Source organism: Leopardus geoffroyi, chromosome A2 (assembly GCF_018350155.1).
Source record: "Leopardus geoffroyi isolate Oge1 chromosome A2, O.geoffroyi_Oge1_pat1.0, whole genome shotgun sequence".
NCBI lineage: Eukaryota > Metazoa > Chordata > Mammalia > Carnivora > Felidae > Leopardus > Leopardus geoffroyi.
Genome location: NC_059331.1, coordinates 35,104,731 through 36,181,327, shown reverse-complemented (window position 1 = coordinate 36,181,327; position 1,076,597 = coordinate 35,104,731). Strand labels below are relative to the sequence as shown.

Here is a 1,076,597-nt window from a genome sequence, read left to right as displayed (position 1 = left end):
TGGCAAGTTTGCCGGGCACATTCGGGCCGCCCTAGAGACGCCGTGGGGGATGAGGAGCAGAGTGAACTTGGGAATATGGATCTGACCCTTGCTAAAGACCATGCCTCTGTGGGGCGCCTGGGTGGCTTAGTCGGTTAAGCGTCCGACTTCGGCCCGGGTCACGATCTTGCACTCCGTGAGTTCGAGCCCCACGTCGGGCTCTGGGCTGATGGCTCAGAGCCTGGAGCCTGCTTCCGATTCTGTGTCTCTCTCTCTGCCCTTCCCCCGTTCATGCTGTGTCTCTCTCTGTCTCAAAAATAAATAAAAAAACGTTAAAAAAAATTAAAAAAAAAAAAAAAAAAAAGACCATGCCTCTGTGCCTTTTATCTGGGAGCCTTCTTTAAAAAAAAAAAAAAGAATGGTTTTTTGGAGCATAGTTGGCACGCAAGGTTGCATTAGTTGCAGGTGTGCAACATAGCGATTCCTCGTCTCTATACGTTGTACTCCGCTCACCACAGGTGTAGCGACCATCTGTCATCATATCCTATTACAGCATCACCGACTCTATTCCCTATGCTGTGCCCTTTATCCTTGTGACTTTGTCATCCCATAACTGGAAGCCTCTGCCTCCTTCTCCCTTCACCCATGCTGCCCGTCCCCCCCCCCCCCCCCCACCTCCTTCCTCGCTGGCAGACAGGAGTTTCTTCCCTGTATTTATGGACCTGTTTCTGCTTTTTGTTTGTTTTTCATTTGTTTTGGGTTTTTTTTTTTCTTTTAGTGAAATATGAGTGACATCATAGCCTTTTTGCCTTTCTTGTCTCTGAGTCAGAGCAGTTGAGTTTCTGAGTCGCATGCAGTGGCCACAAATAGCTTCCCAGTCGCAGGAAAAAAAAAAAAAAAAAAACCAAACCCAAAACGCTTCCCAAGTGAGAAAGCGGAATACTTGGACGGTGGTGTTTGGGTGGCGATCATGTCAAAATGTGAGCTCGTGTGTATTTTTAGTTCTGAAGTGTATGACAGGTACCACCGTTGTGGCTGACCTTTATGGTACCCTTGACCCTCACCCCCTTCTTTTATTTATTTATTTTAATGTTTATTTATTTTTGAGAGAGAGAGAGAGAGACAGAGCATGAGCAGGGGAGGGGCAGAGAGAGAGGGGGACACAGACTCCGAAGCAGGCTCCAGGCTCTGAGCTGTCAGCAGAGAGCCCCATGCGGGGCTGGAACTCACGGACTGTGAGATCATAACCTGAGCTGAAGTCCGACGCTTCACCGACTGAGCCACCCAGGCGCCCCAACCCCCACCCCATTCTTAAACCCCACCCCCTTTTTCAGCAAGTCCCTATACCTGACCTCACCCTCCTAGTTTTATACACGAGGGAAAGAGAGCCGCGTTATTCATCACCCTCAAAAATGCTGCAGGGCCCAAGGGTTGTGTGAGATGGTGATGTCAGTGGGAACAATTCATTATTCCATCAAGCACTTGGCATGCCAGTCAATGAAAAAATATGTGCTTTAGAACTGACAGCTCAAAATAGTCTTTTCAGCAATTGGCATGCCAAGATCTTGATAGTATAATGAATTATTCTTTAAACCTATCATTTCAGACCATCAGTTTGGCCATGTAGACTTCTTCGGGGGTGGGGGGAGAACTAAATTATAGAAGTTATCTAAAATAGCGAGCAAAATAACTTTGCGACCTGGGAAGGGAAGACCAAAGCTTTAAGAGGTAGAATTAAAAAGAATGTTCCTCAGGGAAAATACTGAGGTAAACATACAATTACCAGTCGCGAAAGTGTAAGAAAAGCTCGCTGACTTTTCGTGACTCTTTAGGCAGGAAAAATACTTTATTCTCATTGGCCACCTGTGGAATTTCACTGAAATTTCATCCTCATTTTCTATAACACTGCCCTGGGAAAATACATAATTTATTATTCTGTTTGTATTGTATGCAAGCTTACTGAGCAATATCGTTGCTGATTATTTAGGACACACAGGTGTTGAGAGTAGGCTTGGTTTGGACTTCGAGTCTGGCTGGAAGACCAGTTTTTCCCAGTGAATCTCCATATGTAGATGACTTTTCCCACACTTGATGTATGGCTTTTCTTATACTCATGTGGCTAATTAATTCTGTTCGTTCTGAAGTCCTTCCTCTTCAAAGATCCCTACCCATCTCTTCTCCGAGTGTTCTGAAACCAGGGTGAGAAATTGCACAGCTCGCTGGCTTTATGGAGGGTGTTAGCGTGTTGGCAGCATTTTGGGTGACTTCTGAACACGGCACAAAGCATGTTTAGGTTTTAGCTGGTCAAATTGCTTTCATCTGAAAATGTCAGCTTTATTTCTAGGAACAGCAGCTGCCACATACATTTTTTTTTTTTCTCTTGAATATCTCTGCCGAATTGCTGGATGTAAATGGTTATTTTCCATTCTGTTAAATAATGCCCTGTTGCTGCAGCAATGGTCATTTTAAATACCATCAGAAAATAACAGCGACACCAATTTGTTCCCAGGATTGGGTCTTAATTGTCTCCCCGTTGTTTGAAAATAGAGAACAGCCTCATTAATCCACTGCAGAATATTACGCATTCCATTAAAATATTGCCTGGAAAGGAGAGTTACTTCACATCCCCTTCATGCGTCCTTCACGGCCGGCAATATGATCTATTCTGCATTTTAACTATCAACCTGAAGAAAAATCTGGGCATCCATGACCTTTTAATTTGTGCTTCAAAGAAAACATTTCGTAATGTTATGTAATAAATCAATCATTACTTGCTTAATAATCTTAATGCATGTCTTTGAAGTTAGCAATTCACAAGAGAGGCCGGGATTTTTAAAAATTGACAACTCTCTGGTCATTTGATGTAAACCGTGTTTTATTGATCAGCTGTAAAAAGTACTTGATATTAGCTGAATGTAAAGGCATGAGATCATGGGGAACAATGAAAGATGAAGACTATTATACATATGGATATGGTTATGTGTATATTTTTGTATAGTCTCTGAACTACCCAGGAAATATGACTTTTTAGTACATTGCTATTTGAAATTTGTGAGATAATAATAAATCCCCTTTAACTCTGTCTCATCTTTGTACGTGAACATCCTGACATACATAGTACTTACATATTTTCTAGTTTTTTTAACCTTGAAATGGAAGTATTTGCAACTGTAGTTTCTATGTACTCTATGGATCCATTATTAAAAATGCAAATTTACCCTTGTTTGTTCAATCCTCTGTTGTCTATTTGCCCTGATTTCTTTTGTTGTCTGAAGAATTTTTCACTTTCCAACTTAGAAACAATATCCCAGTTACTTATTATTAATGCTCTGTTTATCATACCAAAAAAACCCAAGCAAAGCCAATCCTGGATTTGTGCATTATTTTATAGATGAGCATCAGATAACATTTGCAGATTCACTGCTACTTTAATGACTAACTGCTGAATTAGACATTTCCTGATTTGTAGCGTATTTAGAAAAAGCAACAATGCAATTAATCTGATAGTAATAGGAACGGAAGTTAATATTGGCCTGAAGGTAAGCTGCTCACTGTAAACATCTAGCCTGAATAATTTACAGTCACAAAGGCTCAGTTCTGGTTCCTAAGAGTCCTCTCATCGCTGCCTGGCCAACTCAGCTTGACCCCATTTCTCTTCGGAGAATTCTATCCAGGTATTACCAAGGTCCTATCCTAGTCACTAACACAACAGTGACAATGCCTCTCTCTTAGTTTTCGTGGGGCCCTCTTTTTGTAATAGAGAGTCCCTGAAGCTTCGTAGTAAAGGGCACATCTGGACTCATAACCTCAGCTCCAGGATGTAGCTCTGACTTTGGGCAAGGCATAAAACCTCTGGGCCAACCCTTAGGAAGACCTACCTTCAGGGGTTGCTGTAAGGGTCAGGGAATAACGCCTGGCACTATATAGGAATTCCAAAAAGCTGTGGCATTCCAAGACAGGGAGGGAACTTGTGCTACAGAATGTCACTGGTCTGGGGTCCCACACCTCAGAGCTCTCAGCCTCAGGTTGGAATATTGTTACCAGTTGCAGACTGACTCTGACCTCTTCTCTACTCCTTTACCTGTTACCTTTTCCATCATTTCTATTCAATAATTAATGCTGAAAGGCTTTTCTCTATTGAAACAATGTTCCCAAAAGGTTTTTTACATCTTCTCTAGGTTTTTTTTCATTTTCCTTTTATCTCAACACTTGAAACACATTTAGACAGAATAGGTTTTGTCTGTTATTTTTGTTTCCTCTAAAATGTCTTCGGTAGGTACTACGTTCACTGTAGAAATACCTGAAGATATAGAGAAGTGAAAAGAAATCATGTGAAGGAAGCCATATTTATCAAGTCAGGTGTGGTTGTGACTATCCCCCACACTCCCTCAAACACATACATACAGATTTGACACACATGTGTATATGTATATAGGTAAAACTTTTTTCACGCCAGGCTTTATATGTATTCCTACTGTGCATATTTCTGGATAACCTGCTATTTGCCAACAGGATTTAATGGCACCTCCTCATTACCATAAAAATATTTACATCCACATTTGTGATGTTTGCAGATAATTTCATCAAGCCAATCTCATATTGCTGGACTGTGGAGCTTTTTCCAACTACTTATTATTGTTAAGGAAGAAATGCCATGCCTCGAACATCCTTACACATACATCTTTGTGCATCTGTACAATTGCTTCCTTAGGATAAATTCCTAGATGTGACACTGCTGGGTCCCAGGGCATGCGCACTTGTAGAGAACTGATTTCAACCTGATACATTTCTACCCAGAAATATGGTACTTTTCATCCAACCCTCGGGCAGATAAGCAAGAATCCAGCCACCTCACGTACTCACAACACTGGACATTGTAAGTTGGTGGAAGGGTTTAATTTTTTTTTTTATTAATTTTTTTTTTCAACGTTTATTCATTTTTGGGACAGAGAGAGACAGAGCATGAACGGGGGAGGGGCAGAGAGAGAGGGAGACACAGAATCGGAAACAGGCTCCAGGCTCTGAGCCATCAGCCCAGAGCCTGACGCGGGGCTCGAACTCACGGACCGCGAGATCGCGAGGTCGTGACCTGGCTGAAGTCGGACGCCTAACCGACTGCGCCACCCAGGCGCCCCGGAAGGGTTTAATTTTTTAAAAAAATTTTTAAAGTTTATTTTTATTTATTTTGAGAGAGAGCTAGAGAACAAGCAGGGGAGGAGCAGTGAGAGCGAGGGAGGCAGAATCCCAAGCAGGCTCTGTGCTGTCAGCGCAGAGACTGACGTAGCGCACGAACTCCTGATCCGTGAGATCACGACCTGAGCCAAAACCAAGAGCTGGATACTTAACCAACTGAGCTACCCAGGCTCCCCCAAAGTAGAGTTTGGAATACCTTGAGAGAAGATGACACATTGATCAATCTGTGCTTCATGTATTGAAACAATTCTAAGCAGTGTGGTTAGCAAGACAGGTTGCTGTACTGATGTCTGTGACAAGGATCATAACAGAATAGAAAGTATCACGAAGTCTGCAGAGCCGGACCCTACACAGGGAACTGTTGTTTTGATTGAAAAGACCCAATAAAGGAACAGCAGTGACCATTATTTGGCTGTCAGTTTTCAAACTAGGTTAAGTAAAAAAAAGGCTACCCAGGTTAATTAAAAGATAACACTTTGCAGTCGGAAACAGTGCCCTGGTAATTGTTTCTTCCATTAAGGCAAGTATGCAATGCATATTACAGAGATCTAGGAAAAAAAATAAACTTGGGTGACAAAGATGAGACATTTGTATCTAAAGCTGGAGTGTTTGCCCCATATCCCGACATTAGGTGTTTATAAGCCTGGATGCATAATGGAACATTTTGAAATTATCTGTAAACACGGAAAGGCTATAATGATCCGTAGGCTTGGGCTATTTGTAATTGTCTGCAAAAAAATGACAGTAAAAAAAAAACCCACTTTTTTATTTGGTAAGTTTCAAACATACACAAAAGTAGAATGAGTAGTACCATGAATGTCTGTGTACCCATCATCTACTTATAAAAATCGTCAATTCATGGAGACTCTTTTTTGATCCACACATCACTCCCTCCTGCCTCAGATTATCTTGAAGCAAATCTTTGACATCATATCATTTTACTCATGAAAATTTTAGTGTACAAAAAGATGATTTAAATTTTTGCTTCAGCATTGTTAGAATCTCTTTGTAAAATATCAATAAATTGTACGACCTTAGCAAAATTACTTAACTTCTCTGAGCCTCAGTTTCCTGTTCTGTAAAAGAGATACTAACAATACTTAGGTATATAGTGTTATTGTGAGGGTTAGAGGAGATGGTTCAAGATAACATCAAAGTGATGCCAAAAGAATGTTGACTAATCATCATTTCCATTATCATCACTGAAATTCAGATTTTAGAGGAGAATGATACATGGGGGCTTTGGAAAGTTAAGTAATAAGACGTAAGGGTTTAATAGGCTGCTGGGGAAGAAGAAGATGGGAAAGGTGACAGGTGCATCAGAAATAAATGAGTAGAGCTAGAGATATTTGAGGAAGGTACATCAGCAGAAATAGCCAGGAGCCCGGGCATGTGGGAGGGTGGGGCTATGAGTGTTTTGATGCTGGCCACTGTCTATGTTCCATTTCTTGCCAATAGGATAGGAACTTGGAGAAGCAGAATATCAATGGAAGGTGGACAAGGAGGAGACAGAGAACTTGAGTTTCAAAAATGTTAAAGTTCATTAAAGGTCAAATCCTATCATAGTAATAAATACTATTATAATACAGAAGTTGAGCTAAATATGGAAACAACTTTTGAGTCTCGCTTAATGGGTCCCTAATATCCAGAAATGAACGATTCTGCAAATTTATCTGTGACCAATGCATGTAAATCATCTCTTGGAATTTATTTTTTGGGGAATTCGATTCATTTCCAGCTATGGTAACCTTATCAAATGAGGACAGTTAGCTGATTTACCAAATGATTTTGAAATTTTGCATCTAAAGTGGCTTTTTCCACCATTCCATTCATTGGTTTCTTTCTTTCTTACTTTCTTTCTTTCTTTCTTTCTCTCTTTTTCTTTCTATCAATATCAATCACTATCTAATTTTTTAATCTAATAAAAGTGGCATATAGGATAATTTCACAGTACAGAATGTTTTATGAAATCAGGCCAGAGAAATACTTTGATGAATGCACCTCAGTAAAGGACTTCATCGCTGATGAGGTGTTAATTGTGGCTACTTCTCTCAGTATCTATTTGCAGTTAACAGGGACTTCAGATGCCATGACTGAAAGGAATGGATAATATAGATGTTTTAGTGGCAATGCCAGAGAGAGAGAAATCTGAGGCAGGAGAGCATTTGTGTCTTCAAATCAAATCATATAAGAACAAAATTTGTAAATCACATTAAAGAATTCGGATTTTATTCTCAACAGTGTGCCTCCCAGCTACAATGGGAAGTGACATAATCATATCTGGACCTTTAGAAAGGTCACTCTGGATTGCATGGAAGCAGGACAGGAAGCAGAGGAAGTAGAAGATTGTAGAAGACGCATGACTGAGGACAGCGGGCAGTGAGGTTGGAGAGATTTGGGTGGATATTAGGAGTTAGCATCTCTAGGCCATGATTATCAATTGAATGCAGAGTATGAGTGTGAAGGAGACGTCAAGACTCGGTGCGGATATGGAAGAAAAGGTACATGGCTGTATCACAGCAAAGGGAAGGAGGGAGAGAGGCAGGCTTTAGAGGAAAGGCAGCGAGTTCCATTTTGTGTTAGAACTGAGGCGACTGAGAGGTATCCACTGGAGGTACCTGTTGGATACAGGAGTCTGGGAGCCTAGGAAAGTAGATGCCACTGGCATGGAAACGATGGTTGACACCATTGGAATGGATAAGATCAGACAGTGGTCAGTCAGTGGACACTACAGGTGAACACACGGGTGCTGAGCCCCGCTTACTTCAGCCCTCTAGGATTTGCAGTTTCACCGGATAGAATTAGTTTCTTTGAGGAGAATAGCTCCTACTACCAGGGAAGGTGTCAGAGTCATTGGGCCATCTTTAAACATTTAAGTTGGAAGAGAGTCTCAAGATCTTATGGCACTCTGAAGGTGGCCACAGACTTTTTGACAGTCTTTCCTTCTAGAGATGGGATCTCTTCCTCCCATTGATTCCCCTCATGTTTTAAGTCTGGGTGGTCTCTGTGACCACTTTGAACAATTAATTATGGTGGATGTAACCCTGTGCCAGTGTCTTGGCCCACACACTGAAAGATCAGCAGCTTCCAATCCCTGTCTTTCAGAATATGTGCTCTTGGATACCATGTAGGAAGTCTTACTACCCTTCTGGAGAGACCTTGAGACAGCATGGAAAAGGAGGGACTGGGCTGAGCCCAACCTTCCAGCTGGCCTCCACCAAGGCATGTGAGTGAAGCTATTCTGGACCCTCCACACCAGACACCAGCTGAATACCGCAGAGTGACCCATGTGATCCCAGCCAGATTAATGTGGAGCAGAATTACTCAGCTAAGCTCTGCCTGAATTCCTGTCCCACTAAATTGTGAGATACAATGAAAGGTTTGTTGTTTTAAGTTACTGAGTTTTGGGGTTGTTTATTTAGCACTAAGGAATCTAAACCATTGTCTCTGCCGTATTCCCTCCTGATAAGATTTTGGAAAAACACGGTGTCATCAGTTGAATGTTCTCTTAAGTCAAAGAGACCCATATGATGGATCAAAACCTATATTTGCATCTGTAAATCGAGGATGGAAATATCTGCTATTCCTTCTTAGAGTTGTTTTAGGACTTAAGAGAGATAATGTATATGAGTGCATTCCACAAATTGTGAACCACTCTCCAAATACAGATGAATTTAAATAGAATTTAAAGCACTCTACAAATACAGCTTAAATATAATTTTATTGTAAAAATAAGTTTTAGGGGTGCCTGGATAACTTAGTCAGACAAGCGTGTAATTCTTAATCTTGAGGTCATGAGTTTGAGCCCCAGGTTGGGTGTAGAGATTACTTTAATAAATAAATATATTAAAGAAAGTTAAAAAAAATTTTTTTAATGTTTTATTTATTCTTGAGAGAGAGAGAGAGATGGAGCATGAGCGAGGGAGGGGCAGAGAGAGGGAGGGACACAGAATCTGAAGCAGACTCCAGGCTCTGAGCTGTCAATACAGAACCCGACGTGGGGCTCGAACTCACGAGCCAAAGCCGTGAGATCGTGACCTGAGCCGAAGTCAGGCGCTCAACTGACTGAGCTACCCAGGCACCCCTAAAAAAATAAAAAGTTTTAAACTGATATTACAAGTGTTTTTTAAAACAGCGTTAAATATACAAAGTTAATTGATGTACTTACAATTTCAAGTTACATTGGATCAATCAGAATTACTTTGAGTCTTCGTAAACTGATTTGGAAGCTTTTTATCAGTTCTCCGTGCTGATTTAGTATTTTAGTATCTTGATTCTTTGTAAAAGGATGGAAGTTCATTTTTACCTCTTCTTTCACCATGTGTTGCTCTAAAAAGGGCCTTATTTACTTAAAGAAATCGAGCAGATTCATTTTGGTTGAGAACAAGGAGTAGAAATGGATCCAAATTGATACACAGCAGGTACTGACTGCCTTGGATGGTTTGGTGCTAGCTACAGATGACTAGCTTTTACACATTTGTCACATTACCTCTTTAGTAAATTGAATTACCAAATTAGCATCAGTTGCTCAGCAATCTGGTGATCTGGTACCAGTTTTCTTCAGGGTAATTGAATTAATTTGTGTAATTTAAATGAACACCAATCTTGCAATTTTTCCATCACGATGCTTTTGAAAAAGTGGAGGGAGGTAGAGTTCAAATGGAAATGGGGTCCTGAATAGAAACATTGGGAAGGATGCTGTTCAGGGTTTATGTTTAGTTGTTTGACACCCGCCTATCCAACTCAAAGAAAAAGCAAGACAAGGTCAGGTGTGGGGTTGGGGTCAGTTAGGGTGGCTCTTGCAGACAAGGCCATTTGGAGCCAAAGAATTCTTTATTGTGTAGGACTGTGCTGTAGATTGTAGGATATTTAGCTGCCTCTTGGCTTCTACCCATTAGATGCCAGTAGCAACTCTCATCCCTCAACTCAGCTGGGGCAACCAAAAATGTCTATGGCTATTGCCAAACGTATCCTTGGGGCCCAAACTGACTCTTGCTGGGAACCATTGTTGTAGACAATTGAGTTTGTTTCTCATACTGGGGAGCAAACTAATTTTGCCTCACACTCTTCCCCACTTTTCATCCCCACCTCCAGAGCCCACAACCTTTACGCGTCACATACATTTCTGTTTAATCAGCTCATCCCTGGTGGTGTTTTCCAGGACAATGAGCTCTTGTTTATTCCCTTTGATATGTGATAGTGGGCCACTCTTTATTAGACTCATTCAGAAGCTGACATCCACATTTGAAGGTGATTTTTTTTTAAAGAAGTCATCCTTTAAGAGGTCATAAAACACTTGGCATTAGGTTCTTAGAGTGTGTGATGAATATTTTAATAGTTAAAAATGTAGCCAGGCAGCAAGGAAATGATTTAATGTTGTAAATAAATCTCTTTGTGGGATTTAATGTGCAAAAATGGACAGCAATGGCTTTAAAAAATCATTCCCCAAGTGATGGGATCTATACAATGGCGCACTCTGTATGTTGGATCCATATCTGGAGGCAGTGTTCACTATATTTTTTTAGATATTGGAGGAAGACACTAAGATCATTTTCTCTCTGAGGACCTCTATCTCTTTTTCTCAAAACTAGAAACCCATAAAGTCAACTTTCTGGGAAATCGTACTAATACCAGACCCCTGGAGAGAGTAGCAGTCATCACCTTCCACTAGATAATAGTAACATGGATGTGGTGCTTATGATGTGTCAAGCACTGTTTTAAGAGCTCTGCATGTGTTAATACTTGACCTTGTGAGCTAATTCAGGAACTATGTACAGTGGGCCAACTTTGGCTGCTGCCTGTTTTTTACAGCCTGTGAGCTAAGAATGTTGTTTATAGTTTCTAAGAGTTGAAAAATAAAATCAAAAGAAGAAGAATATTTCTTGGCAATTACGTGAGATTCAGCAAAAGGCCCATCTGATAAAGGACTGTTACCCACATATACAAAGAACTCTTACAATTAACAAGAAGGAAATAAACAACATGATCGAAAAATGGGCCAAGGACCTTAACGGAAACATCACCCAAGATAGATGGCAAATAAAGCTCTGAGAAGATGCTCCACATCAGAGGCTGTCAGAGAAATGCAAATTAAAACAACAACAACATACCACTACATACACGTTAGAATGGCCAAAATCCAGAACACTGACAAACGCCAAATGCCGACAAAGATGTGGATCAAGAGAACTCTCCTACTTTGCTGGTGGGAATGCACAATGGTGTAGTCACTTTGGAAGACAGTTTGGGTATTTCTTACAAAACTAACCATACTCTTACCATAAGATCCAGCAACTGTACTCCTTGGTATTTACCCAAAGGAGCTGAAAACCTATGACCACACAAAAATCTACACAAAGATGTTTAGAGTAGCTTTATGATTAATTTGCCAAAACTTGGAAGCAACAGAGATGTTCTTCAGCAGGTGGATGTATACGTAAACCATGGAAGAACCAGACAATGGAATATTATTTGGCACTTATGAAAATGAGCTATCAAGCCATGAAAAGACACGGAGGAACTCTAAATGCATAGTACTAAGAAGCCAGTCTGAAAAGCTACAGACTGTATGATTCCAACTACATGACTTTATGGAAAAGGCAAAACTATGGACATAGTAAGATCAGCCATCGCAGATTGTGGGGGATGAATAGGTAGAACACAGAGGATTTTTAGGGCAGTAAAGATACTCTGTATGATATTATAACGATAGGTATATGTCATACGTTTGTCCAAACCCATAGAATGTACAACACCAAGAGTGAATAGTAAGGTAAATTATGGACTGTGAATGATTATGATATGTTAATGTAGGTTCATCCTTGGTAAGAAACAAACAAACAAACAAACAAACAAACAAGACCAAAACGAAAGCACATCGTTCTGGTGAGTGGTGAAGCTGATGGAGAAGGCTATCTATGTGTGAAGGGTGGAGGTATTTGGGAAATCTCTGTACCTTCCTCTCAATTTTGTTGTAAACATGACACTGCCCACATAAATAAATAAATAAATAGCCTTGGGGCACCTGGCTGGCTCAGTCAGGGGAGCATATGACTCTTGATCATGGGGTGGTGAGTTCAAGCCCCACCTTTGTGTAGAGATTACTTAAAAATAAAATCTTTAAAAAAAGAAAGTCATATGTATATATACATATGGAAAGTATATATATATATGGAAAGTATATATATTTGGACAGTATGTATATACATATATATATGGAAAGTGTATATATATCTATATATATGGAAAGTGTATATATATATATATATATATGTATAAAGTCTTATAAAAAATTATATAAGATTCAAATTACAGGGTTCTTAAAGTTTTACCGGGAGAGGGCCACACCCATTAATTTACATACTGCCTGTTGTTGTTTTTATGCTACAATGATGGAACTGAGCAGTTGGGACTGAGACTGAGTGGCCCACAAAGCTTAAAGGATTTAGTATGTGGCTCTTAGAAAAAGTTAGCTGGCCCTGAGCTAGGTATTATTACTGTCCCCATTTTACAGAGGTGAGATGGAAGTACCAGGAAGTAAGTGGTTTGTTTAGTAACATCAAATATGTGTCCAAGTCAGGATTTGAACTCAGAGTCTGGCTTCAGAGTCTTGGCTCTTCTGTGGTACCGCAGTATGGTGACAATAGGACTTGGCAGTACAGAACTCCTCACTTGAGGTTTATTTCTTTTTGACAGATAGAGTGTGAGCATGAGCTGGGGAGGGTCAGAGAGACGGGGAGATGCAGAATGTGAAGCAAGCTCCAGGCTCCGAGCTGTCAACACAGAGCCCGATGCAGGGCTCGAACTCACGAACCGTGAGATCGTGACCTGGGCTGAAGTTGGACGCTTAACCGACTGAGCCACCCTGGCGCCCCAGAACTCCTCATTTAAGTTTGTTGTTTTTTTTTTTCAACGTTTATTTATTTTTGGGACAGAGAGAGACAGAGCATGAACGGGGGAGGGGCAGAGAGAGAGGGAGACACAGAATCGGAAACAGTCTCCAGGCTCTGAGCCATCAGCCCAGAGCCTGACGCGGGGCTCGAACTCACGGACCGCGAGATCGTGACCTGGCTGAAGTTGGACACTTAACCGACTGCGCCACCCAGGCGCCCCGAGAACTCCTCATTTAAAAAAGAAACCAATAGAAGCAACTCCCCACAATGCAGCTTTTTTTAAATTATACTTTGCAGTCTGTTCATCCTTTATTTTTTGTACTTAGATCCCCTGGAAGCAATTACTGAATGAAATGGAGAGCGGTTTGCACTCCTTAGGGTAGGTATATATTCCCTTCAAGATTTCCAAGGATGAACGTTTGTAATTCTCCTTTTATTCTGCAGGATTCTTGACATACAAGGAAGCAGGCCTGAGGTGCAGGATCCTGAAGGCCGGGAATATAGGTGGGTAACTGTTTTCGTGCCACACAAGAACACGTGAGGAAGGAGGACATGTCAAGGACAGAAGGGCCATCTCTGGGTTTGCTGTAATTGAAGTTTAAATGTCTATGTAGAACAGTTAGGAACTTTACAAAATAAAAAAATTAAAAAACAAAACAAAACAGAATTTGATCCAACAGTCTGGCCCAGAATTGGCCAAGCTTCATTCAATTTATCCATTTCAGAAGATGAAAGGCTGCGTTGTCTGCCAGGATTTAGCGTCCAGTCCCAGGGAATCATTGTGTTTCTAATCTGATGTTTGGGTCATGACGCCATCCCCTCTGCCTGCCGGTCAAGATCAGTTCGTTTTTCTGTTATGTTGTTAAAAGGCCCTGGCCATGGAATGGTTTCAAAGAAGCATTTGGCTCCATAGGGAACCCAGCTAACAGGTCTTTCGTTTTATTTTATTCCTTTTGGAATTTAGAGGGGCGTTCATTCCTAGTAGACGAGGGCTATAATAATTTCCATTTTATTAAAAACAGCCACACCAAAAAAAATTAAGAGTATAGAATGTTCTAGATCTTGATTGGAGTGATGGTTCTATGAATAGATGCATTTATCAAAGCTTATCCAATGGTATACTTAAGGTCTGAGCATTTTTACTTCCATTTAAAGGACCTTAGAGGGGGAAAAGTATGGAAGCCAGATATTTTTTTAAGAGTAAGAACAGTTAATTATAGCACCTTTCTGAGGCTGGGTAAACCCAGAATTACTCTCTAGTAATCACTTCTAATTCTTTAGATTTCTTGAATCCCAGATCAAGGTATCTCCTTGCGGGAGGCTTAAATTCATTCCCTCTAATTTGTGTTCTGCTTTCCTTTCAAAGCAGTCATTCTAAGGCTACATAAGGATAACTGATATTTATCCCTATAAATAGTCAATGTCAGAAAGGTAATCTTTATCTTTGAGTCTCTTTATTATGCCACACTGGATTTACAATTAAATAAAGGTGGAAAATTTACCTGGGAGAGGGGGCAGTGAATGCACTTAGTGCCTTTTTCCTGTAGCTTGTAAGGAAAGTGAAGTGTGGAGATAAGAAATGTGACTTTAAAATAAAAAATCTTTGGTTGCAATCGTTCATCATGCCTCCGATACAGATTTCCAGTCTTAGATATAAATATTTCAGGATCAAGATGCTTTCATCTTTCTCTGCCTTGCAAGAAGGGAAGATTGGAAACAATCTTCCTTAAAGTAAGCAGCTTTAATCATTGTTTCTAAATCAACTGAACTGTGTTGGAAAAAAAGAAGATGTAAGAATCCTATAATCCCTGGTTTAGTGGTAATGAAATTGTCCAGGCCGAGAAGGGAACAGATGGATTTTGATTAATTTCTACTAAGACCAGCAAGTATCAACCTCAATATTCTTTATAAACTTGTCAGGGTAAATGTTTTATAGTCATAAGAGGATGAAGAAAAAAAGACGTAAAATAAACATGATTTATAACTGGGTTATGAATAGGTAAGGGAGATACATTTAAAAACACTATCCTCATGAACCTGTCAAAATTCAGATTCACTGAATCAGGACGTTTATTCTTTCAGAGACCTTTCAGATTTAATTTCTTAAAAGATGAAAGAATTTGTTTTTGTTGTTGTTGTCAAGAGAGGACCCATTGCCCTAAGTAGCCGGTGAAGTGGGCCTTCACCTATCATGGCCTTAACAGTAAGAATACAAACAAGATTCACAGAGCTGAGAAGCTGTACCTCAGATTCGACATTTATGATTCCAGGATGATAATTGGAAACAAAGATGAACTTTACTGAGACATAATTTGGAATGAACTTAGACAATTCAGTTGCCACAGTTCATTAGTTTTATGGTTGATATTCAGGATGCTGAGGGGCAGATTTTCAGCTTCCTCTGTCCTTTTAGGGACCTCCCCCCTCCTCCAGTCAGTCAAAGAATAGACTGGGAAGGGGAATCAGAGGGATCCAGGGGCTTAGAGATTTAAATCTGCCATTACCTTGAAATGCGAACTGAAGATTCAAAAAAGGCAAAGAGAGAATCTGAAGTGCGTTGTGAATCTGGTCTGCCTTGTGTAGGGTGTGAGGCGTGAAACTCCAAAAGAAAATCAATAACTGTTTGTTTTCCATTTAAAAATACTTCTGCTGCCTAGCTTGTCTTTTTCCCAGGATGGCTTCACATTGTCCACTTCCTTCCGCCTGGTCTCCGAGATGCTCACAGACCGAGAGCTGGCTGAGCAAGTAAAATCCTGAATATAACCTTCAAGATCATCAATACTTAACAGATTGCCAATTAAAGGCGGTATTCATCCTCAAAACACGCTCGGTTCTCATTTAAAAACAAACCCAAAAATGCTAGGTTGCTTTCCAACCTGGAAGCAAAACTGTGATCTGAGAATATATAGAAAAGGTTCCCTCTTTCCCAGCTATGAAGTGATCTATTTACGTAGGGGAAAGTGAGTGTTATTAACGAAGTATGTGATTGTTGTGCCATCAGCCCCTGGAGTGTGGCGAGTAGTAAATGAAATGGGCATGAATTTAACACTAGATACTCCATTTTTCTTCCTTTATTATCTTGTCATCATAGCTGTGACTTGGAAACAGGATCTGCTTTAAGGGCAAGGATGCCGACGCGGGGTCCACTGTAATGGAAACAGGCTGTTTGGGAAATCTGACCTGAGGATCATGATCTTAACTTGATAGTACCCCGCCTTTCTAGAAGTTTCTATGTTTTGTCTGTTAGGTATGCAGATAGAAGGGACAGCATCTGTCATAGTGCTGGCAGAAAACAAGCAGGGCTGACTTCTCCATTTTGAGTAGCAGGTACAATGCCTAGGGCCCATGACACTTTTAGGAGCCCATGAAAATGTTCTACTTTCTTTTAAAATCAGAAGAAAGGGGCACCTGGGTGGCTCAGTCAGTTGAGCGTCTGACTCTTGATTTCTGCTCAGGTCATGATCCCAGGGCCTTGGGGTCAAGCCCTGAATTGGGCTCCACGCTGAGCGTGGAGCCTGCTTAGGATTCTCTCTCTCCCTCTCCCTCTCCCTCTGCTTCTCCCCTGCTGGTGCATGTGTGTGCATGTGCTCTCTCTCTCCACAAATAAATAAATAAATAAATAAGTAAATAAGTAAATAAATAAAATCAGAAGAGAAAAAGTGGATATAATGCAACCTGGATTACATTCATCTTTTTACCAACGCAGTCATAAAATATCATTTTAAATAGTTTTTCATAGAGGAAAGTGTTCATGAAAATAGCCATGCCAAGGGCCCGCCAAAGTCCTCATGTGGACCTACAGACCAATGACAAATTCAAAGATTTCAACTGAAGATAATGAAACAAAGGGGGCTCTGTGCAAAGGTGCTGTTTGGGGTCAGAAAACCTACCAGACGAAGCACCCAAGGACTAACAACTGTGGGAATTACCACTCCCTTTGGGCCTGAATTCACAAAGGCAGGTGACCAGTGGCCAAACCCACCCAGAAGCCGGGGCAGGGGGGAGAAGTTCAGAGGGTCATTCCATGTAGGTGAGCTTGTAGGGCGCAGAGCAGCAGACAAGAGCAGAAAATGGTTTGGGGACGGGAGATGGGGTTGTCAACAAAGAGTAACCGCTACTAGGACTCCTATTCCAACCCCTCCTGCCTCTAGACTTTTTAAGTGAGTGTAACTACCGTCTTTGTGTAGGATTAATAGGATCTCTGCATGAGTTAAAAAAGGAGGAACTTATTTTCTGCTTCAAAAGAAAACACACAGATTTGAAAGGATAGTACCCTATCGAGTGGCAAGTGACCCAACCTTTCCTGCTCATTTGCTTTATTTTGGAAGCATCTGTCTTTTAGGTCTTATGTTTTCCACCCCTTCACAATCAGGGCTCAACCTCCTGTTCTGTCCCACTGAGGAGACAGTTGAGAGAAGTGATCAAGAAAAGTCTTTTGAAACTGCCTGGCCTGCGGGGATATCAAACACCTATACCACCTCCCTGTGCCTCAGTTTCTTGATCTGTAAAAGTAGGATAGTAGTAATATGTACCTAGTGCTTATTGTGAGACAAGCACTATTCTAAGTACTTTGTGTATATTGGTTAATTTTACCACACACAGAGAACCAAAGATTAAAACATGAAGGGAGACCAATTTGCGATGGTATTATTTGGCTATCTGCATGCAGCTGTGCTTGAAGGTCAATTGCCACTCAAGATTTCATATATGTGAATCAATAAATGTTTCCTAAATTTTTGGAGGGGTTCTAAGCCACTCAAATTGAAATTCTATCCCTTGCAACCAGGATAGCTCCACTAAAGTTAAGGCTCTATAGATACACATATATGTATACACACCTATATATATATTGTATATATTTATATATACATAAACATATCTTCATTAGCTAAATCAATGGGGAATGCTGCTCTAGAAAGTCTCCCGTTAAGAGAAGTAATGAAAATGACCTCAAATTTGTTCAGTACTAATTAGTGCCGGGAGATTGTGTGTATTTGATTTGAAATAGTCCTCACCACCACCCTATGAGAGCACTACTCATTATGCCCATTTTATAGAGGAGGATATGAAGCACCAGAGAGCTGGAATAACTTTCCCAAAGTCAATTAGCTGATGAGTTGATGGAGCTAGAATTCAAACCCAAAGCCCATCCTCTTTTTTAATAATAGGCTCCCTTCCCCTGTTGCACTCAGAATGCAGGGATGGGTGGACCATGGGTTTGAGCTGGTGTGGTTTTTGCCATCTTCTTTGGTTCCATCAGAGAAGGCTGGGGTAACCACACGAACAAGATAAAGGATGATGGGGTCAGAATTGTGGCGATGCAAACAGTTCATAATAATAAATGAACTGGATGCATCAGCTTTGAAAAGGCAACCGTCTCTCCTGCAGAGTAACTGAATGGACAGAGGCTTTCCTCTACCTGTTGCCACACACTGTGTGTGCATTAATAGCAAAGCTTTCCGCGTTTACTTCTGCAGCAAACCAATAGAGCAACTGTCTTATTGTGTTATGTGCTTTGGCAACAACAGAAGAGTCTGAAGTGGCACCCGCTGGCCCAGATCCAGAAGTGAATGCCTTCCTAATGATTCCTATCTGTTAACAAGATTCCTGCCCTATTGAAACAAAGGCAGGTCTAACCCATGAGTGGAGGTGGGCGGATGGTAGGAGAATATTTCCTGGGCTGAGAGCTACAGCCCCTCACTTCTCCCAGAGGGGGCATGGGGAAGGGGTGGGGAGCTGGTGAGCCTTGAGGCTCACTCTGGTAGGCTGAAGGACCTGACCTTTATCATGTCCTTCAGATCAGGAATGAAGAATGGAGGAACATCCTTAGACTTTTTCAAGCCCAAGATTCCTAACTCTTGGGGCTAGTATCAAATAATTGTCAAGCTTTCTCTGACCCTCCTGATACTCAACTCCTTTCTCCTTCCCGTTTGCTTCCAGAACTTTAATATAGCACTTACTGTATTTTTTCTCCAATACCTTTTCCTTTTTTTGTATAAAAAATTCATTTCCCTCTCCGTACTATAAAGTCATTATATTCTAGAGCACTGGAAAAAAGAAAATACTCATAATTCCACACCCAAAGAGAATCATTCTAAACCTTTGTACTCTCTTCCTTTATTTTATTTTATTTTTATTTTTAATATAATTTGTTGTCAAGTTAGCCAACATACAGTGTATACAGTGTTATTATTTTATTTTATTTATTTATTTTTTCAACGTTTATTCATTTTTGGGACAGAGAGAGACAGAGCATGAACAGGGGAGGGGCAGAGAGAGAGGGAGACACAGAATCGGAAACAGGCTCCAGGCTCTGAGCCATCAGCCCAGAGCCCGACGCGGGGCTCGAACTCACGGACGGCGAGATCGTGACCTGGCTGAAGTCGGACGCTTAACCGACTGCGCCACCCAGGCGCCCCTATTATTTTATTTTTAAAGAAGATTTTAAGTAACCTCTACACCCAACATGGGCCTTGAACTTAAAACCCTAAGATCAAGAGATGTGTGCTCTACTGACTGAGCCAGCCAGGTACCCCTCTTCTTTTATTTTAAAAGATATTTTATTTTCTGGTTAAAAGATTGTGACTCCAAAAGGGCAGCAATCTCTTTATATTTTAAGTGGCTAGCACATAGTTTGGGAAATGTTTGCTCAATCTACGTGGTTGAGGTGAGCACAGATTCAGGGTTGATTTTATCTTGCTTAAAAATATATATATTTTTAATTAGTTATATCAGAGTTGCCTGGAAACTTCATCAGTCAAGTTAGACCAAGGAGAAAAGATGCTTCTCTTAGTAACTAAAGCCCCCGCACCTCAGGCTCTTCATTCTTTTCTTCTGACTCCTTTCTGTCTCTGTCTGTTTTGTTTTGTTGTTTTTTTTTTTTAAGCCTTATTGAGATATAATTCACTTGCCATAAAATTAACCTCTTTAGAGCGCACAGTTCAGTGGTTTTAGTATGTTGACAGTGTTGTGTGGTCAGCACCACTACCTAATATTAGAATTTTATTCCCCCCCCAGAAGAAACCCTACACCCGTTCAGCAGTCAAGCCTTGGTCCCCCTTTTCCAGCTCCTGGCTATTAGTCTACTTTCTCTCTTTATGGATTTGCCTGTTCTGGACATTTTAGGTAAATGTAATCATACAATATGAAGTCTTTTGTGACTGGATTCTTTCATTTAAAAAAAATTTTTTTTAACATTTATTTATTTTTGAGAGACAGAGACAGAGCATGAGCAGGGGAGTGGGGGGGGGGGAGAGAGAGAGAGAGAGAGAGAGACACACACACACACACACACAGAATCTGAAGCAGGCTCCAGGCTCTGAGCTGTTTGTTAGCACAGAGCCTGATGTGGGGCTCGAACTCACGAACTGCCACACCATGACCTGAGCCGAAGTTGGATGCTCAACCGACTGAGCCATCCAGGTGCCCCATGGATTCTTTCATTTAATAATGAAATGAACCTTAATGTTCACAAGGTTCATCCATAATGTAGCTTGTACTTCTTTTTATTGTTTCTTTGCCTGTGTTTTCCTGTCTATGGCTTCTTCACATTCTGTGAGAGGTTTTAATGGTATATTTGTTCAAGTGGCTCCTGCCACTTGATATTTGCCTCCTTTACCCAAGCAGTGTTACATCTAACATATCCCTTTGCTTGGGGCCCCAAGGATCAAGTAACAAGTACCTCAGAATTTGCCAGATTCTAAGAAACTGTGTATTTCAGTTTTATGTGATGTACATTTACACAGTTGGATGTTCAACTATTAGAAAGCAAGTATGTTTGAAGGTAATAATCTTATACACAGAGAAAGACATGCACATACATAACAGTTCCAAAGACTAGGTAGACAATCAGGAAAAGTAAAGTAACATTTCTAGATGAATCTGTCAAATACTTTATTAAAAACCTGCCAACTTGCAAAGGAATTTTAATTAACTGGAGGAGGGATTGGAATCAACTGGATTCTAGGAAATGGAAAGGTTATATGATCTTCTAAACTGTGCTCAGTTTTTGAGTAACATTAGGACCGGGAGAAATTGGCTCAAGGTTTATCTGGAGCTTTGAAGTCTGCCCTCAAATCAGTGAGTGTCAGTTATCTCAACGTATGCTGCCAGGAAGATCACCTATTATTAATGGATCGTGAAATGGATCGCTGGGATGTTCGGGTAATTCTTTGTTATGAGCTCTGTCTCTAAGTACAATGGAGTTGTTTTCCTAATCAGAGGTCTAGGATATTTCTGTATCTAATCAACTCATCGCTTTTTTCCTCTGCATATTATTAAGGCATTCATTAGCTTTCAGTAGCACTGCAGAAGTTGGCTTGGGTTTAAAATTGTGCCCATGGTAGAGGGAATGTTTCCACAAACCACTTAAAACATTATTAAGCGGTACTCCTTTCCCCCTCAGAATTTATTTAATCTCATTAAACCTAAAAAATGGCTAAGCAGCAGGTAGCATTTTCATTTTTTCTTGGTGAATCAAAACATGAAAAAGAATGCAAACATTAAGAGGTAATGAACATTGGATGCAATCTCTATTCTAACTTTTCAGACTTAAAGCAATATAAAATACTTAGATGTCGTTATCTAAAATACTTATGACGGGGTTGTTTTTCCTCGATAAGAAATTAATTGGTAATAAATCTGTGTTAGAGTGTAACCGGAAGTAAAAGCAGACTGTACCGACTTAATTTGGCTTTAGGGATAAGATGGCAGCAGATGTTGGAATTAGCATTTTAAAATATTATCCCTCTAAGTCAGCATTTGGAGAGGAGATTGGTTGTGGAATTTTGCATGGAAAGTGGTGGATTCACTCATCCGAGGTCTCATGGCCTTGGACTATGTTTGGGGATCTCTGGAATGTACACAAATAGCACTTGGAGACAGGACTCATAACCAAGAGTTATCCTAACATCTTAGTGCCCACAAATTTGCACATCACCCATGAGCATGGGACATACTCATCTTCTCTGAATTATTTCAATTTTGGCAGCAAATATGGTACCAGTGTGAGCACGATTAGCCAAAAGCCCAGGTGACTCAGGGGAGATGGGTTTTAGTCTTCTGGTGTGACATAATTGTGTTGCCATGGGCAAGTCATTTAACTTCTGGGATCACTTGTTTTCTTCTCAGTAAAAAGGGACAATTTGTAGCTGCCCTGCATACTTGACAAAGTGGAAAGCTCTGTGGGGGAGTAAGAAACACTAGAGAAATAGAAGGTATATTTTAAAATCCGCAAACTGTGGCTTAAACCAATGAAAGTGTAAATGTTATAGAAACAACCCCCAAATATCAGTTTTCTCTAAGAACATTCCTTAGGAATTCATCCTAAGAAAACAGTCAAAGGAATATATAATGTTCATCAGAGCATTACCAGTAATGGCGAAATATTGGGAGTAACCTGAATGTCCAGCAATAGGGGATTGGCTAATTAAATTATGTTATGGCTATATTAAGGAATACTGTACCTTCATGAAAATCCACAACATGTTGTGAAGTAAAAAAATGGCAGGTTACAAAACTGTGTAACCTATGGTTATATGGCCCCAATCTTTGGCTTTGTGAAAATAAAATACATATATAGGAAAAAATATGTGCAAATAAAACATTAACAATGATTATTTCTGAGTGGGTAGAGTATAGATGATTTTTTGGGGGGTGATTTTTGTGTTCTTAAAGTTTGCTATATAAAGAACATATAACTTTTCATTAGAAAGAGATATTTGTGTAATCTCTCTTTCTCTTTCCCTCTTCCCATCTTGATTCTCAACCTGGGCATTTTCTCTCCACCTTCCCTTCTTCACCCTCCATCCCAGTGAATATTTGGCAATATCTGAAGTTATTTTTGGCTGTCATGACTTAGGGGTACTCTTGACATCTAGTAGGTACAGGCCAGCGATCCTGTTAAACATCCTGCGATGCCCAGGGCGGTCCCTGGCCAAAATGATTATCTGGCCAAAATGTCAATAGCACCAAGGTTGAGAAGCCCTGTGCACATCCATCCTAGGTCAGACTTCTGTTGTTGATCTCACATGACCCAGGAGAGCTGTCCTTGGTGGTCTCTGTAGGTAATGCTCACTGGCCTCATACTTTCTTCTTTTCATCAGATCTTCTCTTCCATCCAGCCTATGGAATCTTGCCTTGTCTGAAAGCTAGAGGGGAGGCTGTTTTTCCCAATCTATTGTTCGAGATATGCTGTGGCTTTTTGATATTCAAAACCTTGGCTTCTGGGGCTCAGAAACCCTTTCAAAACTATTATCTCCAGCATGGGTTTCAGCGGCCTATTTTGAAACTCATAAGCCATGGCTGTGTGTCTTTGTTCTCCGAGTTTTGCTTTGGTACATTTTTCCCTAGGGTTGTAAGCATACTGTCTAGCTGCTTGAATTTGTTGCGGGTGAGGATGGAAAGTAGGGTCATGGACTAAAAGGAAGTACAAGGGAATATTTAAAAAATCATCTCAGCACATGTATTTACTCCTTAAAATTTATGTCAGTGTGTGCTAATGTTACAGAATAAAGTGCTGACATGATGAATCATACGTTACTTTTTATTTGTTGCTCTTAAAAATCTTATTAAAATGTTAGAATGTTCTGAATTCGCCAGGGGCAGAATCAACTCAGTGTGGAACCTTGTTTATCATGACTGGGTGGAGGTGTCGCCTTGGGGGTTGCCATATTCAACCTGACACCCACTTTTTGATATGCTCTGTCTCATTTTCTTCAGCCTGGCTCTATATGCCTGTGCTAATTTGCAAGATTTATTTATAAATTCATGTGTAAAAGGGAGATTCTCTTGAAGTTTTCAGGCTGGATAAAATGGGAGTATATGCAGCATAAGCATGGGAGGAAAATCACCAAGTCCTACAAAACAATTTGAAGTTTGTTTCATGTTGTGGCACCTAGAAGCATGATCACTGTCATCTCCACAAATTCTGCCCCAACCTCCCTTTTGCTGAGAGAGTACATAATGTGTGGAGTCTTGCTGAGAGTGAGCACGGATAAATGAGGAATATCACCACTCTTCCCTACCTGTGATCCTTCACTTGGCAGCCTCACGCCCTTCCACGGCTTTAGAGAATGCCTCTAGGAGTCTAAGTAGATAGATGATTTCCAAATCTATGCAGCCAGTACAGCTCTTTCTATGCTACTCAAGGTTCTGAGGCCTCTTGCAGTAGGGGGAAAGTGTATTCTTGACTTAGAGACTTTCTAGCTTGAAACATCACATTAAGAAAGATCAGGTAAGTTCTCTGAACCTCAATATTTCATCTGTAAAGTGGAGAGAGTGAAGACCATCTAATGAAGACTCCCAGTAAACTGAGCCAGCAAGTCCCTGAACCTCTCTTTCAGAGGTGATATGGTCTCAGCGTCAATGTTTGTCTCTTCTTTGATCTCCAGTTATGTCGGTTGGCTTCTTTACAACTTCAGTTGCACATTACCCATAAGTATTTGTCATGTAATTTAGTTCAGCTGCCCCAAATCAATGGCTCAGTTTCTTGAGCTTCCATTTTCAAATTCCAGGGAGGAAAGTGTGATTGGTTCATGCCATTTTTCTAGCCAGACCACGCAAGTCAGAAATAGTGGATGGATGGACAGTTTTAGGTTCCGGAGCCTAAACTAATCTAATTAGCTATTGTCGTACGGGTTGGTCAATTAGGGCATTGTATGTGGCACACTCCTGGAATGGACATTAGTTATTGTCCAACACTCCTTCTTTTGGAGGAATGTAACTGTGTGATTATAGTGTGACTGCTATTCACCTCTTATACCCAGTGTGGGCATGAGGATGTGCTTGTAAAACAAGCTGGCCTACATTTCTTTAATTTGAAGCGAGAGGAGAATTCTTTTTGCATCTAAGGTCATATGGCTGGAAGGAGATGGCTTGGAGTTTTTGAAGATCATCTTTCCTGCCTCTTGGAAGAAACCTCCTCTTAGTAAGAGAGAATGAGTCCAATGCAAGCAAAAGAACACAGCCAAGAGATGGAGAAGAAATACACATTCATGCCCTCCCTTAAATACCAGTATCTAGTTACATTTCTAGAGCATCCCAGTTACGCAAGCAGTAGCCTCTTTTTGCCTATTTGTTTGTGTTGAGTTTCTGTCACTGGCAGTCAAGGATTCTGCCTAGGATGCTTTCTCAGACGGGGGTGTTTGGCAGTGAGGCAAATGTTTAGTACTGCAACTTGTTTGAAATCCATGGGATTTGAGGTCCACTGATAGATTTGGCCTCCCTGGTGGGTAAGTCCCTGATCAAGAGTATTCCAAATGTCAGATGTCCAAGTGAAGCCTCTTAAATCCTACTTTAACATTTATGACCTTTGACTAAATAATGTCATTTCAAGGTAGAGGTGAAATGTTCAAGTCCAAAAATAAAAGTCAAGTGGCAGGTGGTTTTTGTTGCCGGTATTAAAATAGAGCAGATGGAAAGAAAGTTGGAATAAAACCCCATACTTATTTTTCTGCTTTCTCCAAAACTTTCCACTATAAGTCTAGGAGAGTAAATAGCACAGTTATGGACCGGAAACGTGGTTACTATTTCCACCCTAAGTTTGCCATAATATCCACTTGCATGATACAAGCTCAGCTTCCTCAGAACCCAAGTTCCAAAGATACTTGATGACCTTTGTCTCTTGACCATCATCCTCATCTAGATTGAGTCTTTTCAGAGCAAGCTGAGTTGGTGAATAGGGAAGGAAGGGATTCTTAGTACATGTAATCACTCTCTGTGATGTGGGATGGATGGCTGTCCCAAAAATATAGAGTTAGAAAGGCCCAGCTAGGCCCATGGTGGGATACAAATGTGACTACAAACCCTGTTTTCCCTCAGAATAGTATTCTTATTAGCCTATCACTGGTCCAGCATTTCTGCATTTCTGTCAACAGAGTCTCTCCTACTTTTTTTTTTTTTTTTAATTTTTTTTTTCAACCTTTATTTATTTTTGGGACAGAGAGAGACAGAGCATGAACGGGGGAGGGGCAGAGAGAGAGGGAGACACAGAATCGGAAACAGGCTCCAGGCTCTGAGCCATCAGCCCAGAGCCCCACGCGGGGCTCGAACTCCCGGACCGCGAGATCGTGACCTGGCCGAAGTCGGACACTTAACTGACTGCGCCACCCAGGCGCCCCTAGTCTCTCCTACTTTTAAAAATTTCAATGGGACTCCATGTTTGTTGGAGGAAGAAAGTGTAAACTGAATGAGGATTCTATCTAGGTCGTCATGCTATGTTTTTGTTAAGTTCTGAAGGATTATGAATGTCTTTTACAACTGAATCTCAAGTGCCTAGTACTATGTCTAGCATATACAAACAAAATTAAACAATTTTTTTTTGTTTACATGAAAATGTGTTTAGTCTAAGTCTAGTAAGCTCTGATACAAATTGAATTATATCTGGGGTGCCTGGGTGGCTCAGTTAAGCGTCCATCTTCAGCTCAGGTCGTGATCTTGCAGTCTGTGAGTTCGAGCCCCACGTCGGGCTCTGTGCTGACAGCTCGGAGCCTGGAGCCTGCTTTGGATTCTCTGTCTCCCTCTCTCTCTGCCCCTCCCCACCCCTCACTCTCTCTCTCTCTCTTTCAAAAATAAACATTCGAAAAAATAAAAAAAAATTGAATTACGTCTCACATTTCAAGCTTTAAAATTTTGTCACTCTTGATTGATTTAGAAGAATGTTAGTTTAAAAAACTAACTAATGTGGTAAAATACATATAAAGTTTACCACCTAACCATTTGTAGGGGTACGGTTCCATGGTGTTAAGTACATTTGTGTTGTTCCATAACCATCACCATTATCCATCTCTGGAAACCATTCTCATCTGGCAAAACTGAAACTCTATACCCATTAAACACTAAACTGCCCATTCTCCCCTGTCTCCATCCTTTGCAACTATCATTCTACCCTCTCTGTACAAATTTGATTAATGTAGATGCCCCATATAAGAGGAATTATACAGTAGATGTCTTTTTTTTCACTGGCTTGGTCCAGTTAGCGTGTCTTCGATGTTCATCCTTCTTCTAGCGTGTATCAGAATATCCTTCTTTTTAAAGGCCAGGTAATATGATACTGTATGTGCAGAGCACATTGTGTTTAGCCATTCAAGGACACTTGAGTTGTTCCTATCTTTTGGCTGTGTGTCTCATACTGCTGTGAACATGGATGTGCAAATTTGACAAACAAAAATGTTAAATGACTTCATAAAGGAATCAATGAAAACATAAATTAATGAATGACAGTAGCGGTCTTCTGTGTAGCCGCGGGCAATATAGCCACACTGGGAGATGGTGGGTGGAAGGGATGGGAAAAAGAGAGTACCAGAGGAATATTATTTCTTTGATGATTCTTTCTGAGGCTGGTCCTGCTTGGAACTGGCTCATACTGCTCCATGCAACAGCTCTTGTGTGATCTCTAAAAATGCCCTCCCACTGTGGTTCCATAAATCCTTCTTATGCTAATTTTCCCTGAAGTGCTCTTCTTTTCCAGGGCATAAATTATTGAAGCATTTGTGGTCAGTGAATGGAAGGAGAGTGAAACCCACCTGAGCCTTCCAAAGCGAATGGCCAGACACCTTGTCTGGGTTCCAGAAGTTTAAAGTAAGCCTGACCAAGCCATCCCAGGCAGGAAGTCATTTAACAGCTAAAACGGCTGCCCACTTCCTAAGCGAGGTGGGGGAATCCAGGATCCAACGAGAGATACCTCACATCTTGTCACCATTGCAAATTTCCCGGGCTTTTTCCCTGGCCAAGACTGTAGGGAAGCTACTAGAATAGAAAGTGATTCACAAAGATCAGCTGAAGCCATTTTTAGATCTTCACTCTCAGGCAGGAGGACCTATTAGTATCTGTGTAAAGAGGGCCAGAGCTGGCGTAGTGCGTCGTGTAGGGCATTTGGTTTGGCCCGGGTGTCTGGTCTTTAGTATCCGAGTGAGGGGAGGGGCCCCCCCTTTGTGGTGGAGAGTGTCCGCGTATGAGGCATGGATGTCTGACAAGACAGGCTGAGCTCAAGGAGCTTGACTCCAGTTTCCTCAGAGGATGCTGAAAAACAGGCTGAAAACAAAATATATATCAGTCATTTCATTTATCAAAGTTCTTGCAGTTCCCAGTTTGAAGTGAAGGAAAGCAAAGCAAATATCTGCCTAGAAGAGTGAACTTGAAAGCTATAGGGCTGGGGTTAAAAAAAAAAAGTTAGAAAACAGTGCCTTGAAAATTTCAAAGGCAAATGCAAAGGAAAACACACATGCTTTTTGCTTTGGGCTGGCCCATCCTGGCATAAGCCTCAGAGTGAAAGAGACCGGCTCAAGGTCTAAGTCGGCTGTCCAATAGTGGTCTTAACTCTGGGCACATTATTTAGTCATTTTTGAGCCTCAGTTTTCCCATCTGTGAAATGGATGTTATAAATAAGAGAACCTATCTCATAGGGTTGTGAGGATAACAATCCATGTGAAGTCTGCCGGATTAACGTTAGTGTTCTTACTATTCTCCCAAGTAAAGATGACGTTCAAAATACATGAGCATTGCAAAATTTTTAAAACTGAAGCTTCACTTGATAATATGAGGATTTTGTAAGTGGGCCTAAGAGAGTTGGAATGTTCCTTCTCAGGCACAGTTATCAGCCTATTGCTTAAGCACCAGGGCATGTCCAACAGATGCTACAGGTAAGGGAAATAAACAGTGTCTCGGTCATGTGCTATCACCATCCACAAATACAGAACCACGTCAGAGGGTGTTTGGTGAGGCTGCTCATGCGTGTAAAACTGCATGGGTACAGCCTTCACAGGTTCTTACTTAAGAAGATAAAGAGTTTGACCCTATTTTTATGAGACAGGCATTAATTGATTTTGTACTACCTCAAAGGAGGCACAATGGGTGGTAACGAGCGAAAGGAAGAGTGTTATGGAATGCATGGCAGAGATATTTCTTTTCCAAGAGGGATTGTTCTCTTTGCCTAGAGCAGTTTCTGCCAGCTCTTTGCTTGGATGGCTTTCTGTCACTGAGGTCTTAGCTTATGTGTCACCACCTCGTGGGGACCTTCCCTGGGCAGCCAATCTAAATTAAACCCATCCTCCATTCTTTTAATCCTCTAGTCTTCTTTTAAGCCCTTACTCGGTTCTGAAATTACCTTGTTCATATATTTGTTGATTTGCTCACTGTCCAACTCTTCCTGTAACAAGACACACAGGTCACATGAAAGCAGGGCCTACATTTGCCTTGTCATCATATCGCAGAACCTGGTGCACAGCAGGCATTCAATAAATAGATGATGTAAAAATAATCGAATAATTGGGGCTCATTTGGCATTTTGTTTTTATTTTATATATATATATATACATATATATATATTAATTTTAGAAAGAGAGCATGCGAGAGGAGGACATGGGGGGGGAGAGAGAGAGAGAGAGAGAGAGAGAGAGAGAGAAAGAGAGAAAGAGAATATTAAGCAGGCTCCACGCTTAGCGCAGAGCCCAACACTGGGCTCAATCCCATGACCCTGGGATCATGACCTGATCTGAAATCAAGAGTTGGACCCTCAACCAACTGAGCCACCCAGGTGCCCCTGGCTTTTTGTTTTTAAACATAATTTGCCTTTTCTTCTGATTTGGTTAGTAAATCTCAATTGATCAGACCATTTTGGGTTCTTGCCAAAAGACATTGGAAAATTGAAGATGGTACCTAACTGTACCATCTTGCCTAAGAATCATACTTTTATTCATTTGGTAGGGCTGCTCTAGCAAAGCACTACAAATTAGGGGGCCAAAAGAACAGAAATTTTTTATCGCTCAGTCCTGGAGGCTAGATGTCTGAAATTAAGAAGCTGGTAGGGTTGGTTCCTTCTGAGGGCTGAGAGAGAGAGAGAGAGAGAGAGAGAGAGAGAGAGAGAGAGTCTGTTCTATGCCTCTTTCCTCTTCGCATGGTTTGTCTGCAATCTTTGGCATTCCTAGCCTTGTAGATGCATCACCCCGATCTCCGCCTTCATCTTCACGTGACATTCTCCTTGTGTCTCTGTCTTCAGATTTTTTGTTTTTATAAGGATGCTAGTCACATTGGTTTGGGGTCTAAACTAATGACCTCTGTAAAGACTCTGTCTTCAAAAAGGTCACACTCCAACATCCTAGGGGTTAGGATATCAACATATGAATTTGAGGGACACAATTAAACCCCTAACAATGTTGAACACCCAAGATGGGAGAATATGGTATTAGGTAGAGCCACACAATTGCTTACATTCCCCCCTCCCTGCCTGCCCCCCCCGAAGGACAGGTAAACTTCAGTCTAGGGAAACTTGGAGATCTGAAAAACAGCAGAGCTTAAGTGAACACTCAGATGCATGGCATAACCATGCTTGACATAACGTGCTAAATCAATAAGTATTTGGTGAATGAATGCATGTGGAGTTCTTCTAAATGACCTGCTCCCTCAGCCCTTCCAAGTCTTTGTTCCAAAGTTCAGGTGACAACTAGCCTGACCACTCCATTCAATACCCCCACCTCTAGCACTCTTCTCCCTTTCTACACTTAATTTCTCTCTGTAACATACCTTCTACTCATCTGTACTTTACTTATTTATCATTTGTTGCCTGCTTCCCTTCACTAGAAGGTAAACTCCATAGGAGGAGTTTTTACTGTTTTATTTCTGCAGATACCAGCACCTGTTTACAGTGCCTGATACACAGTTGACCCTCAATTGCTTTGAGTGAATGAATGAATGAATGAATGGTCTCAGGAGAGAGGTATGGCATCTCCTGGCATGTACTTACGGGTTTTCCTTGCATCTGCCCTCATTCTCCCTAGCATCTTAGCACAAAGGCACACTTCAGAGATGAAGCCCCTATCTCTGATGCTTGAATTCCCTCTAAGACTGGTGACTACTTTGTAACATGATGGCCCAGAGCCCCGATTTTGATAAGAACAAAGTGTTGAAAGTGTTAAATGATACGCAAAATAATATGGTGTGGGGTACATGTGTGCAAAGAACAGAGGTAGGGGGAAGGGAGGCAGGAAGGCTTCCATACATTGGCTCAAGCAGTAGGCTCAGAGAAGGGCAAATACACTTTGAAGTGCAGGATGGGGGTAGAGGCAGGAGAGCGCATTATTTCATATCAGTGCAGAGTAAGGCAAACCAATGACAGTGAACAGGATAGTGGTAGAGAGCAATGCCTCTCAAACTTTTGCATAAACTAACCGCCTGGGGATCTTGTTAAAATGAAGTTTCTGATTCCAGTGTGGGGTCTCAGAGTCTGCATTTCTAACAGAGTCTCTGGGGATGCCTCTTCTGGATTACACTTCGAATATTAAAGAACGTGGACTCTGCAACCAGACTCCTTGGGTTCAAATTACACAGTTACCACTGATTAGCCGTAATCTTGAGCAAGTTATTTAACCTGTTGGCGCCTCAGTTTTCTTGCCTACAAAATGGAGATCCAATGAGGTATTCTCTGTAAAACGAATACTATTGACATGTGACAGATGGTTAGCGTTACTTCAGTCGGGGAAGGTTCAGCACGGAGTGCGAGTCAAAGAAGTCTTAGTCGTACTTTTGTAATTTTTAAAATAACAAAGTATTCCGTTATTGACATGTGCGCGGATTTTCCTCCTCTCCCACGCAAGCAAGTTACATAAGAAGCCGGATTAGTGATGCCTGCGCTACGCTCTGGGCCGCCAAGGAAGCCTGTCTGCGAAGTGTTTCGGGTCTTCGGACGCAGATACCGTGCGTGGGGATTGTTTTGCATTGGGAGCCCAACCCTAAAGTCCTCTCCCTCATGCATGGCTCACGCGGCTCCAGGTATTCGGAAAGAATACCTTTCCCCGGCACCCGCGGAGCGGTGGCCACAGCGAGGCGCTCAGGAGAGGCGCTGGGAGCCGAGCGGAGGCGAGTCGGGGGAGGTACGGGGCCGGGGCGGGACGAGGGCCGACCCACGTGGACCACCGGGCCGGGCGGGGGAAGGGGCGGCCGCCGGCCCGGCCAATCAGCGCGGCCCGCGGTGGGCCGGCCCCTCCCGGCCCGCGCGCCTGCCGGCTCCGCCCTGCACTGCTCTCTGCGCGCGGCCCGGACGGGGCGCACGGAGCCGGCGTGCGGCTGCTGCCGGACCCCAGGAGGGGAGTCGCGCCCGCGCTTCTACGGTCGCTGCTTTTCTGCGGCAGTTTCGGACTTGCCTTCGGAGAGACGTGGGAACTTTCACGGACAGCCTGCGGAGGTGCTGGGCCACTCCCTGGGCGCCCGCGGGGAAGTGGCGCGGTGAGCGTCCTCCGGCTTCTGTGCGGAGATCCGTGCCTCGTCCTGGGCCCGGCCGCCGGACTTGGCTGCGGCTCTAGTCAAGTAAGAAGGTTTGGGAGCTGAAAGGACAGGGCGGAAGGTGGGGTTGGGGTGGCTCTGGATCCAGTGCTCAGTCTCTGCCTCGTGGGTAGCAGCTGCCTCTCGGGCTGATACCGGCTTGACTCGGCTCCGGGCAGCACCCCGTCGCCCCCCGCCCCCAACCCCGATGCTCTTGAGTGCGGGAGTGACCTCCTGTGCGGTGCTTGCCGTGCACCTCGAAGTTGGAAGCCGCGCTCCTGAGTGAGGGGATGCATGGCTGGGGCTGGGCAGCTGCATCTTGCAACTTCAGGGTTCGTGTCTGCCACTCAAGAGATCCCCGGGGAGCTCCTTGGGTGCGGGAAAGGCCACTTACGGATCGGTGTGACGAGGGCGAGGGTGAACTCGTGGTGAGCAATTGTTTTGCAGAAGCCGGCCTTGGGGTCTGAGCCGGGATCCTTATAGGAGCCAACGGGAGAGAGCAGGTTAGCCTACATCTGAAATCTTGGCTGTGAGGCTTTTGCTGGAAGGACTCAGCGTGCACCTGGCACGCGTCTTCCGGCTGAAGCGCTAAGCTTCCCGCCCATGTGGAAGCACTAAGAGCGGGTCTGGAAGTTCCGTCCCTTCCCGCCTTAGGCACCTCGGATTAGCCACCAGGGCAGAGTGTCTGCATTGCCTCCCCGCTTTTTTAAACGTTGTCTTGCATCATTTGCCCTGTCAATCCGCTCCTGGAAGGGAGAGCATCTTTAACCCTAAACTCATGGCTTGGGAAAGATGAGAAGTGAAAAGCCGGATATCCCACATCTATGGAGGCAGCTGAAGCTAGACACGGTGCCACTGGTTTTTCTTCTGAATCAGTATTTTCTCCTGAATCAGTATTGTTTAACGTCTGGGGTTCCACGGATGCCAGTGACAGCCTTAGGCAAGTCATGAGGCAACTCGCAGCAAGATGTACACGTACAGATTCATGGACTCACTGAGACCTACTCAAGTGCCCAAACTCCCCTCCTCCCCTGCCCCCAACCAGGATTTAAGGACCCCCCTTGGTGAAGCATCTGCATCCCTGTACTCATTTCCCCTTTAACTTTTCTATGGCCGTCCCTCCAAGACTAGCAAGGTTGATGTGATGTGACAGGCAATCCCGGTGTGTGGGGATCGGTGTGTTCAAAGCCTTGGTCGGCTTCTTTCTCTAATACCCTTGGTATAGGGATTATCCACACCAACCTGAAAATTAACCCTGCACACCCAGACACCCACACTTGCCCAATCACAATATAATCAGTGTTTTACACTTGGTCATTCTTGAACAGATGTATGACTTAAAAAATTCAACAGCTCCCTGTGGGCTTTACAGTGAGAGGCATTTCTGCTAAGTTTGTAGTCATAAATCAGTGTGCAAGCCTAACACTTCCTTTGGATTGGAAATACAGATCTTAATAAGGCAGCAAGAGACAGTTTTCAGAATCATCATGACTAATAATGACTTATGTCCTCCCAAACTGACCGCGTGAGGAGGCATTGCTCATTTGTGCAAAAAGCTTTCTTCATATATGTGGACATTACTTGATCAATATTCTCATAAAGCTGTATTTCAAGGTTTCCTCCCTCAGTTCTGTCTCATTGTTCTGCTTTGCGTGACTTTTCTCTCTTCCCTCCGTGGCATCTTAACTTACCCTTTGACGCTTTAAAATTTACTATAAGGTTTTAAGTCACGATTTGACTTGGCCAGTTTTCCCTGTTAAAGAAAGTTGCTGTTCCCAGAAAAGCAATACTTGCTTGTTCACTTATTTTTGAATGACTTTAATTTTTTAAAACTTCTCTCTCTCTCTCTCTGTCTCTCTCTCACACACACACACACACACACACACACACAACTTATAAATGTTTTTACTTAATTACTGAATATTTTTCATTGGAAGCAACATTTTCATATTTCTAGTGCTAGAATGTTCTAGGTCACTTGAATTTCAATATTTATTTTTTTGCTTTTTTTAGAGATGTGTATTGTTTGATGACCTAGTTCCATTTAATCTAAAAAAAAAGTCTTTGTCCCCCCACCTCCTTTTCAGTGTCACGTAACCTTTCTCTAATAGCTGCTTTTATCTGCACCTCCGTTTATTGTTACACTTAATATAATACTTTGTTATGTAAATGTTGTGTTGATGCATATGATATTAAAACTGCATTCACTGGGGATTAACCCATGGGGATGACATCATCACTAGCCAATCCTCTATCTGATTTGAACGTGCATTGACAAGAGTCACATTATCATATTGAGCAAGCGTTTGTACATCGCCTGTGATGAATAAGAGAAAGAGGGACGTCATTTTGGCTCTTCCTAACTCTCAATTAGCTGCCCAGTTGGAGAGTTTTGGGGATTTCTATACTAAGAAGCTTAGCTTAATAAAATTAAGACTGCAGTTTATAGATCTCTTTACAATTTGCAGAGAAGTATGTTTTTCCCCCCTTCTGCCTTTTTCCTCTTTGGGAGTTTTTACCCTATATTTTGGTTCTAATTTCTGTACAGTAATGGAGAGACATCATGGTAACTGGCCTAGCCTGCTGAGATTTTTTTTTCTCCCCAAGATAGATGGAACATCTATCCAACATCTAGGTGATGGACTTATTTGTATACGTGTGTGCATTTCATCCGGTGTTGGATAAATACATCTGCTAAGATTAGCAAAATGACTTCAAGTCCTGAAGCCAATCCTGGATGACTGGGAGATCATACAGCGTACTTTATCCTAATTTGTTAGGGAGATACAGGATTGAGGGTGAGGGACAGGCAGTAGGGAAAGGATGTCCACAAAGGGATTGGCGAAGTGATCTTGGCCACATTAATCACTTCATAAATACTTGTTTTGAAAACATTACTAGAAAAAGCCCACTTCCTTCCTTGAAGTCCTTGCTTACAGACAAAGGCTTGAATTACGCTTTGTAATTAACTTTGGCTTTCCATCTTTCTGATATCTATTAGAAAAAGAAGTAACTCTTCCTGCTTTAGAGTTACTATTCAAACTAAATCCCATTTCTTCCATAAAGTCAGTTAAAAGGGCTCTTGTGCTTTTTTTTTTTTTTTTTTTTTTTTTTTTACTTTTAAACATAAATTTAATTGCACCATCTGGTTTAAAGAAAGACCCAAAAGCTCACAGAATTTTAAATCTGGAGAATACTTCAAGAGTTTAGTGTTCTAAAAGATCAAGGCTAGAAGGTGTTATGACTTCAGTCCACTATGGTGTAAAAAGAACTAGGATCCTAACTTCTGGCCCAGTGTCCTTTCCTGACTTTTCCAATAAAGGCCTGCAGGGTGCTGTGGGGATGGTGGAAGGACCCCTCATTTCCGCTGTGTCTGCAGAGCCCAATCATGTCCCCTTCTTTCGCTTTCAAGGATCAGTTTGTTAGAATGTTATGCTGGTTGAGCCCAGCTCAAGATTTGACAGCTGCAAGCTTGGGCCACTTTCAAGTAGCTGTCATGGTATCTGCGGTTACAAAAGAGACATTTAAGGGGAGGTGGCAGTGGAAGAAGATGGGGTAGCGTGACTCAATTTGGACCTATTTGAGCACATAATAAGACACAGATGTTAAAATGACGACGAGGCATGATACAAGGCTTGAAAACTCAGAATATTAATTTATTGAGTGATAGTCTCCTCTTTCATAGTTTGTGCTTTTTAGTTGCTGTAAAACCAAACTGGTTATTTGGAATAAAACTCTGTTTTCTGGCATGGTTGTGAGTAATGATAATGGTGTTCTGCATTTGTGGAACACTTAATGTGTGTCAGGTGTAGAATGTTGATGGTAATGAAACATCCTGGTTAATAAATGGCTTTCTCTATATGGATGAACTACTGATTTTCAAAGAGTCATGAATCTAAAACCGTGTTGAATATTTTTTTGTCACTCTTTTTAATTCAAAGTTGTCAGGATCTTACAAGTAGCAAGCAAGTCATTAGCATGAGCATAAATAATTTTAATTCAAAAGTATGTTGGTGTCAGATATTAGGGAGTTGTTGTTAATAAAATGTTAATGAAATGGCAAATAAAAATATGCTGTGTTTAGGAAGATAGATAGTAAAGATGTGGCTAATTTGTTTCCTTTCATAAGATTGTAGTATTGCTCATGCAGAAGAATAAAATATCTCCTTTAGAAAGACACTCTAGTATTTTTCTTTTTTTTTTTTTTAACACTTATTTATTTTTGAGAGACAGAGAGAGGCAGAGCATGAGCAGGGGAGGGAGAGAGAGAGAGAGGGAGACACAGAATCTGAAGCAGGCTCCAGGCTCTGAGCTGTTTGTTAGCACAGAGCCTGATGTGGGGCTTGAACCCACGAACCGCAAGACCATGACCTGAGCTGAAGTTGGATGCTCAACTGACTGAGCCACCCAGGTGCTCCATAGTATTTCTTATAAAATAGAAAAAAAACAGTAGGCCTTTACAAATATTTATTTTTATTTTTTATTTTTTGAAGTCTATTTATTTATTTACAGAGAGAGCAAGCAGGGGAGGGGCAGAGGGAGGGAGAGACAGAACCCCAAGCAGGCTCTGCACTGACAGTACAGAGCTGGACACAAGGCTTCAGCCCACCAACCGTGAGATCATGACCAGAGCTGAGACCAGAAGTCAGATACTTAATCAAGTGAGCCACCCAGGCACCCCCTAGGCTTTTTCTTCTTTTTTAATAAAAATAGGGCATTGCAGAAAACAGTAGTCTATTTTGATTTTTTTTGGTGCTGTAAGTTCATTTCAAATTAGAAAGCAATTGAACATTTCTATAGCATTTTACTTGCCTTAACTAAAGGTGGAACTGTCCAAAGCCAGTTATTATTAGCTTTTTAAATGACAATTGCACCTGCTTGAATTCTGTTTCATGTTTTTGCCACATGTCCCAAAGTATTCTCTGAAAATTCACAGTTTTATTTCTCTTGCTTAATGAATCATGAAAACATCGATGAGACTTTGTTATATCGTGGGCACTTCCCTGTGCATCACTGGTCCTAAAACTGAGACTTTAGGCACAGAGTCTAAAATAATCCAAGAAAGTTTCCAGGAAGAAAGAAACTTAAAGACCATCTAGGGCAGTGGTTCTCAACTGGGGGCAATTCTGCTCCATCAGGGACATTTGCCAAGGTCTGGAGACATTTTTGGTTGCTACAACCAAATTAGATAGGTCTCTAGCAGGTAGAAGCCTGGGGTGCTGCTAAACTTCTGCTAATGAATGGGGCACTCCCACAACAAAGAACTCTCTGGCTCAAAATGTTGGTAGTGCGGAGGTGGAGAAACTCTGATCCAGGTCAAGTTTTGGGGCCCAGACCAGTGAAAGGGCTTATCCAATGTCCCTAGCTCCCTATTTCGGGCAGGGAACTGAGGTCTGAGGTGTCTAATGCAGAAGCTAGGATTCTTGCTGTTGCTCTAGCCTTCTGGTTTGAAGATGTCTTTTCGATTTCTTTAATTTGTAAAGATAATGCGTGTTTGGGGTAGAAAATTCAAACACTGTAAGAGAGTATAAAAAGGAAAGTGAAAAATGAACCCAGTTTTGCCATCGAGAAAATACCTTTTCATATTTCAATAAACCTATTTCCATTTCCCTCCTTGTGCCTTTATCCACATATAGACGTTTAGACCAAATCATTTTAGATAAATGAGGCCATATATCATATAATCTGTACTTGGCAAAGGGCCACTGGCAGGCCTTTGGTGAAACCATGGCGGGGGAAAGAGACTGTTGACATCCATGCAGTCAGGTGAAATGCCCTTGATTAGGAAGACTTTCTGTGCAGTGATGGCTGTTTATCTGCATTCGTGTAAGACTCAGATATACTCTGGAGCCATTCTGGGAAGGATGACAATTCAGTGAAGAGAGCTAGAGGACATTCTTTTTCATGGCTGTGTGTTTTTCTATGTAAAATTTCATCTTCCTCCTGGTCATAAAACACTCAGAGTCAAAAAGCAATTTTGAGTTTCTTTATAATGCATTCCTCTTTGTCAGAGACAGCAAGTTTCATAATGTGAGTGTTGGAAAAAGTCCTTCTGTTCAAAATTTTTTTTTAATTGGTGTCTAGTTTAAGATTAAAAAAAAAATTTTTTTAACATTTATTCACCTTTGAAAGAGAGAGAGGGAGAGGGTGTGCGAGCGTAAATGAGGGAGGCCAGAAAGAGAGGGAGACACAGAGTCGGAAGCAGGCTTCAGGCTCCGAGCTGTCAGCACAGAGCTTGACACAGGGCTCGAACCCACGAACCACAAGATCATGCATGACCTGAGCTGAAGGCGGTCGCTTAACTGACTGAGCCACCCAGGCACCCCTCAGTTTAATATTTTAAGTAGTTTCCAAGCCAGAAATTTTTTATACAGTGGGGCATTTAATTAAGGCAATCCCAAAATATATTATTGAGGTGAATTCTCTGCATGTATCAGTGGGGGCAACAATTCACTGGGGCCTGCAATCTCCGTGACTATTTAAATCATTTGGCAGCTCTTGCAGAAGCAGCCAGATTGTAATGTAAACATCTGTTACCTTTTCTCTGCTTTCAGAACTGATTATGCAACCCGGCTTCACATCGGAGACACACAGCTTTCTTCATCTATATTTTTGGATTAATTCCTTCTCGACACACACACACACACACACACACACATCCACGGACACAAATCAAAAGAGCCATAAAATTGGTTACCATGGACCCAGTCCTCCCAGGATAAAACTCACATCTTCACCCTCTGTCCTGCTCTTTGCAGACCCTTGGATCTGCTCGGGAGCTGGGAGCTCCATTAAGCAAGCTGGGGGTTGGCTATGAGTCTGTCCCCTGGTACCAGTCTCAGTCTCCTTGTGTGCTGAATTTCCACTCACCTCAGCTGAGGGGATTTGGGAAATGAACTGGTTAACATTTAAACCTCCCCAGCAAAGCCACGTGGTACCAGCTAGTGTAGGGGTGGGTGAGAGCGGGCAAGGAGGCATTTGAATGGAATTGGACGTTAGATAACAAATGTCTCTTTCGCTAAAGTTTTCTGCTGGTATTTGCCACTGCTACGTTAGGGAATGTTTGTCAAATATTTGCTTTGTTGACCTTTCAAAAAATGATAGTAGCTACAATAGCTATCATTTGTTGAATAAGGATGTTGCTGGGTACTGCGCTGTTTTAAGAAATTGTGCTAAAATTGGGACGCCTAGGTGGCGCAGTCAGTTAAGCATCTGACTTCGGCTCAGGTTATGATCTCGTGGTTCGTGAGTTCGAGCCTTGTGTTGGGCTCTGTGCTGACAGAGCCTGGAACCTGCTTCGCATTCTGTGTCTCCCTCTCTCTCTCTGCCCCTCCCCTGCTCACAGCCTGTCGCTCTCTCTCTAAAATAAGTAAACATTTAACAAATTGTGCTTGAATACAAATTACATCAGTTCACCTACTTTACCATTTTAATTTTTTTCTTTTTATTAAGATTTTATGTTTAAGTAATCTCTACCCCTAGCGCAGAGCTTGAACTCATGACCCCGAGATCAAGAGTCGTATGTTCTACTGCCTGAGTCAGCAGGCGCCCTGCTGCTTAACCATTTTTAAGTGTGTAGTCCGGTGGTATTAAACATACGCATTGTTTTACAGCTGTCCCCACCGTCCATCCCCGGAACTCTTTTCGTCCCGTAAAACTGAAACTCTGTGCCCCTTAAATAGTGGCTCCCCAGCTCTCTCCTCTCAGCCCCTAGCAGGTACATTCTACTTCCTATCTCTAGGAGTTTTACTGCCCCAGGTACCTCACTGAGGGAGAATCATGTATTTGTCTTTTTGGGCCTGACTTACTTCACTTTGCATAGTGTCTTCAAGGTTCATCCATGTTGTAATGTGTGTTGGAATTTCATTCCTTTTTAAGGCTGGGAAACATCACCTTTTGTTTATTCACCCATCGATGGATGTGTGGGTCACTGCTACCTTTCGGCCTCTGTGAATAACGCTCCCATGGACATGGCTCTACAGATATTTTTCTGAGTCTCTGTGTTCATTTCTTTTGGGTGTATATTCAGAAATGGAGTTGGCGGATCATATGGTAATTCTATTCTTTAGTTTTTGAGGATCCGTCAGTATTGGTTTTCATAGAGGCAGTATCATTTTACTGCACTGAACATTTTTACGCACTATCTCATTTAATTCTCTCCCAAGCCCTCCATGGTAGAGAGCGTCATCATCTCCCTTCTGTGCGCTAGGAAAGTGAAGTACGTTGGACGAAACCACACAGGAAGCTTGTGGCAGAGCCACGGCGTGAACCCAGGCAGTGTGGGAGAGCCAAAGCTCTTTCTAGGTGATTCATTTTTTCAGTTCAAGAAAGATGACCTGAACACCTCCTGTGCATGGCCTGGGTGTGGTGGGGGTCTAGGAGATAAATAGCAAATGTGTTGATTGCAAGAAGAAGCTCTGAAAGTCCTGATCTTACCACACTAAGGAATTTGATTGAACTGCGGTGTTCTGTGAGTCACGCTCATTGTGAAATTGGTGTTTGATCAACATAATAAGAGGCCGATAAATATCTACTGTGGTTATTTTGGCTGTTCATATTAGTGCTGCCTCAACTCCTCTGGCGATTAATAACCATGCAGCTCAGGGTTTTTAACATGCCATGCCAGTTTTTGTTTTTCGTTGGAGGTGGGGGTAGCCATGGATATAGACAGTACAAGGAAATAATGGAGATCAAGATAAGCCTTAGGTAGGATCTGAGTGATGATTGCATTTTTATTTTACGGAGACAGTAGGCAGAAGACATTGGCGTCTTCCCCACCAAAAATACAGCTAAATGGAGTTCTTGCCAAAGAAGGCACGTTTTGTCACTTTATAGAATTAACAATTGATCAGTTTTGTGGTTCCCGAGTCCTTTATAAGCACCCCATGTTTATTCATTATCGTGATTACACAGTCCAAGCAGCTCTGCTTGATGTGATGAGCAAAAAGCAAGACGCTAAGGCATTTAAATACACTTGAAATTAACGTTTGCACAAATAGGTGTCTGATGGGGTATTCTAATTTGATTCTAAAGCCTAGAAATAAGTCTGTGTCTAGGGGTGTCCTCCTGGGAATCCTAAGTCAGATGTGTGCAGTTCATTTGCAAGGTTTCTGTATTGTTTAAAAGGAAAATGGCAGTGTTTGGAACCTATCAGCCCTACGTCCTTTGTGGGTGAGTAGAGGGAGCAGAGAACCAGTAAACGTGGCTGTTGATACTGGCCTTGCATACTGGGTTACCCTTTAGGATGGAGAGGCAAGCTGTAGGTTCCTGGTAACAGGGGAAAAGTCAGGTTGTCTGGATATATACTCGAACAAAGTACACTAATCATCCTACAGAAGTATTAATCAGAGAAGGAAAATACTCCTCAAGTCTGAAAGTTAAGGTCACCCTGAGAAAAAGGACTGGCAGAATTCCTAGAAAGCTCTGTTTCTTCAAGACATTTTGGTTCCAAATTTACTCTCTTCACATTTACAAAAGACTCATGATCCCAAGTGTAAACTCCGTTTCTAGTTTGATGTGCAAATATTTCTGAACCATAGCATAAATAGACATGAACTTACAAGCAGTTGACTACATCCATATACAAGTTTCAAAGTCCTCATTTACTTAGAAGTAAGTAACGAGGAGAGAATATAGGGTTTATGCTGATGGCAATTTTTTTTTTTGTCCTCTGAACATACTGGATTTAAGAAATCTATTTCATGTTATGAATCTTGTTTGGTATGCCAGTATCCTAATTCTAATCTTACTGCAATTCTTTTTATTAAAGTATAATAGACACACAATGTTACATTGGTTTTAGGTGTATGACGTAGTGATTCAATAAGTCTATGCCTTACGCTATGCTCATCACAAGTGTAGCTACCCTCTGTTACTATAAAACAGTTACAGTAACATTGACTATATTCCCTATGCTGTATCTTTTACCCCGTGACTTACTCCTTAAAAAACTGGAAGCCTGGATTTCCCACTCCCCTTCATCCATTTTGCCCATCCCCCAAGCCCCCTACCCTCTGGCAGTCATCACTTTGTTCTCGGTATTTAGGGATCTCTTTCTGCTTTTTGTTTGTTTGTTTTTTAGATTCCACGTATAAGTGAAATCATATGGCATTTGTCTTTCTCTGTCTGACTTACTTCACTTAGCATAATACCCTTTTAGGTCCATCTGTGTTGTCACAAATGGCAAGATCTCATTCTTTTTTTTTTTTTTTTTTATGGCTGAGTAATATTTCATTGTGTGTGTGTGTGAGAGAGAGAGAGAGACAGACATCTTTATTCCTTCTTTAGTCATCCTTCTATTGATGGACGCTTGGGTTGCTTCCATATCTTGGCTGTTGTAAATAATGCTTCAATAAACATTAAACATAGAGGTGCATATATATTTTTGAATTAGTATTTTTGTTTTTTTGGGGTAAATACCCAGTCGTGGAATTACCGGATTGTATGGTATTTCTATGTTTAATTTTTTGAGGAACCTTTATACTGTTTTCCACAGAAGCTGTACCAATTTATACTCTCACCAACATTGTGCAGGGGCTCCTTTTTCTCCTGCAGTTTCGTGTTTTCACTTAGACTAGTGTATAAGGAGAATTTTGTTCAAACACAGATTCCCAGGGCTCACCCTCAGAGCTACTGGTTCAGTAAGTCTAGGGCGGAGCCTGAGAATTTGCATTCCAACGAGTCCCACAGAGCGTTGATGCTGACAGGCTTGTGCTTTACCCTTCTCCAGTTCATCTTTCAGAGGTAAAAAATTTAATATGGAGATTTTCATAGAACAGGGTTGTTTTGATTAGGTTGTGAGCTTCTCATTTTGTGATACACTGGTTAAGTTTGTGTAACTAGTATAATTCTGAAGATCAATATAGATTACTGAGCCCAAAATACAAATTAGATATTGGTTGGATCAGTGTTACACATATGAGACACTGATTTTGATAATGTCCATAAGTTACTTTTAGAGTATAAGATGTATTTTCTGTAGTTGAGGATTTCTAATATTTATTTTTGAGAGACAGAACGGGAGAGGCACAGAGAGAGAGAGAGAGAGAGGAAGACACAGCATTGGAAGCAGGCTCCAGGCTCTGAGCTGTCAGCACAGAGCCTGATGGAGAGCTTGAACTCACCAATTGTGAGATCATGACCTGAGCCAAAGTCGCATACTTAATGGACTGAGCCACCCAGGCACCCCTGTAGTTGAGGCCTTTTAGAATAAGAATCGTACAGTTGTGTGAATGGGTATTGAGGCTGTTTTGCTGTATGTAGCATGTAACCAGCATATCACCTAGTTCTGTCATCTGGCTGATGTCTATATTGATCAGGAAAAAAAAAATGTGCCTTCTATTTTCTTCTATTTGCCTTTGAGTCTGATTTAAATTGTAATCCTATCGGCAAGTGACATACAGGAATTTCGTTTTGGTTCCTGTATAGTTAAGACTCAGCAGATGTTAAAAGCTGATGTGGATTTAAGATTTCATCCATTCTGGGAATAATTGAAGATTTAGTTAGGACCAGAAGATGGAATTGTAGATAGAGTTATAGGACTGAAGGGGGTATGGAAAGTTTTTGCACAGATGCCTGGCTTGGTGCATTCTCTCACCACTTGGAGGAATAAATTACTGTCCATGTTTGGTTAAATGAAAAGCTTTCAGTAGATTTTACTATGTCTTGCACTATTAACAAGAACTTGAAGTTTGCAAACCACAGTCTCTCCTGAATGAGAAACAAATGTTGAAGAATTTGATTGCTTAAATCCTTATTCATTTTTTTTTTTTAAGTTGGGGTTTTGGGAGATTATTTTAGAGATAGTCTGACGTATAGAAATGTGTGGGTGTTGGCAGGAAGGTTGGAACTGGCAGCCACCAAGAAGAGTGGATGGGCTGGGTCAGAGTCGTTTAACCTCCTCTGTCTCCAGAGCTGTGTTTTAATTACATGGCTGGTTTGCGGAACTTTGGTGTTCTCTCGAAGGCTGTGGTGTGTTGTGGATGTTGTACTAACATTTCCTTGGGACCCATCAGTCACTGTTGTCCCTTTGGCACGTTTTCACTTTGGTCATCTTTGCCCAACTGTCAAGATGCTATAGCTCTCCTCCCTGGCTGCCTGCCATTTTGCCCTCTGTCCCCCTCTAGTTCTCAACTCCAGACAGTTTGAAGATGAGGCTTCCAGGTTGAGTGGCAGACTAGGGCACGGCAGAAGTTAGTTTGCATGGAAGACAAAACGGCAGAAGCATCCAAACAACAAACTTGCCCTCATCTGCCCTAATCCTTTTTTTTTTTTTTTTTTAAAGAACAAATATCCAGTTAAAAAAAAGCATCGCATTTTATGTACTATAGAACCTAGAGAGTGTGGATGGAATTCTCTGTTGGCTGGGAATTGGCAGTGTAATTACAGCTGCTAGTTTGGGATCATATGGACAGTGATTCCACCAGTGATAATAAGCAAGCAGTGACCTTGTGGAAGCCCTGCTGGTGACATGCAAGTTGTAAAAAAAAATAAAAGTAAAATTGCAGTAAGATAAAAAGTAAAGATCACCTTTAACGACCCCTCCAACCCATTTCTAAAGCTCTTTCCCCACCAACTGTCAAGAATTTGGCTAATCTCTTTCTGCATATATTTACAATACGTTATGTCTCAGTGAAATCCCAACGTGAGGAGGGAGAATGGCCTGATGGTATGCTGGTAGATGCTCCCTAACCATTTGCAGTTCATCTGTCAGTGCTCACTGGTCAGTAGAAGTAGGGAGCATTTACGTTTATTTCAAAAGTATAATGTGGAAACATCAAAATATATTTAAACTTTTCTATTTATATTATTTAATTTACATATGTTTACTAAATAGGTAGTATTATGTAGTATTGAGTAGAATTTTTTCACTTAAAATAGTAATTTATATACATCTGTTTAAATAATTTGCATTGTTCCCTTACCATTGTCTTGGAGAGTTACCCATAACTCTTGTCCATTTCTTTAACTGTCTAACTTTCATTTGTTTGATCTGTTTCAGTAATTTGGGTTGTTCCCTTACCATTGTCTTGGAGAGTGACCCATAGCTCTTGTCCCTTTCTTTAACTAACTTTCATTAGGAATGTACTGCATTTTATTTAGTTGTTCCCCCTACAGGTCAAGCCTTTTACATTACAGACCGACAAAAGTTTCAGTAGAACTTCCTGTCATGAAAGAGAATATTCTAAAATCCGTGTCCTCCACTAATAGCAGCCACTGAGCCCATGTGACTGACTGTTGAGCACTTGAAATGCGGCTGTTGCCAAGGAGGAACTGAATTTTAAATTTTATTTATTTTCAATTAATTTAGCATTATTCAAATAGCTGTTCATGTCTAGTGGCTGCCTTTTTGGACTGTGCATGTATAGGTATACCTCCCTCAGAAGGGGTACAGCTACTATTTTACTGTCAAAATGTTTTAGTAAGTGACTCATCAAGTGATGGAAGTGTAGTCTGTTTTGTTCAACAAGAGGATCAAGACTTTTTAACTGAAAAGAGGGAGATAAATAATCTAATGAAAACAGGACGGAGTCGTTAAGATTTATCAGGCGTTTTCCTTCCCTCCTTCAGACTCCTGTCTGCTCTGCCGGGGCTGGGCTTCCTGATGGGAGCTGTATCATTCTACCAGGGCAGTTCTTTGTAAAGTGAATTGATGGCTATGTAAATACAGCCATTAACCTTAAGCACCTCAGACAGCTCCTTGGGCGCTGCAGTTCTCATGCCCTTGAAAATGCTGGTTGATGGATGCCAAGATATTAAAAAATATTTTCTCCCTCTAACTGTTTGAAACACGGGACCTTCTAAGTGATAGGCCAAAAGAGCCAGTGAAATTGAGGGCCTACTAGGTGTAAATACTATAGCAGGGGTTTGGAATTCTCTCCTTGCAGAGGGATATTTTGTAGGTTTACTCTGGATAGATAAGCAATAGGATCCTGTGTGTTTGTATGTATATCTTCTTTTAAAAAATACACATATTGAGATAAAATTTGAAAGCACAGAGAAAGCTTGTGGAAAATTTGCTTTTAAAGCAAGTGGAGTTTTATAATTCTGAAACTTTGTAGATATTTGAAAATGAATAGCATATGTTGCTATTAAAAGATACCTTCTCTTTCTTGAAAGTTAGAGAAGGAGTTTGAGTGGAGGTGGAGACAGACAGAAGATAGATAACATTTCCATGTTGAAAATGGATTTTGTTGGGGCTTCTGGCTGGCTCAGTCGATAGAGTATGCAATTCTTGATGTTGGGGTTGTGAGTTTGAGCCCCATGTTGGGCATGGAGCCTGCTTTAGAAAAAAGAAGTGGGGCACCTGGGTGGCTCATTTAAGAGTCCGACTCTTAATTTCAGCTCAGGTCTTGGTCTCACGTTTCGTGAGTTTGAGCCCCACATCAGGCTCTGTGCTGACAGTGCAGAGCCTGCTTGGTATTCTTGATCTCCCTCTCTCTCTGCCCCTCCCCTGCTCATGCACTCTCTCTCTCTCTTAAAAATAAATACATGTTAAAAAATTAAAAAACGAAAGAAAATGCATGTGGTTGTAGGAAAAGTAGCAGTTGTGTAGAAGTAGGGCCAAAAGATGTCAGTTGCCAGTGTCTCAATTTTCTGATGTCATCTGAGACACCTTCCCCTTATCCCCCTAAAACCACTTTGGCCATCTCTCATTTCCTAGAATGCCTAAACTCATTTCTTCCTCAATGGCTTTGTACTTGACGTTCCTTTCCTTGGAACTTGCATCCTGTTTGTTTCCTTTTCTTTTTTGGCTGGCTCCTTATTCTTTAAATCGCGAATGTTACCTCAAGGCCATAAATCCCTTACCTACTCAGAGCAACAGCAATCCGGCCTCCTATAAAGCATTGGTGGGTGTTTCCAATTGCTGACTATGTGGAAATGCTTTGAAAACTGCAGCTTAGTGTATAAATGCACACTGTCATTATTCCTGAAGTCCTGCCAAAAGCCACATTGCCTCTGCCAAGCTGTAGTGATCTTCCATACGGCCGGGCACCGGTGTGAAAACGCAGAGCTGTGGAATTCAGAGTTTGGGCTTCTCCCTTTCCATCTGATCCTTGGTCAATGCCACCACTTCTCTCAGCTTTCAGTCCTGCCATGTTGACACACAGGGGAGTAAGACTGTGATTTTGCTCTTGGGTTTGGATGAGATAGAAACACACACGGTTTTATAATTAAATTTCACAGGAGACAAAACCTGAAAACTCAAACCATAGAACACATTGGTGTCATAATAAGTAGAGTTGAGGTGCTGTTTACCTGTGAAATTTGCTACTTTGTTAACATTACGAGGGAATGTGCACTACTGACCAATCCGAGAAGAAATGTCCAGTCTGAGAATATTCACATCTATGGGTGAGTGTTGGCCTCCAGGATGATAGAATGGAATCTCCTGGGAGGTTCCCTGAGGTGACAAGAGGCCCCATATTGGAGAATCTACATTTCTTTCTTTTATTTGGTCTTCGATGGTCCATCTGTATACATACAATACAGGGTTGTGGAAGAGATGCTTGTTGCCTACATAATATCCATTTCCACCCATTCCTTCCTAATGGCGCTCTGATTTCTAGCTAGGCACATGCTGTGCAGAATCATGACTGTTTCACAATCTTTCTGGCAGTAGGGTGGCCATGTGAGACACATGTAGAAATGACAGGTGGTATTTCTGTGGGAGTCTTCCTAACATTGAGAGTGGAGCCCTTTGGGGATATGTTAAGTACTGGAATGTCATGTGATAGTTGGTGCCTGAGCAGCCGTCTTGGTCCGTGAGGTGACCTTGAGGAAGAAAGGTGGGAAGAAGGCAAAACAGATAAAAGCAGCAGGAGGCCTTGGCGATTGTATGGTGCTAAAGTACCTGCCTTGGCCTGCGAACCAGGGGACTTAATTTTTGTAAAAGAGCAAGTCATTTTGTGTTGAAGCCTTTATTTTCTACATCATCGTTACATGTAGTGAAGTGAAATGGTACAGGCAGAAGGTTAACACCTCACCCTTAATGAGTTCATAACATGGTAGAAGGATTTATAGCTCATAAATCCAGAATGCTCTTTCAAGTTATGTGTAGACATAGCTTTAGTTCTGGAAGATCTGAGTGATGGGAACAGACATGCTCCACGGCAGATTTGGATCTGGAGGGGTGCATTTTACATCCCTCCCATACTACGTAGATACTGAGAATCATTTCTGGGGAGGGTCAGACAGAGATCCTCTGTGGTTTGGGGGCAAGAAGTGAAGAGAAAACTGCCACAGCTATTAAAAGCCATCAGCGCATTCTCCAAATTGCCAACATTGAAGTTAGTTACAACTCATTCTCCAATAGATTGAAGTCTTACCCATTTGATGTGTTTTGACAGGAAATGTATATTTACTGCCTGAAATGATTCCAATTGCTGAGCTTTCAACCACAGTATATCATAAATGATTAACATTAGAGCCAGTAGGAACCTCACACCTTTTCTTAAACAGCATTCTATACGAAACAATTTCTCACAACTGTAAGATATTTACCCTATTTCCAAAAGTACACATTCACGGCGGTAGGTTTTGATTTTGAACTTGTCTGTCAAAAACAGTTATTTCTTTTGCAGAGATAAAGAGTCACTTAAAATCTGAGGAAATGAGCACATGAACTCAGTGTGTCTTAATCAGTACCATATGTATTGAATGAGGACTAGAACTTCCTGTTTCTTCCTTCTTCCCTGTATTTCTCAAATGCCCATTTTGCATAAGATGGTGAGCAGGGTACCATTCTTGATTCCAATATGGTTTTCATATTCAGGGAACTTTCAGTCTGGTAGCTACACTGAAGATAGGAGGAAGGATATTTCATGTGGAAGAGATAGTCTATTGAACGTTCAGAGGTAGGAAAATTCATCTTCCATCACTGTTTGACAGTTAAATTCTCTTATCAGCCAATTGGCATTCCAATTATTTTCTCTTGGCACATTTCCATCAATAGCCCTAAGTGCTGATGCTCTGAAGATATGCTAATGCTGGGGCACCTGGGTGGCTCAGCTGGTTAAGCATCCGACTCTTGATTTTGGCTCAGGTCATGATTTTGTGGTTGGTGGGATTGAGCCCCATGTCGGGCTCTACGCTGATAGGTCGGACTCTGCTTGGGATTCTCTCTCCCTGTCTCTCTCTCTGCTCCCCCCCCCAGCTCCCCTCAAAATAAATACATAAATATTAAAAAAAAATGAAGATGCACCAATGCCTTGAAAATAGAAGAGGACTCTAAAGTGGGTTGGTTTTTTTTTTTTTTAATATATGAAATTTATTGTCAAATTGGTTTCCATACAACACCCAGTGCTCATCCCAAAAGGTGCCCTCCTCAATACCCATCACCCACCCTCCCCTCCCTCCCACCCCCCATCAACCCTCAGTTTGTTCTCAGTTTTTAACCGTCTCTTATGCTTTGGCTGTCTCTAAAGTGGGTTGGTTTTTAAGCAAGAACTAACCTGAGGGCTCAGTAACATTCCAGAAAAAAAAAAAAGAAAGGGAAAATTTTATAATGTATTACGAGAAACCCATCAGTTCCCTCGCGACGGTTTGTTTTCTGCATTGTCTTGTGGAAGCAACTTCCGATGGTGCTCTGATTGCCACTGGGTCAGAACTCAGGGCTTGCACACGTCCTGTGAGCTTTATAAAGTCAGACTCTGGAGCAAAGGAGCTAATTATGGTGGTTACTTGCGAACACCTCAGTGAGCAGGGATCTCAGGAACCCTGGGATCAGGACCTGAGCCGAAATCAAGAGTCAAATGCTCAACTGACTGAGCCACCCAGGAGTCCCGAAATTGGAATGTCAAGAAATATCATTTTGATTCCTCCTCCCCCACCCATGCTATTTAAAAATGCAAAAACCATTCTTAGTTTATAGGTTGTATAGGAACAGGCTGATTCAGTCCTTCCATCCTTGGACTAGAATAAAGGCCCATTTGACTCCCATCCATAGCTGCCTCATAATCTGGTGATTTCTGAATTTCTAAGTTTCAGTCATTTGCACATTGCCTTCATGTTTTTTTCCCCAAATTTTCCCATATTTTTATTGAAATAGACTTATATTCAGTCTCATTTAATGAGAGTGTGAAATAACGAGTTTGATCTTTCAATTAATGAAACACAGGCTAAATGCCTCAGTGCTTAAATAATGTTTGAAACTATTAATTATTAAAACAAAAAATTTAACTTTGTACTTGTAATCACATGTACCATACTGACCCAGTGGCTTTTGTTCATTTTTGAAACTTGAGGTGTAACTTACAATAAAGTACCCAAATCTTAGCCGTGTGAATATGCACATATATGCAGCACGCCCACAAAACCGCTATTCAGAATGCAGAATGGGTCCCTTATACCCACCCCACTTAGGTGACCAGGAATCTCTCTCTTAGCTTTCCTTCTTCTGTGGCTTCATGTACGTGGGAACATGTGTGTGTACTCTTTCCTGAGTTTTCTGGGCAATATGATGTCTGATCTTGCACATAACAGTTCTTTACTGCTGTGTAGTATTTCATCGTACAGATAGACCACTCTATACTTATCCATCCCGGTATTAAACATTTGAATTTTTTCTAGGTTTTGGCTGCTATGAACACTCTCATACGTGGTTTCAGTGGACATACAATGGTTGTTTCTTTTGCATAGCTTTTTTTTTTTTCAGACTAATGTTTGAGCCCGCGCTGTTCTTGCCAGAATTGTTAGTTAAAATAAAACACTTATGTAGCGCTTCTCGTGTGCCAAGCACTATTCCAAATCGTTTGAACATATTAGCCCATTTAATTGGGGTGAGTAGGACTATTGTCTTCATTCTACAGAGGAGGAAACTGGAAAAGAGAGTGTGGAGCCTCTTGTCAGCATCACTCAACTAGTAGCTCAGAGCTTGAATTTCTCCCCGTCTCTCTCTTTCTGTCTTTCTCCGTCTCTAATTGAGAATGTCTTTCCAACATTGATCAGATTAGTAACATTGATTTCTCCAAATGGTTACCCTTCTGCAGGACCTTGTGCCCGACAGAGAGGCAGCAAGGAACAGCACTATAAATTGAACGCTAGCAGCTAGTGATTTGAGCTGGAATTTGAACCCAGGTGGCCTGCCTTCAAAGGCTCTGCTCATAACCGTTCTGCTAAATTAAACAAGCTTTGTCTTTGGCAGCCTTTCCCTGTCCCTTCCAGCACGTCTTTCCCCCCTCTTCCTGGACTCTTTGGTGTTCCAGCTGGCCATGCTGCCTCCCCTGTGCCCTCTTTTCTGCTCCCTGGTGGTTAGCTTTATTTTGCAACCCCAACCAGCCACTAGGTGTGAATGGGGCAGAACTGGGTGGCCTTCAGAAAACCGTGCTCTACCGTCCCTCTACCTGGATTTCAATCTTGGCTTCAGTCCTGACTCTGTGCAACCCTGGGCAAATAATGTTAATCAGGTGTCCTCATCTTTAAAAAGAAAATATCAGGTGTGAATTGGATAGGAAATACCCGCACAGCACACAGCACAGTGTTTGACACGCAGGAAGTTTTCATTAAATATAAGCCCCCCACTGTATTTATTATTATTTAGTTTCGTTGGTGTTATTCAAAAGGATTGTCATTAGGGCATTTTAGTGAAAGACTGAGTAGCCTAAAGTCTTCCCATGTTAATTCCTCCAGGACAGACAATTCCTTAATAACCCCAAGCATTGATCTCTAGCAAGATAACCTGGCTGGGGAAATATTTTGGGGCAGGATTCCTTCCCCCAGTGCCTTCAGTCGTGCTTTCTCAACAGACACCTGCATTAGGAACCTGTGTAAATGCCGTGAACCCCTAAAGTGAGATCCCCAAGTGGTTTAACAAACACCCAGAGGAAAATATCAGAGAACTCAGCATCTTTTCTTTTCATTTTGTTAATCTCTAGTGGTTTTCTGAAGCCCAGGGAGAGTAGTCTTAGGACTTTGCAATTTTCTGGCTGAAGCAGAAGAACCGAGTTTGATCTCTTGGGGCTTAAGAGAACAGCCAGAAATCCAGGAGCACTTGAGTGGGAGCCAACAGCACTTTGGTCCGCCTGGTTTTCAGCTACACCCGTCATTAATTCTCTCCGAATGCAGCGTCACATGCAGAGGAGGAAGAGTTGATTAACGGTATGCTGCTCGGTTTCTCATCTGGTCCCCAGCACTTTGAAAATGCAGCGGGATGGAGTGGGGGTGGGGGGGAAAACCAGGGGTGTTCCCTGTTCAGAAAAAAAGAAAAGCCCAATATAGTGTTGCTCATCCCCTTTTGCATTAATGCTACTGTTTTGCATTTAATTAGCGGCCAGTAGTTAAGTCAGGCATCTAACATTTTGGTTGTGTCCTTGAGCTATGGCAGTCTTTTAATCAACCAGTACCCCCCCCCCCCTTCTTTTGATGTAGTGTCTGCAGGCAAATAAAAAGACCCAGCTTCGATGGGACTGGTAAAAATGGAAGGGAGATTTTGGTTTGCAGGTTTTTCCTGATGTTTCATGATTAAAGGGGCCCTGCCAGGTGTTAGGAAAGGAAATTGCTCATACACCCTTTAGGGGCAGGCTTCCCTTTAATGTCTTGGGAAGTGGGAAACAGACAAGGGGGAAAATAATAGAATGGAAATAATGGAATAAAGGTGCGGGAAATATTCTGTGAGCCTAGACTCAAAGAATGAAGGGGTAGGATCAGTGATTCGCTCGAACGTAGCGGATGAAACATTGATCCAAGGGGGTTTAGGGGAGGGGTGATGCCTCAGAGGTGAGGTGCGGAGAATTGAAATGATTTCACACCACTTGGGCTGATGATCTGGGCGCCAGAGCCCTCTGTGTGGGCAAGAAACATATTACTACTAATAAGGGTTTTGAGCCAAGACAGCCCCACCTGCTGACACGTACATCACAACATACACGTAAGCTTTCCTGGAGGCTTTACAGCTTTTTATTTTTCTGTCTAACCTTTTCTGACATACTGATATAAATTAAACAATCATCTTTCCCTGTCCCCTACCTGCTACCCCAAAATTACAAGTGAATTTGTATTTTTGTGTCTTTCCTGCTTATTGGTGCTCTGGCTTATTTATAAGCCGTCCAGTGCCCAGGACATATACTTTCAAATATTTGTTGATTGGCTTTGGTGATTCTGCTATGCTGGAGAAATGCTGTATATTAGGGGATCCTCTTCTGAGGGTCTAGCTTCCAATTCCATGTTGGGTGTGTGTGTGTGTGTGTGGGTGTGTGTGTGTGTGTATGTATGTGCGCATGTGTGCGTGTGTGTGTGTGTGTGTGTGTGTGTGTGTGTGTGTGGCTTTGGGCAAACCGTGTAACCTTTCCCGGAGCTTCTGTTTCTCCATATGTAAAACAGAGTCGATCGTACCCATCAGTTAGGAGGGATGTGTGATACAAATGAGCTAGCATGGGGACCTTGTCCAGCACAGTGCCCAAGACATAATGTCTCTGTTACCGTCCCCTTTCTCTTTACCCTCGCAGTCCACATCTGCAGGGAGTGTAAATCTTGTAGAGAAGAACATTTGGGTCTCATTGGAAAGCACCTTTTAATTGTCTGTGTTTTGTCCTTGTCTTCTGAGAAGATGATAGAGACCTAGGGTAGAGGAGTGAGAAATCACCGTGCTCAGTCCTCTATAGGAAAAAAATGGATTATGGAGGATTAATCTTTACAGTTCGTTTTATCGATCAGCTTGGCATAATTGCTCTCTTCTCGAATGTCGGCAGCGTCTTCGGTTTTAGCAGCAAGCTGCCTAGAATGTGACCAGGCCCTTAACATGTTTTGTGGCTACAGTTATTGAAATGTAAATTCCACAGAAGAGAAAGATACAGAGCCTAACCCTGTTTTGGGGAAAGTGACATCGAAATGAGCAAATATTCCAGGCACAATCTATCATCAAATCTTTTTTGTGTGTGTTTAGTAATTTAATAGGAGATAGGAGCTGATATTTATCGAACACTTAATTAAGTACCAAACATTGTGTCACCCTTTTAATGATGTTTTATCAGGACAAGCCTATGAGGTTGGGACAGTGGAGTCAGACTGCCCATGGGATTTCGTGCTGAATTAAGTGTCTAAAAGAAAAATCGTGTATAGTCAGAATTCTTTCCTGAAACATCCCATAAAATATTTTTGGGTACAACCCTGTACAAGAGTTCTTACACCTTACGTTTGAGAACTGCTGAGCTAGTCCACAGGAAGGAACAAAGGGAACGCAGAAGTCTGGGTGTTCGAATGCATTGAATAAATGAATGCTGAATGAATTCTGCTTGTAACTACCAAACTTCCATAGATGGGTGATGGGTTGAGAATTCTTAAGTATTTCTCTGGCTTAAAGGGTTGGCTTACTTCTCTTTTAATCTTAAATCTCTTTAACCTAAATCTATTCTATGAAATCTGTTGTTGTGACGTTTAAACACTGCTTTGGAGACAAACTTGACCCTGGTTACATTCTAAAGTGAGTTTGTATATTAAATGTGCCAATAATGACTCCATTGTGCTATTAGTGCTTTCTTTCTTTCTTTCTTTCTTTCTTTCTTTCTTTCTTTCTTTCTTTCTTTCTTTCTTTCTTTCTTTCTCTTTCTTTCTTTCTTTTTAAAGTTTATGTATTTATTTTGAGAGAGAGAGTGAGAGTGAGAGCAAGCAGGGGAGGAGCAGAGAGAGAGAGGGAGAGAGAGAGAATCCCAAGCAGGCTCTGTGCTGTTAGCACAGAGCCCAACATGGGGCTCCAGTTCACAAACCGTGAGATCATGACCTGAGCCAAAATTAAGAGTCCGATGCTTAACCAACTGAGTCACCCAGGTGCCCCTATTGGTGCCTCATTTCTATGGAGGAGAAGCTGGAGTGTGCGGACTTGCCAAGGTCACTGTCAGACACTGCGGTAGGTAGCCTTGTGTGATCCCTGCCTCCTAGAGTTCACACCTTTGTAGGCCAGGATCTGACTTGCTTCTGACCAATGGAATACAGCAGAGATGATGGGACGTCATAGCTATGATTGTTACATTATGTAAACTCTGGTTGCTAGTAGCCTTGCCCTAGAGATTCTCTTTGGTAGCTTGGAGATGTAAGCAGGCATCTTGGGAAAGCCCATGTGGCAAAGAAATGCAGATGACCTCTAGGAACTGAGAGCCAGCAAAAAGCCTTGAAGCTTTCAGTCTTGCAACCTCAAGGATGAAGGACAGTGTTGCCAACATCCTTGTGAGTGGGAAAGTGGGGTCTTCTCCAGTTGAACCTTCAGGTGAGAACCCGGCCCTGGCTGACACCTTGCATGCAGCTTTATGAGACCCTGAGCAAGCACACAGCTAAGTTGTGCCCAGATTCCCGGTCTACAGAAAGTGTGAGATAATAAATGCGTGCTGTGCTGTGCGAAGTCAAGTGTGTAGTTAATCTGTTATGCAGCAGTAGATGTATCGTCACAGAAATAGTGAGTGTCAGGGTTTGAATCCCATCCCATTGATAGCAGATGTGAGGCTCTGAGCAGATTTGGAAGGACGTTGAAGGCAATCTAGTCCAGCAGCCTTTTGGTGGGTGCCTGTCCCGGCCAGGGGTCAGCCAGCTACTTGGGGACTCCCACACACTGGGGGAATTTGTTGTGTCTTGACACATTTGTATTCCATTTGAACAGGTTCCTATTTCATTGATTGGTTCACTCAATTTATATATATATATATATATATATACATATATATATATATGTATATATATATATATACATATATATATATATGTATATATATATATATACATATATATATATATGTATATATATATATGCATTTTTAATTTTTATTTTACTTTTTGACGTTTATTTTTGAGACAGAGAGAGACAGAGCATGAACGGGGAGAGTCAGAGAGAGAGAGGGAGACACAGAATCTGAAACAGGCTTCAGGCTCTGAGCTGTCAGCACAGAGCCTGATGCGGGGCTTGAACTCACGGACTGCGAGATCATGACCTGAGCTGAAGTCGGACGCTTAATCGACTGAGCCACCCAGGCGCCCCCTTATACACACACACACACATATATATAAACATATATATATATGTTTATATATATATTTAATTATTTTGAGCGAGAGAGAGAGAGAAGAGGAGAGGAGAGACAGAGGATCCCAAGCAGGCTCTGTGCTGTCAGTGCAGAGCCCAGTATGGGGCTCGAATTCACAAATTGGGAGATCATGACCTGAGCTGAAGTCAAGAGTTGGATGCTTAACCAACAGAACCACCTAGGTGCCCCAATTCATTTACTTATTAAATGGAAGTATTTCTTGAGGGTCTCCTCAGTGCCAGGCACTCTGCTAGGGGGTAGGCTATGGTCTTGCTTTACGGAACTGACACTGTCATTATTAAACACTTATTTCTACACAGCCATGATTGTTTTTTAATTTTACTCTAATTTCTCTAAGTCCTAGTTCTGTTCAAGGGGCTCCAAAGAATATTTCTAACCCTTTTTCCACAAGACAGCACTTCAGATAGTAAATACTGTTGCCATTTTGTCTCCCCGAGTCTTTTTTTTTTCAGGCTTGCTCTCCTCCCGGCTTTCTTCACCATTTGGCGTATGGCTTGGTCTGGAGCAGTGCAGCCCAATACAGTAGCTATGAGCCACAAGCAGCTACATAAATTTAAATTGATTAGAGTGACATGAAACTAAAAATTCAGTTCCTCAGCCATACTAGCCACATATCAAGAGCTCAGTAGCCACATATGGGGATGACTGTTGCATTGGAGATATGAACATTTCATCACAGCAGAAGTGCTATGGGACAGGACTGAATCTTAAATTGGACTGAATAATATGAGATCTTTCATTCGGGTCTAATTCAGAGTATAACCGAATTACCCTTCTCTAGTTGTAAGTAATATACTTTCATTAATGAAACGTAATATCAAAATAACATTTTTAGCAGCCATATTGTATTCCCTGGTTTAAATTCAGCATTTTAAATTCAAAGTCATTTGAGACATCTTTGAGCAATTTTTCCTCCATGTGCTACATGAGAGCGGTGTTTCTTCCATCCTCTGCATTCTACTTAGGTTTTTAGCCCCAACCTTCATAACCTGCATTTGCCTCCAGAGAATTTAACTCTGTTAGCTTTCAATGGATTGGGCACCTTACTGGAGTTTTTTCAGTTTTGCTTTTGACATATCAAAACTGTTGTTTTTCTTCCTGGGTTCAGATCATCCCCAAATTTGAGTGGGATGCTGGCAATGTCAGCATCTAAATTAATGATAAGAAGATGACCAGGATGGGGGCCCTGGACGGAGCCCAGCGTCATTCCTCTAGAGAATACACTCTGAATTGACATAGATGTAATTAATCAGCAGCAAGGAAAACTTTTGATGGGTTATTCAGCCTATTTCTTTTCATTATGTCTGGACTATATTTCTTTATAGTTTTGCTTGGAGTTTTATGAAAAACTTAGAACATGTTGCTGAATTCTGGAATTGGTGATCATAACAGCCTTTGATCGTCAACTGCTATGAGTATGAAAAAGGGAATGAGCATTGCCTGGCATGGGTTATTCCTTGTTGAATCCACACAGATACCAAGGAATCCTTGCTGCTCCTGGCCACGCATGTTAATAATGGCATTCTAAGTGTTTTTTGTGAGGTTGGCCCATGCTTACTGATAACGTGATTGGCAGAACCTCTGTTTTCACTTCTTTTCATTTGCTGGTACGTCTCCTGTTTCCCAGATTTTTCAGTTTGCCAGTAATATTTTTGCCACCTCACATCCCATGCCATCAGACGTATGGGATTTAATTCATCAGGGCGAGGAGCCTTGGACTCATTTAGAGAGGGCAGGCACTCTGACAATTGCAACACCTATTTTGGACCGCACTTCCCTCTAACCTGTGTTCCCTCTACCCCTTATGGAAAGCATCTCATCCTTCTTAACAGAACACAGGCACAGACTGGAGGTTGAGTGATTCCACTCGGCTGTCACCCATTAGCCACACAGTCACACAGTCATGCCACTGTCTCCAAGCAAGAGACCCATGTCTTGTTGTTCTCCTTGCCCTGAGCATGACAAAAATAGCCCTTTTGTAGTTCTGTGCGTTTTCTGCTGGGCTCAGCTCATTCCAGCCTTTTGCCTTCTTGACACTCGTATCAGAAGCTGGAAGATTTTTCATTTGAGGATCGAGGCATTCTCCAAAGCAGGTGACTTTCCAGGAGCCAGCTAGATAGAAAGCTATTATCTTGAGAATGACAGTTGGTGCATATCTTTGCCTCCACCTTCTATTTGGACAATGGGCGTTAATTTCTTCGACTACTTTGGGTATTACTGGAGGATCAATTTCTCTAAACCTTCTTTTTCTTTCCTTTTTTTCTCTCTCTTGGCTAAAATCATTTTTACTGAGACCCTTTCATGATGGATGTAACATACTGTGGAAACTGGTTTTCAGATGGCAGGAGTTGTGTGCGAGATGTGGGCTCTCTTTTCCAGGCAGGCTTCCAACCTTCACGACACCGTCACCACGGCAAGTCAGCTGTGCGGTTAACACGGATTTAACAAAGCCCTTAGAGCTTGTATTAAGAGAAGGACTCTGGAGTCAGACCCTTGCTGGTTCAAATCCTGGCTTCCCCACTTACCAGCTTTATGACCTTGGCCAAAGTATTAACCTTGCTGTGTTTGAATTTCCTCTAATAAGGTCCGTGCCTCGGAAAGCTGTTGCAAGACTTGAATGAGTTAATATATACAACAAGTTTTCAGCATAACATTTGGCAACTAGTTAGTGCTAAATAAAAGGTTTCTGATAGCAGTGATTATTATTTGTGGACTGAGACTCTCAAGGCTGAGAGGCTTCAAATAATTGAAATTAGAGGGCAGTCAGCTGGCAAGATTCTCAATTTTGATGTCCAGGGAGGGATATGTGAAATCGATACCTGATTTTCTGTTGTGCCAATCAATGTATCATCACCCAGGACATGAGAAGGGAGTGGGGATGCAGAACAAGCTTTGCCATTTTGAGGAAGGACCCTTCACCTTTTGAGGAGCCCCGAGGCTGCACCCCGCTTCCTTAGCTGGCCTGTGTGCACAGGACACTGTTCACCTGTGCCTCCTGCCGCTTGCTCCTTGCCTTGTCTCCCTCAGATGTGAAATTACTTTATGGTTTACTTTTGTTTTCTCCTTTCCAAATGCCCTGGGACTACAGGCAGTTGGGGAGTTTTCCTTTGGGTTCAAGCCTCGTTAACCCTGGGAACCTCCCCAGTTCAGTGATCTGTGGGTGAAAACGTGGAAAGCAAAAAAAACCCCAAAAAACAAAAAAAAACAAAAAACCCAAAACCAAAACCAACCAAACAAACAAATAAAAGTGAAAACAAAACAAAACAAAAAGCAGGAAAAGAAATCCTTTGGTTTGGTTGGAAATCCACTTGAAGACAAGACTGTGTATACTTTTCAGAATTTGTCATTATCTGAAAATGAATTTCCACAGTGCACTTTCTCTCTCTGACCAATGAGAACTGCTGCTTATAATAAAAGCCCTCTTGCACCCACCCTAGGGGAGACTGTTCTCACTAGTGCTCTAGCTGGTCTCTTTGCACCTCAGGGCCTTGGAACATGCTGTTCCCTTTGTTTAAAAGTCCTTCTTCCATCTATCCCACAGCTGGCTCCTCTCATCTTTTAGTCTCTAACTCCAACAAGTTTCGACTGCCCTTGCTAAATTATCCTCTCTGCCCTCTCCCCCTTCCTTGCCACTTTCTGCTGTCATCTTTTTTTTTTTTTAATCAATGTCTGGAATACTTCTTTTTCAGATGGCTGATAACAGAATACAAGGCAGAGACCTCATGTGTCCCCTTTGCTGCTTGTCCGCATACCTTGAGGCAGTGCCTGTCACATAGTGGGGGCTCAGATATATTTGGTGAGTGAATGAGTTTTGAAATTCAGTGCAGGAAAAGCTGCTCTGGAAGAAAAAAGCTCACATTCCCCATTTGCCGTGGGTAGCGGATACCTCTGGTATCTTATGACATATTCCTCATCCCCCGGCAGCTGCAGAAGACCATTCTGAGCAAGTCCAGAGGTGAACTTCTGGGGAGCTGAGGGAAATAACACAAGGTAGCAACTTGAATGAGCAGCCCAAGCTGCTCACGTTCTGTCCCTTGTGTTTGTCAGGTATCCTTCTACCTTCCTCACAGGGCCTTCTCCGATGCAGTGTGTACAAGCCAAGGCGGCCCGCACGAAAATGGGAGGTAATACCCCTGATGAAAACCCAGTGGAGACATGCTTTCACCAGCGGACGATTCTGGGAGCCGTTCTCTCCAATTCTGGGGAGGCCCTATGGAATCTGCCTGCCACCATACATGGCAGCAACCTCAGTCATGCACCTCATGTCCTTGTCTTGGGCTCTGCTTGGGCGGGGGGCTCTCACCCCGAGACCCCATTCATATTGATAACTTCACTTCCTTGTCCTCTGCCTTCTGTCACAGCCTGCACAGGCACTTGCGATATAAATCGGGAAAGCTTTTATGAACCTCTTTGTTAGTGTTTGCTTGCATGTGTGTTTTATCTCTTTCAGGGTGACAGGGGTCTCTTTGCCCTTGGACTTCTGACACTTGTTACCCTAAAGATCTTTGACAGTTCATCTCCCTTTCCTCTCAGCTGCTCACTGAGCAATCTGCTGGCCTCCAGCTCTGCCAGTTTCTTCCTTGAAGATGCAATCATGGAATCCAGCTTGCTCTTGCTTTCTTTCCCAGGCCATGCGTATTTATAGCTCTGGCTTTTAGATTGCGGGCTAACTTTCAAATGTGCTTGCTTTGAAATAGACTTTCTGAAGGACCTCTGTGGGGATAATGAGGCCATTTCTACACTTGCAAGTTGGAATACATTACAAATAGTGGTTGCAAGAAGTACTTGAAACGATGGTACTTTCTATACAGGGCAAATTGTTTTTTTTTTTTTTTTTTAACCTTGCAAAACTCATTCTGCAACTCTCGCCTGGTGCTTTTGTGACTGGTTTATGCCTTACACAGAAGTCAGCTGCATCATCTGTGAGTTTTCTTTCCAACTTGTGGTGTCAGTACCGGCAGAATTGATGGGTGCTGGCTTCAGCTTCCACAGGGTGGGAAGGGGAAGGAGGGAGAAGGTAGCTGTGATATTGTATCCCATGTTTTGCCGTGTCTTGGGAGGTAGATTCTTTAACTTTTTCTGTGCCGTAGTTGCTTTTGGAGGTTTGGTGAGGCCAGTGGATCCTGTCTCAGAATAATACCGTAAAACACATGAAATAAAGTTTATACAATTACAAAGGAAGCCAGCTATACTGAAATGTAGTGGTCAGGGGCGCCTGGGTGGCTCAGTCGGTTAAGCATCCCACTCTTGATTTCAGCTCCGGTCATGATCTCATGGTTCATGAGGTCGAGCCCCACATCAGGTTCTGTGCTGACAAGTGGAGCCTGCTTGGGATTCTCTGTCTCTCCATCTTTCTCTCTCTGCCCCTCCCTGCTTGCACTCGGTCTCTCTCTCAAAAAAAAATATGTAGTGACCAAAACATTACGGCAATTTGTGATCAAGAGCATGCACTTTTGTATTAATGCGTTAAACAGCATGCTCTACAGGCGGATCCATTAACTACATAATTGTGGAGTGGTGATGGATACATATTCTGAGGTGTGCACCGCAAACTGTAATGTAACTTGAAAATACCTGTGGTTTCTCTTTGTGACCAAGTCATAGGAACTGTTATAAACTTGTGTCGTTTGTTGCTGACTTTGATAATTGAAGGAAATGCTGAGTTTCAAATAGAGGTTAGTGCAAATAAAGATGTCATTGTTTTTCTTCATCCCAGTTCATGGACCCTTGGATTCTACCCAAGGACCCCAGATTCAGAACCCCCATTTCCAGGATTGACAGTTTGCTTTACGGCCTGTGCTAAAGCTTCTGTTTGGCTAGGCCACTGGTGACCGTCTGCTCTACTGTCCCCTCACGGGAGATGCTCGGCAAGTGTTGGTTGAAGGAAAGTGTTGCCAGCACTGTACCTGCCGTCATTATAGGTCAGACCCATGTTAATGACGAGAGCCACGACCCTGGGATGCTACTTCGCGGGATTCCTGTGTCTGCTTTTTTTTTTTTTTTTTTTTTTTTTTTTTTTGGTTTCATCTGTTATAGAAATAGCCATTGATCGGGAGAACCAACGATGTCTGAAATTACTTATTAGATTGAAAATACTTTGGAATGTGGTTTTACTAACTTGGTTTGTCAGGTTTTCTCAGGCAGGATCCATTTGCTGATTACTACTTTGCATAACGCTGTGGAGTGAACAAGGCTGATTTCGGTTTTGACATCAAGTGGTTTCATGTCCAGTCAGGTTTCATACCCATACACAAAAATATATGCACACAAGGGGAAAATGTTCAGAGCGAAAGCCCGAGAGCGTGTATCCACAAAGTGAACGATCCAGGTATTGGTTGAAAAAAAGGGGTGGTAGGGGTAGGAGAAAAGGGAGGCCTGAACACTCATTTGTAGACATTGGAAAGACAGTGTTGCACAGTGGTTAGGAGGGCAGAGGCTGGGACCTGGGTCCATATCCCAGCTCTGCCACTTGGTAGCTGAACTTGAGCAAGTTACATTTGGATGCCCTGCTTCCAAATTCCTCCTCTTTGAATGGGGATAAAGATAGCACTTGCCTCAAATTGTGGGGAGGATTAAATGAATTCATGCAGAGGAAAGGCTTAGGGCAGCGTGGGGGCATTTATAGGGGTTCTGGAAGTCACAGTGAGCTGTTATTACTCATTACAACAACTCACATTAGCATGGTTGCAGTTTACTCAGCCTTTCCCTATACCATGCCTCATTTCAACTTTACAGTAGCCCAAGTAGCTGTTTTAAAATCCATTTTTGGGGTGCCTGGGTGGCTCAGTCGGTTAAGCGTCTGGCTTCAGTTCAGGTCATGATCTCGCGGTTCGTGAGTTTGAGCCCCGCGTCGGGCTCTGTGCTGACAGCTCAGAGCATGGAGCCTTCTTCAGATTCTGTCTCCTCCTCTCTCTCTGTCCCTCCCCTGCTCATGCTCTGTCTCTGTCTCTTAAGAATAAATAAACTTAAAAAAAAAAGTAAACTCTGAAATCCATTTTTAAGATGAAGAACTTGAGGTTCAGGGAGGTCCGATGATGTGCCTGTTGGGTAGATGTGACGCATTGGGAATGAGAGCCCATGTCTTGGGTTGGCAAGACCTGTTCATGTTCCAGTGTCTTCCACTGCATTTAGTGTATCGGCTGAAGAGAGCTTCTGCAGTTTATTTTACTTTACTTTTCTTGGTGAGAAATGAACTTTTATTATGTTTGAGCCATTGAATTTTTGGGTCTTTTTGTTAAAACGGCTTGCATTCTTTTGCACCGGTGCTGGATATCGTGTTTCCTGCATCCTGCATAGGAAGACTTTCTTAGCTTATTCCTTTATTTGGTGAGCACCCCCTCCAATTGCTTTCTTAGAAGGTATGCTTGAGCAGTAAATACCTTGGGAGCTGGGTTCTTTTGCATTTGACCTGTTTTTTATCCTTGATAAAATCCTGGATCCTGGAACCTTTAAGGATCTTCTTTTTGTCTCCAGCGTTCTGGTGTATGTTGTTTTCCACTATTGTGCCGGGTACTAAACCCTTTCAATCTGGACACTTGTATCCTTCATTTCTGTGAATAAATTTTTTTCTTTGATTATCCCCCCCTTCCCACCCTTGCATTTTCTCTTTGTTCTTAGCGGAACTCTTAATACTCAGGTACTGGACTTCCTTGTCTGGCACTCTAATTTTCTTATGTTTCTCTCCTAGCTCCCCTCCATTTCTTTTTGCTTTACTTTTTGGGAAATGTCGTCATCTTCCTTCTACTGATTTTCTGGTTTGTTCCCTGAATATTTCTTTTTTTTCTTAAATATTTATTTACTTAAGTAATCTCTACAGCCAGCGTAGGGCTCAAACTCATGATCCCGAGATCGGGAATTGTTTGCTCTTCTGACTTAACTAGCCAGGTGCTCCCTCTTTTGTTTTTAAAATAACCCCTTGATCTTGTTTCTTGGTTACACACCCTCTTATCCCTCTGAGGATATCACTGACAGATTTGTGTAAGTTTTTTTTCTTCCTGTGTGGGTTGTTGCTTCTGAGTTGCCATTTCCTGTTTCTCGAGTTCATTTTAGGTTTTTCAAATGAAGGGGACTGACCCTTCATGGATCCAGTGCTGTCCCATAGAACTCTCTGCAGTGATGGACATGTTCTATAGCTGTGCTCTTTAATATACCATTTGCCAGGTGGAGCTGTTGAGCAGTTGAAATGTGGTTAGTGCCACTGATGAACTGAGTGTAAAATTTTATTTCATGTAAGTTCATTTCAATTTAATGGCTCACGTGGCTAGAAGCTATCACTTGGACAGGGCAGATGGAGTTACTCTTGTGTTAGAAGGTGTGAGTAAGAGGCCTGCCTGTACCACCAATTAGCTTTGTAACCTAGGGAAGCTAACATCTTGGGTCTCAGTTTCGCCATCAATGAAACGGGGGCAATTCTATTTGGATTCAACAACAAAAAAAATCACTCCAGCTAGACCAAAGGTGAAAATTACTATTTTAAAAAAATTCTTTGGAGTTCTTATGTAATGAAGAGAGGCCAAGGAAAGGCAAAAAATAGAACAACCTTCTGGAACCTGGATCAGACTCTTGTATCTCATTTCTGCTCTTTGAGTATCTGTGTCAATCTTGTGTCTGTGCAGATTGACTTGCCTTTTTTTTTTTTTTTTTTTTTTTTTTGGTGCCTCTACATGTACTGAGAGAAAGATGGCCACTCCACAACTCCCAAATTTATGTTTCTCCCCTTTAGTAGCTTAGTCTCAAATGACTAGCGATCTCTCAGTTTCTTTCTTTTTTTTAAAGTTTATTTATTTTGAGAGCGAGAGAGCAAGCCAGGGAGGGGCAGAGAGAGAGGGAGAGAGAATCCCCAGCAGGCTCTGCACTATCAGCCTCTGACGCGGGGCTTGAACTCACAAAGTGTGAGATCATGACCTAAGCTGAAGCCAAGAGTTGGACACTTAACCGACTGAGCCCTCCAGGCACCCCATCTTGGTTTCAGTTCTAAGTCCCAGGAAGCAGAAACTTTACCTGGTGTGGCTTGAGTGAGCCATGGGCGGCCGAACAACACAACAAACGATATTGCCATGCATCTCATAAGAGGTTTGGTGGGGGCTGGGATGTTCTCAGGGAAAGCCGTAGTTCTAGTTGCTTCCACATCTAAAAAAGTGTCTGTAGTTAAAAATTTTGCCACAAGGTGAGTACTGTGATTGAAAACCCAGATTTGTTGGGGAAAGGAGACTGGATATCCTGCTTCAGTTTAGGTTTTCAGATTCATTTATTGATTCAACAGATATTTGTTGAATGCTTGGTACATGTCAGGTCCAGTAGCAAGGGCTAGAGATGAGATTCAGTGCTGAGAGAAGAAACCTGTCTCTTGCCTACATGGAACTTCCAGTCTTATGGGGGAGACTCCCGTGAGTATAACAATGCAATTCTGAATAATCAAGAAGAAAAGGCTAAAATTTAGAGATTTTATTTAGTAATTAGGAAAGTGCCTCCATCAGGGTGGTTGTCCTGAGAAATGAAGATGAAGCAGGAAGTAACTAAGTGGAGAAGGACAGAACAATATGTTTGTCTATGAACAAAAGGAATGATATGTGCAGAGGTCCTGAGGCAGGAAGCCTATGAAGGACTGGAAAAAAGAGCTGGATCATACTGGAATTTCATTGTTTCTGCTCCCTCTGGCCCCTGTTTACAAAAGTACTTTGGAATTGGTTACAACGGACGGGGTTTCAGGGGACTCTGTTATTTTAATGAAAGGTTAAAGGTCCCGTAGGTGACAAAGGTAAATCTACATCTTACGTATTTTTATGGTATGCAGCAGATTATGACAATCTTAGTTTTTATATTCATTTCTTCCTTTTGGGGATGAATGCTGCATTTATTACCTTGAGGGCATAAACTCCTAAGAATAAGAGGTTATTGTTGCCAGCCTCTTGTGTTTTTCTGCTTTAGAAGTCTTGTCAAGTTTGTAGCACATCTCTTCTGTGCTGGAATTACGAGATCATGACCCCATGATTTCCTTATATTTCCTTATATGGGCCTCCTTGCTGCCAGAATAGTTCCCTGATTCCCCAAAGAAGCATGACTAGTGAATTCTTGTGTGAAAATGTGGACTCGGCACAGAAATTTCTTAAAACTCAGTTTCTGGTTGTAATGCGTTATAAATATTAGCTGGTTTTGTTTTTGTTTTTGTTTTTCTTTTTTGGGGGGGGTCTTGAATACAGAAGAATGGCCTCACAGGCCTTTGTCTGAGTCGATGCTATCAAATCAGGAGGAGATTAAGACAATTGCTGTGAGTGCCACAGGTTCTTTCCAAATGAAGAGAAAAAAAATAATCCGGAGTGTATTGTTGTCTATGAATCACAACTTACGGTGTTACTGATAGGCCTGCATTTTGTTTCTCACTTTCATAATATATTTTGTTTAGCCCTCATGTCTACACCATTGCCATTTCCGCGTGTAATTAGTCTTAAAGATGATTGGTGGAGCGGGTCTTTCTTTTGTACTCAGGCCCAGTGTGCCTTGTACTCGCAGAGGCCGTCTCATCTCAGTGCGTGTTCACTGAAATACTGGATAGGTGTTTCCTAGTGTTCACACATGAGGAAGTAGACATGTGGCAGCAATTTATGCGATGGGTTCCTTCCTCAGCTGCGGCCGGGTGTTAGGAGGGCTCCGTCCTTGTCATCACCTCCATCCTCGGACTGGGAGGCCTTCTGAGTGGGACTTTGTGCACACCGCACTCTGCAGTCTTGACTGAGCATGTACTACGTCCAGCCCCCCTCTCTGGTTTCTCCAGACTTTTCTGTTTTAAACGCCCCTTTCCTCCCAGAGGGTGGACTCTCTCAGCCTAGTTTGGAATCCCGAGTCCCCCATTTCCTTGTCTTGTGCTATTGGGTAAGTAAGTGGAATGATTTCTCTTCTGTACGGATTGAAAACAAAATAAAACAGAACCGCGTTCTCATTATTTCGAGGAGTAAATGAGATGAGAAGTGAACCAACGGGTCCAGTGTTGGGCTCTGGGTATCCATCTGTTAGGTTATTACCACGATGCCAGATTCTTCGGTTGTCTTCTCCTGAGTTTAGATACAAAGCAATCGGATGTGGCTTTCCATTGCTTTCCAGGGCCCATGAACATTCTTCTAGATTCTCAGATCACACAATGCCTGATCTTAATTTCATATGGCATGATTGGTTATGAATCACTGTGAGCCAAGGCTGGTCTTTTCTTAAAGCTGTAAAACATAGGCCCTTGGGGTCCCTTGCCATCCCATCCCTTGCCCCTTGTCTTCTTCCAGGTCCCCTGACTGCTTACTTCCCTATATTACATGCAATATGGGCCTCACATAAACCAGACCCTAAAAGTCCTTTGACACCTTCCCTAACGACTTACAATCTACCAGGAAACCCATCCTTGAATTGCATTGTGATTCATTGCCTGTTAATTCCTGTATCATGTAGTCTGGGTTACATTTTTCATTTTATTCTTGGGAAATAATGTTTTACCCTTAGGTGACTGTCACAAGGTGGGAATTTTGAGTTCTGGTCTGATGAGCGGCATGGGTAGGCAAAAGGGGAGTGGACATAGAGACAGGGCGAGTTGAACTTTGGATCCGTTAAGGCATATTAGATAAGGTGGTCTTGTATATATACTCACGTATTTGTATCTGTCCCCATCAAAACAGATTTGAGAATATCTTTAAAAATATTCAGTGAAGATAAAGGGAAGATAAAGAAAACTAAGTATAAATTAGGCATATAAAACGCATGGTGAAGAGTTCTATTTGCTTATTGAAGGTAGGCTATAAATTTGGCTTGGAGCTTCCTAGTTAGCTAAAGGGAAGAGTGAAATAGAATACACTCTCGGGTGTGCAATGTCCGTAAGATAAGAACCAGTGTTCTTGGTACCAATACCCGAGACTTCGACCTTGCAAGTTAGTTCATTAGTTTGCCTCCACACGGAGTGCCTGAGGTAACCCGGTGTTGTGTGTGAGAGGACTTCTTCGGAAAGAGGCCTGACTTCATTGGTACTCTATTCTCGAGATAGCTGGACAAATTTCATTCTTTGTCTCTTTCTCTCTCTCTTTTTAAGTTGAAGTGTGCTCGCCACACCGCGTTACATTAATTTCAAGCCTAGATTCGTTCTCTTGCACTTCTAGGTTGAGACCTTCATGTGTGCCAAACAAGCAGTTGATAAAATGTTTTGCTAGTTTTTCTTCACTTGAGGGTATAGATAAGGCAATAATTTTCTTGGACCCACAGGTAAGATAGACGCCAGCCCTAGAGCGAATTAATGAAGGGGAAAGGGGAGTTTACCCCCCTTGCTCCCTTAGGCACCAGCTCATTGGTTCGCAAACATCTATTGGTAGCCTGCTGTATGCAGTTGCTGCCTTAGGCTTCAGAACATGAGTTTTTCTTTGGCTCTTTTTCCACCATCCTACTTCAAGCCGTCACCCTCTCTTGCTTGGACTCCTACAGTAGTCTCTCAGCATCCTCCCCTCCCCCCACCACAGGGTGCAGTCTCTACCCAGCAGCTGGAGGGCTCTTTTCCCTAACCCATCTCCTTTTCCTGTCCTGTTTAAAACTCTCACATCGCGTGTGTGGAATCAAATCCCAGCTCCACACTATGATTTGCAAGCTCCCTCATCATTTGACCCCGGGACTTCTGTGATATCATCTCCAACCCCTCCCTCCCTTAGCTTATTACCCGCCACCCCCCCCCCCCCCATTCCCGCCACTCCGACTGCTGCTCTGCTGCTGACTACACCAGGTTTATTTTGGCTGGCGGTTCCTGCAAGTGCATGCTGGTTCTCTATGTAGGATGCGCTTGAAGCCCACATTTTGTCGCTCACCATTGTATCAGAGTCCCCTTCTCAGCAGGCCTTCTCCGGGCACCCAGTCCAGGTAGCTGTGCATCCTCCCAAGCCCAGCCAGTCTCTGTCACACTGTTTGCTTTTGTGTTCTTGGTTATACTTACTCCAATCCACAGTTATCTTATTCACGCTCGTTTGCCTGTTTGTCTGTCTCCCGTGCTGGAACACTAGCTCCAGGACCTTAGCCATCCTCTGTGCACAGTGCCCAACACTTGGCCTGCTGCAGGAGAGTTGATCAGAAGTGCTGGTTGGGGTGCCTGGGTGGCTCAGTCGGTTAAGCTCCGACTTCCGGCTCAGGTCATGATCTCATGGTTCGTGGGTTCCAGCCCTGCTTTGGGCTCTGTGCTGACAGCTCAGAGCCTGGCACCCGCTTCGGATTCTGTGTCTCCCTCTCTGCACCTTCCCCGCTCGTGCTCTGTCTCTTTCTGTCTCCCAAAAATCAATAAAAATGTTAAAAAAATAAAAATAAAATATGTATAATCTTATGTTTATTTAAGGATATCTTATATTCTGTTTATAAATATGGCTTTATTAAAAAATTAAAACATCTTATTTAACAAAAATGTGGGTCAGTTAACATTAGCACTGTCAAAAGACGTTTTCTTTTTTGCCACAGGAGGGCACTATTGGCAAACATAAGATGATTTTTAGGTTGAAATTTAATAAAGGTTTAGATTAAGCTCTTAAGAAGCATTTGTCCCACTAATAGATTAAAATGGCCAATGTTGTCGGCAGTGGGCATTGCCTTGCCATTAATCCTGTCACGGCTGAGTTTACTGTGTATGTATGTCCATGAACTGCATGTTATCTATATCAGAATCATACTGTGTTTCACCTAGAATGCTCTGTGAGTCATTTTCACATATGGAAGTCACCTTGGCGGGTCTTCTAGTTGAACTGTATTAGTTCACAGGTTCATTTAGGGTCATAGAAGTTAGATGACCGTTCATTTGGGAGTGAAACTAAAGACTTACATTTATTCATTTATTTAACAGCATATTTAACACCCATGATGCACAGGACATTATGGTAGAGATTAGGGTACAGGAGAAATACAGTATCATCCTTCCCCTCAAGAGGTTTATTCTGTTTGTAAGTGAACAGACCCTGACCCCCACCCCCATCCCCAACCCGTAACCCCACGCCCCAGCCAGGAGTGCAATCGTTAACATAGTAGAGGCACTGTTACCCATCTTTATGTACAACTTACCTTATGAATATTCTTTATGTACACATTAGATCACATCACATAAAAACTTTTATGGTAAAAATTCAAGTGCTTGGCAACTTGTGGGTAGCCTTCACATATTATGTTGGTTATTTATTATGTTAAAATCCTTGGACACTCTGTTTTGATGATTTGAAAAATGAGAAATGAGAGGAAAATTTCCAATTAAAAAACTGGTCTAATTAAAAGAAATAAACCCTCTGCAGTAAGGATAATTAGGCCTTGAGAGATTTATGGCTAAATTGCCATTACTGTTCCCATTGGTTCAGCCCCAGACCTGGGCGATTTCCCTCGGACAACAAGCTGTAGAGTCATGCTGGGTGTGCCTGAATTCGGTGAGTGCATTTCATTTCATGTAACTTGCCAGTTTGTTTTCTCCGTTTCCTGTATACCGGCTCTGGATGAAACCATTGTCACTTACTGATGATTGCTTTTGTGCTTCTCGTGGTCACTGGAAGGCTGGATTTTTCTTCATTAACAAAATGCACTGTTTGCTCATAATTCTACTAGAAAGGATTGTGTCACTGCCCTTAAGTAAGGATGCTGTGTGGTTTTAAGGAATTTCTCGGTTCTTAAAATGACAGTGTGTGAACCTTATAAAAACACAGCATGTCTGTTTAATTTATTTAAATCACTGCCAACTGGAAGAGCCTTTTTAAAGAACTCTCCACCACCTAATTTAGATGAGATAGTACTGCTAACACTTGAAATTAAAATGCCATTTATAAAATGTTTAATATTTAATAGACACAGTTATTGTCTTTAATGGCTCATTTACAACATGCTTTAATATGTTCTAAAATGGCTCAGTAGTAAATTCTTCATAGATGTTTTTAAGCAGGCAATAAAAAAGCAATTTATGACATGTATATACCACATTCTGGCAGAAAAAACGTGCCCACTCTAACATATGACGGTGAACATGCTCTAAATTACTAAGTAATTCCATGCATCGTGTGATAATTATAAATGATAGCCCAGTGGAGGCATCGGCCATGTATCCATGTTTGAAATATATTCATGTAAGCATCAATAACCTATTAGATACATTTACCTTCATCAGCACACTCTTAAAAATAGGAAACTCATTAATACTTGTTTCAGAATAAATTTGTCAAGAGAAGGTTTACATCGGCTTTTATGTATTTTTGTGGAAAAGCTGCTTGAAAATTTCCAGAAGACAGTTCAATGCGGTTTTGTTATTTAAGCAACTGGAAATGGAAACATCTTTCCTCATTTCTGTCTGAAGAAATGATGAATGAATTTATGTAGGCAACTTCCATTTCAAAATTTCCATTGTTTATCAGACAAGACATCCCTTAGTGGGATCATCTTTTCTCATGTTTTCCACTCACGAACCTGCTCCCCCCCCCTTTTTTTAACTCCCCAAACCCAGGTTGCTAATTTATGATGCATTTGTCATTTACATCATCTGCTGTCTTGATTGAGTAGAAATTAGTGTGGCAAAATGATTTATTACAACGTCCAAACTTTTAAGGGTGTCACCTCTTTTATCAGTTGTTGGGAGAATTATGCTAACCTGTTCCCTGATACCGGGGCGGGGGTGTGCTGAGAACCAGAGTTGCCAGGCCCTCCTAGTAGATCCCACCCTGGGAGGGCAGATGAACTGACGGTGAGTCTGGAAATAGCCAGTTATTGGAAAGTGGCCACTGTGCAGGTGATGCAAGGCAGAACTTGTAACACTCACCATTGGCCAGGCGGGAAAGGGCAGTGCCGTTTGGGACCATTTGCTTTATTATTTTTTTTAATTTAATTATTATTATTATTTTTTTATTTTAGAGACAGAGAGTGAGAGTCAGCAGGGGAGAGGGGCAAGGGGGGAGAGAGAATCCAAAACATGCTCCGCGCTTAGCGTGAAGCCGACATGGGGCTTGATCCCATGACCCTGTGATCGTGACTTGAGCTGAAATCAAGAGTGAGTTGCTTAACCGACTGAGCCATCCAGGCGCCCCCTGTTTGCTTTGTTATTAAGCGAGAATCCGCTCTGCTGTGTTGTTGCAGAAATGCTTTCAAATTGGAGTTTGTCAGGAAATGAGTCTGGAAGGGTGCATAGACAAAAATCCTCTTTTTTTTTCCTTTGGTTTTGTTTCAATGCCGAATTCCTTCATTGAAATCCACAAAAGTTATTTAGCCTTCATGCGGTATGTTCTGGCTCTGGTGTATTTTCTCTGCAATGTTTTAGACAAGTTGTGATCTGCAGTGTGGTTGTCTCCCATCTGTTTGAAAAATGGCAGCTTAAGCATTCAAGGACTTTAGAATTCTTGCATGTTTGGTCTTAATTTGGAAAATGACATAAGACTTTAATAAATCTGCAGCAAATCAGAAGCCTGCAGCAATTCTGAATCCCTGTTTTTTCCACAGCTTTTCCGAGATGAAGCAACATTTATTTAGGGGTTAATAGTAAACACCTTTGGCTCCAAGCCTGGATCTGCTTGCCCATTTAGTCCAGTTGCCTACACACATTTTTCCAGGCAGAATTCTCATCTTTAGGATGCCGATCAAGGTCTTGAGTCCCTAAAGAAGATATTTTCAGTCTACTTACTAAAGCATGAAAAGAGACTAATACGTTTTGGAAATACTTTCACGGGAACTGGAACAGTAGGTGCCTTGGTACCAGATGGCTTGAATTTGAATCCTAACGTAGCTGCTTGTTGGCTGGGTGACCTTGGGCAAGTCACTTACTGTCTTTATGCCTTATTTTCCTCATCTGTGTATCAAGGTATAAATAAATCCTACTAATATTTTATTTGTTTAAAAATTTTTTTTAATGTTTATTTTCAAGAGAGAGAGAGAGAGTGACAGAGTGACCAGAGGAGGGGCAGAGAGAGAGGGAGACACAGAATCCAAAGTAGGCTCCAGGCTCTGAGCTGTCAGCACAGGGCCTGACGTGGGGCTTGAACTCACCAACCGTGAGATCATGACCTGAGCCAAAGTTGGACGCTTAACCAACTGAGCCACCCTGATGCTCCAATCCTACAAATATTTTAAAGTGCTTTTTTTTTTTTTTAATTTTTTTTTTAACGTTTATTTATTTTTGAGACAGAGACAGACAGAGCATGAACAGGGGAGGGGCAGAGAGAGAGGGAGACACAGAGTCGGATGCAGGCTCCAGGCTCTGAGCCATCAGCCCAGAGCCCGACGCGGGGCTCGAACTCACGGACCGTGAGATCGTGACCTGAGCTGAAGTCGGACGCTTAACTGACTGAGCCACCCAGGCGCCCCTTAAAGTGCTTTAACATAGGGCCTGGCACTATGTGAGTACTTCTGTGGGGGCTTGAGTGGATGCTCAGAGAATTGAATTAACCAGAACATTCCAACTACCAACTGTCCGTGTTGTTTAGGATTGGTAATAAATTCTAAACCACTTTTGTATATCTTATGAATGGAAGGCTTTTAATTAGATATGTCACTTCTTGTGGGCTATGGGCATTGAGGAAGGCACCTGTTGGGATGAGCGCTGGGTGTTGTATGGAAACCAATTTGACAATAAATTATATAGACGTATAAAGACATGTAACTTCTTATTTTGACATCATTTCTGACTTAATGAAAAGTTGAAAGAATAGTGCAAAGAATGCCTATATGCCCTTTACCTGGATTCACCAATTGCTTACATTATGCTCATTATTTTTTATATTCATACATTCAGTCTTCTGTGTCTCCCTTCCTTTGCCCTTCCCTCCTTCCCCCTCCCCCCCAGCATCATTTGAAAATGAGGTAGAGGCATTTGCTTTTTATTCTTAAATATTTTAAGGTGTATTTTTTAATTTAATTTAATTTTTTTATTACTTTTTTAACGTTTATTTATTTTTGAGACAGAGAGAGACAGAGCATGTATGGGGGAGGGGCAGAGAGAGAGGGAGACACAGAATCGGAAGCAGGCTCCAGGCTCTGAGCCATCAGCCCAGAGCCCGACGCGGGGCTCGAACTCGCGGACCGCGAGATCGTGACCTGAAGTCGAACACTTAACCGACTGAGCCACCCAGGCGCCCCAAGGTGTATTTTTTAGTAATGACAGTCTCTTTCTTATTTACAGTATGATCAAAATCAGAAAACTTAAGGTTGCTACAACCGTCTAATCTGCAGGCTACGTTTAGAAATTGTTAATTGTCGCAATAATGTCATTTATAGCAGTATGTGTGTATGTTGTGTGTGTGTGTGTGTAGGCACTTCATCCTGAGGATAGCTTTGTGTGTGTGTGTGTGTGTGTTTCTGGTCCCAAGATTCAGTCAGTGCACCATCAAAATTGCATTTTGTTGCCATGTGTCTCTCCTTTATTTGAAACAATTCCTTAGAATTTTTTTTTTTTTTTTTTTGGTCTTTCATGACCTTGATACTTTCAAAAGCAATTACATTTTAGAGTGTCCCTCAAATTTGAGTTAGTCTGATTTTGCGTCGTGATTAGATCTTGCTGTAAGGTCATTGTGTCTTCCAGTTCTAAAAGGAACCGTGATATATCATCCCTGTAAATTTGTAGACTGGAAAGCTGAGAAGGAACTTGATGCTATCCAGATTGACATGTGTGGAGTGAGGCGGGTGTAGCAAAACCAACACAGATATTCTGAGGCTGCTTATCTACAAGTAAATGACTATTTCAAAAGAATAATCCCCTTAGGGAATTCGCCCTACTCATGGTGGGGGCAAATAGATCCAGAGAAAAGAGAAAGGGAAAACCTCACTATTTCCTTGATAAGAAATCAAGTGTAGGCAGAATTTTTTCCTGTGTACAACAGAAATAAATTAAACATCTGAAGAATGGTCTCCTGTGGCTGGAAACCTCCAAGTTTCTTGGTACCAGGAAGCATAAATAGGCACTCTCTGCTCCTTTGTTGGAAGAGAGTGACTATCCCTACGCCGTACTAACACATGAGGGAAAAGATGAAAAATGTACCCGACATCTAAATGCCAAGTGTTTTAAGTTCATTCTGAGAATGATGGGGCGCACGAAAACATTTTTTTTTTTTTTTTTTAAAGTCAAGACATGGGCAGTGTCTTTCATCATGGAAAACATGGAATCTCTTTAAAAAACAAACACGTTTGGGGCGCCTGGGTGGCGCAGTCGGTTAAGCGTCCGACTTCAGCCAGGTCACGATCTCACGGTCCGTGAGTTCGAGCCCCGCGTCGGGCTCTGTGCTGACAGCTCAGAGCCTGGAGCCTGTTTCCAATTCTGTGTCTCCCTCTCTCTCTGCCCCTCCCCCGTTCATGCTCTGTCTCTCTCTGTCCCCAAAAAAATAAATAAACGTTGAAAAAAAAAATTAAAAAAAAAAAAAAAATAAAAAACAAACACGTTTGGAAGCAGATGGGTAGAAAGGACTGTACTGTGGCTGGAAAACAACAGAGAAAAGAAATGACTAGAAGTAAATGCTTTTGGTGCCATGTGCGAAATTATTCATGCTCTTGATTGCACTCAAGTTTGGAAGTGACAAGAAAGAGTTAATCCTTTGAAGCCAGCGCCTAGGGTACACCCTGGGAAAATCTGACCGAATGAGTTACTGTCCAGCCTAAAATTAAACTCCTGGCTCCTTGTCTGGCATACAAACGATGAGATCACATTTCTTTTCACTGATGGGTCCATTTTTTAATGAATTGAAAAGAAGAATCCCCAGTGGTTCCTTTTGTGTGAAGAAAACAAGATAAATATTAGCTAGGAAAGGTCATTTTGGTTTCCAATATGTGGGAAGTTCATTATGATGGATTCTGATAAATTATACTGTGTATTTCTTTCCGATAACAGAAGGTCACACTGTGCCCTGGGGTGGACATCAGGACAAACATACTTAATAAAGTTGGAGGATGTGGGACATGAACAGTTTCCAGTATTTTTTCCCCCAAATACCTTATATTTGTGCAGTTATTCAAAGTCTCTTTCCTCTTGTTGAGCTGTTCACTCAAGGCCGACTCTGTTTCCTTAAGCCCCAAAGGGGTGGGTCTGTGTTCTTCAGTCAAACATGTAATTACCTTTAGGGGCGTCTAAAGAAGAGAAAAGGCTCAGTTGTGCTTTGTGGTGGGTTTGTAATAGGTTCAGTGTGATTCTAAAGTAACTAGACTGTGTTGCAGTGAACATTTTTATCTCATGTTTGCAACTGTAATATTTACTGATGCACATCGTCATTTTTCTCTGATCTCCACCACTGGAAGGGATGCCTTTAACTTAGCAATGTTAAATATGGTGTAGTTTTGGGGCACCTGGGTGGCTTACTTGGTTGAGCATCCGACTGTTGATTTCATCTCAGGTCATGATCTCATGGTTTGTGGGACTGATCTGCTTTGGGATCTGTGCTGACAGTGTGGATCCTGCTTGAGATTCTCCCTCTCACTCTGCCCCTCTCCTGTACTCGCTCTCTCTCTCAAAATGAATAAATAAACTTAAAAAAAAAATGGCGTAGTTTCAAGGTCCACTTCCCCCCCGCCCCTTTGACATGTCTTTGGTTTGGGATCATCTGAATCCTTGCAAAAATGTTTCGCTGAGTGGAAAAGTCCTTTGAGGTCTGTGCATTAAAGGACCGTGTTGGATGTCAATTAGGGAATTAACAAGTGTTCTTTGTATTTTGGTGTAATCGTTTATTTTGGAAAGACGTTTACTCTCTTCCTCCCGTTAACATTTTTCGAAAAGGATCCTCACAGATTGTCTAGCAACATTTTTAGGTTTATGCCACACAAAGCTTGGAATTCAGATCTTCATGCTGGCTTTTCTTTCTTTCTTTCTTTCTTTCTTTCTTTCTTTCTTTCTTTCTTTCTTTTTTTTTTTTGGTATTCTTTTTTTTTTTAATAAGAAATTTATTGTCAAATTGGTTTCCATACAACACCTAGTGCTCATCCCAACAGGTGCCCTCCTCAGTACTCATCACCCACCCTCCCCACCCTCCCACCCCCCATCAACCCTCAGTTTGTTCTCAGTTTTTAAGAGTCTCTTATGTTTTGGCTCCCTCTCTCTCTGACATTTTTTTTTTCCTTCCCCTCCCCCCATGGTCTTCTGTTAAGTTTCTCAGGATCCACAGAAGAGTGAAAACATATGGTATCTGTCTTTCTCTGTATGACTTATTTCAGTTAGCATAACACTCTCCAGTTCCATCCACATTGCTACAAAAGGCTATATTTCATTCTTTCTCATTGCCACATAGTATTCCGTTGTGTATATAAACCACAATTTCTTTATCCATTCATCAGTTGATGGACGTGCTGGCTTTTCCACTGCGCTGTGAGCTTGGGCAAGTTGCGGAACTCTTGGAGTGGGCCATCTCCCACTTCATTTTCATCCCAATGTTAAAGAAATGGGGAGAATGGAATTTTGCATCATGAATGGTTTGGGATCCGCCATCATATTTTGAATGCCTTTGCTGCTGAGAGAACTTTTCCTTTAAAATTGTGTTCTGGTAACCACATCTGTGGCTAGTGAGTGTAGGATTCTGTATCCTTTCCCCCTTGTGTGTTAGGACACTTTACAAATATAGATGCATTCTGTTGCCTACCACAGTCCTGCAACTGCAGATTTCACTGTAAAAAACAGTATTTTGCTACCGGAAATCTGTATCCTTTCAACATTAGAATGCTAATGCCTTGCCATCTTTTTTGTTTCTTAAATAGGTCTTCCCAAGCTAAGATAATTTTTTGGAACTGCAGAAATTGTTGGCGATAGCTACAAATGGGAATTTGGAGTTGGTCTGAAATTCATCTTGAAATAATTGTGTTTGACTGGAACCATATCTTATGAAGTCACCAAGGTAAAATGATTTTAACAGACACCTAGAGATGGTTTCTTTATGAAGCATTGAGGATTTAGCAAAACGGAGTATCTTAGAGTTGATGATCCTTTATAGAAGGTTTCTTTTACATTGAATTTTTGGGTATTTTGGGAATCCAAGTTTTTCAAATTTTAGCTCTCATTTTTGAAACCATTTCTGTCTGTAAAGCAGTATCTTGGCTACTTGGTAGGGTGATAGGTGAAATTTTAAAGATAAGCCAATTTTGTTATACTTTTGAACAAAATGTTCAATGTGGAAGAAATTGAAGTTGAAATATTATGGTAGATGTAGTAGGTCAGAAATCTTTTTACTGGGGGTCTGGTTTATTGACTAAAATAAAGAAAGACTGTTGAATGTTCACTCATCCCCAGGCCTTTTTCCACACAGCGACAGCTGTTGTTAAGTAAATACCTGTTCTAGGCACCGGAAACGTCTCCCAGGAACCTGCTACATAGAATTGTCCTTATAAGAAAGTGGATCAGGGATCATCCCCTAGGATTGGAATGGGTGCCCTTGAGGCTTTGGCATTGGGGTCTGTTGTTGGGATCCAACCAGGTAAACAGAAAAGGCATTCTGATAGTGTTGGACAGAGCAAATTGAATTCAGGGAATGTATGTAAAGGGGGAGTCAGAGAAGTCAAGCAGAAGGTGTGGAGGCAGCCCAGGGATAGGGAAGCTACTACCATCCAAGGCTCGTAGAACGTGTTTGCCAGCACCCGGGAAGGAAGTTGTGTTTGCCAGCACCTGGGAAGGAAGTCGTGTTTGCCAGCACCCGGGAAGGAAGTCGTGTTTGCCAGCACCCGGGAAGGAAGTTGTGTTTGCCAGCACCTGGGAAGGAAGTCGTGTTTGCCAGCACCTGGGGGAAGGGACCCTCGGTGGGAGCTAGAACCATGATGGGCCTTCTGGCAGGAACTGGCACCATGGAGGAGAAATGACCCCTCCATAGATCCTGCCCAAATTGGAGAAGGTGGGGAGAAATACCCCTATCCTTTTTCTTTCACTCTCCAGGCTCTAGGTACCATCCCCTATTGGTTAAAGCCAGCTGATTCAGGGGCCTGGAAATCGCATCCGGTAGGAGTGACCCAGGGGAAGGGAAGAGAATGGATCTTAGGTCAAAACAGGCTCTGGCAGGGAGAGCCTTCATGTATGAAACCACTTCCTGTGACATTTTAACAAGCATGGTGTGGTCTCTTTATAGCTCTGAGGATGAGTCTTGTCTTGAGGATGACTCCCCAGCCCCACAAAGTAAATGAGGTGTATTCCACGTGCTGTCTTCTGTTTGAAGACGGACAGTAGTGGACACTACAATGCCCCGCCCAGATCCCCCTTTAGGAATGAAGGAGTTATTCCCTCACTGTTGGGAGTGCTGCGGAAGGTGGCCTACAGCTTCTTTGAATTATCCTCAATTCAAAGAGCCCCCTTGCCTAAAATTACCCCCCTTTCTAGGGGCGGCTCATATCCAGTGATGGATCAACATGGAAAAGGTGTGGCCCTTCATGCCAGCTTGGGACCACTGAGAACGGGCATCTCAGCTGTGGAATTCTCTACTGGGTTATCTGAGGCCTCTTCCTCCTTCTGCCCTGCCTTCTCCCCTCCCTTTGCCTTCCTCCTCTGTAGGTGATAACCCTAGAGCACCCCTCAATTACTTCTCTGCTCAAGTAATTCCCAACCTTGATACTCAGAGAATCTCAAATATACTCTCCAAATTTGGTAAGACCCATTCAGACAAGTTTAGGTGATAAAGAGACTGATAAACAGATGGAAACCAGATTTCACTTGTACATTAGGTAGGAGAGGTTATAGTTCACCTGAAAGACCCAATCTGAATTTGGAGACTAAATTGGGTGGGACTTAGTGGTTAGAGACAGGGGAGCCAAGCCACAAAGCCGAAGAAAAGTCTTTAATGATACTGAGTGGAAGGTAAAGAATTAAGAAGCCAACGGGCATCTGGAAATTGGATTAAGAATAAGAAGGTAGGGAGGTGGGGCGCCTGGGTGGCTCAGTCGGTTCAGTGTCCCACTTCAGCTCAGTTCCTGATCTCACAGTTTATGAGTTTGAGCCCCGCGTCGGGCTCTGTGCTGACCTCTCAGAGCCTGGAGCCTGCTTTGGATTCTGTGTCTCCCTCTCTCTCTTTCTGCCCCTCCCCTGCTCACACTCTGTCTCTTTCTCTCTCTCAAAAATAAATAAACATTAAAATTAAAGAAGAAAAAAGAATAAGAAGGTGAGTTTCAGAACCAGGTTGATTCTGATGGGTTTATTTACAAGGAGAGAGAGCAGTTCATACTTGAAATTCTCAGCAGTGTGACTCACATCTCAGAGAATGGATCGTGGATACACGGACTGGGCAGGGGGGGATTCTGGTCTTCAGGTCAGTCTGGTGCCTCTGAGGAATGCCAGCTGAAGGAAAGGATAGTGAGGGAGAGCACGTTCCCTTTGGGTAACATTTTCCTCGGAGTTGAGAGCAGGTCCTGGCTGTTAGCAAGAACACAAGGACCTCAATTATATGGGCCCAAGGAAATGGATTTTGCTGATAACACGCAGTTGCTTGGACATCATGCTTTCCCCAGTTGAGCCTCTAGGTGAGGACATGCCCAGAGGACATTTTGATTTCTGTCCTGTGAGTCCCTGGGCTGAGGACCTGGCTAGAATGTGCCAGACTTCTGACTTAAGTGCCCTGTGAGATAATAGGTCCAGTGTCATTTTAAACTGCAGAGTGTAGCAGTTTGTTATGCAGAAGCAGAACACTAATACCCCATTTATCTGATTCCTTAAAATTCTCCCTTTTGGGGTCACTAATTGCTGCCAACTGGAAGCCAAAGTGCCTGATCCAGCCTGCAAATGTGTTTTACTTGGTCTGTTCTGCACTCTGTGTTTAAAATAAGACAAATGGAGTTAGTTGCCAACATATAAAACGTGCTGATCGCATACCAGAGTCCATTTTCTCTTGAAAAGTTAGTCCTGGCCTCCCTGGGCTCACATTTCTGGGCTACAGTAACAGTCCGGGGTGGCAGCCGCTGTCCCCAGCTAGGCCTCCCCACTCCCTGCCACTGCCAGTGCCTCGGGTCTTGCCAGCCTACGCCCTCACTTGCAGGCATTTGAATTTTTGACACTTGGGTTAGAGCTTTTGTAACAATTAGGTCAATAACTAATATTGGAGTTAACAACTGGAATTAAAAAAAAAAATTTAATGTTTATTGTATTTTATTTTTTTATTAAAAAAATATTTTTAAACATGTATTTATTTTTTGAGAGACAGAGACAGAGAATGAGCAGCGGAGGGGCAGAGAGAGAGGGAGACACAGATTCTGAAGCAGGCTCCAGGCTCTGAGCTGTAAGCACAGAGCCTGATGCGGGCCTCAAACTCACAAACTGTGAGATCAGGAACTGAGCTGAAGTGGGACACTTAACCGACTGAGCCACCCAGGCGCCCCTGTTTATTTTATTTTTGAGACAGAGCATGAGCAGGGGAGGGGCAGAGAGAGAGACACAGAATCTGAAGCAGGCTCCAGGCACTGAGCTGTCAGCATGGAGCTCGACACGGGGCTGAAACTTGTCAACCACAAGATCATGACCTGAGCCAAAGTCAGACACTCAACTGACTAAGCCCTCCAGGCACCCCACAACTGGAATTTTATTTATTTATTTATTTATTTTTTTAATTTTTTTTTTCAACGTTTATTTATTTTTGGGACAGAGAGAGACAGAGCATGAACCGGGGAGGGGCAGAGAGAGAGGGAGACAGAGAATCGGAAACAGGCTCCAGGCTCCGAGCCATCAGCCCAGAGCCCGACGCGGGGCTCGAACTCACAGACCGCGAGATCGTGACCTGGCTGAAGTCGGACGCTTAACCGACTGCGCCACCCACGCGCCCCCACAACTGGAATTTTAAAACACGATGGGTTGGGACAGAGCACTTTGCCCACAAATTCCACAAATACGGAATTTTGAAACTACATGCTTTCCCCAGTTAGTAATAAATTAATAATCAATTCCCTAAAATGATAATATAATTAATTACAGTTGATTCTTGAACAACACGAGGGTTGGGGCACTTGAGTCCTCCAAAAGTTAACTACTTAGAGCTTGCTGTTGACTGGGGCACCTGGCTGGCTCAGTTGGTTAACAATCCGACCTCAGCTCAGGTCATGATCCCACAGCTTGTGAGTTCAAGCTCCGTGTTAGGCCCTGTGCCGACAGCTCAGAGCCTGGAGCCTGCTTTGGAATCTGTGTCTCCCTCTCTCTCTCTGCCCCTCCCCTGTTCGCCCGCTCTCTCTCCCTCTTCCTCTCTCTCTCCCTCTCAAACATAAGTAATAAAACATTAAAAAAAAAAAAGAGCCTATTGTTGACTGGAACACTTACAATAAACAGATGGGAGAGATAGGAGATGGGGCTTTGAGAAATGAAGGCATGTGTAGGGCCTTTACAGCAGAGAGACTTGATGTCCCCATGTTAGTTTAGAATGTTCAGGATTTCCAAAGCGACGGGCAAAACAAAGTCAACACTTGGTGCCTTTTTAATGCCGAGTTGTTCAAAGATGATACTGGAACCTTGCCTTCCCCTGGCTGCTTCAAAGGCAGACGGTGTCTCCTGTCAATGAGGAGGATGATACCTTTTCAACAAGATCTGTGTGGCTGAACTGGGAGACGCCAGGAGAGAAGGGTGGGGGTAGAACCTGTTTTCTGCAGTATGATTTGGATGCTAGGTGCCCAAGGCAGTGCTTTCCCTCAAGCACAGACTCGGGGCTCTGGCTGAGGTGATGCTGGTGGTCATGGGATCTCGACCCTTCCTTCCAGAGCTTCAGGAATTTCATCTCTAGTGAGGCAAACCGGAAGCCAAGCCCATGGGCCTGTCTTTACTGTCTGTCCATGAGTGTTGATACATGAACTACATATATGAAGGGGATTCCTTTGATCCACTCCAGTGAATGATATCAGGGACAACACGACTCATGTGCCTAATACCACTGGAGTTTCACATGCCACCCTCTCTGACTTTTGCTTGAAAAAGTTAATTAAAAAAATTTGAAACAAGTCGATCATGTTCTATCTAATGTCCTCGTCATGTCAAAAAGGGCAGGAAATTAGGGAGATGTCAGCCGTCCTTCAATTAAAAAGAAAATTGGGGGATGGGGCACCTGGGTGGCTCATTTGGTTGAGCATTACACTCTTGATTTAGGCTCTGGTCATGATCCCGGGTCCCAGGGTCGTGGGATTGAGCCTTGTGTTGGGCTCTGTGCTGAGTGTGGAGCCTCTTAAGATATTCTCTCTCTCTCTCTCTCTCTCTCTCTCTCTCTCTCCTTGCCCCTTTCCCCCAGCTTATGTGTATGCTCTCTCTTTCTCGAAAGAAAGAAAGAAAAGAAAAGAAAATTGTGGGGGGAGAATGCATTTTTGATACCTTCTTTTAATTTCTTCTGGGTTTTTTTTGAGAATAGTAGACTAAACATCCACATGAACTTGTCTTTGAGCAACTGTTTTGATATTGTCCATTCATATGAACCTAGGTTTATTTATCTTCCCAGCTTTATTGAAATATAATTGATACATAACCTTGTATGTGTTTAAGGTATACAGTGTGTTGATTTGATAAATATATATAAATTGCAAAATGGTGACCACCATAGTATTGGCTATCATCTCCATCCTGTCACATAATTACCATTTCTTTTTTGTAATGAGAACATTTAAGATCTACTCTTAGCAACGTTTAAGTGTATGGTAAAGTATTGTTAGCTGTAATCACCATGGTATACCTTAGGCCCCTGAACTTACTAATCTTGTAACTGAAAAATTGTACCATTTGAACAATATCACCCCCATTTTTCTGCCCTCCCAACCTTTGCTAACTACAATGTTTCTCTGAGTGGCTTTTTTAGATTCCATATATAAGTGTTATCAAATAGGATTGGCCTTATTTCTGTGTGACTTATTTCCCTTAGCATAATGCCCTCAAAATCGATCTGAATTGTTGCAAATGACAGGATTCCATTTTTTTCATGGCTGAATAATATGCCATCATACATATATACCACATCTTCTTTATCTTCTCATCTGTTTTTATTTTATATTTACCTATTCTTGCCCATATTCCCACCAAACTTTGAGGCTGATAATCATATATTAATATGTATATATAGTATGTAGCCAGGAGAGAACTCTCAGGCTGAGTGTGACAATTTCCGTGGTTTCTTTGAAATGCAGAAACCGTGGCTATTTTATTTGAATCCACCTTTAAGTATGTAACTTTCTCATTTCATGGTATAAAATAGTATATATACCCCCATGTTCTATCAGGACAAGTCAAGCTATACACTGGGGCTTCATAAATAGACTTAGCAGTTGTAAAAGTTTTTTTTTAAAATGGTTATTTTTGCAAGACATAGCACGAGTGGGGTGGGCGGGGGGAGAGAGAGCAGGAGACCCAGAATCTGGAGCAGGCTCCAGGCTCTGAGCTGCCAGCACAGAGACTGATGCAGGGCTCGAACCCATACGCCGTGAGATTGTGGCCTGAGCTGAAGTCAGCCACTTAACCGACTGAGCCACCCAGGTGGCCCTAAATAGACTTCTCACTGAAGCACATTGCTAACATGAAAACTCATAATTACAAAAAGTGTTCATTGCACATTGAGTTAATATGTGATGCAAATCAGATGTAATTGGCCTTCACTTTCCTTGGGGGGAGAAGAAGTCCGGCACTGAATATGTCCTGCAGCTTTCTCCCAGTTTCCCCCAGAGCCTGTTGGCATGTTTGCCCCAGGGCCTCACCTCACTGAGCTCTCGCTGACTTTGTGTCCTGCTTTCTCTCCAGGATGAGAGTCTATGCTAAGTCAGTGTTACTGTCACACTGGCTCTTTCTGGCCTATGTGTTAATGGTGTGCTGTAAGCTGATGTCCGCCTCGAGCCAGCACCTCCGGGGACACGCAGGTAAGCCCTTTAAGCTCATGATATGCCACTGAGATCAATTAATAAAACCCTTGCAAACGTCAGAGCCCATGTTTGAGACTCAGGTAATTGACAGGAGCTTTTGATGGTGTATAAATAACGGGAGAAAGCATGAAATAATGAGAGCAAAGCAGTTCAGTGGTGTGGTGTTTAAAGAATGTTGCTGCAGACATTTTTTAAAGATGTTTTCCAGGTTTGTTCCTTTTCCTTTCTTGAGTACATTTCCATTCTTACAGTGGTTTTTCTCAAAGAATCCCAGAGAGCCAGCAGCACTTTCTTTGTGCATGTATTACTGCTGTAGCTTCCTTTGAAGGCAGAACATCTTTATTGGTAAACTTAAACACTTCCAGGGCTAGAGCGAAGCTTTCAGATAATCTAAGACCTTTTCAACATGTGTGGAGAAACGATGGTGAAGGGTTTAAAAAAAATGAAGAAGAAAGGAAAGAAAAAAGCAGTGGTAGCTTTTGTATGGGACCTAAAATAAAACGTGTCTAAAGTTTTAGAGTATCATCCTCATAATTTCTAGTGAGACCCTGGTCTATACTTTGCTTATTTCTAAAAAGAGATGAAAATAATCAGTTAAGTATCTGTGTGTGGTTGTGCAGGTGCGTGTGTGTGTGTGTGTGTGTTTGCCCCCATTCCCCTTTCCTTGTTGCATCTACATTGAAAGTGGTACATACTTGGAAAGCCCACAGTGAATTGTGTTTTCCTGAGTAATTCACGTTTGTGGACTTATTGCCAGGTAATTAATTTACTGTCTTTGCTTCCATAGTTTGAGGCGTGGCAATGCCAGGCTTGCTTTGACGGCTTGGTGAAAAAGTGAATATTGAACCCTTAAACCAGGTATAGGTCAGAATCATGAATTCTCTCCCACAGGTCTTGTGTGTAGAGTTTATCAGATATCCCTACCTTCAGATGTGTGACAGGTTGTGCTTTCCACTCTGTTATTCTGGTATTTAAAGGTTAAGACATAATTTTAGGCTTCAGATGAGTTTAAAAATCCCTCACGACTCAATTTTCCCTTCTCAAGCGAGAGTTCAGAGAAGAAGGGAAAAATAATTGAAATTTTAATGAATCAGCATAAAATCAATACCATTTGGCTGCTGTGAAGTGCCTACAGCTAGCTGGTCATTGCACTGTGTGTCTTTTGATGAGCTTGTTCTCAGGGATAGAGTGTGTGAAGTCATTAGTCTTATCTGTTTAATTCGTATCTCTTTTCTTGGGTGGAGGTTGAGAGGGTAGCAGTCAGGCAAACCTTTCAGTGGGGCAGGTTATCAAGAACAGATTTCCAGACATCCAGGGACTTAGTTTGCAGCACTGTGTTGGGAAGTGATTAAAAGTTGAAGGAAACAGAGGATGTGACGGAACCTTCAGTTTTTATCCATGTGGCAATCCTCATGTCTTTGAATTTAGAAAAGGTGCAACCATAGGGATAGATATAAATTAAGATTAGAATTATATACACAACAAGTAGGGACAGGATCTTCCATATGAGCAAAGACTCAACAGCAATCAGGACAGCAAGAAGTCAGAGCAAAGCCTTGGCAGATTCTGCTAAGGAAATGAAATTTTCATTCCTAGGTGATTTTATTTGGATTCTCAGCACGTGCTTCTTGGCTTTTGGGGGCTTCTTCCATCTTTGTGATTTAAATCCCTCTCACCACTTGTCTAAACAACCATCAAAGGAGCTAGGACTGGTTCCCTCCTGCAGGGGGCTCTGTTCTCTTATTCTTTTACCGTGTGTGTGTGTGTGTGTGTGTGTGTGTGTGTGTGTGTGTGTGTTAGCGCACGTGCGCGCATGTGTGTTAGATATAGAAAGAGATTTCTTATGATGTATTGGCTCACATAACTGTGTAGGCTGAGATGTTCCATGATCTGTAATCTGCAAGGTGGAGGGATTGGATGAGGCTCTGACACATTGGGCAGTGGCATCTACTCAGTCCGCCAATTTAAATGCTAATCGCTTCCAGAAACACCTTTACAGACACACCCAGAAATAATATTTTTTAAAAAAAAAATTTTTTTTTTCAACGTTTATTTATTTTTGGGACAGAGAGAGACAGAGCATGAACGGGGGAGGGGCAGAGAGAGAGGGAGACACAGAATCGGAAACAGGCTCCAGGCTCTGAGCCATCAGCCCAGAGCCCGACGCGGGGCTCGAACTCACGGACCGCGAGATCGTGACCTGGCTGAAGTCGGACGCTTAACCGACTGCGCCACCCAGGCGCCCCCAGAAATAATATTTTTTAAAAACTATTTATTTTGAGAGAGAGCGAGTGAGTGTAAGCAAGTGGGGGAGGGGCAGAGAGAGAGAGAGAGAGAAAGAGAGAAAATTCCAAGTAGGCTCTGTGCTGTCATCATGGAGCCCAACCATGAGACCAGCCATGAGACCATGACCTGGCCCAAAATCGAGAGTTGGGGGCTTACCCATCTGAGCCACCCATGTGCTTCAAGACACGCCCAGAAATAATGTTTAATCAGGTATCTGGGCATCCCATGGCCCAATCCAGCTGATACATAAAATTAATCATTAACAACTATCCTTCCAGAAAAAAAAGAATGTGTATACCAGTATGTGTGTATACCAGAGGCCCATAACCACACCTTACTGCAGAGCAACTGGGAAACACTTTAGCTGCGGGTGCAGGGAGACTAGCAGAACCTGAATTTCGGTGAGTATTCAGATTCTGACCCAGCACGTTAATGTTTTAGTAGTGCCAAAGTGCCCTTAGAAACTTTTGGACTTATTTATACTTCCACTAACAGTAATTGTGTGGTCATGCCCGTTTCCCCAAACCCTTGTCAATGCTTGGTGCTTCAAGTTTTTTTTTCTTTAACGTTTATTTATTATTGAGAGAGAGTCACAGAGCGTGAGCATGGGAGTGGTAGAGAGAGGGGGAGACACAGAATCTGAAGCAGGCTCCAGGCTGTGAGCTGTCAGCACAGAGCTCCGGGCTCGAACTCACAAACTGCGAGATCATGACCTGAGTCGAAGTCAGTCGCTTAACCAACTGAGCCATCCAGGCGCCCCATTGGTGCTATCAGGTTTTAATTTTTCGCCAACTTGTGGGTTGTATGGGCTTGCATCTGTTTTTGACTGACAACTCAGCGTGCTGGTGAACTGTTTGTTTTTATTTGAGCTACTGTATTCTTTATCCACTTTTCTTTTGGCTCTCGTGATTGTTTACTCATTGGTTTGCAAAAGCTTTTTGTAGACTGGGCACTTTGATAATCCCCTACCTCATCCCTTCACTGTTCTCCCTTTTCCCTCCCATTCCAGTGAGGCTGTGTGTGTGTGTGTGTGTGTGTGTGTGTGTGTGTGTGTGTGTGATGGAGAGGGGTTGGGGACTGGTAGAAATTTTCACTAATGACCTTCAGGAGAAGCAAGTCTGTGGTTTTCTTCCTAGCATAAGAGCTCCGCTGATAGAAAACTCAGAGTCAGAATCAACAGGAGTGGGGTGGGGTGGGGGAGGCTGTCTGTACTGAGAGGCTGAGAAGCTCTAGTCAGATTTTTACTCCGCTCTGGATGTAGGCAGCTCCAGAGCAGGAACAAGCTGCAGAGGGTTAACTGCAGAAGCCTGTGCGTGAGTGTCCAGAAGGACTCCTGACACTGTCCCAAGGGCTTTGTGTTTGGTGCTGGCCAATTAAAGGAGCTGTGGCCCTGGGAAACCCTAGTTAGAAGTTTATTGGATGCTTTTAATGGCTTGGTTTAGGAGAGTGGCTCATTGATGGTTGCGTATAAACAAGGAGAGTTCTTTTTTTTTTTTTTTTTAACATTTTTTTAATGTTTATTTTTGAGAGAGCATGAGTGCGGGAGGGGTAGAGAGAGGGAGACACAGAGTCCGAAGCAGGCCCTAGGCTCTGAACTGTCAGCACAGAGCCTGACGTGGGGCTCGAGTTCACGAACCACGAGATTGTGGCCTGAGTCGAAGTCAGATGCTTAACCGACTGAACCGCCCAGGCGCCCCTAAACAAGGAGAGTTCTTACAACGACTCTCTAAGATGGTGGGGAAGAAGGTGCGACTCACCCCACTTTTGCAAGATGAGGTGTTAGGTGTGGCTTGCGGTTTTCATTTCAGTTCAAGCCTTAAGAAGCCAAACCTAATAAAACCCCACCTACTTTTCCTAGGATAGGTGGTGGGAGTCTTTCTTTAAGGCACATGGCATTCATGGACAGAAGTCCACAAGTGGTGTTTCTAAGGAATTAGAAAACACAAAAGACCATCCTTCTTTGTTTTCTAAGGTCTTACTTGGTGTAATGATGGAGTGTGAGACCACGTGGACTTGTGTAGCCTCAAGCAATAGAAAAGGTGAAAGGGTCAACTGCTAGGTCAGTTTCTTTTAAAAGAAGTCAGAGTTAACTCTGTTATTTCTTCAACTAGCGATTTGTCTTTTTCTTTTTCCTCTTTTTTTTCCCCTGTCAGTAGCACCGTTTCCCCGCAAGAGGGCAGCAGACAACATGGTGGAAAGGTGCTGCCAGCTTCAGAAACTTGAGAAGCTTGTGGAATTAGTTCTGGGGGGATCTTTGCAAAAGTTTCGTCCAGTGTAGACATGATGAGTTTGGGATGATAAACACCCTACGACCTTGAGATTGATTCCTAGGAGAAATTGGATACTTCAAAGAAATTTACAATTCCCCTTAGAAGTTGGATGCTTCTTCTCTGATGTAACATCATAGCTTCTTTTCTGATGTAACAGACAGTTAGGAACGTAGGTGCTGCTGGTTTGCAGATTCATTTCAGTGGCTCTATTTCCAGGGAGCTTTAAGTATGACCTGTTTTGGGGTTTTAAATGACAGCAGATGCTGTGGTGCTTAGCTGCTATTTAATATAATCTGCTTTGGTGTAAAGCCTCCTATGTGCTATACTCTGTCCAGGTGTAAATAGGCCCTGACTAATTGGAACACACGTGAGAATGAAGCCATAAAGGGAACCAAGTATTTGGACTCTCAAGTCAGATATAATCCTGATTCTGCACGTATGGCTGTGTGGCTTTGTCAAGACCACTTAACCATTCTGAACCTACTTCATCGTCTGTGAAAATGCAATGTTCTATGTATTTACCTTACGAGGTTATGGGGGTGACAGAATGAGAAAAAGTAGGCAGATGGATTAGCACATAGTAAACACTCAATAAATGGTAGCTATGTATGTATTTAGAGGCATCCAGAATGAGAGCCAGTCTGGAAACTTTCATCTTTGAGGAACGGCTGGGAATTGTGTCGGTACAAGGAGATAGTTGCCTTGAGATGTCAAAGCTTTATCATGTACAAGAGAAAAAGGCTTGTTTTTCATGGTTCTAAAAGGCTGACCGTGATGAAGAGCATTGCTTTATGAAGACTGACATTTCGGCTCAACTTGAAGAAAGCAGGAAAAAAGGTATTTCTAACAAGGCTGCAGGAAGCTGGGGACAGAGTGAACTGGAGGTGCTGGAAGCTGGTCGGGTGATGAGAATTGTGACAGGTCTGAGATCTCCCCCTGCTTGCTGGCTAATGAGTCCGCCAGTCACAGTTTCCTGGGTGCTGGCAGAAGACATGAAATGCCTGGGTCAGATACAAGGGATTGTACTGTTCGTGGTGCAGTGAGCTGTGGGAGTTTCATGTGTGCTTGGTTCCCCCTTCTGTACTTGGGCGGATTATCAATTTGGTTTGGGACTTAGTCTCCTCTGTAAAGTGGAGATAATAAAATATAAAAAAAGAGTCCCGTTAGGTTTGTAACTAGAGGTCCACCACAGGCATACACCCTGTTTGATTGTACTTGGTTTTCTTGTGCTTTACTGAATTGTTTCTTCGTTCCTTTTCTTTCTTTTTATCTTTTTTTTCCAATTGAATGTCGTAATCTTGTGCAAGGAAGTGTACTGGCACCATTTTTGCAATAGCATTGGCTCATGTCACATCTTTGTGTCACATTTGGGTAATTCTTGCAATATTTAAAACCATGTCATTATCGTATTATGGTGATCTGCAGTCAATCAATGATTATGACTCACTGAAAGCCTGGATGATGGTTAGCAATTTTTGTAATAAAGTATTTTAAAGGTATGTACATTGTTTTTTAGACCTAATGATAATGTGCCCTTCATAGACTATAGTGTATTGTACGCATAATTTTTATATGCACTGGGAAACAAAATCCTTTTGTCTTTATTGTGTCGTTGACTTTATTGCAGTGGTCTAGAACTGCCCCTGCAGTATCTCCGAGGTATGCCTGTATTCACGTCTTGAAAGTGCTAAGAATTGTGTTCCACAGTTAGTGCTCAATGAATGTTAGTTGTCTTTATTGCAACCTGCCTTCTCCTTTTAAATGTATTCTATTTTATAGCTATCTATACTGTCGAAATTTATGGTAATTTAGGTGTCCTGTTTTCCGTATTATAAATGATGATGAAAATTTGAATGTTGTGGTTCTGTGATTTGGTGTGTCAGGGAGCAAGAATATCTGGTCCCCTCAAGGTCCTTCTAGCTGGATTAAGAATCAGACTGACACGAGACAGATAAACAGGAGAAAATAAAATTTAATAGGCTATGTACGGGGAATCCATACAGACATGGAAGTTACAAAGCCAGGCAAAATGAGGTATGTCCATCATTCTGAACTAAGAAGTGGGTAGGGGTCTGGGCCTTCAAAGAGAAGGAATGCAATCCTTAGGAAGAATGAAGCAGTAAATGTGCGGTAAACAGATGTTTGCTGGGATACTCAGGAACAGTGGGTTATAGACAATGTTCATGGACCAGGCCTATTCTGCCTCTCTACCATACCTGGTTCATATCATAACGTAGTTACTTCCGGTGATAGCTCTCTTCCTGGAGCAGGTCTTCTATCAAAAATCGTTTTACAGAGTTTTCACGGGGAGTTAAAGAGCTTTACCTAATCCACTGGGTCTTGATTGCTTTCAGCTCAAAATAACTTTTATGCCAACGTGGCCCATCTTGGGGGTGGCCAGCCCTTAGCCCCTACAGGTGCCTTGTGTTATTTTTAACTTAGGATAAATCGAAGAGTAGTTATTGAATCTAAGTTTGAGCTCATGTTTCTGGCTCCTATAATGGCTGAAGTTTTACAGGAACTCTGCAGGTACTTTTGATTGGAATGACTATTTTCACCCTAATTTTCTGTAAGAAATGTCTTTCTTTCCAAGATAACAACTAAGTGGGGAATGCAACTTCTACTACAGGAGTTATTTTGATGAGGCTCAAATGCAACTTACTTGTGAAAACTGCAAATAATAAAGCTGCATATGTAAGCTACTATTGTTTACTTTGCAGACTAAAATGAATGGTACTTATACAGATGTTTGGAAAATGATTTGCCTGTGTTGCCGGAGTTCTGACACTAGGGGGCAGGCAAGGCTCAGAAGAGCTCAATAGCAGAAAGCAAGCCTGGTCTACTGCATGGTGGTCCAGTAGAAATATGAGAGCTGCATATGTAATTTTAAATGTTCTATAACCGTGTTAAAAAGTTGAGGGAAATAGGTGAAATTAATTTTATGAATACGTTTTATGTAACCTAATATATCCAAAATATTATTTCTACCTGTGGCCCTGGCCACATTTCAAGTGCTCCATAGCCACATGTATTGTGATAAACAGCACAAGCTAACACATTGGGTCTGAACAGTACTTCCTGAAAGATGAGAATTATGAGTTATTTGCATTTTCATGGGTCAGTTGTAGGGCACAATGTTTTATCTGTGTTTTTACTTAATTTGTTTTTATGTTGTATTTAGTCCCCCCTCTCCCCCCCCAATGACTACTTCTAGGTTTAGGGAAGATGCTAGGTAAGTGGGGTTTGTGACCTCTGTTCATAAAGAGTGGGGAAGATCGTTCCATTTCCTCATCACTGCCTATGTGACCATTCTTTGCAAGAGAGTACTTTTAGGAAGAGTGAAGTCTCAAAATAATTTGAGATAGAGTGAGTGAGTGAGTGAGTGAGTGTGTGTGTGTGTGATGGCTCCAGCCAGTAAGTCTTGAAGTTACTCCACGGACAGCTTCTTTTGACCAATACTGGGCATTTACCCCCTCAGGTGCAATCTGATGATGCAGTTTCAGTACGGTTTCTTCCATAATTTCCCTGTCCTCCTCCTGCCCCACCTCCAGCGAATGGTTTCTCTATGTATGCAGCTCCACAGGCAAATCCTTTGTTTTATCAACAAGAAGAAGGATTGTGGAATGGTCAAAAAGCCTCTGTTTGGGCGGTGATTGATAAGGGTGTCTGTATGATGATGCCTACTTAATTCTCTCTCTGAGGAGCTATTACACGATCAAAGGCAGAGGCTTTTTACCACAGCTGCGTTGCGTCTGAATCTTGCCAGGTGGAGCCCAGGCAACTGTATTAGCTAATAGCTACCTGGTGAGTGTTCAGGCCTGGGGCCAGAGATGAGAATCACTGATCTGGAAGGAAAAACAAAGTGAGACTCTCGCTCTTACCAAGCTCTGGTTTCATCCAGGCCTGCTGAGTCTCCATTTTAGCCTTAATGTGCCACAGCCGGGCTGATAGAGCGATATTTTGCCTCTAAAAAGGTGACTTCCATCTCCACTTTTCCGAAGGACTGTGAATAAATACTCATTTTGCACCGGCACGGTCATTCCTGGATGCCGAAAGCCTCTAGCGTCCATTTACCTACCTTGTACCCTACATTGTTTTCCTCCAGCGCCATCTTGATGGGCTTTTCAGAACCTTGGCATTTAATAAGAAGGGAAAGGAACAGATTACACGAGGTGTTAATCCCCGGCTTCTTCCGACGTCCTCAGCTCTAAGTTCGAGTCCCAGTGCTGTCGGCAAGGTCAGCCTTGCAAAATGCCTGACAAATGAGCAGGCTTCACATCGTTTTTCGAGGGAAGGAAGGGTTGTTTCACTGACTGGAGAGAAAAGGATTTCAGTTCCTTAAATGAGCTGGGGAGTCACCCTACTTGGCAAAGCAGGCTTTTCCTTCTGCCCCCTTTTGAGTCTTTGAGGCAGAGCAGGCAAAGATCCTGCCTTTGAAGAGTTCTCTGGGTAGTTAGGAAAAAGATTCTCCTCACCCTTGAGAAGAAAGTTCCTCTTTCCTCTTTCAAGCCATGCAGTTAAACTCATCTAAACAAAGCCTACAATTTGGGGTTTAAAAGCTACAGGTCAGTATCTCCTCTGGATGTCAGTGCTATATAAGGAAACCAGAATCTTTTGTCCCATATAAAGAAAATGAAATCATTGGTAAAAAGAGTCAGGAAGGGTAGAGATGGGACAGGAAGAAAAAGGTTTTGTTTTCTTAGGTGTAGTTTGGATGCTTGAAATATTTTGCCCCATTTGGTGGTCTCAGAATAGCACACTGGAAATAATATTATTGAAGAGATGTTCAAAAAGCCACTAGAAATGATTGATTGTTTATGAGAAGGCTATGTGTGTATACAGAGTTAAAAAAAATTTCACTCCGGGGCGCCTGGGTGGCTCAGTCGGCTGGGCGTCTGACTTCTGCTCAGGTCATGATCTCACAGTTTGTGATTTTGAGCCCCGCGTTGGGCTCTGTGCCGACAGCTCAGAGCCTGAAGCCTGCTTGGGATTCATTCTCTCTCTCTCTCTCTCTCTCTCTCTCTCTCTCTCTCTCTCTCTCCCTCCCCCCCTCTCTCTCTCTCTCCCCCTCTCTCTCCCCCTCTCTCTCCCTCTCCCTCCCTCTCTCCGCCCCTCCCCTGTTCACACTCTGTTTCTCCATCTCTCTCAAAGATAAATAAACATTAAAAAAATTTAAAAAACCAATTTCACTCCTAATGTCATGTGCCATCAGTGTTTCTGTTTTAGGGAATGTTGGAAATCAGGTGAGAACTGTAACTCATTTAAACAAGACCAAGAGAGCTTGAAGGTGGTGACGTCTCCAATTGGGTTTCCTGTTTCTTACCTGTTTGATGTGAGTTACAGGGTCTCAAGGTCAGAAGGGAAAATAATAGAGAACTTTGTTTCAGGGAAAAGATATTATGAGCACGAAATGAATAAAATGGGAGTATCCATAGTGTTACTAGAAGCAGGTAATTTTTTTCTGGTTCGTCACTGACCTTTGCTACCTGCTAAAGGACTAGAAATAAATACCTGAAGTCTGGGGGTGGAGGACTTGAGCAACCTGAACTTGGTGATGGATGAAGGAGAACATAGTTGTGTGTCTTCTTCCTCCAAATGAAGCACCATCACGGAAGTTGTTGTTTGGAAAGCATTTGCAAGGGATGGTGGAAGGCACTTCTTCCAACAGGAGCTTTGAGAGCCTGGGTAGATTTGAGTCAGGGAAGTGAATATGTTTCTGTTTTCTCTACCCCTTCGCCAGATGTCTTGCAGTGTCATCCTAAAGACTTCCAAGTAGTGTTGACCAGCGGACGATGGGGAATTCCAATTGGCAGTATTACATGGGTTTAAGCTGTTGCTGGCCAGTCGTATCCTGTAGGAAATAACGCCCGTATGTAAAGAGAGAGGGCAGCTTATTATTTTCCTAGTTAGCGTACTTTTAGGGCACCACGTAGACATTTGAAACACTCACAGAATGGCTAGATCAGCGTTTGGTTGCCAGGATTGTGTGTGTGTGTGTGTGTGTGCATGTGTGTCTGCTCCTGGAGAAAAATTCAGGGGTTTGATCTCTTCAGGTGGGAGCAAGAAGGTTATTAGCCTGTCCTTTCCACCCTGTGTTGTGCTGATGTTGAATTTATTTTACAGTGAGCCTCACTTGCAACTCTCAGGGGGTGTGTCACACGTCAGAACGTGGATTGTTCCTGAGTCACTGAAACCTTAATTTGAACCCTATTAATTTTAGAGTTTGTGATGATCCTGGAATGATAGGGATGACATTTACCCATGTGCTGTCTATGAAAAGAGATTTGCTAAGCAAATAAATAGTGTAAATATATTTGCCTGGGAGCTGTTGAAGTTATCTTAAAAAATTGTCAAGTTCTTTGGAAGCATTTATTTAATGTGAAATCAAAATGCTTGTGCCTTTGCTCTGTAAAGTCCTAGCTATGTGAGTTCCTGAATAGCAAAGTTATTCATTCTCTTGGAGCCTCAGTTTCTTTTTCCTGGAAATGGGCCTAGCAACGTGCCACATTTCAAAGTGTTTTTGTGAGGTTTTAAATTAAATAGTTCATATAAAGAGTTTTGGTCTTATGTTTGGAATGTAAAGCCCTTCTTTTAATTGCATTTCTTCTTAACAGCTTTATTGAAGTGTAACTGACGTACCGCGAATGGCACATTTAAAAGTGTATAATTTGATAAGTTTTCTCTTTTTTGAGAGAGAGAGAGAGAGCACGCGCTGCATGTGTGTGAGCTGGGGAGGGGTGGTGGGGGGAGATAACCTTAAGCAGACTCCATACCCAGTGCACAGCCCCACATAGGGCTCCATCTCCGGACCATGAGCTCATGACTAGAGCCAAAATCAAGAGGCAAATGCTCAACCGACCGAGCCACCCAGACATCCAAGTTTGTTAAGTTTTAGCACATATATGTACATCATGAAACCATCTGCACGATCAAAATGATGAATATATGTGTCACCCCTGAGAGAGGTTTGCCCCTCATGATAACCGGTACCTCTTGCCCCCGCCCCCACCATCCCTAGGTAAACTACTGATCTTTCTGTCATTAGAGATGAGTTTGCATTTTGTAGAATTGTGTTTAAGTGGAATCATGCAGTATGTATTTTTTTCTTCTTTGATTTCTTTGGGCATAATTGTTTTAAGTTTACTTATTTTTTGAGAGAGTGCATGCATGCACGGGGGAGGGACAGAGAGAGAGAGGGACAGAGGATCTGAGGTGGGCTTTGTGCTGACAGCAGAGAAGCCCCATGGGGGGCTCCCAACTCACGAACCGCGAGATCATGACCTGAACTGAAGTCACGCTTAACTGACTGAGCCATCCAGGTGCCCCTCCGTGTGCATAATTGTTCTATGATTTTTCCGTGATGTCATGTGTATCAGCTCATTTAAAAAAAAATGCTGAGTAATTCCATTGTTGGCCACACGCTGTTTATCCATTCACCTGTTGATGGACATTTGGGGTGTTTTGCAGTTTGGGCCATTTCAGAGAGAGGCCTTAGGAACATTTTGTACAAGAGCTTATGTGGACCTAAACTTTCATTACTCTTAAGCAAATACCAGGGAGCACAATGATTGGTTGGTGTGGTGGATGTATGTTTGACATTTTAAGAAATTGTCAAACTGTTTTCCAAAGTGGTTGGACCAGCCCCCCACTCCCACCAGCAGTGAATGAGAGGCTCAGTGCCTCCTGTCGCTGTGCACGCCTGGTAGGCTCTGTGTTTTTATTGGTGGGCTTTTCACTAAGTGTGCAGTGATACCCTACGGTGGTTCTCATTTGCTTTTCCCTAATGACTGATGATGTCGCACCTGATTTCCATTGCTGTGTGTACCTATGGCGAAGCGTGGATTCCAGTAATTTGTCCCTTTTTCAAAAGTAGGGTTTGTTTTTGCATACTGAGTTTTGAGAGTTTTTTATGTATCCTTGATATAATTCCTTCACCAGGTAAGTAAATTGCAAATAATTTCTGTCAGTTGGTTCATCCTCTTAGTAGTGTCTTTTGAAGAGCATATTTTTTTTTTTTTTTTTTAATTTTTTTTCAACGTTTATTTATTTTTGGGACAGAGAGAGACAGAGCATGAACGGGGGAGGGGCAGAGAGAGAGGGAGACACAGAATTGGAAACAGGCTCCAGGCTCTGAGCCATCAGCCCAGAGCCTGATGCGGGGCTCGAACTCACGGATCATGAGATCGTGACCTGGCTGAAGTCGGACGCTTAACCGACTGCGCCACCCAGGCGCCCCTGAAGAACATATTTTTGTTGTTGTTTTGATGAAGTCCAGTTTCCCAGTGTGCGCTTTTCTGTATTGCGCTTTTGATGTCTTAGGAATGGTTGTCTCTAACCCAAGGTCACAGAGGTGGTTTTCTAGAAAATGTTTTAGCTTTAGGCTTTACATTTAGGTCTGTGATTCATGTGGAGTTAATTTTTGTAAATAATGCACCTAATGCATTTTTAGCAGGTAAAATAAAAATATTGCCAATTATAAATTCTCCTCTTGTTACCTAGGTGAAGTTGCTGAGAGTACTTGAAAATAATAAAATCATAGATTTATTTTTAAATTACTTAGGCATGTTAATAAGCCAGACTGATATGACCACTCTAATTAGTCTGAATTAGTAAGTTAAAATAACGGTGTGTCATAATTTAAACCATACAACTTTTTGGATAAAAATATTTTAAATCACATCTGAGTAGTTCTAATGCCTGAGAACGCCTGCCAGGAGACCCGCCTTTCTTCCAGGTTTAGGCAGTAACTAGTTTTGTAGACCATGAAATATTACTATGATAAATTTCTGAATTTCTTGGCCTCAGTTTCTACAGCTGTAAAACACAGAAGTTAGATGAGTTTTTAAATTGACAATGTGTAGATCTGACTAGGAGAGGGGCAGATTCTTATGGGTCCTTCTATCCATCTTGGTAGCAATTACAACATTAGATAGATGTCCCCTATCTGTACGTATCTCATTTTTCAAGCGTGTGCTGATGGCATTTTAATGGAGAAAAAAGAAATTGACTTAAAAGGGCTTTGATTTTCTATTAATGCTGTGTCATGGGTGCCTTTTTGTAGTCAGAGTGCAACAATGCACCTACTGTCTCATTGGAAGTAGATTGTGACCTTTATTTTTAGGAGTAAAATGTATTCGCACTCAATGTAGCTTGAACCCTCCAGCTAAATGATCTATTGCTAAGGTGCTCGTGAGCATTGAGCTGTAGTGAGGGAGTGGCCACAGATAGGTCAGCAATTGTGGCCAGTGGGTTTCATCATCGCTGAGATGCCAGTTCAGATGGTTCCAATCCAGGATGACTAAATACCTGCATTCTGCTCCCTGGCCCCTGACAGTGTCCCTTATCCTGCTTGATCCACGTTGCTGATGGCTCATAAGGAGGCACGTGTGGCAGATAGAGTGATGCATTTCACAATTAGAAGATATTTGTAGCTTGAGCGTTCCTGAAGGATAGAATTAGAATCTCTATGAATATTGTGTAATAATATGTACTAGTTTGGAAACCCTCAGGAACACGTTAATCAACAGGTTAATTAGGGTAAAAATAAACATCCTTGTAATGACTGTCGTGTGGTCCTTGTGCCACTCTATGCCTATTTTTACTAACAGCGACATGTGGATGTGCATGTATCCTAAACACTGTTTAAAAATGTAGCTATCTTACTTTGCAATCCCATAAGTTTTATTTTATCCATTTCCAATATTTGTTTTGAGAGGAAGTTTGCAGGTTTCACCGTGGCCTGAAAAAGAGGAAGATTTGCTGTGTTTACAGCTACATCCTTGTCTCCCTGCCCTTGTTAACAAGTCCAGGGTCTTGGTAAGGGGTGCTGGAAACACAGGCAACTAGTGGCATCCACGGAGAGCTGTTTTCCTCCAGGGCAATTACTTGATGGTTGTGTGGCAGGCTGGCCTGTCACCACCTCAGGTGTCAGCAAAGATAAGCTTACCCTTGGACCAGCTGGGAAAGGCCGTAGGGGATACGTCAGTCAGCACCGTGCTAGGGGAAAGCTCCGGTGCCATACTGCAATATTGGCACATGGAGCTTGTGTGTGACCCATTTGGGGGGACATCGGTGGAGTTTATTGGCCCTTCTCAGGTATCCAGTAAGTTGAATCTCCTCGGCTTCCATTTGTGTTCTCAATTTGCAGTTCCAGCAGGTGGGAGTCAAGATGACAGGTCACAGGTGGCTTGAGTTTCTGGTGATTCCTAGTGTCCCTTCCTGCCCATTTGTGGAGAGAGAAATAAGGGAATGCTTGAAAACTTGCAGGGCCATGGCCTTGCCGCAGAGGGTGTAGAGCTGAGCCCAGGGGAGGTGGGCTCACGCCCCTGCATGGCTGCCTAGGGCAGCGTGTCCTTCCGTCTCCCGGCATCCTGTGGTGGTGCCAGTGCCTTCAGTGTTTTTCATTGCATGGGTGTGCACGTCTTTTGCGGCCTTTATCACTGGGGATGAAAAGGATTTGTGTCTTTCTCCTTTCCAAGGCAAAGAATTCCAAAAGGATGGGCATGGGTATCTTATTTTTGTTTCACAGGGTACCTGGCACAATATGATTTGTTTTAAAAAATAGAGCGAATATTGAATACAATAGGCTATTTTCTCATGTCAAGTAAAATTTCTCAGGGCTTGTCATCTCGGCTTTTCAGGATGTAAGTGGGAAAGATTTTCCCGAGTTAGTTCCTGAGAGTGAGTAAAGAACAGTCCCAAGATTCGAATTGTGGCCGATCATCCGATAGCGAGCAGACACCCTCCACAGGTGACTTCATTCTCTTCGCAGTGGACATTGGGTTGCTCCAGTTCTCCACTATCCCAGAGCCAAACGAGAACAACACCAACGAAAGTGCATTGGTGATCCATGTATGTGTCCCTGTCTGGACCTGTTCAGAAATTTCCCTGGGATATATGGACAGCTGGGAGGAATTGCTGGGTTGTGTATGTGTGGGGTGCAGATGCCACATTACAAAATATTAATTGGTGGCAGGCCACGGTGGCCATTCTCCTTTCTAGTCCCAGAGGCTGTGGTTGAGATGTCTTCTTTGAAAGGGAGGAATTTGAAGGCAAAGATTGCGGAAAAATAATTTCTGGGCTTCCCTTGATCTGTTTCAGGGTCATAGCCCAGTGATGAGTGTACGTGATTAGCATATTGGGTTAGAGACCTGAATGGACTAGAACTACCTTTTAGAAAACCCTTTGCAACCACAGAATTTAAACATTCTGCACACCCAGTAGACATTCAGTTTTAATTGTGTAGTATTCTAAGAAAATCTGGTGCTAGGAGTGTCTACAAAGTGGGCAGTGGCTGCTTGGGACTGAAATATTAGATGGTCCTTTTGTCAGAGTGACAGGTGTCCACACGGATTGGTGAACTCTCATCGCCAAACCTGTGTGATAGGCTGCCACCTCGGCGCTGCTTTCGCTGCTTGGATGCAGTGCAGTTCAAGGTTGGCGCATGGTTGGGAAGTTCTCTGCCTAAATCATTTCCATTATTTCCCGGGTCTCAGCCCATTAACCAATTTGGTCCAAAGGCCAGGAAGAGAAATGGCATTCTCGAAATATTATTAGCATTTTGCGGTGAATGCTAACTACTGTACATTTACAGCCGATTAAGTTTTGCTCTCTCTATTTTATTATGGATTATGACAGGGATTTTGAGACTGAGTTCTGTTAAATAATAAATAGAAGCAGCAAGGTCATTTTCTACCTGAGCAAAGGAAAACTTTGCAGCAGGAAGACATGAATTAAGAAACAAGTTTAGTTAACTGTCTCAGGAGGAAGGAGGGATTCACGTTTTCCAGAGTTAAACAGATATCAGATATTTGCTAGGAAATGTGAACATCACCAATTATTTATTGCCAGTGATTGGATATATTTTTTCCCCACCAAAATTTGGTTAAGTTATCGTTGGAAGCAGAGGTTTCAAAGTGGTGGACCACGTAATGTTTTGTTTGGCCCAGATGATATTTAAAAGTGTTTTTTTAAATTGGTTGAATTTTTTGAAAATCACAGGATTTGGCATAAAAATTCAGATTTCGGGAAACACTAGATTTTTGTTTCTTCTTTATAACAGTTTGCTGTAGCTGACTGCTAGCTGCCCCAGCCTTTGGGGCATTTTTCATTTTCTATGCCACCTGCTTCCCTCATTTATGTTGACTTTCTTGACCCTGAAGTATCAGCAACTGAGTCTGAGAGCCTTGATTCACATGTTCAAGAATAAAGATAAAAATAACTAGATGATTTTTATTTCAGGTTGCATGCGTTGTCGTCATTCATAGCCCATCGGTTAAGAGTTTCGGCTCCAGGATCAAAACCGCGTGGAAATAAATGCCGGTTTCGTCAAGATGAGCCGTGTGACCTTAAGCAGATTACTTAACCTCTCTGAACACTAGTGTGCTCAGTCAAATGAAATAGCAATTGTATGTACCTTGTAAAGTTGCTGTGAGGATTCCACTTGGATCTGTGTGGATGTGTGTCCATTAAACACTGACACTCAGACACACCCACACCACTTAGAATAGTTCCCGCTCACCCATCAAATATTTTTATGTACAATTTCGTTGAAAAAGAAGACTTAATGGATAAATAAAAAACATAATTTCTCTTTTCCCATCAACTAAGAAAGTCAAGAAGTAATACTTGTGCTTCCCACAGGCGTTCCTTAAAATGATGGGTTACTAGGTTGATAGTATTATAATTTCACTGTAGCATAACTACAAAAAGGATATTGTGAAAGCGGATGGACGTTTTGCTGTTCCTGATAGCCTTCCAAGCACTGAGACTTAAGGGGATGGTGCATGTGTAAGGGATGGCAAGCATTTCCATGAAGTATTATCTGTGGGCGAGCCTTGTTCCTCATACGGGAACAGGTGGCTTTATGTGATGGCTTCCTTGCTCCACGTGAGGACTTAGAGATAATGCCATACTGATTGATAAAGTGAGCAGGATCCGGCAGTCCACAGAGGGGAGGAAAAACAGGATCACTCTTAGTGAAGACAGCATCTTGTCGTGATATTTGGTGTTTGATAAGCAGATGGAGAATCAGAAATCAGATTTACATGACTGGATGATGGAATGAGATGGAGATAAATGGGTCCGCTCTAGTCCTTACCTCCTCTCTTGACTACAGTCAGAGCTTAATATATTGTATTGCTTCAGATAATAGGGCTTTTTCCTGCCCCACTCCCCCTTTAAAAAAATGTTGGTTTCAGGGGCTTTTTGGTGCTAAAAGTAAGTGCTATTTCTGAGTGGTTTTTGTCTTTGGAGCTCTAACACTCAAGGAGAATTAACATTTTACTATATATATACGTATACATACATATATATGTATATGTAAATATATTTAACTATGGTTATATATATAAATAAGTGTATATGCATTTATGTTTCACAGTGTACTTCTACATAACTTATTTTTAGGTAACGATACGTTAGGAAAGCATTCATAGGATGTAAAAACCATTTTCCATTTCAATGATTTGAAATCATTTTGATGGCAATTAAGAGCATTACCTGAGTGGTTAAAGGTTGACATCCATGGGTTCTTGTTAGCTAACATCTAACATTATTTCCTCTTTAACCCTCTTTCCAAATTAGTCCCATAGTTTAGGGTACAGGCATTGTTTTTCCATCTGTGCAATGCTCTCTGTATGCTTAATGTGCTTAGCCAATTGACAGGCCATGATGTTCCTTTATGGAGAGGGACTTTGTCTTTTAGATGTACTGTATCACTTAACAATTGTGCCACCAGTATATCTTTGAGCTTTCAGAAGTACCTATGTGGCAACATGTGGACACTTTGCGTGAAGTGGGAGGAATCATTGAATCCCATTGTGACAGGGAATCTGATTGCCACATTTGGAACCTGGAACAGGTGCATGGAAGCTGATTATAAGAATGCTCTGGGAATTTAAGTTTAATTCAAGAAGAATGTTACGTACATGGTGATGAGTTTAGTTGACAGTAGTAATTATTACGATGTTATTAACCGGAGCTGAGCCAAATCATCTACCGCACGCACATCCCATTTGACTTCCACCCTGGTCCTGGAAGTCTGTGCTGTTATCCCCTCATGTCTGTGCTGAGGCTCAGATCCTTTCAGTGACCTGAGGTGTAATTATTATTTATTCCGTCCATAGGAGTGCTGAAAACCGTATCTTGGGGTGAGTGCCTTTCCTAGTATCGATTAGTCCTAGTAGAAGGGGAATCATAATACCTAGTTTGCAGCTCAGGATTCCTACCTGAGACTACTCTTAAGAGTTAATTTAAAAATCATGTGAAGGTTACTGCTACATATGGAGCTTATAAAGTGTGTTACCCCAAGAGGCTGCTTAGTGGGTTGAAATCTAGGTCAAGAGAAGCTTCCATAAGACTCTGGGAGAATGGAATAGTCAGACAAGTTAGGTGTGTTTGGGAACGTGTTAATCTTCAGAGAGGGACATTGTGTAAGCCAACATGCTCGCCCATTCCTTTGTGCAATATTATCTATGGACTCTTAGAATGATCCTCTTTTCTCTTTTTTTTTTTTTGACTAAGTGGACACAAATAATAAAACAATGTTCTTTTAAAACATTTAGAAAGACAAAATTAGAGCTTCCAGGCCTCTTTGCCCATGTGCCCCTACCCAGTTTTGACCTCAGAGTTAACCAGAGCTGTTAGTTTGGTGTATTAATCAGTTTGGATTGTGTTCACCTGCACATAATCAACTAAATGTAACCAAATCAACTTACTTTTTTTCCCCCTTAACAAGGAGCCTAGAGGTGGATAGTCCAGAGTGGTACACTGTTTAAAAATGCAGGTATTTTTTTTCCTTTCTGCCTCACTGTCCTTATTGTGTGACTTTTGTGGTTATGGTGGCAAGGTGGCTGCTCTAATCCTAGATAGCGCGTGTTCATTTCGGGCAGGAAAAACAGGAAAGGGCAAAGGGAAACATGTACATGGCACCTGACTCCCATCCTCTTTGTCAGGAGTGCAATAGGTTTTCTGGAAAACGTGTCCAGTACAATGTGCTTGCATTCATCGGTCACAACGTTGTCACGTGACCACTTTGGAACCCAATCATTTTGCTGATGGTAAGGAAGATGGGCCAAAGGGATGTTGGGTTGGTACTTACCACTGTCTGCTTATCCACTCATTCTTTTTCAGGATGTTTAGGTACATGTGTAAGTACATACAAAACCCTTGCTCTCTTTTTTTCCCTAACCTAAATGACACCTACTCTAAATAATCTTTTGCAACTTCATTTCCCCTACTTGGCAGTTTCTAATGTGAGCAATTTATTGGGCTTCATTACAGAAATCAAATTTTCTTCTCATTATATATAAAGTACAAGAGCAAATCAATCTTCACCTACTGTATACCGAAACTTGGCTTGAATTCGACGAATCTAGATTTCTATTTTACTGTTTACTTTTTGTAAATTAAAAGATACAGAATGTAAGTGAACTCTTTGGTGTCAACTACTTTAGAAGTGTTTAGTTTTGAGTTTTGTAGTAGCACTCTGCATAGTTTGTGATTTAGATTTTTTTTTTTTTTAACTTTCATATAATGATCTGTTATTACGGTCAATATTCTGGTCCCTAAGAACTCCACCATCCTGTATTAGAATTTTTATTTGCTGTGCATTTGAGACCAAGGGTTAGGATTATAGGTTAAGTAAGAGTGTGTTGGGAAGTTATGACTGATTCTTTTTTCTTTTTTTAATGGTTATTTTTGAGAGAGGGACAGAGTGTGAGTGGGGGAGGGGCAGAGAGAGAGAGAGAGAGAGAGGCAGAATTGGAAGTAGGCTCCAGGCTCTGAGCTGCTACCACAGAGCCTGATTTGGGGCTCAAACCCATGAGCAGTGAGAAGCAGTGAGCCAAAGTCAGACACTTAACTGACTGAGCCACCCCGGTGCCACGAGTTATGACCAATTCTTGCAGAGCTCCATAGAATGTTTTGTGTTCTTTCAGGGCTGTGCTCCAGCTGCTTGAGGTTGTTGGAATGTGGACTTCTGTGGAGGAGAAATTGTTGTTCACTTTTCTTTGAAAGGTGGATAGGAAAGGAAACAAACCAGCTTCTCCCCCCCCCCCCCAAAAAAAAAACACAAAACCCAAGAAAAGAGCTTATTAGAAGATACTTGGTGATTTTTTTTTTTTTTTTAATGAAGTCAAATGAGAAGCAAAGATCATTCAGTCAGTCAGAAAGCTTTGATCATATATCTGTTCCTTGCTCCAGGGAAGCTGGGTGAGATTCCAAGAATTGCAGGACTTGGTGCCTGCCCACAAGGAGCTCAGAGAACTCACAAGAGCACCTAGTGAATGGATAGCATGTTGACCATTAGTGAAAATGTATGTGATTCTAGTATATTCTCCACACTGCAAATCATGTCACTTCCCTACTTGTAACCGTGTAGTGGTTTCCAGTGACCTTAGAATAAAGCCTGTAGCCCTTCCCGTGACCTCCAAGGCCCTCATTAGATGGATCCCTGACAATCATCTCTTGCCATTGTCTTCCTTACTGACTTTGCTGCAGCCACACTGGCCTCCTTGCTGTTCTTAAAAGAATGCTCTCATCTCAGACTTGTGTTCTCTCTGCCTTGAACTCTCTTTCATGTTCACTCCCGTATTTCACTGAGGACTTTGCTTCAGTGCTGTCTCTTCAGGTGCCCCCTGTCCCACCATATTACTCTCTCACCCTTTATCCTGCTTTATAATTCTTTATGGAACTCACAATTATCTGACATCCTAGTAGATTTTCGTTTGTTTTTCTCTCTCATTGAAAGAGGTTCACAATGATATCCCCTGAATAGTGTCTGGTACATAGCAGGTGTTCAGTTAGTATTTGTTAAATCGGGGAGTGAGTTCTAAAATATGAAACTGTCACTGTACCCTGTTTATTTCCATCTTCCCTGAGCCCAGGAATATGTTTAGAAATAGTGTTAGCAGTCACAGCTAATACTTACTGAGGCCTGCTACACTTGAGGCAGTGTGGTATATTATACTGTTAGCTCTGTTTATATAGATAGGGAAACTGAGGCACAGCAGTTAAGCAGCTAGCCCAAAGTCACACACATAGTAAGTAGAGGATCCAGAATGCCTCAGACTTGGGCATTTTTCCATCCATTACCTGCTTGGCTGTGCTGTCTTTGTCTAGAGTAGGCCTTCAATAAATATTTATTGCATTGAAGTGAATAATTAATAAAGGGCCATATCACGGAAAACAGATGAGTTAGAGAGTATAGGAAAATATAGAGGGGTGCTTATTGCATTGTACAAATTAAAAGAAGTAAGATAGGAATTAGTAAAGGGAGTGACCCAGAAAAAGTTAGAGGTCCCAGTCCCAGCCCACGTCACAGGACAGTTGGGACTTACTTGGATTTTAAGAACAAGTTCCTTCTAGTAGGCAGAGAGGAGGTAAGGTGGAATTAATAAATGGTAAATCATGCATTTAAAACATTAAAATAAGCTTGAAGTTAATAGAAGGAAGATGAATGTTAAAGAGTCACACTTTCTCATATTAAAAACACAACTGACTCATATCTGTTAACACTTGAGTTATTTTTAGAACAGTAGCAGGGGAAAAATGTGTTTTTTTCCCCCTTAGTTCTGTAGTAGATAATAATAATAATTAAGGCTAATAGTTATGTAAACATTGTGACACTCCAACTTTATATCTATTTGACATTATAAATTAAAGTATAATTTACTTATTCAGAAATGACATTGCTTTGTACATTATTACCATGTTCTTGCAAAAGATTCAAGTGAATCACAACTGAACTTTTGCAATTCTGGTTTAAGAACCCTCAGTTTTCCTTTGAAGGGAGCTGAATTTATTAAGGAGGAATTATTTCAGAACACTGTAGGGGAAACACAGAGGGTTTTTAGATCCAAAAGGATTATCTAGGTTGATCATGAATATGAGATGAGGGATTTTCCCCCCCGACCCCAGAGCTCATGAGAGCTGAGGGCTCAGTCTTGGTAGTTTACTTTCCTTTTGGTGGGTGACAGTGCTAAATTGAGGGTGGTCTGGTAATGTTTGGGAACTTGGTTAGTGAATTTCAATGAGTAAGGATTCAGGCCTAGTGAATCTGAAAAGAAATTGGTCGTGGGTGTGCATTGACTTTTATGCCGAGCTGAAGCTTGGCCATTTCAATTCACTTCAGTTCAATTCTGTAGCCAGTGGGGCTTGGTAATGCTTCTCCTTGGAATTAGATGGACTTCTGTATTCTACTGCTGGCAGACGTAGACAACCATAGGTCGGTTGCACAGAAGTGGCCCTCACGTGGCTCAGAGCTGGCCAAATACAAGTGTCCTGAGGGCATGGAAGTCCCAAAGGAGAAGGAAGGGGCTGGGTCCAGTTTATCCTCCCAAACTCCCGAATGCAGTTAGTAAGATGCCTGGTTCTTCCTAACACTAGTGGGCTTGAAACAGTCATCTCCCTGCAAATGAGCCTCTCCTGATCTCCCTTTTTCTGTCTTGGCCTTATATGTCTTGAGACTGAAGAGTTCGTGCTGATTCATCATGTCTTCTCATGTTTCTCGCTCATCATGTGCTAAGACCCCAAGTAGGGCCTCTCAAAGAGTGGTCTGTGGCCGCTTGCATGAGAATCAGAAGCTATTAGAACACATGTTCCTGGGCTCCCACTCAGATGTACTCAGTTAGTGTCTCTTGGTCTGAGCCTAGGAAGCTGAATTTTTAAGAAGGTCGTTCTGAGGTGTGCTCAACTTTGCTCAACCCAGTCCTAGAGTTTTGACCTTAATCCTGCCCTTGAAACTGTCTCCATTTCTGCTGCCACCATCCAGGTTCCAGCCCCATTTATCTCTCCCCCAGGTTGTTTTCCCCCTCTAGTCTTGCCTACCTTTGATCTTCCATACCTACTGGACCATATCAGTAAATTTTGAAATTAGATAATCCAATTTGTAGCTTACGCCTAAGTGTTTAGTATAGCGTATTGCATTTATTTGAAGGTATAAGAGCCTTTGGTGACCAGATGGAATTTGAAAAGGAGGGCAAAGATGCTGGTTGCTCTACGGGGAAAGTGGCAGTTTTGTGGCATCTTGGTAAATGGCAACCAGCGAGCCAAAGGCCCTTTAGAGAGACTGAAGTATGGGGAGGGCAGTGCAAATAGATGAACCTGTTGAGGAATGGCAAATAAGCCGTTCAATAGTGGATCCTTGGGGAGAGAAGATGGTGAGTGAGACAATGTGATTAAAAGTTGGGGTTTTGAGGCAGGACTGGTTATTATTTGAAGCTTGTAGGAGATGACTCCCAAAACGCAATGATTTCAAATAGCATTTTATTAGGTCGTGATTACAGATCAGGAATATGGCACACTTGGCGAGGGGGTGGTTCTCCATGTGGATTGGGTTGCTTAGTGGCATTGAGATGACATCTGGGCTAGTGTGAGGGATTTAAGGTAGCTTCACTCAGGTTTATGCCACTTTGGCTGGCGTGGGAAGCCTGAACTCAGCTGTGTTTTTTTGCATGTAGTTTCAGGGTCTCTCCAAACGGTCTCTCTAGCAGCGTTATTGAACCTCTTACTACTGGCTCAGGGCTCAAGAGCACGCTTTCCAAAAGCTATGGAGTAGAAGTTGTCAGTCTTTGGAGGCCTGGGCCCAGAAATCGGCTCAGCGTGATTTCTGAATATTCTAATATTTGCAGTGGTCTCACAGCACATTCATATTCGAAGGGAGGGGACACCTACCCCATCTCTCCCTCGGCTGAGTGTCAAAGCATTTGTGGCTATCTTTAATAACGTCACACCGAGTTACCATCACATTTTAGATCAATCGATTGAGCAAAAAGAACCTAAGAAATCTGAGAAGAGGGAAATATGGATTTTTAAGTGAGACTCCTACTCGAATAGCTAAATAAAGATAAATAATGGAAAAACTATGTTGCATTATGTTCATCAGCTGGAGTTTTTATTGCTCCTTTTCCGTGGAAGGATAGCTTGTGCTAGAGGTAGGAAATTTATTTAAGGGAGAACTTTTAGAGGACTGTTTTTATTTTATTTTTCCCTAGGCGTTTTTTGGTTTTGTTTTTTTGTTTGTTTGTTTGTTTGTTTGTTTGTTTTTAGTTGGCATTCTCCCTGACAAACTGTTCCAGTGAATCCAGTTGGTTTTTGTTAGGTGAGCTTACGCAGTAGAAAAGAGACACTGTGCCACATTCCACGTACTACGAACTGTGCATGTTCCCACCCTAAGGCAGTCATGCCTAAGAATGTGGTACGGGGGCTAGGACCTCTGTCTCGGGGTAGGGAGGGGTGTCATGCAGGCTTCACTGCCTCTGGAGGTAGTAATAGATAGTATTCCCTGAGCCGCTGGCCCTGGATGTGGGAGCTGTTAAAAGGGCGTAGGGATCATCGAGGGGATGAGGAAGTAGGACAGAATAGGCTAGCCCCTATTTACCTTTAATCCACATTCACGGATCCATTGCCACCAAGGTGAGTTGACCAACCATGGTCCATGGAGAGGCCGAATAGTAGGACAAAAAGACCGTTACATTTTCTACCTTACTGACTGAAGACCTTACACGGGTCACAGGAAACTCCAGTTAAATTTCATGCCCACAGGACTAGAGACTACAAGTGGAGACCATGATTTTTATTTGCGGATAGAGGGCTAACAGCAGAGAGAGGATGCTGTCCGATTCATTGTCTTCCATGCCTTATCTGCCTCAGGAGTTCCCTGCAGGGTAGAGCCTTGGAAAATGCTGGACAAGTTCATTTTGTGTGTGTTTCAGATACAGATGGAGAAGGCCGATACCCACAGGGGTTGCAAGGTGGTGGTTAATGGTGCAGGCACTGGAGCCAGACTGGCTGTGTTCATATTTTGGTTCTGCCACTGAATGGCCGTGGAAACTAAGACTCGTTTATCTCCCTTTCCTCAACGATACAATGGGGCTAATAATAACATCTACCTTTTAGGGTAGATGTGAAGATAGAATACATTATTGCATAGGAAGTTGGCATAGTGCTATAAAATGAATAGGTATTAGTAGCGGTAGTCTTTAGCTTTCCTAGAGAAATTCCTAGCATTAATTCTTGACACAAGGGGGGGGACTTAAAAATACCTGGTGAGTGCCATTTGTGAGATCGAGCTGCACGTCAGGCTTTGCGTGGACAGTGCAGACTCTGCTTGGGGTTCGCTCTCTTCCTCTCTGCTCCTTCCCCCCAATAAATAAAATAAGCATTTCTTTTTTTTAAATATTTATTTTTGAGAGAGAGCTTAAGTGGGGGAGAGAGAAAGGGAGACAGAGGATCCGAAGTGGGCTCGGCGCTGACAGCAGAGAGCCCTGTGTGGGGTTCAAACCTGTGTTCCATGAGTTCATGACCTGACCTGAAGTCAGACACTTACTGAGCCACCCAGGTGCCCCGAAAATAAACGTTAAAAAAAATACTTGGTGAGTGAATTATGAATATATTTCGCTTAACCTGTGGAGGACAAATTCAAGACAGGAACTGCGTACAAAGGTGGCAAATGTTTCCAAAATATGTTATGTATCTGGGATATTAATGTGGATTTTATGACCAAATGATTTCATACCTGATTGTGCACAAATCTACCAAGGTGGAACTGGTAGCCTTTGAGAAGCTCTCACGCCCCTCTAGTAGATCAATTGAAGGTGACAGTGCATGAATCGTGGAGGGTGATAGTCATGCCTTGTGATTTAGCTCAGGGGCTGATAGCCTTGTGCTGTCAGGGAAGAGAGGCAAGAACAAAGCCTGACCATTGTGGAACCACAGAGACTTAATGCAGATTAAAAGTTGCGTGTGTGTGTGTGTGTTATTCTTTAAGGTAACCTTCTGTTTAGACTTGTAAAAAGGAAGCCTTTGAATGGTGTTAGATTTTTGCACGTAACACAGCATTACTGTCTTGACAGCAGAGGTGCGGAATGTGAGACAGGGCAAGCCCAGGATTAGAAAGAAACTCCACTTAGTTCAGTATTTTAGGAGATAATAGTAACTGAAGCAAGAATGGCAATGTTGGGGCGCCTGGGTGGCTCATTTGGTTAAGCGTCTGACTTCGGCTCAGGTCACGATCTCGTGGTTCGTGGGTGTGAGCCCCGTGTTGGGGTCTGTGCTGACAGCTCAGAGACCGGAGTCTGCTTCGGATTCTGGGTCTCCCATCTCCCTCTCTCTGCCCTCCCCCCTCTCCCCTGACTCCTACTGTGTCTCTCTCTCAAAAAATAAACAAACATAAAGAATGGCAATTGTTGGTCAGTCTAGCCATGGTTGGTGAAGGGTTTGGCAGGTATGGTGTCTCCCAGAGGGAAACCATGAAAGCCTCCTCATGCAGGAAGGGTGTTTGCTAATAACCTGTGGAACCATGGTGAAGGGCCAGGACTCGGTTTTCCCTTCTCCCTGACTACACTGGGTATGTGACAAGGTCATCAGCTGACTTCTTTAGCTCCTGTCTTTGGGTATTAAAGGAAACAGAATTAAAGAATTTTATTTTTAAAAGCCATGTGTTTTGGGGCGCCTGGGTGGCTCAGTCGGTTAAGCGGCCGACTTCGGCTCAGGTCATGATCTCGCGGTCCGTGAGTTTGAGCCCCGCATCGGGCTCTGTGCTGACAGCTCAGAGCCTGGAGCCTGTTTCAGATTCTGTGTCTCCCTCTCTCTGACCCTCCCCCCTTCATGCTCTGTCTCTCTCTGTCTCAAAAATAAATAAACGTTAAAAATTAAAAAAAAAATAATAAAAGCCATGTGTTTTATATCTCTGGAGCATTTCTTGGAGAGATTACTTACCTAGGCTTACAAATGGTCTTTCTGCAACCTGTAAGTGGTGAGAATAAGTTCTGTCCCAGGGAGTTTCCTGATACAGCCCACATTTGCCACAGGGTCCTTTTGTCTCACAATCTCTATCTTTTCTTGAGAGTTTAGCCTATGGGAGCAAAGCGTCTCTTTGGAGAAAAGATCTTGTCCTTTCACAGCTTCTATCAGAAATGAAAGGAGGTAAACTACAGAGTCTAATAAAGTTATTTCTTCCTCTAGCTTTCTGCCTATAGAATATTAAATTTGTGGGCACAGCTTGGTTTTCATGGTGGACCCATCACGGTTCTCTTCCATTTTCCTCACATCCCAGCACCTCTGTGGCTGTCGCTGATGGTCTCTATGATCATCAGTTTACAGAGTTGGTGTCCTTAGATTTCCCCCCCTTAACTGTAAATCCGAAGACCAGATACTCTTTTGCAACAGACTTCGGTAGTGAGGATTGGCTGATCTCAAACTTAATGCTTCTAATGGATTAATGTGAGGTTGGAAGGCAGAGTGGCAGGCCATATGTCAGGGAAAGAAGGCATTAAAATGATTTTTTAAGAGGCAGGGGAACATTTTTCAATATGAAAAGGTTGTGAATTGCATCGGAGTGTTAATGAAGCTTGAGTTGGTGCGGAGTTTTCTGGGACCTGTTTAAAATATTTGCATTTACATCATGTAGTGAAATTTTCACTTCTGTCTTGACCATTAATATTTGTGGCCTGAAGCCATTTTTATTAATGACTTGTGTTTGTTTTGGACATTGTTTCCTATGTTTCCTTATGGTGTTCGCATTATTCACCACGGTGATCATGGTTGTTTTTTTTTTTTTCTTTCTCAAAGCCTGTGTTTTATTTATTTGTATTTTTAAATTCCAGGGAGATTAATATACAATGTTATATTGGTTTCAGGTGTACAATAGTAATTCAACAATTCTGTACCTTTCTCAGTGCTCATCAAGAGAAGTGAAACCATTGTTGCCCTATATGCTAACTAACTTGGATGTAAATTTAAAAAATTAAAAAGAAAGAAGTGAAGTTTTGATCCCCATTATCTATTTCCTCAGGCCCCATCCATCTCCCCTTTGACAACCACCAGTTTGTTCTCTGTGTTTAAGAGTCTGGTTTTTGTCTCTTTTTTTCCTTTGTTCTTTTTTTTTTTTTTTTTTTAAGTTTGTTTATTTTGAGGGACAGCTAGAGCACAAGCAGGGGAGGGGCAGAGAGACAGGGAGAGAGAGACTCCCAGACAGGCTCCGCCGTGTCAGCACAGAGCCTGACACAGGGCTCAAACCCACGAATCATGAGATCATGACTGGAGCAGAAAGCGAGAGTCGGAAGCTTAACTGACTGAGTTATCCAGGCACTCCCATTTATTTTCCTTCTTAAATTCCACATATGAGTAAAATCATGTGGTGTTTGCCTTTCTCTGACTCATTTCACTTAGCATTATACCCTCTATGTGCCCTTGTTTACCGCAGCAAGATTTACAAAAGCCAAGATATGGGAGCAGCCCAGGTGCCCACTGATAGATGAGTGGATAAAGAAGATGTGGTATTTATATACAGTGGAGTATTAGCCATAACAAAGAATGCGATCTTGCCATTTGCAACAGCATGGAGGGACCCATGATGATAATTTAACTTTGGCGGGCTATGCTGTATCTGCGAGAGGAATCTTCATTTCTCTGTTTCATTCAGAATTCTGCTTACATGTAAGCTTCCTTGGCCACCCTCTATGAAAAGTCCTCTTCTGCTGTCACTCTTTATCTCATTGTTTGTCTTCATAGAACTTAATTGCTCTCTACATTTTACTGTATTTGTTTACTACATGTGTCCTGCTAGAGTATGGTCTCTCAGTGGGCAGGGGCTCTTGTCTGTTTTTATTCACTGCCGTAGTCCTATCACCTAGAGAAGGGATCCGTAAACTGTAACCCAGTGGCCCAATCTGGCCCATAGCTAGTTCTGGTATTGCATGAGAACCAAGAATGATTTTTACATTTTAAAGGGCTAAAAGGGGGGGGTGTTAAAACTTGAAGAAATAATAGGGGGCCCACAAAGCGTTAAAAAACAGTGCCTGGCTGTGGAACAGGCTCTCGACAAATATTTGGACAATGAATGAATGTTACATGGATCACTCAGTGTTGGACTCTCCATCTACCTACAGTGATGCCTTATAAACCTCTGGTGTTCAGTAAAGTTCCTTGATTAAGGTCATGAAGAGATAAAAATGAATTCTTGTCACTGAAAGCAGTAATTCTGGTAAAGTATTTTTTGTAACTCAGAGTTACAGCACTTAACCCATGTACAGCCGTGGAGTCATCACTTTGTGATAAACTACTAACAAATCTCCCGGTGACATTTTCAGTATTATAAGAAAAATGTTAATAGCACTCGACACAAATGATGCTTTTGATTTGTGCCCCAATTCTATAGGATATAAAAGCATACTTTTCAATGTTTCCAAAGTGATGTTCCAGGATCCCTTGTGTCTGAATATCTTCAGGGGGTGATGGTTTAAAAATTGTGAATTGTTTGACCCCATCTCAGGCTCATTGAATCAGAATCACTAGAGTGGGGCCTCAGGAGTTTATATTTTCACCAAGCTGTATGTGTGATTCTGATGTTCACTAAGGTATAAAATCATTGGTCTTAATTCATCTTTTGGCTGGAGAAGTAGGAAGGAGAAAGTTGGAATGTACCCATTCATTGTAGAGCAAGAATGCATGTATCATCATGGGCTCACTCCCCAGCTGGGTTTCCCAACCTTCCATGTCAAATGAATCACACTTGGAGATCTTGCTAAAATGTGGATGGACTCAGGCCTCAGATTCTACTCTTCAAACCCGTTACTGGGAGATGTTCTTGGTACCTGTTCTTGGATCATTTAGTGTAACTCTGGTATTGCACCAGGAGTTGGCTTTTTTTTTTCTCCAAAGAGTCAGAGAGTGAATGTATTAGGCCTTGTGAGTCATACAGCCTCTGTCACAACTACTCAGATCTGGTGTTGTCATGTGAAAGCAGCCACAAATTATGCATAAATGAATGGGTCTGTCTGTGTTCTAATAAAACTTTGTTTACAAAAACACGTGGCCAGTTGGATTTGGCCTCAGGGTCATAAAATTTTCCAGCCCTGGGTTGGAGAATCATACCCACTGAATTATGACCACTGTTCTTTAGAAATTTTGAACACCTTCCATATGCCAGGTAATTTGCTAGGTGCTTTCTTTCATCCTTTGCATCCTGATATAATACACAAAACTAAAGAGCTGGAAAGTTAATTAAGGAGCTTTCTCAAGGAAACACAGCAAGCAGTCGACATGGTGAAATCTTGAACCCTGACCTCTAGATTCCAATTTGAGTGTTTTTTTTCTTCCATACAAAGTGAGTTCCATACTAGCAATGACTTTTGCTTTGGAAATAACTTTTCTTTTTGAAGGACTAGTAGAAAGTAAACTCCATCAGGGCAGGAATTTTTTTGTTTTGTTCTCTCTTCCCTGCCTAGAAGGGTACCTGGAACATAGTAGGTGCTCAATAGACATTTATTGAATGACTAGTTTCTGATTTGCCACTTCTAACGTTGGTGTTTTTATTTTTTTAAGTTTATTTTGAGTGAGAGAGAGAGAGAAAGAGAGAGCAAGTGGGAGGGGCAGAGAGAGAGGGAGAGAGAGAATCTTCAACAGGCTCCCCACTCTCAGTGCAGAGCCCTATGTGGGGCTTGAACTCAGGAACCATGAGATCATGACCTCAGCCAAAATCAAGAGTCAGACGCTTAACCTCCTGAGCCACCCAGGTGCCCCTATAGAAACTGATTTTAAAGGTAAAGTAATTCAATCGATGAATTGCTGTGTAAGTGTCAGTCCTAGAATCCAGATTTTTGTACATAGAGGCTCCTTGGTTCTCAAGCTTCTTGATACTCAGGCTGTTTCATATGTAGCAGTTGATTTAAATTTGATAAGTACCATTTGCAGGGACATAAATTGTTCCCTGCGGCTTAAATAGATATGAGCCCCTTTTAATTTTGAGCCTTCAATTTCTTCTCAGTATTGGGAATAAAGTTGTGTTTTGACAAAACATCCTGGTGGATGGAGGAATCAGGATTATTTCTGGGGCAAGAGATTTGAGACAAAACCCCCATCCTCTTGTGATGGGGGTGTTCCTACAAAACATTGCGGTCCATTCTCATGCCAACAATCAGAAGAGGTAAGAGGCTTTGATGGAGGGTCGTACACCCATTTCTTCTTTCTTCTCTGTAGTTTCTCATTTTAGAGCACTTAATAAGGTTTTAAGAATAAAACGTCCAGATCTTGCTGGAATGGGTTTTTTTTTGGTAACTATATTGCATATTAATGGAAAATACACCGTGATTTGCACAGGGTTCTTCTGACTCAAAGGGAAGGGCAATTTTGTAGGCGTGCTTGAAGAATCCCAAGTGATTTTAAAGAGGGGTATGCAAAGACGAATAAAATGGCCGCCCTGAAGTGGAATGTACTAAAGTAAAGATGGTGTGGAATGGCTGAGAGTCTGGCTTTTGTTCCTGAGGAGGGAAGAGGAAAGGCGCAGCTGTGGAAGCGACCGGGAGACTGACTTGAGGAGACATACAGATTTCTTTATCGTTTCTAAGCAATTCCTGCCCCCAGTGACCTAATTATGTCACCTGCAAGCCAACTTTGTACCTTTGCAAGACAGCCACGCGATATCGGAGCTTTGTAGTGAGATTTCCCAAAAAATACTCTCTCTGTGCTGCGCTTGAGCGGCTAACTTCACGAGTTTACCTTAGTTGGAGAAATTGCAACTTTGCAGTTTGGGGGCTTATTTTTTCAAGATAGTTATTATTATCAAGTCTTCTAGAAGCTGCAGGCAAGGAAGAAAGACCTTTGTTTGTACCCTGTGCCTTCACCTCACTCATTTATTCCTTTAACAAATATCTGGGTATTATTAACTGTGTATCAGCCCGAGTTCTCATTTCAGGGAAACAAAGTCTTTGTCTTCAACGAACTTTTAATGCTAATGAGTGGAGATACACGATAAACAGAAAAAGCAAATATCAGATGGTGATGCGTTCTAAGGAGAAGAATAATGGAGTCAAGGGACTGGAGGAGCAGGGTGGGTGTGGGCGATGTAGCTGTTCAGAAAGGGTCTTCGGGAAAGGCTTTCCTGGGAGGTGCCATTTAGACAAAGACCTGAGGATAACGGGGAGCATGTGTTCTAGGTGGAGGGCAGAGTGAGTGCCAAGGCTGTGAGGGAAGTAGGTGGTCAGATCAGGGAGTTAAGTGGAGTGAGTACTGCAGGGAGTGGGGCTGTAGACCATATTGGGCTTTGTGGGCCCCTGGGAAGACTTTGGTTTCTACCCTGAATGAGCTGCAAGAGCTTGGTGAGTTTTGAGCAGGGGGAGACATTGCCTGACTTGCAGTTTAGAAGAATCACTCTGTTGGGGTGTTGAAACTTAGGAAGGAATGAACAGAAGCATGGAGGCCACTTAGGAGGCTGTTGAAATAATTTCTGGCAAGAAACAGTAGTGCCTTGGATGAGGGTGGTAGCAGGAGAGGTGGCAAGAATTGAGTAGACTCTGAAAATATTGTGAAATGGAGCCAACACGACTTGGCTGACAGATGGAATGTGGATTGAGAGAGAATGAGAGGGATCAAGGATGATGCCAATATTTTTGGCTTGATCAGCCAGAAGGAAGGGGGCACTATTTCTGAGATGAGGAAGTGTATGGGAGGAACAGGTGTGTGTGTGGAGTGGAAGTGAATGTGGGATATGTTGAGTTGAAATGCTTATTAGCTACTCACATGAAGTTGTCAAGAAGGCACTTGGATATAAGGTAGTGAACCTCAGGTAGGAAGATTTAGGTGATGATGCTAGTAATAGGTATTAGTGTTATGTGCCTATTAGTTGAGGTAGAGAACGTTCTTTACCACGTGTCTGAATTCAGAACCAAGTGATAAAAATCAAACAGGTGGAGAATTAAAATTTCAACCTTACTGCCAATAATGGCAAGATTAGAGAACGTAGCCTTGGGTTTATGGCAAAGGGGACTTGCCCATACTTTAGTCTTAAATCAGATGACTTCTTTACCATGCATGGTCGGCGTAGGTTCCTTACTGCACAGAGCCAAGCAGATCAGAATGTTAGTGTCCGTTCAGGTAAGCAGATTATAAAAGGGCTCCTACCACAGATGGACCTTGGAATGGCCACTTCCTTCTGCCTACACTTGCCAATCCACCAATTATGTGAGTCTTTGTTTCTCTTCTCTATAGAGGGGTTCTTCCAACTTGGGGAGAGAAGCCAGGGTGAGTGTTACCCTGGCTAATGAGGTGTATGAAATGGGGAATGAATGTCTCCGCTAGCCATGTAACGGAGTGTTCAAAACTTTACAATAATTGTTTCAGGTAGTCGTCACATTTTTATCATTGTCATATACATGAGGCAGCTTAGACTTGAGGCTGCCACTTTACCGTAGATCTCCTGGCTCACCATGGGAATACCTTGGTATGCATTTGACACTAGACTTTTATTCCTCTGTTTTGTAAAGACAGGAACTTTGAAAGCGGTTAGATTTTACATTTTTTTAAACTGTAGACCTGAAAATGTTTGATTTTTGTCATTGTTGATGACGTTTTAGGAGTGGATCTCAGTTAAGGGAAACTTTCATTCAAAGTTTATAAAAGAATCAAGAAAAATAGTTCCTCCAAATTAAATATTTACACACAATTTAAATAAAAAAAGTTTGTGGAGTGTTCATTCTTAACAGACTTATTTTTAGGAAAAGTTCTTGATTTCACTTCTATTTCTACTAGTTCTTTTTCTTCTAGTTCTGTTTCACAACTAACCTGAATGCTTTTGATACGATAATCTTTACAGTGATGTTTTTGTTTGTTTGTTTGTTTGGTTGGTTTTTTTACTGGGGCTTCCTAGACAGACATGCTAATATAACCTTGGGTGCTATATTTCATATGAACTTATGTTACAGTCATGGAAAATCCTAGGCTCTGTGTCTGTGTATTACATATGCTGAATCTGTTATTATTCCAAAGTCTTTGGAGCAACAGGTAACTTCCTTTAAAATGGAAATCTGAAATAGTACACGACCTCTTATTTTATCTTACATCTGGTTGTCCTCATAACGTTACCGGGTAAGAAAGGTTGGAGTAGACAAGTATCGAATGTTCAGAAGGAATGTGTTTTCATTATTCTTGAGCGTCCTCAGACCATTGATGATACTGTACAGATCTTCCTTGATTTATGATCAGGTTACATCCTGATAAACCCATGATAAGTTGAAAATAATAGCATAAACCAAACAGGTACTTAATAGACATAGCCTTCTGAATATCATAGCTTAGCCTTGCGTCCCTTGAATGTGCTCAGAGAACTTAAATTAACCTACGGTTGAGCCAAATCAAGTAACACAAAGCCTATTTTGGAATCAAGTGTTGAGTATCCCATGTGATTTATTGAGTACTGTTCTGGAAGTGAAAAACCAAATGACTCTGTGGGTACAGAATGGTTGGAAATGTGTTGGTGGTGACCCTCGGGAATGCGTGGCCGACTGGAGCGGTGGCTGCCACTTCCCAGCAGCACCAGAGAGCATTCTCTCATATATTGCTAGCCTGGGAAAAGATCCAGATTCGATAATTCCGTATGGTTTCTCCTGAATGTGTACGGCTGCTGCATCATCTCCAAGTCACAAACTCGTTAAGTCCAACCATCGTGAGTCGGGGACCATCTGCACTATGTCTGTCTCCTCTTCCCCTTCCTTTCCAGGTAGTGCTTCTTTACTGCGACTGTACCCTCAAATGCAGATAAACACTGTGGCGGGTGGTTTTACATCATTTTATTTATCTGCATAACACGCCTCTGAATTAACCTTCTTCTTAGCCTTCTTTTTATGGACAAGAAAACTTGGCATGGTCAAGTAATTGCGGTTACGCAGATAGTGGCAGAACTGGCTCCTCAAAAAGTAGGCTCTCTGATTCCAGGTCCAGTGTCCTGTTGCTATCTTACCTCTTCTCTTTAGCTCAAATAAACTTCCCTCAACTCTGCCATGATTCCTGGCCTCTGTGCCCTGTTTCTGTCCAGCAGCACTCTCTCACCCTTCAGAACCCTCTTTTCTTGCAGAGCTCCCTGCCTGTCCTGAAGGTCCTTCTGGTTTGATTTCTTACTAAAAGCCTCTTTGTGATGTTGACCACCAGCCTGGGTTACTGACCGTGTCCCTCCCCGTCCAACAGGTTTGCACTGTTGATTTCTGCTTACTCCCTCTCACATCCCTTAGGTTGTCAACTGTTTGAGAGCAGGGCTGGACACTTCACTGTGTTGCCCATAGAATGCAAAAGAAAGCCTTGCACAGAAGGGCAGAAATGGTCATTGAATGGACCTGAGATATCCTGAACAGGACTCACAGGTAGCGAAAGGCTTTCCCTTCAAAGGTTGTGTTTTCATTCTTACGAGTTACGGCGGGGATAAAGAAGCTGCTAAGTGAGCCTCTCCTTTTTGCTTTCCCCTCCTCTGAAGTATGTCATTTAAGGTAAGGTTAATACTGGATAAATAAAAATAAAATTCTAAACTGACCGGGGTCATGGCAGTGACAGCACTGGGCTCTCAAAAGCCCTGAAGAAAAGCATTAAAACTCTTGGTTCAAGAGTAAGTGAGAGCGGGTCTAGAAAAGATAGGGCAGCAAGTCTGGAGGAAAAAGGACAGGGAAATACCGAACAGGTAAAGCAGCTCATTCATGGTAGGTGTCCCAAGGGAGCTCTCGTTAAGAGTCTGGTGGCTAAGAGGAGCAAATCCTGGTTGTGTCCCTTGCTGGCCATGTGACCTTGAACTCCGAACTTAAAACCTCAAAATTCTCCTCTATTACACTGAAGATGATATTTTCAAACTCATTGGATTGTTTTGTCATGCTAAACATAATTAAGAAATATGGTTAGAATGGTAGGCAGAGTAAGGTTTCCCAAAGAGATCCATATCTGAATCCCTGGAACCTGTGAATGGGTTATTTTACATGACACAAGGGACACGGCAGGCGTGATTAAAAGTTAAGTGTTTTGAGGTAGGGAGATGGTCCTGGATGAGTCAGGTAGGCCCCATGTAATCACAAGGGTCCTTTTGAGTAAAAGGGAGTGGGGGTGTAGGGGTGCCAGAGTCAGAAAGAGATGCGATGTTAGAGGTAGAGTGATGTGGTGGCTAGTTGTGGGGATGAATGAGCCAGGAACCAAGCAATGTGGGCATCTCGTAGAATCTGGAAAAGGCGAAGAAATAGCTTCTCCCTGGAGCCTCCAGAAGGAATGTGGCCCTGTCAATGCGGATTATAATGCAATTACACCCGTTTTGGACTTCCAACATGCAGAACGATAAAAATAATGTTGGTATTGTTTTAAGCCACTGAATTTGAAGTAATTTGTTACAACAGTAATAGGAAAGAGATACAGTTAAGTATTAAAGAATGATCTTTGTTGTCGTCACTTTTTTTGGGAATAACTTAGAGTAGCCACTTAGTCTCTCCAGGCCTTAGCTTCCTCACTGGTCCTGGGCACTGTCCCTGAACCACACCACCAGCGTTCATCCTCTGAGTCATGAACTCTTTTTGTCAGAAAAGAGTTACGTATGGATTATGTTTGTTTTTTTAAACAATTTTTTAGATGTTTACTTTTGGGAGAGAGAGAAAGAAGATAGAGACAGCGTGAGCGGTGGGGGTGGGGGCAGAGAGAGAGAGAGGGAGACACAGAATCTGAAGCAGGCTCTAAGCACAGAGCCTGACGCCTGGCTCGAACTCAGGGGCTTGAACTCACAGCTCATGACCTGAGCCGAAGCCAGATGCTCAACCCACCGAGCCACCCAGGGACCCCTGGATTGTGGTTTTAGTTGACAAAATTAAAATCATTACTACAACAAAGGAAACCCATTATGTTTTGTTTTTTTTTTTTTAACACATACCACTTACCATCTTCACCATTTTTTTAAAATCCTGATTTTATTTTTTTTAAAGGAAGCTCTAGGCCCAGTGTGGGGCTTGAACTCATGACTCCTAGATCGAGAGTCGCATGCTGTACCGACTGAGCCAGCCAGGTGCCCCCCGGAAATTTATTATGTTTTTAATTCATAAAATAAAGTTCAATACTACAACTAAGAAAACCCATTATACTGAAATACAGTTATCAAATATCAAAACAACTGAGAGTTGAGCTGATATTTGAACTTTAGTAACTTAAAAAGATCATGTAGCAGGCCTAATAACTACTGTAATTTTGAAGCAGAAGTGAACAGAAAGGACTTTTTAGCACGTCTGACACAACTGAAATGTGAGACGAAAATATCCACGATTGCTTTGGGTGACAAAATCTCAGGTACAGCTGATAGTATTGGGTTTCATTGACTATATTCATCATTGAAGGAACTGCTGGATTCAGTGGGAGGTCAGGGGAATAAAGACATAACTTGTTTTCCCCATTTAACTTCACTTTCCCTGTATCGCCTCCCCCACAAGTTTTGACTGTGGGCCCCTTGATGCCTGAGGACCTCAGGTATGCATCCCTGGCAGGGGCATTATGAAAAGACAACAGGAAGTATGATGAAACCCCAGGATCTCTCTCTCTCTCTCTCTCTTTTTTTTTTTAAGTTTATTAGAGTGAGCGGGAGAGGGGGAGAGAGAATATCCCAAGCAGGTTCTACACTGACAGCACAGAGCCCAATGTGGGCTTGAACTCATGAACTGTGAGATCGCGACCTGAGCCGAAATCAAGAGTTGGATGCTTAACCACCTGAGCCACCCAGGAGCCCTGAAACCCCAGGGTTCTCATACTTAAAAGCCAGTGAATATCTTCTATATATTCTCTGGGGTTGAAGAGGTGGTAAGTCCGTGAGGACTAGGAAATGAGTGCATTCCTTCATTTAGAAAAGGTGAATGCAATTCTGGTAAATCCGTGTGAGTTGATGTAGGCCTCATGGTTTTGAAACATTACTGGAACAAAACTAATGTACCAGGAGAGAAGAGCTAGCAAATAAACAGTTTTACAGTAGGGTTAAAGAGGTGAGTGTGATATTAATTCCATATTAGCAAAGCTTTAAACACTGCAAAAGGAATGAAACGTGTAGCAAGAATTTCAGTGAAGTCTCTTAGAGGTATTTTGGATAACTAGCAGTGGCTAGCAATATTTGCTCGACTGAGAATGAATAAGAAGGTCCAGTAAATGGTGCTGATGGTTGTCCCTGAGAGGTATACGCAGATGAGCTTCAGTTGGAATTCATAAGAGAATCACTTATTTGATAGCATATTAAATAGCTCCTTGGGTGAGAATTTTAGGCTTACATCTGGCACATTGCTTTGCACGTAGTAGGCATGCAGATGTTAGTGACATTGACTTGATTCAGTATTTTACATCCTACTCATCCTCGGGATTACATTTTTTTTTTTTTTTCAAAAGTCAGTATTTGTTTTCACTGGATAATTTGGAAAGACAGCTATGCCAGCCACAAGTAAACAAGTAGCTTTTCAAAGCTTTCCACACCTGCCACAGAAATAGAGTGAGCATAATACATTTTTATTTTGTTAACATGAGGCTCAGTAGGATTGCAAAAATTAATACCAGTAGAGGTTTTCTACAGGCGGTTTTCATTGCAGATTTACTGGAGGAGCACTTGCAAATATCTCTGTAAGTGATGGATTTGACAGCCATGTGTGTCTTTAAATAGAAGACAGAGCGCTGTTAGGTGCTTATCGTGGTTTAAGCATGTCAATATTTTCTCATTTTTCTTTTGGATAAGAAGTTGGATATGGGCAAAACACCTGAAAGAAGCGTAGTTATTGCGAATGGGCCCTCATGGCCTTACTCTTTGTGGCAAGACTTAAAATTGAGGGGGGCAGTGGGGTTTATCGTTGGAGTGATATGTAAGAACTCGTGTAATTCATAATGCGTGTCTCTTTGAGGACTTGTTTTCTCCTGGAGAAAAAAGAACCAGAAAAACAAAGTTAACTTCATGGCTCATAAATCTACAGCCATCATATCTTATTGTTGCCTTGATGCTGTGTTTATTTCCTCCATATTACCTCTAATAGCTCTGAGTTTGTTCCTAAATTAAGAGCTTGGTATATATTTTGGAGGTGGTTCAAAAGCTATGGATGTTTGGCCATGTTTTTCAGCATCATTGAATGTATGGATGACATTATCATAGAACTAAAAATAATTTGTAAGTGGTGACTGTTAAAACAACAGCACAATAGTAAGATAATTGGCAGAATCGGTTTCCACGGTACTAACGAAGTCACTGGGCATCCGTGTACCAGCTATATGGGCACCTTCCTGTGGCATAGCTTGACCAGTTTGTAGTTTCCATGACTCACCCACTTTGAAATGAAGTTTTTCACATTTTGTTTAATTGTGGAGGATTTCATTTTTCCTAACTTTCTGCATGTAGTAAGATTGTAGTATTTTCTATCTCCCTATTATAAATTTGTATATTTTAAAAATGCAAAAAAAACCCCACCCAGCCATATGATATTGGTAACAAATCATGTTTCTAGACAAATAACTATAATCTCCATACTGTTAAAGTGCACTATAAATTCATGTCTACCGTATTTTATTGTAGTAGAACTTAATTGCATTGGTTAACTAAATTCACAAAATGGCAATCCAAGAGATATTATCGGTTTTGATTTATATTGATCACTGTTCTTTCAGGGCTTCGACTTACACTTTAAATGTTCAAATCTGGGGCCCCTGGGTGGCTCCATTGGTTAAGCATCCGACTCTTGATTTCAGCTCAGGTCATGGTCTCACAGTTCATGAGTTCGACCCCCCATAGCAGGCTCTATGCTTATGGTGTGGAGCCTGCTTGGGATTCTCTATTCCTCTCTCTCTGCCCCTACCCACGCTCTCTCTCTCAAATAAATAAACTTAAAAAAATTAATTAAAAATGTTCAAACCCACTGCTATCATCATATTAGAATAGAATACCAATGAATGACTTGTTGCTGAGCATGAACCCTGTAAACTAGAGGTATGAAAGTATTGCTAGGAAGTGTTCACTAACTGTGTAAGCTGATTCACTTATTAAAGATTTGAATATTCTTTGAAACTATTTGTTGCCCTTTCCTTCCCTGCGTCTGTGACATCATGTTTGGTCATATGGTTTGCTTTAGCCAGTGAAATCTGAGTGGAAGTGACATGCACCTTCTGAGTAAAAATCTTAAGAATTATTAAGAATTCCCATGTTCTAGGGGCGCCTGCGTGGCTCAGTCGGTTAAGCGTCCAACTTTGGCTCAGGTCATGATCTCGCGGTCCGTGAGTTCGAGCCCCGCATCGGGCTCTGTGCTGACAGCTCAGAGTCTGGAGCCTGTTTCAGATTCTGTGTTTCCCTCTTTCTCTCTCCTCCCCCACTCATGCTCTGTCTCTCTCTTCTCAAAAATAAATAAACGTTAAAAAAAATTAAAAAAAAAAAAGAATTCCCATGTTCTTTGTTCTCTCTGTCATGAAGAGCAGCCATGTTTAAGATAAAGGCTGCTCCCTTAATTTGTGTTCTAGAATGAAAATGACACGGAGCAGAAGCATTGTTGATCTACATCGGATGTTTAACATAAGTGAGAAGCAAACTATTGTGGTAAGCCCATGAGATTTGGGGGCAGGTTGTTATTGTACTGTCACATACCCTATTTGGCCTGCTGTGTCATACCTCGTGGCTCCCTCTAGATATTTAGAAGACAAAATGATCACTTACGACTTCTGTATATGGGATTTGTATTGAAACATAAGGGAAAGATAAAGGGTTTAGAATTAGCTGAGAATAGGCTTTGCCATAGGGAAACCAGAAGGTATGAAGATGGGTTTTGAGACAGCTTGTGATCTATTTAGGGAAAAGTGTAGATTAGGGCGGCTCATTGAGAGGGCTTGAGTAGGCAGTAAGTTATTTTAGGAAGATTTGTTGGGTCTAGATTGTGAACACTTTAAGATAACTTGGAACTTTGGAAAGAAAGACATTAGTAATGATCATTTTAGGATGATTGTTATGGTGGCTGGATAAATATTAGGGTCATGGGACAGGGGGCAAGAGGTATTTGCAATGGCCTGACCTGGGTGGGGGAGTTGAAGGTCCAGGGCCAGCTGGAAGCCTTGAAAGGGCCATTTTTAGAGGCTTGCTCATGGATGTGAGTGCCTGTGTCTTAGAACACTCCCTTTCTCCTGTATGTTCCTCCTCCTCTGTTCTGACTGGTTTCAACCCCATCTCAATTCTTTTTTTTTCCCAAGAAATATTTTTCAGTACCTCCTTTACTGACTTAAGCCAAAGTTCACCAAGAGTACAATCTACTTATACACACAACTAAAGAAAAACTCTCTAGTACTATGCCTTACCCTATTATAAAGGAGAAACCAAAAGGAATAGAATGATCTGTATCCAATATGTAAATGCTCAGGCCTGACAGCATCAGAGGGCATGATGTTATCAGATACTTTAACACTCTGTAGAATCTCTGAATGTAACAGCTTCAGATGCAAACCAGCAGAGGCGTATTAGGTTGGAGAACGCGACACAAAGCAGTCCTGTGTGGGTGGTAGGTCTACCTGAAATGGTGAGCGTCTCTTTGCAAAGCTCTGGACAAAAGAAAACGGTCCTCCCTATGTTTACTTGTTAGCGCACTCCACCTTTATATGCAATGTAGATGAAGGTACTGCAGGATATTAAAACTCAAGTAGATCTCTCGAGAGTTCTTCACTGTGCAAGACTTCAGGAGTACTGAAAGATGCCCTTGTCCACCGAATTCCTGAGACGACCTGAGCTGCCCTATATATTTCCAAAATGTCTATGTGTGGGCAGTCTGGCTCTGAGTTGGGGATTACTGCTCTTCATCATTGCTTCTGCTTGCCCCCTGTTTCTGCTGTGCTGTAACGTTAGCTAGCATTTGCCTTTAACAAGGCCTTGCTGTCCTCCTTACAGAAAGACAGACTTCATGAACTGGCTTCAAGTGCCCTTGCTAACTACCTTATCTCTTGGCAGTCCTTTGTTCAAGTTCGGGAGTGGAAGGAGATCAACCCCGTCTGGCGTTTTTTTAATGCCAGACCCAAGGTCTTAGTCACTAGACAGCCTATGGATTGGCTACGCTAGACCATTCGGTTGTAGGAAATGAGGCACAAGATGATCGAGAATTGAATGTGAGCAGAGAGAGCAAGTCAGTAGATGTTGTGATTGACATGTCTGATGTACTCAGCATTTCTTGTCCCTCGCTAAAGTAGTTGTAGAGTGATTTTATTCACTCTTCTATTCACAGCTTCTAGAATAGTTTCTGGCACTTGCTAGCATTCATTAAACAACTCTTTATGACACTTGTAGATCATCAGTCTGTGCATTCTTGGCCAAATCCTACATGTAAAGCTTATATCTTCTTGGCCAAGTCCTGGGTGGTAAGCTTTTTATAATAAAAGCTTAACCACCGTATATAATACATGCTTTAGATAAATAAGACTGGCAAAGTAAATGATTAGGGCTTATTTGTCCTTCCTTAGAAATGTCACTTAAAGTAAAATATTTTCTTATTTGATGCCTTTGACAGTTTTTAAATCAGACAATTATAATGCGTGAGAACCAGTAGAATAGTGTCTTCTACTGACTAGTGAATTTGAGGAAAACCATTTTTCTCTTAGAAAGAAAATACCATGTCACAGACTTCAGTGGAAGTGTTTTTCTCTGCCCCCTGATTGGCCAGGGCATAAACTGTAAAATAAAATACTGTCCAGGTCACTGGCATATTGCTTTTCTGCAATGTTCAAAATGTTATCATGTACTTACAGTCATCCAAATTCAAGATACCGTGTACCCGATTGGTTGTTTGTGAGTTGTTTTCAAATAATTATATTATCTTATACATACCTAATGCCCTTTATGTATTGACTTATCCAGAGACTACATTTTCAGGTGCCTTGAAATATGGGTCAGTAGTTTCTTCAAAGGGATACATTCAATTCATGTTTCTTGAAGAAGTGGGCTAGACATTGTTTTCTACTCATGGTCTAAATATATAAATAATGTTTGCAAAACACCAAAAAGTAAAGGCTCTCAGCTTCTTCAGGGCAGGCATCTTATCTGTTGATACAATGAGTCCTATCCCTCTTTTTTCCACTTACTGAACCTAATGAAAAACAAGAGAAAACAAGAGAAAAATCAAAACATCAGTAAAATAGGGTTAGAGACTGAGGTTCAGACCTCCAGCCCAGCCAGACTTGTTGATGCTTCCCTCCCCACCCTAGTCTTCTTCTTGGGACTCACCCTTGGCAGAATAGTTGCCAGTCACTCTTTTATCCACATAAATCATCATGGCAGGTCTCGGCCTTCGTCATACCCCTTGAATGGGTGATGGTCACATCAACGTGGCACTTGTGAACAAATCAACCTTGCCCAGGACGGAGTTATGGATCAGGGATGTTGCGCTCCTCATTTTACCATTCAGATCAAGAGAAGATAGCAGTTTCAAACCAATTCTGTAGAAACACAGGGAAAGGAGTATTGTTCTAAGTTATGCATTTCTGTATCTCTAGTTATTTAGTACAGTAAATAGTAGGCATTAACAAGTAGATGGATGTGGATCTCACATGTATTTATTTGCTGAAGCCTGGTAACTACAGAATATTGTGACAGCTGCAGTACATAGAAAATGAGCTCCCTTTGTAATTTCAGCAACAAAGAACTTTTTGGATGGCATTTCAGGTATCCAGTTAGGTAGATATAAGCAAGGAAAAAAGTCACAGTATCTAGAGAATGGTGGAAAGTTACACCTAAGCTAAAGCAAACCAACCCATTAGAATTGTCCATTGCGTTGTACAGCTTTTCATCTTAAGAGTAAGAGGGGATTTTGACAGCACGTTGCCAAAGAATGCCCTTGAAATTCTCTTTCCGGTTTTGTAGTGCGAAAATGTGGTAATTTAATTGAAAGAAAGAAAGGCTAACTTCCTTGTCATGTAACCTTTAAGAATGAGGCTTCCACATGCGTCACTGCTGCATGGAAAAGCTGGGTGATGTCTCGGGTGTTCTACTGTACTTAGAAATCTTATGCCGTGGAGAAGGGATTCTCACTCTTCTGCATGTGTCAGACGGTTCTCTGTGTGCTCTGTGTTGTTCAACATTGTTGTGTTTTGGCTGCTCTTCAAAGCAGAGTACTTCTAGAACTTCCATATTTATGGTAACTTCAGGCCATCTGCTGCTCCGCTACTATTGGAATGAAGGACAATTTTCAACTGAAACACAGTCATACTCATTGTACCAAAGCACTTTCCACAGGATTTATTTTCTAATGACTAGATTTTGTTGTCCTAAACCTCCATTGTTATCAATTGCTCCTTTTTTTAAGAAAAGATTTTCCTTCCTGCCAGCAAAAGAAAAAAAAAAAAAGAATCACCAGACTGCCTTTTATTTCTGGGCCAATGTTCAGGGCTGTAAACATGAGAAAGATTCATTTTGACCTTCTGATTAGCATGTAAATTAAGATACTTGAAGCAGAAGGCTCCATATTTTCTTCCAGTTCATGTGCAATGTCAACAGATTGGTACAAATCAAAATGGAACACTTACGAAGCAGCTTCCATTTATAAAATGTCAATTAGAGGAGGAAAAAGTGCCTATAAAAGTTAGCTAACTGGTGATATCCATTAGAATAGTTTTCTCTGTTGCTTAATACCACTATTATCATTTTGTAACAGGGTAAGAATACAGTGTAATCTCCCTCCTGTCATTTTGAAATATCTCTTGTAGTAAATATCTAAAGCAGGCTCCAGGCTCTGAGCTGTCAGCATAGAGTCTGACGCGGGGCTCAAACTCATCTGGTGAGATCATGAATGGAGCCAAAGGCAGACGCTTAACCGACTGAGCCGCCCAGGCACCCTCATGCTTTAAATTTTTAAAAGGTCAATTTAAATGGTTATTTAGGCATGGGAATATCCTTTATCCTGCTTCTTGGCCCTCAAAGTCTAAGTATTTACTGTTTGGTCTTTTGAGAAAAAGGTTGCCAGCTTCTGGTCTGGATCATGGAATTAAGACTTGACCTAATTGAATTGGTGTGATAGATGGGTGGGAAGTAAAAAATGGTTTTAGGGGCCACATTCTTGTTGCTATCAACAGATACTTATAGCAAGCAAAGCACCACCATGGCTTGTGCTGTGAATGGAGAAGCATAAAGAACTAAGAAGCTTGTTAATCTAAGATTCTAAGAAGCTTCTTAATATACTTTTCACATAAGCCACAAACAGCTATTAGTGGAAAAGAGAGTTAATTGGTTTCCAACCTGTACATGTATATTGCCCAAAACACTGCAGCAAAATTCATAGGGATTCCAGAGCTCGTTCATAACTACAAGGTGATGGTCAATTAGATAAATTGACACAATAAAACAGGGATGCCTCAGCAAAACAGTAAGTCTTCTTAATATTTTTGTTGAGAGGGATATGGGTGTGCGTTTCACCTGGAAATCGACATGTCCCATGATTAAAAAAAATAAATGATTAATAAATACCACTTTCATGTACTGTCTCCATAAAAGTAAAATTAATGACCCTGGGATGATGGGTGACCTTTTCGGGAACTTAAATGCACAACAGTTCTGGCTTTGCAACTCTGGCATCCTAAGAGAGTGGCCACCCAAATTAATGGTGGGCTCTTTTGTGCCAAGCTGCGGTGGCCATTCAACACGTGAAAGCCCAATTAGTTTTGCAACTGTCAAAAGGTAGGCATCTGTGCTCTTCCCCTCGGATGCCTGCCACATACCTACGGCTTTGGTGACAAAGCTGATGTCCCGTGTTTTTGATCTTATAGCTTTGCCCTCTCCTTAGCCTCTTTTCAATTCCACGTCTCATTAATGATGATTCCAACACATTTTTTTCATGCGCTCTGGTTCTCATTAAATTTGTGGAATATGTACCTGGCAGAAGAACTTGCTTTTCTTCTGCTCTTTAAGTTTTGACAAGCTTTCAAACGCACCTTAATGAAATTCTTCAAAAGGCAGCCTCCCCATTCTGGTGCCAGGCCTTGGAGAGCTGAGAAACAAGCATGGGGCACACCTGTTAGAGGGGAGTGTGAACAGCGAGGCAGGGAAGTCACTCTTTCTGAGGTTGGGCAGGTTGCCTAGCCGCTCTGTGGCTCCATTTTTTCCTATTGGCAGAACTGCTGGGCTGTGCAAGAATCACTCCGTGCTTCCTTCTGTTTTGAAAAGCCTGGCTCTGTGATGCCAGGATAGAGTGTCTGTAAGACCACTGGCTTTATACCACAAACATAATTGCTCCAAACAACACTCATGTATCATTTCACAGTTCTGGAGATAAGAGGTCCTAAAATCAAGGTGTTGTCAGGGCTGGTTGTTTCTGGAGGCTTGGGAGGTAAATCTGTTTCTTTGTCCTTTCTCTGTCTCATTCCTTGGCCATGGCCTCTCATGACTTGGCCTCTTCTGCCTCTTCTTCCCTTGTCACATCGCCTTCTCTCTGACTCTGAGCCTCCTGCCTCGCTCTTAGGATGACCCTGTGACCCTATTGAGCCCACCAGAATAATCCAGACCTTTCTCCCCATTTCAAGATACTTATTCACACATGCAAAGTCCCTTGGCCAGGTAAGGTTACCTATTCACAGGTTCTGAGAATCAGGATGTGGACATTTGTTGGGTGGAGTGGGGCAAGGGGAAGGTTTGGTTTTATTCTGCCTACCAAGTATTCCTAACATGTCTCTGTTCAAAAATCCTTTGATGGATGATTCCCTGTTGTCTAGAACATAAACGTTTACCCTGATTACCAGGAATCTCAGCTCCTATTTATTTATTTATTTATTTAAGTTTATTTATTTATTTTGAGAGAAAGAGAGAGAGAGAGTGGGAGTTGGGGAGGGACAGAGAGAGAGCATCCCAAGCAGGCTCTTGACGGGCAGCCCGATGTGGGGCTCAAACCCACGAACCACGAGATCATGACCTGAGCCAAAACCAAGAGTTGGACGCTCAACTGACTGAGTCACCCAGGCGCCCCAGCTCAGCTCCTATTTAAACTTAATTACAGTAACTTTACTGATACTTATATATTTTATGATTTTTCTTGGTCCTATTTTACTTTGTGACTTCATTTTATTAGTTTTGCTTTTCTGAAAAAGGCAATATACAATTTTATTCTGTATATAGATATTTTTAAAATACTGTGTAGCACCCTTCTTTTTGGAACTAGTAAGGTGTCTGATTCCTATAATCAGGTCTTTGTCTATAGTTTGGCCATTTTTTTTTTTTTTCTTTTTCAGCCTTATCCCCTAATCATTGACTATAAACCCCCTGCAATGAGCATGTGGTTTATTCAGGGTCTTGAGCTTTTATAACATTGGTCATAAGGATCCTTTTTTTACTTAGCTTTCTTTCCAAGTGGCAGTAAGTTATCCAATGTGTCTGAAGCCAACAACAAATCATGGATGGAAGGTACCCTTGTGAAGGCAGAGCTTGCTGTCATTATAGCCTGATTGACCTTCCAACAAGAGCTCCAGAATTCACTTTTTGTCTGTCTTTTGCCTCTGCTCTCCTGTGGATTTTACCTTTATTTTCTGGTTCCATGTGGTGGCAAGATGACAGCAGTAGCTCAAACCTTCTGTCCTTAGGAATTTCAGTGTTCTGGGACAGAGCAATAAACTCATCAGTTGGGTGTAAGACCAGGTTAGCTCTAACTGGGCCTGCTTTAGGTAGGACTGAGTCATGAACTTGACTAAATGCAAGGCACTGACCTCTTAGATCTGGGTCATAAGGTCTGTACATGGAGCTGGAAGGTAGGATCCTACCTGAGTCACCAGGTTGAGCCTGGGAAAGGAAGGGCCTTTCACTAAAGGAAGATCAGGCTGTTACTGGCATTGAGATGCTGGGCGGTCCAAAGCTCACAACTGTAGAAGCTGTTCCCATCTAGAACGCTGTCTGCCCTCTCTGCTGTTTGTATCTACAGCTATTCTTGAATGTCTAGCTAATTTTTTTTTTTACCTCTTTTCTAAGCACTTCCTGTGGGATTCTCTGCACAAAATCATGTTTAATTTATCTGATTATCTGTGGAATCTATTCTTTTACTTAATGAACATTTAAAGTATATTTGTCTCTCAGACCATGTGTGCTCAGTACTGAAGTGTTGATCATTGCTCTGAGGGACTTAAAATGTAGAGGGAGACACTGGCATTTCACAGGTCGCTGTAAGCACGATGAATGTTAACAATAAAAAAGGAATGGGAGAGTGTAACAGGAACGTTTAGTCAGGGGGTTCTGCGAGGTCTTCATGAGGAGCTGTTATTTAACATCAGTCCTGCAATTACCTACACATAGGTGTGGAGAATTTAGAATAAGCTGAATGGAATATTGCCTATTGAAAGATGTAGAAAGGCCCAGGAAGTTTTATACACCATATTCAAACTCCTGTGTCTAGGAGGATGCATAATCAAAAGAAGTGAGCCAGAATTGGTACAAGCTGTGGGGGCAGGGATTATGAATCAAAACACTCAAACCGGTTTCAAGTGTCTTTGTCCTCTGAGCTCCAATCTACGATGCTAGATTGTCTGGTTTTTCAAGAGTTTCTCATTTCATACTTGGGGAATTAAAAATGTTGGCAATAGATTAAAATTTAATTGTATGGGCAAAATAAAATTCTGACTGAAGTGTTTCTCTATTTTGTGATTTCTAGGACACATGAATTTGTTCGGGTAGCTAAGAATTGTAATCTGTAGATTTTGGATTTTATCCATTAAAAGTTTTAAAGAGTGTGCACCTGGATGGCTCAGTCAGTTAAACGCTTGACTTTTTTTTTTTTTTTAAAGGAATGGAGTAAACCATTGAATTTTGACATATTGTGTGGTGTTTTTTTTTTGTTCTTTTTTTTTTTTCTTTATTTTGAGAGAGTGAGAGTGCAAGCAGAGGAGGGGCAGAAAGAGAGGGAGAATCTCAAGCAGGCTCTGTGCTGTCAGTGCAGAGCCTGATGCGGGGCTCAAATTCATGAAACTGTGAGATCATGACCTGAGCTGAAATCGGGAGTGGAACGCTTAAGCGACTGAGTCACCCAGGCACCCCAGGCGTCTGACTCTCACTCTTGATCTCAGCTCAGGTCTTGAACTCAGAGTCATGAGTTCAAGCCTACATTGGGCTTTGCGCTGGGCATGAAGCCTACTTAAAAAAATTTTTTTTTTTTTTTAAGGAGGGAAGAATGAGTGTTGTACAAGACCGGGTGTATACTGGCTTTGAAAACTGGTGATTTACTTTGTAAGATTTTGGCAAACAAGTTATTAAACCCTGGTAGCTTGAAATCCACCATGGAGGACTGGTTACACCATGGAAATTAGCAAATGCCACAAATCATCCACCTTTCCTGCCTCTGAGATGGTTGTTAAACATTTGCAACACACCATTCTGTTCATCAAATACATACATATATTGTATATGTGTATGTGTGTATATGTATCTATTTTTTAAGGTTTTATTTGTAAGCAATCTCTACATCCAGTGTAGAGCTTGAACTCACAACCTCGAGATCAAGAGTTGCACGTTCCACTGACTGACCCAGACAGTTGCCTCATATACATGTAGTTTATATAATACACATTCATTTGTATAGTTTGAAAGATTGTTCTGGCCATATCACGGAGAATGGTTGGAGAGGGCAAAATGGAAGATAATACTGTAGGCGAGAAATTATGATGGCCGTAAGGAGATGAGTAAGTCAGTGTAGAAGCTTTTGCCTCAAAACATACAGCTTAAAACAACAGCCATTATTTAGCCTGAAATTCTTGGCAGTTGTCTTGGTTTGTGCCAGGCTCAACAGAGTATGATTGGGGTGCCTGTGTGTTCACCTGCTTGTGTGTCTGTGGTCATTTAGCAGGTCTCCTAGGGGCTGAATGATCAGGATGGCTCCATGTAGATGTCTGAGGTTGGTTGGCTTTGAGTGATAATAGGGCGGCTGGACTTGTTCACATGTTGACTGTGTTAAACGAACAGCAAGAAGGCAAGTCTTAATGTGCAAGTCCCACTCAAATGCTTGCTAATGTCCCACTGGCCAAAGTAAGTCTTAGATATGTATCCTGGATTCAGAGATAGAAACAGATACCTCTTGCTGGGAGAAGCTACAAAGTCCATTGCAAGGGCATAAATAAAAGGAGGGGAGAAATCTGTGGCCAATTTTGCAGTCTGTCATGATGGATTTAGGAGGTAGCTGGGAAATAGTATTGTCAGGTCTGGTGACTGAGTGTGAAAGAGTGAGCATGATTGGCTTGTGTGTGCATGTAATCTCCCTCCCAGAATATACACGTAGGACAGAGAGTGTCATGAAATAGAGGAAACAATTGCCCAGTACCATGGTCAACTTATTTGTTGTCCCAGTTAAGTAAAATTATTCTCCTGTCAATTTTGCCACCTGAGTTTGACTAAATCACAGCACCAGTTTGCCACACACAGAATAGTATTCCATGTTCATTTCCTTCCCAATAAACCTTGCTCAAAACTTCCCTATTACATAAAGCCCCCCCCCCCAAAAAAAAAAATAGAATCTGCATACCCTGGTTCTTTCTGCCATGATGCATTTGATAGTCTCATGTGTTGAGGCCTTACTATTTGGCCTCAGCCCTTGAAGTGTGTATGCACATTGGTAAAAATGGTTTGTAATTCTACTGACAATACACAGTGGTGTGATGTCTCTTGTTACTGTCAGATTCATCCAGTGAATGGAGTAGAAAAGATTGTGTGCTCCGTGGGGATGGGGACCAGGTCTTTGTTGCTCAGAGCTATATCCCGAGTGTTAAAACAGCATCTGATGCACAGTAGGCTTCAAATACCTATTGTTGAAAAAGGGAGCCTTTGGAATTTATTTTGTAGTTCGTGGACTGACACACCTGTCTTTATTCTCTAAAATAGAGATGCAAAAGCACATCAGAAAACCAGCTTCTGCTCTAAGTTCACTACCTTCAGCTCCTTGTTGTAATTCCTCAGTAACCTACACATCCAAAGAAACACTTGTGCCAGAAAAGTGTTTATGCTTATTCTTTTCTTACCTGTGGTTCTTGAGTGAATCACTGTGAAAACCCAAGTATGTCTTTCAATGCTAGTAAAGCAATTATAGCAATTTAAGGTTTCAAAATTAATGGTGATTTTGCTAGTGAAGCATAAACATGATTCAAAAGCAAAGGCTTAGTTTAGGCTTTATAACTCTTAGTAGAGTATGTTTTTTCAACTGTATCTGCCCTTAATTCTGCAGTAACTGTATTGTTTTTCATCTTTGTGTTATGATGGAGCTAATTTCAGCTACTCTTTGCCTTGGTGGTGTTAAGTGGGTGATTATTAATAATAATGAAGGGAATCAGAATTGCTGGGTCACATTCATTAATGGGGTTGCATCATGCTTTCTGCAGTGTGGAGTGTATATACCAACCCCTCGCCCTCCACCTGCCATGATTGACAGATATTCTTGGCACTGATATTTGCAGAGAGGCCTAAGCTATTTACTATTGAGATCAATACTTAGTGTGGCATTTTGAAAGAAGTGTGAGGGAAAGAGGGAGCCAAGGAAAATGGAAAGAAGTGATTTGGAAGGGTTAACAAAGCTGGAGAGCAGGCCTGTGGTCATCTGGGCAGGGGGGGAAAGGAGAAAATCATCTGAAGACCAGAGCTGTCCCTGTTACTTGTATTAACTGACAGTGAGGGTCTTTAAAGTCATTTTTGGTTACTCGTATTAACAGCATATATTTAACATGAGTAACATACGGCCATGTTTATATTAACCTATGGCTTTTAAAATGACCAAGGAAGTGAAAACAGCCAGGGTGGAAAACAAAGGGTAAATAGAGGGTAAAGAAAATGAAGCAAATTAATCCCCTTAGCTTATATTCATGGTCATTGACTCCTTATAACATGAGTTCCGTATTCTCATCGATGACAAAATAAATAATCATAGGCCTACCAAAGCTTGGTAAAAGATACTAGAATTTTTAAGAAAACCTTGTATTCCAAAGAGAGGAGTTTAAAAAAATAGGGGGTGGCATGGGTCAGGATCCTAGCAGCTCCTCAGGGAATGAAAGGTGTTTATGTCCCATCGATTCTGACAACCTGCCCACTTTTAAATGAGTCATCGGGGACAGGGTGTAAAGTGAAGCAGCTTTGCAATTCCAGTGTCCTGACACATTTTTTGATTATGCCATTAAACACAGTAAGGCTACATCTTGAGTTATTTTATAGATGGGCAGGTAAAGAGATGGCGGTTTCTGAATTTCACTTTATCTGATTTGGAATCCCTCTGTCTATGCCTACATTTGATTCATTGTTACAAGAGTGAATTAAACTTGCATGCGTGATGCAGTGTTTAAAATCCACAACTCAAGCATGGCAATAAAAATGGCAGCTCCCTTTTTTAAAGAACTGGCTCAAAGTCTCATTCCTTTTGCAAAAGATTGTAACTGTTACTCTCCATGAAGTTCAGCTAACTCTTACAGTAGAGAGCATTTTGGCTTATGCTAAATGTTTTTAATGTTCTCTTGCTCAAATATCAGCTCAAAATTAACATGCCATTTTTGCCATTTAGCTTTATGACTAATCATTGTATAAGTGGCAGTTGGATTTCCGAATTGGGCTGCCTAGCTACGAACCACCAAATAGGATTGCTTATCTGAAACAGTTTGCTGCAAAACCAAACCCTGAAACGAATGACAAGAAAGCAATTAAAACAGAGGGCGTTTTTCAGTAGACTGATGATCATCTTGGTGCAGTTACTGGCCCAGTATTCCTTAATTACACAATCCACTTAGTGGAATTTAAAAATAATACTTTTTTTTTTTTTTTTTTTTAAGTGTTGGGGGAATGTGTCTTTTTCTGAATTGAATCACATAATCTCATCCGCAGATCTATCTCCCAGTGTAGGATTTGGATAAGTTGGTTTCCACTTCCCTCAAATGAGAGAGAGATAAACTGCCTGTATTTGCCTGCCAAAGTTTGAGATGCTTTGCGAAGTCAAGAATAACAACAGCAGAAATATAGGAAAGATGTAATCCCGCTCTTAAGAGACACTATAACCCGTTGATCTCCCAGAAGCAGTAGTGCAGCTGTGCAGGGATAATGAAGAGAATGAGGAGGCTTTTTACCTGTGTGTAGATGGCCATCAATTTAAGAGAAATAGGAAAATATCAAACTCATTTCATTTTAGTGTTTGAGATTCTGCTTGAATTTGAGATGAAAGGTCTCAGTTTCATTAGGAGTAGAAGCAAAGTTGTATCCATCCTCTGAACACGTATTGTGCACAGTTAATTGGTATTCTTTTAATCTGGTTAATTTGAAAACACCTAAGAGAGAAATTATTGCCTGTGCGAAGAAAAATAATTACACAACGACATGGGAAACTTTAGACCAATTTAGTAACCCAGAAGATTTTTTTTTTTATCAGCTAAAACAGAGCAAGAGACAGCATAAATCAATCTGATTGTTTTCCTGAGAAGTTGAAAGCTTTGAGGAGATATTATCTTTGGGGTATAAGTACATTATAATTTGAATTTGAAACAAATATTACCCAAGTGTTAGAAAAAGTCTTTCATTCTATTTTCTATTGTACAAGTTTGCAAACTTTGCTCCATACTAGGACCACCTGGTGAGCTTTTAAAAATCTTGATATCCAGGCCATGTACCAGACCACGACATCACGATATGTGCCATCAACTTTGAAATTTCAGTTCTCTCTTAGAAAAATTCCCTCAACTCATTGATTGAAAAAATGATTGTCAGTGGGTGAGTCCGTATATGTAATCATAGTTAATGTTCTCAATCAAAAAACAGAAATAAGATTAATAATTTATAATTTCCCTCTACTAATGATGATGAGTTAAGGGTTTTTGTCCATTAACCTCGTAACCTTCGTAAGTACTATTTAATAATGTGGTATCAGTCCAGCATTTCATTTTATGAGTGAAATGAGCTTGCAAGGATGGATATTGATGGGATGTTTCTAAGAAAAATTAAGAGTGTTTAATAACTTCAAAAAATCCAGACAACTAGTGAAATCCACGGGTAGGCTCTTAAGTATTGAAAGTACTATGACTTTTCTGCCAGTTCCAGGGTTTTGTTAGAACCTTAGTCTGTGCCTTGGGGTACAGAGTGTGATTGACAGAAGGGACTGTAGGCTCACAGCTTGTGGGCCGTGTTTGGCCCAAATAGGTGCTGTATTCAGCCTGCACAGTGTTTCACTGTCTGAAAATATACACATCAGCATCTTAATTTCTTGTTTCTAACAGAAGTTTAGTATATGCCGAGCTGAGAATCTGCCACTACCCCAGATGCAGGACTTTGATTTGTTTTTGTACCTATTTAGGTTATATGGCTGCTCTTCTCATTTACTTCGTAGGCTTTTTAACAAGCCTGAGATGCCTGCATCAGACAAAGGTGTGAGGCAGGGAATGATTTATTTCTTGGGTGTTCTTCTAATGAAACAAAACCTTATCTTTTCTTCTGAAGTGATTATATATTCCAAAGAGAAATGTTGCCCTTTGCTGTCTTAGTTTCCTAGGACTGCCCTAACAAAGTACCATAAACTAGATGGCTGCCAATAACAGAAAGTTTTTCTCTCACAGTTCTGGAGGCTAGAAGTCCAAAATCAGCTTGTTCATAGGGCCATACTCCCTCTGAAGCCTCTCGGGGAGGATCATTCCTTGCCTCTTCCAGCTTCTGATAGCCCCAAGTGTTCCTTGGATAACTGCCTTCACTTGGCATTTTCCTCCTCTTGTAAGGACACGGGTCTTATAGATTAGACTTGATCTTAACTTGATTATATCTGCAAAGGTCTTATTTCCAAACAAGCACACATTCCTAGGTACTGACTTCAATATGTCTTTTTGGAGGACACAACTCAACCTGTAACACTTTGATTGAACAGAGAGCAAGACCGTTGTGACCAGTGGCCCTTGGGCCATGTATAGTCAGGTCTTTAGGGTGGAGCCCTTTATTGGACCCTGTGGCCTAAGATCAGTCCATAGTACCGAGATGCCTCCAGCCACAATGACCTTGTTTTACCATGTTCCTTCCTCTTTGAGTCACACGTCTCTGATAACAGTCTCCATCTGTTACACACCTGACTTACTCTCCTACTAAGCTAATACCCACATTGGCATTGCCCATAAATACTTAAAAGTAAATCAGTGTGTTTGTTGGTAGTGGGCATGGATATTAGAGCCAAAACTTGCCAGAGTAGGGTTCCTGAGTCTTGCTTTCTTAGTTTCTTAATGCTAAGCTTGTACCAAAGGTGGGAGAGATCCTTTAAATTTATTGCTATTTCTGGCTTATACTCTCCCCACTTTGCCCCAAGTTTGCAGATCCAATGGTTGCAGCCATTTTACTTTACTTCTTTGGCATTGTAACAGTTTGTTCCCTGGTTGCAGTGCTTCTGGACTCATGTCTAATTTAAGGTCATTTGTACTAGGGGGTTCAGGGGATTTCCATCTCCCTATGAATGGGACGCTGAACTTCCATCTCAGAATTGACTGTGTAACGCACGTCACCTGAGTATACTTAGCATGGCCTTTTCCCTTAGCGTATGAAGGGTTCTTACTGCATTAAACTACAAGTATTGTTATTTTATTCAATCTGATAATCTCTGTCTTTGAATTAGTTGTTTAGATCATTTACATTTAATGTGATGGTATATTTGGACTTAAGTCTATCATTTAATTATTTGGGGGTTTTTTTGTTTATTTTTTGTTTTTGGTAGGTTACTACTTTTTCCTCCTTTGTTCTCCTTTATTCTTTTGGGTTGAGTGAATTTTGATACTTTATGTTACCATCTTTTTGGTTATATCTCTTTGTATTATTATTTTTTTTAATGGTTGATCTAGGGCTTAAAATACACATATCTAATCTTTCACAATCTACTTTAAAGTTGCTATTTGGACTCACTGAGCAAAATATAGAAGCCTTCAAGCATGTAAATCTGTTTATCCTCCTTCCTTTATATTATAGCTGCCAAATGTTTTATAGATGTGTACATTAAAAACCCCACCAAGTAATGTGATAATTTTTGCCTTCAATAGCCATACACATTTTTTTTAATGTAAGAGGAGAAAAATAGACAATATGTATGTAGTTATTTACCACTTAAATTGCTCTTCCTTTATTGATAAAGTTGCAAATTTCTTTCTGTTAGGATTTCCCTTCAGCATGAAAAATATCCTTTAGCATTTCTTTTAGGGCTATGATACATTGTACTCTCATTTTAGAGGTGTGGAGTAATCATGGTTTCATTATTACATATGTGTATGTGTTAAGTGTGTGCTTTTTGTTTTCTGAGGAGAAACATTTAATTCATTGAATGACTGTTTTCTTTCAGTGCTTTCTATGTGCCAGGCACTGTTATTCACCAGACAATTGACGATAGAGCAGTAGACAAAAGAAAAAAAAAATTGCCCTCTTGAGGCTAACATCATAGGTGGGAGAAAACAGACAATAAATAAGCAAATAAACTATGGCATGGGTCATGAGTTCTCCAGGAAGAAATAAAGCTGGGATCAGAGTTGGACTTTTAAATTGGGTTGTCAAGGATGACCTCTCTTGGAAGGCAACATGGGAGTAAAGACTTGAATCAGGTGAAGGAGCCAGCACTGATGAATTCTGGGGCGAAGAATGTTCCAGGTGAGGGAACAGCAAGTGCAGATGTCCTGACTCAGAAGGTGACTGGCATGTTTGAGGAGGAGCAAGGTGGCCAGGTGGTGAGAGAGAAGAAACGTAGGCATTCAGCCAGATAGGTGAGGCTAGGATCATAGAGAGGCTATATAGTGAAAAAGAGCTGGGAAGAAGGATCCATCTGTTACACCATAGCATGACATTTATACACAGAAGGTTTATTTTTAAGTCTTTCTGCTTCTGGGACTATAACAAGGGTCAAAAAACCTCAAACACCTAAGACTTGTTTCTAACTGAAATAGGCAAATGTAGGTCTAGCATTGCAGTCTTCCAGTTTTGTCAGGCAAGCTGGAGACAGACCACTGAATTAAATCTCTTGACTTTTAAATACTGACAACTAAGAAATTAAATTCCTTTAGGATCCTTGAGCCAAACGCAATACCTGTGGGCTGGAATCATTTTACAAGTTGCCACATTTTGAGCCCTGGCCTAGAAGCCTTATCAACAAGAAGCAGCTCCATTCCATCCCTCTTTAAGGACAGATGGCTTTAAATTTGATTTGTGTTCCTGTGCCCTCTTTTAATTTAATGTTGTAGTCAAAGACTGTGTCCCATAGTGAATAGCTTGGTGAAAAATACTTCATTTGCAGGTATTGCTGCTTGTAGTACAGATTAGATGTGACCTGTTGGGGTAAGTCATGGGGATCTGGTTTCTGAAAGGCTCAAGGACGAGACCCGTGATGCCAGTGGGCATCATCCAACTTCTGCCCTTCTTCTTTACATGACAGACTTTGGACATTATCTGACGTTATTGCCTGAGAGGTTTATTGTACTTAGCACAGCTTTCTCCACAGCCTGGTGAGATAATTATGATTGTTATCTTCTCCTTATCTTCCCTCTCTCTCCTTTTTATGAGATGAAAACCTCTGGTATAAATATGTGACAGCTAGGGCATGCGCTTTTTCTTCTTCTCAGCCTAATGGATGAACAGCTGGGAGTTAATGAGCTTTTAATAGTGAGTGTAGGGGGTTAGTTTGTTGCAATTTCAGTCTCTGCTGAATACTCTGAGGTCTCGTTGTTTTTCTATTTCCTCTTAACATTAGCTTTATTGATACCTGCAAACACCTGTTTAAAATTCACTCAGCATGGAGGGAACATATTTCTCTTTGGATCACCTTGGCCTCGACTGACTCTCCTTTAATTACGAAGCTCCTGTGGAACTTCATGTGATGTTTTTCTCTTCATTTTTAAGGACCTCAAAAATGTTAGAGATGAGATTTTTATTTAGCACAGAGATTTTTCAAAAAGACTTTTGCATGAGTATTTGTATGTTTTCCTTGACCCTTTTAATTTTTCTACTCTGTCCTTAAAAGCAAAACAATACAAAATCCTTCCGCTAGTACATTTTATAGCTACTTTCTTAGCATTTATTTCTCATTTATCTTTTCACCTTAAATTAAATTTTCTCAAATCTATATCATGTAAATCCTGGGCCATAAAATGATTACCTCTAGCTTAGAAAAAAATCATGATTAGCAATAATATATGACTTTAATGCAGTTTATGCAACATTCTCTAAAGGTTACAAATCACCTCCATGCATCTGTATTTCCTCATTAAGTTTTCACAATTACCTTCTGAGATGAGCTGGACACGTATTACCATTTTACAAAGTAGAAAACCAAGGTACGGTATGTTATTATTCAAGGTTAAGTGGTTATAAAAGTTAATACGTGTACATGGTAAAATTTGAAACAGTGCAAAGGATGTACAAAAGTTTTTCTACCTAGAGGTAGCCAGAGTTAACCATTTTCTTGTGTTTCTTCCAGTAACTGTCCATGCATGTTTACACTTGTGTCTCCTTTTTTCTTTTTTTAAACACAGGAGGAGAATGGTCTCCATACTGTCCTGAAACTTGACTTATTTATTTAATTGTGGAAATTGAACATGTGTGATAGTAATCCCTGCAGATCTCTCTCCTGTATTGTGTGGACTTAACATAATTTGCTTAACTAGTCCCCTATTGATGGACATTGTTTGTTTATGCTTTTTGGTACTGAAGAGCCTGATACATGATGCTGTGTAGATATTACAAATATTTCTGTACCTAGACAAACACAAATCCCTACAATTAGAATTGCTGAATTATTGGGTATGTGCATTCAAAATTTTGATGTGTATTTCTAAAAGTGTCCTAAATACATCGTCACAATATTTACACAATGTAACAATTTATGCAAAAGATTGTGTCATCCCTCACAATGACTCTAATTATGTAGATTCTAAAACTTTTTTTTTAGTGTTTATTTTTGAGAGAGAGACAGAGCACGAGATGGGGAGGAGCAGAGAGAGAGGGAGACACAGAATCCGAAGCAGGCTCCAGGCTCCGAGCTGTCAGCACAGAGCCTGATGCGGGGCTTGAACCTACAAACTGTGAGATCATGACCTGAGCCGAAGTCGGATGCTAAACCCACTGAGCCACTCAGGCGCCCCTAAATCCTGAAACTTTAAATTGCCAGTCTAGGTTGGTTTAATTTGCACATTTTAAATTAGTAGTGAGGTTGAACATCTTTTCATATGGTTAGAAGCAGTTTGTATTTTATTTCTATGTCTGGTCTATTTGTGATTCTTTGGATACTCCGTAATCTTTTGTTACTGATTGTAAGCATTTTTGACATATTGAAGAACATAGTTCCATCTGTCCTGTTACAAATATTTTTCTAATTTATCATTTGTGTTTTGACCTTTTTTTCATTATTGCAAGAGCAAACAGGATCATTATAAGAATAACTCGGGAAAATCTGACAAGTGAAACAAAATTAACGTCTCCGTAATCTTGTTATTTAGTGACAACCACTTTTGCTGTATTTGGTATATGTTCTTTCCAACTTTTTTTTCTGTGTGTGAGTGTGAGTGTGAGTGAGTCAGGGAGAGAGGGAGAAAGAGGAAGAGAGAGAATTGTTTTTTCAAAGTTTATTTCATCTTGCAAATTCTGCAATCATCTGGGGTGTCAGAGAACTAGGTGGGGAGCTCTGAAACAGATCCAGCACGTTTTTTGCATCACCAGCCTCTTTGTATTTTATTTTAGAAGGAAAATCCTCAGTGCTTGCAAGGATCCTTTGTTGTTTATCTAAGAACACTCCTAGGAAGTGGTAGATGGGCCTCTCCTGTTTGGACTTGGGGCACAGCACTGAAGCTCCTAAGCTGGTTAGAACTTTTTGTCTATGTTTGTCTGATTCTGACACTGTCCACCTTTGTTTTGGTTTATTGCTAGGGATGTAGTTATAGTATTTGAAGACCAATTACAGTGTTACACATCCTGCATTTAAAAAAAGGCAGGTCGTTGGGGCGCCTGGGTGGCGCAGTCGGTTAAGCGTCTGACTTCAGCCAGGTCACAATCTCGCGGTCCGTGAGTTCGAGCCCCGCGTCAGGCTCTGGGCTGATGGCTCATGATGGCTCAGAGCCTGGAGCCTGTTTCCGATTCTGTGTCTCCCTCTCTCTCTCTGACCCTCCCCCGTTCATGCTCTGTCTCTCTCTGTCCCAAAAATGAATAAACGTTGAAAAAAAAATTAAAAAAAAAAAAAAAAAAAAGCAGGTCGGAGGTTTTGGGGGGGGAGGGGCCAATATGGGGGAGCAGCATGGAAGCACCAAACCATTTTGCACACCTAGAAAATTGATCTGAGGACTAACACAACAGTTAGTTGTGAGCCACATGACTCAGCAGGTATGCAGCACGGAGAGGTGAACTAGGGGAGAGAGAAGCCATGGGGAGTAGGGAGCTGTTTTTGTTTGTGGAGAGAGGACAGAGATGGGAGAGGGTATAGGAAAAGCACTCCCCCTGAAAGCAGCTGGAGAGAAAGAGTGGAAATGCCCACAAGGAACTGAACGAGAAAGGGAAAAAGGAGAAAGAAGAGGGTTTCATTACCATTAGGACTCTATTAATAGGGGAGCACAGAATCGGAAACTCTGCAGCTCAATACCTGGCAGTGCTCTGGTGGGAAGGGCGTATCCCCAGGAGCAGACAGGGAGGTCTGAGGAGTCCTTGGGTCACGTGGGGAGAGGTGATTCCCCTGCCGGGGGGACATTTGGTAGAGGCCATGCAGCCTCCCCAGAGGCAAAGGTCCCAGCGGACCCCAGATTACAGCCGTGTTTGCTGGTGTGGGAACAAGGACTCTAGGGTGCAGCAAAGCCTGGCACCACATGTGTGTTGTGATTTACCATAGTCCCTGAACTGCTGCTGCTACACAATGATGGAAAATTTTTCTGGGGCAGGCTGGCACCTGGGCACAGTCTCCAGGCCTCTGCGGCAGCGCGGTTGTGCGTTCCCAGGGTTGGGTGTTCCCGGGGTTGGGCTGACCCTCGGCCATTGCTTGGGGAGACCCTCCCCCAGAGGGTTGGAGTAGGTTCAAGCTGCAGGGTCCTCAGAAGTGAGGGGTTGGGAAACACAGCCCCATGTGACATACAATTTGGGAGAGAGGTGCCACTTGGCAGGCTGATGGCTTGGTCTCAGACACTGCAGAAGCAGGGAGTGGATGGAAGCTGCAGACGAAGGATGCATGATTGCCTGTTGGCGAGAGCACAGAGTTCTGATGCTAGAGACTGGGAAGCTGAGTGATGCCATTTTCACCTCTCCCATGCATACGCGTAGACCTGTGTGTGGGCCACATGGATCCACCCCAGTGAGATAAGCAGTGCCACCTAGTGGAGAACAGAGCCGTTACATCAAGCCCCATCCCAACTGTGCCAACCAAGCCTTAGAGGACCGCCACAAGTCTCTCCTTCTGCTTAGTGTACAGGCTATAAAGTGCTTCATTGTTTGACTTCTAGGGGAAACTGGATGTAATTTCATTTGAATTACAGAGCATAACCTATAAGGGAAGACAGATAAGGTTCACAGCAGTCCTACCCACAGAAACTTGGCAGGTCAGAAAGGAGTGGCAGGATATATTCAACATGCCAAAGTGGAAAAATATGCAGCCAGGAATTCTTTATCCAGCAAGGCTATCATTCATAATAGAAGGAGATATAAAGAGTTTCCTAGACAAAACCTAAACGAGTTTGTAACCACTAAACTAGCCCTGCAGGAAATTTTAAGGGTGACTCTCTGAGGGGAGAAAGGATGAAACAAAACAAAAAAGACCCAAAGCAACAAAGCCTAGAAAGGACCCGAGAACACCATTAGAAACTCCAACTCTACAGGCAGCACAATGGCAATAAGTTCATTTCTTTCAGTATTCTCTAAATGCTCCAATCAAAAGACATAGGGTAACAATGGATATCAGACCCAAAGACACCTTCAGATTGAAAGTAAGGGGTTTTAGAATCATCTGTCATGTGAATGGTTGCCAAAAGAAAGCTGGAGTAGCCATACTTATATCAGACAATCTAGATTTTAAAATAAAGACTGTAACAATAGATGAAGAAGGGCATTATATCATAATTAAGGGGTCTGTCCATTAAGAAGATGTAACAATTGTAAACATTTATATCCCCAACGTGAGAGCATCCAAATATATAAATCAATTAATCATGACCATAAAGAAACTCATTGGCAATAATACCATAAGAGTAGGGGACTCCAACACCCCACTTATAGCATTGGACAGATCATCTAAACAGAAAATCAACAAGGAAACAATGGCTTTGAATGACCACTGGACCAGATGGACTTAACAGATATATTCAGAACATTTCATCCTAAAGCAGCAGAATATACATTCTTCTCCAGTGTGCATGGAACGTTCTCCAGAATAGATCACATACTGGGGCACACATCATCCCTCAATAAGTACAAAAAGATTGAGATCATACCATGCATATTTTCAGACCACGATGCTATGAAATTTGAAATCAACCACAAGAAAAAATGTGGAAAGACAACAAATACTTGGAGAGTAAAGATTATCCTACTAAAGAATGAATGGGTTAACCAAGAAGTTAAAGACAAAATTAAAAAGTACATGGAAACCAATGAAAATAATAACACCACAGCCCCACACCTCTGGGATGTAGCAGAAGGCAGTCATAAGAGGGAAGTGTATAGCAATCCACATCTTCCTAAAAAAGGAACAAAGGCATCCAAATCAGCAAGGAGGAAGTCAAAATTTCACTGTTTGCAGACGACATGATAGTCTATATGGAAAACCCAAAAGATTCCACCAAAAAACTGCTGGAACTGATCCACAAATTCAGCAAAGTGGCAAGATATAAAATCAATGCACAGAAATCGGTTGCATTTCTATACACCAATGATGAAGCAACAGAAAGAAATCGAGGAATCGATCCCATTTATAATTGCACCAAAACCCATAAAATACCTAGGAATAAACCTAACCAAAGAGGTGGAAAATCTATACACTGAAAACTATAGAAAGCTTATGAAAGAAATTGAAGAAGACACACCAAAAAAATGGAGAAATAGGTCCATACTCATGGATTGGAAGAACAAATATTATTAAAATGTTGATACTACCTGAAACAATCAACATATTTAATAAAATCCCTATCACAATAACACCGACATTGTTCACAGAGCTAGAACGAACAATAAAATTTGTATGGAACCAGAGAAGACCCAGAGTAGCCAAAGCAATCCTGAAAAAGAAAACCAAAGCTGGAGGCATCATAATCCCAGACTTCAAGCTGTATTACAAAGCTGTAATCATCAAGCCAGTATGGTACTGGCACAAAAACGGACACTCAGATCAATGGAACAGAATAGAGAACCCAGAAATGGACCCACAAATGTATGGCCAAATAATCTTTTGACAACGCAGGAAAGAATATCCATTGGAATAAAGACAGTCTCTTCAGCAAATGGTGTTGGGAAAACTGGACAGCCACATGCAAAAGAATGAACTTGGACCACTTTCTAACATCATACAGAAAAATAAACTCAATACGGATGAAAGACCTAAATGTAAGACAGGAAGCCATCAAAATCCTAGAGTAGAAAATAGGCAAAAACCTCTTTGACCTCGGCTACTGCAACTTCTTACTCAACACTTCTTGGGAGTCAAGAGAAACAAAAGCAACTGTGAACTATTGGGATCTCATCAAGATACAAAGCTTCCGCACCACAAAGGAAACAGTCAGCAAATCTAAAAGACAACCCATGGAATGGGAAAAGGTATTTACAAGTGACATATCCGATAAAGGGTTAGTATTTAAAATCTATAAAGAAATTATCAAACTCAGCACCCCAAAAACAAATAACCCAGTAGAGAAATGGGCAAAAGACATGAATACTTTTTCAAAGAAGACGTCCAGGTGGCTAGCAGACCCATGAAAAAATCCTCAACAGCATTCATCATCAGAGAAAGACAAATCAAAACCACAAAGAGATACCACCTCACACCAGTCAGAATGGCTAAAATTAACAACTCAGGGAACAACAGATATTGGTGAGGATGCAGAGAAGGGGGATTTCTTTTGCATTGCTGGTGGGAATGCAAACTGGTGCAGCCACTCTGGAAAACAGTGTGGAGTTTCCTCAAAAAAATAAAAACAGAACTACCCTACCACCGAGCAATTGCACTACTAGGTATTTATCCAAAGGATACAGGTGTGCTGTTTCAATGGGGCATATGCATTCCAGTGTTTATAGCACGCTATTGACAACAGCTAAAGAATGGAAGGAGCCCAAATGCCCATCGATGGATGAATGGATAAAGAAGATGTGGTATATATATACAATGGAGTATTACTCAGCAACCGGAAAGAATGAAATCTTGCTGTTGGCAACAACATGGATGGAACTAGAAGGTATTATGTTAAGCGAAATTAGCCAGAGAAAGACAAATATCATATGCATTCACTCATGTGGAATTTAAGATACAAAACAGATGAACATAAGGGAAGGGAAGCAAAAATAATATAAAAACAGGGAGGGGGACAAAACATAGGAGACTCTTAAATTTAGAGAACTGAGGGCTGCTGGAGGGGTTGTGGGTAGAGGGATGACTAAATAGGCAAAGGGCATTAAGGAAGACACTTGTTGGGATGAGCACTGGGTATTGTATGTAGGGGATGAAACACTGTATTCTACTCCTGAAATCGTTATTATACTATATGCTAACGTGGATGTAAATTAAGAAATAAAAATAAATAAATAAAAATGAAAAAATGGCAGTTTTTTAAAGACATAATTTACATATGCAAAAATCATCTCTTTTGGAATCCTCATGCATTGTTGGCAGGAATACATGTTGGTACAGTCATTATAGAACACAGTATGGCGACTCCTCAAAAATTGAAAATTGAAATATCATTAATTCTACTTCTCCATCTTTCCTCAAAGAAAACAAGAACACTAAATCAAAAATATATATGCACTCTTATGTTTACTGCAGCATTGTTAATAATAGCCAAGGTATGGAAGCAACTTAAGTGTCCATCAAAAGATAAATGGATAAAGAAGGTGTGGTGTATATTCACAATGGAAAAGTACGCAGCCATAAAGAAAAAAAATGAAATCTTGCTACTAACAAATGCAGGTACGGACCTAGAGGGTATTGTGCCAAGTGAAATAAGTCAGATAAAAACAAATGTGGAATATAAGAAACAAAACATACAAACAAAAAACCAGAAACAGATTCATAAATACAAAGAAGAAAATGGTGACTGCCAGAGGGGAGGGGGTTGTGGGGATGGTGAAAATAGATGTAGAGGATTAAGTGGCATAAACTTCTAGTTACAAAATATGTAAATCGGGGATTTAATGAATAGCATAGGGAATATAGTCAACATTGTGATGAACTTTGGTGAGAGGTTGTAACTATAGTTATTGTGGTGATCATTTTGTAATGTATATAATTGTCAAATCAGTATGTTGGATATCTGAAACTGAGATAATATTACATATCAACTATACTTCAGTAAGAAAAAGGACCACTTTTAAGTGCATACATTTGATTAATTTTGATAAATACATACAAGTAGGTGTAATAATCACAATCAAACTACAGAAAGTTTCCATCATTCCTGAAAGTTGCCTTGGGTATGTTTGCCTTCCTGTTCCTTAATACCCAGCTCCTGGCAACCACTGATCTGATTTCTTTCCTTACGATTTCTCTGTTTTCTTGATTGAGATATAAATACAATGATACAATATATTGGCTTCTTTCAGTTACCATAATTCATTTGAGAATCCTCCACATTGTCGTGTATGCCAGTAATTTGTTCATTTCTACCGTGGAGTAGTATTCACTTGTATGGATTTCCCATAAGTTGCTTATCTATTCACCAAGTGATGGACACTGGGATGTTTCTGGCTTTTAATTTTTGTTATTTTTTTAATGTGTATTTATTTTGAGAGAGAACATGTGCACATACACATGATCAGGGAATAGGCAGAAAGAGAGGGAGAAAGAGAGAATACCAAGCAGGCTCCACACTCACTGCAGAGTTGGGTGTGGACTTGAGCTCACAACTGTAAGATCGTGACCTGAGCTGAAATCAAGAGTTGGATGCTCAACCAGCTGAGCCACCCATGTGCCCTGGGATGTTTCCAGTCTTTGCCCATTAAGAAAAAAGCTGCTATAACCAGTGTTTACATACAAGTCTGTCTGGAGAAATAAGTTGTCATTTCCCTTGGGAAATGGGTTACTGGGTTGTATGGTAGTTGCCTGGTTAACTTTGTAATAAACTGCAAATTTGCTTTCATAAGTGTCTATACAATTTTGCATTCCCACCAGCAGTGTATGAGAATTCCAATTTGTCTACATTCTCATCAGATTTGGTTTTGTCAGTTTTATGATTATAATTATTTTAATAGACACCTACTGCACCTTATTAAAGTTTCAAATTGCATTTCTCCAGTATATGTTGACGTTGTTGAATGTTATTGGAGAAGGAGCTATATATCCATTAGTTTGTTCTCTTACTGAGTTACAAGAGTTCTTTATATTCTGGATACAAGTCCTTTATCAGGTGAGTTTTACAAATTATTTTTCCTACACTGTGTATTAAAATTTCTTCTTTTCTTAAACAGTGTCTTTTTAAAAAAGTTTATTCACTTATTTCGAGAGAGAGAGAGAGAGAGAGAGAGAGAGCGAGCATGCAAGTGGGGTAAGGGGCAAAGAGAGAGGGAGAGAGAGAATCCTAAGCAGACTCTGCACTCACGGTGGGGAGCTTAGACTTAGGAACTGTGAGATCATGATCTGAGCCAAAATGAAGAATTGGAAGCTCAACTTATCCACCCAGGCACTCCTTAAACAGTGTCTTTTGGGCAAAAGTTTTTAATTCTAATGAAGTTGAGTTTATCTAATTTTGTTGTCTTGCTTGTACTTTTAATGTCTTATACATATCTAAGTATCCACTGCTAAATCCAAGTTGTGATATTTTCTTCTTTGAAACATACTGGTATTGCTTTCAAGTGTACAACAGAATGATTCAATATTTGTGTATACTGCAGTGATCACAGTAAGTTTAGTTTCCAACACCTTATAAAGCTACATAATACAACAAGCTGTACAATACAACATTGCTAACAGTCGCCATGCTGTGCATTACATCCTCATTACCCATTCATTTTATGACTGGACGTTTGTACCTCTTGACCCCTTTCCTCCCTTGTTATCCACCATCAACCCCCTTTCCCTCTGGCAACCACCACTCTGTTCTCTGCATTGATGAATTTTGTTCCTTTATTTGTTTTGCCTTTTAGATTCCACATACAAGTGAAATCATACGGTATTTTTCTTTTTCTGTCTGACTCATTTTGCTTATCACAATACCCTTAAAAGTCCATCCTTGTTACAAATGACAAGATTTTGTTCTGTTCTTCTGGCTAAGTAATACTCCGTTGTATACAAATACTACAATTTTTTTATTCATTTATTCACTCCTCTTTTGTGGACACTTGGGTGTCCTAATCTTGGCTATTGTAAATAATGATCTTTCAGTGAATATAGGTGTATATATCTGCTCAAGTAGACATTTTTCTTTGCTTTAGATAAATATTCAGAAGTGGAATTACTGGATCATATGTTCTATTTTTCAATTTTTGAGGAGTCTCCAGACTCCATATTTTCCCATAATGACCGCACCAGTTTGCATTCCTACCAACAGTGCAAAAGTGTTCCCTTTTCTTCACATTCTTGCCAACCTTGTTATTTCTTATCTTTTTGATCATAATCATCCTGAGAGGTATAAGATGGTGTCTCCTTATGGTTTTGATTGACATTTCCCTGATGATTAATGATGTTGAGTGTCTTTTCATGTGCTGTTGGCCATCTGTATGTCTTCTTTGGAAAAATGTCTATTTAGATCATCTGCCCATTTTTTTTTTATTAGGTTTTTTGTGAGTTGTGTGCATTCTTGATATATTTTAGATATTTAGTGGATATATTGTTTGGAGCTATCTTCTCCTACTTTTCTAAAATAGCTTTCTGTTTTGTTGATGGTTTCCTTCACTGTACAAAAACTTGGTAGTTTGTTGCAGTCCTATTTCTTTCTGCTGGTGCCTTTGCCAGAGAAGGAATATTCCAAAAAATACCCCTTAGACTGATGTCACAGGGCTTAGTGCCTGTGTATTCTTGAAAGAGTTGTGTGGTTTTAGGTTTTACATTTAAGTCTTTTATCCATTTTGAGTTTATTTTTGTGTACAGTGTAAGAAAGTGGTCCACTTTCATTCTTTTGCCTGTGGCTGTCCAGTTTTCCCAACACCATTTGTTGAAGCAATTGTCTTTTTCTACATTGATTCTTCTTGCCTCCTGTTTTATAGATTAACTGACCACATAAATATGGACTTATATTTGGGCTCTCTATTCAGTTCCATTGATCTTTGTGTCTATTTTTTGTGCCAGTACCATACTGTTTGTTTTTTTTTTTTAACTGTAGCTTCGTAGTGTAGTTTAAAATCAGGGAGCACTATACTGCCAGCTTTGTTCTTTCTCAGGATTTCTTTGGCTCTTCGGGGTCTTTTGTGGTTCCATACAAATTTTAGGACAATTTGTTCCAGTTCTGTGAAAATGCTTTTGGGATTTCATAGGCATTACATTGCTTTGGGTAACATGTAACAGTATTAATTTTTCCAATCCATGAACACAGGGTATTTTTCTATTTATTTGTGTTATCTTTAATTTCTGCCATTAGTGTGAAATAGTTTTTAAAGTACAGGTCTTTTACCTCCTCTGTTAAATATATTTCTAGGTATTTTATTCTTTTTGTTGCACTTGTAAATGGGAGTGTTTTCTTAATTTCTCTGTCTGCTACTTCATTATCAGTATATGAAAACATCACAGATTTCTGTGTGTGAATTTTGTATCTTGCAGCTTGACTGAATCCATTTATTCTAATATTTTCTCTCTCTCTCTCTCTCTCTCTCTCTCTCTCTCTCTCTCTTTCTCTTTCTTTCTGGAGTCTTTATGGTTTTCTATATGTAGTATGCCACCTGCACATAGTGACAATTTTGCTTCTTCTTTACCAATTTGGATGCCTCTGTTTTCCTCTTATTTATGTGGCTAGCACTTCCGATACTATGTTGACTGTAAATGGTAAGAGTGGGTATCCTTGCTTTGTTCCTGATCTTAGAGGAAAAGCTTTTAGCTCTTCAGCTTTGAATGTGATGTTAGCTGTGGGTTTTTCATGTATGTCCTTTATTATGTTGAGGTGTGTTCCCTCTGAACCAACTTTGATTTTGTTATCAGGGTAATGCCAACCTTGTAAAATGAGGTTGGAATCATTCCTTCCTCTTCAATTTTTGGGAATAACTTGAGGATAGGTATTAAGTTTTTAAATATTTTGTAGAATTTGCTTGTGAAGTCATCTGACACTGGACTTTGGTTTGTTGGGAATTTTTTTTAAATTACTGATTTAATTCCTTACTAGTAATTAATCTGTTATTTCTGTCTCAGTCTTGTAAGGGTGTGTGTTTCAAGGAATATATCCATTTCTTCTAGGCTGTCTAATTTGTTGCACAGTATTTATTTCTGTATATGCTAATTGTTCACAGTATTCTCTTCTGGCCCTCTGTATTTCTGTTGCATTGGTTAAAATTTCTCCTCTTTCGTTTCTGATTTTATTTGGGCTCCCTCTTTCTTTTTCTTGATGAGTTGGGCCAAAGGTTTGTCAATTTTGTTTATCTTTTCAGGGTACCTGCTCTTAATACTCTTAGATCCTTTGTCTTTTTTCAGTCTCTATTTCATTTATTTCTACTCTGATCTTTTTTATCCTTTCTTCTAACTTGGGACATTTTTGTGTTTTTCTGTTTTCTTTAAATGTAAAGTTAGATTGTTTATCTGAGGTGTTTCTTGTTTCTTGAAGTAAGCCTGTAGTGCTGTAAACTTCTCTCTTAGAATTGCTTTTGCTCTCTCAACAATTTTGGAACTTTGCCTTTCAATTTTCACTTGTCTCAAGATATTTTTTTGCTGTCCTCTTTGATGTCTTCATTGACTCACTGGTTGTTTAAGAGCATGTTGTTCAATCTCCACATTTTTATGTTTTTTAATTTTTTGTTTGTTTTTTCCAGCTTTCTTCCCACAGTTGATTTGTAGTTCAGTCCCCTTGTGGGAAGAAAAAATGCTTTGAAATATTTCAGTCTTCTTGAATTCATTGAGACTTGTTTTATGGCCAAATATGTAATCTATCCTGGAGAATGTAAATAATGTGTATTCTGCCTTTTTTGGATGGAATATTCTGTATATATCTGCATATATCTATTAAGTTCAGCTGGGCTAATGTGATATTTAAAGCTAATGTTTCCATATTGATTTTCTGTTTGAATGATCTGTTCATTGATGGAAGTGGTATATTAAAGTCCTGTGCTATTATTGTATTACTGTCTGTTTCTCCCTTTACTTTCATTAGAATTTGGTTTGTATATATAGGTGCTCTCATGTTGGATGTATAAATATTGACAAATGTTAAATACTCTTGTTAAATTGAGCCCCTATCATTTTGTAATGCCCTTCTTTGTTTTTTTTTTTTTTGTTTTTTTTTTTTTTTTGGTAACAGTTTCTTTTAAAGTTTATTTTTTCTGATACAAGTATTATTCCCCAGTTTTGTTTTCATTTCTATTTGCCTGATACATTTTTTTTCTAACCCTTTAAATTCCATCTGTGTCTTTAGGTTTGAAGTGAGTCTTTTGTAGGCAGCACATAGAAAAAACTGTTGTTTGTTTGTTTGTTTGTTTGTTTGTTTGAATTCATTCAGCCACGCTGTGTCTTTTAATTGGAGCATTTAGTCCATTTACATTTAAAGTAATAATTGATATGTATGTACTTACTGCCATTTTGTTCATTTATTTCTGGCTGTTGTTTTAGTTCTTTGTACCTTTCTTTGTTTCTTTTGTTCTTTGAATGTTTTCTTTAGTGTTTTGTTTAGATTCTTGGCTCCTTTTGTGCATTTACTGTAAGATTTTTTTTCTTTGTGGTTACTCTTTTTTTTTAACGTTTATTTATTTTTGAGACAGAGAGAGACAGAGCATGAACGGGGGAGGGGCAGAGAGAGAGGGAGACACAGAATTGGAAGCAGGCTCCAGGCTCTGAGTCATCAGCCCAGAGCCCGACGCGGGGCTCAAACTCACGGAGTGTGAGATCGTGACCTGAGCTGAAGTCAGACGCTTAACCGACTGAGCCACCCAGGCGCCCCTCGGTTACTCTTTTTTTTAAATGTGCATTTATTTTTGAGGGATAGAACGTGCTTGAGTGGGGGAGGTGCAGAAGGAGAGGGGGACAGAGGATCCAAAGTGGATTCTGTGCTGACAGCAGAGAGCCTAATGTGGGGCTTGAACTCATGAGCCATGACTCATGACCTGAGCCTAAGTCAGATATTCAGCTGACTGAACCACCCAGGTGCTCTGGTTACTCTTCAGTTTACATAAAATAGGTTATATGGATGTAACAGTCTCTTTTGAATTAATAATAACTTAAATTTGAACACAGTCCAAAACTTTACATTTTAATAATTTTGGTGATACATTTTACTATTTTTTTATGTATTCTCTACATAATGAACTTTACTCATAAACGAACTTTACTAATTTTTTTTCAGTGGCTACACCTTCTTCTTTGGTTTGGAGCATATTCCTCTCTCTCCTCATTTTGCCTGTCTCTCTTTGTTAATCTGTATATATTAAGCTAAACAGCTACCTCCCTCGGTCTTGCATAACTCATCTTCTGTAGGAGCTATTCCTTGTGGCGCAGAGTGCAGTCTCTCTTCTCCATCAGAGTCTGGCACTCTGTGGTGTCTTTCCTGTGAATTGTGTTGTGTTTGGGCCTTGGCTTCTGTAAGGGAAGGGCCGGGCTCTGGGTATTAACTTGTAACAGGTTGCTGCTTGGTTACTGAGTGGTTTGAGCTGTGTTAGAGTTGATTGCCCGTCCTGGTTGTGGCTCAGTCTCTGTGTGGGGGTCACTCCTTTGCTGCTTGGGAAGGTCATTAGTTGGGGCACTTAGCCTGCTGGTTGCTCTTTAGTTTCTGGTGGGGTTGGTGGAGCTCCAGGAACTTACTCGGACTTGTTGAGGATTGGCTACTACGTAGGGAGGATGGGGTTCAAGGTGCTTACTCTTCCTGCTTTGGAGTTGATCTTTCTGTGGGATGGGCTCTGCTCAGGGCAGTTGCTGGGCCCAGTTGTTGGTTAGCTGCAGTACTGGGATGTCACGGCTCTGGGCCCTTTTGTGGCTCAGTTTCATAGCTGGATGAGTGAGGCTTGGGGCACTCCTTGGTCCATGTGTGTCCCCATCCATTGCCTGGGGAGGGTGGGACTGGGATACTTGCATGGCCTGGTTTGGCTTGGCTGCTGCTGACTGGGGTGAGTAGGGCTCAGGGTGCCTGCCGTTCCTAGTTCTGGACTAGGAGGGTGGGATCAGGTTGTTTGCTTATAGAGCTGTGGCCCAGTATTTGCAGGGGTTGGGCAGTGCTGGGGTGTTTTTGTTTAAAAAAAAATTTTTTTTTAACATTTATTTATTTTTGAGAGGCGAACCGACCATGAGTGGGAGGTTGGCAGAGGGAGGGGAAGACACAGAATCCAAGTAGGCTCCAGGCTCTGAGCTGTCAGCACAGAGCTTGACATAGGCTCGAACCCACTAACTGTGAGATCATGACCTGCGCCAAAGTCGGATGCCCAACTGACTGAGCCACTCAGGTGCCCCAGTGCTGGTGTGTTTTTGCCCAGCCTTTTTGCAACTCTGAACTGTAGGTGGTGGGTAGGGTGTGGGTATGGAAAGGACACCATATGGTACTAGCAATTTAGAAGGAGGACACCAAAAATGGCAGCTATCAGCTCTGTCACCAGAAAGTTAGGATGATTTTGCAAAAATAGCGTCTACCCACACTTCCTTCCTAGGTGGAGTCTCTGCAGGTTCTTGCTTCTCTAATAGCTGCTTTAGAATTAATAAGTTGTGTTCTCTATTGGTCTAGGTACTTTCAAACTTTTATTTTTGCCCTGGATATCAGGGTGAGTGGGTTTGTGCATGAGCTTGTTAAGACTAAGATCTCCATTACCTGTAATTCTGTTATCCTCCTCGTCTTACTCCCCATTAATTTTCAAAGCCATATATTTTGGGTACTTATCTTTCTGTTGCTGGCCCCCGGAGATTAGGGTGCCTGGTGTAAGTAAGCTGTAAATTTATTGTGTTCACGAGAGGAGAGGAGTTCAGGGTCTTCTGGCTGACACCTTGAGCCCTCCTTCCATTTTCCCTTTAAATCAATCATTTCGCTTTATGTATTTTTAAGCTCTATTGTATATAGTGTAATGATGTCTATATCTTTCTGTTAAACTGACCTTTTTATTCTAATGAAATGTTCATCTTTGTCCATCGTAGTGCATTGTATCTATTCTGTATCTAATATATTCTGTCTACCCCTAATACAGCTATTTTAGTCTTTTTGTGCTTGCTCTTGCATAGTATATCTTTCTTCCATTCATTTACTTTTCACCTTTCTGTTTCAAAAGTGTATATCCTGAAAAAAATTAAAATTAAAAAATAATTAAAAAAGTGTATACCTTGTAGCTAGCATATATTTGGGTTGGGTTTTTGTTTTGTCTATTCTGACAGTCTCTGCCTTTCAACTGAATTCTATAGTCCATTATTATTTACTATAATAATTTATATGTTTGGATTTGAGATTACTGGTTTATTTATTTATTTAGTTTGTTGCTTTTTTTTGTCCCTTCATTCTCCCATTCCTGCCATTTTGAATAGTTTTTGGAATTATACTTTAATTTTCCTGTTGTATTTTGCCTTCATTTTTGAACATAAATTTCTGGGTTGGCAGGTTTTTTCCTTCAATACTTTAAAACCGGTGTTCCATTGTTTCCTGGGTCATTTTTTTCTTGGTTTCTTGTGTATGTCTCATAACTGTCATTTAATGCAAGACAGTGTGTATGGAAGAGGAAACTGAGATAAATATTATTTATGATCAGGAATAGGCCCATCTCTTTTTTTCCATGAGGCCATCAGTTAAGTCAGTCTAGTCTGTAGTTAAGCTGAATTTGTTTTGATGTTGTTCTTGCCCTCATTACCCTCAGTGCCCCCACAGCTTTCCCATCCCTTCAGTAGTGGACTGGTGCTACCTTGTGCTTAGTGTTGGACCTGTGTAGAGGTGGTCTTTCTCGTTGCTTTTGTCCTTTCCCCAGTGGTAGACTGATAGTGCTCTTTTTTCAGTGCAAGTCTCGTGAAGGGAGCAGGGATGTTGATGGCTCTTCTCTTCCAGTATCAGTCTTAGGCAACCCTGTATGTCTGAGCTTCAAGGACAGGGCCTTTTCAATGCTTTTTCTTCTGCCTCTCCCTCCTTGGTGGCTGAACTTGCCCTCGCATCTATAGAGGGAAGGCAGTGTGGGAGGGAGTTGGTTTCCTACCCATCTCCTCTCTCCCCACCCACAATGGCAGCACAGTTCTGCTTTTTATCATTGTAAGATCCCAGGATTGTTCTTGTTCTTACCTCTCTTAAAGCTGCCCTGCTCTTGGTTCTCTCAACCCAAAAGTTCATTAAAAATTTAACAAAATATTTTCACAATTTTTTAATGTTTATTTATTTTTGAGTGAGAGAGAGAGTGTAAGTGGGATAGAGGCAGAGAGAGATGGAGACAAAGAATCTGAAGCAGGCTTCAGGCTCTGAGCTGTCAGCACAGAGCCCATCGTGGGGCTCGAGCTCACCATGAGATCATGACCCGAGCTGAAGTTGGCACTTAACCAACTGAGCCACCCAGGTGCCCCAAAATCTTTCCACAATTTTGATTTATCTCTTGTGATATATATAATAAAGAACATTTCTGGTGTTTGCCCCTTCCTGGCACAGCACTTTAAAAAACTTTGAAATTTCCTGAGTGGATAGTACTGTTTTTGTCATGCTAATGCAGCCACTTTGTCATGCTAATGAAGTCATGCTAATGCAGTCATGCTAATGCAGCTAATGCAGGGACTCAGGCTGGGTCCCCAGATAGCTTTGGATGGGGAGGTAGGGGATGGCCACAAGAAAGACCCAGCTGTGATTAAACGTTAGGAACTTGCAGCCTTCCAACCTCTGGGTGGAGGAGGAGGGCTGGAGACCGAGTTCAGTCACGTGGCCAGTGACTTAATCAGTCACGACTATGTAATGGTAGTTCTGTAAAATCTTTGGACACAAGTTCCATTGACCTTAAGGTTGGTAAACAAAATCTCAATACGCGAGGAGAATGACATGCATTTAATCCAAGGGAAGGGGGCATGGGAGCTCTGTGTCCAGGACCCTTCCAGACCTTACCCTGTGTATATCCTTAACAAAAATATAAGTGTAGTGTTTCCTTGAGTTGTGTGAGCTGTTCTAGTGACTTATCAAAGCTGATGGGCTTGTGGGAACCCCTGAATGTGTCGCCAAGGTGGTCAGAACTGCAGGTGACTTGGCATCTGAAGTGGGAGCAGTCTTGTCGAGGATGTAACCCTTAATCTCTGAAACTGCGGTAATTCTAGGTAGCTTGAGGATTACACTGTAGTATTGCAGTACACCCTAGTTAGGGTAGAAACAGAACACCTAATGTTATAGGGGATAATATGTCCTCTTTTAGGAATGACTCTTTTGCAATTAACTGTGACCTTTTCTTTTAGTAGATGCTCTCATCTAGGTGATAGAGAGCAGTAGTTGCCTGGTTAACTGAAAAAGTCCTTTAGAGAAGGCGTTATTTTTTTAAAAAAAGATAAAACTTGCCTTAAATATTTTATTTGAACTTAGTGCCTGTAAATGTGCACTCATTTCCCAATCAACTGATTTGTCATATGAAGGTTATTTCTTTCAGCATGGATCTAATGTTCTGAATTCCATATGGTCTTGTTTGTGTAAAGCTTGCCTATTTGTCACTTTGGAATTGGAGATTCTTTGGAAAAGTAGAGGGTGGTTCTGAGACCCTTGTGAAGCCTTTAGGTTGACATCTAAAATTCTTCCTCATTAGTAAAATTATTTGGGGATTTCATCTCTTAATGAGATGAAAGTTGGGGAGGATGCCTTCCATGACACCAAATTTCAAACTCTCCTTTTTTGGGGTATTAACCCAGAAATATTTATTCCTAGCACCACAGCGAAATACGGGTTGCACAAAAGTTTCTCTTCATAAAATGAGAGAAAGTGAGCCGGGACTGGAGAGCAGGCATATTTGTGCTTCCATCCGAGCACATCCTATATGTTTAGGTAAAATAACAATGTATGGAGAATTAGCTGGAAACCAGTTTTCTTAATTGTGAGTGTACCTCTTCAAAAATCTTTCTGTATTTCTAGAAGTTGGCATAACCTCCTTTGAAAACTGCTGTTGCAGAACATTGGTTAAGAGAACATCTGCTTTATTTACTCCTATTTTTATAGTGCTTTCTTTTCTTTAATTATAAAATCAATTCTTGTTTATTCCAAAAATTGTCTTCCTTGGTGTCATTTTTCAGAGATGATCACTATTATCAGCAGTGGTATATTGTACTAGATTTGTTTCTGGCAGTTCAAAACATGTTATCACCCACTTGTCCTGGATACTCAAAAACTTTACTGTCCTTACAGCATTTAAATTGTATAACCCACACAAGAAACTCTATTTTTACCCCTCTTTGGGCATCATTCTTTTTTTTTTTTTAATTTTTTTTTTTTTCAACGTTTATTTATTTTTGGGACAGAGAGAGACAGAGCATGAACGGGGAGGGGCAGAGAGAGAGGGAGACACAGAATCGGAAACAGGCTCCAGGCTCTGAGCCATCAGCCCAGAGCCCGACGCGGGGCTCGAACTCACGGACCGCGAGATCGTGACCTGGCTGAAGTCGGACGCTTAACCGACTGCGCCACCCAGGCGCCCCTGGGCATCATTCTTAAGGCCATCATGTTTTTAGGAGGGAGGCATTTTTTAATGTGTTTATCTGAAGAGTTTTATTAAAAGCAAACAAAACAAAACTGAAAAGTAAAAATGAACTAACTGATAAAAATCTAGGAAAAACAAGGTTTGGCATGTGAATAGGATTATATTTGAATTCCTCCTCCTCCTTCCCCCCCCTTCCTCTTTCTCTTCCTCTTTCTCTTCCTCTTTCTCTTCCTCTTTCTCTTCCTCTTCCTTTTCCTCTTCCTCTTCCTCGTCTTCTTTTAATGAGTCTGAGTTCCCAGCTAGCCCAGAGGGTGAGCATACAGTCTCCTGCAGGGAAATCTTCCTTGGTTTTCTGTGGTATTAAGGTTTTACTGGCTCAAGTTCACAGGCTATTGATGGACCTTTGATGTAGCTGTTGTCTTCTAGTATTAATGTGGGCTGTATATGAAAAAAGAGGACTAACAGGCCTAATTCCTTAATTCCAAAATAATTTATTGAATGTTTATTGTGGGGATCTAATCATGAATACAAGTCGTATTCTCTGCCTTCATGAAGCTTATAGTCTAAGAGAAGGTGCTCAGGAAAAAAATGAACTATCATAAGCCCATCCTTCATTGAGATTACCCCTTTTGTCTTGGAAGTTTTAAAAAGAGTTTTTAGCCAATATTCTTGTAAGGAATTACGGTGCTATTGTGTGACTACTTAAGTATATCTGAAAAATGCAGCACATAAAGATAGATTTTTTTTTTACTTGAACCTTAGTGTCATAGAAAAAAAAACTTATTTAAAATAGCAAACTATACTTAGGCATAGTTACCACTGCAAAGGAGCCACTTCTTATGTGTGCATACATCTGTGTTATGTGCATATGAATATATACACACACACACACAACATATGTGTGTGTGTGTGTGCGCGTGCACGCGTGTGTATCAACATATATATATATATATGTATATATATATATGCATACCTGTAAAGATTTCAGCTATGAATATAAGATAGGATGGCTTTGAAAATCATCTGGCTGGTTACGATTAAATTTACCAAATTAAGATTGGTATATTATTGAAAGTAAACTCCCTCCTCTCACTGTATTTCCAATTCTCTCCAGCTGAAACTATTTTTTTATATCTTAGATTTTTATTTGTACCATGTTTCTAAACATAGGCATATACTGTGATTTCTTGATTCATCAATTTTAGACATTATTAATCTTCTGTTACGACAGGTAAACATTACATTGCTTTTCTTGGACAGTTTTACTGTTCCTAACTGTTTTATTTGCATGTATATATGTTTTTTGGGTTAGGCATCATATCAGAGTCTCTTGTTCCAGAATTATCCATTCTGGCTAGCTGAAACACTGACCCTGTGGTTTTGTTTCACTGATCTTTTAGATTGAATTTCTTGTTTTCCCATATCTCTCTCTTTCTCACTTTGCTCCTTTATTTTGCTGTAGCATATCCTCCTCTAAGTTCTTAAATAGTTCAGTTCATGAAAATAAAAGTTTTGAAGCAATGCCTGAAAAATGTTTTGTTTCACACTTTATTGATAGTTTGGTTAGATATAGAAATTTTCCTTTAGAATTTGGAAAGCATGACTCCATTGATATTTAGCATACTGTGGTGGTTTTGAGAAGCCTAATAAAATGGTTTTGTTTCCTTTTCTATTAATATTTCCTACCCTGGCATCTCCAAGTTTTTACCTTTTTTGGGGGTATGTTTTTGTTGTTGTTATCCTAAAAAGTTTGTTTCTTGATTAGGTGTATTGTGGTGTTGGTCTGCTCTTCATGCTGTGTTTCTGCAAACTGGGTTGAAGTTACTCATTGTTCTGATCTTGGACATGTATTTTTTCTTTGATGATATTCTCACCATGCTTTGTGCTTTTGTTGTTCTGTATCTCTAGAATAGGATTTTGGGCCATCTGGATTGTTTCTCGAAGTATTTCCTGTTTGGTTTCATTCTTTACATCTCTTTATGTTTTTTGAAATCTGAGAGATTTTCTTGGGGGCGAACTCTTGATTTTGCTATTAAAAAAATTCTTAACGGTGTTTTCTTTTTGCTGACAATATTATCGTACGGTTTTCAGTAACCTATTATGGGGATTTGAAATGTGGATTCATTTTGTATTTTGAATATTTGATGGATGATTTTGTGAAACTGTGTTATTCCCCTGTTTTACCTATTGTCAAAGATTTAATGCGTGTGTGTGTGTGTGTGTGTGTGTGTGTATTCCATAACTATGGGAATTGATAAAGTTATATATGAAACTAATAAGGGGATATGTATAAAGGCAAATATATAGGCGTATGTGTATATACACATACATGTATAATGACACACAGTAAAAGTTCATCATCTCCTTTTCTTCCTTCTCCTCTTCCTCATTTTTTTTTTTTTTTGAGTCCTACAACTACGTTAGCACTCTTAGGTCTTTGTCTGTTCCTTGCATTAATTCTCTATCCTCTAGTTTTATTTTTTCACTTTGTTTATTTTAATCTTTTTCATATTAGAAAATTTCTCCAAATGTTGTGCTCTTTCTTGAACAGTGCAAAAGTTAGCACCAACCCCTGTGCCATGTATAACTTTTAACTCCCACAAAACCTTAACTACTAATAGCCTACTGTTGACTGGAAGCCTTACTGATAACATAGTCAATTAACACATTTTGGGGGCACCTGTGTGGCTCAGTCCGTTAAGTGTCTGACTCTTGATTTTGCCTCAGGTCATGATCTCATGGTTCCTGGGATTGAGACCTGCATCTGGCTCTTTGCTGACAGCGCTGAGCCTGCTTGGGATTCTCTCTCTCCCTCTCTCTCTGCCCCTCCCCTGCTCATGCTCTCTCAAAACAAATAAATATTTTTAAAAAAACCCACTTATATTTTATGTTCTCCATATTATATATTGCATCGTTACAATAAACGAAGCAAGAGAAAAGAAAATCTTACTAACAAAATCATAAGAGAAATACATTTACAGTACCATACTATATTTATCGAAAAAAATCCAGGCATGCGTGGACCCGTACTGTCAAACCTGTGTTGTTCAAAGGTCAACTTTGCTTTCTTAGGGAATGGTGACATCTCTGAATATAGATAGGATTTAGTGACTAGTAGATTTTTATTGAGTATACTGATGCTTTCAGCCCCATGCCTTGAAGGACCCATTGAGGGCCTGGGAATTGAATCAGTCTCATTGCCTCAGTATCCACTTCTCTGTGTCTCTGTCACTTACTCCTAATCCACCTACTTTCCATCTTCCCAGAGACTATTAAAGGTGTCTTGGCTGTTGGTACCTCCACTTTGCTCTCTCTGCTTTAGTGAGTTTGGATCTTCTGTCTTCCTTTACTGGAGTTTTAGTGAAGTCTTAGGAAAGAGAGGCGAACAAAGCTGGTTCTTTGACCATCTTTAACTGGAATTTAGAAATTACATCTCTTGAAAATTGGTTCTGCTATGTGCTGTTAAAGACACATTGATAATGCCATGTCAGGGTAATTTTCTGTTTGAATTCTAGACTTAGGTACTTCGTGCCATGTATCATATGTCAAGAAAAATCATAGTTATAAGAGAGTGTTTAAGTAACACCTAAAATATTGTTTAGGGTATGATGAAAAACATTATGCAGTTTCTTGCTAGAGTCTATTTCCATTAGAAAGTAAAATAGAACAAAATTTCCTAAGGGAGAATGTTAAAAATACATATATACTTTTTGTATTTTAAATGTACAAATAGAAGCGTATCACCAATTTCTGTATTATATGTGCATACATTTATTTTTGTCTACTGATATGGTTGTGCATACAAATTTAGTAGAACAAATAAATCTATCCAGCTATGTATGAAATGTTACTGAAATCACAAATGCAGATATTGAAAGGGATTTGCAGGGACTAAAACAAGCCTTGTTTATTTTATCTTTAATTCTCATTTGCTTTTATTTTGTACGTATCGCTTTTTAAACATGTTCTTTGAACACAGCAATTTCACTTGTCCTTCTTTTTGTTTTTTAAATAAACCTTACATTTAATCGTCCCCCTCCTTTTTTTGTGTGCTAGGAAAGAGGGGGAGGCAGACTGGGACTCAGAGGGGAGGCATGGGTGAAGTGTAATGTGGGCTCTCTGCTTCATCAGTTGCCTCTAAAGGGAGAGGCTTTTTGCAGTCTCTTCTATGTCTCTGCAGTTATGTTCCCCTTTCAGAGGGAGGGTGCCCAGTCTCATCTGCTGGCATGGGGAGGCACTTCATTTGATTTCCTGTCCCCTGGTGATCCTGCTGATTTTGAAACCAGTAAAAGTATTAGGCAGTAGTAAAACCAGGAGCCAGAGAAATAGGAACTGGAGTGTCCAGGATGGATAGGAGTCAAGACTCACGTCATTGGAAATGCCTAAGTTTGTTATCACCTGGTTTTTGATCAGAGAGCTCAGGGTTTGAGGAGGTACTGGATGAAAACTTGGGGGGAAGTAAATGGATTCATGTGCCATGTTGGAAAAAATTAAAACAAAGATGGCTGACTATCTCCGATCTCAGAAACAATGAATATCAGTTGGCTAAGGGGCCTTTGCAATGCTGATTTCTTGCTCCTAGAAGGCATTTACTTTTTCCTTATTGTGAGAAGTATAATTTTTTGGAAAATGAATTGAATCTAGTTTTTTGTATTTCTTCCTAGATCTTCCCAGTTTACTAGTTGTTTAAATAGTTTATAATAGGGGCGCCTGGGTGGTGCAATTGGTTGAATGTTCAACTCTTGACCCTAGGTCATGATCCCAGGGTCGTGGGATCAAGCCCCACATCGGGCTCTGCACTGCTTGGGATTCACTCTCTTCCTCTCTTAGCTCTTCCACTACTTGCTCATTCTCTCTCAAAATAAATAAATAAACATTAAAAAAATTAATAGTTTCTAATAATAGAGTAATAATAGTTATGATCATAGGTAGTGTATTATTACTAGTATTACTAACATTTATTGAGCAGCTACTATATGCCATGTGGTACTCTCTATATTAGCTTTATGCTCACATCAAACCTCTGAAGATTTATTATTTTGCAGATACGGAAACCAAGGCAAAGAGAAGTGAAGCCCCTTGTTGGAAACCTCACAGAAGTAGAGAGATGGCAGATTGGTTTTTTAAACAGAGGCATCTGGGGTCTATAGCTGTATAATGCCTTCTAGTTATTTCTTGTAATGTTAGCTTGCCTCCATCTACACCCCCCAATTTCATATTTGCACACTTAGAAAACCTAAAGAAGGGTTGGAAGGAAAGTAGAATGAACATCTTTATATCTCTTACAAGAGTTATCACATTATACCCTATCATATTGGAACTACCGGTTAAAAATCTGTCTGCCTATCTTGCCATTTTTTTCTGAATTGTTTGTAAGTAAGTGGCAAGCTACATATATTTCCAAAGGACCAGACCATTCTCCAGTACAATTTGGCATTGTAGTAGTCTTTGTTGCTGTAAACTAAGGCAGGCAGAATCCAGACCACCAGCAGGTAAAGACAAAAATCATGCCTTTTACTTGATATTTCCCAATACTCTGTAATGAGTTGTAAAAGCAGTTTCACGGACATACACCTGTACCCATGCACACATGGAGAGAGACTTTTTCAGAAACATGAGTGATCCCCAAAGATTTGTTTTGCCCAGTCATGTTATTAGTGCGATACCCCTTGATCTGAAGTATGTCACCTTTACTCATTCTCTAAAGTTAGAATTAATAAGTAACAGTGTATATTAGTCACCTCAGCCTGCCATTACAAAAAAGGAGAGATCAGGTGGCTTAAACATCAGAAAGTTATTTTCTCATAGCTCTAGAAGCTAGAAGTCCAACATCCATGTGTTAGCAAATTCATATTTTGGTGGAGACTTGATTCCTGGTGTGCAGATGGCTACCTTCTCACTGTGACATCATGTAGCCTTCCCACTGTGCCTGTATGGAGAGAAGGGACACCAGTCTTGCTGGATTAGGGCCCTGCCCTAAGATCCCACTTAACCTTAATTACCTTGAAAAGGCCTTATCTACAACTGTGGTCACTTGGAGTTTAGGGCTTCAACAAGTGAATTTGGGGATGGGGGGTGTACAGAGTCCATAACAGACAGTTTGATGGACTGCTTGTGAAATAATGGAGGATTTGTTCCACTAAAATGTTAAGTGGTATTTCAACGTAACATTGAAAAGTTATGTGTTGTTAATTAAAGCCAGCTTTTGTATTATAATTAAAGTGGGAGCTATTGTGTGTGTGTGTGTGTGTGTGTGTGTGTGTTGATATGTGTGTATTTGCACTTGTGTGTATTTGACATACAGTATTGTTAGAGTTTTAGTTTCACACCATAGTGATTTGATATTTTTATACATGATAAAATGATCCCCAAGACAAGTTGTTACCATCTGTCATCATACAAAAATTATTCTAGGATTACTGCCTATATTCCCCATGATGTGTATTACATCCCTGTGACTCATATATTAGTTCTTAATCCCCTTCACCTATTTACATCACCTGCCCTCTAATACCTTCCACCTTGAGTAACCTGTAGTTTATTTGATGTTTCCATGAGTCTGTTTCCGGTTTGTTTATCTATTTTGTTTTTTACATTCCACAGGTGAGTGGAATCATACAGTATTTGTCTTTCTGTGTCTGACTTAGTGCATTTAGCATAATACCCCCAGAAGCCCATCTATATTGTCCAAATGACAAGATTTCATTTTTTCTGGCTCAGTAGTATTCCCTGCATGTTGCTGTGTCTGTGTGTTCACATCTTTATTCATTTATTGATGGATACTTAGTTTGTTTCCATATCTTGACTATTTTAAATAAATGCTGCAGCGAACAAAAGGGTACATGTATCTTTTTGACTTAAGTGTGTTTGTATTATTTGGATAAATATCCAGAAATGGAATAGCTGGGTCATATGTTAGTTGTATTCTTAATTTTTTGAGAAATTTGCACACTGTTTTAGATAGTGACTACGCCAGTTCACAATGTGACCAACAGTGTGTGAAGGTTTTCTTTTTTCCACATCCTTGCCTTGTTAAACTCGTTATTCCTTGTCTTTTTGGTAAGAGCTACCCGGACAGGTATAAGGTGTTACCTTATTCTGTTTTCGTTTGCATTTACCTAATAATTAGTGATGTTGAGCATCTTTTCATGTGTCTGTTGGCAATCTGTATATCTTCTTTCAAGAAGTGTATACTCCGATCCTCTGCCCGTTTTTTAAGTGTTTTTATTTTTGTTGTTGTTGAGCCCTAGGAGCTCTTTATGTATTTTGCATATTTGCACCTGATCACATAGATAGTTTGCAAATATCTTTGCACATTCCTTTAGATTGCCTTAACATTTAATGATGATCTACTCTGCTATGCAGAAGCTGTTTATTTGATGTGGTCTCATTTGTTTATTTTCTCCTTGCCTTTGGAGTCACAAAGATGTTGCTGAGACTGATGAATTTACTGCCCATTTTTTCTTACAAGAATTTAATGGTTTCGAGTCTTCCATTCAAGTCCATCTATTTTATTTTATTTTTTTTTTTTCAAGTCCATCTATTTTAAATTAATTTTGTGTATGATGTAAATACGGTCTACTTTCATTCTTGCATTTGTGTCAGTTTTTCCAACACCATTTATTGAACCGACCTTTCTTCCTTGTATGTTCTTGGCTCATTCTTATAGATTGTCCCTATATATGTTTGTGTTTTTATAGGCTTTCAGTTCTGTTCTGTTGAACATTTGTTTCTGTTGCCAATACCATACTGCTTTGGTTAGTATAGCTTTGTAGTGTAGTTTAAAATCAGGGAGCCTGATACCCCCAGTTTTGGTCTTCTTTCTCCAGGTTGCTTTGGCTGCTTGAGGTCTTTGGTAGTTCCATACAAATTTTAGAATAATTTGTTCTGCTTCTGTGAAAAGTGCCATTGTCTCCTTGGTTAAATTTATTCCTAGGAATTATACTCTTTTTGATACAATTGTAAAGGGTATTGTTTTCTTAATTTCTTTCTGCTAGTTGTTTGTTTTTTAGTGGATAGGAATGCCCAAATTTCTGTATATTGATTTTGTATCTTGTGAATTCAATGAATTCATTTAACCCAGTAGTTTTTTGGTGTTTTCTAAATATAGTATGTCATTTGCAAATGGTAAGTTTTCTTTTTTCCTTTCTTTTTTTTTTTTTTATTTTTTATTTATTCATTTATTTGTTTGTTTTCAAGCCAGGTAACTATAAAAAATTTAAATGTTCTGGCAACCACATTAGATGAAACAAATGAAGTGGGTGAAATTAATGTTATTTTTTATTTATTTATTTTTTTTATGTTTATTATTTATTTATTTATTTTTTTTTACGTTTTTTTTTTTTATAATATATGAAATTTATTGTCAAATTGGTTTCCATAAAACACCCAGTGCTCATCCCAAAAGGTGCCCTCCTCAATACCCATCACCCACCCTCTCCTCCCTCCCACCCCCCATCAACCCTCAGTTTGTTCTCAGTTTTTAACAGTCTCTTATGCTTTGGCTCTCTCCCACTCTAACCTCTTTTTTTTTTTTTTTTTTTTTTTTTTCTTTTTTCCTCCCCCTCCCCCATGGGTTCCTGTTAGGTTTCTCAGGATCCACATAAGAGTGAAACCATATGGTATCTGTCTTTCTCTGTATGGCTTATTTCACTTAGCATCACACTCTCCAGTTCCATCCACGTTGCTACAAGAGGCCATATTTCATTTTTTCTCATTGCCACGTAGTATTCCATTGTGTATATAAACCACAATTTCTTTATCCATTCATCAGTTGATGGACATTTAGGCTCTTTCCATAATTTGGCTATTGTTGAGAGTGCTGCTATGAACATTGGGGTACAAGTGCCCCTATGCATCAGTACTCCTGTATCCCTTGGATAAATTCCTAGCAGTGCTATTGCTGGGTCATAGGGTAGGTCTATTTTTAATTTTCTGAGGAACCTCCACACTGCTTTCCAGAGCGGCTGCATCAATTTGCATTCCCACCAACAGTGCAAGAGGGTTCCCGTTTCTCCACATCCTCGCCAGCATCTATAGTCTCCTGATTTGTTCATTTTGGCCACTCTGACTGGCGTGAGGTGATATCTGAGTGTGGTTTTGATTTGTATTTCCCTGATAAGGAGCGACGCTGAACATCTTTTCATGTGCCTGTTGGCCATCCGGATGTCTTCTTTAGAGAAGTGTCTATTCATGTTTTCTGCCCATTTCTTCACTGGGTTATTTGTTTTTCGGGTGTGGAGTTTGGTGAGCTCTTTATAGATTCTGGATACTAGCCCTTTGTCCGATATGTCATTTGCAAATATCTTTTCCCATTCCGTTGGTTGCCTTTTAGTTTTGTTGGTTGTTTCCTTTGCTGTGCAGAAGCTTTTTATCTTCATGAGGTCCCAGTAATTCACTTTTGCTTTTAATTCCCTTGCCTTTGGGGATGTGTCGAGTAAGAGATTGCTACGGCTGAGGTCAGAGAGGTCTTTTCCTGCTTTCTCCTCTAAGGTTTTGATGGTTTCCTGTCTCACATTCAGGTCCTTTATCCATTTTGAGTTTATTTTTGTGAATGGTGTGAGAAAGTGGTCTAGTTTCAACCTTCTGCATGTTGCTGTCCAGTTCTCCCAGCACCATTTGTTAAAGAGGCTGTCTTTTTTCCATTGGATGTTCTTTCCTGCTTTGTCAAAGATGAGTTGACCATACGTTTGTGGGTCTAGTTCTGGGGTTTCTATTCTATTCCATTGGTCTATGTGTCTGTTTTTGTGCCAATACCATGCTGTCTTGATAATGACAGCTTTGTAGTAGAGGCTAAAGTCTGGGATTGTGATGCCTCCTGCTTTGGTCTTCTTCTTCAAAATTCCTTTGGCTATTCGGGGCCTTTTGTGGTTCCATATGAATTTTAGGATTGCTTGTTCTAGTTTCGAGAAGAATGCTGGTACAATTTTGATTGGGATTGCATTGAATGTGTAGATAGCTTTGGGTAGTATTGACATTTTGACAATATTTATTTTTCCAATCCATGAGCAGGGAATGTCTTTCCATTTCTTTAAATCTTCTTCCATTTCCTTCGTAAGCTTTCTATAGTTTTCAGCATACAGATCCTTTACATCTTTGGTTAGATTTATTCCTAGGTATTTTATGCTTCTTGGTGCAATTGTGAATGGGATCAGTTTCTTTATTTGTCTTTCTGTTGCTTCATTGTTAGTGTATAAGAATGCAACTGATTTCTGTACATTGATTTTGTATCCTGCGACTTTGCTGAATTCATGTATCAATTCTAGCAGACTTTTGGTGGAGTCTATCAGATTTTCCATGTATAATATCATGTCATCTGCAAAAAGCGAAAGCTTGACTTCATCTTTGCCAATTTTGATGCCTTTGATTTCCTTTTGTTGTCTGATTGCTGATGCTAGAACTTCCAGCACTATATTAAACAACAGCGGTGAGAGTGGGCATCCCTGTCGTGTTCCTGATCTCAGGGAAAAAGCTCTCAGTTTTTCCCCGTTGAGGATGATGTTAGCTGTGGGCTTTTCATAAATGGCTTTTATGATCTTTAAGTATGTTCCTTCTATCCCGACTTTCTCAAGGGTTTTTATTAAGAAAGGGTGCTGGATTTTGTCAAAGGCCTTTTCTGCATCGATTGACAGGATCATATGGTTCTTCTCTTTTTTTGTTGTTAATGTGATGTATCACGTTGATTGATTTGCGAATGTTGAACCAGCCCTGCATCCCAGGAATGAATCCCACTTGATCATGGTGAATAATTCTTTTTATATGCCGTTGAATTCGATTTGCTAGTATCTTATTGAGAATTTTTGCATCCATATTCATCAGGGATATTGGCCGGTAGTTCTCTTTTTTTACTGGGTCTCTGTCTGGTTTAGGAATCAAAGTAATACTGGCTTCATAGAATGAGTCTGGAAGTTTTCCTTCCCTTTCTATTTCTTGGAATAGCTTGAGAAGGATAGGTATTATCTCTGCTTTAAACGTCTGGTAGAACTCCCCTGGGAAGCCATCTGGTCCTGGACTCTTATTTGTTGGGAGATTTTTGATAACCGATTCAATTTCTTCACTGGTTATGGGTCTGTTCAAGCTTTCTATTTCCTCCTGATTGAGTTTTGGAAGAGTGTGGGTGTTTAGGAATTTGTCCATTTCTTCCAGGTTGTCCAATTTGTTGGCATATAATTTTTCATAGTATTCCCTGATAATTGTTTGTATCTCTGAGGGATTGGTTGTAATAATTCCATTTTCATTCATGATTTTATCTATTTGGGTCATCTCCCTTTTCTTTTTGAGAAGCCTGGCTAGAGGTTTGTCAATTTTGTTTATTTTTTAAAAAAACCAACTCTTGGTTTCGTTGATCTGCTCTACAGTTTTTTTAGACTCTATATTGTTTATTTCTGCTCTGATCTTTATTATTTCTCTTCTTCTGCTGGGTTTAGGCTGCCTTTGCTGTTCTGCTTCTATTTCCTTTAGGTGTGCTGTTAGATTTTGTATTTGGGATTTTTCTTGTTTCTTGAGATAGGCCTGGATTGCGATGTATTTTCCTCTCAGGACTGCCTTCGCTGCGTCCCAAAGCGTTTGGATTGTTGTATTTTCATATTCGTTTGTTTCCATATATTTTTTAATTTCTTCTCTAATTGCCTGGTTGACCCACTCATTCGTTAGTAGGGTGTTCTTTAACCTCCATGCTTTTGGAGGTTTTCCAGATTTTTTCCTGTGGTTGATTTCAAGCTTCATAGCATTGTGGTCTGAAAGTATGCATGGTATAATTTCAATTCTGGTAAACTTATGGAGGGCTGTTTTGTGACCCAGTATATGATCTATCTTGGAGAATGTTCCATGTGCACTCAAGAAGAAAGTATATTCTGTTGCTTTGGGATGCAGAGTTCTAAATATATCTGTCAAGTCCATCTGATCCAATGTCTCATTCAGGGCCCTTGTTTCTTTATTGATCGTGTGTCTAGATGATCTATCCATTTCTGTAAGTGGGGTGTTAAAGTCCCCTGCAATTACCACATTCTTATCAATAAGGTTGCTTATGTTTATGAGTAGATGTTTTATATATTTGGGGGCTCGGGTATTTGGCGCATAGACATTTATAATTGTTAGCTCTTCCTGATGGATAGACCCTGTAACTATTATATAATGTCCTTCTTCATCTCTTGTTACAGCCTTTAATTTAAAGTCTAGTTTGTCTGATATAAGTATGGCTACTCCAGCTTTCTTTAGGCTTCCAGTAGCATGATAAATAGTTCTCCATCCCCTCACTCTCAATCTAAAGGTGTCCTCAGGTCTAAAATGAGTCTCTTGTAGACAGCAAATAGATGGGTCTTGTTTTTTTATCCATTCTGATACCCTATGTCTTTTGGTTGGCGCATTTAATCCATTTACATTCAGTGTTATTATAGAAAGTTACGGGTTTAGAGTCATTGTGATGTCTGTATGTTTTATGCTTGTAGTGATGTCTCTGGTATTTTGTCTCACAGGGTCCCCCTTAGGATCTCTTGTAGGGCTGGTTTAGTGGTGACAAATTCCTTCAGTTTTTGTTTGTTTGGGAAGACCTTTATCTCTCCTTCTATTCTACATGACAGACTTGCTGGATAAAGGATTCTCGGCTGCATATTTTTTCTGTTCATCACATTGAAGATCTCCTGCCATTCCTTTCTGGCCTGCCAAGTTTCAGTAGAGAGATCGGTCACGAGTCTTATAGGTCTCCCTTTATATGTGAGGGCACGTTTACCCCTTGCTGCTTTCAGAATTTTCTCTTTATCCTTGTATTTTGCCAGTTTCACTATGATATGTCGTACAGAAGATCGATTCAAGTTACGTCTGAAGGGAGTTCTCTGTGCCTCTTGGATTTCAATGCCTTTTTCCTTCCCCAGTTCAGGGAAGTTCTCAGCTATTATTTCTTCAAGTACCCCTTCAGCACCTTTCCCTCTCTCTTCCTCCTCTGGGATACCAATTATGCGTATATTATTTCTTTTTAGTGTATCACTTAGTTCTCTAATTTTCCCCTCATACTCCTGGATTTTTTTATCTCTCTTTCTCTCAGCTTCCTCTTTTTCCATAACTTTATCTTCTAGTTCACCTATTCTCTCCTCTGCCTCTTCAATCCGAGCTGTGGTGGTTTCCATTTTGTTTTGCATTTCATTTAAAGCATTTTTCAGCTCATCGTGACTGTTCCTTAGTCCCTTGATCTCTGTAGCAAGGGATTCTCTGCTGTCCTGTATACTGTTTTCAAGCCCGGCGATTAATTTTATGACTATTATTCTAAATTCACTTTCTGTTATATTATTTAAATCCTTTTTGATCAGCTCATTAGCTGTTGTTATTTCCTGGAGATTCTTCTGAGGGGAATTCTTCCGCTTGGTCATTTTGGATAGTCCCTGGCGTGGTCAGGACCTGCAGGGCCCTTCCCCTGTGCTGTGGTGTATAACTGGAGTTGGTGGGCGGGGCCGCAGTCCGACCTGATGTCTGCCCCCAGCCCACCGCTGGGGCCACAGTCAAACTGGTGTGTGCCTTCTCTTCCCCTCTCCTAGGGGCGGGATTCACTGTGGGGTGGCGTGGCCCGTCTGGGCTACTTGCACACTGCCAGGCTTGTGATGCTGGGGATCTGGCGTATTAGCTGGGGTGGGTAGGCAAGGTGCACAGGGGCAGGAGGGGCAGGCTTAGCTCGCTTCTCCTTAGGTGATCCACTTCAGGAGGGGCCCTGTGGCAGCGGGAGGGAGTCAGATCCGCTGCCGGAGGTTTGGCTCCGCAGAAGCACAGAGTTGGGTGTTTGCGCGGAGCAAGCAAGTTCCCTGGCAGGAACTGGTTCTCTTTGGGATTTTGGCTGAGGGATGGGCGGGGGAGATGGCGCTGGCGAGCGCCTTTGTTCCCCACCAAACTGAGCTCTGTCGTCCGGGGGCTCAGCAGCTCTCCCTCCCTTTGTCCTCCAGCCTTCCTACTTTCCGAGCAGAGCTGTTAACTTATGACCTCCCAGAGGCTAAGTCGCGCTTGCTGTCGGAACACAGTCCGTCAGACCCCTCCGCTTTTGCAAGCCAGACTCCGGGGCTCTGCTTGGCCGGCGAGCCGCCCCTCCGCCCCGGCTCCCTCCCGCCAGTTCGTGGAGCATGCACCGCCTCGCCGCCCTTCCTACCCTCTTCCGTAGGCCTCTCGTCTGCGCTTGGCTCCGGCGACTCAGTTCTGCTAATCCTCTGGCGGTTTTCTGGGTTATTTAGGCAGGTGTAGGTGGAATCTAATTGATCAGCAGGACGCGCGGTGAGCCCAGCGTCCTCCTACGCCGCCATCTTCCCTCCCTTTCTTTTTTCCTTTCTGATTTGGACGCTTCTTATTTATTTTTCTTGCCTAATCACTGTAGCTAGAATTTACAGTGCTGGGTTGAATAAAAGTGGAAAAGTAGGCATCCTTGTCTTCTGGATTTTTGAGGAAAGGCTTTCATCTTTTCATCATTGAGTTGAGGTTAGCTGTAGGATTGTTATATATGGCTTTTATTATGTTGATGTATATCCCCTCTAAGCCCACTTGTTTGAGACTTTATATCATAAATGGATGTTGAATTTTGTTAAGTGCTTTTCTGTATCTTGGGAGATGATTGTATAGTTTTATCTTTCATTTTATTAATGTGATATATTATGTAGATTGATTTGCAGATGTTGAACTTTCCCTGCTCTCTGGAATAAATCCCACTTGATTGTGATGTATGATGCTTTTAATGTATTGTTGAATTAAGCATTCTAGTAATTTGGTGAGGATTTTTGCATCCATATACATCAAGAATATTGGCCTGTAATTTTTGTGAGTGTGGTATCCTTGTTTGGTTTTGGTATCATGGTATTGCTGGCCTCATTAAATGTGTTTGGACGTTTTACCCACTGTTAGTTTTTGGAAGAGTTTGAGATGGATAGGTATTAATTCTTTTTTGGATGGATGGTAGAACTTACCAGTGAAGACATCTAGTCCTGGTCTGTTGTTGGTTGGGAGGTATTTGATTAGTATTTTAATATCCTTACTAGTAAATGGTCCTTTCAGATTTTCTGTTTCTTCCTGAATCAGTCTTGGAAGATCGTATGTTTCTTGGAATTTATCCATTCCTTCTTGGTTATCCAGTTTGAAGGCATATAATTGTTTGCAGTAGTCTCTTGATACTTGTATTTCTATGCTATCAGTTATAACTTTGCCTCTTTCATTTCAAATTTTATTTATTTGAGTCCTCTTTTATTTATTTATTTATTTATTTATTTATTTAGGCTAGTTTGTCTATGTGTTTGTCAATGAACCAGCTTAGTTTCACTGATCTTTTAGATTATCTTTTTAATAGTTTCAAACAGAGAGGGAGGCAAATCATGAGACTCTTAAATACAGAGAACAAACTGAGGGTTGATGGGAGGTGTGGCGGGGGGGGAATGGGTGATGGGGATTGAGGAGGGCAAATGGTGGGACAGCACTGGGTGTATGTATGTAAGTGATGAATCATGGGAATTTACTCCCAAAGCCAAGAGCACACTATACCCTGTATGTTAGCTAACTTGACAATAATGTATTTTTTTTAATATAATTTATCTTTTTAGTCTCAATTTCATTTCTCTTCACTTTGATCTTTTTTATTTCCATCCCTCTACTAATTTGGGGCTTTACCTATTCTTTTTTGTCTAGGTCCTTTACATGTAAAGGGAGATTTTTTATTTGATATTTTTCTTATTTCTTAAGGTAGGCCTGCATTGCTATGAACTTCCCTCTTAGAAACCACTTTTGCTGCATCCTGTAGATTTTGTTTGATCATATTTTTGTTTTCAGTTGTCTCTAGGTATTTTTTTAATTTATTTTTTGTCCAAAGACCCACTGATTTTTCAGCAGCATGTTGTTTAATCTCCATGTTTTGGTGTTTTTTCCAGTTTTCTTTTTGTATTTAATTTCTAGTTTCTTACCATTGTGGTTAAATAAGATGCTTGATATTATTTCGGTTTTCTTGAATTATTGAGACTTATTCTGTGGCCTAAAATGGAATATATCTTGGAGAATGTTCCATGGGCACTTGAGTAGAATGTGTATTCTGCTGCTTTTCTATGGATGATTCTGTATATATCTGCTAAGTCCATCTGTTCTGATGTGTCATTTAAGGCTAATGTTTCCCTCCTGATTTTTTGTCTGGATGATCTGTGCATTGATGTAAGTGAGGTGTTCACATTCTCAACTATTACTGTATTACTGCCTATTTTTTTCCCTTTATGTCTATTAATATTTGCATAATATTAATGGCCCCTGGTCCAGGGTTGGGGTTCATCAGCAACTGCTTCTGTGCATTTGTGGGCAGAGCTTTCAGTGGTACTATCCACTGGTGCTAGCAAGTTAGGGGGAGAATTCTAAAATGACACCCATTCGGTACCAGTATTAATAAGGTAGACTGAGATCACAAAAATGGCTCCCACCAGTGTCTTATTTTCTGTGGAGAGTCTCTGCTGTCTGCTGCCTTTGTAACAGACACTGTACAATTGGTAAGTGGATCTCTGTGGTCTAGGGTGTATGTGCTTTTCAGATTGGTATTATTGAGCTGGTTTCTAGGTCAAGTGATTGTGCACATGAGCCCCTTTACACGGTGTCTCCAGTCCCCACAGTTTGATAGTTCTCCTGAACATAATCCTCATCAGTTTTCAAAGCCTGGTATTTGGGGGCTTGTCTATCTTGTGCAGGGTTGGTGTCTGATGTGGAGATCGAATCCCTTGCTTCTCAAGGAAAAGTTCTGTACCGTTGTAATGTCTTCTGGTTGTGAGGCACTGAGGCTGGGATGATTTTTTTCCTGGTGAGTTCATGTCTCTGCCTCTTCCTGTCTCAATGCTGTCCTTTTATCCTTTGTTGTGGACGTTCTCTAAAGTGATTTTTCAGGTCCCTTTTAGAGGGAATTATTCCATACGTAGTTGTAGATTTGTTGTGTCTGTGAGAGGAGGTGAGTTCAAGATCTTGCTCTGTTACCATCTTGAACCCACCTCTTTGACCTTTTGCATTCACTTTTGGTTCTTTTAAGGCCACTGGCTATTTTTTCTCTTCTTCCAAACTCAACGCATAAATAATTTTTTTTTCCTCTGGCTACAATTACTCTTTTGGAGATTTTATCCAGTGTGCCATGCCTTTAAATACCATCCTATATTCCAGTGGTAAGTAACTGTGCATCTGAAAACCAGACTTCTCTCTTGAATTCCAGACTCAAATGTCTGACTGCCTATTTGACCTTCCTCAGTAAAATATCTAATTGACATTTAAAACTTAATAACCAAGCTCCTAGTTTTTCACTCATTTATTTAAGGGACAACCCACTATTCTTATTGTTCAGGTCTATAATTTTGGAGTCAGCATTGACTCCTCTCTTCCTCTCACATCTTAAATTTTTTTTTTTCAACGTTTATTTATTTTTGGGACAGAGAGAGACAGAGCATGAACGGGGGAGGGGCAGAGAGAGAGGGAGACACAGAATCGGAAACAGGCTCCAGGCTCCGAGCCATCAGCCCAGAGCCTGACGAGGGGCTCGAACTCACGGACCGTGAGATCGTGACCTGGCTGAAGTCGGACGCTTAACCGACTGCGCCACCCAGGCGCCCCTCCTCTCACATCTTAAATTTAAGCCATCAACAAATCCTGTCCCTTCTACTTTCGAAATAAATCCAGAACCTGACATTTTCTTATCATTTCCACTGCTATGATGGTCCAAGCTATTATCACCTCTCCTTGGATTACTATGGGCAGGTGCTATGTCCCTGCTTTCATCCTTACTCTTCTGCTCATAGTAGATCTTTAAAAAATATATGTCCGATCAGGTCATTCTAAGTTCATAATTTCCAGCGACTTCCCACCCCATTGTAAGTAAAAGCCCAAGCCCCCAGTGACCCATGAGGCCCTCTATAATCTGCCCATTCACCCTCCATTATTTCTCTGGCATCTACTATTAATTTTTCCTTCTTTCACATACCTCTAGCTTTAAGGGCCTCTTTCCCTCTGATATCTTCAGGACTTACTCTCTTACTGCTTTAATTTCTCGCTCAAATGTTAGTTTCTGAGGCCCTCCCCATTTTAAATTGTATCTTTCCTGCTTTGTGTTTCTTTCATTTCTAAAATATGAAAAGTCCTTGAGGAAGAGGATATTTGGGGGCCTGTTTTGTTCAGCATTGTTTGCATGTGCCAGCACGGAGTAAATGCTCAACAAATATTTATTGAATAAATGTGTCAACAAAAACAAGTCATTTATTCAACATCCATGGTTTTTCAAGTAGTTCACTATGTTCATTAAGCAGTTTAAGATTTATAACCATCATGTGATGTAGATAATAAATTCCTTGTGTCTGAGAAAATGAGAGTGAGAGCCTCCTTGGAATTACCCAAGTCTGCAAGGTAGCATCCTAGCTCAGCAATTCTGACTGCGAGGCCATGGCTCCCTCTGTCGTTACCAGAAGCTAAGGAGAAGGCCATTTCCTCCTTGGGAGTCTTGTGAGATATTTTCTTCTAGTCTCTCTACTTGTTAAGACCACAGGCCATGTGGCTTCTTTATTGTTCTATCGTCATTGCCAGCAGGGGGCCTGATGCCTAGTGCGAGCTCAGAAGATACTTGTCTCCACAAGTAAGTTACCAAACTTGCCCAGCTAGTCCCATGGCTACCATTGTTTTACATCGGTACTATGACATATCCCTTTGTGACTGAAAGCCAAGCTGGGGCAGGCATAGGGGGAGAAAGTTGAGAAATGTAGGAGAACCACAATCAGAAATACTAAGCATGTTTTCCAAAGGCGGTGACTAGCCACTGCCTCGTTGTCTGCTTTCTTTTCATGAATTCTTCTTTTCAGCATCCTCTTTCCCCTGTCGTGCTTTCGTGGAGAGAAAGGATGAGAATGCCACAGAGAAAACCGCACTCAAATAAATGCCTTCTAAGAAGATCACTGGAGTGTGAGGCTTCCTTTTAAGGGTGTATGTTCTTGTGCTAGGCAGAAGAAGGAGGGGGGAAAAGGGATTTGAACAAAAGGAAAAGGATCCAAGGGAAATAATAGCAGGAAGCACATCACTCTCATCTGATGCCTCCTGTGTCTCTATTGGCTTTCAAATAGTTTCAGTGAAAGAACTTCTGTTGCAAATGAAGTTTTGTAGTTTCTCTCCTGAACAGCGGAAGGGCCTTCACTGCATTGAGACAAATGAACATTTCCTTTGTTGTTCGCAACGTCTCTAAAAAGCATAGTTAATAAGGAAAAAAAGATAAGCATTTAAACAGTTTACTCTCCAGATAAGTTTAATCCATCTTCTATAGCAATTGCGTAGTAGTAAATTAATGTTTTAGGAATGATCATAATACTTTGGATGATGTCCACATTAACTTCAGGTGAATGAAGAATTGCATATCTTAGATTTTATGGTGTTGCTAATATCTTAAGTCACCTTTTATTTTCCCCCCAAAAAGAAAGTATGCCACCCCACCTGGTTGCAAGGTCAGAAGTGTGGAAAGGCATCAAGGAACAATGTCAAGTTTCCACATTTAGAAGATATGTCTTCAAGAGCACTGAGAACAGTGTCGAGTCTGTAGCATATTGTATCCAAGTGTTGGTTAAATAAATAGAAATAAATATCTTCCCTTCTACCTACCCAGACAAAACTGGCAGGGAAATGGCCTAGCACCTCACAGGGATTAAGAGACAGCATCAAGAGGATAGAGTTTTGTTTTTTCTTCAGAGAACAGCTCTACTCCTGGATAACTTAGTCTTACCTGTCCCAGTTCATGCCTTGAAACAGTAAGGTAAATCCCATATGGAAAGTTTCAGCTGCAACCTCTCTTATGTATACATATTTACTTTAGTTTTCAAGATGGATCCCTAACCAAAATGTTTCCTGTTGCTGAAAAGGAGATGTATCTTTAAGTGAATTTATTGGTAGTGGCCACTCGTTGGTACCAATCTTATTGTGCAAGGCATCCCACCTGTACTTTTCTAGAAAAGTGAGTTTACCATGAAAATTTCTTGTCTGTTTTAAAAGCTTTCATTTCCCCCCACCAAGTAACAGGACTACATTACATAGTGTGTGATGTTGATGGTGGCTAATTTTAAATAACTACTTGACTGGGCCATGGGGTGCCCAGGTACTTGGTCACACTTTATTTTGTGTGTTTTTTGAGGGTGTTTTGGAGGAGTTTTGCATTCAAATTGATAGATTGAGTAAAGATTTCCCTCCTTAATGTGGGTGGGCCTTATCCAATCAGTTGAAGGCCTAAGTAGAACAAAAAGGCTGATTTTCCCCTGAGTAAGAGGGAATTATTCCCGACTGTGGATTGGGACATTAATCTTTTCCTGCCATTGCAAGCTGAAACATCAGCTCTTGCTGAGTTTTGAGCCTTCCATTCGTTGAGCTGGAATGTCAACATGGGTTCCCCTGGGTCTCATCAAGCCCTTGGACTCAGACTTGAACTGAACTTTTGGCTCCCGGGAATCTCCATCTTAGTGCCTTTCCCCTAAAGATCTTAGGAATTTTCAGCTTCCATAAGCATGTGAGCCAGTTTCTTAGAGCCCTGGCTAATACAAGATGAACTGCTCAAGCAAGTACAGTCTGTGGTTTTTGTGCATCGCAGCTCACAATGGATTCCTGTCTTCTGCTCTCGTTCCTTAAGCACTTTTAAGAACTCGTTTCTGAAGACTTACCGCCTCCGCCAGAAACTGTAGATTATAAAGAAATGAGGGCTATTCTTATTCCAAGACCACAGTCCAGTGTGGTCAGTACACAGACGGCTAGACCTAGTGACTGTATAGAGTCCCACAGACACTGTCCTCATGGAGGAAAGATGTTTTCAGTGGGAGACTGAGCCATTTCTTGTGATTGGCTGAGGTGGAGATGCCATTTTGGCTCCACTTAGTGAAATAGTAGTTAACTACAGCTCCTACCTTTCCCCTGCACGCTTTGACAGTCCAGACACTGCCTGGGTTTACGTCTATTTTTCAATTTCTAGTTGTGTGACCTTGGGCAAATTAATGTTTGTACATTTTGTTAAACGTGCAAAAGGAATGAAAATAGTACCCACATCATAGCATTTTTGTAAGATTACATAGGAAAGTATTTCTAAAGAATTTAAAACAGTGCCTGCAAACTACCCTATTTTATCAAATCTAAGACCATCAATTGTGAGACAGACTGCTGTTTTGTGTATTTCTAAGAAAGAAAAGCATTGCCAATTACAGTGATAAGATGCTATCAGTTGTGATAGCTCCTGAAATGTTAAAGATGAGAAAAATATGTATCTTAAAAATCAATGAAGTACAATAGTCAGTGGTCTGTATAAGTGAATAAAATCCTAGACCAGCAAGCTGATTATTCAGAGACAAGTTTGTGAAAAGGAAAAAAAAAATCTGTTTGTATTTGTGGATGGTTATCTAACTAGCAGCAAAATTCTAAGCAATTATAATATTAGTAAATGTCCAAATCACTTCTCAACTATTTTAAGTTGCTAAAAAACATTTCCTTTATTTTCTCAAGGAGGTTAAGTGCTATCTTCATGGCTCTCTAGGGTCATTTAAAATCTAAATACTGTGGGGCGCCTGGGTGGCTCAGTCAGTTAAGCCTCTGACTCTTGATATTGGCTCAGATAATGCTCTCACGGTTTGTGAGATCGAGCCCTGCATGGGACTCTGCACTGACAGAGCGGAGCCTGCTCGGGATTCTCTCTTCCCTTCCCCTGCTCATGCTGACTCTCACTCTCTCTCTCTCTTAAAATAAATAAATAAATAAACTTAAAAAAAAAAACCTAATTAATGCATGATGGCTGTTATATAGATGGAATATTTGTGTCCCCCCCACCCATTTCATATGTCGAAGCGCTAATGCCCAAATGTGACTATATTTGGAGACAGAGTCTATCAGGAGGTAATAAAGGTTAAGTGAGATCATAAGGGAGAGTCGGTGTTTTTATGGGAAGGAAAAAAAAAAAGGAAGAGACAGCTGAGCATTGTCTTTGCCACATGAGTGCGTAGTGAGAAGGCAGCTGGTTGCCGGAAGCCAGGAAGAAACCTCTCACCAGGAACTGAATTGGCCAGCATCTTGATCTGTTACTTAAGCCACCCAGCCTGTGGTACTTTGTTGTGGCAGCTGAGCAAATGGCAACAGTGGCCAACAGGCAGGGGAAGACACTGTTGGAGGACTGAGGATAAATTCACCTTGGCCCCCCCAACTACATGGCTAGCCATTCAGGGAATGTTTGACCTGACTGTGTTTGCTTGCAACTGGAAACCAGAGACAGGCTCTCCTCATGAACTCTTCGAAGTCCTTACTTTTCTGCTTACTCAGCACTAAATTCCCATGCTACTTTCCTCACATTGTAATTACGATTTATTTTTACTTAATTTTTACAGTTTGTGTATAACTACCTATGGGAAATCTGCATTCTTGTTGTTTACGTTTAATTAGGTTTATAGTTGTAATCACTTGATGTTTTCTTCTGTAGTAGATTGAAAACTCTCTCTCATGATGGTGGTTTGATTCTCTGGGAACTGGTTCTGCTTTTATGTGTTTTACAAATGAAACTTTGCCTTAGTATTTGTTCTTGCCAGTAATTTTGAAGTTTGCTTCCACCGACAGTTAGCACAGTATGCAGAGGAAGGGTGAGAAACTTGTCAGAATAATATAGAGGTTGTTTTGTGGAAGGGCTAACTTTATCGATTAAAAACATTGCCTAATTCAGATTTTTAAACTAGTTTTGTGATTTGAAGGCCATGTACTAAACAACAGAAACCAAGCAAAGCATTAGCCCCTGACAATCTTTGGGGAAACCTGTTATAATGAGTAGATGAGATTGCTTGTAATTCACGGAACAATTTATATGTAAATAGTACGTGTGAAAATTGAGAGTGCTCAAGGGGGCTTGAAAAGGTTGTCTTTTATTAATAATTTCTACACATTGCCTCCACAATCTTGTTTACATTGTTTTTATCAGAGCAGAGGTAAGTCTCTCCAATCCTGGTATAGCCAGAATTAGTGTATTAGTTATCTATTGCTCTGTAACAAATTAGCCTAAACCCTAGAAGCATAAAACAACCCACAAATATTATTTCATACAGTCTCTTCTCTCATCATCAGAAATGTGGGTGTGACTTTGCTGGGTGGTCCTGCTTCAGGGTTGTTTGATTGCAGTTAGCTGTCGGCTGGGGTTGGAATCTTTGAAGACTTGACCAGGGCCATAGGAACCATTGCGGGACAGTCTACAAAATAACTGGCATGTATTCTTTAAAAATGTCAAGGTTAGGGAAGATAAAGGCTGAAACGTATTAGCTGATTAAAGAAGGCTAAAGAAATGTGAGAACTAAATACATTATAGGTCCCTGGGTTGGATCCTGAACAGGGGGAATAATAGCTATAAAGGACATTATTAGGACACCTGGAAAACCTGTAGATTATATAATAGCATTATGTAATAGCATTGTATCAGCGTCAAATGTCCTGATTTTGATAATTATGTAAGAGAATGTCTTTGTTCTTAGAAAACACACTCTCAGGTGTTATTTAAGGGTAAAGGGGTTATCGTGTCTGCAACTGACTCTCAAATGGTTCAGAAAGATACATGAAAGAGAGGCAATGACAAGGCAAATAGGGTTGCATGTTAACAATGGTGAACCTACATATAAGGTCTTATATTATTCTGCTATTGCTGCTGTGACCAGTGACCACAAGTTTAGGGGCTTATTTCTGTAGGACAGAAGTTTGGCGCACTAGCTGGTTCCTCTGCTCAGAGTCTGACCTCTGGGTTAAAATCAAAGTATCAGCAGGACCGCTTTACTTACGGAGGCTCTGGGGAAGAATCTGCTTCCACATGTATTCAGTTTGTTGTCCGAACTCAGTTTCTTGTGGTTGTAGGACTGAAGTCACCATTTCCTTGCCTTTTGACCCCTCCATCTTTAAGGCAGCAATGGTGCTTTGAGTGTTTCTGTTTTCAATCTGACTTCCCCTTCTGCTTCATTTGTCTGCTTTCGTGGGCTTACGTGATCACATCAGCCCTATCTGGACAATCCAGGATAATTTCCTTCTCTTAAGATCAACGAGTTAGTGATTAAAAAAAAAAATTTTAGACTGGGTGGCTCAGTCTGTTAAGTGTCTGACTTTGGCTCAGGTCGTGATCTCACCACTGGTGAGTTCGAGCCCCACATTGGGCTCTGTGCTGAGAGCCTGGAGCTCAGAGCCTGAGCTCAGAGCCTGGAGCCTGCTTTGGATTTTGTGTCTCCCTCTCTATCTGCCCCTCTTCTGCTCATGCTCATGCTCTGTCTCTCAGAAATAAATAAATGTTAAAAAAATTTTTTTTTAATTTTTAAATGTTTATTTTTGAGGGGGAGAAGGGAGAGAGCACGCATGTGCAAGTGGGAGAAGAGCAGAGAGAGGGAGAGACAGAATCCCATGCAGGTTCTGAGCCATTGGTGCAGAGCCCAGTGGGAGGCTTGAACTCACTGACCGGGATCATGATCTGAGCCAAGTTCAAGAGTTGGACACTTAACAGACTGCACCACCCAGGTGCCACTAACCAGTTAGTGATTTAAATTATATCTGCAAAATCTCTTTTGCCATGTAAATAGCATAATTTAGCTGTGGCTGTGATACTAGGGGTTGAAGGTCCTGGGGGCTGAATTTCTGACTACCACAGGTTCATAGGAGTTTTTTTTTTTTTTTTTGCATTATTCATACCACCTTTATATATATTTGAAATTATATGAAAGGGAAAAGTTATAAAGATTCCTAAGCATAGAACAGGAAGTTAGAAAATGTAGTCATGGCATCATTCGTCTATGTGGTAGCTTCATTTTTCCTCACAGCGCCGGGTTTGTTTGTCTCCCCCTTTACCCATCAGGTCACCACCAAATCAAGCAAGGGACCTGTGAGGTGGTCGCTGTGCACAGGTGCTGTAATAAGAACCGCATAGAAGAGCGATCGCAAACAGTCAAGTGTTCCTGCTTCCCAGGACAGGTTGCTGGCACAACTCGGGCTCAGCCTTCTTGCGTTGAAGGTAAGACCTTTCTGGTCCATTTTCTCCAATCCTGCAAAAAGTGCCTAAAACTACCAAGAACCTCGTTGCTTTACAGTCCTTGCAACTCAAGGAATATGAGGCTGATTCTAGGTTAGTGCTGCTCTGAAAATGAACATAATTGTAACTCCACAAATTGCTTGGTGGATAAGGGAAGTTAATTAATGATATTTCCCAAGAGGTACTAGTGGGGAATTCTGTTACTGGACAATCAGGGAGATAGGCTTTGATTTTTTTTTTTCCAACTGTCTATCCAAATTGTGTGCATCAAAGCAGTTGCTTCCTGGGGCACCTGGGTGGTTCAGTCAGTTGACCGTCTGACTTCAGCTCAGGTCATGATCTCAGTTGTGAGTTTGAGCCCTGCGTCAAGCTCTGTGCTGACAGCTCAGAGCCTGGAGCCTGCTTCGGATTCTGTGTCTCCATCTCTGTCCCTCCCCTGCTTATGTCTGTCTCTCTCTCAAAAGTAAATAAACATTAAAAAAAATTAAAAAAAAAAAAAAAAAAGCAGTTGCTTCCCTAGACACAATTTTCTCCCTGATCTCAAACTCTCAATTCCAAAGCGATTAGCACCCTGATTTTCTCAACTCATATTTAATGTTACAGACTTATATTCTCTTTATATCTAGTTTACTATTTTAACAAACATTTATGAAACATCTTCTTTGGAACAACTTCCTTGAGAAAAGTTTGGAGTCACATGTCATTTATTTGTTGTCTCCAAATCCCCTAGCAGAGTGCTGTGCCAATGAATATTTTTAAAAAATGAATGAATGTTGATAGAGCCCTGGGATTGATTCCTTTTGATGCCTCTGGCCACTTCTAGCAGACAGCTTGTTAGAAACAAGTATCATTCCCCAGGGGAATGGATACATGAGGTTAAGCCTTGTAGCACTTGATCTCTAGTGGCAAGAAAACTCCCTGAAAGTGAATGCTTCTACTCTTACTTGATGCGTGTCTAAAGGTCAGCCATTAAAATGCACATATGCATTCTTTTCTCCAGAATCACACAATCAAGAATAATAATTGACTTTCCCATATCCCACCTCCCCTACCAAACACAGGTACAAATTTATGGTCTGTATGGTCACTAGAGTTGGGTATCAGCATGATCTCAGCGACCGTTAAATCTGGAAAGTGAATATGGCCAACTTACCATCTGCAATTCTTCATAGAAACCCTGGGGCCAAACGTGTTGCTGAATTCAGATTTTTTAAAGGCAGCATAGTACATACAGCACCTGTTACCTAACGAACCTACTGTCTTTTCCAGTTGTACCCCATATTCACAGATGCTAGTATTTCTACAGTGCAGTATATAGAATATTGTTTCGGAACAAGATAGGGCAAGATGACCAACCTCCTGTTAATTCAAATCAGGTACAGAACTCCTGTCCATTTTCAGAGCTTTTTGGATTTGGGGATAACAGATAAAGGATTGTAATCTATAAAAGAAGATGGTTAGCATTAAAACAAGAGACACTTAAAAGAAATTTGCAAAGTTCCTCTCTCTCCAGCCGGGACAGCTGAACATATTTATTTTCTCCATCAGTTGAATCCAAACCATACCTGTTTTGTCTCCAATTCTCTGTGCCGCTGTCACCTCCACAGTGTAGGAGCCCAGATTACATTTTGACAAGCTTACTACTCCTATCTCCCATTTTCCACCCTGCAGTCAGAAGATCCTTCTGCAAAAACAGAACTTATCATGTCAGTCCTGTGTTTAAAACCACATTTGCGTGACCTCCCAGTATCTTTAAAATAAAATCCAAATTCTTTACCCTGGCTTTTGAAGCCTGGCGTACTCTGGCTCTGTCTCCCTCCTCTCTTTCAACTATACTACCCACATCCAAGTGGGGTCCTTTATGTTCCCTTTTTATTTTTGAGGGGGTGGGTGGGGAAGGGACAGGGAGAGAGGAAGACAGAGGATCCGACGTGGGCTCTGTGCTGACAGCAGAGAGCCTGATGTAGGGCTCAAACTCACAAACTATGAGATCATGAACTGAACCAAAGTTGGATGCTTAACCAACTGTGCCCCTAGGTGCCTTACTTTATGTTCCCTTTTATCCTGCACTTGTATCTGTATCCTTGGCCTGGATCATTGCCTTCTTCCCCACAACACACATTCTGTCTACTTAATTCCTCCTTTCCTTCCATATCTCCTGTATGCTCTTGTGTCTCCCTGTATATCCAGTTCATGACATGTATCCCATTACGTTTTCAGATCTGAATGTGTGCGTTCCATTAATCTCTAAGTTGCTTGAAGATGGGAGCTGTCTCTCTTTCTTCTTTCTACCCACCCTCGCATTGGCTGGTGCATGAATGATTTGGGCACAATGGAGAACATAATCATTTTCAGTACTCATAGATTGTTTTCAAATGAATGTGTTTGTTTACTGTGTGGATTTTAAACTTCAAGAATTTTGAATTATAGCGTAAACTCTATTCTATCCAGCATAGAATCTTTAGATATAAGAAGTCTTCTACATTTCTCTCAAAGCATCAGGATCTGGAAAATACAGTTAGGGTGGCAATCATATTTAATATCTTTCCCTTACTAAAGAAAATATTAATACCTTATTCTGCAGTAGCTTATTTTACTTTTTATATACATTTATTATTTGGGCCAAATCCCTGTTGGCCACCACTGTAAGAATAACTGCATTTATCTGTTTGGTCAATACATTTCTTTTTTTTTTTGGCCTATTTGTGTATTTGAGATAGTTCTCCAGAAAAAGTGGTATATTGCAGTATGAATGCATGTTTTACCCAAATGGTATCATATTGTGTGTGTGTGTGTGTGTGTGTGTGTGTGTGTTTTAATTTACATCCAAGTTAGCATATAGTGCAACAGTGATTTCAGGAGTAGATTCCTTAATGCCCCTTACCCATTTAGCCCATCTCCCCTCCCGCAACCCCTCCAGCAACCCTCTGTTTGTTCTCCATATTTAAGAGTCTCATATGTTTTGTCCCCCTCCCTGTTTTTGTATTATTTTTGCTTCCCTTCCATTAGGTTCATCTCTTTTTTATCTTAAAGTCCTTGTATGAGTGAAGTCCTATGATACTTGTGTTTCTATGACTAATTTTGCTTAGCATAATACCCTCTAGTTGCATCCACATAGCTGTAAACAGCAAGATTTCATTCTTTTTGATTGCCGAGTAATACTCCAGTGTGTGTGTATGTGTGTGTGTGTGTGTGTGTGTGTTTGTGTGTGTGTCACACACAAACACACACACACACACACACACCACATCTTCTTTATCCATTCATCCATCGATGGACATTGGGCTCTTTCCATACTTTGGCTATTGTTGATAGTGCTGCTATAAATATTGGGGTGCATGTGCCCCTTTGAAATATCATACCCGTATCCCTTGGATAAATACCTAGTATAGTCCAATTGCTGGGTTGGAGGGTAGTTCTATTTTTAATTTTTTGAGTAAGTTCCATAGTTTTTTCCAGAGGGGCTGCACCAGCTTGCATTGCCACCAACAATGCAAAAGAGATCCTCTTTCTCTGCATCCTCGCCAACATCTGTCGTTGCCTGAGTTGTTAAAGTTAGCCACTCTGACGGTGTGAGGTGGTATCTCACTGTGGTTTTGATTTGTATTTCCTTAGTGAGTGATGTTGAGCATTTTTTCATGTGTCGGTTGGCCATCTGGATGTCTTCTTTGGAGAAGTGTCTATTCATGTCTTTTGCCCATTTCTTCACTGGATGATTTGGTTTTTGGGGTGTTGAGTTTGACAAGTTCTTTATACATTTTGGATACTAACCCTTTATCTGATAATGTTGTTTGAAAATATCTTGTCCCATTCCATCGGTTGCCTTTTAGTTTTGCTGATTGTTTCCTTCGCTGTGCAGAAGCTTTATTTTGATGAGGTCCCAATAGTTCATTTTTGCTTTTGTTTCCCTTGCCTCCAGAGACGTGTTGAGTAAGAAGTTGCTGCAGTCAAGGTCAAAAAGGTTTTTCCCTGCTTTCTCCTGGAGGATTGTGATGGCTTCCTATCTTATATTTAGGTCTTCCATTGATTTTGAGTTTATTCTTGTCTATGGTGTAAGAAAGTGGTCCAGGTTCATTCTTCTGCATGTCGCTGTCCAGTTTTCCCAGCACCACTTGCTGAAGCGACTGTCTTTATTCCATTGGATATTCTTTCCTATTTTGTCAGATTAGTTGGCTATGCATTTGTGGGTCCCTTTCTGGGTTCTCTATTCTGTTCAACTGATCTGAGTGTCTCTTATTGTGCCAGTACCATACTGTCTTGATGGTCTTGATGATTACAGCTTTGTAATACAGTTTGAAGTCTGGGATTGTCATGCCTCCAGCTTTGGTTTTCTTTTTCAGGATTGCTTTGGCTATTTAGGGTCTTTTCTGGTTCCATACAAATTTTAGGATTGTGTTTCTAGCTCTGTGATGAATGCTGGTGGTATTTTGATAGTATTGCATTGAATATGTAGATTGCTTTGGGTAGTATTGACATTTTAACAACATTTGTTCTTCCTATTCAGGAGCATTGAATATTTTTCTGCTTTCTTCTGTCTTCTTCAATTTCTTTCATAAGCTTTCTATAGTTTTCAGTGTATAGATTTTTCATCTCTTTGGTTAGGTTTATTCCTAGGCATTTTATGGGTTTTGGTGCAATTGTAAACAGGATTGATTCCTTGATTTCTCTTTTTGTTGCTTCATTATTGGTATATAGAAATGCATCTGATTTCTGTGCATTGATTTTATATCCTGTGACTTTGCTGAATTCATGAATCAATTCTAGCAGTTTTTTTTGTGGAATATTTTGGGTTTTCCATACAGAATATCATGTCATCTGAGAAGAGTGAAAGTTTGACCTCCTCTTGGACAATTTGGATGCCTTTTATTTCTTTGTGTTGTCTGATTGCTGACGCTAAGATTTCCAGTACTATGTTGAATAACAGTGGTGAGAGTGGACATCCTTGTCTTGTTCCTGACCTTGGAGGGGAAAGCTCTCAGCTTTTCCCCATTGAGGATAATATTAGCATTGGATCTTTCGTAGATGGTTTTTATGATCTGGAGGTATGTTTCTTCTATCCCTACTTTCTTGAGAGTTTTTATCAAGAAAGGATGCTGTATTTTGTCAAATACTTTCTTTGCATCGATTGAGAGGATAATGTGGTTCTTGTTCTTTCTTTTATTGATGTGATGAATCACATTGATTGTTTTGCAGGTATTGAACCAGCCTTGCATCCCAGGTAAAAATCCCACTTGGTCATGGTGAATAATTTTTTAATGTATTGTTGGATCCGATTGGCTAATATCTTGTTGAGCATTTTTGCATCCATGTTCATCAGGGAAATTGGTATATAGTTCTCCTTTTTTAGTGGGGTCTTTGTATGGTCTTGGAATCAAGGTAATGCTGGCTTCATAGAAAGAGTTTGGATGTTTTCCTTTCATTTCTATTTTTTCAGAACAGCTTCAAAAGAGCTTCTTAACACTTCTTTAAATGTTGGGTAGAATTCCCCTGGAAAGGCATCTTGGCCCTGGACTCTTGTTTTTTGGGAGATTTTTGATTGCTGATTCAATTTCTTTACTGGTTATGGGTTTGTTCAAATTTTCTATTTCTTCCTGTTTCATTTTTGGTAGTTTATATGTTTCTAGACATTTGTCCATTTCTTCCAGATTGCCTATTTTACTGGCATAGAATTGCTGATAATATTCTCTTATTATTTGTATTTCTGCTGTGTTGGTTGTGATCTCTTTCATTCTTGATTTTATTTATTTGGTTCCTTTCTTCTTTCTTTTTGATCAAACTGGGTAGTGGTTTATCAATTTTGTTAATTCTTTCAAAGAATTGGCTTCTGGTTTCATTGATCTGTTCTACTGTTTTTTTTTTGGGGGGGGGGGTTGTTAGCTTTGATTTCTGCTCTAATCTTTATTATTTCCTATCTTCTGCTGGTTTGGGGTTTTATTTGCTGTTTATTTCCCAACTCTTTAAGGTGTAAGATTAGGTTGTGTATCTGAGACATTTCTTTGTTCTTCAGGGAGGCCTGGATGGCTATATATTTTCCTTTTATCACCACCTTTGCTGCATCCCAGAGGTTTGGGGCTGTGGTGTTATCATTTTCATTGCCTTCCATGTACTTTTTAATTTCCTCTTTAACTCCGTGGTTAGCCCATTCATTCTTCAGTAGGATGGTCTTTAGTCTCCAAGTATTTGTTATATTTCCATATTTTTTCTTGTGGTTGATTTTGAGTTTCATAGCGTTGTGGTCTGAAAATATGCATGGGATAATCTTGATCTTTTTGTACTTGTTGAGGGCTGATGTGTGTCCCAGTGTGATCTATTCTGGAGAACGTTCCATGTGCACTGATGAAGAATGTATATTCTGCTGCTTTAGGATGAAGTGTTCTGAATATATCTGTTGAGGTCCAACTGGTCCAGTGTGTCATTCAAATCCATTGTTTCCTTGTTGATTTTCTGTTTAGATGATCTGTCCAGTGTTATAAGTGGGGTGTTGAAGTCCCCTACTATTATGGTATTATGCCAATGAGTTTCTTTATGTTCATGATTAATTGATTTATATATTTGGATGCTCTCACGTTGGAGGCATAAATTTTTACAATTGTTAGATCTTCTTGATGGACAGACCACTTAATTATGATATAATGCCCTTCTTCATCTATTGTTACAGTCTTTATTTTAAAATCTAGATTGTCTGATATAAGTATGGCTACTCCAGCTTTCTTTTGTCAACTATTAGCATGGTAGATGGTTCTCCATCCCCTTACTTGCAATCTGAAGGTGTCTTTAGGTCCCAAGTGGGTCTCTTGTAAACAGCATATAGATAGATCTTGTGTTCTCATCCATTCTGTCACCATATGTCTTTTGATTGGAGTGTTTAGTCTATTGACATTTATAGTGAGTACTGAAAGATATGAATTTATTGCCATTATGTTGCCTGCAGAGCTGGAATTTCTGGTGGTCCTTTCTAGTTTTTGTTGCTTTTGGTCTTTTTTTTTTTTCCTCCCATCTTTTCATTCCTCAGAGAGTCCCCCCCTAAATTTCTTTCAGGGCTGGTTTAGTAGTCATGAACTCTAATTTTTGTCTGGGGAACTTTTTTTTTTTTTTCAACGTTTATTTATTTTTGGGACAGAGAGAGACAGAGCATGAACGGGGGAGGGGCAGAGAGAGAGGGAGAGACAGAATCAGAAACAGGCTCCAGGCTCTGAGCCATCAGCCCAGAGCCCGACGCGGGGCTCGAACTCACGGACCACGAGATCGTGACCTGGCTGAAGTCGGACGCTTAACCGACTGCGCCACCCAGGCGCCCCTGTCTGGGGAGCTTTTAATCTCACCTTCTACTTTGAATGACAGTCTTGCGGGATAAAACATTCTTGGCTGCATATTTTCCCGATACAGCACATTAAATATATCCTGCCACTCCTTTCTGGCCTACCAAGTTTTTGTGGATAGGTCTGCTTCAAACCTGATCTGTCTTCCCTGGTGAGTTAAGGACTTTTTTCCCTTGCTGCTTTCATGATTCTTTCCTTGCCTGAGTATTTTGTGAATTTGACTATGATATGTCTTGTTGATGGTCAGTTTTTGTTGAATCTAATGGGAGCCCTCTGTGCTTCCTGGATTTTGATGTCTGTGTCTTTCCCCAGGTTAGGAAAGTTTTCTGCTGTGATTTGGTCACAACACCCTTCTACCCCTTTTTCTCTGTCTTCATCTTCTGGGACCCCTATGATTCTGATGTTGTTCCTTTTTAATGAGTCATTGGTTTCCCTAATTCTTAAATCGTCTCTTTTGCTACTTTCCCTCTTTTTTTTCCTGCTTCATTATTCTCCATATGTTTGTCCTCTGTATTGCTGATTTGCTGCTCTGCCTCATTCATTCTTGCCACCATGGCATCCCTTTGAGATTGCAGCTCAGTTATAGCTTTTATTAATTCATCTGGACTAGCTTTTACTTCTTTTATCTGCACAGAAAGGGATTCTAATATATTTTCAAACCTAGTTAGTAGTCTTTTTTTTTTTTTCCAACGTTTATTTATTTTTGGGACAGAGAGAGACAGAGCATGAACGGGGAAGGGGCAGAGAGAAAGGGAGACACAGAATCGGAAACAGGCTCCAGGCTCTGAGCCATCAGCCCAGAGCCTGACGCAGGGCTCGAACTCACGGACCGCGAGATCGGGACCTGGCTGAAGTCGGACGCTTAACCGACTGCGCCACCCAGGCGCCCCTAGTTAGTAGTCTTAATATCGTGATTCAGAATTCTGGTTCAAACGTATTGCTTGTATCTGTGTTAAGTCCCAGTCTGTCGTTTCTTCCTGCTGTTTCTTTTGTGGTGAATTCCTTCGTTTTGTCATTTTGAAAGAAGAAACGGAATTAATAAGGTAAAAAAATTGAAATTTAAACATTAAAAACAACACACACAGATCAAATAAATGATGCTAGATCCTAGGTGTGTTTTGGTGTGGGTGTTGAAAGGAGCTTAACAGGTTAGAGAAAAAAGAGAAAGATAAGAAAGGAAAAAAAAAAGGAAAACGTTTAAAAACTTGAAAAAAAAATGAATACAGTGAAATAGAATAAAATGAAATGATGGAAGTAAAATATAATTTGAAAAATTTACAAAAAAGTAAAATATATAGTGGAAAAATTAAAAATATTTTTAATAAAAATACAAAATAAAAATATTTTATTTCTCTGTGTTCAAGAAAAAGAAAAAAAATTGAATAGATGGATCAGTGTACAGACTGAAATACGATTGTAATTACACAGGTTTCCCCTAGAAGTCAAACTATGAAGCACTTTATAGTCCATAAATTAAGCAGGCAGAGAGATTTGTGGTGTTCCTGAAGAGTGAGGATGGCCCAGTTGGCCAGGGCTTAGTGTAATGGCTCCATTCTCCACTAGATGGCGCTGCTTAGCTCATGGGGTGTATTGTGGTGGTGCTTGTAGGGGTGTATGCGCATGTGCAGGAGGGGTGAAAAGGGTGTCACCCAGCTACCCAGTCTCTAGTATCAGAACTCTGTTCTGCCTGATCAGCAATTGCACACCCATCCTTTGTCTCTGGCTTCCATCCACTCCCCACTTTTACGTTGTCCGTGACCAAGCTGTTAGGCTGCCAGGCGGTACCTACCTCCTGAGTTTTATCTCAGATGCAGCTTTGTTTCCCAACCCTTCACTTCTGAGAAACTGCAGTTTGACCCACTCAGACCTTCTGGGGGAGGGTCTCACTGAGCAATGGCCAGGTGCCAGCCACACTACACGATGTGCTGCTGCCGATGCCCAGAGACTGTGGCTGGGTGCCAGCCCACCCCAGAAAAAATTCACGCAACTGTGTAGCAGTGTTTCAGGGATTATGGAAAATCACAACACACATCTGGCGCCAGGCTTCACCCTTAATGTCCTTGTTCCAGCACCAGCGAATGTGGTTGTTCTTCAGGGTCTGCTGGGACCTTTGCCTGTGGAGTAGCTGCACAGCCTCTACCAAATGTCCTCCCAGCAGGGGAACCACCTTTCTGTCTGTGGCCCAAGGACCCCTCGGACCTCACTCTCTGCCCCTGGGGATTTGCCCTTCCCACCAGAGTCCTGCTACAGAGTTTCAGAGTTTCAGACTCTGCGCTCCCCTTGTTTATAGAGTCGTAATAGAATTTAAACCCTCTCTTTTCTCCCTTTTGTGTTCAGTCCCTGTGGCTGTTTCCACTTTTCCACTTTCCACTTTCTCTCCAGATGCTTTTCCTGTACTCTCCCCACCCCCCTCTGTCCTCTCTCTGCAAGCAAAAGCAGCTCCCTGCCCTCTGTGGCTTCTCTCTCCCCTAGTTCACCTCTCTGTGCCGTATACCTGCTGAGTTCTGTGGTTCAGGTTGTGCATATTGTGTTAATCTTCAGATCAGTTTTCTAGGTGTGCAAGGTGGTTTAGTGTTGATCTGGCTGTATTTCATGGATGAGAGATGCAAAAAAAACAAACCCAAAAACAAAAAAAAAACCTTCCATGCTGTTCTGCCATCTTGGTCCCTCCACCAATATTGTGTACTTCTTAATCCAACCTGTTATCATTATTATGTTGATGAGATCTTTGTGTGCTGGTACCTATTGACCTGTTTTTTGTTTTGTTTTGTTTTGCCTTTTTTCTTTTTTTTTTTTTTTTTTTACTCGCTTGATTAGCAGTTCATTGAATGGCTGGGTAATAATTTGTTTAGCTGTTCATCTACTGCAGGACATTTTAGTTGTGTCTGTGTCAAGACAAAGAGACTCATATGCTAACTAAATGATTTCCTTAGTGTCATACGATGAGTAAGTAATAGAGATCAATTATTTGGTATCTGAGCACAGTTGGTTCAGTAGAACATTCTGTGATGATGTGTATATTCTTTCTATATATCTCAGCTAGATGTGTTGATGCACGTATGTCCACTAACATTGGTAACCACTAACCACATGTGGCTATTGAGCATTTGAGATGATACTGGTATGGATTTAAATTTAAATTGGAACTTGTAACTAGAAGCTTCTCTATTGAACATTGCAGGATTAGCTGTATGTACATATGTAGCTCATGAATACAACATTTGTATCCAGAGAATAACCAAATTCTGAAGGATAGGATTATGATTGTGTGTTAATATTTGTGTCCCCTGCACCTAGCCTAGCCTGGCAAACAGTCAGTGTTCAATAAATGTTTATTGGATCAAAGTCACAGAGGAGATGTTGGAAGTCGTAGTTTAGGCTCTAGTTAGAATATGTGTCTGTTTTCATATCCCCCTGATCTTCTATTCATTATTTGAATGCTTCCATTAGGGCTTTTTAGCTTTATCCCATAATAATCTTTATCCCACAATAATTATGCAGGATCATGCTGCTAGTTGGTTTGTGGAAGACCTAGTCTCTGCTGATCCGTTCCTCTTTTCATATTTGTCAATAAGAATGTGGAGAGGATCTAAAATATAAAATTCGCTTGAATTTACATTTAAATTAAAACAAAAGCGAGAAGACATTGGAGCAGGGCATTAATTAATGTTGACATAGAAAGTGGAGTCTCCTTACACATTTCTGTTAATCTAGAGCACAGATACTTACCTTGTGTTTCCATTGCTTTTCCATAAGATCATAGCTTTTATTAGTTAAAAAGGGAGAAAAGTTAGCTGTTGTTTTTCCTCCAATAAGTTCTTTTTTTCTTAGTTATAATTAACATATAAAATCCTGTATTGTTGAAATGTGTCTGTCCCACACATTGGGGATTTGGGCAGAGGGGTGGGAAATTACTTGATTATAGCCAAGGTTACTTGGTTCCTACAGCAAACAACTATGTGGTTGGTGAGCATGTTTCCATTTGAATCTTCAACTGCCAAATATACGAAGCTGTTTAATGACGGGAACTGTATTCTTCACATTTATCAAAATACCACTCTACAGAGATAATGCTGAATGCTTTATGGTAAAACGGGATAAATGTGTACTATGGTGAAGCATCATTTATTTTGTCAGAGTGAATGCTTTCTAAACATTGGGTTTAAAAAAGACTAATAAAAGCTGAGAAATGGGAGGCAGCTATTTTTTTTTCTTCTTCTGATGCCCCAGTTTGTTTTCTGAGATGTCACAGATTACTTAGTTAAGGCCTAGAATTCCTGTTCATATTGTAGACAGCTTGCGTGGCTTTATGGACTGTGTGATAAGTTACAGAGTCTGTCTTCAAGATGTGATTTCACAAGGTTTTGTGACTGGCTGTGTTCCATGATGCCACCTAAAAGACAAAGTGGGTTTCTGAGTTTTTCCCAGTGGCGGTAGGGTGAATGACAACAAGGTGTACTTTACAGAAGCACTGGGGGAGGTTGGAAGGATGTGCACGCTGCATACATTGGTTCATTATATTTTAACTTAGCACATTGTACCTGGCATGTCCTAGGTGCTGGGGGATAGCATGTTAATGGGACCCTGGCCCTGCTTTCAAGGAGCTCAGTTTATGGGGAAAGAGAGACAAACTCTAGGAAATAAGGTACTTGAAGAGTAAGCAGATGTGGGGTCAGGGATGACATCCAGTGAGAAGCACTGGGTCTGATTTCACCAGGCAGGAGGGGAACTAAGTGGTGTAGCAGGGTAAAGCATGTCAGGATGAGCAGGGTGACCATGGGAACTAGAAGCAGCTCATTTGGGCTCTGAGGTGGTCATAGTTGAGGCTGGAGATGCAGGCAGAGCCTTTGCTATTAGAGACCTGCCGTCAACTCACATTTTAGGATTTAATTCCTGCCTTTGGGGAATTTAGATTCAAGGAGCAAGGTTGATCTCAAATACCCTAAAATTCCGGAAAAGGAACAATGTGATCTCTGGATTTGACGGGTCAGCTAGGTTGTCAGTGTAGGTTTCAGGGTGAGCCCTGGAGTAGCCAGGATTTGTGTGTGGGAGAGAGAGCAGTGAGAGTGAGCCAGAGAAACAGATTCGGAGAGAGATGATGCAGATTTTCGTCTTGGGGGATTGGCCACAGTGGAGGCAGGAGGGAAGATAAGGAGTAGAGGTGGCATTGTATTTACCATGTATTGGGATTATTTTCACCAGCCAAAGCTTTAATGAAGTCTCATGAACTAGCTCAGCTTCTCATCATGGGCTGAGTACATCTCCGTAACCAGAGTTAAAATTTTTTTTTTTCATGGGGCGCCTGGGTGGCGCAGTCGGTTAAGCGTCCGACTTCAGCCAGGTCACGATCTCGCGGTCCGGGAGTTCGAGCCCCGCGTCAGGCTCTGGGCTGATGGCTCAGAGCCTGGAGCCTGCTTCCGATTCTGTGTCTCCCTCTCTCTCTGCCCCTCCCCCATTCATGCTCTGTCTCTCTCTGTCCCCAAAATAAATAAACATTAAAAAAAAAAAATTTTTTTTTCATGTTTATTATTTTGCAAGAGAGAGAAACCGTGCAAGTTGGGTGGGCGGGCAAAGAGAGGGAGACACAATCCGAAGCAGGCTCCAGACTCCGAGCTGTCTGCACAGAACTGGACTGGGGCTTGAACCCATGGACGGTGGACCGCAGCATGATGACCTGAGCTGAAATTGGATGCTTAGCTGACGGAACCACCCAGGCACCCCTTTATTTTTGAGAAAGAGTGTGTGCAAGTGGGGGAGGGGCAGAGAAGGGGAGAGACAGAATCCCAAGCAGGCTCTGCACTGTCAGTGCAGAGACCCTTGCAGGGCTCACACTCAACCAATGGTGAGAAAGAGTCAGACCTTTAACCGACCCACCCAGGCACCCCACCTCGATCAATGTTTCTTAACCAGGGGTGATTTTGGCCATCCTAGGGATATTTGATGATGTCTGGAAATACTTTGGGTTGTATACGGGGGGAGAGGGTGCTACTGGCATCTCGTGGGTTGAAGTCAGGGATGCTGGTGACAGTGTTAACATTTGTATGTATACCCCATACAATCGAGAATTATGGGGCCTCTAACGGGCTACAGTCAAGTAACTCGGCCTTAGAGGCAGGTCCCCGCTGTACATGGTTGTACTGTGTGAGCTTGCACGTAGTTTAGAAGACAAACCTAGATCCCAAAAGATCGTTCTGTACATATTTATCCACAGCTTCAGTCAGTACTCTGTGTACTTTGCGGAAAAAACAGTACCTTGTTATATGTGAAGTGTGTGAACAAGTGAAAGGTTCTTGAACAAAAAATCGTGTTCTTAGGACCGCCTTTTTGCATGTTACCTGGGTCAGGTTGGAATGGCTTCTTTTCTTGAAATAACAAATCTAAATTGGCAGGTCTTCCCACCTGCCTACCTTTAAAGTTAACCAACGGCTTAAAGTTAATAAACCTTTCTTTAAGGTTAATTCGCCAAGAGCATCTTGAAATGACAATGTTAAGAACAAAGTAGCTAAGTATATTAGACACTCAGAGCATATTTTTGTGATCATTTCTATTTTTAAGACATCCATATTCTAGGAAGATGTGTTCTTCACCTTTCTGTCTGTAGTTTCAGCGTCAAAGTGCCCTTTTCTTTAGAAAAGCTTAACTGGGCGTAAATACAACTGAACTAAGACAAAAAATGGAAGACCACCTCCTGAGAAGTGAGCCTGTTGGTTGGTAGTCTTATTCAAAGGTGGGTTTATGTAAATAGCTATATGAATACATATTGTATTTTATGTCATGGAGTAATATTTAATTGGGACAAGGAATAGAAAAAAATCTCAATCTACTTTATGCAACAGAGAGGACAGAAAATGTACCAGGAACGAAATAGCTAATTGGTCCCATTATATTTTCACCTAGAAAACAGCATTACAGAAAACACTAGTCACTACCATAAAAGCAGAGCTTCAGGGTTTTTTGTTTTGTTTTGTTTTGTTTTGTTTTTTTTTTGTCTTCTTTCTGCATAAAACTAGAAATTCATTACAGGTTGGCAGCTTGAAGATAGGGATGTTTTGTATTTTCGTAAGTCAGGAAGGCATGGGGCTTTCTAAAGAATTTTATTTTAAAAATAGAAGTGACAAGACACTTTCTCATTATGAAATTTTATAACAGGATAAAATAGATACCTCCTACAAACTTATTTTCCTATGGAGACAAGGCTCAGTTAAGTGGGCAGATGTTCTCAAGAGTTATTTTAACAAAATCCTGCTCCTGGGTCCTTTGTTTCCACCCAAAGCTGAGCTCAGTACGCACTCAGAGCTTGACCTTCTGGGCTTTTTTCTAAAGATTTTTTTTAATGTTTGTTTATTTTTGAGAGAGAGACAGAGCACGAGCAGGGGGAGGGGCAGAGGGAGCCACAGAATCCGAGGTAGGCTCCAGGCTCTGAGCTGTCAGCACATAGCCAGACAGGGGGCTTGAAGCCATGAGCTGTGAGATCATGACCTGAGCTGAAGTTGGATGCTCAACCCACTGAGACACCCAGATGCCCGGACTTCTGGACTTTTTAATCACCTTATTCACTGGTGGGTGAAACCCTTAAATGGTCCTCACTTTAGCTGTGAGTTCTTTAGTCAGTCTTTAGCCCATAAAGGAGCTGGAAACTTTTCTTGTGGCTACTGTGGTGCTTCTCGTGAAGGTTTCCTTTCTGAAAGAGCATTTGTTGTTAAGTAAGTCTTTAACACACTTGTAGGGTCCCACGTATTCACTAAGATATGAAAATGATTTTTTTTTAAGCAAATAGCAACCTATCCTGAAATTTAAAGTCTATTTTTTTTTAATTTTTTTTTCAACGTTTTTATTTATTTTTGGGACAGAGAGAGACAGAGCATGAACGGGGGAGGGGCAGAGAGAGAGGGAGACACAGAATCGGAAACAGGCTCCAGGCTCTGAGCCATCAGCCCAGAGCCCGACGCAGGGCTCGAACTCACGGACCGCGAGATCGTGACCTGGCTGAAGTCGGACGCTTAACCGACTGCGCCACCCACGCGCCCCTTAAAGTCTATTTTAAGGAACCTACTGTGAATCTGTCTTCAGAAAAATCACATTTTCCAGTTAAATGAAAGAAAACTGGTTAATAATTTCACAAGAGCTCGATCTTCCATGCTTTGTTATTTTATTTAAATAAATTTACGTTTTTAAAGTATTCTGAAACTATTTTACTCTTTTCTATAGTTAAGAATTGGCATTTTTTTTAAATCCCCTCAAGCTCCTTTTCTAGATTTGGCATCAGAATTATCTTGGGACCCCATGGGGCCAATAAGGGCTTGTATTTCTCTGCTGTGAAGTGGAGATAGAAAGAATCAAATTCTTTCCTCTGTAGGGAATTTACGCCCAGATTTCTCAACTTATGCCTCACTTGGTCTCTTTCAGACTCCTTTTTGTCCCCAGTGGTTTATCACCTGCCAGACTAGCTCTCCTGGGCACACAGTTTTCCCTTGGTTGTGGAACCACCTTACTAGAAACTTTCCATAGCTCCCTTCTGCTTGAGAAATCAAGTCTAATCTGGAATTGACATTAAGAGCCCCTGAAGGTTGCTTCTCAAACCACCTTGCTCAGCTGACTGTCCTTTGCTTTTCTGCTGACCCCTCACTGCAGCCACATGGACCTCCTCCTGGCTTTCTGGTGGGCCACTCCCTGTCTCAAAGCGCCAAGTGTCTTCACTTCCACAGATCACTTGTCATCTGTCTGGGCCTCTTTGGAATCCTTCATGAAGCCCTGACACCTGTCAGGTTGCCACTGCTGAGTGGCAGAGAATCTGCCTAAGAAAACTGTTTTAAAGATAAAAAAAAGTATTTTAAATTCAGCTGTAACTCTGTGTAAATATAACTAAGCTCTGTCAACATTTATATAACTTTTGCAGTCCTGCAGATGGAATTTTCAAATTGAGGGTTGGGAACCATCTCTTATTTATCTTTATATCCACTTGGGACCAACCTGAGGTATTCAGAAAATAATGAAGGACTGGTCAGCACACTGAATCTGGTCAAACTCTGTGTAGCCTATGGTAACCTAAACTATTGTTGTAAATTGTGGTACAGTCGAAAGACTTGCAGATCAAGAGGAAGAAGCCTAGGTTCTCATACCTCCTCCCTCATTTTACTCGCTTTGTGGAAGGCTCTTGTTTTTGTTTCCGGAACCATCTGCCTCTTCTTCCTGCTGCTGAAGGTTGTTGGGACAATCAAAAGAGCAACGGTATAGAAAGGGGCTTTGAAAATAACAAACCTCCACCCAGTTTTAAGGTGAGATTTCTATAATATTTGTGACTGAAGAGCATACAGCTTTCTCCAACTTCACCCTACTGTCTTTGTCTACTCAAGTTCATTGGCAATTTCTGCCAAAATAAGTAACCCATAGAGCTATATTCCTTTCTCAGTGTTGGCACCTTCTAATGTATGGTTTTTCTAGATCACAATTGTGCCTCATTTAGGGATTATTGGTTTTAATGAGACTCTAATCTGATAGTAGCACAGTATTGGGCCAGAGTAAGGAATGGTGGTTTCATGTAGAGTAAACACAATGTCTGGCCATTTCAGCTGATAATGAAATGGTCCTATGCCCTAATCCTGCCATAGCGCTGTTGCCTGACAGGAGAAGAGTTTTTAATGCATGAGCTTGCTATATTATCTACTTTTGTTACTGCCTCTATACCTCTAGTTTCTACTATAGCTCGCTGGTGTGAGGGAGGGGTATGAATACAACAAGGGTTGATGAGGGGGCTCCAGTGGTCGAATGCCTCTGTTCCAGTGCTGTTTGCCCAGTGTGACTTTGAGCCCCAGCCTTTTCTTCTCCATAAAATGAAGGAAATACATTTGGCAGGATGCCTGACCCTCCGTAAAAACTAGCTATTAGGAATTCTCAAGATTTGCTTGAAATTGAGTTCAGACTTCCCAAGACGTGGTAGTTAAAGTCACATCCATTGAGGTATGTTTTTTTACCTAAGTGCTGCTATTTCAACAGAAAAACAGAGCTCTGCGTGCCTGGGTGGCTCTGTCAGTTAAGCGTCTGACTCTTGGTTTCAGCTCAGGTTACTATCTCACGGTTTCATGAGTTCCAGCCTTGCGTCAGGCTCTGCAGTGGCAGCATGGAGCCTGCTTGGGATTCTCTCTCTCCACCCCTCTTCCAATCACACTGTCTCTGTCTCTCTCAAAAATAAACAAACTTAAAAAAAAATTAAAAACAAGAGAGAAACAGGGCTCAGCCACCCCATCGCCCTTAATCCACACACCCTACCTGCAGCCCTAGATCGCTGATCCATACCAGCCTCCTGGCTGGGCCCACCTTTAAATATGAATCACATTCCCTTTTGTCCTTTGACTCTGTGAGAATACCTGGCCAAGTTGATGGAGTTTCCTTAACTTCTCGTAGTCTGCGTCCACACCTGGAGTATTCTTACTGGTAGATGTCAGCAGGGATGATGGGGTAAGGAGGAAAGAGAATTCCCAGGTGAGAGAACAAGCCTAGAATGTGGGCATGTGAGGGAGTACCAGGCTCGCCAACTTTTACTTGGCTTCCAGCTGTTGAGTTTAAGGAGTTATTCCACCACTTGCTGGACTGGCATGGAGAGATGAACCCCTCTGTGATGGAAACATTTACTGTTTTTAATCTGTGCCACTGGCAACAAAGCCCATCAAATGTACTGACTTTGCCAGCTCAATATGCACTGTTGTAACCTACAAAATGATGACCACACCAGTAGCTAACATTTTCTGACAACCCAGTGACTGGTCCATGGTTAGCCAAGACTTTGCTGTGGATTACCTTTATCTTCTTGACATCTGTGGTGAGGTTCTATTTTTATCCCCATGTTACAGATGAAGAAACTGAGTCCAAGAGGAGTTAAATAGCCTAAGGTCATGGGCGGGGAAAAAAAAAAAGCCCAGGCAAATTCATACCCAGGCATGTTGTAAAGCTTGGGATCTCACTGTTTTCTAGAGCATGTGGCTGAACGCAGTCTTTAAATTGACTTACGTTGAAATAGTTCTTATTTACAGTCTGAAATCTGTATACTGATCCATCTGAGCTTCATGTTGTCCCTATCTGGAGGAAGAAACACCTTCACAAACACTGGCCTTTGTTTTCCAGCTTCCATCGTGATTCAGAAGTGGTGGTGCCACATGAATCCTTGCTTGGAAGGAGAGGATTGTAAAGTGCTGCCAGATTACTCAGGTTGGTCCTGTAGCAGTGGCAATAAAGTCAAAACTACAAAGGCAAGTATAGACAAACACATCTCTCATTTACAACTTCCCCAGGTTATTAACTATGTGGTGTCCCCCCTTCAGTTTATCCTAGCACCACCAGCGACGTTTATGTTGATAAACCTCCTTGGCTGGTACCATCCCATTACTTTGGCCTTTTGAAAAGCCCATTGCCTAATATCACCCTTTATGTCAGATCGTATGGAGCAGGGACTTGCTGGATGAGTCACTCAATTCATTGCAGCTCCTTCGGGAGCCCACTGTAAAATAAAGGAATCAGCAATATCCAAACAGCATGGTGAGATTCCACATCCAGGTGATTTGCTCAAGGAGGGATACTTCCTGTGAGGAGTAAGACTTATATAACACTTGGATTTAAGTCAAGAGTTGTCTCTTGCAAGGATGTGCTTTCTAGTCCCCACACTTTCAGAAGTCTACCAGTGTCTACCCAGTTCTTGAGCCCAAAATCTTACTTCTTCCTTACCTCTCTATGTCCAGTCTATTACTGGTCCCTGCGCTTGTTATTTCCACCTCCCTCCTTGAGCGTTGGTCACCATCCTTACAACAGTGGTCCTGTCCCCACTGTGTCTCATGTTGATACCTCACATCCACTCATGCTCCCTTTTTAGGTCATTCTCCACATGAGGACCACAATCACATTTGTGAAATGCAGATATTCCTACCTAGTCTGCCTGCCTATCTGGGTCTTAATAAATAACCTGGCAAGCCACATCCCATCATTCTTTTGTTTGTTTGTTTGTTTCAGTCTTCTGTTAGTACCTCTTACCATGGTGCCTTTGCAATTGCAGAGAAAGGTGTTCTTCATGGAATGTGCTTCCCTCCCTTCTTTACTCCTTAACCATTATTTCTTTAGAATCCTTCACTGACAGGATTCATGTCTCCTCTATCTTTCAACATTTACTATGGTTATACTTTCCATGGAAAGGTATAGTTAGGTTTTTAGTACCTAGAGTGTTCTAAGAACAGACCTGTGAAGTCAGGGCTCATGTCGGTTTTCAGTTACCTTCATAGTCCCAGTAACTTTTTTGAATAGAAAGTAATAAAATTGAAAAAAAGTAATAAAATTGGTCATTCTAATGAAAGAATAAATTTAGAACAATGATAACATTTTATAAACAACTATAAAGATAAATTTTAGCTGGCATCAAATACAAGATCAGCAGTAGTATAATTGTCAACTTTTGTTAGTAATATAAAGGTGACTAAATGACCTGATAAAGGCATATCTCGTTTTATTGTGCTTTGCACATACTGTTTTTATGGTTGTTGTTTGTACAAATTGAAGATTAGTGACAACCTCGTGTCAAGCAAGTCTTTGGGCATCATTTTTTCCAATAGCACTGGCTCACTTGGTGTCTCTGTGTCACATTTTGGTAATTCTCACAGTATTTCAAATCCTTTCATTATTTGCTATGGTTATCAGTGATCACTGATGGTACTCTTCTAAGTTTAGGGTGGCACCCCTTTGTGTGTTCAGTTCCCCTCTCTTCCTCTCCTTGGCCCTCCTTATTTCCCGACACACAACGATATTGAAAGTGGGCCAATTAATAACCCTACATGGGCCTCGAAGTGTTCCAGTGAGGGGAAGAATCACATGTTTCTGACTGTAAGTCAGAAGCTAGAAGTGATTAAGCTTAGTCGGGAGGCCTGACACAGGTAGCCAAACTGTGAATACAAAGGCAAAACTCATGAAGGACATTTAAAAAAACTACTCCAGTGAACCCCTTCCATGGAGACAGTTTTAGTGGTCTGAATAAAACCTCCATCTAGCCACAATATTCCCTTAAACCAAAGTCTGATCCTGACCAAGGTCCTAACTCTTTAATTCTATGAAGGGACAGAAGAAAAGTCTGCAGCTAGCAGATGTTGGTCAATGAGGTTTAGCAAAGAAGCCACCTCCATGACAGACAAGTGCAAGGTGAAGCAGCAAGTTATCTAGAAGTTCTAGCTAAGACAATGAAGGTGGCTACTCAAAACAGCCGATTTTCATTGTAGACCAAACAGCCTTCTGTTGAAAGAAGATGCCATCTAAAACTTTCATAGCTAGAGAGAAGACAATGCCTAGACAGGCTGACTGTCTTGTTAGGGGGCTAATGCAGCTGGTAACTTTAGGCTACAGACAGGGCTCATTTATCATTCCAAAAACTCCTAGGGTCCTTAAGAATTAGGCTCAATCTACTCTGTCTGCTCTACAAGTGGTACAAAGCCTAGATGACAGCCCGTCAGTTTACAACCTGGTTTACTGAATATTTAAAACCCACTATTGAGATCTCTTGTTTATAAAAAAGATTCCTTTCCGAACAATCTACCTCGTCACCCAAGAGCTCTGATGGAGATAGACAATGAGATTAATGTTGTTTTCATGCCTGCTAAAATGACTTCTTGATCCATGGGCTGCAGAATGGATGTTATTTTGACTTTCATCAGGCTATAGCTGTGACAGGTAGTGATTCCTGTGATTGATCTGGGCATTCTAGGTGCCATGAAGAACATTTCTCATTCCTGGAAAGAGGTCAGAATTAACAGGAATTTGGAAGAAGTTGCTTTTAACACACATGGACAGCTTTGGGGGGTTCAAGTCTTCAGTGGAGGAAGTAACTGTGGATGTGGCAGAAACAGCAAAAGAACTAGAAATGGAGCCTGAAGATGGGACTGAATTGCTGCCATGTCATGAGAAATCTTAAGAGATGAAGACGTGCTTCTTAGGGTGGAGCAAAGAAGGTAGTTTCTTGAGATGGAACCTACTCCTAACGAAGATGCTCTGAAGATTGTTGACCTAACAACAAAAGACTTAGAATACGACATCAACTTAGTTGAGAAAGGCAATGGCAGGGTTTTAGAGGCTTGACTCCCATGTTGAAAGAAGTTTTGTGGGTAAAATGCTATCAAACAGCATGGCGTGCTCTAGAAAAAGCATTCATGAAAGGAAGAGTCTATCAACGTCACCCCAACCCTTAGCAACCGCCACCCTGATTAGTCAGTGCCATCAACACAGAGGGCAAGGCCCTCCACGGTTAAAAAGATTATGACTGGCTGAAAGCTCAGATGATAGCATTTTTTAGCAATGAAGTATTTTTAAACTAAGGCTGGTACATTGCTTTTTTAGACCAAATGTTGCACACTTAACAGACTACAGTGTAGTGTAAACATAACTCTTACATGCACTGGGAAACCAAAAAATTAATTTGGCATGCTTTCTGGTGATACTCATTTTGTTGTGCTATTTGCTTTATGGCAATACTTGCTTTACTGGAATGGTCTGGAGCCGAACCTGCTGTATCTCTGAGGTATGCCTGTGTATGCTTTTATATCCACAGCAGTGGACCTTCATGGAGTCCCTTGTTGGTGGACGAAAGAGGTTAGCATTCCCCATCATTTCTAATTAACTTCCAGTCTATATACACCCAAGTGTGCTTGCTAAGCAAACCCTGCCTTAAAATAATTCCACTATCCTTCCCCCCACCCTGGCCCTTTTCAGCCCCTTTTCCCCCTTCCCTTCCTGAATAAAAATGTTGGAGCTGCCAGGGAGCTAGCATATTAGATCCATCAATGATAAAAATGTCTTCTTATCCTATTTCTTGTGGACAAAGAAATAACATTTAGAAGATTATTCTTGTATTGATTCTTATATGTAAATATAAAACAAGACCATGAACACAAGCCAACTATGTTCCGGAAAAGAATGTGTCTAAGTAGTCTCTTGCTGGGGAGGCTCCCTCTCTATTTGTGTGCAGTTAGAGCATTTGCAGGAAGCAGACCTTTAGGGGCATTTTGGCTCCGTCTGCTGGGAATATAAGTTTGCTCTAGCTAAAACCTCAACGGTAGTGACATTTCATTTGGAAATTCTAAAAGTTGTAGAAACACAATACAGTTCCCTAAGCCATAATGATACTTAGCTGCTTTTTTTTTTTTTTTTTTAGTGATATGCCACTTGAGAATAATCTCAAAGTAGTAAAACTTTGTTTCCTTTATTAATCCAACTCATTGTGGCTTGAACTGCATGAAACATTTTATGTCTTTTATGGTTCTTATGAACACAGAGCAGATTCATCTGACTGGCTTCTGGGAAGAACTTGGTGCCCTGAGATTCTCTTTTTCATAAAATAGATACTAACCTTACCCCTAAGTGAGACAGCGGTCCTACAACGGTTGAGGGATTACAGTTCTAGGGGAGATATTAACTGTGTGACAAAATAGTTTTCATTTTCCTTAAACAGTTCCTGCACACCAACATCAACACGTGGAAAGGCTAAAAAGTAAGATGATCTGCAGTAAGAGACCTATGTCAGAATTTTATTTTTCATTTAAATGCAAATATGAAGAGAGCAGTCAAGTTGAGAGATTAACAGATTTAGATGAAGATCAGAAAACGAGGGGGACAGTTTCCTAGGAAGCCATGCTGTCTGTTCCAGGTGTAAAAGGTTGGCAGTGAGTTTATTGTGCTTGGATAGCTTTTGGTGTTCGCAGAGAGCATTCACCTACCAGTTCTTGTGGAAAAATACAACTTTCACTGTCATTCTGCCTCAGTTTTCCTCATCTTCATTTGGAGTCGTTCGTGTTAAAGCTCTGAACAATTGCACACAATGTTGTTTTAGCACCAAAGCCAGCCACTGTCCAGGGCTATTTGGTGTTTGAAAATGGAAATAAATCGTAGTGAATTTCAAGAAATTTTAGATGTTTAGGGTTTTTATTTTTCCAACATCTAAGGGTAAAGAGCTATGCCTTTGGAGCAGTTCTCAACCAGGGGCAGTTTTTCCATCAAGGGTCATTTTTAGTTGCCACACGTTGTGGGAATGGGGGTTGTTCAGACATCTTGTGGGTAGAGGCCAGACAGGTTGTAAAAATCTTAAAATGCATAGGAGGGGTCCCCCATAGCAAAGAATTAACTGGATCCAAATGTATTTTTTTCCGGTAGCTCTTGGTAAGCATCCTACCTGATTCTCTTACTGCATTTACTTCTTCTAAGTTTGCATTCTCTGCATGCTTCTAGTATTTCATATTAGAGAATGAGAGAGAAGAGTTAAATGAGGCTTTCTCTGGTATACCATCTCTTACCCTTAAGATCTAAGATGACCCGTTCTTATGGTATCTGCCTGAAAACACCCTGTGAATGGTATCTTTCTCTGTTTCTTAGGCTACCGCTATGAATCATCTTCATTCTCTTTTGCTGCATTATTATAATAATTATTTAATGGTAACAGTAGCTTCAGAAAACTCATCCTAGGGGGTCCTTGTACCCACTGTTTTGAGCCACACTCCTTGGACAGTCTGGTATAGTAAGACTGGGATGGGGCAAACCATTCTTAAAAAGTGCTTCATCTGTTGATTGTCATTTAACCAGGCCCCACACCTGCTCTGTTTTTGCTGTAGTGCTGTTTTCTGTGTTTCCAGGGTAAATTCCTTGCCCGGGTTTCTCCTTGGTGAGAGACCATCAATGGATCCCCATGGGTAACAGAAAATAGAGTGTAAGCATCTTGAGGTCAACCCCTAAATGTGACTCCCCCAATAGACCATGTATTTCCATACCCCCACTGCTACCTCATTCATCACTTCTCTTTTCTAAAATTCTAGTTGTCTTTTAAGTTCCAGCTGAGATGGCTCCTTTCCCCTGAGGTCTTGTCTTTCCTGATCCCTGTGGAGTAGAGCTAGTATTGGCTGTTAGCAGTGTGGTATCCACCGAATTTCAAAGTGACAATGAACCTCACATATACAATTAGCAAAATGAAAACTTTACAGGAAAATAAATGCTAAAGAATCCTGTCATTCAACTTGAGATTGGCTCCAAAATGAGCTGGGCATGGAAAGTAAGCTTCCTTAAATAAGATGCATTGAGAATTACATCCTCCATCTATACTTAGATCCAGAAAGAGCTAATGTGGCAGTAGCCACCATTTCATGAGGTTAATCACAGGACAAGCACCGGGTCATGGCATTCACGGTTCACTCACTCTTCACTATAAATGGAGGGAGAAGATGCTACTTAAACATTTAGCAGCCGAAGAAGCTCAGGCAGTGATACTCCTCCCCATCAGAAAAAGACCGGTATTCAAGATTAAGACTCTGGAGTAGTTCCTGAATCCTCATTCTCTCCATCCTTTGTCCTGTTGGCTTTGCCTTTCAGCACTTCCACCAAACTGATCCTCTTGACAGTCGAGCCATGCACCCCTTGTCTCACTTTTGTACCTGAGGTGGAGAAAGGCCTAAGTTTTTCCCCCTAGGTAGTCAGGACTCCCTTTCCTCACTCCAGATTCTCCTCATCTGACAATCCTCTAGAAATCACAAGACTTCTACCCACCTGGCCTTAGTATCTTTTTTTTCTCCCTAGTGGATATCACGTTCTGACATATCCTTTCTTTGTCTCTTCATCCATCCCTTTCCTCTAGAATAAGAATCACCAAGCTGTGACTTGAAAGCCACATCCAGCCCTTGGTCTGTTTTCCTAAGGTCTGTGAGCTAAGAATGCTCTGTACACTTTTAAGTGGTTGGAAACAAAAGGAAAAAAAAATTCATAACATGAAAATTACATGAAATCCTAACTTCAGTGTCTACAGCTCAAATTTTATTGGGATAAAACAGTGCCCATTAGTTTACATTGCTGTCTTGTCTATGCTCCTCTTGTGCTATAAAGGCTGAGTGAGTTAAGTAGTTGTGACAATGACTATATGGCCTACCAAGGTGAATGTATTTACTATCTGGCCCTTTATCTAGAATAGGGCTAGCATACTTTTTGTATAAACTCCATGAGGACAGGTTTTTGTTGTGTTTGCTCTAGTATTCCCGGCACAAACAAAAGAGCAACTCTTTTGTAAAATGTATAAAATAAAGGCTTTATGTCAATTGACAGCAAATCTGAGGTTTGAATAAATAATTGATTGGGTCTAAAGACCAGGCAGGATGACTCTGTCATCAAGTAGTATCTTTTTATGTTATAGGCAGGTTCACATCTTAAGCTTTTGGTTTTTTTTCCCTCTAGCTTGTGTATGGATTATCTAACCTGTAAAATACATTACCAAATAAAACTATAGAAACTGCTGATTTATTCTAAGTATTTCAAAGTAGAGAAAATAGTAAACTTGTTAATGAAGATCTGTTTGCAGTCATTATGGCAGTTTTCTAAAATAACCTACTTTTTATTTTTTATTTTTATTTTTTTTTTTAATTTTTTTTTTTCAACGTTTATTTATTTTTGGGACAGAGAGAGACAGAGCATGAACGGGGGAGGGGCAGAGAGAGAGGGAGACACAGAATCGGAAACAGGCTCCAGGCTCTGAGCCATCAGCCCAGAGCCTGACGCGGGGCTCGAACTCACGGACCGCGAGATCGTGACCTGGCTGAAGTCGGACGCTTAACCGACTGCGCCACCCACGCGCCCCAATAACCTACTTTTTAAAATAAAAGTTAACTACATTAAAAAGTAACAAAGGTAGCATTTTGATCTTGACATACACGGATCTTAACTGGCATTCATTTGAAAAAATTTAGTGCCTTCAAGAAAGCATGCTCAACGTGCATGAGTTAACTTGATGGGCAATGAATGTACCTAATCTGATGGGGTTTTGATAACTCTAAAAAATACCAAGCTAACGTACATAATATCGTGTTGTGCAAGTCTTTGTGCATGTTTTCTTTGCAACCTGAAAGTAAGAAATGTAAAGGATTTGAACAGGTGATTTGGTGAGGTGGGTTACAAATAAAGGAACAATGTGCCCAACGGTGCACAAATGACATAGACAGGGACTTACGGGTCTGGTAGTAGAAGGGACCTTTTTTGGTGGGGCTGAAATACTGAATGCTCACTTACTTGTTTTAGGTAACACGGTAGCAAAGACAGATGTGCTTAATGTGGGAGGAGCGACAGGATGCAGAAGTCTCCTATTTGGATTACCATCCTGGCGGATTTGTGGAAAATCGTCTTGGATTTCAGCAACATCACATTTGTATAAGTATGCTGTACGGAGTGTCATTCACTTAACTGTCCCAGCCCTCTCGGCTTCATGATTTTATTACATTGAATTATAGCCACGGGCTGCCACACAATTCACATCCTATCTGGATCCCAAGGACCAAACCTCCAAGAAACCCTGGAGGAACAAAGCAGAGACTTCAAAGTGGATCTTCACTGGGTCTTCTGTTTCTTTCTGCCTTCACAAAGGAGCGTGGACGGGTTCACAGGGTTCTTATTCCGGTCTTCTTTTGAACTTTTCCTTTATTCCTTGCATTAAAGTGGTTTCAAAGGGGTCTAAGTATCAAAATGCTTTGGCAAAACATATTTGCAGGTGTAGATCAATGAAAACTCTGATTAGGGAAGAAAATTTATTTTCTAAATCTTAATGAGTAGACTTGGTGGGGTTCTTGTGTGTGCATTTCTATTTTTGCTTTAGAGCGTTTCAATGTTTGCACTTTAAGTTCTGTTGTCAGGTTAGCAGAAATAAAATAACATTTTAACATCAGTACACCATTTTACTGAGTGCTAAGGAAGTGTATCAGCTCCAATATTTTATAACCAAAGCTTGATCATGACATATGCACAAAAGAAATAACACCTGTGGGGATTTTTATGGCTTAAGGTATAGTCATAGAAGTAAATTATTTAAAATCTGAAACAGTCTCTGTTTAGATCAAGGGTGATTTCTGAGATCCAGTTTATGTCACTTAAAATATTTTGTTAACCCTTAGAAGTCTTGAAATGTTTGATTTTTACACTGTAAGTGATTTATTCACTTAGCACTTTTCTCATTTGTTATTTTATTTTTTTAAATGTAAGTAAAATCTGAGTCATTTCCTCTTGGTTTAACGATTTTGCAGCAGACGTGTGTCTGCATAGTCTCAGATGCTGTCATGGAGAAATATATTGCAGATGAAAAGTGACTGACCCAGGTTTTAAATGCATAATGTCATTGAAACACCTACTACTGTAATAACTGATAGATTTTATAAAGAAATGCCAAAAACATCCTTTCTGCACTATTAATTATCCTTGTCCTTTCACAGTCATCGGGGAAAACATTACTATAACATTTATAGGAGCATCAAGTATGTCTATTTCAGTCTTGCAAAAAGAATGGAAATGGCTGACATGCACTTGTTGGCTAACTTTGAATTTGGACGCTTACCAGAATTATTACTGTCCTATAAGTAAAAAAGTCACTCTGCGGATGGCACATAAATTTTTGTGATTTTATTGCCTTAAATGCAAATGTGAAAAATCACTTAAAATTACATTTAATTGTGGGCATGTCAACTGTATGGCAAACTCGAGACCTATACACGTTGCATTCAAGATCATTTAAAACCTAGGGAAATTTGATTAAGTGTAGGGCCCCACATGATGTTTTAGGCATTCTCTGCTGCCTTTAGTACAGGACCCTCCATGGTAAGAACGGAGAGTTTAAAAAGTCAATTTTATGGCACATGAAAGAATTTGTCTTTTGCACACACATCTGATCTTGTACACCAAATAAGATCAAGTACAAATGACACTGCTTCACCTTGAGATACATTTCTACTACTTTGGGGGGGAATAAATGGTCCATTAGGGAAAATGGTGGGTATTAGAGCTGCCATTCTCATCCATTATTGCTTCAAAGTGTACTTTTTATTGAGTTCAAAAGTTAGTCCTGAAATGAAGCCTACTTGGAGAAGCATTTTAATGTTATCAGCCCTATACCATTCCTGTAAGGAGGTGCATAAGATAGGTTTGCTTTGAATCCTAGAATACATAGAAAACTATTGATGGAGTTGTGAGAACATGATTAATGGCAGCATTAAGCCCTCTGATTGTGGCACTTGTGATCTCAACACCTGCAGACTTTCAATTCTTAGCTCTAAAAACCTGAAGCTGCCCTGCAAGGTTGTAGACTTAGTCTGTGACTCTGCAAAGGCAGCAGCAACCTAGATTTTGTAGCTCTTCTTCAGATCCAGATGTGTGGCTCTGAAGTGTATGGACCTCAACTCTACACAAGTAGAACTCCATTCATAAGCTAAATTCAACAAACATTTCAAGAACCTTCCCAAGACCCCCAAATCATCTACCCTTATACACACAAATCCATTTTTTCTTTTCAACTTGGCAGGTCTTTATGAATATTCCCATTGTATAGAATTTAAGACCCAATAAAATTAAACTTACCCACACTCACATAGTTACTACTAGAAATTTTATGAGAGCTTTTCAGATAACATACTAACCCTGTGTCCTAGGGTGTCAGGGACATGGGTGAGTCTTAGAATCTGGCTAGTAGCTGACCTAGTTTATCAGGGTCCAGCACCACACTGTTTGCCACAGTCTTATAACGTGCCAGTACACTGATGAAAAATCGTACTGCTGGCCTTTTTGAATTGGGTGAAAGGAGATGGTCCTCTAAGCCTACGAAGTCTCAGAACTCACTTCCTCCTATGGACACACCACATCTACAATTAAATGTAGAGCAATTTCTACTGAAGAAGAACCGAAGGTTCATTGAACAGCTTTGGCATAAGCAATGACAGGGGGACCACATAAAGTAGGCTAGGACAGATGGACACATGGTAATGATGGGAACACCACCCCTGATGTGATGATCTGCTGTAGGGAGGGCTATCACTGAGAGACGTATACACACACTCATCTGCCCCAGGCACTGCCATTTAAAATGCAACTACACTGGAAGTGAAGGAAAGCCATTTACCACTCTACAGCATAAGCCAGAGTGTGGGAACTCTGAGGTTTTAGGTGCCACCAGGCACTACTGTTTGTGTAACCCCCTACCTTCATAGTACCCTGAGCCTGCACCACCCATTCCACCAAGGTGGCCTCAGTGTATGCTCTGGGCCTCCCCTGGCCTGTGCTCAAACCAGCCATCCTGCCAGGGCAGCCCTAGCACAGAACACCCAAGAACCCCCTCAGGCCTGCACCACTTGAGCCATCCTTCAAGGGTGGCCCCATCAAAGAGTCATCAGGCAGAGTGCCCACTTCTGCTTCAGTTCCAGCTATCCCTCCAGGGCAGCCTTGAGGACATGCCCTGAGAAGCCCAGCCCATGGTTATAGTTCCAGCTGTCCTGCCAAGGTTGATCCAGTTCACAGCACCCTGGGACCTTGCGGTCCATGTCCACTCCAGCTGCAGTTATCCTGCCAGGGTGGCCCTGGTGCAGCACCACCTGGAGCCCTCCAGCCTGCACCTGATTCAGCTTAGACTGCTCAGTCAAAGCCACCAGGCACAGATAGCATCTACACTGGGGATGCTCCAATGCATGGTGACTCTTTCAAGATTGGGAGAGATAGGTGTTCTCCATAATAAGTGTTCACAGATACAAACACAGAAAGTTCAAAAAAAATAATGAGACTGAGGAATACATTATAAGCCAAAGAACAATATAACCCCCACTCCCCAAAACTCTAATGAAACAGAGGTAATTTACCTGATAAAGAATTCAAAGTAATGGTCATAAAGATGCCCATTCAACACACAACTCCAGAGAAGAATGGAAGAACAGAGTGAAAGACTGTTAGTATAAGAACGTAACAAGTCACAAAGTTGAAGAACATAATAACTGATAGGAAAAATATACTAGAGGGAATCAACTACAGATTAGATGATAAAGGTCAGTAATCTGGAAGAGAGAACATTGGAAATCACCCAGTCAGAAGACCTAAAAGAATTAAAAAATGAGACTAGTTGGACCTGTGGGACAACATCCAGCATATTAACATTTACATTACATTGATCCTGGCAGAAGAATAGAGATAAAGGGACTAAAAACCTTTTTTTGAAGAAATAATGGGTGAAAAGTTCGCTAACCTGGGGAAGGAAACCAACATCTGGGTCCAGAAAGCAGTCTCAAAGAAGAACCCAAAGAGATCCAAACCAAAACATAACATAAGAGCAAAAGTTAAAGAGAAAACCTTAACACAGCAAGAGAAAAACAAATAGTTGCATATAAGGGAAACTTTGTAAGACAGCTGATTTTTCAGTGGAGACTTTGAGGCCAGAAAGAAGTGACATACTACATTCAAAGTGCTGAAAGGGAAAACTCAAAACCAAGAATGCTCCGCCTGGTAAAATTATCATTCAGAATTTAAGGTGAGATAAAGAGTCTCCCAGAGAACAAAACCAGCTTTACGACAAATGTTAAAGGGTCTTCTTTAAGCAGGAAAAGACTTAACTAGAAATTAGAAAATACATAAAAGAAAAAAATCTCAATGGTAAAATGAAATATATAGTAAACAGTATATCAGTCCCTTGAAAAGTTAGTATAAAGGTTAAAAGACAAAAAGTAAAACCAACTCTAACAATAAATAGTTAAGGGATGTACAAAATAAAATGAAGTAAAATAAGACATCAAAGTATAGAGATTAAAAATGTGGAGTATTGGGACACCTAGGTAGCTCAGTTGGTTAAGTGTCTGACTTTGGCTCAGGTCATCATCTTGCAGTTCATGAGTTCAAGCCTCACATCTGGCTCACTGCTGGCATTGCAGAGTCCACTTCAGATCCTCTGTCCCTCTCTGTCTCTGCCCCTCCCATGCTTGCACTCTCTCAAAAAAAATGTGGGGTATTAAAATGAATTTGAACTTAAGCAACTACCAGCTTAAAATAGACTGCTACATATGTAAATCACCATGTTCCTCATGATAGCCACAGGCCAAACACCTACAGTAGATATACAAAATATAAAAGGAACCCAAACATAACACTAAAAAATACCATCAGGGGTGCCTGGGTGGCTCAGTTGGTTGAGCGTCTGACTTCTGCTCAGGTCATGATCTCACAGTTTGTGGGTTCGAGCCCCACATTGGGCTCTGTGCTGACAGAGCCTGGAACCTGCTTTGGATTCTCTGTCCCTCTTTCTCTCTGCTCCTCCCGTGCTCATGCTCTGTCTCTCTCTCTCTCTCTCTCTCTCACACACACACAAGAATAAATAAAACATTAAAATTTTCTTTAAATACCATCAAATCCCAAGGGAAGAGATTGAAAGAAGAAAGGAAGAACTGCAAAAACAACCAGAAAACAACTAACAAAATATCAATAAGGATATACCTTTTAATAATTACTTTAAAATAAATGGACTAAATGCTCCAATCAAAAGGCAGGAAGTGGCAAAATGGATAAAATCAAAACAAAACCTATCAATATGCTGCCTACAAGAGACTCACTTCAGATTTACAGACATACACAGACTCAAAGTAAAAAGACGGATAAGGGATTCCAAGGAAAGGGAAATAGAAAGAAAGCTAGAGTAGCAATACTTCTATCAGACAAAGCAGACTTTAAAACAAAAACCGTAACAAAAGACAAGGGCAATACATAATGATAAAGGAGTCAATCCAAGAAAACGATATAACAATTATAGATTTATGTACCCAACATAATACATATTTTAAATATAAAAAGCAAATGTTAACAGACATAAAGGGAGAAATTGAGAGTAATAAAGGAATAGTAAGGGACTTTAACACTCCACTTACTTCGATGTAGAGATCATCTAGACAGAATCAATAAGGAAACATTGGCCTTCAATGATACTTTAGATCAGATGGACTTAATAGATATATATAGAACATTCCATCCCCGAACAGTAGAAGACACATTCTATTCGAGTGCATATGGACATTCTCCAGGACAGAGTGCATATTACACCACAAAACAACTCTCAATGGATTTAAGATTTAAAAAAAGGTCACTTACTCTAATCACTTTTTTAGTTTCTATGAAACTAGAAATCAATTACAACAAGAAAAAGTGGGGAAAACGCACAAACACATGGACACTAATATGTTATTAAACAACCAAAAGGGCAATGAAGAAATCAAAGAGGAAATTAAAAAATAACTTGACACAACTAAAAATGGAAACACGGCTTTCTTAAGTGCATGGGATACAGCGTAAGCAATTCTAAGAGGGAAGTTCATAGTGATGCAGGTGTACCTCAACAAACAAGAAAAATCCCAAATGAACAATCTAACTTTATACCTATAAAGAACTAGAAAAAGAGGAAACAAAAGCCTAAGTTAGTAGAAGGAAGGAAATAATAAAGATCAAAATGAGAATAAGTGAAAGAGACCAAAAACATACTAAGAAAAGATCAACAGACCAAATAGGTTCTTTGAAAAGAGATACAAAATGAATAAACCTCTAGCCAGACTAATCAAGAGAAAAAAAACAAGGTTGAGGGCCAAGATATTTCAGAAATGAAAGAGAAGTTACAACTACCACCACAGATAAAAAGAGTGAAAGAGATCACTACAATTATTTGCCATAAACTGAAAAACCTAGAAGAAAAATTCCTTGAAACATACAACTTTCCAAGACTGAATCATGAATACTCTCTGAACAGATTGATTACAAGTAATGAAATTGAATTAGTAATTTAAGAACTCCTCAAAACCAAATGTCCACTACCAGTTGAGTTCTACCAAATATTTAAAGCCATTCAATTAGTAATTTAAGAACTTGCTAAAACCCAAAGTCTACTACAGTTGAGTTCTACCAAATATTTAAAGAAGACTTAATATCTATCGTCAATTTTTTTCAAAAATTTGAGAGAAAAGAATGTTTCCAAATTCATTTCATGAGGCCAGCATTACCTGATACCAAATCCAGACAATGACACTCCAAGAAAAGAAAATCACAGACCAACATCCCTGATGAACAAAGATGGAAAAATCCTCAACATAATATTAAACAAACTGAATTTAAAATGCACTGAAAGGATAATACACCATAATCAAGTGGGATTTATTCCAGTGATGCAAGAATGATTCAATGTGTGAAAATCAATTAGCATGATACACCACATTAATGAAGCAAAGGATACAAATCAATTGATCATCTAAAAAGCACTTAACAGAATTCAACAAAGCAGGTAAGGAAGAAACTTGGCTCAATAATAAAGGTCATATGTGGAAACTGACAGCTAACATCATACTTAATGGTAAAAAGCTGAAACTTTTCTCTAGGATCAGGAACAAGAAAAGCATATCCACTCTTGCCATTTTTATTCAACATATAATTAGAAGTTTTTGCCATGGAAATAAGAAAAAGGAAGCATCCAAATCAGAAAGTAGTAAAGGTGTCTGCAGATGCCATGATACTATTTATTAAAAAACCTGAAAGGCTTCACCAAAAAACAATCAGAATAAATGAATTGTGTGAAGTGATCAGATACAAAGTAACATACAGAAATAGGTTTTGTTTAAATACACTAATAATGAAACAGGAAGCTTAAAAAAATACCACTTACAATTGGATCACAACAAACAAAATACCTAGGAATAAATTTAACCAAGGAGGTTCAGAAACTGTACTCTGAAAACTCTATGACATTAATGAAAGAAATTGAAAGTGACACAAATAAATGGAACAATAATCTGTGCTCATGGATTGGAAGAATTAATATTATTAAATGTCCATATGACCCAATACAATCCCTATCAAAGTCCCAATGATTTTTTTTTTCACAAAACTGGAACAAAGAATGCTAAAATTTGTACAGAATCACTAAGGACCCTGATAGCAAAACAATTTTGAGAAAGAACTAAGCTTTACGTACCATGCTCCCTGATTTCAAACTATATTACAAAGCTATAGCAATCAAAACAGTGTGGTGTGGACATTAAAATAGACGTGTAGGTCAATGGAATAGAATGGAGTCCCCCTCTCTGTACCAAAAGACCTCAATATATGTATGATCAAGAATGACAGGGGCGCCTGGGTGGCGCAGTCAGTTAAGTGTCCGACTTCAGCCAGGTCACGATCTCGCGGTCCGTGAGTTCGAGCCCCGCGTCGGGCTCTGGGCTGATGGCTCAGAGCCTGGAGCCTGTTTCCGATTCTGTGTCTCCCTCTCTCTCTGCCCCTCCCCCGTTCATGCTCTGTCTCTCTCTGTCCCAAAAATAAATAAACGTTGAAAAAAATAAAGTTTATTTATTAAAAAAGAATGACAAAGGAGGCAAGAATAAACGATGGAGAAAAGACAGTCTCTTCAATAAGTGGTGCTGGGAAAATTGGACAGCTACATGCAAAAGAATAAAACTAGACTACTATTTTATACCATTATACAAAAATACAATCAAAATGGATTAAAGACAAATATAAGAAACCAAGAATTTCATGAAACCATGAAAATTCTAGAAGAAAACACAAGCAGTAAGTTGACATTAGTCTGACTAATATGTTTTTGGACCAGTTGCTTCAAGCAAGGACAACAAAAGCTAAAATATATATAAAAATATATGAAGCTTTTGCACAGCAAAGGAAACCATCAAGAAAATGGAAGGACAACCTACAGAGTAGGAGACAATGTTTGCAAACCACAAGTCTGATAAAGGGTTACTATCCTTAAGAAATAAGGAACTCAGACAACTTAATAGCAGAAATACAAATAATCCAATTTAAAAAAGAGCAGAGGACCTGAATAGATGACATACAGATGGCGAACAAGCACATGAACCTCAACATGAATCATTATCAGGGGTATGCAATGGAAAGCACAAGGAGATATCATCTCATACCTGTCTAATGGCTATTATCCAGAAGACAAGAGGGGCACCTGGGTGACTCAGTCGGTTAAGTGTCTGACTGTTGCTTTCAGCTCAGGTCATGATCTCATGGTTTGTGAGTTCCAGCCCCACATCGGGTTCTGCACCGACAGTACAGAGCCTGCTTAGGATTCTCTCTGCCCCTCCTAAGCTAGCGCTCTGTCTTTCTCAAAATAATGATAAAAAAAATAAAATAACAACTGTTGGTGAGGACGTGGAAAAAAGAGAACCCTTGTGCACTGTTGGTGGGAATGTGAATTGGTACACCCACTATGGAAAATAGTATGGTGGTTTACCAAAAAATCAAAAACAGAACTACCATATAATCCAGCAATCCACTTCTAAGTATTTTTTCAAAGAAAATGAAAACAGAAGAAGAGATATGTGCACCACTTTGTTCATTGCAGCATGACAATAGCCAAAATATGGAAGCAACCGAACTGTCCACTGATATATGAGTGGATAAGGAAGATGTGGTATGCTTGTACACAATATTACTCAGCCATGAAAAAAAAATGAAATCTTGCCATTTGTGACACCACGGATTAACCTAGAAGGTATTAGGCTAAGTGAAATAAGTCAGAAAAAAATAAGTATCACGATTTCACATCCATGTTCATTCTAAAAAACAAATGAACAAATAAAACAAAACAGAAACAGACTCATAGGAAATAAGCTGTTGGCTACCAGAGGGGTGGAGGGATTGAGAGGTTGGCAAAATAGGTGAAGGGGATTAAGGAGTAGAAGCTTCCACTTATAATTTAAAGGAAGTCATGTATATAGTCAATAAAATCATACTCACTTTGTATGGTGACACGTGGTAACTAGAATTATCGTGGGGATCATTTTGCAACTTCTAACAATATTGAATTACAATGATACACACCTGAAACACAGGCTATTGTATGTCAACTGTACTTTGATTAAAATTATTAAAATAAAATAGGGTGAAATATTCATTAGCAAATGTCTACTTGAGTTTAAAACAGTGACTGTGGTCTCTTTTACTTATTGAAGGGACACTATGGGACTTAGGTAATATAGAACAAAAACTGGAAACTTCCAACTACTATCCAGTAGTTGGACTTAGACTATAACCAGCTAGAATTTTATAGATACCACTGTGTAAACTGGCAGAAAACCACCCTTCTCCATGTAATCTTTAGTCAGAGGCTGCAGGCAGGCAGGTATCTGCAGCCCCAGCATGTTTCATGGCTTCCCAAGGTTTTTTCTCAAGATGATGCAGTAACACTGAGTTCCTACTCCTCCACGGCTGTTGGATGGATGAAGACAGTGGCCCCTTTGACAAGTGCTCCCTACTTAATCCAACCCCATGACTTGGTCTGCTTCCCTCAGCTGAATTCTTGCCCATACTAAGGAATTTCTGGAAAAAAAAATTGTTGATGCACACACTGGGTATTGACTCCTGAAAGTGTCAATGGAAACAACCTTACCAAAATGACTAGTTCACAGACAAGTTTCCCAAGATTGGAAGAAATTTCTGCACAAAAATCTTTGTCATGCGCTATTAAGGACTCACTGACTGGTGATGAATCCAACGCTAACTAACTTTACCATTTAGGGTGTTTGTGAAATAGGCCAGGCATTATTAAGGGTTGTACCTAAAAGCATGTGGATTCTTCTGTAGGGGTTGGGCAACTGCAGCCTGTAGGGTCAAAATCAGCGTGGCTATTGTTGTAAATAAAGATTTATTGGAACACAGCCATGGCATTTGTTCATGTATCATCTCTGGCTGTTTTTGCACTAAAACAGCAGAGTCACATGGTTGTTACAGACAACCATGGTCCACAAAGCCTAAAATACTTGGTCTTTGGACCTTTACAGAAACATTTCTTAGTTCCTGTTCAATACAAAGGAAGAACATGATTTTTTTGGTTTTTTGTTTGTTTTGTTTGTTTTTTAAGGAGTTCATTCCAACATGTTGTACAAGATAATGGCAAAGAGTTCAGGTGCTGAAGACAAACAAAGTTTGATTATCAACTCTGCTATTTACCTTTTTCAGCTATTTTAAGTTTCAATTTCTTTACCTATAAAATGGTTATATTAATAAACACACCTCACAGGAAATGGTAAAAAGCATTTCGTATCACAACATGCTTAGCATGTTGATTAACAAATAGTTCTTGATGAAGGTGTTTCTCTTTTATGAGTAATTTGTAGCCCACGTAGTGGCCTCATACAAAAAAAGACTGAAACAGCCAGCCCTCACTTCAAGACTGAACCTAAGGTTTAAGCAGACATAACCGACAGAAAATTAGGACCAAGTAAGAATAGATGTTCAAGTGTGTTCCCTTTGTTTCCGAGTCCATTGGAACTTTGAGAAAGCAGATCAAGGACAAATGTGGAAAACAATTCAAAGAGCATTGCTTTCCCTTGACCTTGGCTGTCAATTAGGTAGGATACGGAAAATACTTGTGCTTTCTTCATGGACAGGTCAATGTCTTGGACCTGTAATACTACTCTGGTAGAAGCTGAAGCACTGCTAGGCAGAAGGATGTGGCACACAGCTACCTTGATTTGAATCTGCCACCTGAGATGGCAAATACAGCCCATACATACAAACAGCGTTCTTTCAAGTTCATCTTCCAGTAATCTTGTAAACACAAAGTTTGAACAAAAGAGCTCTGTAAATAATTGATGAACAGTTACTGAAGCATGTTGGGCAGTCTTTGTGGTATTGATTTTGGACTGTGAACAAAGCAGACCTCTGCAGGCCCAGACTTTAGTCCCTTTCTCTCCTTTTTGGTGCTATCAATATTCATAGCCTGCTCACATGTTGGGAATGTGAAATGATGCTTCTTTCATGTTGCTCATTTGGGCCTTTGCTCTCTGTGGATAGGGTCTCTGACCCATCCTTTAATTATCAGCTTTGATCCCCTTAATGAGGCGTTATCAAAATAGTTCAGGACACTGAATTATTAATTGAATAACTGTAATTAACGATCAAGGAATGGAAGCAAGCAAATGAACTTTGGTCTTCTACTTCCAAATTCGAAATCTTACTCTCGGTAGTTCAGCTCGGGTCTCGGAACTTCTCTGCCCTCTTTTTGAATTGCATCTTCACCCTTACTTTGTTACATATATTAAGTTCAACATTCGGTGTTTTATAGACCATTCACAGACATCATAGAAAATAAAATCATGTCCTTGCAATTTTAGCATTGCAGTAACTGAAAAGAAAACATAAAAAATAATCCATCGTTTTTCTCTCAGACTCTCTCACACACAAATCAATAGAGCAGAATGCTTAGGTCAGCTCAGTGGGGGCATGGGTTGAAATAGGAATCAGGACAAAACTTTGGAATATTTCAATATTTATGAGTGCTGTATATCTCACAGAGGACTGAAACAGATTCTTAATGCCACAGTAAAGAAACTGGAGTAAAACCATCAAGACTCAGCTTGAGAAAAAGTTGGTGACAACTCTTGAAACTGTCACAATCAGAAAAACTGGTATTGGATGCCGCCATATGCTATCGCAATCACTGTCTTTCCTGATTCGCCAGTAGAGCACAAAGAATGGGAATAGGGAAGGGGATCTCTAAAACATGCTGTGTCTGACATTCTCAAGGGAAAGGGACTTCGTCGAAAATCAGTACAGATGACTCTGTTCTGGTGATGTAGGCACTTGGGCTGTGGTGAGAGGAAAATAGAAAGAAATTTGAGTGTGTTTTTGGAAGGCTCTCATTTCACTTCTGGTTAGACAAAAAAGTAGCGTAGAAGGTCTTCCTCACTTGTTACTCCATTCTTCTGGTGGTTTAAAGAGCTAAGTTCATTTCTCTTTTCCCTCCTGACATCTCAAATGCAAGAAGGGGTGAGAGGTGGGAAAAAGGTTTTTTTCAGGCTCAGGGTAGGGCCTGGAAGCTATCCATTTTCAATAGGAAAATATTTGTAAAAACTGATAGATTTGACTACATAAAAAGCAAAATCTTTCACATGGCAGAATTCTGTAAACCAATCTAAACTCAGACTAGAAATCCTATTTATAGCTTATATGTCAGGCAAAATGTTAGTAGCCATACATACAAAATTTTTACAAATCAGGAAGCAAAATATGAACACCTGAAGAGTGAAGTTAATAGACAGTATAATAATTCATAAAAGAAATACTAAAATGACAATGGTTTGCAATTTTTGATAAATAGTTGAGACTCAACAGTCTTTCATGTATCAGTTTGGACAATATTAAAAAGAAAGAACATTTAACAAGGGTTGCAGGGGTGCAGTGATATACTGTACATATTGCATATCAAGAGGCCTAGCGGTATAATACCTCTTGACTCAAAATTGCTACTTAGAGGAACTTAAGGCATCAAAAGGCCAAGTGGCATGAGCAAGAATATGTCACAGAATTGTTCCTAACAGCAAAAATCAGAAATCCTAAATAATTACCAAACGGAGCTATACTTTTGGTTCTGGGCAAGATGCATTCCATTTTACTTCTGCAAATTGCAACAAAAATCCCTGGACAAAACACCTAAGTCACTTAGCAGAGCACTCAAAGATAGAGGAAGGTCAGACCTGCTAGGCACATTGGGACTCAAAGAACAACCTAACAGTGAGGTCCTGGGTTCCTTTACTTCCTTTGTTTCCCTTTTTCCTCTCGTTCCCTTCTCCCTCATTTGCTTCCTTCCTGTCTCCCTTCCTTCCTTGTGTCCTGTGTGTTCTGACTGAGGCACTGGAGAGGACTTCAACCCAGAAATGCCAAAGAGGTCAGAAAAAAATAGGCCCCCTAAAAAACTTATCTTCTTTTGTGCAAACAGCTGGGAAGGGAGCAGTTCCACAATGCATAGATCTTTAATCCTATCTACCTTTTTTAATAAGTTGATTGATTTATTTTGAGAGAGAGAGTGTGTGTGTGTGAGCGAGAGTGGGGGAGGGGCAGAGAGACAGGGGGAGAGAGAAGGGTCTCAAGCAGGCTCCACACTGTCAGTGCAGAGCCTGATGCAGGGCTCAAACTTACCAACCACTAGATCATGACCTGAGCTGAAATCAAGAGTCAGATGCTTAATTGAGCCAGTTAGGTGCCCTATTCCTATCTACCTATCTTGAGTGAGCACCGTACGAACCATGTGCAGCCATACACATCCCCACCCAGGGCTGAGAATACTACACTTGATGACATTTTGTCATCAACATGCAAGTAAAATAGAAGGAAATAGCCCTGCAAAGGCTTTATAGCTAAATTGACATGTGAACCACCACCCACAAGAGTGAGCCACGACATACATTTTGAATGTAATAGGTTGACCAGCCATCAAAACAGAAGATTTAAATGGGACCTAGAGTTTGATAACATAATATTCAAAATGTCCAGGATGCAGACCAAAGTTACTCATCAGTAACAGGAAAATCTTAAATAAGAAACTATCATTAGCAGATGCCAACAATGACAAAGTTGCTGCAATTTTCAGACAAGGATTTTCTAGCAAGTGCCATAAAAATGGTCCAAGAGGCAATTATGACACTCTTGAAACAAAAAATAGACTATCTCAACAACAAAATGGAAGATGTAAAGAAGAACTAAATGGAAATTTTATAATTTTTTAATGCTTATTTTTGAGAGAGAGAGAGAGAGGAGAGAAGGAGGGAGGGCAGGGAGAGAGAGGGACAAAGAGTCCAAAGGAGGCTCCAGGCTCTGAGCTGTCAGCACAGAGCCCAACATGGGGCTTGAACCCATGAATGTTGAGATCATGACCTGAGCCTAAGTTGGATGTTTAACGGACTGAACCACCCAGGCGCCCCAGAACTAAACTGAAATTTTAGAACTGTAAAGTACAGTAAGTGAAATTTTTAAAAAGCTTCCATGGATGGGTTTCATAGCAGAAATGAAATGAGATAGGGAAAAAAAAAATCAGTAAACATGCAGATAGACCAATCAAAATCACCTGGTCTGAGCCACAGAGAGGAAACAGACTGAAATAAACTGAGCCTCAGGGTCCTGTGATAAAATAATGAGATTTAATAATCATCTCCTCAAAGTCCCACAAGGAGAGGAGAAAGACTATGGTGCTCAAAAAAGTGGCTAAAGACCTCCCAAATTTGGCAAAAGATATAAACCTACAAATTCGAGGATGCACATACAAACTTAAGTTTTCACTTCTCCGGGATAAAGACCCAGGAATACAGTTAGTGGGTTGTATGGTAAGTGTATGTTTATAAGAAAGATTGCCAAATGTTTTCAGAATTGTGGTACCATTTTACATTCCAACAGCAATGTGTGAGAGATCCAGTTACTCAACATCCTCACCAGCATTGTACAGGTGATTATTGTTATTCATGGTAGTTATTATCTATAAAGTCACCATGAGCACTAAATTAATGAATACTGAATCATTGTTCCTATAGCTTATACAAGCTTCTGTTCCTGCAGGCCTCTGGTCACATTTTCATCAACCAATCAACAGAGTACCTTATTTTATATGTGTTTCTGTTTAAAGACACCTTATCTAATACAGTAATGTTGACTAATATTGAACTCCTGGACAAAAGCCCTAAAACTCATGATGGAACAAAGCTTATTTAACACGTGTATTTTCTCCAGGGTAAACTGCAGCCTTCTTATGCTTAGAAACACTGGCGAGCTCTCAGCACTACCCTTGGAGTCCATCTCAAATGGTGCAGTGACCACAAAAAGCTCAGAAATGCAAGAGAATGTGGTGCTAAGGAGACTGCCTAAAGAATCTCATTTACACTATGGGAGCTGAAACAAAAAGGCAGTGTCCCTGTATTTAACATCAACTGCAGACATTTGTATTGGATGACCCAAGTTTTTATTGCTCTATGTAGGCACATGTCCAAATGACTGTGAAAGCTCTCTGAGTATTGATTTTGGGGTTACAAATAAATTTTAGCAAGTAGACAAATTCACAAATAACCCATGAATAAATAAGGACAAATTGTACCACCATCAATATTCTGGTTTCAACACTGTGCATAAGGTACACGTAAACTACTAATTTTCTAACTTCTTGTGAGTCTTAAAATATTTCAAAATAAAACCTTATTGTAAGGAGGTGTGGCTAAATATGTTATCATATCTCGAAGCAATAAAGTATTATAGAACCATTAAAAGAGTACTGATTTATTGTATAATCCCATTCAATTAAAATATACACATAGATCTCATATATAAAATGTTAAGAGGGAGGACATTGTGTAGTTTTACCTTCCTCTTTCTCAATGTTCTGTTTTGAGACAGGTTCGCTAACATGTTTAATCTCCAACTGGGCTCCCTTCAGATATTCCCTTGGCTCCGTTGGTCATTCTAACTTAAACTGAATTATTATTCCACAGCAAGGAAGAGAATCCAGATAGCTAGAAGTGACATCTTGTTTAAGTGTCAAAACTCTCTAAGATGATCACTCTTTCGACTTGATCTCTCATACAAGTCCCACCAACCCAGAGATGTCATCTATCAGAATGTTTGGAGTGTTGTGTAGCCGTCATATTCATCTATTGCGTTTCTGTCTGATCCTCCAGATTCTAGGTTTTGATACAAGTCTAAGAAATCTTTGGATCCATTGTACAGAAATTGCTAGAAAAAGAAAGGAAACTGATGTTAACAAGCACCCACAATGACTGAGGCAGATGAACAGAATAAGTCTTAGAAAAAAAATGAAAAGCCACTGTGAATACTCAGAGATGTTAAGTATCAGAGCCTGTCATGTTCCTACCTAACCTTTTTCAGAGGACTGTAATTTGAGTCAATGTTAGTGAATAATAATGTCAGAAACCCCAACTCATTCTCATGGCTTCAAAGGCTTCAAGTACCCCCAGAGAAGGCAATGTAAAAATGCAGCTCTATCAGGGTGGTGATACTAAAAATCAAAAGGAAAGAGATTTGGAGCCTAATGCTGTAATTAATTGTGTAATTACATAAGACTGTCCACAACTGGGAATTTGAGTTCTTAAAAAGTAAATAAATTTAAATGAGAATTACTTAACTAAAAATTTGATAAGACACTAATTGATTTTAGTAAAAAGACATTATGCGAAGTATAGTCAGCAAGACTGGTAAAATAAGGAAGTACGTGCCTTGGAGTTTAATGGAACTTCATCCCAATTGCCAAGACGCTGTCTCAGCAGAAAACAGGAGCCCACAGGATGCTATTAGATAGGAAGAGGTTGTTTTCATGGCTAAAAGGAAGAGTAGGCAGGGCCTGGGGAGAAATCTCTTCTGGTTATGCAGCTCTGCATGTGATAACCAAATGCCTGTGGCAAAAAACACAAGAATTCCTTGGCCAGTCCAAGGTTTCTTCAGGTTAGAGAAAGGTATCTCTTCCATCTGGGCCACTTAGTCCAGAAGAACAATGATGAAATTAAGGCCTGAGAGAAGAGGCATATCTTCATTTGGTCTCCAGTGAAGCCACATATATTTTTCAGTAAGTATCTTCATTCTACTTTGTCACAATCTAACAAAAGAGAATTCCCTTTAAGTTTCTGTCTAAAAAGTTCTCTTTGTCAGAAAGACAGCAAGTATTGTGTTATCACGAGCAATATCAAATCCGTGCTAATGACTGCATTTGGAATAAAATGCAGATAGCAGGAAAGACAAATTATAAAACCAATCTCTATGGTCCCCATGGAGGGACCATAGTGGATGTTGATTTATTGCATCAAAGGAAAGCCTTTGTTGGTAAAAGTGCCTAATGACATAATTAAACCTTTGATCATATGTGATGTTTGAGCCCTGCTTTAGTTTTTCACTCAACATGTAAAAGCTATAATAACCCTTTGGTTCACAGTTAAAAAGGGGGAAGAATCAAGAAACAAACAAAAAGTTTTCTTCTGTTTTGTTTTTTTTTTTTTTCCCTGATCATTGAAAGAGCTGTGGTGTGGTACAGATCAATTGCTAGAGATGCCTCTATACCTCAGATGTATTCAAGAGACACATTGATTCAATCGCTCAGAATAATTCAGAGTTCATCTAATGGGAGGTTAAGATACTAAAGCACCTCAGGTTCAATTTTCCTGCAGTTTCATCCTCCAATTGTATCTGAAATTTAGTCATCCAGACAGTCCCAAGACACTGACAGAGACATGTAGTTAATTTGTCCATTAGAATCTAAGATGCTTTGAAAGGTAGGCAGATCATTCTCAGGAAACTTGACTCTTTAAATAACAGACTTGTTAGCAAAATGGCACGTTGAAAATCTAGGCCCACCAGGGTGAATGGTTCCCCTCAGATTTACTTTTTAAGTTTGTATTTAGAAATAGGACTTGCAGGGATTATTATACAGAGATGGTCCCTTGTCTCTTTCACCAAGATCACCCACTGGTTCCATCGGACCTAATTACAGCATAGTGTCAACACCAGGAATCCAACGCTGGTACAATGCGTATGTGCAGTTTTAGACATAAAATTATTGCATTACCACCCAGATCTCCTTCATGTTACCCTTTTAAGTCACACCCGACCACCCCCACCCACCATTCCTAACCCTTGACCACCACTATTTTCCATCTCTATAAAAAGGCAGCTCAATGCCCTTGAGATCCATCCAGGTTATACATGTCAATGGCTTGTTCTTTTTAATTGGTGAGTAGTATTCCATGGTATGAATGGACCACAATTAGATTAGCCATTTACCAACTAAGGCATATTTTGATTGTTTCCAGCTTTTAGATATTATAAATAAAGTTGCTATGAACAATTATATACAAATTTTTGGTGTGAACATTAGGTTTTCATTTCTCTGTGACAAATGCCCAGGAGTGCAATTGCTGGGTCTTATGATAAATGTATGTGGTGGTTTTTTTTTATTGTTGTTGTTGTTTTTTTAAGAAACTGCCAAATTATTTTTCAAGAGTGGCTCTACCGTTTTACATTCCACTAGTGATGTATGCGTGGACTGGTCTTTCAACATCCTCACCAATACTTTACCAGTGTTGGTTTTTAATCAGGAGTTTTGAGAGTTTCTTCCATATTGTAGATACAAATCCTTTGTCAGATATGTAGTTTGTACCTATTTTCTCTCAGTCTGTAGCTAGCCTTTTCTGAACTGGTTATTTTGAAGAGTAACAGTTTTCAATTTTAACAAGGTCCAATTTATCAGCTATTTTGTGGATGGTCATGTTTTTAGTATCCTAACAGCCTTTCATTAAGCTGTTGGTCCTAAAGATTTACTCTGTTGTTGTCTTCTGTAAGTTTATCTTTGTTTTTCTTTTTAGGTCTAATTTTTTTGGTAAATTTTATAGTTTTTCATTTTACACTTAAATCTATGATCCATTTTCAGTTATCTTTCCTACAAGTGGAGTTTAGGTCAAAGTTCATTCCCACCCCCACCCCACACCCACCCCCCATGGATGTCCACTTGCTCCAGCACTATTTGTTGTAAAGACTACATTTTTCTCTACTAAATTGCTTTGGTGCTAAGCAGGAAAGAGTATCCAATGGAAAAAAGTCTCTTTAGCAAATAGTGCTGTGAGAACTGGACAGCAACATGCAGAAGAACGAAACTGGACCACTTTCTTATACCATACACAAAAATAAACTCAAAATGGATGAAAGACCTAAGGGTAACACAGGAAACCATCAAAACCATAGAGGAGAAAATTGGCAGCGACCTCTTTGACCTCAGCTGCACTGATTTCTTGCTCAACACATCTCCAAAAGGAAAAATTAACTATTGGGACCTCATCAAAATAAAAAGCTTCTGCACTGCAAAGGAAACAATCAACAAAACTAAAAGGCAGCCAATGGAATGGGAAAAGATATTTGCAAATGACCTATCAGATAAAGGGTTAGTATCCTAAGTCTATAAAGAACTTACCAAACTCCACACCCAAAAATCAAATAATCCAGTGAAGAGATCCAGGAAGAAGACATGAATAGATAGTTTTCCAAAGAAGACATCCAGATGGCCAACAGACACATGAAAAGATGCTCAATGTCACCCATCATCAGGGAAATACAAATCAAAACCACACTGAGATACCACCTCACAGTGGTCAGAGTGGCTAACATTAACAACTCAGGCAACAACAGATGCTGGCGAGGATGTGGAGAAACGGGAACCCTCTTGCACTGTTGGTAGGAATGCAAACTGGTGCAGCCACTCTGGAAAACACTGTGGAGGTTCCTCAAAAAATTAAAAATAGAACTACCCTATGACCCAGCAATACTACTGCTAGGAATTTAGCCAAAGGATACAGGAGCGTTGATGCATAGGGGCACATGCACCTCAATGTTTATAGCAGCGCTTTCAACAATAGCCAAATTAAGGAAAGAGCCTAATGTCCATCAGCTGATGAATGGATAAAGAAGATGTGGTTCTTATGTACAATGGAATACTATTTGGCAATGAGAAAGAATGAAATGCTGCCATTGCAACCTTGTGGATCGAACTGGAGAGTATCATGCTAAGTGAAATAAGTCAGAGAAAGACAAATACCATGTTTTCACTCATATGTGCATCTTGAGAAACTTAACAGAAGACTATGGGGGAAGGGAGGGGGAAAAATGGTGTCAAACAAAGAGGAAGGCAAAACATAAGACACTCTTAAATATGGGGAAAAACTGAGAATTGATGGGGGTGGTGCGGGGGAGAGGGAAAAATGGGTGATGGGCACTGAGGAGGGCACTTGTTGGGATGAACACTGGGTATTGTATGTGATGGATCATGGGAAACCACCCCCAAAACCAAGAACATACTGTATACACTGGATGTTACCTAACTTGACAATAAATTCTATTAAAAAAGAAGAAGAAGAATACCCTATAAGCCAGCAATTACACTAATAGGTATTTACCGCAAAGATATAACAATACTCATTTGAAGGGGTGCATGCACCCTGATGTTTATAACAGTGTTATCAACAGTAGCCAAACTATGGAAAGAGCCCAAATGTCAAATGTCCACCAATTGGTGAATGGATAAACAAGATGTGTCCCATATATGTAAATATAATATGGTATATATACATAATGGAATATTACTCAGCCATCAAAAAGAATGACATCTTGCCATTTGCAACGATGTGGATGGAGCTAGAGTATACTATGCTAAGTGAAGTAAGTCAGAGAAAGACAAATACCATATGATTTCACTCATGTAGAATGTAAGAAACAAAACAGATGAACATAGGGGAACCAGGAAAAAAACAGAGAGGGAAGCAAACCATAAGAGATTCTATATCTATATCTATAGCAAACAACCTAAGGTTTGATGGATGGAGGTGGGCGGGCGATGGACTAAATGGGTGATGGGCTAAATGGGTAATGTGTATCAACAAGGGCACTTGCTGGGATGAGCACGGGGTGTTACATGTAAGTGATGAATCACTAAATTGTACTCCTGCAACCAATATGACACTACCTGTTAGCTAACTAGAATTTAAATACAAATCTGAAACAAAATAATACTAAAAAAAATTGCCTTTGAACTATTGTCAAGAATCACTTGGCCATACTTCTATGAATCTATTTCTGGATTCTCTATCTTGTTTCATTTATCTATGTGTCTATCCCTCCACCAAATATACAGTCATGATTAGTATATAATAAATCTTAAAATTGATAAAGTGACTCCTCTGGCTTTATTCTTATTTTTCAGAATTATTTTTAGGTATTTTAGTTCCACTGTCTTTCCATATAAATTTTAGAGTAGTCTTGCTTATATAGAAAAATATAATTGTGGTGCCCGGGTGGCTCAGTTGGTTAAGCATCCAGCTTTGGCTCCGGTCATGATCTTGCAACTTGTGGGTTCTAGTCCCATGTCAGGCTGTGTTGACAGCTCAGAGTCTGGAGCCTGCTTTGGATTCTGTGTCTCCCTCTTCCTCTCCCCTGCTTGCACACTGTCTCTCCTTCAAAAATAAACATTACAAAAACTGTTTTTTAATGAAAAATATGATTCCATTAAATCTCTTTATTAATTTATGGAGGATTTTACTAATTGGAGACTTCCAATTCATGAACATGAACATGGAATATCTCTTCACTTCTTTACATCTTTGAATTTTATTCCATCAGTACTGTGCAATTTTCAGCATGTAAGTCCTACACAGGTTTTGGCAGATCTGCAACTAAGTATTTCATATTTTTGGAATAAATATAAATAGCATTTATTTTTTAAATTTCATTTTCCATGTGTTCATTGCTAGTATATACAAATACTTTTCCCTTTTAACTTCAAAGTTCTAGGAGGTTTTTTTTCTTCTTTTATATATTCTTTGGGATTTTTTTTGTATAAAACTTCAGGCCATCTGAAAAAAGTGTGTTTTATTTCTTCCTTTCTGATCATGTGCCTTTTCTTCTCTTTCCTCATTGTGCTAGTTAAAACTTCCAGTACCATGTAGAATAAGAGTGGTGAGAGCAGGCATCCTTGATTTGTTCTTGATCTTAGGGGAGAAGCATTTAGTCTTTCACCATGAAGTAAAATGTTAGCTTCAGGGCTGTTGTAGGTATTGTTTATCCATTTGAAGAAATTCATCTCTATTTCTTTTTTTCTCAGAGTTTTTATCACAAATAGGTACGGAATGTTGTCAAATGCTTTTTCCTACATCGAATGATATGATCTTTGTCTTTTGTCTTCTTTAGCCTGTTATATAGTGAGTGATATCAATTGATATCTGAATATCATAACTTTGCATCCCTGGAATAAACCTTCCTTGGTCATGGTGTATATTTCTTTTCATATATTACTTGGTTGTATTTATAAGAATTTTGTTAGTTATTTCTATATTTATATTCATGAGGGATGTTGGTGCATAGTTTTCCTTTTTTATATGGCCTTTGCCTGGTTTAGTATTAGAATAATAGCAGCTATACAGAATGAATTGGGAAATGCTCCCTCCTCTTCTGTTTTCTGGGAGACGCTGTTTACAGTTGGTATCAATTATGCTTTAAATGTTAGACAGACTTCTCTAGTAAAACCATGTGGGCCTTGAGATTTTCTGGCCTATGCACATTGGTGTTGCCAGGTTACTGGTTTCTCCAGCACCCAGTCTGAGACAGAAGTGAGGCAGAAAGAAAGCCCGGGTAATTCAGTGTCATATTGTTCCCTGGATCCTAGGTTTCCTAGTTAGTCTACCTTCTTGTTTCCACCTTTTAGACTTCTGTTATATTTGTCCAGAGATTTTACTTGCTCTCAGTGGGAGAAATAATGAAAGGTACATATACTCCATGTTCCCGGAAGTGCAAGTTTCCCAAAGGACTTTAACCTGGGGGGTAGCCAAGAGGAAAAATATTTAGGACCAAGGAGAAAAGAGGGGAAATTTTGGTGAACTGTTCTGTCTTGGACATATATGGATAATGATGATTTGTGTCTACTGATGAACAACCTACTTCACCTCCTTGTTTTGTTTTCTATAGAGCTATAATTCACATACCGTAAAATCTATGCTTTTCAAGTGTACCATTCAGTGAATTATTAGTATATTCAAAAAGTTTTAGAGACACCAACACTGTACAATTTCAAAACAATTTTATCACTCCAGAATGAAATCTCATACCCATTCCTCCCACTCCACATTCCTTTCTCTCCAAAGCCCTTCATTGATCTACTGTCTCTCTCTATTTGCCTATTTGAATATCTCATATATGTGGAATCATGCAATACGTTTTCCTTTGGGTCTGGGTTATCTAACTTAGCATCATTTTTAGGTTCACCCGTGTTGTAGCATATATCAACACTTTATAGCTGATTGATATTCTATTATATGCACAGACCAGATTTTGTTTATTCATTCAGTGGTTGATGGGCATTTTGTTTGTTCCTACTTTTTAACTATTAGGAGTAACGCTGCTATAAACATTTGTTTATGTGTGTTTTTGTGGAAATATGTTTACAATTCTCTTGGGTATAGATCTAGTAGTAGAACTGCTGGGTCATATAGTAACTCTATTTTCAACTTTTTGAGAGATTGTCGAAGTGTTTTCCAAAGTGGCTGCATTTTACATTCCGATTGGTGATGTGTGTGGGTTCCAATTTCTCTACATTCTCATTTTCCATTAAAAAAAAATTACAGTAATCCTAAGGAGTGTTAAGTGTTATCACATCACCTACTGGTATTATTTTCATTTCCCTATTTATTTTTATTTCTCTGTTGACTAATGATGTGATTACCTTTTCACGTGTTTTCTGGCTTTTTGTATAATTTCTTTGGATAGGCACCTTTCCAAATCATGGCCTATTTTAAAATTCGATTGTATTTTATTAATGGAATATAGGAGTTCTGTATATCTTTGGATACCGGATCCTAATCAGATAAATAATTTGCAAATAATTCTCCCATTTTGTAGGTTGTCTTTACGTACTCCTGACAGTGTCCTATGATATATATATATTTTTAAAAAATTATTCTTAAGTTAGTGAACATATAGTGTAGTCTTGCCTTCAGGAGTAGAATTCAGTGATTCATCACTTACATCTAACAGCCAGGGCTCATCCCAACAAGTGCCTTCCTTAATGCCCATCACTCATTTTCCCCACCCCCATCCATTGTTTGTTCTCTGTATTTAAGAGCCTTTTATGGTTTGCCTCCCTGTTTTTATCTTATTTTTCCTTTCCTTCCACTATGATAGTCTGTTAAGTTTCTCAAATTCTACATATGAGTGAAATTATGTGATCTGTCTTTCTGTGACTGACTTGTTTTGCTTAGCACAATACCCTCCAGTCCCTTCTACGTTGTTACAAACGGCAAGATTTCATTCTTTTTCATTGTTAATATTCCATTGTACATACATACATACACACATACACCGCATCTTCCTAATCCATTCATCAGGTGATGGACATTTGGGCTTTTTCCATACTTTGGCTATTGTTGATAGTGCTGCTATAAACATTGGGGTGCATGTGCCCCTTTGAATCGGCACTCCTGTATCCTTTGGATAAATTCCTAGTAGTGCAGGTAGTGGGTTGTAGGGCAATTCTATTTTTAATTTTTTGAGGAACCTCCATACTATTTTCCAGGGTGGCTGCTGCACCGGTGTGCATTCCCACCAACAGTGCAAGAGATTCCCCTTTCTCCACATCCTTGCCAATATCCGTTTTTGTCTGAGGTTCATTTTAGCCACTCTGACCCGTGTGAGGTGATATCTCAGTGTGGTTTTGATTTGTATTTCCCTGATGATGAGTGATGCTGAGCATTTTTTCATGTGGAAATGCCATCTGGATGTCTTCTTTGGAAAAATGTCTATTTACATCTTTTGCCCATTTCTTCACTGGATTATTTGTTTCCTGGGTGTTGAGTTTGGTAAGTTCTTAATGGATTTTTGATACTAACCCTTTATCTGATATATCATTTGCAAATATTTTCTACCATTCCATTGGTTGCCTTTTAGTTTTGTTGACTTTTTCCTTTGCTGGATGCACAGAATTTTTAATTTTGATCAATTTTATTTTTTCTTTTATTCATTGTGCTTTAGATATCTTGCCTAAGAAACCACTATCTAATCAAAGGTCACTAAAATTTATACTTAAGTGTTAAAAAATAAATAATTTGGACACTTGAATTTTAGTCTTTGGTACATTTTAAGCTAATTTTTATATATGATGTGAGGTAGACGTATTAAGTTCATATGGCTTTTTAATAATTGGCTTAAAACAACAGAAATTCATTATCTCACAGTTTTTGAGTCCAGATGTCTGAAATTCGTTTCACTGGGCCACAAGCAAGGTGTCAGCAGCATTGTGTTCCCTCCAGAAGGACAAGGGGAAATTTTATTATTACCTCTTCTAGCTTCTGGAATGCTGCTGGCATTCCTTGGTTTAGGACTACATCAGTCCATTCTCTATCTTTGTGATCACATGCCTTCAATTCCTCTGTGTGGAGTCTCCGTTTCCTCCTTATAAAGGATACTTCTGATTGCATTGTGGGCCCATCCTGATAATCTGGAATCATCTCCACATCTCAAAATTCTTAATATGATCACATTTGCAAAGACCCTTTTTCCAAATCAAGCAACATTTACAGATCCCAGATGACAGAAACCGATACCTTTGGGAATCCTAATTCAACCTGTTACACAAGGTGTACAACCTTTCTTGTTTTTGCTTATGGATATCCAATTGTCTCACCACTTATTTTTGAAAAGTTTGTTCTTTCCCCACTGAATTGCCTTGTCGTAGTTGCTGAAAATAAGTTGACCATAAATTTATGTTTTTTCTTCTGGTTCCACAATTCTATTCCATTGATCTCTATGTCTGTCTGTTTTTTTTTTTTTTTAAGGTTTATTTATTTTTGACGGAGAGAGAGAACATGAGTGGGGGAGGGGCAGAGAGAGGGAGACACAGAATCTGAAGCAGGCTCCAGGCTCTGAGCTGTCAGCACAGAGCCCGATGCGGGGCTCGAACTCACGTACTGCGAGATGGTGACCTGAGCCGAAGTCAGACGCTCAACTGACTGAGCCACCTGGGCGCCCCTCTCTATGTCTGTCTTTATAGCAACACCACAATGCCTTGATTACTGTAGCTTGGTATGAAGTTTTGAAATTTGCAAATATGAGTCTTATAATTCTTTTCTTTTTCAAGATAGATTATGGGAGGTCTTTTGTATTTTCTTATGAGTTTTTGGGTCAGCCTACACATTTTTGTACAATAGTCAGCTTCAATTTTGATAGAGAATGCATAGGATCAGTATATCAATTTGGAGAGCATTGGTATGTGTTAACAATATTAAGTCTCTCAATGATATTGTGTAGTTTTCAGTGTAAAAAACTTATACTACTTTTGTTACATTTACTCCTAAGTATTCATTTTGATATGGTTGAAAATGGAATTGTTTTAATTTTTTATTTCTCATGACTGAAGTATAGAAGTACAATTGACTTTTTAATCATGATCATGTAACCTGAAACCTTCATTAATTTATTAGCTTTAATACTTTATTTTGGTGGATGTCTTAAAATTTTCATTATACTAGAGCATGCTACCTGACAATAGAGGTAATTTTACTTCCTTCTTTTCAATCTGATTACATTTTATTTTTATTTTCTTGCCTAATTACTCTGGCTAAAATCTCTAAGACATTGTTGAATAGAAGTGGCAAGAGTAGGCATGTACATCTTGTTCCTGATCTTAGTGAAAAATCTTTCATAGCTTTAACATTGAGTATGTGTTAGTTATGGATTTTTCAAGTGTGTCCTTAAACAGGTTGAGGAAGTTTCCTTCTATTTTTAGTATGTTATTAGTTTTTGATCATGAATTGATGTTGGACTTTATCAAGTGCTTTCTCTTTTTATATTCAGATAATCATGTGTTTTTGTCATTTCTTCTATTAATGTGGTGAATTACAATGATTCTCATATGCTATACCAATCTTGCATTCCTGGAATAAATCTTTCTGGGTCATCATATGTAACTGTTTTTACATATTGGTGGATTTGGGTGGTTAAAGTTTTTAAGAGATTTTTCCATCAATACTCTTAAGAGACTTTGATCTGTAGTTTTAATTTCCTGGGATATTTTTGCTTAATTTGGATATCAGGATAATTCTGACCTGATAGAAGGAGTTGGGAAGTGTTTCCTTCTTTCCTATTTATGGGAAGAATTTAAGAAGTTTTAGTGTTAATTATTCTTAATCCTTTGATAGTATTCACCAGTGAAGTCATTTGCATCTTGGCGGTTTATTGTCGAAAGTGTTCCTGAACACTACATCTCTTTGCTTGTTATAGACCTAATGAGGTCTATATTCTATTTTTTCTTCAGTTAATTCCACTATAATGTTTCTTTCCAGGAATTTTTCTATATAATGTAAGTTATCTAATACATTGGCATATAAAAGTTCATAATATTCTGTTATAATTCTTTTTATTTCCATAAAGTTCATAGTAAGCTTATAGTATTTCCATAAAGTTCCATCTAAAGTTCATAGATAATTTTTAATAGTCTTTTTTTTTCTTGGTCAGTTTAAAGATTTATCAACTTTGCTGACTTTCCAAAAAAATTAACTTTTAGTTTTACGGATTTCCTCTTTTTTTTTTTCCTACTGTCTATTTCATTTGTTTTGGCTCTCATATTTATTGTTTCCTTTCCTCTGGTTGTATAAGGCTCAGTTTGTTCTTTTTTTCATATCTTAAGGTATAAGTTTAGCTTACTAATTTGAGATTTTTTTTAACATAGGTGTTTACAGCTAATAATTTTCCTCTAGTCACTCTGTTAGTTGTACCACATTTTGGTATGCTTTGCTTTCATTTTCATTCACCTCAAAGTAGTTTCCAATTTCCCTTGTGGTTTCATCTCTGATCTCTGAGTTATTTAGAAGCATGCTTCTTAATATCCACATTTCCCCCCCAAAATTTCCTTCTGCTAATGATTTGTAATTTCTTTCAGTTGCAGTTAGGGAACGTGGCTTATATGATTTCAATTCTTTTAACATTTTCAAGACTTATTTTATTGCCTAGCATATAATCTACACTGGAGGTGTCTTCATGTACACTTTAAGTGTATTCTGTTGTTGGGTAGAGTGTTCTATAGATGTCTATTAGTTTGGTTGATTCATAGTGTTGTTCCATTCTTCTATTTCCTTGTTCAGCTTCTAGTTGTTTTCTCCATTATTGAAAGTAGGGTATTTAAGTCTCCAACTATTGTTGTTGAATTATATTTGTTCTTTCAATTCGCCAATTTTGGCTTAATATATTTTGGGACTCTCTTGTTAGGTGCACCTGCCTCCTGTTGACACACTTCCTACGTGAATTGACTCTTTTGGGGCTCAAATATAGATAAAGCAATATTCTAAATATATTTCGTATGTAACAAAAGTAATTGAATAACGAATGTTCTCGATCGGTGGCCGGAAAACATTTTCAGCAAAGGGCCAAATACTGTTTTAGGTTTCTGCAGGACATACAATCTCTGTCACAACTACTCAATGCTGCTTTCGAAGTGAGAAAACAGCCACAGAAAACATGAAAGCAAATGAGTGTGACTATGTTCCAGTGAAACTTTATTTACAAAAACAGTCAGTGGACTGGACCACGTTTACCAACCCCGGCCCAGATGATTGCTTTTTGGAAGTGTGATTTATTAACAGGGTATGTTTATCAATACTATTCTCTGTACTCTTTTGGACTATTTCCTCTGCATAATTCCAGCACATAATTTGATTTTATGCACTTTACTCAGAGAACATAATTGACCAGCTTGTAATGAGTTTATTTGCAAGAAACAATTCTTCCTTCTTTAATGTCTTCAGTTCTGAAACGTGGATATGAAAATGCATTCCTGTGTTTGTTTGTTTGTTTGTTTTACCAGCCATGTCTACATTAGTAGCATCTTGAATATTGACATTTGATATATAATCAATCTGAGACAACATAATATTCTCATCCTATATTCTCCATCCTTATGCATGGATTTGAATGAGTTGCATCTCTGTTCAGAGTAAACCCCTGCAAATCAATTACAAAAGAGCAAACTGAGGGATATCGTATTTAGCTGAGAAGGCATGAAACTTTGTGTTTGAAAATATTTGGCAAGTATTGAGATTTCAAGATTCCAAGAATACTCCAGGGGTTTCAGAGATGCAGGGCAGGGAAACTGTGCCCATTCCAACATACAGGTGTGACAAGAGGAAAATGGAGTGCTAATTGATTACTTGCTGCTCAGCGGCATGAAGCAGAGTCCAAATGAATAAATAATCAAATCCCAGCTATAAAGTAATGGAATGATAGATTGCTCAGGAAGGCTCTGTTACCAAGACATGTTAGAGCTGCAAGAATACCTTTATACTGTGGGAGGAAACAAGAGACATGATGCACGGTATTTATCACTCTATGATTATCCCATAGGGGTTTTTTTTTCCCCAGGAGCCTTTGAGTTGCTGCCACAAACTTCATCAGTGAAAGGGGACAGAGGGGGAAGTTATCTTGGTTTAACAGACTTGGAAATGATGGCCCACAATGGCTTAGTGACATGCCAGTGAGCTTGTTCGCTTAGGCTCTGGAACCCCTCCTGGGATGAAACCTGGACAGCATCCCAAGCTGCCAGCCTTCAACTGCGTTACAGCAACAAGTACTTATCTGGCTTTGGCTGTGTCTGGTGAGGAGGATAAGAGGATAATGGTTGTTGCAAGCTTCTCTGGCGCCTGGTCCAGTGGTAAGGGTTTGACACATGTTATCTCATTTATTCCTCACGGATGATGCCACGTGGTGATTTAAATGACCCTATTCTAGGGGCGCCTGGGTGGCGCAGTCGGTTAAGCGTCCGACTTCAGCCAGGTGACGATCTCGCGGTCCGTGAGTTTGAGCCCCGCGCCAGGCTCTGGGCTGATGGCTCGGAGCCTGGAGCCTGTTTCCGATTCTGTGTCTCCCTCTCTCTCTGACCCTCCCCCGTTCATGTTCTCTCTCTGTCCCAAAAATAAAAATAAACGTTGAAAAAAAAAATTTAAATGACCCTATTCTAAAGATGAAGAAACTAAATCTGAGCGCAAAGAACTTGACATATGTCAACGTTGTCTCTCTGATTCCCAAACTCTCTTTAAGCACTTTCTGTAGTTTCTTCGGGCAACACACCTGTTCTTGTTTGCTTGGCAGCTACACCGTGTGCTAAATGATAGTGATGTCATTCTGGCGTTCTGAGCAGTCTCTTGTGAATCTGGGCAGGCTAAATTAGTCCGTCAGAAGTGAACAGGTGATCAAATGAAGTTGCCCCAAAATGATAGACCCACATGAATGAACTGGTTCTTGGGAGGCAATAGCTGCCTACTTCTTGCCCCCTTTTCCCTTACCTACAGGCAACTGTAGTGGGAGGTTCTGGGGGGCTAAACGCTGTGTAGGTGCCCCCCCTCCACCCCAAGATTTCTGCTCCCTGGTGAACACACCCTGTGTAATTCTCTTCCCTGGTGTATCAACAGGCCCTGTGACTATGACAGGACATCGCTCCTATGATTAAATCGTATACCAGAAAAAAAGAAAAGGAAACAAACCACCAGAGACTCTTAAGGATAGAGAACAAATTGAGGGTTGATGGAGGAGAGGTGGGTGGGCGACGGGCTAGATGGGGGATGGATATCAAGGCAGGCGCTTGTTGGGATGAGCACTAGGTGTTGTATGTAAATGATGAATCACTGAATTCTACTTCTGAAACCAGTATTACACTGTGTATTAACTAAAATTTAATTTAAACAATTTAAAAATAGATCACATGTCAGGTAAAGACATTTTGCAGATGTAATTAAGACTCCAATTCTATTGGTTATGAATTAATCCAAAGGGAGATTATCCTGGGTGGGCCTGACTTAATTCGGTACAAGAGTGGACTGTTTTGAAGAGATTTATTCTCAAGCTCACCTTGAAGAAACAAGACGGCACTTTGTGAGAGGGCCACATAGCAAGGACTGCAGGCATTCAGAATCACCCCCAGCTAACATCTAGTAAGAAAATGGGGATCTCAGTTCTACAATTACAAAGAACTGAATTTTGCTAACAACCACATGAGGTTGCAAGAGGCCTCCGATTTCTAGAAGATACAGACTGGCCAACACGTGAATTGCAGTTTTGTTAGACCGTGAGCAGGGGCCTCAGTTAAGCCATGAAGGGACTCTTGACTCACTGGGACTGAGATCATAAATGAGCGTTGTTTAAAACCCTATGTTTCCATCTTTTTTGCTACAGACCAACAGATAGCTAATCCAGAATCTTTTCTCGAGGAGAGATGTCTTAGGATTCCCTAGGGCAAGTCCCACTGTCTGTTCTCTGCAAGCTGGAGAACCAGAAAGCCAATGGTGTTATTTAGTCTGTGACTTTCAGAGCCCAAAGCGATGGTGCAAGGCAGGAGAAGATCAAGGTGTTAGCTCAAACAGAAAGCTGTCTGCTCTTCCTCCACTTCTTTGTTCCATTCAGTTCCTTTAACAGATTGGATGATGCCCACCCATCGTGGTGAGGGCAATCTTTATTCATTCTACTGATTCAAGTGCTAACGTGTCCTGGAAACGTCAAAGACACACCCAGAAATGTATTACCTGCTATCTGGACGTCCTTGAGCCCAGTAAGATTGACAAATAAAATTAACCAACACAATGGGCTTTCCCACTTCTTTTCTCTTGTCCCTCCCTAAACCCACTGTCCAAAGAGCAGCTCAAGTGACCTTTCAAAACTGTACAGCAGATCATGTCTTTCCTTGCAGGAAACTCCTTAATGTCTTTCCTCCTGACAAAAGTCTACTCTAAACTACCTCAGCCTACAACACCGTGAATGACATGCCCTTGCTCTTTCCACGTTCACGGTGCCATTTCCTCCCTAGGCTTACACTCCAGCCTCACAAGCCTTCCTTCACTTCTGAGAGGGTACCACCAACCACTTTTTAAATCTAGAGCCTTCACACATGCTGTGTCTGACATTCTTCACCACACTCTGAAGAACTTTATACTCATTGCTCAGGTTACTTTTTCAAAGAAGACCTTCCTCGTACCCTATATAAATTACAAGTATTTATTTACAATTAGTTATTTTGTCCCAAGGACATGTAACTGTGTATTTGTGTTTTTTTAATCATCTCCATCCTCCCTGCCTCATTAAATTGTAAACTCCATGAGGGCAAGGCACATATGGATTTCATTTTGCACTGAATATCCAGATTGCTAAACACCGGTGCTATGCAATTCATTAGAGCTACTCACTGATAGTTTTTTTTCTCTCTTCCAAAGAGCACGAGGTGGAATAGCTCTTTGGGGTCCCTGGAAGCTAGAGGCGAACATGGGACTTACTTTGGCTGATTGAATGCAAAAGGGCATGATGATTATTACTTCTGAGTAGAAGAACCGAAGGACTACTATGTAAGTGTCCATGTTTCTCCCACTCCTAGCCACACGTGATATTCTGGACCTGTATTCTATACTACAGGGACCAGTGGCCAAAGGTGGCTATTAAAATTTAAATTCATTGAAAGTAAATAAAAGCACAAATTTAGTTCCTTGGTCACATTCACCACATTTCAAGTATTCATGTGCAACCTGTGAGTAGTGGGTACCATTTTGGCAGTGCTGACATGGACCATTTCCTTCACCATATAAAGATCTACTGGACAGAGCTGCCGTAGATGCTGGAGACTCTGTGCCTCTAACTGAAGAAAATATGAAGCACAGCCATCAGCCACCTAAGATACACGTATTATACGAGTGTAAAATAACCTGTGTTATCAGCAACTTGTATTGCAGGTTTGTTTCTGCAGCTTGTTTCCCAGCCTATCCTAACTGCTAAAAGTCATCACTAAGTACTTGCTAAGTAGTTTAATGATCGAATGTCATCTGAGGTAAGTGGCTAAAGAAGGGAGACGGAAGAGCTTTGAAGGGTAGTGAACAGCATTGGCAAACGTTTAAACCTGAGAAGTAACCAGATCTCTGGGGTAGTATGGTTTATGCGATGAAGCTTCAGACAAGGGAGAGACCAGGAGAGAAGTAGTAAAAACTAAGAATTGGTACAGAAAACATGAGAAGGTCAACGGTAGATGCCAAACTTGCATCTGACCCTTAGATCCACTCAACAGTTAAAATCTACAGAACCTATAACTTGAGCCCATGACTGATATTGCCTTGCCAATTTAACCACCATAGTATGCCACCTTCACAAACCACCACATCCTTCAAATGGAGATGACAAACCTACTTCAGAACATCATCAGTGATTTGCTGAGGAGAACATGTGTAAAGAACCTGGATGATGATTGGTACCCAGGAGGATGTCCTTTTGGTTACAGAATTGTGGCTTCAGCCCACAGCTGAAGAAGAGTGGAGAAATACAGGATGTTCCAAAGTCAGAATGAAGAGGGCAGCTACTTTCCTGGACCACTTGCTCAAGGGCGCCATTAACTGGCCCCGTCTCCCCCACTCAGCCTTGTCACTGCATTAAGAGAAGTACAGTAGGAAGAGCTACTGCCTCTATTTCTCCCAGTGGGTGACTGGTGAGAGGTACCTCCTCTCCTTGGAGTCGGCAGTCCTCCAGGAAAGTCACTTCTAAAGCTTGTGAGTGACTGAACTACTTTGCTCATGGGGTGGGGACAGGTTGGAGACAGGAGATTCTTTCTCAAGGTTGGTGAGACTCAGGATTGGACACAATGGGGCCAAAGGGAGAAAAGATAAGAATAACATTAAAAAAAAAAAAAACCGGGACTGAATCTCAGTACGATCCTAAAGACACCACTGGAGCAGGTAAAAAATAAGACAAAACAAAATGAACAAACAAAAACACCTAAAAGTTGTGGAATTGAGCTGAGATGCTAAGAATGATGTTACTCAGCTGGGAAAGGGGGGGGGGCAATTTTACACATGCTTCTTTAAAGAATTTTTTTTAATGTTTATTCATTTGAGAGAGAGAGAGAGAGAGAGAGAGCGCGCATGAACAGGGGAGGGGCAGAGAGAGAGGGAGACACAGAATCTGAAGCAGGCCCCGGGCTCTGAGCTGTCAGCACAGAGCCCAATGCAGGGCTCGAACCCATGAAATGAGCGATTATGACCAGAGCCGAAGCCAGACGCTCAAGTGACTGAGCCTCCCAGGTGCCCCCATATGCTTCTTGAAGTCTATTATTAGAAAAGTTTTTCCCTAAAAGTTATTCTAACAATTTGAGATGCTTCAATGAGCCAATTATACGAGGATGATGCTGGGGACATAGCAAGCCCTTGATGATCTTTCCAGGTGTGACAGCTGGTGAGATGTTTTTAAAAATTGGCTCTTGAAGGCTCTTCGCTTCTATCCCTTAAGCTCTGAGTTGATGAAACATAAAGTTATCATTAAAAGAAAGTGTGGGGATACAATCTGATATTCTTAGAGTATTGCTAGTTTTATAATTAATTCATGGATGAGAGAGCCATTACCCGATAGCATCCAGAAATGGGGAAATTATTCGTTTCAGACAAGCACCCCTGGTCCTGTTATAATTTTTGATTAAAATGAAAACTTACCAAGTTTTATTCTTCAAAATGTGATAGCTTCATGGGCAATTGCAATCAGCTAGTTCCATTGTTGGGTTTCTAATTCCAGGGCTTATAATAATATTTTTTTTTTTTGGAGTCAAACATGACATAATGCTCGAACTCCTGGAGCTAGCAAAGATGATAAAATGTTTTTGCCGCAGCAGGTGCTCTGCAAAATCCTTTATTAAAAAGGGCTGCCACACACAGGCTCAGAGTGTGATGGATTGTACAGAAATTAAGAGTGACATACTATGAATTTACAACATCAAAAATTTCCCCTAATTAAAGCAATGGGAATGGCCCCCAAACAGAATCTGGCTGGAGCTGGACGAGAATGATTATATTCCCCCAGGAGTCCAGAAGAAGGATTCTTGACCCACTGTCCTCACAACAACTTAGTACTTGAATTAAGCTATAGGCTGATGGTAAAAGGCAACTGACGTTATTTCACCAAAAGCCTTTCTTTCCTGCTATACTTTGACTTCTATGTCCAGCATGTGATGCGGACATTTCCTTTTTAAAAAAAAAATGTGTGCAATTAGACTTGGTAATGTAGCTGTCCTGTTGACAGAGTAAACCCTCCTGACAGTACGAGCGTTCCACTTCCAGACATCAGAAGGGCTCACAGAGTCGTTCAAACTGTGACAGAGTGTCTTGGCAGTGACTGAGGAAAGCTTGACAAGCGGTATCTACTAACAAGTCCATGATTGTCGGGGAAGGTGTTGAGTGACTTTTCCTTACCTGCATGTTCATTCTCATACAGAGGGAAAGGAAGGTATGTGTACGTCTCCTGCAGGAGATATTTAATGAGCCACAACTATGACACAAAAACAGACGGATACCGTGTCTTTCCCAGCCTTTGGAAGAGAAAGGATAGGTGGCCAGGATCATGTCTGGAACAGAGCTTTTCAGAAATAATAATGTACCCACACAGATAATGGACTCTGGCGCTAAACGAGCTCACTTCTCCCCGGATGTATATTCATCTCCTAATTGTCAGGTAGGTGTTTCCCACACTGATCCAGACAGGGACACCCTAGTGTTTCCTTCATCCAGCAGATTTTATGGCTTTTTTCCCCCACTTTAGAACTCTGAGGAGGACATGAATAGCGACACACATATTCTCTCTCTCCCTCCCTCTCCATCTCCCTCACTCTCTCTCTCCCCTGTCATACATTATTTCCATACGTTACCATAAACATACACAAAGGACTTCAATTTCTTTTTTTTTTTTAATTTTTTTTTTACGTTTATTGATTTTTGAGACAGAGAGAGACAGAGCATGAATGGGGGAGGGTCAGAGAGAGGGAGACACAGAATCCGAAACAGGCTCCAGGCTCCAAGCCGTCAGCAGAGGGCCCGACACGGGGCTTGAACTCACTGACCGTGAGATCATGACCTGAGCCGAAGTCGGCTGCTCAACCGACTGAGCCACCCAGGTGCCCCACAAAGGACTTCAATTTCTCACTGTTTCTTAAATACATCCGTATTTCTCATCCCGATAAATCATTTATTTTAATAACTTTTCTTCACTGGTGTGAAAAAGCATTATTATTATTATTATTATTATTTAATGTTTATTTATCTTTGAGGGAGAGAAAGAGTGTGAGCGGGAGAGGGGCAGAGACAGAAGGAGACACAGAATCTGAAGCAGGCTCTATGCTCTGAGTTGTCAGCACAGAGCCCGATGTGGGGCTTGAACTCACCAGCTGTGAGATCATGAGCTGAGCCGAAGTCAGCCGTTCATCTGACTGGGCCACCCAGGTGCCCCAAAGCATTATTTTTAATAGTTTGGATTTCAGCGCCAAGCATCTCCATCGTTTCTCCTAGCTGGGTAGTGTTGGGCAAGTTACCTAACTAAATCTCTTTTGCAAACGGAGGATGTTAATAGTATCTATTCTCAAAGAGTTGTTCTGAAGAAGAAATGAAATTATGCATGTATATCCAGCATATGGGGTGCACCCACTAAATGTTAGCTATGAATATTTACCACCATTATAATTATTATCAACGAACTGAGACCTAAAAATCACTCGAGCTGGTAAAAAATTGCATTTGCAGAAGCTGAAACTGGTAATAAATTACAAAACCATTTCAGGAAGGCAAGGAGAGGCCTCTGCCTTTATTCATATACTCCTATTTTCATTATTCTCAGTGTCAGACATGGGTGATGTCAGAAAGAGGGTAAGAAAAATGTGAGGACAGGCAAGGGGGAAGAAGTGAAAAAGTGAGAAATTGAAATGGAGGGAAATTCCAGAATGTGGAGAATATGAAAGATGTAATGGTACATAATTCTAAGATGGCATTTTTCTCTTTTCCACAAACCAGCAGCTTCTCTGACTGTTCCATTTATTTTAATGAAGCCCCATATTCCAGCTCACATGCGTTTGAAATCTTCTCTAAATACTTTCCTAACACGATGATTTTAATGGTGTCAGGGCCAAATCAAAAATACCCTCACTATCAAAATCTCATCTACCCATTAGTCTATTCTATCCAAACCATGGTGACTTAGAATCCACGGTCCCAGGATGGCAAATAGACTTCAACTCAGATACCATCTCCCACTGAGTGGTTATGGCCACTTGCATTGCTGTGTTGAAACGATTTCTGAGTCTATGTCTGGCTACAGCAGCAAAGAAGGGCACAACTCATGTCTGCCTCAAGCATGGGAGTGGGGAGTGGAGGCAAGATGCTCATGTATTAGCCCCTCTTGTGATCCTTAGCATCGTATCATTACCTTAATTGGTTATGAATCTTATCCTTCCTTGAATTCACTCATATGTGCCATCATTTCACCTATCTCCTATTTTTTTTTTTTTTAGGAATTCAGAAAACAGGAGGTCTTTTTCCCCCCTCTTAACAGTTCCACATGAATGCTTTGCATGCTGCAAATACTTGGTAATTATATGTTGACTGATTGACACCCAGGAGCAGAAATTAAGGTGTTTGAGTGAGTACAGGCAACCACACAACAGCTCTTCCTTTCTGCTGGCATTTTTTTTTTCCCTAAGCACCCAGACTGTAACACCTTACAAGCTCCCTTGGTGCTTTTGAAAGCAAGATACAAATACACTGTACGTGGAAAGGAAGACGTGCCTGCCACGGTCTGCAGGATTAGTCTCTGCAACACAGAATTACTGAATCTGTAAAGTTCAGTATCATTTTCTCCGTCCTGCATGCCGTTGGGAATGGCAGGCTACAGAAAGCAGATCTCTTGAAAGGGAACGCACATCCACTCATCTCCACAGGAACCACAGTGAAAAGGGTGTTCAAAGCTAGGGTACACAGCTTAGGTTTGGCAAGAATCACGGCTAGCTTGGAGACCAAGCGCCTACTCACAGTGATGCCGTTTAGCTTCTCCCGTTCCCCATTGCGCCTCTCAATGGGTTCAAGAAAAAGCCACAATGAACCGACCACGGCAGGGACGTGCTGTCAGCAAGTCAGAATAATTATGGCACCTTTCAGGCTGTCAAGATGTAGGCGCAAGAGACAGTCTTTATATTTGAGTTCACAAAGTGAGGGTGTGTAGGTATGCACGCACACACATAATAACAGGTACAACATGGGTCAACTCAACCACTGCGATTTCTCGGGAAATTGATCTAGCTAGATCAAGCCAGAGAGATTCGTGCTGTCTTGTGCATCACAGAATGCTGAGTGCATCCCTGGCCTCTCTACCCGCTGGATACCCTTAGTTAGTGTCTACTCGTGAGCTGTGATACAAGGGTCTCTAGATATTGCTAAATCCTCTGGGGAAATATCACCCACGGCTGAGAACTGCTGGACAAGACCTTTCTTTTTCAGTTTCCTGAGGGTGAAAGAGACATCACATACACACAGGATTTACTGGTGATATAGTTTGACAAATTATATACATGTACCATTTATTTTATCACTCAGAATTGCCTTGAAGGAAAGTCGTATTTGTCCCAAGCAGCAGTTGTGTTAAAAATGTCTTTAGTGTATTCAATACTTGCAAAGAACACGGGATTTTGATTTTGAAACACATCACCCTACATTAATTAGAGTATTTTCGTGGAGACAGAAATATACCATCCAAACACAAAGAAGTTAAAACTACAAATCATGGCAAAGCTGGCAGTATAACTAAATTGGAAATGAGGTGACAAAATAAATGAAAACACAAAACATTATAGAATAAGCATGTCCCTCACTGCATCTTTTTTTTTGGTTATAAATTGAAGAGAAACATACACAATAGGAGTTAAATACACAATACTTTCCACCTATCAGAATACACTAATGCAAATAGATTTCTGAGCAGGTGTATCTAAATGCTGTAGTCATTAATCTGGATTTGCAAACATCTTGACTTTCCAATGACAAGGTGGGGAAAAGTAAGTGAAATCCTCATCAGCATTAATTGAATGATGAAACAGCGCTAAAGATACACCATATCACAAGTTTTCAATGAGATTTTATGCCTTTTGTTAGTAGGCATTCCCTCTATTTGTTTCTATTCCTTCTATCTGTAGAGTTGGCTGCTGCTAATTAACTTATTAGACAGTGATGATATGAAAAGAGGACAAAGACCGGGGCAAGTGACTTTTAGGAAGCTTTCTAGTTCACGGTCATATTTTCTCCAGGACAAAGGAAAGCATTTAGTCAAATTGCTTTCACCAAGTAAAATGTAATTGTTAATTCAGCAGATCTAGGGATCGAGTAAAGATTGTTTTAAGTATAGTTTTTTATCACCAGAAAAAAAAAGGATTAGAAACACACAGTCACCTCAACATTATGTTCACATTGGATAATATAACTGAGTAATAATTCTGTCAAACTGATTCATCACACCATTCCTTCCCGTTCTAAAAACAAGGATATTTTCCATCCAACTTCAATTTATTCTCTGTCAACAGCTGGCTTGTGCGCACAGCTGAAGTCACTACTTCTTTGTCACTGTAAGGAAAAGCCTTTCTATTTCATCGGGTCAAACTGTGAACTCTTTCATTCTTACTGTATTTGGTTTCTGGCTTGACAATTAGGCACCCGCCATTGAAAAACTTAATTCCTGCACTGAATTGGCACTTCTATTGTGAAAGATAGTCCCTTGTTTGCTGAAGTATCTCCCCCATGCCTCCATTCTAACTATCAGGAACTGAAAACTCTTGGAGCTTGCTTTCCTTCCAGAACACAACTAGGGAGTCCAAATCAACCGCTAGTGAACTTGTGAAAACGCAAGGCGTTTTCTTTTGACAACGGAGGTTAAATGCCTTCTGTGAATTTATACAACTGATCAAATGATGGAAGTGAAAAACAAGAAGTCACCCCTCCAGACTCAGCTCAGAGAATCCTGCCTCTATAAACCACCATGATCAGTCTATTTTTACTCTGTGCTGCATCATTTTGAACCTAATTCCTGTTGGCATTTAGCTCGTGGTACCAGGATTATTTATTTTAAGGTCTTTCTCCCCTAATAGACTGTGAGCTACTTGAGGGCAACAAGCACATCTTATTTACTGGTTTGTCTCTCAGAATGTGTCCTTTTGTAATACTTAGCATAATTATACAAACTTGTCATGCCTGTCTTCTCTGCTGGACTGTTACGAGGTGGCACACATTGATGATAGTAACTTGCGCTTACATACGTGGTTCTTAAAATGTGTGAGCCACTGTTCAAAATGGTTAATAGTGTGAGTTACCTCCTATTTCATTCTCAGAACTATATAGGAGGTCAATATAGCATCAAACATCATGTTATAATTGTTTCAAGCTTATTTATTTTGAGAGAGTGAGAGAAAGTACGCGTGTGCACGTGAGCAGGGGAGAGGCAGAGAGAGAATCCCAAGCGAGCTCTGAGCTGTCAGCATGGAGCCCGACGTGGGGCTCAAACTCATGAACTGTGAGATTATAACCTGAGCCAAAACCTAGAGGGGGTTGCTTAACCGAGCCACCCAGGCGCCCCCAGCATGTTATAACTGAGAAACCTCCTGTCAGAGAAGTGAAGTGACTTACCTAAAGCAAGCAGCTACTAAGTGACTGGGCTTGGATTTGAACCCACGCAGTCTGGCCGAAAGGCAATCACTCTTCAGTTCCATTATGCTGCCTATCAGGGACCCTGACAATGTTTCGTAAATGAATACAAGAAAGAAAAAGGATGAAAAAGATTGAATAAAATGAAAAAAGGAGCAAATGAACAAGGAACTGTTGGTCATTATTAAATGTTTGCTAAGTAACAGAAGAGTAGAATCTAATTGCCACAGCAAGAAAACTGAGATCCGTAGGAGGGGAAAAAAGGTTTTTATACTATATTCAAATAATAAAAAATGGAATTGACATTAAAAATGATAATCTTGAGATTAAGTTAAGATGGCAGAGCAACTGGAGACCATGAGCTTGTCTCATCCCTGAAACGCAGATAGATCAGCACCAAACCATTTTGAACACCCAGGAAATTGATCTGAGGATTAACACAACAATCTGCATTACCTGAGCCACAGAAATCTGCAGGCATACCATGAGGAGAGGTGAACTGAGGGAGAGAAAAGCTGCAGAGGGTACTGAGTTGTTTTTGTGCAGAGGACAGAAAAAGAGAAAGAAGGAGAGTGGTGCACTGGGAGTGCAAGAAAAGCACTCTCCTGAAAGTACCTGGAGATAAAGACAAAGAGTGAAAACACTCGCAGGATACGGAACGAGAAATCTGTTCCCCAAAACCACTGATGGAAAGAAAGGGGAGGGTTTCAATACCACCAGGATTCTATAAACAATGGAGGGCAGAGTCTTAAGTTCTGGGGATCAGGGCCTGGCGGTGCTCTGGTGAGGGAGCAGGGCCAGTCCCCAGAAGCAGGCAGCGGGGTCTGACGGGTCCATGTGCCACATGGAGAGAAGTGGTTCCCCTTCCTGGAGTGCATTTGGTAGAGTCCATATGGCCTCCCCAGAGGCAGAGGTCCCCACAGACCCTGGGGAGTGGCCCCATTTGTTGGTATTGGGACAAAGACACCAGAATGCAGTGAAACCTGGTGCTGGCTGTGTGTTGTTGTTTGTCGTAATCTCTGAACCTCTGCCAGTATGCAATCCCACCAATGTTTTCTAGGGCAAATGGTTTTGGGCCAGCACCTGGCCATTGCTCAGCAAGACCCTCCCCCAGAGGGTTGACACAGGTCCAAACCACAGGGGTCTCTGAAGCATGGGGTTCTGACACAATCCCATCTGAGATCAAACTCTGGAGGGAGGTCCTGCCCAGGAGGCAGGCAGCTTGGATGTACAGGGTAGAGGTGGTAGTGGACAGAGGCACTCTCCTGAAAGTATCTGGAAGGGTGCTGAGAAAATGGAGGGGTGAGAGCCCGAATTTCCTGTGCTAGAGCCTAGGGAGCTGGGTGAAGCCAGTTCTACCTCTGCCACACACGCACATGCGTGCCACACTGATCCACTCCAGTAAGTTAAGCAGTGCCACCTAGTGGAGAAAAGAGCCATTACACCATGCCCTGCCCAACTGTGCCCTCCAAGCACATCACCTAGAAGACTAGCACAAGTCACTCCATCTGCTTAGTGTATGGATTATGGAAGGCTTCACAGTTTCAGTCATAGGGAAAACTGGATATAACTTCATTCAGGTTTCATTCTGTTTGCTGGTTCATTTATCTGTTCGTTTTCTTTGCTTCTGTTTTTGTGTAAATCGCTTTCTTTTTTTCCTTCCTTTTCTCCCTTGTCTTTTTTTTTTTGTTGTTGCTCCTCATTCTTGGATACAGAAAGAGAAAAATTAATTTTTTTCACTTTATTTTTCATTTAAAAATTTTAAATTCTATGCCATTTTCTTTATTTCGTTTTATTCTGTATGTATTTTTAATTTTTAAATTTTTTCTTACCTTCTACTTTTCTTTCCCTTTTTTCCTCTATCAAGCTTCTTTCAATAAGCAGACCAAAACACACCTAGAATCTAGCTTTCTTTATTCAATTTTTTGTTGTTTTTAATTAATTAATTTTATTTTTATTTTATTATTTTTTCCCCTCCAAAATGACAAAAAAGAAGGAATTCACGCCAGAAGAAAGAATAGGAAGAAACAACAGCCAGGGATTTAATCAACACAGATATAAGCAAGATGTCTAAACTAGAATTTAGAACCATGATACTAAGAATACTAGCTGGGGCTGAAAAAAGCTTAGAATCCCTCTCTGCAGAGACGAAAGAATTAAAATCTAATCAGGGCAAAATTAAAAATGGTATAACTGAGATGCACTCTCGAATGGATACCACAGTGGCAAGGAGATGAAGCAGAACAGCGAATCAGTGATTTAGAACATAAAATTATGGAGAATAATGAAGCAGAAAAAAGAGGGAAGTTAAGGCAAAAGATCATGATACAAGACTTACAGAACTCAGTGACTTATTAAAAAGGGGCAACATCCAAATTATAGGAGTCCCAGAAGATGAAGAGAGAGAAAAAGGGGCAGAGGGTTTATGTGAGCAAATTATAGAAAACTTTCCTAATCTGAGGAAGGACACAGACATCAAAATCCAAGAGGCACAGTGAACTCCCATTAGATTCAACAAAAACCGACCATCAACAAGGCATATCATAGTCAAATTCACAAAATAAACAGACAAGGAAAGAATTATGAAAGCGGCAAGGGGGCAAAAGTCCTTAACCTAAAAGGGAAGACAAATCAGGTTTGCAGCAGACCACAGAAACTTGGCAGGCCAGAACGGAGTGGTGGGATATATTCAAAGTGCTGAACTCGAAAAATATACAGCTAAGAATTCTTTCCCAGCAAGGCTGTCATTCAAAATAGAAGGAGAGATAAAAAGATACCCAGACAAACAAACAAACAAACAAAAAAAGAGTTCATGACCACTAAACCAGACCTGCAAGAAATTTTAAGGGGGACGCTTTGAGTGGAGCAAAGACAAAACAAGCAACAAACTTTAGAAACGAACAGAGAACATCACTAGAAACACCAACTCAACAGGCAACCCAATGGTGCTAAATTATTATCTACCATTATTCTCTCTAAATGGACGAAATGATCCAATCAAAAGACAAAGGTTATCAACTGTTATTCAACATAGTATTGGAAATCCTAGCCTCAGCAATCAGACAACACAAAGAAATAAAAGGCATCCAAATCAGCAAGGAGGAAGTCAAACTTCCACTCTTTGCAGACAACATGATACTGTATGTGGAAAACCCAAAGTATTCCACAAAAAAACTGCCAGAACTGATCCTTGTATTCAGCAAAGTTGCAGGACATAAAAATCAATGCACAGAAATCGTTTGCATGTCTACACAACAATATGAAGCAGAAGAAAGATAAATCAAGGAATTGATTCCATTTAAAATCACACCAAAACCCATAAAATACCCAGGAATAAACCTAACCAAAGAGGTGAAAAATCTATACACTAAAAACTATAGAAAGTTTATGAAAGAAAATGAACAAGACACACACACACACAAAGGAAAACATTCATGCTCATGGATTAGAAGAACAAATTTTGTTAAAATGTCACTACTACCCAAAGCAATCTACATATTCAATGCAATAGCTATCAAAATAACACCAGCATTCCTCACAGAGCTAGAAACAAACAATCCTAAAATCTGTATGGAATCAGAAAAGACCCCGAATTGCCAAAGCAATCCCGAAAAAGAAAACCTAGCCTGGAGGTACCACAATTTTTGGACTTCAAGCTGTATTCCAAAGCTGTAATCATCAAGACACTATGGTACTGGCACAAAAACAGACACTCAAATCAATGGAACAGAATAGACAACCCAGAAATGGACCCACAAACGTATGGCCAACTAATCTTTGACAAAGCACGAAAGAATATTCAAGGAAAAATGATAGTTTCTTCAAAAAATGGTGCTGGGAAAACTGGACAGTGACATGTTGAAGAGTGAAACTGGACCATTTTCTTATACCATTCACAAAAATAACTCAAAATGGATGAAAAAACCTAAATGTAAGAGAGGGAGCCATCAAAATCCTAGAGGAGAAAACAAGAACAATCTCATTGACTTTGGCCACAGCAACTTTTTACTCAACACATCTCTGGAGACAAGGGAAACGAAAGCAAAAATGAATTATTGGGACTTCATCAAGATAAAAAGCTTCTGCATGGAGAAGGAAACAATCAATGAAACTGAAAGGTAACTGACAGAATGGGAGATGCTATTTGCCAATGACATATCACATAAAGGGTTAGTATCCAAAATCTATGTAGTTTGGTGGGTCTGAGAAAAATTAAACATTCTATTCTATTGCCATAGAATTACCATATGATATGGCAATTCTATTCCTATATACTGGAAAGAATTGGAAACAGGGAACTGAACAGTTATTTATACATTTATGGTTATAGCAGGTTTTTTTTTTCTTGGCAAAAGCCAAAAGCTGGAAACAACCCAACTGTGCATCAATGGAAGAATGGACAAACAATATGTAGAATATGCATACAATAGAATATTTCAGCTAAAGAACAAATGAAATTCTGATATATACTACAGTGCCGATGACCCTTGAAAACATTATGCTAAATGACATAATCTAGACCTATAAGAACAAATATTGTAAGTTTCTACTTATGTAAGCTACCTAGGATGAGCACATTCAAAGTAACAGAAGGTAGAAAAAAGGATATAAAGGTCTAGAGGGGATGGAAAATGAGGAATAATTGTTTGGTGGGTACAGGGTTTGCGATGAAGTTCTGAATATAAATAGAAGTGATGATTATTCAACATAATCATCACTTCAACATATTTATAATCAATTCAACATATATTTATAAATATATTTCATGTCATTGAAGTATACACATAACTGGTTAAAATGATAAATTTTATATATTTTACCCCAATATATATAAGTAAATTAAAAAACATAGCTAATAATCTCATCTAAAGGTAAAAAACTTAATGCTCCTTTAAATTTGCAAAAAGAGGGGCACCTGGGTGGCTCCGTCACTTGAGCGTCTGACTTCAGCTCGGGTCATGATCTCATGGTTCATGGGTGTGAGCCCCGTGTCGGGCTCTGTGCTGGCAGCTCGGAGCCTGGAGCCTACTTCGAATTCCTTGTTTCCCTCTCTCTCTACTCCTCTCTCGTTCATACGCTGTCTCTCTCTTTCTCAAGAATAAAATAAACATTAAGAAGATTAAAAAAAATAAATTTGCAAAAAGAAAAAGATGACTCTTCAACATTTAATTAAATATTGTAGTGGAGGTCATAGCCAAAGCTATATAAAGCTAGAAAATGAATAAAAGCCATAGATATCAAAAAAGAACAAGTAAAAATGTCTATTGGCAGATCACATGATCGAGTGTGTAGAAAATTCTAAAGAATCTAAATAAAGTTACTAAAACTAGCAAGTAAATTTAACAAGTTCACAAGATCCAGAAACAAGGTCAATGTACAAAAATGAAATGTATTTCAATTTAATAGCTAGAAATAATTAAATATAAAATTTAAAAATACCATTTACTGTAGCATCAAAAAACCGTGAAACACATGGAGATATGTTTATTAAAATTCGACAAGACTCAGAACCTTAAGATATCAATTCTTAGCAAACAAATCAATAGATGCAGTCAACCTCAATCAAAATGCAGTCCTTTGAGTCTAGGTTGTATTAGTCAGTACAATATTTGTAAGATGTCTCCATGTTGCAGCCATGCATGATTATTTGGTACCATTTTATTGCTGAGCAGTATTCCACTGTGTGTGTATCTGTTTTCTACCCATCCATTCATTCCACAATCTTTGATCCATTTTTTCTGTTGTTAGACAATGTATTATTTCAAAGTTTGGGGATAATAGTGAATAAAACTATGAATATTGATGTATAAGTGTATGACTATATATTTTCATTTTTTCTTGGGTAAACAACTAGGAACGGAATTGCTGCCTCATATGGTGTGTATATATTCGTCTTTGTAAGACAATGCTCAACTGTTTTCCCAAGTGATTTTACCACTTTGCTTTTCCCTAAGAAATATTTCAGAATTCTAGCTGCTCTGTATTTCTGCCAACACTTGATATGTATGAAAATTTTTTGCATGAACATTTTTGAAAAGATAGTTTTAACGGTGACAGAAAACACAAATGACTGTTTAAAGAGGTGGGGGTTGACTGCAAAGGGACAGAAACATTTTGAGGTAAAGGAAATAGCTTTTAGCTTGATGGTCTTGGTCATTACATGGGTCGTGGAGTTGTCAAATCTCACCAGAGTGTACGCTTTAAATAGGTGCGTTGTATTGTATATAAATTTACTTCAACAATGATAGTTTAAAACTAACTCAATGTTTTTTAATCTAAGTACTGTATTCCAGAGTAGGGTATTATTTTGACAGATATTTGTGAGTAATGTGGCTACAAATAAGTAAATCCCTTTTCTAAGTTTCGGAAATTCCTCCACTTGGTAAAACAGAGCTCCTTTTCTACTACAAAACATTCTCGCTGGTAGCCAGGGAATGCGCCTATGACCTCGGTTTAGCCCAGCATATAAATCCCCTAACCACACGCTTTTCCGCTTTGAATGACAAGCTGGTCCCATGATGAAGTCAAAAATGCAGAAATCCTTGTGCGACAGGTGGTGGCAGCAAGAACTATGGATCCAGGAGCTCTCAGTGTCTGGCACTAATTTGGTGACTGGTGTCAATTGTGGTGCCTGTGCCTGGTATTGGAAGCACTAGAATGTTTGTGTTACAACCAATCTGGCAACAGAAGGGAGCCAGGTAGGTTCACTGTCTCCTGGATTCAAAGGGAATCTCTCTGACCACATCAGGAGATTCCAGTACCATTAGTAAGGTAGAGCCAACTGGGATCCCTATCAACAAGTGTCCAGCGGAATTGCTTTTCTTTCCCACTGAGCTGGAGATCTCTTTTCTCTGCCAAAACTCCAGCCAGACTGGGAAGAGGAATTCAGCCGCCATAAGCATTCAGCTTGGGAAGGACTATCCCCCACAGGCAAAGAAGATTCCACTATAGTAAGTATCTTTAAAGACTGGCTAAAGGAAGTTCTTTAAATAAAACATTTGAAAATAAAAAATCTTACAAAGTGATGGAAGACTATTAATAATGTTAAAAGCAGAAGTAAAGGTACATATAATACATGCTCTTTTTCTAATTAGTTGTATAAATCAAATTTGAATATTGCAACAAAAATTATGACGTCATCTGATCTAACAATGATAGTGAAAAACAGGAAGGGACAAGGACCTAAATGGAAGTGAGTTTTCCACAATTCACATGCAGTGGTAAAATGTTCATAGTCGTAGACTTTGATAACTCACAGAATGAAATTGGAATACTTGGCCGCTACAAAAATTACATAAAGAGATATACTCAAAAGCACTATAAGTGAATCAAGATGAAATTTAAATAGAAAATGTTCAGTAACCCAGAGAAGGCAAGAAAAGAGAAACCAAGAAATGAAAGAGGAGAAAAATATAAAACAAATAATAGAATGGCAGGCTCAAGTGTTAGCAAATCAATTATTACTTTAAAAGCAAATAGTCTGAATATAACAATGAAAAGACAGAACGGCAGAGTACATTTTAAAGCTACATGGTTCAATTATACGTTGTAAGAAACCCAAATTCAATGACATAGTTAGGTTGAAAAGAAAAGGATAGAAAAAGATATAACCCGCAAGATTTTACAAGAAGTATTGTAGCTATATTAATAACTGATACTGTAGAATTTAGCACAAAGAAAATTACTAGAGGCAAAGAGGGATATTGCAAAATGAGAAAAGGATTAATCCACCAGGACGATATAACAATCCTAACTGTTTATGCACCAGACAAACAGTGCCTCTGTGGGGAGTTAGTTTAGGAATTCCCTGAGCTTGCACCAATGGGTTAACAAGGCTTAAAGCAGAAAGCAGCCACAGGGTGAAAATGACCCCAGCACAGAACAAAGCGTAGAGTGGGAAGCCACTTCCACAGGATCAAAGCATCTGAGAACAGGTAAACAGGATGAAAACACTGAGCGTAGAACAAAGTGTAGGGTGGGAAGCCACTTACACAGGACGAAAGTGTCTGAAAATAGGTAAACAGCGCAAGACAGCCACAGCAGGGTGAAATTGCCCAGAGCTAATTAGCAGAAAAAAAAATGCCTTATTGACCCTGAGGTAACTTTCTCTGTCTTATCCCCTAGACAAGTTAAGATAAACAGACAAGGCTCCTGGTACCTGCCGTAAACAGCTATCTGCTTGGCGCTGGGATTTTGTTTTGTATTGACCCAAACCCCTAACATGGCGTATCTTCAAAACCCCCTTTCTTTCACACACATAAGTTAACGATCCCTGTTTCATTGTCTCTTTCTGCACGTCCATCACATTTGTAAGCCTTCTGATCCTAATAAATGCAGAGTAAAGACCCTTACTCGGGGCTCTTGTCTCCTCCCGGACATTAGCCTCTCTTGTATTCAATTTCTGCATCCACTCTCTTCCTGGACAAGAGAGAACTCCAGACTCACAGTCTGCGACATGCCTCAAAATACTTGAAACAGTAACTGATAGGACTGAAGGGGAACAAGACATATTAACATTATATTTGGACACTTCAACAATCCTCTCTCAGGAACTGAAAGGATTACTAGACAGAAAATCAACAAAAATATAGAGGATTTGAAAAACATAATCAACCAATATGATCTAATGACACAAATAGAACATTTCACCCAACATCAGCAGACCATCTATGTTTTCAAGTTCCATGGAGAATTCATGGAGATACACCATAACCTGAACCATAAACAAACTTCTACAATTTTGAAAAAGTTTAAATCATATAGAGTGTGCTTTCTGTCCATAATGGGCTCATACCAGAAAATCATTAACAGAAAGACAATAGTAAGACTTCTAAATATGTAAAAATCAATCAACACATTTCTAAATAATGTGTGGATCAGAAAGTCTCAAAGGAAATTAAAAATTACAGCCAAATGAGTTAATATCATAATTTAATATATCAAAATATGTGATATACAACTAAACCAGTGCTTAGGGGGAAATTTTTAGCACCAAGTGGGTACACAAGAAATGAGGAAAGGTCTCAAATCAATAATCTAATTACATACCTCAAAAGCTAGAAAAAGAAGAACTAAACAAACTCAAAGCCAGCAGAAGGAAGGAAACAGTAAGAATGGAAGTCAAATGGAAGTGAGAATACAAAAATAATACAAAATAAATCAATCTGAATCAATCAAGCTGGTTCTTTGGGAAAAAAAAATCATTAAAATTGATAAACCCCTCATAAGACTGACAAAAATAAAAGGGAAGAGGGCACAATAATATCAGAAAAGAAATAGGCAATTTCACTGCAGATCCTGCAGTCATTAAAAATTTAACAAAGAGATATTATCAACAATTTTATGCTCATAAATTTGACAATTTAAAAGAAAGGGCTCACTTTCTCACAAACCACAAACTACCCAAACTTAATCTAGAAGAAACAGAAATTCTGGAGAGCTATATAATTCTTAAACAAGTTCGATGTGTACTGTAAAAACTCCCCAAAATGAAATTTCTGGACCTACATTGTTTCCCTAGGGAATTTATCCAGAGATTTAAAAACAAAATCAACAATTTTATACAACACTTTCAGAAAATAGAAGTCTCATTCTATGAGGCCAGTGTTATCTTGGATATTAAAGCCAGACAACAGTAGTACAAATACAGAAAAATGCAGACCAGTATCTCTCAAGAACTTAGGTTAAAAAAAATCTCTAATATTAACAAATTGATCCAAAATGTCTTAAAAAATTATACACCATGAGTAATTTAGAATTATTTCAGGTATGCAAGGATTGTTGAAGACTTGAAAAAATCAATACAATCTACCATATCAATAAGCTAAAGAAGAAAATTCATACTATTTGACAGAAGCAACATTCGGCAAAACCCAATAGTTATTGTGATAACAACATTCAGCAAGTTAGGCATAGAAAGGAATTGCTTTAAGTGATAAAGCACATCCACAAAAAAATTACAACTAGTGTCATACTTAATTCTGTCCACCTTGTCTTTCTAATATCAGAAAACAAGCAAGATTTTCTGCTATCACCACTCATTCAACCTAGTACTGAAAACTGAAACCACTGCAATAGGCAAGAAAAAGAAATAAAAGGCATATATGTGGTAAATGAAGATACAAGATTATCCTTATTGCAGATGACATGATAGTCTATATAGAAAACCAAGTAACGTACAACACCCAAAAATCAGGGCTATAATTAATAATTGCCTTCATCAAGGCTAAGGTATAGAAGATCAACACACAAAAATCAGTTTCATTTTCTTTTTCTTTTAAGTAGGCTCCATGCCAAGTGTGGAGCCTAATGTGGGGTCTGAACTCACAACCTAACGATCAAAACCTGAGCTGAGCTCAAGAATTGAATATTTAACTGACACTCAGGTGTCTCAAAAATCAGCTGCATTTTTCAATACTAAAAATAAATGTGTAGAAAGTGGAATTAAAAATACAATACCATTAACAGTAGCAAAAAAGAAACAAAGAAATAAAAGTAAGAAAAAAATACTTAGGTATAAATCTAACCAAACATGTATAGGATTTGTAGGCTGAAAATAACAAAATATTGATGAAATAAAGACGATCTAAATAAATGCAGAGACATACCATGTTAATGGATTGGGAAGTTCAATAGAATAGCAATACCATCTATCATTCTCAAATTGATCTATACATTTAATGTAATTTCTGTCAAAATCCCAGAACTGATTTTGTAGACCAGACAACACCCTTGTGAAATTTGTACAGAAAGTTAAAGAAACTAGAATTTTAAAACAATTTTGAAAAAGAAGTATAAAGTAGGAGGAATCACTCTGATATTAAAGCTCATTACATGGTGAGAGTAATAAAAAGTATATGGTTTCACAAAGGGCTAGACACATATATCAATGGAATAAAAAAGAGAAACTCCAAATACCCCTTTGCAAGTACAGACAAGTGGTTTTGAACATAGGTTTCAAAGTGATTCGATGGAAGAATGTTGGCCTTTCAACAAATAGTGCTAGAGCAACTGGGCATCCATAAACAAAAAAATAAACCTCAATTTAAACCTCATGTTTTATTTAAAATTAACTCATGATGGATCACAGACTTAAATTTAATGTGTAAAACTATAAAACTTAAAAAAGACATAGGTGAAAAATCTTTGCAATATAGAGCTATGCAAAGAACTTTTTAACTTGACATCCAAAACACTTTCTAAGAGGATACATAAATTGGACTTACTTCATCAAAAGTCAAAAAATCCCCTGTGAAAAGGATAAAAAGACAACCTATACACTGGGAGAAAATATGTGCTAATGATCCATATGACAAAGGCCTAGAGTTTAGGATATATTAAAAAATTTTTGAAAACTCAACAATGAAAAGCAAACACACCAAGTAGAAAATGGGCAAAAGACATAAAGAGACATTTCACTAAAGAAGATATAGAGATAGCAAATAAGCACATGAAAAGATGTTCAACATCATTAGCCACCAGGGAAATGTAAATTAAAATGACCATGAGCTGTCACTATCAGCCTATCAGAATGGATAAAATAAAAAATAGTGATTATACCAAATGTTGGTGAGGATGGAGAGAGAGTGGATCATTCATACAAGCTGGTGAGAATGTAAAATGGTACAGCTATTTCAGGAAGCATTTATGTAGTTTTTACTTACTTACTTATTTATTTATTTATTTATTTATTTATTTATTTATTTATTTATTTTAAATAAAACCCAACATATAGGGATACCTAGCTGGCTCAGAGAGCTGAGCGTCAGACTCTTGATTCTGGATCAGGTCATGATCCCAGGGTTGTGGGATCGAGCCCCATGTTGGGCTCTGTGCTAAGCAGGGAGCCTGCTTGAATCTCTCTTTCTCTCTCTCTCTCTCTCTCTCCCTCTGCCCCTCTGCCTCTCTTCCCTACTCATGCACTCTCTCTCTAAAACATATAAAACAAACTGGCAAAACAAAACAAAACAAAACAAAACCCTCCAATATGCAATTACCGTTTGACTCAATAAGTATACTTGGAAATTTATCCCAGAAAAATTAAATGCAGGTTCACACAAAAGCCTGTACATGAGTGCTTACAGCCATTTTCACAGGAGCCCCAACTAGAAACACTGCAGATGATGTTCAACAAAAGAATGGTTAAACAAAGTGTGGTACAGAAATGCCATGGAATACTACTCAGTAACAAAAAAGAACAAATTACTGATATTCACAATACCTGGATAGCATTATGCTGAGTAAAAAAAAAAAAAAAAAGCCAATTCTAAAAGTCCAATACTATATGATTCTATTTATGTAGTATATGTTAATGTCAAAATTTTTAGAATTGGAGAGCAAATTCAAGGTTTTGTGCTGTTAGGGATGTTGAAGGTGGGGAGGGAGATGGGTATCGTCATAAAAGGTCAACCCGGGTGAACCTCATAATGTTCAAACTGTTGATTTTTTTTTTTTATTAATTTTTAAAGTTTATTTATTTATTTTGAGAAAGAGAGAATTCCAACCAAGCTCCATGCGGTAAGTGCAGAGCCTGATGTGGGGCTCAAATTTACAAACCCTGAGATCAAGACCTGAGCTGAGATCAAGAGTTGGATGCTTAACTGACTGGGCCACCTCCGCACCCTTTAAGTGTTCCTTATTTTGACTGTGGTGGCAGATACACATACATATCCATTTGGTAAAACTATATAGAAATACACACACACACACACACACACACACACACACACACAAATACATGTAAAAGTAAGGGAATCTGAATAAATGTAGTGGGTTGTTTCAATGTCAATATTCTGGTTGTGAAATTATACTACAGTTTTGCAAAAAAAAAAAAGGCTACCAATGGGAGAAAAGGTACATGAGAATCTCTGCATTAATTCTTATACAGAGAACTGTAGATTCAGTTATCAACAATTATCTCAATGAAAATTTTATTTAAAATTTGTCTTTACTATTTTTGAGAGAAAAATAGCTAACAATATAAAAATACAGAGACTTTTCGAAAAAGAGATATAAAATTTGAGAAATGAATAAAAGATAAAGGGTATTATGTATGAAATGTTGATTAAAAGTGTAAATTTATTGGGCACCTGGGTGGCTCAGTCACTTAAGCATCCAACTTTGGCTGAGGTCATGATCTCATGGTTCGTGGGTTCAAGCCCCATGTTGGGCTCTGTGCTGACAGCTCAGACCTCAGAGCCTGGAGCCTGCTTTGGATTCTGTGTCTCCCTCCCTCTCTGCCCCTCTCCCACTCATGCTCTGTCGCTCTCTCAAAAATAAATAAACAGGGGCGCTGCTGGGTGGTGCAGTCGGTTAAGCGTCCGACTTCAGCCAGGTGACGATCTCGCGGTCCGTGAGTTCGAGCCCCGCGTCAGGCTCTGGGCTGATGGCTCAGAGCCTGGAGCCTGTTTCCGATTCTGTGTCTCCCTCTCTCTCTGCCCCTCCCCCGTTCATGCTCTGTCTCTCTCTGTCCCAAAATTAAATAAACGTTCAAAAAAAAATTAAAAAAAAATAAATAAACATTTTAAAAAGTGTATATTTATTGTCCTTTTGGGAGAAGGCGAATTTTGTAGGAAAAAAAGATGAATTGCAAGATGTTACTATTGACGGAAACAGGGTAATTATACAAAGAGACTCTGCATGATTACTTACAACTGCATGTGAATCCATAATTATTTCCAAATTAACTGTTTAATTTCAAATTAGTGACAAATTCCAAAAAGATGAGAGGTTATGGAGACGGAGAGAAAAAAGGGAGATAATGACAAGAGAATTTCCACATATTTTAAATGATGGGAAAAAAGAGAGAAGTCAGGTCTGCAACTTGACCAAATAGAGAGTTTCAATAAAACTAGAGTGCATATTTCATTGTCAGTTACCTTTGATAGGGCCCATACTTAATGATAGTGATAAAGGAAATGATAATGATTAAAAGGGAAAGTCATGGGCAAGGAGAAAAAAATCAAAATTAGCACAAATCAGATTCTTATTACCAGGAATTATTATTGCCAGTAATTGAAGGTGGAGGAACCCCTATGATGCCACACCTTGGACTAAAATGAGGACTTGCAGAGGCCTAAGGGTGGCATACAAAGGAATAATTTGGGTTGGTAAACATATTCTATTGATACGATATGTCTAAATATTTCTGCATATTTCGTATACCTGTTTCCCTCACTGGTTCAGCCACAACCAGAGACAAAAAGTAAACAGCTGTAAAGCTATCCTGTCACAATTCTACTAGTAGCCATCATAGCAAGAAGATATTTGGACTGAGGGATGGAAAAACTCACTGTCCAGGTGGACGTACAAACTGCCTAGAAAAAAAGGGAGGATACGAGAATAAAAAAGTCAATAGAAAATCTCAAAAATGTTTCTAAAGCAGAAACACTACAAGGAATATCGGAGTATAACACAATAAAAGTTTAACCAACTGGATATTCAACATTCTAATGATTCATAGGTGAAAGAGGAAACAAAGAGTGAAATTACACACTTTTGGAAAGTATTGTCAATGACACTTGCATTTATTAAAGTGTATAGGATGTAGCAAAAAAAAAAAAAAACTTGAAAAAAATTCCCACTCTTTAATCGTTTCACTGAGAAAAAACACAGCATCAAAAAAATATTCAGTACAATAATATAAAAGGAATAAAGTAACTAACAAGAAATCTGAAAGAATTAAGATTAAGGCAAAAATTAATAGATTTGAAAGCAAAAAGGGAAATGAAAGATATCTGCAAGAACAAGATATGTAAAAGTACCAATAAAATAGATCAGATTTTCACTGATTTGAATTAAAAGGAAAAAAAAAAGAAAAAGAACAACTTTGGAAAGAATAACAGTTAATAGTCATTCCTGGAAGATTTTTTTTTAATAACAAAACAATTCCAGGTAAAGTTTGTCCATTTAAAAATCTAAGTTGAATAGTTGAATAGTTGATTATTTAAAGAAATACTTAACAAAATGGATTCCAAATCAACATATCCACAAGTTTAATTGAAAAGAGTACCAAAGGGGCGCCTGGGTGGCGCAGTCAGTTAAGCGTCCGACTTCAGCCAGGTCACGATCTCGCGGTCCATGAGTTCGAGCCCCGCGTCAGGCTCTGGGCTGATGGCTCAGAGCCTGGAGCCTGTTTCCGATTCTGTGTCTCCCTCTCTCTCTGCCCCTCCCCCGTTCATGCTCTGTCTCTCTTTGTCCCAAAAAAAAGGAATAAAAACGTTGAAAAAAAAAAAAAAAAAAAAAGAAAAGAGTACCAAAGATCTATGTCTTCCAAAAAAAAAAAAAAAAAAAAAAAAGCAGGAGAAAAAACTTTGTTGTTGAGTCTATAAAGTTATTTAATATTTTTGTATTTTTCATAGCACAGAAAAAGATGGTGTTACAGGTTGACTTGTAAACCCCCTCAAATTCTTAACCTCCAAAGTGAATGTATTTGGAGATAGAACATTTAGGAGGTAAACAGGGTTACATAAGTTCATAAAGTAGGGCCCCAATCTGATAGAGGCCATGACTTTACAACAAGAGACACCAGAAAGCTTTTTTGCACTCTCTCCCAGCCAGGTGAACACAGCAAGAAGGTGGACATCTGTAAGGGAATCTGTTATCAGAAACCTGTTTGGCCTCACCTTGGTCTTGGCTTTGAGAACCTTAAGAAAGAAAAGAAGAGAAAAGAAAAGCAAAGAAAAAAGAAAAGAGAAGAAAATTTCTGCAGTTTTAGCCAACCACTCTGTGGTAATCTGTTATGTCAGTCCCAGGAGGAAAACCTTCCCAACTTATTTTTACCAAAGTAACAATACTGATTCAAGACCTGATGGACAGGAGTACCAAAAACTAACAGCCCAATCTCCTTCAAGGTCTAAAAAGCAAATCTTTTAGGCTTTGTGAGAAAATCCATGTGTGTTACTACAAGTACTCAACTCTGCCAATGTAGCACAAAATCATCCATAGATAATGTGTATATTATGTAAAAATTATGTTAAAAAAGGTCAGAGAGCCAGAGGAAGGGAGAATCCCAAGCAGGCTCTGCACTGTCAGTGTGGAGCCCAATGTGGGGCTCAAACTCAAAGTGTGAGATCATGACCTGAGCTGAAATCAAGAGTTGGGTGCTTAACCAACTAAGCCATCCAGGTGCTCCAGAAAGCAGTCATTTTTTTTTTCTTTCTTTCTTTTATTTCCATAGGGAAATACAAAAAGTACAGCCATTCAAGTTAGGAAAAAGTTTACTAATGCCTGGTATTATTGCTTTCACTCAGTTATATTGGATATCTTTGCCAATGCATAGGCAAAAAAAACCCAAACCCCAAACAAAACAAAACATAAATATTCTAGTAAAGAAGGTAATGTTTAGGCAGTATTTTTTTCTATTCTAAAATAGATGATAAACTGAAAAATTATTATAATAGACACAGATTTGAATTGTGTGGTTGGAGACAAGATAAATATACCAAAAAATCAAGTGTTCTTCTTTACAAAAGTAAAGACATACGACATACGACAAAGGCATATGACAACTCCCCAACATCATTATTCTTCTAAACAATTCACCATGCACAATTATGACAGGCCCCACTGAAGGGAAACACAACTGCCTTGAGTCACTGTTAGGAATAAGAGTCACCTGCATCCTTTAGGTAAGCTAAATAAAGAACCAATTATTGAAAATCACTGAAGAATGTGAAGAAGCCAATCATCAAGTTTCCCTAGATGAAACATTTGCCACTGTAAGAATACTTAGTCTCCAATAAAATCAGAAAAGCATGCTTTTGAACTAGAAAAACTATTTTGTCATGCACGTATTCATTCATCAAATGATTATGCCAGTCATTCTTCTTGCCTGAATTCATTAAAGAATAAAACAGGCAAAGGTTCCTGCCTTTGTGGAGATTATATTCCAGCCAGGCAAGAGAGGGCTTCGACAAAATTCTAGTAAATAATGTAGATTAGGAGGCAATGAATATAGTAAAAGAGAGATCAACAACGTAGGGACAGGCACGTGAGCGGTGAGTTGCAATTTTAAATGGGGGTGCGGGGGGTGGTTGGCTCTACCCTTATTGAAGAGGCACATTTCAGCAGAAATCTGCAGCAAGTGAAGGAGGGAGCCATGATGATGTCTGATGGGAGGAACATCCCAGATGGAAGGATCAATTAATGCCAAGGCTCTAAGGCAGGAATGAGAGTACGAACCACTAGAGAGAGCAGGGGGAAGCCTGACTGCAGTGGAATGAGCACTAAGGGGAAGAAAAGTAACAGATGATGTCTGAGAGGCAATAGGAAGGGATCATGTACATCTTACATCATTTTATGAAAGTAAACAAACGCTAAATATTAAATAGCACAATGTTAGTCGTGCCAGAAATAATTTATTAAAACACCATAAATGAACATGTTATGTAACAAGTAGATAAAAAAAACCTTAATAAAACAGAAGAAATGATTTAGGAGAGCCACATATATTTGACAATTTGGTGTAGGACAGATTTAGTGTTTCAAATTTAGAATAGCTATCTATTTGGGGGAAAAGTCTAAGTTAACCATACACCATGGAAGAATAGAGAGGACGTTGAAATGTAAAAATCACTGCTGGCTTTGAAGACAGGAGAAGCAGGTCCTAGCCAAGGCATGTGGGTGGACTCTAGAAGCTAAGAATGATCCTGAGCTGACAGTCAGCAAAGAAATTAGGATTTCAATCTTAGAATTTCAAGGAACTGAACTCTGCCAACAGCCCAAATGCACAAGGAAAGAGATTATCCCTTTGAGTCCTGACAAAATTTGATTTTAGCCTCATGCAGCCCATGTCAATTTTCCACCCATATAACTGTATGCTTCATAAATCTATGTTGTTTTAAATAACAAAGAATAAAGAAAAGCATTAATTACATCTGAGTTAAAGAATTAAAGATTATATAATTTCTAGGAGAAAATGTATGAAAATATATTCCTAGTGTTGGTAATGGAAGATCTTTCTTGGAATAAAAATAAGCCTAGAAATTTTGAGGAAAAGGATTTTTGGTTATAGTGTATTTTAATTAAAAATTTTTGATATAGCAAATGGTATGACACACATAAAGTTAAAAGGGAAAGAAGAACCTAGAGAAATTATTGTAACATATTACCACTATGTATTAATATTCTTAAACATGAAGAACAGTAAATAATCAAAATAAAGAGCAGCCTAATAACAAAATGCACAAAGGTATGAGACCAAAAGTTACAAAAAATACAAATAGTCACCCGCAACCAATAATGAAAGAAAGTTTACCAATAATGAAAGAAATGCAAATTAAGTAGTAAGTTTGTTTTTCCTATCGATGGGAAAGGATTTGGGCTGCCAAAAATGCTCAGGAATGGAGAAGGGAAGAAGAGATGGGCTCTCTCACAAACTGGTAAGTTGGTGGGTACTTAAATTGTTACTTTCTCGAGATCATGATGGCAAGGATATCAAGATTCTTTTTTCATTATTAATTTATTTTCAGATTACTTAACATACAGTGTAGTCTTGGCTTCACGAGTAGAACTCAGTGATTCATCCCTTACATATGATACCCAGTGCCCATCCTGAAAAGTGCCCTCCTTAATGTCCATCCCGCTTCTAACACCCACCCCCAACCTCCTCCCTCCAGCAACCTTCAGTTTCTTCTCTGTATTTAAGTCTCTCATGCTTTGTCTCCCTCTCTGTTTTTACTTTATTTTTGCTTCCCTTCCCCTAGGTTCATCTGTTGTGTTTCTTAAATTCCATACATGAGTGAAAACATATGATAGCTGTCTTTCTCTGACTGCCTTATTTTGCTTGGCATAATACCCTCCAGTTCCATCCATGTTGTTGCAAATGCAACGTTTCATTCCTTTTCACTGGTGAGTAGTACTTCGTTGTGTTGATGGATATTTGGGCTCTTTGCCTACTTTGGCTATTGTTGATAGTTCTGCTATAAATACCTATAAATACTGGGATGCATATGTCCCTCTGAATCAGCATTTTTGTATCCTTTGAATAAATTGCTATTAGTGCAACTGCTGGGTCATAGGGTAGTTCTATTTTTAATTTTTTGAGGAACCTCCATACCGTTTTTGCAGAGTGGCTGCACCAGTTTGCATTCCCACAAACAGTATAAAAGTATTTCTCTTTCTCCACAAGAGAGAACAAGATGTTAAATGTGGAGTGGATTTAGCAATTTCACCTCTGTAAGGTGATCTTAAGGATCAAATGTGTAACTCTGTGAAGATATGTAAAGTTACATATACTATACCACTGTGAATAATAGTAAAATCCTGGCAAAATGCTAAATATTAATTGCATAATAGATAATGAAATTATGGAACATTCATAGAATTAGATTAATATGAAGCTATTAACAATGATGAATTAATTTATACACATCATCATGGTAAGTTTTCCTCTCTATGTTAAGCTAAAAAATCAGGTAGCAAGTAATATGGGCACACTTGTGAAACAAGATAAATGTTATGCAAGTGATCACCTATGTATACAAAATCTGAAAAGGAACATTTCTCAAATAGAAGAAATATTTAGAGTTTGGAACAATGCATACCGACAATAATAATGATCTCTATGTGCCTTCACACGAGTACTTTCTTTTTTCTTTTCTTGTATTTTTGGATTGTTCCTTAATGTAGTGTTTATAAAAGTTATTTTATGCAAAAGTGTATTAAACAGTAAGGAAGACAGTAGATAGATGATCAAGTATCTAGGGAATCAATTCAATAAATACATTCAGAATTCAGGCAAAACAAACAGATAAAAATAAAGGGACAGAAGGTTGGAAACGTGAAGAAATACATACAAGGAATCCCTGAAAGACAAGAGAATTGTCAGAACAGAATGAGTAACAAAGAAAAGTACAGAATGGTCAATTCTTCTGTCTTTAAGAAAAGTTGTAAGAAAATATTAATGAAAAGGGCTAAATGTCTAGGCTTACCCAGGGACATCTTTTGAATTTTAGGAAATTAAAATCCATCTTAGGGGCACCTGGGTGGCTCAGTTGGTTGAGCATCAGACTCTTGATTTCAGCTCAGGTCATGATCCCAGGGTTGTGGGATGAAGCCCTGTGTTGGGCTCTGTGCTGAACGGTATCCTGCTTAAGTCCCTCTCTCTCTCTCTCTCTCTCTCTCTCTCTCTAAAAAAAAAGCATCTTATGAATAATCAGGAAAAATGTCACAAAGGAACAAAACCCTAGCTGTAGGTAGATACTGTAATACTAAGCCAAGAAAATAAGCAAATCACAAACATTTGAGAAAAAATGCCTATCTGTGCAATAGACTAACACAAAGAAATATACATTTAGAACAGCAATAAATGAAGAGGATGTCTGGATGAAATTTGCTTTCTTAGACTCTTGAGACCAAAGAGCAGGTATTTCCGAAATGGCTAGGTAGAAGACCCAGGGATGGCTTTTGAGACAATCCCTCTCAATTTCTAGTGCTTTTCAAGGAGACAGCTCTTTCAAGGGAAGCAATTTAAATTTCCATTGATGCAAACTTCTGACAGGTATTTTTTAAAAATACAGAGAGCCATTATGTTGAGTTCATATAAGAAAGAACATCACTTAGAAAAGCGTGGCTTACCCTCTAAAGAGTAGAAACTACTCCCAATTATAGGAACGGCAATTAAATGCTTGAATAGGCTTATATAAATGACAAGGGGCATTGAAAAAATCCTGCACTGTGGGCATTCCAAACTCCAAGACCTGGCTGAGAAGACCTGGGAACCCCACTGGCAGGAATCAGAAGGCTGGCCTCGGTTTCAGTGCTGTCACTGGGAGGTCCTGTGAAAGGTACGGAGCCTCTCACAGCCCTGGTTTCTTCAATCCCGGTCAATGCCTCATTTCCAAACACTCCAGAACAAGCCACTGGGCACACATTAGTGCATGGTACTGGATAAGAGCCCAGAGGTTCAATGTCCAACAACTGGAGTTCAAATCCTGATTTGACCACATAGTCGTGGTGAGGCTGTGGGCAGTCTTGCTTTTACTTGTTCTCATCGGCAAAGAGGAACATAATCCCTCATCTTCTAGGTACATACGGAATAAATAGATATATATTATACCTTACATAGTCTGAAAGTGCTCCGTAATTCCTTCTATCAGAGGGAAAATATTCGTGAAATAAGAGAACGATAGCAATAAAAGCTTGCTTCTTCTATGCCAGGAACTTAATTATTACCTACAACAATTCCATGAGAAAGCCTTTATTATTCCCATTTTACTGATCAAAGAACAGGCTGGTGGGGATAAGAAACCTGCTCAAATAATAAACAGAAGCGCAGAACTTGTACTATACTTCAGGTGTAACTAATTCCAGAGCTCAACTTTCAGCCACGACCATTTAATGCCTGAATAACTGTCTATACACTGAGGACATTTTGCATCCATTACACATTTTACCTAAAAAGGACTCCATTAAGATAAAGTATCCATTTCCCTCTCCTGATCTTAAATTGAGGTGACTAGCTTCGTAGCTTGCAAGCTGGTTCATTAGACAGAACAATTATAAGCACCCGAGGAATCAGTAAATGGTGAAGTTTGTCACAAAGTAAAATATTAACAAAGGCAGTTGCGATTAATTTTGAAATAATTGCTGGATCCTACTCCCACCAACACGAAGCTACATATATATTCAAACTAATTTGATGGGGCTGAACTTCAAAAACAGATTAAGTCTTTTTAGATTTTTACCTCAAAGATAATTAGCTTGAAATACAGGAGATGAGAATAAATCACAAATACTGTTATTTCAAAGACATTTCCTTTCGCTCGATCCTGATTTGCCTGACATCTTGATGCATAAAAAGTAATATTCCATCTGTGCAAAAGCTTTGCACATTTTGCTCAGAAATACCATTTTTATACTTTAGCCCCTGGATGGCGATTTGCACGGTTTCATCTCCTCTTGCTTGACAGTTATTCCGTGATTGCTTAGAACCTCCTGAGTATAAACAGCAAATAAGGAAAGGTGGTAAAAGTGAGAAGTCTCAGGAAGGTAAAGATGAAGTGAGAGAAGTGTACTGGAGAAGCTTGAGAAAAATAGCTCAATTCTTGCTGCTTTGGAAGACCAGAAGCCACTCCTAAGCCCTTCTCCTCTGTCTGGGTTAGGTCAGCTGGAGCTCTCACTGGTCTAGAAGGAACCTCAAAACCTCAAGATATTTCTGTCTGCTTGACAGTTTCAAACAAGGTTTTACCTGATATAGCAACATGGACATCTGGGCAGTGTTTGGGAAGCTGAAATAAACATTTGCCAACACAAAGCCCCAAGTTTGTTTCATTGCCTTAAAGGACTTTTTTTTTTTTTAAAGTGTTGTCTCATTTTTAGCAAAACCTCTACACTGTCAAGGGGACCCTAGACAAAGTCCAATTTGATTTCTCTCCTGTGGCTTTGCCTGATGTATCGTGCATCTTGCTCTCTAACTTGTTTACCGGGAGTTAACATTTATGTTTGCCTTCTAAAGAATATCCTGTAACACCACTCATGTATCTGATTCTATGGATCACTGTCAATAACAAAATACTGAATGGAGTCCTTTTCTGTTTTTCATTCCTGTTGGATTCACCGGCCACCTCCAGAGGAAAGTGTTGCTATTCGGTTGCTATGGTGGCCAAGGAAGGGAAATAGTGGCGTATATTTACCTTGGAAAATTATCTGCCCTTTTCCAAACCATGCACTCTGACTGCCTATCTTTAAAAATAACATTTCAAAGCCTGACCAAGGTGTTGGAAATAAATTTGTACTAAAAGCTTGCCTTTTCTATCACTTCCCATTTTTTACTTCATTACTATGAGAAAAAGTGTATTAGTGTCTGAACGTCTCATCAGTTCTGAGAACGGGAGCTGTAGGCAGTTCATAAAATGGAAATTGTTAACTGGTTGGATCCCTATTTGCAAGGGTACCACACGCACAACTGTTTGATTTGCAACAAATTTGCATACTTTGGGCTCCAATCTTATACATGTGTATTGCGTTGGGAATAGGGGCTTGGTTGATGGTGGCGGACGAAGTTGTAACACAGTTTAAGAGCTGAATTAGGGTTGTTTGTGCAGTAGGCAAAAACCTGAAACATTGTAAAATATTCTGTTATTCTAAAATAGTACCTTACACATCCTCTCTTTAAAATTGAGGTGTAATTGATATATAACATTGTATTAGTTGCAGGTGTACAACAATGGGATCAATATTTGTATACATTGCAAATGATCACCAGAGTAAGTCTACTCAACATCTGTCACCATACCTGGTCACAGCACTTTTTTTTTTTTCTTGTGATCTACGTATCTTCTGCTATCACTCGTATTTATAGGCTACCTCCCAAAATTCGTTCTAGGGCTACAATGAGTCAATTATTGCCCCTGACCCTGTATGGATCAGATAACAGAATCACTGCCTAACTGGCTTTTGAAGTGTTTGTGGGAGAAACAAAATTGACCAGGGTAAAATTGATCCGTGCAAATCACCGTGGCAACTCCAAAACAACTCAGTTTTTTTTTGTTTTTTTTGTTTTTTTGTTTTTTTGTTTTTTCTGTCGAGGCTTTAAGCAGACAGGGGCCACAAGGACCTGTGTGAGTCTCTCGTAAGCCAAGGCATTTTCTTGGCAAACATTTTTCTGTAGGATGGGCGAAGATCATTTTGATATCCACTGTGTCCTACGTGGGAGAGGCTTTGCAGACTGCTAACATTACAAACACACACATATCCAAACACAAGCTTCGGCATGACTGTTCTGAGGGCCCAGGATGGAGTGTTCACCCCAACTTGTATACTAATAAGTGGACCTGTAACCAAAATGATACCTGATAAAGGGCAAGTGATTATGGAGCAGGGTTTCAGAACACGGATGTGTTTCCCAAGATCTCTATTCTTTGACTTCAAACTCAGGGCGCCTCCTTGGGCTCTCTAAGGTCACATGGGCAAAGTTTACAAGGGCGGTAGTCAATCTCAGCTGTTGCCAATCTCTCATGCTCTCCTTGCAGTTAAAGGTGATTGATTAAAAGGATGCACGGCCAGCTCCCAGACCAACCCAATGATAGGTTTGGGGAAGGTACCCCTGGGGGCTCAGGAGCCATTTTGAACACCAAAGCTAATTCTCCAAATTTAAGAAGAAACTGACTGGAATTACCTGGAGAAACCATAGGCAGGGATGGGTCCCCTAGAAGCCAGGTGTCCTCTGCTCCTCAGGGACAGCTCAGGAAGGTTCACCATCGGACCACAGATGACAGTGACAGAGAGGGGAGCTCTGAGTAGCTGATATCTTTGCCATGATGGGTAAAGACAAGATTGACAGAAGGTAATCAATCTTCCACGGAAGAGCGTGTTGATTGGTTCTATTTTTTTTTTTAACTTTTAAAAAATGTTTATTTTTGAGAGCGATTGTGCATGCAGGGGAGGGGCAGAGGAAAAGAGGGACAAAAGATCTGAAGTCGGCTTTGCACTGACAGCACAGAGCCCATTGCCAGGCTGGAACTCATGCAACACAAGATCGTGACTGGATTGGAAGTTGGATGCTCACCTGACTGAGCTACTCAGGTGCCTTGGTTCTGCTATTTTTGGTTTACAGATCCTGAAAAGAAGAAAAATCTACCCAAATAAAAGGACTTCTTGGGGTGCTGGGCTGACTCAGTTGGTGAAGCATGTGAGTCTTGATTTTGAGGTTGTGAAGTTGAGCCCCACCCTGGGTGCAGAGATGACTTAAAACTAAAATCTTGAAAAATAAAAAAGGACTTCTTAAATATTACAATTGAGCTAATTGCCTTGAGGGGATAGGGCCAGGTGGACTCAGGTTTTAGATAGACACCAACCTACAATTTACTTTGGTGTTTAGAAAATAATTTGTTAAGTTCTATCTTGATTTCTTTCCCCCCTGTACCTTGACAAAATCAGTAAACTTCTTTCAGTAGTCAGATGACCCACAATTACTGGTTGAGTGAGCCTCAGAAAATCAGTGTAGTCACTCTGGGAAATACAAAACCATGATTCTCTAAAGGATGTTACCTGACAAAAAAGGAAAAACCTTACTTACACTAAAAAACAATTCGAGAATAGTTTCATTTTACGAATATCTTAGAAAGTCATTGCATTCTGAAGCAGCCAAAAATGCTTCACAGAGTACAAAGAATTGAGCTTTGAAAGCTAAATAGAATGTAAATAGGCATTTTATTTATCTATCGATTTTCACATTTGGCTGGTTACACCGTAATTTTCCTGGTTGCATGTTCCTCTCTCGTCCAGGAAAAGTGAGCCTCAAACTTTTTGAGCATGAGAATCATGTACTGTTTGGGGCACTTTCTCGGCTGTCTGTGCCTTCTCATGTTCTGAACTGGCTCTGAGCCTTTCTTTCGGTTATATCCTCTTAAGAAGATAGTCCAGAATCGTCAAGAGCCATAATTTCTCCTTATAAGTATTAATTTATCGCCACTTACAACAAATGGATTAGAAATCTATTATTCAGATAAAGATCCTGACTCTGGGTTGCTGACTGTAAGTAGCTGGCATAGGGCAGGGGAGGGGTCTGCGGATGGGATGCTGCTGGACAGCTGGTCAAAGGGAGAAGGGAGGGGACCAGGGGAACTTGATGGGACAAACATATGCAGCCCAGTGTGACTATTGTAGTCCCTGGGCGGTTTGAGTCCTGGCTTTGCCACATCCTAGCTGCGTGACTGTGCTCAGATTTCTCAGCTTTTCTGGGTGTCAGTTCCTTAGGTAAGTGGATCTCGATGCTGCTGATCTGAAAATGGTATGAATATGAGCAACATTTGCTCAAACGGGTTACTGTGGGTGTTAAATAATTTAACATTTAGGAAGCTTGGTGGAATGAAAGTAAAGTAGATTTATTTTGTGTATTTAGTTTATTTTTTTTTAACTTTTTAATGTTTGTTTATTTTTGAGAGAGAGAGAGAGAGAGAGAGAGAGAGAGAGAGAGAGAGAGAAACAGAGAGAAAGAAAGAATATCCCAAGCAGGCTCCAGGCTCTGAGCTATCAGCACAGAGCCAGGCGAGGGACTCGAACTCATGATATCATGACCTAAGCCAAAGCCGGACACCCAACCGACTGAGTCACCCAGGCGCCCCGTATTTATTTTTAACTTTTCAAATATTCCATATCATTGTTTACATTTCATTGTATCAATGTTTATATGGCATGAATACATGTGTTACATTTTCAATAGCTGAAGTTCATAAACTTTAAAATGGGGTGAGAAAAGAGTACCATTTCTTGCATTTTTTAAAAAATTTAAATGTTTATGTATTTTGAGGGAGAGAGGGGGACGGGGAGCAAGCAGGGAGGGGCAGAGAGAGAGAGAATCCCACGCAGCCTCTGTGCTGTCAGAGCAGAGCCCAATGTGGCTCTCGATCTCAAGAACTGTGAGATCATGACCTGAGCCAAAATCAAGAGTCAGATGCTTAACTGAGTGAGCCCCCCAGGTGCCTCTCGCTTCTGCAATTTCATGCATCCTAACCTAAGAGATGAGAATCTGCGGGGTAGTACCCAGAACTCTGCATTTTGAAAGTCAGTCCAGCTATTTATAACACAGATGACACCTGAGCTACCTTTGAAAAACCGTACATATACTCCAAATGTCTTCTTGCGGAGACAGCACCTCTGGATATCTTCAGCAGCTAGTACAGAGCATGACACATAGTAGCTACTCAATAAACATCTGATGGATGAGTAAAGGAATCAACTGTTGGATGAAAAGAAGTACTAATCCAGAGTTTCTCAACCTCAGTGTAACTGATTCCGGGCCAAATAACTCTTTGTTGCAGGCACTGTCCTGAGCATGATCGGATGTTTAGAAACAACCCTTACTCATTCCCACTGGATGCCAGTAGCACTCCCTCCAGTCGTGACAACCCCAAATGTCACCAGACATTACCATTTATCTCATGGGGGCCAAACCAGGCCCAGCTTCAAACTACTGTCCTAGACGGAGGCACCGGTAGAAGGGGAAAGCCCTCACACACTGTGTGGCACACAATAAACATGGGCCCAACATTGGTGGTATTGCTTTAAACCATTTAGGATGCTGAATCACTGCAGATGAAGTGGAGGAAGCACCCGATCAAAGGGTTGTACTAGAGTTCTGTGAGCCTTCTTGTAGGATTAGATAATTACTTTCTCCTTCCGAATACTTATCTGAGTATGCTCGTAAGAAAAAAAATTAATTTGATTTTGAGCACCCCTAGCAGATGTCTGGCCCTTAATTTAAAAAAAAAAATGTTATGCGTTGTAATTGATCAGTGTGATTCCTATTAAGTCAGTGGGGAGTCAAGGAATAAATCCACATACAAGGCTTCAAAGTGTAACCTTGAGTGTGATCCACTTGTTGTATTCATGAGAATTATAATCGATTGCCTATATAGGGACACATTTATTTTATTCCCCCACCCTTTAAAAATTTAAAGCCACACACACACTTTGTAAAAGGAATTCACTTTGTCAAGAAAGCAAGCAGAAAAATGAAACGTAAAAGATCAGTGTCCTAAACACCATTTTCACCTTATTCTTTAAACACGTGGCCACTCGTACAGCTTCAGACCAAACTTTTGAATCTCCCTCAGGCAACTGACAATTACAGTTTGAAGTACAAGGAGGTGTGATTTTGTGCTCTCCTCCAACAAAGGTAAAAGTGAGGATTAATGGCCTCATGGAAGCACACGTGGGTACGTAGCTCAGATGGAATTCTGTGTTTCGCTTGGGGTTCATAATAATGACTTGGGAACTTCAGTAAGACAGGTAAAATGAAAGAAATGATAGAGAAATCCAGCCTGAGTTCTGCTCAGATTTCTACCATAACAGCAGTTACTGCTATAACAATGTCAACAACAGACACAGACCACAAGACAATACGCATCTGAACTGCAAACTTTTGTTCTACACCTGCTGTTACTAGCCAATCATGGCAAGTGCTATTCCTACGCATGCCGCGTCTGGAACAAGGTATGACAACAACCCTAACTAATATTTTTCCTACCGCTCCTCCACTGCTGCTGGAAAATAACTCTACTGAGACCTCTCTACAGTCCATAAGCTTCAAACCATCCGATGAGCTAGGAATTTAGTTCCATGTTCCCAAACTGAGGCTTAGGGTTTGTCTGATATGCTCACCAAAGGCAGGAAGACCACCCAAGGCGTGAGTCCTCGTCTCCAGTTCAGTGATGTGCTACTCGACACTGTGGCCAGATGGCCCCACCTTCCTGGAACTGGGCCATCTAGTTTGTTGAATGCCAGGAATGGATTAGGTAACATGTTATAGCAGTAACATGTAAGCAATTTCCTCTATTCCTCCTCAGATGAACTCTATCACTGTATTACATTAGCCCAGAGCAGCATGGCCCCACACAGTGACCCGGAACTGAATGTTCAGATGTGTCCTCCGGGTTCCCATGGGGACAGCTAGCTAGAGCTGTGGCTCAGGCCAACAGGTGTTAATTGAATTTGTTGTCTGCTGGCCAATAGGGCAATGTTGAGATCAGGAACCTCCCCTCCCCCCATGTCCACACCAACACTGACCATGAAATAAGCCATTTGTCTTTGAACTTTGAGGTCCAAACAGTGAGGACTATGGAAACCCCGTAAGTTAACCATCCTTTAAGAACATGTTCCTTCAAGAAGAGAGACTAAGGGAGGATTTGAGAGTAGGAATGACAGGTTCTGGTCTGTTTGTAAGTAACAGCATTGTCAATGACAGCAATGTTCCTAGTACTGTTTATAATAGCAAAAAGTTGGATACCACTTACAAGCCCATCAGGAGGGGGCTGGCTACATTAATTATGAGACTTCTCTACAGCACAGTACTGCAAAGCCATTAAAAATGATGTGTAATTCTATATGTGACACAAAATGACACTCATTTTATGTAAATGACAGGATAAATTATCATCATACTCCCACTTACAAAAGACAACTCATTTCTTTTTTTTTTTTTAATGTTTATTTACTTTTGAGAGGGAAGGAGAGAGAGAGATAAACAGAGTGCGAGTGGGGGAAGGACAAAGAGAGGAAGACAAAGAATCCGAAGCAGGCTCCAAGCTCTGAGCTGTCAGCATAGAGCTCGACGTTGGGGCTCAAACTCACGGATAGTAAGATCACAACCTGAGCCAAAGTCAGACGCTTAACCGACTGAGCCACCCAGGGGCCCTCATTTCAAACTCTCTGTTAACAACGAAAATTGTATATATATATATATATACATATATATATATACGTATATATATACATATATATATACATATATATATATACGTATATATATACATATATATACATATATATATACGTATATATATACATATATATATACATATACATATATATATAAATGTATATATATATACATATACATATATATATAAATGTATATATATATGTGTATGTATATATATATATATAAATAAAACCACTACCTCTTGGCAGTGGATTAAACTCGATCTTTATTTTTGCCTGTATAAATTTTAAATAATATGCAGAAAAAAGATACAAAGCTATTTCTAAAGACAGGGAAATCTAGACGTAGGAGGCTACACTTATATTCTGGTGACAATTTTCTATCACATCCCAACTTGGTAAACAGCCTATCGGTTTCGTTTACATACTGTATGAGAAAATCAGACCTCTCCTCTTTAAAAACCCACATCTCCTATCTGATCAGCCATGTTATTTGTTAGCTTTGATTCTGAACAACTGGTAGCCTCTCGTGAAAGTCAAATCCCCCCAGCAGGAGATGGACTAATACTGGCAGGTGCAGGTTATGACAGTAGCTCATGTGAACACCATTAGAATAAATACGAAGCTTCAAAGTCAACTGCAGAGAAGGAAACAATGCTAATCTGAACACATCCATTATAAAGCGTGAGGAAAGAAGAGCACTTTTTTACGGCACGTAAGCCAACACATAGAGAGATACAATCAGCTCCCTTTAGCATAAGTTTTATATGATTTTCAAATGAAGCCTTTCCCCATCTCCCATCGTGCTTCCCAGACCCAATTTGGTTTGCTGATCTATTTCCATCCGTCAATTTTCTCCTTGAGTACAGTGCATTTTGGGCTCCTCTTTTCCTCGAGGCCTGGAGGCATGTTAATAGGATGAGTCAACAAATGAGCTTAATTGATCCTGTTGGGCCTTTGTTTATGCAAGGACAGAGAGGAGCTGTTGGCTCGGTTCTCTTCTGAAAATTTTAACTTGGGAAAAATGCATTTCCATCTAATTTTACTTGCCGAAAGGATAGTCACCTATCTATTATTCAACACATATTGACCACTAGATTACAAGCGTCCTCACTTTAAAAGACACCTTTCTCCAACACCGCTGGTACGATTTACAGCATCTGTTCTCCAAAGAATTCAGGGGCTTTCAAATACCTTCTCACGGCTACCCCCTGCCCCCACCCTCCCTTGGCAGTGTGTAGGTGAGAAGGAAACCTTTTTTACCAGAGGATGAGGAACCAGCCCAAGGCCGCTATCAAATTTACACCAAAGAGCACAGCAGGACATTTTTCTCAGGTGCTTCCCACCTCCCATGACCACCGCCAGAGTTTGCCTCCCTGCCATTTTCTTAGGCTGCCAAGACACAGTGAATTCCTTGATGTGCCCTGAGCACATTCCTCAAAAATAGAAAAAAAAAAAAAAGCCCAGTACTGGAGATGTTGTCCTGTCCCCTCTGCCCGCCCCAAAACACAGAAGCAAATGACTTGATCTTTTGCTTATACTTTGACCCATTGTCTGGTGGTAAGCCATGCTTCCTGGCGTGAGTACCTTGGTTCCCTCCCCTGGTTGTCTCCTGACACCTCCTCCCTTCTCAAAATGCTAACATCTCCTTCGGCTCAACATTCTTAGCTGACCAGCTTGCCGTTTCCTTCTTTGAGAAAATTCAAGCAATAACACGAGAACTTCCACAATCTCCCATGTCCGCATCAACTCACCTTTCCACAGGCTCTGTCTCCCTTCTTGTCCCTGCCGGTAAATCACCTCTGCTCCTCTCCGAGGACATTACCTTACCTTGTGCCCACCCTCCTTCTCTCTCCTGCTCAAACCACCCCTCTCCCTCCCACGTCATCAATTCTCCCCTGTCTGCAAGATTGTTCCCAGCTGTGTGAAAGCACAGACGTCTCTCCAGCCTTACAACAGTCCCCATTCATTCCATCGCTTCTTTCTCCCAGAGCCTCATTTTCCTCCTCTCCTTTAGCGAACCTCCCCTAAGAACTGTTCAGGCTAATGGTCTTCACTTTGACCTCGAGCTTCTTCAACCATTCTTTTCCACGCTTCTCTCCATAGCACTGTGTTGAAGCCACTCTGTAATCTCACCGGTGAATTCCTTGCAACTACTTCCGGTGACCTCCTAACTTAGTCTCCCTTTTCCCATCTTTGCCTCCCATGCAATATGATAACCCAGCAGTTAAAGTCAAACCGTGTCATGCTTGTGCTCAAGACAGGTTCATGGCTTCCCGTTATATGAAGTCCCTATAATTTTATGCGATGTCTTATGTCATATCACTGTCTCTCACCATTTACTCCCAACCCTCATCCCCTCTACTCTGCCTCAGCCATGTCATCTTTTTAGTCCACCTTGAATAAATCAGGCACACACCCACCTCAGGGCCTTTGCACTGACGACTCTCCCTCTGATATGCTCTTCCTTCCGTTGCGTGCTGGCATACTTCCTTACATTCTCCCTGTACCTGCTTAAATATCACTCCCTCATTTCGGTCACCCTGTCTATTCTATTTACAAATATACTTTTCATCTCCGCACCTGGGACTGCCCCGCTCCCACCCCCAACAATTAGGTTTGGTTTTTCTCGACATCACTTACATTTTATTATTAATTATTTATTTGTTATGGTGTTTATTGCTTATCTCCTTCGGTGGAATGAAAGCCAGTTGAAGGAAGTGATATTGTATTCTACCTTTTAAAACAATTATTATTTTTAAAGTTTTTATTTATTTATTTTTGAGAGAAAGAGAGAGTGAGAGAGACAGACAGACAGAGAGACAGAGAGAACGCAAGCTTGTACCAGCAGAGGAGGGGCAGAGAGAGGGAGAGAGAATCCCAAGCAGGCTCTACACTGTCAGCACAGAGCCCAATGTGGGGGGTGCAGACTCATGAATCGTGACATCATGACCTGAGCTGAAGTCAAGAGTCTGGTGCTTACCAGACTAAGCCACCCAGGTGCCCCTAGAACAATTCCTGGCACAGCACATGCTCGGTAGATCTTGAATAAAGGAGTTAGTGGCAAGATGACCGCTGGTACTCTAAGGAACTGGTCTCAAGGTACTTATAAAACATGCAATACATTTGACTCCATACCGAACTATTTAATTACAGTCTCTGTGGGTAGGGCCCAAGAATGGAACTGATTTTTTTTTAAATGTTTATTTTTGAGACAGAGAGAGACAGAGCATGAACGGGGGAGGGTCAGAGAGGGAGACACAGAATCTGAAGCAGGCTCCAGGCTGTGAGCTGTCAGCACAGAGCCCGATGCAGGGCTCGTACTCACGGACCGTGAGATCATGACCTGAGCCAAAGTCGGATGCTCAACCGACTGAGCCACCCAGGTGCCTTGAATCGAACTGATTCTTGTTCACAGTGATTTCTGACAGCAATGATTTGAAGAAGGTTAAAGAGCTAGAGCTACAGAATTCTGAATGGCTCTTTGGTAGTAAGCCAGGGAGAGGTAGTCACTCAAAAGGCTTGAATAGGCCGATGATTCTGATCCAGGGTTGTGTGCTCTCCATCGGACAATGTCTAGAGCCATTTTACTGTCCATACGGAGTACTACAGGCATCTAATGAATAGAGGCGAGGGACCCTTGTAGACATCCTACAATGCACAGGAAGGCTCCCAATCATCAATAATTATCTGAGCCAAAAAAGTTAATAGTGGTGAGGTTAACCTTGGACTAACCTAGTTTCATATCCTGGGCTGTTCGCTTGCACAATTTCTGATCCCTAGCTCCCAACAAGAAGTGTGGCAGAGATTTACAGAGAGAGAGACCAAAGGGCAATCAGGCAAAGGGAACATTGCTTTAGGAGGAGTTATCTGACTTCCAGCCTCAGCCCTGTTTTTAACTGTACGATCTTGATTATCACAACTATTCATTCTGTTTGGATCATGTTATGGACTGAATCGTCCCTCTCAAATATCATACGCCAAATGCCCTAACACATGATGTGGCTGCATTTGCAGATAGGGCTGTAAGGAGGTAGTTTAGGTGAAATGAAGTCATAAGGGTGGGGCTCTAATCCAGCAGAACAGATGGGATTCCCTTATAAGAAGAAGAAGAGACACCAACAGTCTGTCAGTACAGAGGAAAGGCCACGTGAAGACACAGGGAAAAAGTGGTCCTCCGTAAGCCAGGAGGAGAGGCCTCATCAGAAACTAACCCTTTCAGCACTTTCTTTAAAAAAATTTTTTTTTAACGTTTATTAATTTCTGAGAGTCGGAGACAGAGCGCCAATGGGGCAGGGGCAGAGAGAGAGAGAGGGAGACCCAGAATCCGAAGCAGGCTCTAGGCTCCAGTCCGTCGGCACAGAGCCTGATGTGGGGCTCAAACCCACAAACTGTGAGATTACCACCTGAGCTGAAGTTGGATGTCCAATCGTCTGAGCCACCCGGGGAACCCCTAACACTTCCAGCAGTTTGATCCTGACTTCCAGCCTGCAGAACTGTGAGGAAATAAAATTAAGTGTTTGGTGTTTAAGCTCCCCAGTCAGCGGTATTCTGTATGGCAGCCCGAGATGACAGATGCAGAATGCAAATAAACTTTGCGTTTATGCTGCCCAGCATACACTCCCCTTTCTTCTTATGGCAGCATCTTGATTTTGCCTTTGGAGCACCGGCTCACCTTTTACATCACTCCCTATAGTGCAAGTAGGGTTGACCTCACTCTCTGGCTCCAAGGGCTGACCTGGGAACTCGGCTTGGCTAATCGGAGTGTTTGTTCTCTTGACCACAGTGATTGAAATCGGGGCAAAAGCAAGTATGGAGTTTTTGTTGGATTTCTTGGAAAATTCTGCCGGCTTGCAGCTGGGAACATGGGCTACTGTAACCGTCAGGTGTCTTTGCAGCGTACGAAGACAGAGCCAAGAAACGGAGAGACAGAAAGTTCTAGCAACTTGCAACCAAGGAAGTCCTGACTCAAATTTCCTTCAATGTTAAATAAAAACGTAGATTTACATTACAGCCAAAAAGTGATAAGATGCAGTAAATGAGACCGAGGAGCCAATGTTTTTATATCTTTGACAATTATCAATAATAATCACATGCAAGGTGAGCCTCTGACCCTGCCCCCACCCCCAACCAAAAGCGGACTGTGAATCAAGTTTGAGGCATATGGTAGGGATGAGAAGAGACCCCAGGTCTCTCCCCTGGGGTGAAGATTAAATTGGAAACAGGAGAAAGCCTTGTAACATTTGTGAGACATTAAAGTTCAAGTGGTAAGGCGAGCCAACTCTGGCCTAGTGGAAGGGGAGAGAGAGGAGAAGAAATACAACAGTAAATTAGTATTAAATGTGTGCACGCCAACTGGCTTTGCTGATAAGTCTTCATGTATTACATACATCCCATGATGTACCTAGTGTGGAAACCGGGTTTATCGTCCCTTGGAAAAGACAGTCATAATTCAGAGCTATTAACAAAAATAATAGGGCTGGGGCCCCGAGGAGCTTTTCTTAGAATGCCTACACACATTCTACCTAACCTAATTTAAGCGATGTCATGAGTCAGAACAGATCCCCATCAAGCCTGTCATGCTTGTCATAACATAGCATTTGAACAGAAGACATCCCTTCCCAGGAGATATTCCTGCTAAGGAACTGTGTTATTTAATGGGGTTTAAAGATTCCTTTTAAGTTGCAGGGCCTGTTTGTAGGAAATTTGCATTGGAGAAAGCAACTGCTGGCTGAGCTCCACTTAAAGGGAACCAGGCTTTCTCTAGGCTCGGATTTGGAGGGCAGGCTCCACAGCTGTAATTAGCTAATGATGGCAGGAGAGCATAGCAGACAGAGGGATTGGGAGGGAGGGGGGCTTTGGTTTGAATTTGAAATGACGGGCACGGTTTTTTAGAAGCTACCATCTGTGATTCTGACTCACTTCCAAAATAGCCCTGTGGTTATTCATGATGATGTTTGCATTTCATGGTGTCGCCTCTCTGCATGAGGTGATTGGACCAGAGTTGGACACCTGGCCCAGTTTTGGCCATCATATCCTCTTGGGGTTTGGAAATGAGACACAAAAGTAATCTACTCTGTTTGTCCCAAACTTTTTTTCTTGAACTTGGGACATACGCATTTCAAGAGACATAGGCTGATGGAGGCCACAATTTCCACTTAGCTTGGAGGAAGGAAGAGCATTAGCTTTGAAGCCTTTGGACGAAGCCTTGGTAAAAGCAGAAAGGGACCCAGAGAGAGAGAGAGAGAGAGAGAGAGAGAGAGAGAGAGATCTAGAGCACTTAGAACCTTCAGTCTAGTTCTGAGACACGGCAGATTCCTTACCAGGTGAGTGATTTCAAGACTAGTAGGGGTTAAGAGAAAAGAGTGTGTTTAATTACCAAAACCTCTTTATAATTTTATTTCAAAAGTAGCACTTCAAACTCCGAGGTTCTACTGGTATAAAAGTGACAGAGTAATAATGTTGCTGGAGTTATTTAAACAGAGAGTTACTAAAGCGTCTTACTCTTACCCATCGTTAAATTCTTTCCTTCTGGCACTCTCCACCTTTTCGAAGGATATTTTTGACTTGAAATTAACAAAAGTGGTACCTGAGTAAGGAACGTGGTCAAAACGGCACAGTAGGATTCACCCTGTATAATTCAGAGAAGGATATCTGCTCATGGAAAGGTAGACACAGACTGCAGATACAAAAAGGCCAGCTTGGTATGTCAATCGAGTGCCCAGATATTGCCAGTTCCTAAATATCTGCACTCATCTTTAATGTCATGGACTGGGTCAGTATCCAAGTGATTCATTATTCCTCTGGATATGTTTTTCAGAGTTTGTTTGGCAGTTAAGTAGCAGGAAGAAGTTCCATTTTTCACATCAGGAAAAATTCGCGAATAAAATGAAACCTCTCATTAGTGCCTCTCCTTTCTAAATGCTGTGTTGCCGTATTTATCACAAATCATGACAGCACCTTATTCGAACCTCACACTTCTATTTCAGCTTTCCTTGCTTTCTTTACTTATCTATTGTTTTCTGTCTCTTTTACCTCCCCGGTTAGAAAAACCTCTCAAACTCTAGTTCAGTAAAAGTGTCAGCTAGGCTTTCTGGAAGAGAACATGGTTGGAGCAGAGGGGAGAACACTAGCCCTGAAAGGTTCATGTTTTGGGGACTTTGGGCAGAAAATAACAGCTAGAACGTTTGTTGCTAAATAAAATTGTTATTTTTATGTCCCTTACTCAGCGAGCATCACGAAGAGAATGTTCCTTGTCTGTCAGAAAGGAATGGTTTAGCTTTCGTAGTCTCTGGATGATTGGGGCAGAGGAGGCTGGCAGTGAAAACCTCCTTACAACCAGCACTGAGACAGTAGCTGTGGTCAGGCTACTAAGTTGGTGGTGGCAGCTTGGCTATCACTACACATTCCCAACCAATTAGTCCTGGGGTGGATCCAGGAGCCTTGGAACTGCAGCTACAATATCAGTTTGGCTAAGAAAGCTAACTCATGAACCACAGGTAATTTCACCCCAAGGCGAAAGCCTGGAACATTTGTGGGAGAGCAAATTCGTCAGGCGTCTCTCTGTAGGAATACTGAATTCATTCTGGCATAAACATAAATTGACTTCTGGGAAGTCAAAGGAGCGGAGAGCTTCAGGAATGGCTGTATCCAGGGGACCTGTTGTTATCCGTCTCTCTCCATCTTTCAGCTCTGCTTTATTCTGGATTGACTTTTTAGTCTTATACAGGCCTTCTCATCGTGGTGGCCCTAACAGGTCCAGCTTACACTACAATTAAAGCCAGAAGGAATCCAAAAATTCCAGTAGAAAGAGATCTTTCTCCTTTATTGTCCCCCTTTTCCTCCCTAATATGCTCACAGTATTCCTGAAATTGATTCACTCTGGTCTGGGTGGGTAATGAAACTCCCTGACCAGACCAAGGAAGTGCTCTTTTCTGGAGACAGGTGCGTGTGTGTGCGTGTGTGTGTGTGTGTGTGAATGGGACAGGGTGTTGTCACCTTGCACTAAAACCCATAAATGAAGAGGTGACTTTCCACAGAGAACCTAGGTACAATTTCCAGAAGAATGGGGGCTAGAAGATGGGTTTACAAAAACCAGTTTGCAGATATCTACCCTAAGGAAACCCTTACAAGGACTGCCCTTCATCCCTGAGCGCACAAGAATTGGTAATTGTCCACACCGCGCATAAATGTTCACATACCTTTATTCACACTCACAGGTTGGCAAAACCCAGCTCATTTAGGTTTGACCTGTTTTAAATTGACCAGGATGTGTCCGCATGGGAGGGGAGCCCCCTAACCTTTACCGAGTACCTGCCACATACTGAGCACTTGCATATATATGATTTCACTGTCTTCTCATGATGTTCTTTCAAGGCAGGTGTTGTTAGCCACATTTTAATACGGAAGCCAAACGTAAAGCAACAAAGAGGCCCGTCCACAATCATACAGCTAGTGGGAGAATCTAGCACTTGCCTTCAACCTAGCACATTACTTTTATGTTTATACAATTCACAACATTAATTAATAAGCCAGAGGTCTCATGGTTGGTGGTGATGGTGGAGGTCACTCCCAGAGCCGCAAATGTGTTATCTTTCTAGCCCTTGATACAATTTCTGTGGTTCTACTGCTTGTCTGTCTTAGTGCTTACACTGCTGTGACAAAACACCATGGATTTGGTGGCTTACGCAATAGATATTTATTTCTTACAGTTCAGGAGTCTGGAAGTTTAAGATCAGAGTGACAACATGGTTGGTTTCTTGGGGAGGACTCTCTTCTTGGCTTGTAGACAGTCACCTCATTGCTGTGTCCTTGCATGTTGGAGAGAGAGCAAGAGCTCTGCTCTCTTCTTCTTATAAGGACACTAGTCTCAGCAGGGGCCCCTGCTCTCATGACCTCATCTAAACTTAATTACCTCCCAGAGGCTCCATCTCTAAAAACCATCACAATGGGGGTTAGAGCTTCAACAAATGAATTCTGCGGGGGCAGAAGCACTCAGTGTATAACATCATCCTAGCTTCCATTCTAGCTGAACTTAACTCATAGAGTTATTTATTCTCATATTCCTTTCCTCAGTTCTGACTTCCTGCCATATCTCTCTGCTAAACCTATCTACGCCACAATAGGAACTGTTTTTGGAAAATGAGATAGAGTCTCTCTCCCTCTCTCTCTCTCTCTCTCTATCTCTCTCTCATACTCTTCTGACATCGGGCATCCTTTAGCAGGCATGTTAATGCAGAGAAGGGAGAACTGGCTTTGTAGAGGCCACTTTTGCTTCTGTGTTCAATAATGCACACGTCTTAGAGCCAGAGGAATCACTTTGATTCTTTTACTCAGGCTTTACCATATTTCATTCCAATACAATTTGGGATTTTTGAATCAGTAACAGTTATGAGTTGGATTCTCAATTAACTTTCCCAAATAAAAAGGAGGGGGGGGTACAGTGCCACCCCACTCATTTTGATAAAACACTTTATTTGGCATCTACTGAGAGTAACAGCCTTAAGGTGTTAGCTGGCTGAGCTGAGTAGATTAATAACTTGCCTTGGGTTATCAGCTGAGTTTTATCCGCAAATAAATCCTGTCTGATCGCTTGGTACAAGCCATGAGATTATTCCATCTAGTCCAGAGGCAAGGATTTTTTGCCTTGTAATTGAGCGGCAAAATGATTCTGAATAAAGCATTATTTTGTGTGTCTCAGGGTTTGGCTACTTTATGAACTATGATCATGGAAGAAAGATGGTTTGCTCCCTGTCATCAGAAATTATATAGTCAAAGAGCGTATACTTAAGCTAGAACAGTGGTTCTCAGCCTGGGGGAAATTTTGTCGCCTTCCTTCCCCCAGCAGACATTTGGTAATGTCTGGAGATATTTTTGATTTGTCACAATTGAAGAGAAGGGTACCACTGGCCACCAGTAGGTAGAAGGCAAGGATGCTGCTAAGCATCCCACAATGGTCAGGGCATCCTCCTCAACAAGGGATCATCCAGCCAAAATGTTAATAGTGCTGAGGCTGAGAAACCTTACGGTAAATCATAAGTAGCCAAAATGACCCTAGATTTCTTGTTGGATAGGCTATTTTCTTAAGGTCAAACAGGAAACACCTTTCTCTTTTGCAGATGCTGCTGGTAAGGAATGTAGTCCTTGTATAAGTTTCCAATGGCTTCTGTAGTGAATGACCACATGCAAGGTGGCTTAAAAAATACAAATGCATTATGTTCCACTTTGGGAGGTCAGCAGTCTCACTATGTCCCTTCTGGAGACTCTAGGAGGAGAATTAATTCCTTGCCTGTTTCAGCTTCTAGAGGATACCTGCTTTCCTTGGTTTGTGGCTCTCTTCTACCTTAAAAGTGAGCAATCCCAGGGCACCTGGGTGGCGCAGTCGGTTAAGCGTCCGACTTCAGCCAGGTCACGATCTCGCGGTCCGTGAGTTCGAGCCCTGTGTCGGGCTCTGGGCTGATGGCTCAGAGCCTGGAGCCTGTTTCCGATCCTGTGTCTCCCTCTCTCTCTGCCCCTCCCCCGTTCATGCTCTGTCTCTCTCTGTCCCAAAAATAAATAAATGTTGAAAAAAAAATTAAAAAAAAAAAAAGTGAGCAATCCCTTCTCTGTGACCTCTGCTCAGGAATTCTCTCTCCTTCTCTGACTCCTTAGAACACCCTACCTCCATATTGGAAAGATCCTTGCGATTACGCTGAGCTCACTGGATAATCCACGAACATGTTCCCACTTCAAGACCCTTAACAATATCTGCAAAATCTCCTTTGCCATATAAAGGCAACACATTCACAGGTTTTGGGGATTAGGAGACGGATGTCTTTGGGTAACCATTATTTCGCCTATTGTGGTTCCATTCCTTTGATACAAGTACCTGTAGGCTACCCCTAAATTCTGAGATACCTCTGCCCCAAATGCACATACATTACTAGAATCCTGAGACTACAGAAAAATAAAAAGCAGTTCTAGAAAAACAAATCAAAACAACAACATCCTTAACAACACATGAAAGACAATTCTTTTAGAGAAGCTTCTGGCCACTTGTTCAAGCTCCTAAACTAATGGCACATAAGACTGAATACAATAATGATTATAACTTCAAGATTTCAAGAAGATAGGAGAGTTGAACCATTCTTGGGACTTGCATCATTTCTTCTATCCGCATAGAGATTTATAGTAAATAGAGTCTTCCTTTTAAAATTTGAATCTCTAGTATTCTTTATTCTATCACTGAATCAAAATTCAAGAATCAAAATTTCAAGAACACAGCTACTATTTCAATCCAGGTGGGTGTCAGTATTCAACTCAGTCCTTCATGGCCTCCCAAAATGCAGATACTGAACTTGAAGCTTACCATAACAGAACTGCCTGTAGGGTCTGTATTAACTGGGTGGACTGGAGCATCTACATGCTTATCACTGTGCTTTGGAGGGCAAAAACGGGTACTGGAGAAAAGCCAGGCATCCTGCAAGGGTTCAAGGAACTCAAATCATGTTTGCCTTCACTTGAGTAGTTTGGGAACTAGAAGGATAAAATTCCAGACAACTGAGTAAACGTTTATAGAGCATGTACTCTACACTACCTTGGCATAAAATGTTAGGATATAAAGATAAATACACAAATGCTCCTCTTGAACTCAGGACCCAGAAGGAATGCCTTAATCTTTCTCATCAGGCTGTGTTATCATAGGCATTTCTATAATAGCGAGTCTTCAATTTGTCCCCATCTATAAAATTGTGTATAAATAAACATGACACTGTGCAAAGAAAAATAAAGTCATTGCCTCCAAAAAGTAAGCTTTCAAATCCTAGAATTTCTCTTGGGGTCTCTTCTTAAAGAGGCAATATGACATGGTAGAAAGCACAGTAGCTCTCAAGTACACAAACGTCAGTATGAACCCCGGTGTGGCCCCTGACCAGGAAGTAGGACCTTGGAAAAGTCACTTACTAGTCTTTGTTTCAGTTTCCTTATTTGTAAAATGGGGCTAATAAGGGTTCCAACTAAAACACCATAGGAAGGGCCACCAAAAATGGTGGAAGGACTTCACACAGGAGCATAGTAGGTGGTAGATGAGTGATGCCTACAATCCTCACTCTCTCTGTCTCTGGTCATGGACCCACTGCTTCCATTCAGCCTTACCAAGTTTGCCTCAGTTGCACACTCATCCTTTATGGCTCCCCCACATCCCCCATGGCCTTGGAAAGAGCTTAATATGCAGACCAGTTACAACTGTTCATACTCCTCTGTTCACATTTTTTAAACACCTTTAAATGTAACTCACTTGTCCCATAATTGGATGCTATAAAAGCCTACACCTTTTTTTTTTTTTATTATTACACAACTGAGTATCTTCTAGAAGGTGCTGACTTTACACTTTTTAAAACTGGTTACTTAATGGAGTCATTTTTCATGTTGGAAATAATCTCTCATTTTCATGGAGCACACAGGGCTGGCCACACAGCCAACTGGGAGCTTTTACAATTCTCCATTCCATTCATCTGTCTCCCATTTGGTATAATTTTGCCTGGAGAAAAAAAAATGGTATTGACATTTTTGATCCATTCCCTGCTTCTAGGAAATTTGAACATTGACATCTTCATTTTATGATGCAATATTTATGTGGTTTTGAAGTGGTGAGCAGTTGAGATCTTGGGATCTGTAGTCAGGGAGGATGTAATTTCAATTCCAACTCTGCTACTTACTAGTTACATGGCTTTGGGCAAGATACTTCCCTTTCTGTCTCTCAGTTTACCCATCTCCAGAATGGAAGCTGTAATAGAACCCCATAATGAGGTTCGCTGAGATTAGGCATAGTACTGTAGTGCCTAGTGCATACATTATTATTATTACTGCTGCCATTATTATTAACGATACCATCACTTTGATTTATTATTACCATTGTACTATTATACTTCACTGATTGACGGTTGGGATAAATGTAGATGTTACGTGTAAACTACTTAGCATAAAGTCTGGCACGTAGTAAGTTCTTAGTGAATGGCAAATATTATTTATTATTCTTTATTTTTACTTATGGAAGGGTTTTATAGACCATAACTTAATCATTATCCTATGTGTAATTTCAATTATTCCCATTCCAAAGGTAGATAAACTGAGGTACCAAATGGCTAAAAATTCTGCTCAAAAAATACAGATATTAAATGGTAAAGCTGGGGTTTGAACCCAGGCACTTATTAAACACAGCTCCATTTTATTCATTTGGCTGTAAGATGCTGCTCCATCTAAAATGTGTCATCAAAATGCCCCTCGCATGTCATTAAGGTCATGGCCATGCCGAAAGGTCAGTTAAATTATCCCGAACTAGACAAGATAAATGAGATTATAAAAATATTACTGGGCTTAGTGTTGTCCCTCCCTTTCCAGGGCAGCACACCATCTGGATGGCCCAGAGAAGGCAGGGAGTCAAAATCATTAATAAACTGGCTCCCTCAGTGTGGAGCGGCCATGAATCCAGCAGCCATGAAAAGAAGCGAGGCGCCCGCTGATTCAAGCAGACTGGTTCTTTAGTAAGAATAACCGAACCTTTTCGTTGTCTTGATGGCCATTGACACAGCTTCTCATCAGCAGCTGCCTCACTCCCTTAAGAAGAAAGGTCTTAAATGGGGATGTGGTTTAGGAACACTGCTTCTGGTAGGAAGCTGAAGGGAGAGATTACATTATAATGCTGATTAGAGCCCATTGAGTAGGGTGATTGGCTGGGAGAATTCAGAGGGTCCCAGGAAATCAGTGGATTGGATTACTCAGTGCCCAACAGAGATGCTGCTAGTCCTAGAGAACACTCCTTGGCTCAGTGCCATCTGGTGTGCAGGGAGCCACTGCATTTTACAGCACAGGGGCAGTGATGGATTTGACAATACTATTCTTAGTGGAGACCATTTACTGAGCATTCATCAAGGGTGTGGCCCTTTCCATACTAATTCTCACTGAATCCTCACACGAGCCAGCTAAAGAAGGTAGAACCGTTTTTCCCATTTCACAGATGAGGAAACTGAGACTCAAAAGCTTGAATGCGCCCATGTGGGCACAGTCAGAATTCAAACCCAGGTTGGGCTGACGCCATCACCTACTGGTTTAATTACTCAGCCACACACAGAGCTGAAGGTGGTGGAAAGGGCCAGATCGGAAGAATTTTAGCTAGCCGGGAAGTATAAGGGACAGCACATTGTTTTCTCATCTGTACAATAAGGAGTTTGTACACAAAACACTCTTGGCGAGTCTCTGTCCTTCACAAAGACAACCTGAGGAACAAATATCATATAACTTCAGTATGTTTTGAAAAGTTTAGGAGGCAGCTCATTTGATTTTCCACTATTAGAACAAAAAGATATAGCTGAATATAGCTGAATATAGAAGCCAAATTTCTGGAGACTTTCCTAAGAAAGGTACAGATTCATTTGTGGCATTGAAAACTCGAGCATAATTGTACTTGAGTTATCCCAGCTGATTTTCTATCCGTTCTCTGGATCACTCAAGAGCAGCACTTCTTAAACTTTAGTGTGTATCAAATCACCCAGAGGGCTATGACAATGGAAACTGCAGGGCCCCACCCACGCTCAGGAAGTCTGGACTGGGGACACAGCAGTTTGCATTTCTAAGTTGCAAGCTAATGCTGGCTCTCCTCGTCCAGAGACCACACACTGGAAACCACTGATCTAGACACTAGTTTATTTCATGGAGGTTTCATTCAAAGGCATACACAATATCACCAACACCCAATGGCTCTCCTCTCTCTGCCATCTGCAGAATTTCCTTCATCTTAGCCTCTGCACTTGCCTTTAGCAATTCCTCATTGTAATGGCATCAGTATTTCTGTAGAAGAGCTAGATTCTATTTCCTCAGACCTCGCTTTATAAGGGTGAGAAAGCCAGGAGACCCGGGTGGCTAGGTCGGTTAGGCATCTGACTTCGGTTCAGGTCATGATCTCGCAGTTCATGAGTCTGGGGGCGGGGGGGGAGGGGGGGGGCGGGGCCCGTTGGGCTCTGTGCTGACAGCTCAGAGTCTGGAGCCTGCTTCGGATTCTGTGTCTCCCTCTCTGCCTCTCCCCCACTCGCTCTCTCTCTCTCTCTCTCTCTCAAAAATAAAGATTAAAAAAAAAATTATAAGGCTGAGAAAGCCAGAGTTCCTCATCCCTGGGAACACCATCTCTTTCTCCACAATGTTCCGTGGATCTTCTTGGTTCTGATCTGTTCAGGTGCTTGTTTTTGAGCCAATCCCTTGGGGATGGAGGTTGACTAGGCTAATCAGAAACTCTGCAAATATAAGTGGGAAGTGAACCCCACCTGAAACACATGGCTGAGAAGGACCGAGGAGGAATCCCCCAAAGAAAAATCAGGGACCTGACCTTTCATGGGGTGGAGTGGAGATAGATACTGGAGAGATAAACAACATAGTCTCACAATTTTATAATACGTGAGATCCCTCGATAAAGCCAGGGCTGAGGTCAGAGCTAGTCCTGGCCATGCAGGCAATTTCAGAACAGGAACTCCTTCAGGAGGTAGCCTGACTCCTCAGAATACCCCCTGCTTGTGCGGGGTTCGGCCCCATTTTCTCTTATTAGGTAGGTATCAGGTGTTCAAGATAAACGTTATCTCTTCCTGCTTACATGGCTTGATAGCACTAAGGAAGAAAGAGATCTTATAGTCAGAAGATACCAGTTTCCAGTTACGAGATAAGAAAGTGCAGGGAATGCAATGCACAACATACTGACTACAGTTAATATTGTACTGTACACTTGAAAGTTACTAAGAGATAGATCTTGAAGGCTCTTGTCACAAGAAATAAGAAAAAAAAATATCAAGGACGTTTGGGTGACTCAGTTAAGCATCTGACTCTTGATCTCAGCTCAGGTCTTGGCCTCAGGGTTTTGAGTTCGAGCCCCATGTTGGGCTCCACGCTAGATGTGGATAAATAAATAAATAAATAAATAAAAACAAAAACTGAGTGCTGGTGGATGTTAACTGTACTTTCTGTGGTGATCATTTTACAACATACACATGTATCAACCCATTGTGTTGTACAACTAAAACTAATACAATATTATACTGCAAAGAAAAAGAGAGACCCTAAAAACTGGCAGTGTGACCAATTTTTAAGCCTGCCAAAAAATCTCAAAGTCTTAAAGCTGTAACCATTAGCCCTAATGATGACTGGGGTCTCTAGAGAACCCATTTCTCAGTCCCAGGCGATTATTTAGGCAATAAGTATCCTTATCATGTAGCTCAGGGTGGGGTCCACAGACCTTTGATCCATTGTCTAGACAACAGGGAAAATGCTCCACTCAAGACAATGCTTTGGTAAAGGAAAGGACTGCTGTTCATTTCACCTAAGGTCAGCTTTGTTCATTGCACCTAAGTAGGGTCGGCTTCTTGGGAGGGGGCCTGGGGAGAAATAGCTCAGGCACAGAAGTCCTCATACATACGGCTTCTTACAGAGAGTCAGGCTTTTGTCCCTTATGTCACCCAGTTTCTGGGTCTCTTAGGCTGACCCAGACCAGTATTGGGAATTCTCGACATCATTCCTGATTCCCCAGCACATAACATATTGCTTGATAAAAATGAGAACCCCAAATGAAAAACGTTTAAGAATATTTGGCCATTTTGGCTAGACTTGGGTTTCTGGTTGACACTCTTTTCTGTACAGAAAGGGTTCGGCCCATCTTTTGGCAGCTGCCGGGGTCGGTGTCCACCAGATCTTAGAAAGCATTCCTGGGACCTTGGAATGATTATGGAGGGGAACAGCCCAGGAAGGGAAAAAAGACATTTTCTCAGTAGGAAGTCTTGTGACTGAGTCATTTCATTTGCATTTTCGACCACAAACTGGAAAAATTACAGGTCAGTAAAACAAAGATGACAAGAACAACAATTACATTTAGTATATTTTTGAATGCTCACTAAATGCAAGGCATTTTTTAAAAGCACTTTATGCATGTTAGCTCTTTCCATGCTCATTTTAACAGTGATAAACACTATTACCGTCACCATTTCCCAGATGGAGAAATTAAGGCGAAGGGTTTAGGTTACTTGCCTAAAGTCATGTAGCTACTAAGTGGCACGTGCTGCTTTTGGTCTTAGATTGGTGGCTGTCAAATATTAACAAGTAACAAATCCTTTTCTGGCATTTGTTAAAACACCAGTTGGCTAGGCCACACCCCCAGAGTCTCTGATCCTGTATGTCTGGGATGGGCCTAAGAATGTATATTTCTAAGTGTACAGGAGGTGCCGATGGTGTTTTTTCCAAGGGCCACACGTTGAGAACCATGATTATAGAGAGACAGATTCTGGAGTTTACACACCTAACAAATTTGGGGTGAAAGGGACATTCATTGAGAAATTGTGGCACTGGTTGCTTTGACTGTTTCACTTTTTATTCCTGGTAAAAGTTTGCATTTCTGTGCCCAAGTACGAGTCATCACTTTCTTATGTCCAGGACCCTGAGCATTCACACTGAGCGCTTCCGAAGCACGTTGTGTAGAGTTCCCACAGCTGTAGTGTGAGGTTGACTTTTCTTCTGCGGACTGCTCACTCTCAGACCAGCCTGCTACACTGGCCTAAGTAGCCCTATGTCTGGTGACCGTCATTTAGTGATAAACTAAATAAAAGTCTGTACATCTAAACAAAGGAATACTACAAACCTGGAGAAGAATGGTGGTCCCCCTAACATCTGTTTTCTGCTTTTGTTGGCTACATGGCCGGTCCGCTAGAGAAATCATTTCCCAGATTTCCTTGAAATGAGGGGTAGCCATGTGATTAAGTGCTCCCCAAATGACGTGGATTCAGCTCTCACTTTATGGGAAACTTGCTTTTTCTTGTTTTTTTTTTTTTTTTTTTTCCTTTCTGCAAGTTGGAGTATAGATAGGATAGCAACCCAGCTTTGATCTTACAGATGATGACAGGACCCTAGGGGTAAGAGAACAACAAGATAGGAGGAACCTGGCTCCCCGAAAGACCGTGTGGAGCACAGCTTCCCTACCAGCCTGGGCCTCACATCTCCAAACTATTTTATGGGAAGCATAATAAACTTACACTTATTTAAGTCATTGTATTTTAGGATTGTTGTTTCTTTATTAGCCTTTGCAATAACTAACAAAAATGACATATGATGGTATGTATTAGTTATCTAAAATTATCCCCAAACTTAGTGGCTTTGAAGAAACAAATGTTAATGATCTCCCAGTATCTGTTGATCATGAATTTGGGAGCAGGCTAGCTGGATGATTCGGACTCAAAGTCTCTCATGAGGTTGTAGGTAAGATGTTGAATGAAAGCCTTACTTGGACTGGAAGATCCATTTCCAAAGTGACTTGCTCACATTGTATTGGCAAGATGTCTCAGTTCTTTGCCCCTCCATAGGGCTACTTGAGGACTCTCCCAATATGGCAGTTGGCTTCCTCTAGGGTGAATGACCCAAGAAGGAACAAGGAGGAAACCACAATGCTTTTCATGACCTAGTTTTGGAAATCATACTTCATTCCTTCTGCAGTGTCCTATTTGAACACATGTCAGCCCTATTCAATGTGGGATGGGACTATACAATTAGGAGGGGGTCACTGTGGTCATCTTAGAAGAGTTCCACTGTATCATATGAAACTATATCCAAGATAAACTCTCAGCCACTAGGGGATGAAAGGTAGGCACAGTATGCTCTCATGTGTATTGATTTTATGGACTTACATGATACCTGTGCTTATATACACATATGTGCCTGGAGATTGTTTGAGGGGACACCTAACAAACTCCTAACAGAGAATGCCTCTGGAGTAAGAGTTAGGGGACTAGGGGTATAGAGTAGAATAGTAATATCGTTCATGGCACATCATTTTGTCCTGTTTGATCTATATATTTATTTGTAGCCAATATTTAGTGAAAACACTTTTTGTTAAAAGCCAAACCAAAAAAAAATGACAATAATGCAAACAAAAATTGTAATCCAAACTTGACTCCAATATACAACCATCCCTAAAGAAGCAAGTTAGTATTAGAATTTGATGTGGCTCCTTTTCTTCCCCTCAGATTAACTCACTACCATTTAATAGCGATTTTTTTTGCAGAGTTAATATCTTTGCTGTAATGCATAAATATTTGGAAGGCGAAGTTGAAAGTGCTGGAAAACACAAAGTATCATCAATAGCAAATGTGTTCAGTAGGCAGAAATAACAAAGAAACGTAATGAACTCCATATTTCACTTTTAGAAGAACAACTTCTTTTATGTCACCAAAGGCATTTAAAATGCTCCTAATTGATATGGTTTATGTCTTGAAACAAAGAAGCCCATGTCTACAGAATTGCAAAGTTATTTGCAAACAACGAACAAACTCTGTCCCCTGGAAGGCTTTACAGAAAGTTTATTTTAGATTGTGATCTTCAAAAGAAAAAGGGAGATTTTTGAATTAGCTAGAACAATAAGTTGGCAGAAATAACAATCTTTTGTTTAGGACCCCAGGGTTGGAATGGTGAATGGGGTTTACATAACTAACTATGGAAAAGTAAAAAACTTTTTTTCCATTCCCAGCCTGTGAGCTACATCAGTGGATCTCAGTGGATTTGTAGTGAGCAAAACTTTTAAAACTTTGCAATCCATGGTATGACCAATATAGGGCTCATGCCCTGTGTGACTCAACAGATGAGCTAGACAACATGCCAACCAGCCTATTCCCTTTAAAAGAGGCTAAGTTCAGTGAGCACAGGCTTGAGTGGCATGGCAATGTAAATTACTATGTACGTATCTAAAACTTACTCTCTATTTCTATATGTACTTCCTCTCAGACCTAGTCAGGCAGTTCACAAAAGGTGCCAATCACTGATCCAGACATTAAACAATACTGAGTTAGATCAGTGTTTACGGGTGGGAAGTGATTTGGCCAATAAAGTATGATTGGACATGTTTGTCTCATACATACTGTTGTGGGTTGAACTGTGCTTCTTGAAAAGATATGTTCCAGTCTTAACCCCTGGTGCTTGTGAATATGACCTTATTTGGAAGTAGCCTTTGCAGAGGATGCAGTCAAGTTAAGATGAGGTCACACTGGATTCGGGTGAGCTTGAAATCAAATGACTTGGTGTCCTTAGAAAGAGAAAGCGAGCTGAAGACCAAAAGAGCCACAGGGAAGAAGACCGTGTGAAGAATGAGGCAGAGTTGAATTACATAGTCACAAGTCAAGGTACACAAAGGATTGCTGGCAGTTATGGAGGACAGGAAAAGGCAAGGTCACTCTAATTCTCCAATGGCGTCAGAGAGTATAGCCCTGCTGTCACATAGATTTTGGTCTTCTAGCTTCTAGACTATAGGAGAATAAATTTTTGAGTTTTTTGATATCCAGCTTGTGTTACTTTGTTACCAAAGCTTTAGCAAACAAGTACATATACTAGTAGTGAATTCTGTGGAAAAAAGTTTAAAACAGGTTTTTACGGCCAAATAAGTGTAACAAGAAGAAAGTTAAACAAAGCTAAAGATTTAATCTCAATAACATTTCTCAGGCGTTTGACATAAAATCAGCAGCGACTATTGACTAAAAACTGTCCCGAAGATGTGTCAAAAATGTTAGGCATGCTAATGTACTTGGTTGACACGACAACTCTATGAAGTTGAATGTGTTCCTCTCCTCATTTTGGAGATGATAGAACGGAGGCACGGAATGGTAGGACGACCCACATAACTGGTAAGAGGGGTGGAGCCAAGATTCAAAGCCTGGAAGTCTGAGTCTGGAGCTTGGACTCTTCCTGGCATGTGAGGAGCACTGAGGATCTCTGAAGTCTCCCCTGGTGACAGTGGGATCCTTTTTTTTGTACAGAGATTCATAGGATGAATGTTCAGTGGGTAATGACTGTGGACCTGTTCTAGTACTGAGATTATCTCAGGATTCAGGCAGTTCAGAATCTCTGAGAAACTAACTGAAGCGAATACCCATGGCTTCCAGTGGCTCAGACATTTTCAAAGAGCTGAACGAATTGTTTTTATATCTAAACATTCCCATTTGGAAGCAACTTCTTTTTTATCTTCCACAGGTTCTGGGATTTGCACAGGGAGGCACATCTTGGCTAGTAACGAGTACAGCCTGACAAAAGCACAAGAAAAAACCCACCCTGGCAAATGGAAGAAGGAGCTAAATTGATGGGCCATAGAGTTGAAGGGAGACAGACCCAGGTGTAAAGAAATGGGCATGGATGTGAGTCACGCCATGTTGCTAAGAGAATGAGGTCGTGAAAAAAAAAAATGAACAACAAAAAAGGGATCAGGGAGACTCGGACAGAGAACCAGGGGGATATGGCTATTGGCAAACAGAAGGAAAGGGAGACACGGTCGGTCAGAAGCATTTCAAAATGCACACACATTGAGAGGAGAGGTCAGGCAGGAGGATGACTACAAAGGAGTAGAAGATGATGCTACTGGCAGAAAGTCAAGCTCTGTTTTCCCACGCAGATAATGACTTTCCTTCTTATTTCGTTGAGAACACAGGAGCAATCAGAAAACAATTTTCTCATGTTTCCATCACCAAATCTACCACCCACCCGCATCTGTACCCATTTCTTTTCTTTTGCTCCTGATACATGGCATCATCTATCCCTTCCGGTCCTGCCACCATGCACTGGATGACTTTCCTTCTCACCCACTCTGGGACTTTATCCTGCAGTCTTCCTCTTTCCCTCTGGTGTCATTATTTGTTCTTTCTCTACAGGATCATATCAATCAGTTTATAACCATACCGAAATGATTCCCTCCTTAAAGGGGTTTCCTCCACCCCTATTTCTCCCTCCAGCTACAACCCCATTTCTTCCCTTCCCCTCTCATAGAGAAACTGAAGAATTCTTCATACTCCTCTTTTCCACTCTTTAGCTCAATCTGTCTTGCAAACACTCCAATCAGGCTTTTTATCTGGACCCCTCCACTGAATCATTCTTGTTAAATCTGCAATGACTCTGTGTTGCCAAAACAATTCTCTCTGTCCTCATCTTACTCAACCTCGCAGCACACTGACGTGGCTAATCGCTTCTTTGAAACTCTTTCTTTGCTGGGTTTCCAGAGTACCAAACGCACCTGGTGTTTCTTCTATTTCACTAGCTGCTTCTTTTCAGTCTTGGTTGGATGCTCTTCTTTCTGACCTCTAAATGTTGGGACTCAGTCCTTAGATCTCTTCCCCATCTATACTTGCTCAGCAAGAGCTCTCATTCAGTCCCATGGCTTTAGTTTCAACCTTCTGCATGTCGCTGTCCAGTTCTCCCAGCACCATTTGTTAAAGAGGCTGTCTTTTTTCCATTGGATGTTCTTTCCTGCTTTGTCAAAGATGAGTTGGCCATATGTTTGTGGGTCTAGTTCTGGGGTTTCTATTCTATTCCATTGGTCTATGTGTCTGTTTTTGTGCCAAGTCCCATGGCTTTAAATATCATCTATGAGTGGTCTTCTCCCAAGTTTGCATCCCCATGCCTGACTTTTCCCCTGAGCTCTAGGCTCATACATACAATGGCTTCCTTGACATCTCTCTTTAGCTGTCTAACGGATAACTGACACACATTCTGTTTAAAACAGAACTCTTAATTTTCTCCCCTCTCTGCCTTCAAACATGCACATGCAGGTTGGGTTCTCTGGAAATAAATGTTGAGATGGAGTTTGGTGAGCAGGTATTTAGCAGGGATAAGCATCTGTGGATAGGAAGGTAGAGAGGGGGAGAGAAGCAAGATCGAGTACAGAGAGGAGTTTTGTTGTGAGGCAGACCCAACAAAATGTTGGCTTACTCCCTGGAGAGTTCTGGATTGCAAACGACCCATTAGAGTTGTGCCTTCTTGGGCCAGACCTTTCTGCTCCCTCTTCACCAATCACGGAATGTGGGCTTCCCTCAGAAGGGAGTACTCTCGGATGGGGTAGCTCTGTGCAGCTGAGCAAACCATGAAGGCACTGACAGTTGGAGGTGAGTATCTCTGACTGGAAGGAAGTCTTTGTCATCACTAGAACCACGTTGGGTTCTACCTAACCGTTTTGTAGAGCAGACCACCTCTGACTTTTAAACAAGCAGCGCGTTGTGAATACAGGCATTTTGCTAATTGTTGGCATTTTATCCCCGGCTATGAGTATTTTTTGCATAACATCAGGACCCCGATGCATTCACTCTACGATGATTACAATGGTGATCTCCCCAAAGCCGCTACCCACTTTATTTTATTTTAAAGAGATTTTTCAAAGGCACAATTATGACAATGAAACGCTGAAATTGTGAGGCTCGTATCTCCAGAAATAATGAATCTCTACATAAAGACAAGCAGAAACTAAGTGTAAGAAATTAATTCTGTACAGGGGTCTCTGTAAGTATCTCAAACTAGAATGGATTGAGAGTCTTTCAGGCTAGGTTTTTTCCAAATTTCTACGTAGTTGTTGAAAATAAAGTAATTGAGTAAGTCTGTAAAGACTTGTGTGTGAGGTGAGTCCCCATTTTCTGAACGATGAATTTTGAGGCAAATATCTTGCCTTATATCCAGGCATTACGCTATTCAAGATCACGTAAAAACCAGATAGATAGATCTGTCACAGTGGTTGAAGTAACCCTGACTCTATATACCGAAGTAAGTTCCTCATGGGCCCAAGCAACAAAACTACTTTTCTTCAAAGCGACACATCTGGAAAAAATCCTGCATTCATGTTTCACCTCCATTTAATTTTCTACCTACAACTCCTCTTGAAAACACAAGCGCCTCATGGAACAGGTAAGAGACCCTCAATTCAAGGCACAGACTTTAGTATTCCACAACACGTGGGCCCAAGACGCCAATTTCAAATTTTATAATCTGCTTTTAGAAAACTTGGCCTGTCCTCTTCTCCCCTGGGGTTCGCTTCCTCATCCGGGACATTCAGGTTGTCTGCGAAAGTCAAGAAATAGGAACGAGTGCCTGTGGGGACAGGTCTCAGAAGCCCACACATAGCGCCTTTGTGTTTCAGTGTAATTTGTGGATATTTCTGTCACCTCACAATGTGTCAAGGCCTCAGACACATGACTGCAGAAGTCAGAAATGAAATGGAGAGTAGACATGTTCCTGATCAATACGTTTTATTTTTTAAAAGTTTAACAAATAACAAGCTTTTATGCCACTCTCTCTGTCTATCAAAAGAGATGCTATTTGCTGTTTATTCCTGCTCTTTCCCCACCTTCACTCTGCTGTTACTAAAAACCTGAAGAGTAGCATCACGAAAGGGACTTGGTACTATGGTTTAACTGTATTCTGTGATCTCCCAACATGGCCTGAGGTTATGTGGACCACGACATGGGCTACCACATGGCATGACTGGGAGTCACCACTGCACAGCCTCCTTTTCTTTCGGCTTATCTTCTCCTTCATTTCTCTCCCACAACATCCTTTGGCTTAAAAAAATTTAAACCAGTCATTGTTACAAAACAATCCAAGGAAACCAGCTAGTATTTATGGACTGTATGTTTCAGGGTTATTCGTCTCAACTCTCTCCTTGAGAGCGAGACATTATCTCTCAAAGTGGCCATTATCAAGCCCATTTTGCAGATGAGAAAACTGAGACCAAAGAAGTGAAGAAACTTCATAGACAAACATATTTAAGTGGGAGGTTTGGCCTACCTGCCAAAACTTATCCTCTTAACCCCTGCTTATCTCCTTGTGCTCAGAGTTTAAACGCATCCAGCAAATTCTCTGTTCCAATCACCTCATTTTCAGGACAGGAGAGTGACTCATTTGAAATTACACAATAGCTAAGCCAGATTACAGCTTGGATCTTTTTCATGTAAATCTGATGGTCCAGGTACACTATGGTGCTGCCTCCAACATGATGAGGATTCTAGGAAATAAGAGACTCAATGCTCATACTGGTTTTGGCACAAAGAAAATGCACTTGAAATTGTAAGAGTTATATAAGGGCAAACACTTAGGATAGAAAGTAATGTCTCTTTACTTCCACTTACTTTTCAGCTTCTTGTAATTCATGCCCATCATGCTAAATTGGCACCCTTCAGTGATGCCAATATAAAGTGCTCTCATTGATTTGGTGTCTGCCTGTGTGGATGTTTGGGTATGACTGGGAGGAGATCATTTTGCTCATCTGATTTTCTAGGACTTTGCTCTAACTTTACTCATCTTGCTTGTTTAAAAGTGAGACCAACAGAATCACTAACATGAATCTTTGAGATAGTCTGCATGCTGTATCTTAGTGCTAGTTTTTTTTAAAATTTTTTTTAACGTTTATTTATTTTTGAGACAGAGAGACACAGAGCATGAACAGGGGAGGGGCAGAGAGAGAGGGAGACACAGAATCGGAAGCAGGCTCCAGGCTCCGAGCCATCAGCCCAGAGCCCGACGCGGGGCTCGAACTCACAGACCGCGAGATCGTGACCTGAGCTGAAGTCGGATGCCCAACCGATTGAGCCACCCAGGCGCCCCATCTTAGTGCTAGTTTTTAAAGGATTTACAGAATATTTTCTCCCTCCAAGCTTTATCACTTCTCTATCCATTATCTATCTATCTATCTACCTACCTACCTAGCTACCTACCTACCTACCTACCTACGTATCGACCTACGTGTGATTATATTTTTATTTCTTTAGTGGCCAGATGAAAAAACAGATTCACACACCAAACCAAGTATGATAATAGAACTCCTCATAGAGTTAAGAGTTGGCTTTCTATACATTCTGGTTTAACTATGTTTTTGCTAGTTTTTTTTTGTTTGTTTTTTTTTTTTGTGAAAACATTTCATGGAGACTGATACAGAATTTCAGAACCACTTCTGAGTTGACTGCCAAACCTATTTATTAATTAACAAGGACAGTGACTCCATGCAGCAGTAGGGCTAAGAGAGGCAGTTTCATAAAGTATGGCACAGATTTTGATCTACAAAACTCTTCTAACAGATTTCCTGGCTAGACTTTCAATTCTTATTTGCCATGGTACTGATGCACACTACTTTTCATGGATTAAAACAAATGATCGTGTTGAAGAATAATTTACCACCCCTTATGCTGGAGTTTGGTAGAACTATTCAAAGCCATGTGATCAATGAATTATTTATAAACTACAGTACTGACGTTGGGCAGCAAGGCTATTGTTAAGGCTCTGTCGGCCTTTCCAATAGATCTCGGCCTTTGTTTCTCCCTCACTGTGGATCACTTGCCCATTTTAAATTGTAGCAAGTAGACACGTGGTGGAGAGAATGACATTTTATAACGAAAATCACCAATGGCTCAGTAGATAGCAAAGAAAATTGCCTTCTTCTCAGTCACATTTAAATCCCCAGGCACACAAAGTTTGCAGGTAAGAGAGTTGGAATAAGCATACATTTTTTTCTCAAAACAAAACCAAGGTGGGTTATTATCGAAGAGCACAATACACTATGTTTTTATATAAGATTTGAGATAGGGTGAACATACAAATAAATTACCGGGCAAACTCACACTACCATTTCCCCATTTATGGGGATCATTGTCCCCTGTCACAATTAGACCTACCCCCTAAATTCTGTCAAGGCAGCATTTCCCAACATCTTCAACTCCCCATCATTAGCATAGGGGAAATGCGGTGCTCATGGACATGACAGACATCACTAATCAACTGCAACACTATTACAGCCCTCTTTGCTGCTGAACTTGGCTTGGCCAAAATGTAATTAACCTTTGCTAGTTGTCTATGCACTCATATCCACTGAGAATGCACTCCACCACTCCCATTCAATGGGAAGAGCAAACACAGTTTTGAAAGGTCTAAATTCTACTTCAAATCAATTTCACAACAGTTGGAAGCACTGTGGAGATAGTGGGAGAGGAATCAGATGTGACTTCAGGGCACAATTAGCTCACTAGACCACCCTGTGTATGAGTGTTGGTATAAAATCTCCCCTACCTCACTGAGTAAAAGTGCCTCCTTCATGACCTTAAAGCCACACATGCTCAATAAATAATAGGAATGCAAAGGAATTGCACAGACAGGCCATGCCCTGGTTGTTTGATCTAAAAAAGTAGCCACTATGCATTAGAATGAATGCGGTTTCCCTCACTGACCCACCCCCTCAAATTCCATCAAGTTTACCATAATCTAAATTATCACCATCTCCTACCTGGAATAATGCAATAGCATTTTAAGTCATCAATTCTTAACTTGGGTCCCTGCACAGAGTTTGGGGAGGGGGGTGTCCTTGAAATCCAATGGGAAAAAATATATCATTTCCACTAACCTCTAATTTCCTCCTGGTTTCCCTGTTTTCATTTGCAGTTCATTCTCCACGCTGCAGTCTCAGGGATTCCTGTCAGAGCTTAGCACTATCATGTCTCTGACCTTCTTCTGCCCTCCAGTGGCTTCCCAATAGAGAATGAAATCTAGACTCCATGCTGTGGTCTATATAGAACCCTCTGTGACCTACCCACCACCTACCCCATTTTCTCAGGTCCCATCTGCTATGTCTCTTGCCCACCCTGACTTCTTTGTTCTTCTTTTGGGCTTACTCATCCATCTGGCTGGAAACCTTGTCCCCTGGTTATCCTCATGGTTCCCTTCTTACTTCTTCAGGTTTCTGCTCAAATGTATCTATCAGAAAAGCCTTCCCTAACTACTCTATTTAAAGCAGCTCCGGGGTGCCTGGGTGGTCAGTTGGTTGAGCGTCCGACTTCAGCTCAGGTCACGATCTCACGGTTCGTGAGTTCGAGCCCCGCGTCGGGCTCTGGGTTGATGGCTCAGAGCCTGGAGCCTGCTTCCGATTCTGTGTCTCCCTCTCTCTCTGCCCCTCCCCCATTCATGCTCTGTCTCTCTCTGTCTCAAAAATAAATAAACATTAAAAAAAATTTTTTTTTTAAATAAAAAAAAAAGCAGCTCCAACCTCACCGCTCTTTCCTCATTTTGCCTAATTTTCCTCATTGCTTTATCACCCCAAACATAGTATATACTGTTTTTTCCTCCACCGGATGCTTAGATTTGTGTCAAAACAAAAAAAATGGGTAAATAATGTGAGGAAAATGCACAGGTAAGTAATGCACAGGTGAGACAAAGCAAGAGGATGCCCAAGGGCCAAACTGAAGAGTCCCACTATTTCTCCAGAGTCCCCTCCTGCCAAGGGGATGATTCAGGTGATTTTCATGGGTTTACAAGAGGTCAGGTGATTTTACCCTAATCCTCAGCAAGGGGAATTCTGGGAAGGCCAAGCAAAATCAGCGTGTGGCCTGGGACCGAGGCCTAAAGTTCTTGAACTGGGGCGAGCTATACAACGTCTCCAAAATCTATCTTTCTCAGCTGCGGAAGGAGAAAATATTTGTGTTCATTGGGTCAAATATACGGTAGTACAGAAGACTAAATATTCATGAGCTTTAGAGAGAAAATACTACAGGTCAAAGACATTTCCTACCATGGAGGCTTAAGACATTGCCCCCATATCTCCAGAGGGTAGAGCACCACTTATGGCTGCTGATGGGTGCTGGTGATGGGTGCAATTTAGTACAAGCATGGGAGAAGCAACAGAGGTGCTTACATTTTACTGCGAAATCAAAATTCTCTGCAATGTGCATTAAAATGCCCTAGGTTTTAATTCACTGGCTGAGAGGTGAGACCCAAGGATGTGCATATGTAAAAAGCATACTAAGGAGTTTTGATACAAGTGGTCCAAGGCCCACTCTAAAAAAGATGTACTGAAAGGAAAGAAGTAAAAAAGAAGGCCTTTCAACATATATTAGCTTAGGGTCAGAGTGCACAATGGTTTAGGGAAAACCCTATAGGTAACAACAAAAAGATGCATTTGCATGGAGGGCCCTTTGTATCTGTAGTATTGGAACCCATGCGGTGATGGGGGGGCTGGTTGAGGCTTAGAGATCTTTACCATATTCTCCTTGGGGACCTAGCTCACATCCACTGCATTTTCTATGATTCATTTACAGTCCTTTTTATCCTGGAACAGCTTTTACTCTGTCCAGTAGTCCAAGGGTAAGTTCTCGATTATCTCCTGGAGTCCTAGATTTAGAAGGAAGATCTGGTGTGCAAAGAAAGAAGACAGAGTACGGTAAATTAGGTTGTTATTAGGCAAAAGAAATCATTTGCTTTCACTTTTCCCCGACCTCCACGGGAGGAGTATACTTCCCAGCCCTGTTAATTTTGGGTTTGATATGATAACTTCCTTTGGCTAATGGAAATTGAGAAGGGACAGTGTGTGAATTCCAAGCCCAGACCATAAGATTCTGTATGTTTCTACTCATTGCTTTGTGTATTAGTTTTCTGCAGTTGCTGTAACAAATTGCCACAAACCAAGTGGCTTAAAATAAAATTTTTCTTTCACTGTTCTGGAGGCCAGAAGTCTGCAATAATGGTGTCAGCAGGGCTAGCTACACCCCCCGGTCAAGACTCTAAAGGAAAATGCTTCCTTGCCTCTTTCAGCTTCTTGTGGCCCCAGGCGTTCCTTGTTTGTGTCTGATTCACTCCGTGTTCTCTTCACGTGACCTTCTCTTCTATGTCTGTGTCTTCTGCTTCTTATAAGGACATTGGGTCACTGGATTTAGGGCTCATTGGGATTACAAATCATCTTATCTCGAGCACCTTAATTACATCAGCAAAGATACTTTTTCCAAGTAAGGTCACCTTTATAAGTTCAAGGGTCAGGACATGAACATTCCATTTTGGAGGCCAACATTTAACTGAATACACTCTGGGAGCTTGTGGCTTCTACAGTGAGAACATGCCTTAGTTCTCCAGTCTGGGCCTTGACAGAATTTAGCCCAACCCCATTGCCTGAAGCAGAGCACATCAGGTGACCTGCCAAAATTTGAACAAGAGATAATTGCTGATTTCAGTGTGCCACTGAGACGTTGTGGTAGCTTGTCATGCAGCAAAAGCTGACTGATACACCAGGTGTGAAGAACATACTCCTTTATTTCTCTCCTGGTGAACAAGAATTTGTAAACTATGTCACAGACACATCAGTGGTAAGCCATAGCAAGAAGTGACTTTCTTAACATGGAAGTTACTAGAAAATCTGGTTTTGGGGTCTTATTCCAGATAATTTACCCCTATATTGGACTGGCAATATTCATTCTGCCTCAGGACTCACATAAAGTGATATAGCCGCCAATAGGGTGGGTGGGGAGAGGAAATTATTTTAGCACTTCTTACTTGCTTACTTCTCAATAATGCAACCCACAGTTGCAAACAGTGATAAGGCTCCTTTGGATAATTTGCATTTTCCTTACAGAGAGAAACTAGCTTTTTGAAATCTGATTAAATGTATCTTGCTACACCACACTGTTAGCTGAATATATACCAGTCTTTGTTCAGCTTTAAGAAAGGAGTTATTAGTCAGATTAGAGAAAGTAATGGATGAGACTGTGAAAAATGTGTTTGCCACTAAGCAAACAGAAGGCAATATATAGGAATGGGGAGGCACTCAGCAGTGGAAAAAAATTACAGCCTCACTTACAACCCGTGGTCTTTGCCCATGGACTGAATTTAATAGGACATTTACTCATTTTCATAGCAACCTGTACAAATAGCGGCTGCGGTCTGTGAATTGAAAGAAGGGACTAGATTTTGCTCAATTTTGTGTCCCCAGTACCTGGCCTCAAGACTGACACTAAGTATATGCTCACTAAATGTTTGTTAAATGAACACGCAGGAGCCAGAGTGAGACTCTTAAAAGTGTAAGACCCGTCATGTCACTCTTCTGCTCAAAACCTTTCAGTGGCTCCCATGTCATCCAGAGAAAACTGCAAAGTCCCCTTGATGACTCTCAAAGCCCTGCATTGTCTGACCCTAACGCCCCGTGTAACCTCATCTATCTTCTCGTTCTCTATAACTCACTCATTCTTTCCCAGCAAGACAGCCCTCCCTCTGTTTCTCGAACTCAACAAGCATGCTCCTACTTCAGGAACTTTGCATTTCTTAACTCCTCTGCCTGTGTTGTTCTTCCTGGGTGTCTGCATGGCTCACCTCCCCACATCCTTGAAGTCATTATTCAAATGTTTCGATCTCCGACCACCACACATGCAACTACAACTCCCAACCTTATTCCTCAACACTTCCTGCTTCCACTTACTGTTTTATTAATTTAATTTTTCTTTGTTTTTAACCCAATATAACAATGGATCCCAATATATTTTTTTTCTCTTTCTAACTAGGCTGTGAGCTTGCCCGAATGAAGAGATTTATATATGTATATATATATTTTTATCTATTGCAATATCCTAACATAGTGCTTGGCACAGAGTAGTAACATGATATAATTTGTTGAACAAGTGATAGAGTGCCAGTATGTGCTTCACAGAGGGTGATTCCAAGAACAAAGAAATACACTTTGGCAATGAATGCTGTTGCCCCAGCTTAGGACCATGACTGTCTCTGTAGAACCCACTTGAAAGGAATGCCGCTCTTAACACAGATAGAAAGTGTATAGGAGATAATTCTTCAAGTTGTTTGTGCTTATCTAACCTTGACAGCTGGAATAATAAGCCAGCTTGGTGCTAACGTGCCATGTAGGGGCAGCAAGTGTATTTTAGTTCAAGATTACGAATCAGTCTACAGCTTTGTAGTGGTCAACAGGAAACAGCCAGACGAATACTGTGATTTATTAAATATGTCTCCCTAATTAAGCTAAAATAGTTGATGCATTAGTATTTCCCTTGCCTGCTGCCTGAGTCTAAGGAAGAATAAATCTCCTAAGAGATAAGTCCCTCAGATTATGATGTATCGCCTTGGGGGAGGGACTTTTGAAAAGCTGGCTTTTTCTGATGAAAAGTAAAAGGGAGAGGCACCCTAAAAGTTGTGAGTTCTGGAACAGACTGTGGCTGCCTCTCTGCCATTATAGCCAGTCATTAGGGTGGGGCTCTAAGAACCAATGCTACCTCTCTGGCTCTCCCTGGACTGGAAAAGATGGGGGCCCCAGTCAATGGCTCAGAAAGTGTCATTAATACAGCATTTTCTACAAGTGAAACCAATTTCTAGGGGGAGGAACCTCAGACCTTGTTTACCTTGAGTGTGTTCTATCTTGGGGTCAGGGTAGGAGAAGAGAGGAGGGAACGGAGATGCCCATTTCAACTTTATCTTATCCTGCTATACACACATGCACACATCTCTTCAGAAGGCTTTCTTGAATACTAGGATTAAAGAATGTTTAAACCTGGTAAACCACATTGACAGTCTCAAGAGAACTCAAATACACTCTAAATTACTTTTTAAGTAATCCAAATGACGGTGTATAAAACAAATAGGGCTGTACTGTGCAAAGGGAAAATTCCAATCTATCAAATCCCAGGGCATAGATAGAAGGCTGCTGTGGAATCCAGGGCAGTGACTATCTTGAATGTTGGCAATATATGTGGCAAGGTGTAGCTACATTATCTAGCAGAATTCTCATCACAACCTTATTAAGGTGATAATACCATCCTAGTTTTTTGTAGGTATTAGAAGGTTAATATAATTTGACTAAATAATACATTATTATTTAAAAAAATTTTCTAAACATTTATTCATTTTTGAGAGACAGAGAGAGACAGAATATGAGTGGGGGAGGGGCAGAGGGCGAGAGAGACACAGAATCTGAAGCAGGCTCCAGGCTCTGAGCTGTCAGCACAGATCTTGACGTGGGGCTCAAACCCATGAACCATGAGATCATAACCTGAGCTGAAGTCGGATGCTCAACCGACTGAACCACCCAGGCACCCCAATAATACATTATTATTATTATTATTGCCCAAACAGGAAACAGTTGTAGTGAAGTTAGGTGACTTATCCAAAGTCAAACAGAAGCAAAAGAGTCATAATATAAAGCTGGGTCTCTCTCTTCCCAAGTCCTCGTCACTATACCCCACTATTTCACCAGAAGCAGGAGAGGATCGGACTGTCAGCACCTCAAAGAAATACAATATTATGCAGAAAATAGTTTAATATAAAACTTGTTTACCAAAAATGGCATTCTTGGAAAGCTTAAAGTTTGAAAAAAATTTTTAAATGTTTTTATTTATTTATTTTGAGAGAGAGAGCGTGCGAGCTTGTGAGATCAAGAGTAGGAGAGGGGCAGAGAGGGAAGGGGAGAGAGAGAATCCCAAGCAGGCTCTGCACTGTCAGCGGCACAGCCTGCTGCGGGGCTCCAACACTTGAAGAACCAAGAGATCGTGACCTGAAACCAAGAGTTGGATGCTTAACCGACTGAGCCACCCAGGCACCCGAGAAAGCTCAAAGCTTCAAAAGGGCTCTGCACAAGTTCAACTCTTACCCGCACCTTTGACTATCATATTTTATTTAACTCTCCAGCTGAACATGATTGCTCACAAGATTTCTCGCCTCCATGTCTTTGCAGGAACATTGTTCTTTCACACAGAAGGCTTCAACCTTCAAAACAAACGCTACATACCTATTCCCCCAAACCTGTATGAAACGCCTTCCATCTTGGGAGCCTCCATCTTTGGAAGCTAGGTACTTGCCTCTTTACACACCTCCTTGGGAGCCAGGTTTGTCTCCGATTTATTGCTACGATGTATAGTAGTCACTTAGAACATGCTTATAAAATGACGAGATGAAATGAAAATAGACTAAAACTCCATACTCTGCACGAAACGTGGCCCAGAGCTCCTTTGGCAGACATCACCAAGCATCACAGATTAGCACCTTGAAGAGAAGCCAGGCCATTAAAAATCTGGCCACATGTGGTCCACCAACTTTGTCCCTTTTGACGTCTGTGCATTCCCTTCTAAAAACCCTCCCACTTGTTATTAAGGAAGAACAGGTAAAATAGAGAAGATAATTCACAGAGCTGTAATTTTTTACCTATTGCAAAACTTCACGTGCATTGAGCAGTGTTTTGTCTGTCATGGCTCACAACAGCACATGATAGGGAATTCAGAGAAACGCTCCTGTCCTCAAAGCAGATGACGTGATTTGGTAGAAGGAAAATAACACAGGCATACATAAGAGTCAGGAGATCTGGGTTATAATCTCAGATATGCTACTTTGGGTAATCACTTAATCCCACTAAGCTCAAATTCCTCATTTGCAAACAAAATTAATCACATTTTTTTCTGCCTGCTTTGGAGGGAGATTCTGGCAATAATTTAAGAAAATATTATTTCTGATCACTGTAAAAGCATAATTACAAGTTTTCTAAGTAACAAAAACCCATAGCTTTTGTTAAGACAATCTTTATTCCGTATACCCCCCTGTGGACTGGCCAACCTAGCAAAGTGTGGGCAGAGGATATTGAAATCTACCATCAATCACATTTCTTTTAAATAAGTTATTGTCTTATTTCTGGTGCTGCCTATGTACTAGCAATACTATGAGATTAAAATTCACAGTTTCTTTTTTCTTTTTTTAGGATTTAACTATCTCACAGGTTAACTGACAAGAAAAACAACTCCATGTTTAATGTGGTTACTGCTCCTTGAGGTTCCAAATCAGCACTTAAGATCCCATCTTGAAAACCTCAATAGAAGGTGAAACCATGCTAATTAGGATAATGGGAATTTATGTATCGAAGAATAAGCATCCATCGGGGCAGCTCCTCACTCAGGTGGGAGTGAAGAAAATATACTGGGAAGGTGATAAATATTTACTACCCAATGGAAATATATCTAGAAGACGCTATCTTCTTCTCTGCTTGGGGCAGATTTAATGCTGTGACACGGACTCAGAAGGAATTCTCTGGTGTCTGAGATCTATAGATACTTCCCTATCCCTCAGTCTCTTGTGTAAATCTACACACACACACACACACACACACACACACATGCATACACTGCAGTGCCTTTTCAAATTCATTTTCCCCTTTAAGCCTGCCTTAAGGCTTCCAGAGCTTATTAGTTCTCTTCAGTATCATTTTTGTTGCCTCTCCCAAGAAAAGGGGATACTAATTCTATTGGTCAGATTCTAGGATGCCTTAGGGAAAATTTACTAGTGGATGGAGTCATTGCAAATTAAGAGATTAAAAATATGGTATTTAGGGACAGAGTCAAAACTCTTTAAGAAAGTTCAGTGTTAAAATAGACTTTGAATGAACTAATGCACATTTGATACCTAGAATTCTTCCCCTAATATCTGTCTCACATCTACAAAACTGGATCCCTGTGGATAGTCAGATAAGAGCGTGAATTTTCTTGTCTTTCTTTTCCTCCCAGATAACTGAGTGTGATTTTCCCCTTCATTCAGACTTCCAGTTAGGAGAATCAGTTATATCCCAGTGTCAACAAGGGTATAGATGTGAAAGGTGACTAAAAGTAAATTTTCTTGCCTAGGGATTTATATTTTTGAAATTCTGTTATTGGGTTCCAAGGAGTTTATTCTTGTATCTTTGAAATATGAAGTGACAAGCTTCCTCACACCTCCACCTCCTCCCATTCTGTCTCAGAGACATGGGCATTTATGGTCTTTGGCTGAAGGAATTAGTGGGAGCGAGTTTGTCACCAGGTATCATTTGGGAGTTTATAAAATCCTCGTGAAAGCCTGTCTCTCTGAGTCAGCCTGGGATGGGGACTTTGCTTGACTCTCATGACATTGAGTACACCACACCGGAAGAACAAATTCCAAGTTTTGCCAACCTAATTGTCTCTTTCTCCGTGACACTGACGAGACAGGAGCCAGTGGCACATGCACACACATTAGACACAGCAGTTGGATATAGCGCGTGCTCTCTCTCTCTCTCTCTCTCTCTCTGCTTTTCTCTCTTCTTTATCTTATTTCTAAGACAAAGGTACACAGTCACTGGAGGAATCTTGTTAACATGTAGATTCTGATTCAGTAGTTTTGGAGGAGGGCAGACATTCTGCATTTCTTTTTTTTAATTTTTTTTTTTCAACGTTTATTTATTTTTGGGACAGAGAGAGACAGAGCATGAACGGGGGAGGGGCAGAGAGAGAGGGAGACACAGAATCGGAAACAGGCTCCAGGCTCTGAGCCATCAGCCCAGAGCCCGACGCGGGGCTCGAACTCATGGACCGCGAGATCGTGACCTGGCTGAAGTCGGCCGCTTAACTGACTGAGCCACCCAGGCGCCCCATACATTCTGCATTTCTAACAGGCTCTCTAGTGATGCAGATGCCGCTGGTCTGCAGACCACAAACAAGGACATCCCCAAGCTTTAGCTCGGCTTGCCAGAGGGCAGCAAGGGTAGGGTGGTAGCCACGGATCCACTTAACAGTCCATTGGTATTTTGCTTTCCCTCACTTCTATCCCTTGTAGGTGCAATTCCCTTAAACTCTTTTATTTTATTTTATTCTTTTTTTGTGGAGAGACGATTGGGAAGGTAGGTAGGATCGTCTGGTGCAAATACTGCACTGATATCTCCAGGATGTTACCACTATTCCTGTATCCCACTATTCCATCGAAAAGTCTAGATTTAAAACTGTCATCAGTTCGATTGCTGATATTTTTGCAGACACCTGCGCAGGGGCTAGTAAGAGCTTTTCTAAACCAATGACACCTGAATTAAAATAACGTTCGCAAACACAGCTTTCAACATAAATGAAGATTCAGCACAGCTACAGAGGCACATTAGCTTGCTTAACGAGGCAGGCAGGGAGATGGAGAATTATTCTTGTTGGATTGAGGACCTTAGCAGCCTCTGCAGAATAGCTGTTCCTTGGTATCAGTAATAATCCTGAATTCTATTCCTTTATGGGAGTGTTCTTCTATAAACATTATTGAACATTTGCTTCGTGTCGGGGACCCCTGTGAAGTACTGTGGGAGAAACAAAGATGAATAAGACAAGCGCCTGGTTTTCAGAGATCTAAATGCAGGCTAGACCTAACACGTTTAGTCGCACGAGATTTGCAAGGATTTAGTAGGCCATTAATGTGTTCATCTAACGGATCTTTGTCACATCACTACCACGTGCCAGGACATAGTGGTGAAAAGAATACATACGGTCCCTCATACAGCGGAACTTATTAAATAGCCAACCACACAAATAAATATGTGATGGCAAGTTGATATAGGTGTGATACAGGGGAGACGGGCGGTAAAGGAAGAAGGACCTGGTTGAGAAGGGAATCAGAAAGCTGTTGAAAAGATGAGCTGCTCTGCTCATTTCTCTTGAGCTCTTGAAGGATGAGGAAGCGTTGGCTAGGTAAAAGGATGTCCAGACCAGTCCAGGAAGAAAGAAAGGTGTATCCTGAGGCCCCAAGGCAGGAAAGAGCTGGTGCATCCCAGAACTGACAGGGGGCCAGTGTGGCCAGATGGCTGTGAGGGAGGCGATGCGGGCAGTACGACGATGCGGGACCAATGAGCAGAGCAAGCTCACCTTACGGCAACTGCAGGACCTCTTATGGAGTCTGCATTTTCTTCTGTGTGCACTGGGACACCTAATAATCCAATCTGCATTTTGAGAAGCTGCCTCTGACTGCAGGCAAACAGAAGAGAGGCAGAAGGCGATGCCAAGGGACCAACGGGGGTCACTAGCTGGGTCATGCTCATCACCTTCTTCAAGAAGCTTCCACACTTGGGGTGCCTGGGTGGCGCAGTCGGTTGAGCGTCCGACTTCAGCCAGGTCACGATCTCGCGGTCCGTGAGTTCGAGCCCCGCGTCGGGCTCTGGGCTGATGGCTCAGAGCCTGGAGCCTGTTTCCGATTCTGTGTCTCCCTCTCTCTCTGCCCCTCCCCCGTTCATGCTCTGTCTCTCTCTGTCCCAAAAATAAATAAACGTTGAAAAAAAAAAAAGAAGCTTCCACACTGACTCAAGTGCCTGAAGTCAACTTGGACACAAGTCTGGCCACAGTGTTTCATTCGTTCATTTGATAATTATTTGCTAATTATCTCTTATATGCTGGGCACTGGGGGAAAAGAAGTTAATAAGATAGAAAAAAAAAATCCTAGCCTCTCCCCTTCCTCCCCTTTCTTCCTCCCTCCCTCCTCTCTCCCTCCCTCTGTCCTGTTTTGTCTCCTTTGTTCTTTCCCTCCCTCCCTAAAATGTGGATTACGTGGCTTCTGTGTGCCAGGCCTTCTATAACAAGCTTGTGAATACTTCTTTGCACGGAGGTCCTTTAACCACTCATACCTTTGGGTGGATCAGATCTATTAGTTATTAAGATGTGCGTTGGGATAAAATAAGAAGGTACTTCCTATTAATGTTTATCATCATTATCCATTATCATCTATTCCCTTGCTTTCCTCTATATTGTAAGATCAGGCCCTCTGAGGGGTGTGAATTAGAGAAAGAATTTTAGAACATGTCCTCCGGTGAAGAACGTGGGTTTGAGAAATGACCTAAAAACACACAGTAAATCTTAAATTATTCTTGTGGGTAAGAGCAGTATACTAGGTGCTGAAGGACATGGGTTCCCATTCCCATTCAACTCTTTGTAAATTGTAACCTTGGGCAGAATGCTTATTTTTCTCATGTACAAAGTAAAAACCCTGAATTGTGTAATCTCCAAGGCCCCCCTCAGCTAGAAGTTTCTTCTGTGGAAATCAACATGGGATTTGCAATCGGAGGACCTAATAGTTGTGCTCATTCACTTGTGACCTTGGCAAAGTCACTTGATATCCCTGAAGCCAGATTCCTCGTCGGGAATGAAGAGAGAAATGACACCATCTCAACCCAGTATGCTAATGCAATGCCTAGTACTTAGTAGAAACTAAAAAGCTATTTTTCAGTGGATGATGGATACTTTCTACCTTATAAAAATTAAATGAGATCAGGCATATAAGAAAGGTCTGGACTATGTGGCACTGTTTCAATAATAGTTTACATACTTCTTATGAACTGAGTTTATATTACACATGTTAAAAACCCTTTGCTGTGGTTTGGGCAGGGCATGACTCGTTATCCAGCATTATTTGTTAAATTGAGGATACATCTCCAAATTCTTCGGGGCACATTAAAACAGCAGAAAGTAAGGTTGGGAAAAATGAGTAGGTATGCCACTTAATGAGCTATTAAACTTCCCATCAGAAAGCCAGAAACTCAGAGGCAGTCCAAAATAGCAACTTTGCATAACCACCCAAATAATAAGCTACACTCGAGAGCGAGCGATCCATTCTTAACACGCCTACAAGATAAACTAAACAGGAAGAAAAAGATGCCAGCCTTGGCTCAGAGACTTCATTGTAAGGTAACTTTATTCATCATCTTGAACCCTTCCGATTTCCAGGCAACCATCTCTTAACATGGGCTTGCAGGTTTCACATGAGGGTGACAAGGAGTCTGAAGTATGAAAAGTTACCTCCGCTGCAGTGTGTTTGTCTTAGGTTGGAATTTCTTGATTTCAACCTGTCAATGCTATTTGAATGCCAGGGTGGTTAGCCACCCTGGTCCCCACCCTATGTTCCAATACTCCAGCTTGTCCACCACCGCTTTCCCATTCTGGAAAGAGTTGTAGGGGGACCGGCTGTAGTTTGGAGCCTTCCCATCCTTCCCATGAATGATTTCTGTTGCTGAGACTCACTTTGAGCTTGAGGTAGAGTTCAACGTTCATTAAAGACTAAAAAAAAAAAAAAAAATTCCCTTTGGTACGTATTGTAAAGAAAAAACACTGCCTCCTTTTTTCTGCTCCAGTTCATCTCTCTGGAAGGCAGGCTGCTGGGAAGGCTGGAACAAAGGCTAGGCTAAATTAACATTCTGGTTCCAGCACTCACTACTGATCTATTGCACCAGGAAACCTGCTGGTGGCCTTGAGTGAGCTGGGAAGAAGATAAGGCAGGGATGGCTGTGACTGTAAGGGGCAGAAGAGACAGGAGCCAGTATTTCCCCAGGGGTAGTATGGTTGCCTATCTTAGTAAGAACCGCAGCAAAAAGAGAAGCAACGCCAGTAACAAAACAACTACCATTTAACTGAGTGTCTATTACGTGTTGGGTACCATGCCTTGTTTACTCCTTTCAAAAACCATGTAAGATTTCTACAAATGAGAAAATGGAGGGAAGAGGAGGTTAAGTGATTTACCCGAAGTTATGCGGCTTGGGCGATAAGAGCTGGGAGTCAACGCCAAGTCCATCAGGGTCTACAGCCCAGGGTTTCACATTTCATCACACGATGGAGTGCCAAGGAGGGTCTCAAGGACTTGCGAAGGATGGCCTTCTCTTTCTAGCTCTCCTGATTTCCAAGGCTTATGTGAGGGAGATGGAGTTGGCTCCGGGCTAACAGAGTGATTCTTTTTTGATGAGAGAATGAGAGCTTTGATTTTATTTTTTTCTGTTAAAAGCTAAAAATAATCTGAATTTTGAGGTGTTGGCAAAAGGAAAGAGGGGTGGTACAAAAGGTAAAGAGCATCCTGGTGATGTCTGCAAACTAGTAGCAGGTGGATATATACCCAAAGGGGAAACACAAAGCCCAGGAGGGCCTTACGGCAGAGATAAAGTATATCTAATTAGGCGGCAGTGACAGACTCCCAAAAGGCTTCCTCGAGGAGGTGGCTTTTGAAAGACAGGAAGAGTGCTTTGAAAGAGAGGAAGAGTGATGGGAGGCAGAAATGGGTATATTCCAAAGTTAAAAATAGAATCCTTATTAATTGCATCCCAGACAAAAGCGTGATCTTAGGTAGGAGAAACTCACACCGTGAAGGCAAGCATCTTCTGGCCAATAAAAATGTTGACCCCAGAAGTTTGCTAGAGTGGATATGGGTGCACTCAAGTGGAAAGATCATTTACTTGGCTAGAAGGTCTGCTTTCAAATTCTAACTCTGGCACTGAGGTAGGAGGTAACCACTCTGAGACTTAATTCCTTCAACTATAAAGCTGTTATGGTCTCTGCCTACCTGCCTCCCAGGTTTTGGAAAGGTTCAGGTAAGATAAAGTAGATGAGAGGTTGCAAGTTAAAAGAATTATCATTTCCTTTGAAGGACTTTTTTCCCCCTAGTACCTTCTGGATATTTCTGGGGATAGTGGCTTCCACTGGAAAGTTCCTTCGAGTTCCCCCAGCTAACTGATTGGCCTACACCTTTTAACAGTCTAAGTCAAAGCTTGCAAGGTGTTTGAATTTCTCAAACAAGTAAATGATCAAGATACATTTTTGACACAGCTTTCCACGCATCAAAGTTGGTCATAAAGAAATCCATCACATTTGCACACACAGCACATATACATGTGCAAATACAAACACACACTACCATCTGTTCTCACCAGCCTTCTCTTGAAGAAAGACACTTGGGTGACAAAAAGTAGGAAGGATAGAACTTCAGTAAAATGTCCTTTAAATGGAATAAGTGTGGCTTTAGGAGAAATTCACTGTAGCGTCCCTCTGCTGTGAAGATTAAAGCATCATACTGTCATGACATCAAGCCACAGGGGGCCCCATTTCAAATTTGCCAGATGTTTGCTGGGGACAGTTTATTTATTTATTAAAAAAAATTTTTTTTAACCTTTATTTATTTGTGAGATAGAGAGAGACAGAGCATGAACGGGGGAGGGTCAGAGAGAGGGAGACACAGAATCTGAAACAGGCTCCAGGCTCTGAGCTGTCGGCACAGAGCCTGACGCGGGGCTTGAACCCACAGACCGTGAGATCACCACCTGAGCCGAAGTCGGGCGCTTAACCGACGGAGCCACCCAGGCGCCCCAGGGACAGTTTATCTTATTTATTGACTGGTTTATGTGGATGGTCATTCCATACGCTTGAGGAGAGAATTTCTAGGTACTGCACTTCTGTAGGTTGAGACGAAGTTTAAGACTCCACGTATCCCTTTAAGGCGTCTACACTCCTAGCCCCGACACAGTACCTGAGATAGAGGACTGAAGACGGTGCTGGGGCGTAGGAAATATGAAAGGAAATTAGTTTATTTACTCTTTGAAGTTTCTAGGGGTTTATCAGGTAAAAGAGAAATTATGTTGGAGATGGAGCATGAGTGCATTTAATCTACAAGATGAATATAGACCTAAAAGTTTCCCAACCCCACCAGCCCCTGACATCCAGATTCTACTGTATCATCTCCTCTACTAGGTGAATGTTAGAGAGTTTTAATGGGAAAGTGGCATAAACTCTGAACAATCAGGGGCATTTTATAGTTTTTCCACATATCTCACTTTCTGCTAAAGATTTTCTAGTTATGTTACACGCTGAAACGTTCAAATGTCCAGGTATCTACATAGGGACTTCCCTCTTGTTTCTTCTTTCAGGGCTTCTCAGACTCTGATGGGCATAGAATGATAGAAGGATGTACACAAAATCACGGACCTGAACTTTGGGATAATCTATAACCTTTTCAAGGTTATTTTTGATCAGTCATAATTTCTGCCTTAACACAATGACATTCCCTTTGAACTGAACGATGGACCAATACCATGAATCACTGGGCCAAACCTCCCAGAACTTGGAATTTTACTGGCAAGTAGAGAAATTGTTAGCACTGTGGTTAAGTGACCCAGCAAGTTCAGGAGAATGCTGAAACACTGCCAAAGAATTTGCATGAAAACTAAGAAAAAGCTTCTAGTTTGTGTCTGTGATGTTGTATTAGTCGGCTATGGCCACAATAATACCATATAACAAATGAACTCCGAGCTCAGTAATTGAAAATAACAATTATGTATTATCAGGCACTTGGGTCAGTGACTCAGGTTCTAGGCTGTAATCCTCTGGGAAGCTCTGCGTTCAGCTGTGGGTCAGCTATACATGACTCTAGGCTTGGGGTTCGGCTCAGTTTGTTCTGTGGTCCTGGAGGAAAGGGCAGGAGCTACCTAAAGCATGCTCTTTTCAACCTTGAAAGTACAGTTCAAGTTTATGCTTGTATTGTCACTAACTGCCTATTATCAAAACAGGCCACATGATTTGCAATCAATCATGAATGTGACCCCAAGTGAGGAAGTCCAGCTACACCGTGGGAGGAAGGGTTCTGGAGGCTAAAAGGACCAAATCTTGCTTGGTGAGTTAAATTCTCCTTCAGGCTGCTAATTAAGCACCCCTTCCCAAGGAAGTGACTTGATTTTCCTATCAGGCTTTATTTCTGTTGCCAGATCCAGGCTCTGGTGGCTATGATGGATTTCCCCAGAGCTAGTATATGGCCCATAGGTGAACATGGAATAAAGGTTCACCAGTCAAACTGTGGAAAGCTCAATCCTCGATTTCTGTGACCTAATCCTTAGCCCCAAAATAGAGCAGTGGTAACCTGAGACAAGTTACTTAACCTTTCTTTGCCTCAGTTTCTTTACTTATAATTATAGTGGATCCAAAAATGGTATCTACTTCATAGGATTATTGAGAAGAAATATAAGATAATGTGGATGAAGTATTTGTTATAATAATGTTTCAGTAAATGCTTTCCTTGCTACTTAAATGAAAACAACTCTCAGAAAGTACATCCTATAGAAGGACAAAGAAGGATTTCTCAGAACATGTTATATTAAGTTCTTCTCAAGATGACTGGAGAAGGAAGGATACTGCAATGGTACTTTTAAGTGACTTTGACAAGAGAACAAAAATGGATATCTAAATACAAGAACTCCGATCAATGTGACTGCTAAAAATCAGCAGCTCCTCATTTCTGCATTGCCTTGTTATCTCATATTCTGGCTTCATGGTCACTTCAGGAAACATTTGCTGAACATACTGTCAGGATTTTTCACTGGAAGAACAAAGTCGTGTCTGGAAACACTGTTCATAGGACCTCTCAACTCATACTTTATTTTGCCGTGCTCTGAGCATTAGGGCTCTGGAATGTGTTTATTATTCTGAATTTGTAAGAAGTATCATTCTGAGAAATCTTTTCATAACGTACACACTTGTCTAGACGCAATGACTTAGGACACAGACAACTTTCAGGAAATAACAGAGCTTTATTTGACTTTGCAAAATTTTGATCAAATGCCAGCCTGGGAGTTTTGTGGGCTGACAATATCAGAGTCTATGTGGTATTATCCCAGGAGCGGTTATTGCTGTTTGAGATGAAAATCAGGAGTCCGGTGACAATTCTTATTTTAGTGATTCTCAAAAGGAACGTCACAATATTACTGGAGTGCCATGAATCCTTTGCATGTTTGCTTTCTAGTTTTGATGAATGTGTCCAATTAATTTCTTTTTCAACTGAGGGTATATATTATTATAATTTCTGTCTGATATAGGGTTGTGCAGAGTGAGACTTAGGAAGCCCTGTAGAGCAGAGAAATGTTGACATTAAGAAGAGGCTGATCATGATATCAAGTCAGCATGAAGAAAGAGTCGGGTTTCTTGGAATACTCAAGAGATCTGCCTTGTGGGTATGTTAGGGGAACTGAGGAAAGTAAACCGTTTGTCGTCTAAAACAGTCTACATAGTCTGCATTGTGTTGAAAGACAATCAACGAAGATGATAAGACGATGGTTTTTTTTTTTTATGTGTCCTATGTGGTATCATCCCATTGTAATAGAATTGTACCATAATTATTACAGACTGATTTATTGCTGCTTTCAATCTCTCAAGGGCTTTAATATGTGGCCAAAATTTCTGTTATAAAGGTAGAGAATCACTAACTTACCACCACAAAACCCTATCCTTTAAACGCTGTAGGGAGAGGGGCGCCTGGGTGGCTCAGTCGGTAAGCATCCGACTTCAGCTCAGGTCATGATCTCACGGTTCTTGAGTTCAAGTCCCTGTGCTGATAGCTCAGAGCCTGGAGCCTGCTTTGGATTCTGTGTCTCCATCTCTCTCTGCTCCTACCCCACTCACACTCTGTCTGTCTTTCAAAAATAAATATACATTAAAAATTTTTTTAAAAAATGCTGTAGGGAGAGAAGCTCAGTATTAACCCAGTGAACGGAAATCTGGGATCTAATGTTCCAGGTTCTCAGGAGGGCTGTGGGATTTGAGGAAGCACAAAAATATCTGAGTGGCAAGATTGGAACCTCCCATATTAAAAAGATGGAGAGAGTGACGATGGGGAATCAAAGGCCCTAAAAATAATGAATAATAAAATGAAGCTAATAAAAAATTGCTACATGCAGGACTTTGAAGGAACAGAATACTAGTGACTGAATACCTACTGGCTGACTAGACAAACAAATAAATTAGTCAATGAATAAATAACCTTTACCATATATTATAGATTTACTATATATTATACATGTATATGATCTTATACAAGAAGGCAGATATTCTTATGCCCATTTTGCCCTTAATGGTTTAAAGTGAGAAATTCACTTGTCCAGGATGAGGTAGTACATGATAAAGCTGGGATTTGAACTCAGAACTATCTAATTACCAAAACCTATTCTATCAAGCTGTTATCATTAAACAAAAAGCTGTAGATCTATTCACTACAGATGAGCCCAATTAATCATATAAAGCTTAAATGTGATCATATCCTTCTCCTATTAAAACCCCAGGATGGTTTTCTGTCACTCAGAAAACAAAGCCCAAACTCCTGACCCTTGGGCAACAAGGTGTCACATCATCTGGCCCCCGCCCACCTATGGCCCCTCATCTTTTTGCACTGGGCTCTTCTTGCTGTTCTAATCAACCAAACTTTATCCTCCCTCCAAAGGCTTGCCTTTACTGTTTCATCTTCCCTGGAGTATTCTTCCCCCCAATCTTTTTGGATCTGTGCATAAATGCCGCCTCTTAGAAAGTCATTCAATGGTCACCCTGTCCACTCGTATGCTCTATTTCTTTAACTTACTGTTTAAACCATTACCTGAAATTAGATGTTTTGTTTATGTATCTACTGTTTCTCATTTCCAGTAGTATGTGAGCTCCAAAGATCCCTTCAATATTATCACTGTAGCCCTAGGCCCTCAATCAATGCCTGGAAACAGCAGATCCTCAACTAATGTTTATTAAATGAGTGAACAAATTCATTCTCTGAAGCAAAGACTGAGCACTGCTTGCAATGATGAAAACATTTCTTTTGTCCAGAAGATAGATAATACCTTGTAGGATTAGGTAGGTGAAAAATAATGTCTAGGTAAAATATTGTCACTTTAAGAAAGCACAAGATTGATTAAGGGACACAATCCCCCAGCCTGTAAGAACAAGGCAGCATAAAGGTGAAGGTGAAACATAGAATTGAAAGGGTTGAAAATTTGTGGTTATATTCTCACTGGTCAGGTTAAACTTTATGACCTCAAAATGGTGCAGGTAAAAATGAATTTTGGCCAAAGTTAGCTGAGGACGAATTTGGCCTCAGGGTCACAAGGCAGACATAATTTTAATGTTAACCACCTTCTGTAGCAAGGGCAGTGTCCTATTTGTGAGTGTGATTCTAATGTAATATTTTAAGGGGATGCAGCAGTTTTGACCAGACACAGGACTGTACAAGTCTCCAGTTAAGTTTCAACGACTGCAGAATTCAGAATATGCCATCTGAGTGTCAAACTGTGAACTCTTAGCTCTAGCAAGTTTTAGAAGGTGACAAATCAATTCCCATTCAGCTACCCTTCCCAAGGTTAAGGTATCTCTGAGGCACGATCTCCAAGACTCAGATGTAGTTTGGAATTTAACAGTTATTGTTTCAGGTTAGAAGTATAATCTAATGAAGTGTGCAGTAATATCCTGTGGTGAGCACTTGAACGTTAATCTGCTTGGAATAAGGCAGTGGATCTCATCCGACCTTGTCATCTATATTGAATTTAACACTCCCAGTGAACGCATTTCGAGCAGCCCATGTCAAATGGATGCGATCTATTTCGATTTTCATTCTCCCCCCTAATAGTTTAATACAGCTGAGTAACTCCTGGGGCCTCGGTACAAATCAGCAGTAGCTCCTGCTGCCAGTTACGGGCTGGTGCATGACGTAGCTAGAAACTGACCTTCATCCAACACCTCTCTATTTTCCTTCACCGGTCCTGATTCTAGGAGGTGATTGCAAAACCCAATAGCTAATTCTCCCCGAAGCACTAATTCTCCCCTGAAGCTCTCCCCTCAACTAGCTCTTGGAGAGCCCTGGGAGATGCAGGAAGTGTGAGAGATGGGAATGTCTTTTTGTTTTTTTTTTTTCATATTTAGAGCTAAACTTCTTTGAGCAGTAGTTTAATGCTGGGGGGTAACATTATGCAGCAGCTGCTAGTTTCCATATTTGGTAGAGAACGGTGAGTATGGCATTATTCAACACTGATCGATTCCATTTTCCCACAGAAAAGAATAGCCTTTTTCTACACCCCATCCAAGCAAACAATGGATAATTATTTAACTAACATTATTGTATAGGCAATTGGAGAATCCAGGTCTCAGGAAAGGGGCTGCTTATGTAATAAGCTATGTTGAGAATGAATGTGTTAATCTGGAAATCGGTAACTGTGGGCAAAACACACCCTTTGGATTATAAGGGAATATGATATTTATTCCCTTTGTGTAAATCAGATTAAACTAGGTAGACTTTAAAAACCTCTGTTACTCCTTGATGTAGGTTACACAGCTTTACTCTCCTCAGGAAAACAACTACAGTTTACGTACTCAGAAAGACAACAAAAATGGGTCAAAATGTCACCTTAATCATTTATGAAGAGCCTACTAGGTATTACAGCTGAGTTTCATAAAATCAAGTCATTTTAAAGATGAAAAAACTAAGGCTCGGAGAGGTTAAGTGATTTTGCCAAGGTCTCACAGCTGGTTGCGGGCAGCCCTGGGATTTGTAATCAAGTTCTTTCTGATTCTAAAGTCCAGTGTCTCCACAACATCCATCTGCAGTCCAGTTTTGAGGTTCTATCTACCAGCAACGGGCTGACTCCCTAAAGAGATAAGCTCTGAAGGAGCTGAGACAGAAGCTCTGAAGGGTCCTTCTGAGACAGTACTACCAGCTGGTGCATTAGTTGAAATACTTGGAGGATTATATCTGCACAGTTTCCACGAGGAAATATTCATGTCTGTTGTCTTCGTTAGTTATTCCTAGTATCTGGCAAGTAGTAGGAGCTTCATAAGTAATTAGGTGCGAAAGGGAATGCATGAACAAGTAAATGAATGGCATACTCAAGAAAAGTCTAAAATACTTTCCTAAGTAGAAAGAAGTTAGATTATCAGCTCTGGGTAAGAAACACGAAAGTCAAAAGCAAGAAGCAATCAAGGATACCCTTAGTTCAGGCTACCAACTCTGCCTGAATAATCCTACAAATCTTTGTGCGTTTGGCTCTTTCTTTCCCCTGAGGGCTCGTTTCCAAAGTCATCTCCCCAGAGATGCTTTCCTCAACCCTGGCTGGGGTTTGCCTCAAATCTAGTCACTTCGTGTTCCCTGACCCTGTTTGATTGATTGGTGTTCACGTAGGCTTCGCTCTCAGTGTGGAGCCCAATGCAGGGCTTGAACTCATGACTCTGAGATTAAGACCTTAGCTGAGACCAAGACCTTAGCTGAGATCAAGAGTCCGACGCTTAACTGACTGAGCCACTCAAGTGGTCCTGATTTATTTTCTTTATAGAACTCGTCATCCAAGATGTCTTCATTATTCATTTGTTTGTTTCTTATCTTGCATATTGTGGGCTTCCCACCTTTAGAATGCCAGCTGGCAACTTGCTTGTTTTCACTAAAGTATCCTCAGTGCCTAGGCACACAGCAAGCACTTTATAATTATTTCCTGAATGAATGAAGCCAAATTCTAGAAAATGGGTTCAAATCAGGATTTCAGAGGTCAAGGTCTAAGAGAAGGGTCAAGATCCAAGAAGCTGGACCTTAGTTAATGCAACAGCACATAGCTGATCCCCCTGAAACCCTACATGTCATCTCTTTTGGAGCTGGCCTGCTTTCCAGGACATTCTCCCTGCGAAGACTGCATGGACTGAAATTTTTGAATCCCTTGGCCTTTCCAATTATTCCTCAGTAACCAACACAGGAAATAGGTGATTGAACAGATTTCAGTCTATGACATCAACATTCCCGACCTTATTTCAAAGGCCATAAGGGGTCCAAATGGTCCTTTGCTGGAGAGAACTCAGAATCTCTTAGGTGATACAGTACGTTGTCCCTGTGTCCCTGAACTCCAGGAAGGTACCATTCTCCAGGACCAGCCCATCCAGGATTATCATCTTCTCTATGACCGCTGTTAGCATTTGGACCTCTTGGTTTTCTTTTATAAAAATCCTCTCATTTATGCTTAGGGTGCCTGCGTGGCTCAGTCGGTTAAGTGCTGATTCTTGATTTCAGCTCAGGTCATGATCTTAGTTCGTGAGCTCAAGCCCTACATCAGTCTCTGTGCTGACAGTGCAGAGCCAGCTTGGGATTCTCTCTCGCCCTCTCTCTGTTCCCTGTCTCCACTCATGCTCTCTTTCTCTCAAAATAAATAAATAAACATTAAAAAAAAAAAGCTTCAAAAATCTTTTCATCTAGGCTCCACAGTTATCCCCGTCTTGTAGATGAAGAAATGGAGGCTCAGAGAGGTAGGGTAGCCTGGCCCACAGATAACCCAGCTGGAAAGTCATGCTGGAGCAGTTAAAATACAAGTTAATCTCACTTCAAAGATTATACTTTTCTATAGCAACATGGAAGTGAAAAGCTGCATGGCTCTGCCTGATGCTGAACTCTTCATTTTGGCCACAGTTATGACAAGGGGCTGGAGGGATAGCCTTCAGCCTCTTTCCGTCTCTGTCCTATTGAAATTGTATGTGTTTCTCCTTTTTCTTTTAATGTTTTAAAAAAAAATTTTTTTTTAACGTTTATTTATTTTAGAGACAGAGAGAGACAGAGCATGAACGGGGGAGGGGCAGAGAGAGGGAGACACAGAATCTGAAACAGGCTCCAGGCTCTGAGCTGTCAGCACAAAGCCTGATGCGGGGCTCGAACTCACAGACCGCGAGATCATGACCTGAGCCGAAGTCGGACGCCCAACCGACTGAGCCACCCAGGCGCCCCTCTTTTAATGTTTTTTAATGTTTATTTTTGAGAAAGAGAGAGCGAGTGGGGGTGGGGGAGCGAGAGAGAACGGGGGAAGGGCAGGGAGGGAGACAGAATCCAAAGCAGACTCCAGGCTCTAAACTGTCAGTACAGAGCCGAATGCAGGGCTTGAACTCATGAACCGTGAGATCATGACCTGAGCCGAAGTCAGACACTCAACCGGCTGAGTCACCCAGGCACCTGTCCTTTTTCTTTTAGCCTTAAGCTCTCCAACAGCATAGGTGATTACATCTAACTAGTTTTGAAGCCAGGGCATGTACAGTAAGGGTTAAATGACTTAAAAGGCACCAGTATTGAGCAGTCAAAAGGTAGTTTGGAAATGTTCCCCAGGGATGGTTCACCTGAACAGATCTAGCATCAGGGGCTGGCTCCTTACACGGTGATGTCTTGATGTCCTCCCTTCTCGCTCCCCCTACCCTTGGTCTCCAGCCAGACAGGCAGCTTCATCTTCCTGCCATCGTGCTGCATTTCTCACCCTGAGATTCAATATACGAGTCTTACCAAAGTAAATCTCATGCAGGCTGCCTGGGCGGCCTCAATATTAGGGGAGGAAATGCTGCTGTCCATCACTGTTTGGGCTTTTCCTGAGAAAGCCTGCAGGTTCAGGGAGGTCTGTCATTGTCCAAAAGGCACATTCTTTTCCTCAAGGCAAGAGAGGAGATTTGTCTAATCCCAGATTGCACTCAAAATCATTTTATTTTCCTGGAGGCTGATGGGCTAGAGACAAATAGGAACATGTTAGTGGTGCACCACTCACACAAGGTGAATTGCTAATAATGATCGTCCATAGTGTTATTATGGCTGAAATTTATCAAGTATTTGTTAAGTGCCAGCCTGCATGTTGCATTACTTGATCCTCATACCAATCTTCTGAGGTAGTATTGTGATTATTCCCATTTTCTGGAGGCTCAGAGATGCTAAGAAATTTTCCCAAGGCCGCACAGCTAGAAAGTGCTCGAGGTAGGACTTGAACCCAGACACTCTACAGCAATGATTCTTAGTTGGTGTTGATTTTTCTTCCAAGGGGACATTTGCCAAAATCCAGAAACACTGTTTTAAAATTAGCTTTTTTATTTTACAAGAGTTTCACAGTTACAGAAAAGATCTGAAGGTAGTGAGTTTCCATATACCTCATATTGAGTTTCTCCTCTTAAAAACATCTCTTGTGCTAATCATTTACATAGTACATTTTAACAATTGAGAGCCAATATCAATACACCATTAAATAAAGTCTGAACCTTCTTCAAATTTCATTTGCTGTTATGTGACGTCTCTTTTCTGTTCGAGGATCCCATCCAGGGTACCATGCAAGGTTTAATCATCTGACTTGTTAGTTTCCTCTTGGCTGTGACAGTTTCTTGGACTTTCTTTGTTTTTAATAACCTTGACAATTTTGAAGAGTGCTGGTCAGATATTTTGTAGAACATCCCTCATTTTGGACTAGTCTGTGTTTGTCTGATGAGTAGAACAGGGTTATAGGTTTTGGAAGGAAGATCACAGAAGTAAAGGGTGATTTTCATCACATTATATCAAGGGTACATCGTGTCAACATGACTTATCACTGTTGATGTTCACCTTGATCACCTGGCTGAGTAGTGTTTGTCAGGTTTCTTCACTATAAAGTCACTTTTTAAATCACCCATACTGTAATTTTCAGAAGGAAGTCACTACATGAAGCCCATACTTGATGAGTGTGGAGCTAAATACCACCTCCTTGGAGGCAAGTATCTACATAAATCACTTCGAATTCTTCTGTAGAGAAGATGTTATTATCCCATTTAATTGTTCGATAGTTTATTTAGATCAGTATAAACTCCTGAATATATATTTTATACTTGGGGTTAAAATCCAATGCTACTTTATTTTGTCGCTCAAATTGTCCCCAGGTTTGGCCGTTGAGGGCTCTTCGTTTGGTTACTGGGGTCCCTTTGACATCCCCCCATCCTTGATTTTGTGTGTGTGTGTGTGTGCTTGTAACTTCCTTTTTTTTTTTTTTTTTTTTTTTTGATGCTGTGAGATGCCCTAGGCTCATCTTATGTATTCTTACCCCCGCCACAGAATCAGCCATTTCTCCAGAAACATTTTTAATTCTCATGACGGGGGTGGGGCAGGGTGGGGGCGGGTGCTACTGGCATCTAGTATATAGAGGCCGGGGATGCTGCTAAACATGGTGCGATGCACAGGACGGCCCCGCAACAAAGAACGATCTTGTTGAAAATGTCAAGAGTGTCAAGGATGAGACACCCAGAAGTGTTATCTTGACAATTACTGCCTTCTCTTTATCTAAACCTTCCGAGTGAAAATATTGGAAAGGTGGGGACACAATCTTTGGGTGCCACACGCTGTTCCAACCAACATGAAGACATCAGGCTGGTGAAAAGATTCTTTTTGTATTTGCACACATTTTCCTTGCCTGGATGCTTGTCTTGAAGAATGAGATATATTTGACAAAAGGAGGAAGAGTTTTTAAAGTAGAGCACATAAAACAGAAGGAGCAATAAATGAAGACATGAGGTTAGCATCTGCTAAATTAAAAATAAAAGTTTGCATCCCTGGAGAAAGCTCTGGTACCTTTCCCTCTTTTCTCCCAGCAAATTCTCCTTAGTAAGAAGAACTAAGACTCCTCTCCTACCCTCTTCTATATGAGGATATTTTAGAATCCACCCTGGGAGACATTATGTGGCCAGAAAATACAACACAGTACATGGTAAGAGGAACGGACTTGTGGCTTGTTTGTGTCTTCTCTTGATTTCAGTACAGTTAGTTTAGAATCAGCAAAGATTACTGCCTTCTGTTTGGTTATCACAACTTCCTCACACCTGTTCGTGTCAAAGTCACATTTGTCATAGGTTTTCACGTTGTAACGCCGTGGGCTAATAGAGCGTGCATGTTCTCTCTTATGTGCATACTTTCTCTCTGTCTTTAGAACAGATCCCATTCCCACTTATACGACCTGCCAACACTTGCAAACAAACCGATAAAAGAACAACACTATTCATGAAGACAAAGCCAGGTCATTCAGAGAAAGTCAAAGCTTATGAAGTATGCCAGGTCAATCTCTGGGACACCCAGATATGTCCTTAGCAGATTGAAACAGATTGAGAGAGACCAAATTACCATCTAATGTGGATCATCCTTAGCCTTCACCCTCAGCCCAACACATACAATGATCCATGATTGAAGGGTACTTCTGTGCAGGGAAAGACACTGGACTAAGACAAGTTTCTAGTCCTGGCTCCATCACTGCCCTGCCAGGTGAAAGGCCAGACATTGAACCTCTTTGAGCCTTCTGGGTAATCATTTGTAAAAGTGGGATAATTTAACTACCTCAAAGAGTTATGAGGATTCAGTGAAATGGTGAATAGAAAGCACTTTTCATAACGCTGTTTTCAAAAAGCTACATGTCTTAGACGTTCCATAAATTACGTGAATTAGACTCACCTCTTTATAAGAATTATACTGATATGGTAATTCATAGAAGAATAGCCTTCTGAGAAAAAGTGAAGCTCAGCCAAGTTAGTTCACTGCTATTGATCTTGGTTTCTTCATTTAGAAAAGACAGGGTGGGACAAAATGATCTTTGAACTTCCAGAGTTGATAAAATTCTAGAATTCTATGATTCTATTAAATTAGCACTGAAATAATGAACATTAGCCAGTTATGACTGATATGCATACACACATATTTTTGTTGCTATTATTTATCATAGGAGGTCCCTACATCCTGTTTTCATAGACCCCTGAAAAGAAAGGGCAATCTTCAGCCCAAATTCTCTCTTCATCCCCCTACTTTGTAATCCATTCCTTGCCTTTCCCCAGCCAGGAGATGTAAGGAGACAGATCCAATAAATGGCAGAGAAAGGCAGACCCAGAAGGGCATTGGTAGAGTAAGACTTCAACTGGTACAGTAGAGAGGTTCATTACATCTTCACAATGAAGCCATGGAGAAGAGGGGATGATGGGCATGTAGAGGATGGGGCAGGGGTGGACAGTGGGCAAACAAGGTCTCCAAAGAGTCTCCAGCATGTGGAGAGAAGAGGAAAGGGGATATAGTAAATGTTGAAACTTTTCAATTGGATCTCTCGAATTATCTCATGAATTCAGGTAAGGAGGGACCTTTCCCTTTGAACTTCAAACAAGTACACACCCCTGCCTGCTCGACTCTCTTCATCCATTCAGACTGCTATAACAAGATACTACAGACCAGGTTGCTTATAAAGCAACAGTTCCTACAGTTCGGGAGGCTGGAAGTCTAAGATCAAGGGGCCAGCACGGTCGCTTTCTGCCGAGAGCCCTCTTCCTGGTTCACAGCTAGTGCATTCTTGCTGAACTCCCACACGGCAGAACGAGTGAGGGGTCTCTATGGGTCTATCTTGTAAGAGAACTAAATCCCATTCATGAGGGCTCCGCCCTCACGACCTAAGCACCTGCCAGAAACCCTAACTCCTAATACCATCAAATTAGGGGTGAGAATTTCAGAATGAGAATTTGGCAGGGGTGGTGATGGTGGGAGGGGACACACAAACATTCAGATCATTACATCTACTTTGCCACTTGGATACCTAACCAGCATTTTAACATCGCCTGTTCAAAACTGAATTCCTAATCTTTTCCCCAAACCAGTTTTCTTATCATCTTTCCTATCGCAGCTGAGGACACTATGATCCTTTAAATTGCTCAGGACAAAGTCTGAGAGCCCACCCTACTGGAGTCTTCTCACACACTCATATCACATAATCAGTCAATTCAGTAAGGGCTACTGTCAAAAACCAATCTGATTATTTCTCACCACCTACATTGCTACCACCCTGTTCAAACTACTATTGTCTCTTGCCTAAAATATCGACATAGCCTCCTGGTTGGTTGCCCTATGTCTGCCCAACACACCAGCTAGAGTGATACGGCTACCATGTAATCAAATCATGCCATTACACTGCCCAAATCCTTTAGTAGCCCTCTCTCCCATATACAATGTGATGGTGATGATTAATTCTATGTGTCCACTTGACTGGGCTACAGTGTACCCACATATATTGGTCAAATATAATTCTGGGTGTTTCTGTGAGGGTATTTTTGAGGGTTTAACATATAAATTGGTAGACTGGGGAAACCAGATCTCCTTTCCTAATGCGGGTGGGCCTCATATAATCAGTTGAAGGCATGAATAGCTCAAAATACTGGATTTTGAGCCTACTGGTCTTCAGAGTGGAACTATACCATCAGCTCTTCTGGGTCTCTAGCTTGGCAACTGCACATCTCGGTACTGGTCAGCCTCTATAATCTTGTGAGCCAATTCCTTATAATCTCTCTCTCCATCTCTCCCCCCCCCCACACACACATGCACACACACGCACACACACACATACACACATCCTGTTGGTTCTGTTTTGCTGGGGAACGCCGAATGATATACAAAGTAACATCCAAAGTTGTTGCAATGATATATAAGACCGTACACATTCATATATCACTACACCTGCTCATTCTTTTAGACCAGAGGTCAGTAACTGATGGCCTGTTGTCTGTAGCAGCCTTCGCACCACAGTGGCAGAGCTGAGTGGTTGTTATGGAGACTGTATGGACCCCAAAGCTGAAATCTTTTGCTATCTTGTCTTCACACACAAAGTTTGCTGATCCTGGCTCTAGTCTCTTATGGGCCTCCTTGTAATTGTAAGAAAGGCCTAGCATTCTCCCACCTCAGGCCTTTATACTTGCTGTTCTCCCTACCCGGAATGTTCTTTCCTCAGACAACTGCCTCTCTCCTGGCCTCCTTCATACTTTGGGACAAAAGTCATCATCTCAAGGAAGCTCTCTGCTCCCAGTGCTCCCAATCGTCTTTTGCTGCGCTTTTTTCCATATCACTTTTCATCATCTAACTTGTCACACATTTTATTTTGATTGACATATGTTTTCCTCCCCTCAGTGTAAAATCAATGAGAAAATACTTTTTGTTTAGTTTGTTCACTGTTGAATCACTAGTGGCATGAACACGGCTGGCACAGAAGATATTCAACAGAAATGTTAAATAGGCAAATGGAGTCCATCTTAATTTATATCGGGGTGTTGAACTATGCCTCCCGAATGAGATACCATAGACTGACCACATGGGTCACAGATGCCATAGGGTTTCACATGCTTATTTAGCTTGTGTACGTGTGGATCAGCCCAGAATCGCATAGAACGAAACAGCAGCCTGCGCAAAAATATAACAGAAATAGATTCCCTTCATCCGAGAACACAGTGTATGCTTTAGGCATTGCAAAAAATTTCTTTTAATCTTTTTTCCGACCCTTCTCTTGCACTTATAAGCGTGCGTTGTCCTCTGCTTACTTCCTTGACTCCCTGACTTTCCCTGAAATGACTACATTTGGTTTTCCTGTTCTTATTATCTTCTGATCCTCTTCTATTTGTCCAGATCATCTCAGCTCTAATCCTTTAATTCCATTTAGCAAATAAGAGTGGAAAGAATGAAAAAGAGAGATAAACCACAAGCCCAGAGATTGTGGACCAAAAGAAGTTGTTATGAGGAATAGATATCTGCCTCTTATTAAATAGCTCCGGAAGTCTCCCGGGCAACTTTGCACACTTACTTCTTTTCATAGAAGCAGATATTCCTGGGCTTATATTTTGTGGGTGGATGGACGGGTGGTGGGGATCTGGTGACTTTGTGTACTATGCAAACACCAACATATTTATGAACCTTTCCCCTGAATGCAGTTTCAGACTCCTACATAGAAGTATAGACAGACATATAGATGATGTCATATGATACATGTGATCTGTATCTATAATAATAGATAATATCTATATCCATACCTATTATCCTTTTGGAATTCTCTATGCCTCAAAATATTTATCAGATTTTAAGATGAATCACTATGAGTGGAAAAAGAATTCTAACTTCCCATTTTTAGTCCTTGTTGATTCATATGGTAAGAAACTTAACTCAATCTGGTTTAAGTGAAAAGGAAATTTTTGGGCTCCCATAACGAAAATGCCTGTGGGGTGATTTCAGGCGTAGTATAATGCAAGGGCTCAAACTGAGTCAAATAAGCCCCACTTTCTTCAGATCCCTAATGGGAGACTAACAACATTCCGTGGTAGCAAAAGCTGAAGGTGCCTTACCCATATCCTCCTTAGGTCTTATTTCAGGGCAGCAGGATCTAACTTCCAAATTCTAGCATCTGTATCTCTTTGCTTGATGTTACCCTTTGGTGACTAAAACTTCTACTCTGCTTGTGCTCAGGGTGGGCCAGAGGTAGCAGGGATGAACACGCCCAGGAGCAGCCCTTTACCAGTGACTGACCGGGATAAATGTGCACCCCTCTGGTGGCTCCTGTTCTACACTGACTCCTCGTCCCTCAAGATGAAGCCCCAATTCCCCTCCCTTGTAATTTACCTGATAATGTCAACCAATATTTCCTGAGATCATTTGTCAGGTAAACGATTTATACTCAAGTCCTAATCTCTAGATGTGCTTCTGGGGGATTCTTTCTGATTGAACATATCACAAACCTTACCCCGGTTGGACAGTTTGGGACCACACCTGTACCAGTCACTGTGGCTTGGGGAATTGGTGTGTTCATTGGTTAGATTTTGGTCACATTCTCTACTCATGGAGCCAGAAGCCCAGACAAAGCAAAAGCACGTGAACAGAGGGTCGGGTGACAGTGGTTCCCAAATGACACGAAGGGAAATAGATCCTAGGTAACCCAGAAAATAAAACCAAGAATGACCACTATTACTTATGTTGGCTATATCCAATAGGAAAGTCCATTTGTATCTCCACATTTTATGCCCCAGGTGTCATATCTAGTCAGAAGGTGGACTTGCTTTGGCACAGATAAACTCGATTAGAGGTTGGGCTGAGTCTAGCTGCTGACTGTTGTATGTAAGTAAAGTTTTATTGGAACCTAGCCACACCCCTTTGTTTATGTATTGCCTATGGCCATTTTCAAGCTATAACAGTGGCGTTGAGTAGTTGCAGCTGAGATTTTATTGCTCACAAAACCTAAAACACTTACTATCTGGCCTGCTATAGTCTGAATACTGGGGCTTCCCCAATATTCACCTGTTGAAATCCCAATTCCCTTATAAAAGAAGTCCCAGGGAGCTTCCTAGCCCCTTCAGCTAGATAAGATAAAAGAAGATGTCTGCCATCTTGAAGAGAGCCCTCATTCTACCATGCTGGCACCCTGAGCTTAGATTTCTTGCCTCCCAAACTGTGACAAACAAATACCTGTTGTTTATAAGCCACCAGTCTATGGTATTTTGTTATCGCAGCCTGAGCTAGGACATGACATTTGCAGAAAAAAATTTGCTGACGCTTGAGCTACACAGTAACCACTCTGACTTCAAGATGTTGTCTCTTAGGTTCCAAGACAGCACATGAAGAAACGTTATTCTCAACTCTTTTGTCTCCTTTTCTGTTCTTTTGCAGAGACCTCCATGTGAGGAGGAGCACATGAACAAATGGCGATTACATTAGCAGATTCAACTTGTCATACTTCCTTAACCAAGAACTTTGTATTAAATCACACAGCTCTGCAGCGAATCTTGTCAGCAGCTCCGGGCCCATGGTCCTGGTAATGGAATACACTTAATATAAAACGCAACCTGAGCACTTCTTTTTTTTTTTTTTTTTTTTTTTTTTAACGTTTTTTTTTTTTTATTTATTTTTGAGACAGAGAGAGACAGAGCATGAACGGGGGAGGGTCAGAGAGAGAGAGGGAGACACAGAATCGGAAGCAGGCTCCAGGCTCTGGGCCATCAGCCCAGAGCCCGACGCGGGGCTCGAACTCACGGACCGCGAGATCGTGACCTGGCTGAAGTCGGACGCTTAACCGACTGTGCCACCCAGGCGCCCCAACCTGAGCACTTCTAAACACAGTTGTCACAAGTATGATTAATTCAGTCACGTTCCCCATATTCAGCCTGAGAGGATGAGTTACTGAAAGGTAAAAGTTGGTGGGTTATGAACCCAAGGTGACAATCTTGGGTGTGTAAAAATTAACTCTATTTCGATCAAACCTGTTGATTTTAAGAGTCAAGAATCCCCCAGAGAGAAAAATTAACCTAGCCCTTTCTAGGACTAGTCCAGAAATTCAGTCCCCTCCAGAGATTGTGACTTGCTACTTCTAGGTTAAAACTCAGGCTCATTCAGAAGATCTCACACAATCATCTTGAGGTTCTCTGCTTCCCCCCTAAACCAATCCTGATTTTACATGCTCCAGGGCTAAGACAATTGCTACAAGATGCCACTGGGGAGACAAGTACAGATTTTGGTCTTACTCTGTCTTCATACTTGGAATTTTGGGGGGGGGAGGGACACAGATTTTTTAATATCTGCAAAAATTGTCTTGCCTGAGTCTTGAGGGTACTATCCCGTCTACTATGGCATTTTACCCTTTACAGCTTAGAGTCATTGGCTCCTAGCTACTCTTTGGGCACAACCTTTTAGCCATATTAATGTATTTGTTGAAAATGACCAATGATGCCATCATCTCTGAATAGGGATAGCAATGATTTTGAAACATTTCACCCTTCTAACCACCCACCCAACTTTTTCAGTGAATGCCTGCTATATACATGATTCTGGGCTGGACTCTGGGGACATAAAACTTGCCCTTGAGAAGCTCTCATTCAACTAGGGGGGCCAGAAAGTAAAGAGGTAATTTCAATGCAATATGATAAGCAGAAATGGAGAAGTATGAATACAAGGCTGTGGGAACCCAAGAAGGTAGTTTCTCACCCATGGAAATATTCAAGGAATAGTTAAAGAGGGTAACTTTCCAGAGGGACATGACAAAAATAATATAGAAGTTAAGAACACTATTGTAGTAGGTTTCGCATGATATCCATTTCTAATCGTCAGAACCTGTGGATAGGTTTCCTTACATGGCAGAGGGGACTTTGAAGATGTGATAAATTAAGAACTGAGATGGAGAGATTATCCTGGATTATCCAGGTGAACCCAATGTAATAACAAGAGTTCTTTTAAGAGAAAGGCAAGAAGGTAAAAGTTAGAAGAGATGCAAATGGGGAAGCAGAGTCCCCCCAAAGAGAGGGGGAGACAGAGACAGAGACTGAGAGAGAAAGAAGGAGGGAGGGATAGAGAGAGGAGAGGGAGAGAGATAGGGAGACAGAGAGTGATTTCAAGATGCGACACTCCTGGCTCAGAAGACAGAGGAAGGGGCCATGAACCAAGGGTTGCAGACAGCCTCTAGAAGCTGGAAATATCAAGGAAACAGAATCTCCCCTAGAGCTTCCAGAAGCAATGCAGCCTTCTGACACCTTAATTTTATCCCAGTAGAATTCATTTTAAACTTCTGTCCTCCAGAACTATACAACAGTACATTTGTGTTGGTCTGTTATCGCAGCAATAGAAGACTGATACAGCTACTTTGGAGTCAGGATGTCCTGATTTGAATTCTCACTCTGCCAATTCTGAGACATGTATCCTTGGATAGGTGTCACTTTGCTGATGGACATGTATCTGTGGAATGGTGTCACTTTGCTGAGCTCCACTTTGCTCTTCAGATTCCTTCTTACGCCTAATAATGGTAACACATCACAGGGTGTTGATCATCACAGCGCTGGATATGCAACATGCACTGAAGACATATGACTTACTAAGGTGATCCTTGGTTAAAGACTTGAGGCCTCCAGAGGAACATTCCAGGCAAAAGGCAGAGAATATACAAGGACCACATCGTGATCAGTTGGGAGAGAGTGAAAACTCTGCTATGGCTGCAGTAAAACATACAGCGTGGAAGAAGCCAGATACGAGGCTGAAGGGGTAAGAGAAAGACAAATTGTGAATGTCTTGCATGGTATGTTAAAAAGTTTCAATTTTACCTAGTCGACTAGGAGTGATCTTTTTTTTTAATGTTTATTTTTTATTTTTGAGAGAGAGAGAGAGAGAGAGTGAGAGAGAGCAAGTGCAGAAGTTGGGGAAGGGCAGAGAGAAACAGACAGAGGATCAGAAGCGGGCTCGGAGCTGGCAGCAGAGAGCCTGATGTGGGGCTCAAACTCACGAACCGCGAGATCACGACTTGAGTCAAAGTATCATGACCTGAGCTGAAGTCTGATGCTTAACAGACTGAGCCAAACAGGTCCCCATTCAGAGTGATCTTTAAGGGAGGGAGGGCCTTGATGAACTTGGGTATTTAGAGAGAGAACTCTTTTGTTGGTGATAATATATATGTATTGCTACAATATATCTATATATCTATATTCATAAAAGAGGAAGAAAGAGAGGGAGAGAAGATCTGTTTGAGGGAAATAAGAATGCAAAATGCCCTGCAGTTTGACAAATAATGATGATAATTACTGTCATCATAACCCTCAAAATCCAAGTATTTCTTGAATACTTACTTTATGCCAGGCACTATGCTAATTACTTACCAAAGTTATTTAATTTAAGGATCCCAATAACCCTATAACTTGGCAAATCATTAACATCAATAGACAAGCGAAACACGTACGCTCAGAAAGTTAAGTGACTTGCCTAGTGTTACCCAGGAAGCAAGGAGCAGAGAGAGAATTCAAGTCCAAGCCATTCAGATGCCAAAGGCTGTCGTTTTACCTGCTGGGTAGTTTTTCACTTCTATCTTTCCGGCGCAATCTCATAAGTAAAGCCCTCTTTTGAGGAAATCCTTGGGTCTTTGAAAACTAAAATAGGCCTCCATGAAGGACCCTCACTTGTAGCTATCCAATCTCATTCTTTGGAGATCCATACCAGAGCCAGTTTCCAGTATAGTAGTTTCTCTATGAGCTCACTCTTCAATCTAGCACTCACGTATGCTAGAGACTGTTGAACCACTGAACATCTTTATGGCTATGGATTTATGCCCTTTTCTGTGTTCGGCAGATGAAATAACAGCTATTGATGAACCAGTGACGCACTGCTGATGCTGGCATTCTAGAAATATAGCCAATTAAATTCATCGGGTAGAAGTGAACCCTATCATAAGTGTTGCCGGTGAAAGAGACGGCTGTTTGTCTTGGTATAGGAAATAAATATAATCAGTTTTTGCTTTCTGAAAGTGCATCAGAGACCATAGCTGCCTTTCTGGGTACAGAAGATGCTGTGATAGCAATTGAATACCTTTCCTTATGTGGAATGGGTGAGAAGGAGATGGATGGAAGGTAGCTCAGGTAGAGGAGTCATATGAGATGTCCTTTATTAGGGATTGTTAGGGAGAGCCCGACCAGCCTCAGTGACATACCTTTAAACACCAAACGCACCCCAAACCCAGAGAGTGGGATCGAGAAAGGGCAGTGTGGAATCTGACGTTGCAAACTTAAGGCCGAATGAAAGTGAAGAGCAGCTTGAAAGGCAAAGGAAGACACTTGTGGTTCCTAATACCAAAATAAGTAAGGTAAGTCAAAAAGGAGGAATAGAAAGAAAAGAGAAATATGGAATTATGGATTTTAAGAGATAGGAAATTGTAGCTTCTCTAGTTCAGGGTTATCAAACAGGTGACGTTTGATCCGTTATATACCATGCACTCCTGCAGGGATTATTCCCTGACCTCAGTGTTCTCCTGCCTAACAATCCTCTGTTGGTTGAACAAAATGACAGCCGGGAAATACGGAAACCTGTGATGTCATACCTAAAGGTCAGCCTGGAGGCTGAGATGTGGTGAAAAGTAGGTAAAGAAGGGCAAAAGTGAGGTATCTACAACACTGTGGGTAAAACTTAGTCTTAGTTTAACAATTAGAAATGACTCTCAAGTCCCTAGAGTAGTGAAAGTGCTGGAAGAAGCCACGTGATAGCCTGCGTATCACACCAGGATGGATACTTAGCTCCTTGGTGGCATCTCCTTCTGCTTGTAGAGAATCAGGCAGTGGTCTCTCATTAAAAGACATAACAGGGGCGCCTGGGTGGCTCAGTCGGTTGAGCGTCCGACTTCAGCTCAGGTCACGATCTCGCGGTCCGTGAGTTCGAGCCCCGTGTTAGGCTCTGGGCTGATGGCTCAGAACCTGGAGCTTGTTTCAGATTCTGTGTCTCCCTCTCTCTCTGCCCCTCCCCTGTTCATGCTCTGTCTCTCTCTGTCTCAAAAATAAATAAATGTTAAAAAAAAAAAAAATAAAAGACATAATAAGTCTCTCTCCTCTCTTATTTTTTTAAATGTTTATTTATTTTGGGTGGGGGCACGCACACATGTGGGAGGGGCAGAGAGAGAGAGGGAGAGAGAGAATCCCAAGCAGGCTCCACACTGTCAACGCAGAGCCCGATGTGGAGCTTGATCTTATGAACTGTGAGATCATGACCTGAACCAAAATCAAGAGTCACCAGTTAAGTGACTGAGCCACCGAGGCGCCCTTCTCTTCTCTCTTATTGAGCCAATAGTTCATCCTAAGAAATACTTGGTGACAAAGAGTTTACTGTTGTACATGAGCTAGACCCAAGGTCAGACCCAGCTGGTGGAAAACCACGCTGAGTAACTTACAGGGCCTACTTGCCTTCAACAGGTGGCTGTCCTTGCTTCCACCTCCTGTCTGCCCTACCTTCTGGAATATTTCCCCAGCACATTTCTACTATACTCTTCACTCCTTAGGCTAAGCTGTATAGCTGTTTTTGAACATGGGAAACACTCTTCAACCTTATGAGGAGAAAACGAAATACCACCACACGATTCATGAAGCTGAACACTCACAAAAGGCGTACTTTTCGATATATACACATACATATTCCACGTCAGCGAAAAGTTAACATTTGTTTAAAAAAGTGACGTTTCCTCCTAAAATGTATGCACACATTGTTTTCAAACATTCAAATATGGTTATTTTAATATAAGTCATTGAAAATTATGTTTCTGTTAGAATAAAAAAGTGTGGCTTTTCAGAATGTTTAGTATGTTTCTGTTAGAATGAAAAAGTATGTCTAGTGGACACAGAGATCTTTTTTCCTCCTCAGCTCTACTTTCTTTGTGGGATCATTTCTCCCACTGTCCATATGATTTTGTGTATGGTGGCCCCCGCTCCCTGAACCTACAGATGATCATGTAATTCACTTGTGGCCAAAGTACTCCCTTCCTCTGGCTGCAGAGACTGATGTGAGAATGGATACTCAACTCAAGGAGGCCAATCACAGTCCTCCTTGATATATCTGCTGGAAATGTGAAGAAGATGCATCCTCTTATGCTTAGATACTAAGTTGCAAGAAGGACTGAATACACATGGGACTGCTGGCTGTCGTCTATCCAATTACATGACAGGAGAACGAAAATGAGGTCAACGCATATTGGAAGCGAAAGAGAAGGACACATAGAGATGAACAGAGAAAAGCAGCCAGACATCATCTGAGGCCCTGGAATCTGCTATGCCCCGCATGTCAACATCTGTGCTTGACTCCACTCCTGGACTTCACCGCTAGATGAGCCAAAATATTCTGTTTTTACTAGTTTGAGTAATGATTCTGTCTTTTTTTAAAGATATTTTTTTATTTATTTTTGAGAGAGAGAGAGAGACAGTGTGCGAACGGGGCAGAGGCAGAGAGAGAGAGGGAGACACAGAATCAGAAGCAGGCTCTAGGCTCCAAGCTGTCAGCACAGAGCCGGAGGTGGGGCTTAAACTCACGAAACTCGAGATCATGACTCAAGCTGAAGTCAGACCCTTGACCGACTGAACCACCCAGGTGCCCCTATTTCTGCCATTTGTAACTCAAAGAATTCCATCAATACAAGGGTGTTAGTAGTGTTTCTATATTTAAAATTATTATTAGGTTTCTTTTCTTCCAAAGGTTGAAACACATTATGGGCCTCTCCTTTGGAAGGAGAAATTAAATAATGATTGTTTTGTTATTTTCCAATCTCATTGTGCCTCACATTGAAGGGAAAACGATCTTATATGCATCAGCATGCATAAGCCCTGTTTCCATATTCAAGGATCATTACTGTTTAAAAGGTAGATAAAACCCTGATGAAATCACAACATCTTCCGGATTGTATATTCCACCCACGCAGTGGTCTTGAGATTCTTGACTTCGAACTTGCCTCTGAGACTACATTTATGCGAAAGCATTCCAATTCAGTAGAACTCACCTCAGCTTTCTGGGATTTGTAGGAAGAAAGAGAAAGGCAACGACCCCTTCATTTGGAGAAGCAGAGAAAGGCTAGTGTATGGCCTCTACTGAGAGCTTGAGAAAGTCAAGCCCCCAAGAAGAGAAGGCTCAGCGACAAGCAGAACTGTCCCAGACTGTTCAAAAATACCCCCAGGGTCATTTAGAGCCTGCCAGGACCATAGCTGTTAGGTTTGTCCTCATTCACCTACTTTCTGGGAACTTTCATGTGCTTTGGCCTACAGTCAGACTCTTTCCATATTTCAGTTTTAAAGCAATTGCACATATTATTACATTCTCTCTTGGAACAGTTGCAAAGGGAAACCTCGTTGCCTTCTCTCAGGTTGACTGGTTTCACAACAGACCCTACAACTAATCTTCTACGATGACACTTAATGAGAACATGGCCTTGATCTTAAAATAACTAATAAACCCTAACTTTAAGGATGTGTAGCCCATATAAGATGTGATCTCAGACATTAAGATTTATTTTCTAGGCTGACCCCGGCCTTTCCTTGAAATCTGAAGTTTTGTCCTATAACACAAGGTCATCATTTTTGGAATGAGAGGGATTTACCTACTGATCAAGGTACCAGAGTCTCAAAGCTGGTTTTCCCTTCTTCTGGCTGTTTAAAGCATCCATTTCTTACCACCTTGTCTCAATCAGTTTAGGCTGCTGTAATGAAATGTCATAGACTGAGGGGCTTAAACAATAAACATTTATTTCTCACAGCTCTGGAGGCTGGGAAGTCCAAGATCAAGGTGCCAGCAGATCTGGTGCTTGGTGAAGGTCCTCTCCCTAAGTTGCACATGGCTGTCTTCTCATCGAATCTCAGATGGTGGAGAGCAGAGAGAGGGAGATCCTGAATCTCCTCCTCTTTATATAAGGACATTAATCTCATCATGAGCCCCTCACCCTCATGACCTCATCTAACCCTAATTACCTCCCAAAGGCCAAATACCATCACATTGGGGGTTAAGATTTCAAAATATGGGGGTGCCAGGGTGGCTCAGTCGGTTAAGCATCTGACTCTTGGTCTTGGCTCAAGTCATGATCTCAAGCTCTGTGAGTTCGAGCCCTGCAACGGGCTCTGCCAATGCAGAGCGTGCTTGGGATTCTTGCTCTTTCTCTCTCTGTCCCTCCCCCACTCATTCTCTCTCTCCCCCCCGCCTCTCTCTCTCTCAAAAAAAAAAAAAAAAAAAAAAAAAGATTTCAACCTATGAATTTAGGAGGATATAAATGTTCACTCCACAATACACCCTCACTTCCACCCCCATTCTGGGCTGCCATTATATCTCGCCTAGATTGTGATCACAGTCTCCTAACTGGTCCAGCGGCTTCTATATTTGTATTTCCACCTCTACAATTTGTTTTCAAGAAGCAACCAGAATTATTTTATTAAAAGAAAATTAGACCATGTCACTCTTGTGCCCAATACCCTACCATGGTTCCCATCTTACTTAGATTAAAAGCCCAAGTCCTTACTATAGTCCAGAAGTCCCACACAATGCAGGTCCTTATGACCTTTCTGATGTCATTGCTACCTCTCTCTTCCTCGTTCACTTTGCTTCTGCCCTTCTGATCTTCCTGCTATCTTTGATCTTCCTCAGATTCACCACACATGAGCCCACCTCAGGGCCTTTCTACTCATTGCTCCTTCTGTCCAAAATGCCTCCCTTCAGATATTCTCCTGGATAGCACCCTCATTTTCTAAGGGTCTGTTCTCAAGAGTCACTTTCTCACGGAGGCCATCTAGGACCACTTGATCTCAATTTCAAGCCCCATCCTCTAACATTTCATCTTGTCCTTCCTTGCTTCGTATTTTATTTCACCAACTGGTTTCGTTCCTTCTAGTAGAACGTATGCTTTCTGAGGCAGGAAGTTTGGTCTGTTTATTTCACTATTGAGTCCTTAGGGGCTTGACGAGTACCCAACATAGAGTAGGTGTCAAAAAAAGTTTTGTAGAATGAATAAATGAAAGGATGCATATTTAAAATGGACGACAGGGACACGTGGTTGAGGGCTAAAATGAAAATGCATCGGGGAGCCTTTTCAGAGAAGGGTTGCTCCCAATGGAAGAGAGGGCAATGGCTTTCTAGAAGCAGGGAATACACAACGTGTATGAAATGCTATTAGAAGTTAAAAAAGATGAAGTTGAGGCAAACATATTGACACAGAACAATCTTCAAGATACACTATAAAGCAGAAAACAACAACAAAAAAAGGAAGCTGCACAGCCATGAACAAATAAAAATACGCAACACTGTAGATTTCTGTCTATTTGTGTGTTTATATATGTACAGACATAGGTACATACCTAGCAAAAGGTCTGGAAGTCTATCCCAGTAGTCAAACATTTTTTGTCTCTAAAGGACCAGACTGGAAATATTTTAGGCTTTGCAGGCCCTAAAACAGTTGCTGCTACATATTATTCATGTTTTTATTTTTAAATAACCCTTTCAAAATGTAAAAAGATTCTTAGCTCATGGAATGTACAAAAATAAAATCTAGCCTGTGGGCTCACTGCCTGTTGACTCCTAATCTGGGGCTTGGTTAGTTATGGTGAAGGCATTGGGGAGAGTGAAGTGAGAGTTTAGATTTTTTTTTTCCTTTGTATGTTTGCTATTGTTTGAATTGCTTTTTTTTTTCCCCTCAGGGAACGTATTCCTGAAATGTATGGGCAAAAAATAATATGTGATAAAATAAATGAATGGGAAAAAGCCTGGCGCATAGTAGGTATTCAAGATCATTTGCTGAATAACCAAATGGATTTTATATATATATATATTTTTTTAATGTTTATTTATTTTTGAGACAGAGTGAGACAGAGCATGAAGGGGAAGGGGCAGAGAGAGAGGGAGACACAGAATCTGAAGCAGGCTCCAGGCTCCGAGCTGCCAGCACAGAGCCTGATGTGGGGCTTGAACTCACGGACCATGAGATCATGACCTGAGCCAGTCAGACGCCCAACCAACTGAGCCACCCAGGTGCCCCTAACCAAATGGATTTTAAATGAATGAATAATTAAATCTTCAAAGGAACAGATGAATGCATGGATTCGTGTGCTCCCAGTCTTTTGGCTACGTTTTGTGTGGAAGCAAGGAAGTTGTTTCTGAAGTCCTAGAGCTAACAGAGCACGCCCTGAAAAAGATCACATAAGCTACTAATTTTACATTTTCATCATTATCAGTTTCTTAATATTAGTAGAGGAAAACCTGTTAAAAAGTCAATTCTTTGCAATAAAAACCCTTTTACCTAATGCATTCATCTTTGATTTGTATCAGGTTCTGCTATAATACACCAGAGGAAAGCTTAAAATAATATTTTGTTACTTTATATTTTATTCCAGGCTTAAGTGGGCACTGGGCCACGAATATTTATTCATATTAAACCCACTTTTCTAAGTATGAGCTGCTTTGCAGGCTCAACATATCAGACAGTTTTTAGAACAAGCACTTTAAACCTTCTTGGATTTTTGCTAAAAACCTGTTGTTCAATGGCCTCTTTGCAAAGAAGGAAAAAAAACATGCACGTCTGTGTCCTTGCGGAGAAAGGAGACTATCTGTGCTTTTGCTTTAAAATGCTATTTTCATATTAATAATGTAAATTTCAAATTGTCCTTGAGATTAGTATCTAAATTGCTAACAATTGTTTAAAACATCCCTTCACCATGCTTTAGTACCTATCCCATGTGGTTTCACAAAATAGCATATTTATCATCATCAACATAAATCTCATTAAAAACACACATTAGGTACCCATCTGTACTGCTCTGGTGCCATATCGAAGGATTTTGGGAAAAAGAAAACCAACAGTACAAGTCTGGGGAGTCCTTTAAAAGTCGCTATCAGGAATGATTTTAATCCTATAAGATTTTTGTCTCTTAAATATCTAGATTTTCTCCCAGCATTATTGAGATACAAATGACAAATAACAGTGTGTCAGTTTAAGGTGTATAAATGTAAGGATCTGATCATTAAATATCTAGATTTCCACCCCCACCCCCACTTTGTTTGCAGGAAGTTTTCACTACTCAGTTGATTTCCTAATTTTATTTTCAAAAAAGTATTTGATTGAGGTCCACATTTCACTGTTTTAGGCTAGAATTACCATCATCACACAAGAATTTCTTTCGGCTTTAACTGATGCTGTCAAATTTACTGCACTGAATGCCATTTAAAATAAATGCTAAAATACAGTATTAACTATCCGTGAGCAAATATCTGACTACAATATGTGAACTACCTAATATTTTCTTATCGTCCCCAAAAGTGTGAATTAAATTATAATATAATGAGAAACTAGCAGTTGTAGTAATTCCAAATGCGGCAAATCTTCACCAGTGCGTAAAAAATTTTCAGTGACTGTGAAAAACAGCTGACTGATTCGAGCCTTGAAGCTTTCTCACAACGACCAAAAAGGACCCAAAACAAACAAGCATAGCTAAGCATTTCACCCTGGAAGCGGCTTATTGAATTAATAAGACAAGTCAATTAATGTAATGCTCTGTTGCTTTGGGATAAAACATGAAAATGGAAAAATGTGGAGCTGTTTACCATATTAGGATCAAGCAACCAGTAAGTCTCTGAAAAAAACATCCTCCTTTCTCCAAGTCTTAGAGAGGAACTTGACACATGGCTTCTGCTGTGGACTGATACGTGTCCCCCCCAAATTCATTTGTTAAAGGACTAACCCCCAGTGTGGCTGCATTTGGAGACACGGTGTAATGGCGTATAAGGAGTAATTAAGTTTATAGAAGGTCATAAGAGGCGGGCCCTGATCCCATAGGATTATCATCCTTACAAGAAGCGACACCAGAGAGCTCACTCTCTCTCTCCACAGTGTGAGAAGGCAGTGAGAAGGCAGTCACCTATGAGCTACAAGGTGGGCCCTCCCCAGGAGGCGAATTGGTAGCAGCTTGATCCCGGCATTCCGGCCTCCAGAACTGTAAGAAAACAAATTTTCTTATTTAAGCTACTTAGTCTGTGGTGTTCTGTTATGGCAGTCAAAGCAGACCAATGCCGCTTCCACAGGCATTCTGTGTAGTGCTCTGGAGAGAAGTCTGTGGTGAGACCAGCCAGAGGTTCACCATGTGGGTCTCTCAGCCTTCCCAGGCACACAGTGGACTGCATTTCCCAGGCTCCCTTGCAGTTATGTGGGGCCATAACCTGGATTTCTACTTAATGGAATGTGGATTGGATTTCTACTGTATTACCACTTCCAGGGCTGTCCCTTAATTCCAGAATGATCCTCTCTCTTCTCTGTCTACTGATGGGAAGGAGAGGCTCAAAGAGAAGTGTCCATGGGCCCAGAAGTGACAGAGACTCTCACGAATTTTTAGCCTTGAGTCCATGAATGCTGGCCTATGAATAAAGTTTGAGGAGTCCACTAACTTGGTTAGAAGAACATCGTATCTTTGTTTTCATGAAACTCTGCGTGGTTAGAAAAACATTGATCTCTATTTGCATCAAACTCGAACTTAAATTTAGCGTTTTCTTCTATTATGAATGTGGGCAAATAACCACAGTGGTTTAAGCCCTACCTCCGACTTTGTTACCTAGAGAAATCACAGGTATTTCATGTCACATTACAGTTACAGATATTTCAAAATATTTTACGCTTACCACTGCTTTACAGTTATGATAGTTAATAAACCTGCCACGAGATTTTATTATTTAATGCTTTAATAACGAGGCACAGATATTACTATATCACATTAAAGAATATTTTGATAACTGAATTTTAATATAATTTTCTTTAAATCCTGTGTATTTTATTTTATGCATTTGAAAACTATGATGCTGGAAAAGAGTTGACAGACATCTCCAGACTGCCCAAAGGGTCCAAGGCGCAAAACGATTCAGAATCTCAGCGCCCCATGGAAGGAGCCTGTGACACGAGGGGGACATAATCATTTGTTGGGTTAGAACACAGGCTTTGTAATTGTTCATTATATTTGTCAGTCTCTGCAAATAAAAGGGTCTACACCCTCCCAGACATGGGTCAGCAACGTTTTTCTGTAAAGGGTCAGGCAGTAAACATTTTGGGCTTTGTAGGCCACACATTCCCTTTGCAATTATTCAACTCCGCCATCGTAGTATAAAAGCAACCACAGACTACGTATGAATGAACAGGCATGGCTAGCTTCCGATAAAACTTTATTTATAGGCACTGGGATTTGAGTTTCTTATCATTTTGATTTGCCACCAATATTATTCTTGAACATTCTTTTTCGTCATTTAAGTACATAAAAACCATTCTTAGTTCACAGGCTATACAAAAGCAGGCAGCGAACTAAGTTTGCCAACCCCTGGTCTAAGACATGGGTCAGGTGGTAGTTTGGGGCAAGATTAGGGAGGGTTATTGTGTGAACTGTTCAACTAGTGGGATGAGTCAATGCAACATTGCATGAGTTATTGGAGACATCACTCAATGGCCATCTGAAACAATTCTTTATTGTCTATTCTTCGTAAATCTAAATATCATCCTAGTATCATCACCACCTATGTCCTTCATGTTGAGGTTAGTGGTTCCGAGTCTGGCTGTGTTTTACCATAGCACGGAGAGAACTAAGAAGCAAAAAACATCAAGGCCTTGGGCTTCACGCTGGACCCATTAAATCAGAATCTGAGAAGCTCTGAGAGCGTGCACTGGCATCCTTACAAAGCTCCCAGATGTTACCACATACAGTGAGGGAGGGATCGCTACTGCTCATGCAGTGAGGCTGGACATGAGCACTACCTGCCTTCCACGATGGGGGTCTTGAATGAAAATCAAGATTTCTTTCTCCAGGGCCTTGGTCCTCACTTTGTTTCATTTCTGGTAGGTTGCAAATGGCACGTATCATTTTGGCTGAATAAATACAGAACATCTCCTCTCTTCTAATACATACCACATCATGAGAGCAGTGCTGAATGAGCAGATGTAGTCTTTTGCTTGGAGTTTGAAAACTGGTGGTTTATGGAACAACTTTGACCATTTGCTTCTTTTTCCTTTTTTTTTTTTTTTTTTTGACTTTGACCTTTTCTTTTTGGTTTCCTCTCAGCCTCTCTGCCTCCATCCCTCTCTCTTTCCCTTATTCCCTTTCCTCTTCCTTTCTAACATATGTTTATTGAGAACCTACTGTGTACTTGATGGATACGTTTCTGGACACCTTGAGATTTGTTTTGGTTTTCCTGTGCATTGTCTTAAACACTCTTCAATTATTTCCCAATCTTTAAAAATAGGGAGATTTCATCGCATCATTAGAGGAGATGGAGACACTGGACATTTCCACATGGTGACAGTCAGGTATGGCTGAGTACCAGGATCCCTTTACGTTGGGAGGGCAGGTTCTTTCTGCTGAACTCTAACCTCACCACTTCCAAAATCTTATACACACGTCCATCTCCCATGTAACTGAAAGTTTTCACCCTGCAGAAATTTGATCTGTGACCTTCTACCAGAGCCACACTGTCTTTAAAACAGTTTTACAATAAAAATAAATAAATATAACAACAACAACAACAACAACAACAAAAATATTCTATAATCCACACCTTTCCTCTCACATCTGCCACTAAGTGTCAAATTCTCACATGAAAGCAAAATATTCTGTCCCCATCTATGTCGGAGGTGTGCAAACTATGGCTCAAACACCAAATCTAGCCTGTTACTTGCTCGCAAATAACTTTGTAAATAAATTTCATCAGAATACAGCCCTATCCATTTGCATATGTATTGTCTATGCTTTCTTGCAAGTGGTGATGGCAGGTTCAGTAGTCCCCTGCAAAGTCTAAAACAATTACTTCCTGACCGTCTACACAAAAAAAGATTGCTAACCCATGATTTAACTATTTGGTTTAAGAAACTTGTATACCTAGACATCTGTTAGAAGCAGACTGATTTCATTTTTAGCTTTTCATTCAGACATTTCATATTGTTGTGGCATCCACCTACTTCTGGATAATCCATTGAGCAACCCGGAGGGCCCTGCTCATCTCTGAGAACATAGAAATTTCAGTAACAGAGAACACAGATGGAAAGATGTTAGGATGTTAGTAACATCTATGGCTGTTCTTTAGCTGAAAGCCTTTGCCTTCATATTAATTTGAGTCACAGTTATTGTTTTTTTCAGTCAACTGCTTAAAGAGTCATTAAGAAAATTTTATTTTATCTTATTACCTAGGAGAACAAAACCCGCGCCCGAATTTTCAGCAAATTCCCATTTACTCCCAACCTGTAATGGACAAAAACACTAGTGGTTGGAGATCATTAGACCATTTAAAACACTACGGCTGAAGCTAATCGACTTGAAACATGCTTAGGAAAATATGCTTATGTCAGATCTCTAGGCAGCAGGAAAATGATCCAGTTTCCCAGGTTACAGCAAAATGCTTGACAGTAGTAAGATACCTATCACAAGGCTTCATCCCTTCCCAGGAAAAGCTAGTCCAACCTGAAATTCTCTCTCTCTTTTTTTTTTTTTTTGAGTTTCCTCTTGTAACTCCAACTTCTCCCTACCCCTGCTCAACTAAGAAGGACTTGTTAAAAAAAGGTTCATTCTTTACAAAGTGCTTACTCAGCAACACTTTCTCAATCTTCCTTCATCCTGGGATATGGACTTTTTGATGAACTTCATGGACTGTGAATCTCATCAAGAGAAAATAGAACATGGTATAATTCACTGTGTTGGCCCATAACATTCCAATGTTCTGTGGGAACGGATAACTGTGGATTTAATCACACACTTGTGTCTTCAAGTATCTTAGAAGGTGCCTAAGGTTGTTCTCAAGACTGGGATGGGAATAACCATAAGAAGGATAAATAGGGTTTAGCTTTATTAAGACACAGTGTTAAGAGCCCTGATATCAGAAGATCTGATACTCATCACTGCTCCACAATCAAGGACGCTGGTTTACCCTGGCAGAGTTGTTTCATTCATCTGGGCTATGTGTCCTCTACTATTCAACATGGGTGCCATCAGGTACTGTCTGAGAGCCCAAACCCAACACTGCTAAAATGATGGGTGAGTCCAAATGAGACAAAAGAGTGTTAAGCACTTTGTAAAGCACTCTACAAAGGGAACTCTCTCTCTCTCTCTTTAAAGTTTATTCATTAATTATTTCTGAGACAGAGAGAGAGAGAGAAAGAGCGAGAGCAAGTTGGGGACTAAGAGAGAGAAAGAGAGACACATAGAATGTGAAGCAGGCTCCAGGCTCTGAGCTGTCAGCACAGAGCCCAATGAAGGGCTCAAACTCACGAACCATGAGATCATGTCCTGAGCTGAAGTCAGACACTTAACCGACTGAGACCCCAGGCACCCCAACAAGAGGGAAGGGGCTCTTAATCGCTGCTCAGGAAGCCCTTGCAATTCCTACTGAAATTCCTTTCTGGTTTGCCTTTAAAAGTCCCTGGAAAGCCCTCAATAAGTTTCAAACGGCAGAAGAGGGGGCAATTTGAGCTTCAGTAAGGATGAGACATGCAAAGAAACAAAAGACATCAAATATATTGACCTCCACAAAGTCACAACAATACTAAAAAAGTCACTGATTACTTTGGGGGATGCTGATGAAACATCTCAATATTTTGAAAGCTGACAAATGAAGAGAAGCAAACATTTATTATGCCTTCTTATAAAATCTGTACCTCTAGATAATGATGAGGAGAAAATTTCCTTTTTAGACAAGTATTCCAGTTAATAAACAAACAAGGAATGAAAGAATTAAAAATATCACTATTTCTTTTTTTAAAAATTTGTTCAATGTTTATTTATTTTTGAAGGAGAGAGGTGGGGGATATGAGTGGGGGAGGGGCAGAGAGAAAGGGAGACACAGAATCCAAAGCAGGCTCCAGGCTCTGAGCTATCAGCACAGAGCCCGATGCGGGGCTCGAAACCACGAACCGTGAGATCATGATTTGAGCTGAAGTCAGACAACCAACTGACTGAGCCACTCAGGCGTCCCCAAAATATCACTATTTCTAACTTCTAAGAAATCAGTGAATCTGAGTAGTGATCATCAATGACTGGTAATCAATCACTGATGATCAATAACATCACAAAAAGAGGCAACCAGACATTATGTGCCTCCTGATGAAAGTATAAATCTTTGTTGGAGAAGTCTTACCTGAAGAAAGAGAGAACAAAAAAATACAACATGAATCTCATCCAGCCTCTTGATCTCATTACTGATATATAGGAAATTCAAGGGACGGGATTGTTTTAAACAATAGTACAGAGATCTAATCCACAAAGTGAAGACTTGGGAAAATTCTACAGGACAGAGGCAATCGACTGTTTCAATTTTTTTTTTTTCAGATGGAAAAAAACAAGCAAGATAGAAGGGAAACCTGCAAGATTTAGGAAACATATCAATCCATTGTTGCATATGGAACTTGCATCCATATTCGGATCTTGCAACTTACTGAAAAATCATAAGATAATCAGAAGAGCACAAATAGCACTGATCTGGCATTTGGTGATATTAGTGATTCATTAATTGTTTATTAGTTTTGGTAATCATATCGTGATTATGTTTTCTTAAAAGGTGCCTTACCTTTTACAGCCTGAAAGATGTACAGTTGAGATGATAAGAGTTGCTTCAAAATAATCTGGGGTGGGGGATCTTGGTGGGCGTGTGGAGAATAAAAAAAAGTTGGGCTACGTACTACCATTTGTTTCAGCTGGGTTTTGGGTAAACAAGTGTTCATTATATTATATCATCCGCTTTTGTTTTATGCTTGAAATTTGCTATAATAAAAAGTTAAAAAAGAAAAAAAACAATTGCTCCAACATGGAACAAGTAATGGACCTATACGTCCTCATGTGTGTTCAGGAACTTTGGCCTTAGAGCTGGAAGTTCTCCGAGCAGAGAGGGTAGAATGAGGGCCCCAAAGACTCACTTTTCTATCAAACGCTTAAACTAGGCTTTGAGTTGCCAACCCTGAAATTTCATAGAAATTCAAAGCCCCCTCTGTCAAATCCATATCTTACATATGCACACATGTCACATGTCACTGACATCTGTTAAATACCTCAGAAGGTAGAAAACCAACATAATGACCCCTGTTTCCCGGCTAATTGAAAGGCTGTCCCTGAGAGACTTTTAGCCGGTCTTGAGTTGTTCTAATAATGTGTTTGATCTGACCCAAATCCATTATGCTTTTTACATGCAATCTGGAATAAAGGTGAAATGTGAGCAATTTGAAATGTAGGGTTTACCTTATTCAAACAGATCATTAATTTTATGTTTAGACTACAATATTTGACACAAAGAGTTTTTATATCCAGTTATAGAATTTGCAGTGTTTATGTTGGAGGCCAAATGGAATGATCATGAAAAATATAAGATCTATCTCTAATTCTTCTCTGGGATTTAAAAATCCTCAGTTGGTGCCCCTGGTTCGTCGGTTAAGCAATCATCTCTTGGTTTAGGCTCAGGCCATGATCTTACGGTCATGAGGTCAAGCCCCACATGGGGCTCCGTGCTGAGCATAGACCCCCTTGGGATTCTCACTCTCCCTCTCTCTCTGTCCACCACCCTTCAAAATAAATAAACATAAAAAAATACTCTGTGGTGTTTAGGAAGAGAATGACATTTTGAAATCAATGCCTTCTTTTCTCCTCTCTTTGGAACTATAGTCAATGTTTAAGCTGAATAATTATTTCATCAAAATCCCATCCCACAAATGGCAATCGTCCACAGGAGGCTGCAGAAAGCATGCTCCCAGTGATGTTGGCCAGTGACCAGCAGGCCGAGATAGTATTTTTGAGAAAGTCTGAGTTGCATTATCCATCTTTTCTAAGTTACTCTCAGGGCATATTCTATTTTGAAAAAGACTATAAATAAAAATAAAGTATTTTGAGACTTTTAGACTCTCTTTGAAGCCATTAGAGACATCTTTGTGTGCACCAAAACTTGGTTTAGGAATCAATGACTTAGATCTTGGTTTGAAGCCTTCAGCATTTGGAAGGGAACGATTCATTAAAAGAAAAACTGAAAAGATTCTTAGTTGCTTTTTGTGATGCCAAGCAGCCCACAGTGCAGCTTCAACCCTGCAAGCCATCAGTCAGTTACTCAGTTTCACATTTGAAGCCCTTCCCATGCCTTGAGGCTCTCTTAACTGCTGTTTTAAATGAAAAAAGAAAAAGAAACCCAAGCAAGAATGAAAAAGCTTTGAGAAACATTAAAAAAAATCCTAAATAGTTTGGAAGCTTTGTGTGTGTTTTTTTAATGCACCCTCTACCTCAAAGCACTACTGAACTATAAAGTTGTTAAGCTCCTTCTAAGAAACGTATCATTATTGAATCTTAAGAGAGGCTGTAAATTCTGAGGAATACCGCACATCTTAATAATTTTTATTTTGGAAACAATCCAAACAGAAACCTGCAATCATCTCATGGATCACGGGATAAGAATATATTCTGCATTGCTGTCTTAAAAATTGGATGGGGAAGGAAAGGCAGATGAAGGAACCAACAGACACAGCTTGAACAGTCCTTGAAATCCCTAAGGGGTGGTAAGTGCTGATGGAAATCCAGCAAAGTACAGTGCCAAGTATTGATACGTCTTAATTATTTTTGCATGCTGTTATGACTATAGTTCTTAACAAGAGCAAAACCTTACCCTTATGGGCCATGTGGAGATTTGTCCAACGATTTATTGTTGCTACAGGGGTTATGGGCTGCTACTGCTATGTGGTGAGAAGAAAAAGATGCTGTATGCCTGAAGTACGCGACATAATGCTGCTCAAGGCAGAGTCATTGTCCCAAAGAATAATTAATGTCACAGTGAACGTTGGTGTAAGTGAAAACCTGTTTTAAGTGATCTGAGCCCAGAAGTGAACTCAGACACAAAAGAGAAATTTTGCATGTTTTTTAAAAAACTGAGGCATAATTAACGTTCCATAAAATTCACCCTTCCTCCTTTGATTTATTTATTTTTGAGAGAGAGAGAGAGAGAGAGAGAGCGAGAGAGCGAGCACAAGCAGGAGAGGAACAGAGAGAGAATCTGAAGCAGGCTCCAGGCTCTGAGCTGTCAGCACAGAGCCCGACACGGGGCTAGAACCCATGAATCACAAGATCATGACCTGAGCCAAGGTCAGATGCTTAACCAACTGAGCTATCCGGGCACGCCTAAGTTCACCCTTTAAAGTAGCATACAAATCAATGGTTTTTAGTATATTCAAAAGGTTGTATATGTAGATGGCAACTACACTTGTGGAGAATGGAGCATAATATATCAAGATGTTGAATCACTATGTTGTACACCTGAAACTAATGGAACATTGTGGGCCAACTATACTTAACAAAACCAAAACCAAAACCAAAACCAAAACCAAAACCAAAACAAAACAAAACAGAAAAGAGGAAAAAAAAAAGGAAAAAGAAAGGTTGTGTATCACCATTATCTAATTCTAGACCATTTCCGTTAGTCCCAAACAACAACTAGCTGTCACTCTCCCATTCCCCCTTCCCTCCAGCTCCCGGAAACCAACCAATCTACTTGCCTATTCTGGACATTTCATTTAAATGGAATCATATAATATGTGACCTTTTGTGTCTGGTTTCTTTCACATTTTGTTTAATCTGTTGGTCAATCGATGGACATTCGTGCTGGCATGACTTTGATATAGTAAATTTACTCAGGAGCGTGGCTAACATGTACATGGGGAAAGACTGTCCTTCTTTGTCCTGAACTTTACCGAGAATTAGTCACCATTTTAGAAACAGCACATTAGCAATAGGAACGTGGATTGTGGATTTGAGTCAGCAATAAACCTAACTCTTTCAGTTTTTATTTACAGATGCTGCATTGTTGGCTTTAGGTAAACACACATTCTCTGTTACTTTGTATTTTCTTTTTCTTTTCTTTTTTTTACATGAAATTTATTGTCAAATTGGCTTCCAAACAACACCCAGTGCTCATCCCGACAGGCGCCCTCCTCAATGCCCATCACCCACTTTCTCCTCCCTCCCACCCCCCATCAACCCTCCGTTTATTCTCAGTTTTTAAGAGTCTCTTATGGTTTGACTCTCTCCCTCTCTAATTTTTTTTTCTTCCCCTCCCCCATGGTCTTCTGTTAAGTTTCTCAGGATCCACATAAGAGTGAACACATATGGTATCTGTCTTTCTCTGTAATACTTTGTCTATACTTTAAAGCATTTGTACACACACTCACAAAATTTTTCTTCATCTGTAATTTAAAATATAATACGTCAGCAGTATCTGAATAAATTTTACTTCTCTTAAATCTAAACTTAGTCATTATACACGTGCTCAAGTCTCTAAGTTTTTCATTACGTTTTCTGACATTATGTGCCAGAGCACTTACAGGTCAGAATAAATATTATTTTTATTATACATCAATTTTCTTGCATTTCTCTTTTATATTATACTTGCAAACTACATTAAGTTTTTGGAAACACATGTATAGAGAAGTTGTAGTATCCATGAATTTCATTACAGGAGGCTTAGGTGATGTCGAAAGGAGGCAGTGCATCTTTCAGGGTTGACAATCACCGCATTAGGGCAGGATTATAAAGAGATTATTTTGTAGGGCGATGTTCCTCTGACATAGGCCACACATTTCTTTGATGGCATTTGCATGCAGGCAGGCATTGTTCAGCACTAGTATTTGGCACTTTGTTGTTGAAGTCGGGGTAAATGTACCACAATGAAAAATTAATTAACAATGAACGTGGCACCCCCGAGTGTTTCCATTCAACAATTTTCTCCCCAAACAAAACTTTCTCCCAGGGCAAAGGAATATCTGGTGGTCTTTTATTTAGATATGCCTGGAAACAATGCTGAGATCATAATGGGCATGTTAAGACAGGAAAGTGAAATAGAGTTGAGGTTTTGGTCCAGGTGAATTTTCATTTATGGAGTATCCCACTAATTATATGTTACTGTCTTTAATGATAACTATAACTTTAATGATAACTATAATCTGATAAACCATTGGAAAGGTAGTGGAGACATCCCTGGGTAAAATATTTAGTGAGGTGTTCAGTTTTACATTTATTTTTTTAATTTTTTTTAACGTTTTTATTTTATTTTTGATACAGAGAGAGACAGAGCATGAACGGGGGAGGAGCAGAGAGAGAGGGAGACACAGAATCGGAAACAGGCTCCAGGCTCTGGGCCATCAGCCCAGAGCCCGACGCGGGGCTCAAACTCACGGACCGTGAGATCGTGACCTGAGCTGAAGTCGGACGCTTAACCGACTGACCCACCCAGGCGCCCCCAGTTTTACATTTTTGAACCAAGTCCTGCCTTCAGCCATTTGGGTTTTGACCTATGTGTTTCTGGGCTGCTTCCCTGTTATCAAACTTCTGATTGGTTCATCCTTGCAGTTGAAGTTATACCTGATCAAACATCCCGGAAATCTTTTGTCCCATCTCCATAACAAAGGGCTGCCGGTTTCCTGTAAAATTCCTGTGACCCCAAGTCACTCCCGTCATCATCTCATTATTGCTGTAACTGGCTGATGAGCAATGGAGCTGGCTTGCTCCAGGCGTGGCCAACTTGCTTTGAAGAAACTGATGGCCGGTGAACAATACTTCTGGGTCAGTTAAGGGATATCTGGACATCTGAACGAGGCAATTTGGATGCAGGCGGATTCAGTTGCTCTTCAGGGTTTAAGAATGTCTTGCGCCATAAGAATCTGACAGTACAAATTATCTCTAATTTTATTTCTACTCTACTGGTAAGAAATCAGGCTCAGCACATCACAAATTCTGAGAAGTACAAAGTTGTGTAGGCATGAATCCTCCTAAAGAACTCCTAAGAGTTCTCTTCTGTGTGAACACCATTCACAGCAAGAAAATCACTAACTCCTATGAAAAGCCTATTGGGTACATTGTTCTTACCTTAACTGAAATATATTTAGTTATAAATTCCATACACTCTTTAGAAAACTAATTTAGTCCCTCTTCTAAACGACAAAACCTCCAATATTTAAATATCCTTAACTATCCTTCTCCTTCTTGATCTGTTTATTCTTTTTCACAAATCTAAACATCATGGCCTTCAACTATTCATAACCATCAAAACTACTTTCTTCTGCCTGCCTGTTTGGTTGAACTTGATTTCACCATCTTATATTCTCAATGACCACTTTGACTGTAGACCATCTCCAAGATTTGTCTGCATACGATGTGAACACCCTCTTTCACATGGTTAGTAATAATACAATGCACTGGACACAGCCAGGACAGAACTCAGGTTTCTGCTACGAGGAACCTTCCTCCAGAATACAATCATTCCATGATTTAGAAACATTTGAATATGGCTATTCATTATGGTTATGAGCCCACACAAATTTTTTTAAATTTTTAAAAATTTATTTATTTTTGAGAGACAGAGAGAGACAGAGCATGAGCAGGGGAGGGGCAGAGAGAGAGGGAGACACAGAATCCAAAACAGGCTCCAGGCTCCGAGCTGTCAGCACAGAGCCCGATGCGGAGCTCAAACCCACGAACTGTGAGATCATGACCCCAGCTGAAGCTGGATGCTCACCGACTGAGCCACCCAGGCGCCCCGCCCACACGAATTTTTACTATCATCCAGCCTTTTCCATAATAGACCAGGGGTCAGCAAGCTTTATAAAGGGCCCAATGCTAAATATTTTAGGCTTTCTGAGCCATCAGATCTCTGCTGTAGCCATTATCCAACGGCTGTTATAGTGCAAGTGCAGCTATAGCCAATATGTAAACAACTGGCTGTGTCACAATAGAACTTTATTTATAAAAACAGACAGCAGGACAGGTTTACTGTAAGGGCCATAGTTTGCCAGTCCTTGGCCAAGGACACCTACCTTGCTAAAGTCTAGACATATCATATTCATCAATTTCTTTTATTTTCTTATTTTTTAATGCTTATTTATTTCTCAGAGAGACAGAGACAGAAAGACAGAGAGACAGAGCATGAGGAGGGAAGGGGCAGAGACAGACAGAGACACAGAATTCGAAGCAGGCTCCGGGCTCTGAGCTGTCAGCACAAAGCCTGATGTGGGGCTTGAACTCACAAGCCATGAGATCATGACCTGAGCTGAAGTCAAATGCTTAACCGACTGAGCCACCCACGCGCCCCCATATTCATCAATTTCTTAAAGTCTTCCGGACTAGTTAAAGAAAATAGACCAATGAAAAAAGGTGTCTGGCATGACTTTTTTCTTCTCAGTGAACACAAGTTGGTTCCTGGTGATCACTATTTTCCCAATTATTCACAAAAATTCCTTAAATGATCTACTGCAGCATCTTGCCCTGGGCTGGCTTCAGGGTCACTGGTCTATAATTTTAAAAATTCACTTCCTCTTTTTTAACAATTGTAGCTATACTTAACCAATATTAGACTTCAGGTGTCTTTTCCAGATATCTCAAAATTCCCCGTCAGGAGTGTAGTCATTTTTTGATCGTTTTGTGATTTTTTTTCACACAGGTGGTTATACACTGGAGCTGGCTCTTACTGGCTTGTGGGGGTCAATCACACACATCTCTTCCCTACTTCACATTCGTAGCTTGAAATCGGCCATGATGCGAGTATTTACAGTGCAGAAATCAATGGATAGTACAAAGCAGGGCTTCCCCCCTCCCCCCATCACTGCACAGGGTGCTTGAATCAGTGAGGAGAGCTAGATGCTGTCTTACAAACCTCTTCTTCTATGTGATATATACATTACATCACTCAGCCATCAAAAGGAGTGAGATCGTGCTATTTGCAGTGATGTGGTTGGAACTAGAGTGTATTATGCTAAAGCAAAATAAGTCAGTCAGAGAAAGACAAATATATGATTTCACTCATGTGTGGAATTTAAGAAATAAAACAGATGAACGTACGAGAGGGGGGAAAAATAAAGAGGGAAACAAACCACAAGAGACTCTTAGAGAACAAACTGATGGTGGATGGAGGGAGATGGGTGGGGGATGGGCTAGATGGTGATGGGTATTAAAGAGGGGATTTGGTATGATGAGCACCAGGTGTTGTATGTAAGCGATGAATTACTGAATTCTACTCCTGAAACCAATATTGCACTGTATGTCAACTAACTAGAATTTAAACGAAAATTGGAAAAGAAAAAAAAAAGGGAAACCACCCCCACAAATTTCTTCTTCTATCTTGAGTTTCTCTCTTAACAATATATTCCTTTCAGATGTTTTAGGCAGAAGATAATTTTACTGACAAAAAAGAAAATAGAAACAAAATAGTTGGCTTGAGAAAAATCTGAATTTCTATCACCTTCCTGGCTTTAGGCAGTAGATTTGTCCCATTTGCTCTGAACATAGCTACAAGAAGTTTTTTTTTAGCATGGTCTTACTATTCCTGGAAGTCAATTTTAGTCGTAAATTCATTTACCTTTGTAACGATATTCTTAGCGGTCTCTGTCACTCTTACATACATATAATCTTTACTGACTAGGTGACTGTACCAATTTTTCACTTACGTGCTTTAAAATTCCACACTGGAACTTTAGAGCAACATTTTTTCCTGTTGGGATGAGTTGGTATCGCCTGCACAGGATGTCATTTCTGAGAACCCCTTCAAGAAGTGTAAATGATTCCTTAAGTTAGGCCTAGAGATTTGGGTTCTTCACTGCATTTTCTAGAATGCCATACTTGTTTTGCCATTTGGTGAAAGAAAATACCAGGATTGGAGACAGATTTGAAATTTTCTCGTTAATAATTCACTTGAAACTTTGCTCATTGATGATGAGACTAGGTCGAATCACAAGGGACTGAAAGCTTTCTCACTGTGATTCACTTTTATGAGATGTGGCACAGCCTTATTGGCTAATCAAGATGGCCTTGGATAACTAAGCCTATTAAATGGAATCTACAGATGTAGTTGAGATGTGAATGCAAGTTCTTAGCTTCTCCATAAAAGGAAAAGCATGACTTGTTGATGTGCCCCTGGTTTTGACAGGAAAATTCTTCATATATGTTTACTAAATAGTATAAAAACCTCCTTACCGGTATCTTCAGTTCCACTTGTGTGCCCTTCCCATCTTTTTTCCTTTTTGGACTACAGTGGTCACTTTAAGATTGCCTTAGGTGGGTCTCTCCATAGGAATGCTGGGAGACAGAGATTTCAGTGCAAATAGTATAGATGAGAGATGAAAGTATGCAGCACTGGCAAGGAAATGAGGCAGCGAGACAGGAAATGAGAGGAACCCAATTAAATGCATCTTTATGAGCAGGTTTGGGGCAGCTGGGGGTCAATCCCACTTGGTTGTCCAATACAATAGCCATTAGCCACAGCTGGCTATTTAATTACTAAAATTAAATAAAAATTTTCTTATGTCACAGTTGACACATTTCAAATGCTCAATGGTCACAGGTCATGATAGAGAATATGACTCTGAGTTGTGCCACCTGCGCGAGAGAAAACTGGGAAATTTGTACATCGAGTCCCATCTGCCAATGGTTGATGGTTGCTCTCCTTCTTGCCTGATACATCTGGTCTACCGTGCATGTGTATGGGACCAAGGAGACGATATGGATGGACACTAATAATGTCTAGTGTAAGTATAAATGAGATTGTGTCACTCCTTGGTTAAAAACCTTTTTACTAACATCTCTTCCTGGCACAATATAGATTAAACTCAAACTCTGTATAGCCTCATTATCTGACTCCAAGTTTACCTCCCCAAACTCAGGTCACTTTGCTTTAACTACTTCTGTGACAGCAAACTGAAAGAGACTTTATCTTAGTTTTGCAAATACAATGAAGTCCTCCGTGGCTAAGGCCTTGGTACATACTAATCTGCTCACCTCCTGTCCTCTTCATGTCCTCAACAGCATGGCTGTTGCCTGCTACCCTCTAGTTCTTAGCCTAAATTTCACCTCCATGAAGAGAGGCTCCCTCACTACCCTTCTTCCTAAAGTTCATGTTTCCTTCCCATTATTTACTTTCTCGGCTCCTTTAGCATTTATTTTATCATGATTTATGATTATTTGTTCATTTTTGGTTTGTTTCCCCTAGAATAATGTAAATTCTGAAGTTATCTCCAGTATCTAGTATTGTGTCTGACATGCAGTAACTACTCAACAGACACTTGGTAACTGAATGACGACTGACTGAAAGCAATCTTTACCAGTTTAGCAGCTGTAAGAGTGGACAATGAAAGGTCATACCTCTGCAGTAACAAGGGTTTTATGGGAACCTGCTTGGACAGTTAGCCAGAGGGACAAGAGGCTGGATGTGGGGAAAAAAGTAGCCAGGTAATAACATCGTGTGTAGTTGCTGAAAACTGTCTTATGTACCAGATGGCTCAGATCGTTATCAACTGGATAAACATTCTGGACACCAGCAAGGTGCCTTCTCCAACCTGCAATTGCTTGCTTGTATCAATGGCATCGCTCGAATGTAAGTTACATTGACATTTTCCAGTGGTTTAAGAACAGTAGCCAGTGGTAATGGCAAATGGCAAATCCTACAAAGTGGAGCAAGATCGGTCTAGACATTTAACTTTCTAGAAAGAGAATATGAAATAACATTTTGGCTGTTTTACCTAAGTTTGTTCTTTGGTTTACCTTGAGTGGGGCTAGCATTGACATAGGTAGCATCTAGGTGACACATAATCATAGGAATCTGAAAGAACAACAAAACAATCATGCTTACGTACTGATTTCCACTTATAAAACATTTCCATCTTCTCTATTTCCCTGGTCCTCCCATAACCTTTAAACTTTGTGCACAGTCTCTGCTTTATAGACATGAAAACTCAGAGAGAGAGGGTATAGGATTTTCTAGGTTGTAAGTGGGGAACAAGGACTTAAATCTTTGCGGGGGGGACTTTTCTGGCTTACATTTTAGGGCTTTTTTTCCCAAAAAAACAGTGCCCTATCAGCCTGAAATGTGAAAGAGAGGAGAAAAGTAGCCATGCTGAGGTGAGCGGCAGGTGGGAGGGGCAAGAAACCTTGAGAGTTTCTAAATCTGGGGGAGGATCCAGATCAGGGGCAAAGAACTCAAGAACCCACATGTGTGGCAGCGGTATGTGGAACACGGAAGCAGAGAGAAGAGGCCATTGTGACTGGGCACCCAATTTGTAACGTTCTTCAAATTAAACGCACAAGCTTCTCACATCTCTTACCACCAGCAGCTGGGATCTGCTGAGCTTGTACTGCCCTCTTCCAGTCCCTAAAGTTTACTCCCACACCAGCTCGTGGCCCCCAAGCTGAAATCTACAGATTTATCAATTTACTCCATTCTAGACAGCAGATGACCTCTTTGTGTGACCATGGCATGATCCCGATCAAGGATAGTTGGTGTCTATTGCTGCACCCACAGTATTTTCCGTAGAAAAGTAAAGCAGTCGGCAAGTTAAGCGCAATGATCTTCAAACAAGCTCTATCTCCGTTGCTTTCTCTACCGCCGGAGGAGGCACATGATAATGCCAATCCATGGGAATCATGTAATTTTAGGCCAGATTTGCAGACTGTTATTTCATGGACAGAACAGAGTCTTCAGCCACTTTCTTTTAATGCAAATCCCATGTGTTATAAATATCTGAAATTTAGAGAATTCATACAAGCCTCTGAGTTTCTGGATTTTCGCAAAACAACAACAAACAGAAGAACTGGGCCACCCCAGCTCCCTACTGCTGCGTGGCAACAGTAGTCTGGGACCAAATGCTGGCTGCTGGAACCGTGGTGTCCCATCGCCAGTCTCGTCACTGTGGCCCTACGCATTAACAGGTGACCCTTGTTAATTAACTTGTGTTTCCTGACTAGCTCCCGTAGGCACATATGCCTCTTAGGCCTTGTTTGAGAACTACCCTTGAGCCAATTATAATTCCTTCTAAGACATATTTGCAGACTTTATTAATACTAAGAAGCCACTTCCAGCCCACTTCATGAGGTATGACCACGCATCCATGCAACTTGGCGAAACGGTTGACAACCACTGACTGATGGCAAGTCTGGCCTCAGGTTTTCCTCAGCACATTCATGCGAGCCTATTCTTAGGTTAGCGCCTCTCAACAGGTGGGAATTAGGGCTACAGATACAGTGCCTAGTCTATAAATATAGTCAGTTATGTCTGGGGTCCTGGCTTTCCTGTGTAAGGACTGGCTATTATTATTTTTAAAAATAATGCAACTAGCTGCCAAAACAAATAAAGGAGGGCTTAACACTTTTCAAAAAAGTGAAACAAACTAAATAACAAACAGACAGATGAGAGCCATTCACTGACCAATGATGTGAGCATGCCATGCTTCCATTGATATGCCTCTGAGAAGTTTTACAAGGAAAAAAAAAAAACACCTGACTTATTCAACCTAAAAGTTTTAAATCTTTTTTTAATTTTTTTTTTCAACGTTTATTTATTTTTGGGACAGAGAGAGACAGAGCACGAACGGGGGAGGGGCAGAGAGAGAGGGAGACACAGAATCGGAAACAGGCTCCAGGCTCTGAGCCATCAGCCCAGAGCCTGACGAGGGGCTCGAACTCACAGACCGCGAGATCGTGACCTGGTTGAAGTCGGACGCTTAACCGACTGCGCCACCCAGGCGCCCCTAAAAGTTTTAAATCTTAAAAAAAAATTATTAATTGCTTTTAGTTTTGAAGGAGAGACAGAGTGTGAGCTGGGGAGGGACAGAGAGAGAGGGAGACACAGAATCCAAAGCAGGGTCCAGGCTCTGAGCTGTCAGCACAGAGCCCCACGCGGGGCTCGAACTCACAAAGTGTGAGATCATGACCTGTGCTGAAGTCAGACGCTTAACTGACTGAGCCACCTAGATGCCCCTAAAAGTTTTAAATCTTTAACATGAGATGGGTGTGTGTGTGTGTGTGTGTGTGTGTGCGTGCGCACACGTGTGTGTGTGTCTTTCTTTTTAATTTACTTTTAAGTGTGAACATGAGTCTATTTTAAACAGTTTGTCTGAGGTCCACGGGCACTAGGATATCTGATTCGATCACTGCTGCCATTAGTCCTGAGTCCTCCCTTTCCTTAGTACATCTTTTATCTTATTTTCTCACATTTATAAACTAGATGGAGGTGGGTTAGCCCTAGAATTTGCTAGACACTAAACCTTTTATTTAGAAGACAGACAGCTCATTGAAAGGAATATGGTACATTTCTTTGTCAAGGAAACCTTAAGAGATCTTGAAATGAAAGTGTCAAGCTTAATTAAAAGAAAAACTCGGGGCGCCTGGGTGGCGCAGTCGGTTAAGCGTCCGACTTCAGCCAGGTCACGATCTCCCGGTCCGGGAGTTCGAGCCCCGCGTCAGGCTCTGGGCTGATGGCTCAGAGCCTGGAGCCTGTTTCCGATTCTGTGTCTCCCTCTCTCTCTGCCCCTCCTCCGTTCATGCTCTGTCTCTCTCTGTCCCAAAAATAAATAAACGTTGAAAAAAAAAAGAAAAACTCATATTATGGCATGCTATTTAACCTTCCGGGACGCAGTGCATATCCCACGTGAGGAATGTGTGGATCTCCTCATATAAACAATTTTTATACCTTTCATAACTTATATCAGTGACAATGACAAGGTAGCATAAGATGCTGCACTATAAACTCACCATACTGTTCTGTGAAAGTTACACTGGACTTCACCAGAAAAAGGATGTTGGATTGTGTGTTGGTGAAAACATTCTTCATCATTCGATAATGGAATAGAGCCAAGTAGCAAAACTTCTCGGTGTGCTTGCCAAATCCATTAATAGATAAATCTAATCAGGCAAAAAAAGTCAACAAATAAGCTCTACCTAACTGGCAAATCTGTCTTATGAAATGAGCCATATTTTCTTTTTTACCAAGAAACGGGGTCTGGATGAAACCCTTTCCATTTGCTCTAATCATGTTATGACATTATTCATCATCCTTGGTGCACAAGCTCAAAATCATTATTAGTCATACCACACTGAGCTCTTTATTACCAACAATACATGATAAAAGTTTTTAAACCACACATGTAGGCATGGGGTAGCTACTGAATCCCCCCCTAACTGGGATGGGTCCAATTTAAACACAGCGTGACGGTTCACACATTTGTATAAGGGACTTGATAAATCCAACTTGAATTTGATGACATTTACAAATATTTGCACGGTTTTACGGGACGGTTGCCTGATTCTGATGTGGTCTTTTTTTCTCCTTCTCTCTTCTTCCAGGCCTTTCCAAGGGAGGCTAATGCATCAAGTAACCACTACGAAATGAACTGACAGATGTGGGCCTCTAGACTAATTCTTTCATTGACTTACAGGCTCTGGTTACAGAAGAGGAGAAGCTGTGAGTTCCTCATATCGTAAATTATGAGAAGGGTCTGTATGCGCGAGGCCAAACTTCACATTGAGTTTCCATTCAGGACCAACGCTGTTAACAGGGTATTCCAGGAAACAGTAATCTCATAGAAAAGACTACATGATCACGGAATTTGGGGCAATAACAATGCTTGCAGAGTTTTTAATAGCAAACATCTCAGATTAGTTCCTCTTATTTAAGAATGTTAGGAGATGTTACATAAAAATCCAGATTGCTGGTGCTCTTGGAAAAAATTGAAGATGTAACAAGGCAGTGAATATATCCTCACAGAGAAATAATTTCTTGTACTTTCTTACTAGGCAGGGATGTGCTGTCCATTAGTCAAGTATCCACCTAACATGCCTGGATTTGGGAAGATTTTTACTTTGCTCCCCGTGTTTTAGTCTTTCCTGAAGACATACAACACTTTTTGTGCATTAAAGGTTCTGAAAATTTCCTCAGTAAATATGTCTGTTTATTTTATTAAAAATGTTCCCCCAATATATTTGATTAGGGAGGTTTTTTCCTCCCCATCGTGGGATGTACCGTTCTAGGTCACTCTTTGCGTTTAGGATCTCAGTTGTTACTCTGAAAATTACAGGTGAAAGTCGATTGCCAATATATTACTCGGTACACGGAAAGGGACCATAAATTCAAGAGACTGTGATTTGGTTGTATGAATCTTATGCTATCTTCTGGCAAATATTTGTGAAAGTATTTGGAAAGCCTAGATTTTGTAGTTAGGATTCCATTTCCATTTCTGGATTGCTTTTATAGGCATTCAAGATGGAGAACCCATCTATCTGATTAGAGTATCTACATATTCAATCAGACTTCAAGTTATACTGGTAGACATTAAGGAGCCTCTGGATATTACCTGAGGTTTAACTTTAAAACTCCAAACTAGGCGGCCCAATGTGCTGGTGATCTAATACGAAGCCCTAAAACATGTATTCTAGAGGGAAGGCCTTGGAGAAAACGTAGATATCCTTGCAATATGATATGTTAAGCAACAGGAATGTATAAGACTATTACACTATCCCAGGTAGATAACAAGCAGTTATTTCCTTTTTATAATCATTATCTGAGTAACTTTTAGAAAGAGAAGATGGACAAGAATTTCTTTTTTCGGGATGGGAGCCCCATATGTATTGTCCAAGTGACCAGTACAGAAACCCAATAATGGGATTTGACATTTAATCTTGCTGGCTGAGAACACAGCAGTCATAGTAATGAATTTCTGATTTTCAGAATACTGGGGTTGGAAATATTGGCTGTGATTGTAGCAAAGACGTCATGGAAAAATTCTGGGTGACTACGAGTCTCTAAGCAGGGTGTCCTGTGGATTTGGCTAAAACTGACTCAGGAAAAATAAATGGCAAATAAAGAGGACAAGTAGGTTTAGAAAGAAGTTATTTACCACTTTAATAGGGCTGTCCAGCATTTGGTCACATAGATCACTTTGAAACCTAATTGCTTTAATGGTCTTCCTATCTCACCAGAAGAGATTTGAATACTCATGAAAAAAGCAAATCAAACATAGAAAGAGGTACCATGATAAGACTTGTTGCTACAGCACTATGTACTTAATGATGCCAGACTTTGGATTTCATTGGAGGACATTTCTGCAGTCTAGGACAGCTATACAAAGCCTTAAGACATTGTATTTACAGAACTTATTAATACAGGGATCCGTATTCTACCATAATTTTGCCAGAGTCTTAATAGCACGGTGGAGCAGCTCCCTCAAGAATTCTTATTTTTCTTATCTGTGGAAAAGCTAGTAGTTCTAAAAATACTTTCCTGGAAGAGGTTAGGATGGTTATTATATATCAATTGAATATAAAGTATGGTTATGTAAGCCAAGCTTGCATGCTAATATTGCACAGGGTAGAAAGCAATAAAACAGGACGATGTGCTTCCTTGGGCCATCTGGTAGAAACAGAAGGAAGCTCTCGATTCAGTATTGTTATGATGCCTCAGATTCCAGGAGTCCACCTGTAGCTGGCCTTCCAGCGTGAGTGCCATGTTGAAATTTCAGAAGGGCACATGTCTTCCTCGCCAAGAGAAAAAGAAATGCAACAAAACAAAACAAGACATCCAAACTCAAAGAGGTACACCAGCCGCCTCAAACTGTGGTATTGTTCATTTCTTGAAGAGAATATATAATATTTCAAAATATTATATATATACATATATTTAAAATGGTACAAAGTAACTATAGATCCAAATTAGAAGATAGTTGATCGTTCTTCATAATCCCAAAAATTTTCACGGAGAAAACCCTTTTTTTAAACCCACTTTCCATGGTGTTGCCAAAAATGCAGGGTCTTCTCACTATAGGATACTTCATGACACACAGTAAAAGCACTGTGATTTTCTGGTAACCAGTCAAAGTGCAAATAAGAAATCCATTTGGCTTGTAATGTGTAAGATGTTTTAAATTCTTAAAATGTATTTTCTGCAGAGGTGGTTTTCCTTTGCTACTATAACAAATGCTTCCATTAGGTTCTTGGGTGAATCTGAAACCAAAGAAAGAAAGAAATTTCAGGGAGAAAAGAACAAAATGAAGGCATAAAGAAAGGTGACTAGGCAGAAAATGAGGACACCTTGAATTTTTAGTATGTGGCTTCTTTCAAGTGATCTGAAGCCAAAAATGTTAGTCTACAACCGTAGTTCTCAAATGGTGATAAAAAAGCACACTGACAGGCCATCATATTTTTATCAGTTCATTAGAGGTATTTTGCCACAACCGAGGAAATGGACTCTTGGAGCAATGAATAACGATGATTGGCTTCATGAGCATGTCACATATGCAGTTGCACAGAGCCCTGGGCTGGAAAGGGCCCCACACTTCATTTAATGACCTTCTATTGAAGTCTTGAAATTATTACTAATTTTTAAATGAGAGACGCCATGTTTTCATTTTTGTACTGGGCCCTTCAAATTATGTAGTTAGTCCTACGTCTGATGAGAATTTGAACTGAGTAGGTCATTCCATGACCTTGTTAAGCTGGCTTGCTGTGACAGTTAGAGGCGTGGCCATAAGGTAAAGTCACTGCCAAGGTTCGAACACATTTTCTTAGGAACACAGGAGGGCTTTGCAGGTTGAGGAACTCTCCCTCTCAGTGACATAGTATTCAAGAGTAACCAAGAGCATACTCCTACAACTAATGATGCCATTTAATCTATTTGAATATGGCCCAAAGACTCTAACATTCAACAGGATACACGCACAGAGTGTCACTGGTTTAGGGCAGAAGTGATGATTCTAAAAGAGTTGAAGGTTCTACTTTAGAGTTCTAGGAATAGGCATTTTTCTTCATAATCTCTTGGTTCTTTATAGTCTTAGAAATTGAGTGTTCTGGGTCCAGGGGTGGAGTCCATTAAAAGATTTTAAGGTTGGATAGGAATAGTAATAAAGTTGCCTTTCAAAAGTTGGTTGTGCCATGGGCAGCATGTGTAAGAAATCTTCGCACACTTATTATTTTTTTTTATCCTCTCCTTAGAAATGACAGATTCTTCCAAACCTTGGTTTCCTACATTCCGGTAATGTGTATCACCTCCTGTTTCCACTGTCTTATTTTTCACCAAAAGGAGGGAGAAAGTGACATTTACAAAACTGAAATGGGTTGCCTTTCTTTTATCTCTATCAACTTACCATCTCTACCCCGCACTACCCAACCTTAGGCCCTATCCTCCATGTAAGAACAGGAGGTTGATCATCACATCCCAAGACCTTCACACATTAACTTTACAGAGCAGAGGCTTAAATATATTTATTGGCCAAAGAAATGGATGAGTTCACTTGGACCCAGGGGCAATTGTGACGGCATAAATTGATTTGTTTTTCCTTCTGGAAATTTCCAAATTCACACTCTCCCTCCTACCCTTCTCTCTTAAAGCTAGTTCATACAAAATGGCCTGAACATCAGGATTGTAAAGGCTTTTATAACCCTTGACACCTGATGGAATTTTGAGTGATGAAGCTGGGATGTGTCACAGCTGGAAGTTTGCCCTTCTGTAATATAAAAAACACTGGCTGATGAGAATGGATGGAGATATGTGAGGTCAGAGTCACCATTAGGAGAATGGGCCCAGGTGAGTGTGGGCAAATGACAGTAGTGCATCTGGGTGAAACATCAATTTGGCTGGACAGCCATTGTGGTGAGATGGGCAGTCTAACACGGCCTTTTAGGGAATGGAACTTGACTCTACGTTGTGTATATCTAACTGTTCATTTTCCCAGGAGTCTGAAAGACACTAACATATTGGGTTGAAGGAAATCCAAAGTTGCTTGATAAGTTCCCAGGTATTATACCAGATTATGTTCTACTATTTTAACCTGTTAATTTTGCCTTCCTAGTGACTTTGGTTTTCTCCTCATTTCCTTCCCTGCCTTGTTATGTCCCCCAAAGCCAATGTTCCCTTTTTATATGTGAATTATTACAGCATTGTCAAACAACTTATTTCCTCTGGGGCGAAGTCTGTCTTTATAAATTAAAGCATTATTCTTGAATACACAGAGTATACATTTCTTCCTGAATGCATTAGATACAGCATCCCCAGCTTATTTTTTTAAATATGTAGTATATTATAGCATATTATGTATTATTATTTCATATACATTAAATATAATATTGATTATAGGGAATTAGCTCATCTGATTATGGAGAGTGGCAAATTCAAAATCTGCAGAGCCAATTTCCCAACAGCGCCCCCAACTTTCAAACTTATGCATTTTTTTTGTTTGTTTGTTTTTAGAAATGTTTTTATTTTTATTTCTATTTAAAAAAAAATTTTTTTTTCAACGTTTATTTATTTTCGGGACAGAGAGAGACAGAGCATGAACGGGGGAGGGTCAGAGAGAGAGGGAAGCACAGAATCGGAAACAGGCTCCAGGCTCTGAGCCATCGGCCCAGAGCCTGACGCGGGGCTCGAACTCACGGACCGCGAGATCGTGACCTGGCTGAAGTCGGACGCTTAACCGACTGCGCCACCCAGGCCCCCCTTATTTCTATTTTTGAGGGAGAGAACATGTGAGCAGGGGACAGGGGCAGAAGGAGAGAGAGAGAGAGTCTTAAGCAGGCTCCACGCCCTGCATGGAGGCTGACATGGGACTGGATCCCATGACCTGAGCCACCAGGGGCCCCTCAAACTTATGTTACGTTTAAAGAAAAAAAATAAACCAATATTTATGTAAAACCATAGGAAACTACCTCTTGTGAATATCTGGATTGTTTTGTCTTGCCACAAACTACCAACAAAGTAATTCAACGAAACAACTGAAGCAATGGTCGAGCAGGTGTAGTTTAAAATGTAGCCATGAAACTTCACCCAGATGTACCAGGCTTCTTCCCAGGAGGGTTTCTGGCATCAGCTTTATTGTACCCCATGCTGGGTTTTGGAAAACTTCTCAAGGGTGACCACCTTCTCTCCGTAAAATGACACTCAGGAAGCTTCCTCTTTCCTAAGACTTATTCTCTCCAGTATCCTGAAAGGGAAGCCTGTGCCTCATTCTACTTATCTTTTTTCCGTCCTTCTGTAGGTTATATTGTCACCCAGATCTAGTTTCCCCAAGGTTCTCCTTCAGACTGTGGCCTGTTGTCCTGGCTAGTTCATATTCTGGGCTGCCTGGTCCTTTAAATCAAACAATGAATTTCTACTCTCCACCATCCTTAAGAAATGAGCACCATGGAACTTTGAATTAGATCACACTTTGAAACATCTTTTGTTTATCTACATTGCACAGACTGCTGAGAATTTTGACTCAGGGTGATTATTTGGGAAGTAATTCATAATAGGAAGGTTTTGAAAAAACCTATATAGGGAAAATGACATCTTAGGACTCTATCTTGCAAATATCTTCATATTGGCGTTACTTTTAAAAAATAACAGTATGATGGAAACTCGCAGTTGCCATTAACAATCTGGGGATGTTTCTTCTGTGTCTTTTTTTTGTTTGTTTGTTTGTTTGTTTTACTGAGACCACTCTCTTTGAATCAGTCTTATATGTAAGAACCAAAGAGGTGATTTTAAAAAACTTTTCCTCTTTGAGAAGAACTTGAATTTTTTATCCTAAAGATTACCTCTTAAATAAGAGTAGAACATTGAAAACCTATGACTCACAATTAAAGTACATCCGTTTATTAAACTGGTTTGAAAGTTAAACTGCCAGAGTCAATACTTGAAGTGTATAGGCATATTTATACTGTGACAGGGAAAACCACATAGGGCATACTAGAAAAATTAATATAAAACCTATTTTGGAGCCTATGATCTAAGGACTGGTGTTGGCCTGCCATTTATACAGAATGGAAAGCTCCTGTACGTATCAGCTGAAGTTAATTGGTGCCTTTGTGTTTAAAAGTGCTTATTTCACTGTGAATTTCTTTGTAAGGAAGTGGGGAGAAAATTTAAGTCAGTAGTAATGTCTGAGTCCTCTCAAGGTGTAAAAAGTACAGCTTAGTGTTTTCTTTTCCTTCTCTAAAGACAGAGTTGAGATTTATTAGTTGAGTGATGTGTTGCTCACACGACTGTAGAGCAACCTCTTATTTCCTCGCTTGAAATGGATGCACATATCAGAACAGGTACATCCTCTGCTTTCAAACCAACTGCATGGGCGATTTATTTCTCTTGTACACTCAACTGTCGGGTTACATTCAGCCCACCCATGACAGTAGCAAACACAGAGGCTGTGCTCCAGCCTCTATTATTGTGATCAGACCTGCACTGTACTTCTGTGAGGAAAGAAAATGTCTAGGATGTATTTACAGTGTTTTAAAATATACTCTACAGAGGCCAAAAAAAAAAAAAAAGAGTGTTACACAGTCATAAAAAGTAGCATTAACAATTTCTGTGTTTTGTTTATTTATATTCTATTTTCCGAAGAGTCTCCTAGTTGGTACCCTTGGAATCTCACATACTCAAATCCTGAAGTAATTTGACTTGTATTCTTATTCTTGACTGAGTTTCAGGTCTGGAGGAACCATAAGAGCAGGGTTTATATTCAATAAAGGGAGATCAGTTATCATTTGGAAGAGGGAATAGAGTTTTGGCAGAAAATACATCAGCAACCTGTTTTAAACAATGGTGATCGAATTCCAATCATACTGATGATAATTCAGAGTATCTGAAAACTGACTTGGAAGGGCGTCTTCAGATTGTTTCGTAAAATTAGTTTCAGGCAAAATATAACCAAAGGGAAATATGAAATCCACTCTCCATCAGTTAATGAAGATGGTTTCTGGAGGTAAGTGTCATGAACTGCGTTCATTTTTGAATAATCTCTCCTGAGGCTGTTTCTTTGAAGTGAAATATGATAATCCAAGCTGAGCATCTCAGGTGCATGAATGCATGTTAACAAGCTAGGATGGTTCAGGAACCTCTCTTGGCCACAAGCCAATGAGGTATAACAATTTACTGCTTAATGCAGTCAATATAGGCAATGAAATTGGATATGCAGAAGAGTCTCCACTTATCTTATGTATGAAAGATATGTTTTATAAGATATTATGTTTTCTGTATCATGAGGCTGTCAGTACCAATGTTATTTCTTGAGAACATAACGCTGAGAACAAAGATCAATTTAAGACTCATTATATAGGGGTGGGAATTAGAGATGACCTTTTAAATTTGAGTCACCCTTTTGGAAGGCTACAAGTTCAGCATGTTGGGATTTGTAACTGGTGGATCTGGCTTTCAACAATACCCAGTACATTAAAACACATATACGCACAACAGGGCTGAGAGCCACATGATATACATACATAAAACCACACTAGTTATTAAAATATTGACATGATTGTAATTATGTAATTAAAATATTATACTACATTTGAATAAACACTGTCTTAAGCGCTCTGAGCTACCCTTTCTACCCTGCCCTCTTTAGGACTCCCATACTTTCCCATGATCTATTATCTACAGGGCCAATGGCTATCCTACCTGGGCTTTTCCAAACTGCTCTGGCAACATGATACCAATTCTCATGGGTTGGATGGCCTCACCATATAGGTTGTTATGTATTTTGAAGATAGCTCCTTATTTTACCACAGAAACCAAGGAATGATAATTCACGTCACAAAAACTTTTCACTCATTTAAAAGATCATCAAATAATTCTTTTAAAGAACATGTAGAAAATGGCTGTACTTAAACGCAGCCCTCTTCCGCAAACCATCTGGACAAATTAGGCAGGACTCTTATTTTATTATCTATTTTGAGCACCGTAGTAGTTGGCTGAATTATGCGACTAATTGCTTTACTGTTCTTCTTCCTTTTGGCTATGCTAATCCAGCTTTATTTGTGACCCAGTCACACAAACGTTAAACTGCTCAGCAGGGAAAAGTCAAGTTCCATGTTTAACTTCTTGTTGCTGGATGGACACTGATATGAACAGTTAGGAATGTTTTCTGTCAGGGAAAAGGTCTTCTTATTTCCTGTTCAAAGCTTCCCTGGATGCTGTTGTACAACTCAAAGGCAACACGGTATGGTTGGTAACATGCATGAGATATTTGAAAGAAATACACTTACTCTTGTGGTCTTAATTTTATTGCCTGTAGCGCACATCCAACCGGAATTATCAGGTAGTGTTTTACATTCTTCTCCTTCTAGACAAGGCTCCATCTCACACCACCATTTCCCAATCACTATGGAGGCTGTGCAAAAACAGGAAACAAGTGTGTTTGCAATTCGTCCAAACAACGTGGGCACCAGTGACGTGACCCTCTGTAGGTGTTCATTCTCTTTGAAGCACGCTACTTTCTCTTGAACCTTCTAGGGCCGGCTAAGAATTCGCTATGAAGAAAAGTAATATTTTCATTTACCAGTCTTACAGAGCAAATCTAATTTTCTACTTTTATGGTTTTATCAAGCAACAGTTTGTCAAAAATCACCCTCGTACCCTGAAAGATGAAAATCTATGCATTGGGAGATACACTTTCTGGAGAAAACTTTATGTTTTTACAAACCGAGGACCTTTTACTCTTTCTTTTCAGGGAAGGGGACAAAAGTAGTAACTGCCCTTCAGAATGATAGAGCTATTCCTTCAGAAAGGCCAGTTTATCCACCTGGCATTAGGGCTCATCCCCCAGCCTCGGGCCTTCTTTGAGAATTTCAAAGGCCTACCAACAGGAAAAAAAAATGACATGACTGGAACCATAAAAGAAAGCCTGCAAAATAAAAACCAAGGGTATTAATAAATAGAAGTATTTGTTTACAATCACAGGTATATTCATGTCAGCTGCATTTCCTGTTGATGTTTGATATGAGGTGGGTCGAACTTTCCAAAGTTGAGCCTCTGATAAAAAAAAGCCCTATTTTGCAGGGTGATATCAAAGATGACCACAACGGGAAGCTGGCGATGAACTGAGTGGATGTATTTATAGCACAGTCTGGTTTTTGTTTTAAGATTTTATAAAATAGCAATTGGATGCACTCCAGACAAGTCAAGGAGCTCCACATCTTCCTTTCTGCCTTCATGAGCGAAGAATTATTTCTGCCATTCGAAATTCTCAAAACGTCTGCCAGTGGTTCTTGTGTCGTGCTTTCTGATTGCCTGTTTTCACACTGGACTAGAACCCTAGTTCTAGAGATACTCGCCTTCAGCCTCTTACACCTGCCGGAGGGGAGTCCCCACCTTGATGTTTCCTTCTCACAATGACAAAGAGGCCAGATGACATCTGTTAACATCACAGAGGATTCTTATTAAAATGGAACGAAGTAAATCCCGAAGCAAAGCAGGAGTACATTATAAGTCCCCAGTCGGAGAGAGGGATTAGATTGCTAATTTAAACACAGAATGGTTTTTAAACAGACATCCGGATGTCTGCCTATATTCAAGCTTTCTTCTTTCTACACTACCCTTACTTTGGACTTTCCTTCCTCTGGAATCCAGCGTATGGATTGCAAAATTTGATCTTATATGCAAAATCATGTCTACTCCATTATCGGGTCAATTTAAGGAATCTTTCAAGGGTAATTTTGCCTCTGCTTGATTTATACCTTATGTGCGGACCAGAATGAACCACATAAAATGCATCTCCATTGGAATATAGCACGCAAGTATAGGAAGTAAAATCTCCTAAATAGTCCATCCGTATGCAAGACAACGTGATATTTTGGTAAAACATGGAGTAGTAACAGAAGACACAAATTCTCCACAGGGTACAAAATGATGATGAGAGTTAAGAGTGTCTTTCTTTTCAATAGCAGGGTTCTCTATGAGCATGTGGAATGAGGGAAGATTCCAGTCACAGGCAAAAGAGACCTTACTGAGGTGAATTAATAGGTGACGATGTTAAACGAGAGAAGCATGTACTTTGGCAGCAAGAAAAACACATGCAGCGTTGAAAAGGGAACAAAAATAAATTGCAAAGCTTCCAGTAACCTAAGATAAAAGCCAGGGTTTGGCAGTGTTTATTGAGAGCCTAGAATCGGAAGCGTCCTTTCGGTTAGCACTCAGGCAGCAACAGGCTGGTGACATTTGCCACACTTGTCCCCTGAAATCCCACCTAATATTTCACTATTGCTGCCCTGAATCGACACCAACAAGAATGGAAAGCCTCTGATCTTAGCTCCGAGGGGAAATTGCCTTTCCAGACAGTCTTCCATTTAGGGTTTGTGACTTTTTTTTTTTTTTTTCCCACAGAGGCACACAAATAATGAACAACTGCCAGTGGGGTCAGCTTTAGCATCTCTACTTTCTTCTAAAGGACGCTGTTCCTTCTTCTTGAGGTTGCTCTCTGCCCTCTCAGAGCTGACCTACTCTGTTGTTAGCTAACAAAGCAGTTTCTGTCTCTTAAGCATTAATGTCTTCTAAATGAAAATGTAGACAATAGGAAAAAGAATGCATCTCAAAAGCCACAGATCACCTTTAATTCAAGGGAGTAAAGGTCCACTGACTCAAAGGGAAAAAGGAAAGCCTTTCTAAGAATAAAAACATCCCCAGACTGGCCTGTAATCTCTAAAAATTCCTATTACACTTGCTTCTCCTTAACAGAGTTGGATGCTTTGACGTTACCCTCTGGTTTATTGGCATCTAGTTCATTCTTGCAGGGTTGCTTTTCTAAAGATGCTATTAGACTGATTTTGCTTTTGATTTATGCATTACATGGTCATTTTAATATCTTTCACATCATCTTCTAGGTCAAACTATAGTCTTTTCCCCTAATTTTTTCATATACTCGTATTTCCTGCAATATTTTCAAAAAAAAATTCACAGAGAGGATTTACAAATTGTGCTCTCTCCTCCCATACTGGAAGTCACCTAAAACCTTCAGATTATTGAAAGAGGAATGATCGATTAGATTTAATCAATAAATGCAACATTAATGCAACTTAACTGGCTTTATAATTTTTCTTATGGAGATACCTATAATAAGAAAAATGCAGGCACAAATAATTCTAAATATCTTGAATTACAATGGCCAGTGCAATAATAAAAATGATAATGGACATTTTTGATGGCCTCTTCTGGGTTTCTGTGTTAGGTACTTCAAAATGTATGATCTTAGGGGCGCCTGGGTGGCTCATTAGGTTGAGCTGAGCGACCGACTTGGCTCAGGTCATGATCTCACGATTTGTGACTTCAGGCCTGTGTTGGTCTCTGTGCTGACAGCTTGGAGCCTGCGGCGTGCTTCCAATTCTGTGTCTCCCTCTCTCTCTGCCCCTCCCCTGCTCACACTCTGCCTCTCTCTGTTTCTCAAAAATAAATAAACGTTAAAAAAATTTTTAAATGTATTATCTTAATCTTCAGAGCAATCCTAACGGTGGGTATTATTATGAACCCATTGTATGGATGAAAAAAAAAAATGAAGCTCAGAGAAGTTAAAAAACTTGGCCAAGCTTACACAGGTAGGAAGTGTAGGAATTAACACGACGTGCAGGCCTGCTTAATGACAAAATCCTTGTTTTTCATCATTATAGTGCTAACTTATGATAGTTTTGTGTTCAGGATTCAGAGAACTCTTAAGAAACATATGATTGCTGAGTGAAGGAATGAATTCTCTCTGATGTCTTATTATTGAAAAAAATTTCATATAAATACAAACGCTTGAGGAAAATACAAAACATGTATTTTCTCATAAAATTAAGTTAACATAAAAATAAGTTGCGTAATAGCTAGTTTATATCATATTTGTTTCTTCCTAGACAGAGCTCCATATTGCTTGATTTTATTACTTACAGCATTTTAACAGAAAGTCTCAGTAGTGAATAATTTTTGAAGCCACAAGAAACTTGTGAGGTAGACATATAACTTCTGTGAGGACTTTTTATCCCCTAGAAGAACAGAGTTAATTAAATATCAGCTGCAAAAACCAACTCTCTCTTATCTATGATGATTAGGAGAGAGGCTCTTAAAGGTCCCTTTTAACCCTGGGGTTTGGAATTCGCTCTCTTACTGGATCATGTTCAGGAAAATATCTGATCTTCAACTTGGTCAAGAGTGTTCATTTTCCTTGAAAGATTCTTAAAATTACTAAAGCTACTTTAATCATGAGTTTTGATTTCATCCTTATATCATCGTGTTGCTGCAGAGCAAAAAAGAGAGACTGAAAAGGAGACTCAATCCAATTTTCAGTGAGAAGTCTTAAATAGAGAAGTCCTTCTGTTGCTGTTATTGTTGTTTACTTTGTGGTATCTTACCACGTAAAGAGAACAAGGTACTGATAAGCAATGGAGTTAATAAATACAGCAAATATACATTATCTTATTAAAGAGCCAAAGTCCCTTTTTATCGTTTCAATAAACAATGTTTGGGTCTCAATTTAGTAAGTGTTCTTTGGGCACTTTCTGCAGCCAAAGGACTATGTGGCTTAGTGACATGGATAAAATGATGAACATGACATAGTTCCTGCCCTGAGAGCTTATGACTTAGCTCAAGGTTTCTCTCGCTATGGGCACTATTGGCATTTTGGCATGTATTATGGTAAGGAGGTATAAATGAGCAAAGTGCTCCTCTGGCAGGAAACACGTTATTGTGCAGGAAGAATAGTCTCACGCTGGGAGTGGGAAGGGAAAATCTTAATAAGATTGTGTAAGTTCTTGAAAGCATGAAGCTCAGGCTTCCCTCCCCCCTCAAAGGAACGGTAAGTCACTGAATATTCTAGATTCTGTGAGCAAAGGGAAGACATGATTAACCGGTGACTGGGGGAAGATGGATTTGGCAGTGATGTACAAGATGGAAGGAGGAAGAAGAAAGTAGCTGAAATGCCACATGAGCACAGGTGCATTCAAACAGAAGGGATAGGTCTTGCTTTTGGATGCCTCCTCCAGAACTGTGAAGAAGGGCAGAGCTGAAAGCAATGTTAGGAACAACTGAGGAAACCATATGGCAATAACTCAACTATGTTAGCCATAACCTTAACCACACCGCACTTGAATTATTAGCTCGTGTGCCTGTCTATTCACCAGGCAGTGTGCTTCTTGAGGGCAGGGATCATATTGCATTCGTCTTTGAATGGCACACGGTAACTCAAGGCAGGTTTGCAATTTATGATTGAATGAATAAAAAAAATGAAACAGAAAAAGAAAAAAAATCATGCTCCTATCAAAGGATGGTGAGGATGCCATGAGAAAATGCATTCAAAGCACTTAGCAGCGTATCTGGCATTCAATAAATGTTTGATAAATATTAGCTATTATTATCATCGGCATCATCATTTTTATGACTCTAAAGAATAAACTCACTCCAAAACAGAAACACAGTTCTTCACAAAGTGAGAGAGTAAACCATTGTTCTTCGATATTATGCCAAACACCCAGCTTGCTTCTATGACTTATGAGAGTTTGAGCATAAATTAAATGGTTGAACATATGATTGCATTCATGTTCCCAGAAGTACGTTATAAGTACATCAATCAAGACAAATTTCCAGGCTCATTTTTGTGCAACCTGTCATGCAATTTAGGCAATGGCTGGAACTCCATTAGAAGGCTGGGACAGCCCTCCCGCCTTCCTTTTTGCACAGGTTGTTGGAACAGCTGCTACAATGCTCTTCTTCAAAAGACCTGCAGTGGCTCCCTCTGTGTTACTGTCTTTATCAAAGTAAACAGAAACTTAAAGGCATTGAATACTGTCGCCTGCAGCCATGCCCAACTCCCTCTTTCCTGTGAGCCCACATTTAAGGATAAGCTCCAGGGCAGACACATCATGTAATGGTTAAGACTCTAAGCTCTTGGGTATGTGACAGAGGGACCTGGGTGTGAATCCTAACTAACGCCACCACTTCTGGACAGCATGGCTTTGGAAAGTCTCTTAGGTCAAGTGTCAGGTTATTGAGTTATAAAAGCACTTAAACAAAATCACAACTGGCTACAGTAAATTTTGGAGGAGATCAGGATCTGGGTGTAACACATAATAAACTTTATATGCAACAGATGGCAGTTATTACTGTTATTTATCCACGTGTCCTTATCGAGCTATGTATGCATCCATCCAATTACCTTCACAGAGAGTTAATGCCTGATCTTTAACGGAAGCTTGTATGAATTGTGGGATGCTTATATCCAGTTTTTTACTAATTAGACTGTATTTATTAGTAGCATCTACAATATATTTCAGAGGCACACATGAAATTAATGATGAGTGATGAGCATTGCTTTCCTTCTACGAATTCTATTCCAGGGTTTTTCAAACTGGGGCAATTTTATCTTCCTTGAAGGTGTTTGAAGACAAAAATGATCTTTTATTCATTGACTGCCGTGAATGACATAAGTAGACATAAGACAGACACATTTCCTAGCCTACCCTAAAGTGGCTTACAGTCTGTTGTGGGAGATACTAAATATAATGGTGGGATAATACAGAGTGACAAATTATGAAAAAAAGTACTAGGGAAACTAACGAGTGGATCTGATTTGGATTGTCAGGGTGATGGTAGTAAGAAAAATCCTCATTAAACATAGGGGTGCATATATCTTTTCAAATTAGTGTTATCATTTTCTTTGGGTAAATATCCAGCAGTGGAATTATTCGATCATTGTGTGGGAACCTCCATACTCTTTTCCCCAGTAGCTGTATCAATTTACATTCCCATCAACCGTGCATGATGGTTCCTTCTTCTCCACATCTTGGACAATACTTGTTCTTTCTTTTTTTAAAAAAAAAACCTTTCTGACAGGTGTGAGGTGATATCTCATTGTGATTTTCATCTGCATTTCCCTGATGATGAGTGATGTTGAGTATCTTTTCATGTGTCTGTTTGCATCCATATGTCTTTTTTGGAAACATGTCTTTTCGAGTCCTCTGCCACTTTTCAATGAGATTGTTTGGTTTTTGAGTGTTGAGCTGAGTCAGCTTTTTATATATTTGGGATATTAACCCCTTATTAGCTATATCAGTTCCAATATCTTCTCTCATTCAGTTTTATACAGCAATAAAAGGAGTAAGATCTTGACATTCCCAACGACATGGATGGACCTAGAGAGTATTATGCTCAGGGAATTAAGTCAGACTAAGAAAGACAAATACCATATGATTTCACTCATATGTGGCATCTAAACAACCAAACAAATGAATACACAAACAACAACAACAAAAAGTCAGGAAAAGACCTACAAAGTGATGGCAGCCACATGAAAGGGAGGTAGGGAATGGGCACTACGCTCACCGAAAAAAAACAAATAAAGGTCTTCCTTGATGAAGTAATTTCATAACTAAGTCATCAGCAAAATTGTTTCCATAGTAAAGCAAACAATTATACATGTTGTGAGGCAGACGCCTAGCTTCAGGGGAATTTCAAGATAAAACACAAAATGTAAAGAAATCTTTTACTTGTCCTGGGTTGTTCCAAGATTTAAGAGCAACTCTGAGGTTTATGGTCAAGTGTGATGTGTAATTCTGTGGAGACACACGCATTCTGATGTTCTTGTTTTTGCCAACCATAGAAACCTTTGCTTTTCCTAGTTTTTTAATTATTTTTGAGAGGGAGCACGAGTGGGAGGGGCAGAGAAAGGGGGACAGAGGATCCAAAGCGGGTTCCATGCTGAGTGACAGTAGCGAGTGGGTGTGGGGTTTGAACTCACGAACAAAGACGTCATGACCTGAGCCAAAGTCAGATGCTCAATCAACTGAGCCACCCAGGCACCCCTTTCCTCCCTAATTTTAAAAGTAATAGATATTCTTTTCTAAAATTCAAAGCATACAGATAATTAGCAAAAGGAAAATAAACATTATCACATTAGGCAGAAGTAGACTGCTACATATGGGTATGTTTTTTCCAGAATTTCTCTCCGATTATTCTTGACACGGCACCCAGCGTGATCTTTTAAAATGCAAATCATTTCCTATCATTCCTCTGCTTAACACTCTCCAAAGGTTTCCAGCACATGGAATAAATTCCACATTGCTTACTCTGCCCTTCAAAGTCCCATGTTACTTGGCTCTTCCTCTCTCTCCGACCATGTATTTTTCTACCAGCCCCACCCCCACCCTCCATCTGTATCAATCTCTCTGCCCCTCTACCTCTTTTGCAAATCTGTAAATCTCTTTTCTGATTTGGCGCACCCTCTGTCCAGGGAATGTTCTCCCCAAACTGCCATTAACCCCAATTCATAAGCCACAATTCAACTGTGTTGTGTTTTGTTTTGTTTGTTTTGTTTTAGAGTGGCCTCTCTTGATAATTTACCTAAAATAATCCACACTCGCTTGACCCTGACTCTTTCCCCTTATCGCCTGCTTTGATTTTCCTCATTACTCCCTGCATTCACATGACATGGTTACTTTACCTGGATATTTGTCACAGAACAGGTCATCAATATGTATTTTTTAAATGGTTGAATAAATGCATATACTAACTAGGATAATTTTATTAATAAAAGTAAGATCATTCCACACATACTGCCTGCCACCCTTCTTCAACACCTAACCATGGAATCATAAACAGTTTCCTATGTCTATAAAAATGAAATGCATTATTTTAAGGCCCACATAATACTCCTTGGTAGGGGTGCATCTTATTTAACCAATCCCTCAGTGTTAGAAATTTTTCTTTTTTGTTGTTGGTTGGCTGACGGTTTGCTATTAGTAAAGATGCTTATATCAACACCCTTGCGCATATATCTTTGCAAATATATTTAATTATTTGCCTAGGGAAAATTCCAAGAAGTGGAGTTTCTGAGTCCCGAGGTAAAAAAAAAAAACAAAACGTTCAGCACTTGTGATACATAAATTGTCAAGTTGTCCTTCGGAGAAACTGTACTAACACTGTTTCTCACCATAAGTACCCATTTCTCTGCAGGGCTGTATCAACCAGATTAGAATTCTTGACGATTTTAGTGAAGTATTTAGTGAAGATAAGCATTTACTTATCTTTTGGGGGTACAGAAACACATTCTTAGCTAGCTAGTGAACGCAGCCTACCGTCAGTCTTCATATTCCAGGTTGACTATCTATAGAATAGACCTAAAATAGTAGAATAGCAACAATGACAACAAAGTCTCAATTTGTCCTTAAAGAAATCTAACCGGGGCGCCTGGGTGGTGCAGTCGGTTAAGCGTCCGACTTCAGCCAGGTCACGATCTCGCGGTCCGTGAGTTTGAGCCCCGCGTCAGGCTCTGGGCTGATGGCTCAGAGCCTGGAGCCTGTTTCTGATTCTGTGTCTCCCTCTCTCTCTGCCCCTCCCCCGTTCATGCTCTGTCTCTCTCTGTCCCCAAAATAAATAAACGTTGAAAAAAAAAAAAAAAAAGAAATCTAACCAAGAGGGCTATAACAAGTGAGGAGAGAATAATGAGGTCAAACAGTGAAGGTTCTACACCAATACGAAAAAAGAACAACAAAAAAATCTGCATTCCTTAGTGTAATTTGATATTTCTTAAAAAAAATTTTTTTAACGTTTATTTATTTTTGAGACGGATAGACACAGAGCATGAACGGGGGAGGGGCAGAGAGAGAGGGAGACTCAGAATCCGAAGCAGGCTCCAGGCTCGGAGCTGTCAGCACAGAGCCCGATGCGGGGCTCGAACTCACGAACCATGAGATCATGACCTGAGCCGAAGCCAGACACTTAACCGACTGAGCCACCTAGGCGCACCTATAATTTGATATTTCTTGGAAGTCCCTGAAAAATGGGATGTCCTTACTACACACGTACACCTTAGGCTTAGCAAACTCAGATGGAGAACCTTGCTATTTCAGAATAAAATAGGCATTTATGTTGGTCCCTTTGAAATTTGGCTTCCCTGTGGTCACCGTTGCTGATCCTTTTACTTTCATGGTAACAGACCGGGGGCGCTGGATGTGGTTGTGGAGAAGAACTCCAAAATGTCTCTGTATTTTAAATCAAAGTGAAAATCAGAATAAAAAAGATACATATGCAACTTTTAAGCCACATGCACATGTAGAGATCTTTTGAGTGCTAGCTCTCTGCGTTCTTCCAATAGAAATGGCTCACTGGAGGAATATATTTGTATACAAGTATTTTCCCAATTTGGAGAAGTACTTTGCGAGGTTATTATTAAATTCTATAATACAGTTTTTGCTAAAATTGCTACAGATTTACCATAATAAAATAATGTCAGTTAAGTGCATTTTCCTCTTTTTGTATGCAAAGTAACCACTTTTACTGTTATTGATACATTAACATATCAGTTTTGGTTGATTCCACTTTGCAACTGATCCCAAATATTAAATTATTCCCAGAAAATTCTTGGCATCAAGTCCCTTTGCAAAACTAGGGCTTGCGATCTTGGCAGTAATGGGAAAGTTGTACGCCGATTGTAAGGTCTTTCATTTTAATCTTGCTCCCACTAGAGAAGATTGATATAAATAAAATTTAAATAGAAAACACATTTCAGATGCCAACAGTGAAAAAGACTTTGTCAGCCTAATGAAAAGGTATCAATTTTCTCTACTTTATTCAATAAATTGTGAGTCATTTTCTAAATGGATTAGATTAAAGGAAAGTTCAAACTCCCAGGGAGATGCTCTTGGCAATGATGGAGACTTCAGACAAGGGAAAAAGGACAGGGCACATAAAACCTCTTAGGTCTCTTCAGATCTATAAAAATTGATAGCAAGTAGGAGAGAGGTGTCTCTAACCCTGAACTCACCTATTGCCTTAGAAGCCAAATCATGGGGAATTGAACAAGACACATTGTTTCTCTTTATTTTATTAGGATGTCATGGGTGGTTGAGTAAATTACAACTGAGAACACGGAAACCTTGGGAGGGGTGAGTCCTGGATGAAAAGCCTGTGGCTCTCCATGCTTTCTCTGCCTGTCTCATAGATGTATGCTAAAGTAAGAGAACAATATGCTCTAATGCGATTATGCTCATGCAGTCCCTGTGGGAGACTCTGATACCTTCAGGTGTATTATAATTAATTTAACTTCAGAAAACATAACCTACCTTTCATGTGAGGATGAAATGTGTAAACTTTGATCATAGAACACTCTCGGATCTAATGTGATTCTTGTGTACGTGTTTGAAATGGCAAAATAATTTGATAACTGAATATTTTTGTAATTTAGAAGAACTGCCCCAAACCTCTTTAGCATGTGCATTCATTTGCCAACCCGTTGAGAACTGGAAAATAAGAATCAATGTTTTATTTTCCTCTACAGATACCACACAACTAGCATGGTTATTTGTGTGGAATTGTCTGAATGGTTTGGAAGAATTCAACTTTCCTTATCAGAAAATATTTATAGGCTGTCTACTCTATGCTTAGCACCACTTGATATAGGCAGTCTGAGTGATACAAAAGCAAACCAGAGCTGTCACATATGAGTTTTATTTTTATTTTTTTATTTATTTTTTATTTTTTTTTTAGAAGTGGCCGAGATGGGATTGGGACCCAGGTCTGTCTGAGGCCGGGGGTCCCAGTAACAGGAGATGGGTGTCCCAAGGCAGGCCAGATTCTTTTCAACGTTTATTTATTTTTGGGACAGAGAGAGACAGAGCATGAACGGGGGAGGGGAAGAGAGAGAGGGAGACACAGAATCGGAAACAGGCTCCAGGCTCCGAGCCATCAGCCCAGAGCCCGACGCGGGGCTCGAACTCACGGACCGCGAGATCGTGACCTGGCTGAAGTCGGACGCTTAACCGACTGCGCCACCCAGGCGCCCCCACATATGAGTTTTAAAGTAGAAGAGGAAATAAGAAATCTTAAGGTCCCGATTCCTAAACGTTTAGTTGCAGTAATACCAAACACTTTGAAGCTGTGACCAAGATGGCAGAATACGAAGACCTGGAACTCACCTCCTTCCACGGGCACACCAGATCTAAACCTGCATATGCCGCAATTCCTCCTGAAGAAGAATCGAGGGCTGACGGAACAGCTTTAGCACACAAACATTAGAGGCACCACATAGAGGAGGGCAGGATAGATCGAGATATGGTAATGATGGGAATCCCACTCCCACTATGATGATCTAAGCTAGGAAAGGATATCACTGAGAGGCCAGTGCACTGACTGGCCTGCCCTGGGACACAATGGAAAAAGGCAGCTGGATTATAGGTGAAGGCAATCCATTTATTAGCCTTAGCCTTAGACAAAGGTGGGGAACTGCTAAAACTCTCTCTGGAGGGGGAGGCAGTGGCAAACTCCACTTTCTACGTTTCCCCTCTGCCTTGATAGCATGGGTCTTGGGACCCTAGCCAGCCTCCCAAGGCAAACCAGAGAGCCCCAAGTCCCCAGCTCACCCCAGCTCTAGCCATTCTACCAAGGAGCCACTGGCGTGGAAAGCCCTGGGAATCTCCTGGCCCATACCTGTTCTGCCCCCAAATGTCCCACCAAAGTTGCTCTGTTGTATCCTGTCCCAGGACCCATTTCGACACCCCCAGGAGCTTCAGCCACCCACCAGGGTGGCCCTGGTGTGGTGCACCTTGGGACTTCCCTGGCGCACACCTGCTCCAGCTCCAGGAGGTCTGTCAAAGCTGTCAGCACGTGAAATCTACATAGTGGAGGTTCCTACATGAGGCCACTCCTTCAAGACAGGGAGAGGTAGTTGTTCCACGTAACTAAGAGGAACAAACAGAAGTCAAACAAAATGAGGAGACAGAGAAGTATGTTTCAAGTGAAAGAACAAGATAAAACTCCAGAAGAAAACCATAATGAATCAGAAGTAATTTACCTGATAGAGAATTCAAAGTCAAGGTCATAAGGATGCTCACTGAACTCACCGAAGAGTGGGGAACACAATGAGAACTTCAATAAAGAGTTAAATAATATGAGAGCACCAGTGAGAGTTGAAGAATATTGTCAGTGAAATAAAAAGAAATATATATATGCATATATACATATATATATATACATATATACATGCTAGAGAGAATCAACAACAGATTAGATGATACAGAAGAATGGATCAACAATCTGGAAAACAAGGGAAGAAAAAAATCATCCAATCAGAATAGCAAAAAGATAAAAAGAGTTTTGAAAAGTGAAGTTAGTTTAAGGGACCCCTGAGACAACATCAAGGGTATTATCATCCACTTTTTAGGGCTCTCAGATGGAAAGAAAAAGAGAAAGGGGCAGAAACCTTATTTTAAGAAATAATGGCTGAAATTTGTCTGACTTGGGGAAGGAAACAGACATCCAGGTCCAGAAAATACAGAGTCTCAAACAAGAAAATCTAAATAAATCCATATCAAGACACGTTATAATAAAAATGGCAAAATTTAAACATAAAGAAAGAATCTTAAAGGCAGCAAGAGTAAAACAAATAGTCGCATATAAGGGAAATCCCATAAGACTACCAGCAGAATTTTCAGCAGAAATTTTGCGGTCCAGAAGGGACCGGCATGGTATATTTAAAGCACTGAAAGGGAAAAACTTACAACCAAGAATACACTACCCGGCAAAGTTATCATTCAAAATTAAAGGAGAGACCAAGAGTTTCCCAGACAAGTAAAAACTAAAGTTCATCACTAAACCAGACTTACATGTTAAAGGGTCTTCTTTAAGCAGAAACGACAATTCACTAAAAATAAGAAAACATCAAAGAAAAAAAATCTTACTAATACAGGCAGATATATAGTAAAGGTACTGAGTCAGCTACTTAAAAAGTTGGGATAAAGGTTAAAATACAAAATTTGCTACACCCGTATGTAGTTATGTTGTGGTTTTACAACGTATTTAAACGTAAGCAATTATCAGTTTAAAATAGACTGCAATATATATATATATATATATATATATATATATATATATATATGTCAATATATATGAACCTCAGGGACACGAACCACAATCAAAACCCTACACTAGCTACACAGGTAATAAAAATAAATGAATACAAACACAAAACTAAAGAAAAATATCAAATCACAAGGGAAGAGACCAAGAAAAGAAGAAAGGAACAGAGAAAAACTACAAAGACAGCCAGAAAACAATATTAATAAAATAACCATAAGTATATACCTATCAATAATTACTTTAAAAATAAATGGACTAAATGCTCCAATCAAAAAACATATGGTGACTGAATGAATAAAAAAAAAGGCTCATTTATATGCTGTCGACAAGAGACTTACTTTAGATCTAAAGACACACACAGATTGATAGTGAAAGGATGGAAAATTATATCCTATACAAACGAAAACAAAAAGACAGCCTGAGTAGCACTATTGACATCAGAAAAATAGACTTTAAAACAAAGACTGTAACAAAAGACAAAGAAAGGCATTGCAAAATGGTAAAGAGGTCACTTCATGAAAAAGATGTAACATTTGTAAATATTTATATAACCAACACAGGAGCACCTAAATATATAAAGCAAGTATGAGCAGACATAAGGGGGCAAATTGATAGTAATACAATAATAGTGGAGACTTTAACAACCCACTCACATGAATGGATACATCATCCAGACAGAAAATAAATAAGGAAACATTGGCCTTAAAAAACACATGAGACCAGATGGACTTGATAGATATATATAGAATGTTCTATCCCCAAACTGCAGAATACACATTCTTCTCAAATGCACATGGAAGATTCTACAAGACAGATCATGTTAGGCCACAAAACAAGTCTCAACTTCAAAAAATTAAAATAATATCCAGTGTCATTTCTGATCGTGACAGTATGAAACTGGAAATCAACTATAAGAAGAATGATGGAAAAAACACAATCACATGGAGACTAAACATCATGTTACTGAACAACCAATGGGTTATTGAAGAAATCAAAGAGGGGGCGCCTGGGTGGCGCAGTCGGTTAAGCGTCCGACTTCAGCCAGGTCACGATCTCGCGGTCTGTGAGTTCGAGCCCCGCGTCGGGCTCTGGGCTGATGGCTCAGAGCCTGGAGCCTGTTTCCGATTCTGTGTCTCCCTCTCTCTCTGCCCCTCCCCCGTTCATGCTCTGTCTCTCTGTGTCCCAAAAATAAATAAAACGTTGAAAAAAAAAAATTAAAAAAAAAAAAAAAAAAAAAAAGAAATCAAAGAGGAGATAAAAAATTACCTTGAAATAAATGACAATGGAACCACAGCTTTCCAAAATGTGTGGGATGCAGCAAAAAAGGGAAAATTCTAAAAGGGAAATTCAAAGCAATAAAGGGCCACATCAAGAATAAGAGAAATCCCAAGTAAACAATCTAAATTTACACAAATAGGAACTAGAAAAAGAACAAACAAAAGTCAAAGTAGGAGGAAGGAAATAATAAAGATCAGAACAGAAATTAAAATACATACAGAAAAAAAGCAATAGAGAAGATTAATGGAACTAAAAGCTGGTTCGGAAAAGTTAACAAAATAAGTAAACCTCTACTCTGACTCATCAGGAAAAAAAGAGAAGGCCTAAATTAATAAAATCAGAAATGATGAGGAGTAGTTACAACTGATACCACAGAAATACAAAGGATTATAGGAGATTGTTATGAAAAATTATAAGCCAACACTGGAAAACCTCAAAAAAGGAATGTTTCTAGAAACACACAAGCCAAAACTGAATGATGAAGAAAAAGATATTTGAATAGACAGATTACAAATAATGAAACCGAATCAGTAATTTTAAAACTCCCCCAAAACAAATGTCCATGACCAGATGGTTCACAGGTAAATTCTACTAAACAGTTGCATAAAAGTCACTACTGATTCTTCTCAAATTATCCTCCCCAAAAAATTAAAGAGGAAGGAATACTTCCAAACTCTTTTTATGAAGCCAGTGTTAGCCTGATATCACAACCAGACAAAGAAACACACACAAAAGAAAATCATAGGCCACTATGCAGCAGATGCAAAATTCCTCAACAAAAGTGTAGCAAGCCAAATTTAATAATAAATGAAAAGGCTCATACAACATGACCAAGTGGGATTTATTCCAGGGATGCAAATATGGCTCCATCAACATGATACACTCTATTAACAAAATAAAGGATAACAATCATTTAATCATCTCAACAGATGCAGGAAAAACTATTCAACAAAATTCAACGTCCATTTATGGTAAAAACTCTCAAGGAAGTGGGTATAGAAGGAATGTACCTCAACATAACAAAGACCATATGTGAGAAACTCACAGCTAACTTCATAGTCAATTGTGAAAAGCCAAAATCTTTTTCTTTAAGACTGGGAATAAGACAAGGAGGCCCAACCTAGCCACTTGTATTCAACATAGTATTGGAAGTCCTGGACAGAGAAACGAGGCAAGAAAAAGACATAAAAGTCGCCAAATTGGGGGGGCGCCTGGGTGGCTCAGTTGGTTACGCATCTGACATTTGATTTCGGCTCAGGTCATAATCTCAGGGTTCCTGAGAATAAACCCCATATCAGACTCCATGCTAACAACTAACAGCACAGAGCCTGCTTGGGATTCTCTCTTTTCCTCTCTCTTTGCCCCTCTCCCATTTGTGCACGTGTGCTCTCTCTCTCTCTCTCAAAAATAAATAAACTTTAAAAGATGTTACCAAATTACAAAGGAAGAAGTAAAACTGTTACTATTTGCAGATGACATAACCCTTTATATAGAAAGCCCAAGATTCTACCAACAATCTACTAGTACTAATAAATGAATTCAGTAAAGTAACAAGATACAAAATTGACATACATATACCAGTTGTGTCTCCATTCACTAATAAATAGCTATCAGAAAGAAAAATTAAGAAAAAAAAATCTTATTTACAATTGCATCAAAAAGAATAAAATACCTTGGAAAACACGTGACCAAGGAGGTATGAGACCTGTTCTCTGAAAACGCTAAGATACTGATGAAAGAAATTGAAAGCAACACAAATAGATGGAAAGATAGACTGTGGTCATGGATGGGAAGAATTAATATTGTCAAAAGGTCCATACTAACCAAAGCGTTCTATAGATTTAACGCTATCCCCCCCCCCAAAAAAAAACCAATAGCATTTTTCTCAGATCTATAACAAAGAATCCTAAAATTTGTATGGAACCACAGAAGATCAAGAATAGCCAAAGTCATCTTGAGGAAGAAGAACAAACCTTGAGGTATCATGCTCCCTTCAAATTAGACTACAAAGCTGCAGTAATCAAAACAGTATGGTACAGCATGCAAACAGATACATAGGTCTGAGAACCCATATATAAACTCACGAATATATGGTCACTTAATCTATGATAAAGGATGCTAGATTATACAATGCAGAAAAGGCAGTCTCTTAAAAAAAATGGTGGTGAGAAAACTGGACAGCTACATGAAAAAGAATGAAACTGGACCACTCTCTTATACCATACATAAAAAAATTCAAAAAGGGGGGCACCTGGGTGACTCAGTCGGGCTCGAGCCCTGCACTGGGTTTTGTGCTGACAGCTCAGAGCCTGGAATATGTTTCAGTTTCTGTGTCTCCCTCTCTCTCTGTCCCTCCTGTGCTTGCACTGTCTCTCTTTCTTTCAAAAATAAATAAACATTAAAAATAATTCGAAAGGGTTTAAAGCCTTTTGAACATATGACCTAAAACCATAAAAATCCTGGAAGATAACAGGCAGTAAGTGCTTTGATAGGATTCTGAGCAATAATTTTTTTGGATCAGTCATCTCAGGCAAGGGCAATTGAAAGCTAAAATGAACAAATGGGACTACATTGAACTAAAAAACTTCCATATAGCAAAGAAAACCATCAGCAAAAAGGTAATGTACTGAATGGGAGTTAATATTCGCAAATTATACACCTAATAAGGAGTTAGTATCCAAAATACATAAAAAAACTTATATAACTTAATATCAACCCCCCCCCCCCAACAAACAACCCAATTAAAAAATGGGCAGAAGGCTTGAATAGACATTTTTCCAAAGAAGACTACAGATGGCCAATAAGCACAGGAAAAGATGCTCAACGTTATTAATCTTCAGGGAAATGCAAATGAAAACCTCAATGAGAAATCACCTCACACAAGTAAGAATGGCCAGTCTCCAAAGATAAGAAACAACAAGCTCTGGCAAGGATGTAGAGAAAAAGTACCCTAGTGCACTGCTGGTGGGAAGATAAATTGGTGCAGTGACTGTGAAAACAGTATGGAGATTCGTCAAAAAATTAAAAATGAGAACTACCATATAATTCAGCAATTCTACTTCTGGGTGTTTACACACACACACACACACACACACACACACACACACCAGAAAAGAAAGAAAAGAAAACACTGATCTGAGGAAATGTATGCACCTCTATGTTTATTGCAGCATTCTTTATAATAACAAAGATATAAAAGCAACTTAAATGTTCACTGATGGATAAATGAATAAAGATGTGGTATATATACTATGGAATATTAGCCATAACAGAGAATGAAATCTTGCCATTGACAATTCCATGGATGGACAGAGAGGGTACTATGCTAAGGGAAATACGTCAGGTAGAGAAAGACAAATACTACATGATTTCACTTAAATCTAAAATCTAAACCAAACAAAAACACAAGACAGAAACAGACACCTAGATACAGGAAACACACAGCTGGTTACCAGCGGGAAAGAGATGAGGGGGTGGCAAAATGGGTAAAGGGAATTGAGTGGTACAAGCTTTCAGTTGTACAATAAATAAGTCAGGTAATGTACAGCATAGGAAATATAGTCAATAATATTGTCACAACTTTGTATGGTGACAGATGATAACTAGACTTAATTATGGGGATCATTTTACAATGTATGAAAATATTGAATCACCATAATGTACACTTGAATCTAATAGGATACTGTATGTCAATTATACTTTGGTAAAAATTCAGACACATTTTTTAAACAATCAGAAGAAGCTTTTAGGAAATGCTAACATACATGGGAAAAGAAAGCTCACTATACTGGCATTTCACAATTAAAAAAAATTTTTTTAATGTTTATTTATTTTGAGGGAGAGAGAGAGAGACAGAGCATGAGTGGGGGAGGGACAGAGAGAGAGGGAGACACAGAATATGAAGCAGGCTCCAGGCTCTGAGCTGTCAGCACAGAGCCCGATGCGGGGCTTGAACTCACGAGCTGCAAGATCATGACCAGAAGTCAGACACTTAACCAACTGAGCCATCCAGGTGCCCTGGCACTTCGCAATGTTTTTTTTAAAAAAAATTATCTATTTCTTTAAAGAAAGAAAGAGGGAGAGAGACAGAGCATGAGCGGGGGGAGGGGCAGAGAGAGAGAATCCCAAACAGGCTCCTCACTGCCAGGGCAGAGGCTGGCATAGGGCTCAAACTCACAAACGTGAGATCATGACCTGAGCCAAAACTGTTTGACACTTAACAGACTGAACTCAGGAGCCCCAACAATTTGCAACTGATTTACTTCATGTTAATGACAGCGTGAGGAAAGCTAGAAAATCAAAGGAAACCAGTAACGTAAATATAACAATGTTTCAGATGCAGCCATTAGCAAAAAGTTCAGAATTCTAGTTTGTGCCTTGAGGCACATATCTTCTCCTTTTGTGATTTAAAAATCTGTAAGTTTAGCTAAATTGGAAGTGGGATGCATTGTAAACCCAAAATTCAATCTGAGGGCTGAGCATCTGTGAAGAAGGTGGAGATAGTTGCACTGGCTGTGCTAGGGACTTAGTCATGCGGATTCATTTTTAATTTTTCTATTTAGCATCTCTTTATGTCAGGTGATACTAATATCCTCTCTCCTGATCACAGCAATGGCCACAGAATCTTTCTCTCTGTCCAGAGCTTTGCAATGTGACGTTGCCTCTCTTCCCATCGAGAAGTGGAGTCTGGCGGGGGTGGGGGGGGGGGGTGGATGGGTGAAATAGGTGATGGGGATTAAGGAGCGCACTTGAGATGAGCACTGGGTATTGTAGGGAAGTGTGGAATCACTATATTCTACACTGGAAGCTAATATAACATGGTATACTAATTAACTGGAATTGGAATTAAAACTTAAAAAAAAATGGAGTCTATTTCTTCAGTCCTTCTATCTGGGTTTGGTCATTTGATTTGTTTGGCCAATTAGAAATTAGCCAACATGGCCCAGGAAGAGGCTGAAAGCGCTTATGTCTGGGTTTGCTGCTCTTTGGAACCCCCTGCTGACCATGATGAAAGGTAGACTATTCCACCTGAGGCCTTCCTGGATTAACTAGCCTACTAACCAGCAGATGTAGGACTGAGGTCATCCTTGACTCTAGCTCCACAAAGTCACTGCTGTCCTGTCCTCAATCTTCCCGCTTGCTGTCTTGAACACTTATCGTGACAGCTGTAACTTCAGTAGCTATCACAGCAGGAAACTGCTCCTGGTACTGACGTCACCAGTGAACGAACACCACCAGCCAATACCTCTGGATTTCTTGTCATACAAGAAAAAGCAATTCATATTATTCAAGCTACTCCAACTGGGCATCTGGTACTTGCTTCCTAACAGAATCCTAAGTAACAGTGAAGGTATTCAATAAATACTTGTGGACTAACTGAATGAATGGATAGATGAATGAATGAACGAATGCAGTAGTTTCTTTGCACCAGACCAGAACATTGCCATTTCTAGCCACAGGTACTAGATATTCACAACAGCTGAAGAACAATTTCCTTTTTGGCATTAAAATTCAGAAATTCAATTGACCTATAGACAATCCTGAGAGTGGCTTTCGGTCCTCATTATGTGTCTCCCTATTTTGCATGTACAATCACATCATCCTTCACCACGCACCAGATGCAGAAGATAGAGAGCTGGCATAGCTCTATGTAAATGAGGCATTTTCCCAGAGCACTTCAGTGTCAGTGGCAATGTTGAGCTTTCTTAATTACAATCCAGATACGCTCACGATGGAGTCACACTAACTATTATGGTCCAGAGAAGCCGCATTCAATTTTACTAAACTATTAAGATTCATTTACATGTCTCTGGTACTATCTGGGCGAGAAGAAGAGAGCATTTAGAAATTGCTCTCTTGGTGAAATTTTCTTCTGAAGCTTGCTGTAGCACAAGAAAGAAATTGGAAAAGGTCTGAAAATCAGCCCTCAAAAAAAAAGGGGGGGGGGAATAGCAACTAAAGAAACTCCTAGTATTTATTTGTTGGTTTAAAATCATTTTCTGTCTTAGCTGTAGCAGACTGAAATCTATCTCTACCTGAATCTGAGCCCTGGGAACAGGGTCTGAAAATATTTTTGAATTGATACGATTTTGGGAGAAGACAGGTCTGAAGAAATTTTTTTTCTTATTTTATGCTCTGAGTTTTTTAAGTTGGCTCTAACCCAAGTGCCAAGCTCAAAAAACCATTTTTATTTCACTTTCTGAGATGACAACTTTTCTGAAAAAAACAATCACCAGTGTAACAGGGATTAACATGAAATTCTGAGTAAAGGCATACTGCTTTGTATTATAGAATTTTTTCCATAATACACACACAGCCTAATATGAATTTATTTCTGAGATGTTTCATGCTACAGAATGTAGCTGATACAAAACTATAAGGCAATCACCAGTAATTTTCTAATTAGCCCCTTTCTAGATTGTAATTTAGACCAAGAAGCTCAACAGCTTGAAAAATATAGACACACGTGTCACCTTCTACTATTTGGGAGTTCAAGACAAATTACTGATATTCAAAATCAAATATAGCCTTATTTATATTCATTGCAAAAGTTGTCATCACGTAAAGAACCAAGGAGCAGGCCTCATGGAAAAAGAAAAATTAATCTGAATCCAGTATTGTTCTTGTCTGTTATTTTGGCCTCTCCAATAATAATTCCATTTCCCCCACTGAGTTTACCCATTGAGTTTACCTTGGGAGAAACAAGCCTCTCTCATTCTCTTAATTCATATGGTCATGGGTCCTAGTCCCAACCTCTGGCTATTCCTTCCCCTGTGCCTCAGTGATTGGTTCAGATGTAAATGAAACTACCCCATGACTTGGTTCTGAACCTTTGATGGGCTCTTAAAGAATGTCTCTTTCCCATGAGTTTGCTAACCCCGTAAATAAAAAATCTGGTGTCCAGGACCCCACATAAAATAGTCCTGTTTGAGAACAAAGACAAAACACAGGAAATCACAGCCAAGAGTTAGTGACCAAGAGACCGAGTCTTGAGCTCTACTGGATGGTCTGAGTCCAGATGTGCCTCATTTGGCATTTGGACTTTTCAGCAGCAAGCCACGGAATTTCTTGTTTTGCTCAGTCAGTTTGGTGCCTTTGTAACTAACAAATGGAACAGACCAGATTAATATAAATACTACCTGGTTTGATGCAAATGGTGGTAATATTGTGAATTATACTTAAAAGCTTATCATCTGAAATAAACTAAAAACAATCTAGTACACATATCCACACAGACTTATACCTGTTACATAAATTTCTTGAGCAGCAAAGTCATTGAAGTGGGACTGTTAAAAGTGAAATCTTTGAAGTCTGATTCCCTCGCTTTAAATCCTGGCTCTATTGTATGATGTTGGGAAAGGCATTAACTTCTTTCTGCCTCGGTTTTTTTTTTTTTTTAATATCTGAGATGGAGATAATAATAGGACTTAAATTAAAAGATTGTAGAATTGAAGGGATCAATACACAGAAAACCCCAGATCAATGCCCAATACAAACCTTAGCTTTTAATTACTATTATACAAGAAAGCATCAGCTGAGCTCATCCGGATGCAAGTCTATTAAACATAAATGTACTGAATTTCTGTACTATGTTGGGGCTAAGGACAAACTGAATAAATTTCAGTCCACATATACCCTAAGCCTAAGGAGCTTTCGGTTTAATAAAATATCATTTAATCAATCAATGTGGTCAGTGGGTTGATAAAATAAATAACACTTTGAAATCATAACACCTATTGAGCACCAGGCACTGAGCTCATTGAATTGTAGTGATTCTATAATTTAATCCTTATACAAATTCTGGAAAGTGAGCACCATTATTAGCCCATTTTAGGGAGGAGGAAATTGAAGCAAAGGGAGGTTACATAACTTGTCCATGCTCGCACTGCTAGGAAGAGGCAGAAGTGTGAATCAGCCCAAGCCACCTTTTCCAGAGCCGATTAAAGGTCAGAGAAATGATGTCAGAGATAAGTGCTCAAGGATGAATAGTGATTTGCAAAATAGCAAAGTGGAGAAGCATTATCTGAGTGGAGGTAATGCTGTGCACAACCCAGACGTGTGAGTTAGAAAATTGTATTCCCAGAACTATTAGTGAGTGGTTCAGCATTTGTGGACCACTAGTGCGTGTTTACGAGTGAGTGAGGGCAAGTGAGGCTGGATGTACTTTAGGTATTGTGAAATATGATCACAGTCTTCTTAATTAACTAGACAAATGCAATTGATGTGACAAATCAAAGATACCATGATTATAATGGAAACCATCACTTTTGGTCCAGCGCCAGCTCTGTCCTCTCAGGTGATACCGTTTCTCTGTCAGACGGATTTCTCCTCTTGTGCCACAGTTCTGCATTTGGAAGGTGCAATTTAGTAGATGGTCCTAGGCATGAATTTGACAGAAGCAAGCAGTGTGGCCTCCCTGAATGTTTCCTTCTGTTCAGATCTCCATCAGAGATAACCTAGAAGATCCTTGTATCTCTCCTCGGATCGCAGGCTTCCACAGCGTTCCCTGCACCCAGGCTGCAAGACCAACTTGGGATGCTTGGCCTATAAACAAGGAGCCAGGGCAACAGAAGCTGTACAAAGAGCTTCACCTGAGTTTTAGGCCACAGAGTGTCACTTCTAGAAATAGCTTCTTTTACTTAAACAAATTTATACAAAAAGGGAACTTTATTTCCTTGTTATAAATGGAAAATGGGTGTTTGCTGTAAGGTCTAAATAAAAAACAATACAAAATAAGGTTACTAAATCTAGTTAGATACTGTTGTCCTAAGGTGAAGTTCTCAATTTGTTTTTAAAAATTGGCAATGAGGGGCGCCTGGGTGGTGCAGTCGGTTAAGCGTCCGACTTCAGCCAGGTCACGATCTCGCGGTCCGTGAGTTCGAGCCCTGCGTCGGGCTCTGGGCTGATGGCTCAGAGCCTGGAGCCTGTTTCTGATTCTGTGTCTCCCTCTCTCTCTGCCCCTCCCCCGTTCATGCTCTGTCTCTCTCTGTCCCAAAAATAAATAAACGTTGAAAAAAAAAATTTTTTTTTAAATTGGCAATGAGTAAATTTTAGAGAGACGTTAAAGACAGGATAGTACCAAACCGAGATCTTCTCTTTAAAGGTGTAAAACACAATAAAACGACCTCTCTCTCTTGTTACGGCTCTCTTGATCTTTTTGCTCACCTCATGGAGAATGGGAGGAGGTAGCATGAACTAGTTCTGTCCTTAATTGTCACACAATATCCCGATTGCTTTCAACCCAAGAGCACTTTTAATTGAGATCAAATCCAAGAACTAGACACATTAATTGAAGAGATAAATAAATGGGGCTGTAAAATACGAAAACAGCTGCAACCTAAGTAGCTTAAGATTTTCGGTTGGCGTTCACACTAAAAAAAAAAAAAAAATGTATAATCCAAGGCTGACATTTCTTGAAGGACAGTTCAGTTTTAGCTGTGTCTTCATGATGAAAAGCACCAGACTGAGAAGTCATCGGTCTGGTATTTTAAGACACATTTAATCACTGAATTTGGAAGACAGTTTCCAGGACCTGAATGTCCAGGAAAAAATATTAAGCGATCAAGTTTTATCAGTGACGACCAATAAAAGAGAAAAGGTAAATTCAGCCCTAAATTTCGTTATTAAGATGGGCTGAGCAGCCTCCAACATTCCTTAAAACACCAATGGCCTTGAATGCTCAGGATTGTGAGAGAGATGAATTCTGAAGATAAAATGGGAGAAAGATGAACAGAGACCAGACTGAATCTGCTTGTATTGATCAAGGTGAACACTGTGAAATGGATTTGGGGAACTGATGGCCAGCACAGCCTGTAAACAATGCCTAGTTTCTGCACATTTCAAACTCCCTAGGCTAGTACATTCCATGCCACTGTCAAAGGGGATGTTCGTTTCAAGAGAAGCTCATGGCTACAGTTTAGGATGTTTATCTAGGAAAGAAAAAGAAGGGGATAACATTTTTGAACAAACCTCAAGTACTTTAGGTATAGTACTTCATTAATGCTCACAGCAAACCCTAGGATGGCTATTATTATCCACGTTTTATAGATAAGGAAGGTAAGGTTCAGATTTTAAATAATTAGCCCAAACTAATTAGTGGCTGAGTGAGGATAAAACTGAAGCTTTTATGAGTCTGATGTATTTTTTTTGGCATATTTTTTTCCCCCACAAAGCTGTTGGAATCACAGATTTGGTGATGCCAAGATCAATTTGTAACGTAGCTTGTTGTTTCTATGTACCTAGCATCTGCTTCCTTGTCTTCTGGCAAAAATACCCTAATTTTCCTTTGGGGAACTACTCTTGTCACAATGTCAGTCGGATGCTTTGGATGCAGGTGGAGGGGTCCACCCTTTGTCAACAGAGAGGGCATATGACTAGGCTCGTCCAATCAGATCATTCCATATGCATGTAGCTTAATGACTGCAGGAAAAAAATAGCCACTCCTCTTATTGAAAAGTAAAGTATCGTTTCCCTCCTGCTGAAACTGAGTTGGCCTGAGTAACTTGCTTGACCAACAGAAAGCAGCAGAAGTGTATTCTAGGATTTCTTAAGTGAGGTCATAAAAAGCCTTGTAGCTTCCACCCATGGTTCTTGGAATCCTCTCTCTGTAAATGCTTGTTAGAAGTTCAGCTACCCTGAGATTACCATGCTGAAAAGAATGTAGATAAGCTGAATCCATCCTTCCAGCCACCCACTTTAAGCCTGTAAATGAGCCATTTCTGACTTTTTTTTTTTAAATTTTTTTTTCAACGTTTATTTATTTTTGGGACAGAGAGAGACAGAGCATGAACGGGGGAGGGGCAGAGAGAGAGGGAGACACAGAATCGGAAACAGGCTCCAGGCTCTGAGCCATCAGCCCAGAGCCGGACGCGGGGCTCGAACTCACGGACCGCGAGATCGTGACCTGGCTGAAGTCGGACGCTTAACCGACTGCGCCACCCAGGCGCCCCCATTTCTGACTTTCTGATCAGCCCAGCTCAGTCACCAACTAAACACCATGGGGTGACTTCTGGTTATGTCATGTGGGACAGAAGAATCAACCTACAGACACGTATCCAAATTACTGACGAATAAAATAGTAACATGTAATTAAATGATTACTATTTAAAGCCACTTCGTTTGGGGGTAATTATGCAGCAGCTAAAAATGAAAACAATCTCTTTGGCCACAGTGATTAGTTCAAAGATGAGCTGGTGACCTGAGTCAATCAGTGATATTCATTACAGGAGTTTTGCTAATGCAATTGGGAAAAAGATGCTTTCTTTTCATTATCAGGTGATGGTCTTGTAAGATATGAAACCGGGGCTGCTGGTAGCATTTTTTTTTCTTTTATTACTAGAACAGAGCTTGTTTGAGATTGAGGTCAGTATAGAAGAAAACAGAAGGAAGATGGAGAGAGGGGTAGTGATATCTGAAAACAGTCATAGCACTGGCCTTTCATTTCATGGGAAAATAAAATTTTGTCCAAATTAGTTGAATTTTTTTCTCACCACTAAAGGAGAATTCAACCAAGAAAAGCTATACTAGGGGGAGAAAGGTGAACGAGAAGGAAAGATTTACAAACAATACAATCAAGGATCCCTATACATATATGTGTATACATGTGCATATTTTAAGAGAATATCAAAGGCGCTGTTTTAACAGTGAAGTCACACTAAAAGAAGTAGGAGGGGCAAACTGAAGATACGTCTTCACCAGCAGTACCCACGCTACTCCTAAAGGAGTTAGCAGCTTTGTTCTCCACATCCCTTTCATGTTGCATGCTCACCACTCTGGAGACACCTCCTGAGTGATGTACAGTGGAATGGAATTTAAGACTTGAGTTCTGATCTCATAGAGAGCACTAGTGTAGATGAGAACTTTAGCCAATCATGTCATGTCATTAAATCTCAGATTCTCATCTGTAACGTGGGTATACCACTCACTTTACACAGTTGTTACTGAAATTACAGGAGAGAACACAGGTGCTTTGAAAAATGTACAAAGTTTAATACTGACAAAGCTCTCAGAAAGTTAAACTTTTTTTCTTAGGCACCTGTCAAGATTTTATAGTCAATAGTCAAGATCACAAGCTCTCACACCAAATAAAACACTCTTTTTAATGTATTTGCTTTAAATCTCAGTTAAGTCAATTACTAGCTAATATGACCTTGGTCAAGTTTTTGACCCTTGGCCAACCATAGCTTTTTTTTTTTTTTAAATGAAAGAACTCACTTAATAGCAATGTGCTAATTTAATGAGATATCATAATTTTAGTATTGTATCTGGTACACGGATGGAATAAAAACTATTAGCTGACTCTTCTAGCCCTGGACACCCTACAGGCCATTACATAGCCTTCAATAAATACACATGCATGATGGGTGGTTATAGGATTATATCTGTACTTTTGTGGGTGGGTAAAGAAAATCGTAGAGAGCTAATGACACTCGTATCTAATTTTTTAAAAGTATATTTTCTTAAGCTGGCTCCTCATGATTACTCATGTTGATAAAATGGTCTCAACTTTGAAAAGTGAATGATATTTTCTAAAGAGTAAGTTTTTTTGGAAGTGCCTAAGTTCTATATTATGGGCAATAAATCTAAGTCTGCTAAGTGATGAGAGAAACAGAATGAAGTTTATAAAGACTGGTAGTCCTTCAGCGCATGAATTGGTTGAGAACTTTAACTGGGGAGTCAGTGAGGCTAAGGTTCTTGTAACTTTGATTACATTGGGTGACTTCTATAAACCTTGGCGCCTGCTGTCATCAGACAGGGACAATCATAATTTTCCTATCTGGTAGCATTGATGGGATGAGTATGTATTAAACAGTTAATACGGAGATAAGTTAGAAGAGGGCCTGCCATCTATAAATTCAGCATGTGTTATTGATGATGGTGATAGCTGCCATCATCACTTGTATCACTCAGAGCCATTCCTGATATATAAGTGCTCAACTTAATATTGGATATCACTTATATATATATTATTGTCTACTGTTACTCTACAATGGTATATTGGTTTTAATTTGAATAAGTAAGCTATATTAAGAACTATAGCAAAGACAAAGGATTTCAACAAATTAAGTTTTTCTATGGTGACTAAGACCACCAGGAAAATGTTAAAGGATTGTAAAGCTCGTGAATATTAATCTGAATGTAACTAATAGTATTCTTTTGCAATTTAAAAGTACGTATTTCTTTTTACTGAGTAATTATGGATATTCCCCTTCTTAGCTTAAGTAAAGAATTCCTCAGAATCATTTTATAGCATGAAAAACTCATGATATTCATCCAGCTCACACCCCATTCTCTCCATTCAATTAACTCAGGGTTTACTGTTTTGATATAAGAACAATTACTACCTTTTCTAGTGTATTTCTGAGCTCTAGAAGGAATAAGTTATTTCATCTGGTCTTCCCCTAGAAATATGTGATTAGCAACCTACCGAAGCTACAGAGATAATTACGTTAATAACATTTATGACAAATGCATTTGCTAACAGTATTATTTTCACATTTGTTTTCATACCCATTACTTCATGTTTAAGTTCATCATAGCAAGAGGCTGAGCCTTATTTCCATATTTATTGCTACCCAGATATTTATACTATATGTTTATTTAAAAAAACAGCAATGGGTGTAATCTTCAATATGCAAAGCAAATGGAATAAGATTACAAAAGATCTAATGAGGTTTCTCCCCACCCCACCCCCACCCCTGCTTTCAGAAAATAGCTAACACAGTGTGGAGAGATAGGTATTTGCATTTGAGTCCTCTTAATATATGCCTGGAAAATCAATACAATAGATACTTGACCTTCCTCTTGTTCTTCTGAATAAACAAGTCCATACTGAAATCAAAAGGTATAAAATCGTATGTATCATAATAAGCTGATTTACATCTGGGAGCAAATTTGTAACTTCTATTTACCTGATAGGCAAAGAAGAGTAATAACTTGCCTATTACTTCCCTTTACTCTTTTGCAGAACCCAATATATCTGTCACTTTCCTGCATTTTTATTTTTGTTTTATTCATTTTTCTCTCTATGCAAAATGTTACAGCGGAAAGAACAGTGAATTGAAAGTCAGAATTCCCTAGCGTACATCTGCACTGTGTCGTTAATGAACCATGTCACCTTGTTTGACTTCCTCAACTTTTGTGAGTCTCCATTTCTTTACCTTAAGAAGTATGTGAACTCTAGGGGCTCCTGGGTGGCTTAGTCCTATTTTAGCTCAAGCCTTGCTCCTGCTTCCCTCCCTCCCTCCCTTCCTCCCTCCCTCCCTCCCTCTCTCTCTCAAAAATAAACATTAAAAAATGATGTAAATTATATATTTTAAATGTAATATACATTTTGATAATATCTTAGGGACAGTTGGGAGCATAGTTGGCTGAGGGCTTTTGCCCTGAGACACAAAACTGGGGAATGTGATATTGGACCTCTTTGACCAGAGGTGGCTCTCTGGGTTAACAGGTACGCTATTCTTCATGAGAGAGGAGGGTTAAACTGAGCTTCCTCCTACAGCTCAAGGTGTAAGACTGGGGGTGACTTTTCACTTTAGGACCCGTGAGTGGAAGGGAAAATATCAAAGAGGGCTATGTACGTATGTATCTGTTTATGACAGCGTGTAGGGGTGGCGAGGGGAGGAGGTGATCACTTGATCGCCTGGCAGTCTACCAGTACTAGGCAAAGTGCTAACTAAGCACTGGGGATGCAAGGCTGGCCAAAGCACTGTTCGATCTTTTCCCTTGTTGCTCAGAAGGCAGTAGATGTGACAGTCAAGTCAATGGGCAATTGTGATTTTGGGTAACAAGTCTATTGTAGGGTAAGCAGTGGATATTAAGGTAGCAAAGGTGAGAGACGCCAGACTCAGCCTCGGAGAGTAAATAAGGAAGATTTTTGTGAGCGATGCAAAACAGAAAAAGAAAGAGCACCAGAGGCAGAGGGATCAAATTTTGCAAATGCCTGAACACTACAGGAAGCATGAAATAAAAAGATGGGGACAGATCATTAAAAGTCTTGTAAGGCATGATAATGGCATTGGACTTTATCCTGACATAATGGGGACTCAAAGTTACATATAATGTGGGTCTTTCCCCCTTAAGTCCGTCAAGGGACTAGTTGTAGAGCCAGGTGCCTTGACAAAATGGTCTTGTTCCTTTCAGCCTCATTTTATCCTTCCTTTACAGATCCTATTTCCCTTTGGTTTATCCTCTGTCCTCTGCCTCCTCAGCAGTGTTCACATTCTGAGAACGTTCCTTTGCTTTTCCTCGTGTAGCTGTGTCATTCTCTGAAGAGGAATGAACCAGTAAATTACATGCACGTGGACATGGCTGAAAAGGATGAGATGTGTCACCCTTTCATGGGGCTTTGGGTTTTAAAAGCAATTAGAATGACAACAGTGATTTTTTAAAAAGTCTCCCATTTTTCATGATCTCTATTAGTCCTTGCCCATAAGCATATCTAAATTTTACATGATTTAAATTGAAATTTGGTTAATTCTTTGAATCCCTTTTTGTTCATTTAAAACTAAGAACATACTCACTTTGTCTTGATAATGGCTTCACCCAGCAAAGAGTGGAATGTGGGGTTTCAAGAGACGGGGTTGCCAGGTACACCTGCCTAGGATCATGAAAAAAATCTGGCCAGTGTCCTTCAGTTAAATGTATAACTGTCTTTCTCTCTACCTTCCTGAAGGGTAGAGTGAATATGACATGAACTCTAGCAAGGCCACGTATATTGACAATGCTTGATTAACTTGTGTTCTTTCTTTTCACGTCGGACCACACGATACAGGCTTTCCCCAGACTCCTTGTGTAATTTGTTTGTGACAGTTAAACATAAGAGTATATATAAGTCACCTAGGACCGTGCCTAACACATACCAGATGTTCAATAAATAGTTCTTTTTGTATGAAGAGATTAACAGGAACACATCAATACCTAGAGGCCTATCTGCCAGTCATTAGCCAATTGGACAGACTAGTATTTGATTCTTGACCTCACTGCTGACACCCCCATCATGCTCCTGCCTTCCGGCCTCTGCTCTTGCTTTTTCTGCTGCTTCTCCTGTCCCATCCCATGGCTTTGCTTGGACAACTCCGACATCTTCTTCTGGTACTTATTCGACTCTAACTTGCTCTGTGAGCTCTATGTGTATCATTTTATTTAATATTATTACTTATCTCCCTTTCTCCAAGCATTCGGGACCCAACATCACCCAACCTGTTTTTTCATGAACTTATAATTTCCTAATTTAAAATATTACTGTTCTCTTCTCTTCTCTTCTCTTCTCTTCTCTTCTCTTCTCTTCTCTCCCTGTCTGTCTGTCTGTCTGTCTATCTAATTCCCACCGTTGGAATGCAAAGTTTTCAAAGGCAGAGATCTCTTTCTGTTTTATTCATGAATGCATCTTAGGTGCTTAAGACTGTTCCTGGCACAAAGGAACAAAAATTGTCTTGAATGAATGGTTCTGTCACAAGTCACGTGGTCACTGGGCCAAATGCTTGACTTTTTCAAGCATCTAGAAAGTAAGCATAATGACAATATCTACCAAATAGGGTTGCTATGGAGATTAACTGAAACAACAAAGAGGCTGACACCCAGTGAAAGCTCAAGATATGCTACAAAAGATATAAAGGCAAACCCAAGATGTCTTTCTGGACAGTGGGCATTTTTCTATGTTGTTGTGTACTCAATTTTGGTGTCCTCTCAAATTTATAGGTGGAGCCTTGACCCCCAGCATGGCTGTACTTGAAGTAAGTAATTAAGGCTAAATGAAGTCATAAGGATGGGGCCCTGATATGATAGGATGAATATTCTTATAAGTGACATCAGAGAGCTCACTTTCTGCCCCACCCTCCACTTCCATGTACACACACCAAAAAAAAAAAAAAAAAAAAAAAAAAAAGACCATGTGAGGCATAATGAGAAGGCAACCATTCACAAGTCAAGAAGAGAGACCCTACCAGAAATAAGAACATTCACCTTGGACTTCCAACCTCCAGAACTGTAAGAAAAAATTTCTTTGTTTAAGTGGCCAGTCCAAGTATTTGGCTATTTTGCATATGAAGACATGGGTTAAGGGAGATAAGAGGTTCATATAAGGTTGCAGAGTGAGATATGCTAAGATATCTGGGTATTTGGTCTACAGTTATCTTTACCACATCAAAATTCTACTCAAGAGTTAATCTAGTCTTATGGAAAATGTAACAATTGTAGAGTTCAAAAACCTTGTAAGGCCCACTTAGAAGGACCCCTGTGTTTCTTATTAGATCTTGTATTTCTCAGCACAGCCCAGCTGAATGTTAACTATAGTCAGAGGGTACGTTGAAGGGGAGAAGAGCAGAAGAATTCTAGCTCCTAGTTTTAATTGAACTTGTTTGCTCTGATCTGACTACCAAATAATCAGAGATCACAATTTTCAAAGCATACTCATATATCTCATTTTTCCATATAAATAATATTTCAATAAAACCATCTTTCTACTTTATCTCAGTAGCACCAATAGCAGGCTTTCTTCCCTCAACCCATTACACCACTGTTCTTCATCAGTCTATGGTTACTATTTGTTTTTTAGCAGATTATCTCATCTTTAGTTCATTTTGGGGACCCAAAGGTGGTTCTATGGTAAGGTAAGTTAGGTGGCTGTCCAGACCAAGGAGGACCAACAGGCTTTAACTCAAGTGCCAATCCAGTCATTGATAGTGGCTGCATAGGGTACAATTTTGAAGATTGTAAAGCAGGGTCTAAACTTGAGAAGAAAGAGTGCTCTGATTATCAGTGTCTCCCTTGGGTGGCAGGAAGGCATCATGAAAGCTATGGATTTGCTATGCATGGGCTACAACTTCAAATATCCAAGACCCTTCCTGAAACACAGGCCTCGCTTGTGGCCATAATAAACACCTTCCATCCCGGAAAAAAATAATGTGGGATACTATAATGCCATAGGAATATAGGTTTATGATTCATTTGCAGGATGGCTGCTTTTGGGAATGATTTAAGTGAAATGAATGGCTATATTTAAATCTTTCCAAAATGAAAGACATTTCCAGGAATATTTCCTCTGTCAAATTCATTGCAATGATCACTGTTAGGTATTAAATTAGGGCAACCTGAAAAATTAACTTCCATGACAAATATTTTACATATGAAACATTTTGTCAATACAAGGACAGTTATTTCACCCTGAATTAATGGGCCTCAGTGAACCAGTCAGATCACAACCAAATACAGACCAATGGAGCTCCGTATAGAGATCAATATGTATTATGCCTAAATAAGGCTTACACCAACTCTCAGATATTGGAAACTACCTTGGAGTATAAACTGATAAGGCATATTTGCTATATGTATGGTGCACAGGGGACACATGCTAAGGTGACTGCTAATTATTTGTGTCCTCTTTCAATCCCCTCTGCATTTTATGAGCAGCACCTGTAAATGCATTTTAGAAAACAGAATATGGAAGGGGAGCCTGGGTGGCTCAGTCAGTTAAGCATCCAACTTGATTTCAGCTCAGGTCATGATCTCACAATTCATGAGATCGAGACCCACATCACGCTTTGCACTGACAGTATGGATCTGGCTTGGGATTCTCTCTCTCTCTCTCTCTCTGCCCCTCCCCTGCTCATGTGCTCTCTCTCTCCCTCAAAATAAATAAACTTAAAAAAAAGAATATGGCAGAAGAGATGAGGATGTCACTTCCATAATTATGTTTCATTATATAAGATTCTCTCTTCATAGACCAGAGAGAGATTCTCTCGCTGGACTTGAGGAAGGAAGCCATCATGTGTGAACTGTCGACGGAGAGGGCCATGGGATAGGGAATTATAAGGAGCTTCTAGGATCTGAGGGGAGGTTCCATCCGGCATCCAGTAAGAAGGCAGGGCCCTCAATCAGACAGCTGCAAGGAAATACATTCTAGAAACTGCCTGAATAAGCGTGAAACTGGATGCTTCCCAGTTGAGCCTCCAGTTGAGAATGTAGCCTACACTGACTTTGAAAGCAGACTGGTAGACACTGAACAGAAGACCCAGCTAAGCCATGGCTGAACTCCTGACATCCAGAAACTGAGTTGATGTACGTGTGTTGAGTCGCTAGATTTGTAATTTGTTATGCAGACACAGAAAAATAATACAAGGTGGTGGCGAATTGGTAATGAGAATCTTACACTTGAAGGGTGTGATTATAAGGTTATTAACCTGATTGTAAAGTTATAGGAAAATGTCATGTGTGAGAAAACCTGTTAAAAGGCAAAAGGAGAAGGTGTTGGAAGAATATAGGTTGCATCACGTATGACTATATCCTGGACCGTGGTTCTTAATGTGTTGTGTTTGCAAAACACTGTTAAACACAGTGGTTTAACACTTGAAAGGATTAAACTGTCACTGCCTCTGCAATTTCCACATTACCTCCTGGGGCACCCTCCAAAACCTTGTCACTGTTTGAGTAGAAGCATTTGCTGCCCTGACTCTGCTCTTTTCCGTACATAGGAGGTAGCTCTTCCACGTTCCAGTAAACACATTTGGCCTTTGGTTCCTTGTTTAGCCAAATGCCACGTTTCTTTTACTTGCAGCAAGATATACTCTCTCCTTACCATTCCATGAAACCCACAAATTTTACAACCTGACAGCCTTTTGTCATAACCTTTGTTTTTGAGTTGATCACTTTAGTTTTAGCAGGAATAATATTCATTTCTTGACCATATCTTGATTCTTTGAAGGGATGGTGGTACAGCTGTGTACCACAGCACAAGGTTGAAACTACTGTCCTTTGGCTTTGCTACCATTGGAGAGATTTTGTGGTCAGTGATGTTTTTATTAATGCAGATGGGGAACATTTTAAAGCTCATTACCTCAAATGTTTTGAGGCTGGAAGGGAAATTTGTAGTAAAGGGCGAAGAAAAGGACTGATAACCACAATATAGATTTGATAGATTTCCTTTTTCTTTGAAAGAGATGGAGTCATATCTGAGGCCACTTGATATATGGTCGCATGGCAGGGATAGGTGAAGGGCTTTTGTGATTGTGCTCTCGTATGGCTCAAGCGAAACTAATCAAGTCAGCTCAAAGACCTAGTGGTGGAAACTGCAGGAAAAATCGGCTGTCATGACTGGATCCTAGTGACAAGCTTGGTTAAGATGCTCCAGGAACACAACTCAAGTCAAAGGAGGGCCCTCACAAGGCTATGGCAGGCAAATCGACACGGCCACTCTGTGAAGAGTTTGTGCTTTGAGCAACTCAGGTTGGGAGGGCAGCAAAAAAAGCCCTAGTGGTTACCAAAGCAAAGGCCTAGTGAGCAGTTTCCCTCTGGCTCAACCTGGTGAGCTGGGCAAGACAAACTTGGTTGTACAGGAAACATCCTTACAGAAAAATGCCTACAGTAGACGAAAGGCATGTACAAATTCCATGGCTGGCAAGATCTACCCTTTTCTTTTTATTTAGTTGTACACAAATGAGACTCACATGTGGTTATTTATCTTTTCCTTGTCCCTTCATCTCAAGTTTATACTTCAAATATGTAATCTTTTATAAAACACCAGTCAACTATGCACTAAAAATGAGTTTTCTATCTACCGGATTAATTTTCTTCTCTGATTACCAAGTTTATCCCGATTATATGGTGATGATGGTATAATGATGATGATGATTACCATGGCCATGGATCATCACCATCACCAACTAGTTAATCCTTCTGTCAGCAGTGAGCACTTAGTTCAAATACAAAAACGAATCCATCAGGGCTGTTTCACTGGCTTCCTTTCCAAGATATGTGTTATCAGAAAATGAGGCCTCATTCTGGGGAAATGGATACACACTCGCTTTTTACCAGAAAGGACTTCCTATCAGGAACGATTCTTGGAAAAATTGATAAAAAGCTGTGAAGGCAAAATTCACATAACTAAACCATTTTAACTATTTTAAAGAGTAAAATTGCAGTGGGTTTTAGGGCACTCACAAGGTGTATGTATCACCACTATCAAATTCCAGAACATTCTCATGGTCCCAAAAGGAAACCTTGTGCCCACTAAGCATCACTCCCCATTCCCCTCTTTCCACAGCCCCTGGTAACCACTAGTATGCTTCCTGTTTCTAAGGACTTGCCTATTCCAGCCATTTTATACAAATGTATATACAATATGTGCCCTTTTATTTCTGGCTCTTTCATATAGTATAATCTCTTCCTTCCCCTCCCCTCTCCTCCCCTCCCCTTCCCTTCTCTATGTTCATTTATTTATTTTGAGATACAGAGATAGTGTGAGTGGGGTAAGGGGAGAGAGACAATACCAAGCAGGTTCTGCATGTCAGCGCAAAGCCTGGCATAGTGCTTGAACCCACAAATCATGAGATCATGACCTGAGCCAAAATCAAGTCTGACACTTAACTGACTGAGCCACCCTGGTACCCCTACTATAATGTTCTTTCTTTTCTTTTCTTTTTTCTTTTCTTTTCTTTTCTTTTCTTTTCTTTTCTTCTTTTCTTTTTCTTCCTTCCTTCCTGCCTGCCTTCCTTCCTTCCTTCCTTCCTTCCTTCCTTCCTTTGATTCACTTTAAATCCAAGCTAGTTAACATATAGTGTAATGATTTCAGGAATCGAATTTAGTGATTCATCACTTATGTATAACACCCAGTGTTCATCCCAACAAGTGTCCTCCTTAATGCCCCTCACACTTTTAGCCCATCCTCCCACCCAACACTACACCAGCAACCCTCAGTTTGTTCTCTGTATTTAAGAGTATCTTATGGTTTGTTTCCCTCCCTGTTTTTATCTTTTTTTTTTTTTGCTTCTCTTCCCCTAGGTTCAACTGTTTTATATCTTAAATTCCACATGAGTAAAGTCATATGATATTTGTCTTTCTCTAACTTATTTCACTTACTATAACACATCTAGTACCATCCACCTTGTTGCAAATGGCAAGATTTCATTCTTTTTCATCGCCAAGTAATACTCTATTGTGTGTGTGGTGTGTGTGTATACTGATTGTTTATATATGATATATGTATATTGCTGATTGTTTCCTTCACTGTGTAGAAGCTTTTTATCTTGATGAGGTCCCAATAGTTCATTTTTGCTTTTGTTTTCCTTGCCTCGTGTGTGTGTGTGTGTACACATACATACACATACCACATCTTCTTTATCCATTCATCAGTCAATGGACATTTAGGCTCTTTCCGTAATTTGGCTATTGTTAATAGTGCTGCTATAAACATGGGGATGCCTGTATCCCATCAAATCAGCATTCCTGAATCCAATGGATAAATACCTAGTAGCGCAATTACTGGATCATAGGGTAGTTCTATTTTTAACTTTTTGAGGAACCTCCATAATATTTTCCAGAGTGGCTATACCAGTTTGCATCCCCACCACCAGTGCAAAGCAGTTCCTCTTTCTCTGTGTCCTTCCCAACATCTGTTGTTTGCCTGAGTTGTTAATCTTAGCCATGCTGACTGGTGTGAATTGGTATCTCATTGTGATTTTGATTTGTAGTTCCCTGATGATGAGTGATGTTAAGAATTTTTTCATGTGTCTGCTGGCCATCTGGATGTCTTATTTGGAAGTTTCTATTCATGTCTTTTGCCCATTTCTTCAGTAGATTATTTGTTTTTTGGGTGTTGAGTTTGATAAGTTTTTTATAGATTTTGAATACTAACTCTTTATCTGATATGTCATTTGCAAATATCTTCTCCCATTCCATGGGTTGCCTTTTAGTTTTGCTGACTGTTTCCTTTTTTTCTTGATGAGATCCCAATAGTTCATTTTTGCTTTTGTTTTCCTTCCCTCTGGAGACATGTCAAGCAAGAAGTTGCTGTGGCTGAGGTCAAAGATGTTGTTGCCTGTTTTCTCCTCTAGGATTTTGACGGCTTCCTGTATTAAGTTTAGGTTTTTCATTCATTTTGAGTTTATTTTTGTGTATGGTGTAGGTCAAGGTTCATTGCGTATGGTTCAGGTTCATTCTTCTGCATGTCGCTGTTTAGTTTTCCTAACACCATTTGCTGAAGAGACTCTTTATTCCATTGGATATCCTTTCTTACTTTGTCAAAGATTAGTTGGCCATACATTTGTAGGTCCATTTTTGGGTTCTCTATTCTGTTCTATTGATCTATGTGTCAATTCTCAAGACAGTACCATACTGTCTTGATGATTACTGCTTTGCAATACAGCTCGAAGTCTGGAATTGTACTGCCTCCAGCTTTGGTTTTTTCAGGATTGTTTTGGCTGTTAGGGATATTTTCTGGTTCCCTACAAGTTTTAGGATTGTTTGCTCTATCTCTGTGAAGAATGCTGCTGTTATTTTGGTAGCAATTGCACTGAATATGTAGATTGCTTTGGGTAGTATTGATATTTTAACAATATTTGTTCTTCCAGTCCAGGAGCATGGAATGTTTTTCCATTTTTTTTGTATCTTCTTCAATTTCTTTTATAAGTTTTCTATAGTTTTCAGTGTATGGATTTTTTACGCCTTTGGTTAGGTGTATTACCAAGTATTTTATGGTTTTTGGTGCAATTGTACATGGGATTGATTCCTTGGTTTCTCTTTCTTCTATTTCATTACTAGTGTATAGAAATGTAACCAATTTCTATACAATGATTTTATATCCTATGTATCAGTTCTAGCAATTTGGATGCCTTTTATTTCTTTGTGTTTGATTGCTGAGGCTAGGACTTCCAACCCTATATTGAACAACAGTGGTGAGAGTGGATATCCTTGTCATGTTCTTGACCTTAGGGGGAAAGATCTCAGTTTTTCCCCATTGAGGATGATATTAGTGGTGGGTCTTTCATATATAGCTTTTATGATCTTGAAGTATGATCCTTCTATCTCCACTTTCTTGAGGGTTTTTATCAAGGAAGGATGCTGCATTTTGTCAAATGCTTTCTCTGCATCTATTGAGAGGATCATGTGGTTCTTATCCTTTCTTTTATTAATGCCATGAATCACATTGATTGATTCGTAGAATTTGAATGAACCCTGCATTCCAGGAATAAATCCCACTTGATCATGGTGAATAATTCTTTTAGTGTATTGTGGGATACAGTTTGCTAGTATCTTGTTGAGAAATTTTGCATCCATGTTCATCAGGGAAATTGGTATGTAGTTCTTTTTACTGGGGTCTTTGTCTGGTTTTGGAATCAAGGTAACGTTGGCTTTGCAGAATGAGTTTGGAAGTTTTCCTTCCATTTCTATTTTTGAAACAGCTTCAAAAGAATAGGTGTTAACTCTTCTTTAAATGTTTGGTAGAATTCTCCTGGGAAGCCATCTGACCCGGGACTCTTGTTTGTTGGAGATTTTTTATTACTAATCCAATTTCTTTACTGGTTATGGGTCTGTTCAAATTTTCTATTTCTCCCTGTTTCAGTTTTGGTAGTTTATATGTTTCTAGGAATTTGTTCATTTCTTCCAGATTGCCCAATCTGTTGGCATATAATTGTTCACATTACCCACTTCCAGCAGTGGACAGATCATCTAAACAGAAAATCAATAAGCAACAATGGCTCTGAATGCCATACTAGACCAGATGGACTTAACAGATATATTGAGAACATTTCATCCTTAAGAAGAATACACATTCTTCTCGAATGCACATGGAACATTCTCCAGAATAGATCATATACTAGGTCACAAATTAGCCTTCAACAAGTACAAAAAGATCAAGACCATACCTTGCATATTTTCAGGCCACAATGCTATGAAACTCAAAATCAACCACAAGAAAAAAACCTGGAAAGACCATGAATACTTTGAGATTAAAGAACATCCTACTAAAGAATGAATGGGTTAACTAAGAAATTAAAGAAGAACTTAAAAAGTACATGGAAGCCAATAAAAATGAAAACACAACAGCCAAAACCTCTGGGATGCAGCAAAGACAGTCATAAGAGGGAAGTATATAGCAACCCAGAGCTTCCTAAAGAGGGAAGAAAGGTCTCAAATACACAACATAACCTTACACCTTAAAGAGCTGGAGAAAGAACAGCAAATAAAGCCCTAAGACAGTAGAAGAAGGAAAATAATAGAGATTAGAGCCAAAATCAATGATACCAAAATAAAAAATACAGTAGAACAGATCAATGAAAACAGGAGCTGGTTCTTAGAAAGAATTAACAAAAGTGATAAACTCCTAGCCAGATTGATCAAAAAGAAAAAGGAAAGGACCCAAACAAATAAAATCACAAATGGAAGAGGAGAGATCACAACCAACACTGCAGAAATGCAAACAATAATAAGAGGATATTATGAGCAATTTTATGCCAACAAACTGGGCAATCTAGTATAACGTTTTCAAAGTTCATGTATCTTGTAGCACGGAGTAGTACTTCATTCCTTATTTTTGGCTGAATAATATTCTATTGTATGACTATATCACATTTTGCTTACCTATTTATCTAATTATGGACATTTGTTTTTCCAACCTTTTGGCTACTATGAATATTGTTATTAGACACATTCATGTAAGAGCTTCGAGTTGAATAGAAATCTTCAATTCTTTTAGATCTTGGAATGATTTTGAGGCTTGAATTTGAGTCTTATGCTTTGGTCAAGACTTGTTCTGACAACATCATAGCTTTCTGCATGTGATATTTCTGACAGCACGAGTAAGCAGGTGTTTGATTTGCAAGGATGAAGGTGAATAAGGCAAATGCAAGTACAAGTGGCAAAGTCAGGGAGGGAGAAGCATGCAGGCAATGGGAACGGGGTCCTCTCTGAAGGAAATGTAATTCTCCATAGTCTGGGGCGCCTGGGTGGCTCCGTTGGTTAAGCATCCAACTTTTGATTTCAGCTCAGGTCATAATCTCACATTTCGTGAGAATGAGCCTCTTGTTGGGCTCTGTGCTGACAGCATGGAGCCTGCTTGGGATTCTCTCTCCCCCTCTCTCTCGGCCCCTCTCTCCCCCAAATAAATAAACATTTAAAAAATAATTCTCCATAATCTTTTATATTGGTACTGTAGAGATTATATCTACTTGCCTATGATTGTCTGACTATTTTCATCTGTGTTTCAGTAATATGTTCAGTTCCTATCCAGTTACTCAATGTTTAGTAATCCATCAATTGTCTGAAACGATTAGTACTAATTATCATAAATCAGGATATTTGGACATTGTAGCCACGTTCCATTAACAAGTATTTTGTGTTTGATGACAGTCCTTGTTTCTATGTATTCTAAAGCACAAGAAGACCCAAATTTATTTTTCCTAGCAGACAATAAGAACAGTAATTATAATCATTATCTATAAAATGGAATTCATAACAGGCTTGCTGTGAGGATTAAGGAATTTAACACATTTAAATTGCTTAGAACATTGCCCTTAATAGGAGTCGACTATTATCATCATTATTATTACTCATTCAATACATAGCAGCAAAACTGATATTAAAAAAAATAAATCAAAGCCATACCATCCACCTGCTTACTATCCTTCAGTATCTTTCCACTTTACTATTGAGTAGAGAATGTGCAAGCACTAAGACACTGTCGGAATGATTTAGCCTCTAAAATATGCCAAAGGTTTTTGGACTATTTTTATTCTTGCTTAGTCGATGTCAACCACACTTTTTTTTTTCCTAGAACAGATCAAGATTTCCCTGCTGCAAAGACTTGGCAACTGCTTTTCCCTTTTTTGAAAATGTTTGTACACTATATTTCTTTTGGCTATTTGCTCCCCTTTGGGGGAGCCTGGATTCCGTGCCACTTTCTCACAGATGTCTTCCTTGCTAAAGGAGATTCCCCATTATTGATCTCTATTCCTACTCCTTTTGGTTAGGTCAAATGATAGCCAAATTATAATCTGCAGTTATTTTATTTAATTACCCACTGATTACAGTTTTGCTCCTCCCTCCAAGTCTCTTGAAAAGACCAATGTCTAGCACAGTGTTTAGATATTCATGGTATGTATTTATTAAATATTTTCCAAACAAATATAATCTCCAAATAGTTTTCATTTTCATTTCTGATAATTAGAGTTAAATAATTGTAAGTATGATCACTTTATATACTATCATGGTAGATATAATCAATTCTCTTGTTATTATACCATTTTAAAATTATTTATTTATTATTTTGCATATTTTCTTCCTCTTCATTTCTCATGGGATTTGAGATAACAGATTCTATCCAGTCTTGGTTATGGCCCGACTTCACCTAAGGCATGTTTTGACCATGCATTCATTTTGTATAATAATTCAATTTGAAGTAGAATCAAGGAAAGAGGAAAAGAAAAGTAGAAAGATCTAAATTTTGTACATGAAGGTTATTAGCTTGCAAGAATATTGTTCCCTTTCTTCTTGTAACTGAATTTCAATTTCCATTGGAAAATCACCCCATTTACCGTGCACGCATATGCTTCATGAGTTGTGCGTATTACTTTTGCTCGTCCAATCATAAACCATGGTCTTCTGGTCACAGTGATTGTTTAATGTAGGAACTGACAAACTTTATTCTGTAAAGGTCCAGACAGTAAATATTTCCACCTTGAAGGCAACAGTCTGCCTCCAACTACTCAACTCTGTTATTACATGATGAAAGCAACCTATTCAATATGTAAACAAATGGGCATGACTATGTTCCAATAAAACTTTATTAACAGCTGGTAGAGGTGAAGACTTGGTATGTAGGTTATAGTTTCCTGACCCCTGGCTTAGAGTACTGCTCCTTCAAAGTGTGATTGCTATGGGCCTGCAACAAGGTAAGTACAGAAATTAAGAGTAAGTGGTTAGAAAATTTGATATTAATTTGACAGAGTAATCTGATGTCTATGAAATTTAATAATAATTTGGACTTGTATTTTGTAAGTCCATTTTTTCCTTTCATTTTTATGTTAATTCATTTTTAATTGTATTTCACAAAATTATTGCTCCATGACAGATTGGTTATAAAAAGGAAACAATTAAAAAGTCCTTGGTGATGGAAACACCAAGGCTTAGAACACAACATGACTTAAGCCAAACTCATCAATCCAAACTAAGCTTATCCCAAGACTTTTATGAAGAGACTCGCTTCCCCCAGAAACCCAGAAAAATGTGAGGCTGGAGATGTCTGGAGCCGCTTCAAAGGGCCTAGGAAGGAAGGTAATATATTGGAAGATTCGACCAAGAAGTGGACAGAAACTGAGCATGATGACATCATCTGTGACCATACCTTGATGAAACCTGCAGTTTCCTTGTTACTGTGTACTTGTGTTTTACCTGCTCCCCCAGCTAGTAAGTTTTCACCACTGGACATCACTTGTATGTAAGCCAAAAAAAAATTCCTTCTGCTCCTTCAAAGAAAAGAAAGCCAGTTTAGGCTTTCTGTCACTTATCACCAAGAGAATCCTGACAAATATAAATTTTCTAACCTTTCACTTTGATTAACTAACTGTGACATAACCACCTCCCTTAATCATATATTCATTTCCCCAGCTAGGAAAATAATGGGGTTTTCCCAAATACTACCTTACTTCTATTAGAACTTTAAAATCTATTACTACACTTACATTTTTTATGGCAGGTTAAAGGTTTTTATGTTGTAAATTTAAAATGTGAATTCAAGAATTTAATTTGTATTGCATATTCTTAGAAAAAAAGGACTCCTAAACAATATAAGTCCAATGCACTATCCACTGTGTGACAGAGCCACCTAAGACTCCTAAACAATAAACAAGAACAAAAAGCAAAAATAGCGTCCCTCCCGAGAATTCAAATTTCAGCTAAGTCATGCCATTGCTAAAACATATTTAGAACGATCTGAATGCTTCAATAAACAGTAGGTGTTTTTTTTTTTTTTTTTTTGAATTAACATATAAAGAGTTTTCATGGAAAATACTGCCCCAGATAATTGTCATTCCTGTCAGTTTGGCCCTGACAAATAAAATGAGTTGCTTAATATAAATAAAAATTCTGCCTGGATCTCCAACAATATTTTAATACCCAGGCTGCTTTATGAGGGTTGAGGGATAATGTATCTCTTCGATAATTTCTACAGCTCCACTTTAGTGACAAGAAGCTGACCATTTTGACTTCTATCAAGATAAAGGCAAAAGACGGTTGCAAAAGTAGGAGAGGGAAAATTTACTTCTAGGCTCTAGCCAATATATGTCAAAAATCCCGTTTGCTGGAGACAGGCTTTCAAGGCTCTATTTCCCAGTAAGTGTTAAAAAATATCTCCTGTACTCATGAAAGTCCCTGAAGACAGTTTCAAAGTCAATCACCCTGGCAGCTGATCCTCCAGACATAGGGACTACTTCAAATGTTTCCTTCTACGTGGTGGCCACTAAAATAGTTTTCTCTCAAAAAAAAAAAAGCCACCAAAAAACTTCTGGAGGCATTTTTATGATCCAAAATAGGTTTTTAAAAATCCTCTGCTTGAATCAGCTTTCAAAAGAAAATGATCTTTGCATCCTCAAGCTGTCTTGCATTCCCAGTGACATCTTGGGCTCTGTAACTACCACATTTTCAATCAGGGGTCACCTTGGCCTTGTTTTCTTAAAATAACAAACTCCACTTTCGAGACATGCAGCTTCTTGGGCCCATCTAGCCTCAGTAAGCTTTTGTGGTTTGGTATTTACATTTGTACAGACGTAGCACTGTTCATGGCTCACAGCACCCATTTATCCATGTGATTTATAACCCAACACCTGCAGATTATAAGTATCTGTGAGAGTGGGGACATTCACTAATTTATCTTTGAATCCCAGTGCCTGGTTCAATATATATGTGTGGAATGGATGATTATAAAATAATAATAATTATTATCATTAAGGCCTCTCTCCATTCCAGGTTCCATCATGAATATTTTCCCTACTTCTAATCCTCACTGCATGAAGGTGACCGTATTCTTAGGCCCATTTTACAGATGACGAAACAGGGGGTACAGAGAAGTGATTCTTCCAAGGTCATACAATAATCAGTAAGTGCGGAGTCAGAATTCAAACTCTAACACAGAATCTCTTAACCATTTCACAACACCTAGGACTGAGCTTTAAGCCACTCTTGATGAAGAACATACTTGACCACCAAGCAAGAGATAAGTCATCAGAACCCCTGATAGGTGATGCTCTCTAGAATATCATCAAGTAGATCCTTTGGAAAAATTCAATTCGTTCATACCAACTGGGGATAATTATCCAATGGCAGGGGACTGCTGAGTATTTCTCTTCATCAGGCCACCACTGTGTAGTCCAAACCATCCCTTTCCTCCTGGGCTACAGTTATTTCCTCTAACACATATACTCATCCCATCCTTTCCACACACAGCAGTTATAGCCATCTCCACAAACAAACCCACCATACTGTCATTTTATTTTTTAAAACCTTCGCTGTAATTCCATATATCCTTAGGAAAAAGTAAAAATCCTCCTCTGAGTGTGGAAAGTACTTACCTAGGGGTCTGCTTATTTTTCCAGGCTTCTCTCAAGCTTTTTTCACTATAGCCAGCCCCACTCTGTCTACTTTCATTTCCTGGGGGAACCATGCTCTTTCCTAGCTCAGGACATTTGCTCAGGCTGAAACTTGTGTTGGACACACTACCACCCCCCACTGCCACCCACCCAACTGTGTCACTTTTACTTGCTCTTACACATGCACTCATCCTCCTTTTTGGTATCAGCTTGTCCAGAAAGGACTTTCTTGAGACCTCTCAATCCCAGATCGCCTTGGATTCCTCTAATTTATATGAGCATAGCTTTGCCTTGCTTTTCTTTCTTTAAAACTCTCACTATACCCTTACAATTTCTTGTTTAATATATGCCTGCCTTCCTTGCCAAATCCCCTGTGCCCATAATAAGGTCTGTCATATTGCTGACACTCCATAAATCGTTATTGAATGTGCTAGTGGACCTAGGTTAAATCATTGAATATTGTTACTTCTAGCAACCACTTCGAGATGAGAAAGGGTCCAAAACATATCTTGAAATTTTGAATAGTTGATAGAGCACTATAAAAGTTTACCCAAGAACATTGACAATCAGAAAAAAGTGGTATTATTAACAGCTAATATGTGCCAAATATTTACTATGTACAAGGCACTGCACAGTGGTGGTTTTTGGTTTTGTTTTTTCATTTGGATTTTCCTGAAGACCAAGTCAGAAATCTCTCTCTCTAAGCTGGTGAGAAACAATAACAATGTAGTAGTGGTAGCATTGGTGGTAACAGTAAAGATAATTGTGAAGCTGATGACGATGATGTTTGTGCATTACTATATGCCATGTTTACTATATGCAGCATAATCATATGTGGTCTTCAGGACCATCCCATGAGTTAGTTAATACTATTACCCATACCATAGAAATGAAGAAATGAAGAAAATGAGTCACAGAAGTAGTAAGTAATTTTCTACCTTTGTGTAGATAATAAAGACCAAGTCAGGATACATACCAACCCAGTCCTGATGTTCAGATTGCATGCTCTCAACCACTATGCTTGACAACATCTCTTCTAGTTATCTACCGCTTAGACTTTAGTAGCTGAAAACAACAATACGATATCTCAATTTTGTGGGTTGAATGGCTCAGATTTGAGGTTCTTGCTTGGGATCTTTCATGAAACTGCAATCAGTTGTCAATTGGGGTCTTTGGTCATCTACAGGTATGAGAGGTTTGGATATCCAAGATGGCGTACCTGCGGGAACAAAAACTGTTGCTGCTGTTGGCTGGGTGCTCTTTGAGACTGTTGACTGGAGGACCGCTCCATGAGGCATGGGCTTTTTGCAGCACTAGAGCTGAGTTTTGATAGGGATCATCCCATTAGGAGTGCTCCATGATACCAGAGGAAGATGCAAAGCTTCATGTGACCTGGGAGTTCAGAATGTGACTCCTCTCACATTCCATTGGTCAAGCAAACATGAAGAATATCCAGGGTTCAAGGGGTAAGGAATTAGACTCAGTCACTCAACACAGAGAGCAGCAAATATGCACACAGAGAGAAAAAACAGATGAAGGCCACCTTGGAAACTATCTACCTTAACATGCTATCTTTCCCCATAATTTATTCATTCCTGGTACTCTTTAAGGTTGAACATGCAGACTAAGAAGGCAGGCCTTGCCATATATACTCCTTCAAATTCTCATGGGAAAACAACTTTAGGCATATGTTAGACAAAACATAGACACAGTGATATCTGATTTGAAAAGATCTGCTCTTTGCCTTTTTCTTTTTTCTTTCTTTCTTTTCTTATTCTTTTTTTGTTGCTGTTGTTTTGCTTGAGAAAAAGAATGTTCACTATCATTGTGTTTCAAGAGGCAAGTGGGAAAATCCTATAAGACAAACAAGAGCACTTCAAAGGACGCCTCTTAAATCAATGTCCACATAGATTATTTTTCCCTTTAAGTCTGTGAGGGAAGTCTGGAGTTGCCTAACTGACTTTGATGTAAATTCCTTCCTCAGTTTCCTTTCTTTCTGGATCCACATGGGAGCCAGAGGGGCGTGCGTCTTTTTGTACCCTAACAATCAACCCTGCGTTGCTTTAGATATTTGTCCTTGGGCTATGCCTGCAGCAGGGTAGACTGTGGACAGGGTGGAAAATGTGCCCCCTAATCCAAAAGGACTGAGAATGGTAGTAAGTAAATTAGTCGAAAAATTCAGTTAAAACAATAAGTGACAAGTTGATACATATACCTTATATACATTTCAGTGTAACTTAACATAGCTAAATGTACACTTATTTGCCAATTTAAAAATTTAAGGCCAAGAACTTTTCTTAGAGTAAGAATCCAGATTTTGAGGTTCCAAGTTGTCATCCTTGCATAAACTACATTTATTATGCATTATCTTTAACACCAGGTTTTGTTTTATTTAAAGTGGGAACTTAAAGCAGAGCAGAGAATACTTCCCATGAATACTTTTTGAAGCAATTTTTCCCACCTGCAAAAGGGCAGTGTTCCTTTTTTATTTAAACTTTCTAAAGCATTTAACTCTTTTTTTCCATCCCATATTTCATTAACTTATATGATATTTAATTATATTATGTATTTCAATAGCAAATAAAATATGCATGAACAAGTTTGGAAACAATGAATCTTGCTAAGTATGCAACTCAATCAGCGAAAACACAAGTATTCAAATAAACGAGGAAGTGGCCTATTAGCCAGCCAAAAGTCTTTGGTGGCATTTTTATAGAAAGAATGGAGAGTATGAGTTCACCTGGTGTGTTGGTTAGAGGTCAGTTAAGGGAGTTTCTGCTGTGTTCCCTTGGTTTTCACCCCGGCTATCACTTAACCTCATTGAAAACCACATTGTCCACAGTCCAGAGAATCAACATGATCTTTTTGGAAAGTACTAAGGAATCCAAGCCCAGTTTAAATTTTTTTTTTCAACGTTTATTTATTTTTGGGACAGAGAGAGACAGAGCATGAACAGGGGAGGGGCAGAGAGAGAGGGAGACACAGAATCGGAAACAGGCTCCAGGCTCTGAGCCATCAGCCCAGAGCCCGACGCGGGGCTCGAACTCACGGACCGCAAGATCGTGACCTGGCCGAAGTCGGACGCTTAACCGACTGCGCCACCCAGGCGCCCCCAAGCCCAGTTTAAATAAAAATTATCACTTTTTTTTTTAAAGCATGTTCTATGTGCCAGGCATTGTTAAACACGTTTCACATGCTTTATCTAATTTTATCCTTACAGTGACTGAATGAGGTAAAATATCAGTAGGAATTGCATTCAAATGCTAGAGTAGTTGCAACAGAGGCTTAAAAAGTTTAGGCCTTAAAAGTTGAGGCTTAAAAAGTTGTAGGAAAAATGATTTAGAAGGCATTACCACAAGATTTGTGTACTATCATTAGGAATTTAATCATCGTGAGTAATTCCTATTTTCAAGATCATTGCATGATCCAAGATGACCACTGGTGCCTTCACATCTGTTTTCCAGCAGCAAATGTGGCAAGGGAGAAAAGTTCTCTGGGAGAATTTTCTAAGATCTAAAACTTACATTGCAAGGGCCACACTTGGCTATATATTTTTTAGCAGTGCTATTTGATATTCAGCATAAAATGTGAGTTATTCTACGAAGAAAGAAGAGACTCACACACTAGGATGCAGATAATTTTTATCATTGACTCTATTTCATAGAGGAGAGAACTGAGAATAATCAAGGTCAAAGTCTTGATCACTAAGGTAGTAAGTGACAGGTCTGCAATTTATACCAGATGTGGTGTTAGAGTTAACACTTACCACCAACCCTGAAAGCTTTATAATATCAGTCCTAATTTTCAGGAAACTCAAGCTTAGAAAGGCTAAACCCACAAATAATTACATGGCAAGTAAAATCAGAAGCTAATATGGAATCCTGTTCATCAGATTCTTAAGTATGAGCTCTCAACCATCATTACACCATATTTGACTTCACTGGGTGCTTTTGGGAAGAGTCAACATCAATTTCAGATATTGTCTCATTCCTCTGTGCTTGATGCCTCCAAAGAATGTTGCTCAGTTTAGGAAAATATCACATATTTACAATATGCAATTAGCAATATGGTTCATTATCCTTAAATCTGTTTTAAACTTTCCAATCACTCAGTATCCAAATATGCCTGATCATAAAAATTACCTGATATATTTGTCAAAACAAAAAAAATTCCCAGCTATTTTCCCTAGAAATTACATTCAGTAGATCTGGGATAAAACCAAGAAACCTATGTCCAAAAACTTCCCCAGCTCAACCTTATGAACAAGCTAACATGGAAAGTACCCCTCTTACATGCTAAATTGGGGCTTTTAAAAAAATGTATATTTATTTTGGGAGAGAGAGAGAGTGAACCACAAGCAGGGGAGGGGCAGAGAGAGAGAGAGGGAAAGAGAGAACCCCAAGCAGGCTCTGTGTTGTCAGCGCAGAGCCAGATGCAAGGCTCTGTGTCACGAGCCATGAGATCATGACCTGAGAGGAAATCAAGAGTCAGATGCTCAACTAACTGAGCCACCTAGGTGCCCCTCAAGGGCTTTCTTTTTAAGGCTCAGTTCACCCAGAGCTTGAAGATGAAAATGCATTCTCACAAGACTGTTTTTTAAGGCTTTCCTTCTAAAACAACAAAAATCCCAAAATGTTGTCTTTCCTTTCTGATTTTCTGTGTTTTCTACAAAATAAATATGGAAACAATTCCAAGCAAACGATGGTTCAAACTCCAAAGTCACTTATCTTGAAATTTAATGATTGAAAAGTCATCCCTGAATAAAATCGAGAATGAGAGTCCACAGTGAAACAACAGAGAACTTGAACAAACACTCTTTTCTGATTCATTCATTGGTTTCTTCTTCCATTCATGGAGAGATCAGATGAACTCAAGAAGAAAGGAGGCTATGCAGACTATCAGAGAAGCAATTCACTCAGAAATTCTCTCTGTAGTCTGACTTCCCTGGGTTTTGCTGCCTTAACTTTCACAAAAGGAAGCTTCAGGGACATAGAAACCTGCACTGAGTGTTCTGGAAAAGGCTTGATGCAGAAAAGGCCACTGATGGAAATAGAATAGGGCCAGAAAAAGATGATGGTTCTTAGTTTACCAAGGCTCAATCACAGGAGGGAAGGGAGTTTTTACAAAGCCTTTAGCCTTTTCTGGAGCAACGCGGGACTGGGGACTCACATGGACCAGTCTCTACAGATGCAATATATAGAACAGAAAACATCTCATCCTCTAATATCATATGTGTGTGTGTGTGTGTGTGTGTGTGTGTGTGTGTGTGTGTGTGTATGCTCAAGTTTTTGTCTATGTGTTCATAATACATTAGCACAGAAGTGCTTATATGCAGACTAAATAAATAAGAACACATAACCTGAGGGTATGCTCTTTTTTTTTTTTTTTTTTTACTAATGAGGTAGATGGTCAACACAGTTTGAGGCAGAATAATGCTTTAACTCTAGTGAACTTTATACTAACCTGGAAGTCTTGTTAAAATTCAGATTTCTGGGACTCACATCCAGACATTCTGATTTGGGAGGTCTAGGATGGGGCCCAAGAAATAGACTTTTTAACAATTTCACAGGCGAGGCTGACATAACTCATTCATAAACAACACTGTGAGTGGCACTATTCCAGAGCTGTGCTTACTCATATTATCATAAGAGTATAAAAGGATCCTTTTATACTCTTAAAAATGGTGGATAGGGGCGCCTGGGTGGCGCAGTCGGTTAAGCGTCCGACTTCAGCCAGGTCACGATCTTGCGGTCCTTGAGTTCGAGCCCCGCGTCGGGCTCCGGGCTGATGGCTCGGAGCCTGGAGCCTGTTTCCGATTCTGTGTCTCCCTCTCTCTCTGCCCCTCCCCCGTTCATGCTCTGTCTCTCTCTGTCCCAAAAATAAATAAACGTTGAAAAAAAAAATTAAAAAAAAAATGGTGGATAAAACCAAATGGTTTTATCAAATGATATCTATTGATACTTACAGAATTAGAAATTAAGCAGAATAATCAAAAAATTAACTAATTTAAACATAACAATAGAAACTTCACATGTTAATATAAATAGCATTATTTAATGAAAAATATATTTTGCAAAACAAAATAATTTGTAAAAAGTGAAGCTGATTTCACAGTTTATAAGTTTCTTTAGTATCCGGCTTAATAGAAGAAACCTGAGGTTTCATATCTGCTTCTGTTTTCACTCTGGTGCTATATGTGTTTTGCTTGAAGCATATGAAGAAAATGTGGCTTCCTGTTGGTATGTAGTAGAAGAGGGAGGATATTATATGATGTGATGATATTACATAATCATCATAGAGCCTTTTAAGATAATTGTGGACATTTTTATTTGATAGTCACAACTCAAAAGTATCATTTCTTAAAGGTTAATGGCAACGTCGCTCTGAAACCATATCAATGAATGTTTCATTATCGGTCAAAGAATTTTTTGATCTATCCTTCACTTAGAATGATCTTATCTCCATGCAAGATTTTGTAATATCATGAACTGTTCCCTGGAAAATATTGGTTCACTGAGTTAAACAGACTTTCCAAATGTTCACAGATGTCATTATACTATATAAAAAACCATACTTGTTAATATAACTACCAATCACATCAGAAAGTATTTATGTATTAGGGATCTATCAAGTGAAAGTTTTCCAAAATTTTATGTTTTTTACTTGAAAGCTAAAGTTTTATCATTGGTAACAAATATTATCAACTTCTTGGAAGTAACAGGGTTCTCCCCCCCCCCACTTTTTTTGAAACAATGTTTGTCAAATGCCAATTCTGAATAACCATAGTTTGTCAACTTTTTGTTTAAATAAAAATGATGTTCCATAAAAATGGTGACTCATCCAGCCTGCCATTTGATCAATTATATAAGCCCTTCTCCTACAGGAAAGGATTTTATATGAGTGTACCATTTTGTCACATGGATTATTAAAAATATGTGTGCTCACAGATTTAGATTAAGTAAATGAATACTTTTTATTGCTGTATTAGTGACATTCTTAGGTAAAACTGACTGGTACATTTTAGTAAAACTGTCTTAATTCACGCTAAGGAAATAACAGTTTTACTCATCATTGCCTTTGCACCATTAATGCAAATGTCAACATAATGGGGAAAAAAGTATAATTATTACTGTGAAAAATAGTTTTGAATATGCAGCCCCCCTGAAAGGTGTAGGATACCATCAGAGGTCTATGGATTATACTGTGAAAACCAATGTTCTAGAGAATAATAGAGTCAACACTGCAAGGTGATCTTGGGTTCCAGACTTTTCCTGATAGATCACAGATCTGATAGGCAGTGGATCCTCATTCCTTCATGGTGATAATGAGTGTGAGTTACCCATTTTCATGAGACAGGATCCTCCCTCGTGCCATAGTCTCCACCCAGCTTATTTCATTCATTCTGTTTACCTCCCTAGGAACAAAGCAATCTGAGTCTGTAAATCTTGGTATTATGAACAAATTGTGGAATGAAAAGATTTTGAGCTGGACATGGGAGAGTCAAAATCTCAACTTTTCTGCCTACTAGTTATGTGACTTCGAAAGTTAGCTCAGTCTTTGTCAATCAGTTTTCATATCTTCCAAGTGCAGATAATAATATGAAAGCTGTAGGACTCCCATGGCATTATGAAAATAAAAGATTGTGTTCTGAGTCTATCACATAAAGGATTGTATTCTAAGTCTGTCACTCCCCTAAGTACATAATACATGTTAGTTCTGTTGGTGATGTCAATTGGAAGAGGGCCATGTACTCACTTAATCTTCCCGGTGACCCTAAAAAGCATGCGATCCCATTTTAGAGATGAGGAAAATGAGACAAAAAAAGGCAATCAATAAATAGCAACAGCTCTGATGTCGCCACTAACAACAATGAGACAACAAATGGCATGTACCGAGCACTTACCATATTGCAAGTATTGTACTAATTATCTTAAATGTGTCACTTCATTTAATCTTTTCTACTGAACTATAATTGACATGAACATTATGTAAGCTTAACGTATACAACATGCTGATTCGATATATTTATGTACTGTAATCTGATTACAACCATAGGGTTTGCTAACACCTCCATCACATTGGTTATTTCATTATTTTTATTCATTTATAATTTGTGATAAATCTCTTAGCAGCTTTCCATAATCACAACACTGTGCATTAGACCCTTGGAATGTATACATCTTCTAACCGCCAAGACCGTACCCAATAATCAGCATCTCCCCCATTCTCTCACATTTCTACTCTGTTTCTATGAGTTTAGCTTTTTAAGATGCCACATATAAGTGAAATCATATGGTATTCATCTTACTCTAACTTCTCTCACTTAGTGTAATGTCTTCTAGGTCCACCCATAGGATTTCCTTCTTTTTTTTTTTTTTACAGCTGAATAATATTCTAATTTAAAAAATGGGCAGAGGAGCTGAATAAACAGTTTTCCAAAGAAGACCTACAGTTGCCCAACAGACACAGGGAAAGTTGCTCGATAACACTAATCATCACGGAAATGCAAATCAAAACCATAAGACATCATTTTATACCAGTTAGAATGGCTATTATCAAAAAGACAAAAAGTAACAACAGTCGGTGAGGATGTAGAGAAAAGGGAATCCCCATGAAACGTTGGTGGTGCAGTGCCCAAATTGGTGCAGTGACTATGGAAAACAGTATGAAGCTTCCTCAGAGAAATAAAACTACAATATAATGCAGCAATTCCACTTCTGAGTATATATCCAAAGGAAATGAGACAGGATATTAAAAAGATATCTGCCTTTTTACCTTCATTGCAGCATCATTCACAATAGCCAAGATATGAAAACAACCAAAGTTGTCCATCAGTGAATGAATAAATAAAGAATATCTCATTTAATCTTCACAAGGCCCTGTGATGGAGGTATTTTATTGCCATTATACAGATAGAAAAAAAATGAAGCCCAGGAAATTCAAGAAATTTGCTCAAGATCAAGCACAGTATCTGGATGTGGGACTGGATGGGGCTCTAAAGTGTTTATTCTTAAAAGCCACAAATACTGCCATCCATCTATAGTTCTGGAATGTGTTGAAATATGCTTATATCCCTCTCTACTGATCACCGATTGTCTATGGGTGGAGGGACTCTTCGAAGGGGAAATCTGTGCTACCTTTCTTTTATGTGGAAGTTCTCCAATACGCACCAATGAAAAGCCAAAGTAAAAACATCCACGAGACCCTAAGCATTTCAATAAGATTCATTTCTATCACACAATCTTTTTTGGTAGAGCAAACAGTTTGAGGCTGACAGGAGTTTCAACATTTATAGCAACACACATCCACCTTTCCCAACATGCCACAATTTATAACAAAGCCTAATTAACTGGCTGTGAAAAACGAAAATCACAAACATGGTTATTTTTTCTTTTGTCAAACCCAGAGGTTTTAAACAATGAAAGAAATTCATATCATGGTTAAAGCCCATGTTGCTCGTTTCTCACTGTAATTAGAACCATGTGTACTTTGCTGGTGAGAACTACCAAGTTTCCCCAAACCTTTTCTGACCTTATAATATTTTGGATTTAGGTCACATATCTGAGCAATTGACATTCTCTCTTATTTGCAATTAAATTCTGAAGTTTTCAAACACTCTGACCCATCCTAATATTTTCATCTTTTCAGAAGTTTAAGAATGCCCTTGCTTGGGTTAATTGATCCCAAAGGGCTGTACTTTCTTATATTTTATTTCATTTTGTCCTTGGCTTATTGTCCAAACTTACTGGAAGAAAAAATCATCACAATAAACTCATATTTAGTATTAAATGCTTTCAAAAAGAAGCCTACCAACAGCACATGCCAATTTGTCCCCCAAAGAGTGCATGAGTATTGGTCATGATGATTAAATGCCACGCAGAGAGATGAGAAATAGGTAACTCAGCTGTTCAAATGCCCACGATATCAAGACATCTGGATAATTGACTCAATGATTGCCTTTTTATAAGGATTATTGCTATGCTGACAACATCAAACAAGGGTTCATTTCACAGAGCTGAGAGTTCGCCATTGTTAAATGCTTTGCTATGCGCCCCATCGTGGGTAAGTCCAATGCATTGTCTCTTACAAGTAGTTATTTCAAAACCAACTGGCTGGAATCAAACATCTGGTAAAGCCAGTTGGCAAGTTGGCAGCATTTACCCGTCTTCCCCATCTGGCTTGTGTGTGATAAAGTACTGGCATTGACTACCAGAGAGAGTTTTTAGCCTGTAGCTGTGGAAATTAAGAAGAAAAAAGGACAGTCATTTGTTCTGGGTGGATTAGAAGCGCTAAAGGCTTGAGTGCTGGGGACTGCAACCAATGAGCCCTTTTGTGGCTTCTTCATCTGTGTAGATACAGCCACATCCACCTCTTTGAAATTCGAGTAATCCCCCTACCTTTTCAAGAGCGTGTGCCGCCATGGAAGGTAATCAAGAGATGAGTTAAAATAGCCTTGGTTATGATTCTTGCCTTGAAATTAAACCCCAGCAAGCAAATTGTTTCCTTTTTCCCCGAGAAGTTTTTAAATCCAATTTATTTGAGGTTTCTATTTAAATGGAAAATACTGTACCATCTCATGCAAAGTGAAATCAATCTCTTCAGAAACAGGAGGAGGAGAAGGGAGAAGGGGAGAATGTGGGCCAAGCATATGTAGATTAAAACTTGCTTTTTCAAAGATTTTGAAATATGAAAAACTATCTCTGCCTATAAGATTAATGATGGATCCTTGGGACCGCACCACTCTGTTTAACTGCTTTCTTGGATGCTTAATAGGCATCTTGAACTTAATGTATCTAAACCCAATTCCTCATTTTGCTTCTGCCTAGCTTAGTTCTCTCCTAGGCTTTGTTCATGCAGCAAATGGAACCAACAACCCAGCTGTTTATGCCAACCTGTAGAAATCCTCTTTGATTCGTCTCTGCATTTCTCAAATCCAATTCATTAGATCTTATCTCCCCAACACATTCCAAATTAAACTCTTTCTGCTTCTATTACCCAGGACCATCTCCTTTCCTCTAGACCACTGCTAGGGCCTCTTAGCTCATTCCCTTGTTTACATTCTTACTATGGGAAATCCATTCTCTCCACAGCAGAGGGTGCTTTAGAACTACAATGTCCAACATGGTAGCCATGACACAAGCGGCTATCAAACCCTGGAAATGTGGCTGCTTCCAACTGAGATATGCTGTAAGTGCAAAATGCACTCTATATTTCAGAAACTTCGTACAAACATGTAAAACTCATTGTAAAATATCTCATGGATATTCTTTATATTGATTACACTTTGAAGTTAAAATATCCTGGATGCCTTTGGATTAAAGAAAGATATTACTGAAGTTAATTTCACCTGTGTCTTTTTACATTTTTTTTTTGCTTGTAACTGCTAGAAAATTTAAAATCACATGTGTGACGCACGTATTTCTACTGGACAGAACCATTATGATACATATATTATAAAATAGATCAGTCTCCCCATGCGTCCCATTTGGTATAGCCCACAAACCCAGCCACGTTCATTTGTTTCCTTATGGTGTACTGGGTTGCCTCCGTGTTGTAAGTGTGGAGTCGGATATTTTTGAAAGAGAGCATATGTGACCTCTTGGCCCACAAAGCTGAAAATATTTACTACCCGATCCTTTATAGAAAAGTGTGCCAACCTCTTATACATATATAAAGTTATATGAGATCCTTTATGAATCGAGCTTCATCTGTCTCACCAATATCTTCTCAAGTCATTTCCTCTGTCCCATTCGATGCTGCAGCCAAGCCGTACTACATGATGACGTCTTCTGGCACCATCTTCTCTCAGGGGTTTACTTTGGTGCTTGTTTTCTAGTCTGGAAACATCTCTCTTCCCTATATCTGGCAAAACCCTATGTTGGTTGCAAGAGACAACAGAAATGACCCCACCTAGTTTAAGAAAGAAGTTAAATTCAGTGATTCTATGAACTAAGCAATACACAAATAGGACTAACTTTATTCCGGGGTTTAAATGATGTCCACAGGTTTCTTTCTCTCCATTGCTCTCTTCTTCCTCCTCTGTTTTCGCTCCAGATGCAGAAGGCTTTCAAAAGCTCCGTCAACCCTAAGGTTCTAGAGGTTCCCAGGGAGACTGTTACTGAATGGTTCCAATTGGACCATCTGTTCCTGCGTGAATCCATCACCCTGGCCAAAGAATGTGTTGCTTTAATTAGCTCAGAACTAGGCTAGTTGTCAGCGTGGTGAATGAGGTACGCCATCAGTTCTAGTACAGGGCAGAAGTGGGGCGCCTGTGTGGCTCATTCCATTAAACGTCCGACTTTGGCTCAGGTCGTGATCTCGTGGTTTGTGGGTTTGAGCCCCTCATCAGGCTCTGTGCTGACAGTGCAGAGCCTGGAGCCCACTTGGTATTCTGTGGCTCCCTCTCTCTCTCTCCGCCCCTCCCCCACTCTCTCTCAAAAGTAAATAAAAATAAAAAAAAAATTAAAGAAAAAAGAAGGCAGAACTGAAGGTAGGGAAGGTGATCTTCTCAAGAAAATTAGGACCTTGTAACCAGGAGAATCAGGAAATGAAAACCGTGTAGCAAAAATCATGGATGTTTCGGGGCCCCTGGGTGGCTTAGTCGGTTAAGCGTCCGACTTCGGCTCAGGTCGTGATCTCGCAGTCCGTGAGTTCGAGCCCCGCGTCAGGCTCTGGGCTGACCGCTCAGAGCCTGGAGCCTGTTTCAGATTCTGTGTCTCCCTCTCTCTCTGCCCCTCCCCTGTTAATGCTCTGTCTCTCTCTGTCTCAAAAATAAATAAACGTTAAAAAAAAATCATGGATGTTTCACTGCCATGTCCATGAAATCTTGATGGAAAGGCCAACATCTTCTTTTGGGAGTCTTCACTGATCCCTTCACCACTGTTCCAGCTGAGTCCTGTACCCATTCTGGTCTCCCATGATCCTGGGATTTTCCCTACATGAGCACTGCTTAGATCACATGGTAATAAGTGGCTAACTTGCCTCTTTCCTGCAGAGGCTTCAGCTTCTTGAGACAGGACTTTGCTTTTTGTATCCATAGTATCCAAACACAGTGCCTGGTATAAAGGAGGAACCCAATACATGCTGAGCAAATGTTTATTAATATGTACTTTATCCACTGTTTTCTTGAGTAAGGAATAAGTATACAAAGGACGATTACTCTGGTAATGACTTATAGGGTAAATGTGGAAACACTGAAGCTACAAGGTCCTTCCTATGTTTTGGAGTGAACTGAAGAGGGATGGCAGGAGGCGCTGGGCCATGGCAGTAGGGAAAAAGGTGAAGGAACTTGATGTCTACAAATTCTCTCTCTGTATCACTCATCTAGAAGCAAATTCCTAAATTATTGATCCAAAGCTTAGACCAATTTAAGAAGCTGCTTTTTACGGATACTTGCTTCTGTGCTAAACCCTATGCTATCTACTTTATAGAAATTAACAAATTAAAGCCTCTCAGTACCCCGTAAGGTAAGTAATATTCTACTTTTAGAGCTAAGGAAAGATTTTCAATAATGTTAAGCAAGCTGTTCAAGATATGCAGTGAATTAAGGCAGAATCTAGGTATGAATAAATACCTACCACTAAAGGTCGCATTACCAATAAAGTGAAAAGACGTATGTAAAGTGAACAATTTTTCTAAAACTCCTTCATGTTCCCAAATAAGTGACTTTGCGATTCAGGGTTTATAATTACTTTTAATAATTACAGGAAGTCATCGCTTGTTTATAGTAATACTCTTCAGAAAACTAACAGATTAAAACATCCACTGTTTATAGACTCCCAAAGGTCTACTGTCATCATAAGATTTCAGGAGATTTCCCTGATGGCACCGGGTAAAGTCAGAATTCAGGTAATGCTCATGAGTTGAATAAAGAGCTCATGCTTTGTTGTCACAGAGTCTGAGTAAATATCAGATCTAGTAATCAGAGAGATATTAGAATTCAGCCATTTAAGTTCAAAAGATAATTGTTGATAAGGTAGCCAAGATGATGAGGTATTCTTATAATAATATGCTCTCATTATTTGCTACAAGAAGCAACACTTACCATTAATTGTATTTCTGGCCTCCTTCTTTCTCTCAAAAACCTCACAATCTAAAAGGAAGCAATGAGATAGATACCTAGGGTCTTGAGGATTTGAGAGTTTCATAGAACATATGAGTTGGTAGGGATATTCCAGATCATTTAGGCGAATGGTTCTGAAACTTCAGCATTCTTCGGAATAACCCGGAAGATTTTGTGAAAACAGGTTATTGGGCCCCACCTCTAGAGTTTTTGACTCAGCTGCTTCTGAGCAAACCTTGAGAATTTACCTTTCTAACAACTTTCCAGGTGATGCTGATGTTGTTGGTGTCCAAATCACATTTTGAAAGCCATGTATCTTAATTTGCAAATGAGATAATCCAAGGCCAGAGAAGTGAAAGACTTGTTTCAAATCATGTTAGCTAATGGCCTAGCTGAAAATGAGGCAAATAATAATTTATGGACTTCTCTCTAAAGTGGAGATGTGTGTCTATGAGTTTGTGTATGTGTCTATGTGTGAATATCAATGTATGCAGGTATACGCATGCTGTTTTGTTGTTGTTGTTATTGTTGGCCTATAAAGCATCCGTTACTCCTTCTTGTGGTCATGACAATACCTTCCCTGCTCTTGATTCCTATGATTTGAGTGGAGTTGGTATCATGCCTAACTGCAGAGACAAGCAAAAAGCCTGGAAATATTTTCAAAATTTATGTAACCCCTCTGATAGAGCATGTCGATTTTCCAGAATGTATCCTACAAATACAGTCTCGTGTTATATAAAGATATTAAATATGGATGTCCATTCCAGCACTGTTTTTTTAGATTTACATTTTAGTTGGGTAATATACATTGCAATCTTGGTTTCAGAAGTAGAATTCGGGGGTGCCTGGGTGACTCAGTTGGTTAAGTGGCTGACTCTTGATTTTAGCACAGGTCATGATCCCACAGTTTGTGACATAGAGCCTTGTGTCTGGCTCTGCCTGACAGCCAGAAGCCTACTTGGGATTCTCTCTCTCTCTCTCTCTCTCTCTCTGCCCCTCCCCTGCTCAGATGCACACACTCTGTCTCAAAATAAATAAACATTAAAAAACATTATTAAAAATAAAATAAAAAAAGAATTCAGTGATTCATCACTTACATACAACACCCAGGGCTCATCACAAGTGCCCTCCTTAATACCCATCACCCCTCTAGCCCATCCCCCATCACCTCCTTCCATCAACCCTCATTTGTTCTCTATCATTAAGAGTCGCTTGTGGTTTGTTTCCCTTTCTTCCATTCTCCCCCCTTCCCATATATTCATCTGTTTTGTTTCTTAAATTCCTCATATGAGTGAAATCATATGATATTTGTGTTTCCCTGATTGACTTATTTTGCTTAGCATAATACATTCTAGCTTCATCCATGTCATTGCAAATGGCAAAACTTCATTCTTCTTGATGGGTGAGTAATATCCCACTGTGTGTGTGTGTGTGTGTGTGTGTGTGTGTGTGTGTGTGTGTGTTTGTGTCACTATTAGGTATTTACCCAAAGGATACAAAAACACAGATTTGAAGGGATACATGCACCTCAATGTTGACAGCAGCATTATCAACAATAGCAAAACTATGGAGAGAGTCCAGCACTGTTTTAACAGAAAAAAACAAAACAAAACACAATAGCAAAGAACCAAAATGTCCATCAAGAAGAGAGAGTTTGGGGGCGCCTGGGTGGCTCATTTGGTTAGGCAACTGACTTCGGCTCAGGTCATGATCTCACAGTTGGTGAGTTCAAGCCCCGCATCAGGTTCTGTGTTGACAGCTCAGAGCCTGGAGCCTACTTCAGATTCTGTGTCTTCCCTCTCTCCACCCCTCCCCTGATCATGATCTGTGTCTCTCTGTCTCTCAATAATATATAAACATTAAAACAAAAAAAAAGGAGAGTTCAGCTGAACTATGGGAGATGGCTGTACTGGCAACTTATGTAGCCATTTCAAAAAATAAGAGAAATGTACTGATATTGATTACTGAAACTCTTGGAGAATTCTCGTTGAGGACATTGAAAAACTAAGATCTAGGGGCACCTGGGTGGTTCAGTAGGTTAAGTGTCTGATTTCAGTTCAGATCTTGATCTCGCAGTTCTTGGGTTTGAGCCCTGCATCGGGCTCTGTGCTGACAGCTCGGAGCCTGAAGCCTGCTTTGGATTCTGTCTCCCTCTCTCTCTCTGCCTCTCCCCAACTTGTGCTCTCTATTATAGGGAATAGAAATATATGCATTCATGTAAATATACATCAGCACATAAGTATATCTGTGTGTATGGAGCTACCATTTTTAGCATAGAGCAGTATATATTCATACATATATTTATATACATATATATACATATACCACATATTAATGCATATATGATCACTATGAAGGAACATGTATTTAAATACATCATAAAATTAATTTTCTCTTTGGAATTTTCTTTTTCTCTTATAATGTAGAACTAGAGTTTGGTATTTGCATACATAACACATTTATGCATTTTTCAGGAAAACAGTCACTCATTTAAATAATACATTTTAATCACTGTGCAGTTACATGTTAGCACTCAGGTTGTCCTTATGTAAATGAAAAAAAGGGCTGGTTGCTTCAAAGTGGAACAGAAACTGAGGACCACTTAAAATAAAATAATCCTAGCATTGATAGGTTCAATCTACATAAACTTATATTTATTCATCACTTCCCATAGCTTATAAACTACCATAGCACAGATATGATTCCAGAATTTGAGGGAAGAATGATTATTTCAGCTTTTAGCTTCTTATGGAAGGTGGATAAATATTCATTGAAAAAGAGTTTCAAGTTTCTCAGACTCTAAATCTCACTGAAAATAATTTTTTTCTTTTCTTTTTTTCTTTCTTTCTTTTTTTTACTTCCCCTTCATGTCATAGAAGTAACTAGAATTTTTTTTTCTCAGATTGCTAAGAGGCTTGCAGGATCTCTCATTTAGGGAGAACCCATTGACTTTCTTGCTGAGGAACATGAACAGAACAACTAAATATGCACAGGTGTCCTGAGCACATGATGTAAACGTTGCTGAGAATTCTCAGTTCTTCTGTCAACTTGCCACCCCATGTTCCAATTTGTTAAACAAAGATAGTGGCAAAGTTGGAAATACCTAATGGGACAGGAAATGCGAAGGCTGACATCTGTGAGAATTTAGGAATCACAGGGAATGTGTCTGCTCATTTTTCTCCAAGGACCAACCTCAGTCTTAATCCCCAGAAGTCTTCCTAATTCTGAAATTTTGTGCTTTAAAAATTGCCTCCTTTCTCTATGAATAACACACCAGATCTAAGTCTCTTGGGAACAGATGAAGGATCCCCAAGCCATTAGCACAACTGTTTCCATGTTTACTGATGATCCATACCCTTCATTCTAAACTCAAATTCTAAAACTCAAATTAAAATGGCAAGGATACATCAACAATATGATTTAACATCTCATCCCCGCAAAACCTGATAATACGAAGTGTTAGCAAATATGTGGAACAATTTGAACTCTCACACACTGTGGGTAAAGGTATATGTTGATAAAACATCTTTGGAAAACTATCTGATGGTATCTTCTGAAGCTGAAAATACGCATATTCTTTCACCCAGAAATACTACTCTTAGGTTTATATCCAACAGAGATAGTCACATATGTGTGCCAAAAGAGGTATGTAACAATGTCTATAAATGTACTATTTGAAATAGTCCCAAACCAGAAGCTACTTCAATACACATCAAAAGTAGAATAAATCAATAAAATGTGGTATGTTCGTTCTGTGAAATACCATACAGCAATTAAAAAGAAGAAACAATTATTGTAAATAATGATATGGATGGATCCTGCCCATAAACTAGGTTTAAAAAACAGACCGGGGCTTCTGGGTGGCTCAGTAGGTTAAGCTACTGACTCTTTTTTTTCTTTTTTCTTGAATGTTTATTTATTTTGGAGAAAAAAAGAGAGACAGAGTGCAAGGAGGGGAGGAGCAGAGAGAGAGGGAGACAGAATCTGAAGCAAGCTCCGGGCTCTGAGCTGTCAGCGCAGAGCCCAATGCGGGGCTCAAACTCACCAACCGGGAGATCATGACCTGAGCTGAAGTCGAGCACTTAACCAACTGAGCCACTCAGACGCCCCCTACCGACTCTTGATATTGACTCAAGTCATGATCTCATGGTTGTGACATGGAGCCCCACATTGGACTCCTCACTGAGCATGGAACCTGCTTGGGATTCTTTCTCCCTCTCTCTCCCTGTCCCCCCCCCCCCCTCACACTTTCTCTCTGTCTCTCTTTCTCAAAATAAATAAAGAGACATTAAAAAATAAATAAAAATAAAAGAAATCAGACACAAAGGAATAAATAGTATATAATTTCATTGACAAAAAGAAGTTCAAATGTGTTCATTCATTCAAAAAAAGTTAGAAAACTAATATATGGTGTTGGAAGTCAGGATACTTAATGTCTGTCAGGGAAAGTAGGAGGTAGAAGGAAATACAAAGGGGCTTCTTGGATGCTGATAATATCTGTTTCTTCATCATGTGCTGGATACATGGGTAAGTTTACTTGCTATCAATTTCCAAGAGTTTTCAGTATGTAAGTTATATACTGACAAAGACAACAACAAAATCAATAGCTATCATGATAGACTTTACCTGTTTCATTGTATCACCAATATTGAAAATTCTAATAACTATAACACTGGTATAACTTTTTTCAGGTTACTGTGTTTTACATCTCCTTTTTAAAATACGTGATCCTGGGAAAAAATTCCTCTGAGCTTGAGAAGACAGATGTTAGGACATGATCCACTTGGGGTTAATTTAGGTGAGGTCCTAGTTCACATCATATACTGTAACCTCAACAGGTGCATAATCAACAGGTATCTAACTATGAAGCCATCCTAACAGAAAAATGCTATTTATTGGGTTTCCTTAATCATATGAAAATATTCTTTCTTACTCCATACTTTCAAATAGGCAGTGAATGGAGAATAGTTATAAATTTTAAATGGTTAAACCCGAATTCTTCACAGATTGTATGTCACCTCAAATTCTTCAGTGCCCGGTGTCTGTATTTTTAAAGACTAGTTGAGTTCCATGCTTCTCTTTCATAGCCTCTGTGCCAGGCAGGACAGATACCAAGCACTTTCTCACTATGTTAAATGGCGGCTGGTTTCTGGAGACCATGGTGACTATCTCAGACTTAACAGCTGAAGGTCAAGCCCTTCAAAATGAGAAGCCAAACATTTAAAAAGTTGCTCCAAAGGGTGGCGACAGAACCTTTTCACATCTGACCTTGAGCAAGATGGATTTTTGATTTCAACATCAATGGTAAATTCAAAGGAACAGAGCTTCTTTGATAAGGAAGTAGGACCTTAGCTAATCAGTTCAGCAGATCTCATCTCAGCTCTGAGAAACACTTCACATTTCTGATATTCAAGAGGAAAAACAGTCATATAGTGAAGAAACAAAGCTACACTAACGTGATAATCAAGACCTTTGTCTCAGGAATCAAAGTTATCTCTGCCACTTTCATTATTTCTCCTTCTTACACTATTTTTTCACTTCTGCTAGAGACCTTATCCTACTGATGATTTATTTGGGTCCTTTTGTGTTAATCTCTTCTATGCCTTTCTATGTTTGAGCCTTGTCAAATTTTATTTCTGTGGAAAAGTAACCGAAATGATTAGGAATATAGTTAGGGAAACAATTTTCAAGGATTTACGAAGCTAAGACTGTCAAACCCATGATACATCCATGGAAAGTTGGCTCTCTTGACCACCATGCTCTCTGAAAGCTGCATTTAACTCTTTGATCACTAGAGACCAAAGGCTACACAGTGAGTCCATACCTGACTGAGCTTTACTCTGGTGGCTTCTACCAAACAAGTTCTAACGCTTCTGGATATAGATAAATTCTGACAGCTGGATAGCTCTGGCTTGCCCCCATGGATGGTATAGTCAACTCACCATGGTTTTGAGTAATGGGGCATAGATGTAGAAATCAAGCCTGAGGCAAAACCTCAGAGTCTCAAACGGATCAGCGGACAGTGCTTCATTCCTATTGTAATCCCTGTTCCTATCCCCTTTAGAGAAGTGACATAGCCTGCAACAGTGGTAAAGACACATGTCCAGAAACAGGTGCACTTGTGTCTTGAACAATTTGAGAAACCTGGCTTAGTCACTTAATCTCTCTATTGTTTTACTATCCATCTACCATCTATAATGCCTTCATAATAGTGTTATGATATTGTAAAATACCTATCTATGTCAAGTGCCTAGGAAATGTTTTGGCATTTAAATTATAGTCAAGACTTATAATGAAACCTTGCCTTTTATTCATTTAGGTGGCAAGGCACCATGTCATACTAAGTCAAAACTTAATCCACTTTGCTCATGGTGACTTTCTCCCTGAAGCCTTTCTTCATTTCAATATTGATCTCACTCTTCCCATGTTTCAGAACTCTTATGCGCCGGCTAATTAAAGCATAACAAATTAAAAAAGGCTATAGCCCTTTTGGAGATTACATACTAAGGGAGAGGAGATACGGAATAAATAAGCACACAAGTAAATAAATAAAATGATTAGAGATTGTAATAAGTTCAAGGAAGATAGACAACAACAATAACAAATTATGTGAGAGAGTGAGCGGGGTTGGGAAGGAGTATGCTAACCTCAGTCGAGAGGGTCACTCTAGAGTTTTTCTGTACTTGTAGGAATCTGGAAGTCAGGGACCAAGACCAAGGCCAAGACTATTATTTCCTTTGTCTGGAGCTACTTGGCCCGGCCCACCATGGCAGGCAGATTGCAGAGATGATGCTCCTTATCTCAAGTGACTATTATTTCCTTTGTCTGGAGCTACTTGGCCCGGCCTACCATGGCAGGCAGATTGCAGAGATGATGCTCCTTATCTCAAGTAATCATTCCACCTTTGGTCAATTCTAGTTGAGAAGGAGGCAAATCCAACAGGTGAGGCTGTCGCTACCTGGTGGCAAGTTTCATTATGGAAACAATGTCATCCACAAATAAGACCACTAGGTCTTTAGTGTCTGGTAATAAATGCTAAACACAAAAAGAGACGGGCAGGTTAAGAAACAATCCACTTAGCAATTTATACATCCAGAGATTACAGAAAATTCTTCATTTTCTGTCTGTCCTGGACTGTCTGTCACAGACTCATGTTACAATCATCATCATCATCCTCATTGTCATTATCATTGTCTTGGGATGATCATTATCATTTTCATCATTTCCTTCTATATCCCCTCTTGGTCACTGGGAAGAAGCTGAGAATTAGAATCCCATTTCTATGTTTTCCGGTTAGATACAGTCAATGAGAGGCATTTGAGTGAGTTTTGGAAGGTGGATGAGAAATCAAAGCCATTGTTCTCTAGTGGAAGTTTCAGCCAGTTCAGGTCAACAGCTTTCCTGGGCTACTGAGGATTCCCAGGTAGCTGAAATAATGGATGGTGGTTTGCTTTATCATCTGTGGGATCTTCTGAAAATAAAAACCTCATCAAAATATCTAGAGTGGCTTCTATTTTCTGTTGAAAGCTTGACTGATATGCCATTCCTCATTTTTTACGTTGTGTTCCACATAAGAAGCAAATTTTATTGGTCAAAGTAATTCATTAGGTAAGTGGGCACTTGGTTTAAAAATAGCTATCATTCACTGGGGACTTATGATGTCCCAGGCTCTAAGTTAATTGCTTTATATGCATTTTATTATTTCTAAGTTAAGATAATTATAAAAAATAACATAGAGACAGCTCATTACTTGGTTTACTCTAATAGTAACATTTTGCCAAAATATGGTAAAATATCATGACAAGGATATGGATATTAATACAATCTACTGATTTTATTCAGAGTTTTACAGTTTTATTTGTATTTGTGTGTGTGTGTGTGTGTGTGTGTGTGTGTGTGTGTGTGTGCATTTAGTCCTAAACAATTTCAGCACATGTTACAGGCTCATGTATCCACTACCACAGTCAAGATACTGAACATTTAGTTCCATTACCATAAGGACTTTATGTGTAGTTTTAAAGTTCAAACCCATAGATGCTATTATTATATATAGGTGCTGTTATTATCTATTTCTATTTTCCAGGCAAGAAAACTGAAGCTTTGATAGTATAAGTCAATGGCCCAAGGTTATATAACTAAAAAGTATCAGAACCAGAATTTGAACCCAAGTTATTTAACATCTGGCCCAGTAGGAAAGAGGAAATGCCCCTGGAAGATAGCCAGTGAAGTTCCCAATGTCCGCCCGAACATCTCTCTGACTTTTCAAAAGAAAAAACAAGACAACCAGACTTAAAAGCTACCAAGAGATGATGAACGAATTATGGTTTTTCCATTGTTAACATGCCTCCTTTCCATCTGAAGAACAACTGACCGTTTCTTTCAAATTCCGTCTTTTAACATTCAACAATACTGTAACAAAACAAAATAAATGCATTCTTTTCTCCAACTTTTTAAGCCTTTTCTAGCTCTGACCTAAACAAGTGATTGGAAAAGAACTTCAATTTGAGCTGCTGGGACATACTGTTCATTTCTTCTTTTTTTTTCTTCTGTGACTTTCCAATGGATCAACCACTTTGACAAGAAATAATTTGACACTTTGTGGAATTCATTCCTTACTAAAAATGATATAGCTATTGATGAGTTAGCAGTTTTTAAAGTCATGCAGGCAGCAAACATATGTCTTTCTTAGAAACCAGATTTGAAGATAATAGAAAAGTGTTGATAATGTGAGCTTCAAGCTGGATGTAGCTAACCACTGAAGAAGCATCATAAATCTCAACAATATTGCCAACTCTCAACCATTGGTGGTAATAGAGGTCTAGGAGAGCACAAATACTATAATTGAAATCTACTGATAATTTAAAAACTTCATTTTACCCAATAGCTTCAGTGCCCTCTTAGGCCAAACCCTTGACAGGAATGGATATCAAGTGGTCAATGTGACTAATTTGAGTTTCATCTCCTTCTTCCTGTTTTGGCTCAACCTAGCAGCAGAGGTGCTCAGCCTTGAAAATGCAACAAGCAAAGCCCGTCGTTGAGGGGCTGCTGGTGGAATTTGGCTCATGTCTCATAAATACAAAGAACTGCAATTTAGACTTACGAAAACATCTTCAAAGAGTTTTATACACAAAGTAACAGAGGCACAATGTAGGAATACAGGAAAGTATATGTCATACATAGTTAAACTTCTATGCCATCTCTAGATCACTACCTTCCTGGTTTAGGTACTATGAATTAATATTTTTTATATTTCCTATTATTAAGGTGGGAATAACAATACTATGTTTCTTTCATTTTGTATCAAAAGCTAAAACTTGTTAAATACAAGTCTTCAAACATTTTATAAGTTTTGAAACTCTGTTTTAACATTGCTTGACTTTTTTTATGTATCAGGGCCATCAACAAGTGGAAATGGCCTGTGACACTGAAAGATCTTTAAAAGAATTTAATAGGTATTGGGTAAGTCTTCCTGACATCATACTAAGGGGTACAGTTATCTTTGATTTTCAAAAGGTCGAGACTACTTATTAAATCTTTACTATAATGTATATAAGGTTTATGAACATCTCTAGGTTTTGAATTTTTTAATGTTTATGTATTTTTGAGAGGGAGGGAGAGGTGGGGGAGGGAGGAAGGGGCAGAGAGAGAGGGAGACTAGGTTTTGAGATATTTACCCACTCATAAGCATGGTCTTAGTGTGAGTGTTCAATGGTCAGAGACCTAGTGTTTAAAGAAAACTGGTGAAATCATGGCTATGAGGGTCCCGAAAGCCTTGAAAAGTATAAATATAGTTTCTTCAAAAGTATTTATCATTAGGATAAACAGTTAAATATATATTTTTTTAAATTTTTTTTTCAACGTTTATTTATTTTCGGGACAGAGAGAGACAGAGCATGAACGGGGGAGGGGCAGAGAGAGAGGGAAACACAGAATCGGAAACAGGCTCCAGGCTCTGAGCCATCAGCCCAGAGCCTGACGCGGGGCTCGAACTCACGGACCGCGAGATCGTGACCTGGCTGAAGTCGGACGCTTAACCGACTGCGCCACCCAGGCGCCCCAACAGTTAAATATTTTTAATGGAGTACAGAGAATGAGAAAGACTCAGATTCTCATACCTAAAAAAGATCGAATGTTTCAAGGTGTGGGCCGTTCGCATGTTATCTACCTTCCTACCTTCTCTAACCATATGGAAAGTAGAAATGGTAAAAGTTACATTTCAGCGCTATTAGAACGGAAGAGAATATACATACATCAGTTAAGCTTCCTGGGTTACACCATGAAAACAATATCCAAATTTCAGGAGCTTAAAACAAAGTTTTCTTTTCCCACTTGTGTGTCCCCTGCAGGTTGGCTGGGCTGTCCACTCCATCTCATTGTCGTGCGTAGTTTGGGAATGAGACCAAGAGAGAAGACATGCTCTGGAACACCTGCTACTGTGGCAGTGGAGAAACTCTGCACAGTTTTGCATCAGTAAGTAATGCTTTGCTGAGACGTGAAGCACGTCACCTCACTTATGCCTTTCCCAAGCTCTAGGGTGGCAGGAAGTGCATAAATCTACCATATGACCCGACACAGAGCAAGAAGTGGAATATTTGGCAGCCAGTTCAAATGCAGAGCCTGACACACTCAGTAGATGGTAGCTATTACCACGGCAATACACAATGCGATCAGTTCTCAGTACGCCAATAATTGCCAATCTGCCAATACAGCAGTCTGTGCCAGAGAGACTGCCCCCATCTCTGCTCCCCCCCATATGTTACCTTCTTCCTTTGGTAACTGGTTCTCCAAGTTTTCACTGGATTCACAGTTCTTAAGCCAAAAGGCATTTTCCAGCCTCTTTTGTAGCTAAGAGAACTCATGTGACCAAGGGCAAAAGTGATGTTGGTGGAAACGGCTGTCCTTGAAAGGAAAGGCCTTATCCTTCTCTTTCCTCTTTCCTGCTGGTTGGAAAATGGACTTGGTAGCTGGAGCTAGAGCAGGTACTTGTCCTAAAATGTTACTTTGGAAATGGGTTCTCCAGTAGTAGAAGAATAAAATTAAAGACCCATTCTAGTCCTGGAATATCTGCATCTAGACTTTGAGAAACTGACTGCTATGTTGTTTAAATCATTGCTCTTTGGGACTTTACTCCTCATTTTACTGTCCATGATAGGGCTCAGCAAATTTATACACACATATACCAATTAGAATGTTTTTGGCTGTAAATAACAGAACACCCAAATCAAAACTGGCTTAAGCATAAAAGACAACTAGAAGTGTCTAGACATGGATGGTTCCACAAGTTTGATGCTCCATAGTCTCAGGCTCTTTCTTTCTGATCTATGATCCCCTGCACATTGGATTTGGTCCCTGTATACTTATAAGATGGCTGCTGTAATGGCAGTAATCCTTAATACTTAATATTTATGGCATAAAGAGGCAGGGGCCTCCCGTTATCTCTCTTTTTATTGGGAAGCAAAATTCCTTATGGCAGCTTATGAAGCTCTCTGCTCTCCTTCCCTCCCACCCCACTCCACCGAAAACTTTCTCCTTCATTATCTATAAGAAAACCACATACCCTCTTCTAAACCAATCATTACCAAAGGACGCTGGGATTATTATGTATGGCTTAGGACATCATGACTCATCTCGCAGGACTGAGGAACGGACTACCCGTCCCTGAGCAAACCGCTGCCCCAAATCAGGATTCTGTAGGTTAAGGAAGAAGGTGGAAACAGTGTCTTCCTCAGCAGTTAAACAATCTACTTTTTCCTTTACTTTTTTTTTTTAATGTTCATATATTTACTGGAGAGAGAGAGGGAGAGAGAAAGACAGGCAGAGAGAGGAGGAGAGGGACAGAATCCCAAGGTGGCTTTGCACCACTACCAGCACAGAGCCCCACGCGGAGCTCAAACTCACGAAGTATGAGCTGAGATCAAAAGTCAGAGGCTCGGGGCGCCTGGGTGGCGCAGTCGGTTAAGCGCCCGACTTCAGCCAGGTCACGATCTCGCGGTCCGTGAGTTCGAGCCCCGCGTCGGGCTCTGGGCTGATGGCTCAGAGCCTGGAGCCTGCTTCCGATTCTGTGTCTCCCTCTCTCTCTGCCCCTCCCCCGTTCATGCTCTGTCTCTCTCTCTGTCCCAAAAATAAATAAATGTTGAAAAAAAAAAATTTAAAAAGTCAGAGGCTCAACCAAGTAAACCACTCAGCCACCCCTAGCTTCTCCTCTACGTTTGTACTTAGCAAGTCATATAGCTCCGTGTTTGTTCTAAATATACAGAACTACAACCTGAGAGGCAACGCAAAAAGGATATCTCATCACTGCTCTGCCTTTCATCCATCCCCCTACCTTCAACTGACTCTCAAACAGCAGACATTAGCTACATTGTTTGTTTGTTTTTTTTAACAAATCGTATAACATTACTGCCTTTGCTTAAAACCCACTGAAAACTTCCCACTGCGTGGATGAAAATATCCACACCTCTGACCGTGCTCTACAAGGTCCTATGCCGTGTGACCCCGGCTTCCTTCAGTCCGACATCTCATGCCACTCTCTCCTTCCCTCACTGTGTTCAGTCAGAAGGGACTTCTGAGTATTCTACAAATGGTATGAACTCATTCCTACCTTGGAGATTATGACTGGGAGTCATGACTCCCCATAAGATTTTACCTGACTGGCTCCTTCTGGTCCCTTCAGGTCTCACTTCAAATGTATCTCCCCTGAGAGACTTTCTCTGACCATTCAGGGGAAAGGAGCTCCCTCCACTTCACCTCCCTGTACCTTTACCTTTTGTTTTCATCTCGTTATTTTTACTATCAGAAATCATCTCATTTAAATACTGATGTATTTTTCCTTCTTGTTTACTGTTTTACTCCCACTGTCTTCAAACTGGAAGGCAGCCGGGCGTCATCCATGTTCTTTATCTATGTAGCTCTAGCAAAGACGTCAGTACCTGGTACATGGAAGGTGTTCAACAAACAGACAAAAAGTTGGGCGATGGTGGTGGTATTCGAGATCATCCCTAGCTGGCTGACAGAAATGGCATGAAATCAAATTTCATTTGCCTACAAAAGTGAAATGTCATCCTACCTCATCAAGAGTGTACTGACTCAAATCTGTGAAGGGTCAGAAAAAGCAAAGTTGTTATTTATGAAATGATGTGGAAAGCATAAGCCTATCCATTCACTTAATAAATAGATCAATGAATTTGTGTCAAACCATATGTTTGACCATATCTATCTATCTATCTATCTATCTATCTATCTACCTATAACCATATATATGTATATATAACCATATATATGTATATATAACCATATATATATATATATATATATATATATATATATATAATCATATATATATATACACACACACACATAGTAACAACATGTATCTTATTCATGAGGGCTATTTCGGAGGCTATGAAATTGCCTCCTAAGCTATGGTCATAATTCAGCAGAAATGGCTCAAGGAAAAGAAAACTAAATGTCAATCCTACCAAAAAAAGTTATCAGATTTTAACTTTAGCCAATAATAATGCCCAACATCAACTGGCAAATCTTATTCTTGGGTATGAGGACTTGCTCAGCATTTTATATTGAAGTGTTCCTTTCTGTGTAAATCTGGAACACAGGACACAGATTCAATGCTCGGGTGGAAAGAGAGTTTACAAGTGACAAATATAAAGAAAATAAGCAAAACAATTCAATAGGCAGGGGTACCTTTTCTGCATGTTGGGGGGGAGATCCGGGGAGAAAGCCTAACTGATTATGTTACTAAAATCCTCATTTTCTCGTCAAGAAAAAGGGCTAAACAAAAACCCAACTAAAATGAAACCTTTTGATAAAAAGGGTTTGTAAGTGACTGCATTTGAAATGCCAGTTGTTTGTAATAACTCCGGGATGAAACAGTGGTTTTTCCATTATGCTCCAGGAAATAGATACTTGCTAAAAAACTCCTTTAACTTTTTCTGGCATCTATTGATTATATGCATAGAAATTAACTGAAGAAACCAATTAAGTTTAAAATTTAATGGTGTTCTGATGCTGTTAATTTACTGGCTGACTCAATCAATGTGTCACCCTGGATGGAAATCTATGCCCTCCTCCCATGTGCTAGAGAACTCACTGATGCCCTTTCAGCTAAAATTATAGTGATCACAAGAAACCAAAGAACTTAGAAGCAGGTACCATACAAAGAAGTGAGAGAGTGACAACAGAAACCTACAAGAATTTAATCTATGTTTTTATAGAGATCACTGAAATTGAATTTAACAAACGTCTTGAGTAGTTTTGACTATCTTAGGGCTTGCCAATTTTGGAAATCACTAACTGCTATATAAGCCACACCCATAACAAAAGGTAAAATTTTCTCTACCAATAAGAGCTTATGCATACGTGTGTGTGTGTGTGTGTGTGTGCGCGTGCACGTGTGCATGTGCGTGTGCATGTGTGTGTGTTGTAATTTTAATTTGCTTGCGAGGAAATGAAAAGAAGTTCTGGGCATATGCCATGATTTAATATGAAAAAAAAATGCATGGTTACTCTCGAAGGAGATTATTCCATTTATCATAAGATATTAGCATACAGAATAAGCCTAAAGCTTAAACAGTCACTTTATGACAGTGGACTTTCCTCATGATACCATTTAAGACAAACTAGTAGTAATAAGACACAAGTCACTAGAATATCTTACTTTTCACAGAATGTACCAATGATCGTTTCTCTATTCGTTTAACGTATTATTTCCTTTTAAATGATATTTTGTTAAAAATTGTTTTTGTATATACGTACATGTATTCAAGAATACTTCAAAATACACCAAAATGTTAGATCCTGTTTATCTACCATTAAAATGAGAATTTTCCCAAGCTTTTCAAAAGTGTACGTTTAACAGCCAAAATATATTCTACCTTATCAATGCCTCATAATCATTAAGTTTCTCTCTTCTACATAGCAAGATTTTACCACTTTCTCTACCTTGAACGTCCTGGTTGCAACCCAGAAAACAAGTCTGGGAGAGATGATTTCTTTCCTCCAAAGGTGTTAACCCATTGCACACTACAACCAAAAGTGCCTGCGGTACTCTCTGTCATGGAGGAGTAACCAGAAAACCAGCAGAGAAGGACGCATCTACTGTCCTGCCCTGCGTCCCAGGAGAGCACTGCTAAAATTACATACCATGATTGCAGTGGAAGAAAGGCAAATGGGACCACAAGGGCAACGGTCTTCTGCTTGAGAATAGATGAACATAATAAATGAGATAGGTTTTCATTCTCAACGACACTATGATGATATGTTGTGGGTAGCTTGTGCTCTAACATGAGAGTTTCCACAAAAACCATAGAGACCACTGTTATGGAAAGGGGATGGAAATAAAGTGAGGGAGATGTATGGAGCAAGGCTTCAATCCCTCTTCAGGTTGGCACTTCCACCAAGATCCAGGATTCAGTGAGGACTGCCAGGGAAGCTGAGAGCAGATCAGATGCTGCTAGGAAAAAAAAAATTGGGCCACATGGCCAGTTCAGGCTATGCACACACACGTGCAGCACAACTGGTGTGGACCTCTTCAGGATATCCTGGCCAGGTATTTGCACACTTTCGGTTGCCTGTCTTGGGCTCTAAGAGCAGATCTTTATCTGTTCTACATTGGGGTTTTGGAGAAAGATTTCACTTAAAGGTATCTTCTTCTTTTTAAATCTATCTATCTATATGCAGACACAGATACAATTTTTAATGTTTATTTATTGTTGAGAGACGGGGGTGGGGGGAGGGGCAGAGAGAAAGGGAGACAGAGGATCCAAAGCAGGTTCTGAGCTGAAAGCAGAAAGCCCGATGTCAGGACTCAAGATCATGACCTAAGCAGAAGTCAGAGGCTTAACTGAACCACACAGGCGCCCTTCAATATATTAAAAAAAAATTTTTGTAAGTTTTTAGCATAGTGGTTCTCAGTGTGTGATTCCCAGACCAACAGCATGAGCACCACCTGGGCACTTGTTAGACATAGAGATTCTCAGGCCCCAGGCCAGCTCTATAGAATCAGAAACTCTGGCAGAGGGACTCAGCAACCCGTGTGCTAGCAAGTCACACAAAGTCCTGCCTCCCCTTTCACTGGCATCTCTGTGTGTATATTCATCCTCTGTGTTTGGGGCTCCACTCCTGGGAAGGGGCAAGGGATGCTTTGAATCTGGAATGTGGAGAAGAGAAAGACATCCCCACAGAGATCTTGCCTCTGAATGCAATCGCTAAAAATATAGCTCAACATCTTTTATTAAATGGTTATGTTCCTGCTGGCATCTACCCTGCACCTTATTATGCTAAAAGTCTGTCTCTTCTCTGGATCTGAGTAACAGCACTGAAAAATAAAAGTCCTTTATTCGTGGAGAAACTAGACCCCAGAGAGTGAGTGGTGAGGGGGAAAAAGAAAATCATCCTTCCATTGATTTCTTCCATGATGTAAGAAGGGAAACATGTGATGCATCCGATGGGCTGGGATGGGGCAGGATGAGCTAAAATTTCCTTCCAAATCTGGAATTCTGAGATTTGAAAATGTCCACTTTTTTTCCTCCCCTCTTTTATTTTAATCAATACCACCCTAAGCAGTTTCCAGCTAAGTTTTTTTTTTTCTGTAGAAAGAGGAAGCATTAAAAAAAAAAGCCTCATTCCTCCTTTCCTTCTGATATCTAAAAAAGTAATTTTTGAGCCCACTTGGAAATTGGGGGAAAACCATAAGGTCCCCATTTTAGATGATGGAAGAAGTGTTCTCTCCAGCCCCAATGAAGGGCCTTCAGTGCATTCATTTCCCACAAAATGGTGATTAGCAGGTGAATCTAAAGAAACTAATACTGATAACACAGCTTGATTTTAGAGTTAATGATTTTAACACAGCCTCACTGTGTTTTCCAGAGCCTCAGGAATCTTGGATTACAAATGAGAAGTTTACTTTTATTTATCATTTTCTTTTCTTTCACTGGGGATGATGTTACTTCATGGGCACTTGACTGGGGCATCTCAAAATGAAAGTCTTATACGGGCAAATAGGGAATTAGGGAAAAAGCAGCAATGAGATTTCTTTGTATTGATCTTATCACTCATTTCAAAGATGAGATAATACCTTCTATCAACTGCAAACACTTTCATTCAGCTCCCATAAAACTAGTATTAGTTCCATTTATTTTGTCCTCCGAACCAGGATTTAGTCGTATTTATTCAATTCTCTGAACTTGTATTTTTCAAAAATGAACATTCGAGGCTAAATCTTTGCTTACTTCTCCTAGTGCATTAAAAGAAGTAGGGAACAAAAAATCATGTTTGAAATTAGACCCTACTTTAAAAATCTTATTTCTTTCTAGAAGGTGGATTCTGAACTCCTGATCAAAGTGTAAAAATATACGAATTTTTAAACATTATCAAGGGTTCTTAATGTTCTAAAGTCTGTCTATTATCTTTGTTCTTAAATGTTGCTGAAGCTTATTATCCTAAAGACTAGGAATATTTGTGGTGGATCTCCACTTTCGCGACCAAGAGGCTCATTCTCCCAGATCCTGCGGGGGGGGGGGGGGGGCACGGTTCACTGGGAATTGCCTTCAGCTGAAGAGAGCCTCCTTGCCCAAAGTCAAATCCCTCCCAGGGGTCACCCTGCATTCAATGAGCAGCAAATGTGGGGACAGAATGGCCTGCCTCCCTGCCTAAGGGAGAAAATCCTGAAGAGCTATCCTGGGGTGATGGCTGTAGAGTTTGCTGTGACTGCATCACAACTCTGCTCCTGCCTGGGTCATCCTGGCTACCTTGTACCTTCCCTCCCACAGGTGCAGATCCTGGGGCCATTACTCAGTATAACTTCTTTTAAAAAAATTTTTTTTAAATGTTTATTTTTGAGAGAGAGAGAGAGAGAGAGAGAGAGAGAGAGAGAGAGAGAGACGGAGTATGAGCAGGGGAGGGGCAGAGCCAGAGGGAGACACAAAATCCGAAGCAAGCTCCAAGCTCTGAGATGTCAACAGAGAGCCCGACGCCGGGCTCGAGCTCACTGACTGGGAGACTGTGACCTGAGCCGAAGTCGGTTGCTTAACCCATTGAGCCACCCAGGTGCCTCCTCAATATATCTTCTGCAAGCATATCTCTCCTAGAGTCTGTATCCCAGAGAACTTATCTGAGAAGATATTACTAAATATAACGTGATTTACCCTTTCCTATAGCAGTAGTGAGAAAGTTTTTAAAAAGTAGAAACTCTCCAAATATATCTACTCCAACCACACAAGATTCTCAGCCAAGCAACTCTAAGTGACCTACATATGGAGTATTTGTCCATAAGACATCTGGGAATGTCACAGTAGTAGTTGCCATCTTAGGATTTATTCCCAGTTGAGAATCTTTAGAGACCCTTAAGAAGACTGGGGTGAACAACAAACAGAATTAAAATCCTATGCCCTGGTATTGAATTGGGCAGACTATTTAACTTTGCTGAACCCTCTTAGAAATGATAAAATAGTGAACAAGTGATCTTGGTGAAAAGCAAAGCTGTAACCATGGATGATCAAATATCTGCCTACTAATTCACACAATAAAACCAAAGATTAAAATGTTTCGTGGATTCATTGCCTTACATAAGAGTGATATGGTCAATTATTTCAAAGCATGATTCACAGGAAAACTTCATCAGAATGACCCAGGATTTTTGCTAAAAAGGCAGATTTTTGGATCCCCACCCCCATCTACTGAATCACAATCTCTGGGGGTGGTGTTAGGAAGATAGCATTTTAACTAGACATTCTTGGTAACTGTTATGCAACCTGAAGAGTTACAGGACAGGGGTGGGTGTGGGGGCTTTGAAGAAGAAGGAGAAGAAGAAGAAGGAGAAAGAGGAGGAGGAGGAGGAGGAGAAGAAGGAGGAGGAGGAGGAGGAAGGGGAGGAGGAGAAGGAGAAGGAGAAAGAGAAGAAGAAGGAGGAGGAGGAGGAGGAAGGGGAGGAGGAGAAGGAGAAAGAGAAGAAGAAGAAGAAGGAGGAGGAGGAAGGGGAGGAGGAGAAGGAGAAGGAGAAAGAGAAGAAGAAGGAGGAGGAGGAGGAGGAAGGGGAGGAGGAGAAGGAGAAGGAGAAAGAGAAGGAGGTGATGGCAGGGGAGGAGGGGGAGGAGAAGAAGGAGAAGGAGAAGAAGGAGGAGGAGGAGGAAGAGGAGAAGGAGAAGGAAAAGAAGAGGAAGAAGAAGGAGGAGGAGGAGGAGGAGGAGGGGGGCTGAACAAGCAGCTGTTATGGATTAGCAACAATAGTCGCAAAGAACTGTCACTGAGAGCTGAGGTGTGGATGGATGAAATGGCTTTGCCTGAGGTCCAAACAGCCCAAGACTTCCAATACTTCTTAAAAGCTTAGGAATGGGCTTGAAGGCAATGGGCTTCTCTAACAATCTATAGCTGGGGTTTGTATCAGATAGCATACAGTGAGGGAATGTAGATAGAGGCTGCCAAATTCAGTTACGGGGCAACACTGCTTGAAAGACCCGACACCGAGATCAACACTGGGGAGGAAGAACACCAGGACCAAGTAGGAGATGACAGACTCAGGAAATAAGGAGGGACCAAGGGGTTCTCCACCAGGGGTAAACAGAATCAAGTTCAGGAGAAGCAACAGAATAGATGCAACACAATAGACGAAACACACAAAGGTTTCAAGCCAGGGAACATTTAAGAGACGAAATATATATGGTGACCCTATTTCTTATGAAGAAAACGCTGGAAACCTGGAAAAGCTGGCACAATTCTTTTACAATTGGGTCGAATATAGGAGATCTCTTATTTGAAGCTGGAGAAGACTCATGCCCATTTAACAACACAATTGCAGCCACTGCTATAAATATACAAGTTGCCCTAGGTGCCCCACTGATAACAAACATCTGTTAACCTGCTTCTACTTCCATTGAAGGTGCAAAGAATTAATTTTTCGTTTCAGTATTTCTCTTTACGCTTTATTTACTCAGATGTGCCCCAGAGTTCAGTTCAGATTTCCAGCAGAGTGCCAAGGCAAGAAGGCATTGAAATTGTTGCATCTTTATCAATGAAGAAGAAGCACGGAGAAGATTATGGGGAATGTGAAAGCCTTGCCTGCAATGAAAGACTTGTATCTAATTGTCATTTAAATCATGGGGTTGATGAATAACATCCCAGGAATAATGAGTATTCAGCTTGACAAATAGTTCCTTAAAAATTATCTAACACAATTTTGGCATATTGCTGTTTGTCAAATTACTTCTATGCCAGATGCTTACACAAAATCTGTTGCCCATTGCCAAATGGCCTCGCTGCACATTTTCTCATTAGATGGCATTGATATTCTAGGCAGAGAATGTATCAAAATATAATTGAGGACAAAGAGATTTGCACTTGTGTTCTGCACGGACAATGCCTGTTGCCACTCCCTACCTCCACTCACCTGCTGTTTCAAGTCCATTCCTCATCCACTCATTTTGGGCATCCGGAATAACCTCAGTCACTGAGGACAGGACTCCAGCTTGCATTTTTATCAGAACAGGAGTGAGAAGTGGCTTGAAGAAGAGTTGCATTTATAACATGCACTATTTCTGTCATTTTTGAAACACGCTGCATTTTCTGATTGGAGACATTTTCACATCCTAATATAGGAGCTGTCACTCCCCAGCACAAATTACATGAGGTTGAGAGGAGTCTGCAATGGCTCTCTTGTCAAGACAGAGGGTTTTGGGCACCACCTCTGACCCACTCAAACCCCATCATTCTTAAAAAGAATTCAAAAATCTTGAGCGGGTAACTCTCAAGGTTAGCGAACACTTATGTCTCTAGAGATTAATCCAGTTTTTCAGTCTTAGTGAAATGAAGCAATGCCATAGCGGTGAGGGGGAAAAATGAGTGTCTGGCTACATGTAGTGTTTCAAATGACTTTATATTATCATTCAAAGAGGAGAGGAGATGAGCCCATGATTGACAACTACAGTATTCAACATTTACAATTCCCTCTTCAGGGATATTCAGAATTGATTGAAAAAGAATGCAGTGTTTAGGAACTACTCAGGGGTACTTTTAGTAAAATGCTTTAAATAATGATTGCCCAAAGCCTGCTAGACACTTTGTAAATGTCAGAAACACATTAAATATGTTAAATGGGCATGTTCAATATGTAGAAAACAACACAAGTGATTTACAATCAATTTCACACATGTCCAGGAATGCCTCCCTGATGGAAGACAAGAGCGTCCTCTCTGACCGAGGCACACCGATCCCAAGTCTTCATTTTGGTACAGGATTTTCCTCATCCAATGCCTGGTCTCCAGCCTCAATCAGGCCATCGGAATTGCCCTTTAATCCTTGTATTTATCATCAGCCGACTGTCTACCTCACCGTCATTGACTGTTCTGAAACTCCACCTCTCTCCTTCAGCTTGCAGGACTCATTCTTAGCAAATGGCTCTGGCCCCTGCCTCAGTGAGTGAGTATAATTCATCATTGTGGTCCTTCTCAATTTTCCATCCTGTGTCTTTATAAATTTTTCATGCCTGTGTACATCTGCACCTGTATTTTCCCCATCTGAGATGTTGAATTTTCCTTTTCTTTTTTTTTAAGTCAACCCCTATGTTTTCTTTGGAAAAAGTCTAGTCAGGACCTCTGTCCATTTTTTAATCAGACTGCTTTTTTGGTGTTGAATTGTATAAGTTCTTTACATACTTTGGATACTAACTCCTTATCAGATATGCCATTTGCAAATATCTTCTCCCATTCAGTAGGTTGCCTTTGTAGGTTGATGGTTTCCTTCTCCATGCGAAAGCTTTTTATTTTGACTTAGCCCCAGTAGTTTATTTTTGTTTTGTTTTCCTTGCCTTAGGAGACATATCTAGAACCATGTTGCTACATAGAGCCACTGTTGAAAACAGTATGGAGCTTCCTCAAAAAATTAAAAATAGAAATACTGTATGATCCATTAATTTTGTTCCTGGGTATTTACCCAAAGAAAATGAAAACACTAATTCAAAAAAATATATCCACTCCTATCATTTTTGCAACATTATTTGTAACAGTCAAGCTATGGAAGTAACTTAAGTGGCCATCAATAGATGAATGGATAAGGAAGATGTGTGTGTGTACATGTATATAAATATATGTGTGTATACTTATACATATGTGTATATAAATATACATACGTGTATACACACATATAAGTATATATATATATATGCACATATGTGTATATAAATATACACATATACACACAATGGAATATTATGCAGCAATTAAAAAGGATGAGATGCTGCCAGTTGAGACAACATGGATGGACCTAGAGGGTATTATGTGAAGTAAAATAAGTCAGACTAAGAAAGACAAATACCATATGATTTCACTTATGTGTGGAATCTGAAAAAATCCCAACGAATAAACAAAAAGCAGAATCAGACATAAATACAGAGAACAAATTGATGGTTGCCAGGGTGAAGGGGAGAAGGAGGTATGGGTTTCCAATAATGGAATGAATAGGTCATGGGATAAAAGCCACAGCATAAAGAATGTAGTCATTGGTATTGTAACAGCATTGTATGGTGACAGATGGCAGCTACACTTGTGGAGAACGTAGCATAACGTATAAACTTGGTGAATCACTATGTTGTACACCTGAAACTGATGTAATATTGTTGGTCAATTATACTCGAAAAACAAATAAAACCATTTCAACCTCTCTGTGCTTAGAACATAATTAGGAGTCAATAAATATGTGTTGAATGTATAGAAGAATGTCCAGATGGAGAGAGATGATGATAGGGATATGAATTTACGGATAAGGTCTTTTTTTGTAAGTTTATTTATTATTCATCTTGAGAAAGAGAGAGAGAGCACAGTGGGGAAGGGCAGAGAGAGAGGGAGAGAGAATCCCACGCAAGCACCCCACTGTCAGCACGGGAGCCCCATGCGGGTCTTGAACCCACGAACTGCAAGATCATGACCCGAGCCCAAGTCTGATGCTTAAATGACTGAGCCACCCGGGTGCCCCAATGGATAAGATCTTAGTAGCTTTTATCTTTTGTGATGGAGGAGTAACTTCAATACCATCTCTTTTTTTCCCTTTAGAGACATCACCACGTGTCTTTTTCCGTATTCCCTCAAGTTTCTCCTCTACTGACAAATTCTTTAAAATTTATTAATATGTTTGAGTTTTTACCATACTAGGTACCAATTTCACTCCTCCACTCAGATTCAACATTTCTCATGCATTTATTTAACAACTGCTTCTCAAGAGCTTCTATGATCTGTGACACATGGTGACTCAAAGACGTGTCTAGGCTCACAATATTTTTTGACTGCTCACTGCATGAGTGGGGTGATCAGATATCATCTCAATCTAGACACTGCTTCTTTTTAGGTAGGATGTTGGCACAAAAGGCATAAACTGGATCACTCTATTTTTTTTATCCATTTCAGTGTGAAAACAGAACCTAACAGTACTAAAATCCAGAGCCTAGACTCTGGAGCTAGACAGCCTGAGTTTGAGACTTTACCCCTATCTCTTACTTGCTGTCCTTCCTCGTGAAAATTTTGTAACCTCTGCCCCTCAGTGGGCTCACTGTAATATGGGGATAGCCACAGTACCTTATAAGGTTTTGTTTTAAAAGAGTTAAAATGAAAGCACTTAGGGCTGCAATGTAGTAAGTACTATGTAATTATTATTGTTAACTGGTATCGTCCTTATCACTTCACTGAACTTGCTTTCACTAAAATGAACAATGAACTCCAAATTTCCCAGACGAATGGGCCATTCTCTCTTCTTAATGCATTGGACACTTCTTAAAAATCTATTCCTCCGGCCTCCATAATACCCTATGTCTGGAATCCTTTTATTCCTGTTTGTTTTTCCAGGGCGATTTTGTGGGATCTTTTCCTCAAATGTGCTGTTCCCTGGGCATCTGTCAATGAGCCATTCTTGAACGTCAGGCTCTCCCTGAGTGATGGAATTTACTCTCATGGCTTCACCTACCAACCATCTGCTGCTGACTAGTGAAATCCAAATTTTTCACCCAGATCTCTCTGCTCACATAGCCAACTTTCTGCTCAACATTGCTGTTGTGTGTTCCAAGTTTACCTCCAACTCAACATGTCCCTAACTGATCTCATCTTCACCCTACGTCTGCCTTTTCTTTCTTATTCCCTTAGTCGACAGAACCACCATCAGTTTCCATATACAAAGCAGAAACCAGAGAAAGTAATTTTTTTGCTCTCATAGCCTCCAAGCCAATAATCACGAAGCCTTCGATCACATTCCCTAAGGATCCTGTGAATCACCCCGCCTTTCCAACCTCAGCTCCATAGTTTGAACCCTCACTCTTATCCAGCCTTGCCTGGAACATAGAAACCTCCCACTATTCTCCCTGCCTCCGGTTTGCTCCTAGAACCCATCTCCCAGGAGCCCATCAGTCCACGCTGTCTATGGCAAGACGGGCTGCAAATTCAAATGTCAAGCTTTGGGCAGGTATCGTGAGTGAGTGAAGCATGCTAGAGTAAGAAAGAAAATATTGTCTCTCTCATTTTTCTTGAAACATGTGGTCCACTTGGTGTATCTTTCACTTTTTCACTTTCAACAGATACATGAGTACAGACAAATACTTCTTAACTATAGGAAAAGTGCCATAAACCTGGTGATAAATGGTCTTACTTATTTGGGCTCGGAATTGGCAAGGAAACAAAGAGTGGTGGGACCAAGACCACCTGGACAGCTCCTGTCCAGTCTAAATGAGACAGTCACTAGTCAGCCATGGCCAAATGATGCCAAGCACAATACGAATTCAGAGATATTGTATCTTTTCATTTTTTGAAGGAGGGTAGTCTCATGATTTTTAAAAAACGTTTCTTTATTATTTTTGAGAGAGAGGGGGAGGGCGGAAGAGAGAGAATGAGCAGGGGAAGGGTAGAGAAAGATGGGGACAGAGGATCCAAAGTGGGCTCCACACTGACAGTAGAGAGCCTGTTGTGGGGCTCGAACTCATGAACCATGAGATCATGACCCGAGCCAAAGTCAGATGCCCAACCAAGTGAGCCACCCAGGTGCCCCTCTCCTGATTTCTAAACATAGGAAGAATTTTAAAAAGTCAATACACTCGGCAAACAAATACCAATTTTTTCAGAAGATCACCAATTTATACTCTTTTTCTGATCTCTACATCAGATCGTATCAATCACTTACTCAGAAGACATTAGGGTCTCCCATCCCCTACAGAATACTGTTCAAGAAACCTAGCACAGCAGGTAAGAACTTCTGTGTTCTGGTGCCTCCTTCTCCCCTCTTATCTCTCCAAAAGCCCTCTCCTCTCTAGTAATTCATGCTCTGGAGATGGCAAAAAGAGTCTCATTTCCTGCATTCATAAGGTCTTTTCTTATTGTGTATTTCTTGTTATGCTGCCCCTCTAGCTGTAACATCAATAACTCTTTCTTTGCCTGACAAACTTCTATTCAACCTTTAAGGCTTAGTTATCACTTCCGGCAAAGGCGAGAAGGGTGGGGAGGGTCTTCCCTGGCTCCTGTCTCCTCGTCACATTATCACTGCATTTCCCCTACTATTTTGTGGAGATATGTCTGTCTTTCCCAGAGTAGATTCCAACTGTCTTGAAGGAAGGTGGTCATCTCACTCATATTTATACCTCAGCAGCATGAACCCTATCCCCGTGTGGACACACAGGAGGCATTCAGTAAAAAAAAGTTTGTTTGTTCTTTTCCCCAGTATGAATGGGGAAGTGGCTTCTTGAATACTACCCAAGATCTCTTAGAATTTATTAAGAAAAGGCTTTAAACAGTCATTTCCAGCTACATTATTATTTTTTATCGACATCATCCACAGAACAGAGGTTTGTTCCCATTTTACAGTGGAAAAAAAAGTGAAACTCAGAGAGGTTAGGAGACTTATTCAGGTTACATAATTACAAAAAAGTTATTAAATTCTACTTCTTTTGCCTCCCATATCCAGTTTTCCTTTTACAACATCAGAACTACTTTTAATGTAGTTCAAAGTTTCAGTGTTCGGAAATAAGAGGGTCTGTGACCTTCACAGGAACAAAAATTACATCTGTACCTTCATTAACCTTTAAGTGAAATTTATCAACTCCTTCCATTATGTAAGAAGGTAACAAACACTAGAACAAGAAGTTCGCGCAACTACATCCAGATGGAAATCGCCAAGATTTTCCTGCCACAGCAGAGTTGTTGCAGATTATTTGAAATTCTGTTTATGTTCTTCATTATTTCAAACTATAGCTGCTATTAGACTCACTGATGGGTCTTGTTATTTACTGCATTAATAAAGGAGTATGTATACTACTCTCTTACAAAGTGACTTCTACAAATACGTTTAACATGTGGATTTCAGTATATTTGACTTTTTTAGTTACCTCACGTGATTTGTAGTATGCATTTAAAACATTATTTTGGGAAGGGGTCTGTGGATGTGACAAGACCGTTAAAGCCTCCATTGCACAAAACAGATTAAAAAGCTCTGAGACTATCTTCTTATGTTGTCCCTCACTAGGAGAGTACCTCAGGCATGCAAAGGTCTGTCACACACACTCCTGCCCTCTAGCAGGAAGTGACCACACTTTTGACAGATTCTTGGGCTTGTATCCTGGCCCTGCTACTTAATTACGCTGAATGTGAATGGGGTAAATTATTAAACTCGGTGCTTTGGTTCCTTCACATGTACCTATTTTATAGGACTGGTGTGAAATTAACCAAGGTGCTATTTTAACGTGTTCAGTGCTGGACCTGGCAATTCCTGCAGTATGTGTTGATTTTTTTCTGATTACTATTTATAATGTTCTTTCCTTCTACAGCAGCACAGAGCTTCAGAATCCTTCTCAGTATAGCACTGCAGCAGCCACTGACAATTGATTAGAGGCGACTTGAGAGGTGGAAATTATTTGACAGCCTCGGGATTATTCAGTTTGTGGGCCTGGGCGTGCTTCCCCCTGATTGTGAGGTACACTACTCGGTGGAAACATACACTTAAAAAAATTTCAACTACCGTCTACACTTATCTACGTATTGTCCCTATCTTTGGGATGGACTCTTTTGGCTTAGTCCATGATCAGACCAGAAGCTAAAGAGTTTAGGAGCTGTGGTCACCGATACCTGATGCAAGGCTGTTTTCTGTAGAGTAGACAAGTGACTCACTGGGGGAACAGGTAAGACCGAAGTAAATGATGCTTATGGATGAATGTAATGATCACATTCAGAAAATTTGTGGAGGGAGTTTACCACGGGCAGACTAGAGTAGTTGACAGTTTCGTTGTTAGTTCACAGTTCGGTCCTGGCTATGGCTTTTACTAGTAGGGTAAACTTGAGAAAGTCCTTTCAGCTCTCTAAATAAAGCTCAGTTTTTTGTTCTATAGAATAAAGTAATGCTACCTTGAATATCATGAGGCTGCCAAGATGTGTCTTGAGCTGATAAGCATCAATGTAAGAACAGCACATGGCACATTTACTTTCCCCTTTTTTTTAACCTCACTTTTTAAGTATAGGATATCAACCCAATACCATATAATCCTCTTAAAGTTTCTTACCTAACTGACCAAATACAACCCAAGAGAATCTTTTAGCTCACCCTTTACTGTTGAACAAACTAAAAAATGCAACAGACAGATAATTGATGGCCCTAAGTAAAGCACAGTGATCAGATCCAAGGAGTCAGCACGAGGCTATAGATCTTCTTTTCTGACGACTCCAACGAAGACCTCATCAAGTAGCAACAGCATGGAGATTATGCGCTCTGTCCAGTGGACACCGTGTATCACGACTCATGACTTGGGTCCACATGAGCAGTTCTCTCTAATTAAATGGACATGGCAGTGAACCATTCATCACACTCACTGAGCCCCTTTGTCATCGCAAAAGATTAAGCTTCCACTGTGTCTTTTCCAAGAGTGAAGGGTTTAAGAGGAAAGCTGACTTGGTGATTCCTTTTAGATGTAAGTCTTCCACCCATCTGGCAGAAATTGGGTACTGAAGTGTGTAATTCAGTTTCTTTTAATTTGCACTCTTTAATGACAGGCATATATGAATGATTTGTCTTTATAATTTACTGCCCTGTTGGTGAGCTCATAGCTAATTCAAATTCTGAGGCCATACCGGGAATTTATATAAGGTACAGATGGAAGAAAAGGGGCCAGGTCTCTTGCCATCTCTTCCACATTTACTTCTCTATTCTTTAGCCAGGGGTCAGCAAATTCTTGAGCTAAAGTAACAGATACTAAATATTTTTGGGTTGGCATGCCATATGGTCCCTGTTAGGACTATTCATCTCTTCCATTGTAGTGTGAAAGTAGCCACAGACAGCGAGTAAACAAGTGATCATGGTTGTATTCCAGTAAAACTTTATTTACTGAAACAGATGGTATGTCAGGCTGAAGGTGCAAGACATAGTTCGCTGAACTTTGCTTTAGGCTAGTGGTTCTCAGAGTGAGATCTCAATAAAAGCAACATTACTTGAAGGTTTTTTTTTTTTTAATGTACGTTTCTGAGCCTAGATGTACAGAATCAGAAATCTTGAAGATGAAGTCCAAAAATCTGTGTTTCAAGAAGCCCTCTAGGTAATTCTGCTGCATGAGAACCCCTGCGTTAGCCTAAGGGACCATATGTCTGAGGCAGATAGAATTCCCTCCTACCAAGTTAACAGCTAGAACTCATTTCAAAAAATTTTCATGTTGAATGCTAATTTCAATGTCTGGAACTGCATCAGTATTTATATATTTGTTCAATATAAATTATCCATGGAGAATTCCTCTGAGAAAATTAGTTTGCCCATACTCCATGGCATAGATCATTTGTTCATTTGCTGACTGATTAAAACAATAATCTCGCAAAGCAGATGATCCTTCAGTGCTCAATTCTATAAAGGTGCACATCCAACCACCACACAAATTGGGATCAAATTATAGGCTGTTTGGTGCAATCAGAAGACTTTCTTATAACTGGTCTGAAGTGATTGATACCACTTCCCCAAGATGCAAAATTAAAAATGGCAGAAATAGACAATGGACTATTCATAATCTGCTAAGCAGGTATCTGAGTAAACCAGCTAGTTTTGCAGTAAAGAAAATGCTCAAAATGCAGTGCGTGTCTATATATAGACGCGCCCGCGCGCACACACACACACACACACACACACACACACACACACGGCATGCCTTAAAGCTTAAATACCAGCAAGTCCAAGTCTTGTCTAATTACCATTGGATTAGGACAAAAACTAAACGAAGAGGGTGACTATAATTATCAAGAGAACTCTTCACACACGTTTTAAGTTACCGAAAAGTTATTGGTAAAACTAGATAAATTTATCTTCCCATAACAACCCTGTGAATATTTTAAAGATTACAAAATGTGATATTAAAAGTAGTAGAGTAGTGCTTGAGATTACAGGAGTTGCAAAGGGTAAATCTGGCATCTGAACACAGATTCATCTTAATTTCAAGAAGAGCTCGCAGCAGCAGCGGCAATGGACATTCCACAGACACGGTAGAATGTTCATATTCCTGCAAATATTCTTAGGGACAAACAGTTCAATGGCCAGCTCTTCGCTGGAGAGTTGTATGTTTCCATGGTGTAATATCATTACTGGAAAGCACAGACAAGGACTGTACTTCCAGACTCAGTCCATTTAGCCATGGTCACGTGACCACTTCTGGTGGAAATAATGCATGTCACACAAGGCTGAGAGAGCAAAGAAATAAAGCAGACTTGAGAACCCCTTCTAAGAAGTAACACTGGAGATGATTACTGGTAGGCAGAGGTTATGAGGGAAAAATAGGTCAGGAGCCTCTGTTTGAAGGAACTATGTTGCCATAAGAGAAAGCTCAGATTCAAATTAAAAAAAAAAATGTATTTAGCCATCCAAGCTTAAAGCAACTCTCAGGTTCCCAAATTACTAAGAATGAGAAATATGCCGTGAAAACTGTAGAGCCCGAGGGGGCCACTCTGCCTGGCACTCTACTCAGATGAGGCCACAGGGGATGATGGACAAGGAGGACCTGCCATGTGACTGAGGAGGGCCATGGAGGAACATGGACCACTAGGGCAGGGATCCCTACAATGCCTGTTGGGCAGGATTTCAGATTGGGAAGAAATGGTGACTCCGTTTCTTTCCCTTTCATTCCTGCCCTGAAGGGTACTTTTTATTGCTTCTGTTCCTGCTTCCACACATATATTTGGTATGTGGGGTGGGGTGAGGGTCAAATCATGCATGTTATAGTTTCTAGGAGGCCAGACGATGAGGAGTCTCATCTAGTCTGGAAGAAACTACTCAGATATAGGAGACTCTGGACTTTGGCTATTTCTTCCAGTGAGGGGGATGGGTGTTGTTCTCTGTGTGGGGACATATTTGGTGGCTGGAGATAAGTACTGTGGAAGAGACACCCGGCTGCGGCTGCCTCCCAGAGCTCTTCTGGAAGTGTTCTTCTTTCATAGAGCAAAGAAGCGACCAAGAAAAGGCTGCCTTGCTAGAAACTCTATTTTCCAGTTTCCTTACAATGAAGTGGGACCACTCACCAAGACCATGTGAGTTGAACGGATGTGACCATTTCTGGGCCTTAGAAGTAGGTGGGTCTTTGCCACTGTCTGCCGTTTGATGGAGATGCTCCCAGTAGCCATAAATGACAGAGCTACAATAAGGAGGATTGGAGGTTTCCTGAATCACCACACAGAGGAGAGCCACCTGCCATGCAGGTACCCATGAATCAGTTTTCATGCGAGTGAGCAGTGAATTTCAGCCACTGAATCAAGAAGCCAGAGTTATATAGGATGCTAACATCAAATTTCTGCCCCTCAATTCTTATCAGATGCCTGGGGCAGAGCAGCAGTCTTTAGGAAAGTTTGCCTGTGGGATAACCCATGCTTTTCCCTAGGTTACCAAAATCTGTTTCTGGTTTCAGTCAGGCTAGCTGAGCACTGCTGCATGAACCGGGTCGTTGCGCAACACACAACCACTGGAACTACTTTTATTGAATCGTGGGAGGCCATCAGCCCACACTAAGGAATGCTGGCAAAGCACCCCATGAATTTTGTGATATATAGTACAGGCTCCTCCAACCTTTCTTTCTTCCTCCATTCACTCACTAAATATGTATTAGCAGACACTCTGTGTTAAGCACTCTATTAGGGTGTTGGGGTTTGCTGTAGATACCATTATTTTATATGGTATCCTCTTTATTTGAACCTGGAGAGGTTGCTCTCTGGTATTGTGCCAGGAATAGCTGTTCCCCTCCTAAGAAATTGCCTGGATTAAGCTGGGAACCTCCTAAATCTTGTAACCAATCTCGTTTCCCCCTTTGCATTGCCTGTAAGGCTTACAAGGCTTAAGGCCAATTTGTAGCCCACTGCTGGCATATTTATAGGCCCCCGTGACCTTCTCTCGATGTGTTCACTTCCCTCTTGGCCTCCTCACAAGTCTCCTGTGCTTGCTTTCCCTGGATCCTGACTTCTTTCATGCGTACATTACATTTTATCTTTCCCTGATGTGTGGGCTGCATCCCGGCAAGTTACCTTTAATCTTTTTCTGAATATTTATAAATGAAAAATGAAGAGAAGAGAAACCATTTTCAGCACCATTAAGAGGTTCCTAATAAAGTGGGCTGAATCTGGACAACAGAAGTGGAGTCAGCTCTATCTGTGAATGAGAGCCAAGGTGTCACAAAGACGAGCATCTGTCTCCCTGAGCACCGGGGATTATTAATACCCAGTGACTCCTTGTTCATTTTTGAAGCTCTATGCTGATTTAATCTCAGCTTTTCACAGAGACATCTGTTGGTTCCACATTTGTGTTAAACTGATAACAGAGTCCAAGTTTTGGAATGGACTCTGGGCGACCCTTTAATTTATTCTACTTTGTACAATATACACCTGCTTCCCTCACATTTGGGGACCACGTTATTAGATGATCAATTAATGAACACTTGCTAAAATGTGAACATTAGCCTGGAACTCAAGAAAGCAATTTGGCCCCAACTTGCCTTTCTAAATGTTTTTTTCCTATTACTCCCTGAGGCACCAGCCAAACTAATTGGTGCCCTTGGAACATGCCTTGTGATTTCTGCCTCTGTCCTCATTTCTCTTATTAAATGCATCTGGGTTAAGAAAAATAGTTTATATTCATCAAGCACTTATCTGCCAGGTATTTGTAAATCACTTTATTTGTTAACTCATTTAGTCCTTGCAATGATCCTACCAGGGAGATAGTATTAGTTTTCCATTTTACAGAAAGGAAACTGAAGGCAGAGGAGTAAGAATTATATTCCTTTCATGCTGACATTACATTTTATCTCTGTCTTCCTATGTCAGATATAGCGATATAAGCCACCTTTAATGCATAAACAAATGAAAAATTAAAATAGCAAAAATACTTCCATTTCCAGAAAGGGCTGTAATTCCAACTCCCACCACCTTAGTCTCCAGCCCATTCTCTTGGCCACTACACATTTGGTTCTTGAATCTAGTTACAATTTAGTATCCCTTGTGGAGCTTTTAAGAAATACAAATGGCCAGGCGCCACCTTAGCCCAATTAAGTACAAATGCCTAGGGGCGTGGTCAAGACATTGGTAGTTTAAGAACCTCTCCAGGTGATTCTAATGTGTAGCTAAGTGGCAATGCATAGTGTTCTTTAATCTTCCTAGCATGGGAGGTCTCTTCCTTCCATGGAGAAGACATCAGTGGAATCAACTCTCCTCTTGCCATAGTGCTATTGATACACTGCCATGAGTTTTCCCGAAGAACCTTGGAATCCCATCCTAGACCTTCTGAATATGCACAGTGCAGGGCTTTTGAGTCATAGGTCTAATTAAATGCCATACCTTCCTCTAAAACTTGCTTCCTCTTCCATAATATTCACCCTGAGTTTTTGCCCACAAAACTGTGATGCACCTTTGCTGAGCGAGCTTTGACCCAAATATCACAATTGACCGGCATCCTTTCCGGCATTCCTTTCTTGGGTTTATTCTATCGGTTAGAAATATGGGCCCAAGTACAATGAAGAGCAGTTCATTATATAAGCTCCTATAAGCAGTTCTTATAGGAGAAACAACTTGTTAATTCCTTTGCTAGCTAATGATACTCTCCAAGATAAATCCAACCATGTCATTTATGGGCACACAATCCTTTAGTGCCTGAGTCCATCCATTTTGGACAGAGTTCCATTTTTGCAACATGGCTGCCAGGATGCTGCATGAGCTCTCACCCTGGTGACCACTCTGGTCTCACATCTTCTCACACCTATCCTATGCTCATCTCTCCCCAGATGCACTGAACTGCTTTCAGATCCTTGGATTCATCAGATACCTTCTTGACTCCAGACTTCTGCAGGTATGGTTCTTTCTACCTCAAACATTCTTTCTCATCATCTTACCTAGATACTTAGGGCCTCAGTGTGAATGTCAGTTCTGATGGGGAACTATCCAGAGCCTTCCCCAGCTTGGGTTAGCACCTTCACCTCTGCTCTCAGAGCACCCTGGGCTAATCCCCATCATAGCACAAATCACCCAATTTTGAAAGCACCCATTTACTGTTGTCTCCCCTGGATCTCATAATTATTAAAGCAGGGTCAATGTCCTATTAGTTACTCTATCCCTGATGCTTAAGATCAGAGAGGATGAGTCAGTATTTGCGGAGTGAATCCTTTGAGGTGGGCATTTTCTTGGGCCATTTTATGTATCATTTTTGGTTTATACAGGAGGTGGTATTAAACACTTTTCTCTTGAATTCTTTAGATCCTCAAAGATGAAATCATCAAAAATGACAGGTTTCAGACAAATGATGTTAACTCTAAAAGATATACCAATATTCTGTCAGTCAGCCAGCCAGTCAGTAGGCTACAAAGCCATTTGTAGAGCTTGCCTGCCTGAATAATTGTTGAGTATACTGAATAATTCTATCTTTGATCAAGAGTTCTGTGTAAACTTCATCCTCATATATGTTTTATCTCCATTGGAACACAGGAAGAGTCAGGGATGGGATATGTTTCTGTCTGAGGTCTTTTTTGTTTGCGTTAAAATGGAATAAAAATTTCTCATTATATAAACACAAAGAAAGGGCTAAGTAATGTCAAGCTCTTTAATGTACTTTAAAACAATCATTTTAAGTGGAGAATCTGATGAGTTTCTATAGATGAATCTGTTTATATAACATTTTTTATAAGTAGTAGAGAATATTTACACTGTCTTCCAGTGAGTGTTACTTATAACAAGTGCCTAGCTAGAAGAGGCTGCATTCAGAGACAAGTATAAAGGCAAGAGATAGACTAACCTTCCAGAGATTATAGCCCTTTAATTACTGAAAAAGCTAAATTTTAGTGCAAAGCATCCCAAGTTACCACAACACACACCACCAGCCAGGTATTAGTAACACAATGTAAAAACCCAATTTTATTTATTTTAGGTCGAGTAAATATTTAAAAGAGTTCATTGCCAATTTGGTTTTGATAGTGATTATCCCCTCCATGAAGTTAAAAACCACCTGACTTTTGATTGCTCCCACCAATTACAAGGATTCATCTTTTCTCTGCTTTCATCATGGAGAAAAATGAAAGGAGTGCAATATTTCAGGTGAATTTGTAGAATAACGAGGCCAAAAGAATCTTCTGTTCTGTACAAACTATGCCTACTCAAGTGTAAGGCTGAAAGTTGCTGTGTTGACTTTAATTTCTCCATATTAAGAGTAGAGAGCCCCACAGGTGGTCCACCAGAAATGGAGGGTCTTTACTCTTAGAACCAATATTTATTGAGAACTAATTCTATGTTACGTGCTCTACGTGCATTTCCTCAATTCATCCTGATGATCTCACCATGAAGCTGTCTTCTTGTAATTCCCATTTTCAGGAATGTGGAAATTGAGGCTTAGAATCATAGTAGAGTGGGGAATGGAACACAAATCTGTCTGATCCCACTAGCCTAGGTGTAAAAGGCGTGAATTATTTGAGCGTCTACACCAGGCATTTTGCTGGGCACTGACGTATAGCCTGAACAAGACATTCACATAGCATCTGTTGTACAGCAGTGAAGATAACATTGAAATGTAGTTTAAAGTGGGAATTATGCTACAAAAGAGGAAGAACAAAACACCCTGGTGGCATCTATCAGGAAGAATTATATTACTTACTGAAGGCCATGTATGAGAGAGGCTTCAGGCAACAAGAAGACATTTCAGCAATGAACGCTAAGGATGGCAATGGCCTGAGCCTGGTTGTTAGAAGTAGGGATGGAAAAAAGAGAAAAGACTGGAGAGATGTTTAAGCAGTAGCATCAAGGATGCCTGGTAGAATGGATGTGGGCGTGAGGAAGTGAGACAAAGCAAACATGTTTCCCGAGAGGCTGGCTTGAATGAGGAATAGATGAATGTCTTAGTTCTTACAGGCTGCTAAAATAAATTTTCATAGTTTGAGTAACTTTTTTTTAAAAAAGTCTTTATTTTTAAGAGAGAGAGAGACAGAATGCATGCAGGGGAGGAACAGAGAGAGAGGAAGACACAGAATCCAAAGCAGGCTCCAGGATCAGAGTTCTCAGCACAGAGCCCGACGCGAGGCTCGAACTCATGAACCATGATATCATGACCTGAGCCGAAGTTGAACGCTCAACCGACTGAGCCACCCAGCAGTCCCTGTAGTCTGGGGAACTTTTAAGCAGAGATTTATTTCTCACGATTGTGGTGGATGTAAGTGAAAGATGAGGGTGCTAGCATGGTCAGGTTCTGGCGAGAGCCCTCTTCTGGATTGCAGATGGTTAACTTGTTGTATGCTTGCTGACAGGAGTGAGAGACCTCTCTGGGGCCTCTTGTATAAGGGCACTAATCCCACTGTGAAGGTTCCACCCTCATGACCTTAAGGGGCCCTACCTCCTAAGATCATCATCTCAGGACTTAAAATGTCAACATATGAATTTGGGGGGGACATAAACATTTAGTCCGCTGCAATACAGGTGCTGTTCACTGATGTGAAAATAACGTGTGCATTACCATGCTGGTAGAAATGTGTACTCCATTTTGAGCATATTGAATTTGGGTACGTTTGAGAAATCCAAATGGTGATGTCTAATAATTGCCTGAATAAAAGGGCTGGGAGTTTGGAAAAAATGGATTAGGTTAGGTAGCAACCGTCTAAGTCTTTGAAGCCATGAGAGTGAATGAATGAACTCACCCAGGGAGAGTGTCTCTAGTGACAAGAGAAAAAGGCAGCTCTTCTGTGAATGTTGAGAAAAGACCAAAGCCAAGGTTAGGTCCATTCCAAATGGAAAAACAAGCATCACATTCAACTTGCTTTCTTTCTTCATGCTTCTCTGGGGACAGGATCCTAACTAGTTATCTCACCTGCTTTTGTTTCTGTACACACATTTGCAGGAGCTTAAAAGTCTTGTTTTATGGTTGGAGGTAATCCACTGAGGTGGGGGTATATAACTATTGGTATTTCAATAAAAACCGCAGTTATGACTCATGGTTTCTTATCTCAAAATCTAGATGCACACTCATTAACAAAAATATAAATTTAATATTGTTTTCTGAAAATAATCATGAGTTTATTAAAGTTAATATAATGGGGGACTCACGATATGCCTGGGGATTTTGTGGTTTGTGTGCATTATCTTTTTTTTAAATTTTGTTAACGTTTATTTATTTTTGAGACAGAGAGAGACAGAGCATGAACAGGGGGAGGGTCAGAGAGAGAGGGGGGACACAGAATCAGAAGCAGGCTCCAGGTTCCGAGCTGTCAGCACAGAGCCCAACGCGGGGCTCGAACTCATGGACCACGAGATCACGACCTGAACCGAAGTCGGACGCTTAACCGACTGAGCCACTCAGGCGCCCCTGTGTGCATTATCTCATTGGATACTCTCATCAACTCTTTGACACTGTACTTTTTTCATTCTCTGCTTAACAGATGAGGAAACTACGGCTCCAGGAGAATAATATGCTGAAGGAAATTGGACTAATCAGTGGCAAAACTAGGGTGGAAATCCAGGCCTGTGCATGTTCCAAGTGCAGTGATTCTATATTGCCACACAAATTTTCTTTTTCTCTGTCTGGGAAGCAACACAGTCTCAACATCTTATAGGAACGTTGCTATCCGACTATCCAGGATTAAATCCTGGCTCTACAGTTGGGTAGCCATGTGACCTTTGGCAAGCCCCTTTTTGTTCTGAGCCTCACTTTCCTTATCAATAAAATGGGGACAATAATAACAGTATCCATTTCATGTTGTAAAATGACATGTAAAAATACGGCTCACATTCTCAGGGAGGTGCCTGACACATAGTGCTTAACAATTTACAATTTGTGTAATTATTATTATAGTTTTTCTACAAGGGCTGTTAAGTACAGTGAATAATTTTTATAGCATACGTATGGCTTTATTACATTGTTTATCAAATGCATGTGCTTGAATATTTTGAAGGGAGCAGGACTTGTTAATGTGAGAAACAACCATTTCTCCATTATCTCCTTCACAAAATAGACTCATTAATGCCTGTGTACCCATTTGAATTTTATACACTACCGCAGATTTTTTTAAATTATTATTTTTTTAAATGAAATTTATTGTCAAATTGGTTTCCATACAACACCCAGTGCCCATCCCAATAGGTGCCCTTCTCAATACCCATCACCCAACAACCCCCTCCTTCCCACCCCCCATCAACCCTCAGTTTGTTCTCAATTTTTAAGAGTCTCTTATGCTTTGGCTCCCTCCCTCTCTAACCTCTTTATTTTTCCCTTCCCCGCCCCAATGGTCTTTTGTTAAGTTTCTCAGGATCCACATAAAAGTGAAAAACATATGGTATCTGTCTGCCTCTGTATGACTTATTTCACTTAGCATAATACTCTCCAGTTCCATCCACGTTGTTACAAAAGGCCATATTTCATTCTTTCTCATGGCCACGTAGTACTCCATTGTGTATATAAACCACAATTTCTTTATCCATTCATCAGTTGAGGGACATTTAGGCTCTTTCCATAATTTGGCTCTTGTTGAAAGTGCTGCTCTAAACACTGGGGTACAAGTGCCCCTATGCATCAGCACTCCTGTATCCCTTGGGTCAATTCCTAGCAGTGCTATTGCTGGGTCATAGGGTAGATCTATTTTTAATTTTTTGAAGAACCTCCACACTGTCTTCCAGAGCAGCTGCACCAATTTGCATTCCCACCAACGGTGCAAGAGGGTTCCCGTTTCTCCACATCCTCTCCAGCATCGATAGTCTCCTGATTTGTTCATTTTGGTCACTCTGACTGGCGTGAGGTGATATCTGAGAGTGGTTTTGATTTGTATTTCCCTGATGAGGAGCAACATTGAGAATCTTTTCATGTGCCTGTTGGCCATCCGGATGTCTTCCTTAGAGAAGTATCTGTTCGTGTTTCCTGCCCATTTCTTCACTGGATTATTTGTTTTTCGAGTGTGGAGCTTGGTGAGTTCTTTATAGATTTTGGATACTAGGCCTTTGTCTGATATGTCATTTGCAAATATCTTTTCCCATTCCGTTGGTTGCCTTTTAGTTTGTTGATTATTTCCTTTGCAGTGCAGAAGCTTTTCATCTTCACAAGGTCCCAATAGTTCATTTTTGCTTTTAATTTCCTTACTTTTGGAGATGTGTCAAGTAAGAAATTGCTGTGGCTGAGGTCAGAGATATTTTTTTCCTGCTTTCTCCTCTAGGGTTTTGATGGTTTCCTGTCTCACAGGTCCTTTATCCATTTTGAGTTTATTTTTGTGAATGGTGTAAGAAAGTGGTCTAGTTTCATTCTTCTGCATGTTGCTGTCCAGTTCTCCCATCACCATTTGTTAAAGAGACTGTCTTTTTTCCATTGGATATTCTTCCCTGCTTTGTCAAAGATTAGTTGGCCATACATTTGTGGGTCCAATTCTGGAGTCTCTATTCTATTCCATTGGTCTATGTGTCTGTTTTTGTGCCAATACCATGCTGTCTTGATGATTACAGCTCTGTAACACTACCCCAGATTTCAAGAACACAGGGGTCAGACATTCTTTGGTATAGGTATTAGGGAGACTTTTTTTTTTTCGGCTCCAAAGAACATGGCATTATCAATTCATGAAGAAATGAACTGGAGTCAGAGACGATCAAGTGTTCAGAAAGAAAATAAACTAACCTGAGCCTGTAGTTAGCCCCCACGTTTATGTATATCCCAAATTATAAACCTTTTGCCTTAATGCCCCTCTAGGCATAAAGAACCTACTAGTTAAAATGTTATCTAATGACAGACAATAGAATTGAAAGTCAGTGACTTAAAATTCCTATCAGAAGGTTTTGTTTGCTTGATTTGGTGGTAGTTATGAGGATTCTTTCAGCAGGATGAGTGGTTGGGAACGGACAGAGTGTGAGACATTCAGGTGACAGCCACCATGTGGATAACAGCATGTGAGGAAGGCGGTGATATCAACAAGGCAATTTGATTTGCCATGCTTTGCCATTGTTTGAAGTGTGAGTGTTGAAGTTTTGCAATCTGTTGGCAGACACTACAGAAGGAGGTTTTGGTCGCAGTAGAGGCCTCTTGAGTCACCTCCTCATGTACCAAATTCCAGGCTGACTTACCACCCAATTTCCCACAAGAGATTCCACGTCGCTGCCTTCTCTAAGAATTTGATTAGCACGTCTCAGTTTTAACAATTAGGATAACGTATAAACTTGTTGAATCACTATGTTGTACAGCTGAAGCTAATGTAAAATTGTGTGTCAACTATACTCAAATTAAACAAAAAAGAACTATATTAAGAACTGGAGAGGCACAGATCGATTACAACAGTATTATTTAGCCCCGCCTATCTTTTCTGCCTCCTTTCACACATGATCTTATTGTTCTTTGGGTTTCAGCCACGATGGCTTTCTCTGAAGTTCTTGATCAAAACCCAAGGCTATTGCCCATGCTGGCTCTTTGCCTGGAAAGCTTGTCACCCAGCTAGCTTGAGTCATATCTCCCATCTCCAAATTCCTCTCACTTCTTCACGGAAGCCTCAGCTTTCCAGCCTTCTTTAGATTCTTTGTTATAACACCCTCTCTGAGGACTGAATTCTTTCTGTCTGAACATGTAATTTCTACCTGAACACTGGAACATGTAATTACATTAACATGTGTTCCCCTGCTGGACTGTAGGCTGCATGAAAGCAAGGGCTTTGTTCATCATTATGTGACTAAGTGTTTAGCATAATTCCTAGGATACCGTCAACACTTTGCAAATAATTGTTGAATGAATGGGTGAGTCTATCAGGGAAAATCACAGTCAACAAAAGGATCTAGTACAATATGTTAAGTTATGGTAAATGTTGTACAGGATGCTTCAAGGATGTGGAGGAGGGTATTTATTAGTTTTGAGTGTGGTGGTTTGAGGGAGGGCCTCTGGAGCTGGTAGTCCAGTTGGGTAACAAATTCAGAGTTGGACAATACAGAGCATGGTATTGAAGGAACATTAATTAGGGTCAACATAAAGAGTCTATGGCAGTAATGAAATTAGAGAATGGTGAGAAATTGAAGTATCTGAGAACCATGGGATGTGAATGATAATGGTGTATATATTTGAGGGGATGCTTAGGTAAGGACCTAGCACACCTGAATGGCGGTGTCATTCTCTGAGGAAGGGAATACAAGAAGTGAGCAGGTACTCTGAAATTTTGCTATCCATGCTTCTCGTACAATCTTCTACAACCATGTCTAGCAGTTCCTCATTTGGGGCCCCAGATCTCCTGCTGGTGTTCTTAGAAGAAATGATTTAACTTCCCTATGGCATCAGGTTCTTCCTCAATAATTTGGGGATAATAATAGCAACTTTCTTTTTTTTTTTTTTTTAAATTTTTTTTCAATGTTTATTTATTTTTGGGACAGAGAGAGACAGAGCATGAACGGGGGAGGGGCAGAGAAAGAGGGAGACACAAAATCGGAAACAGGCTCCAGGCTCTGAGCCATCAGCCCAGAGCCCGACGTGGGGCTCGAACTCACGGACTGCGAGATCGTGACCTGGCTGAAGCCGGACGCTTAACCGACTGCGCCACCCAGGCGCCCCAATAGCAACTTTCTTATAAGGCTGCTGCTTTAAGAATTACATAAATTAATACAGGCCTATTTCAGAAATATTGCAGGTACAGTTCCAGACCACCACAATAAAGCAAATTGTGGCAATAAGGCAAGTCAACTAATTTTTTTTTGGTTCCCAGTGCATGTAAAAGTTATGTTTATATTATACAGTAGTCTATTAAGTGTGAAATAGCATTATGTCTAAAGAACAATGTACATGCCTTAATTAAAAAATACTTTATTGCTAAAAAATGCTAACCATCATTGGAATTTTAAGTGAGTTGTAATCTTTTTGCTGGTAGAGGGTCTTGACTCGATGTTGATGCCTACTGACTGATCAGGGTGGTGGTTGCTGAAAGGTGGGTTGGTTGTAGCAATTTCTCAAAATAAGATGACAAGAAATTTGCTGCAGTGATTTTCACCGTAGCATGGGATGCTGTTTGATGGAATTTCACGCCCAGTAGAACTTCCTTCAAAATCAGAGTCAATTCTCTCAAATCCTGCCTCTAAATTTATGTAATATTCTAAAAACTTTGTCTCATTTCAACCACCTTCACAGCCTCTTCACCAGGAGTAGATGCCATCTTAACATGCACACTTTTTTGCTCATTCATAAGTAGCAACTCCTCATCTGCTCAAGTGTTCTCATGACATTGTAACAATTCATCCCATGTTCAGGCTCCATTTTTAATTCCAAATTTCTTGCTATTTCTACCACGTCTGTAGTTACTTCCTTCATTGAAGACTTGAACCTCTCAAAGTTGTCCATAACAGTTGGAATCAACTTCCAAACTCCTATTCATAATGGTATTTTGACCCTCTTCCCATGAATTATAAACGTTCTTTTAAAAAAATTTTTTTTAACGTTTATTTATTTTTGAGACAGAGAGAGACAGAGCATGAACGGGGGAGGGGCAGAAAGAGAGGGAGACACAGAATCGGAAGCAGGCTCCAGGCTCTGAGCCATCAGCCCAGAGCCTGATGCGGGGCTCGAACCCACGGACCGCGAGATCGTGACCTGAGCTGAAGTCGGACGCTCAACCGACTGAGCCACCCAGGCGCCCCAAATGTTCTTTTTAAAAAAAATTATTTATTTATTTTAAGAGAAAGAAGTGGTGAGCAGAGAATGGGAGAGAGAGAAAGAATCCTAAGTAGGCTACCCAGTGTCAGTGCAGAGACCAGTACTGGGCTTGAGCTCACAAACTATGAGATCATGACCTGAGCCAAAATCAAGAGTTGCATGCTTAGGGGTACCTGAGTGACTCAGTCAGTTAAGCAGCTGACTCTTGATTTTGGCTCAAGTCATGGTCTCACAGTTGTGGGATCGAGCCCCACATTGGGCTCTGTACTGAGTGTTGAGCCTGCTTGGGATCTTCTCTCTTTCTCTGTCCCTTCCTCACTCACACTTTCTCTCTCTCTCTCTCAAAATGAGTAACTAAACATTAAAGAAAATTAAAAAAAGGGCCTGACTCTTAATCAACTAAGCCACACAGGTGCCCTGAATCACAAATGTTCTGAATAGCATTTAAAATGGTAAATCATTTCCAGAAGGTTTTCAATTTACTTTGCCCAGATCCATCAGAGGAATCGCTATCCATGACAGTTATGACCTTACAAAATATATTTCTTAAATGATAAGATTGGAAAGTCAAAATTACTCCTTGACCCATGGTCTGAAGAATGAATACTGTGTTAGCAGGCACAAAAACAACATTAATCTCATTTTACATTACCATCACAGCTTGGATGATCAGGTGAGCAGTATTTTGAAAAAAAAAATCTTTCATTATGAGCAGGTCTCAACAGTGAGCCTCAAATAGTCAAACTATGTGATGAACAGATGTACTAACATCCAAGCTTTGCTGTTCCATTTCTAGAGCAAAGGGAGAGTAGATTTAGCATAATTCTTTTTTTCCTAAGTTTTTAATTTTAATTCCAGTACAGTTAGCATACAGTGTTATATTAGTTTCAGGTGTACAATATAGTGATTCAACAATTCTATACATTATTCACTATTCATCATGATAAGTGTGTTCTTAATCTCCTTCACCTATTTCACCCGTCTCTCACCCACCTCCCCTTTGGTGGCCATCATTTTGTTCTCTATAGTTAAGAGTCTGTGAGTCTATTTCTTGATTTATCTCATTTGTTCCCCCATTTGTTTTGTTTCTTAAATTCCACATATGAGTGAAATCAAATGGTATTTGTCTTTCTCTGACTTATTTCACTTAGCACTAAACTCTCTAGTTCCATTCATGTCATTGCAAATGGCAAGATTTTATTCTTTTTTATGGCTGAATAATATTCCGTTCATCTATATCTATATCTGTATCATCTACATCTATATCACCTATATCTATATCTATGTATCTATATATTATTTATCCATTCAACTATCTATGGACACTTAGTCTGCTCCCATAATTCGGTGATTGTAATAATGCTGCAATAAACATAGGGGAGCATATCCATCCTTTCAAATCAGTGCTTTTGTTTTCTTGGCATAAATACCCAGTTGTGTAATTACTGGATCGTAGAGAGACTTAGCATAATTCTTAAGGGCCCTATAGGATTTTTGAAATGGTAAACAAACACTGGCTTCAACTTAAAGTCGCCAGCTGCATTAGCCCCTAACAGGACTGTGTCAGCCTGCAGGTATTGACTTCTACTCTCAAGCTATGGGAATCCCAGACAGCATCTTCTTTTAATAGAAGGCTGTTTCATCTACATTTAAAATATGTTGTGTAGTGTAGCCACGTTCACTGGTTACCTAGCTAGAACTTCTGGAGAACTTGCTGTAGCTTCTACATCAGCATTTCTTGCTTCACCTTGGCATTTTTATGTTATGGAGGTGGCTTCTTTCATTAAACTTCATGAACCAACCTCTGCTTCATATTTTTCGTCTGAAGTTTCCCCACCTCTCTCAGCCTTTACAGAATTGAGGAGAGTTAGGTAGGGCCTTGCTATGGATTATGCTTTGGCTTAAGGGAATGTTGTGGCTGGTTTGATCTTCTATCCACACCACTCAAACTTTCTCCATATCATCAATAAGGCTGTCTCCCTTTTTTATCACCCATATGTTCACTGGAGTAGCACTTTTAATTTCCTTCAGGAACTTTTCCTTTGCATTCACATTTTGACTAACTGTTTCATGCAAGAGGCCTGGCTTTCTGCCTATCTTGGCTTTTGACACATCTTTTGACATGTCTCACTAAGCCTAATTATTTCTATCTTTTGATTTAAAGTGAGAGATGTGAATTTTTTTTTCCACATGAAAACTTAGGGATCATTGTAGGATTATTAATTGGTCCCATTTCAATATTGTTGCATTTTAGGTAACAGGGAGGTCCAAGGAGAGGAAGAGAGATGGGAGAGCAGAGTTGGTCTGTGGAGCAGTCAGAACACACACTTTTATTAAGTTCACCATCTAACAGGTGTGGTTCATGCTGCCCCCCAAAACAACAGCATTGGTAACATCGAAGATCACGGAGCATCACATCAAATGTAATAATAATGAAAATGTTTGAAATACTGCAAGAATTACCAAAAAACGTGATGCAAAGACACGAAGTGAGCAAATGCTGTTGGAGAAATGTTGCTGTTGCCACAAACCTTCAATTCGTAAAAAATGGAGTATCCGTGGCATTCAATAAAGTAAGGTATGGCTGCACATGTAGTACACAGGCGCTGGCACAGAGGAGGACTCGATACTTTTCAGCCAGTATAACTAGCAGTTTTAAACTAGTACTATAACTAGTGACCATACAGTTGACAGGACTGTTTCCAGCTAACATGGACAGACTTAACCTCCCTCATCCACAGAGAAAAGAGAAGAAGGCCAATATCCAGAAAGGTCCCCAGACGAAAGGTGACGTCATGTGTGAGACAGAACTATGAGAAGCACACGTGTCCTGGTTCTGTTTTAGCTTCCTTGAGTCTCGCTATGGAATAATCTCTGCGCTTGGACTCCTGTAGAGTCTCACGATAACTTGGCTTCTCACTTGAGCCACTACTGAGAGTGTTTAGGTTTCCTGCACTCTGAAGAGTGTTGATGAGAACAGGTGTCCAGCAGAAAGCAAATCTGGTGTGTAGGCACCAAAGGAGATGATGAATGAGACCTTCTGAGGAGGCACATGCAGGCCCTTCTAAATCTGAAAAAATGGGACCTTCCTTTGAAGGAGTGGCTGGTTAACCATGCAATCACTTTACCAGCCTAAGTAATATTAGCTAGAACTGAATTTGAGTCCATTGAATTTTCCAGTGAATTGTTTAAATAATGCAATCTTGGGAGGTGCCTGACTAGCTCACTTAGTGGAGTGTGTGACTCTTGATCTCAGGGTTGTGAGTTTAAGCCCCACACTGGGAGTAGAGATGACTTAAAAAATAAAATGAAGAAAAATGATACAGTGATGAAAGTAACAAATAATATCAGGGATTATACGTGAAGTACGTAGGTTGGGGGAAGGTAAGAGTGTTCCACCAATGTCTTAGCTCGGCGAGAAATCTAGTCTTAGGTAGTTGGTGCATGAAATTTCTTTTCTATGCCCACTCTACCTATTAAGGAACCTAGGTTCCTCCTTTCACTTCAAGGAATTCATAAGCATCCTGGAGGTCACCTATGCAGTATGGAAGGCTAAGACTCCGGTGGTTATGACTGCTGTTGGAGAGTCAGGATGCAACAGGCTAGCTGCCGTTTGTGGATGGTCTTCCCAGGAAGGCAACCAAAAGGATATGAAGACAGTGTGTTGAGTTATCATGTACAGTGCTCTCTTGGCTGGTGGTTGGATAGGTGAGTCTATAGGTGGTGACACACGTCTCTGGTGGTAGTGGTAGGCAGCCTTTACTCCAGTGGACCACATTTTTCCTCCTCAAGTGTTCCTTTCTTTCTCCCTCCCTGAGCTGACCCATCATATTAGCTTGGGGGGAGGAATAAATGAACTCTTCCATCGTATATCGGAGTCTCGGAATGGCTTTTGAACTTAAACACCAAATATTTGGGCCTCTATTCTCTGGTTAGTGGGTGATTCATGTTTTGTCGCTTGGGTTTGAAGTAGGCCCTCAAAAATTCCACTAGCTTGGGTGTATCGAGGAATACATCATTAATTTTTCAAAATATTATTCATCTGCATAAGTTTCTGCACAGGGTTCAGAAGGGGACATAAGTTTTACCACATTCTTAGATGAAGATATTGGAACACTCCACAAAGAAATGTACCAACATCCTGAGCGGCTTCCAGCATTGTTGCGGAAGGACAGGGCTATAGATTTTCCTAGAAGTGTGAAATAATTCAGAAGGCTTGCTCGTTATTCATATGGACAGCACATTAATAACACAGGACCCTGAAATCTTGCCTTATCTGGGCTGAGGCCCAGCTGGAGAGGGATGAGGAGCTGACTCCTTAGATTTAGAACAACATTTTTCCCCTTTTTTGAAAGAAATAAGAATTGATTAAAAGTGCTCTCATATCAGACAAGAACAGGTATTTGAAAACATCTAAGCTTTTTGGAGATAAATGGAAACGAATGACTTTGGAGCTACTTTCAGGAAATTTTCTTAATGAGTTTGGAATTCTGTATAAGGAAGTACATTCCAACTAGGTAAGGGACAAGAATTTGGTGTTGTACCATGATTACACACACACACACACACACACACACACACACACGACATACACACCACTACAAATACTTGTGCAGAGAATTTTGTATCTCCCAAGTGGCTACATTAATGGACTTTACAATGGACTTCCTACATTTATGTCCAGGTGTATGCACTAAATATACTTTCATATATGGTTTTCCCATGGAAATGAAATCAAAATCCTTAGAAGATGTCTTAGATGATATCCAAATGGATGAACCTGACTTTATTGAAGAAATGCAGGGCATGATGTACACATGAACTCTTGCTAAATAAAGTCACTGTGAGCAGTTAAAACGCATGTAGTTCATATTATGTTCCCCAAACATCCAGTCTCATTACCAAATTTCCTATTTATCTTCTTCTCTTCTGGTGAAAGAAATAAGAAAAGTGGCTAACTAATTGAGTCTGTAAGCTGTTTATCACTGAGTATGATTTATAAGTAATTTTTCTCTCCTTCCTTAATACTGGGTATTACCAAACTTTTTATCTCTGCCTATTTGATTGATGAAACGTTACATTTCAGAGTTTAATTTACATTTCTTCAACTGAGTGATGCTGAACATCTTTTCCATGTGTACCGCCCATTCTTTCACTGAAAGACAACTATTGGAAGATATTTTCTTATGCTAAAAAAATACAGATTCAGACCAATGTTTCAGTTATATAGCACCATTCTGATTTATCAGGTTGTATGTATGTGTTATCCACAGGCCTGCGGGGGCATGGATATATTCTCTAAGGATGCACAGAAAGCTGCTAACAGTGGATGCTTCTGGCAATTAAGATGTGAGAGGTTCAGTGGGAAAGGGGAGAAGGGGATTTACTCTTCCTTTCTCTGCTGTTTTTGTGTATGTACACTTCTATTTATGCCAAGTTATGTATATTACTTTGATATCAAAGAGCAGGTTTTTTTCCCCCCGAAAATTAATTTTTTTATTAATGAGAATAGCAGGGAAATGACTCTCAGCAGGAAGCATGGATTCCCCTATCGTCAGGGATCAGGCAGGTCACATCAGAGGGCCACAGCCAGGTGTGTAATAGAAAGTGGAGAGGCACAGGAAAAACTGGAGTGTCCCTTTGAAAGGCACGCAGTCAGGTTTCCCCATCACTCTGCCAACCTATGGAATAGGTCTGAGGGTAGTTTCTGCCAGTGGGCTACCATTTGGCAACTGCTGCTTTAAAAAAAATGACATCCACTCTTAGTTTTAGAAGCATGGGAAAATCTGGGGCGCCTGGGCGGCTCCGTCTAAACATCTGACTTGGGCTCAAGTCATGACCTTCCCGTTTGTGGATTCGAACCCCACATCATCGGGCGCTGTGCTGACAGCTCAGAGCCTGGAGCCTGCTTTCCATTCTGTGTCTTCCTCTCTCTCTCTGTCCCTCCTCTGCTCACACTCTGTCGCGCTCTCTTTCTCTCTCTCACAAATAAATAAACATCAAAAAAAAAAAAAAAAAAAAAAGGAAGCATGGGAAAACCTGAAAGCTGAATTTCTGTTGTCTTTATTATGCAAAGGAACAAATGCAGGGACAGACCTTTTATCAGATGGTACAAAAAGCTTTGTCAGTTCCTCTATATCCTTTCTCTCCTTCCTCTTGCTAATGGAGGCTTGGATCCCTCACTTACCTGGGCAGGACTAGGTGCCAAGTAGGGGAGCAAAAGCAAATTTGTATGTAATTCAGAAATTATACCTAGATGTGCCACAATTTTACTAATGATCCTTTAGTAGACCCTCTTCAATAACAGTGGGATCTCCCTTCAGAAATGCCTCTTGATGAAGCCAACTGAGCTCACCGTCCCATCTATTAAACAAGCTGGAGTCTGCCTTGAAAGAACAAAGCAGGCTTCGAACAGAGACAGTAATGAAGGGACCACAGACTGTTGCTGTGCCATCCCGATCCACCACAGCAATTCATTATCTTCGTATTTCATTGTGTGGACAAGTAACAAATGGCGGAACCAAAATAGGTCATCTTCCCTTGTTCTCGAAAACGGTTAATATTTGTGAATAAAAATAAGGGCTTAAGCTTTTTCATACGATGTTTGCTCTGGAAGGTCCCTAGATGATTTCCAAACTGCAGCTGAGCCTGACATGTCACAGAGATATTATAAATCACATACCACCAAGACCCGTTGTGCGATGCTTGGTTAGCCAGTCTTAGGAAAAACACTGAGCTACTGGCATAGGAATTATTAGTCAGTCTCAAAAGACCTAAGAGGAATTCCTAGAAACAAAAACAAAAACATAGTCCATAACGTCCATACCAGCATGGCCCAAAGTCTGTTTCATGGAACATTGGGTCTACAGGATATGAATAAGTGTTGAATAGAAAAAGGTTCTCTAGTCAAGGAAGTTTGGGACATAATGGGTCAAAGTTGAACAAGTTTCTTGTCTACAGAACTTCTCAGAGCCTTTAATATGCTATCGTATTTTGAATGGCTAGGAAGGGGTTATTATATGCAGTATTTCTCATATATATTTCATAACATTCTACAGAAAACTGTTGCTGAATTTCAAATTTCCTTCAGTTATCAGACCTTTTTCTCGACCGTGGCTGCCTCTAGGGAATGTGTTGGTATGTGGTCAAGAAACTTTTATCATGTTTTTTCTAAAGAAGCAATCTCCAGAAGCTATTTTTACAGATATTCTGGTTCTAGAATCTCTTATCATGCAACTTGAAAAAAAACATTCAAAGTCTCAATCTACCAAGTAGATTTCATTTTGTTAAAATTAGTCATAACTGTGAGAGTGAATACAAACAATTGTTTGGACAAATGAATAAAGCTATTTCATAGGTAGATGTTTAATATACCTTCTAAGCACTCATTGTCTCATATCTCTTTTACACCTCTTTTTCTCTGACTCCCCCTTTCCTCCTCCCTCTTTGTATGTCCTCTCTCACTGTCTGTCTCCTTCCCTGTACGTCTATCTGTTTTTCTGGGTCTGAATATCTGTGTATCTTTCTTTCTTGCTTGCTCTTATCTTAAAGGTTATGTATGATGAGCCAGCAGTAAAATGTCATCTCATATTGTGGGTTTTTGTCTTCACAGAAATAGGCAGGAATATGATTACTTTTCCATTACATTAACTGTACACAAAGCTTAGTTACAAACAAAAAATCTGGGATTTCCATAGCTGTCAAAGTTAGGAAGTTCTGTGATGTAAGCTAGTCGCTTCTGGCCAGTATCCAGTATTTATATACTGGATATATATTTATATACTGTCGTCTTTATAGACGACAATAGCAGACAATGTTTGTAGCAATCAGTCATAGAAATGGTCAGAATTCACACTGAATGAAAAGGAAAGGCCTATGAACTTATCATGTAGACTCTTCTTAATAAGATTGATGCCAAAATCTACAGAGAGTTAAAAACCCTTCTCTACAAACTAGTACTTGAATGATTTTTTTCACATTTACAGTGCATGAGAATAAAATCCTAAAGAGAGAAACCCACATGAAAAATTCCCCATAAAATAGTCATTTTATGCCACTTCCCCATCTCCATGACACTTCAATCATTCCATAGAACAGAAATCATTATTTATAAAAATGCTTCGAATTGCTCAATGACTACAACCTTAGAAAGGGCAATTAATCAATCCTCTCTGACACAGAAAGGGAAGGGGCAGGTATGGTCCAAAGGACTGGATGTTTCTGAAAGTCTGCACATAGTTGGGCTTCCCCCCTCTTCTCACCTAGAGATTTTGGTATCTCGCAAGAAAGGCTTTGGAAGGGAACGTGTGTTTATGTTACATCCTTGTTTGCCCACACTTGGTAAATAGGGCCCTGGAGTCAGACAGCCCGGGATGGATTTCAGGCTCTGCCACTATTGGCTGCGTGATGGTTAGCAAGTCACAAAATCTCTGTGCCTCAATTTTCTGACAGGCAAAAGGGAAGGAGACACCTTCAGGGGTTGGGGTTAGAGTTAAATGAATACGGAGATTTGAAAGACTTGAATCATACATACATGGTGAGCCTTCAGGAACATATTAGCCATTAATTTTTTAAATGTTTATTTATTTTGAGAGAGAGAGAGAGAGAGAGAGAGAGAGAGAGAGAGAGAGAGAATCCCAAACAACCTCCATGCCCAGCAAGGAACTCAAGAGGGGCTCGAACACACCACCTTGAGATCATGACCTGAGCTGAAATCAAGAGTCAAATGCTTAACCAATTGAGCCACCCAGGCACCCCGCCATTATTTTTATTATTGTTAACAATGATAGTGAGGAAGGTGCCTTCCTTTCGGGTTAGAGAATACTTAACAAGACACAAGAGGGTGTGAATCAGGGTGTAATGATTTAATATTTGGTCAGAAAAGTGCTAGGCACAAATCCAAGAGCATGACACTTTAAAAAGTCTTTATACATATCACAAAATTGAATGTTAGTGTTGAGAGTTTCTTTTGGTATTTTCACTTATTAGGTGATAGAATATACTTTTTAAACTCAAAGGCCACTATTTAAAAAATTTTCCCAATATCCTATATTCTACTTTTGAATAAATTGCTAAGATTACGCTGCAAATGTATGTCCCATTTTAAATCATCTGGTCTCCGATTTTGAATAATACAATATATGCTTATTTTAAAATCATAGCTGTTTGTCGGGTTTTGAAAATGCTATGGAAGGCAAGTGACCTGTAATTTCAGAGGAAAGTAAATAACAGCAATTGGAATGCTTACATGGGAAATGCGCTATGTACAACAGAATATATTCAGGACAAATATGGTGTATGGGTTGTCAACTACTGTTATGGGGAGAAGCTGGTTTCCATCCATTTTTAGACTTAGAGAAGTGTGCCAAACATTATAAATATGCCAAAGTGGAGGAAATAGAACAATCATTTATATCCACCTCTGAAGCCCCATGTAGTTATTAACAATAATGTTTTTGAAGAATATGTTTTAAATTGGGAAACGTTCACCTCATGTTAAAGGAAACAAGCTGTTGATAAAAAGCACTGTAACATTTTAGTTCAATAAAATACGTACCACTTGAGTTTCTTTTTAGTAATGGGTTAAGCCAAAGGGGACATATACATGTTTTCTTACAAAGTAACGATAATCTCTGAGCAATAATATCCTGTGTGATTTTAAGGTATGGATTATTTCTGTAGTTTTCAGAATTCCTATAATAAACTTGAATTCCTGAAGATGACTTACCAGCATTAGTGATCTCCAGGATAATCAGTGAGAAGCAGTTTTAGGAAAAGGTTGGCACTAAAATGCTACCGTGTTTGATTATAATGAAGCACAACTTTGTGAAGCAATGTGTTCTTCCAAGTATTACCCACACTTATTAGTAAGATAGGAAACAGATGCCATCATTCTGCAAGCACTTCATGGGAATCAGACATTATGCAAAACACACTTGACTTCCTTAATCCTCATCCCAAACTAGAGAAGTAGAAACAATTACCATCTCCATTTCAGAGCTAAGGAACAAGTAACAAGCGTATGTGACTTGCCCAAGGTAATTCGATTAGTAATTGGTGTAGCTGAGTTCCACTCATGTCTGTCTAATGGCACAGCTCGTGATCGTAATAACTACACTGGAATGATTATTAGTTTATATATATGCTTCATTTTTAATTTGCATGAGGAGATTTGGCCCATAAAAATAATTTTTTAATAGCTACTTATGTATCTTGAGAGAGAGAGTAAGTAGGAGCAGGGGAGGGGCAGAGGGAGAGAGAATCCCAAGCAGGCTCCAGGCTCAGTGCAGAGCCTGACATGGGGCTCAATCTCATAACCATGAGATCACAACCTGGGTCAAAACCAAGCTCAACCAACTGAGCCACCCAGGCACCCCCATAAAAACAATGTTGGCCAGAGTAACATGTAGACTTTACTCTGATGTGCCAACGGAGTCAAGGATTTTGGAAGAGCGGAATGCTTTAGAAAATATAAATCATCAGCTTGATCCTATAGAATACTCTATATTTTATAGACTTTTGCTTGGAAGATAGGGACTAATAGCCCTCTTGCCTGAACCTACCTCCTTAAAGGATTCAGAGTTTCCAAAGTCAAGCACACTTGTTCCGACAGACAAAATATTACCATCATGTGCTTTAACTTCTCATAGAAACTTAGGGCCAGATGCCATTTCCCCCTCTGCCAGCATAAACAATGTATTGTTCTTTGTGTCTTACATCCAAATCCTGAAGGCAATTCTATTTCTAGATCATTAGAGATAAAAATGAACTGGAAACAAAATGGAGATTTATAGCGAACAGACTCGATGTTTTTTTCTTTGGCAGACAATGTGAGAAACTATCACGGTTTTACAATATTTATTGGCTTCAAGGGCCAAGAGTTTCCTCCTGCAAGTAAGAAAAGCAGCATTTCTAGTCTAGCTGCTTGCCTTTCCTGCACTGGAGGTACCTTGCCGTGTTGACTGCGATCTACAAGAAATAAATAATCATAGCGCAGGTTTTCAACCTCAGCTCCATTGACGTCCGGGGCTTGATAATACTTTGCTGTGGGCGCTGGCCTGTGCACTGTAAGATGTTTCACAGCATCCCTGGCTTCTACCCATCAGATGTGAATAGTACCCCCATAATTGCAACAGATGTCTAGGCCAAAAAATGTCTCCAAATAGTGCCAAATGACCACTGAAAACGCCTTAATTGAGAACTTACTGATCATAGTATATTCCCAAACTTGGCTTATCCACATCCTTTGGAAAAAAGAAAAAAGAAAAGCTTCGTACATGATGGGCAGCTGTACGTGCCACATGTATGGCTCTCTGGCTATGGCTGATTGGGCAAAGGGTGACACATGACCCAGGCTGAGCCAGGTATGTTTTGTCTTTTTGGAGAACACATTTAAAACACAGGAACTGAGTCAAATATTTTTGGGCTGTATTGTGATCCCCATGAGATCAGAGTTGGCACCATGGAAATAAGAACTTGATGCCAGCTCCTAAGCTATGGGGGTTCAAAAGCTAAAATCTTGGAAGAGGGAACCAGTTCACACGGAGAAAAATAAGGAGAACAGAGATCAGAAAAATGTGTGTCCCATGAACAAAGAAAACAAGATGGCTTCCACTTGAAGGATTTATGAATTGAATCCCATGAGGTTTCCTATAACTGGGCTCCCCAGGATTCTTCCATTTTCTTAAAAAACAACTTTACTTGGTGTAGCTTGAGTTTGTTTCTCTTTCTAACCACATAATAATGAAAATAAATAACACAAGTCAGTCTAGAAGGTGTCCTGCTCTGTCTACATTCTAGAGGTACAACCAGGGATCCTAAGCCAAGAGATTCAGGGTCTAATTGCTGTTGTGTGACCCTGAGCAGGTGACTCACTTCTCTGAGTCCTGATTTTCTTACTGAAGAATTTCAACATCACCTCACACTTGGCTCTAAAATTATGAAAGATAAAGATGGGGAGAGATATTTGTGGTCCTTGTGAGCCTTGGCTCAACTATTAGGACATACAAAGTTGTTTTAAAGATGGTGGCCAAGACTTGGTATTACAGTTAGTTACTCTAGGCTTAAGAGTCAGTCAAGCTACAACCTGTCAGCCATGGGACCAATGGAACATTACATAACCCTTCTAAGCCTCTGTTTCTTAAGGTCTGAAATGGGAGGAAAAATGTATCTGTCTCAATGATCCCGGTCTTCTGGCCTTCAAGTCCTGATAGTTCACTCCCACACTGAATGGAGATGACTTCACTAACCAATATGATGTTGTAGAAACAATGAAGGGTAACTTCTGAGGTTAGATTATGAAAGAGAACGTTATTGTGGCTTCTATATTGTTCTCTTGGATTACTCACTCTGGAGGAAGCCAGTTGCCATGTTGTGAGACACTGAGCTCCTCTGCAGAAGACCACACAGCAAGGAAGTGAGTCCACATGCCAACAGTCTTGTGAGTGAGCCATCTTAAAACCTTCCTCCAGCAGCAGTCAAGCCTTTAGATCTTGACTGCAACTACATGAAATGCCCTGAGCCAGTCACACACAGCTCAGTTGAATTCCTGACCCACAGAACTTGTGAGGTAATGTTTGCTGTTTAAAGCTGCTAAGTTTGAGGGGATAATTTGTTACACAGCAGTAGGGAACTATTATAGGATCGTTGGGAGGTGTAAATAAGATAATGCATGGTAAGCGTTTAAGACACTGCTTGGCATATCGTAAGCATTCAAAGCATCTCTATTTGTTTACGAATGTGTGTGATAAACCCAGAGCAGTGCCTGGCATATAGTAAATGCTTGTTATATTTGCATTGAGTAAATGTTAGGTTGTTATCTTTAGTACTATCGTCACCGTCATCATTATGTATAACCTCATCTAAAATTACTTCCCAAATGAATGGGGCCCTCCAATTTCTTGACTTGAAAAAGTACTGTACCTTAATCTCTAAGAAAACATTAAAATAGAGCTATGTGACAATTCCAAAGCCAGAGAAACAAGAATTCAAAGTCTGCTGAGGACAGGCATTTGTACAGCCGTCTAACTCTTTGGATGCACCTTGTTCGTTATCCTGAACCGTAGATGAAACAAAAAATATTTATTATGCGCAGGGAACACCTCCATAAACACCTAAGGATAGATGTAAAACTGGCTACTTACCATCGACGCAGGAAGGTCTGTTTCTTGTCGTTCCAGCCACTTTTCCAGGCAGACAGGAACACTTTACTGTTTGTGACCTCTCCTCGATTCGATTCTTATTACAACATCTGTGTGCAGCTATCACTTCACATGTCCCTCCTTCTGGCAAGACAGAAAGAAGAGGGACACTGATTAGAAATAAATCAGGGGCCATTAAAGCCTGTGGGGGTACACGTGGAGGGGTTGGGGAGAGTAAGAGAAATTACAGGAAAAGTTTCCAGGAAGTATAATTACTGTGGGATTCTCTCTCACCCTCTCTCTGTAACATCGATACACACATGTATACAAGATTCTATAGTAGGTACGTGCAGTCCTGCAGAAGACGGGTAGTACAGCCCTATACTTCAAATGCACCAAAGACCACCAATGAATAGTGCTCAAGAGGCAACGATTCCGGGCTGTATATACTGAGAAGCGGTGAACCAGGGAATGCCTGGCGCTAACACAAAATAAAGAGTCTATCTGATTTAAATGCATTATATTTTGGGAGCTCAATCCTATGTTATCTTTCCATTTAGAATTCTCTGAGCTCCCGCTTAATGACAAGCAACTGACACTCCAGTGATACAGAACCAGCGAATTAGCTCTCCCGCCCAATGCCCGCCTACTCTCAAGGGGGCTGAATAGAAAATCTAGTTGGGGAGTCATTTCCCAAATCCAGATCTCATCCAAAAAATGATAGAAAGAATTGCTGGAGAAAATAGGTATGTGCTTTAAATGGCATCTCAAATTACAGAGCTAGGCATATGGCTTCACTTAATTGTTACAGGTCAGCCATGCATTCAACATTTATTGGCAACCTAATGTATGTCACTCTCCACTAGGTTCTTAACAGGTGCACTGCTGGGTCTGTCTAAATGTTGGTGAGCATTCAGGTGGGTCTTGCCAGCCTGTAGGATAGCTCTACAGGGACACTAAAGATACTCCAAGTACCCAGAAACCAGAAATTAACTTCCCCAGTATCAAGTTTTATGTTACGAAGAATGTTTTTTATTTCACAAGAATGGACCCGTAACATTTAGGATCCAGTTGGCATAAATTCAGCAAGTATGTGTTAAGCAACCACTATATACAAGTCACTGTGTGATAAATTGTTAGGGACATGGGTTCAGCCCACACACAGGGGGCACTTAGGAAACACTGGAGAGAAGGAGAGGAGGGAAGGAAGACAGAAGTCAGGAAAGACTTAAGACATGGCCCCATCCTACCCTGAGAACCCACAAAATAATGTAATGATTCTCAAGGCAGGGCTGGGGATGGGGTGATTTTGCTATTTGCCCTCTCCACCAGTGATATTTAGTAAAGTCTGAAGGTATTTTATTTGTCATTGCTGGTGGAGGGTAGGTGCTACAGACATCCAGCAGGTGAAGGCCATGGATGCTGCTAAACAACTCACAATGCACAGGATAGATCCCACACCAAAGAACTATCTTTCTCAAAATGTCAAGAGTGCCCAGGTTGATAAACCCTGGTTTAATAGGAAAGAAGCAAAAGAACCTCTGGTTCAAGTGAAACTAATTCTACCTCCTCTCACTGGCAGGAAGAGCTCGGGCTTTTGAGCCAGCCAGTTTTCGTCTGCATCTCAGCTCTGCCTCTTACTGTGTGCTTCAGTTTCTTCATCTGTAAAATGGTAAAAATAGTAACACCTGCCTCAAACGGTTGCATGAGTGCACACCAAGATAACACGATGTAGAGGGGTGAGCACTGAGCCTGACACACGGCTGAATGTCTGTATATGCTACCTATGACTATATCTGGTCACATTTATACTTCCTTGGCAATTTCCTCCTCCTTTCTGCCTCAGTGACTGTGCAAAGATGGCGTGTCCTAGAATACTTCCTCCTACTTCCTATCCTTCCACCCTCCACCCACAACTCAAATGTGTTCACTCATGAACTCTTCTCTGAACTAAATGCAAAGGTCAGTTCCTTTAAGAAAGCGTCCTCACTGCTGCCACTGCTCATTCTCTTAGCACCCTACGCATTGCGTCACACAACTGTAACCACACGTCTGTGACCGCAGGCAATTTGAAAGCTTGGCCAGGGCCCAGGTTAGCCTTACTGTCAACAAGCGCTGTAGGTACACTATAATTGTTGGTTGAATGAATGAAGAAGGAAGTTCATTACCTAAAATTAACACCATAAGGCAAGTAGCAATTTCTGTGGATATAGGCCAAAGGGGAGACCCATTTGTTTTTGAAGACTTCGAAAGGCTTCTTCTTCTTTTTTTTTTTTTTGAGTATCAAAATATTTACTTATTTATTTATTTTATTTTTTAAAGATAATTTGTTGTCCAATTGGCTAACAGACAATGTGTAAAGTGTGCTCTTGGTTTTTGGGGTAGATTCCCATGGTTCATCGATTCCATACAACATCCAGTACTTATCCCAACAAGTGCCCTCCTTAATGCCCATCACCCATTTTCCCCCTCTCCCCCAACCCCCTATCAACCCTCAGTTTGTTCTCTGTATTCAAGAGTTTCTTATGGTTTGCCTCCCTCCCTCTCTGTTTGTAACTATTTTTTTTCCCCTTCCCTTACCCCATGGTCTTCTGTTAAGTTTCTCAAGATCCACATATGAGTGAAAGCATATGGTACCTGTCCTTCTCTGACTGACTTATTTCGCTCAGCCAAATTATTGAAAGGCTTCTTAAGTTGTGAGTTGAAAGGGAGAACTTCAGCAGGCTATGATGAAGGGAAAGCATTTCACTAATGTGAAAGGTCACAGCCTTTTTTTAGAACCACGTTTGAATTAATATAGAATTGTCTTAGGTTTATAGAAAATTTGTTAGGATAATACTGCCAGTTCCCATATGCCACACCCTATTATTTCCTATTTCTATTCTGCTAATGCTAACATCGTATATTAGTATGCTGTATTTGTTACAATTAATGAACCAACACTGATACATTATTATTAATTAAAGTCTATGCTATATTCATATTTTCTTAGTTTTTACCTAATGTCCTTTTCTGTTCCAGGGTGCATTCCAAGATGCCACATTACATTCAGTTGTCATAGCTCCTTAGGCTTCTCTTCGTTATGATAGTTCTCTATCATAGTTTCAGACAGTCCTTCCTTTTTGAGGACTTTAATAGCTTTGAGAAGTGTTGCTCAGGTATTTTGGAAAATGTCTCTCAGACGGGATTTATCCGATTCTTTTTTTTTTATGATTACACTGAGGTTATGTGTTTCTGGAGGAAGACCACAGAGGTAAAGGGCACATACTATCAGCATGACTTACCACTCTTGATGTTGACCTTGATCACCTGGCTAAGGCAGGGCTGGTCAGATTCCCTCCAGATAACATCAGTCTCCTCCTTGCCTTTCCATACTGTCCTCTTTGGAAGGAAGTCACTATGTACAGCCCACACTTAGGGAGTAGAGAGTCAGGCTCCACCTCTGTGAGGTTGAGGCATCTACTAAAATTACTGGGAATTGTGCATGACAGATTTGTCTCTTCTTTTTCATCTATTTACTTAATCATTCATATCAGTATGGATTCAAAGATGTTTATTTTACACACTGGGTTATAACCCAACACTACGTTATTTATTTTCTTGCTCAGAATGCTCCAGTTTTGGCCACTGTGAGTCCCTTCAGTTGGTTGTTGTGTTCTGTCTCCCCATGTTGCTTGCCCCTCACCTTTTTTTTTTTTTTTTTTTTGAGCACTTTCTTACTTTCTGACTCTACAAGATGCCTTAGGCTCATCTTGTATATTTCCTGTCCCAGTCCTATAACCAGTCATTTCTCTAAGGAGCTGGTCGGGGCATTAAAAAATATTTTAGAGGGGCGCCTGGGTGGCGCAGTCGGTTAAGCGTCCGACTTCAGCCAGGTCACGATCTCGCGGTCCGTGAGTTCGAGCCCCGCGTCAGGCTCTGGGCTGATGGCTCGGAGCCTGGAGCCTGTTTCCGATTCTGTGTCTCCCTCTCTCTCTGCCCCTCCCCCCTTCATGCTCTGTCTCTCTCTGTCCCCAAAATAAATAAACGTTGAAAAAAAAAATTAAAAAAAAATATTTTAGAGTAGATGAACTAAGGACCTGACATAGGATTAAACTGGAGAGATCTTCCTTCTCCAGAAAGAGTATTCAGTGTGATTCTGTTCGAACAAGGCACAAACGGGGATTTTGAAGCCAAGAACTGAAAGGATCTAGATATTGTTCAAGAGTGACTGACCATCCTGGCTGCTGTGTTAGGGAGGAATTGGAGAAGTGCAAGGTAGCAAAGCAGAAGAAACATAAGGCCAATACAAAATTTTGAGCAGGAAATAAGGGGGTTTGAACTTGGATCATGGGAAGAGGATCTCACTGTCACCACAAGCCCTTCATTGGGATGAGAGTTAATGAAACAATAGGGCTAATCACACATTACATTCTTTCACCCAGATAAGGGCAATTAGGTTGCTTTAACTTGTAATTGTCAGTTGTAAGTACCCTCAGTCAATTCAGTAATAGCTGGTTCTACACTTTATGAAAATACCACCAATGTTTAAGTCACCACTTGGCTTTAATGGAAGACTAGAGCAACATTTATGAATAAAAATAGCACAAGCCATAGAAAAGCTTCTAGGATAGATCTTGACTCTCATGTGATTTACAGTCAAGGCAGTGACAGACATGCCAAATCATCCAGATTGTTGTCCTGAATTAAATAATGTGGACAGGGAGGTGGCCACTGGAGGCCCAAAGCCAGTCTCTCCCAACACTCTTGTAGATGAGCCAAAGGAACAGTTCTGCACCAGCTAAGTGCTCATTGACACTGACTGGATTCTGATTGGATGGATGCTGGGCACTGTCCTTAGCACTTTACCCACACTACTGACAAACCTTGCAGCAACTATAAAAGGTTTTGCCCCTATTTTAGAGATGAAAAACTGAGACTCGGAGAGGTTGAATAACATGTCCCAAATTACACAAGCATGATTTGGGCCTGCTGGACCCCAAAAGTGCTTTTTTGCATCCTGTCACAAGCTGTCATTCTTTGGAAGTTCTTGCAAAAGGAAGTCTGAAGCTACGTTTAGGAAGCTTATCAAGGTTAAGTATCCAACTCACGCTTCCTCCTCGAATTATATTCTGACCTCATCTGCTCCTATCCTTCCTTCCATCTCTCTGTTCTAGGGACACTGGTCTTTCAAGCTATTGCCTCCAAATGGTAGGTGTGGTCCCTCTTGAGGGTTACTCTAAATTCAGGGAGGCACTGCTCTAAGAGGCTCCTCTGATCTTCTTGACAAGTTGAACTGTGCCCCACCTGGGACACTCTTTTAGCAAATCTGTTGGGCCTTCCCTTACTCTCTCCACATCTTTTCTCAAATGTCATTTGTTTCAGAGTTTCACTGGACTACCCTATTTAAATCATAATTCTCTTAGAAAGCGTTCATTATCTCCTTTATTTTGTTCCATGTCCTTATCTTCATCACCTCCTGACTATTTGTATCTTTCAATTACTGTAAGTAGTTTATTTATTTACCTTATTGCCTATATGCCCCCCAATCCCCTCAGAATATAATATCCTCAAGGACAAGGACCCTTATTGTCTACTTCTTAAACATTTAAGTGCATATTTCAATTTACTTGCAAAGTACTTCACAGATAGAAATAGGACTATTGTTATGCTGATTTTCTAGTGAGGAGGCAGACTTAGACCAGGCAAATGGCACAGCCACATAAATAGAGGTGATAACTATAGGAATATAGGAGTTAACCATTTCTTGAGTACTTACTATTTTCCTGACACCATGATAGACACATTATAAATCTTCCATTTCCTTTATGCTTATTAGAGCCCAATGAGGTTATGATTACCCCCATTTTACAGGGGACACAACTGAGATCAAGAACAGCTAAAAAAGTGGCCCACGTTTTAACTACCCAGATAACTATTATCTGGCCGCGTGTAGACCAGAGCCCAGATCTTCTGACCCCATATGCAGTGCTCTTTCGCTAGCCCCACTCGGGCATACATGCTGACATTTCTGTGAAAAGGGGAGGGGAACTCAGAGACTGGGAATTGACAAGTGCTCCATTTGCATTAAAACCTTGTGTATAAAGTCAGTGACCCCAGACCACGTCTTCCGCAGGCTCATGGATGATGGATTTGCACACAGGAAGCCAGAGAGGTGTTGCTCTAAATAACAGGCTCACCTGATCTTGACAGCTTGAACTATAGCTTCATTTTACACTGACTGCTTAGGTAAGCCAATGTGGAATATGCAACCAGGTTCTGGAGCCCACAGGATGCTAAAATTCAGAAGATCTTATTGGACCTGTCATATCCAAATCTCCTGACTCCAAAGTTTTATATTTGTGACTGATCTGGCCACAGCCAACCAGAGCAAGTTAATCTATCCAGACCATGAAACCCTGGTCCAATGACTTGGGTTGACAAAATAAAAATATTAGATCTTTGACAGGAAAAGGCTCACTTGTATCTCTAGTCTTTTGCTTGTAAGTTTTTAAGTTATGCTTTTAGGGGCTCTATGAATTACTTAAGAGGGTTCACTTCTACTGGAGACAACGAGAAGCACCTCTAGTTGTTTTTGACATTGAGTACAAGAATCTATTTTTTAAATTTGAGATGGGGTAGGGGGAGAGGGGCAGAGGAGGGCGAAAGAGAAAGAGAGAGAGAATCTTAAGCAGGCTCCACGCTCACCATGGAGCCTGACACGGGAGTAGATCCCATGAGCCTGGGATCATGACCTGAGCTGAAATCGGACAATCGACTGAGCCACCCAGGCACCCCAAGAATCCATTCCTTAAAGGAATGCTTCTGCAAAGGAAAAAGTGGAAACAACTTTGTTTAGCTGATGATCAGCCCTCTAAAGCTAATATCAAATGATAAATATTATTGGATGGATGGACAGATGGGTGATTGAACAAAATGAATGATTAGTATGAGCTGGTCATGAATTTTTACACAGCCAAATAATATGTAACTTACTGTTTCTTGAGAAGCTTGGATGCCTTTGGTGTAGTAGTGTATAGTAAGATTGTAAGATCAACTTCCCCCTCCCAATTTCTATGTGTTTTTTACTTCTTGGCTATATAAGGAACCCACATTTACTTTGGTCTACCCAAGACACAATGAGAAACTGATCAAATCCTGTGAAATGAAATAAAATTCTGAACTTCTCTTATAACCATAGGGATAGAATTTTTCTATCAAGCTGGCTGCTTGAACAAGGGGACTGCAAACCAAAATATTCTTCAGGTTTGTCCCTGATGATGAAAAGGAAGAGTAAGATTTGTCATAACCCTTTCCGGAAACTAGAAAATGGTCCCTTTAAATCTATTTTATCTGCGATTTAAAGATTATCTAGTTAACTGTCCCTTCAAACCTAACTGCTAAGGTTATTGCAAACTCATAATGATAATATTTATCATGTAAATGTCTTCCAGACTTTTCTTTGGTGCCAATGCCAATCCATTCATAAATTCTATCTCAGTCCAAGTCAAAATGATTTCAAAATGATCTATCGCTGCTCACAGCAGTCATTTAAGTGCTCCGTAAATTGAACTTCCCTTTTTTTTTTTTTTGCTTATGGATTATCTGGAAAATGGCTTCTTACCTGGATTTCACCCAGCATCTGTAGATCTAGCACATAAGATAATGAGGTAACCTATTAGCTAACAGCAAAGAATGGGGCACAAAGAACAGTAGGAAGGTTTTCTGTACTCTTCAGAAATTTCCAGATTATTACTTGTATCATCACTTGACTTTGTCCATGGGAAAACATCTAAGATACAATATAAGAAATTAGCCATGGTTTGCCTGGGTGGCTCAGTCAGTTAACTGTCTGACTCTTGGTTTTGGCTCAGGTCACGAACTCATAGTTCATGAGTTTGAGCTCCACATCAGGCTGGCTATGTGCTGGCAGTGCAGAGCCTGCTTGGTATTCTCTCTCTCTCCCTCTCCCTTTCCCAACTCTCTCTCTCTCAAATAAACAAATAAACTTTAAAAAAATTAAAAAAAAGAAATTAGCCTCATATCCTAAATTGCACTTCATAAGGGGCCTCCTAGTTCTTTTAGATTAGAAGGTAAATGCAGTAATTACCCAGCTCACATGGGTCAATCCAAAATGTTAGATGTGTTAGATGAACATCTATTGCTCAGTTCTTCCTCTCCCACAAATTTTCTAAATGGGAGCCTTGCTTCTCACTCCATTTGTCCATTTCACCCCAGTGGCAATGGCAGCCCCCTGTAGGGAAGCTCTACGGGTCAGCTCTCCACTTTCCCTTCTGCTTTTTCTCTTGTGTTTGTCAGACCTCTGAGTACATTATCAAAACCTATTTTTAACAGGAAGAGAAAGTTTCTAATATCCAAAAACGGGGAGGGGGGGGGGAGACAGCATTTCAAGATTATTTCTGGCAGCAGCAACTCTCTCTGAGCTGGAGAAGTTGAAAAAAATGCCAAGCCCAATATGCTCCTAGCAATGATCCCTCCTTCCCAGCTCAATACATCACTGTCTTCCCCTGCACATGTGAGGAAACACAAAGAAGATGAATTGCTAAGGGTAACATTTCTCTTAAAAAGAGTCCCCACTGATGACAATTATATGTCAAGAATGAAAGGGATGATGAGGTTAGAAATGACTGGCAAGCAGATGGCTAAAAACTTGAAGGCTGCCATCATAAAACAGGGTTTGCTCCCGGAATGGTCATCTAACAGTGCTCATACCAAGCAACTGGATTGCTCTGGGCTACAAACTGGGTCAGCCACTTAAGAATGGGCACTTATGGGAAAATGCTATGTCTAATCCTTTTCATCTGCCAGGCAATTTGACATTCACTAGTATATTTTGGTGTTGATGGCTTAATGTCAATGACTAAGCATAGCCAAGTAATTCAAAATTATCACGACACTGGGTTTTCTGGGAAAGGAAATGCTAGAGGACAGTACAAAGTTACAAGAGAAGAAAATAATCTTAAAAATAAAAAGAGAGAGATTGTAAGTCTAAACCCTGTACTATATTTTTATTTTATTCTTTTTTTTTTTTTGCCCCCCATACTCATCATTAGGATCATCTTTAAGTATCCTTGAACCATACAGTGAGTTAGATTCCCCTGCTATATGATTCTACAACCTTACATAATTCTCCCACAATAATATCACAAAGTATTATTTTGGCATTTTCAAACGATGTCTTCCTTTTCCTATAAAGGGTGAGGGTAGCAATTTTTCTTTTTTATCACTCTATCCCTAGTACTTGCCTTAGAATCTGGTCCAGGTTTGGTCTGTAAACATTTGTTGAATAAATCTCTTCCCCAAAGCCTAGCTTTGGATCCCCATGGTATGATCTCTTAGCAAGCCTAAATTCTCCTTTGCAGTGTATCTCCCAATAAAAATGTTTGGTTCACTATGTGTCTATCCTGTTGGGCTAGATACTCCACGTGGCTGGGACCACATCTTGTTTACTTCTTTATCCTTAGTGCCTAGAATAATAGTATCACTTTTGCTAAATGATTGAATGATGAAGGAAGGAAGGAAGGAAGGAAGGAAGGAAGGAAGGAAAGAAAGAAGGAAAAAAAGAATGGAGGGAGGAAGAAAAGGGAGTAAAGAGAGAGGGAGGGAACAAAGGAAGGAAGGAAAAAAGTGAGGGGGAGAGAGAAAGTAAAAAAAGAGGAAATAAAAGAAGGGAAAAGAAGAAAGACTAATATAAATTAGTCATCTCTGGGGGACCTATTCCTATTTGGATATTCACTATGAGATCTTTTAAGAAAACAAACTTGAGTGATAGATGTAATTTTTGCAAAGAAATGACCTAATATACCTTCTAGAAAAATCTACTTGGAACTTTGGTTTGGGGTAGTGCCAAAAACGTACAAAAGACAAGCTTTTTATTATTCTAAGCAAAATGACTGGAAAATGAAATCGCAATTAAGAGTGATCATAAGAGAGGCACCCGGGTGGCTCAGTTGGTTAAGCATCTGACTCTTGATTTCGGCTCAGGTCATGATCTCATGGTTTGTGGGATGAAGCCTTGCATCAGGCTCTGTGCTGACAGTGTGGAGCCTGCTTGGGATTCTCCCCCTCTCCCTCTCTGCTCCCGCCCCTGCTTGCATGCATGCACACACTCTCTTTCCTCTCTCTCCCTGTCTCTCAAAATAAACACACAGACTTTAAAAAATAATAATAACTGTAAGAAAACTTGAGTCCTCATTAAGAGTTAAGCCAGGATATATCTGCTTATAGTTGAGGGCAACTTCTGGAGGAAATGAATAAAACATAGCAAGGAATGTTAACACAGACATAATTACTCAGATCCTTCCATTTTCATTTCATTGCAAATGGTTCCTTTCTTTAAAAGATGTTACGTAGGAGACAAAGCACAGATTTTTCTGAGATTACTTTTATAGGGCTTCTTGATCAAGACCTTATAAATAGCTCTCTTGGAATGTATGGTAGTGGCTGTCAGAAATGCATATTTAAGACTCTGTTAAAAATGCTTTATTGACCCAGTAGACTGGAAGGAAGCTCCAAGTGTCTTCGTCTGTAAATCACTGACAAGAGAGACACTAATGGATCCTTAAGCATGTTTTGGTCGAGGAGGGCAAAATGGCTGCTTGATTTGTTTATGCTTCAGATTAAACAAATTACCATCTCCTCCCTCCTAAGGCTCTGGGGTACAAAGAAGACAGATGAATGGAAGAAAAAAGAACAAATTCTGGGCTGGGAAGCCCTGTTTGAGGCAAAATAGCATAATGAATAAGATCGCAGATTCTAGAGCTAGGCTGCCAAAATTCAAGTCCTGGATCTGCTGCTTCAGATCATTTTGCATGCTATGCCTCAAGGTTCTTGTCTATAAAATGTGGATAATAATAGCATTAATTTCATAGAGTTGTTCCAAGGACTATGAGAGAGTATAAGAATTAAATAAGTATAGGCAGCTATAATAATACCTCATTAGGAGTAAGCTCTGAAAAGCATTCTGCTCTTAATAATACTATTGGAATCAGGATTATTACTGGGAAAAAATGTGACCCTTCTCATTGTTTCCCTCATTTCACTAGCATGGACCATTCCTCACACCTGTATCCCTACTCCCAGTCAGGACCACTGGGAAACATTTAGACCCCGCTATTCCCCTAAAACAAGATTGCTAAAAGTAATGAAATACTACAATGCACTTATCACCCACCCCCAAGATTTCTCCTTTATTTATTTTTTTTTAAGGAAGAAAATGGCTTACACATAGGATATGATGAAACTCTACTGCAAAAATTATTTTTAAGAACTTCTCTAACAACATGGAAACAAATTTTACCCAAAGATGTACCAATGAGCTTATAAGAAGAACACCTTTCAGTCTTTAGCATTCTTTAAATACTACACAACTTTTACTCTTTTTCCAGCAGGGATGCCTTGGATAGCATTAGAGAGGGCAAACCCCAGTAGTGGTTTGGATATCAGAGGATGTAAAATAAATAAGTTGTGTTCTACTATTTTTTAAGTTTATTTACTCATTTCAAGAGAGCGAGTGAGCAGGGGAGGGGTAGAGAGAGGGAGAAAGAATCCTAAGCAGGTTCTGAACTGTCAGTGCAGAGCACAAGATGGGGTTGAACTCACGAACCGTGAGATCATGACCTGAGCCAAAGTCAAGAGTCAGATGCTTAATTGAATGAGCCACCCTGGTGCCTCTCCACTATTTTGATGAAGGCAAGGGTTAAAAGGGAATGAGGATTAGAGGAGTAGCTATGTCCACTGGTCCCCTATAAGGTACAACTTTCTTCATCTAAATCCCACTTGGATCCCCCCAAGTCCTTTGCCTAAACCAAAATCACCGGTCCAGCTAGGTGGTAGGTTACCAGGTTTTCTTCTCTATTGCTAGCCTTCCAGGCTGGGAATGATAGGGCAACAATTTTTAGCAAACAGACAGGCAAACTTATTTCACACGAGCAACTCCTCTGATTATAATATTATAATAATTCCCCTAAAATTACGTGAAACACTGACCTTAAAGGTTGAATACATTAATATTTAAATATTTCAAATAACACAATATGGGTTACTAGCTGGATAACTAGGAACAAATCGTAATCTCTAACTTCTGGTCCTTCATAAAGAAAATGCCCAACTCTACAGGATATTAGGAGAATTAGAAATTGTGTATTAATATACCAAACAGCACTCAGTAAGCATACTATAAATAAAAGCTAACATTATTCTTATGACAAACATAAAAATATGAAACCCAGTTTTAAGAAATTTTTTTTTTCAACGTTTATTTATTTTTGGGACAGAGAGAGACAGAGCATGAACGGGGGAGGGGCAGAGAGAGAGGGAGACACAGAATCGGAAACAGGCTCCAGGCTCTGAGCCATCAGCCCAGAGCCCGACGCGGGGCTCGAACTCACGGACCGCGAGATCGTGACCTGGCTGAAGTCAGACGCTTAACCGACTGCGCCACCCAGGCGCCCCGAAACCCAGTTTTAAAGGCAACACTGGAGGCAGTTACTTCTCACAAGAATTTTGATAAAGGAAGAGAATTCTGAAAGGGTAAAAAATGGAAGAATTTGCCTTGCAGGCTCCAGAATGTCCTGTCAATGGTGGGTGGTCTGATATGTTGTCTATATTGAATCTTATCTGCTCCTATGTCTTTATTCATCTTTCTATTTGGGTTTCTTCCTGGCATTTATTTAATGGTATACAGATAGGAATACTCTCTGAGATGGAAGTCCAACAACAGTTATACACTTGTTTTATTCTCTTAAAATGAGATTCTTCCATTTTCCTTCACAGGTAAGTATGATGGATGTTAATAGGAACACGGGTGGTAATTATACATAAACTCCATTAGGAAAACATGAAAGTATACTCAACAAAATAAAGCAGGCAAGAGAATGACTCCAAATCTATCACCTCAAAGCCATGACTGTATTCTTGGACATGTCTTCCACAAGCTACACAACGCTAACAACAAAAATGCTGGTGCAACAACATTCCTGAGATGGCCGAGAAGCAAAGACAGGAAGACAGATACACCTTGAGTTAATCTAGGAAGAAAGTGGTTGTAAAATACTCTCCTCTGAAAGAAGTGATCTTACTAGAGGGTCTGATGCCCACCAGGGGGTCCCCCTGCTGAGTCAGAAAGCGATTTTAAACTACAAGTTCCTCCTTCAGTATCTGGAGGAAAACCACATGAATCTCCAACACACAATCCTACCTGAATTATCAGGCGTTGTGGAAATCTGTCCCACAAAAATAAAAAGTAGCATTTTGCATCTACTGAACTTTACAATTAAGGGTTTTGTCAGGGAGGGGTCTCTACCGTACCAAGGGCTGGCACTTTTTTTTTTTTTTAATTTTTTTTTTCAACGTTCATTTATTTTTGGAACAGAGAGAGACAGAGCATGAACGGGGGAGGGGCAGAGAGAGAGGGAGACACAGAATCGGAAACAGGCTCCAGGCTCTGAGCCATCAGCCCAGAGCCTGACGCGGGGCTCGAACTCACGGACCGCGAGATCGTGACCTGGCTGAAGTCAGACGCTTAACCTACTGCGCCACCCAGGCGCCCCAAGGGCTGGCACTTCTGTGAGTCCCAGGGGTTTGCACGTGGTACGATGGTAAGAGTCCAGTGTTTGGATGGGATTCTGGAGCTCTGTTGACTGGGTTGAAATACTGCCTTCCCTCTTGATTAACTGTATTTACCTAAGGAATATCACTTAAGCTTTTCGTTCTCAGTTTTATCATCTGTAAAATGGGGAAGATAACAGTACTTTCAGGATGAAGTTGTGGAGCGCTATGAAGCGAGTAAACACTGGCAAAACACTTGGATCAGTGCCTGAAGTATAAGAAAAATGCGATTTCCTCCTATTAATATTCTTGCTGTTGTTAGTTTTAGCTTTGGCAGCCAGCAGGAGCGCTAAATGACTCTCTCTGGCTCTCTTCCTCCTGGACTTATGCGTAGTTCTTAGTCGCCTTGTGGGAAGTGGGGCCATGTGACTATTTCTGTATTAATGAAAGTGACGTATCACTACCGTGATGACTTTTTAATTCCCTATGCAAGACTCGCCAAGGCTCTCTTCTTACTGGTGTGATAACCAGAAATATTAAAAAAATTTTTTTTAATGTTTCATTTTATTTTTGAGAGAGAGAGATGGAGAGAGACAGAATGCAAGCAGGGGAGGGGCAGAGAGAGAGGGAGACACAGAATCCAAAGCAGGCTCCAGGCTCCGAGCTGTCGGCATGGAGCCCGATGTGGGGCTTGAACTCACGAACCGTGAGATCATGACCTGAGCCAATGTCGTACGCTTAACAGACTGAGCTACCGAGGCGTCCCCAGAAATATATTTTTTTTAGTTTAAGTTTATTTATTTATTTTGAGAGAGACAGAAACAGCACGAGAGGGGGCGGGGCAGAGAGAGAGGGAGAAAGATGCCCAAGGGGGCTCTGCACCATCAGCGCAGAGCCCAACGTGGGGCTTTAACTCACAAACTGTGACAGCATGACCTGAGGTGAAACCAAGAGTCCGAGGCTTAACCGGCTGAGCCACCCAGGTGTCCCCAACCCAAAATATTTTAGGTCAGGGGTCAGCACGCTTTTTCTATAAAGGTCGAGATAGTAAATATTTTTGGTTTTGTAGGCTACCTGATCTCTGTGGCACCTACCAAACTCTGTTATTTTATCAGGCAAGTAGCCACGAACAATACTTACACCAGTGAGTGTGGCTGTATGCCAAAAAAATTTTATGTATAGAAACTGAAACTTGGGTTTCGTGCAATATTTATGGGTCACAAAATATTCTCCTTTTGAGTTTTTCTAGCCATTTAGAAACGTAAAGGCCATGCTTAGCTCATTGGCAGTATAAAGCAGATAGGATGTCTGGGTCAGAGTTTGCCCACCCCTTGGTTTTAGATGGTGGCTCCCCCAGCAATGCTAGTCCCTGAGTGACGTCTATCAACACAGCCCCACTGGTGAACCACAACAAGCATGCTGCCAGATGAAGAAATAAACCTTTGTTGTATGAGCCAATCAGATTTGGGGATGGTGAGTTGGTGTGGTTTAATGCGGCCTAATCCGACTAATAAATTACTCTTTAAGATGATTAAAGTAAAAGTAGTATATTACTCCCTTAAGAGTGTTTAAATAACTTCTATAAATATGTTTAATGGTAACTAGGGAGGCAGAATCTCCGAGGCTTTCACCCGTGAAATATGGTCTTTCAAATCTACGCTTTCCAGGGAGAACCAGAACAAGACAGAGCTTCCTAGTTTCCTCCGTGCACATACCTCACCTGAGCCAAGAATCTGGCCCTTGTCATCTTGATATTTTATTGGCTTCGCTGAGAGGTGATAATAAAAGTATATACTTATTTATATCATGAGACTGTGCCTCACGTTCACAGCCAGAAATCTCAGAAAACACACATTTCGGGGGAAAGCAGACAAACAGAAGCTCTGATTTGTGTTACACATTGTAGAAGTCATTAACTATGACTCAGGTAGAAAAACTTATTACTTCTCTTTTTGACAGTGATGACAATTTAATAGTATTTGACTCTACCGAGTTACATACAGCGTCCAGAGGCACTGAAAGGGACTGTTTATCAAGATGATAAACAAGGTTTCATTTCCTCCCTGGCTGCATGGATGTGATCAGAAGTCTAAGGCCATCCGAAATCACTTAGTCTGGCCACCAGGCAGACGTTAAGCTACTTGGGATCATCTGCGCTTGAAATGAGCTTCACTTAATGGACCTTCTCTAAGCCCATCAGCACCGAGGGAAGTATGTGTGCATGAGTGTGTGAGCACTGGGGCATACGGTGTGGACGTGAGGGCTGAGGGAAGGGTTTTAGTCCCACCAAAAACCCCATCCTCTGGGAATCTCATACTTACCAATTTCAAACCTCAGAGCTAGTTTTTCCTTCTGGGTTGGGTAAAGCAGGCTGGATACATTTTCAAAACGCTGGGAGCGTAGAACGGATTTGTATGGGTAGGTATAATAAGGAACGCTTAGAAAATAAGCATTTTTCTTAATGTTATTACTATTATTTTTGTTAGCTGTGGCAATGAATAAAGCCATTAGTCATTTCTACCCTGTGGAGTCCCCTGTTCCTCCTGTCTGCCCAGCAAACATTCCCACTCCCACTGGTGAATGCTTCTTGCTTTTCCATGAGAAGCCAACGGTCTTCATCCTCATTCCCACATCGTGGAGTTTTGAAGATGCTCCTTCTATCCCCGTCCGGGAGAAGGCACAAGACTTAGGACTTGCAAGGTGGATCATGCATTTTCTGGTGACCAAGGGATTGCCCCAAGCGTGGGTGCCTGGCCTAACCCACACACAATGGGAGCCAATCAGAAAATATTTATTCTTGGGAAAATAACATTTTTTTACCTCCATGGGTTTCTGATAAGAATTTGTAAATCTGGAGCTTGCCACGACCTTACTATCATGAGAGCAAAAGCACCAAATGAATGGAGTCAACACAGAGGGAAGCCAAGTGGAAAAGCATAGTGCTACTTGACAACATGGGTGATGTTACCTGATGTTACCTGGTGCCAGAAGGTAGAAGGTGAACCGTAATGAATACATGCCTGTTTTTTTAAAAAAAAAAAAAAAAAAAACAACTCAGGGGCGCCTGGGTGGCGCAGTCGGTTAAGCGTCCGACTTCAGCCAGGTCATGATCTCGTGGTCCGGGAGTTCGAGCCCCGCATCAGGCTCTGGGCTGATGGCTCAGAGCCTGGAGCCTGTTTCTGATTCTGTGTCTCCCTCTCTGTCTGACCCTCCCCCGTTCATGCTCTGTCTCTCTCTGTCCCCAAAATAAATAAACGTTGAAAAAAATTTTTTTTAAATAAAAAAAAAAAAAAAAAAACTCAGTGTGAACTTAGATTTTTTTGCTACTTGCAAAAAAAAGAGTCATGAAGTATAGTCCTACTAGGCATCGCAAGACTCCGTGTCGTGATTTTTTCTTCTTTGCTATAAACTTTGTTATATGAAGGACCCTATGTTAGGTGCTAAAACTGAAGTAGATCCCACCCTAAGGGCTCCTCGTTCAGGAAAGCCTTCCTAACTTCCCTGATTAGGTCCTTCGTATCTCCTCCTCCCCTTCCCAATGCTCGGAGCCCTGTGACCTTTTTCGCATCAGCACAATTACAACTGAATTTTACATGTGTTCAACAAATACGTTTCATTATTGCCTGTGTCCTCTAATTAGGAAAAAAGCTATATGAAGCGGGGGCCATAACTGTTTTCATTGATCATGTTGCCTTGAACGCCCAGCAAGTGCCTGAGGGTGGAAATCACTGCTGCCGACTCAACGCTTATTCTCTTCTCTTTCACAGAGCTAGACCAAGAATGTTGATCCGAGTGCCTAAATGCCCGCCCGTTCAAAAATATTTTTCCATTCTCCTTTCAGCTACGGATGGAAACACGACACAGTTCTTGCCAGTGGGATACAAATCAAAGTCTGGTGAGGCTACCTAGGAAAACTTTGTTTTCCAGACATATTAACTTCCTATTTACCATTTTCTGCTTCTTCCTCCCCAAAATGCAGGCTTGATGCTGGAACTATGGAAGCCATGGTGTGCCAATGAGAAAAAGCAATGCTTAAAAAAAAAAAAGAAGCCAAGAGAATCACAGAGATTTTAATCTTGAGAGTTTGGGACCGCTGAACCAATGTCATCAAAACTCTACTTTCAAACTTTTTTTTTTTTCCTACGTTCAAGCTTTTTATTGCATGAGAAAAAATAAACGGCCTGCTAATCTGTTTAACCCACCATTCGGTTGGGGTTTTCTGTCCCTTGAAACCTAATGTAGTTTTTAGTACAGTGTCACACATTAGGGTTTGGATAAACATTTGTCAAATGTATGAATAATGAAAGGAAGGGCGGGCCTTCGGCTTCAGAGATCTAGTCAGAGTGCTTAGACATGGAAAAAAAAATGAGTATTTCAAAACAAAAAGTAATAAATGTCCAGAGAGTTTAGGGATTGGTACTGGAGGTTTCGAAGTAACCAGGAGATACTTCCTTCAACCTAATGGACTAAGTAAGTCTTGGGGAAGTAGAAGTATTTGATTCAGGCCCTTGGTCCTTCAAAGACGACTTGTTTTCGGAGTGATGGGAAACACACATTTTAGGTAGTGAGGGCAAGTTGAATGAAGGCCGAAGGGTGGGCCAGTGACAGATTCTAGAGTGTCCCCTAGACTATAGAATGGAATACAGGAAAGGTAATAGGATGATACTCCTGTAACTAGGCTACATTATGTGGCAAGGATGATGTGATGCCACACCATGGTTATCTCTATCTTTATCTCTAGGTAAGATCTTGTTAGTAGACATTAGGGAGACCCTCTCTCCATTGCTAGCTTTGAAAAAGTTTACCTGGCAAAGAATTGCAGGTGGCCCCAATGAGCTGAGAGTAACCCCTGGCTGGGTGTCATACAACCACAAGGAGATGAATTCTGCCAACAACCTGAGGGAACTTGGGAGTGAGTATTTACTTACGTTACCCTCTGAGGAGGGTCTATGTGACTGTCATCTCATACCTACCCAGTGCATATTCTCACCAAGGATGAGGGATTAGTTAGGCAATTTCAGGCAAAAATGTCTACTACATTTGGCATTTGATTCCAGTTACTAGGGACATCTTCCAAGAATCAACAGCATCTATAAGATCTGTACAAATAAGAAAACATGTATTTTGCTCTTTAAGAGTCTGGTTCAGAGTTAGTAATTTTACTTAACTGAATCCAAACATAACTCTCTGTTCTATTTTAAGTTTACAAGCACGAGCAACAAGCTCCTTTTGAAAATCTTTACTTGCAGACTTAGTTCCTAGAAATTCACTGTGGTTTTATAACTACCCTGAGATTTCCTGGCTGGAATGCTGGCTTTATATCTTAGTAACTGGCAGATATTGACATGTCACTCTAAAGTTCTTGAACCTTAACGTAGCTGTCTATAAAATGGGGATAATGGAGACTATCACTTTCTGTACCTGAAATCCACTGTTCTTGCTAATCTATGACTCATTTCCTCTTCTTTGATTAAAAAGTTAATCATCGGGGCGCCTGGGTGGCTCAGTCGGTTGAGCGTCCGTCTTCAGCTCAGGTCACGATCTCACGGTCCGTGAGTTCGAGCCCCGCGTCGGGCTCTGGGCTGATGGCTCAGAGCCTGGAGCCTGCTTCCGATTCTGTGTCTCCCTCTCTCTCTGCCCCTCCCCCATTCATGCTCTTCCTCTCTCTGTCTCAAAAATAAATAAACATTAAAAAAAAAAAAAGTTAATCATCTGGGGAGTGACCACCCCACCCTAGTTTCCGTCCATGTAGTGCAGGTGAGCAAAGTCTCCAAGGGTGAAATTGTGACCCGGCATAGGCAAAACTGCATGGTCCATCCCAGTCACAGAGACTGGTTTGAGAATAAGTTGTGATCTAAGGCGGTTCAATGAATTTAAACATGAGGGCTGTATGGAAGTACTATGTGAAAAGAAGCTTTCTTTTCTGCTGGGCTTAAAGCTGTGGGCTAACTTTTGGGGAGATTCTGTGTGAGACCAAGCTGACATGGAGAAAAGTGGAGAGGAGTCATAGCAAAGGACCAAGCCCTCATGACACATTTGAGCTTCAATACTGCTGGCTCTACCTTTGAACTTATTAAGTGTGCTAATATACCTTCTTCCTTTTACCGTACACGAGTAGGCCACTGGGAATTCTGTGGTTTCTTTCTCCTACCACACCTCCAACGCTCCAACAGAAACTAATATCCAACAATTCCATTCAAATTATGACATTAACTGCTTGGAGTTAGCACAGACCCCACAGATTGAAGGGATCAGTCCCACAAGAATGACCTCACTTCAGACACCTGTCGCAAGTGGGGTGCCCGAACCACACGCACTTCGGTCTGACTTGGTGATAAATTTGGGGATTCCCAAGACCCCTTGTCAGGTTCAATAACTAGCTCGAATGGTTCGCAGAACTAAGGAAGGCAGTTTACTTACATTTGCTGATTTATTATAAAGGGTACAAGTCAGGAATAGCTACCGGGAAGACATGCATAGGACATGGTATGGGGGATGGGTGGAGTGTTTTGAATGGAGCTTCCACCTGCCCAGCATCTCAATGTGCTTACCAACTCAGCTCTCCAAACCTTACATTTAGGGGGTTTTATGGAATTTTCATTACATACACAAGACTGAAAAAGTCAATGGCCATGGATAATTAACTCAGCCTCCAGGCCCTCTTCCCTCCAAGAAGTAGGGGAGCAAGGTTGAAATTTCCAGCCCTCTAATCATGTGTCAGTCTTTCTGGTGACTAGCCCCCATTTTGAAGCTATCTAAGCACCCCCAGCCACCAGTCATCTCTTTAATCGACAAAAGATACTCTATTGCTTTGGCAATTTCCAAGGGTTTCAGAAGCTATGTGCCAGAAACAGGAGGCAAAAGCCAAATACCTTTCTAGAATACCACAGGAATTAGGTTTTAGGGTTCTAACATTATACTTTATAGGGTCTCTGTGAGGACTAAATTTAAAAATGCACAGGAAGCATTAAGCACAGTGCCTGGAACCTAGTAAGTATTCAAAGTAAGTAGTCATTTTTGTTACCACTATTATTATTATTATTATTATTGCTATTGTTCTACCCTTTTTTATGAAGTGACTGGAATTTTATTACACTCATATACTTATGGGTCTACAAGTATTGTTGAATATTTCTAAATTTACTGAGAGAAACTGATCAAGAATCAATGTGATACTGATTTTCTGTGACTTTTACTGCAGGTGAAGTCCAAATAACTCACCACATCGATCCCTAGCAATCGATAGTTCAAGAATCAGTTGAAGTGACTCATAGTCAACTGGATGGTTGAGGCTATGTTGTTAAGCAATCCCAAACAACAGAGCCATGAAATGATTGGCAAAATCATTCATGTGATTTTGAAGCCTCCTGGGCTCAATATCTGCCAAATGTGGATTTGAATCCCAAACTTGCTGCTTATACATCACGTAAAACATCCATTTCTTAATATCTCTGAGCTGTGTAACATGGGGTTATGGGAACACCTTCTTCATAAGGTAACTGTAAGGAATAAATGCAGTAATAAATCTGAACTGCTCAGTACAGCCTAACTCAAATTGTACAACACCCTAATCCCCAGCCCTTCTGATGTTTTAATTATGTTGACTGATATGAATAAACCAGTTCCATCTAAAGTAACACAAAGTTACCTTAACATTTTTACGGCCAAATGCATTGATTCACTGTGTTTGAGCAACGTAGAAGCAATACCTCAAAATAGATCAATTTTGACTTTTAAGCTATGTATACTAATGAGAGACATATTTTTATGCCTAATGTAAAAGAACGCATTCTTTAAGATATTAAAAGCACTAGTTTAGATAAATCATACATAAAGAATGTATGACCCTGCAGTGAGAAGCCTGTAAAAAGAAACGACCATTCTTCCTTGGTTAGATGTCAGTTTGACAGCAAACATTTGTGAGTGATCACTTGAAAAAGCAGAGCATGATTATTGAAGTTTTCAGTTCTTTTAAGAAACAGTCAAGTAAGTTAATAACTGTAATGAAATAACGTTAGCTGTCCAAAAAGTACATAAATTTCAACCTAAGTCTGAAGTTTTCTTCTTCACAGCAAATTATATTCAGGTTAATGGAGTCTACATTGGGGATTTTAGCTACTGAGAAGGTCTAGTTGGCTCATACCAAATTTCCGCTAACATCAATAACGCATAGAGGGGTGTGTGGGTGGCTCAGCCGGTTGAGCGTTCGATTTCGGCTCAGGTCATGATTTTGCAGTCCATGAGTTCGAGCCCCACGTTGGGCTCTGTGCTGACAGCTCAGAGCCTGGAGCCTGCTTCAGATTCTGTGTCTCCCTCGCTCTCTGTCCCTCCCACACTCATGCTCTGTCTCTCTCTCTCTCTGTCAAAAATAAATAAACATTAAAAATTAAAAAAAAATAATGCATAGAGACATTTGGAAGAATGCTATTACCTGAGGATACTTGTGAACATGTAAGGTCTTCATGGGAAGAGCCTTACAGAGAGAATGTCTTTTTCCTTTTTACTCCATAGTTTTGCTTAGACCTTTGTGTCCACCTAGAATGGCTTCCTTCCTGTCCAACAGCTTTTCACCTTCCAATCTCTCATCCCTGAATCCACCACTTTTTTTTTTCTTCCAGCACATCTACTTTGAAAGCTTAGGGAAGCAATATAAAACAGGAGCCAAGGAAACAGACTCGGACCACTCAGGGTGCAGTTTAACTCCCAGTTCTGGTATTAATTTAACCTTGGAATCCTTGATCAATTTCTTTCACTGTCAGTTTCCTCATCTGTTCAATGGGGTTAATTTTAAAGTTCATTTACTTTTTATTTTTGAGAGAGAGAGAGAGAGCACAAGCAGAGGGGGGGGGGAGAGAGAAAGAGAGAGAGAGAGAGAGAGAGAGAGAGAGAATCCCAAGCAGTCTCCATACTGTCAGTGCAGAGCCTGATGTGGGGCTAGATCCCATGAACCATGAGATCATGACCTGAACTGAAATGAAGGGTTCGATGCTTAACGGACTGAGCCACCCAGGCACTCCTCAATGGGGTTAATTTTAAAGACCATGGAGAGGAATAGGCAGAAAAAATACTGGGTTAAAATTACCTAAGAAAATCATTACCTCCTCGATCATCCTGGAGAGATGCCTACAGCGATGGGGGCTACATGATTTAGGAGGAAGTGGAGAAGAGGAGACGCAGGACCCCTAGCTCTTGCCTGCTCACTCCTGGCAATCCTAAGAGGGGTGAGGGTCAGCACCACGTACCTTGTGACTCACTGTTGGCTCTAGCTCTCCCCTTCCCAAGCGTAAGCCGCTGAACTGAGTGAGCTTAGCGCATGCAGAAGGGCGTTCCTGCTCTTTCTCTTGGAAGATTAGAGAGAAAATCAATTCTACCTGATTGTCATTCTATCTTAAATTCCAGCAAGAAAGAATTTTGTGGAGGGGCGCCTGGGTGGCTCAGTCGGTTAAGCGTCCGACTTCAGCTCAGGTCATGATCTCACAGTTTGTGAGTTCAAGCCCCGCATCAGGCTCTGTGCTGACAGCTCAGAACCTGGAGCCTGCTTCGGATTCTGTGTCTCTCTTTCTCTCTGCCCCTCCCCTGCTCATGCTCTGTCTTTCTCTGTCTCTCAAAAATAAATGTTTTAAAAAAACTAAAAAAAAAAAAAAAAAAAAGAATTTTGTGGAGCTTTGTTTTCTCTCAACCATGTTATTTAAGTACCTGCATAATACCCTCAATTTTGTCTTTTGGCCCACAAAGCATAAACTAGTTCTATTCTGCCCTTAACAGGAAAACTTTGCCAGACCCTGATGCCGCTGAATTCAAACTCCAACTCTTCCCTTAGGCATTTGATAAGTGGAGTGAGGGGCAGACAGGAATTAACATTAACAAAAACAAAACACAAAAAAATTTTTTTGGGAGAGAGAGAGAGGGCAGGGGAGGGGCAGAGCGAGAGGGGGAGAGAGAGAATCCCAAGCAGGCTGTGCACTGTCAGAGCGGAACCCATCGCGGGGCCTCAACTCACAAACTGTGAGATCATGACCTAAGCCGAAATCAAGAGTCAGACACTAAAGCAACTAAGCCACCCAGGCGCCCTAGAAATTAACATTTTTGCGGCTAAGTGAAAAAAGGTTGATGTGGCCCACTCTTCCTTTATCTCAGAGGGTGTGCCTCAAGCTGTGAGAGCGATCGTGACCGCTAACATTGGTAGATCACAGGGCCTTACCTTTCAGACTTTAGTTTTTTTAATCCTACAACAAGCTTAAGGCTTAGTTTCTGTTATTACCCATTGTGTAAATAGGAAGGCTTATCCCCGGGCACAGTTAGAGAGGTTTGGAACCGGGACTCGAACCCAGGTTTTCCATATACAGACAGATATTCATGGTAGTGAAGCGACACAAAGTTACTGTTCACATTGGTCTAAAACCGTCAGCACTTGTGTTGTGCAGTGTTGTGCATTGCAGTACGCAATGATGGAGTGGAGGGTAAGGGACAGGTGAATGTACACAAAGAGACACATTGTACGGAAGAGTTTCTAGAAACTCAAGTAGAAGAATTACGATTTCATGGGTCCTTATTTTAGCCAGTGGTTTGGGGTCCTGAGGATCATGAGTGGCTTTTACCTGTTCCTTTGCACAATCATTAATTCAATCAACAAATACTTTGAAGACTACCTACTGTTTGTCATCACTACCTTAGGCAAAAGGATACAACAGTGTAAATATCCCCAAGGTATTTACAGTTCAGTGGGAAAGACAGAAAAATTAAAAAAAAAATCCAATTCAGTGATGTAAATGCTATGATTTTGATAAGCACCTTAAAGGGGACCTAACTCCAGTTTGGTGGGAAGGGGAAGTTTTCTAAACGACTTAAAACCTGAACGATGAGCAAGATTTTCTCAGCCAACAGGGCAAAAGAGAGCTGAAAAATTTCCAGGCACAGCAGTGTTCAAAGAGGCTTTGTTGTAAGCATAATTGCAAGGAATTGGGATGGCTGAAGATTACTCAGGTCAACACGGAGGAAGGTGCTTTATAGATGAGAATAAGGAAAGTGGTCAAAAGATAAGCTGATGTGAAATTCTTAAAACCCATGTTAAAAAGTTCTCAGTTTATTTTAAGGACCCTGAGCAAAATGACATGATTGAAGCAGTGTTTTAAAAGAATGTTTAGGGGCACCTGGGTGGCTCAGTCAGTTAAGCATCTAACTTCGGCTCAGGTCATGAACTCACGGCTCATGAGTTTGAGCCCCCCATGGGGCTCTCTGCTGTCAGCACAGAGCCTGCTTTGGATCCTCTGTGCTGCTCTCTCTTTGCCCCTCCCCTGTTCGTGCTCCCTCTCTATCTCAAAAATAAACATTAGAAAAAAACCATGAAAGCATGTTTAAGTTTGTATGGAAAACTGTCATCCTTCTTCTAGGTGTATACCCAAGGATAATGAATTTATCTTGCATTTATGCAAGAACCGTCCCGGAATTCTCATAGGAGGTTTATTCATAATAGCCCCAAACTGGAAGTAATGAACAGTCAATGAAAGCAGCCAGACATCAAAGAGGATATAGTATACTGATGAATTTCAATAAAAAGGTTTTTTGTTGTTGTTTGTTTGTTTTAGGCAAGACCAACCTGTGGGGTTAGAAATTAGGAAAGAGTCACCTTGGGGTCAGTAGTATACTTCTGGATTGCTGCCAATGTTCTATTTCTTGATGTGAATTGTAATATGAATGAGTTCAGGTAATGAAAATTCATTGAGTTGCTCACTCATGACTTGTATGCTTTTCTTAATGTATGTTGTGTTTCCGTTTTACAAATTATTTAAAAAGAAGTAAACAATGGACACCGTGACTTTCCTGTTTTAAAAGATCTCCATCTCAATAGGGTTTTTGCTCTAAAATAAACAAAGAAATAAACGAACAAAAACAAAGACCCTCACTTTAAAACAAGAAAACTGAAGTTAATCTAGCAATAATTTTCCCCAATCAGTTTGGTAAAAATGACAGGGATGGTTGGTATCCAGAGGTGATGAGGGCACGAGAAACAGACACTCTCAAACACGATTAGGAAATATCAAGAAGACGTTTTTAAAGAATAGAATTTGGCAGTATTTACCACTATTTAAATGGACATAGCTTTTGGGGCGCCTGGGTGGCTCAGTCGGTTGAGCGCCCAACTTCGGCCCAGGTCATCATCTCACGGCTTGTGGGTCGGAGCCCCGCATCGGGCTCTGTGCTGACAGCTTGGAGTCTGGAGCCTACTTTGGATTCTGTGTCTCCCTTTCTCTCTGTCCCTCCCCACTCACACTCTCTCAAAAATAAATAAACGTTAAAAAAAATTTAAATGGACATAGCTTTTGACCCAGTGATATGAATTCTAGAAGTTTCTTCTACCACTATCTTTGCAAAAGTTTACAAAGCTGTATCCACAGATATTCAAGGCAGACTTATTCATAATAGATAGGAAATATTATAGTTATTGAAGATGATATAAAAAATGAATAAAATATTTTTAATTACCACGAGGCCAAACTGATGAAAGCTTTTATGTGTTCTTCTGGTTAAAACAAACAAATCTACACCAAAAACCCAAAACCAAAACCAAAAACAAAACAAAACAAAAAAACCCCCCAAACAAACATGAGCTTAAAACGCACTGTCAAATACCTATTATATTTAGGCTTAGAAAGAATAATTGAAAAATCAAAGCAAAGCATGTGACAGTTTTACAACTACATACAGATCTCCTTAATCCAAGGTAGAGATTGTCCAGACATATTCTCCATATTCGGTAGGATAGCTACCGAAGGGGTTCATAATGAGCCTCATCAAAGTGTGCCACTTTAGAAGGTGGATTATTCTGAGCTGAAGATAATCATGGCCCAAAAGACTCAAAGTGTGTTTTACTTCTTCCTTTTCTGTCTCTTAAGAATGTAGAGGTCCAGGAAGACAGCTATCACCAAGAATAATTACCAAGACTATGGGTCAGCTGTGGTAAACTGGGGGAAGCTCATCAAGGCCTGGAGATCAAATCCCTCTCTGTGTCCCCCTGTCTCTGCATGGCATGACAATCATTTGTTTACCAAATGTTTGCTCTTCGGTCTTCCTGTACACTATCCTCCTCCCCTGCAGCCCTAGATCCCGACCTCCTTCTCCTTAGCTCAGTGTACATATAAGCCTCCAGTGCCTGACTGTGTCTGAGCCTCCCCCATCTTTGTGGGGCTCCTGCATACCCAAAATACAACTCGATTTTCTCCATTAATTTGTACTACGTCAATTTAATTAATAGGCAAGCCAAAAACATCTAGAAAGGGAAGAAGGGAAATTGTTTCCCTCGTACTATCTACAATCCCGAACTTTGGAAATATAGAATTGTCCTTATCAGCACAGACTATACGCTAGTTGGCAGAATCCACAATTTCATTTTTAATTAAAAAGTTATTTGCACCTCTCGGTCCATCATCAGGAATAGTTTTCTTATTTTCCTTGTAGAAAAAATCATGCAAAAAATACAAATAAAGGGATCTGTATTATGGCTTATTAACTTGCACAATAAAAACCCCTTTTCCAAATCACCGATGTACAATAATTCTCTTGGGCTAGTTTCCCAGATAAATATCACTTAACAATGCAAACAATTACAACCTAATTTTCTCCAAAACGGATTTTTGAAGTAAAGCTAACGCATCAATGGCTAATCACATGGAGATCTATATTCCATTGTGATGGCGCGGTTGGCTAATTGTTAAGCTTTAGAATGACCATTCAAAAGGCTTCTCTTGCTGTCTACGTTTATATTTTAAAAAACCAAATGGCCACAAACTTTTAAAAAGGAGCAGGTCTTTCTTAAGATTGATTTGGCTTCGTGTCGTTGTTTGTCAGTTGTACAGTTTTAGAATATGGGACCAAAGGGGTCCAGAGGAATGTGGTACCATGAACAGTGGCATGCTATCTAAATCTGAAGGTGATGGGGATTTATTCTGGGGAGCAAATTAAGATACTGGTGGGAAGTTCCAAAAAGAAACCTGCAGGTGGGATAATGAGCTGAACGCAGCTAGAAGGAAGCAAGAGAGATAAATGTTAGACACGACATATTAGAAACAAGTCCCTAAGTATAGATGGAAAAGAGGCTTGGCAACTGCAGTGGTTTGAAAAAGAGAGAGAGGTTTAAATTGATGGTGAATTTTGAATGAGCCCTCTGTGTGATGTGGTTACTAAAATCGCTAATGTGCTTGTGGGTTTCATTAATAAAAGCTTAGTACCTAGTTTAGTGATGTCAGCCATTTTTTTTCCTTAAATCCATACTACCTTTTGATAAAGGTAAGATTTAAATCTAGTGATGCTAATATGCATTTATTCAATGACATATCCTTCCCTAAATCTCTTCTAACAATCTTTTTTTTGTTTTTTGTTTTCTGTTTGTTTGTTTTTTGGGTCTTTTTGCATATCTCTTCCAGCCAAGATTCCTTTGGCCCTGATTTTGGTAATGTGAGTTAAGACATAGGAATTTTATTTGATTTCTAAAAATAGCAATGTACTCATACACTGAATATGCCTCTTCAAACTATATAGCATATGCTTGTAATGTGATAAATGATTAACACTCTTTTATAAAATAACGTGAGTTCCTTTGGTGGAATGTGGAAATGTTACCTGGAATCTCATGAATGAGTTTTAATGATATAGCCAGAAAGGACTTAGATACCAAAAAGAATATAATATCATCGTTTTGCATGAAAACATAGCGCTGAATGGAGAGTATATTAGAAATAACCTCCCCATCACAATCCCATACTTTAGCCTCTACTACAAAGCTGTAATCATTAAGACAGTATGGTATTGGCACAAAAACGGACACAAAGATCAATGGACTAGAATAGAGAACCCAGATTTGGACCCACATATGTATGGCCAACTAATCTTTGATAAAGCAGGAAAGAGTATTCTGGAAAAAAGACAGGCTCTTTAACAAATGGTACTGGGAGAACTGGACAGCAGCATGCAGAAGAATGAAACTAGACCACCTTCTACACTGTACACAAAAATAAACTCAAAATGGATTAAAAACCTGAATGTGAGACAGGAAACCATCAAAATCCTTGAGGGGAAAGCAGGCAACAACCTCTTTGACCTCAGCTGCAGCAATTTCTTATTCGACACATCTCCAAAGGCAAGGGAATTAAAAGCAAAAATGAACTATTGGGACCTCATCAAGATAAAAAGCTTCTGCACTGCAAAGGAAACAATAAAACTGAAAGGCAACTGATGGAATGGGAAAAGATACTTGCAAATGACATATCGGATAATGGGCTAGTATTCCAAATCTATAAAGAACTCACCAAACTCCACACCCATAAAACAAATAATCCAGTGAACAAATGGGAAGAAGGCATGAATAGACACTTTTCCAAAGAAGATATCCAGATGGCCAACAGACACATGAAATGATGTTCAATGTCCCTCATCATCAGGGAAATACATATCAAAGCCACACTGAGATACCACCTCACACAAATCAGACTGGCTAAAATGAATCACTCAGGAAGCTATAGATGCTGGAGAGGATGTGGAGAAATGGGAACCCTCTTGCACATTTGGTGGGAATGCAAACTAGTGCGGCCACTCTGGAAAACACCGTGGAGGTTTCTAAAAAAAATTAAAAATAGAATTATCCTATGCCTCAACAATAGCATTGCTAGGAATTTACCCAAGGGATGCAGGAATGCTGATGCTTTCAACAATGCTGGCTTTCAACAATAGCCAAATTATGGGAAGAGCCTAAATGTCCATCAGCTGATGAATGGATAAAGATATGGTTTATGCATACAATGGAATGCTACTTGGCAATGAGAAAGAATGAAATCCTGCCTTAATAGTAGACCATGGGGGAAGGGAAGGGAAAAAAAAAAAAACAGTTACAAACAGAGAGGGAGGGAGGCAAACCATAAGAGACTCTTAAATACAGAGAACAAACTGAGGGTTGACAAGGGGGGTGGGGGAAAGGGGAAAGTGGGTGATGGGCACTGAGGAGGGCACTTGTTGGGATGAACACTGGGTGCTGTATGGAAGCCAATTTGACAATAAATTATATTAAAAAAAATAAGAAATAACCTTCCAAGGCAAGGTAGGTCTCAGGAAGCTACCACGTGCCTCTCTGCTAACAAAAAAAGAGAGAGAGAGAGAAAGTTTTCATGTCACTGTTGGAAGAAGCATTTACTACTGATGACCCTGTATAGGGATTCTTAACCATGGCAAAGAAATGATGTCCTGCATGAAAGGAGAAAGAAGACTTACAAAAGAAAAATCTGAGAAAAGAGATCGACCTAATACACCCCGATTCTTTTGTTTCCCCAGCACCAGCATAATGCCAGGCAGAGAGCTATTTCTAAGTAAATGTTTGTTGAAGGTTGAGCACAAGGTAAAATCGTACCAAGACTCTTCATTGAGACATAAAATTTCCATGGTACACTGGGACAAATTACCATGTAAAAAAGTCTAGGTGGTGCTTTTTAATGTAAGAAAGCATAAATAAGTCCACATCAGGCTTCTTAAACCTAATTTTTCTTTAATAAATGATCCTAAGGAGAGGTTTTTAATGTAACTGGAAAATTCCAAACGCCACTTGACAATCTAACAATGTCTTTCTTAATGTTGTGAAATAGATCCCCATTGCAAAGTGGACTACAGACTGCCATTTGGAGTCGAGCATAGAGGACATGAAATCTGTAAGAAACCTAATTATCACTGGAAATACAATGCCTGGATTTATAGCCACCAGAATTTTTAATCCCACCTTCAGCCAACAACAAAGACAGCTTTTTTGAAGGTTCAGATATCAGATTCATTCCATCACATTCTTCTCATGCTTAAGGGCTTCATCCTTAAGAAAGCGTCTATATGCAGACACCAAAAAAGGATCATTAAGGCACAGGGTGTATGGATTTAATTTCTGACTTTACAAAGAAAATTCGGAGCACACTAGCAATCTACACGTAGAGCAAGTGTATGTATTTCCATATCAAACCAACATACACACTAGAGAATGATCTTTCCTTCTAAACTAAAGGTTCTTGCAAATTGATCTCACGGGAAACCTTTCACTGGACCTAATTCTTACGCACATGACGTATTTCAAAAATGAATCAAAGGAAAATGGTACCTTCTCAAACAAAATAAGCTTCTGGGGGGGCAAAGCTTCAGACATTGGGTATTTCAACTAGCTCCACACCTACTATAGTAGTTACAGAGCAGATATCCAAGAGGCCAATAAGAAAGGAAGCCACAGTCTGTAACATGAATTCATCAGCTACACAGCTGGCCTTGTGGAGGCAACACTGTTGGTGAAGGCCAAGTGTTCCATCCTGGAAGGAGGAGGATGGTTTTCAACAAAGATGGAGGCAGGAAAACACACCTGTCACCAGGCTAGCTTTATTCAGGCTTGTCAAGTTAGATCGAGCACGTATCATCCTGCCTGAGTTCTTGGTGCAGGTAAAATGCAGGTGGGTGGCCCAAAAGTGGACTTTTCAAACATGCGCTCTTTGTACCATCTACATCTGAGATTAGAAACAAAGTAAAAGAGGAGTCCCTACCAAAGCCCTATTTGTCATCAAAGAATGACCTAAGTGAATCTGAGAAATATGGTTAGAAATGTGGATTTTGAGTCATAAAGGAAAAAACAGTGGTTCAAGTTCCACACTCTTTGCCATTTGCTAGTTGTGTGACTTTGGGCATTTTACATAATTCTAAATTTTTGCTTCTCCTTATGCAAAATAGGGATAGCGATAGTACCCACCTAGTGTTATTGGCAGAAAATATTTTTCATGCTATGGGGATTAAATTTAGTCCTGTAAAGGTCCAGATAGTAACTAGTTCAGTCTTCAGGGGCCAAGTGGCTTTCCTCACCCCTGCTCAACACCGCCATTGTAGCACAAAAGCAGCCTGACAATGTGTCAAATAACGAGCACGACTGTGTTCCAAGAGAACCTTATTGACAAAAACAGGAGATGAGCTAAATTTGGCTTGGAGGCTATAATTTGCAATGGTTTATAGATATGCTTAATTGCAATATTATAAATAAACTTAATGATATCAAATATTGGAAGTTGTTTAAAATACGCTACATATTGTACTGTTTCATATGGATTGGCTCATTCAGTTTTCATAAAATAGAAACTATTACTATGTCCATTCTTACAAAATTAAACAGGCCCAGAGATGTTAAATAACCTGATGAAAGTTACAGACCTAATGAACTGAAAAGGTAGGATCTGAACCTACATCCTCAGGCTTTTGAGTCTGTCCTCTTAGCCACTCACTATGGCAGTGTCTACGACCTACTAACCCCTGTTAGAATGCAACTGTATGCCAGGTGAAAGCCAGTCTATAACTAAAGTTCAAACAAAACTCTAGTGTATTTGAATTTTGAGAAAATACATCCTCCATAATTGTGAGGTAGATGAGGCAAGTGGTGAATCTAGAGGAATTTCTATTAGCTTTATCTTTGATTTTGACCATCGCTATTTGTTTTCTCAGAAACATGTCCTACCTATGAGTCACTGTAAGTTTTCTCAATGTTGTAAAATTCTGTGAATGAAAATGAGCTAATGATGATACTGATGAAGATGGATAGGGCATATCTAAGTTTTTCAGGTCAAAGAGAACTTTAAGAATGATTTATTATGTGGGGTGCCTGGGTGGCTCAGTCGCTTAAGCGCTGACCCTTGATTTTGGCTCAGGTCATGATCTCATGGTTGGTGGGTTTGCGTCCCACGTTGGGCTCTGTGCTGACAGTACAGAGCCTGCTTGGGATTCTCTGTCTCCTGCTCTCCTTGCCCCTCCCTCACTGACACTCACTCTTCCTTAAAAATGAATTAAAGGGGTGCCTGGGTGGCGCAGTCGGTTAAGCGTCCGACTTCAGCCAGGTCACGATCTCGCGGTCCGTGAGTTCGAGCCCCGCGTCAGGCTCTGGGCTGATGGCTCAGAGCCTGGAGCCTGTTTCCAATTCTGTGTCTCCCTCTCTCTCTGCCCCTCCCCTGTTCATGCTCTGTCTCTCTCTGTCCCAAAAATAAATAAATGTTGAAAAAAAAATTACAAAAAAAAAATGAATTAAAAAAATTTTTTTAATTTACTATGGAGTATACTCACTTATAAAAACAATATACTATCATCAACAATTCATTTAAAAACACAAAATAACTTGGTTAACCAACAACGTTACTTGTTGACCAGGATTTATGTGGTTTTGTAGTCATTGGAAATGTTTCTAAAATGACAAGCAAAAGGCTATAGAGGACAATGCGAAAGGCAGTTCTTTCCTGGTTCTTTGTAACACACCAGATGCATGCATTATCTCATTTAGTCCAGTAAGGTAGGCTCTATTATTATCACAGATGAGAAAGTTGAGGTTGAGAGAGGTTATCTTGCCCAAGCAAACCTGGTTAGTAAATTCCGGTACTGGGAAACAATCCCAAGATATTAAATTCCAAGGTAAAATATATATATTTTTTTCAACGTTTATTTTATTTATTTTTGAGACAGAGAGAGACAGAGCATGAACGGGGGAGGGGCAGAGAGAGAGGGAGACACAGAATCGGAAACAGGCTCCAGGCTCCGAGCCATCAGCCCAGAGCCCGACGCGGGGCTCGAACTCACGGACCGCGAGATCGTGACCTGGCTGAAGTCGGACGCTTCACCGACTGCGCCACCCAGGCGCCCCATCCAAGGTAAAATATTAAGGCAATTAAACTCTGCCCTGAAGTGTCCCTTTTCAGGAATGGCATATAACTGATGCCTATGGAGCACGTGGGCCTCAAAGGTCCATATCCTGCTTAAGACCAGAGGACAAACAAAAGATACAAATTGAAATGGAATGAAGGATCAATGGAAAACATCATCTAATTAAGATACTGGTACTCAAATACTCACTGGTGAGTATCTGTAGGAGGCTTTAAAAATATAGAGATGCCTGGGCTGCTTGCTCAGAGATTCTCATTCATTTTGGACGGGGGTGGCGCTATAAACACAGGGGCTCATCCTCGACTGGGCGCTGTGATAAGGCAAATCTTTCCATATGTATATATAAACATTATTTATTTTTTATTATGTTTATTTATGTGTGTGAGAGAGAAAGAGGATAAGCAGGGGAGGGGCAGAGAGAGAGAATCCCAAGCGGGCTCCGTGCCATCAGTGAGGAATGATGTGGGGCTCAATCCCATGAACTGTGAGACTGTGGCCTGAGCCGAAATCAAGAGGCAGATGATTAACTGACTGAGCCACCCAGATGCTCCTACCTATGTGTAAATAAAGAGTGGGCTACAGTAAAGGTCTCCAACATGGCCACATATGTGAATGACTTGTGTATACAAAGTTAGAACAGCGCATGATATATAGAGAACACCAAAAAAAATTCATTATTACTATTAGCTAAGAATGTTAAATATGAAGGAGCGGATACTATGCTGGTTTTTAATGAATGTAAGTTACACAAGGAAAAAAGATTCATAGTGGTCCTTGGAAATCATCTACACATTAATCTGAGATTGACTTTCCCCCAATGTGAGTTGATGGGGGCATATTTATATACAAAATGTGTAGATCACGATCGACGTAAGGTCAGGGACAGCATGTGATTCATCTCCATTCCTTTTACTCAGTGACTTGTATGGAACAAATGCAATATATACTCCCTGAGTTGATTTCCAATGTGGTTTATGTAGGTAAGCCACCACCTATGATTTTTAATGAACCATATTTTAATTGATATAGATTTAGAAATTATTTGCTTGGTAATAGAAAGTCCTGACAGACACTGCCAAGTGATAACATCGCTGTCTGGAGTAGGATGCACAATGGAAACGAAGCCTGTTTGGAAAAAAGCTCTCGCTTTCAGTGACAACGGCTGAGCAGCAGACAGAGTGAAAAACAGGAGGCCAGAGAGCTATTTATGTGGGAGAGGATTAGCGTTCAGGTGGGAACCCTGAAAAAAACGTCTGGCACAGTCATGTCAAAAGCGGACCGACCTCCTTCTACAAAGATTTGGGTTTGATAAGATCAGCACCAGATAAATTTATCCCCAAACACAATTATTTTGAAATGTGATTAGCCTATGGAGAGCCCAAGATGCCATCACCAAGAGAGAAAGGTGGTTGGAGAGAATGCTTTTCTTTTACATTTCCACTGGAGGCTGATTTTGCAGGCAGGGAGATAAGAGGCAGTGAAAGTAATGCGATCCATAAAGAATGTATAGAGACAGAGCTCGTGAGATCGCTGAGATAATATGAAAAGGCTGAGCTGGAGTTCTTGGCAGGGCTGGGGACATTTATCTCACAAGAAAGCATAATAAGTAACTGAACAACTAGGAGACCTGGAAGTAAATGAGTTTCATCAATACATATCATAAGGTGAATGCTTAACATGATGCTCGCATGTCGTGGTGATCTTTAGAAACAGTCAGGGTGTGGTGACATAATACAGAATGGTTGTGGGGTTCTTAATAGTCATTTTATGCATCAAGCCATACTGAATTCTGGAGTGCTCAAAGAGCCAGTTTATCATAAGAAACATTAATCTTTTAAAACCCTTACAATCAGTAACATCTCCGTTCAAATTCTACTCTGTATGAAACTATACACAGTAGAGACATTTTTCTTTTGTATGTGTGTATAGATAACAGTATGGAGGACCACCGAAGGCAGCTGACTTGCTAAGAATCCACTCCCCATCACCCCTTTCTTCTTTACAGGAACCAGCCCCTTACCGCTCTGCTCCACCCAAATGTTTACAGTGCAAGCAACCGTATTTGCAAAATGTGACCTCTGGCTTCCTGGTTTAAGTGGATTGGCCAGGGGTCGACCGCTGACCCGAGCTGGACCAAAGGGGATTTGGGATTCCTGCACGCACGTGGCTGGCCTCCTGAATACTAAATTTAATCACGAAATGCATGGATAGCTGTGTTTTACCATGTGAGCTAAGAAGCAGAAAAGGCTAGTTTGCAGGGAAGAGAGATTCAGAAAGGAGAGTGACCTTGTCTTGGGTCTAGTTCTGAGTCTTAGGTGCATTCCTGCCCTCAGGTTTGAAGAGACACTGCGCATCCTTATAATAAATTTCCTTCCCTCTGTTTTATTCTTGCTCAAGTGGGTTTCTATTCCTGTCAGACAAGAGTCTGAACTAATGCAGAAATGGGCTCTAGCTGTTTGCAGAATCCATTTGCTTTTACTTACGAAAAAGGGTCCTAAGAAAATGAATGTTTGCCAGGCAGAATGACCCAAGTTTCCAGTTTGAATGCTGATAAGCATTTCCCTCACACTGGAGTTAGATTTAAAAATCTGGCCTCAAATTAAGATGGGCATATCTGGTCTTCCAGATGGTGACTCGTGTCTTGATGTAAAATGAAAAGACTTCTGTCTCTTACGGTAGCTCTGACATCAACATTTATTACACAGCCAGAGCATGCTGATGGTTGCTGAGCAAAACAAGCCAAGACGTATTGTTTGCCAGGGTTTCCTGGAGGAAAACAAAGCAGGTATGGGGACTGTGATCTAATAGAAAGAGCAGTCGGGTTAAAGAAATAACCTGGATTTAAGCCTTCTGTTTCTTTGTATACTTTGAGCCACCTCCTCTAAGCCCACCTGTATACAACTAATACAGAAAGGAGTCTGCTTTGAGAATTAACCAGCTTCGGGTTCAAATCTCACTTCCGCCACTCGGGAGTTTTGTGATTTTCATTCAGTTCCTCTCTCTTTCCAAACCTCGGCGTCCTCATCTGTAAAATGAAAAGCATACTCTTTTCTGCCCTTAGAGCATCAGAATAAGTAATATTATAAAAAAGCTAGGAACACAGTAGTTATTCATCATATGGTAGTTACCGGATCGAGCAAGTGAATTCAGTTTTTACTTCATTTACCTCTTCATTTATTCCACAAGTATTTTTGCTGTGACTGCTGTGTCCCAGCCACTGTGTTAAAGGGCTACAATTGCACCAATCAGTGAATAAAAGTGGCGGCCACGTCTTTCTGGGGTTTGCAATTCAGGGGGCATTAGAGTCATTAAAGAGACCCCATAAAGGTACATATCCCTAACCAGGTCTGGTCTGAGCATAAGCGGTCCCTGTTTGCCATTGTTTTATTTTTTATTTATTTATTTTTTTTCAACGTTTATTTATTTTTGGGACAGAGAGAGACAGAGCATGAACGGGGGACGGGCAGAGAGAGAGGGAGACACAGAATCGGAAACAGGCTCCAGGTTCTGAGCCATCAGCCCAGAGCCTGATGCGGGGCTCGAACTCACGGACCGCGAGATCGTGACCTGGCTGAAGTCGGACGCTTAACCGACTGCGCCACCCAGGCGCCCCGTGTTTGCCATTGTTTTAAATGCAACGTTCACGAACATGCTTCTTCACCCTCAATGCTCATTTTTCAACCACGTGTAAGAGGGGCTAGCCATTTGGACAATTTTCTCTTGGGCACAGTTTCAAGGCTAGGATCTGTACGTTCCTCATGAGCAGCACCCCGGCACTCCATAAATGGTAGTGGGAATTGCAATTTAAAACTATACGGATATGTTAACTGTGAACTTTACATACCGAGGGACCAAATTTTTCCCCACTGAGGTTGAGGCCAAATAAATCCAATGCCATCTCCAGTGTGAGATCTGCCTGAAGACAGACTGGGGGTCTTGCACATCGGTTTCCTCTATAAACCTGGACAGCTTTGCAAATAACTTTTGTATTTTCCGACAGATTCCTGGGTTTAGTGTCTCATAGAGGCTATTCCTATGATGTCTTTTAGTTCTTCCTTCTAATCACTGATTTCCTCGGTGCTGGCTTCCCGCTGCCCCCCCCCCCAACCTGATTGGTTGTGCTATTTCATTTTACTAATTCAACCTTTGTTGGATCAGATCTTGGCAGTTTATTCCCCAAATTGTATTTTTCCAGTTCACCTTTCATTTGCTTCTATCTGAAAACAAGGCTCTACTGTACTATGCCCTGAAATTTCTCTACGCTGCATTTTCTTATCGTCTGCCAGTTCCGTACTAGGCTATTTGTCATGTGCTAAGCAATTAGTATAAATGGCATTTTGAGCACATGCCCAAAGCAGCACCAAAGATTGGTAGCCCACGTCCAATCCCACCTGGCTCTCTTCATCAAAGTGCTCATTAACTCAGAGTTTGGGCTTCCATGCTGTTGCTTGCTGGGACTGATTATTCTCCATTAGGGTCTGGATCAGTCTCGATGACAGTCTTGCTCTTTCCTTGCATGTCAATCCTCACCTGAGGATGAACCATTGTGTTGCTGCCAGGCTCTAGATGAGCTCCAAATAGTGCAGAGTTATGTTCTTCTGGCATTGGCCAGACCACAAAACTATCAACATGATTCCTGGTGGATTTTAAAAACAAACAAATGACACCAAATTTCTGGGTTTCTTGGATTGTTTATTTTCAACCTTTGGGGACATCTTTAAAAATTTTTTTAAATGTTTATTCATTTTTAAGAGAGACATAGTGTGAGTGGGGAAGGGACAGAGTGTGAGTGGGGGAGGGACAGAGTGTGAGTGGGGGAGGGCAAGAGAGGGAGATACAGAATCCACAGCAGGCACCAGGCTCTGAGCTGTCAGCACAGAGCCTGATGCAGGGCTTGAACCCATGAACTGTGAGACCATGACCTGAGCCGTAGTTGGATGCTTAACCGACTGAGCCACCTAGGCACCCCTAGGGACGTCTTAAATAACTTAAGAATTTAGATAATTCTTAATTATCTAAAGTTGGTTAAGCTTCCAACTCTTGGTTTCGGCTCAGATCATGATCTCAGGTTGTGTGAGTTTAAGTCCTGTGTTGGGCTCTGTGCTGATAGCATGAAACCTGTTTGGGATTTCCTCTCTCCCCTTCTCTCTGCCTCTCCCCTGCTCACACTCTCTTTGTCTCTCAAAATAAATAAATAAACTTAAAAAAAAAAAGGGTCTAGGTTTCTAGTTTCTCTGCAAAGTATCAGAATGTTTGACAACAGTGGGCCTCTGTGCCCTCATGGGAATAATGATCTGGGGCCCAGGCTGACTGGGTACCCCACTTTCAATTAAAAGTAGCCCCTGCTCCCCTTGTACCCCAATGTTTATAGCAGAACTCTCAACAAGAGTCAAATTATGGAAAGAGCCTAAGTGTCCATCAACTGATGAATGGATAAAGAAATTGTGGTTTATATACACAATGGAGTACTACGTGGCCATGAGAAAGAATGAAATATGGCCCTTTGTAGCAACGTGGATGGAACTGGAGAGTGTCATGCTAAGTGAAATAAGCCATAAAGAGAAAGACAGATACCATATGTGTTCACTCTTAGGTGGATCCTGAGAAACTTAACAGAAACCCATGGGGGAGGGGAAGGAAAAAAAAAAGAGGTTAGAGTGGGAGAGAGCCAAAGCATAAGAGACTGTTAAAAACTGAGAACAAACTGAGGGTTGATGAGGGGTGGGAGGGAGGGGAGGGTGGGTGATGGGTATTGAGGAGGGCACCTTTTGGAATGAGCACTGGGTGTTGCATGGAAACCAATTTGACAATAAACTTCATATATTGAAAAAAAAAAAAAAGTAGCCCCTGCTCATCTGTTTACCATGCTCACTTCTGCCTCCAAATTGGCCGCTTTGGTTACTTTTAAATCTCCTATATCCTGGATGCAATCGAGGTTACACATCTGGAATAGGGGATTACAAGCATTGTAGCTTCACAAAAACCTCAAGAAAGAAGTATTATCTGCAGTTGACCGATGAAGAAACAAACGCTCAGACAGGTACCTGCTGGGGAGATGAAAAAAATGACAGTCTTCCCTTAACAGAAGAGTCAGTAAGAAAAACAAAGTGTTTCTGGCTTGCTTGACCTGTTCATACCTTTTCTTCATTGATTGCTAGATGATTATACTAGTTTACTCTTATAGTTAAAGGAAAAGGTAACTAACCAAAGGTAGCTAAAGAATGAGGTGGGAGGGGAGGAAAATCAGTATTCTGTAAGATTATACCCCCAAATACCTTCTTCATACCAGAAGATTTAACCACATGGTGACAGTCAATTAAGTGCAGAGTTTCTTTTTTTCTCCCTCCGCCGGACCAGACTGCCTTATTTGTGCACTCATTGGCTAGAAACTGGAACTGAATGGCAGGTGTCCTAACACATTTAATAAGGGGAACTGTGTAAGCATCGCTTCTAACTGCTCCCAACCATCTGGCCTGACACCCCCACAACTTATCCAGTGATTATGGAGCACAGGCAATCAAAAATAAACAAAAATAAAAACAAACACACACAAAGAGGAAGGAGGTTCAGCAAGGATATCAGCCATTCTCAAATTTTCTAAGAGTTTTGTTGTGGTTCTTCCATGTGCTTTCATGAAGACAACTTCTAATACCTATAAGGGTTTTGACATCGCTTTTGTTCTTCCACACACTTAAAAAAAATTAACTCTACATCTCATTTGTAACACCTATTTCCTTAAGTAGTAAACAATTCAATTTGATTTTTTTTTTTTTTTTTTTTTTTGGCAACTAAAGTTCAGCTCTTTCTTCCACTTTGGTTAAATTCAGGCTACAAAACTTTTTTTGTGAACGCTGTGCAATTTAAAACAAATGTTTGTTCAGCCATCAAGTCTCTTGGGTGTTTTAGAAGCATATGGGTGGTCTTATTTTCTTCTCTATTGTCTTAAGGGAGGCTTTCTCCTGGTTTTAAAGGTGTAGCACTCGCATATACTTTGAGAAGGACATGGGTTCATCCTTAATAAGAATCCTAGAAAGAGAAGCTCTTGTTTAACAGGAAGAGTATTTGTAGAAACAATGCAAGAGGCAGAGCCAATTTATATTGAGATTGAAAACAACGTGAGAGTGAGTGACGGCAAATCCCTAAGAAATTGAGGATTTAAATGGAACGAGAGCTATAAAAACAGAATTGGCAAAGGGTGAAAGATCACTCAGAAACCAGACTGGACAGTATCGTCTTTGTACTGTGACTGCAGATGCCTAATAACCAATTGCGTAAAGCAGTTGACAGAACTGAGTTTTAAAACTAGGTCTCATCCATATTCTAATTTATGTTATTTGTTGAAATGCATATACCTTCACTGCACACATGATTTCTTTGCAAAAAAAATTAAAAACACACTTTATTTTTTTGCAATTTTGTTGAACTTCACCATTAATGTATTGACATGCAACGCAAGCCAACATGTCACCTCTATCTTTGCATGCATGATAAAAGATATTCTGATCCAAGTATATGTCCATGCATGATAAAAGATATTCTGATCCAGTATATTCTCAACTGGAATAATGGTTGCTGGTTTCATGGCCTTCCATTACAAAATTATTTACGTACTAGACTCTTTAGTTCTATTTTCATTTGGTGTGGCGGTGGGAGGGGGGGTGTGCACACATACACACTAGACTGATGGTCCAGAATGTTATTCTCCTGACTAAGCAGTATTGGAGCCACAGAACCTGCTTTGGAGAAGTGAAGTCTCTGCTATATAATCTGATAAAACAAGTTTATATCAACTAATAAAACAGCCATAGAGAGATGATATCTCCTACACAATAAATTTTATTTTCATCCAATGCTTTCCTTAAATGATTTAACTCTCCACCACACATTGGTTCTCGTTCTAATATGAAGTTACTCACAGAGGAAATAAAAAGAAGAAAAAATAGAGGATAGGCATAAACCATGAATTCAGAATACATTGATGTGTGATGAGGTCCTGCTCCTAAATTGTAGCCAATCCCAAGGTTTGGTGTCCCCAATTTCCCTTGGGTCTAGGTGAAAGGTTTGTTGGTGGAGACACCATGGCATAGATGGGACATACTGGGGTTCTGTTTCCCTCTTTCACCTGTGCAAATAAGTAAATCTAAAAATGATGCTGAGGAACCAAAGGAGGGAATAGAGAAGACAATTTAGAATCTCCATTTTCCATTACAAAGAACACTAAAAATCTCAAGATAGTTTGGGGTTACTTGTCAGACTGACATGCCAGCTGTCTTTATGAGGCACTTCTGTCAGTGTTCTGTATAATGGGGTTTTCTTTCCTTTGACTGTGTTACCTTTACATTTAATGGAGAGATGTCAGGGCTTTATGGCCCATGAGAAATAATCTCATGGTGTAGTAATAAGGTCGTCGGTAGACCCCCTTGAACTATCTCCCAGTGGGAAGTAGAAAATATCTATTCTTATAGACCAAATTCTATGATGCCCAGTGCTAGTCTTGTTTACAAACTCTCAGAAGATTGGGTTGCCAGAAAAAAACTAATAGTTTAATAGCTAATGTCTATCTATTAGGTTTGTTACATCCAGTAAATTTAGTTAGATTAAGAGACTAGAGGAGAAAATGGTGAGGTTGAGCACATTTTCAAAGGCTCCCCAGTTTGTCTGGTACTTAACAAGGGCGGGGTGGAGGGATAGAATTCCCAGCTTTTCACTTGGGAGAGTGAACAAAATGAAAATTCCAGGCAACTAACTGGCAGAATTGCATGTATATTTATACATAGGATGGCATATTTCTCATTGTAATTAGCTTTTAGAGCACCGCTTGGGATTCAAATAAATGTATGGGACTATGTTCATATAAATAAACTGTTTGCATTTGAGTTAATTTGCTTCACCACCAGATACAGGCAGCAGTTAAGTCAGCCATTAATGTTGAACATTAGTTTTGCAAACAACAGAACCACTCCCTCCACCCAGGCAGTTGCCCTTTGTTTTCTGTTGCTATCCTACAATCTGCCTTATTAGAACTTAAAACAAATTTTTTTACATTTATTTATTTTTGATAGACAGAGAGAGACAGAGCACAAGGGGGGAGGGGCAGAGAGAGAAAGAGACACAGAATCCCAAGCAGGCTCCAGGCTCTGAGCTGTCAGCACAGACCCTGATGCGAGGTCCGAATCCACAAACTGCAAGACCATGACCTGAGCAGAGGCCAGATGCCCAAACGACCGAGCCACTCAGGCACCCCTGCCTTATTATAACTTTTATGCACCATTTCCTAAGCTTGGCTTAACAATGGAACCCCTTGGAGAGCTTTAAAACAAACAAATTTACGGTTCCCACCAGAGAGAGCCTTATATTTTGTCTAGGGTATGGCTGGGCTACAGTAATTTTTAAAAAGCTTCTCAGGTGATTCTTATATGTGCCTGAGCTGGTGGACCAAGGAATCCCAGCTTGACCTTCTTCAGATTTTAGGAGCATCACCTGGATGAACACAGTTCTTCCAGCTTTGTCTCCTCACTTACAGGTGACTTGTGGTGTTCTTGTTTATCCTTTGCCATTTGATGGAGAAAAATCATGGCATATGACCTTTGATGGACACTGTAAGCTGTTATTAGACCAGAGGGTTACACAGTCATTTGATCCAATTTTTGTTTCCTTTTGCTCTATTTCACTCCATCACTGCAATACTGTTAAAGATCTTGCATGCTTCCTAAAACAACTGTATCAAGTGAAGTAAGGGGCTGCTAAATGGACTGCAATTGCTCAAGAGTGGCTCTGATTATTTACAAGAATTGTCATTTCCGAAGGGGGAACCAGAAAACACTAGACTCTGGGAGATTTCTGTGCCAGAAATTGTTCCCTTAAAGGTTCAGCTGGGACTTAAAAAATAGACAACCTGACCATCTCTGTAGTGGCAAAGCCTGAAGCACTTTGACATAGAACCTCACTTGGTACTTGACGGCAGCATTATCAACCATAGCCAAACTGTGGAGAGAGCCCCAATGTCCATTGCCTGATGAATGGTGAATGGATAAAGAAGATGCAATGTGTGTGTGTGTGTGTGTGTGTGTGTGTGTGTGTGTGTGTGTATACATACATGCTGGAACATACATACATACCAAAATATTAGTCAGCTAACAAAGAGAATAAAATATTGCCATTTGCAATGATGTGGATGGACCTAGAGTGTATTATGTGAAGTGAAATAGTCAGAAAAGATAAACATGATTCCACTCATGTGTGGAATTTAAGAAACAAAACAGATGAACATATGGGAGACAAAAAGAGAGGGAGGGAAACAAACCCTAAAAGACTCTTAAAGGTAGAGAACCAACTGAGGGTTGATGGAGGGAGGTGGGTGGGAGATGGGTTAGATGGGTGATGGGCATTAAGGAGGGCACTTGTTGGGATGAGCACTGGGTGTCGTATGTATCACTGACTTCCACTCCTGAAATCAATATTGCACTGTATGTTAACTAACCAGAATTTAAATAAAAATTTGAAAGAAAAAAAGAGAAATTAAAGGTATAAACAGTGAGTTCTTGAAGCTTTGAATGAGTCATGGTCAATGTCCAGGGTATAAGAATTGACGAGAGGTAAGAACATAAACATCTTTGAATATGATCTGGCTTTAGAGGCATGGATACATTTCCAGGTTTTTCATTCTGAATCTTGCATCTAATAATAACAGTGGGTCCTATTTATTGAGCACATACTATTCGTCCAACCCTACACTAAGCAACTCATCTTAATTATTTCATCTGATCCCCCCAATCTGGGATAAGTACTATTCTTGTTCTCACTTTATAAAAGAGAAAATGTAGGCTTAGAGAAGTTAAGGAACTTGTCCAAAACTCAAAGTTGGGTTTGCACTGTCTTGCCTTGAAACTTCTATTTTGAAATTCTGCCACCACTGCCTTGTTCTAAGGAAGGGATTAACCACATTTGTATCCATTACATTATACGGCTTCCGGTGTCATTACATTTCCACCCAGTGAAGTCCCCGTCTCCATTTTAGATCTTTCTGCTAAAGACCAATCAGCACCATAACGTGTAATGGTCTGAAAACAGGGACTCAGCGTAAGGATGGTAAAGGAGGTCTGTGAGCTTCTCTGTTCATATGAGGGGTGGTGCTTCTTGCCTTTTCTGGAGGTCAGGATTCAAACCATTACACTCACTCACCCTGTAGCAGGGCTCTGGCTCAGCTAATACCTCAAGAGGGAGACCAGAAAGGACACCCATGCATCTTTACTGGAAATGTCCTACATGGTAATTCACATCCTTGATATTTATTCCACATCGGTGTTCCCTCTTCCCCCTCTGCGCCTTTATCATGGTCAAAATGTTTCCTGCGTTCCATTTTTTGAGCATCCAAACTTGCCTTCCTCTGTAAGTGGTGAGTTCCACAAATAATTTCAGGTACAGACATGACTTCAGTAGACATCGTCCTTGTGTTGGAAGTCATTTGTCCTGGGTCTGAACTCTTCTGAGTGCTGACACTAATTCCCTAAGAAGTGGCAATACAGTGTCCAGAAAACGAGCTTTCCGGCCAGAGAGACCTACATTCAAAATCTGGATTCATCATTCAGTATCTATGCCATTTTAGCAGTGAATGAGGATCTTCGGAAAGAAATTCAGTTTCCCTATCTGCAAAAAGGACCAAGGCATACTTACTTCACTGGGCAATTCATGAGGTGAAGCATATGAATGGCAAAGCACAGTGCCTGCTTGGTGCATGTTACTGCTACAGCAAACACAACTACAATGATCATGACTCTCCCACCCCACTGCTTAATAAAAGAGTCTTTCAGCTTTATGATCAACATTAAGGGCAAAAGCTCCTTTGTAGACAAGCTGGTTGTCACCCGAAAAACAACAAACCAACCGACCAACCAACCAACCAACCAACCAATGGTGTTATGTAGCAGAGAATCTCCACAGCTAGACATTGGGTTCAAATCCCTGCCTGGATCTTTCTGTGTGAACTTTGGTAAGTTCCTTAAATTCCCTGTGCCTCAGTTTCTTCATCTATGAAAGGACGATACAAAAGGTTGTTATGAAGATTGAAAAGGTAATATGAAAATTATCATGTGGGAGTTCCTTGGACTAGTATCATGCGCATAGCTAGCTACTTTTTGTTATTATTTCACTTAAGTTCACCCAAATCCACAAGGGCAAAAGAGAATCGACGAATGGATAGTCTACGATATTCTTAGGTACGTATCTCGGTTTCTAAACTTGTTTGTTTAGAGGTTATAAAGTTACATGCGTATCAGCTTATAAGATAATTCTATCTTCCTGGAAATAGGTTTCTTTTGAAATGCATCCCTAGCTTTAACACCCTTACCCTCTTTAAGTCTTTGCTACAAATTCCCCTTTCAGGTGCTCTTGTCATTTGGTAGCTTAATTTCTTAAAGTTTAGAGATGGGCCTTTCGAATCACACACATTACCTAGGCTCTGCTATGGGTCTTAATTGCCACGAATCACCGTTTCTGAAGTTGGTGTGTCAGCATTCACTGTTAGTGCCTGTGAAGTAGACAGATTACCTGGCACTTCCCAGAATTCCAGACTCAGCAAGTCTGGGCTGGAGCCCAGGAATCTGTATTTAAGGAAAAACACCTCAGGATATGCTTATTGCTAGCTCTCTCTGTCCTAAGGGCTGATTTACTTAAAGTGGAGGCGGCAAGTAGTAACCATGCCTCCAGTTACACTTGTCATTCTATTTCCTGTTGTCACTCCTCCCAGCCCCGTTGGGTACATTTCTCAGCTTATTCCTGGGAACAATTTTTTTTTTTAAACACACTGTGCAATCTTCATTTCCATGATTCCTAACTTCTGGTAGCTCATGCTTTTGAGTCCCCCAAGTTCATGGACTGTAAACAGTTCTCAGGTCCTGGTGAACAAGATGGAAACCATCCAATGCCCAATAGTCTGCGGCGTGGAGGGAAATAGGTAAAAACCTTGCGCTGGCATCACTGTGACCTTGAAAAATACAGTGAGGTACCTGTACCTTAGTGTGGGTACCCAGATGGAAAGAAGCTAGAAGTTGCCTTTCTTTGGGGATGCATTGGAGAATTGCATTAGTTATTCTAGGCAAGAAAATGAGCCAATGCTTTCAAAAGAACCAGAATACGAATGAGGGTAGGTCTTCCAAAGAAAATCAGGCAGAAGGCATTTTAAAAATTACAAATGTATTTTCTGGTTTATGTTTCCTTCAAGTTACTGTTTCTCAGGAAATGTCTGGAAGACATAAGATTTCTTTGCCCTCTCTCGGTAGGACAATATAGCTTAGAGGTCAAGAGTATGCCATGTTTCCATGTACTAGCTATGAGACCTTAGAAAAGTCACTCAGCTTCTCTGAGGTTTGGTCTTCTCAGCTATCAATTAGGGACAGTACTATCTGCCTCATACTATTTAATCCAAATTGATTTTGGATTTAGCCAACTCTGCTACTCACCAACTTTGTAACTCAAAGAAATTTGTTACTTTCTTGGAAACCAAGTTTCCCATGTAAAACAATAATAAGACACATTTTTTTTTGCATCACAAATAAATTAAATAATATGCAAAATTACCCAACACTGAAGGTTGCAAATAGTGTATATTCAGACACATTGATTCTTTCTTTTCATTTCTTAGGTCTTACCCAAGACTGTTGTGCAACAATTCAATCTGTTTATGTTTGCTCAACACTTACTGGAGGCACTTAGTGGAGACTGACTACCCGTCTACAATTATTCAAATACCCGAATAAATCCGTGATATCATTCTTCAGATATCAGTAATTAAGTTTGAGTTTCCACCAACATTGTATTTTGCCTTAATATTTCCTTTCTTTAACGTTTATTTATTTATTTTGAGAGAGTGACAGCGCACATATGTGGGTGCCAGCCGGGCAGGGGCAGACAGAAAGGGAGAGACAGAATCTCCACACTCAGCACGGAGCCCAACCAGGGGCTCGATCTCGCGATGGTGAGATCAACACCTGAGCCCAAATCTGGAGTCAGACGCTTAACTGACCGAGCCACCCAGGTGTTCCATCTTATTACTTCTTTAGCCTAAAATCATACCAAACTTTTACCATCATGGCAGAAAATACTAGAAACATTATGCCTTGTGAACATTAAACTTCTTGACTTAAAAGACGCTCACCAGCTCTAATGTTCAATGAATAATAACTGATATTCATAAATTTTAGTTTTCATTGGGATACTGTAAAGCCTATTTCATGGCAGCAATATGTTGTCAACATGCTAACGTATAGTACAGTGATTTCTGTTTTAGAACAAAATGTAAGCATTTCCATATGAGTCAGTGATTTTAGCATTGTTGTGTCTTCGTATGAGGCCAAGCTGTGAATTTAAATAGTAGCATATGTCATACTTATGTATACAGACAGTATTTTAAATGACTAACTATGACAATATTAGTGATACTGATTTGAAATTTTCAGCCTACTGAGCGAACAGTTGTGATTTTAAAAATTTACACTCAGTGACATAGCCATTGAGTAACTAATAATGTGAATTTTGCCCCTTCCTTCCAGCCACGGCCCTTTTGTTTGTAAATGTGTGTTGGGTGACAAGTGAAGTTGGCATCCTGCTCTGGGAGGAAAATTTGAATTAGTTATGCCAACAACAGTGCTGGGACTCCATGACGTATATCATGTCACATATTATGGCCGTAACTAGGCAAATAGCCTTGCACAGAGGATAAGCACCTATGCTCTACGAAGCATTTACATTGTTAACCATAAATGCTTTGCATTTGTTAAACTGGTTGCTCAAAACGGCTGCTATTAGTGATATAGTCAGAATTCTCTGGATGTTGTAGGCCTCCAAGAGGATGTGTTGAATAAATATTCTTCCACGAAATCACCATGTCATTTAGCATTAGGAAGCATGGAATTGAAGAACCACTCAAGTTGGTTATTTACTTGTATTGTTCAAGGGGGTTGGGGGAGGATCTATACCAGTATTGCATGGCTGTGAATACAACAGAGGCATGGATTCAATTTTGAAAAATATAAACTGGGGTCTGAAAAACACACACAACTATCAACATGAACGGTAAACCCATGCGCCCTCTTGATGTAAAATTTTATAAGGGAGCAAAGATTTAAATTTTCTCATTCGATTTGTCCATGTTTTGTTGAAGTGTCTTCTATCAAGGTCCCCACTAATGGAACCTACAGAATGGCTCATTATGAAAATAGGTAGTTCCTTTGATGAAATAAACCCTCTGGTTTGACAGTGAAATAAAGTTGAGCTCCTGCCATGATTTGGTAATCTATGAAGGGGTATTTACTGGCTATATTACTTTCCTATTACTATTCTAACAAATTACCACAAACTTGGAGGTTTAAAACAACACGAATTTATTATCTGACATTGCATAGTTCAGAAGTCCAACATGGGTCTCACTGGGCTAAAATCAAGGTGCTGGCCAGGCTGCATTACCTCCCGGAGCCTCTGGGGGGGAATGCATGCTTTCGTCTTTTGCACCTTCTCAAGGTTGATGACTTCCTTCCTCTACTGTCAAAACCATCAGTGACAGATTGAGTCCTTCTCACAATCTATCACTTATATCTTCTTTTCTCCCTCCCTTTTCCATTTCGAAGGACCTCTGTGATTATACTCGGCTACCCAGATAATCCAGGATAATCTCTCTAAAATCAGCAGATTAACAACCTTATTTCTATCTGCAACCTTAGTTTCCCTTTCTCAGTTAACAACATATTCACAGATTCCAGGGATTAGGACATAGCAGTTTGTGGGGGGAGACTTTATTCTGCCTACCACAGATGTTAAAACCCAAGAGTTACTGGAATCTTTTTGGCAATTTCTGAAAAACGTGCTTTTTTTTTTTAATTTTTTTTTTAATGTTTATTTTTGAGACAGAGAGACAAAGCATGAACGGCGGAAGGTCAGAGAGAGGGAGACACAGAATCCAAAACAGGCTCCAGGCTCTGAGCTGTCAGCACACAGCCCGACGCGGGGCTTGAACTCACGGACCGCGAGATCATGACCCGGGCCGAAGTCGGCCGCTTAACCGACTGAGCCACCCAGGCGCCCCTGAAAAACATGCTTTTAAGAATATTTGCCTTTTACCAGAGAACATATAGGAAAAACTTCTCATACATGCACAACAGGTGAACAATAAAAAAGGAGCTATCAGGGCGCCTGGGTGGCTCAGTTGGTTAAGTGTCCAAACTCTTGATTTCAGCTAAGGTCTTGATCTCAGGATCATGAGTTCAGACACCATGATGGGCTCTGCACTGGGCGTGAAGTCTACTTAAATCAAAAAAGGAAGTATCTTCAGGAGAAGAGTCTTATTTTTTATTTTTATTTTTTTTATTAAAAAATTTTTTTTAATGTTTATTTATTTTTGAGAGAGATAGAGACAGAACGTAAGTCGGTTAGGGGCAGAGAGAGAGAGGGAGACACAGAATCCAAAGCAGGCTCCAGGCTCCGAGCTGTCAGCACAGAGCCCGACGCGGGGCTCGAACTCATGAGCTGTGAGATCATGACCTGAGCCGAACGCTCAACTGACTGAGCCACCCAGGCACCCCAGGAGAAGCGTCTTATAAGTGATATGTGTCTGGTTCAAGAGTAGGAAATTGTGCACTGGACACCAAGTTTATGCTGTCAACCCAATTCACGCAAGAAAAAGACTTTCTGTTAAAGTGGCAAGACCCAGTTATATTTTAGTGGTGGAGTGGCCATACCCACAAGAGAAGAGAATACCCAATTAATTCCATATGTTAAAGCAACTTCTGCCTTAGGCTGAATTAAAGGTAGATTTAGGTCTGGAAACAGAAAATCAATCAGATCACTCGATGGGTGCCAAGAGCTTTAACAGTCGTGCAAGGATTATTGTCTATTCCATGATGCTGTGGTGAGTTTTCTACAACTGTATCCAAGAACCATAACAATATCACTAACTTGGGCCACAGGGGCTATAATTCCAAAGGCTATAAAAAGAGGGGTGGGCAGCATTCATTCATCAGCAGCACGTGTAGCTGAGGACTATGGGTAGCGCAGTGATGGAGACAGAGAGTTGTCTAGGGACAGGGGGTGGGGATGGGGCAGTCTCAACGGGGACTGGGTCATAGAAGTTGTAGGTGAATAACAAGACACCCAGGTGATTAATATTCAACCATTTAGGAAGTGAAGCCATATTTTATAGTGTTTGAGAGGGTCCATCAGCTATCAGCTATGTATCCTTGAGCAAATTACTGGACCTGTCTAAGCTCCAAGGGCCCTTCCTATAAAATGGAGATAATGATAAAACTGGGATAATGCCTCAGGTGGATTGGAATGTTAATGAGATGATTAATGTAAATATAAGAGTATAGAACCTGATATATGGCATGTCCTTAATAATTATCGGCTGTGTCTGGAATTTTAATTATGAATATTATTATTAGCTCAATAAGAAAACATGTAACAATATCCAGGATACAAAAGTAAGGATAATTAAGATATAGAACAAGGGGCACCTGGGTGGCTCATTTGGTCGAGCACCCAACTCTTAATTTCAGCTCAGGTCATGGTCCCAGGGTCTTGGGATAGAGCCCTGTACGGGGCTCAGTGTTGAGTGTGGAGCCTGCTTAAGATTCTCTCCTTCCCTCTCTCTCTCTGCCCCTCCCTCACTAGCTCTCTCTCCCTCTCTCTCTGCCCTCCCCCTACCGCACTCTCGACCTCTCCCTAGGCCCCTCTCCTGCTTGTGTGCACTCTCTCACTCTAAAATAAAAAAATAAAAAGATATAGAACTAGAATGATTCTATTTTATTTATTTATTTTTTTTAATTTTTTTTTCAACGTTAATTTATTTTTTGGGACAGAGAGAGACAGAGCATGAACGGGGGAGGGGCAGAGAGAGAGGGAGACACAGAATCGGAAACAGGCTCCAGGCTCTGAGCCATCAGCCCAGAGCCCGACGCGGGGCTCGAACTCACGGACCGCGAGATCGTGACCTGGCTGAAGTCGGACGCTTAACCGACTGCGCCACCCAGGCGCCCCGATTCTATTTTAAAAAAACAAGCCAAAATTATGTACACAGAGAGCTCACATAAGTATAGAAAAATGTCTGAAAATACATCTGTTAATAATTCTGGGCATAGGATTGGATACAGGTATCTTCGACTTCCAGATTTATTGCCATGGTAAGAATAAACAGCTTTGTTGAATGCTGGCTCCCTGCAAATATCACCCAAACAAACTGCTGATAAGACAGTCTATTTAATAAATCTATAATACTTTTGTAAAAACAGCAACAAAGCACATAAAGCAACATGTAAAGTAAATCTAAGCACTTGCCTGTAATATTTGAAGACTTTTCATAATCTGATATCATTCTGTCATCTCTCAAAGAAAAATCCTCTCTCCAATTTCCAAGATTCAAAAATCTAAAGTAAAATGGAACATCTTCCTCAGAATTCCTTGGGAACCAGAACAAATAGAAACGGAAATCCACAAAACCCAAGGAACATTAAAATCTCGAGCAGGGACACAAAAATGCCTGGTCATTCCACCTTTAATTTTTTTTTTTTTTTTTTTTTTTTTTTTTTTGCACAACAATGAATCAGAAAGCTTGGAAAGCGTGTAATTGCTAACAGCCACTCTCTTCCTCTGCCTCAGCCTCTTCAGAAACATTTGCTTAACCAATTGTTGAGCTCATTGGAGTTTTCTAACCGACTGGCTCAGCAGAGAAAATTGCTGAGAAACTGACCAGGGTCGGGGAGATCTTTTACAATAGAAGGAGTGAAAATTGTCTTAAACAAACAAACAAACAAATGTCATAGCTTTTTAAGGAATTAAGCAACAATAAAATAAAACAAAAAAAAATTACCGATGGGTCCTATATCAACCTAATGCTTTTTGTGTCCTCTATGGTCCCAGTTATCTCTCTGAGAAAAGAAGATCTTTCCATCTTGACAAGACCCATCTATCAATCACTCAAGTGATAATGAATATATACATAATGAGAGTATGTTGTGTTTCATGAAAATGGGTACGTTTTCACTGAAGTAAGTTGCTAAATAAGAAACATTTCTTGGTCAGTATGTCCTTTTAGGAGATTTAGCTCCATATAATTAGGCAAATGCTTGTTTAATCCTTGTGTGTTGTGTACAGTTCTGAGAGAAAAAGAAGAAACAAATGTTACAGATATAATTCTTGTTTACTAAAGGCTTATAGTATCATTGGGAAGGGGAGAGAAATATTGGTATTTTTTAAAAATGTTTATTTATTTTTGAGAGAGACAGAGAGCACTAACTGGGGAGGGGTGCAGAGAGAGGGAGACAGAGAATCTGAAACAGGGTCTGCACTGACATCAGAGAGCCTGATGTGGGGCTGGAACTCACCAGTTGTGAGTTTGCAGGACTTGAACGCACAAGCTGCAAGATCACGAACTGAGCCGAAATCAGACACGTAACTGACTAAGCCACGCAGCCACCCTGTTATCTTCATCTTTGTATGACAAAGGCCACAGGGACATCACCCTTAAAGATTCTGCTCATCTATCTTATAAACAAGGAGGCTAGGCTGGGCAAGTAGCAAATACCTAGTATTAGAGAGACCTGGGTCCAAAAAGTTGTGTCTGTTTTGTGTAAGAATGGTTAAAAACAAGGCATTTGAATATTCAAAAATTTTTCACCTACAAAACAGCTATAGGAATTAAATGGCATGATGTATTAATGTTCTTGGCACAGTCTCTGTCATAGGTAGTAATCTATATATATTAACTGTTAGAAGTTAGAATTATTCTGAGTCAAAAGAATCTGCGTTTGAATTCTGTATCCATACCCTTTATAACTGTGGGTAGATCACGCTCTGTAAACTTCAGTTTCCTCAATATGAGGACAGTGTGAGTACTTAACTCCCAGGACGGTGGCAGGAATTAAATGAGATATTGTATGCAAGGAGTTTACCTTAAAGCCGGGTACACGGTTATATGTTCTCCGATGGTAGCTACTGGTTTTTTGGGGGGAAGCTGACACAAGAGGGAGGCTTTACTCTATTGGAGATGGCTGGCTCTACATAATTCCTTCCCTTCAGCTTAAGAAAGAACCGAGCAAGTGGGTGATGTCCCACTTTCTCCCAGGTGCTGAGCCTGAATTTTATCCATTTATACTCATAATTACACTCTGAGGCAAGTTTTAGTTATTGAGCTGGGGAAACTGAGGCTCAGCACCAGCGCTTTGTGTGGACAATGCGTGAGTCTGAAATCCAGGAGTCCATGGGTGAGTAAGCTCCGTATCACTCAGTATACTCAGTATCTCTGTCCCTTCTTTACATTTGTTCCATCTTCCTGGATTGACCTTTCCAGGTAATCAGATTCAGAACTCCAGAGCAGGACACCCCTCTACAATGTGCTGTTCACCAGAACTTTCTGTGATAACGGAAATGTTCTCTGTCTGTGCTATCCAGTGAAAGGGCCACTAGCCACTAGTGGTTATTGCTATTAGCACTTGAAATGTGGATCGTGTGACTCAGGAGCTGTTTTATACATTTCATTTAAATTTAAGGGGCGCCTGGGTGGCGCAGTCAGTTGAGCGTCCAACTTCAGCCAGGTCACGATCTCGCAGTCCGTGAGTTCGAGCCCTGCGTCAGGCTCTGGGCTGATGGCTCAGAGCCTGGAGCCTGTTTCCAATTCTGTGTCTCCCTCTCTCTCTGCTCCTCCCCCGTTCATGCTCTGTCTCTCTCTGTCCCAAAAATAAATAAACGTTGAAAAATAAATAAATAAATAAATAAATTTAAGTAAAAATTTAAATACACTACCTCATGGCTACATATCTGGACAAGAGACCTACAGCATCCCTGACAGACAATCATCTAGTCTTTGCTTGAACAACCTAAGGGACAGGGTGCTGATCACCTGACAAGCAGCCTATTCAGTTACTTTGTATCTCTGAAAATAAGAAAGGCCTTCATTGTATTGGAATAACATCTGTCTAACTTTTGCTTATGTAGTCCTAATTTTTCCCTCGAGTTATATAAAGTATGCTTAATCAATTCCACAAGCTACTTCCCCCTAATAGTCTTCACCATGCACAAATCTTTGCATAACTGCAAAGCATTCTGGGATCAGGGTTTTTTTTTATGAGGCTACTGTTGGGAGTCAGCAAAGTGGGATGATAATAACATAATGATGGTAATAATAATCATTACTGTGTACTAAGCACAACACCACTTCGTCAAAAGGCCAAAATGGAAGGAAATGGAAAAGCTGCTCTTGCCCAGGGTTTCAACCCAAAATACCTACGGAGGCCAGGAAGCTCATGGAAATGAATGAAGTGGGTTGTTTATTTCAACGTATCTTGGTTTTCTCAAATTTGTTATTGCCCATTGTTTTTTCTTTGGAACATGATGTCTTCTTGGGTTTCCTTGTAGTTTCTCACTGTTCACAGAGGTATTTGTACAATGAATGATCCATAGTCACTTGACCAACCACACTACCACGGGAAGTGCCAGGCGAGCTAATGGCTTGTCACCTAGTCCTATTGTCTGGGTGGAAGTAGAGAGAGGAGAGGACCATGTGGCAAAGTGAGGTGCACACATCTATCCAAAAGGGCAGTCATTGGTGACTCGGTTGCTTTTCACTGCTATAAGCAAGCTTATGAAGTGATGCACACAGGACTCTAGTCATTAGAACCCCTGAGCTTTCAAAGGATGTGTGAAATCCAGATTTCTTAAGTAAAATATTTTACTTTTCAAGAACTGACAATTCAATTTAAAAAACACCTTGTACTACATGCACAGTGGTACCCTAGATTGGATCATGAGATAAAGAAAGGACGTTAGAAGAAAAACAAATGACATCTGAAAAAATCTGGAGTTTAGTCTTTTTTTTAAAAAGTGGGGGGAAAGGCCCTAACTGGAATATCAGTAAATACATACGTAGCCTATGGGCTGTTAATACGCCATCACTAATCCAGTCCAAGGACCATAGTTAACGATGAGAAAGCAGAGGCCCGAAGTTCAGAAACACTTTGCTCCAAGTCACATGCATTAGGTGCTGGGTTTTGTCTAGAAACCCCATTTCCTACTGCTCAGGCCACTGATAAATTCTGGAACTGTAATAGAACTTTCCCTTTCTCAGTCCACACTTGGAATAAAGCAAATCTTACGGATACTACTGGCGAAATTCATCACATATGGTAAGACATTATGTGATGGAAATGTTGTGCTGCCTTGCTAATGATAAAGATGCTTTCTCTCCTTCCTTCCCCACTGGCTTTCTTCCCCCACTCTCTGCCTTAGCCTGGATTTTTCTTGCCATCACCTTTTCCTGAACATTTAGAGTTTTCCTTCTATTGTTCCCTACCTCCCTGAAGCCACTGTTGCATGAAAAGGCAGATTATGCAGCAAACTGTGGGCTATGAATACAAACAATGTGCTTATCCATAAACCTAGTTCAGAAACACCCCTCCATTAAAGCATCAAGAAAATTTCAAACCGCCAAGTACGAATTATTCCTACAAGGCTCATGCCACACCAGTCGCATTCTGGGCTTGCGTGGAGCAGAGAACCATAAGGTGGGGATCACCTATACATGGCCAAAGAGGATGGACGTGTCTTCAGTAAAGAAACAAGGAGACGCCTGTAAGCATGTCCATCTTGACAGCGTGACCCTTACAGAACAGAGAGGACTTATGAAAGCAGACTACAGACTTCTTGCCTGTCCAAATACGGACCAAAAGATTTCGGTGAGCTTCATAAGGCAGGCAGGAGACGAGTGAAAAGTGAAAAACCAGAGCCTGGAATAAAGGACCATTCCCACACAGGAGAACAACACATTGGTGGAGTGGACTCTACTATAGTGGGTACCATTTAAGGACTGAGAAGAGAGGAGTAACCCCAGTTGTGAAAACGCACAGTTTTAAGAGGACAACGAGGCCATTTTCTAAGTGTCCTGGTTTATTACTGGGTCAATTTGGCTAACGAGGAGCTGGGTTTTCTAGATCCTTCGGTTTGTGACTGAGTCAGACTTGAGCGCAACACAAGCCTGCGATTCTGAAGTGTGTCACAGCTACAGCTGGCCGAGGAAAGACGTGGACTCGTGGTTTTCCTTACTCTCCCCCCGCTGCTGACCCTGCAGATCCCCAGCGACCTCAGGGCCAACATTAGACTCTGGGACAACAGCCTTCCATGGGCTTCTCCGCCAGGGGCTAGGACACCTGCCTTCCCACATTTCCACGCAAGCTCCTACTTCACCAGAGCTTCGGGAGGGCTGGTTAGAGGCTTCTTTTTGCACCTTCTTATTCCTTCAGACCCTCACTTCTCCAGCTTCTCCCTCAAGCGCGTCTCCTTATTCCTATTCTACAGCCCTTATTCCTTAAGACTCTTGGTAATCCCGCCCCCACACTGAACTCTGATTGATGTACTAAAGCAAATCTCTGGGGGGTGTTTTGCCAAATTTGCCAGATCACAACATTCACCTAGCTTGCTTATTGAAAACACACATTCCCAGGACCTATGGCAGGCTCGTCAATGCATGAGAATGTTAGAATGTTGAAGACAAGGGCCCGAGAGCCCATACTTCTAACAAGCTACGCAGGTCACTCTCAAGATCAAGTAACTTTTGGGCTACACGTTCAGTAACTTAGGTTGCACGTGAGAACTACCTGGGGAGCTTTAATAAGAAATACTGATTGGGGCGCCTGGGTGCTCCAGGGGGTTAAGCAGCCAACTCTTGATATGGGCTCAGGTTGTAATCTCATGGTTTATGAGTTTGAGCCCTGCATCAGGCTCTGGGCTCGTTCTGATAGCGTGGAGCCTGCTTGGGAAACTCACTCTCTCTCTTTCTCTCTGAGCCTCCCCACTTGCATTCTCTCTCTCGTTCTCTCTCTCTCTCTCTCAGAATAAATAAATAAACTTAGAAAAAATACTGATGCCAGGGTCCCATATCCAGAGATTTGGATTTAGACGATCTGAACACAGCCTGGACATCAGGATTTAAAAGCTCCCATGCAATGTCCATTTGCCTCCAAGGGTGAGAAGCCCCGTTCTTCTGCAATAAAGGTGAGCCATCTAATAAGAGGGAATGATTTTCTTCTAACTCACTAGCAAGATATGACAGGCCCCACATGCTCCAGAAAAAGAAATCTATAGAATTTTAAAGTCAATGTGCCAGCTAGAAGGGGTCTCAGTGGTCATTTGGCAATGCTCTCCTTTCTGCCCTTCGGGCAGAACACTGAGGCCAGAGAGGTTAAGTGGCTGGTTCAAGGCCACACAGATAGTTATTAGAAGACCCGGCACAAAACTCCTTTTGCCACAGATTAGCAACCTTTCATCAGTGCTTAATTGTGCCTGGAATAAATGTTCTTACATGTAATTGACTCTGTTCTGAAGAGGCACCCCGCTGCTTTTCTGCTAAAAGGGGATTTAAATCACATCCAATAAACAAACAGGAAGTACTATGTCTGTACTGATCTTATTGCAGTTTTGCAAATTCCTCCCCACATAAGAAACACACTGGGGCCTTTTAAATATGCAGATCCTGAGAGGCTGATGGGGGAAATCTGTGGCAGGCCTAAGAATCAGCAGTTCCTACCAAGTTATAAGTATACTTCCCTCCTACTTTCCCTCTGATGCAACTAGTTCAGGAGCCAGACTTTGAGGAACCCTGTCCTGTCATTCGATTCCACACAGTGGTGTAAAATATTCAGATGAGAACAGCACCTAGCTCTTATCGTATATAACGCAATACTTGACATTTTGTTTTTCCAAATTTGTGTAGAACATTGGAGTCTCAGCTCTTCTAAAGCAGAGATTATATCCACAGCTTCTCAAGTAATGCTCTATCAAACAAAGCCAATTGAATCGCTAACTGAATATGTATAAATTGCTTTTTCACTGCAGTCTTGCCATCCATAGTCTGGCTCTCCAGAGTTTGAAAATAATGCATGCTATATATATATACCAATATGTTTGCCTGTGAGTGATTGAGTTTATATCCCTTAAACCTGTCACAGACTCCAAATCCTAGAGGCCAGAGAAGTATCGCTGATGAATCAGGCCGACTGGGCTGGGAGTTTCACAGGAGGTAGTGGGGCTGTAGCTAATTTATAGCTCGTTTTGTGTCTCAAAAGAACAGTTGTTGTTTGACTCTGGATTCTTATGATGCTGATCTTCTGGTCTCGCTTGCCCATCCTGCACTCAAGAGAAGATGAGAATTGAAATCAAGATTCCACAAACTGGGGAGTTTGGATGGCTGAGTCGAATAAGCGTCCAACTTCACCTCCGGTTGTGATCTCAGGTTTGTGAGTTTAAGCCCTGCATCCCTATTTCTGCTGCCAGTGCAGAGCCCTCTTCAGATCCACAATCTCCCCCTCTCTCTTCCCTTCCCCCGCTCTCTCTCAAAAAATAAATAATAAACATTAACTAGGACCAGAGAGCCAAATCCAACCCCTCACCTGCCTTTGCAAGTAAAGTTTTACTGGAACACAGCTACACTCTTCTTTACATATTGCCAGTGGCTGCTTTCTCCCTACAATGACAATTAAGTATTTGTGACTGAGATACATGGCCCTCAAAGCCTTACAACATTTACTCTCTGGCCCTTTACAGTTTAAGTTTCCTGATCCCTGATCAAGATTTGTTAATGTGTGAAAATCTAAAATGCCAGGTCAGATTCTAAAAACACAGCATATCCAAGTAAAACAGATACGTTGACAAACTAAAGAATCATTACTGTTTACCCCTCCTCTTGTCTGTATGGGCGGGAAATATGAATATACAGAAGCAGAACAGAGACGGGGTATTTATTTCTGCAACACCATTTCTAAAAGAATATCATGTCCAGAAAAATGAGCACTTAAGTACCGTGATATTTGATGGAAAATTATGGCAATTAGAACAGATTTTGCTGGTGGAAACAAAGAAAAAAAAAACAAGCACAAAGGATTTTGAAGACAATAAAGCCTGATTTCATTTTTCAAATGCCTCAAAGAGAAGGTATAGTCTAGATAACAGACTGTGGGAGATACTACCTCAAATTTTATGACATTAAACACATTTCTTGAGTACATTGAGAATGATTCAGGAGAAGTTTCCCAAAAGAAAAAAAATGTATCAGTCCCTTATAAAGAACAAGCAGGTTGGCATGCCTTTTAAGAAGGTTTTAACATCAGAAATCCAGGTTGTTTCAGAAGCAAAGCCTTCTAGAACTTTTATGAATTGTGTTTTAAAATTATCAAAACCTGTTCCTATTGCTTTCCCCTTACCCTCTATTTTATATGAGTCCTTGATCTTTTCTACTACAGTTTTTCCAACCATTATACTTTTCATGCAGGAACATGATCCCTGTGGCTGTTGGGGGATTGCAGTAATTCATTCTTAGATTTCACGTTGAGTTTTAAAAATTGCTTTCAGAGGTTTTGGGGGGTAGAAGAGAGAAGGAAGAAAACAAGGGTCATAAAGAAGCTTGGGTTGAAATATTTCGGAACAGTAGCAAGATGGAAATCCTCTAAAATTCACTGGTGCTTTAGGAGCCAAAGTTAAATAACAGCTCAGAAAAAAAGACAGCCTAAATTTCCCTTCCTCTAGCCTCTCAAATGCATCCAAGGAATAAAATTAGGAAGAGAAGTTGTAAGTAGCTGGCAAATGGTTTCCATTCCCCCAATTGCTAGTTCAAAGGCACATGTGTTGTGATAGAATACGCTGTTATTCAAGAAGTCAAATACATGTGATGGTAAAAGACAATCACAGTATACCAATAAGAAAAAAATTAGACTTATACTGTGTCTAAATCTGCACTATGGTTTGGAATTCGTGAAGCAGTCTATCACCACAAGTATATGGAAAAATAGAAATACTAGTTGGTATGGACTTTCTACGTACAAAGCTCTATAGTGAATACTGTACATAGATTATCTCTTTGATTCTTCCAGGGTATGTGATCCCACCTTCTACGCAATGACTGTGAGATCTAGAGAAGTTAATAACTTGTTCTAGACGATACAAGAAGTATAGGCTGGCATAAAAATTATTCTGTTTTTCATACTTTTAGCTTCCCAATAGCACTGTGAGTATGTCTGTTTTATAGACAGGGGATGTACAAGCTGTGAGGAGTGAACACCACGGAGTTAGCAAATGAGAGCATCACGACAGAGCCCAGGTTTCCTGACTTCGGTGCCCTTTCCATAATGCCACACCACCGCCCATGTGAAAATCTTCTAGCCTGCCATTCCAAGTAAAGGGAGCTACAGAGAAGGAATCTCAATGTTGCGGAGAAGGACGGCAGTGGCTACCTCAAAAGGGACCCTTTCAAAAGGCACATCTTGACGGACTACTGCTAATATACTGTGAACAAAATGTAAGGCCCTTCACACTCACACACACACACACACACACACACACACACATCAAAGCTAGTGATTTTAGGGTAAGAATCAGCAAACTGTGGTCCTACTGGCCAAACGTTTCCCCAAGTTTGTTCATTTGTTCCGTTTTGAGATTCTACATGTAAGTGAAACTGTGCAGTATTTGTCTTTTTCTGTCCGCCTTATTTCATTTAGCATAATACTCTCAAGGTCCATCCAAGTGGTTGCCCTTGGCAAGATTTCATTCTTTTTTATGTATGAGTAGTAGTATTATTTCATACATATCACGTCTTCCTTATCCATTCCTCTCTTGGTGGGCACTTTGGTCACTTCCATATCTTGACTATTGTAAATAACGCCACAATGAACAAGGGAGTGCATATATCTTTTCAAATTGGTATTTTTGTTTTCATAGGATAAGTTCTTGGAGTGGAATTGCTTGTCCATATGGTAGATTTTTGATTTTTTTGAGGAAATTCCATACTGTCTTCCATAGTAGCTGTTTATACCATCCCCAACAGTGCAAGAGGGTGTGCTCTTCTCCATTTTTGCTTGTTATCGAGTTGGATTAGTTCTTTTCATATTTTGGATATTAGCTCCTTATTGGATATATGATTTGCAAATATCTTCTCTCACTAAGTATGCTGCCTTTTTGTATATTTGCTTTTTTTTTTTTTTTTTTTTTGCTTCTCTAGTCACACCCGAAAACATAAAACTAAGATCCCTATAAAGGAGCTTACCACCTGTGTTTTCTTCTAGGAGTTTTAAGTTACTGGTCTTATATTTAAGTCTTTAATCCATTTTGAGTTAATTTGTGTGTATGGTATATAATAGTGGTCCAGTTTTATTTTTTTGCATGTGGCTATGCAATTTTCCCTACACCATATATTGAAGAAACTGTCTTCTCCCCATTGTATATTCTTGCTTTCTTTGTCATAATATATAAATTTCGATATATGCATCGCTTTACCTCTGGGATTTCTATTCTTTTCCATTGACTTATCTGTCTGTTTTTATGCCAATACTATACTGTTTTGATTACTGTAAATTTGTAGTATGGTTTTAATCAGGGAGTGTGATGCCTCCAACTTTGTTCTTCCTCAGTGAGAGAAATAGTTTTGAGACCTTTGGTTATTCTGTACAAATTTTATTATTGTTTTTTCCATTTCTGTGAAAGTCCCACTAGAGTTTTGATAGGGACTGTAGTGAATCCATAGATTTCTTTGGGTAATACAGACATTTTAACAACATTAATTCTTCCAATCAATTAACTAGTTCAATTTCTTTCATCAGTGTCTTAGAGTTTTCCACATATAGGTCTCTTCCCTTTTTGGTTAAATTTATTTTTAGATATTTTATTCTTTTTGATAGAATCGTAAATGGGATTTTTTGTTAGTTTCTCTGATACTTGATTGTTAATGAATAAAACTGCATTTGTTTCTTTATGTTGTGTTCCTTGCAAATTCACGAAATTCATTTATTAGTTCTAGTTGTTTTTTTTTCTGGTGGAGTCTTTATAATGTTTTGTATATAAAATTATGTCATCTGAATATAGTGATGGTTTTATTTATTCCTTTCAAATTTTGGTGCTTTTAATTTCTTTTTCCTGCCTTATTGCTGTGTGCTATTGCTGTGGCTAAGACTTCTGATACTATGTCAGATACAGGTGGGCATCCGTGTCTGGTTCTTGATCTTATACACAAAGCTTTCAGCTTTTAACTGTTGAGAACGATGTTGGCTGTTAGCATGTCATATATGGCCTTTATTATGTTGAGGTACACTCCTTTTATACCCACTTTGTTGAGAGTTTTTTATCATAAATGGATGTTGACTTTTGTCAAATGCTTTTTCTGCCTCTACTGAGATGATAATATGATTTTCTTCTTTCATTTCATTCATGTGATGTATTTCATTGATTTCCAGATGTTGAATCATTCTTGCTTCCCTGGAATAATTCCCATTTGATCACAGTGTATGACTCTTTTAATATATTGATGAATTTGGTTTGCTGTTATTTTGTTGAGGATTTTTCCATCAGTGCTCATTAGGAATATTGTAATTGTTTTGTAATTATTTTGTGTGTCTGATGTTTTTGTATGTGTTTTGTGTGCTTATTTACTTAAATATATGTATATATTTTAATATTTACATATTATCTGAATATTTTAACATGTGTTGTTTATACATATTTATATATAAAATGTATGTACAGTAATTTATATAATTAAATAAAATATAATTATAATATATAATGCAATAAACCATGAATATATAATAAATACATACATATATTATGTGTTTTAATAAAGTTTATATAAAACCTATATATATGTCTCTATATCATGTAAGGGAAACAACTGGGAAACCAGTATAGCTCATTATTTAGGACTATGGAACAATTCTAGTTAGAAATTCTAAACTTGGGTAGTTACTTTGTGGCTTGAAACCTCTAACCACAGCTTTAGCAGTTAAATAAAATGTATACCAAGTACTGTGTATAATGATGGTCAGACAATAGAGGTTCAACAAATGTTAGTGATAATTTGCAACCAACTCTTCTGCTGACTTCATAAAAATAATAAAGAATCCTTTCGAGTACTATCACTTGGAGATATTTATGCTGGGAGGTTCCCCTGTGAGTAGAGTAGTGGGGATTCTGGATTCAGAGAAGGAAAATGACAGGTAAGCAGTATCCCCTGCTTAATATCTACATGCGAAACTTACTGGTTTTTTTTTTTCAACGTTTATTTATTTTTGGGACAGAGAGAGACAGAGCATGAACGGGGGAGGGGCAGAGAGAGAGGGAGACACAGAATCGGAAACACGCTCCAGGCTCTGAGCCATCAGCCCAGAGCCCGACGCGGGGCTCGAACTCACGGGCCGCGAGATCGTGACCTGGCTGAAGTCGGACGCTCAACCGACTGCGCCACCCAGGCGCCCCGAAACTTACTTTTTTTAAGTTTATTTATTTATTTTGAGAGAGAGAGAGAGCACATGAGCTTGATCCAGAGAAGGGTAGAGAGACAGGGAGAGAGAGAGAATCCCAAGCAGGCTCCGCACTGCATGGAGCCCCATGCAGAGCTCAAGCTCCTGAACCTTGAGATCATGACCTGAGCTGAAACCAAGAGTCAGTTGCTTAACCGACTGAGGCCCCCAAGAGCCCCAAACCAAGCTTAATTTTATTTTGGTAGGCTACCCATTCTTCTAGCACTTTAAATATTTTTGCTTCTTAATTAGACAAACTTGATCTATATGCAGGTGGTAAGGTCCCAGAGAAACTGTTGGTAAGGAACAGCAACTAAGCAGCCAGCCATTCCTTCTAGAAAAATTCTAAGCAGATTTTTAGTTGGTTGGTAGAGCCCAGTATGTAACTTAGCAAGCTGCTCTTTCTTGACAGTGTTTCCCATCTTTGTCTCTAAGAATGTACATTTCATGATCAATTATCCTCAGTGCATCTTCTGACTCACCCTTTTTACCTCCAGCCCCCCACCCCCACCCCATGCACACAAAATATTGCACAAATTTCTAATGGGATACCTTTGGCTTTCCAGAATCTTCATTAAAAATATTCAAAAGCTATCATCGGGTAAACACAACACTTTTTACTGAGGCCTGTTTCCTTGTTTTGTTTTTTAAATTTCTAGCTATAAGAGTATTTTCCAGGCAAGAGCAAACATTTGAATAAGATGGTATCTCACTGCCTTAAGGAAATGCTTGAACATGATCTCCTGGGTCTCCTCGTCAAGCTGAAATGTCATTCTATGATTCATGTCAACATATTGCCGATTTCTCACGTTCTTCTCTGACTTCTTACACTCTGCGTGCTGCTAATCCCTTTTCTATTTTCCTTGAGTCAGAGGATTTTCCTGTGTAAAAGAGCAGCTCTCTTTCTATATCCATCCTGGTACATAAAGAAAGGCTGTGATGGCAAGACTAAGGGCAGATGGGAAGTACGAAGCAGCAACTGCCTGGTCCCAGGTTCAGATTTCTTCTAGGCCTACTTGCCTAGACTTCCATGAGGTTACATCCAGCCCTGGTTGTGCGCTTTATTTCAATCCATTGCCTCCCCCTGCCTCAATGACAGGTCTCTGGAGATTCAGTGGGACATAGCTTGTCTTGAGGGGTCAACAGTTGGTCTGGATGGTCTCTTCCAGATCCTGGATGTAGGTTAATATTTGATAATACTCCATTTGATGTAAGTCTCCCAAGATCTAAATATGAATGAGGCACTTGATTTTACTTTCTTATTTTAAAGCCTGGAATAGAATTTAACTCAATTTATTTATCACTCTTGTAGACAGTGATTAAGAATGCAAGTTCTGGGGTTGAAAAGCCTCTCCCTTCACCTCCCAGTATCTCAGTTTGCATATCTGTTCAATAGGGATAATAACCTAACTCGGGGATATTTAAAGATTAAATAGAAGACAGCTGGCTGGCTCAGTCAGTTGAGAGTCTGACTTCGGCTCAGGTCATGATCTCATGATTCATGAGTTCAAGGCACACACTGGGCTTGCTGCTGTCAGTGTAGAACTTGCTTTGGATCCTCTGTACCCCTTTCTCTCTGCCCCTCCCTGGCTCCTGCTCTCAATCTCTCTCTCTCTCTCTCAAACAAACAAACAAACAAACAAACAATTTAAATAGAATAAGGACACAAAGCACTTGGAAGACTACCTGCCAGGCGAAGGCTCTGTAGTATTTATTCCTCCTTTCCTTCTTATCTCTGTTATTAGCTGTGGTAGACTGAACTAAAACCTAGAAATTCAGAGAAGTTGAGTGACCCAGCCTAAGTCACACAGCTAGCTAGTAGCAAAGTCAGAGTGGAATCAAGGTTACATGCTGTCCAGTTCCCTTTGACCGTTTGTCTAGGAGAGGGACTCTTACGCTAATGACTCAGACCTGAGAATCCTGTCCCATAAGAGCTGGCTCACATGCACACATGTACTCGGAAAATCTCTTATGAGGTTATGATGTGAGAAGCACATAGAAGACACAGGGCACGTAGAGACAGGCAGACTTGGGTTTGTATTTTATTTCCACAAACGCATGCTTTAAATCAGAGGTTCCCCTTGGGGCGCCTGGGTGGTGCAGTCGGTTAAGCGTCCGACTTCACCCAGGTCACGATCTCGCGGTCCGTGAGTTCGAGCCCCACGTCAGGCTCTGGGCTGATGGCTCAGAGCCTGGAGCCTGTTTCCGATTCTGTGTCTCCCTCTCTCTCTGCCCCTCCCCCGTTCATGCTCTGTCTCTCTCTGTCCCAAAAATAAATAAAACGTTGAAAAAATAAATAAATAAATAAAAAATAAATCAGAGGTTCCGGAACCTCATCAGGTCACATGGTATCCACAGCGTCTCTGTGGTTTCTTCACGGGGCATGCCAGGCCCAACTTTCCAGCTATTAAGTGGTTAGTACAACCACTTCATAGATATTTATGTCCTAACAGCTTAGCAGCCATTTGAAAATATAATACGCATAACCTGAAAGATTAAATATTATAAAAGATATATTTCCCACATAATAGTATATACATATTTCACATATTTACATATTTAAACATATATATACAATACTTATATATTTTTTATCTAAATAAGAAATAGACTTAAAATATAAAAATATACAGGGCGCCCGGGTGGCTCAGTCGGTTGGGCGTCTGACTTCGGCTCAGGTCATGATCTCCCAGTTTGTGAGTTCAAGCCCCGCATCAGGCTCTGTGCTGACAGCTCAGAGCCTGGGAGCCTGCTTCGGATTCTGTGTCTCCTCCTCTCTTTGCCCCTCCCATGCTCATGCTCTGTATCTCTCTGTCTCTCAGTAATAAGTGAATGTTAAAAAAAATAAAATTAAAATATAAAAATATAAGATGTATTTAAATTTATAATATTTATAGATAATATATAATATTAAATGGAATATGTAAATATTATATTAAAATATATCCAATATTATAAATATAGAACATACATATAAAAATGTATATATGACAAAATATTATTACTGTATTAAAAATGTATATATGACAAAATATTATACTGAAGCACAACTTCTCAGACATCAGAATCAGACTAGACACCACCACTCTTTTTTCTTTTAATTTTTTTTTTTAATGTTTATTTTTGAGAGAGAGAGAGAGAGAGACAGAATGTGAGCAGGGGAAGAGCAGAGAGAGAAAGGGAGACACAGAATCTGAAGCAGGCTCTAGGCTTTGAGCTGTCAGCACAGAGCTGGCTGCAGGGCTTGAACTCATGAACCGTGACATCATGACCCGAGCCGAAGTCAGGTGCTCTTACCAACTGAGCCACCCAGGCGCCCCGAGACACCACCACTCTTATTTCTTGGGACATGCTTTGGATCATAGCAACTCCTGGAAACTCAGCTATACAAAGACAAAATATCCTCAAAAATATGTCGCAGGGGCGCCTGGGTGGCTCAGTCGGTTAAGCGTCCGACTTCGGTTCAGGTCATGATCTCACGGTTCGTGGGTTCGAGCCCCGCGTCGGGCTCTGTGCCGACAGCTCAGAGCCTGGAGGTTGCTTCGGATTCTGTGTCTCCCTCTCTCTCTCTGCCCCTCCCCTGCTCATGCTCATGCTCTGTCTCAAAAATAAATAAAATATTAAAAAATATAAAAAATAAAAAAAATTTTTAAAAATGTTGCAGAAAGTACAAATGATACAGAATTTGAGAGCGAACTACCTTAAGCTAGGCACCGGCTCACTATTCAAGAGATGTTGAGCATCGCTGTATCTTTCCCCCAATTTTAAAACATCCTGCAAAGCTCTGTGGAATCAATATAGTTAGTGTTCAAGGATGCAGCAGGACACAGTGTGAGAACCATACACATAAGCCACGCCCATCCTTATTACCCTTACCTACAAACCTGGGGAGGCTAATACACAACTATTTGTGGGGATAAAATTCAGTAGTAAAACTACCAAACCCAGCAGTGAGTCCCCATCTTTCGTGTGCTGAAGAATCACACGAGTTCTTTTCTTCTGAGTGTGAATTATTGGTTCGCTATCCCCAGAAATTCTGACTCATCAGGGATGAGGAGTACCCCAGGAATCTGCATTCTTATTCCCACCAGGAGACTTCTACGTAGGTGGTCGGAAGCCTACAGTTGGAAAAAAAAAAAAAAAATTGCCTGAGAGGTAACATTTATTTATTTGGGATGCGTGAAAATGCCAGCCATTTAGAGAACAGAGTTAACCCATGACCTTTTCTTCATTATGGTAATGAGAAAGCTCAAAACGCCTCCGGTGGGTTGCTAAGTAAGTTTCTTTCATTCAATTCCCGAGGTAATCAATCTATAGATTCTCACCCACTCCTACATTAGCCACCTGATAGCACTTTGTTAAAACAACTAGCCTATAGGAAATTTGATCCATGAATAAAAAAAGGACTTGAAAGGATAAAAGATACTTGGAATGTGTGAAGAATCTACTATTAAATCTTAAAGGCAGCACTGCATAAAGTGAAATTATTGTTATTAAATTCTCCACAGATTACAAGGTAGCAGCAGCTCATATTGTAAAGGCCAGATTGGGCCTTTGTGATGTGTAACGTGCTAAGCACAAGGGAAGTAGACTTTGCTTCTTGAAGGATATTTGCCTACAGCATAATACCAATAATGGAAATAATATCAGATCACATAAAGTTGAGGCTTTTATTCTCCACAGAACTGAGAAATGATGAGAGAAGCACTCTGGGAATTTTCTCTTTAGATTAAATATTTGAATCATGACTGTCTGAGACAATCACATTCAGTTTGAAAATTACTTTGCTATCTCAAGCATGCCGAGAAGAAAAGACACTTTCGGTATCACAATTAAGACATGAGAATCTTATTTTCTACGGGATTTGTATAGTTAAGAAAGAGAGAAAAAAATATTTGAATGGTACCTAATGTTTTAGCTAACTTTTATTAGCTCTTAACTGCCTTCGTATGGGAATAAACAAGTTGGCAACCTGTTGGAGCTGATTAAAGATCCTCCTCAGTTCTAAGCAGGATCAGAGACGAGAAACAAAAGTCAACAGGGCAACCGCTTTGTTGTTCTGCAGTGAGGTGGCAAAGTTTTCCAGCACCTTTTTAAGTTAATTTCCAAACTGGCTTGGATCTCAAATTCCCCTGACATATCACTGAGGCCTTGGTGGGAAGGGGCAGCCTTCATTTTGTGGGTTTATTCCCTTTACCTTGTTTTTGTCAGGATCAGTTGTCATTTCTTTTGGAGGTCACCCAGCTTCCAGAAGGACTGGTCAGAAGGGTGCAAACATTCCATCCATCCATCTACACATGTGACTGGCCGTAGGAGAAGGGGGTAACCCCTGGGTGATATTTCTTTAGCAAGATCCCTTTCCCATAATATGCCCCTACTCAACGATCCGCTCTCAGTGAAGTTCATTCCCAAACCACCTTGGTACCAGAAGCCTTTTTATCAAGGCTACGTTTTTGTTCTATGTCTCTTCTTTTCCCGTTTTAAGCTCCTGGGAAACTGAGTAAGCAGGATATCTTTGTGTATCATCTCTATTCCCCCAACTCTCCAACTCTTTCTACTATGGAAGACTATCTCACCCTTTCTCAACCTCCATATGGTAACATCTTACCCACTATTAATGCTACTCTTTCTAGAAAGGCTTCCATGGCTCCCAGCACCCCCCAGTGAGGAAGTCTCTGTTTTACTTGATCTGGACCTAAAATACTGATCATGTGCTCATCACTTTCCTCCTGATAGTACAGACATGCAGGTATTGGTCACATTTGTGTTTTCCTGATTAGATTCTGGGTTTTGAAAAGATTTAATTCACTTTTGCATCTTTCCTAGCATAGAAGAGGGCATATAGCCTGCCGCTGGTGAGTAATAAATGAATTAGTGAATTAGAGAAAACAAGCGTTATGTGGTTACTGCTAGACATTCTTCAAGGACTCTAATATATCTAAGATAGAAGCAACAGAGCTTTCTTGTTTCTGTGCAAGGAAATAGTCATGTAAAGAGGAGAGAGGGACAGTACACAGAGTATGAGGTCATCACTCAACTGTGGAAAGATGCCGGCACAGGGAGACACTTTCAGGGTACCCTTCACCTAGTTTAACTAATTTGCTCAACACCTAGCAAGGGGGGCTATTTTTTCCCCATTCGAATCCATGTCCATTCAAATAAGAGAGGCAAGGCAGCACAGATGGCTATCATATTGACTACATTCCCCAGTGTAATCCACAGTTACTGATCCGGATTTCACATAGCCCGTTTCAGACGGAACTGGCAGACAGAAAAGGTGGTACGTTCTTTGGTTCACTGATACCTTGACTATTCAAGTTCAAAGAAAACATGAGCTGCTTTCTTAAACCAGGAACATGTAACAGACAGCACGCTACCAAATCATGTAATTCTATGTGTCTTTCTAACGTAGAATACGTAATTGGTAAGTACATCAAAAACACAGGGACCTGAGGCGCTGGGGTGGCTCCAGTGATTAAGAGTCTGACTCTTGGTTTCAGCTCAAGTCATGATCTCACGGTTCATGGGATCAAGCCCGCAATGGACCCTGCACTGTCAGCTTGGGATTCTCTCTCTCTCTCTGCTCCTCCCCCACTCACACTCTCTCTCACAATAAATAAATCAACATTAAAAACAAAAAAAGAGAAACACAGAGGCCTGTTTTGAGGCTTCAAGCACAGTATTTTCATAATGATCTTCACACTTACACAGGACACAATGTTTTTTCAAAATGTTTATTTATTTTCAGAGAGATAGAGAGCACGTGTGGGGGAGAGGCAGATACAGAGGGAGACACAGAATCCGAGGCAGGCTCCAGGCTGTGAGCTGGCAGCACAGAGCCCGACGTGGGGCTCAAACCCAGGAACCACGAGATCATGACCTGAGCTGAAGTCCGACACTTAACCAACTGAGCCATCCAGGCGCCTCCATCATGCAATGTTTTGATGGTATATGAGAACAAATTCAGTCAATATGAAAGAAAAATTACAAGAAAATAAAAGAGATAAGGAACTTCAATGGGACAAGTAGTATTATTTATATATTATTTATATTGGAAGAGGTTCAGGTGAGCTGGCTAATAGCAGCATTATGTGAGTTGGTTCTCAAGCCACTGGCAAATTGAAAGGGACCATGGTGGCAATATTTATGTTACAAATTAGCAAACACGACAAATCAAAACCTTTTTTGTTTGTTTGTTTGTTTGTTTGTTTGTTTTTTGGAGAACTGGTTTAGCAACACCACTGAGTAGGCATGAGGGGAAGTCATAGTTTGCAAAGAAGAATAAAAAAGTAGATGAAGATATTCTTATTGACATTTTGTTTCCTCAAAAATCTGCATTAAGGGGACTATCAGTGACTCTATGTTCAAAATCACTGGTGTACTTGGGTGGCCCAGTCAGTTAAGTGTCTGACTCACGATTCTGGCTCAGGTCATGATCTCAAAGTTCATGGGATCGAGCCCTGATTGGACTCTGTGCTGCAGAACCTACTTGGGATGATCTCTCTCCCTCTCTCTCTGGCCCTTGCCAACTCACACACACACACACACACACACACACTCTCTCTCTCTCTCTCTCTCTCTCTCTCTCTCTCTCTCTCTCAAAATAAACAAACATTAAAAAAACACTGACAATGTCTGAGTAGAGCTGTACGCATTGCAAAAATATGATTCTACTGAGAACAAGAGGATTATAAATCCTAGCTTCACCAAACTAAAACATCAAAAGAGCTTTTAATAAAATGCCTTTTTAATACACAAATCTCCTATTTCTCATGTATATATAATATCTTCCATAATGATTGAACCTTCAATTACTTTCTCTGTCAAGTTTAGTTGGCCATTATCATTCACATTGTCATAATCATCTTTAAACAGTAATCATGGCATAGACTGAGACTGTGTCTCTAATAATACAACTCTCCACATTTTTATAAATAAGTTTTCTGTGGTAAAAACACCATAAAATGATAGAATAACTTTTTTTTCATTTTTTTTAACGTTTATTTATTTTTGAGACACAGAGAGACAGAGCATGAACGGGGGAGGGGCAGAGAGAGAGGGAGACACAGAATCGGAAGCAGGCTCCAGGCTCTGAGCCATCAGCCCAGAGCCCGACGCGGGGCTCGAACTCACGAACCGCGAGATCGTGAACTGAGCTGAAGTCGGACGCTTAACCGACTGAGCCACCCAGGCGCCCCTAGAATAACTTTAATAAGAGTCACAGAATAAAATCCTGTTATACTTTGTAGATAAGTACAGTGATTTTAATGCTGTGCTCATTAGAATCCAATCCCATGTCTTTGACAGTGAGAAAGAAAACAGTTGTTCTGATATATCTAATCATTGCTGTAATTCCTTATATACCTTCCCCTCTTGCAGTATTCACACTCTTGAACTTCACATCCGTGTACGTTCCATGACACTGCTGATGATATTGGTCATATAGAATGTGGGTAGAGCCCACAATGTGTCTTGCCCTATCCCAAGTGCTCAAGAGCCATTGTTCATTTCTCTTCCGTTCCTGCCACCAACCGTGAGGAAACTATGCCCTAGAAAGCTGCCATTCCTTAGCATGACCCCCAGCATAAGAAACATGGAATAGACATTAACCCATCCTGTAGTCAGATCCAACCTCAGACAAGCCACTGACCCATGAGTGAACAATAATGTTCATTTTAAGTTGATGAGTTTTGAAATAATTTGGTAAGCGGCACTATGGTAGAAACAGGTGACTAAAATAGTTATCAGACATTAGGCAGAAGCAGAAATTATTTGAAACTTTCCTTAAGACAGTTTATATAAATCAGCCTTTTGTACAGGTTTGGGGATGAGGAAACAAAATTTTGAATCATGGCTTGATTATTTATCATCCTTCTAGCCTCTGTTTTATCATATATAAAAAGACAATAATATTTATTTCACAAGTTTTTGGTGAGGATGAACTAGGAATTCTCATTATAAAATAATCTATTATAAAGGGTTTGACATCCTGGATGCCTGGGTGGCTCAGTCAGTTAAGTGTCCAACTTCAGCTAAGGTCATGATCTCACTGTTCATGGGTTCGAGCCCCTCATCAGGCTCTGTGCTGACACCTCAGAGCCTAGAGCCTACTGCAGATTCTGTGTCTCCCTCTCTCTCTGCCCCTCTGCTGCTCGTGCTCTGTCTCTGTCTCTCAAAAATGAATAAATGTTAAAAAAAATGTAAAGAGCTTGACAAAGAACCTGGTACATAATAAAAGCTGAAAATTTGATAGGTGAAAGTATTGTTTTTTATTTAATAGCATTTATCGAACATTTACTATTGACAAAAGCACTAACACTAACTGAAACCTGGAAGAGAAATGAAAAAGCATTTTTTTGGTTTAGAGTCAGAAATCACTAATAAAACACAATCACCTGCAAGACAACATGTTCAGTATTGACTGTAGAACACAGCCAAATGTAATTGCTTTCAAATTAAACACAGATTTGGAACAGGAATTTATTTTTTGAACATTGCTTAGCACTGACCATATCAAAAAGTCTCTGTAAAATGTGATGGATGAGTTCCATTATATAAGTAAAATTAGGGAATGGCCTTATCCAAGAGTTGTTAACAACAGGCACTAAAGATCCATAACAGGTAGCCCAGAGCTCACCAGGGAGGAGAGTTTTCAACATAAGCTTGTAGAGCAAAAACAAATACTCACATCATTAAATGAACTCCAAGCCAAAGAACCTTCAGCTTTGTACTTGAACATAGGCTAATCCAATTTGACAGAAACCCACTAAGTGGTTAGAAAATTCAACCATGTGGTCTTCAGTGAATTAATGAAATTGGTTAGGGACTCAATGTCTCAGACATGCCCTAGCGTTCTTTTTCAGTTACAAGAGACAAAATAGATATGTGGTCAAAAATGTAAAGCTTAGGTGGATGCACGTATCACTTCACATAGTAATGATCCCTCTGGGAGCCACACTATCCTGTCCCTGTGTCTCCCAGAATCTGCCTTATGGTTTCTTTCAAAGGGTAGTACCTTCAACCAGTCTATGGTGTTAAACGTTAGAGGGCACAGAATCATGTGAAAAGCTTTCAATTTTTTATTGGGCCAAATATTCAAACCCTGACTCAGTGGTCTGTGGGGTTAAACCATCTGGACTGATGGCTGGAACTCTCCTTTTTTTCCCTATTCATACCAGGTAATTGTCAAACAGATATGGTGAGGAATCTCCTTGGAAGAATATTGAATTAAGGTTAATAGGAGGTCACAAACTAGTAGCCCATGGGCCAAACACGTGTTTGTACTGGTTCACAGATTTGTTTTACTCGATAGGGCCAAAAAGGAGGAAACGTCACATAAACAGATTTCTGGATTTTCTTAAAACGTAAGTAGATATGGCAATGTCTAGGTTTCTACGGCAAAGCCAGGTTTCTGCACGACAAAAGTGCACTGGAGAAGTGTAGTAACAGGGAGGTCTGTTTGGAAGATCATGAAAGCATGACACCAAGAGATCAAAGGTTTTGTCGTGGCAGGGCGGGATGTCACAGCTAAGGTTCTCAGGCTGAGAGCCCAGTTCACATGGCATTACAATAATACCCAACATTTAAACAACCCAAGTAACGAGCTAGACCTTCTTCTAGATGCTTTGCATATCTTGTTTATAATCGTCATAACTACCCTGCAGAGTAGATATTATGCTCTTTATTGTAAGATTAGAAAGCCAGCGATCAGAGAGATTCAGTGTTTTACCTGAGGCCACACAGCTGACAAAGGGAGGTGCTGGGCTTCAAGCCCAAGTCTGCCTGGCCGCAAGCTCCCTTTCCTTAATGATTGCTTGCTTTTCCAACTCAGCATATTAAGGAGAAAGAGAAGCACAACAAACGCTGAAAGCAGTGGGCTGGGATTCAGGAATTGGAAGGAAGGGTTACAAATCAAAACTTGACAAAGCAACTATGAAATGTTTTCTAGAACTAACACTTCCGTGTTCCCAGCAAAATGTATCATGTGACTTTCTTCCTTTCTAAGGGCATTTCTGTTTGAGGAAATAATTCAAAGACAGCTTGGTGTTTGTTCTGGCTACTGACATCATCTATTATTTATCCTGTCATTTTTAGAATTAATGGAAATTCTTACAGTAAGTGGACTCAATGACCTGCCAAATTTGGAACGTGATCATGTGTCTTCTGATGCCATTATCTGTATTTGTGTGGGTTTAAAACCATATATCCTTAAATTTTCTAGGATATCCTCCAATAAAAAAAAATTGTGCCTCAGAACCACTAGAAGAGCCTGGAAATTTTAGTTATTCAGCATCTAAGTTCCATTTTAATTCAACTGTTCTAAAACTAAAAGGGGGCCAAAATTCTTTGTAAGATCATGTGTGTTCCCCGTGGATATGGAAAAACTGCTCTCTGGATGATCCATCCATCATTTGCCATTTATTTAGACTAAGAAATGGGCAGTGGTGCCATAAAAAATTCATGAAGTATAAGCCAAAACAACTGAATTCTAGACTTAATATTCCTTTTCTGGAAAGAAAGGTGATTACTCTTCTTTTTATGCCTCTACAAGTAAGAGGGTTGGAAATAACTTCTACAATTCTTTTTGGCTCCAAAACTCTATCGGTCCATAAGAATTATTAGCTTATCCTACGAGGAGAAAGAAAAATCACTCCAAACTCTCTTGTAAATAGCATGTATCTAAAGCCTGAAGGCAAATGTATTTCCTCTGAAACTTGTGAATAACTAGTATATTCACATGATACAATCCCATGCACAGGCTCTCAACATGACAAGTTACTATGATTCACTAATATGTTATTCTGCTCTACTTCTGGGTATAGAAAGATTATAATTCTCTGCTTCCTTGAGCTTAGGCATGCTCACAGGATGAGTTCTAACTAACCAAATATGATTAAAAGTGACACGGGACATCTTGAGGTCAAAGTACTTAATTGCCAGGGCTCAAATTACCAACCCTCACATTTCCCATCCTTTAGATAGTTCAACTACAAGATGCTAGATTTTTCACTGATGTAGATGCCTGAGTGACTCTGTACAGCTAGGTTTCTCACTGAAACTTCATCAGATACATAACATGAGTAAGACATTTAAATAAGACTCACAGCCTAAGTGTCAAAACACTGGCGTTTCAGAATTAATTTCTTCCCACAAAAATCAAACTGGGTGTATGATCTAGCAGCAGTGGTGTCATCTGGGAGATTAAAAATGCAGACTCTCAGGCCTGACCCCAGAGAGAGCAACAGAGCACACAAGCTGGCGAGGAACAAGGAGAGAGGGAGAGAGAGAATCCCATCACTCTGACAGTGCAGAGCCGGCTAGGGTTTGAACTCACCAACTGTGAGATCATGACCAGAGTCAAAATCAAGAGTTGATCACTCAACCGACTGAGCCACCCAGGTGCCCCAAATTAGAAGCTACGTTTTTACAAATTCACCAGGGGATTTGTATGCACATGCCCTGAGCGTCTATCCTGATTTATACGATGCTTAAGTAATTCTGTCCAATGTAGATACATTTGAAAGATCTTGCATTCTCGAATAATCATGACCTTCTTCTGCTTAAGAATCTTCTTCAGTATGTTCCAAAGCTGTCTCACAAATCTCACAGCAAAGAAGTAATTGAAATATAGCATGACTACACTGCATCGAATTATACTTAATAGTATGAATGTTCTCTCCTTCTAACTTGAAGAATCAAGAGGGGGAAACACATGCAAATGGTCTTACAAACATTTCTTAATCACATGCTAGAAGATGGGTGCCTTTGGCTTCTGTTTATCACAAAGAACATGTTTCTGTGCAACGGAGTAGAGTAGAGTCCTCATGACCAAGTTACTCCAAAACTTTTTTAAAGTTCTGGAATCTCACCAGTTTCCGTTCATTTGTTTATTCAGCAGGGATTTTTTTGAATACCTACTCTGTGCTTGGAATTTTTTTGTGGCAAATTTCACACAGCATCAAATGCACCAGTTCAATCACTTTGAAGTGTACAATTCTTCAGCGGCGTTTTGCACATTCACAGTGTTGTGCATCTATCACCACAGTCTAGTTCAAGAACATATTCATCATCCCCAAAGGAAATCCATGCCCTTCAAGCAGACATTCTCTATTCCTCTCTCCCTGTAGCCCCTGGCAACCACTAAGCTATGTTCTGTCTGTATGAACTGCCTGGTCTGGTTATTTTTTAGATATGTAATCATATACTACATGGCCTTTGTGTTTAGCTTCTTTCACTTAGCATAATGTTTTTAAGGTGCACCCCTTGTAGCATGTAAAAGTGCTTCATTTCTTTCTATAGTTGAATATTTCGTTGAATGGATATACCACATTGTGTTTATATACTCATCAGTTGATGGGCATTTGGATTTTTCTTTCTACCTTTTAGCTATCGTGAATAGTGCTGCTATGAACATTCTATACAAGTTTTTGTTTAAATACCTGTTTTCAATTCTTTAGGATATGGAGCCACTTTTTTTTTTTTTGGAACCACTTTTAAACTGGAAAAAACAACAAAACACACAACCATGAATGAAATTCCCTGTATTCAAGAGATTTAAATCTAGTAAGGGAAAAAGACATGTAACTACTGAAAGTAGAAAATGTCAGAACCTCTTAGACTAAGACCACTAAGATAGGCTTTCAATTTTATATCTCAGAGTGACAAATCTCCAAAGTGAAATGGAACAAACAAACAAGATTAGAAGGTGTGGTAGTTAGTTACACTTGATTCCAATCCCAATTCTATCACTTACTGGTTGTGTGACCCTGGAAAATTTACTTAATTTCTCCAAGCCTTAATTTCCTCTTCTATAAATGGGGAAAATGATAACATATCTTACTTCATAGGATTGTTCTGGAGACTAAATGTGGTAACACATGCGAAGCATTGTAAGGGCTCAATAAATGGTCATTATAAGCATATGAAATCAAAATAGGGCTTAATCAAGGGAAAGTGAAAACAGAGAGAGGGGGCCTGGCATATATCCTCTCCAAAGTCCCTTCTTACATGATTACTGAAATTCTTTACACAGTAAGTAACGCATTTTATGCAGTTTAGTCAGGCTGGCATGATTCTTGAATCATAGGAATGAGCACCGGACCCAGCTTGGCCAATCTGAGGACTCGATCACTTCAGAGAATGTCAGGTGATCCAAGATGGACAGACTTTGGAAGCTAGACACCAAACATGGTAGTTTAGTCATTAAGATCGGCCACAGGTAAGATGATGTTCTATTTCTCCAAGTCAGCTTGAAAGACACGATGAAAGGCAAAGATAGCATCAGAATACTTGGCTACATCATTATGTTATTCTTTTCCCTATTTTTCACACACCTTGCGACTAACCTGCCATTCCGTATTTGCCTTCCTACTTAGTTTTTACTTCATTATGTGTAATCTCCCCTCTTTGCTTACCACCAACTCTCTCTTCTTTGCTTCCATGCCACTGTTCCCTCCCATTAAGCTCTGGTTTCTAGCTCAATTTCATTTGTCTCTCCTCTTTGGAGCTGTAATGCTAAGTACACATTCATTATATATAAAGAGCTTATTCTCCGAAATGAATGAAGAAATAAAGAGCGTACAGGAATAAGTGTTATCTGTGAGCTGATGTTCAGACAGAGTAAACTCCAAAGTAAACCGCACAATGAAAACTGGGTAATGCATCCATGCCTCATATTAGCCTTCTGGTTTATGTAAGTCCCTGGAAAATGCACTGAACAATTTAGGATAATCCACAGAACCTGAAATGTGCACAGGGCAACCACACGGGTTTGTTAATACCTCTCAGGAAATAGCTGAAATGCTTAGACTAGCTTCCCGGCCCAGCAGACACTTTGCCCAGCAATTTCAGCTCAAGGGGCTTCAAAGCTGGGTAATAACTACTTTCCCCAAACACAAATCTGAAACTAAATAGGATCATCAAGAAGAAGAGACTGTCCTTCTGAAACTGGGGCGGCAATTGCCGTGTTCAATAAAAATAGCATCTTACCCAACATCAAAAGCAATTTTATGAAATTGGTAATTTCAACACTCCACACAGCCTGGGCCAGACACTGGGGAATGCATTTGTGAGAGCAGCACAAAATCCCAGTTGATCACCAACAAGCTGATTCATGAAAACTAGACATGTAGAAAATATAGAAGTTGAGGACAGCTTTCCAGTTGAGCCAGATGAGGAAAATGAGATCCTAGGCAGCGGCAAAGAGTAGTATCTTTTTATAACGACAGATTCATAGATCAATAATGTACAGTAACTCAGATGCCCTGAAAGTTACCATATTAACAAAGTAGTACCCTGTAATCAAGTCATTGTTTCAATATCCAGATACCTCCATTTAAAACGTTACTCATATTACAAAAAATTGTAGTAATAATTCTCAAGGATTTGGAGGATGTTTAGTTTCTAGATTACCCTGGTCCACTTATTCTTCCTGATGGAGTTCCATGGTGAAGGAAGGCAGCCCTACATGTTGCTTTAAATGATATCCATTTGAAAACACTTCTTCAATGAATAGTCCTATCATTAAGGAGAGGCTGAAGATTTTCATGAATTTTAGTTAATTACAAACAAATGATACTGAACCTTAGGCAAAGCAATGAATACCCCAACTCATACCCTTCTGTGAGTACTTGTTTTGTGCCCAGAACTGTGCCAAGGATATATATGAATTAACCTATCTCATATTTTCAACAAGGCTGTAAAATTACTGTAGGTATCTCTATTTTACTGAAAAGAGAATTAAAGCTTAGTGATGTTAAATATTTTGGCCAGAGTTTCACACAGCTAATTAGTGGTAAAGCCAGCACTTGAACCCAAGCTGGTTTAATATCATAGCTAATACTTAACCTCATATTGCCTCTCCTCAGTTGTACATCCATTTTAATTTCAAGTTTTTCTAAATGTATTTCTTGCTGAAGCTCTAAGTTTAAGGCCTAACATTCATAAAATACCTTCCCTGTTCATATCTAAATACGCTTGGGAAAGGTAGCAGTTTAGACAACAGAGCATCCAGAAGTTGGACGCTTGTATTTGAAGTAAGATGTCCAAACTCTGTTTTATAGTTGTGGGTTTATCACATAACATCTCTCTGTCCCATCTCTTCATCTTTTCAAAGGGGATGTTAATATCTCCTTCCCAAAGGCTTGGGGATTAAATGAGACAATTTATAAATATCTCTGAATTGTGTGTATCTAGTAATAAGATTAAATGAGACAATTTATAACTATCTCTACATTGTGTGTATCTAGTAATAAGAGCTGTTTACATTCCAATTTGCTTTCATTTTGCCATGATTACTCTTTTCTACTTCAGGGTGAAAGTTTACGTGTCTTTTCAAACATCAGATTTTTTTACCTTTATTTATTTTGAGAAAGAGAGAGCATACATGGGGGAGTGGCAGAGAGAGAGAGAGAGAGAGAGAGAGAGATACAGAGACAGAGAGAGAGAGAGACAGAGAGAGAGAGAGACAGAGGATTCCAACAGGCTCCACAATGTCAGCACAGATATGGGCTCCAACTCAAGAACCATGAGATCATGACCTGAGCCAAAATCAAGTCAGATGATTGACTGAGCCACTCAGGTGCCCAATCAAACATCCGATTCTGGGGGCACCTGGGTGGCTCAGTCAGTTAAACGTCCGGCCTGCTCAGGTCATGGTCTTGAGGGTTGTCAATTCGAGTCCCACATCAGGCTCTGTGCTGACAACTCAGAGCCTAGAGTCTGCTACGGATTCTGTGACTCCTTCTCTCTCTGCCCCTCCCCCGCTTATGCTCTGTCTCTCAAAAAATAAATACATGTTAAAAAATTAAAAACAAAACATCCAATTCTGATGATGCACTGGCCATGTGGAGGGGGCAGTTAGCTAGTGGTGGCACAGCATTATGGGGATCAGCAGAAACGATGTGGTGAATGCAAATAATGTGGTAATCAAACCAAGGCTGATGTGAATATACAGATAATTTGAAGGGGAAACACATAACGTGTTACAGGTATGATTAGTGAACCCAGCAAATTCCCAATGGTTCTCATTCTATTCAGTTGTATCCCTCCCCTTTACCAGGCTTAATTTCCCTGGGTCATTGTCAGTGACACAACCCAAAGGATGAAGCCGTCAAAACTCACTGAAAACAACTGCAGATACTTTTACACACATGTGACACAAGGGACCCTCCACAAGTTGGTTCTACTCAATACTAATATCGGCAAACAGGGAACTTAGTATTCTTTATCAGCCTGAAAATTTCAACTCCTTTTACTGTCATGTGAAAATTAAAAAAAAAAAAAAAAAAGAGGATCTTCAGGAAAAGAGCATTTAGGACTTCAAAGTCTAGTAAATTCTGCTAAGCCCTTCACTTCTATTTTCGTAGGAATAGCCATCTTCTTGGATTCTCAACATTTTAACTTGTCCTAACTCTATTTCAAATGACCCCCTTCACCAGCTAAGACCAAAAAATATCATTCTATCTACTGCCCCATAATGAACCCTTCGTGTCACAGCACTGTGATCCCAGAGGAGCGGTTGAGAGTTTGGGATGTGGGTTCAAGTGTGCTTTATCACCAGCAAGGCATGTGTCATTGGATACCTAATGTAACCTCTTTCAAGTCTCAGCGGCCTCATTCAGCTTAGGGGAGTCTTTGGGATCCTCAGAGAATTATGAGAACCACAAAAAGTGATGGACAAGTCAATAAATGTCAAATACTACATGCTATTCATACAACAACAGATCTTAAAACCTCAACTGGTTCCTCTCAAAGCTCACTGCCATTGCAGCTCCCAGAGAGAAATTCACTAGGATGCCCAGCCCAGCATTTGGCACATAACAGGTACACAATAATGACAGTGATCTTTCTCATCACTATCATACCGGTAGCTACAAATACCGAGCACTTAGTGCAAGGCACTGCTCTAAAATCTTTACATATATTGCCTAAATTATCAGAACAATCCTCAGAAATGCATACTAATATCTTCATCAGTTTCCAGACGAGGAAGAGGCTGAAAAACCAGCCCAAAAGGTCACAGAGTAGGCAGGGGACAAGATTCAAACTAATTCATGTGGCTTTTATCCACACTGTTAACCACAGGACTTGACAAGGAATAATGCATGTTTAACTCACCCTTCCTTCTATAACTCCTAACAGTGATGTCCAGCGCCATTATTTTCCTAGGGTCACACATCTGGAAACTCAAACCCATGTTCATCAAGACTCTATTGCAGTGGCTCCCAAACTTGGATTTCATGAATAGTTGTGATATTGAGAACGAGACAGAGAGGAGGGGGAGAGGCAGAGGCAGACAGAGACCCCTAACTGGCATACTCCTGTCAGCGTGGAGTACTGGCTCTAACAGACCATGGTATTTTCCTGCTAAATACAAAGAATTTCTCAAACACCAACCAACATCAGTTAAGGCTATTCTGTGGCCCTGATGAAGACCAAGAAAGAGAGACCACCCTCTTATCCTATCTGAGCACAGAAAAAACAAGAACATGGTCAAGCCACAAAAATATGACCAACCCCCCCCCCCCAAACTTCGCCTAATATGAGGGACTGCTGTTTCTTTACTAATTACTGATTTACTAATTTGTTCTTCTCGCCTACTTAAAAGACTTGTCATGGTACCCAGTCACAGAAATGCTCCTGTTTTCTGAAAGCACACAATCCACAGCAAAACCAGAAACGTCCCTCAGATACCTAACGAAATACATCTCATGACAAGCCCTGCCTCACAGTTTTGCTATAGGTCCCTACACTTTCCCAACATGTGCGGTTCCCAGTAAGGAGCCCTGCTTTCATGGCCTTGTAGATGTTCCCGGTATTCTTGCTGTGTTTCTGATATTCTTTGATGTCCATAGGCTATATAGATATAGAATTTCCAAATATGTTTTTTTTTTTTATTACCTGAAGGTAATTTTTAAGAAATTACTCTCTATGGGGCACCTGGGTGGTGCAGTGAGTTAAGCGTCCGACTTCAGCCAGGTCATGATCTCGCGGTCCGTGAGTTCGAGCCCTGCGTCGGGCTCTGGGCTGATGGCTCAGAGCCTGGAGCCTGTTTCCGATTCTGTGTCTCCCTCTCTCTCTGCCCCTCCCCCGTTCATGCTCTATCTCTCTCTGTCCCAAAAATAAACGTTGAGGAAAAAAAATTAGAAATTACTCTCTATGGCCAAGTTCCTAAAAGAAAGGGCATTTATCAGCAAAACACAGTAAGGAAATATTTCCTCCTTCTCCCTGCATTAAAAAAAAAAATCTCACCAAAGTAGGATTCATATGATTAGCTTTATGGAAAAGTCTCTACATTATTCTCATTTTTCTCATTTCATTTTGGACTAGTAATACTTTGTCATGGACCAGCACTACCAGGAAGAGATCTAGGTTTCAGGAAGCCTAAAGCTTATACAGTTCGGGGGTAGGGCAAGCTATTTAAGAAAAATACAGAATTAAGCAGACAAGTTGTTTACTGAGAGTGAGAAAAGAAGTACAGACTCCCTGGAGACTTAAGAGATGTAGGGGCCCTTCTTCTGATAGCCCTGCAGGCAATTTGTCAGAAATGCTTAAACAGAAATTACTCCTGATGACAATCTGGCTTCCCCTCCCCATGGCACACACAGTAAGGTTCCTCCAAGGTGGAGGGTTCCAGATCTAAAGTTTCATTCGCCTCACAGTAAATCCACCAAAGGCTGGCATTTGGTAAACAATGCTCTACAACATTCTGCTTCTGAGAATTATTTCTCAAGAAATGAATTCCAACTGATCTCACAGGCTAAAGGAATAAACAAATGTTAATATCACCAGGCTTACCTTCATTCTTAGATGGTTGGCGTTTCTTCCCTCTTCCAGGTTCAACTAAGTATGGGCGGTTCAGCCTCGAAAACTGTTAATTTTGAGGGCCAAAGTTATCTAGTTACAGACACAAAGATGGGCAATTCAATACATTTTGGCCAGAAAATTGTCAACCACCGACCCGTGGTTAATTCGGATGCTCTTCCTTCCTCTCTTTGTAGAAGTCGACATTTGATTTTGTTTGGTTTGGCTTCCAACTCCCGCCGCTTTTTCTTTGCAGTTGTGTTGGCTCCTATTTGCCGAGTCTCCAGCCTGTTTCCAAGTTCTGGCCACTTGCATCTATTTACTTCAGAGAATTTTACACAGCTGGGTAGGTCTGCAGGTGGCAGCCATTACTTTACACAGGTGGATGCATAAATCCTAATTCCCTTCATCTGGAGGAGACAGCGTCCCTCCCCGGTATATGGTTAGCTCACCTGGATCTGGGACATGCAGCCCTGGTCACACTGAAGCCAGGGTTTAATGTGAGACCAATGCTTGGCAAAATTACGTGAGGATTTTATGTACAATTGGTTTTGCAAAACATCTTTTAATATAAGCAATGACACCCCTTTGCAAGAATTATGTTTATGATCCCAGAACCCCAACTGGCTTTGATTTTCCTGGAGGCAGTGAGGCTGTGCGATGTAGCGGGAGAAATTAGACTTCACCTAACTCATTTAGCTCTTGCCCAAACTTTGTCTCTTACTATATGAATCTGACTGGGCAAGCGGCAACACCTCTCCAAATCTGTGGATCTGAATAAACGGGAGACAGTTACACTGAAATCTCAGGACTGTGAAAATTAACGAACAAAGGCTCTCTGGATTTCTCGAATACAGTGTGTGTCATTGTAGGGATAGATGATGGTTCTGAGAGGAAGAGGAAGGACATAAACCCAACACATCTTACTCAAGTATTAATTTTACTTAAAGATTGACTAAGTAATTTAAATGGTAAGTATGTCAAACTAGTATTTTTGTGTTACAATGATTATGGAGTCAGAAGCAAAATGTGAATGCGTCCCATAAACTTAGCTATGATACCAGATCATAGAAAATGTTCCCTTACGTAGGTATTTTTGGCATATTGGCCCCAGAACCATGAAATTAGAAAAGAAGCCTCCTCTGCCCTTAAGAATAATTTGTCCTTTGTATTTATAAAGTATGCTGTGAGGTTCGAGAACCATTGTGTCCACGGCTATGGGAAAAGATCTCTCTGTTTTAGGGAAAGACTATAGCCTAAATGCATGGGAATTTATTTTAGGACGGAAATATGTCTGTTATGAATGACATTAAACAAAGAGAGAAGAAAGTGACTATTCATATTTAGGGTCTGTCAGAAAACCTTGGAGTTGCAGTTGGCTATTTCCTTTAAAATGGTAAACAAGGTCCCCCTGCGGTTTTCATGGCCTCTAAGTCCAGATGGAGCCTAGGATAGGCTGAAAGATGTATAATTGTAGAAGGCCAGGTGGGAGGGGGTAATGCGGATGGATAAATAGTGGGGGAGAGGACGGCCAAGGGGAGGGTCAGGGAAGGAATGACCTGGTAGGCAGAGAGGACAGAATAGACAATTAAGAGGAATGATGGCTTCCTATCTTTCAAATATTTAGACAACATGCAGTTTCCTGAAAGTCCCTACCATGTTAAAAATTTCAGTCTTTATTATTACATGCCAGCCTTACCTAATGATTCTTATACAAACCGGAGCTATCTTCTTACCCCTTAAGTGAAACAAGTGAAAAGAAACATCTTGAACATTTGGTTCTCAAATATTTAAAAATTTCAATTTGTTTACCAATATACTTTTATTTCCCTCTTTTTTTTTCTCTCTCCACCATTAGGGGGAATATTGGTTAAAGATGCCCCCAAATGAAATGACAATAATTGTAAAGTAACTAAACACTCATTATGTGCCAGGCACGTGCATTATCCCATTCAATCTTGAACTAATCTATGATGTAGGGGTTATTTTTACCTCCATTTTATGGGCAGACCCAGAAGGACAATAATAGTAGCCATGTATAAGAGGGTTTCCATGTGCCAACCAATGTTCTAATAATTTTTTTGTATAAGACAACATAGAGCTAATGATAATTTTATGAAGTGACCTTATTATCCCCTATCTTCTACACTGAGACCAAGTAAAGACAGATTAGTTGGCTTCCCTGTATAAAACAGCCAGCAAGAGGCAGGTGGTGAGTGTGAACCTAGACGGTCTAGCTTTAGGGATCATTCTTATGGCTTTGGTCTGTATGGTCTCCAGTGTAGAACAAACACAGAAACTTCTACCCCATTCTCCAGGGGGAGCTAAATGGGATGGACATTCTTCAGCTCCTCCCCAGCGTCTACTCTCTCCCCAGGTGGGAAGAGAAATTCTTACTGGATCAAAGAGCCGGGGAGGGGGGGGTGCAGAAAATGACCACGAATGCTTGTAGCTCCTCCAAGGAAGAACCTCCTCTCGGGGCGTGAACTTTCTCTTCTCAAGTTCCTGCCGTTGGGGCAGAACCTTGAGCTCTGGGTGCAAGAGACGTGTGGAATTCTAGGGGAGTCCAAGTGTGAGCGAGTCTTTAGAACATGGCTTTCATCAGAAAACTACTTATAAGAGCTGAGGGAAAAGGCGTGAAGCCAAAGAGGAAATGAGGCTTGGCAGTATTAGAGAACCAAGTGTGGTCCTGGGCCGGAAGGAGACCAGAAGGAGGTGCTTTTCTGGGGGCTTCACTTTCAGAGTCTATCAGTGACAGGTGGAACCATGGCAGGCCTCTCTTTCAGGATGTGGAACCACAGGGTGTCTTTGGGACAGAGCTGTTGGGGACATCGCAGAGGCAAGGAAGGAGGAACACTCATTTGTCCTTTCCTAATACCTCCCAACCTCCCATCAGCACCCACTATGGTCTGAACCCAGCTGCCAAAGGAACCAAGGAAACGCAGCCTGCAGCAGCCAGCCACACGGCACGTGGCAGAGTAAGGGAAGGGTCAAGTGTGGGTCTGAGGGCAGAAAGCCAGGCCCACACAGTGGGGTGAGTCCAACGGGGAGGGAAACACACAAAAAAGCCATCCTGTGGCCACTTACCTAAGCCTTGTTCCCAACCTGGCTTTACCATGAATAAAGCTAAAACACTATTATATTCCTCATTTATAGGACCTCTATTATCTTTCAAGTGACAGGGACTTTGGGGAGGAAGAGGAAGGGCTTGGTTAATTATTTCCCCCAGTCCCCCAGCCCAAACTGCAAAACTGATGGTTAAATTGCAAACAATGAAGGCTTTATTGTTTGTTTGTTTTTTACATATGTGTATACGTAAGATATATATTTTCTATTTATAATGTATATAAAGTATACAAATTTCCTCAAATTAGACATGAAGTATTCAGGTGAAATTCGGGTGAAATCATTATTTTAGAAACAACTCTGCTCTAGTAGTATCTCATTACTTGCTTTATCAAAGCTAACAACCATTCTAACGTTACTACGAAAATACCAATTATTTTTATGATAATGAAGACTTTAAATAGCTCAGTAGGATAAATTAGATCCAAACCATGGCTTAGCTAGTTCCTTCCATCTTAGGAATACTAAACTAGAATGAAGGATTTAAGCCTTCTCATATGGAAACATCTCTTCTGAACTATAAAGAAAAAAAAGATCCTTCTCACTCTGTTTCAAGGATGATGAATTAATTTTGAGATGGGAAAGTGAAAAAAAAAAGATTATTACCTGAGGGACAAAGCCCAGAATGAGTTCAACTGTGTCAAAATCCTTACTGGTAACAATGACAGACATCACCAGTACGCATCCATCCATGTGATGACAATGGACAGAACGACCACATTTTTATAAGCCACCTACCCTCCTGGATACCTTGGAGCAGCTAGGTCAGGGCTGCCCAACCTCAGAGAGTCCACATTTGAGGCCAGGTAATTATTTGTTGAAGGGACGGCTGTCCTTTGTAACAGGATGTTTCACAGTGTCCCTGGCCTCTACCCATTAGATGCGGTGGCCTCTCCACTCAGTCATGACTATTACATCTCCAGACATTTCCAAATGTCCCCGGGGGAGTGGGGCAAACTAACCACTGGGAGAGAATTTCTGCTCTCGACATTTACAGTTATCTCACTTATGCTACTGCTGGCTCTGTCTGCCACTTGTGTTGAATTAGCTCAACTTTCAGCTTTGAAAACCATGCACGTTGAAATGGATTCTACTGGTGAAGAAGTAATACCCAGGGATCAAATCTCTTTGCGGGATTAAGTCTTTTTATCACCTATCTCCTACATGTCCTTAAAGTGAACCCAGATTTCAGTTTCAGTATGCCTAATGGGACCCAAGACACCTCAAGCGAAAAGGATGTGTTTGTTGAAGATGCGTAGGTAGGAAGGAAAGAGGGGGAGGAGAGTGATCTTCAAATAAAATGCTGTCTTCTGAGATATCTGCATTAGAGGAATTCCTTAAAAAAGTGGGTATTTATTCATGTCATGAATTCTTTCTTCTAGCTATGAATTTAAATATTGGGATCCATTCCTTGTGTTAGTAGATGTATCACATGGTGTATCCTTAGGGAAGAGGGCTTAAATTCAACTAATTCTCTATCTAGACCTATCTGGACCATACGCCCTTAGAATCTTTTCAGCAATCATAAAATACATTCTTTAGATGCAAAAAGAACTAGGTTTCATGTGAAAAAAAATGTATCGAACGGTTTAAGAACAATATTCAGCCTGTCGTATCGCTTCAAATGGAAACTGGAAACAAAAAGCGATTGAAATACTCAAGGAGGAAGAAAAATATAACTCTAGAATTCAAGACAACGTAACATTAGATAGATGGTTTTGACGGCTGATTTCTTGTCAAGTTTGTACCAACACACTATAGATGACCACAGATATGACACTCTATTTCTGTGGGTTTCGGCTCCTCAGCAGGAAGGTAAGAGAGTCAGATTAACACAATGCCGGGAGGGGGAGCAGGCAGCTGGTGCGCCTCGTGGGGTAGGTAGGGCTCACCAGCAAGTCCATGTGCCTGGGCAAGCTTGAAATTAGATACCAAATAAAGAGAGAGAAAGGGAGAGAGGAAAAATAGAAAATATACTTTCACAAGTCTAAAGGGTATGCTCCCCCGTATTTTTCAAATAAATGACCTCGCTTTTCACTTTGCACAGGGTCACACAAATAATGTAGTTGCCCCGGTAATCAGCCAACACTCACTGAGCATCTGGCGTATTCCAGGTACCGTGCTAGGTACAAGGGACCAGAGGAGAAAAAAACAAGTCGCACTCTAGCCCACGGGGAGTTTTCAACGACTTCATCATTATTACACTCCCTTTCCACCCCTGACATTCCTTGTAAAGACTCCTTATGAAGACATTCTCTATATGCTGGTGAGAAATTGGCAAAATCACCTATGATAGATTGGATTATTAGCTTATCAGGTGTTCCAATTTCCATTCCTAGGAATCTGCAATCTCCATTCCTAGGAGGTCAGGAATATACCTCCTCTCCCTGGTGAGCTCAGGAGTGGCCATACAACTTGCATCCATCAATGAACAGTGGACCCAAGTGTTCTGTCGCTCGCGGACAGCAACTTCAAGAACTGGTACACAGTTCACCGGGTCTCTTTTCCTTCCGGGGCAGTGACTGGAAATATTCTTAAAAGATATTGGTTCTTTACCCTGGGTCCTGGGAGGGAAGCAACATAGCATAAAGCTGCAGCTGGCATGCAAGCTAATTAAGAAAGAAACTTTGGTTGTGGCAGGTAACAGGGGAGTCCTTTGTTAACGTACCGTCATCTAAGCTGGTCTCACAATTCCACCAATTTATTCCATTTCGCTTGAGAAGAGCTACAAAATCCCCAGAGATTTAGCATGAGTGATTAGACCTCTGACATCTCTCTCTCTCTCTATCCAGAAAAGAACAGTTTTTCAACAGAGTATTGGAATTCTTTTTCCTATTAATCACCTCCTTATCTAGCAAAATTTCAGCTCTCCCCTTCTACAACTCATCAGCACTTTATTGACTCTGCAGTTATTATGTATGGAGCTTAAGTTTTTGCTCTATCACCAGCTCTTTCAAGGACCTCACATGCTACTATCACAATGCAATAGAAAATATGTACAAGGAAATAACGGACATATAAGACTATTCTTCCATTTACCACAACAGTTGAGAAACATTCATTCATTAGCTATATTCTCGCTACTTTCTCTCCTTATCTTAGAAAAGCAGGCCAAGAATTGACTAAAGTCAGCGGATTCAGATACTAGCATGTAGTTCTACTTCATGGATTCATTCCACACATGTCTACTGAGGCCCTACTATGTGCCAGATATTTGTAGGCATTGACTCCTCTCAGTGCCTAGGGTAGCATCAGGCACCTATAGCGGTCCGTAAATATTTTTTGAAAAATGTGAATTTAATGAATTTAAATCCATTAAATGTGATGAATTAAATTCTCTATCCACCTCACAAAACCGTAGCGTTCTCCAATGTTTTCGAGACCCCTTACTTTGCCTGTCTGCAAGGAAATGCCGAGAAAAAGTCGAGAGAGAGAGAGAGAGAGAGAGAGAGAGAGAGAGAGAGAAAGCAAGCCCCGGGCCACTGCAAGTAAGGCACCTAAAAGGAGAGCATTCTGAAAAATCCAAACATTGCAAACACATTAATCAGCCAAAGGTTTAAATCTAAAGCAACACGAAACAGTACTGGTGAATAATTAGTTTTGTTTCCTTTTCACACGCGGGTAAATTCTGAGGTAGTGCAGGGCAGGCGAAGTTTCTAAGCCACTGTGATTTATTTAACCATTTAGCAAGGTGAACCTCTTCCTCACCTCCCAGGTATTGTTCGGCTTTGTCAACTTTACAAGCAGGCAGTACAACGCGTATTTAAAATAACCATTTCAATAGGTGCATTAGCATGGCAAAGGAACAAAATAGTCTTTACTCCGCTTAGATGAGTGAATCCCTCATTTAATTACAACTGCAAAGGTTAGAAACTTTTTATCGTACACACATATTCTCTGGGAATTATCTGGCTCTGAAATATAATTAATCATCCTCTGTCATGCTTTCATTATATGCACCGCTCTCCAGAGTCACTGCTTTCTGCCTTCTTCATTCATATTCCTCTGACCTTCCTCCTCACTCTTACCACAGACCTCAGGTGATTTCCGTGGCCCGCTCAGAAATGACTGGATATTGTTAAACCCATTTGTCAACCACATTTTCAGCTCACAAACACGAGATCTCTGCATATGTTTAGCCTTTTCCATATATAGCCGTCCAAGTATTAACATGGATGGCATCTGTCAATGTTGACAAAAATTAAATTTCGAAACTACTGTAAATAATAAAGCAGTCATATAAAGATTATTTCTCTGGAGCATAAGCTACCAGTAAACACGATTTGCATATTGTGCTTACAGCTGTTCCGACATGAGCTGTTTGCTGTGGTTCATTAAAATGATTTGATTTGTCAGATTCTAGGAGAGCTGAAAGTTTGTATGTAAAACTACTTAAGGAAGTTTTGGGAAATTTTTGATTTTTAGAGCTGTGCACATATGGCATAAGAAGAGTAAAATGAATGGAGTCCTATATCTTCAGAGAGAAATGACCAGGGTTTTAAGGCATAAGAATTCATCATTAACTCAATTCCAAAGGGCTTCAGGGAAAACCAACTTGCCTGTCCTGGCAAAGCTCATGTACTTTCCGCACACGGCTCAGCGGAGGAGGAAGGCTCACCCTTCTTATTTCTTATGAAATGAGGAATACCTTTCTCAGCTCCATGGGAGGGGACTCGATCGTCTTCCATAACAACAACAGAACATGACAGAATTAAGCATGGGTTCACCAGCCTGGGAAGCATTTAAGCTTGTTTCTGACAGTTTTGTGTGGAATTGACTTAATTCTGGAATCCTGCGGCTCTCCTATTCCATCACTTTCCAATCAGAAATCATAAAATCTTACTGCTCAGTGGAACAGAGAAAGGACATGTGGGTTGGCATTTCCTCCCCCAGGAAGAGCAGAACTAACTGGCTTGAGAAAAACGGCTGCAAAGTCTGGCTTTCATGATTTCCAGAGAAGAATATTCCATGATGTCTTACTGCAGTCCTTTCTTATAATGAAGAAAGCTGCTTTTTTCCACGTTTGATGATCTTCTTCATATATTTTATTCTTTTATCCAACACTGATGTATGTGTAGTGATATATGTAATGTACATCACTATTACCATCATTATGCATGCAAAGAACTATCCTGAGAATGAAAATTAACCAGAGGAAGTCACCTTTTAGTCAACTCGCCAATCGTTTTTATTTTGTCCAGTGATATGTGGTTTTAGTGGAGGAAGAATTATTTGTAGACACCAATTTGTGGACCACTAAGAGCCGGAGAATCGGAGTGCAGGGAACCGAAGAAGTGGCAGGAATGATCATGTGTCAACAGCGTGACTTTGCTGTAAGTCTGCTGCAAAAGGCAGACGTTAATTTCCTTTATGGGTAAGTATCCACATAAAGCTCAGCTCTCAACATACGATCAGCTCCTCTCTGAGCAGGAACAGGTGTTCCTGTTTGAATTTTAAAAAGAAGCGGAGAGTTGCCTACTCGCCCACATGTCAACCATCACTATCTAATTGGACCAGGTGTTCAATACCCAGGGTAGTGTCTTCCCAAAAGATAGTTCACGGGCTGTCGTAAGAAAACCAACAATCCAACGCCAAACTGAACAAGACCCTAAAGCCTAGGCAAATAAACAACAAAGACTGGAGTCATTTTAATCCTATGCAGGGACACTCCGTTATAATGCGGTGGAAATTGTAGCGTTGCTTCATGTTGGAAAAAAACGGATTCCTTTCCACATTTCTACTTATCTTTGTAATCAAACACGCCAAGCACATTTGTTATTTCTGCAGGCTGATATTCACACCGTTTCTTAAAACGAAACCATCCCTCCATTCCTAGCCTTTGGGCTTCTACTAAGAATGGCTTTAAACTTTGTCCCTAAGAGTAAAAGGAAGGCACAGGAGAATAGTCCACGCACCACACACATGCATGGAGTGATTGATTTAGACAAATAACCCAAGGCTGGCTATTAGGGTCAAATAGAATATATTACGTTTTTGTTATTGTTTCCCACTCTTTCCCAGGCAGTTGTATACAGTTGTCCAGGTTGTACACTGAGGAAGGACATTAGATCTGAGGGGCTACCCTTCATAGTGATATATCTTCTTTATTATGACATTTTGTTTCTTACTTATAACTTTGTTAGCTTCAGCACAGATGATTTACATATTTATTTTAACAATTTGGGGGGCAGATGGTACTAAGATGTCTTGTTCTAAGAAAATCAGCCGATTAGGACAATTTTCCAGCAAACCAAAGTAAAGACTGTTGCTCTGACATGGTATACATAGATCATTATGCTTTGACTGATGAAAGATAAGCAAGCTGGAGAATTCAGACCCTCTGCCAATGCAGCAGCATTAAAAATAATTTCTGATTCTAAGCAAGGAGCTTACAGAGTAGACAGATTCTGGGATGCAAAACAATACTATAATCCCCAAACTATTTGCTTTCAAATGTATTTGATTAGTGTTAATTTGGCATGAAGTTGTAAACAAAATTAATGTTATCAACAACACAATGAGCAACCAAATTTCAGCATAAAGCATTTGAAAGCACTAAAAGAAATAATGAATTCTTTGAAGAAAAATGAAATGAAGTTTTAAAAATACATATAATTTAAGGTCCATAAATGTAACATATTTTAGCATTAATATTGAGTTCTCCAGCACAGAAAATATGAGACTCATTTCAAATATGAATACCATTATTATTCACTTTCTATGGCCCAGAACTATATTTTAGAATACATTTCTTCCTACACTGTATTTTACATTAACCAATTCACCTTTCAAATACAAGTTTATAATAGTTTATGAGACTGTTAGTTGAGATGTAATTTGAAAAATTATAATGAACAAGAACTACTCCAATAGTGTAAAATATAAACTTGAAATTGACTGAGGAACAAAGTAAGGAATGGGATACTGAGGGGACATCGGGAGATGATGATGTAAACTTGCTATCGGTTTTCTAACATTTATAATACAAAATTACATTTGTAATACATTTTAATACAAAATTACAAATATTACAATGCAACTCTTGTTGCAGCAATGAAATATTCATTCCCCAGGAAAATTTCCACGTGGTTTCATTTTAGAACATTTAAGATACATTCAACTTAGGCAGTACTGGTCATCAGTCAAGAACGCGGCTTTTCAAAATTAAGAGGAAAACTACTTGCGGCCTCCACCTTCACTACAAAGACGGCCAAACCTATAGTTTCACTCTTGGTGCAGGTAGGCTTTGAAAATATTTCATTTTGTTTTTCTAAAAGGACGCCATGTAATTGTTTTCTGCCAATTAATACATGGAAATGCCTTTGGATTCTTAATTTTTGTGATTCAAAATGTACCTATTCTATTCTATTATTTTCAGTAGTATGATTACCATTGTTTTTAAGAGTGCCTCATCTGTGTTTCCGTAATTACTGATAGAGTCATACACCAAGTTTGGAAATTTCCTCAAGATAGGGGTACCTTTTTCTAATTTTTACAAACACACCATATGGGCTGGCAGCGCTTTGACTACTGGGGAAACAAACCTCCTTGTTCCCACTGACATGAAAGAGAATACATGATGTCTGTAGCTGCTAGAACTACCCACCTGCCATGTGCACACCAAGGAAGGAGAGTATGGAAACTGGGAAGAAAAAAAATGGGCTCCTACTGTCATAATACGAGCACTAGGTCAAGCCTCCTTTAAAGGTATCCCTCCAACCTGCTCAATTTTGTGCACTGAGACATTTATTTATCTTATTTTATATTTTCACTCAAGCAGATTTAAGTGGAGATTCCTACCACTGCTAACAACAACAACAACAAAAATCTAAATGATATAAATCTCACGGAGTGTGCCTTTACAAGTAATCACTTCTGGATGGCCAGAGGGAGAAGTGTTAGGTAGGTAAATAGGTGTCTGAGCCCTTCGTTGTACATATTCTGGGTTTCTTTTTTTTTTTTTTTTAATTTTTTTTTCAACGTTTATTTATTTTTGGGACAGAGAGAGACAGAGCATGAACGGGGGAGGGGCAGAGAGAGAGAGACACAGAATCGGAAACAGGCTCCAGGCTCTGAGCCATCAGCCCAGAGCCCGACGCGGGGCTGGAACTCACGGACCGCGAGATCGTGACCTGGCTGAAGTCGGACGCCCAACCGACTGCGCCACCCAGGCGCCCCATATATTCTGGGTTTCTTTCCACATTTGTGCCTAATGGTAAATGACAATGCTTTGTTATAGGATAGACATAGATTCAAATGCATCTTGGTTATTTAGTGACGCTGTGAATTCTCACGATATGAGAATTAAGTAAGACAATTTAAGCACCTTAGTGCTTATAATAGTGGTTATAATACCTTAGTTTTAGTAGATGCTCAGTAAATGATAGATAGCCTTTCCTCCTTTCCTCTTCGAGATACTAGGTATCTTTGTACACACTATGATTATTTATTTTACTACTGAAGTCTACGTGATTATATTTAACAAATAATTTTTGAGCACCACCTATATATTCCTGGTATGTGGGGGACTGAGGATATCATAGACATGGTATGTTTTTCACTTTCACAGAGCTTATGGTAGAGTGGAAAAAATGAATAACAAACCAAGCTGTTAGGTGTGATAAGCCCTAAGAAGACAATAAAATAAAATTGTGGCATGTTAAATGTCTGGAGTAAGGGGGTACCTTCAACTGGTTAAGACGTGAGCTTAGGTCTAACTGATGAGGAAGAATTGGCCATGTGAAGATTCATGACAAGGTAATTCTAGGTCAAAGACAACGGCTCTAGAGCAGGGGGCACATTCCAGGGATAGGAAAAAACTGGTATGGGACTTAACATACTGAAGAAGCAAGGTGATAAAAATTAGAGTTGTAGGCAGGAAGTAGATCATTACAGCCATGAAGGCTAGAGTATTTGTACTAATTTCTATTTGATTTTAGTACAACCAGTGCTTTTGAACTACCTGCTACTTCCAGGTGTGTGTGTGTGTGTGTGTGTGTGTGTGTGTGTGTGTGTGAGAGAGAGAGAGAGAGAGAGAGAGAGAGAGGAGAGAGAGAAAGAGAGATGATTCAGGCTACTTACTACTTTCTAACAGCACTTCTTTTTGTTTTGTTTTGTTTTGTTTTGTTTTTATTTTTTTTAACCTTTATTTATTTTTGAGACAGAGAGAGACAGAGCATGAACGGTGGAGGGTCAGAGAGAGGGAGACACAGAATCCGAAACAGGCTCCAGGCTCTGAGCTGTCAGCACAGAGTCCGATGCGGAGCTCGAACTCACGGACTGCGAGATCACGACCTGAGCTGAAGTCGGACGCTCAACTGACTGAGCCACCCAGGCGCCCCTCTAACAGCACTTCTTATATATATGTGTGTGTCATCGATGAGCATATGCTCAAAATAAATGAGCATCATCCTCTTGATGGAATCACTTGTTTCCCAGGCCATGGTGGACAATGATAGAAACAACCCCACCATTTTTAAATTTTAGGGGGCTGATGAGGTTCTATAAACAAACTGGCCAAGGAGAAACTTTTCTGCGTTGTTATGATGGCCTCTACTTATTATACTATCCATTTCATGTGGTCTGTGCAGGAAACAGCAAAGTTACTGGGAAACGTAGGAGGGAGAATAAAGAAAAAAATTAAAGTAAAAAAGTATTTTTATTATTAAATGAATACAAGCATCTCTTTAAAAAACAAACCAACAGGGGCGCCTGGGTGGCTCAGTCAGTTGAGTGTCCGACTTTGGCCGGGGTCATGATCTCACAGTTTTTGAGTTTGAGCCCTGCATCGGGCTCTGTGCTGATGGCTCAGAGCCTGGAGCCTGCTTCAGATTCTGCGTCTCCCTCTCTCTCTGCCCCTCCCCCGCTCACACTCTGTCTCTGTCTCTCTCTCAAAAATAAACATACATTAACAAAAATTTTAAAAAATTAAAAAAAAAAAACCAACAAACAAAAATGACCAGTAACTTTAGAGTATGACCATGTACGGGGCGGCAGCATTTTCATGAAGACAGGATGTAATAAAGTAGGTGCAATTTTGGATATTAAGTAGTGTATGTGGTAGAATGACCTAAGGTAGGAAGCCTTGCCAGAGCATCTGAATTTACACACTAGGATTGGTGTGTAAAACCTAGGTTTTCAGTGGGTGAATGCTCCAACATTTTGGGCCTTATTTTCAATTTAGGAAGTGAAATTTCCATTCAGATCACCTAACTTCTTACTATACTTGCTACTTGGTCAAGTAATTTCAACTGAGGGCAGTATTAAAAACAAGCACTTTCCCTTTAAGGGAGATAATTATTTTGGAACAGTTAAGAAGGCTAACATAGTCACATTAGAAACCAATGAAGTGACAAGGGCAATTATGAGTCTCTGGTGCAATGATCATCCATTTCTTATGCATCTTTGCAAATTTCTAACCCTGACCTCACGCTCACCTTCTCACATGGAATTCACCCTCACTATGTCTTTCCAGCCCTGGGGAAGCCACTGTCTCATGAATTCCTCAATCCCCAGATGAAATGAAAATGCCAAAACAAGGAAGGAGTCTGGGATATGCTTCCAATCTCCAATCCTTTCAAGTGTTTTGCCCTGTTCAGTGAAACAAAGTAACCATCAAATAATAAGGGTAAACTATGAAAATTGTTTTAAGGAAAAGGGGAGGTGCATTCCCAACAAAAGCCACAAAGGAGCACTGGACAAAGTCTTACATCCATTATATGTGAGTAAATTAGAAAGTCATATTATTTATACAGGTAGTTGAATATTACTGCTGAATATAATAGATGTTACTGTTCTAAATATATTTCTGGAACTGTAGAATTTGTGGCCATTGTGTATTTACATACCTGGCAATTATCTTACCTACTAGACCACTCTAGACTGGCAATGGAGCACTAGAAAAATTAGTCAAAGTGTCCAACTTCTTTCTTATCTTGAATTCCAAGCTTAGACAAATAGTTCTAAATCAAGCTAGCCAAAATAATTCCCAACTTTTGAATAAAGGTAGGTAGAAACAAATATTCTAAATAACTTTCTTTCATTATTATAAGATGGACTTTGGCCTTGGAAAATGTGGGATGAAAAATAATAGCTGAAGTTGGGACGATTGATTAGGCACACTGCTATGTGCTGTGGAGCGTGTTAAACATGTAACATACAGTATCCCAATCACACTATTATTATTAGCATTTTAGAAATGAAGAAACAGAAGCCTCACGACAGTTAAATGGCTTTCCAAAGTCATATGGGGGAACTGGCATTTGACCAGTCGTTGCTGGCTCTGAAGATGGCGTTCTTAACCATTACATGATGCTGCTTTGAAATGTCACCAAACATTTACAGAAAAAGGCATGCAAATATTTGGCAGAAACTGGTTGAGCATATGCAAATGAAGCCATAATTGGTCTCTTGGGGAAGCATGGGGGTGAGGCCGGTGCTGGAATGTGGATACTCTAGAGGAAGATCCCATCTCTTACACCCTGAAGATTCAGCACGAATGACAGCAACCTAGGTGGTATGGCCTTCCTCTTGGGCAGCCAGGTCCAGAGGCACCTGCCAGTCCTTCAGACATTTCAGACAGGTAACTGATGGGGGGACAGGATTTCACAGAGTATGGTTCCAGAGACCAGCTGTAGCTCCTCTGAGATCAGGGTCTGTCCAGTGGGGAAATTTTGTTAATTTGTATGAGACCAAATTTAAACTGTTCCATCAAAACATGTTTTTGACAGCATATACGTTTGAACACACACACACACACACACACACACACACACACACACACACACTGGATGTTTGAGTTAAAGAGTGTTTCTACAAGTTCAAAAACTAAACTCAGGCAAACTTGGGGGGTATTTAATTCTTGCATGTTTCAAAGGTAATAGCAATCTGATAATTGTTGTTATTTAATTACATTTTTGGCAAAGTCAAACCCAAATAGTTACTTGTGATTTCCAGGCACTGAATCCACTGGGAAGAAAAAACACCCAGTAAAAATGAGGCACAATGTAATACAACTTCAAAGAAAAGCAACCACTAAGTATGAGTCATGATCCAAAGGTTGGATTTTTTTATTAGAATCTAAAGATCACTGGTTTGTATTTTCTCTGCAAGAACAACTTCAGGCATCTAGTCCCTATATGAAATCACACTGTTCCCTCTTTTTTTTTTTAATTTTTATTTATCTTAGAGAGAGAGAGAGAGAGAGAGAGAGAGAGAGAGAGAGAGAGAAAGGAGGGAGGAAGTCGCAGAGATAGGCAGAGACACAGAATCTGAAGCAGGCTCCAGGCTCTGAGCTGTCAGCACAGAGCCTGACCCGGGGCTCGAACCTACAAGCTGTGAGATCCTGACCTAAGCGAAAGTCAGAAGCTTAACCATCTGTTCCACCCAGGTGCCCCATCACACACTGCTCCCTCTTTTCTCACCTCCCTTACTCAATAAGGGTAATTATTGAGTAAAACCCTTACTCAATAAGGGTTTTAATTAGTAGCTTACCCTAACTCACGGTTTCCAAATGTATTAAAACCATGCCTCACACAAGACGTTATTCTAGGTGTTCTCTTTACAATTTAATACACACAACTGTCTTGTGCTATTATTATCTCCATTTATATGAGGAAACTGAGGCATGGAGACATTATCTAACATGTTCCAGTCCCAACGGGTAGTAAGTGGTGATGCAACACGTGAATCAGCCTTTCTGGCTCTTTACTTGCGTTCTTAGTCACTCGACTCACACCTGTCAATTTTCATAATTTTACCTCTGTTCTTTTGCTGGTGATACTTGTAAACCCTTCAGAAGCATAAGGCACCTTCTTCTACTCCCTCACCACACTCCCTCTCAAGAATCCTTGTAATTATGTGCTCTAGCTAGAGGATTTATTAGTTATTTCTATATTTCCCAGGGATCTAAAGTGCCTACTATTCCCTAAGTCTTTGTCAGGGGTTGGATGCTATCTACCCCTCCCCCTCCCAAAAATATGCTGAGGTCCTAACTCTTGGCAGGTGGTGAGTTTGTGAATGTGACTTTACTTAGGAATACCATCTTGGCAGATATAATCAAGTAAAGATGAGGCCACTGGAGTAGGCTCTAATCCAATATGACTGGTGTCCTTATAAAAAGAGGAAAGTCAAGGGCACCTGGGCAGCTCAGTTGGTTAAGCATACGACTCTTGGTTTCGGCTCAAGTCATGATCTCACAGTTCATGGGATCAAGCCCTGCAGGGAGCTCTGTGCTGACAGTGTAGACCCTGTTTGGGATTCTCTCTCTCCCACTCTTTCTGCCCCACACCCCTGTATGCACACGCACGTTCTCTCTCTCAGAATAAATAAATAAACGTTAAAAAAGATAAGTGCCAGAAGAAACAGACACACAGGAAAACCACCATGTGATGACAGAGACAGAGAATGGACTCACGCTACTCTATGCCAAGCAATGTCACCAATTGATGGCTACAGCTGAAAGTCAGAGACAAGAAAAAATGCTACCCAGAGTCTCAGAGGGAGCGTGGCTCTGCTGACATTTCTGGCCTTCAGAAAGTTAGGAGAATGAATCTCTGTTGTGCTAAACCACCTAGCTTGTGATACTTTGTTTTGGCAGTCCTAGGGAACTCATGGAGTCTTTTGAATTCTAGTTTTATTCCTTTGTGTTCTACGGGGGGAGGCAAAATGGACACATCCTCAAACGGATTAGCAACTATGTAGTTATGTGATCTACTCCAATGACTCTTTGCCTGGCCTGCCAAACACACAAAACAAATGAAACTACCCAACCAAGCAACCAAATAAACCTTCCTTAGCAAACTTTTCCCACAATATCTTCACTTTTACTTCCTTTTATGGACTAACCAAATAACTCATTAGCATCAAACGGAATTGTACCTTCTTGGTTCTCTATTTTAACATTGTGGGCTTGCCAAGGTTCTCTTTGACCTCTGTACGTAATAAAGTATCTGTCTATTACATTTCAGTGGCTGTTTGAAAAGAATAAAGTGGAACAGGGCTTTACAAGCTTTATCTTACTTCCTGAGTACCACAGTAATGGTTGTCACTCCTTTATTAGTACAAATCCTGGGAACAAGGCATTATGCTCAGCCTACATGCACATCCCAGTATCTGGAGGGGGCATAGGAAATGTTGCAGATCTGAATCCCACCCCTCATTCATACCATTTAGGAAAGAGTTACATATGGAAAAAATTAGCTGTAACAGAAAAATAAAACGATTAACAGGAAGACCTTTTACCTCGGTCTACATGTAAAGAAAACTTCAAAAGATTTCTTCTCTATGGTTAGGTATTCGCTTCTATTGACTTGGGATTTTACAAGTAAAACTTGGCTGTATTTGAATTTTGCAGTTTATTCTTTTTTTTTTTTTAATGTTCATTTATTTTTGAGAAAGAGACTGAGCACGAGTGGGGGAGGGCAGAGAGAGAGAGAGAGGGAGACACAGCCTCCGAAGCAGGCTCTGAGCCGTCAGCACAGAGCCAGACGCAATGCTCGAACCCACGAACCGTGAGATCATGACCTGAGCCCAAGTTGGACGCTTAACCGACTGAGCCACCCAGGCGCCCCTGCAGAGTTTATTCTAAAGGCAAACTTCTCCTTTATGTACACTCACATCAGGTATCTATCACTTAAATCACACAGCTATTGACTATCTTCTACTAACATTTTTTTTAATTTTATTTTTTATTTTTTAAAATTCACATCCAAATAGGTTAAAATATAATGAAACAATGATTTCAGGCGTAGATTCCTTAATGCCCCTTACCCATTTACCCCACCCCCCTCTGACAACCCCTCCAGTAACCCTGTTTGTTCTCCATATTTATGAGTCTCTTCTGTTTTGTCCCCCTCCCTGTTTTTATTTTTTTGTTTCCCTTCCCTTATGTTCATCTGTTTTGTCTCTTAAATTCCTCATATGAGTAAAGTCATACGATTTTTGTCTTTCTCTGACTGACCAATTTCACTTAGCATAATACCCTCCAGTTCCATCCACGTAGTTGCAAATGACAAGACTTCATTCTTTTTGACTGCTGAGTAATACTCCATTGTATATATATATACCACATTTTCTTTACCCGCTCATCCTTTGATGGACATTTGGGCTCCTTCCATACTTTGGCTTCCTTAAAATTTTTTTAATGTTTATTTATTTTTTGAGAGAGACAGACAGAGCATGAGCAGGGAAAGGGCAGAGAGGGAGACAAAGAATCCGAAGCAGGCTCCAGGCTCTGAGCTGTCAGCACAGAGCCTGATGTAGGGCTCGAACCCATGAACCGCAAGATCATGACCTGAGCCGAAGTCTGACTCTTAACCGACTGAAGCCACCCAGGCTCCCCGAATATCTTCTACTTTAATATGCGATAGGATGAAAACATAGTTAGAATGCTTTTACAAACCTTCATTTTGCCATATTTGAGTATCCAATTTCTGATTTCTATAATTTCAAAGTGGCTCTGCCTTATTTTTTGTGGATAAAACTGTACACTTTAATTTTCCACGAATATTATGTCTACCTTTCTTAAGAAAGTACTGTATTACAGGTGCAGACCTAATATTTGAAATTGTAGTGAGTATATATCCAGGGAAACACAGGGCAATAAAATGTTTTAGTTTTGCTTTTTTTAAAATAAAGTTTCAGTAAGGGGAAGGATTGGGTTTTTTTTTTTAACTGCTTTTCAAATTTATGTCAGCAGCCCTGTAGCTTCCTTTAAGAATTTTGCCTGTTTGTGACATATTTTTAATTCTTCTACAGAATTCCCATAACCAGAAGAATTGGACCAAAAGGGATTTTTCTTGTCCCCTCTTTAGACAGAGTAATGGCAAACTTTTCAGCATGCAGTTCAGGTCAGTCAAAAGCTCCTCTTCTCAAAAATCTCATCTGTCAGTATGCCAGCATTTGGAAGGATTTCCATTTTGTCCATAAATTTGGTTAAAAGCACTGAGCTTCCTGCTGGAACACAAATGCATGTCTCTGAAGCAGGTAACTTGGCAATCTGGAAGCCTATACCTGTATAGCCTTTTTTCTTTCTTTTTTTTTTTTAATGTTTATGAGAGAGAGAGAGAGAGAGAGAGAGAGAGAGAGAGAGCGCATGTTAATCCAGAGAGAGAGGAAGACACAGAATCGGAAACAGGCTCCAGGCTCTGAGCTGTCAGCACCGAGCCCGAGGTGGAGCTCAACCCCACGAAACGTGAGATCATGACCTGGGCCAAAGTCAGCCGCTTAACCGACTGAGCCACCCAGGCACCCCCTGTACAGCTTTTTACAAAGAGAAATTCCTTTCCTTCACTGTCTCACTTGTTTCCCACAGTAGTACTGGGAATAGAAGTGGCTAATATTTACTGATCATTTATTATGTACCTACTACATATTGTGAAGCGGAAATATAGTTCTCCCAACAACCTGATGAAGTAGATTATTTGTGTTTTTCCTATTTTGCAAATGAGAAAACTGAGGTTCAAAGGTCTACGTAGCTTGCCCAAAGTCATACACAGCACGTAAGTCATAGAGCTGGGCTAAAACTTAGGTGTTCTGACTCTAGAATCTGAATTTGGGGACTGAATCGCGAGTCTCACTTTATAACTGGAGAAACTGACGCTTAACACCCTTGCTGATTTATATAGTTAGGAAATATCAAGGCAGGGATGGGAATCAGGTCTCCCTGATTTCTGGTCAGCTGGTCTTTCCTGTAGGCTAGACTGTCACCTCTGTCCCATTCATCAAAAAGGGTTCATAGCATCCCTCCTGTGTGCCTGACTTGGATACAGCAGTGAACAAAACAGATGAACTCTGTGGTCTTAGAACTTTCATTTGCATGTGTGGGTGTAAATGAACGTAAACAAAGGAATAAAAGGATAGAAATTTTTCAAAACGCTAAGAAAAAAATGGAAATTGTGATATATAAGTGCCCGAGAAATCTCATTGCCATTGTCACCCATCATCACATAAACTCCACTCATTTTTCAAAGCAGTTAGCTATTATTTGGAAATGTTCTGCAAGAAGAAGTCATGTGTGTGTGTGTGTGTGTGTGTGTGTGTGTGTGTGTGTGTGTGTGTGTTTAAAACACACTTGTTTTAAATTAAGTTCTACATCCAGTGTTGGGCTTGAACTCACAACCTGAGATCAAGAGTTATACGCTCTATCGACTGAGCTGGCCAGGCACCCCAGTCGTGGTAGATTTTTATATGAGAGACCAGGGGACTCTTTGAGTAGGAAATTCTCCCTTGGACATATGTCTAATGCCTGATGCATAAAAGACGCTAAAAAATTCTTTACTGAATTTAATGGCTTTTCTGAGGAATTCTTGGAATCTCTAAGGCAGTGAAAGAGTACTGGGCTCAGTGCTCTAGTATTTTTTTTTCTAGTATTTCTAGTATTTTTACTGATGAGTGGAAGTCTAAGATAATCATTACCTTGGCCATTCAAACTCCAAGTCAGAATATTTACCCCTCCTTTTCAATTATGTAAAAGAAAACATCTGATGTCTGGTAGTGATGACTGAATATGTCTTAACTGGACTTACATTTGTGTTTATGCACACACACACACACACACACACACACTTGAAAGAAAGTATAGAACAAACTCTGAAGCCTTTCTGATTATCAGAAAACATAAAGCAAATAAGTTGTTAACAAAAGGAAGTAGAATAAACTGAACTAAGAATATGAAGTTGAATAAGCTTAGCAGAAAAGTTGATCTCTAAAATATGTACATTTAATTAATGCTATCATTCTGGAGCAATCTTTCTTTCAACTTGGTTTAGACAGTTAGGTGATGTTCTTTCTTGCTTTTCCACATAAGCACTGTCCGTCATCTGACAGACTTCTGACAATTTGCAGAGTGCTGCTGAGTCTCCAATGTCAGTTTTTAATTCAGTGATGACCCCGTTATCTCAAGTAGTTCAGGTGGTGTTCTCTTTGATTAAAAAAAAAATCTATCCTTTCAGTCTTGTAGAGGTGTACTCCTGCTTTTAATTCTTCTTTACTTTTTCTGCTCCCAGCCACGTGGCTACTTTGCCCCTCAGCCTTTGATAGAGCGGCCCCGTTTATTGTGCACATTTGGCAAGCTTCTCTTGAACTTACCCTAAGGCTCTTGTTTTGTGGTATATATTGTGGCGTGTTTTTTGGCAAAGAAAGCCACTCAGAGATTGTGTAAGTGAATTAAAGGTACCGAGTTAATACAATGGGACACTGTGCACTTGAAAAGAAGCAAGGAACTCTCAGTGTGAGGATATGAATTGATCTCCAACATATATTAAGTGAACACAGCAAGGGGCAGAATAGTTTACATAAATAATTTACCTTTTATATAAAGAGGATATACATTAAAATACATACATTTTGGGGCACCTGGGTGGCTCAGTCGGTGGAGCCTCCGACTTCGGCTCAGTTCATGATCTCATGGTCTATGAGTTGGAACCCCACATCAGGCTCTGTGCTGACATCTCAGAGCCTGGAGCCTGCTTCAGATTCTGTGTCCCCCTCTCTCTCTGCCTCTACCCTGCTCACTCTCTCTTTCTCTCGCTCTCTCTGCAATAAATGTTTTGCTTTATATTTTAAAGAAGGATGAATGGAAGGAAAACACAGACTAGTGAAGGTGACCATTTATAAGGCAGGAAACAAGATGAATGGGGAAGTAGAGTTGGGATTTAAATGTTTCACTGAATACCTTTTAATACCATTTTGATTTTTTAGCCATATGAATGTACTACCTTTAAAAAAGATTTGACAGATCTTGGTAGTGGTTATGGAAATCTATACATGTGATAAAATTCCACTTAAAAAAAAAAGCAGGGCATGAGATCTAAATAAGATCTATGGTTAATAGTATTACACCAATGTCAGGCTCCTGGTTTTACCAATTGTGCTATGGCCCCGTAAGAGGCTATCACTGGGGAAAGTTGGGCAAGGGGTAATGAGAATTCTCTGTCCTGTTTTTGGAACTATGTGAGTCTAAAAGTCCTTCAAAACACAGTTAAAAAGCAAGTTACCGAGCTAGCTGGGCATTTCAAAGAATCAGCATTATGGAAAAGAGAAATAAAATAAAACTTCTGAATAAACTTCCAAATGAAACTTCTAATGAAAGAGAGAAGGAAAAAAGATAAGTAACACTTAGAAGAAAAATGAGGGGGGCGGATCTAACCACTAATCCGATAGTGAATTCGGGGACAGGAAAGAGAATTGGAAGGACTCGTGGCAGGATACAACTCTTCCCAGTAAAAGCAATTTCTGTGTCCTCAACCTCCTGCACATCTCCTTCTCTGGCCCACTTCTCTCTGTATCACCATTTCCATCCCCTGTGTCTCTCTGCCCCATTATCTCTTCTACAGTCTTCTTTCTGCCAATCTCCCTTTCGTGTGTGTGTTTTCCTCCCCTCCTCTGTCTTTTTGTCGCTCTTTCTATCCATTCCACTCTTCAGCTCCCAGATTTTCCATCACTGCTACAATCCCGTTCAATTTCTCCTTTTCTGTCCCTTCCTGCCCTTTCCATTGTATTCCATTCCCTTGACTTGCGCTCCTCCAACATCTGCTCAGCAGATGACATACGTACTATTTGGCCATTGGTATTTATAGCCCCATCCAGTCCCATTTCTGCATGGCCTCTCACTTCAAGTAGCCCAAACTGACTAATTAGATATGTTGGACCCGTGTTTCAAATTCCTGCGAGAAGTATCTAAGTGCCTCTGCCAGAACTGGTGTCCACCTCCGGCCGCGGCCAAGACAGTTGTACTATTGGCTTGTGCTTTGTTTATCGTGGACTGTGGGCACCGGCTCTCCAGGGCAGTCTACAGCAAGAGCAGATACCTCAGTCTACATAACGGATGGAAACAGACTAACAGATAAGGACAGGGAAAGCAATCTCCAGGTCCGATGAACTAATTTAGTCTGAGAGGAAACATCTTTGTCTTGCTTCTGAAGTGCTCAGAAAGTATAAATAATACCGACTGCAAGAAAGTAGTTGAACGATAGTAAGTTCTTACAGAATGGGAAACAAGATAAAAACGGCACGATCTGAAAATGCTAGACTTACTGAGCTTGTTGTAAGAACTGCTTGAGTTCGGTTTCAAAGTAAAAGCAAACACCAACTTAAAGAGAATCAGCATTTTTTGAGGAAAGCAAAAGAACGGAAATGAATGCAGAGAAATATTCTTGATATGGATGACCACAGAAACTTCAAATACTGAAATATCACAAAGCCCACTGACATCAGGGGAGGAAAATTATGGGGCACATGGGTAGCTAGGTTGGTTAAGAATCTGACTCTTGACTTTGGCTCAGGTCATGATCTTATGGTTCAAGAATCTGAGCCCCTCATTAGGCTCCATTCTGACAGTGCAGAGCCTGCTTGGGAATTCTCCCTCTCTTCCCCCCACTCTCTCTGGCCCTCTTCCACTCACACTCGTGTGCGCCCCCCCCAAAATAAATAAACTTTAAAAAAAAAAAGAGGAAAATTTTGCTTTAAACCTTCCCCATTAGCTGATTTCCAAAAATTACTGGTAATATCATCTATTCTGCCAAGATTGACATCAATAAATAAAGGGGTGATGCACAAAACTGAATTTCTGAATTTCCAGCCTTTGTTGACCATCAGATTGACTAGGAGAAGGTTTAAAAGATAAAGGTGGCTGTGCCCACCCTAGGTCTATGCAATCAGAATCACCAGGAATTGGGGAAGGAAGTCTTATCACCTAATTTGCTGTAAATTTCACCAGCGGCTCAAGATGCAGATCCCGAATTGAGAGTAGCCGTTCTCAGGACCCAAGGAGAAGGTTCCACGGTAATTCTTGGCTTGCTTCAAAAACTGAAGATGGGCTAGTGACAGTCTAAGTTGTCCCAACAATCGAAGTGATTACCTTATTACAATGGGTATTAGAAACAAGATCCGAGGAGCACCTGGGTGGCTCAGTCGCTTAAGCGTCTGCCTTTGGCTCGGGTCACGATCTCAGGGTTCACGGGTTTGAGCCGCACGTCAGGCTCTGTGCTGACAGCTCAGAACCTGGATCCTGTTTCCGATTCTGTGTCTCCCTCTCTCTCTTGCCCCTCCCCTGCTCACACTCCCTTTCTCTCTCTAAAATAAATAAACATTAAAAATTGTTTTTAATAAAACAAAAAGACAAAGATGAGATTAGGTGTAAAGGCTTAGACTCAAGATCAACATTTGTGATAGAGCCAACCGAGCCCAGCAAGGTCTGCCCCCCTTTGTGTCATCCCGTGTTACACTCCTGCTTCTTCTCTAAGCTCCAGCTACATGGGCTTCCGTGGTCTTCTTTGAATGTGCCATGCTATCTTCTACCTCAGGACTTTGGCACATGCTGTTCCATCTACCTGGGGGGTCCGCCCTCCTTTTACCTACTACGGTCAAGTGAGCACTCTGTCATACTTTGGGTCTCAGTTCAACCATAGAGGCCTTCCTGACTTCTCCAATTAGGTTACTTCCTTCCTAAAGCCTCCAGTTTCACTGTTGCCGCCACCTTTCTCTGCTTCTCGCTATGGTTAAATTTTTCCATGTGGTTATTGGATGAACAGGCCTCCCCTGTGATAACAAGCTTCCTGAGGGCAGCACCTGTGTCTGTTCACCATTATCCTGAGCACCTAACACACTGTGTACACACAGTAAGTGCTATAAACTGGATGTTTATATCCCCTTGAGGTTTACATGTTGAGGCCTAAATCCCCATTGTGATGGAATCGGAGGTGGGGCCCTTGGGAGGCGATCAGGTCATGAGGGTAGACCCCTTGCAAATAGGATTTGTGCCCTTATCTGAATAGACATGAGAGAGAAGACTGCTGTCTCACTACAGGAGAACACAATGAGAATACCGCCGTCTGCAAACCGGGAAGAGCACCTCCCCCAGGAGCTCCCCAGGCTTGCACCCTGACCTCAGACTTCCAGCCGCCACAACTGTGAGAAGTAAAGTTTTGTTATTTAAGGTACCCCGCCTGTGGTATTCGGTTACAGCAGCCTGAATGAAGACAGGAAGCATTCAGTAATTATTAATATAATCAGTGTTAGTATATTAATATACAGGCACACAGGTGGGTCACTCGTATGTTAAATTAGGAAGTGCTTCCATCTGGACAAGTGTGTTTAACAGAGACCTAAGAGCAAATTGACTAAAATCTAATGCAGGACGTATTGTTCAGTAGATGTCTTTCTGAGCCCTTACGCATCACTCGTTACCTTGTGTTCTCTTCAAGGGTAATCTGAATACATAAAACGGGTTCTAACTTTCTGTGGCTGAATAGCACGAAAACATCTAGACGAATTTCCATCAGATCCAAGGTAATGTTGGGGATTATGTGGTCTGTATAGAGGTTTCAAGGTACATGTGACAGAAATTCATTTAGGGGGCTTTGGGGAACAATTCAACCAAGCAGGCAATAATCCCCTAGAGAGGCTAACACTGAAATTCAAGAGGATATACCCATAAAGAGACATACACACGTTTTAAAATGCTTGAGACAGGAACAACACACATGGATGCCAAATACATAATCAAGGAAAAGGTTAGGAGGGCCAGTGATCCCGACTGCCAGGGCTGATTTTGTGGTGGGGCTGCAGCTCACACGGGCCCCTTTATGGAGTTGGGTTTCATGATATAAAATAACTCTGATTTATTGATTTCTCCATATTGATTCCCATGCACATTAATAAGGTTCATTCGCCAAAGATAATTAATTTGATATCTTCCAAATGTAGACGCAGAGGCTTCTGCTTTATATCAGATGATATTTTTCATGTCCTGATTTTTATTACAGAAATAATGTATGTTCTTTGTTTAAAACTGAAATAATACAGAGGACTTTGAAATAAAACAGAAAAGCCCCTCTTTGAATCTCTACCTATGGGGTAAATAGGTTTAACAATGTGATGTGTATTTTTCCAAACACACACACACACACCCCACTGTGACCATGCTACCACTTAAACTCTTCCTCAGAAACTTCTGAAGTATTCCTTTATATTTAAAAACTATATCTTGAGAACTAAAAATCAAGATGAAAGCATTGATTTTGCTAACAGGAAGCAGAAAAAAGAACTGCTTTAAAAAGGTAACAATCCACAGAATCCTACCTTTAGGATTTATAATCAACATTAGCAATAGTGACGATGATTTGTTTCAGTCTCCACAAATGTAGAATCTGATTTGAAATCCCTATAAAATTAACTCCCTCCCTGTCATTAAATTTAAAATACCTTATGTTTACATTTCATTTTACAGTCCATTATCTTACTCAACTCTCACAACAAATAAATTTAACAACTTCGGGGGGGGGGGCTCTGTAAAAGAAAAAAAAAGTGAGGCTCAGAGAAGTTAAGCAAGTTGTACAAAGACACACAGTGAGTAAGTGGGAGACAGGATTCAAATCTAGAGCTTCTGACTCTAGTTATTTTTTTTCTTAATTCATTTATTTATTTTGAGAGAGAGAGAGAGAGAAAGAGAGAGAGAGAGAATGTGGAGGTGTGAGCAGGGGAGGGGCATTGAGAGAGGGAGAGAGAAAATCCCAAACAGGCCCCATGCTATCAGCACAGAGTCCGGCGTGAGGCTTGATCTCATGGGAGATCATGACCTGAGCCGAAATCAAGAGTCAGACACTTTTTTTTAAATTTTTTTTTTTTTAATGTTTAAATATATTTGAGACAGAGGGAGACAGAGCGCGAGTCAGGGAGGGGCAGAGAGAGAGGGAGACACAGAATCTGAAGCAGGCTCCAGGCTTTGAGCTGTCAGCACAGAGCCCGATGTGGGGCTCAAACCCACGAACCGTGAGATCATGACCTGAGCCGAAGTCAGACGCTAAACCGACTGAGCCACCCAGGTGCCCCAAGAGTCAGACACTTAACCGAATGAGCCACCCAGGTGCCCCTGGAGCTTCTCACTGTAAATTCACATTCTTCCCTGTAAACCCATGCTCTAATATGGCAGTCACGAGCCACCCGTGGCTATTATGTACTGCAAAAGTGGCTATGTCACTCAGGGAAAGGAGTTTTCATTTTATTTATTTTTATTTTTTACAGTTCATTTATTTATTTGGATAGATAGAGAGAGATCAGGGGAGGCGCAGACAGAGAGACAGAAAGAGAAAATTCCACACTGCCAGTGCAGAGCCCAATGTGGGGCTCGAACTCACAAACTATGAGATAATGACCTGAGCTGAAATCAAGAATTTGGACGCTTAACCCACTGAGACACCCAGGAGCCCCAAATTATTTCTATAAAATTTTTTGAGTTTATTTATTGAGAGAGAGAGAGAGGTGCGGGGGCAGAGAGAGAACAAGAGAGAATCCCAAGCAGGCTCCCCACTGTCAGCAAGGAGCCCGATGAGGGGCTCAGACTCACAAACCCTTGAGATTATGACCTGAGCCAAAATCAAGACTTGGAGCCTTAACCAACTGAGCCACCCAGGTGCTGCTAATTTTATTTAATTTAAAAATAAAAATAATATAAAATATTTTTTCTCTAAACACAACCTAATTATTTTGGCATTTTACTTTTATCACTGAAAATTTAGCATCAGAAGACAGATGCATTGTAAGTGTAACAGACACACTGGATTTCAAGACTTGGTATAAAAATAAGAATGCAAGACATCTCATTAACAAATTTGTATATTAAGTATGTGCTGAAATGATACTTTGGATATATTGGATGAAATGAGATATAATTTCACTTTAACTTTTTAAAATGCATCCACATGAAAATTTAAAGTCAAGCATGTGGCTTGCATTTGACTGATGTTGTTCTGCATTACACTGTCCTATCTATCAATTCCACAAGCATTGGGAGAACATTGTGTATAGTATTAAAACGTGAATTTTTGTTGTTGTTTATTGCATACTTTGACCATCACAGATAGTGTCAAGTATTCCCTAAAATAAGGGAAGAACTAAGCAAGAATAAAATAAGTTTCTCTGAATGGATTGGTAATGTTTCTCTGAATGCATTTCACTACAAATGAACAACAACAAACAAAATCCTAAATCTTATTCGATAGTGTTGCAGAGAGATTCCCTGCTTTGATCAAGTTCTGCTTCTTTGTGTTTTTTTGACAAGGTTTGCTTTCTCCCTGCCCTCCTTTATAAAAGGGCTGGAGGGAGCATTCCCCAGCAGGCCTCAAAATGAAATGAAAAGGGCCTTTCTCACCCCAGTTCTCAACCTGGAAATTGATCTTCAGTTTCCCTCATTGGTCTCTCGTGACTAGCTTCTTTGCCCTGCCTTCCATTTCCACTGAAAAGCTTTAGATACTAAGTAATTACAAACGTTTTATGAAGAGAACAATAGTTAACATTGATTAAACCCATGTGCCAGGCAACAAGCTGTGCCCCGTTATATCCAACATCTCATTTAATCCTTTACGGACGTCCAAAGACATAGATGCTTACCTGAACCATGGGACTAGGAGTGGCCAGCTTGCCCATGATTAAATATCAAAGACAAGGTCAAGGTTTGAGCTCTTACCCATCGATCCTGAGTATATACTGTGAACCATGACATTCTAGTCAAGATCAAGGAAACTAAAGAGGTTGCTAAGAGGGATTCTTAATCTAGGGATACGTATATGAAGAGTATATGACATTTGACATAATGTATATAGAAAGAAACTACAAATGTGCCCAGGTTTATTGTGGCTGGGAGAGAAAATGGTAACAGAAAAGTATAAGCCATGAATGGAGGTTAAAACCATGTTTATAAAAATACAGCAATAATGTTCTAAAGATTTTGAAAGGTAAATTTCTCTGAAATTTTTCTAAAATCATTGTTAGAAGCCTTATAGAGTTCCAAGCCAAGGGAATTGTTCAGCTTAAAAAAAATGTTTATTATTTATTTTTGAGAGAGAGAGAGACAAAGAGAGAGAGAGACACAGAACCTGAAACAGGCTCCAGGCTCCGAGCTGCCAGCACAGAGCCCGATGCGGGATGCAAACTCACAGACCGTGAGATCATGACCTGAGCCAAAGTCAGATGCTCAACCTAGATGCCTGCCACCCAGGCACCCTGCGATTGTGCAACTTTTTAAAGGATCCCGAAAAGATTGCTTTCCCTCAAATGTAAAGTCCTATCTTGGGAACTTGCTTTTTCTCTCACATCTTAATGGATCTCCCTCCAAGCAGGCTGACTACCTTGAGTTGGCTCAGAGCAAATGATGAGTCTGTGCCATACTCGTCTCCTTGTGTGCCAAAGGAGCCAAACTGTCCAGTTAGTCTACGTATTCTAATCCCACCCAGAGGAAGAGCCACCTTTCCCAAAACACTTCCCACAAATGTCCACATTCTCCTTGTTCACTCCCCTTAAGAATGGTTCTGCTGCCCCCTATTTTACCTGGGGTTATATTCTCTTCTGGTTTGAAGTGCCCTGGTTCATGCAGCCAGCTCCTATATATTTAAGGAAAAATATTATCACTTGCCACTCTCTTATCTCCCACTAGACAATTACCAGCTTTTTAAGGGCAGGGAGTGCATTTTAACTGTTATTCCTTGTAGAGCAGCGGACCCAGGATTCTCTAAACAAACATGGTTATTTGGAAGGAAGCATTCAATCCAGTGGGATTTGTGGGTTTAGGGACATCAACATCACTTTGGGTTATAACACTACGAAAATTCTTTAAACGTGATCCAGATTCTTTCTGTAGGGAATGGACGTATTGTGTTATTAACATGTCCTACCTTACGTGTGGATCCTCCTCTAGCTTCCATTCCTTCTTTTAGGAAAGGACTTATTTCATAAGAGTCTTTCAAAAGTAGTGCTTACAGTGGTTAAGAGTATGGGTTCTGCAGGCAAAGAGATTTAGGTCAAAATCTATCTCTATCGCTTACTCGCTCTTTGGTCTTACAGTCTCTAGGCTTAATTTTGTTTTTCTTGTACCACGGGATCCACAATACTGCCCACCTCATAGGGCTGTTATGGAGATTAACTGAGAGCATGCTTGTAGAAGGCTTAGCATAGCACTGGACAGGTAAAGTATACTCTGTGTATGGATGCTAGAACAGTGTTCTCAAAGGTATCTTCCAGCTCTAGTAACTATTCATAATTACGTGGCCAATTGTATTGACGATGGGATAGTATCTTATGGTCTATAACTCTGGTTCTAAATATCTGTTAGTCTACTAATGTCATAAGGGAAATTTCAATGTGATTTAATGTTATTTCAATTGAACAAATACATGTTGAGCTCATACTCCTGTCGAACCGAAAAGTCTTTACAACTGAGACGGATAGAGCTAACGTTCCTTGAACATTTTATATGGGCCAGATTCTGCTCTAATCCTTTTATATGCATCCTTTCTGTTTGATGTTCACGATGATCCTAAAATCATTATTCTTCCCATTCTACAGGTCAGAAAAGCAAAGCTTAGCTGGGTGAAAAATAACACATAATCGAAATTGAAATTCAATTGAAAGTGAGTTATATCTTCAGGAAAAAATGTTTTTTTTTTTTAAATGGCTCATTCCATTTTGGGTTACAGTTTTAGATTTATCTATGCTTGACATCCGTGTGCTTGATCACGAGTAATTTCTTTTTATAATTATTTCTCATATGCAGATCAAAGGTTACAAATTAATAGTTAAACATACTGGGGAGCGTACATTCTTTTAAGAGCAGCAATATAGATATCAATTAAATAGCAAATTAGATATACCTTTTGACTTATGTGCAAAGAAGAAAATTGCTACAGTATTAAAGTGTTTTTAACTACTGGATAGTCAGGTAATTAGGAAGCTGTCAAAGCTTGTTATGTTATCTTGTAGCAGTTGGTGTTAAGAATATTTCTTGCTACTTGTGTCTGAATGGGATGTGGTTAATATGCAGCTTTAGTCAACAAAGGTTCAAAGGGGACGATTTAATTATGACTCCGTAACTTCTTAATTTTCAATTATTATGACACAAGGGAACTGCCCTTCACAAAGGGCAGTTAAAAGACATTTTGCCACTTGCATAAGATTGCAGAAATAGACAAATTTGATCAAGCATAATGTTTACTGTTCGCTTATTTTTGAGTGTTGCAATAAGTCTCCAGGGTGTGTGCGTTTGTGTTAACACGATAGCACAGGCTGATGAATAACTTTTCCTGAAGATTATTTCACAGAATACTAATGCTAGTTTCAAGGCAAGTTAACAGGTCTTCCTAAAAAGCACTTTTGTAGAAAAAAATTTGAGAAATATCGGGTTAAATAAAGCAAAAGTAGCATTGTTTTCTTACAGAATTTCCCTGAGACTTCAGTGATGTATATAATAAACCATCAAGGGAGTTAGTATAAAAAGTATCCAAAGTTACTGGACCAGAAGATCTTACTTTGTTTTTCTATAATGCTTTGTAATAGGTTCAATGGAATGTTCTGTGCATTATATTGCTGTAATGGAGAAAAGTCCTAAACATAGGGTCAAAACACCTAGGTGCTCTATGTCATGTGCAAGTCTAGTGGATCACTCATTCATTCTTCATTCATTTCCACTTAGATGAATCACCTCAAACTGAACCTGAATAAAACATGATTTTTTTAGTTTGCCCTACAAATCTTTTTTTTTTTATTTTTGCCTGCATAATCATAATCGGTAATACCGTCATTCACCCAGCAGCTCAAGAACCAAGGAGGCATCCTTAATTTCTTTTCTCTCCTCCCCATCTATAAAATTTGAAGGCTTACCTCCTGAAACATTTCTCAAATCCAACCATTCCTTTCTATGATCACTGTTACTCCCCCAAATCTAAGCCATAACCATTTCTTGTCCAAACTGCTGAAGCAGAATATTCTGAATGTTCTCCTACTTCGTCTCTTGTCCATCTTCCATATGGCAGCCAAAAAAGGTCTTTATCAAATAAAAACTAGCCATGCCAAGCCTCTTCTAGGAATATTCTAGTGGTTTCCCATCGTTCTCACATCAACACCCAAAATAAGTTTTGGGGTCAATGTAGATCTGACTCCAAAGGGCAAGCAGTAAATCTTCTAGGAAGTAAAAGTGAAGACTATCTTCATGTAAAGAGATTTTTACAATCGGATACAAAAAACACAGGCCATAGCAGAAAATTCTGTAAATTAGACCACAATAAAATTAAGAACTTCTATTCATGAAAAGATATGAATAAAAGAGTGAAAATTCAGCCTACACAGTGGGCTTTTATTAGCACATTGAGTACACAGAGAATCCATGTCTAATCCTTACAAAGAAAACAACAGCTATAAGTCATACAAGAAGTGGAAACAACCCAACAGAATATGGGCTAGACACACGAATAAGGCACCTTTAAAATATACTATTTCTTGGCCACAGCTGTGGTCATATAGTTTGTGTTAATTCACTGAGCTATATAGGTTTACAGTATGTGGTTTCCACTTCAATAAATGTTACAAAAATTTGCATACCCAAATACTTTAAGACATGAGCTAACTTCCTTGGGGACTCAAGAAACTTGGCCTAGTTGGAATACTTCCTTACCTCTACAATGGTCTTTACAAGACAAGTCATTTTTTTCTTTGAAAAGATAGACATATTTCATTTTTTTTTTCCCTACAGGGTAGTACCAGCAGAGCATTTTTGAATAAGAATTGCATGCTTATATAAAGCCCTAGCTCTCCATATCATACAACAGTCATTAATAAGTCATTGTGTCTGCCCATACACTAGCATTTAATATAGACGGGGGGGCTCGCTGTTGCGTTTTGCATAAGATGAATAAACAAAGAATCAAAGAACAAGCGGGTATTAATATTTTAAGTACGATATTTAATTTGAAAACCAGGATGGGGAGACATTAGCATTGATAGCAGATAGGGAAAAGTGCTTGGATGAGAAATGATTAAGAGACATCATGAAAAATAGTGGTTAGGGAAGACTACAAACACAAAGAATTCTCGTCTCGTAATCTTGCATGGGCCAATCCTCCAGTAGGCTGAGCCAAGGAAATGGAAGCTTCCCATAGCTGATCTGCATTTTATTTGCCTCATTTCTGCCTTCACCACCTCCTTTAGATTCAACACAAACATGAGCCCAAGGATAGCTCCATGTTAGCAGAGCTGCTTAAAAAAATAAATGTTCTTTTTGTGCCTGTGGCAATGTCAGGCATCACACGGGGGCCTAGAGCCACGTTCTGTTTTACACTGTGACAGGTGAGCAGCCACAAATGTGGGAGAATTATTACCTCGAGGAGCATATTTTTCTCTATCTGCTAATTCTGAATTAGAAACAGCCATGAACTCTCAACCCTGCAAGGAGAGGGTAGATCATCCATGACCAGAGAGAAAAGTAATGGAAAATGAGAGCAAAAGCTTTCAGAAACCAAGGACAGGGCATCACTAAAAGGAGTCTACATGGTCTCTTGCAATGTCCTCAGAAAGTTGACATTTAAAAAAATCAATCAAAGGACACTAATCATTTGGGGGCTTTCAGAAAAACAGCCCCCTGCCCCAAAAAACCTACTACCAAACAAACACCTTACAGACGTAAGAAGTGTGTACATGTTGAGAGGTCTAAAAATGTCCTTTATCTATGGAAAGATGCATGTATAATTAGATTTCACAAATGGGCCTTACTTCAGGGCATCGTGGAGGGAGGGATAATAAAGAATCCTAATTGGAAGTGTATATAATGTGTAACACAGGCTAGGAAACATCCACTGTTAAAATCATTTCCTCAGATATATTTTTCATACACTTAAAATGCACACAGGAACCTCAGGAGTGATCTTTAAAGCCTTTAGCAGGGGGCACAATGGAAAGGTGAGGTCCTCCAGTCTGCAAAGGATCTCACAGGGTGCCCAGCAGCCGGGTGTCCTGGGATAGACTTCGAGGGAAAGAGAACAGTGCTTAATGCTCCCTGTCCCGTGAAGGCAAAGAAAAAATCTTGTTGCCCCTCACTGTGATTTTCACGCACCATAACTTTAACTCCAAATGGAACTCATCTGTTCGCTCATGGAGCAGAGAGGGGAGACCAGTGCGGGGGGAGGGCAGAACAGCTGCCATTAAAACAAAGCGGCTCGATCAGGTTTCCATAGTTTGCAGGTGATGAATGAAGGGCAAAGGGAAGCCTGTTCCCCATGTAATAGGGCAATAATAGGAGCCTCATTTGGGCTGCGATACTCCACTTTGGCTGGTGTCAGCTTTTCTATGACACACGCAGTTTTTCACGAAGGTGATAATTCAAGGATTAAGGAAAAATAAAAGGGAACTAAATTAACCGTGGGCTGAGACTTGGCAAATAGGGTCTCCACCTGGGCGTGCAGAGCCCAAGGAAATATGAAAGCGGGTCACTTTTAATTCTGGGCCAGAGAAATGGCTATTTTCTGGCATTTTTCTTTGCAGTGTGGTTGATTGCAGGGCCCTGTGACCGTGGAGTTTCCCTGCTTGAAATGCAGGGAGCCTCTATTCCGATTGCAGAGCGTAAAGGATGGCACTGTTAAAAGTGTGATGCCAACACACGTGCCTGGCTCTCCCGGAGAGATGGTGTCCTCTTGTTCCGTCAGCATAAGGAGTAGAGAGTGCTTCAGCTGTCTCTCACGGGCTCACTCTTCTTTCTCTTGTACCCACCCTTCTGTTAAGAGTTTAATACTCCATGTTCTGATTGCTCTGCATTACTGCAACCTTGTGCTTGTCCCCTAGTCCCCAAAGAGTCCAGTGGGACAGCCGCAGGAAGATGTCAGCAACAACCTCTCCACTGCTCAATGCTCGGCGGGGGGGTGGGGGGGTGGGGGGGTGGGGGTAGATGGGACGTGCTCAGAAACTATTTGCTGATTGCAATTCACAAAATGCTTTCTGCAATTCCTAAATTTCCTGGGCTTTCTGGCCTTTTTTTTTTCCTCCCCTCCTGGGTCACCTCATTCATCCCAGTTAGCCTGCTCTAGGCTCTCCATTCCCTTTGTCTATTCTTTGCATATTAAGCATCTTCGGCTGTGCCAGCTCTTTGGTTCGCTCCAAATATTCTCTGTATCCGGTTTCTTTCAAACCCAGAGCTGCAACTTGAAGAACTGGGGGTCCTTTTATCTTTCTCTCTGGGCCCAACCTCAGTGATGAGCTCTTGGCCCACAGAGTCAGCAAGCTCCTCTTGAACAGCTCATGGGTACGTCAAGCTCTGTTTCAAAAAAGGGACTCATTGGGGTGCCTTGGTGGCACAGTCGGTTAAGCATGACTTCGGCTCAGGTCATGATTTCACGGTACGTGAGTTCGAGTCCTGAGTCATTGACGACTCTGTGGTGACAGCACAGAGCCTGGGGACCGCTTCAGACTCTGTGTCTCCCTCTCGCTCTGCTCCTCCCCACCCCTGCTTGCGCACGTGTGCGCTCTCTCTCTGTCTCTCTCTCTCAAAAACAAACATTAAAAAAACATTTTTTCAAATGGACTCAATAACTCACCCCTCATCCCACCCTAACACTTTATTATTATTTTTGCCCTACTTATTTCAGTCACCTAAGTCATAAAAGTGGATTTCATTTCTAAAATTCAACATCTGGGCATTATTCTTGTTTCATTTGTTTGCTGACCCTTTACTGGGTGAAATATTTAATGCCAGTCCTAGACACCTTACCATTTTACCTTGAGTCATGATACTATCATCCCCCCTAATGATATAAGCCCCTAATATCATTTAGCAACTAGCTCATGTTCAGTTTTCCCCCAATGACTCAAAAATATCTTCAGTTTTTTTTTAATATTAGGATCCAAACAAAATCCACATAAATTGCATTTGACTGATATGCCTATTAAAAAATTTTAAATCTGTGAGGGGCGCCTGGGTGGCACAGTCGGTTGAGGGTCCGACTTCAGCCAGGTCACGATCTCGCGGTCCGTGGGTTCGAGCCCCGCGTCGGGCTCTGGGCTGATGGCTCAGAGCCTGGAGCCTGTTTCCGATTCTGTGTCTCCCTCTCTCTCTGCCCCTCCCCTGTTCATGCTCTGTCTCTCTCTGTCCCAAAAATAAATAAACGTTGAAAAAAAAATCTTTAAAAAAAAAATTTTAAATCTATGATAGTTACCTCTTACCCCGTTTTTTCATGTCCCATATTTGTTGAAGAAAGTGGGAATTCAGAAAGTTTTTCATAAAAATCAGTAATTTCCTGTGTCTATCTTATATTAATAAATCTCTTCTAGTACAATAGACAGGTGATTTGGAGTTTTTTGAGGCATAATGTGGATATGACAAAATCTACAAATCTTTAAAGCACATAGGCATACATTTCACACACACACACACACACACACACACACACACACACACACGCGTTGAATACTGGCACCACCCAGATCAATATTTAGATCATTTTTATCCCAACACTTCTTGTGCCACTTTCCAGTCATCAGCTGTCCCCCCAGAAGCAAACACCATTCTGACTGCCATCAGCATAGACTGGTCCTTGTACTTCACATTAATGAATTTATACATTATGAACTATTTTGTACCTCACTTCTTTTATCAATCTTAACAGTTTTTGAGTTTCATCCGTGCTTCTCAATGTATTTGTAGTTTATTCATTTTTATTGCTGTGCAGTTTTCTTTTCTTTTTTTTTTTAATTTTTTTTTTCAACGTTTATTTATTTTTGGGACAGAGAGAGACAGAGCATGAACGGGGGAGGGGCAGAGAGAGAGGGAGACACAGAATCGGAAGCAGGCTCCAGGCTCTGAGCCATCAGCCCAGAGCCCAATGCGGGGCTCGAACTCACGGACCGCGAGATCGTGACCTGGCTGAAGTCGGACGCTTAGCAGACTGCGCCACCCAGCCGCCCCGACCTATGTTTTCTTAATGACTCCCAGTTTTCTAAAGTGGTTTACCGTTTGACATTCTCACCAACAAAACACGAACGTTCCAGTTACTCCACAGCTGCACCAACACTTATTATCAATTTTTAAAATTTTGGCCATTCTGAAAAATTTGGTGCAGTGACTGGTGAATTTACAGTGCTGGCATTTATTTTTAATTCCCACAGTGATGGAAAAAATTAATAATCCAACAACTTACATAAGTGTTTAGACTTTAATAGGAACACAGTCTTCTGAGTTGCATCTTCTGACATCAATAAAGTGTAATTAAGGTTGTTGGCTGAAAAATATATAAAGACTAAAATCTCATCAAACTTTTTCCTCTTTCAAAATTCTTTGACTGATGTGGGCACCTATGAAGATTCAATATCAAAAGCCTAATGTCAACCTGGCCAGTTACAAATAATACCACGTGGTGGATGTGGAATAACCAGAGAAATCTCAGTCCCGGCTTCTTGTTCAAGTTGATATGTTCATCTTGTAACTTACAGCATTTACCTAACAAGATGTGTGAAACTACTCAACCATTCATTCAAGAGGATTCAGCCAATAAATGAGTATTTTGCAAGATGTGCACCTATGCAATGTATAAAAGTTAATAGCAAACGAAAACAGCTGCATGCCCTTGAACCCAGGAATGAACACTCATTGCTGCTTTATAGTAGGGAGAGGCAAGCTGGGAAGGAAAGTGACATTAGCCAAGTATTTATAATGTGTCAAGACCTTTGTTGTTAAAATTGTTGTAATATGCAAGAACCTTAATGTATATATAGTCTTAAATCTAATTCAGTCATCACTAAAATATATCAAGGTGGGTTTTATTATTCCATTTTACTGAGAATGAAACTGAGGCTTAGAAGCATTTAGAAGCTTTTACTGTAAATGCCTGGGCCAGAATTCACCCAGAAATATAGGAATGCCATGGAGTTTTATCTTCTAAGGAGGATGCAGATTTTATTAAATTTAGAGATAATATTAAAAGTATGCATAACTTATCATAAAAAATTCTTTGCATATCCCACAAAGCAGGGCCAAGTGGCTTGGTGTATATAACCCTCAACAGTAATACTTAGGTATACTACAGCTTGAGAACCAGTATATTAGAGTAAAAGAAAGAACAAAAGATATCAGATACAGACTCAGGGCTCTCTGCCTTTTTGCATTTTAAGGTAGTTATAAAATCTCTATAGGTGAACAGTTATGGCAGGGTTTACTCATTTAAGTATCAATCCTCTCTAATCATAAAATAAATTACATCTGTCTGTTGCCCTGAGAATTAATTTTACAATATAGGAGAATCACAGGTGGAAGGAAGTTTATCTTCCAAAATCAACCAAAAGGTAAACTGTGTATACAATATGATTTTTTTTTATTCCTATTGCATTATGAATAAAACCAAGGTTCAGAGAAATTTGATATATATGCCCCAAAGTCTAGTACATATTGGACAGCCAACTGAACCCATTCACCTAATTGCAAGCTCAAAGTTGAAGGCTCTTTCCATGAATCAGCCGACCAGTGGTTTGGCTACAGTAGACCCAGAATCAGTTAACCAGGAATTTGATATACTTCAGACCGACTTCGTGAAAGAAAAGACCAGACAGCTTGTCTATGAAACTGTGTGCACTAGGCAAATACTTCACCCGCTAGAGAATGAAGGCCAACAATTTTCCTCTTCAAAGATGAAATGCTTTGGGACAGCTCCTCCCAACCTTGATGCTGCTGTGATGGTGCTGTCCAGGGGGCTGGCTGTGCTCCCCATATATGTACCTGGTTGTGGTTTCCATGACTTTGCTCTAACTACAATCCTTAAGATGGACATAACCTGCCATCTTACGTTACTAAGAAATTGCTACCTTCAGACTTAAAGAGGTAGCCTACACATCGGCAATGCCCTTAGAATAGTTTTCATTATCTTGCTGCATGAAGGGGTGGTTAGGTTGATTGTGATGAGAAGGAATCAAAGTAATGTCAGGCATATGATGTGAAGTTCTCACAGGATACCACCACCCAAAGATATTTCTTTGCTAAGTACAAGGAGATGCCCACAACTCTGCTTTATAGTACCAGGAAAGACAATAAATTAAATACAATACCGGGAAAGACAGCATAATCTGGCCAATTCTAAAAGAATCAGTGCTGGATCTGGAGAGCCAGTGGATAAATTCCAGTTCTACCAATCACGCAACTATCCTGATTCTCAGTTTCCTCATCTGTAAAATGGGGATAATAACTGCCCAATAACTGTAGCTGCCCAACAAGGTAGTTCGCAGGGTTATGTACAGATAACACACATACTATTCAGAATAGTGTCTGGTTCACATTAAGTTCTCAGGACCTGTCCATGATCATCACCATTAGGAAGAGGAAAGGAAAGAGAGCAAACTGAATTCACCCACTTGGGTGGATCAGATATATTGGTATTTTATTCTAATGGAAATCAAACAAGTAGAATGGTGGTGCCACAGACACATCCACTCTTTTAATTATCCTGAGTAAAAACTTTTCATGGAAGAAGTCAAATGTATCAGCTCCCACAGAACTATCACATGAAATAAAAGGCCCCCGTACCTTTAATTGAATTTTGGAGCTGATGACAGATTGTGTGAACAATGACCCAGAGGAATGAAAAATCTGAATATGAATTTTAAGTTGGTTGCAATTCACCTATATCACTATTGTACTGTAAATAAAGAGAATTCAATATAATTCCTTTCAAAGAAGCAGCTATCTGCTTTGTTAGAGTGTTTAATATGGAGATTGGGGCCCTCCCCAAATCAAAACATCTTAAGTAACTGATTCTAGGGCTTCATGTTACAGCATGTTTTCAGCATTTTTTATTCAAAAATCGCTAAAAATAGGGGCACTGGGGTGGCTCAGTCAGTTAAGCATCTGACTCTTAATTTCTGTTCAGGTCATGATCTTACAGTTGGTGAGTTCAAGCCCCATATTGGGCTCTGTGCGGACAGTGTGGAGCCTGCTTGGGACTCTCTCTCTCCCTCTCTTTCTGCTTCTCTCTCGCCCCCACGTTTCTCACAAAATAAATAAATAAAAAAGAAACCACAAAAAATGAAATTTTAATATGGCATAAAGATAATATCAAGGGCAAAATGGTGTAACAGGAAGAGTACTAAGTCAGAAAATGAAGGTTTTAGTCTCATAATATCATTTCTTTTTGTGCAACTTTAAGTTTCTTTGTAATGCATAAGGCTTCCAGGTTGCAATCATTGTCTTTAAACTTCCCAAGACTCAAATTAATCATCTGTAAAACCTCAAATAAAACATTTATCATGGTTATCATATAGACCTATTTTAAGAACTGAAGGGGACAATGTATATAAACTTGAAAATGCTAAAATCTTATAAAATATTTTCTTAGAAACTATATGGGTTTCTTATTCCTTAAGAATACTCCAAAAGAGTAAGAAATAAGTTGCCTAACAGCATCAAAATATTTCTAACCATCCCACTGTGCAGCAGGGGACAGATCACCAAATCAAGTACAGGCGTGCTCAATTCCTTTAGAAATGGAGGTAGAGATCTCTAGCAATGATCGTAAGGCTGACAGTCTATATCTAGGCATCCTTTTAACGAGTACGATATCCTGCCTAAAAGCCACTTTTTTTTTTTTTTTTTTTTTACCACCTGTGGAATTTCCTAATTCACTTACTAGGCTGAATTCATCAACACATATATGTTGAGGCTGTTTAACAGTGAACCACAAAACAGGGCAGAAAGAATGCCACTAACTGTGTAACTTACAAAGAGTGATTGCCAACCAAGGTTGTTAAAGGGATCAATGGTATTGAAAGAATGAGTTGTGGTGAGCGGAGTATTGACCATTGAAAAGAATGATGGACAATTACAGTCCCGGCCCAATATCAGTGTTAGAAAGGTCACTGCTGAAAGATGTCTCAGTTCCCTCTTTTAAAAGTCTTTTTATGCTTGATTACAGTTCTTTTTCCTTTTCACTATTCTGTTTTCTCAAGCAATCCTTTTAGAATCTTAATGACAGTGAATAGCACCATCCAGCAGATGGTAAACATATCACTTACATTATTAGCATTTCATAATTTTTACACCCTGTATAGAAAGCTATACAGGACGAGAATTTAGGAAAACAAGAATGCGGTGCAAGACTACAATTGGCACATGACTTAAAATGCAAAAACTACAGTTGTATCTCATTAAGGCTACAAACTGAAATTCCCCCAAAGTCAAAGAATGAACAAAGTTATGGTTCTCTGGGTGGTGTTCACTTCCTCTTGTCGTATATACTGTGTAATGAACAACATGTTGTATTATTCTTACAAACCTAGCTAATAATCGGCAATATAACCCATGTGCAAAACCCATACGATGATTACACGGAGGACCATCACCTTGGCATTCTTAGGCTTTGTGAGATTTCTTGTTGAGGGGGGAGTTTCCTATTGAGCAAATGTTTACATTTAACTTTTAAAAGGGAGAAAGCAGAGAAAGAAAACCAATCTTTTTCTTCTCTGACTTCCTATACAGGTAGATTATGTGTCATTGTATCTGTATCTTTCACCAGGTTTTCAGATCTAGAGAGATACGATCATCTCCAATTCAACTCCTGATTCATCTCTGCATAGCCCACAGCGTGCAACAGCATCATGTAAAAGGTCAATGCAAATACGTGTGTCTTGATAAGATGGATGGTTTGGAAAGGAACCAGATGAATCCAAGAAAGAACACCTGTGCATCATCTGTGGCATGTAAAGCAGCGGCTCCAACACTTACCTGTGCCCTCAAATTGACAAAAGAGTTGTCTGAAAGATAAATTTCCAGGCTCCACTCCAAACTCAGTGAATCAGGATTTGTCATTGGAGGGCCCTGGAATCTAATTTTTTTTAAATGTTTATTTATTTTTGAGAGATAGAGACAGCGAGGGGGGCAGAGAGAGGGGAGACTCAGATTCTGTGTCTGAATCTGTGACTCTGGCTTTGAGCTGTAAGTCCTGGTTTGGAACTCACAAACAGCGAGATCACGACCTGAGCCGAAGTCAGACACTTAACCAACTGAGCCAACCAGGTGCCCGTGAAGTCTAAATTTTAAGAAAAGTTTCGCAGTTCATTATTTTGTATCCAGTGTGGGCTTAGTCTGTGTAGTGATATTCAAGACTCTTTGAAACCAAGAAAGCCCTTCCTTCTCGGTCAGGCATCGCTGGCTGATTAACTTCACAAGCCTTCTTTCTATGGCAGTGTGGCCACTGAAGATCTACATACTGAAATTTGGTCCATGGACCAGTAATGCAACTGGAACCTTGTTGGAAAGGCTGAATCTCAGGCTACTCAGCAGACCCACTGAATACAAATCTGCATTCGAACGTGATCTCTAGTGATTCATTTGTGCAGCAATGGAAGCACTGGTCTAGAAAAATGTTAACGTGTAATATATAGACAGGTACCATCAGCATTGCCTAGCAGGTTATTAGAAATCCAGAATCGTAGGTGCTGCACCGAATGTACTGAATGAAAATCTATGGAGGAGGGATCTAGGAACATGTTTTTAACAAGCTCTCCAGGTAATGCTATGCATACTGAAGTTTGAGAACCATTGCTCAAGAGTCATAAGGATACACTGGGGCTTCCTGCAAAAAGATGTATAGCTCAATTAATAATATCTACCAAGGTACAGAAGGGGAAAGGTAATGAGATTCTTGCCACATATTTATTATCTCTGTGATAGAGAGAAAACTTGACTCGTGGATATGATGTTTCAAGACCAAATACATAAGACTGTGAAGAAATCAAAATTGGTACTAGGATGACAAGTAAAAGACGAACAACCAAACAATGATGACGACGATAACAATAACAACAACAACAAAGAGTGGAGAGGGAAATGGCAGGAAAAGCAAGCAAAGGATTAAACCCCATGCAGATAAAACAAGTCTGGCCATATATTGGTAACTGTTGAAACAGGATTATGGGCAATGAGAGTTTATTGTACTATTCATTCTATTTTTGAGTATCCATGATATTCTTCATGATAAAAAGTTTCAGGGGGCACCTGGGTGCTCAGTCGGTTGAGTGTCTGACCCTTGGTTTTGGCTCAGGTCATGATCCCAGGGTTGTGGGATTGAGCTTCGTGTTGGGTCTCAGTGTGGAGCCTGCTTGAGATTCTCTCTCTCTCCCTCTGCCCTTCTCCCCTACTCCTTCTGTCTCTCTTTCGCGCACGCTCTCTCTCTCTCTCTCTCTCTCTCTCTCTCTCAAAACACTACAAAATAAATCCATCCAGTGATACATTATTGCCTATGTTGTTATAAAACAATAATATTGATAACATCCATCATTGATGCAGATATGGAAAAGGAAATTCTCATATATTGTTGGGAGCATAAATGATTATGACTTTTTAGAAGGCAACTTGACAGTAATTATTAGAATGTTTAAAAATGTTTCATATGTATTGACCCAGCAATTCTATTTCTAGAATGCTTATGTACAAAAGAAGTCATCCATTTGTGTATGCATACAGTACAAAGATATACACTGTGGCCTTACTTGTTAACAATAATTTGGAGAAAGTCTATGTATCTACTCAGATGGGGAAGTTTAACAATTATAATATATTCACTGTGGGGACTATAATACAATTATTATTTCTAAATGGTTTAAGTCTAAACATATTGATCTGAAAGGTTGCCAATGATAGACTGTTGAGAAAAAGAAAAGGTCTACCATACCTTTTAATGGGAAGAAAAAATAACTTTAATGTGTGTGACTCTCTTTGTCTATACATAAGCAAGCATATGGAAGTTTAATCCCAAACAGTCGATGCTTATGTTAGGGAAAGAGAATGTCTACTTTTAGAAAGATGTATATCACTTTTAACTTTGTACAATTTCATATGGTTCTTCTCGCCTTTTGCATCTGGATTCACATGATAGTTCTAGGCAAGAGACAGAAATCTACATCACTGGGAAAATTCTTAAGTTCTGAGAGAGCTTGTTTACAGGGTCAGACTCACATGGCCCTTCCTTTTGCATTTTTTCCTTTACCTTCTTCCAGTTCAAAATCTGGATGAACATCTGAATAAAAGGGCAGCTGTTTTGTAAGCTTTGGACCAATGAATCCATGCTTAGCAATAGCACAAGAGAAAAACAAAGGGGCCTGGGTTCCCAGGGGAAGCGTGGACTCATTGAATCAGCCCTGAAGGGTTCAAACTTTTTATGTAAGTAAGATAAAGCCATTAATTTAATATTTTTCAGGTTTCTGCCACTTAAAGCCCAACAGTTCCTGGCCAAGCATTCCTTAACTACCCAGGTGTCCAGGTACATCTGGTATGAGTAGAGGCAGAATATACATACTAATATATATGCAAATAGGCTTCCCCTAAAGAGGTACCTGTACATCTGGTCCACCATGAATCTTGAGCCTTAGCACAATATCTGGCACATAATTTAATGAGGGAATAAATTAATCTATTAAAGCATAATATACATAGTTACCTCTAGATTGTGGGTTTATAGATGACTTTAATTTTCTTCTGTATACTTGCCTATATTCTCTGAATATTTAAGATTAGGGAAAAAAAGCTCTTTTTAAAAATTCTTAAATCTGTATGGGAAAACCGTATGGTACAGCTTTTTTTAAAATTTCTTTTTTAACGTTTATTTGTTTTTGAGACAGAGAGAGACAGAGCATGAACGGGGGAGGGTCAGAGAGAGAGAGGGAGGCACAGAATCTGAAACAGGCTCCAGGCTCTGAGCTGTCAGCACAGAGCCCGACGTGGGGCTTGAACTCACGAACTGCGAGATCATGACCTGAGCCAAAGTCGGACGCTTAACCGACTGAGCCACCAAGGTGCCCCCATATGGTACAGCTTAATGACAAAGTGGAACTGTGTTATTCCACAGAATACAACACATTGCATGTCAACTTTTTTTCTCCTCTTTCCCTCCCTCAACAAACTACTTAAAAAATAGAATAAAATTCTGATAAAACTCAATATGCCAGATGAATATTAGTCTGATCCCCCATCAGAATGATAAAGGAGGTTTACTCTACAATTATATTACATATTTATAAAGAAAAACTTTGAAAGTGGTTTCTTTTACAATGATGGATGTGTGAACACTAACCATAAAAAATCATAAAAAAATTAAGCATCTTTGTTTAGCTGCTGCTAAGAACATATGCATGATGTACAGTATTTCAATTCAGGGGACACATTTCTACACATTTATACCTCTCGAGAAAACTCTGCACACAAATCAGTTGAAACTCCTCCGGGTGGTACATATTCTGCAACATTTTACCAAGTGTCAGGGCATTAATACTTTTTTTTTAAAATTTTTTAATGTTTATTTTTTTGAGAGAGAGAGACAGTGTGTGAGCAGGGGAGGGGCAGAAAGAGAGAGGGAGACACAGAATCTAAAGCAGGCTCCAGGCTCCGAGCTGTCAGCACAGAGCCCGATGCGGGGCTCGAACTCACCAGCTGTGAGATCATGACCTGAGCCAAAGTCAGACGCTCAATAGACTGATACTGGCCGGGGCGCCAGTATTAATGCTGGGCACCCCGGCATTAATACTTTCATACCCGTTGTCTTAACTGGGCCATATGGCAATATCTGGAGTCACTGTGGGTTGTTACCACTGAAGGGGTGCTACCAGTTTCTAGTGGGCAGGGTGTAGCCAGGCTGCTAAGCTGAACAGAATTGTTCAGTCCAAAATATTAACCGTTCTGAGGCTGAGAAACCCTGATTTATATAATTTTTTCCCCCTGTCTTGTTACTTAGGTTCTATCTACCCTTCCAGGTAATTTGATTGCCTTGATTTCTAGATTTTTAAACATTGGGGTATTAGACTACAAAATGGCTGATGATTGTCAACATTTAAATGATTTCTTTCTAGTTTTAGAATTTTAACCCTAGATTTACGGCCACTTTATCTGAGAGATTCCTTTGTGAAACACATGTTTGCTGAGTGCCCGATGAGTCCTAGGCACTGTCGCAGGCACTGAGAGTACAGAATAGAGGAAACGTGGTCTCTGTGAAAGAGAAAAAGCCCCCACACCTCAGCAAGCAGGAAACCCAGACAGGTGACAGCACTGGCGAGCGGTAAAATTAATGAGTACACACTCAAGTCCAAATCCTAGTCAACCATTGCCTTCTATCTATTCATCAGACCCAACCACAGTCCTGCTTCCTGGTCTTTTGCACCTTCTAGCTCTTTCACTGAACGAACATCCTTTCTTCCCATCTCTCCTCTGCTGGGTCTTTTGCGCCATTCAGGTCTCCGCTCCAATGTCACTCTTCCCAGAGATATTCCTGTTTATCCTAGCTACTATCTCCTCTAAGCTTTCTGTGTCTCATTGCCCCGTTCCATATTCCTGCTCTAAAATTCTCTTGATTACTTGTATAGTGTTTGTCTCTCCGACGGTGACTTTTTATGACTTTTGGAAAAACGGCCCACAGTACTTCAAGGCCTGGGATGACGTAACATCTGAAGACATGGGTGGTCTTACTTGAAGCCCTCCTGCCTTCCTTCTTTCTCCCTCCTAGCCACACTGGTCTTGCTCTGCTCCTTCATCAGAGCATGCTGCCGCCCACAGCAGTAAAAGGCACACCACAGGGAATAGAGTCAAATGATATTGTAATAGCATCTTGCGGTGACTGATGGTAGCTACACTTGTGGGGAGCATAGCATAGTGTGTGGAGATGGGCAATCACTATGTCGTATACCTGAAACTCACGTGACCTTCTGCATCAACTGTATTCGAACAAATAAATTGAAAAAAAGAAAAACATACCATCTTTGAGCATTTGCCTAAAATTCTTCCCACCTCCCCCTGGCAGGTAACTATTCATTCTTGAGCAGTTTTCTTTTCTTTTTAAAGTCTATTTACTTTCAGAAAGAGACACAGCATGAGCGGGGGAGGGGCAGGGAGAGAGGGACACACAGAATCCGAAGCAGGCTCCAGGCTCCCAGCTGTCAGCATGGAGCCCGATGTGGGGCTTGAACTCATGAGCCGTGAGATGAGATCATGATCTGAGCCAAAGTTGGACACTTAACCGACCGAGCCACCCAGGCGCCCCGAGCAGTTATCTTTAAATGTGACTTCTTCCACTATCCACCAAGGGCTGCCTTCCATGTTTCTCCCCACTTATTACATTTTAATTATTGGCTTCTTTTGGCTGCCTTCTCTTTTAGGCGCAAGCCCTATCAAGACAGAACCCCAGTTCTTAGGCTATATGCTCAACAGATGCACACTGATTAACTTCCTCCATCCAACATCCTAAAACAGGTTTTGAAAAATTAAATCTAATAGAATATTTAATAACACTTACCTTGTCTGCTTTGCTCAAGGAATACTAACTAGGCACACACCTCCAAGGTGTTTCCACAGATTACATGCGGACTAAATATTAATTCTGCAACATTAACAAAACTGTGAAAAAGGTCCTTTGCTAAGAGAATCACTTCCGGAGAATAGAACTCAATGAGACAAAGAAAAAAAAAAGACAAAAAGAGAAAGCGAGCATGCACACATGGTCATAATCTCACTGAATTGAAGCAGGAGCCCATAACTGAACTTTCTAAGGCTAGTGACACACACGCCCCATGGGGAAAAACGCAAACACTAAAAGCCTCTGCGCTCTTGTGAGGTCCTGATGATGTGATTTATGGGTAGTGTAACTATCCAGTCCCCCAACGTCCTCCCAGTACAAAATATTGCCTCCCACAGCAATCCAGACCAACTCCTCGAGAAGCCAAAGCAGGCTGTGTCTTGTCCTTGAGGATATTAGTTACAGAACGATTTTTGCAAAGCGCGCCGTGAAGCTCACATTGATCTGCCAGCAGCATTTGAATCTGCAAGCAGAAACGAACTTTGGCTTTTCTTGAATGTATTGGCATCCCGCACTGTTCTGCTCTTCATTTTTATCTGAACGCCAGAAAGAAAACGTCGGAGGAGGTGTGGAGAGTGTTCTCTTTCTAATTCTTTATTTAATAAAACTTTCATCACAGCTCTTTTTACTCGTTTGCACCTCTCCATGAAAACCATCATCCTAAACACCCCCGAGTGAAACTTAATTAACCTATAATCTGGATTTAGGAACTTTATAGTCTGCATTTGGAATTGGACATTTGTTTGTGTACCCGAGTTACCATTGTTTGAAGTCACTGCAACTGGAAAAGAGAGAAAATAACACCATTTCGAGGCCAGCCAACCCGCGCAGTTCTCAAGAGGATCCACGCTAATTTCTTATTCTTTGGTGCATCAATATTCCCACACTGTTGCCTTGGGGAAGGTCTGGGAAGCTGGTCAGAGCAAATCACCGCATCTGACCTAAGCCAAACAGATTTGATAGAAGGGTTCATCTGGCTTAGAGATATTTATAAACTAGAATAAAATGTTGATCTAGGAGAGTCCTTAGAGATTGTATTCTTCATGCCCTTATTACAGTGAAACGGAGCTCCAGAGATCGAAAGTGATGCAAACAAGTGACATAGACACTCTTAAGGCTGCAAGTTTCTTCTTGTGGGTGACAACGTCACACATCCTGCCCCCTCCAGTGTAGCCCCTGTCTCCTTAGGGGATTTCTCTAACAGCTTTCTAACTGGTATCTTCTCTACCAAACTCTTGCTCCTTCCCTACAGTACCAAGAGTGGTGTTAAAGATAAGTCAACTTGTTTCTTGCAACCGTGTCTCAATGCACAAAAAAGCAAAAACAAAAATGAAGCAAGCTCTTGTCAACACTACAAGATCACATATGATATGGCCCCTTCCTTTCTGCAATTACACAGTTTTTCCCTGACTAACCCTGCTTCAGCCCTGCTTGTTCGGTTCTTCAAAGATATCCAGACTGCACTTAACTCAGGGCCTTTGCACTTCCTTTGCCCTCTGTTGGGAATGCTCTTCTCTTTCTCCTTTGCCTAGTTGAATTCTTTTTACTCTGTATCTCAACTTAGATCTCACTTCCTTTTATAAGCCTTGCTATAGGAAAATCAGGCTGCCTTAATTAGTAATATTTCTGTTTCTCTTGGTCTCTCTCTTTCCTTCATAGCAGGTAGCAAAATTTGTTATTATTTTGCCATCACATAGTTTTACCCCCCTTCCCCCAATTAAAATATAACCCCTGTCCTGAGCAAAGAGCAAGGGACAGAGCAGGCACTCAGTTCATCCTTGTAAGATAAAAGCATGAATGGGACTTGGATCCAAAGCTCTCACCTCCCAACCCAGTGCATATCCAACGGTGGGAAGCTGAAAGTATTAAAATAAAGGCTATTTCAAATGTTATCTGTTTCAGCCACTACCAACTCATTGTTTAGCTTGATGTCAAGTTTAGCTCTGTTTCAAAAACATTCACCACATTCTTACTGTAAACAAAAACTAAAGCTACCACAAGTTTTTTACTGCAAATCTTTTGAGTTTTAAAGTCTGAAGGGGTCCTAAAGGTTGTATTTGGAATCTCTTGTTTCATAGATGAGGAACCTACAGCGAAAAGGGATGCATTCCCATAAGTGTCACAAAAAAACGGCTGCTTAGGCTTTTAGTTCAACACGTAGTCTGTTTTTTAATCCAGAATCCCCCCAAATAGAATGAAGGTACCATTTGTCCAACTTGCATGGAATTATTAGGGTCCATTTATTACACCAAGTAGTCATATACTTACTGATCGCCAATTGTTTGTGTCCTTGTCGTATGCCAAGTCCTGTGTTTTATGTTTAAGGGGCTTGATATGACTAGACCCCCATGCTTCCTGTTACTTTATCATAGTCACTGAAGAGATGAGGAAACCGAGGTTTAGCAAGCAAAGCAGGTCCCCAAGCAGGAGAACAATCGGAGGCCATATTGGTGCCAAAGCAGATGGTTTCAAGCCCCCCTCTTCTCTCCCTCTTTGAAGGGCACTCTAGTGGCACCTGGGAGCTGACACGGGTTTCCAGAGTGCTGTGCTTTATTACAAAAAAGCAGCTTTTCACCTGGTGAGAATAAGGCTCTTGTCACGGAAAGTGATTTTTATCCTTGGCAGAAAGCGAATGCGATACAAAGCCGTATTTCACTGTGCTCAGAGCTTGGATCTCCTCATACATCTCCATAAGTCAATAGGATTGGGGAAAGAGAATTTTCCCCTGGGCATCTACTTAGAGTTACAGAGTGCAAATAGCTATATACTTGGAAATCATTTAGCCACATTTCCATCATTTGAGTAAAACCCTCTGGCTGGCATCATATCCCCAATTCTGAGGTGAATAAGCTTATTGTATACATTTATACACACACACACACACAAGTATAAGAGTAAAATCTACTATGGAAAGTGACAAAATACTGGTAGGTATAATCCTCCACCCCAACTTCTCAACTCTTAACCCTTTGGAAGCTGTCAAGTATTTGCCAAAAACACCTTGTCTCTGACAGACATCAGGCACTCTTTCTTGTCAAGGCTTGGATTCTCTCTCACCCAAGTTTCTTTTAAGGAATATATCACTTTTATTCCCTTTTAGATCTTAGAAATCAGTTCTTTTTCCTGCCCATAATCCATTCTTTCTTCTTGAAATAATACCCTGATTTTATTAGAGATATCGTCTTTATCACATTCTCAGGGATGTAGCGTGCGTGGCCCGGGTCTGGCCAATTAGAAGGAGACAGTTCCATCCCCCGGACTATTATTGGTTCCTGGACAAATGTGTGACAAAGCTAGGCCTACAAAACTCCATCGCAGGACTTCCATGGGTCTGTGCTTGGAAAGCAGGTGTTCTTTGTTTCATTGGAGTTTTATGCCGTGGTGGGAAATATAGCTGGAATGGATCGTGGCCCTCCTTCTACCAGTGGAGAGATCTTTCCTGAGATGGAAACCAAACCAGAAGAAAGAAACATCAAGAGATGGGGAGGAAGAGAGAGCAAGAGAGGCAGGCTGTGGAACAGGACACTGATCCCCTGAATCGTGCCATGTCCCAAACCAGCCGTATCCTGTGAATTGCAGTTATTCAACCCAACATATTCCACGACCACCACCCCCTGCCTTTTTTTTTTTTTTTTTTTTTTTTTTTTTGGTTTAAGCAGTTTTACTTGGGTTTGTATTATTTTCAACAAAGACTCTTGATTCATATAGATCAAAAATCAATGCTTTTAAGAAGTCTTCAATAAAAACAATACTTTCTGTTCTTTTCCCATCATTCTGAGCTCATTTTCTAAATGGCTCATATAAGCTAAATGGCTAATGTGCTTCCCTAATGAATTTTGATTGAGGGTTGACTTTCCTCTACTGTTTAATCTATGATATGTCCCACAGCTGCTGGTGGGTTAGTCTACCACACCTCCCAGGAAATAGTTACTTTTGATCTTTCCACTAGAACCTTCATCCAAAGGATCAACACCAATGTTAGAAGCTCCACGCCAAGTAGAAACCTACTTGTGGTTGAATCATTTGGCAGTTCCACATTGCATTTTCATACTTGGCCCACAGATAACCCTGACCTCTTGAAAAACCCTTGGTACCAACAGGAGTCAAGTTCCAAATGATTGTACTGACGGGGAAATCAGTGCTGCATGAAAACACTAAGACACTTGTATATACACTGAGCATTGTCTAACTTTCCACATACAGTAACATTAAATACTTCCTAATTCCAAGTACAGACAATGTTAGAAATGTTGGAATGGTCTCTCCTCTTCTTCCTAAATACAAACACACCAAATGTGGGGCGCCTGGGTGGCTCAGTTTGTTAAGCCTCCGACATCGGTTCAGGTCATGATCTCACGGTTCATGGGTTCGAGCCCCATGTCAGGCTCTGTGCTGACAGCTCAGAGCCTGGTGTTTGCTTTAGATTCTGTCTCCCTCTCTCTGCCCCTACCCTGCTTGCTTGCTTCCTTGCGCGCTCTCTCTCTCTCTCTCTCTCTCTCCAAAATAAATAAACATTAAAAACCCACACCAAATGTGACAAGAATCACCTCAAAATATTAACCGCTTACATCTGAACTCCTGTGTTCTGATGCTTGCTAACCCTCCACTGAGGCCATCCACAAACCCATCTAGGCACCTACTACTTTCAAACTTCCTTTAACCAGGGGTTTAGAGAGGTTACCTTAGACAGCAATAGAGAATAGACTGAAATCCACTTCTGCTGGAATCTAGAAGTCTTGGAGCCACTTCAATTCTGTACCACAACAGAGGGGAAGAATACATTTGGATGTGGTTCCTGGAAACCTTTTAGCACTGGGGAAGGGCATCAGACTTCCCAGAGTTGAGATGGGAACTATTTCACCAAACGAAGATCTGAGCGAACAAGTTCTGGCACGGCCTTTGGTTTTGTTAAAAATCGGTGACCTCTAAAAGCACTAGAAACGAGTGGACCCCTGTCTTGAAGTTTCCCAATGCGTAATCCCAGAGTCTGCCTCACGGTCATCTCCAGGAACGCTGATAAAAAGGAGAATCCCCAGCCTCATCCTCATCCTACACTTACTGAATCCGAATCTGTATTTCAATAAGACCCCCAAGTGGTGCAAACGCACACCCAGATTTGCAATCAACTGGTCTGGGCCAAGCTATCAGTGTGTGGTCCTTAGAAGAGCTGCATGAGCATCAATGAGAACAAGGCTGGCAGATGTGGAAGAAAAAAAGAAAGGAAGGGGGAAGGGAAGGAGGGAGGGAGGAAAGTGGAAGGTAAGGAAAGCAAGGGAGGAAGAAATATTCACATTCGCTGGAAACTTTCACATGCCTGGTGTAATGGGAGATTAGAATTAATGTTAGTTCAGTCAGGCAAGACAGCTTAGGGTAATGAGTTAGTGTCAGCCACTCTGAAAGTTTACATCTTTTTCAATTATCATGATTACTCAACTGACTGGTTTCTTTCTAACAGCAGGAAAGGGCAAGGAGCAAGCCAGAGAAGCAACAATAGCAGCCCCTACAGCATATGCATAAGGAAAGCAGAGTAGAAATGTCAACCAGGTAAGAGGTGGGTATTTTTAGGTTTCTGGAAGAAAACCGAAGGGCTTCATTGACCCTCTTCTCCCACCCATCAGGGTGTCTGGCCACTGGCCACTGTTCATTCTTTTCCTTTCTATCCCTTTCACCTTTCATTTCCTTCGCCCTATTTTCTCCCAGTGTGGGGGAACAATGATGATAATGGCCATCAAAGAGAGGTCAAGTAGCAGAGGAAGAAAATGCCTCAGGAGCTCTAATATTTAGCTGACAATTGAACTGCCCCCCCCCCCACCCCCACCCCCACCCTCAACTTGTCAGCACCACATTGCACTGAGTCACCGGGGCCAGGCAGTTTTGGTCTCTGGTTTGGATGTGCTAAACCTCCAAATGTCAAAGTTAAGGCAACACCTTAAAATATATCTCTTCTTGTTGAAACTGAAATGGCGTTTTCTCCCCTCTTATTTTCTTACATTCCTGACCCGGCTGTCCTTTTTTTAGAACATTGTCTTTCGGTGCCAAAACTTTAGGCATCTTCTCGAAATAAGAAGGACACGTAATGGCTGTCAAAGACTTCAGAACTTTATTTTTGGAGCTGGTGTCATAAAAGAGAGCGACAAAATGATGCTGAAAATATGTCTCACCTCTTACCTTTTCCACACGGTCAGAAAACTTCAACACAAAGAACAAGCCAAACGCACTGTCTGGACTGCCAGTGGCAAGGGACCACAGCCCTTCTAATGAGTTCATGACTGTGAAAAACTCCAGAACTGAGTCATCTTAGCCAGTTCGTATTCCTAGTAGCACCTCGTAGCCCTAATAACATCTGACAATTGTCTAGCAGAGATGTATCTCATGCCAGTAGTCTTCCTACTGCGGACGACTTACTGGAAGAAACAAGAAGGAGACAGGGAAATAGCCCTCAGAGGAAAAGAAAAGGCAGAATTGAAAAGTGACATACACAAAGAGTAACGTAAGGGTTTGGATCTCCCCACCCCCACCCCTTAAACATTAGAAAGGAAATCCTTCAAGCAACCTGTGCAGTGGAGAACAAAATTTCCAGGAGTTACCAGAGAAACCTTGCTGTAATCGAGAATCCTTTTGTGAGGAAGAGTCCCCACAAATTTGCTACACAAATTCACTTACATCGAGGTGGTGACAGAAAGCTTTCCATCCAGAGCAGGGGGACAATTCTTGAGACCTCTAGGTACACAGGCTCTAGAGTCCCACGGTTGAGCTTCAAGTTTTGCCTTCAGACTCGATTTTTTGGTAAAGCTGGTATGAGTAACTTCAGCTTTTGGAGCTCAGATTCCTCATATGAAACGACAATAGTTTACCCACCGTAACGCAGACGCAGGATCGTTTTGTTTGAATAAAATAATACATGCAAATTGCTTAGTAAAAAGTATGGGTGTAGAAGTCTTAATCTATGTGTCCCAGTGTCCCAGTTTATACCAGGGGGTGGGAACACATGGTTACCCCGAGGAGAAATTCAGCTCTTTGTTAATGTACCCCTGGGAAGGAGGCTCATTCGCATGCAGGAAGACTATCCCTGGGAAATCTGTTTTCACTGGCACCCAATGCTCCCTGCATCTTTGGGAATATTCACAGGAGAAACTGAGGTGTATTCATCCACAGAAGCCTCCTTTGCTTGACTAAACCCAAGAGTGGATGTGCCCCACTAAAAACCAGTCAGGCGGGACACATGGCTTCAGATTATGGCAATAAGCCAATTAAAACCACATGCTTACGCCTGGGAGCTGGGCAGCATCCCCTAGGGAAGATGGTTGCAGAAGCCAGATAAGCTGGTGGACAAAGGTGGCCCGATTCTCTGGCCTTCCTTTCCTATTCTCTGCACATCCCCAAGCATCTAGAAACCGCACTTCCCGCTCTAGGTCTCCTGGAATGATCCGTGCTCCCAATCCCTAACCAAGAACGGACAGCCCTGTGTTCTAGAAATGCAGCATTTCAAACCTGGAACAAGTGTGGTAAAGGAGAATAGCAATCCTGGGCACGCCACGGAGGTATAAAGATTCAACACACTTCCGTTTGTGAAAGCTCTTTGTAAACCTTAGAAAATGAGCCAAATGTCAGTATCACTAGCAGTGGAAGTGAAGGAGGCAGAGATCTACTTAGGGTCAGTCTATCCGGACCTCCTCCTCGAGGAAAGGACATGAATTATGTTTCTTATAAAACCTTTAACTCCACAACACACATCCTAGAGATCTCTCCAATTAAAGAGGTTTTCTATCTCCCTCTCATTCCATTAAGCCCCAAATCAAACTTCACTCTTCACCAATGGCAGGGACACCCTTACTCCAATGGTGTCAAAATTTAAACGACCATCCTGGCTGTAGCTGAAATCGCGCCCCATGAAAACGGTGACTTTCCACTTCTGTCTCAATTCAGCCCCAGCGGTGACCACTTTTCTTTAATGTTGTCCTTATCACGGGTGCTTTCTTTTCCCTACAAAGGAAATGTTTTATGCCCTTAAGTATAGCAGCTTGGCATGTGCAAGAGGAGTAAGAACTTGCTGACTGCATCTGGGGAGTCTCATCTGACGGCGCCGGTCAATTTAGAAACTTAAGACGTTAGCATTCCACCGACTGTATAATTTTTTTCTTCTCAATATTCAGACCTTTTACTTGAAGGTAGAAACCCTTTAAAATGACATGTGAGAGGTGTGAAGTGTCCCGGAGAAATAGCTCAATGCTATTGGGCCTGGCACCTTAATGAGCCACGTCAGGGCCAGGTGGTCCAGACCCTTCTAAAGGGCTGGTTTAGCTTCTCTGTCACTCAGCAGCGCTTGTAGACCATGGGAGGGAAGGGACTTGGCTGTCTTGGGCCAGCTCTGGAACAAGCCTCACAGAGACAGCTCCTTCCAACTGGCTGCGAAGCTGTGTTTTCATGTTCATGTGATCTTTCTGAGGACTGAAGATGAACTCAGTAAGTTCGGGCTTCACATCGCATCTGTGCCCCAGAAAAGTTCCTCTCCCTACAGGGACAGATCAAAACATCCTTCTGACATTTCAGAATTCATAGAAATTCCCACTGGGAACATCAAGTGTGATGTGGCCAAACCTTGCCAGGAGTCAATAGGCCGGTCTTGGTGGGATGCTGGGTGAGTGTGCTAAATCATCTTTAATTAACGAATGAGTTGCCCTTGATGGTGGGGAGTCATTTTCACATGAAAAGACCTCTCAAATTAGGTTGATGTTGGAGGCAGCAGGGCCAGGGCCCCTTTGGAATACACAGGGAGCATGCTGCGGTTAGATTTCCTAGCAAGAAATGATTAAGACAAAGAGAGTGAAATCAACACATGTTAATAATGGCTGAGAAAAATTAAATAGGAGATTGTGATCTAAGTGAACAGAGGCTCAGAAAGGGTTTCTGATGAGATTCTTTTTTAAAAAAAGCTTTCGAGTTAAACAGAACCGTGATGAGGGGAAAATAAAAATTGGAAGGATGGAAACTATACTAAATTGAACATGTTTCTTGCATTGCCAGTTAAGCAGCCCCGGAATTTCTAACTTCAATATTATATAAAAATGCCCCCAATTTTTATGTACATTTTCATAACACATGCTAATTTTATACAAGGGCCATATGTTATTATAGGAGCTCTTAATAATTATCGATAAAGTCTTACCATCTTTTTTCAGCTTTACTGAGGTATAATTGGCAAATAAAATTATAAGATATTTAAAATGGACAACCAACATGATGGTCTGGTGTTTGTATATATTGTGAAGGGACTCCGCCCAGTAGGTTAACATAACTATCACCTCACACATCAACCTTTACTTTTTTTCTGGGTTGAGACATCTAAGCGCTACTCTTTTAAGCAAATTTCAACTGGACGTGCAGTGTTATCAACTGTGTATCGTCGCTACATTATACGTTACATCCTCACACCTTATTGGTAATCTGCAGATTCTTATTCAGTGAGTGTGGGGTGGGGTCTGGGATTCTGAGTTTCTACAAAGCTCCCAGGTGCTGCTCGTGTCTGGACTATGTTTTACATGGAAAACATGCTAGGATACCTTTGATGATATCCAAAGCAAAACATGGCCTGACATCGGAGGAGAAGGCTTCCAATGTTAGGCATCAATTTACAAAGTTATTACAAGACTCTGAAATCACACCATCCGCAGCTGGTATTTCTTGTTCTGTGGAATAGCATTATCAGAAATTTTGATTTGCAAATATTCACTGAACGCTAGATTCACCATGGCAACCACTCAGTTAAACAAAATGACTAAGTCACATCAGTTTCTTATTATTCTGGAACAAAATATTTTAAAGAAAATACTCTGTAACAGAAAGCCAATTTTAAGTTTGTTTGTTTTTAAACAGAGACAATATAACATACTCCTAAGAATCAAAACAGTCAACAACATGCCATACAGGACCCCTGACCAATCAGAACCAACATGTTGCATCAACTTAAGTCATGGTATACTAGCTAGGCAACCAGGGTATATTAGCTAAACGTAACTCCTGATTTCTAACCCACTTTGGTTATTTTTTTTTTAATTTTAGAATTATTTTAGGTTAAATTTTTTTTTTTTAACATTTATTTATTTTTGAGACAGAGAGAGACAGAGCATGAACGGGGGAGGGTCTGAGAGAGGGAGACACAGAATGTGAAATAGGCTCCAGGCTCTGAGCTGTCAGCACAGTGCCCAACGCTGGGCTCGAACTCACGGACCGCGAGATCATGACCTGAGCCGAAGTCGGCCGCCCAACCGACTGAGCCACGCAGGTGCCCCAGGATTATTTTAGGTTAATAGAGAGTTGCAAAGCTACTACAGACAGCTCCTGCATATCCTTTATTCAGCTTGGCCTAGTATTAACATCCTATATAATCACAGTTCATTTGTTAGAACTAAAAAATTAACAACAGTACATTACTGTTGACTGAACCAGAACTGCCTTTGAATTTAACTAGCCTTTTCCCTTTTGTCCCTTTCTTCCCCAGGATCACACATTTAGTACATGTGTGTCCTTTGTCTCCTCTGATTTCTACCGTTTCTTTATCTTTCCTGGTTTCTCATGATCTTCAGAGTTGGGAAGAGGAATTTTGTAAAATGTCCCTAAAATTGAGTTTGTTTGATGTTTCCTCCTGATTAAGTTGGGATTCTGAGTTTGGGGGAAGGATATCAACCAGGTGGAGTGTCTTTCTTATCCCACCATGTTGGGGTGCATGATATGAATGCTTTACCATTGGTTATATTTACCTTGATCACTTGGTTAAGACAGTGCCTTCCAGGTTTAGCCACTGTAAACACAGTTATAATTTTTTACCTTTTTTCCTACCATTTATATGCTATTCTTTGGAAGCAAGTCATTAAGTTCATCCCATACTGTAGGGGAAGGGTAGCCAACTTTTAGAGGAAACTAAGAGTCCCTTCTATGCCCACTCTATGAAGATAGATCATTTCTTCTTCTGCAAGATGGCAATTCTAAAGGTAATTAACTCAAAAAGTTATTGTGATGAGGAAATAAAATCATGAGTGTTGTGCCCTTGGCTCAGGGCTTGGCACACAGTAGGTGTTCATTTGTCCACGCATTCACCGATTCAACTATTCATTAAGCACCAATCATGCCTGAGGCAATATCCTGGGTATCCAAATACAATGTTAAATACCAACCAACCAATCAACCAAAAGACACAGTCCCTGTTCTTATAGAGTTAATTGTCTACTGGGGAAAACAGATGTTAAACAAACACAGAGAAAAATGTAACACTACTAACGGAAGTAAGTTATACAAAGGAAAAGATCAGTATGCTTTTCAGAAAAATAGATTAATGATGGGGAGACTAATTTAAATTCTAGGGTAGGGTGGCTGGGCTTCAAAGAAGTGCTCTCTAGGAAAGTTATATTTAGCTGAGATCTGACGGATGAGCAGGAACGAGAGGTAGGAAGTACAAATGGAAGGTGTCCCACATAGGAGAACAGCATGTGCACACGTACTGTGGCTAAAAATACTTCATGTATTCAAGGACCGAGGGAAGGACAGTGTGGTTAAAGGCAGTGAGCGAGGCAGGACGGGACATGAAGCGAGAGAGGGAGGCAGGAGCTTGATGCATTCTGTTTACCCCAAGTCCAAGAAGTGAGTATGCTCAGCATGGGAGTGACACGAGGTGGTCGACAATCCTCAGTAATCAGGTGGGCTGCAGTGTGAAAAACAGACCAGAGGAGGTACAAAGGCATTTGGGAGATATGGCTAATGTGGGCAGAGCAGAGATGGTGGCAGCAGAGAGAGGGAGGGAGAAGTGGATGGACCCACTCGATAAACACATCAACAAACATCAAAACTCCGACAACCCTCTTTTCCCCTATTACCCAGCTTGATTTACATTGTAATTAACCCTCCAGTTAAATTTGTTGTCCTCATATTCCAAAGTCTCCAAAAAGCATTCTTCACGTCAAGTTCATGCACATGAATTTATAAATGAGACTATATGCATGAAAACATTCAAAAACAATTATACAAATGCTTTCAATGCTATCTTTATTTTTTATGGTAGACACTCAAGATGTTTAACAGTGAGTGCAAAGTAATGGACAGAGACATTATTTTCTTAAGGACACAGTAACAACTCATAAATAACACCGCAGGTGAAGCATCATTTAAAGATGTGACTTTAACTACAATGTGAGGAGATAGGTACAATTATCATCCCCACTTTACAGATGTGATAACTAAAATACAAAAATGTTAAATACCCTAATCAATGTCTTGATCTCACAGTTTATCTACATGCTCTGACACATCTCAGGGCTAAGGGAGTTTGGGTTTGACAGAATACTTGGCATTTCCCTGTGGCTAAAGGAAGAATTAAAGAAGTATATTTTTAAAATGTGGCAACGCTTTAGCAACCATGCCCTAAAAACTCCTGAGACCGAGTGAGATTGAAAGACCAAGTGAGAATAAAAATTCTTGTATTCTACTCCACAACTGAAAAAGCTGTTATTATGCCACAACTTAAAGGTAGCTGGAGGTAGCCATCTGGCCTGATATGAGAATCTAATATTCCACAAATGTTTTAATTCAATTTTCTGGCTTTGATAAATAGTACGTATTGCAGCAGTTAAAGCTACTGTTCTGAAAGAATGAATTAGTCCCAAATAGAATCACTGACAAGATGAGTTATTAGTAAATAGATTCATTAACCCCATTTCTCTTAAATAAAAACATGTTTGTTAAGACAGAAACCTCCTCAGTTTTGACAGCTTTAACTGTCTGTCAGCCAGAGAAACTGGAGTGGCCTTTCAGTTTCTATCAGCCTGCCTCCAATCATCCCTGCTACACACATGTTAGACAAAAGAAAATCCCAAGAAGCTCTGGGTCCCTTAAACAAGTAAATTATCATTCCTCACAAAACAGGCAAATGAACAAACAAAAAAAAATGTAAAGATCTCTACCATGGGATTTAGTTTTCCCTTGGTCTTTCCCTATGTTGCAGCCATTGATCGTGGTATCCTATGAATGGACATCAAGACAATAGGTACTTCACACTACCAGACATAAAGTGGAATATAAAGTTTCCTTCCCAATAAATGTCACATTTAAGGAAAAAGACTGGTGACTGCTGATTGTACATCAAGACTTTTCAAAAGGTCCTCAATTTTGAATACTTCTTTGGTATACCAAAGGGTTGGTCAATGTTTTTCATTACCCAGATTTAATGATTACTTGCAATCAGTACCAAACCAATAAATGTAAATGGATTACATTATTTTAAATTAGACACAAACCAGATTTATATACGTAGATTTGTAAGTCAAAGCTAATAGAAAAAACCAATATTTAATAGAAGGTCATACGAAAACTACACCGTTTCTTTATTCCTTCTTTACTCAGTCACACTTCTCAGGTTGAATCATCCTACTTTAATCTAATAGTTTGGAGTTGCAGATGACCTAAAGATGCATGAATATTCGTCACCTGTTTCACTAGCGCTTATTGGACTTACTGCTTCCTTTTTTGGCAAAATGGTCACTATTTGGAGCAGTTATTATTTCCTATTGTAAAATCAAATACCTTTGAGTGACAAGTAATCCATTACAAGATTCATTTCCTCCCCACCTTTTCAGTAGGGCCAAGTGTCTGCCACTTCCAGGGCTAGCTTTAGCCAGAGGATCAAATTACCTTTTCTATTCCTTTCACGATGTAGGCTGGCATTGTGTGTGTGGTTTGCTGCCAGCAGAATTAATTTGGTTCTCTGTAATCAATCAAATGATCTCACTACTCCCTTCTGCCGGTATGGCAGACACCATGGTCCTTGGGAGAGTCTGACATGAACATTCTAGAAGGTCACTTTCAGAAAACTAGGACTTAATTGTGGTAGACCCACTGTTAAAAAACAGGATTATTTGTAATATTGTTACTTATCTTTAGCTTTCCTCCACAGAGGTAATAACTATCCATCACAAGATCTCTTTGGTTCCCATATGGATGGATTTCAGCAGTAGTATTTAGAAAATGGCCTTGGTAATTATAGCCCTACTCCCCACCATGATGGCATATGGAATAGTGTTTTATTTCAGAGACTTATGCAAATGATGGCACAAGTATCTTCCTTCCAGGTTTAAAAACTTTTTCTGAGATTTGACTGAATTTTACATAGCAATTCACTGACATTTATCAAAAAGTACACTTTGTGGGGCGCCTGGGTGGCGCAGTCGGTTAAGCGTCCGACTTCAGCCAGGTCACGATCTCGCGGTCCGTGAGTTCGAGCCCCGCGTCAGGCTCTGGACTGATGGCTCAGAGCCTGGAGCCTGCTTCGGATTCTGCGTCTCCCTCTCTCCCCGCCCCTCCCCCACTTGTGTGCACGTGCACTCACTCTCTCTCTCTCTCTCTCAAAAATAAACATTAAAAAAAGTAATTACTCGGGGCGCCTGGGTGGCACAGTCGGTTAAGCCTCCGACTTCAGCCAGGTCACGATCTCGCGGTCCGTGAGTTCGAGCCCCGCGTCAGGCTCTGGGCTGATGGCTCAGAGCCTGGAGCCTGTTTCCGATTCTGTGTCTCCCTCTCTCTCTGCCCCTCCCCCGTTCATGCTCTGTCTCTGTCTCAAAAATAAATAAACGTTGAAAAAAAAATTTTTTTTTAAAAAAGTACACTTTGAATCTTCCACCTCTATTAACAATCATCTTCGATGGCTCAATCTTGATGGAACTGATTTCCACACTTTCTCAGTAATTATTTGCATTATCTCTATCACATAACCTAATATATCTTGAATTCTCATATTTTGTCTTTTATCCATCTTGAAGACGAAGGCCCAAGATGAGCCACAGTCATTTCTGTATGTGTATATACGGTTTCGTATATAACTTCGAGAACTCCAAAGAAACAGACTCCCTAGTCATTTTTATACATTTGCCAATTAGGTTTAGAGCTTCCACTTGGAATTAGTGTCACACAGTCATGACCTTCCACCCATCTCAACCGCCATTCAAAGGGATGCAAAAACTATTTCAACTCCACAACTTTGCAATTTGTAACTGGCTACCTTTTCCAACCTTCCACTGACTAGAGAGAAACATGACCTTCTAACTTGGTATTGTTGGCCAAGAAAAGTATCTTGATAAAATTTTCCTCATGAGGTCTCAGAAAATAAATTTTATACTGCAGAGCATTGGTGCCAACTCTCTGCCAGCAGGTTGAAACATGACCCAATCATCACCTGCCATGCATCTCTATTAGGATTCTCCTATCTGGCTAGAGAGAGAAAACACCAGCACAAGATAGCTAAAAAGCAATGCAGGGGTGCCGGGATGGCTCAGTTGGTTGAAATGTCTGACTTTGGCTCAAGATCTCATGGTTCGTGGGTTTGAGCCCCACATCAGGCTTTGTGCTGACGCCACAGAGCCTGCTTCAAATTCCCTGTCTCCCTCTCTATCTGCTCCTCCCCAACTCACACTCTCTTCTCTCTCAAAAATAAATGAACATTTGAAAAAATTTTTAAAAAGCAATGCCAAGGAGTAGATGAATGTACAAGGGATAGCACACAAAATCAGAGCTGGAGGAATGGAAAGCAGTGAGAAATGAAGTCCAGCAAGGGTGGCTAGTGAAGGCTTCATAAAGGGGTAAGATTTGAAGTGGACCTTAAGAGATGAATAGGAATCAGTGATCACAGTGGATCGGATAGGCAATTTGGGAATGAGGATTAGGATAGCCACTTAGGATAGTGCCTGGCCAGGAGATGAGACTGTAAAAGACATGTTCACTTTGAAAACTATACCAATTTAACTGATGCAGAGCAGAAATTATAGACAGCAACTTAAAAGTCACCTTTTATTGAGTGCTTTCTACATCCAGTCATTGTTCTAAATGTTTTCGCATGCATTAACTCATTTAATCATCACACCAGGGATATGAGATAGGTATCACTGTTACCTACATTTTGCAGAGCAGCCATAGAAACTTCAAGTAACCAGTCAACATCCTAAGTTGAGTAAGTGAGAGAGCTGGAATGTCAACCCACTATTTTGGCTCCATTAAGTCCTTAGAGCTAACATTCTTCATTAGTGCCAAAATCCGTGTCCATGCCTACAAGGACCAGACAGGTTATATATGATGTCTGTGGATGTCTGACTATAGACAGTGGTGCAGACTGTGGAAAACCGGAGAGCTCATGCCCCACACCAAATGGGCAGCCACTGCTCAGCTCCAGCCTGTGGGAACATGGGTCCGGTGTTGTGACTTCCGATTTTTCTAGAAGAGAATCTAGAATCCTAATTTGTATGGAAAAAACATTTCGAAAAAAAGGTACGTATGGTCAAAATATCACCTGCAGATGAGCAATCTGAGATGTTGAGGATATGGGAGAGACGGGATTGAAAAGGTAGGCTGCTGTCAGATCACTGAGGGTCCGGAAATCACAAGAAGATAGAGCATACATAGCTGGACGGCGATAGGATAGTGGGACTGAAGGAAAAGAAGGGCCACACCCTGTGAATTTTATAGGGGATAATTAACTGGATCTGTGACTGAAGGAGGGGATTAAGGGTAAGTGAAAGCAAGGAATACAATAAGAAATAAGCCAGCTGAGATTTTGAGTGAGGGGATGTCAACAGAAAAGGAAGTTAATTTCAAAGTTAAGTTTGTCAATAAAGTCAATAAAAGGGCACACATATATGAAATTATCTACTGAGTAACTAAAAAGCTATGCTGTGATTATAAATGATTAACACTTTGGAATTGTATAGATGCCTCACCCTGGCTGTGGGCTTCTCAAATGGGTCCTATCAGTGAGTTATTTATTATCCCTTTGTTTTCAGTTTACTAGCAGGTAAAGCATTTGACTTCCCTGCTCCACCCACATAGGGCTTTCCATTATCCACAGAAAGAGATCCAGGGTCTTTATCTGGTCTCCAAGGCCCTGGCCCTCCTACCCCTCTCAGCACATTCCATTCACAGAGGCCATACTCTGTTCTTCACAAGCACTGTTTCTTCCACAGGACCTTTCCACAGAATGGTTTCTAAGCCTGGAACACTTTCCCCGGAGCTCACTCACACCATTGCTTTACTTAGCTCTCTGCTCAGATTTCATTTTTACTCCCTCTCTTCCACCACCGTCTCGTCTTTCATTTACTATCTCGTGCCCCCACTAGAAGGCAAACCTTGCCTTTCCTTATCACTATATCCACAGCACCTAGGACAGCTCCTGGCCTAGAGTGGGCACTCAGCGAATGCTCACTGAAGGCTATGAATGGATAGAATGAAAATGACAAAGGAAGGGAACAGGAGAACTGCTAACAGAGAAGTATGCAGATCAAAGAGACCATACGCGTCAAGCACTTAGCACACAGCCGCAGCAAACATTAAAGAAGAAAAAGTAGCTGAAAAAGACAGGAGGTATTAAGACAGGGCAGAGAGCTGGAGGTGAGTGCTGGAGCTTGGTGTCTGAGACTGTGAACAGGATCGTGAGCAGCTAAATCTGTACCCACCGTCAAGACCCAAACTCTTGAAGGTCTATCACCTGCACTGAGTGAGAAGTGAATGGCCACATTTTGTTTTCTTTTGTTTTCTTGTTTAAAGATAATCTGTAAACTGCCACTTATCACTGCTTTGCTAATAAACTGGAGATAAAGGAATGGTGCGGTATTAAACCAAAAGCAGCGAGAGTCAAAAGAAAGCAAATGCCAAATATCTTATGTACTGTAGCTCTTTCAAAAATTACCATTTCATTACCATAATAAAGAAAAGAAGGTTCTTTTTCTGATTGTTGTGTAATTATGCCCTTTATGAATAGTAAGTGACTTGAAAATAGATCCTTGTCTTGTAGGGTCAGGCTCCAGGGAAAAAGAAAATGGCTAGAAAAATGACCAAAGGACCACTTAAGTTTGCCCAACGTGGCTAGAAAATTCCTTCTCTTCTCTGAATCCCTGTCGGAATCCCCACTCAAGCCATTTTCCTTTTGCCTTAGGGGTTGGCCACCTGAAAAAGAAATAATAGGTGGGGATTTTAAAGGGCCCAAGATAATCTGTTGCTAAGTCTGTGAATGTTTTGGGAACAGAGCTAGTCTCTTGACCATGGGAAATATTATGGGTTATTCTGAGAGAGTCTGGATAGACAAGGTAGGGGCCCCCCTCGGGATAAAATAGGAGCCAGAGGCCAGGCTGAATTAGGAATTATGTAACTCTTGCTCTAGTTTTCAGGTCCCTAATACTGAACATTGGTATATCATACCTTCTCAGGATATTATAAGCAAAGAGGTCTGATTAATTCTGAGACCACTTTCAAACGATGCCAAAATGCCTGAACAATAATCAGAAAGTGTGTTTACTGTCTGTCCAGTGTCAAGATAACAAACCTCTGCAAAGGGTATTATTATTATCCCCATGGGACAGACAAGCAAACTGAGAGTCACTTTTGTCCAGGGTTACATACACAGTTAGCAGGCAGAGGAGTGTGGATTAGAATCACCACATTGAACCATGAGGCAGGGATAGGACTATAGGTAATGACAGGGCATGCTTATTCACTGAACTACTTTTTCTCCGGAATGGATTTGTTGCGTGCCTTCACATTAATAATCTCGATATACATTTGGGAGATGAAAACCCTGAAAAAGTTGTCGGTCAGAGAGCCATTTTTCATTGTTCGGTGTTCTTCAGGTACGTGCCTTTGGAGGACAAGTCATTGAAGCACACACGTCGCAGTCTAGGGGCCCACACTGGAGCGCAGGCTGTGCTTCCGGCCCCGGAGAGTACTCAGAAAATACCAGCACGTCTCTGAGACAGGGCTTTCATGATGGGGCAGTGCTGCACCTTCTGTAGCTTGGGCAGCCTTAGCTTTATCCTGCTCCCTTCTGTCTAGTGGTAACGTGGATCTCAGGCACTGGGCGGGGGAGGTAGGCCATCTCATGTCCTCTTTTCAGTGTTTCTCTCCTTCCTGGGCTTGAGGTGCTCAGTTTTCCATCCCATGGCTTCCAAATTTAGCTTTGGCAGGGGGTGGTACAGGACACCATGTTGTTTATGTTTCTTGGGCAGCCATTCTACTTTTTCTGGTAACAGAAGCTCTACATCCTCTGGAGAAGCACCTTTGTTTATTTTATTTATTCTTTTAATGTTTAGTTATTTTTGAAACAGAGAGAGAGACAGAGAGATACAGAGCTTGAGCAGGGGGAAGGGCGGACAGAGAGGGAGACACAGAACCTGAAGCAGGCTCCATGCTCTGAGCTGTCAGCCATGGCCCGACGACGTGGGACTCAAACTCACAAACTACAAACGCAAACTCACAAACGTGGGACCCAGATCATGACCTGAGCTAAAGTCGGATACTTTACCGACTGAGCCATCCAGGCACCTCTGGAGAAACACCTTTATTGTATTCTTATGCCTCTTGATACAAGGGAAGAGCAATGTTGAAATCAAGCCCTGGTAATCGTGAACCTCTCAGGGATGTCCTGGGACACAAACCAGGTAACGAAGACTCCGTCTCAGAACTAGTGCTGATACACCTGGGAGAGACATTTTCTCCCAAGGGGGATTTTTGACCTGGTGGATGTGAAGCCTGGAACCCCTGAAATATCCTGACTTGACGGGAAGGTTCTGCCCAGTAGTGAAACTCAGGTAAGACAGGCAGGATCAGGGATTAGGGGAGACCAAGTTCTGGGGACGTCATTGAGTTCCTGGATTTGGTTTTATTTCTGGATTATTTTAGTCACTTGAACTACTACTTTTTTTTTTTTTGTGCTTAAACCTATTTAAATTGGGTTTCTGAAGGCAGCTGGCTTGTGTGGGGATATCTTCAGCAGGCATGCTGACTTTAGTAAGATGTTTACTTTGATGTCTGGTTTCAGCCATTGTACAAACTTTGTTCTTCCCAAGTGATCTATCGCATCCTTAATCTTTTCTCAATAATTTAATTTTATTTCTAGGAATGTCAAGCCCAAAGGCAGATTGAAATCTTCTCTCCACTAATGATCTGCAACTACAGAGCTTTATCAAGTGTTTGCACTTAGTGGTCCTTATTAGGGTTGTGTATGAACCAAACTGGATTTATAAAAAGGATTTTATAAAAGAAGTAGCCCCACACTCGGACTTCGCAAATAAAGCTTTTTGTACTATTACCACTGCATAATGGTTATTAGAGATTATTACAATGAATATTTTTACTGTTTCACAACTGAAAGTGTTCTAGTCAAAGCCCCCTCCCCAGCCAAGCTTGCAGACAAAACTCACAGGTGTCTGTACTTGGCCCTAACTCTTTGTTTTTCTAGGTCATGATGCTCCTCATTCTCAGAAAATAGACCACAATTACAAAACATATTCTTCTCCAGCTGGACCACACCCCACATCCAGGATGGCCCCCTGGGAAACCGTCACCTCCTACTCTACCTGGCCAAGAGATGACCCCCTCCCTACACACTCTCCCCTATGGGCATAGCTGTAACCCTCTCACATCCTTCAAACCCCTTAAAAGTCCCACACTAATAGAAATTCGGGGCCACCATCACTCTTGAGGTCCGGCCCCTCTCCTCCCTTGGAGAGTAAGTAAACTCTATCCTGTTTGTTGATCCACTCCGTGCAATTCTTTGCCACCCGGGTCATTGGCCACCCTAACAACCATCATTTTAGCCATTGTTTTTGACAAGCATGCATTGAAAGCCAGTTATGTTTTCAAGACTCGCATTCATCGGATTCTCAAAGTCCAGGTCTTAAAAGGATCTTAAAATGAGATTTTTTTTTTTGTAACAGTTTTTGCAACTAAGTATTCCAGATGTGGTCACCCTTAGTTCTGCCCTTTAGCCTATAGTACCTTGATATTCAAATGATCTACAGTTTTTCAAGGATACAAACCACAGCCTGAGAATTTAAGTCACCTTTCCAAAGTTACACTACATAATTCACAACGACAGAATTTCTACGCATCTCCACACAAATGGAGACAAAGAGTGATCAGGCTAATTGATTCCGGCTCAGTGCAGAAACACTGCAGAGAGCTCAGAGCCCAAGGTGCCCACCAGAACTTAATTCAATCACCCAGTTGCAAGAAATTCCCCTTCACATTCCAGGGTAGAGTCAGAAGCCTTGCTGCGAGGGTGGTTTTGTTTTGTTTTTTAAATCAGACATAATGATATCCCTTTCTCCCATGCAGGGCTGCAATCAGATCACTGGCTTAAAGAAATTTGTGGAAAAAGGAAAGGATCCAGCAAGTACAAATTAAAACGATGAGGGCAGCGCTTGGGGAGAGAGTCAAACAGGACCCTGCTTACAGCCCTACAGAATCCCGGGCCCGAGGGTGCACGGATCCTGCCCAGCCTGTCACCTCCAGGTCCCCTGGCCAAACCTGTAGCGGGAGCGACTTGAAGTGGCTTCAGGCAAAAACCATCCTGAAATTGACAAGGTTCCAAACGAGGCCAGGTGAGGAGGCCTGCTGGAGGTCACCAGGGCTGGAATTAGGACAGGTGCTAGCTCTGGTGACATGTGAAATGAGAAAAAGTAATCCTCCCATGCCTTTGTTTTTGTTTTTTGGTGGTTTTTTGTTTTTTTTTTTTGCAGGGGTGGGGGTGGGGAGTCTTTAAAGCAGGAGGAGAAGGAATTAAACAATTCCTAGCAAAAGAGAGAATCTCCTCCAGAGGATGCATATGAAACAGAGATTTAGTTAGTGTGGGAGGGTATATTCCAGGTGGACTTTCTTCACGATGATACACAACAAACATCTCTGTGTTTCTAATTACACTCATCTTTCACACTCCAGAAAAGGAAGGAGGGAGACAGAACCAGGTAAGAGGTGCGTAGGGTGGTTCGACGTTTTAATAATAGCAACACAATAACTCATAAGTCATGAAGTTTATTATGTGCCAGGCATTTTGCTCATCATCTGACATAATTTCATTTCATCAACGCCCTGAGGCGAGAATCATTATCCTCTGGCATTTAGCTGACGGAGAAACTGAGGCAACAGGAAGCTCAATAAGCACAGGGGCCAATATTGGGACTCAAGTGGCCTAATTCCCTAACTTTGTTTTTTCTCATTCCATGTTTTCATCTGTATTATCCTTCAGAATCACCAGTCACCTATTCTTTCTCCGATCCTTCTCCCCAGGGGGAAAAGTGAAGACTTGCCCATTTTCCAAGTACTCTAATCCTCGCATTATAGTGCAAGGTGGAACCAAGTCAGTGAGCTGAAGCAGAACGATGCACCACTCCCTGTTAGGAGACAGTAACAATCCTTTGACTGGGGACGGCATTCTGCCATTTGCAAAGTCCTTTCCCTGTATAATCCCATTTCATATTCACAACAGACCAGTGAAAGCTGGAGTCATTACCTCATTATACAGAGAGAAAACAATGAGACCAATGAAAACAGACTGACCGAGAGGATCCCAAACCCTTATTTTCTTATTCCAGTGTTGTGTCCCCGGGAAGGTTGGGACCCCGTCGGAGGTTGGTTTGGTCACAATGAAGGCAACAGATGGCTGGGGTTTGGGTGGTTGCCTTAGGATAAGTGTGAGATACTCAAGTTCCAGGGCACTTCAATTGATTTCACTACCTTACAAGCTCCACACAGAGGTATGGAAAAAGGAACTCCAAGAGCAGACAGAGGGGAAGGCCAGACTCTGTTGCTGACTTCGGAGATAGGGGCAGGGAACGAAACACACAGATTCTTGGTCCTTCCATTTCTGGAAACTGTGTCACGTTAACTTTTACCTGTGCCTGTGTCTTGCCTACTGCCCTGAATAGGCTTTCTCTTGGCCACTGTCAAAGACCCACATGCTTACTCTTGCTTCAAAACACCCAGCTGATACATTGCACAACACAGTGAAAACAATAAAAGCTAAGCTTCAAGAGCAAAGCATTATTTTCCTTTGTGATCTACACTAATAAGATGTGCAGGTTTAGAATTGGAGGCTGCTCAAGGTCATTCAGCAAGTAACCAGTAGAGGAGGCAAAACAATTCATCTTGTGATTTTTCTGCTCTACCCACAACATTTTCTATTTGCAAAAGGTGACCAAGTACCAAATGTTTATGAAAAAAAGTAGAACTATGGTAAAAAAGCAAAACAAAACAAAAAAGAACTCTTGCCAGTTCCCTTCCAGGCAACATATGGCACTAGGTGACCCTCTTGTTCACTTTGCTTTAATTGGCAACATCTACGCAAGCCTCCATGAAATGAAAACTAGCACATTAGAAATATATGTAAATTGAGGGTATAACATGTAAATCACAAAGAAATCATTACTACAGGTTAATGTCCAGGAAAATAGCCTATCAAGATTTTAAAAAGGAATTAGAGACTCAAATAAGGAAAGTCATCCATAGCTATGTGATCTTTGTTGAAAATCAGAATGATTCTGGAAGAATTTCTGTTAAATACAAACTGAGTAAAAAAAGAGCAAAAATGTGTTAGATGCCCTGGTTGTAACCATTGGCAGGGTAAAGAGTATCGTTTAGAAAGTGATCCTGGAGGTGCCTGGGTGGCTCAGTCAACTAAGTGTCCAACTTCGGCTCAGGTCATGATCTCACAGTCCTGAGTTTGAGCCCCATGTTGGGCTCTGTGCTGACAGCTAGGAGCCTGGAGGCTGCTTTGCATTCTGTGTCTCCTGTCTCTGCCTCTCTCTCTCTCTCTCTCTCTCTCTCTCTCTCTCTCTCTCTCAAAAATAGTAAATAAACATTAAAAATTTGTTTAAAAAAAAGAAAATGATTATGGATGAAGACATCATTTCATTTTCTAAAATGGCTATAGATAAAATAGCAAACGCCTGGTTGAATTTCATTACTGGTCTCCAAACTTCTAGCTGCTTTCTTGATCTGCAGAAACGTATTTTGAAGGTTCTGCCAAAGAGGTCATTTTGATCCTGACTGAGCAATATAATGACTTGAGAGATGAAAAGCCTTGATTCTGAGCTTCCTTTGGTGAGCAAACATTTTAGTACTAAGCATGTTATGGGTTTTTGATCAGAGACACCTGGATTCTAACTCTTTATATCACATTATCTTTGCAATCTTGTCATATTAGTTAATGTTTTCCAAACTTTGTTTCCATAGCTCTAAAATGAACATAATAATAATGCACACATAGGTTTGTATGCAAAATAATAGTTAATAATTTAAGTAAAATGCTTATAAATATGCCTGGCACAGAGTAAGTGCTCAAAAGTTTCTAATTATCATTATGGGAGACACATAACTTATTTAAGGACTATGTATCTTTTAAAATATCATGCTGTGATGAAGTGGATGAGGAGTAACTTTTTGATAACCATTGCCAGAGTCAATGGACATCACAGGAAATCAAATGAGTCTGAACATAAACCTCATACTTTTTGTAAAATTTAACTAAAAATAGATCATGGACTTCAATCTAAACCGTAAAACACTAACATGTCTAGGGGGAAAAATACAAGAAAATCTTCAGGACCCAGGAGTAAGCAAAAAGTGCTTAGACTTGATGTCAAAAGAACAGTAAATGCAAGGAAAAACTGAGAAAGTGGACCTGGTCAAAATTAAAAACTTCTGCTCAGCAAAAAGAGGATTTTGCTCCGCAAAAGAGCATTAAGGAGATATTAAGGAGATGAAAAGCCAGATTAGGGGCTGAAAGAAACTATTTGCCAATCACATATATAACAGGTGTAAACTACAATAGATCAAGTTCCCCTCAAACTCAACATTAGAAAACGAACACTGGAACTAGAAAATGAATAAACGACATGACAGTTCACTGGAGAGGATATACCTACGGCAACTAAGCACATGAAAAGATGTTCAACATCATTAGCCATTAGGGAAATGCAAATTAAAACCACAATAAGGTATCACTGAACACCTATCAGAATTGCTACAATAAAAAATAGTCGTCAGATCAAATGCTGGTGAGGATTCAGCGGAACTGCGTCCCTCACACATTACTATTGGAATATAAAATGGTACAGCCACTCTAGAAAGTAGCTTGGCAGTTGCACTAAAAACTAAAAAAGGAATTACCACATACGATCCAGAAATCGCACAATCGGTTATTTTCTGCAGAGAAATGAAAAATTATTCTCCTTAGAATGTGCACGGCATCTTTACTCACAATACCCAATACCCTGAAACTACACAAATGTTCTTCAGACGGTAAATGGTTACACAAACTGCGGCGTATCTCTATTGTGGAAGAATCCATGGCAATAAAAATGAGTGGACTCTGGATACACCTAGCACTCTGGAAAAACCAACAGGAAGTTGTACCGAATGAAAAACATCCCTCTTGCAAAGTTACATACTGCATGATTCCACATATGTTGTATTTGTGGACTAGTGGAATCATAGAATGGTGAACAGATTAGCGGTTGTGAGCTGCTAGAAATGGGAGAAACACACAGGTGTGGCTATAAAGGGTTTGCACAAAGCAGCCTTGTGATGACAGTCAATCAAGTATCTTCATTGCCGTGGTGGCCCATGAAGCTACACATGTGATGAGACTGCACAGATATAGGCGTGCTCACATATATGCACACACGCACACACGCATGCACATGAGTGTAGGCGTCAACTGGTGAAACGTGAATTCGCTCAGTGAATTGGACCAGCGTCAATTCCCTGGTGGCATTGCCATGGTACTTTAATTGCACACAAGGTTAACGCTGGGGAAGCCGCTGAGGGAAGGGTGCGACAGAGGACCCCCAAACCATACATTTGGTCACAACTTCTTTGGAATCTGTGATTATTTCACAATAAAAAGTTACAAAAACTATGCTGATTTCAGGATTTTAGGTAAGCACTTGCAAAGCCTTGCACTTTAGGAAAAATTCCACTGTGACACCGAAGCTCACGGGTACCCGTGCTGTTCGGGAAAGAGAATAATTTAAAATGCTTCCTAGGAAATTAGAGATGGAAAACAGCATTTATTTCATCATATTTTCTCCACTGCACACGCACACACATCTCACATCGCTCCTTGAGAATCCCCATATGCTAAGTGTTACATACAACACATACAGCAATAAGTTTTATATAGTCCGCATCAAATTTTACAGTTTATGTAACGATATGTGCCTGCACTTAATTCTGACCAGTCACACTGAAATAGGAGAAAGAAATCACATTTCTGGTCCTATAACTAAATTTGTGATGTTAGCAAATCAACTCTCTAAATTGTTTTTAATATGGTGATTAAACTAGGTGATATTAAAGATTCCAGCTATAATTAAATAACACCTAATAACTAGGAGCAAAAATTCATTAGGTACAAGTGCTAGAGATGTACTATACTTAATGTACAGTAAAACCTCATTAATTTAGACTCCATTAATTCAGAACTTGTAATAACTTAGACTGCTTTACGTATCTTTATTTTAATATTTAAGAAAAAGAGGAATTTGCCATATAAACAAACTGCAAAGAAGTGTCTAAGAATATTTAAACAGAGCCAACTTATTAAAGGAACAGTGAGTACTCTAGAAATTCTTACGTATGTGCAAGAATGGAGGAGTTTATTAGAAATGCTTCCTATCTACTGCTTCATAGGGATGCTTGAGATATGGTATGGACAGGGACTAGACCTTCCCAAGAGACTCCCCTAAACTCATTCATGCCAAAAGAACTCCCCCCAGCTTCCAGTTGGTACCCTAAATGGCATCCAGCTTGCCAACCTAATAACCCAGCCTCAGGCTGTATCACTGCACAGACAGAACAAGTGGTCAGGCCAAAATCCAGGGCTATTAGGATTAAAACAAACAAACAAACAAAAATTACAATTAACATGACAAAGGGGCAAAACAAAATCTCTGGTTCCAAAATTTTATTTCTAAAATTTAAAAATGGTATCCACATTTTCAGTACTCAGATAATTTGCTAAGCTGCCGGATTTTCCAATGGCCATTTTTTAAAAAATGTCTTTCTCATACCCTATGCTTCCTGTGGGTCTTGCTTTTGGCCCTGGATCCAAGATTAATGCATTTTTTGGGAGTCTGGGTTCTGCTGGGAAGGAAAAAAATAAAACCTTGGTATCGAGCAATAAATTGTGTGTAATGCACATGTGTCTGTCACACCCTTTCCTCTGCCCATTCATTTATTCACTGAGCTGTTGACCACCCCCCGCCACCCCCCACCCCAACTGGCCCACGAGAGGTCTAAAGTTGGGTCTGGTACCAGAACAGAGCCATGAGGAAGTTTAAGTATCAGACGAAATTAAGATACAACAACGTCTGACCCCAATCCATTATAGGAAAAGCATTATTACATCTGTGGAAAAATACATCTATTTGGAGTTTAGAGTCATTTTCTGGGTCTCGCTCTAAAGTTCTATTTCTTTCTGGCATTAATTCATTTACAAGCTGAAAAAAATTCTTTAAAAGTCATGAAGAGATGGACATCTTAACATTGTTTCTCTCATTAATACACTCTGAGTCCAGAAAGCCTTAAAAAAATCTCATAGAATCATAATATTTGTCCAAAAATATCCCTATATATTCCCATCTCACGGTATCGGGAAAAAAAACCACACAAAAGATCACCAAGTAATTGCTGTACTCTTTTACTTCTATTTAAATCTGTAATAAAGAGACTTTACCAATTTTGTGTTCTTTCTAATAGGTCAAGTAGCAAAACTTTTTATATAAAATAACTATTCTAATGAGCAATTTTATGAAAAATCTAAGGATCATTTTGCAATGCCAACGTTTTCTTTACTCCTCTCAGAAGTGACCTAATCATGGTGAAGACATAAAATTTCTTATTATAATTTCCGATAGGCAAACCAGAAATATTCTGTGATGGTTTATATCTGAGGAGATCTGTATCCCCCCCTCTCAAAGAAAGATACGAGAATATCCATACTAGAGATGATTTTAGTGCCTCAAAGCTTTCTTTGGCAGAGATAAATATGGTCAAAACACAGACTTCGTTAGTATTTCTTACAATTCTGTATTTATGGCTAAGTTGCTTTCTGTCTTTGGGCAACAAAGCCTAGACTGAGGAAGAGAAGCATATCTACTCCCCCTCGCCCCCAACCGGTAGGCCAAATCAGTAAGAGACTGTCCATGAGTTCTTTGGAGAAAGTTCTTTATATAATGCAAAGCAGTTTCAGAAGGCATATTGAACTCTAACACAATGTTAGAACCAAGATTTTGCCTCTCTTTATCCCTGTCTACCTTGCTTACCAGAGGAGAGTAATACATATTCAATGCATCAAAATCTAGGACATACTATGTCTATGTCACAGAATGGTCCCCGTTTACCAGTGGGCAAGGCTGCTGTGTAGTAAAAGGTCATACGAATGTGACACAGTGTGAAGGTACTGCTTCTCTCTGTGCAGCTGGAGTGATAACAAAAAGAGGAAGGTTTTGGTGATGTTCTTAATCATACATCTTCTGGCACTCTCTCTGCTTCGCTTTCTGGTGTCCCATGTAGCGGAGCAATCACAATAGTCTGAAACTTGCCTTTGTGTTTAAAAGAGAGGGAAAAATCCCTAAGGTGCCCTTAATTGTTAAGACTTCTGACTTGCTATTTTGCACATGCTCACCTGCACACGAAGTGTTATTGTGTTCTGAAGCAACTTTCCTGTTCATCTGTCTCTTAAAGGGACACCATAAAGTGGGGTGGACTACTTGAGGATAAGATAGGAGTATTCCTAGATCATTTGGCATAAAATATCCAAGAGCAACCCATTCCCTCCATCATTTCTAAAAGTGTAGTAGAGTGAGCACCGAACTGGCAGTCAAAGGACAGTAAGTTCTAATCCTGGCTCAGCCACGAACTTGGGCAATCATTTCACCTCCTTAATTCTCTGTTGCCTCATTTGTAAAATCACTCATTTTACAAAAGAGCTGCTGGGCGCATCAGATTTCAGAATGCACAAGAAAGTCTTTTAGTGGTAAAGCACTATTTATTTATAAGGTGCTATTATATATTTAAAAGGCAAGTTCATTTCCAATAAAACCATCTGTCTTCTCATCTATGAACGTGTCAATGAGGTTTCATGAGGACATGGGGGCCGCAAATGGTTCTGACTAATTGTCTGAGGGATTCAGTGATCAGTTGGCTGTTTGCTCTAAATGGCACAAAAGAAGCAGATGGACTGCTTCCTTCCCCTTGACTAAAGCTGCTAATTGTTTTGGCAACTAAGCCTCTGAGAGATTAGAAGTTACACTAAACACTACTTACACCCTTCTATGTGTGCCTTGAGAACTCTCTGAAAGGCTTGGACCCATCTTTAAATACTGGCAACATCATCATCAGGGTTAATGTTTTTATTTGGAGCTAGAGTGGGGTAGGAGGTGTAATTCACACAGAATTTCAGGTGCCTCTCCTGGGTAAAGAGTGACAAACAGGAAAAAAAATATCCTCTTCCCAAACATTAGGGAAGAAAGGATGGTAACTGTTCTACCATAAATTGGAAATTTAAGACAGCTAATTAAGAAACAAATCCAAGCACTTAACTGTAAGCAACTATTTGAGTTTAGACTTAAGACTCCTGAGTTCTAACATCTTATTGACAAGCCTTCTAACATTTGCTTAAACTATACTAATTTTTTGGCCCCTTCTCTCTTCTTCATGATACTTCTCAATACCGCATTCTTGACAAATGGAAAGTGGGATAAAGGAAGAAGAATGGAAAACTAAGAGGATTTCCTTACTTCCCATTTAATTGAGTTATGTATAAAAGTTTGTTTTGGCACAAATAAGTATAAATACACATTCTTAGGGTGGTTCCAGTCCATGCCTCATAAAATCAGTCTCCAGCAAAAATTTAATATGAAAAAGGCTATATTTAGCTCAAGAACTTCTATTTGGGAAAACTTCTTAGAAATCAGCCTAAATAAAAAAGTGGGATACGTTTTAAAGGTGTGACCCCAAAAGAACTCCATAGACCATTAATTTTCACATGTTTCAAACTTAAGTATCTGTTGAAAGAAACTAGTCTTAAGCTATGGATTTAAATACGCACTAATAAGGTAACGTTTTCCTTCAGGGAAGGACTTCCCCTATAAAATTACGTATGTATTGACTGGGGCCATGGAGAGAAGAGAGACCAAAAAATGGATTTAATATCATGGTTGTCTGCAGTGTCCATGCTTCCATTAAGACATTACAAAATATTGAATCATCAACCATCAACTTGGCAAAGGAAAGAATTCACAAAACAATTCCACTCTTCCTTTGGTATTTAGTCACTTTCTGCCAGCGTTTGATTAAAGTCTCATTCAACCCCCTACCAAGTTGTCATTGTCATAAAAGTGAAATTTTCAAAAATTAGCTGCATTAATGGGTCATAGACAAGTATTATATATATGAAAACTAAAGCTTTTATCCTGGACAATTCACCTGAAGGAAACACATAACCAGACCTGGCATTGAGTTGCCAGTCCCTCTTCATAGCAAATCCTGAATTTCTCCTCTAACCAGTGCATGTAACCAACAGGAAAAATTAGCTGGTAAAATTAAGATGGTTCATGAAACCCAACAAGGTCTAGATCTCAGCCTGGGGGAGGAAGGTTCTCCAAGGGTTCTCTGTCTCAGCACTAAGGGTAGTGAATGTTCATTATACCTCCTATTCTAATTATATTTAGGGTTTCTTTAAATCTTAGTAGCCAATCCCATGGTACTCCAATTCCCTATTGTAGACGATAAATCTTTATGTTAAATTTCTGTTCCAGTTACTGTGTGGTTTCTCTTTTATGCTTGGACCCTAATCCAGCATCTTTTGAAATAGTTTTATTTATTTATTTTTTTTTACAATAAGAAATATATTTGTAATTTAAAAAAAACAACAAAGAGAAATTTTAAATTAAAAAAAAAAGAGGGGTACCTGGGTGGCTCAGTCGGTAAAGCCCTGGACTTTTGATTTCAGCTCACGGTTCTGAGATCGAGGTCCACATTGGGCTCTGCACTGGCTGTGGAGTCTGCTTAGGATTCTCTCTCCCTCCCTCCCTCCCTCTGCCCCTCCCCCATGCACACACGTGTTCTCTGTCTCTCAAAAACAATTAATTAATTTAAAAAAAGCTAAGAAAAACATAGATTATGTATTTATTATGATATAATCTGCCTCAAAGATATGTTATTCCCAGAATGTCATGGACTGCATTGATGAATACTGAATTCATATATACATGCCTAATTATCCATTAGCACTTGATGTGTGGGTAGCATTTAAAATAAACCAACTGACAGCCTATTAGCTACTTGAGGATCAATAGTCTACGCTGTGCATCGTGTCTTACAATGCTAACATATGCTTGTGAAATTATTCAGTGGTTTACTGTTTAGTGAACACAACCTAATTTTGATTAGAGCAGCTAATTCATCTCTGAGATTCCTGTTGAAGCCACATTAATTCCAGCACACGTTTTATGAGCTCCTATTGATGCGCCATCAATATTCCTCCACAAATAATTCCACAATCATGATATCATGAGAAGGTACTGCCTCTCCCAACACAACTCAGCCAGGAGGTTCAATGAAGTGGTTTCAGTGAAGATGTCATTTCACGAAGCCATTTTTATGTGACCCAACAGAGACGTTCTAATTGACACTTAGTTTCAGGAATAATTAAAATCCACTTTAAGAGGAACAATTTCTCATGAATAATATTAACTCACTGTGAATATAAGAGACTGTAACTGAAATATCTGGTGCAATAGAGGTGTTTTAAACAACTCCACCCCATAATTATTTTTTCCCATTGTGTACTTGGTTATTATCTGCCTCCTAAGTTGGGGCCATAAATATCTCCTTTCAGCACATCTTATTTTTATTATCCCAGTCACAGAGTCCATTAACAAATAATGAAAGGGAGTGAATTTAACTGGTCTTAGCCCGGTATTTCGCCTACATAGGAATGCCGTTTCCTAATTCCAGAAATGGTAGTAATTTGTGTTTTTTTTTTAATGTTTTTATTTATTTTTGAGAGAGAGAGAGAGAGAGAGAGAGACAGAGACAGAGACAGAGACAGTAGTGAGCAGGGGTGGTGTAGAGAGAGAGGGGAATAAAGGATCCCAAGTGGGTCCTGTGCTGATAGCAGAGAGCCTGATGCAGGGCTCGAACTCACAAACCTTAAGATCATGACCTGAGCCGAAGTCAGACGCTTAAATGACTGAACCACACAGGCAAAAGGGTAGTGATTTGTAATTTCATTCTGAAGGATCTAGTATGTGGAAATATATTTTTCAAAGTATGAATTATTGAAATAAACGTATAACTAAAACAATCTCACTCTTGTGTGTGTGTGTGTGTGTGTGTGTGTGTTTTAAAACATTTTTATTTTTTTAACGTGTATTTATTTTTGAGACAGGGAGAGACAGAGCATGAACTGGGGAGGGTCAGAGAGAGGGAGACACAGAATCCGAAACAGGCTCCAGGCTCTGAGCCATCAGCACAGAGCCCAACGCGGGGCTTGACCTCACGGACCATGAGATCATGACCTGAGCTGAAGTCGGCCTCCCAACCGACTGAGCCACCCAGGTGCCCCTGTGTGTGTATGTTTTAAACAAAAAGCTTAGAATATTAGTCAGTATGCCCTGAGAAATTAGACATATGAATAATTAGATGGTTCAGAATTACTATTTTTATTTTTTTAGTTAATATTTATTTTGAAAGAGAGGGGGAGAGAGAAAGAGGAAGGGGGTGGCAAAGAGCGGGGAGAGAGAATCCCATGCAGGCTCCATGCTGCCAGCTCAGAGCCCACATGGGGCTTGATCTTGCAAACCTCAAGACAATGACGTGAGCCAAAACCAAGAGTCAGATGCTCAACCAATTGAGCCACTCAGGCATGTCCCTCCCCCCAAGTTTTTTTATAATGCGATCCTTTCCCTTGGCTCTACTCTACTGAACTATGAACTGTCACATGTTCGGCCTTTATTTATTTAAAATTTTTTTTTAATGTTTGTTTATTTTTGAGACAGAGAGAGGCACAGCATGAATGGGGGAGGGTCAGAGAAAGAGGGAGACACAGAATCCGAAGCAGGCTCCAGGCTCTGAGCGGTCAGCACAGAGCCCGATGTGGGGCTCGGACTCACGGACCGTGAGATCATGACCTGAGCCGACGTCAGAAGCTCAACCGAATGAGCCACCCAGGCGCCCCATGTTCAGCCTTTACTGAGCATCAACCTGTACAACAGATTGGCAGAGGAGGGCAATATCGTGGTGGTTTTACTACTGACAAGTACAAGAGTACATTAATCAAGACTCCCAACTGCAGTTGCCAAAACGTCCAACTCAAACCAACTTAAACAAATGAAAGTCTTTGAACAGTTCTAGTTTCAGAGGTAGCTCTAAGATGGTCAACCCATATGGCAAGAACTCCCTATTTCTATTTCTCTTTGCCCTATCTCCGCTCCACTTTTCTCTGCTTTAACTTCACTCTCAAGACATTTCAATGTGGGAGCGGGCACCTGGGTGGCTCAGTCAGTTAAGTGTTTGACCCTTGATTTCGGATCAAGTCATGATCTCACAGCTGTGGGATCAAGCCCTGTGTTGGACTCCACACCGAGCATGGAAACTGCTTGAGATTCTCTCTCTCCTTCTCTCTCTCTCTCTACTCCCCTTGACACACTCACACACTCTATCTTAAAATAAATAAGCATTTTAAAAACGTAAAAAAAAAAAAAAAAAAAAAGAAATTTTGATGTGCATGGTGGTTCTTGGAAGCTCCAGATTTATACCCCCCCAGCTTCATTCCAGCTGAAAGGCAGTTTCTCTTTGCCAACATGTACATGAGCATCCCAGCTCTGAGTCTCAATGGACTACCGGGGTCACAGGAAGCTTTCATTGGCCAGATTCACAGAAGATGGGTGTGTTCAGCACCAACTACATCATAAGGACTCCCTAGACTCTCTAGGAAAAATGGAAAGAGGTGTTGGACAGACATCAACAAAAGTTCTACATTTCCAGCATGCACTATTTATTTTGGCTAAGAACCAACCTATAAGCCAATACTTAACCCTCCTGATACACCTATTTCTTTGAATCATTACATGTGATTTACAGATGAGACAGTGGGTGCTCAAAGACATTAATTAACATGCCCAGGATTTCATCATTGGTAGGTGTTAGAGCTGCTATCAATATAATAGAGACAAAGTAATTACTCCTGAAGAGCCCCAGTCTGTAAGGGGATGATCTCCAAAATGCTTTCCATGACTAATGTGGCAAGATGTAGGAGGAAGAAGTGTTTAACTCAAAATAATACACTTATTTGGATTTGGGGAAGATTTCTACTTAAAGAGCGGAACTCAAAGTCTCTCCAGAAAGCAGCAATATTAGAGGCAGAATACTTACGATCCTTACAGAAGCAGCAACTAGCTCCTTCACCTTGAACTGAAATGAAAATGCAATTGCCCTTTTAGGGCAAGACCTTCAAAACTCCAGGGAAGGTATATATGTGCACACACGCATGTGTATGCACACGCGGGGGCGGAGCAGAGAGTCCGGTCTGTGAGAAATTCAAGGCCAGCTGCACCAAAAAGACAACGCAAGCTACAATGCTTGAAATAAAAGTGATCTGCTCTGTCACTTTGCCCTCAACCATTTGCTTTGCAGGGACTGAATCATTGGAGGAAATCTAAGTACATTGACTGCAAGTGCCAATGACACTGTGTTTGTTGGTTTTACTTTTTGTTTTGGTTTTGTTTTGTTTTGGTTTCCCAGAACTATAAAATGTGGGAGACATTAACCTCTTGGAGAAAACCTAAGCGGGGAAGACTCGGTCTTAGAAGGCCAAGCAGAACTTCGATGGGCCAGGTGAAAGCCAGGAAAAAAGAACCCAGAACAGTGTCACTTGTGAATGGGTCTGGGGCCAATTGTTTTGGAAACAGAAAAATGGGAACCGTAGCTGTACAACGTGTTGGAAGCACTGGTGCTTTTTTATACTTCAATTGCACTCAGATGTGACCACCCTCAAATCATCCCCATTGGGTTGGCAGTGACAATTTTATCCCCGAAAGGAAAGATGCCCCACGTGTGAGGGAGGCGTTCCAGTTGCCCGCTCCCCACCCTTCTATATCTTCAGGGGATTTTAATGTCAAAGAAACCTCAATCTGTTTTCTTGGAAACCTGCCACAGAAGCGACTTCCCTCTGAGAACGCCTTCGACTTCCCTCCTCACCCACGAAGTCAGCATCTAACTCCTTCCTGTAGGAGGCCAATTCCAAAGGCAGTTTCCAAACACCTGCCATTGCTGTTGTCGGGATGCACGCTCAAATGCCATGGTGGGGGATCTGTTCGAGCAATTACCACCCTAGCTGATAACCCACAGAAATATCAGCTGCTGGGTAATCTGTGCATTCCCCCATCTAGGGATCTTCCATGCAGGTACAGAGATATTCAGCAAAGCGAGCCTCAAAGCAGTCAGCAAAATGATGAACAGCCTGGGTCTCCGGGTTTTCTGGCCACTTTCAGTCTTTCCTCCTTCTCCTCTTTCTTGCCTCATTTGTATCTGTAAAATGGGAATGATTTCGTGCTCTAGGTATAAGGAATGGAAGGGAGCAGAAAGATAACAAGAATTATAGGGACATATTTTTTTGTGTCATATAAACTCTGCCTCATGAAAAAAAAATAATCAGGTCTCTCTGGTCTTGGACAGTCTCGTAAAAATCTTTGTAGTCCTGGGAACCAAAATATAGGAGCACCCCATGAATCCATGCTATGTTGGTTAAAACTTATGCCCTTTCAAATCTATTGAGACAGAAAACAGACTGGAAGTTGCCTGGGGCTGAACGTAAGAAGAGGGAGTAACTGTCAATGGATATGAGGAATCTTTTACAAGATGATGGAAATGTTCTGGAATTGGAGTATGGTGATGGTGATACACTCTACCAGTTTACTAAAAATCATTTAATTGTGTGTTTTGAAACAAGTGGACTTTCAGGCATATAAATCACATCTCAATAAAACTGTTAGCAAAAATAAAATGGATTCCAGAACAAATGGATCTGTTGATATACGATAAATATAAAATGTTAACTGTGCAAGCTGGATGTTGGCAACGAGTGTTTATTGTTAAATTTTCCTCTGTTTCTGGATATTGAAATGTTCATAATGAAATGCTAGGTAAAATACATGTGTACAAAAGTTGGTATCTCCAGGCCTGGCGGAAAGCACGGAATCTTCCTCTTAGTGTAGTTCTGTGTAAATCCACAAACACACGTGCATATATTTAACTAAAAAATATAAACAAATGACCCCCTTCCGTCCGTGAGAAAAATACACAAAATATGCTAAGATTCTTGTGGTTAGAGATGGCTCTCAGTAAATAATGAATGAATGATATTCAAACAATTACTTATTAAGCGACTGCCATATCTGCTGTGTGCTGTCCTAAGGACTTTACATACATTATCACATTTAGTTTTTATAAATAGCTGTGTGAGGCATGTGCTATAAATACCTCTCTTATACAGATGACAAAGCTAAGGCCTAAAGGTTTTTTTTTTTTTTTTTTTTTAAAGCACGTATTTTAATTTTTTTTTTTTCAATGTTTATTTATTTTTGGGACAGAGAGAGACAGAGCATGAACGGGGGAGGGGCAGAGAGAGAGGGAGACACAGAATCAGAAACAGGCTCCAGGCTCTGAGCCATCAGCCCAGAGCCTGACGCGGGGCTCGAACTCACGGACCGCGAGATCGTGACCTGGCTGAAGTCGGACGCTTAACCGACTGCGCCACCCGGGCGCCCCAAGGCCTAAAGGGTTTTAAAATGCACATGTAAGTGGAAGAGTTCGAACATGAAACACATCCCACGTGACAGAAAGCCCATCTATATTCTGGTCTAACAAAGGTACCTTGGGAGCAACTCACAAGACAAATGATCACAATTTTAGGAGTCTCCTTCCACCTGTGGGGAAAAAGTCAACTGTCTAGGTGACAATTAGTCTGGCCATGCTGTACTTCTAGCCTATGTTCCTACATTTGCTACCCTACGAAAGTATTTTGCAGCATTTGGGAAAAAAAAAAAAAAAGATATTTTGTGCTATTACTTTGGTTACTTTGGGGTATTTGCCCCAAGGCAACCACAAACCACAAAACTTGTTGAGAGATGACATTTCGGACTGTAGAAGAGCAGGTGTTTTTTCTGTTTTAGAATAAGATACCCCGGCAAGAACTTAACATTTTTTTCAGCTAGCATATAAGGATTTCTTACACGTGTTTATTTCACACAGATCAAACTGTTGCTCTTGAGCACTGACAAAAAATTAGAAAGAGCAACAGGAAATCTGAGTTACCTTCTCAGTGAAGAAAACCAGTTAAGGTAACATTCAGAATGACTTTCAAATCTACTGTAACACAAAATGTTGCCAACACTATTGTGCTTATTTGGTTCAAAGAGGTAAAGCCAGTGGCCAAGATTTCTAGAATTGATGAATATCAAGTCACCTGTTTTTGAACAGTTGTGATAGATGCCATATTTGGAGGGGGCAGCGAGCAGGGGGCCACAGGATAGAGGAGGAAAAGTGTCCTAGGCAAAACGCACTCTGTGGGGCAATCCGTTCACTTTTATCCTCATAGTGTCCCTTTTCCATCTTCTTTTCCCCAAATCTCCTCCTTTCTTCAACCTTCACTTCTCCTTAGATCTATGGGTAGGACTCAGCTTATTTGGAGGAGGGGTAGGTACCATCCTGGTCTGTGTCCCTTTCCAGTTTGACATCACATTAGATGGTTTTATTCAGGTTTTGACTTCTTTCCCAAAGCATGACTTACTAAGAAGCTGCTTTTAAATCAAGTAAACTTGTATATATGGACACAGTTACTTACCATGGCAGCCAGAGAAAATTAAGGAAGCACAGAGCCATATGGTATTGCTATAAAGAACAGAAAATATATAATAGTAATAATAATGTGTTTTCTATAGAAATGTTTTTGAGTCTGGTTATCAGGCAACCTTGACGTAGTACAAGTTAATATTTATCGAGGGCTGACAGCACATCAGGTGATGAGATTATGCTTTACGTGCATGATCTCCTTTTATCTTCATTATTATCCTGTCAGGTCACTATTCTTTTCTCCATTTTTACAGATGAGCCAACCTCAAATATACCTGCTGGATGAGGGTGTGTTTATCTTCCCATCCAGGAGGTCCAGCTGCAAGCTGGATGCTTCTGCACCTGTCAGCCTGTCTCCAAGTTCAACCCTTTGCTGCTTTCTCTGCAAGGCAGTGTCCAAAATAAAGCATGTGTTCAACTCTAAGTTACAGCTAGTGATAAAAGATTTCCTTTTGGGGAATCACTTTTCACTTACAATGTACAGACCTTGGTCCATGGAGCATCTGTGGTGGGAAAAAAGGAATCATTTTAATAAAATGAAAAGCCCCAGATGCTCCCAATATTGAGTGATAAATTCACACCCTGTTTGGGAATTCACTAAGGATTTGAGACAGATCTGTAGAGAGAAAGTTAATATCTCTGACAGAGTTGGAATAGAACCACATCACTCTTTTCTATAATACAGAGGTGATCACTATTTTTTTTTCCATTTCCACCCAGCCTTCCTCTTAATTTTCCCCCCCTTGCATTTGGTGGTCTTCTTTGATGCACTCTTTCCAACGCCCCCCTCCACCAGTACTGCTGGGTGGAGTCCAGCTATGTGGGAGGTGGCATTCTGAGTTTGAAGTACTCATGTTCCAGGTTCACCTGGAGATAGGCGGTCTCCAACTTGGCCAGGCTTGAAAGGACCTGGCTGAATGCCAGCCCCTGTAATTATGTTCTAATCTGTCTTTATTCCCTCTCCTCATTTTTCATGTAATGTTCTTAACACAGCTCCAACCACAATTTCATTGCTTTCTAGCAGGAAGGGAAATTAATGGATGTACTGTGAGGTTATCTAATGACATATGATTTTTTAGTTCACTCCAGTTAGATGATACCTAAACAGAGAGTGCTAGGATACGAGCTAATCCACAATTTTCAAAGTATCTTTTTTCTATATGAAACATGCCAAATTTGCATATTTTAGCTGTATTACATGCAATCGTATGATATATGCAATATTTGCATATATAAGCTAGACATAGTGGAAATATTTGCCTCCTGTTAAAAAAATTTTTTGTGTGAAACACTTAAAGACTAAGTTTTACCAGTAACAATAACTAGTTGACTCCAGGCTTGCAACCCCACCTCTGCATCTTGGTTCCCCATAATAATAAATGTTCTCTAAGTGACAGAGGCCAGATCAGCCGCTCTTCATGTGCCCTGCAGCACCTAAGGACAAAGCTGGGTACCCTTGGCCCCTCCAAATGTCAAGTGTGCTTCCTGATGGTGCTCACTGGCAGTCACTGCCTCTGCCAAGAATGGTTTTCCCAAGTGTGTGCGTGGCGGGTGGGGCGGAATGAGGAAGCATTAGGATCAGGAAGGGCCGAGCCGGGAAGTGACCAGTCTGAGAATTACTGCTTCTGTGACTTGGGGCAAATCATGTTTGAGCTTCAGTTTTTCAGATTTCAAAAGAAAGAGAGTACTGATTGTCATAAGTAACTGAATAGTCATCAGTGTATCTTGTAAAATGTGCTGTACGATGGAACTTAACAGGAAGAAGAGGAGGGCAAAGGACAAGGGAAGCAGTGCCTAAACCTTCACTCTCACTTAAAGTACAAGCTCCCTGAGGTCCTAGATTATAGAGCTCAAGTTTTATTCTCGTGAAGCCCCTGTGTCTCCTATACTAGAACCTCACAGGGAAGCATGATAGAGATGGGGATACATGGTGGAGGCAAGGATGGGCTGGAGGGCGAGTAAACATTTTGAAATGACAATTCATATGCCCATATAAAAATTATGTCCCTCAGAAGCATGAGAGTCATTTATCTGAACACGAAACAGAACACGGACAGAAACCCTGTGGTTGTGCTAATATGGTTTTTCCTCTCCCTTTGTTAATGGGCATGAAAGCATGTCCAATACTTCTAAGCGCCTCCGCCGATGAGCGAAAAGCATTTGTCTACGATGCAAAATCATTTCCTTTTGAGGTATACCCTGACCCTTTGTTTTTAATTGTCTGATCAAGAAGTGCTAAAAAATAGTGGGGAAAGGTAGACCTCGAGACCAAATAAAATAAAATAAAATAAAATAAAATAAAATAAAAATAAAATAAATCACATTTTTTCTATCGTTCTTTCTTTGAACCTATGTAAATTGAACTCTGAAAATGGGACCCGAAATTCAATTCTTGTAATGACTGCATGCCCATTGAGCGCTGTGATACAGTTTTTGCAAAATGACTTTTCCAGTCATGTCTCAACTATAAGCTATAAATTTATACATAACAAACAGTATCTCCCATGATATTGGATGGTTTTCAAAGTATTTTCATAGAGACTATGTTTACGCAATGCTCACGGCAATTCTGAGATGCAAGTATTATTAGCTCTTCCCTTTCACACACGGGTTACCTGAGACTCAGAGAGTTTTGAAAACTTGCTCAGGATTCCACACGTTGGCAGGTAGGAAGACAGACAAAGAGGAATTCAAGATGTGGGAAGTCAGGCTTAGTTTACAAAAATTAACTACAGTGCCGGAGATCTCAAGGTTAGTAAGAGTAAAGGCAGGACTTGAACCCAGAGACACTGAGGACATATCCTACTCCCTTACTATGCTGTTTTGGGCTCTACATGCTGGATGCCTGGTACAGAGCCGGGCACACAGTAGGTGCTTAGGAAATACGTATGTCCTGTCATTATTGGGGTCCGTGCCCTGAGGCAGAGAGTGAAGACATGTGTAGAGGAGACGTGACCTCCTCAAGGTCACCAGCTGGCCCTCCTTCTGTGGCACCATATTGCCACCACAGGCCGGAACTCCAAGGCCATCTATTTCAACTGTTGCTCTCAATGCTTCCTTTGGTGTGGGTAAATGTATTTTAAATAGATGACCCTGTTTAGTTGCTATGTATGTATGGGCAGAGGATCCTTCTTAGACATTACAGCTTGTTCGAAACTTCCCTGTTGTGTCTCCTCTTACTCTACTAAGTTAAGCCCAGAGAAATAATTTCCACCCAAACAATTAATACAGTGCTACAGGCAAAGCGTTTCTTAAATTCAAAATACCAAGGAGAGCATCACCGTCCTCCTCAGCATTGTCTTACACCCTTCTCCAAACCACAAGTCTGGGATCCCCTCTTTCTATTATTGACTACTCGTATGAGCTCAAAGTCTTTCAGAAATCATTGGGCGAGGGGTGCCTGGGTAGCTCAGATGGTTCAAAGACTGTTTCTTGGTTTCAGCTCAGGTGACGATCTCATGGTTCATGAGTTCGACCTCCACGTTAGGCTCTGTGCTGACAATCGGGAGCCTGCTTGGGATTCTCTCTCTCTCTCTCTCTCTCTCTCTCTCAAAATAAATCAATAAAAAAAGAGAAATCAATGGGCTAAATGTTGCATTTCAAAGGTGGGGAAACTGGGGCCCAGAGCAATGAAGGGAATTGCTCAAAACAAAAGCCTGTGAACCTCATTCAGGAGAGTGACTCCCATGGCCCATCTGTTTTTGTTTCTTTTTGTTTTTTTTACTATGCTGTTACTTTTCCTCCTATCGAAAGCCACAGGCCATAGAGTTTTCAAGAAACAAGCTCACATCTCAAACTTAACACCCCTCTGATTCCTGGATTTGTAGAATCCCAAAGGGTTTCCCATAGAAGCTAAGGTGAACTTAGAAGCCCTTCGGCTTCGATGACAACAATTTTAAAAAGAAGATTGAAATGTATTTAACGTTTTAGGATTTCCTCTGTCAGAGCCTGGACCCTAAAGAGTAGGTGATTGTGTGACCTCTTACATTTCAAGGAGAGGTAAATAAGCTGGGGGTCCTGACTGCCTCAAGGCAGGCACCCACCTGCAGGGGGCTCAGAGCCAGTAATAGTCTTAACTCCTACTTATGAGCTAGTCTTACATTTGCCTAAATCTACCTTAATTTACTGAAGGTGATTCGGATGTGCATTTCAACCTTCCCAAAATATTTCAGATTTTATGTTGAATGGGAGCAGCAAACCAGAAAACATTCATCGGGGAGGGAGACATAATACACCCAAAATACTAGCAGTTTGCCAAGACTCGCATGGTTGATGGCTATAAAATTTGTGCTCAATAAATTTTATTCTCATTAACTGCATTCTGGACAAAGAAAACAATGGATTAAGGTTTAGGCAAATTAATGTATTTGATGTTGGGGCATTCACATAAACATGGCCGTATGGCCTTGCATTCTATTTTAAATGCTGAACTTAACATAAAGCAGGGTGAGACCCAGACAGCTCTGATCAATCACTGATTTCAGTCTAAAACTGCTAACAACTTTAGGTGTGGCATGAATTACATTTGCCCTGACCAGCATTTGTCATGGCTCTGGGTAAATAACATTCCTGATAAAATAACAGCCGTTTGTCTAAACTTCTTCATCCCATCAACAGGCAAGGGGAAAACTCTTAGAGGGCTAAATATTTGGGATATCACCTAGGGAACTTGGGAGGGTCTTTCAAGAATTGCATGCTATCCATCCGTTTGTAGGTAAAATTCTGCAGACTTAGGTTTTTATTACAGAGGCATGGCAATGATAAGAAATGTGTATAAGAGACTTTTGTGCATCTACGTGTAACTCACACACACTCACTGGAGAAAATTAGCAAGGGTCTTAAGTGCTTTATTTCTAAAGCTCAGTCACCTTGGTTGTAAATACTGAATGACACTACTGAATAACACAATACATACAAAGCACTTAGCATGATGTCTAAGACATAGCAAGTATTCATTAATTGAAAAAACAAACAACAACAACAACAAAACTTTGAGTACAAACTCTAGATTGTTTATGGGCAGAGATTTCCCTCCAAGGGTGTGGGGAAAGATTGAGAGGCTTGGTAACTTATCTCATCCTTAAGTACTTTGAAACGGCCTTAAAAATCATTTAATAGGCCCTTAAGGAAAGCACACTGATTATCTTCGCCAGAAAGAGAACCATTCATCCTGATCCCCCCCAACTCGGCCACCAAACGCGGGTTTCAAAGACTTGCTTTCTTTCAAAAGGGAAATGAAGTAGCAAAGGATAAGAAAAATGTCATAATTACGGGTGTTCAATAGAATGTGATTTCTGTTTTAAAAAATGATAGGCCCTCTCAAAAAAATCCTTTAAAAAATTGTTTTAATGTTTACTCATTTTTGAGAGAGAGACTGAGACAGAGACAGAGATGGAGACAGAGCGTGAGCAGGGGAAGGACAGAGAGTGAGGGAGACACAGAATCCGAAGCAGGCTCCAGGCTCCAAGCTCTGAGCTATCAGCACCGAGTCCGACCTGGGGTCTGAACCCAAGAACTATGAGATCACGACCTGAGCTGAAGTCAGACACTCAACCAACTGAGCCACCCAGATGCCCCATTTAAAAAAAAAAAAAAAAAAAAAAGAATTCTTAAGTCACGACTCATAACAATGATTCCTCCATTGGAATGAGCACTCAATCTGCTGCACAGAGAGGGAACAAAGATCCTGCACAAATAAACTCCAGGAAGCTAATTCTACCAAATTAACTGATCAAATAGATATTGAATCCCCTCCAGGTGGAAAAAGATAAAAAAAACAAAAACAAAAACTAGGCTACGAACTGGAAGGGTGAAAGGGTATGGAAATGGAGCAAAACAGCCCCACTCCTCCTAGAACTCAGAAGCTGCCAGCCAGAGAGACAAGCAGGTAAGAGACCAGCTCTAATTGCCTTGCTTTAAACCCTGCAAATAAAGACGGACCAGAAAAGGAGACGCAAAGGACAACACAGTGCTTCCCTATCTGGCATGAAATTTATCTTGTGAAAAGAACAATTATCTACAGGCCGACTTCTTCCTCCATGACATCAGATAAAGTTTGCTGGAAAGGGCAAGGGAAACCACATCAACCTTTATTCCTTAGCTGTGCTGTGGTTCTAAAAGACACATGGCATTGCACCTGTAAATCAGAACCACAAACTTTAAATGAGCCAGGCTTTCTTCTGATCCCTCTCACTCTCATTCAGACCCTGAAAGTAAAATGAAAAAGCGGATTTCTGGTTTGCTTAAGACCAGCAGCTACTGGGGCGCCTGGGTGGCGCAGTCGGTTGGGCGTCCGACTTCAGCCAGGTCACGATCTCGCGGTCCAGCGAGTTCGCGCCCCGCGTCGGGCTCTGGGCTGATGGCTCAGAGCCTGGAGCCTGCTTCCGATTCTGTGTCTCCCTCTCTCTCTGCCCCTCCCCCGTTCATGCTCTGTCTCTCTCTGTCCCAAAAATAAATAAACGTTGAAAAAAAAAATTAAAAAAAAAAAAAAAAAAGACCAGCAGCTATTCATCTTGAGGAATCAACTCTCCATAGCTGGCCCCAAAGCACTGTCCAGGTGTCATTCTCTATTACATTTCAATGTTCAACAACTACACTCTGAATTCTTGTTCTACCACACATATTAGGTAACATTTTTGTGTGTGTTCAAATTATACTGCAAATATTATGATTTTTAATGGCGTATCAGAAGGGATGAAGGAAAATAGCACGATCGCATCATGTTTTTGTGTATCATATTCATTAAGAATCTCCCCACGGTATATTTGCTCTTTCTTTTCTACCTACCTATTCTGCTGATTAAATTACCAATTAAACTTTGAAATGAGTTTCAAAACCATTAAGGTGCTTTTCATGGACTCTTTCTTACTTTTACCTCATTGTTCCAGTATATTCACCTGTTTTGCTGTAGAAGAGGATGCGTATTAGGAAGATAGGAACAGGAGCGCCTGGGTGGCTCAGTCAGTTAAGCATCTGACTCATGACTCAGGTCATGATCTCACAGTTTTTGAGTTCAAGCCCCATGTTGGGTTCCACATGGACAGTGTAGAGCCTGCTTGGGTCTCTCTCTCTCTCTCTCTCTCTCTCTCTCTCTCTCTCTCTCTCCCCCTCTCTCTCTGCCCCTCCCCGCCTCAAGAATAAATAATTTTTTAAAAAGTTAAAAAAAAATAAATGTAGGAACAGAAGCAGGACAAGGAGAAAGGTAATTTTCCTTCTGGCACTTAAAAAAAAAATCAAGGTTGTTGTAAAACAATTGCTTTACAAGCCATGCTATTTACTTGAGAAAATATAATCAAAATTATTTTATTCCTCATTTAACATATCAAAAGGCAATCTAGTCTCTTTATGTTACAGTTTCATATAAGGAAGATTCAGACAGGAATAGAGATAAACCCCTTGTTTTAAGGCCCAAGGAAATAATGGAAAGGAGAAAAAGAAGAGGGGAGTAAAATTCGGTCCGGATTTTCTTCACTCTAGGTCAAAGCCCAATGAGTGGAGTTGACTAGATGGGCAAATGAAAAAGGGCACTTGGTGCTAGAACATGATGGTTTTCTAAGCCATTTCCCACGTCACTTTGAGGACACGGTGTGTCACAAGAGCATGGAGACAGAAGTCCCGAGGCTTAGCATTCCTGAGCCCACTCTTGTTTCTGGTGTGGTAGACCTAAGACTAGAATTTGCTGAGGGTATGACTGGAAGGCTTCCAACAGAGGCACTATAGCAGGAGGAAGGCAGCTTTGTTACTAGGGCTATAAGCAAATCACTGAAGCCAGGTCTTGATGAAGGTCACAGGTAGTCTAGAGGTCACAGGCAGTCTGCAGAGGTCACAGGCATCTCTCCCAGCGGAGATGACTTAAGTCTGAGTCTGCTGTCAGCACCACCAACTCCAGTGAAGCCAAAAGAGACCTAGTCAACAATACCACCAGCCACCCCCAAAGCCAGCAGTATAAGCTAAAGAGAGAGAAAGAAGGGATATTACTCAGGAGAGGAGCCAGAGAATTCCATGACCTAAGGACCTCAAAATCTTCTCCACCAAGAGACAGAGGAAGCCATTCCTCTTCACCCACACACCCAGATGCCATATTGGAGGATATCTCAGGGGTAGTGGTACAAATCAGAGGCTGAACACCTTTTTTCCAGCACATTCTTGAATAAGAGACTGAACACTTCCTACAGAGACTGTGTGAACTAAAAGATCAGACAGACCTGTTATCTTGACTGGAAATTCACCCATAGTTATATTTTTTCCTTCACTAATTACAGGGTAAAGGACTTGGGAAGAAGAGTGTATTAGTTATAGATTATTTAAAGAAATTACATCTTTTCTGCACATTCGGGTTGTATCAAGAGTTAAATGCCTTACCCTGCTCTGCTCCAAGCCTCAGTGCAATTCTTTATCTGTGAGAATTAACTGAGTTTGAATTAATCATTTCTTCATCTAACATCTGCCAGATCTCACTTTACTTGAGCATGGACTTTTTTCAGATTTGTATTGCAGACAAGATTTGTATAACAATATCCCAAACCTACAAACTCTCTGAGGGTATCCTTTCCAGTGATCCTGTAATATTTTGTCTTATTGACTAAATAAACAAACTGAATTTAGAAGCTAAATGGCATTTTTTTCTAATTAAAAATGTTTTGTTTCTAAGGTCTAATTTGCGCTCTACTATATTTCATATTGTGACTCACCTAATTAAGTGGGTCTATGTAAAACTTGTAAACTGGTTTATGATTTTTTTAAGTTTCTTTATTTATTTTGAGAGAGAGAGAGACAGAGAGACAGAGAGTGAGCGAGAGGGACAGAGAGAGCACAGGGGAAGTGTAGAGAGAGGGACAGACAGAATCTCAAGCAGGTTCTGCGCTGTCAGCAAGAAGCCCGACACTGGAACCCACGAACTGTGACATCATGACCTGATCGGAGATCAAGAGTCAGATGCTTACATACAGAGAAAGACAGATACCATATGGTTTCACTCTTATGTGGATCCTGAGAAACTTAACAGAAACCCATAGGGGAGGGGAAGGAAAAAAAAAAAAAAAAAAGAGGTTAGAGTGGAAGAGAGCCAAAGCATAAGAGACTCTTAAAAACTGAGAACAAACTGAGGGTTGATGGGGGGTGAGAGGGAGGGGAGGGTGGGTGATGGGTATTGAGGAGGGCACCTTTTGGGATGAGCACTGGGTGTTGTGTGGAAACCAATTTGACAATAAACTTCATATATTGAAAAAAAAAAAAAAAGAGCCAGATGCTTAATTGACTGAGCCTCCCAGCCAACCCTAAACTGGTTTATGATATTAAATCTACAAATGATGGTGGAGGACAAAAACTTCATGCTTTGATGACTATAGTAGCTCTCCTATCTGTTGCCCAGTATGCACAAGGTCTCGTATTGTGGTAACAAATCCACAGAACTCAAAACCAATGGTAAGCCAAAACTGTTACCATCTGTGACAGGCAGAATTGAAGATGGCCCCCAAGATTCCCACACTCTGATGTAGGCACCCTGTGGTTCTCCTCATTTTGGTGTGAGCAGGACGAGTGACCCCGATAGCATAGTTTTCCCTTGCTTAGGTTACCAATCAGTTGACTTTAAGTTAACCATAAGGGAGATTCTGGATGAACCTGACCAAATCGGGTGGGCCATTTAAAAGGTGAAGCATCAGTGATGGGCTCTCTGGAAGGCCTGGAGAAAGCGAACACCCATGTGTGAGAACAGAGGGGCTCCTGAGAGTGACTCCTGGTAGACAGCCAGCAAGAAAGCTAATGGCATGGACCTGGGGTTAGAGGCAGTGCAACGGTGAGGTGTTACAAAGACACCTGTATTTGCATGCAGTTGCGTTTGGTAGATCTGAAAAGGAAGAGGGACAGAGGGCTAGAAAGTCACTACTTTCTAAATACTGTGCATTCCCAACTACGTTTTGATGTTCAATGATGTCTGCATTAGTAAACTACATTCACAGGTGGATTTCACTCCTCTGGGTTTTATTTCACTACAGTTTTGTCAAATTAAAATACTTTTTAAAATGTCTTTGCGTTATAAGAAAACCTGTTCTGGAGAGGAATGTAAATTCATTTCTGTCAGGCTATGCCTAAGATTTATTTTTTTAAGACATAATAGCTGCAGCCATATTTCCCTAGTGATAAAAAGAAATCCCTTTAGTAATCCCTACAAAATCCTAAAGGGCTAAAATGCAATGAAGAGGGTTTCTAATGGTAAGTTATAAATCCTTTTAGAGAACATCTTGGTTTAAAATAATTTCAAAAAAAAAAAAAAGAATGCTTAGGAATGGAGTAGTACTATTTAGAAATCCTTCAGCATTATCAAGGACACTCAAAAGGATTTCACATTCAGAGCTGAGAAGATGAAGTTCTATTTGTGACGGTCAGAGGCGGTAAGAAACTAAAAGGTACCAAAGAAACACATCTGTACACTCTCAAATCTTGACAGAAATCCAGGGGGCCATTCATTCCGTCCACCCCAAATTCAGACACTCCTCTACAACAAGGATCACAGCCAGAGATCTAACCATCTCACAAGCCAACATATTCCTCTGGTGAATTCAAGAGAAATTTAGCTCAGTGTAAATGTTAACCTTTATATAAATTTTACTTTCTGGCACTCCAGAGAATAAGTTCTCTCTCTTCTATCTGGATGTACTTCCAACATTTGATGGTAGCTGCTAGTATTACTAACTATCATAAAACGGATACCAATCGGGCCAGGCATGAAACTTAAAGACATAAAGATCTAAGATGTAAAACTTCAAGACAATGGGAGTGATAAGCACCACTGCAGACTCCAACATCAAGGTCTGCACTGACAGAGGCAGCGTCATTCCCCACAAACGTGTGGTAATTTGGGAAATAATCACCACAAACCAGGGATCTGGACTATCAAGAATAAAATCCTCCCCTCTAAAAAGTGTCATGAATTAACCTGGATATTAAGAAGTCACATTTGATCCCCCTAAATATATAGTTATATTGAAACACACTTTCAGCTGGCACTTTATACTATTAGTATTTTAAACCACTATTAGTATTTTAAAACTATCTGTCATTCAATGTTGAGAAGATACCCGGAAAGCTACATCTATGTAATTAAATAGAAATGGAAATGTTGAGACCCTTCATTGAGTTTCTACAGTTGGGGCCTGAAAGGCTTGAACGTTTTACATTGAGTTTTGCATTGCTGGAAAATGCAAACGACAAATACTGAGGGATGCAGATTACATCTCCAGGGAACATAGTGTGTAAAGATCTATCTACCATAATGACCGGAAGACATGGTAGGTGCTTTGGATACTGTTCCTAGAAAGCCATCCAAGGACATAGCATTTGCCTTATCATTTCTGAGCTTCATCCACCACTTTGAAAGATATTCATTGTCTTCAAGTCTAAATAACCTTCAAAATAAAAATGATAATGATAATAACAGCTAATGCAAATTAAGTGATGCAAAGGGTTATGGTGAACATTACAAGAGATAAATGCACTTATCAAAGAGTTGTAAGAACGAACTAAATTAATACACATAAAATGTGTGAACTATATACACGATCTTAACTTTTACCAACTCTCCAGTTTTAAAACAAAATTTTTTTGAACAGTATTAGACATACAGAAAATCTATGAAGATAATATAGAGCTCCTACTGACTCCACACCCAGTTTCCCCTATTACGAATATTTTACATTACTTGCCTTAATTACTGATTCCATACTGACATATTATGATTAACTAAAGCCGTAGTTTATTTACATTTCCTTAGTGTTTTCCTAATGTCCTTTTTCTGTTCTAGCATACCACCCAGGATACATTATATTTGATCATCTTAACTTCTTACGTTCTTTTTGGCTGTGACACTTGGTCAGACTTTCCTTGTTTTTGATGACCTTGACAGTTTTGAGGAGTACTGGTCATATAATTTGTAGAACACCACTCAATTTAGATTTATCTCATGTCTTTCTCATAATTAGACTGAGATTATGGGTTTCAAAGAGGATGACCACAAAGCCCAAGTGTCATTTTCTTTCTTTTTTTTTTTTTTTAAGTTTATTTATTTGAGAGAGACAGACACACAGACAGAGAATACCAAGCAGTCTGTGCACTGTCAGCACAGAACCCAATGTGGAATTCGATCCTGTGAAAGTTAAGATCATGACCTGAGTCAAAACCAAGAGTCATACGCTCAAATGACTAAGTCGCCAGTTTTCCCCCAGTGTCATTTTCATCTTATTATATCAAAGGCACATACTATCGAAATGGCATCACTGATCATGTTAACCTTAATCACCTGGCTGAGGTGCTGTCCGTCAAATTTACCACTTTCAAGTCACCCTTCCCTCCCATCCCCCGTTGTGATATTGTTCATTTTAGAAGGAAGTCACTACTCACAACCTACACGTAGAGTAGTGAGTTGTGCCCTAGATCCTTGAAGGGAGAGCATCTAAACAAATTATTTGGAAGTTTTCTACATGGCAGGTTTATTATTTCCCATGTATTTGTGGGTTTAATGATTTGCTTACATCATTATGAACTCATGGGTATTTATCTTAAACTTTGGGTTATAACCCACAACCACTTTATTTTGTTTTTCTGGTTTTGTTCGCTGGGAGCTCTCTCCGTTGGTGCCTGTGTCCCTTTGACTCTATTAGCATGGGGTGTTTACTTTGTGTGTGTGCACATCCTTGCTTTCAGGCATTATAAGATGCCCCAGGCTCATCTTGTATATTTTCTGCCTTAGTCCTTGAATTAGCCACTTCTGCAAGGAGTCCTGGATCCTTTTATTAGATAACACTATTAGCAACCAAGATCTGGATGCTAAGTGTGCTCATTGTTACAGCAAGGGCATTTGTGTGTCCTTATCAACCCAAATATATACATATTTAACCCATATGTGTTGATACACCTTTATCAACTACAGGGCAGGTTTATGTGCAATTTCTTTTACCTCTGGTTTTACAAACTCCACGCATTTCCAAGACTACTTGTCAGTGTTGTTTTTCTCTACTCCTTTCAATGAGGTTGTTTCCTATATTTTAATAAGATTCTTTTTGGCTGTTGTTGTTCTTTTCCTAGTCTACATTCATCTGGGATTCCCTTGACCGCTAAAGGATTTTTTTATTTGCATACATTAAAGTTTATTCTTTTTTCTGTAAATTTTAATAGGTTTTGACAAATGCATAGTGTCATGTACCCATAATAACAGTATCACACATCATAGTTTCACTGCCTTAAACAAATCCACTGCTCTTGATCTATTCAACCCTGCCCCATTCTGAATATCTGGCCACAGATGATCTAGAATACCACACAGTAGGAATCATGCATCACGTAGCCTTTCCATAATGGTTTCTTTTGCTTAGCAATATGCATTTAAGTTTGCTCCGTGTCTTTTCATGACTAAAAAGCTCACTCCTTTTTGTGCCGCATAATATTCCACTGTCTGGGTATGCCATAGTTTGTTTATGCATTCACATACTGAAGCTGTTAAAAACATTTACCTGCAGGTTTCCATGTGGACATCAACTTTTATATCAGTTGGGTAAATACCTAGGAGAATAATGGCTAGATCATATGGTAAGATTATGTTTAACTTTGTAAGAAAGTGTCGAATGGTCTTGGAAAGTGGTTGTACCAATTTTTACTCCCACCAGCAACAAATGAGAATTCTATTTGCTTCACATCCTTGCCAGCAACTGCTCTTGGAAGTTTTTTTAGTATTTAAGCCATTCTAATGGCTTGCTATACCTCACTGGGTGTTTGTTTTCCATTCGTTTTCTCCCAGAGTCTGTGGTTTTTTCTTTCCATATTCTTAAAATCTGTCACAGAGCAAAAATTCTATTTTTAATAACGTCTAATTTATCAGTATCTTCTTTGGAGGCTCATGCTTTTAGCACTGTATCTTAAAACTTATCATCAAACCCAACTCAACCTAGATTTTCTCCAACCGTCCAATTTTTAAGAATTATATACTCTTTTTTTTATGGCAAAATTGGGAGTGAAAAATAACTGGGCCAAGTTCACATAGCTTGTATGTCAACTCAGGTTGTCTGACGCCCCCCCCCCCCACCCACCCACCCATTTTATGATTTTTCAGAACTATGTCATTTGTGTGAAGATTAAATGAGATAACGCATAGAAAGTACTCTGGGCATGTTGGATATAACCTGCCTTTCCATTTATTATTGTTACTTTGTTTTTGCTACTATTAATATTCCTCTTAGGCATGCTTATTACCTAAAGTTTTTTTTTTTAAGTTTATTTATTTATTTTAAGGGGTGGGAGAAGAGGGGCAGAGAGAAAGGGAGACAGAGAATCCCAAGCAGGCTCCTCACTGTCAGCACAGAGCCCAAGGTGGGGCTCGAACTCACAAACCTGAGCTGAGATCAAGAGCTCGATGCCTAACCAGTTGAGCCACCCAGGCGCCCCAACTACCTTGGGTTTTGATTTCAGTTATAACCACACTAACTCATGGTGAAACCTCTCTGGCATACTGGCCTAAAAACGTAGCACTGAATTTAAAGGAGCTCTATGGAGCTTTATGTTGCTATGATTAAATAATGCAGGAATCTGAGTTCCCTTCATTTCACAGATCAGCAATAGATACATGTAACCTCTAAGCAAAACTATCACTTTCTTCCTTATTGAGACACTTGAGCTAAGATTGTAGAGAAGTCCCCACTTGCTCTTTGGGGTCTCTCTTTCCTTATCACCTTCAAAAGCAAACATTTGGCATTTATTATTTAAAAGACAGGTGCAAAGAATTCTCTTATGAGTGCAATGAATCACCAAAGATAGTTCGTATATGGGGGGACTGAGAATAGCCTGCAAAGCATGTCATAAGGGGACAGGGAAGCTGCTGGTAACTTTAAACATTTTTTGATCTCTTGATGTGTGTTAGACACAGTAACAAGAACTGAACACGTATTACATTACTTAACCTCAGTTACTCTTATTATATTTGAAAACCAGGAAATGGAGACCCAAATAAATGAACTAATTTGCCCAGGGTCACACAGTGAGGCAGAATGGCACAAGGACTTGAATTTGGGTCTCTCTGAACCCAGAACCTTTGCTCTGAAGCACAATGCCCTTCTACCCAATGGAAATCATGCAGTTAGAAGGCGAGACCTTCTAACATGCCAAATTTCTTGCAAAGGGAAAGATCTCATAGCACCTAAGGTTTGGATGGGAGGATTTTGGAAGACTACTCAAAAGGCTGTACTTACCCTATGTGGCCAGGAGAGTGACCAAACATCATAGCTTCTATTTACAGAGCTCGGTTCCTCATCAGGTTAGTAACTAAACTATGTTGCTCCAAAACGTTTGACTGTATTCTATAAATAACTAGAAGGAATGAGAAGGAGAGACAAAAGCATCTGGATCATATTGAATGCTGAGCTGTCAATGTATGCCAAGGAAAAGACCAATAGCTTAGGTGATCTGTTCTTTCTAACAAGCTAATCCAAGAAATCAATGCTACTATGTTTGACTTGGATAGTCAGAATCAACTGAGAAACAGCTTCAGGACATCCCACTGGTAAAGCAGAGTAGACACATACATGCACAACTGACAGTGGGAACAACATGAACTACTTTGAAGTTAACTCTTTTTTTATATATATAATCATATGTTTTGTGTATAATAATACCCATCTGAGGCAAGGATGGACAAAAGTCAAGTATTTTTTTACTGAAGTCAAGGTTGAATTGATTCAATATTGGAAGAATGTGCTAAGGGCTCTTCTAGGTTTAAGCAAAACTTTCTGGTTGGCTCCAATGGTAAGAATATTTAAGCTAGACATTCCCTCTGGTTTCACACATTAACCATGGGTATAATTCTTAAACTGGAGATTATTATGCAGAAATACGTGGTATATGACTTTTCATAATTTACTGATCAAATAACCCTGAACGTGTAAGTTGGGCCTCTTTCTGGCTGGGTGTGAGATTGGTAGAATCCACAGGATCAATTTCCCCTAAGATTTAATATCTCTCGTACATCAATATCCTCCCTTGCCTCACCCTGTAGGGAGTTTGGAGGCAGAGGAAGAGAAAGGAAAGTATCACTTGTAGTAAAGACACCATGATTTCCTTTTGGAATATTACTTCTTCCAAGTACACAGTGTCGAACTACATCAATTAGCTTTCAAAATTTTTAAAGTTAAGGAGAATGAAGCAAAAAGGAAAATAACAAAAGTGGTGAAATCCATTCATTATGGAAGTGAAAACCCGAAGAAAGTGTGAACCAGATCCTATATCTTAAATCATGGCCAGCTAATGACTTCTTTGGGGTTTTGTTGTTAGTTTTTTCCCCTAAAAATTGTTTTTCCAACATTCCCTTCAATTTACCTAGTCTCCTGCTGGTCACCCAATAAATTTATTTTCTACTTACGTTAGCTGCGTTGCCTTTTAGTTAACTGACGACAAAGTATTATAACTGATCATATCACCTAAAAGAATCAGGTGCCAAGCGGTACTGAAGTGCAAAGAAAATGGTGGCATCTCTAGGTTTATGTTTTATTTTTTCTCTGCCTAAAATCGTTTTTATAAATACCACCATTTGGAAGTTATGTCAGTCAAACCCTGAGAAAGTTTACTGAAAGAGACTATAGCATATCCTGAGAGCTTCTCAAGATGACAGCTTCCTCTTTGGCCGGAATAGTGGGCTGCAAGCCCATCTAGAGGCTCCGTGTTTACTTCAGCCTCGGGGCTGAGTGTGCACACGCAGCACCAATGAAAGAAAACAAAAAGAAGAATGACAATAATAGCAGGTGAAACTGTCCATCCATTTTCTACCCAGTGGCAAGATTGGTCAACCTAAAACCTAAAGAACATCATGTTGCTTCTCTACTAAAAACCTGTCATTGGCTCAATGGCTGCCATTGCATTTAGAAAGGACCCACAAGGCATCTGTTATTTGGCCTTTTTTTTCCCCCTTCCAATCTCATCTCATACTCTTCTCCTCCCCACTCACTGTGCTTTAGCCACACTGATCTGTTTTTCAGGCTTGTGACAGCCTGGTTTTCCTGAGTTGAGTCAAGCTACTTGTGACAAAGCCTTCTAAGTTAGTTTCACTTTCTTCAACTTCTGGTAACAGAATCACATTTCTAAGGTAAAACAAATGGAATGTGTTAAATAATAGAAATTTCTTCAAAAATAGGACTTGATAGTAATAGGAGAGATCGTTGCAATTATTTTCTCCCTTTCTTTTTCTCTCAAAACACAAGCCCTCTACAGATCCGGGGCAGCAAAATGAAAAACAAAACAGATGTGTGATGGACTTTGATGCTTTCAAGGACGCACTTAAGACAAAAATTAAAACTGAGGTACGTGAGTTTAAAAGAGAGGCCCAGAATTTCAGTCACTAAAGGTTTCATCATGCCTATTACTTGGGACTATGTATTCCTGCATTTCAACCTGATGATACACTAGGTATCAATTTCGGTGGCTCTTATACTTTTTGTTAGAGCTGTATCTGTATTATAAAACCGAAATATTCAGTTCTCCAATATAGCACTCATGAACAACAGAGACAAAAAAAAAAAAAAAAAAAACAAAAAAACACCTTAGGGATGTTGCAGTATTTATTGATTCAATGAAAATATTTCAGCGATTTCGAAAAGAAAACATACTACAGCAATTCTGAATCAATGTGTCAACACCCTGGAAGCCAAAAACCCAGGAAGTCCATGGGCAGAGACCACACATATGATATAATAGTGCATGTGGGAGACAGCAGAACAACTGGTTAAGAAGCCAGAAGGGACAATAACAACAGGATATGCCAGCCTCTTAACTGTCGGTGAGAATCACAGCATTTCTGTGCTGCTTTCCGTCTGCTATGAAACCACATGACCCAGTTTTTGTCTAACAGTTCTCGGAAATTACCACTACGTGGTGGAGTATTCCGGATGGAGGGCTAAACATGTTCCAGGCTCTGTTTGTGTTCCATTGCCACCTAACGCCTTTCCATAGAGTTGGTGGTCTCTAACAACGTAAATTGATCATCTCACAGTGTCTGTTTCAGGAGGCTGACACGTTACAGCTGGGTCCTCTGCTCACGGTCTCTGACAGCTGAAATCAAGGCATTGGCTGCCTGTATCCTCATTTGAGAGCTGGACTAGGCAAAGATCTGATGCCACGCACCCTCAAGTTGGTGGAATTCATTTCCTAGCAGCTGTATGACTGGGGTTCCCCATTTTTTTTCTAGATGCTGGTTGAGGACCTCAGCACCCAGAGCTCTCTCTCAGGCCCTATCCATTCAACAGCATGAAAAGGAGGAGGTGAGCCTACAGTTTTGCATTTCTCAGGTTTTTCTGACTGATCGTTAGGCTCGCTTTTAAAGGACTCACCTGAGGAGGTAACTCCCAGTCACACTCAAGAGCAGGGGTTCTTCGGGGCCCGGACACCAGGAAGGGGGGGTCGTGGGAGCCACCTTCTAACTTTGGTTACAACAAAGGCATACAGGTTCATGGGAATTTTGCACAGAAGGCCAGCATGGGCATAGGCACATGCCTGCCACCAGGAGAGCTGCCTTGGTTCTTTTTTTCTGCAGGGAGAGGAACTGCCTGGGCCACTAAACGATGGTGGTTATGGTATTGTTCCCGGAGAACTGAAACAGCTTTACTCTGAAGACAAGAATGTGGCCTTGCTGGGGCTGAGTTCATCTCAAGAGCCAGCCATTCCCTAAATGAAAGCATTCAAATTATTTGAGTAGGTTCTCCTGACCAGTGACTACTAAAGGCGGGGTGCAGAAAGGATTCAGGTATTTTCTCAAATCTGGCAGGACCCCACCTGCACAGAGCGTCTTCTCTGGAAGTGTGTACTCAGAGAGGCCTCAGGGTCAAGAGAAAAGTGTGCCCACATATACCGCATAGATTCTGCTCGCGGTAACAACCTGGCTGGCTACACCACTGAGCCAACCCACAGGGTGTGCTCCGACATTTAAATGCATGAGGGGCTCTACTGATGCCAGAAGGCACTGAAATGGAACGACGAGGTTAGTACTGGTGCACGGGTCCCAGGCAGACAGAAGGGATAGCTTACAACATGCACATCCTCTCCACAGCGGTGACTGGCAAATCGTGTCTTACCGTGGACAATGTTGTAAGATTAAAACTAACAATAGTAACTTTCCCTTTTCTTTTCCCATACAACTAAAAATAAAAAACAAGCCGGGTTGATATTCAAAGGAATATGAAGCCTATTGTTATTCCATTGATACCTGAAGAAAGCACCTTTCCAAGTGCCAAAATGACAGAATGAGATGGAAGGGTGAGAAAATGAGAGTGTTGCTATTTAGAGGTATGGCTTTGAAGAGACACTTTTTTTCCCTCTCCATTTTCTATAAAATGGGACTCATAAAAGCACCTAATTGGAGAGAGATGATCACCAAATGAGACGTGCATTATGCCTCGGATACGGTTAAGAGATTAGTAATTACTTCCACTACGGCAAGGGTTAGTACTGTTGGAACAAAAACTTTTCATGGAATTGTTGTTACAAAACCGTGCCAACAAATCGCTTGCTGGTTTCGCAGTTGGTAGTTCTTAAACCTTAGTGTGCATCAGAATCTAGATGCACATAGATGGCTCAACTAAAGAGAGACTACTGGGACCCAGTGTCACAGTTGTGGATCCCAAGCCTGGAGTGGGGCCCCAAGAATTGGCATGACACGCTCATGACCACGGTCTACTCTGTGAAGTTGGCCACTTCAGGAGGGCAACCAGAAAAAGAGGCAATCCAAGCGGTAACGATGTTCTTCTGCACAGTCAACCCTTTAGCACGTGGGCATATTTTTCACTTTTATGAGTTTTTCAGAAGGTTTACAGAAATAGTACCTGTTTTAATTAACTGTGACATTTTAACATCATTTAATTTGGAAAACCCCAAGAAACCACGATGTGTAGGATCTTGGACCCCTGCCTTAAGAATAGGAAAGTTTTAGACAACCATAAATGTATGGATCTTGATTACCAAGAAGTCACCCTGTATTCGTCAACAGTGAGAAGTATCCTCATTTTTTGCTAATATGGGGCTGAAAACTACCTGTTTTGTAAAAACCATTAATCAGGCAGGTTGGTAACACTCAGGGTAGTCCTTACCATAGGTAAGGTCCTTGACCTTAAACCTATTACCTATGCATACTATGTACATAACATTTATGGATTTTATTGATGTTAAAGTATGACTGATATAGCCCAGTTTGAAACCGCTTGAAAAAAGTTTTCTTAGGCTCAAAGTAATTAAGGTGACAGAATGTAAAGCAGGAACTGGGGGTTGGGGGTAGGTCTCTTGTCTTCACACAGAAAGACCTTACCAGAAAACAATACCAACTCAGAGAACAGCAGAGCTTAGAAATAGGAGCATGATTAATGGGGATGTTGAACAATTGGACCCAACTATGCCTGAAACATATTATTTTTTTTCCATATATATGAATCAATAAATCCTTTTTTTTTTGTTTAAGCCAATTTAAGTTGATTTTTCTATGTGAGACTGAAAGAGTGCTGGAAATTGTTCTATTTTTATAAAACATGAGTAACTTATTATCAACACATATTTTATAGCATTTCATGACAAATCACAGACATAGAAAAGAGAAGAAGCCCTAACATTTATTTTAAGACTGCCAACTAGCTTTAATCTGTCATTGGTTGTCATACTACATTTTTTCTAAGAAAATATCATATTCTCTACATTGATAGGGAAGGAAACTCAAATCAGCCATTATGCTACTCCCTTAATAAACACATACTGTATCTCTTTATTATCTCATAATGTTAGACCTAATTTAAAACCTACTCTAAATTTCTTTACTAGTCAAAGATGGCTGGTTACATCTGTGTACATCTGCAGTTTTAAAATAAAACACAGGGGGCGCCTGGGTGGCGCAGTCGGTTAAGCGTCCGACTTCAGCCAGGTCACGATCTCGCGGTCCGTGAGTTCGAGCCCCGCGTCGGGTTCTGGGCTGATGGCTCAGAGCCTGGAGCGTGTTTCCGATTCTGTGTCTCCCTCTCTCTCTGCCCCTCCCCGTTCATGCTCTGTCTCTCTCTGTCCCAAAAATAAATAAACGTTGAAAAAAAAATAAATAAAATAAAATAAAACACAGAACAAAGAATGACAACACTTAAAATCATCCCAATCTCCATGTGACATGGGGATTGATAAGGAAATTTTAGACCATGCCCTTAGTCATATGGTTGCTGTATCAGGGTGACTTTTTTTTTTTTTTAATTTTTTTTTTCAACGTTTTATTTATTTTTGGGACAGAGAGAGACAGAGCATGAACGGGGGAGGGGCAGAGAGAGAGGGAGACACAGAATCGGAAACAGGCTCCAGGCTCTGAGCCATCAGCCCAGAGCCCGACGCGGGGCTCGAACTCACGGACCGTGAGATCGTGACCTGGCTGAAGTCGGACGCTTAACCGACTGCGCCACCCAGGCGCCCCAGGGTGACTATCTTCTTAATTCCACTGCAAAAGGATTCCAGTGCATTGTAACCACGAAATGTTTTTGCATGTTTCCAGAAAGCTCGATTTAACTGAAGAGAAAATCTGAACACCACCTAACTTTTCCCCTTTCTCCAGGTTAGTATTTTGCTACCTAACATATTCTTGTTAGTGTGAGAAGGACCAATTCTAGGAATAATTGCTCTTTTTGTCTTTATTCATGCTTAGGTAAACAGTAATTTTATTTTTTCTGGGGCACAGCTTATGATAATTTGTATTTCACTTATGATCTGTTCCTTTGGAAATTCACATCAGTTACAAATAAATATAGTGGTTTGAAGAAAAGATTATCTAGGGACACTGCCCCGTCTCCATGAGTCTAATGTCAGGCTAAGTTCACCTTTGCCCTATTATAGCAACGTAGCTACCCATTACTGATGGACCTGCCTAGTATGTGACCTCTAAATATCCACCTCTTAACCCATACAGAAAGTGGCACTTGGAGGGGCGCCTGGGTGGCTCAGTGGGTTGAGCGTCCGGCTTCAGCTCAGGTCATGATCTCTCCGTCTGTGAGTTCGAGCCCCGCGTCGGGCTCTGTGCTGACAGATCAGAGCCTGGAGCCTGCTTTGGATTCTGTGTCCCCCTCTCTCTCTGCCCCTCCCCCACTCATGTTCTGTCTCTCTCTGTCTCAGAAATAAATAAACATTAAAAAATTAAAAAAAAAAAGAAAGAAAGTGGGACTTGGAGATTGTGTGCCTTGCCCTAAGTCAGAAAACCCCGCTGGACTCCAAGCCCTATGTTCTTTTCCTTTTCCTACAGTCCCTTATGGTCATTTACCTCTTCTCAAGTCTTTGAGGTCGAGTCTAGCATACTGCAGTGGCTACTAGCTGTGTAAAGAGCGGCTGTGAAATGAACACAGCCAGAGTCCCGATCCCTTGCAATGATTTCCATTGGGTTTACTGACTAAGAGTTTCAGCTCATAAAGCACAAACTCCTGCTATTGAACTGATTTTAATCATCTGAGGAAGAGTGTGATGTCTAAAAATCACCCCTATCTTACAGAATAAGTTAAAAATCCTCCTTCACATAATTCTCACACTGCAATGTTATTAAGTCATGGTTCATTTTCTTGGGCTTACCCAAGTTATGGAATCCCCACACATGACATACAAGGTCAGTTTCATCCTGTATGTGCAACTGCAATTGGCCAATCTACTTCATAATTCTATAATAGGATACGATTTACTAAATGGGAAAAGTTATGCTTGAAGTGAAAGGAAAAAAAGGAAGTAGGTTTATAGGGCATCTGGGAGGCCAAATGATACAGTGGGAACAGGCTCTCCCCCAGACAACTGTAGATCTTAGTTATCTCATAGATTAGTCATTAACTCACTGGATGACCTTGAGCAAATCACATTTGCCCGAGCATTTCCGTTTACTCGTAAGGGAGTTGGGAAAGTTTACCACTGAAATCAAACTCTATACAGAAAACCTCAAAGAGAGAATGTGGTGGCCATCTGTCCTGAACTGCTCTGGGATTGTTGCTTTTATTTGGTCCTTATTTGTGGGATCTACCTCTCTTTCTCTTCATGTTAGTCCCAGAGGCTGCCAATCCCAGTTGTGCATTTCCTGCCCTGTGATGGTGCATGATTTAAGCTCTTCTATCAGGGTATCTCCGCCTCGAGACACAGTTACTGGTTCAGAAATGAGCAGTATCATGAAAGAGAGATAATCAGAATCACTTATTAATTCATACAGATGTAGGGGGATGGAAAAATGGACTCATTTTCTGGGATCTCTAACCCTAAGGCCAGGTGAAACTTGGCCTTCTCATGACCATCTTCGCTGTGAGATGTATAAGAATTATGCCAAACCAGGGGTGCCTGGGTGGCTCAGTCAGTTAAGTGTCCCACTTCGGCTGAGGACATGATCTCTCGGTTTGTGGGTTCGAGCCCCGCGTTTGGCTCTGTGCTGACAGCTCGGAACCTGTAGCCTGCTTCGGATTCTGTGTCTCCTTCGCTCTCTGCCCCTCCCCCCACTTGTGCTCTGTCTCTCTCTATCGAAAATAAATACATGTAAAAAAAAAAAAAAAAGAATTATGCCATCCCAGAAGAAAGTAGAGATGAAAATATAACCAGAGAGACAGAATCGAGGTTTTATCATTAGGACTTCTGGATCCAGCTATAACTGAGGTCATATTTACTTTCGTGGACTTTCCAAAACATAATCCAGTAAATTCCCTTTCTTCACTTAAGATAATTTGAATAGCTACTGATTGAATTCTGATTAGTATCTCCAGAAATTGTTATTTAATCTCTAGAACTGAACACTATGCTGTAATTAAGTAGGTGCTCATTACATATGTGTTGATAAAGTATGTGTTATGAAGCGTTCTAGGAAATCTATGTCCAGTATTAAGGTCTACATTGGGAGGATTTTTAAAGACTAATCACTATTCATTCATTTGTTGAATATTTATTAGACAACTTTTACATGCTAAGCGAGCCCTGAGGATACAGTACTGAACAAAACAGACAAAAACTCCTGTACCCACTGAGCTAACATTCTAGCAGAACTTGAGTTACATTGTATTCAGTCACAGGTAACTCAAGTTTCAGAAGCATTCAAGCCACTATATTCAGGAACAATTAAACCAAAAATGAAAAACGAAAATATTTAACTTAGCAGATCTCAGTTCTCCAAGTACTTTTCTTTCACGGTGCAGTGAGTTTGCAACAAAGTTTACCATCGAAGCCTGAAGGTACAGTTATTTGTTAAGTTTTTAAACAAGAGCTCTTACGTGCAGTTTTGACAAAGATATATTTATGCCTTGTCTGATTGTACATTTGTGTAAAATAATTTGGAATAGTTCCTGTCAACCGAAGTTAGATTTAATAACAACCACCTTGCCAGCAATTAAGAAAAAAAGGCACTGACATTTCCTTTTGTATAATTAGATGTTGCCACTGATATGGAGAACAGACACCATGGTCTTGAATTTTGATTGTTGCCTGATGCAATGCTCACTGCGTTCCCCCAACCTCAAAGGAGCTTGTCTTTCTGACTGAACGGTCACAGAATGTACTAGGTAAAAGTCAGGTAATTCCAAAAGATATACCTGATCTGATTAAAGCATACAATCCATACCATACCCACTTAGTTCTCCTAAATTTTACCATTTTTTTTTGTTAAGAAAAGCCATACAGTATGCAGTCGGAAACATTTTAGCAAGCATAAATGTTCTATTTATGGGCTATGGAATTTTTCATGCACTGTGCTGGCAAACCATTCTAAATAAACCAGAGTGCTGGCAACACCTAACATAGTAAATTATCACACATTTTCTTCAGTTGGTGATTATATATATTCGCCAATTACAGCTGGGGTATAAAGCTTGATTCTAGGCCTTGTAGGAGAAAAAGAGAGGCAACACTTGGTGAATCCGTGATATGATATCTGATATACTGGGCATCCACTATGCTTTCTTGTCTAGCAGTTCTTTCTACACTTTCTCCTAGTTATGAACTCCTTCTTTGGTCTCTGAAATCCGTTCCATGCCATTGGCTGGAGTTTTCTCTACCTCCCCCAGCCAGAGATTTGGTCCTATGGTTGGGATCAACCTGTAAGGCCAGAGTGATTGGTTCAGATGCTGGCAAATGACCCACACTGAACCAATTAAAGTTCTTCCTAGGAAGGTTCTCAAGAAGATTCAGGGCATGATTGCTCAGCAGGGACTGACGGTGGCCTTCTGGCCCATCTGTAAGATGGACAGGGACACAGTGCTGACAATAGCAATTGGAATGCCTGGTTCCAATCATACAGGAAATGTAACACAGGAAAACAGAAGGAGGAGGAAAGACGAAAGATGGAAATCTGATCATATCATTTTTGCTCCCCATATGCAACTACATTCTAGGTCTGTCAAAGTATTTGAGGGAATAAATCTCCCTTTGTTTTTTTACCTTAAAGTAACATGACCTGCATTTCCGCAGCTAAAAGAATGGTGACTATACATTGGGAAACAGATGAGTCAATACAAATATAGACCCACAGAAGTATCATCCAAACTGACTGATTGATTTATACATTGATTGCCTCCAAGATTCATTCACCCGTTCAAATACGTGCAAGGTACCTACCGTGTTCCAGGCACTGGGGAGAACAAAAATAAGTAAGACCAAGCCTTCAGGAGTTCACTGTTGAGAGGGAAAGGTATGTACCAAAAAGCTATTCTGATACAACGTAATGATAGCTTTAGTTGCAGTGTGCACAGAGAATTGAGGGTCTGATGAAAGCATTCTCGGATGCTGAGAAAATTAGGGAATGGCTCCACGAGGCCTCAAGCACAGAACAATGAACTAAACTCAAGTTACCCATTGATATGTGAAATGGGTATTTTGAGGGCCTAGGGGTAAGTACTAAGTTACAGAGAACAGAGCAATGTGGGCCTGGCGAGAGCTGCTCACCCATGGATGAGAAGGGCAGGGCCAGGTTCCTCATTCTTGACCAGCTTCCACCTTGCCCTTGTTGGAGGATCGTTTTTTCCCAAAACCTCAGCTCTTTGATGCATGACCCAGCTTCTAAGAATCATAATGTTTCTGAAATCCTATGCATTTCTGGTGCTATTTGAATGACAGGAAGAAAGAAAATATATTTTTTCATCCCAAGTGGCAGAGTCACTTGGGTGCAAGACAGCAGACGCCATCAAAAAACATTTATTGAGCATCTACTACTTCCCAGGAGCAGTGCTAGGAGCTCAAGGCAACACCAAAACAAGCTATGGAGAGCCAGAGGGGGGAATAATCAAGTATTATATGGTAATGACCTCACTGCAAAGTAGAAATCTCTCTGGTTTGAGACAGTCAAATACAATGTGATCATCCCGGGCATGGTTTGGAGCAAGGTTTCTCAGTCTTGGCACGGACATCTGGGACCTGAGGATTTACTGGCGTGTGGGGCTTGCACAACGAAAGATGTTGTATACCATCTCTGGCACAACTTCCAGTAGTATCCTCCCTTATGACAACCAAAAATGCCTCCAGACATTGTCAAATCTTCCCTGGGGGGTAAATCACCACTGGTTGAGGACCCCTGGCCTAAATGGACTGAAGTTGAAAAACGGAAAGATCTTGGGGCACCTGGTGGCTCAGTCGGTTGAGCGTCCGACTTTGGCTCAGGTCATGATCTCGCGGTCTGTGAGTTCGAGCCCCGCGTAGGGCTCTGTGTTGACAGCTAGGAGCCTGGGGCCTGCTTCGAATTCTGTCTCCATCTCTCTCTGCCCCTCCCTCACTCATGGTTTCTCTCCCTCTCTCTCTCTCTCTCTGTCAAAAATAAACATTAAAAAAAATTTTTTAATGGATAGATCTTATCTGAAATTCCAGCTAAGACACAGTAATAAGCATCTGTACGTAAGAAATTCTCAAACTCTAATTAAAAGTTGATAAGTCCACATGTTTGTAGTAGTGTGCTGGGACTAGGGGGACTAAATGGGAACAAGAAGCCTTATGATGTATCCTCTCAGGGCATAAACTTTCCCCTGGAGAATTTAGAAATAAAGTAAGCAATGTAGTAGTAATTCAAAGCACCCATATTTATATTTAAGCAAATGCACATAAATTTGGTAGAAGCTCAAAAGAACATTTTCAAATGCTATGGGCTATTTCAGGCTACAGCCCCAATCCCTTCAAACACACCCTCGACCTCCTCTGCCATTTTTTTTTTTTTGGGCGGGGGGCACAAGAAACCTAGCCCCGGAAAGTAAATTTGTTTTAAATGTTGCTTCATAATGACCTTCGCCATCAAGATAACATTAAAAAAAGCACATGAAAGCCAGACATAGATTAGCATACAGGGAACACATCCCCTTTAAGCAGGATTATAGAACATGGAATGGCTGGACTCAAGGAGTGACTATTACTGAGAAATCTGGAAGAAAACAATCACCCCTATTTGGTGATGACGTCGATGACAACCCTACCCCTGCAATGAATACGTCATATATGCAAGTCTCTGTATTATGCACTTTCCACGTAAGACCTTACACCCTATGGGACGGCTACTGCTGTCACTGTCATTTTAAAGCAGAGGAAATGAAGTTTTCATACACTGAAGTACTCTGCCCCAAGCTGTACATCTAGCATATTAGTTTCCTGGGGTTGCCGTAACAAAAGACCACATACGAGGTGACTTAACACAAAAATTCATTCTCTCATAGTTCCAGAAGCTAGACGTTGCAATCAACTTGTTGGTAGGTCTGTGCTCCTTCTGAGGGCTCTAGGGAAGAATCCCGTAAGCCTCTTTCTAGCTTCTGGCAGTCGCCAACAAGCCTTGTCGTTCCCTGGCTTGTAGCTGCATCACTCTACTTTCTGTCTTCTGGCCTTCCTCCTCATATGTGTGCGTCTAACCCCAACTTATCTTCTCCTTATGATACTCTTTACTCAGTAAAATCCAGTATGTCCTCGTCTTAATTTGATTTCATCTGCAAAGACTCTATTTCCTAATAAGATCTCACTTAACCGATCCTGGGAGTTAGGACTTCAATGTGTCTTTTTAGGGTGTGGGGCCACAATTCAACGCACAGCCCCAAGGGAACGCATCCCCAAGGGATGTAAGCATGCCTCCCACTCAGGATCCATGTACATCCTCTACCTAAAGAGCCCTGCTATGTAACAAGCACTTATTTATTAAGAGACGCCGTGTGCTAGACAATTTTCTACGTGTGTTCTAGGCATCCATTGTGTCAATTCTCCTAAGAGCCCTGAGACCCTAATGCTATTATTATCCCTACTGTACATAAAAGGTATCTGAGGCACAGAGAGTTACAAGACTTAACTGAGGCTTCCAAAGTCTGGCTCTTACTTCCTCTGCCATCCTGACTTCCCCTTTTGCACAATGAATTGTCAATTATAATCAGAACCTCTGGGCCATGATTGGAGGTCACTGCACATAAATAATGTAGCTGCAAAATACAATAAAGGGATGTCTAGGTACATGAGATACATGGCTGACAGCCAACAAAACTTAACCTTTTTATTTTGTTTTTGGTTTTGTTTTTTAGCTTAATTAACACAGAAGATGACTCTTAGTTCTAATCACTTTGTTACCATTTTTAAAAGCAGTATTACTTTCTTAAAGAGAACTTGAAGAGTAAATGTATTGAGTACTACTAAAATCTACTCATGTTTTCCCATTCAAAAGTAATGCTTTTGAATTGTTTATTATTCTGTCTTCTTACTCTGTTTTTATTACTTTATTGCTTCTAACTCAACCTCAATCCTGGTTTAAAAAACTATCTCTATTAGCTAAAAATGACAAGCTTGTCTCTTGAAACAGCTTTCATTTCTAATTTTACAATATCTGATTTACTGCATACAAATGTCCTTTATCCCTGAAGAACATCTTAAGTGGATATTATGTGGCAAAAAAAAAAAAAAAAAAAAAAAAAAAAAATCATACTGCTTGGTCTCATGATCTGATTTTTTTGAATGCAGTTTATCTTTGATAATGATAGCACAGCATTTACTGTTTAATCAACTGACACCAAGTCTGCCATTAGAGTATCTGTAGAGATAATTCTTTGGTTAGTCAAATCTTCCCCCCCCCGCCCCCAGAGTGGTTAAAGAGTTCCAATTTGCACAATGGCATAGTCTAAGTGGAGAAAACAAAGGAGACTCCCATTTAATGATACTTTAGCCACCATGGTAGGCTTGATTATTGCTCCCAATGTTTCACTTCCTCTCTCTGATAGAACTGTACACGCCCTTTGCACATAACTTGTAGAGAGTCCCCTTACTGGAAGCAGAACATGCATCTCTAACTTATTGACTTTGAGCTTGACCATTTCACTTGCTTTACAGTGGGCACAAGTGATAATATTTCAATTCTAACCCGTGGTTTTAAGAGGCATTCCAAGATTCCACCAGCCCCATGAGCTTTAGCCCTCTGCCACAGGAAGAACATACCCCAGATAGACAACAATCTTTCCTAAGTCTCAGAACGAATATACACAAAGCCAACGTGAATCTGAAACAAAGCCTGAAATATAGCCCATCCCATCCAAATTCAGCCAAGACCAGCTAAATCACACTGAAAGGCAAACCCATGAACCTATATATAAATATATACAGTCCTAAGAAACTGGGATTCAGATGATTTCTTCTTACACAGCATAAGAACAGAAATCTAATACAGCTACCATGTATCACAGATACAGAGGAGATCTATTCTATTTTTTTGCAACCCAGCTCTAAAGCCTAGGTAAGCTGAGAAACTTGGGGAAAACAGAATTTGTGTAAGGAAAATCATATTTTCCTATTGACTCACATAATCATTTCAGAGATGTTTTTGCCTGGGGAAAAATGTTGGCTTCCAAATGATAATGAAAGCCACACTCTCAAGAATGCAGCAGACTCAACAAATAAAACTCTGCCTAAGTCCCTGTCCTTGACAATGCAAGCAACTGTTGAGTATCAATTCATGCTGAGGGAAGAAGGCTCATCGGAAGAAGACATAGTCTGGCTTTTTGTTTTCTTGATGTTTGGTTAAGTTTCAATGGTAAATGTTCTGGTCAACTTTTCTTTCTAGAATACTATTTAACTTGCTGTTCCCTTTATTGACATTTTTAGTAAAATACTTAAGGTAGGACATAATGTTTTGCTATTTCTTTAACTTGACATCTTAAAAAAAAACTTTTTTTCCCTTGTTAATTTTTTTAAGTTTTTTAAATTTACATCCAAATTATTTAGCATATAGTGCAACAATAATTTCAGGAGTAGATTCCTTAATGCCCCTTACACATTTAGCCCACCCCCCCCAATACCTCCAGTAACCCTCTGTTCCTCAACAAGTACAAAAAGATTGAGATCATACCATGCACATTTTCAGACCACAACGCTATGAAACTCAAAATCAACCACAAGAAAAAATTTGGAAAGCTAACAAATACTTGGAGACTAAAGAACATCCTACTAAAGAATGAATGGCCTAACCAAGAAGTTAAAGAGGAAATTAAAAAGTTCATGGAAGCCAATGAAAATGATAACACCACAACCCAAAACCTCTGGGATGCAGGATAGGCGGTCATAAGAGGAAAGTATATAGCAATCCAGTTCATCCTAAAGAAGGAAGAAAAGTCTCAGATACACACACTAACCTTACACCTTAAAGAGCTAGAAAAAGAACAGCAAATAAAACCTCAAACCAGCAGAAGACAGGAAATAATAAAGATTAGAGCAGAAATCAATGCTATCGAAACTAAAAAAAAAAACAACTTTTAATACAAAAATAACTTATATTTGAATAATAGGAAAGTACCTAAAATAAAAATAAGGTATCTCTCTCTTACCAGATCCTACCCCTCTAGGATTGTAGTTAAGGATGATACATAAAAGGTGCCCGGGTGGCTCAGTCCATTAAGTGTCCAACTTTGGCTCAGGTCATGAGCTCACTGTTCGTGAGTTCAAGCCCCACATCAGACTCTGTGCTGACAGCTCAGAGCCTGGAGCCTTCTTCAGTTTCTTTGTGTACCTCTCTCTCTGCCCCTCCCCCACTCATGCTCTGACTCTCTCCCAAAAATAAACTAACATTAAAAAATCTTTTAAAAAAATAGCATGATATGTTGAATGAAGACTTTTCCAGATCCTCTCTTATCCTGACATACACTAACATTTATCTTTTACTTAGGAGTAAGACATAGGTCTTGTGGCTGATTCCTCATACTTACAACACTTCATTGGCTTCTCATTCCCCCCTGGCATAAAGCTCAGCATCTTTAATGAGGCTTAAGAAGCCCTGAATGGTATACCCCCACCTACCATCTAGGCTCATATTCTCTACTGTATTTTGTCCTGTTTGGTTTACAGTCATCCTGGACCTCTCTGGGCACATTTCTATACTCTATTCCCTCTGCTCAACTATACCATAGGCCCCACCACCCCTGAGTTAACTTCTTTGTCAAGCTTCAGGTCTCACATGATCCATCATGCCCTTCAGGACCACACCTTTTACTTCTTTAGATGAGATAAAGCCCAGGACTATACACTTTTAGAGTCTCCTTTACTTTCCTACTAAAATGTTCATTATAATTTTAGTCACATTTGTTTACTTTTTTCCATCTTTATCAGAGTATAACTGATAAATAAAACTGCAATGTATTTGAAGTGCACAAAGTGATGATGTGATACATGTGGACACTGTAACATGATTCCCACAATCAAGTTATTTAACACATCCATCACCTCACAAAGTTACTTTGTTTTTTCTTTTGAGAAGAATGCTTTAGATATACTCTCAGAACATTTCAAGTATACAATATGGTGTTATTAACGATAGGCATTGTGCTGTATATTAGATTATCAGAACTTACTCATAACTAAAAGGTGTTTGTCTACTTTTAGTTGTAGTGATCTCCATGAGAATAGAAGCTGTGTTGCTTATTCCCTTATAGCCCCCGCATAGGGCACAGAGTAGTTACTCAGAGTAGTCAAAAGTTGTCGGACTAGAGTGACACAATTCTCATAGCTCAGAAGACAAATACTTAAGAATTAAAGCTAATGACACATTTATGCAAGGCTCTGGGAACAAAAGGGAGACCAAAGCAAAGGAGAGAAACCTAAAACATAGAAGGAAGCCCTGCACTGAGAATTCACCTAATGGTTGAATCAGGAGGAAGCAGGTAATTCATTCGCTATGACTGAGAAGATTACTCCAATACCATCAGGTTAGGTCCTAGATAATGACTACATCAATCAGGACCCCTAAATTGCCCATGGTGAAAACCAATTGCCCATTATCATCTGGCTTAGGGACCTATGAGTATTTGCCTCAAAGCTGCATGGCCTAAAGTTTACCTGTCATGTTGGGACCTTAAGCCAAGTAGGCTTTGGTAGGCTTTCATTCTACGGCCTTCGCTGTAATAAAAAAAAAAAATAATTAATTAAAAAAAAAAACCTGTGGCAACTACAGAATTAGGCTGAGCTGATGAATCAAGTCCAACTTACTATTATGGAACTTGACCTAACTATTGCATTCCCTCAAATACTTTTGCTCTGTCAGTTCTACAAGTAACAACACCAAAGCCAAATGAACAAACACGCAAAGACAAGAATAACTGGGTACAATTTCAGCTTTGCATCTTTAGTGAAGCCACAAGTTTCAACTTCAATTTACCCGTGAATGTAATTCACTCTCTTTTGACAATAACCATGGTTTTTCACTGCTTGAACAGGATTAATAAATACTTCCAAGATGACAGTCCTAGGTGTCTTGGGGAAATGCTTTTAAGGTCTAAATTAATGACACATGCTACCTTGACTATGTACTCAGCTCTTTGTCGAGTTGTTGGCGATTCCGTAGGAAGGACATTAAACGAGAAAGCACATCATATGGATTAAAAGTGTTGTACTGTGTTTGCCACTGAGTTTAACAAAACAACAGAACAAAACAAAACAAACAAGATAGACACGCTATATATTAATCATAAAACATTCACTAGCCTTTTCTCTAAATGTAGTGTCAAGACCACTTACATGCGATTTCCTCTAGGGCATATTTGAAGTTCACATCTCAGACTGGCTGAATCCCAATTTCTGAATTCAACCTGCTATGCAGATGAGCATTTAAGACCTCAAAAACATGAGTATTGCAATATGGGGGCAACACCTACAAGTACTAGGATGTCAATATGAAGTGAGAGGTGTTTGTTAAAATTGTGTCTTGGGACAGACACTGTATTTATTGTATTTGAACTCTGGTCTCTCAAAGTTCATACTACCTTGTTTGAGGAAGCCCCAGATACATATTATATTAGGAATAAATAAAAAGTTTATATTTCTCTGGTTCAAAAAGATACATCAAAAATATCTATTCACAGCTCCTGAGGTGCATTTCCTATTCTGTTCTCACTAACCCCTTCCAACTCACTTAGGGTGACAGACTTTAAGCGCATGCTTTTCCCACCTCACTATTTTGTCTCCAGGAAAAAAAAAAAAAACCTCCTAAATATCAAGTTGAGATGCCTGAGTGGCAGAATCTTCAGGAAATATTTGCAAATGTCTTTCCTAATGACGTGCGGGTATCACCGAAAGCTTATCCAAAGGAAGGCCAGCCTCCCCCTATCAGAAAGACTGCCAAGCTGTAATGTAGTGAATCTCAGATAAGCTATGATCTAATTAATCATTTCTTTCACTCCAGTACAATGTAGCCATAAAAGAAGCTTTTGGTGACCAACAATGAATAATAAAGGGGAAAAAAAATGACAAACATTATTCAAAGGAGAGAGCAGGCTGATTCCACATAATAGCAGTTCTTGTGACAGAATGTCCTTCAAGTGGAGGAAGAATTCATCCAGTCGCTGGACCCTGATATAAACATCTATGAACTTCACCAGCTTCCTTTGTTCTAATTCTTTCTCACCGAGCAATCTTCTCTTCTGTAAATGGGTATCCAAAGTCCACTCACATGCCAGGAGAAACTCCCACAGCAGATGACCAAGAACACCAATGATGCCAGTAAGAATTACAGAATTGACAAGAACAAGAGCTAGGACAACTCCCTTTGTGCCAGGCCCTTGTCCTACAGTGTCTCATTTCATATTCAAAGCTTCTCTATGAGGGAGGCCTCATTACTGCTCTCATTTTAGATATGAAGAAACTGAGGCTTAGAGAGATCAAACAATTTGAATGAAGGGAACAGCTACATAATAATTAAGTGGACAAGACATCATTGAGGCTATTTTTATCTGAATATAAAACATAGCTTCTATAATTTTGTTTTCTTTCTCTTAATAGAGCACTTTTTGTTGGCTTAATTTGTGAACTTCTAAAGGGTGAGTGCTAGAAGTGAGAAGCTCTCAATGAGGCCTTGGAATCAGAGTTTGGGGCAAGGCTGTGAGTGGGCAGCCATATTTAAATATACAAAAGGCTAACTGAAATGGGTTGCCAACCCAGAGTTGATATTTAAACTGGGAGTATAAAGCCCAGAATGTATGAAATAGAGTTAACAAGAACAGGTGCAGGGGTGATGATATTAAAGGTCATTGTGAAGCAACATTTAAAACAAATTTACTTTCTGGGGCCAGATTTCTTACCCCCACCCCGCCAAAAATGGCATATGGGTGAGAATGCTAAATTAAAAGAGCCAAGGATGAGACAGTGCTAGTTACTTTCTAGTACATAATTCTTCTTTCACTGAAGCATCTTTTACTGAGCACCTACCGTGTGCCTAGCCATATGAATACAATGATGAACAAGACACAGATCCCACCTTCATGCAACTTGCATTCCATAGTTTTACATTCCAAGAGTTTAGGTCATGCTCCATGGGTTTTGACTGGTGCAAACAAGCCCCTGAGAATATAATCACTCATGGTGATCCAACTTGAGAGTCTGACTGCCCAAAATTGATGACCACAGCCTAGATCTAGAAAGACGTGAACATGGTCATAAGCCCTCCTTATTCCATGGCATACACCTGGTCCCTCATCTATTAAGGAAATAGAAATGACAGGCCACAAAGAATATACTTCATCAACATTTCACTGATTAATAAAAATTAACTGAAAGAAGCATCATTTAAAATGGTGGTCAGTGTCAAAATGTCATCTTTCCTGACTCATCCGTGGTTCTATCCTCAGTGCTGACAAGAATGGAATTAAGAGTTAAGAAAAGCTACTGTCCTTTCTCTCTAAAGCACTTAATACTTCATGGAAACACAAAGACTTCACTGAAAGAGCCAGTGTTGCTTCTGTAAACATTAACACAGATATAACAGATACTAGTTTCAAATGGCCTTATAGAAAAATATTTAGAGCAATTCCAATCCATTAAAAATTACGCCTTAAAGCCAAATGACTATTTAAAATAATTAACTGAGCACGGATAGGGGAAACCACATTGCAAACTTGCTCTTACCAATGTTCAGGAAAATTGGGCAGCATGGAATTTTGTAGGATGTTACTGAGGATTTTTCAACAGGCAAAAAAGTAGACTTGACTGTGGTAAAGGTAAAATTTTCTGTTAAGTTTAAAACCAAGCAAGCAAACACCTGTAAGACAATGAGAAAGCAATCTACAGAAGAGACTATGCAACACAGATGAGAAAAGTCTTATATGCAGAATATAAAATGACTGCTCTCAATCAATAAGACGAAGCTAGACAATACGGTAGAAAATGGGCAAGAAATGTGAACAGAAACAGCAAGCTCACAAAACAGAATATCCCAAAGGCCAATAACTCATGAACAAGAGTTCAACTTCATTAGGAATTAATGAAATGCAATTAAAGGCAAAACGCCACCACACCACTCACCAAAATGGCAAAAAAAAAAAAAAAAAAAAAAAAGACTGGCAGAACCCAGAATGAAATGCTGGCAAGAATGCCCGGCCCGGGGGCGCCTGGGTGGCGCAGTCGGTTAAGCGTCCGACTTCAGCCAGGTCACAATCTCGCGGTCCATGAGTTCGAGCCCCGCGTCGGGCTCTGGGCTGATGGCTCAGAGCCTGGAGCCTGTTTCCGATTCTGTGTCTCCCTCTCTCTCTGCCCCTCCCCCATTCATGCTCTGTCTCTCTCTGTCCCAAAAATAAATAAACGTTGAAAAAAAAAAAAAAAAAAGAATGCCCGGCCCAAAGGGTTATATGCTACTCCTGGCATAAATATAAATGTGTCTAACATGTTGAAAAACTGACTGGTATTTTCTTTTTTTTTTTTTTTTTTTTTAAATTTTTTTTTTTCAACGTTTATTTATTTTTGGGACAGAGAGAGACAGAGCATGAACGGGGGAGGGGCAGAGAGAGAGGGAGACACAGAATCTGAACCGGGCTCCAGGCTCTGAGCCATCAGCCCAGAGCCCGACGTGGGGCTCGAACTCCCGGACCGCGAGATCGTGACCTGGCTGAAGTCGGACGCTTAACCGACTGCGCCACCCAGGCGCCCCTGACTGGTATTTTCTACTAAAGCTAAACAAATGCTTTGCATAGAATGACCCCCAAATCCCACACCTAAGTATGTACCCAACGGCAATACGTGCTTCCAGAACACAAAAAGTTCATGGCATCATTACTTATAATGGCTCCAAACTGAAATTCACTACTACAGAGGATTTATAAAAATGGTCCTGCCATTACACCCTGCAGTGATGAACTATACCACTTAACGTAGTTAACTTCACAAACATACTACGGCACAAATAGGACCACAGAGTAGCAGTCCATCACCAGAAATTCACAAATGGACAAAACCAGTCTGTAGGGTTGTAAGTGAGAATCGTACCTTCAGTCGGAAGTAGAGGTAAATAGGAGGGGCATGAGAAAGGCTCCTCCTGAGTCACTGATAATGTTTTACTTAAGGCTCTAACGTGTTCATTTGGTGACGATACATCAAGCTCTACACGGATAATTTGCACACTTCTTTGTGTGTGATACTTCTATAAATAAAATTTTTAAAGATACTTTGAAGAGCTGCTTATTATACACAGAAAAGGATTTCAAATTATTTGGGAAAGTAGGCAAAGAAGCAACGCTCATGTTTTATTTTTTATCCACACCCAAAAAAGATAAGTGAGATGAATTGAGCATGCGACTCAGGGCTTCATTATTGCACAGATATTCCTAATTTCCATAAAAGTTTGGCCTGAAACAGAGTGATAACCTAATGATGGGATGGGTATCTAGGAAAACTGGCCTGAGTTATTGTCTGAAAAAGTTCCACATGTTTTCAAAAATCTGTTCATTACCCACAGAGGAAAGAAAGATCATTTTTAGGAGTGTATTTTATGGACTAGATATACTGGTCATTTTAAGGGGCCAATTCCTAGCAAGATGGGAAATTAGCATGCCATTCCCCAAAGTTTGAGTTTTTCCAGCAGCTTAATGCAATTCAATATATCCTGAGCACTTAGTAAAAACTCTGCCACACACTACATTTGATAAATGAATTAATGAACTGGAGACAGCAGGAAAGACAAGGAAAGAAGTAGGGAAAAAGGGAAGGGGAAAGAAAGGGAGAAGGGGAAGGGCGGGGGGGGGGGGGGGAGAGGGAAGGAAAGAGCCCAGGCAGATTAAGTGTATGCATGAAGAAGGGTTAATAGAAGGGTAGAGTCACCAACAGGGGAACCAACAATCCTTCCTAGCTCCAAGTGGGGACAAGACAAGGATTCTTCTCAGCAATGGAGATCTGACTCAGAGTACAACATGTAAAATATACAGCCTGAATTGCATTGGTTAAATGGAGTAATGAGAATGCAGAACTCTGCTCTCTTAGTAACTGATGCCACCAGACTTCTTAGAAGCATATCTGAAACATGGAAATATCAATCAATTGCCAATTCAAAAGCATATTTTCCTTCAGTATGAGAAAGAAATAAATGCATCAAGTGTATGATTTTTAACTGTAAAAATGCATGTGTTGGAGGCCACTAGAAGCCACACTACAAACACCAGGAATTTGTCCACTTACTAACATACATTTCCCTATGGCAGGGATGAGGGGTAGGACAGTGAAAGAAAGTAAACAAAAGCTTAGTATCTGCACTCACATCCTAGTCAAAGAGGCTTTACCCCAACGGTCTATTATGATAATGAGAGGAGGCTGCATTATGCTGGAGAGCGCAAAATCACACTTGAATATTGAAAACAGAACACGAGAACTCAAAGGCATTTTCAACTTGCTGCTTTGGCTTCGGGCTTTTCTGGGTACTCGGTGGACAAGTTAGGGAAGCATACCATGAACTCTTTAAAAGCCCTCCAACAGTTTCTAATTGCTCTTAGGACAGAATTCAAAATCTTTATGATTTAAAATAACTATTCCCAAAGAGTGGGAAATGTATTATAGAAGACTCTCAAGATGATTGTGGATAGTACTCCAAAGGGGCGGTACATGGCTGAGGCACTAAATAACCATGACTGCACGATGAGAAAGTTTACCAATTTTCTTATAAGAAGAAAGTTTCATACTGGCGCTAGGCTAGCTTTACCTCCTTCCTAAGACCGGCTCCCCTCCCTTTTTGACAAAGAACAGGCTTAGTATCTTCAGAGGGCAGCAATTCTGACTTCGCATTTAACGATCTAATTTTGTTTCAGTTTGGTTCATTTAGAAAGTGGCCTCCTAAATATGTTAGATAGCAGTGTGAAGTCTTTCTTTAAAACAAAGGCATTTGATTGTTTTTATTTATTTATTTATTTGTTTATTTATTTATTTATTTATTTATTTTTAATCTGTACTTATTTTTGAAAGAGAGACATAGTGTGAGCAGGGGAGGAGCAGAGAGAGAGGGAGACACAGAATCGGAAGCAGGCTCCAGGCTCTGAGCTGTCAGCACGGAGCCGGACGTGGGGCTTGAACTCACGAATCGCGAGATCATGACCTGAGCTGAAGTCAGATGCTCAACCATCTGAGCCACCCAGGCGTCCCGAAAACAAATGCATTTAAGGAAAGAAATGAATAGATGCAGAGCCTCATATTCAGGAATTAACAGTACAAGCGTACTCAAGTGGAACAAAGTCATAAAAGCGGTATCAAAGTACTGAAGACGGCTGAACACAAGTTTATACTGTCCTGTAGTTTCCACCTTCATCCAGCCCCTTCTATGCCACAGTCTTCCATTCCATTTTCCAGCCACTAACGCTTTCTGTGTTTCAAATCCACCCTGTTTTATTGACTCCGGGCCCACACATAGGCTTGTCTCCATTTGCTAGTCTCCCATCTCTGTATCTTCCCTTCCTTGCCTGCCCTTGGCTGGCTCCTATACAGCCTTCAAGGCCCTTCAAATGCTATGTCTTCAGAGGTGCCCTTCCTGCTGCTCCAACACAGATTAGTTTATGAGTATGTGTGCTTTGTATTCAGTTGTCTGTGATCCCTAACAGCCTGGCAGCTCTGCGAGAAAGTGTTTGGGCCCAGTTCCTATCACATATTGTAGTTAAATATTTATCAAGTTGATGAGTGGGGGGGAAGAAGCATCCCAAACAGGAAATTGAATTTATACCACTGGTTATTCACATGAAGATTGCAGAATGATTTCATGGGTGCTGGTGTAAAACACACTTCCCCGGGCTTCCACCTTTGAGAATCTGCTGCATCACACTAGGTTGAGGAACCAACATTTTTTACAAGTAAAATAGTCGTCCATACATTACTTTGAGAAAGATTAAGTGTGTATGTATGACAGGCAATATCTTTTGGACCCATTATCTTTCTTTTGCTAGAACAATTCCACACGAGTGAGTAGTTTATCTTTGCTCATTTACTCAAACCCAATATTTATTCAACACCTGCTTTGTCGAGATCATCAATAGTACCCATTTAGAGACAGAAGCAAAGACATCCCCCAAATACATTTGTAACATTTCAGCTTATTTTATTGGGGTGTGATTTTTATGCACACGCTCACACACACACACACACACACACACACACACGTGTGTGCACAGAGCTTATCTTAAATGTGAAAAATATGTTGGTATACCTTCTAGCCACAGCGTTTCCAAAACAGGAGTTCTAATAATTTCCTAAGCCTCCAACCCTGCAAGGCCATCAAATCTGTTATTTGCTTTTGTGTAGGATTTAGGCTGAGATTGCTGTCATGTTATCTTGTAGAAGTGATTTATTTCATCACCATATCCATCTTCTGTCAATCATCTGAGTTATAAATGTTGGCATCAACTCAGCCATTTGATTCCTTATTCACAGAAATTCATAGAAAAGTTCAAGGAGAACATGGTACAGGAGGTACTTCTTGCTGTCCAGGTCCCTTCTGAGGCATACAAATGTAAAATGCCACATTGACATCCTGGAGACAAGGAGCTTAATGCTAGTGTTTGGATAAGACGTTTGAGTTTATTGTTCAGGTTACGGATTAGGAGCCATTACATTAAACTGTGATGAAGGACAGTATCTTTTTGAGTATATTAGCTCTGCATTACGGAAGACCAGGGTTAGCTCATTATCCCTCATTGTGGTTATCTCTGAAGCACACAGAATTATATTACACATTTGTGTATTCATTCTCCCCGACATGTTAACTACAGTTATGACTGTTCAGTATGCATGGATTCCCATTCTCTGAGCAAAATGAAAACTAGAGAACTGACTCCGATCTACATAAAATGTGCTTAGTAGCAAATATGCTATCTTAATCCCTTGTATTACCAAAGTGGGTTTGGAATCACCACAAAGGAAATGAAATAATGGCCAGTACTTACATTCAAAAGTGATGCATGATTAAAAAGCTATGTTTTAAGTGGACTGCGTAAGTGGTGGAATGATCAAACAACCTTGTCTCTCGTGGCTGAGGGCAGCTAATAAATAGTCACTAAACATAAACAGGATCCAATAGACTCTTCCCGAATCATAACAGTTCCAATCTGAAAGTCTTCATTATATCGAAACTATAGTTCATTCTCAAAATGGGAACTTGACCAAGCTATTAATATGCACCTCACTTTATACCTCACTTGAGACAATGTATCTGAGACATAATAAGTTGCTGGAGTGTTCTAATGCATGATAATGCATGTCTTCTAGTTCATTATTTCCTGATGTTATGACATTGCTGTCCAATCCTGGAACATAATGAGGAGCTGGAGATCTTATATTATCACTTAATGAAGCCCAATTAAGCATCATTAACCTTTGATCTACTTTGCATGCTTAATGGACAATGAGTGGTCCTGGGAAAACTTTAAAAGGTGAACTTGGGCAAGATTAGTCAATGGACTTTTTGAAGAGTGAAAGCCGTCTCAGATTACCATTTTCAACAAAAGCAAGGGCCAGGTGATGCTACTGATTGATAATAAAACTACATACACATCCTTCAGGTCAAATGTATTGAATACAGCAAGGATTTTATAATGGGATAATTATTTAGGAGAGTTTATTAATACAAGAGGTAACAGAAATGTGATTTTGATGATTTGCATTATTAACATTTTATCTATTAACTGCTTGAACCTAGATACAAATTATATTTATTTTTATTTTCAACTAAATCTAAGTGATATTTATCACCATCAGATTGCATAAAATGAAAATGTTTATAAAACATGATTTATTATCAAGAAAATAAATTGGCCCACACTGCTAATAAGTGTATATAATGCATAAAGTACTATGTTTTATGTAACGTTCACAGGAGTGCAAGGTTTATACCAAGAAATGGTATAAGGGCTACAAGAGATTACATTACAACACACGGTGAAGTATATGTGTGTGAGTATCATTAAGCCCTTTAAAAGGATGTTTCAGGTTAATCTGAAAAATTCAGTATGATACAGAAGTAGGAGAATTAAGACATGACAGGGGTACAAGTTGGAGCAACAACATAGCATTCATCATTCCAAATTCTCAGGTCTGTATTTGAGTATGTTAACCCGTCAAAATAGTTTTGAATAAAATACTACTGCACTGTTTGTAGCCCTTAAAACCTAAATATTATAATCTCAGAAGCTAAAGGTACATGCATTGCACTCCATGTCTTATCAACTTTTATCTCGAAATGGAACACAATTACTCGTGCCATCTGGAGGCTTTTACAAAGCTTCTGAATACAGAAATGCAATGAATCCTGTTTTCCAACTGACAAAGAGGAACCCACTATGGGTTAAACAGTGACACTGAGTAACCCACTAAGCGTTATACAGCTTATTATCAAAGAATCATATTCTGATTAGTGAGTACAGGGTCTTTGCCCTGTCCTGCTTCTTTTTTAACTGAGATTTCATCCTACTCTACAGATGAGGGAGTTGTAACCACTGCTCTTCACCCCACGCTTACTGAGAGGAGCCCATCCACGTGTCTGGAGCTTCATAGAGTCTCCTGTAGGAGTCTGATAGTCTGAGAACTTAGTATAGTCAATAGTATTCAACCTTTTTGAATTCAAGACACACAGAATATTCTAGATAATCAGAATATTTGGAAGAACATTTGAAGGGGTTTCAGAGAAAATCTACTCAAACAATACTGATGTAATATTATACAAGTGACATTTCTGTGTAACAGTCTCATGGGACAGTTAACTTACCATTGGCAACCTTTATTTCATAGCAACTGAGTACTTCTAATGTCAGTCATTATGCTAAAACTATAGTTATGAGATTTAAAAAAAATCACTGGTTTGATTTTTATCATCATAAGGAGATTTTCTTTAATATTATTTTTGAGAGAGAGAAAAAGTGCAAGCAGGGGTGAGGAGTAGAGTGAGAGGGAGAAAGACAAAGAGAATCTTTTTTTTTTAACGTTTATTACTTTTTTGACAGAGAGAGACACACATAGAAAACAAGTGGGGGAAGGGCAAAGGGCAAAGAGAGAGTCAGACACATAGAATCTGAAGCTGGATCTGTGCTGACAGCATAGAGCCCGACATGGGGCTCCAACACCTGATCCGCGAGATCATAATCTGTGCCAAAGTCAGACACTTAGCCAACTGAGCCACTCAGATGCCCCATGAGAGATAGAGAATCTTAAGCAGACTTATGCTCAGCACGAAGCCTGGAAGGGGTTCAACCCCACAATCCTTGGATCATGACCTGAGTTGCAATCAACCAACATGCTCAACCAACTGAGCCATCCAGGTGCCCCCAAGATAAGTTTCTTGTATGGGTTACTCAAAGCACCATTTTTCTCTGAAGTAATATGATAAATTATTTATCTATTACTGCTTAACACATCACTCTGAATGTCAGCAGCTTAACACAACATAGTTTCTGGAGGTCAGGAATCTGGATATAGCTTATCTGGTCCTCTGTTTCAGGGTCTCTCAGGCTACAACCAAGGGATCAGCCAGGGTTGTGGCTTTATCTTAAGGCTCAACCAGTGAAAGATCTGCTTCCACACTCACCAGTGTGGTTGCTGGCAAGATCCAGTTCCTTATGGGCGTTGGACTGAGGGCCTTAATTCTTAACTGGCTCTTGGCCACAGGTCACTCTCGCTTCCCTACTCAGCGTGCCTCATCACGCCGGCAGCTTGCTTCATGCAAGTAAGCAGGCTAAGAAGGCAAGACAGAAAATGCCAGCAAGATGGAGGTCATAACCTTTAATAACCTACCTCAGAAGATCCCATCAATTTTGTCAAATTTGTGTGTGTGTGTGTGTGTGTGTGTGTGTGTGTGTGTGTGTGTGTTTCAGAAGACAATCACTAGCTCCAGCCCACCACAAAGGGAGGGGATCACACAAAGTCCTAACAACTAGGAGCAGGCTATCATTGGGGGGTCATTTAAAAGCTGCCTACCACATAGGTGATGTTAGTGTTCTTTCTTTTTTTTTTTAATGTTTATGTATTTTTGAGAGAGAGAGAGAGAGAGACAGAGAAAGCCAACAGCAGGAAGGGCAAAGAGACAGAGATTCAGAATCCTAAGCAGGATCCAGGCTGAGCTGTCATCACAGAGCCCATCGCGGGGCTTGAACTCACAGAACATGAGATCATGACCTGAGCTGAAGTCAGTCACCCAACCAACAGAGACACCTAGGCGCCCCAGGGATGTTAGTGTTCCAATGATCACACACTTGAAAGGCTACAGGGATCCAGCAAGGACTGTAAGCAACTAAAGCAGGTCAGATGCTGAGAGAAATAATGCAGAGATCCTTGCAAACCAGGGGCATGTGCCTCCTCTTTGAGGGGGAAAAAACACTATAGCTCCTGCTGATTTGGGCCAAGCAGGAATGAGGGCCCCCTTTTGCCAACTGACTAATTTTTCAAGGGACACTGTGAGTTCTAGTTTCTGTCTTAAATTATCTGAATTTCAAGTGTTGCGACAACACAGGTTGGCCAAAGAAAACTTGCTTATAGGTTCTTGTTCAGTATCCTAGCCATCTCTTACATGGCTCCTCTGCCATTTCGACTTACAGCCTGCCTAGCTCAAAGTGAGGCTCAGAGTGATAATTATAACACTCTATGTTCTCCGTTCTAGGCAGGAACAAATCTTAACCAGGTATCAAAATGTGATGTGCACTGGCTGACTTGCCTATATTGGTTATCCATGGTTGATGATTTATTTGCATTCACATAAACATATAAATGAATGGGTGAGGTAGATGAGGGACATACAGAAGGCCGTCCTCCCAAATGTGAAGAGTACGTATTTAAGCCGGATTGCCTTACTTGACTTAAAACACAATTCAAGAGAAATGATGTTCTACTTTACAGATATATATCACCTAACTCATTTAGTTGATAACTAATGCATGAAAAAAAAACTCCAGCATTGTTGGGGTACAGCAAGAAGAGAAAGATTAGTTGGTGTACTTTGGAAACTTTACAGAGAAAACATTTTCAGTGTTCTCCAGGGACAGAGTTGCAAATAAGAAGTCCTTGAATAGAGTACTAGATAAGTGCCTGTTATTACATTATTATTTAATAATTCAGCAACACATGGAGTGCAAAAAAAGAAAGCCCTCAATTCAATTTTTACAACTTCAATTTCTCTAGAAACACATGCCAAACTAAAATGAGGAAAAAAGAGGGATGAACCAAAAAAGCAGAAAAACCATAGTGTGAAACAAAAAATCGAATGAGACTCCCACATTCAGTCTGTGATCCTTATGCACTCAAATTAAGTTATGAAGGTCATGTACTAGTATCATATTGTACGATGCTTAAAAATATTTTCCACCTAGAGAGGAGAAAAATCAAAGAAATAGGCTGATCTGGTACATGTCCTGGAATTTTAAATTTTTAAAAATACCCGAAGTGGTGTTTTTGCGCAAAGAAAATAAGGAGATGGAAACTATAGTTTTTCTGGAAGTAAGTTACAACCTAACGAAAATATGAATGATGAGGTGAGTTTCAAAACAACAGTAAATGCAATCGTGAGTGGTTCTGCTATAAAAAGCTACTCTTATTTACCAAGTAAGTGCCTTCTGAGCACTCCTTCCCCCACTCCCTGATCCATGGACAATGACAACATCTAACATCCCAAAGTGTATCAGCTACAAAATAGCCCCAGATAGGGAAGTTTGGAAATTTCCTCTATGATCAGTAAGGAGGAAGCCTGGGGAGACACTGGTGATTTTCTTCAAGGCATACTTGATAGGGCAACTTGAAGCACCTCCTTAAATCTCAACCTTACGACACGATGTCTTCTAGGGCTCCTGTCTACATTCTAAATGGGATCTAAAATCCTCACAAGGGTTACCAAGCCCAGTACTACCTAGCTTTTGTTTTCTTCTTTAAGCTCATCTAATGATTCTACCTCATCTTCCTTATGGTCCAGCCACCGGCCTTCTTTCAGATCCTCGTGCGTACCAACCTTTTTCTACATCAAGGCATACACAGCTGCTGCTTCTCCAATAGGAATACTTTTCCCTGAGCTGGTCTTCCAAATACTCCTTGTTCCTCAGTTATTAGGTTCATAAACAGTGCTTGCTGGAAACCTCTGAATGCTCTGAAATTAATTATCATGCCCCTCTCCCCATTGTTGATTTCCAACCTCAACTTTTGCTTGCTTCTTTCTGAACACCTCTTATAATTCATGATCATGTATCTGATTGCATCCTTTCCACCAGAGGGTTAACTAAATGAGCAAGAGACTCTACCTATTCTGGTCACCATTGTACCGTTTTCAGCACATGAAAACAATTGACAGGTGTGACACAGGAGTGAGTGAATGAATAAATAAATGACAAATTGAAAAGCCTTTCTGGTTAGGCCACCGCATTGCTTAACAGTAGTAATTACCACATACAAGACACTGTGCTTTGCAGGATTATCTTTTTGATTTTTATAATAATCCTCTGAAGTAGCTACTATAATCACCGTGATATTTTAGGAAGAGAAACAGAAGCTCAAAAGTCTGAAGTTATTTGCCCAAAGCCCAGACAGATAGTAAAGGGAGCAGTAACAGTGTTTGAATCCATTTCTGTCTGACCCAGGAGTTCCAGCTTGTAACTATTACACACACCATTAATATTAAATCCCTTGTTGAAAATCAGGAGTTCCTAATTATTTATACCGGGACCACATTTCAGATAACGGCCTAAAACCACATTTAAATGTGTACCCAAGATGACAATGTATCTAATCACAAATTGACTATAATAGGAGTTCAGTCTTATTATATTCTTGATTACGACGGCTACAAGTCTCAGGATGGTAAGTTTCTCTCTTCCAAAGAGCAACGTGACCGTAAAGCAGCTGGAAGAGCAGACAACTCCAGGATTGTTTTACTTGGTAAGGCTTCCCTTCAGCCACTAGCTCTGCAGCCACATCTACGAGCAGTCAAATGTGAATGTTCGTTTTCTGAAAGAGCCGGATCTAAACTTTTCTAAACATCAACATTGATTTACCACTTAAGCATCCCAGAGAAATTCACAGGAGCACGCTTTGGTGTCTCCCTGGTCGAAATATACAGGCAACCTAGGAATCCACTGCAACCTCCTTCAGTGAAATATGTGACCATTTCTGCCTAATTAGAATTACTCCTTTTCCCTTTTAATGGCTTTCTTATGCATATTTGTCCCCATTTGTGTAATATAAACAGTGGCACCTTCTGAGTGACTATAATATTTACAGTTTGGGTAAGGTCTAGGAAGACGTGAGTGAAAATACCAGTTCTCCATCATCACCAGTCCATAAAACATTTTAATGCAAATGCCACCAAGAATCAGATGAGCAGTAATAGTGAATCACAAACAATGAAATCAATTTTCCTCCACATTCCTCCCAGATCCGGCAAACAATCTACTCCCAGGTTGAGCTTTTGTGCTGACTTTCATCCCAGAGCACAACTTTACAGCAGAGTTATAAACCCCTAAATTGCTGATACAGCCTTAATTATCGCTATGCTGGTGACATCGTTGTAATGAACCCTTGGCTATTTTATGTAGCCTGGGAATCCCAGAAGGAGCATTGTCTAAATGTACAAACGCACTGGTCAGGCTTTAGGGGGATATTTTTGGAATGGATTATTAGTAGATGTGTGTATGAGTGTGTGTGTGTGTGTGTGTGTGTGTGTGAGAGAGAGAGAGAGAGAGAGAGAGAAGCTTTTAGCGCAAATATGAATTATGTAAATTTTAATGTGTGTGAAATCACAATGGTGATAGCATTTGCTATTACCGAAGACACTTGAAATACTGTAAATCTTCCCAATTTAAAAATTTATCAAGATTAAAAAGGAGAAAAAATTATCTGTCAACTGTATTTATGTTTACATTATTTCCTCTATTATCATGAACAAGCAATAATTCGATTCACAAACTAAAATAGCAGCTACCATTTTCAGTTCCATGAAAATCGGTGCCTCTCAAAGTATAATGTGCTTATGCAGTGCAATCCATTGAAAATTCAGATTGTGATTTGGTATATCTGGAGTGGGGCTTTGGATTGTGCATTTCTCCCAAGCTGCTGGTCCATATTACTATTTATTTGGAATAGAATTTCTAAAAGAGATTTGGGTTACCACTGCACTCTTTTTATAACATTCAAAATCACTTTGAAAATATGTTGGGTAACAGATTCACACCCAGAAAGATGTGTTTCCTTACAAGTTGAAGATATGATTTTTAAAAATTAAAAAATCCTTTAACTTGTTATCTAAACATTCTTTATTCATTCTAGCACTGGTTTTTAAAAAAAAAAAAACATCAGAAAGCCTCTGAAAAATCAGTGACTTTGGAACTGAAGGGAGTAGCTTAAAAATACCACAACAAACGACAAATACCACATTTCATCTTGGTAACTTAGGGAAAGAATACTTAGAAATAAAGTTAATGAAAGGAAGACAAAAAAGGAGCATGAACACCAACCTTTGTAGATTTACATCTATTCTTTCAATGTATTCTTATAGGAAAGGGAGACTTGAATCCCACAATTTTCTTAAGTGTTTGATGATTTCAAAATATACTTTCTGCATAAATCTATGGACCAACGTGTATTTAAAATCTAGGTAAAGATAAAACAAGGAACCTCACACTATACTATTTCCCTGGTTCTCTTCGTTTCAAGCTTGATGTCTTAAGATGACAACTGCTCTTTTGCAACATGAGGATATAGCATTCCCATTAAGGAAAACCTAAGGAGGAGAGTTAGCTCAAAAGCTATAGTCCTAAAAGTCCGTATAAAAAAGCACCACAAAGGAAACAGGCCACATTGTGTGATGACAGACTCCAATTCCTACTCCGAAACAAAACAAAACAAAACCAGAGACACATAAGACTGCTATTACACTTAGAGGATTTACTCAAAATACGCACCTTTATTCCAATGTACTGGGGAATTCAAACATTTATCAACACAGGAAAGTGAAGAGGCCACTTAAGTGCCCTATAGAAATGAACATACATTCTGCTATATCCATTGTATGAATTACATCTCCAAGTTGAGAAAACGCATACATTTCTATGTGTGAGCTGCCACTCAAGTATTTGCAAAGTGGTTCTTGAATGACTTGTGTGGTTCACAACTCTGACATATTACATGAAATGTTAATAATACAGCAACACAGACGCATGGGGAAGATGGTACAGTAGGAAATCCAAAGTTCACCTCGTCCCATGGACACACTTAGAAAACAGCCACATCAGTGCAATCAACCCAGAAAATGATCCCTGGACAGGTGGAAGAGACTTTCCCCAGTGAATCATGGAGAGGAGGACATACTGAAAAGTGTAGGAAGGGCCGAGATGCAGACGGGAACCAAGGTTCCAGTAAGACTAAACTGACAAATGGGATGGACATCACAGGCACAGAGGAGGGACAAGAGCATACCATACACCAAGCATCCCAGACATAGAGAGCCTCAACTGAGAAAACAATTTCCCTTAACATTTGGTTTTGAAAAACGATGGGGCTTAACCTCATCACTTTTTCTAGACGGTGGGGCTTAACTCCAGGTACTTTCAAAATCAGTGGACTTGGCTCTGGGAGAGCTAGAGGGCAGTAGGAAACTGAGTCACCACCTTAAACATGCATAACAACGAGATACAGCATAGAAATGGTTTAAAAAGTGCCTGTGGGGGGCACCTGGGTGGCTCAGTTGGTTGAGTGTCCGACTCAATTTCAGCCCAGGTCATGATCACAGGGTCATGGATGCATCCCTGCATCAGGCTCTGCACTGAGTGCAAGGCCTGCTTAAGCTTCTTTCTCTCTCCCCCTCTCCTCCACTCCCCACTTCACACGTACTCTCGCTCTAAAAAAAAAAGGAAAGAAAACTGCCTTGTGCTTACATAAAGGAGATTTATTTACACATGTTAGGATATATGCTGGAGGAGCAGGGATTTTTATAAGACTTGTCCAAGAACAAAAGAGCTGCTGGGCACCATATCTCTCCCACACTCCCCAGCCTAGATACTCAGACACCTGCAGGAACCAGCGAGAACATTCACCACCTTTCTTACTAACAATGCATGCCCCCATCCTGTATTCTCTTGTTGATGGTCTCATCCAATCCATCCCACTCAGGAGTCCATCCAAACTGGCTCCTGCCTAGTCTTACCCTATAAGCAGCCCTGGCAGGGACTGCTGCCACTCCCAAGTGACTCCTGCCCTGAGGAGAAGGTAATATAACCACACACACCAGTACACTCGCAGTCTCTGCAGCTGAAAATTGTAACTGGCAATACAGAGAGAGTACCCTGCCAACTAGTGCATTTGAAATCCTGGCAGGCATCTGGCCTGGCTGCTGTCTCTTTTCACCAACAAAAGCCTCTCAAGGGACAAAGCAAAGGAAGATACCCCATTGGTTAGTGATACTGCAGCCCCAAAAAACACACTGGGGGCAGACATCTAGTTTCTTTGCAGGCCCCACCCACCAACAAAAGCCTCTCAGGCGACAATGCAGGGAGAACACCCTGAAGTTCAGTGGACCTACAACATCAGGAAACAGACTGAGAGCAGGCATCTGGCCCAGTGCCCAACTATGAGTCCATCATGGCCCCAGACTATTCCTTTAACAACAAAGGTACCAAACACAGGCCACAATAGGCAAAGGGGTCATTGCATCCAAACAGACAGAAGGCTAATGTGGCTCAGCCACAATAGCAGGGCACATTCAACCTGCAAAGGAGACACCTTTGAAGTGCTCGTTTCTGGTGGGCAGGGAACATTGCACTACAGGGCACCAAAGAACTTCTTCTCCATAGGGCTATTACTTTCAAGATCAGGGGACATAAATGATTTTCCTAATACATAAAAATGAACACAGAGAATTAGACAAAATGAGGAGAAAGTGAAATATGTCCCAAATGAAAGAATTGGACCAAATCACAGCCAAAGAGCTAATGAGATGGAGATGAGCAATATACCTCATCAAAGATTCAAAGTAATGGGCATAAAGATACTTCCTGGACTTGAGAAAAGAGTGGGGGACCTCCAACCTTCAAAAAGGAGAAAGAAAATATACAAATGAACCAATCAGAGATAAAGAACTCAATAAGCAAAATTAAAAATACACTAAGGGAATCAGTAGAATAGAAGAGGCAGAAGATTAGATCAGCAAGTTGGAAGACAGATTAATGGAAAACAACCAAACTGAACAGCAAAAAGAAAAAAAAATGAAAGTGAGAATAGGTTAAGGGAACTCAGCAACATCATCAAGCATAATATCATTATAGAGATCCCAGAGAGAAGAGAGAAAAGGGGGGCAGAAAATTAATCTCAAGAAATAATAACGGAAAACTTCCCTAATCTGGTGAAGAAAACACACCTTCAGATCCAGGAGGCTGAGAGAGCTCCCAACAAAATCAACACAAGAAGGTCCACACCAAGATACATAACAATTAAAATGGCAAAAAGTCGTGATGGAAAATTTTTAAGAAAGCAAGAGAAAAGAAAACAAGGGAAACCTCTTAAGGGTATCAGCTGACTTTTCCTCAAAAAACTTTGCAGGCCAGAACAGAGTGGCATAATATATTCAAAGTGCTGAAAGGAAAAAAAAAACCTGCAACCAATAATACTGTATCCAGCAAGACTATCATTCCAAATAGAAGTAGAGATAAAGAGTTTTTCAGACAAACAGAAGCTAAAGAAGTTCATCACCATTAAACCAGCCTTACAAGGAGTAGTCAAGAAATTTCTCTGAGTGAAAAGAAAAGGCCACAATCAGGAGTAAGGAAAAGAAAAAAAAAGAAAAGATAAAACAATATGTACACCTACATATAAATGTGAAAATTAGATTTATCACTTACAAAACCAGTACAGAGATCAAAACACAAAAGCAGTAAAATCAATTTTATAAAAATCAGTCAAGGGGTTCAAAAAATAAAGGGATGTAAAATAGGATATTATATACATAAAATGTGGGTGAGAAGGAGTAAAAAATTAGTAATTTTAAGTTGGGCTCAAACTTAAGTGACCATCAACTTAATATAGACCGCTGCATGCATAAGATGTTATACATGATCCTAATGGTAATCACAAATCAAAATATGTAATAGATATGCAAAAAATAAAGAGAAAGGAATCCAAGCATACCACTAAAGAAAGCAAACAAACCGCAAGATAAGGGCAAGGGAAGAAAGTAGCAGAGAAAAACTATAAAAACAACCATAAATAAGTAACAAAACGGCAATAGGTACCTACCTGCCAGTAATTACTTTAAATGTAAATGGACTAAACGTTCCAATCAAAACATAAAGGGTGGTGGAATAGATAAAAAAGCAAGACCCATATATATGCTGCCTACAAGAGACTCACATTACAGCTAAAAACACAGGCAGATTGAAAGTGAAGCGATGGAAAAACATTTATCATGCAAATGGAAGCAAAAAGCTGTACCAGACAAAATAGACTTTAAAGCAGAGATTGTAATAAGAGACAAAGAAGGACACTACCTAACGATAAAGGCAACAATCAAACAAGAGGATATAACAACTACATATACTTATGCACCCAGGATGGGAACACCCAAATACACAAAGCAACTATTAAGAGACATAAAGGAAGAAATTGACAGTAATACAATAATAGTAGGGACTTTAACACCCCACTACATCAATGAATAGATCTTTCAGACAGAAAAAATGAGCAAGGAAACAGTGTTTTTGAATGACACACTGGAGATGTGGTAGAGATGCACCCAACAGATATATTCAGAACATTCCAACGTAAAAGAGCAAAATACTCAAGTGTACATAGAACATTCTCTAGCATTAGATCACGTTAGGATACAAAGGAAGTCTCAATTTCAAAAAGACAAATCATATCACGAATCATTTTTTACCCCAACAGTATAAAACTGGAAGCCAATTATAGGACAAAATCTGCAAAGAACACAAATACATGGGGGATAAATAACATGCTACTGAATGATGAATTGATCAATCAAGAAACATGGAAACAAATATAAACAAAAATACAAAAGGTCTAAAATCTTTGGGATGCATCAAAAAGTGTTCTACAAGGCAAGATTATAGCAAGACAGACCTACCTCAAGAAGAAAATTATCAAATAAAAAAACCTAATTTTGAACCCAAAGAAGCTAGAAAATGAAGAATAAGCAAAGCTCAAACCAAGAGAAGTAACAAAATAAAGATTATGGCAGAAATAAATTAGAGACTAAAAAGCAATAGATCAATGAAATCAGGAGCTGATTCTTTGAAAGATCAACAAAACTGTTAAGTCTTCAGCTAAACTCATCATAAAAGAAGATAAAAAACTAATGGGGCACCTGGGTGACTCAGTCAGTTAAGTGTCCAGCTTCAGCTCAGGTCATGATCTCGCAGTCTGTGGGTTTGAGCCCCACGTTGGGCTCTGTGCTGACAGCTCAGAGCCTGGAGCCTGCTTTAGATTCTGTGTCTCCCTCTCCCCGCCCCCAACTCACATTCTGTCTCTCTCTCAAAATTAAGAATTAAAACACTTGTTTAATTAGAAAAAAAAAGATAAAAAACTGAAAATCAAAGTGGAGGGGAAATAACCAGCATCCCAGAAATACAAATGAATATGAGATATTATAAAAATTATATGCCAACAAATTGGACAACATAGAAGAATTGGATAAATTCTAGAAACATATGACCTTATAAAACCAGATCAGGAAAAAATAAAAAATGGGAACAGACTGATTACTAGTGATGAAATTGATTTAGTAATAAAATAACTCCCAACTAACAAAACTCCAGGACTAAACAGCTTCACAGGTGAATTCTACTAAACCTTTAAAGAAGAGTTACCAAAGCTAGAACAAGCAATCCTAAAATTCATATGGAACCACAAAAGGCCCCGAATAGCCAAAGTAATTTTGAAGAAGAAGACCAAAGCAGGAGGCATCACAATCCCAGACTTCAGCCTCTACTACAAAGCTGTAATCATCAAGACAACATGGTACTGGCACAAAAACAGACATATAGACCAATGGAATAGAATAGAAACCCCAGAACTAGACCCACAAATGTATGGCCAACTAATCTTTGACAAAACAGGAAAGAACATCCAATGGAAAAAAGACAGTCTCTTTAACAAATGGTGCTGGAAGAGCTGGACAGCAACATGCAGAAGGTTGAAACTAGACCACTTCCTCACACCATTCACAAAAATAAACTCAAAATGGATAAAGGACCTGAATGTGAGACAGGAAACCATCAAAACCCTAGAGGAGAAAGCAGGAAAAGACCTCTCTGACCTCAGCCGCAGCAATTTCTTACTGGACACATCCCCAAAGGCAAGGGAATTAAAAGCAAAAATTAACTACTGGGACCTTATGAAGATAAAAAGCTTCTGCACAGCAAAGGAAACAACCAACAAAACTAAAAGGCAACCAACGGAATGGGAAAAGATATTTGCAAATGACATATCGGACAAAGGGCTAGTATCCAAGATCTATAAAGAGCTCACCAAACTCCACACCCGAAAAACAAATAACCCAGTGAAGAAATGGGCAGAAAACATGAATAGACACTTCTCTAAAGAAGACATCCGGATGGCCAACAGGCACATGAAAACATGCTCAATGTTGCTCCTCATCAGGGAAATACAAATCAAAACTACACTCAGATATCACCTCACGCCAGTCAGAGTGGACAAAATGAACAAATCAGGAGACTATAGATGCTGGAGAGGATGTGGAGAAACGGGAACCCTCTTGCACTGTTGGTGGGAATGCAAACTGGTGCAGCCGCTCTGGAAAACGGGGTGGAGGTTCCTCAAAACATTAAAAATAGATCTACCCTATGACCCAGCAATAGCACTGCTAGGAATTTACCCAAGGGTGACAGGAGTACTGATGCATAGGGGCACTTGTACCCCAATGTTTATAGCAGCACTCTCAACAATAGCCAAATTATGGAAAGAGCCTAAATGTCCATCAACTGATGAATGGATAAAGAAATTGTGGTTTATATACACAATGGAGTACTACGTGGCCATGAGAAAGAATGAAATATGGCCCTTTGTAGCAACATGGATGGAACTGGAGAGTGTTATGCTAAGTGAAATAAGCCATACAGAGAAAGAGAGATACCATATGTTTTCACTCTTATGTGGATCCTGAGAAACTTAACAGAAACCCATGGGGGGAGGGGAAGGGAAAAAAAAAAGAGGTTAAAGTGGGAGAAAGCCAAAGCATAAGAGACTGATAAAAACTGAGAACAAACTGAGGGTTGATAGGGGGTGGGAGGGAGGGGAGGGTGGGTGATGGGTATTGAGGAAGGCACCTTTTGGGATGAGCACTGGGTGTTGTATGGAAACCAATTTGACAATAAATTTCATATATTGGGAAAAAATAAATAAAGAAGAGTTAATACCTATTCTTCAACTACTCAAAAAAAAAAAAAAAGAATATGAAGGAAAAGCTTAAAATTCATTCCAAGAGGCCAGCATTACCTTGATACCAAAACAGAAAAAGACAGTATGAAAAAGAGAACTATAGGCCAGTATCTCTGATGAACATAGATGTAAAACTACTGAACAAAGTATTAGTATATCAAATCTAACAACACATTAAAAAATCTTTCCCACCATCAAGTGTGAGTTTATTCCAGGAACAGAAGGGCAATTCAAGGTTCACAAATCTATCAATATGATGTATTACACTAACAAAAGAAAGGATAAAAGTTCTATGATCATCTCAGTAGATTCTTAAAAATGAATTTGACAAAGTACCTTTATTCATGACAAAAACAGTCAACAAAGTAGGGGTAGAGGGAACATACCTCAATGTAATATAGTCCATATATGAAAAAGCCACAGCTAACATCATAGTCAATGGTGAAAAACTGAGAGCTTTTCTTCTCAGATCCGACATAAGACATGAATGTCCACTCTCACCACTTTTATTCAATGTAGTACTGCAAGTCTTAGCCACAGTAATCACAAGAATTAAAAGGCATCCAAGTTGGTAAAGAAGAAGTAAAACTTTCACTATTTACAGATGACATGGCACTACTATATATAAAAAACCCCTTGGGGCAGCTGGTTGGCTCAGTCAGTAGACCTGGCGACTCTTGATCTCAGGGATTTAAGTCTGAGCCCCACATTGGGGGTAGAGTTAACTTAAAAAAAAGAATATTAAAAAAAAATCCTGAAGACTCCACCAAAAACTACTAGAGTTGATACATGAACTGAGTAAAATCATAGGATACAAAATTAATAAACAAATCTGTTGCGTTTCTATACCGTAATAACAAAGTAGCAAAAGAAAAATTAGGAAACAATCTCATTTACAATTGCACCAAAAAATCCTAAGATATCGAGGAATTAATTTAACCGAAGAGGTAAAAGATCTGTTACTCTGAAATCTATTAAAGCATTAATGACAGAAGTTGAAGACTATGCAAACAAATAGAAAGATATTCCATGGTCAGGGTTTAGAAGGACCAGTATTGTTAAAAAGTCCATGCTACCAAAAAGCAATCTACCAGGAAGTATCACAAACCCAGATTTGAAGACCTCCTACATAACTGTCATAATCAAAACAATATGCGAACTGACACAAAAGTGGATGCATAAATCAAGAGAACAGAAAAGAGAGTCCAGAAATGAACCCACACTTTCATGGTCAATTAATGAGGAAAGGTATACAATAGGAAAAAGCCAGTATCTTCAACAAATGGTACTGGGAAAACTGGACAGCAACATGCGAAATGATGACAATCGACCATGTTCTTACACCATACACAAAATAAACTCAAAATGGGTTAAATTGGAGACCTGAAACTGTAAAACTCCTGGCAGAAAACATAGGTAGTCATCTCTTTGACATCAGCCACAGGAACAGTTTTCTGGATATGTCTCCTTTGGCAAGGGAAACAAAAGCAAAATTGAACTGTTGGGACTATAATGAAATAAAAAATCCTGCACAGTGAAGACAACCATCCCAAAACCAAAAAGGCAACCTACTGAATGGGAGAGGTAGTTGTAAATGATACATCTTACAAAAGGTTAATATCCAAAATATATGAAAAACTGAAAGAAGTCAATGCCTAAATAAATAAATAATCTGATTAAAAATGGGCAAAGAATCTGAATACACATGTTTCCAAAGAAGACATACAGATGACCAAGACACTGAAATGATGCTCATCATCACTTATCCTCAGAGGAATGCAAATTAAAACCATAATGAAATATCACATTACACATATCAGAGTAGCTACAATCAAAAACACAAGAAATAGCAGGTGTTGTCAATGATGTGGAGAAAAAGGAATTCTCTTAACACTGTTGGTGGAAATGCAAACTGGTGTAACCACTGTGGAAAACAGCATACAGGTTAGTCAAAAAAATTACAAATAGAATTACCATATAAACCAGTATTTCCACTACTGGATATTTACCCAAAGAAAACAGAAACACAAGTTCAATAAGGAACATACACCCCTATGTTTATTATAGCATTATTTATAATAGCCAAGATATCAAAGCAATTCAAGTGTCCATCAATAGATGAATGGATAAAAATGTAGTACACACACACACACACACACACACACACACACATACACGCACACAGTGCAGTTTTACTCAGCCATAGAAATGAATGAAATCTTGCCATTTGTAACAACACGGATGGACCTAGAAAGTATAATACTGAGTGAAATAAGTCTGTCAGAAAAGACAGATTCTATGCGATGTCAATCATATGTGCAATTTAAGAAACAACAACAACAAAAAAGAACAAAAAAAAAGAGAACAAAAAGCAGTCTCTTAATACAGGGAACTGGTGGTCGCCAGAAGGGAAGTGGTGAGAGGAGAGGTGAAATATATAAAGAAGATTGAGAGTTTGTTTGTTTGTTTGTTTGAGCATGACTCGGGGAGGGGCAGAGGGGGAAAGAAAGAGAATCTTAAGCACCCAGTGTGGAGCCTGAGGCAGGGCTTGATCTCAAGACCCCTGGATCATGACCTGAACCTAAATTAAGAGTTGGAGGCTTAGGGGCACCTGGTTGGCTCAGTCAGTCACCTGACTCTTGATTTCAATCTCACAGTTTGTGAGATCAAGCCCCACATCAGGTTCTGTGCTAACAGTGTGGAGCCTCCTTGCAATTCTCTTTCCCTCTCTCTCTGCCACTCCCCTACTTGTGCACTCTCTCTCTCTCTCTCAAAATGAATTAAAAAAAAAAAAGAGTTGGACGCTTAACCAACTGAGCCACCCAGCATCCCTATAATACATTTATCTCGATAAGCACTAAGAAATGGATAGAATTATTGAACCATTATATTGTATACCTGAAACTATTTTAACCCTGCATGTCAACTATACTTGAATAAAACAAATCATATAGCATACACACAGTCTAACTGGAACTGCATGCATTCAAAGTCTGTGGTACCTCAGAGAGTTTATACTCTACCTGTCAGGGACAGTGCAATTTTATTGTGGAAGGGAAGAGTGCAAGGGTTTCAGGGAAAGTATGGAAAAGAGATGGGAAACGTATTTAAACAGAAATTCCTATCAGAGCCTATAGAGTGACACAGCTTAAAAACACTTTCAAAACATCTAGCCTGGGGACTTGTGAACTTTTCACCAAGCAAAACAACGTACAATGTATAAAACAGATGAAGAAGGATTTGCTCTGGTTCAGGTCCCTCTGCTCTCCTGGCCTCTCTCAGTTCCTCCACCAGGCGCTACCCTTTACCATTTCCAAAGACAGCGCCCTGAGGGAGACTGTTCCACCTAGGGTCTAACTCAAACTCCACATCTTACTCCACAACTATAAAATTACTTGTCAAATAGTGTGCGCGCGCGCACACACACGCACACACACACACACACACACACACACACACACACACACACACTTGCAGTCGGAAACCTGAACTAGAATTCCAGCTAGGTTCTCCTTATTCCTGGTCCACAGCCAAGTGCCACCATGATACTGTGCTGCCCAAATTGATAACTATCTCTACTACTACAATCTGAACCATCTCTACTGAGAGTTTTACATGAAGCACGTTTCTCAACACACAACACACACACCGAGGACAAGGATTTCCTAGCTTTTGTTCTGGTTCCTGAATTAACACTGCTTCCATAACCTCAATTACTATAGTTTTAATGACACGTTACTTAATTTAAAAGGTTCTTCTTTTTTATATATTACAGCTTTACTAAGATATAGTTCAATACCATAAAATTCACACTTTTGATTTCACAATTCAGCAGTATTTAGTATATTCACAGGGTTGTGCAAACATCACTGTTACCTAATTCTAGAACATGTCACCATCTCAGTAAAAAAAAAAAAAAAAAAAAAACCATAACAATTAGGGTAGCAGTCACCCCTTACTCTTCCCCACCTAGAGGCCTATTTTCTGTCTCTATGGATTTGTCTATTCTGGCCATTTCATAAAATTGAATCCTGAATTATATGGCATTTTTGACTGGCTATGTTCATTTAACATATTATTTTCAAGGTTTATACATTTCTAGCATTTATCAGCACTCCATTCCTTTTTATAGTCAAATAATATTCCGTTGTATAAACCACATTATACTTACACATTCGGCAGTTGATGGACATTTCAGTTGTTTCTGCTTTTGGCTACCATGCATAATGGTGCTATCAATGGTTGTGTACTGGATTTTTCAGAGGATGTGCTTTCAGTTCTCTTAGGTATACAACTTGGGAGTGGAATTGCTGGGTCACACAGGAACACTATGTTTAACATGTCAGAGGCCAAGTCTAAGAAGGTGATGTAGGATGACCCTGAACTCATCTCCTCCCACAAACACACCTAATTTAAACCTACATATAGAACAATTGCCCCTGAAGAACAAGTGACAGTGATTTCAACAACTTCTGCGCAACAAATGATAGAGGGTTCACATAGTGAAGGATAAGACAGATGGAGGCATGGTAACAGGAACCCTACCTCCATTGCAACAACCTAGAGTAGGGAGGGGTATCACTGAGGGGCCTGTATGCAGACTTATCCACCCTAGGGAATGGGCTGGGGGGGAAGCATTTTAAAGGGCAACTAGACTGTAAGTGAAAGAAATCTATTTACCCACCTCAGAACATGTGCCAGAGACCAGGTAATTGCTGGAACTTTGTCTGGGGTCAGAGGCACTGAGAAGCATCAGTTTTTATATCCACCCCGCCCCCCAACTATACCTCCAAAGTGGCCTGATACGGCAGCCCCCTGGGACCCTCCCATCCATGCCTACAGCAGCCCCAGCTATCTCACTGGGGCAGCCACAAAACACACACCTCAGGAAACCTCTGGCTCATGCCCACTCCAGGCCCATCCATCCTGGAAAGGCAGCCCTGGTACGGCATATCCCAAGACCTCCTGCAGCCAAAGCCCACTACTGTTTCAGCCATCCAGTTAAGATAACCCTAGCAAAGTATGCCTGATCAAGCGACCCCACCAAGGCAGCCCCAGTGCAGCATGCCCAGAGATCCCACCAGGCTGTGCCCACTCCAGCTTCAGCTGTTCTACAAAGTTGACTCCAGCAAAGTATGCTTTAGGTGCACCTTGGACCATGCCCATTCCAGTTCCAGCTATCGCATGAAGGTGGCTCCAGCAAATAGAGACCCAAGAACCCTAGTCTGTGCCCTCTTCAGTTCCAGCTGTCCTAATAGTGTGGCCCTGGAACGGCACACTCTGGAACCCCTGGGTAGCACCTGTACCAGCCCCAGCTGACCCACCAGGGCAGCCCCAATGCAATGCATCCTGGGACCTCCCCAGGCTACACCCACTCTAGCTCCAGCCAGCCCCCAGAACCTCTAGGATCACACAGTTTACAGAGAGGATGCTCCCAAACAAGGCCCCTCCTTCAAGACTGGGAGAGGTAGCTGATCTACTTCATTCACAGAAACAAACACAGGAAGTCAAAAAGAATGAGGAGACAGCGGAATATGTTCTACACGAAACAACAAGATAAAACCTCATGGGTGGGAAGAAACTACAGAAATGAACATAGGAGTTGAAAGTAATGGTCATAAAGATGCTCACTGAACTTGAGAAAAGAATGGAAAGAACACAGAACTTCACCAAAGTTAGAAAATTCAGAAATGAATCAACCAGAATACAATTACTGAAATGAAAAATACACAAGAGGGAATCAACAGCAGATTAGAGAAGACAGAAAAATGGATCAGCAATCTGGAAGAAAAATTAATGGAAATAACTCAATCAGAACAGCAAAAGGAAAAACCAATTTTTGAAACTGAGGATAGTCTAAGAAACCTCTCAGACAACATCTAGCATACTAACAATCACATTATAAGGGGTCTAGAAGGAGAAAAGAAAGACAAAGAGGCAGAAAATTTATCTGAAGGAATAAGAGCTGAAATGACCCTAAACTTGAGAAGGAAACAGTCATCCAGATCCAGAAAGCAGAGAGTATCTCAAACAAATGAACCCTAAGAGATCCACACCAAGATATGATTTTTAAAAAAAACGGCCAAAGTTAAAAATAAAAGAGAATCTGAAAGGCAGCAAGAGAAAAACCAAGAGTTGTATACAAGGGAAGCCCCATCAGATTATCAGCTGATTTTTCAGCAGAACTTTGTAAGATTAAAATAAAGTGGCAGGATATATCTGAAAAACTTATATCCAAGAATATTTTACCCAGCAAGATTATCATTCAGAACTGAAGGACAGATACAGAGTTTCCCAGACAAAAACTAAAGAAGCTCATCACCACTAAACTGGCATTATAAGAAACGTTCAAGGGTCATCTTTAGGTGAAAAAGAAAAGACCAAAACTAGAAATAAGGAAATATATGAAAGAAAAAAAATCTCACTACTGAAGGTAAACATAAGTAAAATATAAGTGTCCTAAGTGAAAGAGTATTTTCCTACTAAAGGTAGTGGATTAGCTACTTAAAAAGCTAGTGCGAAGATTAAAAGACAAAAATAGTAAAATCAACTAAAACTACATTAAGCGATTTAGGAATACACAAAACAACCAAATGTAAAACTTGACATCAGTAATATGAAAGTGTGTGTGTGTGTGTGTGTGTGTGTGTGTGTGTGTGTGTGTGTAGAAAGTAAAAATGTAGTGCTTTTAGAATGTATTTGAACCTAAGTGACTATAAGCTTAAAATAGACTGTTTTATATACATATATGTTATATACATATATGTTATATATATGTTATATATGTTATATATATGTTATATATATGTTATATATATATGTTATATATATATAACATATATATACACACCTCATTGTTACCACAAGCCAAAAATCTACAATAGAAACAAAAATTAACAGAAGGAACTTAAATAGAACACTATAGATAACCACCAAACCACATAAGAAGAGACCAAGAGAAAAAAGGAGCAGAGAAGAGCTACAAAAGCAACCAGAAAACAAGTCCAAAATACTACACACCTATTCATAGTTACACATACCTATTCATAGTTACTTTAAATGTAAATGCACTGACTGCTCCCAAAGTTTAGCTGAATGGGAAAAAAAAAAAAACAAGACCAACTATATGTGGTCTACCAGAGACTCCCTTCAAATCTAAAGAACACACAGACTGAAAGTGAAGAGACGGATAAAGATATTCCATGCGAAGAGAAATATAAAAAAGCTGGAGTTGCAATACTCATATCAGATCAAATCAGACATTGAAACCAAGACTGTGACAAAAGACAAAAGAAGACATAGCAAATGATAAAGGAGTCATATAAAGAAAAGGACATTTGTAGATATTTGTGCACCCAATATATAAACACCTAAATATATAAGGTGTACATTAACAGACATTAAGTAAAAATTACAATAATACAATTATAGTAGTGGATTTTAATACCCCACTTATCATCAGTGGATAGATTACCCAGACAGAAAATGAATAAGAAAACATTGGCCTTGGGGCACCTGGGTGGCTCAGTTGGTTAAGTGTCCAACTTCGGCTCAGGTCATGATCTCACGGTTCATGGGTTCAAGCCCTGCGTCGGGCTCTGTGCTGACAGCTCGGAGCCTGGAGCCTGCTTCAGATTCTGCATCTCCCTCTCTCTCTGTTCCTCCCCTGCTCTCACTCTGTCTCTCTCTCTCTCAAAAAGAAATAAAGATTAAAAAAAATTTAAAAAGGGGCCCCTGGGTGGCTCAGTCGGTTGAGCGTCTGGCTTCAGCTCAGGTCATGATCTCACAGTTTGTGGGTTCGAGCCCCACATCGGGCTCTGTGCTGATGGCTCAGCGCCTGGAGCCTGCTTTGAATTCTGTCTCTCTCTCTCTCTCTCTCTGCTCCTCCCCCACTCATGCTCTGTCTCTCTCTTTCAAAAATAAATAAAAACATTAAAAAAAATTTAAAAAAAGAATCAGTGTATGTCTATGAAAACCTTTAAAAAACAAAAAAAGAAAACATTGGCCTTAACACATCAGACCAGATGGACTAAACAGATATACACACTACATTTCATCCAAAAAACTGAAGAATACACATTTCTTTCAAGTATACATGTAACATTCTCCAGGACAGATCACACCTTAGGCTATAAAACAAGTCAATAAATTAAAGAAAACTGAATCTTATCAAGCATCCTTTCCAACCATAATGGCATAAAAGTAGACATCAATTACAAGAAGAAAACTGGAAAAAAATAAATGCATGGGGACTAAACAACATGCTACTAAACCAGGTGAATGAATATAGCAGAGTAAATCACAAAGTACCTTGAGACAAATAAAAATGAAAACCCAACTTTCCAAAATCTATGGGATGCAGGACTCTGAAAACTCTGAGACTTTGATGAAAGAAAAACAACACAAATGAAAAAATACACCATACTCATGAACTGGAAGAATATTTTTAAAATGTACATATTACCTAAAGCATCCTACATATTCTATGCAATTATTTTCAAAATACCATGACATTTTTAACAGACCTAGAACTTTTATAAAATTTGTATGGAACAACAAATGACCCTGAATAAGCCAAAGCAATCTTGAGAAACAACAAAGCTGGAGGCATCATGCCCCCTGATTTCAGTCTATATTACAAAGTTATAGTAATCAAAACAGCATGGTACTGATATGAAAAACAGACACATAGATCAATGGAATAGACAGCCCAGAAATAAACACACTGGACAACTACATGCAAAAGCATGAAATTGGACCACTATCTTACACCATATACAAAAATAAATTCAAATGGTATTAAAGACTTGAAACCACACCTGAAATCATAAAATTCCTTTAAGAAAACATGGGCAGGAAGTTTGTTTTAAAGAAACTCATCCAAGGATTTTATTTTCACCTAATACAGGCAGAAAGCTCTTGGACATCAGCCTTAGCTATATATATTTGGACCCTTTCCTCAGGCACAGGCAAGTGCAACAAAAGCTAATATAAACAAATGGGATTATATGTAACTATAAAAAGCAACTCCACACCCAAGAAAACTATCAACAAAACAAAAAGTCAACATAGTGAATGGGAGAAGATATTTGTAAACCATACATCAAATAAGAGGTTAATATTCAAAATACATAAAGAAGTTATACAACTTAATAACAAAAACACAAATAATAATATAAAATGAATATACACATAAATTAAAAAATTTAAAAAAAATTAAATAAAATACAGAATAAAATATGGACAGAGGACTTGAATATACAGTTTTCCAAAGACATGCAGATTGGCCAATGCATACATGAAAACATGCTCAATATCACTAATCATCAATGAAATGCAAATCAAAGCTACAACATAATATTAGGCCATGCCCATCAGATGGTCTATTATCAAAACGAAAAAAAAATAATATGTTAGCGATGATAATAATATGTTATATGTTAGGGAATATTATCATATGATATTATGTTAGGGAATTCTCATCCACCATTGGTAGGAATGCTTAATAGGTGCAGGCACTATGGAGAAAAATAAGATTCTTCAAAAAACTAAAAACAGAACTACAATATGATTTACCAATTCCAATTATGTTTTTTTTAATCCAAAGAAAACAAAAAATCTATCTCAAGAGATATATACACCACTGTGTTCATTACAGAACTATTTATAATAGCCAAGATATGCAAACAACCTAAGTGTACATTGCTAAATTAATGGATAAAGAAGATATGGGATACATATATGCAAGGGAATATTATTCAGCCATAAAAAATGTAATGTTGCCATTTGCAATAACATGGATGAACCTCGAGAGCACCTTCCTAGGTGAAGTAAGTCAGACAAAAATAATACCATATGATTTACCTTATATGTGGAACCTAAGAAACAATAATAAACAAAACAGAAATAGACTAATAGATATAAGATACAAACCTGGTGACCAGGGTGGGGAGGGATAGGGAAGGTGGCAAAATAAGTGAAGAGAATAGAGAGGTGCAAACTTACAGTCATAAAATAATTAAGTTATGGGGATGTGTACAACATAGGGAATACAGTCAGTGATATTATCAGAATTTTGTACGGTGATAGATGGTAACTGGAGTTATTTTGGTGTTCATTTCATACTATATAAAATTATCAAACTATTTTGATGTACAGCTGAAATAGGTTACTACATGTCATTATACTTCAGTAACAGTAATTTTTTTCCAAAAAATTGCCCAACTATTGTCCTAAGTGGCTGCACCATTTTACAATCCAATCAGCAATGTCTAGGTGTATGAGGCTTCCTGTTTCCCTATATCCTTTCTAATTCTTGTTTTTATCATTTTTTAATCATCTTAATAGGTGTGAAATTCTATTTCATTGTAATTATTTCTATTTCCTGAATTACTCATTATTTTGAACATATTTTTATGTGCTTATTTGCCATGTGTAAGTCTTCTTTGGAGAAATGTTTATTCAAATTCTTTGCCCACTTTAAAACTTTCTTTTATTGTTGAGTTAAAAGGGTTTTTTATATATTCTAGACACTATACATTTATCAAGTATGTAATCTGAAAATACTTTCATCCATTCTGGATCTGTATTTTCTTTTTTTTTTTAAACATTTTATTTATTTTTGCAAGGCAGAGAGAGACAGAGTGTGAGCAGGGGAGAGGCAGAGAGAGAGGGAGACACAGAATCCAAAGCAGGATCCAGGCTCTGAGCTGTCAGCACAGAGCCCGATGTGGGGCTCGAGTTCACGAACCGCGAGATCATGACCTGAGCCGAAGTCAGATGCTTAACTGACTGAGCCATCCAGGCGCCCCTGGATTTGTATTTTCACTTCTTGATGGTGTTCTTAAAATACAAGTTTATTCATAAGGGTAAGTAATAATTGATAAAATTGAACTCAACATTTCTTCTTTCATTGCTTGTTCTTTCTGTGTCCTAGCTACTAACCTACTGCCTGATACAAGGTCACAAAGATTTACTCCCATTTTCTTCACACTGTTTTATAGCTTTAGCTATTACATTTAGTTCTGTAATCCATTATAAAGTATCTTTTCATATGGCGTGAGGTAGGGGTCCAACTTCATTCTTTTGCATTAACTTATCTAGATGTTGAATAGACAGTTGTTTCCCCACTGAACTTGGTTGGCATCTCTGTCACAATCAGTTAACTGTAATGTAAGAGTTATTTCTGGATTCTCATTACTATTGCATACACACAGGATATATATAAAATATATATAGCATAAGGATGAAAATTCTGTTATATATATAATAATAATTTCCATCCTCATGGCAGAAACACATGATCCTGTTTTGACTATTCTAGGTTCTTTGCATTTCTATATGAATTTTAAGATCAGCTTTTCAAAATGTAAAAAAGTAATTGGAAGTTTGACAGAGATTACATTGACTCTGTGGATCAAATTTTTGTCTTAACGTTAACTCAATCATGACCATATGATCTTTTAAATTAACTGTGACATTTAATTTTTTCAGCCATGTTTTATAATTTACAGTGTATACGTCTTGCACTTTTTTTAAAGTTTATTCCTATTTTATTTTGTTGCTAATAAAAGTTTAATTGCTTCTTAATTTTGAGAGTCTCCATTACTAGTATATAAATATGCAATAAATTTTTTTATGTTTATTTTTGAGAGAGAGAGTGAGCATGAGAAGGGGAGGTGCAGAGAGAGAGAGAGGAAGACAGAGAATCTGAAGCAGGGTCCACACTGTCAGCACAGAGCCCAATGTGGGACTCGAACCCACGGACCATGAGATCATGACCTGAGCTGAAGTAGGGTGCTTAACCAACTGAGCCACCCAGCTGCCCCCATAGAAGAGACTTTTTGATAGTGACCTTGTACTCTAGAATTTTGCCAAACTCATTTATTAGTTCTAATAATAATTTATTCATTCTAAAAGATTTTTAGTGGACTCTACTGGATTTTCTAAATCAAGATCATGGGCATCAGTAAATAGAGATAGCTTAACTTCTTCCCAATGTGCCCGATCTGGATACGTGTATTTCCTTTCCTTTTGTAACTTCCCTGACTAGAACCTCCAAAACAATGTTGAATAGAAGTGGTGAGAACAGACATCCTTTTTTTGTTACTGATCTTAGAGAAGGAAGCATTTCTTCTTTGACCGTTAAGTGTGCTATTAGCTGTGGGATTTTTGCGGACCTAATTTATTAGGTTTAGAAAATTCCTTTACATTCCTAGTTTTTAGTTTGTTTGTTTGTTTGTTTGTTTTGGAAAGGCTATTGGCTTTTGTCAATTTTTTTTTTTTTTTCATCTACTGAGACGGTCATGTGATGTTTTCCATTAGTCTATCAATATGGTCTATTATAATGATTTTCATATGTTAAACCAACTTTGCATTCTAGGGAAACATTCTACTTTGCGATGGAGTATAATCCTTTCCATATACTCCTGGATTCTACTTACAAGTATTTTGTATGAGGATATGTCTATATTCATAAGGGATATTGAGCTTTGTCTGATTTTGTTACCAGAATACTACCAGACTCAGAATGAGCTGGGAAGCATTATGTTCTCTTTTATTTTTTTTTAGAAGGCTTTGTGAATCACTGGTATTAATTGTTTAAGGTTTGATAGATCATCAATGAAACCATCTTGGCCTGGGCTTTTCTTTGGAGGAAATTATTTAATTACTAATGTATTATGTGTGCTTGTTACAGGTATAGTCACATTTTTTCTTTCTTCACTTTTAGAAACTTCATTCTAGGAATTTGTTTACTTTGTATACAATTACTCAGATTCTTTTCTCATTATTTTTATTTCTGTAATATCATTAGTGATATTCCCTTCTTGACTCCTTATTGTAGTAATTTGATATTTGAGTCTTCTCTCCTTCTCTGGATCAATCTAGGTAAAGTTTTGTCAATCTTGTTGTGTTTTCAAAAAACAAAGTTTTGATTTTCTCCCATGTTTTTCTATTATCTGCTTCATTTTTTTCTACTATAATCTTCCTGCCTCCCTTCCTTTCTTCCTTCCTCACTCCCTCCCCTCCCATCCTTCCTCCTTCCCTTCCTTCCTTCCTCACTCCCTCCCTCCCTTCTTTCCCCCTTCCTTCCTCCCTCCCTTCCTGTCTTCTTTCCTTCTTCCAGTTTAACTTGTGCTTATTTTTCTTGTTTTGTTTTGAAATATGGAACACATCGCAAATTTGCACGTCATCCCTGCACAGGGCCACGCTCATCTTCTCTGCATTGTTCTAATACATGTGCTGCCAAAGTGAGCATTATTTTTCTTGTTTCTTAAGTGGGAGATTAGGCTGTTAGTTTTAAATGTTTTCTTCTTTTTCAATATAGGTATTCATTGCTATACATTTCCTTCTAAGCAACTGCTTTTGTAACATCCTGTAAGTTTTAGCATTTTATATCTTCATTTTTATTTACCACAATGTATCGTGTAACGTTGGCAGTTTTCGTCTTTGACACCTTGACTATTTATGACTATGTTCTTTAATTTTCACCTATTTGTGGATTTCCCCAATTTCCTTCTGTTATTTCAAATTTGATCACCTTATGGTTGGAGAATAAACTTATGATTTTTATCCTTTTACATTTATCAAGGCTGGTTTTATGGACTTATATATGGCTTACCCTGGACTATGTACCACATGTACTTGGGAGAAAAATGTACATTCTGTTATTGGTTGAAGTGCTGTATAGATGCTTCTTAAATCTATTTTTTAAGCTTTCTATTTCTGTGTTATTCTATCCATTATTGACAGGGTGGTATTGAAGACTGAAGTCTATCATTATTGAATTATCTATTTCTTCCTTGGAGTACATCCCTACTACCTTCTAGGCTTCATGATTTCTGATGACAAGTGATGTTAATCTTTTTGAGGAGGCTTGCACATGATGAGCTGTTTTTCCTTGTTGCTTTCAAGATTTATTTTTCTATTTTGACAACTTGAACATATGTGTAGGTGTGCATCTCTTTGAGTTTATCCTGTTAGGAATTCAGGTTTTTTTAATCAAATTTAAAAATATTTATGTCATTTTTTCACTATTTTTTTCTGTTTCCCTCCTTTTTCTTAATTCATTTATCTTTATAACTGTACATGTAATGAGGTTCCCACAGATTGAGGTTCTGTTCATTTTTCTTCATTCTTTTTTAAGAATGGTTTATTCTTAAATAAAGAATATTCTTAAAGAAAGGAAGGGAGGAAGGAAAATTATAGTAGAAATCTTGGACTAAATTGATCTATATTCAAATTTTCTTTGTTCTCTCTTCTGCCAGATCAAATGTTTATTCCCAGGGATCTTGTAATTTTTGGTTCCATTGCAAATGAGAGTGTTTCCTTAATTTCTCCTTCTGCTGCTTCATCATTAGTATATAGAAATGCAACAGATTTCTGCACAGAGATATCTTGTGACTTTACTGAATTTATGTATCAGTTTTAGTTGGATGGGGTATTTCAGGTTTTCTGCAAAATGTATCATGTCATCTGCAAAATGGTCTAAGTGTTACTTTTTCCTTACCAATTTGGATGCCTTTTATTTGTTTTGCTTGTCTAATTGCTGTGGCTAGGACTGAGGGTAGTATGTTGAATAAAAGTGGTGAGAGTAGACATCCTTGTCTTGTTGCCGACCTTAGGGGAAAAGCTCTGAGTTTCTGATGATGTTTGGTGTGGGTTTTTCATATATGGCATTTATTATGTCAAGAACTCAAAAAACTTCTATTTGCCTCTTTCTTTTATAATGTCTCTTTATTGACAATATGGTGAGACATTTTTCTCAAATTTTTCACTCATCTTTAGACATAACTTTTATTAAACACTTTTAATGTAGTTCACTCAATGCTTTTTTTTTTTTCCTCACTCAATGCTTTTAATAGCTAACTTACAGTCTTTGTTTATGAAGTCTGACATTTGTGCTGGCTCTGGGATAGTTTCTATTGACTGGCTTTCTTCCAGGGTATGGGACATGCTTTCCTCTTTTTTGTAACCTGTCATTTTAAATATATAATCTTGCAATTCTGAAAAGCATGTCCTCCCTGACCCCCTATTACTTTCCTCTTGCCACTGAAACAAGTTACCACAAATTTAGTGATTTAAAACCATGCAAATTTATCATTTTACAGCTTTGCAGGTCCTAAGTCCAAAATGAGTCTCAACAGGCTAAAACCAAAGTGTTGGCGGGACAACATTCCTACTGGAGGCTCTGTGATTGAATCTGTTTTCTTTCTTTTAAGGTTTTTCTAGTTTCTAGACACTGCCTGCATTCTTTTACTGGTGGCCCTATCACTTCTTCCAAGTCATTAGCAGCTCTTTGAATCTTTGCCACACTTTATCCCTTGGAGAAGAAGTCTTCTTCCTCTCTCTTCCACATTCAAAGAGCCTTTAAATTGGAAACTAGATAATCCAGGATAATTTCTTCCAAGCCAGCTGTTGGCTAATTTAACTCCTCCTTTTCAGGTAACAGAACAGATTCCTATCTCCTGACCATGAGAACTTCTACGTCTTTGGGGAGGAGGCTTTACGGTGCCTCCCACACCTCCACAACATTTGCTATTGTTACTGGTGATGGTTCAGTGAATTTTCCAGACTAATTGTGTAATGTCTGAATTGTGTGTCCATGTGGCCACTCACATCTCTGCTTGAGGAACTTAATTGTTAGCTAGTGAATGGTTAGAGATTTCCTTAAATAACTGGAACCAGTAGGTATCCCAGTCTTTGCTGAGTATCTGTATGTTTTAGGACATGGCTCCAGTGTTCTGGCATTTTACAACTCTGAATTAGCTTTCCACTTTTGCCCTGGACTGAGTCTCAATATGACCCACAGATAAAACACAGTTCAGGACCTTCTCAGTTTATTTCTGACATGGGCACAGCCCTGAACATGTGTGTTACTTCTGGGCTTTTATTAGAATATTTAAAATATGCTGGAGCATTTAAAATATTCCTATGGACATCTTATTTCTCAATTCTTCCTTTTAATTTTTTTCGTCAGCACTTGTATCCCTGCCTCAGGATTAAATCACTGCAGCTGACTGTTTTAACACTCGGGATAGGCTGTTTGCACAGACAAATCTGCATCAGACTACATAAAAGAAAGCCCTAAGAATTGGTTTTTTTCAAGGAGCTACTGGATAAGAAAAATAGTGAAAATACTCCAGGGATCGGGCTGTTGAGAGAACCCAAACTGTTTTGCCCTACCCAGAGCCTCACAAACTGTTGGTTTTGACAAGTAGCATGGTTGCGAGGTTATCGGTTTCCACAGCTACTGTCTTGCCTGGACAGGGAAACGGGAATAAGAAAACTTAAGATGTCACAAAGCTTGCTTTTCTTACTGACATTCAGCTCCATTCTTTGAATAAGTGCTACATTAATTATTAGAAGCCTTTACTTCCAAATTCCTACACAAGCTGATTTAGAGAATGTTTGCAATTGTTATTGCTTTTACAGAGAGATTTTTACAGGGACTTATTCCACCATTTTGGAAGGGCTTCCTGACAGATCTTTCTTAAATTTCCAAATTTGCCTTTTCTGCAACTCGCATCCTTTCTCATTACCAGGATATCAAACCTCTGACCAACCACTGAAGGTTTAATCTTTTGAGAATTTACCACAAGTAAGAGTTGTTTTCTCTACCTCACCACCATAATCTATTCTTCTAAAACCTAGTTAAAAATTAATTTTTCTCTTAAAATCTTCATATAAACCAACAGAATGAGATATAGATTATGATCATTATGGCAGTTGGCATGCATCCAATAACCTGAATCTTTCACATCATGCTCTTGTCTCTAGTCATAAAACTTTATTTATTTTCTATTGTTGAGTAACAAATTACCCAAAAGTTATTGGCTTAAAGCAATGATGATCATCCATTAGCCATAAAAGTCCTATCCATTAAACAGATGTTCAGTTGCTATGTGATCAAGCAACTATTGGTCTGTGGTTTCTGTGGTAAAGCAAATTGGGACTGCTTGGTTGGGTGATTCCAGCTTGGATTCTGTTTTGTTGCAGTCAGGTAATGGCGGTGTCAAAAAGACTCACTTCCAAGGTGATTCAACTACAAGGCTAGCAGCTTTGTGTTGGGTTTTTATTCAGCAGCCTCAGTTCCACTCCACATGGGCAAAAGGTTGTTTGAGAGTCATCATGACACGAGAGTTGGTATCCCCTAGAGTGAATGATCCAAGAAAAGAAGAAGCTCCGGTGCCTTTTATGACCAAGGTTTGGAAGTCACACATCACTACATTTGGCATATTCTGTTGGTCACTCAATGTCAACTCTGATTCAACAGGAGAAGGGCACCAATTCTTGGAGACATGAATCATTTCAGGACACGACAGAGGCCCAGTGTTGTAACACCTGTTTTGCTTAAGACCTTGTGCAAGATATAAGATGTTAAAAATATGACCCTTCCCTTAAGGAAGTACAGATCTGGGGCACCTGGGTGGCTCAGTCGGTTGAGCATCTGACTTTGGCTCAGGTCATGATCCCATGGTCTGTGAGTTCGAGTACCACATCAGACTCCATGCTGACAGCTCAGAGCCTGGAGCCTGCTTCGGATTCTGTGTCTCCCTCTCTCTCTCTCTGCCCTTCCACCACCCATAGCCTTTCTCTCTCTCAAAAAAACAAAAAACAAAAACAAAAACAAACATTAAAAAAAATGAAGTACAGATCTAATGCAGAGAAAAAGGTAGGTATTCCAGTACCAATACTACTGCAAATAAGTGATATGTTATTAAATGAAATAAAGACTGTATACTCTGAGAATTAAGGTACAGACTTTATATATTATGTAAATATATTATGTAATTATATATATATATACATATATATATACATATATATATACATATATACATACATATATATATAATTATATATATATACATATATAATTAAAATTATATATGTAAATAAATAAATTATATACAAGCTGTATATATATGCTTGTTTGTGTTTTTTGTTGATGTTGTTTTAAATGTATTTATTTTGAGAAAGACAAAGAAAGCTTGTGTATGCATGAAACCCAGGGAAGGACAGAGAGAAGGGGAGAAAGGACCCCAAGCAGGCTCCATGCTGTCAGCACAGAGCCCCACATGGGGCAATGAGGACCTGAGCCCAAACCAAGAGTCAGACACTTAACTGACTGAGCCACCCAGGCTCTCCAAATACGCTTACTTGAATGGCTTAAGCAGCAGATTTAGATTACTTGAACTAAGTTTTTATAAAAAGATTTTCAAGCTCATGGTAGGTAAAATAACTTCAAATATCATAAATAATTTTTAGCTAAGCCCTTGATACCAGAATTTATTGGCCACACTTATAAACTGCCAGTAGGATTTGAAGAAAAACCAGTGTCTTCTGAATTTAATTCCTATCCTGGAATAGAAATTACCCTGATATAATGTACAACCAATCAAAACAATGTGAATAGATGGACAACTAGCAAAGAAATTGAATCAGAAATCAAAAACCTCCCAAGAAACAAAACTCCAGGACCAGATGGCTTCACAAATTCCACCAAACATTTAAAGAAGAGTTAATACCTTTTCTTCTCAAAATGTTCCAAGAAACAGAAAAGGAAGGAAAAGTTCCAAATTCATTCTATGAAGCCAACATTACCCTGATACCAAAACCAGATAAATACGCCACAAAAAAAAAAAGAGAGAGAGAGAGAGAGAGAGACAGAGAGAGAACTACAAACAATATCCCTGATGAACATAGATGTGAAAATACTTAACAAAATACTAGCAAGCTGAATTCCATAATACATTAAAAAAATCACTCACTACAATCAAGTGGGATTTATTCCTGGGGTACAGGTGTGGTTCAATATTCACAAATCAATTAACATGATACATGACATAAATAAGAGAAAGGATAAAACCCATAAGATCATTTCAATAGACACAGAAAAAACATTTAACAAAGCATACAATCCGTTCATGATAAAAACCCTCAACAAAGTCAGCTTAGAGTGAACATAATTCGACATAATAAATGCCATATATGAAAAAACCACAGCAAACATCATCAAAAACGGAGAGCTTTTCCCCTAAAGTCAGCAACAAGACAAGGATGTCTACTCTCACCACTTTTATTCAACATACTACCCTCAGTCCTAGCCACAGCAATTAGACAACAAAAACAAATAAAAGTCATCCAAACTGGTAAGGAAAAAGTAACACTTAGACCATTTTGCAGATGACATGATACATTTTGCAGAAAACCTGAAATACCCCATCCAACTAAAACTGATACATAAATTCAGTAAAATTACAAGATATAAAATCTCTGTGCAGAAATCTGTTGCATTTCTATATACTAATGATGAAGCAGCAGAAGGAGAAATTAAGGAAACAATCCCATTTGCAACGGAGCCAAAAATTACCAGATCCCTAGGAATAAACTTAACCAAAGAGGTGAAAGACTATAAAACACTGGTGACAGAAACTTAAGATGACACAAATAAATTTGAAGACATTTCACCCTCATGGATTGGAAGAACAAATCTTGTTAAAATGTCTATACTACCGAAAGCAACCAACCGATTCAATTCAATCGCTATCAAAATACCAACAGCATTTTTCACAGAACCAGAACAAACAATCATAAACTTTGTATGGAAACACACAAGACTCCAAGTAGCCAAAGCAATCTTGAAAGAGAAAAGCAAAGCTGGACGTATCACAATGCCAGACTTCAAGTTATATTCCAAAGCTGTCGTGATCAAAACAGTATAGTACTGGCATAACAATAGACACGGAGATCAACGAAACAGAATAGAAAGCCTAGAAATAAACCCACCATTATATGGTCAATTAACTTTCAACAAAGGAGTAAAGAATATGCAATGGGATAAAGACAGTCTCTTCAACAAATGGTGCTGGGAAAACCGGGCAGCTATATGCAAAAGAATGAAAGCTGACCACATTCACGATACACAAAAATAAACTCTAGATGAATTAAAGACCTCAGTGAGAGACCTGAAACCATAAAAATCCTAGAAGGCAGCACAAGCAACTTTTTTTCTGGATAGGTCTCCTCAGGCAAGGGAAATAAAAGCAAAAATAAACTATTGGGACTACATCAAAAGACTACATCAGAGCCTGACATGGGGCTTCAACTCACAAACCTTGAGATGGTGACCTGAGCCGAAATCAAGAGTTGGACAGCCAAGTGATTGAACACCCCAGGCACCTCCTAAGTAACAGACTTTTAACTATAGAGAACAAACTGATGGTTACCAGAGGGGAGATGAGTGGGGAGATGGGTTAAATGGGTGATGGCGATTAAGGATTGAGTCTTTCCAGAAATACAAAGTTGTACAGTTTTTAACTATTTGCTCCAAAGTTGGCAAATATATTAATATACAACAGAGAATGACTATGTGGTTTATTACATTATGTGCTGAACATGCTGGGAACTTCAGGGAATGATTTGCTCTAACAACATTAAGTGAGTTGGTAGGCACACCCTAATTCATCAAATTTTGAGATTTAAGAATCTTTAGTTACACCCAATGCCACCAGGCTGGGAGGAATACAACCTAAAACAAGGTGTAGTGATTCAGAGTGAACTTAACAAATCAAATTTGTCTTGTATTTGCAAAGACATAAAATTAGAGAAAAAAAAAAAGAAAGAAGTTTGTTAGGACCAATAAATAGACAACAATGGTGAGAATTCCAAAGCACTGCCGTTAATAATAGAGATTCCCCCAGGATCCTACTTCAAGAGAGTTTGATTGGATGAAGGCCTCCAGTTTGCATTTTGACTCCTACTAGCTGATTTTGAAGCAGTCGCCTAAGACCACACCTAAAGAATGAGAGCATTACTGTATGGGACTTACCCTCTTTGAGCACAGAAGGAACATCCTACATTATGATTCGGTAGACATGAGTACATGTCCCAACCACAGCACTAAGCAGCCACGTGACCTTGACTAGTTCCCTTCCCATTCCTAAGACCCCTGTGAATCATGGTGAAAATTCTTGTCTCATGCTCGGTAGTAATGAAGATAAAAATGGCAGCGTTAATGAAAGCCTTTATAAACTGTAAAGCTTCTGCAAATGATATTAAGAATATTCTTACTGCTGAGGCATCTGCCAGAGGTGGCTAGTTTACATCCTTGGTCTTATTTATCATTCAGAAGATATTTACTGCATGTCTACTCTGCGCAAGGCTTCGTGGCGGATGTACTTCCTCTGGCCTTTATACAAGCCTATAACGGGATTTCAGGACTCACAAATGGGCTATTAAACCACCAGCCTCTTCCTGAGAGTTCTGCCCTCCCTTTGATACACAGAACTTTCCTCTGATGATTAAATTGGCACCTCTGTATAAAAATGTTCCCTTCTTATCCTCTGGGGAGGGTGCTTTCTCCCGTTATGAGCTTCACAAGGGAGGAGTGTGGCAGGCTTTGCTGTAGATTGCAAATTGTTAATTTTTAATGTGAAAAGGCAGATTCTGCTGGCGTTCTTTATGTTACCGATGGCACTGTTGGTCTCTCACCCACTCTGCAACGCATCCCGTTAGCTGCTCCAGGAAGGTGGCTCTTCCTTGCGAGAGGTTTCAAGATGCCAAGTTGTTTAGTGACTTTCTAAGTAAGGAGACACAGGATCCAACTCTGTTCACCATAAAGGACAGATCTGACGAAATTTCAAAGGAATGGTATGCCGTCTGATTGACTGACAGATGAGGAAGAAAATGTACTAACAGGAAGGACAAAACACGACCCAAGATGGTGGTAGAGGTGGCTCAGGAAAGGAGAAACTCAGAAATGCAAACGGGTTCAAGACCTACTCTGCTTAAACATTTTCAGGTGTCACTAATCCATAGCAGAGCAAAACCTTGTCCCTGGCAAGTAAGACTTTCACGGTCGAGTTCCAAACCACCTGTCCAGTCTCTGAGCTTAGGTTGCAGTGAATTTCTGGAATGCCTTATGGTCTTTCACATCTACACTTGTTTGAGCTTTTCTCTCCCTCGTTTGACATTGCTGCTTCACTTCTCTCCACTCTTCCATCTCCTCCAAACAACTCAAGGTCACGCTGGACTTCTCAAGCTGATGCAGACAGAAGGAACTAGTCCTTCCTTCGTCCCTGATGATCACTTTGCCATGTGAGGCTCCTTTTGAGGCACCTGTGACCTTGTTTTACTCATGATTGTTTTTATTCAAGTTCCCAAATATTTACTGAGTATATACTATGCACCAGGTACTGTACTAGATGGAGGGGATATAGCAGTGGGCAAAACCAAGTCACTAGCCACACACACCCCACTCCTGAACACGCGTGAGTGCACGTGCACACACACACACACACACACACACACACACACACGGTGACTACTGGTGCATTCTTCTTTCCTGGGAGATGGGAGGGCAAGGTATTGCCTATTTAGTTCATCAGTCTACTCTCACAGTCTAGAATAGTGCCCTGAACATAGATAACACTTAATGAATATTTGCTGAATAAACAGACCTTATTTTAATTCTAAAATGCACTATAGGGTACCAGTCAGGAATCTGTTTTGCATAACAGATTGCAGGCAATTTGAGGGTAGAGGACACATCTTCTTTACTTTTTGCATCTTTAGACCAGAGCCATGTACCTGGCATGGAACAGATGCTCCTGAATAAATAAAAGAGTCTAAGCTTATCTTTTTAACTACATCCATGCACTTTATATTCAAAAGCTTAGTTGGCCTAATTGTACAATTATTTATTCTGAGACAGCTTAAGATCAAAGTGTTACCCTAAAAAGTCTTGTTCTAAATATAAGACTTTAGATAGACTTGGAGTGGAGAGAATCTGCTTGGAGTGGGAGTCTCACTGTTGCTGATTAGGCAGTTTTGCTAACAGCAGAAAGGGTGTTGGGGGTTCCCACTTTATGCCAGGGAGGTTGCTGCAAATTTACCAATGTTTTCCACCGTTAGCATTGTTGGTTGATTCAGAGTCACTCATCAGGGAGAAGGTGAAATTCTAAAATTCCAACAGTTGATGGTTCTCCATGCACAAGATAGCAAAACTTCTGGGAATTCATCTATGTTCAAATTCTCCTTTAGGCTGCTGCACTGTGGCCTGAACTTAATCCTTTTCACTACCCATTATGGACAACTGTACAAAGAGTTCATGTATGACCAACTACTCTTCACTTATCCATAGAATGGAAGAAAAGGGACCCACACACTTCAAAATAGTGGCATAGGTAGAGCAGCATTTAAATCAACGACTTTCAAAGAGATTTTATCGAGTCTGGAGAACACAATACATTCCCAAAATGATATACCTCAGAGAATCTACAAAGGCCTTTACAATCATTAACGGTGCATTGGAGTGGGGGGAGAGGAGTTAATCTGTTTTATTTCAGATGGGTGGGAAAAGTAAAATCAGAGGAGAAATATAGACCGTCTGCAAAGTGGATCATTCTACGTGAACATTTGAGAGCCAACCATAAGCACTGATATCAATTTCCCCATGTAGACACTTCTTACACCACAATCTCACACACATACACACACACACACACACACACACTGCAAAAATAATGGATGTGGTAGATGAGATCATGAGATGAAAAACTAAGAACAAAAACAAATGGAAAGGGGAAACAATGTAATGAAAAAGAAGAAATTCTGCAAAAAGGAGAATTGATTGAGTTCACAAAAACTGTAAATGTTCTACACGATATACCCAGGGCAATTACCCAAGGCAGGACAAAGGGATCTATTCTAACCTTGCCTGATGACACGTCCATGATGAAGTGTCAACATTTCGAGGAACAAGTTACAATGCCTTGAAGGCCCTTTCCAGAATTCCACTTGAATATCTATAAACTGTGCAATAGTTCACCTACATTAAACGATGTATTTTAAGATTCTGTTTTAAAAAAAAATGCCATTCAAAAGCAGGACTTCCTCTGACAGGCTTCTACTCCGAGTGAATTTTTATGGCCAAATTAGAAACCCTGGAAAATAGAGATTGTACTGGAAATGCTGACTCAGCAGTAAATTGCAGCAAGGCAATGGGATACTAATTTAATGATGCTAGACCTGAAATGCATCGTTCCTGAGATTAGCATATCTGTTATAGAATAAAAAAGAAGAACGATCAGCAACCCAGCTAAAGCATTTCACTAGCGGTCAGCAGAAAGGAGATTTTTGCATAAATGCAAGATTGGGAGATAAGGTCAGGAGATTCAAAAGGGATTATACAGTTTATAGATCTAAGAGTTTGAGCTATGAAACTCCAGATTGCATTCAGTCTCTGTATGCCTAAATTGTTCCAGAAGGATGTTCTTTAGTACAGTCCCTGGCAGATTTAGACACTGCTTACATGGTCATTCCCATCTTTCTAGTAGATCTTCCAGTTTATTGGCAAGAATTAAGCCTCTTTAATTAGCTCATCTATCAGAAATTTATTTAGCATCCACCCTATACTAGGAACAGGAATACCCGGAGGATCAAGATCCAGCTTCTATCCTCAAGAACATCAACATTTACAAGGGAAGTACAGTCAGCACAGCAAGTGATTTCAGCCCGGAGTCAATTGTGCAAGATAGAAGTAAGTAGAGAGGACTATGGGAATACAGAAATGAGATACTTAACCTAGGTTGGGGGAGATGAATGAAATCAAGCGTTCTTAGCCTCACCTCAAGGGTCGTAAGGTTGACTCAGCCTTTAGCATACTTTTTCCAGAATAATTAACACATTCCAAATACAGCATCAATTTTAGACTTTAAAACCAGTTTAACGTGTATAGGTAGAACCTCCTGATGAAGTGGAGAGAGTAGGTCTTGGTCTTAGAATCAGATCCAGGCTTCAAGCTGAGTCTACCTGCTAGTTGAAAGGTTTTCTGCAATTTATTTCTTCAGTTCCTATGAAATAGGAATATTATCAACTTATATGAACTCTGAGATTTGAAGGAGATAATATATATAATGCACCTGACAGAGAGCACCAAAAATGGACCCAATAAAATGGCAGCTGCAATATTTGTTCTGCTGTTGTACCTGCGGAGTTGCTATGCTTACCACTATTATTAAGATACAAATATAGTTTTTCAAGTTGAAGTCAACAAGCACAAAATTTTCATGGCTCTACATTTATTCCTACATTTCTTAATATATTATTGAAGGATCCTGTTCATCAAAATAGTATTGGGCAGAACTTTCCAATAAACTTTTTACTGATGAAAATATTTATGTAGGTCACTAGCCACATGTGGCTGGCTGTTCAACGCTTGAGATTTCCCTAGTATGAAGAATCGGATTTTAATTTTTATTTCATTTTAATTAATTTAAATATTTAAATAACCATGCTATGGTCTGTTGGTTTATCCAAAGATGATGTCAGCAGGAGGTGGGGTCTTTGAAAGGTGCCCTAGGGTAGTCATGAGGGTAGAGCCCTAGGAATTAGGATTAGTGTCTTATAACAGAGGCTCCAGAGAGATTCCCTAGCTCCCTTCTGCTATGTGAAGCCACACCAAGTCTGTGACCCTGAAGAAGGTCCTCACCTGACCACATGTGTGCTCTGAGACTTCAGAACTGTCTGGTATTTTGGGAGTCTAGTACTTTGGCATAGGAGCCTGAATAGACTAACACCAACCATGTGTATGGCTAGTGGCTACTGGATTTGACTTCCTAATTCTAGGGCAGTTGTTAAAGTTACCAGGATTTCACTGTAGGCCCAGTTAATCAGGAAGAATGATGAGAATTTGCATTGATATGAAATCTAATAGAAGATTCTTAAGAACGCCGATGTTGAGAACCGCAGTTCTATTCCTTTGTGTGGTTTTGATTTTGTGGCTATGTGTTTGTAGAAGGGCTCTGAGGTATTAATTAAATAAAATATATTTTCCTGGAGGGTATCTCTATGCTAGGCTCTAGAAGTTGAACACAGCCTACGGGTAAGGTCTGTTTTCTCTTTTATAGAAATTTTGGAATTCTTAAAAAATTTTCTATTTATTTTGAGAGAGACAGAGAGACAGAGAGAGAGAGCTGGGGGATGGCAGAGAGAGAGAGAGAGGCAGAGAGAAAATCCCAAGCAGCCTCCCCAAGTACAGACCCTGACATGGGGCTCAAACTCATGAACTGTGAGTTCATGACCTGAGCTGAAATCAAGAGCTGGAGGTTTAATCAACTGAGTCCCCCAGGCACCCAAGAAATTTTGCTATTTTGTAAACTAGTTAAGACATACACAACAATTAGGAAAGAAAAACTATTTTTAAAGTAGGTGAAAAAGTAATATATACAAATAGGTTGTGAGTGGAGGGTCTCTCCCGTAGAGTTATCAGAGAAACCATCAAAAGCAAGCAAGTATGAAAACAAAAACTACAAGGGCAAGAGTGAGTGTGGTTGGAACGAAAATTTGTTGACAACTAGGAAACTACCAACAGTCTTAATTTTCTCATCTAATAAAAGGGGGATATGTAATAATAAATACTAATTGAGCACGTACTTTACGCTGAGACACTTGACCACATCATCTAACTCTCCCCAAGACTTTACAAGTAGCTTCTACCATCACATTCCATTTCACATCTGAAGACAGTGAGTTAAATAAGTTTCTCAAGATCACAGATTTTGTTTAGTAAGTGGTATCAATCTAGGCTAGAGAAAATGGTAGATCCAGGGGCCAAAGGAAGCCATTAAATCTCAATTGAGCTAAATTTAAGTACTCCTCTAATATTCATCATAGAGGTTCTATTTAAAACACACAAAAAAAGATGGAAACGACACTATCACCAACAAAGATAACAGGTGTCACTTCCTGGGCACTTACTGTTGCCAGGTATTCTGCTAGAATCCGTGAATTCTCCTGACAATCCTTGAAGACAGGCACTGAACAATGAGGGGAACAAGAAAATGAGCAAGCATGTTCCTCAAGAGCCTTGGGGGAAGAACCATGCCAAGCGAAGAGAATTTTTTCCTCTTCAGTACACAAATAGGCTCTTTCATTTAGATCACCAGTATAGAAAAGCATCCAACGGGGATGAGACACATACAATACTCAGGTAATAGTGTTGACATTAGAGTACAGTTCAAGCTTTTGCACTGAAATAACATTTTATTGATTCCTTAAACATGGAGGTTGTGCCTTTCACCTCTGGGTCATAACGGTGAATTCGGGAAGTTCTAGGGGCACCTTTTGATATGTCAGCAGCTGCTTGAAGTTTTCCATTGTAAGATGTTAAGGGATTTCCACCCCACCACACACCCACCCACTCCCCATTTTTGGTCCCAAAAAACTGGGACCAGATCCATAAAGATTACAAGTTGTTTTCTTTGCTAATACAAACACAAATATTTATCTCAAAGTATGGTTTATACAATGAAAACCATTATACCAAGACACTAATATACCTGGGGATTGATTTCTTTGTCTCCACAATCTTTTGAACATTAGACAATGTTCTCTATTATGCGTAGGGTTTCAAACAGAGTGCATAGCTTTTTAATTAGAGCTGCATGTAGGATTCTTACTTTGACAGTGACCAATGTTAAATGTATTTTAACAATTATAACTGCTCTATCACCCCTATCTCCCAGATTTATTTTTAGGACAAGGCAAAGTTAAAACTTTCATGCCAATTTTATTGTCCCTCAAATAACCACGAGTAACTATTCACTCTTCCAGGTTCTATCCATATCTTAACATGTGCAGGCTGTAAAATGTAGGTTTATTACCAGAATGTCAAACTACAGAAGATACATAGGAAAAAAAAATTATGATTCTACACAGCATCATAGAACCCAGAGATCATCTACTTGTTTATTGGCAAATCATTTAAATTTATACAGCAGCTACTAATTCTTGAGATGAGCTGTTCAGAATACTGAATTGAGGACAATTTTGAGATTGGCTTCCTGGAGAAAGAAGGTGCAGGGATGAATTAGTGACGTCTGCCATAACGAAAGCGACAGAAGTGATGGTAGAATTCACTTGCAACCCATTTTGTTCACACTGTGACTTTAGTAATTAAGAAAGTGGGTCCCCATGGTTTTGTCATCTACCCAAGGTTGTACAGCAACAGTAATGTATAAAGATGCTTATCAGTTAACTCCCACATCACATGTTTGCCCACTCTATCAACCTGCAGTCATGCTATGCATTTTTTTTTCCTCCCCAACCAACAATACTTAAAATCCAGCTAAACACACTGGACAAGGCTGATCAATACATAGACGAGAGCAGTCCTTCAGAAGATTACACAGAAAGAAAAATAAATTGCTATGCCCTTGAAAGAAAAGCTACTTTTATTTAAGTTAATAAAGCTTTATTTGTTCTCCAGCCGTTAAGTTTATAGAAATTAAAAGTCTTGACTATTTGTCTTTTGCCAACATGAATTTAAAAGTGGCTTTAAAAAATCTCATTAACATTGTACTTTTTTTTTCTGTCCCAAGCTGATTCAATACAAAACAGATTACCTCCTGTCTGTGCCACTAAAGTGCACATAAATATTTTACAAACCAATTTATCTAAAAATTTTGTCATTCCTCATTCTGAGTCTGGACACAGAGCTCACTATAAAGCACTTTAGGTTTTCCAGATAACATAATCATTCAGGCAAGAGTATATTATATTTCCTTTTTTTGATTCTTGCCTGGGCTCAAAATATTCCTCTTGGCATGTTTTCAGAATTTCACTATGTCGGATAGGTACAAACACAGTTAATGGGACTTCCAGAGAATGACCAGAATATACTTAAATGAAGTAATTTAATAGTCAGAATACTGATAGAGTCCACACTTTTGAGCCATAGGGGAAGAAGAAAATAAACTTAGCTTTTACTGATTCAGGTGGGAAAAATTATAGTCCTAACGTGAAAAGACTGATCTAGTTCACCAAGAAACACATGCAGACAAGAGCAGAGAAACCTTCAGTACTGAAGTTAGGAAAATAAAGTTAATGGTAGTAATCTTGAGGTATTTTATCAATCAAAAGTAATGTGAGGTGTCTGTTGCCTCTAGATCAGGGCTAGTCATAGGGGAGGCACTCAGCAATTGCGTGTTGAATGACTAGGTGATTGAACAACAACAACAAAACCCACTCTCTTTCCCAGGCCTTGGAATTTCTCCCTTCTGTCACCACCCGGCTTGGCTGACTTCTAAAGGATGCAGGTATTCCCAGTTCCAACTGCATGATTCTCTCCTTGCCTCTCTACATGCAAAATGCCCTGACCTGCTACAAAACACATGAAGGTTCAGCATACATTTATTTAAATTATATGAAATCACAGTATTTATTTTGCAAAAAAAAAAAAAAAAAAAAAAAAAAAGATAAGAAGTGTGCAAATGAAAGAGAAAATGGGAAAAAATAATTTGATTGCAAATTCGGGATGTCCTCTCGTATTGAGGCCATCTCATCTCAGAGTAGCATTCCAGGGTTCAATGCTCTAGTTTTTATATGCAAGCCAAAGACTTCATCTTATACGGAATGGAACAAAGAGAAAAACTTCACTAACCCTAACAACTCGGCTGGGTGGGCCTTTTTGATTTATGAGCCCTCACACCCATCTCCATTGTGGCATTAAATAGGGCCACAATGTATCTAATACCTCTGTCATCAAGATTCACTGAAGACACATTCGCATCATTTTTATGAGCTATTTAGACGATTTACACGTTACAAGTTGAATCTGAAATCAACCCCAGCACAAGATGCCATGCCACTCTACTATACATGTTACACGTTCAAGGACAGCACAGTTAATGAAAAGGGGGAGGGGCGCCTAGGTGGCTCAGTTGGTTAAGCATCTGACTTCGGCTCAGGTCATGATCTCACAGTCCGTGAGTTTGAGCCCTGAGTTGGGCTCAGCTCGGAGCCTAGAGCCTGCTTCAGGTTCTGTGTCTCCCTCTCTCTGCCCCTCCCCTGTTCATGCTCTGTCTCTGTCTCAAAAATAAATAAACATTAAAAAAATTTTTTTGAAAAAAGGAGGATTCCCAAGGAATGCCGGGAGAACCTCCACTTGGACCCCGCAGTAGACTAGGCAGGCACTTCTGAACAGACAATGCTGCAGAGCAACTTCAAGCAGACACATGCCAGCCTAAAAGATGTGCTGAAATCTGAAGCCTATTTCCTATCAATCTTGGGCTGTCAGGAGGATAAAGATCCAGCAAAGCTGTTTGTCTGGGATTTCGATATTCAGGTTGCTCTTCAAGGTAGATTTTGTAAAGGGATTGGGGGAAGCCTCTTCATGGATTTTAATTTCAGCTGATTCTTACTGAAAGGTATTGATTGATCTCTGGAACTTGTTAAGTGCAAGGTGGAGATAATGGCTCTGATTTCACAGTGAAGAGACCCAATGTGAAACCCGCCCAGCGCTCACAGTGGCTCTTCTTGTGCCAAAAAAGACGAGACAGTTTTTCATGACTATAGCACACTACTTTCAAACCAAGGAGGTTGTTTGTTGGTAAGGAAACCAAAGGTATTATGTGGCTATCCGCCTAGCAGTGGCGGATGCCAAAGACAGTTCTAAAATGAAATTTGCAGTCAGAGGTATTCAGAGATAAGCTAAAGATGCCAGCCCTATTTGGAAATGACTAAAGACAGCACATAGGATTTTTTTTTATTATCTTGGTTAAATTAATAGGAAACATAAAACCTGGGAGATGAGACCATAGGCTTTCTTTGTCCTTTCTATTGATTGGATAAAGGGTCCCAAAGGACTCAAAAGTATTTAAAAATAAACAAACTGTATTTTTCTCCTGTTTGTTACCCGTGCCTTCCAAGCAAGACTTTTTCCCTCCTCTCTACCGCAGTTGGCAGAAATTAGTTTCCAGTTAAAAAATAAGGCTTATCTATCAGATATTCATGATAAAGTGGTGATCATTATTATTGCAGTTATTTTTAATACCTCTTGCCAATGCTCTGCTTTCTCATTTAAGATCATGGACCTCACGAAGTTTCCTACCTGCCACTGACTACATTGACCTCAGAATGAGTTTCGACGTGAAACTCCAGAACCCATTTTGAAGCACAGAGACAGCAGGCAAAAACAGAAAGAAGCTAACCAAGATAACCGTGAGGAAGACACAACAGCTTTCCCAGGCCCTTTCTGAATACGCATCGAATGCATGTTTTCCATAGCATACTGATTGCTTCTGAGATAAAGTTGAATTAAAACGCAAGGACCAGGCTAAGATAACCCTACAGTGCAATAGAAGAGTTAGTTAATATTGCAAAAAAGAACCTGAGAACATTTCCCCCAGGGTTTCTTAAGTCAGAAAAAAGAGCAGTGGTTAAAGGGTGATGGAATTAGTATATCTGAGTTCTAACTCATCTCCCTCATTTATTAGCTAAAAACCTCCAGGAAGTAATTTCTCTGTGCCTCAGGTTTCATCTACAAAATGGGTACGTTAGGATCTGGCTCAAGGTGAGGGAGGACATAAATTAAAGCTAGCACTGGATTTACGGTTTTCCCTGGCACATTATTCATATTCCAAAGATTACAGCTGTTATTGTAGAAATGAAAATGAGGATAATATTGATCATTTCACAGCTTATTCATGGTCAATCATCCTAGCTGAAAATGTAGGTTACTCAACTGTTTCCTATTTTGTATACAATACAGATAAAACAGGTTAGCATTAATGAATCACTTCAGTGTAGAGCAGACATTTTTTTAATTAAAAAAAAATTTTAATGTTTATTTTTGAGAGACAGAGCACGAGAGGGGGAGGGGCAGAGAGAGAGGGAGACACAGAATCCGAAGCAGGCTCCAGGCTCTGAGCTGTCAGCACAGAGCCCGACACAGGGCTCAAACCCATGAGCTGTCAGATCATGACCTGAGCTGAAAGCCAACGCTTAACTGACTTGAGCCACCCAAGCGCCCCACGGCAGACATTTTAATAAGCAATGTTGATGCATTTTCTCAGTCGGCACTACAGGCATGTTAGCCATCTTGCCGATGAGGAAACAGGCCTAGGAAATCACGTAATATACCTGAAGCCCGACACTTGAAGCAAAGCCAGAGGAAAATAAACAAACAAGCCAGCAAAAAAGCAACTCTGATTTCAAATCCAAGGAGTATGGCCACTAAGAGAACACTGTTCATAAATTCACACTGCATGCCTACCTTTGGATGTTCATCCTCGTTTCCCAGAGACTCTGGTTAGAGGGAGTAAGCCAGAAAGTCAAACCCTCAAAGGTACAATGGCTGCTGGCCTAACAGTCTCTGCCTTCTTCCAGACTTAACTCAGGATCCCAGGTGCTCTTCTTTGCTTCTGTGTCAGAAACACCAGGCCAGCACTTAGGCTTTATTTACCCCATCCCCATCTACTAGCTTACTGTGCCGCAGACCTTAGTTCCTTCAAAAGCACTCAGCATCCGAAACGGTATCCTGGAGGCGAGCGCAGCCTGCTTGACCCTGGGGTTTAGACCAGCCGGGTACTTGCAGAGGAAAAAAAGCAATAACCTAATTACTGCAACCACCTGCTGCCCTCGCTTTTGTGTTCCTGACTGCAGCCAGGTGCTAAGCTGGCACGCTTGGATCGATTAGAAATTGTAACTGAAGCTGACTGCAATTAATTATATAACTTTAAGCTGTTCAAGCTTAATACCCGCCCCCCCCCCCCAAATTACTTCACGAAACTGGGCTATAGCGGATTGCAGCAAATAAAGAAAAAGAGCTATGAATAAGGTTTCTGTAAGTGTTGTCTTCAGGTGTGGATCATACCCAATCCTCATATGTCATGTGCATGGCCAACTTGTTCCATTTACCCATTATTAACGAAATGATTCGTGAATTTCCAACTTGTGGCCCAAGACTGAGAAGTGTGGCTGTTCCTCTCACAGACCGCGAGGGAGGGGACTTCTCCCTTGGGCCGTGCTGTGATGGTCTTCAGTGAGGTACAGGGCAGTGCAGTAGATTAGGGACGATGGGACGGTAGGGATCAAGGTTTGAGTTCTGGCTCCACCCTTAGGCAACGGGATAAGGGATAACCTCTACCCCTGCTTCCTCATCTGTAAAATAGGGATAATATTAACACTGGAGAAACTCATCAAAACAGAATATACACATTGATGGATGTGCTGTCTGGCATAAATTGTTGCTTGATAAATGCTGATATGCCACCACCGGCTGCTAACCTTTGCAAATTTCAGGGGATGAGCAAACTGAGGCTCTCTCACAGTGACAGCTCCCCCACTGACCAGGAACTACAGTGTGATACGGTCGTATCTATGGTACCTGGGCTCTTGTCATGGACGATACCCAATAAGGTGTGTGTCCAGGAACCAGCAATGTAACTTCTTCCAATCCCATTTTCCACATCTTAAAGTAAAGAGAAACGTTACCTGTTTCATAGGGTTGCTTCAATGACTAAATGCCGTAGGGCAGGGCTCTGATAGGCATAAACATTAGCAAGACATGCTAACATTTACTCATGGCAAAATAATTTCTTGGAATTATAATGTGTATTTTTTTCTCTTGGCATTTTCCCCTGTCTTCATTCCACAATGGTAGCCAAGCCCGTCAAGGCTTCTCGCTTCAGGAATCTTGGTAAGGCTGAAAATATCAGTCAGACTAAACGTCCCAAGTGCACTAGGTGAGTGGGTGCGGGTGGGGGCAGGTGAGGGCTGAGAAGTTTTGTGAGAATGGCAGAAGTTCTGCAAGAGAGAGAAGAACCAGCCCCAGACCAGGAAAGAGAAAGGATGTCTGCGAGTCTCCAGAGCAAGGAAATCTACATGTGTTCTCTGGCAAAGCCTGGAATACTAGCAAGAACATTAGGTAGATAGCTATATGCTGCCCTGAGAAAGATGAACTGAGAACATCATGGTTTCCAGCCTCAGCATGAATCCCCACAGGGGTAGGAAAGAAGAAAAACATGAGCCTCAAAGAAATGGCATGAGTTTGAGTAAGAGGATGGGAAGGGTGTTAGCTGCAATCCTAATAGGCTAACGAGATCCCCTTTTGCAACAAGTTACCTTGATTTTACTCTAATCTAGAAGCAAAAGGAGTGAAGATTATATAGTTGGAAGTGGGTGAATACTATTAAATCCATTTCCTTTTCTTGAACACACAGAGAAACTACCTTTACCAGCCTTCCTTGTGGTTAAGGTGGGTCATCGCAGTTAGATGTGGCCAATGGAAAATGAGGAGACGTGATGTACACAAGTCCCAGGCCTCTAAAACCCTTCAGGTGATGTATCATAGTCTTTGCCCATTAGCTGACTCTATGCATAGGATGCAGTTAGAGAATGGATGGAAGGATAGAGAATCCCTGAATTGCCACATGAAAAGTCACTTGCCAAATATGTAATCAGAGTATGAAAAGACTAAGAGCGGCACCTGGGTGGGTCAGTCGGTTAAGCATCTGACTCGATTTCCACTCAGGTCATAATTTCATGGTTCGTGGGATGGAGCTCCTTGTTGGGCTCTGTGCTGACAGCGAGAAGCCTACTTGAGATTCTCTTTCTCCCTCTCTCTGCCCCCCTCCCCTTCCCACACAGGCACGTGCATATGCCCTCTCTCTTTCTCAAAATGAAAAATAAATGTTTAAAAAGACTAAGAGATAAATTTATATGCTATTAACCCCACAAAAATTGAATGCCATTTATTAGAATGGCTTGCATTAAATAGTCTTTTTTTAAATTTTTTTAATGTTTATTTATTTTGGAGAAAGAGAGACAGAGTGTGAGAAGGGAAGGGGCAGAGAGAGAGGGAGACACAGAATCCGATGCAGGCTCCAGGCTCTGAGCTGTCAGCACAGAGCCCGATGCAGGGCTCGAACCTATGAACCGTGAGATCATGACCTGAGCTGAAGTCGGATGCTTAACTGACTGCGCCACCCAGGCACCCCTAAATACTCTTATTAATAAAATGTCTGGGGGTGCCTGGGTGGCTCAGTCGGTTGAGCGTCCAACTTCGGCTCAGGTCATGATCTCACGGTCCGTGAGTTCGAGCCCCACGTCGGGCTCTGTGCTGACAGCTCAGAGCCTGGAGCCTGCTTCAGATTCTGTGTCTCCCTCTCTTTCTGACCCTCCCCCGTTCATGCTCTGTCTCTGTCTCAAAAATAAATAAACATTAAAAAAAAATTAAAAATAAAATGCCTGAGGTAGAATTTTTCATCAGCCCTAAAAGGTGTAGGATAGAAAGCAGAATTGAAGTTGATTTAAGAGAAATAATCAAATACATGTCATACCTGAATTTGTGCATAACTTTATTACAAAAAGATGGATTTTACACGCAGCAAACTAAGAAATACGTGGGCAAAAAGAGTTACAAAAGGCAAGTCCTTTACACCATGGGTTGTTCGGATAACAACTCAAGAAGTCATATGACAGGGTTCTCTCCAGAAACACGCCAAGGTTGGGGTGACTGTCCCTTAGTCATCTCACCACGAGAGTGCCCACAGATAGACCACAACACCATCTGACTCAACCACCTCTATGAAGTCCTACCTGCAAATATGCATGATGCTACTAATACCTGCAGGTATGAACAGGCAAAATGGACTTGTCTCCGGGAGCTCAATTTCAAAGCCCTCCAAAGCTGTAAATGAGCTTTTCAAACTCTAAGAAACACCCTCATTTCTATCTGTATCTTGCAGCTTTGCAAACAAAGTTCTCATTCTCTCCAGCCCCTCATCTTTCCACGTTTTCAGCTTCTAATTATGACCTTCCCGTTCTCCCCAACCTGCAGCAGTTTCTAATTGGTCCTTGAAAGTGTCCTGTGACCTGTAATAAACCATTTTATCAATTCCAGTGATTTGAAGCATCTGGGAAATAAATTCTATTAGAATGCTAATTGGGCCTGATGTGAACAGTTCACTATTGATCTATGAGGAGACATACCTGACAGAGAGCCGGATCGTGTTAGACTTCGTGACATTTAAAAATATTTGCTAAGAAAATTATGCTACACCCAGTCACCTGGGAGAAAATGACAGCTGAGCTTTGAACAGAGTATAGCTCATTTTATCCATTCATTGGTAAGAAGGATATCCATTGATTTTCGTGCTCACCATTTACTCCTCTTGCTTGTAGTAGCAAGACCCAACTTTCCTTTAAGAACCAAGCCTTCCTCACTTGGTTCATGAGTGACTGATTCCCCCTCTCGCTGCCTCTTTCTCCCAGGTTCAGGGCTGTGGACAAGATCCAGTTTGGCCATACTTGGGGAGCATGGCATGCCCTAGCTTCTATTTGGTTCAGGAGGATTATGGTAGCAATCTGGGCCCAAGTCCTAGGGTTTTTGAAGGAATTATGGTCCCACCAAAGTTCTAACCTGACAGAATAGAAGCCTGGAGGTGGTGGGGGGCCACCTCATCACTGATGGGAAGTGGCTACTTAAGAATGAAGCCAAAAGGAAGAGAGGAGCACCAAAACATGGAGAGAAGGGGGTTCCTGGTGATCATGTTTGAGCACCTGGGTGTAGCTGTATTGCACATAGTCAAATGAATCTCCTTTGAAGCTTCATCCTGTTTGAACGGGGGTTCTCTAAAAGCATCTAGCCTAAAACCATGGGACTGGATTAAACTGGTAACATCAGATTTTCATAGAGGTCGTGTATTCAGTCATCATTTACTTCTGGGCATCCAAAATCGTCTCACTGGCTGCCTTGGACCAATGTGACCATAGTATAGTTACTCTTCAAGGGACTTTTCAAAAAGTATGAGCTTTTTACCTGAGTAAAATTTATATGCGTTCCAGGGAGAGTTGGGAACATTTTGAAAAATCATAGATTCCTAAGCCATATATGGGCAGATTCTGATTTAGGAAGTCTTTTGAACATTCCACAACTCAGCATTTTCAACAAGCAGCCTAGATGATTCTGATACAGGTAGCCACATTTTAAGAAATATTACTGTGATGCACAGATCAGAACTGAGGGACTCAAGTCATATTCATATAAATTTCAAGTCCTGGTTTCTACTGCCTACAAAGTACACCTTGGACAAATGGCTTAATCTTTCTTTGCTTCTGCTTCCTAGTTTACAAATGAAGATAATAAAGCCATTATAGAGGGCTTTGCAAGATAATGTTTGTAAAGAATTTAGCGCAGTCTATCACACCAGTAAAGGCTCCATTGAATGGTATCTGTTGGTAATTCATTTGCATAGATTAGCTTCTCAGATAAACCAGTTATTACTCCTTAGAATTCAGCAGCATATAAGACCTGGTAACAATGAGACAGAGGGTATATAAGTTTTGGTGCAGAAAAAAGGAGTCAGCCTCTACTTTTCACCTTGATAAATGTTCTGGTTTACAAAGAACAGGAAAATTGTAAGGGAAAAAATATCTATCTTATCTGTTATTGGGCCAAAAAACCCTTAGGGCATTAGGCTTGCCAATATGATTTTATTCTTCCCACCAAAAACTTCCGTACATTAAATAATAACTACCCAGACACAAAAGTGAATGAGGCGATGGGACCAAAATAGCATCACAAAACATGTGGCCCCTTGTGTAACAGGCGGGGATGTATTCGAGGGGGGATGTAAATGGTGAATGTGGTGGAAGGAATAAAGAGGACACCTGAAAGGTGTAAGTTTGTATGGCATCCAGATATGGAGGATAGGCTTTGGAGGAGGGCCAGCCATCTTGGGTTTAAATCACAGAAGCCCCGTTTATTAGATTGAGCCATCATGTTAATGAGTCACTTAGCCTCCAGTTCCCAGGACGTAAAGAAAAAATGAAGCCAATCTTGTTAGGTTATATTGAGGACCCAGTGAAATAATGATGTAAATGTCTAATAGAAGGCTTGACATATGATCTATGCTCTGAAATGTAGCCATTATTATTATTTATAATTAATAATAGTATTATAATAACAATAGTATTGTTTAGTATAACAATATTATTTACGGTAGTAATTAATATTATTATTATTGTTGTGGGGTTTTTTGGAGATTTTTTTTAAATGGCAAGATGAGGGGGTGCCTGGGTGTGGCTCAGTCGGTTGAGCATCTGACTTTGGCTCAGGTCGTGATCTCCCGATCCGTGAACTCGAGCCCCTCATCAGGCTCTGCGCTGACAGCTCAGAGCCTGGGGCCTGCTTCGGATTCTGTGTCTCCCTCTCTCTCTGTCCCTCCCCCGCTCACACTCTCTCTCTGTCTTTCTCAAAACTAAATAAACATTAAAAAAAATGGCAAGATGAGGATGTTTTGCAGGAAGAAAAAGGATTCAAAACATTGGATATTTCTGCAAACATTGACAGTGAGGAGAAGTAATAATCATATACACCCCAACCTATCAATTTCAGTACACTGGGGGGAAAAACAAGAGGAAGGCTAAAACAAGTACTTGCTGTCAGTCACTGTTGCACTCCCTCGTTTCATAGGTGAGGACTCGGTTGGCCTTTGCCCACAGACATGTTGGACCAAACACCAACCACGGCTCTGACTCTAAGGATCTCCACTGGCTATCTCCAAAATCCATGTTTTAATGATTAGCCTTTGCTGCCATAACAGTTGCAAAAAAATCAATTCGACAATTTTTTTTTCCTTTTCTAAAATGCCTGGTTTGGGGCTGATAAAGCAATGATTTAAGTCAATGGCCGAGGGGGGAATTCGAGTATGTTCTTAAAGGATAATCACTAGGCTCCTTCTTGGGATGCATCTGTTTTGAACCAATTTCTCCACTCTGTGCTAATTAAACAAAGAGGTGTACAAAACACAAACAGTGGAAACTGGAAACTAGCTTCATTAGTTTCTGTATCTTTGGTAACTACAGGTGTGTGTTAATGAATTACACGACTGGTAAAATAAAATTAAAGGCAGCTGCACGTGTTTACAAACCTGCAGCCACAAATTACAGGTATCTGTAGCATCCATAATTCATCCATAATTGACAATTTTCATATTACTGGAATAGAGAATTGAGTCATGCAGATGATTACAGTATTTGCCTCTCAGCACTAGAGATTTTGCTTCATTTTTCATGCAGCATCTCAAATGAAATAAATCACAGCTTTTACGTGGAGCTGGACGTCAGGGTAAAGGACCAAAGTATTGCAGACAACCTAGCCCCGAGTTCGACCTCCTATGCTTCCGACTTTTGACTCCCTACTATTCCCTAAGTTTGCTTACCCACTAGCTTCAGAAACACATGAGCTGAGTCCGGTCTAGATACTGCTACCCAAATCTAGAAACGAGAGCTAAGTTTAAAAAAAAAAACGCTACGCCTCAGTTTCTTCGAGTATTAACAGAATGACAAGAGTGCCTACCACAAGGTCATTAAGTTTGAGTTCACTGAGTTGATATAGCTCTTCCCATAAGCAACCTGAGGTGATCCCTGAAAATAGTGTGCTATTCACTTGACCCAGAAAACCCTACAAAATCATGCAAATCAAGAGGTCCCGATCTTCGTGTTCACTTTAGGAACACATGTGCAACTGCCCAGGCCATCAAGGGTACGCACATCAGAAAAGCTCCCAAGTACCTGAAGGATGTCGCTTTGCAGAAGCGATGTGGGCCATTCCATTGCTACAAGCTACAATGGCAGAGGTGACAGGTGCTCCCAGGCCAGACAGTGGGGCAGGACACAGGGTCAGGGCCCAAAAATAGTGCTGAATTTTTACTGCACATGCTTAAAAACGCATGCACATCCCCCAAGATGCGGTGTAGAACTTACAGGGTCCACGGTCAGATTAACCCACACATGAGCTCTCCCTGCCACACCGAGATGGTCCTCACTGAAAAAGAGCAGAATGTTCCTAAACCGGAAGAGGAGGTTGCACAGAAGAAAAAGACATCCCAGAAGAAACTGAAGACACAAAAACTTAAGGTCAGGGAGTACATTGCTGCATAAGATAAATGCAAATAAAAGTAAAAAAAAAAAATTGAGTTAATACAGATACACTGCATGGAGATGGAGTAACCCCTGGCACTAAGAGCTTAGCGAACGCTTAACTATTAACTTCTCCAAGCTTCAGTTTCCTGAGCCAGAAAATAGGGGTAAAAACATCACCTATCGCACATGGTTGGTAGGACAAGGAAGTGAGATAACACACGTGAATTGCCTAGTTTACTTCCAGATATGAGCTCTCGGTTTTCCCGCCAGTAGTAGGCACAGTAGTAACAGCAGCTTTACCTCAAAGGGACACAAAAAATGAATACTGTTAATTAAAAAATTATTTTGTGTAAAAATCCCACATCTTCGGCTTTTCATTTTATTTAGCAGATTTTTTTTCTCCATTTGGGTATTCTGATTCAGGTGCTGTTGGGGATTTGATTTTCACAAGGCATCTTGGACTCAAATAAATTTGCTCTTGATTAAAAAAAAAAAAAAAATCTCGGGGCACCTGGGTGGCTCAGTCGGTTACGTGTCCGACTTGCGCTCAGGTCATGATCTCACGGTCCGTGAGTTCGAGCCCTGTGTCGCGCTCTGTGCTGACAGCTCAGAGCCTGGAGCCTGTTTCAGATTCTGTATCTCCCTCTCTCTCTGACCCTCCCCTGTTCGTGCTGTGTTTCTGTCTCAAAAATAAATAAACGTTAAAAAAAAAATTAAACAAAAAATCTCTCCTGTAAAGAGATGGCCTGTGCATCGTTCTAGCTTTACCTCCCCAAAGAGGGCTAGCCAGAGGCACACAGATATCTCTGCTGCTTGATGACGGTGAACAAGGAGGCCGCTTTGAAAGCTACCAGAGTTGTGAGGGATCCAGCAGGGGACCTGACAGAGACAAAGCTGGGAAGCTTCAGGGAGACAGACTAAAGGCTTGTCTGAAATCTCTGTAACGTTCCCCAGAACTTTCTCAAGTACCCGTCGTTTCACAGATGCTAAGTCTCGAGTCTGCCTGCATGCTGGTTCCTACCACTGAAATTTAGGAAGAGAGGACAATGCAAATACACAGTAATGACAACATACAATTTCTTAGACAAACTCATCTGAACTTGTGTCGATGTTTATTGCGCGTTAATGAGGGACCCAGCAGGTAGAAAATGCTCATTGGAATGACATGGACGAGGGAGGTTAAATACGCGAGGCTGGGGCGCCTGGGTGGCGCAGTCGGTTAAGCGTCCGACTTCAGCCAGGTCACGATCTCGCGGTCCGTGAGTTCGAGCCCCGCGTCAGGCTCTGGGCTGATGGCTCAGAGCCTGGAGCCTGTTTCCGATTCTGTGTCTCCCTCTCTCTCTGCCCCTCCCCCGTTCATGCTCTGTCTCTCTCTGTCCCAAAAATAAATAAACGTTGAAAAAAAAAATTAAAAAAAAATAAATAAATACGCGAGGCTTCCAGCAAGGTACAGACTGCCATGTTCCTTGGAATGGTCATAAAAAGGTCATATTTTTATCAGTGGTTGGGTAAATTTGTAGCACAATATGGAGCCATCTTTGGTCATAACCCATTCATCAGAAATAAGTAACCTGTAAGAGAAGCAAATGATAAGCAAATTGATCTGTAGCAATTAATTAGACATACCGGATAACAAAGTTGCTCCTGACTCTTCCGCAGAGGACCCTTTTGCACCCAGGCACTGGGCAGCCGTCAAATACAAGCAGCACTGACAGGAGCACAAGGGTCCCGCTTTTCCTCAAATTTCTGCAGCAGGTAATCAAAGACACCACACCTTTTACTTAATGCTCAGCGAGGGAGAGGACGTTTTTCTTTCAGAATAAGAGCATGTTGTAGTATTTTAGATGCATTTGGTGGAACAGTTTACCAAGTGTGTTCTCTACACAAGCTCCCATTTCAATTGCACACTAGGTCTGAGAAGTGGCAAATGGCATCCGACACCCAAGGAATATTACATCCAGGGGGGCTAAATGTCTTTGCGAGTAATGTATCTTTAAGTGGATGAAAGAGCCAGGCATGGAACTGATGTCCAGGGCAGGTATGGAAAACATTTCTCTTTCAAATATTTCAAGGGCTGCAAGGAAATTCTTAGCTCTGGGCCGATAGCAGACACAGATAGAGACATGCATTCAATAGCACGGAGGCTTTAGGGAGTATTTAAAAGTCCTCTTGCTCTTTCTCCATCCAATCTGTCAGTGCCAGTGTCCCCATGTTCCCAGCCTGATTTAAGTCATGTAAGTCTGTTTAGACAAGAAACCTATTGTACAGACGTAGGTCTAACACTTCAGAAGTTATCATGTTTAACATCTGATCACAATGTGTTAGCAGATACGCTATTTCGACTTCTGAGCTGTCCCCAGATGTACTCTGTTAGGAGAATCTCTCCCTCCCGTCCAGCGTTGTCCAATGTCCATCCTACATCAGCATCTCCTGGAGAGAGTTTAAAAACTATTGATATCGAGGTTGCACCCCCCCCCCAAATATCTGATGTAACGAATCCAGTCAAAAGACACTTGGAAAATATGTAAGGGAAGTTCTACATTTGACCATGTAAAAGGGTTTTGTTAGTTTTTTTTTTCTCCAGGAGGGTTTCTCAGAGTTTTTAATACATTCACGCATCATGTGACTCTCCAAGATGGGGAACCATAGTTGATAGAGTTTGGCAAACTTATTTTACTCCAAAGTCTTTTCGGTGTTGAACATTTCCTGAGACTCATGTTGCATACTGACCTAATGAATTCTAGGAGAGAAGGAGGGATGTTTTCATCAGCTCTGAATTCAACAGGAGCCACAAGGCACCTACTAAAGAGAAAGACTGCATCCAAAGAAAGAAATGATTAAGACGACCTTCCTAGTCTAGAGCCTCATGACACAGTGAGGTCCCTGCACCAGCCTCACCCGCCTCCTGGGGAGGTGGTTGGAAATGCAGAGTCTCAGGTCCCACCCCAGACCCAAGGAAGCAGCATCAGCATTTTGACAAGATTCCCGGGGAAGTCACAGGCACGTTAAAATTTAAGAAACCTTGCTATAATCCACCATTTTTTCAACCCCTTCCCAGGTTTCATCATTCTGGCTTTGAGGCAGATGTCACCAGTGGGTCGACAGGAGGACTTCCTGTAGCACACCTTGTGCGCTCCACTGACGGACAAGAAAAGCTCAGACTCTGGTGGCACAACTCCAGGGGCATCAGGCACAAAGAACATAAAGGAGACACTGTCCCCCAGAGTTGTGTCAACCAAAGAAATATTTTCAAAATTGACACCATACCATGTAGACTATAGAGACTTCATACATGAGTCCTGTCAAAGAGCTTTAATTGATTCAAGCTTATCGATAACTGTTAATACTTTTTGAGAACTTAATAGGGTCTAGCACCTTGATGTCACTTTACAGTCTTTATTTTATATTATCAGTATGACAACACTCTAAGACATAATCTGTTATTGCCCTCATTTTTGATGAAACAGAGGTTGCTATGAGTTTATAAAAGATGTCATGCTCAAGGTCAAAGAATTGATAATAACATACGTGGGATTAGACTCTTGATCTAATGCTGAGACCACGCTCTTACTACAGAAAAGCTGAATTAAGAAAAAGATCTGTAGGATAGATTATTGAGGTGAGAAATTACAGGAGAGTTCAGGGATCATACCTGAAGAGAGAGGTTAATATGAAAGTCATGGCTAGAATGTGTTCTTAGGGGACTAGGTTTTGCCAAGTTTAAAATGAAGAACACTGCATAAGCAGACAATGATGAAAAAATATTTGCTACATGATTACAATGTCTGATCACACTAACAGGTAATTTCCATAGGCATTTAAAAATCCTCAAAGAGCTACTCTCTTGTTTTATGCTCACCATAGTCCAATGGAGACTTTTACCACTTACATGTTCAGGGACAAGGTAAGTCCCAGGAATTTAAGAACTTCTCCTGAGATCTTGAAGCCTGGAAGTGATGATGGTGAGATCCAAAACCAGGTCTTAAAACTTTCATACTCTGAGCTCTTTCCACTACAGCATAGCCACCTTCCCAACCATCAGATAAATGTCAGGACCTTGAGAATAAAAGACGGCAGGTCCACTTCTCAGCTGGCCAGCCTGGCCTGGACAGCCAACAGACACAAATGAGAGGGCTCATGGAAATGAATTGATAGAACCACAATAACAAAATTTAGAAAATGCCTTCCAACAATTTTTCACACTTTAGCAGACATTTGGTTCTGACAAATGGTCGATTCTGGTACCTAAGAGCACAGAAAGTTATTTTTCCACAGTCCTTAAATTTGATTTTTTTTTCTCTCTCTCTTAAAAAAAAAAATGTTTCTGCCAAGCCTACTAAAAAAAAAAAAAAGGAAGAAAAGAAAGTCTCCTCCAGGTTTCCTGCTGGCATAAAGGGCATTCTGGATAGTGCGACAGCTCGACAAGCCCTATCATTAGTACAGACCACAGGGACAGGGAGAGAGAGGAATTAGGCCAGGTCACAGATGAACAGTGTTCTAGAATTCTAGGGTCAACAGGGATTTTGAGAAGTCAGTGCATCCATTCCTCTGTCTCCAGGAATGATTCACCTTTCCCCAATAATATGGACCATGATAGAGCGAGTTTATTCTATTTTACAGAATACTGGAAGACAGGTTTTTCTGTGGATCAACACTTTGCAAACACCTGTCCACTCTTACACATCTTCTCTTGGTTTTGGTTGTCAACTGAACCATGTTTTGCCTTCTCTCCTCCCCACCCTCCCATTCACCCAGGAGACGCGTGACAATGTCTGGAGACTGTTTTCATTGTTAAGACTGGAGAGGAGTTCACTACTGGCATCTAGAAGGTAGAACCTGGGATGTTGCTACATACCCCAGAGTGACAGGACAGCCCTGCAGCCAAAAATTATCTGCCCCAAAATTGAATATGCCAAGGTTGAGAAACTTTACAGAAGAGGGAAGGGCAGTCATCCTTTGTATATTGCTGTCACTGTGTGGATGGGAAGGTAGGTAACACAATATTTGTTGATACAAGTGCCTACCCATAGTAGGCTAAAGTTCTATGCTTCAGAAACACATTTCTTCATAAGACATTTAAAGGATATGTAGAATTCTTTTTTTTAAGTCATACTGACCTAACTCTTTACTGACTAGCTGAGCTTAGCTATTGGACAATAATTCCATGAGGGCAGAAACCATATATGGTGAATCTCTACTCTCCCAGGGTCTACCACAGAAAATCGCAGTTGGTAGATGCTTCATATATGTTTTAAAAGTCTCTATGTAAAAATTCAAATTATCTGGTTATATAAAAACCTAGGTGGATTTTCACCAAATTAAGGGCATGTGCTAAGATGGTCTATCTTAAAGTTACTGGTTATTTTGTGTACTTGATATTTTGGTGCTCCCTGGGTAAGGCATCTCAAAAACATGGATAGTCTTCCAGAATAGTTGAAACCAAGGAATCTTTGTGACTGTAATTGGGGCATGGCGTGCCATATGTGTGAAGATTTTATACAATAAAAAGTAACTGTGGTTTCCAAAGTGAGTCCCAAAGTGAAAATCATAGAGGTAAATTCTGCAAATTATGGACGTTGCTTTGCTTCCCACAAGGGCAACCCTATTTAGTTATGTAGTGGTCTACTTCTTGGAAATAAGCCACCTCTGAGAGGAAAGTCTTAAAGAGAATCAGAGCTGAGCAATTCATGGCATGGGGTGTATTTAAAGTGCTCTTGGAAAGCTACCAATTACCAATATCACAGACACAACCCATTTCTGTTTTAACAGGAACTGCTTTAGCCCATCCTGTTAGAGTAGGAGGCTTCACCAACTTCCTTTAGACTTTAATTGATAACACACAAATCTGTTGCCACAGATGGTTGGGTGGGCAGCATCTGAAGCTGAGGTCTGGAAGAAGGCTTCCCACCCCCAGCAGATGCAAGAACATTCAAGAAGTGTCGATGCAGGGCGCACCATGGAAACAGAATTGAGGGAAGAGCTGTGGGTTGCACATCAAAGCACAAGGGGTCTGGATTAAAGGTGCCCCTGCATGAAGAAGGTTACAAGGTTCTAGCTCATCTTTATGTCATGTGCGAATCAGATCATATGGTTTTGAATCCCAGCTATAGCAGCCATTAACCATGGGATCTTGGGCAACTTATTTAACTTCTCCAAGCTCTGCCGTTCCCCATATGCAATGGAGATTGATATCATACCTCTCTTTTTAGATTTTGAGAAGTTTGAATGAGATATAAAGACATTTTCTATTAATTATTAGTATTTCCCCATGTATAAAAGAGAACTATCCTTGAAATAATCTCTGTTTTCCTTGTCTTGGAAAATTTTTCGTTTGTTCGCAATATGGCATGAAGGATCTATGGCATTCCATTGATCTACAGGTAGGACGGCAGAACTCAACAGTTAGTAAGCTCAGTGACCTCAGATTCTTTAGGGACAACTGAAGGAATCTCATATAATGCCAACTGCTCAAAGAAAGTAGAAATGACCTGTGAAGGTAGCTATCTCAGAATGAGGAGAAACTTCACTGAACTGGTCTCTTTCAGTGGCAGGTGACTGGAAGTTAACAAAAACTGCCTCACGGAATAAACAGGAAGACATCAATGGACTCTCCTTCCAGATGAGAAGCCCAGTGCAAAGCTTCAGGCCAGGTGGTATCTAGCTGATGAAAAGAGATCATGGGGACTCTGTTTCTATCTCTTGGCTTTACTTCCTTTTGTGTTGACTTTGCTCTCAGCAAGGCCTTCTGCAGGGGTGACTCCAACAGCTCCAAATATATATCCTCTCACTGTCAAGGCCAACAGACCAAAATGTATCTTTCCCCTTCACTCTTGTAAAAGGCTAAGGATTTAATCTGTTTTGGTCAGACATGGGTTGTCTGCCTACTACGGGCAATCAGAACACGTTCATGGGTTGAGGAGGGAAGAACGAATGATACATGCACTTCCCCCACTAAGAAATGTGCAATCCAAATGTAGTGGATATCATTCAAGGCGACTGAAGAGAAAAGGGTATGATTCTTGATCAACGCAGAAGCTGAGGCGCCTGGGTGGTTCACTCTTGTTTTCAGCTCAAGTCACGATCTCAGTGTTGTGAGTTGGAGCCCTGAGTTGAGCTACACACTGACAGCGTGGAGCCTGCTTAGGATTCTCTCTCTCTTCTTTCTCCCTCCCCCCCCCCAAAGTAAATAAATACACTTTAAAAAATGAAAAAAAAATGCAGTAGTTTAATCTGGAAGGAGTTTCTGGAACAGGAAATTCGTTTTGATATTCTAGAAAAAGAGTAACATACTCAGCTGCTTCTGAAAGAGACCCTGTCCTCTTCCTTCAAAGCTTTAGGATAGTATCACCTTTATAGGCAATGAGCAAAGAACACTGGTCCCCAAATCAGCTGCCCCTTTTGAATCAATTGTGATGACTAACATCAAGTGCGATTGTCCCCAAATTACCCTCCCACTCAAGATGTGAATAGACAGACAATGTGATTGGTTGGAGCCCAAGACTGTTCTCGCTCCTATCTACTACACGGTATCCACTGCAGTTTGAGACGCAAGAGTCAAACCAAGTCCAAGGTAGCACAGGAAAGTGGTGTTGGTTGACACCTAGTGTTTAGGAAGGACTTATTTAGAATTTCACATGCCTTATTTCACTTGGTCCTGACAACCGCTCCATGGGTTAAGTACCACTAATATCCTCATTTGCAGATACGAAAACATGAGCTATAGGTCCAAGATCACATACAGCTAATAAACAGAAGAGCCAGCCACTGCTGAAGAGCTCGTACTCTTAACCACTCTATGTTCAGTTTCCTGTGTTGACATGAGTTGGGACAGAAATAGATGAGTGCAGGTAAGATGAGGCTTGCTGTTAATTGGAAGGGAATCCTACACCAGATTCCAGGCATTATTAAAATGCGGAAGTCAGATCTGGCATCACTGTAGGAACTCAACTTTTTTTTTTAGGGTGTTCTAGTTGTGAAAAAGTTGTTGAGGTTCCAGAAACCTTCTCGTTCATCCTATTAAAAAAAGCAGTCTAGGGGCGCCTGGGTGGCGCAGTCGGTTAAGCGTCCGACTTCGGCCAGGTCACGATCTCGCGGTCTGTGAGTTCGAGCCCCGCGTCAGGCTCTGGGCTGATGGCTCAGAGCCTGGAGCCTGTTTCCGATTCTGTGTCTCCCTCTCTCTCTGCCCCTCCCCCGTTCATGCTCTGTCTCTCTCTGTCCCAAAAATAAAACGTTGAAAAAAAAAAAAAAGCAGTCTAAATATCCCAATTACAATGAACAATTCCATACATTTAGTTTAAAAAGAAGAAGCTGACAAAAGACCACAGACTCTTGTCTTTATAATAACAAGACACATTGTGCCTACAGTGAATCAATATTTCCCCATAATGGCACTTGTCTCCCACTGAATTCCTGGCAAATTCTGCAGAGGAAAGCAATGCTTACAGTACATTGTCACTTTGGTATTTCAGGGGGAATCATTCATCCCCACGTATTATTGCAACAGTGCTCACTTTACAGAACCAGTCCCCAACTCTAATTTCCAATGGTGTGTATTTCTCCTCTTACTGCTCTTTAAATGCACAATTAATTTCTAAGGTTAATTGATCTCGTATTTGGTACGTCAATATTTGCATGTGTTAACATAAATAAATATATATAATGATAGACGCAACAATGTAGTAGAAATTCATTTCCCCATGAAACTCATTAAATACAATTAAAATACGCTGGTAGTTTCCAGAATTCTAAAGGTACACCAGTGCAAATCTGAAATATTGGACAAATACAATTGGATTCTATGTGGCCACACTCAAGGAGAGTGATTCACAGAGCAGAGGAATTTGCACATCCTGCTTTCTTCACAATTTCCCCCTTGGATAATGGCATTTGGAGCGTCAAGTCCCCCAGTCCTAGAGACTTCTAGCAATGTCAAATATATCCTAATTCTACCTGAAAAAATTTGCAGTGATTCAGTGCCCAACTAAGTACAACCTCACTATTACGGAAACCAACCATTGATAATAACAACAATGGAGCACTTAGCAATACTACTGAATGTCTGCCATGGGGCTGGTGCTGTGGACTTCCCACTGTGCATTCCTACAGCTATCGGGACTCACAAGCAAGCTGCGATGTGGGATAGATACGCCCTCTTGACTTAAAATCAGACTCTCTCTGGCTGAATGCCATCTGACAGGACATTCGCTCCTTCATCTAATCATAAAGTTGAAGGGACAATGAAAAACAGGAGATTTGGAAGAAAACAAAAAAACAAGGTATTTATATGAAACAATGTGAAGTGACTGAATGCTTGAGGGTTTTTGTTTGTTTTGTTTTGTTTCTTTCTGTGCCTAGAAGTCTCTTAACGTATTACGAGGGAAAGGAAAGATTTTCCTACGAAGTACTCTTATTTCTAGACCTTGAGAAACTAGTTTGGGAAACAATAAACCCCTGACATAATGGAAAAATCATTCTGGTGCTTTCACTCTTGTCTTTTGAAAACTTGTATCCTTGAAAACACTATTATGAGATTTTCCCCTCAGCCAAATCCTTGGGGCCTGAGTGGCTGATGGCAGGTCCTTAACAAACAGGTGAAAAGCAGAATGAAAGTACCCTTTGAAATTTCAGCGAACCACTGGGCCAAAATTCACTATCAACTGAGAAACAAATTAATTGATCCACACTGGATCTCATCAGAATGCTCACTGATGGAGGAGAGAATCCCACATACCAGGTGATTTTTTTAATTACACCTTTTTGATTTGTATCCACCCAAGAAGGAGACAAATCAAGAAAAAGAAAAAAAAATCCCCTGCTTTTCCCCCAGGGTCTGTTGTTCACCCCATCCCCTTTCTCCATTTAGGAACCCAAAACATATATATTTCGTTTCCTTCCCAACCTGCTCATTTAAAAAAAAAAAGAGAAGTAACAAATGCACTCTGTGAATGGGGTTGCCATGGAGAAGCTGTTCCAGGTAAAGAATAGTCACTACAGAAAAGTGGCATGCAGCTTGTCAGCAGAAATGCTGCCGCAGCCCCAGAGCAATCATGATTCTGCCCCTGCTCATTTAAATACAACAGGGTTCTGCAGGTCTCCAGAAAAGGCTCTGTCCCTTCGTGGGGGGGCCTGGCTTTCCAGAGGAGCTGCATCCTGGCTGTCTGTATTTAAATCAAAGCACACACTGTCATATTTAAGAGAACCCTAATGAAAATCCTTTGTTTAAAGCTTTTCCTCTGGTTTCAGAGCATCAGGTTTACTTATAGTGGGATCAACCCATAGAGTTCTAACTCGGGACCTCAGCCAGCGTGAAGGAAATAAAGGTCCATTGTGAGCTGCCTTAGTTTTGACTCTTCTCTTTTTCTTGAAAAAAGGCATCGGCCCAAATCAGAGGAATAAGTACAAGTTTACCTTTCTGGAGTCCAGCCTTTTTCTCTGCTGGTTAAAAATTATTTTTTTTAATTTATTTTTATTTAAAAAAATTTTTTTTAACGTTTATTCATTTTTGAGACAGAGAGAGACAGAGCATGAATGGGGGAAGGCCAAAGAGAGAGGGAGACACAGAATCTGAAACAGGCTCCAGGCTCCGAGCAGTCAGCACAGAGCCCGACGCGGGGCTCGAACTCACGGACCGCGAGATCATGCCCTGAGCCGAAGTCGGACGCCCAACCCACTGAGCCACCCAGGTGCCCCCAAAATTATTTAAAGACTATGTAAATAAATTTAGGTTCCTTTATTAGACTTCAGCATAACAGCTCAGGTTTCAGAGAAAGGAAGTATGTTTAGGGGGGCACGAGATACACACACATACCCTAAATATGCAGGAACCATATACATCTACCATCATACCTAAGGTTGTTTCAATGTAAAATGGAAAGAGAATCTTGATATTTTGGAAGGAACAAAGAAACGGTGATTGCGACTCAGTTAAGACTTGTTCAAATAAACTGCTATTCAGCAAGCCCTCATGATCTAATCCTTCAAGAATCGGCTTCTAGCTTTGAGCATGCAACAAATACCACTGACATTTCTTAAGTATCTATTATGTTCCAAGCACGAGGCTGGATCCTTTATATTCATAACTGTGTTTGGTCCTCAAAGTAACTCCATGGTGGTTTACAAACAAGAAAATAGTGGTTTAGGGGCGCCTGGGTGGCTCAGTCAGTTAAGCGACCGACTTCAGCTCAGGTCATGATCTCACGGTTCGCGAGCTCCAGCCCCTCATCGGGCCCTGTGCCGCCTGCTCGGAGCCTGGAGCCTGCTTGGGATTCTGTGTCTGTCTCTCTCTCTGCCACTCCCCTGCTTGCGCTCTCTCTCTCAAAAATAAATAAACAACAACAACAACAACGATAATAATAATGAAGAAGGAGGAGGAGGGGAGGGAGGAGGAGAAGAAAATAGTGATTTAGAGCGGTTAAGCAACTTGCCAAGGCCTATTCTTCCTTACTCTGGCCAAGCTGAAGGTTCAAACCTGGGTCTTGCAGATTCCTGCAGAGTGTGTGTTTCTTCCTCCATGCTGCCAGAAATTCAGGAAATGACAAAATTCAGCTGCGGGACCGCAGCCACGCAAAGCACGTGCCCCATCACTGAGGACTGGGACGGCATCAGAGAAGAAATGATATAGGCTTTGTTTGGCCTGGGCTAGGTATCCCGGAGATGCATTATGGCAGACACTGCTGGACGACCATCTGAAATCTACTCTCCCCGGCTCTTTGCTAACAAGTGGCAACATGCCCAGCTTCACTACTACACTTGCCAGGCTGCTGTACAGACATGTGTGGCGAGTGACATGTAATCAAAAGCTTCGGGTAAGGTTTGCAGCAAAGTTTTCTAAAAGGGTCTCGTTTGGCCAGTCTGTGTCTTCTTGCCTTTTCACCTGCCTGCACACCCATCTCAGGGCTGAAAGGTGGGTGACAAGTCATAATAATCAGAGAGGAACTCAGAAGATAGAGACCAGGGGCTAAGAGACTTCACTAACCTGAAGACAGTGATTCAAGTCCTGGTTTCTTGTTTATGTAAAAGAAAATTACCGTGACTCTTCTTTAAGCCAGTTTTACTTAGGGCTTCTGTCATACAAAGTCAAAACCAGCCCAACTGAAACCTCCAGGGCGTTAGAAGAAGAAAGAAAAAGGAGTCAGAATTCGTTCCTTTGTCTTCCCAGTGCGATGATAGCGTCCTGGAGGCTAGAGATCTTATCGCTTACATTTCCTTTTTTGCCTCCCCCAATACCCAGAACTTTTCCAGATAAACAGCCGAGTCTATAGTCACTTGCTTACTTAAGCCAGTAGATATTTTAGAAAAGAGCCAAGGAAGGTCTAACTTTCCGGATGTCATTTTTTTTTTTTTTAAAGCTAAACCCAATTCAAATACTTTAGGAAAATATACCCTGGATGGATTCCAACAGGCCACTGACACTAACTGACAGTAAGTACCATCTACCTGAAGAAAACAACAACCCAGAATTAAATTTGTCTCTCAAAACGACAGTGGCTAACAAAGGAAATAGGTGGATATTTAAATTATAGTTGGCAAAGAAACAACTTTTTACGCACACAAACATACATGCACGTGCACACAAACACACACCTATCAGGGGTCCTTGTAGAAACTCATCCCACTAAGAGTCTGAAGGCAACTTGAGTGTCGGTCTCCTGATTGAACCCCCTTCTCCCTCTAAGGACTCACTGTGGCCTTGTCCCCTTTCAGGCCATTGGATCTATTTGCTTTTGAAATCTCCAAATTTCCCCCCCACCCCCAGTGCCCTGTTTGTATACTTACTCTCTCCCCTTGCACATGCCTTGGGAAACCTGGGTGGCTCAGTCGTTTGAGCGTCTGACTCTTGATTTCGGCTCAGGTCATGATCTCATGGTTTGGTCAGTGAGATCGAGCCCCATGTCTGACTCTGCACTGGCAGCACAGAGCCTGCTTGGGATTCTCTCTCTCTCTCTCTCTCTCTGCTCCTCCCCTGTCTAAATGCACACACACTTTCTCTCTCTCAAGATAAGTAAATAAACAAACATTTTGTAAAACTAGAAGGCATTGCTCTACAGCTGTTTAATCTTCTCTAAAGCCACAGTACCCCCACTGGTAAATGAATAAAAGAATACAATCTCATCGGGTTGTTGGCTAGATTCTATGAGGTTATAGATTAACAAGCCTGGCATAGTATAAGCTTCGTGAGATATACTCAATCAGTAAATATTGGTGGCCTTAGTTGTATGACTCAATCAAAATTCAATCTCATAGCGACATTTATTTTAGCTCTCCCTTTACTCCAATCAATTAATCAGGGATCTCCTTTTAATCCAATTAATTAATCCAATCCAATTAATCAGTCGTCTCCATTGCACTATTCATTTCAACTAATGTCCACTCTTATTCTGATGCCCAGCCCCAATCCCACACTCTCCAAGAGTCCAGTCCAACCACTATGACATCAGAAATGCCTCCAAGTTTTGCATTCCATCCAGCCCCTGGGGCTTTACCAGCTGAACTTGAACCACAATGCTACAGTGATTCTAAGACATGAGCTTGAATGCTGAAGGTTTTATGCAGCCCAACGCCCTGCAGCAAGACACCCAAACACCCACCTGCGCTCAGTAGCTGAAACTCGTATTCGCTCTGTGGATTCAACAGTCCACAGCAACAGCGAAAAAGTTTGCTTAAACCACCTCAGAGCAACACTAGTAAGTACAGCGGCAGATTGAAGAAGGGCAGCAGCATGGTGGTGAGAAATCTGAAAATAAACATAAAGATGCCGGAAAGGTGGGACTTGAAGGCAATTCACCTATGCTCTTCCTCTGGGGAGAATAGAGGCAACTGACTGGCCAGCTCAAACAGTTCTGACAGCCACCTTAGAGCCAGACTCTCCTTTTGGGAATGAGTATGAGTCCAGGGGTGATTCTAGAGAGGTGACATCACGCATCATCCAGAGCATGGGAGAATGTGGGTTCTCCCAAGAGGAGCTGTAGGAATCACTGATGAGTATAAACAAACAAATAAATAAATAACCACTACTTCATGATGGTTTCAAAGATCACATGGGCGACCAGTCCCATGTCGCTGCAAATAATTACCCAGGGAGACCCTAATTCTCCAATTCATTCATTACACATGGACTGGTTTCCTAAAATATTTATTAAGGCATTATGCTGGTACTAGGGATAAAATGGTGAATCGTCAGAAAAAGTCTCTACCTTCAAGGAGCTGCTCATCCTTTTGGACAGGCCGACATCAAACAAGTCATCAATGAATGACCAAGAGAATAACAGGTTATGAAGGAAAAGGACAGGGTGATGGGCTGGAGATGAGCTGGAGAGGTGCCAGGGAGGGCTTTACAGGGGGCATAATATTTGGGCTGAGACAGTCACAATGAGAAGGAACCATCTCTGCAAAGATCTAGTGCAAAGAGAGTCTTGGAGGCAAAAGGAACAGAGGTACAAAGGCCCTGAGGCAGAAAAGACTTGGTGTGCTTGGGGAAGAGAACTATGACAATACAGGGAAACCGAGACAGGGGAGGTTGAAATGGACAGGAGCCAAATCGGAAGAGCTGTGGAGGCTGGAGTACAAACTCAAGGTTTTACTCTAACAAAGGAAGGTTTTAGAGCATTGCAAGGGCAAGCCCCAAGCTCTGCTGTGGCTTGGATTCAATGGAATAAGAGGAACAGGGAGATGACTCAAGAGGCTGCTGTGGAGGCCTGTATGGTTCAAGTGAGTCTGGGTAACGGCAGACATGGAAACAAATGGCAGGATTTGAGCTGATCTTGGAGAAAGAACCACTTGTGGCTTTTACCCAAAGGCCTCGCTACTCCAAATGTCAGCAGCAAGCTGTTGTTCAAGTGCCTGAAATTTCTGAAATTACATAATTAAAAAAGAGAACGGGTTATGTTCAAAACTAACTCAAGGCAGAGATTTTAGGAAGTTTTGCTTCCAGCTTCAGCTTCCTGAATGCATGGCTGCTTTGTTGTTGGCCAACTCTTTAAACTAACTGAGGTGCGGTGGGTTCTACATCCCAGAGTCTGTCCCAGGCTACCCGGAAGGGTTGTTGTGAAAAGTTAACTAATTAATAACAAATAAAGTAAAAGCCTTTAAGGCTCTAGACCAATATTTCCCAAACCAAAACACGTTTGTCCCAAGAAATAAGAAAATAAACATTGCGTAGTCAGACACAGGTATAGGCTTCTATATCACAGGACTTATCAGAGCCTTTAATGAATTAATGGGTATGTTACCAGCCAATATCATACTGCATTTCTCAAAATTATTTCAAGAAGGAGGTTTTTTTTTTCCTCTCAGACCACCTGGTTGCAACTGCCATGGAACCCAGTTTGGCAAACACTGTATTACAGAGATGGAAAAGACTATTACTGAGACACCAGGAGCCCTTTTAAAATCCAGAATCTGATAGCAGGGATCATGTATTGCACAACTTATAATTGTCAGGGCTTTGGAGAAGAATTACCAGGTTAGGGAGTCAGCATCCTGCCTAGGTGCCAAACACATAATGTACTGATCATACAATAAGAAGAAAAGAGATGCCTAGGTAACACATTTTAGAAATGGAGCCTCCCATAAACCATAGACGAAACCTGTGAAGTAGCCGTATTGATCTCCACGTAACAGATAGGAGAACTGGGCTTGAAGGGGTTGAGTGACCGACATCAGTACATCCAACTAATGTGAAACCAAGAAGGGAACTTCTAACCATTATACCAAAGGCTCATTAAAAAAAAAATAGTATAGTGACACACAATGTTACAGTAGTTTCAGATGTACAACATAATGATTCAAGTTTTCTACACCACAAGTGCACCTACCTCTGTCATCATACAACTTTATTACAGTATCATCGACCATATTCCCCGTGCTGTGCCTTTTATTCCTGTGACTTACTCATTCCACAACTGGCTAGTGTGGCACCTGTTCCAATTCCAACCACAAGGAGTAGCAGAGAGCAAGACTGTCAAGGTGTTTAAACCCTGGCTTTCCCACTTACCAACTGTGTGATGTTAGGCAAGTTGCTTAACCTCTCTGAGCCCCGGCTAACTCTTCTGCACCAGAAAGATAGTAACAATGCCCCCATCCACTCTTAGGTTTGTTATGAGGATGAAATGGGACAAAATAAATACTTAGCTCAGCTCCAGGCATATTGGGAGACCCTATTAAGTATTCAGTCTTGCTTACTATTTTGTACAGGATATTTAATTTGTATGTATAATTTGGGATGTTTCAGGGGCAAAGGCCCCCTGGGGGAATTCTGGGTGCCAAAAGATGAGGAAGAGCTTCACACTTTTCAGAGTTTTGATTAGCATGATTTATTCTGATGTCAAAGTCAAGATTTAAGTGACAAAGCACAAAAGCTACACATTTTCACTTAATCTAGGGAGACTATCTTTTTCCAGAAATCAGCTTTGAGTAAAAGACTTTATTATTTTTTTTTTCTGGGAGCACTCAGTTTAGAGTTAACTCACGGAGCCTGAGCAATACGAAGAAAATTGGAAACCTAGTGAGAGATAAAGACTTAGCTCCGGATGTCTAAATGATTCCCAAAGTATTGCTCTAAGTACCAGATTTTCTCTCCATGGAACGTGCCCACATAATAGCAGGTGGGCACAAGCACGGGAAGAACGGATCATGAGAAAGTGGTAGACAACCAGGAATGACATGTGTGCATATGTGTGAAGGGAGTCTGTTGTGACTATGAATAAAGCTGCTGATTTAAAATCATACCTATTCTCGCCTTAGTTAAATCCACAAGAATCCAGTTTTTGACCTTTAAAAAACAATATCATCTTGTTCACAGTCCCCTGTGAATTGCTTGTCTACTTAATAAAATTGTTGCCTGGCTCATAAAGTTGTGGCTGAAGTCCTGCCTCTTAGCCATTAACTTCAGGATCTGAGCACAGTCTTCTATTCATTACACTCTTACGTCTCTTAGCAGAAGGATGTAGAGTCTTGCTTAGAATTGGATTTGGATGGCCTCCGATCTTGATGAGTTTAAATTGGAAAACAAGATGTTAGATTAGGATAACGACTACGTGGAACAAAGTGTTCGGCCTCTGGAGTCAGCCTGCCTGACTTTGTGTCTTCGTTCTACTACTAAAGGCAAACTCTCTAAGCCTGTTAATTCAGTTGAATACCTGAATAATAATAATAATAATAATAATAATAATAACTACACGACATCAGTACCTGATTACGAGCATTAAAGGAAAAGTAGGGTACCTGAATCATAAACACTCACTATCATTATTGTCACCACCATCACCATCATCACCATCACCACCACCATTAATCATTACTATTATCATCAGTCACCACCATTCCCACTATCAGCAACACCATCATCATTACCACCATCATCACCATCACCACCACAATCATTACTGTCAATCACCACCATTGCCATGACCATCATCATTACCACCATCATCACCATCACCACCACAATCATTACTGTCAATCACCACCATTGCCATGACCATCATCATTACCACCATCATCACCATCACCACCACAATCATTACCACCATCAATCACCACCATCTCCATGACCATCATCATTACCACCACCATCATCATCACCACCACCATCAGCACCACAATCGTCATCACCACCACCATCACAACCACCATCATCAACACCATCACAAATCTACAATCACCATCCCCACCACTACCAGCAGCACCGCCATCATCACCACCATGAGCACTACCACTGTCAGCAGCAACAAAAATGTCAAAGTCCACACAAACCTATAAGCCCGATTCTTCAAGATCCACTTAATATCTCCTTATCTTCTTTCGTTTCTCCCAAGCCCATTTTAACCTGTGCTTATGTTTTCCATGTTACAAGTAAAAGCAATTTTAAGCCTAACAGGAAGTTAATTAAGAGCCATTGTGGCAGCTAGCTGTGGTCTTTAACAACCCCTATTTCTGCCTAATTTAGATAGCTTAACTCAAATGTTCTGCCCTCCGTCCCTTTTCTGACACTCATACACTATCAATGGCCTTCATATTTTCTGATTAATCCCTAAATGAGACTCATCGTCTTTTAAATATTTATCTGTAAAGACTTCTCCTCCCCTTTAGTTCCCAAATGAGTCTACTCAGATCTACTCAGGATCTTCAGAAATATGACTGCTGAATTTTGCTTGGGGTCTGATATAGCAAAAATCAGTTAATAAAGCTCATTCATGAGTTTTCAGTTTATATTAACTGTTCTTGCAGTGAAACCCTGTTGTACACATTTTATATTTTCAGGGTAGGTAGTAATATCATTATTCTAAACCAATATCCAAAAATACTGAGTTCATCAGATTCTGCAGACTAAATCTCTAAAACTCCCATCTTCCTCTTTTTAGAAAGACAGAAATTATGAGCCTATTATATTGAAGAGTTCACACAAACTGCTCTTCTGTAATGAAAACAGGAACATGACCACTCAGTGAAGAACATTCCACATTCTCAAGTCAGGCTGGCAGGATTGCTGGGTCATCATTGTTAGTGAACGAGGTGCATAGTCAAACGAACCCCCATCTAACATGATGTGCCTCACATTATAACCTCCCAGGGTACAAATATCATCCCATGATGTATTCGTGACTATGCCTTTGGCCTATAAACTCTGTATTTTGTCTATAAGCTCCCTCTTGCTCTGTATTTGGTCTATAAGCTCATCTTTATCTATTATTCCAGCCTGGGACAGGGCCCATAACACAAAATCAATGGATATTTGCTGATATGTAAAGCATGTTTATGTTTGGAAATATATAATTTTTGAAAACATAGACAGCCACCAAATGCACTATTTGTTTTCCTTCAGGACTACAGAGGAGAACTGAATGATCTCCAAGACGAAAGACGGAAGTAACCAAGCAAGACGTGAGAGCCTTCCAAGGAAGATTCTGACAACCAGCTGCCAAGTTACTGGTACAGCACTTAGTAAAGAAAATTGAGCAGTGCACAACTGATGTGCTCATTATCAAAGTCTAAGAGGCATATTTATTTGTTTGTTCACTGATTGAGTCATTCAACTAGCATTGGCTGAGTGCCTAAAGTGTGCTAGGCACTGGGGGCTCAACAGTAAATAAAGGAAATGGAATTTACAGATTTGCACAATGGCACCGGCTTTGGCATTACAGTTTTAGAACAGCATATGTGTCTCAGTTTGGGTCCCAGAAATCAGAGCCTGAGACAAGGACTTATGTACAGGTAGTTTATTGTGAAAGTAATTCTGTGAGACAAGAACAAGGGAAGAAGGAGAGTGACACAATAAAAGAGCAAGTCAAATATAAGTGAGTGTTTTGAAAGTCTGTGTTGAAGGCAGTAGGGGCTGCTGAGAATCCACTGGGGCCTCTGAGGAGCACACACGGCACTTTCTAGAATTGTCCACCAGGAAAGTTGGAAGGCTGCAGTGTTTACCCACTAGTCAGCACTGTCTCCATTGGCTAAAGATTGTTTGCAGGCTACCGTTATACACAGGCTGAGTGGGTTCCCTGGAAAAGACCTTGAAACAGAAAGCAGGAAGGCAATGAGCACCCCTGAGGCAGGTGCTGCCAGCATGAAGGGAATCTGAGCCCCTGAGGCACCGCCCGCCACAGCTGTGGCTAAAATGAAGGGTAAATTGGGGAACCGCAACTTGAGACACCAAAACCCAGTGACTGTCAGTCTTTAAGAAGCTTTCATGAGGGCCCGCTTCCAGGCCCTTTGCTAGGATACTGTCTGTGAGCTTGAAAAGACAAAGGGCTTCCACATCTCCAGTTATACCCATCTTTAGGCCGGGACTGGGTCTCTCCAGCACACTTAGAACATCTTTCAGCTCACAGCCACAGACCAAAGAAACTTTTCTGGTGATGAGATTCACTGTCCCTTTTTAAAGCATACTAAATATTAATTTTCAAAACAACAAAAAATGGTAGTAGTAATAATAATAATAATAATAATGGTGATAATGGCAAAAAATGCACACGCACACACACACAAAAAAAAAACACACAAAAAAACCAATAGGACAAATGACTCTCTCTATGTACCAGGCTCTCAGAGCTTTGCATATATCTTCTCTTTTATTCCTCCACTAATTCAATGACATAGGTACCATTATTATCATCCCCATTATGCAGATGAGGCAACAAAGGTTACAAGAAGTTATAAGATATGCCAGTGTGATGCAAGGCAAAGACTGAAACCCACAGTCAGATTTGAGTCTGCACTCACTACAGCATTCTGTGTCTGGAAGCCTAATGGAGAACCTGAGCGTTGCCCGCTCGTTCCAATCATCTGCATTTTTTCACACCTATTTCTTGTATACAGTCAAGTGCTTTCAGATATCATGAGTCTCAATCGATGCCTGGTGGAGGCAGAAAGTTGTTTGTTTCTATTCTAGAACTGAAAAGAAATATAGAGCTCATCCACTATGACCCCAACCTCAACCCCCCACCCTTTGTCCTTACCCCCTTACCCATATGTACAGATGCTCCAAGAGAGCAAAAGTTCCATGGGTAGGGATAGAGCAGGTTCCAAAACTCTTGTTTATTAGTAAAGGTTCTAGGAGCCCAGGCTCTGAACTCAGACTTCCTGAGTTTGAATCTGACTCACACAAGTTCTCCAAAGCATTGGTTTTCTTACCTACAATATGGGCATGATAATAGTGTCTTACGTGTTAGATAGTATTTACAAATTCTGTAGCACAGTCTCTTAAACTTGGAAAGCATTGGCTATTATGCTTATTCCCTCCACTGTCATATACCCTTTATGAAAGGAGCTCATGCTCCTAACTTAGAGAGTTGGGCTCCAATTAAAAGTTCATGATGTGGGGCACCCAAGTGGCTCAGTCGATTAAGCATCCAACTCTTGATTTCACCTCAGGCCATATTCTCACGGTTCATAAGGTCTTGACCCCACATCGGGCTCTGTGCTGACAGTGAGGAGCCTGTTTTGGATTCTCTGTCACCTCCTCCCTCCACCCCTCTTCCATTAGTGCTCACGCTCTCTCTCTCTCTCTCTCACTCTCTCTCAAAATAAATAAATAAAATTTAAAAAAATTCATGATGCTATGAACATATCTTCCTCACAAATGCACATATGTACCTAATGTTTCAGACGGTCTCAGGGACATCAAAACCTACTAAGCATCCTTATGGGCCACACAGGGATATGTTGAGGGATTCCTAAAGTCTGTAGTGAATCAAACACACTTTAAAAATAAGTTTCGTTCTTTATCAAAGCGTAAATGTTGTATAGATATTCTCATAGTACAGCTGGTTAATTAAGAAAGCAAAGGTAGCCCATAGTATCCGAACAAATAGCTACTCTATTATTAAACCTACAACCAAATATCAGGTGAGCAACTATACGGATTTAGAAATAATTCCCGTGGACACACTGTTACACCACTTGGTTGTTAAACCAATCGCAGACCAAGCCACTATGCTAAATGAGAAGAGATGAACTCAGGCTGAATGAAATAAGTCCAACTATTTAATTGAAATTCTCAAGAACAGACCTCTGCCATTTCAGACAACTGAAGGAGTCTTACCAGACCTGGAGGTCCCACTGCATACCTGACTATGCACCATGTTTTCTTGGGTATACAATAGGAAGCATTCTGTATTATCTTAGGAAGGGTTCCTCTAGGGGTTTTGTGCAAATTGTGCAAGAAGAAACGACTGCTTCCCATTTTTCCCTTTAGAGTCCTTCACCCATCTCTTCCTAATAGACAACACCCCCTTCAGGCACTCTGGGAAATATTTAAATGGAGTAGAGCCTTTGGCAAACCTTTAAAGGTACCAAAGACAGGAGCCCCCTTTTTCTATGCTTCTTGTCAAGTTTTTTCCCCGGTGAGTACCTCTTACCTTCTTAACTTTTCTGCACTTATAATGCATCTTAGCATCTAAGGAGGTGAACCTGAAAATGAGCATGATGGAGAGTTGCCAAGGGAGAAAAATAACACATTTTCCTATGGCAAGAGGAAACGCTTGCGTGAGAGCTATCTAGGGTGGGGAGGAAAGGAAGGAGGAGAAGAACGGAGGAAGGGAGGAGGAAGGAATCTACAGAAGTATTTTCAAAAATGAAGGTTATTTTCTTTACTGCTATTTTCAGTGGGTCAGCCCCCAGTACCCAGTGAGTCATGAAATTTCAATGAGTCATGAAAATACACACACACACACACACACACACACACACACATATATATAAATGCCATGAAGTAAGTTAAGGTGAATAAAAGCAACTGAAGTCTTAATATAAAAATAAATAAATTTCTCATTTATTTCAAGTTCTGCTTATGGAATTTTAAGCAACTTGCCTTTTCCAGGCTTTGCTTTTTACAATGAACACATAAAATATGCTAATGGCAAACTACTAGGTTTATCTTGACATTGGTTTTCATCAGAACATGGCCCTAAATTCATATTTAACTTATTTTCTCTCCTCATACAGGAGTAAGTGGTCCTGTCATGTGGATTGCTTAAGCTGCACATTATGTGTAGCTCCGTATAATCCTTTTCATTCTATTATCGTCACCTCATTTATGATTCCATTCCAACCTGCACTTCTCCTGGGACATATGTGATTATTTAATCTTTTATAACTTACACTGCATAGAAGACAGAACTCCCACTGGGCCACTGTATTTATAAACATGATGAAATCTATACATTATAGGGACAACTTCCCCCAGTTATTGGCGTCATTGCCTTGGCGGAGATGAAAGACTGGCTGTATAATTGAAAAGGAAATCCTCAAAATCATTAGGAAAGTTAGATCACATAGAAAGCCTTGGAACTAAATGATACAATGAACAGTTGTATCAGAGACCCAGACAGAGTAGAACATCATGAAAATTTGACTCTGGAGTTAGATGAAATGAACTTTGAAACCCAGAGACATGACTTATTAGAGACCTCAGCTTTCTTCTTTCTAAAATGGAGATAAAAAGAACACCTACCTCATGAGATAGATGTGAATACAAAGGAACTGTATACCTCAGGTTTAGCAGAGTGCTTGGCACACACATACAGAATACTCTAGAAACACTGGCTGCCATTATTATCAGATACAAAGGACTACAATATATTTGTAAACATCCTGCAATTAACCTTCCTCTATGCTTCCAAATGATGACCCCATACAAAATTCCTATCAAAAATCATACTTAAGCTTCTGGAGGGAAAGAAGGGTACTCCATTTTTAATTGATTATCATTTGTTGTTACAAATCACAGGGCACGTGTTTTAACTGATCTAGATGACAAAGGTATGATATTGAACAAAATAATAAATTATGTCCATTTATGTTAGTCTTTTTATACTCAGTCATGAGCACTGCTTCATCGTGGGAGAATTGGAAAACACATGATGATTGAATTAGGAACACCACGGAGAACTTAGTATCCCAGCTGGTTCATTCACACCCCAGACACATACTGTTCTTATTCAATTACAGCCTGTACATTCAGTTCAATAGTGTTCTTCAAAAACCTTGTTAGTGAACTTCAAATTTCTTGGAACGCCAAAAATAAGCTTGATTATGTGAAAGATCCACTGACACAGAATAATGAGTACTGCAAGAATTTTAAAAACAGAGGAAAATATTCATATTTTGTATTATTTAATAATGATTTAGCCAGAATATCCTGAGGAATCTATATATGTATATATGTATGTATATTGTGTATTATATACATAATATGATATTATTATTCACATTCTGTACCTATATTCAGGTATATTTTAAAATTCTACATCAAATCGTGTCCTATGAAAAACTAGGATGAAATGCATTATAAAGAGTATTTTTCAGCCCACGCTGAAACATTATTAGCAAGGAAACTCAGTATTCTTTTCTTTATTAAGACTTGGAGAAATTTACACCCTGGATTGTCATCCCCATACTGCTGACTCAGTAATAGGAAAAAGCTGCAACCAAAAAAATAAATAAATAAATAAATAAATAAATAAATAAATAAATAAATAAAGCTACTGGAAGAAAGAAGACACCATTGACTCCATGCAGGATTTGAATTTGCAATTTAGCGCTCAATCTAAGCTACATATAAAGTTCTTAAATGACTTTTAGTTAACTTTTCAGGCATTTGACAATAAAAAATGGAGCCAGACCTTCATATTCCTAAAGGTGAGAGGGATTTGAGAAAAGTACTTTAACACTTTTAGTACTTCACATAATCCTTTTATTCTCTTAGGGGAACTGAGTCCTCTGGGGATATCTCTTATCACATGTTCTAGAATAACCATCCCCAAAGCCTCATGGAAAAACAAGTTTTTTTCCATGAATTTTCATAAAAGAGTAGGCCTACAACAAATACCTACCACACAGAAACCTGAAGGTGGAGAGTGATATCTTCAAAAGGCCCATTACCCAATAGTTATAAACCTCACCACAGGTAAGATGAGGCCGTATCATCTCTGTAACTCTCAGGACGGGAAACAGATCCAGACACAAATGTTAAGGCTGTGGAGGCAACGTGAAAACTGACTGGTGTAGTTTGCAAGCAAAGAGGGCCACTTGAGCATTCTCCACTCACTCTCCAGATTAAGGATACCATAGTTCTCTTAAAAGAAGAATGGAATGGGGGCGCCTGGGTGGCGCAGTCGGTTAAGCGTCCGACTTCAGCTCAGGTCACGATCTCGCAGTCCCTGAGTTCGAACCCCGCGTCGGGCTCTGGGCTAATGGCTCAGAGCCTGGAGCCTGCTTCTGATTCTGTGTCTCCCTCTCTCTCTGCCCCTCCCCCGTTCATGCTCTGTCTCTCTCTGTCTCAAAAATAAATTTAAAAAAGTTAAAAAAATTAAAAAAAAAAAAAAAAGAAGAATGGAATGAAAATTCCTACTGGGCATTTACATATGGATCTACTTTTTCCCTTTGTTTTTACCTCTAACTGTGGTTTACACAAATGTATTTTATAGGATTGCAAGGAACTATGCATATTACACCATGTTGGTGACCCTGAATATCAAAACGATGTTGCAAAAGAAGGATAAAGCTGGATGTCTCACACTTTTCTGATTTCAAAACTTATTACAAAGTTACAGAAATCAAAATGGTTTGGGGGGCGCCTGGGTGGCTCAGTTGGTTGGGCGTCTGACTTCAGCTCAGGTCATGATCTCACAGTCTGTGAGTTCGAGCCCCACGTCAGGCTCTGAGCTGGGCGCTCAGAGCCTGGAGCCTGCTTCCGATTCTGTGTCTCCGTCTTTCTCTGTCCCTCCCCCACTCACGCTCTGTCTCTCTCCCTCTCTCAAAAATAAATAAACGTTAAAAAAAAATGGTTTGGTAGTGGCATCAAATCAGACACATAGACCGATGGAATAGAATACAGAGCCTAGAAACAGTCTTGCATATATCGTCAAATGATTTTGGACAAGGGTACCAAGAGTTTGCAATGCACAAAGGACAGTCTTTACAACAAATAAGTGAATATCCACGTGCAAAAGAAGGCAGAAGGCAAAAGTTTAATCCTAACCATATAGTATATATAAAAATTAACTTAAAATGTATCAGACCTAAACATCCAAGCTAAAGATATAAAGCTCTTAGAAGAAAACATAAGGGAAAGTCTTCTTGACATTGTATTTGGCAATGATTTCTTGGATGGGATACCCAAAGCACAGGAAGCGAAAATAAAAATAGACAAATCAGACCGTATAAAGTGTAAATTGTGCATCAAAGGACACAGTCAATAGAGTGAAAAGGCAACCAGCAGAATGGGAGAAAATGTTTACAAACTATACATCGGATAAGGGATTAATATCCAAAATATATAAAGAACTCCTACTCAAAAACAGAAAAACAGCTCAATTAAAAAATGGACAAGAGAGTTGAACAGATATCATCTATTCAAGAGAAGGTGCACTAATGGCCAATGAGCACAGGAAAAGATGCTCAGCACCACTCACTGTTCATTGGGGAAATGCAAATCAAACCCATAATAAGATATGACTTGACATCCATTGGAACAGTCACTATTTTGTTTAATTTTTAAACTTTTATTTTAGAGAGACAGAGAGAGTGTGCATGCAGGGGAGGCACAGAGGGGGAGAGAGAATCTTAAGCAGGCTCCATGCTCAGTGCAGAGTCTGGATGGGGCGCTGGATCCCACGCCCCTGGGATCCATGACCTCAGCTGAAATCAAGAGTCAGATGCTCAACCAATTGAGCCACCCAGGAAGCCCTGGTTACTCTTTTCTTTAAAAAGACAGAAAATAGGGGCGCCTGGGTGGCACAGTCGGTTAAGCGTCCGACTTCAGCCAGGTCACGATCTCGCGGTCCGTGAGTTCGAGCCCCGTGTCGGGCTCTGGGCTGATGGCTCAGAGCCTGGAGCCTGTTTCCGATTCTGTGTCTCCCTCTCTCTCTGCCCCTCCCCCGTTCATGCTCCGTCTCTCTCTGTCCCCAAAAAAAAAATAAATAAATAAACGTTGAAAAAAAATTAAAAAAAAAAAGACAGAAAATAGTAGGAAAATTAGAACCTCTGTGCACTGTTGCTGGGAAGGCAAAGTGGTATAATCATTTGGAAAATGGTATGGCTGTTCTTTGAAAAATTAAAAACAGAATACCATATTATTCAGCAATTCCATTTCTGAGTATAATATCCCTAAAAGAACTGAAAGCCTGGTCTCAAAAGAGACAACTGTAAACACGTTCATATCAATGTTTTTCATAATAGCAAAAGGTGGAAGCAACCCAAGGATCCATTGACAGATGAATGTATAAACAAAATGTAGTATATACAGAAAATGGAATACCATTTAGCTCAAAAAGGAAGGAAAGTCTGACACCTGCTACAACATGAATGAACCCTGAAGACATTATGCTGAGTCAAATAAGTCGGCAAAAAAGACATTGTCGATTCTACTGATACAAAGTACCTAGAACAGTCCACTTCATAGAAACAGTAAGCAGATGATGGTTGAAAGGGGCTGGGGGAGAGAGAGAAATACTGACTTACTGTTGATGGCATGGAGTTTCAGTTTGGAAAAGATGAAAAAGTTCTGGAGATTGGTTGCACAACAGTGTGAACATAGTTACCTTGGCTGAATTGCACACTTAAAAATGGTTAGGATGGTACATTTTACACAATATATATTTTACCACAATTTTAAAAAACTGGGGGAGCCGGGGTGGCTGCAGTAGTTAAGTGTCAAACTCTTGATTTCTGCTCGAGTCAGGATCTCACAGTTTGTGGGATCGAGCCCCGCATCAGGCTCTATGCTGACAGCTCAGCGCCTGCTTGGGATTCTCTGTCTCCCTCTCTCTGTGCCCCTCCCCTACTCACACTCTCTCTTTCTCTCAAATAAACTTAAAAAACAAAAAACTGATGAGTCACTTAAGAAAAAAATCAAAGTTAGTTCTGACTATAGGAAATTTTCATTATGAAGTAATGAAAACTATTAAAACCGAACCCTTACATTAACCCGTCATTCTACTATATTTCCTGGCTATTTGTTATCAAGTTTTGTGTTAAAGTAATATAATTGTAAGGAACTATAAATATCAAGTAACCAAGCTGTTTCCAGTTATTAAAGAAAAAGCTGAGAAATACTGCTTGGAGATGGGTCCCACTTCACAAGTTTATACATAGCTAATGGGATTACAAACTTAGAGACCAGTCCTCTGTACATTCTGTTAACTATCTATTAAAAGCTAATGTACTTTTATCCCTGAATGCTGATAACCTACCATGGAATCCAACTGGGGGTTATAACAAATCATATTATCCACTCTAATATACCACATTCCATCCTTATTAACTTGGCTTTTCACTGAACTCATAATCTGATATATTATTGCCAGTTTTCTGAGAATGAGAGCTGGACCAAATCTCATATATGTAATTAATGTGCTCCTGAGAAGTTATGCTTAACTTGACTCTCATACTCCCAGACCTCACTGTACTTTAGCATAACCAAAACCCCAGACTGGCTGCAAGAGAAAATGAAGGGCACTTAATGCAGTGAGGAAAGGAAGTTTGCAAACACAGACCACAGTATAATAAAACAATTAATTAAAGGTAACATGCAAAAAGAAATGTATTTGGGCAAAAGAGAAATGCTTAGAGACACTAATAAAATGATTATTTCATTCATTCAGTATTCAACAATTACGGAGAACCCACTATATTATAGTTATTGTTCTAGATCAGGGATCAGCCACTGTTTCTGTAAAGGAGCTGATAGTAAAATATTTCAGGTTTTGCAGGCCAGACAGTCTCTGTCTCCAACCTTTCAACCCTGCCACTGTAGCATGAAGGCAGCTATGGGTAATATGTAAGCCAATGGGCAATGCTGTGTTCCAATGACTTTATTTGTAAAAATAGGCAGGTGGGCTGGATTTGGCCCATAGCCATAGTTGCTAACTTCTGTAGTATATATTAGAAAATAATATGGAAGTAAACCCAGTAATATTATTTTCACGAAGCTTACCTTCCAGTAAAGAGGCAAGGGGAAAGCATATATACATACATAATACATACATATTCAGATGCTATTAAGTGACATGACGTGATGCTCTTTAATGACAGAATGTTCCAACATCTTCTAAACTAAAGGTTTTAAGATCTGGCAATTCAACAGATTGGCAGAAAAATTTGTCAAAAATTCAGACTACAGGGCTTCATCTGGGAGAACTTTTAATTAAGTAGACCTACCACAGACCTCTAGGATACAGCTTTGCAGAGCGTCCCTTTTAAAAAGTTCTTCAGGTGAGATCTCTGATTAAGCAACTTTTGTTTCTGTAAGTATTATTGATAACAACTCAATTATTAATAACAATTAACAATTGTTAATTAACAAATAACAGTTATTATTAATAACATTGAGAGAAAAGCAGAGAAATAAGCTGAATCAATGTTCAAATAATAAATAGCTTTTTCAACACACAAAGGCCAACACATGTACATTATTGTAAGTAGCAGAGCTAAAGGGTATACTCGTCCTTCTTTTACGTAAGAAAGCTAAACACATTTGCATTATGTGCATGATATGAATTCTATGTTCTTCTTTAAGACTTTTTCAAACTAACGTATTTTTGTCAGATGATAATTGTACATATCAATACCACAGGGGTAAGTTGTCCCCAAATTTCATTTTTACCAGAAATATTTTATGGTAACAACAGGGCATGTGTTACATGAGTATTACAAGCAATTCCAAATCGTCCCCAGACACACTCAACGGGTTTTGAACCAGATAAATAAAACAATCTTCTTGTCATAAAAAACGAGACATGGGAACAGCTCATAGGAAAAAAACTGATAAGGTACAGGCACTTCCTGATTTGCATCCGGCTGTGTTTTCTGCTGACACGTCCATAACACTGAGAGACGGGGACACACATCCAGCATGGCCGAAACTGCCCAGGGATCAGGGAGCAAAGCCTCGAAGAACTATCTCAGCTAATGTGGGTTGCTACTTAGAGCACGTAAAAAACCTCAACCTGGTCCATCAGATGTCATCTCTCGCTAATTCGGGGGCTCAATATTTGGGCTCTGTGCCAAAATTGCTGTACCAGCATCTTACTTGAACATTTAAAGGACGACTCAGAGCCATCTGGTCAACCAGCCTTTTACTTTATAGACCAAGTAGTTGTGGTCATAGCAGGGGGAACGGCAACAGACTGCTTGGCTTTTCAGCAACATCGTCACACTACTATTTTTTTGCCCACAATTGCTATTCTTGAACTCCCAGGATGCCTCTCTGTCTCTTTAACATTTTCATTATGAAGTATAACATGCTTACTGCAAATGCATAAAACATAATTGCCGTAATTAATAAATTACCATATAGCAAACCTTCATGTAATCTTCCCCCAGGCCAAGAAATAAAAATTTTGCCAGCATTCCAGAAGGCTCCTGGCTGCCCTGTGGCACTTAAAATCTCCTCCCTCTCTGATAAATGTAACCATAATCTTGACTTTTACAGTCATGGCTTCCTTGCTTCTCTTTATACTTTTATCTCCAGTGAACTATAAATTATACTATAGGTTAGTTTTGCCTATTTCAATGATATAATTATATCCATTATAAATTTCTGTGCCATATTCAACATATGTGATACATCATGTTGCTGCTCTTGATTGTAGTTTTCTTTTTCATAAGTGTATAATATTCCAATGCATGAATATATCGCTGTTTATCCATTTATAAATCGATGGATACTGGTTGTTTTCAGTTTAAGACTCTTACAAATAATGCTGCTATGAAAAGTCCTGTGTATGTCTCTTAGTATACAGATGCATGTGTTTCCTTTAAATATGTATCTAAAACGGAAATTGCTAATCCGTAAGGTATTTGTATTTTCAGCTGTGTTAGCTGATTTCAATCTGTTTATCAAAGTGTTTGTGTCATTTTACATTCCTACAGGAATCCTATGAAAATTAAAGTTGCTTCATATCTTTATCAGAAACTTGGCATTGTTAACTTTCAATTCTAGCCATTCTGGTAGGAGTCTCATTGTAGTTGTGTATTTCTCTAATGAATAACAAGATTGACCTTCTTCTCAGATGTTTATTGGTCACTTGTATATGCTTTTGTGCACAGTGCCTGCTTGTCTATTGTTTAACTGCATCAGTTAATTGTCGCTGAGTAACAAACTATTCCACACCTTAGTAATTTAAAACAAACTAAAAGAGGACATTTTCAGCATTTAATCATTAAATATAATATCTACTTGTGTTTTGGTGACTATATTAGATTACATACTCTTTTTGTTGTTTCCTAAGAGTTTTTTAAACTATGAAATAACTTATAGTTTTGTCACATCTTTGCATTAACTGAAATGACTTCCCTCTTTTATTCTGTTAATGTGTTATATCAGACTTAAAATCTATCAAAGTTAAGCAACTTTAAATTTCTGAATAACCTCTACATGGCATGATATATCAGTCTGCTAACATTGTTTAGGATTTCTGCATCTACACTTACACATGAGACTGCCCTATATTTTTCACTTTCTGTAACTCCCTTTTTGAGTTTGGACTAATTATGCATACCTTCTAAAATGAACTGGGATTGTGGCAACTTTTAATATTTTAAGATTACTTGTTTAAGATTATGTTGCTTCTCCCTTAAATGGTTGAACTGACAAGTCAACCTAAGCATCAAGTTTCTTTCTGGCAAAATTTATTTCTCTGCAGATAGAATTTCTTTCATTGCCATAGGACCATTCATACTTACTATGAACATTCTGTGTCAGTTTTAAGTAACTGCATTTCTATAGAATATTTTCCATTTTATTTACATTGTCAAGTTTATTGGCACAAAGCTCATAAATTGTCCCTTAAATTTATAGCTGTAGGATATATGATTAGGTTCTGATTCTTATCCCAGATATTACTCCACCCTTTAAAAATTAAGCTCACTAGAGGCTTATTAATTTTATTAATCTTCTCAAAAACTAACTTTTGATTGCACAAATGTTCATTATTGTTGTTTTGTATCTTATTTTTTAATAAAATTTTTTATTCTTTTACATTTTATTAATTTTTGATAGGCAGGGGAGCATGAGCAGGGGAGGGGCAGAGAGAGAGGGAGACACAGAATCCGAAGCAGGCCCCAGGCTCAGAGCTGTCAGCACAGAGCCCGACATGGGACTGGAACTCACAAACCACGGGATCATGACCTGGGCCAAAGTCAGATGCTTAACCGACTAAGCCACCTATGCACCCCTGTTCTGTATTTTATTAATGTCTGTTCTTACCTTTATTATTTCTTTCTTCTACTTTCTTTGAATTTACTCTGTTCCTTCCCTCTCCTCCTTTTTTAACTTCTGAGAAGGACCTTCAGAGAAAGACTTTCCCTTCAGACACATGCATTGAAGACTAGTTTTTCCCTAAAAGCATGACTATAGCTGCATCTCACAACTTCTGATGCTAGTTTCATTGTCATTCAAATGAAAATATTTTCTAATTTCCATTATATTTTTTATACGAACTATGGATTATTTAGGAATGTATTGTTTAATTTTCAAACAGTTGGGAGTTTCTTTTTTTTTTTTTTTTTCAACGTTTATTTATTTTTGGGACAGAGAGAGACAGAGCATGAACGGGGGAGGGGCAGACAGAGAGGGAGACACAGAATCGGAAACAGGCTCCAGGCTCTGAGCCATCAGCCCAGAGCCTGACGCGGGGCTCGAACTCACGGACCGCGAGATCGTGACCTGGCTGAAGTCGGACGCTTAACCGACTGCGCCACCCAGGCGCCCCCAGTTGGGAGTTTCTAGTTACCTGTGTGTTCTCAATTTCTACAGCAATGAAACTTCAGTCAGAGGACATATACTCCGCAAGTTTAATTTTTTGAAACTAGTTGAGAATTACTTGATCTAAAATAACGTAAGTCTTAACAACTGCACTACATGTGCTGAAAAAATATGTTTCTTGCAGTTACTGGATATAGCATTAAATATATCCACTGACTTTTAAAATATTCTATATCTTTACTGATTTATTTATTTATTTTTTTAATTTTTTTTTCAACGTTTATTTATTTTTTTGGGGACAGAGAGAGACAGAGCATGAACGGGGGAGGGGCAGACAGAGAGGGAGACACAGAATTGGAAGCAGGCTCCGGGCTCTGAGCCATCAGCCCAGAGCCTGACGCGGGGCTCGAACTCACGGACCGCGAGATCGTGACCTGGCTGGAGTCGGACGCTTAACCGACTGCGCCACCCAGGCGCCCCTCTTTACTGATTTTTGATCTGCTTGTTATATTAATTACCAAGGAAGAAGTGTTAAAATTTTCTACTATTCACCAGAAGCCATTGGTCAATTATAAGCCTCAGGAAAAGTTGCAATAGAAAATATATAGCATCACTGAGGAAGAAATCTAGTCGAAAATAAATTGAACCAAAGTCAAATCAAGTCTCCAGAACTACCTACCAACTTGATGGGGAAAGAGGGATAGAAAAACAAGGTAAACAACATGATGAAGAAGCAATAAGTCGGGGCGCCTGGGTGGCTCAGTCGGTTGAGCATCAGACTTCGGCTCAGGTCACGATCTTGCGGTCCGTGAGTTCGAGCCCCGCGTCAGGCTCTGGGCTGATGGCCCAGAGCCTGGAGCCTGCTTCCAATTCTGTGTCTCCCTCTCTCTCTGCCCCTCCCCTGTTCATGCTCTGTCTCTCTCTGTCTCAAAAATAAAATTTAAAAATGTTAAAAAAAAAAAAAGACGAAGAAGCAATAAGTCAAATACAGAATATAGGCATGGTACAGGATGAACAATGCCATTTATTCACCAGAACAACAGCATGAAAAACAAACATAAAGACAAGGATTATGAAAAAAATAAAACACATTTGAGACAAGTTTCTAATCACTCACTATGACTGTATAATTATTTCCGCTCACTACTGTAACCATTTTTCTTTGCATATTTTGAGCCATGTTGCTAGGTGCACACATATTTAGAAGTGTTCTATCTTCCTGGTGAACTGTGTGTTTTATGATGATGCCATGCCACCTTTTGTCCCTGGTAATTTTGCCTTATAGTTGCTCTATCTGATATTGATATGGCTACACCAGCTTTATTTGGTTAGCGTTTTGTGGAGTTTCTTTGCCTATTTTAGTGAAATAGCCATCTGAAATATAATTAGCTTTTACTTGGGGCACTTAATGCAATCATTGATCTATTTCTGTTAATGTAATCTACTATCCTGTTACATGTCCTGCCCTATGTCTCCTCTTTACTCCCAGGATGGCACCCTTCAGGATTCGAGACCAAGCAAAAAGGATTTTTTAATGGACTCCACTCCTCATGGGTTCTCGACTCCAGCTTTTTTTTCTCTCTTCAGTACTAGGAGCTGCTAGAAGTCCTGATCTGTCTGAGAACCTCCTCTTTTAAGATTGAAAGATGGCCATAATTTATCTACTGCATCCCACAATCAGTTTTACAGCAAGTACTGTATTCTATCTCCAAAACATATCTGTAACTCATGACTATTCTCAGCCTTCAATGCCACCAGCGCCTCTTAACTGCATGACCTCAATTATCATCCTACCTTGTCTCCCTGCTTCCACCTTTGCTTCCTTTAGTCATTTCACTGAACAATTAAAACCAGTCACATAATTACATAAACCAGATTATGAGGCTCCCGGCTTAATCCGCCCATAGCTTTCCCACTGAACTTGAAGTGTGTTGTTTCCCAACATTCAAACTTCTTACCTTCTCACCTCTTCAGGGTCTTTTCATGGTCTGGCCCCTGTGTTTCTCTCTAGACATACTAGAATAATTTTTGATCTACGAATAATCCAAATTAGTCCCTTCCTTAGTTTCTTTGTGTATTTTGCTTTATCAGAAAACAAAAACAAAAACAAAACTGGTTTTTCTCCCTTGGTATATCTCATGGTTGGCTCCTCGTGGCCATTCAATTTCTCCTTGAATGTTCTCTCTTTCACAAAGTCTTTAGCATCCTAGCTAAAGTTCTCTTACAGTGACTCTTTTGTGCATTACTCCATTAATTTTGTTCATAGCATTTACCACTCCCTGAAAGTTTCCTTTTTATTACATGCAACAAATTTCAGTCAAAGATAATGTGAAAAGGCCTCTTTTTTTTTTTTATAGAGGAGACTGCTTGAATGTCATAATCGATGAGAAAAACTAAGTCAACAAAAAGAAATTACACATAAAAGCATGTGGCACGAGGCCGGCACACAGAAGATAGTTTTAAATACGTTTGCTGAAACTGAAAACACAAAGCTCTGGATATCACACATACATCATTAATCCAGTCATGGTCTTATGAATTCATTCTTCATGCAGCCATCTGATTCTCTTTCCTTTTATCCTTCATTTCAAATCTCTCCTTTGATATCACCCAGTTTCCTTCTCAAGACAACAGCATTTTTTTCAACTAAAAAAAAAAAAATTGTTTCTAGTAACATATCCAAACAAGCAGTCTCCACTGAAGTGAGCAAATAATTGGGTACAAACATGTGTACTGTAATAAGCGGGAAAATGAAAAACCTAAATATTCTTTAAGAGAGATTGGGCAAGTACATTATATTGTATCTTAAAGCCTAATTATATACTGCCCTGAGGTAGACCTGGAGGTATTTTCCTGGAAAAAGTTAATGATAAATTGTCCATTAAAAAATGTACAAGTAGATGTATACTATGGTAAAGCTTTCATTTTTAAAATACCTCTCTCTATGTACACCTATAGACAGAAGTTGTGGCTACAGAGTGAAATTGACATTGAGCAAAGACTGTTATTTTGTATTTCTAAATCCCTGTTGTGTTCTAATATTTTACTTAGGTATTATGTTTTTTTAAAGAATAACAAAAGCCCAACAAGCCCACTCCGATTTTAAAAACCATACCCCTTGGGGCGCCTGGGTGGCGCAGTCGGTTAAGCGTCCGACTTCAGCCAGGTCACGATCTCGCGGTCCGTGAGTTCGAGCCCCGCGTCAGGCTCTGGGCTGATGGCTCAGAGCCTGGAGCCTGTTTCCGATTCTGTGTCTTCCTCTCTCTCTGCCCCTCCCCCGTTCATGCTCTGTCTCTCTCTGTCCCAAAAATAAATAAATGTTGAAAAAAAAAAATTAAAAACCATACCCTATGATTTTTTGATCGTTGCATTTAGCTGTGTTTTTACATCTTTATCTAATCAGCAATGACATTATTCCCAAGGTGTCAAAAATTACTAATGCACTTGTAAAGCTTTAAGCCGTCTAGATTAATTTGCTCTCCTCACTTCAAGTCTAGTGTGGCAAGTTCTGCCAGGAAACTCACCCCTTAACCAAACAACACTGTGATATCCCCAGCCCAACAGGTAGGCATGGCAGCCAGCATAGAGAGAGCATATTGTAATCCTTAACTTTACTGTATACAAAAGCCTCAAATCAGACATTTTTCCCACTACTTTATCTTGGCTTTATTACATTGGACATTCCAGAAAGCAAAGTTACCTAATTTGAACATATTTTGGCCTATTTTTTTTTTTTTTTTTTTTTTTTTTTTTTGGTCTAGGACCTATTGATGCATTAAAAAAACACATTACTTATTACAGGTCAGCTCAATTGGAAATCACTAAAAACTAGCTCTCACAGCCCTTGTCTGAGCAAGTTGACATTTTATAATATAAAATAAACACTTTATTATCATCATTATCTTTTGATTCTAGAGAGAGAGCGAGAGCACATGGGTAGGTAAGAGGGGCGGGGGGGAGAGACAGGGAATCTTAAACAGGCTCCACACTCAGCATGCAGTCGGATGTGGGATTTGATCCATGACCACGAAATCATGACCTGAGCCAAAATCAAGAGTAGCACACTCAGGTGCCCCTAAAATAAACACTTAAAAGGACAGAAATAATAAGCAATTATACACTATTTCACACATTTGTCCTAAAGAGTTATACAATAATTATCTTTTAAAGATTATTTTATTTTCAATAACTCCAAAACCTTGAAAACCTTGCTCAGAAATGTGGGAACATAATATGACTAGAAGAGAATCCTACCAGCTTGTTAAACTCTGTATTTCTCCACCCATACATTTTAGCATTGAATCATCAAAGTTAGGCATGAATAGGTAATTTCATTCTTAATAAGCGTTTAACAGAATTAGTACCCTGATGACTAGGGCAGAATCATCCAAAGGCCACTGTAAAATCAATAAAAACACAAGAAAGAAATTGGAATAGACATTAAATTATGTGCTAAAAGACTTTAGCCCTTTAAATTTGGATTTAAAACTAGACTTTGTTATTCGATGCTATTGTCTGAGTATCAGAAATCATATGAAATCAAGCCACTCCTAGGAACTTGATCAAGAATGAAAATTTCAAGGTTTTTAGTCTCATATAAGATATGACATGTCCCTGAAAACTCACATAATGGATTAACTGTAATTATAGCCTGTCTGGTAATTCAGAAGTAAGTTTCATGCTCAAAATATTGGGGCAATGTGAAGCTTTATTGGAATAAAGTATTTTGGATTAGGGTCCCAAGGGAAATACTTAGCTTAATTCATATTTGTAATTCTATTTTTAAAATTTTTAATGTTTATTTTTGAGAGACAGCAAAAGAGCAAGGCAGGGGGAGAGAGAGAGGGAGACAGAATTCGAAGCGGACTGCATGCTGTTAGCACAAAGCCCGACCGACATGGGGCTTGAACCCACAAACCGGGGAATGGTGAGGTCGTGACCTACGCCCAAGTCAGATGCTCAACTGACTGAGCCACCCAGGTGCCTTGTAGTTTTATTTTTAAATGACGGAGAGACAGAGACAGAGAGAGAAACCCTCATCAACCACTCAAAGTCTCTTGTATGTTACATTCTATTCATTGTGGTTTTTGGTTTCCCTAATGACTACTAAGGAAGACCTTCTCTTGTGCTTATTTACCTTTGTGTCTCTTCATTGAAGTATCTGTTCAAGTCATTTGCCCATTTTGTTTTCTTATTATTGCAATTTGAGACTTCTCTTCCCTGGTCTGGCTACAAGCCCTTTATCAGGTAATTGCTTGTAAATATTTTCCCCCCAGCAAATTGTCTTTTCATTCCCTGACCACAGCAAAACCTTTAAAAACTTTTTATAAAGTCCAATTTGTCATGTTTTTGTTTTGTTTGTGCTTTTTCATCCTATCTAAGATATCTTTGCCTAACCCCAGTTATAAATATTTGTTCTTGTAATGTCTTCTAAAACTCAGAGGTCCAATACAATAGCCAACATCCACATGCGGCTATTTATTTTTTTTTTTTCAACGTTTATTTATTTTTGGGACAGAGAGAGACAGAGCATGAACGGGGGAGGGGCAGAGAGAGAGGGAGACACAGAATCGGAAACAGGCTCCAGGCTCTGAGCCATCAGCCCAGAGCCTGACGCGGGGCTCGAACTCACGGACCGCGAGATTGTGACCTGGCTGAAGTCGGACGCTCAACCGACTGAACCACCCAGGCACCCCTTACATTTTTTTTTTTTTTTTTTAGTGTTTATTTATTTTTGAGAGAGAGACAGAGTGTGAGTGGGGGAGGGGCAGAGAGAGAGGGAGACACAGAATGTGAAGCAGGCTCCAGGCTCTGAGCTGTCAGCAGAGAGCCCAACGCGGGCTCGAACTCAGGAACCGCAAGATCATGACCTGAGCCGAAGTCAGATGCTTAACCGACTGAGCTACCCAGGCGACCCTTAGAAGCACTTTCTTACAAGTTTACAGTTGTATGTTTTACATTTAGTCTCTGTATATTTCAAGTCAATTTTTGTAGATGGTGTGAGGTACAAGTAGCGTTTTTGGTTTTGCCCATGAATTTCAAATTGTTCAAGTGACATTTAAAAAAAAATCTGTTTTCATTTTTATTACTTTGTAAATTTTGTACGTGAAAGTTAATCACAAAGGCTTCCCTTTGGCATTTTTTTTAACTTCTTGCAAAAAAAGGTATACCTGGGGATAAAATATTACATGCCTGAAACTAGTTGAGTAAGGGCCACCAAATTCACCAGGTCACATTTGCATTCCCTACTGCCCTTGGTCTCCCAAATCAGCACCGGTTTCTGACATCGTGTCCAGTAGGCCTTAGGGAATTAGCCCTGGTTTATATAGAAAGGCAGCTCAAATGAAAGGGCAATTCTGCCTCTTGCAAAGAAACTACCAAATAATCTGATCAAGGTAGGAAAATCTCACTTTGGCCCCTTATGTACAAGAGACGGGCCTCTGCAAATGGACCTTTGTTGTCCTCTGCAAATGGAACAGGTGTGAGGAGGTTTGTTTGATTACTTTCAGTAAGTTTACATTTTAATTCTGCTTTAGAAGAAAAAGTAAATACTTGATTATGGGTTTCTTTAACAGGCTGAACATTTCAGAGTCCCAACATTGTTGTGACACAGCTGTGCTTTTTGTCCATTTGGAAAGTCTCCAATATTAGGTAACTTTGAACTATTACTGAACTGTGTATATCAACCAACAATTCAGTCTGTACAAACTGTTCAGAGCAGGAGTCCTCACACATTTTCTATAAAGGACCAGAGAGTAAATATTTTACTCTTTCGGTGTCATATGATCTGTATCACCAGCACTCAACTGTGCTGTCACAGCACAAAAGCAGTCACAGATAATATGTAAACAAATGAGCTTGAGTGTCTTCGAATAAAACTTTATTTATAAAAACAGCTTCTGGGGGCGCCTAGGTGGCTCAGTCGGTTGAGCGTCCGACTTTGGCTCAGGTCAGGATCTCACAGTCCGTGGGTTCGAGCCCACTTTGGGCTCTGTGCTGATGGCTCAGAGCCCGGAGCCTGCTTCGGATTCTGTGTCTCCCTCTCTATCTCTGCCCCCTCCCCTGCTCATGCTCTGTCTCTGTCTCAAAAATAAATAAAAACATTAAAAAAAAAATTAAAAAAAACAGCTTGTGGGCCAGATTTAGCTTGCAGGCTGTGGTTTGCCTACCCCTGATTCAGTGTTAAAGTTCTTTACTCCAACTCTTTAAAATTTCAGTGCAATTTGTGTAAAAATAAATGAAATGTAAAGATTATTCATTTCCTTTCAAGTGATTTCTAGGAATGTGACTTTTTTTTAATGTTTATTTATTTTTGAGAGAGTGAAAGCTGGGGAGGGGCAGAGAGGGGGGTGGACAGAGAATCTGAAGCAGGCTCCATGTTCTTAGGGCAGAGCCTGATGTGGTATTCAAACTCACAACCCATGAGATTATGACCTGATCAGAAGTCAGATGCTTAACCAACTGAGCCACCCATGCATCCCAGGAATGTGGTATTTTTAACAGCAGTATAAAAGTCATGAATTTTTCCTGTTAATATGTATCACAGTTTTTATATATTTTTTCTCATTTAAAAATTGTGTATTTTGCCATGCATTTAAAAAAAATAAAGACAACTGAATGAGGTAATATAATTCTTAAGGAAGTGTCCTGGGAATTGTTTGATGCAAGCTTATGACTTCGGTAGTTATCTAAATAAACACAGTAGACCATATGAGTATAAATGCTAGCAATCTCCCAAACCTCTTAAGGACCAGAATAGGAGACTGGTATAATGATGGCTACTGAGTCCAGAATGCAACCATTATAATAGTAAGGGGAATAAAGATTAATGATACACTCAAGATAGTCTAACAGTAGTCTTCAAATTTCTATAGAGCACTGGAGACACATGAACGGTAAAATCAGTAAATGAGGCTGACAAAAGGCATATGCAAATGAAGTGGGGACCCTAAGCTAATTGGAAGAGACAATCAGAGACCTGGGTTCAAATTCTGACCCTCTACTTATTAACTCTGGGTTTGGGAAACATCGCTTTAGAGAAAACCTTTAAATATACTCATCCCGTCCCCCAGCCTCTAGCATTTTCTTCTCAGAAATGTTAGGTTACTCTCCTGCAGCTAACTTCCTTGCACCCCCTTTTAAAGAGGGGCACTAACAGGTCCAACAAAACCTGCCCCAACACTTGCAGGGCCTGAAGCAACAGCACAAATGGAGACCACCTCCCCCGCCCACCGGCCTCTCCTTGCCCAACTCCAGTCTGTACTAGGAAGAGTTAAGCACATGATTTTGGACAACAAAGCCCTTCAGCTCCACCTTAGAAATATCTACTCTTGGGGCGCCTGGGTGGCGCAGTCGGTTAAGCGTCCGACTTCAGCCAGGTCACGATCTCGCAGTCCGTGAGTTCGAGCCCCGCGTCGGGCTCTGGGCTGATGGCTCGGAGCCTGGAGCCTGTTTCCGCTTCTGTGTCTCCCTCTCTCTCTGCCCCTCCCCCGTTCATGCTCTGTCTCTCTCTGTCCCAAAAATAAATAAGCATTGAGAAATATCTACTCTTTGGTGATCCCATATACACACACTCCCAGAATTCCTTTCTGGACCTTGAGGTAATAAACTCATGAGAAAAGGAACTTGAAAACAGGTTCAGGGCCACTTGTGCTAAGAATCGGAGGGTCTCAAATACCCAGAGCATGGTGTGGGTGGGGGGCATGGGTTCTGGATGGACACGTCCCTCAGCGCAAAGGTTCTCATGGGGAGAGGCTCAACCAGAAGAGGCCAGAGCTTCACTCTAAAGCTCAAGGCCTAGAGTGGGACCAGGGGTCTGGGTCTAGGGTTGTATTGGCTACAAATGGTTGATGAACCAGATCTAAGAATCAGAGAAATAATGAGGCTTTCTGCCAGGCAAGTGGTTGAAATAGATTAGTAACTGAGAGTATGTGTAAGTCTAGACATCTTCTTTTCCTATGTTCCCAGAAACTGATAATAATACATAACAGCAAGCTATCTGTCTTGTTTTTTTAACGAGTACTGGCCCAAAAGTCAGCCCCATGTAAAATTTTATGTGTATATATAGCAATTCCATATGGGAGCAATATTTTAAGGACCAGCTTTCTATACATATTGTTATTTAAGTGACATTAATGTCTCTACCCAGTTTTCCTACTAATTAGGGGTGTGTAAAAATCCTGCTTTATACATAATTGAATGGTAGGGCAGAGCTACAGGATGTTGCAAAATGATCATACCACAGTTACCTGAGAAGTCGATAATTAAGTGGCAGCCAAACAGCAGCCTTTGAAATCCTAGGGATAGGGTATTTGAAGAATTGGGAAGTGGTTTGAGAACTTTGATCACAGAAGAGTTTACAGCCTTCTCAATTTTTTTTTTTTTTTTTAATTTTTTTTTTTTCAACGTTTATCCATCCTTGGGACAGAGAGAGACAGAGCATGAACGGGGGAGGGGCAGAGAGAGAGGGAGACACAGAATCGGAAACAGGCTCCAGGCTCCGAGCCATCAGCCCAGAGCCCGACGCGGGGCTCGAACTCACGGACCGCGAGATCGTGACCTGGCTGAAGTCGGACGCCCAACCGACTGCGCCACCCAGGCGCCCCAGCCTTCTCAATTTTAAGAGATCCCCATCCGCCTCACAGTTCAAGCCAACCTGGATGTTTCCACCTAGAATAATTTAGACAGAGGGAAAGGAAGCACTGCCATCTGAAGCCAGGACAACTTCCAGACTTGAAATTTCACAATGTTACTAGCCCTGACACAAGGGAAACAAAAAAAGCAAATAAACTATTGGGATTACATCAATATAAAAGGCTTTACACATCAGAGGGAACTGTCAACAAAATAAAAACTCGATCCACTGAATGGAAGAAAATATTTGCAAATGATATATCTAATAAGGGATTAATATACAAAATATTTAAAGTAGTTATACAACTCAACATCAAAAAATAAATAAATAACACAAATAAAAATTGGGCAGAGGACCTGAACAGACATTTTTCCAAAGATGACATAAGAGATGGCCAACGGTCATATGAAAATATACTCAACATCGCTCATCATGAGGGAAATGCAAATCAGAACCATAATGAGATTATCACCTTACACCTATCAGAATGGCTAGAATAAAAAAAGACAAGAAACAACACGTGTTGATGAGAATGTGAAGAAAAAGGAACCCTTCTGATCTTTCAGTGGGAATGCAAATTGGTGTAGCCACTGTGGAAAACAGTATGGAAGTTCCCCAAAATATTAAACGTAGAACTACCATACGAATCAGGAAATCCGCTATTGGGTATTTATGCAAAGGAAACAAGAACACTAATCTGAAAAGATATATAGACATATGGACCTTTATGTTTATTGCATCATAATTTGCAATAACCAAGATATGGAAGCAAGGCAAGTGTTTATTTGTTTACTGATAGATGAATGAATAAAGATGTGGGGTGTGTGTGGGTGTGTGTGTGTGTGTGTGTGTATAACATATTTTTTCTAGATAAGATGGCATCTTGCCGTCTGCGACAACATGGATAGACCTAGATTTCATGCTAAGTGAAATAAGAGTGAGAAAGAAAAAAGCCATATGATTTCACCTATATGTGAAATTTAAAAAACAAACAAATAAGCAAACAAAAAAGCAGAATCAGAACTGTGAATGCAAAGAGGGAAGAGGTGTTGAGGGATGGGCAAAATGGATGAAGGGCAGTGAAAGATACAGGCTTCCAGTTATGGAATGAATAAGTGATGGGAATAAAGTTGCAGCATAGGGAATGCAGTCAATGGAAGCGAAAAAGCTATTAGCTACTCTAACACGCCTAGCTCCTCCTGCAAGTTTGTCCAGCTCAGAGTCATCCACTTTGAGATCTGTTAACGTGGGATTCTGGAGGGATGCTTCAGGAATAACTGGCCACAGAGGCAGAGCTACGTGAGCTGTTCAAGGCTTGGATGATGGGAGAAGCTGCCAGAGTCTCACTCGGCTCTACTCTGAAATGCCCGGAGTCCCTCAAAAGAAGCCACCCCAGGAGAACTTAGCAGCAACACCTCTTGGCAGTTGTGTTTCTCAGTCTCTGTCTTCTCACAAGACCTGGGCACGGCTGCTTTCTAGTTCTGCTTGTGCTCCCCTTTTCCCCTTTTGTTTCAGAAATGGATAGGACTCTTCCTACTGGATAATCTCTGGAACCTGGCATCCAAATCCTCGAAGCTCTCACCTCCCTTCAGGAACTCACCTGTCTCCTCTCCCTTAGCCAAAAGAGTGGCTGAACTTCCAGGGTCTGGTTGGGCAGGTAACTAAACACATGGTAACACGTGGTACTAGCAAGGTATGAAAACTCAGGCATACGTTTTTTCCCAGCCTTTGTTTCAGGTCTATGATTTTACCATATTCTGAGTCAGGCTCCAGTGATCTACATTTTTTTTCCTACATCATTTCCTAACCTGGGAGCTTCTTAAAAAGAGAGAGGAAATCTCACCCCTTACTGATTTCAGAGCAGCATACGTGACACACAATCCATGCTCAGGAAATATCCCTTTATGGATTATTAAATCGATGTCGGTAAACAGGTATTTGGAATGACGAATGATGACCTATGAAGGAATGTTTAGCATGGAACCTGACAAGTAGCATCAAACCCTGCATTTGGGATGGAGACTAGAAAACCACGGATCCATCTGATGCCCGTGACAGTCCCGTGCTATGTCGAGACACTCTTGCCACATGTCCATCGCTCTTGGTATCCCCTGCATAGAATTTAACTGCCCTCCCATGTAATAATTTGTGCATGGGCTTGTCTTCTCTCACCTCCCTGCTCCTCCAGGGCAGATATGCCATCATAGGAGTGGCATGGAGCACTGGGTATAACTAGTGACCATAAGTCATTTGTCAACAGATGGACTAATGAAGGAGGCCCTACTCAGACACAGGTCTCTTAAAAACACACTGAGATATAGAAGTTAATGGCTTTATTTTATTTTATTATTTTAAATACTCTTTCTTTTTTTTTTTAATTTTTTTTTAACATTTATTCATTTTTGAAAGGCAGAGAGAGACAGAGCGCGAACGGGGAGGGGCAGAGAGAGAGGGAGACACAGAAAGAGAAGCAGGCTCCAGGCTCCGAGCTGTCAGCGCAGAGCCTGACGCGGGGCTCGAACTCAAGGACCGCGAGATCATGACCTGAGCCGAAGTCGGCCACTTAACCGACTGAGCCACCCAGGTGCCCCAGAAGTTAATGCTTTATAAATTTATTTTTATTCTTCTCATTTTAGAGCTTTGGAAGCTGAAACTCCTAGAGGCCCAGTAGCTATAGCTCCAAGTCACGAGTGAGGAAGCAGCACAGTGTACTAGAGAATTTTGCTCGTTTTTTTTTTTTTTTAAGTTTTTTAAGCATTTATTTGTTTTAGAGAGACACAGTGCGAGCAGGGTAGAAGCAGAGAGAGACAGAGACACAGAATCCGAAGCAGGCTACAGGCTCCGAGCTGTCCGCTCGGAGAGTCTGATGCGGGGCTTGAACTCATGAAGCATGAGATCGTGACCTGAGCTGAAGTCAGACATTTAACCAACTGAGCCACTCAGGCGCCCCTGAAAATTTGGCTCTTCTTAAGGAAACACTAGTCATTTGGAAGGATGTAAGAGAAACGTTTAAAATATAATCACACTTTATTTTTTTCTATAAAACATGTTTTTCTTTATTGAAAATTTGTTATAATAATTATTGGAATAAATCAGATAGTAACTGAGATTTGGAAACAATTTTTTTTAATTTTTTTTAACGTTTATTTATTTTTGAGACAGAGAGAGACAGAGCATGAACGGGGGAGGGGCAGAGAGAGAGGGAGACACAGAATCGGAAGCAGGCTCCAGGCTCTGAGCCATCAGCCCAGAGCCCGACGCGGGGCTCAAACCCACGGACCGCGAGATCGTGACCTGAGCTGAAGTCGGACGCCTAACCGACTGCGCCACCCAGGCGCCCCTGGAAACAATTTTTAATATGGATATTATTGTTATGCTAATGTATTTTATCTGCAAAATATCTAAATATAAACTGTTATAGAAAAGGTTTTAAGCTCTCAAATCATTCAGATTTTCTTTGCATCAGATTCTATAGAATCTTTCAGATGGCATGTTTTTCCTCCCTCTAAAGAATCAGCTTTTGTTTTTATAATTGTTCCACATAAAACATAATCACACTTTAAAATGTCTAAGTTGGGAGGTTGTGATTTTTTTCTCCCTTTTTCTATTTGATGCATTCGATTATTGACTTCCATCACGATTCTGTTAAGACACCACAAAGTTTCCTTTCAGAGGAATAACATAACTCTATGCAGTGAGAACCCAACCAGTCTCTCATGGTCAATAGCAATTATAGCTATTGACTGCTTAACCTGTGCTAGTCACTAAGAGCGTCCACGTGAATCATTTGCCATTTTACAAAAGAGAAAATTGAGGTTTGGGAGAGATACCTATCAATGCTTTCATGCATAGAAAGTAGGGAAACAGAGTAGAGATTAACATTTGCCTAACAGTGGAGGCATGTTCTGGACTGCCATGCTGTGAGGGTTTGTTTTCCAGGGGGCTGTCAAGAATGGCAGGGAGAGCTTCCTCTGGGGAAAGTGGTCTAGCATCATACATTTTCATGGCTCTCAGGTTACCTCTTTATCATAGACCTTTACTACACGCTCCCGTGAAGGTACTCACCGGACAACTATTTACTGAGCATTTACTAAGTCCCAGGCATGGGGCACAGCAGTGAAAAAGACAGATAAAATAGCCCACTCTATCCTTTGGTCGGAATGTAAGCTGCATAAAGACAGGGGATATGTTTGCCTTCCTCCCTCTCCCTTCATTCTTGCATAAATGAGATAATTAAATCTACTGAGATTCAAAGCACTGAATAATTGCTGCGAGACAACAAAATACAAGCTCAAACTATACACAAAGACATTTCATCCAATGCTTATTTCAGGACAAATGAGAACTGTTTAGTATTGGTGTGCCATGCAGGGAACGCAGGATCAAATGCAGATTGTGAAGGAAAACAAACAGAGGCAATAATTTATTTTGTTTACTCAAACATAAGTAGAAACTAATTGCTCTTCAACCTGAACATAATCGTTGTGGCCTCGAGGCTTAAAGGTGTTCATTTCAAATGAGGTTTATTACCGGAAAGAAGCATCATGTGTAAAAACCTATGTTAATGAAGCTGAGATTCTGTAATTATAATCACGAGAAACCCAACCCCGGGTTATGCCCCCATTATGATCTCTACTGTGCTTGTGTATGAGATGATCATTTCTCTTACGGTGTGCTCATGGTGAACACAAGGATGGGAAATGCATCGATGGCGACAAAAGACAATCCTTTTACTTTAATAAGAATAATCTCAGAGCATCTGTTACTGAATCCCTCAGCTCACAGAAGCACAGTGTAGACAGAAAGGCACGGGTAGTGAAAGAAGAATTCATCAGTTCCCCAGATACCATTTTACCTGCTGAGCGTGCCTGGGGGCAGACACCTGCTAGATGGTAATTAGGTGTTTTCAAAACCCTCCAATTCATCTGACGGCTCTTTACCATTATCTCTCAGAATAACTTCTCCAAACTCTCACTTCTATCCTAGATAAAAGTGCTTTGTGATTACAATTCTGTGATTACAAAAGTGTAGGGTATGGACACATGTTTGTATAATATTTAGACATGTTACTGATAGTGTCGTCTTTGTTAAAGATCAAACTCCTACAATAGTCTAATCTGCGATTTAAGAGTAGAGGCTTGGTTGTTCCAAATCCCAGCTCTGCCTTTTACAAACTTGGTGGTCTTAGGGAAGTCACCTAACCTCCCTGAGAGTTAGTTTCCACAGTTGGAAAACACGGCTAGTGCTCCTCCGTCACAAAGTGTCTCCAAGAACAGAATAAGATAACGCACCCTAAACATTTTCAGCACAGCGAGAGGCAGGAAATCTCTGAGGCCTGCTCTAATCCTTTGGCAAGTCATTTACTCTCTTTGAGCCCAGTTTCTTCATCTGTGAAAGGGGGATACTGAGAGTACCTAATTCATAGGCAATTTTGCCAGGATTGAACTACTTAATGCACAGCAAGTGTTTAACCTAGTGTCTAAGACCTAGTAAGTGTTCCATAAATGTTACCTGTTAGTACTGTGTTGTCGCTATCATCCTCATCCTCATCATCATCATCACCTGATAATCTACTGTAAGTCAGAGACCAGGGTTTACAAATGTTTCCTCAGCCCAGATGCTAGGGAGCTAAAAATTCTTTAATATTTATGGATAGCTATCATGGAAACTTGGGGGTGAAATCTCTACGGAGTAAAGACATACCACTAGGGAAGGAAGGACTTGCTATTAAATAATAAAAACATTAAACCCACGATATGAAAAGCCAGGGAGTTCCAAGACTAATATAAAAAGCTCTTCAAGTGTGAGTGCTGGATAGCACCAGGCCAAGCAATCTCACTGCAAAAAAATGTCTCTGAATAGCACTCTTTGAATTAATAAAAATTTTTATTAATGGTAAGGTCACTTAAACTCAGGCATGTTTCCATTTGAATTGGTATCAAGATCCAGGAATTTCTTCTCATGGGAAGTGAGAAATGAGAAAATGTGTAAGCAGAAGAGTTCAGAACCTAAGAGCTGTATCCGATGTGGGCAGAACAGGAGTGTCTGGGGAGCTGTAGACACAACTTGGAAAACAGCCGATCAGATCTCTCTGGCCTGAAGAGGAGGGACAAGAATGCTGCCTGCCTGAGGCCAAGCTACTGAGGGGCGAAGGGCCTCTGAGAGGGTCACGGCCCATTTCCTGTGATGGGTGGCCTTGCACACACTGCTGTTAGAGTAATTCTTTGAGACTCCCAAGAGTTTTTCTACAAGATGACTCCTCATTAACTGGAGAAAAATGGCCAGGAAGAGCGAAAGCAACTTTCAATTATTGTTGAGCACGAGAGTCCTTGTTCAATTTCTTTTGCCTCCCTTCCTTCCTCTGATTTTTCATATCACCCTACAGGCTGATACCTAGGGGAAGGAAATAGAAGGAAGCTACGATTCAGGCACAACACTGTAGGATAGGTAACCCTATGTCCACTTTACAGATGAAAATACTAAGGTTCGTGGCAGTTAAACAGCTTGCCCAGTATCACATAGCTAGGAAGTGGCAGACACAAGATAAAAGTGAATCTTCCCCTTTTCTCCTTCCATGAGAACTGACATGTGTCTGTTTGTTCCACATTGTCACCTCAGTGTCTGATACTTTCTAAGCATTCTTTAATGCATATTATTAAGACAACATACTTTCTCACTTACATGCAAGACCTGACTCTTTTTAGTATTTGTTGCTAAATGGACATAAGGGAGTCTGTTTCTTTTATCCATTCATCATTTACCTATTTAACAAACAGTTATGAGACCCTAGTAGGTTCCCGGCACCAACGGATCATCCATTTCAGGCCCTTGTGGATCTTATATTCTCAAGGAGGAAGTGAGACAATAAGCGATAAACTGAATAAATAAACAAATTGTTGAGGATGTCCAAGAAAGATTCATTGATCCAGGGGAGATGAATGATCTAACCACCCATGAACCCATCGAAGTTGGAAATCCTAACTTAATAGAATTAGAGTTTGGATAAGTATAATGTTTTTGAAAATATGAAGCTGATGTACTTTTCATTCCTCTTCAATCACCATACCCTGGTCTCCCTCGCCGACCCTAAAGGGTTTCAGCACCTCAGAGAAAGGGCAGGGATCACCTAAAATAACAAAATCCTTGCTTCATATTGACTGTCAAATTAGGTTTACTTTGAGTCCATAACAAGATCATAGTTCTGACAGTCAGGCATTGTCAAAAAAGAAAAAAAAAATTCTCAAAACTCCCTTTCCATATCAAGAGACAAGTCTGATGACTGCCAGCAGTAGACAAAACTCAGGATAGAACATAATGTAAATTCCCATCTAAGTGGGGAATAGAGAATGCTTCCAGGGAGGTCGGAAACTAGGGTTCTTATTTCTCATAAACCCCTTTCCACTGCTGGGGACCAATCTCCAGGAGGAGTCATAAAAACATAAGATATATTGACACAGGATGCTGTGAGCATCTTTTCACCTGTAACTCAGGAAAGTGTTGCTAACAGTATGCACCCTTCTGATATGGGATAGCTACCACACATTATAAATGGATACAGGACAAAGTCAGTCAGAAAATGACTCCATCAGACTGAGCCACCTCCCCAGAATCTACCGTGTGGCTTCATGGATCACTTATGATACAGAAAATATCTGAAAGGATTTCTTGGGTTGCTTAATTTAAGAACCAAGAACCTGCCACAGACACACCAGGATAATTTTTAAGGTCTTTCTCGTAGCTGAAATGAGGGAGACTGACACAAGAAGATCTCCTGAGCCATCAGTAAGAAAATGAGACCAACTTATAGCATGGAAAATGGGAGGTGGAAGGGACAGCCACTATGATCCACTGGGTGAAAAGAATACCGTCAGCAGCTGTGAACTTGGTGGCTGAACAAGAATGATGTTAAGGGAGCTAAGTAAGAACCCAGGCAACAGTCTTGCTACTTATACTTACTGCAGTTTTCCTTTCTCCATCACCATGAGTACAGAAAAGCTTTTGATCTATGCCTAACGCCATCTTGGATTTTCAGGAAGGACAGGGGAAACTTTTGAGAGAAAATAAACATAGATGAAAGTGACTTTCAACCATTCATTTGTGAATACTCATCCAAAAGAGGCTGAACTAATCTGAAAGAGACGGTTTACAACCAGCAGGGAATGAAATACCTACAATCAGGCTATTCCCAGGCAACCTCGTTCAGCTAGAGACAATAACGCTGAGTTGTATGGTGTAAATCTTGACCACTGTGTAAATAGGCTACTGACTCGGCAATTATGATTTATCCCACATTATCCTATATGCACATGGGGCCAGCTGGTTTTATTTTGGCACGTTTGAGAAGTACCATCGCTATTCTGGTAGGTCTCCAGATACTAGGAGTTCCTGTCTATGACTGCTGGGAGCTGTTGTTTTCTTTGTTTGTTTGTTTTGCTTTTTTGTTTGTTTTGGAGAAGAGGAAAAAGTGTTCTTCTGCCTGTTGATATACCTGTAAACTCTTTGAGGAAAACTACTTAATAAGCTCCCTGAGAGACTTACCTCAGAGGGAAGGAAGACTAGACTGGCACAACAGGACTCAATTTCTTTTTCTCTTGCGCATTACAAGAGATCACTCATCTATCTAAACTTCCTTTGAATAAGTTGAAATCTCTCACCATGCCGGTCCTTATTCTTCATAGTGTCTACCTAGACAAATATAGCCCTCATCTCCAATCATTTGCTTATCTCCACCTGCTCAGAGCCTTCCTTTCTGAGTAGGACTTTCTTTTTCTCTGCAACAAGTTACTTTGACTAATTTACATCTTAGTAGGTCTTATTCCAAACCTTGACTCAGCAATTCAGCTCCATAGGGAACACATGGGTAAGTGGGTTGAGTAAGGAGGCCGTTAGAAAGGGCTTCTTCTAGAACTTGGGATTAGGTAATTGAGATATAGAGTATTGGTCATTTTGGTGGTTTCTTCATGTTTTTGTCTGTATTCAGAAATGATTACAGTCACTGTCTTGATCAATTAGAGTCAAAGAAAGACCTTCCTGATGCTGATGTTCTGTGAAATTCTTTACGTTCAACAGAGAAAATCCAATTTTCAGTGCTGCTTTTCCCTTGCTCAGTTTGGTCACTTATTTACTCAGTTGTAGTAGTTTATCAAAATTGATAATTAGTTCATTAATTGGTCTGCTTGCTTGATAGTTCATCTATTCCTTATATTAGAAATAAGCTCTAAAAGAAAGATACCATGTCTAACTGATTCATCATTGTATCCCAAGTGACTGTTCAGTGCCAAAGAAGAAAGCACCCAGTGGACTGAGAAGTCTTGGAAGGTCTCACTCAAATCAGACACGTAATAATTCCATTACATCTTCTAGCTCACAACACTGGAGACATGAGAATGGATAGAAAGTCAGCCACTCAGTCCAGACTTCAAAAAGCAAAACTTTTCAACAAAAAGTTTTTTAAGACATACCATATGCTCGCAGAGCTAACCACTAGGGTATACTTTTTTTCTTAGACTGTTTGTTTCAGACAACCTGCCAAGCTTTTGAAAATGCCCAATTATCAATGTTCCATCATCCCTAGAGGGAAGCCTGTGGGTATCCTGGATGATCACAAAGAGGATTTCAAGAAGCATTAACTTAAATTGTCATTTAGGCGGGAAAATCATTCACCTACAATTGTCCGGCTGATCAGAACAACATTCGACAACCAAAACAATGTTCATCAAGAAAGCCATTCTGGAATAGATTGTTTTTTTCAGACTTGATTTTAAGACATTTCAGTAGTTGGCTCATTGATATTTAACTGACATCGGATTTTTTAACAGAGTAAGAATTTTTCCCATGTGTTAGGACACATATGTATTTTGGTTTCTGGGGGATGGAAATCTTCTAAGAACAGATTTGGGCTCAGAGAAACAAAGGTCTTACTGACATTGATTTTCAGTAGCATCACCACTAATGTCCTAGTTTTCTATGACATGTTGCTGAGTAGGTTAATTGATTATCTCATCCAGATGAAACTCATCCAGCCTCTCCTGGTGTCAGAAACTTTGCCAGGTGCCATAGAAACAGTAGTGAATAGAAAATGTAATTTTTGCCCTCTGAGGTTACAGTCACAAAGGAAAGCTGATACTGAACAAAGATTACTAGTGAGCTGAGGGTTACAAAAGGCAAAGTACACAATACTACCAGAGTGCATACAGGAAATCTATAGGGTCACAGTTGGAGGGGAACAGCATAGGGTAAAAAAAAAAAAACCTAGGATAATAGCATTAGCTGAGATGTCTTTGCATGTCTTTAGAGTTGTAGTTTCAAATCTTACATTTTTAATTCCAATGATTCAAATCTCAATGTAATCTTAAGATTCCAAATCTTAATATAAAGATGAATTGTCAATATCCTGGCTATGATAATAACTATAGCTTGGCAAGATTATTACCATTGGGGGAAAGCGGGTAATGGGTACAAAAGATCTCTGTATGTGCATCTACAAGTATCTCAAAATAAAGGTTTAATTAAAAAAATGAAACATATATCTTACAGGGATTTGTTTGTTTTATGTGTTGAGGAGCATACTCTTGAGTTATCAACAAATGACCGATATTTCTGCCATCACAACTCCAAAAATACTATAATTCTCAGCTAGTAGGATGTCTGGTTCACATTAATTGCTCTTGACATCTTTGTGATTGAATGAAGGAGGGAATTCTTAGTGAGTACATGGGCTCAGGTTGCTAATCTCAACTGCAAAGTCTTGGTCATTGTGGTGAAATATTCACTTAGTGTTTACGAAGGGTTCTTGAGAGGTCAGCCGGCCAATTTCATTTTCAGAGATCACACATATAATAGCTTCTGTGAGTCATGAACATGTTTTTTAACTAGAAATTGTAATTCAAGCCAGGATTGTTTATATTTCTCTCTTTAATATTTTATCCTTTATTCCTAACAAGGCCTAGCCCAGACATCAAGGGACCATGTAAATACAGATGGCTGAATTATTAAAAGGATTCTCTCTGAGCATGTCAAGGACTATACAAGGCTTTTCAAGTTAACATTTCCATCTGGGTGAGGAGGGTCAGGACCACACTCCAACCACAAAGATTAGAGTTGGCACAGTCAACCATAATAATATGGACCCTGGGATTCATGGCTTGGTTTCCCTGAAAAGTGTAATTAATAGCCCCTATTTATTCAACTTCTAACCTAAATAAATTTTAGGATCTGCCTTTTCTCCTCTACCCTCTATACCCTACACAGAAGCTAGACAAACACACGTTTTCTTCACCTTCTCCAAGTCTCTAATTGGATTTTAGAAGTGTTCTTATTGGCTAATACCTTCATTGCCAATTGATCCATCCATGTAACATCATAATTAGGAGAAGGAGCTAATATTTATCATCTACTTACTATACAACAGAGAATGTGTTGAAAATTTTATAAAATTCATATCGCCTCAATTAATCTTTACCAAAAGCATTATATCCATCTTACAAATGATTCAGCTGAGGCACAGCAAGATACATTGCCTTGATTAAGAGCATTTAGCCAATGCTGATAATCCCCAAATTTAAATTGCCAGTGCTGGCCTCTCTCTTGAGGTTTTGACCCATATATCCAGTTTCCCCCTTGAACATCTCCAGAGGCATGTCTAATAAGCACCCCAGAGAATATACAAAACCAAAATGCTGACAACCCTCCCTCCACCCCCATGAAAACCTTTGCTCCCTCACTGTCCCCCATCTCAGTGACTGACAACGAGAATCTCTTTAGTTGCTCAGGCCAAAAACTGTAGAGCCATTGGGAACATCTCCTTCCTGCTCACCCTACATGCTACCCATCTGCATATCCGATCAACTCTACCTTCAAAATAGAGCCAGAATGTGACTATTTCTTGCCATTTCTGGTGATGCCACTGTAATCTCTACCTTGTCAACCGTAAGTGCTTTTTCCAATGGGTCTTTCCACTTTCACACGTGGCTTTCTATAGTCTATTCAGACACCCATAGCGATACTAATCTTTCAAAATTTTAAATGTTGAATCACTCCTTGGCTCAAAACTCTCATTGTATTTGTTATTTTGTCATCCCTATCTCTTAGCATAGCTCAGATTGAAGGAATCCGTACTCGTATTAGGATCTCAGAGCATTTTGGTGGTAACTTCCGGCAGTAATATCGAAAAACCCAAAGGCTAAAGATTGCTGGATTGCTAGAAACTGAGAAATTATTTAGTGATATGTTCTCATTTTACAGAGCAGGAGACTGAAGCTCAGGAATATCTGATGACCTCCAAGGTTAAGCAGCTAATAAGCAGTTTCATATTGAGAATTCGCGGCTCCTGGCCAGGGCTTTATACATGATGCCACACTGTCTCCACCCACCTGGTGGCTATGAGTGGAAACCTCTGTATGTGTCAAAACCGCAAGTGATCAATAAAACCAAAATCAATGGAAAGATAAATTCTGCGTATTTGCCTGATACCACCTTTTGACTCAGGCTGTGAAGAGAGCCGGATAATACAATTGTTACATTATTTTTAGTTAAATTAAGATAGGCTATGGATGCCCTGTGAGTACATATTATTCTTTCCAAGCCCATATTACAATGTTATTTATACAAAGTCTCTTAATGACCTTGGAAAATAAAAAACCAGAACTACTAACCTTCTAACTCATGATAAAGATTGTCTCAGTAAAAATAAATATTGTTTCCCCAAACTAAATTTAAACGACCTTATTTTATTTATCATGGAAGCATAGGAAGACAGAAACACGAGTTGTGTCTAACATTGTTGTAGCTAAAGAATCCAGCACATAGTACTAGCACAACAAATATTTTTTTGAAGAAATGATTGCATGGAAGCCATTTATCACAGAAATGTTTATCTAGACAAAACTTAGAAACAATATAAATGCCTAGTAGTAAGAGATCCGATATATAATTTATGGCGCATTTATACAACAAAATAAAACTCCCGTGAACTAGAAATGTATTTACTGGCTTGGAAGACATTCAAAGTACGCTGCTTTATTACAAAAGCAAGTTATAAAAAGTTCAGGTTTAGTATAATATTAAGTTTTGAATATGAGGATGGTTGGATGAAGCGGAAAAAGGGAGGGGGTGCAAAAGGAAGAAGGGAAAGAACGAAAGAGGAAGAAAAGGAGGGAAGCAAGGGTGAAAAGTAAAGAAAGAAAAACAAAACACAATACAAAAGGGTATTTTCTAAAATGCCTTCTCTAGGTGATAGTATTAAATAATCTGTATTTTTATGTTTTTGTGTTAAAATGAATTGCTTACACGAACATCAATCATTGTTTTAAAAAATGCCCAGCACAGAGAGGCAAATTTCATTGGCAACCTCATGTCCTCTGAAGCAAATGCAAAATATTGAGAGTAATTATTTTCTTTGATTAACACAATACCAAAAAGCCCTCCAAACCAAGTGAACATCTATTTCCCAGCATTTCAGCTATTGTCTCAAAAAGGATTTCTACTGAAGTATCTGGGTATGAAAGCATTATGGATTTTGCAAATCAGATTGAATTCCTTTCTAAATGCAATTCCTGCACAACAGTGGGTATCCAATGGTAACTAGGCAGGGTTATTTGAACAATGCATAAATATTTCATAGTGTGCAAAAAGCCACAAATGCCAAACTCTAAAATGTCTGCAAACATGCAAGATTTCCAGTTCCAAGGATGTAATTATTGTCTTGGGATTGGTGGGGTGTCTTGTTGAAGACCCTTTGTATTTTGATAAAACGATGATCTTGCAGGCAAAATTATGCTGTAACATCTCCTGCTAACCTCAATGGTCCTGATCAAGGGGAAAGATTCTTTTTGTGAACCCTTTAAGAGAAGACTACCTAACGTCTTTTGTTATCTAATAACATTCAAGAATTCTCTCCACCAGGCCACTATCTGGGAAAATGGGTTTACCCCACAATAAGTCTGACAACTTCAAAATCATGATTATTGGCATCAGGCTGCCAGCGCTCTTTAAGGGTAAATTAGAAATAAATAATGTTGGGGCGCCTGGGTGGCGCAGTCGGTTAAGCGTCCGACTTCAGCCAGGTCACGATCTCGCGGTCCGTGAGTTCGAGCCCCGCGTCGGGCTCTGGGCTGATGGCTCAGAGCCTGGAGCCTGTTTCCGATTCTGTGTCTCCCTCTCTCTCTGCCCCTCCCCCGTTCATGCTCTGTCTCTCTCTGTCCCAAAAATAAATAAACGTTGAAAAAAAAAATTAAAAAAAGAAATAAATAATGTTTTCTCGTCTTCTCCATATTCTCATTACAGAATAATAATAAAAAAAAATAACACCAAGTCGGGATAAAAATCTTGAAATCAGAAAGGGGGAAATTATAGTCAGAATGCTTTTTTATGCAGTTACTAAAGAATAGGTGAAAATGAGCAAGAATGTTGTTTTAACGGGCAATGATTAATCAGACACACCTATGACAATCCGGCCATAGAAGCATATTATTTGTTTTTAAGTTTTATTTATTTATTTTGAGAGAAAGGGAGAGAGAGCACAGCGGAGAGGCAGAGAGAGGAGGAGAGAGCCAGAATCCCTGGACTGCCAGCGCAGAGCCCGATGCAGGGCTTAAATCCACGAACCATGAGATCATAACCTGAGCCGAAACCAAGAGTCAGACGCTTAACCCACTGAGCCACCCACGTGCCTCCAAAGAGATATATTAAATATACAGCTCACACTGCTGAAATGAAAGGGCAAAGAGACAGATAAGAAGCTCTGTCAATCGTGATGGAACCCCTAGGAAAAAACCTCACATCTCCAAGAACCTCCAAACGTACCTGGAGCTCTACATAGTTATGGGCACCTGGCATTGGTCAAGCCCCTAGATGGAAGTCACTGATCAGTGCCCTCAATAATCTGGGCCATATTCTGGAAGTGTCTATGAGCATAAAACACTTTGGGAGAGGAGAGGAAGTGACCTTCAAAGGCTTGCATCCCGGACTACCCACAAACCAGATCAGCACATCAGGTAACTCTCTACTTCCGGATGTCTCGGTTAATGACTGGCCATTTTAGTATTTGCAAATAAATGGGCTGTGCCTCCTGTGAGGAGAGAAAATGCCTTCAGGGTAGTAGGGAGAATTGTGAATTTCAACAAGTATCAGCTGTTGGTTTCCTCAAATACCAGAATTATTGCTCAGCTTCTGAAATAAAGATCAAGACCCGGGGCTAGAGCTTTCCATGTTGGACACATCTGTTCAGGTGGTGACCTACGGTGTGTGACAGCTTCACCACATTCAGAGTGGAAAGAGATTGGGTGAAAGCACAGCCTCCATAAGAATACATATGCCCTCATTAGAATATCAAAGTCTGCATGGGTAGGGGGGAGTTGGTTGAAAACCTACTGAAACTACAGAATATCTAACATTGTATTCAACGTTGGTCCTGGTCCCCGAGAGACCTGGGAGTCCCAGTGAATTTCAAATATGTGACAGAAACTTACATTATTGCAGTAGGTGGATATGCTCTTGGGAGTGGATGAAAGCTAAAAACAAGTAAATTTCACTTCTAAGCTCTGCAGAAAGCAGTATGTTGATCTTTTGTTTCTCATAAGGGTCAGGAGTTGTGATCGCCTTTAAGAGGCATATTTGACAACTTCCTAAGGAACTGTGTGTGTTTTGGTGAACGAGCTGACTTTTTGAAAAAGCAGAGATGGTGAGAGAGTAGAAGCAGAGAGAGAAAGATAGTAAGCAACGATTGAAAGAAGTCTAGTTGAGAACGGACCAGGCGCAAGAAAATACACCCAAAAGAGCCAAACCCAACAAAGCAGTTGAAGCCCGCAACTGCCAGAGTGAAGAGGGAACTATTAATGAGGTTTGCAGGGACACTATTCCTTCATTTGCATTTCCCATGATGCCTGAGCACAGGTCCTCAAGAAAGCCCCACTGGCTTACTGGCCACAAGCATTCACACACCTGGGCCAGTCTGAATAAGTCTGTTCCAGGCCACTGACAGAAACTAAATTAAACCAAATTTGAATTTAGAAAGAAGAGAGAAAACACTTATAATCTCACTGCTCACACATAATGATCATTTTGGGGTATTCACCTCCAGTCTTTTTGATGTATAATTTTATTTTAAATGATTTGCACGTAAAACCTATTGAAAAGAGGCAATTAAAATCCAGATAATTCAAACAAAGACAAACGTATCAACTAAAATATGTAACTGCTTAGAAATTAATAGGTGAGGGTTGGGGGCTGGGTGCAGTTAAGTGCCTCAATCAACTTTCTGATGACTCACCCATGCTTTTTCTTGCTAGATAGATCCCTCCTCTGAATTGAGAGACTCTCCCTTATTTGGTATGAGCATGACATAAGGCACCACCTTCACGCTTTTTCACTTGGGCTCTTTTATGCTGGAGCACTTTACAATTACAAAAAAAAAAATGAAATGGTAGGCTATGAACGTCATTAATATTAAATATTAATCCCTCACAAATTAAGATACAATTTGGCATTAAGTATTACATGCATTTTTATAGCATCTCTGAAGGGCAGGTAGGCTACCCCTTCTTTATACTAGGAAAAAATGGGTAAGCCCAAGAGGGCAGGGATGTCCTCAATGTCAAATCGCAGCATAGTCAGTAAGGACAAGCTATGCCTTGCTTACTCTTTAACTCCAATTCATTCAACTCAGTCCTGTATTTATTAAATACCTTCAAGATGGCCAAAACTGTCTCTGAGAACACACATGAATATAATTCACTCCTATCTTCAAGGCATTCACTGCTTAGTGGGAAAGGCAGACATAAATTAGCACACATTATACAAAGGATATCTCCATCATCATCACCATCATCATCTACACAGAGTATGCTTTCAGACTGTTTTAATTTCTTCATGTGAATTCCATCTTTCAGTCCTCAAACAAGCCAGAGTTTAGGCACTATCGATGGCCCCAGTTTATAGATGTGAAATTAAGACTTCAAGAGATTAATAACGTACCTGATGTTACAAAACTAGACAATGTCATGGTTAGAACTCGCACCCAGGTTTATGGGACAGCAAAGTTCAGGTTTATAACTGCTGTATTGATGGGCCTCCTCTATTTAAGATGTATGTACATTGCAACAGGAACAAAAATAAGGAATATATTAATTAGGAAATAGGAATAATGCAAAGACTCCTATGACTTATGGGTTTTTGTGGGGGTTCCTTTGGAGTCTTGCTCTCTTTTGTCAAACTCTGATCCCTAAAGACAACTGGACTGAGAGTCAAAATACCTGGGCTCAGGTCCTAGCTTTCCATCCATCTTACACCAAGAATATTTAAACGGCAGTGGAATCACAATAAATAACTTACATTTTCTACAATGATCATGTCATTCTGCTAATGGAGATTTTAGTTAGATGATTGAGAGGGATTTTTTTTTTCTATGAGAGACAACGGTCTTGGTCCAGTCACAGTTATGTTGACATTGGCTTTACCATTCCACCCACTTGAGACACTTGGAAGATGTCTAAGGATTAGGAGGTTAACTTACTTAGACAACATCACAATTGCTGCTTCTTCACAATGTGTAATAAAACAGCATTTACTTTCAACAGCCCCCTTGTTAAAGTCTTTGGTACTTACAATGGTGTAAAATGAAAACAATTCATTATAATTCTACTGAAGTGATCTTTTCTTTGCAGAGTCGAATGTAACACCCTAGTTAGGTTTTTCAATATTCTTATCACAAACTACAAGCTGGTTTCTGAATCAGTTTATGGAAAGAGAACAGAGAGGAAGAAAACTCACTGAAGTTGACTAACAGTCTATTAGCCTAAGAGTAAGATTCAGAGTCACAGGGGTCCCAGACTTCAGTGGAAAGTCAAAAAGCAGCTAATTTTATCCCAGTGCCAATTAGTAGGGAATGGAGTAACTGTGCAGCCCATATAAAACAGGATCCAATGTGGCCAGTCTCAACACAATACTGTAAAAAAAAAAAAAAAAAGCAGTCAGATTTAGAGTTTTAAATACTGTTCCAATAATAGTATTGATTGAGCCTGGATACATCTTCTGTGATTCTACTTTGTCTAGTCTTGCATGCTAAATGGGCACCTTTTGTCAACTGTCAGTTTCCTGAGAAAGACCAATCAGTCACCTGTGATCCGAAAAACACTAAAGCTAAAACAGGCACCTGCAACCACTCCAGAGGATTCATAAGTGGAACACTCCATGGAACATTCCAATGCTGAAAATGTCCTGGATAACAATGCAAAGATGTCTAACTAAGATCTTCTTCAAGATTTAACAAGCAAGTTTCAAGATGCGAAACTGAAGTGATCTATTCAAAGAAAATGGCAGTCGTGGTTTTGAACAAGCTTGGGAGTCAGACAGACCTGAATTTGAATTCCTGCTCTACCATAAGGCAGACTTGTGGATTATTTCACTTCCCTGAGCCTCAGTTTGCTACTATGTGTAATGGGAACAATAATAATGCCTCCCTGTTAGAGTTAGGGCTATAAGCTTCGCCAGATGTTTCATGTACATATGTTTTTCATTTCAGTCTTATCGCATCTCTTTCCAGCAGGCACTTGTATTCTCGTTATCCATACTGATGTGGAAAGTGAGATGTCGAGAACTGAAGTTGTTGTTCAAAGTCATATACCTAGAAAATGGTTGCGCTGGGATATAATCCCAGGAATTTGAACCTGAACATGTTAAGATTTCAATTATACCTTGGCACAGCCTCTTATGTATGTGGCAGCTGGCCTGCAGAAAGCGCTTAATAAACGTCTATCATCATCCTCACCATTACCATCACCATCGTTACTAATTTCACCATGACCGTGCAACTATAGCTACTACCATTCCTGCTGCTACCACTTGCGCAATTAATACACTTTCAGGAAAAGAATGGGCAGGAGGATGTGACGTTTGTCTTTTAAATATGGAAACACTTCAACCCAACAGCATTTTCTAACCAAACCTTACGGGACAGTTTCAAACTAGTATACTATGTTTTGCTGAGAAGAGCTTTCCAAGCCAATGTGTCCACTCCACTCCAGCGGGGCTATATTTATTCATATTTGATGCTCTCCTTGGCTGGAAGGTAAATAGAAAAAAGGGCGGAACAGAATTAAGGGGGGTGCAAAGATATATGCGTTTCAATACTGAAAATACTGTAGGGAACACTGAGGACGCCCAGTGCCTCAATCCAGCAGACTTCATTCCGAGTGCCTGGTCCTGTCATGTGTTTGCTGTGAAATCTGGAGCAGATCACTCGGCCTCAGGAAAGCACTTTTTTTTTTTTTCACACACACTATAATACCAGGTTGCTTCTAACTCTAATACTGTGTGAATCCATAAACATGCCTTCTTCTAATAAAGCCATAGGTAGAAGTGATCCTCCCATAAGCCCACAACAAATGGAAAAGTCTACCCACGGATCTCTTCTGCTGGTTTATCACCTTATTTTCTAATTAACCAAGAACAAGGATGGCCTGTCTGGAAATTGCCTTTGGAGGTCTAGGATTTGAATGCATGTCACTGAACGCGGTGTTTTCTTTTCAGAAATCCTTCTAATGAGCTGGGGAAAGAGTATATTGTTTCTTTTTAGAAAAATTTCATTGGAGTTCTTTGTATTCTAACATAAACTAATTATTGCTGAAGACTGCGGCAATAGGAGAGCACTGCTCTGAATACTTTACATGTGCAGGGGGGTTTTCTGCAATTTATCGGAGCGTCTGCATCTATCAGGTCGCATCTTCCAAGCTTCAGACCAAAGCAGTGACTCAAACTGTACACGCGTCATGTCCAGCCCCTACGTGCTCTGTGATAATGCTTGTCTTTATGTGGACAACATACCATCACAGACTCCACAACCCACACTGAACTCACTAAATCTGCACACACATTCCCTGATGCTTTATCTCCATCAGGGGCATGGCCATTCACCCAATTCCCAAGACAGAAACCTGACTTTTGTCCCTCTCTTCTTGTTAACCTGGCCCCATAAAATCAAGAACTGTCTGTATTATCTCCCGAATATTTAAAAAATACTCACCCTCCACCTTTTCATTAGTGTCTCTATTATATCTCTTCTCTGTCACCTGGATCCCCCCAGGTCCTCCTAACTAGTCACCCTGTCATCTTATTTCCCTCAAACCCAAGCTCCGCAGATCCATCGGAGTGCTGTCAAAAATACTGCTCTCTGACACTCCTGTGAAGGTTCTCCATCACTTCAAAATCAATGGTACAAGCCCAGGGCCTTTGGGACCTGACCCCCTGCCTACTTCCTTGGCCTCGCATCCCAGATTTTCTCCTCGGGCAACATGAGGCTGTTTCTCATATCTATGCTTTTGTGCATAATGTCCCTCTGCTGGGAATGCCACCTGCTAATACCACATCTGGTAATCACCTGCTAGACTCTTCCGCATCCCGTAAGCCTCAGCTTAAGGATGATACCCTTGAAGAGCAAAAAAAACAACGAGAGCAAATAACTAAACATCACTTACAAAGTGCCAGCCACTGTTCTAAGCAAATTGCAGGTGTGAACACATTCAATTCTTCCAACAGCCACATGAGTCAAGTACTATGTCTGTTCCCATTTTACATGTGGGGAAACTAAGGCACAGGAAGACTAAGTGACTTAGTCAAGGTAAAACAGCTAGCAAGTGGCAGAGCTGGGCTGGAGCTCACGCTGCTTGGCTTCAGAGTACTGGTCCTTATCATTCCACCTCACCTCTTCTAGGAAGCCTTCCCTGATTTATCAGTTATCACCCTACCTATCCCACCAACAAGACATAGTTACTGGCAGATCCAGGCTCTTGTTTTCCATTCTAGCAATTTATTTTTTATATTATCCATGCTCCATTGCTTCCCAAAGGGCAGTTTTAGCAACATCTTCATCGAAATGATCCAGCATGTATGTTAAAAACTACAGGGTTCAAGTTACTCCCTTTCTTTAAACCATCCAAAAAATGCAGAGTGCTGCACCTAACCCAGACCTAGTGATTTGCAATCTCCAAGGGCAAAGCCAGGAATGTGCATTACAGACAACACGCATAGTATATTCTTATGTATAACAATGAGGGGGATTAAATCAGATAATGTGTGTAAGGTACTTAGCTTGTAGATTCTCACCTGATGAACACTCAGAGTGTTAGCTACTATTATCGTATGGTTTCTTTGTTACTGTTTGATCCAAAGACAATAAAGAAGAATAACTTTTCTATATACTATGAAATGAGGTAGAAAAAGGGAGACAGCAAGCATGTTACTAAAACTATAACACAGGGTCTTTCGTAAGCAGACAAAGACCAATTTTGGAGGAAATAAGAAGTTCGTGGTTTCCAGTTCCATGTTCTTTGGGGTTTGTTTTAGGTAAACCACAGGGGAAGAAAAGACACAGATACATTTTTATTATAGCAGTTTTATTCCTGAGAATAGTGGCGCCTACTTAAGTAACATGACCCCAAGTGCAGGAATTGGAGTGATTAAAGATTTAAAAGCTTAGAATCATCAGCATGGTCATACTGTGATGTTTCAAGACTCAGAACAGCAGAAATAGCCAGATACCATAACAAGAGGAATCTGTCTGTGCTAGAAATAGGTGTCTGATTCTGGAAAAGAAGATCTACGATAGTTTAACCCATGAAAAGTACATTAAAGTCCTTGATGGGCAAAGTGACATGTTCAGCGTGGTACCGCACAACCTCAAATCTCATTCCATGTCCTGTTACGTTATATGCATCACATATTGAAACCAGTTATTTAACTTACCTGACATCTAAGAGTCAATTTGAAACTATTTTTAAGTAAGTAGTGTTTGCCCAGTATGGGTTAGTTCTCTTTTTTTTTCAATGTTTATTTCTTTTTGAGAGAGAGACAGAGAGACAGAGCACAAGCAGGGGAAGGGCAGAGAGAGAGGGAGACACAGAATCTGAAGCAGGTTCCAGGCTCTGAGCTGTCAGCACAGAGAGCGATGTAGGGCTCAAACTCACATACTGTGAGATCATGACCTGAGCCGAAGTCAGATGCTTAACTGACTGAGCCACCCAGGTGCCCCTGTATGGGTTAGTTCCTAATGTCTAGTAGCCAGTGCCCAGAGCCAGGAGACCTGCAATGAGTTGTATTTCCTAGGCATCAAAAGCAATGCTGCAGCCTGAAGATACGTGAGGACACCAACTATCAGAGGAAGCAACAGGAAGTGTGATGCTGGTCACAAACGAATAACCATGCCAATCTTCACACTGTTGTTTGAGCATTTCCTAATTCCTTTATTAGAAGAATTATGTTTCTAATTATATCATAATTGTTTATGCATCTGTCTTTCTGCCAGCTCTTTGATGGCAGGGCCAGGGCCTCATTCAACTTTGTGTCACAATATGTAGCATAAAGCCGTCGATCAAAAAATGCTTGTTGAATGAGTGGGAAGAAAGAAGGAAGGAAGGAAGGAAGGAAGGAAGGAAGGAAGGAAGGAAGGAAGGAGAGAAGGAAAGAAGGGCAAAGGAAGGAAGGAGGGAGGGAAGAAAGGAAAAAAGGAAGGAAGGGAGGGAGGGAGGAAGGAAAGTTCATTAATGGATGATCACAATTTACAATTTAATTAATATTGATGCAAATTCCAAACTTACAAGAATAACACAATAAAAACAATTTTTACAAAAACCATTGCCTCTGCAAATAATGTAAACGTCTACCATGTGCTGGGCAATGTGCTGGATTCTAAACCTAAGTGCTCGTATTACCTATCAAGCCATGTACTTAAGTATCCAAATTCAGTTGCACAACACTGAGACAAGACACATGGCTCAGAGCAGCCCATTTAAAAGATGTTTAAGAATAGAAATTGGACACAAATTCAAGTATACACTGGCAATGAATAGTGAATGAGAAGTGGGTAAATTGGCCATAAAATTTTAAATGTGATATAAAAAATAGCAAAAACTTAGGCTACATTGACAGAAATATAAAATCCCAAATGGGAAATGTTAGTGTTCTTCAAAAGACAGTCCATATCTAAAGGATTAGGTCCAATTTTGTGTCCAAAAGAGAGTGACAACTTGTTAACTCATTCTTTTGGTGAATATTTTCTGAGAACCCAGCAGATGAAAGACATTTTGATAAATGTTGATATTTATCAAATAAGAACAGGATAGCCACACCCCTAACACTCACAGAGCCTTCAGTTTGGGAGGGGGAAAGACTTTTAACTTTGAGATGAAAGTCAATTTTCTACGGCAAAGGGGGAAGTACATGATGGTGGTGGGGTAAAAAACAGCAAAGCTGGTGAGAAAATATGAATTATGTTACGAAGAATAAAGGGATGTGGAACACAAAGAAAATTAGGAAGAATGTTAAGGTGGTCTAAACCAATTGAATAGGTAAATCCTAGACATATTTAGGATGGTTATACAATGTAAAACAAGGACCCAAACATAGATGTCACAAGAAAGTAGATTTGGGGTTAATCTGAGGAAAAATGATCTCATTGTAGATTCTCAAGCTTGAATCCTGGCCAGTATAATGGAAACAATTTTAATTTACGCTAAAGTTCTATGTCATTCTTCCCAAATCAACTCTAACCAGAACATTTATTTCCCAGTTATTCTATGTGGAGTTGACCATCATGCCTGGTACCATATTGAAGACTCTATACAAGTGACTAGTTTTATTTAAAAAAATTTTTTTTACATTTATTTATTTTTGAGAGACAGAGAGAGACATAGCATGAGCAGGGGAGGGGCAGAGAGGGAGGGAGACACAGAATCGGAAGCAGGCTCCAGGCTCCAAGCTGTCTGCACGGAGCCCCATGCGGGGCTTGAATCCACCAACTGTGAGATCATGACCTGAGCTGAAGTCGGACGCTTATCCAGTTGAGCCACCCAGGCGCCCCAGTGACCATTTTTATTTAAACTCCCTTTAAGACCATGTGCCTCAAGGAAAACTATTGCTCTTCCACTCTGATAGAAATCCAGAATCATGACAGGCATATACCTTGTAGACATCATGGGGTTCCTCTCCAGTTCTATCCCTGGTCTTTTCTTTCTCTTCCTCTCTGCCCCGAATCCACCAAATTTTGGTCTCAGGATATCTTGCCCTTACTATTACCTGTTGATGACTTTTATAATGTTACCATAGCTCCTAAAATGACCAGAGGCTTCATCTCCTGAAAATTAGAAGTTAATTCTGTATGGTCAGATCCTCTCATGAAATATTTGGCTAATCTTTTGTCTTTCAACCTACAGCTGGATTCTCCTTCTACCTGTTTATTCTGTGATTGGGGTAGTGCTCAGTTCTTTGTCACCTGGGTGGGCTTTTTTTGTGTTTTTACATTTTCCAGGCCCATCTGGAAATGTTCCTACTATATTGAGAGAAAGAAAAAGATGATGATGATTTTCACACAATACACATTCAAAAGAAGGAATAGAAGATTTATATCTACGGAGCTATGTACCCTTTTTTTGCATTTATTTATTTTTTTAATATTCATTTATCTTTGAGAGAGAGAGAGACAGAGAGAGAGAGAGAGAGAGAGTATGAGCAGGGGAGGGGCAGAGAAAGAGGGAGACAGAATCCAAAGCAGGCTCCAGGTTCTGGAGGTTCTGAGCAGTCAACACAGAGCCCAATGTGGGGTTTAAACTTGGAATAGCAAGATCATGACCTGAGCTGAAGCTGGATGCTCAACCGACTGAGCCACCTAGACATCCCTAATTTATTTTTTTTAAACAAATATTTACTGAGCACTTACTAAGTGCCAGAAACAATTCTAAGTTATGGGAAAATAGCAGCGATAAAAAAAAATCCTTTGCGGGGCGCCTGGGTGGCGCAGTCGGTTAAGCGTCCGACTTCAGCCAAGTCACGATCTCGCGGTCCGTGAGTTCGAGCCCCGCGTCGGGCTCTGGGCTGATGGCTCAGAGCCTGGAGCCTGTTTCCGATTCTGTGTCTCCCTCTCTCTCTGCCCCTCCCCCGTTCATGCTCTGTCTCTCTCTGTCCCAAAAATAAATAAACGTTGAAAAAAAAATTAAAAAAAAAAATCCTTTGCTTCCATGGAGTGAATGTTCTTTGTTTACAGAAAAGGGAACACGTGCACACACATGTAAATGCACAGACACCTATATAGCTCCACTGACCTTCAACAAATTATAAATAGTGTACAATTTGATAGACTTTAATATATGTACATACCTGTGAAGCCATTAGCACAATCAAGATAGTTTCCTCTTGCCCCTTTAAAATCTTTCCCCACAACCCCCTCCCATATAACCACTGGCCCACTTTCTATCACTTTGGATTGGCTTATATTTTCTAGAAGTTTATATAAATAAAATCATAAAGTATGTGCTCATTTTCATCTGGTATAATTATTTTGAGATTCACCCATATTGTTGCACGTATCAACAGTTCAACCCTTTTAATTGCTAAGGAGTATTCCTTTGTATGAATATTAAAGTTTATTTCTCCATGTACCTATTGATGGACATTTGAATTGTTTCCAGTTTATATAAACAGATAGATGCATAGATATACACATATATGTGCACCTATATATTTACATATGTACATATGTATATATATATCTATATCCATCTACACACAAATAGAAACCCACACACATACATACATATTATTAATAGATTAAATGGAACACACATAGGTCTCCATTCAATTTGCATTCTCCAACACTTTAACTGGCTCTTTTGGGAGTTCTAAGTAGAAGGAAGTTAACAGTCATGATACTGTGATACAATAGCAAATACATATTTTGTCTTCATCCCTGGTTCCTGGCACAAGAGCTCCTTGAACCCTTGAAATATCATGTTATGAGTGTTTTTCGTATACTAATGCGATTACTGGTGGCTCAGGGCCCCTAGGTATCTTTACATTAGAGGCTGGATACCAGAAAGACCAAGGCATGATTAGAAGTTTTGGTGAATGCATCCCTGTGCCAGGAGCGTGGGGCACCCCAACTCCATGGGGATAGAAGTTCTTGTGTTTGTGACCCTCTTTCCTGGATGCTTATTTGTACACTTTATAATAAGCTAGTAACAATAAGCAAAGTGTTCCGCTGAGTTCTGTGAGCCATTCTAGCAAATTGTGGAGCCAGAGGAGGGGGGGTGTAGGAATCCATGATTTGTAGCCAGTTCATCAGACGTACAGGAGGCCTGAAACTTTTGACTGGTGTCTGAAGTGAAGGCAGTCCTGTGGGACTGAGCCGTTACCTATAGGATCTGTCCTAACTCCAGGTAGTTATCATGGGATGGAAATTGAACTGTAAGACACCCAGCATTTGAAGAATAATAGGTTTGGGAGACCAGCCCATGGATTCAAGGATTAAGCAGGAAAAGTTACTCAATTACCCCAATGGCATCTTTAAACAAAGAGGGCAAGACACTAGGCACCCTCTCAATCACTCATGAGGTGCCCTTATAACATGCTTCCACGTTATAGGACATTGCCCAACACAGCCAATTGCTCTGGTTCTAGTTTAGAAAATCTTCTCCCAGAGCTCAAAGAGTACATGTTCCGATTTACGTGATCAGGTAAGGAGCCACTTCGCAATCACTCTGGTAAAACCCTAAGTAAAACAAACCAAAACCCCTACAATATGCCAAGAAAGCCCATCAAAACTGAAACGCAGTCACCCAACAACAATCTAAGTTACAACGGACACTGATCTGTGCTCCCTGTCCCTGGTAGAGATGGAAGCATCTCCCTAAATTGAGAGCTGTTACAACTGACATGAAAGACGACGGCACAAACTAATTAGATATATGACCAACAGGCAGCCACTTGCAAAGTGCAAAATCCTCAGTATTACAATCTGTTTGCTCTACTCCATGGGTCTGGATTTACTCACTACCCCACAGCTCCAGGAGATGACATCGTGGGCATACAATGTACACTTAACCGTGGCAAGCGGTAACTAGCCAAGAAGTACAGACCAAGGCAATTTTTTTTTCTCAAAAGTGCAGGTATTTTCAGAAAAGTACGGAAAAAAGAACTTAAATGAAGAAAAAAGACACCCTAGAGCTTGCGTCTTTGTCTCTCATTAAATTTACAACACAAAATAATTTTATCATCAAAATTATATAATAGCATAAGCCACAATAGGATACATTTTAGGCCAAAAAAAAAAAAAAAAATGAAAACACACACACACACACACACACACACACACACACACAATGTTTTCCAAGGAGTTAAGAAGCTTTCTTGGACAAGTTATGTTACAATAAAATATTAATGTGTGCTCATTTGTCATGTGTTAATTAGCAGAATAAGCTGTAGGAAGTCCGGATTACCATGCAAATGTTAATTAGGTCATAATTTATGTTAAGCATTTCTGAGTTTAGGAGCACTGCGTCTCATTTAGCAGCGGTTGAACTTTAGAAATAATTTGCATGTGCAACTGCTCCTTTTCAATTTTAATATGACAGTCACTTCATTTTAATAAATACAAGAAACTGCATTTAAATAATAGCAAATTCAGAGCTAATCTGGTCACAGTCAGTACATTTCCATGGGAGATAGAAACTCCGTCTTTAATCACTACACAGGTGAAAAAAAATGCTTCTGAAGATACTTTTTCTAAAAGAGCTAAGAGAGTCCTTCTCACCCCCAACGACTATTCAGAATATTGAAGCCCTACTTCCTTTTTAAGAAAATACACCCTTAGATCATTTTTTCATGATCCAGCTTGACCATCTTTAGGTCCAACGTCATCATGTTTTTCTGTCTCCACATTGGCTCACTACAGACAACCACTCGGCAAGGTTCTGTCAGTGGTCCCTGACCCTGGTTTTACACATTGCAATGTAACTGAGACAGAGCAGGGACCGTGGGGTTCTCTCACCTCCAAACACAGAATCCAGAGCTCCTGGGCTAAGTCCACAGAAGAAAATGCTGAGCCATCTGCCTCTTAAGTCATATATCTCATGGAACTGGGAAGTAGGATATTCACCCAAAAGGGAAGCTTGGCTGCAAGAGCCAGACCAAACCAGTCTACTCCAAGATGGACCCCAGCGCTGACCTTTCACCTACTTTCTCTCTCATTATAACCGTGAACATCACACCCAGGGGTAGAGATTTAACATGTTAATTAGGCACGTGATGCATGAAGAAGCATGACGCTTGAATGCCTAAGCACAAAAGAACTCCCGTCCCTCCCTGTTTAGACAGCACCCTTTTCCTGCCTAAGGACTCTCAGAGATCCCTCTAAGGACCTCTCCAGACCCCCGCTCCTGAGAAGCAGCCTGAGGACATTTCCCTTTGTGCTGTCTCCGCTGTGCTCAAGCACAACTCCTACCAAAGCCTTGCCTGGAACTTCCAGAATGGCCTTGTCAATTTCCATGGTTTGGCGAACCCCAGGCTCTGGTTCAGTAACATAACCTTTCCAAAAATCTTTATTTTTTAATTCATTGTTGTTCTCTGTCATAACAGTGAATGATCCCAACTACTTCTGAATTCCTGGGAGCAACAGAAAACTCTCCTGGAAGGCTTGTCCGTCTCCCAGGTAGGAAAGCTTACAGAAAGGAAAGCCAGACTACTATCTCCAGAGCAGATCACCTTTTCATCTACTGTTAACGCTCGTCAGAGCAGGGTTTCTTAACTTCTCTCATGTCCTGAGCCTCTTTGGAAGTCTTGGTGAAGTCAGTGAACTCCTGCTCACAGTAATGTTTTTTAATCCTTAAAATAAAATATGGGATTAAAAATGGAACTAATTATAGTGAAATATTATATTTTAGATATGTGACACAGTGGTTTATATATGTGCTTCTTTATGAATACTTTACAGAACATGATCCAGTGTGGGTCTGCTAACCACTGTGGTTTCAAAGTCTCTGTAGAAATAAGTTAAATGTTAAGCCATCTGCATTTCAACACTGAAAATACCTGGGATTTCGATTGGAGACAAAGTCGCAGAGGTACAGCTTAGGCTTCTGTGGGTTGTTAACCGTTTCATAATGGAAGGAAGTGCTACACTTCAATTAGAGGATAATGAAAATAATGATGCAATTATGCTTTTTCTCAGGGTCGTACCCCCCACCCACCGAGAATGCTCTTAGGCTTAAACTACTGATTTGGAGGAACAACAATTCCTAGACTTCTAAAAAGATTTTTTAATTAATGTTTCCCTAATTTAAATTTTATACCATAATTAGGAAACATTTGAAATGAAATCATCTCTTTACTCACAAGAAACTATTTTCATTTTATACTTCTTGTCCATGTGCATGCATTTTTTTACATATTTGTAATTATAATGCATGCCAAGTTTATTCTAGCCTCAATGGTCTCCCATTATAGACAGCAGTAATATTTAAAATACGCTTGAGGACAAGAGACCACCCTTGGCTCAAGAAGGGAAAGACTGTAGACTCAGGACTTAGGGCATGAATAACCTTCATCCCCCCAACACCCCCCCCACCCCCGCCCAGCAACGCTAGGTTTATTTTACATATGAACTTCCAAATAAGCTTTGCTTCACACTTTTTTTAAATGGGAGTTTGCTGCCAACATTTAAAAACTGTAAGTTTCAAATAAAACCCCAGATTTTAGACTTCTCATGGGCAAGGCTGGCACTGCATTTCTACATGGCAACAATCCACTGGACCTAAGTCTGTTTCTTATCTAGATACAGTGCCCAACCCACCTCCAAAATAATTTTGTCATTTTTGGTTACCTTCCTGGCTCCTGTGGGTGTTTGAGTTGGCAACCGCCTGCTAGAAGATAAAGCTCATCCTCCTTTGCCTGCCTTTTCAAACTCTCAACAACTAGTGCCTTCAACTAATTGTTTTCACGAGCTCTTTACTCAAATTGAAGCGATGCTGCCATTGTCCCAGGAAGGGTGTTAGAAACTCTTTATACCATGGGGCTTTCCCTTCCTTCATTCAACACTTCAGGACTGCTTCTTCTTCGTTATTATTATTATTTTTTGCTCTTCGCCAGCTAATATTCATATTTCAAATAATAAATCAAATATTACCATGAATCATCCTCTTTTACTCTAAACTGAAATATTTGCCCCTACTCTCCATGTGTAGCTAGCAAAGAGTATATGTTTTGGCTTATGGTTTAGATTTTCCAGTGGGCAAATCCTGGAGTACTGCACATATAGAAAGACATTAATTACTTGTTGATTTTATTTGAGTTGGTTTGGTCAAGAACCTGTATTTTGTTTTCTTGATGCTTTGCTGTTGCTGTTTATTTATTTGGTGTTAAACCCCCTTAACAAGCCATTCTCTGGAAGTCACAATTAGAGTTTCAGGGCCTGTATATCATTTCAAATGGCAGCAAACTTTGTTACTTTGACCATATTTCTGGCATCTCTTGAAAATATTTGTGTGGGATCACAACTTTGGGTCTACAGCCCCACATGGAAACTATTGGCTGAAACTGAGTAGTAGCAGCCTCCCTTAACAATGGAATATGATCTCTAGTTTGCTACAGTCCTCACCCTTCCTTAGTAAGTACCCTGGATTCATCTCAATAGTCCTTATGACTCGCCTGCCTGGCCCCTCCTATGTTTCTTGGCTTGAGACCACCCAATCTATACAAAGACAAAATTATTACAGAAAAAAATATACAAGTGACAGTCAGCCAAGGGATTTGACTGTTAGAAATGTAGCAGCAAAAGATACATTGACAGCTTCCAAAATAATATACCTCCTATATGTCTGCAGGAAGCATTGGAACCTCTTCCATGAGTATGAGAAGAGAGACTATACTCTTTAAGGTATCATTTCTACATTTGCCCATAAAACGGAAAATGCCATTTTGATGAGGAATAAATGTAATCCATCCAGGGAACATAAAAAGAAAGTAATCTTGCTATAGCTGGGCCTCCACCTCCCCCTCCTTCCGTGAAGGGTGTTTTGTGGAGAGAGATGACTTCATCCTCCAAAATAGAGATGTTTCCTGAATGTTCTTAATGTACCTTTAATCATCAACTACAGTTTTACTCTTCACTTATTTATCTGCCCTTCTTTGGAATCTGCTTCTCTTTCAAGCTGCTGCACATGATCAATAGTGCTTATGACCTGTGCAAAATGCATCCGTTATTCTAGTCTTAAATCACCACTTTCAAGCTTCGAGCAAAACCCTCAGTTTTCAAGGATGTGATAAACAAGCGTACATTTATCACGCCTGGCCCCTTTCTAATTTTGTGCATGGCTACACCATTTCCACTCAGACCTAGCATCCCTGTGCTGACTCCCACTGTGCCTTTCTAGCCTTGTCTCATAAAGAAACTTGCTCATCACGTTGAACTTATTCAGTCTCTTTTCTCAGGATTTATCCTGCTTTTTCTGCCCTCCTTGAGGCACACAAATGGAATCAAATGCAGAATTCTTGGTATGGAAAGTCCATATGAACAGAGAAACTTATCAAGCACCATCCTTTTAATGAAATTTACTTTCATTACTTGATGTGCCATGTTGACAATCAAGTTGCAAAAACCTCTCTCAACCTTAATCAATGTCCTCAAAGTCTGCCACCGGATATATGCCATCTGCACAGGGCACTGATGAGAATGACGGAGTTACACATGCCATGTCACAGAGCTTCCTGCTGGGAAGTTTCCCTGTCTCTTCACTGGCTACTGTCCGCTCAGTTTGAGCAGATATTTGCTTTCGACAACTGTCAGTTGAAAAAAAAAATCCAGAGAGAGAGAGAGAAAGAATGTGTGTGTGTATGCACACTAGAGTAACATGTAGTCAGTACAAATTTGAACCTATATCAAAACGCGCGAAGGGAACAAGTGCAATCATCCATCCTGGCAAGATGGTGTGTGACATCGGGACCTGAAGAATCCACATTTTCATTATATGGAGCTTTCCTGCTAAGAAGAGCAATCAAAAGCCAGCTAATTGAATTATCCATGAGCCCATTTAAAGAAGAAATATTGCTCCATAAAATTATACAGTCTCTCTCCAGCCCGCCCCTCCAACTCTTTTATCTTTCCTGTAAGGCATACGTGCCTGACATCATGACAAAGACGCTGGGCTCCGGAGACAGCTGGCCCAAGAACAGGCCCAGAGAGAGCCAGTGTCTCCACATTCATAGGGACAAAAGGAACACTATTCACACACAAAACGGGAGTTCGCCGTAAAAACACAACGCATAGATGTCTGTGAAAGGCCCATAACCTCACCTGCTGGTCCAGAATATTCTCCCACCTTCCTGTTTCGCTGTCTGAAATGCTACCATTCTGGCTTCAGCCCTTCAAAGCAAGGCAGCATGGCCTCAAATAATGTCTTATGGAAATAAAAATACCCATCCTGGGGGCAACAACAACTTGAAGCTGCATTGGTCATTTGTACACCCGGTGTCTATACATAATGCAGTCCAAGCAGCAGGTGTACGAGCCCTGATGAAGGCAGGCTGAGGTAATTTAAGTTGCTGTATGCATGCACGCACACACATGCACACACACACACACACACACACACACACACACACACACACGGTTGCAATGGTAGACTTCTGAGGCAGTGAGCATGTGGGTTACAGGACAATAGGGAGGCATCAAAGATAAACTTTCTCTTCCCAGTTTTGCTTGGGCAAGCCCTGATTACCAAAGGAACAAACCATCTTAAGTATCCAGAGCAAATTCTCTCAGGTTAGTCTCCTGAATGGGAGGAAGCCAGGAACAAGGCCCACGGAGCCCCCAGTTGCCTCACACAAACAGATTTATTTGCAGCCAGCAATTTAGGCTCAGGTGCTCTTATAAGTAAAAACAATTACACTCCTCCACCATGGCACTTGGGTTAATAATTCCCAACTGAGTCGGTAAATCAAACAAACACATTTCTTTTTTAACAAAGACCTATTTCCTCTGAATCTTAATTCATTTAGTTAGGGCTGGCCCTTGGCTAAATGGTGGAATAGAGAAAGATTATCCGAGGGACCTTTCGTTTCAATTCGTTTCCCTCCATCCCAGCCCCCTTCTGTCACTGCACAAACATATATTGAGCACCCCTTGCTCCCACAGTGATCAGAGACACTCTGATGGTACCTTAACTGGGTCTGTACTCTCTACCCACCATTCTCCCTTCTTACTTTCAAAACTCATCTATGCTGTGTGCTGTTCTCTGAGGTCTGTTGTCTAGATTCCAAGGTAACTTACTAATGAGTAGGAACGTGGGCTCTTGGCGCCAGGTCACTGGAGTTCAAATCCCACTTCTGCCACTTACTAACTCAGGGTGAAAGGAACAATCCAAATGACAGCCCTACCTTAGTTTAAAGCTAGGTTCTCTTTTCTGCTTATTATGGATTTTTGATAAAAAATACAATTGCTGAGAAGTCTGTTTTGCGTGCTGTTTGCTATGAGCATTGTGAGACCTTTCCTGGATGTAACCCGCTGTGTAGTAGAATGGGTTGTAAACCTTCCTAAATGAATGTAGTCTGATATGTAATGAAATGAGTAATTGTAGTAATTGTACACAAACTAACTGGCGTCCTTCGCTTCTGTAATCTTGCTTGCTTAACACATTCCTCCCCTGCCCCCTTTTTCTCCTCCCACCACAAGTAACGGACAAAGCCTTCTCGCCGAAGGACAGACCAAGGACGCCCAATCTGAAAATAACAAATGTCCTTACTTTAAAATTTACCAATCAGGACCCTCACTCACCTATGCTGTTTGTCCCTGTCTATAAAAACCCTATACCGACCCTGATCGAGGCCTCTTAGCGTCACCGGCAACGAGTGCGCAGAGGTCCAGGTTCGAACCTGCAATAAACGCCCCTTGCCGCTTGGCTTTGACTCATGACTCTGGTGGTCTTTTGTGGGAGGTTTAGGAACTTCGGGCATTACAAGGGAACTTAAGCAAGTGATTTAGCCTCTCTGCCTCCATCCCTGATCTATAAAATCAGATAACTAATAGTTCCCACCTTGCAGCGTTGTTATGAGGAATAAACGTATTTATATATATAAAGCAGGATCACAGCAGTGCCTGGCACTTTCCAAACACTCAATGAGCGTTAGCTATTACTGTTATGACAAATGGCATCTAGGACAATAATCCTTATCACATGGTCTCGTGCTTCCAGCCATTAGCATGAATTTTCCCCAATATGTTTTCTCAGCTCTTGGAGTAAATATGAGGTTGCAGGAAAGAGAGGCACCATGATACCACCATTCAACACTGAATGTGACAGGGACAATTACGTATTACTCACTTAGCATGTCGAATAGTGAACAGCTCCACAATTTGGTTCCATCTTCAGCCATCACTGCGTGGCTTCTGATCCTGAAACTTGTCAATTTGGGACGTTTTTCTGCCACCGGACCTCATCTCTCCAGGCAGTGTGACTCAACCCCGAGAGAGAGCAGCAGAGACTATTATATGAGCCTTTTTTTTTTTCCCCTGCGGCCTATTTGTTGAAAAGTCATCAAACTCTAAGGTTTCTAGAAGCCTAAAACCTAGATATCAGTACACAGTTCGGTTCAACAAACAGAAGCCAAGTGCATTCTGAGATAGTAAACCCGTGGGGCTGTGGGTGGGCCATTATTTAACCAAGCTTGTTTTCCTTTACTTCTGGAATTCAACCCAGAAGTGAAAAGAGCAATGGGTTAGGAGACATTCTCAACCACACCTATTAATGACTTGGAGACCTTATGCAAAGCCGTTATCCCTTCCAAGATCCTATGCATCTATATGGTAAAGGGCAAGGGAGAGAAGCGGGAAACAACCCCACAGGCTTGATTTAAGTTTAAACTAATATGTTGAAAGAGCTCTGTAAACTGTGAGACCATCACAAGTATAATGATCATTGCTGTTACATGACAATAATGATAGCCAATGCTTTTGAGCTCTTACTACATGCCAGGAACTCCTCTAAATGCATTATATACATCATCTTGTTCAATGCTCATAACAACACTATACCTGACATATCATTACAATGCCTATTTCACAGATGAGGGAACCATGGTTCAAAGTTGCTACCTCACTTTCTGAAGGTCACTGCAATTAAGTGATAGGGCCACGGAACTTGAATTCGGTTTCTTGAATTTTTAACATCTATACTAGACTTCCACCAGAAATAGAAGTGCCTCGACTTTAGCTCCCAGGATCATTGTCATCTATTACACTCTGTGCATTAGTTTCCTATTGCTGTTGTAACGAACTCCTACAAACTTAGTTGTTCAAAACAATGCATGTGTACGTATTATCTTACAGTTCTGGAAGTCAGATGTCTGAAACGGTCTTAATGGGGGCTGAAATCAGGGTGTTAGTGAGGTTGCACACCTTCTAGAGGCTCTCGAGTATTCTTTGCCTTCTCCTACTCAAAGAGGCTGTCCCCTCTGCTGGGTTCCTGGCTCTTTCCTCCATCTTCAAAGCCACGATCACATCAGCCTGACCACTACTTCTGTCTTTACATCTCCTTCCCTGACTCTGACTGGAGCCTCTCTCTTTCACTTACAAGGATACTTGTGATTACATTGAGCCTTCCCAAAAATCCAGGATTATCTCCTTGCATCAAGATCCTTAATTTGATCATAACTGCGACTTCCCTTTGCCATATAAGGAAATATATTAATACGTTACAGTAATCAGGATGTGAACATCTTTGGGAGAGCAATTATTTTGCCTTCCACATGCTCCAATGGCCAAGTTATAACCTTACAACTGAAGAACTGCTTCTAATATATACAAATGGAAAGGGAGTAAATTGACTCTATCCTACCATCATTTCTGTAACAAAGATCCATGTTTGAGAGAGGTAGGAAAATTGATGTTTACTCATCAAGCTAATAAAATGATGTGAGGTCAGCAGCAGAGTGAATGAGGAACACCCTGGTATCACCTCTTCCAACACTAATACAAGGGGGCTGGCTTTGGATGGGTGTAGGAACTGTTTCAAGGGATGGTATTTGACCACATGCCACAGCTAATGGAACATCTCTAGCTGTAAACCATCAGCACCATTTGAGTTATCACAGTGGCAAATCTGCAAACTATGGATTTATATCCCTGTCTCCCAATTCAGGGTTGTAGACTATACAATGACTCTCATTTGGGAAAGGATGTCCTTTCGATTGTGGCTCAGGTCTAAGAGAGTCCTGTAGCTTTTTCCCATTAAGCCTCCTGTTGTAAGTCTTGCCCAGCCACCCCTTTAACTATGACAAAGTCAACTTAACATATGTGGATCCAAGAACTGCCAGGGGTAGGAACACCAAATGTCGAATTGCCTCACTTATCTTCCAGATCTTTCGGTGTCTCCAGTCAAATACCAGCTGCCAACCTCTTCATTCCTGAGCCTGAGCTTTTTTTCTGCCCCTGAAACTATAACAAGAACACTCTGACCCTGGTCAACAAGCTGGAAGTACCCAGAATTTAACACCCTCCAGGAGCAGTCCTTCCCAAGGACTCTGAAGGATTGGGAGGCAACCTCCCAGTGTCCTTACATCTCTACTGGGAAATTTCTGGTGCATGTGTTTTGCCCTACTTTCCAGTTTTCCATGAGAGTAAGATCTGATTGCTTACTGTGGTATCTGGCTTAATAATGTTGTCTTGATTGGCTGTCTTCCCTTCAACATATCATATTATTCACTATACTTCCTGAACAAATGTGGATGGACTCCAGGGTCCACCTCTGCAGCAATAAAACAGTTGGAAATAGGGTGACCAACTATCCTGATTTGCTCAAGACTTAGGGGATTTCAGGAAGGGATTTTCAATGTCAAAACCAAGAAAGTCCTGGAAAAACCATCCCACATTTACCTGAAATTGAGGACTTTTTCCAGGACATGGAACTTTCAGTGCTACTACAGATAGTAGTAGGCAAACCAGGATGAATTTGTCACCCTCACTGGAACACAAAGTCATCCTAGGAAACAAACCTTTGGAATCGGCTTCTGTTGCTAAACCAGCAGAATAGCAATATAACCACCATTGTTGGTACCAAGGTGAATGGTGTGCTATGTCGTAATTACTAAAACTGTCACTTGAGGTTGAATTGGGATGGGACAGATAGAAGAGGCCACGCCAGTTTGTGCAATCCCTCTAACATTTGAGACATATCACGACAATGACCAGTGAAGGGTCCCAGGGTTGGATAGTTGTGTCAGGTACCATCAGGGAGCTGAAACAAAAGAAAATGGCAGAGGCTCAAGTGACCTGAACACCAAGCCATGGTACAGTGAGAAAGCCAGAATATCTCTCCAACAACATTTAAAGAAACTCACCTTCTGCAGGTTAAGGGAAGATCATGTTGAAAATTAGGGCTTAGTATGTGATGTGAAAGAATTATTGTAGGGACTGTTTAAGTCACAGTCCCAACAAGCATGCTATGTTGGGGGGGACCAACGGGGGACCATGAGATATGGGATAGGTTCATTTGGGTAAATGTACCCTGGACACTTGAACCCTCAGGCTCCTCTGGACTTCTGGGACTGCAGAAATCACCCACACCCCACGGTTAGAAGATAATATTCTCTCCTTGCCTGGATACCAAGCAGAAGCTTCGCTTGAGAGAAGGCTTTGCAAGATGATGCCTTCTTTCCTCGAGACCTGCCCTCACCTTCCCATATGTCAGCACCCAGTGTGAAGTTTCACTGGAGAAGTACCAACTTTGCTTCAGGAAGACAAGAATTATTCGGCAATAGAGCTTTAGGACCTGGCTACCGGGTACCTGTAGAAACTGAGTAAACGTGCTCGGTCATGACTCTTGTGGAGACTACACTGTGAGGTAAGGGAGGGGAGCAAACTAAATCCCTGGATGAGGGGCAATTTGTAGCTATCAAGGCGCATCCCACATGAGGAAAGCCAGAAACACCAAGAAATTAAAACTCCCCCCTCACACTTCACACTTTTGTGAGCGCACGGGTGCACACACACACACACACACACACACACACACACAGACCTATTATTGACTCCTGAGAGTTAATGTATGAATAGTCCCTTCCACCCTCTTGTCTCTTAGGTGGGCCATTTCTGAGGTGTGTGTTTTACACATTTCCCTGAGTTTCCTCCTGGGATTCAGCTCCAGTCACCCACTGTCGTAGGTGGCTTAGTAATACATCTTCTATGGACTACTTTCCCTTCCCCGTCTTACCTTCCCACTCCTCAACCACTCAAATAAAATGTCCACGCTTAAATCCTTACCTGAGAGTCTGCTTTTGGGAGAACCAAAACCAAAACATGGAGGAAAAGATCTCATTACTAAAATTTTGCAGCACATTCTTTAATCTCTCCTCTTAAAAATCAAAAGAAGAAAAAAAGAAATATCTCTACCCCATTTACACCAGATTAAATGCTTCTGAATCATAAAATTGTGGCTCCCATTATGTTGTGATTACAGATCTTAGAACACTGTCTGGCACACAGTAACTACTTATTAAATATTTGTTCAATAAATAAACAAATGAATGGATGAAAAGATTAACTCCCACCAATTACATAACTCAGGAGCTGGCAAAACTCTGTCCATAAAGAGCTGGATAATGACTATTTTTAGCTTTGCAGGTCACAGAGTCTCCATCCCAGTCGGCCAACTCTGCTGTTGTAATGGGAAAGTACTCACAGAGAACATGCAAACAAATGAGAGTAGCTGTGACCAAACAAATTTTATTTACAAAAAAAAAAAAAAAAAAAAAAAAAAAAAAGGCCAGTGGGCTGTGTTTGGCCGATGTTTGCAAACCGTACAAGCCATAGTTTGAAAACTCTGGTGCAAATCAAAATTCAGATCATACAAAAACTTCAAATGGACAAAGTCCAGAAAAAGTTCTGATTTATCTGATGGCCACTTTTAAAAACTGTATTACTTAAAAACAAAAACAAAAACAGATCTTCTCATTTTTGGTGGCCCTTCTTTGCTGAAAGCTTAATTTGCCATTTGGGTAATTCTATACCACACAAATTACCATAAAATAAAATTCTGCAAAATGAAAGGCAGAGACAGATTCCACTGGATGAAAGTAAAACAAATACATACATTAAAATATGGACCCCGAGGTTTTGGAGGAAGAATGCAAAGAGATGGAGGAGAGTAGGAGATAGACCTGATTTTGCTTTTATTGCTATTGGAAAAAGTACCAGAAGAATCTACTAATAGCCTACACTCATGCCTTAAATGTGGACACTGTCACTTGTAGAATAAAGTCACTATCACATTTGTCTAAATTTAAATTTTTTTAATGTTTTTAGTTTTGAGACAGAGAGAGACAGAGAATGAACAGGGGAGGGGCAGAGAGACAGGGAGATACAAAATCGGAAGTAGGCTCCAGGCTCCAATCTGTCAGCACAGAGCCCGATGCGGGGCTCGAACTCACGGACTGTGAGATCACGACTTGAGCGGAAGTCAGAAACCCAACCAATTGAGCCACCCAGGCACCCCTCATTTGTCTAAGTTTAAATAGGCAATCTACTGGGAATGCAACTTGAAACAATTCTCAGTAGGATTTCCTTTGGCTCTCTGGTCTAAACAAGGTCCCACCCCGACCTAGCACCCTGTTTCACATCACGTCGCTTTATTTCTGTCATTTACTTCTGTCCTCATCATCTGAAATGTTTGCATATTTGAAAATTGTCTGGGCTAGGAATCGTCTGAGAGAATTTGTGAAGACTTTGGAATGAACCAAAATAACTGCTGTAGAATGCTAGATGCTGTCTAACGGATCCTCCAGGGACAATATGATTGTGTGGAGTATATACCTTTCATTGTCTTTCACCAACCTATTTTGCAACTCTGAGAAGAAAAAGTTAAATTATAGACGGTGCTGGTGAAATCAATGCATTCTTCAGAGAGCAAGGCAAAAGCCACCTGCTCATGGCAATGCAAATGAATAGTGTGCCAAAGATATGATAATTCTTCATAAATCCAATTCCCATTCAAACTAAGTATTAAATATTACTGGTTCCCTCATTAATTAAAGAGTTAAATAAAATCTTTGATGTGCTTTCATTCTGTGTGTGGGAGTCACGGTTTTCCCTTTCCAAAAATTAAGTAATGCTAGACACAAGATTCAGGACCTGAGAGGAGTCTTTGTTTGTTCACTGTTGTGCCAGGCACATAGAAGGAACTCAATAGATAACTGTTGGCTGAATGAATACATGATCAAATAAATGAATAAATAAAATAAATGGAGATGATGCAACAGGAGAGAAAGCCAGGGGACAGGTCTGGTTAGGATATAACTTTTAGGAATGCCCTGTAAGAGTATACAAGCTGTGCATAGTTCAAGAGCTCCCCATCAAGGCTCTGTGTCCTGCTTTATGGAGATTATTTCCTCAGAGTAAAAGATCCCTTTCTTTATACCCCAAAGGTTCCACATGGACCAGGGGAAGATGCAAGAACAGTGTAAGGACATTGGAAGAACCAAGGAGCCATGGAAATCTAGGGAGATTCAGGTGTAAGCTGAGCCCCCAAAACAAAAAAGGCTGTCATTGAGAAGGGATATATTGATGGAGATGGCCTATTTAGAGCTGCAATTTTTTTAATACAAATTCTCTAGCAAATTCATCCATCAAGTTGAGAGAAGATCTCAACACTTAAAAAATAAGAGAAGGAAGAGTTCATGGTGATTTCTCGACAGTGAAGAGCTATTAACAATCACTCCAATGTGGTGCAATTCAGAACAGAAAGCATTTTGAAATGGGACAGTCCATTTCAAAAATCATGCTGTCATAATATTGGAAGTTAAACAGGTATAAATAATAGCCTTGCATTCTTCTCATTGCCAGATACCTCGGTAATTTATGGACAAAAGTCTTCCTTAAATCACAACATAGATGATGGATTGGGGAGGCTGCCCTTCATCATCTCAAATGCTGTCCTAGATTGATAGAAAGATAAGGAATGTAAAGAACATCATTTGTATTGTTAGAAAGATTCTTCAACAGTTAAAATTGTTTTAGAAGAAAATGAAGTATGTGGTTTTGTCAACCAGGCACCTGGCATATTTTTTTTTAAATGATAGTGTCATTCAAAAAATAACACTCCACACCTAAATCTATTTATCTTGACAAAATATTCCCATGCATCTTTTTGAAGCCTATGAAGCTGACAAATCATGATGACAATTTAAAAATCATCTGAAATACTGTGACATACACAGTACCAAATGTTAGAGGGTAAAAGTTCAGAAGTGACATATCCAATCTAAACCAGGTTTTCTCAGTCTCAGCACTAGTGACATTTGGGGCCAGATAAATCTTTGTTGTATAGAACTATTCTGTGCATTGTAGAATGGTTAGCAGTATCCTTGCCCCTACCTACAAGGTGCAAGGAGTCCCCTCTCCCCCGGTAAGGAGAAACAAAAAATCTTTAGATATTGCCAAATAATCCTTGAGAAGCAAGTCACCCCTTTTTAAGAACTACCGATTTAAGCCCAGGAAGTTATAATAGTTTATTCAAACGTAACTGGCAAATATTTGTGCCAGACCCAAATCTTACCAAAGATCTCAAGAACTACCGTGTTATCTTTCCCCAATAGAATTCCAGCAGAATCTTCCAATGAGAAAGCAAAGTAGTAGTAGAAATCAAAATGAAGGTAATGGAAACATCTATTAAGTTCTGTCTGTCAAACACTGTGCTAAACCGTATGTGGATTAATGCATTTAACCCCCGGAAGAACCCTAGGAGGCAGACATTCTTATCATGTCCATTCTGCAGATGAGAAAACTGAGGGCTGGAGAGAAGAAATGCTTTGCATGAAGTCGCCAAAGCAGAAAGAACACCAGCTGAGGTCCAAAACCAGGCAGGCTGACACAGACACTACTTTTAATGTCCACGCTCTATGGTCTCCTGTGAAGTAAACCCTGTTCTTTATCACACGTGAGACAGCTGTGGAAAAAGATACTTGGGCTTATGGGAGAAACAATGGTCTAGGGGTCAGATCCAACCCATAACCTGTTTTAGTAAGTAAAGTTTTATTGAAACACAGCCATGCTCATTCACTAAACAATCATCATGTTTAGAGATGATGTTTAGAGAACCATGGGGTTCCATAGTTATGAGAATCCACCATAGGGCTCACAAAGATGAAAACTCTACTACCTTGATTTTCCATGAGAAGTTTGTTGTTGATGCTGACCCCTGCTTTAGAGGCTGAGGATCTGGCTTCCCGAGGGGTAGGTGGTAGAGCCTGAACTTGAATGCAGCCCAATTCCATGCCCTGGCTCTAACCCACAGGGCTCTTTTGAGTACCACAATAGGCATGGCCCCAGCGCAGAGCTAGGGCTTGCTATGTGCCCGGCACTCCACTAAGCACCACATGGAAACTCACTTCAAGTAACCCAATGAAGTATTAGGATGTGTCATCACAGATGCTGTTAGTGCCCGGCCCATAGCCGCCCAGCTTTCACATCCACACGCTGAGGGCTTTTCTTTCCTTGCTTTGGGAGCACATTTGGTCCAAACACAGGGAAAGTGGGGAGTGCCAGGAAATAACTGACACAAAAGCAACCATCAAAGGCTTAGTGATACATTTCTGAGAGTCTTTTCCCTGGAATGGGATAAATTTGAGGTCTCTTCTACACTCACACCAAGTTCCCAGTTGTAGGTTTAATAACACGGCCTTTATTGACTTTTTCCTCTCCCTCTCTTACTTCCCCATTTTCCAACCCATGCTTCCTGGAAACGTTTCCCAAATAAACTACTTGCACTTGAATTCCAATGTCAGAATCTGTATTTGAGGGAATTAAAATCAAGATATGCCATTTTTCTCAGCAGCAAACTAAGGCCCAGAGAGGTTATGCAACTACCCCAAATTCACACACTGGGAATTGGTGGTGTCAGGATTTGAACCAGGCCGTCCATCTGGCTCCAGAGTCCATACCCTTTAACAAAGCACTCTCAAGTAACAGCCATTTTGGGGGCATCTGGATATTTCTGCTATTCTTTCTCTACTTTTCAGGAAAAATAAATAATCATGAACACCCAGAATTTATTCAGGGAGAAATAGAAGTCACTTCAGGGGGAAAACACATACACAGAGAGCATTCTCTCAGCTTCCTCCCCTCCCTATCTATGGGGGAGAGTCAATTTCTGTGTCAAAACCCAAGACAGGGGGACAGAGGCAAACTTTTTTCTCTTTCTCATCTTAGAAAGTCACATCTATATAGTCCCTTTGCTTGTACTCCATTACCAGCCTTCCCCAAAATTTTCCCGCAAGCTCCACGTAAACAATCAGAATTCCCATTTCCCCAGGCCTTCTAATAGATATGAAAGCTCTGTCCAGATTCCATTACTGAGACGTAGAATCCGTGTGTGCCTACCAACGCAAATTATGTTTCTACTCCTCTTCAGTGTAGAAAAAGACTGCCATTCTCTTTTCTCTTAGGGATTAAAAAAATTTGATTGATTTACCACTGCCATAATCCCTCAACCACAGCCTACAGTCCTCAAATAATGAGAGACATTGAAATCCCTCTGCCTGTCATGCATACATCCTGCCTAGGGGCTGAATAAAGGCTGCTCCTCAGGGGAAAAGTCCTTCTTCAGTAGAGACCCTTGACTTGCCCCTATCTTAGACACTTTAGGCAAAGGTTTGGGGTTTCTTTTCTTTTTATAACCTATGTGTTATAAAAAGGAAATTTATGGGAAGATGAGAGGCTAGAAAGAGAAAATGCGGAAATAAGCCAGGGCCAATACAAATAGTTATACATTGTGGACCATGTGATTGGGGCTCCCTCGAATTGATTGCTCAGTGAAAACTCTGGCCAACTATAGGTACCATCCCTGCCTTAAGACCATCTCCAAGGTTCATAAACCTCATATGCATCTGTCTTGCCCAGTACATTCTTACAATCATAACTACTATATTATTCAGTACTATTGATTTCAGAGTACCAGAGTGCTTCTTTGTGGCAGTTACAGAGTACTCAAAAATAGCACTTATATTTCATAAAGTAGGAAGAAAAGAAAGAAGGTAGTTCGAAGTTTTGATACCCTCATGATTTTAAGATATCTAGGCTCTGTGTTGATTTCTCTGGAATTACCTTGGCTTCCGCCTCATGGTCAAAGGACGGCTGCTGAAGCCAGCTCTAAACATCATCTCTCATAAACAGTTGGCCATCTTAATGCATTCACATGGTCTGAGTGACCCTGTTAGTAACTGAGTCCCCCTCTTTTGAAATAAAGTGTTGGAGTCAGAATCCTAGGTTTCTGAGCTTTGCAGGGCTATTTCAAATCTAGAATCACCCAGTAGTTGGTGCTTCTTAAAGCCTGGTTCTTTTGTTCCTAACATATAAATTTTTCTAATATATCCCTATCCCCCACTACTTAATATAACTTGAGTGAGTTTCTGTTCCTTGTAAACAAATCATTTAAACAACTCAATTCGCTGCTACTAGAAAAGGATGTTTCTGCCACCACAGTTTGAACCCAGAGAAATCACAGGGCATTTCAAAGAAAGAACAGAAACTGTTAATTCTGGTGCATTCCCGAGATGAGGGTTTTCAGTCCTCTTTAAAAGTACCTGCTACCCATATTAAATAAGTTTACCCTTGTAGCTTTCCATGAAGATTCAGCCGACTATGTTATTTCTTTGTGATGAACCCCTTCTTGAACTTACTTTTTTTTCTCATATTTGCTGTGTGTTTTATTTCACCTGGAAGATTGTATCAGAATTACTTCATACCTGTGTTCATTTATGTTAGTATATGTCACCATCTGATGAGGGTTGTTTTGAATTTCTATACCAGCTTCCTATGCTGAAAGAGATGATAGTACCCATATCACACCCTAGAGTTACCTGAAGGAGAAGTAAACTCTGGGATGAAGGCAGCTACAATACTTTCAAGGGCCTATTTACCGTGTCTTTGTTTTGAGGAAGAATTGTTTTATACTCGGCAGTCAGTCACCTAAATATAAACCTATCATCATAGGCAACAAATTCCGAAAGAAAATATCTAGACCCGCATTTCAATTTTTCGGTTTAGTACCGAAACTAAATAAAGATATGGATTTGTTTCAAATCCTGAAAACCACTGCCAAAATAACTATGCTACTCAACACCGTGGTTGCGCAAGTGAGTATCCTCCATGGGAATATGGCTTACGTAAATAATGGGGACAAGAGAAAAATGAAGGAATTACTGTAAATCTAAGAGGAACAGTAAACTTATTAGGTAAAATATGCTGTCAATGGGACAAGTTAATTAAAACTTGTCACTAAACTAATTCCCAAAGCTTTAGTAATTAACTTGTGGCAATATCACCAGAACACTACTGCAGATTCTTTACAGTTGATAATCATCTATGAATGAAATCTTGTGTAGGATATAAGGTGTGCTCCACCATAAGAATGTTCCCCTTTATTAATTTAGGCACCTCATTTTAAAAATGGAATAAAACTTGGAAAAATAATAAAATGAATAATTAGAAAGTTGAAAAGACTTAAGAGACAATCTATGAGCTGACGAATAAACAATACGTGATACATAATAAGTACAAATCACCTGTGCCATCCTTCCCCTCTCCAGTGCTCGTGTTAGACATAATAAATCTGAGCTGGCTGGTTCCATAGCTCAGAGGAACGCCTCCCAGCCAAGATCAACTGACTCTTGGTTGCATAAGTAGGCCAGCTAAGATCAGTTATAAGGTGCCCCCAGTTAATCCAAAGAAGCCTGAATGGGGAAGAAGCCAATACTTTATACCCTGTGATTATGTGGATATTTGTTACACAGCAGTAGCTGACTGATATATTATGCATAAGATAATGATGATTACTATCTCAAGAACTTCTATATGCCAGGCATTTTGCCATTTTATGTCTAATCTTCGCAAAAGATCTGCAACAACAGTATTCTTATTTCCCATTTTAGAGAATCAGGAATAAGATCCAGAAAATTTTAATTTTTTTTTTCAACGTTTATTTATTTTTGGGACAGAGAGAGACAGAGCATGAACGGGGGAGGGGCAGAGAGAGAGGGAGACACAGAATCAGAAACAGGCTCCAGGCTCTGAGCCATCAGCCCAGAGCCTGACGCGGGGCTCGAACTCCCGGACCGCGAGATCGTGACCTGGCTGAAGTCGGACGCTCAACCGACTGTGCCACCCAGGCGCCCCTTGATCCAGAAAATTTTAAAACTTGCCCAAGGTCTAACACCCAGTAAATGGCTGGTCTATGGTTTGAACTTGTAAATTCCAAAATCCATGTTCTTTCTTAAATACCATACTTACTCTCTCTTTTCATCTCCTATCTAGCTATCAATATCAATATATCTATTAATATATTTCTATTATATTTCTATTCTATTGATATATTTCTATTATATTTCTATTTCTATATTTCTATATATATTGATATATTTCTATATTTCAAAGCCAGAAGGAAGTTTGCAAAGGGAAAATAGTAGGACGTGTGGTCCAGGAGAGGACCAGAGGCTGTGTTATCCAGGGTCACTCAGCTCACTCTAGCAAGTTCCGATTTTACTCTGAGCAAGATGGAGGGCCATGAAAAGGGGAGTGCAGAATGTGCTCGTTCATGTAGTCCCTCAGCAGATATTAATAAGCACTTCACTAGACAACTAGGGTTTCAATGGTGAGCAATGAAAGGACAATGTCCCTACCATTGTTGACTTTACAATGCAGGGGACAAGAACAAAATACAAATTAAAGAGCCAAAAGGGCACCTGCGGGGCTCGGTGGGTTGAGTGGCCGACTTTGACTCAGGTCATGACCTCACAGTTACGGGTGTGAGTCCTGCATCGGGCTCTGTGGTGACAGCTCAGAACCTGGAGCCTGCTTCCGACTCTTTGTCTCTCTCTGCCCCTCCCCTGTTCCCTCTCTCTCTCTCTCTCCCCCCCCTTCTCTCTCTCAAAAATAAACATTTAAAAAAATTTTAAAGAGCCAAAAATAAAAATATAACTGACATTAGTGCTACAAGGGAAGAGTACATAATACATTGAGCACCTGAAGTAGAAACAAATTGAATGAATGATTGGATGAATGAATGAACAAGATGATAGAAAAGATTCCCATCCAAATCTAAGGGCATAGAATGCTTGTTATACATGATCAAAGAGTAGAATCCTAAAATTCAGGGCTATGAATGTTCTCACCTTTATGTCTGAGTCAAAAGGGTGGCTGGAAAGATGGGGAAGGGGGTTCTAGATCAGAAAACGAGAATGAGTTTTCCTTGAAGCATCCCTGTGTGCGTCCCATAGAAATAACGTACTTCAAAAGAAATACCATCACCAACAACAGCTTTTGGCTCTGGCAAACACCATCAAAGAGCCCATATATTAGAATGACCCAAGAAAAAGAAATATAGGAGAGAAAAAAAAATGTTTAAATCCCACAAGCATCCCCAGCTTCTTTTTAGGATTTGGATGGAAAAAAGCAAAACTCGAGCCTTACTTTTAAGATGCTAGAGAAAAAGAACTCATAGAAAATTCTATGAATAATGAACTTGGATTTTTATTTTTCATGTTGTGGATTCAACTTTTTCTTCGCCAGGAAGAGAAATATCAATTACTTTGAAGAATTCTGATATTTATTAAAGGAAATGAGTAGTTTCTGAGATAGACTAGACATTTGTGTGTTTTGGCTTAGCTAATCTTTTAATTATCTTTCAAAAACACACATTGAAATAAATATATACACATCTCACCAAAAATAATAATGTATGAGTAATTTCTTAGAAAATCCATACTCTTGACTCGTATACCTGGATAGTTCTTTACTTTTGAAAGAAATTCTTTTAGACAGTTAATCTTTCAATCAATTCTTAAAAATACTTCTCCCACCCCAAATAGAAGAACTCAAAGAGACTCAGGGGAGGAACCTGGGTGGATCTAAAGTGAATAGAAATGAGAATTCAAAGAAAATATTTATTTACTTCTTTTGAGAGAGAAAGAGAGAGAGAGACAAAGACAGCTAAAGAGAGAGAGAGAGTATGAGCAGGGGAAGGGTGGAAAGAGGGGGAAAGAGAGAATCCCAAGCAGGCTCCACATCCAGTGTGAAGCTCTACAAAGGGTTCAGTCTCACAAACCATGAGATCATGACCTGAACTGAAATCAAGAGTGAGACACTTGACTGACTGAGCCAACCACCCAACCCCTTTTGAGAAGACAATTTCATCAGTTCCTTCTCACCTTCCACCATCACCACCTTCCCCTTCCAGCAAGTAATACCCGAGTCACGCAGCAATTGGTTGGCAAAAGTCAGAACCTGCTAGTTTTTTTTTGTTTCTGTTTTTGTTTGGTTGTTTTTACAGAAAACACTGCACTCTCCTGTTAACACAGAAATGCAGAACAGCACAATGTAAGTAGTTACTGAAGTGGAAATTAATGTACTCCTGAAGTTTTAGGGACCTGAACCAGAGTCACCAGCCTCTGTGCCTCTCATGTGTAAAACAGGAGAAAAACAATATTCTTCTAAGAGATGTGCTGATTAAATAAATACGCAGATATCTAGGTTATGCACAAGTACAGCTAGTACTCCATTTAAATATAAATATTTAAAAATCAATGTTTCCATTAACCAAAATTGAAAACAGTATTTGCTCTGCATAAGGTCAGAGAAATGTAATCACTACACCAATGTAAAGGATTATTACGATCTCAAACATGCATGAAAAATACATGTTGCTTAGGTGCTCAGACAAGAAGTTAAGGCGATAAGCAGAACATCCCATAGGTTCACAGTAGGTGAAATAGAATAGAGTAAGAGAAGAGCAGCCATAAAACTGGGGATGGTGTGGTCTGTGGTGAATTCCAGACAATCATGGGAAAATGAAGGCTCCCTGTAGCCAGATCTGCCAATACTCTCAGAGAGGCTAGAACTCTAGCTTTTTTTTCTGAATTTTTATAATATTGGCAAGTAATTAAAATGTTTTCAATATGATTACAATACTGAGGGCATCCAGCAAAACCTCTCTGTGATAAATGTTTACAACCTCCAGTCTAGGTCATTAGTTTTCAAACCATGCTACGTGTAAGATCCAGAGCTGGGCTGAAGATTCAGAATCATGCCTGCATTCAAGGGACCACAAGTTGGATTTACTATCCAAGATGAACTGCCTTTCACCAGAGTAACTCAAATTTTATCTTTTAGATGTTGAACTTCTAAATGGTGGGAAAACATTGGTCTGTAGAGAAGAGAGTATGGTTTTCTTGTCCACTTTGGACTGGGAGCTTGCCTGTATCTGTCCTATTTCTCCACACAGCCCCAGCACCTAGCAGAATGCCCAACACAGTAGACAGTCAACACCTGTTTTTCAAAGAATGAATGACGAAACCAGCAAAGTGTTAAGTTCCAAAGCTTTTCAATCCAGGTTCATTTTCTGGACCTCCCCACATTTAGGTTATTCCTATAGGGAAAATGGGACACCAAAAAATGTGTACTTCACAGGGATACAGCAAAGATGCATGAAATAGCCTATATGGGTGGCTTCAGGTTCTCACTAAGAATGTTTCTAGACAACTCGAGGGCATATATATGTGTTCTCTGACTTTAACCCATGTATAAATTCTTGGAGAGCATACAAACTGAATTTTGGCAAACCAAGTAAGTTACTTTCAATATTTTTTAGCCAGATTCTTTCACAAGCAAAGAGGATATGTTTTACGTAAAAAGAACCTCAACAGGGCACTTTTGGGAATATGAACAACAACACAGGATGGAGGGGAGAAAGAGGTACTGGAATAAAAGTTCTTTGGTTTTGAATTACAGATTTCTTTATAGTGAAGCACATGCCTTGTAATTCCCAGCCATAATACTTGCAAATGTTATCATTCATTTTACGAAAATGCTTTAAAAGACATAATCATGAAATAATCAATTTGTATGATTGCAATAATCCTTGATGTATTGGAAGAAACAGAGGCATTGACTTAGTATGAGTTTCAAAATAATTTCTGTATTTGCATAATCCATAAATGTGCAGAGGTTGAGGGCACTGGAATCTTCATTAGGGACACGTTACTAAAGGGGAAAAAAGTCGTTAAGAAGGGTAGGAATTTGCTATTCTCGGAAAACAAAATGAACTTTCCTCTTATACAAATTAATTTGCCACAGACACTTGGACAAATGTAAATGGTAAATGACAATAACTATGGTTCTGAAACTTTCGCGCTCATGAAAATCTCCTGGAAGGCTTGTTAAAACATATTGCTAAGTCCCATCCCAGAGATTCTGACTTGGTAGATGTGGAGGAAGGAGGGTCCAAGACTGTGCACCTTGAACAAACTCCCAGGTGATACAGATGCTGTGGGTATAATGACCACACCTTGTGAGCCACTGGACGTGAGGAAAGCATAACACTGTTTTCAAAATAAAGCTGTGGTCGCTCTGGATAAATCATTCATCCACCATTGGAACACCAGCAAAAATTACATCCTGCTTAGTGCTATAAAAGACATTTTCTTGGACACACAGGTTGCATTCAGCTTCAGAGTCATTAAAGCAGTGACTGAGTTTCTTGACTCAATTCACTTGAAACCCACCTAGAGGAGCCATGAACCTCCCCTGGGAGAATGTTAAAGAGTTGGGTTGCGTATCAGGAGAGCCAAAGAGTGTTTCAAGATAATTAAAGTGAATGGCTGACTCAGCAGGAGAGGAAGCTAAAAAGGTATAAAAACAGTTATGCGTGGAACTGAACCACAGAGAAGGTGAGCAACGTTGCCTTGCAATAAGCGTTTTTCACAAGAAAACACAGGAACCAAGACGCAGGGTCTGGGTAAAAGTGTTAAAAGAATAATTAGACATTGTTTCTCAAAAATACTTATTAAAGCATAAACACAAATGCACAAGAAGGTGGCACAAGGATGCCGTAGCAGGTGGTCTCCACGTCCTGCCCACATCCTTTCTAAAAACACTGTTCCCGAACACCCAGAGCTTCCTACTGTGAGCACTATATTGAGAACTTGCTATGGACATGAATGCAAAGGCATGCTCAGCCCAATCACAGGACAAGTCAGAAGTGCTCTGGAGTCAGTTCTCCGAGATTAACCCATAGCCAATGATAAACTGAAGTTGGTGGAGTCCTACCTCAAATAGGATTTCTCTGAGGCATGTTCTACACAACCCCCAGAAGGCCCCAAGGGGACTGAGTCCCACTTGTCCCAAGCAATGATCCCAAGCAATGCTTATGGGAGCAATACCGTTGGCTCCCCTCCCTTTCCAGTCTTATTTCCCCACTCTCATACTGGTCTCTCCTAAGACCACCAATCACCTCCAAGTGAACTATCTGACCTTAATCCTTGTTTCAAAGTCTTCATCTGGAGAAATCCAGCTGTTCACCAAAACCTTGTTTAAAATAATTAGAAAGAGGGGGCAGATGGCTGGGTTGATCAGCAGAGCAGGCAACTCTTAATCTTGGGGTAATGAGTTCAAGCCTCACACTGGATGTAGAGATTACTAGAAGAAGAAGAAGAAGAAGAAGAAGAAGAAGAAGAAGGAGGAGGAGGAGGAGGAAGAGGAGGAGGAGGAGGAGGGAGGAGGAGGAAGAGGAAAGAAAAATGAATTGCCCATCATTGTGTATCTGTAAGATGAAATCCAACATAATCACTGAGTGGGCAGAGATATGTAGAATAGTAAGAATGACATTGTTTAAGTTAAATAAAATATATATACACAAACTGATAGTATATACTTTTATTAATTCATATATATCATGGAAAGGCTGAGAAAATGATGAGAAAAATTCAAATCCACCAATAACTAGGACCCTCCCTTCAAGGAAATGTGTTTGATAAAGAGTACTTGGGCCTTATTTGTAATGTTTCCATTTTTACATGGTAAATATATCTATGTATTATCTTGAAGGCATAATTTCTAATATTGATAGGAGTGAAATCACTCATCAATGCTCCTGTGAAAAACATTAAAAGTTTGAGACTCAAAAACAAGTTTAAGCCTCTACAGAGAAAGACAAATACCTTAAGATTCCACTCGTGTGTGGCATTTAAGGAAGAAAACAGACAAGCAAAGGTAAAAAATAAGAGAGAGAGAGAGAGAGAGACCAGTCAAGAAACAGACTATTAACTGTAGAGAACAAACGGGTGGTTACCAGAGGGGAAATGGGTAGAGGGATGGGTGAAACAGGTGATGGGGATTAAGGAGGCACTTGTTATGAGCACTGGGTGATGTATGGAAGTGTTGAATCACCATATTGTACACCTGAAATTACTATTACACTGTATGTTAATTATACTGGAATTAAAATAAATATTTAGGGATGCCTGGGTGGCTCACTCGGTTAAGCGGCTGGGCTCAGGTCATGATCTCACAGTCGTTGGGTTCAAGCTCCACTCCGGGCTCTGTGCTGACAATGTGGAGCCTGCTCGGAATGCTCTCTCTCCCTCTATCTCTGTCCAGCCCCGCCCCCACTCTCTCCCTATCTCAACATAAATAAATAAGCATTAAAAGAACATTACAATAAACATTTAAACAATTTTAAGACCAATAATAGAAGATTAAAATAAATGAATGATGGCATATTCCAAAGGTAAGAAACCACGCAAATAGTACAAACAAAAGAGTAGTCAGCAATCAACCAATGCAGGGTGTGGTTACAGAGCTGAGGACAAGGGAGGCATAATTCTTATCTCTTATCCACCTAGAGTTTATAGTCTGGTGAAGAAGGAAGACACTAACGCAGAATCTTGTACAGTATGAGTTGTATGTGAGTTAAAATACAGATACTTGTGACAAATCAGTAGAAAAAAATAGGCCACAAACCAGTAGGAACAATAGCGTCCTATTTTCTTTTTTTTTAAGTTTATTTATTTATTTTGAGGGAGAGAGAGTGCGCGTAGGCCCGTGTCCCCATGGGAGCGGGGGAGGGGCACAGAGGGAGAGAGAGAATCCCAAGCAGGCTCTGCGCTGTCAGCACAACGCCAGAAGCGGGGCTCAATCTCACAAACCACGAGATCATGACCTGAGGCGAAATCAAGAGTCAGACACTTAACTGTGTGAGCCACCTCTGTGCTCCTAGTATCTCATTTTCATAAAAACAAGTGCAAAAACAAATATATTGAGTCAGTGTAAAGAAGATAGGAGCGGGGCGCCTGGGTGGCGCAGTCGGTTAAGCGTCCGACTTCAGCCAGGTCACGATCTCGCGGTCCGTGGGTTCGAGCCCCGCGTCAGGCTCTGGGCTGATGGCTCAGAGCCTGCAGCCTGTTTCCGATTCTGTGTCTCCCTCTCTCTCTGCCCCTCCCCCGTTCATGCTCTGTCTCTCTCTGTCCCAAAAATAAATAAACATTGAAAAAAAAATTAAAAAAAAAAAAAAAAGAAGATAGGAGCATATATAATGAACCGGTAACAGTAACAATCGCAGGGCAGTGACATTCATTCAAAACCATCTTGGTTAAAGTCTGCAAGAAACTAGAGGTGTTTATTTTTCCACATTTAATGTAAACGTTCTCCTGCAAGCATTGACTGTTGTGTAGTTCTTAATTTTTTTTTTTAGGAGACGGCCTCTAAAATGACTTGTAACTCCTATTTGAGCCATCTCCAACTGACCTACATCAGTTTCTAGCTTACCCTTCCTCATCTCATCAGTGTTTTGAACCACTCAGTGGTTAGGTCAGTACTGCAGCCATCTTGATCCCGGTCATTCCTGCAATTGCCACTTCCTGTATTTCTGCTGGAATCCATGCTCTGTGCCCAGTCCTGTGCATTCAGCTGAGAGAGACATGCCCCTGGGCTCCTAGGGCTTCTAGTCCAGAACAGAGGACTGATAAAGCAAAGTATGACCTAAGTTGTTACACTGAGCTCAGTAGAGAACTCTCTATTGGTTGTACTGAAATTAGACCTTCCCAACCTTAAGGGAAGATTAATGTGACACCAAACTTCGGTTTTCAAAAGATTTTAATTACTTGTCTCAATTTTCTAAATCCATTCTTTCCCATCACCTTCCCAAAGTGACTCATTAAAAAAGCATAAGGAAGACTTTTCAGACTCCATGATCTATTGTTCTTAAATGTGACAATGACAGTCTTTAAAATTATGATAAAATATGGTAAAGTATTCCACAAGGCAAAACAAGAGTACATTAAGCTAAATATACTGTAGGCAAAATTCAGCACTGCTCTGGAATTTCCTAATGCTGCTTCTGTGGTCTGTTAATGGCACAATCAGTTGACAGTCATGTATAATATAATAATTCAAGTGACATCAGGCTTTTATGCAATTATATGGAAAGGTTCTTTGTGGTTTTCTTTGTCTTTCTTTTCCTTATTCGTCTGTGTCAGAGAGGAGGAGAGAGACCACATATTTTTATGGGGATTGCATGCCTACTTGCACAGAATGGTACACAGCAAGGATATGTTTTCTTCCTCTGTCCTATCTGGCCATAAGATGTTTAAAAAAGGATTTGCTTAAATTGAGACTCCAGAGCTGTAAAATATATCTTGCTATAGACTCCCTCTCCACATTGCCTCTGGGGCGATCTTTCTAAAATGCAAATCTCACTGTGTCTCTTCTCTGAAAACCATTTAAAAGGATCCCTTCCACCTACCACAGGAAAAGATTAGAATATTTACAGGCTGAGTTTTTTCCCACTAAAACTGAAAATAGTTTTACCAAATCCCATGCATGTACTGTATATTCTTCCAAAATGGATTACCTGCTTTATTGAATAGATGAATGTCATTGGGAAAGATTGAAGCTGCCATTTACACAGAGAAAGTTAATACCTAGACGTTTGTGAAAAACAACGTGAGGGTAGCTCTCTAATCTTTCAACCAGAAAACTAGATAGTGGGCTTTGATGGAGTTATATGGGGCCTGTGGCTTGTGGGTTACCCATCATCACAGGCTTGCAAAAATGAAATATGAATTCCTGAGCATCCAAGACCTTGCAAATTTGGCCCTCAAATCTCTGGTGTCATCCCCAGACACAAGCACCTTTATATGTCACCGTCTAGCAATTCTGCACAACTTGCCTTTCCCGGAACATACTTTTCTGTCTGCCTGGAGTGCCCTTCTCCCATCATTCTCTGCCTGGAAAAAAATGTATTCATCGTTCAAGACTGAGTGTAGCTACCATGATTTCTTTTCATTCTTCCCTGACCTCCCCCAGCAAGAAATTAACCACTGCCCCTCACCATTCCATGCAATTATTGCCATCAGTTACATGTCTGTCTGCTTCACCTGACTATGGACTCCAGAGGGTAGGTCTTGGTTCTACTTCCTAAGTTCCTGGCCCAGGACTTGGCACTTAGTGGTGCTAGATAAGTGCTAAATAAATGAATGATTGCACAAATGAAAAGATAAAGAGGAAATTCAATATGACAGGAGAGCAATAAAAATCCCATTGATTTTGAAGTGGCAACAGACTGGGTTCTTCTTATCTAAGAAGCGGTTTTGTTAAATAATTTCCTGGATTTCTGGAAACCCTTGAGGAACTAGAAGGGTTGTCCTAAAAGTCAATACCTTTTTGGAAATCCGCAAAGCAGACTTCATGCTCTAACATTTAGTTGGGAGAAAAGGGCTAAGATTTTGGGGCAGAGCAGATAGATGAGGAGAATAAAGGTAAATGGTCCGTCTTCACCAATACTTGAACAGCTAGCCTGACCTTGCGGGAATTTACCAGGCCCTACCTATCTGAATGTCAGCTACATCCAAATAGTGTCACACCCTCCAGTTGGTAGACGCATATATTTTTACCCAACTCAAAGAGAGAAGGTCCAAACAAAGAGGTGACAGGCTCCAGGACGTCATACAAATCATCCTATCAATCTATAAATACGCCAGGATATCTTTCCTTTTTACACTTTGATTCATTATTTTTAAATTTACTTTCAGTAAAACTCATCCTTTTGGGCGAACTGTTCTAGTTTTGACAAGTTCATACAGTCATGTAACTATCACCACTATCACAATATGAGAACATTTCCATTAGTCCCCCCAAATTTCCTCATGCGGCCACTTTGTGGTCCCCCCTATCCCCCAACCCTAGCCCCGGACACTAGTGATCAGTTTTCTGTCTCTATAATTTTGCCTTTTCCAGGAGGTCCTATAAATGGAATCCTACAGGATGGTGTCTTTTGTGTCTTACTTCCTTCATTTAGCGTGATGCACGATACTATTGTCATTGCACATACGTACCACAGTGTGGTTTGTGTCGTCTCATTCATTAAAGGGCATTTAGAGCATTGTTCCCTTATTAATGATTGTAAAGAGAACTTGTAGAGATGCTCATGTATGGGTTTTGTGTGAACACGAGTTTCATCTCTCTTGGGCAAATACTCAGAAGTCAGATTGCTGTGTCATACAGAAAGTGAACGTTTAATTTTGTACAAAACTGCGAAACCGTTTTCTGAAGAAATTGTGCCAGTTTTTGTTGCCATACAGTTGCTTCACAGCCTCACCAGCACTTGGTGTTGCCAGGTTTTTTTGCTTTTGTTTCTGTTTTTGTTTTTGTTTTGTCATTCTAATCAGAGGAACTGGGATGCTTGGAAAGAGAAGGTGGGACTTGTAAACAGGTATACAAAACTTACATATAAAATGATAAAAAGGAGTTAGTAGTAGTAATAATGTAATTACAGTGGAGGGGTTCTTTTTACCAAATATATTAAATTCTTCATTTAAGGAAAATTGCAAAGACATCACATACATAGAGAGTCTGGGGTTTCAGAACAGGGAGCATGATTCTAAAGGCAATAGAAGCTTTGTGCTAAGTGAGGATGTCTCAACATGGCATGTAGGCTAGACTGGACCACAAATCTCTGGAAAGAAAAGTCTGAGTTCAGATGACAAATCCAAGGGATGCTTGTTTTCTTAAAATCTATCTGAGATGAGACAAGATCTGAGAAGGGAATTATAATTAAAACACACACACACACACACACACACACACACACACACACGTCAAGCTAATGTCATTGTGAATAGAGGGAATGCCCAAATCCACTGTATAAGCAAGTTTATCTATATATGTTGAATGGCTGACCCAGAGGCATAATCTTCAGATCGAAAGAAAAAGGATTTGGGATTAAACCTTAAGATGCCTCCAACCTGGGCACCACCATACAGATGGATGTGTAAACCATAATGAATAGGTGATATACCTACTTTGGAGGGTAGATTTTTTATTTCCCCTTTCTACGACAGTGTCAGATATTTTCCCGCCTACGTGTTCAGTCAAACATTCATCCCAGTACTCCTGTCTTTACCAATCTATAGTGCTCCCAGTTTCTCTCACCTCCAAGCAGTCATGTGCACAGGGACGGAAGTGCTTTGGGCCTTACACCCTAGAACATAAAGCATCTGCATTCACCAGAGACATGCAATGATAATAGTGACTTTCTCATTCTCCAGTCCCAGGAACACAAGAACGAAAAGCAGAAAGGAGCAACTTTGCCAAGCAACCCTTTTAGGCTTTCTGCAATAGGCCAGGTTGGAGTAGAGCCAATTCAAGGTCATCTTTAAGAGCTGGGGTCTGGGATCAACTGTTTGGGCTCAAATCCCACTGCCCACCCCTCAAGTACTAGGCATGTGATGTTGCTGGGCAAGGTATGGAAAACCGTGTTGCAGGATCCTATTATGTCAAATGGGATGAATAACGTGAGTGCCTTGAAGTACCAAGATTGGTGAAGATTAAATGGATGTACACAAGTACAGAGATTAGAATAGTGCCCAGGACACTGGAACATGATCATGATCCATGTTGCATATTAACTATTACTACTCTTAAGTTGATTATCATTATTACAATTAATATCATCATATATCAAGTGAAGGAAGTGTTCTAAGGGATGTAAGTCTTTGATGCTAAAATCACATGGCCTTATTTCTGCTACAAATCCAAGCTACTATTTACTTGGCTCCATTTATAAATTAGGTCATGTGCACTACAGGGAGGTATGGGTTAGCACATAGTGCTATACCTACAAAAGTCACCACTGTGTCTAGTTTATAGGTCAAAGGTGAGAGGTCACAATGACTGTTTTTGCTCCTGAGCACATTGCTTTGCTCCTTGTTAGTGTGGTCATTTCTCATTTGGTTCACGGTGATACTGTTACCTGCCCACCTTGCTGGTAAAGGGTTGATATGAAAAGTACATGTAACTTAAAACTGAAAGGTGCAATTGGAAACCCAAACATAATGTCTACTTGTCCATCTAGTCTAACCCCATTGAGATTGTAAATTATATTTCTAGCATTTAGACACCAGTAAGTATCTCCACTAATAAAGATTTTTTGACAGGGGTGCCTGGAAGAATCAGTCAGTTAAGCGTCTGACTTCAGCTCAGGTCATGATCTTAAAGTTTGTGGGTTCAAGCCCTGTCCTGCGTAGGGCTCGGCTCTGACAGCTCAGAGCCTGGAGCCTACTTTGGACTCTGTGTCTCTCTCTCTGTCCCTCCTCCACTCACACTTTCTGTCTGTCTCTCAAAATAAATAAACATTCTTTAAAAAACCTATTCTGTAAGGTTGTTTGACAGGGAAATATGTTATTTCTCCAGTAAAGAATAAATGAGGCCTATTTAAATTTTTTTTTTTACTATTGGCTTATATGCATACAAAAGTACCATACTATCAGACGGAGTATTAAAATTGGATGGAGAATGTTCTTTTTTAAAAGAGAAACATCTAACATATTATGCAAAGTCAATATCAATGTCAGAAGCTAAATACTTGCATTGTGAATGCCTTAAAAAAACACACGCACACAACAACAACAAAAAAAATTAAAAATAAGCCGCGAGTAATCCTATGCTCCTAAAGGAAAAATATAAAGTTGAATGACTTTGAGATAGATTGTTCCAGATATGTCAGGTGTTGAAAGTAAAAGTACAGTCCCCAACTGTGAGGACAGAGAGAAGGTGAAGATTGGAACAGCTGAGCAAGTTGGCAGAAAGGAAGTGGGTATGAAAGCTCAGACACAGAAAAATGGATGAGTCCCCGATTTCATACAATCAAACAGCAACTAGGTCAATGGAAAATGTGGAAAATTACAAGAGAGGTTATCTATTTTTGCCGAACATTGAAGGCAATTTAGTCACCTTTTCATTATCATAAAAGTGTTCCACAACCAGGCATGACCTTCCTAAATGACTGTTAAGTATATATATATTTAGTATCAAATACATATACATTTAGTATTATATGTAATTACATATACGTAATTATGTGTATTAGTATATATATTTAGTATTTATAAATATTTATATACGAAGTACATATTTTTTCCATCAACTATATGATCATACATATAAATGTTCTTTCCTCTGGCTTAATTTTGGGAGAAATGAAAAGCTATCACACACAGAAAGGGCAAGAGATGGAATGAGGAATCTGGAGGGGAAGGCAGAAGGAATAAGGGTGAAGAGGTAAGGACAGAAGTGCAGCAGAGCCAGTGATTCATTAACAAGTGTTAACATCCCCCAAGTCCTCAGGTATGCCGGTCCTAAGGAAGATCCTTTTCCTTCAATGGGCAGGAGGGCTATGAGGGCTAAACTGAAGAGGAACAGATTTCTGTACCTGAGAAATGGTTTAGGGTTTCCCTGAAGAAAATAGCAGAGGAGTCTGGGACAGGAGAAACAAAGGCAAGAGAGGACAGGGACGTGTGGGGAGGGAAGCGGACCAGGTGACGGTGAGAGGAGGGTTTGGAAAAACATGGACAAGGACACAGGTGACTATTGGGAGGACTACACCGAAAAGGAGCGAAGTCTCACTCCATGTTATAAGGTGCAATTACTTTTGTCTTAGCGCTACAAAGGTAGGTCAGCAAAGCCCTATGTTACCTTCTAAAACTTTTGCCAACGAATTAGTATTTCATTTATGTGTATTCATAGGATGAGATGGGCAGAGCTACATGTCTACAACCTCCATGGGGCGAGGGACAGAAGGAGGGATAGATGAAGAATAAGAGGTCAAAACAACAGTCAACTAAATCTGCCATCATTTGATAATTTTAGCACATCTGTATGCATATCTCTTTTTGGTATTTTAGTGCACTTGCTCACCTAGAGAGAGAGAGCGTTTGTTTACCCTCTAAAGCACTGTAAAAATTCAAAATAATTTTGAGAGCTTCAACTAGTGAACCTCAGATACAGACTGAAGAAGCTCTTGCTTTGTTCTACAAAGACGAGGCTGCCCAAACCCAAAATCAATCCGAAAAGATGTCAAGGGTACCTGCATGAGGCTTAAGATTCCAAACACAATGAAATCTCTGAGAGAGAAAAATACCAAGACTCAATTTTTAGTGTGTGCAATGAGTAAATAAACCCTACAGCTTAGAGAAGGAAAATCTATAAGAAAATACAAATAGGTATAATTTAGAGATTAAGAATGAACACCATGGCTCTTCGATTCTGGCGTAGTTTATCACAATGGGATATGACCCAAGCAGTATTTAGATTAGAACTGAAAATAGAGTCCACGGGAAATCTAACAGAAGACACAAGTCATCGAAACCAACCCTCTCACAAAAATACTATAGTTCTGCATCATTCAGAATGGATGTTTACACAATGACGCCTAAAGTGTCCTTATCAATAAAACTTTTCAGATCACATGTCTCATTTATTCACTACTCTTTTGAATGATTAGTTACCCTATACAAGGCTTTGGGATTTATGGCAAGCCCATCCAGACATTAACAACTTGACAAATGGAATTATTATTGTGATCTTTCTTCCAGGCTCACTTCCACTGCATCTACTCCAAGAATGAGCTCTCCCCCCAAAACCAGGTAGTGTCATTATTCTTCTCTCTTCCTCATACCTTTATTCAACAATTACTTCTCTTTGCCTGATCTTATTGTTCATTTTTTAGGCATTGCCCACCACATCATAAGACCTTTGGTGAAAAGATCTTTTACTCATCTTCTTTTATGGCACACCAGTTCTAGCACAGCACCACGTACATATTGGAGGAATGGAATCAGAATCAGATAGGACAAGAAATTGGTCACCGGCTATCCCACTAGAAAATTACTTCAGCGTCAGTTTCTCGATATGGATAACTGCAGGCCCCAATCTGTACTGAATATTTATCTTCTTCCAAAAATGATTGTATTAAAATATTCCTGAGACCTGCTAGTTTCTACTTTTAAATAAGGGTTGGGGTTTTTTTGTTTTGTTTTGTGTTGTTTTTCTTAAAAATTTGCTGAGCATTGATTCCGGATGGGAACTTCTGAGGTGGTAGAGAAAACAGTTCCAAAGATTAGAACTGATGCTTGCCAGCCAAATATTAGCAGCATGTTTGAGCAGCTTAACCATCTCCACAGCCACAGTATTTTTTGTTGGTGCAGTTCTTTCTGGTATTGAATCTAAGCTGCTATAATGTAATATATGAGCTGACTTGTGGTCTTTTTAAAACCACTAAAAAGGGGACATCCTTTCCCTTCCTAAGAAGGGTACATTTCAGCCTAGGATTGCTATTAAGAGCAAATAATCGGCATCATATTTGGTAAACCTCTCAGGCAAAATGCACTATATAAAAGATATATGGCTTAAGACTCCATTAAGTTGTGTTCTGGTTGAAAAAAAAAAGTATGAACTTGTTTTGTCTTTATAACTTGTTTTACTGATGTGACATTACTGTTTGCCATTATTAATAATGCTATTCACTTTATTTCCAGTTATAGTCACTTTCTTGACATTTTAAATATATTCTCTTATTTCTTCATTTTACAAAACATCAAGTTAACGTCCTGAAGAGAAGTTAATTAGAGGAACTCAGAAGGACATTCAGATCATGTTGGATGAAAACCCGAAATCAAAGTTCCGCTGAGGTTCTAAGCACTGAAATTTCAAATAAACTGGCTTCTTGGGCCAAATACAACTGTCTTCAGATGTATTTTCTCATCGGTTCCCTTATTTATCATCCATACAAACATCTGACTCATGGGGCATGGGCAAGGTAAGAACACCAATATGAGTTGAGACACATTCCTCCATGAGAGGCAGGGAGTCCTGCCTATCTTGTTTATTACCATATTCTCAGGTCCCCACACACTTTAGGTGCTCAAAAATACTCGCACCACAAATGACAACACTTAATGTCACTTATGGCTAAGTCAGCAATATATAATGGCATACGTCAGCTATTATATATTATTATTAAATTGTAATAATTGAAGTGTTACCAGTGCAATGTACAACACAGTACCCACTCGCTACATTTGGCGACTAAGCCTGAAATGTAAGGAAACAAATTTTTCGTTTGTTTATTTTGTTTCGTTCAAATTTTAAAACTAATATTTGATTTCTCACCAGAAAACTTTGAAATATGCTTGGAAGAACTCAAGTATGTGAATCAACTTTTTTCAACTTTAAATTTTACAAACTCTAAATAGAGATCAATAATGTCCAACGAAAATCTGGTGTCTGAATTGAGATGTGCTGTAAGTATAAAACGCGTACCAGATTTAAGAAATTTAGTACAGAAAAAAAAAGAACGTAAAAGATCTCATTAACAGTTTGTGGTAATTGTTACAGCAGTTACAGGAAACCAATAAAATAATATTTTGGATATGCTGGGTAAAAGTATTATTAAAATCCATTTCACCTGGTTTTTTTTAATGTTTTAAAATGCGGCTACTGGAACATGTTAAATTATATATGTGCCTCTCATTATATTGCTATGACATTCCATTTCTCTAAAACAAACTATCAGAGGTTGACTATCTCTTCAAATAATATTTTTCCTGAAATTTCCATCTCTTAGGTCACATATGGAAGAAGAAGCTTCAAGATCTTCTTTAATGCACAAAATGATGCAATGTTGGCATATGATTACCATTACTGGAATGTGGTAGTGCTCAATCCATGTTCAGAAATTAATTTTTAATATTTAATTGATAGATTGCTCTATTCATTCAAAAACATTAAGCTTGTAAGTCTAATGAATATATCCGATGAGAGACCTGAAATGTTTAAAGTTTCCAGTAACATGAAATAAAGGCTGAAATCTAATAAGATGGAAAGTCACAGGGACAAATTTAAAGGCCACACTTGAGTTCACGTAGCCAGCTGTGAAAACAGACTTGAGAAGATGTGTCTTCACTGCAGCATGCGTGAAAGGGACCTGGGGCGGGGTTAGTGATGATAAACTCAATCTAAGTTGGCAGGGTGGTAGAGATGCTAAAATAACTATTGTGACCTTGGGCTATTTAAATAAAAATTGGGGTTCTACAACTGATAGTCCTGTTCCAGTCCACACCTGAACCATTTCATGTGACAATCAACTAGCCTGGAAAAGCGATGTCCAAAGGGAAACGTATTAAGATATCTTTGCATCTGAAAGGCTCTTCTATGGAAGACACAATGAGCTTGCTCTGTTCCCACCATCAGGTTTAAAACAATCTGGATATTCTTCCCCAGTCCCAATTTCCTCAGGATTCTACCAAGTATCAGGGGGTAGAAATCTAGCTAGTATTTTTTTGGGGCGCCTGGGTGGCGCAGTCGGTTGAGCGTCGACTTCAGCCAGGTCACGATCTCGCGGTCCGTGGGTTCGAGCCCCGCATCAGGCTCTGGGCTGATGGCTCAGAGCCTGGAACCTGTTTCCGATTCTGTGTCTCCCTCTCTCTCTGCCCCTCCCCCGTTCATGCTCTGTCTCTCTCTGTCCCAAAAATAAATAAACGTTGAAAAAAAAAAAAATTAAAAAAAAAAAAAAAAAAAAAAGAAATCTAGCTAGTATTTTTTAGCTTCTCCGGTATTGAAACACACTACCACAAAAGGTAGCAAATTTTCCATGTCTCAGAGGAAATATAAGAAAGTGCCTTCTATGGGGTCTGAGATTTTTTTTTTAATTTTTTTAACGTTTATTCATTTCTGCACGACAGAGAGAGAAAGAGCACAAGCAGGGGTGCAGCAAGAGAGAGGGGGACACAGAATCTGAAGCAGGCTCCAGGCTCCGAGCTGTCAGCACAGAGCTCAACCTGGGGCTCGAACTCACAAACCGCAAGATCATGACCTGAGCCGAAGTCGGGCGCTTAACCGACTGAGCCACTCAGGCGCCGCCTGAGAATGTTATTAATTTGCCTTATGAATGACATCACAAGATAACTGTGTACCCCTTTCCAGAGTCAAGGTACATACATGTGAGAGGATAAAACAGTGGTTAGGAGCACAAGCTATAGATTCAGACTGGCTGGATTTGAATCCCAGCTCTGTCATTTACTAGCTGTGTGACACTGGGCAATTTCCATTATCTCTCTGAACTTTTTCCTGACTTGAAAAAAAAAAAAAAAACGGTAATGAAAGTTCTTACTTTCTCAGGATATTGTCACAGGGTCTTCGCATGGGCTATTGGCTTCAGGCCAACCCCCATGCTCACTGCCATGGCCCACAGAGTCATGCCAGCGGTACAGACTATTGAAACTAGAAAACAATTTCATTTTTGGTGGAGACCTGAAGGCTGTGGGGGAAAGATATGAATATTTATTGTGTAACATTTGATGGGGAGAAGAGGAAATGGTCTCTATCTCATGAAGTCCTAAAACTTCTTTTATTCATTCATTCATTCAGTCAGTCAGTCAGTCAACAAATATTTCTTTTCTTTTTTTACTCACTTACTTTGAGATAGAGAGAAAGGGAGAGAATGCCAGCAGGGGAGGGGCAGAGAGAGAGAGAGGGAGAAAGAGAATCCCAAGAGACTCAGCGCTGTCTGCACAGAGCCTGATGTGGGGCTTGAACTCAGAACCATGAGATCATAACCTGAGCTGAAATCAAGAGTCAGACGCTTAATTGACTGGGCCACCCAGGCACCCCAGTCAACAAATAATTCCTAAGAGCCTTCTGGTGCCCTGTGATACATCAGAGAACAGACCTGATGAAAATCTCTGCCCTTATGGAACCTACATCCTGATGGGGAAAGACAAACATTACATTTAATCAGGAAGTGAATGATACAGTATACTGAAAGGCAACAAATGCTTTTGCAGAAAGTAGCATGGAGTTAGGGGATCCAAAGATCTCAGAGGAGGGTGAAATGAATATAAATAAAGTAGGCAAGAGAGCGGTCCCAGAGGAGGTGATATTTGAGCAGACACTTGAAAGGGGGCAAGGATGTGTATCTTGCAGATATCTGGGGAGGCATACTATAGGCAGATAAGAGCCAATGAACATAGAAGTGTGCATCTTCGAAGGGACAGCAAAGAGGCAATATGCATTCAGGAGAGGGAACAAAGGCACAGTAGATGTCACCAAGGTAATGGGGGAAGACAAGGGCACATTGCGTAGGGCCGTGGACTCTAACCCTCAGAGAAATATGAAACCAGTGAGAGTCTTGGAGAGATGAGTCAAAGATCTGACTGACTTTTCAGTCTTTCCACCCATTCTTGCTTTCTCTGTGGAGAGTATACTGTAGGCGTAACAGGTGAAAGCAAGAGACCCACAGCCACAACACTCGGGCTGGTATTAAGGGTTAACTTGCTACAAGCTAACACACTCCTTACTTGCTGACCTAAGGCCCTTGATCTGTAACAGAACTAATTTACTTTCTTTGAGATTTGCAGACCACTGGCCTTGAGGAGTGAAGGACCAGAAATTCCCAGGCCCCAGAGGCCAGCAAATCTGTTTGACACGGCCTTGGCTTTCTGATTAGCCAAGCAATTTTTGCTAGCAAAGTGTTTTTCTTTCTTTTAGGTCAAAGAAATGATTTCACTGACCTCCCTTAGTATATCTATAGACCTTGCTCTCCTCTGTAGATAGAACAGAGTCCTCCTGTATATCAAGAAACAAGAACCGGACCCCCTAGCACGATTCCCGAGCACTGAGATAATGCCCATCGAGTCTGCACATGATTGAGAAATGCTGAAGGTCACCACACTCTCTTTACTGATTAACTACCCTAAATCCCTTCAAAAGCCCCTGAGCCAGGCAGAAACCTTGGAGTTGGTCTCTGGACAAGAGTCGCCTTCTCTTCAAGTGGGTGGCCTCCTAAATAAAGCTCCCAATCCTTTTCAGTCAAAACTCATCTTTTGACTAATGATCTTTCTGGTGAGGGTAGCCGAAATTGGATTCGGTAACACCACCATAGATTTCTGTAACAATTCACCTCAGAGAAACAGGGGTTTGGCCCCAGGATAGCAACAATGGAGGTGGTAAGATGTGGTTGGATTCTAGATATATTCTGAAATGAGCAGAGATCGTTTTGCTGAGATTGAATGTGAGATATGGAGAAAGGGAGCTGAGAGAGATTCCAAGATTTTTGATGTGAAGAACAGACAGGATAGAATTGCTATGAGCTGAGATCAAGAAAACTATGAATGGAAGAGGTTTGGGGACAGCAGCAGATCTGTTTCATGATTGAAAGAATTTTAGTCAGGCCAGAGAACAAGTCCCAAGTTCAGCATGCCCCAAGTCAATATGGTGGTAAGATCCAACCAGTGAATCAACAACCACTTGGAAGGGGGTATTTTGAGGCAAATAAAGTGACTGATGACAGCTTGGTTTGGATGATTACTAAAGTAATTTCCAACTCTTAAGTTACTTAGGTATGATATTAAAATATTTTAATACTACATGAAGGAGTGTGTGTGTGTGTGTGTGTGTGTGTGTGTGTGTAGCAAGGAGATAATGTAGAAAGTCCTTTCAAATCTTGACAAAATAATTGCCTAAGCTTTATCTCACTTCTAAGAGGTGGGAGGTCAGCCATGAAAGCCAAGTTTCACAAACCTAACCCAGATGGGTGAGTACATCCATGGGAAAGCAACACTTGCTAATGACATCGGGACAGATAAAGTGATGCTGGACCAAGCTAGTCTTCCTATTTTTTTTTTCTTCCCTCAGATTCACAATAGAGAATTACAGCTTTTTCTTCCCATCAACACAGACTTTTTCTTTGGCTAATCAGGAGAAATCTTGTTCCTTAAAAAAACAGCTCTCAGGAAACCTAATTCACCCTAAAACAACGTTTCTTCAGCTAAGGTCACTATGGATTATGAGAATGCTTTATTAAAGGAAGGGGGAGAGGAATAACACTACTGTACTTCTAGGGTTTGAAAATAAGTCATTTAGCACCTAAAACTGCAATGTTCTCTGCTATCACTGTTTCCTAGCTTCATTAATTTTTCCTTTTCAAAGTCAGCATCCACCCTTACAAGCCTTTGTCTTTTGCTGTCATAAAAGCATTTATATGCATTAATCCATGACAAATGGATGCACTTGATCCATAACTGATTTCTCTGCCCGACAACTAGAAACAGAGTGCTGAAAATGAAAATAAGAAGAATTAAAAATACCTAGGAAAATATAAAAATATCACTCACTTGCTCAATATGCCCTAGAAAAGTTTCATCTGGAAAAAACAGCATCCCAGATAGTGTAGTAAGGAACGCTTTGACCTTTTATTCATGGGTGACCATTCTTAAAACTGAAAATCAGCTCACAGATTAGATTCCTACAAATGAGAGCGTGGAGGGAGGGAAGGGGAGAGAAGGAGCAAGCAAGAGCCTTGGGTGTTTGCTTGGGGAAAGAGACTGAGCTGAAGAATAGGTCAGGAACTCTCATTGTCTCAAAGGTTTATTTCACATTCACTCAGCTGTGGGGCTGGCTGGTAACACCCACTTACTCAACAGTCAGCTATGTGTAAACAAACAAAACAAAACTAGACGCTTGGTGTCACATTGTATTTGACTTTTTTTTTTTTTTTTTTTGACTCCCTCACTGAATTATCCTCTTGCTTATAGACTGCAGGACTGAAGTTTCTGGAGCCTTCTCCAAAGAGTGAAATAAGCTAAGATGTGTAAGGTTGGATATGTGAGAGTGGAAGAGTAGCACAACAAAGAAAATATCATCTCCTAACCACTAAGGCATTTTATGGTTGGCATGAATGCTCTACATACACCCAACATTGCCCACTCTTGACTTTCTGGGCACGTGGTAGGGATGCACCTCGGAGCCCCTAACCATCAGGATGAGTCACAGTACCAGGACTGACCAATGACTTGTGAGCCGAAGTGACCTGCACCACTTTCAGGCTGGACTCTTTATTTGTAGATCTTAACCTCCAAAACTCTGTCTCTTTTTTTTTCTGCCATGATAACAGTACTATTTCAAATAGATGCTTCTCTTAATTGGGGATTGAAGATAACATGGAGCACAGCTTCTAGCCAACCTCAGGGAACAGCAGCATGAGTGAGACATAAACTTTGCTAAAACACAAAATTGCTTCGTGCGATTGAGATTTGGAGCTGACTGGTTACCACAGTATCACCTGGCCTATTGTGAGGTACATCGGTTTCCTCCAGATACTGTCCGTCACAATGAAAACAATAGTGGCAGAAGCAAAGAATTTCAAGTAGTATAGTCATTAGGAGGGTGGGATCTGGAATCAGATTACCTCAGTTCAAATCCTGGCTTCACGCTTATTACCAGTGCCCTTCGGGCAAGTCATTTAAACTCTCTCAAGTTTATTTCCCTCATTGGTGGAAAAAGAGAACAAGAATAGTTATCTCACAGTGATAAGTGTAAGATTAATGAAATAAAATAGAATTCTTGGCACAGTGTCAGGCACGTAGTAACTAGTAAATAAAAATCTATTTAATGAATCTATACATCAGACACAATGAAGAAGTTAATTTTTTAAGGCTAAATTATTATTATTTTTTCTTCCAAAGTAAGTTTCCACTGGGTCTCTTGCTGCCTTCAAAGTATCTGCATGCATTAATCCATGACAAAGGAGTCCCATTTCCCTGATAGCACAATCTTCCCCGGATTATGCATCTGCCTTCACAATGCTGTTATCTTTGCCCCGAATTCTTTGCTACCCAAACCCCATCCCTAACTGTTGGTACACTTCTTATTTCTACAGGTCTCATCCGAAGCCCCTTTTTTTCATGGAAGCCTTGACCCAGATCTTAGACTCTTCTCACCACCAAACAACTCCTCCAAGGAAGGAAGGGGAGGTGGAAAGATGGTCTTGGAGCCCCTCAGGGGACATAGTAAAAAGAGAGGTCTGCCTTGGCCAGAACGCCAGTATTCTTACCTAACAATGGATTTAAGATAACAAATACTATGTGAAGCTTCCCTTCCAAATGTTCTATTATAATGACAACTCTCTTTAATTAGCATTTTTATGCTGCTTTCTGTTGCCGAATAATACCATGCCCAGAAGAAAGAACTTTCCACAAGATCTTATTCACACAAACAAGCACATCAATAGAGCCTTCTGCTTACAATAATAATAAACTACCCTTACTTGTTCTCAACAATTTAATTAAATACAATTAACTCTAGTTTGTTTTGGCAACCTATTAATGTCACAATTGAATATAAATAGACTCCTGAAAAGATTAAAATTAATAAATCCTTTACACTGCTGTAAAATTACTTCAATGCTCTGCTTGCCAGAAATACTTAAGAGCAGTTTTGAAGTATGTTAATGAGGACAGTAAAAAGGAGATAATAAAGTTTTATCAAATAACTGAGCAAGGCTTTTGTAAGGCTTTGACCTCTTCAGTTGAGAGCTCTCGCCTGGTGGGTATAGTTCTTAAGAGACTCTGAAACACTAATTGCAAATTTATCATCCTCTTATATTATCTTTAATCCATGTCTCTAACCTTATAGGCTACCCACTCATGCTAACTCGGGTTCCCTAGTGTCTTAAAACATAAGACACTAACCATGGCACTTCTCTTTTTTTTTTGTTTGTTTTGCTAATTCTCAAAATAAGAGATACAATGATGCTCAGGCAATCCTTAACACACAAAGATATAATTTTGTATTCAGGATAGAAAATATGAGGTACATGTATGAGTACACATAAATGTAATGAAACCTATGACCATTTAGGTACTCATGTGTTTATCAGTATATGCCTGGGTTTCTTCCTTTGGTTGATGGGGTCTACGAAGAAGAAGGGATGGGTTATTGTAAGAAGTCAAATAGTGGAAAGAAAAAACACTGGAGGAAACACAGATAAATAGTATCAGATTTCAGTTGATTAGTGGCTCTTTTAATAGAGTTATAATAAGGATATAATGCATTCTGAGAATCACAAAGCACCAATGCTGACTTCTAGACTATTTCCCACTAATGAGTTATTGGCCAGATGTTTAAGTTAATTAACCAAAGTTCACTATTATTTGGCATCACACAGACTCTACCAAAACTTATGGATTAAAGCACCTTCATCAGTAACTACATACAGAAATGTCATTGGAAGGAAGGATGCTATTAAGTACTGACCTGTTCATACTGACTTAGCACCCATGCCAACCCATTACATAGAGATTGTCTATAAAATCGCTATCTTTAAACTGTGCTAAGTATATAGATTTTATTAACAAAAGACTCAGGTGTGATCATAAAATGAAAGTAAATTCAAGCTGCAAAATTTCTATGGGCATCCTTTTTTGTACAATAAACTGTTAGGGAGGTATGTGTTAGTATCAAGCTCTTCTCGGCCATCTTCGCATTGACATTCATATACTTAGATGACAATATAATAAGATACCATATGCTGGATACCTACCATATGGCACGTATAGAATAGACATCACTCTATTCTTCATGCAAACCTGCAAAGTGGGGATTTTGTAAACAGGGATCCCCATTTTATGGATGAGGCAAGGAGAGCTACACTCATTTGCCCATATTTAGAGCTAACAGTATAACAATGATAGAGGTGGAATGCAAAACCTTGGTTCACCTTGTACACCTCTCTCTATAGAGGAGGTACACCTTGTTCTCCTCTCTCTATAGGTTCCTTGTGCCAAGAGTAACGGGTAACAAAGAGGGGGAGGTGGGGTAAAACACCTTCAGGCATGTCAACTTTCTACCCAATTTTCAAAGATGTATGGAGATGCTATACTTGCCTTAAGGGGGACTTACCCTGTTGTGGGAACCTTTCCAAGTGTTATATATTCCCTTGACTATTTAAATTATTTCAATCATTATTTGTAAATGAATAACATGGCCCACCTTGAGAGGTGAGTTAAATTACATATAAAGACAGCCTAGACCATTAATGGACAATATGTTTCATCTTAAAATTAAACAGATAAATCCATATAAGGCACTTTGCACAGAATGTGACATAATATATGCTAAGTGATGATTGTTTTGGGGCGGTTGTGTTTTTTTCTAATGTTTATTTATTTATTTTTCTGAGAGATCATCAGTGCGTGTGCAGGAGCGCACGAGAGACAGCGTGTGTGTGTCGGGGGGGGGGGGGGGTAGAGGAAGAGGAAGACAGAGAATCCCAACCAGGCTGCACGCTGTCAGCACGGAGCCCAATGGAGCCACCTGAGCCAAAATCAGGAGTCAGACACTTAACTGACTGAGCCACCTGGGCGCCCAGGTTGTGGTTGTTTTTGAAATCATCAGTATCTCCTTTAACAACTCAGTGATTGAGCATTGTACCTGGAAGGATTCAGAGGTTGAATCTGGGTTGGCTAGCAATGCCTTCAATGGTATAACCATAGGAAGAGTGGGCTTTGTATCGGGAATCTGCCATCACTAGCCACAGGGATATTTTTGGAACAAAGACTTATTTTGATGATGAGAGGAATTTAAAAGGGAGGCTTCAGATTCGATTATATAAGCAATTTCTACCTAGCATGTTACTGGGCTATGCATCTAGCAAGTTTAACGTGAAAGACAGCAAATTTCATACTTTAGCAAAAAGACACTACTACAAATGATCAAACCACTTACCAGAAAGGTCAGCCCACTTTACAATATTCTAGATAATTTATAAAGTCTCAATATGATGAATACCAAAAAAAAAAAATCTTATCAAAAAGTTAAACTGCCATTAGGGAGAATTCTTTTCCAGTGTGAATGATTTACAACTTCATTTGAAGTGAAACAGAAAATCTACACTAAGACCGAGTCTAATAAATGTAGATTTATCCTATGTTGTTGCTTTGCTACATAGAGTGCAAAAAGGGTCTCCAAAATCTAAAAACAAAAACAAAACAAAACAAAATACTAGGAGACTGTAAAAAATATTTGAAAATGAGGTGCTGTTAACCCAGTAAGAGAACACGGTTTCAGCCAGGGGTATTGCACAGCAAAATTGAGACTAAAGCATTACTCAGCCACAAGACTCAAAATTATTAAGTGACCTAGCTACCCTAATGCTCTTAACACAGAAATTTGTTTTGTAATTTAAATTAACCAGGACTAACTTCCTGATATTCCTAAGGGCTATAGCAGTGCTTGGCTGTGATGGAAAGACTACCTGAGTGCGAGTCAGTGCCAAACCTAAGTTTTCCTCTCAGCTTTATAACTATAATGCACAATTCAGCAGTGTTTTGTACAACGGAGGTAACAGCACCAACCACATAGGGTTGGGGCAGAGTTCAAATGTCATATTCTAAGAATCAGCCAGTATCAGGACCTCCCCACAGCAAACACTCAGTAAACTGAGCTGTTATTCAGAGGCTGGAAACATTCTCAATTTGCCCTCCCAAGCTACATGGCTTTGAATAAATCAGTTAACTCGGTTCATATTTTTCATTGGCTCAACACAAAGATGATCTACCTCCCAAGTTTATTGTGAGGATTCAATGAGACATCAAATTCCTAGCATCATTCATCCATTCATCCACTCATTCGGCAGTTATTTATTTGGCTCTCGCCATATAGCAGACGCAGTGTCAGGCATTGCCAGACCAGGGCGGGGGGCGGGGGGCTCCCTATCCTCACAGAACTGACAATCTAGTGGGGAAAGTACAGTTAAACCAGTGACAATAAAGCGGCATCGCTACCGTTACTGTGGAAGCACAGTGCTCTGTACCTAGTAAGCAGTCAGCAAACATTTGTTGATAATGAATATTAAATCAGTTGTCTGTTAAAAATCAAAAATTATTTATCCTCGGATTTGGTTTAGAGATATGCAGTCTTCTCTAATATAACAACCAGACTTTTCAAGTCAACCGTAGTAACATATTTTGCCTTCCTTACACAAAGGTAACAACAATTCAAAGGTGCGAAAGGCCTCACGATGGGGACTCAGAGAATCTGTCCAGAGTGCAGTGCCTGGGTTTTTCGTAGTTAACTGATTTGCTTTCCACAGAGACCTTAATTGTAGATACTGGGACTCTTTCCTTCCATCTTACCTAGCTCTCCAACTGCGGTCATCAGTGTATGCCCTGAGGGCTGGTCATAAGGCAGCCCTCAGAATATAAAATGGTGATGAAGAAAAAGTAAATCTTGCTTTCCCTTTAATTGGAATAATACAAAGTTTCTCCAACCAGTTTAGGGCCAATATCCATCCAAGTCCCTAGCCCACCACATCCCCACTACCTGCTTCAGGTTTACTTGTTCTGTTCCTTCTAGTTGAACAGGCTACCCTCGATCCTCTCTTGTTAGCTGACTTCCTTTCCAACATTCAAAGCCCAACACAAAATCCCCCCTCCGTGAGAGCTTCCCAAATCCAGTCTGCTCAGAATTGGCTTCATGCTTTTTGATCATACAGCATGCTGTTTGGTTAGAGCTCATATCATAAACCACTCAGCATCTTAGACCTAGAGATACAGAAGAATGGAGAAAGGAATGAAAAACTTCCAGAGGAAATGAAAAGAGAGTTTTGTAACTCTCACTATTCGAGAGAATTGTCTAATGCCGCACCATCTTAGACAGCAGCTACGAGACACGTGCAGCTCTTTAGATTTTCATTTAATTTCCTTTTGGCTCATCGTTCTTATTTTTTAATGAAATGTTTCATGGCGTGGACTTTTTTTGGATAGGAAACAGATTCTTGAGATGGTCAGTCAATTAACCCACAACAGAGATCGACAAAGACTCCCAACTTGCGCACCACTGACCATCAATGGATAGGCGGTGTTTGGCGAAGAGATTGAGAAAGATTCTGAAATCACATCCTGGCTCTGTGGGAATAATCACTGTGATTGATGACCTGGGCCTGTGATAGATGGAGGGCTGGAGATTGGCAGCTTGTACGCCATAAATCTGCTCTTACTTCTAAACAATCCTGGGAGTAGCTGTCAAAAATGTTGCCCTACAAATATTCACCCAGTGACCTAGTTTCTCAAGCACATGTCTGATACATGGCATCTTGCATTTTCATCAGATAAAAACACATAAGAAGCTACAAAAACAATTCACCTAATAAGACCTCATCTGAGAAGCTTCCATAGCACCTTCTCTTTGTCTTATAACTTAACACTTTATTTCAGAAAAAAAAAAACAGTTTTATTTTTATTTTTTGCCATGCCACATATTTCTTAATTCAGAGTTATACATAGGGCTTCTCTACTTACAACTTCTTCATTAAATATTTGTGTTCAGACTTTCCTGCCCAAAGTACACCAAAAACATGAAATATCCAATTCCAACCTGTTTCCATTTCCCAGTGGGAAAATACTCAGTTAATAAATATTTGGAAAGATACACTTAGGAATCACTAATTATTTTTATAAAATAAGATGAGCCTATTAACATGCTCATTTGTTATAACATGATGTCCTGTGGTTATAAAAACAAACCAAAAATGTTACTTATCTTGAGAACTATTGTTATAGAAGTTGACAGGCAGTATTAAACAATGTCACTATATAAGTGTCACCATAGAAATAGTTTGAGAGTGATTACCTTTATATGTTTTCAAATATGGATATACATTATTCATTTCTGAACCACAATTCAAGAATGTCTTAAAGTCTACTCTTTGGTAAGTCTAAAATCCAAAACATGCAAATATGCATCATTACAGACTATACGGTTAATGAAACAGGCCACAGCAAATTTAATTGATAATGATGAAACTAAACCAACGCTAATTTATAATTAAAAAGCAAAGACCACAGCAATTGAAAATCACTAACAACTCAAACAACACTCAAGTTACACTGGTAACAAATTATCCCTCCCCAAATTGCATGAATTCTAATTATTTGCATGCAGGCACTTTGCAATGTTTCCAAGAGCTGGCAGCCAGTTTTCTTAATAGAATACTGAATTAAGAAAGCTCAGTAAACCTTAGTTACATGTCATTCTAATAGAAGGATAATTCAGTTGGTATACTAATAAGTAGACTATTCATATACAAAATGAATGCACATGAGATCTTAAAAGCAGAAGAACAGCAAAACACAAAAACAAACAAACCAAAAAACCCCAAAACAATGTTGAGTTTCAAGATAAATTTATAACCTACTAGTGGGCTGCAGATTGCATTTTGAAAACTTTAATAAAGTATTAAAATTCAGCATTTTACATAGGCAATAGTACTCTGCCTGATGCTAACCTCTGTTTCATTACATTTGTAGTTTATTCCTTCTGTCAAACTTTAATCCAAAGGAAAATTAATTTATTTTTAGCTAAGATTCAAAGGAGACCTCTTTTCAGGCCATTGACTTCATTATATAAATGCTCTTTGTTTATCAGACTCCCAGGGATACCAGTTAGTAGCTGTATACAAAATGCCCAGAGACTCAATGCTTTAGGCATGTTGGGGATAAGTCAGGAGAGGCCAAAACTGCAGGCATGATTTTAAAGCAAGCCAAGAGAGATGTGCATAGAATTTCCCCTTTTAGCCCCACTGCCTTCACCTTTCTCTACCCTTCTTGCATAAAAGGATTTGAGAAATTCATTAGAAATCAAAAAATGTTGGAGCTGGAGATAATCTTGTCTGAGGTCAGACGCTAACAGCCTACAGGTGGGATATAGCCGTGAGTCAAGTTTTGTCTGGACCACCTGACATTTAAAAGATAAGGAAATTACACATAAGATTCTAAGTTCCCAGCGTGCCTTGATCTTTCGGATGATCTGGTCACACTGAGCCCATTTTGGGCATAGCTAAGGATGCAATGTGCCCTCTAGATGCACACGTGCTCTTGAGCTGCTACGGTTGTCACCATTTTGTAATGTCTGGCCCCTAGGCGGATCCAATCATTTTTGTTAACTGGTCTATGAAGGTATTTGCCTTGTCCATCTATGATGGACAAGAATATACTTTATGTTTGCAGGATGCACCGATGGCCTCTTTGGGACATCTATACAAAATACGAAAATCATTGTTTCCATCCACCCTCTTACTGGAGGCCTGCAATCGACAACTTATGGGAGATCTCAATGCTCCAGTATCCTACCCCTACTCTGCGGCTCCTTTCTCATTACCATTCCATATAAAAAAGGCTTAATGTGGTGTTTTCCTGCCAGTATACGCATTCTTAAAGGATGTAAAGTTCTTGCCTAGTTGATAAAAAAATACTTATTGAATATTTACACAACATTTATTCAGTGAGAAGTATGATCTGCCAGCCTGCTGACCCTAATCTAAGATATATTATCAATTTCGAGAGCACTGAAGTGCTTTTTCCTCCTACTGTGTGGTAGCTCATCTAAACCTGGGGGCTGACATACTGTAGTCACTTCAGAGCCTATGACTCAATCCATCCATTCTTCATCTACATTCAGGGGAAACACACACACACACACACACACACACACGCGCGCGCGCGTGCCTTTGGGTGTACACAGACTCAGCTTGCATTTATTCTTGGGTAAAACAGAAGCATGCCTAAAAGAGTAGGTCTAGTCAGGACACAGTAAAGGTAAATACAGGTGATGGCAACAGCAGAACAATGACCTTGGCTGAGGATGGGGCTCTTCCTCCCTTCTGGACTCTGGGTGAGATTTGGTTTGACTCCTTCCCTGCATGGAGGAAGAATCTGCTTAATGAATAGCCACATCACTCAGCATATCCATCCATCTTCTGAGAGAAAATTGCTGTGATTATATCATTTGTCTTTTCTTTCTCTGAACCTTTATTATATAAAGATGGGGGAAGGAGAAAGAAATAGTGTGCCAACATGGTCCCCTAAGTGCTTTGAAGACATTATCTTTAGAAAAATCCAATTAGTTTACACAAATTGTTAACAAAATAATTCATTTTCTTTCTACCCCAAAGAAAGGAAAAATTGCTGTCTGTTGTTATTTTCTCCCTGCTACAAAGATGAAGTGAATTTTTCTCTTGCTATCAAACAATTTGAGAGCAGCAGGCCTTTCCTTATTTGCTAAGTGAAGTTTCTCTTCAGTCCCTGAAGACCACACTTACAATATTTTCTAAATCCATAGGAAAAAAACCCATGCTGTGACTGAAAACCTTAGGGATTTAATTTTGTACTAAATCCCTAAGCATATTCTTTGGATTATTGTGATTAATGGAAGTGCTGTCAAATATTAAATAGAGTAAAAAGCTACACAAAGATATTGTAAAAAATACACACACACACACACGCATATGCTATACTGACAATTTAATATTTACATCACTCTCCATTTGAGGTATCTCTGAATTGCAAACATGCACACATATACATATACATCCATACATACGTACACACTCACACACAAGTAGTAACAGATGAGGGGGAGGTTCAGATTTTACCAGAACATTCATTCCTTCTTCACTTAATAACGTAACAACTATTTTCTGAGCACCTATTATATGTGAAATTCCTTACTAAAAGTGAGAGATAAGAAGATGAATAGCACAGGTTTCTAGAATTATTTCGGGTCACGCTTCTCAATGCATGTGATAAGAATAGATACTTGAGACATTGCCCGAGTAAAATAAAAGTGTTTGGAAATTTTTAGTTCAACACAATCAAGTTTCCTATCTGCAAATCTTTCCAGAACTTGTATATACATTACATGCACTGCAAATCTCCGAGAGGAGAACATACCAGAGAGTCAGTACTGCCCCAACACTTAACAGCTTTTTTCCAAGGAGCATCGTGAGGGTACAGCATTTTGTGAACTGGAAAATGCTGGCTTAGACATTTTATTGGATTAAGGCTCTAAAAAGAAAAAGGGCCTCATGACAATTTTGTTTTTCTTTCTCCTTAAACTAGGATCAGTGTGATACATTTCTTTTTTTTTAATTAAAAAAAATGTTTATTTATTTTTGAGAGAGAGAGACAGAGCAGGGGAGGGGCAGAGAGAGAGGGAGATACAGAATCTGAAGCAGGCTCCTGGCTCTGAGCCGTCAGCACAGAGCCCCACGCAGGGCTCGAACCCATGACCCATGAGATCGTGACTTGAGCTGAGGTAGGATGCCCAACCAACTGAGCCACCTAGGCGCCCCAATACATTTCTAATTTTACCATAAAACTCTCTACAGCTAATATTTTAAGTTTCTTTTAAAAAAGTAATGGATACCCACATTAAAAACAAATCCATAAAACATGTAAGTATAGGAAATAAAAAGTCTAAGTCATTCTAGCCTAACACCAGGTTTAACTAACACTATATAGGGAATGTTTATATACTTTCTGACATTATTTTATGCCTGCGCTAATATTTTTTCCAAAATTGTTTTGAAACTGTATATTTCGTTCCTTGTTTTTTTCACTCAGCAGTACATCATGGGCATTTTTCCTTAACAGTGCATATAAATCCATCTCACCCTTTGCAGTGGCTACATTGAATCCCACTGTTCAGGTGTACAATGACTTACTTTACCAAACTCCTTTTTTTTTTTAATTGTTTTTTTTTAATGTTTATTTATTTTGGAGACAGAGCATGAACGGGGGAGGGTCAGAGAGAGAGGGAGACACAGAATCGGAAGCAGGCTCCAGGCTCCGAGCCGTCAGCCCAGAGCCCGACATGGGGCTTGAACTCACAGAGTATGAGATCGTGACCTGAGCTGAAGTCGGACGCTTAACCGACTGAGCCACCCAGGCGCCCTACCAAACTCCTTTTGATGGAGATAAAACTCTCCTCCAACTATTTGCTGTTAAATTAACAAAATCCTAACATTCACTTTTCTAAACCCGTCCAATCGTTTTCTTAGGATGAGCATACCAAAATGGAATTACGTAGGATCTGCACATTTTACACTTTGGGACACACTGCCGAATTGTTTTCAAAAAAATGGTATACCAAGGTATACAATCAAACTTTGATATTTTCACACAGCTTAAAACTGGAACAGTTTTTCAAAAAGTTCAAGGTGTCATCTCAAATGAACTTTAAGAAATTGACAGTTGAACTCTAATGTTCATTTGGGCCACTCCTAAATACTTGTTTTCAGTGTGGTATAATATTTATTTTCCTTAACTATGAATTGAGGCCATAGGCTCGAGCTCACGTAAATAACAATATTCATATAGCACTGTAATAATTCTCCTATAAATTCATGAGATTGACAGGAAATATTTATTTGCATCTCTACTTGGTTTGGATAATTTGAAGTCTTATCAAATGTCCATAGCTGACTCTGAGACAAGGTCAATATCATCAATCAGATGATCAATGGATTATCACTAGCACGAACTTACACCAAATAACAACCTGTCTGCTCTAATCCTCAGGTCAATTCGCTACACTTAGCAATCCAGTAGTGGGTACAAATTCTTAAAAAGCCAACATGCAACCACTGTTGTTCTGACAATTTCTTTTATATTATAATTGTAAAACAATGCTTTATTGTAATGTGCCAGGGTATTCTAATGCATATTCCTTAAGCAACTTGCAGTAAAGTAATACTGAATAGTAAGGTAAAAACAAGTATAAGATATACGAGAAAGCTTTTTAATATTTTAACCAAAAACACCACACTTTTAAATGGATGGTGATATTCCCTATGTAATCATTAAGTCATAAACGAATACCTCTAAATACACAGTTTTGCTTAATACAGTTTTAAATCAGGCCAAGTATGAGTTACATAGACAATTCTATTAAGTGTAATCTTTCCATATATCATTTCCATATACACCTATCAATACAATAGCAGCAACTCAAGAATAAATGATTCATTAGGCACTTAAAACTTCTTGTCTCATGTAATTTATCTTTATAATTTTAAATTACAAAAGAATCCCAAGGATCTTTTCTTACTAAAGTATTTTGAAATGATCCATATTTCATTAAGTTTCAAGAACAACCCCCCACACACATACCCACACACTCGAAATTAAGTAACCATTAAACTTACTGTCATAATTCATATATCCATAAGGGAGAAAAACTAATTCTAAATTTAGATAGTTACATCCAGCGAACCATTCATTCTTTTTCACCTGTTACACAATAACTAACGATCACAAAGAGTTGAAGCTGTCTTTCTTAATTACCTGAAACAAGGGAACACCACTTTTGGGTTTTCGTTGTTTAGTCTTCCTTTATAAAATTGTGTGTGTGTGTGTGCGTGTGCGTGTGTCTGCGTGTGTGTGTGTGTGTGTGTGTGTGTGTGTATAAGGGCACAGGTATTCTTCAAGTTATCATGGCAATTTCCGACATCATTACCAAAATAAAAACTTGGTTTGACCAAATATTAAAATATTGACATTACAAATCTGTTAACGTACAGCTCATTTCACACATTTGTGTACTTTTAAAATTCACTTCCATTTGATTGACTATTTTAATCCTCCTTAACTAGTGAGTAAGTGAAAATAAATGGTGTGTTCCTAATACCTGAAATACGGAAAAGAGAAAGTACTTTGGGTCTACAGGGAAATCTATTAAAACCAGCCCGTTTTCCAGTTAACCTACTCTGATTCTGTTTGTGTACTAACCCACTGTACTGAGAAGACAGATCTCAAATTCACGGGCTCGCAAAAACATTGTCCCGATTTCATGTTTTGACAGCAGAAATTGGCCCAAATCTCCAACCATTTCCCCTACAGGACCCTGGCCGGCTGGTGCCATCCAGGTGTGGCACAGTCTGACAAGGGGAACGTCGCGTCAAATTCCACTCATCTGTCAGTGTAGTGGATTATTTCTTGAGAGACTGAAATTGGCTACTTAGGGTGGGAAGACCATCAATCTTACTGTGTAAGGGCTGGCAAAGGGGCTGCCGGTAAGAGGCTGGCAAGAGGGGGACCAGCCGCTCCTAAGCAGGTGAGGAGGCAGCTGTAAAGCCTTCCCTCTCCCCCACTCAGGGCTCTGAGGGAAAGATGTGTCATTTTTCACATTTCCCGGATACTTGGTATGCACGCTGTGTCCGCCTGCTCCTGCTTTATGAAAGAGGCGATTTTTCAAGCTTAGGCAAATGTGGCAAAGCTCAGGGTCTGCCTGGTGTCTCATTTTTTCTCATCATGTCACTTGTTTTAACTGATTTGAGAAAATGAGATTATGTTTTTCCTTTTTGCTCATTTATCCAGCTATTTATTTATTTATTTGCTCATTTAGGGGTGGATTGTCACAGATAACCGGTCCTGATTTCTCTCTTGTTTTCATACACATTTCATTAGTGTCCCTGAAGATTTAAGGCCCACAAAGGGAAACATCACAACTCTCATCACAAGAAGCATATATTTACTCTTAAAATCAAAACAGATTGTATTAAAGGAGATTGTATTTCTGACTGAAAGAATCTAGAATATTGCTATGTCCAAGATCTATCGCTTTAATCTTCGCAGCTATTGTTGAAAACCCAAGAAAGTTGAATAAACCTATTACGTAGAACAATTGGACTTTCACTCTGATATCATTTTAATCTTTCTGCATCGAGAAAGGAGTAGATATAGTTTCTTAATTTCATCAATGAATCTGAAATGGATCTCAAATGTGTAAGCATTTCAGTTGAAATTGGTTTGGGCACTAAAATTTCTTAGGGTATTTGACACACGGATCAACCACGCATTGATGATGATAAGCAATTTCTATCAGTCGACAGTGGAGAAAACAAACACTGAGTTTCATTTTAGTCAGAACTTAATGTTTCTCAGTTTAAGATTATAATATTTTGATAACGAGCCCCATAAGGATTTACTTACAAGTAGCATAGCCATAACCCCTGACCAAAAAAACCTCATGTATTAACTGATTAACGGAGATAGTCTAAGTGAAATCGCGCATTGCAAAGCGTACTATATTTCACAACTATACAAACTGAGTGTAACAGACACATGGCATTTGGTGATATATTCTAGCAAGGTATCAAAGAGCTAAAAAAACAAACAAACAAAAAACATTCACAAGAGTAAAACGAGATTTTTGTCCCAGGTGGATTATTAGCTGTGTGCCCAGCAAAACTTGACTCATTCAGCGTTTCTGACAAGTACCTTTGCAGTCCATTAAGGGGACACGTCAGTAATCGCTGATATTTATGAAGAGCTTCACAGGTTTGCAAAGCACTTCCGCAAAGACGATTTTATTTACGCCCCCGTAATATCCCTAAATGGGAAACTGGGCTCAGAGAAGAAAAGTGACTTTCCCAAGGTCATGCCACCTGATGTTAAGTCACGGAGAGGAGGACCGGGCCGAGCTCCACACCAACCAAGGACACCACCGACCGCCTCTGCCGGGGGCCACCTTTCAGAATGGGTTTGCAATTTAAAGGAGTCCAGGAATTAACATAGCTTGGAAGTTTTCACAAATTATGGAAAACCGTTCAGACCTCCTCAAAGAGGCTACCTGGCATGACCATTCTGTGCCCTGGGAGGCATTACCCCCTCCCTGGGAAACAGGGCAGGGAGGTGACATCAGACCGTCCTGACTTCCACTGGCAGTTATTGGCTGTGCCTTCTCGCACTAGTCACCAGATCCCTCAGAACTTCGGTCTCCTGGGCAACAGGATGGGGGGGGGGAGGGAGCGCAGCGCTACGTTCGGGGCGGTGGGATGCAGAACCTACTTGCATGGGGACTAAGACAACGTGACACTGTGCCTGAAACACTCACAACAGTTACGTCTGTTAGGAAGTCTTATTGTTCAGTATTACAATGCATGAAGATTTCCCGCGTTATTTGTACGGCTGTAACAAGTCAAAGGCATTTTCGCCACAACAGACTGGCGATTAACTGACTAACCTGAAGATTCCAAAACCTACGTTTGTTCTTCCTCCACCTCGGCGCGGAAGCCTGGGGGTGTGGCGGTCCCCGCTCCGGGTTCAGGACCCACGAGGCAGAAATGCGAGCGCGCGGCAGGGGCGGCAGAGCGGTTTCTATGCCCGCCTGCAGGGGCACCAGCGCCCGCTCGCCTTCCCTCCCAGACCTGGGGCGTGGGGAGTGAGGGTGGCTGGGGCCCAGACGCAGCCCGGGGTTCAGGCCGCCCCCAGCCCCTCCCCCCTCCCCCGCCCCCGCCCCCTCCCTCTCCTCCCACGGTGGCCCGGCTCGTGCGGCTCGCGCGCTCCCCTGCAGCCCGGTGCGGGCGCGCGGGAGGACCCAGGGCTGCACCCTCGCGCGCTCCTTCCTGCCAGCAGCCCGGAATCAGCCGGGGGAGGCAGCAAGCGGCGCCCCGGGAGATGTTGCTGGACGACTGTGCCCAGGAGCCCAGGATTGGTGCCCAGGCCGCTTGCGGAGCCAGGGAAAGGCTAAGGCGTGGACGCTGGACCGCGCAGCTGGAACAAGCCGAACGTTTGGGAGGAGGCCAGGAAGAATTTGGAGAGGGGCTGGAGGGCTGGGAGCGTTTCAGAACTGAGGATCTGGAGCTTGCCGCGCAACTAGTCCCCCCGAGCCCGGACTTGGGGATGAGGGTGGGGGGAGGAGTGGGGCGGGGGGGCGGGGACAGGCGCAGGTGGAGGGGGGAGTAAACCAACGCAAAGGCCGAAATTAAACAGAATGTGGAAAGAAATCTTTTCTGACAACCAGGGAGGGTAAGGACAATCGAGCTGGGGGACAGTAACGAGAAAGGCAAAGGAGAAAAAAAAAAAAAAATCCAGACTGAAGAGTGAGGCCATGGAAGGATGAGAAATGTACTTTAAACAGAAAGGCAAAGAAAGAAAAATGCGTCCGGAAATCAAAATTCAACATAGGGGGGAAAATCAGGCTACAGGCAACGTGTTCCTGAAAGTGTCAAGAAAAAGAGAGAAAGAGAAAGAAAAAAAAAAAAAAGCCGCCGAACAAACTGGAAGAACAGAAAGTGAAGGGAGAAAGGAAAGGAGACAAATTAAACCAGACAAGAAATAGTAAGTTATTTTTAAATTTCTTTCTCATTGACAAACTACTTCCAAAGTTAATTTTGGCACATACATCCCCCCAAAATTCTGAGCTGCATAGACACCGACATTAGAGTATCTACACTTAGATAGGCTATCCCAGGAATATATACACATTATTTTATTGGTAGCAAAGATCATGTTTTGCCTCTAAAAAATCCTCAAGTCTTGCAAGTTATCCCACCTTGTGCAGAATATTTTGCTCTTGGCCAAAGTACCCCAAAAAACCATGACTTCTACTTTTTAAGGCGTGAGGAAGAGGGCAGCGAGATCTCAGCGAAGACCTTTTTTTTGTTTTGCCTTTGTTTTTTTCCTGAGAAATTAATAGAAATACCTCTGAGGCATTTTAGGATCCCCCCCAAGCATCCAGCCAACAATATGTCTTGGAATTCAGAGGCAAGCTGCCCGCATCATAGCACTCTCTGTCACTTACATTCCACCATCTGTTAAGGTGACAGCAGCGAGACTGGAGGCTGCATTGGAGCCAGCTTCCGACTTACCTGGTCTGTGCAGGTGGTGCTGCTGGAAGGTGTGCTGAAGGGTTCCATGGCACAGGAGCACTGCACAAGCACTTATCCACAAATACAGGACCCAGGACATTGCAGAGACCATTGCCATTCTCTAAAGACAACATGAGACAGCAAGGATTACCTCCAGCTTCAAGCCCCCAGCTCAGTCAGTCCCAATGATGAAAGAAGGAGGGGGGGGGGTCTCAGACGTCATGTCCCCTTTGCTACTTTGCTGGCTGGAATTAATAACCCAGCAGAGGTCATGCCATGAAGTGGGACTGACGGAAAGCACTCTCCAAGAGATCGTGAATTCTTTTTGAAATTCTGCAAAACCCAACTCCAAGGCTTGCCAAAACACAGAAATAAATTCAAGTTTTTGCCTTTGGGTTAGGCAGTTTGCAACATAGTATCCTGACTATACATCCTGTTTTGCGCAATGATCTTTAAACTATAGTTATTCCAGGCAGTGAAAAGCTGCAGACTCCTGTTCCTTCTAACTTCATTGTAAGTCTGACATAAGCCTGAAAGGAAAGAGTGGATTCTTTTTTTTTTTTTTTAATTCTACAGTCATGAATTTTTAATCATTCTGCTGTCTTCTAAACTAAGTAATCATTTCTCAGAGGCATGTTGTAATCTCCTGATAGAACCGGTCTTTCTGGCTGGACTTAGAATCAGAAGGAATTGTCTTCAGCCAAAATGAGTTTCAGATGCAACATCTATGCTTCTATCCTAGAGCGAGCCATAATTTACAATATTGCTTTGCCTTCTAAGATCCCATTGTGGCATGTGTTGTATAGTGTTGATGAATATGCATATACAGGTGGTGTATGTATTTATGGATGAACATGTACCTTTTCTCAGGCGCTGAAACTTTGACAGTCTTATCTGCACCTATAAGGATCTTAGGAGCTACAGAGACTCAACTGTGCTACATATTGTCCAATTTCTCAAACAACACCTTATGCTGCATTTCATATTGCCAAATTAATCAAACTTGAAGCATCGTCCTTACTCAGCCAGTGATATGGAAGCATTTTCTCTACGAGAATCCAGTTAAGTGTATGCTTTTCTCTTAGAGCTCCGGAACCCAGATTGTTCCTTTTTAACATTTTCTACTGTCAAATTACACACTACAAGTATTTCAACTATACGTTTAAAATCTGCTAGTGACCTCCCAGTGTGGTTTCTTTATTCACGGAAATTGGCACTCTTTCAAAAACTGTGATGTTCAGAAAGCAGAAAGATATATATATATATATATACACACACACATATACACACACACACATATATGTATATACAGACATAATAGAAGATAATTTATGGGCTTTAGGAGAGAGATGCAGTCTTTAAGAAGGGTTTAGGACTATAATAGACAAATGGTGACAACCATAATTAAGTGCAAAGTAGGAAAACATTATTTGCAACAGCATGGTGCCTTTCATGCCTCACTCTGTGATTCAGATGGACCATTCACTTTATAATTACTTTCACTGCCCACTGTTTACTTTTGTAGACAACAGATTTGGCTTCATTGTCTTCAGAACTATCAATATAACATAGATGCATTCTCTTCAGCAGAGATAAATAGCAACACCCCTTTTGTGAACCTTGAAATGAAGGCGTTTGGGGCCTTTTTCAAATACCCTGCAAATTGTCGAAAGACAAAATAGAGGTGACTGTGGCATGCATTGACTACTTGTGAATTTCAGTTAAAATGCACTAGGAATTCATCTCAACTTGCAAAAAGCCTACCACAATCAAAACTTAACAGTTTTTCAATGACTGTGCTTTCTCTTGCTCATTTTTTCACCCACATATATTTTAGCACTTAAAAAGATTACTGTGACTTCACATTTGCAGTATTTTCCTTCTTTTTCCTTTTTTAATTTAACTTTCTTTCATTCTTAGCATCACTTCCAAGGCTCGTGCATTATCACTCTCGTGGCTGACTCTCACCAAGAGCTTGTCTCCATGTTAATAAGTGTCTTCCACCCAAATAATGCATCCAGCCTTACATAGTTCTCTAGATATGACTGAACAGGTTACAAATCTGTTTTCTGAATCTTAAATCCTTAAAGAGGCTTCTTACCTGAAAAATCCAGCCAAGAGCAGAGTACTCTATTAGTGTTCATTGGAAAGCTCTAACACTTTCTAAAATCCATCTGTGCACAATTGGAGTTTTTTTTTTTTTTAAAAAAAGAGCTTCCCAATAATCTTCTTTGTCAGGATTAAAAAATATGTTTTTTCTTCCGATGCTATTTCCACAGTAAAGAAGACATCGGGTGCATTCAGACTGTATTGTCAGAAAAGGAGCCAAGGTTTGAGGGGTGGAAACCTTGTCATTTTCACCTTTAAATCATCTCCTGGCGTCACCTCTGCCTGATGAGACCTTTGAAGGGATGGTGGAATAATGTGCAGTTTCCTGATGAGAGTCAGTTTACAGTTAATGACGGACCATCCCCGGTCCTGTGCATTCAGGGCAGAGTAAGGCAGCAAAATGCAGGAGCAGGGCTGCTATACGGTGCTGTAAGTAGCAGTAGTCTGGTAGTCTGTTTCGATACATCCCTCCTCTGTAAAGTATCACATGTCTTAAAGTGACATTACCCTCTATTACAGCTACAGTGAATTGTAATGCCTGCCCACTAACTCTTCAACAACTCAAGCAGCACTTTAACACTGTATTGCCTGGTATGTTATGTAGAGCTATTACTGATGCCTTTCATTTGCCAAAAGAGTGAAGAGGGAAGGAGAAACAAAAGAAAAAGCATTCTGCTAATATTGATAGTGTTAATGGGGGTTAGACTTGTAACAATAAATGCGAAAGTGAACTGCGAGCCATTTCGTACCTCTTCACGTTCTTTGAACCAGTACGTTAACCAAAAATATTGTTAGGCTTATACAAATTTAAGTCTGTCGATTGTTTTGGCAGCTAAATCTGGGAATATGGTATACTTGGAATACAATATATGCATAAGCCCGATAAAAACCTTCTGAGGTTTTTGAACATGTTTAATAAATAGAAACATGTCATTTTCAGCATCAAAGACTGGGTTATGACAAATAAATATGCTCAAGGCATTTTTTAAAAAATTTCCCTCTCCCTCCAATAACATGCTGGTGTGGGGAGAGAAAACACTCAGAAATTGGATATTTTGTTTCTAAGTACTATGCTTTGGACACTGTCTTCTGTGGAAACATAGTGTGATTGTACCTGAACATCAAGGATGCACGCAAGTTGACCTAGTTTTCACTTACAGACTGCATGAGCACTGATTCTCAGAAATACTCATTCAGTTATTTCATGAATTGCTTATAAAGCACCTACTATGTGTTAGACACTTGGACAAGGCAGAGAACAAAACCAATGTGGTCGCCACTGTTACAGGTCATACTGATGAGGGAGCATGGGACAAGCTGAGGGCAAAAACAGGCTGGCACCCCTGCCTCCCAGGTGGAACATGTGTCATATTCCTCAGACACTCCTGGCTACCCAAGAACAGAGGAAGGGGGTTTAAGTGCTTGCCATGGTAATGTGGGAAACTAAGGCAAATGAAAAACTGAATTCCTTTACTGCCTATAGCCCATTGACAAGTCCTTGACACCAGGAGAGTGACCTCCCTCTAGGAGCTCAGCTGCCTTGATGAGGACACTTTGCTTGGGGCAAAAGGGAATCTTAGCTTAACATTATCCCAACCTCCGGGATCCTGTAAGTCTACTTCCTTTGTCTCAACTACCCCGAGATATGTGATGGCAATCATACTCCAAGCTTATGGCCCCCCGAAATACATCTGAAGGGTCTCATGACTGAGGTTGTATTCAACAGTAATACATGGCATTTCCCTAGCAACAGCTAGCCCAAGGTCCTTGAAACCTTGCTTCCAAAATACCTTAGAGACTTAACTCTATCCCTAACTCCCAACCTGAGGGTATATAATCATTCATCCACCACAACCCCAGTGCAGCTCTTTCTGCCCACGGGTCCTGTCCCTGTGCTTTAATAAAATCACCTTTTTGTACCAAAGACGTCTTCAAGAATTCTGTCTTGGCTGTCGGCCCAGACCACCCACCATCACCCCAAAATTTCATCAGTACTGTTTAGTCTTTCATCTTTTTTTGAAAATCAAAGTGGTTCCCATAATTTTCCTTGTTCACAAACCTTTGGAAATACCGCAGAATACTCTTGCCTTGTGCAGGTGTCATAAAGAACGGCCAATGCTGCCACCATGCTATTTTGGAAGCCATCCCCTTTTTTCATGTAACAGAGTGAAAGAGTGAGAGGCCCTGCAGACACGGAGCTCTTCCCCACTGTTCTTTCCCATTGCACATTACATATGTAACAACACCAAAGTTCTAGTTAGTAGTGTGTGTTTCATTTCAGTGGTTCATGATTGTTGTGTTGGTGACACCTACAGAAATTGTACACCAATAGTGCAATCTCAAGAAAAAATAATAATGGCAGTGCAGCAGCTAATGTGCATTAAACTTTTGCTATGAGTAGCATTAGTCTATATGATGTTGTTTATAAGGTATAACTTAATCCTTTTTACTAACTCCATAGGATAAGTGTTATCATTCTTATCTCCATTTCAAAGATAAGTAACCTGAGGGAGAACAGGGAGACTTAAAAACTTGCTCAGGGTAATATAGCTAGTAAGCCTTAGAGCAGGTTTCAAACTCCAGTGATCTGGCTCAAGAACCCATCTCATAAAATATTTCATGGTTAAAACAACACCCCAAAATTAACCATTACATTTCCTTATTTCCTTACCTTTAAGATGGTCTCAAAAAAAGTATTATTCACTCATTCAAGAAGTATATATTGAGCACATTCCAGGCTTTTGAAATATAGATGTGTGTAAGGTAGTCTTTATGATTTTTTTTTTTTGGTTTTGTTTTTGCTATGCTAATGCATTCAAATTAAAAGGAGGTTCACATTTACTAATAAAGGCTACCATTTTGAAAAAGTAACCATTATGTTCTTCCTTTCTAGCGATTAAATAAAAACTAAACATAGTTATCTACAAATTAGTTCAGTTTAATAAGCTTCAAAGACATAGTAATGGATTATGTTCAAGGCACTCAGATAAGCATTGTTAATTTTTCAAAAAAAGACTGGAAGAAAGACTTGCTCTTTCAAGCTTAAGTGACTTTCAATACATGTATATGATGGAACAGGAATATCAATGTAGTTCCAGTTTTTTCTCCCAAATACCTTGCAGTCCATTGTATTGCAGCCAATGACCATTTGTCCTAATACTATAGGCATCAACAAATATTGGCATTTAAGCCAATTTAGTCCATTATCCCAACTTTTTTGTGATAGCAAAACTATTCTCACACCTTTCAAAGAAGTTGGGTCTTTCTACCGTCTGGCCATAGAAGGACTGTCTGAGTATCCGAACTCCTTTATGGTTGAGTGGGCCATAAAGTTCTGGCCAATGAAGTATCTGCAGAATTGATGGTGTCTTTTTGAGGCTGAAGCATTTATTTGTTGAAGCAGCATCTGCTTTGCTTGATGAACAGGGACTAGCCACACTCTCAGCCTGGATTCTTGAGCGATCACAGAGCACAGGCCCTCCCCTTTTCCCACCAACCCAAAATGGATATACACAGTGAATAAGAAATGTTTTGTTCTTTAAGCAAGTGAGATTTGAGGGCTATTTGTTACTGCAGCATAACCTAGTCTACTCTGACTGATGAGGACTTTAACTTACATTATTCATGTATTAATTGAATTTTTATGGTCCATACACTGCCCTAAGCTCTGTGGAGACAGCAGTACACATATCAAACCAAGTTCCTGCCTTTTCAGAGCTCCTTGCAATAGAAATCCATTGGAGATTTTAAGTTTTTTTATTATTATTTTTAATCAGAGCAGAGATAAACCCAAAGCACTGATTGTTGCTGCTGGAATCCCTTAGGATTCTTAAAAACCAGGAGTTATAGACTGATTGCTCATGTGGCCCATGGCTGTGTCCTACTCAGCCATTTTGTTATGCAGGCACAGTATTTACAAATGGCCAAGGACTACAGCAGCATTTTTTTTTAGCCCATTCAGTTTTATTCATTCAAGATACCTATGTAGCTGGGTGTTCAAACCATGATTCAGGCCAAACTCCTAAAGATCTACATTTCAAACATAGTATCTATGTATATACACATTTGTTTATGTAAAGAAGAGAAAAGTCTATTCATTAGCCTATTTATCTGCCCCATGGAGAAATCCACTTTAATTCAGAGGAAAAGACCGATGAAAATAACTGGGGGTAAAAGCTAAAACACTCAGAATGGTTAAATAGCCAAGAATATTCAGCGAATTGCCCTGTATAATAAGAAGCAGTGGGCAGAGGGATGAGTGATAGAGGATATGACAAGGAGAAAACCAGGAGGGAGAAAAAAAAAATGGTGGGAGGTAGAGAGGCAGAGACAGAAATATATTAGAGGCTCAGGAAGAGGCCTTAGAACAGAAATGTCCAAAGGGGATTTCTTGGTGGAAAACTATATCCTATGGAGTGTGACTCTTCCCTGTTTCACCAAATGATTATAAAAGTCTTAAAAAAAAAACTCACCTATACTTTATGTTAGTTATTAAGTTTCCTGGGAAACCCATTGAAGGGGCTATTTCCTGTATCCTGACATAAAGTACCATGAGAGAATCCCTCACTCCCCTGATTACCACACTTCTTACTTCTTAGCATTAGAAATAAAAGCCATCATACTTCAGTTTAAGAACAGTCCACTTAATAATTTGGCTAATTTTAATTCACAAATGCGCAGGAAAAAAATTTGAGACAGGCAAGATTTTATGTCTATGCATATTTCTAAATTGAAAAACAACTAAAGGAATTTAAATAAATTACATCTGGACTAAGAAACATGCCAAGTTTCAATCCAATGCAAATTAAAGTGGCTTAGATGTATACCATTTAAATCACATTTCTTGAGATAACACATTTTGGTTGTGATTTCCCAACCCTGATGTTTTTTCTTATTTCATTTCAATTGGTTAATGAAAATGGAGGCATGGATAAAAGGACAATTGTCATGGTACTTTCTATCTCAACTATATGCCTTCTGTAGCACTGAAGTCCAATTTCTTTTTTTCTATAGTCACTGGGGCTACCTATCAATTGGCTGAAAATGTCTATTTTAAATCATGATCATGAGAAGGCTATATACCTTTTCCCTTGGCTAAGTAATAATGTTATCTTTCTTCCATTTGTGTATATAAATCATTTGTGTTATTTTACTTTTTTTTCTAGAACTCACCTGAAATTTTCCAGTCTACCAAACAGTCCTATGTGCCCTATACCAGATACACAGCAGTTATCCCTAGTTGTCAGTCTTACCTTTGGGCCCTAAACAGCATGTATATACTTGCCTTATTTCTCTTATCACCTGCCATGATTCAAAATATATTTAAGCTAAGAAGAAGGAAAGGATGATGAAGAGAAAGTAAATGAAGTACAATAAGAGAATAGGAGTTATAATGATAATATATAATATTGATGATGATTGATGATATATAATATATGACATATATAATAACAATATTATTATAATTAAGAATATAATCAAATATAATAATGATGAGGGGCATCTGGGTGGCTCAGTTGGTTAAGCGTCCAACTTCGGCTCAGGTCGTGATCTCACAGTTTGTGCGTTCAAGCCCTGTGTCAGGCTCTGTGCTGACAGATCAGAGCCTGGAGCCTGCTTCAGATTCTGTGTCTCCCTCTCTCTCTCTGCCCCTCCCCCCCCCTCGTGCTCTGTCTCCCTCTGTCTCTCAAAAATAAACATTAAAAAATTTGTATAATAATGATGACAGTGCTATTCTATTAATATCTATTTGGGGGTGCTGGGGGCGGGGGGGGGGGGAACTCTTTCTATATACCAAACCCTGGCTGAGCCTTTACATTCGGTGTCTCATTTACTACTTACAAAATTGCGAATAGATCTATATCTTATTGATCTCTATTTTATGGGTAGAAAATCAAATTTCAGAGAAGTTAAGTATTTGAACTAATATCACACCTCTAATAAGATGGAAGAACTAAGATTCAGACTTATCTTTAGTTCCCAGAACCTAAGCTCCAACCAACCAAATACAGATAAGCAGTATTAGTAAGAAACAATACATTTTGCATAATAAAGATAAAAGACCAAGTAAACAAAGATGAGCCTGATGTAAAGTTTGAACATGAAATGTAAACTGTCAAGTGATACACAAAAAGCATTATTTTGACTCTAAGTTTCCAACTAGTAAAGAAGAGAAAATTATTTCTTAAAAATCCATAGCATCCACAAGGTAAAAAACAAGACAAAAGCAAACAAGGAAACAAATAAAAAGCCAAACTCTGCTCAAGAGAGAATAAGCATCATTAATAGTAACAAAGAATGAACAGAACCTAAATCATTTCCTATAAAACTAGTGATACTTAGGTCTATATTTGAATCTGGATACATAAGGCAGAATTTTCAGGAACTGTAAGAAAAGGGAAATGGGAGACAAAATTTTTCTTAGGCTGGAAGGAAAGATAACCTTCATGTAGGAATCTCATTTTTCACCTCTAGCAGCCTATCTCTACAATTACTTTATCAATTATAATTCCTCATTGCTTATCTTGTCTGTCTTCCAGGCAGAAGAAAAAGAAAGAACAAGGTCATTTCTTTTGTTCTTCTACTTCTCATCTCTTTATTTTTCTTTTAGAACAGAGAGAAAGTTGAAACAACAGCTTCACTTTCTTCTCTACGATCAAAGTAATAAATAAACTAGTGAGTTAGAGACCAAGTGGCCTCTTTATTACAAGAATATGAACATATAAGCACATAAAGGTCATGAAAATGACTGCTTTGATGATAATTATAAAAACAGTAATGATTTCTTTGGTTCATAAAACTCACACATCCATAGTTGTATTCATCATCACTGTTGCCTAATCCCAATGAATGGTTCAAGCCAAAAATGAAGACTGTCTTTCCCATCTCCCTCTCTATGAACTTCCACATTGTGTCATTTCCTATTACTTTGACTTTCTGTCTATGCCTTAAATCTATCCATTCTCTCCCTCTCAATTCCAACCCTTGTTTAGGCAACCATCATCTTTCATCAACTATGATAATACTTTCCTAATATATGTGCTCCTCCCACCTATCAGTCCCCACTCTGCAGTAAGAGGCAATGTGTTTGAGATGCATGTTCATCATTCCACTCTTGTATTTAAAAACCTTTTGGTAGTTTTCCATTGAGCCTAAAATAAAGCCCATATTCATGACCATGGTTGAGAAGGCTCTGTATCACTACCCCGGTCTACATCTCCGGCCTCATCTTAAAACACTCTCACTCTTGACTCGTGCCACAGTTTTCTCTTGGGTCCTTGAATGGGACAGGGAAACTTCCTCCTGGTAGCCTTTTGCTCCAAAAGAGATCAAGTCCCTCTGCTACACGCTCCTGCAGCCCTCAGGGTATCATCTCTGTAGCCTCAACCACCATTGTAAATAACTGTTTTTGGTATTACTTGCTTGTTATCTGCTTTATCTCTTTCCTAGAGTCACCATGACAGCAAGGAAAACCAGTATCTTATTTACCACTGTATCTTCAGAATTGAGCATGTATGTAGTACCTGGCCTAGAGTATACACTCAACTGTTTGCATAAACAAATGAATAATAATAAATCAATCAAAAGTAAAATATGAGTTCACTATCATGACAGCATACACAACAAAATGTTTTTCTCTCAATAAGTAGATGGTGTGCCTTCCCCAATACCTTTTGCTAGTTCTCTTGGTAGCCAATAGCATGCTTTTACAAAGTGACACATATTCAGGATGACTGCCTTGATTTGTGTTAGTCAACGGCTATGACACTTAGTCAAGGAAATTGGCCCATACGTTGTTTAAACCCATACTTACCTGCCACTAAATCTGTGTTGGATTTTTTTTTCTTTTCCTTTTTTTGCCAGAAGAAAAGAAATGAAACTGCCCTGAATTTTCAGTCCTGGTTCTCAGTATTTGATATCTGAGTATGATCTCATGATAGAGCACACAGCTGACCCCTGAAGAATAAAGAAAAGTCTACAAATGTTAAAAATCAAAAGAAAGCACTTAGAATTTCATTATATTGAAACTAGAAGAGATCCCTCCACCCTCCAAAACCTCCTAGTCCAACCTCTCTGCTCTAGAGGAAATAAAAAGATGTAACAAAGGGAAGAAGCTTACTTACCAGAGGGAATATAGTGAGTTTAGTGGCCTGGGTGATGTTAGAACACAAGTTTTCTAATCATCTACTGTCTCTCTTTCTCTCTTAGTAGGCACTATCCAGTAGCACTTTCTGTAATGCTGGAATTGTTCTATGTCTGTGCCGGCCAAGATGGTAGCCACTATCCACATGTGGCTATTAAGGACTTGAAATGTGGCCAGTACAACCGAGGCAATGCATTTTTAATTTAATTTAATTTTAATTAATTTCAATTTAAGTAGACACATATGGTTAGTGGATACTGTATTGGATAACACAGTTCTGGAATATGCCAGCTAGGTCAAGGAAAATAAAACCAGTAACATCAAATAATTTTCTGTTAAACTGGAAGATCTTGAATTACCTGATAATAACCTTTCAGGACAGGGATAACAAAGAAAGAAGGAAATAAGATATGCTTGGTTTCAGTTAATGGAAAACAACAACAACAATTCAAGCTACGATGCATAATAAAGAAGATGAATGATTTCTTTTTTATAATTTTTTTTGTTACGTTTATTTTTGAGAGAGACAGAGACTGAGTGGGGGAGAGGCAGAGAAAAAGAGGGAGACACAGAATCCAAAGCAGGCTCCAAGCTGTCAATAGAGAGACTGACGCGGTGCTCGAATTCATGAACCATGAGATCCTGAGTGGAAGCTGGACACTTAATCCACTGAGCCACCCAGGCGTCCCAAAAATGAATGATTTCTTAAAGGTTGAGAGTTCACAGGTGGGGCTCACCTCCTAAACTCCGTGGCTTTGATTCAGTAATCCCACCAAGACTTCAAGGACCTAACTCATTTTCAACTCTCTCTCTGTCTTTCCAGTAGTGCATCCTACGGCAGGCTGTCCACAATGGATCAAGCATAGCTGCCCACAGCTGTCTCAGTTATGAGCTTCTTCATCCACATAATGGCAACAGAAAAAACTGTTTTGATTTCTGTCAGATGAGCAAGGAAGATTCTTTTTCAGCTTCCACTAGCAAACCACTTCTCGTATGGCTTTAATTTAACTTGGGTCACTTACTGCTCCTGGTAATCAATGACTTGAGCCAGGTACCTTGCTTGGCCGAGGGAAAAAAGATCATATTGCTAGGCTTAGAGCCACACCACACTCTCCACGCCCAAATCAAGAAAGAAATCAGTTTCTGCCAGAAGAGATGCATGGAGTGAGGTGAGTGTGGTACTTAAGGGAAAATTAGGACAATAGTGATAAAGAGGAAATGAATATTGAAGAGAGACCATTGTGTTGACTAAAGCTAATAATGGTTTCATATGTATTTTTAGGACTGACGTACTTTGATTTTTTTCCCTACATATAAGGTGTTAAACAACAAAAAATTTGAAGATCTAATTGGTTTTATTAAGTGATTCGGAGGGGAGCTCCAAGGAGATGTCCCAAATGGAAGATTTTCTAAGAAAGAAGGTGGGGCAAAGAAGTTGTTTACAAAAGAAAAGGAAAGAGTGTTTCTGGCAAGGTCATGTTCTCTTTGGGGAAGTGCAGGGGGTCTTATTAGGTAAATTACCTCATTTTCCTTGGGGGTGGGGATGGAGAAGCGTCCTTTGACAGACTGCCTCTTTGGTGCTGACCAGAAAATTCCGGACTCAGTTAAGACCACATTTCTGGGAAAGGTTAAAACTGATATTAGGTGAGGTATTAAGCCCTGGTTTGGTGACTTGGCCAAGGGTAAGTGATTTTTTTTAATGAAAGTAATATATTCATATTTTAAAAGGTAGAAAACTAAAGATCTAAATAGTAAACTTTTGGGGCTACTGGGTGGGTCAGGTGGTTAAGCATCCAACTTTGGCTCAGGTGATGATCTCGTGGTTCATGGGTTCGAGCCCCGCATCCGGCTCTGTGCTGACAGCTCAGAGCCTAGAGCCTGCTTGGGATTCTGCATGTCCCCTCTCTCTCAGCCCCTCCCCCACTCACACTCTGTATCTCTCTCTCAAAAATAAGTAAACATTAAAAAAATTAAAATAAAATAAATAAAGTAAAATAAAAATAGATAAATAAATATTTCTATCTGCCACTTTTGTGGCACCTGAAATGCTCAGGTCATGATCTCGCAGTTGTGGGTTCGAGCCCTTTGTTGGACTCTGGGCTGACAGCTCAGAGCCTGGAGCCTGCTTTGGATATTGTGTCTCCCTCGCTCTCTGCCCCTCCCCCTCTCATACTCTGTCTCTGTCTCTCAAAAATAAATAAACGTTAAAAAATAAAAAATAAATAAATTGAAAACTTTTAAAGTCAACTATAATTTATCACATGTAAGTTACCAGTACTTACATTTAAGTGTACATAAACTTTTCCAAACATCCTTATTTGGTTTTGTTGCTTTTCTAACAATTGTACTTTAATATACAATGTGTTTTATGATTTGCTTTTTTTCTCTGAAAAATATCACATTTTCCAATGCCACTAACTTATTCCTCTAAAGATGACCTTAGTCTACATAACCAACCTAAAGTACTTTTCTTTCCCTAAATATTTGTTGCTTGTAAACTGTAGTTGATCTCACTCCTGTGCCAGTAAATTTCCTGCTATGCAAGACCCAAGAATTAACAACAGGAATGTTTTTCTTTTTCTATAGGATCTTACATGATACCAATGGTTAAACTACAATAGACAATCATAAATCATCTTTGGCTGGTGTGGGCTTAAACTCCATTACGTTTTCTTGACACCTTAAGTTTGTCTCTAACTTCTCTTCAAGTAAATTTCCTTTCTGGTCTTTGTCTTATTATCAATATGGCTGATTATCTCTTTCTTCTGGTTTGAATTTTAATAATAGGGGAAGATAATTTCCAGAAATAGAAACAATACAGAAAAATAGAAGTGTATGTGTTCATATATAATATAATATAATATAATATAATATAATATAATATGTATAATCCATAATTCTTTGGGCCTCCTTCCTTTTCCTTCTTTATTTTTTGACTTTGTCAGTAACACACTATAATAGAAAAGCTAAGAGAATGAACTCTGGATTTCAGCTACACCACAAACTCACCATTAGATCCAATGCAAATACCTTCCCTCAGTTGCCTGACTGATACCTAATTCAAAAGATTGTTAGGGTGTGCACCAGAGTGCCTGAAATTCTAAGTCTCCATAAACTCTTAAAATTAAATTTGATTTATATGTGTCACTAAGATTTAGCTCTAAATTTTTAGATACTTTGTTACATCTCCGTGCTTCTGTACAACATCCTGTTCGTCTTTCCATTTCTTTTTTATTTTATTTTATTTTTAAATGTTTATTTATTTTTGACAGAGAGAGAGACAGAGCATGAGAGGGGGAGAGAGAGAGAGAGAGAGGGAGATACAGAATCCGAAGCAGGCTCCAGGCTCTGAGCGGTCAGCACAGAGCCCGACGTGGGACTCAAACTCACAGACCGCGAGATCATGACCTGAGCTGAAGTCAGAAGCCCAACCGACTGAGCTACCCAGGCGCCCCTCCTCTTTCCATTTCTATGTACCTTTCTTCTTCCCCTTCCACCTCCTAAATCAACCCACTTTTGTAGATTTGGTTTTGGTACTACATTCTCCATGGAGTATTTCTTGGCTTCCCAAGTCTAGACTGGACACTCCTCCTCTGCAACCCTACACAATTCAGTGCCTGCTGCATTCGCCCCAGCATCTCTGCTCCGTGCCATATTTACTTATTCACTTGTCTGTCCACTAGACTATCTTTCATCTCTATATCTTCAGGTAAACATAGTGCCTTTCTGTTCTTCAAACCTCTTATGCCTTTCTTGGCTCCCAGCTTCTGCACATCCTGTACCCTCTTTCTGGAACATTCTTACATCCTATTCTTTGGCGCTTTTTGAATCCCTCTGGTCTCAGAGATACCTTCCCTGTCCTTATCATTTCTTGTTTGAAAATACACCCTCGTTTTCCAATGTACAGAATATATGTCAGATTTTGTTTTCAAGCCATAGACTGCAGGCCCAGCGTAAGCCATTTATACCCGTATTTCCAACCTGAATATCATCCCAGTCCTCCCTACCCACTCCTACCCTCGCCATACTCCAGTCACTGTGGTCTTCCCTCAGTAATACATTCAGGCATTCATTCACTCAGCAAGTATTCATTCAACGACCAAGGTACAGGGACTAGAACTCCAGAACGGGTGACCAAGATAATCATTGTGCTATCTCACACACTCCAAATACTTTCCAGATTCAGGGCCTCGGTACATGCTATACATTTCTGTTTTGTTTACCACTGTTCACTCACCATCTGGCAATGTACCTGGCACATAGTAGGTGCTCAGTAAACAGTTCTAGAATAGATGAGTAAATGAAAGGGTGAGTGAATGAATAAACATAACCATTTCTCATTTATTCATGTTTTAGGGGTTTTACGAATTCGCAGCAAAATTCTGAGCAAGCGGTTGGCAGTGGGATGCACAGGGAGGAGGCAGGGAAGAATTTCAGATGATGTGTCTGTATGTGTATGGGTGTTTGTGTGGGAATCTGAGTCTGAGAATGCCTACATGTGCATCACCAACCACATCCTAGTGCCAGGAAGAAAGGCTTTTTGCATCACTTCTTGTTTTCTCTCATCCACCCTTTTGTCCCTTTCTCCTCACACACCATATTGACAGTAGGCCTTCCCCACTCTTGGTTTCCACCCTCACATTCAGGTTTTTTCATACTGTAATGGGGACCATGTGGTATCTCTGGGAGTCCCAGCTTAGAGAGGGGAATCTAGTAGTTACTAGTTTAGAGTAGAAGAGGAAAAGAGAATTATAAAAAGGAGTTCAAGGGAAGCTTGGATGTGACTGAAGGGGGTAGAAAGCATTTGTGCGTGCCCCCACTTAGATGCCCTAAACCAGAGGTCCCCAATCTTGACTATGGATTACAATAACCTGGGGGAGTTTTAAAAACTCTAAACGTCCAGACCTCCACCCCAAATCAATTATGCCAAGATTTCTAGATCTGGGATCCAGGCGACAGTATCTTTCAAAGCTCCCTAAGTGGTTCCAATTTGCAGCCAGTTTGAAAACCACTGTACTAAAACAAAAACTTACTGCAGTAGGCCTCTGGTCACTATAGCAACTCCAGAAATACCCACGATTTCTGTTAATTAGTTGCCAACTAAGAAGTACCTTCTCTGTGTTTATCTGCTTTAAGGTTAGCCCAATGCCTGCATCTTTATTGAAAGCTTATTAAGTGCTTAATATGATAATAGTTACCATATAAACTTCTATTTTGTTAATTTGGGTTTTTTTTTTCTTAGCTCTTATTTAACTGTGAGGATTATGTGAACCTTAGATTTTCTAAGCGCTAAATGGTTAGTAAACTTCATGGTTTCCCGCTTACCTACATTCTCCCTTCTTGATTTTTAATCGGTTAGTAGCCACAACCCCTTTGCTTGGGCTAAATGCTGGTTGTAGGAGTCTCTCCTATGGCTCAGGGCAGTCGGATTCCCCGGTCACGGTCAGAGATGAGCAAAGAAGTCAATGGGTGCCAATGATACTCAAAGACAGGTTTATAAAAACAGTTCTTCATTCATCTAAGATTCAGGAAATGATTTTCTCTTTTTGTCCAGACCTGAACAATGAAGCAGGTCATTGACTCAAAGTCATTAACAGGCATGTGGACATTCTAAAGAGGTTGCCACCCTTAACACGAGGCTGCTAACCTCGTGGAAAGCCAAGTGCCTAATGGTAAAAATATTCTTCGCTGAATCAAACCATCCAAGTCCACACAACACATACTAGACTTTCCCTGGGATAGTTTGAGACAGTTTGAGTAGGGCTTTCTGTTACGTGCAACCAAAAGAATCAATCCTAATTAACAGAGCATTAATAGACAGCTTACAACAATGGAAACATAAAACTAAAAATGCCCCAGAGATTTTTAAATCCAAACTCATATTTTAAAAATAAGAAGATTAAGACCCAAACCACTGGTCTGACTTGTGCAAAGTGACACAAAGGACCTCACTTTATGTTTACCTAGATTTAGGTCTTAATCACAAGTGTCCTCGTTGCCAATCCATTGTTCATTCTACTGACGTAGAAAGTTATCTTCATTGTGAACACTCACTTTAATTTTCCAGTGTTGCTAAATTAGCTGTGATGACCCTAATTTTTAAAATCCCATTAAATTTCCTTGGAAGGAACTCTCTCTAGAAATAGATATTCTCAGCACTCTCTTTAAAGACACCCTCAAAGCCTGTAGATACCATCTGATTTTTAAATGTAGACGTCATGAAAGAATATGTAAAACTGTAGAAAATATGTATCACGCAACCCACCCCCAACCAAAAAAAAAATATTTAAAAGTTCTATCCAGTTAGGCTGCTTCAGTAAATTATGTTGCTGAATATATAAAATACTTGAATCTAAATTTAAAAATGTTCCCCCCCCTTGATTAACCAGATTGTCCCCTCCCCTATATATAGGAACACTGTGTGCCTGAGCCCACTTGCCATCTGTCACCACATTTTCCAAACTTCTCTTCCACCCCCTCCTCTTACACAATCTTATCACATAAAAATATTAGATTTCGGGGATTTGTATAATTTCATTAAATTTTCTGAGCCAAGTAAAAATAGAGGAGGTATTGGTGTACCAAACTGACTCAGTTTTTGAGTGCCCAACACGCATCTGTAGTAGCCAGTAATGCCTTTTAGGTAGAATTTATGTGGCCAGGAATAATAGGAATACGGTTTTTTTTTCCCCTAATTATGGCATCTCCTATTAGGAATTTGCAGATGTTCCCCGTGTTGCAGAGAGGAATTTGGAGAGCTTCCAGAGAATCCTGACTCATATACCATCCTATTGCTTTGTTTATTACCTTTTATAAAGTTATGTGAGTTTTCTTAGATTAGAAAAATACTTACAAGCCAATTGGGGATTATCCATGTTACTGCGTCCCCATCTGCTGCCCCCCCACAGTTTGAGGAATGATTTTTAACCATCCAAATACAGGGTGCCTCTACTCACCCAAATACTTAATGACAGACACTTAAGATCTTCCTTGGTTGCTCTCTTTCCTGCTTCTCACATATGATCCAACAGAAACCCTAACCAGTGCTTTTGTTTCCAGACCACGCAGGAGGTCTTTGAGGAATAAGCATGGGGACTGGGTGTATAGTATCAAGTGTACCACACAGTAAGGGACTGTTAGGGATGGTCCTCTGAACTTGGTTCTTCCCTGCTTCTCTACATCTGGAGGAGGAAAGAGGCTTGTAATGAGCATCCTGTTGTGTCTACCAAGCACCACTCCTTCTCCCATCCCTAACCTTGGTTCTACTGAAAGGCTCATCAGTCACAGCGCCTCAACTATTCTCCGAACATAGGGGTAGTCATAGGACTCAGGCGTGACCAATCAGGAATTCCCATGCCCTGCCAACAGAGACTGTTCTAAGCCCGGGCGTATTACCCAAGAAGAACACTAGGGAGAAAGAGATTTATTTCCCATATGACAAAGACTGGTGGCTATTGGTGCCATGTCCGTCGACAGTAAGGAAAAAATCTGCCTGTGGCAGCAGGGAATATAGTCATACCCAGATGAGAAAGAGACAAATGAATGAAAAATGGAAAAGGAGAAAGAGGGAGGGGAGTAGGAATAGTCCAAATCAGGGGTCAGCCAACTAAGGTCTGTCTCTTGTTTTTGTAAATTAAGTTTTATTGCCAAACACATACACCCATTTTTTAATGTATTGTCTATATCTGCTTTTAGAGTACTATGTTAGAGTTTAATTGGTGCAGATGCCATACCTGACTGAGAATGCCTGAACAAGGACACATAAAGTTTGTCCTTTTCAAAGACCTTACAATTCACTGAATTGCCAGAAATACAAATACATATTTATAGCACAATAAGATGATGGGGGTGGGGACCCAAAATACAGAATTAGAAAGAGCACATAAATCAAACAAAATAACAGTGGAATAATGATGATAATAATGTTACTGATGATGGCAGTTACCATTCATTGATTGCATATTACATTGCTACTTTATGTATATTGTCACTCATCCTCCAAACAACCTTGCAAAGTAAATGTATCAGTCAGGATAGGATAAGTTTTGCTGCAGTAACAAACAACCCCAATAGCTCATGCCCCATTTCCAAAGCGGATCAGCAGAAGACCCTGCTTATTGCTGACAGCCAAACCCCAGATGGTAAAGGCTCCTTCTTCACACATTTCCATATTTGACTCACTGAAGTGGGGGACCATAGCAAATGACACAATGACTCTAAAAGCTTCCATTCATGAGTAAAACACATCACTTCTTCTCAGATTTTATTAGCCAAAACAAGACGTAGAGCTATGACTAACACTGGTGGAATGTAATACAACCATGAGCTCAGGAGGAGAAGATGTGGAAATATTTAAAGAATGGCGGGAGTGTTTACCCAGATAGGTGTTGTTAGTTCTCACCTTTCCAATGAAGAAACGCAGTAAGAGAAGTTAAGGGACTTCTTCAAGTCAGAGCTAACAAGTAGTAGTGGTTGTATTGAACGGAGTCAGTTGGACTCTAAATTGCAAGCCCTTTTATGTCGTACCTTATCGTTATCTTCCCTCATCAGCTTCATCTGGAAAATAGTACGGTTTACCAATGACAGGAATAGTAGGTTGCATGACAGAGGACCGAGAAAGAGATATAGGCCTAATGAGCTTGGAAATAGTAAGCACTTTAACCTTTTTGTTAAGGAAATTTACAATATTTAATCAATGTTTAAGCAAGATATGGAAGGTGATTTTTGACTAGAGAATTGGACTCAGTGTGGAATGACTACGGAGGGGGAAGGTCAGTAGAGAATCAGGATGAGGTAATATGATTTGAAAAGAACAGTGATCAAGAGAGAAAGAGAGAGAGAGAAATAGGGAGAGAGTGAGTGAATGAGAGAGAAGGAGTAGTTGTAAGGGAGATTTTAGACTGAAACTATTCCTGTTCTTGAGTGCCTTAAGTATAATTCTTTCCTAAAAGGTTCGGGTTCAAATATTTATGAGACAGAGTTACTATTCCTTTTAGAGGCTTGTCAAGTGTAAAAGAGGAGGAAAAATCTGTTTGTGAAGGGAGTTTACAGTATACTTAAAGTTTATTTTAAAAATAAATAGGACTTGATAGATAGGGCAATAAACAACAGGCCCCACCAGTAACCTGCCAGGAGCACTAACAGGAAGCATCTGTAGGCTGCCAAGAGCCAGAAATAAGAATGAACAGTTCTTACTGTCAGAGAGTCAGAGGAACATTCACAAACAAAGAGATTATTTGGGGTGCATCCTTTCTAAGCCAAGTTACTCTGTCATGCACACACTCACAGTTTATGTGTAATACACCCACACAGGTAAAGTCACATCTGAGTCAGATGTTGCTGGCTCCCTTGGCTATGAATTCCAGGTTTTGTTTCCGATTGAAATTGTTATGTGGCACACAAAAATATGTAGAGACCTTTAGAAAAATGGAATATTGTAGGGATATTAAACTTTGTGTGACCTCCATCATTAGGAAGTACATGTGATCTGAAAGGGGTCTGTGTGTTTCCCTCTAATATTTCTTTCTTTCATTATTTATATTTATTAAATGGATACAGTTGTGACTTATTATTTATGTGTGCCTACAATGCTGGGTAGGATTGCAGGGCCTGGGGATACAGATGCGAAGAAGAGAAATGGTCTTTATCGTCGTGGAATCTCCTATTTTAATGAAGGAGAAAAATGAGAAAACAAATACATGAGGTGATTAAAGACTGGGGTAAATGAAATAAAGCCATGAAAACAATGATACACTAGAAAACCTGAGGGTTGAAGAATGGGACTGACTTTAGACAGTGGTCAGGTAGTCCATTGTGGTGGGGACCTTTGAGCTAGGACCAGAAAGGTAAGTAGCAAACCATGCACTGACACAGTTTGATATATGTTTAGGCCTGTTTAAATTAATAAAGACTTCCTTTCTGGAGCCAAAAAAAAATAATAGATCTGGGTTATAAAGCTCATTGAATGAGGACTCAAGAGATCTGGATTTCTTCGCTGCTGCTTATAATAGCTGCGTGCCCCTAAGCTAGCCATGTAAACTTTATGAGTCTGGATTTCTTCATCTGTGAAATGTGTGAGTTGGGTCGGAGAATCTGTAAGGTCTATCTAGGCGTTGAAAGTTGATACTATTTCCTCTTCTGTTCTTATTGTATGTGCATGCGTATAAGCACATGTACATGCAAGCACACACACACACACACACACACACACACACACACACACACTGGATGCATGTATGAAGTTTTATCTATCTATCTATCTATTTATTTACTTATTTATGGCAGAGAGAGCGTGAGTGGAGGAGTGGCAGAGGGAGGGAGAGAGAGAGAGAGAGAGAGAGAGAGAGGGAGAGAGAGACAATCTCGAGTAGCCTCCATGCTCAGTGCACAGCTGGATGCGGGTTCCATCCAATAACCCTGGGATCATGACTTGAGCCAAAATCAAGAGTTAGACGCTCAACTGACTGAACCACCCAGGCACACCAAGTCTCTTGTTTTTTGATTGCTGTAAGGAACAGACCCAGGGCAAGATAAAAATGCATACTTAATATGTTTTCGATATAAGTGACAAATACCTTGCCTTTTCAAACAACTCTACCTTTGCTGAAATACAATTAGTCTATTCCATAAGCGTCCCTAGGAACAAAGGTGATTACTTTATGTTAGAAGATATACCCACACCCTTCTCCCAAACTACCTATTACTGGCCACAGCCTCTGATATTACAACAGTATGTGACTCTTCTTCTGTATTCTCCCCCTCCAGATCTGATTGGATCAGGAAAATAAAACACCTAACTCAAATAAGCATCAACCATAGTTTGGCCACGGATCTGGAAATGAAGAGAAAAGGTGAGTCAGGCCAAAAGATTGGCTTCCAAGGAATTTGGATTTGGGACTGTGAAACATGATATATAGGTTGGTGGCAAGGCCAAAAATTAAGGACACATAAAAGACTGCCAAAGCATAATGATGACAAAAAATTTGAATGAAGTCTATTAATTTTCTGACTGTTCTGACTACTGAGTCTCCCAGAGCTGTTTAGATCCAGACTCACTTTCCAGTTTCATTTTCCACGAGGCCCTGACATTACAGTATTTCCTATCCCTGAGATCTATGAAATTTCCATGTTCTGTCCACAGCCCCCATTTCTACTTGAGTTAGTTTAACTGGATTTCTTTCAGCCACGTCGCAGTCACAAAGTGTGACTCATTCAATAGATAAGCTGAACTCCGTGGAAATGTTCATGGTGACCAGATTTAGAAATGGGAGCAATTTTTTTTTAAAATGGGGGGAAGACTTTGCTTTCAGGAAATAGAGGTCAGAGGGCCATGAGTTGCTTGCAGACAGAGGTTTGAAAGGCACCTGTAACCAAAAAAATGGATGCCACAAAACACACCATTTGGAGGTGCTCCAAAATTGCTCTGGAAAGCCTAAAAGAGAAGCCTAGAATGGGGATATGTGACCCACAGTTTTGCTAATGAGAAGCACTCAACTTTGTGGGAAATCAGCAGCCCCCGGAGCTCTCAAGCACTTGGCTTCCCCTCCTCCCATCTTTCTCCCAGCACAAAGCATGATATATAGTGAAAAATAATAATTCTTATTAGTGGAGGCATGAAATTCTCTCCTACAGGAACCACACCGGAAGGCATTTTTCCCTAGTCATTCTTTAAAGAACACTCTGTTTTCCACCCCTGCTTAACTCTTCAGAATTTATTCTTAATTCTGTGGCTTATGCTCCTCAACTTAGGGACCACGGGGAGACAAATCAAGCTTGTTGTTTTTAAGAAGAGGGTGGTATGGAGTGATCGTCCAATAGTCACTTCCAACTGCCATCTGTGACACGTCTGTAAAACATTTCGTTTGCATAATATATGGGAACGCTATTAAAATACAGCACACTGTTAGAAGAGGGGGAATATTCTAAGTCAAATTATGTCTCCTCATAAAACAGTCCCCCTGCTATTGGCAGTAAAGCAGAGTTCTTCAGTATTGCTTTAAATTAAAAAAAAAAATCGGCTGCGCAAGGAATTACCAAATAGACACTGAACCTAGTTTAATCCAATTCTGTAGACATGTTGTGAAGTTATAATGAACACAAGGCTGAGCAAAGGTCATTTAGCAGAAATATGCCTGTTTAGATTGAACATCTTCTCTGCTCTGGGGTAAGCAAGGACAGAACAGCAATCAGTTTACAAAAGCAGGCACTGTGGGCCATCCATAATGTAGACCTATATATTTGACCTAAAAAGGCCACTGCTCACGTTTCCAGAAAGGAAAAATGTATATCAAATGCTTTACCTGCAAGAAAAGATCTCTATGTTTAGTCAGAAGTGGGCCAGCAAACTATCGGGACAGCATGCTGGAGAATCTAGTGAAGGAGTATGGAGGGTCCTTGGGCTTTTCATTCATTCCCTGTCTCCGTCTCTAGAATACTGACCTAATTGCTCTAAAAAAGGATACTTTGCTTGTCTAGGCACCGAATTTTCAAAGCAATGCTATTATTCTTAGGTTCAAACCAGATTGTGGCTACCAATGTGGTTTTTCTAAAAGCCGCCAGGTTAGCAAAGCAAAGACCATGGTAGTTATTTAGTGACTGGTCAGGTCACCTCCACAGCCTATCCAAATTTCAATGATCACTTAGAGGAAATTAGAAGGGAAAACAGGACAGGAGAGAATGGCAGAGGGTGGGTTACCTTCAGTGTTTTAATTAGCCCAATCTAATAAAGTAATGTGAATTATCATTGAACAGCTTAAACATCATTGTTGAAGAATTCCTATTGAAATGTAAGCCCTGGAAATAACCTTCGGAGGCATTTTTAATTGTCTGGTTCCAACTCTGTATAGGGTGTTCAACTCAAGGCTGGAAAAACGTAGAAGTGGTTTTGCCTTACAAACAGTGTGAATGACAGTCACTCCTATGTCCTATTCCTTTTAAGACAGATGGTGAGAGCACAGTTTACTGTTCAGTTTCAATTCACTGCTGCCTTTTATAAGCAACATGGTTAAGCAAGCTGCTAAAGAGAAAGGCTCCAAAGCCATTCTGCTTAATTTTAACAATACCAGGATGAATCCTCATGCTTTGATATTATGGTTCACTTCCCTGTAGTGTTTTATGAAATTTGCCTTAAATTTGTCATCCCAAACTCATATGACGGATGGAATTCAGATGGTCTCCTAAAAATGAAATCTAGGAGAAGTTTATAATTTTCTGTGTCATTCCTGACACCATTGTCCATCTTTTGTTTTGTACGGGTGTTTCTCATTTTCAGGTCTCTGCCTCAATGTGCTTTTATGGCCCCATTTTATTTCCACATGCCACCAAAGAGAAGCAGAGATGCTCCAAACTTGAATAATCCCACACCTGGATTTGTGTCTTCCTTTATACTGAGTGCTTAAGGTGGACCAGTCACTATACTAAATGCTTAAAGTCTTTATCTGTATTAATCTCACACAACCGTGAGATCCATTTGATAGATGAGAAAACAGAGACTCAGGTTAGGTAGGTTTTCCAAAGTTATATGGCTCATACACAGCAGAGCAGAAATGCAAACCTAGGTGTAAGGTTACAGCCTCACGTGTTAACATACTTCACTAATCAGCTCCTGCACTTAAATCCATTGCTCAAAGGGAATGCTTCAGCAATGAGTTTAATAATAAGGCCTGAAAAAGAGCAGTGTTACCTTTGAAATTCCAATCCAGGCTTCCATTTTGGTGAATTCCCACCGGGCCACTAAACACCTGTGTTATTTTATGCCTAGACCAGGTGGAGGGAAACTGATTTTCTTTGGGGCGGAGACAAAGAGAGTTCATGCAGGCTTTGCCCCATAAAAATGTGTATAACTATACTCTCCCTTATGTTTAATCCCATACCACAGTGCAATTTCCAGAAATTCCGAGATCCAGTCTTATAGCCATGCTTGGAGCCCAGAGATTGGCGCTTAGATATTCAAGTATTTGTTGAAGGAATGAATGAGTGAATGAATGAACAGAGGCTTCGTGACTTCAAGAGACCTCAGTGTAGGAGACTTTCACTCTATGTCTTTCTTTCACCCAATTATTCTACAGATACCTGTCCATTGCCTGGTTTGTGATTGCCAGTTTATTTATTAACCTAACAAAATCTCCACCCCAAAGCTTTCCCTTGGATCTTTCCCCCTTATTGAAAAATCTGTGTCCACCCACAAGCTTACCATTAGTTTCAGAATGAATTTCCTCTCATGATAGTTTGATACTATTTTCTCCATACCTAGCCTCCAAGGGATAAAGGGGTGGGGGGAACCAGAGATTGCTTTTTTGTGCTTTAAATTAAAGATAAATCATCAGACTTCTTAAAAATTAAATTTAATAGTCTATCATTTTCATTCATACAAAAAATATTTTTTGAGTTCCTACTGTGTGCCAGGTATAAGAGCTGTGGATACTCTGAGGATGCAAACCAACCAGACAAGAATCCTTGACCTTGTAGAACTTAAATTCCAAAGGAGGGAGCCAGTAGTGAGCCAAACAGACAACTAAAACACAGGGTGTATTAGGAGGTGATAAACAGCAAGAAAAGAAACAAAGAACAGCAGTGGGATAGGCAGTGATGACGGCAGGGTGCAATTTTTAATGGATAGGGTGCTTATGGGTTCCATTACAGCCCATCACAAAGGTACACTGAAGTCCTAACCTCCAGTATTTCAGAATGTGACATGATTTAGAAATAGTCTTTGCAGATGTCATTAGTTAAGATGAGGTCATGCTGGGGTAGGATGGGCTCCTAATACAATATGACTGGTGTCCTTCTAAGAAGATAGTGTGAAGACACACAGGGAGAGTGCCATGCAGTGAAGAGGGAGAGGTTGGAGTCACTCAGTTAAAAGATTTAAGACCACCACAAGAAGCTAGGAAGAGGCAAGAAAAGATTCTACCCAGAGTCTTCGAGGCAACATGGCCCTGCTGACACCTTGACTTGGGACTTCTAACCTCCAGAACTGTGGGGGAAGAAATGTGTGTTTTAAGCCACCGAGTGTGTGCACTTTGTAATGGCAGCCCTAGGAAACTAAAATAGAGGAGGGGCTGGGAGAATCCCTCAACTGTGAGGATGACATCTAAGAAAAGACTTGAAGTTGGTGATCAAGCCACATGTGTAGCTATCTGGGAGAAAGGGAACAAAAACTACAAAGGCAAAGCAGTAGGAGCAGACTTAGTATATTCATGTGGCTACAAGGAGGCCACAGTGGCTGGGGTAGGGTGAGGAGAGGGGGTATAGTCAATGAAATCCAAGGGTAATGAGATCTAAATACCATAGAGTCTTGTAGCACAGTAGTGCTCAAACTTTAGCTGGGTATCATAATTACCTGATGGACTTGTTAAAACATAGATTGCTGGGCCCACCCCTAGACCCCCAGACTTTCTGAATAAATAGATCTGGGGTCAAGCCTAAGAATATGCATGTCTAACACATTTCTGAAGCTGATATTTTTGGTCCAGGGACCATCTTTGAGAAGCATGGTTGTGGAGCATCATAATGACTTAGATCTTTGTTCTGAGTTAAGATACAAGCTATTACAAGGTCAAAGCAGAGGAGTGACACAATATGACCTCTATTTTAGCAGGACACTGTGTTCATGGGTTGGGAATAGGCTCTAAGAGGTGACAGGTAGAAGCAGAGAGACCAGTTATGACATTATTGAAATAATGTGAAGCATGTATTTAAAAGTTGATATGAAAAATTAACAACACAAGAAAGAGCAGGTGTTGGTGAGGATGTGGAGAAAGGGGAACCCTCTTATACTGTTGGTGGGAATGCAAAGTAGTGCAACCACTCTAGAGAACAGTATGAAGGTTCCTCAAAAAGTTAAAAATAGAACTACCCTATGATCCAGCAATTGCACTATTAGGTAGTTAGCCAAAGGATACAAAAATACAGATTCAAAGAGGTACATGCACCCCAATGTTTATAGCAGCATTATCAACAATAGCCAAGCTATGGAGAGAGCCCAAATGCCCAATGACTGATGAATGGATGAAGAAGATGTGAGATACACACACACACACACACACACACACACACACACACACACAATGGCATACTACTTAGCCATCAAAAAGAATGAAATTTTGCCATTTGCAATGATGTGGAGGGAGCTAGAGTATATTATGCTAAGGGAAATACGTCAGTCAGAGAAAGATAAATACCATAAGATTTCACTCATATATGGAATTTAAGAAACAAAATAGATGAACATATGAAGGGGGAGAGAGAGGGAAACAAACCATGAACAACTCTTAAAGAGAACAAACAGGATTGATGGAGGGAGGTGGGTGGGAGATTGGCTAGATGGGTGATGGGTATTAAGGAGGGCAAGTAAATACAACTGGGTGTTGTATGTAAGTGATGAATCACTGAAGTCTACTCCTGAAACCAATATTTCACTGTATATTAACCAACCAGAATCTAAATAAAAAATTGAAAAAAAAATAAAAGTAGATATCACCTAGTATGTGTTACATATGACCCAGGGTTTTTTTGGAGAGGGCAGGAGCATGTGGGTTAGTCCACAGAAAATGAATATATAACTAAGAGACCCAAGTTACCTGGTGCCTTGAGAGCTTGGCATTCTTAGAGGACAACTCTTATTTAATATGAGTTATATTACCTCTGAGCAGCACTACCTTCCCTCCTGTCACCTCCATGCACAGCCAATTCAGCAATCAAGGCCATGTCACATCTTGAAATTTTTAATGGGCTCTGTAGGCCATCCACTGGAGTTTTGAATTCTTGGATTGCTTTTAAAAGAGAAAAAGGTCTCTTTCCTCCATCCTAACACCAACCCAGAATTCTTTGAATTTTAAGAGTTTTTGCTTGAGTAGCTAATGAGGACTCTAATACATATGTCCTGTTAAGGCTCTCAGATCATTCCCACAATGACCTTTAAGAAGGTCCTAAAATAGATTAGAATATACGTATCTTTTTATATAAAGCCTAAACCTTACAGTGGAAGAAATTTCAAATGTGAAGAATAAAACAAAATACTAGGGTTAATAATGACCAAAAAAGTAATATTTAGAAGGAATAATACATCCAACCTTTACAGAGCATTTGATTTCTATTATCACATTCTTTTTTCACTCAGTGTGTTCTCTCACCTTCCTATTGATCTATCATCTTGACAAGACGCTCATAACATCTACCCAGACTGCCTCAAAACATAATGGTTTTATTTCTTGACTGTTTGAAAGACATTTTTATTTTGTAATTGTTTTTTTAAAGACCTTGACTTAAAAAATGAAGTCTTTTTAAATAACCAGAATCCTGGAGAAAGACATAGCCTTTCTGCTGCAAGAGAAAAAGTGAAGCATCCTCAAAGTCTTATCTAGACCAATGGAATGCTGACTTACTCTATCATTAGCTATGTGACCCTAAGGTAGAAATTAACTTCTGTTTCTCAGCGTCCATATCACTAAGTTAAGGGAGTTTGGACCAAATCGTGAAGGCCCTAGTAAGCTGGAGAATTTGCTGATTTAAACTGTACCATTGTAGCCTAGATTTATTTTGTCTTAAAAAAAAAAAAGGGAAGTTATTTTAATTTGTGTTCTCTCTGTTATAAGAACTTTGACCCAAATTCAAAACTTACAAAGAATAGGCTGGTAGCATAAACGAGTGAAGCAAATGAACAAAGGAAACAAAGTCAAGGACTAAGAAGTGGTCATGTATTGGCGGGGGGCGGGGAGGGGGGAGGCGCATGATGACCTCAAAATGAAGGATATTTGATACTGAGCTGCAGCCTATGTGCCCATACTAGACATAGAGACTTGGATTTGTTAGAGTTCCCAATGCTTTACAAGCTCTAAATATTCATTTTTGTTTAAAACACCTTGATATTTAACCTGATGATTACCAGAGGGGAGGTGCATGGGGCAGATGGTTGAAATAGGTGAAGAGGATTAGGAGTACACTCATCTTGAAGAGCACTAAGTAATACATGGGACTGTTGAATCAGTATATTGTACACCTGAAACTAAAATAACACCCTTAACTCCTGAAACTAAGCTAAAAATAAAATAGGCATAAAAAAACTGCCTTGATTTTTAAATGATAAGTAATTAAAATTAAAATCATCACCATCATTGGGCAGGCCGAACCAACAAATCTTCCAGCTGAATCCAATCTACAAGCTGTTAGTTTGCACGATGAAAGCCATATTGGTTAAGATTCATCCCTTCAGGGATTATTGTTGCATGGAAGTTTCCATAAAGGGAGGATCAGGTTGCATGAGTCCTTATCTTAATTGATTTTCTTGTTGAAAAATAACTACCAATCTCATGCATACCCCTCCAAGGAAAAAGTTAAATAAAGCATTCATAATAGCCAAAGATAGGCAGAACGACAGACACAGGATATGTAAAAATGCCTACAGAACAACACAAACTGATTTTGCAGAGGAGGCTTAGCTGAGATTTGAACTGTCTAGCCCTAAATCAAGATATGCTCTATTACTGCTCAGTTCAATTGGCCAAATGGTGAACAGCAGAAGTCATGGTTGGGCTGATTGATCAATCAACCTGGCCACAGGATGAAAATTTATCTTCTTTTCCTTTCCTTCAATTTATATTTCTCCCATAGATTCTGTTCATTCACAGCTTCAACATGAAATTACTCATTGGTCATAAGTCACAGCTGCCCCAATATCTCTCCCAAACCTGGCAAAGAGACAAGTGAGGATATAATTAAAATTATAAATACGGCTTTTGCTTTGAAAGAAAGATTAATAAGATTAAGAAGTAAGCATCTTTCACATATCTACGTGTTTATTAATGATAATTCACTTATTATGTGGAGCTTCATAAAAAATTTCAAGAAAAGGTATTTAGGTTTATGGATTTTCTATATAAATAAAATTAGATTCCCCAGTTTTTCTCCTTGTTACTGCAGCACACAAGAAAATAAGGGGATGAATTTTCACCACTTTTGGAGACTACAGTTGAGACGGCCTGAGTGAAAATATAAGCTATATTCTGCATGTCAAGTTGGATTCTGCCATCAAACAGCCCGAGACAAAGTCTCGGGTAATTTATTTGAGACATGATCCCAGGAAGCAGGAAGAATAGGGACAGAAAATGCCAATTAAGCTGCATTATTTTACTGGAGATGGGTATAAGAAACTAGGCTCGTTCCTACTTGGAACTGAGAACCTTGTAGAATGTGTTTCAGAATGGGTCTCTCCAAAACTGGAGAGGTTGGGAAATTTCTATATAGACTCTCATCCTGGAGCAGTTGAGATTTGCTGTGGGCGTTACCTTCCCAGCATAGTAAGAACTGTTCATAGATCTGGAAAAAGTTTGGAGGCACAAGAGCAGAGAGACCCTGGAGGCATTTTAGGTAGGATCCCAGAGCATCATAGGAACGACCCATCACATTTGCAATGACAATTACAGTTACAGTTAACTATTACAGTTGACTACCAAACAAACAGACAAACAAAACCAAAAAAAAAAAAAAAAAAAAAAAAACCCAAAAAGCTTGTGAAAGCAGGTGTGCAAAATTGGGATCCATCAGAAAGATAGGATGCTATCCTTCAGAGTAGCTAGAACTGAATGGAGGTACAAAGAGAAATCTACGAATTTGCCATCATATGTTTGCCAGAGAGGAAACATATGATCTTCACAATTGCCAGGTGTGGTGAGTGCCGTCTATGTACAGAAGTATTCCATGTGTGTTACGTATATCAATTCATTTAATCCTTGTCTATGCCACACATGCTATTTGTACTCTATGCTCTAATAAGCAAATTAAAGATTGGGAAGATGAAACCACGACATTTCAATATACCAAGGGACAGAACATTTAACTGTGCCCCAAGTACATGCCCAAATGAACAGTCTTGAGGGAAGAGACCTTGAATCTTGGGCAGTGATTTGCCGCACGCTGCTTCACACATGGGCAACCCCAGCAAATATTCCCGACCTAGTAGCCGTTAATGATATATTTATTTGAGTGTAGTGTATGATTCTCTTAAGCAATGATCAGCCCACCAGCAAGTCACCAATTAAAAGTTTTCTTTTCTGAACATCTACTCAAATTATCTGGGAAAACAGGGCTCGAGTTAAAAACGTCTCATGGGTACTGAACTTTCAAGAAACACACCCACTGTATATCAAAAGAGCCACTTACATATAACAAGTACTTATGCAAGTGTACCTGAAGAGAGATTTACACTAAATAGAAGTATGTTCTTTTAGAAAATATACTTTTCTCTCCTACTGGGCACTGCCAGTGTGGGGCTCTAAAACAGAAGCAGGCATTTATAGTTTGTTAACTCAGTACCACACTTGAGTACCAAAGACTTGTGTGCTCCACACAGAGACCTTGCTTGTCTTTTATGGTAACTAATGACTCCTCTATGTTCTGCTTTTTTGTCTTCCAACACGGGTTTTGAATGGCAAGGGGAAGAAAATGGAAAAACAAGAGCAAAGAGAAAATGAACTACTGAAAAATAACAGGTAAAGTTATACCATGTCGCAATGAGCATTTTTACTCAGATTCATTTGATTTTACTTAGACAAGTGAGGTATATAAATGTAGACTTGGTCAAATGAGTCCCCGTTGGTGAACTTATTTGAAATTCTGCTAATGATGCCAAACCTGAGGGTTAAAAACTGATGCTTTGCAATTAAGAGATTTATCCATTTATATTGGTGTTCTTTTCTTTACTGTCATGACAGATCTTTCTGAGATTTGAGTTTCAATTTTGGCTAAACTAGAGGGATTTTGTTAAACTGTATTCCATTCTATTCTATTAGTTAGCTAGTTAATTCCGTTTCCTGGGATATGAAATCATACTGACAAGCAGATATCACACTGTCACAGAAATCTTCTCCAGGTTGCTTAAAAATATAAAAGTGAATAAAATAGAAAGAAAAAGCAGACACCTAGACAGTATAGATATAAATGGCAATGGACTTAGGTGCAATATGAGAGTTGGCTTGTCCAACCTGTTAACATACTGCTAGAGATGCCAGTGTCTTGCTTACTTACCTTTCCATAGAAGATCTTAATTTTCAAAGTATATGGTTCTATTAATAACTGGCCAAATAATATTTGCGTGTTAATTTTTTTTTAATCAGAGCCTACGACAGTAAGCCTCCTTTTCCTGTTTTCGTAATATTATAATGAGAGGGGAATGATTTTGGCTTGGTCTTCAGAAACTCCTTGATGCCCTGATACTGTGTGCCAAATTATGGGTGGACATACTTAGGGCACAGAGTCCATAGCTTTCATTAAATTCTCAGAAAGATGTGAGACATTCCCTCACATCATACACACACACCGTGCACAAATACATACCCCAAGTCCAAGAAGAAATGAACACTCAGGCTGAAATAATTTGATCTTTAATTACCTTTGCCAACTGGTCTCAAGTGATCAACTTCTGGCTTTCAATGAGGGCTATCAAAGAGTCACCCACTCTATGACACGGGATTCATTCCATACCAGAAAGTCTTTCTGGGCCGGTAAAATGTTCGCATGAACCCCTAGATGGTATTCATGTTTTGGCGATAGCCAATCTAAGGAAATGCTTGAATAGTTCTCTTTGCTTGAAACAACAGGTTCAGTGCCAAGCTTATGGCTCCTGTGCAGCCACCGTACCAGACTATAAGGTTTACATTTCCATGATCTAATTTAACCCCAGGATGTAATAGTTTTCTGACCTTGTGCCCAACTTCCTCAAATATTTAAGGAATTATTCTGAGCCTTGTGTATTTTTATAAGCTACTTTATATTCCTGTGCAAAAAGAAATCATAAAGTTCCTTGGGAGGAAAAGTAAACCTGGGGCAGTTAGGTGACATTTTTATTGTTTTGGGCCCTGACCTTGCTTGATTTTTCCTCACAGCGCTTATAAATAACTCTGTGACAATATATTACATATCAATTTGTTTATGAGTTTTGTCTGTCACCCCAAAGAAGTTAAATGCCATCAGGCAGGGACATTGCCTACCATACCCAGCACTGTATCCCCAGTGGCTAGAGCCAAGTATAATCCTAATAGGACCTCAGCGGAGACTGGCTGAATGAACTTAGTTAATCTGAGTTTCTAGAAAAGCTTAATGAGCCACTGTTCCCTTGAGGCCAGTCAGCCAACTCACTCCTCTCTGCTGTTTTGATTTCTTCTGATGAATACCCCAAAGTGTTCAAATAGAATCACGCATGAGTTTTGCAGTCTCCCAGGTTTAGACAGAAATCCTTTCGAGACACATGAATGTTCCCCATTTAAATAACGGTATAACTCTTACCAGTTGTTTTAAGTGATCCTAAAAGGAGAAAATCATTGACTTTACACGAATTTTATAATTGGAAATCTGGGTACATTTGAGCAAAAGCTAAGGGATCCATATCTATTTTCCTGTGAGCCTCTTTTCTATAGTGGCTTGAAAGGCACTCTTATTAAACTTTTAAGAATATTCAAAACAAGCTTTCTTTTATGTTTCTCAACAAAATTAACATACTGTTTGTAGCCTTATACCGACTTCAGTTTCATGCCCCTTAAATCATCATTTATATACTCAGTGTTCAGCAAAGAACAAAATATGTGTCCCATAGAATTTGTGGTTTGTTTTAAGGACACATGAGAGTACAACTGAGACCCATGTGATTCATAACAAATTCAATCTAGACAAGACAGCAGACCATTAAATGCAACTCCACCTCCTTCTCCTTTCCCATAAGAGACTGAAGAGTGGAAGTCATTTGCTCAAATATGAAATTCATGAAACACTTTAATTCTATGACAACCATACACCACGGACCAGAAAAATCATTTCATCTCATAAAGTTTTAGAGACCCCAGGCAAATGTAAACAGTAGATGCTGTTAGACATTAAGAATTCATTACAAGTACTAAACAGCTAAACTGAAATCTACTGATTTATTTGGAATTCCATGGGATTCTGGTAGGAGATTTGTCAAATTATTTACCAAATATGAACATAAAAAAATTACTACTAAACTAGACCACTTTCTGACACCATTCACAAAAATAAACTCAAAATGGATAAAGGACCTGAATGTGAGACAGGAAACCATCAAAACCTTAGAGGAGAAAGCAGGAAAAGACCTCTCTGACCTCAGCCGTAGCAATCTCTTACTCGACACATCCCCAAAGGCAAGGGAATTAAAAGCAAAAGTGAATTACTGGGACCTTATGAAGATAAAAAGCTTCTGCACAGCAAAGGAAACAACCAACAAAACTAAAAGGCAACCAATGGAATGGGAAAAGATATTTGCAAATGACATATCGGACAAAGGGCTAGTATCCAAAATCTATAAAGAGCTCACCAAACTCCACACCCGAAAAACAAATAACCCAGTGAAGAAATTGGCAGAAAACATGAATAGACACTTCTCTAAAGAAGACATCCGGATGGCCAACAGGCACATGAAAAGATGTTCAGCGTCGCTCCTTATCAGGGAAATACAAATCAAAACCACACTCAGATATCACCTCACGCCAGTCAGAGTGGCCAAAATGAACAAATCAGGAGACTATAGATGCTGGCGAGGATGTGGAGAAACGGGAACCCTCTTGCACTGTTGGTGGGAATGCAAATTGGTGCAGCCACTCTGGAAAGCAGTGTGGAGGTTCCTCAGAAAATTAAAAATAGACCTACCCTATGACCCAGCAATAGCACTGCTAGGAATTTATCCAAGGGATACAGGAGTACTGATGCATAGGGGCACTTGTACCCCAATGTTCATAGCAGCACTCTCAACAATAGCCAAATTATGGAAAGAGCCTAAATGTCCATCAACTGATGAATGGATAAAGAAACTGTGGTTTATATACACAATGGAATGTTACGTGGCAATGAGAAAAAATGAAATATGGCCTTTTGTAACAACGTGGATGGAACTGGAGAGTGTGATGCTAAGTGAAATAAGCCATACAGACAAAGACAGATACCATATGGTTTCACTCTTATGTGGATCCTGAGAAACTTAACAGAAACCCATGGGGGAGGGGAAGGAAAAAAAAAAAAAGAGGTTAGAGTGGGAGAGAGCCAAAGCATAAGAGACTGTTAAAAACTGAGAACAAACTGAAGGTTGATGGGGGGTGGGAGGGAGGGGAGGGTGGGTGATGGGTATTGAGGAGGGCACCTTTTGAGATGAACATTGGGTGTTGTATGGAAACCAATTTGACAATCAATTTCATATATTAAAATAAATAAATAAATAAAAATTACTATTTATTGAATCTGAATATAATGCTTACTGGCTTATTTCTTTTACAACATGGTTTATATTAAGAGATTATGTCCATGGTAAAATAACATCTAGTGTCTACCATTAATTCACCAGTAGTGATCTCACTGGTGATCTTACTTCTAGGAGCTGCTTCACTGGTGTTTAAATATTCCTCAGATCTCGTGATAAGATTTACCTTCTATCAGTGAGACCTATCTGGGACTCAGAGACCAAGATTTGGTATTTATATAGACAGCATGGTCTTCTGTCTACCCATGTCTTTTGAGACAACTATCCACATAATTTTACAACTGGTTCCACGTAACTCATCTTCCAAACTTTCTGAACAGACAGTACAAGCACTGGATATCATTCTTCCCTTAAGTGAGTGTGTTCTTGCCAAATATTTACCTCCATACACTATATAAATTTCTACATGTATATCTGTATACATATTCAGATACTGTGCATGTCTGTCCACATACCCAGATATTGTGAGCATCTGTATACATCCAGATATTATCATGTGTCGGTATGTACACAGACACTGGAAGCAACTATACATGTGGCAAAATGAAAATGAAGAACGAGAATTCAGCCAGATAGTTCCACGAATAGTACAAATTATACGGTATGGGTGGGATGAACGAAGACATCGTTACAAGAGTGTGGGTTAGCCAAAAGATCAGATGACCAAACAAATTTCAGCTCGGATAAATCTGTTTCCTGGTGGATAAGATTTCTTGGGTGATAATGGAATACAATAAAATGGTCATTCATCTAAATGAGAACACAGTAATTTAAAGCAGGCTAACCAACTGTGGTTACCAATACGTGATGGTAGGGGATGCAGGAAGAGTGCGATAAGGAATGGCTGGTCACAGGGGTGAAAGGGACAGCATGAGGCAATTGTATTTCTGTGGTGAAGGCTGGTTGTATCAGGGTCCTGATGAGTGGAAGAGGGAGGCAGAAGAGGGAGAGACAGAGATGGAGACAGAGAAAGAGAGAGTGAGAGCCTTGAAGATGCTACATGATTGGCCCTCACGATAAAGGCACAGGGCCACAAGCCAAGAAAGGCAGGCAGGTCTAGAAGCTGGACAGACAAGGAAATGGATTATTTTCCAAAGTACCCAGAAGCATCCCAGTCCTGCAGACACCTGGATTTTAAGTCCAGTAAGAATTCTGGTACACAGAACCTTAAGATGACAAATCTTGACTGTTTTAAACCACGAACTAAGTTTGTGGCAATTTGGTGTAACAGCAATATGAAATTAATAGACTCATTCTTACCAGGAGTAGCCTCTTCTCATGTGACTTGTCTAGAACTATCTCATTTTGTACTCATTGGATCCAGGAAAGCAGAAGAATACTTTTGGATGAATCAACTTATCTTCCATTCTTCCTTCCACACCCTCAGTTTAGGATTGAGAGGTTTATCTGTGGAAAAGTTGTGGTGGCTGGAAGGACTCAAGTAATTCATGACATTTTCTAATCAAATTTGACTGTTCAAATCATTAAGTCCGGTAGACCTCATCTTACTTCAGATAATTACTTAATATAAGTTTTAAAACTGTTTAATAATAAAGGGAGAAGTTGATATTTTCCTTTAATAAGCAATTAAATTAACTGGATTGACTTTACCCAATTTAAAAATTATTTTACTTTTTTAACACTGGGTCTATCACACTGAAGATCCAGAGATTTGTTCTTATAACTTGATGTTTCTGTTGAAAAATAAAAGCTAAGCTCTGGTGTCTCTAGACAGAGAAGAAGTAAAAAGTCATTTTCACAACCCATTTCACATTCTGTCTCTCTTTGTTCCTTACATCAGTGTACATGTCCCTCAAGGAAGTATGTCTATATATTTTTGTGCATCATAACCTTGTTAACTCCTCATCCTGTTTGTTCATTCTCGCTGGAGGGAAAAGATCAAGGGTTTCCATGGGGTGTCTGCTTAGGGCTCCATAACCATGAAACTTGAGCTGCCTCCTTTCTGTGTGGTCATTTGTCACCAGTGAGAGTCTAGAGGGGACAAATGCCCTAAATTCACCTCCACCCAAGACTGACCAGGGATCATTAGTTTGTAATCTCTGTGTTTTGTCATTTTTCTTTAAAAATAAACAAACAGGGGTGCCTGGGTATCTCAGTTGGTTGAGCATCTGACTCTTTTTTTTTATTAAAAAAATTTTTTTAACGTTTATTTATTTTTGAGACAGAGAGAGACAAAGCATGAATGGGGGAGGGGCAGAGAGAGAGGGAGACACAGAATCTGAAACAGGCTCCAGGCTCTGAGCTGTCGGCACAGAGCCCGACACGGGGCTCGAACTCACGGACCGCAAGATCATGACCTGAGCGGAAGTCCGACGCTTAACCAACTGAGCCACCCAGGGGCCCCAAGCCTCTGACTCTTGATACCTGCTCAGGTGGTGAGATCAAGCCCTGCATTCAGCTCCCTGCTGGAAATGGAGAGCCTTCTTAAGATTCTCTCTCCCTCTGCCCCTCCCCCACTCATGCCTGCATTCTCTCTCAAATAAAATAAAATAAAATAAAATAAAATAAAATAAAATAATAACATAAAGTAAAAACTAACAAACAAAACAACTAACAAGGAAAGCAGCGTAACACAAGGTCAAGCCCACAAGTTTTGGAATCAAACTGGGGTTTATCCGCTGGCCGCCATTCTCCCTAATGTGTGACCTTGGACCATCGACTCCATTACTTCCAGCTCCCATTTTCAAACCTATGCAAGGGGAGAAGTAACAGTCTTTATTTTGCTTGTCTGTTATGATGATTAAATAAGATATGTCTTCAAAGCTTCTACATAACCCTAGTCTGTGGGTTAATCGCTCTATAAAATGCCTCTTACATCTCTTAAATAACGATTTGAGTGCAAGACATGTTCTTTAACTTCTTTTGGGGTCATCTCCTTCATCTGTTAAGAGAGTTTGACTAAATAATAACCTATTATTTCCCCTTTAGTAGTGAAATTCTTAAAGCAACAGAAACATAAACAGACAGTTGCAAAAGTGAAGAGATATTTAGGCTAAAGGGTATGGAAGGACGATAATGTATTTAGATGTGTTTCTTCAACTCTTTTTTTATTAATACTTGTTCCCATATTAGCTGTGAAGTTCTTTGGTGCCATGGATCAGTCGGGGGTATGTTGATCTGTGAGGTTTGTTCAATCAAAATGTGTAACAAAATAAAAGCTAATATTTATTGTCTATGGCAGACACTGTTCTGAAGTGTTGTGTGTTCATTCACTCATCTGGTCCTTGAAAAACACATGTATATATACATATATATGTATACACACACATTTACACACACATTGGGAAAGTTGTATATACATATATGTGTGTATATTCTAATATAATATCAGTATATATTATATATTTTATATATATTATACATGTTATATATATCATGTATTATAATTAATATAGGAACTGAATATATATATTATATATTATATATGTACACATAGGGAAAGTATATATTTTACATTTACAGTAGAGAAGAAACTCAGGTAGAACTTTCCATTGTAATTATTCAGTACAATTTTACTTCATTGTTAAGTTCTATCTTTATAGGATAAAATTGCTTTGTAACCTAACCCTCCCCCTCTACCTTTATACTTTTTTTTTAGAACACTTTAGACTTTTACAACACATATGAAATTCTAATTTGAAAGTCATTTCAAATTTAGGAAGGTTTAACAAACTTTTAAATAGCATAACACGGTCCAGATTAAAGTGTAGAGTGCCAAATATAGGAAATAAACAGATGACTATGTTAATATGAGCCTTAAAAACTGGCATAAAAGTCTAAATCATTTTAAAAGGGAAAACATACTAAATAAAGAATAAAATCAGGGGAATATACCCAAGAAAATTGAAAACTCTACAACAGTATTGTCCAATAAAAATATAATGTGAAGTGTGCATGTAGGCCACATATATTATTATACATTTTCTAATCACTACCTTAAAAGAATTTTTAAAAACAGGTGGAATTACTGTCAGTAATATGTTAGTCACATTACATCCAAAATATTTTCATTTTGACATATAATCAATATTAGAAATTATTGAGATATTTTACTTTCTGTCGTAGTAAGTCTTTGAAATCTCACGTTTTTGATACTTAAAACAATTCAGACTCTCTACATTTAAAGTGCTTAACATGTGCTTAATATGTAACTAGTGACTACCAGGTCAGACAATACAGGTTTAAGTCTATCCAAATCTGTAGCTAATATCCAACGAGTGAGAAGAGGTTAATCTATGAAAAATCGTACATGTACTTCTATTTCGAGATTCAAAAATTGTTTCAGGAAGGTATCTGTAGGTTACACAGAATTCACTGCTTAGTACAGGTGATAGGTTTGGGTTTCACAAGTATTGGGATTGCATCCAGAAGGAGAACACTAGGCAGAAACAGAAGGCCTGGAATCAAGTCTTAGTTTCGTTGAGTCACTTGAAATACATAGAACTCATTTTTCTCATCTCTCAATTGGGACATATTACATGTTCTATTTACTTCCCTGCATCACATTTTGAGAATTAAATGAAATAACTTAAATGAACTCGTAGAAAAGAATAGGATATAGGGGCGTGTGGGTGGCTCATTTGGTTAAGTGTCCACCTCTCGATTTTGGCTCAGGCCGTGATTCTAGGGTTGTGAGATCGAGCCCCACTTCGGGGCTTAAGATTTTCTCCCTCTCCTTCTGCCCCTCCCCCACTCATGAGTGCATGCACGCACGCTCTCTCTCAAAATAAATGAACTTAAAAAAAAAAAAGAATATGATATAAAGAATAGCGACTATGATTGTTGTTGAGATAATGTTGGTGGTAATGATGATGATGTCAGCATTGTTCTTTTTAAACTAAAATCTATATCAGATAATCCTTCCAAAGAAGAATAATTCTAATGAATAGAGCTTTGGCTGAATTATTCAATTATAAAATTATTAAAAGTAGAATTACCGTGCATTTACATAATGATTGAATTTGCTTAATAGTTGCCCTTCTTTTATTTATTCATAAAAATTGGATCCTTAGTTCTAAATATATATATCAAAAGATAGAGGAAGTACGCATGGAAACTTAATGGAAATGGTGATTTATATATCTATAATTTAGGATATATGAATATACATATATTCATATAAGGAGTTATATGAAATGAAGTATAATATAGCTAAAAAAATCATTTTGACTACATTATTCTAAAAGATAATTATGTCAATACTTTGTGTCAATAAAACAGGTAAACTAGAGAGCTATTATATTTAATCAGGAAACGGGAAATTTTAAGAAGTAGCAGTTAATTATTGTCATTAGCTGGATTGGTAACAATTCATTTGTCCTAGATTGGTTTAATCACAAACATCAAATCCTCTCCTCAGTGAGAGTACATGATTGTATGCTAACAAGGAATTGAAGAGTTTTAGACACAATGTCAACTGCATTTACCTTCACTTTTGGTGAGAGAAATGCCAGGCATAGATCCATGAGAGAAAAGTCTGCATTAACTTACATTTTTGTAGAAGTTTTTCTGAAACTTTGTTTCAATTAGTTACAGTAAAACAGGCAATATTTAAACCTACTCTTTATTTACAAAATAACAACAGTATCCTTTAAGGTTGTGTCTCAAAGAATAATAAGCTGGTAAAGAATCACATGTGTAATGATAAAATACATCCTTCATCACTGGTATCATTTAGTTAGAGGAATTGTCTTCTCACATGATAGATTTTGTAGAACCTCAATATATAAAAGAAACTATAGCAATTTTTTATTAGCTTCAGTTAATTTCATGTTCAAATATATGTTTTCTTATTAAAGCCCATCAATAAGAAGGCAGTTTGGATCAAATAAAATATTTAAAATAAGATTATTGCCAATCTTGGGGTCTCATTCTCTGTGTTTGTATCTTTATATATGAATTGCTATGAATATTAGGATAAACCATAAGATCTTCTTAATTTGACCAATTTTAATCAGCAAAAAAGAAAACATCACATCAAGCTAATGGTTATAATTGTGCTTGTGTTTCTTTAATATCTCCACTTGTGCTGTTTCCATTCCCTTTAATTTATAGCATCCAGAAATTTGAAATAGAAATACAGTCAAATTTGCTTCAAGGTGTAATCACTAACAATATCAAGAATTTGCTCACACATGCTATCCTGAGAGTAAGAGTCATACCACAAAAATTGAGTGATTTATTGAAGGTTCTGACTCTCACTAAAAGAAACTCTTAACAGATGTCTATCAAACAGAAGGAAAATTTTATCACATGGAAGGGCTGAGTTGCAAGAAGGTGAATAAAAAATCACTAACAGTAAAGAATATAATAATATTGTCTAATTTGGGAGGGATTAAAACTCACACATAAAAAATGGTAATATGTAGGTTGTAAGGGAGATGATCTGAGTAAAATGCTCTAAGTTCTTATTATTCTGCAGTGTGATAAAGATACTGGTTAACTTCAGGTGTCATTAAGAGAGGCATGTTACAATAGCTTGGATCATTACTATAATAATAGATATATGGCCTAGAAGTTCCAAAAAAAATCAAGGGTTAAAATGGAACTAAGGAAACAAAATTTCATAAATCTAAAATAAGACAAAAAAGGGGGTGGGGTGGAGAAAGAAAAGCAAGACGTACGGAGCATAAATAAGATGACAGCAATCAACACAAATATACTAGAAATCGCATGAATGTAAATGGGCTTAACTCTCTAGCAAATTCTCCAGTCTACTTATACAAAACTGCCTGTTTTTTACAACTTCAGTATCTGCCATTTATCGGAGATACATCTTTTTTTTTTTTTTAATGTTTATTTATTTTTGAGACAGAGAGAGACAGAGCATGAACGGGGGAGGGTCAGAGAGAGGGAGACACAGAATCTGAAGTAGGCCCCAGGCTCTGAGCTGTCAGCACAGAGCCCGACGCGGGGCTCGAACTCACAGACTGTGAGATCATGACCCGAGCTGAAGTCAGACGCTCAACCGACTGAGCCACCCAGGTGCCCCCTGAGATACATCTTAATATAAAGATTCAGAACGGTTAAAAGATAAAGGACATACCGGGTAAATAGTAACTCAATGACAATGGGTATAGAAGTAATCATATCAGACAAAATAGACCTTAGGACAAAAATAATTCATTCCAATAGTAATCATTTGATACTAACCATAATAACAATTTAATTCACTAAGAAGGTAGACAGTTCTAAACTAGTATAAACCTAAAACCATAACCTCAAAATACATAAAGTAGAAAATGACACCTACAAGATGAAAAATAAGCAAATTCACCATCAGAGAAGAAAGATGTACCTTTCGTACAAGCAGGAAAAGACTTAGCAAAAATATAGCAAAATCAAACAACAAAATTAGCAAGCTTGATCTCATAAGCCCAATATCTACATGGTTTTCTGGAATGCCTGCCGTCCTTTACAGAAGAAGGGGTTAAACCCATAGCACAGCTTCCTCTTTTTATGAATTCAGGAGCGCATCTAGTCCTCTGCTTACAGAGGCTATAGGAGAAATATGGAAATGATAAAGACACGGTCAGCTCTTAACACGCCTTACGTGGATACCCTTGGCTGACTTCCTTTTGAACAAAGGGGTTCATAGGCCCAAGTTCCATGACAACAAGCAAAGTCCAATGCTACATTCTATCATGCTTGAAATACAATTGCTGAAGCTATCCCAAGTGGACCGTGCTCATGCATACGACCCTGTTGTCACCACACTGTGTGCCATTCTGTTCTTAGGAGAACTGTACCAAAGAAACATCACTGCCATTTCATTGAGCACTCACCTGCCTGGTTTTAAAAGAGCAGACAAGTGAGCTTTGGAATTTTAATCCAATGACACTTTAGAATTAATCCCAAATCATTAACATGTTCTCGGATTTCAAACACTGCATATGCACAGAAGTAGGGTGTGTAGGCCAGAGGGTGGAGGTGAGATTCCAACGTCTGGAGGAAAGGACTGGTTAACCTGGTCACCAAAGTTCAGTGTTAGGAATTTTAATGTGTTCCCAGGAATGATGAGAATGTATGTTGGTTTTTATTAATTTGTTAGGTAGCTAAAAACACAGTTATAAACAAAATCAGAATTAAATATACGAGGAACCCTGCAGCACTCAGCAGAACACAGGTAAGGCAACCAGCAGCCTATGATATGGAGAATTGCTACGTGGATACTTAGACACAGAGGAAAAGCAAAATACGCTTTGGGTACTTCTTTCTAATGAGCTAATTTCGGCCATCCTGCATTTATTCATCATGCTTGTCACTGTGAGGTCACCTCCCTGCCACCAACTATGTAACTCAAGAACAAGCACAGATAACAAATACCTGGTTGGTAACCAGTGTGAGTAAGTACTATGCATGGTAAAAGTCCCTGCCAACATTTATTCACTGACTGTTTTATTAATTCAACTAATAGTTTTCAAGCTTCTACCAAGTGTCAGGCACCCTGCCAGACCCTGGGGATGCAATATTGACCAAAACAGACAAGATTCCTGCTTTCATGGAGCCTACATCCTAAAGCGGGAGGTAGGCAAAGCCAGGAAAAGAAGTGAGTGAGAGTTTCAAAGGGTCGAATTCCTTTAAGAAAATAAAACAAGACTATATGTTAGATGCAGTTTTGCAACTTTAGGACTACAGATATATTGTGCCAGACAATTATTTGCTGTGGGGGTTGGGCTGTACATCGTTTAGGAACATCCCTGGCTTGTACCCGCAAAATATCAATAGCACCTTCTCAGTTATGACAACCATCAATGCCCCCAGACATCGCCAAGTATCTCCTAGGGGTGCCAAATCACCTCCAGCTGAGAACCAGTGCAAGAGTGACCGGAATGGAAGTGGGTTTTTGTATGGTCTGGTTTGGCTTTTTCTTGGGTGCTCAGGGAAGGCCTCTTTGAGGGCTTAGAAATGAAGAGGGGGAAAAAAGACGAGAAAACGATTTTGGAAAAAAGCTTCCCAGGCAGAGTTGAACAGTGAGTACTGAGACGAAAAGGTGACAATCGACTTGGAATCCTAAAGGAACAGACAGAAGGCTTGGGCACCTAAAGCAGAGAAGCAGGAAATGGTCTCAGAGAGGCAGGCAAGAGCAGATCACAAGATCACATAGCTCCTTACAGGCCAGAGTAGAGGGGTCACATTTTTTTTTCCAGGGTGATGAGAAGTTTAGATGAAGGGGAGGATTTCTGATTAATTGTGAAGAAAAACATGTTTCTAGCTAGCCCTTTAAAGATGGAGAGGCCTGGATTTTTACGGGCTGAGATGACAGAGTGTTCCAGGTATGGGTAAGGGATCAGAGATGATAACATGTGGCTGGGCTGGGGCGAGGGATGAACAGAAAGGCCATTCCAGAATTGTGAGAAGTGGAGAATCTAATGTAGGAGGAAGGGATTTTTGAGGGGTATCTTCTACCAAACACTTCTGGAATAACAGCTAAGAGGAACTCTGAAGGAGAGTGTGTTCTGTGCAACATATTGGCAGCAGCTGTGAGCTGTGGGACCCACTGTGTGTACGTGGACTCTGGCTCAGCCCCAAACATGCCCCTTTAGGGAGGGAGGTCCCAAAGCCAAGGGCAGGCCGGACTACCCAGCAGGAGCCAGAAACTAACAACCCAGGGACAGGTGACTACCATCACAAAGATGTCAATGTCTTGATTCTAAAATATTCTTGCTTGGAGATTTAGAGAGTCAACTCTTTGAGACCAAGGGAGACAGGGATAATAACTTTAGCCCTTTATTCCAACTTTCTCACTGTTGTATTATCACTACCATTTTTTAAGTAATGGCACATGTAAGGCATTATTCTAAGTGTTTTCCATCAATTTTCTCATTTAATCTTCTGAACAATCCTATCAGGTAGGTTCTCTTAGTTTCATCATTTAAGAAAAAAGGGCACCAGAGCCTAGAGATGCTCTGGTACTTGCCCATGGAATCTGAAGCCTGAGCAATCTGACTCAAACCCAAACTTTTAAACACTGCATAATACTCAGGTAAAGCAACCCATATGATATGCAGCTCAGACGAAGCAAATGACAAAGATGAAATCACTTGCCAAAGGTCACACCCAGCTAACGTCTGTCTGAGAAATAATTAATGATAAATTTCTAGTATTTGAACACTGACTCGTTTGTTATTTTTCTAAGCACTGTGTATGAATTCTTGTTTAGTCTTCATAAAAACTTTAAGAAAGGTCTTATTAGTTGTCTCATTTTATAGATGAGAAACCTTATGTCTAGAGATCTTGTCACTTATCCAAAGTCACCCAACCAGCAAATTGTGGAAATGAGACAGCAATTTAGGTGGTCAAATGCCTGAGCCTTCACCCCTAACATTGAATCACAGAACCCAGATCTCTTCCTGCAACAAGAGACTATTTTAGAAACTCTTACCGTCTTACTTGGTAAAAATGATGTGTGTGATTTATAATAATGTAACACCACTGAAAAGAATTTTGCAAACAAGAACATCTGATAGCACAGTCCCTTGGAAAGCTTTGTGCAGACGTTTTAGAGAAAATATGTTAAATTCGTTTATCAGTTCATCTCACATGATACCTTAATTTCCAAATAAGTTTATGAAAAAGGACAATGGTGCATTGATTCTGCATTCTCTCATTAGAGTCCCAGGAGGTACTGTTCTGGAATCTGTGTGTTTGTCTGACTTCCAGGGGCTGACATAGGAATGCCGGTCTGCTGCTATCCATGCACTGCCCATTTCCCATGGCACCAGTGTGACATAAGAGAATGACCCAATCTGTTGGTGATGTAATCTGTTGGTAAGTATGTTCTCAAGCAAGAAAACTGGAGGTATTCAAAGGCATCCACGGAGCAGTGAAAGAAAATCAATATTTGGCATCAGAACTTTGAGATCTGAGTCCAGTTGTACCATTTAAAAGCTCTGTGGCCTTGGGCAAGTCACTATAACTGCTCTGAGATTAGAGCTCTTCATTACGCAGGAGGCAACCTAATCCTGACCCTGGCTACCAGACAGGTTGCAACGCAGATCAATAAGACGATTTGTGCACGGGTGGTTTATGAACTGTGGGATGCTCTGACAATAAAGGGAGACATTCATAATAGAGATGTCAAATAGCTAGTTACAAGGCTGTTTACCGAACTAGGGATAGTGTGTCTCTTTTCTATTGTCAGGTCTTTTTGACAACGGCAGCGTGCCGAAACAAAGCCAGCTCAAGTCTATGTGTTCTGGAGCTAGAGGAGGGATGAGGTCAATGGGAGCAAGATATTTATCCTTGAGGCAGCTGCTCAAGACAGAAACTAAAAATTCCCAGTATTTTAAGGCACTAAGTCTAACCCGACTAGGTAAAATTTGAGTGAGATAAACCTTGCAGACCCAGGAACAACTCTCTTTTAAAATGTTCAATACCGATAATAATAATGATTACAGTCATAGTATCTCATATATGAGTGAACTACTTGAATAATTACTATTATAATAATGATAGCATCTCACATGTCCATCAACCACTTTTGCCAACAAAATATTCTAAGACTACTATCCTTGCAAATGATTATTTATTCTCAGTTCTCTAACTGCATGGTGGGTGGGCATTGGTTCATCTACGTTGGGCTCAGACAGGGAGGTTGGGCTCAGACACGTAGTTCTGCCTCAGATGGCAGGCCCACTTGACCTTTCTTCTTACGGTGGGTTGGGCTCACGTGTGCTTCTTCTGGAGTCCAGGCAAGGAGAAAAGCAGCTACCTATGGGTAAGGCCTGCTCATGGCAACAGAAGTGCAAGAGAGCATGTGCGTGATCATATTTCAGGCCTCTGGTTTAATCCCTGTGGGTCCTGTTTACTAGGAACTAACTTTGTGTTCAGGCAACTGTGTTCTAAGAGCTTTATTTTACCCCGTTCTTTTACATAATCTTTACAGCAACCCTGTGAAGCCTGGCTCATTTTTATCCTCGTTTTAAAGACAAGGATATGCAGGTAAAGAGAAGTTAAGAAACGTTCCCCAAATCCTACAGCTAGTAAATGGCAGAGCCAAGATTCCAGGATAGACAGTGGGACTCCAGGAACTATAAAATTTGCCGGTACATTCTAATCACTGCTTAAATCCTGGCCCATCAGCACTGCAATGAAAATGGGACTAGTTTCAAAGTGTTGAATGTGTCCGGGTTCCTATACCATGACACTTAAAAAATGTATGAATTTTGTTTTATTTATATCATGAAATACTTGCTTTGTACAAGGCACCTAGTAAAATGAACACATATGAACCCACCACCCAAGAATGAGAATATTAGCAATATCTTTGTGTGATCCTTTCTGTATCAACTTTCCCCCTCTTCCCTGAAGGTTACCATTATCTAGAATTTTATATTTATCATTCTCTTGTTTTATAAAAAAATTATATTGATCGGATATATCAAATAGTTTTTGCTTGGTTGAACCCTCAACTGTGCTATCACGTGTACCTATAGTTATGTCATGTTTTAAATTGTTGTATAATAGTGAATTTCGTGAATGTATCACAATATATATATTATCCCACCAATGAATACTGGGCTATTTCTAATGTTATTCTATTAAAAATAAGGTTTTTGTGAACAATCTCACTAGTAATGTATGAAAGTTTGTATTATGTTACATTTATTTTATTTTATTTTATTTTATTTTATTTTATTTTATTTTATTTTATTTATTCCTTAACCTACAGTGATGTGTTAATTTCAGGTGTACAAATTAGTGATTCCACAATTCCATGCATCACCTAGCGCTCATCCCAGTGAGTTGTGCTCCTAAATATCCATCACCCATTTCACTCCCATCTGGCCACCATTCATTTGTTCTCTATAATTAAGAATCTGTTTCTTGGTTAGTGCGTGCCTCTCCCTTTTTTTCCTGTGGTCATTTCCTTCTTTTTCTTAAATGCCACATAGGAGTGATATCATGGTATTTGTCTTTCTTTGACTGACTTATTTTGCTTAACATTATGCTCTCTAGTTCCATGCAGATCATTTCAAATGGGAACATAACTTTTTTATGGCTGAATAATATTCCTTTATGTATATATACATATATGTGTGGGTGTATATAAGCACACACATACACACCACATCTTCCTAATCCACTTATTTATTGATGGACATTTGGGCTGTTCCCATAGTTTGTCTATTGTTGATAATGTTGCTATAAACATTGGGGTGTATGTATCCCTTTGAACTAGTGTTTTGTATATTTTGGGAAAATACCCAGTAGCGTTGACTTCTGCACTATTGGGTAGTTCCATTTTTAACTTTTTCAGGAAACTCCATACTGTTTTCCATAATAGCTGCACCAGTTTGTATTTCTACCAACAGTGTAAGAGAGTTCCTATTCACATCCTCTCCAACACTTTTTGTCTCTTGTGTTTTTGATTTTAGCCATTCTGACTGGTGTGAGATGATATCTCATTGTAGTTTTGATTTGTATTTCCCTGATGATGAGTGATGTTGAGCATCTTTTCATGTGTATCGGCCATCTGGATGTGTGTTTGGAGAACTGCCTCTTCATGTCTTCTGCCCATTTTACAATTGGATTATTTGTTTTCTTCAAGTTGAGTTTTATCAGTTCTTTATACACTTTGGATACTAATCATTTATCAGATATGTTAGGTACAAATATCTTCTCCCATTCAGTGGTTGCCTTTTAATTTTCTTGATTATACCTTCACTATGCAGATGCTTTTTATTTTGATGTAATCCCAAACGTTTATTTTTGCTTTCATTTTCCTTGCCTTATGAGATGTATCTAGAAAAAGGTTTTTGGCTTTCAGCTTTGAGGAGGCAACGGTGCAACAGTCTTTGATCATCCCAAATCTGGGTTCATCTGACACCAACCGCTGGCACCAACTACCTCCCACACGCCTCCTAAGCTTGACCCCAACTAGATCAAAGTCATATACCTGAGGCGCACGGGTGGCAAAGTCAGTGCCACGTCTGCTCTGGCCCTGAAGATTGGCCACTGGGTCTGTCTCCAAAAAAATGTTGCTGATGACATTGCCAAGGCAACAGGTGACTGGAAAGGTCTGAGAATTACAGTGAACCCAACCATTCATAACCAGATAGGCCCAGATTGAAGTGGTACCTTCTGCCTCTGCCCTGATTATCAAAGCCTTCAAGGAGCTGCCAAGAGACAGAAAGAAGTAGAAAAACATTAAACACAGTGGAAGTATCATTTTTGATGAGACTGTCAACATTGCCCAACAGATGCAGGATCAACCTTTAGGCAGGGAACTCTCTGGAACCATTATAGAGATTCTGGGGACCGCCTAGTCCATGGGCTACAATGTTGATGGCGGCCACCCTCATGACATCATAGATGACATCAATAATGGTGCAGTGGAATGTCCACCTAGTTAAGAACGACAAAAGGAAAATATTTTAATAAAGGATCATTTGACAACCAAAAAAAAAAAAAAAAGGAAGGAAGGAAGGAAGAAAGAAAGAAGGAAAAAAGAAAAATGTTGCTACAGCCTATGTCAGCAACATTACTGACTGTACTCTCTTCCAAGATGTTTATGGTTTCAGGTTTCACGTTTAGGCCTTTAATCCACATCGTGATTATAATTTTGAGATTATAATCTTGAGATTATTTTTGTGTAGGGTGTAAGAAAGTAGTCCAGCTTCGTTCTTTTGCATATTTCTGTCCAGTTTTTCCAACACCATTTGTTGAAGAGACTGTTCTTTTCCTCTTGGATATCCTTTCCTGCTTTGTGGAAGACTCCTGGCTATATAATTGTGTATTTTTTCTGGTTTTTTAATTCTGATCCATTGATCTATGTGTCTATTTTTGTGCCAGTACCATACTGTTTTGCTTACTACAGCTTTGCAATATAACTTGAAGTCTGGGATTGTGATGCCTCCAGCTTTTCCTTTCTTTTTCAAGATTGGTCTAATTGGGGTCTTTGCAGTTCCATACAAATTTTATAATTGTTGGTTGTAGTCACGTGAAAAATGCTGTTGGTGTTTTAACAGGGATTGCATGAAATCTGTAGATTGCTTTGGGAAGTACAGCCATTTTAACAATATTTTTTCTTCCAATCCAGGAGCATGAAATGTCTTTACATTTCTTTGTGTTATCTTCAATTTCTTTAATCAATGTTTTAAAGTTTTCAGAGTACAGGTCTTTCACTTCTTTGGTTAAGTTTATTCCTAGATATCTCATATTATGCTACATTCTTATGAATATTTGGTATTGTCAGATATCATCATAAGTAAAATAATATTTTATTATGATGTTAATTTGAATTTCTCTGCTTAATAACAAGGTTTGGTACATTTCCATTAGCAATCTACCATATATGTTTTATCTTTTGTGAACTGCATATCATGACCCTAGTCAATTTTCCTATTGAGTTATTTATCTTTCTTATTGATTCCTATCAGCTATTTATATATTATATATAGTGTAATTATATAAAGCTGTCCATTATTTATATTACTAACACCTTCTCCCAGTTTTTGTGTTGTCTTTTCATTCTCTTTACAGTGAATAGTCGAAAGATTTATCAGTCTTTTCCTTCATAGTTGTACTGAGTTGAAAAGTGCCCCCCAAATTCATGTCTACTAAGAACCTGTGAATGTGACCTTATTTACAGATAGGGTCTTTCTGGATATAATCAAATTAAGATGAGGTCACACTGGATTAGGATGGGCCCTAAACAAATCACTGGTTTTCTTATAAGACGAAAAATTAGACACAGAGAGAGAGGAGACACAGGGAAGAAGACTACATGACAACAGAGGTAGACACTGGAATGCTGCCATGGAAAGCCAAGGAACACCAAGGATTGCCAGCAACCACCAGAACCTGTAAAGAACAAGAAAGGATTCTTCCCTAGAAGTTTCAGAAGGCACATGGCCCCGCAGACATCATGATTTCAAAATTCTAGATTCCAAAACTGCCAAAAAATAAATTTCTATGCTGTAAGCAACCCAGGATGTGGTAATTTGTTATAGCAGCCCTGAGAAGCTAATATAATGGTTAACAACTTTTGTTTTAAGAATTTTTTTTAGGGGCGCCTGGGTGGCTCAGTCAGTTGAGCATCTGGCTTCGGCTCAGGTCATGACCTCACAGTTTGTGGGTTCGAGCCCTGCATCAGGCTCTGTGCTGACAGCTTAGAGCCTGGAGCCTGTTTCTGATTCTGTGTCTCGCTCTCTCTCTGCTCCTCCCCCATTCATGCTCTCTCTCCATCAAAAATAAATAAAAACATTTAAAAAAATGTTTTTTTTTAATCCTAAAGCTATGAAGATACCCTATATATTATTTTCTAAAACTTTAAATACTGCCTCCACATTTAAGTTTTTAATCCATAAAATACTGATTTTGTTTACGGGCATGTGTAGGAATCCCATATTATTGGGTTTTTTGCTTTGCTCTGTTTTGTTTTGTTTTTCTGTTTGGAAAATGTACTGTCCCAGCACCATTAACTGAAAGGTTTATCTTTGCTCCATTAATTTTCAAAGGCTCCACCATATATGAAATTGCCATAAAAGTTTGGGCTTCTTTTGGTGCTCTTCTGAGTCTATTCATTGGTTACGTTGCCTATCATGCTATTCTAGGCTCATTATTGTAAATTTACTATCATTCTTCCTATCTAGTAGAGTTAATACTTTCACAATTCTCTTTTTTTTTTCTTTACAAGTCTCTTGGTTATTCTTGGGTATATGATCTTCCATTAAAATTTAAAATAAGCTTGTAAAGCTTTTCTTAGAAGTCCGTTGAGATTTGGATTAAAATTTCATTTAACCTATAGATCACTTGGGAGAATTAACATTTTTACAATATTAAGCTTATCTATTTATAAAAATAGTTATATATTTTTATTTACATTTTAAAATAAATTAATAACATTTCAATTTTCTCCAGATAATTCTTGTACATTTATTGTTGAATTCATTCCTAGGTGCTGTCCATTCTTTGTTGCTAACGTAATATTTCCCTTTCAAAATTATGTTTTATAAATTTTTGGTTGGTGTATATACATGCAAGCTTTTATTGTTGGTATTATACCCACCTTGCTAAATTTTGTCATTATATTTACATGCCAAAAATGATGACAGCATGGTTTCTTCTTCTGCAACATTTATACTCTTCATTCTTTTTTTCATGTTTATTTATTTATTTTGAGAGAGAGAGAGAGAGAGAGTGTGTGTGTGTGTGTGTGTGTGAGCAGGAAAGGGACAGAGAGAGAAAGGGAGAGAGAGAATCCCAACCAGGCTGGTTACTCTCAGTGCAGAGCCCAATGTGGGGCTCGCTCGAACTCGCGAACCCTAAGATCATGACCTGAGCTGAAATCCAGAGTCAGACGCTTAACAAAATGAGCCACCCAGGCACCTAACCCTTATACTCTTCGTATCTTTACCTCTCCTTGCTTCTCTGTCTGCGACCTCCAGTATAAGGTTATATATAAGCAGTAAAATTGGACACCTTTGTCATGTTTCCTAGTTTTAAATTTAATGCTTCTACTGTTTTACAATTAAGAATTATGTTTGCTATAGATTTTTGTGGGGTTTTTGTACTCTAAGAGATTAAAAAAATTCCTTCTATTCATAGTTTGCCAAAAGTTTTATTGCAAATGAGGGTAGAATTATTAAATGATTATTTGATATCCATTGAAATTATGTGTGTTTTATCCTTAAACACACTAGTGTGAAAACTTAAACAAATATTTTTTAAATCAGTGAAGTATGACTGACTTACAAAAAGTTACATATTTCAAGCATACAGCTTGATGAGTTTGTAGGTATACATCTGTGAAACCATAACTACAATCTATGCTAGAAACATCTATCACTTCCAAAAGTTTCTTCCCATCTTCTTTACCAGTGTTTTATATGTGACAAAAACACTACACATAAGATGTATTCTCTTAGCAAATTTTTAATTACACAATAGAGCATCATTAACTATAGGGACTGTGATGTACTCAAGATCTTTAGCACCTATTAATGTAGCACAATGGAAATTTTCATTTTTGACTAATACTTTTGACTAATACTTCTGTTTCTTGCCTCTTCCCCCAGCTCCTGAAAACCACCATGCCACTCTCTGCTTTTTTTAAATTTGACAATTTTAAATTCCATATGTAAGGGGTATTATGTAGCAGTTGGCCTTCTGTGTCCGACTTATTTCACTTAGCATGTAAGGAAATAAGGTTCATCCATGTTGTCACAACTGGCAGGATTTCTTTCTAAGGCTAACTAGTACTCCTTTGTAGGAACATGTCACATTTTCTTTATCCATTTATCTGTTAATGGACACTTAGTTTGCCCCTCACCCCCGTCTTGAAAATTGCAAATAATGCTGCAATGAACACGGGAGGGTGGATATCTTTTAAAGATTCCAATTTCAATTCCTTTGGATGTATACCAGAAATGAAATTGCTGTACCATCTGGTAATTACATTTAATATTTTTTTAGTAATTTCTACACTGCTTTCTATAGTGGCTGCACCAATTTGTCATCCCACCAACACTGTACAAGAGTTCCCTTTTCTCCACATCCTTGCCAACATTTACTTTTGCTTATTAAGTAATAGCCATCCTAAGAACTGTAAGGGGATATTTACTGTGATTGTGATTTGCGTTTCCTTGGTGATTAGTGATGTTGAGCACCTTTTCATGTACTCGTTGGTCATTTGTATGTCTTCTTTGAAGAAATGTCTATTCAATTTCTTTGTCCATTTTTTAATCAGGTTATTTGGTTTTTTGTTTTTGTTTTTTGCTATTTACTTGTTTGAGTTCTTTATATATTTTGGATATTACCCCCTTATCAGATTTATGGTTTGTGAGTATTTTTACCCATCCTATAGGTTGTCTTTTCACTTTGTTGATGTTGTCTTTTGCTGTGCAGAAGCTTTTTAGTTTGATGTAGCTTATTTTTTATTTTGTTGCTTGTGCTTTAGGTGTCAAATCCAAAAAAAAAAAATCGTGACCAAGACCCATGTCAAGGATCTTCCTATGTTTCTTTCTTTCTTCCTATGTTTCTTCCAGAAATTTCATGGTTTCAGGTCATATATTTAAGTCTTTAATCAATGCATAGTTAATTTTTGTGAGTGGTGTAAGATATGGGTACAGTTTCATTCTTTTGTATATGAATATCCAGTTATTCCAACACCTACTATTGAAAAGACTGTCTTTTCTCCATTCAGTATTCCTGGCTCCCTTGTCAGGTGACTGTATAGGCGTGGCTTTACTTCTGAGCTCTCAATTCTGTTCCATTGATCTATTTGTCTGTTTTTACGACAATACCATACTGTTTTGATTACTACAGTTTATAGTATAGCTTGAAATAATGAAGTAATAATGCCTCCTACTTGGTTCTTCTTCCTCAGGATTCCTTTGGCTATTCAGGGTCATATGTGGTTCTATACAAATCTTTATATTCTTTTTTTCTGTTTCCGTAAAAAAATGCCACTGGAAACTTGATAGGGATTGCAGTGAATCTCTAGATGGTTTTTCGTACTAATGGCATTTTAACATTATTAATTCTTCTAATCCATTAACATAAGACACCTTTCCATTTATTTGTGTCTTCTCCAGTTTTTTCATCAATGTCTTACTGTCTTCAGAGTAGAAACATTTCACTTCCCTAGTTAAATTTATTTCCAAATATTTTGTTGTTTTTGATGCTATTGAAAGTGAGACTGATTTATTTCTTATTCAGGAAATTCATTGCTAGTACATGGAAACACTACTGATTTTTTTTTTTATCTACAACTTGACAGAATTCATTGACTAAAAGTTTTTTGGTTGAGTCTTTATGATTTTCTACTTCCAAAATTGTATCATCTGTAAATAGAGAAAATATTATTTCTTCCTTCCCAATTCTAACAACGTTTAATTCTTTTTTCTTACCTGATTGCTCTAGCTAGGACTTCTAGTACTATGTTAAATAAAAGGGGTGAGAGAAGGCAGATTTGTCTTGTGCCCGATCTTAGAGGAAAAGCTTTCAGCCTCTCACCATTGAGTATGATGTTAGCCATGGACTTTATTATATTTATATTTATTACATTGAGGCATGTTCCCTCTAAAGCTGGTAAAGCTCTTTGTTTGCTGCCTTAAGTCAAACTGCACCCTAAGTTCCCTAGCCAAACAGGGCCACTGGCTTTTTTCTGCACACTATCAGCTCTGCTCACCCTTCTCTCAGCTTGTGTGTTATTGTGTCACACAGCTTCCAGGAGTTGTCATTCACCCTTCTGGTCAGACAGGGTGAAAGACGCTACAGCAGGTGGGGACTATGTCTCAGAAATCTTGCCTGGGTGGAAGAAGGAGGGGCCATTCCTGGCTACTCTCAGGTTCCCAAACAGGCTCTCCAGTTGGCAGAGGCGGAGTTACTCTTGGCATAAGCTTTGAATTAATTGCCTTGCTTGTGCATAGCATGGTACATCTCCACATCTAACACTAGCTTTGCCCTTAGAGCAATCTGCTCTGGCTTCTCATCTCTCGGCCGAAGTGCCACTGGGCCACACAACTTCCAGGAGCTGTTGCCAGTCATTCTAGTCAGATGGGGCCAGAATGCACTTTCCACAGGGTGTGGGGCTGGGATTCAGCTTCTTGCTGGACATGGGCAAACTGGGCTCTAGGGCTGGCAGACCTCCTTGTTTGAGGATCCAAATCAGGCACATCTAGACCCTGCTGACTTCCCTGGTTAAAGTGAGATCCCAACTTCATTTTGCAGATGCAACGATTTTGCAGCAAAACTGCTGGTTCGGGCTATAACTTGGACACTGCAGTATGAACTTGGTCTGCCAAGATCCTTGTACTGTTTGTTGCAAGCCCCTTCCCTCTTCCCTGTCACAGTCTGATTCCCAATGCAACATACCCTTGCAATTCTTGTGGTGCAAGACCAGAGCAGGGACTCCTGCAAAGCAACTCAAAATGCTAGTTACTGATTATACTCCCTGGGTTCTCTTTTTCCACTGGTGACACTGACTCTCCATATGGTGCTGGGCTGGCCAGGGGAGGGGCAATGGGGTCAACAGGTAGCTCCTTCTCTCACCCTTCCAACACAGGCTGTCTTGTTCTCTGTTATATAAGGTAATTTAGCTTCACCCCTGTGTGTTAACACTGTTTCAGTGGTGTCTTGTTTTTGAGTAGTTAGTTGTCCTTTTTGTGAGGAAGACTGAAGCCAGGAACAACAATATTGCCATCTTGGTGATATCATTCCCCTAACAGTTTTTCCATTAATCTTTTCTATATATATTTATGTATAGGAACCATATATCTTTGCTGTCTAAAAGTGCCCCAATATTAAAAAGCTGGCCATACTTGATGCAAAAATAGACTTTGACTTGTCAAATATCTGGTTATTCTTGGTAACGTCAGAAGTTGCTTGCTCATTTTCATTGCATCTTTAATTTCTTTAATGTGTTCATACAGTAATTTATATTCTATATATGATATTCCTAGATCAAATAACTAGGTATCTAAATTTGATTGCTTGCTTGCTTTTGCTGACTCACTCATGGTGGTTTATGAGCTCCTGCTGATTTACTTTAATGAACTGGGAACCTGGGTGGCTACCCCCGGAGGATACTTTGCACCATGGAGAATTTGCTTTCGCTTCTGCTGAAAGCCAGGAGATGTCACAAGCCTAGGATGACTTTAGACCCTTCAGGGGCCACAAAGTTAAACTAGGAATCTCAGCTTCTGCTCATCTAATCACCTTTGGTAGTCCTATTCGTATGAAATTTAGAGATAAACAATATACGCATATATTCACATGTAATCTCTTGATAGTATATGAGACACCTAGAATAGGTGTAGAATACAACACTTTAAATTCTTGTTATTTCATCCTTCACTTCAGTCACTGATATGATGATAGTTTCTTCCAAGTTTTGATGGTGCAAGCTCACAGTGACTCATTGCTTTCTAAGGTTGTCTCCCTTTCTGATATTTTATCCTTTGCATGTTCAATGTCATTAAATAGCTCCAGGAATTCCTTTAAGGTGAAGTTTATGCCATACTTCATATCCCTCTTGCTTCCTTCCTGAAAACTTATAAGACATCATAGGATGAAATTTCCTGTAAGAACTCACTTACTTTCCGGAGGAGTGAGGTAGTTCATGTCCACAGGGTTACTTCTGACCATTGAGGGCTGGGAGTGGATAGATAAATACATCTCTGTCCTTAAAATAGATAGCTTAGGTGGGGCCCCAAACTGTTAGGATTGGTTACAATTCCATTTGAAGAGGAAGAGAGCTATCTCTTTCCTTGTGTGCAAGCTCACAAACAAGAGTTCATGTGAGCATATGGAAGATGATGGTCACCCACAAAACAGGACAACAGGCATCAGAGCTAAACCTGCCTTGCCAGCACTTTGAGAGTAGACCTTCTGGCCTCCAGAACTGTGGGAAATACATTTCTGTTGTTGAAACCACCCAGTCTATGGTATTTTGTTATGGCAGCCTAAGCTGAGTAAGACAAAATGTTTTATATATTTATTTAAAACATTGTATTGCCTTCCTCTTCTCCTCACAGAACTTATGATACTGAGTTAGCATCTTTCCTATGTATTGGCAAATTCTCATACTCTTTTCTAAATATGAGTCACCTTGCAACACTTTCACCTTAAGCTTTGAGCTTTCAGTGTCATGAATGATCTCCAAGAGTCCCTTTATTTTTTTTTAATCTTTTAAAGATTTTATTTTTAAGTAATTTCTACATCGAACATGGAGCTCAAACTCACAACCCCAAGATCAAGAGTTGCATGCTCTACCAGACTAAGCCAGCCAGGTAACCCTTCAAGAGTCCCTTTAACGGAAGCTTTGCTGATGTCACTTCTTCTGGAACATCTTCCTACTGTCATCACAATCCCTTTCTTCATTTATGTTGATCACTTTGCCTTCACTGAGTTCATCTACACATGTAGGTCATTTAAAAGAAGGCATTTCTATTGTTTAATAATTTGAATCCTCCGTGTGAAAACCATTATCTGTGGGATTTAGTAAGTTACTTGTTCTAATTAACTTGTACTTCAATATCTTTATTTATAAAACAGAAGTAGGGGCGCCTGGGTGGCGCAGTCGGTTAAGCGTCCGACTTCAGCCAGGTCACGATCTCGCGGTCCGTGAGTTCGAGCCCCGCGTCGGGCTCTGGGCTGATGGCTCAGAGCCTGGAGCCTGTTTCCAATTCTGTGTCTCCCTCTCTCTCTGCCCCTCCCCCGTTCATGCTCTGTCTCTCTCTGTCCCAAAAATAAATAAACGTTGAAAAAAAAAATTAAAAAAAAAAAAAAACAGAAGTAATAACAACACTTAACATGTTTTTTTTTTTAATTTTTTTTTTGGTTATCATTCACTGGTAACTTAAATGCCATGCAGGATGCTAAACATGTTAATATGGTAATGCCTAAGAAAAGTTACATTTAATGTTTCATTTTCTTTAGAGATGTTAATGTTTTCCATATTATTTGGTAATGTCTTGTTTTGGAGTGTTAGTTATTTATTTATTTTTTGGTCTTCCCCCAAAGATGGCTTACATGTTTAAAAGACATTCTGCTCGTAGCAGGTTCTATTCACCCATAAGATTAAAGCATACTGTTCAGAAAAGTCATGACCTGCATATGACTATGAATAGTCTCCTTTTAATTGGCTCTTTGAAGAAATACTTAAAATAATTAGTGGTTAAACAGTACAAGATACAATACTTCTTGTGACCTTTCCATTTAGGTTACAGAAATGAATCAACTCATACAATCAAAAAAAATAATAATGAATATCATCTGAAAATGACTGTATTCTTGATTTATAAAGCCCTTTGCAACACAGTACGTACAACTGATAAACACCAGCTTTTAAAGTCTTACCACCATTGTTTTTGTGGAATAACACTGCTTTACTATAACTTCTATTATTTTAACCTTCTCTTATCTATTTATAATTTATTGAGAAATTCACAAAAATGCTACTATTGACTTTATAAATCATAACTCCCTAATCAAATATTGATGAAAATTTTAATTCTCCAAAAATCACACACTCTCTAGAGACTTTTTATTTAAGAAATGCTATATTTTTTGAGTTGCAAAAGGGGAACTTACAAGTATAGGAAAACTTAAACGCATGCTAAGAAAAGGAAACCGCAGGTGTTTCTTCTACAGAGAATTGGTCTTAGGATTGTAACGCACAGACTGCTTTGAGAGGATTGTTTCCTAACTTTCATCACACTGTGATCATATTTTAGGAAAGAAAACCGAAAGTCATTGAATACAGTGATAAAAAGGAAAGATTGTTGCAATAAAAGTTTTTTTTTAATGAATATAAAGCATGGGTTAGTCATTCCTACAGTTTGATAAGATAAGGAAGAAGGCCAAAAAATAAACACAAACCAGCTGCCATCACTTTTAAGTTAAATAGATCTGTAATTTTTTTGTGTTCTGTTTTCATGAAGGTGAGTTTCAATGTAAGTCTGTTAAAAACAGCATCTTCCCTATAAAAATAAGAAGTTTTGGGCATTTCTAAATAATTATCTTCTTGGAATTGTTAACCTGGAAACTTCCAATTGATTACACATATTAATCATAGGAAATTTCAATTATAATATTTTAGGTAAGAGATAGAGAGATAGTCATACTGGCTAAAATGAAAGAGAGAGAAAATACCAACTGATAGGAATCACCATATATTTCTGATGTGAGTATAAAGTGGCAACCACTTGTTGCCACAGTCCACGACCCCACAAGTTGCCACTTGTTGCCACAGTCCACGACCCCAAAATTCCACTCCTAGGTATATTTGCAACAAAGATGTTCACATGTTTATAAAACAACCTGTCTTTGAGCATTCATAGCAGCATTATTTTTCATAGCCCCAAACTGAAAACTACACAGATGTCCATCCTAGTGGAATGGATTAATAATGGAATATTCACTCATCAGCAATGAGAATGAGCCAACTGCAATGTATGAAGTCTCATGGATCAATTTACAAATTCAATGCTGAGTAGAAGTCAGAACAAATAATCCTGAAATTTGTATGAAACCAGAAAAGTCTTTTTTGTTTTTTAATTTTTTTTTTCAACGTTTATTTATTTTTGGGACAGAGAGAGACAGAGCATGAACAGGGGAGGGGCAGAGAGAGAGGGAGACACAGAATCGGAAACAGGCTCCAGGCTCTGAGCCATCAGCCCAGAGCCCGACGCGGGGCTCGAACTCACGGACCGCGAGATCGTGACCTGGCTGAAGTCGGACGCTTAACCGACTGCGCCACCCAAGCGCCCCGAAACCAGAAAAGTCTTTGAAGACCCAAAGCAATCTTGCGAAAGAAGAACAAAGCGGGAGGTATCACAATCTCAGATTTCAGATTATACTACAAACCTATAATAATCAAGACAGTACAGTATGGCACAAAAATAGATACTTAAATTAATGGAATAAAATAGAAAGCCCAAAAATAAACTCATGCTTATATGGTCAATTAACCTATGTTAAAGGAACCCAGAATGAACAATGGGAAAAAAGACAGTCTCTTCAGTAAATGGTGTCGGGGAAACTGCCCAAGTACATGTGAAAGAAGAAACCAAACCCCATCTGACACTATACACAGAAAAATTCAAAATGTATTAAAGACCCAACTATAGTTAAGAGTCTGTTTCTTGGTTCGCCCCCCTCTCTCTCTTTTTCCCTATGTGTGCTCATTTTGTTTCCTAACTATAGAGAACAAACGGATGGTTACCAGAGGGGAGGTGGGGGAGGAGAATGGGTTAAACAGGTGATGGGATTTAAGGAGTGCACTTGTTGTAATGAGTACCAAGTGTTGTATGTAAGTGTTGAATCACTATATTGTACATGTGAAACTAATATTAAACAGTATGTTTGCTAACTGGAATTTAATTAAAAACTTAAAAAAAAAGACCTAACTATAAGACTTGAAACCATAAAATTCCTTAAAAGAACATGAAGAGTAAGTTCTTGAACATGCGCTTTAACAATCTTTTTCTGAATCTGCCTCTTCTGAAAATGGAAACAAAAGCAAAAGTAAACTACTGGGACGACATAAAACTACAAAGATTTTTCACAGCAAAACAAAATCAACAGAATGAAAAGGCGGCCTACTAAATGAGAGAAGACATTTACAAATGATATATTCAATAAGAGGTTAATTTCTCAAGTATATAAAGAACTCATACAATCCAACAACGACAATGACAACAACAACAAAGCCTGATTAAAAAAGGAGCAGAGGATGTCAATAGATATTTCTGCAAAGGAGCCATACAGATTGCCAATAGACACATGAAAAGATGTTCAACATCACTAAACATTGGGGAAAAACAAGTCAAAACCAATGAGATATCATCTCACACTGAATCTTGTTGAATCAACAAGACAAGAAATAACAAGTGTTGGTGAGGATGTGGATAAAAGAGAACCCTGGCACATCATTCTTGGGACTGTAAATTAGTGCAGCCACTATGGAAGATGGTATGGAGATTCCTCCAAAAATTAAAAATAAAAAGATTACCTGATCCAGTAATTCCATTTGTGGGCATTTATCTGAAGAAAACAAAAACACTCAATTGAAAAGATATATACACCTCTATATTCATCACAGCATTATTCACAATAGCCAAGATATGGAAGCAACATGTTGAATGGATGAAGAATGGAAGAATGTCCATTATATATATAATGGAATATTATTCAGCCATAAAAAAGAATGAGATTTTGTCATTTGTGACAACATAGATGGGTCTTGTGGGTATTATCCGAAGCGAAATAAGTCAGACAGAGAAAGACAAATACCATATGATTTCACTTACATGCAGAATCTAAAAATCAAAACAAATAAAACAGAAATATAGTCATAAATGTAGAGAACAAACTGGTGGTTGCCAGACGGGAGGAGAGTGAGGAGAGGGGCGAAGTAGTTGAAGGGGATTACTAAATACAAACTTCTATTTATAAAATAAGCAAGTTGTGGGAATGTAAAATACAGTAAAAGGAACTTAGTCAATAATACTGTAATAACTTTGTATGGTGACAGATGGTAACTACACCTATCATGGTGAGCATTTCGTAATGTATTATAAATGTCAAATCACTAAGCTGTACATCTGAAATTAATACAGTATTACATGCAAACTCCACTTCAATAAAAATAATTAAATAAAAAGAGAAGTGAGACACACAAAAAAGTACATGCCATGTGGTTCCATTATATAAAATACAATGTAGAAAAAATATCTACACTGTTCAAGACTCGTGGTTACTTTGGGAGATGGGAGGCATCACGTCTGGAAAGAAGCATGAGGGTCTTATAATGTGCTTGTGTGTGAATGCTGTTCACACAGGTATGTTCAGTTTGTGAAAATGTATTGAGCTGTAAACTTTCATGTGCAAGTATATTTCTCTATGTAAACTGTATTTCAATAAAAATTTAGTATTAAAAAGCAAAATGCTGTGACAATTGTGTTTACTCACTTCAATTTATATATTGTTTTCCATATTAACTTTATGACAGTCAACAGCCAAGCGAACTTAATAACAGAACTCTCACCTTCCCTGCAGAATATTATTGGTAAGTTAACTAATGGCTCATAAAACACAAAGCAAAATAGACTTCTACAAAATGGGTTGAGCAGGGCTTTCATAGCATTGCTATAGCAGTAGAATAGTTATGTCCCCCCCCTCCTTTTTTTTTTTTTTTTTTGGATAGGCTTTAACTGAATTAACACACCTGAAGATTGCAGAGCAAATATTCTATTATCCCACTTCAGAAAGGCATTTTATTACACAAACATTAAAATCCACTCCTCCAGATAATAAGACAAAGTTAACTGAATTTACAACCATTTGAGGTTTAATGTCAGAATTTTGTTCTTAAAATGAAAAGTATGTAGACACAAAATTATCCTTGAAAGGTCCTGAATAGTGTGGTCCACCAGAGACCGAATTACAACTCACAGTCTCTACAAGATGCCTCTATTACCAATTCAATGATTCAATTTTTGTTTGATTTAACAGGAGATAAAGAAGCTAGCTTATATTTACAGCCATGTTATTAAGAGGAGACAAAAGTATCGGGGACACATCAGCGTCACAGGCATCTGGGAGCTCAAATGACCTGGGTCATAGCAGGTTTATAGCGCCCATCTCAGAGTTGCCGTGGAATACACATTCACTGGATAAAATGGCTACTTGGATTATCCATATTATTTAAATTATTTTCTCTTTCATTCTCTTCTATCTCCAATCCTGGCCCCAGTGCAGTGCACCAAGACATGAATTCACAAAAATTAATCCGACACACGGACTCCATTGTACTATGCAAAGGTCTGAATTTTATAGCCACACAAATTTAGAATGAGTGGCTGGATCTGCCATTTACCATCAACTGATGAACCTCAGTTTATTTGTCTGGAAAATGGGATTGGTTTCTTATGTTGTAGTGTTAAAAATGAAAGATAAATGTATATACAATGCTTTAGGTGTTGTATTTTACACAATATAAGTGCTCAGTAAATGACAGCTATTATTGTTATGGTAAAGAATGTGAAAATAAATGATGGATTTACTGTGATGCATTCTCAAACCAAAGTTTAATAATACTTCTTTTCAAACTGGAAAAACATTCTTTTTTTAAAAAAAAAAAGTTTTATTTTTTTAAAATTTAGATCCAAGTTAGTTAATATATAGTGTAATAATGATTTCAGGAATAGAATTTAGTGATTCATCACTTATATATAACAGCCAGTGCTCATCCCAACTAGCACCTTCCTTAATGCTCATCCCCCCATCCAGCACTTCTCCAGAAACCCTCAGTTTGTTCTCTGTATTGAAGAGTCTCTTATGGTTTGTCTCTGTTTTTATCTATTTTGGCTTCCCTTCCCCTACGTTATCTGTTTTCTTAAATTCCACATCTGAGCGAAATCATATGATATTTGTCTTTCTCTCATTGACTTACTTCACTTAGCATTACCGTTGATTCACGTTGTCACAAATGGCAAGATTTCATTGTTTTTCATTGCCAAGTAATAATCCACTGCGTGTATGTATGTATGAATGTATATGTATAGGTATATATATATATATATATATATATATATATATACACACACACACATACATACATATTATATTATATAATATTATATGTATGTATGTATATAACATTTTCTGTACCCATTTGTCAGTTCTTGGACATTTGGGCTCTCTCCATACCTTGGCTGTTGTCAACAGTGTGACTTATAAGCATTGGGGTGAACATGTCCCTTTGAAACATCACTCCTATATCCTCTGGACAAATACCTAGCAGTGCAATTGCTAGATTATAGGGTAATTATATTTTTAACTTTTTGAGGAACCTCCACACTATTTTCCAGAGTGGATGCACCAGTTTGCATTCCCACCAACAGTGCAAGGGATTCCCCTTTCTCCACATCCTTGCCAACATCTGTCGTTTCCTGAGTTGTTAATTTTAGCCATTCTGACACATTTGAGGTGGTATCTCATTGTGGTTTTGATTTGTATTTCCCTGATGATGAGTGATGGTGAACATTTTTTCATGGGTCTATTAGCCATCTGAATGTCTTCTTTGGAGAAGTGTCTATTCATGTCTTTTGCCCATTTTTTTTTCACTGTATTGTTTTTTGGGTGTTGAGTTTGATAAGTTCTTTATAGATTTTGGATACCAACTCTTTATCTGATATGTCATTTGCAAATATCTTCTCCTTTTCCATTGGTTGCCTTTTAGTTTTGTTAATTGTTTTCTTTGCTGTGCAGAAGATTTTAACTTGATGAGGTCCCAATGGTTCATTTTTGCTTTTGTTTCCCTTGCCTCTGGAGACATGTCAAGTAAAAAGTTGCTGTGGCTGAGGTCAAAGAGGTTGTTGCCTGTTTTCTCCTCTAGGATTTTGGTGACTTCCTATCTTACATTTAGGTCTTTCATCCGTTTTGAGTTTATTTTTGTATATGGTATAAGAAAGTGGTCCAGGTTCATTTTTCTGCATGTCGCTGTCTAGTTTTCCCAGCACCATTTGTTCAAGAGACTGTCTTTATTCCACTGGCTACTCTTTCCTGCTTTGTCAAAAATGAATTGGCCATACATTTGTGGGTCCATTTCTGGGTTCTCTGTTCAGTTCCATTGATCTGAGTGTCTGTTTTTGTGCCAATACCACATTGTCTTGATGATTACAGCTTTGTAATACAGCTTGAAGTCTGCGATTGTGATGCCTCCAGCTTTGGTTTTCGTTTTCCACATTACTTTGGCTATTTGGGGTCTTTTCTCATTCCATACAAATTTTAGGATTGTTTGTTCTAGCTCTGTGAAGAATGCTGGTGTTATTTTGATAGGGATTGCATTAAATATGTAGATTGCTTTGGGTAGTGTCAACATTTTAACAATATTTATTCTTCCAATCCATGAGCATGGAATATTTTTCCATTTGTGTACTCTTCAATTTCTTTCATAAGCTTTCAATAGTTTTCAGTGTATACATCTTTTACCTCTTTGGTTAGGTTTATTCCTAGGTATATTATGGTTTTTGGTGCAATTGTAAATGGGAAGAATTCCTTAATTTCTTTCTGCTGCTTCATTTTTGGTGTATAGAAATGCAACCAATTTCTGTTTGTTGATTTTATATCCTGTGACTTTGCTAAATTCCTTTATCAGTTCTAGCATTTTGGGGGGGTGGAGTTTTGGGTTTTCTTCATAGAGTACCACGTCGTCTACAAAGAGTGAAAGTTTGACTTCCTCCTTGCTGATTTGGATGCCTTTTATTTCTTTGTGCTGTCTGATTGCTGAGGCTAGGACTTCCAACACTATGCTGAATAACAGTGGTGAGAGTGAACATCCCTATTAGGGGGATAGCTCTTGGTTTCTCTCCACTGAGGATGTTATTAGCTGTGCGTCTTTCATGTATGGCTTTTATGGTGAGGCATATTTCTACCACCTCTACTTTCCTGAGGGTTTTATCAAGAAAGAATTCTGTGTTTTGTCAACTGCTTTTTCTGCATCTATTGAGAGGATCGTGTGATTCTCATTCTTTCTTTTATTAATGTGATGTGTCGCTTTGATTTGCAGATATTGAACCAGCCCTGCATCCCAGGAATAAATCCCACTTGATCACGGTGAATAATTCTTTTAATGTATTGTTAGATCTAGTTTGTAGGATCTTGTTGAGAATTTCTGCATTTAAAAATAGATACACTTTGGGGCACCTGGGGGGCTCAGTTGGTTAAGCGCCCAACTTAGGCTCAGGTCATGATCTCACGGTCCATGAGTTAGAGCCCCACTTCAGGCTCTGTGCTGAGAGCTAAGAGGCTAAAGCCTGCTTCAGATTCTCTGTCCCCCTTTCTCTCTACCTTCCCCCTTTGGTCTCTATCTCAAACATAAGTAAATATTTTAAAATTTTTAATGAAAAAATATATACATTTTACTCAACTCAGGGTCCTTGGCCTAAAGCTCAAGACGAGGTAGCCACAGTCATTTACTTTTTAGGACCCATATCCCTGGCATAGTGGCTTTGAAGTCCCTTCACCAAGAGGTGGAAGTCTATGTCCCAACCTCTTGGACCTGAGGTGACTTGGGGCATGTTTGGCCAACAAAATGCAACAAAAGAAGCAGAGTACCACCTCTAGCTTTGGGCCTCAAGAAGTCATGCAAACTGTCAGTTTGTCTCTGGAAACTCTGTCTTAGCCATGAAGATAACCTCAGGAGGAAGTGAAACAATAGAGATGAGATGCCAGTCCAGCTAATTCTGCCAGTTGAGATCCCACATATGTGCTGGGTCCCAAACTACTGAGCAGAGCCAACTTACATTTTTCCAGTGGCCACTCCCAACTGACCACAAACACATGAGGATGACAGCTCACATTAGAACTGCCCAGCAGTGGGGTGCCTGGGTGGCTCAGTCAGTTAGGCAGCCAAATCTTAGGTCACAATCTCACAGGTCATAATCTCACAGATTGTGAGTGTGAGCCTCTCATTTGGCTCTGTGCTTATAGTGTGAAGCCTACTTAGGATTCTCTCTCTCTCTCTCTCTCTCTCTCTCTGCCCCTTCTGCACTCTCTCTCTGTCTCTCAAAATAAATAAATAAACTTAAAAAAAAGAACCACCCAGCAGAATTGTGAGCCAAATAAATCCTTGTTATTTTAAGTCATTGTTATGGTGGTCACCCATATCTAACTGTTAAAGATCAAATGTTTTCTCATCAATTCTTCAAAACTTTCCTTTAAACTGAGAGCATTAGTTCCCATTTGAGGTTCGGATAGAGTATGATATTCCTACATATGATTTAATAGTCTCAGACATTTTAAAGATTCGTATGAAATATACATATACACAAACCTAACAGTTGGTCTCATAAAAATGTCTCACTGACTTCAGAATCTTCTGTATTTCTTTCTCAGTGCAACCCCTGTGCACCTATAGTGACAAAGCCAGTAGTTAGATTCTAATTACCAGTATACTCTAGTCATTTTCTTTTTAAGTTTTATTTATTTTGAGATAGAGAGAGAAAGAGAGAGGGCATGAGTGGGGGAAGGACAGAGTGAGGGAGAGAGAGAATCCCAAGCAGGCTCTGCACTGCCAGTGTGGAGCCCAACGTGAGCTCGAACTCAAGAACCATTGAGATTAGGACCTGAGCGGAAACGAAGAGTAGGACACTTAACCAACTCAGCCACCCAGGCACCCCTAGTCATTTTCTATCTTGTCACATTATAAATAGATTATTTAATCAACATATATACATATGAGAGTTTCTTACCAAGGTAATGAGGTCAGCAACTTATTTCAGACTTGCCGTATAATTAGGAGACATCTAAGATCCGCTTTAATACCAACTTAGGATAGTTGTATGGAAGAAGGCACTTTTAATCTTTTAAATTTAGATAGGTACATATAGTGAAAATTGATTCATCTTCTTCTTCTGTCTTGTTCTAAAGGCAATCTCACTGCCAATTTCTTATACATCCTTTCAGAGATACTGACTCTGTTTGTATACACACTGAATATGTATACACAAAAGTATATGTGTGTATATTTGTGTGTATGTATGTATACTTGCTCCCCTCCTTGCTCCTTTGAATTTTACAGTTTGTCCTGGAAATCACCTCATATCATTAAATATGGATTTTAAAACAGACTTGAAACAAGACAAGCCCAGTCAAGGTACCCAGAGCTTACTGCTACTGAGTAACTATGAACGCAAATCTACCAGTGTCTAGAAGACAGTTAGAGCTTCCTCTTTACTATTCAATTTCCATTTTTTTTACTCCTTTCATTGAAGAGAGAGACAACGTATGACTGCCAGAAAATTAGAGATCATTAGAGACCATTTACTCCTCTTCTCATTAAAGTAACATTTGCTGGACTCATGGGTATCTTTTAGCGCAATCAGTAGACACTGATTTAAATAAAATCAGCCCCAGAATTTGAAAGGGCAGAGAGAATTTGGCCTTAACTTGGATCAAGTTACTTTAAGTTTATAATTCCTTAAAAACAAACCATTTTATTACCTGAATGATATTAGGAAGTCTTATGTTTTCTAAGAATGTACAAAATCAGTCTATACCCTTAAGGGAAAATTAGGAAAGCATCTGTGCTATCAAATGTCAGAATGTGTGATCTATACACCAAAAGCTCAGAAATAATTAAATCATAGAGGAGGTGATGGCGCAGATACAAGTCCTGATTTAGTCCTTATTTGAAATAGGAGCCAAGTTTATACAATTAAGAACTCTGCATTTTTCAAAGGAACACTTGTGGCTTGATGATCGCCCTTCATAAAATTGCCCTTAAAGATTGTGTTGCACCACAAACACATCTAAATTCCTTTTAGCACCCCGTACAGAAAAACATCAGTGATATAGTTCCTGAAAGTTTTAAATTTGTTCTCAGTCTGTATTGCATTATATGTTGAACAAAGATAGGTTGTTTGCTGTTTTCCTGTCGTTTGATGGTTGGTTGGTCTGTTTCTATGCTACCGCCTAATTCAGATAACGCTAGCTCAGTCCTGAAGACACAAAGTCAATAAAACACTAGCAAGTTATTATAAGATATTGAATCTGCAATTCTGTTTTTAAGAATCAGATTAACTTTCATATGCATTTTCTATAACAAAAATTTCAAGATGCTTCAAATTTGGGACACTTTTTAAGCAATGTTACAAGAACTAAGGTAGTGGAAGAAGAGGAGGGGGGTGCAGAGGTAAAGCAAAGATGGAGGAAGAAAGGGAGAGGGAAGGAAGGAGAAAGAAGAAGGCCGGATACAGGTAGGAGGGAAGAGAGAAAAAGGAAGAAGGAGGAGAATCAAGATTTCTTACTCCCTAAGCCAGCAATTCCATGAAGAAGTAATTCAAGTAGAGACATTTAGCTTGCTTCTGAGGACCAGAAGACATTCTTAACTGGACGTTCGATTGGAAGATTATTGCATACTCTGGCTTTATCACAGATGAAGCAGCTCATTTTCTTAGAACACCAACAAATAGGCTTCAGAGAATTATATGCTGAGGACTCGGTGATTGCTATAAAATAAACAGAAGCTTTTGGTTTATTCCTCATTAGATGAGAATCTAGAAAACATTGAACAATTCAGAAGAGAAATCTGATACAAAAACTCCATTTAAGAAAACATTAACTTGTACATCCAGAGAGGTAAGGGAAGGAAACAGTTCACACTACTTTTTCCCCCTGTTATATTTTCTCTTTCTGATAATTTTGGGAATAACATCATGTCCTATATTCCTCCAGTTACTGCTAATGCTCTGAACTTTCTGTTCTTGCCTGGCAGGGATCCATCAATACACCATCTTTCTACTATTAAATCTATTTCCCAATATAGGTCACTTGAGTCAGAATTACTCAGTTACGGGTAAGATATAACCCTCCGCTAGAGGGACATACCTTTATCTCAACATGCAAAGTCTTGCCTTCTTAACATTCCCCAGTGTTAACGGAGGTTACGCTCATAGCTCTTTTAGAAGAGAATATAATTTAGAAACGTACTCTACCCTTGATGATTGGGCATAACTTCTAATTAATATAAGATGAGAATTACGTGACCTACAGGCAGCAAGATCAGACCTCTTTGTTTAAACTAATGGTCAAAGTTTTGACTTCTCCATACTGTGAAAGTCTCCTCTGAAGCATACCAGCATTCGTGAAAGTGCCCTTTTACCTCCAGAGCTGTTGCCTTGAACTCAACTGGTGAATATTTTAAATCTTTACATCAAGTCTGTATACTGTGGGTGTCACTGATTCGTTTCATGCTTTGTTTTAAATAATGGCTTGCATTTCAAAGTAAAGGAGATTCACTTTGCTAGTATACAGTTGGCCACAGGTGACAGATTCAATTTTTTCTCATTATCACCTCTTGGTGATTTCAAAAGGTCCTGGTGAAGCTTTTACTCAAAACCTACTTTATGTTTAAGTCACCATAAATATGAATTCTTTTATGCATTTAGCAAGAATTAAATACAAATTTGGCTATGACAATAAGACCACAACACTAAGACAATTCCTATCAAAAACTAAATTTTTATAATTCTGAAAAATCCGCTGCATATCCACGTGGCATATTATAGATATTATTCAGGAATTGTTAACTTGAAATCCTCAGGTTTCCTGTCAATACAGGAAATCAAAGAAAAGGCAATACAATCCTGTCAATACAATCAAAGAAAAGGCAAGTTACCCATATCACCTTTTTTAAAAATTAACAATAAATACTGTCTCCCCCCCCCATTGGGATCATGGAATTATCAGATAGATGTATTATGAACTTATGACAAGTTCATTCAGACTGAGAACATTTTTAACAAACCCCTATGTAGAATTGAGTGGGCAAGGTGGGAGGGATTGGGGTAAATGAGACCCTCAAGAGATCCTTGACACACTAAAATGTGTAAGATAAACCAACTAATGTGTTTCTTAGAAAAGTATACTCGCTAATGACTGATTTACTCTTATTTTAGTCATTTCCTCTTACTTGAGCAATTTTAGTTATTTCATTTCCGGACACATAAGCTATTATTAAAAAAAACACAAGAAAGAAAACAGAAGTTCAGACACACTTTCAGCGAGAAGTAGTGTCTAACACAGAGGGAGAGGACAGAAAATAATACAGCATCCGACACAAGTATTCACAAAGTACAGCTCGCTGGGATTAGTGAGGGCACCTGAAGACACCACTGTTGTCCACATGGTCCAATAATAGCTTTAAAAAAAAAAGAAAGAAAAAAGAAAAGAAAACCCTAAGATACCTTACACAAAACACAAAACTTGTTGAAAAATACTTGTTGCAAGAGGACAGAGGAAGCGATAATTCATTGTAGAAACGCTTTCATTTCATGGCTAAGTTTTTGCCGTTTTTGTCAAGGTTTTGCTCACGGAAGAAATAACTGTAATTAGCTAAGCAAGTCAGCTATAAGGACCCAGACTTCCCACGACCGTAAAGTAAACAAGATTATTATGTGTGCCTTTAGTTATGTGCTACGGAGAATTGATTTCATTTGACCCTTATTGAGCCCCTAGCCTAAGAAAGATGCATTGGAAATGAATGACATTATATGTATTAAATTTCTCATCCATTCAATTTAATTAATTCTTTACTGCAGTCATTCATGACAATGGCCATGAGAAAATTTTTAAGCATATGTTTATATCCCCTCCTCACCCTACCAAAACACAATGTCAGTAAAAAAAAAAAAATGATGTGACAATAACGACAGCAAATAATTGAATAGCACTAGCTAAGTTTCAGGCACTGTTCTAAGCCCTTTACAGATATTACTTCATTTAATCCTTACAACCTTCCTGCAAAATAGGGACAATTATCACTCTAAATTTAGAGATGAAGAAACAGACACAAAGAGATTGATTGCTCAGGAACGCATAGCCAGTAAGTAGCAGAAATGGCATTCAAATTATCAGCATATCCATGAATAAGGATTTTTATAAGAACATAAATGATGTATTTTAAATATCACGAGAACCAATTATCTTAGATTCAGAACTGTCAACATGGTATGTGTAGGCTTAAATAAACATTTGAAACTCTCCAAAATTTGTCATGGTTTGTTCTAAAAGACTGGCCACATATGTATGTATGCACTGCTTACATCCAGTTCAAATGCAAACTGCCTCAATGGGTCTGAATGCCAGAAATATCAGATAGCCTTGTATGCCGTGGACTAAGAGTATTTTCTTTACAATCTGTTTTATCATGCAGTATTCAAAATTTACCATCCTTAATGGATCGTGAGAATTAATATTTCAAGTAAGTTAGAAAAAAAAATAAAGGACAAGAGATGAGAACAATTGTGTGCGCGAGAAAACGTTCTTGCTAAAACCAAAGTTTCAAACACTAGATTCTTTTGGTTGTCAATGGAAGAAACTCACATCAAACTAGTGTAGGCAAAAGGGGTGTGGAGGATATAGTTTATTCACTCATGAAACTGGAAAGTCAGATATTCAGTGATTCCAGAAGTACAACGTCCGTAGGGCTCTGCTATGCTTAGCTTTCAACTCTTCTGCCCAAGGGAAGCGTTGCTGTCTGCCTGACTTTTCCTCAAGGCACAGAAAACAGCACTGAGTAACCCCAACACTGACTTTCATCACGGAGTTACTAGGTCTTAGATAAGTTTCTAATTAGCCTGGCCTGGATCAAGGGCCCCTCCTCAGCTAATTACTGAGCACGGAGATCAAATATCACGACTGGCTCTGGGATTAATTGCTTAACCAAGACCTCACTGACGGGGAAAAGGGCAGTTGCCCAAAATAAAAATACAATGTTTAGTTACCTGAAGAAAGGGAAGATACGCTAGACAGGCAGAAGCAACATTTAACCACTATCGTCTTGATGCACATTTCTTCATGGACAAAGCACAGATTTCATGAAGGTAATAACTACTTTATATTGAGGATGAATTATGGCTCAAGCATAATTGTTAAACATTTCAGATGCCTAACTTCATTTAATCCTTGCGACAGTCTTGAGGTAGGCACTACTGTTATTATTTCCTGGAATGATACACAATTTACACATCAATTCACCTATAACTGCCAGGACTCCCCCTAACTGGCCTAGGCCCCTTTCAGTGATTCGGTTCCCATGCACATCAGATGATGTCTTTTGAATGACCAATTTTGGTTATTTCCAATACTTCCATAAGGCAACTGAGTCTGACAATTTAAAAAAGTAAAATTAGGAAGTATGAACCCTGAGTAAACGCAGTAAGTGTTATTCTTTATTAGTGTTAATTACATCAAAGCCTAAACATGACAAATATTATAAAGCGTTATACTCTAATTGCTTAAGAGCTTCACTGCGGTGCAATTTACATATAATAAGATGAACCTGTTTTAAGTACATAGCCTGACAAGTTTCACCCAAAAATACAGCCTTGTAACTACTACCCACCTAAGACAGAGAACATTTCCTTTGCTCCTTTTCAATCAATTTCTTCCCCTCACGCCTGTCATCCACCAACCAAAACTCTGTTTTGTCACTACAATTTTTTCCCTTTCTAGAATTTCATAGGAATGGCACCATAAAGCACATAATCTTTTGCATCTGAGTTTTATCATTCAGCACAGTAACTTTGAGAGTCATCTACCTCATTGCATGTATCAGCAGTTTGCTCCTTTTTATTGCTGAAGAGTATTCCCTTGTTGGGAGATACCATATTTTACTTATCCATGCATCAAGTGATGGCAATTGTAGTTTACTCTAATTTTTAGATGTTACAAGTAATGTGAATAAATATTCACAGCAGAACTAGGAATCCTAGGAGAGACACATTTCATTTTTGGGGGATAGATAATCAGGAAAAGAGCAGATAGGTCATAAAAATAAGTGTATACTTAACTTTATAGGATACTATCAACCTGTTTTCCAAAGTGGCTATTATATTTTTGCTTTTTCATCAGCAGTGAATTAGAGTTGCATTAGCTCCACCTCCCTACAAAGGCCTGATGTCATTACTCTTTTTAATTTTGGCCATTCTGATGGGTGTCCAGTGGTTTTTCTTTGATAATTTAATTTTCAAATGTCTGGTGACACGTAACATTTCCAGTGTGCTTGTTGGTCATCATGTATCTTCCTCACTGAATTATCTGTCCAAATTTTTGCCCATTTATTATTGGATTGCATGTTTTGTAAGTTCTTTACATAATCTGGATACAAGTTTTAGATTTATGACTTTGTAAATATTTCTACCAATCTGTCAATTACCTTTCTTTTTTCCTAAGAGTCTTTCAAAAAGACAGTGCTTTTTAAATTTTAATGAAGTCCAATTTACCAACTTTTCTTCTTCAAAGTGTATGCCTTTTATATCATACTTAAGAAATCTTTCGTTAAACCAAGAACACAAAGACAAAAAGATTTTTTCTTGTTTTTATCCAAAAGTACTATGGTTTCAGGTCTTACACTCAGGTTTATGATGAGTTTCCATTTAATTTGGATATCCCATACAGATATCCAATTGCATTATTTTTCTATGATTGTAGCACATTGACAGAAAGGTACTGGTTTAAAATAACATGAATTTATTATCTCACAGTTCCGTAGTTTAAAATTCCACCATAAATCTCACAGAGTCAAAATCAAGTTGTCAGCAGCACTATGACCCTTTCTGAGAGCTCTAAGGGAAAACCCATTTCCTGGTCCTTAGTAGCTTACAGAAATTGCCCTTGGCTCATAGCCCTCTTCCTCCATCTTTAAAACCAGCAGCATTGAGCCCAGTGTTTCTCACCCTGGGACCTCTGTGGTTCTCTTTTCTTCTGGCTTTCTCTTTTCAGGATCCTCATGATTATATTGGGTCCACTTGCATAATGCAGTATGCTCTTCCCATGCTCTTCCAAGGTCAGCTGACTGACAAATTGAATTCCATCTGCAATCTCCATTCCTCTTTGTCATATGACCAAATAGGTTCTAAGGATTGGGTTGCGGGCACCCTTGGGATAGGGAATGTTATTTTGCCTACCACATTAACTGTACCGGGATCATATGTTGAAAAGACACTTCTTTCCCCCATTGAATTAACTTGGTACTTTCGTTGAAAATTCATGTATGTGTGTATTCATTCTTTTTTTTTTTTTTTTTAATTAATTTTTTTTTTAAATTTTTTTTTCAACGTTTATTTATTTTTGGGACAGAGAGAGACAGAGCATGAATGGGGGAGGGTCAGAGAGAGAGGGAGACACAGAATCGGAAACAGGCTCCAGGCTCCGAGCCATCAGCCCAGAGCCTGACGCGGGGCTCGAACTCACGGACCGCGAGATTGTGACCTGGCTGAAGTCGGACGCTTAACCGACTGCGCCACCCAGGCGCCCCTATTCTTAGATGCTATTCTGTGCCTCTAATTTGTCTACTTTTTAACTATGACCATGGCATGTCTTGTTCACTATAGATTTATACTAAGATTTATACTACAGCTTGAAATCAAGTAGTATAAGTCCTTCATTTCATACTTTTCCAAATTATGTAGGCAGTTCCAGGCCCTTGGCATTTCCATATAAATTCAGAAACAGTTTGTCACTTTCTACAAAAATTCGGAGAGAATTTTAAGAAGAATGGAATTGAATCTATATTGGAGAATTGACATCTTAATAACATTGAGTCTTGAATCTGTGAACATGGTATCTCTCCCCCTTTATTTAGTTCATCTTTAATTTATCTGAGCAATTTTTTGTGAAATTGTATACAGATCTTACACATTAATCTTTGTTAAAATAACTCTCAAGAACTCTATTTATTATAGGTATCATTGTAAATGCAATTGTACTTTTAATTTCATCTTCCAGTTGTTCATGACTTGTATTAGCAATAGAGTTCAGGGGCACCTGGGTGGCTTAGTTGGTTAAGTGTCTGACTTCGGCTAGGTCATGAGTTCATGGCTCGTAGGTTCAAGCCCTGCATCGCGATCTGCGTTGACAGCTCGGAAGTCGGAGCCTGGAGCCTGCTGAAGATTCTGTGTCTCCCTCTCTATCTGTCCCTCCCCTGCTTACACTCTGTCTCTCAAAAACAAATAAACATTAAAAAATTAAAAAAAAAATGAATAGAGTTCATTTTTGGATATTGCTTTTATACTGCATAAAGTTACTTAATCTGCTAGTTCAAACAGCTTTTAAAATATATTTCTTAGGACTCTACATACATGATATTGTATACTTTTCTTTCTTCCTTTTCAATATAGATGCTTCTTCCTTCTTTTTCCTGTCTTGTTTCACTGATTCAGACCTCCAGTACAATGCTGTATGCTTACAAGGATTTAAGAATTTAAGAAACAGACATTCTTAACTCATTCCAGGTTTTAGGCAAAATATACTCAGTCTTTAAGTATAACGCTTGCTGTGAATTTTTGTCGATGTTCCTTACCAAGTTGAGAAAGCACTTCTCTGATGCTAGTTTTATGAGATTTTAGTCACACAAGTGTGTGTTAAATTTTTTTCTACTACTATTGAGATGATCAAATAGTTTCTTTAATCCTTTATCCTGTTAATGTCATACATCACATTCATTAATATTTGAATGTTAAACAAATCTTGAATTCCTAGGATTATACTCTCCTCTTTGCGATTAATTTTTCTTTTTATATAATGCTGTATTTGATTTGCTAAGATCATGCTAAAGATTTTTGCATCTGTATTTATGTAGTTTCTTGTCTAGGATATCTTAATATGGTTTTGCTATCAGTGTAATACTGGTCCCATAAAATGCGTTGGCAAGGGGACTCCTTTTTTTTTTTAACATTTATTTATTTTTGAGATACAGAGACAGAGCATGAGCGGGAGAGGGGCAGAGAGAGAGAGGTAGACACAGAATCAGAAATGGGCTCCAGGCTCTGAGCTGAAAGCACAGAGCCCGATTCAGGGCTTGAACTCACAAACTGTGAGATCATGTCTTGAGCCAAAGTCGGACGCTTAACCGACTGAGCCACCCAGGTGCCCCTGGACTCCTATTTTTTAAAGAGTTTGTGAAAGACGAGTTGACCTCCTTCATTAAATGTGTATTTCGCTAGTGAAGCCACATGGCTTTACATTATTTTTTTTGAACATTTTTTAAAAATGTTTATTCATCTATTTTTTGAGAGAGAGAGAGAGTAAGAGTGCGTGCACGAGCCAGGAAGGGGCAGAGAGAGAGAGGGAGAGAGAGAATCCAAGCAGGTTTCACACTCAGCTCATCACAGATCCTGAGGACTCGATCCCACAACCCTGAGGTCACAACCTGAGCTGAAATCAAGAGTTGGATGCTTAACCAACTGAGCCATCCAGGCGCTCCTCCTAAACATTCTTAAATTGTGAATTCAATGTCTTTAATGGACATAGGCTGTTCAGGTGTTCTATTTCTTCTTGAGGCTGTTTTGGTAAATTGTATTTTTCAATACATTTGTCCATTTCATAGAAAGTATCAAACTTACTGACGTAAAATTGTTCATAGTATTTCCTGACATTGATTTCTGCTTTGATTTTTATTATTTAGTCACTTGTTACTGAATTTAATTTGCTCTTTTTTGCTAGCTTCTTTAGAAACTGGTGCAATTTTAGAACTTGAGTTAGGATGTTTCTTCTTTTAAATATAAGTATTTAAATCTCTAAAAGTGCTGCTGAGCATTGCTTTAGCCATATTCCATGAAACTGAACATGATTTATTTTCCTTTTTATTACTTTCAAAATTATTTCTATTTTTTTCTTGTAATTTATTTTTCAACCGTGGTAAATAACACGTAACATAAATTTTGCCATTGTAGACATTTTTAAATGTACAGTTCAGTGGCATTAAATACATTCCCATGTGTGCCACTACTACTCTCATTCGTCTCTAGAACTTTTTCTATCTCCCCAAACTGATACTCTATACCGTTGCACAATACCTCTCCACTCCTCCTTTCCCCCCAAGACCCTGGACACCACCATTCGACTACTCTCTGTCTCTAGGAATGTCGCTACTCTAGATACCGCATCCATGTGGCATCATACAATATTTGTTCTTCCCGGTCTGTCCTACTACAGTTAGATAACACCCTATGTATGATTTCAATATTTTTGTACTCACTGTGGTTTCTTTTTATAGCCTTGTATTTGGTGTGTCTTGGGGAAAGTTCCATGTGTTCATGAAAAGAATGCATGTTCTGCTGTCTCAGTAGAATCTATTTCGAAAATGTCATTTTGGTGAAACTGGTTCATATTTTTCAAGTCTTTTAAATCCTTTCTGCTGTTCTGTAGGTCCTGTAAATTACTGGGAGGGGAGTACTGGAGTTTCTAACTATGCTTGCTCATAATTTTTAAATTGTCTATTTTTTTTTCACTTCTGTTATTTTTTGTTTCATGTATTGTAGAGCTATTTTATTAGGTACGTCGACTTCTATAACTGTTTTATCTTCCTGTTGTATTAATCTTTTTTTCATTAAATATTATTGTCTCTGCTACTACTCCTTGTCTTAAGGTCTAATACATATATATATACACATATAATATGTTATATATTAATATATTGATCCCCTTCTTATGCTTACTATTTAAATATTATACAATTTTCCATCTTTTTACTTCCAAATTGTTTGTGTATCTGTACTTATCTATTTGTTTATTTTTAACGTTTATTTATTTTTGAGACAGAGAGAGACAGAGCATGAACGGGGGAGGGTTAGAGAGAGGGAGACACAGAATCGGAAACAGGGTCCAGGCTCTGAGCTGTCAGCACAGAGCCTGACGCGGGGCTCGAACTCACGGACTGCGAAATCATGACCTGAACCGAAGTCGGCCGCTTTACCAACTGAGCCACCCAGGCGCCCCTATTTGTTTATTTTTAAAGCTTACTTTATTTTGAGACAGAGAGAGAGAGAGAGAGAGAGAGAAAACACACACACAAGCAGGGGAGAGGCAGAAAGAGAGGGCAGAAAGAGAGAATCCCAAGCAGGCTTGGTCTTCCTTATTCCAAGCATATGTAGTTTTGTGGTCACCTCGGGATTTGGGGAAAGTTTATACTCAGATTTTAGACTGCAGCTCTTTAATTTCTGATTTTTTTGTTTAAAGATCAAACTTTTCTGTGCTCAGAACTCTATCTTCTGTTACTTCCAAGTGATAAGGGAGGTTGGGGTATTTTTTATTGAGATAATTATAATTTATATCAAGTTCTAAAGAATAATAAAGAGAGATCTCATGTATGCTTTACTCAATTTCCCTCAATGTTAACATCTCGGAAAGCTATAATACAATATCAAAACCAGGATACTGACTGATAAAATACACTGATCTTATTCATATTTCTCCACTTTTCCTTATTTGTGTGCATATATGTTTTATTCTACAAAATGCTATCACACGTGTAAGTTTGTGTATCCACCACCATAGTCAAGATACTCAATGTTTCTATCAGAAGGATCTCTTGTGTTGCCCTTTTAGGAACACATCTACCTCTTGCCTGCCCCTATCCCTTCCTTACCTCGGGCAACCACTAATCTGAACTTCATTTCTAGAATACTATCATTTCAAAATGTTACATGAATAGAATATGTAGTATTCTGGGACTGACTTTTTTCACTTAGCGAAGATTCATCCAAGTTGTGGCATTTGTCAACAGTTATTTCCTTCTTATTGTTGTAGCAGTCATTGGAATAAATACATACCCAGTTTGTTTAGCCATTCACTTGTAGAAGAACATCCGGGATGTTTCCAATTTTTAGCTATTATGAATCAAGCTGCTGTGAACATTTGTGTGTAGCTTGTTGGGTTTGTGTGCGTGTGTGTGTATGTGTTTGTGCGTATACAGGTTTTCATTTATGTGGGACAAACACTCAAGCATATAATTGCTAGGTCATATGATAATTGCATATTAGAGTTTTTTAATTGCATATCAGTTTTAAAAGAAATTACCAAACTGTTTTCCACAGTGTTCTAGAGTGACTATACCATTTCTCAGTCCCATCGGCATGAGTGATCCGGTTTCTCCATGTTCTCACCAACATTTGGCGTTGGTACTATTGTTTATTTTAGTGTCTCTCTCTCTTTTTTTTGAGAGAGGGAGAATGAAACAGAGACAGAGCAAGCAGGGAAGGGGCAGAGAGAGAGGGAGAGAGAGAATCCTAAGGAGGCTCCGTGCTGCCAGTGCCAAGCCTGGAGCCTGACAGGGGGTTCCATTTCACAAATATTGAGATCAAGACCTGAGCCAAAATCAAGAGTCAGACACTTAACCAACTGAGCCACCCCACGTGCCTCTATTTTAGCCATTCTAATTGGTATCCAAGACTACCTCATTGTGGTTTTATTTATATGTTCCCAATGGACTCATACTTAGAATATACTGATAATCTTAACAAATAATCAATTAGAAGGGCACCTGGGTGGCTCAGTTGGTTAAGCGACCGACTTCGGCTCAGGTCTTGATCTCACGGTTCATGGGTTCGAGCCCTGCATCAGACTGTGCACAAACAGCTCAGAGCCTGGAGCCTGCTTTGGATTCTGTCTCCCTTTCTCTCTCTGCCCCTCCCTCCCTGACTTGTGTGTGTTCTCGTTCTCTCTCTCTCTCTCTCAAAAATAAATAAACAAATATTTAGAAAGAAAAAAATACAAATGATCAATTAGAAAATGGACAAAAGACCAAAAAAAAAAAAAAAGACGTTTCACTGAAGATGATATACAGATGGAAAATTCTACATGTGAGTCTTTTAAGGCTGTTTTGTAGGAGGAATTAGCTGACATCTTCATGCTGCCACTATGGAATTGAAATTACATAGAAAAACATCTGTAACATTAGTATAACACAGAATGGGATTTCATTAGATATGTGAACATAGCACTATTAAAAACAAAAACAGGGACTTTGTCAACGAAAGACTAAGAATAAATACACCAAAGTTACAACGATTATCTTTGATGATACTAACGGAAGTAATTTTTGTCTAGTTTCCATTTCTTTGTATTAGTGGGTGGCTAGTTATCTTCTATAATTACAAATGTTTTCAGCAGTTTTATTAGGTTACTTAATCATGGCTGAAACTGTTTCTCAAAGACGTGAATGAAAATTATACCTGGAATATTATGCATAGTCATAGGACTTTCTACACATCCCCTAACTCAGCTTTGTGAAGGTAATACACTTCCCTAAATCCCCTGAAGCCATAAGTAAGTTGTGATGAGAGCATATAGCTCTTCTATTATCAAGTAAGGGTTAGGTAATGATTCCTAATTGATTTAGTATCATCCATACAAATTATATGCATATAACATATTATTAACTATAGTAACATCTCATGAATAATTCAAGCAAAGTTTAACCATCACATAAAATAAGGACTTTAAGGCTAGCCTCCTAAAATACGCCAACAATTAAGGTAAAAATACACATCTAAGGAGTATTATTCAAAGATGAGATGTCTTTTAACATTTTTAAAAGTAGTTTCACATACAAGAAATAAAAAATTAAGTAACAAACTAGAACTTTTATGGACATTTTGGCAAAGTCTCTTAGGATAAGCCTGGCCCTGGGCAACTCTTTCTAATTTGCTAAGACGATACATTCAAGTTATAGTGAGTCGGTCAGAATTTCCTATAAATGTAGCTGAACATTCTGGATTTGCTTAGACAAATCCGCATAATCCATTTAAAATTTATTTTGGTTCATTTTTCCCCCAGGATCAACAGAGAAATCTGTCCTCCTCCAAAATCAGTAAACCTGGCATATTAAATTCAGTCTTTTAGGCTCAATTATTATATTCAACATTCCAGAAAGTTTTGCTTTCAAATTTATAAAAGTTCATAAACACCTATAATTAAAAGATAAGTAAAAATGACTTATTTGACAATCAAGCCATTCCCATGCCAAGATTACAAAATTCTGAAATCCCTCAGTGGAGTGTATAAACCTGTCATTTTTACCATAAGGCCATTAACATTTAAAAATTGGCAAGGTTGGCATTTCATGTAGTAAATAACTTCTGATAACACTACCATCCACACATCAATGTCAATGGCCTATATTCCAACCTGACCTGGCTGTTTATGGAAGTCAATGAATATCATTTTTAAGAATATTCTTTTTGTTTGGAATAGAAGTTGGAGGGAAAATCCTCTGAGTACAATATTAATAGTTAGTGTGCTGATGATTAGTGTACAGTTAAGAGCTCATAAATTAGAAGTTCAAGTCATGAATACTGCAAACACTTCACTAACGCACATGCTTCTAAAAACTCAGTGGGGCATAAGGAGGGAGTTGAAAAGGGCTGGTTTAAAAAATTTATGTACTTTTTATTTCCCTTTGGTTTTTATAATAAACAACTACTCAAAAGAAATAAGCTGCCAAAGAAAAGTTACAGTAAAGTAATCTGGGGGCTGGGACTAAATCAGGGAATCAACATTCTTTATTAGTGCTGAAATTCTGCCCCAATAGATAGAGCCCTGGCCTAGTCGTGGGAGCTCTGGTTTGCTTCTTAAATCCACAGGGGATAAGATTTAGGGATTTGACTTACTGCTTTTGAAAGGCATTTTAAGTTATGTGACAGGAGTGAAATTGGCAAAATGACTGTACTGATATTACATACCTCAGATACTCTTTCAAAGATTTCTCAGCAGCCAATATCCTCAATTTACTTCATCTACTACAATGTTACTTTTTGCTTTGGGTACCTTATTTTAATGTGAAAACATCCCATTGAGTATCAAGCATGTATGATGAATTTATGCCTAAGGAGTTTTCCCTCTTGGTGCCATTTCCATTTTGGAAAATGTGATCGAATTGGTAGATGTTGTACGTTGACAGAACTACCCAGTTGGCTGCTTGGGACGTGGTATACACCAGTATGATGCATTGCTCTTTTCTTCTTTTTTCAGTGATATATTTTGCAGGGTCAGATGCTAAGGACTGGGAATGCACAAGCCCACTTCCATCAGAAAATTTATGTTTTGGTGCACTGAGCTCTCATAAAAACATTTATGTTTCTTTTCTGACAGTGATGCCCAGTGACCTAACACTGGAATCCTATAACACACTTCTCTGAGAGGCTCCAAACACAGATGGATGGTCCTGAATTCTAGTCCTTCCCAACCCACTGGCTCAGTGACCTTGTGTGAAAGCGTCTGCGAGAGGGGCCAAGATGGCAGAACAGTGTGGGAGTTTTTTTGTGTCTCTCATCCCTGAAATGCAGCCAGATCAACACTAAACCATTTTGCACACCTAGAAAACTGATTTGAGGATTAACACAACAATCTGCACAACCTGAACACGCAATTCGGCAGGTATGCAGCATGAAGAGGTAAACTGGGGGAGAGAGAAGCCGCAGAGGGCAGGGAGCTATTTTTGCTTGTGGAGAGAGGACGGAGATGGGGAAGAATATGGGAAAAGCACCTCCCTCCCTGAAAGCAGCTGGAGAGAAAAATGTCAGAGTGGAAACAGCCACAAGGACTGAACAAAAGAGGGAGAAAGGAGAAAGGAGAGGGTTTAAATTCCATTAAGACTCTATAAACAGGGAAGTGCAGAGTCTGAAACTCTGCAGCTCAATACCTGGTGGTGCTCTGGTGGGAGGGGCAAATCCCCAGGAGCAGAGAGTGAGGTCTGAGGGGTCCTTGGGCCACACAGAGGTGGTACCCCTGCTGGGAAGACATTTGGTAGAGGCAGTGCGACCTTCCCACAGCAAAGGTCCCAGCAGACCAGGAGAATGGCCACATTCGCTGGTGTTAGAATGAGGACATGAAGGGTGAAGCTGGCAACAGATGTGTGTTGTGATTTGCCATAATCCTTGAAACCCTACTGCTACATGATTGTGCAAACTGTTTCTGGAGTGGGCTGGCACCCAGCTGCAATCCCTGGGCATTGACAGCAGCTTGATTTCATGAACGTTACTGGGGGCAAGCCAGCACCCAGTCATTGCTCAGGGAGACCCTCCCCCAGAGGGCCAGAATGGGTCAAACCCGCAGTCTTTCAGAAGTGAGGGGATGGGAAATGCAGCTGCATCTGAGATATAACTCAGGTGGGAGGTGCCACCTTGAAGCCTGATGGCTTGGTCATGAACAGTGTAGAAGCAGGGAGTGGACAGAAGCCAGAGACAAAGGAGGGGTGCTCAACTGCTGATCAGGGAAAGCACAGAGTTCTGGTACTAGAGACTGGGTAGCTGGGTGACACCATTTTCACCCCTTCAGTGTATACACATAACAAGCCTACACGTGCCTTAATAATCCACCCCAGTAAGATAAGCAGTGGAGAATGGAGCCGTCACACTAAGCCCCGCTGAACGAGGCCAACCACATTCTTGAGGAACACAAGTCTCTGTGCCTGCTTAGTTTATGGACTATAAAGTGCTTCATAGTTTGAAGTCTAGGGGCAACTGGATGTAATTTCAATCGTATTTGATTCTGTTCACTGGTCCATCTATTCATTTTTTTTTCTTATTATTGAATATGGAAAGAAAAAATTTATTTTTTTTCCATTTTTATTAAAAAGATTTTTCTTTAATTTTTCTACTGCATTTTTTGCTTTTTTGTAAATTTTTAAAATTCTATTTACTTCCATCATTACTTTTTATTCTATTTTAATGTATCCATTTTTCAAATTTTCAAATATTTTCCTTTTTCCTTTTTTTCCTTTTCTTATCTTTCCCTTTTTTGTATAATTTATCAAGGTGTTTTTTTTTTTAACAACCAGACCAAAATACACCTAGGACCTAGCATCATTTGATTTTTTTGTGTGTTGTTTTTAATACTTTATATTTTTTTATTTTTTTTACTTTATTAATTTCTTTTTTTCCTTCAAAATCACAAATTGAAGAAATTCATCCCAAAAGAAAGAAGAGGAAGAAATGACATCCAAGGACTTAATCAACACATATACAAGCAAGATGTCTGAATCAGAATTTAGAATTATGATAATAAGAATATTGGCTGGGGCTGAAAATAGATTAGAATCCCTTTCTGTGGAAGTAAAAGAAGTAAAAACTAGTCAGGATGAAATAAAAAATGTTATAACTGAGCTGCAATCTCAAATGGATGCTATGGCAGTAAGAGTGGATGATGCAGAGCAGTGAATCAGCAATATAAAGGACAAACTTATGGAGACTAATGAAGCAGAAAAAAAGAGGGAGAGTAGCAAGAGAGCATGATTTAAGAATTAGGGAAATCAGTGACTCATTAAAAAGGAACAACATCCGAATCATAGGGGGTCCCAGAAGATGAAGACAGAGAAAAAGGGGTAGAAGGGTTATGTAAGCAAATTATAGCAGAAAACTTTCCTAATCTGGGGAAAGTCAGAGACATCAAAATCCAGGAAGCACAGAGGGCTCCCATTAGATTCAACAAAAACTGACCATCAACAAGACATATCATAGTCAAATTCACAAAATATTCAGGCAAGGAAAGAATCATGAAAGCAGCAAGGGAAAAAAGTCCTTAACCTACAAGGGAAGACAGATCAGGTTTGCAGCAGACCTATCCACAGAAACTTGACAGGCCAGAAAGGAGTGGCAGGATATATTCAACGTACTGAATTGGAAAAATATGCAGCCAAGAATTCTTTATCCATCAAGGCTGTCCTTCAAAATAGAAAGAAACATAAGAAGTTTCCCAAACAAAAATTAAAGGAGTTGGTGACCACCAAACCAGCCCTGCAAGAAATTTAAGGGGGACTCTCTGAGGGGAGAAAAGATGAAACAAAACACAAAAGACCAGGGGCGCCTGGGTGGCGCAGTCGGTTAAGCGTCCGACTTCAGCCAGGTCACGATCTCGCGGTCCGTGAGTTCGAGCCCCGCGTCGGGCTCTGGGCTGATGGCTCAGAGCCTGGAGCCTGTTTCTGATTCTGTGTCTCCCTCTCTCTCTGCCCCTCCCCCGTTCATGCTCTGTCTCTCTCTGTCCCAAAAATAAAAATAATAAAAAAAAAAAAAAAAAAAAAAAAAAACACAAAAGACCAAAAGCAACAAAGGCTAGAAAGGACCAGAGAACACCACCAGAAACTCCAACTCTACAGGCAACCTAATGGCAATAAATTCATATCTTTCAGTACTTAATATAAATGTCAATGGACTAAATGCTCCAATCAAAAGACATAGGCTTACAGAATGGATAAGAAAACAAGATCTACCTATATGCTGTTTATAAGAGACCTATTTTAGACCTAAAGATACCTTCAGATTGAAAGTAAGGGGATGGAGAACCATCTATCATGCTAATGGTCACCAAAAGAAAGCCAGAGTAGCCATACTTCTATGAGACCATCTAGATTTTAAAATAAAGACTGTAACAAGAGATAAAGAAGGGCATTATATCATAATTAAGGGGTCTATCCACCAAGAAGATCTAACAGTTGTAAACATTTATGCTCCAGACGTGAAAGGGCCCAAATACATAAATCAATTAATCACAAACATAAAGAAACTCATTGGTAATAATACCATAATAGTAAGGGATTTCAACAGCCCACTTACAACAATGGACAGATCATATAAATAGAAAAGCAACAATAAAACAATGGCTTTGAATGACACGCTGGACTGTATGGACTTAACAGATATATCCAGAACATTTCATCCTAAAGCAATGGCATACAATTCTACTCCTGTGCACATGAAACTTTCTCCAGAATAGATCACATGCTGGGACACAAATCAGCCCTCAGCAAGAACAAAAAGATCTAGATCATACAGCGCATAGTTTGTGCATAGCACAATGCTATGAAATTTATAATCAACCACAAGAAAAAATTTAGAAAGATAGCAAATACTTGGAGACTAAAGAACATCCTACTAAGAATGAATGGGTGAACCAAGAAGTTAAAGAGGAAATTAAAAAGTACATGGAAGCCAATGAAAATGATAACACCACAGCCCAAAACCTCTGGGACACAGCAAAGGTGGTCATAAGAGGGAAGTATATAGCTATCTAGGCCTTCCTAAAGAAGAAAGAAAGGGCTCAGACACACAACCTAACCTTACACCTTAAAGAGCTGGAAAGAGAAAAGCAAATAAAATCCAAACCAACAGGAGACAGGAAATAATGAAGATTAGAGCAGAAATCAATGATATTGGGGAAAAAAACCCGTAGAACAGATCAATGAAACCAGGAGCCGATTCTTTGAAAGAATTAACAAAACTGATAAACCCCTAGTCAGATTGATCAAAAAGAAAAAGGAAAGGATCCAAATAAGTATAATCAAGAATGAAAGAGCAGAAATACAAACAATAATAAGAGACTATTATGAGCAGTTATATGCCAATAAAAATGGGCAATCTGGAAGAGATGGGGAAATTCCTAGAAATATATAAACTACCAAAACTGAAGCAGAAAGAAATAGAAAATTTGAACAAACCCATTACCAGTAAAACATCGAATTAGTAATCAAAAGTCTCCCAAAAAACAAGAGTCCAGGGCCAGATGGCTTTCAGGGGAATTCTATCAAACATTTAAAGAGGCATTAACATCTATTCTTTTGAAACTGTTTTGAAAAATAGAAATGGAAGGAAAAATTCCAAAGTCATTCTACGAAGTCAGCATTTCCTTGACTCCAAAACCAGACAAAGACCCCACGAAAAAGGAGAACTACAGACAAATTTTCCTGATGAACATGGACACAAAAATACTAGCCAACCAGATCCAACAATACATTAAAAGAATTATTGACTACAACCAAGTGGGATTTATACCTGGGAGGCAGGGATGGTTCAATATCCACAAAACAATCAATGTGATACATCACATCAATAAAAGAAAGGACAAGAACCACATGATCTTCTCAATAGATGCAGAGAAAGCACTTGACAAAATACAGCATCCTTTCTTGATAAAAACCCTCAAGAAAGTAGGGATAGAAGGATCATTCCTCAAGATAAAAAAAAAATCATATATGAAAGACACAATGCTAATATTATCCTCAAGGGGGAAAAACTGAGAGCTTTCCCCTTAAGGTCAAGAACACGACAGGGATATCTACTCTCAACATTGTTATTCAACATAGTATTGGAAGTCTTAGCTTCAGCAATCAGACAACCAAAGGCATCCAAATAGGCCAGGAGGAAGTCAAATCTTCTCTCTTCACAGATGACATGAAACTCTATATGGAAAACCCAAAGGTTCCATCAAAAAACTGCTAGAATTGATCCATGAATTCAGCAAAGTCACAGGATACAAAATCAATGCACAGAAATCAGTCACATTCCTATAGACCAATAATGAAGCAACAAAAAGAGAAATCAAGGAATCAATCTCATTTATAATTGTATCAAAAACCATAGAATACCTAGAAACCTATACCTATACCTACAAACATACCCAAAGAGGTAAAAAATCTATACACTGAAAACTATAGAAAGGTTATGAAAGAAATTGAAGAAGACACACAAAAAAAATGGAAAAATATTCCATGCTCCTGGATTGTAAGAACAAATATTGTTAAAATGTCAATACTACCCAAAGATATCTACATATTCAATTCCCTCCCTATCAAAATAACACCAGCATTCTTCACAGAGATAGAACAAACAATCCTAAAATTTGTATGGAACCAGAAAAACCCCAAATAGCCAAAGCAATCTTGAAAAAGAAAACCAAAGCAGGAGTCATCACAATTGTGGACTTCAAGCTGTATTACAAAGCTGTAATCGTCAAGACAGTATGGGACTGGCACAAAAACAGACACTCAGCAAAGTGGAACAGAATAGAGAACCCAGAAATGGACCCACAAACATATGACCAACTAATCTTTGACAAAGCAGGAAAGAATATCCAATGGAATAAAGACAGTCTCTTCAGCAAGTGGTGCTGGGAAAACTGGACAGCGACATGCAGAAAAATGAACCTGGACCACTTTCTTACACCATACACAAAAATAAACTCAAAATGGATGAAAGACCTAAATGTAAAACAGGAAACCATCAAAATCCTCAAGGAGAAAGCAGGCAAAAAATGACTTTGACCTCGGCCGCAGTAACTTCTAACTCAACATGTCTCTGGAGGCAAGGGAAACAAAAGCAAAAATGAAATAATGGGACCTCATCAAAATAAAAACTTCTGCATTGTGAAAGAAACAATCAGCAAAACTAAAAGGTAACCGATGGAATGGGAGAAGAAGATATTTGCAAATGACACATCAGATAAAGGGTTAGTATCCAAAATCTATAAAGAACTTATCAAACTCAACTCCCAAAAAACAATCCAGTGAAGAAGTGGGCAAAAGACATGAATAGACACTTCTCCAAAGAAGACATCCAGATGGCTAACAGACCAATGAAAAATGCTCAACATCACACATCATCAGAGAAAGACAAATCAAAGCCACAATGAGATATCACCTCACACCTGTCAGAAAGGCTTAAATTAACAACTCAGGGAACAACAAATGTTGGTGAGGATGCAGAGAAAGAGGATCTATTTTGCACTGCTGGTGGGAATGCAAACTGGTGCAGCCACTCTGGAAAACAGTATGGAGGTTCCTCAAAAAATTAAAAACAGAACTACCCTATGACCCAGCAATTGCTCTACTAGGTATTTATCCAAGGAATACAGATGTGTTGTTTCGAAGGGGCACATGCACCCCAATGTTTACAGCAGCACTATCAACAATAGCCAAAGTATGGAAAGAGCCCAAATATCCATCGATGGGTGAATGGATAAAGAAGATGTGGTATATATATATATATATATATATATACACACACACACACACACACACACACACACACACACACACACACACAAAGGAGTATTACTCAACAATGAGAAAGAATGAAATCTTGCCATTTGCAACTACGTGGATGGAACTAAAGGGTATTATGCTCAGGAAAATTAGTCAGAGAAAGACAAATATCATATGACTTCACTCATGAAGAATTTAAGATGCAAAACAGATGAACATAAGTGAAGGGAAGAAAAAATAATATATAAACAGGGAGGGGGACAAAACATAAGAGACTCTAAAATATAGAGAACAAACAGAGGGTTGCTGGAGGGATTGTGGGAGGCCTAAATGGGTAAGGGGCATTAAGGAACCTACTCCTAAAATCACTGTTGCACTATATGCTATCTTGGATGTAAATTTAAAAATTAATTAATTAATTAATTAATTAAAAAAGAAAACTGCTGCCACTAAATTCTATTAGTTACAGTATCACTGCTAATTTGAGATGAAACCTGTTGTTTTTTGCAATAATATTCAGGGATATAGCTTATCAATTGTTTATTTCTGTTTCTGAAATTAAAGAAAGTTCAAAAGTAAGAATTATCTGTACGTATCCAATCATGATGAGTAGGACATATTTTTCTAAAAATGTGTCCATACTTCATGGAGATTTGTTTAATTCTAGGAAAGGTGGGGAATGAGTCAGGGAGGAAGGGAAAGAAAGACTGGGTAGAATGTTCGAAGCTGGCCTCAGCATCCCAGCAACCCAGCTGAGTCACTCAGTCACTCAGAAGCCATGCCACATGGCTATGCCTCAGAGCACTCCATTGAAGAAAGGAGTAGCAGCACTTTATCTGCTGACTTGTCTCCCTCTCCCGCCACTTATTGGCCAAAGTTCTGTCCATGGGCTATTATGGCGCTATTCCCTGCACCTTTGGGTTATGGGTTAATATCTTCCCGGAACCTTTGGGCAGCCACTGGGAAAGCCAGAGCTCTGTGGGCACAGAGCTGGGGCTGGAACTGATGTGGCTTCTACCATAGGGAGAACAATGATTTTCACACAGTAATCTGTGTGAGGAGGGAAGGTCATAAAAACTTCAGAACCGTAAGAACAGGAGCCTCCACTGGGGCCATTCTAACAGGAAACTAAGCAAGCAACTGATGTCCGCAGTGAAGTGCATGTAGGCTGAGCAGGTGTAAGGAGGCATGTAACCTGGATCTTGAATCACCCGCAGAGATCCATATGAAGTCTGCATGGTTCTTTCTCACAGAAGACCCCAGTCGAGGATTCTTTCTGAGGTTTCTTTGTGCAACACAATTTCATGATAATATGGCAGCAAAAGCCAACTGCACTACTGTTTAGATAATTTAAACCCCAGATATAAAGAATTACAGTGAGATTTCAATAGTCTTCTTAACTTTCAGGCTTTTTAACCCTTGTAACTCTTTCCACACAGCTGGTGAGCCCAAACCAAGCATGTCTGCGGTGGCTGAGGGGCGTGGCTGCTTGAAAGCAGGGCATGGATGTAAATGACGTCAGTGACTATCCTATTTTTTTTCCCAGTGTTTATTTATTTATTTCAAGAGACAGAGCTCATGCATGTGTGTGCAAGTTGGGGAAGGGCAGGGGGAGAGAGAGGGAGAGAGAGAGAATCCCAAGCAGGTTCCATGCTGTCTGCGTGGAGCCTGACATGGGGCTCATGTCACAAACGGTGAGATCATGACCTGAGCTGAAATCAAGAGCTAGATGCTTAACTGACTGAGCCACCCAGGAAACCCTGTTTTTTTGTTTTTTTGTTCTTTTTTAAACTTTTTATTTCAATTCCACTATGGTTGACCTACAGTGTTATATTAGTTTCAGGTGTATGATATAGTGATTCAACAATTCTGTACATCACCCGGTGCTCATCATGACAAGTGGTCTCCTTAATCCCCATCACCTATTTCACCCATCCCTCCACTCACCTCCGCTCTGGGTTACTCTTCTATTTTTTAAGAAATATTACAGACACTGAAATTTAAAGCAACAGGTAACTTCTGCATAAAATCTGTTCCACCACCTGGTGCCACTAGTTGGTTCTTTTCCTTATAACTTTTTTGCTTCAAAGCCTCCCTGGGGTTTGGCTGGGCATATAACTGATTGAGCTGCGCCTCTGATCACTTTCCCAGCTCTCCCCGCAGTTAGGTACCGATCCCTGCCTTCTTCTGTGAAAATGCACTGTCCTTAACCTCAGATTGATGTGACTTAGAGATGTGTATCTGCATTGGCATGTCTGCCTGAAACTTCTAGTTTCCTGCTTAAGTCAGTCCTTTGTGCAATTAGGACCTTAATACCTATTTTTAAATAATTGCAAAGAAGCTGCTTCAGTGGCGCTGGCAGCAATGAAAATGGCACTGAAATGATTTCTTCATGGGTTTCATTTTGAAAAACTTCTCAAGGGTGCTTAGCTTTGTATCCTTACTTAGTGGCTAAGCCAGAATCTGCCTGCCACATTGGAACGACTCAGTAAATACCTAGTGAATAAACGAACAGCACGGAGAAGATGGAGAAGATTAGCCCTGAAAAGCACAGACGTAGAACAGTGGGAAGAAAATTCATGATTTTTCACTATAATGTCATATGATATATTACATAGAACACAGCTATGTAAATCAGCAGGATGGAAACTTTTACTCCGTGCTAACAAGGCAACTGTGTTCAAAAAGCATATAATCACAAATATAGACATGCACACGTATAAAAATAATGTAAAAGACACCATTGAAAGAAAGTGCAATAAAACATAAATAATAGGCCCCTGTGGCCAGTTGGGGCATAGGTAATGTTTGCTGTGTTATTTCTATTTTTCAGATTTTTCCAAAATGAACACGTATTACAATTTATAATTTGAAAGATGATACTATAAAAACTCTTACCCAAAATTCAATAGAGGAAAGAGGAGAAGGAATTAGAATAAGACATAATCATTTCATAATTTATCAAAATATAAGAATTGCACTTATCAGAGTATGACTAACAATGCCACCAAACTTTATAAAATGGTGTGCTGGACAGCAGGGTGAAGCAAAGTAAATTCTCTACCTAGAATGTGCTTCTACTATATGATTTTCTGACATCCCAAGGCCTGTACCACAGAATGATGGGGATGGAAGAGACTCCTCAAAGAATCACAGAATGAGGATTTGAGGCCATAGTGTGCCCGGCCACTGCTCATGCTACATACCCAGGTAGAAAGTCTCCCTAGAAGAGCCGTACTGTTCCAGTGATAGGAAGCCATGCCATGTTCTTTGTTCCAAATTCTTGCTTTGTGGAACGATTTGAAACCTCCATCTGTGTTTCAAATCTTACACAATACAGAATGGAACAAGAGAATCAGAAGGGCGGTAGGACAAACAGAATGTATGGTTTTAGGTGAGTGGTTCCTACAGGATGTGATTTTGCTGACAAGGGGACATGTGGCAATGTCTGGAGACAGTCTGGGTTATTACAACTGGGAAATAGGACAGGTGCGGTGGGCACCTCACAGAGGCTCATCATCTCACAACGTCAAGTACAGCCCTCACAATAGAATCATCAGACTCAAAACGTCAACATTATCGAAGATTATTGAACATTACACAAACACTGCTTTAGAACAGAAAAGAATGGGTTCAAAATGAGACTTAATGGCCTCCACCACTGTCAGGAAGGTGGAGCATTGAGAAACTGCCTGGAAGGGCCAACTCCAGACTGGAAACAACACAGATACCAACAAGCCACTGCCATAACAACTATTGGTTTCACAGCCAATACCCCATTTCCTAGATTCACATTCCCAAGAAGGCAAATGGCGTGCCCTTGGCCCCAGCCTGAAATCATAATCTCAGGATTACTCACTGGAGCACATCAACAGAAAACTCAAGGCTTGCAATCAGGGTCATGCATGTAGACAGAGTAGAAGCCAAAGTGCACCTACATTTTATTTCTGCTTTCTGGAATCTTCCTGTGGAGTATCCAGTTGGAAGAGTCTAAATCAAGGAATGCTGGGAAAGGAAGGCTTTACTGTCATAGCCTGCACTATAAAATGAAGGTGGCAGGGAAGTTAGCTCTCCTTGCCCAGTTTAGATCCGCTTAAAACAGAGAAGTCTGTAGTGAATAAAGGAGCTGTGGTTGGCTTCTCTTGTTCCCCTGCCCATCCTCCACAGCTTCCTCCCCAGATAGGTCTCTGAGGCATGAAGAATTTAACCCAGAAAGATGTTGCGGTTTAGTGGCTGAGCCTGGGACATTCTCCCAGGGGGAGCTTCTAACTGTAGCTCCCACGATACGAGCAGTGTTCCCTTTTTATATGGCTGCTTTCAACTCTCCTCCTATTCCTGGTCTTACTGCTATTTATTCCTCTTTTGGGTCATTTGACTCATCCTGGGAGTTATCCTAGATGGAATCTCTTTCACAATGCTTCTGTGAAACTATATACCATTTTTTATTATTTCCCGTACTACCACAGACCTAAACAAGAAGGGACACCTGTCCACGTCCCTTAGTGTTCCTCTTATATCACATCTTACTTGGGTTTAGGTTGAAAGACACACAGCCCTTCTCTTCCCCATGAGGGAACAGTGTGCAAACAGGGTACTCCACACCAATACTTTTTGGTGTACTTCCCTCTAATTTTGAGTGCCAATATAAGCCAGATGTGGGTATTCTCAAAACCTGGCAGAATCAGGTTTGCAATTGCTCTAAACTGATATCCAGGATTTAATGTATAATAGCCTGACCAAATGATGATGCGGAAAAGTCCATGTTAACAGAAGAATTTATTACCTATATTTCCTAAGACAAGGGGACACAGCATGCCACATAGAGCCATAGGGGAAACACCAGGATGGTTAGAAGGCTAAAGACCAGAGTGAGGGGAAAATCTAAGCCCCAGATTTCACAGGGGTTTCCTTAAGAGAGGCAAGGCAGGGCAGAGCAAACAGTTTAGAATTAGCTAGTTTGAATAATTCAGACACATAGTTGGGGCACAGGGGCTGTCCCTTCTTGTCTGGTACCTGGTCCTGGGGTGATTTAGAGCAGGGAAATATTGGCTTGTGTGTTAAGTACTAGATAAAGGAGGTGGCTGGAGCTATAGACTTGGGACTGGTTGGCTTACATATAAGGGATGTGTTCCTGGTTGAGGTTTTGCTATCTCTAAGAATTGGCCAGCCATGGGAGGGACTTCTCTTCCAAGGTCTGTAAGGCCCCCAGATGCCAGAGCATCAATAATACAGAAAATAAGTAAAATAGTTAATTTAATTGGCCATATGGTGAATTAATCTCAAATAAACAAATATGGCATCTTAAAAAACACAGAACAACCATTTCTTAGCAGATCTTGCTTTAGTGATCTAACTTTCTACTTTATGATACAAGGATATTTAGTATCTATGGTATTTTAAAAAATATGTTTATTTATTTATTTTGATAGACAGAGCGCTAGCAGGGGAGGGGCAGAGAGTGAGAGGGACTGAGAGAATCCAAAGCCCACTCCACACTGTCAACAAAGAGCCAGATACAGGGCTTGATCCCATGAACTGTAAGATCATCACCTGAGCCTAAATCGAAAGTCAGAGGTTCAACCAACTGAGCCACCCAGGCACCCCTTTATTGTATTTTTAATATAGGTATGTCACATGCAATAATTGGGGCACATTTATACTAAAAAAGTATTATTGCGTTAGTTTCCTATTGATACCATAACAAATTACCACAAATATAGTATCTTAACACACTACAAATGTATCATCCTAGACAGCTCTGTAGGTTAGGAATCCAACATGGGCTCCAACGGGTGAAAGTCAAGATTTTAGTTGACAGGACTGCAAACATTTCTGGAAGCTGGTGGGATATCCCCAACGTGGGGAAACATCTCTTCATTGTGAACACTGTTAAGGTGCCTTGCCCTCTGGCCAGTGATGGACAGACAGTTTTCCTCAAGTATTTGAATTTTAAGTAGAGCCATTCAAGATTGGAATCCATTGGAGCTATTTCATCACATCTGAGGGGGCCTGCAGTGACTAGTCACTTGCCCATGCCTCCTAGATCCATGGCATTGATTCTTGCCCTTTCTGATGCCTGGCTATTTATCTATTCTCTTGACTCTTTGAGCTACACCTTGTCTTTCCAAGAAGTTTTTTTCGTTTTTAACCCAAGTTGGCCAGAGTCCATTTCTGTTGCTCTCTACCGGATAACAATGATATCTAGTGTTAATGTTACACAGAAGAAAAGGGGAAAGGGTTTTGAATAGTAATTCTGCACTGTTGATTTCACAGTCAAGTTGTGTTTCTGTGTTTCCATGACATATTGGATGCTAAGAATCACAGATCGATAATATCTTCATAAAGTATAATACTTCATTTTGCCTCACTCCAGGAAGAATTCATTTTGTTTGGGAGAAGTCAATGAAAGAAAGATAACTAATAAAAATTCACTGTTTCCTTAGAGTGATTTAGGTTTTTGCTGAATTTGAAATTTTTATGCCAATACTCCATGGGTCACTGATTTAGACAAATTAAAGGCATAAATCATATGAAAGCTGTAATTGCCAGAGTGGCTTGGTTTTCACTTTATATTTATAAAATCTATCTGTTTTGTTCTCTCTTATTGTCTCTGCTTTACCTGATTTTGTTGTTATGCTAAAACAATTTCTTCCTTGAGATATCCACTTATCTAGGCCCTGTGTTACAAACTGTGTTGAATCATAGTTGGGGCATGCTGGGCTTTACCTGTTTGCCAAATAGCATTAACATCTTTTAAAAGGAGCATTTCTGCAGTAACATTCGTGATATTATCAATCCGTGGAAAAGTCCTCTGGGAGATATCTGTGTTAATAAGTACCTGGGCAGCCCATTATAATGCAGAATTATTCTTTTAAGAAATCTGTTCCTTACTTAATAATTAATTATAAATAATAGCTACTTTATTCATTTATTGGATATTTATTATATGTTAAAGACAAAATTAGGGGCGCCTGGGTGGCGCAGTCGGTTAAGCGTCCGACTTCAGCCAGGTCACGATCTCGCGGTCCGTGAGTTCGAGCCCCGCGTCAGGCTCTGGGCTGATGGCTCAGAGCCTGGAGCCTGTTTCCGATTCTGTGTCTCCCTCTCTCTCTGCCCCTCCCCCGTTCATGCTCTGTCTCTCTCTGTCCCAAAAATAAATAAACGTTGAAAAAAAAATCAAAATTAAATTTAGTTTTAATAGTAACCACATACTTTAGGAATTCATCATGCTCAATTAATAGATAAGAAGCTAGAACTTGAGGACTATAAGCCACATGCTTCAGCATCACCCAGAGGCAGAGCTGGGATTTGAAGCCAGACCTAGACGACTCAAAACTCATTGTTTCCAAAGATTCCAACATTTGGATTTCCATTCACCTCCTAAATGATCCAAAATGTGCTTATCTTCTTTATCCATTCATCAGTTGATGGACATACAGGCTCTTTCCGTAATTTGGCTATTGTTGAAAGCGCTGCTATAAACATTGGGGTGGTTTAAATGGAATACTACTTGGCATTGAGAAAGAATGAAATAATTCCATTTGCAGCAATGTGTTTGGAAGTGGAAGGCATTATGCTGAGTGAAATAAGTTAGTCAGAGAAGGACGGATATCGTATGTTTTCACTCACCGTGGATCTTGAGAAACTTAACAGAAGTCCAAGGGGGAAGGGAGGGGGAAAAAATGGTTACAGGGATGGAGGGAGGCAAACCAGAAGAGACTCTTGAATACAGAGAACAAACTGAGGGTGGATGGGGGGGGGTGGGGAAGAGGGGAAAGTGGAGGAAGCCACTTGTTGGGATGAGCACTGGGTGTTGCATGTAAGCCAATTTGACAATAAATTATATTTAAAAATGTGCTTATCTTTATTTTTTATACTTTCAACAAAATGAAAGCCCAAGTCTTTGCCTGAGGTATCATGGAAAACTCAGAAATCTCACTTGGATATTAACATCCTTGAAACCCTTGGCCATCTAAGCAACGTCAGAGTGGTTGTTTGGGTGTTTACTTGGGACGGTATAGAATCTTTGTTAAGTCAATAAATAAGGGGGAGTTTGAATAACCCCTTTGAGAACAACTCTCATGAAGCTATGCTTTCCAAGCATCTGCGGAGTTGAACCGTGGGTCCACTCACACTCGCCTATAAGGCAGCAGGTGGAAGATTCCAATAAATGGGACTGATCCTTTCCTTGGCTGAATCGTACTACTCATCTTACAGAAGGAAAGCAAATAAAGTTGAAGTGGTAGAACTTGACACCTGACAAAAATCTCAATACAGCCTGTTCTTCCATTTTCTGTATTAGGAGATTAATTCGTCATCAATGATACACATTCTTCTTAGCATTTTACGATGGCTGTCTTTCTACTTGTGTCTGCACATTTGTGAATTTATATGTGACACAATGTAGCATGGTGATAAAATACAGGCTCTAAAATCAGAACACTTGGGCTCAAATCTTGGCTCTGTCAGCGAGATGAAACTAGAACATTTCATCTGACTGCTCTGTTCCTCAATTTCTTTGTCTGTACATAAGAAGTCATAGTTTCTACTTGATTTCACAAAGTTTTTGAGGATTAAATGGGGTAATACTCACAAAGCACTTATAAAAGTTTCTAAATTATTATGTGTTTGATAAATGTAGGATATGACCTTCATTTTGTATTTCATTCAAGTGTGTGTCTCGAATTGTTAAGGGCATATTTGATACTGAAATAAGGGCCCTCAAAAGTGACTTCCCAAAAGAATCACTATATGCACATGGCTATAATGGCCCTGCCATTGGGCTAAATATACCAGTTAGCGTATGCTAACTTTTACTACTATACAAAACCACCCTAAAATCTCATTGGCTTGCAAAGTTTTATTTCTGGATAGAGTTTCACAAGTGTGTCATCAAAAGCGAGGCTGCATGTCATCACATGCATGCCTCCTCTTTGAAGGAGCAGTCCTTCGTGCCACGTCTTGGCTTGCCTCGTGACAGAGGGGGAAAGGGAGCATTGAAAAACCACCAAGGACTCTTAAATTTCCTACTCGAAAGTGATGTGTATCACTTTTACTTGCCAAAGCAAGTCACCACGGCTAGCCTAACTTCAAAGGATCAAGGAAAATCAATCATCCCACACGGAAAAGAAGAAAACAATTTGAAGCCTACTATGGCTACCATAGCAAACATAACTAGTATTTGCTGAGCAACTCCTATATGCCAAGCATTGCTCTACATACTATGAGACACATTATAGATATGTAATATCCTACAATTCAATAATATCTGGATATATCTTCACCAAAGCCCTGTAACACACTTCTTTTGTTCTTTCACTATAAATGAAGAAATCTACACACAGAAAATTTTGATATATTCAGCCACAATTTTTGCATTCAGGTCGGTGATAAGCTTTGCGTTGCACCTTACTGTGGAGGTACAATAATGACCAGGAAAGTCATGACCTTTACCTGCAGGGAGCCTGAGATTTGCAGAGGAGATTACTTAACACGTAATTATTTGAATGCAATTGTGAGAAGTGTTCAAAGAAGAGACACAGGATGCGATGAGAATAAATGCAGAGCGGTTTCAAGCAGAGTTGCTTAGAGAAGATCATCTTTAAGTTGAAATATGCCAGATGAGTAGAAGGTAGCAGGATGAACGTATGGGTGGACTTGAAGTGAAAAAGGTCCAAGGAGGGAAAGGACAGCCCTGACTTCATAGCAGCATAGTTACATGACCAATGGGACTATGTCAGAATCAGGGGAAGGACTCGGGCGCTTTCAAAGGAAGTAAAGGAGAAGTCATTTAGCCTAGAAGTTAGAAGTACAGGCTCGCAACCCATATTATCCGGCTTCAATCCTGGTTTTCTCACTTACTATCCGAATAAAATAAGGCGATTTAACCCCTTGTTGTCTAAGATTCATTACAAAATGGGGCTAGAAACGATAATGACTTTCAAATTGTGCCAAATTAATTAACTTTTGTAAAGCACTTAAAGTACAGTGCCGAGTGCTGAATTATTGTTCCCTAAATTTTAGCTTTTCTTAGTATTGTTATTAAAATGCACAGAACAGGAAACACAGTGGCATATCTATTGATATGCCTGGACACCTGATTCGGGTGTCGAGGTGGGCAATTAGGACAATGAGCAAAATGACAGTAACTATCAAGCATTTAGGTAGTACTGTGACAGAGTAGGACACAAGAGAGGTGTGGTTTCCCCGTTTTTCCATTGCCCCCCGTGGAAGTGTAATGGGCAAGGGGCAGGGGTGGGCAATGCACATAGATGGGGGATTCCTCTCATGGCTGAGGAGCCCTGAACAAGTCTCCTGAGTTCTCATGGGCCCGTGGACTGGAAGAGGAAGATGCAGGGGAAAAAAGGGGTCTGCGGGGAAAGGTACCAGGTCAAAATAGGGAAAAATGCCTCAGCCATGACCCCTGATTAGGAGGTCTCATCAGAGAGGTCTGGGACAAGAATGCAAATTGCAATGCACTCCCCATGCGCCCAGTCTGGTGTGGGGAGGGCAGCTACCCCTGATCAGACCTGCTGGGGAAAGTCTGGGAATTGCCTGTGGTTGGGTCTCAAAGATCACAGAGAAAATTTTAACCTGGAACCAGATTCCTCAACATTCTGTTAGAGCTGTAAATTGTTTTGGCTTAAATTGTCCCTATGAAGTTTCCCAGCTGCTGATCACCCTGTAATTGGAGTAGGAATTGCAGCAGGTTCCCTGGATGGGTCTCTGGTTTCCAGTCTCGCTTGTCTGCTTTGTTTGTTTTCGATAACCTTCTACCTCATCTCTGTGGATTTGGAGACCGACTTTCCAATTGGTGGAAGTGATTGCCAACAGCCTAGCACCTTGCTCGGTGCCACTCGAGATGAATTTCCCAGGGAAATCCTCCTCCTCCTGGGTGAGGTGTCAGGCCCATGAGAGGACAAATCCTGCATCTTGTTTCAATAAAACAATTAAAAGGCTGATGTGACGGAAGTGAGTTTAAATGGAGGCTCAGGATGAGGCTGGAGAACAGAAAGGGACCAGGTCAAAGTGCAAGTGAATTGACCAAGGTCATACAACCGAATCACTAGGGAGTCAGAACTTGAAGCCATGTGTGTCTGGTTCCAGAGCCCTGCTGAGTACACTGAGTCAGACACACACCATCATTTATGCACGACGATGGTTGAGGAAAATGTCTGGTTTTTCTGCAAAGTTGTACCTGGAGCAAAGGGAGAATGTGGTGCTGTTAAACATAGTTCGTTGTCAAAAACAGAAGAAATTTTTGCATGATCCTAGACTCAGATTTTAATCTCTTGGTCCTAACAAGAGGGATTGAAGCTCACAGGGCTATGAAGCTGCTGGGAAGTGACGGACCAGATGAACAACCTGACTCCAATAGTCTATCAGTGCAGATATGGCTAATACCCTCTCCAGCAGTTAGCTTTTCCATGCAACATAATGAGGGAAAAAGTAAATCTGAGTCAATGATACATCTGCTCATAAACTTCCATTTGTTAAATATGAAGCAAAATTCTGACAGCCATAAAACAGGGTGAACAGTTGTGTGTTTGTATTAAAATATCATTGAGATAAGCAATAACCAGCTATCCGAGCAAAGGAACATCTGTGATATTATCACGCTATTTCTGGCTGAGTCATCTCATGCTGGGAGAAAACACAGGGAAATGGAGATATCACTTGTGGTGTTCTTAATTGAGTTAAGAAAGGGCTCTGTTTTTTATCTTCCCAGGGTAGGTCCTGGAAATGCAACAGGTAGCATTTAAAAATAAATTTTTAGCTGATTGTTACAGCTCACTGCAAACCAGTCCTTGCAACCTACTTAAAAAAAAAAAAAAAAAGGCTGCCGTGATAATTCCTGGAATAAAATGTAAGCCCTAAAAGTTTTATAATTCATGAATCTAACTTTTTAGTGGTTGGAAGGACTTTTTTGTTTGACCTCTACAGAGAAGAACAACAGTACATCAGAAACATTCAAAAATGCTATTTTCCAGGGGCCCCTGGGTGGCTCAGTTGCTTAAGGGTCCAACTCTTGATTTTGGCTCAGGTCATGATCTCACAGTTTGTGGGGTCAAGCCCCATGTCAGGCTCTGTGCTGATAGCATGGGGCTGCTTGGAATTCTCTCTCACCTTCTCTCTCTACCCTCCCCCACTCATGCTCGCTCTCTTTCTCTCTCTAAATAGACTTTAAAAAACGCTGCTTTCCATGTTTTTGCCATGAGAAGCCCTAAGTAGTAGGCAAAAGCCCTTCTCTACCAGGGAGTAATAAGGTGCTTAGTAATTTATTAACTAAACCCCTTGAATAGGGATGAGACCAAAAAAAGACAGTTAATATCCCAAATTATATTCTACAGAAGAGTAATGAATTCATGGAATCAAGATTTTTTTTTCTTTTTTTTTTTTTTATTATATGAAATTTATTGTCAAATTGGTTTCCATACAACACCCAGTGCTCATCCCAAAAGGTGCCCTCCTCAATACCCATCACCCACCCTCTCCTCCCTCCCACCCCCCATCAACCCTCAGTTTGTTCTCAGTTTTTAACAGTCTCTTATGCTTTGGCTCTCTCCCACTCTAACCTCTTTTTTTTTTTTTTCTTTTTTCCTCCCCCTCCCCCATGGGTTCCCGTTAAGTTTCTCAGGATCCACATAAGAGTGAAACCATATGGTAGCTGTCTTTCTCTGTATGGCTTATTTCACTTAGCATCACACTCTCCAGTTCCATCCACGTTGCTACAAAAGGCCATATTTCATTTTTTCTCATTGCCACATAGTATTCCATTGTGTATATAAACCACAATTTCTTTATCCATTCATCAGTTGATGGACATTTAGGCTCTTTCCATAATTTGGCTATTGTTGAGAGTGCTGCTATGAACATTGGGGTACAAGTGCCCCTATGCATCAGTACTCCTGTATCCCTTGGATAAATTCCTAGCAGTGCTATTGCTGGGTCATAGGGTAGGTCTATTTTTAATTTTCTGAGGAACCTCCACACTGCTTTCCAGAGTGGCTGCACCAATTTGCATTCCCACCAACAGTGCAAGAGGGTTCCCGTTTCTCCACATCCTCTCCAGCATCTATAGTCTCCTGATTTGTTCATTTTGGCCACTCTGACTGGCGTGAGGTGATACCTGAGTGTGGTTTTGATTTGTATTTCCCTGATAAGGAGCGACGCTGAACATCTTTTCATGTGCCTGTTGGCCATCCGGATGTCTTCTTTAGAGAAGTGTCTATTCATGTTTTCTGCCCATTTCTTCACTGGGTTATTTGTTTTTCAGGTGTGGAGTTTGGTGAGCTCTTTATAGATTCTGGATACTAGCCCTTTGTCCAATATGTCATTTGCAAATATCTTTTCCCATTACGTTGGTTGCCTTTTAGTTTTGTTGGTTGTTTCCTTTGCTGTGCAGAAGCTTTTTATCTTCATAAGGTCCCAGTAATTCACTTTTGCTTTTAATTCCCTTGCCTTTGGGGATGTGTCGAGTAAGAGATTGCTACGGCTGAGGTCAGAGAGGTCTTTTCCTGCTTTCTCCTCTAAGGTTTTGATGGTTTCCTGTCTCACATTCAGGTCCTTTATCCATTTTGAGTTTATTTTTGTGAATGGTGTGAGAAAGTGGTCTAGTTTCAACCTTCTGCATGTTGCTGTCCAGTTCTCCCAGCACCATTTGTTAAAGAGGCTGTCTTTTTTCCATTGGATGTTCTTTCCTGCTTTGTCAAAGATGAGTTGGCCATACGTTTGTGGGTCTAGTTCTGGGGTTTCTATTCTATTCCATTGGTCTATGTGTCTGTTTTTGTGCCAATACCATGCTGTCTTGATGATGACAGCTTTGTAGTAGAGGCTAAAGTCTGGGATTGTGATGCCTCCTTCTTTGGTCTTCTTCTTCAAAATTCCTTTGGCTATTCGGGGCCTTTTGTGGTTCCATATGAATTTTAGGATTGCTTGTTCTAGTTTCGAGAAGAATGCTGGTGCAATTTTGATTGGGATTGCATTGAATGTGTAGATAGCTTTGGGTAGTATTGACATTTTGACAATATTTATTTTTCCAATCCATGAGCAGGGAATGTCTTTCCATTTCTTTAAATCTTCTTCAATTTCCTTCGTAAGCTTTCTATAGTTTTCAGCATACAGATCCTTTACATCTTTGGTTAGATTTATTCCTAGGTATTTTATGCTTCTTGGTGCAATTGTGAATGGGATCAGTTTCTTTATTTGTCTTTCTGTTGCTTCATTGTTAGCGTATAAGAATGCAACTGATTTCTGTACATTGATTTTGTATCCTGCAACTTTGCTGAATTCATGTATCAATTCTAGCAGACTTTTGGTGGAGTCTATCGGATTTTCCATGTATAATATCATGTCATCTGCAAAAAGCGAAAGCTTGATTTCATCTTTGCCAATTTTGATGCCTTTGATTTCCTTTTGTTGTCTGATTGCTGATGCTAGAACTTCCAGCGCTATGTTAAACAACAGAGGTGAGAGTGGGCATCCCTGTTGTGTTCCTGATCTCAGGGAAAAAGCTCTCAGTTTTTCCCCGTTGAGGATGATGTTAGCTTTGGGCTTTTCATAAATGGCTTTTATGATCCTTAAGTATGTTCCTTCTATCCCGACTTTCTCAAGGGTTTTTATTAAGAAAGGGTGCTGGATTTTGTCAAAGGCCTTTTCTGCATCGATTGACAGGATCATATGGTTCTTCTCTTTTTTTTTGTTAATGTGATGTATCACGTTGATTGATTTGCGAATGTTGAACCAGCCCTGCATCCCAGGAATGAATCCCACTTGATCATGGTGAATAATTCTTTTTATATGCCGTTGAATTCGATTTGCTAGTATCTTATTGAGAATTTTTGCATCCATATTCATCAGGGATATTGGCCAGTAGTTCTCTTTTTTTACTGGGTCTCTGTCTGGTTTAGGAATCAAAGTAATACTGGCTTCATAGAATGAGTCTGGAAGTTTTCCTTCCCTTTCTATTTCTTGGAATAGCTTGAGAAGGATAGGTATTATCTCTGCTTTAAACGTCTGGTAGAACTCCCCTGGGAAGCCATCTGGGCCTGGACTCTTATTTGTTGGGAGATTTTTGATAACCGATTCAATTTCTTCGCTGGTTATGGGTCTGTTCAAGCTTTCTATTTCCTCCTGATTGAGTTTTGGAAGAGTGTGGGTGTTCAGGAATTTGTCCATTTCTTCCGGGTTGTCCAATTTGTTGGCATGTAATTTTTCATAGTATTCCCTGATAATTGTTTGTATCTCTGAGGGATTGGTTGTAATAATTCCATTTTCATTCATGATTTTATCTATTTGGGTCATCTCCCTTTTCTTTTTGAGAAGCCTGGCTAGAGGTTTGTCAATTTTGTTTATTTTTTCAAAAAACCAACTGTTGGTTTCGTTGATCTGCTCTACAGTTTTTTTAGACTCTATATTGTTTATTTCTGCTCTGATCTTTATTATTTCTCTTCTTCTGCTGGGTTTGGGGTGTCTTTGCTGTTCTGCTTCTATTTCCTTTAGGTGTGCTGTTAGATTTTGTATTTGGGATTTTTCTTGTTTCTTGAGATAGGCCTGGATTGCAATGTATTTTCCTCTCAGGACTGCCTTCCCTGCGTCCCAAAGCATTTGGATTGTTGTATTTTCATTTTCGTTTGTTTCCATATATTTTTTAATTTCTTCTCTAATTGCCTGGTTGACCCACTCATTCGTTAGTAGGGTGTTCTTTAACCTCCATGCTTTTGGAGGTTTTCCAGACTTTTTTCTGTGGTTGATTTCAAGCTTCATAGCATTGTGGTCTGAAAGTATGCATGGTATAATTTCAATTCTGGTAAACTTATGAAGGGCTGTTTTGTGACCCAGTATATGATCTATCTTGGAGAATGTTCCATGTGCACTCGAGAAGAAAGTATATTCTGTTGCTTTGGGATGCAGAGTTCTAAATATATCTGTCAAGTCCATCTGATCCAATGTCTCATTCAGGGCCCTTGTTTCTTTACTGACCGTGTGTCTAGATGATCTATCCATTTCTGTAAGTGGGGTGTTAAAGTCCCCTGCAATTACCACATTCTTATCAATAAGGTTGCTTATGTTTATGAGTAGTTGTTTTATATATTTGGGGGCTCCGGTATTCGGCGCATAGACATTTATAATTGTTAGCTCTTCCTGATGAATAGACCCTGTAACTATTATATAATGTCCTTCTTCATCTCTTGTTACAGCCTTTAATTTAAAGTCTAGTTTGTCTGATATAAGTATGGCTACTCCAGCTTTCTTTTGGCTTCCAGTAGCATGATAAATAGTTCTCCATGCCCTCACTCTCAATCTAAAGGTGTCCTCAGGTCTAAAATGAGTCTCTTGTAGACAGCAAATAGATGGGTCTTGTTTTTTTATCCATTCTGATACCCTATGTCTTTTGGTTGGCGCATTTAATCCATTTACATTCAGTGTTATTATAGAAAGATACGGGTTTAGAGTCATTGTGATGTCTGTATGTTTTATGCTTGTAGTGTTGTCTCTGGTACTTTGTCTCACAGGGTCCCCCTTAGGATCTCTTGTAGGGATGGTTTAGTGGTGACAAATTCCTTCAGTTTTTGTTTGTTTGGGAAGACCTTTATCTCTCCTTCTATTCTAAATGACAGACTTGCTGGATAAAGGATTCTCGGCTGCATATTTTTTCTGTCTAGGACACTGAAAATCTCGTGCCAGTTCTTTCCGGCCTGCCAAGTTTCAAAAGAGAGATCAGTCACGAGTCTTATAGGTCTCCCTTTATATGTGAGGGCACGTTTACCCCTTGCTGCTTTCAGAATTTTCTCTTTATCCTTGTATTTTGCCAGTTTCACTATGATATGTCGTGCAGAAGATCGATTCAAGTTACGTCTGAAGGGAGTTCTCTGTGCCTCTTGGATTTCAATGCCTTTTTCCTTCCCCAGTTCAGGGAAGTTCTCAGCTATTATTTCTTCAAGTACCCCTTCAGCACCTTTCCCTCTCTCTTCCTCCTCTGGGATACCAATTATGTGTATATTATTTCTTTTTAGTGTATCACTTAGTTGTCTAATTTTCCCCTCATACTCCTGGATTTTTTATCTCTCTTTTTCTCAGCTTCCTCTTTTTCCATAACTTTATCTTCTAGTTCACCTATTCTCTCCTCTGCCTCTTCAATCCGAGCTGTGGTGGTTTCCATTTTGTTTTGCATTTCATTTAAAGCGTTTTTCAGCTCCTCGTGACTGTTCCTTAGTCCCTTGATCTCTGTAGCAAGAGATTCTCTGCTGTCCTCTATACTGTTTTCAAGCCCAGCGATTAATTTTATGACTATTATTCTAAATTCACTTTCTGTTATATTATTTAAATCCTTTTTGATCAGCCATGGAATCAAGATTTTATACTGTTGGAGGAAGCCTTAGAAGTAACTGAACATTGGATTTATGGGCTTGAGCAAATTATTAATAATTATGAGCTTTAGTCTATTCATCTACAAAACGGGGGGTCTTCTAGAGTTCTTGCATACACTAAATCAGATAACATATCTAAATTGCTAGGACACAACACTCTACTCCTAGCAGATACAGTAAATAGTTTTTCATATCAGCTTGAGTCCACAGAGCCTGTTGACTATAGTGAGCTATTTCTGCAAGTATAGTAAAAAGAGAAAGAAAGTCAAAGAAATCTAGATCTTGGAACACTGTCAGTTTTTCCAGGTCAACCTACCAAGCCCATAAGAAGTATATGCCTCTAAGGATTACCACTACACCTAAAAAGTCTACTGTTCGTTTGTTTGTTTGTTTGCTTGCTTGTTTGTTTAAGAGAGAAAGCATGATGGGGGGGAGGGGCAAAGGGACAGGGAGAGAGAGAATCTTAAGCAGGCTCCAAGCCCAGGGAGGAACCGGACTCAGGGTTCAATCAAACATGAGGCTCAGTCTCACAAGTGAACGAGATCGTGACTTGAGCAGAAATCAAGAGTCAGATACTTAACCGACTGAGCCACCTAGGTACCCCAAGAAGTCTACAATTTAAATCACAACTTATTCAAGGAGACCTTTTCCAACCCAAGTAATGCAAGGAACAAAGCAAACTTAGCCTGAGGATTAACTGAGTGCAAAAGACTAACTAGACTGATCAGATAATCCTGCCACCTAACTTTCTACGTGTTAGAGAGGAACAGGTAGGTTACCATTATTGCCGACAAGGTAAATTTTGCCGGTTGATTTCGGTACAGCCATGCTTTGTATTCAGAAGATCTGATTCACACATGTCCTCAGCTTTCCCAGATGCCCACTGAAAGCCAAGAACCCACAGCCCGCAAGTCATTTATACAGACAAATTCAGACTCAGGCATAAAAATACCTTATGGACTAAATTTTAAAGACAATGATCTCTGTGTACCTCTGTTACATATGTAGATCCCTTTGAATATTACCTTCAAAGAGCCAGATACAAACAGCTGGTGACTTGAAACAGAAATTTACTTTGAAGTAGTACAAACTAGAGTCATTATCTTAAATTTGTGTTCTTTAATAATATAAGCTGTAACCTGGTACAGTACCTTTTATCTAGGCTTTATTGATCGGGCAGCACATTACAAGTATAAAAAATTAAATAACTCATTAGAAATACTGAAAGCTTAGAAGGGTTGCTGTACTTCTAATGCATGGCTTCTATTTAAATACAACTAACTACCTGTAGAGAGATATAATAAATTTATACCTTCCTTCCAAATGCTTAGCCCCTTTACCAGCAAATGGACTTTCACGACATCTCTATGAGGTCTGAATGCGCTGGTGTTTCACCTTCATTTTCTATTTGTGTACTATGGCAACAGTTACTTCCAGGTGTGAACCATATTCACTGGATCACAGTGGAGCTGGCACTTCTCGTGGGGCTGACACCCCTCTTTGCCACCCGGTTGATGGCTCCTTACTATACATGTTATCTAAAATTATTCTGGGCTTGGGGCGCCTGGGTGGCTCTGTCGGTTAAGCATCCGACTCTTGATTTTGGCTCAGGTCATGATTTCATGGTTTGTGAATTCAAGCCCCGTGGTGGGCTCTCTGCTGACAGAGGCCTGCTTGGGATTCTCTCTCACTCTCTCTCTCTCTCTTTCTCTCTCTCTCTCTGCCTTTCCTCTGCTCACACGCATTCTCTCTCTCTCAAAAATAAATAAATTGATTTAATAAGATAAAAGTATCCTGGGCTTTTGTTGCCCATGTTTTTTCCTATAAACCCTTGCTTTGAAATGGACATCATGTATGTTCTTGCTTTGCATGAATTCTTGTAGGTATTGACTTCAGCAAACACATGGGAGATGCCCACCAGTCCTTCAAGTTATGAGTCCCATACACATCAGAGGTCTCCCATGGAAAAATCTCAGAACCATATGACCCTATCGATGCAGCAAATGAATATCAAGAGTTGGTTAAAATGAATCTGTACATGAAAACCTAAACTCCCTTTAAAATATCATAGAACTCCCACCTTCCAGCATTTGCAACACCATAGAAGGCATTTATAGTCAGTTACTGGTAACCAGAAAAATTCTGAGGAAATTAAGAGAAATATCACCATGATAGATCCCATAAAAACTGATGGTTTGGTTTTTAACTGTTACTTTGGATTTTTGTTTCTTTAAATACATTATTTAACATGGTACAAGCATCTATTTGTCATCCTTAATTATGATTTACATTAGTGTTTATATTGATTGGTTTTTGATTGGCTCTGAACTCTTTGTCCAGAAAAAAAAAATTAATTTCCATGAGAATTGCCATGGGTTACGTTCTGTGGTGTTTAAAATGTGCTCTTTAAAAATGCATGCTTCTACAATGACTGGGGCAACAATCATTTTTAACTACATCTAACCTCTAGTTATTGGGTTATGCTAGTAAAATAATACAAGGTTTACATGTAATTGCCAAGTGGTGTTAATATTTTACAAAGTCTGATTTTCCCAACAATTAAATTTTTAGTCTAGGTTGCCTCAAATGTTTGAATTTATATTTACACTGATTGAAAAGGAACTTGGACTAATGTTCCATTTCTCACATATGATTTAGAATTCTCTGGAGGTGCTTGTTATAAATCATGGACTTGCCTACGGGCCTAATGAAACAGATACCACAAAGGTTATTGTGGTAGGTGAGTCTTTGGCTTTAAAGTTGGAAAATAAAGAAGATGATGATGTCGATGCCCATTTTAACAGTAAAGAAATTGAGGCTCAGGAGGTTAAGACACTTGTCCTAAGTCACTTAGCTATTTAGTAGTAGGCCCAGGATATAAACCCATGTGGGTCCAACACCAAAGCCTATACCCTTCCCCACAGTGCTTCAAGGTACATCAAATTCATATGAAATTTATAAATGTATACAAATTTCTATAAAAGATTCACAGAGACTATAGATAAGACAACAAGGAAAAACAATACGAAAAGGCTGGAAGAACAAAAGGAGAAGTTTTTTCAGGAGACTATAAAGAATTCCTATTGGCCCCAACAGTAGTTTCCTACTGGGTTTTAATGTTTAACTGAGAAGCAAGCTCCATAATGGGAGGCATCTTGAACGTCAAGTTGAGGAAAATGTTGGTAAGCAAGACAGTGGTTTCCCACTAAACATGCTATTCTGTCTACTTCTCTGGACACCTTTGGTTCAGACTACCCTCACCTCTCAAATGGACCACAACCATGCTGTGCCCACAGTGTTCTTTCTAAAATGAAAATTTCATGTCATTACTCCCCTTGAAAACCATCTTAACTTCCCATTACCCTCAGAATAATGGAACCTAAGATATTTACCCTGGCTTCCACACCCTATTCAAAATCACATCCCACCATACCTTTTTACCCCTCCAGTCTTCACCTCTAATGATGTCTTTTGTCTGCCCCTGTCTTCACTCAGTCTTCCCAATCACCTACTTCACTCTGACCCCAGATACACATACCTTTTGTTTCTTCACAAGGCCATCATTTTTTTCTTCACTTGGCCCTTACATATCCTGGACCCTGCCAGGAACATTTTTATGTCATTTTTACATATTTCACTGTGAACTCTTACTATCCTTTGGGTCTCTGTTTATACACCATCCTCCTCTACCCCAAACCTACCTATCCAGGTACATTTGCATGTTATCTCCCTTACTTATTCTAGCATTTATCTCATGGTGTTCTAATAGGCTTCATGTTGGTCTAGAAACCCCTTTAAAGGCAGTATTCCCTTGGGGTAGGTTCAGGCTCTATCTTATTTGCTAGTGAATCCCTAGTGTTTACTATAGTGCCTGCCAGTAATTGCCCAACAAACAAAATTTGTCAAATTGATGAAGAGATGGATGGATAAATGAATTATGTGGGGTGTGGATATGACAGAACAGATGAGAAAGGATAAGAAAGGATAGACAGGAAAAACATGACCAAGCAATTTAGTCACACTGGATAAATCAAGAAATATATATATATATATATATATATATATTTACTCTATATATAAATCTATATATAAATCTCTCTATATAAACATATTTATATATATTTTATTTATATATTGTAATATATATAAATAATATATATATTTTATATATGCATATATATAAACATATTTTTTTCTTTTACATTCATTTATTTTGGAGAGAGAGCATGCACATGGGAGTGGGGAGGGGTGGAGAGAGAGGGTGAGAGAATCCCAAGCAGGCTCCACACTGTCAGTGTGGACCCCGACGTGGAGCTCAATCTCACCAACTGTGAGATCATGACCTGAGCCAAAATCAAGAGTCAGAGGCCTAATCAACTGAGATAAGGCACTCCAGAAAAACATATTTAATACCACCAGGCACCCCAGAATAATATATTCAATACCACCATGTATTAAATGTATGCACATTTTCAAAGGGAAAAAAATCTTTTCTTCAAGTTGTCTTGAAGGATAACAGGATGTCTACAAAGTCTGGAAACAAAGATAATATTTTATTTCCTATAATTTGAAGAGTTCTTTGATGATATTATATAATAGTGATATATTTGCCTACATTTCGAGATTTTGTGGACACCTACAGATGTAAGTATCATGCAAATAACTTTTACAATCCCTACTGCCCCAATTTCCATCTGATGTGGAGACAATTGCAGCCCTTCCAGTCATAAAGGGGGGAATTAGTTGATAGTAACAAGTTGATCTGGAATGTCTCATCGATCTAGAGCACATCACCTGTGGGATGGATGGCCTCCTCTGTCAATGAGCTCTGTCCACCTCCAGTCACTAGGGAGATGCTGTGACAGGTTGATGGAACACACTGGTCCAGAGGATGGTCTTTTGTGTCATATAGACCTAGATTCAAAGCTCTGCCGGGCCTCGGTAACCTAGGAACATTCCAGACCTCCGTTTCTCACACACAACCTTCCATACCCAAATAACATTTTTGCAGCACCTCTGTACTAAGAAGGAGACTCATTTCCGGAAGTTGTGGCCACTACCAAAAAGGTCATCAGCAAGTAACAATGTCCCCCAAAGCCTCCTCTTGCTTTTTAAAAGGCATATTTAGAAGGAAACTCTAAGTTACTCTTGGGTGAAGGAATAATGTGGAAGAAACGACCTGAATAACAGTCTTGCCCACCTAGAAACCAGCACAGCTGTTGATCATTAAGGAATTAGCCAAAAAAAAAAAAAAAAAAAAAAGAAAGAAAGAAAGAAAGAAAGAAAGAAAAAGAAAGAAATTTACAACAGAGAAGGGGAACATGTTTCCCTTGAAGAGAGGCATTTCTGTGTAAATGCCACATCTTCAATATAACCATCTAAAATTATATACAAGTCTCTGTTAACTATAGTTATCTAGAAAGGAGAACCATTTTCTCATTAGCTTCATGTACTCTCAACATTTGTTACTTATATAATGTATTACTATTATTTAAAACAAATAGAAAGCACTATGGCGAATTGTTGTGTAAAAGTAGCCTATTCTTAGTACTTTTGTTCCAGGCCTGGAAACTTTTCCAGAGTGTCTTATTTTTTGTATTTTTGTGGCAGAATAATCACTTCGGGACATAATGCTGTATATTAGTTCCTTTAAAAATAACATTTCTCTATCAAATATTAAATTCTTCAGCTTTTCATTAATTTTTAGAATATTTCAGGATGGCAGGTTATATTTCTTGTCAAAGGAAAATCACTCTTGGCATCTTCTGCAGTTAGAGCAAGAAACATATTCCTCTTCAAATTGCCTTTTTTATTTTTTTATTGTTGTGTTACAGCACAACCAAGAGTGTGTAGCATACAAATGATAGGTGGTAAAGATATTGTGGGTTTGCATGCATAATAAATGTGGTTTCATTTCAGGAGTTGGCGAGCATTTCATAACGCAAGAGTGGAAAATGGGACAATTTGAATATTTTGGGAGGCTTCAATATATACTCACGGTGCATGCATATACATATTTACATATAATTTTCAACATTCTTATTTATAAGCAAATAGCCAAACAGGCAATTATTTGCATGTGGGCCAATATGACACAGTCAATGGTTTGGAAAATATAGGCTAGCTAACTAACTCATTATTGTAAATAGAAAGTGCAAGTAAGGTATATCAGCTCTTTGAAACATAAGCCACTGAAAACAGAGTTGCTTCCCTTAGAATCAAATGTAGGAGGTATGTTTAGATAGAAGTCCTCTCCTTTTCGTGATATTTAAGAAAACATGGAATTGTGAAGCGTCTTAGAAAATCCCTTTTAGAGTAAAATGTGGACCAGTCCCTTTCTACAGCAGCAGCCAGCAAATCAAAACCAATCTATTCGCTGTGATTTTACGTTTTAATTCCTAGGAATATTATATGAGCTGGGCCCCGGCTTCTAATGCACTTAGTCACCTGAGTCACAAACAGTAATACCTGCAGAGAGTGGTAAAATAAACCTAATGAGCCCTCACATTAGTGTCAGAGTCTCTGTTGAAGTCATGCATCTGAAATTACCCAAACGAAGGAGAAAGAGGAGACACACAGGACACTACAGGTTGTTGCGGCGAGCGAAGGTGTCGTCTGGGCACGAGGATGCGGCCAGCGCTCCATCAATGCCCACCCTGCTAAAACACTGAACGAAAATGACTGATCTACAATTTGCATTCTCTTTTCAGTCCATCAGCAGAACATTATTAAAACCAGTCAGCCAAAACCCATTAGAACAGCACTCACGTAGGAAACAATGCCCAGGTCTGCTTGTTCTCCATTTTTATGCACTGCTACAGGACTATAAATATTCATCGTAATGTAACTGAAAATTATTGAAGTGAGAAAAAAGAGAAACAGGGAAGCCATTTGCTTCAATTCATAAACAGCATCTGTTGGGAAGTTATTCATAGATTGCTTCAGGGCCTGCTGAGCAGCAAGCCCACGGAAAAGGATGCCATTGCAAGCAAATTGGCACAAACTGCATGGAGATGCTATTACACATGATTCACTGACAGCCAGGGAGAATGATCAGGCACTGGGTTGTTTTATGTGTTCTTTTATCACTGGGACACAGGACTACCCTCCAGCCAAAGTCTCACACAGTTCAAATTAGAAGAGCAACCTTCTAAGTGTGTTAAGGCCTAACCAGTAGCTAGAGAAAGTTAGAATAACCAGCCAGACTCCAGGTGATAGAGCTTGTTCATCTGCCCACACCTTAGGCACCCTCACATCCTGCCCGTACAACCTGGCAGATGTGAATGTCCTGGTAATACTGTGTCCATTAGAAATTAAACATTCGAGCAAAAAGTTTCTAGAAGGTTGAAACGAAATTTCTGGCTGGGATGTCCTGAAAGAAATGTAACGGAACACTCACCACTTACCAAACCAAGGTTAAGAAGAAACATTGGCAAGGAATGCTTGCCGACCTGGTGTTAGTGGTGAAGTTGTATTTCATCAAAAACTGGATTTACGGCTTCCTAGTCAAAGCACCAGATTCAGTGCAGAGAAAATAAACACAGCAAGAGCTTTCAGAGGCGAAGTGATCATGAATAAAATGGGTGGGTTGATTTAGTGTTTATGCTTGTATATTGATTTATGTTTTTGTGGTAAAAAGGCATCTTCAAGACTCAGAAAGAAAATATGTATTTCAGATTTGGGGTGGGTTTTTTTTTTTTTTTTTTTTGGCAATATTGAATGTCATCCATTTCAGGCTGAGCCCACTGATCAACCTTAATATCACTAAAGGAGAGAGAACCAGACACGATGTGTCCCCTAAAAGGAGGCAATGAGAAAAAGTTCTACCCTTCCCCATGAAAGACCCTTGTGGTTGCATGTAGTCTCCCCTCCCCCCACAGATAGAGAGAGAGAGAGAGAGAGAGAGAGACAAACCTAAATCAGATCAAGCGCTTAGATCCAATTATGCTCTATAGAAAAAAAACAGGGGACAGGAGAACCCATTACCAACACTATAGAAGTAAAATCAGCAAAATTCAGACTGTGGAAAACTTAAGACTTAAGTGACCTGGTTTCTCCAACAAATAAGTTGCAGAGAAAATAAAGAAGGTGGGGAGATGAAGAGAGAACCTATAGATCAAGAGAGATTTAAGAGATGTATCAACTAAATACAATTGTCTGGATCCTGATTTGGATAGGATCTGTATACCCTCCCCCCCCCCCAAAACCTCTATGTACTCAGGCAAATTTGAATCTTAGTGGTTAGTTGATAGTTTTAAGGAATTATTCTTGGTATTTTTTTTTTTTTATTGTGGTTGCATTTTTAAAGAGTTTGCATCTTTTAGAGACACATTTGAAGAACGGGCTTCAAAATAACCCATCTGGGGATGGAAGGAGCAGGTGGGATCCAGATAAAACAAGAATTTGCATGGTTTGATAATTACTGAAGCCAGGTTTTGGGAACATGGGAGTCAGTTAGCAAATTCTCACTTCTCTTTAAAATTTTTTATCAAAAGTTCTTATAACATCATAGTTATCTTATCCACTATTTTGCCTAAATTGGCTTACACTGGCTCATGAGAGTTGATTGTTAAATTTTCAGAAATTTTACCAGCCTGTTGTTAAACCATCAGTGGCTAGAAATCAGCCAGAGTGGATGTGTTTCCACCATGGAATTTAACCGTACTATAATTAAGGCTCCCCTCCGCCTCCCAGCCCCCCACCCCCACCCCTGCCCACCACCCAAAGAATTGATTGTAAAATATTAATCACCACACCACTGGTCATGACCCCAAAGCCCAATGCACAAAACTCTATATACAAGTTGGATATTTTGTCAATTAGTACAAGATGCTGCCTTTTCAGCTTAGGTCTCTCTCTGTTCTCCCTTCCCATGTTTTGTTGCCTCAGATCCCAAGGTGTGGCAATCCATGGGCCCACCCTGGAACATTCCACCTGGGCTTCAATCATTCCTTCCTGTGGTAAGTCTTTACTATTTCTCCTTCTATCAAAATGTTTCCAGGGTGTGGCCCTTTCCTCTCAGGACTAATCTGACAGAGAACAGTGCTCAGATGATGAGGTTAACGGATTCTGAATAAGAAGGAGGAAGCCTGAATCCTTCAGAAATAATTTTCTCTGGAAATTTCTGACCTTTTGACAGCCTTCATATTCTTGGGTAATTCTATACCTCCAAAACACCTTTATACAAATAGGTTCATTTACTTATAAATATTCTTGGTATTTTTTAAGTGACTGCTTATTATATAGAAGACGAACCCTCATTAGAACATTGTCTCATTAAATCCTCAGAATAAAAATATGAGCTAACACAGAAGCTAGAATTTTGTTCCTCTGACAAGTAAGGGCATAAATAATAATAATAATAATCATCATCATCATGGAAGTCAAGTGTCTTATCTAAGGTCACCTGGCTAGTTAGAGACAAACTCAAGACGAAACCTAAGAGTATTTCCTATCATGAATCAAGAATCTTTCCACAAACCACCAACCCACCAAAGCACCCAACCCATTGTTTGGGTGGACAAGCAGATTTTCCTGCCCTCTCCAAAGGCAGGTTTGTGTTAACTATGTGGACGACAAAGAAAAGGAATCCCAAAGGCATTTGTTTTTTCTTTTTCACATACATGAGCATGAAGGCTACTAGTTATTTAAGTCTAATCTAGAAGCATTTATTAAGAGCCTGCAAGAGAATGGAACACCCGCTACATGGTACCAAAAACAAAAACATCCTACATTAAAAAAAAAAAAAAAAAAAAAAAAAAGGGAACGGCGGCTCCCTCAATTTGTAGTTAGCCTGTATTGCCAAAAGGGTGTGTTTTGTTTGAAATACTGTGATTTGCAAAATTATGTGTTTGTCATTACTGGTTTCTTCCTGCATTTCAACAGAAGCCATGTCAACATTGCCCAGAACTATTTAGGAGGCTAGGCTGTTGTCCCATTAACATCTAAATTTACTGCATTTGTGTCCTTTTCAAACGAGATGAGTAAGACAAACAACCCCATCAACTCTTGTGGTTTCCTTCTGCTTTTCTATGACTATTAATTGTAACTCAAATCCTGCAATCGAGAAAATGGCTGAGCATGGGGAGGGGTGGGACGTACAAAATGTGATCTCCTCACTAACACTGAATAAAGACATATTCTGTCCCTGTGTGTTCTTGGCAGAAATTTGAGGAGAAATTAACTGCTCCTAATTGCTCATCAATTCCATTATCTCTTTTTATTTGTGCATTTGTCTCTTATTGACCAACTGCTATATGCCAGGGGCTGTGTAAGAACTTGGGATATGATAGTGAAAGTCCTTGGTCCCAAGTTGCTCACTGGGTTGTGAAAAATAGACATATAAGTAAAGGCACAAGGACATTAGAGCATTCAGAGTGCTAAACACTGAAGAGTTCGATGGGCACACAAAGGGGCAAATGGAGTTAGATGGGCACACCTTTAGCCTGGGGTAAAAAGAAATATTCTTAGAGATGGGGGCATCTAAGCCAACATGAGAAATACAAAGAGAGTTGTTCTAATGAATAACTGAACTGGGAGAAGACACTTCAGACAATGGGAACAACATAGACTGAATTTGGGAAGACCCAACCCTGAAATGCTCTGATGCAGTAAATCTGAAATGAAACCCAGGACAATGTACTGTTAACAAGCACCCCAAGAAATATTAATGCAACTGATTAAAAACGTTTAAAGAAAGTCAGAAGCAACATGGTAGTTTGAAACAGTTCGCATGTGGTCATCCTAGAAATTTTGGAAAATATGTTCAGGTATCTGCACGGCACCTTTCTTGGCACCATTTATATAACTAAATCAAGTCATGTTGATTATGTATCTGCTGTGTGTAAGCATGGGAGCATAATGGGGTAGCTCTCAAGGTAGACCAAGGAGAGAGAACTTCCAAATGAGTGGTACACACAACAAATATACCACAAGAAGTGTAACATTAAAGAAAGGCTTTCTGGGCTGCACGATGCTAAACTAGGGCTTGTGGAAAGGGTACAATACAGAATAAGAGGGCACAAGCCGTTCCTGTAATAGAGATTTGTAATTTCAAAGTCCGCATCGAATCAACGTTTGGCTACTTGCTAGTTGTGACATTCAGCAAGTTGTATGACTTTGTTTCAGTTGCTTCATGTGTAAAATGGAAATGATAATTATTTCAACTTGGCAAGACTAATGTGAAAAACATATGATGTGATCTATCAAGTAAAATGTGTATGGGTTCTGGTACATAGTAAGTGCTTAGTAAATATCTACTGAACAAAAAAATGAAAACTAATTGTTATTTCTTTTCTCTCTGTGGCTCCTAACCTCAATAAATATTTTTCTAAGCAATGACCTTATATTTAGCAATAATCTCTAAGAAACCTTATATGTTATTACAGAACCATGGCTCTCTTCAAGGGACTTTATGAGATCATTTGATTCCAGCTCTATATTTTACAGTAGGAGACTATGGTGAAAAGGATACAGGTTTTGGGATTAGCCTACCTAAGTTTGAATTGTAGCTCACTATTTACTAGCTCTGTAACCTTGAACATGTTTCTCAAACTCTTTTAGGCTTGGTTTATACAATAAAACAATGAATGTCTAACTCTTAGGATTATAAAGAAGCCTATGGATTCATTCACTCAAAAATGTGTGAACTGAGTACAGTTGACCCTAAACAATGTAAGGGTTAGGGGTGCTAACACCCCGTAGAGTTGAAAATCCATGTATAACTTTTGACTCCCCTGAAACAACTACTAATAGCCTGCTACTGACTACAAGCCCTACTGGTCACATAAACAGTGCATTGACACATAGTTTTTGTTATATGTGTTACATACTGGATTCTTACAATAAAGAGAGAAAAAAGAAAGTGTTATTAAGAAAATCCTAAGGAAGAGAAAATACACTTACTATACTGTATTTATTGAAAAAAAAAATCCACACGTGGACCTTCACAGTTCAAACTCATGTTGTTCATGGTTCAACTTTATTTGCCAAATGTGAGAAACTGGTCCAGGATCTGAAAATTAGCAGTGAACAAAAATGAGAGACCCCTACCTTCCTCAACCTTATACATAAAAGATAGCTATATTATTTCTCTAGAGATATATAATAAGTTTCTATAAACCTGGCTTAAAACAAAATTTATTTTCTCAGCCTGGAGACTAGAACGCTGAAGTAAAGGTATCCTAGGACCATGCTCCCACCAAAATCTCTAGAGACAAATCTTTCCTTGCTTCTTCTAGCTCCTGGGAATCGTCGTGTTCCTTGGCTTACAGACCCATCACTCCAATCTCTGCCTCCATTGTCACATGGCATTCTCCTAATGTGTATGAGTCCAAATTTCTCTTATCTTATAAGGACACCAGTCATTAGATTTAGGGCCCATTCTAATCCACTATGACCTTATCTTAACTTTATTACATTTGAAAAGACCCTATTGTAAGATCACGTTAACATGTCCCAGGGGTTAGGATTTCAACTGATCTTTTCGGGGGACACAATTCAATCCACAACAGTAGTTAATGAACAACTTGGCCACATAATTTTTGGCAGGCCATCCTAGGATCAAGCTTCCAGGAAGCCCTCAGTAAATGATAGCTAATAAGGGGTGACATATTTTGGTCACATTTTTTCAGGTAAGTTTGGTGAATTTTGCATTGTTCATCAAAGATCAGAAAACTAATACAATGGAATTAGAAATCTGATAAAATAAATCCAAAGAAGGGTCTCTATAAACAGCAGTGTCTCCCAAAATTGGTTATTCGTATGCCTTACGGCTTCTAAAAAATTTTAGGTAGTAAGAGGACAATCTTTATTTTTAATCATTATGTATTTAACATGCATTAGAAGAAATATTACTAGCACTTAAAACCCACGATTTCACAAATAACATTTCTTTCAAGGTGTTTTATACAGAGCTGTCATTTAAAACAGTTAGGTGTTTGCCTTTCAGCCAGAATTGCCATCCTGCAATTCGCCAAAATGACCAACACAAAGGGCAAGAGGAGAGGCACCCCTCTCTCCAGGCCTTTTATAAAACATGGAGTTGTTTCTTGGGCCATGTTCACGGGAATCTACAGGAAAGATGATACTGTAGACAAAGGAATGGGCACTGTTCAGAAAGGAATGCCCTACACATGTAACCATGGCAAAACTGGAAGAGTCTACATTGTTACCCAGCATGCTTTTGGCATTGTTGTAAACAAACAAGTTAAGGGCAAGATTCTTGCCAAGAGAACTAATGTACATATTGAGCATATTAAGCACTGAAAGAACCAAGACAGCTTTGTGAAATGTGTGACGGAAAATGATCAGAAGAAGGAAGCCAAAGAGAAAGGTACTTGGGTTCGACGGAAGCACCAGCTTGCCCCACCCAGAGAAGCACACTTTGTGAGAACCAATGCCAACGGGTCTGAGCTGCTGCAATCCATTTCCTATGAGCTCATGGCATGGTAAGTGTTAAAATAAATAAAATAGCTCAGGACTGTGAAAATAAACAATTAGGCACGTGAGTGAATCAATTCATTAAAAAAATGACAGAAGAGTTGGTAAGTGGCTGTAGCGAAAAATACTGCAGTGGTACTTGGGTGACTCAAGTTTCGGACATGTCCTACTTCCACATGATGCTTCTTTCTTCATTCTGTCAAACCAACTAGCATCGATGGCTGTATGTCTTCACATGGATCCAATTTGCAGAATGCAAATTTTGGGAATTTCCCAGTTGGGGCATTGGACGTAAAGATGCAGTTTCTATCTTTATGTCACCTGCCTTTATTTATTTATTTATTTATTTATTTATTTATTTATTTATTTATTTATTTATTTTATTCATTTTTACTTAATATAAATTTATTGTCAAGTTGGCTTCCATACAACACCCAGTGCTCATCCCAACAAGGGCCCTCCTCAAGGCCTGTCACCCACTTTCTCCTCTCGCCCACCCCCCATCAACCCTGTTTGTTTTCTGTATTTAAGAGTCTCTTACGGTTTGCCTCCTTCCCTCTCTGTAATTTTTTTCCCCTTTCCCTTCCCCCATGGACTTCTGTTAAGTTTTTCAAGAGCCACATATGAGTGCAAACGTATGGTATCTGTCTTTCTCTGACTGACTTATGTTACTTAGCAAAATATCCTCTAACCATCAACACCCAAGAGGAGAAAGCAGGCAACAACCTCTTTGACCTCAGCTGCAGCAGTTTCTTACTGGACACATCTCCAAAGGCAAAGGAATTAAAAGCAAAAAATGAACAAGTGGGATCTCATCAAGAAAAAAAGCTTCTGCACTGCAAAGGAAACCATCAACAAAACTAAAAGGCAACTGACAGAATGGGAAAAGATATTTGCAAATGATATCGGATAAAGGGCTAGTATCCAGCTGCCTTTAAATTGATGATCACTTCTCTCAAATCCACATCTTAAATACGTTTGAAGCTCAGTATCAAAGCTTAATGATTAAACTACAATAATCAAGACTGTGTGGTAATGGCATAAGGATATACATGTAAATGAAAGGGACAGAATTAGGAATCCAGAAGACCTCCCACATTTATTGTCAAATGACTTTCAACAAGGGTGTCAAGATAATTCAATTGGGAAAGAATAGTCTTTTCAACAAATGGTACTGGGGCAATTGAATGTCCACATACAAAAGAATGAAGCTGGACATCACTTCATCTCATATACAAAAATTAACTCCTCATGTATAAGAAAAGAGTATGTTATCATGTGTGTGTGTGTGTGTTCACACAAATATTTTATTCCATTCTGGAGGTTGTCTTTTTTCTTTCTTGATGGTATCCTTTGCTATGTTTTCTCCCCACCTTTTGTTGCTTGTACTTTAGGTATCATACCTAAAGAACCATTGCCTAATACAAGGTCATGAAGATTTACACTTGTGTTTTCCTCCAAGTTTTAGTTCTCACATTTAGGTTTTTGATCTGTTTTTAGTGAAATTTTAAACATAGCATTCTCTCCATTTTGATTTATCTCAGAGGCTCTTAATTTCTCAATTTTTTTGAGATATTTATTTTGATGGAAATTTTGAGATAATAGTTTTGATGGATTTTAATAAGCTGGACAGTCTTTTTCTCTGGACACAATGAATATATCACCACACTGTTTCTAGCCTACATGGCTTCTGAGGAGAAATCAGTGATTAACCTTATCGATAATCCCTTTAAATGATGACTCACTCTTCTCTTGCTGCCTTCAAGATTCTCTGTTTGTGTCTACCTTTCAACAATTTATGTTTTACCTAGGTGTGAATCTCTTTGAGGTATCCTACTTGGATGTCCTACTTGGAGCTTATTGAACTTCCTGGATGTGTAGATAAATGTTTTTCATTAAATTTGGAAGTTTTAGCCATTATTTCTTCAGCTACTGTTTCCACTTTTACTTTTATCACTCCTTGTGGAATTCCCATTGTGTGTATATTAATATACTTGAATGTCCCTTGGGTCTCTAAGGCTCTGTTTACTTTTCTTCCTTCCTTTTCGTTTCTGTTCCCCAGACTGGATAACCTCAGTTGTCCTATCTTTAAATTCAATGATTCTTTCTTCCACCTGTTCAATTCTTCCACTGAGCCCTTGTAATGAATTTTTAAATTTCAGTTATTGTACTCTTCGAATCCAGAATTTCTACTTGGTTCTTTCTTTATATCCTCTATATCTTTATTGGTAGTCCCTATTTGGTGAGAAGTTGTTCTTCTATTTTCTTTATTTTCACAAGCATGGTTTCCTTCAGTTTTTTGAACTTATTTAAAATAGCCAGTTTAAAATGTTTATCTACTTAGTCTGGCATGTGGGGCTCCTTAGGGAGTTTAATCAATCGCTTCTTTCTTGTGTTTGAGCTATACTTTTTTTTTTTTTTTACAAGTGCACTCCTTAATTCCCATCAACAGTTTAACCCCACCCACCTCACCTCTGGTGAATCAGTTTGTTCTCTCTAGTTAAGAGGCATCTTGGTTTGCCCTTCTCGTTTTCCCTTTGTTTGCTTATTTTGTTTCTTAAATTCCATATATGAGTGAAATCATATGGGTTTTGTCTTTTTCAGACAGAGTGATTCCACTTAGCATAATACTCTCTGGCTCCACCCATGTTTTTCTAAGTGGCAAAGTTTCATTCTTTTTCATGGCTGAGTAATATTGCACTATATATATACATCTTCTTTATCCATCCATCAGTGGAGCTGAGCTATATTGGAATTGATGAGCTAGACATTTTTATTTCTTTGCATGTCTTGTAATTTTTGTTGAAAACTTGACATTAAAATAATGTATTGTAGAAACTCTGAAAACCATCATCTCCCCCCCCCCCAGGACTTGTTATTGTTGCTGATCATTGTTTATCCAGTAATGTTTCTGAACTAATTCTGTAAAATCTGCATTCTTTTCCTTATTTGGCCATCAAATTTCTGCTTAGTTAGCTTACTGATTGCTAACTTGGAAACCAAGAGGCATCCTAGTCTTTGCTAGGGACCTCCATGTGCATGTTGGGTCACATTTTAATACTCAGTCAGCCACTTGACAACTTTACCTTAGTCTTTACTTCATGCTTTGCAAGGAACATCAAGACTGGCCAGAGGTAAGAGGTTAGGACATGTAACGTAGGTCTTTCGTAAGCATTCATGCAGTCCTGGGAATGTGCACAGCCCTACCTATGTGCATGTCTTCCTAAATTCTCAGAAATATGGGAGAGTTTTCCAAAGCCTTAATAGACTCCTCATTTCCCAGTTCTTTCTATTAAGTTTTTTTTTTTTTTTGAGGGGGGAGGTGTAGCCTATTGTTTGCTGCAACCATCATCCAGTGCCTCAGGCAACCACAAAATTAAACAATCACCCCTACAGATTTTTGACAAATGTCTCAGGAAAAAGTCTTCAGTAAGGCTTTCTTCAGTGGGTGAGCTGTAAGTCAGGTGAAAGAAAGACGGCTTCATAACTGGGGTCATCCTAGGAACTATCAAACAGGTGAAATAATGCTAATTCTCTAGGAATGTGGCTGTGAGGCAACTCCGACCGTATTCTGTCTCCTTATTCTCTCAAGATTGTGGTCTGCTGGTTTTCAGTGTTACTGTAGAGCTGTGGAGAGGGAGATGGGAGGGGAGCAAGTTAAAATATAACAAAGCCCACTCTTCTTAGGAAGATTTACCTGTTTTTCTTCAACGAAGATTCTCCAGATTGCTGCAAGCCTTTGTTAGCTTTTAAAATTTTGAAAAAGTTTATTTGGACAATGCTGTCCAGTTTTCTCACTGCTTTTATAAAGAAAAGAACTTTCAAAAGTCCTTATTCATTTTCAATGACATGCCCTCTGTCTTTCTGTCTTTGTCTATAAGTGCAAGTTTGGCCTCTAACCAGCACTATGCTAAGTCGTTCCTCTTTTTTTTTTTTTTTTTTTTTTTTTTTTTTTTAATTCTGCCCCTTCTTTTTACTCTGGAAAATACCAAGTATCATAGTTGGGTAGAGACACCGGTGTCAGATTTGGTAAGTGTTGAGAAGATGAGGATCATTGAAGGGTAATGATCCTTGAGGATCATTTTTATTAATTTTGTCCCATCCCAGATGGTGATTACTCCACTTAACCGTGTTGTTATTTACACTAAAATAAAGCTGTCTACTAAAGCACATACATTAAATGACATCCATGTCCTGATGATGAGAAGAATATACATAATGAGACCATCACAGATGCTAAAGTTGAAGAATACAGGTTGAGTGGTTCCTTTCCAATCACATCAAGAAACATGGTTCCTCAGACTATCTTCACCTCACCAATAACCCACTTTTCAACTTTTACCCCATTCCCCTTCATCTGGGAGTCCTTTTTCCAAAGAAACAACATTACTGTTATTGTTTTAATCAACTGGTGAATGTTACTAAATACAGGAAATAGTCAAATATCAAAGCTCCGCTGAGATCTTAATGCTGGGCAGTTAGCTAGGTTCACTCACTAGCTCAGTGACTCATTCTTTCACCTTATCTGACAAAGTTGAATATTATTACCTGTTACGAACCTTTGAGGTCCTTGGTGCAAACTCACATTGTGAATTTTGAGTAACAAAGACCAATACTTTTACACAAACTGCAGAGACTTTTACAAATGTTTTCTCGAAAATGAAACAGCCAGTGATTCATAAGCGCAAAAGTAGAATTCACCAGCTGTTTCATATGCCCTTTCCCATCAGGCTTGACCTTTTCTTCACTGCTTCCCCAAATTCCAAATTCTTTCCTGCCTGAGGGGAAGGAAAAGCATTTTCTCCTGCCAGCGACAGACAAGATGCTGCAGAAGCAACAGCTGGCCAGAAGTGATTTTACCTTCCTGCGGAGCAAGCCAAGTCAGAGACGTGGATCATTATGTTTCTAGGTGAAAATCCCAGACTGGTAATTCTTTGGGCTTTTTTTAACTTCTTTTATTTGATGAACATTTAGCATGCCATCTCTCTATGCTCAAAGGTGTAACATTTATGTAACATAACCAGAAATATATCTGACCAAATAGAATGAAAATTATTTCGACTGAGGCTACAATATCAATATTAATATGAAACCCATGCCACAGTCCCTTAGTGCCATTAACCCATAAAAACATACACAAATTAAGGATAGTTATGGTTCTGAGGTCTCACTGGCAGTTGGGAAATGGGAATTTGTGTTGTAGCCTAAGAAATATTCCTTAAGTGATACCTAGTGTTCCAAATTTGACCAGTTTTTGGTCACTTTAAAGAATTTATTTACCACTTATTACCTCAGTATCTATGATTCAGAAACTTTGAGTATTTGGGTCTTTTTCACCTTACGGCTAAAATGTGAACAAAATTCATTTGTTGTTGTTTTTATTTTTTTTAATTTTTTACTGCTTATTTATTTTTGAGAAAGAGACAGAGGGTGAGTAGGGGAGGAGTAGAGAGAGAGGGAGACACAGAATCTGAAGCAGGCTCCAGGCTCTGAGCTGTCAGCATAGGCCCGACATGGGACTCGAACCCATGAACCGTGAGACCGTGGCCTCAGCCAAGGTCAGACGCTTAACCCACTGAACCACGCAGGCGCTCCTCATTGTTTCTTTCTTAAACCGTTGTGTTAAGTGAGGGCCCCTAACCACTATCCCAACCAGGGAGCAGCTCCAGAATTTCCCGACTGCTCAGTGAGGCTAGTTTGACCTGCTGAAGACAAAGCCACCAGTACAAGTGGTGACCGCTCCACTGGACACATTTGCCCGTCTCTGTGTATGGCCAGAAACATCTGGCAGGGACAGAAACTCACAGCCATCTTGCTCACAGTTGCAGACTGTTCCTGAACCGTCTGAATCTGGCTGGAGAGGAAGCACAAAGCAACGTCCTAGCCACTTATTTTAATTCAACAGGGAGATAAGGAAGTAATGACCTTGCTTCTAATGTGAGTTCCAAGAAAGGAGATGAATAAATTGCCTCTCCTCTATCCAGACCACTATTAATTTATACAAATACTGGTCAGTTAAATTAGATTACACTTGTAAAGTGCTTGGCTCCAGGGCCTGACACATAGTGAGGCTTACAGTAAATCTTAGTGGCAATTAATAATAAATCATATTCTGAACTAGTTAATGATATTTTGCATGCATTTAAAATTTCAACAGAGAAAATGACCTCAGTGCAAAGACACTAACACCAAGTGTTCCTTTAAACACATCAGGTATCATGTAATATTTCACATGTCTGGAGAGGCTGGGTGTTCTGCTTTTGGACATGTATGAATATCATATATGATTGTGTTTGGGAAAGACAGAAAGAACACCAGCATCTATAGAGGTGAGGGGTTGAAAGCCATATGATTATCTAATTAAAGTGATATGTGACATACCTGTTACTTATTTCCTTTGTGGACAATGTAGAGCCAATGAACCAACAACATTTGAATCTTTGAACAACCATGGAGTAAGCAATGAGATACTACTTTGTCTCAATATCCTTTGTGTAAGAACCCTAAGTGAATTTCTGTTTCGAGATTCATTTCAGAAAAATCGTTGCCTTTGTAGATTAATATATCTGCTTTCTATTTTCAGAAATCGCTTGAGTCACTTGTTATCTTTCTTTTGTTGCTTTAACAGCTTTATTGTTATACCTAAGTTTATCACCCAGGTGGGTAGAATCTGCTCAACCAATATATGCAATGCTAAAAACATCAACTCCTTCTGCCTTCTCCAGATGGTTTGGAGATGTCTTACCCTACCCAGTGTTTGAAATTGCCTTAGTATATAAAGGTATAAAGAATGGCATAAAATAGCATTTATAAGAGAATAATGTGGCATAATGGTAAGTTGTGCTATTCATGTTTAGAAAACCACTTTTACCAGTTATTTGCCTCTTTAGTTTCTCCATATCCATTTGTCCAAAGACAAAGGTCTTTGCTCCTACGTTTTGCTGGGTTGGTATGCCCGCCCTTTCCCCTTCTCTCTTCTGATACAAGCCAAGTCAAGTACCATATCCTTGGCAGATCTTTAACCTATAAACAGCTCATGTCAATTACTATATTACTATATTTCTATATTATATTACTATAATTCTCCCTCCACCGAGAGAGAATTGCCTGGGAGAACATGTGACTCTAGAGGGTCTCATCACAGCAAAGTGCTTTAGTGCCTAATATATGTGGTGGAAACACTGAAGAAAAGAAACTCTCTTCTCAGTAATCCTGGGGCTTTCTGGTGGCCACGTTGATACCCAAAGGAAAGAAGTTGCTGGAAATTTAATAGTGACCCTGTCTCATTGAGTCAACACTCTTGTGAGGGATACCAATGAGTCAATGAGTCATAATAACTGCTAACAGCAAATAAATACAGGGAGTTATGGGACTCCCAAGTATGGGACTCAGCAAGAGCACTGACCCAATTTAGGGAAGATCTGTCAAAGAAGACAACATCATATGGATTTTCTGTCACCTGCTCCTCAGGGGTTAAATTAAAGATGTTACATTTTTATCCTCAAACTGAGTGCACAGTGAGTAATAACGTTGACACCTAGCCATAGGTATTATCATTATAACTCTAAAACTGTAGCTTTTCCTTAAAATTCCCACCCAACAAGATGTCATACCCCATTCTATTTTAATAGCTAACTTTGCATTATTCATGATTATTGCCTCAAAAACATAGATTATCACAGCTGCTCAGCCATCATATATATAGTTTCCAACCCCACCACCCACTCCCAATCAGAATTTTGGCCATGGCCCCAGTTGGTACTGAGAGAGAACACATAAACGTTAAATACTATAACAATCTGTGGTAGAAGAGAAAAAAAAAATTAGCCACCAACAGGGCTGCAGAATTGTAACCAGGAAAACAAAAATATCTCATCCAAGTACCTATTTTTAAAAAATGATATATTCTGACACAGCAATTCTTTGATAGGTTTAGTAAACCCATCAAAAAGCTCATGGAATGAACTCAGTAAAACCTTCCTTTTAGGACTCTCTTACTGAGAAAATAGGAGAGTTGGTCAGGATTTGCACAGTAGGTTAATTATCAGAAGCCAATGAAGGACAACATGAATTTCATGTATGTATAATTTGCTGGGTGGATAACCTATTAATTTCTCTCTCTAAATGTATATATATTTTAATCACATATCAATTGTAAGAGCTGAACATTTTCAACGCTTAGTTAAAATTTTAAAACAAAGGACCAATAATATTAGATTGTTCAGCATCTGCTTTTGGGAGTTTTTCCCAACCCATGTGTCCTTTGGTTGTTAAGTACTAAAGACTTTGTGAGGAATTGCACCACAAGAGATCCAGGATGGAAGCTGTCAAGACGTCCTTCAAAACACCCTTATAAAGCCTGACTTCAGGATGAAAAACTTACAAAAACCAACAACAACAAAACCCCCCAAAAACCTAAAATGGAATTAAAAATGATGAAGCTTTCCTTGGCTAAGATATTTCAAATGCGGAGGCCTATGTGAGACATGAATCCATGAGACTAGGGCTGATGAAATGTGGTAGACAGGCTCAAGACAGTCGTTAGTGATTCTTGCCTTCTACATTTAGATCCTTGTGTAGTGCCTTCCTACGATGATAGGACTGGCCTTTTCAATCAATAGGATAATGCAATATAAAGGAGGGTGACTTCTGAGGTCAATAAAGATGTTGAGGTTTCTGTCTTGCTTTCTTTTGAATAGGGTAGTCCACGGAAAGCTAATCACCATTCTGTGAAAACACTGAAAGAGACCTCTGCAAAAGACTAAGTGGGAAGGAACTGAGGCTTCTCACTAATAGCTAACACCAACGGGCCAGCCATGTGAGGAAACCACATTGGAAGCAAGTCCTCCAGACTCAGTCAAGCCTACCAACGCGGATATGTTGATTATGACCTCATGAGATGAGCTGAATCAGAACTACTGAGCCAGGCCACTCAGGGGATTCCAGATAGACAGAAGCCATGAAATAATAAATAATTATTGTTGTTTCAAGCCACAATGGCTTGAGGTAATTTGTTATGCTATGATATATAACTAAATCACCAGGCAGTTAACCTACTCATGTCTTTTTCTCTAGACTTTACAGCTATTATTTATTTAATAATAGGGTGAATGTGTTTCTGAATATTCATCAATACTGATTACAGTTAAGAAATGAGGTCCATAATATTTTTCCAGTCGTCTACACATGTCAATCTTGAGATGTAACAGATTCCTAAGACTGAAGGCATCTGTAACTCCACTCAGTACCTATCCAGTACACAATTGGCATAGTGGACAAATTGCCCATCTACTCTATTTCCATGCAATTGTTTGTAAAAAGATGCTCACACTTATCCATGTATGCAGTATGTTTCTCTGCACCTTGACCTTCATAGAATTATTAATCAGAAAAATTGATACAGATCATAAATATCTTCAATTTCAGCCCCCTCTTCAACATGCCAGCTGTAAGTTCTTCAGGCTAAGTCATAACACTTTCAGGGACAGGAATTCATTATTTATCGCCATCTATTGAAAAACTCAAATAAATTTATTCAAACAAAATCTCTCTCTCTCCCTCTGAATTCCAAATACTAGCCTTAGACACTGAGTAAGTCATATGCCACTCCATCAGTCTTTCAGATATCTGCAGAAAATAGTATCTTCTGTGTGAGATCTCACTTACATAGGATGAACGTATCCAGCTCCTACTATTTCCCTTAAGACATGACTGATCCCCTGATATCCACGATGCTTTCCTCTGAACTTGCCCCAGTTTCTCTTACAATCAGAGCCCATGATCCAGCAGCCTACAGGCCTGTAGATGCTGTTTTGTTCTGTTTTGTTTTGTTTTCAGACATTTGTTTCTGGATGCTTTTGGACGTAGCTTGCCATCTTCGGTTACCACAAATCCCACAACTTCTTGCTGTCTTATAGCTCAGTTCCTGTCACCCATTCTTACCTATCTGAGTCATGTCTCCCAGAACACAATACTCCTGACTTAGGAGTTAAAACTTCGGCAGCTCCCGTTCCATATGCCACAGGTGGAGATAATTTAGAAAGCTGCTCCTGGTTATTAGCGGGAAGAAATCGGTGTCATCACCTTCTCGCCTCATTCTTAACCATATCAAGTTAATACCTACTAAGCATCTCCTGAAGGTCTCAGACCAGGAGTTGTGTTAATAACACAGAAGACAGGGGTGCCTGGGTGGCTCAGTCAGTTGAGTGTCTGACTCTTGATTTCAGCTCAGGTCATGGTCTCATGGTTTATGAGATCCAGCCTTGTGTGGGGCTCTGCACTGAGAGCACGGAGCCTGCTTGTGCTTGTGATTCTCCCTCTCCCTCTCTCTCTCCGCCCCGCCCCCATTCACGCCCTCTCTCTCTCTTCCTCTCAAAATAAAATAAACATTTAAAAAATAATAATACAGAAGACAGAACACTAGTTAGTTCACTCCTCAAGGCCAGGACCTGTACCTCTTATCCACCCCCTAGTCCCCTCCCTGCATGAACCTAGCACGTAATGATTACTCAGCACACGTGATTAAAGGGAAGAAAGCAGAAACGTAGGTGAGGACAACAACGCCCAAATCTCAATTGGCAAAAGACAAGCAAGAACTACGTGGGAAATCTAAACGGGAAAAAGATGTCTACCCCTTCGTATATCCAAATGGAGGGGCCATAGAATGGGGATAAATTCCTCACTGGGCAATTGTTGGTCCGTTTGGTCTACCCCATAAGCCTCATTGGAGCATGACCATTTTGGGGGTGTTTAATCAGTGCCTGGCAATAGCTAACTCTGATTTTGCTTCCCTGTACTGGCAACCTTAAGGACTAGAAGATATTTTTTTGCTGTTTACTGCATGATTTACTGATGGTATAAATTTCAGAGAGTTAGATCTAAGGTCTTTTTACCTTTCTACTAAAGAAAAAGTTATAGTGGGTCAGAAAACATAGGCAGTGAGTTGTTCTCAGTAAGAAATATTAAAGGGAAATAAATAATACATGGCACCCCTCAAGAGGTCTATCTTTATTGTTTGTTCCATGGTACACACATCCTTGCAAGCCTCAAGTAGAATAATTACTTCTCTAAATAGCAGCCGAAGGGGGGGACAAAAACCAGCACACAATAGCACTCGACTTTTAATTCCACTGGCAGCTAGAACACCATTAAACTGTACTTCAAGTCTTTGAAGTGCTAAAAAGTTCACTCAGAAAATATAATATGGCCATGTATCCGACTTAATAGCTAACGCGGTCCCCTCTCTCTCCAGTTGAGAAGAACATTCAAACTACAGCAGAGCGGTGTCAGAAACTTTCAAAACCCAAAGCATAGTAGCAAGTCTTTTGGACCAGTTAAAAAGAATGTGGAAATCATAACCTCTTCCCACTTCACTGCCTCTATCCAATCATATTAGACACGCTTGAGAGGCAGTAGAGATTGCTGGTTAACAGTACGGGCTTTCTCTGCACTCAGAGAGACCTCAGCTTGCCACCTAGTCTGAAGCCTGCAAACCATTGTCTGGTTCAACCACCTGATTTCGGTGACACTCAGTTTTCTCCTCTAAAAATGGAAGTGATCGTAGTACTTACCTCATAAAGTTCTTCTTTTTTTTTTTTTAAGTTTATTCATTTTTGAGAGACAGAGAGGACAGAGCACGAGTGGGGGAGGGGCAGAGAGAAAGGGAGACACAGAAGCAGGTTCCAGGTTCCGAGCTGTCAGCACAGAGCCCGACACAAGGCTCAAAACAACAAATCATGAGATCATGATCTGAGTCAAAGTTGCATGCTTAACTGACTGAGCCACCCAGGTGCTCACCTCATAAAATTCTTAAAAGAGTAAAAGCAGTGATATATGGTAATCATTATCACTCTGAGTTCTCTATTTACTGAGCGCTTACTATGTGCCAGGCTCAAAGCTAAGGGGGTACATTATCCACACTGATCCTGACAGTGGTGTTTCCCTTTCCCTACAACTTTACAGAGAATACTCAAGAGGAAGCAAATTTGGGGGAGAATAATACTCAATTGCATTTGGGACAGGTTGAGTTTGAAATATCAGCAGGCCATTGGAGGAGAAAACATGGCCTCCACATCTCTGAACCACATCCCCAGGTGCTCTCCGGATAAAACCACGCTGAATTTTAGACTATTCCCACTTGCCAATAACAGCTGTAGGAATGAGTTCATGTTCTAAATATAACCTAACAATACTGTATGTAGTGGCTCAAGGCGTTTACCTAGGGTTGTATCACCTATTTAGGCAGCTACATTATATAAGCTGTCCTTGTCACCTAAGTCCTCTATTTTTTTTCTGCCCTCCTGAGGAGACTTTAATCCAAATCATCCTGTTATCATTCTTGGATGTTTGATACCTCTGAACATTAATTGTCATCAGAATTAATCTTAAAGGAATTCTTTACCTTTTAGCTTGTCACGTTAGATGTTCATTTTCACTTTGGCATTCTTCACATTAGCTCTCTCTCCTTACTTCAGGACAACCACTATATCATAAGGAGACTTTTGTGACGGACTTGAAGCAAAACAAAACCAAATAAGACAAAACCCTCTTCACTCTGTGGAAAGAATATGGAGACACATTTCTAATGCCAGCTGGAGTCCAGTGCTCTGAACCTGACCTGTCCATACTATTTCTAACATCCAGAGTATAGCAACTGACATACTGTTTACATCCAGCTCCAATATGGAACATTGGCACCTCCATCCCGCCGGTGCCTTAGTTCTCAGGCCATGAAAGAAAATGTACAGCACAAGAAATGTTAGCAACTTAGAAGCGACAATTTATACTGGCTAGAAAAGGCACGTAGTTCTACAACAAGCTATCAGGCACTCCCTTATTTTGAAAATCAAACTTTCTGTACAAAGTGATGCTCAGTTTCTGCAGCTGGAAATTCTTAACTAAAAGCAGATTTCACTATCAAGTTGGTAAGTCATTCCTGTGCAAGTTGAACCTTGTACAATTAACTATTTTACTTTGGATGTGGCTATATTCTCTGATATTAAATACATATCCCTTTGTTTCCTATATTCTGACACAAGAAATGAAGCAGAAAGATACATCAAGAGCGATGAGGAGAAACTTCCTATTCATCCAAAATTTTCATGGGAAATGTGAAAAGCCAATAGCGTTCATATGGAAAGAATTATTTCCATTTTCTACAGGATCACAAGGTAGTATGTTTGTAGCTATATACAAGGACTAAAATTATTTAAAATAGTTAACCACATAGCCCACTAGATATTGAGAAATAAAGCTATGAAAGGGTTATAAACAGGTATTGGATGCAAAGTTTAATCACTAAAGTTACATACAGAACATACCAAAGTCCTTTTTAAACTTAGAGTGAAAACAAATGCCTAGGGCCTTGGTTATAAACTAAGAATTTCAGAGAAAAATATTTACCATGAGGGACTATTATGTGTTGGTTATATATATTTTAGAGATTTACATGGACTTCTAAACGTTTTATTGGCTCATTCCCTAACAACATGTGGAAAAGAGAATCTGACAAATCCTGATTTATTTTTTAAAATATTTTTTTCCAAAACCTATTGTTTGTAAAATTTTTCTAGGATCGTTTTCCTAAAAATTACATGGGCCACATCCTTCCACTTCCTGTAAGCTTAGTGGATAATAGCAGGGTTTGATTCTCAGTCCCATCTAGGTTTGATTCTATAGCTTCTTAACTATGTAATCTTTCATTCATTACTTAAATTCTCTGAGCCTCAGTTTCCTAATCTGTAAAATGAAGATTGAAATGCTCTTAGAAGAACATTCACAATGTTTTAATAAGGAAAGTCAACTCCTTTTCCTTCCCTTTTTTTTTTTTTTTTATGAAATTGGAAGATTAATTCTAAGAATTTCTTTTCACCTTCTGGCATGGTTTCAAGTTTATGTTCCTGATTTTCAAGACAAGACATCTTTCTTGTGGTTGCTAACAATTTGTGTTATGAGTTTGACTCCTTCCTGTCAACTGTGAAAGAATAAGAAGAGAAAACATTTGCAAAAAGAGTAAGAAGGCGGAGAAGGAGGAGGCAGCAAAGGGATCAAAGGAAAGTGGAAGAATTACTTAAAAAATTTTTTAAAGTAGGCTAGAATCTGGGAGGCTAGAATCTGATCCTAGGAACAACTTCCTTAAAAGATTGAAGATCACCTACCCAGAAGGATCCAGGTACGCAAACTCATGGAATGATCAGATCACTTGGAGTGGCACTGTTCACACAAACTAGTGGGTCACAGACATGATCTGTCACCCTCATCACTAATTACCCAGCTATCACTGAAGGAAGAACTTGTAAGGTAATCTTCCCTTGAAAGCAAAACAAATAAAGCATCGCCTATAAACACCTAGCAGGAGTGATATGTATTTATGGTAAAACACTTGGTACATTTCAATTCTTTGGGCCCAGTGAACCTCCATGAACATACCTCTCAATTACGTAGGAATCTGTATGTTCCTCCAATGGTGATGAGACTTTGGAAATTAATTAGGGTGATGATGGAGAAGTTACTGTGCTTGCAGGGTAGGTAAGTTAAACTGAATAAACCCAAGATTCTCATGCTGGATCAATGATTACACATTACATATTATTTCCTGCCTCGCTGCGTTCTTAGATTAAGTGAAATGACTTATGTGAAATTCTTAGTATTGTGAGGATTCAAAATGGTAGCTACTTTCATCATCAATATCATAGTAGCTAGCAGTGCCTCCTTGTGTTATCAGGACCTTAGACAGCTTCGGCAGAGATCAGAGAGGAGGGATAAATGGTGGAATAGAGTCGGGAACTTTATAAGAGGTAACCTTGGTCATCAGAAGCTGCCAGAAAATACAGGAGAGAACACGAGGTCATTACAAGAAAACCTGTCTCAGAATTTTACATTTTTTGACCTGGAAACAGCCTTGGGATTATCTAATTCCAATTATTCATATGCAATCACCTCTAGCTACAGATACACAAACACCGATGGGAAGTTAAGTTTCTACAGATATGTTTTCAATAACTGATCACCTAAAATAAGGTGTATGAGAGATATTCCTGACTTTCACTAGCCCATGTCTGAAGATTTTGCTCTCAAGAGTCAATGCCATTGAACAGTTGTTTTTTTTTTTTTTTTGAAATCAAAATATATTAATCAAGACTTGTCTGAATTGCAAATGAACCCCCATTGAAATTCAATGAAGTAGGAATTTCCTGGCTGACCTGAATGCAATGACTAGAAGACCTTCAAGCAAGAAAGAATTCAGCTGCTCAACAACATCATCAGGACTTAGTTTTTCTCTGTGATCTTCAATTCCTCTGGGTCCTCTTCTCTTGGGTAGTTTCTGTCTTTTGAATAAGAGTCAATGCAGGAGACCTAGTTGAAGAATGACTTTCTCTTCACAACAATCAGATCCAAAATTCCAAGACTGGGTGTCTTTGCCTATCCTGGGTCTTGTGCTACATCTCTGAGTCTATGTTGATTGCCCTGGCCTGGGTCACATGGCCACTCCTGGAGATAAAAAAGTAGTCCATCCTCACACAAATCAAATGTATGAGACTAGGAGGTTATTCCCCAGAATAAATTGGGATATTGTTAGGAGAGAAAAAAAAATGCATGTAAGGCAAACAAAAACAACAGATGCCTACTAAAGCCACTTTTATGAGAATACAGAGTGTCAGGATAGACAAAATCCAAGTATAAATTCAAAGTTCTTCAGTACACATTATTATTGTTTTCAGAGAATAGGCAACTATCCAACTCTTAAAACACTTCTGCAGAATGCAAAAGGTCAGAGAGATACAGACTTTTGGCTCTCATCTCTTTTCATAGACTTACAAATACTAAATCAAGCATTTACAGTTAAATTGTGGTTCCCTCATCATCTTAATGACCAGTTTTATGCAATCAGATTGGTCATTTAATCGATTCTATTAAGTTTGAAAGACAACCCCAAACATCAAATTGACCTCTCAGTCTAGGATTTTCTTAAGTCCTAGACAATGTCTCCTTCATTCTCATTTACAGTTTTCACATCTATTGTTTTCTTCTACTTTCTTCTTTTCTACGTTTCCCATATAAACTCTGACTCCGCTTGAAATTCACACAGCAGACCAATGAATTCAACTTCCTATTTTCCTTTACTTTCTCGGAGTCTCCTAAAGGTATCTTGATTAAATTATACTCTGCTCCATTTATTTAACAAATATCTGTGTTCCAGGAAGGATTCTAGGTGCCTGGGTCACAGCCACAGACAAGTCAGACAAGATTGCTGTTCTCATAGAATTCACATTCTAGTGCTGAAAACAGGCAAACTTACCACCTACTTGTGATTCCTTGCCTGCTGTTATCCACCATGAACCGTGGTTGTCATGAACCGTGGGTAGCTTTTCAAACACATTATTTGTTATAAACTTCCCAACTCATCGTGGAAGGTAGACCAACTTCCACTAACCTCATTTTACAGATATTATTCAACAGAGAGGTAAAGTGAGATCATTAATTTAATCATTCTAGGATCTCCTAAACCTCTACCTTAAAAAATGCCAGATACTATTTTGGGCTTTGGAACAATAACGTTGACTTCGGCATTATCCGCATGCGTCTAGTGAGGGACACTGATAACTATAATCACAACTAAAAAAAAAACCAAAACGAAACAACAACCACAAAAAACCTATGAAATCAAGTAGCAAGTAGGTGGCAGACCTAAAATAGTGGACAGCATTTCAGACGTGAGTCTGTTATTCTCACAAAAGTGTAACTCTCCCTGCAAATGATCACTTGACCAAAACCCATATGAGGGTGAAGCACCAGCACCTAAAGCTATTCTTACCGTAGCACCTGCTACACAGATCAGGCCTAAAAAAGAATTCTATAATCCCCGATCATGACAATACCTCTACTTCACAAGAAAATCCACTGACTCCACCTCCAGTCACTTCTACTGTTCAACATCTACTGAAGGTCTTCATGAATGCAATGGGTAAGATCAGATGGATGGGCTAGGACAGGAGGTGACAACCCAGCTTGCCTCTCAGGGCAGCCTGGCTCCAGAAATAAAGCTCCTAAACATTCTGCTATTGTGCCTTTACAAAGAAGACTTTAATACAGGGAAAATACAATTTGCAAAAGAAAAAACAAAATTCACCCAAATGAAAAGCTTACGAATAACTTAAGATTGATATAGGGGCACCTGGCTGAGTTGGTTAAGCATCCAACTCTTGATGTCCACTCAGGTCAGGATTTCATGGTTCATGACATCGAGCCCCACATCAGGCTCTGTGCTGACAGTGTGAAGTCTGCTTGGGATTCTCTCTGTCTCCCTCTCTCTGTCTGTCCCTCCTCTGCTCGTGCTCTCTCTCTCTCTCTCAAAATAAATAAATAAATTTTTAAAAGATTAATATAAAGAAGCAACAGGATATGGATATTTTTTAACACATACAAAAATAGGAAACAGTATTCAGAAAAAATTAGAAATTCTACAAATGAGTTAGAAAAAAAAATGAGCCAATGATACAAACAGGCAAATTAGAAACCCAACAGCCACAAACACACATACGCACAGTTCAACTTCAAGTAGCAACCTAAGTATTACAAATGAAAGTAATGACAGCATAGTATTTCATACACTCAAATAGGGTGAAAAATGTCTGACTTCATAAAGTGCTGATAACAGTGTATGCTTCTGGAACGAACTGAGTTGCTGCAACAACTTTTGAGAACAATTTGGCAACATATCAGTAATTTCTAAAAAGGACATAATCTACAACCCAACAGTTCCGTTCCTAAGTATATACCTTACAAAAATTCTTGCACTTGTATCCCAGAAAACTGTTTGAGAATGTTTACACCAGCAATCATGAAATTGTATTATAAAAACCTACACATCTTCCAATAGTAGAATAGATAATTTAGGGGGAGTGCAGTTGAATTTGAAAGGAAATAGCTATACCTATAACATGCAGCACAGATATTAAAAACATAATGCCATGTGAAAAAAGTGTGCATACAGCACATTATACTTTCTGAATCTTTTGCGGACCCAAACAGTATTATATATATTATTTAGAAATAGAATAGAGAAAATAGAAAAAAAGATTCTAGAAATAGAAAACAATGACTCCAAGTATGCCTCCCTAAGTTAGGAGTCAGTGGGAGATGAAAAGGGAATATGGAGGGGTAAAAGGAATGTCAACATTGCCTGTTCTGTTTCTTTTACATTAAAAAATGTGAAATAAGACTGACAAAAGGAAGTCTTTATCGATGTCAATATCCCAGTGTTTTTATATAGTTTTCTATGCTTTAAATTTTCAGTATTTCTCAAAATTAAAAAAAAAAAACTCTCTGTATTTGCTACTTTATGGTTCCAGATGCCAAGATGAGCATAATGGTAAATTAATGGGGCTCTGGATTAGAACCACTTGGATTCCAATGTCAGCCTTGTTATGTATGTGGGTAAGCTACTTAACTGCTCTCTGCTACAGTGTCTCCATGTGTAAAAGGGGGAAAGCAAAATCATCTTGAGTGTGGGGATATTGAGGGAAACAAGTGAAATGGCACATGTAAAACACTTCTTAGCACCAAGATTGGCACCGATAGTTACTTTCGTGATGACTAGTGGTAGGGAAAGCTGGCTGGGAGCGACGGTACTCCAGGAATCTACCGCTGAGCCAGAGTCCTTGCCTGCCTGCCATGTCGGGCTTCCAGCCCAGAAGAGAGGTCACATCTCATTCATGCATCTTCCATGGTGCCCTATCCATACTTAACTGAAAAATTACAACTCAGACAATTAAAAGTGCAAGGCAAAAATAGGATCTCCAAACAAAGAAATCATTAACATATCTTAGCATTTTCTTTCCTTGATCTTTCTCGTTCATTTCTTTATTTAATAAATATTCACAGAAAGCCTAGCACATACGAGTGCGATTTGAAATGGGGTCCACAGTTCAGCCAAAGGCTCACAGAAGCAGCATTTGTTTAACAAGATCCCAGCTGATACATATTCAATTTAAACTTGCCTAAATCAACTAATGTTTTTCTTTGTTTGTTTGTTTGGTTGGTGTGTGTGTGTGTGTTTACGTGTGTGTGGAATGCTTGGGTTTAAATCTTTGTTCTATTATTACTAACTATTGGACTTTTACCATGTGATACGGCTTGCCTGAGTCTGCTTTCTCATCTGCAGTTGGGAATGTAAGCCCCTATCTCACATTCGCTGTTAAGAACTAAAAAATTAGTTCTGCCTAGAAGCACTTGGCATAGCCATGTGACATAACCCCCGATGGTGTTAGTTTTGTTATTAAGTTAAAGTCTGAAAGAAATAACAATCAGCCAAATGAAAACATGGAAAGGAGGGGAAGGATCTCTATCATTAGGGGCTGAGGCAAAATGGTTCCAGGAGAAGCAATGGTGAAAAATTAATTAGGGCAGGGTGGAGGAATGATTAAAAACAAAACAAAACAAAACAAAAACAAAAAACCTTTGCTCTACATTAATTCTGAAATCGATTTCTAGCTATAATACATCATTACTTCTGTTCTAGAACTTAATGCAACTAAACTTTTCTTCTTCATTCCATAAAGATGCACTTTTGATGGTAGTGATGGTTTGTTATGGTGTTTATCCTGTATTTCATGTTTTGTTTTTAAAGGCTTCAACTAGAAAAATCCATGCATGTGCACGGTGCAGGTTTTCTGCTCATGATGGAGCAATACCAGGCTTAAAAGAGAAGCACCGGACAGAGTCCTACATCCCTTGCTAGGGGCTCTCTCCCCACCCCTGCCACTCATGATGTTCTGTTTATGATGTTCTGGTTCCCAGGAGGATTTAAGACATGTGCCCTCTCACTCTCACCAGATCATCTTCCACACTTACCCTGCTGCATCCCCTACTATGCAAAGTGGAAAGAGGGAGATTTTTAAAATAACATTTCTAATGTTATCATACCATTTAAAACCCTCAATAGTTGCCCAGCTTTTCAAATGTGGGTGCCTATAAAGATGGAACATTCATGAGCTTAGCTTGCCAGGCAGGAATTGCACAGAGTTCCCTTTCATCCTCCCTGTAGTCATCACCTGGCTTCAGTCCCTCCCACACACCATGACCGCTCTGGCCCATGCAACTTTCCACATGGTCAGCTTTCTGAGAGACTGCTCACCCAGCACCTGCAGCAGCCCAACTCAGCCCCACAGAATCCGCTCCAAACACAGGGTCTCCAGTGAAGCTGCCATAACACATGCCTGGCCAACTTTAGCCAGATATTTTAGCTGGATACTCTCAGAGTACCATCTTGCTTTCCTTCAGAACACTACCTTAGTTGTGGGGCTTCCATATTCTACTGTCCGGTGTGTTTTCAGGGTTTTTTCTTCTAGCTTGTGAGAGTCTCCCTCACTTTTTCCTACATTCAAATGCTTCTTCATATAGTTCATCCAGTGTGTGGAGTATGTTACAACTGGAGGATTTCTTGTTATCCTGGGACTTAATATCACAAGAAATGTAACATACTCTACACCAGAATGTAAATGTGTACTTATTCCATTATTTAAGAAAACTTGTCCATTTCACCCTAGTGCATGGCAACGTCTGTGTTTGACTCATCACTGTCATCAGTTTTGTTGCGAGCGCCCCGCACAGAGTAGGTACTCAGAAAAAATTTGTTGAATGAATGAACAGATCAGAGCTTGAGGGTAGGGGGATATATCTTGGAGCGTCTTGCTGAATAACAGGCTGATAAAATCCAACCAAAGGCGATATGACAAATTCCAAGATGTCCCACATTCTTCCAGGCACTTCAGATGAAAGCCTCAGAGTCTTTGATCACCAGAAAATGTGGCTCTCCTACTAGTCTAATGTCGTTAATCTTTAATGCATTTTCACTCCATCCATCCTACACTTAAGTTTCCATATTCTTCATTAATTCTGACATCAGCAGGCTGAATTCCTCTGAGGCCCAAGGCACTAGAGCTCTCCCTTCAAATACCAAAGGCACATTTTTTTAAAAGACAGGCATAATTTTTGCCCACAAGATTTTGTGTAACAATATTACCAATTAGCCTCTTGTGCCGTCCAAATAAATTGCCTACTAGTCATCACTTTAAGGGATTAATTGACCATGCAAATACTGAGAGGCATAAAATTCTGCTGCCAAACAGAGACCTAGTTAAGGCCTTTGTAAGTATTTGTCCTTGGGAGCAAACTCCCTTATATTTTAATCATATTGTATTATTTGAGTAAAACTTACAAAGTTCACTTAAGGTTTTGTTTTTTTTTTTTTTTTCCCTAGGATCATCCTCAATTCATTTGTTCTTTGGCAGAATAGAATTGGCCAGACTTTTTTCAGACATTGTACACAAAGCAGGCAGGATGCTAGAAGGTAATGTTAGAATTCCAGCTGGTTTTCCATACCTCTCATTGTACCTCGGAGAGATCAACCATGGCAGAATTCCACCTGACTTATCTGAGCTATGGATAGAGTCAGAATATTGGTAACGGGAGGTTTCTTAAAGGTCATCTAAGTTCAATGAGAGGTTGGGGAAATAGATAAGTAAGAGCCTATTAGAAAGGGTCTCACCAGGGATCATGAGAAACTTAACAGGAACCCATGGGAGAGTGGAAGGAAAAAAAAAGAGAGCGAGGTTAGAGTGGGAGAGAGCCAAAGCATAAGAGACTCTTAAAAACTGAGAATAAAGTAAGGGCTGATGGGTGGTGGGAGGGAGGGAAGGGTGGGTGATGGGTATTGAAGAGGGCATCTTTTGGGATGAGCACTGGGTGTTGTATGGAAACCGATTTGACGATAAATTTCATATATTTAAAAAAAAAAAAGAAAGGGTCTCACCAGGAAATAAATGGCACAGTCCAAATAGAATAATGGGGATAGTTTTACTAAAGAAAATGTTTACAAGGGTATAAGAAAATGGTAAAAGCTGTGAGAGTGCCCTGATGTTAGGGCCAACAGAGTTGTCACCGCCCCTTTGCTGGAAGGGGTCAAAAGAGAGAATAGTTACAAGAACTTGGAAAGAAAGAGACATATGAAGAGGGCCCACTTCGAAGGAGCTATGATCTTTGGTCAAAGAGAAAGCCAGTCCAAAATGATCCCTTAAGTAAGGAGACAAGGAAATAAAATAGACCAGCCTCCCTCTCCTTGCCTCCTCCCACATTCCACCACAGCTTCCCATTGGCTCCTCTCAACAGGAAGCTAGATATCAAGGGAGTTCACCAAGGCAGTTCACAGAGCTTGGCCTCCTGAGACTAAAGCATGACTAAGAAAAAAAGTTGAGTGCACATCTAGAGGGTAAAACAGGAGATATCCAATATAGCAGATGCATCAAGGGAAGACTCTTAAAACCGTAGATTCCAGGGCCACAGCCCACACTTACTGAATCAGAGTCATAGCAAAATTCAAAGGCACATGAATTTTGGGAAAACTGCCATAGGCAATGATGATGCATACTTATGGTTAAGAATAGCTGACATTTTTAGTTTAAAACCCTAATTTTAACCTTTATTTCACAGCTCTTGGTAGCCCAGGAAAATTAACGATTTTGGTGCTGCAAATTTGTCTTTGCACCACAAACATCAATTTTCATCAACTATCCAAGGGAATGGGGCTATTTAGGGACCCAAGCTTTCAACCTGGGTAGATATCCACCCTGTTCACATGGTTTTTGCTATGCCAGTGGTTAAACTATTTAATTACCTATTAGTTGGCAAATAGCCATTGCTCTAAGCTCCCAAGTATCCAACCTCTACGCGAGCTGTCCAGAACTTCTTCAATACAGCCACTAAAGTGTTAACACCCCAGGATCCAGTCTGATTAGATGTTTTGAATACCACATCTCAGTTTTCAACTAACTTACTCTCCTTTTCCACCATACTTTACCTCTTAACCAGGAATGCTCACGTGTCAATCTGATGACTCTCTGGCAGATTTATTAATAAACCCAACAGCCAAAGACTATTTTTGATGAGACACAGAAACCTACTAGGCAGCTGAATGCTTTGTGCCTAAATTAACACCATTGTGCATTTTCCCTGTACCAGTTTTCTTTTTTTTTTTTTAATTTTTTTTTTCCCAACGTTTATTTATTTTTGGGACAGAGAGAGACAGAGCATGAACGGGGGAGGGGCAGAGAGAGAGGGAGACACAGAATCGGAAACAGGCTCCAGGCTCTGAGCCATCAGCCCAGAGCCCGACGCGGGGCTCGAACTCACGGACCACGAGATCGTGACCTGGCTGAAGTCAGACGCTTAACCGACTGCGCCACCCAGGCGCCCCCCTGTACCAGTTTTCAACACTGAACCCAATAACTGTTAACCTTAAATCCAAGAACTGGAGGAGCATAAACCCAAAAGAATGGCATTTGCAGTCAAAGTCTTGCATTCAAATTCAGTTCTGTTACAACCAGGTGGTTGACCTTGGTCTGGATATTTAGAGTCTGGGTCTCAGTTTTCTTATCATTTCAGGATTTAAAAACAAAACATGGGTGACCAGGTGGCTCAGTCGGTTAAGCGCCTGACTCTTGAGACTGGCTCAGGGCATGATCTCACGGTTCATGAGTTCCAAGTCCCGCATCAGGCTCTGTGCTTGACAGCATAGAGCCTGCTTGGAATTTTCTGTCTCCCTCTCTCTCTTCCCTGCATTCTCTATCTCTTTCAAAATAAATTTTTTAAAATTCTAACTTTAAAAAGCAAACAAAAAGCTTACTCCCAATGTTGCTGGACAAAATACCCTAAGTGAAAACAGACCTCATGTTTTGATTGTTCAGTTAGTAAGACCAAAGAAAGCAAGGGGAAAAAAAGGAGAGGAAAAGTTAAAATGAACAAAAAAATAATAATGACAACACATTCCAGCGTGTTATCACATAAGTAACAAAACACCTACCACATATGACTATTATGTTTTACTGAGAGGAGAGTAGTGACTTTGCACACATTTAGTGCTCACGTAAGTCCTAGCAGCTAGCGTTTTTAAAGGCAGAGCACTAAAGTAGAGATGAAGCTCTGAAATAACATCTGTAAGAGCACACAACAGCAGAAACCATCTCCCAGGTAATTTCTTGGCCTCCCAAGTGATGTACCAACCTGCTAGTTAAGACAATAAAATCATTAGCTTATGGTCCCCTTATTATAAACAAGACCTTTAAAATCACTTACCGACCAATCACTTACATCTGATTTCAGAAAAAAAAGAAAATTACAAAGTATTGATTTAAAAAAAAAATTTTTTTTTAACATTTATTTATTTTTGAGACAGAGAGAGACAAAGCATGAACGGGGGAGGGTCAGAGAGAAAGGGAGACACAGAATCTGAAACAGGCTCCAGGCTCTGAGCAGTCAGCAGAGAGCCCGACACGGGGCTCGAACTCACGGACAGTGAGATCGTGACCTGAGCCGAAGTCGGACTCTTTTTTTTTTTTTTTTTTTCAACATTTATTTTATTTTGGGACAGAGAGAGACAGAGCATGAACGGGGGAGGGGCAGAGAGAGAGGGAGACACAGTATCGGAAACAGGCTCCAGGCTCTGAGCCATCAGCCCAGAGCCCGACGCGGGGCTCGAACTCACGGACCGCGAGATCGTGACCTGGCTGAAGTCGGACGCTTAACCGACTGCGCCACCCAGGCGCCCCCGAAGTCGGACTCTTAACCGACTGAGCCACCCAGGTGCCTCACAAAGTATTGATTTTTAAGGGGAGACCCTTATGAAACTGCTGTATAAAGAAGGGTCCATTTTCTTAGGACTTCTCCATTTATCTGGATTGGCTAAATTCTAGATTTCTAATATGCCAGAAAGAGTGAGTCATGTAAGTGCTTCAGGGATTTGTAAAAAAAAAAAAAAAAAAGTAACAAGCTATTGATTTCTCTTTCTGTAAGACTTTGTTTACATGTTTATTAACATGACCGGCATCAAAGTAACTCATGGCTCAGGAATTTTAGCTGTAACAAGAAAAAGAAAGCACTTTCTCGGGAGAATGAAGGCTTAATCACATAATTTGGGGCCCTTTCAACTCCATTCCATCCCCAAAATATGTAGATTTGATCTTCAACCCCCAACACATCTGGGAAAATAGCCTCAGGGGATCTAATATGGTCCTATTCAATAAAGACCACTATGGGGACAAGAAAGAAGTACACTTCACGGACTGTCAAGTACAGAATCAGGGGAATGTTCTTTTTTTTTAAGTCAGTGCTTTTCTGTTTATGAAAAGACATTGACTTTGTTTCCTGTTTCACAGGTTGTAGAAAATGCATCGCTATAACTCATTTTCCCCTAATCCAGGGCTCTAGATCTTCAAGAGCTTTTGCCTCCTGATCTCAGGAAATCCTTACTACAGCCACACGAGGAGCGTGCTACCACTGTCCCTGCTTCCCAGAGGACTTTAGGGATTTGTCTAAGGTTGGTGGTTCTTAAGAATAGCTGCTTGTTAGAAAGGCAGAATCAGGAGCTCCGTGCTTCTCAAATCAGAAACTTGGAGGGTTGGTTTAACAAGTTCTTCAGGTGACTCTGATTCTTGGTCAAACGTTGCTTGATAAAACTTACCTGGGATCTTATTCTTCAACCAGAGCTCCTAGCCGGTGAAATGGATGAGTCCCCGAAAACCCCTCCCACAGAAATTTTGTCTCAGGGGGTCCCAGATGGAGTTAAGGACTGAACTGTGTCCTCCCCCAATTCCTCTGTTGAACCCTAACCTCGACTCACTCAGAACGTGACTGTATTTGGAAACGGGCGCTTTAACGAAATAATTAAGATAAAACGAGGCTGTTAAGGTGGGCCCTAGTCCAATTTGATTGGCATCCTTATAAGAAGAGACTAGGACACTTACAGAGAGAGACCAAGGGCACACAGGACAGGGAGAAAAAAATCATGTCAAGAGGCAACAAGAGGGCGGCAGTCCACAAGCCAAGGAGAAAGGCTTCAGAAGAAACCAAACCCTGCTGTTAACCTTGATCTTGGATTTCCAGACGTGCCCTTGTTTAAACCACCCAGTCAGTACTGTGCTGTTAAGCCAAAGCGTCTGTATTTTCAATCAGCTCCACAGGTGATTCTTCTACTCTGACAAGTTTCAGAGACTCTAACCCATCACCCTTGTTACTCGGATGTGATTTTCAAAATAGTAGCTTTCGCATCTCAACTTCTCAACCAGAATCTGCATTTGAATAAAATTCTCAGGTGATTTATATGCATAATAAAGGCTGAGAGACACTGTCCTGGGGTACATTCTAAGGTTGCCATACTTAGCCAGTAAATGTTTGTGGTATTTGGGATCTGTTCATACATACATTCATATAAAGATATATTTATACTGGGGCGCCTGGGTGGTGCAGTCGGTTAAGCGTCCGACTTCAGCCAGGTCACGATCTCGCGGTCCGTGAGTTCAAGCCCCGCATCAGGCTCTGGGCTGATGGCTCAGAGCCTGGAGCCTGTTTCCGATTCTGTGTCTCCCTCTCTCTCTGACCCTCCCCCGTTCATGCTCTGTCTCTGTCCCAAAAATAAATAAACGTTGAAAAAAAAATTTTTTTTTAAATAAAAAAAAAAGAAGATATATTTATACTAAAAAATCATTGCTTACCTAAAATTGAAATTTACCTGGGCATCTTATATTTTATCTGGCAATCCTATCACAACAGCTCATCCTGAAGTGCAGGGGAGAAAATGGATAGGCTCACCAGAATGATGTCAAAACAGGACAAAGACTCACCTTTGGTTTCTAAAAGCTCCTTTATGGTTGCATGTTTCTTGTCCTCAGATTGAGTAGTATAACAACACTCCAAAGGGCTGACATTTCCATTAGCTGAAAGAATAGCAAATCTCAATGATCTTGTCTAATCTTCAGGTCGTGAAATTTCTTACTGGAGACATCTGTAGCAACCCTCGCCCTTAAAGCCGACAACTTATTTTCCGGAAGGCAGCCCCGAGTTCAGAGCTCCTCATAACCCAAGCCGTCTCAGAAACATCACGTGATTATTTCTTATGGTGGTGTCGTATCTCTCAAAGTAAAAATGGCAGGTCATTAATTTTGTTATTTCTTAAAAATCACAGAATATTAGCGCTGGAAAAAAGTATTGTAAATCTCTGAATTTAACCTCGTGGTCTAGTGTTAGTAGTCATAACAATCACTATTTACAGAGCAGTTACAAAACATCAGAGTAATTTACAAACATTCTTTCAAATTTCGAAAAGAGTAGGTATGATGATTCCATTTTTCATAGCAATAACTTGGCTAGTGTTACTGCAAACTTACTATATGGTGGGCACTGTACTATAATGTACTATTCCAATTTATCTTAAGCCTCTAATGTAGATATTATGTACTCCATTTTACAGATAAGGCAAGTTATTTTCCCAAGGTTTGCAGAGCTGATAAGCAATTGAGCAGATACTCAAACACAGGAAAAAATCTCTAAAGCCTTCACTGCTAGTTACTGACATCACCTCACCTGATAGAGGTGGCAAGTCAAAATCAAAGAATTTAACCCACCTCCCTCTTGTCAGAGCTGAAATTTAAATAAAAACCTGTGATTTTGAAAACTATCCTTTGTGTGAGCAAAGTAGAGAACTGACTTGGCTAAAGGTCCAGGCTATGGTCTCATAATAACCAGTGACTCAGTCAGTATCAGGACTCTACCCTGAAGAGCTTCAGTTCAAAAATGTTCCCACCCTCTGCACATGGCAGCTGGGGAGGAGAAAACAAAGGCATCCAGGTAGGTCACGTGACAAGCCACGGTCGCCAGGATTGACCAACTGGACTTACATAGTATTGCATGGATATAGCAGGACTGGACCAAGAAAAAAAAAATCAAGAAAGGACACATAGAAACATAGCATCTGTGTAAGGGCTCAAGGGCTAACATTTGCAGAGTATCGGAACATATTAGAGCATATTTATTCATTCGTTCAACAAGCCAGTATTGAGTGCTCTCTATTTGCCAAGCATTCATCCACTCTCTGGAGAGCCGACCTCAGTTTCAATAGAATAACAGAGTACCTCAGATATTCTTCTTTAATCATCGTGGGAAATATTCTTCGCACACCACCAAGTGGTAGTCACCTTTTACTCCACAAATTTTTGAATTTACAAACCAATTAAGTTTTATAACAGCATATTCCACATGTATTAGCATATTAGGCTCTGCTTCCTAGTATCAGTGTGAACCTTGGGAACATTTCTTATCCTCTCTGGGCCTCAATTTCCTTATCTGTAAAGTATTGGTACAAAGAATATCACGCTAATAGGGTGGCCGTGAGGATTGATAGCCAATGGTTTTCAAGTAGCTAGAAGGATGTCTGGTTCGCGATCGCTATAAAGTGTTACCTATCAGTGAAAGTAAACTGAGGCTCCAAGATCAGATTTCTTCAAAGATGGTGCCTGGACCACCTGAGTCAAAATCTCTTAGGGCAGTTGTTAAAAAAGGTGATTCCTGGGTCGCCTATCTACTGAATCAGAATCTCAGGAGAAACATTGCCACGTAGCAATGAGAAAGAATGAAATATGGCCTTTTGTAGCAACGTGGATGGAACTGGAGAGTGCTATCCTAAGTGAGATAAGTCATACAGAGAAAGACAGATACTGTATGTTTTCACTCTTATGTGTATCCTGAGAAACTTAACAGAAGACCACAGAGGAGGGGGAAAAAAAAGTTAGAGAGGGAGGGAGCCAAACCATAAGAGACTCTTAAAAACTGAGAAAAAACTGAGGCTTGATGGGGAGTGGGAGGTGGGGGAGGGTGGGTGATGGGTATTGAGGAGGACACCTGTTGGGATGAGCACTGGGTGTTATATGGAAGCCAATTTGACAATAAATTTCATATTAAAAAAAAAAGAATCTCAGGAGAATCTCTGGTTATTACGAGACCTCCTTGCCTTTCAGGTGATTCTTATGTACATAAATGTTTGAGAAGCCCTGTCTTGGAGAAGAGAACTGCTCATCTCTCAGTGGTAGTATCTTCGCCGACCAGCAGATGAAAGAAGGTGAGTCCTCCAGAAAGAACTCAGTCCCTGGCATATAGCAGAGCGCCATATAAAATGGAATTTTAAGTGGTTCTTTTCAAGCTAACAAGTCGTCCTAATAATAGAACCAGAATTTCAATGCATGTCTGTGACTCTTAAGGCCTGCTTCAGCCACCCCACCAGCAGGAATAAAAACGTACCCGGGAGAAACTCACCTGCCTCTAAATGGAGTGGAATGAAATCTCTCAGAACATCTTCATCACTCGTGTTGGACGTCAGGCCACCTTTTCCATTAAACCAGAGCATCATTTCTGGCACTAATTTGTGGTGGTCCCCTTTATCCTAAGGAAGTCTTGTGCTGAAGGGCAGACCCTTGGGTGTCTGTTAGAAGGGTGGGTGGGGCCTGCCAAAGCCAACGTTTCTAATTGAAAGCATCTGTCTAGCATGTAAGACCTCACTTTGGAGCCGTAGTTAAGAGCTGAAGGCTGTTAAGAGCTCACACCAGGAACACTGCCTGCAACCAGAATGGCCTTTTGGTCCAACCGTATCACTTCTGAGATTTTTCTTTAGATGGGGGTTTAATGGTCAGAAGGGGACAAGGTCAACCAGCCTGAGCTCTTCAACAAGTCAATTTTAAAGGGGGGAAATAGAGAGGGTAGGGACTACTTTAGATTAAAAGACACTTAAGAGATAAGTAACAGCCATAGGTGATTCAGCCTCTTGCTCGAGGTCTGATTTGAAAAAAAAACACTATATAAGAATATGAAAGCATTTTGCACAATTGAGAAATTTCCAACTAAACTTAGTATTAGGTAATATTAGCAAATTATATTTAATTTTGTTATGTATGATAATTTGATGGTTATATAGGGAAATGTCCTCATGTTTATGAAGAACATATTATGTACTGTGTTAGGCCAAAATGTCAGGATGAAAGTTTTATTTTTAAACGTTAAGAAAAATATAGATCAAGTATATATGGCTAAACATAAACAGGCTAAATATAGATGCTAGTCATACAATGATATTCATTATACAATCCATTTTAAGGCTTTCTTGTTTTGAAACTTTACATAACAAAAAGCAAATAAAAAAAACCTTGAATTGGACAGTTTGAGCCCGACAAATCCACTTCTAGAAGTTTTTCTATATTTATGTGTTTATTAAACAAATGTGCCAAGCAGTAAGAAAATAATTAGGTAAGCATTTAAGTTGATTTTTGCAGTGTTATGTGTAATAGATAAAAGCTAATTTTTTCTTTTGAAATTTTTTTTAAGTTTATTTATTTATTTTGAGAGAGACAGAAAACATGAGTGGGGAAGAGGCAAAGAGAGAGGGAGAAAGAGAATCCCAAGCAGGCTCTGCATTGCGAGCACAGAGCCTGATCATGAGGCTTGATCTCACATACTGCAAGACTCTGACCTGAGCCGAAATCAAGAGTCAGACACTTAACTGACTGAGCCACCCAGGTGCCCCCCCCAAAAATAATTTTTTGAAAAGCTAAATGTCCAACAATTAGATACTGCTGAATGGTGGGGCGCCTGGGTGGCTCAGTCGGCTGAGCATCCGACTTCGGCTCAGGTCATGATCTTACAGTTCATGAGTTCAAGCCCTACGTCGGGCTCTTTGCTGACCGCTCAGAGCCTGGAACCTGCTTCAGATTCTGTGCCTCCCTCTCTCTCTGCCCCTCCCCCACTAGCGCTCTGTCTCTCTCTCTCTTTCTCTCTCAAAAATAAACATTAAAAAATTAAAAAAAAAAAGACACTGCTAAATGAATTGCAGTTCATGTATACAATGGGGAGGTGTGCATCTCATAAAGACAATGAAGGATATAGGTGCCTGTTTCCAGAGTCGTGAAGCCATATGTGCAAAATAAAATTGTTACATGAAAAAAGCAGATACAAAAGAGCATGCAGGCTGTTTTTGTGAGATATTTTGTAAAAAATATATACATATATACATTTAATACTGTTTTTACAAGCTGATGTGAATTGAGAACTTACTAGTTTCTAGTGCCTGGACCACATCATGATTATTTCATAATTATCAGCATTGTCCAGATTGGGAAGTTGAGGCACAGAGAAGTTCAGTCACTTGCCCAATATCTTCCAGCTAAAAGAAAATCGAAACCTATGTCTGTGGGATTTCTAGGCCCAAAGCCCTTGTGCTCTGCCCTGGGTCTCTATCCAGGCAGACAATCAGCCCCAACGCCAGCGTATTAACACTGGTTCTGACTGTATGATGGGAGGATGAGTACTTGTATTCCTGATATGTTCCCCTATAGCTTTTATTTTTTTCTATAACACTAATATCTGGGGCTCCTTGTATAAATTTAGGAACAAATCATTAAAAAAAAAAAAAAAGGAAAAAAACACATCTAGGAGCAGAATTCTCCTGATCTGGGCACAGACATCCACCATTGTCTGTGTGATGCTGTCTGTCTACTCTGTGGCCGCCCTGGGAGGCTGTTTCTAGGGACCTGCTCTGATTTTCTCTGTGTACATGTGCCTGGCTGAAACCCAGTGTGTCTAATGTTGTCACACCTCTTGCCGAACTTCCCTTATAGTATCTTCCACTTTGTTGTAGGTCGTATTTGCCAAAGGTCAGTCATATCCATTTCTCTCGTCCCACATGCTTTTCTTCATATAGGACTTGTCTGTGATCTTGCTATTCCCCCAACAAAAGATGGTGTCTAGGGGCATCTGGGAGGCTCAGTCAGTTGAGCGTCTGACTTCGGTTCAGGTCTTGATCTCGCGGTTCACGAGTTCAAGTCCCACGTCGGGCTTCGTGCTGACAGCTCTGAGCCTGGAGCCTGCATCAGATTCTGTGTCTTCCTCTCTCTCTGCCCTCCCCCCACTCAAAAATAAATAAACATTTTTTAAAAATGAAGAAAAAAAAGAGATGGTGTCTACATCCCTTCCTTAGAACCTAATGGAAGCCTGTGACTGCCTTAATACAGGAAGGCACAAGTGATTCTATGTAACCTCCTAAGCTCCATCATTAAAAAAAAAATACAGATTCTACCTGATTCTTCTTCTTCAGGACGTTTGCTATTGGGATGCAACCACCATGCTTTGAGGAAGTCCAGGCCACATGAAGAGGCCATGTGTTAGTGTTGTAGTTGACAATCCAAGCTGAGGTCCTAACCAACAGTCACTGTCACCCAGCAGCCATGTAAGTGAGGAAGCCTTTGAGAGGACCCTGGCCCCAACACTCCTGACCACGATTATCCAAGGCATCCAAGCAAGAACCATCCTGTTGAGCCCTACTGACCTCTGGAACCAAAAGAAATAATAATAAGTTGTTGTCTTATATCACAAAGTTTGGGATATTTTGTTCCTTGGCAATAGATAACAAACAGAATCGTATAGCACATTATAGTTTATGAAGCATTTTTATGTTCCCTTTCATACAATCGTTACAATCCTGGGGGCGTAGTTAAGATCATAAGAGCCTCTTTATAGGGGAAAAAACTGGGGCTTTGGGAGTTGGGACTCTGGGATAATTAGTATCAGACATCTGGGTCCAAGTCCTACTTCAGGTACTTATGGTCTTAAGAGTTAAATTTTGAAAAACTCAGTTTCTTCATCTATAAACTGGGTAGAATGATATTCCCAGCCTAACCGAGCTGAGCAGTGGGTTGTCTAATGCATGTGCAGTGATTAGCATGGGCCAATCTCAGTAAATGCTTCTACTTTTCAGGCTCCAAACCTTGGAGGGATCCTTGACTCCTTCCTTCATTTGTCACATTCAACCCAGCATATTCTAGCATTCCAGCCCCAGAATAGATGCAGAACTTCACAATGTTTCCCAGTTCCTACTGGTCCAAGCTCCAGCTATCCTTCTCCCGGATTAGGGCAGTAGTTCCAATGGTCTCTCAGCTCTGCACTCGCCTTCCCAGGAGTCTCTTTTCAATACAGATGCAGAAGTGATCCTCCAGTCAGAACACCACGTTGTGTCACATCTCTTCTCAGAATTCCCAGTGGCTCCTCACTCTGCTCCAAGCAAATGCCACAGTCCTTCCATTAGAGAGCCAGCTGAATGTGCACAGTCTCACTGCTCCCATCTCTTCCACCTCATCTACTTCAACCCTTCCATCCCGCCCACTTCCCTTCTGCCTGGCTGGCCATTTACTCACTCTCCAGCCTGCAGCCCCGAGTCCTTTGCACTTTGCCATTCCCTCTACCTGGAAGACATTTTTCTGTGGATGTCTACCAGGCTCACTCCCTCCCCTCCTTCAAGATTTTGCTCACATGGTAGCTCTTACTGAGGCTTTCCGGGACTGTCCTATTTAAAATGGCAACTGTTCTTAACACCCCCCAGAACTTCCTACCCACCTCCCCTCCTGTATAGTCTCTTTAGTGCTCATCACCATCAGATATACCATATTCTTCAGCTTATTTAGTATTTGGTTGTCTTTGCTCCACCCACCTCCACTAGAGTGTAGTCTCCATGAGGACAGAGATTTCTGCCATTTTTGTTTATTACTGAAGTCCCAGAATCTAGAATAGTGCCGGGCATACAGTAGGTGATCAATAAATGTTTGTTGATCATAAATGAGTGCTTGACAAACGGTAAAAAAGTACAGTTATTGTTGTATTATCAATTGGGATTAAAGCCCAGGTTTTCTGACTTACTATCTACTATAGTGGGTTGAATAGTGACCTCACAAAAGATATGAGGAAGTCTTGACCCCATGACCTGTAAAGGTGACTTTGTTCGGTAAAGGGCTTTTTTGTGGATGTAATTAAAAATCTGAAGATGAGATCATGCTGAATGTAGGGAGGCCTAAATCCAGTGACAAGTGTACTTGTCAGAAGAGGAGAAGGTGACTGATAGGAAGAGGGTGGCAGAGATTGCAGGCAGAGATGTATGTATCCACGAGCCAAGGAACACCAAGGACTGCCATGCAGCCACCAGAAGCTGGGAGAGAGGCATGGAACATACCATCCCTCAGTGCTTCCAGAGGAACCAACCCTGCCAACACCCCATTTCAGACTGCAAGCCTCCAGGCTGGGAGAGATTAAATATCTATTGTTGCCTATCAGGTTTCAGGTGATTTTTTTATGGCTGCCCTAGGAAACTTATACATCTTCTTGGACACTAAAGTTGTCTCTAGTTTGTCCTAGCAGTCTGGACTTGACCTTAGTTTTTCAACTGGCCTCGTCATAACTACACCCCCTTTTGCACGTGGACAAGCATGCCAGCATGACCTCAACTCCCAGTCCGCACACTGTTTGGGCCACTTCCCTCTCCAGCCCAGCCTGGCTTCTGGTCCTCACGCTCCCCAGCTTGTCTAGACCAGGCCTCGGTACCGCTGCAAGTTGCTGATGAAGCTCTTTGGTCCCGTCTTTCTGCCTATGTTTCTGATTCCTGTCTCCAGACCTAAGTGGACTGGATATGATACAGCATCCGGAGCCAGAACAATTGGCCTCCCGAGCCCCAGCCTGTCTGCGGGGCTGGCTGCGAGTCACCCCGGGGCCCCATACCTGCTGGTGATCTCACCACCCCTCAGAACCCATTGGCCAGACTGCGTTAATAGAGTGCTGGAAGGACCTTGGTTTCCTGTAACTTTTCCCAGCCTGATGTCTGCTGTGATGTTTAATTTATGCTGTAAGAAATAAAAGAGGCATACTCCTTCCTGCTTAAAATCTTTACATCCGCTGAGATCTCCAGTGTTGTTCCTGTGCGATGGAGACAAAGTATCGGGAGGAAGATTCTGTCTGAATCCAGAAAGGTTCAACAACTCCCTCCTCCCACCAGGTTGGAGCCGCATCATTTCAGATGTCCCAAACCTCTAGATAAATCCCTCCTTACCCAGGTAGCTGAATTTCAAAACCCCTTTCTTCTTAACCTTCAAACAGGCATCGGCAACTGAAGAGATGGATTTCCAAATGCCTTTGGCTTCCTGCTAAACAAGCTGCCATGCTCTCCTTCCCAGTCTACCCTAATTTTTCAAGTCTCCCCCCAAGCCACGCAAGATGAAATGGAGACACCTATCTCTTTCGCATCATTCTTTATACCTGTACGGAGCAGTAAGCCATCACGTCATAAAAAACAAGTAAATAAATAAGCAGAGCATTCGTCACAGGGAAATCTTTATCTCGTTGAACAGCTGATGGCTAAGAAAAATAGTGTCCTGTCTGTGCTAGAAATTTTTCAGTCCAAAAAAAGAATTCCACTCAATGGAACCAAAATGTATTGAGTACGTCTCTGTACCTGAAATGGTTCAAGAAAGGCCAGCCCTCTCTCGCATGTACAGTCCTGAAGGGAAAAGACTTTTTCGCTGTGCTCAATGTAGCCATAGTGCTCTGAATGGTCCCAACACATAGTAGGTCCTCAATAAATACACGATGAATGTGGAATCCTTAGGAAAGAAAGCAACTGGAGATTCTGGGAGAAACTTCCAGAAGGAATCCTAAAATTCCAAAGTGGCAGGACCTCTTTGGGATCATCTAGTCTACCCCTCAATTTTCATTAATGGTAACAACAGCCAGCACTTATTGTTGAGTGCCCGGCACTGAACTGAGCATTTAAAATGTATTGCCTTATTTAATCCTATCCCAATCCTCATTTTATACATGAGGCAATGAAAATCACAGAGGGTATCAGATCAGAGTAAATAGGTAAAGAGTAACCTAAGGTCACATAACTGGTGAATGGCCAAGTCAGGATTTGCAACCAGTTCTTTCAGACCAGGGCCAGTACTTTTTAATTCTGTGCTATATTGTCACTTTTTACAGTTCAGCAAGCTGAAGCCAGGAAAGAGGAAGAGGTCACCCTAATTTTCATGCTAAAACGCGGCAAAGAAAGCCCAAACTTGGCGCTACTGGATCTCTAACTTGGTGTTCCTGGTATAGGACCACACTGCCTCTTAGCACTTGTAAAACCAGGATTCAAAAACTTCAGCTCTTTTCAGAAAAAGTGCGTTCTTATCTTGCTACTCTTTCCTCTGGGGTTGAGAAAGAAATCTCGTTGGTGCCTTTTAAGAAGAAATTTAAAAATCAAAAAATTCTTTTGGGAAAAGGCAACATGTTTGATCATCAAAAGAAAAAAAAGACTTTTATTCACATAGACAAAGTTAACCTGTTTAAAATATTAATATACTGTTTATATACTGCCTTTCTTCCAGGAACTGAAAGAGTTTAATATAGCTCATTAATTCTTGGACCATTTCTGCAAGGAAAGAAAGCAAGCATCATTATCTATATTTTAATATGAGAAGGAAACTGAAGCATAGAATCAACTAGATAGTCGGGAAATACCGCCAATTCAGATTCCAAGCCAAAAGTGAAAGACATGATCATTAAGTCACACTATAGCTGGAATGTTCACTGGATGTGGATCATTTCCCTGAAGTCCATTGATCTTTCTTGAGTACTAGATGCCTCAAGAAGTCTGTGGTGTCATACCATTAATCAGTGAACCCTGTGATTTACAGCATTTTTCTTGAAGTAAAAGTCAAAATAAGTGATTCTCAAACCTGAGCATCCATGAGAATCAGCAGGAGGGAGAAAACACACATCGCTGGCCCCCACCCTCAGAATTTCTGATCCAATAGATCTGGAGTAGATCAAGATCTTGCAGTCTCACAAGTCGTGGCCCATGGCCAACAGTTCAGAACCACCCTTCTGTTACAGACGGTCCTACGGGAATCAAGCACTCAGATCTGGAAGTTAAGCTGTTACGGGCTTGAGTCCTGGCTCTTCAAGTTTACTTAATTCTTTCATACTTCTATTTTTTCTTTGGAAAAACCTGAGATTACGATAATAGCTTTAACAGTGTATGGCAGAGAAAGAGTGCTCCATAATTGTTGGTTACCCTCATTTTGTCATGACACAGACCACACACACTTAGCAATCTTCCTTGGTGCTACAGCGCTCTCACTAACAAGGTATCATAAATTAGGAAATATCCCTTCTAAGAAGTTGGGCAGTCCCCAGGGAAATTAACATCAGGCAGAAATCTTAATTATGAGAATGACCATTAAACTCATCGGTCCTGAAACTTTGATCAACGGGTATATCGCTTTAGGATACGGACTTCCAAGACTTGCTTTACAAGTTCCGTGAGCAAGGGCAGAGACCCTAACTTTGATACGTTTCCAGAGACTTAAATAACAAATTATCAATGTGCATGACGCTGGTGAGAATAACTATGTTTGGTGGAGGTATCCGCGGTAATGCTGAGCTCTGAATTTTAATGAAGGAGATTTTCCTCTGTTCCTAGGCTACACTTGTTCCCCACCTAGAAGAAAGGATGCTGTGTATGTGCTGCATGACAACGACATGCTAAAATTTTTGCCCAGGTTTCCACAATTCCTCCGGAGCAATGGAGGAGATGGTACTGTGTGTTTAAATCAGATCACCTAAAATCCCATTGCTGGCCCCTTCGAAGGCATAAGGGGGGGAATGATTCAGATAATTTACGCTAATGTTCCTTTCAAGTAGTTAATAGGCCTCATGTTGTTCATGGCACTTTATGGACGTGAACAGGTAATGCTATGGATTTTTAAAAAGTGCTTGAATGCTAGCTCAGCAGCTCGTTCATGACCAGTCCTGCACCTCTCCCCAGACTGCATCCTTCTCCAACCTACGAGGCTGGGTGCACACCCTATCCCCGATCACTATGGCAGGGCATCAGTTTTACATCTTTGCGCACAAATTGAATTCCCGAAGGTAACTACAAAAACTCGTCCTAAATTATAACACGCAGAGCTAATTTACTTTACTGGCCCCTAATGAAAGACACTACAGGTATTTGCGCCCATTTTTTGCCCCTCCCCTTGAATCTAGACCAGCTCTGTGACCAACAAAATGCAGCAGAAATGATGATGTGCTTCAGTGGTAAGAAAGCCTATGGCTTCTGCTTTTGTTCTGTGGGGGAAGCCTGCTATCAGGTAAGATATGACCACCGTAAAACTGCCATGCCATGAGAAGTCCAACCTAGTCATGTAGAGAGGGGCATGTGGAAGAGGACCCCAAGCCAGGAGCCCCGGAGGGATTCCCAGCCGACAGCCTGCACCGGCCTGCCAGCCATGTGAATGAGGCCATCTTGAATGTAGAGACTTCAGCCCCCCTGGAGCAGCCGAACTGTGATTTGGGAACACATAAATAAAATAGTTTTTGTATAAGCCTCCGAGTTTGGTGTATTTCGTTAGGCAACAACAGATAGCCAAAAGAGCTAACTCCAAGCATAGCCCAGCCCTGCTCAGCGTATGCAGACTGTGTAAACATTTGTCCTGATACAGCCTTAACCAGCCCACAATCTTTTATCTGGTGCTTTGTAAACCATATCGATTCCAAGTGAAAAATTACACATGCATTATTTGATACTCGTTCCTGACAACAATTTTCTTTTACCATTTTGTTCTCACCCCTTTTGTTTTGGTTTTTACATCAGGAAGAACCCAAGAAGAGTTTTTCGTTTTGTTTTGGTTTTGGTTTTTTATGCCGTTCTGACAGTCAAATAATCTAGGCCTGGCATTTAATTACTTCTCATCCCTTGTTATCATAAAAGCATCAGAAAAAATGGAATTGTCAAGTACACAAAGGTGATGACCTGCTTAAGCTGATGGTTTCATGTGCATTTAAAACTGAATGTACTTCAGTGCTTTGGGGTCTGTGACCCCTTTCATCCTCTGGCCTTATATTACCTGCCTTGGTAGAACTACACATTTCTCTAGGTTACGGGGACAACTACGCAGAGTCAAAATTTCTAACAGTTCATCTGTAACGCCATTCAGAAGTCTACCACTGGTCTTTTCAAAATGAGAGAAAGCACACAAAATCCAAATGCACAGATCAGCAAACTGTCACTACGTAAATATTTTGTAAAATCGTATCTGTTCTCTTTTAAACCCTGAGGAAAAACTCATACACATCTGGTTGTAACAACGAGAGACTTCCTTTCAAAGTGTCTTCATTCTCCATGGAACCCTTTCTCCAGATCTCACATGCCCTCTAAATTTTTCTTCCCTCTGGAGAACGGCAGATGATTGCATTAACTGTTTGCTAATTCCATCCTGCAACTAGGGAGACTGGAAAACGTATTAAGACTATGTGTTTACCTTTGCAACAGTGGGGTTTTTCAGAACTTCTGCAAGCAGATCCTTTAACCTCATGAAATGTTTCCTGAGAATTGAATAGGGGGAGGCACATACCTACAAGGAAAATGAACTGCATGGCACATTTGTCTGCTGCTGCCTACAGGGAGGCACAGAAAGCACGCTGGACAGACTCAATGTGCACTCGGTCTGCAATTAATCCCATGGCTTCCTGGGCGAATGATTGCATGTTGAAGCCTCAGATTCCCCATCTGTGAAAGGAGCATAGGGATACCTAAGCATGCGTGCGGATAAACAAGATGTTTGAGGAAGCACATTGACATGCGCTCTACAAAGTCAAAGAACTGTCCTTACTGTTGCTATTATTATAACATTCTTAATCTGCCCTAAGTATGAAGAATGGCAACCATGTGTTGACTCTTGTTATGCTCTCTTTGCATGAAAACATCGTTACTTGCCATGGTAGTTGTATGATCTTGGACACGTTATGCTCTCCTCCCGAAGGCTTTGTTTCCTCCCCAGCTGATATGAAGACATAGTTGTGGGGATCGAGTGAAATAGCCTGGGAGCGTAGCACTGATGACTTTTGCACTCCGCCCCACACTGCCTCTGGTCCCTGAGTGTTTCAACTAGGGCTTTACCACCACAGACTGTTGTGTTCCTTTTGCATCTAGGTTCCAACATGGAGCAGCGGCTGTTGATGTGCCTCCCTGCCCCATATCCCCGCAGTCCGGGTCTGAGCTGACCTGCAGCTACAGTGGACAGTTCCTGGCCACATTGTATCTTGAGTGTCTTTTTACTTTGCCATCTGGGATTCCTTTGGTGTCCCAGGTGCTCACTTAGCCCACGCCTTGGGGAAAATTTCAACCAATGTCGTATAGAAGCTGGTAGACACCAAACTTCTCTTTGAGACACTTCTAACCTGCCATCTAGAGGACTCCTTACATGATGGTCAAGAATATTGAAATTCATTTGTTTATATTTGTAACCTGCTCATTAACGTTCCTTTTAATGGGCTTTCATCTATCCTCTCCCTCACTTTTCCCATTCCTTCACTTGAACTTCCAGGTTTACTTCCCAAATAAGCAAATAAGCCAAAAACCACATCTCAAGGTGTGCTCTTGGGAAATCCCAAACTACGAAACTATACAAAGTTTGAGGTAGGTGTGCCTAATTCACTAAGGCTGTCATTAGCCCATCCTTTAGCTGTAAGGCAGATTGGAAACCTGGGTGCCTGACATTTTGGCTTCCAGTGAGACGAATCCTCTCAGTTCTGCCTCCGTAGTATTCTTATTTTCTATATTCTCCAAGCAGGTGAAGTCTTTTTAATATATATATGTATTGTAATATATATAATGTATGTATATATATGTATATATATTATGTATATATATGTATATATATATGTATATATGTATACATATATATATATGTATACATATATATTATAATACATGTAATATATATATGTACTAAAAAATTAAAAAATGTCTCCTATTCAGTATTTCTTTTATCAACAGAAGAAAGTACACCTAGCTTCATATTCCTCTGGCATGTAAATATCTTGTAAAAATGTGAACATCATTTTTATCTTTACAGTGGTGGTTCTAAAAATCTGTTTATAAGCCTTCATTGCACCACAGCTCCCTCCTGGATCCTCATGAGATTTCCATGGGCTGTTTGGTCTGTTGTTAGATTCAACCAGCAGACTCCCTTTGTGTTAACCCAAAGCCTAGAAGAACAAATGAGTCACTGCCTTTGCTCCTTAACTTGTCTGCTATCTAGTTATGGAAGCAATCATACACATACATAGCTCTGATTCAAGGACCCTGGCTAATGCTATAATATAGGTACCGAAGTCAGGAAACTGGGAAAAGGAAAGATTTGTTTCCAGTGAGAATAAAAAACTTTAGCGTTTCACCATTTGCAGACTCTGGCATCTCTCAGTGATAAGCAACAAGACCAGCAAAAGCCTAAGCACTAATCTGAAAACATGCAAAAAGTACTTTTCGACCCTTCAAACAATCTATAGCTGTGAGAGCATTTATGCGAGCAACACAGTCTGTCACGGATTTACAAGGAGCTCCTCCGGGCAAGTGCCGAGCAGTTCCCCAAGTGAGTCCCTGATTAACTGCAAGGTCAGGGCTGGTTCATGTAGGAAAGATGGCCCTGTAATTGACACAGTGTTGAAGCTCTGGCAAGACAGGGAGTTTGTTTGGGAGATTTCAACTGATTTTCATACTCCATGTATTTTCTTCATGCTCGGGAAGAAGCAGCTTTTTGATTTACAAAGGCAGGGATGGCTCATCTTGACACAGTGATGTTTTCTCTTCTTTAATAGCCACAACATACGACCACAAGATCAGGAGCTGATTTCATATAATGTTTTGGCACCTCTTCTATATGCATTCCCAATTCTAGCACATCATCTTTCCCATTCGTTGCAAAACCATGGGGCTTGTATCCCAACAGTAGACTTCCACCCATTCTCTTCCATCCATTACAACCTTTACTTCCCTGGTTTTGGATGTGGGTGGATCATATTCAGATTTTTGTCACTTTGTCTCTCTGTCTTCTGCTGCGAAGTTTTCCCTATCCAATCCAGTCATCTTTCCTCTGCCTAGAGCACCTTTCTGAGGCTTAATTCCAAGCAGTATAATGGAGAGATTAAGAGAACAGGAGCTGGCACAGACTTGGAGTCTTGGCTCTGCAGATTAGAAGATATTAAATGGGAGTGATGATCTATGTCCATAGTTAGCAAATCTGGCCTGTCGCCTATTGGTGTAATAACCTTTTATTGGAATTAAGCCACTCCCACTCATTTACATGTTGTCAATGATTGTTTTTCTGCTGTAATGGCAGAGCTGGGTAGTTATGACAGGGATTATATGGCCCACAAAGCCTAAAATATTTATTATTTAGCCCTTACAGAAAAATTTTTGCCAATCCCTGATCTATCTCACAGAAGTGCTAGAAGAATTAAATATAAAAGTACAGGAGAAGAAAACACGAATGTGCCTGACACATTATAAATGCTCAGTAAATGTGAGCTTTTATCATCGTCATTATTTTAGAATCTCTATTCACTGACTTCCATGTAATCAATTCACCCAATTAACCAGTGCTCTCTCTTCCTTGTGTATAACATAATGACTGATGGTTAGGGCATACCAAAAATACTCAGCTAGTCAATCACCTCTTGCCACAATACTGTGTTTGCCTAGAGAAAATGGACTTGAGAACCACACATTTAATCCCTATCTATTCTAGTTTATCCCACATCTCAAGATTTCTATCAGATAGCTCTGCTTCAACATCCAATCTTCAAATACCATAGGCCCCAAAGTATATATTTTTATCCTCTCCCAAATGGGCATTCCCTCCTGAATTCCAAATCTCTATCAATGAACTACTCTTAATGCAGTCTGGAACCAAGTTTAAAGATTCAGAGAATATTGGAACTCACAAAACATTAGAATTCTGTCTCCTTAAACCAGAAGCAAATCATATAATTCAGCTGTCTTACTTCTTATAAATCGTTTTCTTTCTTCATTTAAGGCATCTATTTGTAGCCAAATTTTATTTCTTCTTCTCTTTTGTTTCCTTTTCATACTATTTATCCACTTCCATCTGTACTGCTCCCCTTTCATGAAAACATCCTCTCCTTTATTCACTTACTCCATCATTTATTTATCCCTCTGATATTTATTGAACATGATTAAGTGGCACGTGTTGAGTTGAGGCACTGGGGATATGACAGTGAATAACACTCAGCACCTGCCCTGCAGAATTACTACACATATTATGGAACTGAATTCTCATTAGGAATAATGAAAACAATGAAATCCTGGTAAGCAGATTGCTCATTCACTTCTCCACCCCTCTGACAGTGGAATTCAGCTTTTTTGGAGTTCTAGATACTTTACATTGGTTGGAATGTATTCATTTGTCTGCATTTAGATATAGTCTATAAGGAAACATATCTTCTGCTTGTACCATGAACTTCTCACAGTTTATTTCAAAAATTTCCACAGTGGTTTGGTTTTATCCATTGGTTTTTTAAAAAACACAACCCACAGATTTCTTGCATTCTACAGAGCTTCTTGGAGTAACAACACTTCAGGAAGGAAAAGGAATAGAAGCAAATGGAAGGGCTTTTCCCTTCAAGTGCACAACGTATCAATCATGATATGTTACCCACTTATAACATCTTGAATAACGAGGACCCGTGAGTTTTTAAAAAGTTTTAAGATCACTTAGAGTCTTATCGATAACAAAAATTTTATTTTCATTTAAACTTTCTGAAAGTAACCCAAATTCAATACGGAAAATAAAAGTTCTTTTATAAATACTTACAATGTGCTTTTTTAATCCTCCCAACAAATGTATTCTACAGACCCCATAATTATGTCTGTGTGTTCATGTGAGTCACTCTAGGGTCAGAGAGGTCAAGTGACCTTCCCCGTGTGCCATAGGTTGTAGGGCAGAGCCAAGGAAAGAATCCCAATCTCTTTGACTCAATACCATTGCCTTTAACTGCTCTGCTCTCTAGAGCGTATGGTTGACCTTTAACCAACACAGGTTTGCACTGCGCTGGTACACTTGCACGAATATTTTTTTCAATAAGTACAGTTCTATAAATGACTTTCTCTTCCTTACCATTTTCTTAACATTTTCTTCTCCCTGGCTTATCTTATGGTAAGAACCTACTCTATAGTATATATAATATACAAAATATGTGTTCATCTACATAAACGGTAAATCAATAAGGCTTCTGGTCAACAGCAGACTATTAATAATCGTTCCGGTTTTTAGGAAATCAAAACTTACATGCGACTTTTTGATGACAGGAGAGAGGAGAGTCAGTGCCTCTAACAACCCCCATGTTGTTCAAGGATTAAGTGTATACTGCTTTCTCTGTTTCATCACCACATTCTCTCACTCTTTTCCTTTGTTTTGTTTTTTTCAAATAGCGCATGCAACAGTCCTTTGATTTTCACTAAATTTTTTTTATTTGGCTGGATATTTTTACTTTTGTTTTTTTAAGACTCCAAGTGCATTTGCGTGTCTCTATAATGCCAACCCTTATCCGCCTATCCCACACACTTACCAAATTAACCCACCCGAAATACGTTTTTCTTCTTTGCCATATTTTACAATCTTCTAATTCTCCCTGCTACCTACGATGGCATTATCCAAAATAGTTTGTTCATTGAGATGCTGGCAGATAATCCATTTAACCAAAGTGGAGAGGTGGGGGGCAGGGGGACACTTGGTATTTTAATTTCCTTTTCTTAGAAGAAAAAGAAAAGAGAGAAGAAATTAGATATGTTTTAAAAGACTATAATTCTATAAGGTAATTGAGGAAAATACTTTTAAGAAAAAATAACTTTTTTTTCTTCTGAAACAACCAGACACCTTTGTTTTTATGGCTGAAGTTTTGTAAAGAACACTGCCAGAATCACTGAACCAAAAAATTATTACATTTGTTATTTCAAAAACTTGAGAAATAAAGAAGCATAAAATGTTACATGATTAGTGATCGGTTACAGCCTAAGCACTTTCTTGGGAGCAATAACTTAGTATCGAGGAGATAAGATTCATTCATTATAATCCAAGTTTAAGTTGTAGTCACCCTCTGGGGCGCGAGATAGAGAAGATGCAACAATCCTACAAGCAAAGAACACACTTAGTGTCAGAGATGGTCTCCTTATAAGGGCAATGGTGTTAACAATAATAAAACTTTTTTTTTAATGTTTATTTATTTTTGACAGAGACAGAATGCGAGTGGGTTAGGGGCAGAGAGAGAGGGAGACACAGAATCTGAAACAGGCTCCAGGCTCTGAGCTGTCAGCACAGAGCCCGACGCGGGGCTCGAACTCACGAGCTGTGAGATCATGACCTGAGTCGAAGTCGGACACTCAACCGACTGAGCCACCCAGGTGCCCCTAAAACTTTTAAGTAGTATTAATTTGAAACTATCTTCTAAGGGTGGTGGAGTCACCAACCTGGAAAGGTCAGATCCCACCTCCCCAAACACAATCCTTAGAATGAAGAGAAGGAGAAAGAAACTTTGATTGTGTCCAAACACTGAGATCTGGGTAGTTATTGCAGCTGGTGTGAGTTACCCTGAGAGAAACCGAGGCCCAGAAATGTGACAGCACGTCTGAAGTTCCACGTGAATTAAGGGTATAGCAGGCTTGTACTCCTTCTACCGGAAGATACTGCTTTAGACGTTGGAGACTTCATTTTTCCGTGTCTTTTATTTTTTAAAACCAATTTCTAAAAGGTCCTTGTTTGCAAGTAATCATTGGTTTCCTTTCATTTACTTCAGGTAAATGTAAAAACTTCAATGACCATGACATTAAACCAAGTCTTTATAAAATTACAGAGGCATCTACTCGAAAACATTTAAAGCCGCTCTGTAATGCAGCACATTCAGATAAATGAAGTCACATTGCTTAAAGCTTTCTGCTTTTATCCACTAATAGAAGAGGGCAGCTTGACATGACACAAAGGGTCCCACAGTCTCACAGTAAAAACTGTATGTACTTTAGACAACTCTCCTCCCCCACACCAATAGTTCTGCTCTAAATTTAATTATATGGGGATTTCTTACTTTAACAATCCCACAATGTAGGGCATGGTGTCTTTAAACACAGTCCTAAATAGAAACCCTAATAAATCACTGTGTTTTGGACGAAAGCCATGTCTGCAGTATAAATTGGAAGGGAAGATAAATGATTCTGCAGGGGGATATTCACCTAAATAGGTTTATCCTCGGTAACAATGACAATCCCCTCTCTGGGTTGTCGGAATAGAATAGAATCGCCAAGGAAGTTGGAAAGGTGAGATTTGAATAAGGTGAGGGCAGGTCCTTCCTGCCTTGAACAGATATGCCCATGCCAATCCTGACCAAGAGTCAAGGATCTCAAAAGCAAAAGATTAAACAATGGAGACATTTGGAGTCTTTTTTTTTTTTTTTTTTTTTTTTAAATGTAAAGCTGAGGCCTGGACTATTGTTCCTGCATTCTGTGTGCCTCTCACAATGCATGTTAAACTGTAAGCCTCAGGAAGTCAAGAACTTATCTCTCTGGTTCATCACTGTTATTTCCAGTATCTTCAATAATACCTGACATGTAGGAGGCCATAACATTTGTGGGAGGAAGGGAAGGAAGGAGAAAGGAAGGAAGAGAAAAAGAAAGGAAGAAATGAGCATCTTGCTGTACTGAGTGTCTCTATTTTTTGATATAACATGGCCCCAGTGAGAAGCCATCTACTTTTACCAAGTGTGAATGGAAGGAATAGCAACAAATTCTAATGGGGGGGCGGGGCACTAGCTGTGTGGAACTTTTTGAAAGAATTCTCCGGCGTAATTTTGACTATACACAATGCTCTGCTTACGTACTTAAAAACCCAACTGCCCAGTGAGACGCAACCCTATTGTAACAGTAATTGTATACAATTGTATAAAAGTAATTGTAACAATACTTGTATAACCTAACTCATGAGGCTCATACAACAACTCACTAAGATTAAAACATAGAATAGTATTCTGCATAGTAAACAAGGTAGTATGCAAATGCCAGGCTTAAGTAGGTTGTATCACTATCTGACTTCACCTACTAGTTTATCCTCTTATAACTGTTACATACCACAACTATTGTATACAGTTTCTATAGTGACCTGACAAAAGGAATTTCTACAGTTCAACTTCCAGTAGGAAGTGATGATAACCGAAGAACATGAAAAGTAGCCAAGGAAGGAAATATCTGCTACTCATTCCATCAGCCAACTTAGCCTTGTAGCGCTATTGACATTCCCATCTTGATTCCATGAAGCTTGTCAATAGAGATGCTCACAAACAATTAAATCTCTTGCTACCATTGTTAAGCTTATAAGCATGTATTCATTACTATTTGTGAGGTGTTTTACAATCTAGTGACAGTCAACTCATTTGTTCAGTTGCTGGTATAATAGTGTAGGCTACTAGCTAAGGGAGACGCCTGTATCTTCAGACAGACCTGGGGTCAAGTTTAGGCTCTCCATTGATTTTTCATAGGACTTTGGGCAGGTCATGCCCTTTGTGTCCTCTTTCTCAGCTGTACAACATGTCAACCATGCATCTCAAACGTGAAGGGTCCTAAATAGCTCTTGGTTCTCATCCTAATGCTCATGCTGTAGTCCTGTCCACCTACATAGCATCCCTCCACCCCCAGATGATTAAGACAAACACCTAATTGATGCCTTCCTTTCCCTTATCCACGCCCAATATCTAATTTATCATCAGATTCTGGAGGTTCTTCTTGCAAAGTACATTTCATTTCAAGCCACTTCTCTCCTTCACTACCATTAGCCTACCACAAACCACTACAAGTTTTCCTGAACTTCAGTAGCCCCCAAACAGGTTGATTTTCCTCTCTTAGCCCTTCTCATAATGATTCTTTTTAAATCTCAGGTCAGAGAATGCCACTACCCTGTTCAAAGCCTTTTCATCGTTTTCCTTCTATTTCTATTAGTATAAAATCCAAATTCCTATACTGTGCCCTACAAAAAAACCTTCTTTTTTTAAATTTTTTTCTTTACATTTTTTTAACCATTTTATTTTTTTTAAATATGAAATTTATTGTCAAATTGGTTTCCATACAGCACCCAGTGCTCATCCCAACAGATGTCCTCCTCAATACCCATCACCCACCCTCCCCTCCCTCCCACCCCCCATCAACCCTTAGTTTGTTCTCAGTTTTTATGAGTCTCTTATGCTTTGGCTCCCTCCCTCCCTAACCTCCTGTTTTTTTTTTTCTTCCCCTCCCCCATAGTTCTTCTGTTAAGTTTCTCAGGATCCACATAAGAGTGAAAACATATGGTATCTGTCTGTCTCTGTATGACTTATTTCACTTAGCAAAAAAACTTCTTAATGCCCTATTGATTGCCTACTTCTGTGAATTCATCTTCTACCCATTATTTATCACGCACTACTGTCTAGGTAAACTGTTCTGTTTCTCAAAACATCAAACATCTTCCCAGTTGAGGTCTCTGCCATGATTACTCTTCCTTGTACGTAGAGTGCTCCCTTGACTACTTACAAACAAATTAGCTCATTTTCATTCTTCAGGGCTCAATCGGCTCCTCAGAAAACCCTTTTCTGACTACCTTCATGCTCCTTTTTAATCTCTATAATCTCAATTTTCTAGAAACTACCTCAGTCTATAATTATTAATGTATTTAAATATCGTTTCATCCACCAGAAAGTAACTTTCATGACATCAGAGACCTTCTCATCACTCTGTGCCCAGGATGTGGCACAGTGAAGGCACTCAATAAATAATTTCGAGCAATGGAATGAATGCTGGGACAGAAAGGGGTGGATGGATAGCTGGGTTGTACTTATTGAAGGATGGGTTTCCCGAAGATAATTTTGACTATACACAATTTTCTCCCTGCATGTTTAGAACCCATCTCCTTAGTAAGGTATAACTCTATTGCAATCATATCTGTGTAAACTAACTTATTAGGCTTATAGAAACTCACTGAGATTGGGGTGCCTTGGGTGGCTCAGTCAGTTAAGCGGTTGACTTTGGCTCAGGACATGATCTCGCACTCTGTGAGTTCGAGCCCCGCACCAGGCTCTGTGCTGACAGCTAGGAGCCTGGATCCTGTTTCAGATTCTGTGTCTCCTTCTCTCTGACCCTCCCTCATTCATGCTCTGCCCCTCTCTGTGTCAAAAATAAATAAATGTTTAAAAAAAAATTTTTTTAAAGAAACTCAGTGAGATTAAAACGCATCGTAGACACTCTTTTAAATGTTAAGTAGTCTGCAAATGTCCTATTTTTCTTATTATCATAGTTTGACTCTTGATGCATCCTCTTACATTAATATTTGTACGTAACAGACCAATGTTCATGTTAGAGTTAGGATGGATTGGGAGATAAGGAACAGAAAACCCATTTCAACCAAGCTTCAATGACACAGGGAATTTATAGGCTCACATATCTGAAAAGTTCTACAGATACAGCAGACTACTCAGGACCCAGGCTAGTTCTTCCTTGAATTTTCTTATCTCTCCCTTTTTCTGTTGGCTTCATGCTTAAGCTGGTAATGAGAAGGCTGCCACCACCAAGCCAATGTACTCAGCAAGGGGAGGCCATCTTTGTCAATGGCTTTCTCTTTTCCAAATTCCACCTGCAAGTATCTGGTCTGATCCCCTCTACTTGCACTGAGTCATAGGCCACTTTCTGAAACGATTCTTGTGTGCAGGAATGGCTGGGCATCTTGGTTTTGAGTTCCTCCACCAATTATCACCAGAGGGATGCAAGACAAGTCAGACTCCACCTGGGAGCCAGAGACAGGTCCTGTTTCCCTGAAGCACTGGTGTTGTGCTGCAAGCAGGAAATGAAAATACCTAAGGGTAAATCAGGCAGGAAGAGGTGATACATTCACCACATTTATGAAGATTAAATGGCTTACGGCCCGTAAAACACCTAGACATCCCTGGGATGTGGGGGGAAAAAAAAAGCTCCATATCATAAACTGCTCTTTTGTTGGGACTATAACTATTTTTCTAAATAAAATTTTTTTTTAATTTTTTTTTCAACGTTTATTTATTTTTGGGACAGAGAGAGACAGAGCATGAACGGGGGAGGGGCAGAGAGAGGGAGACACAGAATCGGAAACAGGCTCCAGGCTCTGAGCCATCAGCCCAGAGCCTGACGCGGGGCTCGAACTCACGGACCGCGAGATCGTGACCTGGCTGAAGTCGGACGCTTAACCGACTGCGCCACCCAGGCGACCCTTAAATAAAATTTTAAAAGTGTGGGCAACAAAGAATTTATGTCACACCAAGAAAAATCATGGCCTCATACAAAATATTTTGAGGATGTTCAAATTGACATGCGATCAGGTATTATTGTATGTTTTCCAGTTGGGTTTTGACATCGACATGAATATGTTTTAGTGTCTACACCATGAAAGACGCGATGTACAATGCTGCAGAAGACGTTAAGTCTAAAACGTAGCTTCCTCTAGGAGCTTGGGAGCTAACACACGACATATGTTCTGAATCAACATACAATAACAATGTACGTTAAGTATTTGATGAGTGGAGCTCTATCAACACGCAATAAGTCAAATCTAATATTTGTATATAACCTAAATATGTATACATACTATATTTACATAATGCTAGAAATACTAGCTAAGTGGTTTACCTTGGCAGCCTGCAACAGCCTCGGCATTAGAGCCACGCAAAATAGGGGTTGATCCTGGCTCTCGGATTGTTATCTGGGTGATACTGACTAATGTACTACTCCTCTCCTAGCTTGAGTCTCACCTGTAAAATGTACCTAACTCACTGGGCCGTTGTGAGGTTTACTTTAAAGGAGTTGATGCCAATAACCACTGTCACTGTGTCCAGCATATCGGAAACGCTGCATAAAGATTAGCTACTCTTAGAATCACCATCCTTGTTATGATTCAGCTTTACAGAATTCCAGAAAAAGAAGTCAAGGAAACAGATGCGATTTGGTTCTCAATACGAAGGGAAGCGTAGGATTCGAACAGGAAAGGAGACCACTCACTGATCAAGTCATCACATCCCATGTGGGGACTCAGTAAGTAGCCCAAACTGTATGGGTGGGGGGAATCCATCTAATAAGAGATCACATTTGTACAGCATTGCCTGACAATCTTTCTAGTGATAATCAAGGTAGCTATTATGTCCCCTCATCCCCATTCCCAGCCCAAAGCACCTAAGTCTTCTGTTTACAAACAGGGAAACTGAGACTCTGCAGGGATGGAAATGGACAAGAACCTGGTTTTTTAAATAAAAAAAAGTTTCCTACATTACTCAACGCCTTCCACGTAAAGAAATTACAAGAGAAGATTGTTAAGGAGCATCTCTGGAGAGTTTAACAGTCAGAAACTCAGGTGAACACACCATGAGCTAATCCATTATATTCCAAGAGTCAACACAGTATAACGGGCAAGTGTACAGGTCTGGTTACAACTTTAGTTCCTCCTCTTACGTGGCTCCACGTCCTTAGGTTCTCTTTTCCTTCATCCATGAAAAGGGGATAAAATAATGGTATTCATTTCACACAGTAGTAATCATTAAAGGAAACGGTGCATGTGGATCATGCAAACCTGTGCTTAGAATATAGAAAGCACTCGGTAAATGTTAGCAATGAGTATTTAGAAAAATGAAAGGACTGACTTTTTAGAGCATTGGTGTTTTTTATTTGTACCCACCAACTCTTGCGTCTGAGTGTATGCAATTCAGAGTTCTGCTGCTCCCTTGTCAGAGCTGTAGATGTGGCTCTGTCAGCTCTAGGAACAACATCCTCAAAGAAGAGAGGACTGTGGTCTCTGTTTTGCTGAAATTACTCCAGGGAAGATATCATCCACCTCATCACACACATGATTCAAAACTAGGGAAAATGTCTACTCCTCTACTTCCATGAGTCTGATACTCCAGGCAGGCTACCTAATTTGTAGGGACCAGTGCAAAATGAAGGCAGGGGGCTTCTTGTTCAAAACTAAGAATTTCAAGGGGCGCCTGGGTGGCTCAGTCGGTTAAGCATCCCACTTTGGCTCAGGTCATGAACTCACGGTCCATGAGTTCGAGCCCCGCGTCGTGCTCTGTGCTGACAGCTCAGAGCCTGGAGCCTGCTTCAGATTCTTTGTCTCCCTCTCTCTCTGACCTTCTGCTGTTCATGCTCTGTCTCTCTCTGTCTCAAAAATAAATAAACATTAAAAAAAACCTAAGAATTTCAAGACAGCAACGGCAGAGGATTAAACCAAGTGTGGGACCCTTGTGAGCACATACACACATTGCAGACCCTGCTCATGCTTTAAACATCTCCCTCCCTCCCTCCTTCTTGTCTTCTTTGCAGTCATCTTTCTGCTACTTTTGTAGGAAGTAACGGAAGTGTTCCTTGCTCCCTTGATCTTTGCAGTAACTTGCTTTGCATTCTGGAATGCACATACCGGGATTCACATTTGGATTCCACTCCTCACTAGCCCATATAAGCATAGGCAGAATGCTTAACTTCCCTTTACCTCTATGTTCTCATCTGAAAATTGAGGATAATGATAATAGCAACCTTATAGACCTATTAGGATTGAATAAAAAGCTTTTAAGTAGAATCTAACACAGCGGTTCTCGACCCTGGCTTCACATTAAAATCACCCGGGATTTATAAACAAATGCCCGTGCCTGGACCCCACTCATGACCAATTAAATCAGGGTCCTGGGGGTGAGGTCAGCACAGCAGGAGTTTTAAAAGCTCCCCAGGAGATTCACATAAACAGGAGGGTTGAAGGCCACTGATTTTGTGCCTGGCGAGTACTCCATGATAAATAATAAATGTTATAATAAATAATATAATACAAATGTAAAGAATATAATAATAAATGTTGGCCGGTTATTATCACACAGTTTAGCTAAACAAAGTAAAAAGTTCTATTTTCCTTTCTTCCCTTGGATCTACTCTGCATCTGGCTTCTTTCTCCCACTCTCCTCTGCTTTCATCCAGCATGTACCTGCGGCCAATATAAATCAATACCGAAGATGTCTTATGGTACTCCCGCTGAGACGAAGGTGCCTTTGAATACAGGTCTTTCCATTAACCCAGAGATAAGAGGGGAAATGTCAAGTCCTCCAACAGGGGTCCTTCCTTTGATATCAGAATGGTGTATATTCCAAAAGCTCTGCACACTGTGGGTTTTGGGGGGCAGGGAGGACTTCAGTCAAGTCACCAGCGATCCCTAAATAATGCAAAGTGAAGAGAGACAAGGCATTGGTGAGAATGTTAATTTCTTGAGCTTGCATTTCTCTCCCGTCAACGTGGATAATCATCTTTTTGAAAATGTCCTTTTGTCATATTTATGATGGTGACACATCCATTATGAATACAGTAGCTCATTTGCAACATGACCTGACAAATATTGAACGTTCTAGGCTACATTTAATTCCAAGGTAACTAAAAATCATTTGTGTTTCTTAGTAACCAGAAAGAGTTCTGATCAAAGTTGAAAACAGTAGGGCTTTTTATGACTTGTTCTTCATAATGTATCTACCAATCAGGACCTAGACTGAGGTTGGGGTAGGAGCTGGAAGACTAGTCAGTTGAGTTAATTTGGCCTCAAGATCGGGAGGATCTCAATTTCGGGCTAAAGTTCATGAACACATTGTTGGAGGACAACTAGGTGAGCCAGGTTTCTTTATGGAAACCCACTGACCATTTCCTCCAGCTAAATCAGGGAACAGGGTTTCAGACCCAAGGCCACTGGAACTCGGAATATAAAACCTGACTTGTGGATCTGAGAGAAAAAAAAAAAAAAAAAGATTCCACCCAGAACTATTTATTAATCTATCTGGCTGTCTAAATCCTAAACACCGGAGAAGGCAACTCTTAAGAGACATTACAAAATTACATAGGTTTAGCTGGGAAAAGGATCGTCATAGGACAGCGTTTTTAATAAGGTTTGAAAGCATTGGTAAGTCCTAACCACTAATTTAGTAATTCAAGACAAACATTTTTAGAATAGGATAGATGGAACTAAACGAGATCAGAGTGCTTTCCTTTCAGTGAACTAGATTTAGGGATTAAGTATTGTTTTCTAAGAGTTTTGCTTCATGCATATATGTTCACGTGTGTTCATATCAGGCTGCAATGTGAAATGGAACTTGCTGCTATGGTTCAAGGTCTGAAAAGAAGAGAGTTCACCAAATCAGGGTGAACTTGTAATCTCTTCAGGCAGAGTTTACAAACTGGTGAGTCACAGAACAGATATGGCCCAGTAAGTGGATTGGGAGTTATATTATTATCGTTTTTATTTTGTTTTTGTGTTTCACAGAAAGAGATTTTGAAAAAAAAAAAATCTGAGTTGATGGCTAGCAGTTAAAGTCAGGAAGTTTCATATTTTAACAAGATTTTTCAGCTTCTCTTCAAATGCCAGAACATGTGGAAAAAGTCAACTTGCATTCCCACAGGATAAGATAAACTTTTTTCTCAAAAAGGAAAAATTCTGATGGGTAAGTCAAATGGATCCATTCTATATTATTTTCTATCCCTGTGTGCTTTGTCAAATGACTTTATTTTTTATCTGCTATGTCTTCCTTCCTCAACCTACTTAATTGTCTGGCCTTATCACTCGTCTCTCTGAATAGGCCATGAGCTCCCTGAATGCAAGAGCCATGCCATATTTGTCTCTGCTTTTCCATGCGATTGTCCAGACCAGTGAATTGCATACAGCAGATAGTCAATCATCGTTTGACGAATTGGATTACAAAAAAGACTTCAGTATAAGGCTATTCATTACAGCAGTGCTTGAAATAGCAAAAAAATTGAAAACAATCCAACTGTCCATCAGTTGAGTTTGAATAAATCACTCATGGCACCTCCACAAAATGGAATTCTCTTATAAATTACTAAAAACTATTTTGATCTACAGTTGGTGATGTAGAAAGACATTCAGGGCATATTATTAAATTAAGAAAGCAATTGACAGAAACACGGAGAGAGCATTATCCACATAATTTTTAAGTAGACATTCTATATGTAGAAAAGACCTGAGAGGACATATATTCGTTCACCTCACAAATATTGACTGAACACCTACTATGAGCCACGTGTGATTCTAATAGCTGCATACAGATAATAAAACAAAGCAAAATCTCTGTGTACATGGAGTTAACATTCTAGCAAGGGAGAGAATAGAGAGAAAAACTTTAAGACAACAATAAGTGCAACGAAGAGATATAAAACAGAAAACTTGAATAAACAGTGATAGGGGTGGTGTGGTTAACAATTAATTGTAAAAGGTGGTTAGGAAACACCTGTCTGGTGAGGGATTATTCCTCCAAACCTAAAGTAAGACCATAAGCCCTGTAGTTATCTGAGGAAAGTGGATTCCAGGCAAAGGGAAAAGTAAGTGTAAAGGTCCTGAGGTACAACTATACTTGGTGTGGCAGGATACAATAAGTAAAAGGAGAAGCTGTAGGATATGAAATAAGCAAATTAGTGGGAAATCACATTATGTAATGCCCTATTGGAAATTTTGATTGTCATTCCGAGTATATCAGAAAGGCGAGCAGATTAAAAAAAAAAAAATCAAGAGTTTTGGTAATGGACATGTTAAGTTTAGGATGTCTATCAGAGCTCCAAATGGGAGGTAGACACCTGGATACATGATCGGGGGTTCAGGAGTGAAGCCTCGGCTGGTATTATAGGTTTGGGATGACATATAAATGGTATTCAAATCCATTTTCTCTGTAGGTGAGACTGCCTTGAAAATAAATAGAGAAGGCAAAGAGGACTGAGCCATATGGCATTCCATCATTAGGGTTCTAGAAGATTAGGAGAGTCCAGTAAAGCTTACTTAGGGAAAAAAACAAAACAAAACAAAACATCATTGAGGAAGGAGATGAAGGAAATAGCTCTGTGAAGAAAACCTAGTGAAGAAAGCACGATGCGCTCAAAAAGGAGGAGGAGATGAATTCTAAAAAAATTCTGCTGAGTGGTTGGATGGGAGAACTGAGAATTGACCATTGAATTTTGTGCCATGGGGGTCACCGATGACCTGAAAAAAGCAATCTTGGAGGAATGATAGGGACAAAAATCAGAGTAAATTAGGATCTCAAGAGAGAATGGGAAGGCAGGAACAGTGAGTTTATACAACTCTTTCAAAGCCCTTTGAAAATTAGGAAATATCAGACAAATTTGAGATGTAGTCCAGAAATCAACTGGCCTCTTCTCCACAAAAACGTCAATGTCATGAAAGATAAAAAAAGGCTAAGGAAATGTTTCAAGTTTAAAAAGACCGAAAAAACATGACCACTAAATTGTATATATGATTCTTGATATAATCCTGGGTTAGGGGGAAATTGTTATAAGAGGCATTATTGAAAACAAATGACAAAATTTGAAATGGACTGCATTTCAATTGAGGATATTATATCAATGTTAAATGTTCCGAATTTTGTCATTGAATCGTAGTTATTTAATGGAATGTTCTTTTTCTTAGGAAATAAATCCTTAAACACTCAGAGGTAAAAATGTAGGATGGATGCAACTTCCACTCAAATGATTTGGAAAAATAATATTAAATATATACACATATGAGAATATATGTATACAGATATATTATATAATATATACATAAAGAATATAGAAATATATAATATAAATAATAATTAATATAATCTCTATATAATATGGATTATTATAGATAATCTATTTATTATTACATATATAGAATTGAGATGAGGAGTACACGGGATTTTTCTGTGTTATTCTTACAGCCTTTCTGTAAATTTGAAACTATTTTACAACAAAACATTTTTGAAAGTACTATAGTGGTTATCTCTGAGTTATAAAAGAATGGATTTTTTTCCTGTCTCTTTATTTCTACTTTCTTTTTTTAACAGCAAACAGGGATCAGTTACACGAAAATGTATTTTTTAATGCCAAGGAAGTATATCAATTGACTGTATCAATCACTCAGAAGGGAAGTGTTTTAATTATCTGCGCAGATACTAATCTCAGGAGAAATATGTATCAGATATTTTTGAAATCATAGGACAAGATTTGTAACAGATCTCTAATGATGAGATTGTATACCTACGTATGATACCTGTGGGCCAATGTTCATTTATCAAGAAGGAGGGAGTTAATAAATTGGGATATTGCTTTAAGCATTTTCAATTAATTATGATGATAAAGCACCATATATTCATCATTTTGAATCTTCCTTAACTCAATTGCCAGAGCTTTCTTAAGGGCTTAAATTATTATCTCTATGTTTTGTGTGTTGGCCTGACCATCCACAGAGGAGAAATCTCAAGCAATTAACTAGACCCTTTCATCTCCCTCCCTGAGAAATGTTTATAGGGAACTTGTGAAAAAAATAAGAGCAGGAATAGGGTAATCACAAGGAATCTGTTTAGTCAGATTCTCAGCCTGGAGAAAATCTGCTTGAAGATCCAGTGGCTATCAGAACAAGCTTGCCATTACCACATAACAGACTTGTGGGAGAAACTCAATAGCCATGTGTTGATGAAGTGGCAGGAAAGGCAGGGGAGTTTATACCAGAGACAACTTGACTTTGCAAGATCTGTCAAGGTTAGCATCAACTCTGTCTCAGAATGTACAGTATAAACACCACAATATTTGAGGCTGAGTGAAATTTTTTAAAATGTCAGTCCATTTAACAAAAAGGATAACTTTGTTGACTGCAAGCCTTAGGGTACTTTATTGACTCAACAGCCAAATAAGAAAGAAAAATGGTGGAAGCAGGGAGTAATCAGTTAAAGAAGTCTGAATAGCAATAATTGTGCTATGGAGATATGTAATTCAACAGAACTAAGTCATTTAAATTAAGCCTTTAAAACAATTATATGGATATCTTTTCAGATTCATTACAAAATTGTGTTTTAAAGGTGCTTAAAACGTTATGTATGTACGTATGCTTTAGTACGTCTTTCTCAATTTCGGTTTCTGGCAGTATGGCAGATTAAATAAACTAACTTACCCTCTTGACTAAAATTAAATAAAAATAAATTAAAATATGAATATTCATTTCATTACGTTGACAAATCAACAAGAAGATAAGGATTCTCGAGAGACCTAAAGTTTAGGGCAGATGTAAGTTCAACATGGTAAGCAGAAGACAGCTCACTTTTACCCTGAGGGCATCTTCTAAGCCCAGATAACTTTGGGCATCACTTTTGAAGGCCTCACAGGACGTGAAGATCTGAGAAAAATCTTTCTGGGGGAGGGGGGGTGGTGCAGGGAGGCCTAATAGGAGAGTCTACCCATATACCTGAGCTTAAAAATCACACACTCGGCGAACAAACCAGAAATAAAACCGTACCTTTTAGGGATAGAAAATAAAATTAGCTATCTAAACCTTGTTTCTGGATGGAAGCCAGGAGGAAATATTTAAAAATAGAAAGGAGTACACATATACAAAAGAAATTAAATTTCCTTATTTGAAAAGCACTTGAAACATGTAATTTTTTAAAAAGATAGCATTTGCGATAACACCAACAAATCAATCTCACCAAAGATGTACAAGACATTACCAACATCAAAAAGACTGTGAAAATGTATTGAAACATATTAAATAAGAGCTAAATAGATAGATGTAGAGATGTACCATGGTTTGTAGATAGGAAGACTCAATATTGTGAAGATATCACTTTTTCCCAAATTGATCTATTTGTTCACTCCCAATAGGTTTTACTTTGAAACTTGACAAGAAGATTGTGAAATTTAAATAGCAGAGCAAAGACTAAGAATAGTCAAAAGAGCCCATCACAGGAATACATAGTGGAGCTATCTGCCTTACCAGGTGTCAAGTGTTATAAAAATCTAATATTTAACATAAGGTGGTATTGGTCTGAGATAGAAGAAAGCCAAAAGAACAGTATCATGAACCCAGAAATAGATCCCCACACCTATGGAAGTTTGACTGACAGATGAGTGACAATAGGCATTTTTCTATAAATAGCGCTAAAACAATAAAACCGACACCTAACTAAAACAAGACGACCCTGTATGAATGAAAGATCTAAATGTGAACAGCGGAGGTATAATAATTTTAGAAGGCAATGTAACAAAATGTCTTCACCATGGTATTCAAGAAAGTCTCCACTGTGTCTAGAGTTGGTCTTGGAGTAGGGAAGTATTTCTTAAACACTAAAGAAGTAGAAACCATGAAGCAAGAAACTTAAGTTCCATTACCTTAAAATTAAGATCATCTGTTCATTTAAAACATCGTGTGGCAGAAGCTATGAACATTCCCGACTGTCAGTGGGTTGCTCTACACTTCCCAGACTCATTTGCATTACATGGGGCCTAATGATACAGTTGTGACATAAGCCACTTCCAGGCCTGGCACTTACAAATAATCTGTGCAGTCCTCCAACTGTCCTTCCCTTACTATAATAGCTTTGAAGACCAGGTGTTTTCTAAGGTACAGCTTCAAGACAGAGGATCTCCCTACTAACCCCAGACTTTGTTACTCCATTGAAATTCAAGGTTTGTTACCCCAATTGAGCCTATCTTATACTAACTAATAAACGTCATAGAGAAAATGACAGCTGTGAAGTGGAGAAGACATTTTTGGTCCCTCTACTTGACAAGAGATTAAGATCCAGTTGTTTTTTTTTTAACCTCCCATACATTAATAAGAAAAGGAGAAGCATCCCAACAGGAAAAAATGGGCGAAAGATATGAACAGTTGGGTTCATAAGGATCAACAACCACATAAAAAGACATCCATTCTCTTCAGTAAATGTGAAAATGGTACCTCATCATTTCCACTCCCACTAATATGGCAAAATGTTTGAAGTCTGACAAGTGGTCACCCAGTACCCAGTGTGAACACAAATGTGGAACAATGGGAATTCTTATCCACAGCTAATGGAAGGATAAATCAATGAAATACTTTGGGAACCATCTTTAGCATTACCTAATAAATGCTTAGGAGCTCACGCCGTCCCACTCAGCATCTCTACTCTGACATATATACTCTGGGCCAGGGCTTCCCAGCAGAACTTGGATGTTAATGGAAATATTCCATAATGTAGTTGTCCAATATAGTAGCTGCTTACCACGTGTGGCTACTGAGCCCTTGGAATGTGGCTACCATGACTAAAGAAGTGAATATCTGGGGCGCCTGGGTGGCGCAGTCGGTTAAGCGTCCGACTTCAGCCAGGTCAGGATCTCGAGGTCCGTGAGTTCGAGCCCCGTGTCAGGCTCTGGGCTGATGGCTCAGAGCCTGGAGCCTGTTTCCGATTCTGTGTCTCCCTCTCTCTCTGCCCCTCCCCCGTTCATGCTCTGTGTCTCTCTGTCCCAAAAATAAATAAACGTTGAAAAAAAAATTAAAAAAAAAAAAGAAGTGAATATCTTATTTTATTTTAATTCATTTAATTTTAATTGAAATATCCATATGTAGCTGTGGCTAATATACTGAACAGCACAAGCCTAGGGGTTTAAAAAAAAAAGAACTGGGTCACTTGTGCTTCTGGGAAGAAAGAGTAGATATAGTTTTTCCTATTTCTCTCATTAAGTATAACTAAAAGCCTGGTGGGAGAGGGAGAGATCTATATAACCATGCACAGTGGAGAGAAGTCAAACTGGGACCTCAGGACCCTATTAAGCAGATAAAAAAGACAAACTCGAGATTGAGAACAAATATTTACAAACCACGTATCTAACACAGGTCAGGTAACCAGAATCCTTAAAGAAGTCTTAAAACTCAACATTTAAAAAGCAAGCAATTCAAACAGAACATGAGCAAAAGACCTGAAAAGACACTGCACCAAAGAAGACACATAGACGGTGAATGAGCGCGTGAAAAGATGTTCAACGTCATTAGCCATACTGGAGACGCAGATCAAGGCCATGACGTGATTCCAATGCACACCTGTCAGAATGCCTAAAATAAAGCAGAATGGCGACACCGATAACTGGTGAGGATGAGGAGAGAGAGCGAATGACTCAAGCATTGCTGGTTGGAATGTAAAAAAAGGCACAGGCACTGTGGAAAACCTGTTTTGCAGTTTCTTAGACCACAAAACTGTAATTGTTATAGGACCTAGTAATTGCTCTCCTGGGTACCTATCATGAAGAAACTAAGGCTTATAGTCCCATCCAAACCTGGACCCAAATGTTCACAGCAACTTTATCTATAACGGCCCCAAACTAGAAATACCTGAGGTTGGGGAACAGGTCAGTGGTTAAAGATCCCAGAGTACACACATACCATGCACTAGGACTTGGCAGTAAAAAGAAATTGAAGTATTGTTCCATGCAACTGGCTGGATGAATTTCCAGAAAATTATGCTGAGTGGAAAAAGTCAATCCTAAAAGGTCATATACTGCATGATTCCATTTAGAAAATATTGTTGAAAAGAGAAAACGATAGAAGTGAAGAACAGAGTATTGGTGGCCTCAGGTTAAGGAGAGGGGGAGGGCTTGAGAAATGAGTATGGCCATCCTTGGGCTGGTGGAAATGCTCTGTATGTTCACTACATCAATGTCAATATCCTGGTCATGAGATTATACTAGAGCTTTACCAGATGTCCCGTTTGGGGAAAACTGGGTATAGGTTATATGGGAGCTCTCTATATTATTTCATGGAACCACGCGTGAGACTTTAATTATCTCAAAGCAAAAAGTCTAATTTAGAAAAATACTCGAAAGAACTCAATATCCATCAACAGCAAAATGCAGGGATACATTGTAATATATTCATTTAATCATTGGAGCAAAATAAACTCAGTAAAGAGTGTTACCTCTGAAGCGACGTTTTCAAGGGTGGGCACCTAAGGGCGCTTCAAATAAAATGTAATATTTTTCTCCATAAACTGAGTAGTGGGTACACAGGCATTCACTGTATATCCATTTTTTATAACTTACACATATTTTATGAAGTTAAAAATATGTAAATGTTAAAGTTCTTTTCAAAGTTAAAACCCTTGTATTTTAATCTGCTTTTAAAGGATATTTTAAGTTCACCAATAAACTAGAAATTAAGAAGAAAAAGTCCACACTCCTCAGTAATATGTGCTGAATAATTTCCATAAAACACAAGCAGTGCATTTAGCAATTAAGATTAGGATTCATATTCTGCTTCTGCACAAACTGTGTTAGACAACGTAGCCCCATGATCAGCATGGGGCTCCTGGGTGGCTCGGTTGGCTGAGCGTCCAACTTCAACTCAGGTCATGATCTCACAGCTTATGAGTTCAAGTCCCGTGTCAGGCTCAGTGCTGACAGCTCAGAGCCTGGATCCTGCTTTGGATTCTGTGTCTCCCTGTCTCTCTCTCTCTGCCCCTCCCCTGCTCACACTTGGTCTCTCTCTCTCTCTCTCAAAAATGCATAAATGTTAAAAAAAAAGAAAAGAAAAATAATCTGCATGTAGTTAGAGACAAGGCAGCAGGGACACAGGACATGAAAGAGAATAGGAGAACCCAGAATCTAAGGTTAAAATGAAACGATCCCCTTTTTTTTTTGAACATTTATTTATTTTTGATAGTGAGAGACAGAGCATGAGTGGGAGAGGGGCAGAGAGCAAGAGAGACACAGAATCCAAAAAGGCTCCAGGCTCTGAGCTGTCAGCACAGAGCCCGATGAAGGGTTCAAACTCAGGAACCGTGAGATCGTGACCTGAGCCAAAATCAGATGCTCAACTGACTGAGCCACCCAGACGCCCCGGAAGTGATCACTTTCTAAACGCATGTAACATAATGATGTTGGGCTGGGTCAGAGAACAACAGCCAGAAGAGGTATAACCTGCTACCTCTCAAAAGCAGATGGAGACTTTACTCTTTTGGATGGAGAGGACCCGGGAGACTCTGGCCATTTCTCAGACATGCCAGCACTTCTGTGTATGAGTGGCTTTAAGGAAAAGGAGCAGCGTTTTAGAATACAGCACTCATTAAAGGAAGGGCCTAGAGAATTCTGTGCAGGAGACAAAACCAAAATATTAAGGCATATTGTATTATAAATTCACTGCAAATGTCTATCAAATTTTGAACAAAGTCCATAGTGGGAAGAAAGGATAAGTCCGTAGGCGGTGGCTTGTTTTGGGAGCTAAAGGGAAATTTGTAATAAGAGGTGACCCTTATTGAACACTTACTGCATTTCAGGCATGGCGCTAAATGCTTTACATGCACTGCTTCATTCCATAGTCACAGAATTCTTCTCCAGTAGGACTATTATTTTCCTGATTTTACAGGTGGGGAATCGAAGACTCAGTGAGGTTAAGGTTGGCACTAACAAAAGGCAGAACTAAGACACAGGCCCACATTTGTGAGTCTCTAGAGCATGTGCTCTTAACCGCTGTGCAGACTGCTTCAGCATCAGAAAAGGGAGGGGCAGAGAAAAGTTGCAATGACAGGTGACTTTCTGCTTGGGAAAGGGGAAAGGAATGGAAGGCATGAACACCAGCCACATAAGTAACGTAATACTGGTCTAGCTTAGTTAACCACCAGAGAAGTCTGACTGGTGCAAGCTTTCCATTTATGGAGTGAATGCATGGCTAAGATTCACATCCTTTGTTCTTGGTCTTTTGCATTTGTTCCCCTCTGTACCTTGGAGTGGATGGGGAGGGCAAGGGGTGGGGGGAACAAACTACATAGTCCAGCAAGTGTTAAGAGGAGAAGAAGGCTGTCAGAAACTACACAAAGTTTCAAATTGTAACATTTTTGCTGACTACATGAGAGAGGTCTTAACATGAGGAAGGAAATCCTAGTTCTGATGTGGTCAAAGGCAAAACACTGGGGTTTCTAAATATTGAACTTACCTATCTGTCTGGAAAAAAAAGTTGCACATCACCTTTTGAAGAAGGGCTAGAACCCAATTTTTTTCTGGTTCTTTGGAAAGTGAAAGCCATTTTCCCAAGCCAGGACAGCATCCAGAAAAGAGTAGTTCTGCTTCCCAAAAGGCAAAATGCTTTCTGAGAGCAAAAAACTAGCTTGCCCTTGGTGTAATTTAGCAACGCTTCTATCCACTGGCAGAAATAGCAACACACTTCTGCAGATCAAATTTGCAATTTCTTCGGAAAATATCTTGGGTTTTGTAAATGCATATTCATAAAATGAAAATAACTCGATTTGCTGGCACTCTGGTCCTGGAAGCAGAGGGGCTTGGGGGAGAATTATCCCTAGGGGTTCAAGACAAAGAGCAGGGCCAGAGAACACAAGACAGTGGAGGGAAAACCTAGGTCAGGTTTCTGGAAAGAGTAGGAATGTACAGATGTTAACAGTGCAGATGTGCTGGGGGAAGAATAGAGCTTTTCTACTCAAGGTACTATAGTATGAACTTGAACGCCCTGCTTGCCTGACCCAGATGGTGGAGACTCTCACGTCTGCCAGTGCAGAGCTGAAGGTGTGTCTGGATACAAGCTGGCTGGGACTCCAGCCAGGGAAACAGAAGTGAAGCTGGGAATGAGAGGGAGGCATTCTGATCTTTTTCAACAGAGGTGCCCTTCAGAAACAGGTTCCTATCTACCGCACTGGCAGCATCTTGTAGAAAAGGAGGGGGGAATGAGCTGGATATTCTTTGTTTGCCCCTCCAGTTCCACTCTCTGCGTTTCTGTGTATTTTACTGATGGCTGGCTGGATGGTTGGATGGGTGGAAGCAAGTGATTTCACCGCATTTATTCTGTAGCCCCTTCCCTGCTAGGCTATGGGTTCTTCCAAGTCCACAGCTGCTGGGTGGCTGTGACCGTGCCCTGCTGCTCTCCGTGGGGTGCCTCACCATCTCCTCTTGTGTCTCTTAACACTGCCCTTGCCTATGTAATGATCTCCTCAAGATATCCTACCCAGTGGGGGTAATTCCCCCCCCCTCCAGTGTTTGTCTGTCTCCTGCCAGGACCCTAACTCAGGCACTGAATTTCTTCCGGCGAGTAAATGAGTTCCAGAAAGGCAATTTGAAGAGGGGGAAAGAGACTAGTAGCAATGACGGGAGAGAGGCCTCCAGGACAACATGCTGTTTGTGGTCCTTGGCTGTCCTCTAGAAAAGCAGCACTACCACCGAAGCCATCTGGCTTAGGTTACGGTGTTGCAGAAATTAAGCAAATGACATTGGGTGTCATTGGGAGCTCGGAGGTGGGAGGCAGTGTGAGGTTATGAAATAAACACAGGTTTGAAGGTCATAGAGACCTGGATCTGTTACTTGGTAGTTTTGCAGCCCGGAGGAAGTACTTAGATCCTGGAATCTCTTTGTTATCATCGGTGCGAAATGATAATGGTACTCACGTCTTGGGAATTTTGTGAGATCTTTAATTATTAAGGTAAAAAATAGAATGCATGTAGGACAGGGTCCAGAGTGTTGCAGGTTCTCAGTCAGTGTTAGTTCCTTTCTTCATCCTTTGCTTCCAAGCAACAAGACCCACGATGGGAGGCCATGGCCCGGGAGAGTAGATGCTTCTAGGTGAGAGGTGATGATGGTGCTGGACTATTGCTTTGCTAATAAAAGGCTGTGGTACCCAGTGGAAGGTGCACTACACTAACATCAGGTTCTGGATTCAAGTTTAGACCGTCCACAGTGTTAGTTGATATGTACAGGACATTTCTCCTCTCCGAACCCCAGGGTCCTACCAGGAAAGGGAATCATTGGGGTCATAATCTAGGATTATGTAGGACTATAATCTAGACTTTGGAGGAAGACTAGGGCATAAGAAGCAGAGTGTGTAGGGCGCCTGGGTGGCTTCGTCAGTTAAGCGTCGGACTTCGGCTCAGGTCATGATCTCGCGGTTTGTGAGTTCGAGTCCTGCGTCGGGCTCTGTGCTGACAGCTCAGAGCCTGGAGCCTGCTTCCAGTTCTGTGTCTCCCCCTCTCTGCCCCTCCCCTGTTCATGCTGTATCTTAATAAATAAACATTTAAAAAGTAAAAAAAAAAAAAAAAAGCAGAGTGTGTGTCCCCTCAACTTCCAAAAGGAAAATAGAAACGGCAATAGAGATGAAAAGAGTGTATTAAATTACCTAGAGCAAAACTAATGGGTTGATGGGCCATATGCTAACAACATTTGCATGTGTGTCGTCTTTGACCTTGTGTGGCAGTGTTTTTAATTTTTCCATTATTTCACAACCTTTTGAAGTCAGGAGACATCACGTGAAGATTCAGATCATCAGCTTCTTTTGAAGGTCCAGCCACACTATGCCCTCTACCACAGAACTTCCTACAGAGTATATTGGTAGTCAGGGCTGTGGAACAGCTCCCACCCTCAGAGCCTGCATTTGGCCACAACCTTCACCTGAACACCTTCACTCATAAATATATATATATGCTGCACACCAGGCTCCTGGAGTCATTTAGGTGCCTGACATGTAAAACATGAAGAAATTGAAGTCCCAACACTAATGCGTCCGCAAGAGCTAAAAATCTGCCTTTTATTTTCATTAAAATAGAAAATAATCATAGAAAGAAAATCTGAGAGTACAGTGGCATAATACAACTGGTCATTGACTCAAGGGACAATTCAGTGACACAATTTGCCAGGAAGAGATTGATTGTGTCACCTCCTCCATTGTTGGCCACAGCCAGAGAAACAGCCACATTAATTGGAAAGTTAATCACTGAGGAGAAAACAATCAAAGATGTGTTCTGTCTTTCTTGTATGAACTCTATTTCCAGGTGACCAGGAGTTGGTGAGGAAAAAGCTCCTTTTATAGACGTATTTCCACTAATAATTGCAGAAGGAATGATAGAATTAAAATATCATCATTTTATAACATTCTTTGAAATGATGATTTTGATAAGCATCAATGGTGTCTAAGGCCACATCCGGATGGATACACACAATACCATCTAAGATATTCTTTCCCCCAAATCAAAACTGAATCTCATCAAATCTGTAATGCTAACAATATTGTCACCGACTCGGAAATACAAGGGAACAGAGACACTGGACCAATGATACCAATGGGGAGACAACCCACATTATCCAGACCTGGGAAAACGACGCTAATTCAACAAATACTAAAGAAAAAGTAATAGAGGGAGGGGATAACCCGTAAAGTAAAAGAGCCAATACAAATCAACTAATGCCAATGTCTGCACCTTACTTAGAACTCGATTCAAGCAAACTGTAAAAATAAAACATTCATAGGGCAATCCGGGACACTGATTGGATGTTTCATGTCATTTGACAAGTGCTGCGTTTACTTGTTGTAAGAATTACATTAGCACTTTTTGTTATTAATACAATCTACTTTTCACAGCGGTTTCAGACTCACAGCCAAATTGAGCAGAGAGTAGAGTTCCCAGATACAGCCACCTCTCACCCCCAAACACAAACAACTTGCTCTGCTATCCACATCCGCCACCAGAGCGGTACATTTGTTATAACTGATGAACCTATAGTGACGCGTAATTTACATTAGCGTTCACTCTTGGTGTTGGACATTCTCTGAGTTTTGAGAAATGTGAAATGTATGCATCCACCATTGTACAATCATACAGAACTGTTTCACTGCCCTAAAAAAAATCCCTTGTCCTCTTCGTCTCTCTCTCTTACCTATCCCCTGGTCATCTTGTGACTATTCTAAATAATTTCACCTTTCCCAAAATGTCCTCTAGGAGGAATCATAAAATATGCATCTTTTTTAGATTGGCTTTTTTCACAGGGAATATGGATTTAAGTTTCCTTCCTGTCTTTTCGTGATTTGATAGCTCATTTTTTTAAGTACTGAATAACATTCTGTTGTCAGGAGTCACCAGTGTATCCATCCACTTACTGAAGGACATCTTGGCTGCTTCTCAATGGTGACAATTAGGAATATAGCTGCTCTAAATATCCACATGCAGGTTTTGGTATGGACCTGAGTTTTCAGGTTATTTGGGTAAATACCAATGAGCATGTTGACTGGATCATATGGTAAGAGTATGTCTAGCTTTGTAAGAAACTGCCACACCGTCTTTCAAAGTGGCTGTCCCATTTTGCATTCCCACCAGCCACGGATAAGGGTTCCTGATGCCTTCCATCCTTACCAGTGGTTGTGGTTGTTAGTGTTTGCAGCGTGACCATTCTAATCCTGGTGCAGGAGTATCTCATTGCTGTCTTAATTTGCCTTTTCCCAACGCCCTGTGATATGGAGCACTTTTTCATTTGTTTATTTGCCATCTGTGTATCTTCTTTGCTGTGACCCATTTTTTAATCAGATTGTTTTCTTATCCTTGAGCTTTAAGGGTTCTTTGTCTATTTTAGACACCAGTCGCTTATTAGATGCATCTTTTGCAAATATTTTCTCTCAGTCTGTGGCTTGTCTTCTCATTCCTTTGGCACTGTATTTCACAGGGAAGAAGTTTTTAATTTTAATGAAGTTCAGCTTATTAATTATTTCTTTCATGGATTATTCTTTGGGTGGTGGTGGTGTATCTCAAAAGTCATCACCATGCCTGAGGTCACCTAGACTTTCTTTTATGTTATCTTCTATGAGTTTGGTACTCTATTTTTACATTTAGGTCTCTTATCCACTTTGATTTAGTTCTGTGAAGGGTGTAAGGTTTGTGCTTAAATTGTTTTTTTATTATTTATTTATTTATTTGCACATGCAGTCAAGTTGTTCTAGCACCGTTTGTTGAAAAGGGTATCTTCACTCCCTGTATTGGCTTTGCTCCTTTGCCAAAGATCAGTTGGCCACATGTACGTGGGTCTGTTTCTGGCCTCAGTATTGGGTTTCATGGATCTATTTGTCCATACTTTCACCAAGACCACACTGTCTTGAGTACTATACCTTTACAGTAAGTCCTGAAGTTAGGTAGTGCCAGTCCTCCAACTTTGTTCTTCCCCTTCAGTATTCAGTTTGCAATTCTGGATCAGTCTGTTAAAATCCATAAAATTATTTGCTAGGATTTTGGTTGGTATGACATTGCATTTACAGATTAAATTGGGGAAAACTAACATCTTGACAGTATTGAATCTTTCTATTCATGAGTATTAAGTATCTCTCCATTAAATTAGCTCATCTTTGGTATCTTTCATCAAAGTTTTGTAGTTTTCCTCATATAGATTATATACATATTTTGTTAGTTTTAAGTATTTGATTTGAGGAGGGAGTTACTATAAATGCTGGTGTGTTTTGAATTTCAAATTCCATTTATTCATTGCTAGTATATAGGAAAGTGATTGATTTCTATATATTGACCTTTACTATAATTACTTACCAGTTTCAGGAGCTTTTTACTGATTCCTTCAGATTTTCTAAATATTGTCATCTGAAAACAAAGACAGTTTTACTCCTTCCTTCCTAATCCATGTTCCTTTTATTTCCTTTATGTGTATGTGTTACTCCATTAGCTAAGACTTTCAATATAATGCTCCATTCCTAGCTTATTAAGAGTTTTTATCATGAATAAGTGCTGGATTTCATTACTTTTCCTGCATCTATTGATATGATTATGTGATTTTTCTTCTTGGCCTGAAGCAATAGATTACATTAATTGATTTTTGAATATTGAACCAGCCTTGCATACCTGGGATAAATCTCACTTGGTCATGGTAAGTCACTGTTTTTATACACTGTTAGAATCAATCTGTTAATATCTTGTTAAAGACTTCTTAACTGTTCCTAAGAGAAATTTGTCTGTAGTTTTCTTGTAACATCTTTGTTTAGTTTGGTGTTAGTGCTGACCTCATAGAATGAATTACGAAGTATTCACTCTGCTTCTACCTTCCGGAAAAGATTGTAGACAATTCATATAATTTCTCTATTAAATGGTAGACTTCAGCAATGAACCCAGTTCTTTTCTATTTCGGAAGTCTATTAGTTACTTAATTTCTTTAACAGATGTAGACCTACTTCAGATTGTCTATTTTTTCTTGTGTGAGTTTTAGCAGATGGTAGTCTTTCAAGAAATTGGTCCATTTCATCTAGGCTATCAACTCTGTAGGCATAGAGTCATCCATAATACTCTTTTAATTTTCCTTTTAATGTCAATAGATTCTGTAGTGATGTCTCCCCCTTCATTTCTCCTATTAGTAATTTGTGTCTTCTCTATTTCTTTCTTAGTTAGCCTAACTAGAAGCCTACCAATTTTATGGATCTTTTCAAAGGATCAGCTTTTGGTTTTTTTAATTTTCTTCTGTTGATTTCCTATTTTGAATTTTATTGATTTCTGTTCTACTTTTTATTTCTATTATTTATTTATCTTAATTTATTATTTATTTTTTCTTCTTACTCTAACCTTGTAAGGTGGAAGGTTAGATTATTGATTTTAGATCTTTCTTCTTTTCTAATGTATGTGTTCAATACTAAAAATTTCCCTCTAAGCCCTGCTTTCATGGCATCTCACAAAATTTGATAAAATTTTGAAAAGAAATATTTTTCATTTAATTCAAACATTTTAAAATTTCTCTTGACATTACCTCTATTACCCATGTGTTATTTAGAAGTATGTTATTTAATATCCAAGTCAAATGGGACTTATAGCTATCTTTCTGCTACTTATAGCTATATTTCCACTTTAATCCCATTGTGCAGACATTATATGGTTCCTATTTTCAAAATGTGTTAAGGCATATTTTCTGACCCAGGATGTGGTCTATCTTGCTGAATGTTTCATATGAGTAAGAAGAATGTGTAATTTGCTGTTGTTACATGAAGTTGTCTATAGATGTCCACTATATCCAATTGTGTTGTCCTGTTGAGTTCAACTATGTCCTTACTGATTCTGTGCCTGCTAGATATGTCCATCAATGATGGAAGGATGCTAAACTCTTTACCACTGTAAGTGGATTTTTCAGTTTTTCTTTGCAGTTTTATGAGTTCTGCTTCATGTATTTTGATGCTCTGTTTGTAGGTGCATACATATTAAGGATTCTTACATTCTGTTAGAGTATTGACCCCTTTATCGTTACAGATTATCCCACTTTATCCCTCATTATTTTCTTTGCTCTGAAGTTTGTTCTATCTGAAATTGGTATAGCTACTCCGATTTATTTTACTTGGTGTTAGCCTGGTATATCTTTCTCCACCCTTCAGGTTTATAGGTGTCTTTAAGTTGGGTCCAATTTTTTTGACCCATTCTGGTATTATCTGTCTTTTAATCAATGTATTGAAATTTAAAGCAAATACTGAGATAGTTGAATTAATAGCTACCACATTTGTTACTGATTTCTATGTGTTGCCCTTGTTCTTTGTTACCTATATTTTTTATCAACTTTTTTCCTTGTAGCTTTGAGTATTTTATAGGATTACATTTTCTTTCTTGTCTTAGCATATCAATAATAATTTTTCTTTTAAACATTTTTAGGTGTTGCCTAGAGTTGTCTGCAATATACATTTACTGCTATGTATATAGCTCACTTATAGAGTTCAAATATATGTATATATATATTTATATAAATATTTCTATTTATTTATATGTATTTATATATATTTTTATATATAAAAATACATTTTGTTATCATTATTTTGAACAAACTCTTATCTGTTAGATTAACTGAGAATAATAAAAATAATCATATTTATTTTACCTTCACTTACTCATTTTTTGATGTTCTTCCTTTTAATATACAGACCCAAGTATCTGTGTACATCATTTTCTTTCTTTTTAAATAACTTCTTTTAACATTTCTTGCCAGACAGGTCTACTGGCAACAAGTTCCCTCAATTTTTATTTATTTGACAAAGTCATGATTTCACTTTTGAAGGACAATTTTACAAGGTACAGAATTCTAGGTTGATGGGTTTTTTTTCTCTTAGCACTTCAAATATTTCACCCCACTCCCTTTTGCTTTCACAGTTTTTGACATGTAGGATGTAATTCTTTTGATTGCTTGTTTTTACCAATAAAAATGCATTGCTTCAGGAATAACAGAGAATTGCAATCAAGGACAAACAAACAATGGCAAAACCATTAGCAAGTCCCAGCATATAATTCTTATCTTTTCTCCTCTCTAGGTAAGATGTTTTTTCTGGCTTTTCCAAGATATTTTTGTTTCATTTTATGAAGGTTGAATATGATATACCTTAATATATGTTTCTTTAGCATTTATCACCTGGTGTTCTCTGAATTTCCTGGTTTGTGGTTTGATGTCTGACATAATTTAGGGGAAATTCTCCCTCATCATTGATTCAAATAATCCTTCTTTTCTTTTTCCTCTTCCCTCTCTTTCCGGTAATTCCCATTATGTGTATGTTACACCTTTTGTCATTTTTCCACAGTTCTTGGATATTCGGTTTTCTGTCTGTTGGTCTCTTTTCTCTTTGCTTTTCAATTTTGCAAGTAACTATTGTCATTTCCTCCAATTCAGATATTCTTTCCTCAGCTGTGTCCTGATTCCTAATGAAGCCATCAACAGTATCCTTCATCTCTGCTATAGTGTTTTTGATCTAGTATTTCTTTTCGATTCTTTCTTAGAATTTCTTAGAAATCGCATTTCTCTGCTTACATTAGCCACCTATTCTTTCATGCTGTCTACTTTTCCCCCTAAAGCCCTTAGCATATTAACTGTAGTTCTAAAATTCCTGGGATGTTAATTTCAACATTCCTGTCATGTGACTGTGGATCTAATGCTCATTCTGTCTCTTCAAACTGTTTCTCCTGTTAGTAGGCCTTATCTTTTATTCAAGAATGTACATGATGTACTGGGTAAAAGAAGCTGCAGTAAGTAGGCCGTTAGTGATGGAGTAATAAAGAAAGGGGAAGAA

General features: G+C 40.1%; 2 protein-coding genes, 5 long non-coding RNA genes, 1 other non-coding gene and 3 pseudogenes across 13 annotated transcripts; 9 read left to right on the top strand and 2 right to left on the bottom strand.

Annotated features, from left to right (window-relative positions):
- The first annotated feature begins 32,035 nt into the window (after nt 1-32,035).
- TAFA4 (TAFA chemokine like family member 4) lies at nt 32,036-214,973 on the top strand. 3 transcript variants are annotated; one of them, XM_045493483.1, is made up of 6 exons: nt 32,036-32,360; nt 78,020-78,156; nt 84,981-85,096; nt 187,062-187,217; nt 205,673-205,797; nt 213,617-214,973. In XM_045493483.1, the coding sequence occupies exons 2-6, from the start codon at nt 78,143-78,145 to the stop codon at nt 213,626-213,628; spliced, it is 423 nt and encodes a 140-aa protein (XP_045349439.1). In that variant the 5' UTR covers nt 32,036-32,360; nt 78,020-78,142; the 3' UTR covers nt 213,629-214,973. The 3 variants fall into 3 exon arrangements, with proteins under 3 accessions (XP_045349439.1, XP_045349437.1, XP_045349438.1); XM_045493481.1 differs by having other exon boundaries at nt 32,079-32,360; nt 205,673-205,756; XM_045493482.1 differs by lacking the exon at nt 205,673-205,797 and having other exon boundaries at nt 32,079-32,360.
- Nucleotides 214,974-218,498: 3,525 nt separating this feature from the next.
- On the top strand, nt 218,499-218,583 carry TRNAR-UCU. The gene has a single exon. It is a non-coding gene; the product is annotated as a tRNA-Arg (tRNA).
- A 155,135-nt stretch (nt 218,584-373,718) lies between these two features.
- On the bottom strand, nt 373,719-886,765 carry TAFA1 (TAFA chemokine like family member 1). Of its 3 annotated transcripts, none has more exons than XM_045493478.1 (5): nt 886,656-886,765; nt 884,555-884,675; nt 495,387-495,527; nt 380,853-380,977; nt 373,719-374,840 (listed from the first exon to the last, which is right to left on the bottom strand). In XM_045493478.1, the coding sequence occupies exons 2-5, from the start codon at nt 884,670-884,672 to the stop codon at nt 374,823-374,825; spliced, it is 402 nt and encodes a 133-aa protein (XP_045349434.1). In that variant the 5' UTR covers nt 884,673-884,675; nt 886,656-886,765; the 3' UTR covers nt 373,719-374,822. The 3 variants fall into 3 exon arrangements, with proteins under 3 accessions (XP_045349434.1, XP_045349436.1, XP_045349435.1); XM_045493480.1 differs by having other exon boundaries at nt 495,387-495,524; XM_045493479.1 differs by lacking the exon at nt 886,656-886,765 and having other exon boundaries at nt 884,555-885,066.
- Nucleotides 602,923-631,539, top strand: LOC123605842. Of its 2 annotated transcripts, none has more exons than XR_006715929.1 (5): nt 602,923-603,807; nt 604,075-604,159; nt 620,173-620,263; nt 622,655-622,817; nt 631,454-631,539. It is a non-coding gene; the product is annotated as an uncharacterized LOC123605842 (long non-coding RNA). The 2 variants fall into 2 exon arrangements; XR_006715928.1 differs by having other exon boundaries at nt 631,451-631,539.
- Nucleotides 731,998-732,095, bottom strand: LOC123607773 (annotated as a pseudogene).
- Nucleotides 763,445-765,248, top strand: LOC123605844. The gene is made up of 2 exons (XR_006715931.1): nt 763,445-763,541; nt 765,105-765,248. It is a non-coding gene; the product is annotated as an uncharacterized LOC123605844 (long non-coding RNA).
- Nucleotides 771,498-777,658, top strand: LOC123605843. Its single transcript, XR_006715930.1, has 2 exons — nt 771,498-772,235; nt 777,374-777,658. It is a non-coding gene; the product is annotated as an uncharacterized LOC123605843 (long non-coding RNA).
- LOC123605841 lies at nt 883,219-886,754 on the top strand. Its single transcript, XR_006715927.1, has 2 exons — nt 883,219-884,024; nt 885,425-886,754. It is a non-coding gene; the product is annotated as an uncharacterized LOC123605841 (long non-coding RNA).
- Nucleotides 886,766-905,562: 18,797 nt separating the features above from the next.
- Nucleotides 905,563-908,881, top strand: LOC123605839. The gene is made up of 2 exons (XR_006715925.1): nt 905,563-905,656; nt 908,683-908,881. It is a non-coding gene; the product is annotated as an uncharacterized LOC123605839 (long non-coding RNA).
- A 23,942-nt stretch (nt 908,882-932,823) lies between these two features.
- Nucleotides 932,824-933,632, top strand: LOC123607207 (annotated as a pseudogene).
- A 70,348-nt stretch (nt 933,633-1,003,980) lies between these two features.
- LOC123607206 lies at nt 1,003,981-1,030,067 on the top strand (annotated as a pseudogene).
- Nucleotides 1,030,068-1,076,597: the final 46,530 nt, after the last annotated feature.

What these genes read in the sequence shown, in the direction of transcription:
- TAFA1 (XM_045493478.1), bottom strand. Translation starts at nt 884,672, where the DNA reads ATGGCAATGGTCTCTGCAATGTCCTGGGTCCTGTATTTGTGGATAAGT. An exon ending in GCACCACCTGCACAGACCAG is followed by an intron (nt 495,528 to 884,554) that starts GTAAGTCGGAAG and finishes CTGTCTTGCCAG; the next exon opens with AAGGAGGGACATGTGAAGTG. An exon ending in CAGACCTTCCTGCGTCGATG is followed by an intron (nt 380,978 to 495,386) that starts GTAAGTAGCCAG and finishes GTTTTTGCACAG; the next exon opens with CCTCCATAGTGATTGGGAAA.
- TAFA4 (XM_045493481.1), top strand. An exon ending in GCACCTCCGGGGACACGCAG is followed by an intron (nt 85,097 to 187,061) that starts GTAAGCCCTTTA and finishes TTTACCCATCAG; the next exon opens with GTCACCACCAAATCAAGCAA. An exon ending in TCAGCCTTCTTGCGTTGAAG is followed by an intron (nt 187,218 to 205,672) that starts GTAAGACCTTTC and finishes TTTGTTTTCCAG; the next exon opens with CTTCCATCGTGATTCAGAAG.